The sequence below is a fragment of the Mesoplodon mirus genome (genome assembly GCF_964341445.2).
Source record: "Mesoplodon mirus genome assembly, chromosome: 5".
Taxonomy (NCBI): domain Eukaryota; kingdom Metazoa; phylum Chordata; class Mammalia; order Artiodactyla; family Ziphiidae; genus Mesoplodon; species Mesoplodon mirus.
The window spans coordinates 64129789-65283221 of record NC_138980.1 but is presented as its reverse complement, the minus strand read 5'-3'; the positions used below and the strand labels follow the sequence as shown (position 1 = coordinate 65283221).

Below are 1153433 nucleotides of genomic sequence, written 5' to 3'. Positions count from 1 at the left end.
TGGAAACAATAAATGCTGGAGAGGGTGTAGAGAAAAGGGAACCCTCTTGCACTGTTGGTGGGAATGTAAATTGATACAACCACTATGGAGAACAGTATGGAGGTTCCTTAAAACACTACAAATAGAACTACCATATGACCCAGCAATCCCACTACTGGGCATATACCCTGAGAAAACCATAATTCAAAAAGAGTCATGTAGCACAATGTTCATTGCAGCACTATTTACAATAACCAGGACATGGAAGCAACCTAAGTGTCCACTGGCATATGAATGGATAAAGAAGATGTGGCACATATATACAATGGAATATTACTCAGCCATAAAAGGAAATGAAATTGAGTTATTTGTAAGTGAGGTGGATGGACCTAAGGTCTGTCATATAGAGTGAAGTAAGTCAGAAAGAGCAAAACAAATACCCTAGGCTAACACATATATATGGATTCTAAAAAAAAAAAAAAAAAAAAGGTCATGAAGAACCTGGGGGCAGGACAGGAATAAAGACGCAGACGTAGAGAATGGACTTGACACGGGGAGGGGCAAGGGTAAGCTGGGACGAAGTGAGAGAGTGGCATGGACATATATACACTACCAAATGTAAAATAGATAGCTAGTGGGAAGCAGCCGCATAGCACAGGGAGATCAGCTCAGTGCTTTGTGTCCACCTAGAGGGGTGGGATAGGGAGGGTGGAGGGAGAGGCAAGAGGGAGAGGATATGGGGATATATGTATATGTATAGGTGATTCACTTTGTTATACAGCAGAAACTAACACAACAATGTAAAGCAATTATACTCCAATAAAGATGTGTAAAAAAATAGAAAAAAAAAGGGAAGGAAATTCTGACACATGCTACATCATGGATGATCCTTGAGGATATTATGCTAAGTGAAATAAGCCAGTCACAAAAGGATAAATATTGTATGATTCCATTTATATTAGGTGCTTAACAGTAGTTAAATTCATAGAAAGTAGTATGGTGGTTGCCAGGGACCAGAGGAAGGGAGAAATGGAGAGTTATTTTTAATGGGTATGGAATTTCAGTTTGGGAAGGTGGAAAAAATTCTGGATATGGATGGTGGTGATGGTTGCCCACCAACGTGAATGTACTTAATGCCATTGAACTATATACTCTAAAATGGTAAAAATGATAAATTTTATGTTATGTATATTTTACTACCACAGCAAAAAAAAAAAAAAAAAAAGAATGGGGACAATAAGGGTACCTACCTGAAGCATTACAAATAACGGCCAGTATTTATTGAGCCTTTACTGGGTCCTGTGCACTGCTCTAAGAACTTGACACGTTTTGTTTCATTTAATCCTCACACAAACCTTTAAGGTAAATTCTTTTTAAATTTCGTAGCTGGAGAAACTAAGGCCCACAGGGGCTACTGGTCGATCATCTAATGAAGGGTAGGTTTAAAACCTAAATCTGGTCCAAGTGAAGCCTCTGGCTTAGGTAACTTCTTAGAGTAGGGACTTGGACTTGGCACTGCTGTTTCTCCAATACCTAGAACAGCACGTGGCACGTAGTAGGCTCTTAATAAAATGTGCTGACTGAATAACTCCAGAGAATGTGTTCTCAGCCACTCTGCTAAGTGGGGTAACACATGGAGAGAGCTCAGCGCAGTCCTGGCACGTTGTCAGCTGTCCATAAATAGAAACAATTATTACCATCATGGGCCCATCCATATGGCTGGGAGCTCTGAGGAGGGTTATAATTCACACACCCCCGCCCCGTTCTGTGAGCCTGGCTTGTTTCTTCCTCAGTGCACTCCTAGGCATCCCTCCTTCTTGGCTTCCTTCTACCTTTTTAATGCTTTTGCTCCTCTCTACTCCCAGAGGGCCTGAGTACATTAAGAACAAGGTGGTGACATCTTTGTGTCTGCTCCACAGGTGCCACACACAAGGCTTTAGGCTCAAAGGACCCAAAAGAAATAGTGGGAAAACCACATGCTTGCTGAATGGCTGTGTGTGCAGCTTCTCTTCCGTGGGCCCTGTGGCCCCCAGGAACTCAAGGGCAGACAAAGCCCTTACTTCCTGCTCTGCTGGCAGGACCCTGACCCTTAGCTCTGGCGTCCAAAGGTAGTTCTACCCAAGTTGGGAAGCATTCTGGTCAGAAACAGGTAAAAAGAAAAGAAAGAAAGGACTTTGAGGATATTGATAGGAAAGACAAATTCCCAAAACAGATCTACTCATAGACCTAAGAAAGAGAGCGCCACCCAGAATTAGGGAACTGGTCCATTATCTTTTTTTGTTCAACAAATTCAATACTCACAGATGTGCACTTCCCCACGGCTTTCCTCTCTGTCAGTCCTTCATCCTGGCAGCTGTCCCGGCCCTTGGTCAGCCCTGCAGGCAGCCACTTGCCTGTGAACCCCACAGACAAGAAGTGCCCCCTTGGGAGATCTGCTGACCCAGGAGTGCATGGCTCTGGGATGCCACCTGGGTGAGGAGTGGGGGCCTTTCCCCTTTGCCCCAGGGGAACAAAGAAGAAGAATCTCTACTGTGACCACAATATAAGTCCCTTTGGAGAAAGCTGCACTGTGTTTCCTTCAAGGTCTTGCTTTTTCTAGCAAATGGTCTCTTGACTTCCAACCAACCAATTTCTGATGCCTCTTGAAGAGATTCTGAACTAACTGTTGCTCTTCTTTTCCTCCTGATTCACCTGCATGGACCAGTCCCTTAAGTACCTCCCCCTGCCCCACCCCAAAAAGCCTGGGTCTCCAGGATCATTTCATGGAGGGACAGTGGTTTATCAAAAATTCAAAGATTTGCCTACCACTTTATAATTTGTTGCTGTTGCTGCTATATCCATGTACCATCTGTGTTGTTACATACTTAATATTTTTATTTATAGTCACCTTTTATTTTATTCATTTATTTTATTTTATTTTATTTTATTTTTTTATTTCTTGGCTGCTCCATGCAGCTTGTGGGATCTCAGTTCCCTGACCAGGGATCGAACCCGGGCCCCGCTGCAGTGGAAGCGCAGAGTCCTAACCGCTGGACCACCAGGGGACTCCCTATGGTCATTTTTTAAACTTTAGCATTACCCTAACCAATTGTTATCTATGAAGTTATGGATTTTATGTTCCATTATACACGCATGTACTTACACACACACACAATTTTAAATAAATACATAACTATTAAAAAAATTTTCTGACGTACCACTAAAATTATCGGGTGCATGTACCCTACCTCAGGAACACTGGCCTAACCTGTGGTGCTCAGAGCAGAATGGAGGTAGATTCTCTCAGGCTTGCGTGGAGCACGGGTCAGCTGTGGCTGTGGGAGCCTTCCTGGCCAGTGGGTTGGGATCTCACCCGCCTCTTCTCTACATGAGTCCCAGAACATTCTCTTCATCTCTGGGGGCAAACACAGCTAGAAGGTACTGTGTGTAAACCTTTAGACTCACTCCACACTCCTACTAGCATTAGGGCCTTCTCCCCAAGTTTCTGTTCTTCCTTCTCTTAGTGGAGCTGATTCGCCCTGCTCTGCCTGGCCCTGGGCTGAGCCTCTGTTGTGTAGGCAAATCAGCTGACTTGAGGGGGTTGCCCCTGGAACTCTGAATGGTGTCCTCGGTCCCAGAGAGGGATGCTCAGCTTTGCTGAGTCTCCAGAGGATGCTTTTCTTTGCTTGATATGTCTCCTAACCCTCTTTTTTAAAGGTTCATTTAAACTTTTTAAAATTTATTTTATTGAAGTATTGATACAACGCTTATACCTTTATTTATTTATTTATTTATTTATTTTTGGCTGTGTTGGGTCTTCGTTTCTGTGCAAGGGCTTTCTCTAGTTGCGGCCAGCGGGGGCCACTCTTCATCGCGGTGCGCAGGCCTCTCACTGTCGCGGCCTCTCGTTCCAGAGCACAGGCTCCAGACGCGCAGGCACAGCAGTTGTGGCTCACGGGCCCAGCTGCTCCGCAGCATGTGGGATCTTCCCAGATCAGGGCTCGAACCCGTGTCCCCTGCATTGGCAGGCAGATTCTCAACCACTGCGCCACCAGGGAAGTCCTATACCTTTTTTTTTAAGATTTTTTTTAAAGGTCAAGTCTTTTATTTATTTTATTTATTTTTGGCTGTGTTGGGTCTTTGTTGCTGCACGCAGGCTTTCTCTAGTTGCCGAGGGGGGCTACTCTTCGTTGTGGTGTGCAGGCTTCTCATTGCGGTGGCTTCTCTTTTTTTTTTTTTTTTTTTTGCGGTATGCGGGCCTCTCACTGTTGTGGCCTCTCCCGTTGCGGAGCACAGGCTCCGGACGCGCAGGCCCAGCGGCCATGGCTCACGGGCCCAGCCGCTCCGCGGCATATGGGATCCTCCCAGACCGGGGCACGAACCCGCATCCCCTGCATCGGCAGGCGGACTCTCAACCACTGCGCCACCAGGGAGGCCCCAGCGGTGGCTTCTCTTGTTGCGGAGCACGGGCTCTAGGCGTGCGGGCTTCAGTAGTCGTGGTTCGTGGGCTCTAGAGCGCAGGCTCAGTAGTTGTGGCGCACGGGCTTAGTTGCTCCGCTGCATGTGGGATCTTCCCGGACCAGGGCTGGAATCCGGCTCCCCTGCATTGGCAGGCGGATTCTTAACCACTGCACCACCAGGGAAGTCTCCAATGCTTATATCTTAAATGTACAGCATGATGAATTTTTATATAAATATCCATGAAGCCACCACTCAAATCAAGATACAGTCTTGCACTATTCAATACAGTAACTACTAGCCACTCTGTCTACTAAGCAGTTCAAGTCTGGCTAGTTGGAATTGAGATGTGCTGTGAGTGTAAAATACACTTCCAACAACTTAGTACAATAAAAGGGAACATATGTCATTGGTAGTTTGTTTATAGTGATTAAATACCCAAATGACAACATTTTGGATATATTATAGTATATTAAATACAAATATATCCTTAAAATTAATTTCACCTGTAAATTTTAATTTACATATGCAGCTTACATTATATTTCTTTTGGACAGCACTGATTTAGAACATTCCCAGCACGCCAGAAATCTTCCTCATGTTCCTTTTTCTTCAATACCATCCCTAAAGGTAACCCCTAGAAGATATGTGGAACCTACACTTAGGCAAAATGAAGATAATAAACATACCCACCATTTCAAGTCAACTGCTGTTAACACCTGAAATACATATATCTATCTGTATATTTATCTGTATGTATACTGGCAAAAATGGCATCATACTACAATTATATTTTTTTCTAACAGTTTATTGTACTGTGCCCATCTGTCTATGTCTATGAGTATTCATCTACAGCATAGTTTTACAAGATAAATAATGTTCTATTTTATGGATGTGCCATAATTTAATAAATCCCCATATTCTTTTTTTTTAATTGAGGTATAGCTGATTTACAATGTTGTGTTCATTTCTGCTGTACAGCAAAGTGCTTCAGTTATACATATATATGTATTCTATTTCATATTCTTTTCCATTATGGTTTATCACAGGATATTGAATATAGTCCCCTGTGCTATACAGTAGGACTTTATCGTTTATCCATCCTATATATAATAGTTTGCATCTGCTAATCCCAAACTCCCAATCCTTCCCTTCCCCAGGCTCCCCCTCCACCACCACCTTGGCAACCACAAGTCTGTTCTCGATGTCTGTGAGTCTGTTTCTGTTTCATAGATATGTTCTTTTGTGTTGTATTTTAGATTCCACATATAAGTAATATCCTATGGATTTGTCTTTCTCTTTCTGACTTACTTCACTTAGTATGATAATCTCTAGTTTCATCTATGTTGCTGCAAATGGCATTACTTTGTTCTTTTTATGGCTGAGTAATATTCCATTGTATATATGTGCCACATCTTCTTTATCCATTCCTCTGGTGATGGACATTTAGGTTGTTTCCTTGTCTTGGCTATTGTAAATAGTGCTGCTATGAACACAGGGGTGCATGTATATTTTCTCTGGATGTATGTCCAGGAATGGGATTGCTGGATCATATGGCATCTCTGTTTTTAGTTTTTTGAGGAACCACCATACTGTTTTCCATAGTGACTGCACCAACTTACATTCCCACCAACAGGGTAGGAGGGTTCCCTTTTCTCCACACCCTCTCCAGCATTTGTTATTTGCAGACTTTCTAATGATGGCTGTTCTGACCAGTGTGAGGGTAACTCATTGTAGTTTTAATTTGCATTTCTCTAATAATTAGCAATGATGAGCATCTTTTCATATGTCTATTGGCCATCTGTATGTCTTCTTTGCAGAAATGTTTATTTAGGGCAGAAATGTCTTCTGCCCATTTTTTGATTGGGTTGTTTGTTTTTTTGTCATTGAGTGTGTGAGCTGTTTGTATATTTTGGAAATTAAACCCTTGTCGGTCGCATCATTTGCAAGTATATTCTCCCATTCTATGGGTTGTCTTTTCGCTTTATTTATGGTTTCCTTTGCTATGCAAAAGCTTATAAAGTTTTATTAGGTCCCATTTGTTTATTTTTGCTTTTATTTCTATTGCCTTGGGAGACTGACCTAAGAAAACATTGGTACGATTTATGTCAGAGAATGTTTTGCATATGTTCTCTTCTAGGAGTTTTATGTTGTTATGTCTTATAGTTAAGTCTTTAAGCCATTTTGAGTTTATTTTTGTGTACGGTGTGAGGGTTTGTTCTCACTTCATTGATTTGCACGCAGCTGTTCAGCTTTCCCAACACCACTTGCTGAGAAGACTGTATTTTCCCCATTGTATATTCTTGCCTCCTTTGTTGAAGATTAATTGACCATAGGTGTGTGAATCCCCTTACTCTTGAGCCTTTAGGCTCTTGCCAATTTTTCACTATTATAAACTATGTTATAACGGGCATCCTTGACCTAGAGAATACTATGCTTGGTGAAATAAGTCAGACAGAGAAAGACAAATACTATATAATATCACTTATATGTGGAACCTAAAAAATAGATCTATGTCCAAATGAATCTATATACAAAACAGAAACAGACTCACAGACATAGAAAGCAAACTTATAGTTACCGAAGGGAAGAGGGGGGTTGGGGTGGGACAAATTATTAGTATGGGATTAACAGATAAAAACTACTATACATAAAATAGATAAGCAGCAAGGATTTACTGTATAGCAGCAGTCCCCAACCTTTTTGGCACCAGGGATGGGTTTCGTGGAAGACAATTTTTCCATGGATGGGGTGGGGGGATGGTTCAGGTGGTAATGTGAGCGACGGGGAGCGGCAGATGAAGCTTCCCGCCACTCACCTCCTGTTGTGCAGCCCAGTTCCTAACAGACCACAAACTGCTACCGCTCGGTGGTCTAGGAGTTGGGGACCCCTGCTGTATAGCACAGGGAATTATACCCACTATCTTGTAATAACCTGTAATGCAATATAATCTGCAAAACAAATACAACAGCAAAAATGAATCACTATGCTGTAGACCTGAAACTAACACAATATTGTAAATCAACTGTATTTCAATTAAAGAAATATAATGCACACCCTTGCCATTAAATCTTTGCTATGTCCTTAAAATTTTTCTAACCATGGAGTTGCTTGTTAAAAGACTGAGATGCGTGATTTGAAGGCTGCCATATTGTCCCCCTCCCCACCCTTGACAACAAAAACCTCTTACTGGTGAATTCCAGTTTGAAGGTTAGAGGGAAAAGAATCCTCTCGAGAACACAGACTCACTCCTTCCTTGATCTAAAGTGCAGAAGGCACTGCTTCCCTAAGAATACTAGGTCATCTATAATGCAAAAGCATAGGCAGGTTGGGACTTCCCTGGTGGTGCAGTGGTTAGGACTCTGCGCTCCCAATGCAGGGGGCCCGGGTTCAATCCCTGGTCTGGGAACTAAATCCCACATGCGTGCTGCAACTATGAGTTTGCCTGCTGCAACTAAGGAGCCCACACACCGCAACTAAGAAGACAGTGAGCCGTAAATAAGGAGCCTGACTGCGGCAGCTAAGACCCGGCACGACCAAGTAAATAAATAAATAAATAAATAATTTTTAAAAAGCCCTGAGGGAAATATTTAAATCAGGAGACCTCACCCCTCAGAAAACATTCAATAGCCTCATTAAAAAAAAAAAAAAAAAAAAGGGCTTCCCTGGTGGCGCAGTGGTTGAGAGTCCGCTTGCCTATGTAGGGGACGCGAGTTCGTGCCCCGGTCCAGGAAGATCCCACATGCCGCGGAGCGGCTGGGCCCGTGAGCCATGGCCGCTGAGCCTGCGCACCCGGAGCCTGTGCTCCGCAACGGGAGAGGCCACAAGAGTGAGAGGCCCACGTACCGCAAAAAAAAAAAAAAAAAAAAAAGCACAGGCAGGTCTCGTTCCTCTGGGACAGAGGGAGAGCTGTTGGGTTCCCAAGGAGGAGATATTTGGAACAAGGATGGGAAAGCTATATCTGTGAGAAGGCAGGTGCTAACTAGGTGAATTAGAGAGACCAGACATGCTCTCAGGTTAGGTCTAGAAAAAGAGTTGGGGCTAGCAGAGCATTGTGCTTAGCTGCTGTTAATGGTGATAATCCACATCCCCAGTCACCCCGCATTCGTCTCCATCCATGTATGTGGGATGTTTGCTCTGTGAAGGGAGAAGAAGAGTAGCCCCCATTCGCCTCAACTAGAGGAAGCCTGTGTGCAGCCACGAAGACCCAACACAGCCAAAATTAAAAATAAATAAATAAATTTATAAAAAAATTAGAAGAAAACTGAAGTAGAGAAGGATACTGAGTTATGACACAAAAGCTTAGGCAACACAAAAGAAATGACTGATGGATATGATCATGTATGAAAATGAAATACTTCAGAAGAGAAAAGCAAGTTAAAAGACAAATGAAAGCAGAAGAGAAATATTTGCAGCTTCTGGGACAGACAGGAACTAAGAGCTCTTACAAATTCATGTGTGTGAGCATACACGCACACACACACACACTCCAAAACATGTCCCAGAAGCATGTCTTCTCTCCTGGGAGACTGGACTCTAAATGTGCAAGGAGAGAATTGTGTCTGAAATATCTTTGTTCTGCCCACAGGACATTATACAGGGTAAGTACCCAGCTGGAGTCTGTTGATTTCAGCTGTTTATTGCAGTTTCAAAAATGTCTGCACCTCTTTCCCTTCCTCACACTTAAAGACTCTCCTCTCTCACTCAGAAAAATCTCGTTAAAATGCTTTCTGTGCAGTTTGTGACTCACAGCTGGATTAGGGTGCCCGCAGTGCTGATTTCAGCAAGAAATCCTCCCCCAGGCATAGGTTGGGTTCCTGCAATGCCCAAAGAGTGAATTAAACTGGAAAGTCTTTGCAACCATTCAGCACCTCTTTCTTATGCCCTTACTATGTATCTGGAGCTGTATTTACTTTTTTTTTTTTAATTTAAGTTTGTGCTCATAGGGGAGAGTACAGACAAGAAGAGGCCTGGTCAAGAAGAACGGGCGTGCACTGGGAGATCTGGATTTAGTAGCTCTGCCACTTCTTATCTGCGTGACCAGATAGGCCTCTTCCATCCCTGGGGCTCAATTGCTCCCTGTGTAAAATGAGTGGGGGTACTAGGTGGTCCCCACAGGGTCTTCCAGTTCTAACATCTAAGGATTCAGCTCATTTTGTCTCTTGAATGTGTGGGTCCTAATAGCCATTTAACCTTATTTGAGAAGTTTTGGAAGTCCCTTGAGAGTCCTTTTCAGATTTTGGAACCCACCGAGAGTAAAATAGAAAATGCTTTCAATTACTGAAGTTGTTCCTCCATTTTCTAAAAAAGATTCCGTTCCACTCATTTGGAAAAATGCAACAGAATTAAATAACTAAGGAGGCAGTAATCAAGTTAGGTGGTGGGTCTGCTCCAGTCCCCACGTGTGCTGCGGTGATGTGTGTTACCCTATAATTTGAAAAGTGCCTGTTGGCTTTCCAGGGACTCGGTGTCCTCTGTTACCCCAGGAGACTGTCCAGACCAGGGCTGGCTCCAGACACAGACAGAATAAGCTCTGGGGTTGTTGTTCTGCCCCACAATGGCCTTCTATTTGCCTATGATTTTGGAATGTCCATGATGTCAGAAATTTCTAACACTAGCTCCTCCCCTTTGAATTAAGGTCTTTGGCAGTGATTATTTTTGGCTGCTCAGCATGTCCCTCTCACCACCTACCCTAGTCCGCTTATACCCCTTCTTCTGATCTGGCCACAGATGTAGGTGTGGTCGCTAGTGTAGACCAAACATTAACCTTCATTTTCCTACACACGTGATTGATCCAGATGGGCATGACACATGATGATGGGAGAGAGAGGGTCCCTGTCCCCAGATCTAAAACTATCCCTGGGGGCCACTAAGCTGGGAGGCTGTAAGTCTGAACTGCTGGCAGCCATCATTCTTGTACATGGAAAGAACCTGATGTGGAATGAGGCCAAGCTGAGGCTACAGAGATGAGATATGGAGAGAGTATCACGGAAGGAGGGAACCAAAGAAACAAAAGGGAGGCTCAGAAAGGTGGGGGTGATGAAACAGAGAGAGAGAGAGAGAGATTTACTGATTCACCATGAAGCTGAAGCTTTGGTTCCTGTAACTCCCCCTTAGAGTCTGAAAGCTGCTCTGCTATCTTCCCAGCTACATAAACAAATAAATCCTCTTTCTGCTTCAGATGTTTTGAATTTGGACGTGTCCTGAATAATGTATTATTGTATCTCCGGGAAGCTTTTCTTAAACTGTAAATGTGTTGTTCAGAGGGATGACACATGAAGCCAGTAATGTAGATTAGGTTTTCAGATAAGCTGTGACTGGTACATAGAATAGATAACATTTTGACCAGGAAGATAAAGTAAGGGTATTGCTAGAGAAAGAAAGGTAGTGCTAGAAAAGGGCAGAACCCTTGTACGCTGCTGGGGGGAATAACGTAAAATGGTGCAGCCACAGTGGAAAACAGTTTGACACTTCCTCAAAAAATTGAACATATGTTACCTTATGACCCAGCAATTCTACTCCTATGTATGTAATGAAGAGAATTGAAAACATACGTTTGCACAAAATCCTGTACGTGAATGTTCATAGTAGCATTATTCATAATAGCCAAAAAGGAGAAACAAACCAATTTCCATTAATTGATGAGTGGATAAGCAAAATATAGCATATCTGTACAATGGAATATTATTCAGCAATAAAAAGGAATGAAGTACTGATACATGCTACAACATGGATGAACTTTGAAAATATTATGCTAAGTTAAAGGAACTTGTCACTAAAGGCCACATGTCACGTGATTCCATCTATATGAAATGTCTGGAACAGGCAAATCTACAGAGATAGAAAGTAGGTTAATGGTTGCCAGAGGCTGGTGTACAGTGACTTGTGTACTTTAAAAGGATGAATTACATCTCAATTTTTAAAAAAAGATTACTCTTATTTTTCTGGTCATTCCCATCTTTGCATCATACCATCCAGAGTTCATTTTGTGGTTTGGCTCTGATTCTCCCCAGACCTAGAGCTCCCCATCCCACCCTGAATCCTCCACAATACTTAGAACCCTTGGGACACTGCCTGCCATGAATAGGAGCTGGGGCTGACTTCCCCTTCAAAGAAGCTAGACCCTTTCCTCCTTGCTCAGTTATTTTGCTGGGGTACAAGGCCAGTCTTATCAACTCAAAGGGGATAGGCAGCAGTGGACTGAAACTAATTCACAATTTTGTTTAAATTTATTTGTCAAAGGCAGAAATATTCAATTTCATGCATACTCCCAATTCCCTTCACTGGGAGCAGACTTCCAGAAGGCAATTATGTAGAACAAAATGTAATGGGTAACAGGGGGTACCTCGTGAATTATTCATAATCCGATAATGGTTTTAACCCATTTTTATCATGACCTGCTATTGGTGTTAGCTTCTGGAGAGTTCCCAAAGTAAGCAACAGAGAGGCTTCCTTTAGCAATGCTTATATAACCATAAACCTCCTGCCTTTCCCCAAACCACCTGAATAATTAAAATCAAAAGAGGCCTGGGATCCCTTTTCCTCCTCAAGTTCTTCAAAGCAAAGGGAAATGCTGCCTTACAGACTCCATGTCGCTCACCCATTACTCCTCCTTAGAGACTTCTCAGGGAGGTTGGTACAACATCATGCCCAGCAGATGGGCTGGCTCTGGGAAGGTACACAATACTTACTTGTTTTTGATTGTTTGAATGAATGAATGAATGGTGGGGAGAATGAGGTACCTGTAGTAAAGAAGACTTTGGGCTAAGTGGTTTTGCTACTTATCAGCTGTGTGATTTGAGCAAGTTTCTTGCTCTCAGTTGTTTTTAATCTGTAAAATGATACCTGCTTTGCTGGGTTATTGGAAGAATTTGAGAACATAATAAGTGCTCAGTAAGCAATATGCTATTATCATAGCTAGTCTTTCTTTCTAGTAACAGCCCTAGAACTTCCTCAGATCTGGTAAACAATGAGAGAGTCAGCCAAAGCTCCTAGAGCCGCAGGTTCCCAAATCTGGCTGTGTAGCAGAATCACCTGGGGAGTTTTTTAACATATAAATTTCCAGATTCTGCCTCTGGAGATTCTGATTCAGTAGGAATGGGATGGGATCAGAGGATATATTTTTTAGTTTTGTTTTGAAATTCAGGTAAAATTTATCTACAGCGAATTACACAGATTTTCAGAGTATAATTGGATGAGGGTTTTTTTGTTTTGTTTTGTTTTGTTTTGTTTTGTTTTGCTGTACGCGGGCCTCTCACTGTTGTGGCCTCTCCCGTTGCGGAGCACAGGCTCCGGACACGCAGGCTCAGCGGCCATGGCTCACAGGCCCAGCCGCTCCGCGGCATGGGGGATCTTCCCGGACTGGGGCACGAACCCGTGTCCCCTGCATCAGCAGGCGGACTCTCTACCACTGCGCCACCAGGGAAGCCCAATTGGATGAGTTTTGACAAATGTATATAGAACATTTCCATGGCCCCAGAAAGTTAAATCAATCCCCACCCTGCATAGACCACCAGTGTCCTGATTTCTGTCACCATAGGTGAGTTTTGCCCATTCTTGAATATCAGCAGAATCATACAGGATTCACTTTTTTGGATCTGGTTTCTTTTGCTTCTCATAGTGTTTTCCAGATCCATCCATGTTGTTGTATGGATCACATCAACAGTTCATTCCTTTTTATTGCTGAGTAGTATCCACCATATGTTCTCTCTTCACCTACTGAGAGGACTTTTAGGATTGTTTTTGGCTATTATGTATAAAGCTGCTATAAATATGTTTTCATTTATCATAGGTAAATACCTAGGAGGATAATTGCTGTGTAAGAGCGTTTAACTTTTATTTTTATTTTTTTGCGGTACGCAGGCCTCTCACTGCTGTGGCCTCTCCCGTTGCGGAGCACAGGCTCCGGACACGCAGGCTCAGCAGCCATGGCTCATGGGCCCAGCCACTCCCCGGCATGTGGGATCTTCCTGGACCGGGGCACGAACCCGCGTCCCCTGCATCGGCAGGCGGACTGTCAACCACTGCGCCACCAGGGAAGCCCTATTTTTACTTTATTTTTTAAAGCCCTTCAAATGATTCTGATGACCAGCCAGATTTGGGAACCCCTAAGGAAGAGAAAGATCAACCTTGATGATTCGGCTGATGATTTGTTCAGCTTTTGTCTCGCTGTGCATGTGTCAGGAACGACTTCTTTCGCCAGGGAAACATCTTGTGTTGCCCCTCTCTTGGCTACCCAGCTCTTCTTTCCCCCGCTTGCCAATTTCTTACCAGAGAAGAGAGTTCCAAGCCAAGGATCCCCGTGAATCTCTCGATGTGTCATCCAAAGAGTTCCAGGAAACACTGAGGGTGTGAAGGGCATCACATGAGGATGCCAACCCAACAAAGACTTGCTCTAACCTTGGGATTGCTTGCTTAGGATGAAAGGCCAACCCTGCAGTCACTTGAGGTGGGAAGGGAAGGCCATTTCCCCCTGGGCCACAGCAATCCCACCACCTGACACAGGGCCACGTCTGGGGCAGTTTGGGACTGAGGCCTTCAGTGACCACATGGAACTCCAAGAGAAGTGCAGCGGCTAGGGCCCAGTAGACTCCTCAAGCTCAGGAAATTGGAGTCAGTGTTGGGTGCTGTAAACTGTGATGGGAGAGGAAAAGCTGTCAAAACACAGCAATTTTGTTTCAAGGGTCATGCTGGCTGTTGGCTGGGGATTAATTTTTTTTTTCTGAAATTGCTTCTCCTTTTTGGGATTATTGGAATTTCACAGTAGGTGTGAAAACATTGGGAGCTGAAGTGATGCTCTAATCCAGTGTTTCCAAAGGGTGGTCCACATGTATGGTAGTCAGGATGGTTTCAGGGATTATACAGATGAGTGTGGTTAAAAATAAATATTTGTTTTAGCACATAGTCGAAAAAATAAAACTAGCACCGTAAATATGTGATTTCATGGATGTATTGCTTAGCATGGAGCCAAGTTATAAAGATTAATGAATTTTCAAAAAAAGATTAAGTATGTAATAAGACAGGTAATACACAGGAGTGACAAAAATATGAAAGTGGAGATGAGTGACTATGGTTCAGAAAACTATCAAGCCATGCATTTGACGTGAGCAAACCAAGGTGCCAAGATGCAAGTGTCCTGCTCACAGTCAGTCTTCCTCAGAGCCAAGACCAGATCACCCAAGTTACCTGGTTCCTGGCCATGTCACTAACGTGCTCTTCCCTCCTGTAAGGAGGGAAAGTGATCTCAAGGCCATGTAGCGTAGCCCCTAGATTCAAAGTCAAATGCATTTGCAAAAACCACCTGCAGTTTGCTCAGACCACGAAGTCAGGAGGAGTCCATAATAGGACCAGGCTTCAGGAAATCTGAGTTAATGAGAAGGAACCAGCCTTCTAAAGAAGGAGCACCAAGATCTTGGTAGCTCTCCTCATATGAACTCTCCGGGGGAGAAGAGGACAGAAGTAGAACGAGCAGCTGGTTTCCCCATCCCTGTCCCTCATCCTTCCAGAAGATTAAAAATAGCCTCTAAGTCAAGGCACTAGAAGGCATGAGTCCTCTTTGTGGGCAGTCTACCTCTGCACAGGTTTTTCTGAGGTCTCAGGGAGGGCTCTGATTGTTCACAGAGATAGCTTCAGGCAGCTGGAAACATGTCAGGGCACAGCTTCCCAGATGACTGTCATCTTTGAATCTTCACAAATCCAATAGGGAGCTGTGGAGGAGGCACCCCATTAGGAGTCTAGCATTTGCTGAGCCCCATGGCACTGAGTGAAAAGAGCAGGCACTGGAAATGCAGGCACGGACTTAAACTTTTTCAGCTGGAAAGTAATGTAACTGACCATGGGAGAGAGGATCTGTTACTGAATTGGTTGACTGCAGTCGTGCTGGGGTCCTAGCCCAGACCAAGACCCCTGTCTCTGCCAGGGAGGTTCTTTTTCCAATCAGATTTGCACAGCCAATACAAAACTGATGCTGAGACTGGAAAAGCACAAGCTTTATTCAACAGCCAAAGAATGGAGAAGCAGGAACCTAGTTCGCAAATCAACTTCTCAACCCAGTTCGGGTGGAGACATCAAATATATAGGAGGCTCGAGGTAAAAGGGAGGAAATTGGAAAGAATGGGGGGAATATTCGTGAGTTATCCAAGAACGGGGGTGTGGTTTGGACCCAGAAATCCAACTCTCCTTTTTGGTCCTTGTATGGGCTTTTCCAGTTGTTATCATGGCAATTGTCGACTGTCATGGCGCTGGTGGGTGTGTCATTTAGCATGCTAATGTATTACAATGAGACTATAATGAGGCTCAAGGTCTATTGGAAGTCAAATCTTCCACCATCTTGGGCCTAGTTGGTTCTAACCAGTTGTTTTTTTCTGTTTGTAGCTTCCTCCTGAAACTTAGATAAGAGTAATTGGTTTCTGTTCGAGGGAGGGACAGAAGTAAGATTCTGGGGCATTAGGCTCGGTAACAGAGCCATATTACTATTTCTCTTCCCTGAATGGGATCTTGTATCCCTTGCTGAAGCATCCCTGACCTCTGCAGTCTGGGAGCCACTTGTTCTTCCTCTGTGTCCCCTTCTGGGTGTTGGGTAGTGTGTGACATGCTAGCCCCTCCCTCGGAGGAAGTCTCAGGGATCCAAACACACAACCCCATCTAACCTCAAAGTAGGCGTGGTGGAATACACTGTGTGTAAGTTTTCCCGGTCAGCCTTACAAGAGTTCCGCATCGAGGAAGACTCCACTTTATCCTGGGCCCAAATCAGAGTCTGTGCATGAACCCCTCTGCCCCCACCTCCTGTCCTGGTTCTGGTCCTTGGGAATGGGAGCCCTAAGCATTTGCGAGTGGATAAGTTAAACCAGTGACTATAGTTCCAAAGTTTCTCCTGTCCTTTGTTGGCTCAGCATGAAGATTCTTTAGTTGAGCAAAGCACCTTAATGTGTTTTTAGGATATGCCAGTGTTGGCACGGGAACCTGATTTGAGTGGAGACAGACAGGTGAATACCTCTGCAGTAGAACGTAATAAGGAATTTCCTGGCGCCTGCTGTGAGTTGGGGGTGGGGTGTGAGGTCAGGATGGAGGGAAACCAGATAAGACCCTCGGGTCTCAGCTCTAAGGATAGAAGATGGTGAGAATTGGACCACAAGTTGGTCTTGTTCTGAGCTATGGGGTGTTTGCCCTCTGTCACCTCCAGACCTTCAGTAAAACCTGCTGTACCTGCCCAGTGTTGATGGTGACCTGGACTTATGCATGGAGTGGTTAGGATTCCACATGAGGGTGACACAGGTGAGGTGGGCAGAGAAGACCCCAGAGCATAGGGTGACCTTAAGAACTGGGACTGAACTGGGGCACAGGCCACAAAGCTGCCTCTCTGAAACAGAAGTTAGACCATTAAGGTATGAAAGCAGGAGTAGGGGTGGGGTGAGGTGAGGGTGGGGGTGTGGCAGGGGGCACACACCACGATGGGTCTCACTTTGTAGGGGTGGTCTAGACCCTGGGATGGTCTGCCTTCCCCCAGAGCACAGAGCACTAACTGGGAACTTGGGAGTCTCCTTATTAGTACCCTGATCCCATCCTTGGCCTTGACTGGTTAGCCCAGGCCTGGGATCCTCCAACCTGGGGTGATGAGTCTCTCCCCTTGGTGTTTTGGTCTGGGAATGGGAGACTGCTTGAGGTCAGGCTGTCTTCCATGACTGAGGCTGTGAAAAGTAAAACTCATAGGATCTGTCAGCAGCCACACTTCCCGTCTTGTGGGAAAAGCCACTGCAAGGGGAAGGAAGGTTGCTGATGTCCTGAGAGGGACAAGAGATGGGGATGGAGTCCTGATGGCTTTCAGACCTCAGATCCCCAGCTGCATCACTGCCTAAAGAACACTTCTCCCTAAGTTTGGTCTTTGCCACTTGCATCCAAAAGTGCCCACTGGACACCAAGCACCATCTACTCACCCCTCATCTGGTTTGCCCCTCCCTGTGCAAGTGGGGAACTTAGATGAGGACAGAGGAAAATGTCCAGCCTAGGATCGGAGCCCCTCAGCTCCTTTATCTGCACCATACTTACAGATAACGCAAATTATATTTATTTGTTTGTTTACCTGTTTACTTTATCACCCCTCTTCCCTGGGGAAATGTAACTTTCCATTCTGTCTTGTTTAACATGGTGTCCCTAGTGCTTGGAATGTAGTAGGTGCTCATGAGTCATTGAAAGAATAAATGAATGAATGAATGAAGAAATCAGGCTTGAAATCAGGCCACTGTAGACCGCATACAAAGTCACGGTTGCAGCGGAAAGATCTTGGTGCCAGACACTAAGTGCCAGATGTTTGAAATTTGTGTGTCCAAGCTCTCTGCAAGTCGGTTGAGTACATATGATGGGGGCAAGGCTGGATAACACAATCAGTGCTTCATAAACCCCAGATAAAGAGCCGGAGGCTGGGTATGATAAATGGGCTCTTGGGAAGAGAAGTTCAATGCAGATTACAAAGGTTTTCCAACAAGACTAGGGAACTGAAAGGCAGCTGTAATTAGAAAGCCTAGGCATTCAAAGCTGCCTGGAGGTCAGAGGGGCTGGGCTGGCAGGCTGGGAAGCTTGGGCAGGAAATGGACACGGAGGCACTGCAGTTCTGGGCTGACATATTTGGACAGAGATCAGCAGCCAGTTGCCATGGTAACAGCCAATCCGAGAAGCTGCTTCTGCGGCGTGGAGAGAAGGTTTCTAAAGAAGGGGCTGAAAAAGCTGCCTTTGTTCCCACTCTGAGCGAGTTGCTGTCAGATCCCTGTGGGGGTGATGCCGCTTGGGGCCTGAGCCAACAAGTGCTGGCCACTGTGGTCAGGATGGGGCCACGTGAGGACCCAAGAGGGCTGGCTGGGGCTGGGGAAGCTCACTGTAGTCATGTTTTGTAGCTGCTGGTACTTCCCAGTATAGAGCAGTGGCCAATGGCTTGGGTTTCAGCATCTGAAAGTGCAGTGTTTGGATCGCAGTTTGGCCCCTTAGCAGCTGTGTGACCCCAGGAACGAGGGAGCCTCAGTTTCCTTACATGTAAAGAGGGACTATAATACCTTTTCTCCAGGGCAGTTGTGAGGATTGAGAGAAGTGATGCATGTCACACACTCAGTGAGTGGTAGATACTATTGTCATTCTTCTGACAAATGACACAAACTGCTTCTCAGCAGCTTCCCCAAAGGGCATTTAGTTTCTGGGGAGTAAAAGCCAGGTTTTGCTTCTTTACGGATACCAAAAAGGCAGCCAACAGAGCCTCAAAAACTCCAGGACGTGACCAGTTAGACTAACAATGTGGTATTTAAAAAGAAAACATTCTTTTTTTATTAATTTAATTTTTTATTTATTTAATTTTTGTCTGCGTTGGGTCTTCGTTGCTGCGCACGGGCTTTCTCTAGTTGTGGCGAGTGGGGGTTACTCTTCGTTGCGGTGCCTTCTCATGTTGCAGAGCATGGGCTCTAGGCGTGTGGGCTTCAGTAGTTGTGGCTCGTGGGCTCAGTAGTTGTGGTGCACGGGCCTAGCCGCTCCGCGGCATGTGGAACCTTCCCGGACCAGGGCTCGAGCCCCTGTCCCCTGCACTGGCAGGTGGATTCTCAACCACTGTGCCACCAGGGAAGCCCTAAAAAGAAAACATTCTTAAGGCCGTCTTGAGAGCCGTGAGCCATCAGAGAGCCCTTGTCCTTTGTTCTTCTGGCCAATTTGCGGGCCTGAACAGGATACAAAGATGAGGCCATCCCTCCCCTTGCCTTCCACAGCAGGAGAGAGAACACAGAGGAGAAGGCTCTGAAGCGAGGTCTTCCTCCGATGTTCAAGGGATGTGGGGGTGAGGGGCAGAGGAGGTGCTTTGCTTAGACACCAGGACAGACCAGAGACAGACAGAGCCAGGGCACGACTGTGGACCGGCCCCCCTCCTTCTCGCCCTCCCCAGAAGATGTGCTGGGAGATGCAGTCATCCCTATTTGGACTCTGGCGCCGTCCTCTGTTGCTACGGCAACTCAGTGGGCTCCCTGGTGGATGGAGGAAGGCAGCCGCTGTGTGGAAATCAGCGTTGGAGGCAGCAGCTCTGCCCTTTCGCTGGCTGCGGCAGTCAAGGTGTTTCTGAGTGATGGAGAGCCGTTCCCTCTCCCATCTCAGGAAGGCTCAGGAGGCCCCTGAGACTTCAGGGCTGTCGCTCCTGGCTCCGATCTACACCTGTGTCCCAGTGAGGAAGCAGGCTCCCGTGTGGAGAGAGAGCTCCCTGGGAACCCCTCCCTTGGAGTGTCTCCTCACACTACACGTTCTCCTGGAGGTTTCCTCCTTCATTTTCCTGGTTGATGTATTCATTCATCTGTTTGCTCATTCATTCAATAAGTGCATACTGTGTGCCTGCTGTGCCAGGGGCTGGGGGCAAAACAGCGAACAAGACAGACAGAGCACCTGCCCTCAGGGAGCTTGCAGTTTTGTGGGGAGAAAACAGTAACAACTGAGTAGAGGGGGACTCGGAGGGCGGTACACAGGGCAGGATGATACAGAGAAATTGGAGTGGGTGGGCCGATCTAGAGTGGGTGGTCAGTATAGGTCTTCCTGTACCGAAATTGGCAAGCTGAGAAGGAGCCATGGAGTTGCCTGGGTGTGAGGAGTGTTCCAGGGATGTGGATGTAGAGGAAGAGGAAGGAAGCAAGTTGTGAGGGCAGCGGGGGGTGGAGCTGGAGAGGCAGCAGTAGGATCACGGCCTTGGGCCTCGCTGAGGAGCCTGGATTTTGCTCTGAAGGCAACAGGAAGCGCTGATGGGTTTTAAGCAAGAGAGGGAAGTGATCTGACTTATGTTATTATTTTTTACTTAAAAATTTTTATTTATTTATTTATTTATTTTTGGCCGTGTTGGGTCTTTGTTGCTGTGCGTGGGCTTTCTCTAGATGCGGCCAGCAGGGGCTACTCTTTGTTGTGGTGCACAGGCTTCATTGCGGTGGCTTCTCTTGTTGCAGAGCACGGGTTCTAGGGTGCACGAGCTTCAGTAGTCGTGGCACACAGGCTTCAGTAGCTGTGGTGCATGGGCTTAGTTACTCCGCGGCATGTGGGATCTTCCCAGACCAGGGATCGAACCCGTGTCCCCTGCATTGGCAAGTTCTTATCCACTGCACCACCAGGGAAGTCCCTGCCATGTTTTTAAATGGCTCTGCTCTCCTGCTGGATGATGGCCTGTAGGAAGGCAAGAGTGGAAGCAGGGGTTCCAGCAGGGAGATGGCTGCAGTGGCCCAGGTGCATGGGCCTGGCTTGGGGCAGGGGGCGGTGTATAGAGAATTTGTAGATAACCCCAACAAGGGCTTGCTGGGGGACTGACAGGCGGAGATAAGGGAAAGGCAGCTTCACGATGACTCCCAAGTATCTGCCTTGAGCCCCTGGGTGGGTGCAGGTGCCATCCGTAAAGGGAGGGGTAGCAGAGAGCCAAGGGGAGGGGTTGCACTGAACCTCTGCCTTGTGGCCTGGAGGAATGGAGTTTAAGTTGCCCAAGCACCTCTTTTCCCATATTCACCATGAAACCCCTGAGAACTAGTACATTTCACAAACATCTCTAAGGAGCTAAGCTGAAAGGAAGCTTTCCTACAACACACTAACAGGGAAGAAAGTCATATTTAAAAAGCCAACCGCCAAATGTCCTAGGGTGGTGGCAAAACTTAGGGCCATAACAGCCCTTTTGAGCGGTAAGGGACTTGATGGGTCATTTCCTGGCATGAGAGGTGGTATTGTCACGGATGCCTAGCACAAATGTACGAGGGACGGTGCTAACCCCTTTAAATACATTCTGGTGTTACCCCTGTCACATATTAAGACACTGGAGCTGAGAGAGGATGAGTACCATGCCGAAGGCCATGCAGGCAGCAGTAGCAGAGCCCCGATGTGGACAGATGGAGCCTATCAACCACTCCACAAGACCAAGAGAGGTCAACTGCTGGGCTGAATAAGAAGAAAGCAATGGGAATTGAGGAGCTGTTCCCTGCACAGTGAACTTGGAAGAAATCTGGGGAGATGGCAAAGGGCCCCTGGGAGAGAGGAGGTGACCTGGCAAGTTGCCATGAGTCCAGGGCCTGAGAAGTTCAGCCAGTGGCTCCTCCCAGGGTACTGTAGTCAAGGAGTTGTTCAGAAGAGTGATGCCTAGTATTCGTTGTAATGCTTCCTGATCAGCACTGTGTTGTGACCCCTCTCCTTTACCCACAAACCGCAGAAAAACATTGATGTTTGGGAGAACTAAAGAAGGACTAGCAGCGATGATGAGTGTGGAGAGAGGTGTGAGAACAGAGAGGCCAGTAGCAGATTCAAGAACAGGACAGGGACAGGAAGTGACCAGGGACACATAAGCAACCCTGGAATCCACAGTAATCCTGGGGAGGGAGATGGTCTTGCCATAGGTTGTGAAATAGGAAAAACAGCCATTTTATTTTGTTATTGAAGGGAAGGGTACTGTCTGAAGGCTGGAAGACTTGGGGAAAGAGGCTGCTCATGATTTCATTACATCACAAGCTGAGGAACAGAGCATATCCAGAGAGAAGCCCGGTGGAATGCAAACTTCCACTGGGGTCAGTACAATTAGCCATCGGCACTTTGTTCACGGGGTCTGGTGATGGCAGCCTCCTGAAGTCTGTGTTAGAGCACATACCAATTTTTCTTCTGCATTGCTCCATCTAAAGTCCTCTCTCTCTCCCTTCAGTGTTGCTTTATTCAACCAGAGGATGGGAAGGAAGAGGGGCGGGGCCTGGAGGAGGGAAGGGTGAGGAGGGGGCTGCTCTCCTGAGAAGTCCTCTATGCTCACCATTCTCTCTCTACCCCCAATCCCCGATGACAGTGCAAATGGTGCTTTATTTGTTTTTTAGAGTGTGTATTATCCTATGGATTTGCATGCCTCTTTTTGCTTGTGAACACTATATCAGTTTTAGGCCGCAATCTCTAAAGTTACATACATAGCAGTCCTGTACAACCATGTCACTGCTTAGTGGAGATCCCTGAACTTTCTTTATGGAGGGTAATTCGGGAGTATCTCTTAAAATTTTAAATGTGTATATGCTTTACCTCAAAAATTCCTCTTCTTTATTTTAGAGAAATTATTTTTTACCTGTGCATAGTTTTCACATATAGCATTGGGTGTAATAACAAAAAGTCAGAAACAACCTACATGTTCATTCAGAGGAAAATCCTTCCATAAACTATGATACGCCCATACAGTGGAATTAGAATGTGGTGGTTACAGAGAACAAAGTAGATCTGCATACTCGGAAAGGGAAATAAGGCCAAGACAAAATGTTAAAAGAGAAAAGCATGTTATAGAGTAATACATAGAATATGATCCTGTGTAGGAAAACAACAAAAACAACCTTCCCCACAAAACAAAAGGCTCAAAATACACAAAACACCAAGTTAGCTTCAGTGGATACTCCTGAGTAGAGAGTGGATATTGTTTGACATTTTTCCAGCAGAAATATATTCATGTTGTGGGGCCCAGAGTCGGCCACCCCTAAATGTGCCTCAATGGTATATTGATTCTTTTGAATTAAAGTGACTTCCCTGGGTGGGCTTCCCTGGTGGTGCAGTGGTTAAGAATCCGCCTGCCAGTGCAGGGGACATGGGTTTGAGCCCTGGTCCGGGAAGATCCCACATGCCATGGAGCAACTAAGCCCATGCGCCACAACTACTGAGCCTGCGCTCTAAAGCCTGTGAGCCACAACTACTGAGCCCACGAGCCACAACTACTGAGCCCATGAGCCACAACTACTGAAGCCTGCACACCTAGAGCCCGTGCTCTGCAACAAGAGAAGCCACCGCGGTGAGAAGCCCGCGCACCCCAACCAAGAGTAGCCCCCGTTCTCCGCAACTAGAGAAAGCTCGCACACAGCAATGAAGACCCGATGCAGCCAAAAATAAATAAATAAATAAATAAATAAAATCATTAAAAGAAGCAGCCAGAGCAAGAGGGACACCCTGACTCTCTGTCTCCCTGAAAGCAGGAAATCAGTCTCTCATGTGACAGATGCACTCCCTGCATCTGGAGGTAGAAAGATGCCCTTATCAACAAAGATAGGAAGTCAGGCCAAGAAGCCTATATAAACAAACCTTGTTCCTTCTTTAATGTACTGCCCCAAGCCCAAACTCTGTTTAGCGTCTTCACTAATCCATCACCCCAAACCTATGTTTCTTTATCCAGTCAATTCCTCACAAATTTATTGCTGCTTGTCTAAAAAGGTTAAAGGTGCCTGCTTTGGCCACTTCTTAGGTCCCATTTCTATGGGACCTCCATGCACATGAATTGAAATTTGTTTCTCATTCTCCTGTCTTGTGTCAATTTTATGATTAGTCCGGCCACAAGAACTCAAGGGCAGTAGAAGAGGAATTTCCCCCTCCCCAGCAGTGTAATTCCTGTGTAATTAAAAATGAGGAAAATCTCTAAAAATAAACAGGTGTCCCTGAGTGACATGCAGAGGAGGGCTGGCACCGACTGTCTTAGGTAATGACTCAGTTTCTCCTAGTGCACCTCGGAATGCCCTTTTGTTGATCCACAAATCACGTGGGGCTGTGATAGCACCTCCGCAGCTATGTTGTTTCTTAGTTTCCTATCAGAGTGTTTAGAATGATAAAACACTCATTTATTATTATTTTACATTGCAGTTGGTTTATACCACATGAATGAAGTTTCCAAAACATAGCTGGAAATGCATCCTGTTGTTGCCTGCCCAGGAAGCGTATTGTATACGCAGCCACTCCAATACCTCTGTGGACTGAGGCAGGACCTACATAAATGTACATGAATAAGTACACATACCCTGCTGTGTATCAAATGGAACCTATACTACTGTAATATCCCAGTATCATAAACCACCCTTCCTTGCAAGAGTGTACGTGCGTACACGCACACACACACACGTGCACACACACTCACAAGCAAGTGCTCTTCCCACAGGGTACCAAGGACAACGGGAAGCTGTTAAAGGGTTTTGAGCAAAGGAGTGACCCAATCAGATTTGCATTATTAAAAAATCTCTGCCTGCAGTGCAGAAAATGGAAGGGGTTGCGGTGAGACCCGAGTGGGTGAGGGGAGAAGAGGTGGGATGGGAGGATGCTGCTGTGGTCCAGGCTGGAAGGGATGGTGGTGATGATGAGCGGGGTGAGCATGGTGAGATAACAAACGTGCTTTGTCATTTGTAAACGCCTTACGTGGGGACTCACCGTGACCACCCTGTGCCGCCCTTTGCAGCTCCATCCCACGCTCCAGTCCAAGCAGAGATGACAGGCTCTCCTTAGGAACAACCGAGAAGAGAGGAGGAAGGGCATGCTCAGGTTGCCTCAGCTCATGAAATGAGGGGGAAACTTCAGTCCTGCTGGAGCCCTGAGTGGCTCAGGATTGCAGACCTCTAATGTGTCACTGACAGAGGGGCTTGTGGAAGTGCTATGCAGGCAAAGGCAGAGGGAGACAGAATTTCACACAGAGGGGCAGGAGCATCCCCCTTTTCCTTGCATTTATTTCTATTCAACTCAGCTCTCTTCTCTGGAAGACAAGCTCTGATGAAGCTGCAGAGCTAGAGACATGTGAGACCAGCCTGAGTAAGAGGGAGGAGCCTGCGGCTTAGCACTTAACCTCTTTGAACCTCAGTTTCTGCATCTGTAAAATGGTGATTATCATCCCTCTTGTGGAATTTAATATGAACAAATTACTAAATGCTGTTCTTGTGACACAGAAAGCCACAGTCTCATAAAGTGGTGATGGTTCAGGCTGTGCTCCAGGTGCCCCTCTGATGGGTGAGGAGGAGGGTGAGTGGGTGGGGCTCTAGACCTCTCCCTTCCCTGTTTCGAGGAGGGCAGCCCCACTCTTTAAAATATTGGAATGTTGAGTAAGATTTCATTTGCACAAAACGTTGTGCTGCTAAAACAGTTTCAAAACCTCTATTACAGAGCTTTCCTCACTGGGTAATTCAGGTATGTGACCTGAACCCAGGGATGGCAAATGAATCAACTACCATATCTGAATCCTGTGCCTGTGGCAGGCATCACTAATCAATCACAGGCCCTTTCCTGCAGAACCTTAATAAAGCCTCAGAATTATTTGTAACATAATACTTGTAGCAGCCAGTTCCACTGTGGGCATATGAGATGAAATCAATTTTCCATTCTTGTGACTTCATTGTAGGTAGACCTTGAGTGTTCAGTTGAACAGAGGACAACAGCTGCTCTAAAACTTCATTTGGATAAAGAAGTTTAAAACTTCTTTGAAATCTTTGCTTTTGTCTTAGGTACTTTGGGCTGCTATATAGCTGCTTAGTCAAACTGACCAAGAGACCATAGGCTGGGTGGCTTAAAACAACACAGATTTCTCACAGTACTGGAGGCTACAAGTCTGAGACCAGGGTGCCAGAATGGTTTGGTTCTGGTGAGGGCTCTCGTCTTGGTTTACAGATGATGCCTTCTTGCTATATTCTCATATGGCAGAGAATGATCTCTCTCTCATGATTCTTCTTCTAGGGGCACTAATCCCGTCATGAGGGCTCCACCCACATGACCTAATTACTTCCCAAAGTTCCCACCTCCAAATACTATCCCACTGGGGATTAGAGCTTCAACATGAATTTGGGGGGGACACGAACATTCAGTCTGTGGCAGCATTCAGACCTTGTTTTACCAACATGTATATTAGAAAACAAGATCAGTTATTTTTGGTCGGTTACAGACTGCCCTTCATCCTAGTATGTCCCACCCTCATCTCGTTTTACATATGCAAATCATACCCATCATTTTTTTTTTGTAATATTTATTTATTTATTTGGCTGCGCTGGGTCTCAGTTGTGGCACGTGGCAACTTCGTTGCGGCATGCAGAATTTTTAGCTGCGGCATGCGAAGTCTTAGTTGCAGCATGTGGGATCTAGTTCCCTGACCTGGGATTGAACCCGAGCCCACTGCATTGGGAGCAAGGAGTCTTAGCCACTGGACCACCAGGGAAGTCCCCATACTCGTCCTTTAAATCCTAATTCAAATGCCACCTAGTTACTCCTCCATGAAGCTGAATTTTCTTCTCTGACTATTCCACAGCATTCTGTCTGCTTGGTTCATGGCATTTAATTCCTTGTTGTATTGGTTTTTTCTGTAAATGCTTTATGTTTCCATCTAGACAGTGAGCTCCGTCTTCATGCACGTTTGTATTGCTCCAGAGTAGCCCAGTAGTTACTCAGTAAATATTTGCTGAAAGAACGAATCAACGTAAGAAAATCTGAATACTAGCCCAAAAGGCTATTTCGTTTTGTTAAACTACAAGCTGAAGGGTCCTTGGGCTCTGCTGGTGAATTGAACGTAGTCGCAAAAATGTAAATTCCAGGAAGACAGGTGATCTTTGTTTTGTTCATGCTTCACTGATGTCTAGAACAGCACCTGGCATATAGTAGGCCCTCAATTTATTTTAGTTGAATGAATAAAGGAATGAACGAGTGAATACATAAATAATGGTTCCAGAAAATACTGTAGCCTGGCAATGACATCTCTTGTGTTTATCTCACATTAGGTAGGGTGTTAAATGATTAACAGGATCTAGCCACTTTTGAGACCAGCTGGGCAATTGCCTGGTTATTTGTATGGAAACTTGCACATTTCACATTTTTTCAAACAGTTAAGAGTTGGGGGGCTGCTCCCATCTTCTGAGACAGACTGCATCTGCCTATGGAATGTGTCTCTCTCTAAATGAACTTGCTTTCACTTAAAAAAAAAGAGTTGTGGGCGGGAGAGGTGTTATGTGACTGACATGTGACTTCTACCTCTAACTGGGAATTTATTTACTCTTGCCATGTGGAAATGTGAGTAGATGTGGACCTTTAAAGGATGAAAATATTCTGTATATTTTTCAATTTATATTTGTTATCAAAATAGCTCCTAAAAATCCTGTTATTTACCCTGTGTTTGGCAAATGAAGATTTCCGTCTTCTAGGGTCATCCTTCCAAGAGAGCTACTGTTGGATTTTCGGTTTCTCTTTGCTCTGAGAAATCGTTCGATTGCTGTCAAGCAAGCTTGTTCAGTAGTTATAGCTGGTTTGCTTTACTGCTGGTTGTGCACGTACTGATGGAGAAATCCACATTCAGACCGATGTAGTAACATTCCCAATCGCCAGGCAAAATCTTGACGTCATAGGGGTGGCTTTTTAGAGCCTGATATTTGTAATCCACTGTCCGGCACATAGTAGGTGCCTGAGTAAGCATCAAATCTATGCATTCAGTCTTTTGACAAATGTTGCCCCAGTGCCTGCCCTCCACCTGAAGTTACCAACATTAAATTCAGGTTCTGAGAACATTACTGGTGCTGTCTCTTAGAGCCGAGTTAGCTAATTAACATCGGCATGCTGTTTTTGGCTTGTCTGGCCTAGTACTGCCAAATGGTTCAATTCAAGCCATAAAACTAAAGAGAGATTAATCTTCCTTTAATATTTGTCATCAACAGGGGCTCAGTACTGTGCTAAAAAGACCTGAGTAGAGATTTTATTGGGCCCTTCGCCTATTCAAACTAGTGTATAACCATTAACTAGTTAATCCAAATCGGCCCTCAGGGAGGCCTGGCAGAACCATCATCTTTACACCTCTGGGAGCCAGGTGGCTTTGCTCTAGGCCACACAGAGTAAGGTCAGAGCTGGTTTACAACAGTGGAGGACTGGAGTCCAGCCCTTCTTTGCCAGGATTGGTCAACTGACCTCTCCCCAGGCATTTGCACATCTGTCTTTATTTTTCCCACGGATGAGGAGCTTCATTTTGCTACCTTCCAGCCCTGCCAATTGGTAACCTCATTCCGAGTGTCCTCTCTTCTCAGACACCCTGCCTCAAAGATGCCTTTTGGTGAAAGCACTGGCCCTTGAAAGCGAGACTTGATGGCTTTCTGTTTCAAAAATCATGCCGAATTGCTGTGCAGACATCAACAGCTAAAGCTTTGGAGTCAGGCAACTGGGGTTCAAATCTTGGCTTTGTTGCTTTGTAGGCAGATGACTTCAGACAAGGTGCTTAACCTTTCGCAAACCTCACTTTCCTCCTCTGTAAAGTGGGGGTGTGTTAACAATAGTACGTACGTATGGTGACGTTGCAAAAATAAAATGACATCGTGTCTGTAAGCACTTAGCACATTGCCTGGTGTATAATAAGTGCTTGATGTATAGTAGCTATCAAATTATTAGGCCACTGATACAAATTGCTTCCAGACGGAGAAATAAGACTTCTAAATTAGTCGCATCTGGTCTTTTCAACAAAATGCACCTGAAAAATCTATAGACAGAAGAGAAGCCAACCTGCCAAAGTGACATGGAACAGGTCTGACCTATATACATATGTATTGGCTAAAACTTGGGGCAAATCTGTATGTAATGAAAAAGGAGTATATCTTATAGTACCTGGATGTTGCAAATTGAAGAGAAAGCAGACACACTTTGGAGAGATGCATTTATTACATTTGGGAGGCTGAGCTGAAGTACAGCTGAGCAATCAGTACTTTGAAATTTATCTGTTTTCCTGATGCTTTATGGGCTCTATCTAAAACCAGTCTAATGACCTTCCTACCAAGGCTGAACAATTTGCTGATGGAGCTGCAGGTTGCTGTGGGCCTTTTATGTGTGTGTGTTTGAGTGGCTTTAATTTCATTTCTGGAATAAAGGAAGTGCAAAGACATTAACTCTGAGTCCAGCAAAGAAAGAACTCTGTAATTGCAATTTGGCAGCAAATGTGCTTGTGCTGTGTGTACTCTGAAAGCCCGTGATGATTAATCCTGCACATTTATCTGAGCCCGAGAGCAGACATGCAATCATGACATCCGCAGAAGGCAAGAGTAGGTTGGCTTGATCACTACAGCCTTGGGCCTGCTGTGATGGACAGAAGTAGCAGCATCCACCAGATCTCAGCCAAGAAATCTAGACCTGTATGTCCACCTTGGTAGCCATCAGCCAGGTGTGGCTATTGAGCACTTGAAATGTGGCTGATCTGAATTGAGTTGTGCCAGAAGTGTAAAAAAGGCATTGGATTTCGAAGACTTAGTATGTAAAAAGGAATGTAAATATCTTTGTATTGTCTATGTTAAAGTAATCATATTTGGGTTATATCAAATTTATTATTAAAATTAATCTCATCTGCTTCTTTGTACTTCTTTAATGTGCCCGCTAGAAGTTTTTATTTTTATTTTTTAATTTTATTTTTTTTTTTAATTTTTTTTTTTTTTTTTTTTTTTTTTGCTGTACGCGGGCCTCTCACTGCTGCGGCCTCTCCCGCTGCGGAGCACAGGCTCCGGACACACAGGCTCCGCGGCCATGGCTCGCGGGCCCAGCCGCTCCGCGGCATGTGGGATCTTCCGGGATCGGGGCACGAACCCGTGTCCCCTGCATCGGCAGGCGGACTCCCAACCACTGCGCCACCAGGGAAGCCCTAATTTTATTTTTTAAAATTTATTTTTGGCTGCGTTGGGTGTTCGTTGCTGTGCATGGGCTTTCTCTAGTTGCGTCGAGCAAGGGCTACTCTTTGTTGCAGTGTGCAGGCTTCTCATTGCAGGGCATGGGCTCTAGGTGCCCGGGCTTCCATAGTTGTGGCACGCGGACTCAGCAGTTGTGGCTTGCGGGCTCTAGAGCACAGGCTCAGTAGTTGTGGCACACGGGCTTAGTTGCTCCACAGCATGTGGGATCTTACCAGACCAGGGCTCGAACCCATGTCCCCTGCATTGGCAGGCAGATTCTTAACCACTGCACCACCAGGGAAGTCCCTGCTAGAAAATTTTAAATAACATATGTGGTTTACATTTGTGTCTGGCATTATAATTCTCTTGGACAATGCTACTCTACAGATGAGGCAGACACCTCTTGGGTTTGTCCCCTGGCTCACAATCATCCCCCTTTTTCAGGTGACTACCTTTGTCTTGATCTCAGGGTTGAGTGGCCTCCAGGAGCCCTGGTGCCATTTTTTGACCAAGGATGGACACCTGACTCAAGTCTGTCAGAGAGCTTCCCTGGGAAGGTGGGCCAGGAGCTAGTGGTTGGAGCTGTACCATGTAACATGAGTGGTCGTGGTTTTCTGTCCCATGGGTCAGAAAAGCAGGTGGAGCTGATCTTGCAAGAGGAAGATATATACATGTATAGGTTAGGGAGGTGGATGAAGCACGAGGAGTCCTGCTGGTGTTTGAGTGTCTGGTTGCAGTACAAATTTGGCCCAGCTAGATGCTCATTCTTGGGTCCTGTCATCCTGGATCCTTATCATAAATGTCAACTTTTTTCACTCCATCAAACTCAGTGGGCTTCTGAGTACCAAAAGAGTCTGAATAAGTTGTACTTCAAATCTACTATTTCTTAAAATTTAATTTAATTTTATTATTTTTTATTGAAATATAGTTGATTTACCATGTTCTTGCTCTGCAGCAGAGTGATCCAGTTATACATACAGACACGTTCTTTTCTTTCAAATTCTTTTCCATTATGGTTTATTGCTGGATAGTGAATATAGTTGTGTGTGCTATACAGTAGGACCTTCTTGTCTCTCCATTCTATATATAATAGTTTGTATCTGCTAATACCAACCTCCAACTCCATCCCTCCCCGCCCCCTTACTTGGCAACCACAGGTCTGTTCTCTGTGTGCGTCCATCTCTGCTTCATAGATAAGTTCATTTGTGTCATATTTTAGATTCCATATATAAGTGATATATGGTATTTGTCTTTCTCTGTCTGACTTACTTCACTTAGTATGATAATCTCTAGTTCCATCCATGTTGCTGCAAATGGCATTATTTCATTCTTTTTTATGGCTGAGTAATATTCCATTGTATATATGTGCCACATCTTTATCTGTTCATCTGTTGATAGACATTTAGGTTGTTTCCATGTCTTGGCTATTGTGAATAGTGCTGCTATGAATATAGGGGTGCATGTATCTTTTCTAATTAGAGTTTTGTCTGGGTATTTGCCCAGGAGTGGGATTGCTGGATCATCTGGCAACTCTATTTTTAGTTTTCTGAGGAACCTCCATACTGCTTTCCATAGTGGCTGCACCAACTTACATTCACACCAACAGTGTAGGAGGGTTTCCTTTTCTCCACACCCTCTCCAGCATTTATTATTTGTAGGCTTTTTTTTTTTTTCTTTTTTTGGTTGCACTGTGCTGCTTACAGGATCTTAGTTCCCCAACTAGGGATCGAAACCTGGCCATGGCAGTGGAAGCGCCAAGTCCTAACCACTGGACTGCCAGGGAATTCTCTTTGTAGACTTTTTAATGATGACCATTCTGACTGGTGTGAGGTGGTGGTACCTCATTGTAGTTTTGATTTGCATTTCTCTAATAATTAGCAATCATGAGCATCTTCTCATGTGCCTGTTGGTCATCTGTATGTCTTCTTTGGAGAAATGTCTGTTTATTTAGATCTTCTGCCCATTTTTCAATTGGGTTGTTTGTTTTTTTGTTATTGAGTTGTCTGAGCTATTTATATATTTTGGAAATTAAGCCCTTGTCGGTCACATAATTTGCAAATATTTTCTCCCAGCCCAGTAGGTTGTCTTTTCATTTTGTTTATGGTTTCCTTTGCTGTGCAAAAGCTTGTAAGTTTGTTTAAGTCCCATTTGTTTATATTTGCTTTTATTTCTATTGCCTTAGGAAACTGACCTAAGAAAACAGTTGTACGAAAATCTACTTTTCTTTATCACCTCAGGTCTAAACAGAAATAGATTTTCCAGGAAGCTCATGAAAGCTTAAGCTTTAGAGCCACTCACTTGCAAAGGCCCCTTCCAAAGCCCTATTTTGTATCTGTACTTTTGCATTCTTTTTCTTTAAGAGGGGCCCCCCAAGTTGTAAGTTTCAGACTGCATAAAATGTGGATTTGCCCTGCATTTGCATTCCTCTTTGTGGTTGCAAATGCAAACTCTCCAGACTCATAGCTACATTAAGGCTTTTGACAAGCCTTTCTCTGCCTACAATGTTTTTACCCCAGGTCTTTACAGAGTTGGCTCCTTCTTACAGATCAGGTTTTACTTTCAAGGTCACCACCTGCAAGAGGCCTTCCCTGTGTACCCAACCCGACCGGAGGAGATCTCGTATCTCTATCACACCATCCTTTTATTTTCATGAAAGTTTCTTGTTTATTTGTTTATTTGCTTACTGTTCATCTCCTGCTGCTCCTTCTAAAATGATGGTACCATAAGAGCAGGAACACTGTCTGTCTTCTTCATTTCTGTATTTGCAAGCATCTAGAACAGTGCCTGGCACATTGTAGGCATTTAATAAGCATTTGTTAGGATTGTATTTATTTATCGAATATTTATAAAGTGCTTCTTGTGTGCCAGGCATCATTCTAAGAACTTTACAAATGAACAAATAAAGTTCCTAACTTTCTATTAGGAAATCATGTTCTGTAAAAGATTTCCAATTCCTAATTTCCTCTTACCAGGACAAAATTGGAACTCATCAACAAATATTTATTAAGTTATGCCCATGTTTCAGGCACTGGGCTAAGTACTTGACAAACACTATCTTATTTGACTCCTCATAGAAACCCTATAATGTAGTGTATTCGCTTGAAACTACATTTGGTTGCATGTAACTGAATCCTGACAGCAGCGGCTTAACCCACTAAATGTTTGTTTTTCTTATGCAACATGAAATCTAGAGTATGTCGTCCAGGATTTGGACAGCATTTTCATGAATTCATCAAGCACCTGGTTTTTTCTGCTTTCCTGCTCTGTCATTCTTAGTGTGTGGCTTCTATAGTTGCAAAGATGGCTACTGCTCCTCTAAATGTCATTTTCTTGCTTCAGGCAGGAACAGGGGGGAGACTTAAGGGCAGAGAATATATATCAGATGAGTATCTCCCTTTCGATCAGGTATACGCCAATTTTCTTGTAAGCTCCTTGTGATATATAAGAAACATATGAGTACTGCTTATATCTCATTGGTCAAACTGGGTCACATGGCTACCCCTAACTGCAAGGAAGTCTGGGAGGTAAGCATTTTTAATTGGGCACATTGCTGCCCTGCATAAAATCCAGGTTCTGTTGGTAGAGAGAAAAGGAAGTAGATATTGTGTAGGAAATTAATTGTGTTGGCATGACTAGGTTCTATTATTGTATCCAGGACCCACTACAAAGTCACAAGTATTCTAGGTATTTTGTGTGTTCAAGGTAACTGGAAACACCAAGTGGTCTGAAGGTTATGTAGGATTTTGGGTGATTGGATAAGGGGAAAAGCATTTTATTTTACAGATGGAGATATCAAGGCTATACGTGGTGAAGTATTTTGCTTAAGACGTAGCATCTAAAAAGATTGAGAGGGAAAAAAAGAGATATAGAACTGAGATTTAAACCCAGGACTGTCTGATTCCAAAGCCTAATTTCTTAAAAATTGGGCTTTCTGAGACTTAAATACAGTTAAATTGTGATTTTCTGGAATTGAACGAGCCATCTTTTCAAGATAGCTTTTCACAGTAATATCATCTACCATTGGGACTTCCCTGGTGGTCCAGTGGGTAAGACTCCACGCTCCCAATGCAGGGAGCCCAGGTTTGATCACTGGTTGGGGAACTAGATCCTGTATGCTGCAACTAAGAGTTCGCATGCCACAACTAAGACCCCGCTCAGCCTAAATAAAATGAATAAATAAACAAAACAAAACAAAATCTACCATTGATTAAGCACTTACTGTATGTGATCTTTTAAATGCATTATCTCATTTTGAAAATGGCTTTATGGTTTTTATAAATATCATTCCTAATCGTTGTAAAAAAAAAAACACACACACACAAAAAAAACCCCAAAACTTAAATCCCCAAAACAAAGAAGCCCAAGCAGTATGGGAAAAAATGAAGGAAAGATATCTTAAGAAATCCCACCCCCAGAGAAAACCAAGGTTAGCATTTTGGTAAACATCTTCCTAGACATCTCTCTTTGCAGATTCACATATTAGATATGTGTTTAAATACACGAGTGGGAGCATACCATGTGTTTTCCTATAGACATAAATTGTCCCAGCTGATCATCCCAACAACCCTATGGGGTAGGTATTATCATCTCCATTTTATAGGCTTAGGATAGTTAGGTGACGTGCCCCAGGGCACACAGTTAACAAGTGGTAAAGTGAGGCTAGTTTCAATTTTACCTGAACTGATCACCCCAAATCCTTGGCAGAATTAGAATTACAAAGGAAAGGTCTCTTCCCTGGAGAATTAAAAAAAATAAAGATAGGGCTTCCCTGGTGGCGCAGTGGTTGGGAGTCCGCCTGCCGATGCGGGGGATGCGGGTTCGTGCCCCGGTCCGGGAGGATCCCACATGCTGCGGAGCGGCTGGGCCCGTGAGCTGTGGCCGCTGAGCCTGCGCGTCCGTGGCCACTGAGCCTGCGCGTCCGGAGCCTGTGCTCCGCAACGGGAGGGGCCGCAGCAGTGAGGGGCCCGCATACCACAAAATAAAATAAAATAAAATAAAATAAAATAAAATAAAATAAAATAAAATAAAATAAAATAAAATAAAGAAATAAAGATAGATAGATAGATAAACAGATCGATCGATTGATCGATCGATCGATCTCAAGGCACCTTGGTGATAGGAAAGCACAGCTGGCTCAGTGGACTCAGCAGCTGTAGTAAATAACCCATTATGAATAAAATAAAGCATTTTCAGTGCCGGGAGGCTTCTGAGACATTGTTAATCCAAAGTCTGTGTGAAGCAACGCTGCATTGATGTCACCCAGAGCAATACCACCTGACCCCATCACGTGACTGAGTCTTCTAGGACTGTCAACGTTTACTGCTTATGATCTTTGCAAGTGATCTTCACTCTGGTGCATTACAAACAGCTTTTTTCATACAACACCCCCACCCCAGTTCTGCTGATGCTTTGCTTTGTAGTTGTATTTGCCAGATGTTCTGGACCAAGCTGAATAATCTTTGGAGCTATAGGAGTTTGAGTAAATGAATGAAATAGGGGTCCCTCCTCTCTCTCTCTTTTTTTTTTTTTTTTGCGGTACGCGGGCCTCTCACTGCTGCGGCCTCTCCCGCTGCGGAGCACAGGCTCCGGACGCGCAGGCCCAGCGGCCACGGCTCACGGGCCCAGCCGCTCGGCGGCACGTGGGATCCTCCCGGACCGGGGCACGAACCCGTGTCCCCTGCATCGGCAGGCGGACTCCCAACAACTGCGCCACCAGGGAAGCCCCCTCCTCTCTTTTTGATGAATAGTGTATCAACTGCCAAGGGGCCCAATGAAGTCTTTAAAAGATGTTTTGCCATTAATAGGGTACTGATTAAATTATGACACATCCATATGTTGGAAAACCATATGCTGATCAAATGAATGAGGTGAATCAGGAAAGAATGCCAAGATGTATTATTTAATAAGAAGGAAAAAAAGAACAAGGTGCAGAACATAATGTAGAGCATTATCTCTCTCCTGTTTTTGGTAATTTTTTTTTAAATGTGTATATATATACATATACTTTTTCTGGAAGGATTCATAAAAAATAATTAATAAATAATAGTTGTTACCATAAGAAGGACAGGAACAGAAGTTATCACTTGTTATTCTATACTTTATTTTATATTTTCATACTTTTATATTCTTTTATACTTTAATGCTTAAAATTTCAAAACTTATACATGCATTACTATTCTAACATTATAATAATTATCTAATATCAACAGGAGTGATCTGGGCAGTGAGAACAGGGGCCATTAAATGTTTTCTCCTCTGTACTTCTCCATGCTTAAAAAATATTCAAACTTATTTTTAAAAGAAGTTTTCAGAGAGATTTTCCTTCCTCCTTAAAAGAGCAAGGGGCCCTCTCACCTTACGGACTTTGGTGATGGGAAAATTCATGAAACAGTGCAAGAGAACACGATCTGAGCAACAGTGTAACTGAATCCAGTTTGGGGGACAGATTTATTTTTTCTTTTCCAATTATTGTAATAAATCAAGCCAAATACTGCCAGTTAAGTTCAGTGGTGATGGCTGCCTGGAGTGCTATGCGGAAGAACCAGAGGCTGTTTCCAGGCTTGGCTGTGATTGGTGAGCTGTGGCTGCCCTTGGGGGTTGAGGGTGAGAGTCAGAAGAACAAGTCTCCCATGGGTGGGTGTCGCCGAGGGACAAGTTCTCCTGAAGTTATTTCCAGCCTCTTCCCAACCCCCAGCAAGCCAGCCCATCACAATGTGCTCCCCACAATGTGCCAACATCCCAGGGTGGGGGAGTCTAGGTCTAATGGAAATGCGAGAGAACAGGAAACCTGATGGTGCAGGAAATTAGCAGTGAACACTGGGAAACAAGCATAAGTCACAGCTCTGTTTGTTCTGGGACAGGGGGGAAAATCACCATTATTTCATCTGAATAGAAGCTAAAGCCAGAGAAAAACTGAGTACCCACTAATCAAAAGGGCCGCCACCCCCCTTTCAGATGGTGGTCCTGCCACCCCTCACCGTTAGTGAGCTCCTGTGGCCAAGGAGACAGAACTAGGGCACTGTGCGGGCTGAGACAAGCGATTTCATCTCTACGGTCTCAAGGGCTGTGTGAGGCACCAGGGTAGCCCCCCCGAGGAGGTGGCATCTGAACTGATGGCCAAGTAATACAAAGGAGCCAGCCACTGGCACATGGAGACTGCTGCTTCAAGTCAAGGCACTGTGGGATTTTTCAGGCGCTTCCAGATAGACATGTCACCTCTGGCCTGGCATGTCTGCCAAGGTTTCACTAACAAAGGGCAAAGAGGTGTTTTCCTGAAAGGGACTTTTTGGGCTTCCCTGCAACTTGTCTTCAGTATGTATTGCAGAGTACATGGCCGTCCAGGCCATGAAGGTGCTTCTTGCACTGTCTGTTGCCAGCATTGACTAACTGGACTTGGTGCTGCTTAAAATAGCAGCATTGAACCATCTGTTTGTTCTGTTTCTCCCAGAGCTGCAATTAGCCAGCACTGAGGGGTCAGGGAGCCCTGGAAGGAGGATTGGGGGCTTACAATGCTAGGTCTGTTCACCTCCACAGGCACCCTTGGGGTTTGGTCAAGTCGCTTTGATTAAGTATTTAAAGACTTTTTCGTTTGCTTTTGTTTTCATTTTTGTTTCTCAGTACAAACTGCAAAGGCTAAAAAAAAAAATCACTCTCCTCTCAAAATTGGCAGATGAAGGATTATGACCGAACAGGTTTGTTTGGTTTTCTACTGTGGATGCCCCCTCCTTTCCGCAAAATGCTAAAGACAGTCTTCCAGCTCCCCTGCCTCAGATAGACCATGATTTGTCCCTTAGAATTGGGTGAAACCGGGGTCTCCAGGGGAGAATAAACAACAGGGTGGGAGTAGGTGGGTGGGGCAAAGGCTAGAAATCTGATTCTAGACACGCCTTCCCTCATTCTCTCATTTAACAAATAGAGTAGTTTTATGGTGCTCCCACCACAAAGATGCAGGCCTTGTTTTCAAGAGCTTAGAGTCTGGTGGAGGAGTTGGGTCTGTAAAAAAACTGAGTCTGACTTTGTTTTGCTTCTTCAGTTTATTTCACTGAACCTTTCTGCGGCAATCCTGTTCACGGCAGGATTAACGGGCAAAACCTATTAAATGTTTAAGCTAGTTTAAAATTTGAACCTCTGGTACATAAATAAATGAATGAAGTTACCTGGATCCTGTTCCTGCAAAGAAAAGGACTTAAAAGGGGTAGGGTTAGTGAGTCTGGACACTATACTTCAGTGTCACCCTCATCTTTATCACCAGATCTTTTTGTACACCCACCTAGCCGTGTCCTTCACCAGACTGCAGTTTTCTTAATTAATTTCTTAATTTACTTTACTTAGTGGTGGTTCAAATTAGCATAGAGTGACAGGATCAAGACCTCTGCAAATGAAATTACATTTGGCTTTAAAGAAATAAGACTAGGGAATTCCCTGGCGGTCTAGTGGTTAGGACTCTGCGCTACCACTGCGGGGGGGGGGGGGGGGGGGGGGGAGGGGGCCGCGTTCAGTCCCTGATCAGGGAACTAAGATCCTGTAAGCCACTCAGCCAAAAAAAAAAAGAGAAAGAAAGAAAAAGAAAAGAAAGCTAGGAGCAAATAAATTTTTTAAAATATCTATTTATTTATTTAGGTTGTGCCAGGTCTTAGTTGTGGCATGCGGGATCTTCGTTGCTTGCAGCACACGGACTCTTAGTTGTGGCATGCATGTGGGATCTAGTTCCCCGACCAGGGATCGAAGCTGGGCCCCCTGCAGTGGGAGCACGGAGTCTTACCCACTGGACCACCAGGGAAGTCCCGAAATAAACTTTTTGATATCCTGAAAAGATGACTCACAGGATTGGTATTACAAGGAATTACATGACTTTATGCAAAAGATAACGCCCCTTTTAAAGGAAGTGCAGAGTTCACCCAAAAACACGTACACAAATGTTCATAGCAAAATTAGGCATAATAGCCAAAAAGTGGAGATGACAAAAATGTCCATCAACTGATGAATAGATAAACCAAGTGTGGTATATTCAACAATAACAATAAAAGAAGTATGGATACACATGCTATAATATGGATGAACTTTAAAAACATTATGCTAAGTGAAAGAAGCCAGTCACAAAATGTCACATGTTGTATGATTCTATTTATATGAAATGTCCAGACTAGGCAAATCCATAGAGACAGAAAGTTGATCAGTGGTTGCCAGAGGCTGTCGGGGGAGGGGGACAAGTGAGGAATGACTGATTAATGAGTGCAGGATTTCCTTTTGGGGTCATGAAAATGTTTTGGAACTAGATAGAGGTGATGGTTGCACAACATAATGAGTGTACTAGATGTACATTTTAAAAGAGTTAATTTCATGTTATATAAATCATATCTCAATTAAAAAAAAGAAATTAAGTACAGATACATGCTAAAATATGGATGAACTTTGAAAACATCGTGCTAAGTGAACGATGCCAGACACAAAGGGCCACATATTATATGATTCCATTGGTAATGAAATATCCAGAATAGGCAAATCCATAGAGACAGAAAATATATAATGGCTGCACAGGACTGGGGATCTGGGGGGAATGGGAATGTTCTAAAATTGTTCCACACTGCAAATACCCTTAAAACCATTGAATTGTACATATTAAATGGAAGAAGTGTATGGTATGAGAGTTGTATGTCAATAAAGCTGTTACATAATAAAACAGATGTATACATTTAAGCTTTTGAAAAGTTGAATCATTTCAGGGGTGGTTAGCATAGCTTACTACCTGCAGCCTGAAGAATCCTATCTCCTTAGTTTATCTAATTTGTATGTTGAGTTTGTGAATTGAGTTTTCTAAAATTCAGAACTCACAATAAACTTATGAACAGATGACTGAAAAAAGAATCAGGGGTTCAGGGCTTCCCTGGTGGCGCAGTGGTTGAGAGTCCGCCTGCCAATGCAGGGGACACGGGTTCGTGCCCCGGTCCAGGAAGATCCCACATGCCGCGGAGCGGCTGGGCCTGTGAGCCATGGCCACTGAGCCTGCGCGTCTGGAGCCTGTGCTCTGCAACGGGAGAGGCCACAACAGTGAGAGGCCCACGTACCGCAAAAAAAAAAAAAAAAAAAAAAAGAATCGGGTTCAGAAATAAGCACATGTATGTAAGGATATTTTGTATATGATAAAGGAGACTTTTTAAATGATTGTTCAACAAATGGTATGAGATCTAGCTAGCCATTAAAAAAAAAAAGGATTCCTATCATATTCCTTGTCCCCAAATAAATTGAACTGGATCAAACATGTCCATGTGAAAAAGAAAACCGTAAAAGTATTGGAAGAAAATATAGGTGAATGTTTTCATGATCTTGGGGATGAGAAAGATCTTCCTAAATTAAAGCAAGAAGTTAAAAAAAAAAGGAGACATAGATTTGACTCCTTTTTTAAAAAATGCAAGAAACTTCAGTACCGCAAATAGCCTTCCTCTCTCCTCTTTTCTAGTTACTCACTCTACTCAAATTTGATCGGTCCTTCAGGGTAGAGCTAAAATTGCCCTCCCCTGTGGCATCTTTCCCAGCCACTGTAGCACATATGATCATTTCTTCCTTTCCTGAACTTCTGTTGACCTTGGTCAAAAATACAGGGATGGAAAGAGGAGGTGGATGGATTGTATTTTACCTGCCAACTCCAGACAACTGGCAGTGGTGATTCAGAGCACTGTGTTGAGAAGGATTCTGAGCTGCATTGACCTCGGTGGGAGTGTTGTGATCAATTATTGGTATCTATCTGGGGCCTGGGATAGGTGGCACGAGTCACATGCGTTTCCTCTGCCTTTGGGCATCGCATTCTAAGTACCTAAAGCCCAGGGACCACATCTTACACTTCTTGTTCTTAATGATATATCTTTGTGTCGCTACTGTTGTTATTGCTTTTTATATTCCCTCAGAATCTCTCATGGAGCTATGTACAAGAGTGCCCAATAAATACTGTAATAATGCTATAAAAAATACTCTGAAAAGAGTACCTGGCATTCTGAAACTAGTGCTTTCCAGGAGCCGAATGGTTCCCAAACCCAGAAAATATCCCCAAAGTGACCTCTAGTTTATGGTGTGGAGGCAAGAGGGTGGCAGGGACTGGGCGCACTAGAAGGAGGCACATCTTTACTTTTTTATTCAAACAAAACCTGTTTACCTTCAAAGTATACTCACTGCATGTGGGCTTTGTATGTGGGCAGAAAATGGAAGGGTTTGTTGAAACAGAGAAAGCTGCCCATGGAGTAAGAATTAACAATCTATTTACTGAATGAATGAATACATGAATAAAATAAAAGAACTGAAAACAGCTCTGACATGACAAGGTGTTCCACGGAGCTCAAGCATCGCATGCCCCTGGCAAGAAGCTAGCAAACTGGTCTCTGTATTAAGACCAACTCCAGGTTAACACAGCAGAAGAGACTCAATTGGAAGGTCTGCCCACGGCTGAACAATGCTCTCTCCCAGTCTCCTCAATTCTGCTGTCTGGTTGAATTCACTTCTGCTCATTCTAGCACCCTGCACCCCGTTTTAGCCGGCATCAGTCCAGCCTCAGGACTGCTTTTTGCAGTGGTCCTAATCTCATCTCAGCAAGTAAGGAGTTACCCACAGAAAGCCCAGGCCACAAAAACTCCCTGGGTCTCTGTGGCTGGAAAATCTGTGTCACCAGAGGTATCGCTAGAGAAGTCATCCCTTCCACTCACTGCAGTTTTGGAGATGCAGGGACCACAGGCAGAAACATGTGATAGTTCCTGGTATTTGCAGTTTACAAAGTACTTTTACATACATTATCCATTTTAGTTGCTCTTCAGGAGGTAAAAGACTAAGTCAGAGACCCTCATCTTTTTCCTTGAAATCTATCTGCTTTAGAAGAGCAATTTTTGCCAAAATTCATATGAAAGGTGTTTTTTTCCTGCTGGCAAGAGACACTTTTCTACCTTCCCCAATAAAAGAAGTCTAGACTCCAGGTGGGAGGAAGGCTTATCTTTAGGCACCTGCTGGGTTAGTAAGAAAGGGCTACGCCCTGGGCAGTGATGTCTGTGTTTTGGAAGGGAGAAGGGAGTGACATTTTTAGGCTGCAAGCCTCTTCTGACAGCGCTGAGGACAGATCTATTTTTGGAAGCATTCTCTGCCACCCACGAAGACCTCAAAAGGTAACCAAGCACCTGGCACAAGGTTTCCTGTGGGGAAAGTTGTTAAGGGCTGGAGAGCTTCTGCGTATTCTGAGTCATGAAGTTTGACTTCATCATCAATCTGATGCAGAGAGAGCACAAAACGCCCCCCACGCACCCCGCCCGGCCTTGTTTTGAATCACATTTGGTTGCATGATGACAGCACACTTGGGGATGGCACAAATTCTCAAATCATAAAAGATTGGGCCTCAGACTCACAGAGAGGAGGCCAGGGTGATGTGTGTTAACCTAAAATGGTAGATAGTATAGTTCCGAGGTGGAAGGAACCTTGTGTTGGGGATCAGCTCTGCCACTTCCTGGCTGTGTGATCATGGGCATGTGACTTAACCTCTCTGAGCTCACTTTCCTCATCTGTAAAGTGAAGGATCAAATCAAATGATTTCTAAGGTCCTTTTAGCCCCAGTCTTCGATGACACATACACACACACACACACACACACACACACACACACACACGCAAGATAATTAACTTTCATGCAACTTGTTCCCTCATCCATAGAACAGAGATAGAAACAGACTCTACCCCATGTATTTACTGTGAGTGGTAGAAAGATAATAAATGTAAACTGCTTGGCACAGTCCCCAGTGTAAAGTAAGTGCTCAATACATGTGAGTTATTAAAGCACTGTTCATGTGGCCAGTGACATCAGAGGAAGCTTTGTTAGGGCGGTGGACAATGAAAAGCGTGACAAACATCAGTGGGAATTAAGCTGGTATTCTGGATGACCTACAGATGAGTATACTGACCATGTTTGCCACTGGAATGACACTGGCTTAACAGGTAAAGGAAAGACAAGGCAAGAGGATGTTTGGTGTTTCAAGAGCTAACAGCTTCCATTCCCACCACCAAGAGGGTAGCCAATTATACCACTTATAATTGAAATGTGAGATTTTGTGACCTGTTTTGTCACAATCAACTCTGGAAAGGCTGCGTTCCCAGGGTGCCACCCCACCTTGTACCACCACCCTAGTAGAGCACTGCTGACTCAAGGAGAGGAATTTGGCATACAAGGGGGCTTCTCTTTGTTCCATCTACGGGCTTTAGTTACTGAAGATGTGGTGAGGATGGCGAGACCCACACAGGAATAATGTTATAGAGGAGTTCCTGAATAATTTGGCCGGGATGTCAACACTGCTTAAAAACTAAGGTGTAATTTCCAGGTCCGTATGTAATCTCATTTAGAACTCGAGATTCTCTCTTTTACTTTGCCTGAGGCCTGCTCTAAGTCACCTGGGAAGAGCTCCCTGAAGACCTGTAGGAACCAGCATGCATTCCCACAAGCTGCTGCTCAGTTTAAGCCAACCTCAGCTTCTTCCAGCGGGGGCCCCCTGCGGGTCGCTTCTCTTTTGGGTCATAATTAGTGCACATCGTTTCTCCCCTGACACACCACAGGCATAAATATGAGCTTTAGTATTTCCCTTGTGTAATTGTGTTACTTATTATACTCCCTAAACACAGTAAGAAAACTACTAGCCTGGGAAATGTGACAAACCCTTTTCTTACCCTTCCAGTCAGCCTGAGGGTTGGAGATTTAAGCATTTCCCTAATCACCTTGTTCTTTTTATTTTTTTGCGGTACGCGGGCCTCTCACTGTTGTGGCCTCTCCCGCTGCGGAGCACAGGCTCCGGACGCGCAGGCTCAGTGGCCATGGCTCACGGGCCCAGCCGCTCCGCGGTACGTGGGATCTTCCCAGACTGGGGCACGAACCGGTGTCCCCTGCATCGGCAGGCGGACTCTCAACGACTGCACCACCGGGGAAGCCCACCACCTTGTTCTTTTTTTCAAAGAACTATTTAATACAATTGGTCGGTATGTTTTGTCCAAAGATGAGGATCAGTCACTTGATTTCCTTGTGGACGCTTTGCTGTTCCTCATTCCTTTGCCACCCACAATGCCCCTAAATAAACTGGGAGCCATTTGTCAGGGGAGGGATCACTCAAAGATTTTGTGGGTTCACCTCCTATGGTTGCACAGATTGTATATTGCCCAAATTCAGGATGGTGGGTGTCATTTGCGTAGACTACAATGGGATGACCATTCCTGCAGTGGGGCAACGCACAACTTTCACAATCATATATGGCAGTAAATATGTGGACAAGCTGTAGCATCATTCCTGGCAGGGAGGATTCCCAAAACTTAAAGTATATGTTCTGTTCAGGACAGAGGGGTCAGTTTAGCATCTTTATAATTAAATGTTAGTGAAGACTCTTGGAAGAAATTTCTCCATTGTTTTCGGTATCTTCTAGTTTTATTTATTTATTTATTTATTTATTTATTTTTAGTAAATTTATTTATTTAATTATCTTTTTATTTTTGGCTGCGCTGGGTCTTTGTTGCTGCTCACAGGCTTTCTCTAGTCGTGGCGAGCAGGGCTACTCTTCGTTGCGGTGCACAGGCTTCTCATTGCAGTGGCTTCTCTTGTTTCGGAGCACGGGCTCTAGGCCTGTGGGCTTCAGTAGTTGTGGCACGCAGGCTCATTAGTTGTGGCTCCCGGGCTCTAGAGCACAGGCTCAGTAGTTGTGGCGCACAGGCTTAGTTGCTCCGTGGCATGTAGGATCTTTCCGGACCAGGGCTCGAACCCGTGTCCCCTGCATTAGCAGGCAGATTCTTTTTTTTTTTTTTTTTTTTTTTTGGTATGCGGGCCTCTCACTGCTGTAGCCTCTCCCGTTGCGGAGCACAGACTCCGGACGCGCAGGCTCAGCGGCCATGGCTCATGGGCCCAGCCGCTCCGCGGCATGTGGGATCTTCCCGGACCGGGTCACGAACCCGTGTCCCCTGCATCGGCAGGCGGACTCTCAACCACTGCGCCACCAGGGAAGTCCTTCTCGTTTTATTTAGCTCAGGTTCACTATCAATTGTATAACCTATGAAGTCTTCACTATGATTGGATGCCAAATTTATGGTGTGCCTGTAATATGTATTACTTCGTTTTTGTGTTAACCTCATTCCTGATGTTATTTCAATCCTACAGGGGCCTACTATGTGTCAGGCTCTGTTCACATAGAGACAACAGTGAACAAGAAGGCAAAGTCTATTTCATGTTGCTACTCTTGTTTTGCTTTTTCTTTCTCATCTACTCTAATCTATGATTTCTTGCTATACTGTAAGCACTTATATCCTTTTTGGATCAAGAAAGTGTAAAAAATAAGTAAATGCTGTAAATATATATGTACCTAACAATAAAGCACTAAAATATATGAAGCAAAACTGACACAACTGAAAAGAGAAATAGACAATTCAGCAATAATAGTTGGAGACTTCAACAATCCACTTTCAATAATAGCTAGAACAACTAGGCTGAAGATTAACAAGGAAATAGAGGATCTGAGTTAACTATAAGCCAGCTAGACCTAATAGACACCTGTAGAACACTCTACCCAACAGCAGCAGAATATACATTCTTTTCCAGTAAACATGTAACATTCTCCAGGATAGACCATATGCTATAGCAAAAGGCAAACCTCAATAAATTTAAAAGGATTGAAATAATGCAAAGTATGTTCTTCAACCACAATGGAATGAAATTAGCAGTCGATAATAGAAAGAAATTTGGGGAATGCACAAATATAAGGAAAGTAAACCACACACTGCTACATAATCAATGAATCCAAGAAATCACAAGGGAAATTAGAAAATCCTTAGAGATGAATGAAAATAAAGCCATAACATACCAAAACTTATTATCTGTTAACTAAAATAAGTAGATAACCACTCTTAGCACTACTTAATTTCATTTCAGAGAATAAATGAGAAACTATTCTTTTATAGTTTCAGGTTCTAGGCAGAAAGCCTCAGTACTTGCCCATATTGGTGCTAAATTAATATTTGTTGAATGAATGAATCAGTTGCGTTCCAGTGGCAAGAAGGTAAACTAAGGAATCAGGAGTCTCATGTTGAATTCCTACTTGACTAACCCTTTTCCTCTTACTTTTTTGCACAAGCCATTTATGTTTTAAGAGTTTTTATAAATTCCCATCCTCTTAACTCTTTCCCTTTCTTCTCCATTAGGCCTTCTGCATCAATCTGTGGTTTAAACTACGTACTCAAGCTCTTAGCACATAAACTTTTTTTGTTCTGCTGTGAAGCTAGGTATTGGCAAACTACTTACTGCCTGGGGGCCGAATCCAGCCCACCACCTGTTTTCGTATGACCTGCATTAAGAATAGTTTTTACATTTTTCAATAGTTAAAAAAAATCAAAAGAAGAATAATATTTCATGACATGAAAATGATAGGAAATTCAAATTTCAGTGTCCATAAATAAAGCTTTAGTGGAACACAGTCACACCAATCTGTCTCCTATTTTCTATGGCTGTGTTCATGATACAATGGCAAAGTGAAGTAGCTGTGACAGAAAGCTTGTCACAAAGCTTTTGTGGTCCACAAAGCCCAAAATATTTACTATCTATCCCTTTAAGTAAAAGTTTGTGGACTCCTGTTCTAAGCTTTTGTACAACCATATTCATGACTTGCTATGCCTTTCCCTCTTTCCATCATGACAAACCCTTACTCTCATTCAAAACCCTTTCTCCTCAGTCCTTACCTGATTATCACACCTGGTCACATAATTCTCTTCACCACCTCTTGGCATTACTTAATATAGGCCAACACAAATATAATTAATTTGCAATGTTTATATTTAAAAATACATCTTGAATATGTGTTTCCTATCTTCTCTACTTCATTGTGAAGACTCCAAGGTTCTTCTATGTCCTATATTTCCCTCCACACACAGGGCAGTGCCCAAATTTTGTTGTCAGTCAGGTTCACATTTTGGTTCCACCACTCACTAGCTGAGCAAGTGATGTACATTTCCTGAATCTCTTCATCTGCAGAAGGGTTTTGTTATGAAGAATAAGGAGATGATTATGAAAGGGTCCAAGACCCAGGAGGTGCTCCACAAACAGTAGGAATTATCAGCGGATAATTTCTTTATTTGCAATAGCAAGACATTACCTTTGCCTTTAATGAAACTCATAGTGATGGAGTGAGAATTCAAAGAAGTAGTAAGTCAGTAGAAATGGAGCTGCATGGTTCAGCTGGAGCCCTGTAAAGATTAGCTGGAGACATTCAAGGCCTGAAATGAGATATTAGACCAATGAGACTTTGTTTAAAATTTAACAAGCCTTTCTTGGTTACTTACTGAGCTCAGTACTGCCTTGGACTGGCCTCAGGTGATGTGAAAGAAGACCACATCCATCCTGGAGGAGATTTTTGTTTAAATTGGGGTAGGAGTGGGGAAACAGACATGAGCTATGTTCTTACTTGTCCGTAATTTTTCTCTTCTCTCTCAGGATGGATGATTCAGAGCCCGCAATTCACATAAAAAGAACTGCACATGGAAAGTATTACTGCTATTCTGTGGGGAAATAAGCTTCTAAGTACAGCAATCTGAAATTAATAACTTTCTCTGTGGAAACTCTCTTGACAACATCTCAAGATGAAGCCAAAGAGTGCAATTTTTCCAGCCTTGGATTATCTTCTCTGTCTGCTTGGCTTGCAGCAGGCACGGATCCGTGAGTCAGAAATTCAGAGTTTGCCCCTTCACTGTACAGTTTGCTCACCAACTGGAGACCTTATACAGCAGTGACTCAATTTCTCAATTCCCTAGTTCACACAGCCATTGAATCAACACACACATCACCTCAATTTACTTACAAAAGGCTTTTTTTGGGGGGGGCACTCCGCGCAGCTTATGGGATTTTAGTTCTCCAACCAGGGATCGAACCTGGGTCCTCGGCAGTGAGAACATGGAGTCCTAACCACTGGACCACCAGGGAACTCCCAATCTACTTACCAAAGGCTTTGGGGGAACCCAGAGGAAAAAAAAAGTCCTCACCGTTAACAGAAAACATACTGGTTCAGGACATCAGAAAAGGAGCAGGAAAGGGAGATTGGAAGCTGGAGATAAACTTTTTTTTTCTTTTGAGAGAAAATATTCCTGTGAGAAAGCCTATGATAAATATGTATGTATGATGTATGTATGTCCACATGCAGGGAGTGTATAGCTATTGAGGAAGAAAGTAATTTAGGAAAGAAGTAGATGAGAAGGACAGCAACTTCTTTTCCACAGAAGCCACAAAAGTGCTGCAGACACGCATGAAGCTGGCAGCAGTTGCTCCAATAGCCATGTGTTTCAGCACAGACATCTTTTTTTATTTCTTCTTACCCGTAAATTTAGAAAATCTGACCAAAGAAGTCTGGATTTCTACTTTCCAAGGATGAGATTTCTTCAAATTTCAAATTAGACTTTTTTTCCCTTATATAAAACCACAATGTAGGAGATGATGTTTGGAATGACTCACTGTACATCGTTACATTTGAAGGTTGTTTTTCCGGATTAAAAAGAACAATTGTGGGACAGACTAAGGAGCAGACCCCTTGGAAACTCTCGGATTGGCATGTTGCTGGATTTGTTCACTGTCCCACAGTGGACATATGTGAGGCCAGTGCCTGGAAACAGGGACAGACATGTTGGAGTTTGGATACTGGTAGAGAACTCAAAGTGAGGAAGAGAAATATATAGAATTTTTTTTTTTTTTTTTTTTTTTGCGGTACGGGCCTCTCACTGTTGTGGCCTCTCCCGTTGCGGAGCACAGGCTCCGGACGCACAGGCTCAGAGGCTATGGCTCACGGGCCCAGCCGCTCCGCGGCATGTGGGATCTTCCTGGACCAGGACACAAACCGGTGTCCCCTGCATCGGCAGGCAGACTCTCAACCACTGTGCCACCAGGGAAGCCCCTAGAATTTTTGTTGATTACAGTTGGCTCCTACGTACAGAGACCTCAGGGTTGGTTCAAAACGTACAGCTGAGGTTTAAAATATGTAGTTAAATAACTTGAAAATTAGAAGATAAAACAATAATGAGATTAGTGGCAATTCTGGACTACCAACTTGGAAAGGCAATCAAGAAGAAATGGGAATGGTGACAGGCTTCAGAGATCAAGTGTTTTTCTGTGTTGGTCATGTGAGTAGAAGCAATTCCAGATGTCTGGGTATGATAGCAACAGCAGACCTCAAATGCCTGCTCTAGTATAGATAGCTATACTGTGCTAGATGCTTTGGGAGATATAAAAATATTTAAAAGGCAAATAGTTTCATCTTCACAAAGTTCCTAATTTAGTTGCATGATAATGGTTTAGAAAGCCAATTTGATGGGTTTACAGTCCAGCTTTAACCCTTACCAGCACTGTGTTCTTGAGTAAAATACTTAATGTCTTCAGGCATTACTCCCTCATCTGTGGAACATCAATACTTGTATCTCCTATATGGCAGTTATACTGCCTCCTTTCCATTCTTCCACAAGGCAAGCTTTCACTTCCCTCACCCCCTTTGCATATATGTTCCTGTTACCTGGAAAGCTCTTAGCATGGCTACATCTTTGAAGTTTTGCCTTTCATGTCAGAGAGCTTTAGTTCAGAAAATATCGTGTCTATATCCACGGATGAGGCTGTTAAAACACTAAAAGGACTACATAAAAATACGGATGCTATTATTATCAGCCACCCGAAATAGGCTTTGAGATAGGAGTTCTCCGGGATTTAGGGTCAGCAAATTTTTTCTCTAAATGGCCAGATAGCAAGTCATTTAGGATTTGCAGGCCATACTAAACAAATGGGAGCGGTTGTGTTCCAAATAAAACAATTTATGGACACAGAAATTTGACTTTCACGTTGCTTTCCACAGTCACTGAACCGGATTTGGCCTCTGCCCTGTAGCGGACTGACCCCTAGTCTATATGAGGATGGCAGACAAGAAGGGAGTGGAGAAGAACCGAGATTCTGCAGCCAGATATTAGGGACCAAATGGCTGCTGCGTGAGGCTGTCTCAACCTCCCTGGGCGCCAACGACCTCTACAATGGGGCTGTGGCCCCCGTGTCTGGGGTTTGTGATGAGGGTTAGAAGTGACACGCAGGGGAAGCTCGGCGCTTGGAACGAGGGGCCCATTACCAGCGTCGCCCTCTCTGCGGTGACCTGGGAGCAACCGGGTTTCGGGAGGAACCGACTCCGAAGCCTCAGACTCGGGGTGTGGGAGGAGGGGCGGAGCCCAACCGGGGCGGCGGCACCGCGGGGCGAGGCCGGGCCGGGCGGGCCGGGCGGCGCGAGTCGGGGGCGGGGCGGCGGCGCAGCGTCGTCGTCGTCGTCCCCGCCTCCTCCCCAGGGGCCGCGTCGGAACCTCGGTAGCCGCGGCGCGTACAGCCCGAGGAGAGCGGCGGGCCTGGCAGCGGCGGTGGCCACCGAGACCCACCCGAGGCACCTCCCCGTCGGCCTCCCGGCGCCCCCAGGCCGCAGCGCCCGCGCACCTTCAGCTCGCTCGCTCGCCCTCCTTCCCTGCGGCCGGCTGCGCCATGGCGTTGGCGTTGGCGGCGCTGGCGGCGGTGGAGCCGGCCTGCGGCAGCCGGTACCAGCAGGTAAGCAGCGCCCAGTGTCTCCCCGGCCCTGCCCTACCCGCTGGCCGCTTCAGGCCTCCTCTCCGGCCCCGCCTGTGGCCAACTCGATGCCGCGGCTTGGCAGGCCGCGCCGGGCCTGGGCGGGCCGGGCGGGCCCCGGGCTCGAATTCGAGGCGGCCGCGAGCTGGGCCTGTCCCTCCGCCACCCGGGCCGGGACTTGGGCGGTGGAAAAACCTCCGCCCCGCAGTGTTTCTCGCATTGCCCACGGCGGGCGGGTCCCCGGGTCGGAACCCGCGACCCTCCGGAGGCGTCGACCAGGGGACATTCAGTTTTCCTTTTTCCACCTTGAATTTGATGTCACTGGAAAGAAAGAAAAAAAAAGCGTGAGATGGAAAAGGAAACTGGGTGGAGAGGAAAGATTAAAATCGCTGCTACTGCTGCCGACGGCTCTCCGCAGCGAGATGCGATTACTCAGGGTTTCAGAGCCTAGTCTGCTCGTCGAAACCCATCCCCCTCGCTTGCGTTTTAAGACAAAAGTCAAAATGAGACGAGGAACAAGTCCGCAGTTCGCAGTAGATTTGGGAAAGGCGATTAACTGGCGATGTCCCTAAAATGTCGAGCTACGTTGCAGGCTGCAGGGCGTGTGCCTGAGTGTATGTTTTCAGAGATTGGAAATGACGTTTAAGGAGATTGAATAGCATAGCTGGGGAGAAAATGTATAGGAGATGATTGGATTATTATCTCGGGTACGATTTCTAAATTGAGGCCCTAGGGAAAACAGCTGCTTGTTTTACTCGCCTGTCTGTAGCCGGGTTTCCCTCGGAAATTCGGGAAGACATTTTGCAGGGTTTTTAGAGGTATTCAATCTAAGACATCGTAATTGTGGGAACTGAGCCAGGTGGTAACTGATGTTGATTGGAACCGCAGGTAACTGCTTACATTTTGTTTCAGATGCTTTCACTATAATTTGCATACAAATGGCAATCGTGCTTTTATGAAATTAAATGTCCTGTCATAGATGATCTACAGTTTTATAATTTAGAAGTGAGGAAAACCAGTATGATTAAAACATGTAGATTAATCCTGGTGGGGCCAGTTACTGGGTTGTTCTGCTGTCGTCAGCCCTCTGTTGTAATTTCCTCCCTCCTACAGCCCAACTCCTGATATGACTGATTTTAAGAATTTAGCTTTTTGGTTTCATAAGCACGCCCAAATTGTGGCAGTGCAGTCTAGTTCTTAGATCTCTCACAGCCTGGGGTACATGCTTTTTTGTATGACCTTGGGCAAGGCCCTGGGTTCCTCCCTGCTTTAGTAAAATATGATTGACAGGTATCACTTAACTGTCACCAAGGTATTCACAAATCACATGTACCCCATCGTATGATTTAATTCATTCTTTTCATCCTGCCTTGGATAAGGCAAAGAAGCAAAAAGCTGTGGCTTTTCTTTGTACTGCCATCTTCTTGAGCTATTAGGTAATGCTGACATAACGCTAGAATACAAAAAATTTGATGGAGTAACAAAATTACGTATTTCTCAGCGTAGTGTTTAATAGCTTTTAATATGCAGAACAGAGGTATGTTAAGGACAGGCCATCTTTTTTATTTTTCAAAACTTATTATTTTGAAGAAATCTTCAAAAAAAAAAAGAATGAAAGACCTAATCTTCCTAGAAAAATTGCAAAATATGAAAGCCAAAAAAACCCAAAACCCCACACCAAAAACCTATCACATATAGATAACCAAAGTTAATATTTTGCGTATTCTTGTGGACTCATAGCTGTGTAAGTATACATGAGTGTATATAAGTGTACATGTACAGATAAGGAAAGTTAATATTGATTGAGCATTTATTATGTGCCAGTCATGGTACTAAGTGCTTTATATCTATTATTTCACTTAATCCTCACAAAACCCCTTCGAGGCAGCGTTTGGTATTGTATAGATGACAAGTCAAGACTCCCTAGAGGCTCAGTAACTTGCTCAAGGTCACAGCTTCTAAGTAGTGATTACAAGGATAAATACATGCTCATCTACTTAAAACACAGGCTTATGACCCAAATATAAGCATACGCATTAGCAGATATATACATGTGCATATGTATTCTCTTATGTACCCATACATACATATACAGGCACATCTTTGTACATACGTGCAGTTCCATGGGCCCCTGATTATACTTGCACACACTTTGTGCATATGTGCACATGTATGTTTACATACCCACATGTTCTCAAATACATGTGCATTCACAAATTTGCACGTGTGCACATATATGTACAAAGGCACACAATATAGCTATATAATAAAATGGGTTCATATTTTAATGTCTGCAGAGCATGCAGTTGTATAGTTAAACCATAATTTAATCAATTGGCTATTGTTGGTCTCTAAGGGTGTTTATAATTTTTTTCTGTCACTGAAGTTTCTTTTATATACATCTTCAACCATTTCCTTAGTATAAATTTCTCGGTGTGTAAATGCTTGGTCAGAGAATATACATATTTAAAAGGCTTTTGAATTATGGAATGTTGATGAATTGTCCAGGCAACTTGATAGGAGCATGATACTCTTTGGTTGTCACAAAGGGCCGTTCTGACTTCTGTTTGATCTGGTTAGTCAAATTGAGCTGGTCCTCTAGTGAAGTAAGTGTAATGGAAAACTGTATGATTCATTCATAAATGCAAACAGTGGTTTTGCCTTTATGGTCTTTTGATTGGTAGAGTAATATGTGCACAACTTAGCATTACCACAGACTATACAGATAGGCTGGGCTCATAGGTTTCCTGTCGCTTTATTTTTCCCTTTTTGCATTTTGAAACTGAGGTTGTGTGTCCAAACATTCTGAAGCACTGTTTCAGGAAGCTCTAGGTAGGCCCAGTGTTGAGAACCTGTTGTGTTTTCGTCTCTCTGAGGATGTTTACCCTGTTCATCCATTCCAAGCCTTCTTTGCCTCACTGTAATAGATCTTTGGCTATATCATGCATGTTGCCAAATACTTCCTGAAATGTTTTGAGATATTTGGATTTCAATCCATTGAAAGTAGGCAGTGATGACACTGCCATATAGGCTTAAAAATAGACTGCGGAGGGCTTCCCTGGTGGCACAATGGTTAAGAATCCGCCTGCCAGTGCAGGGGACACGGGTTCGAGCCCTGGTCTGGGAAGATCCCACATGCCGGGGAACAACTAAGCCCGTGCGCCACAACGACTGAGCCTGTGCTCTAGAGCCCATGAGCCACAACTACTGAGCCCGCGTGCCACAACTACTGAAGCCCGCACACCTAGAGCCCATGTTCCGCAAGAGAAGCCACCGCGATGAGAAGCCTGTGCACCGCAACAAAGAGTAGCCCCCACTTGCCACAACTAGAAGAAGCCCGTGCGCTGCAACGAAGACCCAGTGCAGCCAAAAAAAAAAAAAAGACTGCAGAATGTTTACTTTTAGATCTGACTCCCTGTCTGCTAAAGAAGTTGCTCGCTTGTGGGCATCACTAATAAGTTTGTATTGTAGTCTGGTGACATTGTAAAGCAGTTTTGGGTAAGTTCTTTCAGGATCGTGAAGGAAGGTTTTGATAGATGAAGGAAAGAATTTCATCTCCGGCAGGCCAAACTTTTTCATGTTCAAGTGTTACATGATGTTATGATCCTAGAGGAAGGAGTGAGTGGTGCCCATGTGGTTTTATTTTTTTATTTTTATTTTTTTTAGTTACAGAAATATCATGGAATGCCCCTTAGGATGTCATGTCAAGATTTTGAGGTTATTTGGTGTATTTGTGGCCTGTATTGCCAATGATCAAAGAAAACTTTTATAAAAATACTGAGAAGATGGGTAGAATTATTTCTTAGAAGAATTTTTTTAGTTGTGGTAAAATATATATTTTATATATAAAATATATATGAAGTTTTACCATTTTAACTGTACACTGTTTTTAAGTGTACAGTTAGTTCAGTAGTTTTTGTTTTTTGTTTTTTGGCTGCATTGGGTCTTCATTGCTGTGCTCGGGCTTTCTTTAGTTGCAGCGAGCGGGGACTACTGTTCGTGGCAGTGCGCGGGCTTCTAATTGCGGTGGCATCTCATTGCAGAGCACAGGCTCTAGGCGGCGGGCTGCAGTAGTTGTGGCTCGTGGGCTCTAGAGTGCAGGCTCAGTCGTTGTGGCTCACGGGCTTAGTTGCTCCGTGGCATGTGAGATCTTCCTGGACCAGGGATCGAACCCGTGTACCCTGTATTGGTAGGCGGATTCTTTTTTTTTTTTTTTTTTTGCGGTACGCGGGCCTCTCACTGTTGTGGCCTCTCCTGTTGGAGAGCACAGGCTCCGGACGTGCAGGCTCAGCGGCCATGGCTCACGGGCCCAGCCGCTCCATGGCACGTGGGATCTTCCCGGACCGGGGCACGAACCCGCGTCCCCTGCATCGGCAAGCGGACTGTCAACCACTGTGCCACCAGGGAAGCCCTGGCAGGCGGATTCTTAACCAACCACTGTCTACGAGGGAAGTCCCAGTTCAGTGTTATTAAGTACATTCATATTGTTGGGCAGTCTTCACCACCATCCATTTCCAGAAACTCCATACCCCTTAAACAATAACTCTGTTTCCCCCTCCCAAGCCTCTGACAGCCAACATTCTGCTTTTTGTCCATGAATTTGATTACTCTAAGTACCTCATATAAGTGGAATCATATAGTATTTGTTCCTTCTGACTGGCTTATTTCACTCAGTATAATGTCCTCCAGGTTCTTCCATGTTGTGGCATATGTCAGAATTTCCTTCCATTTTAAGGCTAAATAATATTCCATTGTATGTGTATACTATATTTTGTTTATCTACTTTTTGGCCATTGTGAATAATGCTGCTGTGAATATGGCTGAACAAGTATCAAAAGAGTCCCAGCTTTCAATTCTTTTGGATATATTGTTGAATTTGTACAATTTGTAGGTTTTACCATATGAACCAACAATTTGTAGAATTGTTCGTTCATATGGTATTGTTATTTTTAATTTTTTGAGGAACTGCCATACTGTTTTCCATAGCAGTGCACTGTTTTATATTCCAACCAGCAGTGCATAGGTATTCCAATTTTGTCACATCCTCATCAACACTTGTTATTTTCTGTTTTGTTTTTGACAAAGCCATCTTAATGGGTGTGAAGTGGCATCTCATAATGGTTTTGGTTTGCATTTCCCTAATGATTAGTGATATTGAGCATCTTTCTATGTGCTTGTTGGCCATTTGAATATCGTTGGAAAAATGTGTATTCAAGTCCTTTGCCAATTTTTGAATTGGGCAAATTCAAAAATTCAAATTTTTGAATTGTTTGCTTTTTGTTGTTGAGTTGTAGGCATAATTTCTTTTTTTTTAATTGAAGTATAGTTGATTTACAATATTGTGTTAGTTTCAGGTGTACAACATAGTGATTCAGTATTTTCGCAGATTATACTCCATTATAGGTTATTACAAGATACTGGGTATAATTCCCTTTATGTGTATATTCTTGTTGCTTATCTATTTTATATGTAGTAGCTTGTATCTATTAATCTCATACCCCTAGTTTGTCCTTCCCTCCTTCCCTCTCCCCTTTGGTAACCACAAATTTGTTTTCTATATCTGTGAGTCTGTTTGTTTTGCATATACATTCATTTGTATTATTTTTTAGATTCCACATATAAGTGATATCATACAGTATTTGTCTTTCTCTGACTTATTACACTAAGCATAATATTCTCTAGGTCCACCCACTTGCTGCAGATGGCAGTATTTCATTCTTTTTTGTGGCTGAGTAATATTCCATTGTATGTATATATTAAGAAGATAATGGTGTGTGTGTTTGTGTGTGTGTATCTCACATCTACTTTATGTACATTTTCAACTTTTTACTATGAAAATTTCAAGCATATACAAAAATTTAGTGTAATAAATCTTACATACCCATCACTCAGCTTCAACAATTATCAACAAATGGCTAATCTTGGGACTTCCCTGGTGGTCCAGTGGTTAAGAATCTGCCTTCCACATATACAATGGAGTATCACTCAGCCAAAAAAAGAAACGAAATTGAGTTATTTGCAGTGAGGTCGATGGACCTAGAGACTGTCATACAGAGTGAAGTAAGTCAGAAAGAGAAAAACAAATACTGCATGCTAACACATATATGGAATCTAAAAAAAAAAAGGGTTCTGAAGAACCTAGGGGCAGGACAGGAATAAAGATGCAGACGTAGAGAATGGACTTGAAGACACGGGGAGGGGGAAGGGTAAGCTGGGACTAAGTGAGAGAGTGGCATGGACATATATATACTACCAAATGTAAAATAGATAGCTAGTGGGAAGCAGCCGCATGGCATAGGGAGATCAGCTCAGTGCTTTGTGTCCACCTAGAGGGGTGGGATAGGGAGGGTGGGAGGGAGATGCAAGAGGAAGGGGATATAGGGATATATGTATGCATATAGCTGATTTACTTTGTTATACAGCAGAAACTAACACAACATTGTAAAGCAATTATACTGCAATAAAGACGTTAAAAAAAAAAAAAGAATCCACCTTCCAATGCAGGTGATGCAGGTTCGATCCCTGGTTGGGGAGCTAAGGTCCCACATGCCACGGGGCAACTAAGCCCACACACCACAACTAGAGAGAAGCCCACGCGTCTCAATGAAAGATCTCACATGCCACAACAAAGATCCCACGTGCCCCAAGTAAGAACCGACACAGCCAAATAAACAAACAAACAAACAAAACAAATGGCTAATCTTTTTCATTTATACTCTCTACCATTATTTTGGAGCAAATCCTAGAAATCATATCATTTCGTCCATAAATATTTCTGTGTGTAACTCTAATGGTGTGATATTTTAAGCAGATATTATCACATGAGGAAATATGTCATGAGAGCACTTTTGTAATTTGTTATGAATGTGGAACCAGGATTTGTGAGTGTCAGGAGCTGCAGATCTGCAGCTATCCATTGTATTTGACTCAGTCTCTATGAGGTGCTCTAGGAAATCCTGGCATCATCTAAACTGATGCCACCCACTGGTTTGCCTGCATATAACTTCAAATTACTTTATCCTGGACACCAATTACATTACATTACATTAAATTAGATTATAAAATAAATCCTACCATGAGAGTAATTTTGTATTTTGTTAATTAAAAAAAAAGGAAGACTTGAAGAAATTCAAGTGACATTCTTTGATTTACTTGTTCTTAGGGCTTTAAAATAATTACTTTGGTTTCTTAATCATTTATTCTTACATTATCTTTGAACAAGTACAACTGTTTAGTGGAATCATATTCTTGTAGTAGTGGATAATGCCCATTTAGTTAAAGCAGCTTTTAACATTTTAATTAGAGATTACTGCTGAGAATCAACTTGGTGATCTTATCTTTATTCTCAAGTCATTTTTGCCAGTATGCCAGGCAGTTGGTGAATATCATGTATTGAATCTGTTGAATTTTATACATTCCAGTTGTAATTGCTTCTCATGGCTGTCTAGAAAGAAGTACAGTGTATGTTGTTGCTTTCACCAAGTGTAGTAATAAAGCGAGTGTTATCAGACATCACCTTGCACATCCTTCTGTTACAGTTAGTCTCATTTTTTCTGAATACCACAATTTATATTAAAACTTCTAAATACCAGCTCTAATTATTGATCCAATTTAAGAACATTTCTAGTGAAATATTTTCTTACTGATTAAAGCAGTTTCTTTCACGTGTATTATATATTTATTCTCCCCTAGCAATTTAGTATAATCTTTGACAGTTTTTCTTTTAAATTTGTGTATTGCAATAATATCAGTTAGTAGTAAATCAGAGGCTTCAATGTGATTTGGAGGTCTTTCTGGAGATTGGATATTTATGAATAGACATACAAAGGTTTAGGGAGGGTTTCTGTTTAATAACAATTTCATTTTATTTGTCATTCAATGTTTAAATGTGGCATTAAATGTTAAACATTTCTTGTGATAAAATAGTACACAGATACATTCTTTATATACTGGAGTCAAACAGTAACTTGTAAAGGAAAACTTGACTTCCCTTCTAGTCTCTCCCCAGAGGTGTAACTGCTTCTTAAGTTTGGTGTGCGTTCTTCAGGCTTTCTTCCTTTCCTTTAAAAAAAAAAATGTTAAAAGTGTTAAATATTTAAAAGTAAACTTTACTTTTTGTAACATTTTTAGATTTTCAGAAACATTGAAGATAGTAGTTTCTGTATACCCCAGACCCAGTTTCCCCTTTAACATCTTATATTAGTGTGGTACATTTGTGACAATTAATGAACCAGTATTGATATGTTGTTATTAACTAAAGTCCATACTTTATTCAGATTTTCAGTTTTTATCTATGTGTTTTTTCTGTTCCACATTACATTTGGTCATCGTATCTCCATAGGCTCCTCTTGACTGTGACAGTTTCTCAAGTTTTCCATGTTTTTGATGACCTTTACAGTTTTGAGGAGTATTAGTTAGTTATTTGAAGGATGTCCCTGAATTGGGATTTGTTCGTTGCTTTTCTCATGATTAGACTGGAGTTGTGGGTTGGAGGGAGGAAGACCACAGAGGTAAAGTGCCATTTTACATCATGTCATATCAAGAATGTATACTGTCCCCATGACTTACCACTGTTGATGTTGACCTTGATCATCTGGCTGAAGTAGTGTTTGTCAGATCTCTCTACGTAAAATGACTCTTTCCCCCCTTTTGTACTGTGCTCTTTCGAAGGAAGTCACTGTGGTCACTATGCACAGCCTATACTTAAGGTTTGGGGAGTTAAGTTCCACCACCTCATTGGGGGCAGTGTATCTACGTAAATTATTTGGAATTTTTCTGCATGGGACATTTGTCTCTTCTCCATTAATTTATTTATTCAGTGATACTAGTATGAACTCATTAATTTTATTCTTTGGGTTATAAGCCAACACTATTTTATTTTGTTGCTCACATTGTTCCAGCTTAGGCCATTGGGATCTCTTTCAGTTGGCACTTGTATCCCTTTGACAGAGCTCCATCTTTGTGGTTTTTTAAAGCACTTCCTTACTTTTTGGCACCAGGCTCACAATGTATATTTTCTGTGCCATCCTGGAATCAGCCATTTCTCCAAGGAACCCTGGTTCCTTTTATTGGAGAATGATGTTAGAAACCAAGATCTGTGCTCATTGCTGCTGGTGTGTCATTGCTTCTAGGCCTTCTAAGCTGACAGAGTAAAGAAATATATGTGTGTGTGTACATCCATAAACATTTCATATGTAACCATCTATCTATAATAAACTGACTCTAATCCATTACTACATGGATCACTGTAGCCTCCTCCCCTCTCATCTTTCAACTTCTACTCCAGCAATGAGAGACCTGGCTCCTCCCACCTGCCATCCATTTACTTAAGTTAACTTCAGTTCTAATGTACATGTGTAGCAGTATCAGAATTGTTAACTTACACCCCTGTGGGAAACAGTTTTGTCAACTAGAGGACAGGGCATATGTACAGTTTCTTTTGCCTTTAGTCTTATAAAGACTACTCATTTCCAAAGTTACTTAGGTACTTATGTCACCACCTTTTCTTTAATGAGGTGGTTTCATAAATTTATAATACAGTTACATTGTTTTGTCACATTCTGCATACCATCCTGGGAACCACCAACCACCTAACATTTTTTTTTCACATACATTAAAGTTCATACATTATTTCACATACATTAAATTTTTTTATTGTATTTCACATACATTAAAGTTCACCCCTTGTGTTATAAAGTTCCGTAGGTTTAGACAAATATAAGTTTTGACAAATGTATAGCATCCTTTTTGGTTTTTGTTTTTCAAACAGTACTTTTAAAGAAAAATGATGAGTGATTTCTCATTCTTATTTTCCAAATTTTCCACTAATGATCATGTTTTGCTTCTTTTTAAAAAATTCCTTAAAAAATTTTTTTATTTGGAAGTAAATAAAAGCTGCAGGAATAGTGTAAAATAATACCCATATAGTATGTATTGCCCAGATTCATCATAAACATTAAGATTTGATTAGCAATGACTACAATCCTATAAAAATTGAAAGTACTACAGGTAAAACTCAAGTCCTTTTAGCCACCACCAATTCTTTCTCCATGGAACTCAGTGCTTATTTTGCTGTTTACTTTGTTATTAAATTTTAAAAATTTGTTTTGTCCTTGTTAAATTTAGGTGAAATTTTGTGGACTGTGTAGTCAGGAATATAGTGTTTTTAGTATTTTGAAGCTTTCATTTTAGGAGCTTTATGATATAACATCCAAACTTTAACACATATAACTTTGTGTTAAAAAGCAGTTTTAGAAGGGTATCTTCAGTATCTGGAAGGCTCAATTTGGACATTAAGTAGAGGCTGATTCAGGAGAACAAAAAAGGACTTTATCAAAACATTAATCAGTAATATATTGCCTGACTTCTGCAATGAAGTATGTAGTTGTCATATGACTGTGGGCTAGAACTTCAATCTCTTTCTAGCTTTATTTTTCCTTTCATAAAATGAAGTAGTAGTTAGATTAAATCATTTTGTCTCCTTCCAGCTTTATGATTGATTGTTTTTGTTTGTAGAAGTTGGTGGCTTTGATCCAAAGAGACAGCATTCTATTGATGATTTAGCAAATTTCTTTCATGATGAATAATTATTTTTGAAAATGATATCAGTAAATATATATGCCCAGTAGATTTTTTAAAAATTATGCATGGTTTAAAAAAATAGAAAAATCTCTTTAATATCATGTTTTAAAAGAGTAAGTCACTGGTGAGTACAGAGTACTGTTTTGTAATTTCCCACTAGTTAAAACATTCTGTTTGTAGGTCTTTCCCTTCTGGTTAGCTTCAAACAAACATGGTATATCATGACAAAAAGTTAATGATGCGGGACTTCCCTGGTGGCGCAGTGGTTAAGAATCTGCCTGCCAATTCAGGGGACACGGGTTCGAGCCCTGGTCCAGAAAGATCCCACATGTCACAGAGCAACTAAGCCCATGTGCCGCAACTACTGAGCCTGCACTCTAGAGCCCGTGAGCCACAACTACTGAGCCCGCGTGCCAGAACTACCAAAGACTGCGCACCTAGAGCCCGTGCTCCACAACAAAGAGAGGCCACCACAATGAGAAGCCCACACACCGAAACAAAGAGTAGCCCCGCTCGCTGCAACTAGAGAAAGCCCACGCGTAGCAACGAAGACCCAACACAGCCAAAAATAGGTAAATAAATAAATTTTTTTTAAAAGTTAATGATGCTTTTAGAAATCAGGAAAGTTAATCAGTAATTTAAAATTTTTTCAAATAAACTATTTTTAAGAGCAATTTTAGGTTCACAATAAAATCAAAAAAGGAAGAAAATACCAATTTAAAACTTTTTTAAGCTTTTTTAAAAGAAACTGGCTCTTGATTTCTAGTATTCTTATTCACTGCTTTTAGTAGTTGCATTTTCAGAAGTTTGGAAAATCTCATGTTATAGAAATAGTATAAGAAGTATGAATTGAGGGTTATCTGCAGCCTTGGGGATCTTACACATGATTGATTATTGATACGAGATTCTTTTCAACACTTGTCCTTGTGAAGCAGAATTGCATTTTCAGATGTAATAGTATTTTAGAGTGTACATACTTAAAATCGGTTCTACTCAGTCATGCATGTGAGGGTGGGTAGCATTAATGCTGTCAAACACATTGGTCCAATTTCATTTTAGGTGAGAGAGTTAATTGAGGTGATCACAGTTATGTGATGTTGTAAGCTTTACAGCCATCTTGTCACCATTCAGCTCTGGTTAAAATGACTAGCTGAGTCGAGGTGGAGAAAAGGCAAATTATGCTGGGCATGAAAGGTAATCATTGGCTTATTATATTAGCTTCACCATTATTTGGAAGGTTAAAATATATTATTTTTTATGTATCAGGTTTAAGGTAATCCAAATGCCATTTTATATTTAGGACTTCACATTTTAGTGAAGATATTTAAGTGAGAATCTGTAATTGTGTTTGAAAGGATCTCAACAATTTCCAGGGTATACCTTTTTAACACTGATTTTGTATTTCTCTTAGCAGGTTGCTCTAACTGTTATTTAGCTGTACCTAGTTAATGCTGTAGTTATTTCTAAGAAGTGAACTTTTTTTCCCATGAGAAAAATATAGACTGACTTTCAAATACTACAGTGGGGCCTCCCTGGTGGCGCAGTGGTTGAGAGTCCGCCTGCCGATGCAGGGGATACGGGTTCGTGCCCCAGTCTGGGAGGATCCCATATGCTGCGGAGCGGCTGGGCCCGTGAGCCATGGCCGCTGGGCCTGCGCATCCGGAGCCTGTGCTCCGCAACGGGAGAGGCCACAACAGTGAGAGGTCCACATACCGCAAAAAGAAAAAAAGAAAAACAAACAAAAAAAACAAATACTACAGTGATATTACAAAAGAATATTTAATGATGAAGGTAAATTCTACTATGTAGTGAGTGAAAAAGGTTATAAGATGATTTGTATTCCCCCAGAAGGCTGGAAGGATATCTGAAAGATGGGATTGTGGTGGTTTTTATTTTCTTCTCTGTATTTTTGTCAAGTTTTCTCCTTGTGAGCCTAGGAATCTTAGAAAAAAGAATTTTTAAAAATCGCTCTGTGCTGTTTATTCTTATGAAAATGTTACTTTTATGCTTGTCTTATGTATAGAGTATACTTTTCTCCCCCCAAATTTGTATCTTGGTTTTTAAAGTGTCAAGCTTCCATTCATCAAAGACTTTTCATCTTATGAGCCATTTGTAATCTACGTAATAAGGCATTTATGAAGTGCCAGCTTGCATGTTTAAATATTATGGAATGCAAAAGGATGTGCCACGGGCCTTCCTAATTAAAAGTTTACTAAGTGCCTGTAGACTGCTGCTTCGTTTGTCCTCGTTCCTTCGCATCTTCCCTTCCTTTTCTTCTTTCCCTTACTTTTATTTTTATTTATTTATTTTTAAATTATTATTATTATTTTTTGCGGTACGCGGGCCTCTCACTGTTGTGGCCTCTCCTGTTGCGGAGCACAGGCTCTGGATGTGCAGGCTCAGTGGCCAGGGCTCATGGGCCCAGCCGCTCCACGGCATGTGGGATCTTCCCGGACCGGGGCTCGAACCCGTGTCCCTTGCATCGGCAGGCGGACTTTCAACCACTGTGCCACCAGGGAAGCCCTCCCTTACTTTTAGTACCCAGCACAATTTGATGCATATAGTAAGTATTCACTAAATACCTGTTGAGTGACTTCAATCCATGAGAATGTATTATGGTATTGATACAATATTAATTATATTAATTCAGAAAATAAGATAGTAGATAAAAGGCATTATCTGGAGATGGAAGAGATCACCTACTTCCAGAGACTTCTTAGGAAGCCTTTGAGAAGATGTAACTTGAGCCTGGCCTTGAAGGATAGGTAAGAGGTAGATGGGGGAGACCAGGACTTGGGAGAAGGGGTGGAGATGGACTCTCATGATTTGTTGTTTCCCTGGGGAACTTGTTCCACTTCGTGGAATACATCACCTTCTCTGGCCAGGAGGTCTCCTGTTGCTCTGCTTCCTCTACCTGGAATGCTCCCTTCTTCCCAGCTCCCCTCTCAGTTTAGGTAGTCTGTCCTAAGGGGAGTTTGAGTACCTCCCCTCTCCCCCAGTAAGGTTAGTTTCCCATGAATACGAGATTACTCTTTCATGACATATTTTGTAATCACATTTTAATCTTTTTTTTATTTATTTTCATATCTTACATATAGTTATACTTACACATAGGTTAGAGTCAGATAGATCTTACAGGCTTATTACCCAAAACAGCAGTCTCCTGCTTACTTGCCTGCTTCTTAGCTCTTTCTTTTGCTGTTTCGCTGTTATCTGTGAAGGTAAAAAACATTTATAGGGTGTTACTTCTTGATTTAAGGATTTAGCTCTCTTTTACCACCCTCCCACAACTGCATGTACTCCCATTTCCTGTCTCTCCATTTTTCTAGTATAGTTATATCCACAGTGTAGTTAGATCAGTATTCAGTATTTACAGTAATACGTTGTATGCTGTGGTTACTTTTCCTTGCCTGACAGTACCTTATTTTCCCTAAAGTTAACAACAAATTTTTTTGTTTGCCTAATTTTCTAGGTATGTATCATAAATTGCTTATTAACATGAATTCATCCTCAGACTCTCACTTAATAATCTTAATGGTTTTTGGGTTTGGTTTTTTTTTTAGATTTATTTAATTAATTAATTTATTTATTGGCTGTGCTGGGTCTTCGTTGCTGTGCGCGGGCTTTCTCTAGTTGCGGTGAGCAGGGTCTACTCTTTGTTGTGGTGCGTGGGCTTCTCATTGCGGTGGCTTCTTGTTGCGAAGCACGGGCTCTAGGGGCGCGGGCTTCAGTAGTTGTGGCTCGTGGGCTCAGTAGTTGTGGCTCGCAGTCTGTAGAGCTCAGGCTCAGTAGTTGTGGTGCACGGGCTTAGTTGCACCGTGACATGTGGGATCTTCCCAGACCAGGGCTCGAACCCGTGTCCCCTGCATTGGCAGGCGGATTCTTAACCACTGCACCACCAGGGAATTCCCTCTTAATAGTTTTTTGATATGTTCAAACACATCAGATATTTTATTGATTTCATTGTTGGGGTGGTGTGTGTGGCTCTTTCCTGGTTTTTTGACTTGTTCTAGAAGGCTGTTCTCAAGGTCTGCTGTTTAGTTGTTATCCTAGGGATTTCCTTTTCCAACTTTTTAAATTGAAGCCCTTTCCCTTGATTCACATCTTTTTTTTTCTTGGTTTATTGTCTCATATCCATGGAACATACACTCCAGTATCTTTCTGAGGAAGAATGCATGGGGGTTAAACTTTTTTTTTTTTTTAATCTTCACCCTTACTTCGACTTCTGGGTTGGAAACATTTTCCTTTAGAAGTCTGAAAGCCATTTGTTGCATTGCCTTCTAGGTTCCACTATTAGGAAGACTGAAGCCAATTGTGATGTCTGATTCTTTAAATGTGGCCTACTTTCTCTGTTTCTCTGGAAACCTTTAGGAGCTTCTTTATGTCCCCAGTGTTGTTAAATTTCACTATGTTGTACCTTGGTGTAGATCTGTTTACATCTGTTGTGCTAGACACTCAGTGGGTCCTTTCGGTCTAGAAGCTCATGTCCATTAGTTCTGGGAAATTTTAAAAAGTGTTTGTTTGATTTTTTTTTCTCTGCTTTAATTTTTTTTTCCTTCTCTCCTTGGATCTTTTGTACTGATTCTTTAAAATTATTTATTATTTATTTAATTTTTAATTAATTAATTAATTAATTATTTGGCTGCGCTGTGTCTGAATTGCAGCACGTGGGATCTAGTTCCCCCACCAGGGATCGAACCCAGGCTCCATACATTGGGAGCACGGAGTCTTAACCATTGGACCACCAGGGAAGTCCCTTAAAATTTTTTTTAACCTCTTTTCAATTTTCACCTGTTTTTCTCTACTTTCTATGAGAGATTCTCAATTTTATATTCTAACTCTTTGATAAAATTTTAATAATCTGTTTTTTTTTTTTTTTTTTTTGCCGTACGCGGGCCTCTCACTGTTGTGGCCTCTCCCGTTGCGGAGCACAGACTCCGGACGCACAGGCTCAGCGGCCATGGCTCACGGGCCCAGCTGCTCCGCGGCACGTGGGATCCTCCCGAACCGGGGCACGAACCCGCGTCCCCTGCATTAGCAGGCGGACTCTCAACCACTGCGCCACCAGGGAAGCCCTAATCTGTTATTTTTAATTTTCAAAAACTCTTTAATTATCCCTACCCCCTATTTTAGTAGCACACTGTCCTCGTTTTATGGTTTTAATTTTTTTTCTCTTATTTCTCTGAGATTACAGAAAGTTTTTTTCTTTCCTTTTAAAGTTTACACCTTCCTGCATAGTTCTTTCCTCCGTGTTGCATTTATTCTCTTTGCTTTGGTCTTTTATGACCTTTTAGTTAGAAGTATGTGGTGATCTTTGCCTGCTTGGTTAAGAGTGCACAATGAGTAAAGCAGTTTGGAAGCTCAGTATGCTTGATGGAACTTCTTGCGGGGGGGCTTCTTGCTTTCTAATCTAACTAGGTTGTTTCTTTGAGTGACAGTGTTTTTAGATCTTTCTTCTTGGGCTGGTCAGTTTCCCCAGAGGATAGGCCTGGCTGTTACTGTTCTGGGAGCTGATTGGCGGAGGAAGACTGGGATATCTCAAGGTTTAGTACATAAACCTCTCACTTAATCACTCTTTTCTGATATGCTGTTCTTCCTCCTAAGATCTGGTGTCTCCAGTCCAGACCTCTCCACCTCAGTCTCTCCAGAGAGTCTTCTAATGGGGATTCCGGGAGCTATGTTTGTTTAACTGGGTCTCCAGGATTCCCTGGTGGCGCAGTGGTTAAGAATCCGCCTGCCAATGCAGGGGACACTGGTTCGAGCCCTGGTCCGGGAAGATCCCACATGCCGCAGAGCAACTAAGCCCGTGCGCCACAACGAGTGAGCCTGCGCTCTAGAGCCCGTGAGACACAACTACTGAGCCCACGTGCCACAGCTACTGAAGCCTACGCACCTAGAGCCCGTGCTCCGCAACAAGAGAAGCCACCGCAATGAGAAGCCCACACACTGCAACCAAGAGTAGCCCCCGCTCGCTGCAACTAGAGAAACCTCGCGCGTAGCAACAGAGACCCAACTCAGCCATAAATGAATGAATGAATGAATGAATAACTGGATCTCCAACTTCCCTTTCTGCTTTTAAATCTCATTTTCACTCTTATTTCTGCTGGTACCTGCTACCACTGATTCTTGAGCCTTTGGAGGGTATAGTGCAAGACAGGTTGATTTTCTGCTTTCTGGGTTAGGATTCAGGTTTCTTGGGTCTGCTGTGTACATTGTTTCCTGTCTTCCTGCTTCTAACTTGCAGGATTTATTGCTGCTTCGTCTCCTGTTAATCGATTTTGAATTTTTTTTTGCTTCAAATTTAATAAAACTTTAGTAACATTTACATTTGAGAGGATTTTGGAAGGTATAAGAGGCAAATGTGTGTGTTTAATCTTCAACTGGAAAATTATGATTGTAATTACTTCTTTTGATGGTCTTTTCTTTGGTAAGCTTTAGACTTAGTGAGGTAAAAAACATCAGTCATGGCCTGACATGTTCTTTGAGCGGTGTTAATTATAAAATGCAAGCAATTATACACTTGCATATTGGAGCATTCTCTGATGGGGTGAAGGGACGGATATAAAATACTTAATGCATCTCCCTCTTGGTTCTCGTTCTTGCAGGAGAAGGGGACCTCATGACCAGGCCCAAGTTAAGGCAGCCTCTTGAATAGAATACCTTTCCCCATCCGTAATCTCTGTCCCAGTATACTGTATTCCAGGCATCATCATCATCATCATCATCATATAATAATAATAATAATAAGCAAGCATAGCTGAGAGAGCTCTGGTAGCTCATGGGGCTAGCAGAGCCAAGCAGGCTGCAGTCAGAATGAGTCTCTGGATTCTAGGCATGTCTGTCACTTTCTGGGGCTGTACATTTGACTTTACTATCTTATTATTTTTGAAATTATGATCATGCTTATTTTTCAAAAATATTTATTTTTGTCTGCGTCGGGTCTTAGTTGTGGTGCACGGGCTTCTGTCTAGTTGTGGCACGTGAGCTCAATAGTTGTGGCGTGTGGCCTTAGTTGCCCTGTGGCATGTGAGATCTTAGTTCCCTGACCAGGGATTGAACCCATGTCTCCTGCATTGGAAGGCAGATTCTTAACCACTGGACCACCCGAGAAGTCCCTTTACTATCATTTTAATGTAGAATATTCCATTTTTTGGATATGCCAATTGGTAGTTTTTAGAAGGGAAAACTTTCTAGGAATTAGTGTGATCAATCAAAATACCAATTTTCCTTCGTATGTACCACAAACATTTACTGAATACCTATTTGTACCCAATACACTATGCTAAATGTTTTATTTCCTAAGAGCTGAAGGTTGGAGAGGTCTGTTTCTCTTTTGTGTTTCTTATACTCTTGTTACCATTTCGTTTTAAAATAGGTAACTCTGGAACCATAGTGTTTTTTGTTTTTTGTTCTTTGTTTTTCAGGTAGTCACTGTATTTTATTGGAAAACATTGATACATATTTTTCTTCACAGCTTGAACTGAACACAATATTTCCCAGTTTAAAAAAAAAAAAACCAAACACTCCGAAAACATCCACAGCCTCATGCTTACCTGCCCTTACCCTCAGCTCTCGGCTGGGTCTCCCACTATGCCCCATCCCTCCCCTTCCCTCCCCCGGCGGTTGGGTGCCCGAGGGTGGGGATGAGAAGAGATTCTCAAAGCTGGGCAGGTCCCAGGAAAAGCCATTTGATCAACCTGGGGCTGGGGAGGGGGAGCGGAGGGCAGATGAAATGAACAGGGAGAAAAAAAAAAAAATCCAGATGACCAAACTGCCCACTGTTGACTGAATTGTCCCAGAGGCGAAAATCAGAAGCAAGGTCACGGATCATGCTCTCGGCCGGGGAGTGTGAGGGCAGGCAGGTGGGCGAGGGGAGAGGCGGGCACAGAGACAGCACAAAGGTCGCGGAGCCAGCCAAGTCACCACAGGGGAGCAGGAGGGGCCGGCGGAGCAGGAAGCAGAGCTGCCCGTGGCCGCTGGCCCTCCAGGGCAGCTGGCCGATGGAACTGTTTTACTGCAGGCATGTTCTCTTCAGAGTGTGGTGGGGCACATCTTCCCTCTCTCCATCCCTTAGCTAGCCCAGCATGGTGTTGGACAAAATTAAAGCTTTAAGGGGCATGAAGAAAAAGAAAGGATAACCAGCATATTACAAAGCGGCCATCCCCACGTCCATTCCGACGAGGGGACCTTGATGCGGGTGGGCAGGGGCGTCACGAGGGAGCGGCACGGGATGTTAGCACCAGGTATTTACAGGACAGCTTGAGATCGCGTCAGGAGCACGGGCTGGACAATGTGCAGGGGGGTCCAGGGAGCAGCCCCACTCAGCCCCTCCTCAGGAAGCCAATCAGATGATTTCAGAAGAGCAGCCAATGGGATCTGAGCCTTGTCCACTCTCTCGGACCCCTTCTATGAGCCGGCCTCCTCAAGTGGTAAAAGAATGCCCGCTTCCAAGCCTCCCTTACCCCTTGACCCCCTCCTGGGCCACATCCAGTCAACACCACAACTCGAACCTCCCCCCCACCCTCAGTCCTTCTGGAATGCCTCTCTCAACACCCCTGCCCCAACAGGATGCTGGGATCAGCACAGGGCTGGTCGCATGCAACAGCGAAAGACGAAAGGCGTGCTCTCCTGCCCCGCCCTCCAGAGGGCCTCGGCCCCTCCCCAGCAGGTCCCGGGACAGGGCTGGCAGACACCCGGCACCCAAAATATAAGAGGACATATGAAAAGAAACAAACCGAGACAGACGAGAGCCACCTGGGCTGGAGAAGGAGGGCAGGATCCCCCCCTCAAGGGGACTGGGGGGGCTCATCTTATGAATGCATCAGGCCTTGGAAGATGTGAATGGAAGGGGGAAGGGCAAAAGGAAGAGATGGCAGGGGCATGGAAGGAGACTCGGGAGAAAGAGAAAGAGCAGTCATGCAGCTTGGGACAAATCTTTTGTTACTTTATCAGATTCTCAGTCAATCAATTGGTGTTTGCTAGAACCGGGGTACCCAGGGGAGTGTTGAAGAGAGTGCGCACTCCGGAAGAGAGAGATCAAGAGAACGGGCATCACCAGCTGCCCGGGGGCCTTCACTTTGTAGTCATCATCTGTACAAACTCTTCGTAATTGACCTGGCCGTCTCCATCGATGTCAGCCTCTCTGATCATCTCATCCACTTCCTCATCAGTCAGCTTCTCACCCAGGTTCGTCATGACGTGGCACAGCTCTGCGGCGCTGATGTAGCCATTGCCATCCTTGTCAAAGACACGGAAGGCCTCTCGGATCTCCTCCTCGCTGTCTGTATCCTTCATCTTTCTGGCCATCATGGTCAGGAACTCCGGGAAGTCAATGGTCCTGTTCCCATCCGCGTCCACCTCATTGATCATGTCCTGCAGCTCGGCTTCAGTGGGGTTCTGTCCCAGGGATCTCATCACTGTCCCCAACTCCTTGGTGGTGATGGTGCCATCTCCATCCTTGTCAAACAGGGAGAAGGCCTCCTTGAATTCTGCGATCTGCTCCTCAGTCAACTGGTCACCCATGGCGAGACCCGGGGTGTCCGGAGCGCAGGGATCAAGGTTCCTCCAGCGGTGGCAGCAGCTGCAGCAGCTTGAGCTCCGCCACGCGTCCGCGCCTCCACACTCACTGCCCGCAGCACGCACTGTCGCCGCCTGCCCCAATGGTCCCTGAACAGCCGCTGCGCGTGCCCTGCCCTGCCCCGTCTGCACGCCACCGCCTGGAACCATAGTGTTGATGAATGTAATGCATAGTACCTTATGAAGCATGAAGTAGTGATGGGGATGCCACCTGCTGTTGATCACTCATGGAATCATCATCACTGTCCCTTCCACAGATACAGCAGTCATCTACATGTGGCTCCATACCTAGCCTTATACTATTTGGTGATTTGTAAAGTAATATGAATACTTTAGATAAATGTGAACTAGTAAGTCAAGATGGCATTAAGATTAGCTGCCATTTCTTCAGGTAGGTTTCTGTTAAAGCTACACCTCCATGCTTGCTTTAGTCAACATGTGCTAATAAGGTATCCATGATATGCCACTCACTGTTAAGTGCTGGGGTGAATACAGCAGTGAACCATGTGAAGGTCCCAGTCTGCAGAGGGCTCACAGTCTACACTGTTAACCCAGCAAGGGCTCGTGTGCCTGTGGCACAGAAAGCCAAACTCTGCCAGCGGGTATTTGCAGCAAAATAAGGGTTTATTTGAAGGTGCCAAGCAAGGAGAACTGGGCAGCTTATGCTCAAAAGACCCAAACTGTCTGATGGCTTTCAGGCAAGGGTTTTTTTTTTTTTTGGCTGCGTTGGGTCTTTGTTGCTGCACGCGGGCTTTCTCCAGTTGTGGAGAGCAGGGGTTACTCTTCGTTGCCATGCGTGGGCTTCTCATTGTGGCGGCTTCTCTTGTTGTGAAGCACGGGCTCTATGTGCACAGGCTTCAGTAGTTGTAGCACATGGGCTCAGTAGTTGCGGCACGCGGGCGCTAGAGCATGCGGGCTTCAGTAGTTGCGGCACATGGGGTCAGTAGTTGCGGTGTGCAGGCTCCAGTAGTTGTGGCGTGCGGGCTCAGTGGTTGTGGCTTGTGGGCTCTAGAGCACAGGCTCAGTAGTAGTGGTGCACGGGCTTAGTTGCTCCGCAGCATGTGGGATCTTCCCAGACCAGGGATTGTGTCCCTTGCACTAGCAGGCAGATTCTCAACCACTGTGCCACCAGGGAAGTCCCAGGCAAGGGTTTTTAAAGACAGGTGTTAGGGAAGAGGGTTGTAGGATATGTGATCAGCTCCTGGACCTTCTTCTGACTGGTTGGTGGTGAGGTAACAGTGATACTTTGGGAATCTCAACCTTTTTGTTACAACCAATTTGGGCTCTACTGCCAAAAGCTCATAGTCACTGTGCTCCACAGGTGAGGGTCTTAGTTGCTGCTGAACAGCTCAAAAGATATGCATCAGATTGTTATCTATATCCCTTCAGGAGGAACTAGGAGTCCTGTGACTCTATTGTCCTAATCATTAACGGCTTGAGCCTGCTCTTTGAAACTTCCAAGATGGCCTTGGAGACTAAAGCCTTTCTTTCTGCAAACAAGAAACAAAGGACAGGCTTCCCTGGTGGAGCAGTGGTTAAGAATCCGCCTACCAATGCAGGGGACACCGGGTTTGAGCCCTGGTCCGGGAAGATCCCACATGCTGCAGAGCAGCTAATCCCATGTGCCACAGCTACTGATCCTGTGCTCAAGGGCCTGCGAGCCACAACTACTGAAGCCTGTGCGCCTAGGGCCTGTGCTCTGCAACAAGAGAAACCACCGCAGTGAGAAGCCCGCGCACCGCAACGAAGAGTAGCCCCCGCTCACCGCAACTAGAGAAAGCCTGCGCACAACAACGAAGACCCAACACAGCCAAAAATAAATAAATAAAATTAAAAAAAAAAGAAACAAAGGACAAGAAGGGGCTTTTGTACCTGGGAAGGCCCCACAGGGTCCTGTTTGGTTTCATTCCCCCCTTTTCTTTGATAGCCCTGAATCCTGAGACGAACAGGGGCAGAACCAGAAACGAAATAAAGTTTTGGAGAGATTAATCATAAACTGAGCAGGGGAGCTCAGTTTTAGGGGGACTCGGTTTCACAAATCCTCTGCCAGTCTCCTTTTCTCCCCTTCTGGAACTGTTAGTGAGTATGATTTACGTACAGAAACATGCACAAATCATAAATGTGTATTGTAGTTCAGTGAATTTTCACAAGCTGAACATGCACGTTAACTAGCACCCAGATCAAGCAACAGCATTACCAGCACCCCAAAAGCTCCCTTCATGTGCCTTTCCAACTGTGTCCCTTCCCTGGGTAACCACTCAGCTGGCAGACTGGGTTTGCCTGGTTTCGCTCTTTACATAAGTGTCATCGTACAGTAAATGCTATTGTGTCTGGTTTCTGTTGCTCGGCATTATGTTTATGAGGTTCACCCTTGCTGCTGTTACAGTTTATTCATTCACATGGCTGTATAATATTCCATTGTGTGAAGTTATAATTTAGTTACCCATTCTGCTGTTGATGGGCATTTGGGTAGTTTCCACTTTTATGAATACTGTTGCTTTGAACATCCTGGTATGTCTTTTGGTGAACATGTGTGTTTCTGTCAGGATATATAACTAGAGTAGAATTTCTGGGTCATACAGTATGTATGAATTCATCTTTAGTAGATGTTGCTAAACAGTTTTCTAAAGTGGTTCTGCAAATTTACATTCCCAGTTTGAGAGTTCTGGTTGTTATGTACCCTCAACAACATTTTGTATTTTCTGCTTTTTTATTTTAACTATTATCTGTGGTTTTAATTTGCATTTCTGTGATGATTATTGAAATGCAGCACTTTTTAAATATGTTTATCAGCCATTTGGCTATCTTCTTTTGTGAAGTGTCTATTCAAGACTTTTGCCCATTTTTCAGTTCGGTGTTTTCCTTTTTGTTATGGCTTTTTAGAAGTTTTTAAAAACCATATTCTGGATATGAGTCCTTTGTCCAGAAAATATGTCTTCTATTCTGGGTTGTCTTTTCATTCTCTCAGTAGGGTCTTTTGAATGAATAAAAGTTCTTAATTTGAGAAGCACATGTGGGTGAACATCTTCATGTCCTTGTGCACAAAAAAGCTAACAATAAATGAAGAAATTGATAGTTCACTTTTGAAGATCTGTAAGATGGATATGTACTACTTCTCCAGGAACTTGCTGATAAAAATACGCCATCCCTTGTGATGACCCAAACACTAAGCTGACCACAGAATAGAAAATACTGACATATGAAAAACAAGTAGAGCCCAGAAGAAACCAGTAACTGTACCTAAGACAGAATTTCCTTTGGCATTTTATTATAATGGTATATAGGAATAATGCTTCTGTCAATAGATTTAATGGAAAAGTTATTTTGTCCATGTTGACAAATGTTGATCTTAATAATTGTACAATAAAGCATCATTTAACAAATTTCATCAAGTTAACTTTTTAATATCCCAAATTATCAGCCTCAATAATACTATTATGGCTTAAAATAGCAACCAGTCTTTCTAGTAAATTAATGAAAAAATGGAAGTGTTCTTTCAGGAATATTAAGAGGAAATAGTCAAATTGGTGTGATTGTGGCATGTAATAGTGCCTGGTAAAATTTCATTGAATGAAATCATTCAAATTTCTGACTATCCATGAGGAAGGCTGTTGTGGGCTATTGCAGAAGAAAAGGCAATGGAGAGAATGGAAAGCATGAATCACAACATATTTACATCTAATTCTACTCCTGTAGGTTATGTATCTACATTAATATCATTTACTTTTTTTTTTTGGCTGCACCGGGTCTTAGTTGTGGCATGCGGGATCTAGTTCCCTGACCAGGGATTGAACCCAGGCCTCCTGCATTGGGAGCATGGAGTCTTAACCACTGGACCACCAGGGAAGTCCCTGCATTTACATTCTAAGTACTCTTTCTGCAGTACAGCTGTTTTTCAGAAAAGTTGTACAAATCAAACTAATTTAAATATATTGCTAGATAGGCATGTAGTTTGATGATAGCCTTGCATTGTACTGATATAAAAGGGTTGACTTCTTTTGTAATTTTAATATTGCATTATATAATTGTTTTACCAGTCAGGATTTTAGGAGAGACATATATATGTATGTATGGTATATATGTACCTTAAATATATGTATCTTTATATATATGTCTTTATATGTATACATTTACACATACATGTATATGTGTGTATTAGTGTGTATATGTGTGTATAAAATCTTAATGGAGACTAGAAATGTTCTGCATGCCAAATCCAAAATCCTTTCAGTTCTGTTGTGAGTTTATAAATAGGAACAGATAATTGTAAAAAATTGTTCTTGAAATTTAAAAGAACCATTGAATAGATGCCAGTTGTAGTCCATGTTCTCTTGGGACAATTTTTTTTTTCATAAAGTGTAGCTTAATATATCATTTTAAGTGGTGAATAATTAGGAGTTCATTTTTGCTTTCATGATGATATTTTAGAGCTTTAACGTATCTTAGAAGAAGACAACATATAGGGTTTTAAAAACACAAACAGTATTTACCATTCATGGACTAGATTTTATGTAAACTATTTTAAAATGAATCTGGTCTAGCTCCTATTTTCATATTGTTTATTCTGTAAACAAAAGATGAACTGTCCTGTCAGAGGCAAGGGGAACAAGCCAGGTGTTTAGTCTCCAGTTCAACTTGTCTTTGCTAGGACGTTTAATTCCTTCTCCAAGTAGGTTCTGGAGCACTGAACTAAGAACTGAGTTTTCTTATGGAACCAAGAAGTGGAGAAGAGCTAAGACTCAAGTCATGGATTGGTTAGTACATACATAGTTGGATGCTACTTGTTAAAAGATATTATGTTCAGGGGCAGAGAGACTTACCTATTTGAAAACCATGTGATTGTTCCTTATTTCCCCAATCTTTATAAAATCATGAAGCATGGCAAGGGGTCGGGGGGCACTTATCATTAACCTGGAAGGTTCTTGGCTGTAGATTTTGCTGAAGCTAGGTGACAGAAAACACTGGGCACCATTTACTTGACAGTGCCTTGGTGAAGCCATCAGTGGTGAAAATACTTGGATGTAAGATGTGGATCCCAGGGGTTGGCAGGTTGATGGCAGTTTTCTGGTGCCACCCCAAAATCTCACAATGCCACTATCATAGCCATAGTTGGCTAGTTTAGTGCCTTCATGGATGAGGAGTTATTTCTCCTAGTGCCTTGGCTTGTTAATAAAGTTGGAGTTGGTGATGAGTGGCTACTATCTTGCCTTCCTCTTTTCTCTCTGGATGGTACGCCTTCACTTGTTATTTGGACCTCAGGTGAAAAAAAGAAGAAAAGCCATCAAATTGATGATCATAGTTTGTAGCATTTGCTCTCATTTCTAAGGACTAACATAAATACTGAGTTAGAATATTTTCTCTCCTTCCAAACCAGATTATATTTATCAGTTGTATTTATGTATGTTAACGGTGATAACCACAAACATCTTTAAATAGAAAGCTTTACGAACTGCTGGCCTTTCTGAGGAAATTTACCGTAGTATACTTTTCATCTCTTATTGCCATTGTCTTTTTAAAGCATTATTCTAATTACTTTGCTTTGGTGAATTTTGATTTTTAATTGTGTTTTCATTTTGCTGTTAAGAGGATTTGCATTTATCTCTTCCCTCTGCCATGAGAGCTGCTGTTGGGGATAGTCTAAATCCGGTGGTTGTTTGTGTTTAAAGTTATCTTTAGGTAAACAAAGTAGAAAAAAATCATGATGTTTATTCTCAGTTCTTAAAACAGATTGTTAGTCAAACTATCTTTTAATTTCTTGATCCTAATTTTTCTTTTCAGGAAAGGAGAATATTAAGGAATTTTTTAAAAATCATGATGAGGTTACAATTCAGTGTGTTATTTTTCTTTTTTATTTTTATCCATTCATATATATGTGTTCTGTGTTAAGCTCTGGAGATATTGGTGGGATCAGGACCTATCCCCTCCCATTAAAGGACATAGACATTGAGTTAGCAAGGAAATACTGATTTGGAATAGTCAATTTTTAGCGTCATTTTAAATGAAATGTGCATTATATAGATTTGCAGTTTTAGAAAATACTCTTTTTTTGAGATGTAATCCACATACCATAAAATTCATCCTTTTAAAGTGTACAATTCAGTGATTTTTACTGTGTTCACATGGTTTTGCAACCATTGCCACTGTCTAATTCCAGAACATTTGAATCACTCCCAAAAGAAACATGACCCTATTAGCAGTCTGTCACTCCCCTTTCTTCCCTTCCCCAGCACCTGGCAACCACCAGTCTACTTTCTGTCTCTCTTGGATTTGCCTTTTCTGGAGACATTATATAAATGGAACCATACAATATGTGGCGTTTTGTGACTGGCTCCTTTGCTTAGCATAATAATGTTTTCAAGGTTGACCCAGGTTTTAGCATGTATCAGTACTTTACCACCTTTTTTTGGGGGGGGGGTTAGGTTGATTTATTCCTATCCATCCTTTTGTATGGATATATCATATTTTATCTATCCATTCATCATTTGATGAACCATTTGACTATTATAAATAATGCTGCTATGAACAGTCATATATAAATTTTTCTGTGAAAATTTGTTTTCATTTCTCTTGAGTATATGTCTAGGAGTGGAATTGCTGGATCCTTTTATAACTCTGTGTTTAACTTTTTTGGGGGGGGTTTTTTTGCAGTTCACGGGCCTCTCACTGTTGTGGCCTCTCCCGTTGTGGAGCACAGGCTCCTGACGCGCAGGCTCAGCGGCCATGGCTCACTGGCCCAGCCGCTCTGCGGCATGTCAGATCTTCCCGGACCGGGGCACGAACCCGCATCCCCTGCTTCGGCAGGCAGACTCTCAACCACTTTGCCACCAGGGAAGCCCTGTGTTTAACTTTTTTTTGAGAAACAGCCAAACTGTTTTCCGCAGTGGCTGTACTACTTGACATTCCTACCAGCAGTGTATGAGGGTTCTAATTGCTCCACATATTCAACATTTGATTTTTTACCTTTTTTCCTTTTTTAATGGCCATATTCATCCGTGTGACGAGGTAGCTTGTGGTTTTGATTTGCATTTCTTTTCTTTTCTTTATTTTTTAAATTTATTTATTTTTGGCTGTGTTGGGTCTTCATTGCTGCGCATGGGCTTTCTCTAGTTGCGGCGAGCGGGGGCTACTCTTCGTTGCGGTGCACGGGCTTCTCACTCTGGTGGTTTCTCTTGTTGCAGAGCACGGGCTCTAGGCACGCGGGCTTCAGTAGTTGTGGCGCATGGGCTCAGTAGTTGTGGCTCACGGGCTCTAGAGCATAGGCTCAGTAGTTGTGGTGCATGGGCTTAGCTGCTCTGGGGCATGTGGGATCTTCCCGGACCAGGGCTTGAACCTATGTCCCCTGCATTGGCAGGTGGATTCTTAACCACTACACCACCAGGGAAGCCCCTGATTTGCATTTCTTGATGACTAATGATGTTGAGCGTCTCATGTATACTGGCCATTTGTATATCTTCTTTGGAGAAATGTCTATTAAAATTAGATTGTCTTTTTATTGTTGAATTTCTCTTTGTCAAAATTACCTTATATAAATGTCATCCCCTAATTAATTGTAATTTAGCAGAGAACTATTCTTTTTTTTTTTAATTTATTTCTGGTTGTGCCGGGTCTTAGTTGAGATAGGCGGGTTTCTTAGTTGCAGCTTCACCAACTCCTTTAGTTGCGGCACACATGCTCGTTAGTTGTGACATGTGAACTCTTAGTTGTGGCATGCATGCGGGATCTAGTTCCCTGACCAGGGATCGAACCTGGGCCCCCTGCATTGGGAGGTGAATTCTTAACCACTGCACCACCAGGGAAGTCCCAGGAGAACTATTCTTGAATGTAAAGAATTTGGTGGTGGTAGAATATTTTATAGTCAGTATACTATATACAATTAAAAATCTACAACCAGGTGGCTGCCAGAGGGAAGGTGGGTTGGGGGGCAGGTGAAATAGGTGAAGGGGATTAAGGGGTACAGAGTTCCAGTTTTAAAATATAATAAGTAAGTCACGGGGTTGTAATGTACAGCATAGGGAAAACAGTAAGTAGTGCTGTAACAGCGTTGTATGGTGACAGATGGTAACTAGATATGGCGATGATCATTTTGAAGTGTATATGAATATCAAATTACTATAATGTATACCTGAAAGTAATATGATATGATATTGAATGTCAATTATACTTCAATTACAGAAAAAAAACTATAGTCTATATACAATAGAAAATTTATAGTCCTCACAAACTTCAGCTGTTTCTGAACAACACAGTAAAATAGCATACTCAGTTGTTTACCTAAAGAAATGTGCTTGTTTACTTTCTGGCAATTATACTGTCTCATTTGGTGGGATTTAAAGAGTTCACAGAAATAGTGGGTCGGTAGTGAGAGGTTTAAAAAATTGCATTTTAAGTAAAAGTTTTAGAAATTAACTCTAAAATTAGAAGTGGTAAATAGCATTTAAAGCTAAAGTTTAGGCTTTTCTGAGACTGTTACTAACTTAAAGAAGGGATTTAAAACTTACCAGAATTTTCTTGCCATTTAAATAGGACTCACCCAAGAAAAAAATGCGTGGTGAAAATACTTGTAACTTTATGGACTTACTGAATAAGTTCAGCATTATTTTCCACATATTTGTGTGAATTATGAGGCATATTTTGATACCTCTTCTTGTGGATTTATGCGTTTTTGGTTTTTCTCTTTGTTGTTTAGTAGGTTTTTTTGTTGTTCTCCCATTCTTAGTAGATAGAATCCAAGAATGACTTTTACGTAAGTGCCTTTAGGTACTGCCATCCTTTACAGTTGTAAATGTTGACCCTTACTTAGGCTTAATCCTAGCCCTTGCTTTTCTGTTGCTTAAAAACAGCTTATTTCTAAATTGAAGAACATCTTTAGAACTACTTATGGGAGGGCAGTGAGGAAGCCTTCTTACTGGGGTGGGAGCTCAAATAAGAATTTAAACCTGTAGGGTTTACATGTCTTTAAACTTGTTAATTCAAGTTTGCTTCTATTAGAACTGGAGCTATGTATGATTTCTATATGGGAGATTCTGTTGTCCAACTAAAACACCATATACTTATTTCTAATAGCAACAGTATGGATAGGATACAGAGGAAGGAAAAACATCCTTTATTTTAGATGTGCTGTATTTCACAGGCTAAATCTAGAGGACAAAGCATTTTAGCACCTATCTGTAGGTAATTTTTTTTTTCAACCTGAGGGCGATCAAGGCTAAGAAGTACCATAGGAGATTGTGACATATTTATAAAATGGGAATGTGGAAGCGTTTTAGGGTTCTTCTGGGGAGCCATAACAGAGTCTGCTCAGAGTATAAGGAGGAACGCAGGTAATCAGGAAAGTGGGAGTAAGGGCACTGTCCGGGGAGTGGCAAAGAGAAAGACCATCTGAATTTTCACATGATTGAATTATTCCTTTGTCAGCAATGGAGACATAGTTTTGTATTAAACTCAGTATTTTATATGGCATGTATAGGTAACTGTATAATTCTGTTTGGAAAAACCATAGTTTAAATCTTATTTGGAGATAAATAAAATTGATGAGAATTGTTTAAAAAAATTATGTGACCGAGAAGAATCCAGAGCCGCGAAGGTATGTATTATCTGTCACAATTACACAATCAAAGGACCACCTCCCCCACCCCCCGCAGTAGGGAGAGAGCAGAAAGTCCCACCACCACTTTTCAGACTTGTCTCTCAGTATCCCCTACAACCAGGAATCTGTAACAGGTAGATTGCACTCAGGCTTCCACTGACCCAGTTGCTAGAAGAGACTGGGCATCTTTCCAATGCCAGCCCCAAATTGACAGTGACACTTATTCTCGTAGCCTTGGGAGAGCCTGAGGATCCCTGAACCCCAGGGATATGGCAGGGAGGGCTGCACAGGAAAGGTTCCCAAGGACAGAAAAGGAGAACCTTAAAAATACATTTGGGGGGACTTCCCTGGTGGTCCATTGGGTAGGACTCCGTGGTCCCAATGCAGGGGGCCCAGGTTTGATCCCTGGTCAGGGAACTAGATCCCGCATGCACGCCGCAACTAAGAGTTCGCATGCTGCAACTAAAGAAGCCTGCATGCTACAACTAAAAGATCCTGCATGCCACAACTGAGACCTGGTGCAGCCTAAGTAAATTTAAAAAATAAAGAAATATTTTAAAAAATACATTTTGGAACCAAGTAACCAATTTCATAGCCTTATAGGTAAGGCCCACTCTAGTTCTAGTCCCCCCCACCTTTACCCTCCCCACCACCCCTGTTAGTGAGTGCCTGGCTTGTTTGACTGGCAGAGCCAAATTAATGGCAATAGATGCCCCCAAAGTGTAAAAAGATGTATAGTTAGGTCTTCTGTTGTATAACAAGTTATTATTCACACAGATGGTGGTCACTAAATACTTCTTGAAGGTGATTGCCTCTTTCCCTCCCACATCGTAGTGTTTCATATTAAACACCTTTCTTGGCGGAGCCTAAATTTATCACCAGCATTATAGAAAACGCCAGAGTTGGGAACCCTGTAGAGTGAGGTCCTGGGATCATCCCAGTATGTGGAGCCTCCATAATCATAGTGGGTGTTTTTTGTTGGTTATGTTTTTTCAGTTAGAAATAATATTAGTATGATTAATTACTAATTATTAATTAATAATATTCTGAAGTGGTGAATTTTAATGGAGTAAAAATTTTCATCTGGAAATGTTTCTTTTTTCCTCATCAAAGAGAAAATGGGGGTTTCTGAGCCAGTTGGAATTTCTTTGCTTTGTTATCTGTTACCCTGGTGTGGAATGATCAAATTTCACTTTCCAGGTTGCTAGGAGACAGGCAACCTATCTTGTAGATACAGGCATTAAAACTCCTTTATGCTTTATTTCTTAGAATTCTGTATTTCTTAGAATTCTCATGCTTTCTTTCTAAAACCTAAATTATGCAGAGGTAACATGATTATTTGACCAAGCTCAGGAAATAAAAGAATTATCAAATCAAAAATATCAAGGTGGAAAAAAATATCAAGCTGGGTTTAAATAAAGAACATGATTGGCTATAGTAAGTTAAGGCAACATTCTTGAAAGTGAGTCTGTATTTGCCTCTGCTTTTGCTGCTGACTCTTGCTGCTTTTTGCAACTTTTTTTTTGCTGCTTTTTTGTACTTTTTGCAGCATACAAGAGTGGTTAGGTAGGAGTAGGCTGAGAATACCCAGTCTAGAGAGCTACAGATGCTGTTAAAAGTATTCCAAGTGAACATGGCCCCAGGAACTCTGTTTAAATAATTTACTGATTTGGTCTCCCAGGAAGATTTGGATTTACTGTAGCTATCTTGTCGTTTCCTTTCTTTTGAAAGGAAAATTCATCTTTTGTTACAATGCAGTTATTTTGGGAATGCCTTAGGTTTAACATTAGATAACTAGGGTTCAAAAAAATGTGCCCAGATGGTAGATGTTGATGAAAATTTGGGAGAATTCATTTGAAGTTGAATGCTTTGCAGTATTAATCAGAAAGGTTTTGTTGGCTTCCGATTTTGAATAGCATAAAGATTGGAGGCTGAGATATTACTTTAATATCTACTTCATGTTAGGACAGGTCAGGCTTTTCTCTTTTTCTGTTTAAATTCAAGATAGAGTTCTTTGAAGCAGTTGGTTTAGAGGGGTTTGTATTTTACAACTGGCTCAGTTGGCTCTATATATCTTGATGGTACACAGCTGGGACCCAGACCCCCAAGTCAGTTACACTGATAAATACTCTGTTAGTACTTTACAGATTGAGTCCCATTCTCAGCCACTTCATCTTTTTTTTTAATGTTTTTAATTTTTTCTTTAAAATTCCTTTGTAAAATATAGACACAGAAAGCTACATAAGTCATATATATTTATATAACATTTACTAAACATTAATGGAGTTGACATTCACAAAACCAACACCCAGATCAGGTAACAATACTTCCATCACCTCTGAAGCATATTCCCATCTGCCCACCAATAGACTGACTCTTAGCTAGTTCATCTTTTTGTTTTGGTTTTTTTGTTTTGTTTTGTTTTTTTGTTTTGTTTTGTGGTACGCGGGCCTCTCACTGTTGTGGCCTCTCCCGTTGCGGAGCACAGGCTCTGGACGCGCAGGCTCAGCCTCTCCGCAGCATGTGGGATCTTCCCGGACCGGGGCACGAACCCGTGTCCCCTGCATCGGCAGGCGGACTCTCAACAACTGCACCACCAGGGAAGCCTTAGCCAGTTCATCTTTTAAATGAACTGTAGTCTGTCGTGACAGTGGAAAAATTAAATCACATATCTGTTTATGAAGATGAGTTGCATAGACTATCTAGCCTGGCAGTGGCAGAAAGACACTTTCAGTGTCAGTGATCTAAAGTAACTGGAGCTGTAGATTTGACTAGTGAGAAAGTTACTGAGATATGGAAGAGGAAGATGTATTGACAGAGGTTATATGTAGAATTAGGTGGAATTTTATGTTTTTGTAAATATCTCAATTATTTAAGATATAATTTCTATGCACAAACTGGATATAATGGTAAACTTTGGTTTTACTGTGATTTCTCTTTGCCTTAACAGACTGTTATTATTAGATTATTTTTCTAACGGAAAAAATTAAGTGATAAATGTTCATTACAAGAAATTAGAACGTACATATACACAAGGAAAAAATCCCCTCTAATTGCATCTCCTGAGATAACCAGTGTAAACTGTAGATGTTTATCTTTATAGACCTGCCTTCCATCACATACCTGTCTTTCAAAACCAAATTATATGATTCATACGGTTTGGTAAACTTAGCTTTTTTCATGTAACAGTACAGCACGAAATATCTGTTCAAGTCATCGAATTTTCTTCATTTTCATTTTTGTGGTTACTTAGTAATCCTTTGTGAGATGAACTGTAGTTTATTTAATAAGTCCCCAATGATTGGTATTTAGGTTGTTCCTAATTTTTGCTGCAATAGCATTTATGGCTACCTTTTTTGCCTCTGTCTGATTACTTCCTCAGGAGAAACTCCTGGGAGTAGAATACTTCGCAAAGGATTTGCTCATTTTAAGGCTTTTAAAACAAAATAGCTTTCCAGAAAGGCTATTCCAGTTTTCAGGTTTTTCTCTGTCTAATTGGCTTTATGATTGCATTAAAATATGAAATTTTTATTTAGTTGCAGAATGAAGAAGAGCCCGGAGAGCCGGAACAAGCTGCAGGAGACGCTCCTCCACCTTATAGCAGCATCTCTGCAGAGAGTGCAGGTAGGTAACAGAGTGAGGTGACTGCTGAGCTCTTGAAATGCATTAGCCAGAGGCTTTTGTCTGCTATGTATTTGTTGGTGTTTGTGTTTGCTTCAGCTTTCCTTAAGAAGTCTTTGACATTATTTTTAGTTTGTAGTCTGAGGTGAAAAAAAGTCACTGTTCTGAAAAACAGATAAAAGCCCATTCCAATGTGGCTTTTTTATGGAACTCAGTTTCATTCCAACAGACTCTTAATATAAAGGAGGTAGAATTCAGGAACCAGGTGATCACCTGTTTTTTCTGTTGCTGTTCTTTTCGTAGTTTCCTCATTAGTTGTTTTGCTCTTTGATTCTAGTACCTGTGACCTGGAATATAGTATGTTAGATTTCTTTTATGCTAATAAATTCTTTTTTGTTTTGTTTTGTTTTGTTTTGTTTTGTTTTGCGGTACGCGGGCCTCTCACTGTTGTGACCTCTCCCGTTGTGGAGCACAGGCTATGGACACGCAGGCTCAGCGGCCATGGCTCACAGGCTCAGTCGCTCCGCGGTATGTGGGATCTTCCCTGACCGGGGCACGAACCCGTGTCCCCTGCATCGGCAGGCGGACTCTCAACCACTGCGCCACCAGGGAAGCCCCTATGCTAATAAATTCTTAATAAAAAAACTAGAAGTCTCCCAACTCTTTCATTTTGTTTCTCATAGTTTAAACCATCCTTAATTAACCTTTCATCTTCCCATCTTATGCCAGATTATAATTTGCACACGCATGTTTAGAAGGGATGGGGGAGAAGAAACAGAACTGCGGTAGTTCAGGACTTTTGGTAATTAGATCTTTGTGATAACCAGTTCTGCTTTAATTACTGAAAATTGACCAGTTTTGATGGAACCTCTTCCATATTCTCTGAAACAGAACTGTGGCAGAGTGGCAAGTACATGGCCGATAGTTAGAAATAAGAGTGATGCACACATGTTGGTAGGGGGAAAAAAGGCACAAGTCACTATTTTGTATACTCACTTTACCTGTTTTAATTTGTGGTGTATAAATTTGGACAGTCTAACAAATATTGGATTTTTGTTTGTTTTGAATGTACTAAATAAAATGGAAAAGATTGTCGTTAAACTTTTCATGGAAACTTAAAATTATGTGAGGTGTCTATATTGATGGATCCCATTTTTTAAAAATCCGTTGAAATAGGGAAATAAAAATGTTCTTGATTTCCCTCAACTTAAGGTAGTAAGGGGAATTCCCTGGTGGCCTAGTAGTTAGGATTCCGGGCTTTCACTGTCGTGGCCTGGGCTCCTTCTCTGGTCGGGGAACTAAGATTATGGAAGCTGCATGGCACAGCCAAAAAAAAAGTTTCCCTTAAGGTAGTAGGTATCAGTTTTGTTCATGTATTCAGAATTACTGTGGCTATGGGCGAATTCAGATTGTACCCTTCAATTTGTAAATAACTTTTAAATTAAAAGTAAAAGAAATTTTTAAGGAAATTACATATACAATGTTTTATATACACATACATGCATGTATATATGTATGTGTGTGTGTAATGTATGTAAAATAGTCATTTTGACATAGAGAAAAACAAATTTCTTGAATTGGATTAGGTGGCAGCTTTAGTTTCAATAACATTTTCCTAATTTTCTTCTAAAACCTTTGATATTTTATTTTTCCCATTTACATAGATGGGCGTTCCATCTGGAATTGTTTTTTCTGTGTAGTGTGAGGTAGTGGTCAAGGTTGTTCTTCCATATGGATATCCATTTGGTCCCACACCATTTATTGAAAAGACCATTCATTCTTCTTCCACTGCTGTAATGTCACCTTTGTCGTAAATCAAGTGACTCTGTGTGTGTGTGTGTGTGTGTGTGTGTGTGTGTGTGTGTATCTGTTTTCTGGACTAAATATTCTGTTCTTAGGTCTATTTATTCATCTTTGTGCCTGTGCTTAACTTTCTTAATTCCAGAACTTTATAATCTTGATATCTGGTAATTAGGTCCTTTAGCCTTTGTGTTCTTCAAGATTTCCTTGAGACTTCTTGGCTTTTTGTATTTTCATTTACATTTTAGAATCAGTTTGCCAATTTCCATAAAATGGGATGAAACAAACAAAAATTCTGCTGGAAGTTTAGTTGGGATGGCATTGAATCTGTGTATCAATTTGAAGATAATTAACATCTTTATAATGTTGCATCTTCCAGTCTATGTTAAATCCCTCCCATTTATTAAGATCTTCTTTAGGGCTTCCCTGGTGGCGCAGTGGTTGAGAGTCCGCCTGCCGATGCAGGGGACGCGGGTTCGTGCCCCGGTCCAGGAAGATCCCACATGCCGCAGAGCAGCTGGGCCCGTGAGCCATGGCCGCTGAGCCTGCGCGTCCGGAGCTTGTGCTCCGCAACGGGAGAGGCCACAACAGTGAGAGGCCCGCGTACCGCAAAAAAAAAAAAAAAAAAAAAAGATCTTCTTTAATTTCTCTCAATAATATTTTGTGAGTTTCAATATAGAGATAATTAAATTTATTCCTAGGTATTTGGTGTATTTTGGTGCTGTTATAAAAGGTCCGTGTAAATTTTATTTTCTGTTTGTTGCTGGCATGTGAAAATACAGTTGATGGTTTATATTAACTATATGTTCAGAGACTTTCCTAAATTCATATATTAATTCTAATAGTTTATAGATACTCTTGGATTTTCTACATATGTAATTATGTCATCCATGATTAAGGATAGATTTATTCTTTTCCAATCCTTATGTCTTATATTTTCTTTTCTTTCCATATTGTATCAACTAGCAGTACCTCTAAGATAATGTCTGATTAGAAGTGGTAATGATGGGCCATTTTTGTCTGATTCTCTAATCTTAGGGGAGAATTAATAATTTACCATTAATTATATTTACTCTAGATTTTTCATAGAGATTTGTGAGAAGGTTAAGGAATCATAGTTTTCTTTTACAGTATTCCTAATTTGCTAAGTTTTTTTGTTATTAATAGGTATGTCATCAATGCTTTTCTGCCCATGTGAAGACAGTAGAATTTTTCTCCTTTTTTCTGTTAATGAGGTGAATTCTATTGATTGATAATTTCAGTAATATACTACAGTAAAATTGGAAGTTAGTTTTAATTAACCAAAGAGAAAAGAAAGAAAAATGTTAATCTTGAAGAAGTATAGGAATTTTTTTTCAAAATTCTTAAGTGTTTTCAAAAATTGCATAGAAATTTAATCCATTTGTAAATACATCTTTTCTAATAATACATATTGAATCTTTTATAATAGAAGTCAGTGAGAATGAAGATGCAGTATTAAAAAGAGGGAATGTTGGGCTTCCCTGGTGGCGCAGCAGTTGAGAGTCTGCCTGCCGATGCAGGGGACACGGGTTCGTGCCCCGGTCCGGGAAGATCCCACATGCCGCGGAGAGGCTGGGCCTGTGAGCCATGGCTGCTGAGCCTGCGCATCTGGAGCCTGTGCTCCGCAACGGGAGAGGCCACAACAGTGAGAGGCCCGCGTACCACAAAAAAAAAAAAAAAAGAGGGAATGCAAGATTTCACACAAATAAATAATGGTTCTGTAACTGAATCTGTAATTACCTTAGGCATGTCACAGAAAACAATACATGGCAAAAATAATGTGAAGGAATCAAAAGAGCCAAAATCTGTGAGAAATGACTTTTAACTTTTTTTCAAGTTTATTTTCATGTTTATAAATGGGAGGACACCATGGTACAGATTTTCAAACACACAGGTGAATTATTTTTAGCTTAAATTTTACCTTATGCCGTTATTAATATTACATGCCTTTTGTGAACACACCACATAAACAGCCAAAAAAAAAGTGTTCAAAAGCACTTGGGAGGGCAAAGTGAATGTGGAATTTAAATAATTGAAAAGTGGATACATTTAAAAATCATTCCCAGTCTTATGTTCATCTTTAAACATCTTTTGATTCAATTATTCTATATGTACTGTTAGAGGAATGGCTGGTTTTTGTTGCCAGAGTTAGCAGAAATCCTCTTTTTCCTCATTTCAACTAATCTTCAGATTATTGTGACTTCCTTTTCATTCTGCAGCATATTTTGACTACAAAGATGAGTCTGGGTTTCCAAAGCCCCCATCTTACAATGTGGCTACCACACTGCCCAGTTATGATGAAGCTGAGAGAACCAAAGCTGAAGCTACTATCCCTTTGGTTCCTGGAAGAGTAAGTCCAACTTACCATGTTACTTGGTGCTGGTTTATGGGAATTAAGTTCTTTGCATTATCCACTTTGTGATATTTCTTATGATTAAATTGATTAGTAAAAGTACAGCTGGTGTTTAAAAGCAGATACATTTTCTTTTGGGATAATAAACTCTTATCTTTTCCTGAAAACGATGAGGTAAAAGATACACATGAGCAGAAAAATCACTAGTCAAACCAGCTCATTTTCCCTATATCTCTCCTACTACTATCACTTTCTCAAGTCTCCTGACATGGCTGAAACATCTTGGAGCAGGAGCTGATTTAGGAAATACACCAACTTTGCCTTGATTCTGCACACTTAATATTTTGGTGTTAGGTAGATAGCTGCTAGGGAGTCTATGGAGAGAATAAATAAGTTGGACTTCATAGAATTAAACTCAGAAGGGCTCTAACAATCATCTAGATGAACCCCATGCCACCAGCGGTCCAGATCATACCATCTGTGGAGGCACAGTGAATTCAGATCCCATCTGGCCTGATGTTAATTCATGGGAGTGGGGGTGGGGTGTGATGAAAGCCAGTGGAGAATTTTGGACACTCTTGGTTCGTGATGTCAGACCTATAAGTGATACAGTTGTGTTTTCATAAATATTCATCCAGGTTGAAGCTGATGCAGGTGGGGCATTGGGTGAGATATTGAGAGAAAGGAGAGCAGGATCCAGTCTCCAGAAATGTGGGGCAATCAGGGCTCCAGACCCTAGGCCTGGCAGGAAACTAAAAGATAAGAACAGGAACAGAAGTTCGGTCTGGGCAGTGCAATGACACAAGCCCCAGAAATTCAGGCCTTAGGATAGTAGACTGTTTGCAGATCACATTTACTATGAGGGGTGAAACTCTTAAAACCACTGCTTGGCAGAAGTAATAGTTTATAAGCCTAGTCTAGGCTGATTCTACCTGGTGAAATGCATTCACTTCTTGTAGGTGCTAGGGAGAAACTAAGAACCCTCATGCAGCTCACTGTCTAAAGACAAAACAATCTTAATATAGTTACCATGTATTGGAAGCAAACAACATGGTTGGTACTGTGCTTGATGCTTACATAAATTTTGTATGTTGTTTCCAGTCTTCACAATAACTTTGCAAGGTAGAGATTATATTATCCCTATTTTACAAATGCAAAAATTGAGGCCCAGAGAGATTAAATAATTTGCCCAAAGTCATATAGCTAATAAATAGCATAGGTGAGTCAAACCCAGATATTCTAGACTCCAAAGTCCTTGTATGTACTCTCTAGACCTCTTGGATTATGGTAACTGTCCCATGAAATAGACCAGGAGATTAGCTCTGATTAATCACAGAGCTCTTTAGAATACTTTTACTTGACAAGTGTACACATTTAAGAACTTCTTAAGGGGTTCTTTTATTCAGCCAACATGTATAGAACACTTTTTTATATAATGTGGTATGTATTTTGCAGTGGATAGGTGGAAGGCTTTGTATAAAGCAGTGCTCCTGCCATACAAGAGCTTAAAATCCAGCTGGGGAAAAGGCCCACGAAGACCTATATCTAAGGAACAGCACAAGAGCAGTGAGCGTTAAGAACTGTGACTTTAACTTTGTGATCACAGGGTAGATGGGATTTGAAGTGGGCCCCGAGTTTTGATGGATAAGAACTCAGAAAGCAGATGTGAATCAGCCAGGTGCAGGGCAGGTTCTATGGTTGTAGTAATTGGTTTTGCTTGAGCAAAGAGTATGTGACCAGAACTGTAGGTTGTAGAATCATCTGAAGGCTAGGCTGAAGCATTTAGACTTATATGTAGGTCACACACAGTCTTTCAGAGTTTTTAAGCATGAGTGTGATAAGACAAGTATGGTGTTTTAGAAACATTAACCTGGCAACAGTTTGTAGGAGGAATCCTGGTAGTAGAGATACCAAGGACAGAAAGAACAGCTAGAAGACATTTGTAATATTATTAGGCATTACTTCCATGTATTTTTGTAGTACATCTTTGAGTAGTTATGCAAAAAACAGAATTACTTTCTAATTTGGTAAAGCCTATTTATCCTACTAGTATGAATTCATACTACTAGCTATTTTGTATTTTAAAAAATATAAAACAAACACATTCTTATATACATTTCAAACAATAGAGGAACGGTGTTAAATTAGATGGAAGCTGCCACTGCCACTTCTTCTTTAGTTCCCATTCCCCAGGGGAACCAGTTGGCAGCTTGTTATGAATTTCCCATTTCCTTTTCTGTGTAGGGCAAGTTTTGGTTCTCCCTAAAGTTTTGTTTATTTATTTATTTTTCATTTGAGGAACCCTCATTGTACTGTGTACAAGTCTACCACTTTTACTTTTAAGTGTATATTCATTTATTTTTCAACATCTCAACACATACCTACAATTAGTTGAAAAGGTAAGCTGCATATGTTGGTGTCATTGTTGGTCAAGATCGTCTTCCTTCTAGAGTTGCAACACTATGTTTTCAGGTTAGGATGGAAAGGATCCTATCTGCTGACAAGATTGGAAGTGAGGCTGTTTCAGACCTGTGTACCAATATAAACAAATGGTTATGGAGCAGTGGGCAGCGCTGTTAGACTCTTCACATATGATTACACTATCTTCTTCCACCCCTCCACCCCACCCCACCCCACCCCACCCCAAGCCAGTCTCATAAAGCACTTGAGCTAGTCAATGGTATCTTCTTAATAGGCTCAGGATTACTAATATTCTGGGCTAAACAGGCCCTGGCTTATTGATATTCTAGAATTTAAGCCAAATGTGTAAGAAAATTTTCTTTTTCTTTTCTTTATGTATATATTTCTTTTCTTTATATTTGTATATATATAAAAGGAAAAGTGAATAGTTCTTTGTGAACTTCATAATTTTTGAAGTGTATTGTTAAAGAACTTGTGGGTTATAAAGTGAAAAATTCCTTTCACTGAGAAAAAAATATATCTTATAAGACAAATGAAAATTTTAACATATAGTTAAAGCCTTAATGCTCCTAGTTTTGAATTGAGCCAAAGCAGTATATTTTCTCATTGGAACTCACTTTTGTCCCTTTCTCTGTTTTTCTTGATGTCTTTCCTTTGCCTTGAAATAATTTATTGTGAATTTACCTTTTCTTTTCATTTAGGATGAGGATTTTGTGGGTCGGGATGATTTTGATGATCCTGACCAGATGAGGATAGGAAACGATGGGATTTTCATGTTAACTTTTTTCAGTAAGTATATACACACAGCAGAGCCACTTCCCACAAACCAGAGTGCTTTGGATTATGAGTGAATATGACTGAATTAAAAGAACTAGTTGAGGGCTTTCCTGGTGGCGCAGTGGTTGAGAGTCCGTCTGCCGATGCAGGGGACACAAGTTCATGCCCCGGTCCGGGAGGATCCCACATGCCGTGGAGGGGCTAGGCCCGTGAGCCATGGCCGCTGAGCCTACGCGTCCGGAGCCTGTGCTCCGCAACGGGAGAGGCCACGACAGTGAGGGGCCCGCGTACAGCAAAAAAAAAAAAAAAAAAAGAACTAGTTGAGCTAATACATTATATTTATTACATATATTTAATACATTATATTTATTTTAATACATTTTATTTAATGCATTACATTATATTTTTTGATGCCTTTTACTGAGATGTTCAGAGCTTAGTACACTTTTATCTTAATATCCTTTCTCTTTGTCTTTTATTTCTGTGAATACCTATGCAAAATATAATTAAAGCAGTTTTGAGGGATGCTTCATTTTTACATGATCTAATAAGCTTCATTTTTGCAATCTTCAAGGCCCCTTAGCATTCCTCCTACTCATCCCTGACCGTGGAATAGGAATTAAATGCCTTTGATGAACTTTATTTTGCAAACTTCTATTTTCTAATACATCAAAGTCAGCCCGATTTTTCCCCCTTGATGTTATTCTGCATTTAGGTTTCCATATGCCTGACTTGGAAGTGAGCAACAATTTCTTTAATTTGCTGTTATTAAAAAGATATGAAGCAAATGCAGTGCTTTTGGAGGTGACGTGTTACATAAGCTGTCAAAATTCATAGAAGCAGGAGATGAATGACTTGAACCAGATTATTTGGGGACACTAATTTAATGTTCAAATAATGTTTATTTACTCAGGTGTAACACATACAGTAAAGGGCACAAGTCATAAGTATACAGTGTGGTGATATTAAGGCATTTTTGTAAGCGTATAGCAGTAGATGTAATAATATAACACCTGATATTCAGAGACTGTGTTTTCTTGTTTGCTTTTGGGAGGAAGACAGAGGATGGATGTTTTGGGGAAGTGGGATAAGGGTTTTGGAGGGTGGGCTAAGCCATTTAAGCAGAAGCAAGTACAGAGGGCACCCTTAGGGCACTCTTGCTCCTTGGGTAACAGGACATGTCTGACCTGGTTTTTTCTCTTGGCTTTTACAGTGGCATTCCTCTTTAACTGGATTGGGTTTTTCCTGTCTTTTTGCCTGACCACTTCAGCTGCAGGAAGGTATGGGGCCATTTCAGGATTTGGTCTCTCTCTCATTAAGTGGATCCTGATTGTCAGGGTAAGTTGTGCAACAGTAATGATAGTCTGTAGAGAAGCAATAAGTAGAATAATTTTGAATATTCTGTTTCTTTTTCATCTGCTTTTTGGAATCATTTAAAAATGATTTTTGGTTTGTCTTTGTTCTGGTTTCATGAAATTGAACCCAGATCAGTTGCAGTTGGTTCATGCACCCAAGTTTTGTAGTCAAATCTAGTGAATATTGGTGGTCCAAGGGCATCCATCTATCCTTGTTCACCGGCTGCTTTCTCTGTTTTTAATGTTTGTAATGTGATAGTACATGTATTTGTTCTGAAATTAGTTGTTTTTATAATAAAAGAAAGACTCTGTCACCTCTCTGGTATCTCATCAAAAGCAGACATTCCTCTCATTAATGCTACCGAAGTTTTAGTCTTTCTTCTCTCCTTCCCTCTCTTCTTTTCTCCCTCCTTCCTCCCTCCCATCATTCCTCCCTTCCAGGATTGGTTATCAGTAGCATCATTGGTTATGCCAAAATGTTTGGAGAGCCAAAACTGTTTAACTGTTTAACAAGCCCTACTCCATTAGGGGCCCTTATCTCTAAAGTAAATTAGAGAGAGATCTTCAGTGATGTAGGAGTTACCAGTTAGTTAGAATTGCATGAAGTAATTTAAAGTTGTAAAATATCTAGCCTCTTAAAGTGTCCTCTGATTTCAGATAGGTTTACTGCCATTGTTAACTTTATATATAAAACCAGTGTGTTTATCATAAATTGACATTAACTAATTAATGGGTGTTGACTGAGCATTGGAGTTTTTCAAAGTTATTTATTCTAAAGGAATTGTTAACATTTTTAGAATTCCAGGTTCCTTTGAGAATCTGATAAAAGTTACAGGCTTTTCTCGTAGATGGCTAATGTATACTCACCTAAAACATGGACTTTAAGTTAAGAACTCAAGCCCTTAAGAGGTTTTTCATTCCTTCTCTATAAACCTTGTTACTTTATTAAGAAATAAAATACTGTATTTAATGCTCAAACTGTGCTAAAGTCCAGACTGCGTTAAAGCCTCCAATAGAAAAAAGATCAAATTAGTTACCAATCTTTTTATTTTTACTAAATTTTTAACTGAATTGAATGAATCAGCTTGTATTAGTTAGGATGGCTTTTTGAGTAACAGAAAACCTAGCTCAAAATGGCTTAGAGGGCTTCCCTGGTGGCGCTGTGGTTGAGAGTCCGCCTGCCGATGCAGGGGACACAGGTTCGTGCCCCGGTCTGGGAAGATCCCACATGCCGCGGAGCGGCTGGGCCCGTGAGCCATGGCCGCTGAGCCTGCGCGTCCGGAGCCTGTGCTCCACTACGGGAGAGGCCACAACAGTGAGAGGCCCAAGTAACCGCAAAAAAAAAAAAAAAAAAAAAAAGGCTTAGAAAACAATGGGGAAACTTTATTTCCAGTGAAAATAAGTCCTGACATGGAGGTTAGTTAAATGTTTCACTGACATCATCGAGGACAGCTGATGGTCTGCTCAACATGTTGGTATAGCTGCTCCACCCTCAGGGTTAAGATGGCCAAGGCAGTTTCAGGCATCACATCAGAAATACAACAGTGTTCAACAGAAGAAAGGGGACTATTTCTTCTCCTCCTTTTCTTTTTAAGAGCTAGGAAACCTTCTCAGCAGCCCTCAGTTCCATTGGCCAGAATAACATTATGTGCTAGTCCCTGGCAAAGGAATGTGATTATCATGATATACGTGATAAAAGTTTCCAAGGTCAAGACATGGCTGGAGGCATAGGAACAAAATCAGGGATCATTAGAAAACAGGTCAGATAGTTGGGTTTGGCACTGGGTAAACAAAATGAAAGTTATCATCAAGACATATTTCTACAAGGGAAAATAACATATGGGCAAAAAAAAAATTTTTTTTTAAAAACAGGTTTGAGCACTTTCAAAACAAGGCGTATGTAAAGCCAAAAGCTATCATATTTCAAGATTGCTTTTCCGTGAAAGAAAATATATTTGCGTATATCGTAATCATTTCAAATCTGTACTATATAAGATACTGTCACTAACTTTTTAGAAATTTTTGTAAGAACTAAATGAATAGCATTAGTATACAAGATAAAATCTTGTGTTTTGTAAACTCTTAAGCTAAAATGTGAAATTATATCTGCTGAGGTGCTCTGAAGTATTTTGCTTTATTTTTCAGTTTTCCACTTACTTCCCTGGATATTTTGATGGTCAGTACTGGCTCTGGTGGGTGTTCCTGGTTTTAGGTAAGTGCTCTTAACAAAGATAAAGGAGAGGAAAGATTATGTTAAATTTTAGCAGTAAAATTACTTTTAGTAAACCCTCATCTCACTTACTATACAGTAGTATATTAGCAATAATAAGTATAATTTTTAAAATATTTCAAGGATTAGGCTCTTGTCACCATCAGAGTAACATACATGTTCATAGAACGTCTCTTAGTGGTGATAAATTTCTCCTAACCCGTCCATATACACTTCTCACATTTCCTGTGTGGCCAGAGGGGCACACTGATAAGATGACTTTATAGTCCATAGATCTTTTTTCCCCTTGTGAGTTATTGCCACAAAGCATTCACAAGCTCAACCCCAAATTGCTTATAGGTATATTGTAACCAGCTGAACTACTCATGAGTGTATGTGGCCTACATTCAGTTGGATCTGTCAGTAGAAAACAGAAATGTATAGCCTTACTAGATATAACTTCTGGAAGAACCGCCAGAAGTTATGTCTAGTAAGAATTGGGGTTCCAGAATTCTTTAGTTTGCCGTTGTTGAGAATAAGAATTATTTTGTGATGAGAGGGAGGAATTTAAAAATATATATATACCAGCCATTTCAGGTTGTTGGTCTTAAGATTATACTTATTACTCTAAATTTTTATTTTAAAATCTTTTCTTCCAAGACATCTTAAAGCAAAGAAATGAGCAGTGTGGTGAATACTGTTGGCTTCTTCATTGTAGAGAAAATACATATGATACAGTAACAGACCATCATCACTGCTGTCATTTCTGCAATAGTGGGGACATCCTGTAGCTGTTAAAGATGGTATAATTGCCTCACTCTGCTTCTGTGACATCATTTTCTCCTATCCTAACATTTCTCCTGTTTCAGGCTTTTTTGTTGTCTCCTTGATTAGGATCCTTGGTTCCAGGGCTGCTAATGGGTCTGGCTAGGACAGTGTAGAACCCATGCCCAACAGGTGCTTAATATATTCAGGACCTACCTGTTTTACCTAGGGTAATAGAGCCATGTATTGCTGACCCTAAATTTTACTTAGAAAATACAAGTCATCCATGATGCCATCTCCCACCTCCCCAGTAGCATCATCTGCTCTACTGGCATTCCAAGGAAAGAGAGAGAGTGATTTTTACCCCTTCCCTTGATTACTGAGAAACTTTTTTTTTTTTTTTTTTTGCGGTATGCGGGCCTCTCACTGCTGTGGCCTCTCCCGTTGCGGAGCACAGGCTCCGGACGCGCAGGCCCAGCGGCCATGGCTCACGGGCCCAGCCGCTCCGCGGCATATGGGATCCTCCCGGACCGGGGCACGAACCCGCATCCCCTGCATCGGCAGGTGGACTCCCAACCACTGCGCCACCAGGGAGGCCCCTGAGAAACTTTTTTTAAAAATGACCTACAGGAGAATTATTTTAGAGGAGTAGTTCCTTGACTTGCTTATTCTCTAAACTGTATCTTTAAGAGAAAGTCTGACTCCTCATCTTCCCCCAAGCCGCCTGAAGTCCAGGCAAATCCTGAATAGACCAAAGAAGAGTCATTAAGCATAATTTTAGGTTGATTGTTGACAGTGTTGATAATTTAAAGAAATTTAATGGGCTGATTTCCTTCATATATTAAAGTTTCATGGGAGATGAATTTATAATAGTTTGTAATTGATCATTCTTGCTATCTTACTGCTTACTGATAAGCAAAAAATAGTGAGACTTTGGATGTACTTAGTGTATTTGGATCCAGTGTTTGGGTCATTTTTGGAACCTCTTGCAGAGAGAACCTTTTTTTTTTTTTTTTTGAGTTTTTCCTTCAAAGAACAGGTCTGTACAAAGTTCTCAAGCTGGCAGCTCATAAGCTATAGCTAGCCTGCAGTTGTGGTTTGTATGTTCCACAGTTATTTTCAGAAGTTTGTTTTTGTTTTTGTTTTTGTGGTATGCGGGCCTCTCACTGCTGTGGCCTCTCCCGTTGCGGAGCACAGGCTCCGGATGCGCAGGCTCAGTGGCCATGGCTCACAGGCCCAGCCGCTCCGTGGCATGTGGGATCCTCCCGGACCGGGGCACGAACCCGTGTCCCCTGCATCGGCAGGCGGACTCTCAACCACTGCGCCACCAGGGAAGCCCCAGAAGTTTTTTTTTTTTTTTTTTTAGTTGTCTTTGTGTGAAAATCAAGAATTTTCATATAAAACACCTGAATTTTTTATATTTTAAAAATTGAAATGTCTAACAAAACTGACCTATATTCCCACATGGCACCCATCGTTTGACTGGAGCTGGCTTGTTGATTTTGGTGCCAAACAGGATGATGTTGTGCTCAGTGCTGATGACTCTGGTTACTGCCAAGAATCAGTTCTATTTGAGTACGAAGAGTCTTCTACTCCTTGAGTAGATTTTAAAATGTGTCCAAAAGAAAGTGATTGCCTAGAGCTGGGGAGATGGGAGGAGGGTAGGAAATGGGGAATGGCTGCTTAGTGGGTACAAGATATTTTTAGGGACGACAGAGTTCTAAAATTGGATTATAGTTTCAACTGACTAAAAGCCAGTGAATCGTACACATTAAATGGGTAAACTTTATGGTATGTAAATTATATCTCCATAAAGGTGTTTAAAAAAATGTGTCTAAGACTCAGGGACCATCTCTGGAGGAGGAGGGCCAGGAGTGTGTGAGCTACCATGGGAGGGGGCTCGTCACCTTCCCCGCTGACTCCTAAATTAAGAGTAGAGAAGTACAGTTGAGAATATGAGAATTGCTGTAAAGGTAAGGGGAGCCTGACATCTAGTGGACAACATTATGTACTGTCTACGGGAAAAAAAGAAGCCCAGGGCAAGAAAGGATGGAATTTTTTTTTTTTTTTTTGAGAAAAACAGTTTATAACCTCTCTAAAAAGAGTATATTATTTTGGAATACTTTTTTGGAACTCAGAAGGTAGCTTTTGGGAATTGCCTGGTGGTCCAGTGGTTAGGACTCCGCCCTTTCACTGCTGAGGTCGCAGGTTCCGTCCCTGGTTGGGGAACTAAGATCCCTGGAGACGTGGGGCGAGGCTGGAGTCGGGGCAGCGGGGGAGAAGGTAGGTTTTGATAATGCTTCTCAATGAGGCTTCCAAATGTAAATGTTTGGCCCCATATTATTTTTGTTTCCTTTCTAGACCAATTAGATTCTGAATGTGCAAAAGAGACTTTGTTTTGGCTCTTGAGATTACGTATTCTCATTGAGAAGTGGAAAATTTGGTGTGGAAATCCTTTGGAAATTTTAGAGGCAATTGTGTTTTGATAGCTTTTAGCAGAAAAATGATGAAGTATTGGTATCAGGAGGGATATTTCTGGGGAGTGGACTTAATATGGGAATTATAAACTCATTCTTGACTTTTCTTTTTTAAATTAGGCTTTCTCCTGTTTCTCAGAGGATTTATCAATTATGCAAAAGTCCGGAAGATGCCAGAAACTTTCTCAAATCTCCCCAGGACCAGAGTTCTCTTTATTTATTAAAGGTATTAAAGAAAAAAACTTTATTCTAGTCCCAGTGTAATCATGTGATGCATTGCAGATGACTATTCAGGTTTAGAGTAGAGTGTACACCCTGTGGTAGGGGATATGGAGAAGGTAGGGAAGCCTTGTCTTTTAGTTTCTAGTTTAGTAAACGGTGTTTCTATGAAAAAAACTATTTAAAAAGGCAAGTTAGAAAAACTGCCAAAGGAGAAAACATTATCTCATGTTCGGACAATGCAGAAGAGTCTCGACTGGGACTCAGGGTCCTAGATCTTTGAATCGTGAATCCTGAAGCCACTGCTGCAGTTTTACCTGTTCCAGAGGACTGTAGCAAGAAGGAGCCTTTCAGGCCTGATCACTCAGCTCAGTTATGTGGGGCCCTAAACCCCAGAGCCGGCAGGACCACGAGTACTTTAGGAACTCCTTTTGCCTGGCCACTGACAAACCCATCAAGGCTTCTGTCTTCTCAGATTAGTCAGAGAGGCTTTCCTGATCCCTTTTCTTCAGGTTCCCATCCTGATGTTACCATTCTGGTGGTAGGATCAAACCCCAGGAAAGGAAGGGGAGGAAAGGGCCTTTTCCCTTGCCTAGAACAGGAGGACTAAGCCTTGCCAAGGCTCTTTTGTTCATCCGTGGTTTTCCCCAGAGGCTGACTCCATCTTACATCACTAGCTACAAAAAGGAGGAGATAGGGAATCTTGGGAAAGAGTACACCAGAGAGAGGCCTCTGGTTACAAGATCTAACCTTCGTGGAATTGACTCTTTGTTCCTTAAGACTGTTGAGGACAGGTGGGACCAGACTGGTTGAAGCCCTCGAGCAAGGATTTGTGAAGGTTGTAGCAGTTGAGATAAACCTGAAATGATAGGTAGGAAGTGTAAATGATCATGGAAATTGTTGGGTGGGGAAGCATTTCAGAGTCACCTAAGGCCAAGTGTTGAATAGGAATAGAGGCAGAGAAGTTACGGAGCTGGCTTAAGGGACAGCAGTGTGACTGTAGCATAAAGGAGTGTTGAGGATTAAGGCTGGAAAGCCAGGCTGAGACAGTGTTCTCAAATGTCTTGAGCACTAAGCCCATTTGCAGTGGAAGTGTTGAACTCATAGAGCAGCCCTTTAAACCCAGTGACGTGTTGGCTCAACACAAGGCTGACTCCATGTCAGCATCAGTTCTGTATTTGCTGTTGGGTTATCATAGTTTCTGTAAGTAATCATATGCTAAGAGTGTAGTTCTCAATTTTGAAGATTGTGGTGATCTTAGCATGCAGAGTAGAGTTCTCAGTTTTGAAGATTCGTGGTGGTCTCAGAATATATGCTTCTAGAAAAGAAAGTACTGTATTTAATTTGCCAGGTGGTGAGATGGTATTGAAAGTTTTTAAGCAACAGAATAATATGATGAGAACTTTTTAAATGAAACAAAAATTTTTTCAATCATGGCGTAATAGTAATTACTAATGTTTGTCAACTTTTTGATATATCAGATACTGTACTAAGCACTTTACATGTATAATGTTCTTACATAAGTAACAAAGGCTACAGTGACAGATAAGCTCAGATACATGCATGGTAGAGTATATTCATAAGGCATTTCTTATAAAAGTTAAAGAAAGCATGGAAAGAACTTAGGTTCTGTTGGTTAAAGTCAGTTTCTTCAAAGGAGCCTGCACTTTTATTTGAGAGAGAATTTTAGCCATTAAGAATACCACTTGCGTTTATGACTTTTTTTTTTTTTTTTAAAGAAAGGGAATGTTTTGTTGCATGTTTAAAATGTGCTGAGTGGTGTGTCCTGAATTTGAATTCAGTTTCACAGTCTGGGCACAGATGGACACTGACACCACTGGCCTAGGCCCTAATGCCTGTGATGTGCCTGTGTTTGTGTCTGGGACATCCTAACTTTAAGAGGCTTGTCAGATATTTTGTGTGGTTTTATTGTAGTTAACCATTGTCATCTTTTTTCTTCCTCTACATATCTGATTATAATTTGTAGTTACTTCTAAGCCCTAGGTTTAACTCTTACCTACCATAGATTCAAAAGTTAATTCTTTGGGGTCGCCACAGTTCTTCTTAGGATGAACGCTTGAAATCACCTGCAGATTTCCCCTAATCCATTGGTGCCCAACATATCCTGAGGGGACAGATTCCTCCTGCCCTCCCTCCCTCCCTTTCTTCCTTCCTTCACAGATTCTATAGGTCTAGTCTAATGGTGGCTTTGAATTTCTAAATGGAATGAGGCCACACTTCTGTCTGTTCTCTTCATTCTTCAGTTAGAAGGCAATTTTAGGCTTTATTAGAGGATGCATGCACTCTTCATCTTGCTTCTAATACATGACAGGTTGACACGACAATACAGGTTGAGAGAAAGCCTGAACTTCTCAGTTTTCCTGTATTGTTAGGGACTTGGAGGGGTTTTTTTGTTTATAAAATTTGTTATTATTGTTTTGATTTTCTAAAACTTCTGAAATGCTTTATGGGTATATTCTAAATGTAAAACAAAGCATCTTTAGGGTTATGATTTGAAGTAGATAGCCCTTAGTTAAGTAATAATGCTGTTGGAGGGGTAAAGGGATATTAAAGACCTGGTATTCTCTGTATTTTGGAGTCAGAGGCCTTACAGTGCTTTAGGCATTGTCAGAAACTTAGAGGTATATGAATAAAGTTCCCCAGTGGAGGGCATAGTAGGGTTTCTTTGCTTTCTTGTCTGACTTTGATATCCTAGTTGATTTGAAATTGTCCCAGACATGCCCAGAGGATTCAGAGCTCCAAATTAGGGGTTTAGGGACTTACAGCAGCATTTAGAATTTTAATAACTTCCTTACTAATTTTCAGTATCCCCAGAGGGAACCCAAAAAGCTGTAATATCCCATGGGACTGAATTTCCTTTGTCCATTTGACAGGGGTAAGAACTGTCCATCCAGATCCAAAAGTAGAATGTTTTCTTTCTCTAGTTCAGAGGAAATTTAGTTTAATTTAGTTTGAAGATGTACTAGAAAACCATCATGTAAGGTGTGAAGATTTTCTTTTCTTTCACTGAGACCTCTTACTTTCTTTACTGGAGGTATCACTAGTTAAAAGGTAGCTGTGGGCTTACTTTTTGCCAGAAAGCCACAGGTAGAGAATTTGTAAGAATAGTGACTTTTCTATTTAGGCTGCCCAAAATATAGTGTGTGTGTACACACACACACACACACTGGCACTGTAGTAGAAAAAAGTATAAGAATAGTGACTTCTATTTAGGCTGCTCAAAATATAGTACACACACACACACACACACACACACACACACCTCTCTCTCTCTCTCTCTCTCTCTCTCTCTCTCTGAAATGACCTCAGAAGGCCTTCTTTCTAACCAGCCAAAGTAGATATTACAAGAGTTGAACACTAAAGCTCACATACTACTATCATAGGGCAACTCTCAGGTTCCCTTTCAGAGCTTATTTATAAGCTTATAAAGGAAATTTGGGTTCCTGCCTCACAGCAAGAAAAGCCAGAAGGAACTGCTAGAGCTGGGCTCAGTGGCAGCAAGAAGTGTGTGACTGTGAGGAAGCAGGAAAAACAAAATGTTCCTTCTATGTTGTTTAAAAAGAAACAGATACCTTTTAGAAACGTCTTTATCTTATTTAGCAATTAACTGGACAATAAATTTTTATGGAGTACCACTTCTTTTGATGCTGCCAGGTAACTGAGGAGCTAGTTATAGTAACTGCAAGGTGGTAACACAATTAACTGATATCTGACACTGCTGCAAAAGCACTTGTATATGCGAAGTATAATGGATCTTAAATTTGTTACTTTAACCACATCTGAAATAGGAGGGAAGAAAATTTGTAAGCCCTCGCGGCATTAATGAGATAGAGCCCTTCATAATTAAATAGGGATTGCTGTGACCTGGTGAGCTATACATATGAGGCATCAGATATCTTCTTAACTTTTTTCCATATAATGATAAATGTTTTCATTACCTTTTTTCTATAACCTTCCCCCTCCTTCTTAATACGTCTTTATTTTTAATTCACCTCAAGTTAGTTTGACTTATTTGGACTCTGTTGTAAAGTAACAAGACAGTAGAAAATGTTTCCAGAGGAATTTTTGCTTAAAAAAAAAAAAATTACACAGTGTCCTAGAAGAAATTGTTGTCTTCCTCTTGAAATTAAGTGATCTGTAGACTGTTGGATTCCTTTTGTTTCTGAAGTGATCTAATCTAAAGTTTAGTAATGATATCCACAGTCCCTAAAATGTGGCATTCCATCACTGTTTTTGTAACAGCTTGTGAGTCAAGTTGATCTGAACAGGGCTCTGGGTCTTAGAGAGCAGTGATTGCCTCTCTAGCAGTCTTTTTCATTTGGAATTTGTATGGTGATTGAGATCACTCATTAGTAACCTATCTAGGACCTCTTAATGGATTTTTTTTTAATATTATAGTTGATTTACAATGTTGTGTTAGTTTCAGGTATACAGCAAAGTGATTCAGTTATAAATATTCATATATCTATTCTTTTTCAGATTCTTTTCCCATATAGGTTATTACAGAATATTGAGTAGTGTTCCCTGTGCTATACAGTAGGTAGGACCTCTTAATGCATTTTTAATGTTTGTTGGGTGGCTCTGACTTTGAGGGATCTATTAAAACTCATTTGCCTCCGTGGAAGCAGCATGAACTAAAGAAAGTGGCCAGGTGAACTGTATCTGAACTGTATCTCATATTCTTGCAAAACTCTAGTGTTTTGACCTTATAGTAATCATTCTATCCGTTTTTATCTGTTAATGGAAAGTGATAAAACTGAATTTACTTAGGCTTGTAATGAGTCTAGCCAGCCTCATTGCAAAAATCTCTATTTGACATCTGTCTACCAATTTTCTTTTTGGTTCTACTTGGCCTTCAGGATTCCTTATATTCTTGTGTCTTTGTCCCTTCACATTCTGAAGTCTCCATAAAGAAAAGTTGCTCTTACGTCAATATCATTGGTTTATTTCAAATCAAAACACCAGTGTCAGTGAATTTGGGGTTTGGGAAATATTAAGTGTTCAAAAAGAACGTGTTGATTTCCTCCGGTGTTGTAGCTTCTCTGCATCTTGCCAGCCTTTTAAAGATGTATACAGTAGTCTAATCAGAAAAGATACAGAAGGGCTGCTTGGGGCTTTTACAGTAATTTGGAAAGATGGAAAAGTGAGCTAAGGGCCTGTGTATGAGCCCATCCAACTCTCATTCGGTGTAGGGTATCACAGCATAGTTTCTCAATAAATATTTGTTAAGTTGTTAATGTATCTCTTTAGAGTATTTTTTAAGCAGTAATATAGGGAGTTATTTGTATTTTTTCCATTATTTCCATGAGAACCAAACCAATTTATATGCCAAAACAAAAGTGCCTCAGAGTATTAGATGAAAACTGCATTTAACAAAATAGATGTACATCATTTTGAGAGTATTTGTTTTAGTCATGTATATTGCTTTTTTAAAATTGGGGCTATATACAGTCCCCCCACTCCGAGATACATGCCCCAAAATACAGTCACTTTTTTTTCTAATTGATTGGAAAAAGTACTTGTGGTACCTGTGAGTTTATAGTTGTTTCCTAACTTTGCCCTGCTTCAAGTATAGACTGATATCACTGGCATCCTTGTTGGAAATCTTCCTTGTGTGAGATTTGGCAGAATTGGCAGGGTAAACAGCTTCGAGTGTGTATGGAAAATTACCTATGCATTTGGATTCTACTGTCTCTTTGTCCCCAAGTTTCAGTCATTGTTGTTGAGGTTAAGTGTAGGATGAAGTGCTACTTGAATTCTGTTCTTTTGTTAGGAGGTTTAGAGAGAGAGAGACCCCTGACCTCATGGGTTTTAGAGAAAGCATTCAAGTTCTCTCTAGTTGTACAGTCCTTTATAACTTTAAGAACCAAAAATGTAACGTTTATTGAATACTATGATGTCAGTGTATAGTAATCTTAAAGCTATGTAAAAATGTACTTCTTGTGTCTCCAAACATCCTGCCTTCTTTTGTGACTACATCCTTCTTTTAGCCAAAATAACAACTTAACCAGAGTTTCAATATTCAATATCCTTCTCTGGCAGATGTTTTCTGGCAGAGGCCTTCCTGCATTTATGAATTCTCTCCCAAGAAGCAAGAGAACACCTGCAGGAAGTGAATCAAGAGGCGGAACACAGAGGAATAATCACCTGCTTTAAAAAAATAAAGTACTGTTGACAAAGATCATTTCTCTCTATTTGTTCCTAGATGTAAAATTTTAATAGTTAATGCGAATCATTGAATCATTAGTGGTTAATGTTTGAAAAAGCTCTCGCAATCAAGTCTGTGATGTACTAATAATGCCTTATCTATTTGTAGTCATTTTAAGTAGCATGAGCCTTGTCCCTGTAGTCAGTAGGGGGCAATCTTGCTTTATTCATCCTCCATCTCAAAATGAATTTGGAATTCAATATTTTAGTGTAAGATATGTACAATGCTGGCCATTTAAAAAAGGGGTTTTCTCAAAAGTATAACTTTTGTTATGACTGCATTTCTGCACATAATCCATTTTGCTGTTAAAATTAATCTAGAAATTTATTTAATTGTACTGTGAACACCTAGAAACAAAATCATAGTGCAAAATACATTTAAGGTGTGGTCAAGAATATGTTCTTAATTGGTAAATGATAAGCATTAATTTTTTATAGTCTATATTCTAATTTTGCTGTACCTTATTCTGTTGTGTACCTAAGGGATTGTCAAGGTGTTATCACTGTATAAAATAGAAAGGACAAGGACAAATGCAGCATAATTACTAATAAAATGCAATTCGTGATACTTTCTGTGATTAGAATCCCTACCCCTTTTTTTTCTTTTTCTTTTGTCTCCTGATGATTAGGCCAGGGGCTAGGAGTAGGGAGGGGATTAGGTAATAGGAGCAAAAAAGAATTAGCTTGGAACTTTTGAGATGATCCCTAACATACTGTACTACTTGCTTTTACAATGTGTTAGCAGAGACCAATGTGTTATAATGTAGAGTGATGTGCTTTCTGCCAAGTGGTATTCACCCTGGTTTGCTATGTTAAAGCTGTAAATACAACAGAACATTAATAAACGTCTCTTGTGTAGCAACTTTTGCTGTGGATTAGTGTTTAATATCTTGCTTTGCACTTGTTAATTGCTAAGGCAGTTTTTTCTAATCTTCATATAGACTCATACAGAGTCGTTCAGTAAACAAAAAAGAAATTGGTCTTGGGCCAATTTTTTCTTTTTCAGCAGGGGACGTTTCTTTCATATCATACTCAATATATTCCTTAAAATATATTAGTTCTTCAAAAGATAATGGGTTAAAATAGGGAGGAATTGTAGCGCTCTTAAATCATTCTGGAATTCCCAGTTATGCTTCATTTTTTAGACATAATCTCAGATGATTTATTTCCAATGTTTTCTGCATGTTCCCTGCATTTGCCCTTTTTCTCAGGTGAACACAGCCAACTGGCTTTAGTCCTATGAGCATCCAGTTGAAGCTAAAAATGTCTCATTCCTCCTGATTTCTATTTTTGTCTCAATTGTGTTAAATTGAGACCAGTGGTTCTTACAATATCAGTCATTTGATATTTTTCCCCTCTTCCACTTATTCAAAATATAAAGAAAAAAATGTAGCAAGATGGTCCAATAACTACACAAACCAGCACTAGCTTGGTATGATAGCTGCAGATATTCATTTATCTGCTGCACGTGAACATCCAGGATCAGCTTAGAAAGCCTGTTCAGGGGTGTCAGTATGTGTAATACACAGAAGTGTACGTTATTTGAAAACCAGGCAGGAAAACAGTGCCTCCTGGATCAACGTTTCAGTGATCATTCATTCTAACTCGTTTATTGATTAGAATAGTATGTTAATAGAATAGTATGTTTCTGTTTAAAAGTTATATTTTACGATAGATTAGTGGGGTGGGGTTTGAAAGTCTCTGAAGACTTTTTATATTTTGAATTAGATTATACCAACAATATAGTTTGGAGGAGTTTATAGCCTATCGTGTTCTATGTTTCAGAACGAATATATCTCTAAACAGTCTGAATAAATTTGGACATGTGCAACAGAGAGAACTATTTAAATTATCTTACAGGACCAAATAGAGGGGCCCTAAATCACATGAACTAAAACATTGTAGTCTCACTTTGTGTTTATTCTTTAGGTCCTGTGCCTTATTTGGCTTTGTATATTTGAGGACTGAAATATTTGGAATTCTTATTTCTGCATATTTGGTGGTCCTTAAGACTCTGTCATATGTGAACCTACAGTTTGCTTTGCTTTAAAATTAATTAGGAAGGTGATTTCTCTCATTTTAATGTTCTAAAGATTAAAGTCTTTGTAGATATATAAAGTTGGTACCATATGTTACTTAGAGTCCTTACTGTTAGGGTGGAAATGTTTATCCTGCACTGTTACTTTTTATTTTTGTCTTTCATTCTTTTCTGTCTCCCTTTGGTAGGTTCATTATTAAGAATAACCCTTTCAGATAAAGGAGGAGTGTTTAAATTATTTGAAAGGGGATACTGAGGAACCACTGTTATTTGCGTAAGGTTATGGAATAAACTGGCTTTGACCTTGGGCTAGGGGATAATTAGGGCTCATCCATGACTACAGAGGTCCCTCATGTCTCTTACTTGTTGCTGCCATTTGGAATGATACAAACTAAGTAATCTGACTTGCGCTGTGTCCCACTGTGAGTCATTTGTAACCCGGATGAAATTTCTTTTCGCCTTCATTATTCTTATACTATGTTTAAAGGAAGAAATAACTCCTGAAAGGAAGTTTCAGGGCCAAGTGATAGTTCAAGTTAAGTGGTTGCCTGAGGTGGCAGGGTTCTAGGTGAGAATCAGGAAAAATACACGCAGCAAATGGAGTGCTGGCCTCAGCTTTGAGTCCAACCCCACCACCTCTTCTGGATGTCTGATCTTCTTGAAGGGTTGGAATAGTAGATGTTGAAAAATCACTTGGTCCTGATGATGCTGGTAAACACCGATGATCAAATTTTAACTTAAAACATGCCAAGAACAGACATAGAACTGTACGTTATGTACAGTATGAGGGAATAATTTATGAAAAAGTAATGTGGCCCCTACTACTTACCTGAATCTGGTTCTTGGTGAAACCTCAGTGATGAATACAGGAAAACCATGTGCAAGATGTAGCTTAATAATTTTCAGGTTCTGCTGATGTTTTTTAGCTATTTAGATTTTCACCTTTTCAGGCTTTCTGAAGATGATTTGAAGGGTGATGAGAGGCGTAACAAAATGCAAATATGTTTCTGTAGATGGTTTGTGGGTTTAAAAAAATCTTGTTTTGCATATCTTTAAGCCTAAATAGCATTTATAGTCTGTAAGGCCGATAAGGTGGATGGAGTGGGAGCGTTTGCTAAACCACCAATACTAAAGGTAGGTACTTGAGGTTTAACTTTCCCTTTGCATATACTGTATGCTTTTGTACAGTGTATGGTTGTCTTCATTTAGAGCACCCACAGAAAGTGCTCTGTGACAGGGAACTTCTGTGTATTGGTTCTCTGTAGGCTCTGCTGCTAAAATGGAGGACATCTCAAAGAAAGACACCAGGAATTCTTGAAGGGGAGGATAAGTTCAGGTTGAGTGTGAAAGACTTTCAGGAGGAAAAGAGTTACAGAAACTAATTTTGTATCATTCTAAAAAGGGGCTCTTATTATTACCCAGTTTACTTCTTACAACTTTCTTACTTACAACTTTGTGGCCTACAGAAAGAACTGCTCTTTGGACAACCTAAATGGAGAGCTGTCCTCCTGAAGGACAGTGTCCCTGACTAGAAATTGGAAATAGTCCTATCTACTGCCTGGCATTTTGATCCCCTCAGCCCTCCAGTTATTCTCAGAATTTGTCACTTGTAGAATAGATACATCACTCAAGTTTTGGTTTGATGCCTGTTTTGCTGAAAAGTCTTGTTTTTTCTTTACCAAAAAGCATTGTGTTCTGATTTTGAGAGTTTTAAGTCAATTGGCAAATTAATAAGATGTAAACTGAAATGCAAATCCATTAAACCTGAGTATAGAATATATGAAATAAAGAGAATTCTCTTGCATTTATGCAGGATTTCATCCAGGTCAGAAACTGAGATGTAGTTGTATGAAACAGACATCTCCCAACCCTGCTTTGTATGTTGTTCATCCTGCTCTACAAGTGAATAGTTGTTATCATTTATGTGAGAAATGAAATGTTTCATAAGCTTTTCCCCATCCATATGTGATTGCAGGTTTGTAGACAGCAAAACAGAGAAAAATGGTTTCCTTAAATCTTACAAAGATTAGTGCTGGAGTGCTGAGAAGACCGTATTCATTGTTATTCATTAGTTGACTGGAAGGTTCACCATTGGGTCAAAAACCTAAAAAAAAAACCTCTCAAATAGAGAAGGTGATTTCTTGCCGCAAAGCATCATCAGCTAAACTATAGAATTAAGGAAGTGCTGCCTTCTGACTCTGAAACCCAGCCTGACTCTTTTCTGAAATTCATCCCAAGCTGCACTCATTTTTCACCATGCTAGTTAAGGTTTGCAGTCACATCCCCTACTGAGAGCTGCTTCCCCCATTTAAGCCCGTTACTTCCTGAGTCAAGGAGAGAGGATTGGAGCAACCTATCATCATAACTCGGCTAGAGTTACACTTGATGAAACATTCTTTTTTTCATTTGCACAACAGTCCAAAATGCCTAAAATGTTCCCTTAAAGTGAGGTTTTAGAAAGAATTTTGCCATCTGCTTCCTGATTCCACATCTTTATTTTGACAGAACATTTCTCAGGCCGTATTTGGCAGTCACTAGGTTTAGATGTCATTCTGGTCATTTTAGTATGTTGGTTTTTTCTCTGATTATTGACATTGAGGATTTTTATATTCATGATTTATTTCCAGTTAGTATTTTAACTAGGATTGCAGATAAATTACTAAGCGAGCCACTGGATGGATCAATATTTTCACCAACCCTTTTATCACTAGCATCACTTGGTACTATATAGTTCTTTTAAAAAGTGGGCACTGGTGGGCTAAAGAAGCAAAAGTAGCAGTCCATTTTTTCTAGGTTTGGCTCAATGACTCTCAAACCCTGGATCTCTATAATCATGGTCGTGTATGAGAAAAGCCCTTTTTGGGGTAGTTGTATATATTTTCCCTGTGGCTATATGTGTGAGATGCGTTTTAATCTGTATGTAGGTCTCCCAAGTAATTTTGACCTTAAGCCCTTCTGTGATACAGCAGTTTCCAAGATTTAGGTATTGAAACTAAACTTATGTTTTTCTAATCCCCATCCTGTAGAATTTATAAATGGTCAGACTTGGTTCCTGCTGCAGTTACACAGAGCTTCCAAATAAGGATAATGGGTAAGTACTCATCTCAAACGTTCACTTTTCATAGAAGAAACCTGCAGAGCATGTATACCTACACTTAAAATTATGAGTTAATTTTTCATTAGGGTATTTTCATGGCATCGATTTTTGGGTGAAATGAAGAGTTATTTTGTCTTCATGTAGATCTTCTCAAAGCTCGTGGCTACCATAGTTTCTTCTTTTTATGGCAAGACTATGGGAAGGAATGTGTCTGCAGAGCCATGGGGAAAGGCCATAGGGAAAATGATTTCTAAATATTTGGCTGGCTAAGAGTGATTGTGGACTCTTCCTTGGAGGTCTTTAAAAATAGGGTCGATCCTCCTCTGGAATGGTCTAAGGGTAAAGGAGAAGGAATGGATTAGCAGGCCCCTTAAAGTCCCTCAGAGCTCTAGAGGTTTGTATGTCGCCCATGTCAGTGACAGATGGAACAGTAAGTTCAACAGATGTCACGTCTGCCATTCCCAGGCTGTGCTCTCTTTAATGTGGTGACCTGTGAGCACTGTCCTAAATAGTCTGCAAGAGGGAAGGGAGTGTGTCTAAACTTCCGGGAAACCTAACTTGGGTGGCTTATTACCTACTGCTACCTTTTATATTAAGATCCAGTTATCTGAAAAGTTACACTTTGTCAGAATCCCAAAACAAGGACTCAAAAAAGCACCCTCTAGTTTCTGCAGTCATTTTCAACCTTTGTTATAATCTGAAGGAATGTGGTTTAGATGGCATTATTCCCTAATGTTACATTTAAGAATCTTTTTCCTAAGGGACCGTGGGAGGAAGAAAGAAAGAAGATTAGGTGGGTAAGGAGGGCCCTGGAGGAAATGAAGTCTGATTTGTTAAGAAGAGAGGGGACCTGTGGAAGAGTGTAGCAAATCGGTTCCTTTTGTTCTTTGCTTCTGCTTTAATCCTTTAGACTCACAGGATAAGATTGCCAGCTAATTGCTAGGAGCCCCCTATAAAAGAGGATTGGCCTAAATTGGAGAATAAGTTTAAAGAGTGACTAAAGGTTTTTTTTTAAATCCCTCCTTTATTCAGGTCACTTTTCTTTAGATGTGATTATGTCTCCCAAGAAGTGGTTGGATACCTTCTTGAGAGGTTTTCTTAAAAAAAAAGTCTGAAATTCCAAAGACTCCCCCCACCTCCACTGTAGGATTTATGTAAGCGTGTGATGAACTAAATTCACTAGACGGTAGTTTAAACTTAACAAATAAAAAGACTAATGTGCTTTATGGTGGCATTTTTACACAAGTGGCTCATTGGTAGAAGTACGTTGACCATTTTAAAGTGCAATTTGATCTTTTAGGGAAAGACATTTAAATTCTCTGAGTACAGACACTATACTTAGGACAAATTATTATGTTTGTAACTTGGTGCCCATCTCAATCGTGTCTTCATTGGGTGCTTATTTTCAAACAGTACCTGATCCATTCAAAAACAATATACTAAAAATTGTCATTAAAAACGTATCAAATTTTAATAGTAAGGCATGGATACTTTTACTGCCTTTTATTTATTGCTGGGTGTATTTTATTAGAAGGAGAGGTAAATAAATGTGTTTTTCAGAAAATATGTAGTGCAAGTCAGCTCCAGTAGCAGTTATTATTTTTTAACTAGATGGTGGAGCATTTACACACTTAGTTTATTAGTGACCTTCCTTCCCATAAAACTTTTAGGAACACAGGGCAAAACAGAGGTCATAAGTTTACCCAAGCTGGCCCTCTAGAGCACCGCTTTAGTGACATCAGGCACCGGAAGGGAAGCCAAGACACCTTCCTGCATCTTCACATCCCGAGTGGCCTTGGCTTCACCTCCATCTACGTATTTTATTCCCCTCAGAAAGAATTACAGGTGAAATTTAGACAATCACCTGTGTGTTAGAAGTGATAAAGTCCACCTTCTGAAAAATATAGTTTCTGTATATTATACATACTTTTGATCTGGACTTTTAATTTTTATTTGTTGTAAACCACTTTATTGAGATAATGATTGAACACAAAAAGCTGTACATATTTAATGTGTGCAACTTGATGAATTTGGAGATAAGTATACATCTGTGAAACCATTGCCACAGTCTGTGCCGTGAACATATCCATCACCTCCAGAAGTTTCTTCTTTTATTATTAGTATTATTTTTTTTTGATGATAACAACACTTAACATAAGATCTACCCTTTTAGCAGGTTTTTAAGTACACAGTAGTGTTGTTAAATTACGGGCACTATGCTGTGCAGTAGATTGCTGGGACTTACTCTTGATGGAAAGGCTCCGGCTTCTTGAATATGGATGTTTTAGGCCTTCATTTGATAAATATTAATTTCTATTAGTTGATTATGATGTGTATGACCTTGTGCTGGCTATTAGGGTATGCAAGATTTGTGCAAGGGAGCCCCTGAGCACAAGGAGGTTCTGGTGAGGGAGAGGGCGGGGCATAAGACAAAGTGCTTTCCTGTCCAAGAAATCATAATACACCATCATTTTCTCTGCCTTATTTGCATAGAGGTGTAAGAAGGTTTTTGCATTTTTCAAGTTGTGATGACCTGCCCCTAACTTAGTTTTCACCAGAAGAGCACTAAAGTCTTCCTAAAACCAGTACCCTCCAAGGAAAGAGAGATTCCTACCACCTGAAGAAGCCAACCCCCAAAAGCCTAGAAGGATGGTCGGGAAAGCATGTCAGGGTGCTTGTGAGGCCGGGACCTGGAAAACCACTGCGAGGGGAGATGCGCGCATGTGTCCATCCCACGGAGCCGGAACCCTTGCTCCCCACTTGCCAGCTTTGTTGTCTTAGGTCATTCACTTGGCCTATCCAAAGGTTGGTTTTCTAATCTGTGTTCTAGAATCTTTTCTCACGGGGCTGCTTTTAGTTCTAAATGGGATAATGTAGTTAAAGGGCAAGCCACTTAGGAGACAGCTCTTTACAGCTCTCCAGCCAGCTACAGCACTGGATCCAAGGGCGGGACGTTAAAAACCCAAACCTATCATTCAAACCCAGACATTCATTTCCTTCTGAGGACCACATAGCTTTCATAAATTCTGCCCTTCCTCATTCCTTCCTTCGTCAAGGCTGTTGTTAGACCATCCCTGACAAATCAGACCGCTCTTTTCTACCTAAATTCCTGCTGCCCAGATGAGAATATGACCTACTCTTGCTTTTCTGGTAATACCATCATGTGTTTCTGTAGGCCCTTATATTTATATCCATGTTCATTTGATCCTCACAGATTACTATAAAAGGGATCATTGCGCATTCTTTACCACCAAGCCACCCCGGCAAATAATTTTTCATCACTCAGTGACATCAAAACACTCTATAAATCCAATAAACTCTGATTCTCATTTCCTGAGTTCTGTAGGCTGAAATTCTGGCCTCCTTTTTTCTTGGGCCATTTGTATTATATGACAAGATTTGTCGTACACTATCTTTGTGTGGATTTACGTCTTCAAAGCGTCCTTTGAACTTCTTATCCTTCACCTTGTTTCTTTCTGCACTCGCCTTAAATTCTTTGCTACTTTCCCTGCTCTTCACCAGATCCTCTTTTTTTTTTTTTTTTTTTTTTTTTGCGGTACCCGGGCCTCTCACTGTTGTGGCCTCTCCCTCTACGGAGCACAGGCTCCAGTTGCGCAGACTCAGCAGCCATGGCTCACGGGCCCAGCCGCTCCGCTGCACATGGGATCCTCCTGGACCAGGGCACAAACCCGCGTCCCTTGCATCGGCAGGCGGACTCTCAACCACTGCGCCACCAGGGAAGCCCCCACCAGATCCTCTTTACCTGCCGCTCTGTACCTCCCCCTAACAAGGTTTCCAGTACTTTAGATCACTCTACTTGGCTTTGCCTTTTCCTGAACCAAGTCCCTACCAGTCTCTTCTCTCCCACCGTAGAGAGGGCCATCTCCTTGGCCGTCCCCTTACCCTTTCCTTTCTCTACATCTTGCCTGGGCCACGGCAACTCTAGTTACTCTCTGCCTTCTTTACCTTCCTGCTTAGCCCCACCCGACAAGATCACACGCTTTATTTTCCTTCCTGAGCCCCCCAGTTAGGATTCCTGAATGCCCCCAGGTAGATGTTCCCAGCAAATCCAAGCCCATCCGGTACGCCTGCCTGTTTTCTCCTTTCATTTGGGACCTGGGGAGCTTTGCACAGATGAGGCCTTTGTCACAGTGTCCCCAGACTCGCCTCTTCTCCATACCCCTCTGTGCTAGTTTGGTTTGGTCATTAAACAGAAGACATCGGGGTGTCTTCCGCTCACTGTTCCTCCTCTCCCTACATGTACACAGATGACTTCTGCATGCAGCTCTGGAAGCCGTGGTCCCTATGGAAAAGTGCCTGGCAGTCGGCTAGCCCTAATCTTCACAATCCTCTCTATGTTCCTGAACCATCTTCCAAGAAATACTAGGATTATGTGTTTTTATTTGGATTTTTATCTTCTAAAAATATCTTTAACCGTTAAAAAATCAAATAGAATGTCTTTATTGAAATGTGTATGCAACCAATACACATTTGTGCTCTCATTTAGAGACCTATGTGGAGCAAGGATTAAAACTGAACCTATAAATGAATTTATTCAATAAAAGCAATGTTTTATCTGCTTTATAGATGGGGGGTCTCAATAAGATTTTGTTTACAAAAAGTGTTCCACAGCCAAAAAAAGGTTTGAAAAGCACTGCCCCAAATCATCTCTCACTGTGCCTGAAACTATCAGACCGTCATACATTTTTCCCCCCTTGATCTTACAGGGGTTTCAAAAATACCCTGATTTTGAAAAAAAAAAAATCTAAAAATCAACTCTAATCCCACTACCCCCTAAAAGCAACTGTTTTGGGGTTTTTTTTTTCAGCCTTGCTTTTGTGGCTTTATCACTTTTACATAGTGTAGTACTAGCCACCAGTATAGTCTGGTGAGATGAGGTCTCTTATTAAGCCATTCTGGTTATGTTAGACATTAAAAAAAAACTTACAGTCTTCTTGCTACAGTGGAGATAATCTTGCTTTGTCCTGCTTTTCAACGAGTTCTGATGAATCCTAGATGGTTATGTTTTTATTTTTTTTTATTTTTTTATTTTTTTTTTTTTGCGGTACGTGGGCCTCGCGCTGTTGTGGCCTCTCCCGTTGCGGAGCACAGGCTCTGGACGCGCAGGCTCAACGGCCATGGCTCACGGGCCCAGCCGCTCCGCGGCATGTGGGATCTTCCTGGACCGGGGCACGAACCCGTGTCCCCTGCATCGGCAGGCAGGCTCTCAACCACTGCGCCACCAGGGAAGCCCTGGTTATGTTTTTAAAGCCAACTTTTCTTTAGTACTTTTTTTGTGTGTGTGTGTGTGTGGTACGTGGGCCTCTCACTGCTGTGGCCTCTCCTGTTGCGGAGCACAGTCTCCGGACACGCAAGCTCAGCAGCCATGGCTCACGGGCCCAGCCGCTCAGTGGCATGTGGGACCTTCCTGGACCGGGGCACGAACCCATGTCCCCTGCATCGGCAGGCGGACTCTCAACCACTGCGCCACCAGGGAAGCCCAGTACTTCTTTTTTTAATACGTATTTATTTATTTATTTATTGTCTGCACTGGGTCTTAGCTGCGGCATGTGGGATCTTCGTTGCTACGTGTGAGATCTTCATTGCAGCATGCGGGATCTTTAGTTGCGGCATGAGAACTCTTAGTTGAGGCATGTGGGATCTAGTTCCCTGACCAGGGTAGGAACCCAGGCCCCCTGCATCGGGAGTGCAGAGTCTTAACTGCTGGACCACCAGGGAAGTCCCTAAAGCCAACTTCTAATTCCTCTTCTTTCCGCTGTTTGATTCCTAAGGAGAATGACTAGGCTTTTGCAACAATTATAACAAAGGCTTCTTATAATCTTAGTCTTTCACTCATAGGATGACCAAAACATTTCCAGTTCTCTGTTCATCTGAAACTTACATCCAATTCCTTGGCCCCAGGAATTCAACCTACAGTAAAATTGCTGTGTTGCAGACGCCTATCATAAATACATAGTCATGGGTACTATTTATGGAGCATTTACCATGTGCTGAGTACCCTGCTTTATTCTTTATACACATTACCTCATTTAATCATCATCCCAAACCTTTGAAGTGGGTAGTACTATTATCCTCATTTTATACTTTAAAAAAGGGAGGCCCAGAGAGGTTAACTGACTTGCCCCTTAGAGCTCTTAAGTGGTGAGGCTGAGACTGATTTGGCTGGTGTTGTCAGAGCATGAACTCTTAGCAAAGATGCAGCACCTATCCTGGGAGTGCACCTGCCCCTTCTTGATCCACAAACACTATTTCCCTTCCCCCAGGCTTCCAGCCACCAACTCCCCTTCACTGGAGTGGCAGTGGGGGGATTCTGGCCTGGAGGCACAGAACATCTACCCTAACACAGCCGTTGACCTTGGCCTCAGGCTCCCCAGCTCGTACCCCAGGATTCTTTAATCCCCCCTCTAAGCCAGTGAGGCAGGCCTAGCTGCTGATGTGGATCTTTCTAGCTACTGCTCAAATGAAGTGATTCCTGCAGGCTCTCAGAGGCAGAACAAGACCCAGGTGTCCTTCACTCTCTCAGTCTCAAGTTACACAGAATGACATCTTGAAACAGTATTTCAACACTAATTTCTTATTAATGGCTTACATTTATTCAGCACTTAGTGAGTCCAAGTGCTTTTATAGTGCTTTTCATGCGTAATATCTTTTAATCCTACAATAAGTCAGTAGTAAAAGTTCTGTTATCCCCATTTTACACTGAGGGAGCTGGCTCAGAGGAGTCAAGTAACTTAGGTAAAGTCACACAGCACACAAAGCAAGGATCCAAATGCAGGCACTCTTTTTTTTCTTTTCTTTTTTAGCTTACGAGTTTTGTTTTTATTTTGAAGTATAGTTGGTTTACAGTGTTTACAATGTGTTAGTTTCATGTGTACAGCAAAGTGGTTCAGTTTTATATATATATTATATATAATATATATGTATAACAATATATATATATATATATTCTTTTTCAGATTCTTTTCCCTTATAGGTTATTACAAGATATTGAGTATAGTTCCATGTGCTATACAGTAGGTCCTTGTTGTTTATCTATTTTATATATAGTAGTATGTATCTGTTAATCCCAAACTCCTAATTTATTCCTCCCTCCCCCGCTTTCCCCTTTTGTAACCATAAATTTGTTTTCTATGTCTGTGAGTCTGTTTGTGTTTTGTAAATAAGTTCATTTGTATCATTTTTTTAGATTCCACATCAAACCTGGCCACTCTCTTTTTTTTAAATAAATTTATTTATTTATTTATTTATTTTTGTCTGCGCGGGGCCTTTGTTGCTGCTCACGGGCTTTCTCTAGTTGAGGTGAGCGGGGGCTACTCTTCGTGGCGGTACACGGGCTTCTCATTGCGCTGGCTTCTCTTGTTGCAGAGCACGAGCTCTAGGCACGCGGGCTTCAGTAGTTGTGGCTCGTGGTTCTAGAGCGCAGGCGCAGTAGTTGTGGCGCACGGGCTTAGTTGCTCCGTGGCATATGGAATCTTCCTGGCCCAGGGCTCAAACCTATGTCCCCTGCATTGGCAGGCGGGTTCTTAACCACTGCGCCACCAGGGAAACCCCAAACCCAGCCACTGTTGACCACTAATCGAAACATCTTCAACCTCCTCTGCTTTTTTTTCCCCAAAGGTAATCCATGTTGATTATAGAAACATTTACTCTCTGATTTTGTAAAATTCGCCTTCTGTCAATAATGCTAAATCTGAAGTACATTTTTAACTTCTCAAAGTGCCACTAATTCACATGTGTACAGCTGTGAACCTTCATGGGAAGAGCATGTATTGTAGTCTTTGGACTGCTAAGAATAGTCCTGTTTTCAAGTCAGAGAAGGGTGTTTGAAGCTGCCCAACTGATGTCATCTCTGTTGAGCTATTCATGAGAAATATGTCTTCATTTAGATTTGAGAACTGATTACTAAAAACAAAAGTTATAAGTCTACTGTTATTAGTCTCCTTCTTTTAAATTGAACTTTATTTTTTAATATTTGATATTTAGGTGAAGATCTGTTGCAAACCTGAAAGGAAATAATCCATAATAGTTTTATTAGCCTCTAATAGACCTTTCCAAGAGCTTTATAAATACTCTAACCAGTGCTTCTCAAACTGTAACATGCATATGCATTGCCCAGGGATCTTGTTAGAATGCAGTTTCTGGTTTAGAAGGTCTGGTCTGGGCCTCAAGATTCTGCATTTGTAACAAGCTCCCAGATGATGCCCAAACTACCCATCCAGAAGAACCATACTTTGAGGAGTGAGGCTCTTACCATCTTAATATTCAAGAAAGAAATTCAAATTCGGAACTTGAATTTACAAACATCGTTTACTAAATAAACCAAAACTCAAACAGTCGTGAGAAATAGCCTCTGCCCTCCAGCTCCATAGCAGTCTGACTTTCTTGGAGTTTCTTTGGGCTTGACCTTGACTCCTTTTTTGGTTGATGTTAGTGCATGCGGGGAAACTCACCAGCTTCCGCCTCCTTGCTTCTTTGTGAGCTGAGTCAGTCATCTCTTACTTACTGGTGTGATGTGGGTGGGTCATGGCTTGAACTAGCCCATGTGTCTTGCTTGAAGGATCTGCAGTCAGTTTTCTAGAAGACATTTTCTCAGTCTCAGTTGTTAAGAGAGCACTGTGAGGTGGGGCAGGGGGCAGAAAGATGTGGAGCCCTTAGGACTGAAGATCAGCTTGGCCCTCCCCGTGTGCATCTGTCTGATAAAATGCAGCCAAGGTTTGCCTCTCTCCCACCGCCACTCCGCCTACTCCAAGCCTTGGCCATGTCCAGAACGGACTCCGGATGGCAGTTGCGGATGCTCAGAGCACAAAGAGTTTCTTGTTTGTGCAGGGGTCTATCGGTGTTTAAATAGAACGGACGGAAGCACAGGCACACCATATCAGCAGCTTATCGGGGCCCCTGGTTTTCCATGTACATTTGCTGGTCTCTTGAGTTTACCCAGCTCCATTAGCACCGAGTTAAAAATTGCAAGGCCAGGCTGTACTGCACTGAGATAGGGCAGGGAGAACAAGCTGGTTACTGAGTGTGGTGGTGGTGCCGAGGGCGGTCCTTGAGACCTTATTTGCATTCTGCCCATGTAGAGAGTAAAGCTGTGGTAGCCTCTGTGTTTAGAGGCAGCCTGAGAGAACCAAAATCTAGTTTAGGAATGCATCCAGGAGATGGGATGATGCCTGGCCTCCCTGGGGCAGAAGTAGTAGAGATACCTCTTGTGACCCTGGCTCTCTATCTTAGCTTACCAGGTCTGCAGTCAGCTCAGGAAGTGGTTAAAGGAGGTGGCAACTGTGAACAACTTAAAGTTGTATGCAATTTTGGCAATTGCAAGCATGTCTGCATGCATATTTCTCTGGGAGCAGATCCATGACCCAAAGGCTAAATGTTCCTGTACTATTTGGGTTGCATCTTCCTGGAAGGAACTCTTTAGGACAGGTAGATGAGTAGCCTGCTTTAGAAATGAATCCTTTCCCTCTATGAGCCTCACTCCTACTTTCGAAGCACTTGCTATATGCCAGGTGCTGTGCTAAAGACTTTATAAATATTACCTCATTTAATGCTCAGAACAATCAAACAATTATGAGATAGGAATTTTCATTTGTTTCACAGATGAAGAAACTGAAGCTTAAAGAGTTGGAATTTGTCCAAGGTCACAGATCTAACTGAAGGATAGAGCTAGCATCTGAACCTGGGCTTTCTGATTCCGTAGTCCTGAGCACCGTGGAAGGCTGTCTCTAGTGTTTTAATATACTTGTCTAGCCTTTGCATATACATTGGTTAATTTGTCTAACTGGCACAGAGTTGTCCCAAACTTTGGTCATCTAAAAATTGGCTTCATGGATTTTGTCCTATTTCTATATCACCTATATTATTAAATTACTACTTAGTTTAAATTTTTTATTATTATTCAATTTGTTATTACTTAGCCTCATCCTAAACAACATCCGTGAAATAACCACTGATGTGCTAATTTCATTTTTCTCAAATTCACACTAAAATAAATACATATCCATTAAAATGAAAAATGTTATGCCCCACCTAACATCATTTAAGGTACCCTCAAGGTATGGGTACTGCACTTGGAACAATCCTGATGTAAGATGTAAAGGCTGTCTCTATGGCTTCAGAACTGTGGGTGAACTAACAGCCTTTACACGCCCACCGCAGGCAGCCTTTCCCACCCAGGCCCGCCTCACGGAGCATGGTGCTGGGAGCCTCAGAGAGCTGGCTGGGTTGACTCCAGGGAAGAAGCTCTGCTGTGTCTTTCAGGGCCTGTTTTCATTGCACTAATGAGGCAGCAGTGCCAAGACAAAGCGTGTTACTTGGCTTTGCCTTGAGGGGGTTTCAGGAGTCCGGAGACTGGGTCAAGAATCTGCACTCGGTGCTGTGTGCGCCTCCTGAAAGGGAACTGTTGGGATCCGGGGGATTATGGAAGAAGCAGTCTTGCCAGGGGCAGAATTTGGGTGGTTCAGGGGTCCCAGCCTCAGATGAAGGATGAAAGAGGCCTCTAACTAAACCCCATTTGTTCCCGTTTCCATTCTAACCAAATGTTCCTCCCCAAATTCCATCCCCTCTGGGCCGTAAATTAAAGGGAAATTTGGAGTCCTATTGTCTGAAGTTGTGTGTGCATTTGACCTACAATGCTGTGTCTTTAATATAAGCAGCTAAAGAACAATTCCTCATTTCCTGACTTCGCTGTTATGCCAAAGACCCTCAGTGGCCGAGCATCCTCATTTTTTCCCCCAGTGAAATCTCAATTTACGTGTTAAACTTCCCGGTCTTGGACCTTTAGCAACTTTGTCACTTGGCAGTCCCTTCAACGGGCAAGTAAGACACAGGAGGGCCTGGGGGGTGGATTCCAGGAATCTGTCTTCTTTCCCCGGCCTGGAGAAATCAGTGGGAAAGGTTCTTACTGAGGACCAGCTGGTTCTGATCTCTCTGACTAGACCCACCTGTAGCGGAAGTGACGTTGGTCTGCCCCACAGCTGATCTGGTACCTTGATCATTCCAGTCAAGGATTGCCTCACGGTGAGTCAGGCTGTTAATATTTCAGTACCAAGATGTGAAAACAAATCTGCAAAAAAAGGAAGAAAGAAAGAAAAGTCTGCGCTTGGATTGGGCCGGGCATTTCACATTCTGACTGTCCTCATCCTTGTAGTTCAGCAGTAGCTGAGTTGGGCTACTCCTCTGGAAGCTGCAGTAGTTCTGGTCCTGCCAACAAAATTCCAGCTCTCTGGGGGTGCAGTTCCTCTACTGTCTGTACCGCAAAGTGGCATGGCCTGACCAAGGATTCCCAGGTATGGGGCTGTTTAAAATGCCTCTCGCCGGCCTCCCTCTTCACGTCCCATCTTCCACCGCCGCCCTCCTCCCCCCAGGAGCCAGTGGCTGGAGTTGACACAACACCAGGCGCACATGGAGCACTGCCAGTCGCAGGAGATTCCGAGGGAGATAAAAAGCACATCTTTGACCACTTCTTTACCAAACAGACCCGAGATGTGTAATTAAAGGCCCCGGGACTCTGCTGGAAATAGGTTTAAACTTGAGGTAATCCCTTCTGGCACTTCCTCTTCCTAATAACCATCAACAAAAATCACACAAATCCACCTGGCTCCAGCCAGTAAGTCTGTAACCAACAAAGGTCACGGGAGGAGCGATAAGAGAAGAAAGCGGCCACAAACAGCGTTACTGGAAACACATGTCGGGACGTGTTAGAAAGTGACTCCTGCCAGCACCATCCTGCCCTGAGATGGGCCGGCTCTGCTGTCGAGAAACTCATTCTCTGCCACGGGGAAGGAATGTCAGTGACACGCACGGGAGGGGAAGGTGCGTTTGAGGAGCTCCGCCCAGCCTGTGACTCAGCCACAGAGACTAGAGGTGAGGCGATTCTTCATGGTCTTTTGAAGTTAATTTCCTCCTCTTTCCAGAGGTAATGCATGACCGTTATTGAAAATACTATTGATAAGCAAAAGGAGGAAGAAACTTATTTCCCCCAATTCCACCATGCGGTGACTGCAGTATGTTTTTGGTGCTTGTGTATGTATCTAGGTGTGAAATGTATAAACACATAGGCGTGGGAAAGGTTTCTGAAAAACTTTCAAACTGCATGACACTGTGAAAACTCTTTAGCCTGATTTTTGTTTCAGTCTGTCCCGAGCATCTCCTTTCATTGCCTGCATCTCATCATTTTAAGTGTGGGTCGTATTCCATCACCTGACTGTACCATAATTTACTTCAATAATCTCTTGTTATTGAATGTTTAGGTTGCGTCCCAATTGCCATCCCTCTTCTCCCCCCCTGCCCCCAAGCTATGTTGTGGAAACATCCTGAATACTGGGATTTGGGCTGAAAGGGTGAGCGTTGGCTGGTTTGAGTCCTCCCAGGTGAGCTCAGCGTCCTCTACCTCCGCTTTGGAGGTAAGGAGACTTTTGTTTCTCAGAGAGAGTTGGACCCTCACTGGGTGGACCATGTTCGAGGCACCTTGAGGACAACACAGAGCAACCTTGCAGGAGGGGGATGAGGGCCAACCAGGCCCTCCCGCGTGCAAGGAGACATTGGCTGCGGAGGCCCAGTGGGGGCGGAGTGGGGGGTTGCTGAGGGCAGTGAAATGGAGAGCTTTGAGAGCTTGAAGGAACAGGAAGAGTCTTCCTTCCCTTCCTAGGTGGCTGTGCTCCTCTGGGTCCATGCCAGACCAAGGGTCGTGATGCTAAAACATACTTGGGTCACCGGGGAACTTGGCCCCCAAGGTTATGCAGACTGCTTGCCTATTTGTTGCCCCCATGTGTTTTCTATCTGTGCGGTAGGCAGCAGGGGATTGCAATTAGGGAAAATTGCCAAGTCAGGACAAGCAGAACAAAGCGAGCGGTGAGCATGTACAGAGCATCTACTGTGTGTTGGACTGGGGCCTGTTAGCTTCTCCGTTTTCCAGGAGAGGAACTTGAGGTGGAGAAATGTTGAGTTGCTTGCCCAAAGCCATAGACCTGAAAAGGTGGAGCTGGGGTTCCAGTCCAGGTCAGACAGACTCCAGAACCTGCCCCAAACCATCCTGCCACGCTGCCTCATTAGGAAGCATTTACAAAAGCTTTCTAGCTGGGAAGGTTTAGAGATATAACTTAATTATAGTTAACAGGACAAAATAAAGTTGTAAAAAGTGCCACTGTTCGGTGGTTATTTAGGCAACTAGCTTTGCGCAAAAAGCTGGGGTTGGAGGCGGGGAGGGCGGGTCCTGGAAGTATCCTCGTCAGAATAGTTTTATATGAACTTGTCATATAAACAACAGGAAGTAGGACTAATAATGCGGCTTCACTGAGCGTTGGCATCTTGGGCTAGGATGCAACTTCAAGTGTTTACTATTTTGAACTGAATTTTTTAGTTCAAATATCTTTGAGTATAAAATATGTAACCTCAGAATTGTTCCATCTCAAATTTGAGTACACATTCCAAAAAAGTTGGAATATGGCTTTCAAAACAAACAAGGACAGAATTCCAGGTTTGTGCTTGTCCATGTTTTCTTCTGCCTTCAGATCTGGCCTGTGACACTAATAATTTTGACCTGTTTGACCAAAATGAAAAAAAGGCTTTGGAAGGCAAGAATGTGCTTGGCAGTACGTGTATGTTGCAGCATTTAAAAACTCTGTCAGTGAATAGCATACGGTGAGGAAAACTGGAGTCATTACAGCCACGTGGGAGCTTGGAGATCGTGCGTTTTCAGTGCCATCCCCGGGAAGGAGGGAGGAAAATGTGGCACTGAATGAAATGCCAGCCCACGGAGGCATGGACGTTGTGGGGAGGGAGATTTCCTTGGGAGAAGCTGCTGTTGCTAAGGTTTTTGTTTGCCCACCCACCCCCTCCGTCAGAAAGACAGTGACACCAGGTCTGGGAGGGGTTATTTGCCTACTTAGGGACTCTTGGGGGAACCCACGTCCTTGGGGCCTGGGCACCTGGAAGCTGTGGCCTGGCTGTGTGTCACGCGCTCGTCCCGCTGGAGCCCAGAGGACTTTCTGAGGGTGGGGGGCAGGCCTGACCCTGGAAATGGTCTTAGCAGCATCGCTCTGCACACAAACAAGCCTTTATCCTGATGGGGGTCGGGGTGGGGACTTCTACTGCTATCTCTGCCACCTTGCCCAGGTCTCGGGGCTGGATTGGAGGCAGCCGATCCCATCTGCCTCGTGAGTCCCTGTCACCCATGGAGAAAATTGGATGGCCTAGCAGCCAGGGGCTGGGGAAAATGGGGACCAGCACTGACGAGGTACCCATCAGCCTAAGGACAGAACAACCAGGCGGGGCTCAGGGCCTGGAGGTGGCCTTTGGTCGGAGCACATTCCCGAAGGGCCCTTAGCATCTGTGTGGGGCTCTGGCAGAAGTGACAGCACATCCTCCAGCAGCTGGGGAGGAAGTCAAGGGAACCCAGGCCCCTTGGAGGGATTCTGGAATGACTGGGGTGGGGGAAGGGCAGATAAGGAGGGCGAATTCGGGCCATCTCTGCGCACTTCGTCACACTTTTCCACCACATTCGGCATTGCCCACACCCTCCCTGTGCCGTGCAGCACTGCAGGTATTAAGTGCATAAAGATGAGACAAGATCCTGAGCTTAAGGGGTCCTTAGCCATAATCTGCAGAGACAGAGAACCCTCTCTTGCGTTTCTCAGTGTTGTCTCCACAAACGGCTCGGAAGTGCCTTTAGGCCAGAGGCCAGGTTTCTGCTGCGACTCCTGCGTGAGCCTCACCCAGTTTAGAGTTCCTGGTAAATGGGGGTCAGTGCTTCCAAACTGACCGACCAACCTTGAACCCTGTGGCAGGAGTGGGGGTGGGGCTGATGTATTGGGCCGGCCAAAGAGTTCATCCGGGTTTTTCCGCAAGATGGTATGGAAAAGGCCGAATCCAGTTTTTGGCCAGCGCTCTGTTTGGAGGTGACAGCCCCGCAGTCCCTCTAGCGGAGGAGACAGATTAGCTTCCACGGCTGGTTAACTCAGGCTCTGCTTTCTGAAAAATCCATCGCACATCAGCTGAGCTGCTTTGGTCAAGTTACTTAACCTCTCTGAGGCTGTTTCCCTCACTGTCAGTGGAGGATGGTGCTGACCTCACATGACCTGAAGGGCTGGCTGCCTTAGTTTTGCGCCCGGCTGTGTTGGGCACTCCAGGCCAGGCTCGGTTTCTCAGACCTCCAGCTCTGAGTCTCTTTCGTCAGGCGTTGTCTCTTTCTAGGATCTACCTCCTCCCTTCTGCTCTGAGCCAGATTCTCTGCAGGTCCAGAAAGGGATTCATCCTAGAGGTTTGCTTTTAACAAAAAAAGGAGAGTTAAAAAATTTGCTTCGACCTCCTATTGGCTTTTTGGAAGACATAGGATCTAACTAGGAGTAAAGACCGAGGGACAGTGTGTGACCAGAGGAGAGTTAGTCTTTATTATGAAAAGTAGAAAGTAGAAACTAACAGAAAAGTAGGAAGAATGACAGTGGTGTAATGAACACCCACCACCTAAATTTTTTTATTGTGATAAAGCATACGTAACATAAAATTTACCTTTTAACCATTTTTAAGTGTAAAGTTCGGCAGCATGAAGTACGCTCAGTGTTGTGTAACCATCGCCACCCTCCTATCTCCAGAACTTTTCCGTCATCCCGTACTGTAACCCTGTATCCATTAAACAACCACTCCCAACTCCCCCCTCACCACTATTCTCCTTTGTCTTTATGAAGTCAGCTCTACTAGGTACCTTATAAGTTCACCACCTAAATTTAACAACCCTTACTATTTGGTTCTATTTGTCATATCTTTTTTTCACTGATGTATTTTAATGTATATTACAAACATCGTGACATTTCCCTAAATATTTCCCTATACGTCTCTAGGAAGTAAGAATATATTCCTAAGTTACCTTAGGACCGTGTATCACAACTTATAAAATTTGCATCCATTCTTTAATATCATATAATACCAAATCAATGTTCAAATTTCCCGAGTTGTCCTAAGAATATCTCTTACAGCTGGTTTATTTAAATTAGGACCACAAATTGTATCTGGTTGTTACGGCTTCTAAGATGCTTTTCTTCTAGAACTTCACTCCCCACCTCTCCACACCCTTGTGAGATTGACTTGTTGAAGAAACCAGGCAGATTCCCTGTAGAGTCCCACCTTCTGGATTGGTCTGATGGTTGATGGTGGTGATGTTAATTCCTTTTCCATTGGCCTCTTTTCCCGTAACTGAAGGTAGACCCGGAACCTGATTAGGTTCAGGTGTGGCCACACTGCACACTTCTTATTGCCTAGAATCGGGAGGTGTATCTTGTCTGGTGGTCCTACTGTGGGTCCCTCTGTGCCTGGGGCAGAGATTGATTGGGGGGTAAGAGATTCTTGCCTGGTCCTGCCACTGTCATTTTCCACGCTGCTACCGGCAAACAATTTGTGAGGTGGACTTCGGTCCCACGTTGAATACTATCCAGTTCACTGCAAACCAGTGCATCCATTGATGATCCCTGACTGAATCACTTATGTCACTGGTGTTCCAAAAGGTGATTGTCTAATTTTTTGTTCCTTCTACGTTTATTACCTAGAATCTGTAAAGAAGAGCTCTCCCTCCTTGCGTGGCACTGATCACCCTGAAATACAGTGCCTTCTGAAAAGATGGGATAAGTGCTAGATTCTTTCCTCATCATGACCAATTTTCAGAGTGAGGAGTGGGGGAAGTGTTTAGCCTTTAAGGGGCTGAAGATTGAATATAATGAGGGGTTAAGGTTTTCTCTTCCTTTGTTTTCTCCACTGTGATCTCTCCAGTCTTCAGAAATGGGCTGGAACCACCACATGGGGCCGACTGCCCTTCCTCAGCAGTGGAGTCCTCCGCTCGGAATTTTCCCGTTCCAGGCTAGTTCCCTGGGTGGGATCGGGGAGGGGTGCTTCATTTCCAGGTCCTGTGTTTGCTCCATTTTTGGAAGGAGCTGGGAAGGCCTTTGGAGTTGGGGGGTGGGTAGTGTCATTATTTCTCGGGGGTTCCTCCTGGCTCTCTGCTTGTGGGAGACCATAGATTTCATCAGCCTCTTCCTGAATGGTCAAATGTTTCTAGCTTTTATTTTTGCCCCCTTCATATGATTAACAAGGGACTGAATTGTTATCTATCCATCATCATTCACCTAATATTTATGGAGTGTGGTCTGTGGGCTTCAGCCTCTGGCTAACTCTGGAGGAAGTGCCCCTTAAGGAATTCACTGTCTAGTTTGGGAGGAAAGAGGTACACATAGGAAGTGGAGTAGAAAACAGTGTCGGCCCAAATAGACTTGTAGAAATAAGCTCCAGTGGATTGGCCTGATAGCCATCATTTATTGAACACTTCTTCTATACTACGCACTTAGCTTTAAAATCCCTAGAAGGTAGGTAAACGTTATCATCGTATATTTCGGTGAGGAAACTGGAGCTCACAGAGGTTACATAACTTACCCAAGGCCTCACGGCTCTTAAATCCAGGAGCTCAGCTCTGTCTGAAAGCCCATGCTCCACTCACCACATCATGGTGTTCTGTTACCAGCAGTTAAAAGACCCAGGAATTTAGAGAAGGTAAGAGACTAACTACAGGTATTATCCACAAGATATTTGTTACTTTGGAAATTTAAATTTTTCCCTTCTACATGTGATTGTCAAAATAATATTGTGCTAGCAATGTATTAAATATATTATAGCCGTAAAGAAAATATTTGTAGGAAAAAATATGTCCATGATCTCACCACTTTAATAAGTGCTTCCAATCTTGCCCTTGGGTATGGGTATTTGTACATGGTGTTAATCATAGTGCATATATTATTTCATGGTTTTTTGTTTGGCTTTATATGCATTATAAACATTTCTATGAAGTCATTATATTTATGATTTTAAGACTGGGTAATAGTTCATGGAGGGGATGGAGCATAACTTACTTAACCAATCTACTCTTTTGGGTCTCATCTAGACACTTCTTAATTTTTTTTTATCTGAAAAAGCCCAAGGGAGGGTCTCTGTGCAGTTTTCTTTTTATCATTTTACGATGTATTTCCTCAGTAAATTCCCAGGAGTTGGTTACCTGGTTCACAGATGTAAACATTTTTGGTTTTTTTGGCACTTGATATATTTTGCTGAATTGCTCTTCAGCAGGACTATATACCATTCCTTGCTACCAGCAGAAGATGGGGTGCCGTTTCTTCCCCAGCCGGGACAGCACTGGGGAGGCTCTTGGCTTGTGTTTTACTTTCTGCTGACTTTAAAGGTATAACATAGTCCGTAGACTTCTTTTTTTTAATAAATTTATTTATTCATTTATTTTTGGCAGCGTTGGGTCTTCGTTGCTGCACGTGGGCTTTCTCTAGCTGTGACAAGCGGGGGCTACTCTTCATTGCAGTGCTGGGGTTTCTCATTGCGGTGGCTTGGCTTGTTGTGGAGCACAGGCTCTAGGCGCACAGGCTCAGTAGTTGTGGCACGCCGGCTGTAGAGTGCAGGCTCAGTAGTTGTGGCACATGGGCTTAGTTGCTCCGCGGCACATGGGATCTTCCCGGACCAGGGCTTGAACCCATGTCCCCTGCATTGGCAGGCAGATTCTTAACCACTGCGCCACCAGGGAAGCCTGGACTTTTTAATGTATGTAAATACATTAAATACATTGAATACTTGCCCACCATTTGTTCACTGTTTTTTATTTCTTCTATATGAATTGTCTATTCCTAAGCTTTGCTCATCATTTCTTGGGGCCTTTATCATAGTTTTATGTTTTATATGAGATGTTTACTTATATGAGTCAGGTCCAGACAGGAAATAGATGGCACATTCAGCTGGATAGTTTGCAAAGAGTGTAATAAAGGGACAGTTTCCAACGGTGTGAGCAGGGTTTGAGGAACCCAGGGTTTGAGAGAGCATCGGCCTGACCGACCACTCTGACACCTCAAGAAGCCAAGAGGGAGCAGGTACCACTCCCCGATAAGGATGATATGCAGAGGGGGTCCCTGCCAGGAGCTATGGCTTTGAGGGAGGGACCTGGCCAGCTCAAGATGACTGCAGGGGGGAAGCCAGGAGAATAAGGCCCCCACCTCCATTCCGCCCTCCTCCTCTCCTCTCCTGCTGGTGCCCTGAGCTTGGACCCCTGACCTCCTACACCTCCGTTTCCCAGATTGTGAGATGGCTTTAGGAGGTCCCTGGATAAAGATTTTTTAAAGTTTAATGGTCATGTTTTAAAATACACACACACATTAAATGCTTATATCTTATTGATGTAAAAACATTTATAAAATCTATTATTTCACAAATGTCTCTTTTTGGTGTAAGGCTAAACTGTATATTTAAGTTTAAAAATGGACTTGCTTTGGGGGACTACATAAAATAAAAGAGTATAGGTGCTACAGGGGCATGGCAAAACTGACTGAAGTTTGGGGAAATGGGCTTCCCTATAGGAACTCTCCCACAGCATCTGATTCTTTGATCTCCAATTTCACACACACACACACACACACACACACACACATCTGAGATAACTATCCTGGAAGGTCAAGGATTCTTGGTCACCAATGGTCACTTGTCCCTGATCCCCAGTGTTACAGAAGGGATGCAGGAATGCAAGGGAAGGTTGCTGAGGCCCCATCCCAGAGTTTCCCTTACCTAACTTGCAGGGGAGCCAGAAGGGGAGCCCTGCGTCTGCTTGAGTTCATCAGGGTGGGCTGCCCCTAAGTCCCCACAGTCCTGAAACTGAACCCTGGGCTGCATTGTGCCCTCACAGCAGAGCCAGAGGGACGGAGAAAAGGGGAGCCTGGGCCCACATTCTGCTCTCGGGGAGGGAAGACAAGTACCACCCCCTTATTCCGGCTCTCACTTCCCTGGAGCATGTAGGTGCACCCCAAAGGACGATACCCAAAGGGGCTCTACCTGGTCATCAGTGGCTGGTCTCCCTCCCCTTTGCCACCTGGGAAAGTTGGTTAAAGGCCCTGTCTCCCCGCACCCACCCCTCGGAAGAGGCAGTGCTGACAGAGTCGTTCAGTAGCACAGGCCACTTGGAATTATCTGTCTTCTCTTTTGGGGGTGTCGGCCCCACCCAGAGAAGGCCCCTGACATGCACCTCTGTTTAGAGCATCTACAGGAGAAACCAGAGGACTTCAGGCAAAGGACAGATTACATTATGATTTATTATGTATCTTACGATGTCACTCAGAGAAGTGGTTTGACAAAATCTTTTTGAGAAATGGAAAAGTTTGAACAGTGATTCCAGGGTTGGAGCCAGGCAAACTTGCACTCTGGGAAGGTGTTCCCTGCCCTCAACCACATAGGTAGAAGGACCAGATGTCCCAGTTTGCCACAGGGCAGGCCCAGTTTATGCCTATTTGACCCCTTTCATTTAAAAAGGTATCTTGGTTTGGACAATAAATTATAGCCACCTGAACTGTAGATACCTATGACTAGCCTCCAGAAAGAACACAAAATTTGGAGGTTGGAAGGGATTTCCCATGGTTCTTTTAGGTCGTTCTGTTGCTGGAAGACAACAAGCAAGCCCCCCAGCCCTTCCACGGAGGGGGACCCCCATGCCTCCCTCCCAGGTCCTGGATCCAGCCCTTTACAGGTGTCTCAACAGGAAGGTTCACCCCCACCACGTACAGCACCACCCACCAACCTTGTCCTCTCTGCCCAGAAGTCTCTGATAAGAGAGAGAAGAAAAGCTGGGACCTCTGGGGGAATGGCCTCTTGTTCTGACAGGGAGAAAGCCCTTGGCCTTGAAGACAAGCCCAGGAAGTAACTTGTTCTGCTGGCTTCCTTGGCATAAAAACATTGAGCTCGTGGAGATCCCCAGAGGGGAGGCCAGGGAGTGGCCTGCAGGAGACCTCAGGAGTGACAGGGCTTCAGCTGTGACCCTGTCTGCGGGGTCAGGGTCGCCACCACCAAGAGCCCAGCTGGCCTGGAACCATCTCAGCCCGACCGGGACCTGCCCCCCACAGCCCGGCACCTGCTCAGGGCAGGAGAGGAAGCCACCACTGGCTCTCCCGGGGCCTGGACCCCTGCCCGGAGCTGTCTGGGGCACCAGCCCAATTCTTATCGTCTTCTGACTGCACCCCAACCCCATTGGTCGGCCGCGTCCCGCGGAACAGACAGGACCAGAATGGACACGTCCCTGGGTTCGGGGGGTTATTTCTCCATTTTGCTATTTGGGGAAGGATGTGTTTGATTTTACTTAATTGTAGGACATGCGTTATGTTCGTGCTGTGGGGCAGACAGGTGACCGTGCTAGGTGCTGGAAGTACAGGTGACACTGGCTCCTGACCCTCGCTTGGACTGTCTTGGGTTTGTGGCACGATGCTCAAGGCACAGAGAAAGGAGCAGGTGCTCTGCCTGGGCTGGGGTGGGGGAGGTTCCAGAAAGGAGCAGCATTTGAGCACAGTCTTGCAAGTGGGGAAGGGCTTTCCAGGCCAAGGAAAGTGCTTGAACACAGGTCCGAGGTGTTCTGAGGAATGGACGCAGCTGGGCGGGCTTGGAAGCTGACACGGGTTGGAGAGATGTGCTGAGAGGTGGGGTAGGAAGACCCTCTGGGGTCTCACAGACTGGCTGTGTGGCGTTGGGCAAGTTATTTCACTTCTCTCAGCCATAGTTTATTTATCTATATAATGGGGATAATATAACCTGCATTTATTCTTGTAAGAATGAAACCTGCTTATATTGGATGTAAATCAACCAGCATGGTGCCTGGCATATAAATGCTCACAAAATGTAAATTATTGGCATTGTTTCTACTGCTAATAATTAAGGTGGACTGTTCTTTTCTAAAACGTATCTCTTGAGTCACTGGAGTGAGAAGCAGGTCTGGACTTGTGCTTTCATTTAGGCAAATACTACCTGGTAGGAGATGCTGATGGAAGAAAACTCACAGGGCTGGCTTGCTCCAGGCTCTGCTGCCATCTTTCTCTGACAATTGCATCAGGCCAGCAGTGTGGCTCTTGATGTCAGTAAATGCATTTCTTAATTACTTTTTATTCCACAAATATTTATTGCAGACCTACTATGTGTCAGGTCTTGGGTCTGATGTCTTAGTATGAATATGTGGGTAATAGGTGACAGGGAGGCAGAGAGAGAGAGAGAGAGAGAAGAAACCTCAGTTCTTCCCAAAACTGATTTTATAAAATGAGAAATGTGTTTGGAGGCTATAATTTAACTGCTTTTTGTGACCCTGTACCTGGAAACTTGGTGAGGGGGGGTAGTTTCTTTCTATGTGTCTCTTTCATTGGACTGTGGATGCCTCAAGAGTAGCCACTGTGGGGACAGATCACATTTGTCCATTTGGTTGCTCAGCAGATACTTACTGAGCACCTACTGTGTGCCTAGGACTGTTCTATGCACTAGCTCTTGAAATGGTCTTTGAGCTATGAAGAGTTGTTTCAAGACCATAATGATTACCTCTAAATGATCACTTTTGTTTTAGAAACAACCAAGCCTACTTTTCCCTGGCTGTTCTAGCTCACACAGTTTGGGAAGAGAAAGGAGGAAAACCCGTGGGCCTGTATTGTTGTCGGTGCTCAAATCAAATGCCTCTCAGGGGAGTGATGGGTGGGGAAGGGGCTGGAGGAGGAGGGGCCTCAGCTCCTGTTTTGCTCTCTCTGTAGAGATGGGGGGTTTCCCTAAAGGACAGCCTATGGACTCCCCCCTCCAGGCTGTCACGTTTCACTCTCAGTGGGGTGATGGTTTCCGTCTGTTAACGGAAGGAGCATCTACTCTCTCTCCCCTCGCCTCCCACACGTTTTGAACTCAGTCTCTACAGGAGGGAGTTTATCCCCTTGTGTTTCATTGGAGCAAATGGCTGCCTCAGACACGTGAAGGAGACTAAAGAGTGCTAACAAAACTAATTTAATGGTAGCAGTCGCCACCATGTTTGAGTCCTTATAATGTTCCAGGCATACATTCATATATAATGCTTTTCATACATTATCTCATTTAATCCTCACAACAACACTGTCCAATTCGTACTGTCATCCGCAGTTCACAGACAAGGAAAATTGAGACCAAAAGATGGAGTAAGTAAGCAGTCCACGGTCACACAGCTGTAAATAGAAGAGCTGGGAGTTGAGCCCATTTCTCTCAGGCTTCAGGTGACTTCACCCATACACCATCCTGGTAGAGGGGTTGACTCACTGCTCTCCCAACCCTTCACTTCTCTTGTCCCTCCCTCCCTCCTTCTCTGTCTTAAAGATACTTCAGTTGACGAGCCAGGCTTAGAAAACCCCGATGAGCTTTCTCTAGAGTGGGGTCATTGATAGCAAGGCACCCACACTGGGGCTACAAGGGTTAACTGTGGCCCAGTGCTTCAGTGATGAAGGCCTTGGCCTTGGGAGGCAGCTATTAGTCCTCCTTTCTAATTAAAAATCACCACCACTGGCTTTCCTCCCATGCTAACTAGAAGAGTGTGTGTATGTGTTTGTGTGCATAGCTCTTTATCTCCGTTTCCTGTTTCATATTTAATTCGACATTTTTTCCAGTTTGTGGATGTGGAACACGTGTAAGGTTGGGCCACGGTCTGTTAGTAATCATTCCCGCGTTTGGGGGCTGGCTTTTTCCCACTGAGCCTGACCAAAGGCTTGTGGATCCCAACCTTCCCGCCTCACATAAGTTCCTTTGTCCTGATCCCCCTGGTTTCTGAAGGGACTGCCTTTGGGGCAGTTTTGCCTTGCACATTGCTTTCTGGAGGATCTGGGATGGTTCTTGTGTATGCGGGGGCAGGCGTGGGGAGGTAGCACGGAACCCCAGTTCGGTAGATAAAGATGGAGGGCTCTGGGAAAGACAGCCCCCATCAGTGGTCGGTTGGGTGGGGTTGGGGGCTGAAACACATCCCCAGATCTTTGTACTTCGTCAAGGCTGGATACGAGTCGTGGTGAATTTTTTTAAAATATTTATTTGTTTATTTATTTGGCTGTGCCAGGTCTTAGTTGTGGCATGCGGGATCTTTAGTTGCGGCATGAGGGATCTAGTTCCTTGACCAGAGATTGAACCCAGGCCCCTGCATTGGGAGCACGGAGTCTTAACCACCAGTGAAGTCCCTGAGTCGTGGTGAATATTAAGTGTTCACCTCCTGACCTTTCTCTGAGGTTTGCGAGCCTCAGCCAGTCTGGTCTGGACTCTCAGGCAGGGCTGCCCCCGCTCAGCAGCATGGCCTTGTGGACCCCATCATGGAGTGTGGGGTGGAGGCCCCAGGAGGGGCGGGTGGCTCTGGGGACTGGGGACCCTCCGCTTTCTCATCAGTGCCTCCTCAGCCGAGCAGTGGGTCTGATGAGACAGATGGAAGTTCTGTTGGGCCTTAAGTGTCCTAGGGACCCTCCCCCCAACATGGATGAGAGTTGGGGTTCAGAGGCACTGCCCAGGGTCTTGCTCAAACGCCCTGGTCTCCCCAGTGGTAATAATTCTCCTCCTGCTAACTGGAGCTTCCCCACTTGCCTGGGTGTTTCTGAGCCCTGAATTTTTTTTTTTTTTTTTTTTTTTTGTAATTATCCCCTGATTGCTAAGGATTCTCTCATGTAGAGAATGGAATCAAAGCAATTGGAGAAGAGAGCTGGGAGGAAGCATACCAGTCGGTCTGATCTGGGAAGAACAGAACCTGGGGTCCTTGGAGCCTTAGAATGTGCTTGGGGGCAGAGGGGGAGTCTTGGGCCCCTGGTGCTGCACACTTCTGTGTGGTGGGCACACATGCCTTTTCTGGGGAGAGGGTCCCTGGCCTCCATGAACTTGCCGAGGTGTCTGGACTTCTCCAGAAAGGGAAGCATCACTGGTCTAATCACCACCACTTCACCAATCACCTCACCAAAGAGTGCTGTAGAAAAGTCCCAGAGGAATACAATGGGGGGTGGGGCACAGAGGGGTGCAGGGTCTAAATGCTTCTAGACCTCATACTTTCAGGTAACGTTTGCTAACAGGTGAGATACCTGTCCCCTCCCCTCAGAAGGGTGGATGAGGTAGAAATAAGTAGTTTGTATTTCTCTGCAGACGGGAGTAATACATTTTTATTATTCGCTCTTAGCTTTGAGGATATACAGTGAGGAGTCTCCATTATAAAGAATTATAACCAGGGCTTCCCTGGTGGCGCAGTGGTTGAGAGTCCACCTGCCGATGCAGGGGACACGGGTTCGTGCCCTGGTCCGGGAAGATCCCACATGCTGCGGAGCGGCTGGGCCCGTGAGCCATGGCCGCTGAGCCTGCGCGTCCAGAGCCTGTGCTCCGCAACGGGAGAAGCCACAACAGTGAGAGGCCCGCGTACCGCAAAAAAAAAAAAAAAGGATTATAACCAGCCCAGACTCCCTGGCTTTGAATACTCCATTATAAAATGCAGTTCCTTTTGTCACAATATCCTTATCTTCTGTTTGTTTCTGAGCTGAACAGAAATGCCCTAAGCTCCACCCCAGCTGTAGAGTTTCTAGACCAAAGGCTACTGTTTTCTTCCTGCAGGAACCCTGGGGTGTTTGGGGGTTAAAAGGCCTGGACCAGCCATGTGTGTTTAAAAAACAAGGCTGATTCCACAGCCGGCGGCTCCAGCCTGACTCCATCCTGCTGTTAGTGGGGGACAGAGGACCGCTTACAGCTTCCTCTTCACCCAGCGCTCCCCAGGCCTTCCCCCAGGCCTTCCTGCGCCCCCACCCACACTGCCCTCCTGGGGGTGGCAGCGGCAGGCGTGTTCCAGTCTGGTTTCTCAGCAGGCCCTGCTCCTCTCTGTGATAAGGCCGTGACTAACCACTTTAGCCCGGGGTGGCTAGGCTGCCTTGCGTCTGTCTGGTGTTTGGCTCCTCCAGAGCCTCCCGGGCAGGGTGGAGTCCTTTGTCCTGTAAACAAAGCTTGGTCCAGGTTTGAGCACAGGCTTGTGTGGTACCTCTTCTGGGCAGGCCTCCTTGCCTGCTCTAGCCCAGGTGGGTTACCTCTTTTTGTTGCATTCATTTCACACACGTTTGTTATGCATCCTTTAAAAAAATTCCTTATCACAGCCTATAGCTACACAGTTTAGCTAATCATCATCATCATCGTCATCATCGTTATCATAATTCCCGTTTACTGGAATTCAGTCTGTCCTCAACTTGGTAGTAAGCATCTTACATGAAATGTTTTATTGACTCAGCACAAGAATCCCATGAAGTTGGCACCCTTGGTATCCCATTTTATAGACATGGAAACTGAGGCATTTTTGTGTTCCCCTTTCTTAGCTTTTATCACCCTCTGTGGTCCATTATGTGTTTATTTGGTTACTTGTTTCATATCTGGCTCCCACGTTATATCATGAACTCCATGAGGGCAAGGATTTCCCTTCGGAGGTGCTGGGGGCCTGGCACGAGCAGTGTCCGGCACCTAGGAGGTACTCAGTAAAGGCTTGTTTGATGGTTGAATAAGATGCAGGAGGCTGTCACTTGTCCACAGCCTCCCAACTCATCAGCAGTGAAGCTGAGATTTGAACCTGTGAAGCAGTGCCTCTCAGCTGGATGAGTCCTTGTCCCCAAACAGACTTTCAGCTCCTTCAGGCAGGGCCAAGGTCTTCCCTGAAAGTGCACCCAGGCTTTGGAGTGGGACCCACCTGGGTTCAAATACTGGTTCTACCACTCAGTTGGTTGACACTTGGAAAGCTACCTGTCCATTCTGAACCCAAGGCTCCACATACCTGAAGTAGGAAAAATAAGGCCCACCTGCCTGGGTTGTTGTGAGAATTAGAAATAATACATGGGTTTCCTGTTTATCCTAAGCTTTTAACCAAAAGAAGTTTTTGATGCTTCTTTGACCTCAAACACATCTTTCTCTCCAGAAATAACTACTATTAATGGTTTGGTGTGTATGCATTTATGTAAATAATATACATTTTACATAAAATTATGCTAGACATGTTCTGAAATTTGCTTTTTTCATTAGCCTCTATCGGGGACCTTTCCCTGTAACTACATTCAGATTGACCTCAATCTTCTCAATGGCTGCACAGCATTCCTGGTGTAGGAATACTGGACCATTACTTATGTAACAATTCTCCTATTATGGCCTTTTAAGTTATTTCCAATTTTTCTTTATTTCATACAAGATGGCAGTGAATATTGTTTCTCTTATCTACTGCTGAGGAACAAAGCCCTTAAAACTTAGTGGCTTAAAATAACTTCTGATTTCCTCATGTTTCTATGAATTGAGTGGTTCTTCCACCTTATTTGGTGTTGGCAAAGGTGGAGTGTCTAAAACGTGGCTGGCCGTTGGTGCGGGCTGGTGGCTGGGAGCTGAGCTGGGCTGTCAACAGGAGCACCTTGACTGTCCCCTAAGTGGTCTCTACACATGGCTTGGGTTTCTCACAGCATAGGGCTGGGTTCCAGAATGTCACTTCTGCCATTTTCTGTTGATCAACTCCAGTCACGGGGCAAGCCCAGATTCAGGGGGACGGGAGACAAGCTCTACCTCTTGATGTGGAAGCAGCATCCATGCCTGTGCAGGAGGAGGAAAATTATTGGGGGCCATTTTTGGAGACTGGCTACACATTTATATATGAATGTAAGTGTATGTGTATCTTTGTTCTTCCTGTATCTTTGTAAATAGGTGGGAGTGTTTTATAGGTTAATTCCTAGAAGGGAATTGTTGGCTCAAGGGGTATGCACATTTCTGCTCTGGGTAGCTACTGCAAATTTGCCTTCAACAAAGCTGTACCCAAACATGCTCTCCTCAGCAAAGAACAAGAATGTCCTCCTCTCCAGCACTGGATATCAATTGTTTTCATCTTTGTCCATCTGATGGGTGAAAAATTGCATCTTGTTTTTACTATTAGTGGTATTCAGCATCTTTTTAGATTTTCATTCTCCTTTCTACTTGAGAGTTCAATTTGGGGATGTGCCAGTAAATATCCTATCCCTCTGGCACCATCAAGGAAACAGGGTGATGGTTTGGGGGGCTGAGGGGGGCAGACGCCGCATATGAGGACTCTGATTCGAGGCCTCGTCAAAGAGCTCTGTGCCTGTGACCTGCCTTTGAGAGAGAGGGTTTCATGGTGTCAGTGAGCAAATTATTAACCCAGGCTCATTACTTAGATGGGTCTTCAGAGGGCTCTGTAGTTCCTAGTAAGAGAATGTTCTGCACTTCACTGGAATTGTAAGGCCAGGTCTGAACTCTGAGCCCAGTGGCTGGGCTGCGAAAGCCCATTTAGTAATGAGGAGGGAGTGGGCTACAGGCAGCCAGATCGGGGGAGTAAATCCTCTATTTAATGCCCTCTTGTTAACATGCTTTTCAGGCTCTTTTCCTTCTAGTATTCCCACTTTCCCACAAAAAGAAGATAAGAAGATGTTGGCAATCATGGCTTTGATAGAATAGTCCAGGGTTTAATTCAAAAACACTCTCTGGTCAAGGTTGCTCCCACGGATTTTCTCGCTTTAGATCCAAGCCCCATCTCCTGGACTTTGCTCACTAGCATGCCATACAGGACCGTTTCTGTTATGAGACAGAAAAGCCAACACTCACTCTGGCTTAAGCAGGAGAATGAAAATGTATATTTATTGGATCACATACTAAGATGTCTAGGGGTGGAGATGGGAATGGATTGGAGTCAGGGCTCAAAGATGGCGATCATCAAGCTAGGACTCTGTCTCTCAGATCTCCTCTGCTCTCCTTAGACTCCTTGTGAGGCATGAGGGTGGTGGCCTGGACCTTCGTCCTCAGGGTTCTCAGTTCAGAGTGCCTGTCTCAAGCTCAGGGTCCCCAGCAAGGCCCCTGTGGCCCATTGGCTCTGGCTCCCCAGGGCCATTTTGCCATCCTGGATGCAAGCCCTGTGGCCCAGGGGACCTGGCACAGTGATTGGCTCAGGCTGGGAGGTGTGTTCCACCCCAAGGCCTGTGTTCTGGAACCTCACCTTGAGCCTGGAGAAGGAGTGGAGTCCAAACCAGCCCTGGAGGCTCTTTCCTGAAGGCAGAGGAAAGGGCATGGGGAATGTCAGGGACCCAAGTCATTGTCCCTGCTTCCTTCATGGTGTGTATCACACAGTCATTCATTTAGGATAGAAAATCCACCAGGGGAGGGATCTGGGGAGCCAACAGCTCAGGTAAAGCCAAGTCCTTTCATCCCAGGACCAACAGTGGCAAACAAAAAACTGCAGGTAGACTAAGAATAATTGCCAATGATCCCAAAGCCTGGGTTTCATCACTGGTTATCGTTGGTTTTTCTGCCTTCGCAGGGCGGGTGGGGACGAGGCTAGAAGTGACCCCTTCTCCAGCCCTCTTGCCCTAAAGGAGGGCGGCTGAGTGGACAAAAGGCCCAGAAGGGAGGAGGGCAGGAGCTGGTAGAGTCCAGTTACAGGATTAGAATTTGTAAAAATTGATTATCTTTATTGCAGACTGTCTATACGGGTTTAGGTCAAGGGTCTATATTTTCTCCAACTACAAACTTACACAGTTTGGAGAAGTGAAATGTCCTTCTTGGCCCGGCTGGGTGAACAACCCTGGGATGGATGTGTTAACAGTTCCCGATGGGGTTATTAGCCTCCTGTTAATCCCTTTATGGTTTACTTTTTTGGTTTTGTTTTGTAGAGAAAATTCAGGTTAAATATTTATTGTAGAGGAAAGGAATGCTGCTCCCTCCTGCCTCTCCTGCTTTGTTGCTGTTAGTTGTCTACTTGGCAATAGCATGCAAACAGGATAAGCTCTAAGCGGTACCAAATGCTCTATGGGCAAAGTCTATCGCCCGGACCCTCTGGCCCAGCAGCCCTGCTCACCGGCCCAGAGGCATCCTTTCTGAGAGAGTCCACACACTATTTCTTTTTCATAGAAAAATGTCCCACATATACATTACTGAATGATGACTTATGTTTGTTGTTCTTTAAAATAAAACAACTAGAATTGTCCACAGCAGCGACTTCAAACACCCCTCCCCACACCCCCGCCTCCCTGAGTTGAGGCCACAGAGTTAGAGAAAAAAATCCCGCCACACCTCCTGTCACACTGCCTCTGGCGGTGTACACACGTCTGAGTGTTCTCTTCCCAACGCTCTGCATTCACCAGGCCGCACACTGAACAGCTTCCTAGCTCGTTTGATCAAGAAATGGTTTCCGGGCTTCCCTGATGGCGCAATGGTTGAGACTCCGCCTGCCGATGCAGGGGACGCGGGTTCGTGCCCCGGTCCGGGAGGGTCCCGCATGCTGCGGAGCGGCTGGGCCCGTGAGCCATGGCCGCTGGGCCTGCGCGTCCGGAGCCTGTGCTCCGCAACGGGAGAGGCCACAACAGTGAGAAGCCCACATACCGCAAAAAAAAAAAGAAATGGTTTCCCTCAGCATTATTTGACAAGATCCGCCCCCCCTCCCCCCACCTTATTTGCTGTCTGGGCTCCGAACACCCCCAGTTTCCAAAAATAAAGCCCATCCTCAAAGCTGAAGACTCACCACCACCAAGGCTACACCAAAGTTGCTGGCTCAGAACCTGAAGGCCATTCTGAAAGAAGAGGCCAAGAAACATGGCAAACAGGGCAAGACTCCACTGGGGAAGCTTTCGTGTGTCACCCCTGCTGTGTCCCAGGCCTTGTGTGTGGCCCCGGGGATAAAGTGATGAATGATGCACAGCCCCGTTTCCCAGCAGCACTTGGTGCAGTCCCGGGAGGTGGGCATGGGCGTGGCTGTGACATAATCACTCATGTGGGTCTCAGTCCCATGGAGATGGCTGTGAATGATGTTCATTCTAGACATAAAAGTTCTGCTGTTTGTTGGAAAAAAAAAAAAATCACTCTGTAGTCCTGTGCCTTACAGTGCAGCAGCAGAGAGATGTGGAAATAGTAATAAATAACTGCTGAGCACAGGGGTCAGGCCCTGTCCCAAGTGCTTCTAAGCCTTATCTCACTGATGCTTCAGAAGAGCCCTGTGAGGTCGCACTCCTGTGAGTGTCACGCTCATTTTACCGGTGAGCACTTGACCGCAGAGAGAGATGGGAGCTCCAGGGCGTGAATTCGGGGCTCAGTGGAAGCAGCGTTTCACACCCAGTCCTTCTGCTTCCTGTGCCCATGCCTTAGGCCCTGTGCAGAAAGCACTGCCCACCTGGCACTGCGACACGTCTGACCCATCCTTTGGCAATTTGTTATGAAATAGAAGTATTTTTATTTTTTTTTATTTTTTTTTTTTTTTGCTGTACGCGGGCCTCTCACTGCTGTGGCCTCTCCCGTTGCGGAGCACAGGCTCCGGACGCACAGGCTCAGCGGCCATGGCTCACGGGCCCAGCCGCTCCGCGGTATATGGGATCCTCCCAGACCGGGGCACGAACCCGTATCCCCTGCATCGGCAGGCGGACTCTCAACCACTGCGCCACCAGGGAGGCCCAGAAGTATTTTTAAAAGTGAACAACTAACTGTTTCCAAAAGAACCTTGATTCCTGGTAGATAGATTCATACTAAGGAGCCCGATTTGTGTTCTATCAAGAAGAGGTAACATCGTTAGTTAATAAAAAGAAACATCTTCATTAGTTTGTAGTAGGGCCATAAATTTTGTTCACACCACTTTCAGATGTACAGGGAAAGTATACCTTTTTTTTAATAGTACAATGTATTTTATTAAAATTTTTATTGAAATATAGTTGATTGTCAGTGTTATATTAGTTTAAGCATACAACATGATTCAATATTTTTTATAGATTATGGTCCATTTAAAGTTACAAAATAATGGGAGAAAGTTATAGCTTCTTTTTTTTGTTTTGTTTTGTTTTTGCGGTACGCGGGCCTCCCACCGCCGTGGCCTCTCCCGTTGCGGAGCACAGGGTCCGGACGCGCAGGCTCAGCGGCCATGGCTCACGGGCCCAGCCGCTCTGCGGCATGTGGGATCTTCCCAGACCGGGGCACGAACCCGTGTGTCCCCTGCATTGGCAGGCGGACTCTTAACCACTGTGCCACCAGGGAAGCCCAAGCTTCTTTGTTTAAGGTTATAACTGGTAGAAGCCCCCACCCTACCCCTACCTGCTGGGTGGCAGAAAAAAAAAGCCAGTGCAGCCCAGTGTAGCTTATGATGGAGTCTGACTTTTTTTTTTTTTTTTAACTTTTGATTGGAGTATAGTTAATTTACAGAGTCTAATCTTTTTTTTTTTTTTGTGGTACGCGGGCCTCTCACTGTTGTGGCCTCTCCTGTTGCGGAGCACAGGCTCTGGACGCACAGGCTCAGCAGCCGTGGCTCATGGGCCCAGCCGCTCCGCGGCTTGTGGGATCTTCCCGGACCAGGGCTCGAACCCGTATCCCTTACATCGGCAGGCGGACTCTCAACCACTGCACCACCAAGGAAGCCCCAGAGTCTGATCTTTTAAATACTCTCTTGAGGGCTTCCCTGGTGGCGCAGTGGTTGAGAATCTGCCTGCCAATGCAGGGGATACGGGTTCGAGCCCTGGTCCGGGAAGATCCCACATGCCGCGGAGCAACTAAGCCAGTGAGCCACAACTACTGAGCCTGTGCGTCTGGAGCCCGTGCACCGCAACAAGAGAGGCCGGGATAGTGAGAGGCCCGCGCACCACGATGAAGAGTGGCCCCCGCTCGCCGCAACTGGAGAAAGCCCTCGCACAGAAACGAAGACCCAACACAGCCAAAAATAAATAAATTTTTTAAAAATGTACATACCTCATTGTAATATTTAAAAAAAAAATAATAGTCTCTTGAGGTTTCACTCAGTCTCTGCTCCCTGGTCTGAGAGACTGTGCAGGGGTGGCTTGGGGGAATTCACAGTCTGGGGTGAGGGTTTCCTCTGTCCTTGTGCTTGCCCTTGGGTGTGAGCTGGCTGGTGTCACAGAGGACTGTTTGGGGCCACTCCCGTCGCTGGGTCACCATGGTGTCTGCTGTACGTTTGAGTTCATTCCTACTCAGCTCAGATAGCGGCTGTTAGGACATCCTGCTGACCTGTGTTACCCTCAGTAGACCCTCCTGTGCTTCTGCGTGGTCCTCCCTCTCCTGGGCTGGAGTTCCACCCTTGGCCTCGGGTTCTTTACTTAGTGTGCCCGCCAAGCAGGAACCGAGAAAGCTCCACAGGCCCCCCGGACCCTCTCCTCTGGCCAGGCAGCTTGGCCCGCTGTTCTGTATTGGAAACCCTTCCAGAGGCCACATCAGAAGTGGGGCAAGAGCCTCCCCTGCTCACTGTGCGTTCCTCACCTGACCTAGCTCCCACCTCCTCTCTGAGAGAAAATTGAGACATACACGCCTACACGTCAACCTCTTGATGTTTCTGCTTGCCGTCCTCTCCCCACAGTCCTTTGGGTGAGAAGGGGTCGGCTTCTCCTTTTCTTCCTCTCCATTCTATTTGTTTTCCCAACTCCAACCTCATGGCTACGTCTTAATGGCCAACGACAGCGAGGGATGCCTATGCACAGCAGTCATTTTCTCCAGAGAAATGATCATTTCTAACTTCTTCAGTCTTTTCCTTTTATGTCCTTAAAGTGGGTGTTTGTCAAGAGTTGTGAAATCACTTTTGACAACCTCCTTTTCACTCCTACATTGGTGAGTTAGTGCCCTCCTTGACATCAGTGATTTTGTTCTCGGCCACAGAACCTCAGAAAAAACCAAGACATCAGAGTCATGTTTAACGCCTGGTGTCTGGAGCCTTGCAGCATACTGAGTGTGTATCCATACCACCCTTTCTGAGCCCTTGACCTCCCTGTAGGGTGGATGGGTAAACTGAGGCTTAAAGAGCTTAAGTGCTCGAATAGATCACAATGAGATGAGCTAATAAAAGAAGGTCATGGTAGATGTTGAATTTGAGATAACTTTTCCAATATTAGATTTTTTTGTTCTTCCGCAGACTTACCACGTTTGTTTGATGTTTGGCTTGTCAAGTTCGATTTTCACTTTAGATAGGTAGGCTTTTGTTGATTAAAAAAAGTTTTTAATCATTTAATTTGTCAAATGTTTCTGTATTCATCTGTTTTGAGATGCAGAGGCCTCTTTTATAGAAGAGGGCGTATTTTCAGAACCAAAATGTTCCTGGTTCATGGATGGATCTAAGTAGGTCAGTATTTTATGGTACCCCTTTGACTCCCAAATTCAACCTCACCTGGACAAGTCGGCCGGGAGCACCACTTCCTGAAATGTGTCCTTAAGCTCATTGTTAGTAAAGAAGGCACAATGGCAGAAGGTGTGTGTTTCAGGTCAAAGAGGCTGGGGAAACAGGTTAAACGGAGTTAACCAGGCTTCTTAACCCCTGGGCTTCTCACACCTTTCACCACACACACCATTGTATTAATCCCAGGAGGGACTATCATAGATATTAGTATGCCCAAACTGACTTTTTTTTTAATTTGAAGTATTGTTGCTGTATGGTATACCTGTTACACAAGTTACAGGTGTACAATACAGTGATTCACAATTTTTTAAAGTTATATACTCCATTTATAGTTATTATAAAATATTGGCCATATTCCCCATGTTGTACTATATATCGTTGTCGCTTATTTTATACCTAATAGTTTGTACCTCTTTTTCCCCTATCCCTACATTCCTCTCCCCAATCCCATCTCCCCACTGGTAACCACTAGTTTGTTCTCTGTATCTGTGAGTCTGCTTCTTTTTTGTTATATTCACTAGTTTGTTGTATTTTTTAGATTCCACATATTAGTGATATCATACAGTATTTGTCTTTCTCTTTCTGACTTATTTCTCTTAGCGTAAGGCCCTCCCAAGTCCATCCATGTTGCTGCAAATGGCAAATTTCATTCTTTTTTATGGCTGAGTAGTATTCTGTTGTATATATACACCACGTCTTCTTTATCCATTCATTTGTTGAGCTTAGGTTGCTTCCATATCTTGCCAGTTATAAGTAATCCTGCTATTAACATTGGGGTGCATGTATCTTTTTGAATTAGTGTTTTTGTTTTTTTGGGATACACACCCAGGAGTGGAATTCCTGGTAGTTCTTTTTTAAGTTTTTTGAGAAACCTCCATGCTGTTTTCCACAGTGGCTGCACCAGTTTATATTCCCACCAACAGTGCAGAAGGCCTCCCTTTTCTTCACATACTCGCCAACATTTGTTATTTGTGTTCTTTTCGATGATAGACATTCTGACAGGTGTGAGGTGATAGCTCATTGTGGTTTTGGGTTTTTTTTTAAATTAATTTATTTATTTTTGGCTGCATTGGGTCTTCGTTGCTGCACGTGGGCTTTCTCTAGTTGTGGTGAGTGGGGACTACTCTTTGTTGCAGTGCGCAGGCTTCTCATTGCGGAGGCTTCTCTTGTTGCGGAGCATGGGCTCTAGGCACACAGGCTTCATTAGTTGTGGCACGTGGGGTCAGTAGTCGTGGCTCGCGGGCTCTAGAACGCAGGCTCAGTAGTTGTGGCACGTGGGCCTGGCTGCTCCGTGGCATGTGGGATCTTCCCGGACCAGGGCTCAAACCCATGTCCCCTGCACTGGCAGGTGGACTCTTAACCACTGCGCCACCAGGGAAGCCCCGTCATTGTGGTTTTGATTTGCATTTCCCTGATGGTTAGTGGTGTTGAACATATTTTCATGTGCCTGTTGGCTATCTACATTTCCTCTTTGGAAAAATGTCTATTCATTTCTTCCACCCACTTTTTAATAGGGTTGTTTGTTTGTTTTCTTGATGTTGAGTTGTATGAGCTACTTATATATGTTGGATATTAATCTCTTATTGGTCATATCATTTGCAAATATTTTCTCCCATTCAGTAGGTTGTCTTTTCACCAACTTATTTTTTGATGAGCATTTCGTGGGATTAATGTTGCATGGAACCCTCTCTGGAAAGTGCTGACCTAGACTGAACCATGTAGAGGAAAACAAGGAACTCACATTATCTTCGTATTTCCTTCTGAACACAATCTGTGATCCCTGAGTCAAAGAGGGAGCCTGCAGGACCGAACAGTTTTCATGGTCAGTGCAGAGCCGAGGGTCACAGTGCTTTATTGTTTGGGCCCAGCAAGTTCTCTTCCACAAACAAACCAGCACCAGCTTCCTTCCACCTCTGACAGATGCAAGTCGCTCCTGAGGAAGGTGTTGGGGTTATGCTGCTTAGCTTGGAGGTGGGAGAGGGTCTCTTCAGTCACAAGAAGTAAATATTCTTCAACCTTCCCCTCACCCATCCCTACATCAAACACTATAGCTCTCCTCCAACCAAAACAACACTCCAAAAGGAACAGGTGAGGGGAAATGAACAGGAGTTGCAAGAATCTGCCTGACACTTCCTTCTTTGCCCTAGTACTGTATTGCTTTAGACCGCAAATACGATCCTAGCCGCGTTAGATTTGAATGACAACGGGAATTAGTTGGAACAAGATTCCACCTCTGTTTTGTTGTCATGTAGCCTCTTTAGCCAAGGTCTTAGAGATGGTAGAATTAACAAGAGCAGGCCGGTATTAGCAAAATGAGCAGTTTGGGTTGACTCTCCAAGGTGGTGGGCTAACAGCAGTTGAATGGCTCAGTTAACTTTTTTTTTTCTTTTTTTTTTTTTTTTTGCGGTCCGCGGGCCTCTCACTGTTGTGGCCTCTCCCGTTGCGGAGCACAGGCTCCAGATGCGCAGGCTCAGCGGCCATGGCTCACGGGCCCAGCCGCTCCGCGGTATGTGGGATCTTCCCGGACCGGAGCACGAACCCGCGTCCCCTGCATCGGCAGGCAGACTCTCAACCACTGCGCCACCAGGGAAGCCCTCAGTTAACTTTTTTAAGGGCTTCAGGAAGGAGCTAGGCCCCGTCTCCCAGCTATACTGGAACTGTAGATTGGGTTGGCTTTTCTGGTGCATAAAGACAGCCTGAATGCTTGGGATGGGGGGTGGAGGGGTCAGGCTGGAAGGGCTCTGAAAGACTCTATAGATGAGAACAAAATCTTGCCCACCTGGGAAAGACCTCTTGGGTAATATACCACCCCCTAACAGATTTATATGTCTGAGGTATGAAGCCAGCTCTTGGAGAAGCAATGCTATAAAAACAAAGCCACAGAGGGTATAAATTTGCTGACTGCACAAGCCATAAATCAGTGGTGAGGAGGTCCAGAGCCCTGAAGAGGCCCAGTGCCTGCAGAATCAGAGGACAGCCCAGCCCATGGGGCTTCTGCTGGGCCTGTCATGTCCACTGCAAAATAACCAAAGATTCCCCCCTGCTTCCCCCACCAGCCTCTGTTTTGGAAACTTAGATGCTGCTGACAGAGCCTGGTGGTGTGTGGGGTTTTTCCATTTCTGAAGGCCACCAGTGCTTCTCGGAGCTCCTGCCATATGACCCTGGCTGTCCTAAATCATTTTCTTACTGCTTCATATCTTAGTTCTCTTCAGAGATTGTTGGCTTAAAGATATGGGTTGTGTCTTGTATGTTTCTGTGTACTGCACAGCAGCTACTCAATCCTTTGCCTTTAATAGACGCATAGGTGACACTCTTGGGGGGGGGTCTGACTTGCCCATTGATCCCCTAGTTACTAAAAAGTGCCCCTCTCCCCCATCAAAAATGGGTGCAGGTGCCAAGTTTGTCCTATGTAATCCTACTCCCCTGGCTATAAGAGGTAGATTTCTGACTGATGCTTGACCACTCAGTTTCTCTCTCCTGGGAATTTGGGACTGGGAACCAGGCACTAGTTGGTTTCCTCTGGTCTTTTGAATGGGGCATGTAAAACAGGAGCTGGGGATCATCATTGCCATCTTCTGCCCTGTGAATGGAGAACAGAGGGGGGAGGTCTGCCAAGAGAGGAGAGTGGAGCAGGTGTGCAGAGAGCAGCACTGACAGGTGACTGTGTGGCCAGAGAATCAAAGAGAGGGGAAGGGTGCCTGCCCTGGCTCCCACTGGCTCTCCAGGTCCTGGTTCCTGCCCTTCACGAGACCTGGATGCTCCTCCTGCCTTTGGGTTCCGAGAGATATACTGAATCCTTATAAATTCATCTTCTGTGCTTAAACAAGTTTGAATGGGTTTCCACTTCTTGCAACCAGAGAACCTTAACTAAGCAATATGAAAAATAAGGGATCCTTGGTTGAATTCCCAAGTTATTTCATCAGCACATCTTTTTGGCTTCGCTTCTAGAATATATCTAGAATATGACCATTTCTCACCATCCCCAGGACAACCGAGTCTCCATTATCTCACTTGGATTGCTGCAGCAGCCTCTCCGCTGTCTCCTTCCTTTCACTCGTGCCTCCCCACAGTCTGTTCTTCACCCAGCAGCCAGGGGGCAGAGGGTCCTTCCCTTCCCTTCCCTCCCTTCCCCTTCCTTCCTGTGTTTTCCCATCCTTTTATGAATAGATTGGTCCTGAAGCCATTAGGTGGCACAAAGCATGATAGGTGCCTGGTGCACCTGGGGAGAGCTGCTGTGGTCCAGAATGAAGTCAGGGTCTGAACAGAGTAAGGAGGGGGTCTGTGTAGAAAGGCTGCCTGGCTTGAGGCATCAAAACCCAAAGGGACGATAAGGTATTCAAGGAGGAGGCATATCAGAGCCTTTGAAAGGTGAGAAAGGTGTCCAGGTGGTACAGGGAGCACCCTCATGTAGAAAGATGGGAAGACAGACCTGGGTGGGAGAGGAGGGTACCTACAGGGAGGTATATACCTACATAATAAGTATGTATGTTATGGGGTTTTAGAGTCCAAATAGAGTGAGGAAGATATCTGTGCAGAAGAGGGGCCTGGCACGAAGGTTCAGAGTCCAAGCAGAGTGAGGAACGTGCCCATGTGGGTGGAGGTTGTACCAGCATGGGATCAGAGGGTAAGAGGGGCATCGGGGGAAAGGATGGTGATGGCAGATTGGTGACATCAGGGAAAATGATCGAATGATCAATGATTAGGACTGATGAGAGCCAGGTTTCTCAGTGTCAGAGAAAAGAGTTACAGTTATGGAGAGGAATAAAACTTAAGTGAACCCTGTGGTATTAGACTGGAATTGGAGATGTCTATCAGAACTCATGGCTTTCAACACATAGATAGGTAGGTAGGTAGGTAGATAGATAGATAGATAGATAGATGTAAATATCCACTATCTCTGACCACTGAGGGCCTGGGAATAGTGACACCTCAATAGCAATGAACACACCTAGCACCCAGATCTTGGTTTCTAAATATCATTTTCCACTATTGGGAACTAGAGCTCCTCGGAGAAATGGTTGATACCTAGATTAGGGCATGGAAAGTACAAGAAGAGCCTGGAACACCTTCTTGTGCCAGAAAGCAAGGATGTGCTCAAAACTTGGTGGGGAAATGTCAAATGGACACAGAAGCCAGCTGAAGGGGCTTCTACTGGCCAAATCTGGGACAATTTGAACCGCAAAATAAATAATGATAGTGATGAATTATAACCCACTGACTGAGTTAGGAAACCCTGATTCCATACTAATATAAATTAGAAATGAATATTTACATAGTTTTAAATATTCTCTCCACAAGCTATTTTTAATTTCAAAAGGGAAAAAAGTAACTGTACAGTGAAGTCTGGCAGACATGACATTAATCAAATGATCAAAGTGAGAATCACTCACTGGCAAGGGGACAAATTGAAATCATGCACCACCGATAGGATATCAATCAGCCTTACTTCTCTGTATTCTTGCTAAAGACGCATAACCAGAATCTAATCATAAGGACCACACTGAAAGACATTATCCAAAATAACTGACCAGTAATCTTCAAAAGCGTCTAGGTCGTGAAGGCTGAGGACCTGTTCCAAATTGAAGGAGGCTAACCAGACGTGATGTCAATGTGTGATGCTGAACTCTCTCTGGGCCACCGGGGTTCAGCTGATCTAAGCCAGGCTCTCTCTGGTCTTGGCTCCAGGCTGTGGGTTGAGTCCAGGTCTGCACCATGTGTCCCTCATCCTCCTTGGATTGTCAGGTCCCTGAGACACATTCTTTTCATGTCCAAAAAGGAAGTCATGCACAACCATATTTCAGATTTCATCTCACTTCCTATCTGAAATGTCTAATCGGCTAATGCAAGTCACAAGGCCCAGAGTCAAGAGTGGAAAGGCACATTCTGCCCTCCATGAAACCACGGCGGAGGTCTGGGTGGGTGCTACTGCTGTTGTGGACCAGTAACCCCACCTCCCACACTTACTATGTGCCTTAACGCTTTTCCAGGCACACTAGATGGCCTGTGAATCCCCATGTTGGGGTGTGTTAGTGTCACCCACGCTGCTGAATCCCAGGAAGGTACTCCCCCTGACTGATCAATGGCTGCTGAATGTTTTTCTATCCTTGTTGAGGAGGAGACTAAAACTACCCTGTGAATGTTCCCTACCTATGTTGGTTCCAGGCAAGGGAGGCCTCCCTGCAGTTTGGATGTATCTGCTAAAATGTAAAATGTGCCAACTTTTGGAGTCATCAGTTTCATTTCTCTGTCCTAGAAAATAATCACAGATGTGATTTTTAAAAAAGGGGCATGAACAAGGGTGCTTCTTTAAATGAATCTTTTTTTTTTTTTTTTGCGGTACACGGGCCTCTCACTGTTGTGGCCTCTCCCGTTGTGGAGCACAGGCTTCGGACGCGCAGGCTCAGCGGCCATGGCTCACGGGCCCAGCCGCTCCGGGCATGTGGGATCTTCCCAGACCGGGGCACGAACCCGTGTCCCCTGCATCGGCAGGCAGACTCTCAACCACTGCGCCACCAGGGAAGCCCCAAGGGTGCTTCTTATAGCATGGTTTATAAGAGCAACGAAGAGGAACTTCCCAAAGGTCCTTCTGCAGGGAAAGAGTTGAATAACGCTGGCATTTCCATAATAGTTCAAAAGAATGAAGTATAGTCATGCATTCTTATCAGTTTAGTTAGAGAAGTGGAACCACCAGGGGGTACTGGGTGTGCATGTATGTGTGTGTGTGCACGCGTGTGTGTGTGTGTGATGGGGATTTGACTTTACACAGTTGGGAGAGCTGGTTGAACAGTCTTTGGGAGACTGTAGTCTCTCATCTGATGCAGGAGCTTGAAGTCCACCAGGCAGGCAGGTAGAGTCTTAAGAATTATATAAATAAAGTGGGGGGAGGGCTTCCCTGGTGGCACAGTGGTTAGGAATCCACCTGCCAATGCACAGGACATGGGTTTGAGCCCTGGTCTGGAAAGATCCCACATGCCGCGGAGCAACTAAGCCCGTGTGCCACAACTACTGAGCCTGTGTGCCACAACTACTGAAGCCCTCGCACCTAGAGCCCGTGCTCCACAACAAGAGAAGCCACCGCAATGAGAAGCCTGCGCACCGCAACAAAGAGTAGCCCCCGCTCGCCGCAACTAGAGAAAGCCCGTGCACAGCAAGGAAGACCCAACACAGCCAAAAATAAACAAATAAATAAATAATCTATTAAAAAAAAGTGGGGGGAGTGAGGACCAGTGGGAGTCCACTGAAATCCATGTCAGTCTCACCACCTCCAACTTCTTCAAGAGAAGCTGATGCCTTTCATCACAGAACCAGACATGGGAAGGGCAGAGCAGCCACAGCCCAGCAGATAAACGGCATTATGTGTCACCCGAAACCCTGCTCTCACCTTTCAAGAGTAAAAAGGAGCGTGGTCTGGGCTTCCCTGGTGGCTCAGTGGTTGAGAGTCCGCGTGCCGATGCAGGGAACACGGGTTTGTGCCTCGGTCTGGGAAGATCCCACATGCCGCGGAGCGGCTGGGCCCGTGAGCCATGGCCGCTGAGCCTGCGCGTCTGCTCCGCAATGGGAGAGACCACAACAGTGAGAGGCCCGCGTACCGCAAAAAAAAAAAAAAAAAAAAAAAGGAGCATGGTCACTGTGTGACATCTGCCCTCCAAATCTCAGCAAAACTCTCTCCTAGCCCAGCCTAACTGGAAACACACTGGGAAGGGAGATCCTGAGCTGGCCTTCAGCCTTGCCAAATCCCTGCATTACAAACCACCACCCTGCAGGTGGGGAAAGATTTCCAAGACAAGTTGATGTGTGAAAAATGCAAGTTGCAGGGCATTATGGACAAATGTTTTAAAAAATACTTCCACAAAAATTATTTCCATCTGTACACATATAGGTATGTACAGGCATAGAGGCAGATTTGGAAAGATAAACCCTGACTGTGGTCACCTCTGGAAGGGGATCATAACCGGGGAGGGGGGTGTCAAGGGGGTTTTGAGTTTATCTGGATTCAAGTGCAATGGAAAGCAAACATTAAAAAGAAAAAAATCCCTTTCTGTGTTAGTCACTTCTCAAATCAAGGGGGCTTTACTTCTCTACGAGGGCCCTGGTTTTTAGGCCTTTGAAAATAAACAATGAAGTAGATATTTCAGGACTCTATGAGGTATATAGAGAGGATGAAAGTGTTAATCCGGTGTCCTGCTATTCTCTATTTTCCATAATTAACAGAACAGTGAGGCTTTACTGGTTTGGCCCTTTGCTCCCGAGTGGTAGGGGAACCCCAGGGATTCTGCCTTCAGTCAGTCTAGGCTGGGGGATGGTGTGAAAACCCTGCTTATAACCTCTCCTGGGCAGAAGTCATCATCAGTGATCAGGTCGCATCCTAATGCCAGGACTTCCTTCAGGGAGTTGAGGGGGCCAGTCCCTCTCCATTTATTTTTTTCCTATAGTGATGTTGAATAGCCAGCTGGCACAAATTCTTTTTAAAAAAATTAAAGTATTTACACTGTTGTGTTAGTTTCAGGTGTGCAGCAAAGTGATTCAGACACACATATATAGATATAGATATAGACACTTTTTCAGATTCTTTTCCATTATAGTTGATTACAAGATATTGAATATAGTTCCCTGTGCTATACAATAAGAGCTTGTTGTTTATTTTACATATAGTAGTTTGTATCTGCTAATCCAAAACTCCTTATTTATCCCTCCCCCCCTTCCCCTTTGGTAACCACAAGTCTGTTCTCTATGTCTGTGAGTCTGTTTCTATTTCATAAATAAGTTCATTTGTGTCATATTTTAGATTCCACATATAAGTGATATCATATGGTATTTGTCTTTCCTTGTCTGACTTACTTCACTTAATATGATAATCTCTAGGTCCATTCATGTTGCTGCAAATGGCATTATTTTATTCTTTTTTATGGCTGAGTAATATTCCATTATAAATATGTACCACATCTTCTTTATCCATTCCTCTGTCAATGGACATTTAGGTTGTTTCCATGTCTTGGCTCTTGTAAATAGTGCTGCTATGAACATAGGGGTGCATGTCTCTTTTCTCCGGATATATGCCCAGGAGTAGGATTGCTAGATCATATGATAGCTCTATTTTTAGTTTTTTAAGGAACCTCCGTATTGTCCTCCATAGTGGCTGCACCAATTTACATTCCCACCAACAGTGTAGGAGGGTTTCCTTTTCTCCACACCCTCTCTAGCATTTATTATTTGTAGACTTTTTAATGATGGTCATTCTGACTGGTGTGAGGTGATACCTCATTGCAGTTTTGATTTGCATTTCTCTAATAATCAGTGATGTTGAGCATCTTTTCATGCAGCTGGCACAATTTTTGAGAAGGTACCTCTCCCAAGAACTTTGCTAGTGTTACAGGTTCCCCCCCCTGGAGAAATATTGGAAGCCCTCTCTCTGAAGATGGTGCCCACTGCTCTCTGAGGGGTTTTTTCATGACCAATAGTCTCAGCTACTTTTCCAAAACATGAAACTAATAGATAGCAAGTGTCAAGCATGTCTAGTTCACTAAAGGGGATCATGTCCCCAGGCCCAGGGGACAGCCTCCCCCATGGAGCTCCCCCATCCAAGCCCCTCACTCTCCTGTCTTCGGGGAAACCATCAGGTGTTTTCTCTCTTTGGGAAAGTCTTTCCCTTCTTTAATTTTCTGTTGAAATCCCGTGTTTCAAATTTTGGGGAAGAAGTTTCTCATCAACTAAAATGGGTTGGAGTTCTCCTTCATCTCCCAGATTTCCCTTCGAGGCAGGACTTGCTGTCCAGCTGCAGGGCTGTCAGCAGGCAGCTCCCAGCTTTCGCGTCCCTCAGAATCTGCCTCTGCTGCCAGAAGCTGTCCCACCCAAGGCCATGTCCTCCTCAGGGTGGCCCACGTCTAGCGGCCTGGGGAGGTAAGGGTATAAAGGCCTGACCACTTCAGCCTGACAGGGATAAATCTGGTGCACCATTGGCCCCAGGGCTTTCCGCCAGGTTGGGCCTGCATTGCAGCTGGACTTTCCCCTCTGCTGGTTCTGCTCCTGCCCCCTTCCTTTTGCAGGTGTTGATCGCTAATAAGCCTCTTGCACCCTAGACTCCACATCTGCGTCTGCTTCTGGAGAACCCAACCTGTGACAGTGGGTCCGGGGAATGGTTCAAGAAAGCAGGCGATAAGGTGGGGTTTGGAGTGGGATCACTTATCCCAGGGCTGACAGTGAGCGGAGGTGGAGCCCAGGGTGCCCCTGGGATGAGGTGGTGGCCCACTGTTAACTCACCTGGTGGTGAAGTGGAGGATGCATGAGCAGGCGTGGGGGGTGTTGCAAGGTATGGAGTTCACAGAGCTGTATGGATGAAGGGATTGGTTGGCTATTACTAAGCCCTATTGATGCTGTACAGAAAGGTATTAGACAGATGATTCCAGTGACAGGCAACTGAAAGGCATGTGTGAAAGCCTGAAGGCCTCTCTGTTACATACAAAGATGTTCCAATCTCCAGAAGAGGGCAAAGACCCAAGCCAGTTCAGTGGCTAAACTTCAAAGCAAGTGAAATGCCCAACCAGGCAGTTCTATTATGCCAAGGTCAAGAGCCTAGAACCCTGACAAATGAGATGGAGACATCTCAGGTGCGTGCCCCAGAAGATTGTGAGTTCCCAAATTCTGCTGGACATTTGGAGCCTGCAGAAGTGGCCCAGCCCTCCCTAGTAAGGGCTAGCACAGTGCTGGACAACAGTGCAACGGCCTCTCCCCTGAAGGCACAGGTACTTCTAGGATCTGTCCTCACCTTCCTTCCTGGCCACTAGGCCTGAACTTACGGTTAACTTGAGCATAACCCAGTGAGGGGTGTTATGGGAGGGAAGGGCCCATCCCACCGGGGCTGCAGGACCAAGCCAGGCAGCGCTTGAGGGGTTGGGGGAGTGTGCACGGGCCTGGATCTTAGGGTGTCTATCAAAGGACCAAAACGTAACATGGAACAGGAAAGGGTTTGACTTTGACCAAAACGTAACATCGAACAGGAAAGAGACTCCTGAGATGCAGGACCCTGGAGGTGATACTAAGTCACTCCTAGGATGTTCCCAGAGGCATGGAGAAAGTGACAACCCCCTGCTAAGCAAAGTTGAAATGCCAAGTTACCATGGCAGATGATGGAGGAGGGGGCGAAAAGGCTTGGAGGGTAGGTGTGCTGAAATAGAGCAACTAAGTACAGCCAGAACACCTGCCTCCTCATCTCCCACGGGAGGGCTCGGAGGACACACCAGTCGCCAAGAGGTAAAAAGGATATGCTGGTGAGAGGGGCCCCAGCATCACTCAAAGTTCAGTGATGGCTCTTCTCTGTAGGCTAGGGCTGAGGGTAGAGTGGCTCTTTGAGACTTTGTCTCCCCGATAGCTATGGTAATGATAGGACCCCCAAATAACAGAGGTCAGGGGGCAGTGCTTTAACCTCCAGAAGCCAGGAGACCATAATGATCATGATGGCTGGCAAAACTGAAGTGGTAGCAAGGGTGCCTGACAGAAAGTTATGGAGGTGGTTGGTATATCAGTGTCTCTGGGGCAAATAGCTAGATAGTTAGTAAGGGTACTATTCAGCTTGTACCAGCAGAAGAAATCAAGGAGAGACAAATTAGAGATTGGGGTCCAATAAAAAGATACCATCTTTTGCCAGTTTTCCAGACCTAAGCCAGTTTTTAGACCTGGAAGCCCCTGACTAAAGAGGTGGCTAGGTCTCCAGAAAGAAGAACCCTGTAATGCTGTGACATATAATATCCCTATCCTTCCTTCAGAGGGACCTTTGGCCATTTATTCAGGTCACTGCACTGGGGAACTGGGACTACCTAGGCATTTGAGGACTGTTGGAGACAAGGTCTGAGTTGACATCAATACCCCAAGACCTGAAGTGTCGCCATAGTTTCCCTTTGAGATGGGACTGTAGGGGTCCACATAATAAACGGAGTCCTGACCAAGATCCAGCTTACGATGTGTCTACTGGGTCCTGTCATTACCAATGGGCATTTCCCACCCTCCCCAACCCACCTCCCTACCCTCTTGATTCAAAGTTTCTTGAGAATAGGCCCAGGGGTTTTTTTGTTTTGCTTTTTGCTTTTAAATTAATTAATTTATTTATTTGGCTGCATTGGGTCTTTGTTGCTGTGCGTGGGCTTTCTCTAACTGCGGAGAGCGAGGGCTACTCTTCAACTAGCCCGTTGCGGTGCGCGGGCTTCTCATTGCGGTGGCTTCTCTTGTTGCGGAGCACGGGGTCTAAGCATGCAGGCTTCAGTAGTTGTGGCACGCGGGCTTAGTTGCTCCGCGGCATGTGGGATCTTCCCGGGCTAGGGCTCGAACCTGTGTCTCCTGCTTTGGCAGGTGGATTCTTAACCACTGTGCCACCAGGGAAGTCCCAGGCCCAGGGTTTTTAAATTCCCCCCGCTGTCTGGCACGATGCCTGGCATGAATCATGGGGTAGGGACCTACTAAATACCAGTTTACTTGAAGCTTTTCTTGACCACTGCCTACTCCATACCTCCCCTGGAGCTTAAAGCTTTTAACATTCATTCTTCACATTTGGAGCTTTAACCCATACTGACCTTCCTTATTATTTTTTTAAAGTTTTTATTTTGAAGTAATTACAGACTTGGAGAAGTTGCAAAAATAACCTCTCAGTGAGCTTCCCCAATGGTAGCATTTTACGTAGCTATAGTATTACATTAACAAACCAGGAAATTGATGTTGGTGCAATACCATTAACTAGACTACAGGTTTTGTTCAATTTTCACCAGTTTTTTTACCTGTACTTTACCTGCCCTGGTCCCCTGTGATTTTAATTTGCATTTCCCAGTTGAACACCTTTTCATGTGCTTGTTTCCATCTGCATAATCTCTTTGGTGAAGCATTTGTTGAAGACTTTGCCTGTTTTCTAACTGGATCCTTTATCTTCTTACAGTTGAGTTTATTTAACGAGTTCTTTTTATATTCTCGATACAATTCCTTTGTCAGAAATGTGATTTCCAAATATTTTCTCCCAATCTGTGGCTTGTCTTTTCATCTTCTTAATAGAGTCTTTCACATATCAAAAAGTTTGTTTTGAGGGCCTCCCTGGTGGCGCAGTGGTTGAGAGTCCGCCTGCCGATGCAGGGGATACGGGTTCGTGCCCCGGTCTGGGAGGATCCCATATGCCGCGGAGCGGCTGGGCCCGTGAGCCATGGCCGCTGGGCCTGCGCATCCGGAGCCTGTGCTCCGCAACGGGAGAGGCCACAACAGTGAGAGGCCCGCATACCGCAAAAAGAAAAAAAAAAAAAAAAAAAAAAAAAAAAAAAAAAAAGTTTGTTTTGGGACTTCTCTGGTGGCACAGTGGTTAAGAATCCGCCTGACAATGCAGGAGACATGGGTTCAATCCCTGGTCCGGGAAGTTCCCACATGCCACAGAGCAACTAAGCCCGTGCGTCACAACTACTGAGCCTGTGCTCTAGAGCCTGCGAGCCACAACTACTGAGCCCGCATGCCACACCTACTAAAGCCCGCACACCTAGAGCCTGTGCTCCACAAGAGAAGCCACTGCAATGAGAAGCCTGTGCACCGCAACAAAGAGTAACCCTCACTCGCTGCAACTAGAGAAAGCCCACGCGCAGCAACAAAGACACAATGCAGCCAAAAATTTAAAAATAAAAAATAAAAATAATCCACAAAAAGAAAAAGTTTGTTTTGATGAAGTCCAGTTTATCAATTGTTTGCTTTTATGGATTGTGATTTTAGTGTCAGGTCTAAGAACTCTTCACCTAACTCTAGTTCATGAAGATTTTCTCCCGTGTTTCCTTCTAAAAGTTTTATATTTTACATTTAGATTGATGATCCATTTTGAACTAATTATTGTATAAAGTGTGAGATTTAGCTGTTTCATTCTTTTTGCTTATGAATGCCTAAATTATTCCAAGACTGTTTATTGAATGCTGTCATTAATTGATTACTTTTTTCCACACAACCATCTTTTTCTTTTTTTTTAATAATTAATTTATTTATTTTTGGCTGCATTGGGTCTTCGTTGCTGCACGTGGGCTTTCTCTAGTTGCGGAGAGCAGGGGCTACTCTTCGTGCAGGCTTCTCATTGCGGTGGCTTCTCTTGTTGCAGAGCACGGGCTCTAGGGTGTGTGGGCTTCAGTAGTTATGGCACATGGGCTCAGTAGTTGTGGCACTCGGGCTTTGTTGCTCCGCAGCATGTGGGATCTTCCCGGACCAGGGATCGAACCTGTGTCCCCTTCATTGGCAGGTGGATTCTTAACCATTATGCCACCAGGGAAGGCTACAACCATCTTTTTCACTCCCTAAATAGGGAGACTAAAAGTAGGGACCACATCTTATGTCTCTTGCCATCTCCCTCTGAACTCAGTATTCATTCATTCATTTAACAAACATGAATTGAATACTCATTATGTGCTCATTATCAGGAAGTGCTCATTATTAGGAACTCACTAGAATTATGCTAGGTGCTTAAAATAAGCTCCTGTGCTCATGGGGCTTATAATCTAGTGGAGGACAAAGGCGATACACAATCAAAAAATATTTAGTTAACATTGTGATGAAGTGATCAGAAGGAAAAGAAAACCTTATAGAGGTAAAGACCACTGGGGAGAGAGGCCCACCAAAGTGGTTAGGGAGGACCACTCAGAAGAAGGTTGCCCTAAGCTAAGACCTTACAGTCTTAAGATCTGTGATACCGGGCTTCCCTGGTGGCGCAGTGGTTGAGAATCTGCCTGCTAATGCAGGGGACACGGGTTTGAGCCCTTATCTGGGAAGATCCCACATGCCGCGGAGCAATTAGGCCCGTGAGCCACAGCTACTGAGCCTGCGCGTCTGGAGCCTGTGCTCCGCAACAAGAGAGGCCGCGATAGTGAGAGGCCCGCGCACCGTGATGAAGAGTGGCCCCTGCTTGCCGCAACTAGAAAAAGCCCTCGCACAGAAACGAAGACCCAACACAGCAAAAATAAATAGATAAATTAATAAACTCCTACCCCAAACATCTTAAAAAAAAAAAAAAGATCTGTGATACCATTGTGACTGTGATCAAGAGGGGAGAGAAGCCCTAACATTTTTTTGATCCATCCATCTCTACGCCCTCCAAATCTCACAGCTGAAAAAGGCACCTGAAAGTAAGATATAAAATGAATACAGTACAACTATATCTCCTGACACAGAAAAGTATCCCCAGCATATTGTCTGGTGAAAAAAAGCAGTTTTAGAAAATTCTGTAACATTGCCCCCCTGCCTCTCCCGCATACCATCCTTTAGCCAGTGGAGTTCCCCAAACTCCTGATTTCTTCCCCTTTGTCAGAAGTTAGTCATGGGCAGTGAAAAAGCTCCATATATTTGAGAAGGTTCCAACTAGTCTCCTTTGGTTACTGACCCTCTGAGCTATGTCGTGGAATCACCCACCACTGCCGTCCTCCACTGTTTCCCATTCTCGAGTCTACCTGACAAGAAAGCAGGTGTCCCCAGCTCACAGGGCTGATGCTGAGACTCGGGAGGCTGTGGCGCCTGGTGGACAGGGAGTGGATTCCCACTGCTGCCCTGCACCAGGCAGAGCCCAGTGGGAGTCTAGCCCACGAGGATGCAGGGGCATCCCCAGCATCGGCCTCCTTCTCCATCGGTTGTCTGCAGCCCAGCGTGGTTTTGTGGTTCCCCTTGGATTTTGGATGCTCATAAAACTAGCTGCCAGCTGCCTGGCTGCCACGTGGGTGAGGCTCTGCGGGAAGAGTGCCTTGCTGGGAGCTGGGTAGGCTGAGAGGGCCCAACACAGCTGGCCCGTGAGCCTTTTGGTCGGCCACCTGGAGCCCTTCTGCAGGCTGGGGAGGGAGACCCAAACTACCAATTCGGGGCCTGCGAGCAAATGAGGAGGAGATGGGCAGGATTACATGGCAGTGTCTATTCGAGGTTCTCCAAGGGCCTCCAAGGCTTCCATTCCCCTATTGCCTCGTGGCTGTACCCCTCTCCCGGCCTGCCCTACGGCACCCAGATCTCCAGAAGCCTGGCAGCACTTAACACAGGCCTGGCACAGAGGGGCCACCACCTTTCCAGGGCATTCTCAGCCTATGAGTGTTTTGGGAGGCACAGAAGTCTGGGGAGTGAGGCTTGAACAGGTTCTTTTTCTCCTGTGGGTATAGTTGGCCAGTAAGAACTTTGGGGCAGGGATCAAAGTTGTTGCTTTTGGGGCTTCCCTGGTGGTGCAGTGGTTGAGAGTCCGCCTGCCGATGCAGGGGATGCGGGTTCGTGCCCCTGTCCGGGAGGATCCCACATGCCGCAGAGCAGCTGGGCCCGTGAGCCATGGCCGCTGGGCCTGCACGTCCAGAGCCTGTGCTCCGCAACGGAAGAGACCACAACAGTGAGAGGCCCGCGTAATGCAAAAAAAAAAAAAAAAAAAAAAAGTTGTTGCTTTTAATATGGGGGACAATCGGATCTTTGCTGGAGGACGTGGCAGGGCCTCCCTTGCTTTGGGGGGAGAGAGCAGTGGGGTCCAAGCACCTTGGTCCTGGCACTCGGGGAATGTGGCCTGCCAGCTCTGGGGCTCAGGGGGCCTGTTCCAGCGGTATGGTCTCTGGATGATTAAACCTCGTAGTTGCCCTGGATACACAGGCTGAACCTCACTGAGCCCAGTTACTTATTACCTCTCCCACAGGCTTTACCTGGCTGAGCCAGCAGCCTCAGCTCCTGGTATTTGGTCTGCCCACCCAGACTCACTGCTCTGGAGAGGTGTCCCCCAGCTTCTGTCCACAGACAGAGGAACAAAGGCCACTGAGGCTGGGATGGGACTCAGCCTCTTCTTGCATTTGACTTGTCCCTCAGATTTGACATTTGTTCCCCAAACCTTGCAGTCTTGTCTGGCCCTGAAGGGAGGCCCTTCCCCTCCTCCTTGGAAACCAGAGATGCCAGGATCCCTGAGAATGGCCTGGGACTGCGGTACAGCCTGCAGGCCACCCATTGTGTTCATGACACGTGATCTGCCTGTTTTCCTTTATTTATTTATTTATTTATTTATTTATTTATTTATTTTATTTGGTTGCATGGGGTCTTAGATGCGGCTCACGGGCTCCTTAATTGCGGCTCACAGGCTCCTTTGGTTGCGGCACACGTGTTCCTTAGTTGTGGTATGCGAACTCTTAGTTGCGGCATGCATGTGGGATCTAGTTCCCTGACCAGGGATCGGACCCAGGCCCCCTGCATTGGGAGCACAGCGTCTTAACCGCTTAGCCACCAGAGAAGTCCATGACTGTTTCCTTTAGCCCTTTACTACAGTGACTCTGATCCCAGAGGCCATGATAACACCCAAGCCTCAAATAAGCCTATGAGAATTGACCTCAGTACCAGACTGCCTGAGTTCAAGTCCTGACGCCATCACTTACCTGCTCTGTCATCTTGGACAAGTCACATGACCTTGCTGAGGCTTAGCCTCCTCTTCTGTGTAATGGGAACAATAATGCTACCACCTGTCATGAAGATTAGATAAGATAATGTATGTAAAATGCTTAGCACAGTGCCTGGTATATATTAATTGCTCACTAAATGGTAGTAGTTGTTCCTGTCACCCCTTTCCAAATTTACCCATCTGGTGTGTGGATTGTTCTTCCTGCTCAGTGACAGTGGCTAGTAGAAGTTAACTTACTTAGCTGGTTAAGATATTAATAACACTGGAGTACTTACACTGTTCTAAGCACTAGATATCTATTTTTGACTTAATTCTCCTAAGGCCTCTCTAGGATAGGTACTATTACTATACCCATTTAAAATGAGACGAGTGAGGCACAGAGAGCTCAAGTAAGTTGAGTTGGCTGAGGATACACAACTAGTGAGTGGCAGGTCCAGGATTCAGAACCAAGGAATCTGGCTCCAGAATCTACAGACACACTTCTTCCCCCAGAAGACACAAGGCAGTGGAAGAATGTGCCTTAGTGGAAGAATGTGATGGTCAGGCTGGGCTTTTAGTGCTTTTCCTATCACCCCAGGCAGGAAGCCACCATCTCTGCTTAATGCCTGGTGTGTCTGCAGCATCTAACTGTTTGCAAGGCATTTTTCACACACCTGCAATTTACCTGCCCCTTCCAGCAACCAGGCAGGGCAGGCAGAAGAGAGTAATTGTTATTTCTATTTTACTGAGGCTCAAAAAGGTGAAGCAACTTGCCCAAGGTCACCCAGCTAGTATAAAATTACAGGTCTTCAGTTTCTGAATGCAAATTCTTTCTCCCATATCATCTTGCTTTTTTGTTGATGCCAAGGGCAAGTTCTTATACCTAAAAAACATAATATAATAATAAAATCCTGGAACTGAATCCCTTAGAGCCAGGCAGTTTATATTTGAATATGCTTGAACATCTCCCGTGATGGAGAGCTCAGTACCTATGAAAGGCACCTGGAGAGTGGATTCTGGTGGTTTACAAGGAGCGGGTGGCCAGGGCCGCAGCTGGTCTTGGGGATGAATGCCCCATGAGTGAGGCTGCACGGGACCGAGCCTCTCTGAGGAATGGCCCTGCAGCCAGGTCCATGGGGGCTCCTCTAAGCCCTGCCCCAGAGCCCTCTCAATCCTTCCTCCTGAAAACCACAATCCCTCCCTCGGAAGGGAGCCCTCTCTGCACAGACTGGTTAAGGTTTATTAGCCCTTAAAATTCCTTCAAGATGAGTTGGTATTTATTTCCCTGCAAAGCTTATGTAACCGTAAGAGAATACTGGGGCTGCCAAAGCTGTCTGTGGTTTGGATAGAGCTTGCAGTGGTTTCTTCTGGGAGCTAAATATTATAATGAATGATCTCATACTATCATTTTCTTTGGACCCAAGTCGTGCTTGTCCCAGTGGTACCCGGAGCTACCTCCCAGGCCCCTGCTGTTTTCATTCAGGCCATTACCTGTAGGTAGGGTGAAGGGGACAGGGGGAGCAAAAATTAGTCCCTTGAGACGACTTGGCAACTTGGCTTCTTCAGGGAGGCTCAGATCTGGGTCTTCAGTCACAGCTGAGGCGCTGGGTGGCCCATGGTGATTGAGCTGCCAGGGAGATGACAGGGAAAGTCCAGCCACCGTCTGTTTCAATCTGAGCTTTTGTAAGGAGGCAGACTGGGGACTTGGAACAGGGACGGGTCAGGGAGAGTGTGACTGCTGGGAGATCACAGGCCAGTCCCAAAGAACTGCCAGCGCTGGGGCAGCCTTATATTGGGATCCTCCGGTTGCTTAATTAAGAGGTACCATTTATTGAGCACTTACTTCATGCCAGGCGCCAAGCCTGTACTTTGCCTTCATTCACACGGGGGAGGCCATATAAGGCAATGGGTTGTAGTGTAGACTGTAGTGACAATGGCTTGGTCTGCATCCCAGCTCTGCCACTTGCTGGCTAGGTGACACCGGGCAATGATGTAATTTGCCTGTCCTCATCTCTAAAAACAGGGGTGATAACAGCTCTCCTTGTGGGGTTGTTGGGAAGATTAAATGTGTTAGCAATTATCGTCATCATCACCCCACTTAATCCTCATAACCACCCTTTGGGGTTGGGACTCTTGATCTCATTTTGCAGGGGAAGAAATGAGGTTTACAGAGGTCACGTGCTCAAGGTCATGTAGTTAATGAGCCGCAGGGCTGGGATATGAAAGCTTGAAGTCTTCATTCCTAGTGTCCTCTTGGCCTGAAGTCAGTAGAGGTGGGGTTTGCTGCATTGATTCCTTCCTTGGGGAACTTGAAAGCTGCCCCATGCAGGGTGAAGGGAGAAGAGCTGGATTCCTTGGCCATGGACATCTGCCCTGGGGAACAAATGGCTTTGGAGAAGCCTGAGGAGCCCATGAGATCTTGAGCTCCAAGAGGGTCTGGGACCACGTTGCTCTTATCCACCATGTCCTAGCTCTGAGCACTGTGCCTGGCATATGGCCAGCACTCAGAGTCCTTGTTTGAAAAACTTACGTCTGCAATAATCCTTTGAGTACCATCATTTAACAAGTGAAGCCTGGCTTTTCTTTCTGTTATCAGTAACCTCTTTGACCTCCGTGACATGACGCACTCAGCAGCCACTAGAGTGATCAGTTCCCCTGGGGAACACAGCTCCTCGGGACAGAAGTTGGCAGTGGCAGTCAGAGCTCCGGGGCCTGAGAGAGACCACAAGAAGGAAGGCATGATGGGAGCTTTCAAAGCCCTGGTTGAGTGCCTTGAGTTTAACGGGTAAATGTAAACCACCTACCAGGTGACTGCAGTGTGCTTAGGGGCTGCAGATGCAAGCTGAAGAGACAGATATGTTCCCTGCCCGCAGGAGGGCACAGCCTGGTGGGGAAAGGATGGCAAAGAGTAATCAAATGAGTCACTGGTAATTATAAATTATGATAATCACTAAGAATTTTTTTTAAAGCCCCTATGTACAAACATAGAGAATAACAGGGAAGTGGAATTCGTTTTTCAGAGTCGTCAGGGCAGGCCTCATGGAGGAGGTGACATTTAAGCTCCTTAGAAAACATTTTATGACCTCAAGTGGGACTCAGTCTTCTTTCCCCATGGTTGCAAGGGAATTTGAGGCTCTGAGGCCCGAAGCTGGCGCCAAAGCCTAAGTAAAGCCACGCTAAGCCGTTTCTGAAGGCTGTGCTGGGCCACAGTCTCATGAGAAGAGGTCCTGTCCCACCCAGGAGCTGGGAATAATTAACAGTGAAGGGGCTCAGAGAGGAGCTTAATTAAAGAAAGGCGCAGATGGCTCTAGCCAGTGGGGTTAGAGGCGCCATCCCTGTTTCCTGAGGGCATACATGAGGCTGGTTTGCAAGAGTTTTTCCATGTTTATCCACTAGGTTTGGGATCTTCTGAAATGTTTTAAGTGTCCCCAACAAGAAGGCAGCTCTGGATTTTGTTGTTTTTTTTTTGTTGTTGTTTTGCGGCATTGGGTCTTCATTGCTGCGCCGGGCTTTCTCAAGTTGTGGCGAGCGGGGGCTACTCTTTGTTGCGGTGCACGGGCTTCTCATTGCAGTGGCTTCTCTTATTGCGGAGCATGGGCTCTAGGCGCGCGGGCTTCAGTAGTTGTGGCGTGTGGCCTCAGTAGTTGTGGCATGTGGGCTCAGTACTTGTGGCTTGCGGGCCCTAGAGTGCAGGCTTGGTAGTTGTGGCACACAGGCTTAGTTGCTCCGCGGCATGTGGGATCTTCCCGGACCAGGGCTTGAACCCGTGTCTCCTGCATTGGCAGGCAGATTCTTAACCACTGCTCTACCAGGGAAGTCCCCAGCTCTGGATTTTTGCTTTACTCCTTTGTAAACTATTTTCAACTTCTAGTGCTCTCTCTTGACCATCCCTACCCACATCCAACATGTCCTGTGGGTTCTACCTCCAAAGTATCTCTTAAATTCAAAGTATCTCTTAAATATCTCTTGTTTCGAGCTCCATCATTCCTCCCACCCCATCCTGGCCCCTATTGTCCACAGGGCCATCTCCATGTGCTGCCAGGGTTGCTTTTAAAGATGTTGATTTTGGTTTTTTTTAAATCTCTTTCTTAATGCAATTTGGAACCAAATAATGAAAACCCCTTTCCACGGCCTGGGAGGCCCCATGATCTGACCCTGCCCCCTCTCCATCTTCATCTTGTACCCTGTGCCCCCTCACCCTGCAATGCTCTTCACCTACATTCAGGGCCTGCACCTAGGCTGCTCCCCTCTCCCCAGGATTTTGTCTGATTAGATCAGGTCTGCGTGCCAGTGTCACATCCCAGCTGGATGGCAACAGAGACAGTGATGGACGCCTAGGCTTCAGTGCTCAGTAGTTGGAGGCAAGGTGCTCTGTGAGTCTCAGTTTCCTCTAAACACGGGGCATTAAAAAACTACCTTTGGCAGTAGATGTTTAGTAAATGGTAAAGTCTCTTTCCTACTTAGGCTGAAACAAGAGTGTTCTTGATGTTCTTTATACTTTACACTTTCGAGGGCATTTTCCCATTCATTACCTTATTTACAGTTGTTGAAACCCGGCCTTTAGGCTGGGTGAGTACTGTGATCTCCTTATCAACTGGGAAGTGGCCTCAGAGAGGTTAAAGCCCTGCTCAAGGTCACACAGGGAAAGGACCGTGAATCTGGGACAGTGATGACAGCCATACTTGACCTGAGGGTGACAGTGTGGAGGAGCCAGAGGAAGATGGTGAGGCCCAGCCAGCCAGCATCTAGCAGGCACAGGCAGGGAAGAGCTTTGCTTTCAGGTCAGCCGCAGCCCATCTTCCTGGCTGCAGGGAGAAGCTCAGAGTCCCACTCCCCTGCAACCCAAACCTCAGGTTCTTGCGTCCCATTTTCCACAACTTTCACCCTCTCTCTGATCTTCTCCCGGCCACCTGTCTTGCCACTGATCATGGCTTCCCCAGCCTTCTCTTTCCAGTTTAATCAGCCCAGGATAAGCCAGGCAGCCCCTACCCAACTGGCAGTATGGGGAGCTTGGGCCAACGGTGGGATTTGGCTGTGGGTGGTGTGCCAGTCACTGGGCAGCATAAGCTCCTTCAAACAGCTTTTCCACATCTTCCACATTCCCCGGGGCCAGGGGTGCTTTTCCTAAGCGGAGCCCAGTTTCTTCCAGGTGGAGAGCCAAAGGAAGAAGGTCTTCAGGTCTTTAAGTTCCGGAATTTGCATTCTTGGAATGAGGACCTTGCCCAGCTAAGGAGTAACAGTACCACCGATACCCGTGATGGAGGGGGGTTCAGTGGGAAGGAGAGATTTTGCTCTGGGGCTGACTTTTTTTTTTTTTTTTTCTTTTTTGCGGTACGCGGGCCTCTCACTGTTGTGGCCTCTCCCGTCGCGGAGCACAGGCTCCGGACGCACAGGCTCAGCGGCCATGGCTCACGGGCCCAGCTGCTCCGCGGCATGTGGGATCCTCCCGGACCGGGGCTCAAACCCGTGTCCCCTGCATCGGCAAGCGGACTCTCAACCACTGCGCCACCAGGGAAGCCCTGGGGCTGGCGTTTTAATGCTCTCCCAGCTGGTTGGATGGGTGCCTGCTTCTTAGGGCTCGGGTGGGTAGGGTGAGAAGGTGGCGGAGCAAAGTGGATGGGGGGAAGGGAAGCTTCTCAAAAAAAGTCCAAAGGGCTGTGTAGTGTAACTACATGGGAGGAAGGTGTCTGAACCCCAGCTCTGCCATTCACTGGCTGTTTGACAGCGTTATGAAGTGGCTTAACTTCGCCGGACCTCAATTTCTTCCTTTATATAAAAGCAGGGATAACACTTCCTTTATTAAGTAGGTAACTTCTGTGTGCCTCCTGTGTGCTTGACCCTGTGCGGTGAATAAGACAGACAGGAGACAGGATCTCTGCCCTCGTGGAGCTTGGGGCTGGGGGTCAGGGGGTAGGGAGGGAAGCAAACAAGGAATACATCCACAATAAACACACAAGATAATTTTGGGTAATTCTCAGTGTCAGGTCAAAAGCCAAAAAGGAGTGGGAACAGCGAGGCAGGCCTCTCTGAGGAGGTGATGTTTGACCTGAGATCTGGAAGAGAGAAGTCAGTTCTACCCAGAAATGGAGGAAGAACATTCCAGGCAGAGGGAACAGCAGGTGCAAAGGCCTTGAGGTGGGATCCATCTTGATATGTTTCAGGAACAGGCAGTGGCCACAAAATGTATGACGTAGTGAGCTAGTGGGAGAGTGTTTTGAGTAGGGGTGGGAGAATCAGGTAGGAGATCAATCTTGTGGGGTTTTCAGGCTACAATCAAGAGTTTACAGGCCATGGGATGATTTTAAGGTAAGCAGGGGAATGACATCATTGGATTTGTATTTGAAAAGCTCACCCCCTTGAACTTTCTGAGCTTCATTCTCCCCATCTGTTAAAATGGGCATAGTAATACATATCTCATAAGATTACTGAGGGGATTAAAAGACATGAAAGCAACAAGCAAATTGATTCACACATATTAAATGCACAAAAAATGTTAGGACCGGGCTTCCCTGGTGGCGCAGTGGTTGAGAGTCCGCCTGCCGATGCAGGGGACACGGGTTCGTGCCCCGATCCCGGAAGATCCCACATGCCGCGGAGCGGCTGGGCCCGCGAGCCATGGCCGCGGAGCCTGTGTGTCCGGAGCCTGTGCTCCGCAACGGGAGAGGCCACAGCAGTGAGAGGCCCGCGTACAGAAAAAAAAAAAAAAAAAAAAAAAAAAAAAAAAAAAATGTTAGGACCACCATGTAAAGACCTTGTGGAGGCATGCAGCTCTCCGCTTGGGAGTGGGGTGGCTCCTAAAGGGTTAATCCAACCTGTCTGGGGAAAAGCTATCCCACTCCACTAATGTAATGGTAAGGGATACAATTCAGGCTGTTTATTTTTTAGAGATTTGGCACTCCTATTAAGCAATCACCCTGTTTATGTCACTGCTAATTGAAGTAAATTGCTTTCTGCAATCAAATGGGGAAGTTCCCCCTTCCGATCATGAAGGGACTTGGACTCCAGTTCCTGATTTCCAGTATTTAGTCTGCCTTGAGTCCTACCCTTTAATTAATTGCATACATTCCACTGATTTCCTTAAACCTGCAGTTGGCTTGCTGTTGGGTCCGCAGTGCATTGATTTTGAAATTGCCCTCTGGGATGGGAAGTGTTCCCTCCCTTACACCCTTCCCCCAGCCTGAGCTGCCTGGGCCAGGTGGGACTCTGGGGAGGGGGCTTCTGGCAGATGTGAGAGGTGGAGGTGAGCAGCAGGTGTGACTGCTGCAGGTCCCGCAGTGGAGAACTTCTACAGTGCATTAGAGCCAAAGCCTCAGATAAATCAGGCTGGAGGCTGTCCGGGGCAGGGGTGGGGGCACAGATCTCTGCTCACCAATCTGCTGTACCTCCAGCTCTTGTGAGGGGCACGGGGGGAAAAGTGAGGGGGAGGCAGGCAGAGAGTAAGTGCCCTAATGAACCCTGATTCTCCTTGCTAACCCGCCACCACCATGCACACACTGTCATGCACACAGGCCTGGCTAGAATGGGGACCTGGGGAACAGAGTGGGTGTGTGGGGAGTTCACCATACAACAATGAGTGGGACAGAGGCTGGGACCTGGGGCTGTGGAGGATGGGTGGGAAGGAGCTGGAGGGGCATCCTAAGGAGGGGCGAGCAGCGAGTTCCAAAGCCCGTGGCCCAGCCTCCTGGAAGGGCACCCCAGAGCCTGCTCCTAGCCTCAGTAGTCGAGGGCGGAGGATGGGGAAAAGAATTTGATGCTGTCGAGAGCTGTCAGGTTGCATGCCTTTGGAAGTCCTTCTCCCAACTTTTGCTGGGCAACGGAGAAAGTAGGCAGAAAGTACCCCCCATTATTCTTCCTCTGTGCCAAAAGGAAAATAGAGGGCCCCAGGATTCAGTCTAAGGTGAGGTATTTTGGATGCTTTACCTGAGGTGTGAAGGGTATCTCTTTAGGGATCCATCCTGTGCCCCTGCAGAAGGCAGCCTTCCAGTTCAATGGCCGCTGCCTCCGGGAAGTCCTGCCACACGCGCTCCGCAGGACCCTCCCTCTCAATCCCTATGGCACTGCATGCCTCTGGGACAGCTCGACCCTCTTCTGCCTGTAACCGGCCCTGTATTCAAGTTTCTGAGACTCTGCTAGGTCTGGGGATAAAGACTCAAATCAGACACACTCCCTGAGTCAAGTAATCAGGAGCTAATTACACCAGCTATAATAAGTAGCATTTCCTGAGCACTTACTGCGAGCCAGGCCCTGAGGCATTGACTCATTTATGCATTGACTCACTATACCCAGACAAGGTAGGGACTCAGTATGCTGAGTCTGCAATAATAAAATCAAGGCTGAGCCACTCTGGAAAACTGTGTGGCAGTTTCTTAGAGAGTTAGACATCAGTTTACCATATAACCCAGCAATTCCACTCCTAGGTATATACCCAAGAGAATTGAGAACAGATATCTACACAAAAACTTAGACACTAATGTTTATAGCAGCACTATTTATAATAGCCCAAAGCTGGAAATAATTCAAGTATCTATCAGTTGATGAATGGATTTAAAAAAAAATCTATCTACTCCATACAGTGGAATATTATTTGGCAATAAAAAGGAATGAAGGGGGCTTCCCTAGTGGCGCAGTGGTTGAGAGTCTGCCTGCCGATGCAGGGGACACGGGTTCGTGCCCCGGTCTGGGAGGATCCCACATGCCGCGGAGCAGCTGGGCCCGTGAGCCATGGCCGCTGAGCCTGCGCGTCCGGAGCCTGTGCTCCGCAACGAGAGAGGCCACAACAGTGAGAGGCCCGCATACCACAAAAAAAAAAAAAAAAAAAAAAAGGAATGAAGTACTGATACATATTATAATGTAGATAAACCTCAAAAACATTATGCTCAGTGAAATAAACTAGACACAAAAGGCCACGTGTTGTATGATTTCATTTATAGGAAACATCCAGAAAAGGCAAATCTATGGAGACAGAAAGTAGATTAATGGTTGCCTGGGGCTGAGGGTTGAAATGAGGATTAACTGTAAAGGGGCACAAGGGATTTTATGGGGTCATAGAGATATCCTAAAACTCCTTTATGGTGATGGTTGCACAACTCAGTAAATTTACTAAAAATTATTAAATTGCACAGTCATCAAATTGTGAATTTTATGATATGTAAATTACACTTCACTAAACTTGTTTTTTAAAAATTGAGGCTCAGTAAGATCATGTAACCTGTCTAAAGTGACTGGCTGTGAAACGGTGAAGCCGGAATTCAAACCCAGGCAGCCGGGTTACAGAGACCACATTCTTAACCACTGGACAGTGTTGCTTCCCTGAGATAGCGTTTATCTCGGCCTTGCAGGGGGAAGCTCACACAGGCCTGGGAAGAGGCAGGCATTCTTGAAGTGTTTCTGGAGAAGGTAGTAACAGTTGGGTTGGGTCTTGAAGTCTTGTGTACAAGTTCATCTTCTCTACCAGGAAGCCTTCTGGGCTCCCATCTTTGACCCTCACTTCCTCTTAAAAGCTGGATCTCACTGAGTAAACAGAAGAGGGAATGTCACAGAAAGAGGAGAATGACACCCGCCATCCTCCTGGCATGAGGAAATCCATGTTGGGTACTAATACGGCCTCTGGGGCAGGGTGCTTAGCTGGAGCTGGCAACAGGCTGAAGACTCAGGTTCAGGCCCGCTGACATCCAGGGCTGAGTTTCCCACAGGCAGAACCTGTCCTCTGCCCCTGCACAGGCTGGCAAGAGGGAAAATTTCAGTCCCCTTGGGAATTCTTTCAGGGGGGCTCCTTGCAGAAGTGTATTTGAATTATGGCTGGGAAAGCAGAGGGAAACAAAGGCTTTAAGAAACCTTTCCAGGGCCTCCCTGGTGGCGCAGTGGTTGAGAGTCCGCCTGCCGATGCAGGGGATGCGGGTTCGTGCCCCGGTCTGGGAGGATCCCATATGCCGTGGAGCGGCTGGGCCCGTGAGCCATGGCTGCTGAGCCTGCGCGTCCGGAGCCTGTGCTCCGCAACGGGAGAGGCCACAACAGTGAGAGGCCCGCATACCACAAAAAAAAAAAAAAAAAAAAAAAGAAACCTTTCCAAACTCCTTCTGGTCTGGTCCTCACCGACTTAGTCTCTGTGGTGTTCAAAGAGCAGGGTGGTTGGGAGCGGCCGCCGGTGCAGGCACTAAGGGGCTGTGTTTTCTGCAGAGAATGAAAAGTCAAGAACGAAACTGAAGCAGTGGACTGCTCGCCATACACCAGCAATTCTAAACAATGTCCGTGATAAACTGTCCCTTCCCACGGGGCAACCTGCTCCTCTGCCCTGCCCTGGTATGCTACTGCCTGGTCACATTGATTCAGTGGCAGGTTACACAGACTCATTACAAACTGGCTTAAGCCAAAAGGGTCGTATGGTATAAGGAACTGGGCTCCCTCGTGGAGAAACCGGTGGGGATGCCTCTCTTTTTCCTCCGGGACCCTGAGACACACCTCCGGCCTCTCTGTGTTGGCCTCACTGTTCCCTCTCTACACGCTGGCTTTCTCAGCTTCACTAAAGTGACACGTCCTCAATTTCAGCAGCCAGCAGAGACTGACCTGCCTGTCTTAGTTCTAGTGCTGAATTCCTGGGAGGCAGAAATCCAATGGGACCAGGGTGGATCCTGATTAGATCACGGATCCTAATCTAATGACCAAAGGATGAGGTCCTGAAAACCAGGGCTTTTAGGACCCATGCGGGATTGTGTGCTGGCCAGACACCCCAAAACATGTCTAAGTATTCATCTGGATGTGGTTTGAGAGGAGTAGGACAGCTCTTGGTTTGAGACCCCTATGAGTCTGTCTGTTTTTAAATATATCCATTTCCTTATAATATATATACTTTTTCACTAAGTTACCTGAGGTGGATTTTTGTTTCTTGCAACAGGACAATCCTTAACCAAACCAAAACAAAACCCACATAAGTTGATGGGCAAAAGGGACCACATAAGAAAGACAAACATCCAGTCTACAAATAATAAATGCTGGAGAGGGTGTGGAAAAAAGGGAACCCTCCTACACTGTTGGTGGGAATGTAAATTGTTGCAGCCACTATGGAGGACAATATGGAGGTTCCCCAAAAAACTAAAAATAGAGTTAATGTATGATCCAGGAATCCCACTCCTGGGCATATATCCGGAAAAGATGAAAACTCTAATTCGAAAAGATACACGCACCCCAATATTCATACCAGCAGTATTTACAATAGACAAGATATGCAAGCGACATAAGTGTCCATCAACAGAGGAATGGATAAAGAAAATGTGGTACATATTTTCAATGGAATATTACTCAGCCATTAAAAAGAATGAAATAATGCCATTTGCAGCAGCATAGATGGACCTAGAGATGATCGTACTAAGTGAAGTAAATCAGACAAAGAAAGACACATATCATATATCACTTATATGTGGAATCTAAAAAAATGATACAAATGAACTTATTTATAAAACAGAAACAGACTCATAGACAAAAAAACTTACGGCTACCAAAGGGGAAAGGGGAGGGAAGGAGGGATAAATCAAGAGTTTGGGATTAACAGTTATACACCACTATATATAAAATAGATATTTTATAACATTGTAAATCAACTTCAATTAAAAAAAAAAAGAACAAGCAATTTAATACTTTTGAAAACAAATGAAGTGAGGATACTGTACAATTTTACCAAATCACTCTTTCTATAATTTTCTATCTATGGAGATAATATATTAACTTTACTGAATCCCTGGAGAGTTACCTCATATTTCAGGTTTGATTGTGGCTGTAAAAGAATAAAATGATACATAAATGTATGGAACAAAAAGAAAGGCAAACATCTTTGGTGGTAAATAGGGTCACGCTACAGATTGGGGCAGCTCAAATGTGAATGGGGCACAAGTCTCTCTGTGTGCTTCACGGTGGGGAGTTGTCCTTTTTCTCGGAGCTGTTGGCCTATTTCACAACTGCTTAGAGAAGACTGAAGGCTCTCTGAAGGCAGGGTCATCTGTCACTCCCCCATCTTACCCTATTCTTTCCCATGGATTTTCCATTCTCCCAACCAGACAGCTCTCAGTAAGGAATTCCTCAGTCGGATTTTTCTAATGGTCAGCGAGCTTGTCTCCAGCCCTCTGCCACCCCTCCTACCTGGCTGGGGAACTGGCCTCTGATTGGTAGGTCAGAGTGCAGGCTCTGAGAGTCACTTGGCACCACAGCCCTCCTGAGGAGATGCAGTAGGAGGGGCCAGCATCACCTGTAAAGGATTCTTACCGAAAATGTTTAACTTGAAGCTAATCCAGCCTCTACTTCCAGTGTACAGAAATAAAAGGAATACAGAGACAAGATAAATAACACCATGAGGAAACAATCAGACGAATCAAGAATACAGAGTATTCCATAAGACAGCAGGCCTGGACTCTTCAGCAAGCTGACATAATTTTTTTTAAAAGTTGAGAGGACAGTTCTAGATTAAAAGGGGCTAAGAGACATTAAACAAAAACATAAGAAAACAAATAAACAAAAATACATAACAACTGCATGCAGTGCATGACCTTTAACTGGCTCCTGGGTCAAATAAAGAAATAAGTTAAAAGATGTTTTAGGGAATGCGAGAGAAATGTGATTCGAAACTGGTTTGCTTGTTATTAGGAAATTGGTGTTAATGTTCTCTGGTGTAATAGTAGTAGAGTGATTAGGAGGAGAGTGTCAGTATTTTAGAAGGTGCATGAGGGAATATTTGAAAATTATCTTATATTTTTTCTGAATAAAAATCTACATATTTACATATACTTATAGACAAAATGAATATGATAAAGTACTTACAGTTATTGAATCTGGGTGGTTGATGTAAGAATGTTCACTGTTTTATTCTTTCCACTTTTCTCTATATTTAAAAATGTTCATAATGAAAAGTGGGGAAATAAAAATAAAGCAGTAAGATTAAACTTGAATCCATTTAATAAGTATGGGTCTCAAGTCAATTACATAACCCTTTTGAGACTCAGTTTTTTTACCTGTAAAATGGGGATCATAGCAGCACCCACCTCCTGGGGCCGTTGTGAAGATTGAGATCATTTATGTAATGCCCTTAATACCGTGTTTGGTGAGTAAGTGTTCAGTGCGTTGACTTTATCCCCACACAGCAATAACACAAAGGAGCACCAAGAGGCCTCTTTCCCTTCTAGCTTCATCCTGGGTCAGATGCTGGCTTCTCAGTCAACCAGCAAATCCTTACTGAGGGCTGGGCTGGATGTCTTTTTGCTTGCCCCTCCAGAACCAGTGTCTCCCTTCTCTACCTTGCCGTGTGACGTGGGGGATGGACTGGGACGATCTGCACCTTGGGCTCACTTCCCTCTGGTTTCTGGTTGGGTTAGGCCAATGGGAAGCACCAGCAGGAGGCTGGGGGGAGAAGGGAGAGTGAGCTGGGTTGCCTTGTTGGGCACTCTCCCCTCCCCCTGCCTCTTCAGGCTCCCCCACTATGACTCACCCTGGGACACTGCACTATCCCTTGTTTCTTTCCTTCAAGTTTGTAAATTGAACTTTTATGAAACTTCTCATTCCTCTGGTTGGAGTGGACCCCTATTTCCTACCAGAACTCTGACTGATGCAGGGTCTTCTACGTGCCATCCACTTTGTCAGGCAGACCCTGAGGGATGTCACAATTAGTAAACAGAGTCCCATCCCTTCTGCCACTTATAATGTCTTCATTTCAGGCCTGTCCCCTTGGGGTTTTCTGAGCTGACACCAGATTCCCTATCCCAATGGACTAGTGTACACAGAAGGACAAGCCAGCACCCCTAATTCACCTCCACCCCCTAACACACTCACAGAGAAATCCAGTGTGGATCCTGGGATTCCCTTGGCCAATCCCAGATCTTCAGGTCAACAGGGACATGATGGCTGTGCCCACTTCCTCTCAGCCCTGTGTGTCTAGAAGCCAAAGAGCTCAGTGGAAACTCCTTAGGTATCTGAGGCACACTGACAACAGGCAAGCAAATGTGGTAACACTTATGAGGAGGCTGTGTGCAGTGTGAGGCTCCAGTAAGTCAAGTTCATGGTGAGAAGAACTCGGAAAGCACGTTCGTCTAAGACAATAGGATTAGATCACGCTCTCCTCGGATGTTTCCTTGAGTCTTTCAATATCTGCATAAATGGCCCCCAAATGAGACTAGGATTTAACACCTTTGGGGAAGGTGGGTTTCGTGAGTTCAGGGCCTTGTTTTATATCTACTCTGAGAATGGTTTTCCACCCCCACTGCAAACATGAACAGGTAGATATCATTTGTGGGCAAGATTTATTTGCGACAATATGGTCACCAGTCCTCAACCTGGCCCTGCCCCTACTGTGTTCAGTGAATGATTTCAAACCTTCTTGTGTTCACCCTCTTGGGAAGGAAGGTCTTCAGGAGGATGGGACCTGCCTTTTTGTCCCAACACCAAAGGAGATAGCTGATGAGACTGAGTCATCTTGCAGTTTGGTAGCTCAGAAAGGGTCCTCTCAGAAGGTACTCTTTTCTCTCAAACAGCCCAATGACATAATTAAAAACCTTCCTGGGTTGTACTTCTCAAGGACCCCAGAAATCTGAACCATATGGAGAGTGTTTTCATTTGGATCCTGTCCCCTGGCTCCATGCATTGGCTGCAAGGTTGCGATTATAACTCCTCAGTGTAAGCCTCTCTGAGAAGCTCCTCTGTGTTTGTGGTGAGCATATGGACAAATGGAAAATAAACAACCCAGTGAATTTCTGGGGTGGGAGCTGGCTCACAATAAGATGTTGCAGAAAAGGGAGCAGTCAGAGCAAGTGGAACTTTAGCAAGTACACAGTAAACCAGAGCAAAGATTCCTTCCCTAAGACAGCTTCCCCATGGAGGAATGGTCCCATGAGATCACCCGATGTTAACTGAGCATTTATTTATTACATGCCGGACACTGAGCCAAGCCCTTGACATGCATCTTCTCACTGGATCCTCACAACAACCCCTGTGATAACTAAATTTTTTTTTTAACAATAATGCTTATTATCTCCATACTAAACCCCTACTTTACAAATGAGGAAATTGAGACGTAGAAGGCTAAGAAAAATCCTCCTAAGGTTATATAATTTGCACATGGGTAGAAACAGGCCTTGAACCCAGGTCTAGTTCGCGTCAAAAAAAACCCTACCCCTAACCACTGCACCACACTGCCACACCCCCGGCCAGGTTGCCGAGGAGACGCTTTCTTGCCACATAGACCTGGCACACAGGTGAGAACAGAAAACGAGGACATAAGCTTCATAAGGACGGGAATCTTTCTTTGGTTCGCTGCTGTATCCCCAGTACCTGGCACGTATTCATGAAAAACAGTGATGACTACAATGGAAGAAACTGATTTTGATTAGCAATCTCTACCCCACGTGGCTGTGGCCCTGGGACTGTGGTGTGGGATCTACAGACTGGGGAGATGTTTGGGTTTTAGCTCCGTGGGTCGAGGCTGCAGGTCTGCAAGAAGGAATGTTGCGGAGAGCTTAAAGGCAAGCAGGGGCTGGCAACAGGTGACAGGCACCAGGGCTGGGCCCCCTGCCCTGAGGTTCCTGCAGATTGAAGGTGAAGTGGAGGGTGGGGGCAGGGAGAGGAAGAAGAAAGGATGGTGTGGGAAACTCTAGGGGAGGGAGGGGGGAGAAAACACCAGTAGGGAGGTTGGAATGCCCTGGTTGTTGCTGCTCCAGCAGGTCAGACAGACTCCCAAGGCACCTCCTTCCTCCTGCGCCTTCTCCCATTGTTGGTTGGTCTGAGTGAGAACAATGGGAATGGAATCCCTCTTCCCCTCCCGCCTGGCAGGGCCTGGCCCGCTTCCTCCTCGCCCCACCGAAAGGAATGCTTTCTTGTCCTGGCTGTGTGGTACCCGCAGGCAGGAATGGCGCTGGGGGCTCCCCAGGGATGGAAGGCTTTGTGGCTTGAGCTGATGACAGTTGGGCTTGGAGCAGGGAGGGAGTGGGTGTGGAGGATCTTTTCAGAATTCCTCTTGGGTTTCTTGCGAGTATTTCTGCTCTTTTTCCTGACTCGTTATGGGGTCTCTGCTCTGGAGCAGACCAGTCAGGCAGATCTGTGAATGAGAGATGGAGCCAAAGAGTGCCAGCCCTTGGAGACAGGCCAGCTGTGCCTGAGAGCTTCCCATCCTGGGCAGGGCTGCGAATCATCTGAACTTTTGATCCCTGTCCTCCCGATAGTCTAGAACCTGCTGCCTTTTGTGTGGAAACGGCTTCATTGCCACCCTTCTCAGAAGGCTCTTACACAGTTGTGATTTACCCTTCATCTCTGCCAGTGCTGGCAGCAGTGGGGTGGCAGGAGCGGGGAGACTGGGGTTTTCATTGCAGGTCTGGAAGGCACAGAAGCTGCCGCTTCTCCTCTTTCCCTGCATGTGATGGTCTCGAAGCACTTGTTTAACCCCTCCCTCACTTGGGGAAGAGGGCACCCATTCACCCACTGGCTGTGAGTCTGACCAGGAAGCTCTCAAGCACGGCCCTCGAGGACCAGATTCTGCCCTCTGTTATCATCTCTCACTCCAGGGCCCAGGACCCTTGGGGACTCTTCAGATCTCCTCCGGATTTTCAGAAAACCTCCTGAAAATCCAGAGGAATCCACTGTGGACCAGGGTACCATGGGTATGGGAATGTGAAGGCTGAGCTTACCAAGGTCAGGGAAGGGTGGCCAGGCCCTCGACGTGTCTGACGGAATGCCAGCTAATTCTTTCTACAAGTATACTGGAGTTGGGGACAGTGGGCTGGGGGTGGAGGTCAGAGGGGAGTATCTGTCTGAGTTGGGGGAGCCAGCAGAAAAAGGTGAAAGTACATGGGCTTGGAAGGCTTGGTTGGGTGTCTGGGTTCTAGTCCCACCACTCTGCTGTGGAACCAGGGGAGAGAGACATACTGATGACACAGTGATGAGGGCTGGCAAGCCCTGAGCTCTTCAGGGTACCAGTCACCATCCTTAGCTCCCCTGGCTGCCAACCTCCTGGGGAACAGATGGAGGCAGAGGGCTGGGGTGTCTCTGCCACCGTAGGCAGACATTCACTTAATCCCACTGTTGTCTATTGAGCTGCTGCCCCCAGGAAAGAGACCCTCTGTGTATCCCTCTTCAGAGAATAAACCTCCCGGGGTCCACCAGCCTCAGGGAGAGGCAGACCCGGGACTGCACTGAGCGGGGACGGAAGGAGTCCGGCTTCCACTTAAACAGCCTTTGAGCGCGTTCTCCAGCTCATAGGCTCCACCTTCACCCCCACTTCTAGGGATATTTGGGGCTGTCAACCCTGAGTCCTCTGCAGGGATCTGCGTGCAAATTATATGGCAACTTGGCCTGCCTGGCTCTGGCTTAGGAGTCAGCTTTGCGGGGCCTGCTAAATTGGAAACCACTCATCCATCTGCTTTCCAGCTTTCTTTTTCTTGTTGTTGCTGGCTTTTTGTTTATTTTGGTTTGCTTTGTTTTCTTTCTTTCTTTTTTTTTTTTTTTTTTTTTGCCGTCTCTTCTTCTCCTATTCATGTTGTCCTTCTGGGTTTATGTCTTTCTTAAAAAAAAAAAAATCCCTTCATCTTATTTTAGTGAGCTTTGGGGTATTAAGTGCATGTGTTCTTTCTTCTGTTTTTAACTGGATGGAATTTATCCAGTCAGTAGATTTATCCCTTTATCAAACACTGAAAGCTTTCAGGCTTTGGGGTAACAGAAAACGTTGTAAGTCGTGACCCTTAAACACATTTCAATTTGCAAGAAACGAAATTGAGTTATTTGTAGTGAGGTGGATGGACCTAGAGGCCATCATACAGCGTGAAGTAAGTCAGAAAGAGAAAAACAAATACCGTATGCTAACACATATATATGGAATCTAAAAAAAAAAAAAAAGGTCATGAAGAACCTAGGGGCAAGACGGAAATAAAGACACAGACCTACTAGAGAATGGACTTGAGGACATGGGGAGGGGGAAGGGTAAGCTGGGACAAAGTGAGAGAGTGGCATGGACATATATACACTACCAAATGTAAAATAGATAGCTAGTGGGAAGCAGCCGCATAGCACAGGGAGATCAGCTCGGTGCTTTGTGACCACCTAGAGGGGTGGGATAGGGAGGGTGGGAGGGAGGAGATATGAGGATATATGTATATGTATAGCTGATTCACTTTGTTATAAAGCAGAAACTAACACACTATTGTAAAGCAATTATACTCCAATAAAGATGTTTAAAAAAAACACACGTTTCAATTTGCAAATTAATTTTGCAAATAAGTCAGTGTGTTTTCTCTCTCTTCTCCAAGCTCCCAAGACTTTTCCCTGCAAATCTGTGCCCTCATTTTGGAGGTCAGAGCCTAGCACCGTATCAGCCCTTCTCGGAGCTTTGTGCCTATGTGTCAGGTGATGGACTAAATGACTTATGATCTAACTAGCCCATGTCCTGTGGCATCTTTCGTCTGAGGAGAGACACTCAGCATACCGACAAGATTAATTTCCATAAGCCTATACTTTCTTTGTTAATTCATTTTTGTTATAAATAGTATCAAAGGTATCAAAAAGTCTATAAAAGGTACAAGTAGAGTGTAGAGAGAAATAAGAAATACTGTTGTACCCAGGCTCCAGCTTTTTTTTTTTTTGGCCACACTGCGTGGTATGCAGGGCCAGGGATCAAACCCACGCCCCCTGAAGTGGAAGTGTGGAGTCTTAACCACTGGACCGCCAGGGAAATCCCCCAGCATCCAGCTGAAATCCCATAACTTTGCAAGCTGTGAGTGCCTCTTCCCTCCCAGAAATAATCGTAGTCACTATTTTGTGTTAGTCAGTCACTTGCTATTTTCTATAGTTTTACTACCTGTGCATGAAAACCTAAACAATACATTGTTTCCTTTTGCCTATTTTTGAAATTTATATAAATGGAAGCATATATTTGTAGTTTTCCCTGACTTCTTTCACTCAACATTTTTTTTTGGAGGTCCTTTCAAATTGACCCATGTAGCTGCAGTTCATTCACTGGGCTGTAGTGTTCCCTTGTGAGATAACACCAGAATTTATTCCTGTATTCTACTATTGTTGGACAGTAGGATGGTTTCCTTTTTTTTACTCTTCTGAGCAACAGAGCTGGGGCTACAGTGAGGCGGAGAGACCCTATATTAGTTTCCTTGGCTGCCATAACAAATGACCACACATGGGGTGACTTGAAACAAACAAAATGTATTCTCTCACAGTTCTGGAGGCCAGGAATCTGTCATCGTGATGTCGGCAGGGCCACACTCCCTTTGAAGGAGAGAGCCTTTGCCTCTTCTAGCTTCTGGTGGCTCCAAGTGTTGCTTGGTTTATGGCTTGTGGCAGCGTCACTCCAATCTCTGCCACCTTCACTTGACTGTCCCTCTTCCCTCTGTGTCTCTCCTCTCTGTGTCTCTTATAAGGACACTTGTCATTAAGTTTAGGTTCCACCCAGATTATCCAGAATGATCTCATCTCTAGATCCTTATCTTCATTACATCTTCAAAGACCCTTTATCCAAATATGGTCACATTCATATATTTCAGGCCCCCTTTTGGGGAGCTACCATTCAACCCACTGTAGACACCAAGGGTGTGATATTAGAGTCAACGACCTACACAACCCTTGGGGTGAATGGCACCTTACCTTTTGTGCCCCAGGAGCCTCTCTTCCTCCCTCAGGTCCTGGCTCTACTAAAAAACCCTGCAATGAAGCTCTGTGCATGTCACCTGGAACCCTTGGGCAGGAGTCTGTCTAGGGTACATAGCACAGGAGTGGAATTGCTGGGTGGTAGAAAGTGTGCATGTTAATCTTTATTAGAAAAGGTCTAGCTTTTTTCAAAATGGCTGTACCAAGTTATGTTACCATCAGTGGTGAATGGCAGTTCCCATTGCTTCACATCGTCTCCAAGCCCTGGGCTGAGCGACTTTCTAATTATAGTCAGTCTGGTAGGTGTGAAGGAGTACGTGTGCTAAGATTAGGTGTGAAAGGGTATCTCATCAAGGTTTTCAGTGTGCATTTCTCTGATGACTAATGAGATTGAGCATCTTTTCACATGTCGGTGGGCCCTTTGTGTTTCCTCTTCTGTGAAATGCTTCCTTAAGTCTTTTGCTCATGTTTACAATTTATTTTTATTTTTTCTTTTTGATTTATGAAAGTACTTTATATATTCTCTATATTAATCCTCTGTTAGTGAAATATGTCCCAAATATCTTTCCCCAGCAAGTTGTCTTTTTGCACTCTTTTTAAAATGTAGTTGAATTTATCAGTTGTTTCCTTTATCATTTAGGCTTTTTCATCTTGATTACAAAATCCTCCCTATCCTTGAGCATGTAAAATATTTCACTAGTCACCTTATAAAGATTTTACACTTTTTTTTTTTTTTTTGGTTGCGCTGGGTCTTAGTTGCGGCAGGTGGGCTCCTTAGTTGTGGCATGTGAACTCTTAGTTGTGGCATGCATGTGGGCTCTAGTGCCCTGACCAGAGATCGAACCCAGGCCCCCTGCATTGGGAGCACAGAGTCCTATGCACTGCATCACCAAGGAAGTCCCAAAATTTTACACTTTTGTATTTCATATTTAAGTCCCAGAATGGATGGGCCTTTTTTTTTTTTTTTTTTTTTGATATATGGTGTGAGGCGGGGATGCAATTTCACCTATTTGTATTTAATTCGCCAATTGTCTCGACACCATTTCTCAAAGAGTTCAGGCTTTAATCACTATCTGAAATGTCCTCTTGGTCATAAATCAAACTTCTGCATATACATGAATATTGTCCAAGGTCCTCTATTGTGTTCCATTGGTCCATCTTCTGTCTTTGTTTCAATGAACAGTCTTTATTACTACAGCTTTAACAGTAAGTCATAGTATCTGGTTGGGTAGCTCCCCCCACCACTGCTGCACCCCATGCTCCTACTAACTCTTTTTCAGAAGTGTCTTAGCTGTCTTGGACAGTTGTTCTACCACATGCCTTTTTTTTTTTTTTTTTTTTTTGGCTGCATTGGGTCTTCATTGCTGCACGCAGGCTTTTCTCTAATTGTGGCGAGTGGGGGCTACTCTTCATTGCAGTGAGCAGGCTTCTTATTGCAGTGGCTTCTCTTGTTGCGGAGCATAGGCTCTAGGCACTCAGGCTTCAGTAGTTGTGGCTCGTGGGCTCTAGAGTGCAGGCTCAGTAGTTGTGGCGCACAGGCTTAGTTGCTCCGCGACATGTGGGATCTTCCTGGACCAGGGCTCGAACCCCTGTCACCTGCATTGGCAGGTGGATTCTTAACCGCTGCGCCACCAGGGAAGTCCGCTCATACTTTTTTTTTTTTTTTTTCTTGCTGAACGTGGGCCTCTCACTCTTGTGGCCTCTCCCATTGCGGAGCACAGGCTCTGGACACGCAGGCTCAGCGGCCATGGCTCACGGGCCCAGCCGCTCCAAGGCATGTGGGATCTTCCCGGACCGGGGCATGAACCTGTGTCCCCTGCATCGGCAGGCAGACTCTCAACCCCTGTGCCAGCAGGGAAGCCCCCCACATACATTTTTGAAACAGCTTTTCAAGTCCCTTGAAAATAACTGTTGAGAAATTTTTATAGACATTGCATTAAAGGATTAAAGGTATAGATGAGTTTGGCTAGAATTAACAGAATTATGATTTAAAATTTTCTTATCTAAGAACATTGTATTTCTTTCCATCTCTTTAGATATTTTTGAATGACATTTAAAGTTTGATCATTTTCCACAAAGGGTTTACATATCTTTTCTAGATTTATTCCTAGGTACTTTAATTTTTTTTGGTGGCCTTTAGAAATGGGTATCTTTTTAATAAAATTACATTTTCTAAGTGATTCTTGCTGGTATATAGTTAAATGCAAATGCTTTTTGTATCCAGCAATCTTGTACACCTCCTTTATGAGTTCAGACACTGTATTTGCATATCATTAGGGGGTTTCTATGTAGCCAATCATTTATCTGCAAATAATGACAGTTTTATTCTACTCATCCTTTCTTTTTTTTTGTATGTAAATATATGCACGTTTTCTATTGTATTATATGCTATTACATAAATATATACAAATATACACATAATTTGTCAGGGCAAAGTCAAATCAACAAATATAAAATATTCTTAAGTTTAAAAATGAATAAAAAAAGATGAATCAGGGGCTTCCCTGGTGGCGCAGTGGTTGAGAGTCCGCCTGCCGATGCAGGGGACACGGGTTCGTGCCCCGGTCTGGGAAGATCCCACATGCCGCAGAGCGTCTGGGCCCGTGAGCCATGGCCACTGAGCTTGCGCGTCCGGAGCCTGTGCTCCACAACGGGAGAGGCCACAACAGTGAGAGGCCCGCATACGACCAAAAAAAAAAAAAAAAAAAAAAAAGAATCAAATAATGGGCATAAAGATAATTAAAGAAGTTGTAAATAAAATTTTGAAGGCACGTATAAACAATAAAAATGACTGACATTTGCTGCATGATGGCCGTCTAAAGCTCTGAAAATAATTTTCAACTACTAAGGTTGATTTTCTCTTCCACATTCAATAATTTAAATATTATGGGGGGGGGCTTCCCTGGTGGCACAGTGGTTGAGAGTCCGCCTGCCGATGCAGGGGGCACGGGTTCGTGCCCTAGTCCAGGAAGATCCCACATGCTGCAGAGCGGCTAGGCCCGTGAGCCATGGCCGCTGAGCCTGCGCATCCAGAGCCTGTGCTCCACAACGGGAGAGGCCACAAAAGTGAGAGGCCCAATTAGCTAAAAAAAAAAAAAAAAAAATTATGGGGCTTTCCTGGTGGCGCAGTGGTTGAGAGTCCGCCTGACGATGCAGTGGACACAGGTTCATGCCCCGGTCCAGGAAGATCCCACATGCCGAGAAGCGGCTGGGCCCGTGAGCCATGGCCGCTGAGCCTGCGTGTCCGGAGACTGTGCTCCGCAACGGGAGAGGCCACAACAGTGAGAGGCCCGCGTACCGCAAAAAAAAAAAAAAAAAAAGGAAAGAAAAAATCATGGAATGCTTCACGAATTTGTGTGTCATCCTTGCGCAGGGGCTATGCTAATCTTCTCTGCATCGTTCCAATTTTAGTATATGTGCTGCCGAAGCGAGCACTACTCATCCTTTCTTGAATGTCTGGAATCTTTAATGAGACATTATTAGTTCTGCAGGTCCAGTAAGAAAACATTAAGTAACATTTACAAAATTCAAAATGATCATTTGCCCATTTTACATAAATTCACCTCAGTGTTTCAGAGGCCCAAATCCAAATATGTAGCAGCAAATGCAAAAATTAGTTGGAGCAGCATAGCTGAATGCTGGTTTGTGAGGTACATAGGATTCTGAGGAGAATTAGGAAACAGCCCATTGACTTAGGTCCTGAGATTTTAGGGGCAGATTCCTCACTCTGTATGGCAAGTCTCAGCTGCGGTGAGATTGGGGTGATACTTGCTGACCAAATGACTGCCCTGTGACTTCTTCTCCTTTCTTCTAAGATAGTGAGGGTAGTCATGGGCTTTGGAATCAAACAGATCACTCTGTGTGGCCCTGAGCAAGTGGCTTAACCTATCTGAACCATAGTTTTCTCATTTGTAAAATGGTGATGATAAGCATTCCTCATAGGGTGTTGGGGAGGATTGAATGGGTTAATAATTGTAAACCATGGAAGGCAGCTGGGATACATGGTAAAGGCACCATCAGTGTTGGCAACCAAAATGGCTCCCAAGCCACGGACTCTTCAAGCTGGTCAGGTCCTTGAGTCCTGAGACTTCATAATGCTTCAGTGCAGGTAATAGATACTATTAGGATAGCAAGCATGGGCTTTCAGAAATCCTTCCATCCTGAGGTTTCAAAAAACTGTTCATCAAGGAAACGTTCTTTTTTTTTTTTTTTTTTTTTTTTTTAAAGGCACTTAAACCTGAACTAAAAAAACAGCTAAAATAGGTGCTGGTTCCGATGGAGTGAGGTATGAAGGATCTGGAGCCCCATCTCCCCAGCCTCCCTCTGCCCTGCCTCCCATGACTCCCAGCCTCTGTGGCACCTCCAATGTACCCCTTAGTCTGCAGAGCACTGATTCTATTCACCACTTTTGTATCAGTCTGCTCAGGCTGCTGTAAACAAATACCACAGGCTGGGTGGCTTAAACAACAGAACTTTATTTTCTCCCAGTTCTGGAGGCTGGAAGTCCAAGATCAAGGTATCACCAGGGTTGTTTTCTGGTGAGACCTCTTTCTCTGGCTTGCAGACAGCTGCCTTCTTGCTATGTCCTCACATGGTCTCTTCTCTGTACACACAGAGAGAGAGCAAGCTCTGATGTGTCTTCTTCTTAGAAGGACACTAATGCTACTGGAGTAGGGCCCCACCCTACTCATTTAACCTTTATTACCTCCTTATAGGTCCTATCTCCAAATACCTTGGGGGTTTAGGACTTTGATATATGAATTTTGGGGGAACACAATTCAGTCCATATCTCCCTCCTATTTTCCAGATGAAGAAACTGAGGCTCCTCTAAAGTAGATGATTCCTCCCAGCATACTTTGGAAACTAGGAGCTGAGGTTAGACCAGAGACTCTGTGCAGTTCTGGACATGAGCACAGCTGCTCTGGTGACCTGGTGTTTGAGTGAGGTCCAGAGCTTGGCAGGGATCTCCTGGCCTCTGTGCAGAACCCAGCACTCCACGTGGGCCCTCAGACAGGTGGCAAGCTCCAGGAGCACCTGTGGGAAGCACTGTAGACACGGATATCCACATGGATTTGGGGCATTTTTCCCAAGGGTTGTTTTTTTTTTTTTAATTGGGGTATGGTTGCTTTACAATGTTGTGTTAGTTTCTGCTGTACAACGAAGTGAATCAGCTATATGTATACATATATCCCCTCCCTCTCGGATCTCCCTCCCACCCCACCTCCCCATCTCACCCATCTAGGTCACCACAGAGCACCGAACTGAGTCCCAACAGGTTTTGTAAGCTGGAGCAGGAGAGCTGAGTGGACCCCACGTGGTGACTGCAGTCTGTGCACATGGGATTAGGGGACAGTCACAGGGACTGGGGGCACAGGATTTCTGCCATTGTGAGGCAGGGGAATCTCAAGGTAGCAGACCTTTGGGTTGGCTGCTGCAGATCACATTTATCAAATTCCTGCCATGTGCCAGCTGTGCTGAATGCTTTATAAAGCTACATCATGGGGCACCCCCCATGACCACCTAGTGAGACAGGAGCTCGGGTAATCCCCCAGCGTGGCACAGCTAGGAAGTGGTGGAGCCCAGACAGACACAGGCTGGTTGACTCTACGGCCTGGGTCCTCCCAATCCCTCCCTTTAAACTCCCACTTTCTCCGAAGCCAGAGAACAGTCTCTTGGTGATGCCACTGGCCTGGTCAGGCCTCTTCCCACAACCTGGTCAGACTTGGATGTTTCTCGTCTCCAGGAGGGAAAATAGGGAAGGGGAATATATGTCGTTCTCCAAGCCCCGTCTAGGAGCCAAACAGATCAACCAGAGTAGGGGTGGGGGCTGGAATGTCCCAGGCTGTCTTTTCCCAAGTTGAGGAGCGGAAGTCATGACAGCTAAGGGGATTTGTGGAAATTCCTCCGTGCATTGTTACCAAGCAAAGGAAGTGTTTCAGAGTTGAGCTCTCAGTTTCTGCCCTAGGGAGCCAGGGCCAGTTTCCGCTTCTGAAGCTTGTTTGTGGGAAACTGAAGGGGCCGTTTGAGGTTCTCCGTATGGGGGGCTCCACATAGTCCCCCGTCCTTCCCTCCGAGAGGTGAAGGGGGCAGAGGGTCCAGCGAGCCAGACAAAACAGCCCCGAAATCTGTTCCTCTTCTTTTTCCTTCCACTTTAGGGCGGATGGCTCAGAGCCGAGCAAAAGAACAGAAACATTTTTTCCAGGCCTGCTGGTATTTGCTTCTGGCACACTCAGCACAAGCAGATTAGAGAAATAGTTGCATTTTTTAGTCTGTGTTCGCCCTCTGGACAGGACCTGATCACGCTCTGTGTGTGTGTGTGTGTGTGTGTGTGTGTCTGTCTGTCTGTCTGTCTGTCTGTGTCCCTCCACTGTCACCAGTCCACTCTTGGAGGGACAGTCAGGCCTGACATCCCTAGCATGGCTGTCCACACCCTGCCAGCTGGTGGGTCAACTCCCAGTCTCTTGGGAAGGTCATAACTGACTCACCAGGAAAGCTATACGTGCCATCTGTACGGTTGTCTACATATGGAGATGCCACTTATGGGCGTACACGTGTATATGCTTAAGTGTGTCCCATGGCTGCCTGCTTTCTCTCCATTGCCGTCCTGGGCTTTTTCTCTGGCTCCACTCCCTGATGGAGGAGCGCTCCGTGGGAGTTCTCCGCAGGCCCCGGAGGAAGGGGAGGCTTGCATGGGCCCCCCTGGAAAGTCTTGCTGGGAGCCAGATAAAGAGGGCTGTACCAGGCTGCTCCACCCAGGCCCTGCCAGGAAAACCCTTTCCCAGAAAATCACCTTTGCGATGTGACAGAAACCTGCTGGGGGAAGGAGGGGTATGTAGGCCCACAAGGTCATTCTCAACACCCGCACTCTCTCTGGTTGGAAAGTGAGGGTCTATCAGCTTGGCTGAACAAACCGAGAGGGAGTAACCAGCTCGTGAGAGAATCTTTACAAGACGAACTAGCTGAGCAGGAGATGCTCACTTGCCTGCCTTTCTTCTTTCCTCCCTGCCCCCTCCCCTCCCCCCACTTTCCTCCCCTGGCTCTCTCCCTCCTCCCTTTCCTCTTTCCTTCCTCTCTCCTTCTCCCACCTTCTTTCTTTCTTTTTATTTCACCCTGCAAACAGAGCACCAAACACCCCTGCTCTTTAATCTCTTAGTATATCCGGCTCACTGTAAGCACTGAGGTTGGAGGATGTGACAGGCCATAGCGTGGGCACCCAAGGATTACAAAGTATCTCTCCTGTTTAAAACTCCACGCTGGGTGAGCCTGCGGGATGCCCGGAGTTGAACCTGTCATATCTCCACCTCCAACTCCTTCCTTCTAGAGCACTGACGAAAAAGGTGTTTGTGGAGCTCCAGCTGCAGACTGAGGATGCGAAAGCCTAAGAGAAATGGAATTGGGGGTCATATTGTCCAGCAACATATTCTTTTTGGGAGAATTATGATCTCAGAGTTAACAGAGACCTTTTTTTTTTTTTAATGGTTTATATTCGTAAGCCTTCAGGGAAAGGGATGATTTCCCAATGTGTAAAAGATGAATTTTTCAGAGTCAACATTCCTAATGCCCAAATACGCTTTAGGACTATGAAAATTTCATGTACAATGATATGTTGTTAGGAACTAAATCGTACTGAGCAGTGGGTTGTAAGAGGGCATTTTATGTTTTATTTTTGTTTCCACGCGCGGTTTATTTTTGCTCTGACATTTTATTATAATTTCTTCCTACAGTAGGTGAAGTGCTTGGGAAGTTAATTTAAACCAGCCTGACTTTCTGTGTGTTTTTTAATATTTGTTTAAGCTTTTATTGAGCTTGTCAGGCAAGTCAGAGTACAAAAATGCAGCTGAAAACTCCGTTTTCCTTCTACGGTGCCTGCCCATTAATACTAGGTGGTGACAACAAGATTCGCGAACACTTCGAATGGGGGATTATTCTGGGTTTCCAAGGAAATTCGAGCCACCTGTTTCAGAAACCTCTTAGTGACTTAGTAGGATGAGGAAGGCTGTCTCCCCACTCAGCTGTCACTCAGAGTTCCAGCTCCTTGGGCCCCCTCTGACCTGGCCAGGCTCTACGGGGCCAATTTGCATCAGTGGTCAGAGGCCTGGGCTGGAGTTGTCCTCCCAGCTTGTGGCTTGGCCTCAGCCTGGGCCAGAGAAGCAGCTGCCATCTATCTGCCTCTCGGGAGCTTTCCAGATCCAGAGCAGGCTGGCTTCCCCTGGGTCTGGGCTGCCCAGTCTGGAGCTGTTTATCATGGACAGCAGAACGACATGGGATCACCTTGAGGAAGTGGGTTGTGAGAGCTGATTGTGTGGCCTACGTGTCGGGGAGCCACGCTACCCACAGAATTTGGCCAAGGGAGAAATAGAAAGTCAACATTTTCCAGCAGGCTGGGAAGCAGCTGGGTGTTTCTGGAGCCCAGGATTCTCTTGTAGAACAGTCTTGTGATGGTGGCCAGGGGCACAGCCTGATCTTGGCTAGGCTGGGGGCAGTTTGAGAACCACTGGTCTGATTCAGCCCCATCGTTTGATCAGTGGGAAACAGGCCTGGTCTGGAATCAGAAGGAAGTACCACATGCATCTGCACTCAGTTTGTTTGTGGCAAAACCAGGAGAAGGTCTGCCAGGCTAGATTTCTTTTTTTCTTTCTTTTTTTGTTTTTAATATTTATTTATTTAGCTGTGCTGGGTCTTAGTTGCAGCACGTGGGGTCTTAGTTGCAGCACGTGGGATCTTTAGTTGTGGCATGCAAACTCTTAGTTGTAGCATGTGGGATCTAGTTCCCTGACCAGGGATCAAACCTGGGCCCCCTGCACTGGGAGCGCAAAGTCTTAGCCACCAGACCACCAGCAGGGTCCAGACTAGATATCTATCTGCTTCTTCTCTGCTGGTCCAGTTAGGACAAGACAGTGATTTCTGAAATTCCACCAGTTGCCACACTTGATCTGCTCATCTCTCCTTCAGTTGGGCTTGGTCCTCTGCTCACAAAAGAGCCATCTGCAAACTCCAAGGGGGATCCATTCCCTTTCTCCGAGGGGGCATGTTGATCGTTCAGATGTTGGCTTTTCGGTCAATGTTGTGAATAAGAGAGCTCTTTGGCTTGAAGAAAAGGCCAGGTCCCTCACAAGTTGAGTTCGCTAAGTTTTGGCTTCTGCCCTGTGACATTCTCTTCTAAAGGAGGGCTCTGTGCCTACCGCCCCTGCTGAGGGGATAACACTTTCTGCTTCATGTGGCAAAGCCCCCTGGTCACTGATGTGGATCCAGGGTGGGCTCCTGACTGAGGGGAGAGGACAGTCACAGGCTGGTCAGGAATCTCCAAGAATCATAGACTTGAAAAGATGATCTGGGCCAATCACATTCCTCCCCTGGGAGTTCAGAATTGGGAACTCAGAGGCTGTGGCTATTCGCAACGGAGATCAAAGCTGAAAAGCTGTTAGGGTTTGCATGATATGGAAGGGGTGTCGGTAGCCCTGAGGAGCCATGTGCAAGCTGAGGGAAGGCAAGGGAAGATGGGGAAGGCAGCAGTGGAAGGAGACCAGGGAAGAAACAGAGAATCAGTAATTCCACGAGAAAGATCTGCAGTTACAATTTTAGTTCCCCTGAGGCCTGATTTCTCTGTGGCTTCTATCCCTGGCATCTAGCACATTCCCTGTTATGTCTTGACCACAAACATCCTTTGCTCGAGCTAACCTGAGTTGCTAGAACAGGGATTGGTAACTTCTTCTATAAAGGGCTGATAGCAAATATTTCAGGCTTGCCACCTGGTCTCTGTGGAAACCACTCAGTGCTGCCTTTGTAGGGTGAAAGCAGCCAAAGATAACCTGTAAATAAATGGGCATAGCTGGCTTCCAATAAAACTTTATTTTCAAACAGGTGACCAGCTTGCTGGCTGAAGTTTGTCTGCACCAGGTGAAAACTTTAGTATTGCACAGAGCTGGGGTGGAAGGATCAAATTCTTCCAGTCTTAGGAAGACTGAAGACTCCTATCCAACCCCCTCCCCATCCCCTTGAGGCCAGGTCTCATTTGACTGTAGATTAAGAGTGGGTGGAAGATGAGCCCCACATTTCCTCTGGACCCTCTTTTCTCACAGTGCCCTGCCACTTCCCCAGGCTGGTCAGCTACCCCCTGGGTCATGGTAGGGTCGCCAGACCCCAAAGTTTAAAGAAGTCAGGATTGCCCAGTTGGCAAACCAAGCATATACACAAGGTATCTGCAAAGCAAGGGCACTCCCTAAACTCAGCTTTTATGAACTATACCAAATTTTACGCAAAGGAAATTTGGCCATTCTAACCTATTATGAGGCTTGTAATTTACTAAAAAAGCAAATAAAATACTTAAATTACATTTTCAAAATGATTAACATGGAACAGGGTTAAACAATAGGGAGTGGTGGAGACTGGGGTAAACTGGTCGAAAGAGATACCACCTGGTCTGAAATCAGTGACAGCCAGTACTCAGCTCTGTTCCCTTTGGGAACGCAATCCATCTGATGTTGTTAGAGTTTCCAATTCCTGGATATCTGAATTTTTAAAAATATAAAACCTCCTTTTTTTTTCCTTTTTCTTTCTTTCTCTCTCTTTCTCTCTCTCTCTTTTTTTTAACCATTAGCAACTAATTTAAATTTAAGGAAACAATGATTCTTTTAAAAGAATATCTTTAGGGCTTCCCTGGTGGCATAGTGGTTGAGAGTCTGCCTGCCGATGCAGGGGACACGGGTTCGTTCCCTGGTCTGGGAGGATCCCACGTGCCGCAGGGCAGCTGTGTCCATGAGCCATGGCCGCTGAGCCTGCGCTCCGCAATGGGAGAGGCCACAACAGTGAGAGGCCCGCATACCACACACACAAAAAAGAATATCTTCAAATCATACTCAACCCATGGGATTCTCAGGGCCAGTTTGCCCTTTGACCTGAACCCACACTGGACTGAGATCCTTTTGGCATATTCACCCCACCCCTTGGAAAAGGAAAGCCCTGCATGTACCTCTGAGCTCTTGAGAAGGAAACTGAATCCAGAAAGAGGGGGTAGCTTGCTTATGGTTTACTGAGTCAGGACCAGAGCTGAGCTGAAACCATATAGGCTCCAGGTTTCCACATGAAACCTGCCCTCTGCCTCAAACTGAAGCTGGCCTTACAAGCATTTCTCTGTGCTTGCTCATGCTTCCACATGTGGGCTGTGTGCGCAGTGGTATCCGCCTGTGTTTGCTGTAGTTGGCAAGAGGGGCTCTGAGAAACTAGAAGAGTTGGATATAGTTAATAAGTCAGAATATGAACCAGGATCTCATCCTGCAACATGAACAGCTCTCAGCTTGCCCTTCAAGCCTGTGTTGGGAAATGGACCTTTCCCTGGTCCTTGTGCGGAGTTCCCCCAGGGTGCATCATAGGTGGCTTTTTCAAATTAAGGAACATGTTTTCATCCTAAGGGCACAACAGGGAGAAATATGCTGTTTGCAAAACAAGCATTATACATGAGACTTCAGGAAGAAGAGACTAAAAAATAGGGACATATCTTCCAGAGGTGTGGGTGGACACTGTTTTTCTAGAGAATCTTAGGGATGCCCTAGCTCAGGGCAGCTTGGAGGGCAAGAGCTGGATCCTTTGAGGATCCCTTCAAGAGAGTGTCAGCCCGGGATACAGATCAGGGCCAAGTCCATATGGTTTGAATGTAGCTGCTCCTCTGAGAGTATGTCTCTGGCTATATTCCTGAGCCAAATGAAAATGGTTTTTGGATTATTCAGTGTTTTGTTTTAATTCAGGCCTCATCTTCCTTCCATTAGTGTAAGCCAAGCCGTTGTTACCAGTACTGGTTCAGTAATTACAAGTTGTCATTCGATTTCTCTATGGACCATGGTGGTGGTGGTGGTGTTTGGTGTCAGATTGTCTGGGTTCTAATCCTAACTCTACCATTATTAGTCATGTCACTTTGACAAATTACTTAATTTCCCTATGCCTCTATTTTCCCATCTGTAGAATGGGAACAATAACATTGTCTACCTCATAAGGTTCTTCTGACATTAAAATGAGAAGTGCATTCATTCAATTCTGAATATTTATTGAGCACCTGGTTCTGGGAGCTGGAAATACAGTAGAGAACTAGACAGGCAATGCTGCTGCTCTTGAGATGCTATCATTCTCATGCGTACTCAGCAAATATTAGGTGCCATTATTATTGTTGATGTTTTATTGATGTTCTTGCCACCCAACTCACAGGGAAGGAGAGAGATATTATCCCAATCTGTGGCTCATTAGTTTTCCAGAGTAAGTGAGGAAAGATCTCTCCTTTATTGTACAATGACCATTTCTCAGAGACTGCTCGGTGTCAGAGACAAGATCCCAGAGTAACTGGACATTTAAAATATGCCCTCAAATTATTTGATGTTCTTCCCGTCAAGAAGTAGAGCTGAATTCCCCACCCTTTGAGTGGGGGTTGTACTTAGCTATTCACTTCTAACCAATAGAATGTGGCCGAAATAATGGGGTGTGTGACATCTAAGGGCAGGTCATAAAAGGCACTGCAGCTTCCTCCTTGCTCTCTCTGAAATTATTTGTTCTGGGGGAAGACAGCTGCCATGTTGTGAGGACACTCAAGCAGCCCTAGGGAGAGGCTCACATGGTGAGGAACTTAGGTCTCCTTCTAGCAGCAAGGAACTGGGGTCTCCTAAAAAGAGCCATGTGAGGGAGCAATCTTGGAAGAACAGCCTCCATCAAGGCTATTTTTCCAAGAAAGCCTCCATCCCCATCCCCATCAAGCTGTCAGATGACTGTCGTAGCCCTAGCCAGCATCTTGACTGCAAACTCATGAAAGACCCTGAGTCAGAGCCACACAGTTTCAGCTGCTTCTGGATTTTTTACCCACAGAAACTGCAAGCGAATCAATGTTTGTTGTTTAAACCACTATGTTTTGAGGTAATTTGTTATGCAGCAGGGGATAACTAATACAATGCCTTTACTTAGAACAGACCTTGTAGGAATATTCTTTCTTAATATCAAGGTGGAAGTCTGTAGGATTATTAATATCCTAAATATTTATTGAGCACCTGCTTCTAGTGGATTCTGTCTTTAAAAATCTCAAAATCTCAGTGGATTTCTATCTTAATAAATGGAGAAAACAATAAGGCAAGGGAAGCTGGAAGATCTTGAGTGTAGCCATAGGTCTTATTTCACTGGTGTGGAAATCACCCACTCAGACTGTAATCAGAACACTACAGAAGTGGTGCAGCACGATAGCTTGGTAGTAATTGTATAAACCTGAGCAGTCCTGCATGTGCTGGAGAGGCAGAGGGAAGGTTTTCAAAGATTCCGTTTCCATGTCTGAAGATGGTACCCAGTATAATTCAGCTTTTCACTGATCCATTTGCTTGGTGATGATGATGCCTTCACTGTCAAAGGACTACTTCATGATGGGAGCTGTTTGCCTCAGTAGCTGGCAGGGAAATGCTTTTCTAGAGATGGGAGAAGACAGAAGCTGTAAGAGAGTCTCAGTGCTGAGGCAGTGACTCAGCTTTCCTCTCCAATAGGGCAGCGTCCACCAGCCATTGGTTTCTCCATGGTCTCCCCTCTTCACCTCTGCCATTTGGTCCTGAGTTAGGCTACTCAGTGTATATCTCTTCCTGGAACATGAGACCCCCCCCCATTCCTTTCCTCCCTCCCTTACTCTCCATCTGTGCTGGTCAGTTTTATGTGTCCACTTGACTGGGCCACAGTATGCCCAGATACTGGCCAGTCATTATCCAGAGTGTCTGTGAGGGTGTTTCTGGATGAGATTAACATTTGAATCAACGGACTGAGTAAAGCAGATTGCCTTCCCTAATGTGGGTGAGCCTCACCCAATCAACTGAGGACGTGAATAGAACAGAAAAAGCTGGATAGGAAGGAACTCCCCCTACCAGTCTGCAGGATCTGGGACACCGCTCTTTTCCAGCCTTCAGACAAAACAGTGGCTCTTCTTGGGTCTCCAGCCTGCCAGCTTTGGAACTGGAACTTACGCCATCCGTTCTCCTGGTTCTCAGGCCTTCAGATTCAGACTTGAACTACACCTTGGCTCTCCTGGTTCTTCCATCATGGTGACAGCAGATCTGGGGACTTCCCAGTCTCCATAATCATGTGAGCTAATTCCTTATAATACATCTTTCTGTGTGTATGTATATATATATATATACATATATATGTATATGTATACATATATATATATATATACATATATATATATATATATATATATATATATCCTTTTGGTTCTGTTTCTCTGGAGAACCCTGACCTAATACACCCCCCATCAAACCCATGGCTGCAGTCACCTCCCTCCTTTAATCCGCCATCGTCTCTCCCCTGCATAACCACTGGATCTCCTCACGGATCTCCGTAGTGGGTTGAATGGTGGCCCCCCAAAATACGAACCAACCCCAAACCCTGGAACCTGTGATGGTCCACTGATTTGAAAAACAGGTCATTGTAGATGTAATGAAGTTAAGGATCTCAAGTTGAGATCATCCTGGATTAACAGGATGGGCCCTAAATCCAACAAGTGCCCTTATAAGAAAAGGAGAAATGAAGACACACTGGGCAGAAGACACAGAGAGGAGACCATGTGAAGCAGAAGCAGAGATTGGTGTTGTGCTTCACAGCCAAGGAGCACCTGGGGCCCCAGAAGCTGAAAGAGACAAGACCCTGTCCTGGAGCCTCAGAGGGAGTACAGCCCTGTTGATGCCTTAATTTTGGACTTCTGCCCCCCCGAAATGTGAGAATACATTTCTGATGTTTGAAGCCACCAGGTTTGGGGTGATTTGTTGTGGCCGCCTAAGGAAACAAATACAGTCCCCTCCTTCCAGTCTTGATCCACTGTGATCCTTCACCACCAGCAGCCAGAGTGATCTTTGAGAAATACAAATCCAATGATAATTTCTATTTAAAATACTACAAAAATAATAATAAAATAAAATACTACAATGTGTTTTTTTTTAAACTACATTTAGGATAAAATACACCTCACTTTCCTCCAAAGTCCAGCTAGACCCATCCCCCAGCATCTGTCATTTCTGAGGGGTCTCGCACCGCCCTCCCCCCCGCCCCAGCACACTCCTGTCACCAGACCATCAGTCACTGAGTCACTGTCTGAAGCACACCAAGCTCTCTCCTGCCTCAGGGTCTTTGCAACCGCCCTTCCCTCTGCCTATGGCGCTCTTCCCCCAGATCTTGTGGGGCTGGTCCTTTGCCATCCTTCAGGTCTCAGTTTAAATGTCACGATCACAGAGAGGACCTCCGTGTCCCATCTACAATGCTCTCCAGGGACTTCCCTGGTGGTGGAGTGGTTAAGAATCCGCCTGCCGATGCAGGGGACACGGGTTCGAGCCCTGGTCCAGGAAGATCCCACATGTCGCGGGGCAACTAAGCCCGTGCGCCACAACTACTGAGCCTGTGCTCTACAGCCGGTGCTCCACAACAATAGAAGCCACCACAAGGAGAAGCACGCTCACCACACGAAGAGTAGCCCCCACTTGCAACAACTAGAGAGGGCCTGCTCACAGCAACGAAGACCCAACGCAGCCAAAAATAAATAAATAAATAGATAGATAGATTTTAAATGCTCTCCATCCACACCCTTGCACTAACCATACTCTCGCCATGTTTTGTTGCCTTCATACCCTCTGTCACTGTCTGTAATTAACTCACTTGTCTGCTTGTTAAATCTGCTTCCTGCCTTCACCATGGAAGTAGGGACTGTGCTCATTTTGTTTCCCTCTGCCTGCTGGACCTCCAGGACAATTTACAGAGTAGCTTTTGACAAATGATTATAGACACACGCTAGCATGAATTGCTTTTTCCCGTTCACCCATTCACTCAATAAATGTGTATTAAGCACTTATTTTGTGCCAAGCATATATCACAGCCTCGCTCAGTGACAAATGTCAGGTTTTCTTTTAAATTTACATTTTGTGTATTTTTAAAATTAGGTAATACTTTCGATGGACTGAAATTCCAGAGGTCACCCAGCTATTCAGTTAAAGCCTCTGCACCAGTTGCTACGACATTGTCTCTCAGCTCCAAACCCATCCTTTTATACTCAGCTTTTGGATGCTGCAGCTGGGGCTCTGTACAGAGCGTTTCTGCTTTGTCAGCCGCCTCATGGGAGATTCCGCCAAGAACGGTGTCCGGGAAATTGTAAGGTCAGAGGAGGCAGAAGAAACTTGCTCCTTCTGTGGGCTTCCTGTCTGCTTCCTGCACTGTGAACAGCCCTCACTATTGCTTCTTCATCCTGCCTTCCTGACGCAGCTGAACCCAATTTTGTAGTTTTTCTAATACCAGCCTCCTTGTACCGCCCTCGCAGACACAGCACCAGCCATCGGTGCCCCCCTCCTCAGAGGTCTGTATCCTGGCACATGATGGGCGGTCCCCTCCCCAACTTCTAAGCTTGAATCATTCACTTAATTCCAACTCTTCCCTTGGTCCCCCCCATACCCACGCCAAGGGGTAGTGACGGCTTCCTGCAGTCGTTACTGCTATGAAACCTCGGAGTGTTTACATTGCAGTTACCTGGTTAACAATTTTACATCGTATTAACGATTCTTTATATTAAGTTTTCTCGGATCAAATAACTTGTGTGGTTTCTGTTGCCTGGGTAGATGTTGGCTGATTCAGCTTCCTTCCCACATCTGTCCCCACTTCTCCCTGGAGGCTACCAACAAACTAGATTCTTGTGTATCCTCCAGAGATCAAATGCATTTTTTGAGTCAAATAGTTTCATCAAATGTGGAATAAGATAGAAACCATCAAACTTTGTTAATAATTAAGGTAATAATAACTAACTTTGTTGTTAGTACCAGGTTCTGTGTGAAATGCTACTTTGTGTGGAAGATTTGATTGTTCACCCTATTTTACAGATGAAGAAACTAAGGCAAAGAGTGATTAAATATCCCACTCCAGCTCACACAGTTAGTAAGTGTCAGAAGCAGTGTTTGAATCCAGGCACCTTGGCTCCAGCATCCTCACACTTACCCACTTTGCAATATTCCTCCCCCACGGCGGTGCTGAGAGCGTGGGCTTTAAATCTAAGACGGGAGGCTTGATTCCTACTTACTGGCTTGTATCTTTGAGCAAAACTACCTAATCTCTTTGGACCTCAACCCCAATATGTGTAAAAATGGGTAAAAATATCTACGTCATGGGGTTTTTACAAGATTATATGAGACAATATATGAAAGCATCTAATACAGCGTAGGGCATATAGTACTTACTCTGTAAATGTTAGCTCTTGCAATTAACGTCATCACTATGGCTTCCCTGTTCACTCAGTGGGTGTCTAGTTTCTCCTCTTTTTTTTTTTTTTTGCGGTACGTGGGCATCTCACTGTTGTGGCCTCTCCCATTGCGGAGCACAGGCTATGGATGCACAGGCTCAGTGGCCATGGCTCACGGGCCCAGCCGCTCCACGGCACGTGGGATCTTCCCGGACCGGGGCATGAACCCGTGTCCCCTGCATCGGCAGGTGGACTCTCAACCACTGCGCCACCAGGGAAGCCCAGCCCTCTCCTCTTTTAACACATGTATGCAGTGGTGTGCTGGTAAATGCTCGACAACCAGCTTTCTGAAATTAAAACAAAGCCCTAAATCGTAGCTTGCACTGATTTCCAGGGTGTTAAGATTCCCACCGTGGCCAATTTCAAGCTACCAACACAATAACAATTGGCTGGGACTTCCCTGGCAGTCCAGTGGTTAGGACTCCATGCTTTCACTGCCAAGGGCAGGGGTTCAATCCCTGGTCGGGGAACTGGGATCCCACAGGCCGCATGGCGTGACCAATAAAAAATAATTAATTAATTAAATCCTATTTTTTAAAAAACAAAAAACAATTGGCTTACAGATTTCTTAAAAATATAACATTCTTGGGCTTCCCTGGTGGCGCAGTGGTTGAGAGTCCGCCTGCTCATGCAGGGGACACGGGTTCGTGCCCCGGTCCGGGAGGATCCCACATGCCACAGAGCGGCTGGGCCCGTGAGCCATGGCCGCTGAGCCTGCACGTCCGGAGCCTGTGCTCCACAACGGGAGAGGCCACAACAGTGAGAGGCCCGCGTACCGCAAAAAAAAAAAAAAAAAAAAAAAAAAAAAATATATATATATATATATATAACATTCTTCTCTTGAGACCTGGTCTTGAGGGGGTGCAGCACACCACCCCACCTAAGTCTTGGTGAGAAATCCGAGATTCAAGCATTCTTTGTCTAATGAGAGCTTCAAAGGCATACACTTTCCAACCGCTTAGGGTTCAGGAATGCAAATCTGAACGGCTGAAGAACCCCTGCCTTTTGCTCTTGCATTCATGTATTCCGCAGATATCCCTGGGCTCCTGCTGTTTGCTGTATCTGGAAAGAGTTTTTATTCAAGAATGTAAACCTGCAGCTGTCCTACTGAACAGGCTTCATCCTGGCCTGTGCTCCCGTTCCTGTCCAGGGAGCATCCTTTTCCCTCCTCAGCCTCCCTTCCTTCCTCTTCTCCCACCAGTATCTCCACCAGGAGCCTGAATTGCTGTCTCCCATGACTCCTCTTTGCCTGTGCTTCAAATCCTCTCATGCATTTGAGCTGTGCCTCCCAACTCCCCCAGTGTCCGGCTCTGTTCAGGGGACACCCTCACATTTTTCTGATTAACTATTTGTTTACCCAACCTCCTCTCCCTCTGTCTCCACCTCTCACTAACTGTGCCCTCAGCTCCTCTATCTCTGCCCAAGGTGCAGTGTCACCCACCAAACATTTGGGTCCACTCCAGACCAAATGAAGACCTTGAGGGGTTGATGTCTTTTTGTGTAGTGGTTTATAGAAAGTCGTGTGGAGTCAGATGAACCTGGGATCAAAACTCAGCTCTGTCGTTTACCAGTGCTGTGAACTTGGGCTAGGCGCGTTAACTATTTAAAGCTTCGTTTTCTTTCTCCCTTCCTTTCTTCCCGCACCCTACATCCTTCCCTTTCCCTCTTTCATTCCCTAAGAGTTGATGGCTATCTTTGTCTGTTCAGGTTGCTGTAACAAAATCCCACAGACTGGGTGGCTTATAAACAATAGAAATTTATTTCTCACAGTTCTGGAGGCTGGAACTCTGAGATCAGGGTGCCATCATGGTCGGGTTCTGGTGAAGACCCTCTTCAGGATTAAAGACCTCTCACTGTGTCCTCACACAGCAAAAGGGACTAGAGAACTCTCTGGGGTCTCTTATTAGGGCACTCATCCCATTCATAAGGGCTCCACCTTCATGACCCAATCACCTCCCAAAAGCCCCACCTCCTAATATCATCACATTGGGCATTAGGATTTCAGTGTATGAATTTAGGGGGACACAAACCTTCAGACCATAGCAGTAGCCACACTTCTATGTTTTAGTTAGTTTTTATTTTAATAGCCACACTTTTACGTTTTAGTTAGTTTTTTTTTAAGTCAAAGAACCACCTGTACATAGTTTATGTAGTACAAGTACAGAAGTACAGAAGTACAGAAGTACAGAAGTAGAAGTACAAGCACTTGGGCTTCCCTGGTGGCGCAGTGGTTGAGAGTCCGCCTGCTGATGCAGGGGACATGGGTTCGTGCCCCGGTCCGTGAGGATCCCACATGCCGCAGAGCGGCTGGGCCCGTGAGCCATGGCCGCTGAGCCTGCGCGTCTGGAGCCTGTGCTCCGCAACGGGAGAGGCCACAACAGTGAGAAGCCCGCATACCGCAAAAAAAAAAAGAAGTACAAGTACTTCTACAACGCTTATTTTATTTTATTTTTGGCCAGGCCATACAGCTTGTGGATCTCAGTTTCCCTACCAGGGATTGAACCCAGGCCCTTGGCAGTGAAAGCATGGAGTCCTAACCACTGGACTGCTGGGGAATTCCCTACAAAACTTATTTTAAAATGGCAGGTCTCCCCTAACCCCATTTTCTCCTCCCAAGTGGTGACTACTTTGAAGTCCTTTAGCTATTTCTTTTGGTAATTACCTCTGCATATCTAAATAATATACTTAGATTGATGCTTCTTGGTTTTTCAGTTTTAGGCATTATCTTTGACTTTACCACTGTGAAACAGGACCATATGTATCATAATATAAACTGATATTAATATAATATAATAAAAAATATAAATTTTTCTATTTGGCAATACTTTCACATGGAATAAAATCAGATCAAATAGTTATCTGAGAATTCTAGATTGGGACATGAGGATTGCTCCTTCATCCCATCTTCATCCCCTCCCACCATATACATACTCTCCGCCCCGCCCCCCATCTCCCAATATAGTTACATGTAATATTTATTAGATCAGTATTCAGCATTTATACTATTATGACTGTGGAATGCTATTCACAGCTGAGCCATGCAGTATTCTAGGAATATTTTTCCTTTCCTCTGTAACTGTTGTTGTTTCCCCTGGAGGTCATACTTACCCTAATTTTGTTTGTTTGTTTGCTAAGTATTTGATACGATTATCATAAATTCAACCCAAGGAATCCCTAATTGTGAGTCTCTTGTCAATACATTAAAATACATGAGACATTCTGTCGACTTCGCCTCAGTGAAATCCCACAGCTCCTCTGACCATTGGGCCTGGCCTGGTTTTCTCTGGGCCTCAGGTACAACAGTGGTCTTGAGGTCCCCCTACACTGTCATCCAGGGCTCCTGTCACTTTCCTCTGCTGCTGGATCCACTTTTGCCAGAATCTCCTGTCTCCTGGTAGATCACATCATTCAGCAGCTTCCTTAGACTGCGCATGTCTGAAAATGCCTTAGTCTACCCTTACCTTTAAGTGATAATTTGGCTGAAGAATTCTAACTTGGAAATCATTTCTCTGCAGAATTTTGAAGACATGGCTTTGTTTTTTCTAACTTTCTGAGTTGCTGTTGAGTGACCTGATGTCATTATGATTCTTTGTCTGAAACCTGTTTTTTCTCTCTGGAATCTTGCTTTCTCTTTGTCCCCAGTTTTTAGAAATTTCACAGTGATGTGACTTGATGTGAGTCTGTTTTCATATTCAGGGCACTCTGTGGACTCTTTTAATTAAAAAAGTACATTCTGATAAATGGTTGCTTTGTGCTGTGTCATCTTAGCTAAGCTGGAACCACGTCTCCCAGAACCCCATTGTCTGTCTGGTGTCAAGCTAGTGTTGGCCACAAAGGACATTTTGTACCAAATCTGGAAGGTGAAAATAAAGCAGCAGCCATATTTGTACGCTCTGAATGTTGGCGTTCGGTGTCAGGCACTGAGGCATCTCCTAGCTCACCTGGCTGGTTTGGGATAGCACCTGGACTCACAGCTTCATTAACCCCCACCATATCTGTTCCTTCAGCCTCTCCAACTTCTTTGGCTGGTGTGTGTGTAGCTCTGTGGTGGTGAAAGGGTGCCAGATTCTCCTGTAGATCACCCATTGCATTCAGGTTGGAGGGAGTGAGAGAAAGACATGGGTTCCAGTTTGCCCTCTTGGGTTCCACCTTGTCTTTGATCTTTTCCGCACCCAGTTTTCCTCCCCAACTGCCAGTCTGTAGAGACTTTAGGCTCAACACTAGTTTTCAAAGGCAGCAGTTTGCATAGACTGCTCCACCAACTCCATGACAGTGGAGGGCCTAACTCCTGTAACAAATCCCTTATCCTGTATCACTTGTGGTGGTTCTGTTTCTCTGTTCAAACCCAGACTGATTCATTTCCTTAATGATTGACTCTCCTTCAGTTTTTCTATTCTTTCATTCTAGAAACCCTGTTAACTGAAGAATGACCTCCTAGATAGGTCCTCTGCTTTTCTTTCCCTTTCTCTCTTACTTTTCACCTCTCTGGTTTTTATTCTTCATTCCAGGAGAGTTCTTCAGTTTTATCCTCCAACAATTCTACTGAGTTTTCAATTTATACTATCTATTTGTAATTTCCAGGAGTTCTTTTCTATTCTCTTGATATTTCTTTTTTTGTAGCATACTGTTCTTTTTTCATGAATGCAAAAAATCTCTTAACACCCTGGAAATTGTAATGATAGTTTTTAAAAGAGATTTCCTCTTCATGTACTTTTTCTGTTTCCTCCCAAATGCTTTTTTTATGTTTGCTTTGGTCTCTACCTTTCATTTGGCTTTCCTCAAATGTACAGTGACCCTTGTTTGTTTATATTTAAGAATGAGGTATTTTTTTGGAAGCTCCGCATGACTGTGATCTTTGCTGTATGCTGATCTGGCTGGCTCCCTCATTGGGAAACTCCTGGTTTTAGTATTTTGTATCTTTCCTCTTGGGCTAGTCAAATTCCCCAGAGAAGGGGTTTCTCTTCTTCTGTCAGGAGAATACAAGACTGACTGCCAGCTTTCTGGGAGCCAAGGTAGAAAGGAGGGCTGGGGGCTCAGCATTCAATATGTCAGTGTCACCAGATCCCTCTGTTTTCCCATGGTACGTTTACCCTCAGTTGTAGGGTTTTCTCTAATTCAGACCCCTCCCATTCTACCCTCTCCTGAGAAAAAATCTTAGCCTTTTGTCCAGGTGGGAAAGAGGGAGTCACATGGCTGACCAGAGTGGGTGATGGGATCTGGGATCTACCAGCTTCTTCTTCTTCTTTTTTTTTAAATTTATTTATTTTTAGCTGCATTGGGTCTGTTGCTGTGCATGGGCTTTCTCTAGTTGCAGCAAGCGGGTACTACTCTTCATTGTGGAGCAGTGGCTTCTCTTTGTTGTGAGCACGGGATCTAGGCGTATGGGCTTCAGTAGTTGTGGCATGTGGGCTCAGTAGTTGTGGCTCGCAGGCTCTAGAGCGCAGGCTCAGTAGTTGTGGTGCACGGGCTTAGTTGCTCTGCAGCATGTGGGATCTTCCCAGACTAGGGCTCAAACCCATGTCTCCTGCACTGGCAGGCAGATTCTTAACCACTGCACCACCAGGGAAGCCCCCACCATCTTCTTAAACTAACTTTTAAACCAACCAGTCCCCTGATTTTAGCTCCACCCCACCCCTACTTTAGGAGATAACTAGTGCTCCCTATTCTGACCCCTTGGGGAAAGTCTGAGCTGTAATCTGACTGTTCCTCCACAGCTGACTTAGGATTCATATTTCTCAAGTCTGCAAAGTCCATTCATATTCATTTCAGCTTCCAAAATTTTTTTGGTGTGAGCTCAGTGTCTGTTTTATCTACCTTGTAGGATTATTAATTTTTTTCATTTATTACTTTATTCATTTATTCAACAAATACTTATGAGGCTGTACTGTGTGCCAGACATTGCTTGACTTTAAAAAAAAATCAGGGCTTCTTTCCCTTTCTCTCTTACTTTTCACCTCTCTGGTTTTTATTCTTCATTCCAGGAGAGTTCTTCAGTTTTATCCTCCAATTGTGTGGTAAAGATACTTTAAGGATAATGATGTATTTGGGGTAATACTGCACCATCCTGAAATGAGGTACTGGTTTGAGTGACTTTGAGATTGTTTGGAGATCTCTATTTTTAATACATTTGAGCCAGAGGAGAGAAGAGAAGATACTGATGTTCATAACTTTTCTCTCCTATTCTCTCCCACCCGGCTCTGCTCTCTCTCTTTATTATTATTACCATATTTTCCTTCAAAACCTGTGCCATGAAACCCCAGAGACCCAAAGGAGATAGAAACCCTGTTCTAAAAAAACAGAGTGAGTCATACTCAGTGAATAAGGATTCTCACAGAGGGGCATTGTTCAAAGCCAGCACTGATACCCCCAGCCCCCATACCCACCTTCGTGACTCACACCATCACCTTTAGATTGGAAGTGCAGCTGAGGGCACCGAGCCCATAGAGATTCCTGGGAGGCAGACAACACTTCAAATAACCCAACTGGCCACTGACAGTTGGTACTGCTCCATGTACACCTCAGGGAGGACCTGTACCAGGCAGCGGCCATAGGACCAGTCCTTGGCTGGGGCAGATCTAAAGCCCCCTCCCTATACATGGTGTTCAGTGGTTTATGAATCTCATATAGAATGTTCCCACTTCAAAATTTTGTTCTTACTTGCTGAACACTTTGAGTTCCTTAGACAGACACACTCTGTGCCTATGTATCAGGTGTTTTGCTAGTCATTGGGATACAAAAATGAATAAGGAATAGTCAGTGTCACCAAGGGTTTACATCTTTCTGATGTGCTTACAGAGATAAATGGAGTCCCAGAGCTGGCATGGGAACCATGTAGAACTCATTGCCTGCATTTTCTGATTGTGTCTGTAGCATTGATTCCATTAACAGTCCTCTGATAGTCCTGTGGGCCAGTTGTGCCTGCCCATGCTCAGGTTTGGGTGGAATTGGCCAGCAAGCCTAACTCCAGGGGTAAACCCTGATTGGCCTGAATCAATCAGTGTATCCCATCCCATGACCATGGTCATTGTTTGGAGAGGGGCAAGTGTCCCCAGTTTAAGCCGAAAGCAGAGAAAGAATCTTAACCTGTGTAGGAGCCACTAGAAAAACCCTCTTCCTTCTCCTCAAATGGGAGGGGTAAAGGCATATGGTTTGAAACTGTGTTGACCATTTGGCTACTATGGGAGGGTGAAGCTGACACTGTGGAGGCAGAGCAAAGAGACAGAAAGATATGAAGTCTTTCATGACGTCATTTGAAATGCTGGATCAAACCTCACCTGAAGGCAAATACTCCATGACATTTTTAGCTACATTAGCCTATACATCCTCTTTATTGTCTGAGCTGAGTTTTCCCATCATTTGTAACTGAATGTGTCATAATTTATGGTGAAGAAAGAAACATACGGAACAGGATAAGAAAAGTGGTGGGTGATATTCCATATGTCTCCAAGGGGCACAAAGAATTTGTCTGTGCATAGGTAGTCAAGGAGTTAGGAAAAGTGATAGAGCTCCCTGAGGCTACCCAGCATGTGAACCCTCCTATGCTTGGGGATCCCCCACTTTAAAAATTCTGATGATAGGATCTACCTCCTACTCCAGAAGCCCACCCCACACCCTAGAGGTCAGGGTGTGGCCAAGTGAGTGACACTCAGCCAATCACATGCTCCCACTGGGGCTCAGGGTCCAGGATAGGCAAAGCAAAGAAGCAGGAAAAGAGAATTCATCCCAGGCAGTGGCAACTACATCCAGTTTGCAACAGCAGCAAAGTGTTCGATGGTGTGGGGACAGCATTGGTGTCATCTGGTGGGCGACTGGTCCACCTGGATTCCTGCTTGTTTTCCAAGCTTGATTCTTTACCTTTCTGGCAATTTTGTGAACTACCTTGTAACCTCTAAATAAATCCCTGTTCTGCCAAAACAATCAGAATTCTTTTCTGATGTTTGCAAGTGAGGAGTGACTCACCAAGGTAGAGGTCAGTACAGCTAGGAAAAGAGGGACTGGTCAGGACTGGTCGGGAGAGGAGGCTGTGAAAGTCTCCTAGAGAGAAGCAGCCTCCATGCGAAGTGCCAGGGATGTGGGGACAGACACACCTGGATTGAATCCCAGCTCTGTCATTTACCCCATGAGTAACTGTGGACAAGTGACTTGATCTGTCTGAGCCTTGGTGTCTCACCTGTGAGAGGGGTGTGGCAGTAGGACCTACCTAACAGCCCTGTTGGGATGATTAAATCAGATGATACAAGTAGCAGTCTCAGTCCGGATTCTGGCGCAGACCTGGTCTTTAGGGAATGGTAGCTATTGTAATTACCTGTAGCTCAAGAGGTGACCTTGTTCACGTGGGACTCCATTGCTCCCTTTTTTTGAGTCTACATGTTCTTCCTCTTTATTCTTCACTTACAGTGGGAAGGGAGAAAATATTCCTGATGTGCAGTTGAAGACATTTCAATTGAATCCAGGGACACGTTTGCTGTTAAGTGCTTAACAACTAGCTCCCCAGGGAAATAAAAGCACTGATTAGTAGCATTTGCCAATTTCCACAGTGTAAATACTCCCAAGCAGCCAACATGATGTTGCTAAACATGGAAGTGGGAAGAGATGTTCTCTAGCAGTTATTATGAGCCAGCACTGGTATACCGCTCAACCCAGGGAAAGGTATCTTAAAAATCATACATGGGGCTTCCCTGGTGGCGCAGTGGTTGGGAGTCTGCCTGCCGATGCAGAGGACGTGGGTTCATGCCCCGGTCCGGGAAGATCCCACATGCCGTGGAGCGGCTGGCCCTGTGAGCCATGGCCGCTGAGCCTGTGCGTCCGGAGCCTGGGCTCCGCAACGGGAGAGGCCACAACGGTGAGAGGCCCGCGTACTGCCCAAAAAAAAAAAAAAAGAAAAAAAAAAAAGAAAAAAAATCATACATGGGATACACTGATTGATACACTGGGGAAAGTAGGGGTTCCTAAGCTCTGACGCAGATTGTCAAAAGAAACTCCTTAAGTACTGTTGACAAGATGGGGGATGGGCCCATATTGTGCCTTGACTTAAAACTCGAGGGTTCTCTTTCAATCAGCGGTCCCCAGCCTTTTCGGCATGAGGGACGGGTTTCAGGGAAGACAATTTTTCCACGGATGGGATGGGGTCGGGGGAGGATGGCTCGGGCGGTAATGCGAGCGATGGGGAGCAATGGGGAGCGACAGATGAAGCTTCGCTCACTCATGTGCCACTCACCTCCAGTCTGCAACCCCGGGGTTGGGGACCCCGGCTTTAAATAATACCCTTTAACATCCAACACTTAGAGCCAGTCGGCTTCCAGGCCCTGACTATTCCTTCTTTAAAATCTCTCCTACATCCATCCACCCCTGCCTCTTTGTGTCCACAGTGGCCACCCCTGCCCATGGGCTCACCTTGTCAATTCTGAAACATTAGTCCATTCCTTCTATACTAGAATGGACCAAGTCTGCCATCCCCAAGCCAGCTTTCAGTATATCATCCCCACTCGAGGTTTACTGTCCCATCCACTGTGAATGCTGCTGCCAGGCTGTCGCGGCCTTCCTCTGGCCCCACTGGGTCTGGAAGTGGTCTGAGTGTGAGTCTCAGATCCTCTGCTTACTAGCTGTGAGCTCTTGGGCAGATTACAGAAGGGTCTCCTAGCCTTAACTTCCTTACCTCTAAAATGGTCAACATGGATGTGGGAAGACATGCTCTCTAAACTAGTGAGAATAAAAGAAATTTCTGAGGGTTGTTTTGAAGATGAAATAAAATAATTCTGTAAAAGGTTTGGTATAGTACCTGGTCCTTGGAAATGTGGCATTGAATATCAGCTCTACGGTGGTGATAATTGTTATTGCTGCTTTTGCTAATGGAAAATGGTAGCTAGTGGAAGGATGATTTTCCTCCCACCTGGAGTTCTACCCCACTCTCCTTTGCTATTCCAATACCACTTTCTCCTCAGCTTTGGTTCTTTTTTTTTTTTTTTTTTTCCAATATGCTTTTCCTCTGCCCTCATTAGCTCTTTTTCTCTGAGCTGCCAAGGCAGTTACACCCCACCATGGAACATTTAATTCAATACTGTCCCTTACTGTTCCCCCTTGATGCCAGTCATGTCTTCCTGTCTCCTCTGTAATCGTCTTGCAGGAGTGGCCTGTCTCCTGCATTTTCTTCTCTGAAGGGTCTTGAATCAGCCAGCACAGAGCAGCAGCCAAAGTGGCTGATGCTGTTAATGGCCCGGAACTGTGCCTGATATTTTACCTGCATCATCTCATTTTATTTTTTCCGTTCAACCAAGATTTATTTGAGCGCTAGCTATGTGCTAGGCACTGGCGCCACACAGTGAATGAGTCTCGGTCTTTGTGAGCCTGCAGCGTACTGAGCGGAGCTGGCCTTAAACACGAGATCATGCAAATCGGGGTCCAGTGATGGAGGGGGCCAAGTGCTGTGAAGGGAAAGAAGAGGGTGTTGCAGGGGGTTAAAACAGGGGCCTGATTTAGAGAGGGTTGGGGTCTAGTTAAAATTTAAAACTGGAAAGAGTTATCCAGAGAGAAGATTTTCCAGGAAGCTGGTACAATGGGTGCTGAGTGGAACGGCTCAGAGTGCTGATGACCTAGATAAGACCGGAGAGCCCGAGGTCCAAGCAGGAAGGACAGAGAGGCTGTCATGATGGGCAGGCACGTAGCCCAGGGCCTGCTGGGCTTCCTAGGCTGGGTTGGGTATTTTGGTCCCTCTAAGAGTGGGAAGCATTTTTGTCCTCTCAGAAATCTTATGAGGTAGCTGCTATGATCAGCCCCATTTTGCAACAGAGGAAACTGAGGCCCAGAGTGATTGAGTCACTTGCCTGGGGTCACACAGCTAGTTGGCAGCACAGCCAGAAATGTCATTTTTGCCCAACGTGGCCGGGACCCCTAACAGCTGAGTGACTGATAACAATGCTGACCACTGTGAGTCCCACCAGCCTCATCCTTCCCACAGGCTGTTTGGAAAGGGCCCTCTAGTTGCGGCTTTTCTCTGGGGAGAACCAGCCTGACACCAGTCGGGCACACAAAACCAGTCTGATGGGAGTAAACGTCAGCAGTTCTGATGTCCTAGCCGGGTGTGCACAGTGCCTGGTTTGGACGCACTGCATCCCATGGTCACATCCATTCCCGGGCTCTGCAGAGCTCAAGAGAAACTCTGCCTTTTTTTTGTTTTGTCTGTCAGAAGTCTTGAGCTGTGGAACCAAGACAAGGAGGTGGTGGTTTACGGCGAGCCGATTTTCAGAAGTTTCGCTGGGATGGTCTTGGCCGAGAAGCCGAGGCACAAAGGGGCCTGAGGAAGTCTCATGGAAACAGGATGTGCTCGGGAGTCTGAAATAGGCAGCGTTTGTCCTCACAACTCCTCTGAGTCCCCTTTGGTCTAAGACCTCCTTCCTTTCTCACCGCCCCCCAGGGAGATTTGGTCTGGAGCCCCTTCCTTGGGCCTCCCTTACAGCCTCGGCTCCCAGCCTGGCCTCCACGGCCCCTCCCAGAACATTAAAACTTACTTAAGATGCTAATAGGTGATAATGACACCTCCCAGGGCGTGGGACCCTGGCGGTAGTTAAGGGTGGGAATTTCAGGCACCAAATGGAGCCGGCCTTTTGGTCCCCCTCAAGTCACCCCGACACCCCTGGGAGATAACTCCTTTTATTTCCAGAGTCTTCCGTAGTTGGGATATTTCTCTTCATCTGTCAGGAGCCCCCCGACCCCCAGGCCTTGTTTTGTGGAGAGGAAGGGGCCTGCAGCTCAGTGAGCAGAGGGGCCATTGGACCAGTGAGAGGCGGGAAGAGAACAAGGCAATTGAGCCTCTCAGCGGCTTCCTGCCAAGGAAGGTCCCTTTGTTCCCTCTGAGCCTGGCCCTTCGGCCGCGACATGACCAGAGGCCCTTGGGTCAGGAGGCTCGCCCTCTTTATGGCCTTCTAATGGACCTTCCTTCCGGCCACTGGACCAAATGCCCCTGCCTGCCCGGGAGGGGGCGGCCCGTAGCTCTCCCTGGTTTCCCCAAGGACCCCTCCCCCCAGCCTCACCCTGTGAAGAAACTAGCACCTCGGGGGCTGGAAGAGGAGGATGCAGCCTGCTTTCCCACGGGCTCTTTTGTCAGAAGGAATTGGGAGATTCCCTGTCTTCCCAGCCCTAAGGAGATGGCCTCCGTGCCTTTCTCTTTCTTGTTTGGTTGTCTATCAGTTCACGGCTTCCCCATGCTGTATGTTTTAAACTCCACCATCATTTAGCCAGCACAGGTTGGCCTGCAGTTTACATAATGCAGAAATGGTGTCAGCAGGTCCCAGGAGCCACTGGTTACCCCCAAACATACATCCCCCAACAATACCTTCAGCTCACCCTAACCTATCCCCCTGCCTTCTTTGGGTCCGTTTACCCCCCAACATGCATCTTGTACCCTTCCCTCCTTTTTCCATTCTCATAGCCACACTCTAAATGAGCACCTACTTGGCTAATCTCCAAACTGTCTCCTGCATCTCTAAGCTATCCTGTAACTGGCTAGCACATCCGTTTACCTAATCACAACTGCTACCTCTATGGAGCCCTTACTAATTGCAGCTAACATCCTGTGACAATGTCCCGTGAGTCAAGAAGTGTACTAGAAACTCACATCAAGCTGCCCCATATTACCTCCACTTTGCACTTGAGGAAACAGACCAAGTCACACAGCTCGTAAGTGGCAGAGCCAGGATTCAAATGCACTGAGCCTGGATGCAGAGCCTGCACTCCTAACCGACATTAACACAGCATTTAAAATAGTTTTCCTAAGTGTTTATTATGAAGAAAGCCCTAGCAGAGGTCCTGAGGGCACTTAAACAGGAGTAGACAAAACACGCTTCCTCCTGCAGCTCCTACCTCGGGGAGATGATGATAACAGAGGTCATCTGGGAAGATGAGTAAGGCAAGTCCAGACATGACCTACAGCAGGAGAGGGAAGAGTACGTGCCACAGAGAAGATACACAGAGGGCCTTTAGTACAGAGGACGGAGAAACCACATCTGTTTGGGAGACTCAGGAAGTCAGCAAGAGTTCCAGGGAGGCCGCCGGGTGGGGGATGGTTTGGAAAGACAGATGGGGTTTGTGGCATGGTGCTGGGGGTGAGGAAGGGCCAGACTGGAGTGGAGGAGGGCGGTCTGATGCCTGAAAACTGCAGAATAAAGGGTGAGAGAATCAGAGCCGAGGTAAAAGCATCCTGATTACAAGACACAGATCCCTGAGAAGTGAGCGTGGTAGCTGAAGGCAGTGCACTCCCTGGATTCTAATTTCTGCTCTAGGACTTACTTCCTAGCTCTGTAATCAAGACAAATAACCCCTCCCCCATGTACCAGTTTCCTCATCTGGAAAGTGGGTATAATTCAGGGCCAGGACCAAGGTGAGGTGGGTGAGGCACTAGACCTGAGAACAGAATTTAAGAGGTACCCCACCTCCTCTACCCCATCCCTGCCAAAAGTTCAGAGATCAGAGCTTCCCTGGTGGTGCAGTGGTTGAGAGTCCGCCTGCCGATGCAGGGGACATGGGTTCGTGCCCCGGTCTGGGAAGATCCCACATGCCGCGGAGCGGCTGGGCCCGTGAGCCATGGCCGCTGTGCCTGCGCGTCCGGAGCCTGTGCTCCGCAACGGGAGAGGCCACAGCAGTGAGAGGCCTGTGTACTGCAAAAAAAAAAAAAAAAAAAGAAAAGACAAATAATAATTTCATGCAATATTTTTCAAGAGTCAAAATCAATGCTAAAAATCCATGAACACATTGTTAAAAATGTAAACAAAGAAGGACCACACAGAGCCATATTGGAGCCTAAGGCAAAAGAAAAAATCAGTAACACTGATCCTGGTTTTAGTTAAGATAAAGGCACTCAGCTTACCCTGGTTCTGGTCCTGATAACAGCACTAGGCACTGGATGGCTGCAAGGATTCAGTGAGCTAACACATGGTGAGTGGCACGGCATCTGGCCAGGGAGTGCCTTGTAGAGTCTAGGAGTCTGAGGCCAGTGGTTGGGGTGAGATGGAGCTGTTGGAACAGCGCTCTGCAACTTTGCACGTGTGGGACCCGGGTGACAGCCTGTTTCCTCATCTATAAATGGGGATAGCATCTGGCTCATCAGGCTGTTGGGCAGCCTGGGATGAAAGATGCTTGGTGCTTCATGCAGTACTCGCACGTGGAGACCAAGAATCCCCCGTGTTACTCAGCAAGCAGACCTGCACACCATACAGGCTTTCTGGATGTTCTTGGTGAATTACTGTTTGTTGGCTTTTTTGTAACTGGTTTTCATGTTATTAGATGCTGGGGTGAGGGATTTAGCTTTATTCCATGGTCCTAACCGCCAAGCCCATGCCTTGCTCGTATTCCTCTGGGGCGTTTTCCTCCACCACCCTCTGTGCTGCTGCTCCTGACCAGACTGTGAGGGGTTCCATGACCCTGACTCATGGAGTCCTGCTGCTCTGACTGTAGCCCTGTCCACTCCTGCCCCTTCTCTGACCAGGTCAGGATGGGTTCTGGATTATCTGGTGGTATTATCACTTGAATGCTAGGGGGCCTTGGCCTGGCCCTTCCTGGCTCTCCCGCTCCCCTTCCTCCCTGTCCCCCTCTCTGCTGCCCCTCCAGTGGGAACACTGCCGCTTGGGCACTGACAGCCCACCTTTGATGCCCTGTGGCACCCACCTGTGTGGTACAGTTGATGGTGCTCTTCTCTGGTGCTTAGACTGAACCACTGTCATTCAGTGACCATTGTCATTAAAATGACCCCTTTAAAATCCATCCCTTCCACCACCTACAGTCAGACTGTTGCCTGTGAGACTAGCAGAGCCATTTCCCACTGTGTGACCTCAAGGCCATCTCAGAAATGTGGTCTGACTCCCATACAGGAAGGTGACATGGTTCCTCCCTCCATTATACCGGTTCCCAAAGGTAAGCCAGTCTGGGCCTCCGCTTTCTACTGGTTGTGGAACCCTGAGCAAATCATTGCATGCCTCTAGCCTCAGTTTCCTCATTTGCAAAATGGTGCTGATTCTGATGGCTTGCTGTGAGGATTAAGTGAAAAATCAATGGCTGCTCCTATGTTGGTTATTTATATTAACTCACTTGGTTAGAACACGAATTGAGTGAATTCACTCACTGGGCATGTACTATGTGCACAGTAATGTTCTAGATTGTACAAGGAGATACAAAGATAGTATACAGTCCCTGCACATAGCGGTTACATGGAGAGGGAAAGAAACATGAGGGAAAGATTGTACTGCGAGAGTGAAGTGTCTGACAGGGTAGGCGCACAATAGGCATTTGCTGAATAAATCAAAGAAAGAAAACTAGGAAGACATGGAAATTTAGGAGAGATTTCCATGGTGCAGTCAGGCAAGCTTCATGGAAGAGGCTGAATTTAAGCTGTCAGTATGTCAACATAGTATTAAAAGATCTTTTTAGCGGGCACCAGAGATATAGCAATACATGTTACAGACAATACCCATGGCTCCAAGGAGTTGACACTTTAACAGGGAAGACAAATCATAGCAAATATTTAAGAATAACTCATCATCACAAGTGTAAAGAGTGTTAGGCAGAGATGCTGGGCAATCATCAACTCCTGGAAGATAGGAACTGTGCACAGGATTTTTCTTTTCCACTGTGCTTATATAAGCTAGACCTGAAGGAGAAAAGTTTTTAAGTTTACAGATAAATTTTAAAGTTTATGTCTTTTTCGGAAAGGTATTACTTGCACGTGGTCCAAAAATTTAAAAATGCCAAAGGGTGTATACTGAAAAGTCTCCATGCATCCCCTCCCAGAGGTGAGGTTGCCACAGTGCCTTGGGTATCATCCCAGACGTCCAGCCATAATCCAGCCCCAGGAGTCACAAAAGTGGGGTCATGCCATCCTCACTGGTTAGCACTTACCTTTCTGTTGGAGATTGTTCTAAACCAGTACAGAATTTTTGTGGCTGATTTGTTCTATCACAATTGGTGGACACTTTGTCTGTTGTTTTCTTTTTTACACTTAAAAGACTTTATTTTTTAAAGCAGTTTTAGGTATACAGAAAAATGAGCAGAAACTACAGAGTTCACACGTTACCCCTTCCTCCCTCAATTTTTCCTTTTATTAACACTTTATATTAATGTAGTACATTTGTTACAATTGATGAGCCAATATTCATACACGATTATTAACTAAAAAGTTCATAATTTATATTAGGGTTCACTCTGTGTTTGTTATACATCCTGTGGGTTTGGACAAATGTATAATGACATGTAGCCACTATTACAGTATCACACAGGACAGTTTCACTTCCCTAAAAGTCCCCTGTGTTCTAACTCTTCATCCCTCCCATCCTCCCTGAAAACACCTGGTGAAATGTAGTGTTTTCCAATCAAAGTTATTTGTAGTTCAGCTTCCAGAGCCTTTATAACCTACTTGCAACCCTCCTTTCCAGCCTCACCTCCTGCGTCCATACTCTGGCAGCCCAGCATTGCTCCTACTCGCTGAAACACACCAGGCACTGAAACATACTGAGTCCCCTGGCCCACACTCCTAGGGGCTGCTATTCCCGCAGGGTACACTTGCATGCCACCTTCTCTATGAAGCCTTTCAGGGCCCAGTCTTACCTCCCGGCTCCCACAGCAGAGTCAGGGTCCCCTCTTCTGTGTGATTCTTTTTTTTTTTTTTTTTTCTTTTTTGCGGTACGCGGGCCTCTCACTGCTGCGGCCTCTCCCGTTGCGGAGCACAGGCCCTGGATGTGCAGGCCCAGCGGCCATGGCTCACGGGCCCAGCCACTCCGCGGCATGTGGGCTCTTCCCAGACCGGGGCATGAACCCGTGTCCCCTGCATCAGCAGGCGGACTCTCAACCACTGCGCCACCAGGGAAGCCCCCTGTGTGATTCTTATGTTAATTTATTCATTCATGCAACAGATATTTAGGGAGTGCCTTCCATGTGCCAAGCAGGGCAGTGGTGCTAAGGATCTGGAAAGGGCTTGGGCATAAGGCCCAGCTCACAGATGGCTGAAAGTTCCTTGAAGAAAATAAAACCAACTAATGCGACGATAGATGCCAGCATGGTCAGGGAAGGACTCTCGGATGTAGTGACATTTAGGGACCAGAGGGGAGAATATTCAATGTCGAAGAAATAGCATTTGATGCAAACCTGGAGGAACACCTATGATAGCTCACAGATCGGCCTCCCATACTCTTCACAGGAAGCGAAGAGTCCCTAGTCGCGAGTTAACCTGTGTGTGCTCAGTGAGCAGCACGGGGTCAGGGACGCAAAGGAGAATAGGGGGCCAGGCGGGGCCTTCTCTTCCCAGCACCCACTCCCCACCTCACTCTCCCAGCTGGGCGCTGGCAGCTTTGTTTGCTGAAGCATCTGAGCCCTCGCTACCAAACCCCAATTACCTGAGAGAAGGTTATTGCCTCTTTAAAGAGTTCAAAAGCCCCAGACTTCTTTATAAATAGCTCATATCCTTTCACCAGCCCTTAAGACTTGGATTTACAGCCCACTTCCCCAGAGGCAGACAGACCAACAGACAGGTTACTTCCTTTGGAGTCCGGGTTCCTACAATTGTGGGATGCTCCCACTTCCTCTTTGCATTTTATGACCTCCTGGCTGGCTAATCCTGAAATGGGTTACACGGGAAGGAGGTGAATTGTGTAGGCCTGCAGCTGCCTCGGAAGCCAGAGGGCCAAGGCAGACTCAGGAAAGGACTGGCAGGGGTGGGGAGGCCCAGGCAGCTAGGCCCCTTGTCCACGCTGGCTCCTCTGGTTCCCAGGGTCTTTCCCTAGAAAGACACCCAGAGCAGAAGCCTCACTGTGACTAGTCCCGTGTGGAGTCTGCCCCAGCGGAACAGACAAGAGGCAAAAATAACCTCGGTTCAAATACCACAAGCTGGTGGGACAATGTGGCAAAATTAATGAGGAGTCTCTTATCACCAAGAAACATCACTCTTTCCCTTTTAGGGCACCGGCATATTCCTTGTTGCCTTTGATTTAGTTCTTACAGAGCTTGGGTGAAGTAGATATGTGACATCCTTATGACAGACAAGGAAACTGAGGCAGAGACTAGCCCTGGTTGCACAGCCAAGAGGTGACAGGTCCAGATTCTGATCTTGGCTTCCAGTGTAGGGTTGGGGGTCAGAGGCACCCAGAGCAGTGGGAGGTCAGGAGAGGGAGTGAACTTTGGGACAGATAGGTCAACTTGCAAGAGACCGTGAGAAGGGGCCGGGTGTTCTAGGAGGGGACGCAGCATAAGAAAAGGTGAAGCCTGTCATGGGACAGAGACACTGGGCTGGAGCAGGGCTTGGAGAGGCACAGAGCTCCAGAGATTTCTCTGCAAGTCTTCCATAGACCGCCGGCCTCTCCTCTCAGCTTTTTCTCTAGTTGCTGACCTCTCACCCAGAAGAGCGAGGCAGTGGTTAGGAGCGCGGGCTGTGGGTTCAAATCCTCCTCACCAGCCATGGGACTTTGGGCGGATGGCTGCACTTCTCTGATCTCTAGCACAGCTTGATAACGGTAGGGCTGGGGTGAGCCCAGGGCTCAGCAATGAGAGCTGACATTATATTCTTTCTGGGGTTGTTGTCCCCCAGTCAGAGCTTCTCTCTCTCAAATACAGCTCCTAACTTACCATTTGCTCTGCTCAAAAAACCAAGACTGGATGGGCTACTTCAGTACTCCAGGCCCCCTGAAGTCTGATCCTAAACTCCCCCCACAGCTGGACCATCTGCAGATGGTCTGAAATCCTCAGGGGATGGGGACATATTGTATTAATTCCCTGTGACACAGCGGAAGGAACGCTAGCTTGGGTGTCAAGGAAAGCCAGTGTTCAAATCCTGGCTCTTCCAGCGGTCCCCGTGTGAGGGGCACCTGGCCTCCCAGAGTCCAGCAGCCTTGCCTATACGGAGGGAGCCCTCGCTTCCACTGGCAGATCTGAGAGCCCAGGACCCATGAGGTGCTTCATCTCTGGAGTATTGTGGGTGCTCCTTCAGTGTGTTTCCTTTCCTTCTTTTCAACAAATAGCCTGTTCACGTCACACCATCTCTGCTTTTACCCATAATCAAGGGGCTCACCAGCAGAACCCACACCACGCCCCCGTGCCTGGTTTGTCTCCCCAGCCAGACGGCCCGGCTTCCCCAGGGTGGGCCCCAGGCCTGTCTTGCTCATCCCAGATCCTGGCCTGACAAGCAGTCAGCTCTCAGTAAATATTTATTGGATGAATTAATTTTTGAAGAGAAGCCCTGAGCGCTGTGCTCAGTGTACAGGAGGCATGTTTGAAACATGTGCTATGAATCTCAAAGGCCTCTGCAAGAAAACGCATGCTCCTAAGAGTATGCGAGTGAATTAGAATCAGCAGGTACCTTATGGCCACGGGCCCTGGATACTGTGTTTGCAATATGGAAGGGGATCCCCTTATGTGGGTGGCTATCCTCCACTTGGCCCTGGCCCTCCTGGCTCGGGGTCCCCCTCCCTCTGGGGAAATGAACTAACATGACAGTGTACCTACTATGTCCTCTGTCCTTGGCATTTTACAGCCCTCGTCCCTCTTAAGCCCAACAACAAGTGTGTAAGGTGAGAATTATGATCCCCATTTTTACAGATGAGAAAACCAAGGCAAAGAAAGGACAAACAACCCACCCAGAGTTCCCAATCAGTGGGTGGTAGAGTTGTGATCTGAACCCAAGGCCAGACCCCAAACCCATGTTCTCTGACTGACTACCCCATCCATCCTGCATCGGCCAGGTTAGACTGCTGTGGCTTTCAAACTGTACGTCTATCACTTGTTTTCTTGGCACGCATTTCCCAAGCTAGCAGGACCACTTTTGAAAGACAAGACCAACCCACCAGAGTTTGTTCCCAGCTTCGGACAAGCCCATACTACTCTGTGTGCTGGGTGCTGGCAGCGCTCAGCTGCGTGCTTCCGACAGTCCCCGAAGGGGGTTGAAACTCAGGGCAAGCGGAAACTTCCCCCAATGTGGTGTTCAGAGACGGAATTTTTTTTTTCTCTCTCTTTCCCAATTTTGAAACAGTCAGGGATCAGGGCTGCATTCTCGCCTGGGCTCCTCCGGGCTGGATGATTTATTCATCAGGTCGCTTTGGTACCTATATTCCCCCACAGGAATTTGCTGTAGAGGGAAGTGGAGATACAAGGAAACCCAGGGGACTTGTGACCCCCCGCCCCTCAACCCTCACCCAGAGGTGAACAATGACAATTCTCCGGCTCTGCATCTGAAGCCGGGTGCTTGATTGCTCAAGAGATAGCATCTGGGCAGCAGGAAACAGTTAGCTGCCATTGTATTATTTAGGCTGGAGCCAGAGCCAGGTTAGGGACTGGGTGGGAGATTTGCAAGTTTATTAGCTCTCTCCTTCCGTTTCACACACAAGTGTACACTAATTCCCTTGAGCTCTGAGTTGGCTAAGCCAATAGTAAGGTCAAGTTGATTTCCTTCCTTCCTTCCTTCCTTCCATCCTTCCTTCCTCTTTGAATAGAAGTAGCTGGTTTTACCACTTATTTGGGCAGCAATTTGCTTAAACATTGAAAGCCTCAGTTTCCTTATCTGTAAAATGGCAAGATTTATAGTACCTCGTGAGTTTGTTGTGAGGCTCAGATGAGTTAATCCATTTTAAGTGCTTGGCACCTGGCCTGGCACATAAAGAGGACGTACTGAATGTAAGTTTTCACTGTTACTGTTGCTGACTTAGCAGACAGTGATTATTAGCCTACCATGTGCCATGCATTGTGCTGGGGGTTAGATAGGGTCCGTGCCTTCCAGTAACACCCAACTAGCAGGAGGAGATGGCCCAGTAAACAGCCAATTACAACACAGAATTGTGAGTGAAATGACAGATGAAACATGATATTAGGACTTAAATGCCAGGCAATTTTTGGAGGTCATTACTTACTTCATTTAATCTTCACAACAGTCTCATGAGGCCGGTACTATTCTTTTCTGCACTTTTTGGATGTAGGAACTGAAGTGCAGAGGAATGAAGTCACCCACCCAAGGCCATCCAACTGTTGGAAGTGGAGTGGGAAGCCAGGCAGACTCTACTGGGTGCCAGAGGGGTGCCTGGCCTGCCTGGGCAGGAGAGGCTGCATTGAAGAAGAGATGTGTGAGTTGACCTGGAAGGTCCATTAGGCCAGGAAGGCCGAGCAGGAGTGAGCAGGGGCAAGGGGAACAGCATCTGGGGCCCCTTCTGCTTGGGGCTCACCCTGCTGTGGAAGGTTCAGGGCTTGGCCTGGTTTCCTTTGTCTTTAAAATGGGAGCCCCACTTAGTAGTATAATGATTTGAGGACTGAACAAAAGAGTGTGTAGTATGTAAAGTGCCTGCCAGGGTGTCAGGGTGTATGAGTGCTCAGTCAATTCATTCATTCATTTATCCAGTCAACATTTGTTTTTTTTTGATGTGGACCCTTTTTAAAGTCTTTATTGAATTTGTTACAATGTTGCTTCTGCTTTATGTTTTGGTTTTTTGGCCTCAAGGCATGTGGGATCTTAGCTCCCTGACCAGGGATTGAACCTGCATGCCCTGCATTGGAAGGTGAAGTCTTAACCACTTGACCACCAGGGAAGTCCCCATCCAACATATTTTTATTAAGTACCTGCCATGAGTCAGGCATTGTCCTGGGCATTGGGAATATCGTGGTGAAAAGAACAACCTTCTCATCCTCATAGAGCTTACAATCTAGTGGGCAAGACAGAAGATAAACAAGTAAACAAAAAATGCATATGTAATATAAAAGCAGGTAATGGAGAAATGTAAAACAGGCTAAGGGGAAGGCAGGAGGTTAAAGGGGGGACTATTTGGGACAGGAAGGTCTAATAAGGTCTTTCTAAGGAGGTGACAACTAGGGAAAGACCTTAATAATGTGAGGGAATGAGCCATGCAAATACCTGGGCAAAGGGTTTTCTGGACAAGGGACCAGCAAATGCAAAGGCCCTGAGGCAGAAGAGGCTTGGTGTGATGGCAGAACCTCTGGAAGGAAGGCTGTGTGGCAGGAAGGAAGTGAGTAAGAAGAAGGGGAGTTGGAGGAGATACAGGCAGGGACAGATCACATGAAGTCTTATGGGCCAGAGTGGGGCCTTTAGATACTGTTTTAAATGAATGAGAAGCCACTGGGGAGGGTTTGAGCAGAAGACTGACTTCTGGTGTTGTGCTGGGTGGTAGGTACGGTCCATGACTTCTGGTAACACCCAATCTAGTGGTTAGAGATGACTCTTAGAAAACTGGTTACCGTACAGCATGATGGGGGAAATGACAGACAGATCATACAACTAAGACTTATTATGTGCCAGACACTCTTATTTCATTTAGTCTTTACAACAATCTCACAAGGCAGGTACGATTATTTTCTCTCCTGTTTAGATGCAGAGACTGAAGTGCAGAACAGTGAAATCACCTGCCCGAGGCCACCTAGCTGGTAAATGTTCTCAGTAAATTCGCTCTGGCCAACTGCACGGAGAATCAGTTAACTGTTGGGGCTACAGGAGACAGCTGGGAGACCAGTTAGGAAGCCGGTGCAATAATTCAGAGGAGAGAGAGGGTGGGTGGCTTGGATGGTGGCCGCGGCAGTGGAGGTGGTGACAATAGATCAGATTCTGGATATATTTGAATGTAAACCTGTACGATTTGCTGCTGGATCAGATGTGAGGTGGGAAATCAAGAGAGAAGCCAAGAACGAGCCCAAGATTTTTGGCTGGAGCTATTGGGTAAATTAAATATTTACTGAGATGGGGAAAGCTGCAGGAAGAGCAGGTCGGGAGAGAAAGTCAAGACTTTGGCTTGCTTAAAATGTGTAAAAATGTTTACTGACTGGAGGAAACTGGCTGCCAAATGTCCCATATCCACCCTTCCCACACTCTTTCATTATAGTTGAGGGGCATCTGCCGTAGTTAAAATGGTTGAAAAGTGCTTTTCAGTCAAGTCCTTTTCAAACCCGCCACCACCCCAGGGTTCCAGAGAGAGGCCCATCCCTCTGTGACCTTCTCACTTTGTTTTTACACCTTTAACTTTGTTTTGGCAGCTTTGACCTGAAGAGAGCAGTTTCAACTCAACTTGTGCTCGGGGTCAAGGGGAGGCATCCTGCCTTGAACTCTTTCCCCGGCTCCCCCTGGGCTCCCCCCACCCCCAAGCATGTTTTTGTCTGTAGATTATAGTCCTGGTGGCCTTGAGGGAAGGTGGAGGCGGGTTGGGGCCTGCAGGGCAGGGAAGTGTGAAGTCCCCCCACCCCTGCAGCTGTCAGAAGAAGCCCTGGTGATTCCGAGAGCTGAGGCGTTAGCATTAGGAAGGAAAATAGCACACAGCGGGGAAATCTCTATCTGGGCCATTTGTTTGCTGCCCCCTTCCGCCCTGGAGGGCATCCCTAGGGGCTGTCAGCCTCCCGCTCATGCCCTGGGAGGGGCGGGCGACTGAGTTCTGAAGACCTGCCCATCCAGTTTGTCTCAGGCCTGTTTCATTTGGGCAGTTCCTGCAGATTTTTCTTTGACGTACGTGTGTGTGTGTGTGCGCGCGCGCGCGTGTGTGTGTGTGTGTGTGTGTGTCTGTCTGTCTGTCTGTCTGTCTCTCTCTCTCTCTAAGGACCCGGGTCCTGGGAAGGCCTGCGACGGAAAGACCATTTCTTTATCCTGAGGCTTAGACCTCAGTTTCTCACTGGGTTTCAGCTCAAAACATGCCTCCCTCAGAGAGGCCTTCCCTGACCACTCCCTGGGTCATTCTCCACTAGGTCCCCCGATTTCTTTTCCCTGAAGTACTTCCCACTCTCTGAAAGGACCTTGACCATCTCTCTCTGACGTGGTCCTTGTCTGTCCTTCACTGTGTACTGTGAGCACTGTGATGGTGTTGCGGGTGAATAACCCCGGAGCCCAGGCCTGTGTCTGCACGTGTGCAGCCCTCGGTCCCCGCCGGGGCCGGCAGAGTCCTGGAGCAGGGCCAGTCAGCAGGCACCACCCCCCACCCCCCTGTTGGAACTCCACTTGCTGTGAGAGTCCACATGAGATAGTCATTATTGTGCCCATTTTTTAGATGGGGGAACGTAGGCTCAGGGAGACTTGGTGACTTGTCTGTTGCCACAGCCAGTACGTGGTCCAGCCGGGATTGGAACCCAGGTCCTCTGAGGTTTATACTCTGTGCTGCGACATGGTGCTGCCAGATAACAAATGCTGCCCCGTGAGAACAGGGGGATCTCAGGTCCACCACTCCAACAGGCTTCTAAGCAGGGAAAGAGGAGGAGTGAGGAAGGTGAGGCGGGGCAGGCCGGGAGGGTGTCTGGATGCGTGGGCTGGGGGTCACACCCTGCGGTCACCCACCACGCACACTCTGCCTCTCTGAGTCCTGCCCGAGGAGAGAAGCGAGGAGCCCCTTGGGTCTCAGGCCAGGTGCTGCCTGAAGGCCTGTTTGGTTTTTATAACCCCAAGGCCAGAGCAACTGGGGGAAGTTAGAGCTGGAAGGGGAGAGGCAGCTACAAACTGCCTCTACCAGTTCATCTGTGACAGATGTAAGTGAAAGGCTAACTCCAGCAGATCCTTTTTTGGAAGGAAGTGGTGAGGACAGGAATAAAACTCTCTTCTTATTCAACCTAACAGAAATAGGAGCTCTTCAAACTTTCAGGAGGGTTGAAAGGCCAGGATAGGTCAACCTAAACCACCATCTCCCAGGCTGCATTTTCAAGAGGAGTTTGGGGCAGCCTTGGAAATAGCTACTCCCCAGCTTGCCTGGCAAGTAGAAATTATTGTTAGAGAGTTAAGGGGAAAAAATGCACCTAATGCATTATGCTCCCGGCCTCACCCACTGAGTGGGCTGGTGATGGTTATTTACAAGGCTGGCTTATTCATGGCCACTGAAGCTAGGAGAGGGAGGATGGAGACAGAATCGAACAAACGAGTTATTTATATCTACATCCCAGACCTCAGAAGGAAAATTCCCATACTTAGACGTTCCTAGATGGCCTGTGACACAGGATATTTAAAGTAACAATGGGCCAAATTCTTGCTCACATTTTTGGCAGTGCGCCAGTCTGAAAGTCCACAGGAGAAAGACTTGTCGGGCTGTGTAGCTTTAGCGGGGTGGAGGGAGAAAAGACTGTTTCTAATTCGGGACTTATTTAAGATCTGACTTCCCCCCTCCTTCCTGGAATTGCAAGGAAAACATGATTTTGATTATAGAGACAACAATCCATGTAATCGACTTTGGAAGATTTGGGGGATGTTAAAGAAACAAATAGGATACACTTTGAAAACCCCTTGAACTCCTCCTACATTTCTTCACCTGAGGGTGGAAATAGCCACTACCTGTGGGCAATCTAATAGCTAAACTCTGAATGCTGCAGACTACTGTACAGAGCTGGATGGACACGGCTCTACAAAACAGTCACTGGCCCACTTAAGACATGACTTTGTGGCATTTGTTCCAAGGCAAATCTCAGAAAGGATTGAAAATGGTGACTTCTTGTACTTACACAGTTGAGATTATAGTCAAGATGACGTCTTATGGCCCCTCCCAAGCCTATGATATTTCTAAACACCAGCCTTGTGAAGAAGTAGAAAATCTACCGGCTCTATCAGCGAGGATGCCTTTGACTGTAACCTCAAACTGGCTTAAATTATACAAAAGATTTATTCAGATCGATAAAGGAAGTCTCCAGGTAGAATGACTTCAGGATTGGCTAACTAGGCAGCTCAGTGATGTCAAAAAGGACCCAGGTTCTTTCCCTGTTTTCTCCCTGCTATCCAACTTCTAGCCTTTATCCTCAGACCACCACCATTTATGGTACTAAGAAGACTGCTGTTCCAGTGTCATAAGACACTACAATGTGCTCCTTTCTTCTTGGTTTGTCATTTTAAGAATGAAGAACATTTTCCCAGAAGCCTCCAGCAGATGTCCCCTCACATTCTATTGGCCATTGCTGTATCACATGTCCATACATGAACCAATCACTAGCAAAGAGACTGGTCAACATAATTTGATTCCACTCCTTAGGGCTTATCCCTGCAGCTGTGAATAGTTACTTTTGCCTGAACTCTATGGCAAACGGGTGAACCCTGGAAGAAATTTTGGGCCTCAAACAAAAACAGGGGATGGATATCAACCAAGGTGTCTGCCACATTAGCTATGAGAGCAAAAATTTGGAAGCAACTTAAATGTCCATCAATGGGGGATGAGTTTTTTTATAAAAAGGAAAAAATTATTGATAACCAGTATGCCAAGTACTGTCTAGACCTGCAGATATGGCAGTGAATAAAACTGCCCTTGATGGGGGGAGACAGATAGCAAATAAGTAAATGAACACGTAGATATATCATGGCAAATTAAAATAAGCGCAGTGAAGGGAAAGACCAGGAGGACAACAGACAGCCCAGGAAGTCCTCTCTGAGGAGGTGACATTTCAACTGAGAGATGAGAGAAGTGAGCCATGCATAAAGGAGTGGAAGAATATTTTAGCAGGAGCAAGAGGCAGTGCAAGGGCTCAGAAGCAGGAAGGGGCTTCTTGGGGTTGGGGGCAGAGGGTCAACAAGATGAGGGTGGGAAAGCCAGATTAGGCAGGGTCTTGTGGGCTTTAGTAAGGAGCTTGATTTTCATTCTAAATTCAGTGGCAAGAAACTGAAGATTTTAAAAAATATATTTATTTTAAAAACCTTTTGTAAACATTTAAAATTTTTATTTTATTGAAGTATAATTGATTTACAAGGTTGTGTTAATTTCTGCTGTACAGCAAAGTGATTCAGCTACACATATATATATTCTTTTTCATGTTCCTTGCCATTACAGTTTATCACAGAATATTGAATACAGTTCCCTGTGCTATACAATAGGACCTTGTTGTTTATCCATTCTAAATATAATAGTTTGCATCTGCTAATCCCAAACTCTCAATCCATCCCCCCGCTCCCCTCCTTCCCCCTTGGCAACCACAAGTCTGTTCTCTATGTCTGTGAGTCTGTTTCTGTTTTGTAGATAAGTTCGTTTGTGTCATATTTTAGATTCCACATATAAGTGATATCATATGGTATTTGTCTTTTTCTGGCTTACTTCACTTAGTATGATAATCTCTGGGTCCATCCGTGTTGCTTCAAATGGCATTATGTCATTCTCTTTTATGGCTGAGGAGTATTACATGGTATATACATACCACATTTTCTTTATCCATTCTTCTGCCAATGGACAGGTTGTTTCCATGTCTTGGCTATTGTGAATAATGCTGCTATGAACATAGGAGTGCATGTATCTTTTTGAATTATGTTTTTGTCGGGATATATGCCCAGGAGTGGGATTGCTGGATATACAGCAACTCTATTTTGAGAAAAAACTTTTTATTTTGAAATAATTTTAGATTTACAGAAGAGTTACAAAGATACTACAGAGAAATCCCTATATTCTTCACTCAGCTTCCCCTAATGTTAACATCTTATATAACCATAAAATTAAGAAATTAACATTGGTATAATACTATACACACTTTACTCAGATTTCACGAGTTTTTCCACCATGTTGCATGTCTTCTGTCTTTCTTAGTATGTGACAATTTCTCACTGTTTCCTTCTTTTTCATGGCCTTGACATTTTGAAGAGTACTGATCAGGTATTTTGTAGAATCTCCCTCAATTTGAGTTTGTCTGATGTTTTCTCATGCTTCAACAGAGGCTATGAATTTGGGGAAGAATAGGAGAGGTGACATGCCTCCTCATCACATGATTTCAGGGAGTATATGACATCAACGTGACTTTACTGGTGATTTTTAACCTGGATCACTTGGTCAAGATGGCATCTGCCAAATCTCTCCACTGCAGAGTTACTGATTTTCCCCTTCCATGCTCTATTCTTTGGAAGCAAATCGCTAAATCCAGCTTACACTCAAGAGGAGGGAGGAGCTGGAGCGTTTTAAGGGCAGTGACAAAAAAGGATTGGATAAATAAACAATGGTCACTGTGGAATACACACCTCTAAGTAGTGCAGACCTGGAGCTGCCAGCCCAGTGAAAGCTGTGTATCTTAAAGACAACTAACTGCCTTTCACTTTCCCTCCTGTTCCCTCCTGTTTATTTTCATGGTCATCCTTAAGGTGAATGCTGCACTACCTAGGATTTTGCCCTGTCGGAGATGTTCCACTTGGCAGTTCTGGGGAGAGAGGAATTTCCTGTGTCCCCCAGTGTTGGCCCCAATGGGCTGCCCTGTGTGCAGCCCTGCCACCCACCTTGCCCCATCACACACACAGTCACGGCCCAGCGAGGCTCCTGTTTCTGACCAGTGACCTCCTTGGGCAGGGTGAGCACAGGGTGTGTCTAGTGTGGTTTAGCTGAGGTTGGTGGCTCAGTGTGGAGAGCAGAGCATATCAAAGGGGAGGTGGGAAGAGGAGCCTATGAGGCATAAAACAAAATAACACGCAGCACCAGCTATTAAAAAGGAGAAAGTGGAGTGACGGAGGTATGGAAGAAAGTCCAGGTGTGTTGTTGAGTGAAAAAAGCATTTTGCAGGAACAGCTTTGTGCAGTGTGATCCCATGTATGGCTTTAAAGGTGGAAGGACAGTCCCTAGCACGTAGTAGACACTCACAATTTGTTAAATGAACGAATGGTATATAGCAAAATGTTAAACTGAGGCTGGGAATATGGTGGGGAGGTTTTTTTTTTTCCCCTGTTGTTTTCTTTTTTGCAACATTCCTGTTATAATTTGACTTTTTAAATTATTTTTAAAAATTAAATACCACCCTGATTTTTTTCCCTGAAGCTGATCGGTAATAGCTCTCATGCTGGCCTGGTCTGAGTGGTGAATATTCAGTACTGACCCTTAATTAATGCTTCTGGTAACCATACCTCTTCTAGGAGGGCCAGGAGAACCAAATAACATATGTTCCTAAACTGACTTCCTTTTTTCCTCCTTGGGGATGTTCTGTCACAGGCAAGTGGTGAAGGGAATAGAGGGCTGGGAATTGGCCAGATTCAGTTCTGCATATTCTACTGGCCCCCAAGATCTTTGCATTCTGCGAGTGCTTCTACAGCAATGCAGACAGCTCTTCCTCCTCTGTAGCCAGGGCTCAGGCCTCTTCCCACACATCAGCCATCCCCATAATTGGCTGGCCAGACACCTTGCTTTGCCTCTTCCCAGTGTCCAGGGGTGGGAGCACAGGTAGGAAAGCAGAGGCTCTGTAGTCAGGCTTGTGTGACCTTGGGCATATGACTTCACCTTCTAGAGCTTCGGTTTCTTCATCTGTAAAATGGGTACAGCCACCGAGTGAGGATGAAAGGAAATAATGGATCAAAAGCACTCGGTTGGCACCAGGCTTTAAATACTCAAGTGCCAGTCACACGAGGTAGAAGCTGGTCCTATTGTTTACATCATTCTGATCACGTGGTGGAAATGCAACATCCTCTCACATGGCTAGCTTTAGGACAGAAATAAAGTCTGAGGCCACTTGTCCCTTCCCCTTGGACTCTCCTCTCGGTATATCATTAATTAATGAACATGTTTAACAAATATTTATTGACTGCCACTCACATGCCAGATGCTGTGCTGGAAGCTTCCCAAGGGGCGTAGTGTATATGGAAATACTGATCCCCATGCTCAGGGCAGCGGGTGTGGCTGGGAGAGGACAGAGGCCCGGACCCTGGAGTGCTGCCCGTCGCTGGCAAGTGACCTGCGGGTTTACCGCAGTGGAAAGCTTCTGTGTGCGCCGTGACAAAGGCCAGGCAGCCCTGAAATCATGAACAAGAAGCCTCAGAACAAGGGCTCATCTCTAGCGGGGGAACAGACAGGCTGTGAACGGACAGGTGTGAACAGGTCATCACAACATGTTGCAGGAGGGCAGGAAGGAGCCCAGTAAAGATCAGAGAGAACTGGGTCGAGACTGAGGGGGGAGGGGGTTGCTGGTAGCATCATTACTGTTGATGTCACTTTTGGGGAATCTTTGGTAGGAGACACTAGATTGGCTCACAAGTGCTTGAAAACCACAGTTTCCTAGAGAGACAGAAAGCCTGGCTCCTCTTCTTGGCGTTGCAGCCAACCCATTGCGTGACTTGGACAAGCTGCTTTCAGGGCCTCACCTCCCCGTCCATATGATAGAGGTGAGTGGATTGGACCAGTGATTCTTCACATTTTGATGGGTCACATGCCCCTCTGAGAATCTGGAAAGTGTCTCTCAGACAAAAAGCACAAACACACAGAAATTTATCTACAGTGTCAAAGGGCTCCCTCTACCCCACGCCCCTACCCCCAAATCCTAGGCTAAGAACCACTGGCTTCCATGACCTCAGATGTCCTCTCTGGGATTATGACTCTGGCACCTGTGCCTGAGTGACATGCCTACAAGGTGGGCATCCTTAGGAAGCCCTCTAGATGGGGGTTGGGACACCCTGTTTTGGGTTTAACTGCCCAAGGAGACCAGTCAGACTTGACACCAGCTGGTGTCAGGAGCAGAGAGCAGGCAGATGATGTAAAAAAGAGAAGCAGACTGGGCTAAGGGACATCAAGGTACAAACACCATGATTAATGCCAGCCGGCGCTCAGCCCAGGGGACTCGGGCAGTGAACTGGGGTCGGAGGGATACTATGTGAGAGTGAGGGGACCCTGCCCTGTTAGCAAAACGCCGTTAGTTGCCTTTCAGCTCTGACCATTTGCTGCAATGGGGAGCCCAGAGCAGCCAGCGCTTTTTTTTTTAAATTAATTAATTTATTTATTACTTATTCATTTATTTACTTTTTTTTTTTGCTGTGTTGGGTCTTTGTTGCTGTGCGTGGGCTTTCTCTAGTTGCGGCGAGCGGGGGTTACTCTTCGTTGTGGTGCACGGGCTTCTCAGGCGGTGGCTTCTCTTGTTGTGTGCAGAGCACGGGCTCTAGGCGTGCGGGCTTCAATAGTTGTGGCACACAGCCTCAGTAGTTGTGGCTCCAGAGCTCTAGAGCGCAGGCTCACTAGTTGTGGCGCATGGGCTTAGTTGCTCCGTGGCATGTGGGATCTTCCCGTACCAAGGCTTGAACCTATGTCCCCTGCATTGGCAGGCAGATTCTTAACCAGCGCACCACCAGGGAAGTCCCCTGCCAGCGCTTTTTATTTTTCATGAGAAGTTTTAGATCTGGGCTTGGAAACCTCTTCATTTTCAAAGAACAACCAACAGTTTTTGAAAACACTGTGGGCTGTAGTCTGTGGTGTCTTGCCTACGTGGTCCACACTTCCAGGCTAAAGACGGAGAAACTGAGGCCAAGAGGAAAGGAGACTGAGTTCTTCTATTCTCTGCTGTTCTATGAGACATGTTTTCACCTCTAAGATATTGGTAACAACGTTTATCAGTGCTGCACACAGCCACTGTCGAATCCTCCAACTGCTGTTAGAAAGGCAGTGACCCTCCCGAGGTCACACTAGAGAAGGTGGCAGAGCAGGGCCCTGGGCATTGGGACCATAAGGCTCAGTTGCTCTTCCCAGCACATGGCCCTGAGAGGAGAGGCCTGCGGAAGTGGCGGTCACTTCTCAGTGAGGCCCAGGGCCCTGGCTGTGCCCACTCTCTGGGAAATGGCTCCGTCTGGATGGACACTAGTTCTTTAATCCGATTAGATCCGCCACCTCAGAGAGCCTTGGTAATGCAGGGCTGGCTGGAGCATTGCCTGGAAACTGGTCAAGCAGTAGCCTGGGGGGTTGGGAGGAACTCAGCTTATAAACATGGGGGTCCCCAGACCCTAGCCCTGCTGCCTTCCACTCCACCCGGGCTGCTGTGGCCCTGGTCTGTGCCCTCTTTGTACTTTGCCCCTGGAAGCCCAGAGGGGGACCTTCTCCCTTAAACCTTGTGTGTGCGTCTCTCCCGGAGCAGTTCTGCCGCCCCACACACCCACAAGCCACCAGACTACACTTCTGAATTAGCTGGGTTAAGCTCCCCCTCTCCCCTGTTAAGATTCTTGTCTCTGGCCACCACAGTCCAAATAATTCCACACGTCTGGGGAAGCAATTCCTCTTTCAATTGCAGAGGAAATGAGGAAGGCTGGCCAAGAGCAACGTAGGGAGGGTTGTTACAATGTCATGGGGTAATGCAGCATCCTTCCTGAGATCAGTTTGAGGATGGGGCCCCAATATTTCATATGGGGTGCTGTGAAGCGGTGCTTACACCCGGGTTCCAGTCCCATCCCAATCAGTCTATGTATTGTTTAAAGATCACCTACTCTACTGATTTCTACAGAAGCACTAGGGGGCATCCCAGGGGAGGTGATCTTTGGATCGGGTCTGAAAGTTAGAATAGGACTTTAGCATGCAGTACACAAGCTGTGGAGGAAGGTCCACCACTTATCAGCTGTGTGGCCTTGGGTGAGTGACTTACCCTCTCTGAGCCTGGAAGGGGGTTTCTCCTCTATAAAATGAGACTGATTATATCAACTTAATCTGATTGTTTTCAAGATTGTCAATGATAATGCAGTGTCTTTGCTCAGAAGCAGTAGCTTTCATAATGGTTTCCTAAGGCCACTTGACCTCTTACTCTGTGAAGGCTTTCTAGAGTACTGCAGGTATTCCAACTACTGACTCCAACAGAGAATCACCTGAAGCTCTTCCCTTGCTTTGTCATGGGTGGATTTTCTGTTCAGAGTCCGAAGCCACTCCCTCCCTCACCACGCCCAGTGGGAGTGGAGCCAGTCAGGAGACTGGTTACCATAGTCTCTTCAGGTACAGGAAAGAAAGAGGCCAGACCCAAGGGAGAAAGAAGGTGGGGGAGGAAGGAAGCAGGGAGGGTTCCAACCCTTGCAACAGTTAAATGTTAATATAGGTGTCGGCATAGGAAGTGTCTTCTAATGACAGAAGGAAACTAGGGAGTTTTTCAATCATCTCCTGCTTAAAAGATACAGATGTATTCATAATTATCCCTTGCCTCAGGCCTTGAGGCCCAGGTGGGCTCCAGAAGGCCTGTGTTCCTGCCAGACAACAGTCCTTAAGGAACATCATGTAGACAATTGGAATGCCATTTATCGTGCAAAACACAATAAAACCCTGAGCTCTCTTCCTGTCTCAGAGACCCATAAATTATGAAAATTATACCTGCCCCAGGCCATGGACATATTGTTTTATTAAAGTTCTGATGAATAAACTTAAGACTCTTAAAAATGTCCTCTCAGCTTTCATCTGGCACACACCTCCATCACGGAGCTGTCTGCCGGGGTGCATTCGATGAGCTCACAAACGAACTTTGGGAAGTTGAGCTCATTTCAAGGTGCAGATTCAGCAGGGTGCAGGGGCCAGCTGGGGAGCTGCAGAAGGGGCTGGGGGCCTCCTGGCCTGATGACAAAGTTGCCCAAGGGGTTCTGGTTGTCTGCCATCAGAGCTGGGACCTCCCCCCAGCTTGCCCCCACTCTTCTCTCTTTGTTGGATGAGCATCAGGCTTGTGGTGCCCTCATAGGAGGTGTGTGGTTATGGGTGTGGAGAGGGTTGAAATTCTTCTTCTTCCCTTTTTTAAAAAAAATTCTATCACTGGGTAGTCTTTTTATTCCATCCTGTGCTTCTTCCCCAAATTAAGTTGCTAAACCTTCAACTTTCCATTTTCCCGTCTACCCTTCAACCATGTAACTAGCAGGCATGTAACACCTCCTCTGACCCTCAATTTCTGCATCTCTAAGAGGTAACTAACAATGGTTTTCGGCCAAGTGTGTTCAGTGCCTGGCAAAAAGGAACCATTCACTACATGCTAAGCCACCTAAGTCATTTCTTAACTGGGAACAAAGAGGAACAGGGCCAGTCAAAGAAAGAAAGACAATGGAGGCACATGTGGAACTTTTGCTCTGGACACTGTATTTTAAAAAACAAGCTCACATTTGTTTAGCTCCCATCTCCTCAAGAGTATTTGGGTGAGTCTAAGCACTAGAAAAAAAGTAAAACCAGGGGCAGGCCTGACCCATGTCCCCACCTATCAGGACACCCAAGACTTAAAGCCTGGTACAGTATCTGGGACTGAGCCAAGGAAAAAAAATAACCACCTCCAAGTGTCAGTTACTTACCTTGTCAGCAAAGGGAGACGCCATCACGCAGAAGAGGGACAAGCCACAAGGTCAGGCCGAGAAGAAGCAGACAAGACCACAATGAGGAAGGACACCTTTTGTGCCTTCTTGGACAGTGACCAGGGAATCCTTGGAATGCAGTGGCTTTGGAGGTCTCGAAGAGGACCCCGAGGCTTTCACAACGACTTGGAAGACGCCATAACCGGTGACCCCAGAGAAAACCAGACCTGGACCCAGGGCTCCTGATCTCACCTCTCCCTCCAGCCCCTTCCCCCCACCATTGCTGGCTGTCGGACCCCACTTACTGGTAACAGAAAAATGTCTATTTCTCAATTCCTCTTTCAGCAAACAAGAGGTATGTGTTCACATAAAAGCCCAACGTTCCTTGTGATTGGCATATGAATCGAAAATAGATCATCTGAGAAGTGGCTGCATGGTGGGGAGATAGAGGGATTGATAGATGGAAGGTGCACTGGAAAGGCGGAGGCAAGTCATGTAATAGATGCAAGTCTTTAGAGGTCAGAGGGGACGGGTTTTGTGCAATATGCACCAATCTAGTGAAAATAAGTAAACTGCCAAGGGCTTTTGTATTTGCCTTCTGTAAGCCTATAGGTGTAGGTACATGAAAATCTGCTTGGGGGCACCAAGGCTAAAAGGAGAGTTGCAGAATTTTTGTCAAATGGGCAGGTCAGATGAACCTCTCCCACTTCCCAGTTTTGCTGTCCATCTGTTATCAATGCACCCTCGTGTAGGAGGAGGGCTTGCCAGAGGATTTAGCACCTGGCAGGATTCAGCTTCATAAGAAAGTGAAGCTTTCCTCCACCGACTCTCAGGTCATCCTAGAGGCAGGACAAGGGCCAGGAGCCCTCTCCCCCTGCCTCTTTGTCTGCCAGAGCTTGGCTACTCATTTCCATTTGTTCTTTGACAAACGAGGCACCTTGCTGGGTGAAGATGTTGGGAGTGTGAACACACAGACACACAGAGAAACGGCAGTCCTGTGTATATTTAACAATATATATTTATATATATTTTCTAGATCAGTACATTCAGTTTTTAACTTGCTTTTTCTTCACAAACAGAAGAACTCTTACAATAGTAGACTTTCTAAAATAAATACTATTAAAATAGAGCTTCAAAATAAATATTCTATACAAAGGAAACCTTCTGTGGTAACTTTTGATGTGGGGTGAGAAGGGGTTACAGTGAAGAGGGAAAATGTGCCAGGGTGGGACCCTTGAACAGCTTTTCTGTTTGTAACATGAAACCAAACCGTGGGGCAGTGAGAACAGAAAGCAAGATAAGACACCACAGTTACCCACAGCAAAAAATGGCAGCGTAAGATTTGTCATCACCTGTCACAGTAAGCAGAGGGCATGAAAATGCTTCCTGAAGGCATGAACCAGAAGGCCAGTGAAGTCTGCGGGATGCCCTAGTGACTTGCACGTGCCAAGTTGTGCTGCCTACACCCCACCGGACATCTCCTGGGGCAGCACAGAGACCATGAAGGTGACGGGATCTGGATGCTGGTCCCAGCCCACACTTTCCACACTTGGACTCATCATAATCTAACTGGGCCTCGCTCGATGCCCAACAGGGATGCACACAGACTCCAGAACGCGGAAAGAACCAGGTGCATCACGTGATGGTCTTCCATCTCGGTCAGCTGTGAAGGGCCCATATCAATAGCAGGGACTGGCCTTGACTCCTCCCAGCCAGGGACCTTCAGGAGCCTTGGTTGTACCCCATCATCTACCTGCGAGGGCTGGGCTCTCGTAGACCCAGTTCCCAGGGTGCCGGCTGGAGTGTTGGGCCTTCACAAACCCACCCTTGAGGGGAAGCAGCCTTGGCCCCTTAGGACAAGCATCCTGGACCCAGGTTTGTGGATCCCACCCCCAGTTCCAGGCAGAACCACCAGCCACCCCAGGTCGAACAGAAGTGGGAAGTAGCTGGCACTTTTCAAAAAAAGGTCAACACGAGACATAATCCAGCCAAGCAAGCCACTGGTGACAGGACACGCAACCAGCCAGAAGCAGCCACAGAAATGTGTCGTGTTTCCGAAAGCTTGGTCCCTCAGTGGCCCTTGACTGGCCCCCAGGGGCCATGGGCAAGCCAGTTTTATTTTTTCTTTTTGCCAAGAAAAACATGCTGAGGGACAGCTATGCAACAAAGTTGGGTGAACCGAAGCTGAGCACACAGGACACAGAGAGTTCTGCAGACATACATCTAGCAGGGTAGATGCAAACCAAAAAGAACAAGCCAAAACAGGGGGAAGGGAAAAAAGAAAGCCAAAACCCAGAAAAATTCATGTTTATAACTATATACACAAAAAGTCAGGGTTCAGGAGGCTGTTTGCCAGGTAACAGGGTCTATGTAGATAGAGACGGTGGAGTAGGGGTAAATGTATGTATGTATGTATGTATGTATGTATGTATGTATGTATGTATGTGTGTGTATATGCACAGCTTATGTAAATCAATTCTCCACAGAATGGGCGTGTAGAACTCCAAAGATCACCAAAGTGCAACTTGCCACTGGGTCAAGTTTCCCATGGAGACATTTGAGGGAGGGGCTTTGGGAAAAGTTCTGAGGTCTCACCAAGAGAGGACGTGTGCCCTCTTTTTAGGGGTAACCTCTGCACACCTGTTCTGAGGAAAACATCTCCAGTCCCTTCAGTACACATCTGATACATTCAATTAGGATAAGTGGTTGGCTGAATGTGTTTTTTCTACCATTCCCTCTGATTTGTGCAAGAACATCCATACATCCATCACGACTGTGGCAAAGGTAGCTACAGGAATCAGCCTTAGAAAACGCAGATGCAGTATTTCATATTTGCCTTTTACAAGCCAGCATATGTTATATAAATAAAGCCTAAAATAATAAGACCCTCCCCTCCTTTCCACCAGTCAATAAATACCTACGGTTACAATTAACTTATTCTAAAACATAAGATGTTACTACTAGTCTTCAAGAAGGAAAAAAAAAAAGTCCTTGAGAAGCACTGGGTGCATGACCATCACAGCTACCTGCCTCCTTGCCTCCTTCCTGGAGGCTGTTCTGTTCCTACAGAACAAACTGGAAATGCTACAAACGCTGTGCCTAGTGCACTTCCAATATCACCTGGGGTAGCTTTTCTGACCCAGACTACTTCCTCTCATGGGGGGAAAGAGAGGGAGGCACAAAATACCACACTAAGCAAAAACCCCGCACAATAGCTAGGGAGGAAGGACCGGACACACTACAGCTTTTGCATGCAACAAGTACCTACCCACCGGACGAGCTGCACTTTCTGAGTCCTTTAGCACCTTGAGAGAAAGAGTTGCTACGTCTTTGGGGGCTGTTGGGAGGGGCTCATGTAGCCACGCACAGAAGCAGGGCTCAATCCCAAAAGCCCCCGGAGAATCTTTCCCCCACCCGCATTCTTCTGACTCCCCCGCCAGGGCTTTCTAACACTAAAATAGACTCTTTTTTCATCATCTGTCTATTTACATTAAAGATACAGACACTGTACACAAAAGGCTATGACAGCAAGCAGCAGAATCAAGAGAAGAAACCCGCCCCCAGCTCGCCTCAACTCTCACTCTGCCAATGGGAGGTGCTGCCTCTCTTCTTTGCTGTTAAAATCCTCTTCTTGGTGGGGAGGGGGATTGTGTTCCTTGAGGTTGCTCGCCCCCCAGATTTTGAAATCAGCCCTTCCTGGGGGTGGCCCAAAAGGAAGCAAGTGTTTTACTATTATTTCTTAAAACACCGTTAGCATCTGGTTTAATGATTCTATAAAAACATAATGACTGGATCCAGAGACCACAGCCTCAGACTCATTGGCAAAATGCTATTTGGTCTCAAATTTGCCGCCCTGGCCTTCTCTACCCATAAAGTTTCTGGAAAAGATCTGAGTAGAGAGAACTTGGGACACGTAGCGGGCGGGTGAGTCTGTGACCCAGTAAGAGCCGAAGGACGGTGTTATGAGTGGAACACCCCCAAGAGTTAGTGAGGAAGCTGGAAGGGAGAAAAGGTACTGTGCAGTGGTTCCTAAATCCATCCGTGGCTCCGGCCAGAGCGAGAAACGGGTGGGGGGGGGGCTCCCACGTATATACAACAGGGATCGCCAGGGTCTACACCTTCCCCAAGATGTCGGGGCAAACCGGGGTAGAGGCTGGGAGAAGGTATAGACGGCAAAACTCCAAGGGTCTTCTTCCGAGGTCCCCTGGCCGCTCAGTTACCGATTCCTCCCAGGCAGCCAGAGAGAATGCAAAAGAGCGGGGAGAGAGGGAGGGAGGAGGAGGGCTGGGAAGGCATTCAAGCAGCTGCAACTTCCGGATATGTGTCCACATCTGTGTTCCATCTTCTGAAAAAGAAAAATCGCCCCCAAACCACACCACGCCCCTGCCACTATCTGTTTCACACAAAGTTCCAGGACCCTGAAAAAAAAAGGCAAAAAAAAAAAACCCCAAAGTGCTTCTTCATCCTTTTGGGGAAGAGAAGGATGGGTGATTGTGGTCTCTGTTTCCTCAGAAGCTGGGGGTAGTGAGTGTGGGCAGACTGGCAGGGTCAGCCTGAGGATGCTAAAACCTCTGGCCTCGCTGTGGTGGTCCCCTCTCAGGTGTGAGAAGGGAACCAAGTTTCCAGGGGGAAGCGCCGGGACTTGACCCGAGGTGTCAGAAAGGCTTGTCGGGTCTGCTGGCCTTGGCGTCCCCGGCGGCTGCCTTGCAGATGACGCTGTTCGTGTGCTTGCAGCGGCATCCGGGGCGGCGCAGGCGGTCATAGCCGCGCTGGGCCAGCTTCACGCAGCCGGTGGCGGGCAGGTAGCAGAGCAGGCAGGGCAGCACCAGGGAGAGGGCGCCCATGAAGGACCAGCGGGCGCAGCAGTTTGAGCGCGAGCAGGAGCAGGGGTGGTCGGCGCAGGAGCCCTCATCGTCCTCGTTGGTGCAGTGGTAGAAGACGCCCTGCACCAGGCACATGCAGGTGCCATAGTTGACCAGCGTCTGGGCGGAGCACAGGCACTCCTGGTTGCAGACCCAGCAGGAGGGCAACGTCCGGGGGGACGCGCACTCCTTGCACTTACACTTCCCGCAGGCCTCGCACAGCAAGAAGTGCTTGTCCAGCTCTGGGGGGACGGCCGGGCCCTTGAGGTCCAGTGGCTTGCAGTGGATGGCCTTGGGCTGGATGCGCACGGCCCTCGGGGAGGCCTGGTCAGCCACGGGCGGGGGTGCCATGTGGTCTAAGAGGCGCTGGTCAGAGGACGTACTGCTGCTGCTGCTCACAGAGCTGGGGCGCCCGCTGAAGGAGATCCAGTGGTGGGTGATGTCCTGGTCACAGCGGGCGGGTGTCAGGGCCAGCTCTGGGGCTCCACCCCGGGTCCGCTTGGGGCCGGTGGGGGGTGCCAGGCCAGGATTGTCGATGTAGTCGTTCTCCACGTGGCTGGTCTTCATCTGGTCGATGGGGAGAATGGTGAGGGGGTGCTGGAGCCGGCCGTGGGCCATACGGCTGTCCAGAAGGGGCTGGACCATGACTGAGCTGGGAGTCAAGGGGACACTCTGTGGGATCGGGGGCTCCATGGGGCCAGAGGTCCTGGGCTGTGCAGAGAAACAGGCTTCTAGGGGCCCTGGAGTCGGGGGCGGAAGAGAGAATGGATTCCAGGCATCAGTATGTGGCCTGTTAACACCCCCACCCCCACCCCCCCGTCAGGTCCTTGGGAGCCCAAATGAAATGGGAACTGGAATTCCTTTGGTGGCCTCTCCAGCATTATGGCTTAGATGATTAATAATGACAGCAACAACAATAGTAAGTGGTAGAAATAACTTATTTAGTACTTACTATGTGCCAGGGACTCTTCTAAGCACCATGTTTATTACGTCATTGACTCTTCACAATAAACCTAAAATGTGACTACTATTATTATCCCTTTTCTAGTTACAGGAAACTAATGTTCAAAGTAACTTGTCCACAGTCACACAAAACCATCAGTAGCAGAACTAGGGCTCAAACCTGTGCCGTCAGAGTTCATTCATATAACCCCCATGAAACATGCTCCTGATTTAAGACAGATACAGCTTAGCAGTTATAAACACAGGCTCCGGAATCAGATCCAAGTTCAAATTCTCACCTCTGCCTAGCAGTGTTACTGTGAATGAGGTTCTTTAACCTCTATGCCTTAGTATTTTCATTTGTAAAATGGGTTCTTGTGAGGACTAAATGAGAAAATGCGTATCTAGGACCTAGCATTTTGCCTGACACACAGCACATACTCTAATTTATCACCATCCCAGAGAGCAACAGTTTAGATTTCCTGAGCACTAATAAGTACGACTAATAAGTACCAAGCGTTGTGCTGAGTGCTGAGGATGTGGTGACCATGACAGACAGTCCCTGTATGCTCCCATGTAGTTTATCAGCTGGATAAACAAAAGCCTTTATTTCAGATAATCACAAGAGAAGGAAGAGCTGTATCTGATGCCTGCACATCCAGGACATTAACTTATTACCACTACTTCTAAGAGCAGCAACATCTAGTGGCTAATAACCCCTGGGAAGGTGCACCTCTGACAACTTGGATGGGAAATCCTCCCGAGGGGCACTCACATCACCCATTGCCAAGTGCTGAGCTGAACATTCAGCCTAAATGCTATTTACTAGAATAGCTAAGCCAACCCTGGATCAGTTTCTAATTTCACCGAGAGAGTGCAATTTTAAGTTGGAATCCGGCCAGAGATTCAACTGCAGTGCCTGACACGGAACCCCAGGAAGTCACTTAAATCAAAGAGCGGAAACGGCTTGGTTCAAATTTAGAAAGTGCACATTGTTTTCTATTAGAAGTGCCATTTCCTCGCCTGCTGACCTTTACATTCAGAATTCGGCTAGAGATCAATTTAAAGAAATAGCAACAGAGGCCAAGACCTCTGCCCAAGGGGCACGATTTGGAATCCCAGAGAAAGAGTAGACTCTGGGAAGATTCCACCGAGCTTGGGAGTGGGGGACAGAACAGATAGCCAGGGTTCGGATAAAAGGGGAAGATAACCACCTTTGGGGGAAAAAAAAAAAGAAAAAAAAAGACCATTGGATTAACGTGCTATGGGATGGGTTTTCGGTAAATGCTTTTTCAAGATGCTAATGATGTTCTAATTTGGAGAGCTGACCCTGTACCTCCGTTATTAGGTTTACCTTGCCTCAAAGGTGATGCCTAAGAAGGGGATGTGGATAGGTTTCCCTTCCAGTTCTAACCCTGTATCCCTCCAGACTTGGGACACAGCTGGTCATCCCAGTATTCCAATCACAGGAGAATGACACCTGCCCCAAGTGACACATCCATACTTATCAATGTCTATAGTAAAGAATGAAGAGAGGAAAAAAAGGCATTCAGGGCACCTCTGTATTATACTTCCCCTGCTTGGAGACAACAGTTTGATCAGAAATGGTTAAATTGGGGAAGGGCCTCCTTAGATGCTTTCCAGCCTGTCTGAAATATAGAGCTAGGTCTAGATGCGAAGTTCATGAAGTAGATGAATGGGAGCTTATCCACAAGGTTCTCATCTGTATACTGCAAAAAAAAAAAGCATTAAGTCTTTTCTGCAAGGTTCATTGCTCAGTCAACTGATATTTCCCCTTCGCAAAGGCATGAGCTATGGGCTCATGAACAAGGGCTTTGCTCCCACGGTCCTATCTACTTAAGAGGGATTTCTGTGCATAGTTTCTCCCATCTCAGAGGATGTCTGCCTAGAGGTAGCCTGCCTCCTGCCTCTGTGTTCCCTCAACATGTCAGAAGAGCATCGTCTTCAAAGAGGAGACTTCCCCATGGCAGAGTTAGACTTAAGTGTCTGGCAGGTGTGCCACCAAGAGATAGTATCTGCCAAGGCAGACTCCTTTGGGGATCCTGGGGTCAGGGCTGGATGGGGGGGATGTTAGTTAAAGCATTCAGAGAGAGAAGTTTTGCCAAGGATCAAGATGGCCATGGGGCAGAACTTCAGGGGACGCTACCTCAGCCCACTTTATTCTCTGCAGGCACTCCAAAGCCTTGCTTCTAGAATAAGTGGGTTTGGGGTCAAGAGAAGAAGGTTAGGAGCCCCGGGTCCCAGACCTTTGCCTGGAGGAAAAGGTGTGACTAGGCAGAAGAATGGAAAATGCTGACAGAGGCACAGGAGATGACTCTGGTGCCAGCCAAGAGGCGCCTCAGCCAGAACCCCCAACCAGGACAAAGACAACGTGATTCCCTTATTCCAGAAGCTCAGGTCACAAATACTCAGGGTCCTGCCAACAAAATGTCAGTGGTCGTTTGAAGGTTGTATTGTCCCATGTAGTTGGGCTTTTTGCCTCTTAGGACTAGGATTGGGACTGGCCATGCTGTGGGTACTCCCCCTCCCCTATACTGTTTATCCACTCTCCTTCCCCTGATTCTATTCCTGGGGTTCTATAAGAACGGGCACACTTTCTATGGAGGAAGCAAAAGGCATGGGCAATGCTTGGGGATTTTAATAGGCCCTGGAATCACAAGGCAGATTCATGGAAAAAGTCCCATGGAAAAGTCCCACCAGGAAGCCAGGGTGGGAGCAGCACCTGCAGGCGATGGAGATATTGGCATTAGCAGGCTCCCATCACCCTCCAGAGGCAGCTGTCAACATCTGGGCCTGCACTCAGGGCCAGACATGGCGGTGGGAGCTCAGTCCACGATGACTCAGCTCTCTTGGGACATGATGTATCCAAGATGGTTCCAGCAGGCATATTCTAAAATGCATCTTCCCTATCATAACCCTGATGGAAGATGCCTTCCGGCCACCAGGGGCTCAGTTGTACCACTCCAACCTTTTCAGGCTCCATGGCCTCACCTCCCAATTAGCCGGGACCCTCCGCAGGAGGGTGGAATTCATTTGGCTGACAAGAAAAACAACTTCCCGATAGCCTGTTTGATAACCCCTCAACACAGCTAAATGGTGTCTCAAAACCCCCCAAGTCCTCGGCTTAGAAGATTGATCTCTACTCACTGGGACACACCCACCCTCCAGTCTGAGCAACGCTGCCGAACTTAAGTGCAGTTTAATATGTACTCTGCTTCCCCTGCAAGGAAGGAAGAGATTTATAATACAAATAGGAGAGAGGAGGCTTTGCCTCATTTATGCTGTTTGGGAGACTCATGGCCAGTTTGGAAGACTGTGGACAGAGAAACAAAGCCAGCAGTCCACTCAGCCAGAGAAGCACCTCTATCAAATTTTAGGTGGCAGCCTTATGGATTAGCATGAGGAAGGGAAACTTTTACCTCCATTCCAACCTTCTAATAATAATTAATAATTAGGAAAGCAGCAAGCATTTATGAAACATTTCTTGGTGTCAAGCTCTGTGCTAAATACTCAATGATTTTCTCCTTCAATCCTCACCATCACCTTGGAGGATAACACCCATTTTGCAGAGGAAGAAGTGGAAGAACAAAGGGTCATAGAGCGGGCAAGTGGTCAGGGCAGGATTCGAACCCAGGTAGCAGAGGCTCCAGAGCCTGCAACTTCAGCCCTGCGACCCTGACTTGCAATAACTTCTGGGTTTTCATGGAAGGGCACGGAAGCACCCTTCTCTCTTATAGCCATGAACTCCGCCAGTCTCCCAGGTCTGCCACCAGCCCTCAGGGAACCTCATCCGGCCATCTTCGGGTTCTTACCCAACCAGCCTGGAAAGGAAGCCAGACAGGGCTGACATCAGACTGGCCCCCACTTAGGGGAATTTTCAGTGTGGAAAGCAGAGGCTGGGGGGTTGAAATCTGTCATTAAAGGAAGGGTCAGAGCGCAAGACATCTTCACTTCCATTTTCTTTGGCATCCCTTTTGTCACCTCACACACCCCCATTTTTCTAAGAGTTTTCATAAGCTCAAATGGGTCTCATTTGTAGGATCTCACCACAAAGTCCCTAAAAGGAAAGTCTAGAGTGGGCGGGAATCCCATCTCCTCCCACCTATAAAGCTGAACTTAAGGGTCCCTAGGGCACGTTCATGGATGCGGCTTCCTGGTCCAGGTCTGTGGGGAAGGGAAGGAGGAGCTAGGGTAAAAGGAAGGCAGAAGAAGAGAGTCCTAGAATACTGAATCAGCAGGATATCGAAAAGCCCAGAGCACATTGCCCTGTATTTGCGGCTTCGTCTGTGAGCCTGACACTGCGTGTGTACCTGTGGGGAGGGGCTGAGCATCAAGGCGGCAGACAGCTCAATGCAGGCTGGCTGCAAAGAATCAAGAGGCATGTTAAATGTTTGTTCCACCCATCCACCCGTTCCCCTGGACTTATCCCAGGGAGAGGAGTTGGGAAATATTAGGAAAACCTGACAGTTGTACTTTGAAAACTACAGGTCAGCTAATGCCAAACTGGCAAGGGGCTCTGAATGAAAGGGCAGTTTCTGCACTGCCCCATTCAGTCCCAGCAGGTGCCTTCAGGGAAGGCTGTTTAAGCCTTTAACAGCTCAGAGAAAAAGGTCTCTAGGCTTCATGAGAGCCCGCCCACCAGTATCTACCACTCTCTCTTGGGTTCTTTGGTACAACACTCCAGTTTAGTTCATTAAGCTCCAACTAAATAATGACTTATTGCTTCAAAAAGACTTTTTAAAGCGGGGGAAGGGGGATGAGGGAAGCCAGGGACTTGCCTTCCCTACACCCCACTGAGGGAGACAATCTCTGCTGCAAATAAAGCATTTAGGCAGCTGGATTTGCCTGAGAAACCTTGTTCCTCCCTGCCAACCACCACTAGCACTAAGGAGCTGACCTCTGGTCATAACCTGTCAGAGATCACAAAAGCAGCTGCTTTTCCTCACGTTGTCCCATCCCCAGTTATCAGTTCCCAACCCTTTTCTCTTCTTTTTCCACAGCCAGCTGAGCTCCAAAACCCCAGTGCTAGGGTGAGTGGGAGAGGTCTTGCTGTACTTTGGCTCTGGGCTATTCTAACCGGCTACAAATTTTGGAATTGTTGTCTGCTCAGATCCCCTTAAAGAGGGATTAGAAGTCAAGAGTGAGAAAAGAATGGGGCTAGAAGAAGTCTGTTAACTACTGGTACAGTTGGGGAACCACTGGCCCACATCAAAGTTTGGGGTGGGGGACCAGAAATCTAAACCCCAGGGGAGGACCCCCCTTCTCACTGACACCAAGATCATTTTATTTGTCTCACCACCCTCCACTAAGAATTGGACTTACAATAATAGACTTTAGCTTACTCCTGGGATGGGGCAGGAAGTGACTCCCCCTTCCCCCCAATCAGAAAGAGACAAGGGAAACCACTTTTCTGCAAATGGCCACCTGCCCCAGAAGGGCCCCTTCCCTCCTCCGTGAGATCCAGCACATCTGTGCTCCCTCCCCGGTGCCCTTGCTTCCTCCACCAACTGTCCTTGGAAAGAACAATCGTGATCACAGCTGAACGGTGGAGCCTCTTAAACCCAGCCACATGTCCCGGATACATCCCCAGCCTTGTCAGCTGTCCGGATCTGCAGGGTGGCCCCAGGCCCCCTCGAGAGCTAAGCATCCTCCGCCTCTTACATCACGCAGCACCCCACATCTCCTGTGGAGGAAGGGGCTCCCTTACAACCAAGCCGTCCTTACTAGGCACCCAGTAGTAACAAGGGGCACAGCCCCAGCCCTGCACACTTGCTAGCTGCTCAGCTGGCCCTGGCCCCTCGGGAGGAGTTTCTTCTCCCCACTCTGCAGATGGGGAGACTAAGGCCCAAGCTTAGCACATTTCCTAGCCCCTCATCTGCTTTGACCCAGCCCCTACCTTGGTCTGGAAGAGGTAATACAGTCTTCGGTTATGTTGCCCTTCATCACCTTCTTCCTTTGGCTCTTTTGAGAGAGTAAAAATATGTTCCAATGAGTCACTGCTTTCCCTTCTGTCAGGTAGATCCAAGTTGACCATGAGATGGAACCTTCTCCACTCTTGCCATGTCGACATCCTAAATCCAAAATTTTTCATTCTATCCCTAGATCCAGAGGTTTTCCTCACAAGGGAAATTCCACCTCAGTAGGGCCCAGATGACAGACAACTCTGGATGCAGAACCACACTGAATGCCGCAACTTTCTAAGAACACTGACCTTCTCTGAAGAGAAGGGGCTCCTTTCTAAGCCTCCTGGTACCATCAACCGGGCCCTACCCAAGAGGATGGCCCGGGGAAAGGAAAATGCTCGTGGGGGCCGGAAGATGTCACATGAAGGGACTAACAGCATCAGACACTGGAAGAGAATCCCACACAAAGTATTTATACTTTGGTGATACCAAAGTATTAAACCCCAGAGCAACACACCTCAAGGGCCATTTCAGGAGGTGTTAATGGGTGTTTTTTCCTCCCTTAGTTTTAAAATCACTGACTTTCAAATTCTGCGCTGAAAGGCTGCCTTCATTGGTTTTTCAAGTCAGCCAAACCTCTGGGCAGAGGCAATGTCAGGTTTAGCAGAGTGGTGGTGGGGGGGGAGTTCCAAAGAGCCCGTCTCTCCACCTATTCTGGAAGGATGAAAACAAAAATGACATCTGCGAGCTCCAAATGCCCTCACAGCCTCTGCCCTGTTTTAACCAGGAATCATACTATTCCATGTGATCAGTCTCTTCCCACCTCGCCCTACCAAAGCTTTAAGGAGGTGTTGCCATTTCAGAGGGTAATTTGGTAAAGGTCATGGGAATGAGCAGGAGACCACTTACTCTAGAGTTCAGAATCTAAAAAGGAAGATAACCAAGAGGCGTTTTTAAAGTCTTCCTCATCGTCTTCCTCATCAAGCTGACCAACATTTGTCCATCAAGGAGATTTCAGAAATCTGCCACCAAAATGCCCCCTTCCCAGTACTGGCCACGCAGCTCAGTTGGTCAGGATGTGCCCTGCTCATATTAGAATTCGTCTGGAACCTTCTGGCAAGTGAGGACCCTCCCAAGGGCTATAGGAAAGAGAGAAAATTTGATTTCACACTGGACACATCTATAACTTCTTTCCCACCCTTCTGCTGAAAGAGAGAGAAGGAGACAGAGAAAGAGAGAGGGAGAGAGAGAGAGGGCTGGGGTGGGGGTGGGGAGGGCATTGTCAATGGCTGCCCTCCCTTTCCTAGTCCTCCCCACACCCACACACTAAGGGAAAAACTGAAACTTTCAGATGTTTATGCTCCATTCCTATGAAGATCCGGGGGAACTCTAAACATTGTGAAATCACCAGTGCCATATTGGGTAGGGCCTCAGGCCAGACCGAGCTTATTAACAGATTGATAAACCCACATTTCCTAAATGCTCTGGGCCTTCACCTGCCAGCTTTGTATCCCCCAAGAGGCTCAGAGAGACTGGAGAGCCTTGGTCAGCTAACCAGACAGAGATGCACTTGCTCTCACCCCTCCCCAAAATGGAGAGAATCATGCCACTGGTTTGGAAGCAGGAAAGAGGGGGTTCACACTGGGTCTGGGCACCCCACCGAACCCACAACCTTCCTTTCATCGCGAGTCATGCTGGGGTTGCGGGGGGGAAAGTGGTCTCTGAGCCTTGATGGGCCAGAAGGCAGCCTTCTGCCCTCATCCAGGCCTGGCAATATGGATACCCATCCAGCAGCTGGTGCAAGAGGCAGCCAGCAGCTCTTCCCTCTGCCCACCATCCAGCCTCTCCAGCCCAGTTAGCTTCTCCCGTCCATCGCTCAGCCCATCAAGCCATGCAACCATTTTCCGCCTCTCCTGCCTCCTCTGCCCACAACCCCCAGCCCCCAATCAAAGAAAATTGAGAAACCGTCTTCTTGCACAAGAGCAGCTACTGTCTAAATGCTTTTTGATGGTCTGTATGGAGGGGAAACTGGGCAAAGCCCTGGTCCCAGTGATGGAGCCAAGCTCCAGCTGTCCTGGCTGGCCAAATTTGCCCTCCCCCCCTTCATTGCCCCCACAGGCTTGGCGATTCAGAATTTTCAGAACGTACCGTCTCTATCCTTCTCTCTTCTCGGTGATGTCAAGCCTGGTACCACCAAGAAGGAAGGAGAGAAAGCGGGAGCCTTATCTCTCCTACGCACGCAGCCTCTTCCTCCAGCTCCCACACGCCCGGCGTTATGGAAACGCACCTTCAGCCCCTACCACAGCCCCAGCGCGGCCCGGGGGCCCCGGGACCTGGCACAGCTCGGTGCCCGGAGATAGGGAGGCACGAGGAGGCCGAGGAGCCTCGGGCCCTGCAGAGGCCGGGGAAGGAAAAGGCAAACTGCAAGGCAGCTGCACAGCATAAAATGCGGCAGCAGAGCAAAGGTCAGACGGCGAGGAACCGCCTCGCCAAAGAGAGAGAGACAGCAGAAATGCCCAGTCCCGGCCAGCTCCGCGCTGACCATCGAGGGGGAGGCAGAAGGGAAGAAAACCCAGTCCCTCACGGCTCCGAAGGGGAAAGAAAAACCTACGTCGAGCATAGGCCGCTGCGGCGGGTTGGGGAGATCTACGGCAGAGCTGGCACCGTGGGCAGCGAGCCCGGGGTGGGCGAGCCGCCCAGGGCTAGGGCGCCCGCCGGACCCAAGAGGTGGCTCCTGACGGAGCCTAGAGCCGCCTGTTACAGCGCCCGAGGCCGGTGGTGGCAGGAGGGAAAAGGCCAGGCCAGAAGCAAACTCCCGGGACACGCACGGAGCTTCCGAGTCGTAGAGAGTGGGGAAGCCGTGCTTGGCAGTGCCCGGGGGTCGGGAACGCCGGTGCCAAGCTGTGAACACCCCCGGCGCCTTGCCGGCCCAGCCGAGGGCGTCAGGGAGCTGCGGCGCACCGCAGCGGCTCCAGGAGGCGCACGGAGAGGGAAGGAACGTTGAGGCGCGCCTAGAAATAGCGCACCATTTGCCCCAGCCCGAGGGGGAGTCGCGTCGCGACTCAAAGAGGGGCAGCTTCACATCCCGAAGCCGGTCGGGGACTTACTTTGAGAAGCCGCAGAGTCACAAGCATTGCTCCACGTCTGTGTGAATTCCCGAACCCGAGTGGGTCGGACGCCGCTGTCCTCGCAGACGCCGGCCGGAGGAACCGGCACTGCTCCCTGCGCTCCTCAGCGCCAGCACCGCGCTGTCAGTCCCTCTCGCTGCCTCCGCGGCGATGTTGCAACCACTGCCTGGGAAAATGGCTTTTTTATGAATGGGAGGGAAGGGAGCTCCAGTGCGCACGCGCGCAGTTCGCGATTCTATGAATGGGTGGGCACAAGAGACCCCGCGCGCGCATGCGCCGCGCTCCTTTTTTTATGAATGGGGGGCCGGAAAAGAACTTAACCCGTGATTGCTGGGGCTGGCTCTCGCTCCTCCAGGGGCTGTCGTTCTTTTACAAAGAGGGGTGGAGGTTGTTGTTGCCTTTTTTTTTTTTTTTTTTTTTTTCCTTTATGAATGGAGGGCGGCGGCGACTGCTGCAGCTGGCTCAGCTGCGCGGGCTGTACCCCCTCCCAGCCTGCGAGAGGAGGTAAAGGCCACCTTCACGCCACTGCGGGCCTGGGCTGGAACCGTCAGTGTTGCTGGGGGGCGGGGGGGAACTGCGGCCTCAGGACCCTGGGCTGAGAGCTGGGTGGGGGAGGACACACCTAGATCTAGGGATTTCTACCCGCCGCAGGCAGTCGGGAGGGCGGGGCAACGGGAAGACCCCTGCTGAGGGCCTTCTCTTTCTCTAGACTAGGGGCGTCGGGGGGCGAGGGGTCTTGAAGCTGTGTTTACCAAAAATTAAGAAAATGGCAAACGTCCATATCAAAGAAGGGCGGAGTGGGGATTGCTGAGTGAATCTGGTTCCTTTCCTGAGGCTGAGTCTCCCTTGAGTAAGCGCAGACCACCCCTCCCCCCATTTCTTGGGTGTGGACAGCGACTGGGCCGAGGCCTCTTCCGGCTCTAGTACCCCCCAGGGTGATACTGGCTACTCAGCTAGAGACCTGGCTCTTGCCTGGCAGCGCCCCTTCCCCCCCACTCCAGGGTAATGTCCGCAGTGCCCCGGCGTCCGCCCGCCCTCAGCTGCCCTGGCTAGTGCTCCCCTCTCCGTGCGTTTCCCAGCCCTCACGGGACGCGGGCCTGAGGACCCTGTGTCCTCCGAAGGCCACAGCCCTTTGCTGCTGTAGGCGCCTCTCCCCAGCCACCCCTACTTGCGCCCCTCCGGGGAAGAGGGAGCGGCCGAGAATTGGCCAGGTGGATGGGTGGAGCCGTCCGCGCCGAGGATGCTGCCGGGGTGGCCACGGGATTAAATAACAACAGAGCTCTTGAGCCGCAGAGGAAATGGAAATGGCCGGGATCTTTTCTTTGCAGTTAATGATGGGGCGGCGGGGGCGGGGGGAGCGCATCAACCCTGGGCGGTGAAAAGAAAAGCCCCCGCCATTAGGCCTGTCTCCGGGAAGGCGGGGAGCCCTCGCAGCAGGCCCAGCTCCGCCCAGGAACGGTGGAGGCTGTAGCCTCCGGGGAGTCCGGGTAGGGGGTGGCTTTGATGCGGGGATAAGAGCTGGGCCAGGGTCTGAATCCCCTGTAAGGTTTGTCTTGATGGTGTTTTCACTTCACGGGGAGGTTGTGAGGCAGGTTTTTTTCTTCCTACGCCACCATAGATCTGCGCTTGGCTGTTGTCAAGGGAGCCGATGAAAGGCTTCCAACCCAGGCCAGAGGTCTGGCCTTGGGCTGGATCTGGGGCTGGGGCTGGTGCTGGCGCTCTGGAGACAGGCAGAGGGAGAGACATTTTGCAAACCCAGACCAGAACCCAAGGTCACCGGGTCCAGGCTAAAATGGCTTCTCGCTACTCAAACGCACCTTTGCAGTGTGATTTCCTTACTCAGCTCCTGGGGGCAGAGCAGGCTCTCCCCCTATGAAAGCTCTGTCTTCCTTTCAGGGCCAAGACCTTACTTAATGCAAGAGAAAAACTCTTTACTAGGACAATAGAGTATTTTACAGTTGTTCAGGTCTTCCCTTTACAGGCATCCAAGCTCAATATCATTATTCCTATTTGTCAGATGTAGAAATTGAGGCCAAGGGTCCTGCACCTGATAAATGAAAGATCTAATAAATGGTGGTGCTGGTTTTCTAGATCTTTGCAACCCGGATCTTTCTACTTTGCTACCACCCCATCTTCATATCACAAGCCTAAAAACCTGTTTCTTGCAAGTCACTTAAGCATGTTAAACAAGGAAAGTTGGAGCAGTGATTTTCCAGCCAGTGGTTGCTCATGGGCCTTGCTGGAACAAGTAAAAGGATAGGAATAAGGAAATCCTTTCTAAACTATGGAAGAAAGTCAAGATGAGGTAGGGGGTGGCTGTCCTGTGTCCTTAATTAGAGGAATTAGCCAAGAGACAGTGTTCCTTCCATTCCTGGTCTGTTCTCAGCTTTCCTGAAGGAGAAGTGAGGAGACCCCAGCTCTGGTGGGATGGTGGGACCATGAAGGAGCCCCCAGTCCTGAGCTGGGAGGAGTCTCTGATGCCTGAGCAGACTGTGACTCGGTGTCTGGGAGGGCACTGGGGACCATATTCCACTCTTCCTTGGAACCTAAAGAGAGAAGAGGTTTGGGGGTAACTGTTATGAGAAATCCATCCATCCATCCAGTCACTCATTCATATATTCTGCCCTGGGGCCTGCCCTGACTCTGAGGCCTTGGTGGTGAGAGACAGACAGCCCTCCCTGCCCTAGTGAAGCTCACAATTTGGGGGGAAGACAGACTATGCAATTTGAGTCTATGATAAGTGCTAGGAGGGAGATGGAAGCAGGATCTGAGGGTATGGGGAGAGCTGCGAAGGACCTGATTTTAATTTGGGCATCAGGGGGTCTCTTTCTGACAGGGGGCTGTGGTTATGAGTTGAGACTTGGAGACTGGGAAGGCGTGACCTGAGGGAGGATGAGGGGACAGGTGGGGAGGCGTCTGCATGAGGAAAGGCTGACGTGAAGGTGCCTGTGGGGAGGCCTCTCTGTGGCCGACAGGCTCTCGTTGTTTGTGTTTTAACCCTGTCTGCAGCCCAGGAGCCAGAGGCTGGGGGAGAGGGGACAGAGTGAAAGATGGTGGGGAATGCAAAGCATTTGTGCCTTCGCAGTTTAACGGTACCACCTTCATTCTTTGGATTGAATGGCTGGTAGGCCTGTGCTGGATTTTTTTTTTTTCCTACTTCCTGTGACTTTGTTCATTCCAAAGCTGCCCTGTCTCTTCCCCAGGTATAACTCTTCTGCTGGAGGTGGACCCTAACGGCCCCGCATTCCTGCCCGTGCTAATTATAGTCGTTTCACCCTGTCCCCGTCTTCACCCCTACCAGATCGTGTACAGGGGAGTCCAGTGGCTTCAGTTCTGGGCTTTGCCCTCTTATCCAGCTGGGAGCTGAGTGCAGTGGGAGTGAGGAGAGGCAGGAATTCTAATTCAGTGGCAGACATTTATGGAGCATTTACTGTGTGCCATTCCTGTGCTCGGCCTGTTTTCATATGTCATGTAGCTTTAAAAAGCTGTGCTCTGGGTCTTATCTTCCCTCCTTTTCAGATAAGAAGTCACAGGCTCTGTTTTAATTATTTACTAATTCCACAAAACATTATTATACACCTCCTATGCATCAGGCACAGTGCCAGGTATTGGGTTTACAGTGATAGATGCTATTTTTGTCCATATAGAGCTTACAGTCAGTGGTGACACCATGGTGTCACGTATAATCTTCATCAGCAACCTCATTTATTTCTGTATTCAATTGACCTTTCTCACCCTTATATCAAATAGGAAGCACTGGAACCAAGCCCCCCAATACAAGTAAATGACCTGCCCCTACCTATATGGAAACTCTGGAACTGCTACTGTTTATATAGTCAGGAGGGGAGAGAGATGTTAAACAAGTAACGATTTATTTGTTTCAAAGAATGATTTAATTACAGTTAACATCAGTGGTGCATTAGAGAGTACAGGAGAGCAAAGGAGGGGCCACAGCCTGGGGGCCCTGGGGAAGTTTCCCTGCATTTCGCATCTGCAGAATGCAGACTCAGCCAGGCAAGGGGTGGCAGAAGGAACCTTGGGGAGTGCTAGTGCAAGCGAAGTTAGCCAGAGCGATGTGTCAGCCCCGAGGTTAGAACTCTGTTCTGGCAGTAGCCCCAAGGCTTTCTGGCTCATTGTGTTCAGGTGTTTCAGCTTTGGAGCCTAGAGAACTTGAAAGACAGATGTACAAACACTGACCACAGTCTGCTGGTGTTCAATCTCACCTTTACAAGCTCCACAGCCTTGGACAAGTTACCCAAACTTAATGTGCCTCAGTTTCCTCCTCTGGCATATGAAAACTAATAGTAGTACTTACCAAAAAGGGCTGAGTGGACCTTGAATGGAATAATGCACATAAAGCCCTTGGAACAGCGTCTAGGTGCTGAATACACGTTTCGATGATTATTCAACATACCCAGCCATTTTGATGAATGGGAATAAGTTAGAATTTTAAGAGAAGCCTATTTATCTGTGTGCGTCAAAACTTCAGAAAGTGAAAACCACTCTCAAATGCAAACAAAGTTTTCTTTATCGGGAAATATTTCGAACAGTCATACTGTGCTGTCATTGATGCTTTAACTAGTACAGTTTTTGCAGGACAAAAGTTATATTTTTAACGGTGTGGCTGGGTATCTTAAATAGTTCACCAAAGAGTTGATTTTAGATGCTTGGATTTCAGTGGTAGCAGATAGTGTGATATAAAGCTGGGAATGACGATTCTCTTGTATCAGTATTGGGAGGGGCAGTTGTTAAACACTTGGTGACATAATTCTTAATCTCTTCAGATCTCTATTGTAAAAAGGGAGATAGTCATAGTATCTGCTTCAGGGGATTATCATGAACCCTAAAGGGCAAGATATTTTTCAAGTAATCTAACTCAGAGCCAAGTGCACAGCTAGTTTTGAGGTCCCTCTAATTGCTCTGTGTAATAGGGAAATTTTGAAGATTTTAGTTTGGTTACAATAATACAGGTCACTAGCTTCCCCTTCCCCATTCTTTCTCCAAGACGCTTGGTTTTCGCTCTTTGCTGAACAGGGCCGTGGAAGGTTATGCAAAAGAAGCTTTCCTGGGCTTCCCTGGTGGCGCAGTGGTTGAGAGTCCGCCTGCCAATGCAGGGGACACGGGTTCGTGCCCCGGTCCAGGGAGATCCCACATGCCGCGGAGCAGCTGGGCCCGTGAGCCATGGCCGCTGAGCCTGCGCGTCCGGAGCCTGTGCTCCGCAACGGGAGAGGGCACAACAGTGAGAGGCCTGCGTACTGCAAAAAAAAAAAAAAAAAAAAAAAAGAAGCTTTCCTGAAGACCTCACATAGTCCAGAGTGGTTTCGTCATGCGTGTGACTATAAAGTCAGATTTGCATTGTTTCAGTTTTGGCTACTGAATCAAGATTTTTATGAATGTCTTTAAATGGCACAGTTCAAATTTGCACTAGTTCACATAAAATGAAGCACACTGCTCCTTTCAGATGTGGGAGCTAAATCCAGAGCAACCACTGAGAGCAGTAGGAAGAGAAGAAGGAGAAAAAAATAAAAGATCAAGAGGAGCTCTTTTGGTCCTTGCTTGCAAATCACAGAAATTCCCTGGTAATCTTGAAAACTCAGCTGATGCAGTGATTGGTGAGCTATGACTTTGGGAATGGACATATTTAGACTTTACCCAAAGACTGCCACTTAATTGTTGATGGATCTCAGGTGACTTACTGATCCTTTAGATTCTCGATTTTACATATTTAATGGGCATGATAATTCTACTCCATAGGGTGGTTCAGTAAATACCTCATAAGTGTCTGTGTCCTTCATACAATAGAATGGGGACCCTGAGAGAAGCACAGGGATAAGGAAGGGATATGTGGACTCTGGAGGGGTCAGCAATTTTCCGGAGGCTGAACTTGGCTTTCACGTTCCATGAGAGGGATGGGGGTTGCGTGCTTCTTTCTGACTTGACTTGTGATTTGGGCCACCCTTTCTCCCCTGGCCTCCATTCATGCCATTTCATTTGGTCAGTCAGTCATTGGCTGATCAGCCAATATTTAAGCAGCTTCTGGGTACTAGGCACCATCCCAGGCCCTGAGGGTACAACAGTGAACAAGTTATAGGAATCTCCTGCTCTCATATACCTTAGTCCAATGAGGGAAGCAAGTAATAAAAAGTAAACACCCAAATAATAACATAAACTCAGATGTTGGTCAAATCCATGAAGGGGATAATAAAGGGAGGTGACAGTGATTGGGGAATGATCTTTAGGGAGGTCAGGAAGAGCCTCTCTAGGAAGTCTGAAGGCTGAGGAACGGGAACCTTGCAAATGTCCATGAAGGAGGCCACAGTGAGTGCAAAGAGCAGGGCAGGTGTGACCTGGTGTGTTCCAGGACCACTGACACCTTGGGCCTGAGGCTGGAGAGGCTCATCTCTGCTCGAGGACATTCAGGCCTCCTCCAGCTGACTTGCACTACACCAGGGCTGGCTGGACTCCGGACTCCGGGGTACACGACCCACGTGCACCAACCTCAGGCCCTGGGGAAGAATTTACAACCATCCTGGGCCTGTTTACCACCTGCCAAAGAGCCCTTGGAAGGCACAGGCTCTTTCTCATAACTAGTTTTTTCAGAGCCACGTATAATACGAAGCAATTCAGCTGGGTAGGATTTATTTTTTCTTAAGTAATCCTTTCATTGAAGTATAACATTTTAGTTGGGCCATGTGAAGTTGCTAATATGCAGTGACTTTTCATGGACAAAGTGGCATTTCATATGATTCAACATAAATATATTGTTTTACAACATAAAAGTGTACAAATTAGAAGTGTATAACTGAATGAATTTTCATGAACTGAACACAACTGTAGAACTAGTGTCCAGGTCAAGAAACCAAACAGTACCCAATTCGGGAAGCCCCACTCATGCTCTTCCCATCCCAGACCACCACCATGCCCCACCTCCACCCACAAGGGTAGTCACTATTTTGACTTTTAGCAACATAGATTAACATAGTCTATTTTTAAAAATCTTTCTTTAAAGGGAATTATACAGTAGATACTTTTTCTTGGTGAGATTCAGCCATGTTGTTGCATGTAGTTGTACTTTCTTTTTTGTTGCTGTATAATATTCCATTTATGACTATACTACAATGTGTTTATTTTTTAATTTTTTAAAATGTTTTGGCCGTGCCATCCAGCATGTGGGAATCTTAGTTCCCCAACCAGGGATCAAACCCACGCCCCCTGCATTGGAAGTGTGGAGTCTTAACCACTGGACCACCAGGGAAGTCCCTACAATGTGTTTATTCATTCTGCTCGATGGACATTTAGATTGTTCCAAGCATTTGGTTTTAAGAATGCTGCTTCTGGGCTTCCCTGGTGGCACAGTGGTTGAGAGTCCGCCTGCCAATGCAGGGGACATGGGTTCGTGCCCCGGTCCAGGAGGATCCCACATGCCGCAGAGCGGCTGGGCCCGTGAGCCATGGCCGCTGAGCCTGCGCGTCCGGAGCCTGTGCTCCGCAATGAGAGAGGCCACAACAGTGAGAGGCCCGCGTACCGCCAAAAAAAAAAAAAGAATGCTGCTTCTGTGAACATTTTTGTACATGGCTTTTGGTTGAACACATATTAATATATCTGTGGATATAAACTGAGGACTGGGTCAGTGTTAGTATTTCCAAACAGTTATCCAAAGCAGTTGTACCAGTTCATACTCTCTGCACTGCTTTATTCAATGCCTCCCTGCTGCCTAGCTCTTGGGCCAGGTTCAATGTAAAGAATGAATATGGGGGGCTTCCCTGGTGGCACAGTGGTTAAGAGTCCACCTGCCAATGCAGAGGACACGGGTTCAAGCCCTGGTCCGGGAAGATCCCACACGCCGTGGAGCAACTAGGCCCGTGCGCCGCAACTACTGAGCCTGCACTCTAGAACCCGCAAACCACAACTGCTGAGGCCAGCGTGCCACAACTACTAAGCCCACGTGCCTAGAGCCCGTGTTCTGCAACAGGAGAGACCACTGCAATGAAAGGCCTGTGTACCGCAACGAAGAGTAGCCCCCGCTCGCTGCAACTAGAGAAAGCCTGCGCGCAGCATGGAAGGCCCAACACAGCCAAAAATAAATTAATTAAATAAAATTTCTTTTTAAAATTTAACATTTCTTTGAAAAAAAAAGAATGAATATGGGGGTAGTAGTGGGGAGGATACATGACAGAATTCATGGGATGAGTCTCAGTTTGTGTAGTGATTAAGAGCACAAGTCCTGGAGCAGCTAGGCCTGGTTACGATTGTTACTCTTCTCCTCTATTTACCCTCTGCCTCTGTGACCTTGGGCATGTCACCCAATGTCACTAGACCTCAGGTCCTTCATCTACAAAATGGCGTAAGTATAGTAGCTCTTATTGCACAGGGTCTGTCACCCATTTTTTTTACTTGAGAAATGTTTGTGGAAAGCCTGAAGTGTACTGGGCTCTGTTCTGGGCACTGAGAATTCAAGAGTGAACAAGATAGATGGGACTTTGCTCTCATGGAATGTATGTTCTAGTTAGGGGAGACGGATAATAGTGGAGCTAACAAAAAATTAAGATAATTTCAGATAGCGATACATGCTATGGCAGCAGTAAGACAGGGTGCGGTGATGGAGCAATAGGGTGAAGGGGGGTAGGGGAGTCAGGGAGGTAGTGACTGAGCGGAGACCCATGTGACCAGCAGGAGGCAGCCAGGCGTGGATCTGAGGGATGAGCACTTCGGGCAGAAGGGCTAGCTGGTACAAAGGCCGTGAGGTAGGAACAAGCTTGGTGTCTGTGAGTTGCAGAAAGAAGGTTGATGCTGCTGGAGCTGACTGAGGGGAGAGGCCATTTTAGATAAGACAGCAGAAATCATATTCCTGTAGGGCCTTGACTGCGGAGGTAAGGAGTTTACATTTCATTTAAATATCAAGGGGAGTTATTGGAGAGTTTTAAGCAGGGGACCAATGTGAGCTAATTGACGTGAAGATTGAGATACTATACATATGTATGTGTATATGTATACAGAACTTAGCACAGAGTCGGGCATAGAGTGATGTTCCGTAAATGTTAGTTGCTGCTACTGCTATTATTATTTATTGATGTTCTTAAACAACCTAAAAACTTTCATCCTTATTGAGGATGAGGAAGCCAAGGCATAGACCCATTACCATCCACGTGTAAAGTCAATCAAATCAGAGAACAGGATGTAGATTTTAATGATCAACGGAAATGCTTTTGGTCTCTTTCCCAAATGGGAATTTTGAGGCAGAGGATTTTTCGCTGTGGTTAGCAATTTTCTGGAGCCAACCAAATGCAGCTCCTTCAGTTCCACTTGGCCAAAATGGCCAGAGTTCCATCACTTGGGTGCCATTGACTGTGGCCCTGGCCACCATTTAGGGCCCTGGGAAAGGCTCACGGTTGCTTGTTCAATCCATCTGCCTTTGTTCTGGGTCTGATGGGCCAAGAATGGGGAGGCATTCCCTGTTCTCCACCTGGAGTGCCCACCAGGTTTACTGAGATGCCATCCACTGCCCTGGCTTGGAGGCTCTCCCACCACGTTCTTGCCATATGTTCATAAAAGGCTTTTGAAGGAAGCTGCCCTTTGTTATCTCTGACACAGAGAAATGGCAAGTAAATAATCTGTGAATGAATGAATGCAAATTGTGTAACGAAACTGGGCAAAGCTTCTTAGGGTATATAATACTCGTTTCTGGGCAAAGTGTCCTTCTCTTAGTAAGGATGTATTCATTCCTTCATTCATCAGTATGTATTGAGCTTTTGCTAGATGCCAGGTGCCAGGCAGTGTACAGTAGTGAGCAAAAAGGGTACCATTCTTGCCCTCATAGAGCTTCCAGTCTAGTGGGACACACCTTCATCAAATAATTGTACAAATATGAATAGAGAATGACAATAGTGATAAGCGCTCTGCAGGAGACGTATTAATGTCCTGAAGGTATATAATGAAGGGGGGGGCTTTGGGAAAGTTCCTCCAGTAAGTGACACTTGAGCTCAGCCCACAAAGATGAGTGGGGATAAGAGGGTTTAGAGGGTAGAGTGAGACGTATTCTAGCCAGAGAACAGCATATGCCAAGGTCCTGAGGTGGGAAGGAACATGCATGGTGAATCCAAGAATACAAGAGAAGGCCACAGTGACTAAAAGGCTGAAAATGAGGTGGACTCTGGTCCCAGTAAAAGCTGGTGATATGGCAGAGAAGACAGGTCACAAAAGTCTTTGGAGGCTATGTTAAGGCACTTTTAGCCATCTCAAGGACTATGGGATGCTCTTAAAAGACTTGAAGCTGTAGATGTGTATGAGTGAATGTGTGTGTTAGGGAGTGTGTCATTCTAGCCACAGTGTGGAAAATGGATTGGAAGGAGCCAGAATGGGTTCTCGTAACTGCCTGGCCCTCCTTGGCCTTTCAGTGCTAGAGGTGGTAACAGAGGCCTGTTTTTCCCAGTTCCAGGGTGTTGTGCTTTCCCTGTGGTTTCCTTACACTCTGCCCACATGTTTGCAAATAGTTCCTTTATCAAACTCTCGTCACATGACCAAATTTGTTCTGGTTGACTTTATGGAAGAGTCACATGGACAAAGCAGGAGAAAACTTTAGCAGCTCCCTAACCTAGCTCTTTTACTTTACTTGTAATAAGCCCTATTACTGGATTTTGTTTTCTAGCCATTCTGACAAGCTTTTTCTTTTCAATGCAGAGCAAAACATTTCAGTTAGAATGTATTTACATAAGAGCTAGAAATTACTGAATTAGTCAGATTTCTCTTTATCTAATTTGTGCTGTTTGTCCTGAGTGTGTTTTTTTGTTTGTTTTTAAAGACGTAATTTTTTTAGAGCAGTTTTAGATTTATAACAATGGAAAGGAAGGTACAGAGAGTTCCCATGTACCCCCTGCACCTACACATAACTTCCCCTATGTCCTGGTTTATTTTTATTTTTTCCTTCCACTTTATCTTCTTATGGATTGAATTTTTTAATCACCCCATTTTTTCCCCATTGATTGCCTTGGAAGTTACAGTCTCTCTGTCTATTTATTCTTTTAATGGGTCCTCTAGATATTAAAAATTTAATCACAGGGACTTCCCTGGTGGTCCAGTAGCTAAGACTCTGCATTCCCAATGCAGGGGGCCCGGGTTCGATCCCTGATCAGGGAACTAGATCCCACGTGTTGCAACTAAAAAAGATCCCGCATGCCACAAGGAAGATCCTGTGTGCTGCTACTAAGACCTGGCACAGCCAAATAAATAAATTAATATTTTTTAAAAAATAAGTAAAATTTAATCACAATTTTTACCCTCTTAAACAAAACAATAAGTGACCTTAAACTACTTTAACTTAAACTCCCCCCATCATTTATTTCCTGTTGTAGTCCAGTTTTTTCACTCTTTTTTTTTTTTCAGGACAGATGAGACATCATTGTTTCTTTACACAATCAAATGTTGTTCATTGGTGGCTTACAGAATTACCAATCTCTTTGTTCACGGTTCCTTTTTATAAGAATATCCATCTGAGATTGGCTTCCCTCTGCCTGAAATTCATCCTGTATTTCCTTCAGCGAGAGTCTGTTGGTAGTAAATTCTCTTGGTTTTTGTGAGTTTAAAAATGACTTTCTTTCACTATCATATTTAAATTCTTGGATGAAATTCTCGATTGCCAGTTATTTTATCTCAGGACATTGAAGATACTGTTCTGACTTCCACTGTGGCTGCTGAGAAGTCTGGTCTGTCTAATTGTAGTTTCTTTGTTATTGATTTGTATTTGTCCCAGGCCCCCTGCAGTTTCACTTTGATGTAAGTACACATGAATACATTTTTCTTTATTCTTCTTGGGATTTCTGAATCCAGAGTTTGGTGTCTTACAACAATTTGGAAAAATTCTCATCAGGGCCAGCACTAGTGTATAGCCAGTGAGGGCATCAGATTTAAAAAGATGCTCATTCTTGAGTTTGTGCAAATGCAGGATTGGCTCTGAGAGCGATTGTCTAAAATAAATTTTAGGCCCTAGGCCCCTCACTCACCTCACACTAGTCCTGGTGTTGACTCTACAAGTACCTCTTCTTCCTTATTCTTTCTTCTTCTTTTCTTCTGTAAAGACAATTAAATATATATTAGACCATCTTATTCTCTCCTCCAATGTCACATATGTAGTTCTTTTATTCTTTATCTTTTTGTATCCCTGGTCACTTTCTAGATTTCTTCAGGTCCATCTTCCAGTAAATGAATTCTGCTTTTAACAGTATCTAATCTGCTATGTAATCCATTCTAGTTCCTCCCTGCACACCCCCACACCCCCACCCAAATTGGCTTCATTACTTTTTATAGTCTTTTAGTCTTTTGTTCCTGGCTCATATATTTAAGGCTCACATTTATTGTACTCGATAATTTCTATATCTCAAATTTTAGTGAGTCTAATTAGTTGTTTTTTGTTTCTGCTGGTTTTCTTTATGGTACCTTGTTTCCTTGTATGTTTTGTGAGTTTTAACTTTTGGCACAATTTATTAGAACTTCGTGGGCATTCTTTGAGGCATGAGTTGAAATTGTAGTCCTTCAGAGAGGATTTGTATTTGCTCTTACCTGTTAATAGGATTCAGTTCCCACCTGAAAGCTCCTTAAATTAAATTTTATGCTTGACATTTTTCAGATTATATAGGGCAGCAGTCTTCAACCTTTTTGGCACCAGGGACCAGTTTCATGGAAGACAATTTTTCCACGGACCTGAAGGTGGGAATGGTTCAGGTGGTAATGCAAGCGATGGGGAGCGGCAGGCTGCATTCCAGGACCTTGGCCTTAAGCTCATTCTTTTTATTTGGCTGGGTCTTGTGGTCAAGGCAGGGAGAATAGGACATCTTTTCTCCTAGGAATAGAGGGAGAGAAAGAAGTGAGAATGGAGTGATGTGAGGTTGGAGAGACCTTGGGAGTCACTTGCAATTTTCTTATCTGCCCATCAGAAATGAAGAGGTTATTCATTCATTGATTGAAAAAAAAAAGTCTTAATTAATCACCTGCTCTGGACTGGGCACTGTGCTAGGCAAGGGGGACAAGTAGCAGTGAAGCAAGTATCAGAGATTGATTGACTGCTTATGGAATGCCAGGCCCTGTGTTAAGTGCTTGGTGCTCTCAAGGGCGGTATAAGACAGGGACTGTTGATGTTGCTTTGGCTTTTTTTTACAGGTAGGGGAATGTCCTAACTGAAGCTTAGGATGGTTTGGTAACCCACTGTGGGTCACAGACATATAAGTAAGCAACTTAGACCCAGCCCAGGGGCACTTTTTCCAGCCCTAACTTCTCCCAGGCCCCTGGGGCTTCTATCAGGGTACAGTAAGTGGCTGGCTTAGGGTCCTGCATGAATCAGGCCAAGCTGGGGATAAGCAGTTCCAGTTCCTGCCGTTCTATCCTGTCCTTGGCCTGAGAAAGGAGGTGGCGGAAAGGGACGGATGCGGGCTAGGATAATAATGCCGAGTCACTGATGATGAAAGCCCTGTGTATTCCCCTCCTCCCAGCCACCACCTAAAGCCCGGCTCAGCCACTGTCTTTGTTGTCACACTCTCATCCCTCCCGGCCCCACTGACAACAGCTGGGATTGTGTCTCACGAACCAAAAACGTGTTTCCTTCCTTCTCTGGAACTTCCTCAGAGCTACCAGAGGACACAGCCAGATTCTGAAATCCTATTCCCCATTGCCAGGGATTTCCCCTATGGTCCCAGAGAGAGGGAGAAACGGGTTCTGTGACTCGTATTGCGTGAGATCCTGAGGAAACAGTCCAATGACCTCTTTCTTCTATTCTGAGGTGAGGAAGAATGTGGTCCTGCTGCAGTGAGTCGGTGGGTCTCAGGATTGAATGCTAGGTGTGAGTGGAGAACTCAGGAGGTAGGACTAAAGGTGAAGAATCACCCCCAGTCTGCTCTAATCTGGCAATCAGAGGCCTTAAAGACTTAAGGAGTCCACAGATTTTATATATATATATATATATATATATATATATATATATATATATGTATGTATAAAATACATATACATATGTATGTGTATATATATAATTTATATACTTATGTATTTATATATACATAAACACACACACACACACATATATATATTCATCACAATGTTTTAGTAGTAGCAACCTACCGGCCCATCTGTAGAGGACTCATGAAATCAATGAAGGTTGCTCTCTACAAAATAAATCTAAGTTGCCATAAAATAGTGTGTGCTGTACCTATCAAGTGTGGCTATAGACTGTTAAGTGAGTAAAGCAAGCCACAGAATGGTGTATGTGTGTGTATATGTTTCAGTAGCCATGGATGATTTCTAGAAATACTCGTGAGAAACTGCCAATTGGTTAATTCCGAAGAGTAAGAATGGAGATTTGGATGGGAGGCAAGACATTTGCTCTTCACTTCACACTCGTATATACTTTAAAAAGATTTTTTTTATAATGAGCATGTATTGCTTTTATAATACAATGAAAATGAGAAAGAAAGAGTAGAATAAAGAAAGGCATAAGAAGGTTCACAAGCCAAAGACACCTAAAAAATTTCAGCGCTGAATCCAGGAGTGCTGAGGGCAGGAAGAAAAACAAAGTGGGGCCTGAGATGACCTTGCATGATGGAACTTGCCCCTAGCCACCGTTTGTAGAGATATGCTCTGACCAGCCAAGGGTGGATACAGAGGTAGGGACTGTCAGGAAATCCCTGTTTGCAAGGCTGACTCAGTGATAGAAAGTCTAAAATAAAATCAAGGCCAAAGTTCAACTTCAAGAACAGGGATTGGAGTCTCTTATAACCCTGGCTAACATATATTGAGTATTTACCATGTTTCAAAGCAATGTACAAATTGCTTTACTTAGTGTTATCTAATATATCTTCCTAACAACGCTATGAGTTAGCACTGTTATTATCCCAGTTTTACAGATGAGGATACTGAGGCTCAGAGGGTCCAAATTACTTGCCCAAATACACACGGTCAGTAATTGGTTAGGCTGGGATTAACCCAGGTCTGTCTGTTGCAGAGGGCACCTCTCTTATCACCTCCTGAATACTACTATGTGTTGAACTCTAAGGGGCCCTTGGGTACAAGAACAGGACATCCTTACATCTTTGCCATCAAGGAGCAGCTGGGCTAGGTGGAGAAGGCCGCACTAACCTATGTAGACTGTATAGTGGTTTATTTATTTATTTATATAAATTTATTTATTTATTAATTTTTATTTTTGGCTGCATTGGATCTTCGTTGCTGCCTGTGGGCTTCGTCTAGTTGCGGTGAGAGGGGGCTACTCTTCGTTGCGGTGCGGGGGCTTCTCATTGCAGTGGGTTCTCTTGTTGCGGAGCACGGGCTCTAGGTGTGCAGGCTTCAGTGGTTGTGGGACGCAGGCTCAGTAGTTGTGGCGCACGGGCTTAGTTGCTCTGCGGCATGTGGAATCTTCCCAGACCAGGGCTCGAACCCATGTCCCCTGCATTGGCAGGCGGATTCTTAACCACTGTTCCACCAGGGAAGCCCTGTGTAGTGATTTATATAAGGCATCCATCCGGATTTAATTGTGCTGCAAAGATAATAAGCACTATTTGGATTTTAAAGTTGGAGAGATTAGCGAGACCTGAAGTTGTCGATGAAGGCATCTTGGAGGAGGAAAGATGTACATCAGGTCTGGAAGGATGGATGGAATTAAGAGAGGGGCAAGGAGAACATTCCAGAGAAGAGAATGTGCAAATTGTGCAGAAGCCTGCTCTGTTGTTTCTGAGACAGTGAAGCACCTTGCCTAATCAGAGTGAAAGTTGTATACGTGTGATAAGCGAGCTGGTGTGTGTAGAGAGGGAAAACAGAGCATTAGAAGTCATTCTGAAGGTTGAAAACTGGGAGAGGAGTCATGACTTAATGTGGAAAGAAATTAAGAGCCTCCGAAGGCGTTTTAGACAGTGAAGAGACGCTATGAAAAGTGATGCTTCAGAGAGGTTAATCCCATAGAGATGTCAAAGTGACAGAGTGAAAGAGGGGACCATGTGAAAACCTAGCTGTGGGGTGATGGGGGCCTTGAGGGGGGTACCAGCAAGAGGAATGAAACAGGAGGGCTGGTGTGAAAGCTGCTTGTAAAGGGAGAGGAGGCAACAGGACTTGATGATTGAAAAGAAACAGACTATGAAGGAGCAAGTCTGAGCCTAAGAATTCCAGGGCTTCAAATACAGATGTCCAAGGAAGGGAACACATATATCTGGAAAAAGGAATTGGGAGAGGGTTTTGGTTTGCTATTGGAGGTGTGATGGGAGGAGATGATGAATTGTGTTTTCATTCCAAACCTCTTTTTTTTCCCCAAGACTGTAAGACAGTTTAGGGACTTTTTTTCGCTTCATTTTCTTGGTGGTATAATGCATAGGACTTCCTTTGTCTGGACTAGTTCATTCATTCAACAGCTGTTTATTAAGCTGTCTTATGATTTGGTTGTTGGGAACACAGCAGTGAGCAGGGCAGACCTGGTCCCTGTCCTCATGGAAGATAGATATTGAACAAGAAATTATAAGGGTTCTTTCTGTGCTCCTAATACCAAGGTGGCATTTCTTCCCCCAGACCAATTCTGTTCTATACCCACAAAATCTGGAGGATGCATCAACTGGTAAGGGCATTTGTTAAACACTTTATTATAGATTGTATCTCATAATAAAGAAAAAATATTGCAACCATTCATTTATTCCTTTGCTCTACAAATATTGAGTGGCACTGTGGCTCTGTATTTTTAGCCCTTATGCTCATAAACTAGTGGAGGACATAAACAAGTAAACAGGTAATGATAATATGGTGTAATAAGTGTAGTGAGGGGGTAAACACCAGGTGTTGTGGGAGCACCTAGGAGGGGGATTTTTCTGGCCTTGGCGGGGGAGCAGCTGGCTGGGCAGGGAATTTTCCCTGACAAGAATAATGAGATGTTAGCTACACAAGGGAATGGGGTGAGGTGAGGGTATGTGTTCCATGCAAAAGTAACGTCTAGTTCAAAGACCTGGACACTGGAGAGGCCTAGACTTGGTGGGGAATGATTTACAACCTAGAATTTTATACCTACCAAAACTACCAATCAAAATGTGAAGAAAAGATGAAAGGAAAGGCATGTTCGGATGTGTAAGGTGTCAAAAAATTTATCTCCCGTGTGTCTTTTCCCAGGAAGCTAGAGGAGGACCTGCACCAACAAAACCTAGGCGTAAATCAAGAGAGTAGACACCATGGAAATAACTGCATGGAGCTCAGGTAGGCAGAGACTGGATAAAAAGGGTTCTATAGGCATAGTGAGGAGTTTGGACTTCATTGTAATGACAAAATTACTGAAAGTAAGAATAGAATGAGGGACTTCCCTGGCAGTCCAGTGGTTAAGACTCTGCACTTGCACTGCAGGGGGCGTGGGTTCAATCCCTGGTCAGGGAACTAAGATCCTGTTTGCCACATGGTCTGGCCAAAAACTAAAAATTAAAAGAAAAAAAAAAAAAGAATGATATTCTAAAATAGTGCTTTTTTCCCCCCAAACTTTGAATTCTAGGGGCCATTTTAAGCAACATTGTGATTGACTTCAACCAGGAACCATAGTTTTAATCTGTTTTTCATACTTTGTGTTCCTTTGAAAAGAATGCTGCTGAGTTTTAAAGAATTTGGAAGTTATTGTACTAGGAAAACCTAAACATGTATGTAATTACTTCTTAAGCAGTCTTAGGCAATTTGGCGTGGCCCCCAGAAACTCCCAGGGTTAAGAGGCTGTAGAAATTTTATTTTATTTTATTTTTATTTATTTATTTTTTATAAATTTATTTATTTTTGGCTGTGTTGGGTCTTCATTGCTGCGCATGGGCTTTCTCTAGTTGCAGCAAGCAGGGGCTGCTCTTTGTTGTGGTGGCAGGCTTCTCATTGGGTGGCTTCCCTTGTTGCGGAGTGCGGGCTCATTAGTTGTGGCTTGCGGGCTCTAGAGGGCAGGCTCAGTAGTTGTGGTGCATGGGCTCAGTTGCTCTGTGGCATGTGGGATGTGGGATCTTCCCAGACCAGGGCTCGAACCCGTGTCCCCTGCATTGGCAGGTGGACTCTTAACTGCTGTGCCACCAGGGAAGCCCCAAGAGGTTGTAGAAATTTTAAGGCCTATGTAGGTGGCCATAGGGCTATGAAAGTTCCTGGAGCAGTGCATTGTGGGAGAGGGGAGAGTGGTATAGGGAGGTGATAAGGGCCAGCTTCCAAATTCCAACAGGACTCTTCACTGGTCAGCCTTCCGCAGCAGAGGAGATCCCTAGAAGAACATTTCTACTAGAAAAGATCTGCTTACAAATTCAGTGCTGAAACTGCCTTCCCTAGTGACTTTCAGACTGCCAAGAAATAAAATTAAAAAATGCAAACACGGGGTAGGGGAAACACTGTATGACCAAAGCTCCTTTCCTGCTGAACTTTGCCACAGCTGGACTAAGGCAGGGTATGGTTGAGAGACAGAGAGAGAGAGAGAATGCATGTGTGTCTGCAGGCTCAGAAGAAATTTATGGCTGTGTTATATTTTAGCAAATCATGGTCAAAGCCAGAGCAGGGATCCAGGTGTTCTCTAAATCTGAAGCCAAGGAGAACATTTTATTTATGGATTCAGCAGACAGACGTTTGTTTTCTTTCTCATATCTGCATTTCAAGTTTGGATGATAAAAGATTAGTGCAGAAACCAAGCAGCATGCTATGGTGTTTGCTGGTTTTACTGGCCATAACAAAGGGTGTTTCCCAGTTCCCCATCAGCTGGGAGAAATCCTTTCCCACCGTCTCCTGGTCAACCTCTCTCCCTCCCCCTAAGCAAGTGAATTTTAAACACCACTCTAAAGTTGTTGGCTGGTGACCAGGAAAATTCCTTTTGCTTTGTTCTGCTGTTAATGGCCCATCAGTTTAAACCTCCTACCCCCAGAAACTTCTTTCTCATAACTAGACTGAGGAAGGAGGAAGCAGAATTAAGAAGGATGGAAGGAATGAAAGGAGGAAAGGATGAAAGAAGGAAAAGAATCCCTACTTTTAAGGGCTTTGGGAGGATTCAGAGATGGCCTGGCCTGGATGAATGGAAGGAAGGAATTTCATTTGTCTTGACCTATCTGTACAGCAGCCAACACAAGGGCATACGTAAGTAGGGCCTTATTGAATGACTTTGGATGAAGGTGATAATTTTTAAATTCAGCAATAGCTCAATCATGTGGGATTTTAGTGGACACAGGTCTTCTGGAAGACTTCTAATTCTGGGGGCCAAGATTTGGACTTATATTTGAGCTGTGTAAGCTAGTAAATGTGTGAACATCATTGAGCCACTAAGGTCAGTCACCTTCCTTATTCTCATTGTATCATATTTAAAGATACAGTTAATAACTGCCTTGGATCTTGTTACTGTTAGTTATAAAACCAATAATTATCATTGACTGTGTGTGCCAGGTATAGGGCTCAGGACACTTCCTGTATTATCTAATTTAATTCTCACTGAATAACTCTATGAGGTAAGTACTATTATTATTTCCATTTTAAAGAAGAGGAAACTGAGGCTTAGTGAGGGTGGTAGAGCTGAGACTCCCACCTGGATTCTCTGTCTTTCTAGCTCATGCTCTTAACCTCGACATTTTTCTGTTTATAAAGTACAAAGGTCTAACAAAACATAAATAAGAAGAAGCATCGAGTGGCCATACAGTTCCTCCCTAGAGCATGACAGTTGGTCACCTAGGTCTTGAATTTGCTGAGTTATCACTGGAGGGGACAGTTCTGCATATAATGTTATAAGTGGATCCCTGTCCCTGGCCTTTCAGATTTCTGGAATAAGGTTCTGACCACAAATCTTTCTCAGGTCTTGGTCTGTCAGATTCCATTTCTCAGCTTCCAAAACAACACACAGACACACAGAGAAATCAGAGCCTTTGAACACCAGTGCCACTCCCTTCCCCTACCTCCACTGCCAAGTAGCACCTGTGGTAATTTTTCCCTCTCAAATGAGCTTTGTCATCTCTTATATCACTTGGAGCTGGCAGCTCTCAAATCCATCTTCTGTAACCCAGAAATGCTGTGGGACCCTCCCTGACTGGAGGGGAGGCAGCTGACCAGGTGAGAGACTGCTACTGACATGACACACTGAGGACAAAGCAACTGTGGAAGAGCAATGGGATCATTAACACCAGCTGGAAAGCTCTGCAAAGATGGCATTGCTGGGGGTGTACCCTGGATGGAATTCCCAAGGCCCAGGGTGGGCTTTTACGCTCCCCCTTTAATATTTGTCTTTATTATATGTAAACAGAAGTATCTTTATCTTTGAAAAATCAATACATGATTGTTGTCAACAATTTAAATAACGTGGAGATTAATACAGAGAAAGTACAAGTATACCATTAACAGGACACACTCCCCCACTGCCCTCCCCTGACCCCACCCCCTACTCCGCCATGCATCTGCCCTGGCATCACTAATGACAGTTTGATGTCTGTTCTTCCAGAAGGTTCTGCTGGTTTCCTGTGTGTGGTGTTTACATAATTATCAGTGAGAAGGTCCTATTCTGTACCTTGTACATCACAGGCGTATTTCTAGTCTATCCATACAGCTCTCTTCTCCTTTTTGACGGCAGCACAGTATTCCACTGTAAGAATGGATCAACTTCCTTTTTTTTCTCATCTCTGCTCTAACAGATCTTTGACTCTCCTGGGAACCTGTCTCAGCTCCCACCTACCATGCCCTCATCTGGCTTCTGCCTCAGGAAACTGCACCGATGGGAAGGTGGTCAAGAGGTGAAAGGGGCAGTGGTGGGCCCCATATGGGAGACTGTAGGATGAGTGTAGTCTATCCTCGCCTTGCTGGGGTACACAGGAAGTTCTTCTCTCTTCCTTGCCCTGCCAAATGGTTGTTCTGTGTGGCTAAGACAAAGCTGCACGTTTTATGGGAATCATCTTTGAAACGATCAAGAGGATCATTTCAGAGAAACATAAAAGACTGTCTTCTTAGACTGTCACACTCTATCATTTGGGACCCCCACTCTGGGCACGCACACCTTGGGGCTGTCAAGATGACCAGAGAGCATCCAGGCCAGTCTCCTGCCTCTGTCCAAGATGGATGAGCAGCCCCTTGATTAAAGCTTTCTCTTGGTAGCTACTTTGTGTGATTAACAACTCCATTAGTTAGAAATGCGCTGCTCCTTTTCCCTGTTAAGTCACTCTAGCTTAAACGATTCAGGTGAGACCACTTATTAGCTACGTGCTCTTGATCAAATTTCATATTTTCCTGTATCTCAGTTTCCTCACCTGTGGAATGGGGATATCTAATTTGGTACAGCTTTTTTTTTTTGGTAACTTAAATTAGATATTGATATATACATAGCATATTTGGTGTATTATATAATAGATGCTAAGCACTCAGTGATGGGAGTGATTATGCCCTGAGTCCGAATAGTTCTCACTGTGCTTTAAACCCAGACTTTAGAGATTATCTAGATCACTGGTTCCTAACCCTGGCTGCACACTAAATTTACCTGGGGAGCTTTAAAAAAAAAAAGCCAGTGCCCAGGCTGGTCTGAGGTGGGATCAGGGAGAAGGGTCAGTGTTTTTGAAAATCTCCCTGGGGAATTCTAATTTGTACCATGGTTGAGAACTACTGAGTCTAGTCCAGTGATCTCATTTTCCAGATGAGGAAACGGTGAGGCCTAGAGTGGGGAAGGACTTGCCCTGGTTATAGAGCCCCGACCAGAAGGACCCAGGTCTCTCTTATCCTGGATGCCAACCTCCAAGACTTGTCCTTATGCAGGAAACCTGTCCTCTGGGTGTCCTTCAGGTGCTGCGCCATCTTTCAGTCTCTTTCTTGAGAATACTGAATGGATCCCTCACCTAATTCTTCCCAGGAATGGTGCTTTTTCACCCTCTGGTCCCAGTCTGATGGTCACCTGTTCAAAGAGTTCTCTGGATTAAAAGCTGCTGTTCAAGAATATGACCCTTTAATCATAGCACTTAGAGTGTGTGAAATAATCCTGTTCAGTCGTTTGTTCGTTCGTTCGTTCATTCATTCATTCAAAAATCTAAGCCCCCTGGGGGCAGGGGCTGATTCTGCCTTGTTCCTGCTGAATAGAGCCTAGAAAGGTGACCAGCGCTTAGTGAAAAATAGTCATTAAATGACTGAACGAAAGAAATCCCAGGAGGGCAGTTGAGTATTTTATTTTTCTAGTCCTAGCCATCTGATTCTCATTACTCCTACAGCTTGGGAAGCCTCTCTGTGCTTTGGCGTTTTATAAACCTCGTGTGTGTACGTCGAAATTTTAACCATAAATCCAGAGTTTAGGGGTGGAAAAATTTGAGACCAGGGGATTGGAGGAGGTGGATAAAAACTACCCGGAGGTCTGAAGCAGGGGCGGCGCTGCCCCAGGGTTGGAGGGGAAGAGGGGAACCGTCGGGCGGGCGCCCCTCCGCCCCCTCTGTGTCGCCTCGGCGGGTGTCCCTGGGCTGCGACATCTTTCAGAGGGGTGCGCAGCTGCAAACTTCTCCTACAGTCCCGGGATGGCGTGGGAGGGGGGAGAACGCCGCCGCCGCGGGGGAGGGTATGTGGCCCGGGGGCTGCCCGGGCAACAGCCTCCGCATTCCGGCCGAGCGCGCGCCCCGGGAGGTGGCGCCTTGGGGAGGCTGTAATTTTTTTTTTTTTTCGGAGCCGCAGGGGAGCGGTGGGTGGGAGGGAGGGGGGGGCCAGTGTGTGTCCCTTTAAGAGCCCGAGCGCTGCCCCCGCCTCGCAGGCGCCCGGAGCCTCACAAAAGAACAGGATGTTGTTGATTTGTCACCAAACCACAGAGAGGAAATGATTGTAAATTTCCTTTAAACATCCCCACCGCGCTCCGGCCGCCCCCGCTTCCGCCTCCGCCGCCCCCGCCCGGCCGCGCGCAGCGGGGCCTCGGCGCTCCAGCGGGGCACCCGCGCCCCGGCCTCCCGGCCTCCCAGGCCAGGCCACAGGCCCGGGCCGGCTCCGGGGCGCCTGCGGGAGGAGCCCCCGCCCCCCCGCGCCCCCCGCTCGCGTTCCAGTTGCTTTCTTCTGATTATTTTTTCACCAGCTGCCGCAGAGAAAGGGCCTCAGCTCGTGTGCAGCCGCGCGCGCCGCCCTTCCCTCCTCCGCATTTTCCTTCTTGAACGGAGGAGACCCGCGCTGTCGCCCCGGGCCCTGCCCAGGAAGGGCCTGAGCGCTCCCCCGCCCCGTTGAGCCTCACGACTCCTTGCACAGGCAGTGGTCATTAGCTCCCCAGGATCGGGAGGCGGGGTGGAACTAAGGCCCGGGGAAGTTAAGTGATAGCTGAAAGTCACCAGCTCCTGGAACCCCCTGGGGACTCTTGGGACACCCTACCTAGGTTTGGGACACCCCAAGCTTCTGTTTGTAACCCCGCAGCCACACAGCCACCGGAACATCCCAGAAGTCCCAAGCCATCAAAGGTAGCAGTTTCCAGTGGGAAATCCAATGTAACAGTTACATCAGACCAGGTTATTTCATGAGGCGCATCCCATCATTTACAGCCGGACACCGGTTGCAGGAGCTGCTTGGGCCTCAGTTACACCCGTGACTTTCTGCACCCTTACCTGTCCCGCCCCCCTCATTGCTTGGTAAGATTTCTAGAAGCCTCTGGTGGAGTTCAAGTTTGCTCCCAACCTGCGGCCCATGGTGGAGTGGTGGCGTCTGGTCTGTGGTCTAGGGAAGGGCTGCCTTTGCTGTACAGGTGTTTTTCGGGAGCAATTAATGCTTGTGACTCCGGCACTGGCTGCACTGGGCTTCTTGGCTTGAATGTTCAAAGCACCAACTAATGTGTGGTGGTTAGTGCGTTCTCTCATTCCATCCTTATAATAGTCTTATGAGGTTGGTATTGCTATTCTGTTTATACAGATGAGGAAATTGAGATTCAGAGAGGTGAGGAACCTGACCAGCTCACACAGTAAGTTGCCAGCGATGGGACTCATTCAGTCACCACTCTCTGGTTACTGGTGGTGTCCCTCTTTGGTACTTTAAATCTGATTATTTGGTTAGGGGGACTGGTAGTAGACTACCAGGGAATTTTTGTTGGGTGTTTTGTCACCCCATCCTCCAGGGAGCTCTGGGCCAGATCCCACTTTCTGGGAAAAAAGAACCTGAGCGGCTGTTACCCTCAGGCTGGAATCTTCCCTTTTGGGGCTGTATGAGGTCCTGAGTGGCTTGGAGGAAGAGGGGCACCTGGTGCAGAGTCTAAGTTCTTTCCACTCTACTTGAACGGGAAAATAGGATCCTTGAGAAAGATTGACCTGGTGCTGTATTCCTAAGGCCAAATAGCCCCCTTCATTTCAAGACCCTGGATTCTAAGCTCAGAGCTGGTGAGGTGGATGGGGGTGGGGAGGGGTTGTGTTTGCCTCTGGCTAGCCTCAGCATCCTGTAGAACGGTCAGTGGCATCGCATGCCTGCTGTGTGCCCTGCACTGTGCCATGTGCTGTATCTGGGCTTTCTCATTTGATCCTAAGAAGGATCCTAAGAGATGAAAAGTTGGTTTCCAGGGAGGCTGTGCCCCTAGGAATGGTGGAGTGGGGGTTTCCATCCTTCCCCACAGGGTCCCCGTGTCTGTGTAAGAGGGAGCCATCCAGGCACCCCAGAAACAGCGCTGCAGTGCTTCCCTTCAGTCGGTGCGGAAAGCCAAGAGGGTCCTCGATGCTGGTGAATTTTGAGAGAGGAGTGCAGTGGCCTTTGGCTCCTTTGTGCTGCAGCTGTCTGCAGTTCCTCAGCACTGAGCACATTTGTTGATGGATTTCCAGAGCGGCTGCGGTATCTCCACCTGTCCTTTTTGCTTTTATAGATTGCCAGTCACTGAGGCATCCGGGTCCGGAGCACTTGGGAGGGAAAGCCATCTGCTTAATTGTTTCCAGTCCTCAGATGAGGAGCACTGGGTACCAATATGCTGAGTTGTTGGTCTGAGCTGGCTGCCTTGAGGCAGGGCAAGACACCAGGAGTCAGGGTCCCCAGCCTCCACGGCCATGCAGTTCTAGGCAAGCAGGAACCAGAGGCAGGTCATCTAATGTCTCTCTGCTTCAGTTTCCTAGCCTGTGAAGAACTCTGGCCTCTGTGGTCTCTGATGGCCCTTCTAGTCATCGTCATCAGAAAAATAGCTTCTGTTTATTCATTCAGCTAGTATTTATTAAATACCCACTCTATGCCAGGCGCCTCTGTTGTAGGTGCTGGAGATACAGCAGTCAACAAAACAAAAGCTCTGCCTTCTTGGAGTTTATCTTTTAGGTGAAGGAAATAAAAAATACATATGTATTTATTTATATATGTAAATTAAAAAAATATATACGTTTGACCCTTTACCCAGGGGTTAGGATCTCCGACTCCCGTTCAGTTGAAAATCCACGTACCACTATCTCTGCCTCAAAAACAAAGGATTCGATAAATGACTCATCCAAGGGCAGGAAGCTGAAAGAGTTTGGATAGAATCGAGACTCACACGCTCAACATGTTCTTTGAACTCCATATATTGTGACCTCTAATAGAACACAGACTTTTCCCAACAGTTAATTTAAAGATCTGTAAAACGAAAATACAGGTGCTATATTTACTGAAAATATTCGCATATAAATGGATCTGCATAGTTCAAACCCATGTTGTTCAAACTGTATGTGTGTGTGTGTGTTTGTGTAATATGTCAGGTAGTATTTTGTGCTATGGACTAAATTGAAGGGGGGATGCAGGGTGTGTGTATGAGAGACGGGAGTAGTTTTTTATTTTATTTAAGGTGGTAAGGGAAGGCTCCCTGATAAGGTGACATTTGAGGTTTGAGATGGAGGGGAAGGACTGAGCCATGCAGCTTTCTGGAAGTTTGCTTTAGCAGTTGGAATGGCAGCACTGAGGGCCATAGATGGGAGCAGTTTGCATAGCACTTAGAGTGTGTTAGGTACTGTGCTAAGTGCTTTATGTCATACATTTAATCCTGTTATCGATGTATTTTATTTGAAGAAGCCAGAGTTTCAGAGAGGTTGAGTGATTTGCCCAAGGCCACGCAGCTAGTAGGTAGTGGAGGTGAAATTCAAATGCTTATCTTAAACCATCATGTTGCTTCCCACTCAGGGACTCTCCTTATGGAGCTGGTGTTTAGTTCATGACGTGTTTTTTGTTTTGTTTTGTTTTTGCCATGCTGCTCGGTTTGTGGAATCTTAATTCCTGGACAAGGGACTGAACCCGGGCCATGGCAGTGAAAGCGCAGAGTCCTAACCACTGGACTGCCAGGGAACTCCCCATGACCTGGTTCTTATGATTTCTTGGGGAGTAAGTGTCAACAGTGGCCAAGGTGACTCCTGGCCCCTGAGTTGCATGGTTTTGCGGGGGAGAGCTCAGGGCCCGGAGTTCCTTTTTATGAGTGGAAGAAGGTAATCTGTTTGATGCTGGAAAACCCCGTATTGTGTTTATGGCCCAGAGAAAAACACCTTCAGATTAGTGTAAACAAGAGAAATGGGAGAACGGGGTAGCCTGAATCCCTCCGCCCTCCTCTTTGGTTTTAATTTCCCCATGATGGGCCCCACACAGCATGTTGTATGATACAGCGATAATGAAAACACTTGGATTAGTGAACTGAGATTTATAGGGCAAACAGGAGCCAGAGGAGAAGATGGCAGTCATCTCTCTTATTTGCAGGCAGATATCCAAATTGCCACTTGCTTGCTTTTTCTTCCTGACACTATCACCTACTCTGCTTAATTAGATCCTTCTTCCCCGTATCATTTCCAACGCCTGCTCAGCCGGCTGCTCGGCAGAGTTTGTGAAGCTGCACGCAGAACGCTTTCCCAGAGCCCAGGGAAGATGAGTCAGAAACACAGCACATGAAAGCCAGGGACGGGACCTGTGCATCACACTGTGAGCCCGCCTGTCCATTGGCCTCGTGGAGCAGGACGAGGAGGGCTGGACCCAGGGCCACAGAGAGGAAGCTCCACGCGTTTCCCAGCTCTCCTCAGTTTCCCCCTGAGCACCCTCTTTGTTGTGGGCAGCAGAGACAGTGAACTCCCCAGACAGCAGACCACCGCCAGCGCACGTTCCAAAACCACATCGAAAGAGTTCAGTCCTGCCCCAGAGTATTTATGGAATATTTTACTGTGTTCAAAATATCGTTCTAGGGCTTCCCTGGTGGCGCAGTGGTTGAGAGTCCGCCTGCCGATGCAGGGGACGCGGGTTCGTGCCCCGGTCCGGGAAGATCCCACATGCCGCGGAGCGGCTGGGCCCGTGAGCCATGGCCGCTGAGCCTGCGCGTCCGGAGCCTGTGCTCCACAGTGGGAGAGGCCACAACAGTGAGAGGCCCGCGTACCGCAAAAAAAATAAAAAATAAAAAATATCGTTCTAGACTCCGAGAGGGATGAGAGGTAGCCGGGGACTGAGATGAACAAAACATTGCCAAAACCTACAGTAGAGTAGAAAGGACAGTCAAAAATAGCTCATGAGGATTTTTGGCCAAATTCATTTCTTTAATAAATATTTATTGAGTACCTACTATGTATCAGGCATTGTTCCAGGCACTGAGGGGACCCAGCAGTGGCAAGACATGCAAAACAGTCCCTGCCCACATGGATTTACAGTCTACCCGAATGGGGGAGGGGCAGGGCAGTAAGTTTATTACTAAAGAGCCTAAGAACTATGGAGAAAAACCAAGTGGGGCGGGTGGTGAGAGAGCCCTCGGGCTTAGAATTTTAAAAGGAAGTAAGTGAAGGCAGGGTAGTGTGGTGGAGACTGACAGATCTGATCTGGGACCTGGGCTTTGACGTCTACTAGCTGTGTGATCAACTGGTCTGAACCTTATTTCTCATCTGTAAAGTGGGGCTAGTCATAGACACTCCTAAAGGGATTAAGTGAGGGAAAAAAATATATAAAATACATACTTAATTAGGGGTCTGTGACTGTTAGTTCTCAGTATTGTGTGTGCTTATAATAGGGTGATGGGGAACTGAAGTAGTGGCTAATTACGTTTGGAAATAAAGGGATTATTATCCGTGTCACCTTTCCTTTCTTCTAGGAATCAGTTTGAACTCTGGAAGCTAGAATTCAGATTGGAGGGGATTTAGATAAGGGTTTGGTATGTGGGATGTAGTTGGAAGTTGGACGATTGTCGGTATTTTGCATTCTCTTTTTAAATTGATTTTCCGCATGCTTTGTGTTCACCTCAATATTCCAATAACAAGCCTGGCAGGGAGGCCGGGGCTGCCCATTAGACAAATGGGAAAACAGGCACAGGATGTGAGTGCCCGGCCAAGGTCACCTCCAGTCTCCAGAGGAGATCTCCTGCCGGCCTGGAGATGAGTCATCCTGGAGTGTTGCTCCGGGGTGAAATCACAAAGGAAGGAAGGCTTGGATTTATTGCAGGCGGTCCAGGAAGTTTCCTGTTCTTGAGAAATCTCAGAAACAGTGACCCTCCGCCCGAGGGGCCTTATTCTTTGGAGGTCTGCCTCCTGCGTAGTCCCAAACCCCCAGAAGCTATGGGATCTGACTTGGGGTGAGGGAGATGGTCTTAGAAGCCTTTGGCATAAACAGAGGAGAAAGAAAGGAGGTGAAAAGAGGGAGAGGGTGCAGTGGTTGAGAGCTTGGGATCTGAGTTTGGTGGTTCTGCCACTTACCAGCTTGGACAAGTCCTAGAACCTTCTCCAAGTTTCATTTCCTCATTTGTAAGATGGGATAGTAACGGCCCCTAACTCCCAGGTTGTTGGTAAAGTGACATGCAATGGTGAGTGCCAAGGGTTTAGCACAGCGCCCGGCGGGAGGAGGCCCTTAGTAACGTGAGCTGTTATCACTGGAGAGGAAAATGGGGCTGCGCTGGGTAAAGGAGTGAGGGTGAGAGGGCCCCCAGGTTACTGCATCCCTCCTGATGCTGAGCCATTTAGATGAGGTCTTGATGAAGCTCTTTCCACCTGGGGCACTTAGAGTCAATCTCACAGTAGATGCGATCTTGGCCCTCAAGGACTTTCTGCTGGGACCAGCAGAGCAGGAACAGACAAGCATCCCATGTCCTCTGGTCCTTGCTCACCCTCACTGGCATCGTGATTCAGAGGGCACGGCGGGCCTGCCTGGGAGGGTTCCCCCTCAGTTACCTCTCTCCCCCTCACCTTAACCTTTGCTTCTCCGGCTCAGACCTATTATTCATCCTGTGTCTCTTGGCTCCATAGAATGAAAATAATGAGCCTGTCACTACTGATAACTGTCTACAAACAAATCACGTCCCACCCCAGTCATCTGCCTCTGGTTAAATACCCTCTGCCTGCTGCAAACCGTCCTGCTGGAGCCTGGTTCCCAAACCCAGGCAGTGGGAACCCACAGGCTAGATGCCCTTTCGAAGGTGGTGACACCCTACTGGGCAGCCTTGTGGTTTGCTGAGGGTGCCTAAGGGTTCTGCAACCAAAGTGGAAAGCTCGAAGAGTTTTTTTTTATGAATCTGCCTTTCATCCTCCAGCCTTACTTCCTCACCACTCCCTGTCCCCCTTGGATGTAGATTTCCTTAAGAAAGCTGATTCCAGCCCATTCCAGTTGAGCTGAAGTGTTGCATGGGCTTGGGGTGGGAAAGCTCCAGAGGCTCCAGGTTTTTCTGTCTTTCATAGAAATTGTCCCAAGAGCAGACCTCTTAGGAATAGTACCCCCTAGCGTGAGTGAGAAGGGCAGGGGTTTTGGTCAGAAGAATCTTATTTAATTGTATTATTCTAGTCCAAAAGAGTCTAGTCCTATTGATGTTTGTGTATTTTGTTAAGATATAGCAATCTTAAGTGGGAAAAAGAACCCCAAAGCACCATGTGTCTTCTGCTCTTTAATGGACCCTGCCCTTTTGCCTGGGATCCGTTCTCATCTTTATCCTCCCACATATGCACATAATGTGAAGTCTCTCACCAGGAGCCTGGATTGTGCTAAACCTTTTACATATATTCCACCAAATCTCGCAATAACTCTAGAAGGAAGGAATTATCATCCCTATTCCTTTGATGAAAGGACCGAGGCTCTGAGAGGTCATGTCGTTATGGTTGGCAAAACTGGGATTCAAACCCAGGTCTGATTCCATCCAAAGCCTGCAAACTTAGCAACAGGTATGATTTCTGTGACTGTGTTTTTCATTCAGCATTATGGTATAGACCTTTCCCCCGTGTGCCTCTATAGCCTTCCTAATTACTGTTTAAAATGGGAACGTAAGGTTCCCTGAACCATCATTGTGTAACCAGTTTATCCTTTTGGGCGTTTGTGGGCAAGGTCATTGGCTAAGGGCTGCTGAGCAGTGGTGGCAGAAAAGGGACACAGCATGGGAAGGGGGAAAGTTTGGGCTGTTGGAAGCAGGAGCACACTGCAGCTGAGAGGAACACACGGAAGGCACACCCCCTCACTCGTTTTTACATTAGGAACTTGAGTTGGCAACTGCACTACCTGGTCATTATTTCAGCCATGTGAGCTGGTGTGGGGCTGGGTCACGCTGGCAGCAGTCCTCAGCTCTAGTGAGGGAGGTAGGGAAGGACCCATCCTCTTGAGGTAGACAGGAGAGGAGTTTTTAAGCTCCATTTTACTGATAAGGAATCTGATCTCGGGGATGGCAGGCGACTTGCCAAAGCATAGGTCTGAAGTGGCGAGCTGAAGAATAGAGCATTGGCGTTCAGACTCCTGGTGCCCTTCTCCTCCGTTGACCTAGCGTTTGTTTCTCCTCCTCTGGTCATCTCACCCAGGCCTCTTTTCTTCCTGATACATGGGGATGCTTCCCAGGTAAACCTTAGATGTACAAATGCAAATTAGATACAGATGTTACATGGGAATTCCCTGGCGGTCTAGTGGTTAGGACTCCATGCTCTCACTGCCAAGGGCCGGGGTTCAATCCCTGGCTCGGGAACTAAGATCCCACAAGCCACATGGCGTGGCCAAAAAAAAAAAAAAAAAAAAGATACAGATGTTACAGAAGGGCTAGCCCCATGTGGATAAGCTGTTTCTAGAGAAGGGCCCAGTGGTTAGCAGAGAAAATCAGAACTTGTTTCCTATAAACTTCCAGGTAGAGGCGGGTTTTTGTCTTGTTGGCCCAGGGTGGAGATGGTAGCTCAGTTTCCTCCTTTAAATCTTTAAGATTTTAAAGAAGCCTCTCAGCCTCTGCCTGGAGCAGTACTATAAACATCTTTTTCGAGTCCAAGCAGTGGTCACTGAACATTTTTCTTTCACAGTAGAAAGACTGGAGTCCTTTATAGGGGCGTTTGCAAACAGCATCAAGTTTATAGAATGACAAGCCAGATTTAAATGAAAAAAAAATGTTGTTTATGTCAGCTCTTCAGCTTATCAATATAAAATGAAGATTAAGATTCATTTATATGGGGCTTCCCTGGTGGCGCAGTGGTTGAGAGTCCGCCTGCCGATGCAGGGGACACGGGTTCGTGCCCCGATCCCGGAAGATCCCACATGCCGCGGAGCGGCTGGGCCCGCGAGCCATGGCCGCGGAGCCTGTGTGTCCGGAGCCTGTGCTCCGCAACGGGAGAGGCCACAGCAGTGAGAGGCCCGCGTACAGCAAAAAAAAAAAGATTCATTTATATGAATAGACTATTTTGGGGAGGGGTGTTAAAAATTCATATGCCTTTGCTAATGGAACCATTTCCACATTTACAATGGGGAAAGAAAAAAAGCAAAACAAAAAAAAAACAAGGTTCATAAAAGCTTCCCTGGAACAACCAGAAAAAGGAGTGAGTTCCTGAAAATATAAATTGGTGGTATTATCTTTGCATATTAGCAAAATTCTTTAACCTTTCAAATAGTGTGTTGTGGACCTAGTCTGCTGTTCGTGAATTTAGCATCTTCTTTTAATTCAGACTTTCTCTAGACTGTGTTTCTCTGCGCTCACTCTGAGCCAGCCCGTGCTAGCCCATTTTGTACTCACCATGGCCTTGCATCCTTACAACTCACCTTTCAGACAGTCAGGAATCCTGTGTGCCTCGCTCCATGAACACAGTTTAAGAATAGCTCCCTCTAGAGTTTAACGACCTGGGACCCTGGAGGTGTAGTTATGAGTGATGATCAAATTCTGAAAGGTTTCTAATGGGAAGTGAGTGGCAGAGCGGAATTTGAATCCAGGTCTGAATAGCCCATAACACATACTGTTTGGCATTACCGAATTCTGCCTTGAAATGGGCAAGTCTGTGCTGAGCCTCTTCTTTGGAGTAAGACACCCTGTCAGGAAGGTACCTCAAAGGAAATGCCAAGGTGAGTTAGACTGTTCCCTCTCTTCAAGGTACCTTCAATCTAGCCTGTGTTGGAGGGTCATCCTTTATTGTAGAGAAACATTTATTACTTTGTAATCTTCCTTTTACGGATAAGGAAACAGTGAATCAAAGAGGGCAAGCGACTTGCTCAAGGTCACATAGCTACGATGAGAGAACCGAGACTTTTATTAGGTAGGTGCCTGTTGCTGTTAAGTGCTCAGCGGTCCGAGACACTTGGGTGGACCACCTCATTCCTAGGTGCAGGGCCCGTGAAGCCCTTACAGGTCACACAGAGGCCGAGGTGCCAAGTGCTTGAGGGGTCCGTGCTCAGCGCTCCTGAATTGAGTGGAGAGTCTAAGACAGATTTATCCCCAAGGACGCCTCTAGGCTCCTGGGTCCATGGCTGTACGTGCAACAGAACTCAGGGCTCACCCACCTCTCTCTCCCTGTGGGGAAGTGTCCCTGCTTTGGCAAGCCGACTCAGGAGACCTCCTGTCCCCAGAGCTTCCCTAGCAGGACAGAGGCCACTGAGGCCTGCTGAGCTGAGCTGTGCAGTGTAGAAATATTTGCTTTGGGTTGTACAGGCTGAGGAAAGCCTGGAGGGATGCCCTTTGCTGTCAGAGAGCTGCGAGCTCCGGGACCTAAGTTTTCCAGGCCCCACCACCTAGGAGCTTCGAGAACTCTCACAGCCCACCTGCTCCGCTCAGAAGTGGGCATCAGGATAACACGGACTCCCTTGCAGAGTTGGGTGGACAGGTGAGAAATGGCTGACTCTGTCGGACACAGGAGTTGATACTTCACTCATGTTTCTTTCCCTCCTCTTTCCTTCTTGCTTCCCTTCCCTCTTAATCTCTAGCTGGTTAATAAGCCCTGTAGGGCTTTCTTGCTGCCTTCACATCTGCAGTGACAGCACTTTCCTGTTCTTTACTCTAGGCCCCCCAGAAGCTGTCCTGCTGTATATGAAGCTTGTTGGAGCGGCACAGAAGAAGAATGAAAAAAATGCTGGGGTCCCCACGTAACATACCAGGAGGGGGTCCAGTGAGTACATATTTTAGAGGCACCCAGCCTGCGTGTTCATCCTAGCCTCTGCCACGTTGGCTGTGTGACCTGGGGTATGTTATTTAACCTCTCTGTGCCTCTGTTTCCAAATTTGCAAAATGGGAATGAGAACAGTACTTAGAGATGCAGGGAGTATTAAATGCAATAGTGCATTAGAGCCGCTGGCACAGGTGAGTGCTAGGAACTGTTATGTAAAACAGACACCAAATCCAGCTGGAAGGGACTTTAGACAGCAGGGCCTACCTCTCTATTTTAAAAAATTAGTTTATGTGTGTAATCAACAATAACAAGAACTAACAGCAAAAGCTAACGTTTACTGAGCACTTACCACGGGCCAGGCACTGTGCCAAGTACTTCTCATTAACTTGTTTAAAAATGTGAAGGTACGGGGCTTCCCTAGTGGCACGGTGGTTAAGAATCCACCTGCCAATGCAGGGGACACAGGTTCGATCCCTGGTCCGGGAAGATCCCATGTGCCGCGGAGCAACTAAGCCCATGCACCACAACTACTGAGCCTGCGCTCTAGAGCTCGCGAGCCACAACTACTGAGCCTCTGTGCTGCAATTACTGAAGCCCATGTGCCTAGAGCCTGTGCTCCGCCACAAGAGAAGCCACCGCAAAGAGAACCCGTGCACCGCAACGAAGAGTAGCCGCCCCCCACTCGCCACAAGTAGAGAAAGCCCGCATGCAGAAATGAAGACCCAGCGCGGCCAAAAAAAAAAAAAGTGAAGGTACAAGTGGGATGTGTCTCCTTCCCACCCCCAGTTGCCCTCCACAGAGGCAGTCACTGTTACCAATACTCTGTGTATCTTTACTGATGTCCTCTGTGGACGTACAAAGATTTAAATCTCTTTTTACCCCTTCAACTTTAAATAGAGGAAACTTGGGCTCAGGGAGGAAACACAGCAATTTGTTGTAATAGTTCCTATTCTGTGTAGGGCCGCTGCTCCCTGTGCTGTGTGATTTTGAATCCTTCCTGCAAACCTGCAGAAAAAGCTGTATTGTGTAGAATAAATGCTCCAAGCCTTAGTTTACCTCAGTGCATTGATCGAGGATTAAATTAGATAATCCGTGTAGAGGGATTTATCAGCGTTCCTGGCACATCAGAACTGCTCAGGAGATGGTGGCTGCAGGGGAGGATCAAGGTTTTATAGGGGCCGAAGCTTGTACAATTTGAGAGCTGTCTTTAAGAGAAATAATACAAAATTATGAATCCAATATTAAGAATATTTATTTAGAGTGAGAAAAGAGCTCCAACAGTTTACGTATTTTAAAAGCCATCAGATACCTCCAGCACTATAAAATCCATAAGAATAAATAACAGAACATTTTTGTTAATTAACTGCCTGACACGCCTCTATTACACTTTTCATTCCTACATTTTCTGGCTTCATAGTCATTGTGCTCACTTCTTCGTTTGATAACAATTTTCTAAAATAATTTTCTGAAGAGAGAATAAAAGATAATTCAGCCTTTCTCTGGCCTGGTTGATCAAACTTTGCTTTTTGTTATTGACAATTTATTTTATTTTTAAAATTTTTATGGAAGTATAGCTGACTTACAATGTTGTATTAGTTTCAGGTGAACAGCAAAGTGATTCAGTTATACATATATCTATATATATCTCTTCTTTTTTAGATTCTTTTCCATTATAAGATATTGAGTATAGTTCCCTGTGCTATACAGCAGGTCCTTGTTTATCTATTTTATATATAGTAGAGTGTATGTGTTAATTCCAAACTCCTAATTTATCCCTCCCTCCCCTGCCTTCCCACTTTGGTAACCATAAGTTTGTTTTCTATGTCTGTGAGCTTATTTGTTTTGTAAATAAGTTCATTTGTATAATTTTTTTTAGATTCCACATATGATTGATATCATATGATATTTGTCTTTCTCTGCCTGACTTACTTCACTTATTATAATCTCAAAGGTCCATCCCTGTTGCTGCGAATGGCAATATTTCATTCTTTCTTTGTGGCTGAGTAGTATTCCATTGTATATACGTATCACATCTTCTTTATCCGCTCATCTGTTGATGGACACTTAGGTTGCTTCCATGTCTTAGCTATTGTGAATAGTGCTGCTGTGAACATAGGTGGTGTTGTTGACAGTTTAGATGTGGAAAATGAGTAAATTCATACAGATACACTCACTGTTTGTAGTATTACTACCCGTTTGTGTCCCATAAACAGAGGAATTTTGGTGAATTCTGTTTTGTACAATTCTTATCAAAAATGAAAAAGAAGCTCTGGTATGTTATAATTGAACGCATGGAGGATGTTTCTGACAGAAGAGAACTTCCCTTAAATGGGGGAACCGAATCCTCTACTTAGGATTTTACAGGTCTAGGAATTGTTAGCATTTCTCATAGGTTGGCGTCTGATGCTATACACTTTATTTATTTATTTATTTATTTATTTTTATTTTTATTTTTTTTGCTGTACGCGGGCCTCTCACTGTTGTGGCCTCTCCCGTTGCGGAGCACAGGCTCCGGACACACAGGCTCCGCGGCCATGGCTCGCGCGCCCAGCTGCTCCGCGGCATGTGGGATCTTCCGGGATCGGGGCACGAACCCGTGTCCCCTGCATCGGCAGGCGGACTCTCAACCACTGCGCCACCAGGGAAGCCCGCTATACACTTTAAACCTTCTTCCTTCTTCCCTACCACACACGTCCATGTTGGGCTCTGTTGAACACATTCATGTGGCGATTCCACCACTGATGTGGCATCAGGAAGTGGCTGGTAGGCCCTGGGTGCAGAGGCAGACTCCTGGGAGCTGGGCCTCCACTGGACGGTAGCAGTAATTCAGCACATGTGGAGGTGATGGCGCACCACATAAACATAGCCCACTAAACTCAAACTCAGTGTCCGCCCCCCCGCCCCGACCCCCGGCTTTGACTCCTGCGTTGGGAGTCCCTGAACGCCCAAGGCCGCTGGAACATTACACAGCACGAGGGCAGGAGTGACAGAGGGAAACTGGAGTGAGGAGAGACTGCTCTTTCCCGTCATGGTTAAGACTTGACTTTGGCAAAGCTTAGAGAAACCCAATATCACGTGAACATGTTTCTTTCCAGGCCCCCTCCCAGGACCTTGGAAGGGGCTGTTACAAGCAAGGGCTCTGAAGCTTCAGGTCTTTGAGCTCCGCCAAGCACCTGGTTAGTTGTTATCGTGTTCTGGTTAAGAGCAGTGTCATCTGAGAGAGAGCGGTGCAGCCCGCTTGGGAGCTGTGTGATCTTGGCTTACTGATTCCCTCCATGAACCTGCTTCCTCAGGAGTAAGCCTGACACTCTTCCTAGTATTTACCTCTCTGGGAATGTGAACTCCATGAGGGCAGGCACTGGTCTGTTTGTTGCCGTGTCCACAGTGTCCAGGACACAGTCCACACCCAAACATCTGTTTTGTGGAGTTAATGAAGTGCAGGATGTTTGGGTGTTGAGCCCCAGGCTCTCAGAGAAAAGGAATCCAAGGCACAGTGAGCTTAATTCCCTTTCCTGTACTACACGCTGCCCTCTAGTCAGACCTAAGACAGACCCTGGGTCTCTGGGCCTCCTTTCCTTCCCGCTCACCCTCCCACATGAGCTGAATAGGAAGGGGAAGCTTAACTCACTTCCGAGAGCCCTGAGATAATCATCTGAGTTATTCCCTCTGTTATGGACATGAGCCAGGGTCCCTGGGTCACATCTCTGGAATTTGCTCTGATCCATGGAATCCGCTGTTCCAGAGACTTGCCTGCCTTCTCCCCTTCCCTGACCTGCCCTGCCCTGAGTCCTGGGGGATGGTGGGAAGCAAGGGAGAGTTGGGAGAACCAAGGTGAATGGTTTTGAGCCGTGAAATAGCCTGAAAATCAAGTCTGGAAGATGAATGGCTCTGGGACTTGCAGGGCTTAGCAGGGGCAACACTGGTAATTATTGACATTCCTGCCTGAGGACTCCGGGAGGCCCCTACTTCACAGCTCCCCTGGATTCTGAGAGGTCCTTGAGCACAGCTGGAAGTCACTCTGTGTGCCAGAACCTTGGAGATGAGGCCGGAAGGGCCACCTCAGTGAGTAGTCACCCTGTCACTGACAGGAGCTATGATCTAAAGAGCCAGGTGGCTGCAGGTGGGCACTCGGCCAGCCGTGCAGAGCAGGCAACAAAACTCCAGTCTGGGCCCTGCAGATGGAGCTCACCTGTTTGCCCTACTTCCCCTCTGCCTGGCAGAGATTTCCAGCCAAGCCCTGCACCAGCTTCCACCTCTGTTTTATGATAAGCTGTTCTGATGGGGAGGGCCTGTGCTAGGATGCTTCCCTTTTGACGTGGAGCTCAGGGAAAGGATGGGGGTACTCACCAAACCCTGCCCAAACCCTGCCCCATGAGTAAGACAACTGGGATGTTGCAGCCTCTGCTTCCAGCCTGATTTGATTCTCTCTCCAGCCCTTGGATAATATTTATATACAAATGCTGGCTCTGATCTCCACCCAGGAAAACACCAGCTGCTATGGAACTCTTATTACACGTTATAGAGAGCAGAGCCTCACGTGGGCCCCCGTGAGCTTCTCTGGAGAATGTTCTATTTGTGTTTTACAAACTTATCCCAGGGCTGTGTCCAGACAACTGAAGTTCTGTCAGAGCCGAGAAAACATCTGATTCCTTTTAGAAAAGACAAAGGGATTAGGTGTCCCTGGGACTTTGACAAATACATTGCTAGTGGTTTTGATTGAGCTTTCGTTTAGGGAAGATTGAGTGCAGAAGTGAGAACGCCAAAGACCCAGACTGTCATTGCTGAGAAGATGCCTGGAGATGGGCACAGATACACCATTCGTTGGTAGGGATGTAAAGTAAAGCAGCCTTTTGGAGGGATATTTGGCACCATCTTTCAAATAAAATGAGAATGACCTTTGATGCAGTCATTCCATGCCTTGGAACCTACCCTAGAGTGTGCTTGCCCATGTACACAAAGACCTATGTTCACAAATGCTCACTGCAGCAAAAGTAGGAAATCACCTGTGTTTCTCAGCGGGGAGCTGGCTCAATGAATTGCGGTTCATCCTAATAATGGAATACAGTTGTCCATTAAAGAAGAAGAACAGGGTAAATCACAACAATGGCCAACGCATAGAGGACTTACTCTATCCACTATTCTAAGTGCTTTATGTATTTTACAGTATTTACAATGTTAACTCATTTAATCTTCACAGCAATCCTTTGATTACTATTGTTAGAATATTTTTATAGATGAGAATAGAGGTGTTAATTAACTTGTCCAGGGTCACACAGCTAGTAAGTTGGGGAGCTGGGCTTCAAGCCTGCTGGCCCCAGGGTCTGTAACTACCTCACAAACCCCTGCATGTCCAAATATGGAAAGATGCCTCTGACTTACTAGTAAGTGAAAAATTCAAGTAGCAGAGATATAGAGTGTGATTTTATTTATGTAAAAAATGTGTGTGTGTGTGTATGTGCACATGTGAACACATCACATATATTTTTAAAGGTAAAGTAAAAGTAAAAGTTCTGGAAGAATACATATCCAATCATCGGTTCCCTTCAGGGAGGGATATAATAATTAAAAAGAATTTTTTTTTAAACTTTTAACTGAATATAGTTTAAAAAAGTTTTTTTAAATTGAGGTATAGTTGATGTACAATATTATATAAGTTTCAGGTGTACTGCATAGTGATTCACAATTTTCAAAGGTTATACTCCATTTATAGTTATTATAAAATATTGACTGTATTCCCTGTGCTGTACAATATGTCCTTGTAGCTTATTTATTTTATACATAGTTAACTAGATACAGTTTTATATTTTCTTGAACAAGTGCCTTTGGAATTTTAGAAAAAGTAAGCTTGAGCCCACCGTCAAGGTAATCATAATAAAATAATGATCATTTGGTTTCTACTTCTCAATAGCCCCTTAGAAAGGAGAGGCTTCCTATAAACATGGGCTCAGAGTAACCCTTAATGATTAACTCCAGAGTATAAGACGTAGAAGGAAGCCTAATAGACCTTGCCATAAATTAGATGAAGGTAGTCCAAGGAATTGTTCTTCTGATTGGCTGAAAGGCATTTGAGATAATTACCCTTTTTTTTATTACCCTCAGAAATCTCACCTCCTCCTGGAAGCCTTGGGCCAGACAGTGGAAGAATAATGGTGATTTTCTTGGCATACAACCCCTCCCCACTCCATCTTCACTCCCCCGCCCCCTGCATTTAATGAGTTCACTTAGTGCATTATTGCATCTCAGGTAAACACTCCAAGTACTTCGGCTTTGTTTAATCACTGTCCCTTCAGGGTCATCCTGTAAAAATGGACTCATGATGCATTACATTTTTAGGTGCTTTACAGTTTGTAAATCTTGTCTTCATTCATGATGTCAGTGAACTGGGGCTGGTGCCTTGTCACTGTAAAGCCCTATGTACAATATCTCTTTCAGAGTTAAACCAAGCAGGGGCCTAGGAGAGGGGCTGATGAGGAAAATGCGGGCTATCAAAAATTTAATCCCCATTTTACACCAAGGGGGAAAGGGGTGGGGTGGGAGGAATTGGGAGACTGGGGTTGACACATATACATTATTGATACTATGTATAAAATAGACAACTGATGGGAACATACTGTATAGCACAGGGAACTCTACCTAATTAATGCACTGTGGTGACCTAAATGGGAGGGAAGTCTAAAAGGGAGGGGATATCTGTATGTGTATGGCTGATTCATTTTGTCGTGCAGTGGAGGCTAACACAACATTGTAAAGCAACCATACTCCAATAAAAATTAATTAAAAAAACTTAATCCCCATTTTAAAGTCCCCAGTATTTAAATATTGATTTGTGAAATGTGACCTAACAGAAAGAATATAGAAAAATAACTCTACTTACTGTATCAGGGCATAAAGTACCCCATGTTTCCATGTGCTTTCTTATTTTAATTCTCAAAGCAAGTTTAAGGGATAATTATTTCCATAAGGAAGCTGAGGCCCAGGGAGTTTACATAAAGTCCTCAGAGTTATACATGTGGACAGTGAGAGATGGATTTCTCACCCAGGCCTGTCTGTCTGCAAAATCTGAGTTGCTGATCCTCTCAACAGAGGAAATAATAGAGAAAAAAGTATCACTCAAATACCACCTCCCTAAGATATAGTTAGCAATTTAGGTTTATTTCCTTTGTTTATCTATCTAAACAAAACTAAATTAAAAAAGCACCACCTTGGTAATCAGAAGTAGTCATATCAACTGTTTATATCCTGTTTTCTTTTTTTCACTATCTTTCTTATTGCTTCGTGACGTCATTTTAAAATGATTGCATACTTCTTCCAACTCAATAGTTAAAAAAAACTAATAACCTGGGACTTCCCTGGTGGTCCAGTGGTTAAGACTCTGTACTTCCACTGCAGGCGGCACAGGTTCCATCACTGGTCAGGGAACTAAGATCCCACATGCTGCAGGGAGCAGCCAAAAAAAACCCCAAAACCAAAAACTAATAACCTGATTAAGAGATGGTTTAAGAACTTGAACAGACATTTCTCCAAAGAGGGCATAGAAACGGCCAACTGGTATGTGAAAAAAAGGATCAACATTACCAATCATCAGGGAAATGCAAATCAAACCACAATGAGATATAACCTTACATCTGTCAGGATGTCTATTATCAAAAAACAAAACACCATTGAGCACCTCAAAAAGTTGAGTGAAAATTATATTGGAAAACATTAAAGCCCTGTTTTGTGAGTGCTGTGAGTCTAAGCTACTCCAGTCGTTGACACCTGAGTCCTAAGGACAGTTGAAGTGAATCTTCTTTCCTTGCAGCCAATTTCTTCTGTCAACTCTGGAGAATTTATTCTACTCGATAGAGGAAAGCCATGTACCAATTTGTGCTGTTTGTCAATCGCTTGCTTTTTCATAAATGTAATTGCTACTCTGATGAAATGTTCAGATTTCCTTGGAAAAGAATAAATAGCTGTAAACACTTTAAGACAAAACAAACAAAAGAAAAGCATTGGCAAGGATATGGAGAAATTGGAACCCTTGGACACTGTTGGTGGGAAAGCAAAATGGTGGAGCTGCTATGGAAAACAGTATGGCGGTTCCTTAAAAAATTCAAAATAGAATTACCATATGATCCAGCAATCTCACTTGTGGGAATTACCCAAAATAATTGAAATCAGAGTCTTGGAGCCATATTAGTACTCCTATGTTCATAGCAGCATTATTCACAATAGCCAAGATGTGGAACCAACCTAAATATACATTGACAGATGACTGGATAAAGAAACTGTGGTGTATGCACAAAATGGAATACTATTCACAAAATGAAATACTGTTTCAGTCCTTAAAAGGAATGAAATTCTGCAATATGTGAGAACATGGATGAACCTTGAGGAGATAATACTAAATGAAATAAGCCAACCACAGAAAGACAGATACTACATGATTCCACTTGACATGAGGTTTCTAAAGTCAAATTCATAGAATCAAAGAGTGGGACAGTGGTTGACAGGGGCTGGGGGGAGGAGGAAGAGGGGAGTTACTAATCAATGGGCATAAAATTTCAGTCAAACATGATGAACAAGCTCTAGAGACCTTCTGTACAACACTGTCTAGAGTCAGCTATGAAGTACTACTATATGTTTAAAAATTTGTTAACAGGGTAAATCTCATTTTGTGTTCTTACCACAATTTAAAAAAAAAAAAAAAAGATTACATACTATTCCAGAAGAGTGATGTTCTTTGGAGAGGTTCCTAGACATGGAATTGGCAGGTCCAAGAGTATGAATGTTTTTATGGGTTTTAAAAAAATTTTTTAATGAAAAAAAATTGAGATATAATTGACATATAACATTGTATAAGCTTAAGGTATACAAAATATTTTTATGGTTTTGGATACACGTTGCTAAATTGCTTTTCAAGAGGGCTGTATTAATTTGCACTTCAACTAACAACTTTGAGTGACATTTTCATCACATTCTTGTAGGCATTAGTTATTGTTAAAAAATGAAAACACACAAACAAAAGTCTGACGTGTTTGCTTAATATATACCAAACTGTTCGCAGTGGCTAGTTTGGAGAGTGGGTTGGGGCTGGTGGTGGTGGTGGGAGCGGTGAAGGGGGTGTCCCTTTTCCACTTTATGTCATGTGGTGCTATTACAGACATTTTACTATAGGCATATATTACTTGTGTAATAAATATATTTTAAACTTGAAATAATTTTTCTTACAGACAAGTTGCAAAAAGAATACAATGAATTCCCTGTATTCCCTTTGTAATATGTTTTTAAAAGATGAAATTATTAAGAAATGTGCCCTGAATATCAGATGTCAGACCTTCTACCACCAAGACTCTGTAAGTCAGTTTCTTTTATTTATTTATTTATTTATTTATTTATTTATTTATTTATGGTTGCGTTGGGTCTTGGTTGCTGCATGCAGGCTTTCTCTAGTTGTGGTGAGTGGGGCTACTCTTGGTTGCAGTGCGCGGGCTTCTCATTGCAGTGGCTTCTCTTGTTGCAGAGCATGGGTTCTAGGCATGAGGGCTTCAGTAGTTGTGGCTCGTGGGCTCAGTAGTTGTGGCTCGCAGGCTCTAGAGCACAGGCTCAGTAGTTGTGGCGCACGAGCTTAGTTGCTCTGAGGCATGTGGGATATTACCGGACCAGAGCTCGAACTCATGTCCCCTGCACTGGCAGGCGGATTCTCAACCACTATGCCATCAGGGAAGTCCCCGGAGTTTCTTATTAGGTAGAGTAGAGCCTAACAGCAACTTGGGGAAATGCTCATTAAAATGCAGACTCCTAGGCTTTAGCAGGATGTATGAAATCAGAATGTTTGGGGGCGAGCCTGAAAATCTGCATTTTAAACAGGCCCCCCTCATCCATACTCCTCTGTGCTTCTGAGGCCCCTCAAGGACTGAGAACTACTGTTAAAAAGGTTCCTCCTTTTGATTTTATTTCCTCTAGTAATATTGTGGCTTCCTTACTTGGAAAGCCCTCCAACGAGCAGGGCTGAAGAGAAAAGTGAGTGAAATCTGAGCATCTTTTTTGCAACTTTTCACACTTTGTGCTGCTACTGCTTAGCTGCAGCCAAGCTGTCTGTAATTTGTTTCCTCAAAAGCCTGCTATCTCCCTCAAACTAGAAAAGACCGTTCCAGGGGAGGCCCGGTCCAAAAAGCCACGTGTTGTGGATGGTGGTGATCCTTCTCCCCATCAGCCCTCTCATCCTGGATGTTCCAGGGAGTGGCAGCCGGAGGCTTCTGGTCTCCTGCCTTGCAAGTGCAGCCAGGAGGCCCTGAAATGGGGAGGGTGCCCAGATTACAGCCCCAGGTCATTCTGCTCTTTCGTTTGTCTGATGCTGATGCTTTTCCGTGCACAGTTTGTCTCCCTTGGCCACCCTGCACATGGCCTTTCCCCATGTGTGTTACCTGTATGTTACATGTGTGTTACATTGCCAGGTCAGCTTCACGGGGGGCCACCCTGCTCAGTTCCTCACCTGCCCCCACCTTCTGCACCCCCTGCCTCTACCATCCCACCTTCGTCTCCACCCCCAGAGCTGTTCTTTCCAGTTCATGGATCTGACCATGTCACCTAATAACTTATCTTGGGGACTGAACGACTAGTGACCAGAAGGATAGCAGAAAGCCAAACTGTGGAGAATTGAATTCAAGATGAAAGAGAATTGTTGTCGTTTTAAACGTTGTTTGGTCATAAGTTTATTGTTTTCTACATTAAAAAAGTAATACGACCCACCAGGTGTTACATGCCTGTATGACCTTCGAAGTGGAAGGAAAAAGTTAAGAAAAAAATGTACTAATGGTTAATATAGACAATTTTGAAAATAAAAAAGTAGAAAGTAGAGGGACAACAAGTTGCCAGCCGTTCCACTAGCCAAATCCACTAGCCAAATCAAGCTACTGTCTGCTTTTGGGTGTGGTATAGCTTGGAGGATAAGGGCACAGGCTCTGAATCGGGCAAATCTTGAGTTCAGATCCCTTCTCTCCCTCGTCAGCTGTGGGCAACCATTGCTTCATTATCCTCTTGTAGCTTCCGTTTTCTCCTTGGTTAAGTGAGGATAAAAATAGTTCCTATCTTGCCGTGAAGATTGAATGAGATAAGAAGGTAAAGCAGTTAGCAGGATGCTTGGTGTTAGTTCCTTTTCATCTTGTTCACTTCCTTTCAGTCCTTTCACTGTAAGTAGTGTTTTTGTTTTCACATAGTTGTGATCACACTGTCTATATAATTTTATTTCCTGCAGGTATTTCTTAACATGACAGCCCAAGCGTTTTCCATGCTGTTTTCAACTCCTCATAAACATACATTTTAGTGGTTGTGTAATATCCAATTGAATGGATATATCAGATACATCATAGTTTCATTAACCATTTCTTTATTGTTAGTCATGGGCATTATTCCAGGTTCGTTGTTCGACATAACCTTATGTATGAACACCTTTACGTGTAAAATATCACCCTCCTTCTTCCAATCACTACCAGTTACAACCATTTCCTTGAGGAAAATTCTTAAAAGGGAGATGATAAGGTCAAGCGGCATGAACACTTAAGTTTTTTGACCTATCCTGCCAAATTGGTTCCTGTAAAGTTGGCCTCCACTTATATTTTCAAGGCAATGGATGAGACTCAGGCTGAGGGTCCTAGATTTTGTTACGCAGGGAAGCTGTTGGGGGTGTCAGGGTTGGACACAATCAGTTGGAGTTTTAATGGATGCATCTAGCAGCCATTGGGAGGGTGGATGGCGGTAGGGCCAACATTAGGGGTTACCTGGTGAGACTCTGCACCAGGGCAGTGGTGCCATAACTGTCTGTGAACCTGGCCCTCTCCTCATGGCAACTATTGGTCCTATTTATATGAGAACCTGTGGTCACAGTCTCATAATCCTGCTTTCTTTTTTGTAGGTTCCATACAATTTGTTTATTTATTTTTTCCCTTTAAAAAAATTGAAGTATAGTTGATGTACAATATTATATGTTACAGGTGTATAATAAAGTGATTCACAATTTTTAAAGGTTGTAATCCATTTATAGTTATTATAAAATATTGGCTATATTTCCCATGTTGTACAATATATCCTTATAGCTTATTTTATACATAATAGTTTGTATCTCCTAGTCCCCTACCCCTATATTGGCCCTCCCCCTCCCCTCTCCCCACTGGCAACCACTAGTTTATTCTCTATACCTATGAGTCTGCTTCTTTTCTATTATATTCACTAGTTTGTTGTATATTTTAGATTCCACGTATAAGTGATAGCATATAATTTTTGTCCTTCTCTGTCTGACTTATTTTACTTAGGGTAATACCCTCCAAGTCCAACCATGTTGCCGCAAATGGCAAAATTTCATTCCTTTTTATGGCTGAGTAATATTCCACTGTGTGTAATATATATATGTGTGTGTGTATATATATATACACACATACACTATGTACATATAGTGTGTGATATATATATATCACATCTTTTTTATCCATTCATCTGTTGATGAACACAGGTTGTCTCCATATCTTGGCAATTGTAAATAATGCTGCTATGAACATTGGGGTGCATGTATCTTTTCTAATTTGTATTTTTGTTTTTTTCAGATACATATCCAGAATGGAATTGCTTGGTCATATGGTAGTTCTATTTTTAGTTTCTTGAGAAATCTCCATACTGTTTTCCATGGTGGCTGCACCAGTTTACATTCCCACCAACAGTGTATGAAGGTTCCCTTTTCTCTCACAATCCTGTTTTCTTCGTGTGTTGCTCCACATGTGAATTTATGCCCTTTCAGTCTCGCATAAGTAGCTTCACGTTGTTTTCATCCTCTGTGATCAAAATGACAAGGATTCTTCATCTTTAGGGATCACAGATTAATATAGTGAATTAGTCTGTGAGCCTTGGTGTCACTGCCTGCATTGGCATGTCAATCCTACCACTTATTATCTGTGATCCTGAGCCTCAGTTTCCCAGTCTGGGAAATGGTACCAACCTCATAGGATTAATTGAACAAGGTATTGTATGTTCAGCAAAGTGCTGTGTGTCTGGTATTATTCTTATCTATTTTCCTTTTTCTAAGTTAAAAGACTCTGGTAGAAGGAAACAAATTCAACCTCTAGATTTACCACTTTCCTTTCCTCTAAACCCAGCAAGGGCATCAGGATTAGGGAGCAATACCAGGAAGCCTACCTTGCCAAAATATGTGCCCTTGTGAAACTGTGGGGATGGGAGGGGAGAAGGTTGGGGAGGCCACGGTGATAGGTGACCAACCATCCTGGGATGCAGTACTTTCAGTGCTAAAACCCGGACAGTCCCTGGCAACCTGGGTTGTTGGTCACCCTAGCATGACGGTAGTAGGTGACGGCATCTGGTAAAGTTGTCCAAGGGAGAGAGAACCAGATCCTGGAGTATTTGAGAAGGGTTTGCCATTCCTTTAATTGCTGTTGGGCAAACCCATTTGGAAACTCATTTCACCTGGGAGTGAACTGGCTGCCAGAAATGAGGCCCACCTGTGGTATGGGGTGGGGGAGGGGAGATAATTGCCCTGCCCCCAGGAAGCCGGGCCAGGGCAATTTAATATCGTCTAGATTTGAAGGGTGTGCGTGGAGTGAGCGTGCCTTGGCGTGAAGGCTGCGTGCAGTCCTTGCTTTCCAATCCCGGCTGGTTTTCTGCTCTCATGAAGCCTTCTTTCTTGGCAGAAAGAGGGGTCAGTAGCCCTTAGTGGACGACTGAGTGGACGAGGGTTCGCTCCCGCTTCTGCCCAGGTACCTTCCGATTCTCTGGGTCTCTCTATGAACAGTACCCCCAAGACAGAGGCCGAGGGTGGGGAAAGTGGCCACGCTTAGGCTGCAGGCCAGTGCAGGGGGTGGTCAGTAGTTGGTATTTCCTCTTCCAGCCCTTTCAAAGCATTTTAAAATCGGATTAGCTTTTTGACAAACACTTGAAGGTTTGCTCTCCTCTGAGAGGCTCAAAGGCCTGAGGAAGAGCCTTCATCTGTTTACTTTTCCTTTATGTGGAAACTTACTTGGGCTGTTTCTATAACCAGCTTCCCCTCCCCCTAGACTCCCTCCCCGAAGCTTTGGAGCTGGTGGGAACTCACCAGCCACTAGGGCCCTGGCCCTCCCTCCGTGGTTTTCGGGCCTAATGAACTCTCATGCCTTCCAGGATTGCAGCTTTGAGCAGTAGGACTCGGGCGGCTCAGTCTGCCCGGCATTGGCCTTGTAAGTTTGTTGGGAGTGGAGAAGTGAGCTGAGAAGGGCTGGCCTGTGCACTCTATTGCCCTCCTGCAGGGCAGCCAACAGAAGTGGCATCTTTCCTCCTGGGGGTGGAGAAAGCCAGGAAGACGGGGGTGGGTAGCGGGGTGGGGGGGATGGCGGGAGCAAAGCTGGGCCTGGTTTTAGAGAGCAGAGAGCTGGCCGCATCAGGGCTCCTCTTCCTCTCCCTTTGTTTTTTGCGGTTCGCGGGCCTCTCACTGTTGTGGCCTCTCCCATTGCGGAGCACAGGCTCCGGACGCGCAGGCTCAGCGGCCATGGCTCACGGGCCCAGCCGCTCCGCGGCATGTGAGGTCTTCCTGGACTGGGGCACAAACCCGTGTCCCCTGCATCGGTAGGCGGACTCTCAACCACTGCGCCACCAGGGAAGCCCTCTCCCTTTTTAATTAGCCCCCTGCTGGGGGTCAGGCAATGTGTGTGTTGGGAAGAGCAGGGAGAGGAGGCAGGTGATCGGGTGTGTGCATGGATGTACATAACAGAGAATTCAGGCTGGAGGTGGGTGCTGGAGCTGTGGAAGGGAAGGAGGGCAGGTGGTCAAGATAGACTTCTGTGTTTCATTTTGTTAGTATGTTATATAACAAGTTAAAAGTGCATATTAAGCCAGAGAAGTATCCCCTGTGACCAGTCTGATCACGGCTAGACGAAATACAGGGTCAGGAAGATTCAGGAATGGTTTCCCAGAGGAGGTGGCAGGTAAACTGAGACCAAGAGACAAGTGGGGGTCGCTAGATTTGTACATTCAGTGAAGATTTGGGGAGTGCCTGCTGCATGTCACATATTGCTCTAGAAGCTAGAGAGCTGGAGGTGAGCAAAACACATAGAGACCCTGCCCTCATGGAACTTATAGTTTATAGCCCAGTGGAGGGAGACAGATGAACAGAAAGACCCTATGATGTTGAGTGGTGTTAAAGAAACAGTCCTCTGACACCTGTTGAAGTGGTAGGGAAGCCTTGATTGAAGGCGAGTGCAATAGGGAAAAGATTGAGTTCAACTCTGAGCATGGCAAAGACAGCTGGGGTTTAGAACCAATCAACAGACTGAGGGGGTCAGTGGCTGAGGTAGACATCAAGGGGAGGCGATTCTCGCTAAACCAACTTAACAGGATTGTTGCAGAAGGCAGGCCAAGGACTTAGACATCAAAGATGGGTGATGAGGAACTTGATCGGATCTCAAGGGTAGGGGAAGACTTAGCAGGATTCTTTGCTGAAGGCAGGCCAAGGGCAGGACCTCATTGAGAAGAGGGCTCAGAGGAGCCTGATAAAGTTTGGTCAAGGGGAGAGCCTTTGTGGGGAAATGTGCTGTGAATGAAAATAAAGCAGGTGTGGGGTACAGTGAGGAGAGAGTGATGGGGGTGCTTTTTAGGAGCAAGGCCCCTCTAGGGAGGTAATTTTCAGGCAGAAATTTGTATCTCTTGAGGGAGCCAGAATTTCAAACACCCCAGGAGAAGGTGCTCTGGGTAGAGGAAACAGCAAGTGCAAAGGCCTTGAGGTATGTCTGAGGAATAGCAAGGAGGAGGTAGTTTGTAAGGTCAGAAGAGGGGGTGGGTGAGAGTAGAGAACAAGGGCCTTGGAGGCTGTGATGAGAAGGGGTGAGAGGGCAGGAAGGAAGGAGAATTTGGAGCCAGAGTAAGAGGAAGCCTGCAAGGGGCTCTGGGTTGCACCAGCATAAAAGAGGAGTATGTGCCAAGGAGCACGCTTGGGGGTGGGGGAGGGAAGGCAGCGAGGAGCGTTTCTGAAATCCTAGGTGTACAATGTGGGAAAAACAAAGGAGGTGGCGGGGTGTGGGGTCGGGGCGGGCCTGGTGCAGAGGAGAGGAAGGTGAGGCGCCAAACGGGGAGGGGCAGATCAGGGGGGTCATTTGCCATCTTCTCAGTCAGGGTTTCTCAGTCATTTAAATGAGAGCCTCTGTCCTTGCGTAAAAATCGGGCAATTCAGGGAGGAAGGCCTCTTTAATTTCAAGGAGAACTATAGAAGCCGGAAAGAAGGGTCGGTTGAACTAAAGTTGGAACTCGTCTAGTCCCTCCGGCTGCGCTTCTTGTAAATAGCGCCCTCCCAGTGTTGGAAAGGCATCAGTAGGGACGTTGCAGCTGCTGGGTAACGTCCTTCCTGTTGAGATGCGCAGGACTTGGCTGCGCGTATGCATACGTGTGCCGTGCCTGGAAGCAGGGCGTGAGAGCGCAGGTCAAGGAGTTCAGGCCCCCGAGCCCACTCATTTTACCCTCGGGGGCGGCCCCACTTCCTCTGGGGGCCCTGGCTTCCCTCTGGCGGGTCTTCAGCTAAGAAGTCTGCAGAAGTCATTGGCCAGACTTAGAACAGATCCTTTGTGCCAAAGGGGTTGGTGGTGTGGTGTGGAGGGGTGGGAGCTCCTTGGCTGAACCAGGATGCCCTTCATGAGCCCTGCTGAGCACCGGGATTTTGGGGGGAGAGGGAGAAATGGGATTGGGCGGCCAGGGTAGTTTGGCCACATGTGAGTTAAAAAGCAGATGAAAACCCACAGAGTAACCAGACATTCTTCTCTTTGCATGCAAGATCCTGCCGAATGCTGGAAGAGGAAGGAGTATTTTCTTGCTTTTTAGACATTACATCCTGTGAGGGGAAGATTTGGAACAGATGGGGGCCAGGGGGCCCCATTGTATTTGCTTATTTCCCCCTCCCCTCCTCCCACAACCAGAACTGTGTGTGTGTGTGTGTGTTTTTAAACCTTGAGAAGTTAACTCGGAAAAAAAAAGTCCTGTAGAGTGGGAAAGTAAGATTATCAGGGGTCAGGGAGAAAAATTCACAAGGTTCCAGAAAGAATTTACTTTACCTTGCAAAGCCTTCTTCTAAGTCCAAAGACAGATACTTAACTCAAAATTTCCTTTTAGGTTTAATGGCTCTTCCAGCGACATCTGCATTTATGAGGGGGGAAAGAAAAAGGATCCCTAACAGATGGAGAAAGAGGCCCTCTGGGTAGAGAAAGGTAAGGAGTGTTTCTGAAATCTTAGGCGCACAATGTGGGAAAAACAAAGTGGGTAATGTCTTGTGAGAGCTGCTCAAGTGTTGGCGTGAGTTCCACCCCCACTTGTGTTCTGCTGGATGGGCTGCCTTAGAGAAGACCGTAGGAGAGGTGATGTAAAGTGGTCTGTGATGTATTTGATTGGCTGCGTGGGGTCCCTGGTAGAGTGATGTCCCTGGCATGGCTGTGGGCAGCTGGATGGCTGGTAGGATGTTTTTCCTCAAACCACAGGTGGTCCTTTATGCTGATGAATGTCCAGAGCAGGATTCTCCTTGGGAAGCCGGAAGGGGGCTCTGCCCGTGGGGTCAGATGGCAGTAACTAGTCCGGGTGGACCAGCTGAACTGCCCACTGCTGTTTTATCTGACCCCCCCCCCCCGCCCCGCTGCAGGGAATGTGGGCTGACTGCATGTGAAAAGGAGAGGGCAGGACCCAGAGAGCAGCCTTTGTGTTTTCCTTCTAACTGTCCTTCCTTTCTGGCTCATTGGAGCCTGTGTTGGGCTGGTTTCTTCCTTCTAGGGAGGGGATTGTGTGCTCCAGGGTCTGGTCGAAGAGACAGATTACCAGCTCAGGTTCCCAGTTGCTATGGAGAGCCATGTCTGGGGGTGGAAGGGGCTAGGAAGTTGGGTTCCTCCTCATCCGGTGAGATACATGCAAGTTTCTGCAAGAAAGACACAGCCTAAAAATCACGTGACGAGAGAAATAAGGCCTAGTGCCTAGGTAGGATGGGATCTCCTGTCTTGATTCTCAGTCTTAACTTCTAGCAGTAGACATTATAACTAGATACAGTGCAGCGGGAGCGCTAGGCTCTCCCTCTCTCTGTTGTTAAAATCCCCATAGGCGTTACCTGGTTCTTGGAAAAGATGCTAGAAGCACAGCAGACATTACTTGAGTACTGTTACCTACTGGGCACTGCATTTTGGACTTCAGGGGACATGTCAGTGAATGCAATAAAGGTCCCACTTCCACAGAGCCCAAATGCAAATGTAAGAGCATTTCACTCTGTAGTGACATCACCAGGGTCAGACAAGCATACACACGAGAGACCAAATGAGTTCATTTAGCTGCAGGAATTGAGCACCTGCTCTTTGGGAGACCCTGTGGATGCCCGCAGTGGAGGACAGGACACATCCAGACCCCACCTCCTTGGAGCTGCGGTCTGGTTGGGTATATGGACTTGTAAGAGGTTCTTGAGCTACAGGCTGTGAGCAGTGCTGCAGCAGAGAACCTAAAGGGTGCTGTGGGCCCTTCATGCAGATTTGGGGAATTGGGAACACCTTCCCGGAGAAGTGAATTTCAAGTTAATGCACGAGTAAGAAGGGGTAACTATAGTGTTGACTCTTAGTTGGCCCGGAAGGTCTTCTGGTTCTGACAGCATTTGGTTTTTTTAAAATATATATTTATTTTATTTTTATTTATTTTTGGCTGTGTTGGTTCTCTGTGGGCTGTGCGTGGGCTTTCTCTAGCTGCGGAGAGCGGGGGCTACTCTTGGTTGCGGTACGCAGGCTTCTCATTGCAGTGGCTTCTCTCACTGCGGAGCACCGGCTCTAGAGCGCAGGCCCAGTGGTTGTAGCCCATGGGCTTAGTTGCTCCGCGGCATGTGGGATCTTCCCAGACCTGGGCTCGCACCCATGTCCCCTGCATTGGCAGGTGGATTCTTAACCACTGCGCCACCAGGGAAGCCCCTGACATCATTTTTTATGTACGCTCTTTTTTTAAAAATTATTTTTATTTATTTATTTATTTATTTTAGCTGCGTTGGGTCTCCGTTGCTGCACGCAGGCTTTCTTTAGTTGTGGTGAGTGGGGGCTCCTCTTCATTGTGGTGTGCAGGCTTCTCATCACGGTCCCTTCTCTTGTTGTGAAGCATGGGCTCTAGGTGCACAGGCTTCAGTAGTTGTGGCACGTGGGCTCAGTAGTTCTGGCTCGCGGGCTCTAGAGCGCAGGCTCAGTAGTTGTGGCACATGGGCTTAGTTGCTCCGTAGCATGTGGGATCTTCCCGGACCAGGGATCGAACCTGTGTCCCCTGCATTGGCAGGCAGATTCTTAACCACTGCGCCATCAGGGAAGTCCTAATGTACCCTCTTTTACTCTGAAAAGTGCTTAATTAAGGTGGTGAATTGCATGGCACCCTACTGTGTGCCGAGCAGTGCTGCAAGAGCTCCATGATTAGAATCGTGCTGGCTCATAGTTAAGTACTCAAAACTGAGCTTTTTGCTGGTCACTTACCTCAAGTTAAAGACTAACAGTGGCGAGGTGGTGGGTGTGGAGACTGAGTTTGCCGTGGCTCTAACTTGGGAGATAGTCTCCAGCAGGACCCAGCCCCCTGAATGTCAGTGTGGAGAAGGCAGATAGTGTGGGAGGTCTGGATTAGACTGTTTGCCATCTCACTTGGGTGAAACCCAAAGGCATCATAACCTTGGTCTGTTTGAGGCCCTGCCCTTCTCCCACCTCATCCCCAGCCTCTCCCACCCTTGCTGTGCTCCCTGCATCCTTGGGGCAGCTTGCTGTTCCTCAGACACTCCAAGCTTATTTAGATTTCCGGCCTCTGCTCCGGTAGTTCCTTCTGCCCGGAATGCTCCTCCTCAAGGTAATTGCAAGGTGTATGGCCCTTGCTTGCGGTGAGTCCCTCAGAGGCTTGCCCGGATCCCTTTTTCACAACGGCACCACCCCCTCTGCCTGCCAGGCTGCTCTGTTTTGATTCACGTCATTTCTCACCACCTGATGTATTATGTATATTTACCCAATTTTTGTTTCTTCCCATTAAAATGAAAGCACCACCAGAATAAAGATATCTTGCTCTTGGACGTAACCCCTGTTCCTAGGTATGTAGAGGAAACTTAAGTATACGGTGAACTGTTAAATAAAATAATGAGAAATATAGGATACCTTATGAATATCTTAGATCTTACTTTTATAGGTGAATTTTAAAAATCCCTCTGTAAAAAAAAAATTCTGTGTGTGTGTGTGTGTGTATGTATCAATGATCAGCAATAAAATGAGTGAACTACTTGGTACATGCACCAACATAGATGAATCTCGAGTGCATTCTAAGTGAAAGAAGCCAGACTCAAAAGGCTACGCACTGAAGAACTTCATGATATTCTGGAAATATAACTTCATGATACTCAGTTATAAGGCCATAAAGCAAATCAGTGGTTGCCAGGGGCTGGGAATGGGGGGCGGGGTTGGTACAGAGGAATTTTGAGGGGTATGGAAATGTTCTGTATCTTGATTATGGTGGTGGTCGCACAGCTGCGTGCACTCACTAACATTGGTAGAACTCTACTAAAAAGGGTGAATCTTACTGTAGGTAAGTCATACCTCAGTAAATGTGAGTAAAAAAACCACTTTCTCACCTAGATTTTGATTGTAGTATTCGGGTATTTCTTGTGACTGTTGGCTAAAATTCATTTTGACTGGGTGGCAAAGTAACCCCAGCTCGATGGTGTCATCCATGCTTACCGCTGCCAGTGAATACCTGTGCCAAGAAACTAACTTGTTCTTAAAGTAGAAGAGATTTGTTAAGGTGGAACTCTGTTGGTTTCCTTTCCAGCATCTCCCACTTCCTTCTAGGAAGAGAACACCTTTTCCTGTGTGGCTAGAAGGGACTGACCTTTGCCCTGTGTCCCTAGGACTGGGCTATTGAATGTAGCCAGTTGAGTCCTTCCTGGCACTTCTCTGCCAGAGCTCTTGAGGAAGATGATGTACTTTTGCTGGAATTGGTAGGATGTAAATGTGAGCCTGTTGGTGAATCTTCTTTTTTTTTTAAAGATTTCTTCCACTGAAGGCAATTTATTGATTCTGTTGGTGAATATCTTGCTTGCTGAATGGAGAAAGAAAGACAAATAGAGCCCTGATGTTTGAGCACCTAGATCCGGCCGTGCCTGAAGCCGGATGTGCACTCCGGACAACCCAGTCACATGACTTAATGAATTCCACTCTTCTCCACTTAAGCCATGTCGACTTTGGTGGCTTCTATCAATCATAGCTGAGTTCTGACTCATACGTTGAAAATGAGAAGTTCTTGATCTATGAGGTGAGAGGATAGTAAAAGATTAGACAGTTAACTAAATTAATGAGTTGTGAGAGGAGGTTCTTCTAATTTCTCCGAGCCTTTTTGTTATGGAAGCAGGAGCAGGGACAGAGGCTTGAGATGGGGATGAATGAGGGAGATTGAAGGGTCAGCAGACAGGTATACCCCTGGCCAAATGGGGCTGGGGATGCCAGGGCCCCATGCCCTACCAGCTGGGGGTCCCTGGCTGGCTGAAGAGGGTCTGGAGTCAGTGGGATTGGAGAGAGCTGGACTTTAAGCCAGCTCTGGGCTCCTGCCCTCAATTCCTGAGCCTTGCTTTCCTTCTCATAAACCCGGAGTGCTGCCTGCCTGCCTGCCTGCCTGCTTGCCTTCCTCAGGGTTTGTGAGAGAGGCTCCAAGGAGTTGACAGTCTCTGAAACAATCATGAAAACCATTGACACTCTGTGGCTTCATTTGGTTAAAGGTAGGAGGCTGGACGAGACAAGGACTAGACAGACCCTTGGTGTCTGAGGGACTTGGGCTGTGATCTACCTTCTTTGCGTGAATTGTGGATGACAGATCTTTGGTGAAAGGAGGGCGAGAGGAAGCATGAAAGTAGGGCCCAGGGACTGAGAGTTCCTTAGGGGTCAGCGATGTGCTTGAGGAAGGAGTTTTCTGAAGGGTATGCTGGGCAAGGGGCCTGTGGCAGTTTTCTGGCTGGAGTTGTTTAATGCCTTTTACGTATTAGAAAGAAGGAAAGACGTCTTTTATCCTTTCTGTCTTTTAAAAAATGATGTAGAGTTTTTCCAAATACAAAAGAATCGCTTATTTGTTTAAGGATTTTGAAAATATAGAAAAGTAAACATGAGGAAATAATACCTCCTATGATCATGCTACTTCCAGAGATAACACTGGTAATACTTTCTAAAAAAAATAAATTTATTTATTTATTTTTGGCTGCATTGGGTCTTGCTGCCCACGGGCTTTTCTCTAGTTGCGGCAAGTGGGGGGCTACTCTTCATTGGGGAGCCGTGGCTTCTCTTTGTTGCGGAGCACGGGCTCTAGGTGTATGGGCTTCAGTAGTTGTGGCATGTGGGCTTAGTAGTTGTGGCTCGTGGGCTCTAGAGCGCAGGCTCAGTAGTTGTGGCGCATGGGCTTCAGTTGGTCTGTGGCTTGTGGGATCTTCCCGGACCAGGGCTTGAACCTGTATCCCCTGCATTAGCAGGTAGATTCTTATCCACTGCGCCACCAGGGAAGTCCCCAACCCTGGTAATACTTTTGTAGTTCCTTCCAGTATTTATTTGTGTGCCTACGTGTATTAGCGATGGCTTATATGTAAATTTTGATTCTCCTGTCTATATAGCTTTAGAATTTGTTTTTCACTTAATAGGTAACATAAACATTTTCCTACATCTTTGTGTTTTTGTAGCCTGATTTTTTAGTTTAGTTGTATTTCACCATATAGATGTATCTCTTTTATTGGACAGAAGGTCATTTCCCATTTTTTAGGATGATAAAATATTGTGGTTAAATCTTTAGATGTATTTTTTGGTACACATCCTTGAATAATTTTGTAAGACAGAGCTTTAGAAGTGGAATTATTAGGTCACATGGGCTGTCCACTTAAGAATTTTTGTCCCCGTCTGGCCAGGTTTCCCCTGGTTAAGTCAGGCCACCTTGCCGTCTACTGATGCACCAGGTTTCAGATTTCTCTGATCCCTGGCCCTTGCTGGGTATTGCTAGGTTTTTAGGAACTTGCTAATTGATATGTGGGAAAAGCTTTCTTGTTTTTATTTTAATTATGCCCTTTTCTGGTTACCAGTAAGGCTGCCCATTTTTTTTCCCCATAGAATTAAGTTATTTGTATGTTTTTGTGAATTGCTCTTCACGCCCTTCATTCATTTTCCAGTTGCGGTGCTTGTATTTTTCTTACTGATTTATAATGACTCTGCTTACAGTGAGAATGTTAGCCCTTTGTGGGGATTGATACATTTTTAAGAGTGCAACGAAGTATCTTAATAATGGATCTTTTATCAAGGTTAAGGCAGAAGTCTTGATTCTGGCGGTGGTGATGGTGGAATCTGATGATGTCCACCCGCTTCCCTGCACACAAATCCAGAAACAGAGTATCTTATAATGTCTTAGAGTGCAGCCGGGCTGTTACCTTTATTTCACAGACTGTTAACCTTAGCCTGGAAAGGGGTAACTGGCCCAACCCCACAGAGCCGGCTACAGGCAGAGCAGGGGCTCTGCCCTTGTGCTCAGATGACCGCTTTGCATCGCCTGGGAGGTCTCCATCTCTTCTCCCAGGCTTCCAGACCCTCCTCCTTGGAGGCTTTGGGGCCTAGATGATGCGTATTTTTATACTAGCCACTCTACTAGAAAACAAAATCTGTTCAAAGCCGTGTTACAGGTTTTTCCAGAACTTCCAGCTTTTCAGAATCCACCTGCTTCCCTTGCCCCCAGCACTTATCATTTGAATTTCCCAATCTGCAGCTTCCTTTGTAACCATACGTTCACTGGGTCCAAAGGGACCTTTCCCCCCAGGGATTTGGTTTTCTGGGTCGTGGCTGGGCAGGTGGAGCCCTTCTGCTGACTTGGGGCAGCCCCCCCAAGAGGGCTCCCCCTCCTCACGCATTTCTGCAGGTCTGAGATGGATGTGGACTCTCTTTCCTTCTCTCTCAAAGGTTCTTTCATTTAAATATGTGCATACATTTTTCTCCTGCCGCTCCCCCCCCAAAGAATGAAGTTAGAGGCTTCGTTTGCTAAATTTAGCTCCTGCTGACGCACCATCCCTCACGCTAGCAGTCTCCTCCTGTCTCAGTGTTTCTCTCAGCCTCGCTTGGGGTAGATGAACACCATCACATCCTACATAATGTTTAGCTCTGAGGCATTTCCAGATGGGAAAGAATGTTTCTGTATTTTCGTGTTCTCTGCGTGAATAGATGGTTGGGAAGTGGGGGGCTGGCAGCCAGCCTGTTAGAGGCAAAGATCCACAGGGCGGTGGCAGGAGAACCAGTGCAGTGGTTGTTAGAGGTTTGCTCATGCTGGGCAGGGGAGAGAGGTGGCTCTCAGGAGATCTGGGATGGGATTTGACTGGGACGTGACTGGAGAATTTTCAGGGAGGGGAGGCCCTCCTACTTGAAGCAAGCCTTAGGGCGGTTAAAGAAAAACTTATTCTGACACTCGTTAAAATGATAAAGAAGATTCTATTCAGGGCTATTGCAATAGGAGTACTGCAGTAGTGGGGAGAGATGGAGTCAACTCTGAATACAAAGACAGGTGGGGATTTACCCCCAAGGAACAGGGTGAGGGCCTCAGTGGATGGAAAATTACTAAGAGGTGACATCAAGGGTAGGGGATTCTTGCTAAACTGATCTAACAGGATTCTTGCTAAAGGCAGGCCAAGGACTTGAGACATCAAAGGTAGGGGATTCTCTCTAAACTGACTTAGCAGGATTCTTGCTAAGACTGGGCTATGCAGGCCTGGCAAGGAAGGCCAAGGTCAAGGCCTCATTGAGAAGAGGGCTTGGGGCTCAGAGAAGCCTAAGGACAGTTTGGTCAAGGAGAGAGTCTTTGTCAGTCTGTCCTCTTGTTCAAGGACAGAGGAGACATTCTCCTTTTGAACAATGTAAGTTCATTTCACATTCAGTCACCTTTTGTTCAATAAGGACCAGCTGAACCATCTGTTGGGCTTGGCAGTGGAGGATGTTTGCTAGATGGTGTGAACTATCAGGCATTTAAATGAGGGTGTTCATGATCTGTTGTGGTGATGAGTGTTGAAGTTTTTATCACATTGTAGTCTGGCGTCAGCTTGCAAGGCTTCTTTAGATCTTGGCCGGAAAGGTCAGTCACGACCAGCCTGTACTTCCAATAAGGAACTGGGCAGTCAGGTTGTAGTGCTCAGTGAATCCATGGCAGGAGGGTGGGAGAAAATGGGAAACTAGAAGAATGGAGAATTTGGTAAGGACAGAAAATGTGCAAGATGGCAGGATCCAATACAATTTACAGGGAGGTAACTAAGTAAAAGGTAAAATGTAATTTACCAAGAGGTGAAAAACAGCTCAAAGACAATGAACAGGTCCAGAATTGGATACCCATAAGGGCGTGCTCTAGTTTTTTACTGAAACATAACATTTCTCTCTCCAGTGTCCAATGTTGGTCACTGAGTGGGTGTGTTAATGTCCACATGGAAGTGGCCTGGGGTCAGGCAGGCTGGGGTCAAATCCCTGAACCAGCTGTGAGATGTCGAGCAAATTGGTTGCCTTCCTAGTGTCTGTTTCCTGGGTTAGGAAATAGGATGCAATCATGAGCTAACATTTATTGAGTGTTTCTCATGGGTCAGGTGCTGCTGTAAGCATTTGACATTCTTCACCTCTTTGAATAATTATTGGGTGCAGGTGAATGATCATCTCTTCTACAGAAAAGTAAACCAAGGCTTTAGTAAATCACGTTAACTTGTTCACAGATGATGCTGATGTGCAAGGAGAGATTGGTGCTCGTGTATGTAAAGTGAATTGGGGCACTTACTAGGTGCTGGCAGAGCCCCTGTCTTCTGCCTTCTGGGGGCGGCTCTCCTGTGAAGGACAGAGAGGCTCCGACCCAGCCCTTGGTGGCCACCGGGCAGGACCCAGCTGGGGGAAGTGGCAGGGCAGCTGCAGCCACTAGAGGCTTGCCCGGAGCCGCTTCTCGCCGGCTGTGCGGGCTTGGCTGTGTACCTGCGGGCCTGTATCTCCATTGCTCTTCGTACCTCTGAGGTGGGCGTCTCCCACCCTTCTGTGCAGATGAAATCAAGATTCTCAGAGGGTGACTACCTGCCCAAACACACAAGAAGTGGCAAGGCAGGGATTTGAGCCCAGGTCCGTCTGGCCCAGAGCCCTTGCTCTCTGCTCTGCTGTGCACCGTCAGTGACCAAGGAGGCTGACCCAGGCTAGGGGAGAACCCGTATGGGCAGTGTGGAGGCACTGGGGAAATAGTGGGTAATGGCATGGCCTTTGAAATCAGACAGACTGGGGTTCAGAGTCCTAGCTCTGCGACTTCTTAGCCGTGTGAGCATGAAAAGTGAGTTAAGCTCTCTGACACTTGGTTCCCCTTCTAAAATGAGGGGGTCATAACTACGCAGGAGAGTGTGGGGAGGACATGAGTGAAAGTCTGTACATAAGCATCCAATAAATGGTGGCTGCTGTGTTATGTGGGGCTTGCTGAGCCCTTTTTGATCCTTAGGGAGGGCAGACTCTGGAAGGCAAGCCTCTCAGATGTAGGAGAGGCCTTGGGCTTTACTTACTTGTCTTGGGATGTGTCCCTGGGAGCCATTTATCAGAAATATAGCCACTAAAGTTTGGAACGATAATGGGGGAGACTGGGCCTGGGTACGGTACCGCCAGATCTGTCCAACTCCACTCTTCCTGGCGATGGTCCAATAGGAGAGGCCTGTAGGATATGGTGAGGATTAAATGCTCACGTACATGACACTCTTAGCCTCGTGCTTCACATGTGGGGAGTCCCCCAACTTCTAAATGTGGCTCATTAATTTGTTGATTCCGCAGTGTTTTAGATTCAGAGGTCACAGTGATGAACAAAACAAAGTCCCCACCCTCACGGAGGTCACATTCTAGCGGAGAAGATGGATAATAAACACGTAGGCAAATAGATTTGAATGCAGTATTGGGGAGTGCAGAACAATACAGCAGTGTAAGGGGGACAGAAGTCTTTTGGGGTGACCAGGAAGGTGACATGTGAGCGGAGACCGTAATGAAGCGAGGGCACCAATCATGAGAACGCTGGGGGGCTCATCCCAGGCAGAGGCCCCGAGGTGAGGCTGAACCTGTTACAGAGCGAAGGCCCATAGGAGTGTGGGTGGGGGAGGGGTAGGTGGGAAATGAGGCCAGGGTGGAAGCTACCATATGTCATCAGGCCTTAAATGATTTTAATATGTTTTAAACAATCATTATTTCCAGATTTCCCCAGGCAGGTTTAGCTCTCCTTCCCCGTCTGCATTGTGTGTGTGCACAGCCATTGCAGCAGTGGTCACACGGGGTTGGCTGTTTGACCCCCACCCTATGAGCCCTTTAGACCAGGGACCATTGTCTGTTTTGCTTATACCTAGCACGAAGTACGTGCTTCACACATTTAAAAATGAATTTGAGTGATAATGGGTCCTGTCTTTCAGGGGGTTTCTGTGTGCCAGTCATGATGGTAAGAACTTACATATTTCATCATCCCATTAAGTCTTCCCAGTAGCCTCTCCCCAGGGTGTTGTCCCCATTTTATTTTATTTTTTTAAATTTATTTTTTTAAATTGCCTTCTTTTTAAAAATTAATTCGTTTATTTTTGGCTGCGCTGGGTCTTTGTTGCTGTGCGCCTGCTTTCTCTAGTTGCGGCGAGCAGGAGCCACTCTTCATTGCGGTGCGCGGGCTTCTTATTGCGGTGGCTTCTCTTATTGCAGAGCACGAGCTCTAGGTGCGTGGGCTCAGTAATTGTGGCCTGCAGGTCCTAGAGCACGCAGGCGTCAGTAGTTGTGGCTCACGGGCTCAGTAGTTGTGGTGAACGGGCTTAGTTGCTCTGTGGCATGTGGGATCATCCTGGACTGGGGATCGAACCTGTGTCCCCTGCATTGGCAGGCGGATTCTTAACCCCTGGACCACCAGGGAAGTCCCATGTCCCCATTTTATAGGTAAGGAAATAAGCTCCAAGGCTGGCCTGTGTCCCAAGGAAACACACCTAGTAATCTGCGGAGCTGGGATTTGAAGCCAGGACTGTGTTGAAGCAGCCATGCTTTCAGCTATGACAAAGCCAGGAGCAGTTGTGGTTTCTGCCCTTACCAGGGTTGTGGTGTGCACTGCCGTGGGTCCTGGCATCCCTCAGTGTTCTCGGTCCCTAAGGGGTGACTTTGCATCCCTGTGTGCCTGTGGCATCCTGTGGGGCCGTCCCTCAGCCCTTCTTGCTGCTTCATAATCCACAAATGGAAAAGTGGCACTTAGAGCAAATTTATTCAGGTGGGAGCTGTGTAAGACGTGAAAATAAGGCTTTTGAGCTGCTGCATGTAAACTGGAGTGTAAGTGAAAAGCTTTTTATTTGGTTTCGGAGCCAGACTTCGAGCAGCCAGTGGGGCCGTGTGGTCTGGAAGCGTGCATTACAGGCAGTGGGTCGGAACGAGGGCACTTTGATGGCGAGTAGGGCGAATGGCTCTGGTGCAGCTGGACCAGCCAAGAGGCCAGGATGTCAATAAACGGGACACAGAAAGTCTTTTCCGAAAAGATGGAAGGCGGGGAGGAGAGGAAAGACCGTGCCTCGCTCCTGGCCTATTTGAGAAGGAACATGCTTGAGGTAACACATGTTGGCAGCTTTTACAGCTTCCTCCCACTAATGTGCTGGGCAGGCCCAGAACAGGCCGGTGTTTTATTTTCATGTAACGAAACCCGGTGGATCAGAGGCAGCTCTCCAGCAGCGGCTCGCCTGGGGCCCTGCCCGTAGAGGGAGGCGGGGCGCCTGGGTCCAGGGCAGTGAGATGACCCCGCCCCCCCCCCACGCCCCACCACTGCCTGCTGCCCGTGCGGGCCTCAGGGAGGTGGGGGCGGGATGCGGGGTGGGATGCCCGGCCGCCTCTGGATGCTGGCTTGGCTTGTCGTGGTCCTTCAGTGTGGTCCCCTATGGCCAGTACTGGTGAGGGAGGTGGTGGCGTTGTGAGAAGGTAGCCGTTCTGGAAGGCAGGCAAGCGCTGGTCGACGCTGAGTGTTGAGGGTTAGGACCTGAGTAGGAACCAAAGTGCCGGGAACCTACAGAATGTTCTTTGTGCCTCTGGTTGCTGCTTGCCAAGGCGATTTCCATGACTAGATGTAACTTGCATTTATAATCTCCTCTCTTTGGTAATATGTACATATGTGTGTGAGGTATATTTGGACATGGGATAACATGTGTGGGTAAAAATACATCTCCATTATGTTTTTGATCCACATGGGTGTGTTCTGTAACATTTTTGAGAGCCATGGGCTCGGGGACACTCCCGACTAGCTACTTTGAGACATTAACAAAACAGACTTCCCTTGGATGAGGGTAGGATCTGCTGTTTTGTTTTTGTTACAGGCTCTTTCTCCCAGTTTTTTGTAAAGCATTTTTTAATCCTAAGAACTTTAGATTGATTGATTGATTGATTGATTTTTTTTGCTGTTCGCGGGCCTCTCACTGTTGTGGCCTCTCCCGTTGCGGAGCACAGGCTCCGGACGTGCAGGCTCAGCGGCCATGGCTCACGGGCCCAGCCGCTCCGTGGCATGTGGGATCTTCCCAGACCAGGGCACGAACCCGTGTCCCCTGCATCGGCAGGCGGACTCTCAACCACTGCACCACCAGGGAAGCCCTAGATTTATTTTTAACCTGTATTAATTGTGGGAAAATGAGAATATCAGCAAAAATAAGCTAAAAGTCTTATCATTCAGTGTTATATATAAAATAACTAAAGAACAAGGACCTACTGTATAGCACAGGGAAATATCAATATATTAAATATCTTGTAATAACCTATAATGGAAACGAATCTGAGAAAGAATAGATAGATATATGTGTAACTGAATCACTTGGCTGTGTACCTGAAACACTGTAAATCAACTATACTTCCATTTAAAAAAAAGTCCTATTATTCAGGATGATGGCTGCTGCCACGTTTGGTGTTTGTATGTGCTTCCAGATGCTTTCCTAATGACTACAAATTAATGTGAAATAAAATCTAATTGATGATGGTTCACACTTGAACGTTATTATTTGCCAGCACTTTACATGTGTGCACTGATTTAATCACTCAACTATCCAATGGTTGGTTTTATGATTAAACCTATTGTACAGATGAAGAAGCTGAGGCCCAGAATGGTTAAATACCTTGCTTAAGATACTAAGCTGAGATTTGAACCCAGGCAACCTGGTTCCACAGCCTATGCTTTTAGCTATTCACTACACTATCTTTAAAAAGAACAGGGTAAAACTATCCATACTGACCTGTAACCTGCTTTTTTTCACTTAACATATTATGAACCCATTTTTGTGTCAGTAGTCTTACATCTAGAGCATTATTCAAAATGGCTGTGGTGTGATCTATACATGCTGCAAATGAAATTCTGATTTCCTCTGTGGCCATCTTGGGTAATAATTATTACTGCATTAAAAAATAGCAAACATTGAGGCTCTGAGCCTGGCGCTATGCTAAGAGCTGTATACATATTATCTAATTTAATCTTCATAGTAACTAGGGCTTCTGGCAGAAGAACAAGTTAGGGAGGATCGGGGTAGACTTTCCAGGGTATCTTATTTACATAAAACCTCAAATTTAGATTTTTGACTTTATTTTCAAATAACATTATAGATGCAGTAATATTTTTGTGTTTTTTAATTTTTAAAACATTTGTTATTTTGAAATAGTTTGTTTATTATTTGTTATTTTGTTATTTTGTTTATTAATTTGTTATTTTGAAATAGTTTGACTCAGAGGAGGTTGCAGAATAGTACAGAGAATTGCTGTGTACCCTTCTCCTTGCTTCCCGCAATAATACCTTCTGTAACCATAGTAGACTGTCAAAACCAGAAAATTGACTTTCCTATTAGGTCAGTTTCTATATTTGTTACTAATGTTAAAATTTTTTTAAAAAAATAAATACTTAAAATGCATCATACCTGATAACCTAGTTCAGTACTTTTTGTTAAATATAGAATCTCCAAGTGGAGAGGCTTGAGCTTCTCTCCTGCCTCAGAAAGGTGAACACTGTTACTAGCTCGACTCAACAGGTAAGGGGTGGAAGTCGAGAGGTTCAGCCAACTTGCATGAGGTCACACAGCTATAGTGAGCTTCAGAGCTGGGACTTAAGCCCTCCGATTCTAAGATCTACACTGAGCCCCCATACTCCCCAGCATCTCTCCTGGTTTGTTGCTGTTGAGGGCGAGGCTCTGAGTGTAAGTAGGTGTGTGTTTATATGCATCCATGCGCCTGTGTGCACACACACGGGTACACACCACGGACGTTGCCCCACACTCCAGAGCTGGAGCTGGAGAGGACCTGGAGTGGGGCGTTTAGCCTCACTCCTCACTTAACAGAGCAGTAAGGCTGGCATAGGGGCGCATCTGCTGTGTCCTGTGTTGGCCCATCCCCTAGGGTTACAGGCCGAATTCTCCCATAAACCCTCTCATTTTCTAGGTTACCTTTTGCAGCTCTCCTCGGTTTGCTGGTTTCCGCGTTTGCTGGCTTCCAGCCACCTGGCTCTCCGTGGGCTCCACTCCCTTCTGGAGGTGCCAGGGGAGCCTGGGCGGTCAGGGGCTGAGCCTCCTGGGTTTCTCCACCCTGCCGTTGCTTCTCCCATCCTCCCACCCCATGCCTCTCAGCCAGCGGCTGGGACTGCAGTAAAGAGAAAAGGCCGTTTGTGTAGGGAAGATCTGGGAAATCACATTTTGCTAAAGTCCTGTCAGTAGGAAGAGATGGTCACCCACACCCCCGTCAGGCCCTCTCTTTTACTGCCTTGTCTTCCACCTGCATTCAGAGCTTTAGCTGCCTTTTAGGTGACTTTTGTCACACCCAGAACAGACAAAATCCACCCCCTTCCCCTGGCTTCCCAGCCACAGTCATGGCCTGTCAGCAAAAGCAAGGCTGACGTGTGGGATTGAACACCTGTGTTTCTTGGAGAAATCAGGGTGCCCTCTAGTTGACCTCTGAAACAGCTCTGCCCAGACTGTTAGTGGATTTTGCGCATGGAGCCGTGGGAGTGCAGAGCAGGGTTGTTCCAGACTCTCCCCCCGCAACTTCAGGAATCCCAGATGTGCCTGCCACTCTCAGTTGGCCTGTCCATTGTGTGTGCGTGTAGGTGTGGAAGAGCGTCTGGTGGCCTGCGTGGACCTCCTGAGCGGCTGGGACCAAACCCTTGCTTGCCGAAGCTTCTGGCCACTCTTGGTGGAAGAGGGATCCCAGTCCAGGGGCTGCATCTGGCAGGGCCAGGGCGGAGGGTGGTAACTTAGAGGAGCGCCGTCTGAGACAGCGGTGAGAGCTGGTCTGCCAGTTAAGCGAGGGTTGCTAAAAGGCATCGCCACCCTAACTGCATTCTGTGCTGAGTCCCGTCCCTTGCCATCCTCTGAGGCACGCAGAGAGGTGGGATTTCCTCACCTGAAGCCTCTCCAGGCTGAGAGGACGGAAGGGAGAGGGGATTAACTTGCTCTCCCCTTGGACCTGCATTTCCTTAGCTCCACAAAGCCCAGTCTGAGGTTGAGACCTCTGGTATGCAGGGGTGAACAGCTACCTTCCCTAAACCTAGGGGCGAGCTACCGGGAGAACATTCCAGGCCAACAGGTGACAGGTGCCTGCCAAAGAGGTTTCTTTCTGAAGAGCAGCTAAATGAGTTCAGCTGCCCTAGTTTTTAAAGTAGTTTGCAGCATTTTAGTATTCACTCATTCTTCCAACCTTGGACCATTGCAATATATAATACAAACATGAATAACGCTCGGTCTCTGCCCTCAGGGATGGTCCATGGTCCAGTAGCATCAGCAGCCCCAGGGAACCTGATAGAAACAGGTTCATCCCAAGTCTCATCCCGACTTGACTGTATTAGTTTGCTTTATCACAAGCTTATATTGTCCCAGGAGCCCCCTGTGTGTCACATGCCCATTCGAGCCCACATGTTCTGGTCCTGCCTTATTCCTTCACCTGTGACAGACAGCACTCGTCTGTCGAAGGATTTTTTCACTACTTACATATTTGAGTTGGCACAGGTGGTAAAGTCTCTTTGTCATCCCTGTTGAAAAAGGAGAGAATTCACTAAAAAATAATTAGAATGCAGTGTGATAATTGCACTAAGTGAGGTACAGGCTGTGGGCAGCTAGAGGAAGGTCCAGCCCTTTCTGTGGGGAGTTAGGTATTACATTATGCCCCCCAAAAGATCAGGGAGTCTTAACCCCCAGTACCTCAGAATGTGACCTCACTTGGAAGTAGAGTCATTGCAAATGTAACTGGTTAAGGTGGGGTCATTCTATCAAGTAAATAGCTAATAAGGACCTACTGTAGAGCACAGGGATCTCCACTCCATACTCTGTAGTGGCCTATATGGGAAAAGAGTCTAAAAAAGAGTGGATATATGTATATGTATAACTGATTCACCTTGCTGTACACCTGAAACTAACACAACATTGTAGATAACTATACCCCCCAAAAAAATTTAAAAAGAGAAAAAAAAGATGAGGTCATATTGGAGTAGGGTGGGCCCCTAATCCCATGTGACTAGTGTCCTTAGAAGAAGAGGAAATGGAGAGGCAGTAAGAAGGCCACGTGAAGATGGGGGCAGAGATAGCAGTTATCTAGCTGCAAGCTAAGACATGTCAAGGGTTGTTGGCAGACACCAGAAGCAGAGAGAAAGACATGGGACAGTTTCTTCCCTAGATCTTCAGGGAGCATATGGCTCTATTGACGCCTTGACTTGGACTTCTAGCCTCCAGAACTGTGGGAATATATTTGTTGTTTTAAGCCCCCCAGTTGGCAGTACTTGGTTATGGCAGCCCTAGGAGACTAACACAGGGGGCATGGAAGGCTCGACAAAGAAGGGCAGTTGAGTGGTTTAGCTGGGCACACCCAAGGGAAAGTCGTCTCTGTAGAAACAAGGGAGGCCGAGACAGGGAGGGGAGAGGGAGCAGGGGCTTGTACACATAGTCAGGGGGTGGGTGCTTGGATTTTAAATAGGGAAGGGACAGATTTTGCTGTTGGGAGAGAGGAGCTGGGGCTGAGACCAGCCTTGCTGCTAGTAGCAAAGCAGTGAGGTTGTGTAGAGCTGCTTCAGTATAAACATACAAATACCTTAAATCCTAAAGTCGAAAAAAAATTAAAGGGCAGGAATCCTCATCTGTAGGACAGATAGGTAGTAGCACTTCCACAAAGCTTTTTCATTCTCTGGATGAACATTGGTTGCGCATTGTGCCTGGTGTTGTGATAGCAGAGGGGTGTAGTCAGACAGGGTTCCTGCCTGGAGGAGCTTAAATTGCACGTGGAGGGCAGATGATAAGCAGGAAAGAAACATGCAAACAAGATAACTATGGATGGTGATAAAATTCTTTGAAGGGAATAACCAGGGTGATAGGAGAGAGTGATCTCACATAGGGCAGTCAGGGAGTTGAGGATTAAATGAGGTAACTCCCTACAGCACGTGATAGGCACTGGTTAAGGTTATTATCCTTGCTTCAAGGGTGAACATTTACTCTTTTCAGGTTTTTTTTTTTTTTTTTAAAGAAGGATATTAATTTATTTATTTTTGCCGTGTTGGGTCTTCGTTTCTGTGCAAGGGCTTTCTCTAGTTGTGGCAAGTGGGGGCCACTCTTCATCGCGGTGCGTGGGCCTCTCATTGCAGTGGCTTCTCTTGTTGCAGAGCACAGGCTCCAGACGCGCAGGCTCAGTAGTTGGGGCTCACGGGCCTAGTTGCTCCGCAGCATGTGGGATCCTCCCAGACCAGGGCTCGAACCTGTGTCCCCCGCATTAGTAGGCAGATTGTCAACCACTGCGCCACCAGGGAAGCCCCTTTTCAGGGGTTTTTAATTTGCAGCAGTAGATGATGAATTTCCACCCCCAAACAAAACCTCTCTTTCCTTGATATGTTTGGGACAGCCTAACATTTGTCTTACTGCCATGATGGCCAAATGGGCGTCCCAACCTCTGATCGCAGAATTCACCTATGCTGTCTTCTCTGTCAAAATCAAGAGTCTAAACTGTGTAGAGAGGATTTCAGAGCCTTCTGCTGTTTCCTCCAGTCATGGTAGTCAGCTCTCTTAGAGTGGTCTCTGATGCGTGACCCAGTCCAGCTCTGCATTTTGGAGGAAGGCTTTTTCTATCCTTACACTGCCTTCTCCTGTCTTCCCTTGGAAGCCAGATCCCATTCCCCCTCCTGAGTTGGATGCACGTCTCACCTCACCGCTTTTACGGCTCTGCCTGATCACACTAGTGCCTGTTAAGTCTCCCCTTCCCTGGTCTCCTACTTGTTTGTTGAGTGCTTGTTCTGTGCCAGGCCCTGCGTGAGGTGTAGTCTGTTGAGTGAAGGGGCACGGTCCCTATCCCTGGAGTGCAGGCGTGTAGACTAAGACACTTCTCACACTGTCAAACACACCAAAGGAAAATCCCCCGGGACCCATGCTGGCAATTAGATGGGTGCCTGCTACCATGAGAGTCTACAGTGGGGCATCTAGCCTGGTTGGGAGAGCTTCCCTGGGGAACTGAGATCAAGGGCACAGCATGTGCAGAGACGAGGTGGTGAGAGAGAAGCCAGGGAGGGAAGGGTGGAAGCTTCCTGGGGGCAGCGAGAGAGCTCTGCCTACCTTGTCTGTGCCATACAGCTCCCCACATAGCCTGGCTGCCCACCCTTCTAGCATCTGTTGTCCAATCCAACAGTCACTTCTCCAACATTGTCATTAGACCTGTGAGGACTTCCTTGGTGGCGCAGTGGTTAAGAATCCGCCTGCCAATGCGGGGGACACGGGTTCGAGCCCTGGTCTGGGAAGATCCCACATGCCGTGGAGCAACTAAGCCTGTACACCCCAACTCCTTAGCCTGAGCTCTAGAGCCTGTGAGCCACAACTACTGAGCCCGTGTGCCTAGAGCCTGTGCGCCTAGAGCCCGTGCTCTGCAACAAGAGAAGCCACTGCAATGAGAAGCCCGTGCACCGCAACGAAGAGTAGCCCCCACTCGCTGCAACTAGAGAAAGCCTGCGTGCAGCAACGAAGACCCAACACAGCCAAAAATAAATGAATTAATATTTGACCTGTGAGCAGTGTTGGGCATGATTGATCATTTCCTTCTCTTTGAAACAGTTTTTCCACGTGGCTCCCAGGACACCACACTCTGCCGGTGTTCTCTTGCCACCGAGCAACTCCTTCTCAGACTGCCTCCTTGATCCTCTTCTTCCTTCAGGCCTCACCTGTTGAGCTGTCCCAGGGTTTTGTCTTGGACCTCTTCTACCTACCCTCACTCTCTTGGTGACCTTCAACGCTGGCTTTAAATACCCTCTCTCAGTGGACCCTCTCCAGCTGTGACCTGACTCCTCAGTGTCAGACTCATATTATCCAACTACCCACTTAGCATCCTCACTCAGATACCAATAGGCATCTTAAAGTTAACAAGAAGCAGTTTTGTCTGCTCCTCCCTACAATTTTGTTCTTCCTACAGTCTTCCCCGGCCCTGGGAAGTAATTATTCCACAGTGTACTCAAGCCACAACCCTTAGAGTCAACCTTGACCCCTCTCCCCGCCTGCACTGACACTGAGTGCTTCAGCAGACCCTGTCCACTCTGCCTTCAGTTTATCTGGAGGCATTTCAGTGCTTTGCACCTCCATCCCCACGCTGGCTCTAAGCCACCGCTGCCTCTTGCCTAGAATACTGTGATCAGCTCTTAACTGTGCTTCTGTACCCGACCCTACCATTCTCAACATGCAGCCAGAAGGATCCTTCTGAAGTATAATCAGGTCATGGTCATGCCACTCTGCTCAAAATCCTTCAATGGCTGCACATGTCACCCGGAATAAAAGCCAAAGTCTGTTAAAATGACAGTGGCCTACAAAGCCCTACCGGAACTGGCCATCTGCTCTTTCTCTGATCTCATCTACTATTACCCTCCCCCTGCTCTCTCTGCCCTCCTTGTTGTTCTCAGAACATTCTAGGCTTGTCCCCATCTTAAAGAATTTTTGTTATTTCCTCTGCCTAGAGTACTTTTCCCGCTAGGCATTGATAAGCCTCCCTTCCACACTTTTATCAGGTCTTTAAGGTGGCTCCACCCCATCTGAGTTTTCAGTTCCTTTCTCCTGGGTTATTCCTTACCCCCTTCCCCTGCATTGTTTTCCTCCCTAGCACTTATCACCATATGAAGTACATATTTTGTTTATTTTGTCTTTCCTGATTAAGCCCTGTGGGGCAGGGATTTTTTTTATCTTCCTCACTGCTATGTCTTTGGCATTTAGAACAGTGTCTAGGACGTAGGCGATGTTAAAACATTCAAATGAATTAATAAATCCATACAGATGAATTATTTATAGATTCAGCTTAAAAATAGTGAGTCTTCAAATCTGTGAACATGATAGACCTCTCTGTTAAATTTGGTCTTTTTTTCTCCCGGCAGTGGTTTGTAGTTTTCAGTGTACAGGCCATGCCTGTCTTTTGTTACATTTATCTGTAAGCATTTTAAGTTTTTAAAATGCTGTTGTAAATGGCATTATTTTTCTGGCTTTATTGCCCTGGCTAGGATTCTAGGACAGTGTTGAATAGAAGTGCTGAGTGGACATTTTTGCCTTATTCCTGTATGTGGACAAGTTTCTTTCCTCTCTGCCTCTCTCCCTGCCCATATCTTTATCTCTTTAGCAGTTTACAGTCCCCTCTATACTGCCTCTGAGGACCCTCACACCAGAATCAGGTGTCATGTTAGTGGTTTGGGACCCTGCCCTTTGTGGTGACGCTGGAATGTTGCAGGAACAATGCTCGGCTCTCCTGCGCCGGGCATGAGGCCATCTGCATCTTTCATCTTCTTGGGTGTGTAACTATAAATCAGCCTTAGGGTAGGCAGGGGCCCTGGACAACTTAATATTTTAAAATGTTATTTTGTTTTTTGGCTGGTCCTCAGGGGCAGGACACTGAACGAAGTGTACCTCTCCGTGTATGGCACAGCCTTGTCATCGTCTGTGCAAGGCGCCTGCCTCTCCTGCGATGCTGTTGTTTCCCATTCCTCCTCCTGCCCTGCTTCCATTTCCTGCTTTCCTTAGGCCACTGTGTGTATAAGGTGTAGCCTTTTCTATGCATTTTTGGAAAATTTGTATAGTTAATTTATGGGCAAGTTTCTAAAACCTTTAATTATCTAATTGTGATATTTTAACATCTAAGTGGTATTGCTGCAGCTGTCATTCTGATTCTTCACTCAGTTCAGTGTCTTTAATCTCTTTATGTTGCTAATGTATGATAACATTACCAGCTACACACACAAGATAAAAGAGTAATGCCGGGCTTCCCTGGTGGCGCAGTGGTTGGGAGTCCGCCTGCCGATGCAGGGGACACGGGTTCGTGCCCCGGTCCGGGAGGATCCCACGTGCCGCGGAGCGGCTGGGCCCGTGAGCCATGGCCACTGAGCCTGCGCGTCCGGAGCCTGTGCTCCACAATGGGAGAGGCCACAACAGTGAGAGGCCCGCGTACTGAAAAAAAAAAAAAAAGAGTAATGCCATAATTGAATTAAAAAGGAGAAATGAAAGAAATTAGTTTATAATAAAATACATAATTTGATATATAAATGCACAGGCACAAATGTACTAGAAGACATGATGAAATGGCTGCTTTTAAGGAAAAACTTTAGATTTAAGAGAAGGAAAGATTTGACTATGATTTTTGAAACTTTCCTTAAAGTTTTTAGTACTTTGAAATAAGAGCTAAATAGATATCCATGTGACTATAAGCAGTTGGTCCACATGAATGTCTGGCAGGACATTTGAAAGTCCTGTGGGGCATGGTGTGTATGTTTCCTGTGCATTGTAAGACCTTGAGCATCCCTGCCCACCAATTGCTGGTTGAACCGCTCCCTCCAGTCACTCTGACAAATAACAATACCCCCACAGGTGTTCAGATTGCCCCCCTGGAGATGGACCGTAAGCCTAAATCTAAAACCTAAACTATAGTACTTCTAGAAGAAAAATCTTTGTGATCTTTGCTTAGGCAAAAATTTCTTAGCTGTGACACTAAAAGCATGACCCATCAAACAAAAAATGGATAAATTGGACTACGTCAAAACTGAAAACTTTTGTTCTTCAAAAGATGCTGTTAAGGGCTTCCCTGGTGGTGCAGTGGTTGAGAGTCCGCCTGCCGATGCAGGGGACGCGGGTTCGTGCCCTGGTCTGGGAAGATCCCACATGCCGCAGAGCGGCTGGACCCGTGAGCAATGGCTGCGTCAGGAGCCTGTGCTCCGCAACGGGAGAGGCCACAGCAGTGAGAGGCCCGTGTACCGGGGAAAAAAAAAAAAAAAGATACTGTTAAGAGAATGAAAAGATAAGCCACAGACTGGGAGAAAATATTTGCAAAGCATTTTTCTGATAAGGGGTTTATATCTAGGATTTATATAAAGAACTCTTAAAACTAAGTAATAAAACAACTCGATTAAAAAAAATGAGGAAACGATGTGAAAAGACACTTCATCAAAGAAGGTGTATGGATAACAAACAGATGAAAAGATGTTCAGCATCATTAGTTATTAGGGAAATGCAAGTTAAAACCACAAAGAGATAGCATTAGTACCTATTAAAATGGCTAAAATTGGGAAGACTGACCATACTAAGTGTTGGCAAGGATGTGAGTACTGGAACTCTGCTACACTGCTGGTGGGAATGTAAAATAGTATGGCCACTTTGGAAAACAGTTTGGCTATTTCTTAAAAAGTTAAGCACACACCTCCTTTGTGATCTAGCCATTCCACTCCTAGTTATTTACCCAAGAGAAAAGAAGCAAGATGACTGATGTGTGAATATTCATAGCACCTTTATTTGTAATAGTCAAAACCCACAAACAACACAAGTCCATTTACAGATGAATGCGTAAACAAATTGTGGTAGATCCAGAATGCTCCTGGAGTGGTATTTCCCCTCTGACAACCTCAAATCCAAATTTCTAAACTTCATAGGCAAGGCCCTTCAACCTCAATTTTCATTTCTCTTTCCATCCTTCTCTCCTGGCATTTCCCTTCTAGAAGCTCTCTATGTTGAATGCTCTGAGTTCTCTGAACACACTGAGTGCTTTTACAAGATCTTGTAAAATAAGGTTGCCCTGTCCTTTATTCTGGCTTTCTTTTCCCAGCAAACTCCTACTGAAGGCACTTCTTAGCTGTTTCTTCTCAGGCACCTCCATCTCCTCCAGAGTTAGATGCTCCTTTACTTTAACCTAGAAGAGCTCTTAAACTTGATGTAGAATGCACTGATGAGTATGTCTGCCCATTGAATTCTTAGTTCCTCAAGGGCAGGAAGTGAGGCTTGGTCTTTTGTTTAACCTTTTGGGCTTAACATAGAGCTTGGTAGACCACAAGTACTGAATGTATAATTGAATGAATGAATGATTTGGTGTTCAGTTATATGTTTTACTGTTGAAAAGCTAGTAATCTCAGCAGCTGGGATAGTTTTATTTATGAGTTGGATCTTTTATTCAACTGAAGGTATGCTCCATTTTAGGAACAATACCAAACATCGTAACCCTAATCAGCTGATGGGTCACTGGGACACATACTGTCAACTAAAGGTTCTTAAGATGTACATGACATTTTTTTTTTTTTTTTTTGCGGTACGTGGGCCCCTCACTGCTGTGGCCTCTCCCGCTGTGGAGTACAGGCTCTGGACGCGCAGGCCCAGCGGCCACGGCTCACGGGCCCAGCCGCTCCGCGGCATGTGGGACCTTCCCGGACCGGAGCACGAACCCGCGTCCCCCCAGTCGGCAGGCAGACTTTCAACCACTGCGCCACCAGGGAAGCCCCTACATGACTATTTTAACACCCAAAATAGTAATAACCCAAATGTTCTTCAAGTAACTGATTAAATTTCAGTTCTTGCACATAAGGCAGTTGTGTCGATTAAAAACACTGAGGTAAGGCGGCGAGCCGCACGTAGCAGCCTCTCACTCGTCTATGTCCTGCGCTGCCCATCATGTCCCTGAGGAGCAGCCTCTCGCTTCTTCTCTGTATGCAAGCGCGCTCAGTGCCGAAGAAGTCCGTCCACTCCGTGGCTGTCATTGGAGCCCCATTTTCACGGGGACAGAAAAGAAAAGGAGTGGAATATGGTCCCACTGCTGTAAGAGATGCTGGCTTGATGAAAAGGCTCTCCGATTTGGGCTGCCACCTTAAAGACTTTGGAGACTTGAGTTTTATCCCAGTTCCCAAAGATGATCTCTATAATAACTTGATAGTGAATCCTCGCTCAGTGGGCCTTGCCAACCAGGAACTAGCAGAGGTGGTTAGTAGAGCAGTGTCAGGTGGCTACAGCTGTGTCACCGTGGGAGGAGACCACAGCCTGGCAATTGGTACCATTAGTGGGCACGCCTGGCACTGCCCAGACCTTTGTGTGATCTGGGTTGATGCCCATGCTAACATCAATACACCCCTCACCACTTCATCTGGAATTCTCCACGGACAGCCAGTTTCATTTCTCCTCAGAGAACTATAGGACAAGGTCCCACAACTCCCAGGATTTTCCTGGATCAAACCTTGTATCTCTTCCCCAAGTATTGTATACATTGGACTAAGAGATGCGGACCCTCCTGAACGTTTTATTTTAAAGAATTATGATATCCAGTACTTTTCCATGGGAGACATAGATCCACTTGGTATCCAGAAGGTCATGGAACAGACATTCGGTCTGCTGATTGGCAAAAGACAAAGGCCAATCCATCTGAGTTTCGATATTGATTAATTTGACCCTACGCTGGCTCCAGCCACAGGAACCCCTGTTGTAGGGGGACTGACCTATCGAGAAGGCATGTATATTACTGAGGAAGTACACAATACAGGGTTGCTGTCAGCACTGGATCTTGTGGAAGTCAGTCCTCGGTTGGCTGCGTCAGAGGAAGAGGCCAAGGTTACAGCCAGCCTGGCAGTGGATGTGATTGCATCAAGTTTTGGGCAGACAAGGGAGGGAGGGCACATTGTCTATGACCAACTTCCTACTCCCAGTTCACCAGATGAATTGGAAAGTGAAGAACGTGTAAGAATTTAGGAAATACTGTGCACTGACACGTGTTTGTTGCAATGGGCATTCCAGAGTTGGGAGGCATTTGCGGTGACAGATACTAAATGATCGTCTGGGTCAATACTGCCTTAATGAGAACATTTGTGTATTCTCACAATTGTAAAGTTTCCTTCCCCTTCATTTTGGCGACCGATAATACTACTGTAAATGTATTTGGTTTTTTGAAGCTCACAGGGCATTAATATGTTAGAGCACTATGTAAATTTAAAGAAGTCATAAACAGCATTTACTACCTTGGTAAAAACAAACAAAACACAGGTAGTTTGGTACAAACTGATATGGAGATATGTAAATAAATACAGTATTGAATAAAAACTTCAGAACTATAGAATATGATCCTGAGTTTGAAAAAGAAAACTGTATATGCACATAGATCTGTATGTATACTATGTTAGTATGTTCTTGGAAAAATCTTGCAAGATACTCAAGAAGTTGGAACATGGTGGGGAAAAGTTCTTTTCTTTCTCACTTTGTCCCTTTATTAAAAAACTTTATGTGCTTCAGTATTATTTGAATTTGTTATGAGCATGTTTTTGCTTTAGTAATTAAAAAACCCAAACAGATTTAAAAACATATGCCTGACCAGTAAGACTTATTATTAAGAACTTATTTCAGGTACCTCCAAATAACATTAACATTTTAGGTTTATGTAGCATCTGCCTATGCAAGCCGCTTTTACCTTATGAACTGATTTTCTTTTTCTTTCTTCCTTCCTTCCTTCCTCCCTTCCTTTTTCCCTCCTTCCCTCCTTTCTTTCTTTCTTTTTGGCTGCATTGGGTCTTTGTTGCTGTGCATGGGCTTTCTTTAGCTGTGGTGAGCGACGTTACTCCAGTTGTGGTGCCCGGGCTTCTCATTGTGGTGGCTTCTCTTGTTGCGGAGCACGGGCTCTAGGCACACAGGCTTCAGTAGTTGTGGCTCACGGGCTCTAGAGCGCAGGCTCAGTAGTTGTGACGCATGGGGCTTATTTGCTCCGCGGCATGTGGGATCTTCCCCGACCAAGGCTTGAACCCGTGTCCCCTGCATTGGCAGGTAGATTCTTAACGACTGCGCCACCAGGGAAGCCCTGAACTGATTTTCATCTTCAGATATCTTTTGGGAGTGGGGAGGTGAAGGCCTGGAAGGGTGGCTGCTATATCCAAGTTAGTGTCTGAGTGTAGAGTGTGTCTTTGTTCTCCTACTCCTAGGAAAGCTCAATTACCACGTGACTGAAATAGGATGATCTTCTTTCTTCTGGTGGGTAAGCATATGGGCTTTGCAGTCGCAAACCTGTTTTTTGACCTCTTGCTTTACCACCTACTAGCTTCCTGACCTTGGCTAAGATTCTAATAGGCTGTGAGTTGGGTTTCCTCATCTGGAACATTAGGATCCTGGTGGTATCTGTGTCCTGGGGTTATTGTGATGCTTGGATGTGAGGGTCTGAAATGAGTGTGGTGCTTAGTAAATGTTAGCTTTTGTTGTTACTATTGTGAAGGAAAACCCAGCATGTGAAAGAGATGAGACTAGATTAAAGGAAATCAAAGGAAGAAAAGGACAATTTTTAATATGGGTTGAAGATACGATTTCAAATTACTATCTCCCCCCACTCCCCACCCCCCTCCTTTTTTTTTAAACTAAGCCTTCTGTTGTTAAGTGCTAGCAGATACATCACTGATAGCTCAGTAAGAATTGTAGGAAGGCCTGGAGAAAACACTTTTCAGTGTGAGGAGGAGTGAGAGAATTGCCTGGGCTGGTGAAAAACATTTATAGGCAAGGGGTTTGGAAAACCTCTTTGCAATACTGCAGTGATCCAGGAAGCCAGGACTGCTGATATGTGCCTGGTAGTCCCCAGGGTGATGATCTGTCATAAAAATATGGCGGAAGGACCAATGTACTAGCCTTGTGCTAAAAGCTCCATGAATTGCCAAGCAGGACCAAGCTTTCTAGTGGGCTTTGTGCCCAGAACATCTCTGTGACTGAAGGTGCTGTCTGAGGAGGCACCCTCAGCTGTTCTGTCTGCCTAGCAGAGTGATCACCAGCCCCCTCTCACCCCTGGGGAGCGAGGGGACCAATACAGAGAGGTAACTGATGTGCATTAACGTGCAACGCCTAGAATCCTCCATGGGTCTAGCTGCATGGTGTCCCTGAGTCTCTGGGGATGGCTGGCAGGTGGAAGCAGAGAGCACCTTCTTACCAAACCTTCACATCTGTAGGAGGCTGAGGTCTGTGGCCCCATGAATGCATTAGGGGCTAATGTATCACAACTAAGGTCTCAAAGTGTTGGCCTATACAGGAAATTTTATTATTTTTTTATTTATTTAGGCTGCGTTGGGTCTTCCTTGCTGCGCGTGGGCTTTCTCTAGTTGCGGCGAGTGGGGGCTACTCTTTGTTGCGGTGCGTGGGCTTCTCACTGCGGTGGCTTCTCTTGTTGCAGAGCATGGGCTCTAGGCACGCGGGCTTCAGTAGTTGTGGCGCGCAGGCTCAGTATTTGCAGCTTGCAGGCTCAGTAGTTGTGGCTCACGGGCTTAGTTGCTCCAGGGCATATGGGATCCTCCCGGATCAGGGCTCAAACCCGTGTTTCCTGCATTGGCAGGTGGACTGTCAACCACTGTGCCACCAGGGAAGTCCCTACAGGAACTTCTTGAGAGAAGTTTCTTGTTTGTTCTAGACGGTGTTTGCCAAAGTAATAGTGGTACTAGCTAAAACTTGTATGGTGTTTGCTATGGGCCAGGCTCTGTTCTAATCACATATATATTATATATTTATACATACATAAATTTATATATATAATCTACATATTTATATATCAAATTATGTATTAAAATTGATAGAGAGCCTTTATTCCTCTCACTAGCCTTATGAAATAAGCACTCATACCTGTTTTTCAGGTGAGGAAAATGAGACACGAAGAGGTTAAGTAAGTTGTCCAAGGTCACATGCAGGTAAATGGCAGGACTGGGATTCAAAAACCCAGCTGATCTGGTTCTAGAGCCCAGGCTCCTAACAGTTGTATTACATTGTTTGCAGATTTGTTGAAGTCCCGTTTTTTTTTTAAATTTAATTAATTAATTTTTTTATTGGAGTATAGTCGCTTTACACTGCTGTGTCAGTTTCTGCTGTACAGCAAAGTGAATCAGCCATATGTATACATATATCCCATTTTTTGGATTTCCTTCCCATTTAGGTCACCACATGGAGTCAGTACTTTTTAATTGGGAGATTCCATATAAAAATCTAGAGCTGGCTTCTCTTGACAGATCAGAAGAACTAGGGACTCTGGGCTGCACCCCTTTGTGGGAACAGTTGCCTGGTGCCCAGTCAGGCCAGGCCCCTCAGTGGTCTCAGCTTACCCCCCCGACCCCCACTCATTCCTGACTCTGAGTCTCTGCTCACTTGACCCAGTTCCCATACCTATTTGTACCTGCAGACATTTCCATTTTCAACTCCTGGGTTAAAGTTAAATAATATTTGTGGATGGGAGCATTTATAAAAACATCAGGCACTTTTCCTCCGGGTTGGGGAGTATCTTCAGCCCCATTTTCCCGTGAGGTTATCACGTAGAGTAACATAGACGTGAGCTTTGCCTTGGCTCTGTGCTTTGGTTACTGTATTATTCCTCCTCGTCTTGGGACCTGGGGGTTCTTCTGACCCTGTTAGAGATTCTATGGAAAGGCTGATATTAGAGCAGAAGAAATTGCAATATTGAAGGAACTGAGTGTGAAAAAGCCAACAGCCCATGTCTGTTTTTGTCTGTGCACAGAGTAGACAGCTACAGAGCATAGTCGGCTCTCTATATTGGTTGAGTGAAAAATAGACCAGAAAGAGTTATTCTTGAACAGAGGAGAGAAATCTGACAACATTTCAAAAAGTGAATCAGCACCTGGTATATAAGTTTTAAAATATTTTATTTACCGAACTTACCCCCCTTTATTACTAGATGAAACACCCTGCTTTTTCTAGCCAGTATCACCCAGGATCTTTGTTTCTTTGGAAGGAAAATACACTGTGGCCCATTTCTCAGGCAAGTTTATTTTAAAATCGCCAGAGTTCTCTTGAATCGGTTTGAGAGTTGGAGCACACGCTAACAAGAGCAGCTGAGAAAGGAGGTTTTGGCCTGGTTATTGTCTAACCAGGTGGGTTGGGGTCTTTGAACTTCAAGAAGCTTTTGTGTTTCCAGCTGTACCGGGGATTAGTGGCTTAGTCCTACCTCATGGGAGCAAGTTTTATTGTTACCTCTTTTAAAGCTGAAACCATAATGTTAGGGTTTTTTACACAACACCATGTGCTTCGGGAGCTCAATATGCTTAGTTAGTTTCTCCCCGCTGTGACCCCCCTTCCAACTGTATCTGGAAGAGTGAATTCACTTTGAACGTAGCAACAGATGTGCTTGGTAATATGTAAAATTCAATCGGTTAGTTTTCCATCAGTTCCATGGTCGTTGACCATCTAACACAGGCAAGGCCGTGTGCCAGACTGCTGTGAAACAAAGCGGTTACCTTTGGAAACAAGGGTAACTAAGAGGCAGTCCCTGCCTTAAGGGACCCAGTTGGGGCATATATGGCAAAAGCATACAAGAGTATAGTAGCTATAGGAAATTAAAAATGTAATAAGTCAAAGGGAGAATATGCAGCCCATGATGAATTTCCAAATGAAGGCTGCAGATGTTTAGTACTAGAGGAAGTCTGAGTTCTCTTTGATAAGGTTCCTCCTTGAGAAGCAGCAGAGTCCAAAGTGAATGTGCACAGCGCAATTAGAGGGACACTTTGAAGGGGAACAAAGCTGCTTGTGTGAGAGCGAGGGGGAATGCTAGTCTCTTCAGCATGGTCCGGAAATTCATTTTGTAACAAAGAACTGTAATTCCAAGTCAATGACACCTTCTAAATCCTCTCAGACTATGCCCAAAATTACAGAGAAGGAATGGCGAGTCAGTTCCTTTCAGCCAGAACTGGATAGTTGTGTACTTTGCTCAAATGCCTGGGATCTGATGGCGATGGGACAGCAGCCAGGAGATAAAGCAAGTCAATACAGGACTGGGAGGACTCTGATGCTGGAGCAGATAATGAGGAAGGGGCCAGGATTTGAAAGCGTGACCTCTAAGTCTTCCTGTGTAATGAACAGAATGTAATGGAGGGCTGAGATCTGAGACCTCGGTGCACCTGTGTCTGGAGCTGCCCAGCCAGCAGCCTGGCTACATCCCTGGATAACTTGCATGAGTTGTGTGGGAACTTGACAGCCTCTGGCTACCTTTACTGCTTATTGAAAAGAGCAGAAGATCAGGGATTTCCTCTAAAGGCAATAGGCATGTGGCTTCATGGTTCAGAACTCGAACTTAGGCATCAAGGCCTGGCTCTCCCGTTTACTGGCTGTGTGGCCTTGAGCAAGTCACTCACCCTTCCTGAGATTCAGATTCATTATCTGTAAAATGAAAGAAAAAAATGATAGTCACTACCTTACAGGGTTATTATGAAGACTAAGTAAGATAAGGGATTAAAAAACCAGGTAGCAGGGTTTATGGCCCATGTGAGTGCATGATAAATTTTATCTTTATTTTTAGTAAAGGAGATGATTATGGAGATAACTTTAAAATTGCTTTTTCATTCTTTAAGTTCTGGACCTGGATTAGAGACAAAGTGGGAATTATTCCATTCTTCCCCTTAGTTTTCCATCTGTAGCTTTTGAGATGATCAAGAAATAACTCAAGCAATGGGTTGAGGACGGGAAAAGGATTTAGGGAAGGGTCCCCACTTTATAGCCTCAAAACCCAAACTTACTTAAAATTAAAAGGGCGGATCTCTGGAGGCATAGGTGAATACTGATGCTGAGGGACCACAGTATTGTTATTTCTCTCTCCTTAGAGAATCTTAGATATCTTAGAGCAGTGCATCTTAAACACTGACGTGCATAGAAATCACCTGAGATTCTGCATTTCTAACAAGCTCCCAGGTGATGCTCCTGGTCCTCAGACCACGTTTTTCAGTAGCAAAGTCCTGAAAGGCCTTGGCTCACTGAGTCCAGTGGCATGGTTGAACCTCTTTACTACCTCCCTGAAAATGCTCTTCTGGTTTTTGTTTGAATACCTCCAATGAAGATAAGCTCTCTACTTGCCAGACAGCCCTTTCTGTTTCCAGATGGCAGGCATGGTAGAAACCTGTCTTATTTCTCTGAATAGTAATTCTCAACGTAGACTGTGTTTGTATTTGCATGCTTGTATGTTTTTGTTTTTTATTGAAATACAGTTGATTTACAATGTTGCGTTAGTTTCTGGTATATAGCAAAGTGATTCAGTTATACATATATACATATTCTTTTTCATATTCTTTTCCATTGTGGTTTAATACAGGATATTGAATATAGTTCCCTGTGCTATGTCGTAGGACCTTGTTGTTTTATCTGTTTCATATATAGTAGTGTGTATCTGCTAGTCCCAAACTTATTTGTCCCTCCTCCACCCCCTTTCCCCTTTGGTGAGCATAAGTTTGTTTTCTGTGTCTGTGAGTCTGTTTCTGTTTCGTAAATAAGTTCATTTGTGTCATATTTTAGATTCCACATATGTGATATCATATGGTATTTGTCTTTTTCTGACTAACTTCACTTAGTATGATAATCTCAATGCCATCCATAATGGCATGATTTCATTTTTTTATGGCTGAGTAATATTCCATTGTGTATATATAAACCACATCTTCTTTATCCATTCATCTGTTGATGGACACTTAGGTTGCTTCCACGTCTTGGCTATTGTAAATAGTGCTGCAGTGAACATTGGGGTGCATGTATCTTTTTGAATTATGGTTTTCTCTGGATATATGGAGTGGGGTTGCTGGATCACGTGGCAACACGATTTCTAGTTTTTTAAGGAACCTCCATACTGTTTTCCATAGCGGCTGCACCAGTTTACATTCCCACCAACAGTGTAGGAGGGGGAATGTGTGTCTTTTACTGAGCTGATGCTTGCCTCCTTATAATAGCATCCATTGCTTCTAGTTCATTACTGCGGCAGGGGTGGGTGTGGGGATATCACACAGGTATTGCCTAATCCTGATGAGGATTTAACCTGGTTTTGGTCTTCTATGGAGGAAGTCCATGGATGGGCTTCTATGCTAGTAATGGGGGTTGGGGGGGGAAGCAATCCCCTGAAAATATTTGCAGAATTTTGTAGCATGTACATTTTCCTGGGGAGAGTTTCTGTAGCTTTCAACAGTTTTTCAAGAGTGTCTGTTCCCTCTAGAAGATTAAGGAGCATTGATTTCCTTTTTCATGGAATGCTGTGTCCCTCACAAATCTTCTATTTGGAAGGCTAGACCCTCCCAAGTCTCTGTATCTCTTGTCTGTCTGTCTCTCTTTTTAAAATTTCTTTTACGTAGTTCTTTGTGTAACATGGTTTTGAGGCACCCTGTTCATCCTGCTAAATTTTCCCAGTTTGTCTGTGTCCCTCTAAGGTTGGCCCCCCAGAACCATGCACAAGCTAAACTCCAAGAGTCATCTGACCAGCCAGAAGGGTGAGACCTCTCTCCTTGATTTGAGACTTCTTTCATTTCTTCTTCTTCTTTCTTCTTTCTTCCCTCCTCCCTCTCTCCCTCCCTTCCTTCCTTCCTTCCATTTTTGGCTGTGTTGGGTCTTCGTTGCTGCGCGCGGGCTTTCTCTAGCTGCAGCGAGTGGGGGCTACTGTTCGTTGCAGTGCACAGGCTTCTCATTGCGGTGGGTTCTCGTTGCGGAGCATGGGCTCTAGGCATGCAGGCTTCAGTTGCTGTGGCACGCGGGCTCCGTAGTTGTGGCTCGCGGGCTCTAGAGCGCAGGCTCAGTAGTTGTGGTGCATGGGCTTAGTTGCTCTGCGGCATGTGGGATCTTACTGGACCAGGGCTTGAACCCATGTCTCCTGCATTGGCAGGCAGATTCTTAACCACTGCACCACCAGAGAAGCCCCCATTGCTTCTTTAAAGTGTATCGCCTTTGGAAACCTTAGTATACTTGACAGTATTATCCATTTGGAATGTTTATGTTGCAGATCAGAAAAAGAAAGAAAGAAAGAAAATTCAATATTTAAAGAGAATTTGTTGATAAATGTAACAGGGCCCTGGACTGGGGGTTGGCCCTGCTTTCAGGTGAAGCTTGATCAAAAGGCTCAGACGCTTTCACCAAGGACCCAGCTTCTTGTCTTCCCTCTTCATAGTCAACAGAGTTCCCAGTCATTTATGCATGTACTACAGTGAGCCCCATCTTCCACCATCCTGAATGCTTTGTGTTGTTATTGGACCACGTATGCAGGACCTGATATTTATCCCTTTTAAGTGTCTTGTTAGCCCATAGTCCTGGTTTTACCATCTCTCCTATCAGCTTCCCTGTCCAGCTTAGGATCATCTTCCAATCTGATTGGCATGCCAACAAATTAATGATGTTGAACCAGACAGGGTCAAGAACAGAGCCATAGCTTACCCCCCAGACACTCCTGCCAGGGTTGATGTCATGTACCCTTTGGACATGAATGAACATTTCTCAGAGTGTATTCTGAAGGACACTAGATGGCAAGGTGGTTCTCAGAAATGGAACCCTATAATCAAATACATGGGGATAGGGCTATAGAGCATAATCCTTTCTTGAAGAGTCACGATGCTTATGAGTTTATTAAAAAATCGAATAACGGAAATTGTTAAACATAGTTTTCTAAAAATACTTGACTATTAAATTCTCCTCCCTTGCCTGTGGATGTCTCCCTCCTGGTTTTCTGCTCTAGCTGTTCTCACAAATCCCCTCCTTAGTCTCCATCTCTTGCTCGTCCCCTTGGCCTCTGCATGTCCCCAGGGGAAACCACTAACCTCGTGGCTCCTCGGTTCTCGGTCAGTGGCAAACTCCCAGCTGACATCCACAGCACTTGGAGGTGACCTAGTTTGAGTGAAGTGCTGGCTTTTCAGTTACATCTTCAATAGGCTGAATTGGCAGCTTGTCAGCAGGCTTATGTCACCTAACGACTGTGTCAGTTCCCTCCTTGTCTGGCTTCCTGTTGGTAAGTATCCTCAGGATGCTCTTGGAACCCAGAAGGTGTGAGAGGCCTGGTAAGGGAGCCAAAAAGAAAGGGGGAGAAAAGCAGAGAAGGCCTGCCTTCCCTGCAAAAAAAAAAGAAAAGAAAAGAAAAGAAAATTGTATACTAGGAGAAAAAAAAAACCCTCAGAATGGAGGGAGGGAAGCTTGCTGAGAGCTGTCTCCCTGCAGAACAATTTTGCTCCCAGAAGGACATTTGGTTTTTTTTAATTTTTGTTTTTTAGACCCGCTCTGATCTCCTTTATCCCCCACCATGCCCTTCCTTCCTGTTTGGCACTTTTAAAAACGTATTACTTTTCTTCTACAATAGCGACCTGCTGGGAGTAATAGCAGAGACATTTCCTCTCCTGTGGCTCTCACTGTCTTTTTAATAACGATCCTCTCCCCACCCACTTCCCCTCTGCTGCCCTTCATAAGCATGTTCCCAAGGGTGTGGGTGGAGAAGCTTCAGGTGTGTGCGTAGTGTACCCCAAAGCTTAGCTGAGTTTGAGGCTTGTTTTCCACCCTCTCCGGGGCTGCAGCGCCCCAAGCTTTGCACCCTGACCTCCCCTCTGCACGGGGAACTGCAGCCTTGAGTTTAGGTGGTATCGACTCAGAGGTTTGGCTCTCACATTTGAGGGTACTAGTAATTGCGTGAGCGCATTCCCAGAGGAGTTCCTCTAGGGATTCTAGGCCCTTCCAGCCGGTGTTCTTGGGGTAAAAGCTTCAGGCAGTGTTGAGGGTGCTTGCCTGTTCAGCCTTGCCCGGAGCCACACAGGGTCATCCTGGGCAGTTTCATGGTCCTCTCCAAGGACTGCCCCTTTAGAGGGCAAAGTTCATGTTCGCACGAGTCAGAACAGATGAATGGGTTGGAGTTTTCTGTAGGTCACTTTCTCCGAAAGCATGTGTTCATAATCTTGAAGTCTAGTCTCAAATTTTTCACCGAAATACCATTACTCTTCGTGAAAGCGTATCTCCCAGAGTTGAAAGCCTAAGGTAACCGTTCCTCCTTTCCTGCAGCTCTTCCTTCCTTTGATTAATGAGTTCATTAATTCGTCCATCCGTTTGTTCGTTCATTTAGTAAACATTTGAGTGCTTCACTGCCTGGCGCCAGGTGAACAAAACAGAAAGGTTCCTGCCCTCGTGAGGTTTGCGGGGCAGTGGGGGAAACAGTGTCCAGATATAGAAGGTGACTGTGTGGCCACCTGCTGGGAACGATGCCATGCAGGGGATGGCAGGGGTGCTGGGCTGGAGAAGCAGGGGGAGACCTGGACAGGGTCATCAGGCAAGGCCTATCTGAGATGGTGACATCTGAGCCCAGACGTGAAGGACAAGGGGCCGGCTGGGTGGAGAACTGGCAGGGTCTGTGCAGCGTTCCCAGCAGAGGGTCACCACGTTTAAACATTCCTTGTCGGAAATGAACTTGGCACCTTCCAGAAACTGAGAAGAGGCCAGAGTGGAGAGAGGGAGGTGGGGAAAAGAGCTTGGAAGATTTAGCAAGGCCTGGGTGTCGAAGTCCTGTATTTTATCTTAAAAACAAAAAAACCCACAAAGACCATGAGATGTGCAGCTAACTCCATAACATCACTCTCATTTTCTGTAAAGTGGTTTGAAGAAAGGCAGTGTAGTGTAATGGTTAACAGTGGACTCGAGCTACACGCCTGAGTCTGAACTCCACTGCTGCTGCTTGCTGTCTGTATAACCTCAGACAGCTTATTTAACCTTCCTGGGCCTCGGTTTCTACATTGGAAAATGGGGGCAACTCATAGTACCCACCGTGTGGGACCATTTTGAAGATTAAATGAACTGACACACATGCCTGGGACATAGCAAGTACTCAATAAATGTTACCTGTTGAAAAAATGCTTTAAAGTATTAGACTGACTGTCCAGGAGGGTGTCCTTTCTTATCCTGTGGATTTGTGCATTCCTTAGCATAAGCACATGCACTCAGATGTGCAAATCACATTTTGAGATGGGCAGTCCCAAGACTGGCGTGATTGGGACGGCTGCCCAGGCCTGAGGCAGCTTCTGAGTAATGCCGGTTCTCTCCTTAGGCAATACTTGGATGTCCTCCTGTTGCTCTGAACATCCAGGTCCCGGGTCTCCCAGGGCCGAGTGTGGGCTCCATCATTCTGGAAGCCTTCTGTTTCTTCCCTTCCTCAGACCTAGAGAGCTCTCCGTTGAACTGCCCATTGTGATTCTGTTTGGGAGTTGGAGGTTCATTTCAACTCAGCAAAATTTGTTTTGGTCATTGGCAGTGTTCAGGCACGGTGCTAGGTGCTGGGGAATGTATGGGATCCAGCCCACTCATTACCTGGAAGGAGGTAATACCTAGTTGGGGAGTCAGGCTCGTGGACCGGTAATTCCAGTTTAAACTAGTTAAACTGGAGACCGTGGGACCAGAGGAAGGGTCTTTGGCCCCAACTTTGGCTTTAGAGAGCAATCACATCCTAGAGGAAGTGCCCCAGTGAGTCATGAAGAGTGATTAGAGGTAGCCAAAGATGGGAAGGGCTTTCCGGGAGGTAGGAAGAGATAGCAAAGGCCCGGGGGTGGGTGGGATGGGGGGACAGCGTGGAGGGTGAGGGGAAACTGAAAGCAGCTTGATAAGATGAAGGAGGAAAGGGCAGCGTGGAGGCTGAAGCTGCTGAATGAGGTGAGGCTTACATGCCTTCCCGGGGAATGTGGGCCCCTGGAGGATCCTAGGAAGGGGCTTCTGTGGTCTGAGCATTCTGATTGCAGAGTGGAGGGTGGATGGGGGCGGGCAGGGCGGGGCAGCAGCATGCCGCAGCCAGGAAGACTGCGGGGAGGCTGTGGCTCTAGTCCAGGTGAGAGGTAATGAGGACAGAGGTGGGGCTGTGGTGGTTGGTGTGTGCGGGGTGGGTTAGAGGGAAAGGAGGAGAGATGGGCAGGCTTTGGTGGAGACACAGGGGACGGATCCACGGAAGGGGGCTTTCAGGGATGTTGGGACACAGGACAGAGATACTGCTCAGGGACTGACCTGGGCACTGATTCTGCTTCCTGCTCCCCACCCGCACCCCCCAGGGTGATGATGTGTCCTGAATGCTGAGTTCCGTTCAAGGACCAGAAGATCCCCATGTGGGCGAACACTTCCCTAAACAGAAACACAATGAATTTTGGGCTAAACTCTCAGTTGGTGATGCAATGCTTGTGTGTGTGTATAAAATGTAAAAGACAGGGCTTCCCTGGTGGTGCAGTGGTTGAGCGTCCGCCTGCTGATGCAGGGGACGCGGGTTTGTGCCCCGGTCCGGTAAGATCCCACATGCCGCGGAGCGGCTGGGCCCGTGAGCCATGGCCGCTGAGCCTGCGCGTCTGGAGCCTGTGCTCCGCAACGGGAGAGGCCACAACAGTGAGAGGCCCGCGTACCGCAAAAAAAAAAAAAAAAAAAAAAAAGTAAATGACAGTGATGTATAAAAATTGTCTTCTCAACCCTCATGGGACCCTTGGGGGAAGAGTGCACCATGTCAAGTATTTGGCTTGTGAAAATCTGGGGCCCAGGAGTAGGGGGTGGGGTAAGGAATGAGAAAAAGATATGCAGCATCTGTGCCTACTATGTGTATGGCCCCAGCAAGTTTTATAACCTTGACTGAGTACGTGCTGTCTTTTCTAATTGAGTCTGTAACCCCCTGGCAAGCCTGCTCTTTCATACTCTCCCAATTCCTGCAGATCATCTGTTCACGGGAGCAGTTTTCCTGAATCCTGTCACAGTTTGAGAGTACTCTGTACAAGGTGTATCATTTACAACATGCTGGGCTATCTGATTATCTTCTTCATTTCTTCTCACAGTCCCACGAGGAAGGTGTCGACCACCATTCATGGCGATTGGAACTGTGTTTCCAAGAGGTTAAGTAACCCGCCCAGCTCACAGGCTATTGGAGGGAGGGAGCTGGGAATCAAATCTGCATTGTCGGACTGTTTTTCCACCACGTGGAGTTGCAGTTACCGTCATGGATACCAGGAGGGTAGAGTTTCTGTTTGGAGTCTTCCTTGGAAGGATTAGAACAAGTGAAAAACTGCCCCATAGTCAAATCCTCAGAACCCCCCAAATTTGCATCCTGCAAATCTGCCCCTCCTGCCACCCGTGAAGCCCATTCTGCTTGTCCCACCCTGGTGAGACTTTAAAGCTGATCCCTGAGCTGAAATGACCAGATGGAGTGAGCAGTATGTATTATTATTTAATAAAGCATGTGTTGTTCCCTACTTGGCAATGCGGCCAAGTCGCTGTTCTAGCAGGTGGTGGGTAACTGGACCCAAGCCCCCTGATCCTGGCTCAGGAACTCCCTGGTCCAGCCTTTGATAACAGAACAAGAGGAGAAAACAGTGACACAGGACACTTCCTGTCCCAAAGGGGATGTGATATAGGACACCTGAAACAACAGGCAGAAGAAAAGCTTCACTAGAGCTGCTTGGGGAGAGCTGGCCCCAGGCTGCCCTCCACGGGTCATCTAAGATCTCGTGAAGAGTGGGATTGGGCCAGCTCTTTCAGTGGAGTTCCGCTCAGTGGATTATCACTTGTGCTCTGTGGGCTAGGCACAGGCTCACCACTGACATCCCAGCTCCTGCCCTTGTGAAGGATGTGTTCCAGGGATGGGGACCAACAAGCAACCAGGCAATAAAAATTAGAATGATGAGGTTTAATTTTTTTATACAGAAAGCAGAGGGCTTATGGGAGCCCAGATGAAGGGTTCCTAAATTATCCTGGAGAAATCAGGGAAGTCTTCCTGGAGGAAGAGGAATCTAGGTTGGGAGCCGAAGGGCGAGCAGGAGTTTGACCATGCACAGTTGCACAGGCTCCAAATGTCATAGGTGGAAAAGAAACAGGAAAGATTAAGCTAATTTGAATAAAAATAGAAAATTAAAACTTCAGTGCTAGTCTTTCCCCCTCCACCAGTTCTGTAGCTCACTATTATTAGAGGTATAATCCACATACCATGTGGGGGCAGGCAGAACGGGCTTGGGCTTATGTTTGATTGATGGTCTCTGGGCTAGATGTATGCAAATGAGAAGGCTTTTATTTTGTAAGGTAAAATGTCTGGAAGCAAGAGTCCCAGATTAAGATCACCCGGCATCATTTTGATTTTTTTTAAGCTGGTGCATGTCCAACCAGTAATTCAATTCAGGGCCCTAAAGTTACCTGTTTGAGACTGTCACGAGTCCAAGTGGGTTGTTTGATTCAGTGGAAATGGAAAAAGTCAGGGAATTTGGGTATTTCAGTCATAATCTCGACCGTGCCACAGGCTATTCATATAATCTTGGATAAATCACATCACTTCAACCAAAAATGAGAAGTAAAACTCTTATTTGTTTATTTATATATCTATTAGTTTATTCCCTCCCACCCCCCACAACTTTTTACTTTGAAAAATCTAAAACCTACAGAAAAATTGCAAGGATAGAACAAATGCAGTATGTGAGTGTCTGTAGACATAAAAAAATATATTTATTTTTGCTGAACTTTCAAAAGTAAGTTGCAGACATCATGGCACTTCCCTCCTAAGGTATTTCAGCCTGCATCGTGTATTTTTCTAGCTTAGAATGGTGGAATTATCAAACTCAGGAAATTTAACATTGATACAATACTCTTCTCTGATGTACAGTCTGTGTCACAAGTTCCCTTATGGTCTCAATCTTGTCCTTTATTATTATAAATTTTATTTCTGATCCAGTCTGATCAAAGACAGATGGCATTCAGTTGTCATTCTCTGGTGCGCTCTGATCAAGAATGGTTCCCCAGCCTTGTTTCTTGGCTGAGTGGACATTTTGGAGGTGTCCGCAACAGTCGTTTTGCGGAGTCCACAGTGTATTCATTCGACAGTTGGCAGTGACTGGACAGCTCCTGTGCGCTGGGCACTGTGCTGGTGGTAGGAAAAGGTCGCCATCAGGGCCAGTGAGGTCTTTTTCCTTTCGGAGCTCACAGTCTAGTGGGAGAGCGTAATGAGAAATACGCAAATTGTAGAAAAGTGAAAAATGCCAGGAGGGACTGGAGAGAATTCCTGGTTGGGGCACGCATCTGAAAAAGAAAGAAAATAGGCCTAAGATGAGGCTGAGTGGGAAGAATATTACTTCTGATGATGGGACTAAGGACGGCCTCTGAGGCAGTGATATTTAAGTTGAGATCCAAGAGATGAGAAAGTGCCAGCAGGAGGCAAGTGGTGATTTCATTCCTGGCTAGGGAACAGCACGTACAAAGGCCTGGAGGCTCGGGCATGTTTGGCCTGGTGGAGGAACTGAGCAAAAGGGCATTTTGACTGCAGAATGGTGAGCAGGGGGCAGGGGGGATGAGGTGAGCTTGATGCCTTGGGTAAGGGCCAGATCATGGAGTGGCTTTTCGGCTTCATGTTAGATGCAGTGGGAGCATCAACTTGGAGAGTTGATAACTGGGGCACCTCGTGAGCTGAGGCATGCTTTTTTTTTTTGTTTGTTTGTTTTTTGTTTTTTTTTTGTTTTTTTTTCCGTACGCGGGCCTCTCACTGTTGTGGCCTCTCCCGTTGCGGAGCACAGGCTCCGGACGCGCAGGCTCAGCGGCCATGGCTCACGGGCCCAGCCGCTCCGCGGCATATGGGATCCTCCCAGACCGGGGCACGAACCCGTATCCCCTGCATCGGCAGGCGGACTCTCAACCACTGCGCCACCAGGGAGGCCCTGAGGCATGTTTTATAAAGATCACTGGCTGCTGTTTGAAGCATGTCTGAGGGTGGTCGCCAGGTTGGAATGAAGTCTCTTACACAAATTGAAAATAGTTATACATTGAAGGTGTTGTTTGCAAGAACTTAGAGGTACCACAAAAGATGATTTTAAAAATTGTCAGTTATTTTTGTATTTGAAATTAAGACCTGAGTAATATCTGACTTGGCCTTCCAGAGAGCTTAGTGGGGACATGTCTTATTTCCTCATCTTGTCTTTGCTTTGTCACTGATAGGAGCTGACATCCTCACAGCCTAGAAACAACCCAGTGGTCCTGTTGCCTCCCAGGCAGCTTTTAACTTGGTGGTGGGCTAGCGTCTCTGGGGAAACCTGCTTCCTCTGGCTGTGGGGCTCTTGCCTCCCACCTGCTCCTATGCCAACCCCTTCCCAGAGCCCACCCAGCTTGCTTCAGGTCCTTTAAGTGGACCACACGGGAATCAAACCAAAGCTTAAGAGGAAACAGGACAGCAGGCATGGTGAGGTACCAGCTTCCTTCTGGGCACTGGCTGTTCCCTCTGCTGGAATGCTTTTCCTGCCCCACTCTCTTGCTACCCTGGGAAGCCTTCCTTCCCTGACCATACTCCTATGCCTGATCACCTTATTACATGCATGCACAGGGCTATCTCTTTCCTTCAGAGTACATGATTCTGTTTTTTTAAAAATTATTTATTTGTTTATTTGGCTGTGCCGGGTCTTAGTTGTGGCACGCGGGATCTTTAGTTGCGGCCTGCGAACTCTTAGTTGCGGCATGTGGGATCCAGTTTCCTGACCAGGGATCGAACCCCAGGCCCCCTGCATTGCGAGCACAGAGTCTTAGCCACTGGACCACCAGGCAAGTCCCCATGGTTCTGTTTTGAATAATGCATGCATGAATGTATGTGATCATTTGATTACTGTTTCTCTCTCCTACTTGGCTATAAACTCTGTGAGGGGTGGGAACATGTCTGCGGTTGCTCTTCATATCACCCTAGCATACCCCGTGCTTAACACTTTGGCGGTCGGGTTCTGCAGAGAACTGCTAGGCACAGATCGAAGCGTGGGAAGCCTGTGCGTGTGGGCGGCTCCTTAAGGCTGGAAGGCAAGGCTCTTTCTCCTGAGGGCCTGAGCTAGTCTGTTGTTGACAAATCCTCTGCAGACTTCAGAGAATCCAGTAAGATGGAAGTGAGAGAGGGCTGGAATGCTGAACATTAGAGGGTGTTTGGAGATACTGGGCAGTTCCTGTCCTTCTAAACAGCAGGAACCCAGGATACCTGAAGTAATAGCCACCCTTTTACCTTCAGGGCAGGCCACAGGGCACCTCCCTCTTCATTTCACTGATCTCACTCCCACCTCTCACCTTTTACATCTTGGCTCCTATTCCCCCTGTTGGGATTTTCTAGAGAGGAGCCGGGGTGTGTTTCGTTTTTCTGTTCTATGCCAAGTCTTGGTGAGGGAGAGGAAGCTCTGCAATCAGGAGTGTTTTCCCTCCTCGGCTCCTTTGTGAGGACACTGCTCTGAAAGAATGTCCCGTTTTATTGAAGACCTGAGCCAGCCTCAGCATGAGCCCTTATTTCACTTGGATTGTATTTATTCCCAAACAGTGCCGGGCAAACGCTCCTGTGTCCCCACTTCCCTGGGATGTCCTGCTGGACAGCCTTTTGAATGAAAGCTTAGAATCCATGTGGCAGTGGGTGAATAGCTCAGGAGCTGTGTGGAGATGGGGTGGTGACAAGATGGAGGGAGGGTCTCTTCTTGGGTGGTCCCAGACTGGGATGTGAGCATGAGTACCCAAGTAGCCTCTCTCCTTGACCTCCCAATAAGAATAAAATAGCAACAGTCAGAGGTCAGAGTCTCAGATGTCTATGAAGACGAGGCAGGTGGAGCTCTCCTATAGTTGAAGGCTGTATTCTCTAGTTAGCCTCAGTCTCCACCACTCCCTTTTGCCCTGAAGATAAAAATGTTAGGTTTTTTTTTTTTTTTTTTTTTTTTTGCGGTACGCAGGCCTCTCACTGTTGTGGCCTCTCCCGTTGCGGAGCACAGGCTCCGGATGCTCAGGATCAGCGGCCATGGCTCACGGGCCCAGCCACTCCGCGGCATGTGGGATCTTCCCGGACCGGGGCACGAACCCGCGTCCCCTGCATCGGCAGGCGGACTCTCAACCACTGCGCCACCAGGGAAGCCCGCGTTTGTTTCTTAGAGCATTTCTGGGTGCTCTGTGCAGAGCTCAGTAGCTGTCACCCCAGCAGGCGTTCCTTCAATGTGCTCAAACCGCACTTGGCATGGCCCCTGGGTCTTCCTGCTGGGTTTTTATTTTTATTTTTTTTTGTGGTACGCGGGTCTCTCACTGCTGTGGCCTCTCCCGTTGCGGAGCACAGGCTCCGGACGCGCAGGCTCAGTGGCCATGGCTCACGGGCTCAGCCGCTCTGCGGCATGTGGGATCCTCCTGGACCGGGTCATGAACCTGTGTCCCCTGCATCGGCAGGCGGACTCTCAACCACTGCGCCACCAGGGAAGCCCGTTCCTGCTGGTTTTTAAACAGCCCCATGCTCCCAGTCCCCAGGTAGGGCTCGGCTTTCCCCCTTGATGCCTAGGCATCCTTACGGTCCTGTCCCTCCTCTCTCTGCTGACTCTTTGCATTCCTTCCCTCCTCTTTACTTCTCTTGCCTCCCTCTCCTCCAGGTACTTGCCACCTTTCCCCTGGTTTATGTTGTTTCTGTACCACCAGCCCTGCTTCCTCCCTCATCTCCTGACTCCTGTCTCCAGATGACTGGCCTTGGAAGTGTAGCTCTGCTTGTGGCAATGTCTGCTTCCCCCAGACCTACTGGTGGAGGGAGGTTCCTCAGCCTGGCCTGTGAGCTCCCTGCAACCTGGCCTCCCATCACTTTCTCCATCTTCTCTGCTGCCGAGCTCTCCAGACTCCTCTCCTGTTCCCTGCCTCCCTCACCTCACCCATGCACCCAAGTCTCTCCGCTCTACATCATTTCCTCAAATTTGCCATGTTCCTTCCAGGGTCCTGATACTTGGCACGTTCACTCTTCACTCAGCCAACCCTTACAAGGGCCTGCCTCAGATTTCTCTAGTTGCCTCTCTTTGTCTACACGCATCACACCCTAAACTCCTCATCTCGTGTCCCAGCAGTCATGAATATACACAGATGATGTGCATAAACTTGTCCATCTCTGGCTTTCTTACTAGACTGAAGCTCCGGAAAGGTGGTACCAGGCCGGGCTGTTCTGTACATCTTCCATGTTCATTGAATGAATGTCGACGCCCCCTGTGTCTCTTTGTACACCTGCCGCTGCAGAGAAACGGAAGGACTTGCTGTTCCCCGCACACACTTCAGGTTCTTCTGTGCCTGGGCGCTGGCATCGTCTGCCTAGCTTTAAGTCCTCCTTCTACCCGCTATGGACTCTACCACGTTGGACAGGTCACTTGACCTCTCCATGTCTTAATTTCTTCAACTGTGAAATGGAGCTGATGATAGTACCTACTTCGCAGCCTCCCTGCCCCACCTCCAGTTAGCTGTGTTCCCCTGGGCCGCTTTGCCTCCCTGAGCTTGGGTCTCCCCATGAGTGAGATGCAGATGGGGATGACAGTATCATCGTCCCCATGTTGGGAGGAGTAAACGAGGGAACACAAGGCAGTGCTGGCCTGCTGCCTGGCACGCACCCCGCGCAATAAGTCATTTTTGCTGTTCTGATAGTCATTAATCTAGCGGTGGTTCTGGCACAGGTTAGAGAGACCTGTGTTTCTGCTAATGATTCAGGGCCATCTGTGGGAGGTGAATTCGATTCTCCTGGGTCCATCCTGCACTAACCTTTTCATGGTTTGGTGGTGGGGGAGGAGAGGATTAGATGGGAAAGGCCCTCAGTCTAGTACTTCTCCTTTACCTTGTTCTCAAGCACTTATTCCTCGGACCTGTTCATTGCCTTGAAAATAAAGAATTAGCTAGATAGCCTTTATTTTGGTCACTTGGTGCAGTATTGGGCCCCATATCCCCTTCCTCGGGGTGGCCTTCCCGGGCCACCCCACCTGAGGTCCTGTCCCTGGTCACTCTCCACCTCCTACATGGAAGGAAGTTTATTTCCTTCAGAGGACTTTTCCTGATTGATGACGTTATGGTCTATCATCTTCCTTCCTAGACTATAAGTTCCATGAGGTCAGACTGTATGGTTCACTGCGGGAAGGGAATTGCAAGGGACGGAAGAAAAGAAAACCCTATAGAGGTTCTTTTTTTTTTTTTTTTTTTTGCGGTACGCGGGCCTCTCACTGTTGTGGCCTCTCCTGTTGCGGAGCACAGGCTCCAGACGCGCAGGCTCAGCGGCCATGGCTCACGGGCCCAGCCGCTCTGCGGCATGTGGGATCTTCCCGGACCGGGGCACGAACCTGTGTCCCCTGCATTGGCAGGCGGACTCTCAACCACTGCGCCACCAGGGAAGCCCCTTATAGAGGTTCTTAAATTTACTCTAAAGGTCTAGGATTTGGATCTGGTGTCAACTCTGGTCTGGGGGCTAGAAATGACAGGAAACAGGAAGGCAGCTCCCTCCGAGTCAGTGCACTGTGACCTGGCCACTGGTGAATTCTCTAAATTTCACACAGATCTTCCCTTCTGTGTAGCCTGTCAATTTCCAAGGAGGACGCAAAGCCTCCTCACCCCATTCCAGCCGAAGATGTTTTTCTCCTTTGTCAGTTCGTGCCTGTTTGGCGTCTGCTAGCCCAGCTGTCCCTGAGCCACCTCTGGATGACCTAGATCATGGTGCGAACAGAACAGGTAGTAGGAATAATAGCAACTAGCATTCACCTGTGGCACTTTTCCTTCATGCTCAGTAACTCAGTAAGGATTCTTACCGTCCCCATTTTATGGAGGAGGAAACTGAGGCTTAAAGAGCATAAGTTATTAGCCTAAAATCATAAAATTTATAAGTAACAGGACCAGCATTTAAACCATGTCATCTGTCTTAACAGCAACTGCTCAGCTGCTGTGCTGCCGAGCTGCGGCAGACTTCAAATCACTGAAGTTTGGCTGTGGGATATGTTGTGGGCAGGGAGAGGGGGAGAAGGGGAATTCAATGTTGCAGATTTATCTTGCTAATTTTCCTTGGCTTCGGCTAATATTAAAATTATTTTGAGCACTCCACTGACAAAGGCGGAAGAGAGAACCCAGTTCAATATTAAATATTTGCAATGGAAAACTCACAAAGTCCTTTTGCGTGGAAGATATTTCCGAGTAATTCCCATGGGACTAATTCGGCCAGTTGTTGCTTCTGCTGCATGCTTCCTGTGGTTGCTTCACTGTTCTCAGAAATGAACATTCCTGACTTTGAAGTCCTGGGGTTACGCCGGGCTAGATGCTGAACTCTGCCTTGGTTTCCCTGGGCAATGCGTGAATAAAGGGGAGAGGGCTGTGTGGTGCACTTAGTTGCTGACCTTGTAATTCGGGGCTTTACGAAAACTACATTAAGCTAGGCACCTCCAGGCAGGGAAGTGGGATCTGTCACAGTCTTCATAGCCCCAGTAGCTGATGCTGAGCCCTGTGAAGGGTGCTCAGTGCTTTACATGCCCTAACTCTCCTAATTCTCACAACTACCCTGTGGTCAAGGTCCTAGTAACCCTTAACCCTCTTTTATAGACTAAGAAAGAGAGGCTCAGAGAGGGTAAAGCTCTGGGTCCAGTTGGCATGTGGCAGAGCTGGGATAAGAAGCCAGTTCTGTTTGACTCAAAAATCCCATGCTGCACAAACCACTGTGCTCTGTGCCAGAACCGTCTTCAGGACTTAGAACTGATTGATGGCGGGCCTGGAGATCATTCCAGACCCCTGGCCACAGTGGGCCAGAATTGCCAGCACAGGGGAATGGGTGCTCTCCTTATCTGATTGGGTTGGCCTGTCCCCTGCTGCATTCCCACGGGTGATCTTGGTTTGGCGTCCATCCAAGCAGGGAAAAATGAGAGTAGCTGCTCACTTGAAGTTGGTGGCCCATGCTCTGAGCCCTTTGGATGAGATAACCCTTGAGTGTATGAAGTAGCCCTGTCCGTTGCTTCATCACGGGGAGCCTGAATTACTGGTCACTCTGCTGGAGTCTGGTTTCCGACGAGGTAACATCTGGGAAGCAAACTGCAGGATTTTGTGAATTATGTTCACTGCCGTGTTCCTGGTACTGGGTACAGCGTCTGGCATGTCGTGAGGCTTTGTACACATTGGTTGAATCTTTACTCCTCTCAGGTCTTTTGCTAACTGTGGACCCCTCCAGTCTGTCTCCCCTTCGGCCAGACTTTCTCATATGCTGCTCGCTTTGCATAAAATGCTGTTCCTTGTGCATAACGTACTGTTCCGTACTCTGTGCCTGCCTAACTCCCTTTCCCCTTCAGCTTCAATGACACCCCTTTAGATTGGGCCCTCCCAGATCTCCATGTAGCCTGGCCCCCGTGTCCAGATGGTGTCTCTCTGTTAAAATTCTCTCATAACACCCTATACTTTTTCTTCAAGGCACGTGTCCCAATTTATAATTATGCATATGTGAGTGAGTGGAAGTGTTGAACGTCTGGCCTCTCAGTAAATCATTCGCTCCACGAGGGCAGAGATCTGTCTGTTTGGCTCACTCCTGTCTTGCCAGGGTTTGGTAGGCACTCACTAAACCCTCGAGAATGAGTGGGGTCTTCACCCTCCCCTCTGACACCACATGCTTGCCTGCAGAGTGATGAGTTCTAATGTATTGAATGTTTACAGCTGGATGAAGGTTTTTACCCACTCCCACTCCGGCCACTTCATTAGCATGAATCAGACTCACTGCATCGTGGAAGGGAGTGGTTTCTTTTCCCTTTGGATCTGAGAACACTCAGGTTCGTGGAAGGCTCTCGTCATGACACCCTCATCATAGGTACCCATCCCTAGGCCAGGGGAGCCAGGGCTGCTGTTTTGAGGGCCACTGGCTATTTCCTGAGTATTTTAGCATTCTTAAGAGTCGTACATAAAGAGTCTTAGTTCTCAGCCATTGAGTCAGTCGGCAAGGTGAAAGAAGGTGTGTATCTGCAGACCTGGCTGGCTACCCCCCCCACCTCTCTCTCTCTCTCTCTCTCTCTCTCTCTCTCTCTCTCTCTCTCTCTCCTTTGCCCACCTCATGGTGTCTTCCTAGCTTTGACATGAATGAAACTTGCACTAGAAGGCAATGAAGAGGTTGGGAAAAGTCAAAGCCCATCATCCTTCTCATCAAGTGGGAGCTGGGTTAGTGCAGTGTGGGGTGAGCAGAGAGCTCTCCTGTGTGAGGCCAGAGCAGGAGGGAAGCATCGGAACAAAACCTTTAGCAGATGGGAGCTGTTGCTGGGCTCGGGTGTCCTTGACCTCTCTCACAAGTGACCACTCTGAAGGGTAGGACCTGCAGGAGAGACCAGAAATCCTGCTCAGGCCTCTCCGACCTGGCTCTCTCCTGCCTTCCCCTTTCTTCTTCTTGACGAGCGCCACTCAGGCTCATCCTCGCTTGGCCATTCCTCATCGGTATTGGCTTTCAGCCTGCCTGGCCGACATCCTGTGGACGCTGCAGTTCAGACAAACAGCAAGATCATCAAAGAGCGGAGCATGAATGAAAAACTGCTTTATGACATGCCTTCAAAGTGTCCTTTTAGGAGTTCAAAGGATGTGGAGAGGAGGCAGGGGAATCAAAGGAGACGGGAGAGCAATGAACTCTCCGAGGAATCATTGGGTTTTTCATTGTATATTTTCTATGACGCTTGTGATGTAAAAATCAAAAGTAATCCCAGCCCTCAAGGGTTCTCTGTGTGCAGATCTGACGCAAAGAAGGAAACGACTCACCTTGCTGGTCAGAGGGCTTTGACCCCTGCCTTCTAAGTCACCTGTTTGGCATCTGCGTTTCCTGTTTGGACCTCAGTTGAATATTTTGATCTGGGAAGACTGTGTCCACAGATGGAGATTGAATGCTGCTTATGTCGTTCGATGGAGGTGAATAATTTAGTCTGTGCAGAAATTCCCCATTACCTTTTGCATTTAAAGCCAGGCCAGAGTCCAGCTATAGCAATGGATATGCAGAGCTCAGAAAAGATCTGGCATAGATTGTAAGATTCCAGAGACTTCTGTTCTGACAGATAGAAGGAGAATTGAGACTACTTGAGGCCAGAGCTGGACCTAATTAATATACTTACGGGAACACCATTGATATTTTGAGGCTGAAATGCCTTATGCCCAGTCCACTTAGAATGTTTTGGCAACTAACATAGTGCCGTCCATGGAGGGTGCTTGAATGAAATGAATGAATGACCAAACAAATGGACAGCTCTGATTTGGTAACCCTAGAGTAAATTCTTTCATGGCAATGTTTTCTCTCCTTTTGGGGCCATTCAGGCTCAGAATACGAGGGTGCTCTTTCAATCAAGTTGCCAAGGGATTTCACCTGCAAGGGACAGATACCCCAGCTCAAACTGGATTGAGGTAGAGGAGTTTTGTTGGTTAACATTATTAAAAACTCCAAAGAGAGATTTGATTTCTGGCTTGTCTGGTGCAATAGACTGAATGTTCGTGTCCCCGCAAAATTCGTATGTTACAACACCTGTAACCCCTCAAGGTGATGGTATTAGGAGGTGAGGGCCTTTGGGAGATGATTAGGTCATGAGGGTGGGGCCATCAGCAATGGGATTAGTACCTTTATAGAGAAACTCTGGAAAGCTCTTTCACTCCTTTCACCATGTGAGGACACAGTGAGATGACAGTCACCAGATACTGAGTCTGCCAGCGCCTTGATCTTGGACTTGCCAGCCTCTAGAGCTGTGAGAAGTTTATTGTTTATATGCTACCTAGTCTATGGCAGTTTTGTTATAGCAGCTGTATAGAGTAAGACAACTGGTTCAAGCCTCCCTGAGAATGTCCTCAGGACTCTGTTTTACCCTCTCCACTGCTCAGCTCTGTTTTGTGTGTGTTATCTCTCTGTTTTCTGCAGACCAAGGTGATGCCCTAGGGCACAGGAAGTACTGTTTCATGGTTAAGAACCCAGTCTCGAGAATTCTGTGCTGGTCCAGTGGTAAGGACTCCAGGCTTCCATTGCATGGGGGCATGGGTTCGATCCCTGGTTGGGGAACTAAGATCCCACAAGCCATGCAGCGCGGCCAGAAGAACAAAACAAAACCAAAACCATGGTCTCTATAGCCAGAAGCCGTCTTGATTCAAATCCCCAGGCCATCACCTACTAGTTGCACAACCGTAGACATGCTTTTTAACATCTCTGTGCCTTAGTTTCCTTGTCTTTAAATGGGACATGATGATGATGGTGACAGTGATAGCTAAAATTTGTTGAGCACTTGCTGTTCTGCCTTGTGTTCTTCCAAGTACTCTATGTAAATATATTCACTAATCTTCACAACTTATGAGGTAGGTGCTCTTAGTAGCCCCATATTATAGATGAGGAAACTGAGGCACAGAAAGTTTAAATAACTTGCCCGTTACACGACTAGTAAATGATGGAGCCAGAAGTTAAATCCAGGTAGTCTGTTTCCAGAGTCAGTACTATTGATCTCCAAACTATGCTGCTTCATATAATAGAACTTATAACTCATGGGGTTGATGTGGGAATTAAATGAGACAGTATACATAAAGACACTTAAGGCAGTTCTTGGCACATAAGGGTCATCTTAAAAAAGAAAAAAAGCTGCCAGTAACTTTTGGCCCATATTCTGTGCTCTCAGTAACCACAGCAGGGAATGATTTTCTCTTCTAAGAGTTCCACAAAACTCTCAGAACTGAGTCCCGTGGGCTCTTTTTTGAGTCATGTGTCCATTGTTGAACCAGTCTCTGTGGCCAGGAGATTGCGGTGTTCTGATGAGCCAGGCTGGTGCTAGGGGTGGAACTGACACCAGCTGAACTACATCAACTGAAAAGTGAAGGAGGGTTGTTTCATCAGAGTGAAGAAGCAGAGTTACTAGAGGTAGATAGGGAAATGAGAGAAGCCCTCTTATATCAAGTGTTCACACTGGCAGTAGAGGCTGTCTGGATTTCTCTGGGAAATCAGTTTGCAGCTGATAAACAAAAAGAGAAGGTGGTCAGAGGCCCTACCTCTAAGTCTACTGAATCCTCCAGTGGGGGGTAGTGAGGGAAGAGGAATGAGTAGGTTTGAAAAGAAGTACCATCTCTAAGGCTCAACTCACTGTACCACTCAGGGCAGCATGCAGAAGTTATGTCAGGAGGTCAAGTGCTAGTTCATCTGGATCTGCAGGAAGGTAGGGAGGATGTAATTACTCAGATGGCGTGTGGGCAAGCCCCAAGGCCACCTTGTGAGAAGTGCTGGGCAAGCATTCGCAACCACTAATGATGCCCCTGACAGCCCTGGTGCTGCTCAGAGATGGCGCCACCGGCCCCAGAGTGCCCATTCCCATGGTCCGGGGTGAGTCAGGCCACGCTGAAGCAGGGCCCCTGCCTGATTCACCAGTCCCACTTCCTCTGCTTCCTGGTGGTCCCCACCTTCACAGCCACCGCGCCCAGCTTAGCATTGACCAGTGGGCCCAAAATTAGCATCTGAGGCCAAAGTGGGCATCGTGGCCCAAGGTCCTGTGGGTGGTGGATGAATTACAAAGGGGCCTAGAGGTACAGATATCAGTTTACCAGTTTCTACTTAAGTCCCTACCAACCTCCGCTTCCTGGGCGCTTCCCATTGCTGGAGGAGGCGTGGAGGGACATTGCCTTCAGTGGCCAAGTCTAATAAGCAGCTGACTCCTGTCAACCATCTCAGGGTTACATCAGGAATGTGAGCGTGTGGTGGGTACCACTGCCGTAAAAAGAGCTTGATGATAGATCCTCAGCTGCTTTCTCACAACTGCTTATTTATATGTGGGTCCACATCTAGTCAGTTCTGCACATTATTGCCCATGCTGCTTGTTCTAAAGACTCCTCTCCTACCTTCTCTTCCCCTTTGCACTGAAGACCTTGCTTAATAATTCATTAAAGACAGCTTTTTCTCTCACAACGCTTTACTGAGGCCCCAGAACCATCTCCTTCTGCAGACCAGGTATTTCATCTGCAGCGTTTCCTTCTCTTCCCCCCGCCCCCCGACTTTATTAATGATCTGTCTTTTCTGACTCCTTCCCTTAAACCTACGTTAAAATGAGCCATCCTACATGTAATCACCTTCCCTCAACTCTCCACTCTGCCTGTAGCTGTACCCTTTCTCTTCACCCAGTGTCTTGAAAGAGAAGTGTGCTTGTTGCCCTCACCTGTCAGTAGCTATAACAATCTGGTTTCCGCTTCTCTCACCCCAACCAATTTGGAGGTCTCCACGTGTTTTTTTTTAATATCAACTTATTTATTTATTTATTTATTTGTTGTTGCATTGGGTCTTCTTTGCTGCGCGCGGGCTTTCTCTAGTTGCGGCGAGCGGGGCTACTCTTCATTGCGGTGCGCGAGCTTCTCATTGCGGTGGCTTCTCTTGTTGTGGAGCACGGGCTCTAGGCACGCGGGCTTCAGTAGTTGTGGCTCGTGGGCTCTAGAGCGCAGGCTCAGTAGTTGTGGTGCATGGGCTTCGCTGCTCCGCGACGTGTGGGATCTTCCCGGACCAGGGCTCGAACCCGTGTCCCCTGTACTGGCAGGCAGATTCTTAGCCCTGTGCCACCAGGGAAACCCTCTCCACATGTTTTAAATGGTTCATCCCTATCAGTGAAAAAATATGGAGGATGTGCCTCAACGAATGAATATTCATTTGTAAATTACAGTTGACCCTTGAACAACATGGCTTTGAACTGTGCAGGTCTGCTTATACACAGATTTTTTTCAATAAGCATGAACCACAGTACTACACGATCTACAACTGGTTGAATATATGGATACAGAGGGCCGACTATAAAAGTATATGAGGATTATCTACTGCGTGGGAGTCAGCACCCCTAACCCCTGCCTTGTTCAAGGGTCAACTATGTATACATATGCTAATGTACACATATATTGTCTATACTATAAAATAGAAACCCAAATCAGTATTTTAAAGGATGGTTAATAGAAGTTCGAATATTTTCCCTAGTGGATAGTCTCCTCCATGCTTGGGTCTAAATACTGGGTTCAAAGGTTTTCTTTTTTTCAGCTTTGAGATATAATTGAATACAATAAAACCAATTTTAAGTGTACAAGTTAATGAGTTTAGATAAGTATATAAAGTCTTGTAACCACTACTCTAATCATGGTATAAAACATTTCTATCACCCCAGAAAGATCTCTCATTCCTCTCTGCAGTTAATCCCTGACCTCTACCCCAGCCCCTGGAAACTACTGACTTGCTTTTAATTACTGTAATTTTGCCTCTTCTAGAATTTTATGTAAATTAAATCATATAGTGTGTAGTTTTTGTGTGTCTGGCTTCTTTCACTTACCAGGATACTTTTCAGATTCATCCATGCTGCTGGTAGTTCATTCATTTTGATGAACTTGATACAGTCTTTTAAATTTTAGACATTCAAATGAGTGTGTAGTGGTAGCTATTGTGATTTGCCATCGATATCTGCTCTTTGAAATATCTCTTCTGCCCATTTTATTTTTATCAGGTTCTTTCTTCTTACTGTGTTGTAAGAGTTCTTCCTATATTCTGTATACATTTCTTTTATCAGATATATGTTTTGCAGATATTTTTTCCCAGTATGTAGCTTGCTTTTTTGTTTTCTTAAGTGTCCTTTGAAGAGCAAAAATGTTTAATTAAAAAAATTTTTTTTAAATTAATTAATTAATTAATTTTTGGCTGTGTTGGGTCTTCATTGCTGCGCGCGGGCTTTCTCTAGTTGCAGCGAGCGGGGGCTACTCTTTGTTGTGGTGCGTGGGCTTCATTGTGGTGGCTTCTCTTGTTGCGGAGCACGGGCTCTAGGCACGCAGGCTTCAGTAGTTGCAGCACTTGGGCTCAGTAGTTGTGGCTCACGGGCTCTAGAGCGCAGGCTCAGTAGTTGTGGCACACAGGCTTAGTTGCTCTGCGGCATGTGGGATCTTCCCAGACCAGGGCTCGAACCCATGTCCCCTGCATTGGCAGGCAGATTCTTAACCACTGCGCCACCAGGGAAGCCAAAAAATGTTTAATTTTGATGAAATACGATGTGTAAGTTTTTTTCTTTTATGGTTTATATCCTATTTTAAAAATCTTTGCCTAACCCAATTCACTTAGATTTTATCCTATGCTTTCCTCTAGAGGTTTAATAATTTTAGCTTTTACATTGAAGTCTTTGATTATTTTGAGTTAAACTTTTTGTGGTGTGAAGCAAGGTTTTTTATCTGTTTTTTGCTTGTTTATTTATTTATTATTTGCATAGGAGTATCCAGTGGCTTCAGTACCATTTGGTGAAGAGATGGTTTTTTTCCTCATTGAATTGCTTTGAGAAATTTAGTTGAAAATCAATTGACCATAAATACATGTATCTATGACTGGATTTTATTCTGTTTCATTTATTTGTATGGCTGCCTTTATGCCCATAACAGACTGTCATGATTTCTGTAGCTTTATAATAATTCTTGAAATCAGGTAGAGTAATCCTTCAACTTTTTGTCAAAATTGTTTAGACCTCTCTACTTTTTAACGTGTTTTAAAATCTGTCATATTGCTATTTTGTTTTTTATTGGTCCCATCTGATTTTTGTTTTGTTTTTTCTTTCTGTATTCTTTTGGATTAAGTGTTTTTAATTTTTTAGCAACTTTATTGAGGTATAATTTAAATACCATAAATTTACCCATTTTAGATATACAGCTCAGTGATTTTTAGTAAATTTACAGAGTTGTGCAACCATCACCACAGTCTAGTTTTAGAATATTTCTAACACCCTAAAAAGATACCCTGTGCCAATTTGCAGTTGATATGATTCCATTTTATCTCCTTTATTGGTTTAATAATTTTTTAAAAAAATTAATTTGTTTATTTTTGGCTGTGTTTGGTCTTTGTTGTGGTGTGCGGGCTTCTCATCGGGCTTCTGTTTGTTGTGGATCGTGGGCTCTAGAGCTCAGGCTCAGTAGCTGTGGTGCATGGGCTTAGTTGCTCTGCAGCATGTGGGATCTTCCCCGACCAGGGCTCAAACCTCTCTCCCCTACCTTGGCAGGTGGATTCTTAACTACTGTGCCACCAGGGAAGTTTTCCTTTATTGATTTAATTGACTGTACCTCTTTTTATTGTTTTTCAGAGGTTCCTATAGCTTTTACAGTGTACATCTTTAACTAACCACAGTCTTTTTTTTAACGTCTTTATTGGAGTATAATTGCTTTATAATGGTGTCTTAGTCTCTGCCTTTTAACAAAGTGAATCCACTATACATATACATCTATCCCCATATCTCCTCCCTCTTGCGTGTCCCTCCCACCCCTCTAGGTGGTCACAAAGCAATGAGCTGATCTCTCTGTGCTATGTGGCTGCTTCCCACTAGCTATCTATTTTACATTTGGTAGTGTATATAAGTCCATGCCACTCTCTCACTTCGTCCCAGCTTACCCTTCCCCATCACCGTGTCCTCAAGTCCATTCTCTACGTCTGAGTCTTTATTCCTGTCCTGCCCCTAGGTTCTTCAGAACTTTTTTTTTTTTTTTTTTAGATTCCATATATATGTGTTAATATACGGTATTTGTTTTCCTCTTTCTGACTTACTTCACTCTGTATGACAGACTCTAGGTCCATCCACCTCACTACAAATAACTCAATTTCGTTTCTCTTTATGGCTGAGTAATATTCCATTGTATATATGTGCCACATCTTCTTTATCCATTCATCTGTCAATGGACACTTAGGTTGATTCCATGTCCTGGCTATTGTAAATAATGCTGCAGTGAACATTGTGCTACATGACTCTTTTTGAATTATGGTTTTCTCAGGGTATATGCCCAGTAGTGGGATTGCTGGGTCATATGGTAGTTCTATTTTTAGTTTTTTAAGGAACCTCCATACTGTTCTCCATAGTGGTTGTATCAATTTACATTCCCACCAACAGTGCAAGAGGGTTCCCTTTTCTCCACACCCTCTCCAGCATTTACTGTTTTAGACTTTTTGATGATGGCCATTCTGACTGGTGTGAGGTGATACCTCATTGTAGTTTTGATTTGCATTTCTCTAATGACTAGTGATGTTGGGCATCCTTTCGTGTATTTGTTGGCAATCTGTATATCTTCTTTGGAGAAATGTCTATTTAGGTCTTCTGCCTATTTTTGGATTGGGTTGTTTGTTTTTTTTTGATATTGAGCTTGCATGAGCTGCTTGTAAATTGTGGAGATTAATCCTTTGTCAGTTGCTTCATTTGCAAATATTTTCTCCCATTCCGAGGGTTGTCTTTTCATCTTGTTTATGGTTTCCTTTGCTGTGCAAAAGGTTTTAAGTTTCATTAGGTCCCCTTTGTTTATTTTTGTTTTTATTTCCATTTCTCTAGGAGGTGGGTCAAAAAGGATCTTGCTGTGATTTATGTCATAGAGTGTTCTGCCTATGTTTTCCTCTAAGAGTTTGATAGTGTCTGGCCTTACATTTAGGTCTTTAATCCATTTTGGGTTTATTTTTGTGTATGGTGTTAGGGAGTGTTCTAATTTCATCCTTTTACATGTAGCTGTCCGGTTTTCCCAGCATCACTTATTGAAGAGGCTGTCTTTTCTCCATTGTATATTGTATATTCTTGCCCCCTTTATCAAAAATAAGGTGACCGTATGTGTGCTAACCACAGTCTTTAACGGAACATCATACCACTTCAGGTTTAGTATAAGAATCTTAGAACAGTTCATTTCCACCTCTTCCCCCTTCCTCCTTTTGTGCCATTGTTATCATTCATTTTGTTTCTGCATGTGCTATGAACCCCTCAAAGCATTGTTGTTGAATATATTTCCTTTAAACAGTTGCTTCTCTTGTAAGGAGATTTTTTAAAGTAAGAAAATAGTATTTTATATTTCCCTACATATTTTTCATTTCTGGTGCTTGCCATTCCTTTGTGTAGACCCAAATTTACATTCGCTGTCATTAACCCTCTGAAAGACTTTCTTTAACATTTCTTGTAGTGGTGGTCTGTTCATGATGAGTTCTTTCATTCTTTGTTCAAAAATGTCTTTATTTGACCTGTGTTTTTGAGAAGTAGTTTTGCTGGGTATAGAATTGTAGGTTAACCCTTGGTTTTCTTTCAGTACTTGAAAGATATTACTGTCTTCTGGACTGCATTGTTTCTGAAGTGTGCTTTCGATCTTTAGTCCTCTTTGTCTTTTCTTTTTTTCTTTTTTCCTTTTCTAGCCATTCAGAATTCTTTCTCGTTATCACTGGTTATAAACAATGTGATTATGATACTTCTTGGTGTGGTCATCTTTATGTTTCTTATGTTTGAGATTTGTTGAGCTTACTGCATTTTATAGGTTTCATTAAGTTTGGAAATTTTCAAGCCATTATTTTTTCAAATACATTTTTATTCCCACACTCATGTCCTCTTTTCTTGGATTCCACTTATAATAGCCTACTTTATGTGTTCAGTAGCTCACTGATGACTCTCTCTTTTTTTTTTCCTGTCATTGTTTCATTTTGGATGGTTTCTGTTGCTATGTCTTTAAATTCATTAATTTTGTGTTTTCCCCTGCAATATCTAATCTCCTGTTAACACCATCAAGTTTATCTTACCTCTTGCATTGTATTTTTCATATATAGAAATCTGACTTAAAACTTTTTTTCTGTCTTTCATGTCTCTCCTTAACATGCTCCTGCTTTCCTTTAACTTTTTTAAGCTTATACAGTATAGTTATAATACTGTCTTAATGTTTTTATGTACTATTTCTATCGTATGTGACATTTCTGGGTCTGTTTTTTTAAATGTGTTTATTTATTTATTTATGGCTGTGTTGGGTCTTCATCGCTGTGCGCGGGCTTTCTCTAGTTGTGGCAAGCGGGGGCCACTCTTCATCGCGGTGCGCGGGCCTCTCACTATCACGGCCTCTGTTGTTGCGGAGCACAGGCTGCAGACGCGCAGGCTCAGTAATTGTGGCTCACGGGCCTAGTCGCTCTGCGGCATGTGGGATCCTCCCAGACCAGGGCTCGAACCCGTGTCCCCTGCATTGGCAGGCAGACTCTCAACCACGGCGCCACCAGGGAAGCCCGGGTCTGTTGTTTTTCCTCCTTATTATGGGCTTTATTTTCGCTTCTTTGCATGAATTTTTGATTGGATTCCAGATATTGTAAATAATTTTGAGTGCTGGAATTTTTGGTGCTCCTGTAAATGTTGCTGGGCTTTGTTGTTCTGGGGTGCTATTAAGGTCTTTGGGGTTAGTGTGGTACTTTTGAGGCTTGCTTTTCAGCTTTGCTTGGGTGACTCCAGAACAAACTTTAGTGTAATCCAGAGGTTGGCAAACTGTGGCCCACAGGCCAGCTGCCTCTTTTGGGAAGTAAAATTGTTTTGGAACACAGCTACACCCATTTGATGACATATTATCTGTGGTATGTTTTATGTTGACATATTTTATGCTCCAACAGCAAAACTGGGTGATTGCAGCAGAGGCTGTATGGCCCACAGCCTAAAATACTTAGTATCTGATCCTTTAAGAAGTTTGCCAACATCTGGTTTAAGCTAATCGGGCCTCCGTATTGAAGCAACAACCTCCTGAGGACCTTCCTGATATTCCATGTATTAGGAATTCTTTCCATTCTTGTCAGTTGGAACGTGAACTACTCTTGGCCCCATATGAGCCTCTGGGGGTTGTTCTGTCTGCTTCATTAGCCCTTCCTGCACTGCAGCTTGGAAGTGCTCTTCAGGCAGTGAGCTGGGGCACCCTTAGGGTTTAATCTATTTGTTTCCCTTCTCTCAGGGGGTCATTATCTTGTGCTTTCTGTTGTCCAGTGTTTTAAAACTGTTGTCTCATAAATCTTGTGTGTTTTTCTATTTGTTGAAGGTAGAGTCAGTCTCTGTTGCTCCATCATTGCTGGAAGTCAACACCCCTCAACCTTCTCATTTTAACTTTTTCTTGCCTGATTGGAAGAGTAGTGTGTTTATAACCTACTGATTGCTCTGCAACATTGGATCTGATTTGCCACTCCTGACTTCTGTAATTTTTCTACTTTGACAAACGTATCTCCCCCATCCGTGACCTGTTTCTCCTCTTCTTTGCTGGCTCTGCCTCTTCTTTCTGCCTTAAATATCAGGACAGCTGATAGTGCTAACCCTGGCCCGTCCCCCTTCCTTTATCCTCCTGTAACGTCAACCACCATCCGGATAGGGATGCAATAAATGCTTAGGGATTTAAAGTACAGCTTGGAGTTGTTCAGTCCTGGATTGAAATCTTGGTTCTACCGTTTGTTGTAATGTGGACCAACTCAAGTTCTCTGGGAGTTAATAAGAATAATGTCTATTTTTTTGTTTTTGGTGCCCTTAATATATACCTGGTGATGTACTAAGAATTTTGTTCATGTCATCTCTAACCCTTCACAACAGTTCTATGAGGGAGATACTTTTGTTATACCCATTTATAAATGGGAAAGCCAAAGTTCCAAGAAGTTAAGTCACTCTTCCCAGGTGCACAAGCCAGAATTTAGACCCATATCTGTCTGACGAGACTAGGTTGACCAGCTGCCCTGGTTTTGCTGAGATTTCCCTGGTGTTATAACTGAAAGTTCTCACTAGGAAACCCCTCAGTCAAGTGTGTTTGGCCACCCTAGTAAATTGCTCCGCTCTCCCTGGATCTCCTCTCTTCTCTATACCCACTTAATACTTTTCGTGTAGTTTAAAGTCTGTCAATGCATGTGAACCACTTTATGTAGCGCCTGACATATAGTAAGGGCTTAAAAGTGGGAGCTGTTATTACTATTCACATTTCTAACCTTTCTGAATCTCCTGCAGCAGGCATTTGTTATTCTGATTGGGTGCCCACTAGCTGAGCATCATTCTTCTGTACAGGGAATCTCCCGCCTTATGAGGCAGGACCCATTTCCGACTGCAGAGACTAACCCCCACTCCCTGTCCCCAGCCTGGTAGCTAGAGCACAGGCAGGTGGCCCAGGCCGTACTTGCGAGATGCTTGTGACCCCAGTTCTGATCAGAAACAGGGCCCATGCAGAATCTGTCCTTTTGAGGACGGCAGTGGCGGCCACATTCAGAATTCAGCAGTGTCCTGGAAGCAGAGTCCTGAGTCAGAGCTGTGAGCTACAGTCTGTTTCCAGTGGTTTCAACAAGGGGTTCCTCACTGGACCAGATTAGGATGAATTTAATGCTTGCTCCTGGCTGCAGAGGTTCCAATCTCGGCTCCGTGGCCAGTCTGGAAATTCTGTAAATTGGCAGATCTCCTTTAGTAGTTTCCTTATCTACTTGAATGAGCCGCAGTTGCTTGCTTTTCTCTGCAGCTGAGAGCTCTGATTGATACCTGTACCGTCTGGATGTTGTGGGCGTTTCAAACTTAGTGGGTCCCAAACAGAACTCATTCCCTTCCCTCAGGGACCTACAGCATTTTACTCTGAATCTCGAGCACATTTCCTCAGTACATACTGGATTTATGGATTTAGAAACCATAGTCACCTTAAACGCCTCTTCCCTAACCCTAGCCCCCTCAGTGTTTACCAAGGGAGGGTCCACCTCCCCTGGCTTTTCCTCAGTCTTCGCTGCCGCTGTCTTCACCCAGGCCTTGTGGCCTCTTGCCTTGATCATGGCACAGCCTCGGATCTGGTCTTCTTTCTGCCATTCTCAGGAAGCAGAGAACATCCAGCATGGCTTGCGAGGGTAGCAGATGAGGACAGAACGCCAAGAGAGAGCAAGGGGGATGAGGGTAGATTCAAACCCGAGAAATTCATGCCTGGAGTGGAAGAAAAAAACCCCTTTCTTTAAGGGTTTGAAAGGAGAAGGAGTAAAACAGTTGTTTCTTAATTATTCACAGATTCTGTAGTTGGAGTTTCACCGACTCACTAAAATCTGTGACCCCCAATCAGTGCTGGCGATGCTTTTGTGGTCATTTGGGACGTGGTCAGTGTGGAGAAAAATTTGAGTCCCCTGACGTGCACGTTCCCAGCGGAGGTGGAACAAGGTGACGCTTTGCCTTCTTTTCAGCTCATGTACAGTAAATGTGTCCTTTTTACATTCTGTTCTGTGTCACATTTTTGGTGATTACACTGTGTAAAATAGACCCCCAGCAGAGAGTGGAAGTACCGGCTAGTGTTGCTAAACGCAAGAAGGCTGTGATGTGCCTTACGGAGAAGATAGGTGTGTCAGATAAGCTTCCCTCAGGCGTGCGTTACAGTGCTGCTGACGCTGAGTTTAATGTTAATCAATCATACATATTAAACAAGGTCTTAAATGGAAGCACACATAAAAACAAAGAACGTATTGATCAGTTGATGAAATGTGACGAGAGGCTCACAGGAACCTAACCATCTATTTCCCTTAGGAACCGTGGTTCACTTTCATTAATTCAGTGTTCACGGTGACTGTATGGCACAGAACTCCTGTGAATAAACAGAACCAACTGCATTCTGGTGCTCACATTCAGCCCCTTGATCCTCAACAGTGCTCGATATGGAAAATGGGAAGTGGCTCATTGCATCCCCAAGTTTACTCTCTGGGAAATGATGGTATCAGTCAGGATTCAACCAGAGAAGCATAAACCAGTAGGAGTTATTGATTCTAATAGATGTATTACAAGGCTTCTGTAATTGTGCAGGTTGGTTAAGTGAGCCCCAAATCCATAGGGCAAGCCATCAGGAAGGGAAGATGACAAGCCAACTAGAACCCCATGGGCATGGCAGAAGCTGTTGTCCATAGCAGTCAGAAAGGGAAAATTCAGCAAAGCAGTTGCAGATCCAGTTGCTGTTGAAGTCTCTTTCTCTACGAAAAGCTCAGTCTCTTTTAAAGGCTCACCTGGTTAGGTTGGACCCATTGAGGATAATCATCCCTCCTTGTTGTCAATGGAATAGAGCCTTTGATCACATCTGTAAAATCTCTTCACTGAAGTACCCACATCAGTGTCTCAATCACTGGGAGAAGGCGTGTGCACACCACAAGCTGGCCTCTGCCCTCTTCTGTCCGTGTCACTGAGTCTAGCCAAGTTAACACCTCTAAAGATCCTCACCGTGATGCATCAAATATACGTTCTGATGCAGCTTATTTCTCAGAGTTGGGATGATGGCTTCTGAGTGAGTGCAGTCACGTGACTTCACTTGGCTGTCTTCAAATCAGTCCGAGTTTTATTCAACCTCCACCTCTCTCCTAGGACCAGGCACCATTCTAAGTGTTTTCCATAGAGGAAGGTACTTGGACAACATCCTTGTTTTATGTGTGGGGACACTTAGGCACAGAAGTTAGCTGACTCCGTTAAGTGACGGAGCCGGGACTCGATCCCAGGCAGTCCAGAGCCAGCGCCTGTGCTCTGCCCTTTTATGCTGTGCTGGATCTCAACATGGCTTTGCGACAAGTCATTTCCATTCTGGGCTCCGACTTGTTTTGGGAGGGCAGGGTCTGTACAGGACCATAGGGGAACTTGTGGGCTTTGGTGGTCTGGTGGCAGAGGGGGAATGCTCTCTTGTTGGGACATTAGTGTCCCTTGTAAGGGTTGGGCTGTTAGACTCTACTTGCAGAACTCTGGTCACTCTGGCTTTTCTCCTGGGGCATGTGCCACCCAGAGTCCCTTGAATCATCTCAACCTCTGTTTTACAGATTCTCCATTTACCCCACACTCAGGCCTTATTCCACAGACACTGTCCCACATGTTTCCTGAAGCTTCAACTGAATCTCCCGGCCAGGGTTAGACCCTCCCCAGAACTTCCCTATAGGGCTCTGGCCATTCATGCACTCAAGCAACCAGTGTGGAGGCATTTACTGTGTGCCAGGCACCTTGCTAGGTTCTGGGGATACAGATGTTCATAGGACAGACAAGCCCTCGATGCCTTCAAAGCCATTACATCCCCAGGTCCCAGAGAAAAGGCCTGGGGAGTAGGAATGCCTGTCAAACAGCAAAGCTGGACCCACTAAGCCTTGCATACTGCCTTTCTTCCTCATTCAGCAGTTATTTGCAAGTTTGTGTGTTTCTCTTTTCATAGGTGAACACATTAAAGCAATTTTACATCGTTAAGAGTTCTTCTTCATCTTCCTTGCCCCTTTTCTCCCCTGCCACCCCAAAGGTGACCCTTATCCATTTAATGCCTATCTTTCCAGATCTTTCTTTCATGTGTTTATAAACAAATATGAATATATTGTATTTGAAAATGTTTATAATTGCACACAATAGTCATTCCATAAATGCTTACTGGTGAATGAATGGGTGAGTTTCCACATGTGTTTCTCCCAATTTCCTTGCTGCCCTCCCTGATTTCTGTACCCTCTCTGGGCACAGTGGCCATACAGATGAGGAGAGTAAGAGTTCTGGATTCCTGGTTTTCCTTGTGAACCATGTTGTCTGGATGTGGACAAAAGAGCTTGCTGTCAGTGTTAATTAGCTCAGGCTGCCATAACAAAATATCACAGACTGGGTGGCTTAAACAATAGAAGTTTATTTCTCACATCTCTGAGTGCTAAGAAGTCCAAGATCAAGGTGCCAGCGTGGTTGGTTTCCAGTGAGAACTCTTCTTGGCTTGTAGACGGCTGCCATCTGGTTGTGTCCTCACATTGTTGGGGGAGATAGAGAGATTGAGAGATCTCTCCCTCTTCTTAGAAGGCCACAGTCCTATTGGATTAGGGCCCTACGCTATGGTTTCATTTAACCTTCATTACCTCCTAAAGACCCTTTCTCCAGATACCGTCGCATTGGGGTTTAAGGTTTCAACATAAGGATTTTGGGGGGCCACAAGTCAGTCCATAGCACTGTCTATGATGTCTGCATATGCCTCAGGGCCAGCACATACAGAGCTGGGCTGTTCCAGTGCCCTGCTTCAGACTCTGCTACCAGCGGGCATGCTCTAGGATGTTTGTTGATGCATGCATTTCTTAGAGTAGAACTACTTGCCCTGGGACCTGGGGGAAGCTGAGGCCCTCCCAGTGGCCCCCATCCCTAGCATTCCTTGTGAATTAGTGGAAATTTCAGCCACCACTTTGTGAATGGTTCCAGATGGGCACGCCTGGGGAGAGTGAGATGGCTGGAAAGCCAAGGTTGAATTAAAAGTTCAATTAAGCTTAGGATGGTAGATAGCTACTATCTCCTAAGGATCCAAGAAGGGGGAACAGGATATCATGAGATACCTCAGGCCTTTTGAAAATGGGGGCTAGCTCTACGCCCTGATGAAACAAGTGGCCTGCGAAAAGCAGAATAATTAACTTTGTCCTTGGCTTAGATCTTGGTCGGTTTTAAAGGCTCAGAAGGACAGAGAGGCAAGAGAAGGAAATAGAGTCCACAGAGTTTCTGAGAAGGGAGAAGAGTTCACTGGGAGATTGAGGGCTAATTAGTTTTCGGAAGGCGGTTTCAAAGGAGAAACTGTTGGGTGTCCACGGAGATTCTGTCGTGGGGACTGTGAGTCACTGGGGGTGGCTCTGAGACACATTCATGTAGTGGTTTGTATGCTAGGGTGAAAGAGGGTGATGCAGGGTTTTAGGGGGATGGAGTGGATGACATTTGTGGAAGAATGTTGGGGGGAAAGGAGCTGCTGGCTCGATGTGGCAAGAATGCTTACAAGGCAAGCCAAACACGAAGACTGTGTTATCCAGAAATGAAATGTCTGCTTGATGTGGCCCAAACGTGTGGCAAATGGGACTGAAAGTTAGATCAGGAAAAACCAAAGGGTTGATGGAGTAACAGGAGGACTTTGAAGCTGGTAACCTGCTGTCTGGGTGGGTCGACTTACAGCAGCTGTGAACTTGGACTTGGGGACAGTTGTTCAGTGTGGGACATCCACTCCAGGTACCTGCAGTGGGTACAGTCACCGTGTATCATCAGGTAGTGTAGAAAGAAGGTACCGGGATGGTTAAGATCAGACAAACTCCAGCACTTTCTGTGGGCAAGTTATAATCTCTGCAAGCCTCGGTTTCCTCACTGGTAAAGGTGGATAAAAATAGTACCTACCTATTAGGGCTGTTGAGAGGACTAAACTAGGAAACGCCTGGTAAATGCATGGTAAATGCTTAACAAATGTTAGCTGTAATTTCACAGTTAAGCAATACATTTTGTGTCCTTGTGATAAGGAAGGACATTTTTACTTCACTTTCTTAACTCACAAAGAATAGGCACGTGGAGAAGGAAATAAACAGAACACAGGTGCAATCAAACGGATTTTAGCCAGAGTCGGGCCAAAGAGCAGAGGAAAGGGCTCAAGCTGTGGTAGAGTGTCAGTTAGAAGAGGGAATTGAGTAACACAGGAATGGGAGGATCGAAAGGAAGAGAAAGGAGAAAAAGGAGGGAATTTTATCATTCGGTTACTCTGGCTGTTAGCAGCTTGGGGAGAGCACCCACTCTGTACAGCGTGCCCCGTTAGATAGGGGGTTACATGGGGATAGATGGACCGGCCCTGTCACATGGTCCTCACGGCCCACCTTGTCATGATTGGCAGAGTGAGTGTAGCAATGACGGAAGAATTAAATCCTGAACACGGGCAGGAGCACTAGTCCAGCAGAGGCCTGACGCTGCCTGACTGAAGGCCCATGCCCTCAGGGACTCTCTGTGTATCCAGGACAGGATTGGAGTGCCCACTTCTGTACTGCAGTGTGCCAGGTGCTCTGTGAAGCATTCAGCCTGATCTCTGATTTTAGTCCAAGTTCAGAAGAAAGTACGTTCAGGAGGCTCTGATGAAATTCCAGGAGAAAGGAGATGAACCCCAAACAGGGGCCAGTGGGATTGAAAAAGAGAGGACAGATGCAGGAGCCAGGGACACAGTGTTGGCAGATATCAGCCGGACTCAGCGAGAATGTGGGAGAAAGGGCAAGAAGCCCAGTGGTCCTCATATTTTAGGGTGTTTGAGTCACCTGTAGGGCTTAATGCTACAGATTCCTAGCACCCCTCCAGACCTACTGAGTCTGAATTTCTGCACTGGGCCCAGAATCTGCCTTTTTTAGCGGGTACCCCAGAGGCTTCTGATATAGGTGGTCTGCAAGTCATGCCTTGAGAAATGCTGGATTAGAGAAGATCAACATCTCAGCCTGGCCCTGCTGAGAGCAGAGTCTGAGGCAAGGGCTAAGGCACTTAAGTTTTGTCAGGGAGGTGAAATCCCAGGAGTGGGAGGGGAAGCGGAGAAGATGCAGTAGGACACGTGGAATTTTTGTGCTGGCCACCATTTCAGGATAAGCCGTGAAGGATCAGGCGGCTGACTTGGCATGGGGGCTGCTGCAGGCAGTTTGCAGGAGGAATCGCACCTCAGCGTAGTTGCGGGGTGATGGATATAGGGGAGTCTGGTTCTCTCCCCGTCCCGCCTGACCCCTGTTTCCCATGGGTGAAAGTCACTGCACCGGAGCTCACTCCCCTGCCTTTCAGAATTGTGTCAACTGTCCCCTTGGTGACTTCTCAGGAAGCCAGGTCCCATACCCCTGGCAGTAGAGGGGCAACCAGGGTGGGCAGGGTGCTGGCCTAGAGAGAAAGGAAGAAGGAAGCAGTGAGAAGGGGCCCAGCTTTGTCTCCCAGTAGAGGAGGGAAGTCAGGCTGGGAAAGGTGGATGGCCAGTTCCCATAATGAATTAGAGTTTTGAAGCTGGAGAGTAAGAAGAAAGATTTCTAGGGAAATGATCTACATGGAATTACATTAACAATGGCAATGAGAAAGGAAGAATTTGTATCCATAGTAAATGTCTTTAAATTCTTCTTTGTTTGTATTTCTTGCCCCAGAAAAACTTCCATTAAAAGAGGACACCAGTGGTCAAATGACACGTGTGAGCGGTGGCGAGTTTTGGCAGAAGAGAGGCAGCAGAAATTCAAGGTATCACCTGTATGTTTTTTATCCTGAATTCAGTTTCTCCCTCCCTCCTCAGCCCAAAGTTCTAGTAAACGGTTCCACTTGGATTAAAGAGCAAATGAGTTTGTGAATCTCATTCAAAATCCCACATAGTTTTTCCTCTGAAGACCTATAAGTTCCTAAGATGCTCTGAAAGGAATTTAAAAGTAATAATTGTAATTCTCAAGGGCTGCCAGTGGCCTATGGGATTCCAGAGAGTAATAACCTCATTTAAAGCTTACGTGAAGCTTTCTGTCTGTGTGTTACCAGAACTTGGTTAACATTACACACTGGCAAATGCATTAATCTGTCATAGAAGTAGGGGGAGTTTAGTCACAGGAAGTTTAAATAACCGATCGTGTCGTGTAAGGAGCCAACAACGAATAGATGCTTAGATTTATTTTGTGCTGTCATCATGAACAGAAGTACTTTATCATCCTGAATAAAAGTATTTCAGATGGCTATGAGATCAGATCCTAGGAAGAAGATCAGATCTCTTGACAGTCATAAAGATGTTGATAACTCAGTGGTGACAAGTTGACTTTAGTTTGTATGTGTGTGATGTCTGGGGGCAGGGGGTAAAAAGTTACAGCTGTTGTTTATTTATCTATTCATTTATCTATCTAACTGAAGTATAGTTGATTTACAATGTTGGGTTAATTTCTGTGGTACAGCAAAGTGATTCCATGTATGTGTATATACTCTCTTTTTCATATTCTTTTCCATTACAGTCTGTTACAGGATATTGAATGTAATTCCCTGTGCTATACAGTAGGACCTTGTTGTTTATCTAGTCTCTATATAATAGTTTGCACCTGCTAATCCCAAACTCCCAATCCATCCCACCCCGCCGCCCCTCCTTCTTGACAACCACAAGTCTGTTCTCTGTCTGTAAGTCTTTTTTGTAGATAGGTTCGTTTGTGTCATATTTTAGATTCCACATATAAGTGATATCATATGGTATTTGTCTTTCTCTTTCTGACTTCACTTAGTATGATAATTCTAGGTCCATCCATGTTGCTGCAAATGGCATTATTTCATTCTTTTTTATGGCTGGGTAATATTCCATTGTATATATGAACCACATCTTTATTCATTCATCTGTGGATGGACATTTAGGTTGTTTCCATGTCTTGGCAATTGTGAGTAGTGCTTGCAGCTGTTTTTAATACAATCACGGTGCTTGTGAGTAGAGGTAAAGGATGGGTGAGGATGGGTAGAAAACTCAGGATTTGAGGTAGAAGTTAAAGGACAGACAAATGAATAAAGTGTGGATTATTAAGTGCCTGTAGTCAATGTCATTACTTTGAATTAAGAAGTAAAGAAAAGGTTTTGAGCAACTGAAAGGGCAAAATGGGGAATAAGAAGAAATGCCACGCTAGCGTCATGTAAAGAAAAGGGCGAAGAGAGAGAGAGAGATTATTGTAGGAAGTAAACGTAGTCCATTAAGGAATTTATTGCAAGAGATATTGGCCATACAGAAAGAAGACTCATGAGCTGCATGTTTTAGAGAGAGTGATTATTGGGGATTGGATCTATAATGCTCATGCAACAAAGTTTTACTGAGCAACAGATACATACACGGCACACAGCACTGAGACAGCAGTGAGAAGAGTTTGTGCCTTGCTTCCTTGGTCACGTCTTTCCTCTCTGGACCATCAGCTACTACATACCTGTTTAGAAAAAGAAAGACAGAAAATATCGTTAAAAAGGATGCTTTAGTCCACAAGGTCTCTTCTAGCTCTAGAATTCTTTGATTCTGGGCCAAGATCCCTAGAGCTCCACAGAGGCTGTAGCAAGTATATTCTTTTCACGCTGGATCCCTATAGGGTTGGATGGTGGTGGTTGTGATTGTTTTAACGTCCTGCCTCCCAATCTTATTTCCGCCAGATAGGTTCATGTATTTTTTTGCAAATTGATGGAAAGCCTAGCCGAAGCCAGCTTAAGCATGAAAGTAATTTACGGGCTCCCAGTACTGTAAAGTCATGAGTGGATTTATTCAGGAATGGCTGGATCCAGGACCTTAAGTGCTCTCACAGTATTCTGAGTTCCCTCGTTCTCTCTCTTGGTTCTGCTTCCCCTGGGTTGTTTCCATTTCCAGATCTGCTCTTCCTTGTGGCAGCAAGATGACTGCCACAGCTTCAGACTCATCACCTATACACCTCCAACTTGGATAGGGAACATATCTACCCAAGCAGGAGCTCCCACACACATCCTGTAAGTCATGCTGATTGTACTGGTTTGGGTCAGATGCCCGTCCTGGAATCAAGATGCTGTGGCCGGAGGGATGCAATTGTGCTGATTGGTCAGAACGGGGCCAGTGCTCCTCCCGGCCAGCGCCTTGTGGACTGGGAAGCTTGGGACAGCGTAACCAGGAGACGAGGAAATGGATTCTGGTGAGGCAAAAATTAATACTCTGCCACCCCCGCTCGGTGAAACCTAGGGAGAGACCTGAGGTTCTGATCCCCAAACCAAGAAGAGGTCAGAGGGGCAAGAAAGACTTCCAATCCAGAAATGGCTCCGGGATGGAATGATGTGTCCCGGGTGGCAGCCCACTGCCCATGCAGCATGCCATTTGTTCCACGGGCTGACCAGGGATTCTGTGTAACCCTGGTACATAGCTCCTTTCAGGAGATCACGGGGTGGTGTGTGTGGAGGGGGAATCCTCCACTTCCTGTTTAGGATTACACTCTTCACCCTCCCCTCCCACGCAAGGCCATATGTTCATTCTAAGCCTCAGCATCCAGCCAGAAAAACCCTTTGTGTTTTCTTGGCAAAACTAGGGCCCAGTAATTGAAGTCCATATGCAAAGCTGCTTCCCCCAGCCCACACCGAGGGATTTTAATTAGTATGTAATTGGTCAGAGAGGTACTATCAAATAGCTCCCAGTCTGGCCGGCTGGAAATGCGGTATTTGAAAAGGCCCAGACCAGAGAGGGATAATAAATGCTTTCAGTTCCATCTGTTGGAATGATTTGTTTAAGGTAGACATTTCTGTTCTGTTACTATTTTTAACGATTCTGCTCATAGTGTTTCTTCAAATCATGTAACAGCTACCAGAGTATTCACAGGAGGTGGGACTGTAAGTGAACTAGAAGAAGACTTAGCAAATCCATGTTTCTCCCTTCAAAGAAATTCATAAAATTCGGTGGGGATGGGGATGGAAGGAGGTGAGCTGGGCATTTGGTTTGAGTAGCTGGGCAGGAACTTCGGCTGATGTCCATTCATGACAACAACCATCAGGGAAATCAGCCCGTTGGCAATTTGTGATCTTTGAGATGAAGAGTGCCCGTGTCCTTTAGCGTTGCCTCCAGAGCACCATGTGAGTGCATCTGTCTCCATGGGAAGAAGGACTTGGAATTCACCTTGGTGGACAAGGGTCATCAACAGAGGAGAAGCAATGGGGGCAGGAAGCAGGGAGGCAGGGATCTCATTGCCCTGTGGAAGCGTGCAGGCTAGAGGGAAACTGCAGTGATGAGAATGATGATGATAAATATTATTGTCGTAGGAGTGATGCTCTCATCACCATCATCATCATCAGGGCAGCCAGCATGTTCTCTGTGTTCACTGCAGACCCGGCACCATGCTCAGCATCTTCTGTGAATCATGATGTTCACACTGTCTGTGACGTGGCTCCAATCGCTGCCCTGATGCATAGATGAGGAACTGAAGACTCCTGTGGCTTGGCTGGCTTGCTTGAGGTTACCAGCTAGTCAGTGGCCGAGCCGGGGTTTGAACCCCAGTGGTCTAACTCCAGAGTCTGAGCTCTCAACCACCAGGCTTGCTCCCTCCTCCCAAGCATCACCAAGGGCCTTGGTTTTGCTTGAAGAACATGTCCTGGAAAAAGGAAGGTAGAATGAGGTCTGTCTCAGCTCCTGTGCTTTCCTACCCAGCTCTCAAGTATGGAAGTGAGGTGTTGATACCTGCCAGGGCCACACCCAGAGGAGGGCTTGAGAACGTGTGTGGAAGGGATGGGGGCAGAGTATGGAGCGTCCAGGCCCCTAGAAGGCCCACCTAACCTTGGATGGGCCTGTCTGTCCCTTCATGTGGCCGGAACCCTGAGGGTCCAGGCAGTGCTCCCTGCAAGGGACTTTCTCTCCTGTCTTCTCTCTCTGCTCCTTAGGGGCTACAAGATGGGCCCTGCTCCTGCCCTGTTTGCCCTTCTAGGTGGAAGTGGTCTTTGAAGAGGTGCTTGTGCTCAGTCATGTGGCTTGAGGCTTGTGGCCACTGGGAGAAGGCCTGGCTTGTCTTCTTCCATCCTCTTCTTGTTCTCTTGTCTGTCTGTCTGTCCGTTCATCCAACCCTGGTCCTTCTCTCCAGTGCACTCATTTTCTCTCCCTTGGCTGGAGAAGGTCTGGGAAGGTGGCCTGGGTTTACTCCGCTCTGGGCATGGAGTCCATCAGCCCATTTCCCCTGCTTGCTGTTCGCCCTCGTGTGTCACAGTGGTGGCTGGCTCTTGTGGGAGGCTCAGAACTGGGCCTGGGAGTGAACGTTCTGGATCTTCCCTCTTGGTCAGCTCATTCTAGCAGGGAGTCCACAGCCCAGCCGGTCTCGCTGGAGTTTTGCTCAGAGCCCAAGGCCAACGCCCACCAATAATAAAGTGTCGTTTGGCCTTGCTTTGTTCTCTGTGTGCCCTTTTCCCCCAGGGGCCTTGTGGGGACAGGGGCTGGTTTGTGGCAGGACTTGGGGTTTTCTGTGTCCCGACCAATCCCATCATGATGCCGTGTTGCTCTCACTGTGCACATACCCTGTACTTGCCCGCGTGCGCTAGACAGACTGTTGCCAACCAAGATGGGTCCATCTGGGTGAATGGGGTATAGATTGAAGGAGAGGGGAAGAATTTGTGCTTGTGTCATGGTGCCCTGAACAGAATTCAGGAGATGAAAGCGTTTGTGGAAAGCAGCACAGAACCAGGAAATGGGGAAAAGGAAGGAAGGAAGGAAGGAAGGGGGGAAAGGGGGAAAGGGGGAGGGGCAGTTGTTGGAAATGACAAGAAAGGAAAGTCAGGAAGTCTGGCTTCTAGGTGGAAGTCCTTTTTGAAGAGAAAACTAGTGATTGTTTAAAATGCTGTATTTAACATAACTTAGAGGGGATTAAGGCTAGAATCTAGAGTAGAAGTTATTTGTCTCACACTTAAATCCTTGCTTCTAGAATGCTTTCTCTTTGCAAAATAACAGTATTCTGGGTTTGGGTCGTGATGCTGTATGAATAGATGTTGGTTTAGAAGAATAATTTTACTAGCTGCCCCATGAGAGCTAGTTATAGTATCTTTCCTTTCTGTAACATCTAAAACAAAGGTTGGTTTAAAAAAATCTTTGTAGCATTCCTGGTAAAACTAAAGGCCTTGCCTGACACTGCATATGGTTTGGTTTATAATCTAGGGATGGTTCCAGCATGCAGAGATTCAAAGTGGGTTTCTTTGTGGCTTGTCTGCACCTGCCGGAGATCTGGTGCACCGATTAAAGTTATAAGGCAGCTATTAGCCACCAACTGACATCAAGATTATAGGTTAAAGTCTGAATTGGTTTAAACGGTGCCATGTGTCCAGCAAGGCAGAGAGTGAGGTGGGGGACATGTGTTTGGCAAATGGTAAGAAGCCACTCCAGTCTGGGGAAGGAAGTCTTCTTATTAACAGTTACACACCAAGAAAAGTGGGGTCGGGGTAGGTTTGTTGGAAAAGCCTTGAATCTGGAGTCAGGCAGACCTAAGTTCTGAGTCCTGATGGTGTGACCCCGGTGAGCCTCAGTTTGTCATCTTAAAAATGGGAATGATAATCCCTGATTTATAAAAAGAATTCAGTGAATTGGAAATCCCATCATTCTTGCTGGCATTAATGCAACAAAGTTACATTGAGTTGCATTAATAGAAAATGAGCAGCGGGACTTCCCTGGTGGTCCAGTGGTTGAGACCCCACACTTCCAGCACTTCCACTGCAGGGGCGTGGGTTTGTTCCCTGGTCGGAGAACTAAGATCCTGCATGCCATGCGGCATGGCCAAAAAATTAATAAAAAAAGAAAAAGAAAATCAGCAGCAGCAGCATTGGAAGGAGGAGAATGTTGTAGAAGCATCGAGCCTGCTGGATTGGGGTTCAGTGTGATGGAGAGAAAGGAGTCCCCCAGCCCTGGATTCAAGTCCTGGCTCCAGAACTTACTAGCTACTTGACCTTGGGCAACCTCTCTGAGCCACGGTGTCCTCATCCGGACACTAGGGACAACACTGACAGCGACCTCACAGGGCTGTTGTGAGGAGTAGGTGATTCGCTCCAGGTCAGTGCTGGGCTCACGGGCTCCGGAAATGCTCGCAAATATTAGTCACTTTTGCTGTTAGTCACCTTGCTCTGTCAAGCAACACTTCTCCCTCCGGCATCACCACTATTTATTCTAAACTGGGATTTCTCTTTCTTCCTATAAGTATCCTCAGAGGCTTCCTACAAGCATTCCTCAGACTTCAGTAATTGGAGGCCCCCTGCCCACTTTTTGCCACCTATGCATGCCTCCTCTCTTGTTATTTATTATTGTTTTCTTCAAGTCAACTTTTTAATCCTTAAATGCATTTAAAGGAAACTTCACATCACAATGATAAGTGAAAATCTGTGTGGATCTTAAAATAGAATGTTTATGACTCACCTGAAATTTCTGTATGCACTGCCAGACACATACGTATTATACTTGGGGTAATATTGGTCTAATCCTTTGCTAGTCGAAGTGTGGTCCCTGGACCAGCAACATCAGTATCCCCTGAGAGCTTGTTAGAAATGCAGAATCTCAGGCCTCACCCCAGACCTGCTGACACAGAATCTGCAAGTTAAGAAGATCCTCAATGATTGGTATACTTTGGGAGTGGGGGGAACACTTATTCATTTTCTTATTGAGGTGAAATTCACATATATACTTTTAAGGTTTGAGAAGCAGTGGTCTAGGGGATCTTCAAAGTTCCTTCCAACTCTGAGAACTAATGCCCAATATTGGTATTTCTCCCTCTTTCTGAGATCCAACCTAGGTGTTCTACTCTCAGCCTAAACCCCACCTCTGGCCTCTCCTAAGAGCTCCTATTCCCCCAGATGCACCTTGAAGCCATCTTTAACTCCTTCCTCCCCCACCCGCACTTCATTTCCTGCCAAGCAGACCCAACTCGATCTCCATCAAGACGTTCTCCTTGGACTTGCCTGGCGGTCCGGTGGTTAAGACGCCGCACTTCCACTGTGGGGGGCACAGGTTCAGTCCCTGGTCAGGGAACTAGGATCCCGCGTGCCGTGCGGCATGGCCAAAAAAAAAAAAAAAAAAAAAAGGATCTCCTCGATTCCTGTAGCTCCCCCTGCACTGCAGGCCCCTCATCTGAGGGCTGGCTGTTGCCCTCTCCCTGTATTCTTTTTCCTCCAGGGGATCCTTGCTAGCTCCGTGTTCTCGAGGCACAAGTGTGGTCATATCATCCACTCTTCAGTTACCTTGTGTGATTCCCTATTACCTACCATGGAGCGACCAGACTCCTCAGTCTGTCCTTTAAGGCTCTCCATTATTTTACTGATATCAGGCTTCCACCTACATATACCCTGAGCTGTAGACAAGTCGTACAAGGCATTGTTTTATACAAAGCTTTCCCTGCCTCTGCGTCTTTGCTTATGCTTTCCCATTTCTGAAATGCGTTTCTCCCCAGCCTCATGATTTCACGTCTGCACCTCTCAAAACTCTTCCAGTCTAAGACCTCTGCTCACGTTTCACCTCCTTCCTGAAGCCTTCCAAGGCTCCCCAGCTCCATAGCTCTCCTTAATTTCCACCGCCCATGGTGACCTCTGCCTTTTAGCGTGGTTGTATTAGCGCTAATCTTAACTTTTTTTTTTTTTTTTTTTTTTGCGGTATGCGGGCCTCTCACTGTTGTGGCCTCTCCCATTGCGGAGCACAGGCTCCGGACGCGCAGGCTCAGCGGCCATGGCTCACGGGCCTAGTGGCTCCGCGGCATGTGGGATCTTCCCGGACCAGGGCGCGAACCCGTGTCCCCTGCATCGGCAGGCGGACTCTCAACCACTGGGCCACCAGGGAAGCCCTAATCTTTAACTCTTCAAGACTGTACAGCAAGTATGACTCTTAGTGCCACCATGTCAATTTAACTCCCTTTAACTCAGTTTCTATTCTGAGCTCCCCATCTGCTTGCAAATATACCATCCCATTCTCCATTACACTCTCTTTGGCCCCAGGCCGCATTCTCAGCGCTAGAGGATTGGGGCCAAGGCACCTGCGAGGTGGTATATCGCGTCCTCAGATGCCATCTGTCCAGCTGGCATCTACTGGAATGTACATCATTCTGTTAAGCCTTCAATCACTGGACGTGTAGGTCGCTGCTGCCTTATCTCATGCTTTTCTTTGCAAGGCCTCTTTAGGTCCTGCAGCTGTACTCCCTTTACTGCACTGGTGTCTCTCTTGGATGCACAGGGCCCTTTTCTGCCCTGTGCCATGCTGGAGCCATGCAAGTCTGCACAGCTGCCTGACATTTTAGTGTATCACGTAGCTCTCCCACCTCGCTAAGCTCTGGGTGCTTCCCCAGGCATGGGTCAGCTCTGTGCTCAGAGCTTCCAAACCTATCTGGAATTTTTGTTGTTTCCTTCTTCCTTAGAGGTCACCCAGTTGGAAAGGCTGGAGTCCGGAAGCCTTACATAATCATGTATTTTCCCTCAAAGTGTTAATTACCAGAATCTGCTCCATTCCCAACAGGGTGTAAACTTTGAAGCTCAAAAGGAATTTTTTCTCTCTGCTTTCTCATCCCCAGACTAGCCTGTCAGACTGATTAGGGCAAGGGCCATGGATACAAAGAAACCTGGGGAAAATCCACCATTAATATTATCAGCTATTATCCTGCTACATGATTTGTAAACTGCTTGGGGACAGGGAACTCTGTTTAATTCATCCTAATGTGTCCCTACAGTAACTGAAATAGTGCGTGCACAGAGAAGGCACTAAACACACGGTTATTAGGCAAGAATATAAATGATAGGTTACTTTTTAAAAAATATTATTTAATTTATTTATTTTTGGCTGTGTTGGGTCTTTGTTGCTGCGCGCGGGCCTTCTCTAGTTGTGGCGAGCGGGGGCTACTCTTCGCTGCGGTGCGCGGGTTTCTCATTGCAGTGACTTCTCTTGTTGTGGAACCCGGGCTCTAGGTGCACGGGCTTCAGTAGTTGTAGCACGCAGGCTCAGTAATTGTGGCTTGTGGGCTCTAGAGCGCAGGCTCAGTAGTTGTGGCGCACGGGCTTAGTTGCTCCGCAGCATGTGGGATCTTCCCGGACCAGGGCTCGAACCTGTGTCCCCTGCTTTGGCAAGCGGATTTTTAACCACTGTGCCACCAGGGAAGCCCTAGGTTACTTTTTTTGATTCTGTATTATTAGTGTCATATTCATGCTTTTTCATCTCACTGATGCTAACAGATATCCATCTCTCTATATATGATGATAAAATAGGAAAAGAGAAAAAAAAACCTGGTGATTGGGCTGACTGGATAAAATCTACTAAATAAATGCGAATAATGATATCTGACAGTCATTTATTCATTCAACCTATTGAATGAGGACTTTTTCTGGGCCGTACACTATTGTGGGGGGCATTGGGAGATATTTGTGGATGAGACATTGAAGGCCCCCGGTGTGTTTGTGAGGAAACAAATAATTATTTGACACATGCTTAAATAAACAGGGTGAGTTCAGAAATAGACAAGTGCTGTGGAGATGATCACACACGTAAATGTACAATTAAGCAGAAGGTAAAGTAAGGCACACAGAAAGACCTGGCAGGGATGCTTGTGCCAAGATCTGAAAAAGGGGTAGGAGTAACCAGCCAATGGAGACAGTGAAGGTGAGGGAGAGGAGGAGGGGCAGGGCATTTCAGGCAGAAGGAAGAGCACATGCAATGGCCCTGTGGCAGGGAGAAGCATCATATATACTTAGTATATAGAGAACGAGGGGTGTGTGAACATGAGGAAGGAGGTGAGCAGAGGCAAGTTCTTTCCTTTCATCTTCTCATCCAGTGGGCAGGTATTTGTTGAATGCCCGCTATGTGCCAGGCACAAACTGAGGCACAGTGGTGAACAAATGGACATGGTCCTTGCCCTCGTGGCACTCATGGCCCATCAGTAGAGAGAATGCTCTTTATGCTATTATGGCAAGCTAATGGCTTGTTTAATTGCTGCCTTTTATTTATTTAGGAACTCTTATCTTGCTAAATGTAATTTCTTCCTCTTAAAGGAAATGACAGCATGTTCTTAGTGCATGCTATTTTGGAATAGCATATTCCTGATGAGAACATCACTTTTCAGCTAGGTAAATCATGAGGTTGAGACCGAAAAGGCCAACATGGGTGTTGATTGTAGTTAGTCTGCTGATTGACTTTACTTACAACCTTTGATAAGGTCTTATGAAAACTCAGCATTTGCAGATGCCAAAGTGAGGCTGTCTGGAGGAGATGGGTAAGGTCTGAGCTGTGTATTAGTTCATGGAGCACCAGCTGCCGTGAACAGATACACACCAACATTTCAGTGGCTCATTATGTACAGGTTTATTTCTCACCAGATGCCTCTGGTCAGCAGATGGATCTCCTCTAGCGGTGCTTCAGGCTCCCAGGTTCCTTCCATCTCGTGGCTCCACCCTCTTCAACTTGTAGCTTCCAAGGTCACACAGAAGGGGAAAGAACATGGCAAATTACCCGTGGGAGGTTTTAATGGGCCAGGCCTGAAATGGCATCTGTCACTTCTGCCCGTGCCACTGGCCAGAACTCAGTCACATGGTCACGCTGACTGCAAGGGAGGTTGGGAAATGTAGTCTAGCTGCGGGCCCCAGAAGAAATGGAAACTGTTTTAATGAATAATGAACCGGTCTCTGTACCATCTGCAATTTAATTAATCCTGGTGCCTTTTGTACTTGGGTTCACATTATTATGTGGCCTTTGTCTATTCCTTTAAAAAAGAAAAGGCCCAAGTTGGAAATATTTGAATTTTTCTTTGTTGATATATGGTTTAAATAATGACACCCCTAAAAGAGTTTCATTACTTTCACTTCCTTTTTTCTTCTTGCCCCCCTTCCCTTCCTTCCTTCTTTTTCTCCCTCCCTTCCTCCCTGTGTTGAGAGTTAGGAATTTCCATTAATTCTGATTTAGAATTCACAGGTTTGAATATAGCCAGCTTGCCTTTCATATATTTGTCCGTCTAAAAAATGTCAATGGACAATTAGTAAAAATTTAGAAACCACTTATCTCCATTTGGAGGGGGAGTTAGAGGGGTATAGTTAGCTTTGAGAGCAGAAGATCATTTGGTTTTTGGGGGCCACCTTATCTGACCACAGGAAAGGAGGGGAAGGAATTCAGGCTCTTCATGACCTAAACCCTCAGTATCTGTTTCCATCCTTAATAACAAATGGGAAGGGGAGCAGTAACGGGGGCCTGTTTCTGAGAGCTGTTCGTTTTCTCCCTGATCATACAGGGCTATGAAATGTGAAAAGCATCAGGGACTCTGAGCACGGTTCCCCTAAATGCCCCGTTGCCCACAGGGAACCAGCCAAAGGCTGGGGTTGGCTTCAGATGGCTGGACAGGTGGCCTTGTAATTAAAACCTTTCCCTTCTAACTGCAGGCCTTGTTTTGCCAGGAATCTGAGGTGAAGAAAATGTTCTAGTTAGATTCCTATACCAGCTGCTTTGAAAGCTTCCTCACAGTTGTCCCCAGACCACAGCAGACAACCACATCTCTGCTTTCAGAATCTTGGGGACTTAGTGTTATTTGAGATGGGTCAAGCGGGCGTAGAGATGAGGGAAGATTTCTTCCTGATCTCAGAAGTTCGGAGCCTTTTGGAAGACTGGAACAGCACAAAAGAAAGTCTGGAATGTGTACGTTTCCTCTTTATATCGACTTTGTGAGATAGGGGCCATTATTAGTCCTTATGTTGTGGATGAGAACACTGAGGCACACAGGATTTAAGTAGCTTGATTGTGGTCAAGAGGTTATAAGCATCAGTCAGGATTCACATCCAAGTAGTGTTGACTCCAGGTTCAGGCATTGGTAACCTCTACTCTTAAGCAGGTCCAAAATTTAATTCCTGAGCATCCTCCCCATATAGTCTCCATCTTCACTCTTCCTCCATCCTAGTTCATGGGCCCTCCACCCTCCCAGTTCCTCAGGCCAAAAACCTGGGACTCATCCTTGACTTCTCCTAATCTCATCCCCCCAGTAGAATTTACCAGGAAATTCAGTTGCGTGTGTTTACAATCTACATCCAGAATCTGGGTACATCTCACCATTTCCAGTGCTGCCAATACCTTAGTCAAAGCTGTATCTATTCTGTCCTCTAGTCTACAATAGCCTTGACACTGATCTCTCTGTTTCTAGTCTTGCTGTCCTCTGGTCTCTTCCTGTGAAGAGCTCTCCACAAGATCGTCATGGACCTGAGCCTCCTTTTCTCTCATTTACCTTCCCTAGGTGGCTGTGTTCATCTTTGTGGTCAGAGCTGCCTCAGCTCCTTGTCTCCCAGAAAGGGAATTAGAGAGGAAATCCTGACAAACCAGTTTCCTTTTAAACAAATGATGCACAATTTGTACACATCATTTCCACTCACATTTCACTGGCGAGTAAAGAGTCACGCGGCCAACTTAGCTGCAGGGGCGTCTAGGAAATGTGATCTTGGAATGGATTGTCATATTCCCAACTCCTCAGGAAGAGGAGACTGGATTTGGACATAACTAGCTGTGTGCCAGAGTCCAAGAGGGGAAGCAGGTAGACCTGTCAGGAGGCTGTTCAGGACCCTTAGGTAAGTGTTGACCGTAGCTTGACCTAGAGAAGAGGCAGTGGGGATGGAGAGAGAGGGACAGATTTGCGATGTATTTTGGAGGTAGAATTGGGGGGTGGGGGGTGTAGGGTTGAGGAAAAAGTGGGGATCAAGGATGACTCCCAGATATTTCTGTCTTGAGAGACACAGTGAGGCCATTTTCTGGGCCGTGGAAGCAGTCTGGAGCGGCCACCTGGGGATAGTGTGTGAGGCCTGTCGCTTAGAGGGCCCATCTTACGTCATAGCCGAAGCAGCCATACCAGGTTGGAATGGCTTCGGGGGAGAGTCTGAGGGGTGGTCTGCCCTGTGGATCAAATGCGTTTTACCTTAAAATGCTTCAAAGGAAGGAGGAGGACAGCCTATTTTTGGTGCATTGGTAGGCCAAGTTGCTGGCAAGGTAGAGGTTGATTCAAGAAGCCGGGTGCCATGGAGCCCAAATGGCATGTAAGGTTGCAGCCCTGGGTTAGGCCAGCAGAACTGCTTTCAGTTTGGGGGAAGGGAGGAGCTCGGTAGCGGCACTTATTTTCCAGCACCTGGGCCAGAAAAGGTCATGCTCCCAGCACCTTGATGCCCCTTGACATTGAGGGCTCCTAAGTGTTTTTCTGTCTCCTGTTTGCCTGAGTTGGAGCGTGGTGTAAGGACATGTGTTTGCAATTAGAGTAGTTAAGAGACGAGGGTCTGGAAGGATGACTGACTCACCCAGCTGGGCGGTTACAGGGCCTGCTCTGGCCATTTTGAGAGGCAGTGTGGACGGGGGCGGGGGGTGGAAGGCTCAGGGGCCAGACCCAACTTGAGGCTGATCAATTCTGAAAGAACCTACTACTACAAAGCCAAGTTGCTCAGCCTGAGATGAGCCCAGCTGGTTCTGCCACCTCTGAGAGTGTGCCTGGGCCAGTGCTAGTTTTTATAAATGTTAGCTATTTAAAAACATTGTTTAGTATTAATTTCTAAATCACTCAGTATTGTGCCATGTGAGGTTCTTTTCACCTTTATTTTTGGCTGCGTTGGGTCTTCGTTGTTGCGCGCGGGCTTTCTCTAGTTGCAGCGAGCGGGGGCTACTCTTCGTTGCAGTGCGTGGGCTTCTTATTGCGGTGGCTTCTTTTGTTGGAGGGTACAGGCTCGTGGGAGGGTACAGGCTCTAGGCACACGAGCTTCAGTAGTTGTGAGTTCTGGGCTCTAGAGCGCAGGCTCAGTAGTTGTGGCTCACGGGCTTAGTTGCTCCGCGGCATGTGGGATCTTCCTGGACCAGGGATCGAACCTGTGTCCCCTGAATTAGCAGGTGGATTCTTAACCACTGTGCCACCAGGGAAGTCCCTTTTTCACCTTTCTCTTTCACCACTGTGAGAGTTGAAGTTCAGTCTCTAGTACAGAGTACCATGGTAAGGGTTTGAAACATTGCTTGTGAATACACTGGTGTTCAGCTCACAAACTGGCTCTTTCGGCATCCACAGGGTTAAGTGTCATCAGGGCCGGGGTAGGTCATGGCCCCCATGGTCCTGCAGTTCAGGAAAAGGGCATGAGGTCACAGGCCTGGGTTTGAGGCCAGCTCCCCCTTCTCTAGCTCTGGGACCCTGGGCCTTGAGTAACTTGTGTGGCCTCCTGGGGTCTGTTGCCTTTTCTTTAAAATGGGGAGTAACCATTTCCCTGCCTACCTTGAGGGCATTGTTGGGAGGATGCCACGAGATGGCCCATGAAGGCACTTGGAAGTCAGTAAACCGCAGCACAGCACAAGGTGTCTCTGTGATCTCAAGTGATCAGAATATGGACGTGAGGGCTACAGTGCTTTTAATTTCTGCCTGTAGTTACCATTGATGAGGAGGGAAAGGTGGTTTGATGTTGGGAAACCCAACTTGCGTTTATGGTAGAAGGAAAAAATACCTTTAGATCAATGTTAATAAGAGAAGTGGGGAAAAGCCTTCATTTCCCTGTGATGACTGATGTGTTATTTAGTGATAACTGAGATTCTTGGATCCGTGAATTTGTTGTTATAGCCACAACAAATACTCTCACCCAAGGGTCAGGACCTGTGGGACAGAGGCGTGGTCATGATCCCATCCAGTAGAGGTGGTGAAGGCAGACCTGGACCCACTGCTGCCCTGCAGCATCTGAGCCCAGGGCTCACTCTGACCTACCACCAGGGGAACCCGTGTTAAATTCACCCGGGACTGAGCAGGCTTGGAGCTCCCGTACCAGCAGCAGAGCCTGACTCGTAAGCCCGAGTGCTAACTTAGCACTGTAGCTGGGAGGAGAAAACCTGCGATATGCTTCTGGGAATTGCATTCTCAGTATCAAGGAACTGGATTGGTCTTAGTAAGCATGAAATCAAAGCAAAGGAGTTAGTGAGACTTGGTGGGCTCTTTTATCTAACCTCTTCTGGATGAAGACCTTTTGAGCTTTATATTTGTCACTGACCTTTCAGCCGAGCAAAATTCTCCAGCCCACCATAGGCAGGGCCTCCTGAGTAACCTCTGATCCTGCTCAGCCTTTCCTTGGAGTCACCAAACACTTCCGGCATCACGGCTCTGCCTCCCCTAACCATACGACCGTTCCTGAGGGCTGACCTTCTCTGCCGCTTGCTGCACTGAAATCAGTGTCTTCCTTTTGAGTGACGCAGCCTAGGAGCCTTTAGAAGTCAGACACTTAGACGTCTCATTTCTTAGGTAGGTAAATTTCTGGGGGAAAAAGCGCACATTCAGCTAACCTCCTATCTTTGATGTTGGGTCTTTTTAGCTTCCGTACAAGAATGAGGCATCTTTTAACCTGCTCTCCATATTCTAGGTTACACCGTCTTTGACCTTGCCCCCTCCTCTGCCCTGAATATATCTGACTCCATCCGGTGACTGTTTGTCAGGGGCCTCCCATGTACGAGAATAATGCTTTAGTTAAAAGGCACAGGCTTTTGGATCAGACCTGGGTTCATATCCCAGCTCCACTGCTGCTGGCTGAGTCACCGTGAGCAAGCTTTTCTAACTTCAGTTTCACCCCCTGTAAAATGCAGTGAAGAGTACCCACCTGAATAGGGTTTTCATGAGGATTAAATGCCATAGTGTGTATAAAGTGCTTAGTTCAGTGGTTGTACATAAGTGCATAATAAAAATAAACAAAACTTTGAAAATGTGTATAATGCTCTATGCATTTATTCATATGTTTTTTTTTTTTTTTCTTTTTGCGGTATGCGGGCCTCTCACTGTTGTGGCCTCTCCCGTTGCGGAGCACAGGCTCCGGATGCGCAGGCCCAGCGGCCATGGCTCACGGGCCCAGCCGCTCCGCGGCATATGGGATCCTCCCAGACCGGGGCACGAACCCGTATCCCCTGCATCGGCAGGCGGACTCTCAACCACTGCGCCACCAGGGAGGCCCTATTCATATGTTTTTAAACAAATTTGTATGGAGTGCCCTGCATATGGCAGACCGGCTCTAGGCTCTAAGGAGCAGCAGTGGTGAAAGCAAAGTCCACGTCCTCATAGAGCTCATTTCTATTTGAGGTGTAGGCAGTAAGCAGATAGACTCATAAATGTGATGACAAAGAGCAAAAAAATGTCTTGAAGAAAAATAAAACAGGGAAAGGGGACAGAATGACAAGCGTGGGGTAGAGGTTTCGTCCCTCAGACTTGCCCCTTGATGTAGGACCTTTGCATTGGCTGTGCCCTCTGCTGGGACGTCCCCCATGCCATCCCCCATCCTCCAGGATTGTTCTTATTTCTTTCAGGTGTCTGCCTAAGCATCACCTCTTATCTAAAGAACGAGAGTCACCTCTTATCTAAAAAATGATACACACACAAAAAATACGTAAAGAGATGTCATTCCTTGCTTTGAAGTTTATAGTCCTATAAAACTGACAAGTAGACAAATGACTGTCCTTCTAGATGAAGGTAGTGTCCTTAACAGAAGTACAAATAACATTCAGTTAAGGGAGTCAGGAAAGGCTATATTCAAGAATAGTACTTGAGATGTTGCTTGGCATAAAAAGAACAGGGACTTTGGAATTGGAGCAAGCTACCCTGGTGACCTGGGGCATCACTCAGAGCATGAAGATAAGGACACCTACCTCCGAGGGCTGTTGTATTCATTGAGAAACAAGTGAAATCCCAAGCGCCCACGGTAGTACGGGAGGTCGGCTCTCAATGGTGCCCTCTTCCCACGAATAGATAATTAACAGTGGTGTTTGGGGTATGTTCCGATCAGCATTCACCTCTCATAACGTGCTATTGTCTTGTGATTGCTTATCTGGGCACCCGGCTCTAACAGGAGAAGGCGAGCTTCTTACGGACCTGCACGGCTGTGTCCTTGGCTTGGGTGGTACCATGAGTGTCATGTGGGGGCAGTTGATCAAGGACAACGAGTACATCATCTTGCAGAGGCAGAAGTGTTCTGCCCAGGCAGGGACCTCAAGGGATGGTCTGTTCTCTTCTTCATCTCTGTACCTCAGTACCCCCAAATTGTTTCTGACAGATGGGCGTTTAGCGTGTTCTTGAAAGAAGACTCCACTTCCTCTCTAGGGAAATGCATGCTGGGTTTAACCACGTAATTCAAAGCAAGTGAAATGATGCCAGCATGCCTCCCTCTTAGAGCCTTGATTCTATTTTAATGCCCCTGGTTTTTAGAAGGAATTAAAGAATATTGATTTTTCCAGTGCAAGGGCTGTAAACAGATTATTGTTATTTTTAAGATCAGAGATAGTCTTTAAGACGTGGAGGTTTTCAATATCAGTGAAATCTTAGTTATCCTGGAGATACTGAATATCAAGATAGTGGCCTTTCCAGGCTTATTTCTCTTCCTGTATTGTTTTTTTTTTTTTTAAAAAGAGCTTTCTGTTTGTTTTTGTCTCATAGCAACTCCACCATAAAATAAACAAGACACAGAAGAGAAACAATCCGAATAATTATGCTTAGGCCATTTCATTAAAATGTGGGAAAAAGGAGAGTGGATGCTGTAGTCTGCTGGTGGGCTTGGGGGTTCCTCATTGATGGTACTTGGTCACCTTTCACCTCTGTCCTCAACCAACATAGTTTAAGGTGAAAGTCACTGAGAATTTGCAAGTCACATCTGGAGCTGGACGTCCAGGGGCTCGTGTGTGTTGTTGTGGGAAACTCTCCCTGCTGCTCAGAGCTTCCACCGTGATTGCGGAATGTGGACCACAGAGGCTGGTCTGGAGCTGAGGGCCTCGGGCAGCCCTGTAAGTGCTGCAGCCCCAAACCAGGAGGGGATTCGTTTGTCACAATGAAAGCCTTGACCCTAACCATGGGCTGCCAGGGGAACCATTGCCTTAGAATCTGCCTGATTCCCCAGGATAGAAAGTTGCCTCAGAAAAATGCCATGGGGTGCCTTCTTCCTTCCTGCCTGCCTCCCTCCCTCCCTTTCAAAAAATTTATTTATATTTGGTTGCACTGGCTCCTTAGTTGCGGCTTGCGGGCTCCTTAGCTGTGGCACGTGGGCTCGTTTTAGTTGCTGCAGGCGGGCTCCTTAGTTGTGGTGTGCATGTGGGATCTAGTTCCCTGGCCAGGAATCGAACTCAGGCTCCCTACGTTGGGAGCGTGGAGTTTTAACCACTGCGCCACCAGGGAAGTCCCATGAAGTGCTTTCTAATCATCAAAAATTGCTTTGGCCAACATCTCCTCTAAAGGAAGCCCAAAGGCCTTGGGTAAAAGTGGCACCAGCAAGTTACTGGGCTTCAGAGTTGAGTGCAACATCAGGCCAACACACATTCGCTTTCTTCAGATAGATTGATGTATTCATGGGGGAGGGGTGAGTAGAGTTAGGTTTACTGTTGCCTTGGTTATGGCAGTTGCTTTTGAGGAGAGTTCAGCATAGGGGAGGGAGCAAGACATTCATCCGAACCAGGGTGCGCACCAGAGAGGACCCAGCGACTGTGTTGTGGCCAGCTCTCAAGCGGTGCGTGGTGCTGTGAGCCTTCCCCTCCACCCGCAGAGCTGCTGCATCCCCCTCCCATGGAGACTCATCATCCAGGTCATCCAGTGTGCGCTTCCTTCCCTCTGCCCCAGGGCTTGAAAGCCAGCTCTGCCCTCCACCACTGCTGCCTGTAGTTCAGGGCATGTGGTGCTCCGCGTCCCCAGGCTCCCCACCCTGGCCTTCGTACCTAATGGGAAAGGATGGACACCTGGGAGCATCCCTTTGAAAGGTTACTAAGCCCCCACCTTGTGAAGGTCCGTTACTAGCTCTCCCATTTCTGAGCATCCTCGTCTGCTGACAGGTTTATCTTCACCTCCAATCCCCCAGCCTCAGAGTCATTCTTGTGGTGAATCCGGGCATCTGTGCCTGACCATGGCGTCTCCCTGCTCCCACCCACTCCCTCGTCTTGGACTCGGTTCTGTTGTTCATCCCTCTAGCTTAATTTCTGTAGCCTCCTCTCACCACTAGCTTCTTTCTTCCCTTTAGAATGTCCAAGTCTCTCTGATCCTACAAAGGGCCCATGTCTTGACCCCATAACCTCTCCAGCTTCTGTTCATCCTTTCTCCTCCCTTTCTCACCTGAGCCATCTATGTGCCCTGTGTCCACTTATCTCTCATCCTCCATCCAGCCCTTTGCCATCTGCCTTTTCCCTCGCCATGCCACCAAGGCGGCTCCCAGGGCACCCACGACTCATCTCCCCAGCGCCGTGTTTCCTTTGGACCCTCCTCTCCCTGGACCTCCTGTTGCATCTGGCACAGGTGAGCACTGCCTCCACCTCCAGACTCTTAGCTCCTGAGACTTCAGTCTCACTTGCTCCATTCCAGTTTCTCTCTCCTACATGAATTCCTCTTTCTCCATTTCTAAAAAAGTGATGGCTCCAGGGTGTCCTCCTTGACCCACTTCTCCTTCCACTTTGTCTTTGTGTGATGGCCTCCACAGCCAGGGCTTTGACCACCATCTAAATGCTAGTGACGACCAGATGTCTGTCTGCAGCTCTGACCTCTTCCCCCTCTCCTGCAGCCCGCCGTTCTGAGCAGGGCATCAGATGGAAATGCCTTCAGGGGCTGGGTGGAAAAAGTTAGTGAATGAAATGGATTGAGTGTGGCAGGCCAGAGAACCCCTTGTTCTAGCTGAAGGGAAAGGCTGCCCCTGATTTCCACCCAACTGTTGACATGTAGGAATTCAGGACCCGTGTTGCCAGATTTTCCAGTTTTCCCTGAGAAGCCAGAAATACATAATCCTGTTTGGACTCTCTCAGTGATTAAATGTTGGTTCAAAAATGTCTGTATGGACCAAAGCCCATCTGAGAACCATGTCTGAGTATGGACCACCTGTCTGGGATAATGGTTTGACTCATACTCCACTGACGGCCCAACACAATTATTTCAATGCCCACAGACCCTTCACATTGAACGTGCTCCAAACCAACTTTTCCCCAAACCCTCCCCTCCTTCTCTTGGATTCTTTTGCTCAGTTAGTGGCACTTGCTTCTGCCCACTCACCCAAGCTGGAAATATGGAGGGGAGGGTGTCCTTTCTTCCTTCGTTTCCCTCCTCTTCCGCATTCAATCCACCACCAAGTGCTACCAACATAACTTCCTAAAGAAATCTTGAATCCATTATCATCTCCCCATCTTTTTACCACCGTTACCATAGTTTAGGCTTCTAGCATCCTTTGCCTGGACCAGTAGCCTCCCAAGTGTTTCAGGTGATGATTCAGAGTAGTTGATTCCACCTGTGTATAAATTATTATTCTAAGCCAAATATGTCATCTTATTTCCTTGATAGTGGTTGGTTTTGAAATGGGTTTGTGACCCAATCTGGGACAGTGGGATGGGGAGGGAAGGTTTGCTGGGAAGCTTCTGGAAAAGTTTTCCTTGCTAAGGAGGAGACCAAAGAAGAGATGGCTGCCTTCTGTCTGTGGTCTTTGCTGTGTCCATACGTCACTCGAGGAGCTGCTGCTGCCTCGTCTTCTGAAGATGAGGAAAGGTAGTCCGCCCGCAGAGCCAACCACAGAAAATGCTGGAGTGGGGAGAGATGGCACCTGGGCCCATGGTGACGTTGCTGAGCCACTGAATCAACCACCTGTGCTGTCTGTCATCTCAAAGCTTGCAGCTGTGTTGGATAATGAGTCTCTTGATGAATTCAGCTGGTGAGAGCCAGGGCTTTGTGCAAAGGCAGCAAAGGCATCCTGACTGGTGCCCTTGTTTCCTGCCTCCAGGTCTGTGCTCCATCGCTCCACATGCTACCTGACTGCCAGGGTGGTCCCTCTGGATGCTCATCTGACACATCACCTCCTGCTGTGGCTCCCATTTGCCCACAAGATAAAGTCTCAGGACTTCAGCAGAATACACAAAGGCTTCTGCCACAGGCGCCCTGCCTCCACGGCCCAGTCAGCTGGCACTCCTTAACACAGACTCTGTGCGTCCTTTAGTCTGATCTGCTTGCAGTTCCCTGCATAGTGATGCTGTTTAACTCCTTCATTCATTTGACAGATTTATACAAGCGCCAATTCTGGGCCAGGAGCAGTTCGATACATACCAGCTACTACCCACAAATCCTCTGCGCCAGCCACCTCCTCTCCCTGGAGTGCCTCCCTTCTGTCTTTATCTGACTCCCACTTTCCTTTTCCCAGTCCAGTGTTCAGCCCTTGTAATATTTATTTACACACACACACACACACATCAATGTGTATATGTATATTTTAAGTTGTTGATCCAGTGGTTTTTGAAAATTTTTAAACATAGAGTAAATTAAAAGAATAGTACAATGAACGTTCGTATACCTAGATTCACCAACACTTTGCAGTATTTGTTCTCTCTTCTCCCACTCCCTGTATGTGCATATGTTATACATACACAGATAGGTCCTTCTCTGAACCATGTGAACGTAATTTATAGATCTCATGATTCCTCGCTCGTAAATAGTTCAGCTTGTATCTCCTAAGAACAAGGAGATTCTCTTATGTAACTGCAATGCTGTTAACACATCTAAGAAATTTAACATCAGTACAGTAACTTTATCTGATATGTAGTCCACATTCATATTTCCTCAATTGTCCCAAAAGTTTATGGCTTTTTTTTTTATCCAGAATCTTCTAGGCTAAATTCTCACCGTCTTCGGGAGCCTTCCTTGAACCCCTTCTGTTCCTCCACGCTCTCCAAAGCCTTGTGCAGATTGCCGTCAGGGGGTTGACCGCTCTGTTTCTCTGTGCTCCCTCCTCTTCACATGGCGTCCCATTTCATTCTCATCTTCATATTCTCCATGCCTAGTGCAGTGTGTGGCACATAGTAGGTGCTCGGCATTTGTTGGCTGAGTGGGTGATTAAGTGGCAGAATTGGAGATAAAGCTGTTTTTTTCTTCCTTCTGTATTTAACTGCTTTTTGCAGACAGTGGTGTTAATAACGTAAGAGCAGAAAGACCCACCTGCCAAACAGTGAGGAGAGAGTTAATCCAGATAGAAAATTGTGCACAATGGAAAGAGCCAGCAATTAATGATGGCCAAGGCCGCGCTTATATAGAAGCATGTCCCAGAGAACTGAGAGTATCAGTGGAGAAAAACACCAGCCTTCTAGCAGTTGTTGCAAAGCCCTCATTGTATTTGCAGGTCCATCTTATAAACAGAAACCAGGACCCCTTCCAAGTGAGATTACTGCAAAACCCCACATGTACCCAGAGCTGTCCTTTCTCCCAGAATGCATTTGTCAGCCATCAGGATGGGTCTGATCATACCAGGCAAGGGAAGTGTCTCTTAGCTCTGATGGCAGTGTTTCTTCCCTCTCAGTTTGACATTTAGTTTTGAAGTCAGGTCTGAAAAGTTATCTAAGTTTATAACAGCCGGTACCATAATGAATATTTGGATCCAGAGACTCTAAGGATGAACCCGAAGAACATTTCACTCTGCTGCTGCCACTTCTTCAGCCAAGAATGTGGAGTCAGGATCGGGACCGGTGAGGTCGCTGAGAAAGCTTCTGGCCGTTTGCAACGAAGTGACCACTTGCTGTCTTCCTTGGAAGGCTCATATTTCTTTCCTAACTGGCCACAGTGTTTTTTTGCTTGGCCTCTTAAGACCCCCCTGCATTCCCTGGGAGGGTTCACTGATGAATTAAAAAATAAATTCTTAATAAGCCACTCAAATACATAGGGAGATGGTCTTCCCGGCTACCATAGGGACTGATCCAAAAACAGGGCAATCCAACTGCCTTGCTCTCCTGCTGGACGACAGCTCTGGGCATCTACAAAGGGCCAGGCATTGTGGGTACAAAGGTAAATAAGCAGCTGCGTTCAGGAGCGCATCGTCTACTGGGATGAGGAGACACACAGAGTCCACACGTTTATGGGGAGCGTAATGGGGGGCTGTGTAGGCCAGCAACTCAGCTTGGGGATGGCGAGGCAAGAAAGGGCCGGTAGGTGGAGGCAGGTATAGGATAGGTAGGAATCAGGTAGGCAGGTTGGGGGCGTTCAAGGCCAAGGGCAGGGGGCAATTAGGAAGACTTTGATCACCATGGTGAACACAGGGACAAAGCAGGCATTGCCTCTGTGTGCAGGTGATGCCCAAAGTGTGCCATTTTTGATAATGTAAGTTGCCAACACCAAATCTAAAGGCTGCCTCTGAGCCGACTCGGGAAGACTTTGCCTCCTTGGCTCTGGGTGACCCTTTAATGTTACTCCCACTAAGGGTTAAAGGTAGGAGACCCACCCCCCCCCCAAAATAAAAAAAGTCAGTGAAGGTAATTACACCGCCATCTATTTAGCTGCTGAAGAATTTACCATTCAAGGAGATAGGACCCTGCCTCACCAGAGGCGTTTAACAGTCCAACACTATCACATTACCCAGATTGTATAAAGAGTATGAATGATTTCCGCTCACAGACCTCTAATGGAGGTATCTCTTTACAAAGCCCCTACTTCAGGCCAGCTGAATGCCTCAGCAGTGCCTCCGAAATCCCGCAGCCCTAATCCCTTTAGCAACAAAGATCTGTTTCTTTGCTTAGCATGAAGTAGGCCTCAGAGGTCTGTGTGTGTCTTCGCCTGTAGACCAGAAGCCTCCTGTTTACAATTTCCCTATTCCTGTTTTTAATGTTGTTCTGAGAGCAGCCACAAAGGGCTAGTTTTGTCCAACAGGAACAAGGGAGCTATTAGAGAGAGACGGAGGAAGGAAGGAAGGGCGATCGCAGGGAGGACTCCTCGAGGGATTAGCAGACACAGCTGTTCCCGAAGGGAGAGGACCTTTAGGCTGTTTATAATTTCCGTCACATTTACATTTTTAAATATTTTATTTCCTTAAAAAAATTTTTTTTTTCTGATCAGTTTCCCATCCACCATTTAAAGCAAGCATCTTGCTGCCATATTGATCGACTTAGGGAAGTGTTTTAATATATCTAGTTGAGATTTGGCTCTTTACTTCAGTGCTGTGCGGCTCTGGTGTGGTGGTCTCTGCTTCCTGTGAGGTCACAGACCCCAGACCACCAGGTGCCTGAGGAAATTGCTGGAGGGGACCGGTTTCACTTCTTGTCCCATTTGTGCAAACTGTTGGAATTCTTCAGGCTGTATCTGATTCATTTGGATCCCGTATACCACCCTGTCCTCACCCACTTTTCAAATGCACCTCATTTTTGTCCTAATGTTACATTTCTAGCTCGTGTGTTATAAAGCATGTTAAGTGCAGGTAGAGACTGTTTCATATTGCATATTGCTAAAACGCACTGACTTTAAGAAAAGTATTCATGGTTTCATCCCCAAAGCAAATAAGTTTCCGTTTTTTGTCACCTTCTAGTTCTAGTCCTTGTGCATATTCAATTTTTGCACACTTGTATTAAAACCATAGAATTTTAGTTTTAATTTTCCATACTATTAGACTGTGTATATTTTTTCTATCCAATGACAATCAGTCTGTCTTTCTCTTTTTTTTTTTTTTTTTTTTTTTTTTTCTTTTTGCGGTATGCGGGCCTCTCACTGTTGTGGACTCTCCCGTTGCGGAGCACAGGCTCCGGACGCGCAGGCCCAGCGGCCATGGCTCACGGGCCCAGCCGCTCCGCGGCATATGGGATCCTCCCGGACCGGGACACGAACCCATGTCCCCTGCATTGGCAGGCGGACTCTCAACCACTGCGCCACCAGGGAGGCCCCTGTCTTTCTCTTTTTTTAAAAACTCTTTTTCCCTCCTTTCTCTTACTCTCTTCTCTGTTACAAAGACTGGCATCTTGTATATCTTTTCACACCTAGTTCGGTGCTCAAACAATCATATGGAAAGAAACATTTTTATCCTGGATTGGGAGGATTACTGTTGATTTTATTAAAATGGGGTTATGTATTTCCCTACATCTTGCCTTCCTCTCTTAACAGCATACAGAGGAAATCGCATTTAATATATTTTTAACCTAGCATGGTCTGTGCAGGATCATTTTGCCTAAGACGACTCTGGCTCAAGTGGAGATTCCCATTTATGTGGCAATTTAATTTTCACTCTGTTTTTGTTAATTTTGACTTTTTCCTGGTGAGCTTTAGTCAAGAAGCGAGTGATTTTCTCAAATGTCCACTGCTGACCCTTTGGGCACTTGCTGCCTCAGGGTACGTTTCCAGACTTGAGTGTCTTTTAGATCCGGCTGACTTGCTACTACTGTTACAGAAGTATTCCTGACGATTGTCTCAAAAGTTAAGTGTATGCGGTTTCCTTTTGCAGAGGCCAGGGATGTGAGCTAATCTTTAAGTCCAGGAGAGAAGGGACAGTGATTAACATTCTCCCAACTCACTCAGGGACAGCTGTTCCAAACCCTTCCTTCCTGCTCAAAGTAGTAACTAGTTTTTAAGAGGAACTTAAATTTTTTTTTTCTTTAAAGAAGAATATGGAGTTCTTCCAGGATTGCTCCATTTTTTTTTTTCCTCTAAAGTAAAATAGTACAAACCATGTGCCAATCCACATGCGCTGTCTGAATTCGGCTTCACTGGAAATGTGGACCATTAGGTAAGATGCGTGGCCTCTGGGATATTGTTTTCCAGCACTGGCCAGGAAAAAGCCACAATTTCAGTTGCTTTGATTCCCCCCCCACGTCTTAGAGAGGAACGCTAAGGATATTTGAGGGAACACGAGCTTTCGCAGTCCCCTGTCATCTGCTGCTGCCCCTGTTGTACAGGCTCCTTTGGCAGGATTACAGATGTGAGATGGTGATTATTGTTTTGGTGATAATATGCATTTTGGGGGATCACGTTCTGATGAAAAAAGTTTTTAAGATGTCTTCCCATTCCGAGTATAAATGAAAGAGCCTGTGATTTTTAATAAATGCTTTTATAGAATTACCTAATATACATATCCTGTAGGTTATGAGTGTTTTGATTTTAGTAGCCTGTGCCAAAGACATGCCCTGGGAAGATGGACCTGCCTTGAAGGAGGATCTGTCTTTCTTCTTCTGGGAATGTGGTTTCTTTTTTCTCTTAATTAATTTTTTAAAATTGGAGTATAGTTGATTTACAATGTTGTGTTAGTTTCTTCTGTACAGCAAAGCGAGTCAGTTATACATACACAATGTATCCACTCTTTTTTAGATTCTGTTCCCATATAGGTCATTACAGAGTATTCAGAGAGTTCCCTGTGCTATTCAGTAGGTCCTTATTAGTTACCTATTCTATATATAGTAGTATGTATATGTCAATCTGAATCTCCCAATTTATCCCTCCCTCTGGGAGTGTGGTTTCTTTGATAAGAGGTAGTGGGAGATACATCCGTAGGACCATGATGGTGGGGGAGGATTTCTTTCTAGCCATCTAAAGAAACAGAATCAACCCTGACCATCAGTGGGTGACAGACATCACAGTGCAAGCATCTTACATTCATAAAGACTATGTAAATGAAAATGTATAGGAGATAATGCACAGGACCCTTTTATAACTATATAGTGTGCATCACCTTGAATAATTCTATAGACATGTGTAGTAGTTGGGTCACATTATAGGTGAAGGAAAAGGAAGAAGGACTTTATTGCTTTTATTTTTTTTTCATTTGCTGATAGGCAAACAATTGAAAAGAAGTATTAACCAAAAGACAAAAAGGAAACTTGGTAAGATATTACTTTTCTTCAAGAGATATTTTCTAAAAGGTAAAAACTGCTTTGGGGGAGGTAAATAATAAAAAAGCAAATGGCACAGAATCCAGCAAAGTAAAAACAAAAATCCACGTGCCCAAATTACACTCCCCAGTAATTTCTATTGATGTGAGCTGTTAAAATTCATTGAGGAGACATCAGTTCATGCTCCTGTGGCCAAAATAAGGACTAGCTCTAAATGGTGCCAACTCACTTCATTGAAAAATGAAAAAACTGGGACTTTCCTGGTGGCTCAGTGGTTAAGGATCCACCTGCCAATGCCGGGGACACGGGTTTGAGCCCTGGTCTGGGAAGATCCCACATGCTGCGGAGCAGCTAAGCCCGTGCACTACAACTACTGAGCCTGTGTTCTAGAGCCCACGAGCCACGACTGCTGAGCCTGCGCACCACAGCTACTGAAGCCCGCGTGCCTACAGCCCGTGCTCCGCAACAAGAGAAGCCACCTCAACGAGAAGCCCGCGCACCGCAACAAAGAGTAGCCCCTGCTCGCCGCAACTAGAGAGAGCCCACACGCAGCAACGAAGACCCAACGCAGCCAAAAATAAATAAATATATTTTTAAAAAATGAAAAAACTCATTCTGAAACTATTTTTTTCATGTATTTGTTTATCCAGACAGTCAGTAGCGGACAAAGAAGATTATTGGGTGGGGAGTAGGGGGAGAGGGCTGAGCTTCTAGAACCACTGCTTTACTAGAGCAATTTCTCTTTTATCCGTTTTATATATTCATCTTCTGCCCAAGACACTGTGTGTGTTTTTATGGCGGCGGGGGCGGGGGGCGGTGGCGGAAGGGGAGGTGGAAGGGGAAGCATTCTGTTGTTGTGAGAAATTACTTGAAAATGAGTTTTATCTAGAGGATAGCTCTTTTTTTTTTTCAGTTTTAAAAATTGTCGCACTGTTGCACTAGTTTTAATGCTGCATCGATTAATAGTATTTTATTTGGGTCTCATGGGGCAAAGTCACAGTTATGGCTACGAATGGAGTTTTGAAAAGGTGCATACTTTAGAATAGTTCAGATTTTGAATCTTTCAGGGGTTGGAGGTGATTGGGAAATATTTTTCCATGTTGAATATCAAGAGAAAAAACAAACTCCAAATGCCCTAACATCTGTCTATATTGCAAATCTCCCAGACCTATGAGAATATTTTTCTGTAGGAAAAAATTCATGGTGGCCATCCACATAAAATGTTAACTTTGAGTTGTTGACAAACGCTGCTAGACCACAGTCATGGTCCAACAAATTAAGTTTGTGGAGTGAAGGAATCAGAGGTCTTCCTTCCTATTTTTGATGGTTCGCCTTTTCTCATTCTGATAAAATATTCTTTCCTTGGGACTTAACCAGTGACAGCTTACAGAATTAGATCCATATGTGCCTGCTGATTTTTCCATTCTTTTTATTTCCAGTTATTTTTTCTTAAATAAGTCTGAAGGAAAGGGGACAGAACATCAACCCTGGATCGCATACATCAGCTCTGTTAGAGCGTCCTTTATGTAACAAATACTTTATTCTTCGGGAGTGCTGAAGTTATACTAAAATATCCATTATAATCCTCGTTTTCCTTTGCTTCTCACTTTCCAATAAGGTATCCTTTTGGGCTGAAACTTTCCATGCTTAGTTTCAGCTCAAAGGTGAATTTATTTTGGAAAGTTCACACTAATCTAATTCAGGGACTTGGAAGGGAATGTGAGAGTGAAAATATACCTTCTTCGATTCTACAAATAAATGTTAAGACTTCGGTCATAGATAACTCCAGAGCAGCCAAGTAGTGGAACAATAAACAGGTCTTGGAAAATCTCTGTTAAAGTAAAGCAGGTTGAAGTGATTAATCACAAATTTCCTGCATACACTGAACAGCCTGGGCTTCCTTGAGGCTCCATGGTCCCTTCTGAAGGATGATGGCCACAACGGGGAATTTGGGGGTCTATGTGGAAGAGATGAAAGATTTAGTTTGGATCAGAGCAAGCTATTTTATGGTCTATGAAGTTTTTTTTTTTTTTTTTTATGTTATTTATTTTTTGCTGCATTGGGTCTTTGTTACCATGTGCGGGCTTTCTCTAGTTGCAGTGAGCAGGGGCTACTCTTCGTTGCGGTGTGTGGGCTTCTCATTGTGGTGGCTTCTCTTGTTGCAGAGCACTGGCCCTAGAGCGTGCGGGCTTCAGTAGTTGCGGTGTGTGGGCTCAGCAGTTGCAGCACACGGGCTCAGTAGTTGTGGTGTGCAGGCTTAGTTGCTCTGCGGCATGTGGGATCTCCCCAGACCAGGGCTCGAACCCCTGTCCCCTGCATTGGCAGGTGGATTCTTAACCACTGCACCACCAGGGAACTCCCTACAAGTTTTAAAACACATTGATTATTGTGGAAGGCTCTTCTTTGGTCAAAGGGGCTAATTGAAATGCCACAGGAACTAAATTACCCAAGCCTGTGATGTGATGGCTGTGAGTATAGGTCCAGGACCCCTAGATGTTGAAATGTAATGGTCTAGAACAGGGTTTCTCAGCCTCGGCACTCTTGACACTTTGGGCCGGATGCTGCTTTGTTGGGGGAGGGGAGCTGTTCCGTGCATAAGATGTGTAGCTGTGTCCCTGGTCTCTACCTACTAAATGGCAGTGGTAACCTGTCCCCCACCCCCACTTCCCATCCCACTCCGCCTAAGATGTAACTATCAAAAATGGCTCCAGATGTTGTCAGATGTCTTTGGGGATGGGAAAATAGCCCCCAGATGAGAACAACTGGTAAAACTGAGTTTAGATCCATTTGAGCAAGGCATTTACAAGAGAGGAGAATCCATGCAGTGGGAAACCGGGCATTGCTAATGAAGGCTTCCTACAAAGTAGGGCTGGCGTTGCAAAGGAGTAGCCCTCCGGTCCAAAGCTCCCTTCCCTGACTTGTGCCTTTTATCCCCTCTCTTCTACTACTTTTGGGAAATAGGTCTGTTACAGGAAAGGGGACCCCTTCCAGGGACCAAGAGCGGGCTCTTGTCTAACACTCGGAAATGAATTGTCCGAGGAGACACATGTGCTGACAAAGCAAGAGACTTCATTGGGAAGGGGCACCCGGGCAGAGAGTAGCAGGGTCAGGGAACCCAGGAGAACTGCTCTGTCACGTGGCTCGCAGTCTCGCATTTTATGGTAATGAGGGTAGTTTCCGGGTTGTCTCTGGCCAATCATTTCTGACTCAGGATCCTTCCTGGCGGTTCGCGCATCGCTCGGCCAAGATGGATTCCAGCGAGAAGGATTCTGGGAGGTTGGTAGGACATATGGACTGGCGTCTCCTCTCTCCTTTTGACCTTTCCTAAATTCTTTCGGTGGGTGGTAGCTTGTAAGTTCCGCGTTCCTTACCAGGACCTCCTGTTGTAAGGTAACTCATGCAAGTGGTTACCCTCGGGCCTGGCCAGGGCGGGAGGATTCTGTCAGTGGTTCCCCTAACAGGTCCCTCAGTTGTGCTTAAGTTTTTTTGCATCTTGAATTCTTCCTTCTCCAGTGAAGCCTTTCCCTCAACCCTCAACCATATTTCAGAATCTCCATCTTAGAAAAAAATTAGCTGCTCTCATTATTAGAATTTTTAACGTAAAGAAGAGCATTGACTCACCCTATCAGCAAAAGGTAGCACTAACCACAGCTAGCATGTGTGCCTTTTCCACCTTGACAGTGTTACTCTGGTGGGTACTGTCCTATCCTCGTCTTCTAGGTAAGGAACTAAGGCACAAGGAAGTGAATTAAGGGGTTCAAAATCACACAGATCCCCACATCTCTACAAGGCCTCCTTACTGTCATTTCAAGGCAAAGTTTTAAATATGCCTTTAAGAATCCAACAAATATTAAATAAGACAAGGACTTCATCCTGTACATTGGGTAATGCAATGTTGAACATAGTGTCATCCCTGCTCACAGGATGGCCGGTAGTCAGAAGACTTAAACAGACGTGAACCTCAGAGAACATTGCAAAATGTGAACTGTTACTATAATAAAAGGACAGGCCAAGGGCTATTGGAGTAGAGGCTGTAGAGGCTGTTTAACCTGGAATGGAAGAAAAGCAAGCATGCAGATCCCCTTGGGGTACAACACTGTAGTGCCTCCTATGAGACCCACCGTATGGCAAAGACCGTACTAGGTGTGAGGGATGGTGCTTACAATACATTGGGGTCTAGCAGATGTGAATCAGATGATCACATGCATTTAGGTGAGAGATTCTAGATTTGAAAGAGACATGGTACCATGAGAGTATCTGAGAGATTGGACGAACTTTAGATGGGGCAGGGGTCAGGGAAAGTTTTCCTGAGGAAATGGTGACTAACATGAGAGCTGAAGGATGAGGAGGCATTGGCCAGCTGAGAGGAGTGTGTATATGCGTGTGTGTGTGTGTGTGTGTACAGATGTATGTATATATGCACGTTGTGGGGGTGGAGGATGAGCATTTTTTTAATTAGTTTCTGCTTTATAACAAAGTGAATCAGTTATACATATACATCTGTTCCCATATCCCTTCCCTCTTGCGTCTCCCTCCCTCCCACCCTCCCTATCCCTCCCCTCTGGGTGGTCACAAAGCACCGAGCTGATCTCCCTGTGCTATGTGGCTGCTTCCTACTAGCTATCTACCTTACCATGTTTGAGGCAAAGAACCAGCATGTGCAAAGGTCCTGGGGTTAAAGAGAACACAGGGAGCACAAGGCACTAGAGGAAGCCATTGAGACTGGAGGGCAGAGAGTGAGGGGGAGCAGGGGCCAGAGTCTGCAGAGGCTTGTGGGCCTTGATAAGGATTTTACTCTTTATTGGAAGAGCAGTGAACATCATTAAGGGATTTGAGGAAGATGGGTGACATTATCTGATGTGAGTTTTCGAAAGATCCCTTGGGCTGCAGTGTAGAGAATGGATTGAAAGGAGCCAGGATAGATTTGGAGTCATTGTGGTAGTTCAGGTGGAAGACCACCACGGAGCACAAAGGCCCGTAAGTATATTTGCTTTTGTTCTCTTTCGTTGAAAGATTTTGCTCATTTAAAAGACAAAAAAAAAAAAAAAAAAATCCAGTAGGGTTCCATTCCTAGTCAGCTGGTTCCATGCCTCTCTCCTAGATTTGGTGATTGCTGACAATTTTTGGCATTCCTTGACTTGTAGATACGTCACTCCATTCTCTGCTTCTGTCTTCCCATAGCATTCTTCTCTGTGTGTTTGTGTCTCTGTGTCTCTCCTCTGCAAGGAAACCGGGCGTTGGATTTAGGGTCCGCCCTAATCCAGTATGCCCTCATCTTTATTTAACTAATCACATCTGCAAAGACCCTATTTCTTAATGAAGTCACATTCTGAGGTTCCAGGTAGACATGAATTTAGGGGGACATGGTTCAGCCCGCGACACAGACTATCCTGACAGTGTGTCAGGATATTGTGTATGAACTTACTTTGAAACAGAAGAGATCTGCAAAAAACTCTTCCAGAAAAGCGTTCTGAAGTTACAGCTATTGAGGTGAGAGTAGCTTCTCTCTTTCTACAGGCAGGGTCCCTTCTGGTTGTCACTAGCCTGCTTTGGTCATTTATATTATCTGGCTGGCTCCCATAAATGTGTGAGTCTGCAATCCCTGATTTAGAGTAAAAAGTGAACAAAATCGTGATGCAGAGAGCAAGGGAGGCTTCTGGGTAGTGTGTAACAAGGGGACCCAATAACCATAAACATCGCTGAATAAATGAACGGCTCTGTTGGAAGAATGCAGCGGGGCTGTTCTGGCGACTTCGTCTCTGAAAGACCACAGATGATGTCTGTTATGTCCCCACGCGGCAGCCATTACCTTGGAAACAGGCCGTTCTGACAGCGTGTCAAGGAAGTTGTTACAGGGAATTTTTTCAGCCAGAAGAGATCTCTGCAAAGCAATCTGTTCCAGCCTACTGTGTCATGGAGTGGTCCCCATGTCCCCGACTTTTTGCTGGAATTGCAGCAGCAACCAGCATGAAGCCTACACCTGTCATGAGCTAATGTGCGATTCCTGCCAAGGTTTGCACTTGGGCTCCATTAACAGGGGAGAAGAGACCTTCCAGGGAAGTGTGCTAATGTTTAACCCTTTACCCACAAATTCTCTCTCCCTGAGAAGGCTGCCACTTGCCAAACCACCCCCAGGCCTTTTGGGAGTTTGCTTTAAACATTTTTTGGTTTGGGAGGTAGACTGGAGAAAGGCAAGTTAATAGAAACTGACCTTCAAGTGCAAGGTCCATAGGCCTTTTTAAAAAATCAAGGAAGGAAGAATGAAGCTGAGCCTTGGCCCGGAGAGTGTTCCTTGGCAGAAATGATTTAAAGCTGAGATGAGAACCAAATCTCATTAGTGTCGGATGTCTCCTTTCTCTCCAGCTGCAGCCAGAGCAGAACCTGGATGTCTGGGAAGGAGGTCAGCAGATCCCAAACTTCAAAATAACAATCTGCTATTTCTGTGTGTAGCAGCGGGTGGGGGCAGTTTTCAGATAGGATCTGTGTTTCCCTGTGGGTTTTTTTCTACCATGAGACTTGGGTGGGGAGAGATTGGTGGGGAATATCTCTCCCCATTCCTAACCTTTGTAGACTTGGGAATGCTCCCCATCAGGTCAAGGGTGGAGTAAATGTAGTTACGTGGTACAGAGGTTAATAATTACGTTAATATTTGTGGAGGAAGAGCTGAGTGCCTGGAAGTTCAGTTCCTGGGACGGCTGAGGCTCAGGGTCAGAGTTTGGAAACCAGAGCTCAGGAGTTTGGGGGCCCCCAGGGGAAAAGGGCTTGGCCTTAGGAGGTATGCTGTGGGGAGTATTAGGGAGTGAAGAAACTTGAGAGAGGGAGGCCTGTGCTGAAGGAAGAGACTAGTTTACAGAACACGGCTCTGCACATAGTAGGCCCTCAGGAAACATTTGTTAAGAGGGAGAAATCAAACGGGCAGTCTCCTAGGGTGGAGGAGAGGTACTTAATTTTGTTTCTTTTAGGTGTGTTTAGGGGGAGGGGCCCCATTGCTAGAAAAGACCTATCTGATTTATTAAAACATTTTAATATAATTTCTAATTATGTAAGTAATGCACAAATACATTGTTCTTATAAACAAAGTCAGAAAATTTCAGGGTAAGATTGAAGTCTCCTTTAACCACTAGTCCAAATCCCAGGGCCCTTTCCCTATATTCTTTTTTTTTTTTTTTTTTTTTTTTTAAGAGGGCGGGGTCTGACTCAGAGAAGAAAGAGGAGGTGGGGCTTGCCTCTGGAGAGAAGTGGCAGGGTCTGAGGGACAAGGGGACGGGCCTGACACTGGAAAAGTGAAGAGGTAGGGTCTGACCCTGAAATAAGGAAGAGGGTGGGGGCTTTCCTAACTGAGGCTGAGAAGAGCTCCTCCAGGCCCTTCTCAGCCTTCTTAAGGGAGAGAAGCAGCAGGGCCTGAGTGTGATGAAGGGTGGGGTGACTGACAGAAACTAGGGAACCTATCCATGAGTTAAGGAAGGAAGGCCGGACCATGCGGGCTATAAGGGTGAGGGGCATGCTCCAAAGGGCCCTTTCCCTATATTCTTTAGAGGACCTAAGGTTTTTCAAATTGGTCTGTAGCCTTGCAGATCTTGATATGCCTATACATGTGTGTGTGTGTGAGTGACTATATAAAACATGAATTTATGGTGACTAATGATGACATATAAATCATATGGTAGGTATTATTCTGCCAGTTGCTTTTGTCACTCAACGAAATACCCTAGAGCTTCTCCATGTTAGTCTATGTAGATCTACCTCGTTCTTTCTACCTGCAGCGCTGTGTTCCTTGGGTTGACTATATCATAGTTTATTGATGATCCACTCCCCCTAGGTAGTATCCAGCTTTATGCTGTGACCAACAGTGCTATGAATAAATATCCCCATACACGCCTCCTTGTCAAGTATGTGGATTTAACCTAATTAATTATCCATTTGGAGTATGGCTGGCATCCTGAGATGGTTGGCATCCCGTAGTAAAATAGTTTGTAAACTTTGACAATTGACTGTGTGCTCTACCATAAATGGATTTTATAGGGAAGGGACAAGACATGATAACTGATAAGAAAAAGATGGATACCCCTAAGCTAGAGCCTTTGGAGACAAATAATTTACCCCAGGCAGTGTCAGCAGAAAGTTCCTAGAGTCTGGGGGAACCATGTGTCATTGCAGGAACCCTTGAGGGGTCTGGAACATAGACTCACTGTGAACAAACCACAGAAGAAACTCTGTGGACTTGAGAGGCACAGTTCTCTATGCCTACTACTTTGGGGCAGGCTGCCTTCCAGCCCCAATCTGGCCCTTCATCCACCATGGAAAACCATTGTTCTCTGGATGACACATGCAATGTATGTTTGCTGGCATGTGCTTAAGGGTATCTATACTTGGTAGTGTGTATGTGTGAGTATGTATATGTCACCCTGCAAACCCAGATCTGCCTGTTTGTGGTCACTGCATACGTGTGGGGGTGTCCCGGCTGTAGGTGGGGAAAATCCCTGATGGCATTTGCGTCTGTCATGTGTTGTGGGGTTGGTTGTCCCTTCCATCTGAGCTGAGGCTGGAGCCTCCATCAATGAGATTTAACCCCCCTACTCTATTGAGCAACAAAGACTGTATATATTTTAGACACAGAAGGAGTCAGGTCTCTTTGGTGATCTCTTGTCAGACTGAAGCATTCTCTGTACTGTCCACCAGATTGCCTTAACCTCTTCGGTGCCTTATACTGCCCATTGTTCGGTCTGCAAATCATTTGTGGACCAAGTTAATAATCCCATCACTAACATCCTCATAATCTTCAGAGCAGTCTGAAACATATGTCATCTCTGTAGATAACAAATAGGGATATCATAATTTCTTACCATTTTTGTGTATGCCAGGCTGCATACTCCTGATCCAGGGGCTTGGTGCTAAAGAGACAGGGTAAAGAGGTTATTGGCAACGGGAATATTTTTCTTGCACTGGATCTTTCAAAAGACAAGGATAAATAAATGCAGGTTTGATTTTCTTTTCTTTCTTTTTTTTTTTTTGACTATTAATGAAAACTCTTCTCTGATCACTTCTAACAATACTACTTATAGATTCTTAAAAGTCCTCAAAGATGACACCAAAGGGCATGTTCTTATCAGTTTTCCTGTCGTCTTTAGTCACCTTTGACAGACTTCTCTTAGGCAACTCAGTTTACTGAAAGAGAACTTGGACTTCCAGGGAAATCCTTTAACATGCCTCTCATATTTTAATTTGCCTTTCATATTCCTGGCCAGACCCAGGAACCTTCAAAGGGAAAGCTTCCCAGAATTATGTCCCTAAAGGAATCAATGGTTTTCTACCCTTTTTTTTTGATTCAAGAAATCTATTTACTCATAAATTTCTCGCCTGGTATACTGAAATCCCCTCAAATTGTAATAATAATTTTTGTACCACTGCATCTGGTTTGGCTTAGCTATAAATGAAAGTCAAGTCTTCAAACTTTTCTCTATTTCTTTTTTTTTTCTGTCTTACTTCAGCCTGACCTTTACTGGGTGAATTGAGGTAACACCTGCTTTCTCTCTGTGCTGCTTCAGTGCACAGGTTTTGTAGTGACTTTGAATCCTGGCTCCATCATTTGCCAGCTGTGACCTAGGTTGTCATTTAAAAATTTTGTGCCGTGGATTTATCACCTGGAAATGCTGATAATGATGGTATACATTGCAAGTGCATTGTGAGAGTTAATGAGGCAATGTGTATAAAACATAATGCCAGGCACACAGTAAAGGCTCAAAAATGAGGATTGATGATGATGAAGGTGACATTATTGAGTATTTTGGAGAAATCACCAGTCCAGAAGCTGAAAGAGGAGATTGGGGGCTGGGGGCTGTGGGCAATATGGGTGGAAAACAATAGCTACTTTTCCCCTTCCCCAGTTTTGCATAACTGTGCTCTCTTTACATGTGGACAAGTGATGAGCCACACAATCTTGTCCTTCTGATGCTTTTAGGTGGTTTTCTAGAAAGTTTCAAGGCCAAGACCTATAATAAACAAGATTTTCTAAAAACTGAGAATTCCCTTTTTTTTTTTGCAGTACACGGGCCTCTCACTATTGTGGCCTCTCCCGTTGCAGAGCACAGGCTCCGGACGCACAGGTTCAGCGGCCATGGCTCACGGGCCCAGCCGCTCCGCGGCATGTGGGATCTTCCCGGACCAGGGCACGAACCTATGTCCCCTGCGTTGGCAGGCGGACTCTCAACCACTACGCCACCAGGGAAGCCCGAGAATTCCCATTATTAATTGGAGAGAATACACTTCAAACCCCTAGCCCTCCCCTTGTTCTTGCTGAGAAACTTCCTGTCCTGTTGTTGTTGTTTTTAAATTTATTTATTTTATTTTATTTACTTATTTATTATTTTTTGGCTGTGTTGGGTCTTCGTTGCTGCACGTGGGCTTTACTCTGGTTGTGGCAAGCAGAAGCCACTCTTCATTGCGGTGCTCGGGCTTCTCATTGCGGTGGCTTGTCTTGTTGTGGAGCATGGGCTCTAGGTGCGTGGGCTTCCGTAGTTGTGGCTTGCAGGCTCTAGAGTGCAGGCTCAGTAGTTGTGGTGCATGGGCTTAGTTGCGCCGCGGCATGTGGGATCTTCCCGGACCAGGGCTCGAACCCGTGTCTCTTGCATTGGCAGGCGGATTCTTAACCATTGCGCCACCGGGGAAGCCCTGCCTGTCCTGTTTTTAAGGGAGCTTCCTGGATCTGCTCCGATAAGACAGATTCAAGAGTCCACCCACTGGCTGTTCACTGAAGGTTGATGTTGACAACAGGTCACAGAGACAGCCAGCTAAGGCAGTGAAAAGTGATGATAGAACTCAAGACCTCCGAAGTCTCTAATTCAGCCTGAGATGCTAAAAATGCAGAGTCTCAGTCTTTGGAGGGTTTTCTTATTAGGTGTATCAGCTGCTGAGAGTTTTCTGAGAAATCGCTTATTATAAATCAAGAAAAGGGAAAGAGGGTGAAAAATGTCTCCCTGAAAAAGTCATTTCTCTAGCCCACCCCATGCTGGTCCAAATACCTGGCGACCGCCAGAGTCAACATAATCTCTTGCTAGATTTCAGGCCACATCTCCGATGTGGTCGATAGCGGTATTGAGGTTGAGTGATTTCCTCTTTTTTTCCATTTTTGTCTTGGCCCGAGCACCTGAAAACCCATGGAAACTATTGTGCTAGGCTAGTGGTTTTCAAGCTTTTTGAATTTTTTGTTTGTTTGTTATGTTTCTTGATCTGACACACTGATCTATACAGTCAGGCCCTGGAGGTGGTGGGACAGACACATGGGGAGCACAAGTGTAGAACAGAGTTTGAAAACCAGTGTGGTAGGTAGCCTTGTCCAAAATCCAAATGGGCAGAAATACAATAGCGTTTGACTGTATGACCAATGGATTCTTTCCCAAGGCAGATTTGCTCTACGCCTCAACTGATGGCATGCCCGGCATCCCACCTCACAGGAAATAAGTTGTTTCTTACCAAGCAATGGAATTTTTAATAGTTATCAGACAGGGTTTCCTTCTGGTCCATTTCTCTCTTGTTTAAGTTGGATCAGCAGAGCTGAAACCACATTGCTGCCATCTCCGGAACCTTCCATGGTATGCACTGTGTGCTGGTGTTTTCTTTGAGAGGAAACCAGTGTTCCTCACAAGCCTGTTTTATGGTTGACATGGAATTCTTGGAGAATTTTTCCCCTGTTTATTTGTAGAACTAAAATTCATGCAAAACTTGGGCAAGAAGTTTGTTCCATCCTCATTTGAATGCTTCTGGTGGTTGAAAAGATGCAGGGAAGGAGGGCGGTGAAGGGCACTGTTGTGGAAAAGAGAAATGGAGACCGTGAACCTGGAAAGGACAGTGACAGAATCTTGCGAACTCATGCAAAGTTAGAGGGAGACGGGGGAGGGCCACTGGAGGCCGATGGAGATGTCACAGAAAGATGGAAATCCACTGGGAATCTCAGGAATGAGTTCCTCTTCAGAGACGGAAATTGCTTCTCAGCTCGCCAGGGCACTGATAAAGCGTATCAGCATCTGTTCCCAAAACAGCAGAATATCTAGTCGGTGTTCCCTGAAGCAAGGTATTGGGATCTCACTTTGGGCTAGAATGTAATTCACAGCTACTGTGTTTCCTTTCTCATGGACCATGTTGATATAATGAGAAGAGAGGATGCACAGAACGGTCTCATGACCATCTGCAAAGTCCATTCCCTGCAGCTATCTCTGCCACTCTCTTCTTGTCACCTTGGAGTGAAGAATGCAGGCTCAGAAAAACTCCTGCCCGTGTGTGAGAAATCCCTGGTCTCTGCAAGGGTCTCTCCAACCAGCAGTGGACTTACGGCCTTGGCACAGAATAAGCGGATTGATTTCTTCCTCACATGGCGTGGAGGGGGCTATGCTCTGTGTGTCCCAATCAAAAAACTACGTAAGGGCAATGTAGGGAGCTAAGAATTATTGGCAAATTTGATAAACGTGTTTTTGTTTATACATTTTTTCCCACAGTAGATTGCCCAGAAAAGTGACAGGGTCTTGCTTGTGATTGTTACTGTTTTCGTTTTCTCAAATATATTAATATTTTAGAAGCCCTGTGTTTCACACAAGGGAGCCAAACTCATCTTCTTCTGGACCTGTAGGAGCTTTTAGAGTCGAGTTATAGGACCATGTGTACACTGGTGAGTGTTTCCTTGCTGCAGTTGTTTTCAGTGGGAGCTCCAGGTTTTAGATCCCTTTAGCATCAAATGCAGCACCTCATGGGAAGGCTGTTATGGATGGAGACAGGGAGGAAAGATGGAAGGGTGGATGAGACAGAGGCAGGGCAAGCAGGAAGGGTTCCATAGACAGCATGTGACAGAAGAGTGGTTCTTCAAACATGGGAGTGGGAAAGAATCCCCAGCAGAGCTATTTTGTCAGTGTAGATTCTGGAGCCCGGTTCCCAAGAACTTCCAGTTCAGCCATCTATGTTCTCGACAAGTCCCCCTGGTGATCTTGCTGCAGGTAGGCCACTGGCCTCACGCTGAGTAAGGTTGTTATAGAAACTGCGAATGTGACTAATCAGTTTTACCTTGTAGGAGCATGACAGTGGGTGGATCAGCCGCTAGAAATGTTTCCCAGAGCTGCAGTCCTGACAGTGGTTGGAGAAGGAGAGTCGTTTATAGAGTTTTGCAGCGTGCTGGTGAGGGGACAGGCTGATTTACCATTTCTACTTTCAGAGGGATGTAAGGATGTAGTAATCACTGAAAGGTCAGTGTCTTTTAATCCCACAGGTAAACTTACCACTGCACACCTAGCAATTCCCTTTTCCTGGGACTCTTTGCTTTCCTTGAGATTCAAGCCAGCTGTGTCACGTGACTTTTATTCAGGGAATGAGAATGTGTAGTGTACCGTAAGTTTAAACTTTGTGGAAGTCCCCACAGCTGGAGTTGGTGTGGCTGCTTCCTCGAGATGGAGATGTTATATAACCGAGCCTCTGCTGTTTGCCCTGTGCCCCAGCTCTTCTCTGGAACTCGTATTTCTTGCAAAGTGGAACCTGCCACTGACTAACAGGATTCTTTTCCAGACGTTTTGATCCCTTGTCTGACCTCTCTCTGCCCTCACCTCCCCATGTCAAATTGTACGGGGACCGCTATTGTGCACCGATATCCTGCCAGCCTGTGTGCTAGATGAGGTGGTATTTACTTGGTGCTGCATCAACCTTTGGAAGGGTTTTCTGTGAAAATAAAGAATTCTCCATCAGTTAAGTCACTTGTGTGCTGAACTGCCTTCCAGGGACTGGCCTTTGGCAGACACAAAAGATCTTTCACCCCGCGCCATCCTCGGCTTCTGGACTGAAGCAGACGTCTGTTGCTTTTGGCTTTTACGTTTGTTGCTGGTAGAGAAGGCAGCAGAAGGTTCCAAATAAGCCCTGTCATTGGTACAAATAGGAAACCAAAGCGACTCCTGGGCAGTTGCATTTGGAGGCCTCTTCTGCTTTTGTGACCCTGCGATCAGTGGCAGTGTCGTAGCGGTCTCTGATTTGGGAAGATTTCATTCAGGATGCCGGCTGTGGGATGTGGCCGGAGGAAGTCTGTGCTGCTTATCTTATTGGAAAGGCCAGATGGCAGCGAGCTCTAGAGTTCTCAGTCCCACTTTGCTCCAAGGTGCCTGAGGAATCGCAGCCCTCTGACAGCTTGAAGTATGGCGTGCTGGGTAATTGGCTTCCTCATTTAGTAATTTGTCTGCTTTCTTTCCTCTTCCTCTGCTTCCTCTCTTCTTGTAAACTGATAGCCTCCTGCCTCTTCAGTAGACTGAGAGAGAGTCCTCTGAGCAGCGGCGGAAGGGAGGGGGTGGCCAGAGCCCCAGGTGGAGGGTCATTTGGAAACTGACACTGAAAATCACCATCTTTCTTCCTTACCTTTCCTCTGGCTACCCATCTTGATTCTGTCTCTCTTTCGTTTTCTCCTTATCTTCCTCTGTCACTGTCCCCTCTTGCCACTTCACCCTCATATTTTTCTTTCCCTTTTATGGAAGGATTTCCTGTTTTGTCCCCCTCTTCTTACTTTTTCTGTCCTTCCCTTTTTCTTCCTTTCTTTGATTCCCCTCATTCTTTGCCTTCTCTGCTTTTGCAGTTGATCTAGTTAAAGTCAATTCAAAAAAGGAAATTGCACCACATTTATACAGGCTAACCTACCTTTTTCTTTCATTTTTTTTTTTTCCTCCATGGAAGAAAAAAAATTTGGAAACGTATTTCCGGCCCTTTCTGGCACCTTCATCCTCTCCAGTGTGTTTGTCTTTAGGTGTCAGAAGTCCCAGAGCACAACATCTCTGCTTCATTGAAAGTACGGATGCACTGCTTTGAGCTTTTACCCCTGGACCTGGGGAATGATATCTGGTTTCACTTAATAAGTTGTTTTGTTCTCCAGGTGGAATTCAGATTATTTCGTTGCAAACTTAGGAGCAGACCTGACCCTGGTGCTGGGAGACTTAAGTCAAATGTCTTTGCCCCTCTTGATTGCAAGCAGGCTATGTTGAGGTTAACCACCTCTTCAAGGTGTTTTCCCCAGAGGTTGGGCCATCCTGCTGGCAGAGATAGAAAAGGGTTACCATCTCTGCCTCATGGTAGACCAGTTGGCTCCACCATCACAAGGCAGCCTGAGTCAACCCTATGGACAGGGACTCTGCTCAGAGGTAAAGGGGACAGCTACCGCAGTTTGCCACACTTCCCCATTTTTTGTCTTTATTTATAGTTTACAGACGGCCTAGGTCAGTGGCTCCCATTCTGTTTTATTTATTTATTTTTTAAAAACTTATTTATTTTATTTATTTTATTTTTGGCTGTGTTGGGTCTTTGTTGTTGCGCGCGGGCTTTTTCTAGTTGCAGCAAGTGGGGACTACTCTTCGTTGCAGTGCGTGGGCTTCTCATTGCGGTGGCTTCTCTTGTTGTGGAGCACGGGCTCTAGGCATGCAGGCTTCAGTAGTTGTGGCTCGCGGGCTCTAGAGCTCAAGCTCAGTAGTTGTGGCGCTCGGGCTTAGTTGCTCCACGGCATGTGGGATTTTCCCGGACCAGGGCTCGAACCTGTGTCCCCTGCATTGGCAGGCGGATTCTTAAGCACTGTGCCACCAGGGAAGCCCCCCCCCTGGCCCCCTTTCTGTTTTAGAGAGTAGAGGGCAGGTTCTGGAGTCTGGATGCTTGAGTTCGCATTTCAATTCCACCAGCTGTGTGACCTTAGGCAAATAATTTGTCCTCTCAGAATCTCAGTTCCCACGTAAGCTTCATGGGGAACTTTGTCTCTCTCTTTTTTTAAGAGCTGTATCCCCAGCATCTAATACACACAACACATAGTAGATGTTCAGGAAATGAATTTCAGGCATGAATGTAATGCTTAAGAGCAAGGACTGCATGCCAGACTCTCTGGGTTCAAATTTCCAGTTCTGCCACTTACTGACTTTGTAAAGAATAGGATTTATGTTAGTTTCCTAGGACTGCCATAACAGTCCTAGTTTACCATAGACTTGGTGGCTTCAAACAACAGGAATTTATTCTTTCACAGTTCTGGAGGCCAGAAGTCCAAAATCAAGGTGTCTAAGGGCTGCACTTCCTCCAAAGGCTCTAGGGGAGAATCCTTCCTTGCCTCTTCCAGCTTCTGGTGGCTCCAGCTGTTCTTAGCTTGTGGCTGCATCTCTGCAGTCTCTGCCTCTGTCTTCACTTGTCTTCCGCTCTTCCCTGTGTCTTCTCTTCTGTCTTCTAAGGACACTTGGCATTGGATTTAGGACCTGCCTGGATAATCCAAGAGGATTTCATCTCGAGATTTTTAACTTAATCAAATCTGCAAAGACCCTTTTTCCAAAACGAGTTTACGTCCGTAGTTTCTGGGGGTTAGACCATCGACATACCTTTTTAGGGCCACTCTTCAACTCACTCCAGGGTGTCCTGAGGATCAGTTGAGTTACCACATGTAAAGTACTTAGGTTAGTGCCTTGCAGGTGGTGAGAGTGAAATAAGTGATTTTTTCGACTTCAGTCATCCTCCAGCAAAAGCTGAGACAAGTGTGTATAAAGTAGTACAGTGTGTGGCACACAGTAAGAGGCCAGTGAATGGTATTAATTTAGTAAGTTGGTATCAGAGGCCTACTGTGTGCCAGGTGCCCTAAGTATCAGGAATGCATTGATAATAAATCATATATAATAAGTAAATAATAATAAAGGGTAAAGAACACAGGAAAGGCTTTTCCCTTGACTGTGCTTATATTCCAGTAGTTTTCATCAGGACTGTCTCCATCACCACCACCATCATGGACGCAAGTCTTGTAATACCGAACCACACTAACGAGATGCTGAAGAATCAGTTTCCTAGGTGGGAAGAGGTCAAAGCCCACAGCAGGAACCAAATTTCAGCTTGTGATTCCAGAGGCATGAAAGATCAATTTTAGTTTTAGCAAAACTGAGTTCAAAGGTTTGGGGTTTGGTTTTCTAGGGAGGTTTTGTTTGTTTGTTTTTGCTTTTGTTTTAATTTGTTGGGATCTGGTAGATGAACAAAAGGCATCAATCTTGTCTGAAAACTACAGCCGGCTCTTGGTCTGGCAGTGGTGGCAGGCTGCTGGGGGGCAGGGCACTGCCGCATCCTGGCTCAGGGCAGGCAGGATTGTTGGAGAGGAGGCTGAGGTCTGCGGGCAGTGGGCCACAGGGTGCATTAACCTCAGAGAGCAGCCTTGCTGGTCCTCGTTGCCGTGACAACAGTGGGCTGTGCCAGCAGCCCCAAAGAATGAATTAAATGGAAGGAAATTGCTGGTGCCCTCAGAAGCAAAAAGAAATTAAAGCAGGCTTCTCAGGAATCCGTGGATGTCTCTTTGACCTCCATACTCATGTTAAACATGTCAGCAAGAGATGCTCTCGGGGGTGCGGGTTGGAGGGACCTGCCCTGCCCACAGGATGTCCTTCAGAGAAGAAAGGCAGATGGCACAGCTCACAGATGCTGGCCCCGGAACAAGAACCCCACTCAGCAGTGGCAGCCTGGGCTCAGCATTGGTGGTGATGGCCTGTTTTATCTCCCAGCTCATCCCACATCTGTTGAATTTGCCCTGATGGGATGCGGTGACCTGGAAACTCACACAGAGCTCTGTTTCGGAATAGACTATAGAAAATAAACATGTGGGATAAATAAAGCACAGGGCAGGAAGTAATGGTTTGAAAAAGTTACCAGGAAAACCACGGGTGAGGTCAGGTTCAGAAACCGAATGGCTTTCGGAGGCCCTTGGTCCTGACATCACTCGGATTGCTCAGTAGAGACCTCCAAGTGGAGCGGTTGCTTTTGGAGTTTGCCCAGCGCTCAGTGTGCTAGCAGGCAGAAGAGCCCTGACCTACTTTCTTTTCTTTCTTTCGTTCTTTATTTTTTTTTTTTTATTTTTATTTTTTTTTTTCTTTTTGCGGTATGCGGGCCTCTCACTGTTGTGGCCTCCCCCGTTGCGGAGCACAGGCTCCGGATGCGCAGGCCCAGCGGCCATGGCTCACGGGCCCAGCCGCTCCGCGGCATATGGGATCCTCCCAGACCGGGGCACGAACCCGTATCCCCTGCATCGGCAGGCGGACTCTCAACCACTTGCGCCACCAGGGAGGCCCTCGTTCTTTATTTTTAAAGAAAGTTTCACTGCTTGTTGTGAGATCTCCAACAGGGCAGTGAACTTGAAGAAGTGGGGTTTTTTTTTGGGGGGGGGACTATTTAATATGTCAGGTTCCACATCTCCTTCGTGAAGAGGAGCCAGCCTCTCAAGTGGGCTGTGTGGGGATCGGACCAAAATGAGAGCCTCGGCCTAGTGAAATCCCTCCCTCTGGCCGCCTCAGCTCAGGCTGCATCCCAGGGCACTGCGATCTGTGTTTAGGGCTCTGCCTCGCTGAGAAAGAGAGAAAATGGCCTTTTTGAGCAGTCAGACCAGAGGACAGGCTGCAGTGAAACCTAGTAATTGGATCACGGGTTGTCATGCCCTCCTGCACATGCACCAGTGGCTTCCCTCTGCACTTAGAATAACATCCAGGCTCCTTGCCGTGGTCTTCAAGGCCCTCCCTGACCTGGTTCCTGCAAACAGCTTCGACTTCAACCTCTGCCTCTCTCGCATGCCTCTCCAGCTACTCACGTGTTCTTTCTGCTCCCGATGCACCCCATGCTCATTTCCTCCCCAGGTCTTTGCACGTGGTCCTCACCTCTGCTTGAGAAGTTGTCCCCAGATCCCCATGTGCTGGCTCCTTCGCTGATTGGCATGCAGATGTCACTTCCTCAGCAAGACCTGTGCCAGCACCTTGTCCAGAATGGTCCTGCGCCTCACCAGTCACTCGCCATCCCAGCACTATGCTTGCTGCCTTTCCTGCATGGCCCTATTTCTCTCTGATGTCATCTGTTTACTTCTTTGTTGACTCATTTATCGTTGTTGCCCCTCACGCTCGAATGTCAGCTCCATGAAAACAGTGACTGCATCATTCTTGGTTGCCACTATAATTCCCCACTTCTAAAAGAGTACCTGGCTTACTGTTGGTACTCACACTTCTGTTGAGTGCCTGAAGGCTTTCCAAAATTGTGGGCTTTCTAAAATGCTACACAGGAGAAGAGAGATTGGAAATCCTCAAGTGGCAAATGTCTCGTGGCCCAACTGACCCCTATTTTAAAAGATGTGGACAGTCTTCACAGAGATGCTTTTGGCCAAGAGCTCACGTAAGGGAATCTGGAAATCACAGTTTGGGGTTGGAGGTAACTGTTGGGATAGTTGCTGCTACAAGAAACAGAAAACCCACTTAAAAGCAACTTAAATATTTAGGGCATTTTCTAGCTCATTTAGCAAGCAATCCTAAGGTAGGGTTGTTGCAGGGTTGGTTAGTGGTAGTGTCAGGTCCTTACCTTCCCTCTGTCTTCCATTCTGCCATTCTCCATGTATGGCTTTTCCGCTTAGATTTGTCCCCATGTCACAGGATGGCTGCAGTCACTAAGGGTATCATCTCATATAGTCAACTAGAAAAGTAGGAAAAGGGAATGGTCCTGTCTTGTGACCTTCTTAGGGGCAAAATGAGTAACTGAGCACACTTTCCTCCTATCTCTTGGCCAGAATGGCAATCATGCTCATTCCTAAAATAGTCACTGGCAAGAGGAATCCTACTATGTTTGGCTTTGACTAATAAAAATTCATCACCTGGTACAGGAGAGGGGCCCAGCATCCCCTGGTGCACTTGGCTTTTAGATCCCTCTGTCGGATAGGGGCTGCTGCTGGGTTGACATCAACAAGTTCCTTTACCAAGTGAAAGGCCTTTTTAAAGCATACATCGCTCCATCAGCAAGTGACAGTCCTGGAGACATCCTTAAAAACCGGAGTAAATAACTCTTGGGGCCAAGCTGACAAAAGTATAAGTAGAGGGAAACAGGAAAGTGGAGCAAAAGGAGGTAAAAGCAGAAGTAAAAGGGGAAAGAGAAAAGTAGAAAGTTTACATGGTCCATGAGGATGGAATTTTACCGAGAGACGTATCCCTTACCTTTGTCTAGTTGCCTCCATTGTCCTCTATTTATGGAGGCAGTTCTACAAGTTGATCAAGTGCTCACCAGGCATCTGTGAAACACTAGATTCTGATCTGGAATTCCTTTTTTCCCCAAGCAGTATGTCACTCAACCATGACCCTTGTGTCTTCTCAAAGATTTCCAGAAAAGGAGATGCTTACACTAACCTACTAGCCCTTTGGCTGTGACTTCAAGGGAAACTTTTTGCCTAGGGTGCACCTAGGAGAAGAGCAAGCCCTCTGGGTCTTGGAATATGGTTTGTTTGGAGACCAACCTCTTCCAGTCTATGAACAAATGTATTTTTTCAGGATATCACAAAGGATACCTTCATTTTCCGGATTTCACACTAACTAGGCCTCCTCATTTCTTTGGGTTCTTTGGTGCTATTTTTATGACAGATTTATTTAGTAAGAAAAAGTGTAACCACATTATCTCCTGTCTGCTAAAAACACTTGGTTTCAAGGCAGCATTTCACATGTGCAGTTATCAGCATCTCCTTTGCTCTGTCCATGAGTAAATACTACTTCTCCAATTTTGCTTTAACCAAATCCTGTAGGAGTTAGCCCTTGCAAAAATCTTTTCGTTTCTGCTTCCCACCAGGCTTCTTTGAAAAAACTGGTGACCTAGACTCCCACCCACCTGGCTCCTTCCATGTATTATGGGACTATAACGGACTGTATCAGTCTTACACAACCTGCTAACATCTTTGTGGTTGATTTTTGTTTTTATATTTAAATTTTTTTCTTGTCATTATGAAACGTTTCAGCCTACACAAATAATACAACAGGCATCCATTTACTCACCACTCAGATTAACATGTTAACATTTTGTCATATTTGCTTCAGATCAGTTTTTTAATACGTGAAACGTGATAGCTAGTCCTTCCCCAGAAGAAACCATTAACTGAACATTGATGTGCATCATTTGCATGCATGCTTCATACTGTTCATTATATCTAATGGTTCACCTAACAGTATATCCTATTTGTATGTTAAGGATTTATTTAAATGGTATTCTGTGCACAGCCTTTTGGAATATGCTTTTCTTTTGCCATTGTGTTCTGCAGATTTATCCCTGTTACTTCAGTAGACTTACTTCATCTTAATTGCTGGTGATCCACTATATGGATATAGCACAGTTTGTTTATTCACTGCCCTGTTGATGGATATTTTGGCTTTTAAGGAAAACATTCCCCTTATTTTCCTTTTTTCTTAATGTATAATCGTAAACAGTGCCAAAATGAACATTCTTATACACATTTCCTTGTGCACATATAGGAAATTTTCTTCACTGTTTATAAGTAGAATTGATGGGTCATAAAGTAATGTACATTTTACAATTAAGTAGAGATTAAGAAATTGCTCTCCAGACTGATTCAATGAATTTGTAATAATACCGTTAGCAATGTACAAGAGCTGTCATTTCTTAAGATTCTTGCAAACACTTAATATCTTCAGATTTAAAATATTTTTTCCAGTCTGATGGGTATGAAAATAGTATATAATTTTTTAAATGTTTGCATTTTCTGGAGTGTCAGTGAGATTAAGCATTGTTTTTCATTTGCTTGTTGGGCATTTCATTTGTTTATTTGTATATTGTGAATTGTCTGTATCCTTTGTCCATTTCTATATTGGGTTTTCTATTTCCCACTGATTTGTAGAAATTCTTTATTAAGTATGACTAGTAGCCTTCTGTCAGCTCTGAGTGTTCCAAATATCTTCTCCTGGTTGGTTGCTTATCTTTTATATTTCAAATCTTATATATAAAGAATTGTTAAAATTTCATGTAGCCAAATTGATAAATCATTCCTTTATAATTTGTTCTTTTTACAACTTGTTCAAAAAAATCTTTTCCTATCACAAAATGAAAAAAACAAATTCTCCTTTTGTTCCTTGTAAAGGGAAAGAATTGCTGATTTTTATTTTTGTAAGTTTACCTAGAATTAATTTTGTGTATGGTGTGAGGCAGGAGTCACTTTTACTTTTTCACATGGGTGGCCAGTTGTCCTGACTCCGTATTTTGAACAGTCTGACCTTTATTATGTATGCAGTAACCTTGGCCTGTTTGAAAGTAGGGATGCAGGAAGTCTGTCTGTTTTCTTCCACGAGGCTCAGCCCTCTGATAGTTCTTCCCATACCCTGTGCTAGTGATTCTCAAACTCTAGGGCACCTGAGAATCACTAGGGGTGTGTGTCGGGAATGCAGAGTCCTAGGACCCACCTCTGATCACTAAATGAGAATCTGTGAGGGCGGGAGCCCAGGAATCTGTATTTTAAACAGATGCCACAGGTGGGTTTGATGCGGGTGGCCTGTAGAGCACAGTGAAAAATCCTGCCCTTAATTTAATACCAGGAAGTACAGTTTTCCCTCTCCAAACTGTACATCTTCCAGGGGACACAGCTGAAAATATTATGCTTTCTCTTTTATGCACACATACTCTTAACACTCATCAATTAAAGGGCCCCAACCAACCCCTTTGATGAAAATGGAAAGGATTCCTATCTTCAATCTTCTGTGATTGCTGTAGTCATGTTAATTCTCCTAAGGAAGCCAGGTAATATTTGTTAGGCTGGTAAAAATGAAATGCTAGGAGTCCAGAGAGACTAGAGAGCCACAGCACAGGCCGATTTCCTGTTCAGTTTGACCACCATGCATATTCTATACTATTAATTCCTCTCTCCATAATTTTGCTGTTTCCTGCGGAATCTGTGCTGTTCACTATGGTTGGACCTGGAAGGAGTTTTACAATTTAAAGTCATAATAATTCGCCCACAAGCCTCCACCTTTGGTGGTGGTTTCCACTGCTGCTGTCATCAGGGCTTTCCCAGGGGAGGGACTGTGTAGCCTACGATCTAAGCCCTTTCTTGGGATACCTAGACTCCTCGGCACCATGGGGCTGAGGCAGCCTTTCATGCTTTAGAAGCAAGAAGATTGAGTTTCTCAGACTGGTGTGTATGTGTGTGGAAGGGGCAATGTGGATGAGTTGCTGGTGGTAACAGAGGCTTGTCTGCTCATTTCAAATGTTAAAGAGGCCAGGGAAGGAACATTTCTTAATGCAAGAGTACAGGAGCTCCATTTGCTGGGACAGTATGTAAAACTAGATGAATGCTCAAAAGCCTTCCCCAAAATATTTTTTTTTTTTTACTTGTAAACGAGTTGCTATTTTCTCTCTTTCATTCTTAAGTGTACTATTAGTTTGATACTATAATGGTTTTGGCCGTCAGGGTAGCATAGCAAGTATATGCAAATCATTAGGAAACATCTATTCTTCCTGTCGCTTCATTTTCAGGAAAATTCCAGACCCTAAAATGAGAACAATGGGAAATCTAATCTTTGAATAAATGACTCTCAATATACTTTCTAGTGGTAACCACACATTACCACTCTCAGATCTTTTCCTTTGACTTTAGATGGGAAATCTGATCCTTTCCATTGATGTGGAGAGTGCCCTGTCTTTTAATAGGTTTCATGGGGAAGTATTACTTTTGTCTTTGTTCTGAGTATTACTAATTCAGACAGAGGGGAAAAGAGTGACTTATGTGGACAAATATGACCAGTTGTTGGAAAACCAGTAGGAAATCCCAGGAAAAGCATAATCTTTGTAACAGGTGCAGTTCTCTCTGACTTATCTCTCTGGATCTCTCTTGGGAAATGCTTTGTTGTGTGTTCGCCTGGTGTTGACAACACTGAGTCCACCTCCCTAGCCACAGATAAAATAAGTTGTTCATGATTAACCTCTTGGACTTTGCACGGACACCTGCTTATGTAATTTAGTGATCCCTGGTGGCCGGAAGCTCTTGGGGGTGTGGACTATCTCACATCCGCAGTGCAAATACTGAGTGCAGGGATCAGGTCACCTACACTCACAGGTTCCCAGTGCTGAGGTAGATTTTAAAGTGGTTGCAGGACATATCAACTACAGTTATATGTACAGGGCGATCATTGAGTACAAGAATGGAAAGTCAGATATAGAAGTGAAGTCTAGTTGGCTAGTGATCTGTGTTTATTGTTTTAAAAATAGCGCATTAGGAAGAGGCAGAACCAGAACTTGAACTTAAATCTGAGTGATACCAAAGTCTGTATTCTCATCACTAACCTGTATTGCTCCTCTAGGGATTGTAGGAAAGGCCCATGTAACTCATCATTAAGAGGATTGACTGACCACATCACCCAGAGAAAAATTCTCTTATTATACAAAGATTTTCATATATATGTAGTCAACATTTTACAAAGGGTGTTAAATGTAGAGCTGTTAGAATCATTGACCACAAGGTCCCTGTTGATAATTAGATGGCAGTGGGATTCTGTATCCATTGATACTGCATAGTGAAATGTACACTTTTCCCCCTCTTTGGGGACATGTGGAGTAGGAAAAGGGAAGCCAAGAACATACAGGCTGCATCTGAATCCAGCTATGGCACACAGTAAAGGCAAGTGGATTTTCCCTATCAGTATACAGACATGTTCTCGTAACTCCAGAATTAAACTGAAAAAAGCTTTCTTTGACCCACATCCCCATTCAGCCACTGGCCAATTTCTTTCCCATTCACAGTGTAACTTCTACAAATATTCTCCATAATCACTGATATGACGTGCCCCTTCCTTCCAGTTTTCTCCTCAAGGATGACCCACATGGGCTTCAGACCCTCACTCACGGATGCCTTCCCACACAAAATCTAAATGTTGTTCCCTGTCTTCATTTTCCTCAAATTCAGAGCAGCGTTCAATTCATGATTCCTTCTTTTTTTAAAATAAAGTCCTAATTGACATAGCATTACACATTAGTTTCAAGTGTACAACATAATGATTTGATGTTTGTATATATTGTGAAATGATCACACAAGTCTAGTTGACATCCGTTACCTTACATAGTTACACAATTTTTTTTTCTTGTGATGAGGACTTCGAAGATCTACTCTCTTGGCAACTTTCAGATATGCAATACCTTACTGTTAGCTATAGTCACAATGCTGTACATTACATCCCTGTGATGGACTTATTTTATAACTGGAAGTTTATACCTTTTGACCCTCTTCACCCATTTTGCCCACCCCCACCCCCTGCTCTGGAAACCACTCATCTGTTCTCTGTGTCTGTGAGCTTGGCATGTAGGGTTTTTGTTCGTTTGTTTAGATTCCACATACAAGTGAGATCATACTGTATTTGTTTTTCTTGGTCTGACGGACTTTATTTAGCATAATGCCTTTAAGGTCCATCTATGTTGTCACAATAGGCAGGATTTCATTCTTTTTTATGCCTGAATAATATTACCTTATAAATATATACACCATATCTTCTCTATTCATTCATCCATTGATGGAGACTTAGGTTATTTCCATATCTTGGCTATTGTGAATAAAGCTGCAGTAAACATGGGGGTGTATATATATATTTTGAGTTAGTGTTTTCATTTTCTTTGGATAAATACCCAGAAGTGGAATTACTGGATCATGAAGTAGGTCTATTTAACAATTTTTGAGGAACCTCCATACTGTTTTACATAGTGGCTGCACTAGTTTACGTTCCCATCAGCAGTGCACAAGGGATCCCTTTTTTCCACATCCTCACCAATACTTGGTATTTCTTTTTGATAATAGTCATTATGTCTTTTTGATAATAGTCATTCTAACAGGTGTGTCAGCATCTCTTCTTAAAGCTTTTTTTTTTTCTCTCTAGGATTTTTCTCCTAGCTTACTAGATACCTCTTTGATTTCTCTTCTGCTGGCCTCCTCTCCTCTGCTGAACCTCTAAATTTCGATGAGTCTGAGGGCTTGTTTCTGCAACCACCTCTCTTCACCTCCTCTTTCCTCAATCCCATTGTGTTACATACCTTACATAAACTGAAGACGTCAAATCTATACCTTCAGCTCTCACCTCTGCTTTGAACTCCAGTGTCATATATCCAGCCACCTACCTGACACTTCTTCTTACATATCTTGTAAGCACCTCAGACTTGATATGTCTTAATATGCCCCACCCCACCTACTTCTTCCTGAGTCTTCTCTATTTCATGAAAAGACACCATTATCTACCCAAGAGCTCAGGCTGTAAACCCACCAATTATCCAAGTGTTTTCTCTGTCTCACCCACCACATCTAATCCTTTAGCAAATCCTGTTGACTTTACATTTGCACATAAATCTGTCTGCTTGTCTCCATTTCTTCTGTTCCCACCGTGGTGTAAGCCACCCCAACTCTTTCCTGGACCATTAAAGTGGCCTCATAACAGGTTTCCTTGCTTCCACTATTGATTCCTGCTACAATTCATCCCCCCATGTAGCAGCCAAAATTATTTCTTTAAGAAGTAAATAAAAGCAGAAACTAGCACACCATTGTGAAGCAATTATACTCCAATAAAGATGTTAAAAAAAAGTAAATAAGTTCTTGTCACTGTCTCATTTAAAAATTTACAATGGACTACTGCCAGTAATACCTAACTAACTCCTATCAGACCAGCTCTCACACAGATAACAACTATAAACTCAGGAAAGAATAGACAAACAACTACGTGGAGGGACTGATGAGCCATCAAAAGCAGATACAATTGGGAAAGAGTCTGTGCTTGAAAAGTGGGATAGAGCAAAGAAGAGTTGCCCAGAGGCCTGGCTGATCTTTGAATTATGCTTGCGTGGGGTAGACTCCCAACAGCCCAGAATAAGGCTTATAGAACTCAGCAGAGATATCAGCTGTCACCCATGGCAGGGGAAGCAGAACTTAGAGTTTCAAGTTAGTCAAGTCAATTGGCCTGCTAAAAGTGAACAAGATAATAATAATAACACTACTTGGAGAAATATAACAGATTCCAGAGGTTCTATAGCATTTCATTCTCTCTGGTCAGGAAATAATACAAAATTACTAGACATGGAGAAACAGAATAACATGACTTACACTCAAGCAAAGACAATCTTTGGATACCCACCACTAGATGACCTATTTGTTGTATTTAGCAGACAAAGATTTTACAGCAGCTATTATAACTGTATTCACGTACCTATAGGAAAATATTCTCACAGTGAATGAACAAACAGAAATCTCAGCAGAAAAAGAAACTACAAAAAGAACCAAATCAACATTCTGGAACTGAAAAATACAGTGTCTGGAAAAATTCACTGGATGAGATTAATGGAAGATTGGAGATAACAAAAAAGAGAGTTCATAAGCTTGGAAGTAGATCAGTAGAAATCGTCCAAGCTGAGGAATAGACAGGAAAAAGATTTTAGAACCTCATGACCTGTGAACAATATAAAAAGGTCTAACGTGCATTTGATTGGAGTCCCAGAAGTAGAGGAAAGAGAATGGAACAGAAAAATATTTGAAGACATAATGGCTGAAAATGTCCTATATTTAAAGTCATACATTTTAATAGTTTATGAAACCAAATAAGCCCCAAGTGGAATAAGTAAAAAGAAAACTATACCTAAGACAAAAACATCATACATCTGAAGAAAACTAAAGATGAAGAGTAAATCTTGAAAGCAACCAGAGAGATGGAATATGAATGACTGGGGGCTTTGTTCCACTGTTTTCAGGCTTCTAGAGGTTACAATAATTTTAAAATGCTGAAAGAAACAAAAACCAACCTAGAATTCTATATGCAGCAAAAATACCCTGTAAGAAGGAAGGGGGCACAGAGGGGACATTTTCAGATAAATAAAGAGAATTAATTGCCAGTTGACTGCACCACAAGACATGCTACAGGGAGTTCTCCAGGTTGAAGGGAAATGATACCAGCGGGAAATCTATAATATCAGGAAGGGATGAAGAGCACTGGATATGGTAAATATGGAGATAAATAGGAAAGGCCATTTTTTCTTCTAATTCCTTTAAAGTACATATGACTGTTTAAAAGAAAAATTATAACGTGTTTTGGGATTTATTAATGGCTCACATCTATAAAAACTACAGTATAAAGAATGGGAATGGAGAAAATGGGTATATACTGTTGTAAGGTCCTTAAACTCATGTGAAATGGTATCATATTAACTCTAAGTAGACTGTGAAATGTTAAGGATATATACTGTAACCTCTGGAGCAACTGCTGAGTTAAAATAAAACAAAAAGGCAAAGAAGGTACCTAAAACGCTAATAGATAAAGTGGAATTCTAAAAAAAAATGTTTGATTAACTCAAAAGAAGGTAGACAAAGAAGAACAAAAACAGAGAGGACGGGCAGAAAACAAAATAGTAAAATGTTAGACCTAAATCCAACCATATAAATAATCATTAAATGTAAATAGAATAAGCACTCCATTTAAAAGCAGAGATTGACAAACTGCACGAAAATACAAGAACCAACTAATATATGCTGTCTCTAGCCATTTTAAGTATCAAGACACAAACAGATTGAAAGTAAATGGATAGATTAAGTTATAACATGCAAATAGCATAAAATGGCTGGATTGGCTGTATTAGTATCAGGTAAAGTAGACTTTAAGATAACGAGTTCAAGAGAGACATATCATAATGACAAAATGGTCAGTTCATAACTGATCAATCATAGGTATGCATGCTCCTAGTAACAGAGCTCCAAGATACATGAACAAAAGTTGACAGCATTAAAGGGAGAAATAGACATATCCACAGTCATTATTAGAAAATTAACACTACTCTCTCAGAATTAATAGAACTACTAGACAAAAAGATAAGTAAAATCATAGAAGATATGAGTAGGTCTATCAGCTGTTTTGATCTAATGGATATGTATGCAACAGTGTGTAACAACTGCAGAGTACACATTTTTTTCAAGTGCACATGGTACATTCATCAAGATAGAACACATCCTGGGCCATAAAACATGTCTCAATAAATTTACAAGGATTAAAGTTATATGGACAATATTTTCTGACTACAGTAGAATTGCATTAGAAGTTTAAAACAGTGAACAGTCTAGGAAAACTCCCAATATTTGAAAGACAACACACTTCTGATCGGCTCCTTTTTCTCACTTGAGCCTCACCTTAAAATTTATCTCCTTTATGAGGCCTTCCCTGACTGCCAATTTAGGGTAAGCTCCCCAGTGAAGTTTTACTGTATGGCTCTGCTTTCCTTTCACCATAGCACTATTCGCGTTCCCAGATATTTTCTTCTTTGGCCGTTGGTTTAACTGTTTCCCCCCACTGGTATGTAAGTTCTAAGGAGGTAGGGATCTTTCTTTATTGCTCACTGCTAGAATGGTGATGAAACACAGTAAATGCTCAATAGGAATTGCTGAATGTATGAACAGTAAATATGGGTCCTCCACAATCCATCATAAGCCCATCTAGATGCTGATAGTGAGAATCATGATAACATCACCACTGATAATAATAAGTAGCATTCTACTGGTATTAGTATTGCTCAGGCACTTTAACTGCTGTAATCCTCACAGCTGCCTGTGCAGTAGTACTTCTGTTATCCCCATTTTACAGAGGGAGGGACTGAGCTACAAAGTATTGTAATCAGTGTCACTTGGATAGTGAAGAGGGAGCTAGAAAGTGTGGGTTTTCTGATTCCATAGTGCTTGTTCTGAGCCATCAGTAGTTTGTGATGGGAGAGAGGAAGGCCGGTGGTTGTGCATGCACCTTGGTAAAGGAGGCAGCACAAGCTCTGTCAAGTCTTAGAAACAAGGCCTTGGTCCTCTGCCTCAAAGCCACAGTCTACTTTCAACTAAAGATGTAGAAGAGTCTTTTTAATATTAACGTCAGTTTCATGTTTCTGTGGACCAGTCCTGATAATGACAGTATTTTAAACCAGTGGAGAAAGGATAGGTTAGTCAGTAAATGGTGTTGAAACAACTGACTAATATTTGGAAACAAAATTAGATTACTGCTTTATGGAATAAATCTAAACAATTCTAAAAGAATTAAAAATTTAAAATTAAAATATGAAATCATACTCAAGGATGTTAGGGACAAAATGTAGGTGAATATTTAAGCTTGGATGAAGTGGCCTTTCTAAATGTGGTAGTATGCCCTAGTTGAGCCTGAACTGGGATTCAGATTTAGTGACTTTTAGTGATCCAGTGGGCCAGCACAGAAGGTGCAGCATATATCTGAGGACTGGGAAGTAATCCCTTCACCTGTCTTTTAACAGCTTTTAACAGCTGTTCCAGCCTTCCTCTGCCTCAGGAGATGACTCATCTCCCACTATCCAGAGGAAAAAGAGACTTAGGGGTTTTAAAGTATAAAGTGATAAACTCATTCATCCTTACCTTCTTGTCATGGGTTTCAGAGGAAGTGGTGTCCATCTTCTTGACCTAAGCCACTCCTTCTACAAATACTTTAAAATTTGTTACTTTACAACAAGAAATTGTCAAGCACATAGGTGCCATCCTAAAATGTGTGAGATGATATCTCATTGTGGTTTTGATTTGTGTTTCCCTAATGATTAGTGATGTTGAGTACCTTTCCATGTACCTGTTGGCTATCTGTATGTCTTCTTTGGAAAAATGTCTCTTTAGATCCTCTGCCCTTTTAAAAATTGGATTGTTTGGGTTTTTGCTATTGAGTTGTATGAGTTCTTTATATATTTTGGATATTAATCCCTTATCAGATATATGATTTGTAAATATTTTCTCCTGTTCAATAGGTTGCCTTTTAATTTTGTTGATGATTTCGTTTCTTGTGCGGAGGCTTTTTAGTTTGGTGTAAACTAGTTTATTTTTGCTTTTGTTGCCTTTGCTTTTGGTGACAAATCCAAAAAAAAAAAAAATCATGAAGAGTGTTGTCAGGGAGCTTACCACCTGTGTTTTCCTCTAGGAGTTGTATGATTTCAGGTCTTCCATTTTGAGTCAATTTTTGTGTCTAGTGTAAGATAGTGATCCAGCTTCATTCTTTTGCATGTAGCTGCACCATTTGTTGGAGAGATGTCCTTTCCCCATTGTATACTCTTGACTCCTTTGTCATAAATTAATTGACTATATATGCGTGTGTTTGTTTTGGGGTTGTCTCTTCTGTTCCGTTGATCTATGTGATTTTATGCCAGTACCATACTTTTTTGATTACTGTAGCTTTGTGATATAGTTTGAAGTCAGGGAGCATGATGCCTCCAGCTTTGTTCTGCTTTCTTAAGAATGCTTTAGCTATTTGGGGTCTTTCATGGTTTCATACAAATTTTAAGATTGTTTTTTCTGTTTCTGTGAAAAATACTGTTGGAATTTTGATAGGGATTGTATTGAATCTGTAGATTGCATTGGCAGTATGGTCATTTTAATAATATTAATTCTTTCAATCTATGAGCACAGCGTATTTTTCCATTTATTTATGTCTTCTTCAATTTCTTTCATCAGTGCCTGAAAACTTTCAGTTTTTGGTACAAATCTTTCCCCTCCTTGATAAAATTTATTCCTAGGTATTTATTATTATTATTTTTCCTAGGTATTTATTATTTTTGATGCAAATGTAAATGGGGTTTTCTTAATTTCTTTCCTGGTAGTTTGTTATTAGTATATAGGAATGGGCAGATTTTTGTATATTGATTTTGTATCCTGCAACTTTACTGAATTTGCTTATTACTTATAACAGTTCTTTGGTGGAGTCTTTAGGCTTTAAAGTATATATAGTTATCATGTTATCTGCAAGTAGTGACATTTATATTTACTCCATTCCGATTTGGATGCCTTTTATTTCATTTTCCTGAATAATTGCTCTGGCTAGGACTTCCAATACTATGTTGAATAAAAATGGTGAGAGTGAGTATCCTTGTCTTGTTCCTGATCTTAGAGGAAATGCTTTTAGCTTTTCGCCATTGAGTATGAGGCTAGCTGTGGGCTTGCCAGATATGGCCTTTATTATGTTGAGGTATGTTCCCTCTATACCCCATTTTTTGAGAGTTTTTATCATCAGTGGATATTGAATTTTGTCAAATGCTCTTTCTGCATCTATTGAGATGATCTTATGATTTTTATCCTTCATTTTGTTAATATGGTGTATCATATTGATTGATCTGCAAATGCTGAAACATCCTTGCATCCCTGGGAGAAATCCCACTTGATCATGGTGTGTGATCCATTTAATATAGTGTTGAATTTACTTTGCTAATATTTTGTTGAGGATTTTTACATCTATATTAGTCAGGAAATGTAAATGTAAATTTTAAATTTAAATGTAAATTTTCTTGTGGTATCCTTATTTTGTTTTGATATCAGGGTAATGCTAGCCTCATAAAATAAGTCTGGATGTATTCCTTTCTTTTCTGTTTTTTTTGGAAGAGTTTGACAGGATTGGTATTAATTCTTCTTTAAATATTTGGTAGAATCACCAGTGAATCTGTCTGGTCCTGGACTTTTGTTTGTTGGGGGGTGAGAATGTCTTATTCATCTTTATATTCCCAACTTCTAGGACAGTGCCTGGCTCATAGTGGATTGTGGTAAATATTTAAAGGTAAGTTAATAATATCAGCTAACATTTATTTAATATTTACTATTTTTTGAGCACAAGCGAAACACTATAGATGCACTATCTCATTTATTCTTCACAAGAACCCTGTAAGATGTGGTCTGTTATTTTCTTCATTTAGCAAATGAGGAGACCAAGAAAACTGGCTCAGAGACTACAAGGCTAGATTGAGATCACACAGTTAGGAAGTAGCAGAGTCAGGATCTGACTTCTGAGCTGGTGATCTTTACACTAGGCGGCAGTTACTGTGTGACCTTGGGCAAGTCACTTTCCTTCTCTAGTACTCCACTTCCTCATTGAAACTGATGGGGCAATCTAGACTGTCTCTAAAGCCCCTTCCAGTTTTGCTACTCTATTACTCCACTAGAAGTAGAAGACAAATTTATAACAAATTCCACGAAAATGAAAATCTCCTTAATAGAAAGACTTCCAAGTCCCAGTTAGTGCTCCATCTCTCTACAAACAGTAATCATTACATTGACCTTTCCATTGAATCAAAGAGCTTCGATGGTTTCTCGGAATTCATTGCCTTCATATTTGGCCAACCCAGTGGGCAGGGACCTTGAGCAGGTTCTTTGTCACCAGCCCCAGAACCCATTCCAGCTAGTTGAAGCAGAAATGGAAATTTATTGAAGGATATTACGTGGTTCACAGGTTCTTCAGAGGGCTAAGCAGTATCAGACTGTGGCCAGGGATGAGGGCCAAGCCACACGGACACACTGCCCTGGAAAAGCTCCGGGTTTGCCATAGCGAGGTGCAGAGTGCAGTGCACACCATGATACTGGACCCTGGGTGCCTAAGATTCCCCAGGGCTGCCCCCCAAGCACCAGATGCTTGGACCCCTGGCCTCCCTACAAAATGGATTCTGCATGTTACTCTTGAGAAGAGAAGGCTCTCTGGCTCTGATTAGAGAACACCAGTCCCACACCTGCACTCCATCTTTAAGGGAAGCCAGGAATGTGGGTAGGCACCTTCTACCTTCAGGAAGCAGGACTTAGGATGTGGGCCACTCCCTAAACTGGAAAACACCCAGGGGGTGCTGGATGATCACACACACTGGCACAGTTGACCACTCTATAGATTTATTACACTGCTCTAGGAAGGCAGCTGGCCTCATCATATAAGTATGTGTCTTAAAACTGAGAACCTCTTTGAATTCGGACATTGAAATGATAGCGGCTAATATGCACTCTTGGTCAGGCCTTGTGTTAAGCTATGTACACACATTTTCCACTTAGGCCTCGCAACGCTCCTGTGAGGAATACACTATTGTCCTCAGTATGGATTACCTTCCTCATCTGACAGTTGAGGATACTGAGGCCCAGAGAGGAAGTACCGCGTCCTCTATCACTCAGCTAGTAAGTGGTGGAGCGTGGACTTGAACTGGGTGAGCCCCTGCATCGTTTTGCCTCAGGCAAAGAGATTTGTTGGGTTGACGAACAAACCCTGGTGCTGGGTCACATCTAGCTCTGGCCATCCTCAGGTCTGAATCTGGGGCGTGCCCAAACCAAAGAGAATTTCCCGAGAAAATTAGGTTGACCAGATTTGTAAGAATCGTTATGCATCTTCCTCTTAATGTTTTCTTCATGTCAGTGAGTTTCAGACGGTAAGATGCTCTTACTTCTAGTTAAAATGGAAGCTTTGAACCTGCTTGGGGTCTCTGTCTTTCACCCCAATGTTCTGGGAACTGGGTCCTGATGGAAAACTACCGCATAAGCTCAGTTTCCTGGGGCCCCACTTAGTCCTGTGCTGCTGCCTCAAGTTCACAGTTGCTGTAAAGTCCTGGAAACCTGGTCTAGGGGAGGAAAAGTAGTTTTCTTGACCCTCTTAGTGTCCCTGGCTGGGTCCGAAAATTAACCTGACGAAGACAACTTAACGGGAGAAAAGAATACAAATTTAATGTAAGTTTTACATGACACAGGAGCCTTCAAAAGGAAGTGAAGACCTGAAGAAACAGTTAAACCTGAGTGTTTTTATGCTGGGTTTGATGGAGAGCAGGCAGCCATGTAGAAATACGGTAGAACAAAGAGTATGAGGAAGTAAGTATAGTACACTGGGGGAAACTTAGTCCTGTTTGTTTGGTTTCTTTTCCATGTTTCTCTGACTTGAAGATAAAGATGCTTCTTTCCTCCAGATATCGAGAAAGTATCTCTTACAAGAGGGTCTAGACCTGCTTCAGGGAAGAAGGGGAAGAGGAAGGTCAGAGAGACCTTCCTGCTTCTGCCATTTTTTCAAACTCCTTCAGCTTAAAATAGTCAGTATGCCAAGGTGCTGTGCGCTGCGGTAGTATGTCCTGAACGCCATCACTTGATAGGAGTGGTTCCTGTTCTTACCCCTTCACATGTATTCTTGCAGCTTTTCCAGACAGAGTCAGCAGCCACTCTGGAGAAACAAATATTTAAAACAAAATAACCCTGCCTTCCACCTTGCCATAAATATACGAGCATAAACTCTGGTTGTGAAATTCAATGCTTATTTGGCCTGAGGCAAAACCGTAAAGGAGTTTTACGGGCCCCATTCAGGATAGAGATAAATGCACCAGTGAAAATACACATAACTTGGGGAACACATGCCATTAATGATGACCCGAGGGAAGCACCCTCCCTCCCCAGGCAGACAGCTCTCCTGCATGGTACTGGTTAGAGAGACTTGGCAGGAGGCAGGAAGAGAGGATGCTGCTGCTTCAGCTCGAGATGACAAGTGAAGCCAGAAGGGGAAGGAAGTGGGAGGAGAGGCCAGAGCAGAGGGCCATAATTTCATTATGAATTCCTGCCTATTCAGAGCAGATTGTCGCCAAATTTGTCATTAAAAGTGCAATTTCCTCTATGAAAACTTTCCAAGGACCCCAGGAAAGATTCTGAGAACAGGAAGTGGGGCATCCAGTTATTCATGTGGGTAATGAACTTTATTCTGTATTAATTATTTATGAATTCTGCGTTCTATCCAACCTTTGTTTAGTAATAAAGTTAGTATTACTTTTTGTTCCGTCATTTGTGCGTTTGTCCAACAGACATTTATTGACTTTCCACTATGTTGGGACACTGGGCAATACTGAAGAGGTCCTGGTTACTTACTGTCCTCTGATGCTTACTCTCTATCAGGAGAGGCAGACATTAAGCATCTAATTACACACCGAAGTTAAATAGTTATCAGGTTGTTATGTGCTATGGCGAATCAAAGGATGTGATGAGAGCAGGTAACTGGAGAGGCTGACTGTGTCAAAGGGTCAGGAAAAGTGACATTTGAGCCTGAGGAAGAAAAAGCAGTCAGATGCAAGAAATGGGTGTGAAAAGATGTAAAAGTGGGTTTCTAAGCATGGGTTTATCATCTCTTTTTCTTATCGTCTTTAATTACATGAGAGTTTTTCTAAGTGTGATCTTTGAGCTACCTGCATCAGAATCACTTGGAAGCGTGTTAAAAATTCAGATTCCCGGGCCCCACATGAGGCCACTAAATCAGTATCTCTGGGAGCAGGGCCTGGCAAGCTGCACTTTAAATATAGCACACTCCCCACCCCGCCAACCTCCCTGAGATGATTCTTACCCTCACTGTTTGATTTGAAAGCCTCTTCCTTATAGTAGAGGAAGCTTTATAATTCTTGCAAAGGTTTCTGCTTATGGCACTCTCTGATCCCCACTGCAACCTTATGTAGTACACAAGCTAAGTATCATTATTCCACGTTTACAGGTGATGTATATGAGACCTGGAAAAGAGAAGGGTTTACCCCCTCATCAATGAGCCTTGTGCCCTTCTCCTTATACCACAGTGGATTACAGTGGCCATACCTGCTTTACAAATGTGATGTAATACACCCAGGAGTAGATTGCAAGCTTGAAGACATACTTATATTTCCTTCACAGTGATTGTTATTGGCATAGTATCACCTAGTAGTTCAGCAGGTCTAAAGTCAGACAGACCTGGAGTCTCGTCCCAGCTCTGCCACTTAATAGCTGTGTGACCTTCACTCTCTACTTCATTTATCTCATTTGTTAAATAAGGATAAATAATAACACCTACACCATCGAGTTGTTTCAAAGATTAAGTGAAGTACTGTGTGTGAAACACCAAGTGTAGAGCTTTTGAGTACTTAGTAAGTACTACAAAGATGACAGCTGTTGTACCTATTTAGGATCCACTGAATGTGCAGTAGTGTTACCTACTAACTGAAACCCAGATAAAAATCACAAGAGATGTTACACATGGAAGGTTTAAGTAACTGTTATGAGTCATTCAGGCAAAAACATCTGAGACAACTCAGTAACAATGAGCACATCCAGCACCCAAATCTTGGTTTCTAAATACCATTATTCACTAAAGAAACCAGGTCTTCTTGAAGAAATGCTGCCTTAAGTTCTGGAGAAGGGAAAATATGAGGTGATCTGGAACATTTTATTGTGTCACAAAGTACTGAAGTGCTTAAAGACTGATGGGGACATGTCAAAAAGGGATGAGCTAGCCCAAATTGGCTCCCTCTTCTCAAATTTGGAACAGTTTGAACATCAGGAAAAAAATGACAGTGTTGTTGACTATAACACATTGAGAAAAAAAATTTGTGAGTTGACAGTGGTGGTTAAAAAGGCGGAATAGAGCCAGGAAAGCTTTTTTTTTTTTTTTTTTTTTTAAACAAAATTCCAGCAACTGTATGTGGAAGGAATGAACAGAGTTAGAAAAGTCACAAAATTTCTGTTTTGTAACATGTATAATAATCGGATTCAGGCAAGGATCATCATTGGAGGCTAAAATCTTTTGTTAAAGGTTGTTGGGAAAACATATGCACAGTCTTAAAGATTACTTACAACAATATTATTTATTTTACTATTATACAAAGAGAAAAGTATATCTTTCCTATGGGGAGATCTGGTAAATACCAAATAATCAAATGATCAAATTTAGCATCACAAATTATGAGACAAACTGACATTATATTCCTTCTGATGTGATGCAACAGGAAATATACAACCTCACCTATGTGGCATTATTGCCAAAATTGTCTAACCCGAATCAAATTGTAGGAAACAATCAGACAAATCCACGAGGATATTCTACAAGACAACCAATCTCTACTCTTCAAAAAATATACTGTTGTAAAAGATAAAAAGAAAAAAAAAGGGAAGAATCCAGACTCATGTTCTAGAATTAATGACGTAGAATGATAAGTGATTTAGATTAAAGGAAACTAAAGACCTGGCAATTAAATGCAGTGTGTAGTCCTTGATTGGATCCTGGCTTTTAAAAAGCTATAAAACAACCCAAATGTTCATCACCTAACAAAGGGATAAACAAAATTTGGTATTTCTGTACAATGTGATATTTTTCAACCAGGAAAGGAATGAAATAATACATGCTACAACATGAATGAACTTCAAAGACATCATGCTAAGGGAACGAAGCCAGATATAAAAGGCCACATATTTTATGATTTTATTTCCTTGAAATTTCCAGAATAGGCAAATCCATAGAGACAGAAAGTAGATTAGTGGTTGGCAAGGGCTGCGGGGGAGGGGAGAATGGGAAGTGACTGATAATTAGTTACTGGATTTCTGTCTGGGATGATGAAGATGTTCTGGAATTAGATACGGATGATGGTTACACAACCTTGTGAATATATTAAAACTCTGAATTGAATGCTTGGAAAGAGTGAATTTTGTGATATGTGGATTATATCTCGGTTAAAGTTATAAGGACATTGATTGGGACAGTTGGGGAGATTTGAATACAAGTTGTCAGATGATATTTTTTCAATTTTAAATTTCCGGGATATGATAATGGTATTGTGGCTGTATAAGAGTATGTCCTACCTCATAGGAAATATTTAGGGATGTATTTAAATATGAAGTACTGAGGGATAAAATTGTCATGATATTTTTCTTTCTTTTTTTTTTTTTTTTAAATGCTTTCAGGCACCTGCTGGCGTTTTTTTTTTGTTTTTTTTTTTTTAAAGCATGGATCATTCTATTTTTTCTTAATCTTATTTATTTATTTATTTATGGCTGTGTTGGGTCTTCGTTTCTGTGAGAGGGCTTTCTCTAGCTGCGGCAAGTGGGGGCCACTCTTCATCGCGGTGCGCGGTCTTTTTTTTTTTTTTTTTTTTTTGCGGTACGCGGGCCCCTCACCGCTGCGGCCTCTCCCATTGCGGAGCACAGGCTCCAGACGCGCAGGCCCAGCGGCCATGGCTCACGGGCCCAGCCACTCCGCGGCACGTGGGATCCTCCCGGACCGGGGCACGAACCCATGCCCCCCGCATCAGCAGGCGGACTCCCCACCACTGCGCCACCAGGGAAGCCTGTCATGATATTTTTACTTTACTTTGAAAGGAATCAGAAAAAAAAAGTATTGGGAGAAAGCAAATCTGGTAATATTTGAACAATTGGTGATCTAGGTAAAAGATATACAGGAGTTCATTGAAGTATTCCTTTAACTTTTTTGTAGCTTGACGTTTTTCAAAATAAAACGATTTCAAGGGGGGGGCCCACTTTTGGGTGTATATTACACCCCAGACAGGCGATGAAGACCCCTGCGGATTGTGACAAGGAAATTAGGAATGTGAAGGCACAGCCCTCCCTCCTTAGCGAATCCTCGAAGGAGAGTGAACTGTATGCCTCCCTTCAAAGCTTCTCTTGGTCCCACTGGCATCAGAGACAGATGGTCAGGCTGTGTTCCAGAAAGTCACTCTGTGCTTTGGGCTTCTTAGGTAGAATGGGCTCCCTGACCATGTTGTCTGACTCGATAGCACGGTCTAGGGGTGTTGAGATCTTCCAGAGGTAAAGCGTTAACTGTATCAGTGAAATCGAAAGGGCGGTGAGATGCAAGTAGGTTGGGGGTGAAGGCCTAAGGACAGGACGGAAGAAGGAGGCGGCATGAGCGCCTGTTTAGAGGGAAGGCAAATGGTCCCGGCCAGCAACCAAGGTTTGGCCATTGTTTGAGTAACAAGCAGGAAGGGAGGTGAGCCAATGCCCCAGCCCCATTTGCAGACTCTGAGTAATAAAACTGATCCTCGGGTGCTTCTCTGTCCGGGTCCCAGCTGCTCCTGGCTGGTGGTTAGAAAAGTCCCTCATTGTCCCACCTACTCACGTTACCCCTTTTAACCAAGGAATCATTGTCATCTAGGGCCTCTTTTTTAAGCCTTTGTTCTATTATTTTTCCCTCAAGGATGCTAGGAGAGAGTCTGCTAGAGTTGAACTAACTGGTGTTTACTCTTGGACCAAGATGGTCTGGGAAGGGTCTCAACTTGGAAGAGGGGTCGGAGATGTGGAAATGGCTGGTCACCAGCAATGTAAGGAAAGTTTTGTGGGGCCTACCGGGGAGGGTAGGGAGGACTGGATTTCTGGTCCATCCCGGGCACTCAGGCCTTCTGTTTTTAAAACAGACGTGCTTCATCCTTCCCAAAGCTGGGGCCAACGATGGGAACTCAAAATGCAAAGTCGCAGCCAGGGAAAGATATTGACTGTTTCTTTTTTTAAGCTAATATTCCAAATTTCTTATGAAAGTCAACTTAGACATCCAGGACACAGGAAACAAGGCAAGAGGCCGCAGCCAGCTGCCTCAGAGGACCCGGGACACTTTCTTAATAACATCCAGATGGTTCCACAGAAATTGTTAACATCTTGAAAAAAGAAAAAAACTCAACTGCAAGAGAAATGAGATTCAAGTGGTTTAGGAAGGACAGCCTGGAGGAGAGTCCCAAGGGATGAGAGTGGGTCTGAAACAGAAACCTCTGTGGTGGGATTACTGCTTCCTATGGCGAGGCTAGAGGGGAGTGGGTGTAAAAGTCCAGGGTTTTAGTAGAGCCTTTGGGTTGGAAGGGAGCCCCAGCAGAACTGAACTGAACTTCTGGTCATGTTTATCCATTTGCTACCCTGGGTTTGCAATAACTTTTCACATTAATATTTTTTTGTTTGTTTTTGAGAGGATTATTTAACTCCAGAATATATCTGTTACGCTCGATAGGCCCAGGACTTAGAGCCCATGAGATTTTAAGGGCCTCAGGCAATATTTAACCCTGAAAAAATGCTATATAGAGAGAGTATTTTTGTAATATATATATGTATATATATATATGTATATATATATACATATATATACATATATATATATATATGAGATAGCATAATATAAATGTATTTTTCAACATATGAAAAGAAACCCAGGGACTTCCCTGGTGGTCCAGTGGGTAAGATTCCGTGCTCCCAATGCAGGGGGCCCAGGTTTGATCCCTGGTCGGGGAACTAGATCACGTATGAGGCAACTAAGAAGGCTGCGTGCCACAACAAAGATCCCGTGTGCCACAACTAAGACCCAGAGCAGCCTAAATAAATAAATATTGAAAAGAAAAGAAACCCTCATAATTTAGATCAGTAAATGTGTAATTTTAATGCCTGCAATAGCTAGCATCATGGCAACTGAATCAGCTTAAATTGTGTCCATTAGATACTTTCATTGGAAAATAATTTGTATGTTACATTTTTGCATTTCCCACGCATTGTTCAGACATTAGTTCCCTAGACCCAAATAATTTTTTTTTAATTTATTTATTTTTGCTGTGTTGGGTCTTCGTTTCTGTGTGAGGGCCTTCTCCAGCTGTGGCAAGCGGGGGCTACTCCTCCTCGCGGTGCGCGGGCCTCTCACTGTTGTGGCCTCTCCTGTTGCGGAGCACAGGCTCCAGATGCGCAGGCTCAGCAGTTGTGGCTCACGGGCCCAGTCGCTCCGCAGCATGTGGGATCCTCCCAGACCAGGGCTCGAACCCGTGTCCCCTGCATTAGCAGGCAGACTCCCAACCACTGCGCCACCAGGGAAGCCCCCTCAAATAATTTTTAAAGTGAAATTTTAAAGTCCTTCCATAATTTTACCAGGGAAGAAACACACGTCTTTAAGAGGGGATATAAGTGTTGTGTAATGTGTTTATTACATCAAGTGGGGAGGAGAGTGGAGCGCTCAAATGAGGAGCCCAAGGGCGTAGGAAGGCCTTAACACGATCCCCCTTTTTCTAAAGAGGTGTGTTTCTTCTGCCCTCTCCTCTCAGTTGCCTTCACCCAAGGAAGAGGAAATGGCTTGTTCGTGGAGTGTAACCGTTTGCACGCAAATCACTTACTTACTTGGAATCAGAAGTCTGGGAGAAGGAAGTGGGGACCACAGATTCAGTGCTCAGTCGGCATTCAGCAAGCTGCCCCACGTCACACCTCTCACCCGAGCCACTCAAAGCCCATTAGAGGCATCTCCTGCCTCCCACCCTGTTTGAGTGTCCCCCGCTCCGTAATAGGATTGGCTTCTCTGTCTGACTGAGATAATAGGAGATAGAGCTGGAGCGACTGGTGAGGGCAGGTTGACTGGCCTTCCTTGCAATTCCCATATCCTAAATAGCATGTAGGAGTGGGGAATGAACAGTAAGAATATACACATCTTGGTACTGTTGGTCTGAAATGCCTAGGGTACTTAGTATGAAAAATCTGTGTATAATTGCAAAAACAACAAAACCAAACCAAACCCCAGAACACCTAGTACAGGAATCGGAATTTTCTACACCAAGCAACATTACCAAAGAAAGACCAGCAAAGAGAGCCCAGAACTGGGTTATGGAGCGCTAACCAGGTAAACTCATTAGATGGAGGCATCTCTTTCCTTTGGGAGAACATTGACATTGAAACTTTGGCTTCTTGGGATTCGGCTGGAGGACTCTTTGGTGGAATGCAGTGACTCCTTCCTTCCTCCCCAAACTGAAATCCGGGCTATTACAATTCCAAATGGACACAGAGTCCTGCCAAGTTTATAGGAAATTGGAATGACAGTGTAGGTTCCCACCGCTGGGGATACCAGAAGCTGAAGGCTCTGAGAATAAGTAACATTTCCCTTGTGATTCCCAAATGAGTCTATTTTTATTTTAAGGGGCTCTGTGTTTTCATTCAGTTTTGTGAACTGAGGAATCCATATGGAATTTTCACCAGCTCTACTAAAATAAAAGCATGCAGCTTCTCAGCAGTGTACTGAAATAGCTGCTATGATAGGTCAGAGAGAATTGCAGAATTCACTTCTCAAGATCTGTGAGAAATCATCAACTGATTTTCAATGGGTGCCTTCTAAGCACATGGCAGAGTACGTACAGTATCAACTGCTAAATTCATACACAAGAAATATTGTCTTTGACATGGTATAGTTCATCATTTAAAAGAAGTCATAAAGTAGCTGCTCTGAGATGGACAGCTTGTATTAATTTAATATGTATGAAATACAAGTATATATATACTTTCATTTTAAGTGCGGGATTTTTTGTGGGGCGAGGGGGTCGAAAGAGACTCATAAGTAAGTCCCCATGTATAAAACAGATATATTTTTATTGGTAATTTTTAGAAAGATTTCTTAAAAATATGCATTATTAATAATTATTTAACAATCTTGTTTGCTTCTTGATGGTATTCTTTCCAGCTTCTTCAACTTGAACCTCTGCCTCCCTGTTCCCTCTGTAGCATAAACTCCACAAAACAAGGAGGTTTCCTATCTTGACTCTATACTCTAGAACCAGAATAGTGCCTGAGACATAATAGGTGCTCAGTAAATGGTTTTCCCCCTCATTCAGTCAACAAATAGAAACTTTCCTTCGCTTTTTAATGGGTTTGTTATGGAAGAAATGAAAAGGTTGGTGGTGAAAAAAGGCATTATGCATTTTCATATAGATGACTGGGTTTTCTGTTGTCCTTGGGGCTGTTTGTTTGGTCTTATGCTGCCTGTGAGCTGAGCAGTGTGCGACATTGTTTGTTTTTCAAGTATTCGCTCTGTACCAAGCACTGTTCTAGGGAGAAAATATCCTGTATCCGTGGAACTTGTTTCAGTGGGGAGAGATGGACAGTAACCAATAAATACATATTCTGTCAAGTGGGGATAAATACTACGAAGAAAAGTAAAGTAGGGTAAAGGGGTAGTTGGGGAAGGTTTCTGATCAGGGGGGCATGCGAGAGCACCTTGCTGGGAGTGTAGGAGCAGACTTGGCTGACGGCTGGAGGGGGAGCAATGTGGGCAGTAGTGGGTGCTTGCCTGGCTTGTGGCGGGGGGAGGGGGCTGGAGCACAGCCAGGGAAAGGTGCGGCGGTGAGGTGGGAGAGGAAGGCTTGGAGGCTGGTATGGATGTGGACTTTTACTCCTCATGAAATGGGGAGGCCCCCAGAGGGTCTAGAACCAAGGGGTGCCCTGACTCGGCTTAGGATTTCCAAGGTGAAGAGAATGGGTGAAGGGGGTTGGTGAGAGGAGAGCGGCGAGTTAGGAGGCTTTATAGTAACTCAGGTGAGAGGGAGAGTCTCCTAGACTAGTGGGAGTGGTGAGAAGTGGTCAGGTTCCAGATAGGCTTTGAAGGCAGGGCCAGCTGGATTGGCTGATGGTTTGGAGATGGGGTGTGAGAGAGGGAGCATTCAGACTGAGCACTTGGCAGAAAACCCTGGTCGTTTGGTGAGATGGAGAAGACTGGGAGATGCAGGTTTGGGAAGAACTCAGGAGTCGATTTGGGGTCATGTCTTAGGTTTCAGCACCTAAATAGAACCTGTAGGGCCCAGACCCAGTAGGCAGTGGGTGGAGTCCTAGCTCGACACATTTGCTGGCATGATGACCACTGAGTCCCAACTAGCCAAGGGCCTATAAGAACATGGGCCAAACGTGGGGCCAGTGTCCAGCTACACAGATGCTGAAACGGAGTGGTCTCAAATCTGCAAGTCTGGAGCAATGCTCCTCCATTGTTACCAGAAAAAGGAATCTCTGATTCCCACCTCTCTGAGTGATCCTCAGGGGGCTGGTTTAGTCTGTTGCCTTCATGTCACTGTTCTCTTCCTTTGTCTCTATACTCTTATGCCATTTCTTATTTATTTATTTATTTATTTATTTTTTGCGGTACGTGAGCCTTTCACTGTTGTGGCCTCTCCCGTTGCGGAGCACAGGCTCCAGACGCGCAGGCTCAGCGGCCATGGCTCACGGGCCCAGCCGCTCCGCGGCATGTGGGATCTTCCCGGACCGGGGCACGAACCCGCGTCCCCTGCATCGGCAGGCGGACTCTCAACCACTGCACCATCAGGGAAGCCCCTCTTATGCTATTTCTTGATCAAGGAACCATAAAGTGACTTGTTTTTAACAAGACAGAAGGCCACAACATGGAGGTTCACTTTTGGGTCTAAACATTTGGCTTTTTACTGCTAACTGGTGGCCCGTAGGCTGGGACACACAAAAGCACCCTCATTGTAATTCCTAGTGAAGAGCTGTCCCTTGCGTGTCTGGGAACCTGCTGTGACAGGTACAACAGGGGCAGGGACGCTTCAGGTCCCTCATGGCAGAGACTCCCTGAACCACCTCTTTGGTGGCTCTGAAGATGGGTGTCCAATAGGAATGCCTGGAGAGCTGCCACTATCTTCTCTGCAAGAGGAATTAGTCCTTCTTAACCTTGGGCATCTCTGAAGTCCCAAGTCCTTTATGACTGTTAACACTACTATCTGTGGTCCCCAGGATCCTGTTGAATCAGCTGATGAATTCCTCTTTCCTTGATTCTAAATCTGATGCCCCACGGGCTTTTCCCATAGTATAAATAGTATTCTATTCCAGTGCGTATCATCTTATTCACAGGAAATAGTCTCTGAATTACATCACCAACCAGTTCTCCTATATTCTGTGGACGTTTATTGTGGAAGTTTTGTGGGAGTGACATCGTTTCTGTCCCCAAGAGTTAGTATATCCCATTCATGTTCAAGATTATAGAGCTGGGTTCAGAGATGGGAGAAACAGGTGAGTGAAACTCCAGCACATTTTGCTGTCCTTTCATTCTTAAAATATTAGCAAAACATTTTTTCTAAGCTTATAAAGGTAGGTATATGGCAAAGCACGGTACTTTTCCTTACCTATGCCATTTGGTGAGATGATATTTATCTTTGAAAAGTAGGTTAGGGGGCAAGGGAAAGTAGGTTAGATCGGTGTTGGAGAAACCACTAACCATCTCCCAGGATCTACTCTTCCCTTCTTCTGTGGTAATAACATAGACACCCCAGTTTTAAGATGTGTGTATAGCTACTTGGCATTAAGATGACATTTCCCAGCTTCCCTTGCAGCTAGGTAGGCCATAGGATTGAGTTCTGGCCAATGTGAGTAGGTAAAAGTGCCTGGTGGCAGCTTCCAGAAATCCCACTTAGGAGGCATTATGTGTACATACTTTGCCCCTTCTTGTTCACGTCTTCCTCCATCCTGCTCCCTGAAATGTAGAAGCTGCCATCTTACCCCATGAGGTTGAAGCCATGCACGATAAAGCAGCAAGAGAAAAGGCGTAGCCCACTCTGCCCTGTCTTTGAGGCCTTTGTTTCCATTTTAAAATTTTAATTAATTAATTAAGCAAGCAAGCCCCTGCGTGGCTTGTGGGATCTCAGTTTCCCGACCAGGGATTGAACCTGGGCCACAGCAGTGAAAGCTCTGCAGTGAAAGCCCAGAATCCTAACCACTAGGCTGCCAGGAAACTCCCCTGAGGCCTTTTATATGAGGGAAAAGAAGGACTTTTGTCATATTTAAGGTGCTGTTACTTGAGATTTTCTGGTCCTCACAGCTGAGCCTAATCCCAACTCATACAACCATATCTCATCTTTCCTTGAACTAGAGAGCTCAGGGCACAATGTCATTCTCAGCTGAGGAGAACAATGTACCCGTTCCTGCCAAGTCACCAATCTTCAGTCTCCCCAAGATACTGCATTATATCATTAAGATCATTCTTCATAAGAACCTCATGTAGTGTGCATCACTTACTACCCGAGAACCAAAAAGTGAAAATAATGGTGTCATACCTAATGCAATTTGAACTCATGTCCCATCAGCCACAGGAACTTGTCCATCCCACACCATTGTCCTCCACTTTTGTGTTTCTGTCACTTGGACTCTAGATATAGATGAATAAAGCCAACAGAGTTTTCTAAAGGCAGGTGAGAGGGGTGCCCACCACTCCTGGAGACTTTTTTATGATCACAGAAGTAACACACTAAAAAAGTCAAGGGCTTCCCTGGTGGCGCAGTGGTTGAGAGTCCGCCTGCCGATGCAGGGGACACGGGTTCGTGCCCTGGTCCGGGAAGATCCCACATGCCGCGGAGCGACTGGGCCCGTGAGCCATGGCCGCTGAGCCTGCACGTCTGGAGCCTGTGCTCCGCAACGGGAGAGGCCACAACAGTGAGAGGCCCGTGTACCGCAAAAAAAAGCAAACAAACAAACAAACAAAAAAAGTCAAAACCATCTATGAGAAAATGTGCCCCACACCCCCAGCCCCACTACCTCAAAGTCACAAAAGCTTTGGGGACACCCTTATAGAACTTTTCCATATGTGTAGAGCCCTTCTTTTTAAAAAAAAAAAAAAGTGAATATATACATAAATGTATATATGTATAACATAAGTGGGAACATATTACATACACCATAGTATACTTTGTTTTTTAAATTAAATAATAATTATAAACATCCTTCCAAATCAGCATATACACATTGACTTCTGTCTGATGCATAGTATCCCATTGTACAGTAGGTGTCCCACAATTAATTTAAGCAGTCTCCTGTTAATGGCCATTTCTTCCAGAGTTTTGTCATGATAAACATTGGTGAACAGTTTCACTTGTATGTATATCTTTGTGAATATGGACCAATATATCTGTAGGAGTAAATCATAGACTTGGAGTTGCTAGGTGAATTGGTATGTTAAATATGTAAGCAGTACCCTCTGCATTTATACTCCCACCAACAGGATCAAGCTTTTTAAACTCAGGTTCCCCACAGGAGCCACAACTTAACATTCAGTTTATTTCCTGTTCACTCACTACTTTTTTAATTGGGGTTTCTGTTCAAGGCAGACACCTGCCTTGTCAAAAGACAGATGAGAAGCAGGTGAGTGGTCTGCTTCAGTTTAATACTATCGTTTAAAGGGGATTATGAGCAAAAATCCCACCTTATTGCTGAGAATATGCTAGCAGTGTTTCCTTTTTAAGGTTTGGGCCTAGTGAGCTGAAGGGCTTTGGGGAGAAAGGATCAGGGGTGCAACTAGGAATATAGAGGCCAGCCTTCTGGATCCCAGACTCCAGAGAAGTTATTCCACCACAAAGACAAAAGGGACTTTGAATATCGTTGGAAATAGAAAGATACCTTATATAAGGGCTGGGAGAAGGTCCAAATTTAGGGTTTATTCAATATCCCATGATCTCTAACCACCTACCCCTACATTTAACACTTCCCTTCTTTTCTCAGGACCTTTTATTTATTTTATTAAAAAAATTTTTTTAAATTAAATTTAATTAAAAAAATTTTTTGGCTGCGTTGGGTCTTCGTTGCTGTGTGCGGGCTTTCTCTAGTTGCGGCGAGCGGGGGCTACTCTTCGTTGCGGTGTGTGGGCTTCTCATTGCGGTGGCTTCTCTCATTGCTGAGCACAGGCTCTAGGCATGCGGGCTTCAGTAGTTGCAGCATGCAGGCCCTAGAGCACACGGGTTTCAGTACTTGTGGCACACAGGCTCAGTAGTTATGATGCATGGGCTTAGTTGCTCCACGGCATGTGGGATCTTCCCAGACCAGGGCTTGAACCCGTGTCCCTTGCATTGGCAGGAGGATTCTTAACCACTGCGCCACCAGGAAAGTCCCTCTCAGGGCCTTTTAAAAAAACCCCTTAGAGTATGTATTGTATTGGTGGTAGAGTGGTGATGGGTTTTTTAAAAATGTTATCCAGAGCCCAGTAAGCTGCTTGGATAAATGCTTGGAACAAAAGGAGAAGCTTTGCGACTGTTTTGCTGATATGTTCATGCTCCCTAGACTCTTAGCTGTCGTCCAATTTAGAAGAAGAGGTCCTTGTATCAGAGGAGGACACAGGGAGTCAGAGCATTTTCCCCCCCACCGCCGCCCTGGTAAAAGGGCTGCTCAGAAGCCCAAACCCCAGCCTCACTTCAGGGGACAGGCCCTGCCCAGCATTCTTGGCGAGATTGTCTTAGAAGTAGGTAGCACCCTCTCCTGGGCTAAATCCAAATGTTTTCCGTTTGTCCTGAAGTCATCTAGGATAATAACCGGCATCTCCCTTTCTCTGGTAAGCTCTGCCCCATCACTGCCCCCTCCTGGCCCCTTCTGGTTTTTATTTGAGTGGTGCTCTGGACTGTTTGCAAACCAGTCAACACTGGACATTAGAGATTCCAGGTAAGATTTGTCAGGGAGTAAGAACTTATTTGCATACTTATTATGGGCAGGACACCAGGGCAGGGGTGCGAATGAAAATAAATAAAAGCTTATAGTTACTATAGATAAGGAATATGAAGAATGAATAATTAAATGCACACAAAATACTATTTTAAACAATTATAAGACAACAAAAGCACTGAAAGGACTCTACTTATGGCAGAAATTTTGGAGTGGTGAGGGAATATTTGTTACCTAGCAGTCTCTTTATGAAATGGCAGATGCTAGGGAAGGAGCTGCCCAGAGAAAGGGGATAAATCCTCACCCCTAAGAAGTAGTCTCTGGAAATAGTTGCATTGGAAGTTCCTTTCACTGAACCAGTTAACATACAACTGCAAATTTTAAGCCTCTGGGAGCCCTTTACCGCCTACCACCATTTTCTACCTTCTTTTTTCTTCACTAGACATTGGTATCTCAATGAAATTTACAGAAAACGAAGAGATTTTCATGGTACCTTCTCAGTTCTGTGTTCTAGTTGCTACTTCATCCAGACATTTATTGTAACTGGCATGTAGGTTCTGCTTTCTCTAACTACGTCTATGTGCTAAAGACCATGAGCACTGTTCATTTTATCTCATAAGTCACGACTGTTTTGCATGTTCAGTTTTCAGTGTGGCAACACCAACAAACACGGCTGTCACTTAGTGGGTCCTTACCTGAAGCCAGGCACGAATGACGCTACATTCTTTCATTTGATGCTCACAGTTACCCGATGGGATAAGAATGATCTCTATTATCCCTGTTTTTACAGATGAGGAGTTTAAGGTTCAAAGACGTTCAGTAACTTGCCCAAGTGGCAGGGATGGGATCTGACCCTGGAAGTCTAGCTCTCGAGGCCTTGTTTATTTCCCTACGGTGCATATTGTCCGCCTTAGCGTTTGCAAGTAATGAATGAGTGTGCGACTGAGGAAATAATCACGTGACCAGGTATAGTTCATTTCATAAAGATGCGATTTGGGCATGGTGCAGTTGAGCTAGGGAGGCAGTAAAGCATTTCTGTTGGCCTTTTTGACTGTTTTATAGTAGAGGAGGCTGTGGGAGCAGGACTAGCTGATTCCAGCACACCCAGCACACACCCTCAGGGTCATGGCCAAGACTCAGTGAACGCACGTCCTGGGAAGCACTCCCGCTCAAACCCAGCATGTTGTTTCATTTGATCCTCATGACAGTCTCACTTTACAAGACAGGCTCAGAAAGGTGAAGCACCTTGCCCAGGGTCACACAGCTAGTGATTGGTGGAGTCAGGACACTTGAGTGCTGCTCCGCTGAACTCCTCTTAGGTGCCGTGAAGGAGCTTCTAAGAGCCGCACTTTCTCAGCCCATGAGGGAAAGGTCAGATTGTCCACCCCGCGCCCCTGGCCCCTGAACAAATGTCCTGCCACCTCCCAGAGCATCCCCTCTGAAATGGGGGCGGTGGGCAAGAGGCCGGAATCTGCCAGGACTCTGTCAAATGTGTGCGCTGGGAAAAGTTCCTGGTCCTGAGCCTTTGAAGGAATGTGTCTGCTCCAGGCAAACCCAGGATGGACCTAGAAGTATCGTATTGAGGCCCAGGAGGAGACTGCAAATATATTTGGACTCTTAAGTCTGTAAAATGTGTCTTCTCATTGTCTTCAGAAGCAGGAGTGCGTCTTGTACCTAACTCTGCTGGTCGGTCATACCATTGGTACTTAAAAGATATAAGGAAGGAAGAAAGAAAGGAATGAATAGATGGATGGATGGATGGATGAATGAATGATGGATAAGGAGAAGGCAGCACCTGTGGTTTTTTTTTTTTTTTGGCGGTACGCGGGCCTTTCACTGTTGTGGCCTCTCCCGTTGCGGAGCACAGGCTCCAGACGCGCAGGCTCAGCGGCCATGGCTCACGGGCCCAGCCGCTCCGCGGCATGTGGGATCCTCCCGGACCGGGGCACGAACCTGTGTCCCCGGCATTGCCAGGCGGACCCCCAACCACTGCGCCACCAGGGAAGCCCAGCACCTGTGTTTGGGTAGATGTCTGCTTAGGAATCTCTTTCTACCAGTGGTTCCGGATGCTCTTATGAAAAATACCTGTAACATATGTTTTCAACTGGATTTTGAGTGTGAGTCTCTGGAGACAGAATACTGGGGTTCAGATCCTTGCTCTGCCACCCCTAGCTAGTTATCTGTGGCAGGTCACGGAACCTCTCTGGGTCTCAGTATCCCCTGGAGGGTTGTCATGTGAGTTAATATAGGTGATGCGCCTGGCTCCAGTGAGCATTTGGTAAGTGCCAGGAATGGTCATCGCAGTCCCAGCATGCCAGGCCAGCTGGAGTCAGTGTGGCCACCGTGCTTGACAAGGGCATCAGAGACTTGCGTCCCTCAGCATGTGAGTGTAACTGCTCAGTCCCAGGTTGAACCTGAACGTAGAGCAACAAACACCTGGCCCCAAGTATAATTTCCTCTTGCAGCTCACTGCAGCCGTGAGGGAATCGCAGGGGGAGGGCCGGGGAGTGTGGCGCGGTAACCCCATAATTTTCAGAGCCCTTCTCCTAGACTGACACATAATTGTCAGATTGTTTTATGAGAGCAGCTTCCTGCCCCCTTCCTGCCTCGCTTCCAAATGCGCTCATTCCCGAGGAAGCCTCACTTCTCCCTCTCGCCCTTAATCGCTCCTTTCCTGCCCGCCCCGGGGGCTGGGCCGATTTCCTAAATCACTCAGAATTGGCTTCCAGTGCTGGCGCTCAGGGTGGGCTGCAGGAGAGGGTGCGTTTGTTCTAAGTGGCTTGTGACCCAGAGGTCAGAGATGCTTCCATTCTGTTTGATGTCTTTCCCAGGGGGCCTTCCTTCACCCACCCCTTCTCCTTCCCTCCGGAGCTGACTTTAATTCTAAGGTCAGGACGAGATTAAGGAACCAAGTCCTGCTGCTTTTCCTAACCAGTGTGGCACTGGAGACCCAAGTGGGTGAGGGGCCGGTGGGTTGGGGGGTAATAGGTGCTGGAGGGCAGGATCTCTGCCTCAGTTCCTCAGCCCTTTTGCCCCTTCCTCACCCACACTCAGGGGGTTTCATAATATTCCATTTCAAATTGAGCTCTGAAAGATTCATCCAAGAGATTCCTCTCCTTCTGGGCATTTCCCTCTCTCTCCAAAAGCCCACACTTAGGAGGAAGTGAGAAGTCCTAACATTTTTAGCTTATATTTTCCCATTTGAGGAATTTCAGAGGAAGCAACATGGGGCGTTTTGTATTTTCACTGTATTTTTTTTTATTGCTAAAGCAATACACAATCACGGTAGTAATTTCAAAAGAATCATTTCCAGACGTAACCACAGTTCACAGCATTTTGTATATCCTTCCAGAAACGTTCTCGGCACATACGAGCATACAAATTTATATGTATTTTTAACACAAATGAGAGCAAATTGGACATCTTGTTCTACAACTTGCTATTTTTCACTTAGCATGTTTTGGCTGTTTTTCATTTCAATAAATTCAGATTTACTCATTAAAAAAATGCTATAGAGCGTTCCATTGAGTGAATGTACTAACATATTTAACAGCTTCCTGTTAATGAATATTTAGGTTGTTTTGCTTTATTACAAACAATGCTACCTATATCCATATTCAAGTTAGAGTAACTTCCACTTAGAGGTGTATTTTTTGGATTAAAGGGTCTGGGAAGTTAACATTTTGACAGATGTCAAATTGTCCTTCAGAAAGGTCATACCAGTTTAAAGTCCAGAATTAATGATTGAGAATGCCTGATTACCTACACCGTCACAAATACCTGTAAAATCAAACTTTTTAACGCTGTCAACCTTAAAATAAGTGTATTTTATTATTACTTAAATTAATATTTCCTTCAGAGTAGGCATCCAGCCTTACTCCCAGATAAATGACCATTGTTTGGTGAACTTCCTGCTCATGTAAATTTGACCATTTTCCTATTATATTACTTATCTGCGTCTTAATGAGTTGAGAATCTCATTATATATAAAGGAAAATAAACCTTTTCTGTCCCAAGTATTTATCAGTAGTTCCCCTTTGTATCAATTGCCATTTGGTTTTGTTTGTTATTTTTTTCCAGCTAATATGTGAAAAATTATTTTAATGGCAAACTTGTCAATTCTCTCTCTCTCTCTCTTTTTTTTTCTTCTGGACATGCTCAGAAACTCTAACATAAACTATGATTTTTTTAAAAATCACTCATGTTTTCTATTTGTTACATTTAAATCTTTAATCCTGCTAAAATTTGGGGGGGGAGAATAAATGATACAATAGAGGGCAAATTTATTTCTCACTCACATAACCAGTTGTTTTATACTATTCATTAACTAAATGCATCTTTTCTTAGCACTTTAAAAAATGAAACTTCTTAACATAAGAACACTTACCATTCCGTAATGATGGCTTTCCCAATATGTGAAGCTCTTTCGAGAAGAAAATAATTTGATCCTTGACTAACTTTAAGGACACTGAGACCCATCTTCACAAAAGAAGCACAAATTAATTGCTAGTATTGGCTAGGTCTTTGTGAAACAAATGAATCCTAAGATGGATTTCCAGAGGCTGTGTTTTCCATTCATTGAGTCCAGGAGCCCTCTGTTGCCACTTTGTGTAGTGGCCTATGGGATCAGTATTTGCCCTCAGGAAGTTTATAATCTAATAGGGAAGTAGTGGGTCTTTCATTTTGTGGAGTGTGCCTGCATTCATATGTTTACAACTCATTGAGGGGCCTTCAGTTCCTGGGGCCTTGAAAATGTAAGAAAAGGAGATTTACATTTGTTGAATCCATTCTTCCAGGAAATGAGCTATTGAGTAAGTGAAAGTTGGAACAGAACAGAAAATATTGTAAGTTAGCTGCATTTTAGGAATAGGTACTCTGTGTGTTTTCATTTGCTGTAGAAACAAAGTCCTTTCTGAGGAGAGCCCCCTCAGATTTAGAATTTCAGAGTTGAGAGGTCAAAAGGAGAATAACTATAAATTATTATATCCATTTTACTGAACTGAAGCTCTGTTTCTTACTCCTGGTCATTGCTCAGTAGCACAGGTTGTAATCCAGCTCTTTCTACTCGAGTTGTGATAAATAATATTGTTAGTTGCCTACCCAGTAGCTACCACCACAACCCTTTATGCCTTCATGTGCTGGGAACACTGGTTTTGTATGGGGTGAGAGTGCCAGCCTAAGACAGTCATGCTGTCCCATTTCCTTTCCTAAGTCTCCGTTTTAGAGACCTTTTGCAGCTAGGGGACTGTGTTAGTTCATTCGGGCTGCCATAAAAAACACCACAGACCGGGTGGCTTAAACAACAGAAATTTATTTCTTCCAGCCTGGAGACTAGAAGGCCATGCTCAAGGTGCTGGCAGGATCACTTCCTCCTGAGGCCTCTCCCTGGGCTTGCAGATGGCTCCCTTCTTGCTATGTCCTTCCTTGTCTTTCCTCTGCGTGCAGCATCCTTGATACACCTCAGTGTACCAATTCCCCTTGTCTTATAAGAGCACCAGTCAGACTGGATCGGGGCCTACCCTAATGGCCTTATTTTAACTTAATCCCCTCTTTAAAGGCCATGTCTGGAGTACAGCCCCATTCTGAGATACTGGGGTTAGGGCTTCAACATATGAATTGGGGGCGGGGGCTGGGGGGTGCTGTCTTCAGCCCATAAAAGGGACCAAACCTAGTTGGGCCATTGAGACCTAAAGAGAAATCTACTGGGTGCTACTAGGTTGGATTTTCTTCCCAGATCAGTGGACCCTTGTGAAGAGAAAGCATGGGATGGTGATGCCTGGAGCAGTGGCAGCTATCTTGACATCATGAATTGAAAGATGTAAACACAAAAAGCCTCTCTCCACGCTGGGTATGATTAAGCAGAAGGCTGGAAAGACCTGCAACCTTCCCAAAATTGTTGAGTTGCTGAATGAACCCTGAGATCATCAATTTCCAGACTTCTTGTAAGTGAAGAATAAATGTCCCAACAGGGGTAATGCCATTATTAGGTTTTCTGTTATTTGCAGCTGAAAAGATTCCTAACTAATACATAACTTCATTATTTCTTCAGTGAACTTTACTGACTCCCAGGGGGAGCATGGCTCAGCTCTCTTGATAATTTTGAAACATGGGGATGCTGCTTCTCTCAACAGCCTGCAAGGGCTCATCAGCCAAGAATTCATCTTAAACCCTCCGGAGAGCTTTTACCTTTTCTGTTCATGCCAACTCCCCAGAGGGAGAGTTTTAGGAGTTCACTTTATGCTAAATCTGGCTTTTGTTTATTTATAAAATTACTCCTATAAAGTTCTCAGGGCTACCAGGGTTCTCATATTCAAGGATTTGGTGAACAAATCTGTATTCTCTCTGTGCATGAACTCTTGTTTTTTTTTTTTTTTTGCCGTACGCGGGCCTCTCACTGTTGTGGCCTCTCCGTTGCGGAGCACAGGCTCCAGACGCGCAGGCTCAGCGGCCATGGCTCATGGGCCCAGCCGCTCTGTGGCATGTGGGATCTTTCCAGACCGGGGCACGAACCCGTGTCCCCTGCCTCGGCAAGCGGACTCTCAACCACTGCGCCACCAGGGAAGCCCTGAACTCTTGTTTTGATGGACCTTAAACATACCCCTTCTTATGCTGATGATTAGAACTAGAGGTTGGGTGTTCAGGGAGGGTTTTGATTTCTATTTTAGATCCTTCTTTATAGCTTTACCGTGTTTAAATAATAACGTGTTCACCATGTTATTATTTAACGCATGAATACAAATTGTGGTAACTTGGAAGGGGGCAGGAAGGAAACAGAGCCCATCTCTTAATCTTCCTCTTTGTAATGAGAGCCCTAATATTTTTGTGCCTTTATTATATACTATTTTATCTCCTTGAGTTACCATTCAAGTGTTTCCCCATCTTGTGAAGGAAAGAGATGAAATGGGAGGTGCTGTGGCAATGGCAAGTAAGAAACAGTCTTTGGAGTTATCCTGTCTAGGTCTGAATTGTGCCTCTGCCCCCTACCAGTTTTGTGACCTTGGCTTCGTTACCTGACCTCTCTAAGCTTCAGTTCCCTCATTTAGGAACAGGGGAGGAAGTTAGGGTTCATGTCATAGAGTTGTGGAGAGGGTTCAGTATGAACTCTCAGTCAAGGGCATGGCTCAGTGCCCAGCATATCATAAACACTTGTGAGGCGTCTGCTATTGCTCTTGCTACAAGGTTTCTATGCTGTGCCATCATCATGGATTTTACTTTCTCAGAATTTCATTTTTAAAACTTTTTATATTTTGCTATAATTTTAGGTTTAAAGAAAAGTTGTGAAGAGGTACAGAAGGTTTTCATATACCCCTCACCCAGTTTCCCCCATGTTTAACATCTTATATCGCCATGGTGCATTTGTCAAAACTGAGAAACTAGGAGACATGGGTACATTACTATCAACTCAACTCCAGAATCCAATCCACATTGCATTCAGTTGTCCTGTCTCCCTAGGCTCCTCTGGTCTTCCAGTTGCTCAGTCTTTCCTTGCTTTTCATGACCTTAACAGTCTCGAGGAGTGAGTCCTGGACATTTGAGCAAAAGTAGGAAAACCCATGCTACTTCCCCCAGCCTGTACCTTTTCTGTTCCAGAGTCTTCTGAGCCCACAGACAAGAGTAGAGGGCACTGATCAAAGGAGGTGAACTGGGGCTTCCCTGGTGGCGCAGTGGTTGAGAGTCCGCCTGCCGATGCAGGGGACGTGGGTTCGTGCCCTGGTCCGGGAAGATCCCACATGCCGCGGAGCGGCTGGGCCCGTGAGCCGTGGCCGCTGAGCCTGCGAGTCCGGAGCCTGTGCTCCGCGGCGGGAGAGGCCACAGCAGTGAGAGGCCCGTGTACTGCAAAAAAAAAAAAAAAAAAAAAGGAGGTGAACTGCATCCTTCTGTTCTGAGGGTGTATGTACATATGCTTTTGGAGGAGACCCTTTTGGAAGACTCCACTTGCAACAGGGTTCTGTATATTGATGGATGGCAGAGTAGAGTGTCCCAGGGGAAAGATTTGATATATTTGTGGTCAGCTTGGTAACTGGTAAGTCTTGCTTCTCATTTCTTTTTTTTTTTTGGCTATGCCACACAGTCTGTGGGATCTTAGTTCCCTGACCAGGGATTGAACCTGGGCCCTCAGCAGTGAGAGTGCAGAGTCCTAACCACTGGACCACCAGGGAACTCCCATGTGTTGCTTCCCATTTCTTTTGAGAACTGAGTGATACCAGAAGCTCTCTCTCTCTCCCCTCATCCTCATCCCTCTCCCTTGGCCCCATTGGATAGCCCTACAGCTACCCCTTCAAGCTTTAGGTGTCCAAGGGACAAAATTCATCTGTAAAGGAAAGAGAAAGTCTCCAGTTGAGCAGATCCACAGCGGTGCACACTAATACCTTCTGGGGCTTAGTAATTTTCCATTCATGGTCATGTCAGACAATCCCGAGGGTCATCTGAGGCTGATTAAGTCCAGATTTACGTTCTTCTCCAGCAAATGGTGTGCTTCAGAAAGTTTGTTTGTTTAACATAAAATGCAATTGAAAAAAAGTTTTAGGCCCTAGAGTACAGGAGTTCATGTGACTTCATGCCCCTTTTTCTCGGCTAGAATAAACAAAACAGGAGAATGGCAAAGTTTATAGGGTTTTTCCTCCGTCCTCATGGATGGCTAGTTTTTTGTTTATAATACTGTGGGGCAAAACTCCTATTTTGGAAGAAAAAAGAAAGGTTGTTTTCTCTTGAATGGAGTTGTTTGTATTCATATTCCTGGAAGCTGATTACTTTTGGAAAACCTAACTGCTTATCATTTTTTAGTTAACTTTATTCTTTCTACTTCAACTTGGGAAATTAATCTCATTGCCCCTGTGTGTTCGATATCTTGGGAGGGAGGTTGGACTTGGTGGAATTGAATTATTTAAAACTGTTCCTTATGCAGATGTGTGTGTCTGTGTGCTTGTGTGTGGCTCAGCGGTCCTCCATAGGGGTGTGCCATAGCCTGTGGGCTTGATAGGTCCCAGCAAAGCTTTTCAGCTAACCAGACCCAGAACCCAGAGTGAGGGGATATCCCTGGGGTCAGGCAGTCCTTCCCAAAGTGAATTTCAGAGATCCTAAAATTAAAAAAAAATTTTTAACAGCTTTATTGAGGTATAATTTACATACTGTAAATTCACTTTTTAAAATATTGAGGTTTAATTGACATAGTAGTTTCAGGTATATGACATAAATACTCGATATTTGTATACATCGAGTAATGGTCACCACAAGATGTCTAGTGAACATCCGCTACCCAGAGATCTTTTAAAGAGTCTTTGAGCCAAGAGATGCCACTTCGAGATGGAGCAGGTATCAAGATAGAGGGCACAGGGAAGGCAGGCTTGGGGAGATCAGAGTCAGAGGAACAGAGAGATAACATGTAAATGACAAATGGTCATAATGGTATTTGAGAGAGATGTAGGTCTTGATATGAAACATCTCAAAGCTCTATACAATTGTCAGTCATTGGGAATAATTTGTAGAAAAAGTTAATATTTGCCTAAAGAGTTTTTCTCTTCAGCGTATTAATACATTCAACCTGAAAAAACTCCAAGGGATTATCAGACTCTTGGGTTGTCTTGGAGTTACATGGTATTAAATATTGCTAGAAATAAATGGGTCTTAGGGGGAGTTTGGAATTATTTTTTGTTGTAGTTATATTCACTGTAATGAGATTTGGTCTACCTGGAACCAAAAGTTCCTGCTAATACAACTTTGTTAAAACTCCCACATCTATCACAGGTTTTAAGTGGCACTTAGAGTTGTTTTTTGGAATGCTATGAAAAATTGTCAGGTTCTCATTTCAGAGGTGAGGGACACAGATTGAGAGGCTGGGCATGAAGTCATACAGCACATGGTTAATAGGCACGACTCCTGGCCGCAGGCCTTTTCATGGGCTCTGGGAATCTGTGTGCTGAGCTGCTTTCCTGTCCTGCAAGCTGCTGCCCTTCACAAATAGCACTAGGAGTGGGACTGAGGACTCCGGGGTCCTGGAGGATGAGCCAGTTTGCTCTTGGGATAAATAGTCCCTGGGGCAGGCGAGGTACGCAGAGGTGAGGCCAGGTCCTTGTGGAAAAGTGGTCATCCTGGAGGTGAGCCTGATGCTGACCATTGTTACCCCTCCCTGCACACGTGCTCCACCCCAAGGTGCCAGGCAAGCATGTACAAGAGGCCCCACCCTTTAACTTCCTTCCCTTTGAGACTGTGTCTTATTTTCATGCTGTTTTCTCCAGTTTTTCATCATGATCCTAACGCCCATCCTGTCAACATGCTATCTTTGGGAGTCGCCAAAAAGGCTCCACTTTTGGGGAACGTGCCAAAGGAAAGTGAGGGTAGCTCTCCATCCTGCCCCTGTCCCTGTGGCTCCTTTCCCTCAATGAGCCTGCTTAATGAGTCAAGGATATTCCATTAACCAAATGGGTGCAGCTGCCAACAGGAGTGCTCCAAAGAAAATAAATGAAAACTTGTCTGCTTTGCACTGTTTTGATGGGCAGTCTCTTTTTTCAGTCATGGTGCCTGGGCTGTTTCTTCTCAGGTTGTAGCAGAGTAGAACAAACTCACACTGAAAGGCCTGGCAGTGTTTTCATGCGGTGCTAATTCACAGCTCCAAATTTACAGGACTCTGCACTGCTCTCTCCTCACTACCTAAGGCACTGCCTGGTAAGAAACTAAACATTGAAGGAGGCACATTAAGTCTTTGGAGCCATTGGCTTGCTGATCCAAACTCTGAATGCAGTTACAACAACAACAAAGCAATAACAACAGTTACTGTTATTTTAAAACGTAATCTATGAGCAAACCTAATTACGAATGCCCTTATATCTCTTCAAATGATAAGTCATTGTCAGCTGAGTTTGAAGGAGTGAAGAGAACTCCCATCAAATGACCAATGCCATCTTTCTCCACTTTGGAAAATATGGAGTTCTCTTGGTAGATACTGAAGACTCCAAAGCTGGATTTTTTTTTTTTTTTTTTTTTTTTTGTGGTACGCGGGCCTCTCACTGTTGTGGCTTCTCCCATTGCGGAGCACAGGCTCCGGACGCGCAGGCTCAGCAGCCATGGCTCACGGGCCCAGCCGCTCCGCGGCATGTGGGACCCTCCCGGACTGGGGCATGAACCCGTGTCCCCTGCATCGGCAGGCGGACTCTCAACCCCTGCGCCACCAGGGAAGCCCCAAAGCTGGAATTTTGAAAGAGCTAATAATGCACATCCTCAAGCTCCAAATTCTCCTGCTTGTTATTATGCCCACTTTTCAGATGAACCTGCTTGTCTTTAGTTAACTACTCAAGAGAAGCTACGTAGTAAAGTGGGTAAGAGTCTGACTTTGTCTCAGACAGGTTTGAGTTCAAGCCCCAGCTCTACCACTCGTAGCCTGAGTGATTTTGGGTATGTCCCCTAAGCTCTCTCAGCCTGTACTTCACCTACTCCAAGTCCATCTGTGTTATTGCAAATGGCAAAATTTCATTCTCTTTTATGGCTGAGTAGTATTCCATTGTATGTATACTCCACATCTCCTTTTATCTGTCACCTGTTGATGGACACTTAGGTTGCTTCCATGGCTTGGCAATTGTAAATAATGCCGCTATGAACATTGGGATGCATGTATCTTTTCAAATTAGTGTTTTGTTTTTTTTTTGGATATATATCCAGGAGTGGAATTGCTGGGTCATATGGTAGTTCTATTTTTAGTTTTTGAGAATCCTCCATACTGTTTTCCACAGTGGCTGCACCAATTTACATTCCCACCAACAGGATACAAGGGTTCCCTTTTCCCCACATCCTTGCCAGTATTTGTTATGTGTGTTCTCTTTGTTGATAGCCATTCTGACCAGTGCAAGGTGATATTTCATTGTGGTTTTAATTTGCATTTTAAGCATAGTTATTTATTTATTTATTGGCCACGTGGTGTGGCATGTGGAATCTTAGTTCCCTGACCAGGGATCAAACCCATGCCCCCTACAGTGGTTACAGAGTCTTAACCTCAAGGGAAGTCCCCAAGCACAGTTATTTTAAAGTACTTATCAGCTAGCTCTGAAATTGGAATCATCTGTGAATCTGATTCTCTTGTCTGCCTATGATTTTTATCCTTCATTTTATTATTGTGGTGTATCACATTTATTGATTTGCATATGTTGAACCATACTTGCGTCCTGGGAATAAATCCCACTCTATCTTGGTGTATGATCATTTTAAGGTACTGTTGAATTCAGTTTGCTAATATTTTGTTGAGAATTTTTGCATTAATGTCCATCAGGGTTGTTGGCCTGTAATTTTCTTTTCTAGTCATGTCCTGATATGGCTTTGGTATTTAGATAATACTGGCCTTGTAAAATGAACTTGAAAGTATTCCCTCCACTTCATTTTTTGGCAAGAGTTTGAGAAAGATTGGTATTAATTAATCTTTAAATGTTTTGTAGAATTCACCAGTGAAAGCCATCTGGTCCTGGACTTTTCTTTGTTGGGAGTTTTTTTTTTTTAAATTACTGATTCAGTCTCCTTACTGATCATTGTTCTGTTCATATTTTCTGTTTCTTCTTGATTCAGTCTTGGTAGGTTGTATATTTCTAGGAACTTACCCATTTCTTCTAGGTTATCTAATTTGTTGGTATATAATTGTTCATAGTAGTTTTTTATGATCATTAGTATTTCTGTGTTATCAGTTATGATGTCTCCTTTTATTTCTGATTTTATTTATTTGAATCTTTTCTCTTTTTTTCTTCTTAGTCTAGGTAAAGTTTTTTCAATTTTGTTTATCTTTTCAAAAAAACAGCTCTTAGTTTCATTGATCTTTTCTTTGTCTTTCTAGTCTCTATTTCATTTATTTCTGTTATGATCTTTGTTATTTCCTTCCTTTACTAACTTTGGGCTTCATTCATTCTTTTTCTACTGCCATGAGGGGTAAAGTTAGATTGTTAATTTGGGATCTTTTTGGTTTCTTAGTGTAGGTGTTTTTGCTGTAAACTTCCCTCTTAGAACTGCTTTTGCTGCAGCTCTTAAGTTTTGGTATGTCATGTTACCACTTTCATTTGTCTCAAGTTGTTTTTTAATTTCACTTTTCATTTCTTCTTTGACCCATTGGTTGTTCAGAAACATGTTGTTTAGTCATGTTTCTGTGAATTTTCCAGTTTTCCTCTTGTAATTGATTTGTAGTTATATAATATTGTGGTCAGAAAATATGCTTGATATGATTTCAGTCTTCTTAAATTTGTCCAGACTTGTGGCCTAACAAATGATCTGTCCTGGAGAATGTTCCGTGCATACTTGAGAAGGATGTGTATTCTGCTGCTTTTGGATGGAATGTTCTATATATGACTTGAGAAGGATGTGTATTCTGCTGCTGTTGGATGGAATGTTCTATATATGTCTCTACTAGGTCCCTCTGGTCTAACATGTAAGTTCCCTCTGGTCTAACATGTAAGTTAAGTCCAATATTTCCTTATTGATACTCTGTCGTGATTTATTCATTGTTGAAAGTGGGGTATTGAAGTCCCCTGTTATTATTGTATGGCTGTCTATTTTTCCCTTCAGATATGTTGATATTTGCTTAATATATTTAGGTGCTCTGGTATTGGATACATAAATATTCACAATTATTATATCCCCTTGATGAATTGACCCCTTTATCAATATAATGACCTTCTGTTACGTTTTTTTGGCTTAAAGTCTATTTTCCCCAGTGTAGGTATGGTTACCCCTACATTCTTTTGGTTTCCATTTGCATTAAATATCTCTTTCCATCCCTTCACTTTCAGTCTATGTGTGTCCTTAAAGATAAAGTGAGTCTCTCATAGGTAGCATATAGTTGGGGTTGTTGTTTTATCCAGTCAGGTGCTCTATGTCTTTTTATTGGAGAATTTAATCAATTTACATTTAAAGTAATTATTGGTAGGCGTGGATTTACTATTACCATTTTGTTCATTATTTTCTGGCTGTTTTGTATTTCCTTTGTTTCTTTCCTCCTCTTTGGCTTTTTTCCTTTGTGATCTCATAATATTCTATGTTAGTATGCTCTTATTCCTTTCTTTTTATCTTCTGTGTATTTACTATAGTTTTTAAAATTTTGTAGTCACCATGAGGCTTACATTAAAACATCCTGTAACAGTCTATTTTAAGCTGATAACAGCTTAACTTCCATCACATACAAAAGCTCTACATTTTTACACTCCCTACCACAGTTTATGTTTCTGATGTCACAATTTATATCTTTTTATATTGTGCATCCATTAAAAAATTAACTTAGTTACAGTTATTTTACGTACTTTAGTCTTTTAACCTTTATACTAGAGTTATAAGTTATTTATCTAGCACCATTACAATTTAGAGTATTCTGAATTTATATATTTACCTTTACCAGTTTGTTTTATACTTTCATATGTTTTCATGTTACTAATTACTGTCCTTTTCTTTCAGCTTGAAGACCTCTCTGTAACATTTCTTGTCCAGCCAGTCTAGTGGTGATGAACTCCTTCAGTTTTTGTTTGTCCAGGGAACTCTCTCTCCTTCAATTCTGAAGGACAGCTTTGCTGGTAGAGTGTTCTTTTTTTTTTTTTCCTGGCTGTGCTGGGTCTTCGTTGCTCTGCGCAGGCTTTCTTTAGTTGCAGTGAGCGGGGTCTACTCTTTGTTGTGGTGCATGGGCTTCTCATTGCAGTGGCTTCTCTTGTTGTGGAGCATGGGCTCTAGGTGTGCGGGCTTCAGTAGTTGTGGCACACGGGCTCAGTAGTTGTGGCGTGCAGGCTCAGTAGTTGTGGTGCATGGGTTTAGTTGCTCTGCAGCATGTGGGATCTTCCCAGGCCAGGGATCGATCCCATGTCCCCTGCATTGGCAGGTGGATTCTTAACCACTGTGCCACCAGGGAAGTCCCGGGTAGAGTATTCTTGATTGGCAGGTTTTTTTCTTTCATCAGTTTGAATACATCGTCCACTCCCTTCTGGCCTGAGATGTTTCTCTGCAAAATATGCTGAACAAGGGTTCCCTTGTACATAACAAGTAGCCTTTTTCAAGCTGCTTTTAAGATTCTCTGTCTTTAACATTTGACAATTTGATTATAACATGTCCTATTGTGAATCTCTTTGGATTCTTTTTAAGTATGTTTTGGGCTGCCTGAATCTGGATGTCTGTTTCTTTCTCCAGGTTAAGGAAGTTTTCAGTCGTTATTTCTTTGGATAATCTTTCTGCTGCTCTCTCTCTCTTCTGTTTCTCAGACATCTGTATTATTTATATGCATTCACTTAATAGTACGTCAGAAGTCTTTTGAGCTACCTTCACTCTTCTTATTCTTTTTTCTTTTTGTTCTTTTGATAGGGTAGTAGAAATCACCAAATCTTCAAGTTTACTAATCTTTTCTTTTGCTTTAGCTAGTCAGTTGTTGAACCCCTCTATTGAATTTTTCAGTTTAGATATTGTATTCTTTATCTCTGATTTCTCTTTGGTACTTTTTTATATTTTTAATTTTTTTTGTTGAAATTCTCACTTTATGCATTGCTCTCCTGACCTTAGTGACCATTTTATGATGAGTAGGTGGAACTATCAGATAAATCACTTATCTCCATTTCATTAAGATTGTTTCTAGAGATTTATCTTATTCTTTTGTTTGGAACATATTCCCTTATTTCTTTATTTTCCTTGACTCTCTGTGTTGGTTTCTACACATTAGATAAAACAACCATCTCTCTCAGCCTTGACAGAGTGGACTTGTGTAGGAGATGAGCCTAGTCAAGTAGCCCACCTTGAGCTCCTAGTTGCCTCTCAGACCTTTGTGATTGTCCAAGCCATACGACTACATATATATATTTTTTTCAGATTCTTTTCAATCATAGGTTATTACAAGATACAAATGCTATGCTGTATAGTAGGTCTCGTTGTTTATCTATTTTATATATAATAATGTGTATTTGTTAATCCCAGATTCCTAATTTATCCCTTACTCCTCCTTTCCCCTTTGGTAACCATAAGTTTGTTTTCTATGTGAGTCTGTTTCTGTTTTATAAACAAGTTCATTTGTATCTTTTTTTTAGATTCCACGTATAAGTAATCTTTCTCTGTCTGACTGACTTCACTTAGGATGATAGTCTCTGGGTCCATCCATGTTGCTGCAAATGGCATTATTTCATTCTTTTTATAGCTGAGTAATATTCCATTTTATATATATATATATATATATATATATATATATATATATATATATATATACACACCACATCTTCTATATCCGTTCCTCTGTTGATGGAGACTTAGGTTGCTTCCGTGTCTTGGCTATTGTAAATAGTGCCTCTATGAGCATGGGGATGCATGTATCTTTTTGAATTAGAGTTTTCATCTTTTTTGGAGGTATGCCCAGGAGTGGGATTGCTGGATCATATGGTAGCTCTGTTTTTAGTTTTTTTTAAGGAACCTGCAAACTGTTCTCCATAGTCAAGCCACCATCTTTGTTCTTAGTGGTTCCCAGTAGATGAGGATGTGCTGAGATCTGTCAGTGTATGAAAGACATGGGAAATGCCACGTGCCTGTTCAGGTTCCCAGAGGACTACTCATTGCTTCCCCTTTCAGCCCCCTATGCAGGCTAATTGGAAGCCTGACATTCAGGCAGCAGCTGGGAAAATCAGGACATTATATGTATAGTCTAGCACCTACCAGGAAGAAACTGAGATCTGAGTATTTTTGTTTACTCCCTCTGTGCTGAGCCAGAGAGAATATTTGGGCACACAAGCACTCCCACAGGCCAGAACCACCTCTTTGTTTCATGTGGTCCTGGGGGGCTCATGAATGCTGAGCCCCATCAGTTCCCAGAGCTAGGTAATTTGGGAGCCTGTCCCTTGGGTAGTAGCCATAATAGTTGGGGTGCTAGAAGTATGGACAAGTTCCTTCCAGGGAAAAGCTGGTGACTTGGTTTTAGTATTGGAGTGAGCCGTGGGGAGACAGTAGAGGATGTGCCCACCAGCTCTTTTGGGCTTCCAAGAGGATCCCTGTCAGCTCCCACATGCAGGCTGGTTAGAAGCCAGAACCTCAGAAAGCAGCTGGAGAAGTTTGCAGTCAGATCACTTCCAGGGAGAAACTGAGGGATGGACATTTTTGTCTGATCTCTCTGAGCAGAGTTGGGAGTTGGGGGACTGGTAATAGCCATGGAGAGTCCTCATGTACCCGTTTAACAACTGCTTATTTATTTGCTATAGTTTTGTGGGATTTATGAATGCAAGCCCCATTGGCTCTCAGAGCTAGGTGATTTGGGGACCTGTACCTCAGGTGGCAGCCTTAAGAGTTGAGGCACTAGATTTGTGATCCAGATTCTTTGTTCCCCTGGGCAAAGCTTGGAGTTAAGGGTTCCCTCCGAATTGTAAAGTGCTATGCCAGGGGCTGAGTTTATGGGGAGAGTTTCTCAGCCTTTCCTTCCCATCTTGATGTGGTTTTTTTCTCAGTCACCAGTGTGTAGGAGTTACTCAACTAGTTTTTGGATTTCTCTGAGAGAAAATTGATTCACCTGTTCCTGTATACTCAGTGCATCCATGGGAGGGGGAGTCAGGAGCCTCTTATGTCACCGTTGTTTAATGGGTACAGAGTTTTAGTTTGTGCCCAACAATGTGAATGTACTTAATGCCCCTTCAAAAAATGGTTAAAAAGACAAATTTCATGTATATTTTACCATGACAAAATTTTTAAAAAACCACAATGAACAAAATTGCCCTTTCACATTACTAATAGTGTGTTTGGATGAACAAAGCAATTAATTTTGTATTAATAACAGAAGTGTTAATTTGCAGATCAATATAATCCAGTTGCTCAGTTTTTCCTCTCTGTGGTAGAATGCTTGTGTCCTATATAAGAAATCATGGCCTTTCCCCAAATCATGAAGATTTTCCACTTAGTTTTCTACTAAAAGCTATATTGTCTTGTTTTTCACATTTAGATCTTCAGTCTGTCTAAAATTTACTGATGTGTGGTTTGAAGTAGGGGGTCAAGGTTCTTTTTTTCTATATGAATATCCAATCAACTCAGACCATTTTATTGAAAAGACTATCTTTTCTCATACTAGTACACACTCAGGTGTGGGTCTGTTTCATTAGTCAGTTTGTCCATTTTTGCATGAATTAGTATAGCCAATGAATGCCTTAATGAATGTAGCTTGATATTTGGTAGTTTTAAGTCCCTCAATTTTGTTCTCAATTCAAGATTGTCTATTTTATTCTAGCTCTTTGTTTTTCCATATGAACTTTAGAATCAGCTGGTCAATTTCCAGGAAAAAGAAGAAACAACTATGCTGAGATTTTGTTTGTACTTGCATAGCATCCGTAGTTAAGTGTGGGGAAACTTGAAATAATTGAATATTGAACTTTCCTGTCTATGAACATATTGTATCTCTTCCTTTTTTAGGTGTTATTTTTCTCAGTAGTGCTTTGTAGTTTTCAGTGCAGAGGTCTTACAAATCTTTAATTTATTTCCAGGTGTTTCATGCTTTTTGATCCTATTGTAAATGGCATCATTTTAATTTTCCTATTTGTTTGTTGCTTGCATATAGAAAAAAAGTTTTTAATATCAACCTTAAACCAGTGACCTTGTTAAATTTGCTTATTTAAACCTAGTAGATTCTTCTATATTATTCACATATATATAATCATGTCATCTCCAAATAGTGACATTTTTATTTTTTCCTTTCCAATCCTAAGCCTTTTTATTTATGGCTGTTACCTCTACTTCTTCTTCTTCTTTTATTATTATTATTATTATTATTATTATTATTATTATTCTGAGAAGGGCCTCTGATAAAATGTCAAAAGTCAGGTGTTTTGGTCTTACTCTGTCTCTCAAGCAGAAAGCTTTCAATATTTTACTAATATTTCAGTTAGCCTTTGCTGGGACAAGCCACTCCAAAACACAGTGGCTTAATATAATAATGATTTATTCTTTCTCACCATTCTGTGAACTGGTTGGGTAGTTCTTCTGCTGGTTTCAGGCAGGTTCACTCATGTGGCTGCGTGGCTGTTTGCATCTAGGCTGCAAGATCCAAGATGGCCTCACTCACATGTCTTGCAGTTGATGAGGGCTGCTGGCTTGGGCATCTCCTTTGTCCTCCAGGAGGCTTTTCATCCTCCAGTAGCTAAGACTGGCTTCCTTAAAGGTGTGCTAACGGCAGTGTTGTCTTTTTTTTTTTTTTTTTTTGCGGTATGCGGGCCTCTCACTGTTGTGGCCTCTCCCGTTGCGGAGCACAGGCTCCGGATGCGCAGGCCCAGCGGCCATGGCTCACGGGCCCAGCCGCTCCGCGGCATATGGGATCCTCCCAGACCGGGGCACGAACCCGTATCCCCTGCATCGGCAGGCGGACTCTCAACCACTGCGCCACCAGGGAGGCCCGGCAGTGTTGTCTTTTTAACAAACCATGGTTGACAATTGCAATTAGACATGGCAGCTAGAAAGAGAGAGAAAGCAAAACTAAAGACCTGGAACTTCTATAGATAATTAGCTTATAAATAATCTAGTGTAAGAATCCTTAAAAAAATTAAATGTCTTGGTGCTTTGGAAATAATCCTAGGTGTGATGAAGTGGATGGAAATGTAGGGAATACGAAAAGGCACTTAACTTTTGTACAGTGGTATTATCATCTGGAATTAGGGAAGAATAGGAACTTCCCAGCCGCTAACCTTTTGAAAATATTTCTCCTAGAGAAGACTAAAAATACATCCCTGCCCCAGGCAAGCCCCTGACACAGTGATCAGTGGGCCATCCTGGCACCATTTCCATTATTTCAGAAAGTTGGATATAAAATTAAAAAAATTTTTAAAGACCCTTTTAACTAATGCATTATAAAATCAAATAGTTTTAAAGGTAGCTTTTGGATTGGTATAAACTCCAGTGATTTCCAAGGAGCCACGTGTCAGTCTCACCTCTGCCTGGGTGTTACGCTACTCTAACGTCAGGTTTCTAAGCAAAATATTTTATTCAAAACTTTTTAAGGGGAAAAAAAGCGTATTTAGTAAGTTGCCACTGCTTAGTGAAGAATCAAGGGAGAGTATCTTACAGATTTCTAATAAACCATTTTGATTATACCTGGAAACTCCCATCTTTAAAAATGAAAGTCTTGCTTAACCTTGAGACTTTCTTGTGTACTTATAAGGTTGATGTACTGAAAGTTGTGTGTCTGGGTTTTAAGAATAGTTTTGAAATCACAGCTAAGTCTGTATGTAGAGTAAAATGTTAGTATGTAGAGTAAAATGTTAAATATCCTTTTCTTCAGAAATCAAAGAAAGTCTCTTAGCAAAGTTCACCTCTGTACTGTAATGAAAACCTCAAGTCTTTTGATACAAACAGAAGGTCTACTGTAAAGATGTCATCTCTTTTATATGAAATTTCACTTCTTGGAATTATTCAGGTAAACCAAAGGGGAAATTGAAAGTTTAATGTTAGGGATATAGACCAGTAGATAGACATATTTTAAGTTACTTTTATCATGAAATGTGAACAAAAAGAAAGACATTAGAATTGTGAGATGGATTCTCTCTTCTCTTTGGTTTTTTAGTATAATAAAATCTATAGTGGGACTTTCGTGGCGGTCCACTGGTTAAGACTTCGCCTTCCAATGCCGGGGGTGTGAATTGGATCCCTGGCTGGGGAGCTAAGATCCCATGTGCCTCTCAGCCAAAAACCAAAAGATAAAACAGAAGCAGTATTGTAACAAATTCAATAAAGACTTAAAAATAAAATCTATAGAATTCCTATATATGGTTATTATTGTTCTAACATGTGTTAAGTTTTCAATTGGTGCCATAACAAATTACCACAAACTTAGAGGTTTCAAATAGTACAAATTTATTATCTCACAGTTTTGTAGGTCAGAAATCTGAATGAGCTTGGTCCTTTGTTCTTGGCCTCACAGACCGAAATCAAGGTGTGGACAGGGCTGAGTTCCTCTTAGGAGGTTTGGGGGGAAGAATCCACTTCCAAGCTCATACAGGTTGTTGGCAGAATTCGGTTGCTTGTGGTTTCAGGACTGAGGTTCCCATTTCTTGATGGCTGTCATCTGGCGCTGCCCTTAGCTCCTAAACACCTCTCATGAGAAAGCCTTGCCAAAATAACAACAACAAAAGGCTTTTAGGACTTGAAGGAAGGGTCTTAACCCCTTGCGAGCCTTGCAGCCTGAGCTCTCAGGGACTGTCAAGGGACATCAAGCCCATGGCTTTTTAGATGCAATGTCTCTTCTAGTTAGTTATTGAGTATTCAAGGGTTTTTAGGGTTGGGGTTGCCTATTTTATGTTGTTTCCATGGTCACCACCTTTCCCGAGACTACCGTGGTATCACTTCTAGGGAATCCTTGGTGCTGAAAGTCAGCGGTCCCCAACCTTTTTGGCACCAGGGGCTGATTTCGTGGAAGACAATTTTTCCACGGACAAGGGGTGGGAGATGGTTCAGGTGGTAACGCGAGCGATGGGGAGTGATAGGGAGCGATGGGGAGCGGTAGATGAAGCTTTGCTTTCTTGCCTGCTGCTCACCTCCTGCTGTGCGGCCTGGTTCCTAACAGGCAGCGGACTGATACCGGTCTGCAGCCCGGGGGTTGGGGACCCCTGCTGTAAGTGATTATAGTTCTTTTGGCCAACCCTTACCAAATGTTGTGGTCTTTCAAAAATTAGACCCTCTATTAGACAAGCTTGCTTTCTCAAATTTTTTTTTTTTTGTGGTATGCGGGCCTCTCACTGTTGTGGCCTCTCCCATTGCAGAGTACAGGCTCCGGATGCCCAGGCTCAGCGGCCATGGCTCACGGGCTCAGCCGCTCCGCGGCATGTGGGATCTTCCCGGACCGGGGCATGAACCTGTGTCCCCTGCATTGGCAGGCAGACTCTCAACCACTGCGCCACCAGGGAAGCCCTCAAATTTTTTAAAAGTGAAATTTATTGAACTGTATTTTACATAAAATAAAAAGCACCCATCTTAAGCATACATCTTTGTTTTGTTTTGTTTTTGGCGGTACGCGGGCCTCTCCCGTTGCGGAGCACAGGCTCCAGACGTGCAGGCTCAGTGGCCATGGCTCACGGGCCTAGCCGCTCCGCGGCATGTGGGATCTTCCCGGACTGGGGCACGAACCCGTGTCCCCTGTATCGGCAGGCGGACTCTCAACCACTGCGCCACCAGGGAAGCCCTTAAGCGTACATCTTGATAAAGGTTTGAGAGAGAGTTATACATCCATAACAGTTACCAGAGTCATGATATACAGCATTTCCTTCAACCCAAAAGATTTCCTTGTGCCCATTCCAGTAAATCCTCACCCCTCACCCCTCATCCTCCCTACCCTACCACACCCGAGGCAGCCACTGATCTGTTTTTTGTCACCATACAATTGATTCATCTTCTCTAGAGTTTTATACACACACACACACACACACACACACACACACGATATATACATACACACTTTGGCTTCTTTTGCTTTGTGTAGTATTTTTGAGATTCATCCATGTTGTTGTGCATATCAGTAGTTTCTTCCTCTTTATTGTTGAGTAGTTTTCTGTTGTATAGATACACCCCAATTATCCTTTTCTGTATCACTAGATTAAATCTAATATTTTGTTAAGCATTTTTGTATTTATATTCATGAGGGATATTGGTCTGTCGTTCTCTCTTCTTATAATCTCTTTGCCTGGTTTTGGTATCAGAGTAATGCTGGCCTCATAAATTGATTTGGGAAGTATTGGAGACATCTACTGCTATTTCCAGGTGGCTTTTCCTGGCCGTCTGTTGGGCATTACTTCTCCAAGAGGCCCAGAGATATCCTTCAAAAGAGCTCCTTTTACAGGCCCAGGGAAGATACAGAAGCCCCCGGCACTGCCCTCAGATTTTGTTGCTTAGCAGCAATCCCCATTCCTGTTCAGGGTGTGGTACCTCAGCAGAGTACAGATGTTCAAGTACTATATACAGCAGCTCCCAAACCCTGAACTTCCAAAGAATTTCAGCCACCCTCTTGAGTACGGCTGCTTCTGTTGCTTTGGTGCGAAGCAGAGGCCACACTCCTTCCCTCTGGGATGATCTAGTGTAATCCCCTACATCAAAAATGCAGTTTTCGGGCTTCCCTGGTGGTGCAGTGGATGAGAGTCCGCCTGCCGATGCAGGGGACACGGGTTCGTGCCCCGGTCCGGGAGGATCCCGCATGCCGCGGAGTGGCTGGGCCCGTGAGCCATGGCCGCTGAGCCTGCGCATCTGGAGCCTGTGCTCTGCAATGGGAGAGGCCACAACAGTGAGAGGCCCGTGTACTGCAAAAAAAAAAAAAAAAAAAAAAATGCAGTTTTCTTCTAAGAGTAGAAGTGAGGGAGAGGGAAGAGGGGAAGAAGGGATGGTGAGACGGGTAGGGTGCTCAGGCCTTGCTTGAGCATGGAATGGGAAAAGGAGGCACTTTATTGTTCCCTTGTAAGTACCCAGAAACAAAAGTTCAAGAAGTTAGCGTTCCCCCAAAACACTCTCTAAAAGGCAAACCAAGGAATCTAACACATCATATAATGTCCATCCTCAACCATTTATCTTTTACAAATGTGGAGACTGTCTCTCATCTCTATCTGTCAGAGATAGCCAAATGTTTGAAAACTATTATCTTATATAAGGTTTTGGGGACCTGAAGCAAATATGATTGCTGCTGACCTAGGCTGATTCCTCAGATATCCTGAGTTGGCATGCAGATCAGGCTCTTAGAGTTATGGCTAGCAAAATCAGGATACGGAACACATTATGATGACTCCCAGCTCAGGACTGAGTTTACTGCATCATGCTATATAAAATCTCATGTTCTTCAAGTGCCTTTTTGTTGATATTTTGGGCTAAATGTCACAGCAAGAATAATCGTCCTCGGGCTTCCCTGGTGGCGCAGTGGTTGAGAGTCCGCCTGCCGATGCAGGGGACACAGGTTCGTGCCTCGGTTCAGGAAGATCCCACATGCTGTGGAGCAGCTGGGCCCGTGAGCCATGGCCGCTGAGCCTGTGTGTCCGGAGCCTGTGCTCCGCAGTGGGAGAGGCCACAACAGTGAGAGGCCCGTGTACCGCAAAAAAAAAAAATAATAATCATCCTCAATACATTTGTTATAATTCTTATTGTGTGAGTGTGTGTGTGTGTATACACATATATATACAAGTGCAGTTATTATAGTTATGATTAAGGCATTAATATATTGAAGATGTAATACATAACATTTGAGAGTCTGTTTTCCTGTGCTGTTTGGGAGACTCACTGTAGACTCCTAAATGGGCTGGAACAAGTTACCTGAACCACGGCCACTCACAGAGACTCAAGGATGTCAATCCCCATTCCCAGGTAACTATATTGTAAACCAGACTTGTTGCTTGGATGGGGAACCAGGACTGAGTGGAAGGTTTATAAGAAAAAAGGGTTGTTTTGTTGGAGTGGTTGGAGTTTGACCTTGACTATAGAAAGATACTTGGGTGAACCAGTTGTCATGAGTCAAGGAACCAAGATGGTTTGGGGAAGCCACGTAGTAGAGGCAAGGAGGAGCGAACCTCAAGGGGGAGGAGGGAATCAAGACCTGTATTAAAGAGTAGTATCGTAAGAGAATGAAAAGGACATAAGATGGAGAGGCAAGTCCCCAAATGCAGGTTCTGCCTCTACCACACTGTAGTTTTGTGGCCTTGGGCCCTTCACTTACTCTCTTTGGGCCTTAGTTTCTGCATTTATAAAAAGAAAGTTAAAGAGTTTGGTGATTAAATATGTCTAGATTTCAAATTCTAAAACTGTCTGTGAGGACATAAGGGTTCCTTATTTATGTTTTCTTGTTTGTTTTATAATACTGTTGGTAAAGTCATCAGCTGATCTGAGACATTATAAATGGAAACAAAGAAAGTTTATTTTGTCTCTGCTTCAACTAGAGGCAGTGGTCAGGCACAGTAGAAGAACCTCAAGGAGGGGGCAGGAATCAGAGACTGCTCAACATTCATTCCTTCTAGAAGATTTTTCTCTCATTCTTTCAACGATTTTATGTTACTTAAGCACATGGTGACTTTGCTAAAGGAAGCTATAAAAGTCCTGATATCCCAAGATGTAAGCAAACCCCACAGAAATCTTGTAATTTTCCTTACTCATGAACAACAAGGTAGGTCCTCTAAATGATTATACTGAGCCTAAATATGGAAAGCTCTTGGAGTTGGCAGTGGATTGTTTGACCAGCCTCTCCAACTTTCAAGGAACCACTTCTGTCTCCTGGGAACTGCTCCCCATGCATCCCCCCCATACCTCCCCACACCCATCCACCCATCCACCTAGCCTGCCCAGGGTGGACAGGTGTGTCTCTGTAACTTGGTCACCTCCTGGCTGCCTTCTCTTTGCTGGAACTCTGTTGATTTTGAGACTAAAAAAGCATCATGGGAATCACTTTGGAGTAATTTTTGCTTTGGAACTCTGAATTGTCGTGGGTTAATGAGGAGGAATAGATTCGGGACTGAGCAGGGCAGAGCTAAAGACTTTCAAGGATTTTGCTGATCACCCAGCTGGCCATGTCCGGTGGGTCGTTGAACATACAGACCCACAGCTCCCCAAAGAAGGGCAGACACAGGATGGGGGGTGTCGGGGAAGAGGCTCTCTTTGAAGATGTAGGAACAGCTGTAGTCACCCAAGGAGAGTGGAAGAGGCCAAGAACAGACCCTTATGCAAAAAAAAAGAGGAAAAAAAGGCAACCAAAAGAGATGGTGAAAGATGGTTAGGGCTGTGGGCCAGGCATGTGTCACTGTCCTTTGCTCTCAGAGCTCCGAGAGAGCCAGTGGCTCATTCATGTGTCCTCTGTTCTACAAATCACCAGTTTTCGATACTTTGTGCCTAGGATGTCAACATTTCCAGAATATATTAGTGTTCCAGCTTGTCTAGCAATCTGTCCACATGCACCATTAATTCCTAAGTAGGAGAGATAAAATATCTGGCCTTGCTGTGTCTGCCACATTTCCCATCCCTTCCATTCGGTTCAAATTGATGAAGGTACCCATTAGACCTTTTGGAGGGGATCCAAGAGGCTGGACAGCAGTGTCACAGCCCTGGTGACTTGCTCTAGGCTAAAGAAGATAGGTAAGTGTTAGAATTCATCTTCTGGCCTCTTGATTTCTTCTTCTTCTTTTTTTTTTCTGGTGGTGGTGGGGGGAATGGGCTCTGTAACTTTCCTCTTATAGGGGACCAAGAAAGGAAGGGCTTCTGGATCTTGTGGGCAAGCGAGAATTCCCAAGATTCAGATAAGACTTAGAGTTTTAGATTCTTCCCTTGGGTTTCTCCCTAAGTCTCACCAAATTCTCTCCAGTAATGAGATGGAGTTGGATGCTTTTGCTCCAGTAGAGCCTAGTAGCTTCCTCCCGTGTCCATGATACCGGACAGAGAAATATTTGTTTGGTTGAGTGATTTTATCTGTTTCAGAAAATAAATGGACATAGTTTCAGTTTGAACTACATTCCTAGGCTTTATTTATGTATTTAAAACCTAAGTTTAGGGCTTCCCTGGTGGCGCAGTGGTTAAGAATCTGCCTGCCAACGTAGGGGATACGGGTTCGAGCCCTGGTCCGGGAAGATCCCACATGCCACGGAGCAACTAAGCCCGTGTGCCACAACTACTGAGCCTGTGTGCCACAGCTGCTGAGCCCACGTGCCACAGCTACTGAAGCCTGTGTGCCTACAGCCCGTGCTCTGCAACAAGAGAAGCCACCGCAGTGAGAAGCACACACACCACAACAAAGAGTAGCTCCTGATCGCCACAACTAGAGAAAGCCTGTGCGTAGACAAAATAAATAAATTAAACAGACAAACAAACAAACAAACAAAAACCCTAAGTTTAGTTTTGCCATTGAGAGGAAAAAAAAAAAAAAGAAATACTTGGGCTCAGTTCAAAATTCACAAAACGTGCAGCTTTTTGGCACACAGTATGGTTCAAATCCCTGGCTATTTCTTCTCAGCTGTCTCCTTCAGAGAGAAGTGGGGTAACATCTTCCCCTTTACTAGGAAGGCCTATGAAAAATTGGTTATTATTTATTATTCCTCCTCTATTTCTCTCTGGATAAAGATGAATATTCCTAAATTTAGTGAAGTCTGGGTAGATCTTCTTCTCCTTGTCACGTTCTTCCTGTTTTATTTGTGATCTGGCACAACTCTTGTGGTCATATGGGGGGGTTCTTTTTCAGGCAAAGTGTTGCTGTTTCTTTTTCTGCTTGAGTGCTCAGGACGGAACCTCTGTAGTAATTCCCGAGGTTCTTGCCCTCGACAGAAGAACAGTGACGAGGTTAATGAGGTGTCGGAAGATGGCAAAACCAGCTCCAGAGTTACGCTTTCCAACTTTTAAATTAGGAACCTGATGAATGGCTTGCTTGTAAAGTATTCTTTCACTGGGTGACACCCCCGCCCAGCGGGGAGAGGTGAGGGAGAACATGATGAGATCAAGCAGGCCAGGCCCTCTCTGTCTGCTTTCTCCCATCTGCCCAGCTCCCACCCAGAGCCTGTAGCTGTCTGTAGCCTCCATAAATAATGCCCCAGGGGCTTCCAGAGGCTTCTGAAGACCAGGGCTTCCAGTGTAGCATGAATTGCCACAGAAACATGAGCTAGCTGGGAGCTTTCTCTTCCCGTTTTTCTCCTGCAGACCATTGGTTTGGATCCAGAGTTTCCCACAGCTTTTTGGTGTGTTTGTTAGATGGAGCATTAGATGTGGGTTCTTGTGGGACTGGATCCTTACAGGCACTCACAGTCCTGAAACCAGAAGGTTTGGGATGGGGGGACTGTCCTTGTTAAACAATCCAGGAAGCTCCACTGCGAGAACACAAATTTGCCAAGTTTGGACCTCAGAGGAAGCACTCTGAGCGTTCCCCTCATTGTGTCGTGGTAGATGTGTGCTCTGATACTCTGCAGGACTCTGTGGACGGTAGCACTTGGACACAGCAACACTTCTTTTACCAAGTGAATCAGGTTTTGTCCAGGAAAGGTATCAAGGCTAGGAAGACAAACAGTGTGATTATATGTGGATGCATGAGGTGCAGGGAAAATAACTCCTTCTAGGAATAGCAATGTGGACCCTTCATTATAATTTTACAAAGCATGTTTTCCAGACTGTGATCTTTGGGTATTTTAAGAGGTAGAGAAATCCATGGGAAATACAGGGAGGTGCAAGAGAGGAGGCGGTGGTCAGAGGTTACAAAGAGCAGTGATAGCAATGAGTGGCTATTTCTCCTTTTACCCCACTGTTTTTTTAAACTTCACTTTAAAAAACTTTTGATGAGTAGTTCTGAATTTTAGCATATGCTTAGATTCATGTGACTACCACCACAATCAGGTACAGAACTGCTCCATCACCCCCCAAAAAACCCACTGTGCTCTCTCTTTTTTTTTCTTTTTGCGGTACGCGGGCCTTCACCGCTGTGGCCTCTCCCGTTGCAGAGCACAGGCTCCAGACGCGCAGGCTCAGTGGCCATGGCCCACGGGCCCAGCCGCTCTGCGGCACATGGGATCCTCCCGGACCGGGGCATGAACCCGTGTCCCCTGCATCGGCAGGTGGACTCTCAACCACTGCGCCACCAGGGAAGCGCCTGTGCTATCTCTTTATGAGCACACACTTCGCTTCATCCCCAACCCTTGGCAGCCACTGGTCTGTCCTCCATCGCGCGAATTTTTCTTTTTGAGAATGTAATTAAATGGAATCTTATAGTGTGTCACCTTTGGAAACTGGCTACTTTCACTCAGCATAATGCCCTTGGGATTAATCCCAGTTGTTGTGTGTATCGATAGTTTGTTCAATTTTATTACAATTTATGCATGTACCACAGTTTGTTGATCCAGGCACCTGCTGGAGGACATTTGGGTTGTTTGCAGTGACTTGATTCTCTCATTTTTAAAAATCGTGGTAAAAAAATATACATATAACACAAAACTAGCCATTTTAAATAACCAGTTTTAAGTGCATAGTTTTATGGTATTAATTACATTCACAGTGTCGTGCAACCATCACTACTATTCGTTTCCAAAACGTTTTCATCACTCCACACAGAAACTCTGTAACCATTAAGCAGTAACTCTCCATTCCCTCCAGCCCGTACTAACCTCTTGCCTACTTTCTGTCTCTGTAAATTTGCCTATTCTAGATAACACAAATAAGTAGAATCATACAATATTTTTCCTTTTGTGTCGGGCTTATTTCATTTAGTACAATGTTTTCAAGATTCATCTCTGTTGTGGCATGTATCAGCACTTCGTGCCTTTTTATGGCTGAATAGTATTTCCTTGTATGTACCACATTTTGTTTATCCATTCATCTGTTGATGGACACTTGGGTGGCTTCCACCTTTTGGCAATTGTGAATAGTGCAGTTGTGAACATGGGTGTACAAGTATCTGTTTGAGTCCTTGCTTTTAACTCTTTGGCCACTCCCATATTTTAGTTTAAATTGGCAACTGGTGCCATGGGGGGTATATGTGAGAATTCTGTTTTCTAAGAATCTGGTGTTTGATCTAAGTCTAGTCACTGTTCTTTGTACTTAGTGTTCTTAAAGGATTTGAGGAATTCCACCAATTTTTTGTTCATTAGCTGCCTCAGGATTCTCGGAGGAGGAGGAAGGCAGTCACAGTTTGGATACAGGGAAAGTGGAATCCAGGTGATGGGCTGGAGCCCACCAGTGGAGCCAGCCTCTGTGTGCAACGTTCTCAGGCCATGGTATAATGGCTTGTTTGGGTCAAAGTGGTCTTTGTTAAGTATTTCATGTGATCTACTTTATGTGGTCTTTGCTACATTTCACCAGCATTTGCCATACCAGTAGGAGAGCACTTAAAGATAGAGGCAGAAAATGCCAAGTGAGAAATAAGTTTCTCAGAAGAATCTGCTTTTATTTGTAAGATATGTCTGGATCTACCTAGACTCAGGTAACTCAGCTAATTCCTTATCCGTTTAGAATAATTGGCAGTAGGGCCAACCTAAACTAAAAGTATGGGGAATAGATTTTGATTACCTTCAAGGATGTACCTTTGGGACCAAGAGCTTGGTAGACTTTCCTTAATTAAGAGATAGCTATAATTTAAGTCACTGCATTTGTATACGATAGGAGCTAAAGTCATTTTAAAAAAATGGTTGTATTTTTAAGTAGTGAAAAGTTTCTTCTCCAATGTTGCTAGTTTGCTTATTAAATTTCCCTTGACAAACATTGTAGAGATGGTTCAGCCCAGCCTTTCTTCTCATAAATTGCCATCCCATAAAGACTAAAATGATAAGATTTTGTTCTGTACGGTTGGGCTTGCCCTCTTGGTAGACTGAGTTGGTTGTTGTTTGTATGTTTTTTGTTTGTTTTTTGTTTTTAACGTGTAAGCATTCTTTGCCCCTAAAGGATGACAAACCCTCCCTTTTCCGGCCTCCTGCTACAGCCTGTCACCGGGTCTAGGATTCTCACCCCTGGAGGGACTCCCTTGGCTTAAATCTCTTCATTTCCAGGAAGCTGTTAAATCTGAGAGTGGTGATGGTGGTAGTGTGTGTGTGTCTTTCTGTTTCTGGGAAGATATTTAAAAAGGACTGTAAACCTATTTTGGGTCACCTGGATGATTACCCTGTGACTCAGTCTGGCCATATTCTTTCAGTTCCCAGGTTTGCATGGGAGTTTAAGCTCACAGTGAGACCAAAGGAAGGCCATTGACATCCTGTCACAGGGTAGACTGAGGAGAAAACAGGGTGTGTGAACTGAGTACTCAGGTGGCTCCTACTAACAGAGGATTTTCAATCTCAAAAGCCTGGTATAGTTGGTACCTTTTTCATTACAGGCAAAGATGCAGCAAAGAGCCAACTTTGTAAGTCCTACGTTCATTAGGATTTTTGTCCTTGTTTTTTTTTTTTTTTTTTTTTGTGGTACGCGGGCCTCTCACTGCTGTGGCCTCTCCCATTGCGGAGCACAGGCTCCGGACGTGCAAGCTCAGCAGCCATGGCTCACGGGCCCAGCCGCTCCGCAGCATGTGGGACCCTCCCGGACTGGGGCACGAACCCGCGTCCCCTGCATCAGCAGACGGACTCTCAACCACTGCGCCACCAGGGAAGCCCCAGGATTTTTGTCCTTGAATGGAATTCTTTTGGTTTTGTATTTTAGGGTACCACATTAAATTGATTACCCTTTCAAAATAATGGAATAGAAGATATAATGGGTTTATTATCAAAATGGAACAAATTACAGCAACGACAATAATACTTTATAAGCCCCTTTCTGTGGGCTGAGTACTTAGCTTGTGTTGTTGCATTGAATCCTCACAGCATCCCTCTGAGTAGGTACTCATCATCTTCATTTTACAGGGGAGGGGGTGGGGCTTAAAGAGATTAAGTCACTTGCCCCGTATCACACGGTGGGAGTTCAGCCCAGGCAGCCTGACTCCAGACCCATCACACTGAACCTCCTCTGGTAAAAGAGAAGACACACAACTATATCTTTCTACCATTAAACACAATTTCAGTTCTTTAATCTCAGCAAAATCGTATCTATCACATTTATGTCTGTATTTTGGATTTTATTGGCATTGCAATTTAAAAAAATTTCTTTTAAAATAAGTCACATATGCTTATTTATAATTTTGATTTAATAGTCGTGGAAGAACTATAAGCATAAGAGTTTATACCCAGTTTTATATATTTGTGTGTATTTAAGTAATTTTATAATAAAAATGGCTTAAGTCAACACAGGCAGGCCACAGTATTAAATCATTAACACCCTCAGTGCATTAACACTGTTTACTTTAAATAAAATCCCTTAATAGCCTAAGAGACTGGACATATTTTGATGGACTGGGAGTGAAGAGGTAACAAGAAAGCTCACAGCAGAAGGTGCTGTTCAGAAATGACTCTAGCTGGTTACGAGGTATCAGCAGGGAGTGGGTTATTTATTTTTTCACAGCATTTTGAAGACCAGATTCTACTCTTTCTTGGCCACTATAGCGCTGAAGAGTCTGCTGCCAGTATAAATGCCATTTTATAGGTAATCACTCTTTCCTCTAGCTGTTTTTGAGGTATTCTCTATGGCATTCTCCATAATCACAACTGTGGTTCTAGATGTGGATATAGTTTTATTTATACTGCATAGGACTTCTTAGGTGTCCTAAACCTTAGGATTCATGTCTTTCATCAAAACTGGAAAATTCTCAGTGAAAATCGCTCCAAATACCATCAGTCCACATTTCCACTCATCTCTCATACCACAGCTCTTCCTTTCATTCTATTTTCCTTGTCTCTTGACCTCTCATTGATCTCATGGTGTTCTGGTTAATTTCCTCAGATTTATTTTTCTGTTTACCCATATTCTCTCTTTAGATGTGTCCATAATATTTAACCCATCTGTAAGGATTTTTTTAGTGGATAGGAGAGGTATATTTCATCATTTACATTTTTGAACTTTATTGAGATACAGTGTATGTACAGTAAAGCACATCTGTTTAAATTGTACAATTAGATGAGTGCTGGTAAAGGTATGCACACATGGAACTACCACCACAGTTAAAACACAGAACATTTCCATCACCCCTAAGAGTTTCCTTGTGCCCATTTGGGAAGTTTTCAACAATTATTTCTTGATATATTTTTCTCTGGCTCTTTGTCTTTCTCCTCATCCTTTGGAATTCCAATTTCATATGTATTGAATGAACATTTGGACATTGTACCCTCAGATCTCTGGCATTCTCCTTAATTTTCCCCAGTCTTTATTCTTTCTGTTGTTTGGGCACTTCTATTTTTCTGTCTTCAAGTTCTCTGATTCTTTGTTCTGCCACCCCCAAATGTGGTTGAGCTCATCTAGTAAACTTTTAAAATTTCAGTTTTTTACTTTTCACCTCTAGAATTTCCATTTGTTTTGTTTTGCTTTAGTTTCCATTTCTCTATTGAGAATTCCTAGCTGTTCATTTGATATTATACCCCAATTTCCTTGAATTCTTCGAACATATTTGTAGTAACTGCTTGTCTGTGTTTACTAAACCCAACATCTGGAACCTTTCAGAGTCAGTTTCTATTGGCTGCCCTTTCCCCTGAGTATAGAGCACACTTTTTTTTTTTTTTTTTTTTTTTTGCGGTATGCAGGCCTCTCACTGTTGTGGCCTCTTCCGTTGTGGAGCACAGGCTCCAGATGCGCGGGCTCAGCGGCCATGGCTCATGGGCCTAGCCGCTCCGCAGCATGTGGGATCTTCCCGGACCGGGGCACGAACCCGTGTCCCCTGCATCAGCAGGCGGACTCTCAGCCACTGCGCCACCAGGGAAGCCCTAGAGCACACTTTAATATTTCTTTGTATGTGTAGTAACTTCTGGTTGAAAATTGGGCCTTGTAGATAGTACATTATGGCAACTGTAGATTCTGTTGTATTCATCTTATATATATATCAGATATCTATATATCTATATCTATATATATAGATAGATAGATAGATAGATACAGATATATAATTGGTTCTAGTAGGCAATTAACTTGTCTGGACTCCAACTGCAAACTTTGTCACCCTTCTGATATGCAGCAGCTAATATCTGTATTCTTATGGCTTTCCATTGCTACTTTTTTTCCTGGTCCTTTGTGATTTTTCTTGTTTCTCTATGATTTGCTGGTTAGTCAAAGATTTCAACAGAGATGGAGGTCATTCTTTTTTTATTTTCTTCTAGTGGTTTGCTTCTGCCTAATTTCTAGCTATTTGGATGGTTTGGGGCTCTGTCCCTTATATTTCAAGACTTATAAGATCCAACTTTCTGGCACCTGACTTGTGCATGGTTGGAAAGTTTATACTCAGTTAAAAAAAAAAAAAAAAGGCAGCAGACTCACAGATAGGGCTGCACATAGCTCTGTTATTCAGGAGCAGATTTGTCTCTGGCTCCTGCCCACTTTTTCACCAGGCCGCTTAGGGCCTCCTCCTACACATGCATAGTTTAGCTCTTGGCCAGGGATTTGGGCAGAGTTTATACTCAGAGTTGTATACTCCTTCTGTGGGTTTTTTTTGCTGCCAGTATTTTTCCTGTAGACTTCTAGCTACATTTTCAGCCTTGGACTCTGATCTCTGGCACCTTAGCTGGTAAGGCTGTGGTTTTCCACTGCTATTTTTCTTTTTACAGCTATAGCTGTAAGAGTTGGGCACTACCTCAGGCCAGGAAGACATAAACTCTCAATTCTTACCCTTTACTGTGACAATTTTTTGAGAGTAAACTCTCATTCTTCTTCCTCTTTCAGACTCTCTCCAGGGTTGCTCTTTAAAAAAAACTTCTTTAAAATCATGTTTTTATCATTATTATCTGTGTGAGCGTTTCACGATCAGTCGCCTGGAAGTAGTCCACCCATTTGGTTGTTAATATCAATATCTCTATTTTTCATTTGAACTTCTATTTTACTCCTTTCTGAATTAAATCTGCCTAGGGCCCATGATAGTCTTCTCTTTTTTTAAATTAATTAATTAATTAATATTTTTGGGGGGCTGTGTTGGGTCTTCTTTGTTGCTCATGGGCTTTCTCTAGTTGTGGTGAGCAGGGGCTACTCTTTGTTGCGGTGCACGGACTTCTCATTGCAGTGCCGTCTCTTGTTGTGGAGCATGGGCTCTAGGTGCATGGGCTCAGTAGTTGTGGCATGCGGGCTTCAGTAGTTGCGGCATGTGGACTCAGTAGTTGTGGCTCGCAGGCTCTAGAGCACAGGCTCAGTAGTTGTGGCACACGGGCTTAGTTGCTCCACAGCATGTGGGATCTTCCCAGACCAGGGCTTGAACCCATGTCCCCTGCATTGGCAGGCAGATTCCTAACTACTGCGCTACCAGGGAAGTCCGATAGTCTTTTTGTTTCTCTCATTATAAGTCCCTTTTGAAAAATGTTTTTAACTATGCTTATTTTATGGTCTATATCCAATTAATATCTAGTATTTCCAGCACCTGAAGTTCTTGGGTGTTCAGCAGTGCTGCTGAACAAGTTATTGTGTCTGCTGTCTCTGTCTCATTCAGCTTTTTTTTAAATTAATTTTTATTGGAGTATAGTTACTTTACAATGTTGTGTTAGTTTCTGCTGTATAGCAAAGTGAATCAGTTACACGTATACCTATATTCTCTCTTTTTTAGATTTCCTTCCCATTTAGGTCACCATAGAGCATTGAGTAGAGTTCGCTGTGCTACAGTACACAGTAGGTTCTCATTAGTTATCTATTTTATACATAGTAGCATATATATGTCAATCCCAAATCTCCCAATTCAAAAAGTGTGGAACACTTCACGAATTTGTATATCATCCTTGCGCAGGGGCCATGCTAATCTTCTCTGTATCATTCCACTTTTAGTATATGTACTGCTGAAGTGAGCACTCTCTCATTCAGCTTTTTATAAGTAGTTTTTGGATTATGAACCAGTGATTGGGAGTGCATTAAACATGGAAAAATAGTACATCCTGATTTGGGGGTTTGAATCTGCAGAGAGGTTTTTGTTTGCTTTTCCTGGCATCCAGGGAATATCATGGACCATCGTCTTATTTTAATTTCTAAGGCCAGGGGCTCTTAGGCCAGGCATGTAGTATAAATTTGTAGCCCAAATCTACTTGAGCACAGGCTCATGATTATAAATTCTTAGAGGGAAACTCTTCTTTCTTATAGTACAGAGCTGAGGACACCCATATCTGTAGGCCAATGGATAGACTTGTTTTTCTTGGTCTATCCCTTCACTGACAGCATAGCTCTCGAAACTCCTGGTGAGCAGTAGTCCTTTTTTTTTTTTTTTTTTTAATACATTTATTTATTTATTCATTTATTTAATTTTTGGCTGCATTGGGTCTTCGCTGCTGCACGCGGGCTCTCCCCAGTTGCAGTGAGCGGGGGATACTCTCTGCCGCGGGGCGCAGGCCTCTCATTGCGGTGGCCCCTCTCCCTGCAGAGCACAGGCTCTAGGCGTGCGGGCCCCAGCAGTTGTGGCACACGGGCTTCAGCAGCTATGGCTCGCGGGCTCTAGAGCGCAGGCTCAGCAGTTGTGGCACACGGGCTCAGCTGTTCCGCGGCACGTGGGATCCTCCAGGACCAGGGCCCGAACCCGTGACCTCCGCATTGGCAGGCGGATTCTCAACCACTGCGCCACCAGGGAAGCCCAGCAGTAGTCTTGATAGTAGTTCTTGCCTACCTCCTGCTCAAGAGTCTCCTGTGTACCCCACTTCTCTACAGAAGCTTTTAAAACTTCATCTACTTGATTACCAGAGGCATCAGATGAATCCCCAACAGTGCCAATTCCTACTTACTGCTCTGATTTTTCATTTTCTTATTTGATTTGACTTTCTATCCTGGGAAGTTTTGAACAGAAAAGTAAAAAGAATATAATAAAGACCCATACACTCATCACATGTATTTAGTAGTTAACATTTTGCCGTATTTGCTTTATCTGTGTGCATGTGTTTGCTGAACCATTGTAAAGTAAATTATACACATCATGACATTTTACCCCTAGATACTTCAGCATGCATCTCCAAAAATTAGGCTTTTCTTTACAAAATCGTATTACTATTTTCATGCTTAACAAATTGTATTAATTAGGGGTCTCCAGAGAGACAGAACTGCGAGAGGTGGGGGCGGGGTGCGGGGGGAGTGTGTGTGTGTGTGTGTGTGTGTGTGTGTGTGTGTGTGTGAGAGAGAGAGAGAGAGAGAGAGAGAGAAAGAACTGAGTAAATGGGAAGAAGAAAATTAAGAAGTTTTACCAGAAAATTCCTTAGCTCAAAAGGTCATGCATTTCTAGATTAAAAGGGTCCAGTGCACACCCAACACAATGAATAAAAAGATCCGCACCAAGGTACATTATTATAACCTTTCAAACACTGGAGGTGTTTGAAAGAGGATATTGAAAACTTCCAGAGAGGAAAAGAGGTGATATTCAATTGATCAGGAATCAGAACGGCATCACACTTCTTCACATCAGCACTGTACGCTTGGGGGACAGAAGAGCAAAGCCTTCATGTTTCTGAGTGAGAATAATTTCCAGTTAAGACTTTCATACTCAGCTAGACTGTCAACCAAGTGTAAGGTTAGCATGAAGATATTTTCCGGCACAAAGTTCTTTTAACATAACTTTTCACGTGACCAGTTGTAAAAAAGCTTCTGGAGGCAATATTTGAAACTGGGGGACTAAATAAAAAAGAAGACTGTGTGAGATCCTGGAGCAGCAGAGCTAAAACAGGAGAGAGGCACAAGAAATCCCAGGAAAATAGTGGAGGAAATCACAGAGAGATTGTCCCACAGGAGGCCCTGAGGGCAGCCTCACAGATTGGAGGGCTCCAGAAGGGACATCTCAGTGGAAACTGAACTGATAAATAATGTGGTTGATTGTATTGAGAGGCTTATTAGAGCTTTTGTCAGAAATTTTGGGGCTGAATTAATGATGAGAAAGTTGAAAATGAAGGAAATGAAAAACTTACTTGTATAAGAAAAGACATGCAATCATCCGTGTGGCTTATCTGTAACTAATGGTTACATAGTTTTAGTAATGTAAACATTGAATCTTGTACTGACCAGTAATGTCATGTGAATATATAGGGAGGATGGGAAGGTCACTGGGATGGGATGGAGGCTATAATATAGCTGGCTGGGGGCTAGGGTAAAAAGCTAAATCCTTATCTTCCATAGAATGAAACCAATAGATACTATTTAATATTGAAGAAAAATCAAGAAATGAAATACCAACCTGTTGTTTAGAAAAACAAAGGTAAGTATCAGGAGAAATGTTTAGAAGGAATGAAAGTGGTTGCCTCTGGGGAGCAAGAACCAGGAGTACGATAGGAAGGGGGACAACTGTTTTTTGTTAAAAACCTGTAGTACCATATGACTTTTAAAACAATATACCTACGTTGGTTTGATTTTTTAAAATATTGTTTAAATACAAAAATAAAAAATTTATTCATTTCAGAATTTTAAATACTCTTTGTAACTAATTAACTGTGACACATTTCATGATGCATTGTAACATTGCCATGTTGGTAAAGGTCTAGGTTATCCTTACTTTCTTCAAGGGCAGGGTGTTCCAAATCTTTACTTCGCATTGTCCAATGGAGTGGCCAGTAGCCATGCATGGCTATTTAAATTAAAATGAGTTAAATAAAATTCAAGCTTCAATTCTTCAGTTGCACTGATCACATTTCCAAGTGCCCAGTAGCCACATATGGCTAGTGGCTACCGTATTGGACAGCACTGTCCTAAACCACTCTCAGATTCATCCCTTCGTCCAAGCTCATTGCCATTTCTCTCTGAGGCAGTATACAATGGTGATTGAAGGTGTGGGCTTTGGAGTCAGACTACATCAGCTCAAGCATGGGCCTCATCACTTACTAGCTGTGTGACTTTGAACATATCACATAACCTCTTGGTGCTTCAGTTTCCGCATCTATAAGATGGGGATACTAATAGCATCATCATGTTCTAGGGATTGTAAGAAAGACTGTGATATAATGCCTTTAACTGAAGAGCTTAGCACCATGCCCAGCCCACAGTAAGCACTCACAAGGTTACCTGCTGTAGCTAGTACCATCATCATCATCATCATCATTATCACGCCCTGCTGCATATCTCTTCAGCCACTTCTGAGCTCGCATGCAGTCCTGGTGGACAGTCCCCATACAGACTGACAGCTTCTTATTTCAAGGGCCTGCCTCCCTCTTCTTCTCTGCCCGAGGACTTCCTTGCGTGTTACATGATTTTGCTCAGTTGGGAGGCAGAGAAGCCCAGAAATGCCGGGACTGCGCATCCAGTGGAAGCTCACAACCAGAGAAGGATGGCATCAATGGTTAAGTACCCACTTTCCTTGTTGGGGCAATTCTGAGGTGTCTTCTCCACTATCTCTAAGAGGCTCCCAGGGGAACTGAGCCGGCCCCCCCCCCCCGCCAGTCCACAGCAGTGACCTGATCGGCGATGCACCTTCGTTGGTCCTTCTGCCATCCCTGTCTTACTTTCCCTGCCTCACTTGTGCTTCTTGGGGTCTGCTCCCAACCTGTACCCATGTCATGGTCTCAGGCTCTGTTTTGGTGGAACCCGCACTAAGACAATCATCACCACCACCGTCATCATCATCATCAGTTCAGGTTCTCATTATCTTAAGGCCGTACTCCTACAGTAGCTTCCTGGCTTGTTTTCCCATCTTCTCTTCCATACTACAACCAGACCTATCTCAGTTTAATATATAAATGTGGAGTTATGACTTACCTGCTTGAAGTCTCCATTGCTTCCTTCTTGCCCAAAGGCAGAGACTGAACTTAGTCCTGCAATAAAGAACTTTTACAAGTTCCCCAGAGCCTACCTTACTAGCCTCACCTCTTGCTATTTATGCTGCATACCATCCTTTAAACACACCATCCTCCTTTGCACTTCTAGGTCCTAACACACGCTGTCTCCTCTGATTGGAGTAATAATAATTGCAGTGAATGGTTATTGACTACCTACCCTGTACCAAGCAGAGTTCTATGCAGTCTGCACGGATTAGTTCATGTAATCATTAACTTTATGAAGAAGGTTTTAATATTCTCCCTGTATTAGAGATGGAGAAACCCAGGCTTAGGGAAGTCATATACTTAATAGCAGAGTTGGATAATTCCAAGCCAATGCCCTATATTTGGCAGGAAAGTGACATCACACACACGTAGGTAACTTAGAAGAAACCAACTTTACTCACCCAGGAGGGAGAGACGGGGGAATAAAGAGAGAAAGAGAGAGAGAAAAAAGGAGAAAGATAAATAGCGTGGATGATCTGCCTGCCAGTCTACTCCATGCATATGTGCTTGCAGGGGAGAGAGGGCAAGGCAGGACTCTGCTGTTACCCACATTTTCTGGGCCCCTTGTACTGGGAGCGCTTTGCTGGCTCAGTGTGATTACAGTGCTTACTTACGTACAACGTTCATATGACATAGCTGCCCAAACACATGCCAGAGACTTCCTGGGAGATGGTGCATCCATCTCCCTGCAGGTTTTCAGGGGTGCCTTTGACTGTGTATAACTCACCTGTTACAATCTAACTCTCCAGTGCCTGATCCATGAACGAGGTGAGACTCCGTGGTCCTGCTTCCTTTTCCCACTTTCCCACCTGGCAGACACCTGCTCATCTTTTCCAACACAGGTCACACACCACCTCTGGGAAGCTTTCCCCACCTCCCTTGGAAAGAGCCTTTCCTCCCACCTGGGCTCCTGCTGCCCCCTGTACACCTTTGTTTCAGCGCTCTCCCCTGTTGCCTTCTAATGATCTGTTCATATATCGTGTTCTCCAGCTGGGGAGCGGATTCCTCATTAGAGCCCTTTTCTCCCTTCTTTCTCCAGTATCTGCTACAATCCCTTCTCTGTAGCAGCAGGAACTTTCTTCTTTGTTTGGTTGTCAGGAAGGCAGGTCTCTGTGCCTTCTAGAAAAAGGAGTGAGATAAATTCTGAATGGCTATTTTAATCAGTCATGTTCTTACAGAATCTGGAGACAGAAATAATCTATTATGTCTATATTCTCTTTCTATCTCTTTCGTTTCTTTGTTCTTTTCTATGGGGTTGCTATTTGATCATAGGTCTTTTAGAAGCCAGTTACTGCAAGGGTAATGTGGTCCGTCGAGTTTTCCTCATTAGATCTGTGTAAACATTTTTAAAAAATCTATTTTCATATCCAGATTAAGACGTCTCCATAAGGCAGCCAAATCCCCCCCCCACCCAAACCCTGAAACTGGCACCATGCCTGAAGAGTTTCCAAGTTATCCTTCTGTTTTTCTATCTTGTGAAGGATGTGGTTTTTGGTTGTGTGATTCTTTTTAAGCTGCTTCATTTGTTTTTGGACTGATTAATAGCATAGCTACCCAAACTTGGACATAAACGTTAAATTCAGAATCTCTGGAAGCAACAGCACGAAGACACTAATTAGTTCATGTTTTCCATATGAATGAAACTCAGACACACAATCACTGCTTTCTTGTTTTCTCTCTCACCCTTGACTATGCTGGCAAACCTTGCTTTCCTTTTGGATGTAAGGGGATTTGTTGGGAACAAAAAACCTTTTCCTGTACTTCACCTGCTGGATGGAATGAATAAAAGCCTCAGGGGAAGATCTAAATATTTAACAAATATAACCTCAACCCCCAAAGTTAAGTCTGGAATACATTTTACAGTCCACATTTGAACCCAGGCCAGAAACATGCATGCTGATACTGATTATTTGTGTTCTTTGGCAGAGTGTATAGAGAAGTGATATAAATTCAGTTGTGTGGGGAAGGAAAGGGGGAGAGAGAATGATCGTGTGGATATATTTAGCTTCCACTTGGTTATCTACACGTGCTGGCGAGTGGAGTCCACCTATCTTCCCTCTTCCATCGCTGGCCTCTACCTTGCTGGCTGGCTCAGTTCACCCCATGCTTTCCACTCTTGAGCCTCACTGGCATTGTGCTCCCTCCTGCCACAGGGCCTTAGCACATGCTGGTGCCTCTATCTGGAATGTTCTTCACAGCACACACTCCACCTCTTTACCTAGTCAACTCTTACTCTTCTTGCAGATATCAGCTCACTTCCTCAGGGAAGCCCGCGAAGTTAAATTCCCCCATTATATATTCTGAGGGCACTGAATACTTCTCTTTTGTAAACACCTGTCACACTTGCAAGTTTACATTCCCCTGTATGATCCTTTGTGTGAATAGTTTCCTAGGGTGTGGCATATGTATATGGGAAAGATGATATGCAGGTGTTCATTTTTTTTCTTTTAAAGTTCTATGTTTAATAAATACTAAAAAAAAAATCTTTGTAGTAGTAGCTTATCCCTTTGTGAATATTTCTGCTTACAGTAGGCCTAAAGTAGATAAAACTGTGAATCCACCTTTCATAAGCCATATGAATAAGAAGTACCATGATCAGGCAATGGGCATATAGGCAAAAATTTTGGAAGCAGTATGCAAATGACTGAAATTTGGGAAATAGTATGTTCACATGTTTCCCGTCACTAGAACATAAGCTCCAAAAGAGAGCCTCTTGGTGCACTGTTGTACCCACCAGGCCTGGTGCATATTTGGGCCGTCATAAATATTTGTTGAAAGGCTGGACAAGTGATTGAATGAACAATTTAATGACTCAACAGGTGCCCCTCCCAGTGACATCAGGCCAGCCACAGGTCAGATAATTAGAAAGAAGGCCGAGATTTCTCTTGAGGATCATCCATATGGATGCACACAATAGAGACAGGTTGGAACTTTGTAGACTTAGAACATTCAGCTTTGGATACCCAAAGACTGTGTAGGGTCACGGGGCTGTGGGGGACCTTTGCAGTTACCCTGCTCAGAGCAGTGCCTCTAGCATCCTGGATAAGTGTTGTCACAGGCAAGCTTCTCTGATAGCAGACTCTGTGATGAAGATTAGCATGCCAGAAGTTTATTAGGGATCTTAGGATCAACACCTGTAGGAAGGGGGGAAGCAGGACAGGGCAGAAGGAGAAGTTGAGGCAGTCTCAATGTAGAGGCCTCAGCTGACTTGACGAGAAGGTCTGAAGCTGGAATGATCCTTCAGGGCTGCCCGAAGTTGGCCAGGCAGTTATGTACATATGCAGGCCACCTCAGAGGGGCGTGCTCTTGGGCAAGACAGCTCTCCTCACCAAGGCCATCCATTTGCAGGTAATACTGTCAGCAGCTGGGAGGGTCATTTCTGAAGGGAGACCTGGATGATGCCTCACAGAGTCAACCATAGCTGCCCATCAGGCTTCGAGGCAGGAGTGTCAAATGTCAATCACTGTCTGTGGATGTGCTTCAACCATGGTTGGAATGGCTGCAGTTGTTAGAAATGTTTTTTGCTTTATACTGAACCAAAAATCACTTCCTCGTCAAGTTCCAAATACCTGTATTCATTTTGGCTATGAGCAAGGAAAACAAAATGACCCTTGAATGATCTGAAGAGAGCCATAATATCTCATTTTAAATCTTCCCTTGACTGAACTCACTTCCACTGTTTTTTTGGCATATGCTTTTCTGGCCCCTTAACTCTTCGTCTTTTAGCCTCCACATAACATTTTTTTAAATTTGCGAAACTTAATATGCAGCATCTAAAATGAGATGCAGTAGCCCAGATGTGGCCTAACCAGCTCAAACTACAGTAGGACAATTACATAACATAATCTGCGCCTTACAGAAGTAAGCTTGGAGGCAATTAAGATTCTTGTGTCTTTTTCAAATGAATTGCTGTGAAGCAACCTCTCTCCAAATGTAAGTTCATGAAAACAATCACTGGGAACCTAAATGGAGACTCTAAAAGATCATTTTAAGCCCTATCATATTACATAGTGTGTATAATCATATTTTAGTAAAAATAATAGCAAATGGTTACTCAGTCCTTACCATATGCCAGATATCGTGTTAAAAATTCTTGCATGCCTCCATCTCATTGGAACCTCCCAACAAGCCTGTGAGGTTGGTGCTATGTGTATCCTCATTTTACAGAGGACAGGGGATTAAGTAACCTGCCCCAGGTTACCAAGTCAGTAGATGGAAGAGCCAGGACTCCAACTCAGCCAGTCTGACCCCAGAGTTACCTTCTTCTGTATGTGGATAGTACATTGGTTTGGGTGATTTAAATTAGTGACTGACTTAGCAATAGCTAAAGGAAGTACCTTGAACATACAGAGAAGCTTCGAGGGCTTTAGAAAGATGGCATTTTTTAAAGGGGACAAAGCTGAAAAAACTTGATGCTTTCATGTAGGGACTTTCTTCACTGCTGTCACAAGGTTTTTAAGGCTGAGGGCCGCATTTGTTCATCTTCTCATTGTGTCCAGCACGGTATTTAAATCATGTTTTGATACTGGAGCTCTGGATCCTGTAATCATTTCTCCTTTGCCAGCAACCAACTTAAGGTTTGTCAGTAGAGGGCGCTGGAGGGCCACTGCGAGAGGAAGGGGCTTTTCCCTGCGGTTCTTGTGCTTTTCTTCTTGCTCCTCTGGCCCAGTGGCCACTGTGCAGCTTCCTGCTGGAGACCTAGGGTACACGACCTCCAGTGAGTGTCACTGGCACCCCAGCAAGTTGCTTCCGGAGTTTCACCAGTGTTCCAGCGGGAAGCTCCCTGAAGCACCGTAGTGAAATACTCCATCCCCTGGGGGCCATAGCCCATGAAGTCTGAATCTCATTCTCCAGAGAAGGGCCCCTCGCAAATTTGTTCCTTCCTTGAATACTTTCCTCAGCCTTGGGGATAGTAATGGCTCCTTACATCTGCTCTTCCACTTATCTTCAGAGATCGCTTTACCCCTTTGTAGTCAATCCCTTTTTACTAGTTAAAAATTCTTTCCATTAACATTTTCCTGTTTAAATTATTGCCATGGTTTCTGTCTCCTGATCAGACCCCGACTAACCCAGTGCTAGACGCTCAATAAGCGGTGGGTGAATTAGTGAGGAACTGAGGAAAGATGCTTCCTTTTTAATTTATTGCTTCTGTTTATCTTGCGGACTGGACTGGATGGACTAGGCTTCTGCCGTATCGAACTCTCCCCAGATGTTTAAGCTGCTTGGGAGTTACATATTTTCAAGCAATCTGTAAAACCATCTCTCTTCTTCACTCCAATTAAATATTATGTGACATGTTCCAGTAACACCAGGGATAAAGAAACCAGTTTCTCTCTCATTTGTCCCCTCTGCACAACCACCCTGGATTGGGTTTTTATCCTGTATTTAATCAGAAATAATCTGGCCAGTTCTAAAACAAACACCATTTCCCAGGTCAGATTCAGGGATCCTAATGCAGGTGTTCATATTTTGAGAATGCCACAGATTTTACCGTTCATTTCTATAGGAATTGACTGAACTCTGAATGCAGTTGACATTCCCAGGCTATGAGCAGTCCTGCTTCTACAATTTACACAAAACATGTTAATACAGAATAACATTCCTATAACTTATTGTGGAGAAAATGTTTGGGGCTAAGGCAAATCAGTAAAATAATCTGACATCTTGCTCTTATGTATCTCTAGGTCAGACAAAAAGATTTTCTTCTAAGGCAGGAAAACATGAAATATGAAAATCACAATGACATGTGTTTTTGTGAGGATTTGCACAAATTGCCTGCCTACAGCTACATCCCAAAAGCTGCAGCCAAGTGCACCAAATCCTGAAACTGAACACAGTTCCAAAGAGGGAATGCCCAACCCTTCATTAAGGCTGATAGAAAAGCACATCAAGGACATGGTGAGGTTTTGCTTGTTTATATAATAAAATAGACACCAGTGTTTAGCTGCTGAAGTGTATAAATTTAGCCTGTGTGACAGTGGGAAGCCAAGAAGGAAGGAAGCAGTTTGGGAAGTACGCCCTCCCCACATCACAGACATTCTCAGACCCCTCAGAAGACCCCAAAACACCAAAACAAGGTCCTACAATATATGCGTTTTTTAAAGCAAATCCACTCTCTAGCTTCAGGCTGTGTGTGACCTGGTTTCTCTCTTTAATTTTATAGCTATTGGTGGAAAGCTAACAGTGTAGTATGTCATGGTCAATATGTCAGCCGCAAAGTGGGTGCCATGTTACAGAAAGATCCCAAGAGTCGCTTAGTATATTTCCCTTGTAACCTGAGAGGATATTAGATGAATCCTTGGGATCTGGAGCATCCGATATCAGATCCCCGCGTCTCAGGTGCTAAGTTGTCTGCCTAGATTTTAGAGTAAATTTTATGTATGGTGGCAAAGAGAGTCTTTCTGGGGGAGAAGAGCAGGTTTAGGGAGCCAAGTAGGAAGGAGGGGCGGTGTGCCACTTTTTATGAGCTATCATTTCAACTTTTAACGCTTGTCAAACAAATCCTTAGTAATTTTGAAATGGAAAGCATACACGTCCCACTGCCTACCTGGGCTTCTTAACTTTGCACTACTGCTCCTGAAAGGCATTTTTTTAATTTGTGAAAGTCGAGTTAAGGGCGCATCTTTGTTTAGTGTGTCACTTTTACCATGCTTATTAATATGCTAACAACCCAAAAGCGATTAAGGGTTTGGGATTCCCCTCCCCCCTCTGCCACAGGGCAGACAGGACATCACTCAGAGAATATGAAAGGTGACTTCATTTATATTTTTCTCTTTGCAGTCCAGTTCACCCATAAGAAGCCAATTCTCAGCCACCCTAACCCCCTCAAACATTTAGGGCATAGGGTTACACTTTTTGGTTGGTTCAGCAAAGATGGGAATTTTTGAATCTCTGAATAAGATATAGTCTGGTAGCAATGATGTTTATCTTGTGACTGAGTCATGAATGGTATACTCTTTTTTTTTTTTAGGTAGATAAGAGCGTCATTTCCAAAAAGTGATGGGGGCTGGGGAGGATGCTCAGAGGCCCTGGGTTTCTAGCCTTTTCCTGGCTCAGTCCACTTTTCATGTATTGTTTAGAAATGGTTATGAAATAGGAATTGTCGGGGCTAGAGAGAGGAATGAAGTGAAGACTGTGGGAGTTAAGGAGGGAATGACCTCAAGCCCCAAAGTGATGAGAATTCCGTAGCAGGGGAGAGGGTCAAAGTCTCCGGGGCTCTGAGAGCAGAAATCTGCTAAGACCAGCATTGGAGGCAGCAGTGGCTGCCCGTGGGGTCTGCATCATTGCATTCATATTGCATTAGTAGCAAACCAGCTAAAAGAATTCACGATGCCCTCAAAACAGATGGTTCGTGGGTAACAGGATGTCCCCTTGTATTGTTTATTCAAGAACAAACCGTGCCTTTGAAAACACTAAAGTCATAATACAGGATCCTGGTAGGGTCTGGTCATCTTTGGGAAGAAGAATGGTTGCATTAAGCCAGTGTTTCTCAAACTGTGGTTGTGACCCTGAATGTCATGACCCCATTTAATTGATCTTTGACCAGCCTCTTTTAGGGGAGTGTAATAGAAAAATCTCAGAGCATTTCATGTATACAATTTTGTGACATTTTTTGGTTTCAGTTGTGTGTATGTTAAAGGTAATATATGTGCTGGGTTAGAAAATGGGATAGAAAAAATGCAGTTCTTACAGTTGCTCAAGCTCCAAAAAGTAGAAAAATACTGCCTTAGGCAACTTTAAAAAGAAAAGGAGGGATTGATGGTGATATGTAATTTGTTGAGTGAGCAAGCACTGCCCAACTGTTTTTTATAGATGCATGTGCATATGTGAGCATGCATGCATATGTAAGTGTGTGCATATGTCTGCACGTGTGCGAGTGTGCATGTGTGTGATGTGATTTTGCCACAATGTCTAGGCAACAGTGTACTTCCTCCTAAGAATAAGAAGTCATAAGATTCAGGAGTTTATTTGAGGAGGTGTTTTTTAATGTGATAATAATTTCAGAAAATCTGATGGGCAAACCTCTAGCCCCACATCAAGGTTCTGGAGATGCAAGAGATGCACCTCTTGCCATTGACTTAAAATTGTAAATAAGTCCTTAAAATTTTTTTCAGGTTACTGTGTTTTTGCTGAGGCGCAAGCTGGTCTGCTTTACAATAGTAACATAATTTCATATGCTATGGATGAAGAAATAGTGTCAGCTGAGTTAGTTATGGTCCTTGGCTCTTCAGGGGGCAAACTTCCTGAATATATTTCCCTAGTGGATCCCTAGAAAAGCACCATGATTGCCTTTAGGTTTCTAACCAAATGAAAAATATTCTCCCTATCAGCCTTCAAAGTTTCATATCTGGTAACAAGCTAAGTGTAGAGAACCAAGCAGCCACACCTCAGGGATGCTGGCTGAGTCCTTCAATAGGAAGATGAGACATGATGATGCTCAAAAAGTCAGAGAGACATTATCCCCTATAAGTGGAACATTTATTAATATTTTTAAGGTGCAAAAAAAAAAGAGAGAGTGATGTAAAATGACAGGCATCTTCTTCTTCAGAGGTCTGCTTTGTAGCCCAGGAACTTGGTTGATTTGAACAGCATGTTCTACAAGGCTGAGGGCCTGGGCTCTGTCTCTAACACAAAGCAAGGACCCTGATCTTCAGTAACATGTGATGCTCCAGTCAGTTTTTTGTAAGTCCACACTGTTGGCCATAGGAGGCTTTAATTATCACCCCTTCCAGGGAAACGGATCTCCACCACCTCCACCACCACATTGAAAACAATCCAAAAGCATATACATTCCTGATGCTTTGTACAGAATGTCAGGCAATTCATAACAGTTGGCCTGAAAATGAATCCACACGAGAGGCGTCTGATGGGCAGATGGCTCCAGGACTTTCTCAAGGGAGAGAGAGAGCAACAGGAATGCTCCATGTTTGAGGAACGAGAACATGTTCAAAATGGAGCAGGCAACTAACACTGACTCCCTTCTTACACGATCGGGCAGCCTTTTTTTCCTGATTTGAAAGTGGTCCCCCTGAACTGAAACAGTTCTGCAGTTGAAGTGTTAGGTTTACCTTGCCATGTCCTCTGACACTTCCATAGAGGTTTATCTTACACTGGGGGTTGCTAATTCTTCCAAAACCTTGGTTTCTGGGACTTGTTGTTTAATTCAGCAGGAACCTACAAAGTCTCTGTTTTTACTTGACTGAAAGAAATGAATCCTCAGCATCTTGCATCATAAATATAATGCCCTGGGAGAGAATACAGCAGCAAACCAGACAGACAAGGTTCCCAGGAGCCCCAGGACCCAGTAAAACGCCTGGCACACCGTTGGCACTTACATATTCATTGAACAAATACACGAATAGCAACTGGGCTGAGGTTGTCAAGGTCACAGTAGTATTTCCTCTCAATGCCTTGGGTCTCTGCAACCACAGACTTCCATCTCATCTGTTAGCCACAGCTTTCATTTTTTTTGGCCAATGTTATACTTGAATTTGATTCATACACTAAAAATTATGGACCATTATAAACATCTTGGATTTCCTCTGTGGGTACCTTTTTCTGGCCAAATCTTCGTAGTCAAGAGATGTCAAGCCACACTGCACTATTCCCAACTTGCCTGCAAAGATTTACTAAAATAAAATCAAATTGTCTTATCCAAGTTACAAAAACAAAAAAAGTTATGAAACGTTTTGCTGTACAAATGCGGAATGATATAACTGTAGCGTTAACTTGTTTCAGTTCCTCAATTGTAGTATCACACTGAACTTTCACAAATTGTCATTTTTCTTCCATTCAAAATAGTTCAGTTACTAAGGAATTACCTTTCAATTAATAATTACTGCAATTCATTATAAAACATGAGCTAGCGTTCTCATCAGTTTTTATGCAAAATTATATCATTGCTTAAGAATCCCCATTTGCAAAGGAAAATTTATAACAGCACAGTGGAAAACAAAGAAAAATCTCATTTTCTAAGGTAAATGTAGTCTAAGTAGTAGATAATTGAGGAGCTTATATATCATATCCTATTATTATCATTCTCAGTGGCTGAGTGCTAATCAGTTGAACTGCCTTTGAGCTATATATTTTTAAATGTGACTAAAAGGTATAGTCTCACAGTAAATTTAAATGGCTTATTAAAGGCCTTTACATGGCAACAATATCATGTCAGAGATGAATGGTGTTTCTAATTTGCTAGCCACTTGGGTCAAGTTTACTTTAAGCAGGAAGCGTATTTATATAAGTAACCATCACACAAATGGCGTCTTGGGAAAAGCTGTTTGTGAGGGTTTAACATTTTTGAAGTATGCTTTTGTATATCTTCTAAACGGGCATTTTACAGGCATTGGGCCAAAGTGCCTTAAACCCCGACTCCTTCACTCAGGCATAACTGCTGATGCTGCCTGATTGCGGGAAGATCCATGGGACATGCGTCTTTAAGGGTGTGGCCGGGGAGGGTCGGGGTTTGAGCCCCCTTCATTTGAATAACGCTTTTAGGGACTTTGCTACTTAAAGTACGGGGTGTGGGGAGAGGCGCAGCATCTACAGCACCTGGGAGCTTGTAAGAAATGGGAGAACTCTACCGCAGACCTACCGAACCAGAACCTGCAGTCCAACAAGATGCCCGTATGATTTGTAAGCACTGCCCCAGGACCCCAAAGCCTCCGCTTTCTGGTGGCCGAGCACAGGTCATGGCATCCCTTTCTCTTTCCTTCTCACTTCTAGAATCATCCTCTTTGGAGGATAATGTCCCCTCGGCCCATGTTTCCCTTTCTCATCACTCCCACACCCACTCCCCAGACCCAAATGAATTTCCCAATACCCAGAGTCCTGGCTTTTATCAAGAACCTAGTTCTCTTCTCCACCTGACATCATCCAGGGGCTTCCTGCTGCGGAATAACCTTGGGGAAGTCAAGGCGTTGTAACAACTGCCAAGGCTGTGCCTTCATTCTGCTCTCCTGTGCCTGAGCCTCTCAGTCTTCATTCATTGCGCATTGAGATCCCATCCTTGTGAGCTGTCCACTAGAATCCAGTCAGTCTCCCCTTGCCATTTGAATCCCTTCTGAGAGGGGATTTATTCATCCCTGTTTCCACTCATGGAAAGCTGCCTTCCTCTAACGTAGCCATAGCTTCTCTACTAATAATCGTGGGGGATTGAAAGGATGAAAGGGAGTCATGCCAGATATTCAGGGGACTTGCGGGCAGGGTTTACTCTGTAGAGGGAATTGCATGCAGTTACAACCCACTTGGCAGCCCTCTGCTCACACTTCATTTGGCTCTACCCGTGCATTAAGAGGCTCAGCCTGCAGCAGATGCCCAGAGGCAACTGGACTTCTAAACCAGACCCAGACTGGCCAGCCAGTTGGCCCCTAAAAGCCATTTGGTCCCTCGGTTCCAAACTGTGCCAGGGTGAAGGGCTTTACAAAAAAAGTGAACTGGGCATTTAGAAGCACGTTACAAGTTTAGGCTCTGTGGGCCAGGGGTTAGCGCGGCCAATGGTCAAGGGTACAATTTGGGGTCAACCGGGTGAGGACCCCTTCGGGCTCCTCTGGAGTGATCAGTACCCAGAACAGATTTCTTTAATCAGAGGAGACTGGCAGGGGAAGAAACAAGATTGCTTTCTGGCCGTAGTGAGTCCGAGGACCGCGTTTGCAGCTTCCGTTCTTCTTGAGACCAACGAACCAATTCTTTTCTGCATGCTTCTTGGATGCGTAGGTGTTGTAATGGTTTTCCTCCAGCCTTTCCAGGAACAAACATTCCTCATTGGGTGTCTGCTAAAAAAATAAAACCAGGAAAGAGCAGAATAATTAGTGAGTGGTTTTAGATCGGGTTCCTCTGTTTACTGGCTGTGTGACCTTGGGCAAATTAGTGAGGCTCTCTGTGCTTCGGTTTCTTATTCAGTGACATTGGGAAAATAATGGAACCTATCTCTGAGGATAGAAATGACGACTTGGAACAGGACCCAGTACATAATGAGCCTTCAATGTACATCTGCTGTTATGTAAGCTCCCCTCACATCTGTTCTGCTCAGGACCCTAGAGTCTCCCACTTGGGAAATCCTGAATGACTTTAAGTACCTTAAGGGCAGAGCTGGGTCTTTTGTCTCTGCGGAGGCCTGGCACCTAGGTTTGACCATGAAAAGCATCCAAAATGGGTAAAACCAGACTGTGAAGCAGTGAGGCATTCTTAAGTTTGGTCTTGAAGAATATATGAAAACCTACCAATTATACTTTACAACCTGGTGATTTTCACCAACAGTATCAGGGTTTTACTTTAGTGTTGTTATGAACATAAATGCTTGCATAAAACATGTCCTGGAACTTAAAGGATTTTTTTTCCAGTGAGAATAGCTTTTTTTTTTTTTTTTGCTACTTATCAAAAGAATGGTACTTATAAAAAAAAAATCACAACTTTACTTTAAAAAAAGAAAGAAAAAAGAAAAAATCACCCCAAAGTGCACCCACCCAGATATAGGCACCTGTTAACAGTTGATGAACATCCTTCTGTACCTCTTTATGTATGAGCACACAGAGAGACATAGATAGGGCCATATCGATAGAAACTTAGGGTATTATCAAAATGGCATACTATGTCTGCTGTTTTAAAAATGGGTGATAAACCTATGAAAACATATTTAATCTCACTAGCAAGAAGATGCAAATTCAAAAATGATTTAACATGTTGGCTATAATATCTGCAAAGAGCAAAAAGATTTACAAGTCTTAGTATGGGAGAGTGTGGGAAATAGTCACTGTCAGACACTGTTGGTGAGATAAGTTGGTGGAAACTTTGTGAGGGGACTTTGGCAATATATATCAAAATTTAAAATATGCATTATCCTTGACTCAGGGATTTCACTCCTAGGAACTGACGCTTATGAGATAGTGGTATTTTCAAGGTTGTTCTTTGAAGTATTGGCTATAATGGTGACATATTGGAAACAACATAAATACCCATGGAAAGGTGATTGGTTAAGTGGATAGCGGTACATCCATACAGTGGGATCCAATGCAACTGTAAATTTATTAAGTTGGATAGATAGTTAAAACATATTAAATAGTTCAATTACATTGAAAATATCTACCAACAGTTACTTTTTTACTAAAATTCATCTGTTAGAGTGGGAGGAATCCCAGTTCTTTGCCCTTTCTGTTTGTCAAGATTTTAGAATACATTTATTATATTTGGATATAAACAGGAGTATTAAAATACATATGCTGTGTATGGACTTTGCTCCAATTCCAAGTCATGTGATCTCTGTATTACCTCTTCACCCACAGTGGTTGGTGAGTCCCTTTCTGGTGGTTTCCAGTCCTATTGTTTATTCGCTATTTGTGGCATGTTTGTCTATTAGACTGTCAGTCCTACTGAGGGAAGAGATGGAATCTTGTCAGCCTTGTGTCTCCCCCCAAGACAAAGAATTTTGCAAATAATAGGTACACACCAGCTAGGTGATGAATGTATCTGATTCTTGAGTTCCTGTAAAGTATTCAAAATTACCTTTGTTTAGTAAGGAACTACGTAACAGGAAGTATTCTGCCCCTTTTTCATCTGTAGTCTAGTGCGGTGACAACTGGGTGAGACACTTCAGATCATTTTGGAACAAGATGGGACATAGATGTAATATTTAATTAGGTGACTCTGTTGCCTCTAGAGGAACTCATCCAGACATTATTGTTTGATGCACGTTGTCAAGGGTGGGAAGAGGTAGGCAGTTTTGGACCTGGGTGGGTTTCCCACTCTCCTGCAGGGAGGACTCACCCCATGACACCACTCAGTGGGCGTCAGGGCTGTGTTCTGTGACGAAGCTCGGGGCGGCCACGTCCCCCACCTGATGTGTCTGTTACACTAGAGCAGTTGACACACAGAATGGCTGAGTCACAGGCTGAGTCAGCAGGCCAAATTGGAGATGCTCTATCTGTGCCTCAACCAGGATTTGTCAGCGCTTACTGTGCACTTCGTGCAATGCCACGGGCCTGGGGATTAACCGTTGATTCATGCCTATTGTTTTAATTAATTTCTTTTTTATAGTTAGCATGCTTTTTCCCAATTACATAGGTGACAGATACCAACTGTAAAAAATTTGGAAAATACAGAAAGGCATTCATGTATTATAAAGTCAGCCATTTACCACTCCCAAAGATAAATATATTAATGTTTTAGAGCCTTTAAAACTTATTTTTTTAAATAAATCTGTCCTTTCCACACACACGAATTTGTATCAGGATGGATGAATACCTACAATCGGTTGAGAGCATGAGGCAGAGCCCTGAGATGTTTTTGAACTTACCTTTATCAGTGGGGGAATAGAAAAATCCTTGGGCATAATATATTAATACCACCCTGTGAATATTTCAGGTGAATCAGTGATGTCCAGGATTATGGTGGGAGAAGGGGGTGTCTGGAGCCTAGACGTGTCTGGATTTAGGGGAGTCAATTTTTATACAAATTTTTATACAAGTAAGAGAAGGTTATAATAAACATCGGAATTGATTTAAAGGAGGAAAAGCCATAAAATTGTAACACATAATGCAAGAAATAACGAGGGTAAGGGATTTGTAAACCAGCTGCCTCATAGCTGCCATTGCTACACCAGTGGGTGGGTTCTGTGCGTTGTCTCTCTGACTCTTCTTAAGTATGTAAGTATGCGGTAATTATCCATTACTGTCCTCGTTTCACATAAGGTTCAGCGTAGGTGAGTAACTTGCCAAAGTGGCAGAGGCATGAGATTCATTTATGAGTCTGAGATTGAATGATTGATGGGCCTGTTGATTTTATTGCTGATTGGAAGGCCCGCCTGAAAAAAACAAGTCTACTCCCTACGTACCAGTCACTGCCTAGCTCCAAGCCCTTTCAAGTTGTCCAAATCAATCCATATTTCAGCAAACAGCCTACAGGAACTACCTGTTCCTCTGATGGTCTCATTTCCTGAGCCCTAGTGGGCAGCATGAAAAAAAATGAACTTGTGTTCACATCCCAAACCCTGGCTGAGATTACAGCTTCAAGAGAGGGTTTCCTGTGCCCATTGCCACTTGGCAATTTGATATAAGTTAAAGGGAGCCCCAAACAAAAATCCCACCTACTGGCTGCCTTTTGGTAGACATCTTCATAAAAGGGAAGAAGGGGGTTTGGTGAAGCCTTAATGTTCAGTTATTAGGCTACAGAGAAAGGATCATTGAAATCCAGAAATAGTTTCAAAACCTGCAGCCATTGGCTTCAGCTCTCTTTCCATTCAAATCGTTTACCAGAGATACCAATAGGGACAAAATCAGATTGCCCCTATTCTCTTCTTTTCTCACAAAGATCAATAGGTACCGAGTCAAACATATATAAAGCATTAACTAGGAGAGAGATGGAGCAGGAGATGCAGCATGATTTTAGCTACTGGATAAACTCTTGGACTTTGCTTCTCCAGGGCAAGGATGTGGCTTATTCATCTTTGCACCCACTCAGTACCCAACTGTACTTGGACAACAGGAGGCGTTTGCTCAGTGTTTGTTGAATTAAGTTATTACACTTTTTTTTGTGTGTGGTACGCGGGCCTCTCACTGCTGTGGCCTCTCCCGTTGTGGAGCACAGGCCCCAGCCGCACAGGCTCAGCGGCCATAGCTCACGGGCCCAGCCGCTCTGCGGCATGTGGGATCCACCCGGACCGGGGCACGAACCCGTGTCCCCTGCATCGGCAGGCATACTCCCAACCACTGCGCCACCAGGGAAGCCCATGTTATTAAACTTTTTATCCTTTTAAGTGACCCTTCCAGAATAAAAGGGCTATTTTCAAAGTTTTATGCATGAAATATCAACTGCTAGAGTCTGGGCTCTGCAATTTTTGTAAAAAGCCTTAAGAGACACACCTATATAGCCCATGGTAGATGCTCAAGAAACATTTTTGGAATGAAATAATGAAGTGGGATTGAGTATTCTGGAGTGAGTGATTGGATGAGTTACTAAAATTTCAATCAATGTTTTTTCTCTTTGTCTATGTGATAATACGTTGGAGTATTTTGAGAGAATCCCACAAGAAACCCTTTTATGTTTGTGCCTAAAATAAGGCAGGGTGGAGGGTGGGAATCCTGCTGGAAAAAATAACAAACAGAGACTAATTGACGCTTTATAGTTTGCATCACTCCATGTAACAAGATTTCTGGAAACCTCAAACCTTGGCCGAGTCTGGAAGCATGTCAGCCTCATACTTACTGAGCCGTACAAAAGCCCGTCGGTGTCCATGGCCAAGTACTGGCCAGTCTCCGTACTCTTTATATACACCTCCCCCACGCTTTCCGCACTGAGCTGCAGCTGAACTGAAATAAAAATAACACGAGCAAAAGTAAATAAACACTAAGCTTTTGCCGATAGGGCCTGGTGGCCAAGACAGTTAGCCATGGAAAATTCTGCTCATTCATCTCAAAGAGCCCTCAAGGATGAGCCTCAAATTAATCAAAACATAGAAATACAGTTCCTTTTTCTTTGCCCTCCAAAGAAAGCTGTCCATTGCGAATCATGTTCTCAAGGGAAGGAGAGATGATGGCGGGCTCGCCCACCCATCTGCCTTGTTCGTTACATCATGACCCTGTGTGCACTTTACAGGGCATGGTCACAGGAGGAAACAGCATTCACTTCCCTGGTTCCATCATCCCAGTGATCTTGGGGGTATCATAGAGTCAGCAACCGGCCAGCCTGAGGGTGTTCAGCTTCAGTTATCTACCTGCTTTGGCAGTGGTACCTTTTTATGGCCCGGGCCTTCCTGGTGTGGGAGCTTCTCGTGGACAGATTGTTATCTTTCAAAATCTGATAGTGTTATTTTCCCAGATAGAAGAGGTTCCCAGGAAGTTAGATTGCTTGGCACATAAGAAACTCAGGGAGCTCACCCACAATGAAGTTCAGTCAACCCCCAACCTCTGTGGCAACCCCGCTGGGATATAGGCAGAGGGGAAACCCTGGCGTTTGAAAGGGAGAATGAAGCAGCCGCCTGGGATGGGAATGGTGCTTCTTACCTGGGGGTGATTTTGTTCTAGAGGGGACAGTTAGCCATGTCTGGAGATATTTTTGGTTTTCCCAGCTGGAGTGGGATGGTGCTACTGGCATCTAGTGAGTAGAAGCGAGGGATGGTGCTAAATAAACATCCTACAGCGCCCGGGCAAGCCCTTCACGTCAAGGAATTATTCAGCTCAAAAAGTCAATAATACCGAGGTTGAGAAACATTGAAGTTGAGGGCGAGGACTGAGATACCCTGAGTTGCCCTCTTTCCATTTATACTGACTGATACTCCCATGGTGCCTTGCTCACTGCTGGATACCTCACTGGAGTCCCACTTGATATTATTCATTTGTTAATCCTCTCCGGAGTGACTCTGGAGAGAGGTGCTTTGATGGTTCCCATTTGGGAATTGAAATTAATTCTGGATTCTTCTGGAAAATTTCTTTGGTCATAGCCATTGTTATGATAAGGAGTGAAATCTAGACTGGGGACCAGTGAGCACCCAGTAGTTCTCTTGGAGTCAGACCCCTCTAAGGGTTGACTTTGTCAAAGTTTGAGGCACAAGGGGTGCTAGAAGGAATACAGGGCTTCGGTTGGCACCTCTAGACCCCTTATTGCTTTTCCTTGTTTTCATTTAATTTCTTAGAATCAGAAATATATTCCCATGTTTCAGACTTGGAAACATAGAAGAGGAGATGGTGAATGTCTTCTCCCAGTCCTTCCAGCCTCCCGCTCCCAACTGATGGGGATACAAGACAGACAGGATCCTTGCCCTTCCTCTGGGGCACGTTCTCCTGGGGAGACAGAGACAAACAAGTAAACTCCTCTGAGACATTTTTTTTTTTTTTTTGCGGTACGCGGGCCTCTCACTGCTTTGGCCTCTCCCTCAGTGGAGCACAGGCTCCGGACGCGCAGGCTCAGCGGCCATGGCTCACGGGCCCAGCCGCTCCACGGCATGTGGGATCTTCCCGGACCGGGGCACGAACCTGTGTCCCCTGCATTGGCAGGCGGACTCTCAACCACTGTGCCACCAGGGAAGCCCCCTGAGACATATTTTGAGTATATCCTTCTAGAGAGTTGTTATCCCTCCTGCCTTTTTTTTTTTTTTTTCTACGCAAATAGTGAGATACCATACAGTTCTACACCTTGTGTTTTTCACTTAACAACTGACTGGAAATCTTTCCACTTCAGTAGTGAAGGAGTTACCTTCTTTTTGCCAGTTGAATTGTGTTCTATTATGTGGCTGTACCATAATCATTTCACCACTTCCTTATTAATATGTCTGTATTTTCTCACTTCCCTCTGTTTTCCTTATCTTCTGATTCATCCTAAGGGTGACACATAGTTACATCACCCTTATTGAAGATGCAGTTCTCTTGTCCTTGGAAGTCTTAGCCACAGAAACTCAGGGCCTCCTCTGGCAAGTGGCGTTTATTTAATTCACGGGAAGGAAAGCGGAAGCCACAGTCTCCTTTCCCACCGGTCTTCCTAACTCCACTTAGCTCTGAGAGGTAGTCATGAGAGCGCAGACAGAGGCCTCCCCTCTCCAGCCTCGCGTCACACCACTTGCTCCCTGAGTCATTGTCCCACCCTGAGCTCCCTCCTGCCTAAGGCTCTTGGCGCACGCTCTGCCCTTTGTCTGGTACCTCCTCTCCCCTAATATTCACAAAGATGGTCCTTTTCCTTCTGGCCTCAGCCTAAAACTCCCTCCTCAGAGAGGCCTTCCCCACCCAAGTGCCCCTCCACACTCTGCACAACAAGTCCTTTCAGCCAGGACCCATGCCACCCTAGTGCCTGCATCATTGTCTTTCTCGGTCCCTGTTTGTTTCCTTCATGGCATTTTGTACAGTGTGCACTTATTTTTATAGTTTAGGGCTTTACTCATTAATTTCTACCTCCCCAGGGGACTGCACACTTGGGAGAAAGGGCAGGAATCTTATCTATTCTGTTCCTCCTTCAGTCTCCAGTGCCTCCCATAGCGCCCTGTGCTCTGGCTACAGACATTATGCATTTGCTGAATGAATGATGTTAGGCTAATTGTTGCAGAGATGATTCTGTTGGCCCATCATCAGTAAGCTGTGCATTTTGAATTGTGTTTCCAATAATGCTTTGTGGAGTGAAGTAAGATGGGGCCAAATTGAGAGTTGTAAGGGTCAAGGCTGGACTGTACCACTGACCAGCAGGGTGACCTTGGCTAGGCTGTTTAACCTTCAGGCTACAGTCTCCTTGTTAGTAAAATGGGGGTGGTTTGGATTCAGTCTCTAGAGTTTTTTCAGCTCTAACAGTCTAGGAATCATGTAAATACATTTAATAACAATGCTGTATACAATAGAGTATTATTTGGCCATAAAAAGCAACAAAGTACTGATGCATGCTGCAACATGTCTGAAACTTGAAAACATGCTAAGTGAAGAAGCCACTCACAAAAACATGGCTGACCCTTGAAAACATGCTAAGTGAAGAAGCCACTCACAAAAACATGGCTGACCCTTGAAAACATGCTAAGTGAAGAAGCCACTCACAAAGGACCACATATTGTATGATTCCATTTAAAAGAAATGTCCAGAATAGGCAAACCCATAGAGACAGGAAGCAGGTTAGTGGTAGCCAGGGGCTGAGGAGGGGCTTGGAGAGAGAAGGGGAAACTGTGGTTAAGAGGTATAGGGTTTCTTTTTGGGATGATGAAAGTTGATTATAGAGATGGTTGCACAAATCTCTGAATGTAAAAAAAAACACTGAATTGCATACTTTAAATGGGTGAATTGTAAGGTATGTGAATTTATCTCAATAAATTGTTTTTTTAATGCTCTGTATTTTCATTGGACTTCATGGTTTTCAGAGAACTTTCAAATGTATTTTGTATCAGTTTCCCATCATAATCATGTATATTTAAGAGACACCAAAGGAAGGGAATAATCGTTTACTGATTACTTACAATGCGCCAGGCATCATGCTAGTTTCTATCTTGGTATAAAAAGTAAACAAAAGAGTTTGGACTCCAGAAGCAAACTGCATGAATTCAGATTTTGGCTTGGCTATGTATTAGCTGTGTGATGATTGGGCATGGTATTTACCTCTATTTCCTTATCTATAATGATAGTATCTGCTTCATGGAATTGTGGGGTTGAATGATCTGATGCCTGGAAGTGTCCAGTACAATTATTGCCATTTTTACTGTGTTTAGGTGACCTCATCACTCTTCACAGCATCCCTGGAGGAAGGTGGCACTGGCTCTGTCCTACAGGTAAGGAAACTGAAGTTTGGTAAGAGCATGTTTTACCAAACATTATACTTATAATCAGGGGCAAAACCAGGACCAGAACCCAGGCTCACCTATTTCAGGTATCCTACTTTTTCCTCTCTTTCGTACAGTATACCTTGAGCTCCAGTTATCCGGGAGATTGGTCCAAATCAAGCCATATTCACTTCCCTCCTTGGTCCCCCTTGTGTTCAAGGTCAGACATGTACCAGATGGCAGATGACCATCCAGGATCCCATTTCATAGCCGTAGAATTGAGTGATGTTAGTTGCCTGGGACTTTTTTTCCACCTACCATCCATATAAGTAGGTATTTAGTCAGACGCATTATAGGTGCAACAGCAGTCCCAGAGGGCAAGTCCTTTTGGGTAATCCAGGAAAATCTTCTTCTTCTTTTTTTTTTTTTTTTTTTTGCTGTACGCGGGCCTCTCACCGTTGTGGCCTCTCCCGTTGCGGAGCACAGGCTCCGGACGTGCAGGCTCAGCGGCCATGGCTCACGGGCCCAGCCACTCTGCGCCATGTGGGATCTTCCCGGTCCGGGGCACAAACCCGTGTCCCCTGCATTGGCAGGCGGACTCTCAACCACTGCACCACCAGGGAAGCCCCAGGAAAATCTTCTTAAACGGACGTTATTTTGTAGAGCAGTTTTGGGTTCACAGCAAAAATAAGGGGCAGGTGTAGAAATGTACCATATGCCCTCTCCCCTGCATGGGCATAGCCTCCCCATTACCATCATCCCCCACCAGAGTGATACAGTTGTTATAACTGATGAACCTACACTGACACATCACTATCACCAAGGAAGAGTTTTTTTTTAAAGCTTTTCATTCTCTAGTCCATTTCTGCCCTATGCCTTAAATAGTGCCCGTTTGTCTCTCTGTGGGGCTAAGTAGAGTTGACTTTGCTGTCTGAGGAGTCCCGTCTTGGCTGTGTAAACGCCCCACGGAGGTAAACATGAAGCAGAGCTGCCTGGCACACGACTCAGTCCTCGGCCCTGAGCCCCAACACCAGGGCTGTGGCACTGGTGAGAGTTCGTCTCAAGAGTTTCCTCTGTAATTATTATTTCTCCAGGATGTCCAAGTTTCATAGCTCATTTTCACTGGATTTCTTTCTGGCTGAGTTTCTTAAGCATATATCCTTCTGCAAGCAGAGCTGGCAGGAAGGAGTAACACCCAGCGTGTTGCTCGTGTAACTGACTAGGTGTCCAACTCCCTAGTGTGACTTCATTCCAGTTTTCCAAACCTACATCCTCCCGCGGCTGCTGCTGGGGGGTGGGAAGGAGAGCGAGTGAGAGGGGGGGCTAGAAAGAGAGGGAGGGCCTGGCCAACAGCCTGGGTGGAAGCAGCAGCTCCTCTCTCCTGGAGCAAGCAGGGGGCTCAGGGAAAGCCACCCAGTCACCACGTTTTCATGCACTGGCCATTGTGTGCTGGGCGTTTGCTCAGTGCCGGCAAGGTCCCTGCCTTCAGGGGCTGACACCCAATTAGGGGTACAGACGACCCAGAGTGATCAAGCAGCACAGTAGCAAAAACCCCACTTGTTTTTTAGCTAAAAGCAAACAAAAGTGCAACTACAACAAAAACTCTCTTTTCTCTCTCTCTCTATAATTGTTTTCCCTTTCAAAGAAAAGCAGAAAATAATGTGCAGTGAAAGAAAGCAAATTGCAAAAGAATGTTAATGGTAAATCCTTGATGAAATTTTTGTAAAAAACATAAAACAATGCGCATAGCTCATGAATAGATAGGGAGTAAAAGATAAAAATGTGCACTCGATTCAGACCAAATGCATAGCAGTGGCTACTCTGGGGAGGATGAGAAGGATTGAGGTTGGGGAGGGGAGTGGAAGGAACTTTCCCTTCATCCCAGCTCTTCATTTCTTTAAAAACACAGTTCTGAGGTAAGAACAGCCAGGTGATAACAGTGGTTAACTTTGGATGATGGGGCTGCTGATGTTTTCGTACTTTAGGGGGGTGGGGGGTGAGTAGTTGATGTGTAAAGCCTGGTTCTTGGTTGGTGGGCAGACACTCAGCTTCTTGCTGCCTCTGCCCCTGTGGTGCTCTATGACCCAGTGCAGGCTTGACCTCAGGTACCATCTAGACCTGAGCATAGTTATCTGCAAAAGGTGCGTCTTCTTAAGGGCAGACAGGGAACCAGGAAAGCTGGTGAAGGGCCACTAAAGCCACACCTGCTCTGTTCATTTTCTTCTTCCAGCACCTTCCACCAGGTTAGCACCCAGTGCACAGAGGGGGAGCACCTCTTCCCTCCCATACGGGGAATTTAGGACTTGCTGTCTATGAGCGGGAAGGCCAGTGGCTCTGTAGCATCCCAAGGATGAAGGAGCGAGTACTTTTTGAAAAACGAGACAGATCATTTAGCTCTATGGGAACTCAGTGTTCCCTAGTTCTGAAATGCGGACAGTGACTTTTGACTTAGCAGAAGAAATGGAAAGCAATTTTTAAAAAGGTACTCTAGTGATAGATACAAGTTTCTTAGAGAAATTCATATTTATAAAGCATTGCAGGAAGGCGGGAGGCGTTTGCCTGGTGGATTTGTAACCATAGTGTCCCCAGTGGAATCCAGTCCTGCTCCGTTTCTAGGAATGCATTAGGGTGTGCTGGTTTGGAAGTAGCTGATTTAGCAAAAGTGAATGTCAAATAACTGAAATGTACCAAATCGCCTTTGCAGACCCTGCTCCGGCTTCATCCTTTGGACCCTCATCCTTTGGATGCCTCCATGCGTCTTTACTTAGGGGAACCTATGTAAGGAGGAATCCAGGGCTTTGAGTGGATATGCTGGTCCCCGACTAGATGTTCTTCCTTTTTTTCCTGAGGAACTATAAGCCGGTATCCCTGGCTTTCTCTTCTGCTCCTCAGACCCTTCCATTAGCTATTAATAGTAGTTTATTCACAGTAAGACACATGATCGCTTACTTTCCAAGGATAGAAAGAAGGAACAGGAGTTAGGAGCCTGCCAGAGGCAAGAGACATGAGCCTTGGGCACCATCCTAGTATCTTCCTGTCCTGCCATAGGAATTTTTAAAGATAAGATTACAGCTGGTGCATTCAGCAGGATGAACGCCTGCAGGCGGGGGTTCTGCTTCTGCAGCACGTTCCTCCGTGGCCTTTAAAAGAGGCCTGCTTTCCACCTCTGCTCTCCAAAGAGAGGCCAAGAGAGATTACGTGCCTGGTTTATTCTGGGTTGGAGACTTCCCGTCCTTTGCCGTGTTTACCCAAAATGAGGTCAGCTTCATTCAGAACTCTGTGAGGTTGTTTTATGTCAGTGGCATTTATAATTAAAATGTAGCCACAAGCCGGGCGCCGTAAAACATTAGAGAAAGACAGAGAAGAAATAAAATGGAGTTTGTGGAAAAAAAAAATTCCAGTGGTTTGGAATAGGCACGCACGCACGCACGCACACACACACACACACACACACACACACACAAGACTTTTCTTAGAATGTGTGAAGGTGTCTGCTTCCCCTTTAGGGTCTGAAAAAGGTGCCTGGGAAATTTTGATATAGTCCATGGACTGTGTGATAGTTTAAAAAGTGTTTATCTGGAAAAACCCCTTCTGTATAAGCAGATAAGGGAGCAGTGGGGAGGAGAGGGAGGGAGGCCTTCGGCGTGGCATCCCGCTGGGGACAGTGTTCCTGCCTGAAGACCAGCCCCTCTTTCTGATGCCTGGCAGCCTGGCCCAGCTCTGCTCACCATGGTCCTCTGAAAAGCTAGTTTCAACTTTTGCTCTAAGCTGATGGGGAGCACAGTGCCTTCACCATGAGGTGCCGAGTGGTAGCAGAACGTGGGTCCAGACTGCCCCCAGAACTAGGGGCAGGAGGGATTCACTGAAGGGAAGGAGCCTGCCCTTTCTAAAGGGCCGCAGAGCAGGGTTCTTGGGGCCAGTGAACTCCTCTACTGCCTTTAGGATGTGGTTTGATTTATAAATATTTGATTGGCACACACTTTGCTCAGGAACATTTCCATTTGTGTGGTGAGCGGTGCCGGTAATCCCGCTCTCCGTGCAACCTCCTACGTGCCTGGCGAGGCGAGGGGGTGCACGCCGCAGGAGGGGCTGCAGGTTTGGGATGCTCGTGAGCATTTTCCTATCCTTCAGTTACTGTTCCAGTTATGAATCCCGTCCAGGAATAAGTCACAGCCCTCTTAGGCAGAGAGGGAACTCCAGCAGGAGGAGCAGAATCAGGCATGGAGCTCCTCCTTGCTTTGCCCAAGACAGCTTGCCGTGCGGAGAGGTCAGACAGGGCAGGGCTTGTGGGGCTGGCGCCTGGGCACGAGGTACCTACATGCCAGGCCTTCAGAGCTCCACGCCTGGACAGTCTCGGAGACGCTGAGATGGAGGGAGCTAGTGTAGCGTTTGCTTAACTCAGCAGACTCCCAAGAGCATATGGTTAGATAAGGAAGGCCGAGCAAGCCTCAGGATGATGATGAGAAGGAGGATGATAAATACCATGTTCCAAGCACTCATCATGTGCCTGGCAGGGTGTTGCACACTTTCACAAACTACCACAGTTAGAATTGCTACTTTTCTATGAGGGTGGGTACTGTGGCCATCCTTGTTTTTAGAATGAGGAAGCTGAGGCACGTGGAGGAAAAGTAACTTCCCCGAGGTGACAGGAAACCAGTAAACAGCAGTGATGGGCCCTGCACCTACACCCATCTGACCCACACAGTGGACTGTGTGAATTCAGCAGGTTTATTTGATCAGTGTGTGGGGTGCACGGCTTGCTGCTGGTGTCGGGGATGGTAGTGGGCTATGGAGAGAGTCCTGGAAGATGCAGCTGTGGGTCAGTGCCAGGTTTCCCAGTTGCTGGCTGGTGCCAGGCCCTGTGTTCACAGGGTTAGTTCACAGGGCAGTTAGTTTTGAATGATAATTAATAACCTCACAGGATCGTGGCTAAGAGGAAATGAAAGAGTCTAGTGCAGTGCTTGGCATATATCAGGTGCTCGATAGATATTTATGGAATATATGGTTGAATTTGAATTTACCTGCCACTAACACAGTTCATTAACTCATCAAATTAATATTTCTTGAGCATGATCCCAGCTGCCAGGCAATGTGCTAGACACACAAATTGCAGTGTTGAGCTGTAAGAGACAAAAAGTCCCCATTCTCAGGGAGCCCACTGAGGGAGAGAACCATTAAATAATTGCACAAGTAAATGTGAAGTGATAACCCCAAGGAGGGCTGCCTGGTCCACGAGGCGCTCCTCAAACGCCCTGTGTCTGAGATGGAACACGTCCTCTTTCCCTGGCCCTGTTCCTCCTCCAGGAGCCTCCCTCTCCTGGTGACACGACCATTTACTAACCTCCCCAAGTCAAGCCCTAGGAGTCAGCATGAAGCTTCTCACACCCTGCCCCCGATGCCCCTTCTCGCAGTCTGCAGCTCTCCTCTGTCATCCTGCCTGGCCTTCCTGGTATGGCGAAGTGACAAACGTCCACAGTCTGCATTGCTAATTTCCTACAGCAGTGATTTGAGCCATCGTAAAGGGATGAACCAAAAACATCTTCTCTGCAGGCCAGAAATTCCCACCAGTGGAGACCTTTGACTCAGGTCTACATTACAGCAGCCCATACACAGTCATCCAGCGTAGTTTATACCACTCCAAGCAAGGCCTTGTGTTAGGTTCTAGGAAACTGATTCTCTTGGAGGTAGGAAGAGGACACATTTTTGAAAACTTCCTTATCTTGCCCAGGGCAGATCAACTGGCTGGGGACAAAGAAAAGCTGTGGGTAGGACCTTCAAGATGGTGGAGGAGTAAGATGTGGGAGATCACCTTCCTCCCCACAAATACATCAAAAATACATCTACATGTGGAACAACTCCTACAGAACACCTACTAAACGCTGGCAGAAGAACACAGACTCGTAAAAGAAGAAGTAAAACTGGGACTTCCCCTGGTGGTGCAGTGGTTAAGAATCTGCCTGTCAATGCGGGGGACACGGGTTCAATCCCTGGTCTGGGAAGATCCCACATGCCATGGAGCAACTAAGCCCGTGTGCCACAGCTACTGAGCCTGCGCTCTAGATCCCGTGTGCCACACTACACGCCTAGAGCCCATGCTTCACAACAACAGAAGCCACCACACTGAGAAGCCCATGCACCACAATGAAGAGTAGCCCCTGCTTGCTGCAACTAGAGAAAGCCCACAGGCAGCAATGAAGACCCAACGTAGCCAAAAAAAAAAAAAAAAAAGTAAAACTGTCACTGTTTGCAGGTGACATGATACTATACATAGAGAATCCTAAACATGCTACCAGAAAACTACTAGAGCTAATCAATGAATTTGGTAGAGTAGCAGGATACAAAATTAATGCACAGCAATCTGTTGCATTCCTATACACTAACAATGAAAAATCTGAAAGAGAAATTAAGGAAACACTCCCATTTACCATTGCAACAAAAAAGAGTAAAATACCTAGGAATAAACCTACATAAGGAGACCAAAGACCTGTATGCAGAAAATTATAAGACACTGATGAAAGAAATTAAAGGTGATACAGACAGGTGTAGAGATATGCCATGTTCTTGAATTGGAAGAATCAACATTGTGAAAATGACTGTACTACCCAAAGCAATCCACAGATTCACTGCATTCCCTATCAAACTACCAGTGGCATTTTTCACAGAAGTAAAACAAAAAATTGCACAATTTGTATGGAAACACAAAAGATCCCGAATAGCCAAAGCAATCTTGGGAAAGAAAAACGGAGCTGAAGGAGTCAGGCTCCCGGACTTCAGACTATATTACAAAGCTACAGTAATCAAGACAGTATGGTACTGGCACAAAAACAGAAATATAGATCAATGGAACGAGATAGAAAGCCCAGAGATAAACCCATGCACATATGGTCACCTTATCTTTGACAAAGAAGGCAAAAGTATACAGTGGAGAAAAGACAGCCTCTTCAGTAAGTGGTACTGGGAAAACTGGACAGCTACATCTAAAAGAAGGAAATTAGAGTACTCCCTAACACCATACACAAAAATAAACTCAAAATGGATTAAAGACCTAAATGTAAGGCCAGACACTATAAAACTCTTAGAGGAAAACATAGGCAGAACACTCTATGACATAAATCACAGCAAGATCCTTTTTGACCCACCTCCTAGGGAAATGGAAATAACAAAAATAAATAAATGGGACATAATGAAACTTCAAAGCTTTTGCACAGCAAAGGAAACCATAAGCAAGATGAAAAGACAACCCTCAGAATGGGAGAAAATATTTGCAAATGAAGCAACTGACAAAGGATTAATCTCCAAAATATACAAGCAGCTCATGCAGCTCAATATCAAAAGAACAACCCAATCCAAAAATGGGCAGAAGACCTAAATAGACATTTCTCCAAAGAAGATATACAGATTGCCAACAAACACATGAAAGGACGCTCAACATCACTAATCATTAGAGAAATGCAAATCAAAACTACAATGAGGTATCACCTCAAACCAGTCAGAATGGCCATCATCAAAAAATCTACAAACAATAAATGCTGGAGAGGGTGCGGAGAAAAGGGAAACCTCTTGCACTGTTGGTGGGAATGTAAATTGATACAGCTACTATGGAGAACAGTATGGAGGTTCCTTAAAAAACTAGAAATAGAACTACCATATGACCCAGCAATCCCACTACTGGGCATATACCCTGAGAAAACCATAATTCAAAAAGAGTCATGTACCACAATGTTCATTGCAGCTCTATTTACAATAGCCAGGACATGGAAGCAACCTAAGTGTCCATCAACAGATGAATGGATAAAGAAGATGTGGCACATATATACAATGGAATATTACTCAGCCCTTAAAAGAAATGAAACTGAGTTATTTGTAGTGAGGTGGATGGACCTAGAGTCTGTCATACAGAGTGAAGTAAGTAAGAGAAAAACAAATACTGTATGCTAACACATATATATGGAATCTAAAAAAAAAAAAGGTTCTGAAGAACCTAGGGGCAGGACAGGAATAAAGATGCAGACATAGAGAATGGACTTGAGGACACAGTGAGGGGGAAGGGTAAGCTGGGACTAATTGAGAGAGTGGCATGGACATATATACACTACCAAATGTAAACCTGATAGCTAGTGGGAAGCAGCCGCATAGCACAGGGAGATCAGCTCGGTGCTTTGTGACCACCTAGAGGGGTGGGATAGGGAGGGTGGGAGGGAGATACAAGAGGGAGGAGATATGGGGATGTGTGTATACGTATAGCTGATTCACTTTGTTATAAAGCAGAAACTAATACACCATTGTAAAGCAGTTATACACCAGTAAAGATGTTAAAAAAATAAAATTTAAAAAAAGGGGGCTTCCCTGGTGGCGCAGTGGTTGAGAGTCCGCCTGCCGATGCAGGGGACACGGGTTTGTGCCCCGGTCCAGGAAGATCCCACATGCCGCGGAGCAGCTGGGCCCGTGAGCCATGGCCACTGAGCCTGCGCGTCCGGAGCCTGTGCTCCGCAGTGGGAGAGGCCACAACAGTGAGAGGCCCGCGTACCACACACACACAAAAAAAAAGAAAACAAAGGAATACCTGTGAAAGTAGGTTTTTTGTTTTTTTGTGTTTTTGCCTTGTAGAGCTGGAAGGTGTACAGTTCTACCTTGCATAATTATGTAGATTTACCTAAATATTTGATTGGCTTTTAGAAATATTCTTCCTGAAGGAAGTCTTAGAGTGTGGCTCTCTACTTGTCACCATGGCCTCCAGTCATGCTCAAACTAATGATCAAAGAATAGAAACCATTCCCTCGCCAGGCTGTGCCAACCACTCAGGGATCATCCACTCCATGCCTGCCTGGGTTGATTCTGTTTCTGAAGAAACTTGAAATTCAGAAGGATTGTGGCAGTACCATCACTGGGCAGAAGAGGGCAACAGAACCACATTTATAGGGCACATCCATGGTAGGAAGGGAGTCCTCTCGGCTGTAGGATCTCATAAGAGTTTTCAGCTTTGTCAGGCACACAAGGCAGTGCTGCTCTTCCCGTTGCACAGGTGAGGTAACTGAGCCTCAGTATTTTCCCCCAAGATGAGATAGCTGGGAACACTGGAGACTTTTACATTGCTAGACAAGAGAGAATGGTCGGAAGGGTCTTGGGGATGGGGGATGGGAAGCTGCTTTGGCAGAGCACTTTATGCAAAATGGAGAGAACGGGAATTGTCTGGTGCTGCTCCAGTTAGAAAGTGGAAGCATAGGAATATGAACTCAGGGTTTCTGTCTCTAAGTCTAGGGCCCCTGACTCTGCAGGGTCTATGTGGCTTATCCAGTTCTCCTGGCATTGACTGGTACGGGGGTGTATTTCTGCTCACTCACCCGACTTTGATTTCTGACCTCCTTGGCCCTTGTTCTTAGTTCTAGACTAAGTAAGTAGGCCAGTGCAACGACTCTGAATGTTGCCAGAGAGGCCTTGAATCAAAACCTGAATCTAGACCCTTGGCCTTCACGGAGGGCTGTGTTATTGAAGAGAAGAGACTAGGCAAGGCCCTTAAGTGTTGTGCTGTATCTCCATGTGCCGCGTTAACTACCTGGAAGTCGTGGTGGTGGTGGTGGTGGTGGTGACAGTGGTGCCAAGAATAACCACACGTGCTGAGTTGTTGCTCTGGGTCAGGGGACTGTGTCAAGAACTTTCACTGCGTTATCTCATGGAACCCTCCCAAGGAGCCTGTGAGGCAAGTAATATCATTCTTATTTTACACGTGAGAAAAGTGAGGCCAAAACAGTTAAGTAACTAGCCCAAGTGCACTTGGAAAGTAATTAATCCAGCATCACTTGTGTGCAGACCTCCTCACACACACTCCTACGCTACCGTATGCTGCCCTCCAGGGCTCCTGACATCTGAGGTTGGGCAGCTGAATTCGCAGCGCTATGCAGAAGTTGTCCCAAAGTTCCATACCCAGAGTGCAGTCTATAATGTTAACAGTGAAGTCATCTACCATTTGTACAGAAATTCCAGTACTTGGAATTGTAATTGTAGCTTCTTGTTACCCCAGAATTTAAGGTTTCCCAGAAGAGCCAGCTTAACGCCATGGAACATATCACCAAGGTTGTTTTTTCTCCTGGGACTCTAAGGACCAGAGAGCATTCCCATTGGTTCAGAAAGCTAAGACTTATTAGAAATGTTTAAAACCTTTGAGAAATTACAGCTTGTTCCCTTTGTGTTGTACGAGGCAGATCACATGAATTGTGTAGCTTGTCTGACACAACACAACAGACTGCAGTCTGAGTCCATTTATTTGCAGTAAACATTGCTTCTGTATGTGTTTGACCTACTCAGCAGTCTTTTTTTTTTTTTTTTGCTTCACTCTGGTACCTGTTTTGCATCAGGTATAAGGCATTCAACAGGCCCATCTGAAGACAAGCCATCAAAACCAAGCTGAAAAAACCTAACCCTGCAGCGTCCAGCCCCAACCTCAGTCTTCCTGCTTCTCATCTCAAGGGTCTGCTTGGTGGGTGGGAAGGACAGGACAGTGCCGCCTGGTTTGGTAAGCGCTGGCTTCCGTCCCCACCACCTGTGCATCTGAGGATGGAGAGTGAGCGCCACTGGGGTGGCCGTTTGTGCTTAGTGCCTGCAACCTTTGGTGCACATCTGTGAATAAGAAAGACTACCTGATATATAAACGATCACATCAAAGCCAGTGTTCTGCATTTCATTTTAAAGCCATCCTGCAGCAACCTTAATGTCCACCCGTGCTATTCTGTGTCTCCTGATTTCATCCATACGTTCCTTCTCTTGGTGCGTGACATGTCTGACCCTTCAGACCCTCTTATCAGGGACCAGATCTGACTTCTGGCTCCTCTCCAGCATCTAATGCCTTGGTGGTGCTCAGGGAATCCCTGAGCACATCACGGTAGGACCCAGACACCTAACATCAAACATAACACACCACCGCCAGAAGTACTAAAGCAGAACGAAGAAATTTTTTTTCTTAGATAGTCGAGGAGATTCTTTTCTCCAAGGTCATACCTCCATTTATCAACACCATCTGGGAGCTGGGCTGGCAGGAAAGCCCGGAAGAGATAGTAGGCCTTTGGCTGGAATCGCTCTTGCCCTTTGGTTTCTATAAGGTCTGGAGAATGACTTCACTCCTCCCGGTTACCCCCAAACACATCTGCACGATATGCAGAGTGAGAGCGGCACAATTTATGATGTGTGAGACTACGATTATGAACTAGGATTTCACAAATCAAGCCCAGTAGGAAGATAACCTGGAGAGTCAGTTAACTTGAAATTGAGCCCATGTCTTTGTGGGGGGTTTACCGGCCCTGCCCCATGTGGCCCTTCCTGTCATGGAGCGAGCAGGGCCCTGGGGACCAGACCTCTCGCTAGTTACAGAAATCTGGAACAACTGAACATTGGTAGCCAGTCTGATCTCACAGCAGTTGTGTTAGGTCAACAGAGAGTCCTCTTCAACTCTTGAAATAGGACCTCTTTAGGCAGGCTGTAGCCTTCACAACTCCCCCTTTTCCACACCTAGACCCTTTACACCTTGTTCCCCCTGCCTCTGAGTGTGTCATGCTTGCATAGAGCCTTGGGGAAGCGGGTACAGCCCTTCTTTAGCTATCCTCCCTTCTTCCGTCCTTGACTAAGGGAAGGCACCAGAAAGGTGAGGTGGGTGCTTACTGTGCTGGTCACTCCTGTCCCTTGTCCCATCCACTGTGCCATCTGGAAGGATCCTCAGGAAGTGGCCCCCGTTGCTACAGTAGAGGAGTTTGGGCTGCTTGTAATTCCCTGGAGGCAGGTTAAACTTCTCGGTCAGGGCTGTGAAGGTTGTGATTTCCCCTTCAGCCATGGCTGAGCAGCTCCTGGTTATGGCGCTTTCAAGGCTGTAAGAAATTAAACAACCTTGTAGAATGTTCTTCCAGCGAAGGTGCAGCATGCACTTTCAAGAAGGGAAGGAGAGCCTCAGGGCACAGGCTCCTGGGCGGGTGGTAACCACAGACTGCCCAGGTGCTGTCCACAGTAAACAGGCCTGTGCCGTGGCCAGTGGTTAAGGAAGGATGGTCCCTGGTAGGGGAGGGATTTTCAGGCATGTCTCACTTCCCAATTGGACACAGCTCTGGACCAGGCTGTGTGTTTTTTAGAACATCAAATTTGATCATTTGGCGGAGAGGAAAAAAAATAATGTTTTGGTCCCTCCTTCTGATCCACACACATCCTCAAATTAAATGCCGAAGTTGCACTAAAATAACACTCGGGGTCTGGCTGAAACCCACAAATGCCGAGAGGCCAGCACTGAGGTTGTGCCCTCCACCCTCCCACTGTTTTGGCCAGGTGCTGAGGCCCTTGTATGGAGATAGCCCCGGGAGCTTGGGCATGGGAGACCCATGGGGAAGGCGGGGGCGGGGTAGGTGGCGGTGAGGGGCATTTCCGAGACAGCCAACAGTTAATTTGTAAAGGGCAGTTCTGGGTTTACTGGTGGGAACAGAACCAGAGCTGGAGAAGAAGGCATGTGGAGGTGTTCAGTGGGGTTATTAAAGGGCAGTCACTGCCAAAGGACATTTTATGGGGCGGAGCATTTTGAAGGTTCTGCTAGCAGCTGCCTGAGTCCACAGCTGCCTGTATATCATCAGATCACACAGGGAAGACGGTAGTCTGTTCCTAGGACCAAGGCCATCTTCCTCCTAATTATTTTCTAATGAGACATACTTACTGTTGACACAGAAACCACTGTACTGCCTATTATAATCCTCTAATGTTGTAGATACCCTCTATATACAAATTTATATTTTTAGTGTAAAAATGCATCAGTGACACCGCTGAGGACTAAAAAGCAAAGCCAATAAACTTTAGTATTTTAAAATATCTACTTACCCCACCATTTAGGAGAATGAATTGGTGCTGACTACAAGGACTGTACAAGAAAGAGGTGAAGAAGAGACTGGAAAACCAACATGAGAACTTCATCTTACAAGAGTGAGTAGGTGCTAATTGTACACGTTGATTATCGAGTGGCCTTACCATAATAATGATCATCATCATCATGAACATATGGTGGGCTGCAAGTTAACTCATGTCCTCCTCACCATAATTCTTTGAGGCAGATGCTAATGTTACCCTCATTTTTTTTTTTTTTTTTTTTTTTTTTTTTTTTGCGGTACGCGGGCCTCTCACTGTTGTGGCCTCTCCCGTTGCGGAGCACAGGCTCCAGACACGCAGGCCCAGCGGCCATGGCTCACAGGCCCAGCCGCTCGGCGGCATGTGGGATCTTCCCGGACCAGGGCACGAACCCGTGTCCCCTGCATCGGCAGGTGGACTCTCAACCACTGTGCCACCAGGGAAGCCCCTGTCCTCGTTTTTTTATAAAGTGAAACCAAAGCTTACAGCTGCTCAGTGGCCTGTCCAAGGTCCACAGCTAGTAAGTGAGCCTCAAAAGGGGTCTGTTGAAAGAAAGCCCTAACTTGCCTTTAATCGCCATGACAAGGTTACGTGACTTCACTGGTACCGCAGTAGTATTTTTAGAAGTGGGGATTTTACCCATTGCCTGGCACGTACATCTGCCCCCATGACCTGACCATTCATTAAGTTACTCATTTGTGACCCAGGTATTGGCTGTCACCACCAACAGCCTCTCCTTTTGCCCCCATGCATCTCTTCATTTCCCAGAGAACCCAAGTCACCAGGTGTTAGGAGCCCTGTGAACTTGACGGAAGGCCAGCCAGCCTCCTGCATTTCTCACACTCCCCATCCACGCATCCTTGGAGCGGCCTCATGGAGCTGCTTGCATAGAAGGTAATTCCATCAGAAACCAAGGGAGCAATTTGGGTGATTTGTCCTGGTGACTTTGGAATTAGGGTTCATGTTGGAAGCCTCCATGTGTTTCCTCTGCTCTAGGCATTTTAATGTGTCTAGTACATCTCTCCCAGTCTACAGCCACAAGGGCTGTGGTTTGAAGTCCCTCCAAGGCCCCCCAAAGAGAGTTTTGCATACACCATATAAACTATCTTTAAAGTCAGACCACTCCAAATATCCCCTTCACATATGGTGAAACTCTGTCCGGCCCTTTTCACATAGTCCAATAACAGATGGAAAATTAATTTCATATACATCAGTTTCATAGGGCAGACTGCAGAGTTCACCTTGCACAGCGCTTTGCATTTCTTTCCCACACCCTCACTCTCTCTTCCAAAGCCCTCTCTTTATCCACAAGCCTCTGAGTCTCTGTGCCCACCTCTGTCTCTCTCACTCTCTCTCATTGTCTCTGTACTCAGTCCTTTTCCGTCCCAGCCTTTCAGTCTTCCTCTCCCTCCACTTCCTCCTCCGCTCCATTCTGGATCCCCTCACTGTAAAGCAATTTAGTGCTTCCAAACATGGGCATCTTCACCCATCACCTCTCATTAGCATACAACAATGATCCTTCTTCCTTAAATTACAGCTAAGAGATAATCCATATTTTTTGTTCCATCAGTTTTTTGTTTTTTCAAGCACTTATTGAGTACTTAATTTGGTATAGGAGAAAATAATCGTATACTGGTGGTGACCATTTCACTGTACAAAGAGCCATTTGTGTTGTCCATCTTAGATGGGCAGAATTTTGTTTCTTGCTGTCCCTGGATTTTCTCAAATGGAGGTCCCCATTAGCCCTGGTTGTGCAGCAATTGCGTGGTGAGGACAGCCTCCCTTCTAGATCCAGCACCCGTGGGGAGTCTCCATTAAGTTGGTTTCTACGTGTTGTACATGGATTTGGCTCTGCCCATTTACATTCTTTCTTCCATCCCACTGGGATGAAGGGAACAGATGCACCAAAAGACTGGCCAAAGTTGGAGGCATGAGTTCTGGCCAAGAATTATACTGATGCTCACATTCATATGTGTGTAAACCATGAAGCTAAAGGCCTTCTGTCAGAGGCCGGCGGGCATCCCCTCCCCCTTGATTGCATTGCAACCTGGGGTTATACAAGCCCATGCCTCTGTTCTCTGCCTGCTCCCCCCAGTAAGAGGGACAGTGATGGTGTGGCTGCACTGACTTCAGATTTCTTCCGTCGCCCTTAAGTTCAGATCCATACCTGAAACCTGAAAGTGACTTGCTGATGCCTGAAAATAAGCCTTGTGTCAATGTGAATTCGATAGACTGTATCAGTGGGATTATGAATCAGCCAAAACATACAAAAAAAATGAAATCTCTTTTTGTTGGTGAAGGGAACTGCAGAGGCACAAAATTTCCCTCCCCCCGTTTAGCTTTATTTACAATTTACCTATATTTTTAGCAGTGGTTGGTCCAGAGTTCCTTGCCAATCTAGTATTGTTAAAGGATACGAATGAAGGAAGTATATGACATGATAACGTGATAAAACCATTAGGCAGCAGCCTTACCGGACCCTTGGGGATTTTCACAAATTGCTCTAACAAATGAATCCATTAACTATGTGAAATCAGGCATTGAGCATAATTTATAAGCCCTGCTTGTGGTTATTAGTATTATCTTTTTGTTGGCTGTCAGGGGAAGGGGTTATCTGTGTGTGTGTTGGGAGATGGAAAAGACCAAGCCCAATGGACTCCATGTCATCCTCGTGTGCTAAGCCCAGCCCTCTGAGATTTGGGGCCCTGGGGAGATTTTTCTGGACTTACCAGTGACACTAAAGTGAGGGGAACACCAAGCCTATTGGAACGTCCATGTTAAGCCTGATATTTTGTTAGCTGTAGCCTCTGGAAGAGATCCTGAACTCTGACACATGGACAGGATGTTAAGTATACGCTCTCATGCAGGAATACAAGAGTCACTTTTCAGTGTGGGAGAGTGAGCAACACTATACAGCCCCAGCTGTACACAAATTGGCTCTGGGAGCCTGGGCAAGTCATTTGTTCCTTCCGAGATGTTTCCTCTAATAATCCCCACCCTGCCTACCTCAGAATTGTCTGAAGGATTAACTGGGCACAGTATTCATAACACTACTTGGAAAGTTTACAACTGTGACCTGACCTCTAGGAGATACGAGTAAGTGGTTTTGTTGAACTAGTTGAATCCTGATGTGGTCTAGGTCAGCTGCGATTGAATGCTTAATTTAAAATAATTTTTTCAGTTGGTATGGAAATAGAGTTTTTCCTTCCCTCTCATATTTGGCAGAAATTAGCTAAGCCCCTCCTCCCTCGTCATTTAAGCCACAAACATAGTAGAGAAGATGGAGGAGGCAAAGGTAAGCCATCATTATGTAAGAGAGAATCCAGGTCACTGTTTCAGACTCAGTTCTCAGCTTATCGACAGTTATCGAAGGAATGTTTGTGAAGCTTGCTGTTTCTAGGACACGTTAGTGTTCAATTTGGCCCTGGTGGCTAGGTCAGAAGGGAAGACGTGGTTCTAAGAATCAAAGGAAGGCAAACAGTGATGTTTATTTTTTTAATTTTGTTTTTAACTCCTGTCACTGCTTAAGCAATGCAGAATACCCATGAAGGAGGATATTTTGCAAAGTATATTAAGCCACTGAAGGTAGATGTGTAGGCATCCGTTAAGGTGATAATTGGGTATGTGTCCTCAAACCCAGCATATGTAAAACAGATCTCACCTTTGGTCTCAAATATGCCCTAAGTCCTTGATCCTGTATCTTTGAATGGAATCACCCAAAAGCCTTAACTCTGCCTTAGAGATATTAATTAAACTTAGAATTTGATAAGTCAAATATGCATGTTTAAACGTTAAGGGTAACTACTAAAAGAAAAGAAATAAAATGTATTAATTCCAGTTAGCAACTGGTAGGGATAAGGGAAAAGAGGTGAAATAAATAAAATTGTACTTATCCAAAGGAATCTAGAAAAAAGAGAAGAATAATAGAAATGTTTTTAAAAATTGCTCATAATTACGTGGCAGAAATAAATTCAAATACATTTATAATCACAATAAATGTAAATGGGCTAAATTTACTAGCTACTGGATTTTTTAAAAATCCATCTACACTCTGATTATAAGAGACACATTTAAAACATGAGGACACAGAAAGGTTAAAAGCAAAAGAATGAAAAACAGACACACACACACAAAAATAGACACCAGATGTTAACAAAAAACTAAAAGTTGGTATGGCAATATTAATATATAAAGTAGGTCTAAGACAAAAAGAATGATCAGGAATAAAAGGGATCACTGCATAATGGTAAGTGGATCAGTTCAACAGAAAGATATAAAAATTCTAAACGTGTATACTTAATGACATAGCCTCAAAATATATAAAGTGAAAATTGACAAATACATAAAGAGAAGTTGTTGACCAATTCACAATGACGGTGGGGGGTTTTAACACATTTCTGTCATAAATGATAGAGCAAACAGACAAGAAAATATTAAGGATGTGGAAGATCGAAATACGCAATTAACATGTTTAATGGAATGAACCATGTAAGAGAACCCTGCACCCCACAATTAGTCAACACCGTTCTTCCCAAGGACACATGGAGCATTTACAAAAATTGACCATGTACAAGGTCATAAGGCAAGACTCAGCACAAATAGAATTCATTTTGTTGAGACTATGCTTTGATTAGAGTAGAAATCACTCCCACCCATCTCACTGGTGACAAAGCCCTTTCATCTGTCCCTCTTTAATGTCTCCTAGCATCACCCTCCCTACTCCATTCTCACTGTGCTGCCTGAGTGCAGGTGCTACACCTTCTCTCACCTGGGCTGCTGAGGCAGGCAGCAGTGGCCTCTCTTCTCCAGCACTGCTCTCTTCCAGTCCACTTTCCACCCTGCTGCCAGGGACCCTTCTAACATGTGAAAATGAGTATCCCTCTCCTGCTGAAGATCTTTGACTGTGTCAGTGGGTTCCCTGCTGCCGTCAAGATAAAACCCAGACCCCACGATGACCTGTAAGGCTTTCCTCATCTGGTCTCCACCTAATCTTGTTGCCTTTTCTCTTATTGGCCTGCTCTTCTTGGAGTCCCCCCATACCCTCACACTCACCCAGCCACGTTCTCTCTCTCCCCCTTCCTCCACCCTTCCACCATTGCCTTTCTAAGTCATACTCATCCTTCAGAAATTCGTCTCAGATATTTCCTCCTCCAGAAAGCCTGCTTGGACACATCCCCAGCCCTGACATCCCTACTCTTCCTCCATTCCACACACACCAGTTCAGATTAGTTGATTCCCTAATGCTCCCATAGCAGCATTCCATTTACTCTGTCACAGCACTGGGTGTAATGGCTGTGCATATTCCCTACTTAAAGCCTTCATTGTTTTCCTGTTGCTCTGGGATAAAGACTAAGGCCAGAACAAGGCCTGCGGGGCTCTGGGAGGACCAGCCCTGGCCTCTTCTCTGCCTCATTACTCATCTCCAAACTAGCCTTCCACTTCCTTGAAACCATGCATTCCCGCCTACCTGCGGACCTTTACCTACACTGTTCCCTCTCTCTGGAGCGCTGTTCCTCTCCTCCTCCTCTTTACCCCACTCACCTGGTTAACTCCTACTTTTTCTTCAAGTCTTAGTTCAGTTGTCAGTTCCTCAAGGAAGCCTTGCCTGACTTCCCTTAATTGGATCAGGTTCCTCTAGTTCTCACCGGGCCATTTACCATTTCCTCAGAGCTCTTATTTCAGTTTCTAATTACACCTTCGTTCTCGTGATTATTTAATTCATGTCTCTCTTCATGACTGAGCTGTCAGCTCCATGACAGTACAGGCCAATCTGCCTTACTCACCATGGTCTCCTAGTATCTGGTAAAATGCCTGGCACTGAATGGGCATTTGATAGATATTTGTTGGAAGCATGAATAAATATAGTTTAACTATATTTGCTTGACTGTCTCCTTCATTAGTCTCTGAGGCCCTGAACAGACACTGTGCCTTTTCTTTCTAGACCCAGCCCTTAGCAGGTGGCTGCACGTCATCAGTGTCTTGTGTACATTTGTTGATCGAATACCAGGCCAATCCCTTCTCGGGAGACTCTCATGGAAACATATTATCAGGACACCTAATTAGAAGATGATGTCCTACAGGTATTAACAGAGTAGCTAAGCCAAGAGCACACATGTATTTTAATTGGGTTCAAATTAGGGCTGCAATATCCTACCCTGCTGGGTTAAAAGCAGGGCCAAACCTAGTTCCCATCTTGTAGAAGATACTTCCTTACTTCTTCAAAGGAAATATTAAGGAAATAAAGAATCTAAAGGAAGGGGTCAGACCCTTTGGTCTCAAGTCTGACCTCCTTATCTGACCAAGAGAAAGTTGGTAGGGTCTGGAAAAAAGTTCCAGGTGTTGTTATTTCTGCCAGGGAGTATCAGGTTGGCAGGGACCCACTTCATTCCTCTGGTGAGGAAAGGGAGTGTGTTCTTCTTTCTTTTCTTCCTGCTCCACCCTTGGTGATCTGCACCTGGTCTGAGGAAGGAATGGAGTCATGGCTGACTGGCTTGGGCTATCACTTCCGCATGCTCCTCCTAAGGCAGTTCTGTTCCATGAGCTGAAATCTCATCTTCCAAAGTTAGCAGTAAACTATGGACATGGCTGTGGGATGGACTTGACAGTGGTGTGTAGGAGGTGGCTCCTACAAGTTTGTGAAAGCCAATTATTAAATATTCATGAATTTTGCGAGCCAGTTGTTGAACCATTAGTAGCTTGAAATTGGCCCCAGTGGGAGTATTTATACCACAGAGAGTGGCAAATGCTTTAAGTCAAGGCTTTTTGTTTTCTTTCTCTCTCTATTCTTCCTTTTCTCTGCCTCCCTCCTTCCCTCCCTCCCTTCCTTCCTTCTTTTTTTCCTCTGACTGCTAAACTCAGGTTGGAGTCCTGGCTGGACACTCACTAGCAAATTACTCAGAGCCTCAGTTTCCTCATCTCCAGAATGGGGCCCCATAACTGTAGCTATTGCACAGAGTTCTATAAGTCTTAAAAGATAATGCATGCAAAGTGCTGAGCCCAGCACTTGAAAACTTGTAAGCATTCAATAGACGTTAGCTTGATTATCAGCCTCTGTATATCTTATTGTTTAGTTTTGCCAGTCATCCGTGCTATTGACTTAGGACTGAACAAACTTGATTTTTAACATTTAGTGATATTTTAGCAATATTTGAAAATATCATTTTCTAAGTGATAGGGTAGAATTTTTCCTTATCACTGATGTACAGTGAAGCTCTCTTCTCATTTGCTTAGGTGCTATGATATACTAGTAACCAATTCTCAGTATATTTCTTGGGTTTGTGTGTGTTACTGTCCAGGATGACAGAGAACCTATGGGGTCAGTAGTCTTCGTTTCCTGTTCTTTAATTTAGGATCCTTCTAATCCTTAAGAATCCCAAAGTCACTGAGAATAAACTGTCCCCTGGCTTCCAGAATCAGGTATTATATCAGGGAGATCAAGATGTCATACTCGGGCTTCCCTGATGGCACAGTGGTTAAGAATCCGCCTGCCAATGCAGGGGACACGGGTTTGAGCCCTGGTCTGGGAAGATCCCACATGCTGAGGAGCAACTAAGCCTGTGCGCCACAACTACTGAGCCTGTGCTCTAGAGCCTATGAGCCACAACTGCTGAGCGTGTGTGCCACAGCTACTGAAACATGTGCGCCTAGAGCCCGTGCTCTGCAACAAGAGAAGCCACCGCAGTGAGAATCCTGTGCACTGCAATGAAGAGTAACCCCTGCTTGCCGCAACTAGAGAAAGCCCGTGCGCAGCAACGAAGACCCAAGGCAGCCAATAAATAAATAAATAAATTTATTTTTTTAAAAAAAAGATGTTATACTCTGGTTGACAACTTCTACTTAGGGCCTGCCAGATGTCCTGGAAATTTACAAAAGAAAAGAAGGGGGAGAAAAGGAAAAGAAAAAGAAAGGCCTGAAATCCCTAATCTGTAATTCTGAAATGCAAAAGGCTCTGAATACCAGAAGTCCTTTCATAACTCAAATGTGGCAAAACCTGACCCAGACTGTCCTGAGACTATTTAAAGTCTTTATTTATTCTACTTCGTGTTAGTATTTATATAATCTGGTGCAGAGGTACTGACATGCTTGATTATAGGCTACTAGATCAGCGTCTACTGGAGTTGTTCTATAATATACAGTATACATACCATACTACCTTTCTAAAATCCCCCAAATTCTGGATTCTGAAACATAGCTAGCCCCAAGTCTTTTCAAATAAGGAATTCTGGACTTGTAATAGAAATCACAGTGTCTGCCTTTAAGGAGTTTATAGTTTGGCCCATACCAGACTCATCAAGCTGTGCTTCGGATAAGAGGGGCATAGATGCTTAGACAGAGTGTAGCTGACAGGAAGTAGGGGATGTTCATCTAATTGGGCTGTGTCACCCAACTGCTCAATCCCAGCCTTAGTTCTCATACTCCTCAATGAAGAGTAGAAAATATGAGCAGACATACACATTCTGAAGACTCTCCTCCAATATCCTTCATTCCTTCCCTTGATTATGGGTCTTTAATTCTCTGCAGTCTGGCTTATCCACCCCTAGAACACTTCCCCCGTAGAGCCTCATTTAGTTGGAGGTCAGGAATTCTTTTAAGTGCTTAGAGAAAACAGCCTCCATTCCAGAGGAAAAACAGAGCGCTCCCTGGTGCAGCGGTGTGCTCTGCGGGCCCCAGTTCTGTTTGAACTTTAATGGTACACCCCGGGCCAGAGCATCCTGCAGGCACTTAGTCATCCTGAAGACCTGCACACATCTTCAACGGAAATACCCTTCCTGCAGACTGACGCTTTAAAGCCCTGGGGCTTCGAGCCAAATGCAAAGTGATTCTGCAGGGGCTCTGGCAGGCCTCGCCCCCTTAGTCTAGCCTTCTCTTACTGGTGTGTCTCCAAAAATCTTTTGAATCTGTTGTGCAAGTTACAGTCTCCAGAACCAGCCCAGCAAGGACATTCCTTTCTTGAAATCAGCAGACCTTCCAACTCATAGAAAGAGTCTGTTTGCTGAGTCTTTTTTTTCCTTCTCTCCTGACCTAGAAAATTTGACGTCTCCAAACTCAGTCTTTTGAAGCATGTGTTTGTTATCTCTTTGGAAATACTGAGGGCTTGCCCTACCATATGTTTCCCAATAGCCTCCTATGGACGTACCCATAAATAATAAAATGTGTCCATAAATAATAAAATAGTGACCTTTTCTCGAGCATTTACTGTGTACCAGGTACTGTCTTAAGTGCTTTACATACATTATTTTTCTTTTTTTAATTTAATAACTTTACTGGAGTATAATTGCTTTACAATGTTGTGTTAGTTTCTGCTGTATGACGAAGTGAATCAGCTATATGTATACATATATCCCCATATCCCCTCCCTCTTGCGCCTCCCTCCCTCCCACCCTCCCTATCCCACTCCTCTAGGTGGTCACAAAGCATTGAGCTGATCTCTCTGTGTTACATACATTATTTTAATTAATCTCAAAGAAATTCTGTTAGGCAGGCACTGCTATTTTTCCTTCTTTGTTTTTATAGGCTGGGAGGTAAATGAATAGAGTAATATTTTCTTTTTTTTTTTTTAGAGTAATATTTTCTATGCAGTGATCTACCCTAGCCAGTTTGATGTCCCAGAGTTTAATTAACAGAACAGGGGAGCTGCCCTGACCTGAACTCAAGGTATTGCTTTTTTATTCCGCATTTTGCAGTTGAGGACACCAAGGCTCAGAGAGCTGCAGATAATTTGTCTAAGGTCACACAGCTACATAAATGTGAAAGCTGAGAGCTGAAGGGAGGCTTTTCTGACTCCAGAGTCTGTGATTTGAATTGCCAAAGAAATGTGGGAAAGAGAATAAAATGCCCCTTGGACTGAGTGTTCCTTAGCTTTTGTACTCGTTTTACTCCACCAGCCTCCATAGGTCACAAAGCCTCATGGCCTGGGTTCTGCAGGAGGTACTTCTTTTCCTCGAATGAAGTCTTTGCAAGTTTCTGCCTTGACACATGACTGTCGTCTTCCACAGCGGTACAGTGGCCCCCATCAGCACTTTCCTGATTGTCACTGTGATGTTTCCCCAAAATGACCCAGTGTTGGCCAAGACTGTCTTGGCTTTTGTCATGGCAGGGTCATTTGCCTTTGCTTTTAAAGGGGCTGGGGTGAGGCCAGAGGCCACTGGGTAAACTGAGTGAAAGATCTTCCTTCTTGACTGGGTTGGAAAGGCCATGAAAAAGGGAAGTTCTCATAGACACGGCTTTTGGTTTCTCCTGTGTCTTTAACTACTTGCATGACCAGGCAAGTCATTTAATCTCTGTGATCCTCATCTGTAAAAGGAAGCCGTTACGAGGACCGATCCATCATGGGGCCATGAGGAAGGAATAGAGTGAGGCCTGGGAGGGGCCTTGCAATGTAGTGAGTGCTTTGGAAATAGAAGGTATCATGAATGTTATTAATAAGAGCCTATGTTTTAGCATGTTGATTATTTACATTTTTATAACACTTGGGGTTTCACAAAGCATTTTATATGAGTAAACAAGCATCTTGGAGTGTCTGTTGTATAGACTCTACGTTAGGTACTTGATAATCATTTCGTATTTGCTCTTCCTGCTGTTATACCGGATGGATGAATGGCTCTCCTTTTTCTTTAGCCAAGAGAACCGGGGCGCCCAGAGGCTGACGGCTTATCAAAGCAAATCTGTGGCTTAGCCAAGAATAAAACCCTCCGTCCCAAGACATCCGTTTATCCTGCTGCCTCTCCATGGGGCAGCCTCGTTTCCAAGGGCCCCATGCTCACTCAAAACTTCCAAAAATAAAAAAGACAAAACTCCCATTTCTGCCAGAGAGAGATATCCAAGCATCTCTGGAAAAAGAGTTAGCAGTCCTGGCGTGCGGTTTTGTGTTGTAAGGTGCTTGGATACGAAAGAGGAACTGTAAACCCCATGGAACTCATTTCACATGTCAGAGTCTATTCTGGATCTTGAAAGCGGGCCACGGAGGCCCCAGCTGTGCCTCAAGAGCTACATTCCTGCAGAGGCGTCCAGCACCATGCAGGAAGTGGGCGGGGGAGGGGGGCCCAGGATTCGCATAGGGACCCAGTGGGTGTCACAGCCGAAGGGCAGGAAGAAAAGAATCCCCCACCCCAGCTTTCCAGGGCCTAGTTTTTGCAGAGCCTGCATCAGGACATATAAAACTTGTTTCCTTCTGCATTATTTCTTTTTAAGGACTTTGGCTATTTTTAGAGGTTCCTTTCACTTGCCAATTCTCTTTGATCCCACATGAAAAGTCCAAAAGGGACCAGTCTTCAGTTTGCACTGTTTGCCCTGTTTCAGCACATCTGATAGCTCTCGGGTCCTGTGACCAGGTCACTGTCACTGGTATTCCACACACAGGTCCACACGCAGCTCGGCTATTGGCAGGAACCAGGTGGGCTTTATGGGAAGGAGATGGAGCAAGAGAGCATCACCACTGAAGGCCCCGGGAAATGACTGGTGTTTGATAAGGGGTGAAAGAGCTTGGAAGTGAGTTGAAATCTTCTATCCAAGAAGCTCAGCTAAGAGATCAATCTGCCCCTGGTTTCTAGCATCTCCAGGGATGTGCACATTGCAGTCGAGATGCCATTTATCAGAAAAATCACAATGATAGCCCGGGACCAATAATGAGGACGGTACACTCATATGTCAAACATGGCCTCACGGGAGTTGTCTTTAATTTTGGCACGTAACTGGAAGCATGGTTTGCCCTCATCCCTTCTGCTCTTCATGGTTTCTCTCCTTGTTTATTTCTTTTCTTCTAACTGACCTTTCAGAGCCATTAATATCCTCCACCACCCACTGCTCCTCTCTCATGTTTTAGAGATCAAAGCACCATTAGGTTGGGTGGAGTGGTTTGAGAAATGGAGCACTTCTACGTTATTGGCCTTTGAAAGCAGATTAGGCAACAAGGAGTAAGGAGAAATGTCAGAGAGACTTCTTACTTCCCTGGCCTGCCATCTTCTTGCACATAATTCCTCTTGGCTTTCAAGGAGCCTACCTTCCTTGGCTCCCTGACACTGTCATGTTCAAGGGGCTCCTCTGGAATTCCATAAATCTAGACATTGAGGTGGGCCCATGGGGTGGGGCGGTCAGAAGGCAGAACACTTCCTAATGTTTTCATGATACTGTATTCCTAAACCCATGATGGTGTGAATAACTTTTCTATGGATTTGTTTGTACAGAAAATAGATAAATAAACGGGCGTTGCTTTTCAAAACTGTTCTGCATAGGAGCAGGTCATTAGGTTGTCAAGTCTCACATTCTGTAGGGAGCTTGGTTGATCTGATTTGCAAAAATTCTTAACAGCATATCTGGCAGCGTGACTGTTGGGAGCCTCCCTGAGTCTACTTATGTTGAGCCCACCCTGTCTAGGGGAGATCCCATCCCTTCCCTATGTGTTTGACCCAAATGTGTTTATTGTGTAACATTTATGATAATTTATGATTTTATTTATGTGTTTGCTTACTTGTTACTGTCTGTCTCACACACATTCTCTCTCTGTCTCTCTCTCTCTCTCTCTCTCTGTCTCTCTCTCTCTAATGGAAGCCTCAGGAGGGCCCAGATCAGGTTCCTTTGGCTCACTTGGTATTGTCAGCACCTAGATCTGTGCCTGATGCATAGTAATTGCTCAATAAATATATGGGAATGAATGAATTCAAGAAATATGTTCTGAGAAAAGCTGTTGGGAAAAGGTGTAAAAAAACCCCAACTTATCAAAAATATTCCCTGTGGAAGAAGGTGATATTTAAGGTTAGCTTCTTGCTCTACCAATCCTTTTAAGCAAGATGAATAGCACTTTTTAGAGAATAGTGTTTGCCAGACTTGGAGTCACTAGTTATTCCTATAGGACTTGGAAGAAATAGTGGAAGGCCCATCACTTTTTCTTTCTCTTATTTTCCTTTCTATCTATTCATCCTTCCTTTCTTCCTGTATTTATTAAATGCCTATCAGGTGTATGCCAGGCATGGTAAAACAGGGGTAATAATATACTTACCTCAGAATTGTTGTGAGAATTAAATGAGATAATTGTACTTAACAGTTTTTGGCAAAGTATCTAACATGTTAAGAGCCTGATAAATTTTAGCCATTAACACTATCATCAGAAATATTTATGAAGCAACTATTTTGCACCTTCTGTCTGAATCTCCAGAGTAAGGAGAAAAGGGATACTGTCTAAACCATCGGGGAGCTTGTGATGATTTATGTCATTAGTTTTCTTTCCATAGTATCTACTTCAGAGCAGAGGGTTACATGGTGGCTTCTTGTGTTACAGGTGGGGACGGTCAGCTAGACAGGACAAGAATGAGGAAATGAACAAAATGTCAAACTTTTACGTAAAGATGGGATCAGTTACTGATATTTCCCTTTTGCCTCAGCTTCCTTATAAGGCTTAGCACAGCACTGTTACTGATCCTTTTTTTTTTTTTTAAGAAATTTGATATTTTGTTCATCATGCACTTTTCTGCATTAAATTTGATTTTTTAAAACCTTGCATTAAAATAGTATTTCTCTTGATTTCTGAGTAAATTTTGCACCTGAAGCAAGTGCCTCCCTCTTCCCACCCTGGTCCCAGCCCTGTTAGCTAGTCAACCTCTCTAAGCTCTCATGATCAAGCCCTTTGACTCTAGTTAAGGGCTATTGCATTTATGTTCTTACCATCCACTGTCAATACCCAGTCCAGTGCACCACCAGCTCCTGTCTTAACTTCTAAAGCAGTCCCCTCTTTTGTTCTTGGCCCCCTCCAGTCACTTCTATACACAGAATCAGATCTTTTAAAACGTATATCAGATGATCACTCCCTGGCTTAAAACCTTCTGTGGCTTTCTATTTCCATGAAGTAAAACCCAAACTCTTACCATGGCCTGAGACCCTATGACCTGGCCTCACCTCCCACTCCTCCCTCCCTTTGCCCGTTATGTTCCATCCACTCCTGTCTTCTCTTAGATCCTTGAGTCCATGGTGGTCTTCTCCACATGGCTGCCTTCGTACACATGGTTCTCTCTCCAGCAATGCCCTTCCCGACCTCTTTCCACCTTGCAGATGGCGGCTGAAGTGCCACCTCTTCAGAGGTCTTCCCTGACCTCCTGGTCTAAGTTCTGTCCCCCTCTGCCTCTCTTATTCTCTTCTGTTGCCTCTTGTTCTTTCCCTTTTCAACACTTCCCATCATTTGTAACTTCATTGTATGTCCATCCATGTGTTTACTTGCTGGATGTCTTTCTCCCCCACTCACCTGTAAGCTTCTGGAGGACAGAGTCATGCTTTTTCACCACCTTCTCCCCAGCCTCTAAACCATGCCTGGCACAGAGGAGTCGCTCAACCCTTTCTTGAGCAAATGAGGGAGGGAAGGGAATGAGTGAGTATATCAGTCTTCAGCTTGCAAAATCTTAACCTAAAGACTCTGCTACACACTAAGGAACAATGGAATACTTTTATGTCGCATTCTCTCAGTTGTCATGAACTTTGCTCTTCTAAAGCAAGTGTTTTTCCTCTGGATTATTTTTATAGAAAAAGAGAAGCAAATATAGAGATAATTATTGATTCTCACTCATCAAGTCCCTGTTCCCTATCACCAGCATCCTCCTGAGAGCCTGCTGCAGAATTCCTGGGAACCACAGGAAATAAGTCCACTAACCACTTGAAACGCTCTTATAAAAATAGACCGGACTTGACCTTCTTCCTGTGGAAGGGCCTCTTTCCTCAGGGCAAACATTACAGAGAAATTCTATCTGCTCTTAGGAGCCTCCTTCTTCCATCAGTCTTACAGCAGGACTTATCTGGACAAGCTTGGAATCCTGTTCTGAAGTTGTCCCCCATCTGCCTGGGTCACCATCTGAGCAAATTCCTCATTTATTATTTCCATGCTATTGTTTTTATATTGAAATGATAAGATAAACAGACAAAAATCAAAACCTGGGGGAGCTATTGGGATATTCTGCTGTGCACTGATATTCCATTGGGGTGGTTTTACCCTCACCAGAGATTACCACCACTGTCCTTGGGCTTCCATACAGGGGTGCACCTACATCACTCTGATCATTATCCCCTTACCAAATTCCTTACTTTTAAATTTTATTACTGAAGTGCATTTTACTTAAATTCAGTTTCCTTATTTAAAGGAAGCTTTATCTCTCTAGTATAATTGCAAAAACATCCCATAAATAGAAGGCAGTCATAAAGACAAATACAGTCGAAGGACAGCAGTCACTGGCTTCTGCTTAGGTGCTGTTTCCTGCCTGCTCAGCTCTTTTGGTTACACAGAGAGAACAACAGTTCTTCTAGGGGGGTTGAAAGCAAAACTGTACCAAGCTAAAGCCTCCTCCTTGAATAGTGAGAATGATTGAAGGAGGCTTCAAAGGGGGCACCCTTTCTCTCAGCAGTGGTCCTGAAAGGTGTCTTAGTACCACTCAGAATTTCTGCTGTATCAATAGGGGCACATGCCTCATACTTTGGGAAATGAAGGGTTAATATTTGGGCTTTACTGTTATATCAGTTCAACAAATAAGCAGAGGATGCCAGTCAGTCCCCTTAGAAATCCTGAAATAGGAGGGAGTGATAGAAAAATTAGAAAATACAGATAAACAGCAAGAAAAAGTTTTAAAAGATTGTCCTTGATCCTATCAGCCAGAGATCATTTCTGTTAACATTTCCATTCATGGAGATGTAAGCATTTTACAAAGTGGAATTATATATGTGGTTAGATGTGGGTTTAGGCCAGATGTGGTGTCCGTTCTTCACAGCTGCCCGGCCAGTAGCCTTGGTTACACAGGCCCATTAGCCTTCTCTGAGAAGGCCAGCAGCATCCAGCCAGCGCATGGTACCAGGAGATGAGCTAAAGTCATATTGAAAAATCTGACGAGATATACCCAGAAATATAATTTCCACAGGAGAAGGTGCTGCTGGGGGAATGTGGGCTCATTGATCTTCAGGACCAGATTGGGAAGCGAGGCACCTTGGTGTCTCAGTAGGTGACACAGAATGCAGGGGAGCCAGAGGGACCTTGCTACCTGACCTGCCGGCTGGGCATTGAGGACTCTTGTTCTTGCTCTCTTCCATCCTGCCCTGACTCACCAGATGACTGGACAGATCGTCTGTCCCTCGGCTGTATGTGTATGACTTCAAGCAATGAATTTCCGAGTCATGCTGCTACTAACTTTATAAAATCTACAAGATGGTGTCATCTCTGGCAGGTCTGAGGGCAGGTCAGACAGCCTGGAGGGGACAAAGTGGACCAGCTGGCTCTCTGGATGCCTCTTGGTCTTATGATTCTGTGGGGCTTGGTGACACCAGAGGAGATGGCTGAGGTCACCTTCAGGGCACTTCACTTGTTCACTCAGGAAATGGTTGTTAAGAGTCTACTATGTTGCTGGGCCCACCCTCAGACGGTGAATGAAGCGGCAGTCCTGCGCCTGTGGAGCTTACATTGCAGTCGTTTCCTGAGGTGTAACTGGTGACCCACACTGCCTCCAAGCTTTCCTGGTCTTGGTATTGAGTAAGAAAGCCCAAAAGTTCCTGGCCTCGAGTCCCTCAGTGGCCTCTAACAAGGGTAAATGTCTTTAGTTCCAAGCTTGCTGTCACCTCTGGGCCTTTGAACTTGCTTCGCCTTGGCCTGCACCTCTCTTTGCCAGCATTCCCCACTGCCCACTCTCACCCAGGGTGTTCCTACTTCTCCCTTAGAATTCTGCACAGGTGTTCCTCAGACAAGCCACCCCTGACCACTGGCCGCAGGTCCAGGCCCAGCCCCCCAGCGGGTGCCCTTGTCCCTCTGTATTTCACTGCAGCTGCTTACTGACAGTTCCTCCCCCTCGACTTTGCTCCATCTGGGCAGAGCCCTCGATTTTGTTGCTCAGCTTTTTATCTCTAGTATCTTGCACCGAGTGGCACATAATACATGCATAGTAGTGTTTGTTGAAAGAAAGGAGGGTGGAGGGCGGGGATGATGGTCCCGGTGTGCTATGTATTGTATCAGTTTTCCTGAAAAGTCACGTGCTACGCTTAGAAGTCCCCTCGTCAACCAAAGCCTGAGAAACTATACTGATTTCCAGTTGCCGTGCTGAACCCAAATATGAGTACTTTCAATAGATGAAATCAATGTGAAATTCATCCTATATGTTTTCTAAAACCATTGATCCCACACCACAAAGACTAACAAACTAACCAGGGAGATGAAGAGACTGCAGGAGGAGATGAGGTTGAATCAGTCTATTATTATTCATTAATTCATTCAACTAAATGCTGTGATTTATCGGGCACTGAGGACACATAGGCAAACAAAACAAGCGAAGTCCCTGCATTCATTGTCTGTTTTTATTCCTATGGGGGAGATATTAAGTTTTTATCCATTGCACCACTGACCTCCCTGCAATATTAAGTTTTAAAAAAGTGAACAGGGACTTCCCTGGTAGTGCAATGGTTAATAAGAATCTGCCTGCCAATGCAGGGGACAAGGGTTCGAGCCCTGGTCTGGGAAGATCCCACATGCTGCGGAACAAATAAGCCCGTGTGCCACAACTACTGAGCCTGCACTCTAGAGCCCACGAGCCACAACTACTGAGCCCACGTGCTGCAACGACTGAAGCCCGCACGCCTAGAGCCCGTGCTCTGCAACAAGAGAAGACACTGCAGTGAGAATCCCTCGCACTGCAATGAAGAGTAGCCCCTGCTCGCCACAACTAGAGAAAGCCCGCGTGCAGCAACGAACACCTAACGCAGCCAAAAATAAATAGAAAAAAAAATGAAAAAAAAAGAAGTGAACATCTGAATGAGAACATCTTATTACAGTGCCAGTGCGTGTATCTCCCTGTTGAAATGAGATAGCCGTGACTGGAGGCGGAGAGGGTACCAGTAGATAAAGAGTGGTCGGGATGTCTCCGAGGAAGTGACATTGAGCTGAGACCTTGGAGGGTGGGCAGGAGTTCAGTGAGTGGGCCCAGGGATGTATGCATGGCTGCATGTGTCCTAATCTGTTTCACCAACTGGAGGGGACTGCATAATCCTCCTGGGTAAGGAGCTGACACGTTTCAGGAAAGAAACATTAGGATGCTAAACCTTCTTGCGGTAGTTAGCCCAGCATAGGCAAGGGACTCAAGATAACCCACCAATTGGGGGGCCACAGGAGTTCATATAATCTTTCAAAGGACAGATGCGTCTCCGGGGGGCCAGTGCTGCCTTGTGGCTGAACCTGTCCTGAGCCTCGCTAAGCCGAAATTCATTGTTTCCTCCTGCGGCATCCTGCAGCTTGTTGGCTGGAGCTGTTTGTGGCAGTTACTACATTCTACCCTGCAATTATAGTTATTTGCATCCTCCAGTTGGCCTCCCTAGTGAATTTTCACCTCCTCGAGGGCGGGGACTGGATCTTATGCACTCCATTCCCCCATAGGCACGCACTCTTGGCTTGTACCTAATAGATGCTCGGTGCATATTTGTTGGCATTTATTAAACGGAATAACTAAAATTTGTGGCTAATGCTTTGGAAACATACCTATTTTAAAGAGAGTTTGATTTGGGAGATGGGGATGATCATTTTGGAGCATGGAACTCTTGCGGGAGACACACCTGGATGGTTCTAGTGGAGACCATTGAATGCCTCAAGGCTTTGCGGGGGGAGGGGGGGTGCCAGGATAAGAAAAGAAAGCTGTGGGGAGCACAAAAAAGGGCTGGGGGCCAATGAGGACTAACTGGCTGTTTTGGTCTTGATGGTGGTAAAAAGCCATTGAAAATCATCTTGCATTGCTTCGTCCAACACTATGCCACGCTTGTCTGTGTTTGCTGTGAGATTGTGCCGCCTGATTGGCTAGCTGGTTGATTTGGGGTTTGATTGGGGTTTCATGTCTTCTTGTGTTCTCTTTGTCATTTCTTTTTTTGAGGGGGTTTATTTTCTATATATACAGAATGTATGGTCCAGAGTAATCTAGATATATGCAGCTACCATTTTGTTTTTTGTATTTTTGTTATAATTAGTATTTTTGAAGTTGAATCAGTGTTCAATCCAGAATTCATGTCAAATGGAAACTTAGTATCACTACTGAAAATGTAAAACCAGTATCACTTGCCACAGGAGGTAATTATAAGAGTAAATATGATCAAAATAATCCCCGTTAAGAAATTTTAAATATCAAAAGTATGTAACTAAATCTAAGGTATTTGTACTGTCTTATTAAGTATTTCATAGATATCATCTCATGATTTCGTATAGGAGCTGAAGTAGCATAAACATTGTTGTTCTTGTTTTCACAGAGGAAAAATATGAGATTTTGAGAAATTAAGTGGCTCCCAGAGTTAGGAGGTGTTTTAATCTGAATTAGTGTTTAGTTTTTTGTTTTGTTTGCAAATGAGATATTGCAGCTGAAAGGTAGAATACAGGTGGGCCTGGAGGTGATTAACTTTTAAAATGGATACTAAAGTGTTGTTTAACTGTTTACTTTTGTAACTAAAAATAAAATCTAATGAAGCATGGGAAAACAAAGCAAAAAGCAAGAGTAGAAAAGAGCTCTGTACTAGGATGGGTGAGGTCGAGCATCTCATCCACTGTTGTCAGGGGAGCCAGCTGACCCTTGGCCTGCTGGGCCACCACGTGGATGTCCTTGGCAGTGACATTGCCTCAGTTCAGGATGAGGAATGGTGGTCCAGGAAGAAAAGGGAAGGAACCAGGTGCTTTGCTTCCCTCTTGGCTGTTATTTATTAACTAAAACTCCAGTCCATTTTCTTTGTCCTCTTGGACTGGTGGCAAAGTCTGATGGAGGCCTGAGGGGATAGTTCTGTGGGGCCTTTTCAGGGTCAGAAAACTCACATGCAGGCAGCTTTGTTTACATCAGCAAATCCAGCTGCATCGTGCAAGCACTTGACCGGCCAATGACTCCCAACACAAAACAGATGCCTGGGCTGCGCAGAGGGAGCATGCAGGGCTCCTCAGCTGGTAGGACTTTGTCTTGATGAATTGGGAAAAGGACAGGAGACGGCTGGCACTGGGTGTGCCAGGAGTTGACAATAGCAGTGACCGAATAGACCTGGCTTTGTGCTGGCTTGAGCCACGTGGGCTCCGGAAGGAGATGCTCAGCAGGGGCTGTGAAGGCCAAACCGCATTCTTGCCTGAGAAGGCCACATCGCTGTGTGTGCTGGACTGTGGAGGTTTGAACTGCCTGTGACCGGGATGTGGGAAGGGAATGGGGTCCCCTAGGCCAGAGGAGGGGAAGTGGGCTCAGAACCAAGATTCCATTTGGTGCTTAGTTCTTCAGTTCTAAAAGCTACTCTTCTGCTTTTTTATCCACATGGCATTGTTCAGTGTCATCCGCATGGTAGATTGTGCAATAAATCTCTCCTAATGAATAAGTGATTACCTGATTAGGTTAATCATTACGTTAAATGTTTTTCAGGTAATGCTTACCAACTAGAAATATTAATAAATAATGAAAAAGCAAATCCTCCTGAAAGAACCAGGCACACACTCTAGATCCGGCGTACCCCAGGAGGCCCCCATGTCTTCTGCCCACTCATTTGAACAAAGGACCTTGCATTCCATATCATGCTCCACTCTGTCTACTGATACTCGTTTAGTAGGTTTGCCAGTTTGAATACTCCAATACAATTCTCCCTTGAGGAAAAAGGTGAAATTGAGGCAATAGCAATTATTTAAGATATTAAGAACTATGATTTTAAAACACAATACCTGTATATATGCATTGGAGAGAGAGGCTACAGATTACACACACACACATACATACATACATACACAGAGACCCCAAAGTGTGACCATAGCCATTATTAGGTAGCAAGGTTACAGGTGATTTTTGTTTTCTTTTCCATAGTTCCCCAATTTTTTTTTACAAGTAGCATGTATTGTTTGTATAGAGACATTTTTATTTTAAAAATTCATTAAAAATACTGTGTATACCTCTTGCTGCAATCTAGAGGTTAACACCCTGAGTTACTGCTAAAAGTACCTCACTAAAGTATAAAATTTGAAAATTTCTCAATAGGGAGCAATAACTGACCTTAAGATTCAAAATGGTACCCATGAGAGAGGTAATAGCTAAGGAATGAGGCTTCCAATCTCTTAGCATAGAAACAAAAAATGTTTTCTTCTATGACCAGTTTTCTTCATCTGATGCTCACTTCTTTGTATCTTCTGTCAACAGACTATCAGTTTAGTAAAGTAAATCTACATTTGCATCCCAGCTCCACAATTTGCTAACAGTGGGACCTCGGCCAAGCCATTTATAATCTTTGTGCCTCCGTCTGTTGGTCTGCAAACTAATAGGCTTATAATGAGGATTAGATGAAATAATGCACGTAAGCGCATGATAGCACAAGCAATAAAGGCCAGTTATTATCATTATCCCATTGGCTGGTCCAAACCATCTTTTCTAACTGTTTTGCAGAGAATATTTTTCAGATTTAGCTGGGCTCTGTAATCTCAAGCATGTACTCAGAACTGTGACCTTCCAGAATGGCCCCAGGAACACCAAAAAAGAAAAAAAAAAAAAAAAGGGAAAGCTCAAAACATAGTTCCTACTTACCTGCTGGCAATAGGCTTTTTTCCCCACAGAGCCTAGAAGTCTTTGGTTGAGCAGCAAACTTCACTCATTAAGGAAGTGCCTGAGAGCCTGGCTGTGGCCTCAGTGCCTGCTCACCTCAGTTAAGTCAGTGCTTCTTTAAGCTGTTCCTTTTGGCTTTTCTGACTCAGTATCTTAGGTCATTCTGAGACAGCCTTCTGCTCCCCATCTTCCCCACTTCTACCTGTTGTCCTGGACATTTGTCATCCTTTTTGACTGCCCAGCATCTAAAGCCCCATCCTGTATTTGAGGGATACCCCCTCAGACACACACACAGGTCTTGGTCTGGCTGGACCCTTCTTGCAGTGTGATTCAGGCCTACCACAACTTCCCAGTAATTCTGTGGGCAACCCCAGCTTCTCCAAATTCTCTTTCTGTTTATTATCAGTCAAAGTCATGTTTGGTTGCTTACAATTAAGGAACTTAGCCAGCTCCTGCTTCTCCTACGTTGACATAAATTCTTCAGCTGTTAGTTCCCCAAACTCTCTGAGCTTCCCATGTCATATTATTTTTTACATTCTCCTGGTTATGACATTTTATTGGAATCACCTGCTTATTCTCCCCTAGACTTAGCTCTCTGAAGACAAGAACTAAAGCCATGTAGATGACTGCAGTAGCTCTATCGTGGAACAGAGTGCCTGGCACATAGTAGGCCTTCCACAAATGCCAAATGCATAAACAAGCAGCCACCCAGGAGGGGACCAGAACCACCACAGTAGTTCCACTTGGAGAACCAGTTCACTTGCCAACTTTCTGATAACCTGGCACCATTCCTAGCCTGATTCCAGGAGAAACCAGATTTCCTTTAGGCTTTGGCAAGGAAGAGGATATTCCAGCAGCATCCTGAGTGGGAGGGTGAGATGTTGGCTGCATCCTACAGTGGGTGAGTAATCCCCCAGGCAGCGCTTAGCTTTCAACCCTGGCTTATAATACGGTCACCTCCTGAAGCTCCCAGCTTAAAGTGGAAAGTGGCGTTACTCATGGTGTAGAGCAGACAATAAAAAAACATTGAGGTGGGGCCTGACACAATGCAGTGAGTATTCCCTGATGACGATGAGAGCATCTCTGCTCCGACGGCTCACGCACCCGACAGACAGCTCAGTCATGGCAGGGCTTTTGAAGTATACCTCCAAATTAGCTCACCACCCAGCACCTCATTCTCTGGGATGTTGGAAGACATTGCGTTTCTTAGCCTACATACACTAAGCATGGTTAGAGGAAATGCCCCTGAATCAATATCAGAAGGTGATAGAGAGCAGCAGTTATGAATTGAGGCTTTGACGTCCAACAGAGCTGGGCCTGAGTCCTAGCTCTTCTAGTTGCTAGCTCTGTGACCCCAAGTGAATTTCTTAACCTCTCTGATTTTTACGTTCCTCATCTGTAAAATGGGTTAAATGATAGTACCTACTACAAGGTCATGAGAAAAGTAAGTCAGACAATCTGTATATAACCCTTATCACAGTGCCTGGCTTGTAACCAACACTCAGTAGGTGATGGCTGCTGGCGTTGAGAATGTTGTTCTTTTACCACCTTCCTCCAGCAGTTCCGTTACTTCCCCATCCTTTATGTTCTGTTTTTTTTTTGCGGTACGTGGGCCTCTCGCTGTCGCGGCCCCTCCCGTTGCGGAGCACAGGCTCCGGACGCGCAGGCTCAGCGGCCATGGCTCACGGGCCTAGCCGCTCTGCGGCATGTGGAATCTTCCCGGACTGGGGCACGAACCCGTGTCCCCTGCATCGGCAGGTGGACTCTCAACCACTGCGCCACCAGGGAAGCCCCCCATCCTTTATGTTTTTATTCTCTTTTCATCTCACTCGACCTCCATACCCTTGCTCCTTCAGGAGTCCTCCTTTACCTCTCACACCCTTCTGAGCTGAGGCCACTGCCCAGCCTCCCTCCGTGGTCACTCCTCTCCATTTCTAGCTTGTCTTTCTCACTTTCTCAGTGTCTGTCAGCTTGTGTGCCAAGATCCAATGCCTGACCTGTTATGGTCTCTTCCCTACTTCAGAATCCATGACCTGGCACACGGTGAAGCAAAAGGCACTGGAATAAATCAATCTGATTTTAGTGACACCTCATGGACAGATTGGGCCTAAGGTCATAAAATGGTCAGGGCTCAACACCCGTTTCCAGTGCCCAAGCATGATGAACATGGATCCACAGAAAGCAGAGTGGACCAAAGTCCAGTCTTATCACAGCTGGACATGGAGCAGCAGTGGTGATGATTACAAATGCAGTATTTTTCTTAGGAAAGACCGTACCACCAGCTTTTCTAATAATAGGCTTCTTTAGTGAGTTCATAAATTAGATTCAGATTTTTTTAAGGCGTACACTCTTGGCCTAAGCAGGTTACATGCATTACTGTTGAGAGATAAACAATGATGTACATGTGCCAAGACTCTTAGCATTGTACTAGGTAGTTCTATACCAATAATCTGGGGAGTCGGCAAACATCAATTCCTTCAGGGTTAAGAAAACCTCCCACCTTTGATCTCCAGTGACTAGATTAACCACAGGCTATCATCTCAGGGCGTGTCCTAATCATTTATTTATCCAGCACATTTAATGAACAGCCTTTTATGTGCTGGGCACATTTCTGGATGTCACGGCAGATAGGGTAAAAGAGTAGGATGCAAGCCCCGCCCTCCAGGAACTTACGCCCAGCGTGGGAGGTAAATATACACAAATGGGGGAGAAAGTGACGAATGCTACAAACGAGGTATCACGTTTTAATGAGAGTTCCGGGGAGACACAAATCACACGAATGACAGAGATATTAGGAAGGAGATATATATATATTCTTTTTCAGATTCTTTTCCATTACAGGTTATTACAGGATATTGTATATAGTTCCCTGTGCTATACAGCAGGACCTTGCTGTTTGTCTGTTTTCTGTATAGTAGTGTGTATCTGTTAATCCCGAACTCCTGATTTATCCTCCCCCCACCCTCACCTTTCCCCCTTTGATAACCACAGGTTTGTTTTCTATGTCTGTGTCTGGGAAACAGTACACTTTGAATTAAGGATGGCTCATATATAATGAGTTCATGGGGAAGGGGTAAGGCTGGAAAGGTAATTTATAGCCAGATCTTATAATCCACTTCCTGCTCAACATCTCTACTTGGATGTCCAATAATTATCTTAAACTTAAGATGGTCTAGACAGAACTGTTGGTTCTCCCCACCCAGTTCCCCAGCTTTTTTCCCTCAGGTATTTAAAAGTCTTCCTAAGTGTCCCTAAAAAGGAGCAGTCATTGTTTCTCTGTCCTTCATCTAGCCCCATTCAGTTCATCAGCAAGCTCTATCTCCAAAATATATCCTCAGTCCAGCCTCTTCTGTCGTCTCCACTATGTTCCAATCCACCATCATTTCTTACCTGCTTCCTTGTTTCATTTCTTGCCCTCATATAGCAACTTGCTTAAGTCAGATCATATCCCCTTGCTTGCTGAAAACCTCCTAGCATCGGCTTCCCATTGCTTTATCCATGGGAAGACTGTGTCCTCCAGGCTCATGATGAGGCTCCAGCCTCTTCCCAGCCTCACCCTCTCCTCTCCTCCCTTGCTTGTCCTGCTCCATTCACACGACTGGCTTTTGTTGTCTTCCTTGAGCTCACCAAGCATGGACCTGCCATAGCATCTTTGCATTTACTGATCCCTCTGTCTGAAACACTGTTCCCTCAGCCTGAAGTGCTCCTCTTTTCTTAGACCTTTGCTTGTCCACCTTCTCATGGCTCATATCTCAGCTCAGATGTCACCTCTGCAGGTCACCCCTGACCATCCTAACTAAAGTAGCTCCTTCTCAGTTTTCCTCTACCTCAGAACTCCATTTTTTCCTTTATGGCACTTACCCGAAATGCTCTCCAGTATTTGTTTTTCTCTTTTATCACCATCACTTCTACTAACTTGTACGCTCCATAGGACTTTGTCTTATTTACCACTGTCTCTTCAGTCCTTAGCACAGTCCCAAGCACGTGCTCAGTAGTCATTTACAAATGCAGGTGCCTACGCCAGACACCCAGAACTTCTGATTCATTTGTCTGGGTTGGGGCCAGGCAAAAGAGGAGTTAAGTTGCTTGAGTTTTTTTTATCATATGCATAATTTTAACTGTGTTATACCTAGTACAATTCCCAGGTGGTTCTGATTTTTAGACAGAGTTAAGAACCCCTGACCTAGAGAACGGAAATCTCTGTAGCATCTTGCTACTCAAAATGGGGTCCTTGGATCAGTATCACCCAGGTACTTGTTAGAAATGCAGATTGTCAGGCTTTACCCCAGCCTTAGAGAATCAGAATCTGCAGTTTAACAAGATGCCCCGGCTGACTTGTATGCCTATTAAATTTGAGAAGCACCCACCTAGCAGAAATACAGAATCTCTGAGGAGTAAGTGCTTTGAATTTGGCAGGTCGAATTTGCTCTATCTGCAGGACAGTGAGATGGGTGTATCCCTCAGACAGTTGGAAATGTGGTTCTGAGGTCACGGAAAGCAAACCCAAAAGGAAGTAAGCATCCTCACTAAAATGCTTTTTGAGGGTCAGAGTGTGGGGTGTGGTGAGGTCATGAGTGGAAAGAAGAGAAGACGGAAGCATTGGTGGACCGTGGGGACAGCCCTGGTATGGGTGTGAGAGAAGGGGAGCCGAGATGAGGAAGTGGGGAAAGAAAGAGACGGATGGAGAATGATGGCACAAGTCAGGGCAGGAGGCGAGGTCAGGAGTGGGGTGACCCAAAGCATCAGATTCTGCAGAAAAGTCAAGAGACATAGAGACCAAGAAGTGGCCATGGAGTTCTCTTCCCACAGATGGATGGATGGAGGAACCAAGTGAGGGGAGGAGAGGCTTGAGTCAATGGTGAGTGGTTGGAAGCAGTGAGTTCACACCACCCGCCCAGGAAGGACTGTGGTCACACCAAGAGGAGAATTGTGCCTTGAAGGAGTAGGAATGGAGAGAAGCTTTCCTCAAATGAGAGACCTGGGAATGTTTGTCAAGAAGAAATGTTCAGGGAAAGGGATTGAATAGATTGGAGATTAAAAGAGAATTTAATTGATGAGACTGGGTCCTGGAGGGGGTAGGAGAGAATCACATTAGACTGGTATGCTTGTTAACACATAGACTGACCTAGAAGGGTACAAAATAAACATGCGGCTGCCTTCAGGGAAGGACACTGGGTGACTAGGGAGGCAGGGTAGCTTTCTTTTTTATTTAAGAAAAACAAACAAACAAAAATAATTTAAAAAACACCTGTGTGTGCTCTACCCAGATTTAACAAGTGTTAACATTTTCTCAAATTTACTTTAGATTTTTTTTTTTGTATATGAAGGAAATAATTGCAGGAGAATGTAGTTACTAGTTCAAAAATAAAAGATAATTTTTGATACCCACTGGGAAAAAAAAGAAACCATTAGAGAGAAAGTTGAAGTTCCTCGTTTCCCTTTTTCTAAACATTTTTGTCCTCCCTCCTCTGAGGCAGCCACTATTATGAATTGTGTGCGTGTGTGTGCGTGCGTGTGTGTGTGTGTGAGAGACAGAGAGAGAGTCTAATGCCCGTAAATGGTGCACTTCGTATAGTTCTACGATTTGCATTTGCATTTATTCACGCAACATTATATCTGAGATCTGCCTTGCACATGGAGAGATGTACTTATAACCAGCTACTCTTTTAAGCTTTCTAAATTTTTTTAACCACATGCATTTTTAAGTAGTGTTGCAAATAAGAAAAATTGATTTTCTTAAAAAATTTCTCAGTATGATCCAGAGAGCACCCAAATCAGAATTACATGGCCCTTTTGTTATAAAATGAAAATTCCTGGGTCCCACATCAGACCTACTGGATCCACATTATAATGAAGAAATGTTCAAGTGATTCTTAGGCATCCTCTAGTTTGGGAAGCACCCAGTAGACAGCTGTTCCTCTGAGAGGAGATGGGGGTGGGGGAGGGCAGGGGCAGATAGATGGTGGAGGGGAGGGATGGAGAGTAACATTGATCCACAGCTCCCCTGTGCCAGGCTATGTGCTAGGGCTTGACATTTAAAATAGGAGGGAGATAAATCCATGGGGATTTATCAAGATGAAATGTCCAAAAGGTTCAAGAGGCCAGGAAATGTGAGTATTGCAGTTAAATAAATACAGTCTGTGGAGTCCACTACTTACTTAGTGGCTGTGTGCCCTTGGGAAGTCACTTGACCTCTCTGAGCTTCAGTTGCTCCATCTGCAAAATGACAGTGGTAGTACTACATGCCTAAAAGGAGAAGGTCAAATGACGTAAGGCACATAACCTGCTTAGAACTTGACACTTCTTACACGGCTGATAAATGATGGCAGTGGTGGCAAGAAGTATGCTTATGACTGTGCTTGTTCAATCCCCTTTATAGTCAATACGTATATTTTATAGTTTGGCTCGTAACCTCATTATTTGAAACTCTAACGGTGGTTGATAGTAGCTGGGTATTGCTTTAATATCTCATTATGGACAGAGATCTTAAATATATAGCCCTCTGCCATTCTGTTATTCTCATGGAAGAATATGATCAACACCTATAATCGGCTACAAGGTGCAGGTTCTAGAAATGTATTACCGTGGAGAATGGGGAGTTCTTGTGTTGTTGGAGGTGAGGGCCTGAGTCGGAGGGGAAACATCTCAAACTGTAAGTATAGATACGTCGCTCACACACACGCTCATTCCAGCATGCAGACACCCAAATATATCCCCCCAGGAGCTGAGTGTGTGTTAACAAGGGGAGGTGGTAACGCAGCCGCGTCCATGCCTCCATCCCGTGAACCTTTCGGGCAGGGCCACTGGCTCAGAGAGGCAAGCGTTGGGGATCCCCCCTGTAGACCAAGGAACACATAGAGATAACCCAGAGGTGCCTGCTGTCCTTCCTCCTGAGCCTCAGCCCGCTTCTTCCCTGTGCCCTGCTTCAGCCCAGCAGAGCTCGAATCTACCACCACAGCCGAGAAAAGCGGGCGAGACCCCTGTTTCTGAGTCTCAGCGCTGCCTCCCGAGAGCTCTGTCACTTAACCTTTTTTTTCTTTTAATGAATAGACTTTTTTTTTTTTAGAGCAGTTTTAGGTTTACAGCAAAATTAAGAGGAAGGCGCAGAGATGTCCCATGTGTCCCCTCTAGCACACAAGCAAGCCTCCTCCACCGTCAGCATCCCCACCAGACAGGTACATCTGTTACAATTGATTGACGTACCCTGACATATTAGAGTCACCCCAAACCCACAGTCTACATTAGAAGTCACTCTCAGGAGTGTACATTCTGTGAGTTGGGACAAATGTATAATGACACGCATCCACCATCGTAGTATCAGAATAATTCCACGCTCCTAAAAATTCTCTGTGTTCCACCTGTTCATCCCTACCTTCCTCCCCCTGAAACCTTGGCAGCCACTGATCTTTTTACTGCCTCCGTAGTTTTGGCCTTTCCAGAATGTCGTGTAGTTGGGATCATACAGGATGTAGCCTTTTTTCACATTGGCTTCTTTCTCAGTAATATACATTAAGGTTCCTCCATGTCTTCTCCTGGCTTGATGGCTTGTTTCTTTTTAGCTCTGATTGATACTTCATCGTGTGGACACACAACCCTTTTTCAGCCTCAGTTTCCTGGGCTGTCATAAGGGGTCATGGGTAGCATAGACCAAGGGCATTCATAATGATGATAAGCATGAAGGTTTAAGTGCTCCGTTCCAGGCTCTCTGCGCTACCTCATCAACTCCTTCCTGAACCCTATGACGTAGGTATTATGAACACTCCTGTTTTACAGATGAAGAAACTGAAGCCCAGGGAGGTTAAGTCACTGCTCAAGGCCACAGACCCCGGAAAGCATTGGTCTGTTATTCGAACCCAGACATTCTGGCTTCAGGTGTTAGTACTGGTGCTGCGACCTCCTGGAAAGCTCTTAACCGTGTTTGACATGTAGTGAAAACATGCTAATGTTACCTCTTATTATTGTAAATATTTCTGAAGCAGAGCCACTTAAATGGTCAGGTTGCAATTCTTTTTTTTTTTTTTTTTAATATATTTATTTATTTATTTATTTTTGGCTGTGTTGGGTCTTCGTTGCTGCGCAGGGGCTTTCTCTAGTTGTGGTGAGCGGGGGCTACTCTTCGTTGCGGTGCGCGGGCTTCTCATTGCGGTGGCTTCTCTTGTTGCGGAGCACGGGCTCTAGGCATGTGGGCTTCAGTAGTTGCAGCACATGGGCTCAGTAGTTGTGGCTCGCGGGCTCCAGAGCACAGGCTCATTAGTTGTGGTGCGTGGGTTTAGTTGCTCTGCGGCATGTGGGATCTTCCCGGACCAGGGCTCAAACCCTTGTCCCCTGCATCGGGAGGCGGATTCTTAACGACTGCGCCACCAGAGAAGTACCTGCAGTTCTTCTCTAATGAGACATACAAAGCACTGAGATGTTCGGAAATTCCCTAGTGCCGTGCTGCCAAGGGGTTACAGAACTGGGATGAAAAGCCATGGGTACTGGAGGCTCCAGGTTGCTCTGAAGAGAGTGCTAATTGGTTTGTTAGCGGATGTTTACTGAGAGCACTTACCGGATAGGTTATCCCATTCCACGCTACAACAGCCCATTTTAGGAAACAGAGGTGCCCAGGAGCCCAGCCCTGCTCTCCCTACGCCTCTGAAGCTCCTTCCATGTTTCCCATCGCGCCCTACATCGCTTCTCCCCATCTCAGCCCGGGGGCCAACATCTGCAGCCCGGGCACGTGTCAGAGCGCAGAAGCAGCCTGGGAGCGCTGGGGTCTGTCCCTAGGTGTGGGCGCCTTGGCAGCCAGCACAGCCCCTCGTCATCACTCTGGTCACAGTACATGCCGGTCCGCAGGCAGGCAGCCTCGGCCTGGGCACACCTGCTCACTCCCTGTCCCCTCCACTTCCTTCTGCCCTGCATTTCCAGACAGAGTCAAAAATGGGTTCACATCAAGTGCGATTTGTCTTCTTTCAGTGTAATTTTCTATTTATAGACAGCCTTCTTTCGGGAGGCACTGTCCTCCTTCCTCTGTCTCGGTTTTTTTCTGGGTAGTTGGGGATAAACTCTTGGTGGTTGTTTTTGAGCCCTGTGGTCAGCAGTCCAGCTGGCCATTCATTCAGAATGTTTCCAGAAAGCCAGCGGTTACCCTTATAGGAGTCTTTGCTGATTTCTGTGGCCTCTGAGACCTCTATGGAACTGTGCCCATGTAGCTAGTGTGAAGTGTTAAAAAGAAATATCTGACCTGGGCCAGCAGGGTCCTCATCCACAGGCTCATCCTGGTGAGATGATGAGGATGATAATTACAACATTATAACAGCAGCTGATACTCACAGGCATTCCTTGAAGTGCTAAAAGGGATTCCCTCATTCCTTCGAGGTATATGCTGCTCTGATCCCCTTTACACAGACGAGGAGATAAGCACACAGAAGTGAAGGCCATGGCTGACCAGGGGATGCTTGGGATCCAGCCCTGGCCCAGCCACCCTACCATCCCCCTCCAGCCCTGTGTTCTAGCCACACCAGCTTTGGTTTGGTCCCTTGGATACATTATGTGATCTCCTGCCACGGGTCCTTTGCGCATGCTTTCCCACACAGGACCACCGTTCCCTCCACTCTACAGCTAATTTACCCTGAACCATCTTTCACATCTCAATTGCGACTTCTTCAAGGATGTCCGACTCAACCTTCCCTGACCACATGTCCCATTAAAGCTCCGATGGTGCCGCCTGCCTCTCCCCGATGGCTCTGGTCAAAGTTTAAACTCTACTTTTTTTTTTTTTTTTAAACTCTACTTTTAATTGTGCAATTTTCCAATTAATGTCTGGCTCTCCCCCCAGACCATAACTCCATGAGAGGCTTAAAAGTGCCGCCTTGTACTTAATTCTATCATTGCACCTACCATGCTGGACTGAAATGATTTGTTTATTCATCTGTCTCATCCCTTGGTCTGTGACTTTCCTGAGGGCAGCGTTCAGGTCTTTTTCTAACACACTGCTCGGCTCAATAAATATTTGGTGAGTTGAATTGAATGGACTGGGTTTAATTAAACAGTGTAACTTGGGAAAGGGCACCTGGAAGTTCAGAACTTTGGATGGAGCGAGCCCACAAAATACAGTCGTTCAGAATCACCCCTTGGAAATCTGGAGCGATTTTAGAGAGAAGGTTAGCTTTTTTAAAAAGCCAAGTTCACTTATCTTTTGGATAGCAGACTAGGAGGATCCATGACTTTCCTAAAGAAGCATCGTATTGCGGTTACAAATCTAAGAGAAGTGAGGACAAAAGGATGTCTCCCTCTCCGAGGTTCATCTGAAGTTTGGTAAAAGTCAGAGCATAAATAACTAGTGGAATCTCATTGGAAGTTGTTGTGGGATTTGGTGCCTTAAGCCCTCGGCCTTGCGTCATTGCCTTATCTCTCCTGGCTGACCTTGCTGGCTCACTCCCCTGTACTGTTACTGCTGTCTTTAACTCTGTAAACGTTGTGGTCTGGTGGCAAGGGAGCATTCCCCTCTTTGGGGCTGGTCCTTTCCAGGACCTGATGCCGCTCAGTCTGGCAAATGGGCCCCAGGTCTTCCTTGAAGGAGAAAGAGAAAGGGGGCTTCTCTTCTGCCCAGAGGATGAGCGGGGCAGGGGGCAAGTCGCTGGTTAGAGGCTGGTGCTGACCCAGCAGGGTTCATGAAGAAAGTGCCAGGTAACTGTGGGCTCCCACATCCAAACGGGGGCTGGCCTCAGCTCTGGCCACCCTGGCTCCAAGGAAAACAGGCAGTTAGTTTTTCAGAAGAGCTGTTTCCTTTCATCCTAGCCCCTCCTTCCTGTCATAACAGATTATGAGTGTGTTCTTTGGTGGATTGAATAGCCCCTTTAAAGAAGCTAGAAGCCATTTCTGAGTTGAGAGGATTAACCTAGTTAAATTTAATAGCTGCAGCACATGACAGATTAAAAGGTAATTTGAAAGAACTTTATTGAGGCTCCAGTAACCCATTATGATGCTCATAGATTTTCAACTGTTTTGCAGTAAAAACACGTGAGGGATTAAAGTGACACTGTCCTCCTCTTGTCCCCCATTGTGAACACCCCTGGCACATAGTAGGTGCTTGGCAATATTTGTTAAAGGAATAGAGGAAATATGAGGCTGACCTAAGGTTCTGACCACTTTCTGGAATGAGACAAAAACCCACAGTCTTAAACAGACTTTGCTCAAATGCATTGGGTAATGACACATACAACTGTTTGACGTTCTCCGGGGGTTTCTAGACCTAGTTCCCACTTATCCAAAATTACGAATTTATTCCCGACAGTTAACAAACGTACGAGGAATCCCAGTGGCTTAACTCAGATCTAAGGAGGGTATTTTTTTAAAAAAAAAAGAGTCACCAAGGAATCATTCTTAAGAGGAGGCAGAGTCCTGTGTAACCTGAAAATGTAGCACAAATATTGAAAAAGAACATCTTGGGGTTTCAGTGGCCAAGGCAGAAGAAACTCAAAGATGTGTTGAAGCTAGAATTGGAGCCGCTTTCCAAACTGAAAATCAGACTTGTCCTGCCTTTGGTGGGCTGGGCCCAGGCTGGTGCAGTGGAGCCCAGGTCCACAAGAGGGCGCTCTGAGCTAAGTGTGCCGACCGCAGCCGGGAAATCAGGGTCCCTGAAAGAGGCTGTTTATGCTTCACCTTGTTTGTCCTGCCTGTTTTTGTGTTCTCTGTAGGAATGAGAGAGGTTTTTCCCTCCTGTGTGCCAAAGAATGATCTTCTGCAAATATAATTAAACTGATGATTTCACAGATGAAATACCAAATCCTAGGCGTTTAATTTTGTTAAAAAATTTTTTTAATAGCCTTCAACCTTTGGTCTCCCTGAAATAAGTGATCAAATTTCCCACATTGTGGCTCTTTTAACGTATTTCAGTGGGCCCTCGGAAATCAGTATCTTCTTCAAATATTGACTCTAGTCCTAGAAGATGGATGTTCAAACCAAGAAGAGTAGAGTGTTATTTTCTCTGAAAGTTATTTGTATTTGTCCCATCTTTATCAGGTTAATGAAGGCATTACCTGTGAATAAGTACCACCCTACTCACAGCATCCTGATTAAAAAGAAAGCTGTATAGTCATCAGATTGGGATACATTAAAGCCTTGTTTTCAATTGTATAAGCTTCCTTGGAAACAAACCTTCTTCCCTGCATTTTGTTATACCCAGGCCCTGAGGAAGAAGCAGACAAATTGAACAAGTCCTTTGAGAAAGCCGCACACTTTGTGCGGACTCTGTGACCAGTGAGTCCAATATTAAGAGTTTGTCGTATGGAGGGACTCACTCCAGGGCCCAGAGATCAATGTATGAGGTTCACAGCCGCACTGTTTGCCACAGAAAGAGCTTGGAAACCATGTTGCATGAGTAGTGAAATGATAAATTATACAGCCAAGCAAATCCCAGGCAGGTGGGAAAAAAAAAAGAGAGAGCTGGACATACAATATATGAACCTAGACAAGTGGGGAAGAGAAAGCTCTAGAACAATATGTGTGGAATTATCCCATAACTGATTTTTAAAATTATATGTGTCTGTGTAGATACATAGATAGAAACCTGAAAAAATGATTACCTCTGGGGAGTGGGATGGAGTCGGTGAAAATACATCACAAGTATTTTTCTAATATAAAGAGAAAACAATAACACTTGTAAAGCCCTCTGAAAAGAGGGCAAGAATGCTGTGCTCTCAGCCTCTCCTTTCAGCCCCAAACTTGCTAAATGTCTTCCACCTAAAGGCTCCTTCCCACCGTCCCTGGGGCCTTTCTGCTCCCTCCTCACTATCAGCTTTCCCCACGGCCGAGCTTCCCCCCCAAATGTCACTGCCTCCACCCCTTCTCAGTCATCCCCAGCCCTCTGGAGTCCTCCTTCCACCAAAACTGCCCTTGGAAAAGCTTGCCCATGAGGTTCTCCAAAACTGGGGTTGCAAACTGGTGACACATGAGCCAGAGGTGGCCTGAGGCTGTGTGGTTTGCTGGAGCTGCACTTTGGTTGTAGTTGCTCTTAATCGATTCAACATGTACCAGTTGGGAGATTTCACTTGGACCCAGTGCTGTCTGCCCTTGCTTTAACCATCAGGAGATCTGACCCATTGCACCCACCTTCAGGCTAAGGGGCAGCCTGACCCAGGGTCTCCACTGTTTCCTCTTATGGACACTCCTACCCCCATGGGCAGTAGAGCTTTCAGTCCTGTTCCAGACCATTCTCCTCTGTCTGGTTTTGACAGTTGCGCTGGCTTCCAGGTCCTCCTCTTTAACTGCACTTGCTCAGCGTCTTGTCCTGGCTTCTTGTCCGTTAGCCCCCCTTTGACGTCCAGCATCCCTCAGGGGTCTGTCCCAGATGTCCTCTCTCAGCCATGTGCGTGCTGTCCTCCTCTCCCTGCGTGTCCTTGTCTGCCTCAGCTTCCACCTGTGTCTCCAAAATCCCACACCGCCTCTGCCTTAATGAATGACAGTACAGTGGTTACAGAGTAACCCAAACTCTACAGACCTTGGTCATATCCCCTTTCCCTCGCTACCCACAGGCATCTCCTAATGATTTGACCTAAATATTCCTTACATGTTCGTTCCTTTCCTTCACTACCATCAGTGTCTTGGGTCGGGCCAGCAAAATCTTAACTCCTATCCAAGGCAATTGCTTCTAATTTTTCTCTCCATAGCTTATTCCTCTTACCTCACCCAAAACACCTCCAGCCTTGTCCTCCCAAACCACAGATCTGATCATGCTTCATCCTCACTCAAATACCCTCTGCTCATTCTTCACTGCCTGCAGGCCAAAGCCCAAACTTCTTAGCTTGGCATTCAAGGCCTTTTATGATCTGGTTCCAATCTTTATTCATTCAGGCAACAAACCAAGCACCAAGCAACAAACCAAGTATGTCAGGCCTTGGAGATACTTGTGTGAAAAAGGGAAATCATTGTCCCTGTCCTTATGGGACCACATTGTACTGGGGACTTCACAGATAATACACATACCCACACATATGAATTAAAGGACAAAGAAAGAAAAATTCAGTCTCAAGGAACCAAGACAGAGAGTAAAGGGTAAATCCAACTCTAGAATCGTCAGGCAAGACTCCTTGAGGAGGTAACATTTAAGCTGAGACCTGAAGGAGGAGAAGGTGCAGAGATCTGGGGGTAGCTCACCAGGCAAAGCCCCTCCTTCTCATGCCTGCCTCTCTTCACTCCCTTTTTTTTTTTTTTTAATCTGTTCTGTACTCCATGCCTGCTGAACCACCATCTGCACCTGTATACACTGTACTCTGGGGGTGCTTCTGCCCCAACTGTGAACTTCTCAAAGGAAGGAACTTCCTTGTTCATTCAGGTCCCTGGTGCTTTGTACATACTAGGCTCAATAATTGTGAGATGAAAAAGTGGATGGATCAGTGAATGGGTGGGTGGGTGGGTGGATGGATGGGTGGATGGACAGATGGGTGGAAGCACACATGCTTTGAGATGATCTGGGTGTAGTGTCTTTTGGGTATAGTTACATAACCAACAAAGCTGAGGCCTTGAGTTTGCTGGAGTTGCCTTGTGCTGGGGGAAGAGTCGCTGAAAAGAATTCTCACTCAGTTTGGCTACTTGTCATTTTTCTATTTAACCGTCCTTATTGTTGTGAAATGGGCAAGTATTTTTTTTTTTTACAAATATGGAACAATAACATTAAAATTTTTTTCTTTAATAAACAGCTCTTGCTTCAATTCTAAGGGGAATTTTTAGATAGAAAAATAAGAGGCCGTATACCTGGTGCCCCAGTCCCTGGCCTCTGCAGCCAGATCACTGTGTTCAAATACTGATCCAAACACTTACCCACAGAAGATCCTGGGAAACCTCACCAAGCCCCCAGTTTCTTTACCTATAAAGCATAACTAATAATAGTCCCTACTTTGACAGTGTTGCTGGGAGGATTCAGTGACATGTGTAAGTGTTAGCACGGCACCTGAAACAAAGGAAGGGCTCAAAAAATGGGAGGAACCACAGTTAGAGGAGTGATGTTTTCTCAGCCTGGCCCATCCACATGCCTCCAAAAGCTTCTCAAAGAATCCTAGGTAAACATGTGAAAGGACATGCACTTGGAGCTGTTTTTCTGGTTCTGGTGGAGAGTTGCCCAGACGGTCCTTGACTCCAGAAGGGACCACTGGAAGTGGCCACAGACACAGCCACAAGCAGACTTAGGTTGGATTCCAACCACGTCCTGTGCCCACTGCCCATGTGGGCCTGGCTCACTGCTGAGCGAATCAACTCACCAGTTTTGTCACCAGTTTTGTCACACAACGTGACTAGAGCTGCTCTTCATTTGTCTGTACCCTGGGCTTCCTCCCAAGACCTCACCTGTTAGGTAGCTGAAGAGCGGCATCAGTCTCATCCAGTACAAGAATCTAAAAGGTCCTGTGGGTGATGCTCCACCCCTAGAGTGTCCCCCATCTTTGGCCACCCTCCCTGCTCTTCTCGGAAACATCGTCTAGCTGTAAGGGGAGCAGAGGTCACTCAGCCTCTCACTGGAAGAGTTGAGACCCTCACTCAGGGGCCTCTGGGGCCCAAGGTCTAGGTGTGGAGCCCTCTTCCTGCTCTATTACTGCCCACCTGCGGCCTTCACGGCTCAAGTTGAGGCCCTGGTCTCTCTTGGCTTGGTCAGGGCCCAGGGCGGCTCCCTGGCTGACTAGCTCTTACCAGCCAATGGGCCCCTCTGGGTCTCTGCCTCCCAGCCCAGGAGGTCTGTCCCTAGCCCTGCTACAGGTCACCACACAATGGCCTCTGGCCCTCATCTGAGTATCTGTATCACACAGGAACAGCAGGACATCTGGAGTACAGACTACGCCCACTTGCCATGGGCCCAGGCCTGTCCACTCTCTCAGTTCTCCAGGCCTCCCCATGTTGCAGGGCCAGGGTTACCCCAAGCTCACTGCGATGTTGCCAAAGACACAGCCACCTCCACCCCCTACACACACACAGTCATATCATCTTCAAGGCTGACCCCCTGTGGCAGATGGGCATCCCCTTACACGGTGGTAGAAGCTCCACAGTCTGTCTGCCAGGCCCAGCCCTTGCTATGTTAAAAGGGAGCTCAAGCAATTTCTCAGATCTTCTCTCTACAAATCTTGGCAGTTGAGCCGACTGCCCTGTTTATTTGGCGTTCCCATTTCCTTCCCTGGCTCCAGGTGACAGGGCTCCTGACCTAGCCTCCGGGAAGGGAGGCTCCAAATGGAACATGATTTAAAGGCAGCGGGATGGGGTGAGGGGGATCAAAATACATTGCTTCACTTTTGCAAAATATTCTCCCTCATCCAAGGCTTCTTCCAGGCCTGCTGTAGCTCATGGAGCCGGTGTCCTTCAAGGCACTTTTCTTTGCTCCATTCTTAGTTATGTTCATTCAGCAACGTTACTGAGCACCTGTGACATGCACTGTGCTGGGAATCAAATCAGTGGCTGCCTCGCAGACATAATGCAGATATTCTCATCTCCATGTGAAAAGACGCGGATCAAAACCACAATGAGATACCATTCACGTCTACTAGGGTGGCTATAATCAAAAGATGGAGTGTTGACAAGGATGTGGGGAAATTGGAGCCCCTGTACGTTGCTGGTGGGAATGTAAAATTGGTGAGCCACTTTGGAAAACAGTTCGACAGTTCCTCAAATGATTATCCATAGGGTTACCATATGACCCAACAATCCCACTCCCAAGGATATACCCAAGATAAATAAAAACATATGTATTAATGTTCAGAGTAGCATTGTTTATAATAGCCAAAAAGTGGAAATAACCCAGATGTCCATCAAATCGTGAATGAATGGATAAGCAAAATGGGGTATATCCGTACAGTGGAGTGTATTATTTGGCTATAAAAAGGAGTGAAGTACTGATAAAATGCTATAACATAGATGAACCTTGAAAACAATATGCTAGTGAAAGAAGCTGGTCACAAACACTGTATATTATACAATTCATTTATGTGAAATGTCCAGAATCGGCAAATCTATAGAAACAGGAAGTGGATTTGTGGTTGCCAGGGGCTGGGAGAGGAGGGACTGGGGAGTGATGGCTTAATGGGTGTGTGGGTTTTAGTCAATGAAAATGCCCTGAAATTAGATAGTGGCAGTATTTACACAACTCTGTCAGTATAGTAAAATGCATTGAATTGTACACTTTAAATGGGTGAATTGTATGGTATGTAAAGCTGTTAAAAAATGTCCTCATCTCTTTCTCTAACTGACTCTCCCTTTCCCAGTTTCTTAGCTCTCCCAGGGCGAGCATGAAGTCAACTTGCGGTTGTTTCAAGACTTTCTCCAGCACACTTATTAGAGTCCAGTATTTGGTGGCTTGGCTCCAATTGAATGATTTTTAAACCATCCTTTTCCATTAGAAGTGAAGCTTTAAGAGAGCGGGGACTCTTGTTCATGCTTAATACTGGGCCTGGCACATGGTAGGGTACCACAGAGATGTGTCAAATGAACAGATGCTTCGTGGCGCTCACATCCTAAATGGATGTAGAAGCCCAGCAGTGGCTGTGAGTCATTCATTCCCTCAGCACATATTTACTGTGTCCTCCTGATGCATGGATGGAGTGAATGTATGAAGCAGACAGGTCTCTGCCCTGGGGGAACTCAGAGCAAAGGAAACCTGTACTGAGCAGGGTTAGCACTTTAATCAAACATGAAAACAAATAATATTGAACCTTCAGTAAAAGTTTACATAGATGGAAAGTGGAAATTTTGTTGAACTGGGGCTTTGTGGGACGTTAGGCTGAGTTGAGACAGTCCTGCAGAAAAGAAGAGAGATTCTGAAGGACAGAGGCTGAGTGAGAAGAAGCTTAATCAGGAAAAAAAAGAACATGGGCATTTCCCAATAGAATGATTTTGCCATTAGGCGACGTGTCCAAGTTGTGATTTTAATTTCTCATTGGAGTGGGGAGCAATATTGAGAAAGGGGAAAGTGCCAAGTACCCTCCTTCATTTCCATTGTCGGGAAAGCTCTGAGAAGAGATGTGCAGGGAAAGAGTGACTCATTGGCCCGGAGGGGAGGGAACAAGGGTGTTTCAAAGAGATGGAGAAGATTTCTTGAAAGCACAATTGCCTCCTTCACTATGGAAAATCATGGGAAGGACAGCCAAGAGGTCACGACAGTGGGCAAGCAGATATATGATGATACACAGCTGGGAAGAGGCCTGATGAAGAAGATGGCTACAAGAGGCCATCTTGTAGCTACACAGCCCACGGTGGGTGATGGAGGTCTTGGCATCAAAAATTAAAACAAGGACTACCTCCTCATTCCACATCTCTTTTCCCCATGTGTTCATTTTGACACGCAGGGATTCCAGAAAGCCTTAAATGAGAAGGAGGTATGAAACAGGCCTAGGAAGTGATTAAGATGTGAATAAGGCTCTTGAACAAGGCAGGGTCAGGCCAAAGAGTTAGGACACTTGGAGAGATGGGAGGAGGCAAGGAAGATGTGGGAAGAATAAAGTTCAGGGTCAAGGATGATGTTGCAAAATCTGGCACAAATCACCAACTGGAGTTTGGGAAAAAGGAGAGATGGGTCAGAGAAAGACCCGGGACTGAAGAGGCTTATGAACTAGGCAAAGTAAGGGCTAGAGCTGCAAGATCTTCTTAAATGGGTCACCTGACCTGGCAACCAGAGGATGGCACATCCCCAGAGTTCAGGGGGAGCTTGAGACTTGAAGTAAATCCAGGCATAGATGAGCCTGTGAAGATGAACGAGACGTTTTCTTTTCTCTAGAAGTCAGTACCTCTGTTGTGTTTTTGGTTTGCTTAGCTGGCTGCCCACCAGAAGGAACAAATGACAAAGATGGCCCATCTCCTTCAGAGGCAGTGTTGCCTGATGGTTAGGGACAGGGATTGGGGGCACAGGAGGTTGCCAAGGACACATCCAGGCTCTCCAGCTCCATAGTGCCGTGTCACTGACTATGACACAGCCTCTGCTGTGTTCTCCTCTCTAGCATCAGGGGTGAGAAGAAAGGGCTATTTGTTGGCTTGAAGTAAGATAGCAGAGGCAAGGCTTTTAGCACATCATGGCGCTTAGAACATTTTCCCAAGCCTCAGATGCAGTTTTCTTTTGGTATTTTAACATCTCTAATATTAGGATATGCATTGATTTCTTAGTGGTACCTAAAATGATGGCGTATCTTACAATTTACGGTGCCTTAGGTTTGATACAGAAGGAGCCATCCAGTAAGTGACAGTGGAGGTGTTTTGTGGCTGTTCTACCCGGGCTAGATTTGTGGCTGTGTCCACATCCTGGGTTTCCTTCTCTCTGGGCTGATTGAGCCTTTTCCCTGGGGGACAGGAACCTGGGCCCTGGAGTTAGCCCTGCAGAAGGCAAGCCTTGTCTTTTTTTTTTTTTTTTTTTTTTTTTTCTTTTTGCGGTACGCGGGCCTCTCACTGTTGTGGCCTCTCCCGTTGCGGAGCACAGGCTCCGGACGCGCAGGCCCAGCGGCCATGGCTCACGGGCCCAGCCGCTCCGCGGCATATGGGATCCTCCCAGACCGGGGCACGAACCCGTATCCCCTGCATCGGCAGGCGGACTCTCAACCACTGCGCCACCAGGGAGGCCCAAGCCTTGTCTTGGCTACTGCTGGACGTGAGACTGAAGCTCAACAGTGTCACCTCTCTGAACCTGTTTCCTCTGCTCTACAAGGGGGATAACAATATCACCTACACTCAAAGGGATATTGTGAGGATAAGATGAGATAAGGGTATGTAAAGTGCTTTCTTAGCACAGTGCTGCACTGTATCAATGTTAGAGGATGATACAAATAAATAATGTTACCTTATATAACAAGATTACATCTTGTTAGAAGCATCGATATTGTTGTTATTTTTCCTGAGTTACCCCAGGAGCCCCACCACAAGCATCCATCTCAGACTCTCAGTGGGAGAGATCTCAGAACCCAAGTCAGGCCTCATGCTCTGTCACTGTGGCTGGGACTGTAGCCTCCCACCGTCTCACCTTGAACCCCTCCCCCTGCCCTGTTCTCCCCCTTCCCTCTGCCTCCCTCAGGACTCTGGACACATGACTTCAGGAACTGTTTCTCTTGGGAAGAGGGCTGGCTCACTCCCCCTTGGAAGAGGCCACCCCAAACCCTGGCTGGGGTTTTCTCAAACAATTCATGACCCAGTACCTCCCCCAACAAGGCTCTTCTCTGTCGCTTCATCTTCCCGTCTCCTCTTGTGCCCCTGCTCGCTTCACCGAGCTACCTGCCTCTGTCCTTGCTGGCATCCTGTGCCCGAAATGTAAATGGCATGTTTTTCTCCAAGCTTCTTATCTCTACCTAATGAGTCTTATGTATCAGAATCAATCAGGCTTTACATTTTTAACATTAGTAACTCACACACCCAGAGCCTCCCCATGTCTTCAGATCCCCCCTTGGTCTCTCCCATCCAGAGCTCTCCGTGGTCCTGAGAGCATCACACAGCCTTCCTCTTCAGGTGCCACAAATGAGCGTTTCCTCAGGGGACGCTGCAGAGCCTCACGGGTAGACAGACTTGGCTAATCCCTTTCTTTAAAAAAAAAAAAAAATTAACTAATTAGTTAATATTTGGCTGCCTTGGGTCTTTGTTGCTGCGCGCGGGCTTTCTCTAGTTGCGGCAAGCAGGGGCTACTCTTCAATGCAGTGTGCAGGTTTCTCATTGTGGTGGCTTCTCTTGTTGCGGAGCACAGGCTCTAGGCGCATGGGCTCAGTAGTTGTGGCTCGCGGGCTCTAGAGCGCAGGCTCAGTAGTTGTGGCGCACAGGCTTAGTTGCTCCGCGGCATGTGGGATCTTCCCGGACCAGGGCTTGAACCCGTGTCTCCTGCATTGGCAGGTGAATTCTTAACCACTGCACCACCAGGGAAGCCTGACTAATCCCTTTCTTGAGCCCTAATCTTTCTCATCATTTCGTGAGCACAGAAGATGGAGCTAACGCCTTTTCCCCAGGTTGGCTCTCTGGCAAGCCTTTCTCTTTTGAGATGAGACACACTCCCCACCCCCCCACCACCCCACCCCGCCAACCCCTGCCCTGCAATCTGCCTTGTTCTGCCTTTTATAATTGGCCTGCCTTGCTGCACCTTGGCTGGGGGGATTCCGTGTAACACAAGCCGCTCTAGTGCGGCATGGCATCTGATAAAAGTCTCAGGCTTTGTCGCTGAAACAGCCACTGCCTCCCAGTCAAGGTCATTTTCAGGGGGCTGAATCTGGAGCAGCATCGTGGGCCTGCCCCTCAGGGGAGCTTGGTATTAGGAGTCTTCACTGCATTTGTAACAGAATGACTCTCGTGGTCTAAGGAGTGTGTTCAAAAGGTCCCAGCTCCTCAAAGCTTGTTTCTGCTCACTTAAAAATCTTCAGGATGGGGGGGTAATGTGCTGGAGGGTGTGGGATGGAAGATTTCACAAAATGCAGCAGCAGCAACATGACATGGTTGAGTCAGAAAGTAGAAAGAACGGCATGTTAGACAAGATTCCCCACATTTACTTATTTACTAGTCTGTCTGCCTGTCTGTACATGCTCTGACACATTCAGAGAAGGACATGTGGCATTTAAGCCAAGATACGGAGCCCAAAGTGGTGTATTAAGATGTCTACAGGTTAGCAAGACGAGCAGACTCAAGGCTAGTGAAGATGTAAAGTGAGAGAAGGCTCCCTGGAGCCCCTCCCAGGCCTTTGCGGGGAGAGGTCGTAGGAAGGCAGGAGTGATGCTCTCCCACTACTGAGTGTCCCATGCTGCAAATGTTTTCTTCTGGGGGTGGCTCTGAAAGGTCAAAGTGCCTGATGCTCTCAGGCTTTGGAGCCTGGGGCTCCATTCCTGCAGGCTCTCGGGGGCGAGCTCCTGCCTCATTTATCACAGAAACGAATGGAGGGGGCACCCGGACAGCCTGGTGGTGGCTGTGTGTTCAGCCCTCTGGGAAAGCAGCACTATTCCTTTCCCAGCCTTCCTGTCCCAGCTCTCCCCTCTGGCCCCGCTCCCAGGACATGGGATGCCAAGCAGTGCCTGCCTGCCTGCCTGCCTGCCCGCCTGCCCGCCTGCCCGCCTGCCCGCCCTGCTCACAAAGGCAGGTCTGTCTGGAGCTGAGCAGGGCAGGCCCACGGGGAGGACTGGCGCTCCACACCATGCCCCGTCCTTAAGGAAATGGACAGATCTAGTCCAGTGTTGGGGAGAGGGTATTCCCCTCAGGAAATACCTCCTCTCAGACTCAGTAGAGAGGCCGCGGATATGTGAAAGGAAAGGGCTTTGGATGCCTGGTCCAACAAGGGCTGTGAAAGCAGCCTGTGGCCACCCTAATCCAACCAGATTAAATCCTCCTGGATTCAGTAAGCCTCCTTCTAATCCTTTGCCCCTGAATCAGTCAAAAATGTTTAGCTTTGCTTTGAAAACTGGCTCCATTTCCTAGTTAACACATGTAAGAGGAGACACGGCCACTAAACATCCTGCATTTCCCCAGAGATTGTGATTTGCCATATGACCTTGCGGAGACTGCTCTTGGCTTCAATGTCCCCATTCACTTAATTGAGCCATACCTACTAAGGGCCTATTAAGCACAGGGACCTGACAAGACACACAAGGGAATAAAGGTGGAGTTGAGGTCAAAGGCATGAGCTCTGAAGTCTGGCTTCCTGGGTTTAAATCCAGAGAGTCAGCTCACCTCTCTGAGCATCAGTTACTTGACCTGTAAAGTGAGGCCAGTGATAGCACCCACCCCACATGTTCATCATGAGGGTGCAAGGAGGTAATGCAGGTAAAAGCACTTAGCACAGCGCCTGGCACATCTAAAGCATCTCATAGTTTTTAGCTATTATTTTGTTGTTCGATTGTTCAAGATGAATAAGACAAGTTCCCTGTCCTTGATGGAGGATGAGAAGCTGAATCGTAAGCAAGACAGACTGTGATAAATGCTGTGATGAAGGTGCCAAAGGCTGGAGGGAGAAGCGGTCCAGGAGGATTTAGTGGAACCTGTGGCAGAGGAACGGGATAGCTTGAACAAAGGCCTGGGCATGGGCAGGTAGAGGTGGTCTGGTCTCAGCCTGAGTGACTGGTGCTGAGTGGGGGCAGGCGGGTGCATGCAGGATGCGCAGGACCGTGCACCTAGTTTGGAGTCACACCACCGAGGACCCCCTAATGATGCCGTCCCAAAGAGTATAGACTTTTATCTGCAAGCAGTGGGGAACCAGTGGAGATTTTTGAGAAGGGAATTGGGAAGATGCTTCTGGTAACATTTTATAGGAAAATCTTGGTGGGGGTGGGGGAGGGCTGGGCAGAGGCAGAGCAGAGGCTGAGGGGCACTTGCTGTGTGTTTCCATCTCGAAAAATTCATCAGTCTTCAAGTCCTTGCTTAATCTTCATCTTCTTTACTTGACTGCAAGCTTGCGTAGGACAGGGGCCTTGTGCTTCCTTCACACAGCTGTACCCCTAGCACAATCCCCAGTGCTTCATAAATAGTTGTTGAATTGAAATAGACAGAAGATGTGAAACTAGAGCTGTGAGAGTAGAAGGGAGGGAATGGGTCTAATGTCACATGGGGAGATTGGTTCAAGATGGAGGAGTAGAAGGACGTGCGCTCACTCCCTCTTGCGAGAGCACTGGAATCACAACTAACTGCTGAACAGTCATCGACGGGAAGACACTGGAACTCACCAAAAAAGATACCCCACATCCAAAGACAAAGGAGAAGCCGCTATGAGACCGTAGGAGGAGCGCAATCACAATAAAATTAAATCCCATAACTGCTGGGTGGGTGACTCACAAACTGGAGAACACTTAAACCACAGAAGTCCACCCACGGGAGTGAAGGTTCTGAGCCCCACGTCAGGCTTCCCAACCTGGGGGTCCGGCAGCGGGAGGAGGAATTCCTAGAGAATCAGACTTTGAAGGCTAGCGGTATTTGATTGCAGGACTTCAACAGGACTGAGGGAAACAGAGACTCCACTCATGGAGGGGACAGACAAGGTAGTGTGTACATCAGGACCCAGGGGAAGGAGCAGTGACCACATAGGAGACTGAACCAGACCTACCTGCTAGTGTTGGAGGGTCTCCTGCAGAGGTGGGGGGTGGCTGTGTCTCACTCTGAGGACAAGGATACTGGCAACAGAAGTTCTGGGAAGTACTCCTTGGCGTGAGCCCTCACAGAGTCTGCCATCAGCCCCACCAAAGAGCTGGGTAGGCTCCAGTGTTGTGTCGCCTCAGGCCAAACAACCAACAGGGAGAGAACCCCACCCCACCCGTCAGCAGACAATCGGATTAAAGTTTCACTGAGCTCTGCCCACCAGAGCAACACCCAGCTCTACCCACCACCAGTCCCTCCCATGAGGAAATGTGCACAAGCCTCTTAGATAGCCTCATCCACCAGAGGGCAGACAGCAGAAGCAAGAAGAACTACAGTCCTGCAGCATGTGGAACAAAAACCACATTCACAGAAAGATAGACAAGATGAAAAGGCAGAGGGCTATATACCAGATGAAGGAACAAGATAAAACCCCAGAAAAACAACTAAATGAAGTGGAGATAGGCAACTTTCCAGAAAAAGAATTTAGAATAATGCTAGTGAAGATGATCCAGGACCACGGAAAAAGAATGGAGGCAAAGATCGAGAAGATGCAAGAAATGTTTAAGAAAGACCTAGAAGAATTAAAGGACAAACAGCGAGATGAACTATACAATTACTGAAATGAAAAATACACTGGAAGGAATCAATAGCAGAATAACTGAGGCAGAAGAATGGATAAGTGACCTGGAAGACAGAATGGTGGAATTCACTGCTGTGGAACAGAATAAAGAAAAAAGAATGAAAAGAAATGAAGACAGCCTAAGAGACCTCTGGGACAACATTAAATGCAACAACATTCACATTATAGGGGTCCCAGAAGGAGAAGAGAGAGGGAAAGGACCCGAGAAAATATTTGAAGAGATTATAGTTGAAAACTTCCCTAACATGTGAAAGGAAACAGCCACCCAAGTCCAGGAAGCGCAGAGAGTCCCAGGCAGGATAAACCCAAGGAGAAACATGCCAAGACTCATAGTAATCAAATTGATAAAAATTAAAGACAAAGAAAAATTATTGAAAGCAACAAGGGAAAAATGACAAATAACATACAAGGGAACGCCCATAAGGTTAACAGCTGATTTCTTAGCATAAACTCTACAAGCCAGAAGGGAGTGGTATGATATATTTAAAGTGATGAAAGGGAAGAACCTACAACCAAGATTACTCTACCCAGCAAGGATCTCATTCAGATTCAATGGAGAAATCAAAAGCTTTACAGACAAGCAAAAGATAAAAAAATTCAGCACCATCAAACCAGCTCCACAACAAATGCTAAAGGAACTTCTCTAAGTGGGAAACACAGGACAAAAAAAGGACCTACAAAAACAAACCCATAACAATTAAGAAAATGGTCACAGGAACATACATATCGATAATTACCTTAAACGTGAATGGATAAATGCTCCAACCAAAAAACACAGGCTCGCTGAATAGAGACAAAAACAAGACCCATATATATGCTGTCTACAAGAGACCCACTTCAGACCTAGGGACACATAGAGACTGAAAGCGAGGGGATGGAAAAAGATATTCCATGCAAATGGAAATCAAAAGAAAGCTGGAGTAGCAATACTCATATCAGATAAAGTAGACTTTAAATTAAGCATGTTATAAGAGGCAAGGAAGGACACTACGTAGTGATGAAGGGATCAATCCAAGAAGAAGATATAACAATTATAAATATATATGCGCCCAACATAGGAGCACCTCAAAACATAAGGCAACTGCTAACAGCTGTAAAAGAGGAAATCGACAGAAACATAATAATAGCGGGGGACTTTAACACCTCACATACACCAATGGACAGATGATCCAAACAGAAAATTAATAAGGAAACACAAGCTTTAAATGACATAATAGATCAGATAGATTTAATTGATATTTATAGGGCATTCCATCCAAAAACAGCAGAATACATTTTCTTCTCAAGTGCACATAGAACATTCTACAGGTTAGATAACATCTTGGGTCACAAATCAAGCCTTGGTAAATTTAAGAAAATTGAAATCATATCAAGCATCTTTTCTGACCACAACACTATGAGATTAGAAATCAATTACAGGGAAAAAAATGTAAAAAACACAAACACGTGGAGGCTAAACAATACGTTATTAAATAACCAAGAGATCACTGAAGAAATCAAAGAAGAAATCAAAAAATACCTAGAGACAAATTACAATGAAAACACGACGATCCAAAACGTATGGGATGCAGCAAAAGCAGTTCTAAGAGAGAAGTTCATAGCAATACTAGCCTACCTCAAGAAACAAGAAACATCTCAAATAAAGAGTCTAACCTTACACCTGAAGGATCTAGAGAAAGAAGAACAAACAAAACCGAAAGTTAGTGGAAGGAAAGAAATCATAAAGATCAGAGCAGAAATAAATGAAATAGAAACAAAACAATAGCAAAGATCAATAAAACTAAAAGCTGGTTCTTTGAGAAGATAAACAGAATAGATAAACCACTTGCCAGACTCATCAAGAAAAAGAGAGAGAGGACTCAAATCAATAAAATTAGAAATGAAAAAGGAGAAGTTACAACAGACACCACAGATAAACAGAGCATCCTAAGAGACTACTACAGGCAGCTCTATGCCAATAAAATGGACAACCTGGAAGAAATGGACAAATTCTTAGAAGGTATCACCTTCCAAGACTGAACCAGGAAGAAATAGAAAATATGAACAGACCAATCACAAGCACTGAAATTGAAACTGTGATTTAAAATCTTCCAACAAACAAAAGTCCAGGACCAGATGGCTTCACAGGTGAATTCTATCAAACATTTAGCGAAGAGCTAACACCCATCCTTCTCAAACTCTTCCAAAAAATTGCAGAGGAAGGAACACTCCCAAACTCATTCTGTGAGGCCACCATCACCCTGATACCAAAACCAGACAAAGATACTACAAAAAAAGAAAATTATAGACCAATATTACTGATGAATATAGATGCAAAAATCCTCAGCAAAATACTAGCAGACAGAATCCAACAACATATTAAAAGGATCATGCACCATGATCAAGTGGGATTTATCCCAGAGATTCAAGGATTCTTCAATATACGCAAATCAATCAATGTGATACACCATATTAACAAATTGAAGAATAAAAACCATATGATCATCTCAGTAGATGCAGAAAAAGCTTTTGATAAAATTCAACACCCATTTATGATAAAAACTCTCCAGAAAGTGGGCATAGGAGGGAACCTACCTCAACATAATAAAGGCCGTATACGACAGACCCACAGCAAACATCATTCTCAATGGTGAAAAACTGAAAGTATTTTCTCTAAGATCAGGAACAAGACAAGGATGTCCACTCTTGCCATTATTATTCAACATAGTTTTGGAAGTCCTAGCCACGGCAATCAGAGGAGAAAAAGAAATAAAAGGAATACAAATTGGAAAAGAAGAAGTAAGTAAAACTGTCAGTGTTTGCAGATGACATGACACTATACATGGAGAATCCTAAAGATGCCACCAGAAAACTACTAGAGCTAATCAATGAATTTGGTAAAGTAGCAGGATATAAAATTAATGCACAGAAATCTCTTGCATTCCTATACACTAATGATGAAAAATCTGAAAGAGGAATAAAGGAAACCCTTCCATTTACCATTGCAACAGAAAGAATAAAATACCTAGGAATAAACCTGCCTAAGGAGACAAAAGACCTGTATGCAGAAAACTATAAGACACTGATGAAAGAAATTAAAAACGATACTAACAGATGGAGAGATATACCATGTTTTTGGATTGGAATAATCAATATTGTGAAAATGACTATACTACCCAAAGCAATTTACAGATTCAGTGCAATCCCTATCAAATTACCAATGGCATTTTTTACAGAACTAGAACAAAAAGTCTTAAAATTTGTATGGAGACACAAAAGACCCCGAATAGCCAAAGCAATCTTGAGAAAGAAAAACGGAGCTGGAGGAATCAGGCTCCTGGACTTCAGACTATACTACAAAGCTACAGTAATCAAGACAGTATGGTACTGGCACAAAAACAGAAATATAGATCAATGGAATAGGATAGAAAGCCCAGAGATAAACCCACACACATATGGTCAGCTTATCTTTGTTAAAGGAGGCAAGGATATGCAATGGAGAAAAGACAGCCTCTTCAATAAGTGGTGCTGGGAAAACTGGACAGCTACATGTAAAAGAATGAAATTAGAACACTCCCTAACACCATACACAAAAATAAACTCAATGGATTAAAGACCTAAATGTCAGGCCAGAAACTATAAAACTCTTAGAGGAAAACATAAGAAGAACACTCCATGTCATAAATCACAGCAAGATCTTTTTTGACCCACCTCCTAGAGAAATGGAAATACAAACAAAAATAAACAAATGGGACCTAATGAAACTTAAAAGCTTTTGCACAGCAAAGGAAACCATAAACAAGATGAAAAGACAACCTTAAGAATGGGAGAAAATATTTGCAAATGAAGCAACTGACAAAGGGTTAATCTCCAAAATTTACAAACAGCGCATGCAGCTCAATATCAAAAAAAGAAACAACCCATTCAAAAAATGGGCAGAAGACCTAAATAGACATTTCTCCAAAGAAGACATACAGATGGCCAAGAAGCACATGAAAAGCTGCTCAGCATCACTAATTATTAGAGAAATGCAAATCAAAACTACAGTGAGGTATTGTATTCACACCAGTTAGAATGGGCATCATCAGAGAATCTACAAACAACAAATGCTGGAGAGGGTATGGAGAAAAGGGAACCCTCTTGCACTGTTGGTGGGAATGTAAATTGATGTAGCCACTATGGAGAACAGGATGGTGGTTCCTTAAAAAACTAAAAATAGAATTACCATATGACCCAGCAATCCCACTACTGGGCATATACCCAGAGAAAACCATAATTCAAAAAGACACATGCACCCCAATATTCATTGCAGCACTGTTTACAATAGCCAGGTCATGGAAGCAACCTAAATGCCCATTGACAGATGAATGGATAAAGAAGATGTGGTACATATGTACAATGGAATGTTACTCAGCCGTAAAAAGGAACGAACTTGGGTCATTTGTAGAGACATGGATGGATCTAGAGACTGTCATACAGAGTGAAGTAAGTCAGAAAGAGAAAAATATCATATATTAATGCATATGTGTGGAACCTAGAAAAATGGTACAGATGAACCGGTTTGCCTGGCAGAAATAAAGACACAGATGTGGACACCAAGGGGGGAAAGTGGCAGGGGTGGTGGCGGTGTGATGAATTGGGAGATTGGGATTGACATGTATACACTGATGTGTATAAAATGGATAACTAATAAGAACCGGCTGTATAAAAAACTAAATAAAATAAAAAATTTTTAAAAACCATACAAAATAACTTCAGCTATTTAAAAATGCATAGGAGAGATTATATTAAGAAAATATACAGGGCTTCCCTGGTGGCCCAGTGGTTAAGAATCTGCCTGCCAACGCAGGGGACACGGGTTCGAGCCCTGGTTTGGGAAGATTCCACATGCTGCCGAGCAGCTAAGCTTGTGTGCCACAACTACTGAGCCTGTGCTCTAGAACCCACGAGCCACAACTACTGAAGCCTGTGCACCTAGAGCCTGTGCTCTGCAACAAGAGAAGCCACTGCAATGAGAAGCCCGCGCACTGCAGCAAAGAGTAGCCCCCACTCACCACAGCTAGAGAAAGCCTGCGCGCAACAACAAAGACCCAACACAGCTAAAAATTAAAAAAAATAAAATAAATTAATTTAAAAAATATATAGGGACACGGGTTCGTGCCCCAGTCCGGGAAGATCCCACATGCCGTGGAGCGGCTAGACCCGTTAGCCATGGCCCCTGAGCCTGCGCATCCAGAGCCTGTGCTCTGCAATGGGAGAGGGCACAACAGTGAGAGGCTCGCGTACCGCAAAAAAAAAAAAAAAAAAAAAAAAAAAAATATATATATATATATATATATATATACATATATACACACACACCAATTGCTAATGATGATCTTCATTAGGATTCTGGATGAGTTCTTTTTCTTCATTTAAATTTTCTTTATATCACAATATTGCGATAATAAGTATGCATTACCCTATAGTCAAATTATATTACTTAAAACTTAATTCATGCAGTTTTGTTCATGCAAGAAGTTGAAACTATATAAAGCCAGCAGAAAGTCTGGAAGTACGCTAAAATATTATCTATACTTTTTTGTATTTTTAGTTTTCTAGCAATACATGGAACATGTATTTCTTCTATAGTAGCTGCCACAGCAGTTTCAATAAATGTCTATGAATGACTAAATAAATAAATAAATAAATAAAGTCACTTGGGGAGGAGCATGAAGAGGATTTGGCAAATGCTAGGAACTCAACAAAGGAATAGTCAGAGATAGCTCAGGGCATGGGTGGGGAGGATGGAGGAATGGATGGGAGAATGGACAGAACCAGAAGCCTGATCAGCAGGGCAGGTGCCGAGCGCACTGTGGAGTGGGCTGCATCCCAGGTGAGAGGCACCATCCGTACAGAGCAGAGTGTGAAGCGGGACCTGAAAATGGGACTCTGGAGAGAAGCCAGAGTTGGAAGCAGATGCAGGAGGGTCGGGGCCAAGGGGAGAGAGGGGATATTCAAGGGAGAACGACCTGAAAAGAGAGGCGGACAGAGGCAGCCGCCCTGGGGGACACCCCACATTCTTAGAGACCCCCATGCAGCCAGTGATCTCAAAGGAGAAGTCACAGGAGACTAGAGGCCCCAAGGTATAGGATCACAGAATTCAGAGGGGACGCTGGCTCTGGGCCATGCTGCCCAAAGCTGCTAAGAGGCTAACCAGAAAAGGAAAACGGAAGCCATAGCCTTGAGATTGGTCTCGCAGCGTTGCTGTTCTAATCACTTCTCCACACAGCCACCCAGTCCCTCTTCTAAAGGAAGACGTGCGCTCTTCCATTATCAGAAACCTTCCATTGCTTTCCACTTCCCAGACATTAAGGCCCTAAGTCCTTGGCAGAGGATGTCCATGACCCCATATCTTGTCTGAAAACCTTACCTTCCACCCCGTCCTTCCCCATCTCAGCCACGTGGGACCCTCCCCTCCTTGTTGCTTGTCCAGGGCTTCATGAGTTGGTTCATGCTGTTCCCTCAGCCTGGAAGGCCCTTCCCTTCCAATCTCTTATCAGCTAAAATTCTTCTTATCCTTCAAGGCCTACATCACATTTTACATCCACTGCAAAGCCTTCCCTCATCGCTCCAGTAAGAAAGGTCCTTCCTTCCTTCCTTCGAGGACCCACGGTGCGGTGCTTTGCCTAGCAATACTTTGATTCCTTCTAAGATTCCATCCAGTTGTTGGTTTGTCTCTCCCCTCCACTGGCTTATGACATCATGAGAGCAGAAGACATATCTTGTCTTTGAATCTCCCCTAGCGTGATCTCCACCGACACCCTCAAAGCATAGGAAGAAACGAATACCTAAGGGCAGTAGATGCTGGTAGTTCTACCACTTCCAGTGATTTACTTGGAAATTACAGGGTCTCAGAGTTATTTGACTTTAGGGCTTTGACTGCAATTAAAATCTTGGCCCAACATTGGGTTACCTTACAATCAGACGTGTTATCTGTGACCTCCAGAGCCATTTCGATATTGAGGATACACTATTACACATACACTAAGATTTTTCTGAACATTTCCCATATTTAGACAAAAATGGAAAAACTTGGCCTGGTCATCAGAAGTGCTTTATCACATGTGCTCCCCTGATGGAGGTGTAGGAAATCCCTACACAATTCCACCAGGATCATAAACATATTTCAAGAGCCATGAATTAGGAGGAGAAAGTTTCCCAACACTCAATTTACAAACTCAGAAAGCATCTGTTCGTTCAATCATCTATCATCTTCTTCAGCCCCTCCGAATAGGCTCTGACAGTATTTAGATGAAATGAATATACTGATTTATTTTGCGACAGCTTGCTGTTTGTAAGGAAAACATATATTCAATAAATATATTCAACAGGGTTCAGTGAGCACCTACTATGTGCCAGTAATGTGTCTTTGTTAAACTGTACGATAGATGAGTCAGGTTAATTCCTTCTGTGGTCTGTGTTTTAGGGGTTAGATATTCTCTGTTTTGTTATATAAAACTGAGAGCAATTTAGAACTGTTGTAGATAGTCTTGCTTTTTTTTTGGTTTGCTTTGTTTTTATTTTAGGATAGACGGTTATAAAACACAGCTGGCAAAATGGAAAGAAAAGGTACATTCCTTAGGCAGCTGTGAACAACAGAATTTAAATATATCCCTAATCTAACAGACCTGGTTCTTGGCAAGGAAGGGAAAATGAGTTCATTGTTTTTTTTTTAACACTTTAGACTTCACACTCACACACATGTGTGCACGTGCATACACAAAGGGTAAAAGGGCAATATAGCCAGAGGGTATGTTGAGTGATTTTTAAATTCATTTTCCTCAGATCCTGCAGTGTAGGTTGGGAGGGAGTTTCCCAAAGCACTGAACTTGTGAGGAAAGTCTTCCTCTGCCTTCATAATAATAGAAATCACCATCTCCTGAGCATTTGTTCCATGCTGGACAGATGCTAGAAGAGCTTTACCTGTTTTACCTCATTACATCCTCTGAGGTATGTGCCATTTACACACAGAAACTGAGGCTCAGAACAGTGAACCAGCTGAAGGTCACATAGCTGGTTAGGGATAGGACTGGAATTTAAATCTAGTTGTCTAACTTCAGGGCCCACATTTTAGCCACAACTGGGATTTTCCTTAACCCACCTCCATTGTGGCAGAATTGCAACAAAAACATACTTGAGAGGTGACAAGTGACCAGGCCTGGGAAAATGTGGAACATTCCAGATGACATCTCCACATCTTTAAGTGACTCTGAAGGACAGATGCGAGAAATGTGGTTGGCCTACCCAAATGGGCCCTAAAAATAGATGTCTTTCTCTCTTTTCTATTTCAGTATATAATGTTCTTTCCTCCTTAATAGTAATAGAGCTATGTTTAAATGTTTTTTATGGCATTATTAATAATGGTGACAATGAACTGAATATCCAGTAATAGAGGACTCATTAGATTATAGAGGAATACACTGCCACCATTAAAAATTCTGTTTTAGAAGAATATTAATTGGAATGGAGAATGCCCATGATATGTTGCTAAATGAAAAAGTAAAAGTCTGTAAAGACAGTATGATCCCATTTTTGTTTCTTACGCACACAGGCAGGTAAGGAGACAGACACACAAATACAGATATACATAAACACAGGAAAAGAACTGGAGGGTACCAATATTATCAATATTTTAACTGTGATTATCTCTGGATGATGGGTAAATTTTAATTTTCTTAAATTGTATTTTCTAGTATGACTTAAATTTCCTATAATGAAATAAATTACTTATCTAAAAATAAATTTTTAAGTAATGCATACTCATTAACTCAACAACTTCATGATACAAAGTTTTTGAGAATCCACTATGTACCAGGCTCTGTGAATTCAAAACATTAAAAGAAAAACCAAAAAACAGAAAAAGAAAACAAAATTACTCATATCCCTGTTCTACTGGCATTTTGGATGATATCCTTGAGGTTGTTTTCTGTGCTGCTTTTAAACACAGAGGTGACCAAAGCAGACAGCCACCAAGCCCAGGGACGAAGTCAGGAGTCCTGCCAATGGAGGCTGACCAGCCTCTGGGCCGTGACTCGGCTGCTTCTACCACCAAACATAATTTCCCTTCCCTCTAAGCCTCAGCTCCATCATCAGTAAAAAGGATTAAGAGTGTTACCTACCTCAACAGCCTTTTGGAGGATTAAATGAGTTACAAGTAAAGTGCCTTGAAGTACACAACAGATAGTAACTATTATTACTCTTATTCTATGTAGAATGGCTACATTGCTGTTCTGTTTTGTTTTCCATCTCCTTTCTTCCAAAGAGTATAACATAGCTGTATTTCTCTTGGAGAGCAGGGACCACTGTTTAGGTCATTCAGGCATATAAAGTCGCCTTTGAGTTTTGCATGTAGATCAGATCACTCAGTCAAAGCTATTCGACCTCATATCCCAGGCAGAGTTGTAATGGATAGAGAGAGCTGACGTGGTTTAAAGAGAAACCAGAATATTTCTATACCTTTCAGAAACTCTCGGGAGCCAACGTTGGACAAAGATCTTAATTCTGTTTGGAAACCTAACAAACGTGATTAAGTATAGGCATTAGGATAGGTAAACTCTGTTGCTCGTTCTGACAAAGTCCATGACTTTGGGGCTTGGTGTTCTGTTTTGTCTTATTAGCTCTGTTCTTTGATCTCTTTGGAAGGAAGATGCTTAGCAGCCAGCTAATTCCTGGAAGAGACAGCCTGTTTCTAGTTGTGGCCCTGCCTCACTCTAGCCTCTGCCCCCGTCATCTCCTTTCTGCATGACTCCCAGGCCTCCTAACTCAGACCCTTGCCTTCCCTCCACCCCTCTTAGAGTTAAATCTCCACTCAGGATCAAATGAGGGTCTTAAAATGTCCACTGCTGCATGCCGCCTCTAATTCTAATCCCCCAGTGGCTTTTAGTGCGTTCACAATAAAGCCCCAACTCTCTGCATGACTCCAGGCTGTGCATGATCTTGTCCTTGCATGCCTCTCCAGCCTCATCTTTTTTTTTTTCCCAGCCTCATCTTTCCTCCACTGTCTACTCTACTTGACGTACCCTGGCCTCTGCTGGAGTCTAGAACACACAAGCTCTTGCCCACCTCGGGGCCTTATCGCATGCTCTTCCTTCCACAAAGGATAGTCTTCACCCCTTCTCTTTGCATACCTGGAGCCCCTTAATACTTCTGGCCTTTGCTTCTATGTCACCTTCAAGAGGCTCTTCCTTTCTACCCAATTTGTAACAGCTTCTCTTGTTCCAGGACCTTGTTTGTTTCCTTTGTAGATCTTATCACAGTTTCTACTTATTTCATTTCTTTATTTGTTGGCTTACTTGGGGTGTGTGTGTGTGTGTGTGTGTGTGTGTGTGTGTGCGTGCGTGTGTGTGTGCATGTTTGTATATACTCTGTCCCCCATTCCCCTGCCTCATTAGAACGTAAGCTCCTCAAGGGTGGAGACCATGTCTCTCTCTTCATTGTTGTATCCTTGGGGCAGGACCCCTCATGGAGAAGGTATCCAATACATAGGGAAGGGAGGGAGGGAGGGAGTCTCCGAAAAGGGGGATGCTTTTCCAGGCAGCCCAGTTTCCCGTGAATGTGGGCAGTGTGTCCTGCTCAGCCCTAACATTAACCGTTCAAGTTTAAAAATAAAACCCCTGGGTGGAGTGAGAAGCCTTTAAAGAGGATGGGGGAGAGATAATGAGAAACAGGAGCTGGCCAGCACAGGCCCAGCAGGATGTGGGACTGGCCAGGAAGAAAAAGGGACCTTGACTTCAAGAAAATAACTGCAAGAGTCTGATGAAGGCAGGACTCCTCATTAGTCACCAGAGGTCTTCCTCTTGGTCTGCAGCAGATGAAAAGACTTTAAAGTCACCAATTCAGGATATGCTTCCATTCTAGAGCAAGACATGTTTAGAGTTTTTTTTTTTTTTTTAAGAGCTATTCTTTATAGTTCCTAAAACAGAGGCCTCCACACCCCACATCTGACTGCCATGCTGTCAGCAGAAGAGGGAAAGGCAGGAGGTTACAGGGAGGCGATGAAGCCTGCTTTGGCTCACCCTCCCCCTGACCTTCCCCAGGGCCCATTCCAGCGTGGGATCCGAACCTCCCACCACAGTAGGGTCCCAGCCAGACATCCCAAGGTGTAGCCGCCCTCCACAATCTTGGCTCAGTTCTGGGGCAGCGCAGGCGGGGAGGGTCAGGTCAGTGGGTTGCTAGAAACAACTTGGACATCGCCTTGGAAACGCTCTCCCCCAACTTGCGCTGTGTGCATTTGGACCCATCCTGAACCAGCTGTGTGTTAAATCCTCCGGCCGCAGTGGGAGGTAGGGAGGCATCTGCGGAAGGTCAGAGTGTGTCAGGAAGGGGTCCACCTCCATGATGGGAGACCATCGATCTTCAGGCCTTAGTGAAAGGTCTGATGACCCAGGAGAGCCACGGGCTGAAAATCCATACTCTGGGCCTGGTCTCCGTGGTGCAAGAATGGGCTGGACTGAGGGTTAGGGCTGCCAGCATCCCCTCCTCCAGGCTATGACCTGGACCCCTTCCCGTAATCCATCTCTCTGTGCTGCTCCAAAAGCCAAGTGATGTGCTCATGGTCACCTAGTGCAGGGGAATATTTGCAAACCTCTACAACATTGATCACCACTGGGTTTTTCCATATTCCCCACTATGTGATGGTCAGGAGAGCCACAAAGGAATGGGAAGGAAATTAGCAAGTATGGAGAGAGACAGCTGGAGCTGTCCACGTCCCCTTAATAACCTCCACAACCCCCTCTCAAGAGGAACTCTTGCAGAGAAGGAAAACAAAGCACAGAGAGGACAAATTCCTTACCCACAGTCACTCAGGAGGGCGGGGCAGGGCATCTGGCAGCCTGAATGTAGAATAACTGTGCAGTTCACAGCCTACAGCAGGCCATCAAGTTCACCCTGCAGTCAGGCTTCAAATAATTTAAACTCAAAGCCCAGGGTCAGGGGACAGGGAGCAAAAGTTTGAAGGAACCCATGCCCTGAGGAATCGTATGCCCCCTGGAGGGGTGGGAATCCCAAAGCCTTTTAAGGAATTGTGCTAAAGGAGCCTTGCTGAAGTCAAGGCTTCTTTGTTTGTTGCAAACGCCTGCAGCTTAAAACTGCTGAACAGGGAGGCTTGTCTGCTCTATGCTTGAACTCTTTAAGGGGGCTGCTGCTTTCTTGGCTAGTTCTAGGTTCCTGACATGTGGATTTTAAGCGCTGAAAGAGCATAGGGTGATAATTGTCCCTTGGAACAAAAAAGACTGACGGGAACAGCAGGGCAGCAGGTGACCTTCATGTTCCAAGATCATTTTTAAAAAAATTTTTCTAATAGGAATTTTAATAATAATGATTTTTGTAAAAAACAAAGAACAAAGTGATAACACAGAGTGCACACATGAGCACCACAAAAGCCTAACACAAGATCATTTTTTCAGTTCAAATACATTCTTAGGAAAGCTTCCAAAAAACCTTAGCCAGACTGCGAAGATTGTCAGTAGCAATAATAATTATTTATTTATTTATTTATTTAGGCTGTGTTGGGTCTTCATAGCTGTGTGCAGGCTTTCTCTGGTTGCGCCGAGCGGGGCAGGGTGGGGGGGTCTACTCTTTGTTGCGGAGCACGGGCTCTAGCCGCACGGGCTTCAGTAGTTGTGGCACGAGGGCTCAGTAGTTGTGGCTTGAGGGCTCTAGAGCGCAGGCTCAGTAGTGAGCGCAGGCTCACTGGCTTAGTTGCTCCACTGCACGTGGGATCTTCCCAGACTAGGGCTTGAACCCATGTCACCTGCATTGGCAGGCGGATTCTTAACCACTGTGCCACCAGGGAAGCCCAATAATTAATATTTTATTGAGCAAATACTGTGTGCTATGCATTATGTAGTAAAACATTTCTGTCTCACTGAAGTCTTAAGTCAGCCCTATGAGGGAGTAACGGCTAATGCTGATAATATAACACTTACACTTTCTCAGGCTTCACCTGTATGAATTCACATAGTACCGTCAACAACCTTAGGGTATGGGCGCCGTTATTATGTCTCTTTTACAGAAGTGGAGAGGTTACGGAACTTGGCCAGGGCTGTTCAGCTGTTGTGTGTCAGAGCCAGAATTCAAACCCAAGCCATCCTGCCTCAACCATTATACTCCCTAGCATCACGCCCCGCAGACTGTCACTCTGAAGTAAGAAAAGGATGCTGAGAGAGACAGGGCAGAAGTGGAGCCATCAGGAGAATTCTTGGTCTCCCGTGTCAGCTGTCTTTCCAAGGAACTTAGAACACTGCCTCCTGAGCCCTCAGCAGAGATCCCAGGACTGACCTGGGAGAAAGGCAGCAAGTTCTGTGAGGCCAAGGGAACGGGGATTTTATCCTTGTGAAGAAACCATCCTGAAGCCGACCTGAATCTCTTGCCCCTAGAAACATCCCCATTAGCATTTCAAACACGAAAAACCAGTGGAGGCTTAAGGAGGAACATTTTGCTCCTTTAACGTAAACACCACCCTAGCACTAAAGGCCATGAAGCCGGGGGGGGGGGGGGGGGGGGGGGGGGGCGAGCCAGCCTGAGACCCTGAACCAGGGACGCGCTCTCCCAGGGCTGCAGCTTGCCGTGTAGACTCCAAGGAGGGACGCCAAAGCGTTCATTCTCCGCTGTCCTCCAGGTGCCATTTCTAAATTCTGACGAAGATTCTGAGGAAGGACAAGCACAGCCTGGTTTTGTAGCAGCTCTTTGTGTCCCGGAGGTACTGGGGCAGCACTGCGCATGCACTGATTTATCAGTGCAGATGCCGCTTCCGCTCCCATGGGACCTGGTGGCAAAGGCGAGGTTGAGCGGCTCCACCCACCTCCCTGGGTGTGAGGTTTGGAACGCGCTGGATCCATGTCTCCTTTCTGGGTGCCTGACGTCCCTTATTTGCCTTTGATGCCCATCAGCCAAAAGAAGGCATTCATCTTTGAGCATGAATAATACAACTAGGCTGGATCTTTCCAGGCTCCCAAAGCGAGTTCTCTGAAGAGCTGAGATTGAGCACACTAAGCCAGAGCAGCCGACGCAAAGTATGGGGTCCTGGGCACTGTCAGGGGCCTGCCCACTCGAGTCGGGGTCAGGGACCCCGGTGCGCACTTGTCGGTGCTGCTTTCAGATGTAATGTGCCCCTTTCTAGAGCTGTGAGGAGCGACAGAGGCTGGGGGGTCCCACTGCTGTCCTTGGTCTTGGCTTTCCCACTCCCAAGATTGAACCGGTCACTCATGCACTCATTCATTGGACCAACATTTACTGAGCACCTACTATGTGCCTAGGCTCTGTCCTAGGCCCTGGGGATAGAGCAGGGAACCAGACAGATGAGGTCCTGCCCTCCTGAGGCTTACGTTCTAGGGGGGAGAATGAATCATAGCAAACTTAAAAAATTGACAAGATGACTACAGACTGGCGTAAGTGCCATGAAGGAAACAGAGGTAGGATAGGGAATAACAGGAGAGAAAGCCTCTTCAGGGAGCTGACGAGAGGTCTGCTATGTGAAGAACTGTGGGGAAAGCACTCCAGGCAGATGGAACAGCAATTGCAAAGTCCCAGAGGCAGGAAAGGGCGTGGAACAGCAGAGGAACGGAAGAGAGGCTGGTGGGGCTAGAGCCAGTGGGGGATGTGAGAGAAGTGGGAGGATCTTGCTCCCCACGAGGCCCCCTGGCTGCTCTCACCTTCCTGAAAGTCCCTTCTCTTCTCCAAAGTGTGTTCCACTTGCCCCAAGGACTCATCCTTGCCAAGCCAAGTCCAGTCCCTCTGCTGGAAGGAAAAGGAAGGGAATTCTTTTTGTGGCCGGCAGGGCATATGGCAAAGACGTGGCGTTCAGTTTGACGTCAGGACTCACTCGTGGATTATGCCAACAGCCGCTGGCGTCGATGAGGAGTTTCCCAGTGATGGGAATGGGGTGTGCATCTCTGGTGGCCGGGGCACAGGAGAGGGCTGCAAACCCCAAGCTGGAATTCCCACAGCTGCGGGCCCACCTTGCCGCTGCTTGTGTGAAATCATGAATAAGGCAAATTTTGGCGTCAAGTTCTTTGCCCTCCGCCTTTATACTCTCTGCCTCTTTTCAGACCTGTCTCTGCCCACGTTCACCCCTGGTGCCTCAGGGAGTCTGCCTGGGCTTCTTGCCCCTGCCTCTTTCCCCTTCACAACTTGAATCTCGACCTTTGTCCACGGGCATGCTGAATAATTGGCCTGCTGACTGCTGGCCCTCTCCCATAGCTTCAGGCAAAGTTCAGCAGGCAAAGGAGAGTTTATATTCACAAGGCCTCTCTGTGTCCTTCAAATGATACCAAAGAAGGGGCCACCTGGTCGACCCCAGTCTGAGCCTGGCCTGGCTGCCAAGCTCACAAATTAACCTCATCAGCAGGAGACAGCTGTCCCTCTTTAAACCCTTTCCAGTGGGGCCATGACCAACACCTAGAACATGCTCAGCTGAGGGGGACTGCGCTAGAACACTATTTGGGAAGTGGCCTGGAACTTTATTCCCAAATCATGATGCAGCCAACCCTAGATTTTTTTTTTTTTTTTTTTTTTTTTTTTTTGCGGTACGCGGGCCTCTCACTGTTGTGGCCTCTCCCGTTGTGGAGCACAGGCTCCAGACGCGCAGGCTCAGCGGCCATGGCTCACGGGCCCAGCCGCTCTGCGGCATGTGGGATCTTCCCGGACCGGGGCACGAACCCATGTCCCCTGCATCGGCAGGCGGACTCTCAACCACTGCGCCACCAGGGAAGCCCGCCAACCCTAGATTTGTGAGCTCAGGGAGCCTGCTGTCTTGCTTCAGGGCTGGCCCGCTGCTGAACCACACCAGCAACTTCTTTGTCCTTTGTTGAAATCAGAGTTTACCCTACAGAGGTTCTCCTCCTTCTCTGGCTTTCTGTGGCTCTCAGCAAAGGACCGAAATGCTCAGTGTGGCCACTGTGGTCCAGCCCACATCTGCCTCTTTGACGCCAACTTGCCCCCCTGCTTCCCTGCTTTCCAGCTGCACTGGCCTCCCCTCCGCTCCTTGGTGAAGCCACACTTTTCACACCATGTGACCTTCGCTCATGCTCTCCCTCCACCTGAAACATTCAGCCCTCGCCCATCTGACCCCTGCTCATCCTCCAGATTGCAGCCCAAGCATGACCTCCCCGCTGAAGCTTTTCCCGAGCCCCTGACTGGGTCCAGCACTCTGCCCTGTGCCTGCAGGGGGAGTTCCTGCACGATGGATGTCGGTGGACCCACCTAGCCTCTAACTCTCATGCAAGTAGGGACTGGTGGTCCCAGGCCCGGTGGCCTGCTCCTGGCACGCAGGAGGGGCCCCATGAATGAGCTGCATGACCCGAACTGGTCAGGGATGGCCTCCAGTGTGCCCATCCTGGTCTCCACTGTCTCTTTCTCTTTCTGCTCCTGCCTCCTTTTTTCTTTGCTTTCCCTTCCCTCCTTCCTCTTCATCCTTTCTATTCATTCCTTCTTCCTTCCTGGGCCTTGGGCCTACCTTTGGCTCCCAAGAACACTATTTAAGCCAACAGAAAAGCACTCAGAATTAAAGAAACAGTTGCCACAGCTTGGCAGAGTGTGTTGGCCTTCACCTAGATCAGCCCAGACCCAGGCCTAGAGGGGAAATCTGATTCCTACTGTAGCTGTTTCCTAAGGCTGCTGTAACAAGTGCCACAGACTGGGTGGCTTACACGACAGAAATTTCTCGTCTCACAGTTCTGGAGGCCAGAAGTTCAAAATCACGGCATCTGCAGGGTTGGTTTCTCCTGAGGGCTTTGAGGGAAGGATCTGGCCCAGGTCTTTCTCCTTGACTTGTAGATGGCCGTCTTCTCCCTGTCTTTTGTCACATCATCTTCCCTCTGTATATGTCACTGTGTCTCAATTTCCCCTTTTTAAAAGGTCACCAGTCATACTGGATTAGGACCCACCCTAATGATCTCATTCAAACTTGATAACCAGGCGTCCCTGATGGCACAGTGGTTAAGAATTGGCCTGCCCCATCATCAAAAAATCTAGAAACAATTAATGCTGGAGAGGGTGTGGAGGAAAGGGAACACTCTTGCACTGCTGGTGGGAATGTGAATTGATACAGCCGCTATGGAGAACAGTATGGAGGTTCCTTAAAAAGCCACAAATAGAACTACCATATGACCCAGCAATCCCACCACTGGGCATATACCCTGAGAAAACCATAATTCAAAAAGAGTCATGTACCAAAATGTTCATAGCAGCCCTATTTACAATAGCCCTAAGTGAGATGGAAACAACCTAAGTGTCCATCATCGGATGAATGGATAAAGAAGATGTGGCACATATATACAATGGAATATTACTCAGCCATAAAAAGAGATGAAATTGAGCTATTTGTAATGAGGTGGATGGACCTAGAGTCTGTCATACAGAGTGAAGTAAGTCAGAAAGAGAAAGACAAATAACCGTATGCTAACACATATATATGGAATTTAAGGAAAAAAATGTCATGAAGAACCTAGGGGTAAGACAGGAATAAAGACACAGACCTACTAGAGAATGGACTTGAGGATATAGGAAGGGGGAAGGGTAAGCTGTGACAAAGGGAGAGAGTGGCATGGACATATATACACTACCAAATGTAAAATAGATAGCTAGTGGGAAGCAACCACATAGCACAGGGAGATCAGCTTGATGCTTTGTGACCACCTAGAGGGGTGGGATAGGGAGGGTGGGAGGGAGGGAGATGCAAGAAGAAAGAGATATGGGAACATATGTATATGTATAACTGATTCACTTTGTTATAAAGCAGAAACTAACACACCATTGTAAAGCAATTATACACCAATAAAGAAGTTTAAAAAAAAAAAAGAATCGGCCTGCCAATGCAGGGGACACGGGTTCGATCCCTGGTCCAGGAAGATCCCACATGCTGTGGAGCAACTAAGCCCGTGCACCACAACTACTGAAGCCCGCGTGCCTAGAGCCTGTGCTCCGCAGCAAGAGAAGCCACTGCAATGAGAAGCCCGCGCATCGCAACGAAGAGTAACCCCTACTCGCTGCAACTAGAGAAAGCCCGCAGGCAGCGACGAAGACCCAACGCAGCCAAAAATAAATAAATAAATAGATTTATAAACAAAGCTTGATGACCTCTGTTAGGACACTATCTCCAAATAAGGTCACATTCTGAAATACTGGAGGTTAAGAGTTCCACATATGAATTTGAGGGGGGAACACAATTTAACCCATAACAACTACCTTCTACCCACTCTTGGACCACACCCTTTTTGACTTATTGAATGAGATAAAAATAGGGAACGACAGGGACACATCATCTTCTGAAGAAATTATATGGGAGTCTCGGGATGGGGGAGGACAAGATAGGACTGTGAAGGGGAGAAAGACACCCAAGAGTGAGAAAGGAGGGTTGAACTGACAGCGAAAACTATGTTTATAGCCTCGCCCGGGGGTTCCGTGGCTGTGCTCTGTGGACCTGCGGGGCCTGGGTTCATAGCTCAGACCTGCCACATACTGGCAATGGGGCCTTTCCCCTCACTTGTCAAATGTGATAATAATGGCACCTAACTTACGGGATGGTTGTGAAGGGCTTAGTACTGTGCCCGGCATATGCAGTAGGCGGGCTGTCGCTGTTATTACCAGCAGCGGAGGTCTAGCCTAAGTAAAATGGTGGTCCAGGAAGAAGCTGTGACAGAGAAGAGGCTAATTGCCATTGATTCAGGCCCCATGACTGTGTTCTCATGAACAGCAATGAAGACAAGGGAACGAGAGCAAGGGTCAGCCCGAGGCTTCTTCAGCTGTAGCCTGTGGACCAAAGGCATCAGATCCAGCTGAGCCCCAGCCAGGAAATGCAGAATCCTGGGCTCCTCATGAACCCAGCTGCGTCAGGACTTGTGTGGGTAGGTCCCAGGAAACTGAAGTTTAAAAAATCTTTTTAATTAACTTATTTTTTGAAGTATAGTTGATTTATAATGTGTTAATTTCTGCTGTACAGCAAAGTGATTCAGTCATACATATACATACATTTTTAAAATATTCTTTTCCGTTATAGTTTATCACAGGGTATTGAATATAGTTTCCTGTGCTATATAGTAGGACCTTGTTGTTTATCCATTTTATATGTAATAGTTTGCATCTGCTAATGCCAAACTCCCACTCTGTCCCTCCCCTCCTCTTCCCCTTGGCAACCACAAATCTGTTGTCTATGAACCTGATGTTTTAAATAAGCTCCCATGTGATTCACATGCACATTAAAGTTTGAAAACACCTGGGCCAGACCACAGGTTCTGGAGTGGCAAAGATGAGTCTTGTTCATCAGTAACCCCCAGATCTACACAGCCCTGGTGTGAGGTAGGCACACTCTCACACCTGTTCCTATTGCCAGCATTTCCTTCCTTGGGTGAAGTCAGAGAGGTGGGCTTGAACAATTATGCATAAAACAAATCTCTGTGTGTCATGTTTTAAGCATTCAATTTAGAGAAATTGCATTGGCAAATCAAGCCTTTTACATCACTATAAACTTCACTGAGCCCAGATACTACGTTCTGGATTGCCCATTCCTCCTCTCTCCACGGCTGGAGTCACCTAGTCTTGACCTCGGGCTTAGCTCAAGATGACCTCTGACCTTAGGCTAGAGGGCTGTCAGGTTATCTGGCCCAGCACCCTTGCTGTGTCCGTCTCTGTACCATTTCCTCTCTTCTTGGGCACCATCCACTGCCTGCTGCAGGAAACCCTGAGGCCCACCTTGTCCCCCAGTGCCTGCGTTCATGTCTTGTTCCCAAACACCGAACCCCAAAGGTCATGGGTCCTCAAGGCTGAGATTCTGTCCCCAGGCCAACTTAGGGTTCTGCCGTCTCTTGGCAAAGCTTCCGAATTCTGGTCTACTTTCTAGGGCCTTCAGATCTCATCTGTTGCTGAAGTCCATCTGTCACCAAACTCCGCCTGCCTCTCAGAACACCTCCAGTGATCCCCCAAATCATAGACGGCATACTGGTTAGCAGCACAGCCTGGGTGTAAGCTTGGCTCTGCCACTTGGTAACTGTGTGACTGTAGGCAAATGGCCCAGCCCACCGAGCTCAATTCCTGCAGCCATGACAGCCCTACTTCACAGGGTTGTTACGAGAATCCGGCGAGGTCACACACGTAGAGTTAGGCACGGTGCCTGGCTCATATAAGGGCTCAAGAAACGCTGGCCACCAGCACAGAAGCTCCTTTATTCTGAAAGCTTGGAAATGCAAGCAAAACTGCACACCAAGCAAAAGCACTTCCAGCTGCCCAGAAGGTGGCACTGATGGTCACTCAGAGAGTCACTTGGGACCTTGGGACAAATGGACTTGTGAGCAGCCTTTTCAGAAGTCACCTTTCAATGATAATAATAATAGTAATAACAATAACAACAAGAAATACTTAGATTTTACTCATTATAAACCAGGCACTGAGCTAAGACTATTACTCATTTGATCCTTTCAGTAATAAGGCTGGTACTTTATTACCCCATTTTACAGATTAGGAGACTGAGGCACAAGGTCACAGGACTAATAAGTGTCAGAGTCTGAACTGAACCCCAGCTTCTTCCTGGCTGCAGAATCTATGTACTTAACCACTGTTCTGCTGCCTCTCTCTCGTTTTTATTTTTATTTTTATTTTTTTGCCGTATGCGGGCCTCTCACTGTTGTGGCCTCTCCCGTTGCGGAGCACAGGCTCCAGACGCGCAGGCTCAGCGGCCATGGCTCACGGGCCCAGCCGCTCCGTGGCATGTGGGATCTTCCCGGACCGGGGCACGAACCTGTGTCCCCTGCATCAGCAGGCGGACTCTCAACCACTGCACCACCAGGGAATCCCTCTGCTGCTTCTCTTAAGTAGTAACATTTAGGAATCAAAATAATTACTATTGGGCTTCCCTGGTGGCGCAGTGGTTAATCCACCTGCCAACGCAGGGGACCCAGTTTGAGCCCTGGTCCGGGAAGATCCCACATGCTGCGGAGCAGCTAAGCCCGTGTGCCACAACTACTGAGCCTGTACTCTAGAGCCCACGAGCCACAACTACTGAAGCCAGTGCGCCTAGAGCCCGTGCTCCATAACAAGAGAAGCCATACCAACAATGAGAAGCCCGCACACCGCAACGAAGAGTAGCCTCCACTCACCGCAACTAGAGGAAGCCCGTGCGCAGCAACAAAGACCCAACGCAGCCAAAAAAAAAAAAAAGACTGCGCTCCCAATGCAGGGGGCCTGGGTTCGATCCCTGGTCAGGGAACTAGATCCCACATGCATGCCACAGCTAAGAGTTTGCATGCCACAACTAAAGAGCCCGGGAGCCACAACTAAGACCCCGGGCAACCAAAAAATATATATATATATAATAATAATAATAATTACTATTCCCTCCCTCCCTCTCTCTTGCTATAGGCCACTGGCCTAGATGCTTGTCCTTGTTCCTCTACCTTGGACTCCTTTACCTCCCAGCTGAGTTGGACATCCTGTCAGCCCAGGTTCATTCTGTTACCTGCCCCCTCAGGTAAGTCCCCACCTTCCTCTATGGCTGAATGGGCTGGATCCAGTCCCATCTTTAGGTGGGACACCTTGACAGTATTTGATGAACTTGACGAGTGAATCCTTTCTTAAGGAAAAACAGTCATTCACTTACAATTTATGTGTCCTGGATAGTTGTTAGATTGACCTAAAACAGGGTATGTCTGTAGCACGACTGATTGCAGATTATTTTTTCAGTAGCTTAAATCAAGGAGTATTGCATTAGCCAAGTAATGCCTAACTGATGAGGTGGAAGGGATGTGTCTTCCCCTCTGTATGGTCTCTGACTGCTGGAAGCTGGCACAGGGGGGCCAGCGGCTCAGTGACCTGTAATAGTTTATTCAGGGTCCACATAATGCACGTCAGCAGAGTGAGCGAGCACATCTCTGTCCTGGCATCAGACATCCCTTTGCTAGGTGTAGATAGACCGCATGGATGTCTGTCCACCGTCACCATGGAAATATCATCATCAGAGTTGGTGCTACCTACCTGTGTAATCAAACCATTTAATGAACTGGATACTGCTTCCTTAAATCCTTTTTGGAACCTGGTAAGCCATATATGTGTATGTGCACACCAGATTTGGGAGGAAGTTTACAAGTAACTCAATGTCTCGTCCCTTAATTTTTCGTGTATTAACTTTGCTTTTGATGAAGTACTGCATTTACAAATCCATTTCCTCATGCTAAAAAGGTAGAATCAACAGAAGACAGTCAGGTACATGATCTCAAAAGGGGAATTTCCTCGGAAGCCCTCAATGACCAACACAAAGAAAACAAAGGGAGTTTGCGACTGTGAATCACAGTCTCCACCAAAATCCACATTCATTCACCCAGACAGCCCCGGGAGGCAGCTGGCCAGCCCTTTGCTAGACACCACTTGGCAAAGCTGATTTCTCTCCAACCCTTTGCCACCATTGGGCTGGCTCGCCCTCACCTAGAGCCCAGTTCACCTTCTGCCTGGATGCTTGCATCCGCCCACTGGTGTCCACAGAGCTAAATCATAAACAATTGCATCCCTATAGCGAATGAAAGGGAAAGTGCCAGTCACCAAAGCAGGAAAGTGGAGGTGGATTTAAACAGGGGGAGAGAGCGCAGAGCATTTGTGTCTGCTGAGGCGCAGAGCGAGCTCTTGCACCTGAGAGGCGAGATAAGTGGGTACCCTCTTGGGTCTCTGAAAAATGGGTCCGTGATTAAACGCCTGAAATTCCCACCCCAGCACCTGGAGGTCTGAAGTTTTCGAGCGCTCCGTCTAGAAGCCTTGCATACTTTGGGCATATAATAGTGACGTAGGTGTGGATAGCGTCAGTGCCAGAGAATGTGCCCAGTAGCTAGCCATTCCAATTCCCTCTCTGCCGGTGCCTATCTGGAGGGGCACTGAAATGAGGATGTGATTTTCAAAGAAGATCAGAAGGACAGTAAGAAGTAATCCAGGTGACCAGCAGGGCCATCAGAATCCCACCCTCTCAAACACACTCAGATAATCCTATGTTTCAGCCCAACTTTTATATCAAAAGGTTGACCAAATCTAAGGTGCCTACCCAGTGGACAGGATTTCTAGGTGCCTGAATTTCCAGGCTACCTAAGAGGGTAAGTGTGGCAAGCAGGATGATGCCAGGCAGGCTCACGAAGGCCACAGTGTCCTGCTGAACCACAAAGGCTTTAATGAATGAGAACCTTCCGCCCCCTCCAGTCCTCATGGCCCGGCAGTGCGGGGATGAAGATCAGGGGGGCAGCGGGTGCATGATTATTCTCACAGTCTCTGCACTCCAGGTGCTATTTTTACATGTCTGTGCGATTAGCCAGCCCTTCTTTTTTTTCCAAGCAGCCTTATTTGCACTCGGACACACACGCACACGCGCGCGCGCACACACACACACACACATTCTCTCTCTCTCTCTCTCTCTCTCCACCTCAGCTCTGGATATACTATAACCTGCTCAGAACAGAAACCCTGATTCTTACCTGAACAGCTTGCAGGCTGAGGGCTGCTCCTCTCTCCGGTCGAAGGGAAAGGGGATCCACTTGGTCTGTCTGCTCTGTGGTGTCACTGTCACCGCGCTGCAGCTGCTTCTCCAGCAGCCCCAAGCCGACTCTCTGAACCTCCCGGTGGCTGCGGCTCTATGTGGGGAGAGGAGACGGGCCGTGGCATGTACATCAGGTTGCTGGTCCGCCTGCAGACACCGTGCCACGGAGCTGGCTCCCAGTCCCGCAGGGCTGTGTGGGAAGCAGGGAGGCAGGCGGGGGGCTGATAATGCAGCCTCTAGGTCTCTCTCTGGCCTCGTTGATCCGCAGAGGGGACCTGCCTTAGCGACCCCGCCCACAGGGATGCACACAGAGCTCTAAGGGCCCCCAACCCTGGGCAGCCAGCGGCAGGCCCAGGGGCACAGAGCTGGTGGCCAGCAGGGAAGGGAGGCAGAGACAGCAGACGGCAGTGGCAGCTCTCCTGGGTGTTATTTTAGCGTGGTTTGTCTCGGGGCAAATGGCTGAGCCGAATGGACTAGTAGCCTGTCTGAATCTGTCTGAGCAGATTCCTGTTTATTTTGAGGCCTCAGTTGGCAGGGGAACAGCGGGTCACGGCTCAGAGACACTCCTCTGCAATCAGAAGGCTGCTGGATGAAAGGGAATCCTTTTCAGTTCTGGCATCTGGCATCCCTGCACAGGGTGTAGATGTCTGTGTGTGGCAGTGTGTGTGTGTCTGTCTGTGCTGTTCCCATTTTGCAAAGCTGCTCGAGGCAGTGGCCATGCAGTTTAGGGCTGGGGAGGGGCTGCAGAGAGAATATTTCTGCCCTTCCTCACCAGTGGTCAAGCCTGTCCATGCTGAACTAGGCGAATCATCAGGTGGGGATTTCTTCAATGGACCATGGGCGGCATCTTTGTGCCCCTGGCCAGGATGGGGTAACGAAGAGAGGAAGCTGCCTGTACAAATAACTCTTTGGCCACAAGGTGAGGAATGAAACTGGACTGAAAGGATACAGTTCAGGAGGTGTCTTTGAAGAGACCAAATGGAAACATGATTAATAGTTTCTTGTAATGGATGAAGAGTCCTACCTGCTTATGCAGGCATCTGAGCCTGGGAGGTGTCACAGAGTGTGTGTGCAAGCCTGCCCACCTGGTGATTCAGATACGAGGTGCAGATTGACCTGTTGGAATTAGAAATATGCTCACTGGTCTCTCCCTCCTCTGGGAAGGTGGGGGTGGAAAACTGTTCTCCAAACTCATCAGGGAGCAGCCAGGGAGGCTTCATGTGCCTCTGAAGGGACAGGCTCAGAGAAGCTCACCTCCTGTGGCAGAACTAGAGGCACAGACATCACACAGCTCCGAAAATGGATGAGCCACAGCTCTCCTAAAAGGGACTTGAGAGGTACAGAAAGAGTTGATTTCTCCAAACTTTATTAACAGGAACCTCCATGAATTGCCACCTCCACATATTCAAAGGTCCTAATAATTTGCTTTTTAAAAAATAGTAGTTTTCTCGAGCATCTGCACGATTCCAAAGGACCTCTGGATCATAGATGAAAATATTTCGGACAGTCATCTTCTCCATATTGGAGAATTGCTTTGCTGCACGCAGGGGGCAGGTGAACTGTTTTTAACCACATGGAATGATAGATTGTAAAGTTAGGAAACACCCTAAAAACACCGAGGACAGAGATACAGCTCAGCGTCTCACCCAGGTTGCCCCTGTGGTTACTAAGTCCTCACCGGGTCTGAAAGCCGGTCTCTCACCTCAGGCTAGCACCCTTGAACCTGCCCACACAGGGCTGTTGACCATTTCTGGGCTGCTCAGCATCCCAGGGCTCTGACTTCCTCCTTCCTGAAGGGGAGTCATGAGGCTTTCCGAGCCACGTCTTTCCCGCAAGCCAACATGATTATGGTGACAATCAAATGTGCCCAAGCATGTGACAGCACCTTGAACACCGGTAATGCAAATGTAAGTCATTATTTTAGTGTTACTTCTCCATTACATCTAGTTGTGAAATGCTGTTAAAAAAAAAAAAAAAGCCAAAAAACCACACAGCTCTCAGGCAAATACAACCCCTAGCTACTGATATAAACCAATTTCTTTATTACATATCAGGTGTTGTTTGGCAATGTTCCTGTCCAAATACTGGGAACTGAATCCTCAGTTCCTTAAAGTACTTACTGTAATATAATTCTCCTCAATATTGAATTTTTTAATGTTTTGGTTTAACTTCCCTCAAGTTCCATATTTATTTCAAGTTCCATGTTGAAATGGAAGTGTCTAGATTTATCTTTTTTAAAAAATTTATTTTATTGAAATATAGGTGATTTACAATGTTGTGTTAATTTCTGCTGTACAGCAAGGTGATTCAGTTATACGTATATATATTCTTTTTCATATTCCTTTCCATTGTGGTTTATTACAGGATATTGAATATAGTTCCCTGTGCTGTACAGTGGGACCTTGTTGTTTACCCATTCTCTATATAATAGTTTGCATCTGCTAATCCCAAACTCCCAGTCCATCCCTCTTCCACCTCCCCTCCCCCATAGCAACCACAAGTCCATTCTCTATGTCTGTGAGTTTGTTTCTGTTTCATAGATAGGTTCATTTGTGTCATATTTTAGATTCCACATATAAGTGATATCATGTAGTATTTGTCTTTCTCTTTCTGACTTATTTCACTTAGTATGATAATCTCTAGGTCCATCCATGTTGCTGCAAATGGCATTATTTCATTCTTTTTTATGGCTGAGTAGTACTCCAGTGTGTGTGTGTGTGTGTGTGTGTGTGTGTGTGTGTGTGTGTGTGTACCACATCTAGATTTATCATTTAAATAATATATGTTCAGATGCTTGGAGTCATGAGACATGATACTGTTAATACTTCCTGACCCCTCTGTTATTTAGCATGGGAAGGGACAGGACGTTTCCTAGTTTAAAAGTCTGGCCTCAGAATAGCCTTCCAGCTCTGGGCTAGGAAATAGTCCACGGAAATAATAGCTGTCGAAGCCACTTATTAAGCATTCACAAGATGCTAGGTCCTATAGAGAGTGTGTAACAGAAACCATATCTTCCCTCAAAACGTTTAGACCACTTTTAAAGCCATTAAAACTATTTGAGGTGTTTAAGTGATTAAAACTTTATATGCGTGCTTACTAGCACTGCAGAGGGTGGATCTGAGAAAGGAAGAGAATGACAGATTTGGAGGACCAACAAAAATCCTAGTAGAAGCCGGATAGGTTTATCCACAGAGTTGTAGCCTTGGCCGGAGTCAGCCACGTCTAGAATGTTCTGGCCGGTGCTGGAGGTGAGATTTTCCCTTCCATGTCCTAAGAGATTGACTCACTACCAAGCACTTCAGTGGCAGCTATTACAGAAAGTGGTTCTAAACCTCTTATAAGAACTTTAGAAGGACGAGAAAGGTAGAATGGGGCGTTTCTTTGGTTTTTTCTTATTCTGTGCTCAGTGCCACTGAAAATCAGACGTAAAACTGTCACTTTTTAACTGCACCAACATGAAAAAGGAATCAGAGCGTGATAGATTCAGCAGGATTCCAAATGTCCCAGAAAATAAATTTTCTTTCTCTCCCGGCATAACACATAAGCCCTGGCTTCTTGTTCTTGAACCTTGAGGCTGACATTCAGTATTTGCTTTAAAATTTCCCCTTCGTACATCCTGTTTACATAAACGGTACAGTTATGTGAAATGCATACCAGACACACTGCATTTTCTTTCTAATCTCATTTGACCTTGTTCGGACTCAACAAATCCTAATCAGCTGACAAGAGAAATCAGATACTGCCTGCCGCTTTCTCCCCGCAGTAAAGTATTTCCTTCTGTTTATGCCCAATCATGCAATTAAATGAAGGGCATGCTGGCCTCCTGGCGAACCAGCTGCCAAGATGACGGAGGGGAGCAATTTGACAAATAGGGCACAGGGAAATACAGCAGACATTCACAGGAAATTGTATTCGTTGCCCAAGGAGACCCAACAGACACAAACATCACCAGAGCTACAGGACAGAAATAGGGTCCAGAGGTCCTCAAGTGAGAAGGTGCCTCACTCTGCTCCCACTGTAACCCAAGAACAGGAACTTGTCCCAGTTTGTCAGCCTGGCTCTCAGTGGCTTCAGGGGAGGATGCCTAATTAGAGAGGGTCACACCCATGAGAAGTAGGCTTCCTCTTTCTGATATTGGTCACCCATTGCCTATTGTATGTTTTCCTCAATCCCAGCTTTTCAATTTTTATTTTAAAATATTTTATCTTTAAATAAAAGTAATGCCTTGTGCACATGTTAAAAATGCACAATGGGGCTTCCCTGGTGGCTCAGTGGTTGAGAGTCCGCCTGCTGATGCAGGGGACGTGGGTTCGTGCCCCGGTCTGGGAAGATCCCACATGCCGCAGAGAGGCTGAGCCATGGCCGCTGAGCCTGTGCGTCCGGAGCCTGTGCTCTGCAGCAGGAGAGGCCACAGCAGTGAGAGGCCCGCGTACCGCAAAAAAAAAAAAAAACAACAATGTACAGAGAGGTATAAAATGACCCTCACTAACCCCCTTCTTCCCAAGATAACCACTATTCACTTTTTTTTCTGGATCCTTTGAGGGGCAGAAATATCTTTATGCACCTGAATGTGTGTATGCTTAAAAGCGATTTACTAGGCACAGTCCTGTATTGTTTGTTTTTCACTTAATAATAGATCTTTGCGCATTGGTCTGGCACATCCAAGTGCCAATCTTCCTTGCCTGCATTATTGCAAAACCTCCTCGCCGACTTGCCTGCTTCTACCCTTACCCCCTACAGTTCATTCCAGAGGGATCCTGCTAAAAGGTAAATCAGATCATGTTTCTATCTGGTCAAAACTGCCCAGTGCCTTTCTCTGGCACTAAGAGCAAAAGCTAAGCTTGCTGTCACCACCTGCCTCTCCACATCCATCCCTGAGGCATTCCTCCTTCTCACTGCGCTCCGGCCTCACTGTTCCTCGTACGGGCCAAGTGTGGTCCTGCCTCAGGACCTTTGTACTTACTGTTCTCCTTGCCTGAAGTGCATGCATTTCTTTTCTGCCCCTTGATTCTTTACATGGCTGGCCCTTCCTTACCATTCTGGTCTCATTTCTGGTCTCTCAAGACGCTCCTCCCTGACCACCTGTTCTAAATCAGCCCCTCATAGATCTTGCTTTTTCTTCATAGATCTTTTTACTAGCTGAGAATTATCATGTTCAGTTATTTGTTTACTTGTATGTTGTCTGTCTTCTCCTACCACACACACTGGAATGTAAAGTCCATGAGGAGAGCAGGGATTTTATCTGTCTTTTCACCCTTATATTCCCAGCACTTGGACCAATGGTTCTCAAACTTGAATATGCATCAGAATCGCAGATGACTGTAACCCAACTCCAGAGTTTCTCATTCAGTAGGTCTGGAGCGGGCCTGGGAATTTGCATGTCTAACAAGTTCCCAGGTGATACTGATGCTGCTGGTCCACGGACCAGACTTTGAGAACCACCAGTCTAGACAGTGCCTGGCACACAGTGGGTGTTGCTTATATGTTTATTACGTGAACGCACGAGTCTGCACGGAAAGATCTGCTATTTTCTTTGGAATGGCAGTTTTATTTTCATTATATCATTTATTTATATTTATTGGACAGGAAACCTCCTCCAATTCTTTGTGACAGGAGGGCCCCAAGTTCTGTCAGCTAAAATGATGTATCAGCTCCATTGGTTTGTCAGCAAATGATCAAAAACCTAAAGTGTTATAGGCCCAGGGGAGCCAGTGAGAGGCACCCCTCGTTCTCTGCCTCAGTAACACGTCAAAGCCAAAGGGGGTGGGATTCTCCCTTCATATGTGACAGAGAACTTTCCCTATGGGTAATCACTCAGGCCTCCCCTGTAATTGTTTAACAGCTGTCCTGTTGACGGATTGGGCCTTGGTGCATTGGAACGTATACAACACACACACACACACACACTTTTTCATACTGAGTTTCAGGAAGTTACAAGATGCCCCAAGTCCATTTTAATCTCACATTTTAAAACTCCTGATCTAATCACTGGCTATCTATTTGGTAAAACAAACAAAAACAACCTGGATCCCCAGTTTATTATTTAAGTTCCCAATTAAATAAGAGGTTTAAATGTAATAAGACAAACCTTAGAGGACAACATTAGAGAAGAGCATTAGAGGAAAGCATTAGGTAGTGAGATTTACCATCTTAGGATGGGGAGTGCTTTTTTGAAGCATGATTTGAAACCCAGAAACAAAAATAGAATAGTGAGATTGATATCATAAAATTTGAAATGATCTGTACAAGAAAGAAGAAGAAAGATCCTCCAGTTTAGACTCTGGGGAGAAATCTATGGAGCCTATCTTTTCCGTCTATATTCTTTCCACTTGAATTGTCTGGGTGGCCTGTGGCCAAGCGTGGTGGGATGAGACATAAGCTTATCAGAGCAGACGGGCTAAGACCACATCCTTCAGCAAGGCCCTGTCACTGGGTTCATTATTTCATTAGCCATGGTTTGGGGGTTTTCTGAGCAATTTTATTGAGATGTAATTCACATACCATTGGAGTTCACCCATTTCAGGTATACAATTAAGTGGTTTTAGTATGTTCACAAAGTTGTGCAACCATCACCACTGTCTAATTTAGAACTTTTTTTGTCATCCCCAGAAGAAACCCCATACCCATTAGCAATCATTCCTCATCCCTGCCCTCCCCCCAGGCCTACACAACCACCAGTCTACTTTCTGTCTCTGTAGATTCGCCTGTTCTGGCCATTTCATATAAGTGGGATCATACAGTGTGGGTTTCTTTTCCTTATAAAGCATAATGTCATTAAGGTTCATCCACATTGTAGGGTTTTTTTTTGTTTTTTGGTTTTTTTTCCCGGTACGCGGGCCTCTCACCGCTGTGGCCTCTCCCACTGTGGAGCACAGGCTCCGGACGCGCAGGCTCAGCGGCCATGGCTCACGGGCCCAGCCACTCCACGGCATGTGGGATACTCCCGGACCGGGGCACGAACCCATGTCCCCTGCGTCGGCAGGCAGACTCTGAACCACTGTGGCACCAGGGAAGCCCCCACATTGTAGTTTGATCCATATTTATCAGAACGTCATTCCTTTTAATTGCTGAATAATATTTCACTGTATGGATACGCCATATTTTATTTGTTCATCAATTAATGGACATTTGGCTTATTTCCTCTGTTTAGATATCATGAGTAATGGTGCTGGAACATTTGTGTTGTATACAAGTTTTGTGTGAATATTTGATTTTATTTCTCTTGGATCTAGCGGTGGTTTTTCTCTTAAGTATTTACCCAAAGCATATTACTTAGCCAATTTAATTCTTTTGGTTTTAGTTTTGTTCTATCATGACTGCCTGGGGAAGCAAGCAGGCTTGGATCCTAAAGACCTCAGAGGCCCGCTTCCCAGAGTCCGGGCCCCTCCCTGCTTCTGTGTAATTGGGGATGTGCTTTCATCTCACTGTGCCTCACTGGTGGGGATGCCAGCTCTCTGAGCCTCTCAGGGAAACTGCGGATTAATGGCATAAACCCAATAGGATCTGCTCTTGAGAAGGTGCTAACCCACAAGAGCAGGTTCCTGTGCATCAGAGAAACAAGATACCCTCAGACCAAAGGCTCCCAGCACCACAGGTGACGGCATCAACCAAGAGGCCAGTGCCTGGATGCAGAGGCACAGACGTTATAAAAAAAAATACCGTTTACTTAAGATTTGGGTTTCCTTTGAGATCTGAATTTGCTGAATTTGGTTGCTTTCCAAATCCTACAAGCTGCCCTCTGAGGGAGGCCTCTGGCCTGGTCACCCTGTTCAGGGGGCAGGAGAAAGGACAAGGCCATGCCTAGTGATGGGCAGCCAGACGGGCAGACAAATTCTAAAGCCCACCCTCCAGCTAACGTTTCCCCAAAGACCATTCTAATCTAAGAACTCATTTAATCAAAAAGCACCTCGCTCTCTGCAGAGCCCCAGAGGTACCTCCTTTTGTGAAATTCCCCTGCCCCTGACCTTCTTGTTGGCTCTGAGGTAGGGATGTGACCCCTTATCCCTGGGCGAACCCCCTGTAGAGGCACTGGGAGCCCCAGAGGCAGAAGAGGGGCCTAAAATATCTGAACTTCCTCCTGCTCTCTGACCAATCACCTGTGCCCCTCGCTCTTTCAAATCAGGCAGCAGAAAGTACCACTGATAAACATGTAACTGAGGAATCTAATAGGAAAGGAGATGGTAGGCTTGCCTGGGTTCTAACTCCCAGGCTGCCACTTACTAGCTCTCTGATCTAGGATAAGTGACTCAGTTCTCTGAGACTCAGTTTCCCCATCTGTTAAATGGGGATAATAGTGGTATTTACCTCATAGGGTGACTGTGAGGATTACCTGAGATGATGCCTGTCAGGGGCTCCAGTATACATTCAGAGCTCCATCGGTGTTTGTCATAGTTATTATATTACTTATACAATCAGAATTAAGGATCTCAAGTAATCTAGCCATCCTCTCTAAGCTATTTAGGGAGGCTGTTTTTATTTATTTTTATTGGTTGGAAGCACCTAATGTGTGTTAGACACCACAGGGAGGGCTGGGGATGAAACTTAATTTTCCCCAGGAATCTAAAATTCAAGCGGGGAGAGAAACTAAGATACATGCAGTTCTTAAAGAACAGGTAAACAGTGGACTGCAATGCCGAGGGGCAACGCTGTCCCAGTTTGGAGAGGGAGAGAACAGAAAAGGCTGGGTGGGCCAGATGCGGCCTCGGAGGGGAGGCCGCACGGAGTCTGGCCCTTGAAAGGCAAGATGGGTTCACGTCAGCAGAGCAGAGGGAGGAAGAAGCGGGCAAGGGTGGGTGAAGGGAAGGGGAGACCCATGGGAGCACAGCAGGTTGGGGGCCCAGTGGGTCTGGGTCTTCTGGTGTCTTTCCCACTCTCGGGTCTCTAGGGATGACATACCATGGGGTCTTTTAGTCACCTGTTCTACTAATAATTATCCTTTCTATGAGACTTTCTGTCACGCATACATTTTTGTGGACTATAAGAGGGAGGAAGGAGGAGGGGTTATGTTGGAGGAGCTTTGGCTCTTAATCTAGACGATCACAAAAAAAGCAGTACAAAGTGACAACCAATGACCTTGGCCATCCTGCATGCAGCCCCCCTTGATGGTCTTTGGGGACCCAGCCTTTCATTGCTTTCAGGCCATGTGGTTTTGGGTGGGGATGACTACACCCCCATGGCAGGGATGGCACAATATCCACATTGGTTCAGTGAAATGTGACCCTGAGACTCTAGCTAGAACTGTTGGGACAGGGAAACACCTATTCTTGTAGGATGGCTGGGCCAGTAGGACGTCAGCCCCCAGCTGCTGGCAGCCATCTTATCGCCAGGGTGAGTGAGTCTTCCTGGGAGTAGAATGACACAGGGATGCAAAGCAAGAAATGGAGAGAGACAGATTCACGATAACATCATCTGGGCACCTGGATCCCACCATATCAAAACCCTGGCTGTTTCAGTTACATGAGGAAAACATTTTTCCCTTTTTTTGTTTTTTTTTTGTCTAAGTCTCTTCAAACTGGATTTCAGTCCATTATCACTAGAAGAATCTTGACTTATTCAAGGAGTTATCTTGTCCCCAGCAGTGTTCTGTTGGCTTACTCTTAGCATAGATATTTGTGGTCCTGAGCTGAGGGGTGTTGTATGTCAAGGAATAATGGTATGCGTGTGCAAGCGATGGAGACACCTGTCCATACCCTCAGTAGGCAACAGGTACATGTCACGTGCTCAGGTGGCGGAGATGTTAGAAGGAGAACCCAAAACTCTGCAAAATGTCGCTCTTCTTTGCCCCTTGACTCTGCTTACAGAGCAGTTCTCCCCAGACCCTTGATCTTATTCCTCTTGTTCTCAACCAAAGAAGAGAGTTCTTGGATCTGTTAAGTATATTTTGCAGGGTTCTAAAGTCGTCAGGAAGAGATGGGGAAGGGGGGTGAGGGGAAAGGAAGCTCTGCAGATGCCATTTGTGTTTTCTCCCTTTTGCCCAATTATAGGGAATCAGCTGGCATCCTTTTATTTATTTCCTATTCGATGCAGAGCTTTTAAAAAACTAAGCATTAGCATTACTGCAATGGGATTTGTCTAATGATTTTCTGGGAAATGTCTTCTTGGATCTCAGCAAAGATAATTCACTTTGTAGAAACCCTTTCCTGCTTCCCTGCTAAGAATTTGACTCAGCCAGTTCTTTCTGGAAGCAAGCTGCCCTCCGAATGAGAGAAGAGAGTACAGGAATGCTTTAGTCTAGCATCCATCTCACAGCCTCAAGCCTGCCACCAACTCAGATCAGGGAGAAGGGGTGGGGGGGGGGAGAGCATTCATGCAGAGCACAAGCCTGAAGCCAAGCGGAAAGTCCACAGCAATCGGAGCCCCTTGGAGAAGCAGATGCACTCACCTCTGTACTTTGGTTCTGGGGCACTTTCTTTCTGGGGTGATGGCAGCTGCGCAGCCTGCGGCATCCACACTGTCCTACCGGGACCGCTGCAGGCAGGCCACCGCGGGGAGGAAGGGCGTGGCCTTCACCAAAGGAGACAATGCCCTTATTCCCCTGGAGTCCAGGCTGTTGGAGCTGCTTGTTCTCTCTCTCCTGCTCCCTCTCTGATGTGTATGGAGCTCAGGGAGCCCCCAGAGAAGGGCTGTATGCACACCACACACCACACCCGCCCTGATCCAGATGGTTTCCCCAGCCTTGGGGAGCCTGGGGAGTGCGTTGTCAGGCCACCCTCATGGGTCCCTACCAGTGCGGCTGGTGTACCCACAGAAAGCCCAAGGACAAGCACTTGTGTATTTATTTCTCCCCCTCTCATGTGATCTTATTTTTGGACCAAACACAAAAGCTATTTGGGGGCTGGACAGCTGCCAGGTGAAAGGGCAGTTATCTCATCCAAGTTGCCTCTCTCTGAACTAGTCCGTGTTACCTTTCTGCGTGTAAGGCAGAAGGGGAGAGGGAGGCTTGCTCTGAACCTTACTTTTAATATATCTGAGCTATTAGTCCAAATTACTAACTTTATTTTAACCAGTTCATCCCGACCCTTTGAGGTTTCACAGAAGATCAATCTAATGAACAAAGTCACTGCTTTTATATCTGAGGCTGGTGGGCATGTCCTACAGTCAGCACGCATCTGGCCATCATCTACACACTGCTGTAGACACAGAGACCCTCTTACCAGAGCTGGGTGGGACCCCACCCCTGGGAGGCACTTGTAAGCAATGTGGAGGAGTGAGGCTCTTACACTGAATCACACTGATTCTGGCTGTTTCCCCTGGCTGTTTCTGCTTCTAATTCCTAGGCTTGTAAAACTTAAAATATTTAAAAAGCTTGGATTTTCGCCTCTGGTTCTTCCTCTTCAGACCTGAATGGGAAGCTTTGAAACCCTCATGCCTGACAAAATGCCAATTCCATATCATCATCTTCGCCATCACCACTGTTATTTCTTGAGCCCTTGCTAAATGCCGTTTTCAGGCTGAGCTCTTTTCTCGCGTTTGTCTCATTTATCCTCGCAACAGCTCTGTGGGGAAGGTAATCCTGTTCCAGTCTGACAGCCAGAGAGGCAGAAGCTGGGGAAGGTGAGCTTGCCAAGGAGAGAGATCCCAGCCCCCATCATCTGACTGAAGAGCAGGAACTTTCGGTCACTTTGCTCCCTGTCTCCTGAAGCTATAAATTATTGAGATTTCACTGTTGTTTTCATTTTATAAGAAGAATAACAAAAACCTCACATTTGATTCAGATCCATGACTTCAATCCTCAGTTTCTTTCCCCAACCTCAGTTCTTGAATGGGAAAAAGAATAAGGTTTTCATCTGTTTACAGTCCCAGGCCCTGATTCTAGGTACAGAATGGAGAGTCTCAGGCCTCCATTCTCCGTGGAGCCAGTTTCCTATGAATAATTCACTGTGCAAACACACACACACCAGAAAGGACTGGGTGGGGCCACCCAGGCTGTGGTCCCCACTGCATCGTGAATTGCCCTTTCTGTCGGCTACCTTGAGGGAGAGCCAGGGAGATGGAGCCCAATAGCTTGTCCAACACTGCCCTCTGCTGGCCACTAGCATGCATTACCCCTAGGATGGTGGTCTTCAAGACTTTCCAATGGGCACACCAGGGATTATTTTTAGAGAACCAATTTCCAGGTTCCCAGTTTCTTTAGGTACCTTTTCCTAAAACTGATTTGCCTGAGAACATGTCTGTGTTCATAATAATCCTACCTTTACTGGAAAGCATACCCCTCACTCTTCAAAAATCTTACTAAGGAGCCATATCCCAAAATGTAAAAATTTCCAGATCCAGGTTCTCAAACTGGAAGCTTCCTTTAAAAATTTAATTCAACTTCCCTTAATAACTAATTAAGGCAGTTTTTAATTTAACAACTTTGTCTCTTCCATCCCTTGAATCTGAGGGAGAGTACCGTGAAAGTTGTAGAGAATATTAGAAATAAAAACAGATTAAGAGGTACATTTAAAGAACGTTGTCACAGCTTAATTTTTTAATTCCAATATTTACAATATGCTGGAAGTTATTATCTTGAATCCATATGAACTTAGTGGTGAACCTTTAACGTCAATTTTTAAATGTGAGTATAAGTAACATTATTTTTCAAAATTGTTTTAGAAGGCATAAGGGCAAAAATGGGTGGATCAGTCAGCCCTTGTTGACTGATAATAGGCTCTTATCCATCCATCCATCCATCCATCCATCTTCCCACCCATCCAGCCAACACCCATTGAGCATCTACTATCTGTCAGGCATTGTTTTGGGCACTAGATATAAAAATGGTGAGCAAAAACTGACCTGTGGCATGCCAAATTCTTACTTATGAGTCCCTCTAGGGAATTGAGTGAGGGGAAACATTAATTTAGTACTTTCTCAAATAAATGTAAGAATTCACATTTGATAAGTACTTCCAAAGAGGGGTATTCAGTGATGAGAGAATGTATAAAGAGGATTGTATGTTACAAAGATTGACCTAACTCATGGTGAAGATGTTAGGAATAAGGTCTGAAGCCAGGAAAAGGTATTCAGCAATCTCTATGAAAGGACTGTGAAAACCCAGGAAGAAAGGCCATTTTAATGTGGGAGGATTGGTGAATAAGATCAACCTTTGCAGAGTCAGTTGTTTTTAGAAAGGGCCTTTGCCCTTACACAAATACAGTCCATATTTAAAAATCACTGGGACCAAATTTTCCCCAGGGAACATTTGGCAATTTCTGGAGACATTTTTGGTTGCTGCAACTGGGGTTGTGCTCACGGCATCTAGTGGGGTAGAGGCAAGGGATGCTGCTAAGCATGCTGCAGTGTTCAGGATAGTGCCCTCCACAACAAAGTATCCAGGCTAGCCCTAAAGTCAATAGTGTTGGAGTTGAAAAAGCCTGTTATAGATGGGGGCAGGGCAGGCCTCGTCCAAGTGTCTACAGTGGATGTGGACCTATTCATCCATTCATTCATTGAACAGGTGCTTATTGAGTACCCACTATGTTCAAGACACCATTCTGGGCATAATGGAGGCATACCAGGCACCCCCTAACCAAAACTGTCATCTCAAATGGCCTACCTGGGTGTGTTCCTGTTACCCAGCCTAAACTTTTCACCATTAAAATGGTGGCAAAACTGGTCTTGCTGTCTGTAGAAAAAGAGACAAAAATCTATGGATATGATTCACAATATGGTTGCTGCAACATTGCAAGAGTGAAAACAGCCTAAATGTCTGTCAACAGGGGAATAGCTACATCATTTGGTACATCCATACAATGGTATACTGAGCAGCCAATAAAAAAAGAAAGAGGCAAATTTCTTTGAGATGACACAGAAAATAACCGTGAAGATATTAACTGGAAAAAATTTTCAGAACAGCAGGTTAAATGAGATTGATCTGAGTTGTGTGTTGTTTTTTTTTTTTTTTCCTGCGGTACACAGGCTTCTCACTGTTGTGGCCTCTCTTGTTGCGGAGCACAGGCTCCGGACACGCAAGCTCAGCGGCCATGGCTCACGGGCCCAGCGGCTCCGCGGCATGTGGGATCTTCCCGAACCGGGGCACGAACCCATGTTCCCTGCATCGGCAGGCGGACTCTCAACCACTGCGCCACCAGGGAAGCCCTGAGTTGTGTTTTAAAAATTGTTTTTTTGTGTGTGTTTGCTTGTGCATGCAATTGCTGGGGAAAGTCTCACCAAATTCTTTAAAATGGCTACCTCTAGGAAGTGGGGAAAAATGTGTAACATGTTCATTGGGAAAAGTTCCCCACCTAATTCCCTCCTTTCACACCAGTTAGATTCTCCCCAGTTCATCCTCTCAGTTACTACCAATATTCAGCCAGTCACCAACTTCTGGAGAACATTCAGAAAACTTCCAGGATAGTATCCATTCCTTATTATTAACCCAGGGTCCTTCAAAACTTGCCTCCAGCCAGTCTTTATGGGCTCTTCTTGGGAGCCGCTCTTCCTGCAACAGCCCTGTTCCCACCCCACCTCCCCAGAGCTTAAGTCATAGTGAACTCACCAGGACTTGTCACACCATACTCTTTCAAGACAGGCTCACCTCTGTGCCTGAAAAGTAGTCCTTTTCTTTTTCTGCTTGTATTATTCAGGATAGACCAGGTTATACTACGTTTATAAATAATCTCCAAATTTTAGTGACTTAAAGTCACAAAGGTCTGTTTCTCATACATCAACATTGACATGTCCATGTGTAGGTTGGATGGGCAGGTCTGCTCCATGTCATCCTCAGTTGAGGGCCCAGACTGAGGGAGGTCCAGCCCTCTGCTTACAGGAAGGAAAGGGGAGAGATGTTTACTGTTACACTAGCACCTGGCAGTTACTCCTACTCACATTTCATTGGTCAAAATGAGTCTTATGGCCACACCTAACATAAAATGAGGTAGAGAATTTTAGTCCTATTATTTGCTTGGAAGGTGAGGAGGTGAGAGTCATAAATATTTGGGGAACCTGACTTCTATAATTGCTGGGGGGGCTTCCCTGGTGGCGCAGTGGTTGAGAGTCCGCCTGCCGATGCAGGGGACACGGGTTCGTGCCCCGGTCCGGGAAGATCCCACATGCTGCGGAGCGGCTGGGCCCGTGAGCCATGGCCGCTGAGCCTGCGCGTCCGGAGCCTATGCTCCGCAATGGGAGAGGCCACAGCAGCGAGAGGCCCGTGTACCACACACACACACACACACACACACACACACACAAAATATATATATATATATAAAATATATATGTATATATCTCCATGAAGTCAAGTTTACTGATCATGTTCAATCAATCTATATCCTTACTTATTTATCTGGTCATTTCTTGTGATTTTTGTCCATCTTAGCTTCATATGTTTTGAAGCCACATCATAAAATGTATACAAATTTTATAATCACTCTATTTTCCTTGTGAATTGAAATTTTTATCATTATGATACATCCTTGTTTAGCTGTAGTAATGCTTTTGGCCTGAAAATATGTTTTGTCTGATATTAATATATACTATAAATATTAATATGATTTTGCTTAATATTTATGTTTTGTCTACCCTTAACTTTCAACATTTTAAAACTAATATTTTAAATGTGTTTCTTTTTTTTTTTTTTTTTTTTTTTTTTTTTGCGGTACGCGGGCCTCTCACTGTTGTGGCATCTCCCGTTGCAGAGCACAGGCTCCGGACGCGCAGGCTCAGCGGCCACGGCTCACTGGCCCAGCCGCTCCGCGGCATGTGGGATCTTCCCGGACCAGGGCACGAACTCGTGTCCCCTGCATCGGCAGGCGGACTCTCAACCACTGCGCCACCAGGGAAGCCCTTAAATGTGTTTCTTATAAACAGTATATAGATTTTTAAAATCCAGCTCAATACTCTGACTTCTAATTGACGTAGTTTGTTCATTTACATTTAATGAAATTACTGATATATCTGGATTCAAATCTACCATCTTATTAAATGTTTCCATTTGTCACATGCTCTATGTTCTTTTTATCCTCCTTTCTGTTTTTGCTTTTGGAGTGGCTAAATATTCTGTTTTACCCTCTCTTACGTTGCAAGTTATATACTTTTTTTACTATTCTTTTAGAAGTTACCCTAGAGATCACAATATGTATCTTTGATTTATCAAAGTCTAATGTTAACTAACATTTTTATCTTCTTCCATAGTAATACAAGGACCTTAGAACATCTTAGTTCCATTTACCCTTCCCTCCTTACTTATGTGTACTTGTTATATATTTTAACTTTTTAAATCCCCAGTGGACATTGCCATGTTGTTTTGTACAGTCTACTTCATTTGGATTTCCACAAATTAATCTCTGCATTGTTCTTCATTTTTTCCTGCACCTGTAATCTATCATATTAAATCATTTTCTTTTCCCTTAAAGAACATGTTTTAGTATCTGCTGCTCGTAAAGAATCGTGAAAATGTCTTAAGTTAACCTTTGTTATTAGGGGCTCTTTTCACTGGGCATGGAATTCTAGGTTGGCACTTCTTTTCTTTCAGCATTTGAAAGATATTTAAATTCTACTAATTTCTAGCTTCCATTGTTTCTGTCAAGAAGTAAGCTAACAGTCTATTCCTTTTTTCAAGTAATGATAGCTGCTTTTAAGATTTTTTTCTTCTCTTTGTCTTTGGTTTTCATATATTTTACTATGACGTACCTAGGTGTAGTTTTTATTTATCCTGCTTGGGGTTCTGGAATCTGTGGCTTGTTTTTAGTCAATTTTGGCAATTTCTCAAATATTTTCTCTTCAAATTATTGCTACTGCCCTATTCTCTCTCTTGTCTCCTTCTAGAACTTCAATTTTCACTTTATTTTCCATATCTCTTATTCCCTCCACTGTATTTTCCATCCTTGTGTCTCTCCATGTTTCATCCTGATGTTTTCTTCTAACCAACTTCCCAGTTCATCACTTCTCCCTTTGACTGTGTCTAATCCGCTTTAAACCCATCCACTCAGCTCTTTACTTTTGTTATTATATTTTCAACTCTAAATTACTATTTGGTTATTTTTCAAATCATTATTGTCCCTTTTTTTTAAATTTCCAGTTGTCTGCCATATTTTTAAATCTCATCTTTTATCTCCTTTGCACAAAGTCTGTGTCCAGTAACTCCAAAAGTGGAATTCTCTGGAATTGTTTCTATTGTAGTTGTTTCTGTTGGATCTCATTCACGTTGTCTTGTTTCCTCATGTGTCTGGGTACCTTCAGACCGAATTGTACGTGAAAAATTGTTAGTAGAAGTAAAGTGAGACGTTATGGTGTTATCTTCCTCCAGAGAGTACGCTAAGTCCCCTACATACGAACAAGTTCCGTTCTGAGAGTGCGTTCATAAGTCCAGTTTGTTAGTGCAAAAAAGTTAGCCTAGGTACCCAACTAACACAATCGGCTATATAGTACTGTATTGTAATAGGTTTATAATACTTTTCACACAAATAATACATAACAAACAAACAAAAAATAAACATTTTTAATCTTACCGTACAGTACCTTGAAAAGTACAGTAGTACAGTACAACAGCTGGCATACAGGGGCTGGCATCAACCGAATAGGCAAGAAGAGTTACTGACTGGAGGAGGGAGAGCAGGTGGGAGATGGCAGAGCTGAAGGATCGTCAGCGATAGGAGATGGAGGGCAGCTGCAATTTCACTCACACCTGATGTTGATGGCACAGGTTCTGGTTCCTTGCTGGATTCAATTCTATCTACCCTCTTGAAAAAATCAATCCAGTGGTGTCGGGGTTGTAGCTCTTTTTTTTTTTGTCACTGTAGATGACACAGTAACACTGGATTGCATTCTGAACGACTGCTGCAACCTTGTGTACCGTTCTATGTTCAGGTGTGCCTCCTCAAACAGAACTAAGTTAGGTGATTGGACACTCAAACGCACGTTCGCATCTTTGAAAATTTGCAACTTGAAGGTTTGTGTGTAGAGGACTTACTGTACTTAACGTTTGCTTCTGCTAGGCACCTGGGGATACTAGCAATCTGGTCTGGCCAATCTGGCCTTAATCCAGTTTGAAGAATTAAGCTCATTGGAAGCTGGGTTGGGACTCTGCAAAATCTGGTTATTTTCAGTTCACTTAGTCTTAAGGAGCAATTTCAGGGTCTTTGTCTAAAATGGGGAGTTACAGTACCCCGGCTCCTTTGGTGGGCACTGGATCCCACCTTGTGTCCCCTTAGACATGCAGAGCTGCCTAGGTGCTGCTTAACTTCTCAGCTTCTTAGTTGTCTCTTCCTGAGGCAGCAAATATCCCAAGGGGGAAAGAGCCCCCAGTTGTTGGGCTTGTCTCCCTGAATGGCCATCTTTTCCCAGAACTTGGTTTGACAATTCTTCATGATCTTATTAAGCTTTTGGTGCCTTCAGGCTGATTTTATTCTTATTTTGTCCAGCCTTTCTAATGGTCCCCAGCAGGAAAGCAGACCCCAATGATCTAGTCTGCCGTTACCAGATGGTGAGAAATATAAATGTAGGAAGTTGTCCAGGTGTTTGTGCACGTGCACACCTTATGTGAGTGGTGGGCACTGGGGTCAACCAGAGAGCATGTGCTTATTTTTGCCTTGGGGGATGAAAATCTCAAGTTGCCAGATTTTCCAATTTTTTCAAGAGGAGTAGGAAATGTGGGCTTTTTAAATGTGAAATCCCAATTTTCAGTGGTGGTTAAAAAAAATTAACTCTCAGTGAGCCACACAAGATCCATCTGGGGTCCAAACCGAGCCCACTGGAGACCAGTTTGAAATAGCTGGACTACAGTCTGTGTTGATGGGAGAAGTGGGGTGAAGGGTGGCTCTCCTTTACCAGTAAACGCTAGCCTCCAGCGGTCCAGGCTGCCTTGAATAAACACCAGGCCCTCATACAAAAAAATAACTTTAAAACCACTTTATGTCTCTACGGAAATCTCTTAAAAATGCCAAGGGGGAGGATGGATTCCAATCATAACACCAAGAACATTTCTGAAAGCCTTCTCCCATCTCTCTCCCATATCCTCCTCATAGCAGCTCAGCAGCTACTCCAGTCCCCCAGAATTCATCTCTTTAATTCCCCCCAGTTCAGCCCATCCCTGGCTCTTATCTCTCTTGTCCCCCTTCTCACCTTCTGATCTGTTCTGCTTTTTCCATTAGGTGATTCTCCACCTTTGCTTCGGTGAACCCATCAACGCATCTGAGTTACAGCACCACACAGATCAGAATCCCTTCCCATAGTTTCCTACCTTCTGCACAAGAAAGGCTCCAAAACTTAGTGGGCCAAAGCTAAATCCTCCTTCACAGGAAGTGGGGGCAGGGAGAAACGATGCTGTAAATACTCTAAAATATGTGTGTTTTCCTGCCCCATCAGCTATGCCATCTGGGATGGGGTGAAGCCAGGACAAGACATCATTCTGCAAAGGAGGCAGAGCCCATATCAGGATGCTTTGGCACTAGGGTGAGTTTTCAGATGGCTGCCATCTCCTTGGCACTTACCTTCTATTGAAAGGACAGGGTCCCACCCAAACCACCACCCCTCCCACAAATGGGGAGGGAGAAGCCAGAAGGAAGAGAAATCAAACGTGGACTTTTTCTGATGTGTCTAAAAACAGAAAGTTGGCAAAGCCTGTCACAGAATACAAAGTATTTGATAAATATAGCATCTGTTGAGCTTGGAACTCAAGCTAGAGATGCATGGAAATGAAATTTATTCCTTCCTTTAGTGTTTCCATATTAGTGTAACAATTCTGTCTCTCTCATTGATGAGGGTTCAGATGCTGCTTTCTGTGGCCAGGTGGCTTCCTTTCCCAGGGTCTGATGGTGGAGGAGGTGCTGGCCAAATTAAAGAAAGCACTAGACTGAGAGGGTCATGGGTCATGGGTGTGGGTCCACCACTCTCACACCCACCCTTGACTTTGACTCGCAGTGTCAGGGCTCACTTACGCCAGCTGTGAGTTTTCTAAATAAGCCAGTGGTGCTGACTCACAGAAGCCTGGATAGTCATAATAACTGTGTAGTAGTATTACTCCCCCAGAGGGAGGCCACTTGCCATTTGGCAAGTGCACAGAGGCTGCTGTCTCCCTTCCCTGCCCCCCAAGCAGCTCCCCAAGGTGTGTGGGGCTCACATTCTCCTCCTGCTACTGAGGACCCCACAGGGCTGTCCCTCTCAGGTCAGGATGGGACTCAAGACCTGCCCTTTCTCAAAGCACATCCCATAGCCCAGGGAATTACTAGCCACAGGGACTGTTGCCTCTCATCAGCTCTCCCAGATCCCAGCTCCTCAGATGTCCTGCTCTCTGCTGAGTTTCCTTTACTGAGAAGCAAAGCTGAGCCAGTCTAATAATAAATGAGAACAAGGGATCAAGTGGCCCCTTTTGAATGAACTAGGTTTTTAAATTAGTTTTTTGGTTTTTGTTTTTTTTGCGGTACGCGGGCCTCTCACTGTTGTGGTCTCTCCCGTTGCGGAGCACAGGCTCCGGACGCACAGGCTCAGCGGCCATGGCTCACGGGCCCAGCCGCTCCGCGGCATGTGGGATCTTCATGGACCGGGGCGCGAACCCGTGTGCCCTGCATCGGCAGGCGGACTCTCAACCACTGCGCCACCAGGGAAGCCCCTAAATTAGTTCTTTTAATTGTGGTAAGATACACATGACATAAAGCTACCATCTTAACAATTTTTAAGTATACAGTTCAGTGGCTTTAAGTACATTCACATTGTTGTGCAGCCATCACTGCCATCCATCTCCAGAACTCTTTTCATCTTCCCCAAATAAACTCCTTACCCAGCAGACAGCAACTCCACATTCCCCCCTCCCCCCAGCGCCTGGCAACCACCATTCTACTTTGTCTCTATGGATTTGACTACTCTAGATAGCGCATGTGGATGGAATCATACTGTATTTATTGTTTTGTGACTGGCTTATTTCACAGAGTATAATGTCCTCAAGGTGCTTCCCTGGTGGCGCAGTGGTTGAGAGTCCGCCTGCCGATGCAGGGCACACGGGTTCGTGCCCCAGTCCGGGAGGATCCCACATGCCGTGGAGCGGCTGGGCCCGTGAGCCATGGCTGCTGAGCCTGCGCGTCCGGAGCCTGTGCTCCGCAACGGGAGAGGCCACAGCAGTGAGAGGCCCGCGTACTGCAAAAAGAAAATAAAAATAATTTAATGTCCTCAAGGCTCATCCATTTTGTAGCATGTATCAGAATGTCCTTCCTTTTTAAAAAGGGCTGAATACTATTCCATTGTATGAACATACATACCACCTTTTGTTTATCCATTCATCCATTGATGGACACTTGGGTTGCTTCTACCTTTCGGCCATTGTGAATTATGCTGCAGTGAATGTGGGTGCTCTTTTCCTGCTTGTTTTGACCCATTTGTATTTTTTTTTTTTTTTTTTCTTTTTGCGGTATGCGGGCCTCTCACTGTTGTGGCCTCTCCCGTTGCGGAGCACAGGCTCCGGACGCGCAGGCCCAGCAGCCATGGCTCACGGGCCCAGCCGCTCCACGGCATATGGGATCCTCCCAGACCGGGGCACGAACCCGTATCCCCTGCATCGGCAGGCGGACTCTCAACCACTGCGCCACCAGGGAGGCCCGCCATTTGTATTTTAACAGGATTTTTAAGGAAGGTAATCCAAATGGTGCAATATCTCAGGGATCTGAGGCTGACCCCTTGTGAGCCGTTTTAGGTGGAGACAGATTTGGTGCTCTTGTATCAAACTATGTCACGTGCACATGGGGCTGCCTGGGGATATGTGTTCTGGTATCGTGTGTTGTGTGCTTTCCTCACTGACAGAGATAGGAACTTATGTCCAGTGGAAGGAAAATGTTTCTGACTATAAACACTTCTTAAGCTACTCGGCCATGGGAATCTTGACAGTGGTTGATTGGCAGACGGTGGTGGGAAGTGATGGGGTGATGCAGATGCAAGAAGGCTTTGATATCAAACCAGCAAACATGTGTCCCCCACATGGGCTTCAAACACCTGCCTTGTCCTGATTCTTTAGGGTCCTTGCTGATTCACATCCACCCCCTCCCCAAGATCTCCTGTATCTTTAACTCTTAATTTTCTCCCCATCAGCATTGCAACATGCTCAAGTGTAATGAAACAAAACTGCAAAGCAAATCATAACCTCCCTCCACCCCCCCACCCTGAGCCCTATCACACTTCTTCTCCCACCCTCTCTCCCTCTCTTCCTCCTGGAGACCTGTCTTCCCTCCTCACTTCCACATCCCCACCCCCACTCACTCCTAAACCCATCACACTCTGGCACCCATGCTCTCCTGGCTCTGGTTCCGATATGACCTTGCTGAGCCTCCTGATTTGACCTCCTGACGGACCCGAGTCTCAGCCCCCTGTTCAAGGCAAGAGCCCTGCATCCTGGGTGGTCCTGGCATCTGGCTTCAGAGGCAGTCTCTAGAACACCAAGAATTTTATATTTTATTAGTTTTTTAATTTTACACAGTTTTTAAAGGTTACACTTCATTTACAGTTATTACAAAATATTGGTTGTATTCCCTGTGTTGTACAATACATCCTTGAGCCTGTCTTACTTCTCCACCCCTGCAGTGCCCCTCCCCACCCTTTCCACTGGTAGCCAGTAGTTCTCTGTATCTGTGAGTCTGCTTCTTTCTTGTTATACTCACTAATTTGTTGTATTTTTTAGATTCCACATATAAGTGGTATCATACAGTATTTGTCTTTTTCTGTCTGACTTATTTCACTTAGCATAATGCCCTCCAATTTTTTGTAGCTTAGTAATATTAACTTGTATATATAAACCACATCTTCTTTATCTGTCCATCTGTTGATGGACACTTAGGTTGTTGCTTCCATATCTTGGCCATTGTCAATATTGCTGATATTATTTATTTATTTATTTATTTATTTATCTTCCCTATCAAGAGAAGGAGATGTAATCTAGACCCACACCCTTACAAACTCAGGAATAAAAGCAATATTTGCAAATCACTTTTCAGACAGTGGAGTGTAGAGATGAGGCAATCACCTCTATCATTAAACAGATTTTGATACAACTCCCTGTTCTGCTAGTTGCTAGCTGGGAGACCTTGGGCAAGTTTCTTAAATGCTGTGCCTCCTCTCCTCACCTCGAGATGCAATTTCAGTTGCACCTACCTGGTAGGACTACTAGGAAAAATAAATAAGAAAATGTGTGTCGATGGAGCAAGTAAGCCTGTGAGCCACAGCTATTGAGCCCGCGTGCCACAACTACTGAAGCCTGCGTGCCTAGAGCCCATGCTCTGCAACAAGTGAAGCCACCACAATGAGAAGCCCGCGCACTGCAACGAAGAGTAGCCCCCGCTCACCGCAACTAGAGAAAGCCGGCGTGCAACAACAAAGACCCAATGCAGCCAAAAATAAATAAATTAATTAATTTAAAAAAAGAAAATGTGCTGAGTGCTGAGCACAGCACATGGCTTATAGAAAGCATTTCATAAGGATGAGCTCTTCTTATTACTCCTTTTTAATTGGTGTAAGTTGACCTTCGTACTTAAGTCTGTCTTGCTTTTCATACATGTAAAATTTGAACGAACAAATGTGCTAAGACTAAGGGGTTTAATTGCAAAATTCTCTAGAGAATAAATGGTTTCCTAAGAGATGAGAAACGTTTACTAAAGACTGCATGAGAACTGCAGGGAGAAACATCGTCTAGAGGCTGCTGAAAGGCAGAGTCCCTGAATGAGGGTGAACATTCCTAGATGTTGGGAGATAAACCAAAAAACTCGGGAGTTAGATTAAACGTGTGCCTCGGTGATTAGCGTCAGATAAGATGAATGATCTCTATGATGCAAGTACAAACACAGACTGTGGGAAAACAGCCACTGGAAAAGCTATTGGAACTAAAATTAGATGATAGTCAACAGTCTGGCCACCAGATGAGGAATCTACTGTTTGATAAATTTCACAAACTGTAGCCCTCATTTTAAAATAAGTAGAGATATTCCAAGAACAGATTGCAGGGTCCATGAATAGGTATAGGGATCTGATAAAATAGCTGAATTGTAGGCAGAAATTGAAGGACATTGAGGTGACATTGACACATGCTGCTCCACACGTGGAAGCTGGAGGGTGGCTAGACTGAGGCGGAGAGTCTAGTCCTGGGTGATGCTGTGTGGCAGCTGGGAGCATGTGTGGCTCTCCAGTACCTGACCTGTGGCTGGTGGACACTGAGAGGTGCTGCGAGTGTAAAAGACACACAGCTTTCAAAGGCTGAGTAAAAAAAAAAAAAAAGTGAAATATATCAACAATGTAAAAAATATTAGTTGCATGTTAAAATAACAGTTTAGATGTAAATGTTGGGTGAAATAGAAGATATGAAAATCAATTTGACTGTTTATACTATTTTAATGTGGCTTCTAGAAAATGTAAAATTACACACGTGGCTTGTATTTGTGACTTGCTTTATATTTTTACTGGACTCTGCTGGTTGGTTCAGCTCCACACTCCCCTTGTACCACCCAGATCCAGCTGGTATTAACCATGACCTTGGACAAGTTATTTAACCCTTGGAAGCTTCAGTTTCCTCATCAGTAAAAGAGTGGTTGTAGGAATTACAGGGGGTAATTAAAAAGCATTAACAGTGTGCCTTGCCCAGAGTAGGTAGTCAACAAATGTAAGCTATTTTTTTTCTGTTAGTTAAACTCATAGAGCTGGAAGTTTCCTATAGGTCAGTAGCATTACGTATTTAAGGCAATACTAGAGGACGCCATCACAGTCTACCAAATGAGAGAGGAAAATCTGCCCACCTTTTAGAGCAGCGGTTCTCAACTGGGGATGTCACGTCTGGTGATGCCTGAGAGGGCTGCTACTGGCCGTCTAGTGGGTAGAGGCCGCAGCATCCTACAATGTACAGAATAACCCCCACCCCAAAAAAACGCACACACACCAAATTATCACGTCAAAATATCAATAGTGCCCAAGGTGAGAAACCCTGAATTAGAGGCTCTTGGTTATTTGCAACTAACACTGATTAATGGTCAAGGTCTAGAACATGTGTGACATAAAGAGAAACTACAAATGCCATCCAGGTGCATGCCCCCCAACCAGCAGCATCAGTATTGCCCAGGGAGTTATTAGAAGTGCAAATTCTCAGGCTCCATCCCAGTCCCACTGAATCAGAATCTCTGGAGGTGGAGCCCAAAAATCTATGGTTTAACAAGCCCTCCAGCTGATTCTAATGTACTGTGAAGTCTGAGAAGCCTGATCAGCTGACAGTTTCCTGGTTACATCCCAGTTTCCTGCACATCCAGGCCCGAGCAGCAGGTGGCAGCAAAGCCCATAAGGATGTTGTAACGCCTGCGAGAAGCTGCGTGCTTGCGATGAATCAGTTGGTAACCGAGCTGGGTGCCAGTGTTTTTACACTAGATCACAGTTAATAATGCCAGCTTTCTAATTTCAGGAAAGTCAGAGGGGAAATTGTTCATAATCATCCTAAGGTTCCTTCTTAGTCATATAATGTTCCCAGGGCTTTGAAATTGTTCAGTTCTAATGTCTGTTACAAAGGCGTCTTCTCCAACAGAGAATTTAGTGAGTAATCCGGTTTGGACTATTCTCCTAAAATACTTCTCACCCTATAAAATCCCAAAGCCATGAGAATAAATCATTTCTTCTGTCCCCAGGCAACTTTGGGCCAAGTATTCGACCCATCACCCGCCTTAATGGACCCTTGGCCCCTCCTCTACACGTGGACCAGATCTAGTGAATGATGAACATCTCACGTTTCCCAGGATCTTTTGTCCAGCAGGTAAAACTAAATTTGTTCAGTAATCTTTATTAAGGGTAAGAGTGAGCAGGTTACAGTTCAGGTAATTTTCCATTTGTGCCACATGGGGGCGCCCTCCACACTGCCATGGGCATCCATGGTCCAGGTGAAGGCATTGAAGCAGAAGGTTGAGTGACCTTTTAGGCAGTGAAGGGCGGGGGAGGGAACGGTTACTTTTCTTCTATAAAGTAGCTGAGTGATGTGGCTTCACTTAGACCTCAGCCCTGCACTCTAGAGCTGGGTTTCTCAGAGGGTGATCGCCGGTCCAGCAGCATCAGCATCACCTGGGAAGTAGTTAGAAAAGCAAATTCTTGGCCCCATCCCAGACCAGCTGCATCAGACGCTCAGGAGGCGGGGCAGTGATCTCTTCTGATAAGTGGCTCCACCCCCTCCCTCCAGGTGATTGCGCTGCAGGCTCTAGCTTGAGCACCACTGTTCTCTAGTCTGGAACATCTCCCTAGTTCTGGGGCACAAAACCACGTTGCTATCTGATCTCATCAGACTTCTGCCAGGAGCTGAAATCTAGGAGCCCACCTTCTTGATGTCCAACGTCTTCTTCAGGTCACTTACCTGAGAACACCTGAGGATACTGAGGTCAGTCACTCTGCATGAACCTGTGGAATCCCTGGGCTCTGAGGGATATAAAAGAGCGTTCAGTAGGGTTTCCGCCCTCACGGGAGCTTCCACTCTCCTGTAGGAGATGGGATTGCCACTGGGAACCAAAGACCGAGAGGGGCCCGAAGGCTGTATTTCTGGCTACAGGGGGAGGCAGCGTGGAAGCACACACCTGCCAAGTTCCCTTCTCCGTCCTTGGCCTTCCATTCTCTCCCGCTGCTGCTGCAGCCCGTCCTCTCCTTCCTGCTCAACCGCCTGCCCTAGGGTTGCCCTGTTTTTCTCTTCCTTTTCCCCCAACCTCACACATCTCTTGTCCTATTTCTCCCACTCCATTCTGGTTTTGTTTTAAATCACAAAAGTCCAGGGATAGGTCCATCACGGACGGGGACCCCAAGGGGCAGGGGGAAAGGAGAGAACCGAGTGGACAAGGGCAGATTTCCATGTGGGGTAAATCCCGAGAACCCCTGACTGCACTGGGATCGTGGTTGCTCTTGCCCCAAGCGCTGTGCAAGCCTGGGGGAGGGAGAGCACTCCAGGATGCAGGGTATGGGAGAAGCTTGGGGCGGGGTGTGGCTGGACCTGAGCTTAGCTTTGGCAGGGGCTTCGGGTGAGCAGAAGGGAGGGAGGGCCCGTGCCAGCCCAGTACCAGGAGGATCTGGGGTGTGATGGGGAGTCCTGGGAAGTGAGGCTGGATGAGTCCCCAGATTGAGGAGGTGACTGTTAAAGTTTGAGTTTGATGATGGAAGTACTAGGGAGATATACTAGATTCCTGAGCAAAGGAGAACCGTGCATAAGAATAAATTGTTATTGAGAAGGCATCAGCTGTGACAGGGGTCACAAACTCAAATGCCTATTTTGTGAAGCGGGCCAGGTAAGAAGCAGTAGGGCGTGGGCAGGGGGGGTGCTGGGGGAGCTAGAGAGCTGGTGTTTGCTCTTAATAAATGAGCAGTTATTACACACATCCAGACAGTTATCACCATGGGGAAGTAGAAGCCCAGAGCTGCCAACTCTTCCTGCTTCTCAAGAGAAGTCAGAACTCTGGATTTTTTGCTTAACATGAAGTTTCTTAATTTTTAGATATGGCAGCTAATTACAAACTTGAAAGTCTGGGCCTCTGGTTGGCCAATTCTCACCTGTATTTTTTTTCTAACTTGGGGGTTTGTACCATAGTCTCAAAATACTATCTCATTTCTTCCTAGTTTCCTCCCTCACTCTTACTATCAAATCCATATATTATGAACAAAAAACAAATATAACATTCACCAAACATTAATAATGTGCTCCTTTAAATGCTTCACATGGATTATCTCATTTAATCCTCCCACAACCCTGTAAGATGTTAGTTCCATGTACAGATGGAACACAGTGTCAGAGAGGTGAAATCAGTGGTTCCAGGTCACATAGTTACCAAGTGGAGGAGCTGGGACTCAAACCCAGGTGCTCAGATTCCTGAGTCATGTATTTAACCTGTGTGCCTTTCCTGTGTAGTTCTGTTACCATATTTCTGTCCTGTTTTTCTCTCTTCTGAGCATGAGTGATATTCGTGAGGTTACGCCTACCTTCTTGTGTTAAAATATCAGGCCTGCTTTTTTTTATTGCCTATACCCTGATGCATAAGGCACGCGAGTCAGTTCTGGTCAGTTTGACAGACATTTATTGGGAACTCATCATGTGCTGTGTACGGGGATGGGCACCAGTACAACGTCACGAAGCCATTTTATTTTATTTATTTATTTATTTATTTTTATTAGTTTCTGCTTTATAACAAAGTGAATCAGTTATACATATACATCTGTTCCCATATCCCTTCCCTCTTGCGTCTCCCTCCCTCCCACCCTCCCTATCCCACCCCTCCAGGCAGTCACAAAGCACTGAGCTGATCATGAAGCCATTTTAATAGGGGATTCTGACAAATAGAAATGCCACCTGTCATAATATGGGATATCACATTGGAATAAAGGCATCCTCAGGATGCAATGAGGTCACACTGTGGAGTCGTGAATGTGGGGAGGGCGTGGGTCAGGGGTGTCTTCCTGGGAGAAAGGTTGTGGAGCTGAGTGTCAGAGAACTCTGAGCGGCACCAGGGCTCGAGAGGCCAACCAGTGGGCGAGCCACAGGGTGGAGGGAAGATGAGGAGAGTGGTGACAAGGCGTCAGGAGGAGCCAGGAGAATCTACCTAGGAGGGCTGATAGATAGGAAGAAGGGCCAGTGCCAGAGGGGGCAGGGTGGATAGGCTGAGGGGCAGAATGCATAGCAAGAATAAAGGTTTGATTGTAGAGTGAAGAGATCAGTGAATCCACCGAAAGGCAGGAAGAGGACATTGCCTAAGCTCAGCCTGGCACACAGGAAGGGCTGACCGGCCGGCCGCCTGCTGTATCTCTTATTGGTTGTGGCACCTTAGGCAACCTGCTTTGCCTCTTTGATTCCCAGTGTCCTCATCTGTAAAGTGGAGTCCCTCGCTCATATAGTTTGGTGAGAATTGCATAAGACGCCCATGCCAGCTCTAGCCCAGTGCCTAGCCCAGGGCGATCACTTAGACAGTGTGAGTTAGATGATCATTGTAGGCACTTGGTAAATGTTTGTTGAATGAATGAGAGAGAGCAGTGGCTTAAGCATCCCCAGTGATACCCGCTGGAGGTGGGAGATCAGGACAGGAGCTTAAGCTTAAGAAGGACCCGTGATTCCACTTGTCTTTGACTGGGAAATGAGGGTTGCATTCATTTGAATGAAACTTCAGCTTTTATCATAAACTCCAAATGAAGCCGTCTGGTCCCCTTGAGAAGCATCCCACCTAACAGGCAAGTCTGACCACAGATTCTGCAGTTGAATCAGCCATAATTCAGTGCTGAGGCTGCCGACTTTCCGCAGTGGACTCCTCTGCATGCAGGCGAATCTGGCATTCCTGCAGGTTACATCGTTCCCACCAGCTGCAGTTAGCCCCTCCGACAGAGCGCGCTCTCCAGGGCAGTTGCAGCAACCTGGCACCTGACGCCACAGAGCCAGACCATCAGGTGCTGCTGTGCAGCTGTTCAGGACGAGCGCCAGCCTCGCTGACTCTGTGTGATGGGCAGATACAGCTACCGCCACTGCCTCCCTTGCTCCTGAATCATGGAGTGGCCAGTCTCCCAGCCAGGTGGGTGGCTCCAGGTGGCCACTTTCACCGTGGGAATTCCCACGAGAACCAGGAAAAAAGAGAAAAGCTCTGTAAAATGATCACAATCATACTATCCATTTCTGTAGTCATTTTTGTTAAGGATCTCGACTGCTGGGGCACATGGGACTTCTTCTCCAGGGCTTCTGTGCCGACAGCTGTCGTACCTTGATTTTCAGTGGGTGATGGGTGCCCCTGGATGAAGAGACCTCAAAAATGAAAGTCTGGCTGCTTTTTTTCTGAATGAAATGCTTTCTGTGGCAGCGGAGCCCCAGCTGTGTGCTGGGTTCCTCTGTGGAGAAGGACACACATAGAGCTGCAAGTTCTGAATCAGTAGGTGGGTGGCCACACCCGGACACCAGGGATCTTAAGGAGCTCCTTAGGAGGTATTTCTCACAGTGTGGTCCGCAGGCTGCCTGCATCCAGTTTCCTGGGCACTTGTTCAAAAATGCAGGGTCCTTGGTCCCACCCCAGACTCACTTAAATAGACAGGGTGCGGATGGCTTCATGTTTAACAGGTGACTTTAACCACAGGTCCCTCAGCAATTTGAACACATTTACGTTTGAGGACTGCTGCATAAGTGATGCTGATGTACCAGGACACTTGGAAAGCCACTGCTCTACATCAATGAAGCTTGAATTTCTGTCCCACAAACCCTAGATTTTTTTTTCCTTATTCAACTAGACTTCCCTCAGCAACTTAGGCAAGTGTTGGCCAATAGAACACAAAGAAGCAAAGAAAGTAGAAAAGTGATGTAATCTGAGGCCATGTTGAGTCTGAGGCCAAGAAATTGTGATGGAAAAACACCAGGGCTCCTCACCTGACCTGTGACAGCCTTGGTGGGCGAAGGGGAATGTGTGAGAACTTTCAGAATATGGTCCACACCACCCTGTTCTTTTTTTTTTTCTGGAAGGAAGGAGTCTTGTATTTTATTTATTTATTTAAAAAAATTTTAATTTTATTGAAGTATAGTTGACCTACAGTGTTGTGTTAGTTTCAGGTGTACAGCAAAGTGATTCAGTTATACATATACATATATTCATTCTTTTTTAGATTCTTTTCTCATATAGGTTATCACAGAATATTGAGTAGAGTTCCCTGTGCTATACAGTAGGTCCTTGTTGGTTATGTATCCTATATATAGTAGTGTGTATATGTTCATTCCAAGCTCCTGATTTATCCCTCCCCCACCCCCTGTTTCCCCTTTGGTAACCATAAGTTTGTTTTCGATATCTGTAAGTCTGTTTCTGTTTTATAAATAAGTTCATTTGTATCACTTTTTAAAATCAGATGCCACATGAGTGATGTCATATATTTGTCTTTGTCTGACTTACTTCACTTAGTATGATAATCTCTAAGTCCATCCATGTTGCTGCAAATGGCATTATTTCATTCTTTTTTATGGCTAAGTAATATTCCATTGTATATATGTACCACATCTTTGTTTTTAATTATCTTTATTATTTTTTACATCTTTATTGGATTATAACTGCTTTCCAACGTTATGTTAGTTTCTGCTGTACAACAAAGTGAATCAGGTATATGTATACATATATCCCCTCCCTCTTGAGCCTCCCTCCCACCCTCCCCATCCCACCCCTCTAGGTGGTCACAAAGCCCCGAGCTGATCTCCCTGTGCTATGCAGCAGCTTCCCACTAGCTGTCTGTTTTATACATGGTAGAGTGTATATGTCCATGCCACTGTCTCACTTCTTCCCAGCCTCCCCTTCCCCACCATGTCCTCAAGTCCATTTTCTACATCTGCATCTCTATTCCTGCCCTGCCACTAGGTTTATCAGTACCATTTTTCTAGATTCCATATATATGTGTTAACATATGGTATTTGTTTTTCTCTTTCTGACTTACTTCACTCTGTATGACAGACTCTGGGTCCAGCCACCTCACTACAAATGATTCAATTTCATTCCTTTTTATGGGTGAATAATATTCCATTGTATATATGTACCACATCTTCTTTATCCATTCAACTGTCGGTGGACATTTAGGTTGCTTCCATGTCTTGGCTCTCGTAAATAGTGCAGCTGTGAACACTGGGGTGCATGTATCTTTTCAGATTATGGTTTTTTCCAGATATATGCCCAGGAGTGGGTTTGCTGGATCATATGGTAGCTCTATTTTTAGTTTTTTAAGGACCCTCCATACTGTTCTCCATAGTGGTTGTACCAATTTACATTCCCACCAGCAGTGTAGGAGGGCTCCCTTTTCTTCACACCCTCTCCAGCATTTATCATTTTTGGCTTACTGACATATCATTATTCTTTCTCAGTTGTATGTTTTTTTTCTTTTTTATAACAGCTTTATTGAGAGCTAATTCATATACCATAAAATTCACCCTTCTAAAGTCAACAGTTTGGTAGATTTTAGTATATTCACATGATTGTGCAAACATCACCACTATCTAATTTCAGAACATTTTCATCATCCCAAAAGAAACCCCATACCCATTAGCAGTCACTGCCCAGTACTGTGTCCCCTCAAGCCCTTGGCAATCAGTAATCTACTTCCTCTCTATATAGATTTGCCTATTCTGGACATTTCATAAAAATGAAATCATCTAACTTATGGCCTTTTGTGTCTGGCTTCTTTCACTGAGCATGATGTTTTCAAGGTCCATCCATCAGTATCAGGATTTCATTATTATGACTGAATAACATTCCATTGTATGGATATGCCGTAATTTGTTTATCCCTTTATCAGTTGATGGATAATTGGGTTGTTTCCGCTTTTTAGCTATTATGAATAATGCTGCTGTGAACATTCATGTACATGTTTTTGTGTGAACATATGTTTTAGTTCTCTTGAGTATATACTTTGGAGTAGAATCCTAGGTCATAGGGTAACTCTATGTTTAATTTTTTGAGGAACTTTAAAGCTGTTTTCTAAAGCAGCTGTACCAATTTAAATTCTCACCAGCAATGTATGAGGATTCCAATTTCTCCAGATACTCAATAACACTTGTTGTTGTCTGTCTTCTTGATTATAGCCATCCTAGTGGGCATGAAGTGGTACCTCATTGAGTTTTGATTTGCAGTTCCCAGAAGACTAATGATGTTGAGCATATTTTCATGTGCTTATCGGTCACTTGTGTATCATTTTTAGAAAAATACCTATTCAAATTCTTTGCCCATTTTTAAAAGCTTTTTATCTTATATTGGAGTATAACTGATTAACAATGTTGTGATGGTTGCAGGTGCACAGCAAAGCACCTCGGCCACACATGTACATGTATCCATTCTCCCCGAGACTCCCCTCCCATCCAGGCTGCCACGTAACATTGAGCAGAGTTCCCTGTGCTATACAGTAGGCCCTTGTTCGTTATCCTTTTTAAAAATAGCAGTGTGTACATGTCAATCCCAGACTCCCTAACTATCCTTTCCCTCCACCCTTCCCCCCACCCCCCGCCCAGCCCCGGTAACTGTAAGTTCATTCTCTAAGTCTGTGAGTCTGTTTCTGTTTTGTAAATACGTTCATTTGTATCATTTCTTTTTAGATTCTGCATATAAGCGATACCGTACAATATTTCTCTTTCTCTGTTTGACTTACTTCACTCAGTATGACAATCTCTAGGTCCATCCATGTTGCTGCAAGTGGCATTATTTCATTTTTTTTTATTCTTTGCCCATTTTTAATTGGATTATTTGTCCTTTTATTTTTGGGTTCTAAGAGTTCCTTGTGTATTCTGGATACAAGTCTCTCTCTGAAATATGATTTACAAATTTTATTCTCTATTCTGTGGGTAGTCTTTTCCTTTCTTGATTATGATCTTTGAAGGACAAAGTTTTTAATTTTGATGAACTGACATATAAATTTGGGAGCCATCGGCATACAGGTGTACTTTAAGTCACAAGACTCCATGACATCCTCTAAGACGTTAGTTTAATAAGGAATTAAAGGAATGGAAGAATCCAAGCACTTGCCCATCATTCACAGGTCCAAGATGTGAGAAGACACCAGCAAGGGAGAGTAAGAAGGACCCCACTCCCACTTACCGTCTTCTGTCAGTTTTGGAGTGTTCATCTCTTTCCAAGGTGGCAACAGAAGATTCAGATTTCTTGTTCATTTGTTAGGCAGTGTCTCAATTCTCTCCTTTCAGGCCAGGTGCACTCCAGGAGCCCCTCCCATTCCAATAAGGAGCCCTTTTTCTTCCATGATGCTGATCAGATGACCTGATGGTTTCAGCCCATAAATCTCTATATTCTCCCCTCAGATTACTTTTGCTTTCCCACAAAATGGGTGAGCACATGCACCACTTGCAGCTGTACCTACTGAGAAGATTTTCTCTCTTCTTCTCATCCATTCAAGACCACCCTTGAATATGGCTATATTGCAGCCGCCATCCTTTTTTTTTTTTTTTTTTTTTGCAGTATGCGGGCCTCTCACTGTTGTGGCCTCTCCCGTTACGGAGCACAGGCTCCGGATGCGCAGGCTCAACGGCCATGGCTCACGGGCCCAGCCGCTCCGCGGCATGTGGGATCTTCCCGGACCGGGACACGAACCTGTGTCCCCTGCATCGGCAGGCGGACTCTCAACCACTGCGCCACCAGGGAAGCCCCCGCCATCCTTTTTTGCCTTGTAGCTGGCAACCAGGCCAATTCATCTATAAAGCCAGCTAGGCCTTCTTCCTCTGCCTGCAGCTGATCTTAAGGACACCCAATATGGCATAGGTGTAAGCTGGAGAAGGGATGCTTGTGCAGCTGTGATAGGTGACCTGGGAGTCTGGTTCCATGCAACTTGGTCCCAAATACACTATTTCCAACTTACATTGTACTGCTGCTGGGCCCACCCAACTCTGTGACTTGGTGGATCTGACAGACCCCAGCTCATAATAGGCAGTTGTAGACTGTCCCTACTGGGACCCAGCAACACAGCACGAGTTGTTTCTCCAAAGGTGTATGCTTGTCTGCTGTGGATTGCTTGGCCCTGCCTTAGAATCCTGGAACAGCATCGTGATTCTCCCACTGGGTCTGTCAGCAATTTGTCTTTTACTTTAGAGGGGATGTTCTGATACATCTCTGACCATTGGACCCCTAAAAACTTCACAGTGGCTGTGGCTGTGGCTGGTCCCTGGATCTTCACAGCGTTCATATCCTGCTCTGTGTGACGCACTTGTCTTCCTAAGTCTTCCAGTGTCTTGCTCATCCTGTTCTTGCTCTTCCTGTCCTATCAGTCTGATGCCATCAATGTAATGAATCAGTGTAATATTAGTTGCATGGGATGTCCAGGTGGTCCAGATCTCTTTGGACTGTATTATTACAGAAGGTGAGAGAGTTAAAAGAGCATGGAAGCAAAACTAAATAAGTGTCAGTTTTATGATAATGTGAACTGTTTCTGATCTTCTTTTCTAACAAAAATAGAAAATGCATTTACCAAATCAAGAGCTGCCTACCATGTACTTTAGGCCTTATTAATCTTCTAGAATAAAAATACCACTTCCAGCAGAGTAGCTGCAATCAGGGCTACTAATTGGTTGAGTTGCAATAATCTACAGTCATTTTCCAGATCCATCTCGTCTCTGCAGGGCTCTAACTGGCAAATTAAGTGAAGATACAAGAGGGACCACCATCCCTGTATCCTTTAAGTTTTTAATGGTGATATTAATCTTTTCCATCCATCCAGGATGTATTGATAGTATTTTTTATTTACATTCTTGGCCAGGAAGGAGGGGGCACCTTCAGAGGTTTCCAATTGACCTTCTTCACTATGATAGCTCCTATGCCAAAGGCCAAGGACCCAATACAGGTATCATACCAACTGCTGAACTTATCAATCCCAATTTTACACTCGGGGATGTGGGAAATAATCACTGGGTGGTTTCACAGAACCAGTGGACCTACTATGAGCCAGACGTTATACCATGATTCCATTTATAACCTGATCCCTACAAGCCACTACTCTATAGGGGGACCATGATAATGCTTTGTGTCTCTGGCTATCATTGTCACTTCAGATCTGCCCAAGGGTCTCTTAAATATCTGGATATTCCCATTTTCTTAGTGTATAATAACCTGAGTAAATGTTCTAGTGTATACTTGCCATGGTGTTGCTGGGTCCTTTCTGTTAAGGACCCATCTACCTCTTCAATCAGCAGGTTCTGGATCTGAAAATTGACTTGATCCGGAAACTGAGTGAGGGACCAAGACTCTTTATTGGGCCAGTTGCCCCCCATCTCCTGCTCCTCCACTCTTGCTTTGTTGTTGTTTTTATAAATGGTGTCACTCTGAGATGCCCACCTATTCTGCATCTAGGAATGCCTTGCTCTGTCAGCAATCTCCACAACCCCCTGTAGGTCCATCTCCCTTGGCTGCCCCTCCAAACTTGCCAGTGGTTACGATGAAAGCCAGCAGAGCTAGCTTCTGATGATTGATATCTGGCTTCTGTCACTTGAGAATGAGGGGTCATCCCCATGGATATTAACAAGCCCAGCTCTGTGACTGCCCCTCTGGCCTGCAGAGGAAAACCACCACTAAACTTCATAGTAACACTGAGTTAATAAGGTCCTGATGGTCTTAGTTAATGGTGTGTCATCTGGACCTTCCCATGGAACAGTATCCTGTGATCCGCTGGCCTCACATAATGGATCCACTCCAGCATTCAGCTTCTTTATTCCTCCCTCTCCTATCTTTTAGAGCAAATCAGGCATTTCCACTTTGTTCAGCGTGGCTCCCTTACTCTCTCCAGCCTCCTAAGAGCTGTTGGATTTGTTGTCTCTTGCTATGTAACAAATCCCCTGAAACTTGGTGGCTTCAAACGACAAATACACATTATTTCACAGTTGTTATGGGTCACGTCGGACGTGGCTTAGCTTAATGGTTCTGGCTCAGGGACACTCATGAGGTTTCAGTCAAGGTGTCAGCCGGGGCTGCATCATCTGAAGCCTTGGTTGGCGGTGGAGGGGCTGCTCCCAAGAAGGCTCACTCCCGTGGCTGGCAGTTGGTGCTGGCTGGGATGTCATGGTTCTCTTCCACATGACCTCTCATCCTCCAGGACCTCCCTTCTCCATGTGGCTTCTCCTGCAAGACAGTCTGGACGTCTTTACATGGTGGCTGGACTCTGTGAGAGAAAGAAAAAGTGTGTGTTCAGGAAGAAAGAAAGAGCACCAAAAGGAGAAAGAGAACCGGAAGGAGAGAGAGAGAAAGGCTAAGACTTAAGTCAACCTAATCATGGAAGTGCCATCCCATCACTTCTGCCATAGTCTACTTGGTAGAATGAGTCATAAGTCCAGCCTATAGTCCAGCCTCTAGGGAAGGGATTACACAGGGGCATGAGTACCAGGAGGCAGGGGGCACGGGGGCCCTTTTGGAGGCTGCCTACTATAGCTACCCTAGCAGTAAGTTTGCCTTGACCCCTGGGGTACTGGACAGGAAGTATTAGCTCCCATGTACCAAGAAAGTACCTCCAAGTCAAAGTATTTAGAGTCCCATGTTCTCACCCTTTGGTCAGGAACCCTCCAATCGAATCCCTGAGGTCTCCAGCTCCTGCTGGCACATGCTAGCTAAGTCTTACAGCTCTCATTGTACAGCCTCTTTCCTCCCTTATCAGGCCCAGCACATCCTGGAATTTAATCCTTATTAGCAAAAGGTGAGTGCAGCTCCCGAGAGGCTTTGTGAGGAGAAGCCTCTGCAAGACCATCCAGCACAGGGAAGTGCAAACTCTTACTAGAAAGAGGTGAGCTACCTCTGCAGAGGCACCTCCTGGAGCATCTGTCCAGATGTCCCCATCGCACCATTTCAGGGGCCAGATTTTCCAGCCAGGGTTGAACCTTAGCACAACGGCTAGTCTAAGGCTGAGCTTTTGAATGCCTCTGGAACTCTGAAACTCAGACAATCACGTCCTGCTTCAGTTCCTCGGCTCTGTTAGATTTTCCACTGCAGGAAATAAGGGCCTCTTTGTAAACTACCAAATAAACCCTCTGGCTCTCACACTTAGCCTTTAACTGTTTGTTTAACTGTTTGTTAAGGACCCTGGGTTTCTCTTCGGTGGCTGCACTTCAAGACAACTTAGCAATAACCATCTAACTCTGCCCTTCTTGTAGATACTCACCCTCCCCCCAGTATCATTCAGGTTCCTCGACCTGTCAGGCTGTTCCCTTCCACCAGGACACCTCCCCAGGCCACCACCAGTGAAACTCAGCCACTAGGCTGCCACCTTGTGCCAGTGATTCTGTGCCCCCTATTCTACTCGGGATGATGTCCTCAGCCTTCCTGGTGGTGAGTGAGGTAGGCCCCAAGCCCCATCTTTCTGCCTGCCTTCTCAACCTTTCCTGTGCTACTTTGGGTTCTCTGAGAAGCAGATGGCCAAGATGTGATGAAGTGCAAGAGATTATTTGTGGAAAAGGGAGGGGAGCAGGATTGGGCAGCGAGTGTCTTCAGCCTGTTCTGCAGATCTGATAGCTGTTTAAGGAGACCTGGGGAAGGATGATTGTTAGGAATGAGACTCAGACCACAGTGTGGTTCTAAGAGCTTCAGCCAGGCCAGTGGAGGGTCCTTCAGCCAGAGTTAGAGTCGTGGGCTAGGACCCCACCATGCTCAGTCATTGCTGGGAGTGGCTCTGGAAAGTTCCTGGTCACCACCCCTGGGGAGGATTCAGAGGGACTGTCAGTCAACTCCACACCCGACCCCTCCCCAGCTTCTGGAAGCAGCAACAGGACTGAGCAGCCTTTTTTTTTTTTTTTTGCGGTACGCGGGCCTCTCACTGCTGTGGCCTCTCCCGTTGCAGAGCACAGGCTCCGGACGCGCAGGCTTAGCGGCCATGGCTCACAGGCCCAGCCGCTCCGCGGCATGTGGGATCTTCCCGGACCGGGGCACGAACCCATGCCCCCTCCATTGGCAGGCAGACTCTCAACCACTGTGCCACCAGGGAAGCCCCTGAGCAGCCTTTTTAAAAAAAAATTTTACTGGGGTATAGTTGATTTATAATGTGTTAATTTCAGGTGTACAGCAGGGAATCAGTTATACATATACATATATCCACTTTTTTTTTGATTCGTTTCCCATATAGGCCATTACAGGGTATTGAGTAGAGCTCCCTGTGCTATACAGTAGGATACTGAGCAGCCTTTTGATGGCCCCCAGTCCACAAGTGCCCTGACTATCAAGAACTCCATTGACTAAGCCTGTTAACTGAGCCTGGTGAGAATATGTAATTACCCTGAACCGCCAAGTATCTGACATTGAGGCCACTTCTGCCCTAGAAGCTCAGCCTGTCCTGGGCTGCCTCCACCCCTCCTCACTGGCCCTGGACGCAGGCCTAGTTTCACGAATAAAAACTGGTAGCACGTGGGATTGTGGAGAGGCGGCCAGAGACAGAGTCGGGGCACATATGGCATCCCTGGAGAGTCTTCTCTAGGATTTACTGGTCAGGCCCAAAAAAAGCTGGGATGGGGAAGCTCCCTCAACAGCCAAGCAGATTCCTCAGGCCCCAGCCAGAGACTTGCGTTGTGATGGGGTCCCAGCTATTTCCTGCCCTGCCTTTGTGTCTGAACTTCCATTACTGGAGTCATTCCTTTGTCCAAAACATAATCTTCTCTAGGCTCCTCTTTTTAAATGCTATTCCTCACCCTCATCCCCAACCTGCCCTCACTTCCCAAGAAGGAAGTGATTAAATCTCAATTGCTCCCTTATGAGCTCATTTTCCTGGATCTTCCCTCCATCCAGGAAAAACCCTGGGCAGTAGGGCTGCACTGGAGGTGCAGTGAGGAGTGTGGTTAGGGCAGCAGATGGGAAGCCCCAATGATTTAAAAAAAAAAAAAGATACACTGCATAATAGACTACTATTCCTTGCTAGAAAGGTGCAAGTGATCATATTTTTTTCTTTGTGGTATTTGCCCACTTCACCTGCCTCCAGGTATTCTAGGAAGAGATCTTTGTGTCTTTGAGGCAAGAAAACAACCTTTAATATCATGCAGTGGGTAGGGAGGAACTGCTAAGATCAGGCAGTGTTTCTGTCTCCTTTGGTGCCTCCAGCAGGTGCTGGGGGAGGGGAGGACTCGGGCCAGCTCACTCCACCTCAGTGCTTTCGTGTTGTAACCTCTTCAGGGTGAAAATTATCCTAGCCCAAACCTCTAGAAGAAAGCAATCCCCCACCCCCTTCCCTTGCCCTGCAGCCGTGCAGGACTGAATACCTTGTTCCACTGGGAGAGCAGACTCGGGGATTGTTCTCATCCACAGACAGGCAGGCAGCCCGCTCTTGCTTGTGTCCAGAAGCAAGACAAAGAACTGATGCAGAAAGCCCTAGCCAGGGGATTGGCTTTTGGTCAGGAGTTCACAAATCTCGCAGGCGGAGGGGGTAAGGGCAGGGGTGCAGGTCTCAAGGGGACTGACCTCAAAGTGGAGCCGCCTCTGGGTAGTGAGGGGCAGGGAGCCCCATACTCTGCCACGTACCCCAGAGGGACCTGGAGCTGGCTGCCAAGCATCTCTGGACCTCGGCTTCTAAATCTGTTAGTAGATGGATAGATAGATAGATAGATAGATAGACAGATGACAGATTAAATAGATAATAGAAAATGATAGGTAGTAATGATAAATAATAATGATAGCTATTAATAGATAGTGACAACTAGATAATGATGGTAGATAGATAGATAATAGATAATAATAGCACCTCCCTCATAGCCTTGTTTTGTGGTTTAAGGGGAGTAAGGGGCAAAAAGTGCCCAGGCCAGGCCTGGCATTCTAAAGTCTTAGTAAATGAAGGTTGCTGTAAGTGTGGGTATTTCTTTAGTAGGTATTGGAGCAGCAAGTGGAGTGTTTCCAGAAATCACATGCATCTGAAATGTCCCATCGCTTCCTAATTTTTAAAAAATCAAATGAAATCCAACTCTAAGCCCCCATTCTGTCAGACTTTCAGGAGACTCAGTGTCAGTTATTATTCCGGGTTTCACAGGGTGCCCGGATGTGAGGGAGATGCCGATAGGGGACACAAGGACTGACGCGTGCGTCTTGTCCAGGTTCAGGTGAGCATTTGACGTCTGCGGACCCTGCACTTCCATGCCTCTAGGGCACAGGGCCAGCCTTCACACCTGTCTCCGTGAGCCTACCACGAAGCTCTCCCCCCACCCCATCCTGCAACTCCCAGGTCTCCAGGTGACCCCAGGGAATGTCTCCAGGGCCTCATCACTCACCAGCCTGCGGTCCTGCTCCTCCTCTCCCTATCAAAGCCAGGCCCCTCACCCTTCCAGCTCCCTGAGTCCCCTACCATTTGCTCTTCAACGTGGTAAGATCTTCATAAAAGAGAAGGACAGCCTGGCTTCAGGCAGCTTCTGCTTATAGCTCCACATCACAGATTCCCCCATGGTGGGCAGGTGGGGAGAGCGGAGGGTTTAAGAGACTAAAATGCACATTTATTTACTTATTTATTCAAGAAATCTTGTCTGTGTGCCAGGTGCCACTGTAGTCCCTGAGATTCATTCGGGAACAAGTTTCCTCTCTCCAGAAGCTCAATCCTGGTGCAGGGAGGATGAGTCAGATGGTAAGTGTATAAACACACATAGATGGTGATTTTGCCCAGCGGTACCGTGCTAGAAAGTGATAGAATAGAGAATGGGGCGGGAGGATGAACAGTTGGTTGGGTGGTTGAGGAAGGCCTCTCCAGGAAGGTGAGGTCTGAGTAGAGCCTCACATGCTAGGAAGCCAGCCAGGCACAGACGCGGGCAGGGGCAGTCCAGGTGGACGGAACAGCCCTGCAGCAGGATGATGGTGCAAAAGGGGGCCGGAGAAGCAACGGGAGGCCAGATCGTGACCTTTCAGGCCATGGCTGGGAGAGTGGATTTGACTTGAATTCCAGCGGGAAGTGCTAAGAGCAGATTTGAAGCAGAGCAGTAACATAACCTGATTTATAGTTTTAAAAGATAACTTTGGCTGCTGGGTGGAGGACAGTTTGTATGGGGGCCTAAGTGGGAGCAGAAAATCATGAAGAAGCTGTCTCCGTGGTACCGGGGAGACCAGGGCTCCTGCAATAAAGCAGTGTTCTCTGGCCACGTGGCTGCCTCAGTGCTTTGATACTACAGCAGCATGGCTTTCTGTCCCCCTTCCAGTAGACATTTTATTTTATTTTATTTTTTTATTTTTATTTTTTTTGGTACGCGGGCCTCTCACTGTTGTGGCCTCTCCCGTTGCGGAGCACAGGCTCCGGGTGCGCAGGCTCAGCGGCCATGGCTCACGGGCCCAGCTGCTCCGCAGCATGTGGGATCCTCCCGGACCTGGGCACGAACCCGTATCCCCCTGCATCGGCAGGCGGACTCTCAACCACTGCGCCACCAGGGAAGCCCTCCAGTAGACATTTTAATTCTCCTCTTTTTATTTAGGAATAAACACATGAAGTTTCCTGCCAAGTTATTTTAAATGTTATCCTCTGTCACAGTCAAATGAATTTGTGCTTATGGGTAGACGTGTATTCTTACGCTGGGCTGTCTCTCTCCTCCATCTTCCATTCCTGTTTGGTATTTCAGAGCCTTACTCATTCATCCTCCTCTTCTCTCTTCCTTTATCTCCTTATAAGGTATGGATTTGGTCAACTCTTGCCCCATTTCTGTGTCAGTTCCTCTTTGTACTGTTAAAATATAAATGGAGCCATATTAAAATTTTTGAGAGTTTATTTGAGCAAAAATCATTTCATATCAGGCAGGGCCCATCCAGAAGTGGTTAGGAGCGCTCCTCCGACAGGGGCTGGGGAGAGACTTACGGAGAGAAAATGTGGAAGCAAAGAAAAGAAGTTCTTTGATTGGCTGTAGTTTAAAGCCTAGTTGGCTGTTTGTGATTGGTTGTCCTTAGGTGTTGATTTCGTAAGCTTGAGGTACTTCCAGGCTTAGATTTTGGTTTGCTTACATAGGCAGTCACATCATGGCATTAGAACCATCTCAGTCTAATGGCCTCCTTGTTTAATTTAATAGTATCCTTTGATGTTCTGCAGTGGGGAAGGACATCAAAGGTAGAATGAAGATTGCTACAATAAAAATCAGTCATACTTAGTTGTGATCATGCATTTCTTAAGCACTTACTGTGAGTCAGGCACCGAGCTAAAAATTTGCTTCATTTAATTTCTCATGGCAACCTATGAAGTAGGTATTAGTTTTGTCCCCGTTTTACAGAAGAAGAAAAGCTCTGGAAAAGTAAGCACATTTCCCCCAGGGCTCATACTAGAGTGAGTGACGGGGCCGGCATTCAGAGCCAGGCTATCTGATTCCAATGTGCCCTCTTGATTAAACTTCTCACTCCTTCCTGCCCAGTCGTGGGTTGTTTTAGCCTTGGCTAATGAACCCAGTTTGAAATTAGAAGGATGTGGGGCTATGTGAGCATAGACTGCAGTTCCCTTCTCTGCACCTAAGTAAAATAAACAACATGCAAATTCAAGTTTGAATGCAAATAAGCACCTATTTGTTTTCCGAGTCAACCATTCAAGCATTTTCTGTAGCAAGTCTGTGGCTTTCTGGGTCAGACTAGGACTTGATTGAATGTGATGTTGCTGTCAGTCCAGATTTGTGCCTACACATGTGTGATGGTCCCCGGAGGCTACACAACACTTAGATGTAGCCCAGCAAAGGCTCTTGCCCACTATACCTTCCCCCCAAGAGCACAGAGCTGGTGCAGCTGCCTAGCCCGTCCTAGCCTAATGACTTTTTTCATTTTCCCACCTTTTGTTAATGATATTTGGCCATCACACACACAAATACACACACTAAATAGAATTAGGATGTACTGGAAAATGTGACTTCTGTATAGGAAGTTAAAAATCCAAAAATTACCATCTGGATTTTATGTCTTCTTACACAGTAAGGCTGCCTCTCAAGGCGGCACATTTTGGGGGCTGCTTGGCAGCGTCCTTGCAGCTAGCTTCCTTTCCATCCTTCCAGCTCCCAGCTGCTGAGTCCAGCTCTGTAGCTTGTGGGGTAGGAAATAGGTCAGTGGATACAGAATCCAAGGCTGTGCCTTCTTGTTCTCTGACTGCAACCGCTGATGGGCTAGGATGCTTCTTTCTGTCTTTGCTCAGGCTACCATGAAGCCTTCTTTTCTCTTCTTTGAAATCTTAATGAGGGACTTCCCTGGTGGGGACTTCCCTGGTGGTACAGTGGTTAAGGATCTGCCTGCCAATGCAGGGGCCATGGGTTCGAGCCCTGGTCCAGGAAGATCCCACATGGTGCGGAGCAACTAAGCCCGTGTGCCACAACTACTGAGCCTGCGTGCTGCAGCTACTGAAGCCTGCTTGCCTAGAGCCCATGCTGTGCAACAAGAGAAGCCACTGTAATGAGAAGCCTGCATACCGCAACTAAGAGTAGCCCCCGCTCGCCACAACTAGAGAAAGCCCGGGCGCAGCAGCAAAGACCCAGTGCAGCCAAAAAAAAAAAACTTAATGAAACCATCCTCTAGCAAAGCCTGGCCCTCATTCTCTGCATAGACAGCCCTTAATTGTTTCACGTATTTTATGAAAGCTGATACAGCTTCCCAGAGGAAGGCAAGCAAGGAGAGGGTAAGCATAAGCTCTCACAAAATGCTAATCACTACTACTACCCCCGCTACCACTGGTAAACTCCTTGATGCAAGGTCCATGCCTTGTAAGTCTCTTATATTCTAGAAGAGTGCTGGGTACACAATAGACATTTATTAAACACTTAGTGGCCTAGCTGTATGCTTCTGTGTCACTACCTGTAAAATACTCATCGGTGTTTCCCAAACTTCAGTCATTTCCTCATTACCTTTGCGTATTGGTATACCATCTGTATAATTGTTTTTTTTCACTATTCTTCTTTAAATCCATGGATCACTTTGGTTTTCCTTGATTTCTTTTACAATTTATTTATTACATCACTTTCACAAATGGAAAAGCAACATCTTAAGCATTAAGTAAAAGGAAAGTTTAAACCTAATTTATAACTATTAAAAAAATGTTTGTCCATGTGCCATCCAAAGACTTCTCCTATCTCACCTACGAAATAGGATATTGATGTCTGAGCTTTACTTGAAGGACGCTGTAGCAGAGGTTCATTGCCCTTTAGACCTTACTTCTTCCTTGTGCTCTAGACCTTTCTAACTGCCAGGATCTGCACCTGTGTGCTTGAGGGCTTTGTCCAGGACCATAGAAGGCCACCCATGCCTCTGCCCTGCTCTGTGGGCTGTCAGGGAATTCACATCCCTGAGAGTAGCCTCAACCAATGATGATGGAAATTGGTATAAAAGTACCGTAGCTCCCTCACCCCTCTGGTGGGCTACTTCTGAGGTATGGCTTTTATACTGTTTCTCAGAGCTTCTCTGTAGGGTTAAGTTGCAGTCACTTGCTGTAGTTGCTGACTGACCAGCACACCCCTTGTTGGCTGCTTTCCTTCCCTCTATCACCTTTACCTCCCACATCAACTAGTTGCCCTCAAATCCAGGTCTGCTTCTGGGGGAACCCAAACTCAGTCAGGGGTTGCTTGCAAACCAGGAGTCGATGGTCAAGTTTACACTCCCCAGCTGAGGTTTGCATGTGTGCTCTGCATGACTGTGCACTGTCTATGCAAATTTATTAAATCCTGAGTGGGAAGAAGTGCAACCACACTTTGACAAGTATTTATCCAGGTAACATGCTTCTACCAAAGCAACACTTTGACAAATATTTATCCAGGTAACATGTTTCTACCAAAGCAACAATTTGAAAATATTTTCCAGGAAAAATGAAATTGAACGCAGTCTAAACAGTTTCTAGTGGTAATGGCTCTTTCCAACACACACAAGTAAGCATGAGACGACAGTTTTATTTGGATAATGTCCTCCCATAGAGGAAAGTCAATATGCTAAAAGCCTGGGCATTATTAAGCAGAGAAATTGGTTATAAATGCAAATAATTGCTTTGAGAGAATAGTTGAAGGAGATGTTCACCAAATAGTAGTATCATCACAATAGTGACCATTGTTAATAATTCCAAAATTCTCACAGCTTTATCGTTTGTGCTGTCATTTAACTGAACCCTCTGTATAAAAGCTGTGCCATTGTCTCCTGCAAAAACTTAGTCCAGGCGATGAAATAACAAGACAGCTTGGGTTAAAAGGGCAAGTTTATTCTGCTTTGTTGTTGATCTAGATGCTCGGCTTATTTTCTACTTTGTCTCTTCAGAGATTCCAACATTAGTGCAGTTCCTTTGAAGGACTTCTGTGTGCTTTCTTGACATTCAGACTGTTTTTTTAGTCATTGGTGGGGCCGATTAGCAATGGAATTCAGTGGTCACCCCCAAAATCTAGTCCAGATTTCTAGGTGCTGGGAATATAACAGCGAGCAAAGGAGAATGAGTCCCAGACTTCCTGGAGCTTACAGACTATTAATCAAACAAATAATTATAAAGCTGAAGTTCTGTGAAGGAAAAGGACAGTATGTTTGAGAGAGAAATCAAGAAAGTACTTATCTACCCGTGTGAGGATTATCAGTGGAGGTTTTATTCAGCTAGGAGTAACAGAAATCCAATGAACAGTAGCTTAAACAATTTAGGGGCCGCAGAGCAGCTGGGCCCGTGAGCCACAGCCGCTGAGCCTGCGCGTCCGGAGCCTGTGCTCCGCAACGGGCGAGGCCACAACAGTGAGAGGCCCGCGTACCACAAAAAAAAAAAAAAAAAAAAAAAAATTTAGGGTTTGTTTCTTCCCATGGGGGGGATGAGAAGTCTGAAAGTAAATAGACCAGGGTTGGTATGGCAGCTCTTCGGTGTCATCAGAGTGTTAGGTTCTTTCTAACTTTCTGCCATCATCAGAGTATTGTCCTTGACCTCATGCTGAGTAGAAGGCTGCTGGAGTGCTGTTCATCATGACAGAGGTCCAGGAGCAGCAAGGGTCAAATGCAAACAGGGCTAGCTTGCTTGCTGGTTGAATTGACCTCCCTTTTAGGGAAATTTTCCAGAGGTACAATCTTAACAGCTTCTCTTCACACCTCATTGGCTTAAAATGTGTCACGTGGCTACCCCCAGTTGCAAGGGAGGCTGGGAAACATACTGTTTTACTGGGAACTTCACCACCAACAAAATCAGAAGGATGCACCTAACAAGGAAGAAGGGAGAATGAATCCTGGAAAGGCAACTAGCAATCTCTGCTACAGAATAAAGGTTGGAGAAAGCTCCTTTGAGGAAGTAACATCTAAGCTAATATTTAAAAATGAAGAAGGGCTTCCCTGGTGGCGCAGTGGTTGAGAGTCCGTCTGCCGATGCAGGGGACATGGGTTCGTGCCCCGGTCCGGGAAGATCCCACATGCCGTGGAGCGGCTGGGCCCGTGAGCCATGGCCGCTGAGCCTGCGTGTCTGGAGCCTGTGCTCTGCAACGGGAGAGGCCACAACAGTGAGAGGCCCGCGTACCGCAAAAAAAAAAAAAATAATAATAATAGAAATGAAGAAGAGTATCCTGTAGTAACAGCAGTGGGAGAGGCATTGCAGGAAGAGAGACCAGCAATATAGGAGACAGAGAAAGAAGGGGAGTAGGAAAGAGCCTAGCTTTCCAGGTTGAGCATCCCCTCATGAGCAAGGTGAGAGGATTCTAGCCCTTATCTGGCTTCCAATGAAAGGCACGGGGACTGTAGTCAAACAATAAAAGTATGCTGAGTAGGAATATTAAATGACTGTTCTCAGAAAGAGAATATTATGTATCATCACTCCTCCATGACTCATGCCTTCCCAAATATCTTCAATTTTGAGCACTGAGTACTTTTTCCACCAGAAGTATGAAATGGTGGTCCTGTTCCTGCCAAACTTCACGTCAGCTTTGTTCTGGGCGTAGGAAAAAAAGAAATCCTGTTTCCTGTCCTTTGTTTCCTGGCTGCAGCCTCTGGTTCCGCCCCCCTTCTTGGTCCCACAGTGTCTGTTTCCGCCTGAGGCTCTCAAACAAGCCCACAGATCCTTTTTCTCTTCCACAGTTACTAGTTAGTCACACAGAATTATCAAAGTGGAAAATAACTTCTCTCCCTTTGTGAGGTTTTTTTTTTCCCCTTGGATCTTTTTGTTCTGCTTTATTCTTAGGTTAGTTTCCCAGACTCTTCTTTGCAAAGCCAGGAAGAAACTAAGCAGGTGTGGAGAGCCTGCTTCTCCTAGGGAATATACTGGAGCAACGTTGGTTCAAGACCAGAAATGATATAATCAGGTCACTGGCAACAAAACGAAGACAAGGAAAAACTCCAGGGTTTTCTCTCTTGGGTGTGGGAATTGAGATCTAATGCTATGGCCAGGACCGGGAGTAAAGGGTACCTTGTCTAAGAGAACAGCTTCTGGGTTTGTATAAGTTCTCCCACTTCTAGGCTGGCTGACTTTCGACAAGTTATTTGACTGTTCTAAAGTTTGTTGTTTGCATTTGTAGACGAGGAGATAATAGTTCTTACCTAATCGTGAGATTTAGATCAGGTGCATTTTTTTTTTTTTTTTTTTTTTTTTTTTTGCAGTACGCGGGCCTCTCACTGTTGTGGCCTCTCCCGTTGCGGAGCACAGGCTCCGGATGCGCAGGCCCAGCGGCCATGGCTCACGGGCCCAGCCGCTCCGTGGCATGTGGGATCTTCCCGGACCGGGCACGAACCCGCGTCTCCTGCATTGGCAGGCGGACTCTCAACCACTGCGCCACCAGGGAAGCCCTCGGGTGCATTTTTAATTAAAATAATAAATAATGTTATTGATTACAGCAATAAGAAGAAAATATATGGAAGATTACTGATTGCTTCATGGAGAGGCTGGCTTGGGAATCGAGGACATGTACGAGATTGGTATCACCCTGAGCCCTTTCTCTATTATAAACTCCTTAGAGTGAGGGTTACTTAGCCTGGATGATATTATCCAAATGTGTTCTCAGTTTGAGGTCAGTCCCAGCTATCCAACTCCCCTGGGCAGTGCCAGAGGATGAGGGAGAGACAGCCTGCTCTGGGTTCTCTCTAGGATGTCAGTGGACTAGTCTATAGATAAATGAGAATTCCAGATTTAGGAATTGTGTTTCTCACTCTCACGATGGCAGAGAAATCTCTTTGATCTCTTTTGGAAAGGTCTCTTTGAATCTTTCCGCTGGTGTGTTAAAACTATTCTGACATTGACTGTGATTCAGAGCTTCATTTCTCCATCCCACCAAACCACTAGCTTCTGGAAATTAATTGTTGACCAAGATGAGAGGATTTAAGCATGGCACCATGAGTATGCCTGTTTTCCATGTCACATGCATTTAGATCTTTGCTGTGTCAGTTGGGATAAGCTAGGTTATGCTGTAGAATCCAGTGGTCGTAAAAGTTCTGTGGCTTCAAACAACAAAAGGTTATTTTGCTCACACTACACATCCAGATCAATCTCAACTGACCCTGGCAGGGAGAAGGGGGCCATATAAAATCATGTTCTGATGCTTAAAGAATACTGCCCACATTTCAGCAGCTCAAGTAGGTCCTGGTAGCCACACCTAACTTTAGAAAAGAGTTCTCTCGTCCCTGTGTTAGGATTTTTCTCATTCAAATGGGCCTACCTGTAGCCAGTGTGATCTAGTGGGTTTTTTGAACCTTTGAAATCATCTGGCTTGAAATTGTCAAGGTCTGACCAGTGATCTAATGAAAATGAGGGAGGATAGGGGTTTTTTTTTTTTTTTTTTTCTTTTTGCGGTATGCGGGCCTCTCACTGTTGTGGCCTCTCCCGTTGCGGAGCACAGGCTCCGGACGCGCAGGCCCAGCGGCCATGGCTCACGGGCCCAGCCGCTCCGCGGCATATGGGATCCTCCCAGACCGGGGCACGAACCCGTATCCCCTGCATCGGCAGGCGGACTCTCAACCACTGCGCCACCAGGGAGGCCCGAGGATAGGGGTTTTGAAATGCCCGTTAAGAGTCCCTTTTGAGAAAGCAGTAATGTGTCGTCTTTGCACTATGTTCAAAATCAAACCTGTTCCATGCCTCACATTTGAGCCTTGAAATAGAAATAGAAAGTTTGGGCCATAAAACAGTCAAGGTTTGTGCAATACCAATGGTTATTTTCCTTGAGAAATGATCAAAGCAATCTTTGTAAGGGTAATAGATTTAGTTTATTGAAACTTTTCCAAGGGAGAGTTCAGGACAGAAGTGTTAGGATAAATATGTCCATGTAGCTTCATTGCCTTATTCCCAATTAATTCTGCTCATAATTTAGAAGTTGAGAAAATAATCTACATGGTTGAAGGATGACTTCAGATCACACCTGCCACTTAAAACACCAAGAACACACTGGAGTTTTGGACTGTTTTGAATGAAATGTGTAAGTGGAGCCAGCAGAGATATCACTACTTCCTAAGTCACAGTTTATTGCCTACCTATCACGTGCCTTGCACTGGGCAAATCGTTCTGTACACATTATCACATTATCATTCTCCCAACAACAGGCAAGACTGCTGAAGCTTTGGGAGCTTACAGTGTTCTGCCCAAGGTCACTCGGCTGGTACAGGGCCCAGCCAAAGGCCTGAATCCAAAGGCCAAACTCTGAATTAATAGCAGGGAATGAACAAGACTGTACTGAGGGAACCATATAGACTTGGTGGGAAATTTTGGTTGGTTGTTTATGTCCTTATTTGGCTGTTTTCCACATTTGAGGAACTGAGGCACAAAAGGATATAAATGGGTCTTGTATCTACCAAAGATTAGCTCTAGTTCTGAAAGTAATAAAATAACATTATGCTCCCAGTCCTCAACGGAGAGCATGATAGCTGGATTTGAGCATTTTGTGAGCTAACCAGCCCTGGAAAAAGTATGACTGATACTTCAGCCTTTAGCTTATGCTTCCCCTTTCAGATTTTTAGAAACTTCCACTCCTCATAAACTCAAGCCAAAGCATGACTGTGCCTAAAAGATGGAAGAGAAAGAGCTTCCAAGGGTCCCAAGTTCAGAATCATCTGATGCTGTTTAAAGGCTTAACCAAACTTTTACATTGGCTGAATTTTCTAGGGGTACCTGAATTTTCTAATTCCTGGGAAGGGGCTTCTTGACACTAACCCTTCTTTCTCCAACCCTGTGCTGGTCCCTAGGTCTAAAGACCCTACAAAATAGTTGTTGGTTCCACAATAATTTGTTGAGCACTTCCTCCATGTTAGACATGTGTGGTGAAACCATGATGGACAAAACATAGTTCCTATCTTCCAGTACTTTATAGTCAGGAAACAGAACATGACACGAACAGTGAGTTCAATTGCCATTGTATTTGAGATGCAGTGCCTCATTTAATACTCTTTCCAATGATACTTTGGACTAAGCAGGCACCTTCCATTTAAGGCAATAGGGCACAGTGGAAGGAAGGCTTGGGGACAGATAGGGACACACAGATAATAAATGATTAAGTGATTCTACTGCCCACTACCCCTATTGTTTAACCTTACTGAATTCAGTTTTCCCCTCTGTAAAATGGGAATAATAATATGACTGTGAAGGGCCGTTACAAGGATTAAATGAGGTAATGCATGTAAGACATCCAGCATCATGCCTGGTTCACAGGAAGTGCTCAATAACTGTTAGCTAGAATCGTAATAATGAAGACATCAACAAAGGCAAGAGATAGTAATAACTGTAACAATGAGATGGGGTAGAAATAAAATAGAGGCTGCTGAGAGGAAAGGGTTCAACCACTAAACCACTGAAGCTGTTTCCTCTGTGGTAGTTATGCCTTAAAATGCATATTTGGATGCAATTTCCAACCTTCTTTTAAGTACTTAAAGTGTAGGCCTTTTCTTAAATTTGTGTGTAAAGGTTGAGATGCAGCTGAAGGAGAGATGGTTTAAATGGAAACCAAACTCTTTTCCTTTTTCTCTTTTCTTTTCTTTCCCTGAGGTCCAGAACAATGAACCTCGTTTAGATAAAGAGTATTTACCCAAAGCCTGTTTCCATTTAAGATATTTCAGCAGGACAGTGAATAATCTCTTACCTATTGAGGAGGTTTCACTGTCATTACTGGAACAAAGACATCATTATTAAAATAAACTCGACTTCCCATAGAATGGTCACTTTAGTTAAAAGAGCATTATTCATAATGGCTTTATAAGAATGGAAGCTATGATATCATTATCATATAGAGCACTATCAAAGAACTCGATGCTAAGAAACAGGATTCCTTGGTGGCAAGCAACAGACCCAACTGTGGCTCATTTAACCAAAAAAAAAAAGAATTTATTAGAAGGGTATGAGGTTGCTCATAGATGCCAAGGAAAAGCTGGCGAACTAGATTTCTGAAAGCACAGGAACCAGAATAGCTCAGGGAGCAGGGTCCCTGGTCACCCCTACCAGATGAATCAACTCCATTTATTTTCAGTCTCTGCTTCATTTGTCCCAAGATTTATTTTCCTGGGAGAGAAAGTCTGGTTGGCCAAACTTAGGTCTTGGGCCTACAGGTCAGCCAGGGGGCATAGGAGCACCTTGATTGATATTCCTGCCAAGCCTACCTGCAGTGGGAGAGGGGTTGTTAGTCCCAGGAGAAACAGGTGCTGCCACCACAAGGGGGACTAGATTTTGGGAAGGCAACAAGAGTTTTACGACACAGAGAGCCTCTGGGGAAGAGGTGTTATGGAGGGATCATCACCACATGACTTAATGGGGAAACTGAGGCCCTGAATGAAAGTAGTTTGCCTGAGGGGTCACAGGTAACAACAGAAATGAAACGTTCTGACCCCTGCCAGCCATATGGGAATTGCTTCCTTATTCTGTCCAGCTTGCTAAAGCAGTGGTTCAGAGACCTGGCAGTGTCTCAGGGTTACCTGTGGAACTTGTTAAAAATAGAGGAGCTGGGTTTGGCATGGGGCTGGTGCCTCTGTATTTTTAATAAGCTTCTCATCTGATTCTGTTTACAACCAACTTGGAGGCCCACTATGCCAAGTCCCCACAGGCTCCAATATAGAAGAGGAACATTGTAGAACTAAAAATGGAAGAAAGTGATTTTAGGGAAAAGATTCAGGTTTGTTGATAAAAATGTTTGAGGTCCAATTAGTGTTAGCTATCTTCATGGTTTGTGGTTTGGGGAATGTGAGGACAGGGAGGATTCTTCCTTGTTTATGATGAGCCTAGGCCAACTGGATCAGGAAGTTAGGCTGTTGTCCCAGGAAGCACTTGCAATCGAGCACCAGAGAGAAAGGGCTGGGGCCCCTCTGGGGCTGTCCTGACCATCTGTGGTGCTGCAGGAGAAGGGTCAGATTATGTGGGTAGATTACCCAAGTGCTAAGATCTGGAGCACAGAAAAGGGTTGGGAAAAAGGCCTGAGCTGGCACAGACAGGAAAGGGATCTGTTACCTTTATCTTTTTGTCTCATCACAGCTGATGACAGGCCAGCCTAAGTCTCTTAACCAACTTGGAACATGGAGGAGAAGGAGGAACGCTAGTCTTCTGCTGGGAATCTGCATTCCTCCACTTCTCACCTGGCTACTCATATCCATCCTCCAGATCCTTGCTTAAAGATCGTCCTCCTTCCTGGTCCCCCTAATCTAACTAGGCCCCCCGCTGTTCTCTCTTGTGGACACCTGTTCTTTTTCGGGGCCAGTTTCTTGGCCATGCAACCTGGGCAATCATACAGGGCCCTGTACTTAGAAGTACTCCGTGCTTAGTTTAATGCTCTGCTGTTGCCATCTTGAAATTCTTAATAATTTTTCAACAAGGGGCTCTCCATTTTCATTTTGACTGAGTTTTGCTGATTATATAGCTGGCCCTGTTCTTTCCTTTCCTTAAACTTAGCACCATTTAATTGCAGTAGCTCTAACATCTAGCTCTATGCCTACCACTATAGTGTAGGTTTGCTAAATATAAACTTTAACCATTTGAAATTATTGTTATTTATGTTTGACTTATTAAAAAAACATTCATATGGTTCAACCTAAAATACTCTGGACGGATGAATAAATGAATGATAGGAAGAAGAAAGATACCTTGAACACAGTGGGTTGCTGACCCACTATCCACTTCCTTTCTTCCTACCTTTCTTCCACCAGTTTTGATCAAGTGTCCATCCTTTCCCTCGTGACTCAGAGGAGGAGACTCCTTCCCTAATTCCAGGGTAGATCCTGATCAGTCTGCATATTCTTTCTCCTAAGAACAATCTTTCTTCTTCCTCTAGACATTGTCAGGTTTGAAGGAGACTCCAGGAACTGCTGCAGCCATCTGCCAGTCTAACAAGGAGACCAACTCAAAGCAGAGAGCAGAGGCCAAGGAATTTCAGAAAAGCAGAACCAGGATATGTTGTGGATGGACCCTAATCTACCCTTGAACTTCTTATTACGTGAGGTAAAATTTCTGTATTGTTTGTTTTGGTCATCTATTGCTGTGAAACAATTATCCCAAAATGGAGTGGCTTACAACAGCATCCATTTTATTACAGTTCACAATTTTGTGGGCCAGGAAGCCAAGCAGGTGATTCTTCTGTTCCATGTAGCATCAACTGAGGTCACTCAGTGGTATTCAGCTGGCCGATGGCCTATCTGAAGAGTCTAGGATGGCTTCCCTCATATTTGGCATCTTGGTGGTGATGGCTCGAAGTTTGGGTTCAACTGGAACCTTCAACCAGAGCACGTCCACGTGGACTTTCCTGTGTGGCCATCCAAGGTGGTCAGACTTCTTGCACGAGATGCAGGGCTCCAAAAGTGTTGTAAGAGGCAGAAAGTGGAAGATGCCAGGCTCTTCAGGCCCAAGCCTGGACTGGCACAGGATCATTTCTATCATGTACTGTGGGTCAGAGCAGGCACAAAGCCCACCCAGCTTCAAAAAGAGATGACATAGCTTCTACCTCTTGATGGGAAAAGTACCAAAGAGTTTATGGCTATCGCTAATCCTCCATGTTACATAAGTCAACTGGAAACAGGTTTTCTGTTATTTACAGTCAAAAGGATCAGAAATCATTAAAGAAATTCAAGGTTCTCTCAAGCCTGGGAAGGTATTTCTTCCTGTTCCTCTAATATAACGGTCTGTAAACTTTTTCGCAAAGAGCCAGATAGTAAACGTTTTAAGTTTTACAGGGCATACAACCTCTGTTGCAACTACTTGGCTTTGCCAATGACGTATGAAACCAGCCATGGAAAATATATAAATGAATGAGATGTGTTCCAAAAAATTTTTAATTTTGATCACTGAAATTCGAATTTTGTATAATTTTCATGCATCATGAAATATTTTTTTCCCAACCATTTAAAAATGTAAAAGCCATTCTTAGCTTTTGAGCTATACAAATAAAGAAGGCAGGCCGAATTTGGTCCCTGGACCATATTTTACCTCCCCCTACCGTAATGCAGCAAGCTTGCTGCAAGCTCAGGGCCTTCACATGTGCTGACCTTCTGTCTGGAGTACTCCTCTCCGGGGTCTTCACGTGGCTTGTACCTTCTCTTCAGTTGGGTTTTAACTCAGATATTACCTCCTCAGAACAGCCTTCTCTGATCACTCTATCTAAAATAGTTCCCTAACTCTGAAACGTATTATCCCCTTATATTTTCTTTTATTTTTAATGTCTTTTTATTGTGGTAAAAGTCACATAATATAAAACATACTATTTTAACCATATTTAACTGTACAGTTCAGCGGCTCGAAGTACATTCACATTGTTGTGCAACTCTCATCATCATCCATCTCCCGAATTTTTCACCTTCCTAAACTGAAACTCTGTCCCCTTCAAACACTAACTCCCCATTCCCCTCCTCCACACACCCCTTCACCCCCAGGCCCCTAGCATCTACCAGTGTACTTTCTGACTCTATGAATTTGACTATTCTAGGTACCTCGTATAAGTGGAATCAAACAGTATTTGTCTGTACTTAACGTATATTGGAATGCATTTTTAAAATTAATATATATCCTGCAAACAGATTGTACCTGTTTTTTTTCCCTCTGTGCAATACAGTAGGTACTCACCAGCCAACTACTTCATACATAGTAGCGTACATACATCAATCCCAATCTCCCAATCCATCCCACCCCTCCTCTCCCCTTGGTGTCCATACCCCTTGTATTTTCTTGATAGCACGTCTCACTGTCTGACGTTTTGTTCATTTATTTGTTACATTTATGTGCTATCTCTCTTTAACCTTCACTGGAGTAGGACCTAGAAGCGGGCCTCTTGCCTGTCCTATTCTCTTCTGTACACCCCTTACCTAGCACAGTGCCTGGCATGTAATAGATGCTCAATTAAATATTTGTTGAATTTGAGTTGAATGGTTACAACGCAGTGCTTGGGCTTGACAAGAACATGGAAGGCTACTGAATTTATACTTACTGAATGAGAGAAAGATAATTAAAGCAGAAGAAGGAGATCACCTTGTCATCTGCACTCAGAGAAGCATTGGTCCCTTTGTTATTTCCCTGTTATTTCAGGAAAAAGCCAAAGGAATAATTCTTATCCTCTTATATAATTCTGAAGAAAGTTATTTTCCATTCTTGGCAGATGTCTCCAAACAGGTACCTTGCCTGTTTGGAGGCAGGAAAAGGGGATACAACCTTATCTGAGGAGAGAGAGTGTCATCTTGGTAGTTGTGAAATAGTGTTTGGAAGCTAGATTCTTCTAGACCACTAAGGTATGATTTCCCAGAAATTCCCAAGATTCCTGAGGGAAAATGTCAAAGGTCCTGGGTGTCATGGCAACAGTAGAGATGACAGAGTTGGGAATCACATCAGGCTAAACTTGTCATCAGGAGAGAGGGAAAAAAAGCAGCAGGTATGACATTTGGGACAAGAAGACTTGAGCTCAAACAGAGTGTACCGAGTGGTGTTGGGTGGTGGCCAGAACCCAACCATTTGGCAGTGGGCTTTCCAAGCCTGGGCACAGAAGTGGCTTCCATCCAATCCTGCCTCTACTTATTAAAACAAACAATTGGCAGGGTAGAAAGAGCCTGCTGTAGGTGAATACAATAAACAGGAAGAGTCCGTGGGAAGCAGTGAGGGCCACAGCAGTGGATCTTAGAACTTAGGGCTTTGTAAGTTCAGTGAGTTCAGGTGATGAATAGAGCTCCGGGACACAAAGTAGAAATGGAGAGGGAGGCTGTTGCAGGAGGTGACGAGAGGCTGACCTGAAAATGCCAAGTGTAGTGTGGATTGCATTCATAGGATGGCTGGCCGAAGGAAGTGACTTTGACTTGAGACAGCTGATTCCCAGTTGGTGGCTGAAGCAGAAAGAAGAGAGGTGGTATTGTGTCTCTCATGTGGACATTTTGGTTGCAAGTGGTAGAAAAGCTAACAAAATGTTGCCAAAGTTTAAAAAGGGAATTTTTTAGTTCATGTAATTGAGAAGTGTAGCTTCAGGTGTGGCCAGATCTGGGCTTTCCAAGAATGCCTGTAGTACTTAGTCTCTCTCTCTTTCTTCATCTCTCAGCAGTTCTCTCCTCTGTATTAGCTTCATTCTCAGACAGGCTCTCCCCGTGGTGAAGTGGTTCCCATTAGCTCCTGGTGTATACCCATCCAGCTTTAAGTTCAGTAAAGAATATCTTTGGCCTGGTTTCTCTAGCAAGTCCAAGAATACTATCTCATTGCCTGATTGGTCATGTGCCCATTCTTTAGCCAGTCACTGAACCCAGGGGGTTGCAGTGTTTTATTGACCAACTCTGGGTCACATGCCCTCTCCTTGAAGCCCAGTGCAGTCAGCTCCACCCAAATGACCTGGACTAGAAATGGGGAAGAAAGTGGTTCCCCAAGAAAAACTCAGGTGCTGTTACCATAAAAGTGGGTATGGATGCTGGGTAGGCAAAAAACAAAACAAAATAAAAAACCAGATGATCAGATGTCTACAACCAGTAATCACCACACTCACACAGAATTGACCAGAAGCCACCATCTCTATCACCAGCACATGAAAATAATACTAACTGAATGCTATCGTCAGGTCTTAGACATTCAGCTGTTCTCATACTGACAAAGTTATATCCTCTGGTTTAAATCAGCATTAGGGAGTTAACGCCAGGAACAGAAACTAATCATCATAAATGGAAAAAAACCAGTTATCCAAAGTGATTTAAAGCAAAAGCACAGAATAGCACAAACTTGGTAATGAAATTTGGTAACTAGAAATTCAACTATTGCCCAGTAGCCCTTGGATTTCAAGGTTCCAAAACTCTCATTTTTATCTAGATTTTTCTAGAGACCTATTTCACCTTCAACTTAGAAATAATTCATGAAGCATTCCTAATACCTGATAATGAGTGTGTACTTGGGTCCTATGTGTACCTCACTTTATTTCCATGACACCACACCCTTCCAGTCCTCCACATTTCGGACTACTCCATTTCTGTGTTCTTTACCCAACCCTGAACCACTGATGTTTTCTAGAGCTTCATCATTGATTCCCAGCTCTTCTCTTCCTACAAACTCTCACAGGGTAGCTCTTCATTCATTCTTTTCAACAGGTACCCAAGGGGAGCGTCCTTTGTGCCAGGTACTGTGCCCACCATCCTTGAAGGTTAACTCCTGATCATCCCATGTGCTAATGACACCCAACTCTCTGAAGTCCAGACCCCTCTCCCTTCAGATTCACACTTGGACATTCACAAGGTAGGTACTTTATAAATAGTTCTTGAATGAATGGATAAATGAATGAATGCTTTTCCCTTAATGTTTCAAGTTCAACATACCTAACAATGAAATCATCTTCCTGCCTGATCCTATTACTACTTGTACTTGGTAATACCCTCAAGGATAGAAACTTTGGTATTATCCTTAACCTCCTCCTTCTTGTCTGCTTCACATCAAGTTCCACTAATTTTAACTCAATATTTCTTAAGTCTGTCTCCTGCTCCCCCATCTCCCCAGCTCCTGCCCTAATTCAGACCTGCAGCACCTTCTATCTGGACGCTGCCATAGCCTCCCTGCTGGTCTGCCTGCCTCTAAGCGTGTTTGTGTAGCAGTCACACTCTCCTGCTTCAGTGGCTCTCTGTTGCCTATGAACAAAGGTCATACTTCTTATTTATTTATTTATGTTTGTATGTATGTATGTATGTCTGTGTTGGGTCTTCGTTTCTGTGCGAGGGCTTTCTCTAGTTGCGGCAAGTGGGGTCCACTCCTCATCGTGGTGCGCGGGCCTCTCACTATCGCGGCCTCTCTTGTTGCAGAGCACAAGCTCCAGACGCGCAGGCTCAGTAATTGTGGCTCATGGGGCTAGTTGCTCCGCAGCATGTGGGATCTTCCCAGACCAGGGCTCGAACCCGTGTCCCCTGCATTGTCAGGCAGATTCTCAACCACTGCGCCACCAGGGAAGCCCCAGATCATACTTCTTAAAATGCTAAATAAAGTTCCCTGTGTCCTGCTCTCTGTCTTCCTTTCCAGTCTCACCTTAAGAGTAGTTTGCCTCGAATGTTTGTGGTTTCCTACACACAGCACACAGATTCATGGCTTTGCTCATGCTGTACCTCCTGTTTGGAATATGACCTACCCTATACCCCCATTTCTGCACATAATTTAAGCTTCAGCTGAGGTGCCATATCCTCTAGGAGGCCTTGTCAGTCCTCTTCAGGCTGAGCTGGGTGTCCTCTGGTCGGCTTTCATAGCACACTGGGCATCCCTCTGTCATTGCACTATTTATTAAGATCAGGTCCTCTTGCTGCCACCTGGATTCTCTTGTGGGTTCCTTGAAGACATGGGCATGTCTCATTCATCCTTGATTCCCCAGTGCCTAGCCAGTACCTGAAACACAGTAGGATTTCAATAAATGTCTGTTGAAAGTCTATGTTTCCTCTTAAGTAGAGCAGGTGTTTTAGCCTTGGTACTTTTATAGTATGAAAAAGGCACCCCCTAAAATACTGAAAGCTAAAGGGTATGTTATTCAAGACCAAGATCAAGATCATCAAGGGTTATCAGTAGAAACTTGGAGGTAATCTAATTTGCATTTTCTGGCCCAAAAGATTAACTCCAGGCAAATGTTAAAGACCCTAAAATATTTATGCTGATCTGATACCATGGGATCAGAGAATGACTAATTAAAAAAATCAGGCATTTCTCCAGCGTAAACAGTTTATTTACTTATAGTCAGATCTTTTAAGCCTTTTCCCAAGTTTTCAGACTAATATTTTCTAAATTAATTTGAAATCATATGGATTGTCAACCAGTTGGAGCAGAGTGAATTGGGGGTAAAGATGGAAATGAGATGAGAAGAGGTATCCTGGGTCAGATCATGCTTTTCCTTTACTTTGGAAAGATGGAAAACCATTGGAGGGTTTTGCTCAGAGGAGATTATTGATGCAATTTAATGTTCTGAAAGGATCACTCTGGCTGCTTGGAGGAGACTTAACTACAGGCAGCACGGGCAGAAGTAGAGAGACTAGTTTGGAGGCTGCCGTAATAATCTAGGCAAAGAGGATGGTGGCTTGGACCAGCATGGTAGCCAGGACGTAGAAAAGTAGTCAGATTATAGGTGTATATTGAAGACTCAGTCAAGAGAATTTGCCAGTGATTAGATGTGGATTGTAGAGAGGGAAGAAGAGGACAGCTCTAAGGGTTTTGGCTTGAACAACTGCAAGGATGGATTTGCCATTGGGAAGAGCAGGTTTGGGGAGAAAATCAAGAGTTCAGTTCTGGTCTCTTTTTAAGTTTGAGATGTCTATTTAGATATATAATACAAGGAGAGTATTGAGCATTCAAGTTGTGTGTACCTGTCTGGAGTTCAGAGGAGAGGTCAAAGTGAGGATAGATATTTGGAGGTTGTTAGTGTGCAGATGGTATTTGCAGCCATGAGGCAGGTTGGGGTCATCTAGGGGGTGTGTATGGAGTGGAGGTTTGAGGAACAACCTGGAATGATCCAGTGTTCAGAAGTTGGGAAAATGAGGAGGAATCAGCAAAGGAAACCAAGGAGGAGGGACCAGTGAGAAAGGAGACCCAAGAGGCAGTGAGTGGGTGGTGAGCCAGAGGCCAAGTAAAGAAAGATTATTGTGCCTGAAATAAGAAACAACCTACCGAGTTCTAATTTACCCCAAGTCTCACTGGATAATGTATTTCTGTATGCATGCACACATGCGTGTGTGTGTGTATAATTTTTTGGGCCTGGGGTCGCCCAGCTACCATATATTTCCTTTGTTCCCTCCCCCTAGAAATTGTGAGTCCTTGTGGTCCCAGACTTCATTACTGGGTCTGGGTGGTCGTGAATTTTACTAGTTCTGTTTTCCTCTTGTGGCCACTACAAGATCAGTTCACCTTCGTTTCTATACTTCTAAGGAAAGCCTGAAGCAGTGAGCACCTGCCAGGGCTGCCCATTCATAAAATCATTTATTTATTCATTCGTTCATTCATTCACTAGATAGTTACTGGGAATTTACAATACACAGACACTGTCCTAGGCCCTGAGGTTACAGCTATGAACCACATTGTCCCAGCACCATCTTTGCCAACAGGGAGCTTACATTCTAGCAGAGTGGGGAGGAGTGGGAGAGAGGGAGACAATGTGTGTAGGGGGTCAACAAATAAAATAACTTCAAATTGTTATGTCTACACTGAAGAAAACAATCAGGGGTCTAAGATTTAGAATAACAATGACGACTAAGACGAGGGACTAGTTTCCAGTAGGAGGGCAGGGAAGCTTCTCTGAAGACTAAGATCCTGATGTCTCCAAAGTAGCCAGCAAATCTTTTTCTTTTAGGTCCTGAAATGAACCTGGGGCTCTTATAGAACAAGGGTGGAAACCTACCTCCGGTTCCACCTTTACGTGAGCACCCGCCCTCGACAATTTATGGGATTATGCTGAAAAATCAATCTTTTACAATTTCACCTAACATCTGCCAGAGGAAACAAAAGATTATTAAAAGGGGACTTATCAAAGTTCATCTTCCAACAAAGTGGTTAGTTACCATTTAATTTAGCTAACATTTTTGGGGGAACACTTACTGCAGTACAGACACTGGTCTGAGTAAGCTTTTTATATGCATCCTATCATTCAATCTTCACAAAATTCCTGTGAGGTAGGTACTGTTATTATCCCCATCTTACAGTTAAAAATCTTGAGGCTTAGATGGATTAACTCCAAGGTCACACGGCTAGCAAATGGCAGGGCTCTGGTTAAAACCCATGTCTGTCTAACGTTCAAGATTTTGCTTTCGGCATTCCTTAGAAAAAGATGATTTGAGGACATTCTTAACTAGGTTTTAAGTACTACATTCCTTATCTTCACAAAATTTTGTCAGCTAAGAAACAAAAATACAAATTTAGAGGTGCTAGGATTTCTCTGTAGTTGAATAATCTTTGGGGTATTTCAGTGACAAATTTGTTTTAAGTGGTGTCAAGCAAATCCCTTCCTAAAGTGAAAGTATGTTGGTGATTTCAAGTTTGAAAACAGCCTTACGCTGTCTTCCAGGAATGCTATAAACAGAAATTCAAGGAAGTATTTCAACTAATAAAGATAAAAATATTTTTGGTAGAGCATCAAATATTTAGGTCTTATTTCTTAGCTCAGTTTAAAAACCACAAATTTAATATTTTTTTAGCAGATATGGTAAATTGTGAGATTTTAAAAGTTCATATAATAGAAATTCAAGTTATAATTTATTGAGCATTTATTGTGTGCCTGACAATGTACTGTGTATATTATTTTACTTGTTCTTAACTATAATTCTGTGAGATATTAATTATCATTCCTGTTTTGAAGATGAAGACACTGAGACTCAGTTAAGTAAACTGAGATTCAAAACCATGTGTCAAATCCAGTGTTTAAATCTAGGAATGGAAACCCTATGTTCCTTTCATCATAAGAATGAAATTTCTGATTATTTATTTCTAATTCAGGCTTCAGAAGGTATCTTTTTTTATTAGACTATTTTCATTCTCTAAATAAGTGACCTTGGGGAAGTATCTTCCCTAGTATTCAGTTTCCTTGCCTTTAAAACAATGTGATTGCACTGGATGTTTCCCATAATCTCTTTTTGTTCTTCTTTTTATTATTATTATTTATTTATTTATTTTTGGCTGTGCCAGGTCTTAGCTGCAGCATGCAGGATCTTTTTTTTTTTTTAATTGTGACATGTGGACTTCATGTGGACTCTTAGTTGCGGCATGCGGACTTCTTAGTTGTGGCATGCAGACTCGTAGTTGCAGCATGCGTGTGGGGTCTAGTTCCTGAAACAGGTATCGAACCCAGGCCCCCTGTAGTGAAAGCACGAAGTCTTACCCACTCTACCACAAGGGAAGTCCCTCTTTTTATTCTGAAGCTCCACAGTTCTGTGATTCCATAAATAGTTCAGTTCAAAGATAATTCATAGGTGTTCAGTGGGACTCCTGCTTTTATCATTTTTTAAAATTGAAAACAGTAGGAAATTAAATCTTTTAAATCAATTTAGTAGATCTATCTACTGTCAATATTTTCTCTTTTATATTCACGGATATATTATTTGATCCTTCTTAGTTGCAAAATGTTTCCCCACTGTCATTTATAATACTTATCAGTAACAATAGCTCTAAGAAATAGATTTGAATTGCTTTTGCTAACTTAGAGCTGGGAAAACAGGTTATTCCAGTGCTTTAATTTGGTCATGGTTACTCAGTGCCAAGGAAGGATTGGGACCTACATCTCTGGAATTTCTAGCCTTACTCTGTGTTTGGTCACTCATTCTTTCATTTGGTTAGCCCAGGGGTCAGTATCCTATGGTCTGTGGGCCAAATCTAGCCCACTGCTTGTTTCTATATGGTCTACAAACTAAGAATAGGTATTACATCTTTAAATGGGAAAAATAATAAAAAGAAGAATATTTTGTGACACATGGAAATCATGTGAAATTCAAATTTCACTGTCCATAAGTAAAGCTCTTTGGGACACCACCACCGGACTCCTTCATTGGTGTAGTCTATGGCTGGTTTCCTGTCACAACGGCAGAGTCAGGTAGGTGCAACAGACCCTGTGGGTCCCTTTATCGAAAAGTCTGCCAACCTGGTTAGTCTGTGTTAAAGAAGTTAAACAAGGAGGCCATCAAACTGAGGTGGCTCTAATGCCTTGGTGGCCTATGTAACCAAAACCTAAACCAAGCCAGTCAGTGCACTGGAATCTGAGAAAATGAAACTTAAGAACAACCAATCACAAACAGCCAACGAGGCTTTCCCAAATAAGGCAACCACTTAAGCTATAGCCAATCAAATAGTTTCTTTGCTTTGCTTCCGAGTCATCGCTCCTACCTCCTGTGGGTGGAGTGCTCTTAACCACTCCCAGTTTCATGCTGCCCAATTCTAATTGATGTTTGCTCAAATAAACTCTTGAAGATTTTAATGTGCCTCAAACTTTTAACATCTGTCAAACTGTGTTGATAGTCTACTATTGCTTGGCTCTCTGCAGGTCACAGGGAACACAGCAGCCAACAAGACACACAGGTTCCCTTGGCCCAAGGCACTTTTTCTTAACCATCAAATAAAAGATAAAACAAACAATAAACAAAGTTGGAGGGACAGAGGACTTCCAAGTTTTATTTGCTGAAAGATATTTAAAAAGACTGCAGCGACTATCTTCACTCATCATCTTAAAAAAAAAAAAGGAGTATGTTAATGCCAAAAAATGAGTACACCAGTACCAAATATGTAGGAAGGACATATCTCAAAAAGCACTCATTTAAGTGGAATACATGTAGCATCATAAAAAACTCATTATACAGTCACTGGTTGTTTTTGTTTGTTTGTTTGTTTGTTTGTTTTCATTTCATGACAGATCAGAGAAAACTTCTTTCTGGGCAGGCCCAGGTCATCAGACCAGCTTTGGGAAGCATAGGGGTAGTTCACACTGTTACTTTTTAGACAATGCAACCTTTAAAATATGTCTAGTTTTTAAATTGGAAAATTTTAGTATTTTAGTTTGAAAGTATTACAGCCATGAGTTTTGTAATAAAATTTTTTTATAGATGAGTTTTGGGTAATAAAAATATAATGATGGGGAATTCTGGAAAAGAAATACAAAGGGAAGTAGGGAAGAAAATAAAAGAAATCTGGGACTTCCCTGGTGGTCCAGTGGTTAAGAATCCGCCTTCCAATGCAAGGGATGCGGGTTCAATCCCTGGTTGGGGAACTAAGATCCCACATGCTGCAGGGCAACTAAGCCCACAGATTGCAACTACTGAGCCCACGCTCTCTGGAACCTGTGCAACACAACTAGAGAGCCTGTGCAACGCAACTAGAGAAGCCTGTGCGCTGCAATGAAGAGCCCGTGCAATGCAACAAAAGATCCCACGTGCCGCAATGAAGATCCAGTGTGCTGCAACTAAGACCCAACACAGCCAAATAAATAAATAATAAAATAAATTAAAAAAAAAAAAAGAAATCTGCCATCACCCACTGTTGTAGATACAGCAGATATTACATCCTCTTTGCCCAGTGTTTAGATGAAGGTAACCCATTTTAGTATTGATTTTTCATACTGGCTTCTCCCTAGAAGAAAGTGATGGAATAATTTCTCTTTTGAAATATTGCCCTCCTCTGCCCCCAACAGTGCCACCTTCAATAGACCCAGGCACCCACTAAAAACCACAGCATCACCTCAAAACCAGAGCCATCTAACAGAATATGAATTCCCATGGAAGAAAAGTTCATCCATTAATAAGTATTTGAAGTTGGATATGATAGTTTTCTAGTTGCTTTAGAAAGTTTATTAATTCCCCATGACAAAATTTCTATTTTGCAACCACTGAAATGGCAACCAAAAGATTAACAATTAACCCTTTCTCCTTATGTCCCTATTCCTGTTGTCTGTGATATTGTTCATTTCCTGAATGTGTTTCCTAGAGCACTATGTGGAATGTAACACTGGAGGAAAAACAGGATTCTGTGTTCCAAGAAATATGAGAAATACTGGGTTAAGCAAAATCTCACAGGATTATTTACTGCAGGACTTCTCAGGACCTCTTATATGCTAATGTGCATTTAAAGTATGCACATGTATGAGAAGATCCAGAGGCAAGAAAGAGAGCAAGGTGTACGGGCCTACTTTAGTTTAGGTTTTTTTGCATAAGTAAGCTGATTCATTTGGTCATTTCAGCAGCAACAATGGTAAGAAATAGGCCAGTTACTTTCATTGATCCAAGTGACCCTGAGGCTGTATTGAAATTGTCTTTTGACAATTTTCTGGTTTCATCTCAGCTTTTGAATAAGTTTATGTTTATTAATGGTTTATTGTTTTTCTTAAATATCTTTCCTCATTTAATACACATTCCTGCCCTGTAATTCAGATATTGTCTTTACTTTAAATGTTTAAGAAAACTTTCTTATAAACTTGACCAAGGAGGTGAAAGACTTATATTCTGAGAACTATAAAGCACTGATAAAGGATACTGAAGATGATTCAAAGAAATGGAAAGATATCCCATGCTCTTGGATTAGAAGAACTAACATTGTTAAAATGGTCATGGTCATATTACCCAAAGCAATCTACAGATTTAATGTGATCCCTATCAAATTACCCATGACATTTTTTCACAGAACTAGAACAAAGAATCTTAAAATTTATATGGAACCATAAAAGACCCAGAATGGCCAAAGCAATCCTGAGGAAAAAGAACAAAGCTGGAGCATCACGCTCCCAGACTTCAGACAATACTACAAAGCTACAGTAATCAAAACAGTTTGGTATTGGCACAAAAACAGACATATGGATCAATGGAACAGAATAGAGAGCACAGAAATAAACCCACACACCTACGGTCAATTAACCTTCACCAAAGGAGGCAAGGATGTACAACGGGAAAAGCACAGTCTCTTCAGCAAGTGGTGTTGGGAAAGCTGGACAGCTGCATGTAAATCAGTGAAGTTAGAACATATCCTCATACCATACACAAAAATAAACTCAAAATGGCTTAAAGACTTAAATATGTGACACCATAAAACTCCTAGAAGAGAACATAGGCAAAACATTCCCTCACATAAATTGTACCAGTGTTTTCTTGGTCTCTCAAGGCAGTAGAAATAAAAGCAAAAATAAACAAGTGAAATCTAATCAAACTTATAAGCTTTTGCACAGCAAAGGAAACCATAAACAAAATGAAAAGACAACCTATGGACTGGGAGAAAATATTTGCAAACTGTGCAACCGACAAGGGCTTAATCCCCCAAATATACAAACAGCTCACACAACTCAATAACCACCACCACCACAACAACAACAACTCAATCAAAAAATGGGCAGGAGACCTAAATAGGCATTTCTCCAAAGAAGACATACAGATGGCCAACAGGAACATGAAAAGATGCTCAACATTGCTAATTATTAGAGAAATGCAAACAAAACTACAATGAGGTACCACTTCACAGTGGTCAGAATGGCCATCATTAAAAAGTCTACAAATAAAAAATGCTGGAGAGGGTATGGAGAAAAGGGAACCCTCCTACACTGTTGGTGGAAATATTTATAAATTGGTGCAGCCACTATGAAAAACAGTATGGAGGTTCCTTAAAAAACTAAAAATAGAGTTGCCAGATGATCCAGCAATCCCACTCCAGGGCATATATCCAGGGAAAACTCCAATTCGAAAAGATACATGGACCCCAGTGTTCATAGCAGCACTATTAACAATAGCCAAGACATGGAAGCAACCTAAATGTCTATTGACAGGTGAATGGATAAAGAAGATATTGCATATATACATAATGAAATACTACTCAGCCATAAAAAAGAATGAAATAATGCCATTTGCAGCAACATGGAGGGACCTAGAGTTTATCATACTAAGTGAAGTAAGTCAGAAAGAGAAAAACAAATACCATATGATATCACTTATATGTGGAATCATTTGTATGACACAAATGAACTTATTTACGAAACAGAAACAGACTCACAGACATAGAAAACAGAAACAGACTCACAGACATAGAAAACAAACTTACAGTTACCAAAGGGGAAAGGGGGTGGGGGGGCAATAAATGGGGAGTTTGGGATTAGCAGATACAAACTACTTATATAAAATAGATAAACGATAAGGTCCTAATGTATAACAAAGGGAACTGTATTCAATATTCTGTAATAAAGCATAATGGAAAAGAAAAAAAACATCCTTAAAACTAATAATTTTCCATTTTGGAAGCTACCTAAGAACCACGTATTAATGCAGATGACCAAATTTCAGGAGGAGGTAAAACAGTAGGTTTTGTGATTAGTGCATTTTATCAGTCAAGGTTTGTTTGGCTTTGAGTAGCAGCAGACCCCATTAATGGAGCTTAAAGAGGTTATGTTTTTTCCCCTTCATGTGATGAGTAGTTGAGAGGTAGGCACTTTGGGGATAAGCTTTGTGGCTCACGGATGTCACTAAGGCATCTGGCTCCCACTGTCTTCCTCCATCAGTCCTTAGCATGTGGCATTCCTTCTCATGATTGCCAGATAGCTGCTGTTCCTCCATGCCTTGTACCCACATTCTAGGCAAAAAGAAGAGGGAAGGAAGGTGGGCAAAAGGCGTGTGTTAGTTGTCTCCTTATGAAAAAAAAAACCCTACCCAGTAGATTTCCAATCATATCTCAATGGCCAGTAAAGTGGCCCATGGCCACGAGCAGCTGTGTGAAATCCGGAGGAATTGAAATCTTTAACTGGGTACTTGAGGTTCTGCTAGTAACATAGCCTAAGTCTGGAGCTACACTACCAGTTAGAATCTCAGCTCTGTTGCTCAGTGGTTATGTGACTATAGGTGATTCATTTTCATTTTCCTCCCCTATAAAATGGAGATAAGATAAGAAGAGTGTTGTTATGAGATTAAGTTTTATAAAGTGTTTAGAAGAGTATCTGGAACATAGTAAATGTTATATAAGTACTTCCTCAGTAAATGAGTAAAGAAGATGGGAGAATGGACATTGGGTAGAAAAGCAGCAGGCATAGAATAAATAAATTATTAAAAAATGGAGGGCTTCCCTGGTGGCGCAGTGGTTGAGAGTCCGCCTGCCGATGCAGGGGACACGGGTTCGTGCCCCGGTCCGGGAAGATCCCACATGCTGTGGAGCGGCTGGGCCCGTGAGCCATGGCCACTGAGCCTGCGCCTCTAGAGCCTGTGCTCCACAACGGGAGAGGCCACAACAGTGAGAGGCCCACATACCGCAAAAAAAAAAAAAAAAAAAAAAAAAATTGCTAACATATAAAACAGATTTGTGTAGTAGAAGTAATATGTTTCATTGATATCTTGAGCCAAAGAATGTTAATTAACTGCTGTTACCTCCCTTGAAGAACTGCAAGCCAGTGGTTTTATAAGGATAGATTACTCTTTTTTCTTTGGAGGAAAATGAGAATATCATGTCTGCTTCAGTCAGTTGCTACTACACGAATTGTAGGGCCTGGGATTTAAAGCCAAAACAAATTAGAGGCTAGTATAATGATTGATGTACTGGGGACATACTAGCAAAAGGTCCTGGAAAAACACATACAATTCTCCTCCTCTCTCATTCATGTGTGATTTTGTTCCATTTTTAGGTATTTGGCTATTATTAATTAATTTATTATTTTTTTTGGCGGTACGCGGGCCTCTCACTGTTGTGGCCTCTCCCGTTGCGGAGCACAGGCTCCGGACGCGCAGGCTCAGCGGCCATGGCTCACGGGCCCAGCCTCTCCGTGGCATGTGGGATCTTCCCAGACCGGGGCACGAACCCGTGTCCCCTGCATCGGCAGGCGGACTCTCAACCACTGCGCCACCAGGGAAGCCCTATTATTAATTTTTTAACGTGTAAAATGTCTTTCTGATAGACACCTTGTATGGAGATAGTTACTGAAGGCAGATAGATTTGAGTAATAAGCCTAGTTCCACCACTAACTATGTGACCTTAGGCATCTTACATCTCGAAGCCTTAGCTGCCTTATCTATTGGGTGGGCCAAAAATTTCTTTCGTTTTTTTCCGTAAGATGGCTCTGGTAGCACTTAGTTGTCTTTAACTTCATTTGAAACAATTTTGTTAGATTGTATGTGACAGCTGTCATACCAGCGTGCATTTAAAAATAGACTTAACAAAATTGGTGAATTTTTGTCTAGCCATTTTAATATTGAAGATGGAAGAAAAAACCCAGCATTTCGGCATATTATGCTTTATTATTTCAAGAAAGGTAAAAATGCAAATGAAACGCACAAAAAGATTTGTGCAGTGTATGGAGAAGGTGCTGTGACTGATCGAACGTGTCAAAAGTGGTTTGCAAAGTCTCGTGCTGGAGATTTCTTGCTGGATGATGCTCCATGGTTGGGTTGACCAGTTGAAGTTGATAGTGATCAAATCGAAACAATAATTGAGAACAATCAACGTTGTACCGTACAAGAGATAGCCAACATACTCAAAATATCCAAATCAAGCTTTGAAAATCATCTGCACCAGCTTGGTTATGTGAATCGCTTTGATGTTTGGGTTCCACATAAGTTAAGTGGAAAAAACCTTCTTGACCATACTTCCACATGCGATTCTCTACTGAAACATAATGAAAACATTCCGTATTTAAAATAAATTGTGATGGGCGATGAAAACTGGATACTGTACAACAGTGTGGAATGGAAGAGATCGTGGGGCAAGCGAAATGAACCACCACCAACCACACCAAAGGCCGGTCTTCATCCAGAGAAGGTGATGTTGTGTATATGGTGGGATTAGAAGGGAGTCCTCTATTATGAGCTCTTTCTGGAAAACCAAATGTTAGTTCCAACAAGTACTGCTCCCAATTAGACCAACTGAAAGCAGCACTCAATGAAAAGCGTCCAGAATTAGTCAACAGAAAAACGCATAATCTTCCATCAGGATAATGCAAGACTGCATGTTTCTTTGATGACCAGGCAAAAACTGTTACAGCTTGGCTGGGAAGTTCTGATTCATCCATCATATTCACTGGACATGCCACCTTCGGATTTCCAGTTATTTCGATCTTTACAAAATTCTCTTAATGTAAAAAATTTCAGTTCCCTGGAAGACTGTAAAAGGTACCTGGAACAGTTCTTTGCTCAAAACGATAAAAAATTTTGGGAAGATGGAATTATGAAGTTGCCTGAAAAATGGCAGAAGGTAGTAGAACAAAACAGTGAATATGTTGTTCAATAAAGTTATTGGTGAAAATGAAAAATGTGTCTTTTATTTTTACTTAAAAAACCAAAGGCACTTTATGGCCCACCCAATATGAAGGGTATCAGTACCTACTTCCCAGGGTTCTACTCAAGGTTAAGTGAGGAAATACAATAAAGTGCTCAGCATGAATCCTACTACCCAGCAAAAGCTTAATAAATATCGTTAACATCACCACCATCATCATTTTTTAAAACCAACTTTATTGAGGTGCAGTTTATATACAATAAAATGCAGCCATGAATTTTGACAAATGTTGATGCCTATGTACCACAATCGAGATATAGATTTTCCATTACCCCCAAATCAGTATTTTAAAATAGGAAAATTGATGTCTTATCCAGTAAAAACACAAAGGTGAAGTCATGTGTAGAGAGACATGGTATCAACTATACAAAAGAATGAATAAATGCTAACTAGAACTACAAAACCAGGAGAATGTAGCAGAAGGAACACTCATTTTGAGGGGGGTTGGGGGACCGGTCAGGTGTACTGCATATTATTGCTTCTGCCTGTTCAGCAGCAATTAATTCTCTCTTCTCCTGTTAACAGCACTTTGCTTGTCCTTTGCGGGAAAAACTCCTCCCAACGCTTTGTGTGTTAGGAGTGGGGCTGTTTCACCTCTGGTTTCAGTCTTGTAATTTCTGCTAGACTTCTTGGAAAGAAAACTCTCTTACTGCAAATAGTGCTTGATGTAAGTTTGGAGAAGCAGAAAGAGCCACTGAAAATGAAGGCATCACAGAGGACGGTCAACTGGAGTGATGGAGAGAGAGACCTTATACTGATGTCATCATCTAAACTGCCAGAAGCTGCCCTGAAGCTACACTATCCCTGGTCCTCAGTTACGTGAGGACTGATGAACTTTCATCATAGACCAGCTCCATTCTCTAGCTTGTGTTCAGGAATCATGAGCCAGTGACCCTTGCCCACCTCTGATTGTGTGGGCTTGGAGATAACATATGTGAGAGTGCTTTCCTGTTTTCTACAAATGGGAGGTAAATTGTATGGTAGATATAAAGTTAATTGGAGGGACTTCCCTGGTGGCGCAGTGGTTAAGAATCCACCTGCCAATGCAGGGGACACGGGTTCGAGCCCTGGTCTGGGAAGATCCCACATGCCGTGGAGCAACTAAGCCTATGCGCCACAACTACTGAGCCTGTGCTCTAGAGCCTGTGAGCCACAACTACTGAAGCCTGCGCACCTAGAGCCCATGCTCCGCAACAAGAGAAGCGACCGCAATGAGAAGCCCGTGCATCACAACGAAGAGTAGCCCCTGCTCACCACAACTAGAGAAAACCCGTGCACGGCAACGAAGACCCAATGCAGACAAAAAAAAAAAAAAAAGTTAATTGGACAATTGAAGGCAGAAATAATATGGATTTAAAATACATGGATATCAAAACTAGAAGTATTTGAACTAACTGGTTAATTTGAAGGAATTCAGATATTCATCCAAAGAAATTCGGCCAAATCATTTTGCCTAAATAATTTCTATATTTCATATGACAGTGATTTCTGGGCCTTAACTGTTCTGTTTGCATTCATGGCCACAACCTATGTTGTTACATAAGTCATTGTTTCTTCCTTATTAAACAGGTGCCCCTCCTGTTGGCATTGTGCATTTTTGAAGTGCCCTTTGCTGTCCTAGGTGCTGGGGCTGTATAGTGAACACAGAATCTCTATCTCATGGAGCTTATTTTCAAGGGAGAGAGAGACAGCTGCACCTTCCAGGGGCCAGTTTCTGTACTCAGTACTACTACATTCTGATTCTCTTCTGATAATATTGCAGAAAGTGTGGGAGGTCTTTGTGGAAATTCTGGATTAAATTCAGAAGAAGTTACACACTTGTAAACAGGCATATTAAGGTATATGTTTGTGTATGTGTATGTGCCACACACTCTTCTTAGCTAGGTAACCTGGTTCAAGTTACAACTCTGGGCCTCAATTTCTCATCTGAAAAATGGGAATTATCCTAGTACCAGTCTTCCCTTGTAGGGACTAAATGCATGTACATAATTTAGCATAGTGTCTGGCACAAACTAAGAGCTTAACAAATGATGGGTAATATTTATCATTATTATTCTTACTAGTACGTATATGTTTATGCACATTTGCTCAATATTCCTCAGTAGAATAAAAATAAATAATTGTGGACCTCATTTTTTTACATTCATTTAACATTTATTGAATACTTTGCCTTGTGCTAGGCCCGCAGTGGCAGATTGGTTTTTTTCAGAGATGGCTGCATTAATATCTCCCTTTCTTGTTACTTCCCCATCTGGAGGTACAGTCTAATTACTCTCTCCTTAAATCTGGGCTTGTGACTTGCTTGTACCCAATGAAGGTGGAAGAAGTGTTTGTCTTCCAAGGCTAGGTCATAAAAGGTGATTCAGCTTTCCTCTTGTGAGCTGGAAAGTTCACACTGGGGCGCTGAGGCTGCCATGCAGTGAGGAAACTCAACTAGACCACATTGAGAGACCACACAGTGAAGTCCTGAGCCCACCGAAGAGAGGGAGATGCTCCTGTTACCATATGACTGTAAACATATGTGAGACCCCAAGCCAGAATCACCCAGCCAAGCTCTCTCCCAAATTCCTGACCCACAGAGATAATGAGAGAAAATAAAGAGATCATAGTTGTTTTAATCCATTAAGTTTTGGTGTGATTTGTTATGTATCACTTAAGAGCCAGAACACCTACTTTTAAGTGCTCAAGATATTGCATTAAACAGATTTAGTTTCATGGGATTTCCATTCCACATCTTTCTCATTCTTGGCAGGTGAGGAACAACTATTTTCAGTGTTTTAATTATCCATCTGATAGCTGTTTGGGCCTGCTATCAAGTCTGAATCTGTAGCTGCAACTGGCAAATAGATCACATTTCATTCATTTATGCATTTAATAAATCAGTACCTCGACATCGATGCCTTCTCTGGCTCCCTGAGTTAGCAATCCCTTCTCCATGTTCCCGAGCACCCAGGCCTTCTATCCTAACTTACCATGCAGCATTGCTATTGCTTGTCGCTTGTCTCTCCCACTAACCAGTAGCAGTCAGGTTCATTCTGTGTTATTCATCTTTGCATCTCTAGCATCTAGCCTAGTGCCTGAACATAGCAGACCTATGTGAAAAACAACAGCAACACCCCCCCCCCCACCAACACACAAAACCACCTAACTGGAGGGCTGCTAGTTCCTAGACATACAAATGATTTATTCCAAGACAGTCCCTATCTTCTAGGAGTTCACAGTTCAGCACTAGACACTGTGGGGTCCAGCCTGGCAAGTGCAGTGCGTGAGCTGCCTGGATTGATTCTTGTGGTGGAACCAAAGGGCTACAGGGCAACGCATTGGGGGTGGGGTGGGGTAGGAGGTGGAGAGGGACACGGGAAAGGATCCATTCATTTATTCCACAAATATTTATCAATCGCCATAGCACACGTAGCACACGGTAAGCGCTCAATATCTGTTAGTAGATGCCGGCCACTGTTCTAGGTGTTAGGGATGCCACAGCGCACAAGAAAACTGCGGTGGCTCGTGTTCTTGAAGCTCACGGTGCAGCAAAGGACGACAGGCAGTGGACGTAATTATGTAAAATTGTGTTAGGTGCCCGGCAGTGAAACAACAGGCGGCTGAAATTTTCGTAAGGATGTTAGATCCTTCGGCTGAGAGCAGCCGTGGGCGGATTTTGAGTAGGAGTGACCGTGAGGGGGCCGGACTGTAGGGGGCGGGAAGACTGCAGGCAAGAAGGGCTGGTAATTTTAAGATGAAAATATTTTCTCCTCGACTGGAAGAAGGAGCTTGTTCCTAGGAGCGATGTGGTCGCTTGGTGCGCTCGGGGTTCGTCTGGGGCAGGGGGCTGCATTTTGAGTGCAAGCTCGATTGCCTGAAGTGTGAGGGGGACTGCAGCCCTAAATTCCCAGATTTTTCATGTTCGGCACATCTAGGCTCTTCCGCTCCCCAAACCTTCAGACGCACCATCTCGGATGCGGGCCGGCAAGGTACGGGGCATGCCGCAGCGCTCACCTTCGGGGCTCCGGATCTGCAACACCGCGCGGGCGGGTGCGGGCGGAGCTTGTGCTGCGGACCTAGGCAGTGGCGTGGGCCCCGCCCCCTGGCCCAGACCCCGCCTCCGGGCCCCGCTGATTGGGTCATGGCCGCGGAAGGGCCGGGCGTACCCGGGAGGCCCGGGGGTCTGATTGGTTCGGCTGAGATTAGGTCATTGCTAGCAGGTTAGTGCGGCCCGAACGCCGGCGGAGCGGCCCAGGCTGCTGTGAGAGGGCGCTCGAGGCTGCTGGAGAGCGAACTGGTGAAGGAGGCGGGGAGGAGGCGGCTGCACTCGCTCGACTTCTCGTTCCCTTCCCGGCGCCGCTGTGGGTCCGCCGCTGCGCTTCCTGCTCCCCGGCCGCTCGGTTGCACGCCGCCGGAGCAGCCGCCCTTCGTTCGGGTCCCGGCTTGGTTTGGAAGTCGTGCGCGCCCGCGGACACCGCGCTCAGGGCTAACCGGCGCCACACCTGTGGAGCCGGCGGCCGTCGCGGGTGCCGGCCGTGGTCCCGCCGCGTGCGTGCTCGGGGCTGCGGGCCGCCGGGGCCCCGGGGGAGGCGTGCCCCCCGGCTGGGCGCCGCAGACACCATGGGGCTGCCCGCGCTCGAATTCAGCGACTGCTGCCTCGACAGCCCGCACTTCCGAGAGACGCTCAAGTCACACGAAGCGGAGCTGGACAAGACCAACAAATTCATCAAGGAGCTCATCAAGGACGGGAAGTCACTCGTCAGCGCGCTCAAGAGTGAGTGCCCCTGAGCCTGGCGGGGACGGAGTTCCGGGGCGGGAGGGGCCGTCGGGAGGCGCTCAGCCCTGGGGGTCGCGTGTCCGTCTGGTTTTCTGCCCCCGGGCACTGAGGGACGGATGTAGATGCTTGTAGTGGGGCGGGAAGGATACGTAAAATGGGCGAACTAGCAACAAGACGGTGAGGGAAAAGATCCGTCGCCCGGCAGTTTGCGTTCCGGGGTGGCTGGGAGGAGACCGAGCGCGAGTGGCGCTCTGGGGCGCCGCGGCGGGTGTGCGCGGCACACAGGTGTCCTGGGAGTGGGACTGGAGTGCCTGGTGCGCCGCAGCCTGCTGGGAAACCCCTTCGCGTCCACGACTCCCGCTCCCTTGGGGAAGAGTTGCTCACCCCTGGGTGCCCAGCCTTGGGAATGGAGTGGGCCCCGCCAAGGGGGCGCTGCCTCCCCTCGGAAAAAGGCGGGTTGTGCCTGCTTCGCTCCCTGGGCGCAGCGCCAGCCTGCTCAGGGCCGCCGGGTTCTCCGAAAGGCACAGCTGCTGCCCAGAGAAGGGCTGGGTGGGATGGTCGGTCAGCTCGCGATTCTCTGGATTACTGGCAGCCTGTACCCCCCAGATCTAGAATCAGGGTCACGTACGTGTGCAGGTTCTGATTCTTGTGTTTAGCAGAAGGTGATAGGGGTGGGAGTACAGAATCAGAGTGTTCCTTTACTCTAAACTGTGGGCGAGGGTTTAAAAATAGAATGAACATATTCTCTCCCTCTCCTGCTCCCTCGCTCCCCTTTTACCTCTCCCAATATCCTTGAAAACTCAAAAGTCTGAGAAGGAATGTCCTCGGTCCTCACTCAGAAAGGAGAAGTTTAAACTCATCTTTATAGAATCTCAAACCTTTTGTAAAACAATTTTTGCAAATTTCCCTTTGGCAGGGGAGAAATGAGTTTTGCATTCTGTGTATGATTTGCCTTGTCTTCTGCAGAGCCAGGGAATGTCTCCTTCTGGCCAAACAGGAGTGCTCTAGGGAAGAGCGCCTTGGATTGTTGAGATCTTTTTTTGGGTGCCTTTTCAGTCTACCCGTTTAAAAATAGTTTGGTCCATCTTTTAGTTTTGAGAATCAGGAAAAAAGGCAGACAGTGGAATTGTCTTTGACTTTTCCTTTCTCTGTGATGGATTTCTTAATAGGTGGTATTTTTCAGCTAAGAAAGCTTGCATTGGCAGAGTGGGGCCCTAGCTGTGAGAATTGTCCCCAAGCCTCTATAAAGGAGACGTGAAGTCAAGTGCCTGAGGTGTCATTTTGTGAGCCTGTTGCTTCTAAAAATGAAGAGGGAGACAGTGGAGCCCCAGGGCAGCAAGTGCCAGTGTTTTGGGGTGAAATAAACATGGAACTTTGATGTGATAAGGCTCCTCAGAGGCAGGGTCTCTGCTGGAGGCTGTGACCTGAAGCATATGAACAGACTCTTCTTTTGTGAATAACCAGGACCATCGTTGGTTCAGGGAATATGTGACCCTGGTTTGGAGTAAGTTAGGGGCCCACTTATAGGTTGGGCCCATGAATTTTTTTTTTTTTTTTTTTTTTTTTTTTACGGTACGCGGGCCTCTCACTGTTGTGGCCTCTCCCGTTGTGGAGCACAGGCTCCGGACGCGCAGGCTCAGCGGCCATGGCTCACGGGCCCAGCCTCTCCGCGGCATGTGGCATCTTCCCGGACCAGGGCACGAACCCGTGTGCCCTGCATCGGCAGGCGGACTCTCAACCACTGCGCCACCAGGGAAGCCCTGGGCCCATGAATTTTGAGTGACTCTCAGACTGGCTTTAATTGGACCTCTTCTTTATTCAGCAAACATTTAGAGTGCTTGCTGTGTGTTAGATATTGCCCCAGGCACTGAAGTAGTAGTGACAGTTCTGCCCCTGAGGTTGTAAAGACTTACTCCATGCCAGGCACTGCTTCACCCACAAATTATCTCATGTACTGTTACTGCTTTTACAAATGAGAAAACAGACTTGCAGAAATCACTAGCCCAGAGCCACACTGCTCTAACGGCAGGGTGGTTTTTGAGCCTCCACATGGTCTGAACCAGAGCTGGAGTTCCTGCTGATGCTGAGCTCTTAATTCCGCCCCATCCCTCTTGCCCAGAATGGACCCCCTGGACCAAACCTTTTGGAATTTGGACTTGCATTTTGTATCTCAGCCATGAGTCTGAGGAGGATGCATTTGTGTGACTGGCAGTTTATTTGCCTGCTACGATTTTTTGGGGGGGTGGGGAGGGCATGTAAGAATTCTTTGGGTAGGAGGAAACAGTGCAGTGATAAAATTAAAGAGTTATTCAAATTGTCTAGTGGAATGGACCAGCTCTGTAACTTGGGGGAGAACTAGGTGTTCTAATCTCTTAATATCCAGCTCTATTTCTAACTATACTCTTCTATTCTTACTACTGCTTGAACAGGTCTTAAAAAGGGTAGAAGTGATTACTATTTACCAGACTTCGGGCATTGTGTTGTCATTAGGTGCTTCTTGCATTGTATACTACTATATTAGTATTTGTGTATTCATTTTCTTTGGATCATCTTTATCACTACTGTAAATGTAAAGCCAGTGTTTTAAACAATACATACGTAAAAATAAATACATAGGGCTTCCCTGGTGGCGCAGTGGTTGAGAGTCTGCCTGCCGATGCAGGGGACACGGGTTCGTGCCCCGGCCCGGGAAGATGCCACATGCCGCGGAGCGGCTGGGCCCGTGAGCCATGGCCTCTGAGCCTGCACGTCCGGAGCCTGTGCTCCGCAACGGGAGAGGCCACAACAGTGAGAGGCCCGCGTACCGCAAAACAAACAAACAAACAAACAAAGCCCGGTCTGTTGTCTCTTGATTCCCCTTGATAACCTGATAAACAAAGGAACTCCTTGAAGTCTTTCCCTGGAGTTCAAACCTCTGGGCTGGACACATGGAAGATAAGCAATAAAATAATTTGGGACCTACATTTCAAAAAATCTTGCTTTTGGAGAAAGTTCTTGTTTGATGTGATGACTCCGAGTCACTTTTTTCTGTGCTGATTTGTCCAGGCCTTTTCTGTGGGCACTCTTTCCTTGACCTGATTAATCTGTGTCTCAGTCAAGAAGATTCTGTGTGTTTTAGTCCTTTTTTCTTTCTGTAAAGATGATAGAGGCGGGCGATGAAGTTCAGACTTGTAGAATTCAGAGTTTTAGGATGTTCTGTGTTCCATTCTTGACACCATCACCTACTGATTGACTCTGGGTGAGTCACTAAGCCTGAGCTCCTCCTGTGTAAAATGGGAGTAGCCACTCTGACCTCCTAGGGTTGCTGTGAGTGCAAAATGAAACAGTGCATGTAAAGAAAGCACTTAGCTTGAAGCCTGGTGCATAGCATTGCTCAATTAATGGTAGCTGTTATTATCTTCCAGCATTCAGGGTTGTCAAGACTCGGAGCAAGAGTCACTAAGAGCAGAATTGTCCATCCAAATGAACAGTTTTTTGATTTGGGTGCAAGGAGTTAGGCCCATGCCTTCTTCATGCCAGTTGTTGGTAACTTACACAGTTGTGTATGTATTAACTACTGGTGGGAAGAAGCCTGGTAATCCTATTTGTATAAAGTCATGGTTATGACAAAAAAGCCCCACAAGTTAAAGAGAAAAAAAAAAAAGTCTCTCAACATCTCTGTTGTTCCTAATAACATTCTGGTAGCTTAAATTTTCCATCTTCTTGCTAGATTAACCCCTCTACCCCCCCCCCCATCCCCCATCCAGTGGCTGAGCTGGCTGCCTCTCTTTGCCTTGCAGGAAAAGCTTGCAGAATGCACTGGACTTCATGTCTGGCTGTCTCATGGACTCGATGGCAAACCAAATGTGGTTTCACAGAACTGAAAGTGAATTAGGCTGTTGGTTTTGAGAGGTGATGTGGGTTTTCGGGAACTGTGTTTCTTTCCACCTTCAGAGTTGGTTTATGGACTTGCTGCTGGGGATATACCCCTTTAAGTTAGACTTCTTTCTGAGATAGAGTGAGTTCTCTTATTTTGATAGTCTTAGGTGGGAGGAGTGGGGCAGAATATCTTTATTGAGATATAATTTGCCTTAGTATACTGTTCACTCACTTAAAGCATCCAGTTCAATGGTTTTTAGTACATTCGCAGAGCCGTACAGCTATCACCACAATCAGTCTTAGAACATTTTCATTGCCCCCAAAAGAAATCCTGTTCCCATAAGCAGTCATTCCCCACCATTTGCTCCCAACTCCTCCCTCCCCATCCTCCCGCCCTCCAGCCCTAGTCGACCACTAATGTATTTTCTGTCTCTATGGATTTGCCTCTTCTGGATATCAGAAGTGTAATTTTAATAGTTTTCTCTTAGGGCTTCCCTGGTGGCGCAGTGGTTGAGAGTCCGCCTGCCGATGCAGGGTACACGGGTTCGTGCCCCGGTCCGGCAAGATCCCACGTGCCGCGGAGCGGCTGGGCCCGTGAGCCATGGCCGCTGAGCCTGCGCGTCCAGAGCCTGTGCTCCGCAACGGGAGGGACCACAACAGTGAGAGGCCTGCGTAACGCAAAAAAAAAAAAAAAAAAAAAGTTTTCTCTTAGATGGTGGTGGGCATCTTGAGGCACAGTTTTCTTGATTGGAATTTCAGGTGGGAAACTTTGAACCCATAAGCTGCTCTCCTTCAGTGGGGTTTAAGTAGAGGTGGAGTCGCAAAGACTGAACCATGTCCTAGGGAAAACCCAGGTGTCTCATGATGGGGAACTGATGGATTCATTCTAGTTCATGGTACTTTGAAAGACGCAGGGGAGCCTACCAAAACAAGACCAAGGATCCAACCCCTTCTGTCAGTGAGCTTTTCAGTCAAGTTGGGGCGGGGTGTGTGATACTGAAAAAAGCCTTACTCTGCGGTTGGTAGCCTGCCAGGAGACACTGTTTTTTTTTTGTTTTTGTTTTTTTTTTTAATAAAAAGACTATGAGACCATAGTTTTCATGAGACTTTTTGGGGATGACATGCCTTTTGCATTGTATTCACAGAGGTTAGTAATTCTGACCTGCATCACATCTCCAAGGCAACCACAGAGAATTTTAACAGAAATAAGTAGTTTTATAAGAATGCCAGCAAAAACCACAACAATAAATTTTAGCTGCTATTTGTCTGTCAATAATCAAATCTTAAATTCAACGGACATTTATCTTTTAACAGAAATAGGGTTGTATAAATCTGTAGTCATAACTATATATACAAAGCAAAATTCTGTATTTTGGAACTTGAACCCTAGGCGTAGAGACAGATAAAAAGTCTGATGTACTTAAGTGAGATCACACTTACAAGATTTTTTGCTAAGGCATGAAGAAAGAACATTTAGGTAGTATATTACTTAAGGGGAAAAAAAGAATGAGATCTAAATAGTTTTAATAATATCTGCTAGAGGGCATTCATGAGGCTCAATAGGGACCCTAAACTCACATTACAGGAAAAAAAAAAGTAAAAATTATATCTACATTCTTCTATAGTACAAGCTGTCATTAATTGCCATAATCTAAATGCCCAGTCTGACAGATGTGTTCCAGAAAAAGCATGTCTGTCTTAAATGTTTCAGAAATCTCTGGTCCTGGGTTGATAACCACTCATCTCCATGGATAATGCCACATTTCAGAGTGGTCTGGATTCTGGACATTAGTAATCCTAGTGGGCATTGATATAACATTCTCTTTATAGCAGTCCTTCCACAAGATGCCTTCCAGGAATGCATTTATATATGGCTCCAGCCCTTTTATGTAGATAGGGAACACATCAGTATTGAGTTCATTTAAGAAGTGGACTTGGAGGAGTTAACTTGGAGCCCGTAATATGCAGCCTGAGGAGACCCAGGTCTGGGGAGCAGAGTGCAATGCAAGGAGCCAGGCCTCTGTTATCAGGCAGACCTGATGTCTAGTCCAAGCTCTACCACATATATGCTGTAAGACCTTGGGGGCACTGTCAGTTTCCTCAGCAAACAAACAAGCAAACAGAAAACCTGAAACCTTGCCAGCAGCTCTTGTTTATTGAACACTCACCAAGGGCCCGGCCCTATGCTAAGTGCACACATTGTCTCGTGAGTGTTTATACCACTGTCCGGTGGGATGAATACTCTTATTTGTGTGCATGTTACAGTTTGGGTAACTTGTCTAAGGTCACACAGCAGGAAGTTGTGCAACCAAGTTTTGAAGCTGACCACAGACTGCAGGGCTTTCTCTTGAACATGACCCTTCAGTGCTTCAGTAGACACGCTGGCAGTGAAGATGCAAATTGTTCAGAGATCTAGACACTAGAAAGAAGAAACATGCAGCAGGTGCTAGATTAAGTGAGAATATTGTCCCCGTTGTTTTTCAGGCTCTGAGTCCTGAGTAGCAAAGAATAGTTAAGATTCTGTATTGTGCTCTGAAGTTTTGTGTTTCTCTCTTCATCATATGATTAAAGAGCCATTGTAAGCTAGTGAGACAAATGAGGGCGTCTGATTATCTGTTGGCTTTTTGAAGCAGTAGAGTTGCTCTTTGCGGGTAGCACTGATTACCAATGAGTTTCTCTCTTTTTAAATATATTTTAGAAAATGCATACTTTCCTAGCATTCATTTATTTTTTTAATTAAAAAAATTTTAAATTGAGATATAATTGACAGAACATTTTTTAGTGTTAGGTGTACAACATAATGATTCGCTATTTGTATATAGTATGAAATGATTGCTGCAGTATGTCTAGTTAACATCTGTCACCATACATAATTACGAATTCTTTTTCTTGTGATGAGAACTTTTAAGATCTACTCTCTTAGCAGCTTTCAAATATACAATTATAGTACTATTAACTATCGTCACCATGCTGTACATCACATCCCATGACTTATTTATTTTATAACTGAAAGTTATTCTCATTTTTTTTTTTTTTTTTTTGCTGTACGCGGGCCTCTCACTGTTGTGGCCTCTCCCGCTGCGGAGCACAGGCTCCGGACGCGCAGGCTCAGCGGCCATGGCTCACGGGCGCAGCCGCTCCGCGGCATGTGGGGTCTTCCCGGACTGGGGCACAAACCCGTGTCCCTTGCATCGGCAGGTGAACTCTCAACCACTGCGCCACCAGGGAAGCCCGTTATTCTCTTTTAACTGGGTAATAAAGCATTTAACATGGAGGCCAAAAACTTGTTCTTGAGTCTCATTTGTTAAGATAAATAGAGGGAAGCCCATTATGTTTCATTTTTTAAAAAACCTGCCGAAAGGTTTTCTGCAGCAGAGGCATCTTTTTAAATTCTCACCAGGATCGTCTGAGGGTTTCAATTTTTCTACATCATCACCAGTACTTGTTACTGTCTGTCTTTTTGATTGTAGCCATCCTAGTGAGTGTGAAGTGATATCTCTTGGTTTTAATTTGCATTTCCACGATGACTAACGATGATGAGCATCTTTTCATATGATTAAGGGCCATTGGTGCATTTTCTTTGCTGACATACCTATTCAGATCTTTTTGTTGGGCACTATTTTATACCTTGGATTTTTTTTTTTTATCCTTTTACTTTGTCCCATACAACTTTTTTTTTTTTTGTCCCATAAAACTTTTGATGATTAAGTGAACACCACTCCCCTAGGTAGATTTTCTCTATTTGCCCTCATTTGAGGACTTTCTGCTTCCATTTGCTTCAACCTCAGATGCACTTGACTGATCAGTTTCACATTCCAGGGCTTGGAAGGTGATTCTGACACGGCTGTGGTTCAGATCTCTGCTCCAGCTAGGCCAGCCAGCATCCTTCTGGGCAGAGGCCTCAGGCTGAACTTCCTAGTGCTGGCCAGTGTAAGCTAATGATCACAAACCCCAGGAATTGACAACATGAGAATGGGTCAGGGAGGAACCATTATCACCACCAAGCTATTGGGGAAAGCAATTCATGAAGGTGATTTTGCTACCCTGTTTAGGCCATTGCCTTTTTAAAAGGTAGCCAAAGGAGGGATGCCAGTATGAAGCTAACAAAGTGGATTTTCTAGATTAAATTTCTGACTGACCCTAGTTTCAATGTTTAAAATTATAACCTATTATGTTCCAAATTATATATCTTAGGCCACCAGAGGAAGGCTTTCATTTCAGATATGGAGCTTTGCTCCACTCTTACTGTGTCCTCCAAGCCCTAGCCTAGAGTAAGGGCTTTTAAGGTGGTGGTAACAGGTGCAGAATTCGTGAGGCCGGAGAGATCATGGGGTGTCTGAGGAGTAGCAGGGAGGCCAGCGTAGCTGGAGCAGAGTGATGGCAAATGAACAGGGAGAGAGGTCGGGAGCCAGGTCCTAGAGGTCTTGAGTCCCAGAAAGGACTTTGGGTTTCATTCTAAGTGTAAGGAGGAGGTTGTGACATCATCCTGCTTGTGTTTTTAAGAGATTATGGGGGCCACGTGTGGAGGATAATTTAGTGGGGCAAGAATGGAGGCAAGGAGAGCAGTTAGAAGGCTGTTATAATAGGTGAAGTAAGAGGCAATGGCACCTTGGGCTAGGGTGGCAGCACTGGAGATGGTGGTCAGATTCTGGGTGTTTTTGGAAGTAGATCCCACAGATTTGCTATTTGATTGGATTTGGGCTTTGAGAATAAAAGTCAAGAATGATTAGGGACTTCCCTGGCAGTCTAGTGGTTAATACTTCGCCTTCCAATGCAGGGGGTGTGGGTTCGATCCTTGGTTGGGGAGCTAAGATCTCACATGCCTCAAGGCCAAAACACCAAAACAAAACAGCAGCAATATTGTAACAAATTCAATAAAGACTTTAAAAATGGTCCACATCAAAAAATCTTAAAAAAAAAAAGAATGATTCAAATGTTTTTAGCTGGAGCAATTATGTGAATGATGACACTATTTTCTGAAATAAAGATGACTTGGGAAGGATTAGTTTTGGGGGTAAAATTAACAGTATGAATGGATGACCTAATCTTACAGTGCAAAGACAAAAAAATTCATGTACGCAGTTCACGAATACGTTCTCATAAAAGAATCACAGAGTGTGGAACTATACAGAGTAAAGCACCCATTTGCCTGAGTTAACCACTGGTGTGCTTTTTTTCTTGTCCTTTTTCTGTGCATATTTTTTTTCCTTAGGTGGGGTTATAGAATATGAATTATTCTGTGTTTTGCTTTTCTGGTTGAGACTCTCTTTTAGAGATCTTCCATGTCAGTACACATACACAGTGTATTCTTTTTAATGCCTGCAGAGAGCTCTGCTATGTGGAGATACCATGGCTTATTTACCCCGTCTCCTGTTGAGGAATATTTGGATTGCCTCAGCATAGAAGGTGCTGCAGTGATTATTTGCACACCCACCTTTGTGTGTGGGTCCCAGGAGTTCCATGGGATAGATTCCTCAAGGTGGAGTTGTTGCCAGCCCTTGCATCCCTGAACAAGCCCTTCTGTGAGGCACTGACACGGATTCTAAAGGAACGAGGGCAGGGTGGGGGGGGAGAGAGAGAGAGAGAGGGAGGGAGGGAGGGAGGGAGGGAGGGAGAGAGAGAGAGAGAGAGAGAGAGAGAGAGAGAGAGAGATTACAATTAATTGGCTGTGTCCTAATTAGCATCGGACCTGTCCGAAATCCTTTCTGAGCTGCAAGTTCTTACAGATAAAATGGGAGATGGGATGTGGCTTTGCCCATATATAATAGGCTATTCTGACCTCAAATTTCAGGGAAATTACATTTGGTAGGGTGAGGAAAACAGCCTTAGTGGCCAGAGGAATATTTACAAATTATAGTCACTGAGGTTTACACATTTTTGTAGAAACCTAGAGTGGAGAAAGAGAGGAAATAGTAAGGAAAACAGCTTGGCAGTGTGGGCCAGAAGCTGTCACGGTGTGTTTATATCTGGCTCATTTCACCTCGGTTGGAAGGCACAGAATGCTACAGAGGGTGAGCTTGGAGACTGGGCAGTGCTTACTATATTTAGAAAGAGGAGATTCCTGGGGCTGGGGGGTGTCTGTGTGTGTGTGTGTGTTTTCTTTGCCAGATGGACAAAGGGTTGAGGGGCTTGGGAATTCTGGATCAAACCTTGTTAACTGGCTGGCTTCTCTGGGCCAAGCCAGTAGCTAAGGTTTGACTCCTGTTGCTGCCACACAGGAAAAGCCAAAATAAACCCCATTTTACATGGTTTGTAAAAACACCACAGGTAGGTTTCAAAGCTCATCTGATCTTGCTATCAAATGTGCTTTTAAGTTTATTCCAGGCTGATTTGAACACTTTGAAAATATGAACTGGCTTCTCCCGTGAGACTTTAGATAGATTTCCAGGCAGATTGAGTTGAACTTGAGGCTGTTTCTGTGCCACAGAGACTGTCAAGCAGATAGGACCCAAACTGTAACAGATTCCTGACTGCCTATCTCACTATTACACTTGTGGGTCAGGTGTAGAAGATGATTATCAGTTGAGCAAATGAAATAAAATTAAAAAGCATTTTTATTTTAATTCATACCTATGTTTCTTTTTCGAAAGTTTATGTCAGTAAGTAATACCTGTAAATAGTACACAATTTAGAGGGGGCAAGAAGGAATGTGAGCATCCTCAAATTTCTCCTGTCTCCAAATCCTTGGTTGTTCTACTTCAGGCAACATTTTACCCATTCTTGAATATTTTTCAGATATAATTTATGCATGTGCCGGCAAATACAGATTTATATATTTCTCCAGTAGCATACCATATGCACTGTTTTGCATATTTTTGCATTTTGCATGATTTTAATGTATTTTGAATATTATTCAATATTGGTACATATAGAGCAAATTCATTTTTAGCATCACATTGTATTGCACTGTATGGACATAACATAGTTTATTTAATCAGTCCCCAAATAATAGACATTTAGATGATTTCCACCCTTTTACCATTATAAGCAATGCCGCTGTGAACCTCCTGGTACCTGTCATGGGCGTATGAGTGAGTAGATCTGTAGGATGCATTCTAGAAATGGAACTGCTGGGCCAGAGGGTATGTACATTTTTCATTTCAATGAATATCTCATAGGAGTGTTTCTGAAAAGCTCTGAGTGAGCTGAATTTTATAAATCACATTTTAGAGTAGAAAGGGAACTCACTATTTGGTTTATTATAGGGTGGTGTCTGTAATGAAACAACACTTAGAATTTTCTCCATTTCCTACTCCCCGGTTTGTGTGTACTGTTCATTCTGGGATCAGAAGTCACAACAAAGTCATTCCCTAAAATGAGACAGAGCTGGACTGGGGATCACTTGCACGCGGGGCGCCAGAGAGCTTGTTTGTGGTTCTAGTGAGGGTGCTGTTGAGTTTTTATCTTTGTGCAGTGTGCGCATTATTTCGGAAGTTTGGCAGGTGTAAAGGAGGGCAGTCTCCCACCTTTGGTGACTGGAGACCGTGACTTTGGGCCAGTAGGCACACCTTGTCTGTCTGCGAAGCTTCTCTGGGGAGTGGTGAGGGAGCTGGGCACTTTTGTCCTTCTCTCTTCTGGCTGCCTCTTCGGCAGAGCTTAGCACTTCCCCTGGTGGAAGGCACGTGTTGGCTGTGGTCTCTCTTCCAGTGCCTGGGACTGCTCATGTTGGGGTGGAAGGCTCCTGGTAGTGGAGTTCTGGGACAGGGCGGGCATAGGCCCTGCTCTTCAGGAGGCCAGGGAAGAACAGACAGTCCACAGTGCAATGATTCCTATCGGTTTAAAAGGGTTTCTTGGGGAGGGAGCAGAGAACTTGGGGAGAGGCAAGTGAAGACATCAAGTCCAAGGAAACAGTGTTCCTAACCATGTCTATTTTTTTTTTTTTTTTTTGTGGTACACAGGCCTCTCACTGTTGTGGCCTCGCCTGTTGCGGAGCACAGGCTCCGGACGCGCAGGCTCAGCGGCCATGGCTCATGGGCCCAGCCGCTCCGCAGCATGTGGGATCTTCCCGGACCAGGGCACGAACCTGTGTCCCCTGCATCGGCAGGCGGACTCTCAATCACTGCGCCACCAGGGAAGCCCCCATCAGTCTTTTAAAACCCCCTAGGTTATTTCTGCCCCACCTTTACCACATGTATTTATTTTGAAAAAGTCTACTCATTAAAAATTATGTTTATTACAAAAGGGAACTTTATAGCATTCTGAAATCATAGGTTTGATGTGGTTAGCAGTATATTTTTTTTCTAGAATATCTTTAAATAGTCATTGAATCATAATAATTAAATTGAACAATATTTGTCATTGTATCATCTAAAGTAGTCCTATATTTCACCAGTGATTTGAGCTCCACTCTGCTTTGCACTGTCCTGAAGCAGAAGTGTGTGAGAGAATGGACATCATGTGGCCATCATGCCGGGAGGGGAGAGGAGGGAAGGGCAAAGATGTGCTTCTCAGACTAAGGTACAGGTGTCAGGGTAGGTGGCACTGTGCCAGGGAGTATGCAGAGCAAGTGGCAGGGACTACATTTACTGAAAATCTGTTTTACTCAATGGAATCGTTATTTGAATATTCAAACAAACGCCCATAAATTATAGAGGAGAAATCAAGATTCCATGGCACTTTTCATGGGAGACCTGCTGGTGTGGCTGAAGAGGAGAATGTAGTCAACAGTGGACAGAGGAGGGAGGAGCAGGGGTGTCCCCAGGGTTTCTGTCTTAGGGCTTGGGGCACTGGCTGAACTGTGCACCCCAGGAGAAGAACCTGGGGTGATGGGGGATACAGGGTTAAGTGTCCTTGCTGAGTTGTTTCCATGGGACCTACAGGTGGAGATACCTACCAGGTGGTGGGGAGCACAGGTCAGGTGCTCTAGAGAGAGATGGGGGTACTGCTGTAGGTTTGCGTTTCACCAGATGCTATTAGAGGTCCAGGCAGTGGTTCTCCACCTTAGCTGTCCATTGAATTCCCCTCCAGGTAGATGAGTCTGGGACTCATCCCCGGAGATTCTGATGTAATTTTGTCTGGGCTGCAGCCTGGGCCTGGGGAATTTTAAAGGTTCTCCAGGTACTGCTAATGTGCAGCATAGGTAGAGAACCACTGGCACGGAGTGAGAGGAGAGAGTGGGGGCTGAAATTGTGGGGAATATCCACATTCCGCAGAATAGGTGGGTAGAATAGGGATGGAGAGATTTGTTCTGATTTAGTACGAGGTGTGTCCTGGCAGTTTGGGTGAGGGCTTGCTCAAAGGTCTTTGGATTTGCCCTTTGGAGGTGAAACTAGAGAAAGCAGTTTAAGTGCGAGGGTGATAAATATTCACCTTCCAATATTATTCTGAGGAATAAATGAGATTCTTGTAGGTATTGTGAGTAGCAGGGTAAGCAGGCCCATGGTAAGTGCCCTGTAATCGAATGTCATTACTGTCATTTCTAGATTGTCCTTGTTATAAGGTAGTGGTTCTTAAATGTGAATGTGTGTAAGAATTTCCTTAATTGCAGATTCCTGGATTCCCCCCAAGGAGATTACGGTGCACAGGCTCTGGGGTGAGGTCCGGAAATCTGCATTCCTTGCAGGGACCTCTGCAGGTGGTTTGCATGGAGGGGTCCTCGGACCACACATTAAGTCGAATAGGCCTGAGGAGATTCTACGTAAGCCTGTCTCAGATCCTTTGTCCCCTCCTTGCAGTGCGCAGCTGTGCCAGCCAGCCTCAGGTATCTGGAAGGGGATGTCACGGCAGGTCAAGGAATGATGGGGAATTGGCTCCAAAGGGTGCGAGTTCTCCCGACTTCAGAATATCTCAGCATGTGGCTCCATGCCTGGGATGCAGTTGTCCCATGAGCTTGGCCTGTGAGCCAGGACCCTTCTGTGGCATTGGGGGTCGGAGAAGCTCCTGAAGGGAAACTTCATGCTCACGGGCAGTCACAGGGCACACATTTCCCCACAGTGAGTCCTGTCAGGGTTAAAGTCATTTGGGGTCAGAGCTTGTAATTACGTTGCACATTTTTTTCCTCTAAAAACCTTGAGGAAGCATAATGAGCTGTCTGAGCTGTTGCACAGCTAGGGGGGACTCTTGTCTTGGGGAGAGCAGTAGAGGGACTGGCGGATGGTCCTGGAGGGTGAGGTGCCCCAAACCCAGAGAAGGCTTACCTTTACCGGCTGCCTCAGAGCTGCCCTTGGGCAACTCATTTCTGGCAACAGCTCCTCCTTATCTCTGTTCTGATCTCAGCTGGTTTTCAGCCTCTGTGGGAGGGCTGGGTGACAAAGCTGACCACAGCCACTGCTGGTGGGACCCCAGGGTGTTGGGCCCTGCAGCTTTCCTGCCGCCTGTTGTATCTGACTAGTGCCTTGAGATGTTTGACACAAATCCTGCCCTGGGTCGGTACCCAGCAGAGCATCAGTCTCACAACTCTGGCTGTGGGAGGTATGGAGGCCAGGCAAGCCCTGGGGATGGATGCCTCACCCAGTCCCGGCTGCGCCCCAGGCATCTGGTCCTCTGGTCAGGCCTTGGAGACTACAGATGGCTTTGCTTGCTGCCGTCTCCTGGCCCTCTGATCGAAGCCGCCCTGAGCTCAGTGTGCAAGGTCAGCAAGCTACCACTGTTGCCAGCTCTGTGTAGAGCTACAAGATGGTTCTGTCTCCGGAAAGAAATCCCGTTTCCTCTTTACAGAGCCAGCGTGCTTGGAATCAGTTTCCCAGCAGGGAAGCTCTGCTCCATTGCATAGAAGATTGGAGTGGAACTGAGAGCTTTTGGCCCCCGTGTCTTTTGGGATCTGTCTTTGGCTTGCTTCCTTCTCCCCCACCTCTTCCGGCTGGCATGAGTTCACACCATACTGCAATGAAAAGACAACCCAACAGGGCTTGGGTTTTTTTTTTTTGAGGCACAGAGTTCAAGCGTAAAGATGGTCATCAACTGACGAGAACCCAAAATTGGCTTGTTTTCACAAGTTTCAGTTCTGAATGTTGGGGTCTCATCTTCCCCCTCCCCTCAAATCTGGAGAACTGAGTCTCTTTAAGAAAGAAGATTGAAATGCTTTTGGTGGTTATCTTAAATGAAAGACTTGTGAAATGTTACAGAGAAGAAAGATGATGACTCATGTCTCTTACTGTGACACCTCAAGCAGCCAGATACTGAGCTCCTCAAATGTGCCAGCATGGGGTTAGGCAGTGGTGGGCAGAGACCTTGGAGGGCCTGCCTCAGGATTTTTCAAAGCAGCTTAATGAGATATATAATTCACATACCACACAGTTCACTCATTTACAGTGTACAGTTCATGGCTCTTAGTATGTTCACAGAATTTTTATTCCATCTCCACAAGTAGTTATAGAATATGTTTGGTCATCATCCCTAAAAGAAACCCTGCACTCCTTAGCCATCATCCCCATCCTTCCCATTCCCCCCAGCCCTAGGCAACCACTTCCTCAGGATTTTAACCCATGGTCCAAAGTGTGGTGCTCTCCTGTCTGCTTTGTCCTTAGATCGTGTTAAGCTACATATCCTTTTCCTTCAGTGCATTCAAACAATTTGCGCTTCTCCAGAATGCTGCAGTTTCAGTGCCAGGGTGTTTGGATCTGGAACTCACTTCTTCTCTATTCTGTTCACCCCCCTGACAAATGTGCTAGTGTGGCAGGACTAATTCACACTCATTCCTGAGTGCACGTAGGTCTCTGGTTAGGACTTCTTTTATCCTGTCTTTCTCTGGGTTTTGATCTTACTTTGGAGAGAGTAATCTCCTGGTGTTAAGTGGGAAGGAACACCCAATATCCAGTAGGTAGATGCCTTTGTTTTGAGCGGAAGAGAGTAACATCATTTATTTCTACAGAGGAAAAAATTTCAGTGATACACTGATTTGGATAGTCATATTTGGAGGGTTTTAGCTTTATTTTAGGAACTGTCGGTAAAGAAGTAAGTTTCATATGTGCTGAAATGGCAGTGGTTTGGGGCTGTCTAAGGTCTTAGCATGAAAGTCCTTCTTCCCTACAAAAGACCTTGTATTGTTCTAGGAGATGCCAGCCCAGATGTAGCTAACACATTCTCTGCCATCTGTTTATTTTCTCTTTCTCTCAGTTGCTGCTGTCCCTTCTTTTTCTTTCCCTTCTTTTTTCCTCTCATTCTTTCACCGTGCCCTCCCCCCACTCCATTTTGCCTTGCTAAAGGGCCAAAAAAGTGACTGATCTCTAACCTCTTGATTTTGGGAAAAACAAAGACTTTTGTGAAGGGAATGACCTGAAACCAATTTCCAGAGTTTTAGGGCTGTAGTTAAAAAGACTTCTAGATTTGAGGTAACTGTGAATCTGTAGAACCAGGAAGAAATGTGGGCTGTCAGTGGTCCCATCTTGTAGAAAACACTGTGTGGGGTCCCCTTTCCTGTTACACTTCCTGTGTTAGGTTCCAGAGGTGAAAGGATGCTCAGAACCAGAGAGGGTATAGAACGGCTGCCCAGCTGGTTAGCTGCTCTGATGGGGACCTTATTTTTTTCTTCTCTAATGGGACCTGGTGGCAAGCCTCATTTTTTATCATTGGGATGGGGGTGCTGTTAAGATTGTCTTCAACAAAAGTGGGTCAGTGATTTATATTTCACGAAGATAAATTTGGGGACACTGAATGAGAGCATGGTATTTGGGTTAGTTGAATAGGTTCAGATATAATTATGTATATTTATAATGCCAATTAGGGACCTAGAAACCTATTTAGGATAGGTCAGGAAAGTGAGTATGAAATCTGAGTCTTTACCAGTAGAATCTCTGGAAATAATTTATTTTGGACATATGTAAATGAGACCTGGATCAGATAGCTTACATCTCTCTCCCTCCAGCTGACAACCCCGTGGTTCACAAAGTCATTAACATGAAAATAGCAGGATGCACCTTCTACCTTCTTCTGAGGTGTATATCCCTGGCCTTTTTCATCATGTAGGCTAATCATTAAAAAAAACAAAACAAAACAAGCATTCCAAAAACAAACTTGTAATTTTTTTTTCTGATTATACCAGTAATGAATGTTGTTTAGAGATAACTTAGAAATTACAGATGAATAAAAGAAGAAAATGCAAATCATACCAATAGTACTGATTAGAGATACTCATTTTGGTTTTATCATCTTTTCTACTCAGGTTGTGATCATCTTTCCATATCATTACCCACTCTCTGAGATGGTTTTTAGTGGCTGTGTAATATTCCATGCGTGCTGTTTCAAGACTTACTAATGACCTACTTTTGGACAGTTAGGTTGTTTCTCTCTTTTTTCCATGATCATTAACCAATCTATAATGAACTTCCTTTTAGCTATGCCATCATTAGCTCCTTAAGCAAATTTATATAGGCTGTCCCATTTCTTTCCTTATCTTTAAGATTCAGCTCCCATCTCTCTACTTGTTCCCTTTTTTTCCTGCCAGTTGAGCAGAACCTTGGAGACAAAGAGAAGATGTCTTTTTAGAGTTCCACAGAATGAAGAGTCCCATATAGTGAATGCATGTGGTTACATTCATTTGAACAATAATAATAGTAGTAGCATGTTTATCACCATGTAACTGTTTATTATATGTCATATAATATAATATATTATATTTTGTTACATGTTTTACAAACTTTATTTCATTGCACCTTCACAACAGTATTATATGGTATGTACTAATACCCCAATTTATAGACTGGAAAACTTGAGACACAGAAAGCAAAAGGAACTCATCCAAGTAAAAAGTATTGAACTCAGGATTGGAACCTCTATCCACTGTGAACTCTTGTGCTCTCAACCAGTGCTATGCTTCTGACTATAATCTTAGCCCATTCCCTTAAATCTTCTGTTTCTTCATTTATAAAGTGGGAATAATAGTGCTTGCTTGAGAACATTGTAAGGGTTAAATGAGCTAGCTGTGAACAGCATCTGGGCCCAAGTCACTGCAGCTATTGCTACTCTAATGACTGATTATTTCACCTTTTGTAAGGTAGGAATAATATAGATATTTAAAAAATTGTCTTTGTGCAGTGTCTACATCTGAGTCTCTGGCTTTCTCACTGGAGATAAACCCATGTATTAGGGATTATCTCTAGAAATTAGACCGGGCTTCATACTCTGGCCATTATTATATTGATATCTTAGTTTTACACACATCCACTCACAAGATTCTGCAGCTTCTTCAGGACTGTTTGGGATGCTGACTTGTCAGAAGCCATTCTAAAAGTAACACATCCCATGGGTGCCTGTCCCACCCCACCCCTAACCTCACTACCCAGAGGTGAACACCTTCACTTTCTTGAGCAGGCAGCTGACTTCTAACAGGGAGTTCTATCCTTAAGTCTAACCTAAGTATCTGTGGCAGGAATGGACAAAAAGTTGCCTTTTAGATAAGTGTTGGTGTTAAGTGGATGTTGGTGATCTCCATCCTCTGGTCATGAGTTATTCCCGTTTCGAACTCCAGTCCTTTTATTCCCCCCCCCCCCCGCCCGCCACCTCCCCATCACTCTTGTCTCTCAGCAGACTTGAACACTCAGGTGGTTCTGAGGAAAACAACAGCACACGACATTCTGAGAACATATCTAGGCTGGCTTCTCCGGGGATTCAGGCCAAGGCACTTTCTAGCCATAGGACCTTTCCATTGCTTGGAACACCTTTGCTACAGCTCTTCATGGGGTCGGCTTCTTCTCCTCCTTCAGGTTTCAGCCAAAGTTCCCCTTAAAGAGTCCTCCCCTGACCACGTGACGCCCTCCTCTATGCTGTTACCCCATTTTATAGGTAATGTACCTGTCCCACCCTTTAAACTCCCCAGTGCGTGTTGAATGAATGATATCAAGTGTCCCTTGAAAGAGCCCGACCACTTGACTGTGTGTTTTGAAAGCAACTCTGAGTGTTCATGGCCTCAAGCATCTCTTGGTTCGCTTTAGATTTTATTTTGTTTAAAGAGTCCTTCTTGGACAGATCAGGTGTGACTGCTCTGATTGGATGACAATCCAGTCTACCTTTGGGGTAGCACAGGAAATGATGATGAGTTAGAAAAAGCAAGAATCAGAACAAAGAGTTGATTGATGCTTCACCCGCCGCCTCCTTGCTGCCCATCCCTCTGTCTGTGCTGGCTCTTTTTCTCTCTTAGATCTTTCTTTACCTCTTTATCTTTATGTTTATGAGGCAGAAGAAAGGAAAGAGAAATCTAACGTTTTAAAATCTGTGTCATAAGTAGCACCAAGCAAGAGGCCTAGGTCCCCTTGGCTGGGCCAGTTAACCTTCTGTGAGGTGATTCTTTTCATAATCTTCACACCTAGAAGAAAGGGACTTACAGCTGATCCTTAAATCAACAAGGCTGTTTGTTCATGTCTTTTTCTTTAAAAAGAGAGATTTTGAAAATTAGGGTAGTCTCTGTACCCTCTCATTTAAAGGTGTTAAGTTTTAATAATCGTTTTAGTTAAAGTAGCACAAATGGGAAGGCATCCTTTATAAGCCTGATAATCAATTTTAAAAGACTTGTTTTTCATTTTCCTCTAAAAAGATTAAAAAAATATTTCTTTTGTTCATGTTGCAGGCTGTATGTTGTTTGCTGACAGCGTTTCCAGCTGGAACCACATTGTTCTCCCAGGGTATTACTCCCACCCAGGCATACTGTCTGTAGAAAATTTTTCTGAAACCTTGCAGTGACTTTTTTACAAGATTTAATATCACTTCATTTGGATAGTTTTATGTGGACAAATGGGTCTTAACAGGCATCAGCCAACAAAAGACAGTGCTTCCCGTACAGTCCTTTACTTTCTAGGACTGCTGTCTTGCTAAATAGAATTTAAGCACAAGCATCAGTTTCTTGTCCCTGTCTTTCTTGGGCTCTGTCTCTGTTTTGTGTGGAAAGCCACCGTTCTTAGATATTTAATTTAGGAGTGGGCAGGGAGAGAGAAGAAACAGCATCACGTCTCTCTGTGTGCACACATATGCCCTGCTTGGCGACATCTGAGCACTAGAGACTCACTGACCCACATTTTTTCCCTCCCTCCCTTGCAGTGTGTACTGACTGTGCAGGGCTCTGGTGCCACAGTTACTTCTAAAATGTGTTGCCAAATGCAGAAATCTCTTCATGCAGAAGTCAGTCCCCACTGACTTCTCAGTTGTTGGAAATGAGCTCATGACCTAGAGTCACAGAGCATTGTGGCAGTGCTTTCAGCATCCAAATCCTTGGAGGTGGCCAGGAAATGCACAGGGTCATGGAGGATTCCAGAAAGTCCTGAACCTGAAACACCAGCTGGCCCGTGTTTTCCTGACTGTGCACCATGCCCTCCGCTCCCTGTTGATTTCTACTATCTTCATAAATAATAACAGTTTTTTCCGTGTCAGAACCTTTTCTCTGTTTTGCTAACAAGCTGTTTTTGAAAGTATTTTTAATCTGTTTTGGGGGCACATCCACATCCACAGCTTACGTTCATTGAAGGGGAAAGTTCGAGGCCGGTGTGAGAGAGCCCCTGAAGACAGCAGGTGCTCTGTGGGCTGGATTTGGCCAGTTTTGTAGAACAGCACGAACCCACCCCTGCCCTGGAGTCTCGGGGCATAAACAGGACATGCTGCGTGACCTGGAGGTCTGACATTCGTTCCTTTGCTCTTCCACAGGAATGACAAGGCTGAGGCCGGTTGCCGAGCAACCTTGGACATAATAGAAGCAAGAGAACTCACCCACTGACTGTTAAATTCCCTTTGCCTTTTTTCTCTGTCTTCCCTTGGAGGCTTGAGGGATACTAGTTTTCGGTGGGAGGAGATCAAGTGTACTAATTTGAAAGACTGACTGTGAGAGTCTTACTGTTTTAGCCTCACTGGTCTCAGCTCTCATCAGATAACTCAGCCTTAAATGAGAAGGACAGCTCTCAGGGAGCCCCACATTCCAGGAGCAGTTGGGAGAAGAGAGGCGAGCTTCCCCTGCTGTCAGCATGAACGTGGAGTGTTGGTGACTGTGAAGGCAGCTTTTGTTATCACCATCCTTGCAGTCGGTTTTCATAAAGCACATTGTAGACATGACGATTCCATTGCACTCTGACCGTGCCAGACAGGCCACTTTCTATCTAGAGGGAGGGAGGACCCAGTCCAGGCTGCTTACGCAGGAAGAGAATTGATTGTAGTCTGGAGCTGGAAAGCCCAGGGATGTTCTGACTTCCGACCAGCCCAGGTCCCGTGGCTCACACGGTGTCTGCAGGCCCCAGTCTCTCTGCATCTCTCCATGCTGTTTTCCTGTAGGTTGATGCCATTCTCAGCCTCTTCCCTCATGTTGGCAAGAGGACCTGTGGCCAAGAGTTCGAACCGAAGCCCTGAGTGTGGTTCTCATTGGCTTTTTGTTGAATCACGTGCACATCCTTGAGATAATCCTCGAAGCTCCCCTGGCCTGAGCCAGAGTGGAGTCAACAGCGTATGAGATACATGTTCCAAGTGTCAGGAATGGATGGTTTCCCAGAGGAATATTAGGGTGCTGTAAATACAGAAGAAGAGAGGATAGCTGCTGGGCTGCCAGGGCAACAAAATTCCTCCACCCTGGCCTGCATAGATTGAACAGGGTCTTCCAGGGAAGAGAAAGGGCTCTGCTTCCCAAATATCTCATGGTTCTTGGCCATGTTTGGATAAGTTAATTTGGGCTATCAGGCTATTTTTAAGTAAAGTAACCCTGGAAATTCAGATTTGGAGGGCAAGAAATGAGACAGTTAGGAAGCCCTGGGGACCACCAGGATTGGGCAGACCATGGGCAGCCTGAGAATAGTGTTTGGGAGCCACGTGCCTAAGGAGCAGGGGATGGGGTGTCCGGTGGATAGGAGGGTGAGAGGGGACTGCCCCTGCTGGGACAAACTGTAAAAAACACAAAACTCTGTATGAGAACTATTCAGTAATGTAGCAGATCCATAACGTCCCAGGCAACAATTGATTATCTTACAGCCCAGCCAGTATGCGAAAATAGTTCTCCATTTTCCAGAGCCTGTTTCCCCTTGTGATACTTATGATTTGGGAAGCAGAATATATCCTGTAGCGCTTGTTTTGAATCTGCTGATGGCTAGTTTAGTGGATTAGACGACAAGGATCAGCGAACTTTAAAGAGCCAGATAGTAAACGTTTTAGGCTTTGTGGGCAACATACAGTCTCTGTCGCATAGTCTTCTTTTATGCCTTTTTTTTTTTTTTCTTTTACAACCATTTAATAAGGTAAAAACCATCGTGGCTTAAGGGCCACAGTTTGCTGAGCCCCAGTATGGATTGTGGAGTCAGACCTGGGTTCTATTCCTATCCATGTTGCTTGTGAACCGTGTGGGCATTTTAACCTCTCAGAGACTCAGTTGTCTGAGTTTTCTCATCTGTAGAGTAAGTCTGATAGAAGTGCCCACCTCATTGGGTTATTGTGAGGATGGCTCAGAAAGTACTGGCTCCTTGGAATCATGATGGTGACCCTTTGCCACTACACAGCATACTCGGGGGGGAAGATGGGGCTGAGCTCTAAGAGTTTTTGTAATTTCCATTGTTCTTCCTCTTTTGATGCCTGCTTTTTCTCTGTTCTGGACAACTCATCATCAGGTTTTGAGAACTTGGTGCCAATCTCAGTTTCATTTCTGGTCTGTTCAGGAAGCGACCCACATTTTAATCCATATTTGGCAGTAACCGAAATAAATTGTCTTGGTTCATTATCAAAATGCAGAATATGTACTTGTTTTGCTTCCAGCCTGAAATTCCCTCCTTATCCACTTTTTCACTACATTCCAGTTCATCAGCCTGTCAAGGCCTCTTATTAAAGCTGGAAGGAGAATTCTTTTTTTTCTGTATATCAGAGAGAATGTTAGTATTGTGGATTTTTGTTTGTTGAACTTGGTGGTTGGATGTCAACCTATTACCTGCACTTCGTACAGGCAAATTATGATGGAATGGATAGAAATCACATGATCTTTCAAATCCTCAGTATCCTGCAAGCTCCCACCTTCTTTAAGTCTTTTCTCAATTGATACTTTTTCGGTGAGGTCTAACCTGGCAGCCTCTCCCATCCTACTTCTCCATTCTACTTTTTCCTGTAGTATGTTTCTCATTCTAACATACTATATAATTTATTTATTATGGTTTCTTTTTTGTCTGTCTCTCCCTACTAGAATGAAAACTGTATAAGGTCAAGGATATTTATCTTTGTTCACTTCTGTATTCCCCGTGCTTTGAATAGCATCTGGTACATAAATAAATATTTGTTGAATGAATGAATGAATTCTTTGATTCCTATATCAGAATATTTACTGCATCCTGTTCTCCCTTGCCTAGAAATCCATGAGACTTGGGTTTGAATATTGACTCTGCCACAAATTGCCTCTGTCTTTGAGCAAATCATTTAATCTCTGGGGACTGTAGTTTTCTTATCTTTAAAATAAGGATTTAGAGTAAATGATTGCTAAATTTCCTATTTGGTCTGTAGTTCTGTGATTATAACCTCTGGTTAAAAGAGACGATGTACTACTATTAAAATTGCCACAGATATTTCCTAAAAACAGTTTGAATTTCATTGGTGGGCACAGTGGGTTGAAAGAGATTCATAAGATGTTTTTAGAGGTAACTTCTGCCTTCCCTAAAACAGTTCTCAAGTATTATAGTCTGTTTGCTTTCAAGAACCTTTTCACTAGCCCTTTCAGGATAAGGTGCAGATGTCTTGATAGTACTTTCTGAGCCCTGTGTCCTCTGGCCCCTGCCTGCTCCTCCAGCTTTACACTGTCTTCATGTCTGTGCTCTGTGTTCCAGTCCTCCTAAATTTATTTTGGTTTCTCCAATGGATGATGGGTTCAGCCCATTGAATATTTCTGTTCTTTCTGCCTGGTATCCCTGGTGCCTTCCCCATCCCCTTTGGCCAACACCTACACATACCTTGGATCTCATTACACAGTGGGTATGGACTTAGGAGGGATTGGCAATAGGGTTCCTAGTAGTAGTGAGATTCTACTAGGGATCTCACTAGCTAAAGCAGAGACTGAAAAGGCCTGAGTTTGCTCAGGAACCATAACCAGTCTGGGTTGGCTGGAGCATCTATGTAATAAGCATGCCAGGGTTTTGGGGATTAGACTATAGAAGACTTGGGTGCCACAGTGAAGAGACTGTCTTCATTTAGTGGATACTGGGAAGCCAGTGTAAGTGTTTTGAGTAGCACAGTGACATAATCAAAGTTATATGAACTAAATAGCACAGATGTACATCTAAGAGCATTGAAAACATCATTTCCCTAATCCCTAAAGCATACTTGGGGGCATAAATGCTAGGGTTCCTGTTCTGCAGTTGGGGAAAAGCTGGGACACATAATGATTAAGGGACTTATTTTAGACGTCACAGAAAAGCAGTGATTGAGCCAACAAGTATCTTTATAATTAGATAGCATTGTAATCTGCAAGATTGATGAATGTTGCAAGTGGCTTCGTTCATTTTTCAAGTGGGTAGCAAGGTGAATAGTTGTGTGAGTGTCTCTCAAAGGTGACTGACTCATAGGTGTTTCTGGAAGCTTTGGCAGAGGCTTGGATTCTGTTCAGGAGACAACGGATCCTCTGAGGGTGGATAAAGGATGCTTCATTGTGTCATAGCTGTTGTCGCCCTACGTGGTTGCTATATGTGTAGATTTAGCAAAGTCAAGGAGCAGATAGATGCCAATTTCCTCTCCTGGCTAGTTTAGGAAGAGTTCTTTCACAGCAAGCCTCGTCTGTGATTCCAGTTTACTTAAGCTTTAAGGGAGGTATTGGGTTTTGCAGCTTCGTTACAGACTGTGTTTAAAGCTGGGTTTAAAAATACAAGACATCCGTGGTATAATTGATGATCTCCAAAGACTAATTCCCAGCCTGTGTTGGAACAGTGCTTCTCAACCTTCAATGCTCATCTAAGTCGCCTGGGGACCTTGTTAAAATCAGGTTCTGATATAGGGCTTGGAACTCTATTTCTCACAAGCCCCCAGTTGATGCTGATGCTGTCAAGTTGCAAGGGAAAGACCTGGATCTCCCTTCACCTGAACTTTCTTCCTTTCCTCTCTTCCCCAGCCTTCCTCCTTCTTGGTGTCTCAGACACTTGTCTCCATTTTGTGGCTCCTAGTATTTGCCACCAAGACTCACTGTTTAGTTTGTGACTACCTCGGTAGCCAGAACGGTCTTTGCAAAGTAAAAATCTGATCATGTCACCTTACTGTTTAAATCCCTTTAGCGGCCCCCAGTGCACCCCCGTATCCTGGTCTGGCCCATTTGCCTTTCCAGTTTCATCTCGTACCATCTTTGCATTTTCCAGCTGCGAGGCGCCTTTTCTGACCCCTTTGATGCTCACGTGCCTCCCATCACAGGCCTTGGCACACACAGTTCCCTCTGATGCTGCCCTCCTCTGCCTCCTTTCCCCTAACTACTACTCCTTCAAATCTCAGCTCAAGTGCTACTTCCTCTGGAAGCTGCCCCAGGCTTCCCTGTTCAGTGACCTTCTGCCTTGGCCTCTTAGGCCATTGCCAGGCCCGTTTGGTCTCTACCTGGGGTCAGCAGCAAGGAAGCTGGGGGTTTGGCTGGGGCCTAGCTGGATATTATGTTCCAATAGTCCACTCAGTTCAAGCATCGTGCATCATTTGAGGAAGTTGTAGATTGCCCAAGAGCTGCCTTTCAAAAACACTCTGCCTGGAAGGATGGTGATGGCGAAAGTGTTCTTCGTAGTGTGAAGGAGGAAGAGGAAGAGCACAGAGTTTCCACTAGAAACCAAATCATGTCATCTTAAGCTGGCTTTCAGGGCTGTTGTTTGTGTGCATGCACTCGGTGAAATGGTCCTGTGTCCCCCTCTCTGCTCCCATGCTTCTCCTTTTCCTGTTGTTCTTGCAGTTTTATAATTGCAGAAACTATATCCCAAAGAAAGCAATTGCCTAGCTCAGGGCTGTAGGACATAAGGCTGAGCTGAGAGAAGAATCCAGATGGGATTGCTCCTGGGCCTCTTCACCTGCTGGGCTGTGCTGCTCTGCATGGTGGGGGGAGGGTCTCCTTAAAGCCCAGCAGCCCTTCGGCAGCTTCCTGGGCATGCACACAGCCCTGCTGAGGTGAGGCTCTTCCTTCCCAGCTGGAATGCCTTGAAGGGGTACCCGGAATGTGTTCTGCAGCAAACCTTCCAAACCTCAGGTAATGTCACCTTTCCTGCTGTGTCACAATTCTAACAAAAGTGAATACTATCATGAGTAACAACTGTGGGGGTTTTTTTTTGAGGTAAGATCTATCATTTATTATCCTATTAAATTTTTTTTTATTTGTGTACAATTTTTAAAGGTTACTTTCCATTTACAGTTATGGTAAAAGTTTGGCTATATTCCCTGTGTTGTATGATACATCCTTGAGCCTATCTTACATCCAATAGTTTGTAACTCCTACTCCCCCGCCCCCCCCATATTGCCACCCCCCCACTGGTAGCCACTGGTTTGTTCTCTATATCTGTGAATCTGCTTCTTTTTTGTTATATGCACTAGTTGTATTTTTTAGATTCCACATGTAAGTGATATCATTCAGTATTTACCTTTCTCTGTCTGACTTATTTCACTTAGGCTAACGCCCTCCAACTTCTTCCATGTTGCTGCAAATGGCAAAATTTCGTTCTTTTTTATGGCTGAGTAGTATTTCATTGTATGTGTGTACCACATCTTCTTTATCCATTCATCTGTTGATGGACAGCAACTATGGGTTTTTTTTTTTGAAATTTTATTTATTTATTTATTTATTTATTTATTTATTTATTTATTTATTTATGGCTGCGTTGGGTCTTCATTGCTGTGTACAGGCTTTCTCTAGTTGCGGCGAGTGGGGGCTGCTCTTCTTTGCAGTGCGCGGGCTTCATTGTGGTGGCTACTCTTGTTGGGGAGCACGGGCTCTAGGCGTGCAGGCTTCAGTAGTTGTGACACGCAGGCTTCAGTAGTTGTGGCACACAGGCTCCGTAGTTGTGGCACATGGAGTTGTTGCTCCTCAGCATGTGGGATCTTCCCAGACCAGGGCTTGAACCTGTGTCCCCTGCATTGGCAGGCAGATTCTTAACCACTGTGCCACCAGGGAAGCCCACTATGCGTTTTTTTAGAGGCATATTTTAATGTGTTCCCCCATCCCCTTTGGAGATTTGTCCTCTGTATTTTGGATCCTTCTCGTAACTTTTTATGACTTAGACTGAAGGGTGCACTTAGATTCTAAGCCCCATGAGGACAGGGTCTGGGGCTGTATCCTCAGTTGTCTGCACAGTGACTGGCACATAATAGCTGCTCCACAAAGGGTCATAAGGAGAAACTTATGGTGAGACTCCCAACCTCATCCGTCCCCCACTGACCTGATCTTTCAGCAGCCCTACCAGTGATGCTTTGAGGCTGAGAGTATTCGTACCTGTGAATTCCTGCACAGGCTTTGTTCTGCCAGCTGTAGGGAATGATATGAGCCACAGGAGCATCGTTGTAATTGGCTTCACGGCTGCTTATTGTCCTGCTTGACTCGCTGGCCTGGGACACACAGTATTAAATGAAATGGCTGATCCATTGGGGCAAATCTACAGGTGGTACCTTGTTATCTTCCTCCTATCCTTGCATGTGAGCTCTGAGAGGAGCCGTGCTTATCTTGCCTTTGTCTGGCATGGTGAACCAGAGAGCACTGGCTGCAGAATAAATAACTATAAAAAACCCAGGCTAAGTGGATGAATGATGAATGCATTTTTCCTAACTTAAATGTTGGGGTGCAGAGCTGGGGAGGACCATAGAGACACACAGCTTACTCATGTCTGTTCTTTATGACTCATCGGACTACCCCCGCTCCCCGGCCCTTTATTTTGGGCTTCTCTTCCATTGAACTACCTTCAGAAGGCCAAGCTCTTTTTCTCTTTTCTTGTCTAATCCCATTATTTGTGCTTCATTAATAGACCTGCTTGTGGTGGTAGTGCAGTGATTTCCTGACTTTCTGCAGTTCTTCTTGGGAACCCAGCAGCGTGTTTCCAGTGCTCAGGTGTGCTTGGAACCTCCTAGTCGTGTGGTGTCTGTCTGCTGGCAGGTCTTGGCATCAGGGTGAGAGGAAAGCAAGGGGTCGAGATGATGAGCCAGGCTTATTTCTTGTTCCAGTCTAAGCAAGTGTCTAGGGAGTTCCCTGGCGGTCCAGTGGTTAGGATTTGGCACTTTCACTGTGGGGGCCTGGGTTCAATCCATGGTTGGGAAACTGAGATCCCACAAGCCGTGTGGCGTGGCCAAAATGAAATTTAAAAAAATAAAATAAAAAAAAAGCAAGTGTCCAGACCTCCCCATCCTATGAGGAACATCAGGGCACAGACAGGCTCTGGGTGGAATGTGTGTGTTTGTATGTATGATTCAGTCATCAGCTCACTGTAGGTGCTGTTTCCTGTGCTTGAGGCACCTTTAATTGTGTGGTTGTTGGTTGGGGCCCAGGGCTGATTGCTCTTTCTTTGTTTTTAAAATTGTTTTGACATGGCTTTAATTCACTTCTTTGGTCTTGAGCTGGGGAATTTCCGCAGGAACCTTTGAATCGTGTCTTACACACCATACAGTTCTACCTCCTGTCATCTCTTAAGTTAACATCCATGCTCCTAGTGCCGTGCTGCGGAATAGTGACAGTCCTAACTAATATGTATCTGTGACAGCCTGCGTGGCAGACTTCTGTAAATCCTGTACACGCTCTCAGTGAATCCTCAAAACGACCCTAGAAGGTAGTGATGCTATCACCCTTGCCACCGTCTCCATTTCATAGGTGAGGAAAGCCATGAGATCCACATGGAAAGATATTAGATGCCCTTTTTTGATAAAAACAAACAAAACGAAACAAACTAAGCATCCCTTTGAGAAAAAGGAATGGGTATCTTGCCTGAATCACAGGCATATTTTCTAGGCTGCCTGCTAAGGTGTAAGATTTAGTAGAGGCCTTTTTTTTCCCCCTTTTTCTTTTTTAGAATAGTTACCAAGGAGATATATTGCCTCCGAAAGGCAAATATGATGAAGAAATCCCCCCCGCTTTTGTCTACTCCCGTGTTTGAAGAATGTCACCATACCCAACTGTTTTCCTTATAGGGAATAAGGATGAAAAGGCCTTGTCCTGAACTCTGGTGGTTAGAGTATAGCCCACACGTCTCAGGGAAACACTGCATTCTTTAAAAATGATTTAAATCCATGCCATTCATGCTCATCTGTAATGCCAGCCATTGGTTAGAGTATCCATATAAGCAGTAGCCTTCAGTCTGGTGAGATTAGAGTGGGCGTGGGTCAGATTCAGTAACCTTGGAGAAAGTGGATAAAAACTGGACTGAAAAGAAGAACGTCAAAGAGGATCTGTTCCCTCTTAAACCCCTGGCAGCTCTAGAGACTGTGAGCCTTGGGATGAGAAAAACTGTTCTGTGGTACCTTCTGTAAGAATGAGGCATTTGTTTACAATGAATGTCCAGGGAATTTTCTTTTTCTTTTTTAAAAAATGTTATTTATTTATTTATTTATGGCTACTACTCTTCGTTGCGGTGCGTGGGCTTCTCATTGAGGTGGCTTCTGTTGTTGCGGAGCATGAGCTCTAGGCACGTGGGCTCAGTAGTTGTGGTACATGGGCTCAGTAGTTGTGGCTCACGGGCTTAGTTGCTCTGTGGCATGTGGGATCTTCCCGGACCAGGGCTCGAACCCGTGTCCCCTGCATCGGCAGGCAGATTCTTAACTGCTGTGCCACCAGGGAAGTCCCCAGGGAATTTTCTTTTTTACAGTAATGGCTACAATTTTCTCAATTGTAGCCCAGCCCCATGATCACTGGTGATGATGGAGATAAATGGATGTGTTGAGTTGACATTTTTCAAATTTTATTTTGATTCTAGTCTTATTTTCAGAGCATCCTTTAACAGAGCTGTATCCAGTCAGAAGGATTTAACTCATTTAAGGTTTGGTCACCTTTTTGTTTTTTCTGTCCTTAATTTTAGCGGAAAGGCTCATTAGAAGTGAAATTGCTGAGATCTGGCGGTAGAATGGCAGAGAGGAAAAGCAATTATAATCATCAGCCGAAGTGGCTCTAGAGTGTTTTGTGGATTGAAGTTTCTCAGTTTTATTGATAGAGAAGTAGGTATTGGATAAACATTTTTTAACAGCTTTTATTGAGATATAATTCACTTACCAGAGCATTGGAAATGTGGAATTAGCTCAGGGACACCTGATAGATTGTAGGCCGAATCTGGGACTCTGGTGAGAGGCCTTGAGACTTAATAATTTTTAGGTTCAAATTGAGAGGCCCAAACTGGTTTTCTTTTTTTAAAAATCTTTATTGGAGTATAATTGCTTTACAGTGGTATGTTAGTTTCTGCTTTATAACAAAGTGAATCCGTTATACATATACACATGTTCCCATATCTCTTCCCTTTTGCGTCTCCCTCCGTCCCACCCTCCCTATCCCACCCCTCTAGGTGGTCACAAAGCACCGAGCTGATCTCCCTGTGCTCTGCGGCTGCTTCCCACTATCTATCTACCTTACGTTTGGTAGTGTATATATGTCCATGCCTCTCTCTTGCTTTGTCACAGCTTACCCTTCCCCCTCCCCATATCCTCAAGTCCATTCTCTAGTAGGTCTGTGTCTTTATTCCTGTCTTACCCCTAGGTTCTTCCTGACATTTTTTTTTCTTAAATTCCATACATGTGTGTTAGCATACGGCCAAACTGGGGTTTGATTCTATCTCCCCTAAGCCTCAGTTTCCTCACCTGTAAGATACAGATAATAGTACATGCTCCTCCCTCATAGGGCTAACTTGAGGATTCAGTGAGCTAACAGTGCACATAAAGTGCTTAGCAAAGTGCTGGTTACAACCTCAGTAAATGGTGGCTTGTATAGACCCCTGAATCGAGCTTCGTACAGACTCTCACTAAATTTGGGAACCTTATCTTTCTGGCCTGCATAGTTTTTCTGTGGTTAAAGAACAATTAATTGAATTGAAGATGCGTTCTCCTGTGTCAGAGAAATAAAGTAGTTCTATGGTACCAATTTAATCTAGAGTTACCAGATGAAATACAGGATACCCAGTTAAACTGGAATTTCAGATAAACAATGAAAATTTTGTAATGTCGGGTCAATCCCTAATATTTGCTGTTTACCTTAAATTTAACTGGTTGGGGCTTCCCTGGTGGCGCAGTGGTTGAGAGTCCGCCTGCCGGTGCAGGGGGACACGGGTTCGTGCCCCGGTCCGGGAGGATCCCACATGCCGCGGAGTGGCTGGGCCCGTGGGCCATGGCCGCTGAGCCTGCGCGTCCGGAGCCTGTGCTCCGCAGCGGGAGAGGCCACAACAGTGAGAGGCCCGCGTACTGCAAAAAAAAAAAAAAATTTAACTGGTTGTCTTGTATTTTTATTTGCGAAATCTGGCAACCCTAATTTAATCCCACTGTTTCCCCTGTTTGGAATCATTGTCTAACTTTATGACTACTACAAATGAGTTGAGGAATTTTGAATAGGATGTAGGGATAGAATTTTATTTGCTTCTCCCCTGCAGCCACCATCCTTTGTTGTTGCCAGTAGAAACCCATCCTTTTCCGAATAGCCCCATCATCCACTAAAACGCTCGTTGCATAGCAGCCGGACGTCTTTATGGAGAAATAAGCCAGAAGGAAATCTCTCTGATGGCATTTCCTCTACTGCATGGTATTGCTGAGCTTGTGGTGAGGAGGATGTTGGGAATGGAATCGCAAGAGTCCTGCAGCAATGTTTGCGGTTCACCTTGGAGGAGTTGGGGGTCCCCAGGCAGGGACTCTAGTGGCATCCAGGGAGCTGTGTTCTCAGGCTTCAGGAACCATTTGGAAGCTTTCCCTGGGCAGGATCCAGCAATGAGCATCCTTTGTCTGCAGGTTTAGGGAACACACGAATACAAAAAAATCCCAGACCTTGATAACTGAGGGATATATAGTTTCATAGAGAGATAGGATCAGCACATACCAATAATTGCTGTAATTTACTGAGCACTTCCTTGGTGACTTTGCCTCCACACTGGTAGGTACTTTCCATGCATTGACCCAGTAATCCTCACAGCATCCCTAGGAGCAAGGTCCTATGATTATTATCCCCATTTCTCTGCCAGAGGAAATTGAAGCTTCGAAAATGGGATGGAGCCTGGAGCCACACAGAGGTTGGTCTGACTTAAATGCCTCTGTTCTCTCTTGTCTCCTACATCAAAAATTGCATGTATAGGTTGAATCACATGAAATTACCAATATTCTACCAACCATTTTTGACCTACAAAAAATGACAATTTCATATAGTTCAACCTAATCCAAAGATTTAGATGGTATAGGTACACACATATACATACACACATACGCACACATATATGTAACACAATTCATTGTTATATAACTATTACACATAACTTGCTGAGGCTGACAGGAGTGAATGAAGTATGTGGACCTGGTTCAGGTTACTAGAGAGGGCTTCTGGGAAATTAGTTTTCATTTGTTCACTCATTCACTCACCCACTCACTCAGTGGCTCCTTCAGCAAATAGAAACTTACTGAATTCTGCCAAACATCATATTAAGCATAGAATTGAGCAGGGACTTTTTTTTTTATTATTATGAAAAATGTCACTCTTGCCCATTTGTAGTCAATCCCGCTGTCATTTGTAGGCAACCACTGATCTGTTTTCTGTATGCTGGTCTTTTCTGGACATTTCATAGAAATGGAGTCATATATATACAATATGCGGTCTTTGTGTCTGGTTTCTTTCACCTACCACACAGTTTTTAGGTTCATCCGTGTTATAGCATGTATCACTAGTTCATTCCATTGTACAGATGGACACAGTTTGTTTTTCCATTCACCAGTTCATAGATATTTGGATCATTTCTGTTGTTTGGCTATTATGTATATTGGTACTATGAACAGTCTCTACTTTGTGTGGCTTTGTTTTCATTTCTCTTAGGTAACTAGGAATGGAATTGCTGGGTCATATAGTACGTTTCTCCTTGAGCAGATTTTTGAGGAAAGAGAGTAAAAAATGGGTTTACACGAAGGCTCAAAAGTGGAAATGAGGTTTGGATTAGCCAGCAAGGCAATGATGACTTGGAGTAAAATGCCAGAACCCAGAAAGGTGAGCTGGACAGATTTTAAATTAGGACAGTTAGGAAGGACAGCTGGAGTTAGCCAGAAAGATCCTGATGTCCACGGAGGCTAATGCTGCTTCTCTTTTCATATTTGGCGGAGTGGGCAAAAGGCTTCTCTTTCCATTGCTGTTTTTGGACACAGGTATTGGAATACATTTTATAGTCTTCCCACAGTGATAGTCCTTTACAGGAAAGTAGCAATGTCTCTTTCTGGACCGTCAGTTCTCAAATGCCGAGTCCCACAGTTTTTGCTGAGAAAAATGCAGACAATATAACGGGTTTTTCACAAAGCTAAATTTATATAATGTGTCTTATTCTGAGAATGCATCTCTCCTATTATTTTGGAATAGTTAAGACTGTTCTTTTTATATTCAGTGATAGTGATAAAAATTTTTTTTAATGGTTGTGCTTGGAATAGTAAAACTGGCACCCAAATGCACACGTGTGTGTGCGTGCACGTGCACGTGCGCTTCGGTATTTAGTTTAAGTTGGTTGTTGAATCTGGGAACAACTTTTCCAAAGAAGGTTTTGGCAAAGAGGTTGTTGGCATCCATGGTGGCCCTTGTGTTTTGCCTCCTTCCTGATTTTCTTATATAATTGTGGATTGTGGGCATCTGGAGTGATGCCTGGGTGAGACCAAAATAGAAGATTAGTGAAACCAAGAAAGGACTCTCCCAAGCACGTCACCCCCTTCCTTCCTTAGCCGTCTGACTCTGTAAATATATGCAGTGGATGGGCTCATGCCGTCTTCAGTCTCTTTGGTAGTGTGAGGAAGCCAGGCTAAGCTCAGGATGGATTTCTCAGGCATGTTTGGGGCTACCCGACAGTTGATTCTCTTCAGGGTAGGCAGTTGTTTTCTTTGCATCTTCTGCTGAGGCTGGAGGCTCTGTAGAAGCAGAACTGTGGTGAGAGCTGTGGGACAGAATAGCAGCCCTGGGTCCCGAGGGGGAGGGGCACCCCCAGTCTTGCTCTCCAGTACCTACACTCTAGCCTGGGGTCAGGGAGTAGGATTTTTCTGTAACATGATCCTTAAGTACACATAGCCATTTTTTCCAATTAATCACAAAAGTGCCCGTTCAACACATGAAATTAACAAGAATGCAATGCACGGAGCCCAGCACAGTGCTAATAAGTGCGCTCAGGCATGGTGTAATTTGACCCTAGCAACAATTGTGTTAGAGAGGTTTTTTGTGTTATTCCTTTTTTGTGTGAAGCAACTTCCGGTCAGGAATGCTTAGTAACTTGTTCATTTAACTTGCCACCACATGAGAGGTGAAGAGCCAGGATTCAAACCCAGCCTGTTCTCTTAAAAACCCAGGCCCCTCAGTTCAGCCATTTCTACCTCAAATCTCATTTCCAGAGGCCCAGCACTTTGGTCTCCCTTCACTGCGGAGGTCTCGTGTGTGAAAAGTTTGCTGAGGTTGGCTGCCGTGGGCCGTGCTTAGCAAGTTCTCCCTGCGGCAGCCCACACAGCTCCGGTGTGCCTGACATACTCTGTTTGCTGCCCCTCTGTCTACAGATGGCTCTATTGATTCAGTCTTGGGAAGTCTTTGCCCTGGCTGCCCTCCTCACCCCTTTTGTTGATACATCCCCAGAACGTTCAAGTTCACACCCGAGGTGCAACCCTGGCTCCTGGGGCTGAGGATAGGATGTGAGCGCCTGCCCTGGTGCTCATGGGTGTCTGCGGGACAGAGGGTTCTGCTGGGCCATGTGCACGTGGCTCCCCCCTTGCCTGCCTTTGGGAAACGGGGGCTTCTGATCCGCTGTCTTCATGCAGTTCTTAGAGGCCACAGTTTAAATGCTTTGCCATTTCCTGTGGCTAGAAAATGAGAAATTGCAAAGTTCTATCCATTTCTCTTCTGGCTTTAAGTTTAAGAATTCTGTATTTTAGGTAAACACTGGACTGAACAACAGTGTTGAATCTCTTTTCTGCTTGCTACACTTCAGCCATAGTGAGGTGGTGGAATCCCATCCATCTAACTGGTATCAAATTTTGCTTAGTGGTTCTTAAATAATTTCTCCCTTCCCTTCCCTTTCTTCCCCCTCCCAATTTAACATTTGCCTTGTTGGTTTTTATGCTCAACAGCCTGTGAGATATGGCTGATGTTACTAACTTTTGGTAAAACGGAGTGACCAAGGCATGCAGTCGTTGAGTTGTGCAGGGTCTGGCTAGAACTGGACCTCGAAATTAGGTCTTTTGATGGCTAGACCAGCTGCTTTCCTTGTCACCACTTTGTGGAACAGACTGGCCATTGACAATGAGGTCCGAGGACGGCAGAAATGGAGGCCCTTCTTAGCCGGTGGTTACGAGCTGCTTAGAGCATGGTCCATTGGTTTGGGGCCAGGGTTGGGCCCCAAAATGGACCAACCAGCCCCACGAAGAAAGGAAAGCTCTTCTATCACTGCAGAGGGTACCCTGGCCCCTATTGGCTTCTGGAGGTTTCTGCCCCAGGAAAGGGTTGCTGCACAGCTTTTCTTACCATGGATGAATTAGAACATATGTTTTAACCATATATGGCACATTACTTATTAAGCTTCTGTCCTTGTACTTCTCTAATTCTATGGCACTTTGCCCAGCAGTTAGTTGCCCCTTCTATAAGATAAGTGCCTGTATGACCGGGTGTTCTGATTTTAAGTCATGAGCTTTGACTTTTATCAGAAATTTACAATTTGCTTTTCAAGGGACTTAGTTGAGTGCAATTGCATGACATGGCAGTGTTAAATTTTGTAATGTAGAAACGTTCCAGTGAAACTCTATAAAATATGCACTTTCAGTGTCCTTTTTGAATGGTCTTATTTGTGTGTTTCATCAGTCTGTGTTAGACATTTTTATAACTCAAGTAATCTATGTTCATTGTAAAATGATTAGAAAATGCAGATAAGCAAAGAGAGGAAGAGGAAAAGGAAAGGAAAAAAATTATATTCTCTAAATAAAAGTCCCTTGAGAGAAGCCAGGATGTGAAGGACTTTGAACTTTTCAGAAGGAAGAGTCAAGTGTGTTGGTGCAAATCATTATCATTCGCAGAATTGCTCTTCTCTTCCTTGGTCCAGAGATCAAGATGCAAGTTGGGAGTGTCTGAGCATGTCCTGGAGAAAGTCAAAGTTGCATTCGGTTTGCTGCGTTCTGCTATAAGCCCAGTTGGTTCAGGGGTCAAAGGTCCTGCTGTTAATCCACCACCTGCTGGGGGTGGCTGTGAAAAGGGAAAAGTAGCCCTTTGGGGTCTCCTGTTTATACAGTTGCTAGTTCTCAAGCAGAAAGGGAGAAAATAATCTTACAGTCATACTTCTTCACTTACTCCTTCCAGCACTGCTGGGGCCATCCATCCATCCATCTGTTCACTCACTCATTCACTCCTTGACTGATTGATTCATAATACGTGTTTACCGTGCACCTCCTGAGCACCAGTCACTGATTACGTTTGACTTTGGAGTCAGACAAGCCCCTGCTCTTGTGGAGCTCATGTTGGATTAGAGCAGGTGGTGGTACCATTGCTTCCCTTTCAGCTTTTCCTTACATGGCCTTGAAGGCATTCTTCTCTCCCAGGAACTGGCCCGACTCCCAGGTTCCGTCCTGGAGCTCAGCTTGTCCTCCCACCCACAGCCGACCTGAAACTTGATTATCCCCAACAGGGAAGGTGAGGAGGAGAAGGCCGCATGTGGCTGGCAGAATTCTTCTCAAAATGGGACTTTACTTTTGTCTGGGAGGAGCAGGGGGGCAGATCACAGAGGGAGGGGCTCCTGGCTTTATCAGAGAGAGAAGGCCTCATTGTGTGTTGTTGTTGGAACAGGTCCCAGAGACCTCAGTACGAGTCTTTGGACAGGGCTGAGCTCAGCTACCATGCAATAAAATAATAGCCGAAAGAATCGGTGTGGAATTCAGGATAGTATCAAAAGGAGCTCTGTGTTACAGCTCTCCCCAAGCAGAGGGCAGGGCTTTAGCCCCGGGTCAAGCCCTGTTGTTAACTTCATAATATCTTAATGAACATGCCTTTTGTGTTTGTGTCTGTGCTCTCTCTCTCTCTTTTTCTGTCTTTGTCTCTCTCAATCTCTCTGTCGCTGTCTGTGTCTCTCATGTGTAGTCATTTATTAAGAAATTTTGAAGGAAATTCAAAAATTTAGTCTCTGGAAATTCTCTCCCTTTTGAGCTGTGGCATGTCTGGGTGGATGCGTGAGGTGCAGGGATGGGAACATTTGACACAGAGAACTTAGAAAGTTCCAGGAAACCGCAGTTCCCAAACTTCAGTCACTCACGTACTTCCATGATAATTTTCTGTCACATAACGCAACACCTATTGTTTACCTCATGTGTTTACATAAATGGGAGTACTGTTCTTTTTGAAAGGCCTCTCTTTGTTTGAAAAGGGTATTTTATAGTTTGGCCATAAATAAAGTACCAGTATACTTTGGTCAATATAGAAAGTAACCTCAGAGATCAATATATCAGCTCTAATGTGTATTTATGTGCCATGTAAGGTGATTTTTTTTTTTTTTTTTTTTTTGCGGTACGCGGGCCTCTCACTGTTGTGGCCTCTCCCGTTGCGGAGCACGGGCTCCAGACGCGCAGGCTCAGCGGCCATGGCTCACGGGCCCAGCCGCTCTGCGGCACGTGGGATCTTTCCGGACCGGGGCACGAACCCGTGTCCCCTGCATCGGCAGGCGGACTCTCAACCATTGCGACACCAGGGAAGCCCCATGTAAGATGATTTTGTACACCACGAAGTTGGATGCTCACTGTACTTTAGGAAGTTCTGTCGTAGATTGTACCCGCTCTGTTGAACATATTCCTGGTGAGTCAGATGAATCAATCTCTCTCCTTCCAGTCACTTTCCCTCCAGCTCCCCGTTCCACACTCAGGTGAGTTACTGGATATGACGCAAATTGGTATGTGAGGCCTCAGGGAGTGTCACAGGTTTGAGGGAAGGGCACGTTCTTGGCTGCCCCTTTTTCTGATCATCTATGGGCCCTGGCCCCTTGGTTGACTTTGCTGTGTACTCTGGGTGCAGAGTGCCATTGCCTGTGCTAAGGAGCAGAAGGTGTAGACGCTGAAAAGTGCAGTGGACCAAGCTGTCTTCACACCAGGTGATTTCCCCAGCTCTTTAGCGAGCTTTCTCCGTCCTCTGTGGCAGAGCAGAAGCTGAGAGCGTGGGATCTGGCACCGACAGCATGGGTTCAAATCCCGGGCCTGCTCCTTCTGTGACATTGACCTGTAACCTCTGTTTTCATTGATTCACCTAATAAATACTGTGTGCCTGCTATGCCCCAGCCACTGTTCTAGGCGCTAGGAATATACTAGTGAACAAAATAGAGAAAAAACTCAGGCTTTCGCAGAGGTTATATTCTGGTCTTATTTTCATGGGTTGAATGGGGGGTAATGATAGTTCTCCCTCCTATGGTTGTTGTGAGGTTTCAGTGAGCCAGTGTGGGAAGTGTGCTTACACAGTGCCTGGCTCAGCGGTTGCCTTGTAAATGCCAGCTGTTTTGTTATGATACTTAAGTGCCCAGCATCGTACCAGGCTTTGAGCCCATTGAGCCCACTCCTGCCTGCCTTTGCTTCCGCAGCGCCCAACGGAAATACTCTCTCCTTATTTCTTGGCCTTTAAGTAATTCTCGAAGCCCCAGAGCCTCTGGGAAACTTGCATGGCTTGGAGCCTCCTAACCTAATCATAGGACTCTGAGAACTCCTGGCACCCCCTGAAATAAGCTTACTCATCACCTCACTGCCGTGAAGAGTTGACGTTCTCGTTCCCTGGATGACGTCTTTTGCCCTTTTGTTAAGGTTCCCTCTCTCCTGCTTTTCCCCCAGAGCCGCCTCCTCTCTTCCTGTAGTAGGAGGGTTGTTTGGGCAGAAATCCTCCCCCTGCAATGTGCTGTAAGGAACTGTTTCACACAATTCTTTATTACTGCATATGGGAAATACTCACCATAGCATGGTTGGGCTAAAACCGAGGTATTGGAGCTGGGCCTTGGCACCTGTCCGTGGAGGGGTGTGACTGCATTTGAATTCCATTCATTTCCAGAAGGAAAAATTCTACTTATCACCTTTGTAATTAACTATGCAAACATAAATAGTTTTGTCCTGGGCTCCCAGTCCCAATGACAAAAGTCTCCATGGACTCAAGCACTCAGTCAGTACCTGTCTGATCATGACTTTTGTGCCCAGATGCCCTGCTGTATGTGCCCAGTGTCTGACTACTTCAGAGGGGAAACCAGTCTGCCTGTGCCCTGCCAAGAGTGGGTGACGGGGAGTGACTTGGAGTTTGGAGCGACTCGAAGAGTGTACATATATAGTTTGCTGGGGCTGCCATAACCCAGTACCACAGACTGGGTGGTTTAAACCACAGAAATTAATTTTCTCACAGTTCCAGAGGTTCAGTGCCTGAGATCAAGGTCGGCAGGGTTGGTTTCTTCTGAGGCCTCTTTCCTTGGCTTGTAGATGGCCGTCTTTTCTCTGTGTCTTCACATGGTCTGCCCTCTGTCATTGTCTAAATCCTAGTATCTTCTTATAAGGAAACAGTCGGATTAGGGCCACCCATATGACCTCATTTTACCTGTATCACCTCTTTAAAGGCCCTCTCTCCAAATATAGTCACACTTTGAGATCCTCGGGGTTAGGACTTCAACATATGGATTTTGAGGGGGGTGGGGGACACACTTCAGCCCATAACAGTGTGGTTCAGGAATGCAGGTCTAAAATACACTCCTATCACCTAGGCCTTGACGTGCTCAGATGGGTCTTTGAGGGTGTTAGGGAGGATTGTAAAGCCAGCCAGCTTCAGGCTTGGACGTTAGCTCTTTGGGGGCCACCATTACTGATTTAATGAGATCTTGCTGGTGTCTTACTTAGGCCACCACCACCCTCCTCAGGAGGGTCAGCCAGGCCTCAAGTAGGTGGACAGTTTTACCCACAACAGGTAGGTAAACTTTGATCATTTACCCTGTGTCCTGGCTACTTCAGACAGGATTTGAGAGAGAGGAGTAGAAATAGATTGGGGAAGGATTTGTTGACAGGGAAAGCATGATATTGTCCTTCATAGACAAGACTCAGAACTTGTCAAGAGTTGGGAAAACCATGGCAAGAGCTTTCCAGTAATCTGAAACCCCGTCTCCTTCCGGTTAGATGTACTGTAAACAGCGACTGCCTACGAGAGGGGTTTGGAGTCTGTTGTCTTTGGCTGAGATGTGGCCTGAGAAGATTCATCGGTTTCCAATTCCTGTTCTCTCAGGATATTAAGTATTGCAATGAACTGGAAAACTTTTCCTTATTAAAATTGGAGGAAGAGTTGGGGTGTTTTGAGGGAGACCTAGAACAGGAAGGGAGCTGACACTAGAAGTTTCATTGCATTCCTTCAGAAATTATTTCATCTTGTTTGCAATGTCCGTGTTTAGTAGCTTAAATATGGGGGGAGGTAAAAAAATAAATACAATTCCAGGGCTTCCCTGGTGGTGCAGTGGTTGAGAGTCCGCCTGCCGATGCAGCGGACATGGGTTCGTGCCCCAGTCTGGGAAGATCACACGTGCAGCAGAGCGGCCTGTAAGCCATGGCCGCTGAGCCTGTGCGTCCGGAGCCTGTGCTCCGCAACGGGAGAGGCCACAACAGTGAGAGGCCCGCGTACCGCAAAAAAAAAAAATAAATAAAATAAATACAATTCCAGAAGTGCTGACATTATAGCTGGCTTGTGAGGCAGTGTAGTATGATGGTTAAGGGTAAAGCCCTGGCATCCCACTGATCCTGGCTCTACCGTTCATCGCCTTTGTGACCTTGGACCAGTTATAAATCTCTCTGAACTTCAGTTTCCTTCTCTGTAAAATGGAAGTGACATTAGTACCTGCTTCATGGGATGTTGTGAAGTCAAATGAGAGAATGCAGGTAACACTCTTAGTTAATGCTCAACAGTTGTTAGCCAGTGGTTAGCCTCTGTTCTTATTATTGATGCAGGATGACTCACAGGCCGTTTATTTTCCCAGTCCGGTGGCCAGCTTCATTCTATTACTTACGGAGTTATATGATTTTTATCAGGTTTCAGTCTTGCTTGCTTTTCCATTCCTAGCTAGGAGAACTTTCTTTAATCTTTTTCTGGGAACAGCGCTCACGCTTAAGGAGGAAATTTTTTTCAAATGGGAAAGAAGCATATATATATATTTCTTTAGTGTTCTGCTGTAGAGCTAAGGTTGGTTGGTTTTACTGACAAAAAAGGTATGCTGTGGTGTGAGTGTGCTTCGTGTTTGGTAATTGCAGTCATTGTTGCTTTTGTTGTGGTCTTCCATTTACAATGCTTGGTGTCAGTTTATTTATCTCTTGTAAAAATAAAATACACTGTGTGTGTGGAAAAAAAGTATGCTAATTAGGTGTAGGTCATGTATTCATATTCACTCCACGCATTTACTGAGATGCCCCAGTCACAGTGCATCCTTCTCCTGTTGCCTTCACATTGTCCAATTGCAGTGGCCTGCCATTCTTACCCACCACAGGACCTTTGCATACGCCACCACCGAAACCTGGAGCACTTTTGCCACTTCCCCTTCTCACCACTTCCTTCAGACTCATCCCAGCCTCACTCCCCTGGCTGGCCTTCCTGGCTCCCTGTGCTTCTGTAGGACCCTGGTTCTTGCCTACTGCAGCACAGAGCCATGCTGACTGCACACTCATCTGGGTAAGCACTGGTTAAAGTTTGTCTCTTCACTAATTGGGAAGCCTGTGAGGGTGGGAACCATGTCTTTTTTGGTTCACCATCATATACCGAGCAACCTGTAACAACTTGGGACATAGTAGATACTGGGTAGATACGTGTTGAATGAATGAATGGATATTGTTTTGGTGAAAAGAGCTGTGTTAGGTATGGTGGGGACTGCAGAGATAATCCTGTTCAGTCCCTGCTCCTAAGGCACGTCCAGTCTCATAGAGGAGAAGGCAATTCAGTAGTGCCATCGGAGGAGTACACGAGGGACTCCCAAGTTCACAGGAGGACACGGTCATTCTCCACAGGGGAATAAGCAAATGCATCTTCCAGGAGGTGCCATGCCTGCATCAGGCCGAGGAGAAAGAGGAGGTGAGTCTGAAGAAGTGGGAGAAAAAGGCACACTGGATGGAGGGAACTGTGTGCCCAGGCTTGGAAAGCACAGCCTGGCTTCAGGGACAGTAGTCACATGGTTTGGCTGGAGCCCAGCAGGCTGGCGGGGAAGCAGTGAGCAGCAGTATGTTAGAAGGTATGTGAGAGCCAGTTTGTGGCAGGCCTCCAGGGCCAGGCAAGGCACTTGGGGTTGGCATGGAGGCAAAGGGGAGGTGCCGTAGAAGGTCCTGGTGACATGGGTGCTGTGCTTTAAGAAGATGGTGTCTAGTACGGTGTGCCTGCAGGCAAGACTGTGGTGGGGAGGCCGAGTGGGAGACACTCAGAGTGTCCTTTTTTTTTTTTTTCCCCATGGGGACATGAAAGTGTTTTACTGTACCAGGATTTCCCAAATCTGTGGGCAGCACACACCAGTGAGGATTGCATGTCATTGGGGAGGGCAGGTGGGGTGGTGCTCAGGACCTGGACAGAGACAGGGACAGAGCCCTTGGACTCACTGTTCACACAGCTTCACATTGGGAAGGGTCAGGGGAGAAGGAACAGGCGGGGTCGGGTGTAGCCCAGCTGTGGGTTTTGGAGAAAGATTGCATAAACTGTGTCCTTTTTTTTTTTCACTTTGCCTGGGGCAACCAGGGTGCCTGCCCAGCACTTGGACAGTGAGATGAGAGAGAATGCTGACGGCGCAGATCACTGATTAGCCACAGAGACAGAGGCCATGGTGGGAGGCTGTAATGATTCTTTTAGCTGTAGGAGCGCGGAGAACACCCAGCACGGTGCCTGGCAAGTGCTGGAAGTTCAGTAAATGCTAGTTCTCTTCCCTGTGCCAGAAATAAGGAACTCAGGCAGAGAAACAGGTATGAGGGGAGGGAGCAAGATGGAGGTGCCAGCACAGCGCTCAGGTGACGACGCTCAGCAGGTGGCTGGAAAAGCAGGAGTGGAGTTGGCCAGGGAGAGAGGTGCGTGCCACCTTCGCAGAGTTATTGCTGCAGCCAAGGGAGGGAGAAGGGGTGTCTTAGTGCGTCTGGGCTTCTATGACAAAGCATCACAGACTGGGTGGCTCATAAACAACAGAGGTTGATCTCTCATAGTTTTGGAGGCTGGAAGTCCAAGATGAGAGTGCCGGCATGGTCTGGTTCTCTGGAGGGCCCTCTTCTGGGCTGCAGACTGTTGACTTCCCATTGTATCCTTACCTGGCAGAGAGCAGAGGGAGGGAGCAAGTGCTCTTGTGACTCTTTAGGGCACTAATCCCATCATGGGGCTCCACCCTCATGACCTCATCTAATCCTAATTACCTCCTGAAGGCCCCACCTCCTAAAACCATCACGTTGGGGAATAGGGTTTCAATGTGTAAATTTTGGCAAGGACGCAAACATTCAGTCTATAGTAAGGGGTTTGGGCAGCACTTGGGGGACCATCTCCCTCTGAGGGTAAGAGAAGGAAGCAGGGAGCCGAGTGAGGAAGACCCAGAGATACAACAGGTGGGACCCTGAGGGGATGGTGCCTTGGAAGCCTTGGTTTATAAGATGGGTTTTCCTGTTGTCTACATGATGAAGACTAAGAGAACCTTAGGCGGTCTATGGGTGGCATTGGATCTTGGGTCGGCCGCCATTTCAGCCAGCATCTTTGTTACTCAGGTTCCCTGACCATAGACTGCAACCCCAAATCCCTGCAGCCATCCAGTAAGTGCCCAGCTCTTGTAAGCTGGTGAGGACAGCTTGGTGGGACTTTAGTCCTTGGCTCAGTGCCTTGCCCAGAACAGTCATATCATCCAGCCTTGTCAAATTGCACTCTTCATTCCTCCCGCAAAGATGGTGAGAAGTGGATGTGTCAGCACTGTTTTCATAGGAAAACTTGCTGCACAAACATTGAAAAGTTCAGGTGCCTTATTTAAAATTCCTGACCACACTTGAGATCTACTTGGAGTTTGGGGAACCTGTCACCTGAACTGTGACAGGTTAGCTGTCCGCTCTGGGTTTCAGGTTTTAGGAATGAGATATGAATAACAGGGGTATCAGAGCAGGCTCTGGGGTCATGATTGAGGTTCTGCTTTCCCTCCCTTAGCATGTCATCCAGTCCCAAGCCCGGGAATATGATTTCTGTCCCAGTATTTGTTAGGAGCTCTGATAGCATGGCTCTTGGACAGGTTTGCTTAGATCTGCCTGACCTGGGAGTGTATCTTCCCTTCCACCCCATGTGGGACCACAGAGGAGATGCCAGGTACCAGTTACTGTTTTTTAAAAAAAAAATCACTCTACTTTAACCCTGTGTCTGTGATCTGGACCCAAGCCAGGCTCCACTGGGCCTTGTTTGGGCCAGCCAAACCACACCCCAGCCAGGTGGCACCCCTCTCCCGGCTTCTTACCTTTGCACACCCTTATGTTCTTGGTGCTGTGCCCACAGGTGTGGTACTGCTGGCTGGGGTCGGGGACTGGCACAGCCGGCAGGGCTGCTGGAGGAAAGACCCTTTGGTGGCTGCACCTTCTGCTGTCACTCAGACACTCTGCATGGGGTCTCTGTGCTGTCCTTTAATATTGTTTCATAAAGCAACGTAGCGTGATGGGTAAGAGCTCAAGACTCTGGAGCTTTATCACCTTGGCAAGCACTCAACTTTTCTGAGTCTGTTTCCTCATGTATGAAGTTGGGAACATAACATTACCACCTTCCTTGGGCTCTCGGGAAGAATAAATGAGATCATAATTGTAAAGAGCCCAGCTCATATGCTAACACTCAGTAAATGTCAGCTGTGTTTGTCATCTTTCTTATGCTTTGCCCACCTTCAGCTTGTGAACCTCTCACCTGGAATGATGTGGAGGGGCCCCCCACAAGAATCCCCCTTCCGTGTCCCTATGATAGGGTTCCAGCCTCACCCTTTCTCTGGGTGTGTCTGGAAGGGTGCCCGCCCTGGCTCCAGCTCCTGGCTGTTGGCCCCTGGCCTTTCTTCCCCTCCACCTGGTCATCTGAGCCAGGGCTGTGCAGCACAAGCAGTCTTAGTGTAGTGGTAATTGGGTTGCAAGGAGCAGCTGCCTGCTCAAACCAACTGAAGCCAAGAGGAGAAATTTATTGCTGGCATGCCGGCATGTCCCATGGACCCTGAGGGCAGGAAGTGCAGCTGGCCGGGAACCAGGAATTGGGAAGTCTGGAGCCGGGTTGCGTGTACTTTCTCTCCGGGGCTGCTGCCGTCTCTTCTCACTTGCCTCCACAGACCAGCTTTCTCCTCTCAGTGTGTGCACGAGGGAGAAAGAGGCCGCCCCAGCCCAGTTCTGAAACACTCCCCAGTTTGAATGCTCAGCATCAATGAACAGGCTCCTCTGTGCCCTAATTACAGATTCCCCAAACAGAAGCAGGTTGGCCCTGCTGGCTCAGATGCCCACCTCTGTCCCTGCAGTGAGGAGGCAGGGCTGGGGATGGTATGGGCGTGTCTCACCTCATTGATGGGGGCAGGCCGGTCACAGAAAGGGCATGTGGACAGGTCAGTGTGTCCTAGCTCCTGGCCTTCTGGCAGGAAGGAAAGCCCTCTCTCCCAGAGCCGGCTGTGCCGGGCATACGCAGACTGAGGCTGTGAGGTCGTCTGGGATTTGCCAGGATAGACAGCCCTTCACACCACAAGCCACGAGTGCCTCATAAAATCCCTCAGTGGGTCCGTATCTCTGGATGACACTAAAGTGTTTCCCAAAGAGGGGTCGAACTTATGTCACTTAGGTAACGTGGGAGATGGTTTTAGGATATGCAGTGACAATTTTTTTGGTATTGATAACTATATATTTTACTTGGAAAACTTACAGCTAAGGATCAAACCCACAATTTCACAGCTATTACACATAAAATTTCCTTTCAGAATACATGTAAGTAAAAATGAGTTTATTTAAAAATTTTAAACAGTATGGATTTGGAAAAAGAAAGTGAAGGTAGTATGTGAATGACTATTGTTGGGAAACAGTGATTGGTGATGTACAGACAAGGAGTTTTTACCTGTGAGGCCAAGGGAAGACTTCAGAAGGTCTGTGAATCCCTTGAAGTTGTAGGCAAAATTTTGGGTGTATTTATTTGTCTGCCTTTTTTCCTGGGGGGTAGGTCTTAGCTTGGTTTAAAATTTTAGTGTGAGTTGGAACTTTCTGGGGGTGATTTATTAAAAACTGGAGTTTCCTTCCCCAGAAATTTTGATGTTGCAGTTGTAGTGGAACCCAGGAATGTGTATTTTCATAACCATTTAGGTGACTAAAGCTGGTGATTCTTGGACCTTGCACTGAGGAACACTGGAGCTTAAAGAGCTCCAGGAGACCCCAAAGTTGAGTACCCAATTCTTACCCACCCCAGTGTCCTTAGGATTGTTGTGCAAACTAGTAAAACTTTCTTGTTAAGAGTTTCTGAGGTCTGTGGACAAAAGGTTGCTGGATAAATTAACATCACAAATTATTAAGGGTTTCTTACCATTGTGGCTCTTTTTTTTTTTTTTTTTTTTCTGAACAGCCATTTCGTGTTTGGGTTTGGCCTGGTTAGTTCAAGATGCTAATAAAAACTAAGGCTCATATTGAACGATGCCAGCCTGGAGCTGGAGGCTTTGGATATGATCTTGATTCCGGTGGTAGAGAGACACAATGCCTGGCCACAGTGGTTGTTAAAAGACAATCACAGTGTATTTACCACAATAAAAAAAAGAAGCAGAAAAGACAGCCACAGGGTTTGTGAGTGGCAGCAGCCGCCACCAGCATGGTTCTCTGATGGCTGTGTGCATCTGTGCAGTGGCAGGACAGTGGGAGCTGGCCTTTGCCCCCCAAGGTGCAGCATAGCATTTAAGTTCTTCCATTTAGAAAAGAAAGAACTCTTTTCTTGGGAATGGGTCTTGATCTCTGCAAGTTCATAAAGGGCGTAATAATCACAACATAATAATAAGGAAACATTTTTAAAGCACTTGCAGTGTGCCAGGCATATCCTGTATGCACTTTCTTATTTTTCCCCAGAATGCTATGAAATGGCATCTGTTCTTAACTGCATTTTACAGGTGAGGAAACTGAGACTTCAAGAGTAAGTAGGCTTTGTTATAAAGCAGAAACTAACACACCATTGTAGAGCAATTATACTCCAATAAAGACGTTAAAAAAAAAAAAAAAAAGGGGGCTTCCCTGGTGGCGCAGTGGTTGAGAGTCCGCCTGCCGATGCAGGGGACACGGGTTCGTGCCCCGGTCCGGGAAGATCCCACATGCCGCGGAGCGGCTGGGCCCGTGAGCCATGGCCGCTGAGCCTGCGCTTTCGGAGCCTGTGCTCCGCAATGGGAGAGGCCACAGCAGTGAGAGGCCCGCGTACCACACACACAAAAAAAAAAAAAGAGTAAGTAGGAGGAGAGTCTTCTACTCCTAGGTCTAGACTAGAAACCTAATCATCTGGGAAGGCAGTGCCACATAATGATGGGATTCAGACAGCCTCTGCTCTGCTTAGGACAGACAGAATGCCAGAAGGGAAGGCTCCTTGAGGTGGAACTCAGGCTCAAGGTGAGTCAGCCATATCTTGGAGACAGATTATGGAGCTTCCTGATATTCTTTCTTTATTTCTCATTTATTATGCATCATCTTTATGGCGTCTTAACTGTGTTACCTTCGACCAAGGGAAGAGCGCGTGAATTGCTCACACATGGGCCAAAGTGGTCAAGGGGATGCATCCCTCTACCCCACACCCAGCTTATCTGGTGTTGGCAACAGTAACCGGCAGGTTCCGAAGGCAGAGGTTCTTATCTTGGGTTCCATGGACCACCTCACAGAGGTGGGGAGGCTCCTTCAGTTTTGCGTGTATGTGCCCATGGCTGCAAGTGCACACGTGCATTCTTCTAGGTAGTGGAGTCCTTGGCTTCCACTATACTCTCTGAGCCATCTATAACCCTGAACAGATGCCTCACTGCAAGGGGGATGTTCATTGCTGGATCATGGCTGGCTGGTCTGGGTCCTTGCCTCTCCAGGTATGGCTTGTGGGCCAGTAGCTTCTGTATCATCTGGGAATTTGTTTACAAATGCAGAATCTTGAGCCCCACCTGGTACCTACAGAATTGGAATTGACAGTTTAACAAGATACCCAGGTGATTTATATGAACATTAAAATTTGAGAAGCACTAGTCTGGGTAACTCTCTCCATATGGTGAGTGAATCAGTTTCCAATGTCAACTCTGTGCTAGGAGGAATGTTTGTTAAAAAGCCATATTTGCTTAAAATCTTTTTTTAGGAAATAGGGTTCCTTGATGTGTAATATTTCTCATCTTTGTCTTTTGCTCATTGGTGCTCAGCTGATTATAAATTGAGTTAGATCTAGATAAAGGGATTTTTGACCTGCTTTGGTTAATTCATGTGAACTTTTATGTTGGCCATAAAGTGGCATCTGACCCAACCCTTTGAGGCAAATAAATTGGAGGTGATGAACTATTGATCTGCTGAACAAACTCCGTTCCCCATAAGGAATTTCTTCAAAGAGTTATCACCTTGGGCTTTGAAGAAATAATTGAATTGACTTCTCAGCTGGTCATCATTAGCTTGAGGTGGTCTTTGCTCGTTCATTTTCTTCTAGAGTTGGCTCACTCTTCACCTTTCTGTTGCACTAACTTTTGGATGAATTGTCCGTTTAGTCTTACATTTGCCTAGAGAGTTGCCTGATGACTCATACTCACACTTAATAAATGCAGCCAGCTGGATGTCTATGAGTCTTTAGTCTCGTGATTGTGCATTGTCTGGTGACATACACCCTGGACTCTGTTCATCTCTGAAGGGGGAGGCTATCTTCATTTTGGTGTATATTGATCTGGCAGCTCGTCCAGTTCGGGCTGAACTTTAGCCCACTGTTGAACATTAACTCTCTGTGGGTATGTTGGCAAAAGCAGTGCACGGTTGAATCTTAGTATAATTCCTGTGTAAGGAACAAATATCATATGGTACCTGATATGTATATTTTTGACCCATGACACAAATAAAATTCATTCTAAATTATGAAAAGGCATTTGTACTGTTTTATTGTGTGGGTGTGTTTTGTTTTAATCTGGAACCTTGGCCACCATATTGGTTATGTGCATGTCTCCCCAGCAGACTGGAGTTGCTGAAGTTTGAGCCGCACGCTACTCACTGTTGTATCTCTGACCTCTAGTATGGTGCCTGGCACTTGCTGGAGCAGTCAGTAAATACTTGCTAAATGACTGAGTGGATTAACGACCTTTGCCCCTCTGATTCACAGGTGAGCCTCCGTTTATGGAAATACTGATGAAGTTGCCAAAAGCAGCTGTCATTTATGGAGTGTTCTTGCTGAGACAGGCCCTGTGCTAAGCACTTCCAGTACATTCTGTCATGTAATTCTCTCAACAATCTTACAAGGCAGGTGGTATCACTATGCCCCTTTTACAGCTGTGGAAACTTATAAAGTAACTTGGCCAGCATCACGTGGCTGGTAAAGATAGAGTGGGGATGGGACCCCGAGCCATCTGACTTTGAAACTCGTGCTGAGTACACGAGCATTTAACTCTGTTCAGGTAAGGACACTGACCTGCAGAGAACGATGGGGTACGTGGGGCTGTGGCTTCTGCTGGGCTCCTTTGAAATGTAAACAGATACAGATAGAAAGTGTTGGCTGCCTAGGTGCTTGGTGGAAGTCCCCACTCGGCACGCTACTCCCCTTCCTCTCTGCAGAAGTAAAGCCACAGACTGGTAAGTGCGGCCCCAGTTCCCCCAGTGTCCACCCCGAAGCCTGGTTGGAGGGCCTCTGTGACCTTAGACACTGCTGTCTTTGTTTTTGGAATACATCGTGTCACCCTGCCGTTATCTAGTGTTAGTGGCAAACGAATCTCAAAGCACTGGTCAGAAGCAAGTATCGTGATTTTAAAAAAAAAGAAGCCCGTTTTCTTTCTCAAGACATAGGATTAAGAGTCTGGTTTGGAACATTTTTTTAGATTAACCTAAAAATCTGTGCTCTGCTGTCTTTAATGTGAATGTCATAATGTGTGTGTTGGCAAGTATTTGACAGCTGTAATTGCTTGTGACAGCTTGCTGATGGTTATTTAAAGGCAGTCTCTCCTTAGGTTAACTTCCCCCTACCACTGCAGTGAGCAAAACAATTTGTCCTTTTGTAAGATCTGTCATGGCAGAATTGTCACTTTTTAAAAGTGGGCATCTTATTTGTCATCCTGAAAAGATCTTTTCTTTCAGTGGTTTATAGGTAAATGGCAAACACAATAAGTAGGTATTGTAAATAGTTTGAGAACCATTTCACTTATTTTCCTGTGGTCCTGGGCTGGGTGTGACTCATACATTTTGGAACAAGCTCCGCAATTAGTTTCACATCACACATTTTGGTTGTTTGGTTGTGGAACTCTATTTAGGTTTCAAAATGTTTGTGGTGGATGTCGCTGCAGTTTGCTTTCCTCTCACTGTGTCTTACAGGTGTGTGCTGGGATGTTCCTGCCATCCAGGTTTCTGGGAGTATGTGTTGTTACTTCTTGAGGAGAGCTCTGTCTGTTAGTCGTGCGTTTGGCTAAATAGGAGTATTTAAAAATCCCCAAGGAGCTAGGTATGGAGTAGGAGGTATAGACTCTGAGGGTCACCTCTTATCAAACACCTCACCTGGATGTTCTTTGGCAGGACAGAGCTGGAAAGTGTGTGGGCCCCGAGACCCTGGTACCTGCCATCCCGCAGGACTGCAGCCCTAGCATCAGCAGCTGTATAAGCTCCAGGGTGGGTGTCCTGGCAGGAGAGCCAGACAGGTGATTTGTTAAATTATTACCCACGTGCAGCTTCTGGCCTCTGGTGCCAGGCAGCACGGAGCTTGGCAGGATTAAAAGCAGGCTGATGATGCATCCAGCAAAGGTGGGAGGTGAGACTGCCGGCTGCCACCATGCTTAACTGTCAAGACGCCCACAGAAAGTGGTCCCAGCAGCTCTGTCTCTGTGGGACTTCAGAGCATGTAAGAAATGAGGGATCCAAGCGCAAAGCATTGACTAGAAAAGGATTTCCCAGGAGGCCTTACTAATGGAACACAGCATCAAGAGTACCACCGTAAGGTCTAGGCTTTCAGCAAAATGTCCAGCAACTGTTTTTTAGGAGTTAGGGGAGAATCTGGCTTATGTTAAACAAATACTTATTGAGGGTCTTCTGCCCTCTGCTACTCCAGGCAAAGAAGGGAAGAAGTGGGTTGATACCTTTTCCTGGGATAACTAGTATGAACACAGGCTAAGTACTCTTTTTATTCATTTATATTTATTCATTGCCTCCTGTATGTGAGATCTGTGTTCTGCCTTCCTTCCAACAAGAAAAAGAGGCTTCTTCCTGTCTCCTTCAAGCTTGGGAAGTGGGCTTGAGTGAAGAGTATGGTTCCCTAGTTGTGTGATCTTAGGTATAATAACATGGCCTCCTTCATAGGCTAGTTGTGAGAATTTAAATCAGCTAATGTATTTAAAGTGCTTGCAACAATGTATTACACACAATGCTAACACACAGTGAATACTCTGTATTAGTAATAATAATTCTGTTATCAGAATTATTAATATTATAATATCTTCAGCATTTTTTTTTTGCAGTACGCGGGCCTCTCACTGTTGCGGCCTCTCCCGCTGCGGAGCACAGGCTCCGGACACGCAGGCTCAGCGGCCATGGCTCACGGGCCCAGCCGCTCTGCGGCATGTGGGATCCTCCCGGACCGGGGCACGAACCCGTGTCCCCTGCATTGGCAGGCGGACTCTCAACCACTGCGCCACCAGGGAAGCCCCATCAGCATTATTGAGCGAGGAGGAGTAATTTGGGAGGAAGAGGGTGGTTAGATGCTTCCACCCACTGCCAAACGGTCTGGGGTGGGGGTGGGGTGTCTCACTTCTTGTCCCGCCTGCTGGAAGTGGACATGCGGATGGGGATATGGAGTCTGAGAGGGAGGACCCCGAAGCCTGGTCCCTCCCCATCGCCCAGCCCAGGAGGGGGCCCAGGTCAGCAGCCTCTTCCTGGAGACACCCCTGCCCCCACACACACCACAACCTGCAGCAGTGTCTTTGGCTCCTTTGATTTAATCTCTTCCCTGCCCCCAGGCCACGAAAAGTTCAAAGGGTTTTTATTTTTCTATTGTAATTCTTTAGAGGGATGATAAATTCCTCCTGGGACATTCAGGACATTTTTTTCTTTTTTTGAAAAGCAAAATTGGCAACACTGACTGAAGGATAAAGCAAGAAGCACTTAGGAGCCAATATTCTAAGAAGGCCTTTCTGTCTAGCAGAGATTCTAGATCAGAGAGGAGGAAACTTTTCTTGAGCCAGAAAGTATCATTTGTAGGTGTCCTTGATGGAATCAGTGCTCAGAACACGTTTTAAAATCTGCTTGTGACTTTAAGTGTTGCTTTTCCTCCTGTAGTTGGTCAGTCCGGCCTGGGATTTGTAGAATTCTGCACAGGATGCCTGTGGGTATTCAGTTTCCAGTGGCTGAGCAGAGATGATGAGGAGGAAGCAGAGTCAGAAGGTCTAGATTTTGTTACCGACTTGCTAGTTAGCCCAGGGAAACTTACAGCTGTGCCCCGTGTCTTCATTTGTAAATTTTAGAACATCTTTCTAGCTCACAAGGGTATTAATGACCAGTGAGACAGTATTGAATTTGGGGATTATTTTTCGAGGAAGGGTGTAGATATTTACTCAAACTGCACTTCATATGTTTGACAGGCTGGGGCACTTGTGCTTCCTCTGTCCATTATCATAGGGGAATGGGGGCTGCTTCATAGTTCAGATTTCCAGGTAGCTGAAGATGAGCTGTACAGTACAGTAAGGCTCCTATGCAAGCTTTTACAGAATTAACTCGTTTAATCCTTACAATTCCATAATGTAGGAATTGTCATATCTACTTTGCAGTGCAGGAAAATGAAGTTCAGAAACAGTGAAGGAATTTATTCAAGGTTGCATGGTTTCATTCAGTCATTGAATAATCATTTACTGGATTTCCTCTGTGTGCCAGGCGCCAGGATCATCGTGAGCAAACCAGACACGAGTGGCCGGTGGGGTAGTTTAGGACTCATCCTAAGATTGCCTGGCTCCAAAGCACATGACTTGTCACTGTACCGTGTTCTTTCTCACAGAGTTCTAGTGGTGGAAGGGAGAGGGAGGCCCACCCCCTTGCTGAGGCCCCTGAGGTGCAGTGATTTCCCTGGGTCCCTGGCCACAGAGCTGGGCATGCTGCAGCTCTCAGCACTGCAGCCCAGGGCAGTCCACTGTCCTCTATGCCTGTTTCCACCAAACCCCTCTGCCTCTTACTATTTCAAATGTCAAGACTTGAAAAATTTGAAATACTTGATCAAAACCTGGTTTAAATGTTAGGCATTTGCCTGCTTTTGAAAACAGAGGATGCATAAGCAGAGGCCAATTTTTTCTTGGTGACTCAGGCCTGTTATTATGTGTTTCATTCATGTACCATGTAATTTTGTGTTTTCATTTTCAGTTTTTCATTTTCTTCCCCTTTCTCTGTCATTTGTCACCTCACCTGCAGTCACTGAGGTTGTCACTAACTGCCTCTCACTCCCTTTGGGTTGATTGTTTCTAACCTGCTGTGAATGAGGACACTGAGCTTCTGGACTTTTTATTCTATTTTGTGTGTGTGTGTGTGTGTGTGTGTGTGTGTGTGTGTAATAAAAAGCAGGAAGCTGCTGGGTGAGACTTGAAGAATACGAGCCAGTGACTGTGACAGCCAACTCTGGAGTTGGCCTCCTGGCCTCTGTGGTTGTTTGTATTCAGGTCCCCTGGCCTGTGGTCATGGTCTTGCTACAGCCCTGGTGTCTGCTGCAGGGATTGAGAGCTCAGCCTTTGGAGTCCAAGGGACCCAGCTCAAATCCGGGCTCCCGTACATATTTGCTGAGTCACCTTAACGTCTCTAAGCCAAAGTTTTCTTATCCTGGCACGGCAAGCCTTCCATAAATGATGGCCTCTGTTATTATTGGTGATAGTAGAATTTGTCCTATTGGTGGAGAATGGGGCAGCATGACCAGTGATAGCATTCAGGTAACTGTGTAGAGTGTGGGTTAAGAGCATGGCCTTTAGGGCCAGGAAGACCTGGGGTCCAGTCCTTGCCTCCCCTTCTGCCAGCTGGGTGACCAACAGTAGGAGGGTATATATAATGTAGAGGTCAACAGTGTGGGTACTTGAGTTAACGTGGGGGCCCATTTCTAGCTCTGCTGACCAAAATCTAGAGGTTGCTTCTGGTTTTTCACCTCCAAAATGAGGATGGTAGAAGAACCTGCCTCTCAGGATTGTTGGGGGATGAGCTTAGTGCATATAAGTGCTTCACTTAGTGCCTGGCACATGTCAGAGCTCAATAAATGTCAGTTATTACCAGCTATGACTCCCCCTGGCATCCAGGAAGTGTTGATATGCTTTTTATTGCTTAAATGTTGTGGTTTATGTCCTCTTTCCAGCGCTGTAATCAATTTCAAGATCACTCTTCCTGGTCTTTGTTCCCTTGACTTTGTTCGGTCTAGCAAGGATTGAAGTAGGACTAGTAGATGGTTTGTTCTGGGAACAGTTGCACACCCTCTTCTGCGGTAATAGACGTTTTGCTTTGGGAAGTTCCTTCACGGGTAGGAATTATCTCCGTATTGGGGTCCTCAGCCTGGAACTGCCTGGAAAGCTCTGGCAGGTTGTATGAAATGCTGGAGATACTCAGGAGATAAGTATCTGTTAAAAATGGAAAGTGTTGTCCTCTTTGACATCTCTGCTTGTTCTTACGGAAAAAAATTGGAGTGCATTTTAATGGAAGAATTATTCCTGCACCTTGTGCTATTCCACTTGTACCGATTTAATTTTTCTTGTCACAGACTTTTCTTGGGCTTACAGAGTATGCATCATAAAACAAGTCATTATGAATTAAGATTATTTTATTCCCTTTTTGTTTCTTTTAATTCCAACACATAAACCAAGGTCCTTCCTGGACAATTCTAAAATGGTTGTGAAATTGAAAATTAAAAAAATATATTATTCTTTTACCCAAAGGCTTTTGTTTTGACACAAATTTGCTTTCCTTTTCCTGATAATTAGTAACTAAAATACTATGTCTTTGGGTTAGTTTAAGAAGAAAGGCTTTCCTCTCCTGTGCAGGGGACTGGTGATTGACAGCTGCTGTGAGGCTGGGGATGGTCTGATTTTAGAAGGGTTTGTCGTGTGGGTGATTCTCTGTATTTCAGGGGATTGGCAGCACCCCAGCACTCTCAGGGAGAGCTGCCACATGGCTCTTATGTGGTGTTGCCCAAATCTGGTTTTTGCCTCCCCTACCAAGACTCGGACTGTTGTGCTAGTGATTGTGACAAACAAAAGGTGCTTCTCGTTCCTCCGTCAGCCTGACCTTGTCCTCAGCCCAAACCAGCTAGTCTGACTGCATTTCTGCTTGACCTGCCTAGGTGCTTCTGTGCTCAGGGTCCTCACTATTGCTGTTATTGGAAATTGGCCACTGTGTTCAAGGGAAAGGCACGGTTTGATGATGTAGGTTAGTAAGTGCTGGTTAGGCGTGTGCTTTTGTGGAGTCAGGGAAAGGCTGGTCCTGAAAGGGAGGGGAGGAGGCTTTGAGATTACTGTAACTTTGTGACCTCTAGATTTCCTTGATTGAAACCTGGTAGAAGGGAGAGAGAAGGCTGTATACCCACTTCCTCCCTGCCGAGGACCCAGCCAGGATGGACTGTATGTCCTGGGTCACAGCTGCTATCTCAGAATGATTATTAATAGTGCCCCTTTTCTCAAAATTGCCCTGGTTTGGATATGGTCACCCAATGTATGGATCACATCAGGTTCCTTTGAAACCTTGGTCAGTAGGAATGAGCATCAGCTTCCAGTGGGGTTTTTCCCCAGTAGATGATGATAAGAGTGAGGCTGCCTCCTTGGCCTCCAACCAAGTCAGCAAGAAAGAATGGTTCTGGGAATGGTTGTTACAAGTTCCACCCTTATTAACTTGAAAAAGCTACAGATCTGCAGAGCAGTGAGCACTTTAGATCCTCATTCTGGGAGAGAGGAAGGGACGACGTGATGGGATTGGGGTCTCTGGATTGAAAAAGCAAAACTTCAAGGCTAATTGGCTAAAATCAGATATGATAATTGGGAAGAGTATGAAACCTAAAGGAAATGAATGATGAGCTCTTACTCAGTATCACCCAGCCTAGTAGGTAGGTAAGGGTGAACCCAGAGTGGGTGCCCAGAGTGTCTGGCTTTCTCTGCTGCTCCTTTATGTCTGCCATATTGGCCTAGCGTCTTCAGTTCATGGCTCTGATATTCCCATCATGCAGGGGATGAAACTGATTCAGACCCTGAGCCACTGTTCCAGCTGGGAAGTGGCAGAGGCAACATTCAAACTCAGAGCTTTATACTGTTGTTGCCTTGGAGAGGTACAAATGATGGATGTTTTTGGCCTGATGAGAACAGTAGGAAGGGGTGATTAGTGTTAGGATATATTGGTCCATGGTACACCTTTTTTGAGCCTATCTGTGTGCGTTAAGTCTTTCCCTAGAATGCTGGGCAAGCCTCAGGAGCACAGCATGTGGGGATGTTATTCATGTTCAATAAATGTCAAACAGCATCCACAGATTTTTGGGTTTCTAAATCCAAAGAAGCTGCTATTACTCGGGCTTCTTGCAAGCCCTGAATTGCTAGCATTTTTAAAAAAACAATTCTAACAGAACAGCTCATTACTTTCAAGTACAGTTTAAGTATCTGGCTGAGAAAAGCAAGGTGATTTTTGTATCTTTTAATTAGCGCAATTGAGGACAACTATGGTGATAATAAAAAATTACTTTCTGGTGATAATGAGTTATGGTAGAGGGTAGGAAGAAGAAGTGAAGGATTTCCAAAACCCCCAATTTTCCCATTTGTGTAAAATTTCCACAGGTTGGAAATATTTCTGAGAGTGTGTTATACTCTGTTTTTCTATAATTTTCTACTATATTTTTTTGTAGTTGTGATGACCTATGAGTCATCACATTGATTTTTTTCAATGAATGGTCTGCTGAACTCAGACTTTTTAATTAGTATAGCTGTGAAGGTGGATAAGAAAAATCAGCCTTCAAAAATTGTTACTAATAGTACAAGTTTGCACTGGGGCTAACTGACCACATCAGCATGGTTCTGTACGTTTTTCTCCCAAGCAGTTCCTGTGGGAGACAGAGAGACAGACAGACACACACACATGCACACACACACGGAAGCCACTGGGAGTTAAATCCATTTGCCATACAAACATTTTGACGGTTGTGCTTAGTCCAGCCAGACCACTCCGTACTCCGCCCCCTCTCAGTTTGTATCATTTTCTTTGATAATCTGTTTCCACCTACATGCCTGCTCTCAAATCTCCATAGCTACATCAAAATATGTATGAGGTTTTTTTTTTTCGGACAGGCAAATGTGACGTTGTAGATATGCTCCTTTTATTAAGTTTTACACAAAATGCTCTGAATCCAAATTATAATAGTGCCTACTTTTGAGGGATGTTTGTGAGGATTAAAGATGATAATCCATACACAATTCCTGTCGCGATGCCTGGCACACCCATAGGTACTCAGCCTGTTAGCAGCTGCCTCTTTCTCGCTTTCTGGGGCTCCCTGCTCTGCTCTCCCCACCGTTTTTTGTTTTTTTTTTTTTTGCGGTACGCGGGCCTCTCACTATTGTGGCCTCTCCCGTTGCAGAGCACAGGCTCCGGATGCGCAGGCTCAGTGGCCATGGCTCACGGGCCCAGCCGCTGCGCGGCATGTGGGATCCTCCCAGACTGGGGCACGAACCCGTGTCCTCCGCATCGGCAGGCGGACTCTCAACCACTGCGCCACCAGGGAAGCCCACTCTCCCCACCGTTTTTTTTTTTTTTTTTTTGCTGTACACGGGCCTCTCACTGCTGTGGCCTCTCCCGCTGCGGAGCACAGGCTCCAGACACACAGGCTCAGCGGCCATGGCTCACGGGCCCAGCCGCTCCGCGGCACGTGGGATCCTCCCGGACTGGGGCACGAACCCGTGTCTCCTGCATCGGCAGGCGGACTCTCAACCACTGCGCCACCAGGGAAGCCCCCCACCGTTTTGAAACAACTTGTCCAAGGGTCCCATTGATCATGTGGAAGCCAGATCCAAATGCTCCATCTCAGCCATTCGATGTCTCTGTGGTCCGGCTGGTTCTGAGCACTCCATCCAGCCTGGAGACATTGCTTTTCTGGTTCGTGGCACTGTGTCACACTGATTCTCCTGCCTCTCTGACTTTTCCTTGTTTCCTTTCCGTGGTTCTTTGGCCTCTTTTTCTGTTGTTTGAAGATGATGGTCTCTGAGTTTCTGTGCTCAGTTCACTTAAGTTTCCTTAGCTATCTTACTCACTTCTGTGGATGATGTTCAGGTATCCACCTCTGGCCTGACGTCTCGGGTTCATTGCATCCATTTCCAGCTCACTGACTAGCATCTCTACCTGGATTTCGCCTGGCAGCTCAGGTTCAGCATGCCTCACATGCAAACCACCCTTCCATTCCTTCTGCAAAGCATATCCTCCTCCTCCCATCCCTTGATGTTTGGATGGTCAGCTCTCCCCCCACCAGCCCTGACATCCTCCCTTCCCCTTATAACTATCGTTGCCGCTTTTCCTTCTCTGTGTCTCTCATCCAGTTGGTAACAATTTCCTGTGGATCTGACCTGGGTGATACCCCTTGCATCTACTCTTTCCCCTCTCTACCTGCTACTAGCACCATAGATATTCCTACTGTCAGCACCACAGCACTCAGTTGACTCCTGAAATGGCTTCTAACGGTAGTTCTCACCTCCTGTGTTTCACATCTGGATCCAGACTTGCTGCTCCCTCATTAATTGTTCTAAAGCACAGGCTTGGCTATATCACATACAGGTTCAAATTCGTCCTTTCTTTAAAAATTAAAAAAAAATTTTATACAATTTTTAAATTAATTAATTAATTTATTTATTTAGGTTGTGCCAGGTCTTAGTTGCGGCACACAGGATCTTTAGTTGTGGCATGAGGACTTCTTAGTTGTGGCATGCGAACTCATAGTTGCAGCATGCAGGTGGGATCTATTTCCTTGACCAGGGAACAACCCGGGCCCCCTGCATTGGGAGCGTGGAGTCTTGCCCACTGGACCACCAGGGAAGTCCCTTTCTTATATACTTTTTAAAGGTTACTTTACATTTACAGTTATTGCAAAATACTGGCTATATTCCCTGTGTTGTAAATACATCCTTGAGCCTATCTTACAACCAGTAGTTTGTATCTCCCACTCCTCCACCCCTATACTGCCCCTCCCCCCAGCTCACTGGTAACCACTAGTTTGTTCTCTATATGTGTGTCTGCTTCTTTTTTCTTATGTTCACTAGTTTGTTGTATTTTTTAGATTCCACATACAAGTGGTATCATACAGTATTTGTCTTTCTATGTCTGACTTATTTCATTTAGCATAGTGCCCTCCAAGTCCATCCACATTGCTGCAAATGGCAAAATTTTGTTCTTTTTTATGGCTGAGTAGTATTCCACTGTATATATAAACCACATCTTCTATATCCATTCATCTGTTGATGGACACTTAGGCTGCTTTCATATATTGGCAATTGTAAATATTGCGGCTGTGAACACTGGAGTGCGTTTGTCTTTTTGAATTAGTGTTTTTGTTTTCTTTTGGATATATACCCAGGAGTGGGATTGCTGGGTCATATGGTAGTTCTATTTTTAGTTTTTGAGAAACCTCCATACTGTTTTCCACAGTGTCTGCACCAATTTACATTCCCAGCAACAGTGTACGAGGGTTCCCTTTTCTTTACATCCTCGCCAACATTTGTTATTTGTGTTCTTTTTGATGACAGCCATTCTGACTGGTGTGAGATGATACCTCATTATGATCTTGATTTGCATTTCCCTGATGATTAGTGATGTCGAGCATCTTTTCATGTGCCTGTTGGCCATCTACATTTCCTCTTTGGAAAAATATCTATTTGGTGGTTCTTCCCATTTTTTAATCAGGTTGTTTGTTTTTCTGATGTTGAGTAGTATGAGCTGTTTACATATGTTGGATATTAATCCTTTATTGGTAATATCATTTGCAGATATTTTCTCCCATTTGATAGGTTGTGTTTATACTTTGTTGATGGTTTCCTTTGCTGTGCAAAAGCTTTTAAGTTTAATTCGGTCCCATTTGTGTGTTTTTTTTTAACATCTTTATTGGAGTATAATTACTTTACAGTGGTGTGTTAGTTGCTTTATAACAAAGTGAATCAGCTATACATATACATATATCTCCATATCTCTTCCCTCTTGTGTCTCCCTCCCTCCCACCCTCCCTATTCCACCCCTCTATGTGGTCACAAAGCACTGAGCTGATCTCCCTGTGCTATGCGGCTGCTTCCCACTAGCTATCAGTTTTACATTTGGTAGTATATATAAGTCCATGCCACTCTCTCATTTTGTCCCAGCTTACCCTTCCCCCTCCCCGTGTCCTCAAGTCCATTCTCTAGTAGGTCTGCGTCTTTATTCCTGTTCTGCCTCTAGGTTCTTCATGACCTGTTTTTTCTTTTGTTTTTTTTTGTTTTTTTTAGATTCCATATATATGTGTTAGCATAAGGTATTTGTATTTCTCTTTCTGACTTACTTCACTCTGTATGACAGACTCTAGGTCCATCCACCTCACTACAAATAACTCAATTTCGTTTCTTTTTATGGCTGAGCAATATTCCATTGTATATATGTGCCACATCTTCTTTATCCATTCATCTGTCAGTGGACACATAGGTTGCTTCCATGTCCTGGCTATTGTAAATAGAGCTGTTATGAACACTGTGGTACATGACTCTTTGAATTACGGTTTTCTCAGGATATATGCCCAGTAGTGGGATTGCTGAGTCGTATGGTAGTTCTGTTTTTAGTTTTTTAAGGAACCTCCATATTGTTCTCCATAGTGGCTGTATCAATTTACATTCCCACCAACAGTGCAAGAGGGTTCCCTTTTCTCCACACCCTCTCCAGCATTTATTGTTTGTAGATCTTTTGATGATGGCCATTCTGACCAGTGTGAGGTGATACCTCATTGTAGTTTTGATTTGCATTTCTCTAATGATTAGTGATGTTGGGCATTCTTTCATGTGTTTGTTGTCAATCTTTGTATCTTCTTTGGAGAAATGTCTATTTAGGTCTTCTGCCCATTTTTGGATTGGGTTGTTTGATTTTTTGATATTAAGCTGCATGAGCTGCTTGTAAATTTTGGAGATCAGTTCTTTGTCAGTTGCTTCATGTGCAAATATTTCTGCCATTCTGAGGGTTGTCTTTTTGTCTTGTTTATGATTTCCTTTGCTGTGCAAAAGCTTTTAAGTTTCATTAGGTCCCATTTGTTTATTTTGTTTTTATTTCCATTTCTCTAGGAGGCGGGTCAAAAAGGATCTTGTGATTTATGTCATAGAGTGTTCCACCTATGTTTTCCTCTAGGAGTTTTATAGTATCCAGTCTTACATTTAGGTCTTTGATCCATTTTGAGTTTATTTTTGTATAGGGAGTGTTCTAATTTCTTTCTTTGACACGTTAGCTGTCCAGTTTCCCCAGCATCACTTGTTGAAGAATCTGTCTTTTCTCCATTGTATATTCTTGCCTCCTTTGTTGTAGATTAATTGACCATAAGTGCGTGGGTATATTCCTTCACTCTCTATCCTGTTCCATTGATATATATTTCTGTTTTTGTGCCAGTACCATACCTTTTTTTTTTGGCTGCGTCAGGTGGAATGTGGGATCTTAGTTTCCCAACCAGGGATTGAACCTGTGCCCCCTGCATTGGAAGTGTGGAGTCTTAACCACTGGATTGCCAGGGAAATCCAGTACCTACTCTTTGATCACTGTAGCTTTGTAGTATAATCTGAAGTCAGGGAGCATGATTCCTCCAGCGCTGTTCTTCTTTCTCAAGATTGTTTTGGCTATTTGGGGTCTTTTGTGTTTCCCCATATTCTTTCTTGACTTGCTGTTGTGCATGAAATTATGAAGACATACCAAATCTTATACCTGTCTTTGGTACACCTTATCAGAAGACACATAGGATGAAGTTTTTCAGTCCTTGTTCTGGTCACAGGTAATAGTCTATTTTTGGTGTCACCTTAATGGTCCACCAGTGAGTTGATATGTCAGTTTTCATTTAATAATGATATAGACTGAATTGTGCCCCCCCTCACTTATATATTGAAGCTTTTATACCCAATGTGACTGTATTTGATAGGGGCTATAAGGAGGTAATTAAGTTAAATGAGATCATAAAGGTGGGATTGGATAGGATTAGTGTCCTTATAAGAAGAGACATGCGTGTGCACGTGTGCTCGCTTCTCTCCTCTCTCTCTCTTCCTCCCTCTCTCCCCTTCCCTCCCTCCTTCCTTCCCTCCCTCCCTCTCTCTCTCTCTCTGCCTCCTCCTTCCCCTCGCCCCCTCCATGCATATGCATGAAGAAGAAGTCATGTGAGCCCACAGCAAGGAGGTGACTCCCTGCAAGGCAGGAAGAGAGTCCTCCCCAGAACCCAACCATGCTGGCAGCCTGATCTCAGACTTCCAGTCTTCAGAACTGTGAGAAATAAATATCCGTTGTTTAAGCCACCCAGTCTGTGGTATTTTGTTAAGGCAGCTTAAGCTAAGACGAATAACAAATACTAATTTTGGATCTTTTGTGCGCCCAGCATGGGACATATAGGAAAACATGGCCACTGCTGCCATGAAGTTTAGGTAAATCTTCTTGTTGTTACCCTGACATCCAGCAACTTTCAGTCAAAATATATTGAGTGCCGATTAAGAGCAAAACACTATGTTGAGCATTGGGTTTACAAAGAAAATGAAGAGCTCAGAGCCTAGAGGGAAAGAAAGATAGATAAATATATTATTGTGATTCAGTGGGAGTTGATTCTGGTAAAATGTTCAAGATATGTAAACAGCTGAAGTGATGATTCCAGGCAAGGAATGTAAGTAATGGATGAATCATAAAGAGGTACTAAAATCATAAAGAGATACTAAAAGAGAAATAGATTATAATGTTAATCACCTTTATTTCAACACATTTTTCTACATTTTTACTTTCTTTTCTCTTTTAAGTAAAAAGTGAAGAATACTTGTATTTTGTAGAAAATTTGAGAATTACAGAAAGTTTTAAAGAAGTAGGAAGAAAGACACTCATAATCCTACCACAAAGAGAGAACCTGTTTTCTCTCTCTCTCTTTTTTCTTTTTTTGGGCCATGCCTTGTGGCTTGCGGGATCTTAGTTCTTAGATCTTAGAACAGGGATTTAACTGGGGCCATGGCAGTGAAAGCACCAAGTCCTAACTAGTGGACCACCAGGGAATTCCCTCTTTTCTCTTTTTAAATGTCATTTTTAAATGTCATTTTTAATGTCTGTGCATTTCTACTATATGGATATAATATAATTTCCTTATCTAATCTCCTAACTTTAAACATTTAGAGTATTTCCATTCTTATTTTTTCGCTGTATTAAAGAACTTGATAGTTTCATACATAAATCTTTGTCCCCATTTAATAAAATCATTTCCTTTGAATAGAGTCCTTGAAGAGGAATTATACTTAGTCAAGGGATATAAACATTGTTAAGGGCTTTGGGGATGTCCTACCAACCACAGACGTTTGTTGAGTTCTTTCTGTGTGAACAAGTGACTCTGCTTGGCTCTGGCATGAGAGTGCTGGGACTGGGGGACAGAGAGATGAGAAAGAGATGTGGCCTTATGGAGTTTGTGTGATCTCTTGCAGAATGTTTGGTCCATGCCAAAAAGTCCTTGAAATTTGGTCCTGTCCAAAACTTTCATTGAGATATTTGGTCCATGATTCGTTAAATGATACAAACATTTACTTAGTTAAAATTTTATTTACATTATTTTTATTGTAATTCATGATGAATTTTGGGTTTCACACTTATTCTTTTTTTTTTTTTAAAGAATTAGGCTTCCTTTTTTTTTTTTTTTAAATTTATTTATTTATTTATTTATTTATGGCTGTGCTGACTCTTCGTTTCTGCGCGAGGGCCCTCCCCAGTTGCGGCAAGCGGGGGCCACTCCTCATCGCGGTGCGCAGGCCTCTGACTATCGCGGCCTTTCTTGTTGCGGAGCACAGGCTCCAGACGCGCAGGCTCAGTAATTGCGGCTCACGGGGCTAGTTGCTCCGCGGCATGTGGGATCCCCCCAGAGCAGGGCTCGAACCCATGTCCCCTGCACCAGCAGGCAGACTCTCAACCACTGCGCCACCAGGGAAGCCCCACACTTATTCTTATTCATCCTCATCATGCAGTTTGTGAGGGTTACTCTTAAGTCATTGAGCAATCTTTCAGGTAGATATTGACCTGATTACTGGTTATTATATGTGTAAACAATTTCAGTAATACGAATTTGACTTTGTTGGTATTGTGTAGTTGGTGGCTGTATTTGAGTGTGACTACCAAGAGCCTGGGTGCTAACTTGTTGATTGCTTTGCTGTTCACCTTTTAGTATGTCAGTAAATCTCCAGATTGAGGTATGGTGCACTACCATCAGCTCTTGAAATTTGCTCTGTCAGCACAGCGTTGTTCGTCCTGTGATCGCCGTTCAGTACTGACATATATATATTCCGAGATTCTGGTGGAAATCTTGGAGCTTCTGGTCATCTTCTGCCATGCCTTCCATGGGCGTACACTTTCTCAACATAAACCATTAGGTCACCTAACTTTTCTTTTGCATCCCTCACAGTGCTTAAAAGTTTCATTTACATTTTCCAAAGGCACAAATGGAAGTCCAAACAACATGGATGACACTTATGGGTGTTACTTTCCATTGTTGTATGCTCACGTGTTAGACCCAAAGAAGATATTTTTGTCACAGTGATTGTGAAAAGTGAAACAAGCATCCTCTCACTTGTGCATTGGTTAGGAGTAGTCTAACCCCATTTATATTTGCATATCTGAAATCCATCATGCGCAGTGAAGGGTTAATGTTGAGATTTCTTTCCCTTGCAAATTCAAGTACCTTCTCATATGTAAATCTGTGTCTTCTCACCTTTTCATTGTTACTGCATGAATCAATGGCATAGTCTAACCCAGTGCTACACTGTGCACAGTAAATAACTGAGTGAACTGTGTTGGTGCCCCCTTGAAGGTGCCATTATGGATAATGTGGGACTGGCACTTAAATATTGAATATTGTCATAAGTTATGTAAATAGAAATTCTGTCGTCATCTTGAGCCCAGGGATCATGCATAAGAAATGGTTTTCTGCGTCTGGTCACTTTATTATATTCCTCTGGAGTTTGAATTCCATGCATTGGGTTTGGGTTTAAAGTTGGGTTTAAAGGTTAAAGTCTGCTTTCAACTCTATTTACTTGCCTCTTTAATGAGTTTCTTTCTCATAACATTAATAGGACCTCATCAACATGAATATCATGAAGAGTTCTTAGAAGTACCTGTGATAGTGTTGCATTTGGTTCCTCTTCTGTGTGTTCTTTTAACCTATTCAGGGTTTTCCTTCCTTCCCTTTAGCACCAATGTTGTGCTGCTGTTTTCCTGTCCCATCTTGACTGATTGTAATGTTATCCGAATCCTGACTAGTTGTACATCAAGCATTGCAGGTTCTCCTCTCCAAAGTGCCAGTGCCTTTTAGTCTTATCTCTTTTAAGGAAATGGAAATGGTAACAAAAACCATTATAATGCAGCATTGGCTTTTCTATTGTGAGTATACTATTTCTGCCATATTCTGGTGGAATTTTCAAATAAAGATGTTGCATTGCCAAGCAGCAGAAGAAGGGTTATTATTATTATTTTTTCTTTTGCAGCTGTTTGACCAATGGTTAGTGGTTTACTGGTAGGGGAAACCTTACTAATGTCTTATGGATTCGACACCTGATTTGGTCAGGCTGAGTCAGCCAGTAGGTAGGCACTAGCTGAGAGTGTGGTGGTCCCCACCAATTGACTGATAAGTGTGGGAGTCACACCCACTAAAACCTCTCTAAATGGTGTCAGACATTTTTGTGGGTACTGTGATCGTACCTCCATAGGACACTGATTCAAGGGAAGTATTGCCTCTTAACCCTGGGTGATGGGGTAGTTGTATGGAAGTTAATGAAATGCCTGGTATCCCCCTCATGGTGACTCTCACACCCAGACCTCTGTGTGGTAGGAGACAAGCAAGGTACTTTGTAAAGTGTTTACATTACACTTGCCTCCCATTTTACATAGCAGCTTGACTAAGCTCCTCTTTTCAAGCTCAGCTCTTATTGAATGACCCAGCCATATCCAGCCAAATGCCCAGTAACAACATATTAATGCACCATACATCACGAGATTCCATCCTCAACTTGTCAGTCATCCTCTGTTCATTTCTCTAACTGTAGGACTCTTCCTGGCTATGCATAGTTAATATAAATCCTGCTCTTTTGCAGGATTTGAACCCTGACCCATCTACCTAACCCCACGTGGCATTGCCAGCTAAACTACTGAGGCAAGAAGGGTTATCATTGGCAATACAGCCTCAATACAATTATTGGACCAATAAGACATGGTACTATTTTTTTATGTATTAATCCTGTAAACCAAAAGTGTAAGTAAATGGTATGGGCTGTTTGAACCCAGGGACATTTTCCAAGCATGGGTGTTTTTGGCCAGGCTAAACATCAAGGACCATGTAGCATAGACCAAATATACTCATGGATTCTGTTTTTTTAAAAATAAGATTTATTTATTTATTTATTTTTGGCTGTGTTGGGTCTTCGTTGCTGCATGTGGGCTTTCTCTACTTGTGGTGAGCGGGGGCTACTCTCATTGTGGTGGCTTCTCGTTGAGGAGCACAGGCTGTAGGCGCAAGGGCTTCAGTAATTGTGGCACACGGGCTCAGTAGTTGTGGCTCGCGGGCTCTAGAGCGCAGGCTCAGTAGTTGTGGCTCACGGGCTTAGTTGCTCCGCAGCACGTGGAATCTTTCTGGACCAGGGCTTGAATGTCCCCTGCATTGGCAGGCGGATTCTTAACCACTGTGCCACCAGGGAAGCCCGACTCATGGATTTTTTTTTTTTTTTTTTTTTGCGGTATGCGGGCCTCTCACTGTTGTGGCCTCTCCTGTTGTGGAGCACAGGCTCTGGACGCACAGGCTCAGTGGCCATGGCTCACGGGCCTAGCCGCTCCGTGGCATGTGGGATCTTCCCGGACCGGGGCACGAACCCGTGTCCCCTGCATCGGCAGGTGGACTCTTAACCACTGCGCCACCAGGGAAGCCCCTCATGGATATTTTTGATAGGACCAAATTTCAAGGAACTTTTGGTGTGGACCAAATGTCTTAGTGGATGTTTTGGACAGGAGCAAATGTCCACTAATCATGTGACCTACCAAGGGAGACATACATGTGAGTGCAGAAGCTCTGAGGACCTTTTACTTTGGAAATGATTTATACAATCTTTCTGAAATGACATGAAAATTTCAGCACTTGAATATCTTGACCTAGGCATTACAAAGTTTCCTGGGGTTTCAGGGATGTCTTTAGGTTCATAAATGGATCATGTTTTTGGCAAGGAAGAAACATGCTCATATTTAACAAGTGAGGTTCAGTTTTTAAAACTGGACTTGTGTGTGTTATATGCTTCTCTGAGGAAATTTTGATCAACAGATAAGAAATTGTGAGCATGATCATTTATTTCCTTTAGCTACATACCTTTGCTTCTCAAAGGGACTTTGCCAAGAGAGGCTTATTTTAAACTTAAAAAATGGAAGTTTAGTACATATCCAAAAAAGTCCACAGCTTCAGGATTGCACATTTTGATGATCATAAAGTGAATGTGCCCATGTAATCACTGCTCAGGCCAAGAAATAAAATTATCAGCATCCCATAAAGCTCCCATCCCATCCCTCTGTTAAGGTAACCACTATTGCTAAGTTCCAGCAACCTAGCTTTTGCCTGTTCTTGCGTTTGAGAAGTTTGAGATAAATTTTTGAAATGAGTTTCCAAAACAAAGTAAACTCCAGTTAGTGTACCTGTATCCCTTTATCTCTTGCTGTACGACCAATCATCCCAAACCTTTGAGACTGAAGGTGACAATGGTGTCTATTCCGGCAACTCAGTAGATTGGCTGGGTGCTTCTCTTAGCCTCTCCTGGGCTCACTCATGCAAGTGTGTTTGGCTGGGACACAAGGCCTTTCCCATGTGGTCTTTCTTCCTGGGCTTCTCCATGGAATGGCAGTCTCAGGACAGTGTTCCAAGAGGGCAAAGGTGGAAGCTTCAGGTCCTCTTGAGGCCTAGGCTCTGGGATTCACGCAGCATCAGTTCCGCCACGTTCTGCTGGCTAAAAGCAAGTCACAGGGCCAGCCCAGATTCAAGGGAGTGGAGAAATGGACTCCACTTCTTCTTCTTTTTTTTTTTTGCGGTACGCGGGCCTCTCACTGTTGTGGCCTCTCCCGTTGTGGAGCACAGGCTCCGGACACGCAGGCTCAGCGGCCATGGCTCACGGGCCCAGCCGCTCCGTGGCATGTGGGATCTTCCCGGACCGGGGCACGAACCTGTGTCCCCTGCATCGGCAGGCGGACTCTCAACCACTGCGCCACCAGGGAAGCCCTGGACTCCACTTCTGTATAAGAGGAATGGCAAATTCACATTGCAGAGAAGCTTGCATTAAAGATCTGTGGCCATTTAACAATGTGCCATACTCCTGAAGAGTGCTATTCCTACTGTGTAGACCAAGATTATTGTTAGTAACAGAACTTTACTTACAGCATTGAGGCTCTGGTCCACCTAGTCCACAGGTGAAGACTGTCACTTGTTAGAGCAAAGTAGCCTGGGGCAGGTGGGGCGTCAATTTTATCTTCCTCTGATAGAAAAGGATTGGATCAGAAATAGAAAGAAGTGCTTTTAGGGATTGACTTTTTTTTTTTTTTTTTTTTTGAACCAAGTTTGAGCTTTATTGCATCTTTTCTTTATCTTTTCTTTTCTTGGTAATTCTTTCATGGTTGAGGTGGTCTCTGCCTAGCTCATGAAGTGATATAAAGCTAATGCTTTACCAGCACACAAGCTTTTCTGGAGTTTAAATAGGTGTTCTCAAAGCGCATGGCATTTTGAACCATCAGAGGTAAGATTTGTGGTATAGAGACCCCTTCTCTTCTCTTCTGGCCATAGACTCCCAGTGTAAGAGAGTATCAAGGAGGCCTTATTCATTTAACTCCTGGGTCTTGGAATCTGAATAAAAATGAAATATTCAAGGTAATATCAAGGCTTGATACAATGAGAGGCTCTGACTCATAAAAATACCCAATTTATATGTTACCCAATAGATGCTAATGGGTGATTTTCTTTGAATTGTTTTTACCCAGGTGTCTTTTTAGAACTGAGTGAAGGGGTGTTTTGGGCTTGATTGGGTGATGACAGTAGCAAGAGTGAGCTCCCTTTGTTGAGCCTTTTCTATGTTCAGGCAGAGCATTGAGCTCAGTGCTTTACTTTCATTGACTCATGGAGCTTTGGGGGACTAAAGGAAGCAACCTATGGTTAGCACATGGTACAGAAGAAAAACCCAATAAGGGCTGGCTAATAACACAGTGAGGTAGGCAGTAATAGCTTTCATTTAATTGAGCACTTGCTGTGATCAAGGCTCTTTATTTGTATTCACTCATACAGTCCTCACAAAACTCTTTAAGGTTGATTCTCTTATTATACCCATTTTGCAGTTGAGGAAATCCAGGCACAGAGAGTTGAATCACAGAGCTAGTTAATGGCAGAGCCAGGATTTAAGCCCATGCTGAGTCCAGAGCCTTGGTAGCCATTCATGCTTCTCTCAGGAATGGAACCCTTGCATACCTTGACATGATGTCTGGATTGTTAGAGAGCAAAGGCAGGATAGCTGACCCTGTTGCCAGACCCCAGCCTCCTCTGTTGTTGAATTCCAGGGCCAGGTACCCTAGGCAGTGGTTAAGTCACAAGGCCCTGAACTGACATGCCAAGTCACTGCCTGACTCGGTTAATGATCTCTCTGGGGTTTGGCTTCTCCCTGAATCTAGGGTTCATTCTTAGCCCCTGGAGAGAGGTACTGGCTTCCTGAAAGCCCGACAGCCTTTTCCTCTGTGATGAATGAGTCCTATAGGTCATTTACAACGTTAAAGAAGTTTTCCTTCCTCCCAGTACTGGAATTCAATATAACACCTGTAAAGCAAGAGCTAAATGCCCTTATCTGGGTGTGTTTATTAGGCCACCTTTTCTCTTTGCTCTGTTTTGGGCTTCAGATGATACTGAATCTCTTATGCACCCAGTCTGAAGTAATCACCATGGTTTTCATTGGCATCAGTGGGTGTTTTGACACATCTCAAGGGCATTTGTTTTCACAGGAGTTGTCCCTGGGTTACTTTAGAAGAGTGAAGATGGGAAGAGAATTGCAGGGTGCCCCCATCTTTAGTCTCCCTGCAGAGTAGTTTGAAGATGTCTGAAACTGAACAAATATAAAGAAGCTTTATGGCTCATTTTTTGCTTACCTCTTTCCCAATTTAGAAAAACTTTGGGTCAGATACCATGTTAGGCATCTCACATACCTTAGTCCATCTGTTCTTTAAGACAGGTCTATGATGTCAGTGTTATTGTGCCCATTTTACAGATGTGGAATCTGAAGGAAGATGATGTAACTTGACCCAGGTCAGATAGGATGTATCCCATGTAGTGCTGGGATCCGAACTTGGGGTTTTCTGATTTCAAGTCCTGTGCTTTTTCCTTGCGACTTACCCCAGGCTGCCTGTCCTTCAGACACCCCTTTAAATCTCTCACAGAACAAATTTGGAAACCCAGTGTTTGTATAAACCCATTCTCTGGAACTTGCCATAGTGAATACTCTTTATCCTCCTCTGTACCAGTTTTCCATTTTCCTTCTGAGTCCCCAGGATGAAGTAATGAGGTTTGGAGGCGAGAGGCCTGGGATTAGGTTCCCTTTAAGTTACTTGGCAAGAGAAAACAAAAGAGTGGACATAATGAGAAACTTTCCCATTGTATCTCTAAGCACGGTAGAGGATACTGTGTTGGAAAGTCCTGTTCTTCCCGTAAGAGGAATTAAGAAAGGGAGGGAAGATCTTGGTGAAATACTATTTGTTCACCCTCTCCCACCGACCAACCTCAGTGCTTGTGTTCACTTCTTTGCTCTCCTCTTTTCCCACCTCCCTTGCAGTTCCTCCTACTAAAGACATCATTCTGACGTGGTAGCTTGTTTTTTGAGCTTCATTTGAGCTCTTTTGGGATGATAAGAAGACCCACTTTTTCTGCTGTGGTTCCCTGCTGGCCCACTTTCTCTCCTCCTCTGTCCTGTTTTTGTCCTTTGGTTCTTTGCAGAGCTGAGGAGTATAGGCATTTACCTTTAATTCTCAATGGAACGAAACAAAACAAAAAGAAATGCAAAGAAATGAATTTTGCAGTGAGACGGCCAAAGGCATAATGGTGTAAGAACACAGGTGTTGGGTCAGGTAAACCTGGGATAGAATCAAGGCCCTGCCACTTACTGGCTGTGTCACCTCAGTCAGTTATTGAACCTTTGACGGTTGTGAACATTAAAAATAATTAAATGAATGAAGCATCCCAGGCAGTGGTCTTGCACACAGTGGGGCTTAATAAATTAGAGCTCTTAGTTCATTTGCTACAAATGCACAAAACAAGGGGGTATCTGAGGGACTTGGTTCTAGTGGTCGGCTTGTGGGATCAATTTTGAGAAGGAGGCACCTTTGGGATTACCTAGTCTGAAGCCTGCATTTTGTTGAGACCCGGAGAAGTTAAGGGACTGTGTCCCAGCTGTAGAACTAGTTAGAGGCAAAGCTGAGACTAGAAGCCAGAACTTCTGACTCTGAGCTTATGCTCTTTCTGTGGCATCATGACTGATTTACTCCAGAATTTACACCAGCATCTCTAGGGTAGGGTTTGTTGGAATCACCTGTGGGGGTGTTAAGAAAGCAACTTCCAGGGGCTTCCCGGGTGGCCCAGTGGTAAAGAATCCGCCTTACAATGCAGGGGACTCGGGTTCGAGCCCTGGTCAGGGAACTAAGATCCCACATGCCACGGGGCAACTAATCCTGTGTGCCATAACTGCTGAGCTCGTGTGCCTCAACTAGAGCCCACGTGCCACAAACTACAGAGCCCATGCCCTCTGGAACACTCATGCCACAACTACGGAGCCCGCACGCCCTGGAGCCTGCACGCCAGAGCTAGAGAAGAGGAAGCTCACACGCCACAACTCGAGAGCCACAACTCGAGAGAAGCCTGAACACCACAACGAAGAGCCTGCACACCGCAATGAAAGATCCCACATGCCTCAACGAAGATCCTGCGTGCCGCAACTAAGACCCAATGCAGACAAAAATAAATTAAAAAGAAGAAATAATAATAATAATAAAAAAGCAACTTCCTGGACTCCATCCCAGACTATTAAATCAAAATCTCAGGAGGTGTAGCCAGGGATCTTCGTTTTAACAGACACCTCTGATGATCCTTATACATCTTATGAGTTTACAGTTTTATGAGTTGACTATAAATTTGAGCCTCATGGTTCTTGTGCTGTAATAAGAGTTGACACTTACAGAGTTTTCCCAAAGCATTATGGCTTCAGTCATAGGAAAAAATCGTCATCTACTGATGTTAACGTTGGTAATAATGATGCTCATGGCAGCCGCTGCTTATGGAGTACCCACCTGGGCCAGGTATGGTCTGAGTGCCTTTGGGCACTTAGAACAGTGTCTGGCATACGGTAAGCACTTTATAAGTGTTAGCTATACTAACTCACCCCTTTGAGGGTTATTATTATCTCCATCACAGGTACAATAAACTGATGTACAGAGAAGTTAAATAACTTGCCCGAGGTCACACAGCTGCTAATTGGTCGAGCTGGTATTTGAACTCATGTATGTCTGATGCTGACACCCATGTGGGATCATAGACAGATGCATGTGAAATGTTCTTTCAATAAATAGTGAAATTTAAAGGATTTTCCTCATTAGAAGAATATCCTTCCAAGTTTGGTTGATTAAAGTCTGCCAAAACAGGTCTAAGAGAGCTCTCACACAGGTAAATAATCCCTATTCTGGCTTATTCAAAACAAAAATGTTCTGGAGTAAGGCTTTTCTGAGAGTGAACAAGCTGGTAAAAAGAGCTTGTTCAAAAGGAAAATGTTTTCACTTTCCATTCTGTTCGTGCGAATGAAAATGGACAGTGAAGGGGGAAAATGGCAGCTGGCCGAAGAGCCAGACTCAGCTTCTTTGAGTCCAAAGAGCTCAGAGACCGGAGAACTTGGAAAAGCTTTGTGTGCTGTGCAGTTCTGTATTTTTTCTGCTTCTTGTTTTATGACTTTCCTTGACCCAGAGATTTGGGGATTGTATATTTGTATGTAAATATACACTGCATGTGGACTGAAGTGTTGGCGGTGAGAACTACAGATGAGGGACTGTTATTACTGATTTGGTATGTTGTTCCAGCTATGGTGGCTGAAAAACAAACTACCTCAAAACTCGATGGTTTTAAAAAAAAAGTTTATTTTACTCATGGATCTGCAGTGTGGGTAGGGCTCATTAGGGACACCTTGTTTCAGCTCTCCCCAGCGTCAGCCAGGGTGACCTGAGGGCTGGGGCTGGAATCACCTGACTCATTGGCCCACTCACGTGTCTGGCACCTGGGCTGGGAGGGCCAGAACAGCTGGGGGTGGGAGCAACTGGTCATCCCTTTATGTGGTCTCTCTGTATGGTCTCTCCAGCTCCACAAGGTGGCTGCGGGCTCCCAAGTCATGTGTCAAGGCCAGGAGGGAGTGCACACCGGGCAGATGCCATCTTGGCTCTTGATCTCGCCTCTGAAGTTGTGCAGTATCGCTTCCGCCATGTTCTTTTGGTTGAGGCTGTTGCAGTGGCCCATTTGGTTCAAGGGGAGGGGAATGTAGTCCCACTGCTTGATGGATGAGTGTTGTGTCTCACTCATCGTAAGAATAACATGTGGGTTGGGCTGTGTTGGCGTGGCCATCTTTGGAGAATATAATCTGCCACGTATATGTTGACTCTACTCTTGCTAAATAGGCTCATTCAGGGCCTGGGTAGTTTATTGAGTCCCTGTATCATGATGGTTCGTGTGATTTATGAATTTGCAGTTGTTACAAAGGCTAAGCTTACACAGTTTTTGGGTGGAACCTGAACTGAGTTTACCCACAGCCATGTGAATATATGATGGGGAGGGGCTGGCAGAGCTTTACCTCATCATGGAGGAATAATCCATAGATTACTTTTTTCTTTCAGGAAGGAACAAGCCCATCATCTTTGTTCAGAAGCCTAGGCAACCTCAAAGCATGTAGTTACTGTTAAGTTCCTTTGACAATTGTTTAATGGGGCCAAAAATGTTCTACATGCTTGTGAACAAGGCAGACAAAGCTCTACTCTTATGAAACTCAGATTCACATGGAAAAGACAGACGGTAAACAAGTAAATGGATAGAAATTTCAGATAGTTACAAGGTTCCTAGGTAAACAGTTGGGAGAGCCTGGGGTAAGTGGTAGTTGCCATGATGTTATTTCAGCCTCGTTAGTTGGCCAACAGAGTCAGCAGAAAAGATATCTGTGGAGTTTCACATAGCCTTCTTCTTGGGCTCCCCATATACATACTCCATTCATAAGCTGGGAGAAAATTTTCAAGGAATGGCTAGGGTAAGCGTGGGCTTGTTCACAAAATCCTGGAATAATAGTTGGATTAGCCACCCCTTTAACATCTATCCTGCAAGTTTTTTCCCTTCTGTTCCCCCTCTAAGAAAAGGTTCAACAGAGGTAATTTAGGAACATAAAAAGAAATGTTCCTTTCACACGGTAGATAGCAAACACATGTAATTCATTTATTTTCCCTGAGACTGAAAGTGTGAAAAGTCGTAAGAACAGAGTTTGTAAACGTATGAAAACTGGATCCGTAACAGGTTATTTCGGGAGGTTAGTAACATTAGGATGTATCTTTTACCGCGTGAGGATCTACAAGGGCTTCTGTGTGGTTTTCCTCTCACCATCTTATCCCACCCATACAGTAAATATTAGTTACGTGCCTTCTTTGTGCCAGTCTCTGGGGGCTGAGGGTAAAACAGTAAGCAGGGGCCTTGTGTTCGTGGAGCCAAACAAAAAGGAGAGCAACCAGGCAAAATAACCGTAAGTCACACCAATTTCCAGGAAAGAAACAAATCGTGGTTGATAGAGAGGGACCGACTTTAGGTGAGGCGTCAAGGCAGGGCTCTAAGGAGGTGGTGAGTGGTGTCAGTTGTGGTGCTAAGCCAGCTGCCTAGGCTGGAAGATGTATTGGGCCAAACCCGAGACCTCACTGGTGCTGTGCTTACACTGCACCTGAGGACGGATTGGATGAGCACTGTGGGTGCTGTGGTTCCTGCAGTGTATTGAGTCCTTGAAGTTTAGTAAGAACCCTTTGCCCTGACCTGGGAGGTCCAGGGTGACTCTTCAGTGACACCGAGTGAGGCCACCTCTGCAGAGCTACTCTCACTCTGAGCCCAGGTCTGATGGAAACTATGGATTTCTTGGCTCTGCTTGAAGCTTGTCCCATGAGGGCACGGGAGCAAGAGTTGTCAAAAGTCTGACCTCATCTTGGCTTCCTAGTTTTGGTTTCCCAGTTTTCCTTAGTATTTTGTTGGAGAGTGGTTGCTAAGTGGCAGATCCCTCTGGCTGGAGCAAAGGAGATGGCCAATTGAAGAGGGTGTGAGCCCTGTTGAAGGATGACCTAGGAACGGAAATCCAGAGAGAGAGGGAGAATTTCATTTCCAGAGGGCGGTACTGTTGCAGAGTTTCCCACGTTCATTGTGTCTACCTCTCCCCACTGCCCTTGTGATCTCTGCTCTTGGTTTTGGGGTTCATAGACTTTTGCTGGCTTGGTCAGAGCCAAGCAAACCTCAAGTCTGGTGGTAATTACTGGAGTGAGGTGGCCTGGTGTACGAGAGTGCATTTACCCTGGTAGAACATTGTAGAACTCTTCAAGGGGGAAAGGGCCTTTAAATGGAAACATTTGGTTCAGATTATTTTGATTTGTGTTAATGGGTGGGTTCCAAAGTCATGACTTGCTTTGGGAAATCTAATGGAGAACACTTGCGTGGTATTATGTGTGCGCTTTTTTTTCCAAGTGATATTTCCTCTCCATTCTTCTTTGGTCACCTTTCCTTATTCTAGAGACACTCTACTAACATTTTGGAGTTTTGTTCTCTTGGGAGAAGGCATCTTTTCTTGAAATTGTTCTTGAGAAGAGAGGAGTGTGGAATGTTCTGGGTATGTCGGTCTGTGCGACAGAAGGTTCATGGTCACATCCTTCTTTCTCTCATCTGTTAATATCCTCACCTCACATATACTGGGTATGTCGTTCTGTGCGACAGAAGGTTCATGGTCACATCCTTCTTTCTCTCATCTGTTAATATCCTCACCTCACATATACTGTGTATTATTTAAGCCCCTGTCTTGTGTGCTTCTGAGTATAACTAATGCTTGGCTTAGTGGAGTTTATCTTGGGTTCAGTACCTAGCATAAAAAGTATTTTGGATTAGGTTAGAGTGGAATAAGTAAGTTTCTCACTTTCTGGAAGGACTAGGAGAAGTAGATGTCTAGAGGCGCCATGGGTAGAACCCAATATTTTATCTGAAAACACATAGTAGTAAGAGCAATCTCTTTTGTCACCTACTAGCCCTATGACTTTGGACAGGCTACTTCAACTTTCCAAAGCTAATTTCCCATCTGTAAAACAGGGATGGGAATTCTCTCAAAATTCCATGCATTTTGAGGCTTAGATGAGATAATATATGTAAAGGACAGTGCAGAGTATAATTATTTAATAAATGCAGCTGTTATTGTTAATAGTTGTTTTATGTGTGGAGACGTCATCGATGGTGCTAGAGTTGGTATATTCTGGCTGTGAAGAGTGGGTCCAACTCATGAAAATTATCTTCCTTGAAGAATCACATCAGTTAGATGTGTTTCTTGTAGGGATGAAGGGGCTGTGAGTCAGAGGTCTCCCAAACCTTTGTTCTCCCAAGCCCTTGTCCACCAAAATCCTGGCTTTTTCACCTGTTGGCATATCTGGCTCAGAGGTGGACCTGCCCCACCTTGGAGAACTTCTTATACTGATTTTCTGTTTTTCTTTTCAGTATCTGGAGAAGCCTGCCATGAATATTCCCTACCTCCTGTAATCACCCTGGAGGTTTCCAAGACCTCTCTGCACCTCAGATGATGTCGGAGAGTTGGCTCTGGGACCCAGGCTTGCTCCCAAGTCTTGCTGGCTGCCGCAGCTGGCTTCCCTAGCAGGCAGCTGGAGGGGAGAGTGTGATCAGTGCTGGGAGCCAAAGTGAGGACTCTCTTTCAGCAGCATTTGAGCAGAGTTCAGGGATACAGGGAGGTGGGCTCATTGAAGCAAACAGTGTGGGTGGGGTTCATTGACATAAAGATGGCACCTTCGATCACTAGGACATGCGATTTCAAAACCAGATTTTAATAATTGCAATGATGCCCTACCATTCATGAATGCTTACTGCATCCCAGATGTGCATGGAGTAGTCATTTATAATCCCCATTTTTCCAGCAAGGAAATTGAGGCTTTTGGTACTGATGTAACACACCCAGCTTTCTGTATACTTCCTTACGACTTCTTGTTTCTTTCCTGACATCTAGAAAATTTCTCAGTGTCAGTGTGTGAAGACAGGAAGGATGGGTGTAGTGGAAAGACTGTTGAACTGTAAGTCAGGTTCTAACCCCCACCCACCCCTCCCTTCCCTTCTGCGCTTCCTTCCACCCTTCCTTCTAGTTTGTAAGATCTGGGGCTTGGCCTGGAGAAGGTGACACTATGATGTGGTGACGAGGATCCTGAGCCCTGGCCTCAGACACTCTCGGGGTTGCATCCTGGTTCTGCCATTTGCTCATCCAGGGGCCTTGGGAAGTGGTATCCTCTTCTAAGCCTCAGTTTCCTCATCTGGGGATGGTGACTGTCATCTTCCCCTGTCGTGGGGACTGAGTGACATGACACATGGTAAAGCACCTGGTAAGTATCATTACACGTGAACTAAAAATTAGAGATCATTGTATGTTGTTCTCTTTTTCTCAGACATTCTTGTTTTCCCTTAATGAGTTGGTGGTTTTAAAGCCTTTTTTTGAGGGGAGTATCACAGACTTTGTTGAGAGTCTGATGGATGTTCTGGACTGTCTCCCAGGAAAGTACATGTTCACCCCAAATCTTATTCAATTTCAGAGGATTCAGGCAGGACCTTCTAAAGCTCCTTGTCTGTGAGCTCCAGAAGGAAACTCTCTCAGACGATTGTGGCCTCCTTTCCGGAGGGACCCTGCCTTATCTTCCCTCTGCCCCCTGGCCCTTAGCTGAGGCCGGGGTGCATGGAGCAGCCCTCCCTGAGGACTGGGGGATGGGCTTTCTTTTTCTCCTCCACTCCATCTGCTAACAAGCAGCCTCCTGCTTGCTTGGCCCTGGAGTTGCTGCCCCAGAACACACACCAGCAATGGCCTTCAGGAGTGAGCTGCCCAGGGAGCAGGGAAAATCAGTCTTTGTCTTCCTGGCTGGCTTATTTCAGGGATAAGAGAGGGATGAAGGGAGAGGCAGACCCTGGGATTCCAGGAATGACCAAGCTCCTGTGTATTGATGGCCTGCTGTATGCCAGGAACTGTCCTAGGTGCTTTGCAGTCTTTTTTTAAATAAATTTATTTATTTTATTTATTTTTGGCTGTGTTGGGTCTTCGTTGCTGCCTGCGGGCTTTCTCTAGTTGCGGCGAGTGGGGGCTACTCTTCATTGCAGTGCGTGGCCTTCTCATTGCGGTGGCATCTCTTGTTGCGGAGCATGGGCTCTAGGCGCGCGGGCTTCAGTAGTTGTGGCACGCGGGCTCAGTAGTTGTGGCTCGCGGGCTCTAGAGCGCAGGCTCAGTAGTTGTGGCGCATGGGCTTAGTTGCTCCGTGGCATGTGGGATCTTCCCGGACCAGGGCTCGAACCCATGCCCCCTGTGTTGGCAGGCAGATTCTTATCCACTGCGCCACCAGGGAAGTCCCTTTGCAGTCATTTATGATCCTCACAAGAACCCTACCAGGTGTATGCGGCTCTCACTCTCACTTTACAGATGAGGAAACTGAGGCTGAGAGAAGTTAACTGAGCAGGACAGGTGGCAGAGGTGGGAGTTAGGTCCAGTCTGTCGCAGTCGCGGAGTACCTCTGGGCCATGCTGTTCCCCGAGACAGAGTCATCCTCCGGGGTGAAGGGTAACTTCACACCCTTTGCTGTCGATAAAGGAAATGCTTTTCCTCCTGGGGCCCAGACATCTGCAGATGCCGGCTTTGTTATGGGCTCTAGATGGCCTTCTCAGTGCTGAACTGCAGATGTGTATTTTTAGAAAAGGAAGAGACTTCTGTGTCTGCTGTTTATGTACAGAGGCATATCAGTTTCTGAAGACTAAAACCAGCTAAAGCAGCCAAGTTGTCTGCCCTGGTTGATGTCCAAATGCTGGTGGCCGATCTCCCAGTTGGCTGATATTGCTGTGATGGCTTGAGGGGCAGGACTGACACTCGGGTCTCTTTTCTTGATAGACTGAGTGCTGAGTCCCCGAAGGGATCTGTGTCTGCTTTCTCCTGAGTCTGGGCTTGCCACCAGCACAGCTCTTGGCATATGGGCAGCTGGTTAGGCGACATCCTTCTCTTCCCTTTCCCTGTTTGCATTTTCCCCTTTCTATCCCCACCCACTGGTCTTTACCCCTCTGTAAGACCAGCTGCATTTTAAGCTCTTGTTATTGTCAAAGAGGTATAGTTCATGTGCCACACTGAGATTGGCCACATAATTCCTGTAAAGAACCATGCACTGGTTGCTTGGAGTGCAGGGGGCCAAGCTGCCATTCCTGGAAGCAAGGGCAGTGCAGGGCGATGTTGGGGTCCCTCTGTGTCCCCATTGTCTGCCTACGTTTATAGCTGACAGACACCAAGTGCTCCTTGTGTGCCAGGCAATGGCTCCATGGATTATCTGTTCACTCCTCCCATCAGCACTCTGAGGGTAGTTCTGGGATTATCTGGATTTTCCAGATGAGAAGAATGAAGCTTGCATAGGCCCATGACCTACCCAAGGTCACATGCTGGGATAGTGCCTGCACTCAGGTGGGAGCTGAGGTGCATGCATGTGTGAGGCCAGGATGAGTCAGCTCAGAGCAGGAGGAGGGTGGGGTGTACCACCCTGAGGCACGTTGTCTTGCTCCCGGGAGGCTGCCCTTTGGTGTGGCACAGGTGAACCAGAATTCCAGGTCCTCTGGAGGATTAGTCTTGTTGACCTTCTCTGCCCTGACAAAGAGGATTTGGATGGGATTTCCCTCCAGTGGGGGTTTTGTCTTAGGGAGGGCTGCAGAGCTGGGCCTGCTGCTCCTGGGAGGTGCTGTGTCATTCCTGCTCGCCCCGCTGCTGTCACCTCTCACACCGGTCCCCCTTGTAACAATGCATCGGAAAGACATTGTGAAGAAAGAGGCTACATTTTGTGCTGCCCTGTGAGCGTCTATATAGAGAATGTTAAGTAACCACTTGTAAGACGCTTCCTTCTCTTAGTTTGCTAGTTCAGCTGATGCCCTTCATTCTTTTCATTTCATGCATTCAGTTATTCATTAAAGCACACACATATGCCAATAGCTCTCCCTTAAACGATGCTACCTTTCTGGGGACAGAAAGACCAGGAACCAGTCAGTGTCAAAAGGCCTTTTCCTGTATTATCTCAGAACAGCCCTGTGAGGTAGGTAGGAAACTGAAGAAAAGAAGGGCAGTAGAGCCTAGTGATTAAGAGAGGGCCCGGGTGGAGGGCTGCCAGAGTGGGAACCTCTGCTCTGCTGCTTGCTGTCTGTGGACTGGGGCAAATCACTCAGCGTTTCTGATCTTCTGTTTTCTCATCTGTGAAAGGAGGATGACAGTGCCTGCCTCATAGGATTTTGAGGATCAAATGAGACAATGTTTGTAAATTTCACAACATTTCTCTGGTACATGGTAAGAACTCCCTAAAAGGTGGCTATTTTTCCTTTTATTATTTTTAGGTATTCTTAGCTCCTTGTTTTAAAGATACAGAAACTGAGCCTTGGGGAGTCTGTCCCAGCCCAGCCCAAGCCCAGGTCACAGTGAATACTGCAATGGACAGTAACATATTAATTGCCATTACATGCACAAGTAGAGTGCCGTGAAGAAGTTCAAGGGAGGGGAGTGACACCTGCTTTGTGTGGGTGGAGGGAGAAGCTACAGTTGGGCTGGTGTGGCATTGGGGTGGACTTCATGGAGGAGATGGTATTGGATGGATTGGTCCATCTGGACGAGAGGAAACGGGGAAGTTAAACATTGTTGGTGGATGGAACAGCAAGGGCAAATGCTCAGCCAGGAGGGTTGGGTGGTGTGTGTGTTTGGGGACCCTAGGATCCCTCTGATTCAGAAGAGAGCAGGGCTATGTAAGCCCCAGGAGGATGGGGCCTGGGCTGGGTTTGTTCTGACCTAAAATAGTGCCTGCACCTGGGAGGGGCTCCATATAGAGTTGTTCAGCCCAGCTGAATGGCTGTGTCTGGAGGGGGTGGAGTTTTAGTTGGTGAAAGGGAGTGACTTGGGAGAAAGGAATTTTGAACTTCAGTTGGAGAAGTTGATTTCTGCCCACAGTGTGACCTGGGACTGTTTATTTCTGCTGTAGAATGCCACCCCTCTCAGCCGCCTTACTTAAACTGTAAGTCACTCTAGACACTAGTTTTGATTTTGCCTGGACTGTGAACAGGTACTCCCTGAGCTTCTGGTCAGCATTGTGATGGTGACAGAACATTACAGGACTGGGTGGCCACCTCTCTTCCTGGGGTCATTTAAACTTGAGACCATAAGACCTTGACCCAAGTAAAAACTTGTTTGAAGTAAATGTCGTGGGTGGCCCTGTGGATTTCCCAATCATGTTTCCCTCCTTTACTCTCTTCCAGTTTTTCCTTATTTTTTATGGTCAAGTTCTCACCATAGGTAGTTCTCAAGCCTTAGCTCATCAGCCAAGGTGAATGCTCCTCGCTTCATGTAGCATGGGGTTAGAGAAAGGTCTGTTGTGTATGTGGTGTGGTTGCTGTCTAGGTGAGCACTTCGTGAAAGAATCTTGCCTACAGTGATTTCTTTGCGAGGCAAAGAATTACTTTAGGTTTTTTTTGTTTATTTGTTTTTTTAACATCTTCATTGGTGTATAACTGCTTTACAATGGTGTGTTAGTTTCTGCTGTAAACAAAGTGAATCAGCTATACATAGGCATATATCCCCATATCTCCTCCCTCTTTCATCTCCCTCCCTCCCACCCTCCCTATCCCACCGCTCTAGGTGGTCACAAAGCACCGAGCTGATCTCCCTGTGCTATGCGGCTGCTTCCCACTAGCTATCTGTTTTACATTTGGTAGTGTATATAAGTCCATGCCACCCTCTCACTTCATCCCAGCTTACCCTTCCCCCTCCCCGTGTCCTCAAGTCCATTCTCTACATCTGTGTCTTTACTCCTGTCCTGCCCCTAGGTTCTTCATAACCATTTTTTTTTTAGATTCCATATATATGTGTTAGCATACGGTATTTGTTTTTCTCTTTCTGACTTTCTTCACTCTGTGTGACAGACTAGGTCCATCCACCTCACTACAAAAAACTCAATTTTGTTTCTTTTTTATGGCTGAGTAATATTCCATTGTATATATGTGCCACATCTTCTTTATCCATTCATCTGTCGATGGACACTTAGGTTGCTTCCATGTCCTGGCTATTGTAACTAGAGCTGCAAAGAACATTGTGGTACATGACTCTTTTTGAATTATGGTTTTTTCAGGGTATATGCCCAGTAATGGGATTGCTGGGTCGTATGGTAGTTCTATTTTTAGTTTTTTAAGGAACCTCCATACTGTTCTCCATAGTGACTGTATCAATTTACATTCCCACCAACGGTGCAAGAGGGTTCCCTCTTCTCCACATCCTCTCCAGCATTTATTGTTTGTAGATTTTTTGATGATGGCCATTCTGACCAGTGTGAGGTGATACCTCATTGTAGTTTTGATTTGCATTTCTCTAATGATTAGTGATGTTGAGCATTCATTCATGTGTTTGCTGGCAATCTGTATATCTTCTTTGGAGAAATGTCTATTTAGGTCTTCTGCCCATTTTTGGATTGGGTTGTTTGTTTTTTTGATATTGAGCTTGCATGAGCTGCTTGTAAATTTTGGAGATTAATCCTTTGTCAGTTGCTTTGTTTTGCAAATACTTTCTCCCATTCGGATGGTTGTCTTTTCGTCTTGTTTATAGTTTCCTTTGCTGTGCAAAAGCTTTTAAGTTTCATTAGGTCCCATTTGTTTATTTTTGTTTTTATTTCCCTTTCTCTAGGAGGTGGGTCAAAAAGGATCTTGTTGTGATTTATGTCATAGAGTGTTCTGCCTTTGTTTTCCTCTAAGAGTTTTATGGTGTCTGACCTTACATTTAGATCTTTAATCCATTTTGAGCTTATTTTTGTGTATGGTGTTAGGGAGTGTTCTAATTTCATTCTTTTACATGTAGCTGTCCAGTTTCCCAGCACCACTTGTTGAAGAGGCTGTCTTTTCTCCATTGTATATTCTCGCCTCCTTTATCAAAAATAAGGTGACCATATGTGCGTGGGTTTATCTCTGGGCTTTCTGTCCTGTCCCATTGATCTATATTTCTGTTTTTGTGCCAGTACCATACTGTCTTGATTACTGTAGCTTTGTAGTATAGTCTGAAGTCCGGGAGCCTGATTCCTCCAGCTCCGTTTTTCTTTCTCAAGATTGCTTTGGCTATTCGGGGTCTTTTGTGTTTCCATACAAATTGTGAAATATTTTGTTCTGGTTCTGTGAAAAATGCCATTGGTAGTTTGGTAGGGCTTGCACTGAATCTGTAGATTGCTTTGGATAGTATACATTTTCACAATGTTGATTCTTCCAATCCAAGAACATGGTATATCTCTCCATCTGTTTGTATCATCTTTAATTTCTTCCATCAGTGTCTTGTAGTTTTCTGCATACAGGTCTTTTGTGTCCTTAGGCAGGTTTATTCCTAGGTATTTTATTCTTTTTGTTGCAGTGGTAAATGGGAGTGTTTCCTTAATTTCTCTTTCAGATTTTTCATCATTAGTGTATAGGGATGCTAGAGATTTCTGTGCATTAATTTTGTATCCTGCTACTTTACCAAATTCATTGATTAGCTCTAGTAGTTTTCTGGTAGCATCTTTAGGATTCTCTATGTATAGTATCATGTCATCTGCAAACGGTGACAGCTTTACTTCTTCTTTTCCGATTTCGATTCCTTTTATTTCTTTTTCTTCTCTGATTGCTGTGGCTAAAACTTCCAAAACTATGTTGAATAGTAGTGGTGAGAGTGGGCAACCTTGTCTTGTTCCTGATCTTAGTGGAAATGGTTTCAGTTTTTCACCATTGAGAATGATGTTGGCTCTGGGTTTGTCATATGTGGCCTTTATTATGTTGAGATAAGTTCCCTCTATGCCTACTTTCTGGAGGGTTATTACTTTAGTTTTGAACATCTGTGCCCTAACATATGATTCTTTGGGAAATTTTCATCATTGGGTTTTCCAAGAGCAAGATTGGAAGCTCTTTAAAACAGGGATCTGCTCCCTCACTGTATGTGGTCCAGCCATGGCTTGTGGGAATTAACCAGTGGATTTTTCATCTCTGGGCCAAGCAGTCCTTTCTTCCCTCCTGTTTGGTTTCTTGACCTTATTAAGAAGTGACTGTCAGAGGATAAATATTGGTGTGTTATAGATCCCAGGAGCAATTAGTTATCTTTGCACTAAATTGATTTTAAACTGGAGGTAATGCTCCAGATCATCTTTTACTGACTGTCTCTGCTGTGATATTTATCCCTTCCATACTGATTCCATTCCCAGCTCCAACTTGATTTAAAAAGAATGGTTTTATGGGGACTTCCCTGGTGGCGCAGTGGTTAGGACTCTGTGCTCCCAATGCAGGGGGCCTGGGTTCCATCCCTGGTCAAGGAGCTATATCCCACACACATGCCACAACTAAGGACCCCTGGAGCCGCAAACTAAGGAGCCCGCCTTCTGCAACTAAGACCCCACGCAACCAAAGAAAGAAATAAATATTTTTTTAAAAAAGGTTCTATCACCATCTTCTCTGAACCACAAACAGCACTTTAAAGGGAGGCAAAGGATGGGAATGAAGATCTGCAGTTTTAAATAATGTTATGAAAGATTGAAACCATTAAGAAGACAGGATAACTTTCATCTTAGTGGAAGCAATTCAAGTAGGTTTTCATGGTGAGTAGGAGTGGACTCTCTCCACTCTGTAGTTTCCTCATCCTTGAGTGAGACAGGTTCTCATACAAAACAAGAACAAAACCAACAACAAACACAATAACCAGAAATCACAAGACTTCAGAGCAGGTGAAGCAACTGCAGCCACATCTTTTCTCTTCCGTCCCAAAGCACTCATGTTTGTGTTGGCTTGTCTTCCAGAAAGATGAATGGTGCTCAGGAAGGAACATGTGTTCATTTTCAAATATTACTGCCATGTGGTTTCTGAATAGCATATGCTCTATGGTTGGAGACACAGTTAATCAATAGAGAAGATGGTCACCCTCCTCTCCAGGGAAAACCTACTGGTGCTCTTAAAGCTCTCCCTCTTTCTTGCAGTCCTCCTCCCTCTCTGGACACTTGCTCTGTTCCTGTAGCACTCAGTGCATCCTCCTTCCCCCCACAGTGCATCATTAGACCCTCCTCCTTTTCCAGTGGCATATTTTCCTAAAGTTATGATAAGCACTTGTTCTAGAGGGTTCTGCAGGTTTTCTGTGCAGAGGCAGGTAATGCTGGGTTGAGAAATATTAATGAGGAACAAAGGGGTCTTGTGAGTGAGGTAAGCAGTAGGGCTAAGTTTTAGAGGACACTTTACCAGGTAGGGGCTCTGAGCAGCAGGAGGTAGTTTGGAAGGGGCACATCTCAGATGGGAGGCACTTAGCCTTTGAGGCATTGTGGGATGTTCACAGGTGTTAGTGGGTATTGTCGAGGGGACCCCATTGTCCTTTGGAGACATGGGACCAGCCCTTTGCACACTCATTGCCGGACTCCTCTTGATCAATGTGTCTGCTGGCCAAGGTAAAAGGCCTTCTTAGAAAAGAAAGTGTGGCAGGATCTAGATTCTTAAACCCATCCTTGTATCTCTCATGACATTCAGAGAGTTTGGTTTCTTCATGGAGGCTGTCTTAGAGCAGATTTATTTTATTTTTCCTTGAATGACTCTAATGATAGGAGTTGTGCTATTAATACAGATGCCTATGACTTGTCGTCACAGGGGTTTTTATCGTTTCACACATGCATTCTCACACGTTGATGCATTTTTGGCTCCCTGCTGCATGTGTACTGCCAGCAGTGGATTGATTTTACATGATCTGGTTGAGCCCCTGGGTGAGGGCTGATGGAAAGTTTCTTTGATCCAGAGGAGGTCTGTGTTCTGTGTTCCTCTGGACTCTCTGTCATCGTTATAACTATGATCTCTCCCAGTAAGTTTGTGTCTTGCCTGTGCCTTTTTTTTTTTTTTTTTTTTGATACTTAACTTATTTATTTGGTTGCACCGGGTCTTAGTTGTGGCATGCATGTGGGATCTAGTTCCCTGACTAGGGATCGAACCCGGGCCCCCCTGCCTTGGGAGTGCGGAGTCTTATCCACTGTGCCACCAGGAAAGTCCCTTACTTCTGTCTTAAAAGACCAACAACAGAAAAGTTTACCAGCCAGAAGCCTTGGGTATCACTCTGCCTGTAGCCAGGGAATTGAACTGTTGTCTTTCCATGCAACATTGAGCCCTTCTTTTGGCACAGAGAGATGTGAGAGTCAATCTCTCTCTTGAAGAGTCTTGCTGCTCTGAAACCTGTGACCTCCCTCACTTCTCAAAATTGCCTTCAAGCTCCAGAGGTGGTGGAAGTACTAATGGGGGAGTGTCAGAGAATCTGCTCAGCAGAATTTGGACTGGAAGAATCGCTTAGACTATAAAGTGGCTTTCTGGGGCAGTTGATGGGCAACTTATCCTTTTGCTGCTATAGCATAGATTTTAAAATTGTGGGATCTAGAGCCTGACTCTGGGTTTATATCTTGGTTCTGCCAATTAACTGGCAATTTTCCCATTTGTAAAATGGATTTAAACAATAATACTTATTTTAAAGGGATTGGGGGAGAACTAAATGACATAATACCTTTAAAGCACTTAGGGGCTGGGCACATAGTAAGCTTACAATAAGTTGTTGTCTTTCATGATGTTGAAAATTCTTCAGAGTAGCCTTAACTCCGTGTTCTGAGAATCTTGCAAGTCCTTCTCAGTATGTAGACAGCATTCTGCTTGGGTGTACATTTGTAGGAAGCTACGAGCTCCAGGAGAGCTGGGTTGTATATGCTTTTGTCGTCATATAATGGAGAACACAGGGGACAGTATCTGACCTGTAGTAGGTGTTTAATAAATCCTTGTGGAATGAATGAATGAAGCTGTGAGCAGATCAAGAACAGGAATATGGCTGGGTGGGATGTTTGGGGTAGCTAAGTCATTTTTATTAGTTTGTAGCTACAGGAACCTTCATCATCCTGGAGATCATGAGAGGTAGGTAGCAAATTTGGGAGGAGGGGCGGAAATTCTTTTTTTTTTTTTTCTTTTAAACAACTTAATTGGCATACAGAAAACTGCACGTTAAGTTGTACAATTTGATAAATTCTGACATCTGTATACACCTGTGAAGCCATCACCACATGTTAGGGGAATTCTTAATGCCTGCCTCAAAAGTCTTTTGTTTCTGGGTAGCTGATCAGCCACTTCCCCCTCTGCCTTGCATGTGGCTCTCTGCCTCATGGGGAGGGAGGGTGAGTCTCCTTTTCTCCTCTTTACGTCATTCCTTCCCAGCTGCCATCTGCATTTTTACATTCTTGCCAGTGAACTTTTAGATGATTATAGTGTGTGTGTGTGTGTGTGTGTGTTTGTGTGTGTCTGTTGAGTGTCTATCCCCACCGGGTTGCAGCTTGGGGAGCACAAGGACTATTATCAGTTTTGTTCAGTGTTTTATTCTCATTGCCTCCCACGGTCCCTGGCACATGGGAGGCACTCAGTGGAGAGGTAAAGCATGAGTGAATGAACTGTTGCTCTGGAAGATACATGTTGCTGTTGGGCCTGAATTGGGAGCAAAGGAAACAGTTGTTCTGAGACTCAAAAGTTATTCTTACCTTCAGCAGAGGGAAATCAAAGGGAAGAAAGGCCTCCTTGGGTCTGAATGACTTTAACTTCATTACTGACGGGAGACCAAGGAGAGCCTGGAAATGCAGGGAATCTAACCTGATACAAGCCAGACCCAAAGATGAGGTGCGTGGGGATCTCCTCTGTTGTTCTGGGGCTCAGCTGTTCTGTGCAAGGGTAAACATTTATGTTGGGGCTCTGTTAGTTGTGTTTTGTTTGTTTGTTTGTCTTACTGCAAACAGTTTCTCTACTACAGGCTGCCATAGAAGGGGGCTTTAACCTGACATGCTGTCAGAGGGACACCCCCCACCCTATCCTTTTTCTCTCCAGCTTGTGGTATTTCTACCTGCGTCCCACAGCCCCCCTCACCCAGGTGTAAATGGTAGTAAATTTTCAGAGCCAGCTCTGATTCCCTCAGAGAAAAGTCTCTCTTAGGTACTTAAAGGAAGAATCACAAAAATAATAATTAAGAATGACACAACCAGGTAAGTGGTCTGTGGTGTGCATTTTGGCAAGAATCAACACTTTAGAGCAGTAAATACTCACCGTGGTGGAGAATAATGAACAAAACAGGCTTTTAAAACCCCCATTACAGAAAGAAAGGGGAGGGGTGGGCAGCAAGAGAGAACATATTTGTGCTGGTGAAGCTGATTTTCTACTAAATATTTACAGAAGAGGTGGATACCAGATTCATTTAGAATTATTATTTCTTTCAGATGCTTGGAGGCAGCTGGTTGGTTTGGGATGAAATGAAGTGGTTCCAGAGGTACCACTTAAGAAGGTTCTGGAACTTTTTTGCACGATGAGGTTGTATTTTTTTTTTTTTTCTTTTTGCGGTATGCGGTATGCGGGCCTCTCACTGCTGTGGCCTCTCCCGCTGCGGAGCACAGGCTCCGGACGCGCAGGCCCAGCGGCCATGGCTCACGGGCCCAGCCGCTCCGCGGTATATGGGATCCTCCCAGACCGGGGCACGAACCCGTATCCCCTGCATCGGCAGGCGGACTCTCAACCACTGCGCCACCAGGGAGGCCCTAGGTTGTATTTTGTACAGGTTTCATCCCAGGTGCTTTGTTCCCTAGATATCCATCCATCCATCCTTCCATCTGTCCATCATTATTGACTGCCTGTTATGTATGAGGCTTATCCATACACTAATCTGTCCATCCATCCATCTGTGTATCCATCTATCCTATTATTGACTGCCTGTTACATACCAGGCACCGTCCCCACCTGTCCTTCCATCCATCTATCCATTCTCAACCTATTCGTCCTCCAGCCATTCAGAATTATTGATTGCCTGTTATGTGCCAGGTACTGTTCTAGGCCTTAGGAACCCAGAGCATGAAATAATTTAGCAGAGGAAACAGGCTCATGAACAAGATTGGTTTATTGTTTTTCAGCTTTGATGTGAGGTTATTAATGACTGCCTGACACCTCATCATCACCATTTGTAATGCTGTAAAGTCACAGGCTGTGTCTGCTTTTTGCTTACATTTGTCTCTCCAGACTAGTGTATCAGGCATAGATGCTCACAACATAGTTTTTTGAATGAATAACAGGATAAATGAATGATGTATATAGTGTGGGACACGCTGTAGCAGGAGTGTAATCACAGCTGTGAGAAGTCACACAGAAGGCAGAGTTACTGACACCCATCCCATTTCTGGGCCGAGTAATGAAGAACGAAGGCTGGACCTGCATGCCATTGAGTTTGCTGTTTGTGCATTGGCTCATGCACTTGCTGACATTTTTGAGCCGCTCCTCTGTAGTGACCTGTGGTGGGCAGCGGGCTGTGATTGAGTACAGGACTAGCAAGGTCTCTGACTTCTTGGAGCTGCCACACTGAGCAAGTGTGAAAGGTGCTCAGAGGGAGAAATCTGGGTGCCCTGGGCACACACGGGGGCCAGCCTGGGCCGGTGCAGGATGGCGGGGCAAAGTGTGTGCAGCTGGCAGGGATGGCAGGTGCCGGTAGTGTCGGGCGGGGTGGAAGAGGGCCTGGGAGTGCGCTGATCTGGGAGGGAAGCCGGGACTACCTGAGTGTGGAGAGCTGCTCTCAGTGAGGCCAGGGCCAGGCCGGCTAGGGTATCTGAAGAGCAAGCATTCATTTTTGTGTTGTTGCAGAAGCCCTAGATTTTGGCCACAATGTGACTTGAAGGCTTAGGCTTCCTAAGAAAGGAGGTGTATTAGCGTCCTGGGGCTGCCATAACAAATTACCACAAACTGGGTGGCCCAGAACAACAGAATTTATTCTCTCATGGTTCTGGAGGCTAGAAGTCTGAAATCAGGGTGTTGACAGGACTGTGCTCCCTCTGAAGGCTCTGTGGAAGGATCTTTTCTTGTTTCTTCCTAGCTTCAGTGGCTCCTGGCAATCCTTGGTGCTGCTTGGCTTGTAACTGCATCCAGTCTCGGACCCCTCCTTCCCCGTGTGTCTGTGTCCTCTGCTCTGTTTATGAGGACTCCGGTCCTTGGATTTAGGTCCCATTCTAGTCCAGTATGACCTTCTCTTAGCTAATTACATCTGCAAAGACGCTGTTTCCAGATAAAGTCACGTTCTGAGGTTCCAGGTGAACATGAACTTGGGGGACATTATTCAGCCCACTGCAGGAGGGGATTTTGAAGTTGGTGGAGGCGTGCTGAGAGGCTTCCTGTCTACCTTCTCATTCCTCAGGGCTTCTGGGTTGACAAGAGGCAGGAGACAGGTGGTGGGGAGGGTGGACCAGCAGTGGCTGGAATTCCAGTCTCTGGGGAGGGTTCCTGGCTATAGGACCCTCCTCAGCCTAAAGGAAGCTGTGAGACCGCAAGAGGTGGCCCTGCTGGTGCATTCCCTGGCTCATGTTCACCCCGTCCTTCCTGAAGCGAGGGAGACAGATGTCAGGGTTCCTTACTGGCTGTCCCCGGAGCACCTTGAAAGAGGAGGAAGTGTCCACAAGAATAAAGTGGCCAGAATAATTAACAACCCTAGCCGACAATGACCTAGGGTTTTTCCAGGCTCCTTTTCTTCTCTGGGAACAGTTTCCTGCTTCTTTCTTGGAGGCTTGTTGCCAGGGACTTTCTGGGTCCAGGACGGGACATCGCTTTCCTTTTCTTTCTTGTGTCCCTGCTTTCTCAGGTTCAGTGTCAGTAGTTTCCTCCAGTCCCCTTGCATTTAAACAAATGACTCAACAATGTCTTCCTATAACAGCGGTTCTTAAAGTTACTATGATTTCCAAATTTGATTGCCAATCTGGAAATTTGATTTTCAGATCTGATTTCCAGATTTGATTCCCAGAATTTCTGATTCATAAAGCCTGGGGTGATCTGTTTCAGGTGACCTTCCAAAGCCAAATCAAGAAACATTGCCCCCAAAGGTATGTTTCTGTGTGTGTGTGTTTTCCCTCAAGTGGTACCTGGTGTATTAGAAAGGATGGCTTCTGCATTTGCAAGATGTAATTTGTCACCAGATTATGTATTTAAAGTTCTGATATACCTAGATATGCTGTCTAGGTATACAAATGCAAATTCTTTGCCTATCATTTGCCTATAGGCAAAGTGATTTTAAGATAGAAATAGTGGTACCTTGAAAACATTGTAGGCATTCTGTTGGATGAGGAAGAAAGTGAGTGGGGAAAGTGTGTCTTGTGGCTTCAAGGCTAAACCTAGGAAATGGGGTTCCCATTGTTTGATTTCGTGAGTGTAATGGAGTGAATAAAGGGATGGCTGGTCTTCATTTCAGTGATCCAGCTTTCCCTTTATGTAAAAAGAGGGTTGCAGGGTTTGTCACTCTCCTGACTCAACTCTTAAAAAGAGTCACTTGAATTAAGTTATTTATTTTAAAAAGTTATTGGGGGCTTACTTACTACATACTAGGATTGTGATAACTGTGCATTTATGAACAAAACACATTGGCTACTGCCTGCTTGGTGTTTCTTATGTCATTGGTGGTACACATTAAACAGCCACGAAAATCAAAGGAAATCACCTATCGTGTAAAGGGGTGGGAAGGGGAGTTCTAGGAGGCGGGAGAGCTTACCATTGAGAGTGGGTGGGGGATGAGAGGAGGCCACTTCCCCGAGGAAGTGACCCTCTGAGCGGAATCTGAAGGGTGACAGCAACAAGGTGGAGAAGGTTGGGGGAGTGCTGTGGGCAGAGGGAACGTGCTGGGCTTTGTGGCTGGAGGGGTCCTGGCACATTAGAGGATCTGAGCTGGCCAGAGGGCCGAGGGAGGGCGAGGCCAGTGGCATGTGCCCTTGAGGCGAGTTTCCCCCACCCACAAACTCTACTCAGATTTGTAGTTATTTTGAGCTGAAAGGGAAGAGTTATAGTTGGGAAGCGTTTGGAAGGGGCCATGACAAGATCAGATCTGCTTTTTGAAAAGGTCATCCTGGGCAGCTGAGTGACACATGGTCTGGAGGGGAGCGGGAGGGGGTGGGCAGACCAGTGAGGAGTGCAGGCCAGAGATGGTGCCGGCCTGGGCCCCGTGATGCAGCAGCAGTGGAGCTCTTCCTCAGGGTGCCAGCTGGAGGAAAGGAGAAAGTTACTGCAGGTGGGAAAGCAGTCTCGGGCATGCCTGTGCCCAGGGCTGGCTACCTCATCTGTGGGGCCCCTTGTTCGTAAAGCCCAAATGAGTGCTGGTAAAGGTATTAAAATGTAAGGCCTTTTCTTTTATGGTCTCTCTCATAGTGTGTGTTTGTTTGTTTTCTAATTTGTTATTTAATGATATTTTAAAGAAAGAACAATCGAAAATTTAAACTATTAGTATGAATTTTACTGTTCATCTTGATATTGTGCAATGCCAGTTTTAAATGTAAATGTGAGATCAGCTGACTTGTATGTAGAATCACTGAAATTATACGATTCGTATTGCGTAGCTCATATGCATATTAATATTGCTCTGATCAGAACACTGCACAAAATGACTCAACTGGTTTTTTTTTGTAAATAGTTTTTCTATTGAGATATAATTGACATATGACATATTAGTTTCAAGTGTACATTGTAATGATTCAATAGTTGTATATATTGCAAAATGATCATCACAATAAATCTAGTTAAAATCTGTCACCATACGTAGTTACAAATTTTCTTTTCCCTTGTGTTGAGAACTTTTAAGATGTACTCTCTTAAAAACGAAATTCAAGTATGCAATGCAGTATTTTTAAGTATAGTAACCATGCTGTACGTTACATCCCCATGACTTTATTTTATAATGGGAAGTTTGTGCCTTTTGACCACCTTCACCCATTTTGCCTGTCTGCCACCCCCTGCCTCTGGTAACCACCAGTCTGTTCTCTGTATCTATGAGGTAGTGTTTTTTTTTTTTTTTTCCCCTAAGATTCCACATACAAGTGAAATCCCACATCATTTGTCTTTCTGTGACTTATTTCACTTAGTATAATGTTCTCAGGGTCCATCCAGGTTGCCACAAATAGCAAGATTCCATTCTTTTTTATGGATGAATAATATTCTAGCACACGCGCGTGTGCGCACACACGCCCACACACACCCACACACCCACATTACATTTTCTTTATTTATCCATTAATGGACACGTAGGTTGTTTCCATGTCTAGGGTATTGTTAATAATGCTGCACAGAACATGGGGTTCATATATCTTTTTGCATTGCAGATCTTCCTTGACTTATGATGGGGTTATGTCCTGATAAACCCATTGTAAGTTGAAAATGTAAGTAAAAAATGCATTTAATACATCTTACCTACTGAATATCATAGCTTAGCCTAGCCTACCTTAAGTATGCTCAGAACACTTACATTAGCCTACAGTTGGGCAAAATTATCTAATGCAAAGCCTATTTTGTAAGTGTTGAATATCTCATGTAATTTATTGAATATTGTACTGAAAGTGAAAAACAGAATTGTTGTCAGTGTATCAGTTGTTTACTCTTGTGATTGTGTGGCTGACTGGGAGCTGTGGCTTCCTGCCACTTCCCAGCATCATGAGAGAGGCTCATATTGCATACTGCTAGCCTGAAAAAAAATCAGAATTCAAAATTTGAAGTACGGTTCCCACTGAGAGTGTTTTGCTTTTGCACCATTGTAAGTTGAACCATTGTAAGTCAGAGATTATCTGTAGTGTTTTTGTTTTCTTAAGATACATATCCAGAAGGGGAATTGCTAGATCATTTGGTAGTTCTGTTTTTAATTTTTTGAGGACCCTTCATACTGTTTGCATAGCGGCTACGCCAGTTTACATTCCCACCAATAATGCACAAGTGCTCCTTTTTTCCCATATCCTTGCCAAAACTTGTTTCTTGTTGTTTTGATAAACAGCTGTTTTAACAGATGTGAGATAACATCGTATTGTGGTTTTGATTTGCATTTCCCTGATGGTCAGTGATGTTGAGCTTCTTTTTATGTACCTGTTGGCTATCTGTTTGTCTTCTTTGGAAAATTGTCTATTCAGATCCTCTGCCCATTTTTAAATTCGATTGTTTGGATTTTTGCTGTTGAGTTGTATGCATTCTTTATATATTTTGGATATTAGCCCCTCATCGGATATATGATTTGCAGATATTTTCTCCCATTCAGTAGGTTGCCATTTCATTTTGTTGATGGTTTCCTTTGCTGTGCAGAAGCTTTTTAGTTTGATGTGGTCCCACTTGTTTATTTTTACTTTTATTGCCTTTACTTTTGGTGTCAAATTCAAAAAATCACCTCCAAGACTGATGTCATGGGATTTACCATGTATGATTTGTTCTAGGAGTTTTATGGTGTGGGGTCTTATAGTCAAGTCTTCAATCCATTTTGAGTTAATTTTTGTGTATGGTGTAAGACAGTGGTCCAGTTTCATTCTTTTGCATGTGGCTGTCCAGTTTTCCCAACACCATTTACTGAAGAAGCTGTCCTTTCCCCATTGTATATTCTTAGCTCATTTCTAGTAGATTTATTGACCATATATTGTCGGTTTATTTCTAGGCTCTCTATTCTGTTTCAGTGATCTGAGTGTCTTTTTAAATTTCAATACCACATTGTTTTGATTACTATAGCTTTGTAATATAGTTTGAAACCAGGGCGCATGATACCTCCATCTTTGTTCTTTCTAAAGATTGCTTTGGCTATTTGGGGTCTTCTGTGTTCCATACAAATTTTAGGATTGTTCTATTTCTGTGAAAAGTGCCCTAACGGAACTGTTTTTATTTCACTTCCTGATACTTGCACATTCTACCAACACTTTCTCCCTTTGGCTTACTGATGAATAAACAAGGACTGAAAGGAAATGGGACTGTGTTGCTACATCCTTCTCTGCCCTATTATACTGACCATGACTGCCCTGTCATGGACAGTATAATAGTTCACTTATCCAGGGAAATACTGTGAGTAAGGAAGGCCATGGCAGGGTTCCTCAGTCATTCATGTTTCTTAGGATGCTCTTGCCACCTTTTTGCATTTCGCGAGTTCTGGTTTGAAAGGAAAGCGTGGCTTCTCAGGGCTGTCAGTGTTCCCGCTTATTCAGTTGTAGACATCACACACTTACCTTGTGCTCGCTCTTAGTCTGGCTCAACTCCCACACATTGTGGGTCCACCAAAGTCCTTTATTCAAGGGGCATCACACCCTATGCACATGGGGCCAAAAGGAACCCTGGCAGACATGCATGACACTCATGTTGTAGCTCTTGCCTCAGCTCGTATACATGCTCTACCATCACACCAGACTCCACTTAAAAAACTCAAGTTCAAAGATAAAAATTAAAGAATCTCAAGATGATGACAGGATAGCATTAAACCAAGCAGGCCCTTCCAAGTGTGGGTCCCTGAACGAGGCTGCACACCCCGGAAGCGACTCAGGTACTCCTATCTCTCAGGCCCTGTGGACCTGTATCCTGGATTCAGTGCAGTCTGTGTCAGGTTTAACATTAGCAGGCTCAGAGAAGATTAAACGGGCAGAGCCTGTATTGGCAGCCCCAGCCCAGGCCTGGTCCAGGAGCACTTGGCTCCCCAGGCGCTGAAGGTAGCTGCCACTTCTTTGGGAAGCCTGATTTCTGGATCGGTTTCTAGCCAGTCAGGGCCATTCTTCAGCTCCAAGTGCCGTGAGCCTGGTCTGTACAAATCAAGTCCTAAATAGAGTGGCTTTCCTAGTTAGTTGTTTGGGCTTCACAGTAGGAGATGTGATTGAGAACATTCTTGGGAAAAGGCTCAGGGTTCGGAATTTGTGATTTTTAAATTGAAGTATGGTTTTCCCTCCTCCCACCTCTACTGTCAGTTTGGGAACATTTGTAAGCCTTCTGCCAGGAGTCAGAAGTTCCGGCTTGCTCTTTGCAGAGGAGCTCCTTCATGATCTGGCGAGGTTCCATTATTGGTACGAGTACGAAATATTCTGAGGGTTCAGGTGGTAGCAGTTTTCAAACCTCAGCGTGTATGAAAACTTCTGGGGAGTCCAGATTCCTGGGCCCTAGCCCCAGAAGTTGAATCCAGGTAGCTGGCCTGGGCTCCCTAGGAGAGTCTGTCACAAGTGATGCTTCACTATATTTTGAGAAACACTACTCTTTGGTCCCTCAAATTCTGTGATGGTGTGGGGTGAGGGGGTACTCTGAGAACTAGATGAAGCCTGATTTCTTATGTGGACTGGGGGACAGCGCTGGAGAGGGGACAGTTGGGGAAGGAGGCAGTACAGCGGGGAAATAGGGTTTCCTGTGGAACCTGCGAGGAGGGTGGAATGGTGCCCACCTGGACTTCCCTGCTTGGTCCGGGGGCACAGCCTCCCCTAAGGGGGCAAGCAGGGAAGTGGCTCATTAAACAGGGGATAAAAGAAAGTGAAACTAACTTTCCAGAACGTTATCAGGTGTGATTGTGTTCAGAATTGCTAGGTACTTTCTTTTTTCCCCTCAGGAAACATGAATTTAATCCAGGGGCAAAAGGCAGATTTTCCTTTTTTAATTGAACTTTTCTGGTGCTGAGGCGTGGTATTAGTGAGGAGGAGAGTCTGAGCTGTGCCCAGGGATTAGGTGGATTCTTTTTAGATCATAGGAATGGTGTGAGGTCAGCCGGGTGGTGGACGTAAAGGTGGGTGGAAGGAGGCCGAGTGGCTTGGCGGTCCTCTCATCTTTACCCAGAAATAAGTCAGCCTGACATTTGATTACGTTATTGCGTAAAACTCTATACTACAAATACCTATCATTTATTGCCTGCTGGCTTAGCCAGGCCTGGTGCTAAGCACTTCTGAGCATCATTTCTTTCTTCACAGAAATCCTCAGAGGCAGCTTTCCTTTCTTCTCCATTTCATACAGGTGTACAGAGACCATGTAGGGGGCTGAGGTGCGCTTTTGAACCTTGCGAGTTTGTTCCCAAAGCCACAGCCCATACCCACTATTCTAGGCTTATGCGGCTGGTGGAAAGCCTCGCTTTACTCACCGCGCCTTGTCTTGCCTTGACTACCCTTAAATTATCATAGCTGTTGATGAGAAACACCAGTGATATAGCTGATTTTGTGTTTCAGCTCCAGGTTTTGCTGCCCTGGACTTTCTGAGTTAATAACAGTTGAATGGAAGTTGAGCCCTGATTCTTTTGGTTTGTCTGTTGTTTTCTTTTTGTCCTTTGCTGGAAAGGGTTTGGGGGTTACAGGGAGGTGATGGACCTTGGCTTCCCTTTTCCTGCTTTTCAAGTGAGGTTCTTGCTTGCCTGAATTTGTTCAGAGTGAACGTGATTTCACAGACCCAGGAAGAGGCAGGCCTGAGGGTGTGTAAAGACGGTAAATTATGGAACTTATAGATGCTGCATTTTCTTTTCCCAATTCCAACTCCCATCTAAAGACCTTGGAGCAGGAAGATCTGCATCCCAGGATGAGCTGTACCATCCCTAATTTACTATTTTGCAATCGTCCTCTTTTTTATTTAAAAGCTTTACAGTTCTTTTGCTAAATCTCTTTGAAGCCTTTTCTGAGGGAGCAGTATTGGTGTCCTTTCATTATATGCATGAAGGAGGCATGGAGAGAGGACAGTTCCTTGCTAACTCCCTGGTACAAGTGATGGCACTCAGATCTGCAGCTGTTTAACCAAGTTCTGGATACACATCTGGGTGATGGGCTGTGTCTGTGTGAATCTAGGATAGGCAGGGCGGCCCTGCTCCAGTTCCTCATCAACTCAGGTTTTCTGGCTCCCCGTCCCATCTTTGTTTTATTGGCAAGGCCTCTTTTTTACTTATAAACCTCTTCCAAGAAGGTCTGGCTTTCACTGTAAATTTACGACGATAAATTTTGAGATGGTACACGTCACCCTGTTAATCTAATTGAGCCAGCACATCATTGTGAAGACATCTTTTTATTTGGGGGGTATTAGTTGCTATGGTTATTTGCCGAGACCAACAGAATCTGTGTTCTCTCAATTGGATTTTTGGAAACTGCTGTCTGAGAATGACAGAGGTGTGCCTCGCTGGAGGAATATCTAGTATATATCCTCACCATTAAAATGGTTTTTAAAAAAAGACACAGAAAAAAATATTTTGGGTGGAGTTTTAGAGCTAGAAGGCCTTAAAGATCAAGTGGTTCATCCTTCTGGTTTTCAAATGACTTTCCTAAGGCCGAGCACGTTAAGTAACTCTCCCTAGGTTCACACGCATGGTTGGTGGATAAGCAAGGATGCAGCCCATTTCTGGTTCTTGTTTTAGATTCTATTCTGTCCTTTCTGCTACAGTTTAACTCCTCTCAAGGAATCCATTCTTCCCATATATATATTGAAATCCTGTATGCCCTAAGCACTGGCCTGGAAGGATAAAGACACTGTGATCTTTGCTCTCAGGGTCTTGGGTGGGAATCCCAACCCTTGGAGAGTGTGGTGCTTGGACCAGCAGCACTGGCATCACCTGGAAACTTGTTAGAAATGCAGTCTCAGATTCCAGGCATACTGAATCAGAATCAACATTTTGACAAGATCCCCGGGTGACTGGGTGCATCTTAAAGTTTGAGAAGCTCTGCTCTAAGAAGGGAGGACATTCTAGAAGCAAAAGCTGAGTCTTGAGGCCCAAGCTGGGCTTAGTTGTCCCTCCCCCAATCTGTTCCTCTGCTCAGTCTTGAGCATAATGCAGTGATGTTGACCTAGAGGACACTCACCCTTCTCAGCCTGCACTCTAGCTCCGCCCCCCTGGCCCCTCCTGGTCTTCCCGGTACTCGTCTGACTCACTCTCCCTGCCGGTTCCTTTGGTCTGACTTATGTGGTCTCTTCTTCATGTCCCCCTCCCACCGTTTTCTAAAACATGCCTGTTTTAGGGGCAAAGCACAAATTCCAGCTTCTCAGGAAGCTAGGCACTTCAGGCCTGTGAACCCTGAAAATCCCGTTTAGCTTGATGTCATGTGAGCGCGCTCACTCTTTTATCTGTTTCATCTGGGTCTGGCCTCCTTCCCCAGGCAATTGACAGAAAGGGTTTGATGATACCACTCTTTCCCCAGTACATTTAAAAGGTACCACTTGAGTTTAATAAACTTCTCAAGAAGAAACACATACTGCTTTGAATTATAGGTCAGTTAAAAAACAGTGTTATTTAGTCCAGGATTTTTGCCTTTGCTTTCATCTGCAATGTGTGAAAGGAAAATTTTAATTTTTAGATGCATTAGGGTTTTCTAAGCATGTGAGGAAAACCCTTAAGGACTCAAATGTGTTTTTCATAGTTCACTAGAATGGGGTTCTTTGATTAGTTTGGTGAATCAGTGAGGCAAAAATTTCTTAACTCTTACTCTTAATTAAGATTCTCCTTTTGTCGATTCTGTTATCTCTGACCTGCAAGTAAACTTGAACTCAGCCTGTGCTGTGAGCATCTAAGCTACCAGCATCTAAGGGCTTCCCTGTGCTTTGCTCTTTCATAATATATTTTCTCTTTCTTTCTTCCTTTCTTCTTTCTCTCTCTCTCCCCTCTGTCTGTCTCTCCTTCCTCCCTTCCTCCCTCCCTTGCTTCCTTCCCACGACAACCCTGTGAGGTACATATTATCCTCATAGTTATCTGAACGTTTGGGAAGGTTGAGTAATTTGCCCAAAGTCAGACATCTAGTAATTGGCAGATCCAAGGTTTGAACCCCTGTTCATGGCGTCCATGCACTTCACACTCTTCTGAATTGCCCTTGACTTTGCTCTGTGTGTGTGTGTGCACGCGCACATGTGTACTTGAATGTCCTGGAAATACCCTTTTTTATTCCTTTCACTTGATTAGTCCCTCACAAAATGGATTTCTTTGTTTTAACTAAGCAAACCATCACTCTCTTCCTTCAGGGAGTTTTTCCTGTGCTGACCTGCTGTCTTATAAGGTCTCGGGGCATTATGTAAATGTAATTGTTCTGAATCCTGTACCTCAGTGTTCTGTGTTCTTGTTCTGCTTTGTGTCAGGGCTGAGCAATTCACATTTAAGGCTGGAGTCTTTAGAGGTTGAGTTTTCATCTGTTGACTTAAAACAAATAGACTGCCAGTTATTTTTCCAGCAAAAATGGGTTTATTCAGGATCAACAAAGAATTGCAATTTGGGTTCTGCAACCATGGTGAGCCACATGTGAGTCCCTGCCCAGCAAGGAGAGGTGAACTCTTTTAAAGAGGGGAAAAGGAATTTGGAAGGGCTATAGTAAACAAAGAGTCCATTGGAGGAATTGAGTGTTTAAAATATAGTGCCTTTTCATCGGCTGAGTTTTGACAGTGTCTCATAGGATGAGCTCTCGCCAACAAGAAGAGGAAGTCTTTCTACTTCCTTTTGGGCTCTGCTATCACTGTTGGGTGTGAGAGCTCCCCTTTCTGGCCTCCCAACTCTATTTTAATTGAGGTTTTTGTTTATCAATTTTTTCATTTCCCCCTTTTGATCAAGATCCTTCTCTGAAAGCATCACTGGTCAAGAGTTTGATTTTCTGGTTTTAGCAGCTTTTTGTCCCTCAGTGTAAGGAAGGACCTTTTCTGAGTGTAGTGTTCCACAGCAGAGGGAAAGTGCACAGAAACCTACTGAGGTCACATCCAAGTAATAAGGAGGGGTAGGAGAGGGACCTCTCAGGCACTTTTATCTAAAGTCCATATGTTATCAAGATCATAGTCATTGGAGACCATCTGAAATATTGTGTCATCATCAAAGGTTTGGCAGACAAACTTTCTGCAGGCCTGGTCCAGATATCTTGGAAAAGCTGTCTCATCAGATATTGTCTGCTTCAATTCTGGGGAATCTTTACATTCAGGTCACCAGATGATGTGCAGATCCAGTTTGGTTTGCTGCTTTCTTTAGGTGTGTTATGTAAATACAAGAGTCTGTTCCCTGGATTTCGGCTGCACAAAGGTTGGTTAGTAGTACCTGATAGGGTCCTTTCCAGTGAAATTGAAGAGAGTCTTTCTGGAGGTGTCTTTTCCAGTAAATGAAACATCCAGGTTGCAAGGTGATACTTAAGGTATTCACCTCCCGAGAGTGTACTGTGAAAAGATTGCTCTACCATAATTTTTTTTTAATTTTATTTATTTTTTTATACAGCAGGTTCTTATTAGTTATCCAAAAATGGTTTTTTTTTTTTTTTTTTTTTTCAGTACACGGGCCTCTCACTGTTGTGGCCTTTCCTGTTGTGGAGCACAGGCTCCGGACGCGCAGGCTCAGCGGCCATGGCTCACGGGCCCAGCCGCTCCGCGGCATGTGGGATCTTCCCGGACCGGGGCACGAACCCGCGTCCCCTGCATCTGCAGGCGGACTCTCAACCACTGCGCCACCAGGGAAGCCCAAAAATGGTTATTTTTAATAGAAGCAATTAGGCCTTTGCAGTATTGGAGTAGCTCTCCTTTTACCATTTGTGAGTTAAAAGAAGCATGAGCCAAGTGCATTGGGCATCTTGCGACTGTCTCAAAGGGTGAAAGTTTGAGTTTCAGAAGGGGTGGATCCCAGATTTAGAAATGTCAACAGCAATGCTTTTTGCAAAGGTATTTGGAGGGCCGCTTCAAATTTTTCCAGTTGAGTCTTAATAACGCCATTAGTGCATTCGACTAAAACAGAGAATTGAGGGTGATAAGCTCAGTGAAAGTGTTATAACACCAGTCAAACAGTGCAGACTTGTTGAAGTACTTGATCAGTAAAGTGGGTTCCATGATCATTATGAAGGTTGAGAGGAGTTCCCCAGGTAGGGACAATCTTTTCCAAAAGAACTTTAGCTGCAGAAGAGGCAGTAAACTGTCTGCAGGGGGAGGCTTCATTCAGTCCAGTATGAAAACATACAATGACTAAAATATATTTATATCAACAGGAGGGAGGAAGCTGTATGAAATCTATTTGCCAGACTTGAATGATCTGCAGGTCATCACAAAGAGCCAGGGGGTGATCTATCAGCATTGAACAGTTGTGAGGGACTTTTTCGGTGACATAGGGGAGAAGAGTAGCTAGGTGAAGTGTATTATAATGTAATAAGTGAGGAGCAGTTAACACAAGGACTTCATAGGAGGTGAGGTGGCTGACAGAAATGTTGAGTGTGATGAAAATTCAGGAGGGCTTCTACTGCATGAGGTACAAAAATGGTTAAAGGGGATCCCACAATGATTTTCTTGTTGGCCTTAACCAAAAGGGCAATGACAGTAATGGGTCCAAGACAAAAGAGTTTTCCCTGTGCCGTAGCGCCCAGTTGCTGGCTGTAGTGCTATCTGGTCAATGGTGGTCCCCATGTTTTTGGGTGAGTACCCCAAGGATGTTCCCTTCCGTTCATTTCCCTATACAAAAAGGAAAAAGGGAATCTGATAACTGGGATGCCCAAGGGCAAGTGGGTTCACTGAATTCTCCTTTAAGCCTTTAAAAGGCTGTGTTGTCTGGTTCTTCCCATAAAATTAGGTCAGGGTGGTGGTTCTTCAGTAAAACACACAGAAGTTTGGCCATAAGAGAGAAATTTGGAATCCAGTTTCAGTAATAACCAACTAGCCTGAGAAAACCTCACAGTTGGTTGCTTAGTTTTGGGTTTTGGGAAACTTAAGACACCATGAAGGCTATCTGGATCTAGGTATAGCCTTTGTTCTGATATCAGATACCTTAAATATTGAACCTGGGTTTTGGCAAACTGCAGTTTTTTCTTGATGACCTTATGTCCCTTTAAGGCTAAAAGCTTTGGCAAGTGTATGTTATCTGCCAGTGAGGAGGCTTGAGAAGAAGAACAAAGAAGTAAATCATCAACATATAGCAACAAAGTAGAACTTCCAGAGAACTTTTTATCATCCAAATCAGCCTTCAGGATTTGTGAGAAATAAACTTCTGAGGCATTACTGTTCAGGTGAATTGTTTTTTCTTCCCAAGTGAAGGCAAAGAGGTGCTGGTTAACTTCAACTGGAATACTAAAGAATGCCCTGCATTCATCAATTACAGTAAAGAATTTGCTTTCGTGGGAATGGCTGTTAGTAATGTATGAGGGTTAAGAACAGCAGCGTGTCGAGGGATCATGTTGTTTCTTGCTCAGGGGTCCTGGACAAACCTCTACCCTCGGCCCTTAGATCTTCTTACCATAAAAATAAGAGTATTACAGGAAATAGTGCCTGGTGCAAGGGATAATGAGGCCTTGAGACTTGTAGTCTTCTATTATGGGCTTTGTACCTTGAAGGGCTTCTTATAGGGTATTGATTAATTCTGAGGAGAGGTTTTGAGGGATCTATTTGAATCTTGATGCAAGGTGTGCTGTGAATTTTGCCAATATCAGTTGGAGATTTTGCCCCTAAGAAGGTTGGTAGCTGATTCAATAGGGACAAATGATCAGTGTTTCCAGAATCAGCTCTAGTATCATCAGAAATGGACCAAATATAAGATGTCAAAGGGTCATTTAATTCACTTGGTTGGCTGCTTTGATAACTACTGTCAACTTCTAGAGTTATTTTCCCCTTTTAGGAGAAAGACCTTTCAGCGTGATACTTTTCTAAGAAGTCTAAGCCTAATAAATGGATGGGGCAGAGGAACTACAGAGGAAAGGGGGTTATCTCTCCAAGAGCCTACACAAAAGGGAGTAGGTTCAGAGCAGGAACCTTTTGAGGTTCATTAGAGATCCTCACTATTTGAACTCATTTAGTATCCTGAGGCTGGGGCTGTTTTGTCATAGTGGGGTTGAGCACGGAGAGTGTAGCTCCAATGTCAGGACTGGAAGAGATTCATCCATAATCTGGAGAAATATTTCTCCTAGCCGATTAAGAAGGAGGCTTGGGAAGAGCCTTTATAGTTCGTTGCAGCCCCACCATTGAGAATTGGGAGGACGTTGGAAAGGTTGGTTAGAGAGCAGAAGGTACCTGAAGCGCTTAAATTTGTAGTCATCTCTTTTCCAATGTCCTGGCTCTTTACAGTAATAGCAGAAACTAGGGGGGTTTTGGTTTCATTTGGGGGCCTTCATTTGCTGTAGTTGAAGATTAAGAATTATAGCAGTTTTCCTTTTAGGTGACTCGTCCACAGTGTGAGAGAGCTGGTTTGCCAGATTAACTAAATCTGGAGTGGACATAGTTTCCCATTCCATCCTGGTCCTTTTTACTAGAAGGGAAAGGTCCCAGTTTAGCCCATTAATAAACATAGAGTTAAGAGCGTGTGAATGGAATCAATATCTGAAGAAAGACCAGAATTTCTTTTAAAAATAATCTGAAGTCAGTTGTAATACTTATGAACAGGTTCATCAGATTTTTGTTTGAATGCCTGAATTTTGTTTTGATCAATAGACTTTGGAAAAGCCCTAGGAATTGCCTGATGAAGTTGCCTAGTGATTGCCTGAGCCTGTTAGTACAGTAAGTCAGTGAGTGGGCTGGTTTCCAGTTGTAATTCTAGGGACCTTCAGGAGTTTCCCTATTAGCAGTTTTCATCCAATGCTGGGCCTGGCCTTCACCTACAAGCATATGACTAGCAGATATAAGTCAGAGCAATAAGGTTGATAAATTTGAATGGCTATATTAAATTCCCCAGCAAATCTGTGAGGATTTGTGGTTACTTTGGGAAAATCTTTGACTGTGGTTTGCAGTTCAACTTTGGGAATATAAGAAATTAAGTGTTTGGCCTCTGGATCCTCAGAAAACTTAATTAGAGGAACAGGTTCTGATAGGTTTAGAGGAAAAGGGGGTGGGAAGAGTTTCAGGAGTAAAGGGAAGTTCGACCAGAGACTTATTAATATGGGGGAATTGAGGGTATAGACGTGTAGGTGGCAGAGAAGGAAAGGAAGAAGATGGCACCAGAGGCAGAGCCTGGGACAAAGGAACCCGGGAAGAGGAGCTGGAGGCTTCAGAAGCCACTTTATCTTTCTTTAATCATTTGTTTGTCTCAGTTAATCTTAAGATCTTATTTTGCAGAAAGACAATTTTAGGCTTCTGATAATGTTTAGAAGCCTCAAAATACCAATCAAAATAGGCATTTCATTCAGTTTTGGAAATTTTTGAGCTGTGGTTGTCCAATTCGGTTTTAAGAAAAGTTTGGGGATTTCAAAAGTTCCCCATAATGGCTTTGATATTCTAAATTGCCTTTGGTTAGGTAGGTCCATTTAGTTAGGAATGCACCTGAGGAAGGATTGTGGTATTTAAACAAAATTGGCTGGAATCCCGATGTGGGGAGTGCCCTCAAAATAGTCACATAACTGGGCTCCCATCTCTCAGAGGTTTTTCTCTTAAGCAGAGAGTAATTTTCAAACAGCCTAAACAGCTCAAATAGACTGCAGGCTGATTGATTACCAGCCAGTGCTAAGGGAACAATCTGGTCATGAAAGAGTTGGGCTGAAGGCTGCTCAGCACAGCTCTAATGACACAGCCTAATTCTGAAGGAGTCAGGCCAAAGGCTTAACAGCACAGTTCCAGTAGAACAGCCCCAGCCCCTACTTCAAAAGGAATCAGGCCCAAGGCTGAAGTGGCACAGTTCCAATGAAACAGCCCCTATTCCAAAAGGAATGGACTGAAGGCTAGCACAGTTTGAATTGGAACAGCCTGACTTCAAAAATCAGGCTGAAGTGCCAGGTGAGTGCTTGAATATAGAACAAGGCCTTAACCAGAAAGGACAAAGTCTTAAAAATATATACCAAATAAGATCTGCAGAGGTTCAAAACGCAGAGAGGGAAGAAGCTTGGATTTGGAGAGAGGGAGAATAACTTACCCTCAAACCCCAGGGTTGGTGAGAAAAGCAGTGAGCAATAATGGGCTTGAAGTGGGTGTCACACCTGTTTGCTCACCAGCCTTGGAGTCATTGGGGGTCTTCTCTGGATCCCCATTTGGGCCACCAAAATCTTGACCTCAAACAAATAGACTGCCAGTTATTTCTCTAGTACAAAGTGGGTTTATTTGGAATCAACAAAGATTTTCCCTTTGGGGTCTACAATCATGGTGAGCCACATGCAAGTCCCTGCCCAGCAGGGAGAGGAGAACTGTTTCAAAGAGGGGAGAAGGAAGCTGGGAGAGCTATAGTAAATCCATTGGAAGAATTGAGAGTTCAAAGTATAGTGGCTTTTCATTGGCTGACTTGTGACAGTCTCTCATTGGCTAAGTTCTTGCCAGGCAAGAAGAGGAAGTCTTTCTTTTTCCTCCTGAGCACTAACTTTGTAGGACATGAGAGCTTGCCCTTCTGGCCCCCTGACACTATTTTAATTAGAGTTTATTAATTTTTATTAATTTTTATACATTGTAGGTCTGATGCTGACTCACTTAACATAATGATCATTGATTAGCAAATGTTCATTAAGCACTTACTATGTGACATGCAGTGTCATTCAGCTAGTCCTTGATTTCCTTATCTATAGAAGATCAAATGTAATCACTTAAACTCTCAATATTCTTATGAGGAAAAGCTAATATAGCACTTGGGAAATACAAATGTCTTTGTATACATTATTTGTATATACAGTTGACCCTTAAACAACGTGGGTTTGAGCTGGGTGGGTCCACTTATATGTGGATATTTTTCCATTGTAAATACTACAGTACTATGTGGTCTGTGGTTGGTTGAATCTGCAGATGTGGAAGAACTGTGAATATGGATGGCCAACTATAAGTTATATGATTGACCCCCGTGTTGTTCAAGGGTCAGCTGTGATTATGTATATACAGTGATGATGCTAATGATCACTCGTAACTGGACCTGAACTTGGAGTTTTTAGTAGGGAGCAGAGTTTCTTTGAATCCCTCATGCTCTGCTTATCTCCAGGCTGAGTGGTGGGCACCATTGTCCAGGTTGAGAGGTGTCATCCCACAAGGAGAAAGCCCCTTGACTGTGGTTGTGTGTTCTTGGTTGAAGTGGGATGGAAAGTCAGAGTAGAAGTTCCCAAACTAAGTTCTGGGCTAGCTCCTTAGTGAAAGCCTTAATCAGTGTTTAAGTTGATCTAGTCTCTCTTCTGTGTAAAAATCTGGTTTCCATTTCCTTGGGGATGAAGTTCAAATTTGTTAGCTTGGTATTCAATTCCTTTTAACTTCTCTTCCCAGTCTTATCTGCTATCCATCAAGCTGGGCTTCCTGCTATTTCTGGGTAGGTCCTCTCCTTTTGCATTTCTTTGCTTCCCATTCCTGCTTCTAGAATACCTTCCCATCCCTGCCTCCCTGCCCTGCACCTCCTCCCATTTCTAGATATCCAAATACTACTGAACTTTTAAGGTGCACTTCAAATACCACTTTCTATTCTTTTTTTTTTTTTTTTTCTTTTTCTGGGAAGCCTCCTTCAATGGCCCCAGCTGAAATAGTATCCCTCTTACACTTCTGTGGCTACTTTTTTTTCTTTTAACTCTCAGATTGCCTTAGCATGCATTGCTTTAATTTATGTTTGTATACACAGATTGACCCTTCTAAATTGCATTCTCCTCCAGGATATGGAATGTGTACATGTCATCTTTTTATTCCTTTGAGCACACTGATACTAGATTCTCAAATATTTGAGTAAATTAGACAATATGGTATAATAGTTAAGAGTTTGGGGATCGGTGAGACCAGGTTTCTTAAACTGCCGGTTATTAACTGTGTGGCTGTGACAGGTTATTTAACCTCTCTGAGTCTGTTTACTGGTCTGCAAAATGGGAGTAATAATACGTGCTCAGTACAATGGTTGTAGGGACAAAATGATTTAAATTGCTTAGTAGGTACATATTACACAGTAAGTATCCAATAAACTAATGCATAATATATTTAAAGTTATTTTGATATAGATTAAGGTGGGTTTGGTCTCCATATTCTTGAAGGATGTTTTCATGCAAATAGAATCAGAAACCTCATCTGGAAAAGGATGACACACCTTTCTTTGTTCTCTATTTGATTTCATTTTAAAAATCAACTCTGAAAATTTAATTACCCTTAGTGCTCTGGTTGAAAAAACAGATTCTCTGGAGTCAGTGCTGGCTATGGCCTCATTTAGGAAATGAAGTTCTAGGGGAAATGGCCTTAGGGAAAGCATGCAGATGTGTAATCAGAATGCACATTATGTGACATGCCGTGGCTGTTGTGGTTGGTGGGTATATCACCCTTTGGAGAGATGAGAGGTTTTCCGAGTCTTCTCCAGCCAGATTTGAAAGAATGCGAGAGACATCTCGGTGGTGACTTCATCCCTCCATGTCTCAGGCTTGAATGGATAAGATCAACACAGCTTCTTGGAATGTATTAGGACACTTCTCCCCACCATGGAGGCCAGGGCCCCTCTCTCCATTGCTGATTGACAAATGTCCCCTGGACATTTGCTTCTCCGGTGGGTGTCTTCATCAGTGGGACAGGTTGAAGGTTGGCCCTGTTGTTTCTCCTTGAGTCTTGGCACACCTTCTCTGATACAGCTGCTCGCCATCTAGAGGCCACAGGCAAGGCTGCACATCACAGAAACTAGACAAATGTTAGTATTGTAACATTTGAACATGGTCTGTTTCTTTTTGCTTATATAATGTAGCGTTCAGGCGTTTAACAAGGGGACGTCGCTTGCTTTTCTTACAGTTACTCAGTTTAAAATGCCACATGCAGACCTGGGGAAATGCCTCTGTCCAAGCACAGGTTTTGGTAGGATGTGTTCTCAGCTTGCCCAGATATGGGGAAAGAGAGAAGAGTCAACTGGGAATGCTTCTTTCATCTGTTTTAGCTCCAGGCTTGGGGACGTGCTGGGGCTGAAAGGGGACACCTGGCTGTGACCAACAGTTGGCGTGTTTGTAGCTCATTTTCCCTGGTCACTTGGTGTAGAGAAGGTTTTACTTTACGTGCATGCTGCCAGCTCTTTCTTCAGCTCCGTGGGAATCTTCCTCAATGGACAGCATCAGGGCAGGTGGTTGTATGTTAACAGTAAGCACATTCTTGCATATGTAAGCTCCAACCAGACTTACATAAGTTGGAAAGTTTCACCTAATGTACCTAATCTGCTTTTTTTTCACTCATCAAGCATAAAATCGGGAATTTCACCTTTGAGTGTGATGAACTAGTGGAGTGCCTGACTTCCTTTCTCCCTTTGTTCTTTCTGTGACACCCGCTCTCAGTCAGGCACTGTGCTAGGTTCTGAGGATACATGATCTGAGGATAGTGGTGAGCATGAAGGGACACAGTCCTCACCATTATGGAACTTACAAGTCAGGGAGATACTAATCAAATAATTACCTGAGAGATATAAAATTGCTGTGAAGAAGAGGTACATAGGATTCTGGGAGGGAAATTGGGGCAGGGTTTGGTCTGATTAGATGAGTCAGGGAAGGCTTCCTGGAGGAAGGAATTGTTGAGCTGAGGGCTGCAGGCAGGAGTTGGGCCCGTTCCAGGAACTGGCAGAGGCCAGGGTTTCTAGAGCCCACTGGGAGGTGGTGGCCCAGACCCTGCAGGACCTCTCAGGCCTTGGAAGGGACTTTGGTCTTTGTTCTTAGAGCTCTGGGAAACCGTCGCAGGGTTCACTGCTGGAGCCGACACGATTGGGTGGAGAACTGCCGGAGGGACAATAGTGGATGTGGGGAGACCAGGGAGGGGCAGCTTCAGTTATCCAGGCAATGGGGGTATTTGGTTTAGGGGTTGCTGGTAGTAATGGAGAGTGCAGAACCGAGATACTTAGGAGGCAAAATGGCCAGACTTGGGAAGGACACCGTTGCCGTCAAGGACGACGCATGGGTGTCTGACTCTGACTTGTGTGGCAGGATGAATGATGGTGCCCTTTGCCCAATGAGGGACATAGGAAGGGGCCCTTGGTTGGCTCTCTGGGGAGCCGGTAGGAGGGGAGAGAGAATTTCATTTTGAGTGTGTTAAGTTTTACCTGGGAATGGGGCTTGTGGGGAAAAGCTGTAACCTCTCGGGCTCACGTCCACCTCTCAGCTCTCATGGTGGGTCCTCTCATCTGGGGAATCTCAGACACTCCAGACAAGCCAAGTTGTGTTGCTGTGGCCAATCAGATGGATGCAACAGGCTTTGAGGGCTACCTTGTTCAGCCCTGTCCTAGGCACTCACTGTGCATTGTGATACAAAACCACTCATGAATAGTTCCGGAGTCATTCTAGATGCAGGATGATGGGGCACAGAGTGTAAGTGTAATTGGCTTTCAGAGAAGGGAGAGATTAACAAGGCCTGGGGACTTTGGCGTTCTTGTGTTTTAAGCAGCCAGGAGGCCAATCCTGTTGCAAGTGCTTCTTTCGGCAGTTGGTCTTTATTAACTGTAATCAGTTTCTAAGTCCAGGAACATGTGACAGAGTAGCAAAACGTTTTAAGGGTAGTTATATCCAATCTTGGTAACTTTGGAGGTCAGATGCACTGAAAATAAATATAATTGTAAGGTTACCTTGAGTCCTTCATTATGTGTGTGTTCACGAGCCTATGTGTTTGTGCACATGTGTGTTAAGTTTTACAAAGGAAAAAAAAGGAAGTGGCTTGACTTGTGCTATTACTGGTAAAGCTTGTGTAAATCAAGGTATATTCTAACTTAAAAAATTAGGATAAACCAGCTGTTTTGGTGAAAGAAAGGTTTATGCTTAGCTTACTCTCTTAAACTCTGCAGAATTAGTGTCTGCTGTGGCAGAGCATGGCATCTCCAGGAAGAGAAGGGCAATTTTCTCTGGTCCCTGAGTGAGCAGGCAGCTTTAGGAGCAGCCCGTCAGGGCCCAGACTTCCAGCTGCTTCCATATCCCTACCCGCCTGGTCTCCTCACTCAGCGGCAGAGCCTACTTACTCTGTAAAGCAGATCCTTGTCCTCCCCAGAGGCTGCCAGTCACGCCTTCTCTCCACTCTGGCCAGCATTCTGCCTTTCTAGCAACAGATGTTTCTGCAAAGTAAATATTATTGCCTCTGCTTGGCTGCTCGCTGTGTCTTGCACTGCCTGAACATGAAACAGTGGGGTTATATGAGCAGGGGGCCGTGGAGCTTGGCATGCACCCAGCGCCAGCCTCCCTGCCTTCTCTTCTCCTCTTACTGGAATGTGCATGTGAGATTCCTGTGAGCATCAGAGTGAAAGTCTCCAGAAAGAAGTCTCTGTGCAGCTGCATATCCCACATGATCACCTACATAAGATGCCAGCACTCTTACTGGGTGGCAGTAGCCAAGAGGCAGTGGCTTTTGGGTGTTCTCTTTTTTTTTTTTTGCGGTACGCGGGCCTCTCACTATTGTGGCCTCTCCCGTTGCAGAGCACAGGCTCCGGATGCGCAGGCTCAGTGGCCATGGCTCACGGGCCCAGCCGCTCCGCGGCATGTGGGATCCTCCCAGACCGGGGCACGAACCCGTGTTCCCTGCATCGGCAGGCGGACTCTCCACCACTGCGCCTCCAGGGAAGCCCGGGTGTTCTCTTTTTGATGTCCTCTCTGTTGTCCCAAATAATGGAGAGGAGTTGATCTGAACGGGGTGAGGCAGCATGGTGTGCCCACACGGACCTCAGTTCAGAGGACTCGCTCGAGTTGCAGATCCACTTCTTAGAGGCTGTGTGCTCTTATGTCAGTCCCTTAAGTTCTCCGAGCTCTCAGTACGGGTAATCATGCTTCCCTTCCCTGGGTCCTGTTACTGCAGGACTAATGTATTAAGGCAGAGTAGCCCAGCCTTGCCTAGAGCGGAAGCTGACAGCGTACAGTGCTTCCCCCGTGTGTCTCGCTGGCTCTCCCGACAGCCCCGCAGCTTCGGTAGGTCTCCTCACTCAGAGGATGACAACTTCTGTGAGGTGAGTTGACAGAGACTTTATGACTAACCCAGGATTAGCTACATAGCTGGTAAATGGTGGAGCTGCAACTCGAACCCAGGGGCCAGTGGAGGTTGGGATGAGGGCAGGGGGCTGGGGAAGGGGTTGACCAGTGTAGAAGCAGGACCCCATGTAACGCAGGTGGAGAAGGGAGGTTCTCCAAAGCAAGCTGGAGATGATATTCCTAAAGTTGGGGAGTAGATGCTGAACAAGGAAACAGCAGGCGTCCACTGTACCTTTACCCAGAGAGTGCTGTGTCTGGCATGCGTCGTTCAAGCCCATGGTGAGTTCCTTTTCAGATTCCAGTAACTGGGCTTCTCACTCTACCCAGCTGTCCTCCTGGGCCCACAGCCCAGTACTGACTCCATACCAGGACTCGTTACCTAATCTCCCATCCAGGGCACCGGCCTCTTTATCGGCTTTGTGGGGCCCACAGCGCTTCTCGGGTGTGCTGTGTGCCACTGCACAGGGAAATCAGGTTACCTCCTGGTTGTAAGCTAACAGGCCTGCTCCTGGTTCAGTGGGTCTCCTGTGGAAGGCCCCACAGAGGCCCCGTCGTGCATTATTAGCCACTCCTTGATCCTTCCTGGCAGCTGCCCCTGGCAGCATGGCCTTTCAGGTGTGTGCTGGGAGCTTTCCCAAGCCTGGCTGACTTTTCTCTCTTTTTCCACTTTGTTGAGAAGATGGTCCAGCTTGAGTCCTGCTTGCCCTATTGGGGAGGCACAGGGGGGTTGCTGAATGGATAGAGAAACAGTTCTGTTCTTACTCTTTGCTCAGGTCTTTCTCTGTGAGTTCTGATTAGGGAAACATTCCGGCAAAGCCAAGACTGAGGACCACCTGCCCACATTCCATGCACCCCACACGTGGGGCCTCTCGGAGGGCTTTGTCTTTGTCTGGGAAAGATTATTCTCCCTCCTTTTCTCCCTGCCTGCCTGTGGCCGCCCCTGTCCTTCCTCCCCACAATGTTCTGACTTTCAGATGCATCTGTTTCTTTCTTGACTTGCCAGGGACTGATGTGTGTTCTCAGGGATCTCCTCAGCCTGGGTTGGCAAGTCTTAAGAGATGCCTGATTACCCTGTTGGCATCTTTGGACTTCTGGCCAAGAACCATTCCATTAAATTGACCGAACCAGGGAGAGACCAGGGACTGCTGGCCGTTGGCTCCTGTGTTCTCCTCCACTCCAAGTGCCTTCTCCTTCTGGTGTCAAGCGAGCGGAGGGCCTTGCACAAGCCACGGCTAGCTCGGGACCCACGTCATCCGAGCTCAGGATGGGAGGGTGGTCCCGGAGCAGGAGCCCCTGGTATCCATACGGTGGTTGGAGCCTCAGACCTGAGTACAGCAGGACGGCCCTGCTTGGCTCTTCCACTGGCACCGTTGCTTGGGATGAACACTGGGATCGGTGAACTCAACACTGGCAGCTGGATTTGTGTACAGTCCCCCAGCCCCCTCCTCCATACACGCGCGTTGTTCATCATGTACTGAGCCAGGGTGCAGTGCCAGGTACCTGGAGAGGAAACAAACAAACGAGCAGATGGAAAAAACGTGACCCCTAACCTCGAGGGACAAATCTAAGAGCTAAAGAGAAGGGCTGAGGCTCATGGATGCTTATATTCCAAGAGGCTCTGTTGATCTGTGAAGCCAGAATCCCCGCCCTCCACTCCCCCCAGTACCTTATTAAAGCCAGACCTCGTTGCCAGTTATGCCTCATATTTCCCTCCTCTGGGAATTTGAACATAATGCCATTTCCCCTTCAATGAGGGAAACATGTCCGAGGGTAATTTGAATGATTAGCCTAATCTGCAGGAAGGCTGCACGTGGAATTAAGTTAAGCATGTTTGTGCCAAGCAGCCTTGTCTGTCAGGCCACTTAAAGGTGCCTCGGTGGTTTATACCCTTAACAGAAGCTGAGGGTTCAGGAAGGATCATTGGCTTTTATTACTGTCTTAAATGAAAGCTTATTTTTTAAATTTGACAAGGGCCTCCAAGAGGTTTCTTTATAGATACCATGTGTGGGGTGTGTTTTTACCCCAACTCAGAACATTGCCAGGGCTTTGTTCTCGGGGCAGCGGTGGAACGAGGTGACCCAGGTGACCCAGGAAACTGGTTCAGGTGGAGATTCATCAGGTTGGCGGCTGCTCTGCTTTGAGTGGAGCCCAGAGGGTTCTGAGAACTCGGGCCTCCCGCGTCCTTGAGTCGGAAGGGGAGGTCCGGGTGCGCCTGTGAAGTTCCAAGCCCTTTGTGCCAGCTCCCTTGTGCGTTGCACTGGGGTGGGGGGTATTGTTGAGTCTCATGTGAGGACAGCTTCAGTGACCCCCACTGTTGTCAGGTGGAGGTGGCAGGACTTGATGCGTAGCCTGAGGAATTAGAGAGTGAGGACCAGACTTGTGAAAGCAAATGTAGCAAAAATATTAACTTCTGAATTATTTCATGTTATAAACAAGTATTCACTCTTTTGAATTTACATTCTTTTGTGCTCTGAGATGGACTCAGGAACAGATCTGCTAGCTGCTGTATTAGTAAAAGGACTAAAAGGTGCAGGAAACATGAAAACAGGTTTATTTCAGTAATTCATATTTTTTACTCTCTCTCTCTTTTTTTTTTTTTTGCTAGATTTGTCTTCAGCGAAGAGGAAATTTGCAGATTCCTTAAATGAATTTAAGTTTCAGTGCATAGGAGATGCAGAAACAGATGATGAAATGTGCATAGGTAAGTCATAACCACATGCAAGAGTTTAAAAAGTTCACTGTGTGCCACAGCTTTCAATGTCCTCCCTGAGTCTTTCCCCTGGAATAGGGAGTATGTAAGTGTTGTAAATTAAGAAGTCAGTATTAAGAGTGGAGCGGGCAGGGTTGAGTGAAGGTCAGGGCCCGGGGCTCTCCAGGGCTTCTCCTCAGAGCCCTGGGATTGCAGTGGCTCTCACCCTGCAGCCTGCAGGAGAAAGCAGGAAGGTTCGCTGTGGGGCTCCTATCTCCACCCTCTGTTAGCGTTCTGCTTCTGGCTGGCTCTGCAACGTTCTTCCCCCAACCACAGTACTTTAGAATTAGAGCAAAAGCAGAACATGGGTAGATGGGAGAAGAGTTAGATCAGAGGTTGCAGGTGATGGCTCATGGGCTGAGGTCCTAATGCAGCCATGTTTTCTTGGGCACTCATTTTTTAAAATTGAATTACCATGTAAGTTGAATTTATGTAAAGTTCCAGTTTTCTAGCTTCTTTGAAAATTGGGGAGCCTGAGCAGACAGCCCCTCATTCTGTCCTGGCAACAGGTGGCTAGAGCTATGTAGCTGTCGCTGCCTTCGGATGGGGAGAGGAGCTCCGTATCTGGGTCACGGCCCCACCTCTCCCATGCAATTTTCCTTAACAAGAGGCTGAGAGCGGAGGTTACCATTTGTTAGCTTGCTGCGCCGTGTCGCTCTTCACCATCCCCTGTCCATCTTCTGAGGACAACACTGAGCACAGAGGATTTGCAATGTCAAGACACCTGTCTTTGTCAGGGCCTAGTCATTGCACCTTATTCTTCCATTGGGCATCTTGGTGGACTCCATTAAGTGAGCAAGAGTTGAGCAAGTTACATTGAATTAAGTCACCAAATGCTTATGGATTCCCTGTTAGCATGCAGAAAATCAGGATCTGGGGATGAGCAGAGGGAATTGGGAGACAGCTGAGAGCAGTGAAAACGTATCTTTGTTGTAACTCCTGAATATACAGATGTTTTTCCCAGCATTACATGAATGTCTGGAATATCCTTAGGGCTATTGTATGCAGGGATTATTGGAATAATCCCTGCGAAAGAGACTGTCCACATCTGACTGCTGTGCTGCAGCTGTGTTGCAATAATAAGGGGCTTGAGGACTCAGAGAGGAGGAACCCAAGGAGAAGCCAGAGATGTGGCTTCCAATGCCATCAGTGTTGTTTGTTTAGCTCTGGTGCAAAGAAAAGGTTGGGTTCTGACGCAACCCCACAACAAAGGTTGAGGAGGTCAAATCCTGGGCAGGAAATCCTTGAACTCCAAAGAGGAACTCTGCCCGGTCCAGCCTGGAGCCTGGGAGCTGGCCAGCATCCCATCAGTCCTGGGTTCTCTCAGGAACAGGCAGGTCTTTTCCTTGAAGGAAACCCTTCCCTAGCTAGAGTGCCCGGTGGATTATCCTGCATTTCTGGGTCATCCTTAATGGTTAATGATGAAAAGATAAGGGGAGCCTTGGGAAGAGTTGTCTTTAGGTCTCTGCATATGCCAAGGGATTTCAGTCCATAACACAATAGCTGTATCTGGAAGGGTTCCCAAAGGCCTGTCACTCTACTTCCACCTCATGGCCCCTTTCTCTTTTTCAGCAAGGTCTTTGCAGGAGTTTGCCACTGTCCTCAGGAATCTTGAAGATGAACGGATACGGATGGTGAGTATGGCTGGGCTGCCCTTGGTCCTGGACAGTGCGGTCACATCGAGGGAACACAGGATTTGTTGTCAGAAGAACAGGGTTTGAGTCCAGGCTCTGCCACTTGAGTGCTCTGGGCTCATGAGCAAGCCTCATCTTCTCATCCTTGCTGGGTTTGAAACCTTTTGTAAATATTTAAAGGATTACCCTGGATAACTTAGAACCACATTGTTGTCCTACTAAAGATTCACTATAAGGTGTATATATAAAGTATATGACTTAAGGTGGATCTTTTGAATTATTTAACTTTTGGGAGCTTGAGATTCCTTACTGGCAGAATGGGAATGAAGGTGCCCTACCCTGCTCCCCTCCTTCTCACCTTATTAAACCCATCCAAGAGCTCTCCTTCACTTTCAGTTCCAGGGTACCTAACACAGTGCCTGCCATGTTGGTAGGCATCCAATCAAGGGGTACTTAGTAAATGATGGGAACCATAAGAAGTTCTTCAAAGAGAGGCAGTGTGCAAATTCAAGAATCAAACACTGATCTCCAGGTTCTTAAGAAAGGTCTTCTGTACAAGGCTTTATTCTGATGTGGTCCAGCATTCACAGATGAGGGATTTTGGCTCCACAGGAAGCTCTTTTCGGCCTCCCTCTTATTCCTAAGACATCAGGAATGAAGCTGCATGCTGATTTGTCGCCAGGTGGGCTTGTCTCTAGGCAGCAGTGCTCCAGAGGCCCAGGGAAGAGTCATCAATGAGGATTTTTCTTCTCTTCCCATACTAACAGCCAGTGGTTTCAGGACTAAGTCTACTGTGTTAGTCTGCTCGGGTTGCCATAACAAAATTCCATAGACTGGGTGGCTTAAACAACAAACATTTATTTTTCACAGTTGTGGAGACTGAGTAGTCCAAAATCAAGTTGCTGGCTGATTTGGTTCCTGGTGAGGGCCCTCTTCCTGGCTTGCAGACAGCCACCTCTTTGCTGTTTTCTCCCAGGGCAGAGAAAGTGTTGAGGAAACTGTCCTGTCTCTTACAAGGTCACTAATCCCATCATGAGGATTCTCTCCTCATGACCTATAATTATCTCCAAAGGCTCCATCTCCAAATATCAATACTATCACATTGAGGGTGTTAAAAGATAAACTGAGGCATGTTTAATTTTTAAGTGTATTTAAACAAAAATTGATTCAACTTGGGCAGAACCAACCCGGAAGTGGTTAGGAGCACTCCATCAACAGGAGGTAGGGCAAAGACTTTTATATAGCAGATGTGGAAACAAAGCAAGGAAATTATTTGATTGGCTCTAGCTTAAGCGGTTGCCTTATTTGGGAAAGTCTAGTTGTTTGTGATTGGTTTCAGTTTCTTAGATTTCAGTTTCTTAACCTTGAGGTTTTGGTTTGCTTATGTAGGCTGCTAAGCCATTAGAGTCACCTTAATCTAATGGCCTTCTTGTTTAATTGAACAGGGGTTAGGGCTTCAATATTTGAATTTTGGAGGGGATGCAGTTCAGTTCACAGCCTCTACCAAGACATGTAGCCATGCATTTTCTACTTTAACCCTCATGATGACTCTGTGAAGTGGGACCTTTATCATCACTGTTGTCCAGATGAAGATACCAAGGTTTACAGCTGTTAAGTAACATGCCCAAGATCACACAGTTTAATAAGTAGCACAACCTGGATTCAAACCCAAGTGCGTGTGATACCAAAGAAGCTGGCATTTCTTTAAAACTCTAACGAGAGCAGAAGCCTCTCACTTTATGCTCTGCAGAGAGAGACACTATTTGCCTTGATTGCTCACTGCTGAGTGCTTGAACCAGAATTAGGAGGGCGGTGGCGGCGGCGGCAGCAGCAGGGATGGTAGTGGGTGGAGGCAGAGGAAGGCTTGTGTGTTTGTGCACGTGCTAGTGCCTTAGAAAGGGAAGTGATTCTTTTGAGTCTGATTCTTGGCAGAGTTATTATTTGGGGGTGGAGGGTATGGTGAGCAAATCACGATGAATACCCTGCACATTGCTAAGGTCTGGGGTAAGGGAACAATGACTGGATTATACTTTCCAGCTTGCCTCTGCAATTTTATTATTAATGTCAGTGAATCTAGTTTCTGCTGTCTGCGTCTGAGTATCTGGCCATCGCAAGCCCCTTCCTTACCTCCTCACCCTGTGACAGCTTCATCATCAATTCAGCTTAGCCTAGCAAAACTGTACCTTCTTTGGGAAGCCTTCCCTGACTCCCCAAATGGAATATTTGGCCATCCTTTGTGTTTTCTGGATGTCTAGTTCGTGCCTCTGATTCTGCATGTACCACACTGTGTCCTGATAGTCACTGCACGTGTTTGTGTCCCATAGGAAATATGAGTTCGTGAAGGGCAGAGAATGGATTGCTGTGCCTTGAATATCAGCACAGTGCTTGGAACTGAGTGGAAATTACATAGTCATAGAATCTTAGACCCAGACAGACCTTATTCCTCACCGTGTGCAGTCCCTCATTTGACAGCTAAGAAAAGTGAGGTCTTCTGAAGGCTGATAGCGTGCTGTAGCAGGACTGGGACAAGGACTTGGGTGTCCTGATTCCCAGGTGGGAAGTTAGGGCTTTTGTATATTTAGCATCTAGTTAGGGCTGGATTCTCGCCCATGGGTGTCCACTGGAACAACCTGGGGAGTTTAAAAAACACTGATGCCTGGATCGAAGTACAGAGATTCTGATTTATTGGTCTGGAGTGTGGCCTGGACATCGGGAATTTTAAAAGCTCCCCAGGTGAGCCTAACCTTCGGCTAATGTTGAGAACCAATGGGCCTCAACCTCAAAGTGGCCTCAAAGTGGCTCAGAGCTCCATTGTGAGTTTCAGAGACTTACACTTGATTTGTGGGAAAGACTGAAATAAGTGAGCCAATAAAGCAACATCAAATGACAATAAAAATCAAACAAGTTAAATAACATTGCAACACTCTAGAGTTAAAATGCTCTCTTTTAAAATAAGTGCTCTCAAAATTGAAGAAAAGGCAAGTGGCAATAAATTTGGAGACCTGCCACCTTCTACCCCTCACATTGTCTAGTTAGTTCTTTGCTGTTTCCATCTATGGCTTCTGGCATTTACTCTGTTGGTTTCATTGCAATGGATAGGCATGTGATTTAGAAAAATAATGCTTTGTTGCGATGAGATTCCTGAAATAATTAGTTGAGTGACGAGTGAGCAATGAATGACTTAAAAGGAAAGATTGTAAAATATTGTGCTGTCTTAGAAAAGACCATAGAATCTTAGAGCTGGAACAATCCACCCCACTCATTTTGCAGATGAGGAAATTAGAGCCCAGAGAGGTTAAATGTTGCCTGTGGTCACACAGTTGGCAGCCAATCAAGAAATCATTCTTTCATTTAGTCATTGAAAAATGTTTGAGTGCTCCTTTGTTTCAGCACTCTTCTGTGTTTTGGGGATGGTGGCGGACAAGTGAACATTTACAAGAGAGTGGCGTGTGTGTGTGTGCCTGTGTGTGCATGCATGTGCATGCATGTGCACGTCTTGTAATGCTGAACCAGAAAACTTCAGCTGGCTTACATCTTCTGAAGAAAACACTTGGTGGGGTAGTGGGAAGTTTCTCTGGATTGCATTGGTGGTCAGAGAAGGCCTCTCTAAAGAGGTGACCTTTAAGCTGAAACCTGAATTACAATAAGTAATGAGTTGTGCACACAACTATTTGGGGACAAAGCATCTGAGGGAACAGCCAAATGCAAAGGCTCAGAAGTGGGGCAGGTTTGGCCCATTTGAGGTGCGTTCGGGTGACCGTTTAGTTGAGGGCAGGACCTGAGGGGGCGAGCGGAGTGAGATGAAGTTGAAAAGCAGCCAGTGGCCAGGAGGCACAAGCGTCCTGATCCCCCTCCAGAACTGGTAGGGCTACACAGAATCAGGCTTGGGTGGTTTTCATGCCACCAAAAGTGGAGGTTTTTTTGGGGGGAGGGTTAACCTAGACTCAGTGTTGACCTACTTTAAATATATCTACTTAAATATAACTTGGCTGAATGAGCATTTACAAGAAGATGTCACCTGAAGCTTGAAATTTAGACCCTACTCTGCCACCAGTTCCACTCTGCCGTCAGTGTGGTTGCTTACGTTTTTAGAGGTCCTCATTTTTAGTTTTAAATAATCTATCTTACTCATGCACAGGAAGAATGTGTTTTGAACCGATGACTAGATTTTGATTTGGCACGCTGTTGGGTCAGGTGTAAGGAAGAGGTGACACGTGCACCATTGTGCTTACTGAGATCTTATACTGAAGCATGGGGAGGCCTTTTGTGCCAGGACTGCTGTGGTTCTTTACTGACCCTGCTTCTCTGTCCCCCTCCCCGACCCCTCTGCTTTTCCTCTCCAGATTGAGAATGCCAGTGAAGTGCTCATCACTCCCTTGGAGAAATTTCGAAAGGAGCAGATTGGGGCTGCCAAGGTGAGAATTTCGCAAGCCTTGTTCTTGGATTTTAGGGCAGGAGGTCTGGAAAACACACCACCTTCTTCAGAAGGTCTAAGCCCACCATTTTCAGGGAATCCTGGGCGAATAAGCTTAAAGCCCAGCTCATCTGTTCTTCACAAGTGTCTGAAGTAAGACTGAGAGGTCAACCCCAGAGCTGTCATTCTAGTGTTTTGACATCTAATCGTGTTGTGCTAGTTCATAAATCATCCAAAGGAAGAAACCACACCTCCTTTGTGTGAGTAGATACCTGTGTGTTTGGACACCATGGAATTGTATTGTTTGTGGAGGTCCAGGACTGGAACCTAGGACAGGGGTTGCAGATAGGCCCCTGTGGGCATGGGGACCCTCTTCTTAGCCCACTTTAGCTGTGTATGAAAAGGAGCCCTCTGTCATTAGACCTTTACATTTTTTTCAAGAGAAACTGAAAAGTTAAAGGGTTTTATATGAAATTTCCTGGCTTTCAAAAAATGTTGGCAAATAATTTAAAAATATATATTACACATTGTGCAAATCAAAAAGCGGGACTGCTTCAACCCAGAGGTCACCATTTGTTATAGCTGACCTGGAGGGACTATAGCTGAAAGTTGGCTGACTCTAACCTGTTACTGAAAGATTGAGAAGGGAATTTTATTCATTTTTTAAAGGTGGATTCTCTGGGGTCCCCTGCCCTGTGATAAATGACTAGACAACCCTAGCGAGATTGACCTTCAGTAGAGTGTTAGAGACCACCTGCAGGCAAGATGTTTTCATTGGAATCAATGAAAGCAAAAAGATTTTCAAGATTTTCTTCCAGTTTTTTTTTTGTTTTTTTTTTTCTGGAGCTGTGAGTCATTTGGCCGCAGTCCCTTGTGCCACCTGCAGGGGGTTTTGGGCAACATCACCCTCTTACTTGTGGAGAAGGTGTGGATTTTACTCAGTTGTGAAATGGCCTTGAGAGATGCCTGCCTGTAGGTGGGAAAAACATAGCTGAAGTGTAACAAAGTGGGCTCTCCCCTCAGCCCCCAACTAAGTGCATGTGCTTTCTAAAAATGACTATGATTAGGATGTGACAGAGATGTTCGGTTCACTCAGGGTTATTCAGAGGGAGGAATGGCCCTAGTTTGAAGGAGGGACCATGGCCAAGATTCTTCTTCCACTGTTACAGCACTTCCCTACCAATTTTACAGTTTTCACTTATGAAGATATTGGAGCTCATTGGTCTTCTATCAGAGGTTAAGGGATGTATAATTTAAAGGAAGTCTTATTCCACTAAGATTTTGTCCGAGACTTGGAAACAAGCCCAGGGATGGATGGGAAAATGCCGAGTGCCCCTCCCTGAGTTCTCAGACCCAAGGAGCACCGTCTCTTTCGTGGCCTTGGGGCCTGTGCTTTCCCCTCCCGCAAACACACAGTGGCTCTGGAGGTTCCGAAGAGCTTGGAGGCAGAGGCGGAGCAGACCCATTCACTGAGTTATCTTTCCAGAAGTCACTTCTCCAGTAGGCGTCTCCTGACACCTCTCACTCCAGCCTCTTCCTTGGGCGGCGTGGGGGTTACCATAGTTACCACGGAGGAAGAGCAGAAGGCTCAGTGGGTTCCTTTGGGGTTAGTATCAGTGATCCGAGTGACAGGAGCAGGTACTTTGCTGGGGGCTGTAGATGGTTTGAAACACGAGAATTAAAAAATTTATATGAAACAGTCACTCACCAAAACATGTTTCCCCTCACACACATTGTCTTCTCTCATTCCTGTTGAAGAATGAGGTGATGACGTTGGGGATGATTTCTCATCCCTCCCCCTTCGTTATTTTTTTTTTTTCAGTCTACCTGTTCCTCTTCCCCACCCCCCATCCGCGTACATGTATATCACAGTATTACGTGTGCTTAAGAGAACACAGAGAAACAACCCCTCTACTAGGCCATCTAGGGAGCAGACTCAGGAATACCTCAAAGACCTTACTTCTGAAGTCTGCCCGTGTGATGCTAAAATTACCCTTCCTCCTCCTCCCAGGTCTGGTGTGCTTCGGTTGCTATAACAACCTGTTGCTACTTGCAGGAAGCAGAAGTTAGAGTTCTGGGGGTGAAGGCTGCATGTGAGGAGCATTCTTGTGCTAACGTGGCTGCTCTGGGGTAGGGCGGACCCTGGGGCTTGGCTTAGCTGTGGCCCTGCTTTTCTTTTTTTTTCTTTTTTTTTTTTTTTTTTTTGTGGTACGCAGGCCTCTCACTGTTGTGGCCTCTCCCGTTGCGGAGCACAGGCTCCGGACGCGCAGGCTCAGCGGCCACGGCTCACGGGCCCAGCCGCTCCGCGGCATGTGGGATCCTCCCAGACCGGGGCACGAACCCGCGTCCCCTGCATCGGCAGGCGGACTCTCAACCACTGCGCCACCAGGGAAGCCCTGGCCCTGCTTTTAGATTTCTGAGTTTGGAGGAGTTTATTTTTCCTGCAGCTGAAGCTGGGCTCTCCAGTGAAAGTAGAATAGACATCAGAGAGAGTGGCTAAAAGTGGGACTGCTTGAGTCCAAATCCCACTTGTGCCACTTGCATGTAAACGTGGAGAGGTTACTGACCTTCTCCACACGTTTCCTGAGCTGAGAAATGGGGATACTGAGAGTGCTTACCTTACAGAGTTATTATGAGGAAGAAATGAGTGAACTCCAATAAAGTGCCGCTCAGAACACTGTCATAAAATCTATTAACTATTCTATTCGATACACACAGTTCATTCACAAAAAACAGGGGAGAGCCTGCTGTGTGCCCGGCACCATGCGCCACACTGCTGTTCGATGCAGGTAAATGCAGATGTGGTCACCATGCTCATGGTGTGCAGGGAGAAAGGCACTGGACAGAATGATATGAATAAGCGTGTGACTGCAAGTTGTGGTGGGTGCTGTGATGGGTTGCCTTCATGGACGTGGAACTTGGAAAGCAAGTGGTGTCCTAATGAGGAGGTGGGGTTAGATGATGGACTACATCGTTGCCGCCACCAGCATGACTGCCACCAGCATCATCAGCACTGAATTCTATCGAGCACTTTCCATGTGCCAGGCACTCTACCAAGCACTGGATATGGTTTATCTCATTTAGTCCTGACAGTCCTGCGATGGGATGAGTGTTCCTATGCTTTTTTTTTTTTTTTTTTTTTTTTTTGCGGTACGCGGGCCTCTCACTGCTGTGGCCTCTCCCGTTGCGGAGCACAGGCTCCAGACGCGCAGGCTCAGTGGCCGTGGCTCACGGGCCTAGCCGCTCCATGTCCCCTGCATTGGCAGGCAGACTCTCAACCACTGCGCCACCCCAGGGAAGCCCCTTATGCTTTTTTTGTTAGACAGTCTCTGAGCTGAAAGGGGAGACTTGGACCATTATTTCGTCTAGTCATCCTCAGTTTATAGATGAGGGAACTGAGTCCCAGAGGGGCAGTGGTTTGTATGGAGTTGGGAATAATTTCCAGGATCCTAACTCTGTGCTGGATCCATTTCACCACCCACCGTGGACTCCCTGGAAGGGGAACACCATCTCCGTACCTGAGTGACTGAGTCTTACCACCCTCCTGTCTTAAGAACATGATCTCAATCCTAGAGGAGTTATTCCCCCAAAGGTCGAGTTGCCAGAAAGTCACAGAATGCCAGTGACTCATGTTGCTGAGCCCTTTCTCACCTCTGGCCCTCTGGACTGTGCTGGCGCAGGGTTCTCTTTTGGGGGTTGTCGACGAGGCTGGTGGAGTGCCTGTGCGAGCATCAGTCAGAGTTGGAACCCCAGCTCAAAGTCGCTGACTTCCATGAAGGAAAAGCGTTGCTTGAGTCAAGTGTCTTGCCTGTACCTCTCCTTGTTTGTAGGAGTAATATCTCCTCCAGCTTTGTCTTCACATGCTTCTGCATGTTGGTTTGTGCATGTAAAACTTTCAAGCAAAATTCAGATTTGTAGAAATGGATACATACCAGCTCAAATGGGTATATGATGATTCTGCCCACTCTGTGAGGCTTAGAGTCTTGCCGTTGACCAGATAAATGGTGCTGTTCAGAGCTTCTGGTGACGGCTTCTTGGTAATGCCTCCATGCTTAGGCCCAGTGTGTTCTTCCCAGAGCATCTGCACTTACCAGTCTGGAAGGCTCCACTCTGCCCCTCACGAGGTGAGCAGGTCTTGGATCATACCTCCCCTCTGCAGTGAGGCCTCTCTGGAGCACTTCTCTGCAAGAATCTCTGCGACTGAACCCTGTTTGTTTCCTTTGTGGCACCTGCAGCGGTCTGGAATCAGGCTGTTTGTTTACTGGTTAATTGTGTTTCTCCTTCTGCTGGAACAGTCCCACCACGAGGGTGGAGCCGTTTCTGCCTTGTCTTGTATTATATTTCCAGTGCCTGAAGGATCCTAACACAGAGTGCTTGCTTGTTATTATCGTCATTAAATGAAGAGGTGTATCTGAGCTTCCTTATCTGGCCGCAAATTTTTTTCTCCTCTTGTAAGCCTTGGAGTTGCAGAAAAATATCTGCTGTGGGCTCCACGTGAGTCAAAAGCCGGAATGATGCACCCAGTTAGTACATTTGATCCTGTTTACCAGGCCATGGTAGACCTTCTTTCAGGCCCCTTGCCCGCCATCCCCACTGAAATGTGGAGGGAAGAGAGACCGCCTATGACAGTGTTTCCAGGTGTGGCTGAGAATGTGGACTTGGAGGCAGCTTGTCCTGGGCTCTGACTCCAGCTCTGTCACTCTCTGTGACTTTTTACAGAAGTTAACATCCCGCATCTAAGTTTTCTTATCTGTAAATTAGGGAATAGAAATAGAACTTCAGTGACTTTGGGGGAGCAGGGATTATTCTGTGTAACACGATATATATATTACTTTGAAAGCAGTAATATAGGATAATAAACATTTCCCAAATGGAGGGAAAAAAAATCACCCATTATCCCATTTTCTTAACTCAAGTATTTTCACTGAAGTATCTTCCCATCTAATGTTTGTCTGCAGGTAGACACATTCTCTGTAGGATGCACCGAGTTTGTATCACGCTAGCCTTCCTAGTTATGTTTATTGGATGCCCCATACTTTAATTATCTCAAATTCTATTCTTGGGCAGCAGTGTTGCTGTTGCTTTTTTTTTTCTTTTTGCTATTATAAATGGTGCCACAGTGAACATATTTGGGAAGATAATGTCCTCTTTGTTTTGAATTATTCCTCAGCTTAAAGACCCATATGTGATATTATTGCATCAAGGAATATTTAGGTCTACAAATTAAGACATACTTCGTGAACACAGTTAAAGCTGGATCTACTCTTAGTCTAGACTTGTCCCAGTTAAGGTGTAAGTAGATCTTCCTGTTTGGGGATTAGCTTCACAGGTAACTTCCCTTCTTCCTTTGGCTTTGAACATCCTTGTGAGTTAGAAACTAGAGATTTCTGTTTTACAACTGAAATTTCTAGAAGGTGGAATCCTGGCTCTGCCACTCTGAAATACTGGTATTTACCTCATTTCTGGCATAGTAGTGGCGCCTCTGTGATAGACCCTGAAAACGGTTGGGCTGTTTGTTGATGGGTGGTTGCTTGCTTTCATGGCATTATTAGAAGAGTAGGAGCTGGGTGGTCTGCCACTGTTCTGGGTCTGAGGGAATGATGAAGCCATGAAGATGAGCAAGGAAGAGTTTGACCCAGGTTGCTTTCCTTCCTGCAGCATTTTACTCTTTTTCTCCTTTCCTATTTTTTTTTTTTTGCCAGGAAGCCAAAAAGAAGTATGACAAGGAGACAGAGAAGTATTGTGGCATCTTAGAAAAACACTTGAATTTGTCTTCCAAAAAGAAAGAATCTCAGCTTCAGGAGGTAAGAAACTTTACTAGTGTCTGAATAAAGTGTTAAAATCTTTCCATGGTGCTGTGGATATGTTCTGGTTACTCTCTACTGGAGCTTCATTCTGATCCCGCATTCCACGCTTGCTGCCCACATTGCCTTTGTCCCTTCCCGATGCAGCCACGCTGTACGGCTGTCCCGCCTGTCCACAGCAAGAAACATGCAGCTGGTCAAGATCACCCTAATCACTAGACTGTGCTTCTTCCTTTCAAACTGAGATCTGTTTTCCTGTTTCTCTCACCCTTGACCTTGATTCTGTACTCTCTTACCCTGCCTTTTGACCTCCTCCTTACATCACTGATTTGAAATGTTACCATCTGAAACACTTTGGTCATCCTTCCTTAATGTGAAATGAAAAAAAAATTATTCCAACCAGTACTTGACATTAGTCTTTTTTTTTTTTTTTAAGCAGTATTTTATTGTCTCATGTATTTTGTGCTTAGGTAACTTTGTTTCAAAAAAGTAAATTCTCTGGTCTGCCCCTGTTTTTTTTGGATTTGCATGGGGTCTTTTTTAAGAGTAGTTCTCTTGGAAAGAAAAGTCAGATTTGTGGTCTTGGAGCTGTGACCATTTTTATTTAGTTCATGGAGATTTGCATGGCGAGGGGGTTTATGTTTTGGGGAGACAGGACAGTTTGCTAGTGGAACTCCAAACTTGGCTACATGAATATCATCTTATTTAGCTCTTAACAATTTGCTTGAACTGTCTCAGGTGTGTGCTAAAGCGAGGCTATGGCTTCCAAGCTAGCACTCATTCTTCAGTTTCCTTTCTTTTTGAGCAAATTCCTTGCCAGTACTTCTGTTCATATGAAGATGGTAGGGTCAAAGGTTGAAAGATGAGGATTACTCAGGAGATGGTGGAGTCTAGGATTTGTTACACACCCTCAGTTAGGAAGTGTTGTGCTCAGAACTCTTTCTTTGAAATGAGTGTTTGAATCAGTTGTTTGAGTGATGGATACAGACTTAGCAACAGGAAGTGTTTATAGTGGGCTTTGCAGATCAGTTCTTGGCCAACCAACCAGCAGCAATTGTATTTGGGGTGAGCTGTAGGAAGTAAGAAACTGCTGACCTTTCCTTGAAGATCTTTTGCTTGAGTTAGGGAGAAAGAAGCCAACGCGGAGGAAGAGATTCTTGAAGTAGCAAAGCTGCTCGGGTAAATCTTGTCAAATGTGATTGAGAAGGTTAAGGAAATGCTGATTTTCATTGGATGATACATAAAAGGCTATTCCCAACTGTATATGGGTCTACGGGCACTACGAGATACCCAAGGATATGTGAATTGTCCGTGATAAATACGTAATTCTATTTAGGATCTGTCCTGATCGGTTATCATTCTTCTAACATCATTTGGCGTTTAGGGTTTGGAAACGATAGGGAAAGGCATTTTGGCTGGAGCTCACAATCACCAGATCTGGCTAACTCTGTAGTTCCTAAGCAGTTAGGTGACCATGCGCCATGAGTGCAAGTATTCACAGCTGAGAGAATATGTGATTGTTCTAGCACCTACTGGTACTGGGAGGCCCGCAGTAGTTATCCTACCTGCATGGCTTCCCCAGAGTGAGGCTGCTTCTCCTCCCGGTCTGCTTTCTCCACGCCTGGCTCCTGGTGAGTTGATCTGGAATGAGTCCCACATTTTCTTTTAGGGTTGTGCCAATAGCATCTCCCCCTGAGATAGCAATATGGGGACCAGAACACTAGACTGGCAGAGATACCTTCTTTTCAAGGCTTGCTCTGCTATGTAGTTGACTGTGTGACCTGGGACAAGTACTTGGTCTCTCTGAGCTCTAGTTCCTTTGTAAAATACTCATAAAATACCTGTCCTGCCTACTTCATGTATGAGAAGGTAAATCACAGCTGCTACACAAATATAAAGTATTATCCCCATAACTGGCTTGTTCCTCACCCTCCCCTGCTCCCAAATTGGATGGCATTCTTACTGGCTGCCTTAGTCTGTTCAGGCTGCTATAAGAGAATACCCTAGACTGGGTGGCTTATAAACAACAGAAATTTGTTTCTGACAGTTCTGGATATTGGGAAGTCCAGGATCAAGGCACTGGCATATTTGGTATCTGGTGAGGCCTGCTTCCCAGTTCGTAGATGGCTGTCTTCTAGCTGTCTCCTCACATGGCAGAAAGGGTGAGGGAGCCCCCTTGGCCTCTTTTTTAAGGACTCTATCCTCATGACCTAATCACCTCCCAAGGGCTCCACCCAAATGCTGCTATCACACTGGGGATTAGGTTTCATCATGTGAACGTAAGGGTGAGGTGGGCAAACATTCTGTCTGCAGCACTGTCAGTATTTATCTTAGTGGAAACTTTTTCATTATGCTTTTTTGTTACAATCCTTGTCTTTTACCCATTCACACTTCCTAAATACTTTGAAGGCAAGGAGTGGGCTGCAGGTCTTTCTTGCAAGTCCTGGTCTGTTCTTAAGCATTGCTTTTTATACCTAAGCTGAATTAAATTGAATAAAAAATCTCATAATAATAACAATAATAATGATAATATTTTTACTAACAACAACAACGATAGCTGCCAGTGTTTATTGAATGTATATTTATGTACCAGGCACCATGTTAAGCACTTCATGTGGAATCTGCTCAAATCCTCCTAACCACCCTATGAAGTACAGATGGATTCCCTCTCTTTTACATAGGAGGAGACGGAGGCTCAAAGATGTTTAAATAGCCTGCCTATAGCTAGTCAGCAAGGATTTGAACCTTGGCTCCTGACTCTGGAGCCGTTTCCCTTAACCCAGTAAGCTCTTCTCTGGCCATCTCGTGGGGAAGGATGTTGCTGGGCTGCCTGCCAGCCATTGTTATTCAATGCGAGTGTCAAGCTAAGGGAATTGGAGAGAGGGAGGGACCTTGGTGTTTCTCTGGTTAAACCTCTTAGAATTTCGTATGCAGGACCTGAGTTCCTTGCAGAGGTCACGTGATTTACTCAAGGTCTTCCAGCTATTTAGTGATGATTTTCCTTACATTTATTAAAAGATCAACTTTTAACAATATTATGAATCACCTACTACACATTTAACGAAAGCTACTTCCTTTGATGGTCCAGAATTATTCCCTGATTGCAGGCCTGAATGAATACTTGTAAATTCTAGCCCATCCTGGACCTCTGGCGGCTGAAATGACTGGGCAGCGATGTGGAGTGGCACTGCCATCTAGTGGATGACTTTTGAAAAGTCAGTGTTTTCTTCAGTGGCTCAGAAGCTGGCTTCAAACATAATAAGTCATTCCTTGGACAAATTATTTCTTGGCACTTCTGTGAAAGTCCGTTCAGGAGCTGGGTGTGTTGTGGGGAGTGAAATGAATGATCGGAACCTACAGTCTAGGAGAATTTTTCTTTTCCAAGAAGCACGGAATGGTTGGTGTGTCTTGGACAAGCTGGTAGATTGACAGCTTCTTAAGTAACAGGGCAGGGGAACTGCCTGCCCTGGGGTTGGAATCCGGCTTCTGATTCCATCACAAGAGGAGCTAGGATGTGGTGAATTCTATGGCCCAGATGAGAGGGGCATTGGCAGGAGCAACCTACCATTCCACTTGGGATTTCATCTTCCTTTTCCTTTGGAAATGCATTCTGTTATGCTTTTCTTCTCAGTGCTGGGCCACATAGAGATCAATTCATTTATTCCTCAAGCATCAGTTGCATGTTTGCTGTGGGCCAGGCCCTGTTCCGGGATCTGGAATGGAAAAGTGAGGCAAGGCCTTTACTGTTATCGACTTTATATTCTAATAGGCAATACATGAAAAGAGAGAGAAATAAGTAAGAATTTCATGTAGTGATAAGGAAATAAATTGGGAGATGGGATAGAGACTCCCCGGGGTAACATACCTAAAATAATGTCATTGCAGGCTTCTCTAAAGAGGTGACATTTGAATTGAGACCAGAAGGAAGAGAAAGAGCAAGCTGGGTGAAAAGCTAGGACAATGTTCTTTAAATTGTGAGTGTGTCATAAGATCTGAGTTACTGGGTCATGACATAGAGTAGGCTAGAATAGAGTGAAAAATATGAAAGTGTGTTGCACCTAATTATAAATGTTTGTTCATTGGGTCATAATGTAAAAGGTATTTCTTACTGTGCATTAAAGTTTAAAAAATTGAATATTTATCTAGGGAAAGAGGTTTTCAGGCAGAAGGAACAGCAAGTGCAAAGATTGCATGGCAAGAAAGAGTTTGGAGTGTCGGAGGATAGCTAGGAGCCCCAGCTGGAGCTCAGTGGGAGAGGGGGAGGGAAGGAGGGCTGGGCCGGTTCCTCAGGGTCTTCAGACCATGGGAGAGGCCAGGGGGAGGTGTTGAAGGAGTTGTGAGAACAGCTGATGGAGATTTTAGGAAAGGTATTCTGGCTGTTGGGTGGAGGCTGGATTGTGGGAGCAGAGAAAGAAAGCAGGGAGGCCAGTGAGGAGAGGGTTGGAACCGCCCAGAGAAGATGTGGCTGGCTTAGGGTAGGAGCAGGGATTACAGCCCATCTGCTCAGATGTCCCTGGTGATAACCCCCAGTGTGCACAGAACACTTCCTGGTTTTCAAATGTCCACATCTTTTAGCTCATTTTGTCTTTGAAACAGCTCTACTCAGAGCAAGGGCAGATCATAGCATCTCCAGCCTTCAGGTGTGGGGAAGAGACCCGGAGAGGATAAGTGACTGGAGCGGGTCCCACCGGCTAGAAAATGATAGAACTGCAACTCCCACCCAGGTTGTTGCTCTCCTGGCTCTCTCACTGATGCTGGGCTCTGCTCTTCTTCTCAGAGGACTTTGCTCCTGGCTCCTCCAGCCCTGCCTAACTTGCAGCTTTTCCGAATGACTTTTATTTCTGTTGTGTCTCACTTGGCAAGCCCAAGCAGGGAGGATGTATCAGGGGTGTGGGGGAGGTCTGGGAAATAGATGCGTCCCTAGGTGTAAGTGTGTTGGATTTGCACTATGAGAAACGAAGGACTACAGGGACTTACGGGCCTTAGCCGGCAGGAGCCCAGGTGGAAGGTGTGTCAGGCACTGGTCCACTGGCTACACCTGGCAGGGGGCGTGGTGCAAGCACTTTCTGAAACCCGGTCTCCAAATAAAGCTGTGTCAGTGCTCAGACATCAGCTCTCCTGCTTGGAGGCTTAGGTGATGCCCCCAGGCGTAGCCCTTCATTTTGGTTTTGTGCAGCTGTTACTTAGGGGACTGCCTTCTGCATAGTAGTATGGAAGTTGCCCCGCGAGGAAGTTGCTTGCAGGAGATTTGAATGGAGTCTTTTGGATTGTTTCATGGCACCTCGTGCTTTTCCAGAGTTTGTTATTTTCTTTTTATTTACATGATTATTTAATTATCTCTTTTCCTCATTATGCTGTAAACTCCATGAATGAATGAATGATTTGCCAACTCCTTAATATGTCAGGTTAGCAATACCATATTTGGTATAATGAAGTAAAAGGTCTGTCCCAGGGCTTCCCTGGTGGCGCAGTGGTTGGGAGTCCGCCTGCCGATGCGGGGGGTGCGGGTTCGTGCCCCGGTCCGGGAGGATCCTGCGTGCCGTGGAGCCGCTGGGCCCGTGGGCCGTGGCTGCTGGGCCTGCGCATCCGGAGCCTGTGCTCCGCAACGGGAGAGGCCACAGCGGTGAGAGGCCCGCGTACCACAAAAAAAAAAAAAAAAAAAAAAAAAGGTCTGTCCCAGTTTTGTTCTGCAGTAATCTTGACAAAGGAACACCGAAAGAAATACTCCTTTGGGGGCTTTGTCTTTGTAAAGTATGTTATCGAATGACATACTTCATTTCTAAAGAAAATAGTGGAAAGGGTAAGAGCTTTATAGTGATAGTTGAGGTACTTCCTAGCACAGCATCTTGCTACTCCACACATGCTCATTTTTTCCCCTGGGTTCTGGATCCTAGATCAGCGGCTTAATTGTAGCCAGGTGTGGGCCTTTACAGCCCACACACCTGCACAGAGAGGGAGGTGAGGTTCCGAGGCAGCAATGTAATTACTCTTCTAGGGGTAAGCTAATAGTTCATCCTTGTCCAAAGAAGGTATGTACGATGTGTGAAAATGTTCTTTTCTGAGGTCCCCTGCCCCCGTCGGCTTGTTTTTTCATTTAGAAGGATGGGAGGAGGATGGCCCTGCATGTTTTCTTTTTCTCTTTAAAAATCTGTCTTCCACGGAACCTCGGTCGGCCCTAGGGTGTGGAGAGGTGGTAGAGTCTAATGGTGTAGGAATGTGCAGGGGTGTTGGAGGCAGATCAGCCAGGACAGAAATCCCAGCTCTGCCTTGTACCAACTATGTCAGGTTCCTTAATGTTAGCAGATTTCATTTACTTCCTGTAAATTAGGGGTAAGGATATCTTTTTTTTTTTTTTGCGGTATGCGGGCCTCTCACTGTTGTGGCCTCTCCCATTGCGGAGCACAGGCTCCAGACGCGCAGGCTCAGCGGCCATGGCTCACGGACCCAGCTGCTCTGTGGCATGTGGGATCCTCCTGGGGCACGAATCCGTGTCCCCTGCATCGTCAGGCGGACTCTCAACCACTGCGCCACCAGGGAAGCCCCAGTTAAGGTTTTTTTTTGTTTTGTTTTGTTTTGTTTTTTGCGGTACGCGGCCCTCTCACTGCCGTGACCTCTCCCATTGCGGAGCACAGACTCCGGAAGCGCAGGCTCAGTGGCCGTGGCTCACGGGCCCAGCCGCTCCGCGGCATGTGGAATCTTCCCGGACCGGGGCACGAACCTGCGTCTCCTGCAGGAGGACTCTCAACCACTGTGCCACCAGGGAAGCCCCTAAAGATATTTTCTTTTTAGGAACTTAATGAGGGTTAAATAACTGAAAGTATAATGAGGATTGAATAAAATAATGATGTACAGCTTTATGGGTATGGTTCCTGGCACAAAATTAGCGCTAGGGTAACCATGATCATTGTTCTTAGTTCTGCTTCATGCTACTGGATTTGTTTTTAAAAACCATCTCCAGAGATTTTTTTGCCTGCTTGCTGAATCCTCTCCTCAGATACTGACCTGATTTTTCTCTGAAATTCCATCTTGTTTGTAGGCAGACAGCCAAGTGGACCTGGTCCGGCAGCATTTCTATGAAGTATCCCTGGAGTATGTCTTCAAGGTGCAAGAAGTCCAAGAGAGAAAGATGTTTGAGTTCGTGGAGCCTGTAAGTAGATGCTCAAGGTTTCATTGTGTACCCAGACTTTCACCCCCCCGCCCTCATTCCAACTACCTAGATGATGAAATGCTCTAAGTTGTTAATGAAGAGATGGACCAGCCCTGATGCTGTGCCTTCTGCTAGTAACAGTGCTTGGTCAACTGGCTACCCTGGGTTCTTCCCAGTACAACCACAGACATGGGTGTAGAGCATTCAGCAATGGTTCCGTCCTCTAGCTACCTTGCGTTGTGCTGGTTGGTTTCCAAGTCAAAGTAGGGGAGGGGAGGAGTTTCCATCTTGCCAAACAATAGTGATGACATCTTAACTTTCCTCCTTCCTCCCCCGCTTCTCTCCCTCAAATAACGCAAATGTAGCAGTAACCCAAGGAAACCATTCTCTTTTTGCCTCCTAAGTTCAAAGCCCCTCCTTATCCCAGTCAGGTATTAAAAGATGCGATATAAAGCAATTTCTCACTCTAAGTTTGTTATAACCAAGCAGCGCAGAGATTGTTCTGAGTGAATCGTGATGGGATTTGGACTTGGACAGAATGTTCCAGTGGGCAAGAAGGGTTGCAATGTGGGGACACGTCTGGCTGTAGCTTAGGCCACCCCAGTGTGGTTGTGGTTTTGTGCAGATGTGGTATTGCTCTACCCCTCTGTGGCACTAGTGTTCAGAATCCATGGAAACACCAAATGAGCATGTGGGCCTCAATTGAAAACTCTTGCAGATCTTGAATTTTTCACCTGAATGCAACCTCTGATCTAGACCCAAGCCTGAGGTCTCTATACAAATGAGATTACCTACCTAGATTTACGAAAGTGATTTTCTTAAGCAAATAACAAAACTATAAGAAACTGAAAGAAAATGACCACTCTTTTTGGTCGAGAATGTCTGTGCTCTGTTTCTAATTTATAAACTTTGGGGATGCTTTTTAGGCACGTAGACTTGCTGGTAGTTTCAAGACTCCATTTGGCCTTGGAATTTGTTGCGTCCATCTTTTACTTTGCTGGAGCTATTTTGATCTTGGGAGTCTACTTCCAGCCATGTCATCTGGCAGATTCTTCCAAGCTATTAATTACCTCAGTCTTATCTGAATAATGGAAACTTTAGAGCCAGCTTCCTTTCTAGCAGTGATCTCTGCCAAGATCTCAGGTCAAAATCCACATCTTTCTGCAGGGTCTGTGAGATGGGGAAAGCCATCTGTCAGAGAAAGCAAGCTTGTTGATTTCCCTGCTTGGGGCCGAGAGGTGTTAAAACCAGCCATTCAATCACAGGTTGACTGAAAAAAAGTCTCATCTCTCTCGTGGCTGGAGCAGGAATTCAAACACTGTCATGAAGAATTAGCCTTTGGCCTTTTTACTTTTACTAGAATTTCTAGAGGAAAAAAAAACAGTGTGCTTCTCATAATCTTTACGTATACTTTGGTCGGTATTATTCTATAAATACCTGATTTTGATGAGTTGCATTTTAATTGACCCATCCTATTTTTGAGTTGTTTTTTTGTGTGTCCATTTTGATGTCTCCATATAGTGAATCAGATATTGTATCTGTTAGCTTTTGCTGGCTAACAAATAACCATAAAACCTTATACAACAATAGACGTTTATTTCTTATGCATCTGTGGGGTTCATCCAGCCTAGGCTGGGCTCAGCTGTTTGACTCTGCTCATCTAGGTGGGCTTTCCTCTCCTCCTCCCCCACCGTCTCCTCCTCCTCCCTTTCTTCCTCCTCTTTTTTTTTTTTTTTAAAGAAATCTATAAGGATTTATCGTACTGTTTCCTGGCATGCTATTGTAGTATATCAGTGTCTTAGGTTTTTTGAGAGGCAGTGTAGCATCATCGTCAAGGGCTCTAGAACCAGACTGCCTGCATTTAAATCCCAGCTCAGCCATTTTCCAGCTACGCATTCTGGAGGAAGTTATTTTTTGAGCCTTAGTTTTCTCCTCTGTGAAATAGGTATAATAATACCACTTATCTTATAAAGATGTTAGGAGGATTACCTGAGTTTATCCAGGTAAGATGCTTAGAATAGAGCTAACCTAAGTAACACCCAGTTATTATATAATTGCTTATTAGGACCCAGTTAGCAATTATTTTTTATTCTGAAGTAGAGGAATATATCAATTTTGGCCACCCAGGGTCTCCTCAAGTGAGCAAATGAGTCAAGTGCCAGTATTAACAGGGCCTACTTGGTTTAATATAGTCTTGGTAAATCTAAAAACATTTATTTTCTGAATAACATAGAAAATGCTGATGACCCAGCTGCTCTGTCTGAGGAGCTCACAGTCTCCCTGGGGAAGCAGTGTCTATGGTAAAGAGCTAGCCAAGGTAGCAAGCAGTTCAGTGCCAGCATGCATAGGATGGATGTACCAGAGGGATTTAAAAAGTAGAGAACCATTGTGGTTTGCAGATGTTTTTGAAGTCATAAAGTGAGGCACCTAAAGAGCTAATGAAAAAAAAGGTCTGGTCTCATGTTAGAGTGAAGAGAAAGTGGTAGGGGCTTGTCCTGAGTTAAGTTAAATGAGTTGGCGGAGAGGTTGGATGTAGATATGTGACCTTCACTTTTCTATAGAAGTTCTTGTTTCTGAGCAAACCTGTCGATAGGCAGGTGAGTGGCTGGAGCTGTGGGTAGGGAGAAGAGAGTCACACAATGAAAAAGCTACTGACCAGATCACTGGTTCTCAAAGTCATAGAAATACAAATTCTCAGGCTCTACCCCACACCTGAAATTTGCAGGTAGGGCCCAGTCATCTATTTTTTTGTAAGCCTTCCAGGCGATTCTGCTGCACATTAAAGTTTAAGCCACTGGCCTAGACTGTACAAAAGAAGAACGTGAAATAACAGTCGATGATATCAGCTGAAACTGTCATGTTCTGTGTGAGTAATAAGTGCTTTACCACATTATGTCATTCAATCCTTATATCATCTCTGAGGGTAGGTACTGTTTTTGTTTTCAGATAAAGAAATGGAAGCACATTTATTTACTTCTGCAAGGTCACACCTAGTAAATAGCAGAGCTGTAGTGGTCTGACTCTTAAACTCTATGAAACAGCATTTGACTACTTAAGGGCGGAAAGGAAACAAGCAAAAAAATCAATTGAACTAAATTGTTGGGGTGCCTGGTGTGGATATTCATGTGTTGAGTTGGTTGCAGTCAAGGGAGTCTTCCAGCCATTCAGGGAACCTCCATGTACATCGACTATGTTCATCTGTTTCTTAGAAAGTAACTTCAAGTGCCAGAAGTTATTGACCTTCAGAAAAAGAAACAAAATTTTAGTATGCTAAGGAAGAAAAATCAGATTTCTTGGATCTAAACCGTATATTTTTGTGTGCCCTGGAAACCTTAATTTTCTTGTTGAGGTACTAAATGTTCTGGAGGTGGGGATCGCAGATAATGACATAACTGACTTCTTGAAGGTGAAGCCATATTCCGTCTGTTCCCTGAGTTTTCATTATTGAAGGTTACCTACTGCCGCAGAGAGCTCACTCTCTACATTCGTCACGCTCCACAGCCTCTGAATTTCGCCTCCAGAGTATTTCTTGGTGCTGTGCCTTCCTGTCCTTTCTCACGACTTCCGCCCCATTGCAGGTTGTCATTCTTTCGCTTTGGTCAGTGGCATCGCCTGTCCTGACCCTGTCAGCACAGTGCCTCTTCTGACACATCGGTCTGATTCTGTCCTTCTTGCTGAGCAGCCCCTGCCAGCACGCCTGTGCTAATTAAGCCCATCACATAGATGATCTCAATCTCTGCCATAATCCACTGCAGTAATAGGTTAAAGACAAGTTAAAGGGAGCTACCTGGCTTACCCAGCCCAGCTTTTCATCCCTTTACTGGCTGACCTTCTCTTCATCAGTGTGAATGAATGGTTCTTGGTAGCTGTATTCTTCTGCTAGGGATGCTGTAACAAAGTACCACAAACTGGGTGCCTCAGAACAACAGAAATGTATTGTCTCATAGTTCTAGAGGCTAAAGGTCTGAGATCAAGGTCAGCATGGCCCTGCTGCCCCTGAAACCTGTCAGGAAAAATCCTTCCTTTCCTCTTCCTAGCTTCTGGTGGTTTCCTGGCAGTATCTGGCATTCCTTGTTTTATTAGATGCATCACTTCAGTTCCTCATCTTCACAGGACTATCTTCTCTCTGTGTTTGTTACTGTGTCCAAATTTTCCCCCTTTCTAAGGACACCAGTCATTTTTGATTAGGGCCTAATGGATTCATTTTAACTTGATTATCTCTGTAGAGACCCTATTTCCACATAAAATCACATTCTGAAATACCAGGGTTTAGGACTTCATATCTTTTGGGTTTGGGGGAAAAAATTCAACCCAAAACAGTAGCTCTATTCTATAAATGGAAAAAACTTAAATTTAGCATGTAGTCCAGAATAATGTAACTATCACTAATAACGCAGTTACATTTTTATTATTTTTTTAAAAATCTGTTATCAGCTAGGAAATAGGAATAAATTTTTCTTACAGTTATTCTCAGAGAAAAACAAGGAAGGGGAAGAAGGCAAAGGAGGCTTGGGAAGGTCTTCCTCTGGCACGTCCTTTGTCATGCTGTGATTGCGTGTCTGGCTGTCCAGGGAGGGGCCTGGGTGGACGTGCTGGCTTCTCTTACCTGATAACCAGGTGAGGCTACAGCAGGAGCTTCCTCTGTGTGTGTGAGTAGAACCATTTCTTTGAGGCAGACATATCCTTCCATCTCGGGGGTCCTTCTGTGGGCCTTGCCCAGCTCCCCGAGCAGTGGACTTTCATTTCCCTTGGGGTCATAGGTTCAAAGATTCATACAGTGTGTGGGAGGTAGGGGAGGGGACGAAAGATGCTGTGAGGGGAGAAGGAAGGAAGTGGCCCAAAGATAACAATACCTAAGGCATCATTTCCTTTAGAAAAAATGGACAATCAGCCATGATACCAGAGGAAGTGAAAACCAAAATAAACATTGGCAGCTCTCTGCCTTTGGAGTGTTTGTGTGTATACCCAGGTGGCATCTTAGCAAGCTGTTTGAGATAGTTAATTACCCTGAATAAGAGAGGCCCTGTTGACTTTAAGTGAAGCATAAATCAGCGTTAATAGAAGGAATGACTCGAGAATCAGCTGCTTATCTTCTGCATTATTCTCCAATAGAGGGTGACTTAGTGGTCTGGAAAAGTGATGGGGCACAGCCTTCAAGGACAACAGGGAGGGAAGAGATGAGAAAGGACTGTTGTCCTTGTGAATACTGGCACTAGGTTTGGCATAAGAGCTCCTTCTTCTCCATTACTGGAGCCATTTAGAAGGAAAAGTGTGGGCCACGTTCTCAAAAATGTATTTTACATAGAGGACTTTGCAAAGACTTTGGTCATCTTTGAAGAAAAGAGTTCATTGTTAGTCTTTGGTGATTCTCTGTGGCTTACCACCGATTCCTTAATTTAGGTGAAGGATGTATATATGGTGCCTCTAGATGTTTTTATAGCCAGAGGACCCAGCAGTGCCTGTTCCCTCTCCTCCTGTAAGGATCTAAGGGAACAGATGCTCCAGGGACAAAGGCAGCAGGAAGTCAAGGGATCATATTGTTATAAGCTGGGGTTTTGCCTGACTTTCCAGTGCAGAGCTCTTTGATAAAGTGGGCTGGGCATGTGGCTTTGTCTGAAGACAGGTCAGTATCTACCTTGGTGCTTATCGTTCCTGCCACAAGCAAAGTGTGAGAGTTTCCTTTACTCTCATTATTAGGGCTGCTTCTCAAAAAAGGAGAATAGGTGAAACAAAGTGAGATTGTGTCTAATAAGTAAAGGTATGTTCATTTAAGGACTAGAAGATTAAACACAACAATATAAAGTGAAGCAGCTGTGTCTTGGTGTAACACGTATTTGAGGCAGGTCAGAGGGGACAACTCAGACGGTGTGAGTTGGCATTGAGAAGTTCAAGTTAGAATGGGGCTGGTCTCCAAATGTAGTCGAACTGAGCTTGTGATGGAGGTGAGGTTCTGGTTCTTCTGAACCTTGTTCAGGCTTTAACTATAATCCTGTCTTCAGGTTGAGATTTGGGACTGAGGCAGGATATGTAGAGCTTGGGAAGGGGCCAGGGAAGCATAACAGCAGTGAAGTTTACATATGGGCAGTGAGAGGAGAGAGGGCAGGAACGTTTATTTACCTTGGAGAAGTGGAGGCTGGCAGGGGCTAGGGTAGGGACATGAATGGTTTTTAAGTATACGAAGGCATGTTGTGAGAATTGTCTTGAACAGATGTTTTCACTCTTCACTAAAGACAAGACTAAACAAGGAATGGGCTTACCTTTTAGGCTGTGACACTTTTTTTTGTTGTTGTTACGCGGGCCTCTCACTGTTGTGGCCTCTCCCCTTGCGGAGCACAGGCTCAGCGGCCATGGCTCACGGGCCCAGCCGCTCCGCAGCATGTGGGGTCTTCCCGGACCGGGGCACGAACTCGTGTCCCCTGCATCAGCAGGCGGACTCTCAACCACTGCGCCACCAGGGAAGCCCTGTGACACTTTTAAGTGAGAATTTAGGGAAACCACCTAAATGAAAATGTGGGAACATGAGATTATTTTAATAAAGGAATCCAGAGCATTTACTTCTGGAGAGCCTCTGGAAAGTACAGAAACACACTTGAGCTGAAATCTGATCTGGATGATTTTCTTTGATTTGACTTTGCCTTTTAGACTGCAGACTCAGGACACACCGGCTTCCTTTTCTCCCTTCCTTGTTGGTTATCAATATAACCACACCCTTCTGCATGATAACCTGATATTATGAATATACTAGAAGGAGACTGAGTGGGAGCCCTGGTCTTCAGCTTCTGAAGAAGCGATTTTCTTAGGAGGTGATGAGGCTCCGAGGGGAAGAGCTTGGCTGTTGGTGCCAGGAGACCTGGTTTCAAATCCTGGCTGCCACTTACTGTGTGTTTTGGGGCAAGTTAGTTAACCTCTTTGAATCTGCTTCCTTACTAATAAGTTGGAGATGATAGCAGTATTCATTTCATAGGTTGTTATGAATATTTAGTGAGACAGGGCATATGAAGTTACAGTGCCTGGCATATAAGAAGTGCGCAGTAAACGATAGCCATTATTATTACCTTATTCTAGACTTTCAAACCGGGGCTGGGAACTCAGATACAGCTCCATAATACCTTTTGAACCTGCTTATGTGAAGTTTGCCCTTCTGCCTTCATTACAGCTACTGGCATTCCTACAAGGACTCTTCACTTTCTATCACCATGGTTATGAACTGGCCAAGGACTTCAACGACTTCAAGACGCAGTTGACTATCAGCATACAGAACGTGAGTAGGCGCGGGGACAGGCTTCCTTTCCCTTACTAAGGGAAGGAAAAACAAAATATGGGTCTGGTTGCATACAGATCACTTAAATGGACTGAGATGCAGGTGGGGAGGATGGGTCTTGCTTGGGTTCAAAGGGCAGTGGGGGTCAGGCATTTCTAGGGTGCTTGATGGTCCCAGGTTAGAGCATCATCCTCTCCCGCATTATTTCAAAGCACTATTTATGTTCTCGGAAGTGCTGCTGCCAATTATGTTTTAAATCTGTAACGCCAGATTCAGGATTTCCTTTGGCAGTGGAAGTCCCAGCCCCACCCAGCCCAGCCTCCCTCTGTGCATCTAGCTGCCTGGTCCCATAAAACCACAGAGTGTGTGTGTTCAGGGGATGGGGATGGGGTACACATGCTGGCCTTGGGCTCAAAGGATGTGCTGTTGTTCAACTCTCAGTGAGGCTGCCAGGAAATCCAAGTAGGTGCGCCCTACTCCCAATCTCCTTTCCCACATTGTAAGCAGCAGGACCTTTGGGTGCACAGAATCCTGCTTAGGACTCTGGTTAGCGGTCACTGGGGCTCAAACCCCCTTCTTCCCTGTGTGATGGGGCCACTTTAATCTGCATGTTGTCTTTGTCTCTGGATGATCCTGTGTCCAAATAAACCCAAGTATGTCCGTGCGGGTTGGACTGCACGCTTTCAGAAGCCTGAGCTTGCCCCCTCATGGTTCTCTGCAGTGCCTCAGAGAACAGGAATTTGCAGGGTCTTGGATGAGCTGTCACAAAGCATGGCTTCCCTTGGGCCGGGTCCCTCAGAAGGCAGACTCTGAAGTGGAGATTTATACAGAGCAGGTCCCCGGGAGGCAGTGTTGGCAGAAGCACCTGTGACAGAGTGAGGGCAGCAGGCCCTGCCGGAGGAGAAGCTGAGTGGTGAGGACTCAGCCGATGCCCTGGGCCCCCTGGAGCTGGGATGGTCCCTTGACCCTGCCCCTGTGGCCCCTGGCTTCGCCTAGTTGCTGGGTGCAGGGTGCCCTGGGGGAGGGGTAACCTTAAGTGAAGCAGCTCCATTTGAGGAGGGAGCCATCAGCCAACAGCTGGAGAAAGAGCATCTCTGTCCTGGAGGGAGGTGGAGGGCGTACCCTGCTGTGGACCATCTGAGTCAGAGTGGCCTGGGATGCTTGTTAAAAATGCGCATGTCTGGGTTGAGAGGCGCTAAACTTATCTTTCGGGGTGAGAACTGGTCATTTGCATTTCCTGCTGGTTCCCCAGGTGATTTTGATGGTCCCTAGAGTTTGAGAGTCATTCTGACATAGGGCTTTAAGGCCAAAGTATATTTCTTAAAAGGCAACTTTTTTGCCTGATTCCTAGATTGCTGAATGTTCCTTACCTGGTTTTAGATCTAAGAATTCTGTAGGTTGATGTTCTGAAGTGCTAGAGATGGGAACAGGGTTTCATTTCTTTGATTTGAATAAAATTCCTTTCACCCTAGACAAGAAATCGCTTTGAAGGCACCAGGTCAGAAGTGGAATCCCTGATGAAGAAGATGAAAGAGAATCCCCTCGACCACAAGACCATCAGTCCCTACACCATGGAAGGGTACCTCTACGTCCAGGAGAAACGTGAGTGCTGGGTTGGCCAGCAGTGTGGGTGTACTCATGCCTTTTTCCCAGGAGCTGGGGGGTGTATCCAGTAGTGCCTGGCCTGGAGTACGTATTTTGATGAAGGAGAGTGATTTTATAGTTAGGTTTCCTAGGGGAGAGATGCTGTCCACAAGGTCTTGTCTACCTCCCAGTGATGTGTTATGTTTCCTTTGTAACTGGGAATTTCCTTGCAACATGGAATTCATTGAGGCTCTGCGGTGCCACTTCTCTCCCTGGTGTCACTCTACTCTTGAGGTCCCTGTACCTTCAGTATAGCTTTATATACCATACCCTTGGTGTAGAGGCCTTGGAAAGGTCTGGCTGGCTGGGCCTTATTGTCATATCCTTCGGTAGACTTAATAGTTGGTGATGTTGTTTTCATTTGAGACTTGTTTCAGCAAGGCCCAAACAATCATGACTTAGGCCCTTTCTCTCTTCTCCTCAACCCCTGTCGTTCCAACACTTAAATTTTAGGAAAAGTAGAAACAAAAGCTCACTTCAGGAGCCAGGAAGAAGAGCCATTGACTTGCCCATATGATGTCAAGAAAAGAAATGCCAGGTGCTGCTAACCCAGTGTTTTCAACGATGACTCAGATTCGTGCACTGGGCTATTGCACTCCCAGACTTAATTCACGCGTGCGGTGCTAGAGATTAAAGAAAGTGCATTGTTTTTCTTTAATGGGTAGCTCTTCTTGTAGTCTCCCACCTGTGCTTTCTGGCTGGGCACTGTTGATTTAGGATTAGTTAAATATCTTCACTCCTATCTGCTTCCTAATGGAACAAAACACTCAGTTTCAGTGATTATTCTATTTAGTGATTACTCAAAAATTTCCTTGGACTTAAAATTGTTCCCTGGTGACAAAGGTGTAGTAATGGGGTTGGAGGTTGGAGCATCGGTTGTGATGAGAGTTTTGTGTCCCTTATTCTTGCAGGTATGAGCTTGCTAAGGCTTGTAAAAAACAGAAGCTACTTTAGTTGTGTGTTATACCTGAATATATGGTCTTATCTTCTTTGGCCAATGAGAAGACCACCCCCAAAAGTTTTAAGTCAACTTGAAAATAAAAATTTTTAGGACTATAAAAATACAGTTCAGTGTCCACTTATAACACGTAATTTATTAATATTGGTCACTTACGTGTAAAGTCAGTATAAGCACTCACATGACATTGTACAATTTTATTCAAACACTTCATGTGTTTTTTCAACATTAATGTCTTGATTATCATTAGAACCATATTTTGATTCTCCAACACAGTGGTCCAGAGCATATCATTAGAATACAGCTTTTTTTTTTTAATTTGGAAGTTTTTGTAACTTATTATTTTGAAGTAGTTTCAAACTTACAGAAAGTTGCAAGAATAGTATAAAGAACGACCATATGACCTTTACCCAGATTCACGAATTTTTACCATTTTTCCAGTTAGATCATTCTTTCTCTCTCTGTATGGGTGTGTGTGCATATCACAGTCACACACACACACACATTATAATTTTTTCTGAACCGTTTGAGAACAGGTTGCATATACCATGCTTCTTGACTTCAGTGTGTATTTTCTCAAAACGTTCATTTATGTAACCACAGTTACATATCCAGGAAATTTAACATTGATAAGATATTTCATCTAAACAATATTTCATATTCCCATTTTGTCTTGTCCCAGTGATGCCCTTATAGAGCATTTTGTTTTCCTCCAGTACAGGAGCTTGTACAGCATTTAGTTGTCGTATGACGACTTTAGTCTCCTTTACCCTAGAACAGTTCCTCTGATGACATAGACGTTTTTGAAGAATATCAGCCAGTTCTTGTATAGAATTTTGTTCATTGAGGGTGTGTCTGATGTTTCCTCATGATGAGATTCAGGTCATGCATCCCTGGTCAAATCCTACATAAGTAATGCTGTGTTTTTCCTGGGTACCACGTCCGGAGCAAAGGATGTTCCTCTGCCCTCCGTGGTCTTGTTGATTTTGATCACCCAGTCAAGGTACTTTCTGCTTTCCCCACTGTGCCGTCACTGTTTCCCTTGTAACTGATAAGCGGTCTGTGGGGCGGACACCTTAAGACCGTGCCCTTCCCTCATCAGACTTCGCCTCCCATAGAGTTAGCATCCATTGACAATCCTGGCCTGGACTGACCTTTACTGTGATGGTTGCAAAATGGTGATTTTGCAGCTCTGCCACTCCCTCCACATTTATTAGTTGCCTTTCGGTGTGCTATAAGGAAGCGTCCTCCCCCTTTCTACCTCCCTCCTTCTCTCCTTTCCTTCCTTCCTTCCTTCCTTACTCCCTCCCTCCCTCCCTCCCTCCCTTTCTTTCTTTCTCTAACTTTCTCTCTCTCTCTCTTTCTTTCTTTCATCTGTCTATCCATCCATCTTTCTACTGTCAGTATGGACTTCAGAGTTCCCATTTTGTTCATTAGGCTAAATCCATTACTGTCCTTGTTTATTATGATGCTCAAAGTGTCCAAGATACAGCACTTTTGAAATCTTTGTGTTGTGCGGTCACTGGAATTTATTGTCTAAGCCACAGAACCACAGTTGAATGGTTGGTGTTTTCATTTGTCCTTGATGCTCCAATGTAGACACTCTGTTGCTTTTTAAGTATACTAAGTGACATCCAACACTTGCAATGGGCATTCATACCCTGAAAAATAATTATTAAATGTCTGCTAAATCTGTTTTCATGTTGTCATTATTGTTTTTTAATCATATCTGCTATGTGATCTCTATAAGCATCCTGAACTCATATTGATTGAGGTCCTTGCAGGCTAATAATGCCAATCATGCCTTCTTTCTCTAACAGTACTTTGTTGTTTGAAATAAAGTAATTGGCCAGGCACCTGATAAAATCAGATACTGTCAGGATTTGTCTGTAGGGCATCTACCTCTTTCCTGAGGCATAATTTTGAGGGACAAACTCCTTAGATTACATTTGAGCATTTACAGTTACTTCTGTTCCACATGTCTGGTGTCTCTGGGTTTTCCTTGTCTGCTTTTCAGATCTTCTTGAGTTCTGCTAAAGTAAAAATTAGGGGTTTGGAAGTAGGTCAGAACCCCTGTACGTGGGTGCACATGGTCGCAGAACAGCTGTGTGGGAAGCATGAAGCCATCACACCAGATGGGAACGGTGACAAGCACTTTGAGGGGCTTTTCTGTGTTCCTTCTCAGTCATCTTACTCCTGTCAGGGGAGAGAAAGGAAACTTCAGTTGGAGATTGATAATATGGGAAAGTGAATTAATTTCCCCAGGGAACCTCTACTTCCCTTATATTTTAAGACCCATCGGATGCAGCATTTAGTGGCAAACAGTCTTCCTTGGTCCTTGGGGAAAGCCCTGGGTCGGTTCCATTTCCACCTTGTGGAATCAGATTTCTGCCTGTTCACGTCTAGCTGGTGTGGAGAGTATATCGCTCCTAGAAACAGTTTAAGGATAGGTGAGCATTGTGAGTTACTGGTTGTGTGTTTTTCCAGCATGCAGTGGACGTGTAGAGATGTTTTATGGGGAATATTACCTTGCAGGTCATTTTGGAACTTCCTGGGTGAAGCACTACTGTACATATCAACGGGATTCCAAACAAATCACCATGGTACCATTTGACCAAAAGTCAGGAGGAAAGGGGGTGAGTTCACTTTTAAATTTCATGCTTGATGTGCTTGGTTAACATATGATGAGTATAATGCATGTTTGAAGTAACACCTCCAATTTTCACTGTAATTTTCTTAATTTTTATACAGTAGTTCCAGGAGGCATGGCACCTGAAAAAGTAAATAAAACAAGATGATTATTTTGAGCACTAAGTTACATTGGCAGCTGCAATTAAGAAAGCTTTTTGTATTTCACATATATACAGTGTTAAGTGTGTATAATGTGTTTAGATGCTAGAAATTCTTGGATGACCTCATCCTGTGAAACTGATTCTTGTCACTCTCAGCCAACACCCAGAGGGCTGCCAGTTGGCAGCTTAGATGTCCCAATTATCTGTTGCTGTGTAACAGGTCACCCAAAAACTTTGAAACTTTGAAAACAAAAAAAACTTAGCAACTTTGAAAACAACACCAGTCATTTTAGTATTTCCTACAGTTTCTGTGGGTAAGGTCTTTGCGGAGCATTTGGATAGATGGTTTGGGCTAAGGGTTTCTTATGCTGTTTCAATCAGATAATGACTGGAGCTGGATCATAAGGGTCTGAAGCAGCTCTGGGCTGGTCAGATATAGCTCTCTTCCTTTCTCCTGACCTCCTCTCCCATTCTCTTCCTTCTTTCCCTCTTGCTCTGTATAGTCTCAGGGCCTGTCCTCTGGCCTCTCTACGTGGGCTATTCTGGGTTTCCTCACAGCATGGCAGCCTCAGGGCAGCTAAAGGATTCAAGAGTGAATATTCCAGCAACAAAAGCAGACCCTGCAAAACCTTTTAATGACCGAGGCTTAGAAGTCATATTGCCTTAGGTTGGCCCCATGTGTTGGTTGAAACAGTCATAAAAAAGCCCACCCAGTTTCAGCGTGAGAGGACATAGGCCCTGCCTCTTGATGAAGGGAGTATCAAAGTCACATTGCATTGAAGAGCATGTGGGATGGAAGATATTCTCGTGGGCCGTCCTTGGAGGAGATAGTCAGGCTGCATCTGCGGGGTCCCCACTGCTGGGAGCTCCTTGCTGTGCCCCAGTGGTTCTCCTTTCCTCTGGGAGCACTCTGTCTGTCTGCGTTTTCTTTTTAGGTGATCTGTCTTTTCTCTCTGGCTCCTCATAATATCTTCTTTTTTTTTTCTTTTGGTATTCTACATTTCATTATGATAATCCTTTCTGTGAATTTTTTTCTTTTTTCCCCCAATCTGTTGTGCTTAGGCATTTTGGCCTTTCTGGATTTGAGGATTGGTGTCTGATCAGTAACTTTGGAAAATTCTCACCAATTATCATTTTGAATTTTGCCCCCCTCCCCATTCTTTCTGTTATTTAGTATCTCCTTCTGGAGATATTTAAATATTTTTTAACAAAAGTATTTATATGTTGCATTTCTTTGAATCTCTGGACTCCGTTCTGGATAATTTCTTTTGTTCTATCTTTAGTTTAAATAATTTTTCGGCTGTGTCTAATCTGTTGATAAAGTAGTCCTCTGTAAGTATTCCAACCCTGGCCCTCTTCTCTGTGGCAAATTTTTGTGCATCCTGTTGGGTTTGCATATGTGCGGGCATTACAGTGTAGAGGCTAAGAGCACTGGCCCTGAGGTTGGACTGCCCAGGTCAGTGATGTGACGCTGTTGTCATTACTGTTAGCTACTCCCCCATGCTGTCCCCTTGCTCTCTGCCACTTCCAGTTTTTCTTCCTGGCTTTCTTTCTCTTAGACCACAACGCAGGAGTTGATCAGGATCTCTGTCCTTCCCTGTATCAAGGCAAAAAAAGCCAAGGCTCTTTTTTTTTTTTTTTTTTTTGCGGTACGCGGGCCTCTCACTGTTGTGGCCTCTCCCGTTGCGGAGCACAGGCTCAGCGGCCATGGCTCATGGGCCCAGCCGCTCCGCGGCATGTGGGATCTTCCCAGACCGGGGCACGAACCCGCATCTCCTGCATCGGCAGGCAGACTCTCAACCACTGCGCCACCAGGGAAGCCCTAGCCAAGGCTCTTTTTATGTGTCTTGTTAGTGGTAGAGTTGACTTATAAATAATCTCAGGGAAGCAGATATGTGAAAATATCAAAACATAGAGAAATTACAGAGTTAGAAGGAGTATTAAAAATCTCCGTTAATAGGAGTTCCTTATTATTCATGAAATGGAAATAGAGTTAGGTCTGCCTTTCTTGGGCCAAGTCATAGTCCTTTTCTAACTCCTAGTCCTTCTGGAAATCAGATTCACTGAGTTATTCTCTCACACAGTCTTTATTTTGGGACCATTTATCTTGTGCTTTCCTAAACCTGGAGTGAAGAACTCTGTTGTATTTTCTCTACTCCTTTCTTACCACGCTGAAAGTGAAGGGCAGACGAATTATGGTGTGTGTTTGGGACTCCTTAGACTTTAGTGGGATAATAGGAAATGCCTCACTGAGTTGTTAAGAGGCTTATATGCATTAGTGTATGTAAACTTCTTGGGACTGAGCCTGACACATAATAGAGGCTGCCATATTAGGAGCTTGATATTATATGAAATAATTTTTCTAGTAATAATTACTTATATTTAGATTTTGTTTTATATTTTTCTAAAATATTGTCCTTTATCATCCTGTTTTATCCATTTTTCTTACTTTACAAAAGAGGAGATTGTGGGTCGGAGAGAGAGAATGATTTCTAAGGATGTATGTTGAAAGAGTTACTTTGAACCAGTGCTCAAACCCTGATTCTGGAGCCTACATCTCCTGATTCTGAGGTTCATCATCATAATAAAAGAATAATACTGTATATGTGTAAGATAATAGTTTTCCATGACGCCATTCTGTTTCCTCATCCTCAGGGTGAGGAAATGTGAAGACTGGCTGTCCAGAGGTGATGTCTTCTCTATTTATACAGGAGAGTCATGTGATGTCATTGTATGTGTGCTTGTACAAAGCTCTCCTAGGAGCTGGCGGCAGATTTAATGTAGAATATAGGGTGTTTTCTTTTCCTAACACGCTCTTTGTCCACCCTGTCTCTCCTTCCCTGTCCCTTTCATTTGGATTATTTTCCTTTGAAAGTACCTGCTTTTCTCTTAGCTTCAGTCCAGGAGATGTGAGCGGATTTTCTGCATCCTCTTGGAGACAAGGCCTGTGTGTGGTGAAAGACAGTTCCCCGCGTTCTATCCTGTGAGATGAGGGTGCTCTCTGTGGGAGCCCTGGAGCAGCCCAGAGCTGACCCCGTCCCTTTCCTGGCTTGAAACCCTTCATATGTTCCCACTGCTCACAGTATACAGACCACAGTCTGCATGATCTGGTCCCTGCTTCCCTCAAGCCCTCTCTCAGCCCAGTTTCCCTCTTGCACAGGGATTCCAGGCACACTGGCTTCCCTTCAGTTCCTCCAGGGCTCCATGGACCCCCACTACAGGGCCTTTCCACCTGCTGTTCTCCACCCCTGATCTGTGCTCCTGGTTTTATCTCCTGTGGATCTTCGGGTCTCAGCCCAAGAAAGCCTTTGCCGACCTTCCTGCCGAGGTCACATCCCCTTAATGTAGGCGTTTGTAGCGCAGCTTGCCTCTTTTATTGTAGTGTTTGTTATGGTTGTAACTCTTCATTTATTTGTTTAAGTGATTGTTATCTCCATCCCCTGTTTTTTTAACCGCGAGTACTTGAACAGATCTTTATAGATTTTTTTCTTGATATGGAACGGTCTTCTTGGGAACAGCGTCTTATCTTCTTCTTATTTCTGCTTATATTTGACAATCTTTTATAGTTCCCCTGTTTTCTCCTATTTCTCAGGGATACCTCCCCCTAAGCTTTCAGAGTGAGAGGTAGTCCAATGCCATTAAATCAGAAATAGAGTTAGACATTAACATGGTCAGAAGTCCATATGTTTGGGCATTTCCAGTCATACATTTATGTGTTGCAGAAGGAGCAATTCTCAATCTGAGAAATTAATCTTAGCCATTCAGTAAAAGACAATAGATGTAAGACTTGTGAATATAAACTGTCTCTTCCTAGGTCTGCTGTGTTTTGTGCGCTATTCTGATATTAGTGGGTGGTTAAGTTTTACCATACGTAGTCACATTTCCTATTATTCAACAAACTAGGCAAGTTTGCTAATTTCCCCCCTAGTTTAGGAAGAAAGATTGGCAGATATAGGAGAAAAAGGAACCCTAAAAAATTCCTACGTGACAGGAAGAGAAGAAATCAGGGGCAGAAACCTCTGTGTTTTTAGACAATAAATTAGTGTTGCGTGATAAAACTGTTGCATTCCATTTGTACAATGGAATACTACCCAGCAATAAAAAGAAATAAGCTCTTTTTTTTTGTACCATGGATTTTAAAAATTGCCTTTTTTGTTTTAATGTTTAATTTTTATTTTTTTTATTGACGTATAGTTGATTTACAATATTACCTAAGTTTCAGGTGTAAAACATAGTGATTCACAATTTTAAAAAATTATACTCCATTTATAGTTATTATAAAATATTGGCTATGTTCCCTGTGCTGTACAATATATCCTTGTAGTTTATTTTATACATAGTAGTTTGTACCTCTTAATCCCTATCCCTATCTTGCCCCTCCCTCCTTCTCTATCCCCACTGATAACCACTAGTTTGTTTTCTGTGTCCATGAGTCTATTTCTTTTTTGTTCTATTCACATTTGTTTTATATTTTAGATTCTACAGATAAGTGATATTATACAGTATTTGTTTTTCTCTTTCTCACTTATTTCACTGAGCACAATACCCTCCAAGTCCATCCATGTTGTTGCAAATGGCAAAGTTTCTTTTTTAATGGCTGGGTAGCATTCCAGTGTGTGTGTGTGTGTGTGTGTGTGTGTGTGTGTGTGTGTGTGTGTGTGTGTGTGTGTGTGTGTGTGTGTGTGTGTGTGTGTGTGTGTGTGTGTGTGTGTGTGTGTGTGTGTGTGTGTGTGTGTGTGTACCACTACTTTTTTTTTTAACATCTTTATTGGAGTATAATTGCTTTACAATGGTGTGTTAGTTTCTGCTGTATAACAAAGTGAATCAGCTATACATATACATATATCCCCATATCCCCTCCCTCTTGTGTCTTCCTCCCACCCTCCCTATCCCACCCCTCTAGGTGGTCACAAAGCACTGAGCTGATCTCCCTGTGCTATGCGGCTGCTTCCCTCTAGCTATCTGTTTTACATTTGGTAGTGTATACATGTCCATGCCCCTCTCTCACTTTGTCCCAGCTTACCCTTCCCCCTCCCCGTGTCCTCAAGTCCATTCTCTACGTGTCTTTATTCCTATCCTGCTCCTAGGTTCTTCAGAACCTTTTTTTTTTTAGATTCCATATATATGTGTTAGCATACAGTATTTGTTTTTCTCTTTCTGACTTACTTCACTCTGTATGACAGACTCTAGGTCCATCCACCTCACTACAAATAACTCAATTTCGTTTCTTTTTATGGCTGAGTAATATTCCATTGTATATATGTGCCAAATCTTCTTTATCCATTCATCTGTCAATGGACACTTAGGTTGCTTCCATGTCCTGGCTCTTGTAAACAGAGCTGCAGTGAACATTGTACACCACTATTTCTTTATCCATTCATCTGTTGATGGACACTTAGCTTGCTTTCATATCTTGGCAATTGTAAATAATGCTATGAACATTGGGGTTCATATATCTTTTTGAATTAATGTTTCATTTTCTTTGGATATATACTTAGGGGTGTAATTGCTGGATCATATGATAGTTCTATTTTTAGTTTTTTGAGGAACCTCCTTACAGTTTTATGCAGTGGCTGCACCAATTTACATTCCCACCAACAGTGTACAAGCGTTCCCTTTTCTCTACATCCTCACTAACATTTGTTATTTGTGGTCTTTTTGATCATAGCCTTTCTGACAGGAGTGGGGTGATATCTCACTGTGGTTTTGATTTGTGTTTCTCTGATGTTGAGTGATGTTGAGCGTCTTTTCATGTGCCTGTTGGCCATCTGCGTTTCCTCTTTGGAAAGATGTCTATTCAGGTCATCTGTCCATTTTTTAATTGGGATGTTTGCTTTTTTGTTGTTGAGTTGCATGAGCTGTTTTTATATTTTGAATATTAACCCCTTATTGGTCATATCATTTGCAAAAAGAAATAAACTTGATTTGTACAACATGAGTGAATTGCAAATGAATTATGCTGAGTGAAAAAAGTCAGACGTAAAAGAGCATTCCATTTGTATAAAGTTACAGAATATGCAAACTAATTTGTGATGACAGAGAACAGATTCAGTGTTTGCCTGGGAATGGACTGGGTGGAGGGATGATGGATTACAAAGGGACTTACCAGGAAACTTTCGGGCTGATGGAAATGTTCACTACCTTGATAGTGATGATGATTTCACAGATGTATACAGATGTCAAGACTCATAAGTTGTATGCTTGAATATGTGCAGTATATTATACATTTAAAAATTATACTTCAATAAAGCTGTTAAAACATATTTATTGCACACCTACTCTGTTCCAGGGCCTGTTTGGTCTCTGGGGACACAAGGGTAAGCAAAAACAGACACAGTACAGTATGCCCTCAAGGAGCTTAGAGCCTAATGAGGAGAGAGACATTATTTGAATCATCACTTACAGCAACAGCAAATCTTACCTGTGATCAGTGCTGTGAGGGAAGGAGGGGTACATGGTGCTATGTGAACATGTCTGGGGGTGTTTGACCCAGTCCAGAAATGTTTCCCTGAGAAGTGACCATTGAACCAAGGTCATAGAAGTCCAGAGTTGGAAGGAGACCTCAAGGTAATCTTGTTTCAACTCTTATCAAATCTATAAATTCAACCTATTTAAGCCAATATCAACAAGAATTTAACCTAGCATGGGTTGATGCTGTACCATCATGATCTATTAATACTCAAGACATTGGGCTCTAAGTATTAAACATGGCTTACAGATTTTATTTGCATGAGGCTGTGGTCTGAGAAGGTTTATGACCAACCTTCCACCTCCTGTGGTCTTGAACACTCAGGTTTGAGAAGATGAAATGTTCGCTTCTGTTTATGTGGCACGTTTGTCCTGGAGAGGAGCATGGCCCGAGTTCTGGCCTCATCTTGATAGTCTGTGTGTTCCCAACAGGGAGAAGATGAATCAGTCACCCTCAAATCCTGCACACGGCGGAAAACAGACTCTATTGAGAAGCGGTTTTGCTTTGACGTGGAAGCAGTAGACAGGTGAGTAGTTGTCACACTTTTTCTCAGGAACAAACATTGCCGAATTTGGATTTCTTTTCCATTCATTCAAAACTTTCTGTTTTTTCCCCCCTCTTTCCCTTCTCCATATAGACCTCAGGCCAGTTACTGATTTGCAAGAATCAGTATAGCCTCCCCATCCTATAGATTCAGCCCTGAGCCCCTGATTGGTTGGTTTAATTTTAATGTCAGGGCTTCCCTTCTTGAGAATGTGTGTTATGTCTCAGGAGGATGAATATATGTTTAAAGAAAACTGTTTAGCATGATTGTTTCAGCTCTTTAAGATTTTTTTTTTTTTTTTTTTGCGGTACGCGGGCCTCTCACTGTTGTGGCCTCTCCCGTTGCGGAGCACAGGCTCCGGACGCGCAGGCTTAGCGGCCATGGCTCACAGGCCCAGCCGCTCCGCGGCATGTGGGATCTTCCTGGACCAGGGCACGAACCTGTGTCCCCTGCATTGGCAGGCGGACTCCCAACCACTGCGCCACCAGGGAAGCCCTCTTTAAGATTTTTTACTTAAAAATTTTTATGTAACGATTCAAAAGGAGTTAGATAAAGGGAAAAGTGGAAGAAGTTCTATCAATTAAAAAAAAGCTTTTATGAGAGAGTAGCACTGACATGTATACACTACCAAATGTAAAATACATAGCTAGTGGGAAGCAGCCGCAAAGCACAGGGAGATCAGCTCGGTGCTTTGTGACCACCTAGAGGGGTGGGATGGGGAGGGTGGGAGGGAGGGAGGGAGGGAGATGCAAGAGGGAGGGGATATGGGGATATATGTATACATATAGCTGATTCACTTTGTTATACAGCAAAAACTAACACAGCGTTGTAAAGCAATTATACTCCAATAAAGATGTTCAAAAACAAAATTTTTTTTTAGTTACAGTATTTCGCCTACCACTGTGTGTGTGCATCCAGGAAAGAAAGCAAACCGCTTTCGACATCAGTTTTAGGAGAGGGAGCTCTGTGTTGTGTTCCTCAAGATTTACAGTCTCATTAAGTTGTACCATTTCATGGTGTTAAGCTAGTTTGACAGCATTCCAGTTCTTTGAGACACTTTACTTGGCAACAGGTTAATTCTTTGAATGAAAGCCATGAGTTAAGCTTATTTGAGCTGTCTCTTCAGGATCAGCAATGCTAGCACAAAGATCCTTAAATCTCAGCATGATTGTCCTATAATGCTGTTAATTTATCCCCTTTATTTTATTTTATTTATTTTTTAAAAAGCTACACCACTTTGTCAAGCCAGTATCTACCCTCTCTGGGATGTTTACCTGTGGCCACTTTACAGCAGCTCTAGAGGATCTGGAGCGCGAGTACCACCTGGCCTGTGCTGCTCCATGTGCTGCCAGTTTGAAATGCCTTCTTGTGGCATGGTGTGTCCCTATGTTGTGGCCCCTGAGGCTGCTAGAGCACCCGTGGAGAGAGCATGCCTGTTTAGCCTAAATCAGACGTTTATGGAAGCTAACCGTGTCTCATTAGTAGTCTAGTTATTACAGCTTTGGCTCTCAAGTCAGGCAACCCAGATCTAAATTTTGGCTTTGGTGCTTAGTGGCCGTGTGACTTTGGGCAAGTCACTTAATCTTGCAGGGCCTTGATTTCATTCTCTGGAAAATGAAGATGGTTATAGTACCTGGCTCCTAGCATTGTCAGGATTCAAGAAGAGAAGGCATATAAAACACTTGGCAGACTGGCAAATAATAAAAGCTCAACAGTTAGCCTTTATTATTTGTTAATTAACATGTCCTGCATGTTTACCTGACTTGATATTTCAAAAGCTAGACTCTAAATGCAGAATTTAGTCAATATCATTTGTAAAGAAAAGAGAGTACCCCAATCGTTCACCATGTGTGGGTTGTGAGAGGGGAAGGGAGTGGAGAAGGGCTGTATGGTGGGGTAGGTTGAATTGGGGTAGCAAAGGGGGATTGCAAAAAGTGTGCCTCAAACTAAGATGATGCTTGACTTTAAACCAATCCTGAGTCAGGATGCTTTAAGCCCTTGTAGGCATCTCTTCTATTCTAAGCATGGAATTTACTGGAGTTCATATTGTTGGAATCCATGAAAGATGGATTAGCAGATGTGCTTGTGTGGAAATGGAGCCAGTTGTTTGATGCTGGTCAGCTGAATAGTTCCCAGAGATGATCGTCTGTTTGCAGGACTGCCTGGGTGAGGGCAGTGCCCTGCATTGCAGCTCTTGTTAGATTTGGAAATGAGGTCAATGATTCTTTCTGAAGCTGAATTGTTTTCTTCTTCAGAAGTTTCCCAGAAGTTGCCGAGAGTTGCTTTTTAGGCAATTAAAACTCACCATGGTTCCTCCATCTCATTTCCACCCTTACCAACACTTCCTACCACCTTCCCCCTGTATTATGCCCAGAAAAGCTTTGCACATCCCAATTATAAGCTGAGAGCAAATGTGTCACATTCAGCATACTGAGTGGGTTTGGGAAGTCGATTGCTTCTAGGTCATCATCTCTGGTTCCCTTGGCCTGACGTGGAGGGGCTGCAGTTGTGGTGCAGAATGAGGCTGCTAAATCTCCTCTTAATAAGCAGGAGGGGAGTAGATAGTACTGTTGTATTATTTGTAGTTTTTTGTTTGTTTGTTTGTTTGTTTTTTGCCGTACGCGGGCCTCTCACTGTTGTGGCCTCTCCCATTGCGGAGCACAGGCTCCGGATGCACAGGCTCAGCGACCATGGCTCATGGGCCCAGCCGCTCCGCAGCACGTGGGATCCTCCTGGACCGGGGCACGAACCTGTGTCCCCTGCATCGGCAGGCGGACTCTCAACCACTGCGCCACCAGGGAAGCCCTTATTTGTAGTTTTGATGTTCTGCGTATTGTGATGCTTTCTGCCTGGGGAGAGCCTGCCCCTTTCGGGGCCGACCAGTTCTTAGAGTCAGCCAAGGGCTCAGTGTGGTGAGCGCCATTGATGTGTGGACTTCCGGTCCAGAGCCACAGCACCTCTACTGGCTCCAACAGCCCAGGAGGCAATATTCCTCTACCAGACACATAGGGGCCACTCCCACAGCCTATTAGCACCTGTGAAATTATTCAAACCAACCACTCCTAAACGATTTACCTATCCCTGCCTTGCCTTTGCTGCAGAAACTCTTAACAAAGGTCGTGGTCTAGGCTCTCCCCTCCGACCACTTCTGCCTCCTGGATGATGCTGGTGCTTTCCCATGTGGCCCTGTGTGGTGTGCCAAGTGTCCTGTTTCTAACACCTGTGAATATAAGAAACTTGGTTTGCCTGAGCCCCTTGTGTGTCTCCTTTTGTGGTCACACCTGACTGGCCATCACCCGAAATAACACAGAACATCAATGAAACCCCTTCTCTCCATTTTCTGTATAGGTTGTCGTCTTTGGTCTCAAAGATTAGGTTACTGTTGGCAGTATTTTCTTTAGTGTCTTTCTGCATTTTCCCCCCACATCCAGGAAGGGACTGAGGTGAGAGGGAAAAGGCATTTCTACACACTCAGGGGAGGCATTCCTGGGAACTCTGCCCGGAGTCCCGTTCTCTGGAAGACTCCTACACCTTGCTTTTTCACTAGCGTACTTTAGCAAGGAGGGGATGTGCTGTTAGCTGTTCTGCTGTCTTTTCAACCTTCCACAGACTTCTCAGCTTCTACCTGCTGAGCTGGATAGGCAGAGGGGCAAAATGCAAAGTTTAGCACCTAGGGTATGTGAAAGTAAAAGAGGGAATGGTTATATTTAACAGCATGAGGTTTTAGAATGTTCCCAGATTATGTTAACTGTAGCATGGATAAGCATTATGTAGTATCTGTTAATGTTTTGTTCTATCAAAATATTAATACATGCTAAAGCGTGGATTATTTGACTTACAATATGTGATGATGTGTGGTTTTAAGGTTGAATACTTTTATCCTTCAGGCTCAGTGATGATGTTTCACGTTGCTCTGTAGCAGAAGCTGTAGCCTTTAGGAAGTGATGTTCTAGGGGGTCAGTGTTGCAAGCTGATGACATCAGTGTCTCTTACTGTGTGGTGAGAACCACTCACTCTCAGCATCCACAGCGGTGCTTGTTAGAACTACAGCTATAGGCCCCAGACCTATATAATCTGACTTTCTGCAAGAGAGACCTTGAAATCCACTTTTTGAATAAGCTCTTCTGTTATCCTCTATTCTTAGTCAGAATTGGTACATTAAACAGCAGGCATATTGCAGTACAGTTTTCTCAGAGCACATGAAAGCATTTTCCTTATTAGAAACATAACAAGCAACAGTAAAACAAAACAAAAATAAAAAACCCTCAGGCTTCTTTACTAAGGAGCTTAATTCTTAGCCTTGTGGAGGAGAATATAGCTAGTAGTAAAGGTGATCACCAGCCTCTGTTACAGGTTACCAGGAAAAAAAGCAACAACGATAACCACAATAAAACCCACTTTTTTAGTTAACTATGGAGGTGGGGTGAGGGGACCAGCAGTAAGGGAGCACTTTCTGGAAGCTGAACACTGTTCATGTATTTCATATAATTCACATGTAATCCTCACTACAGCCCAGGGTAGCTTGTGCTCCAAGTATCTCATGGTACTGAGGAGGAATCTACAGTTTAGAGGGTGAGTCTTAACCAAGTTTCAGGTGGGATTTGAACTGAGGGTTGTAGGACCTCATTGTAGGGCACTTTGCTGCCTCAAAACTCAGGGTTTTTAGAAACATTTCGAGTGATAAGCCCAGTGCTATCTGTACTTGGATTTCAGGGCCACCACTGACAGTCACCTTGCTGACTGTGAAATCTGAGGAGGGCTTTCTCACTCTAATCATTGGCATTTGGTACGTAAACTAATGGTGGGTGAACTAAAGCAGCACACTTGCTTCTGTTCCCATATTTCCTGCCCTGTACCCTTCAGAGAGCCCTTGCGTGACTAACAGTTTCAAGAGGCACTGCAGAGAGAGCACAGGCCAAGCACAGGGCACATAGTTTCATAAATGCTATGTATTTTTTTTTTTTTTTGCGGGCCTCTCACTGTTGTGGCCTCTCCCGTTGCGGAGTACAGGCTCCGGACATGCAGGCTCAGCGGCCATGGCTCACGGGCCCAGCCGCTCCGCGGCATGTGGGATCTTCCCGGACCAGGGCACGAACCTGTGTCCCCTGCATCGGCAGGCGGACTCTGAACCACTGCGCCACCAGGGAAGCCCAAATGCTATGTATTTTTTGTACACCTCTTCTTTTACCTTTTACCTTTTATTCTTAAGATGACACTCATTTCTGCTTATCTCAGGAGACTAGCATAAGTAAGAAATCAAAGCAATAGTGCCATTTATCAGGTGATTGTTTTCATTGTATCCCAACGCATTGCCGTCAATTTGTTAATCCTCAAATCCTGCTGGAAAGTGGTTAATCCCTGACATTTCCATCCTCTGGGAAGAACTGATGTGACTCTGACCCATGAGTGAGCTAGAAATCAAATTAAGGGTTAATCCAGAGCTTAGGGATTTAGATTTATAGTTCTTGAACTTCTTGTGTCAAAGATCCTCTTTAATACCGTGAATACATTTCAGAACGTTACTTTTAATTCTTACATCTAAGTTCTCTTACAACTTTGACATCACAAAACTAGACCTGTACTCCCTTCTCTGTATCCTCCATCCTTCCATATTGACTTCCATAATTGTATAACTCTACATAATTACATCTCATCTATCCCTTTTCTCTAGTGTCTGCCTTTTTTTTTTGCCTTTTTCACAGTACTAGTTTTGGGGGGAGGTTCAGACCTAAGAAGATGCTGAAGACCCCTGGACTTTTCTGAGCAAATGTTGCACAAGCTCATTTTAGCTCTTCATGCCTTTGGCTTTCTTTGAAGAGAATTTTATTGTTTGCAACATTGAAAAATGAAACTTAGTAGAAATTCTTGTGACTTCAGTTCCAAACTGAAAAATTGCTTAGACCGAGGTGTCATGTCCATCAAATCAATGTGATGCTTCTTTGAATTTCCCCTCTGGTTTTGTTTTTCAATTCATTTTCAGGACTCTAGCATTTAGAATATTACATAGCTTTAAATGAACATGTGTGGGTTGTAGTAGTTGTGGGTGTTGCTACAGCATTCTCCAAAGAAGAATATTTTCTTATTTTCCTAGAAGATACTTGTTATGGGTTGAGTCGTGTACCTCCCAAATTCGTATGTGGAAATTCTAATCTTCACTATCTGACAATGAAAATTATTTGGAGATAGGGTCTTTGCAGAGGTAGTTAAGTTAGAATGAGGTGATTAGGGTGGGCCCTAATCTGGTATGACTAGTGTCCTTATAAAATGGGGTAATTCAGAGCCAGTGCCAGTCAGGTACACAGGGAGAATGCCATGTGACCATGAAGGCAGAGATCAGGGTGATGTGTCTTCAAGCCAAAGAATGCCAGAGATTGCTGGCTGACCACCAGAAGCTAGGAGAAAGGGATGGAAAAGATTCTCCTTTCCATACTTCAAAAGGAACCCATCTGCTGACACCTTGAGCAGGAACTTCTAGCCTCTAGACCTGTGAGATAATACACTTCTGTTGTTTATGCCGCTCAGTTTGTGGGTCTTTTTACAGCAGCCCTAGCAAACCAATACAGTATTGAATAAGAGGGCCTTTCTCACTGAAACAGCCATAAAAGGGGCCCCCGACAGCCTTTTAGATGGATGGCCCAACACACACTCCTTAAACAATCCAATTGACAAGGAGCCCCACTTCACAAAGCAACCCTCTCAGGTAAATTATCTTCCGTATTCTGGATACTCTTTACGGCAGCCTAAGCTTTCATTAGCTTTTTAAAAAGTCATCCTTTCTTATCCCTTAATAAAGAAGCATTCTTTGGTGCCTTTGTATTACCTTACCATAGAACCAAACATTTGAAAGTTTATATGTTATATTGGTTAAGGGACTAAAGAATAGATTTATCATTTTTTCTTTAAAGTGTGTTAACTCTTTTTGAGGGAGCTTAGTGTAAAATTCCTGGGTAAAAATGGGACTTCATCTAAAAGCAGCCGTTAGGGGTAGTGGCGTGTGATGCTTGCCAATGTCTGTCTTCAGTCACTTTGAACAATTAACTCCACCGTGCAGTAACTTATGGAAATGAATGAGCAAATGTAGGGGAAATATTTGTTTAAGCTAAAGAATCATGGTGGTAGTCATCTCCCAGCATCTCTGCATTTGTTTATCTTTAAGAGATGTCTCACAGATGTATGTGCACATGTGTATTTTCTCCCAAATGTCTTCCAGGAGGGACCACTAAACCATATGGAAAATAATAGAAACAAAAGGCTTCTTTTTGATGCACTGAATCAATGTAGTCTCTTGAGGGGTGGTGTTTGTACTTGGGGAAAGGAAATAATTAGAATGCTTTATGTTTTCCAGGACTAGCTGACCCCAACAGAAGTCCATACACTTGAAGACGTTATGTAGAGTGTTGAGTGCCCCATTCCCACCCTTGGTACTCTCCAGAGGTGGGCAGCAAAGGACAACTTATTAGGGTGACAGGGGTACTGGGTGCTAGTGGTGTCACGGGGACCAAGACAAGCATAGTCCTTGCCTTCATGGATCTTACCCTTGACTGTAGAATGGGCAGACACATACACATACATTCCTGCAACTGAAGGTATAAATACTAGTATGTTGAGTGTTCCAGCAAACTTGGAGGACCAGAATGCTGTAGGGAGGATGTAACACACAGAAGGACTTCACCCTTCTACTCTTACAGAGAATGACGGCATGACTAGAATGCCCTGAATTTTCATTCCCTCTCCCCTCCCCTCCCTTCCTCATTTATTAACCATAACTACATACTGGAGACTCTGCTGACCGTGGAGATATAAAGTTTAATGAAGCATTATGAATCTAATGGACTTTCCTTCTTAAAAGTGATCTGATTTTTCTTGCAAACCAAATCCAAAGTCCTCCTTCTGTGAGCTTTCCACGAATAGGTAAAGAGAGACAGCTTTCTTCTGAACCAGTCCCAGCCCGGCATGTCATACCCACTGTCAACTCTATCCTCGCGTCCCACCGTGTACTGTGTATTTGCACAGTGTACGAGCTTTTCTTTGTATTGGTTGGCTGGTTGTTTAATTAGGTATGTTTTATATAACTGTTCCATTCTAAATATCTGTCTCAGGTAATTGGCTCCCAGAGGCAGAATAACGTCATTTTATCCAGCTTTTAATCCAGTACTGTGTGCATGTGGTTGTTCAATTTTGTTTTTTATGGTAATGCAATTTTTGAGTTAGATTATTTTGTTCTTTCCTTCGGGACTTTGGTGAAGTACTGTGTAAGAGACTACAGGAGCTGAATCATGTTAGTTGATATTTAAACTAAAATTTGAGCAAGTACACACACAATCTGCATTTCTGTATAGGTAGACAAAAAAACAAACAAACAGGAAAATGGGAGATTGGTAAGAATAGTGGCGGCTAGAAAGATTAATGGAAAATCTGAATAATCTACCACAACCCTCCAATGAGTCACCACTCTTATTTCAAGTCCATTTTTATAGAAGGCTGCATGATGCTGGTAAAAGATCGAGGCAGCCCTAAGTTTGAATTTGAGATCTGCTTCTTTACTAGCTGTGTGAGTCTGGGCTGGTGGTTTAACCACATCTGTAAGGTGGGGCTAATCATACCTAACCTTGCAGGATTATTTTGAAGGTGGAATGCTGTAATATTCTTCCCTGATGGTAGTTCTCTGTCGGAAGAGGTTGTTCCTTTGAAGTTTTTCGCTCTACCCTAAAACCCGGGACTTCCTTGTTCTTAATGGTGAACCATAGCTTTGGAGGGTATTTCTTTGAGCCCGTTTGTTTCATTTTGATGGCATGCCTTTTTCCTATAGTGCCATGACTCTTCAAGTCATCTATAAGCTGAGGGTGAATACAGGTGCTTTAAGTGTATATCTGCAAAGGGGCTGCCAGGGGAAGAATCTGTTTTCAAACTATATATGCGATAACCCATTATTTATCTACATTTCCTATACAAGATAAAAGGTTTAAGCCCCTCCTTCCAATTTATGGTCTCAAAAGGAAACCGTACTAATTTTAAGTTAAAATAATACTCTTAGTTTGGTATGTGGTGTGTGTGCATGTACTTGTTTGTGTCTTCGTGAGATTGTGTGAGTGTTAAGACTGTGTGTTTTCCAAAAAGAATCATCTTATGTAACAGACTTTGTTTCAGTGCTCAGCCTCTAGATGGCAGTTTTGTATATGGATTAGTAACTATTAGCTGGTCCCGTTGAAAATTAGCTGTCCTTTATACATTGACATTTAGTAGTCAGTGGTGCGTGTGTGTGTGTGTGTGTGTGTGTGTGTTTCTGTGGAAGAAATCATCATGTGAATATTACCTCTTAAAGGAAGGGTATTCTAAGTGACTCATTCTTTCTCTAGAAATTCCTTCCTCCCACCCTTTTGTGATAGATCATTTCATACCCAGTTTCCTGCGGAAGCAAGCATGGTCAGTTAATGTAACTTCTGTTTAAACATTACATATAACCTTGCTTTCCGAACTCAAGTGTCGGGCTCTTTGCTTCAGGGACAGCTTATTTGAGGATGATGAAAACAGATGAGTGATTGGGACGTTCCAGTGTGTGTGCTGAGAACCAGCCAGTCCTGCTTTTCCCTCTTGGTGTGGCCTGTCTTTATCTTTTGCAACAGATGAATCCATTTTTCCTGGTTTCAAACTTCCCCTCCCCTCCCCTTCTCACCCCTTGTTTGAAATAATATTTGATTTTGCCTTCCTGCTGGTTGGTTAGAGTGCTGGTCTCAGTGCCATTGACATTTTGGAGAGGAAATGGCTTTTTCCTTCCTCAGAGGGTGTTCTCCTGCTCTGACTTCCATGATTTGGGTGGGGGTGTGGGGGGAATATTGTACTTTCTGAATTGCTCCTTGGCTGTTCTGTAAAATGAGCTAGCTAAGAAGTTCTTAGAATCTTTAGAATTCATGTATTTTTTTAATTACTGGGTTTTTTCCCTTTTAAAAAATGAAATGAGAAAGTATTCGCTGTTTGATTCTGGTTTAAGTAAGAGCGGGATGTGTTCATTAATGGACTGTGGTGTGAAGTAAGGCAACCTTATTTATATTACTTCTGTTACTTATTTCTATTCTTATTACTGTTTCTATTCTTTAGCCTGCATAGTGAAATTTGGAGTTTTATTGATTGAGTATACCAGTTTGTTTGCCAATTTCTAAATATAAAATGAGTTTATTTTTAAAAAATCGAAACCAAAATTGTGCTGTTACGTAAGTCCAAAGAAAAGAGATGGTTCAACCAGCAAACTCCACTTACCTGCATGTCTGATCATCATGAGATAGAATACTAACAAAGAAAAATTGATAAATGACCTAGAAGATTTCTTGAATTAGAGTATTTTTCATAGTTTGTTATCAAAATAGCAAGTGTTTGCATTCCCCCTGAGTGTTACCCATCTGGCAATTAATAATCTTTCTCCTGGTGCTGGGCGTTGAAATCTGCTTACTCCTGTGTCCTCGGTGCCCATGGCATGCGCATCACTGGCACTGAATATGTTTCATTTAAGACCGTGTAACTTACTTAATGTGCCAAAGATGTTTCTGTCTGGGCTTCCTGATGTTTCATGACTTCAGTCTCCTTTAAAATAAAAGTATAGGAAATTATCTGATGTGATTGGCCATATTACTCTTCAGACTATTATCATTGCTATGGTCCTAATTATTTTAGGACCTTTCCTCCCAGGACGTCGCTGCTTTAGGTTATAATAGGTTATGGTTCATTCATTCATTAGGATCAGATCCTTTCTAAATAATTGATTAGAAGCCTGCTTCTGAAAACTTCTTAAGGGGTATGTGTGTGTGTGAGCGTGTGTGTGTGTATGTATGTGTGTTTGGGGTGGGGGGCGGGGGAGAGGAAGTCCCTTCCTCCCTCTCCCCTTTCCTTCCTCCAGAGAGAGAGAGAGAATGAAAGAGAGAAGTGCCTTCTTTCCCCTCCCTCCCTCCCTCCCTCCTTCCTCCTAAGGAACTGGTCACCCTGGATCCCCAGGGCACAGACTCTGCCTGCACAAGGGGGCAGTACAGTGTTGTGCTTAAAGTTGGGCCTTGCTTTAGAGTCAGGCAGACTGGGTTCAAGTTGAGGCTTTCCTGCTACCTAGCAGTGCAAGATTGTTCAAGTCATTTCTGAGTCTCAATTTTTAAAAGAAGTATAATGATAGTACTACTTCATTGCAAGGAACAAATGATAATGCAAGCAAAGTCCTTAACCCGGTGCTTGGCCCATAATAAACACTCAGTAAACCTTAGTTGCAGTTGGTGGGCCACTGGTTTGCAATGTCTGGTTTCCCTCTCACGTTCTTTTTCTCTCACCTGTACCCCACCCAGGTTACCATGCCATATGTATTATTCTCATGTGCAAGGATATGTAATGCACAAGGATCATCAATGGTTGATTATCTCAGAGCATGCAGAGTTCTGCAGGTTCATAAGTTTTTGTCTCCAGATAGTAGATGAATATTGCCCTCCTGTGATGACACTGGGTCCGCAGTATTGGAAAAAATGGGAAAGTATCCCAGGTTCCCCCTTCATTGATGAACTGGAAAGGCTTCTGCTGAGTTGGACTGTGAGGTGCATCAAGAATACAGACATGCGGGCCTCCCTGGTGGCGCAGTGGTTGAGAGTCCGCCTGCCGATGCAGGGGATGCGGGTTCGTGCCCCGGTCTGGGAGGATCCCATATGCCGCGGAGCGGCTGGGCCCGTGAGCCGTGGCCGCTGGGCCTGCGCATCCGGAGCCTGTGCTCCGCAACGGGAGAGGCCACAACAGTGAGAGGCCCGCATACAGCAAAAAGAAAAAAAAAAAAAAAAAAAAAAAAAAAGAATACAGACATGCATCATTGTCGGTCCCGGTGCATGAGATGACATTATAACATGTGGTGTTGGCCTGGGGTGGAGCTCAGGTGGGAGGGGCAGAGAAGGATGAACACAGACCCCAGAAATCGCAGGCTGATGGTCCACAGACATGTTTGGTCTGGCTTGAGTTGTTTAAGGCAACATTTTAAAATGGGAAAAATCTGTAAATGTTGATCGTGACTTCCCATGTGCCAGCTATTTTATACGGCTGAATGGCGGATGCCTCCTTTGGGTGGGGTGTGTGCTCTTCACTTGGCTGCAGTCTCCACCATGCCCTGTGGTCCCCCATCATGATGACAGGGGACAGCTGCCACTTTGCCTTGCATTTGCACTGTTGTTTTTCTCATAGAGGGGGAACCCCTTTGTTCCTATGACTCTATCAGAAAGCAAAAGTGTAGAAGAATAACAGGCTGCATGTTTTAAGGAAAATGAGACCAAGCCTATTTTCCTTGGGGCAGGGAAGAATCTTATCCAGTTTCACTCATTTTGCTTACTTGCCTGGTCACTATAGATGTTTGACTCTGTAATTTCATACACACACGGAAGAGATGTCATTCTCCAGGATTATTCTGCATTGGCCATATCTTTGTGTAAATGAAGATCTACTGAAACCTTGAACACTTAAAATTGCCAAGGAACGGCTAGGGACCCGTTTTCCAAGTAGCACTTTAAAAGCAAAGGACCACTTCCTTTGGCGCTTGCGTATCTCTTTTCACCTGTGGATGGCAGTCCATTCTCCAGACCTTCATTGTTTCCCTCTGACTTCCTATCTAAACGTAGTGAGGTAGGTTTCATGTACAGGCTGTTAGTATATGTGTTTCTATGGATGCCACAGTCCTTCTTTTACTCTGAACTTGACCCTTAAATGTGCCATAGTGTGGATAGAAGCTGGGGAATGAACTCTTGCCAGCAGAAGATTTATGGTCTTATGAATGAGTAAACGCAAGATCTTTGGAGGTCGATTTAGAAAGAATGGTACTGTTAGATTCTGAGTGTGTTTGTTTCAGTGGGGTGGAGTGAGTTAGTAATAGCATTTCCTGGTCCAATAGGAAGTGGGTGAATTGTGAAGCCACTGAGATCACCACTGTTGACTCAGATTCAGGAATAAGATTAGAGTAGGGAGGTTGTCGAGTAAGCCTGGAATCAGGGCTGGTTGTGATTCTGCTTGCTCCTGGCTGATGAGAAGGCTGTGAGCTGACATCAGTAGTCCCAGGTTCCTGGATGTGCGGATAAACTATGTACTGCTTTATGAGGGCCCTTTGTGGAGGCCAGAGTTGGAAGGAGATAGGGCGGTGGGTAGCAGTTTGCCCTGTGATAGGTGAATAACTGTTTTCTGCATTGCCTATGTAGTGTGAGAGGTGAGGTACTTAGAGAAAGTTGCAGATCCTTGTTCATGCTTCTCAAGCTGATTCGGATATAGCACTAACCAAGGACATATTCAGAGTGAACTGGAGGTACTGTATTTGATGTAGAATTTTAGGACTGAGCCACAGAAAGGATTGTAAGTCATTTGTTCCTTCTATCATCTGGTGGGTAGTGGGAACACCCTGCCAGATTTTCTAGAATTTGCTGAAGGCCCCTTCTTTGTCCTTATCAATTATTGGACATTAATTCCAAAAGGGGAAAGTAAGCCACTGTGATGCTTTATTCAGGAGGAAAAAGGAAATGGCTGTGATGTCAGAACCTGTATGTCAGTCTTTGGCCTGGCTTGCTTTCTGGTAGAGGTGTGATTTTTCAGTGCTGTGTGACAGTGTTCTGGAGGTGGGGTCATGTGTATCAGAAGCATCGTGGCTCATTTCTTTTCCTTTTTAACCTGCTCTTCTCCCTCCATAATTTTTTTTTTTTTTTTTTTTTTTTCTGTACGTGGGCCTCTCACTGCTGTGGCCTCTCCCGTTGCGGAGCACAGGCTCCGGACGCGCAGGCTCAACGGCCATGGCTCACGGGCCCAGCTGCTCCGCGGCATGTGGGATCTTCCCGGACCGGGGCACGAACCCGTGTCCCCTGCATCAGCAGGCGGACTCTCAACCACTGCGCCACCAGGGAGGCCCGTCCATCCATAATTTTGACTTTAGTGACGTTTGCCGTCCATTCCTTCCACTGACCTGCCGCTCATTTGCCCCTGTGATAACAACTAATTTTTGGAGCATTTACTGTGTGTCTGACACTTTGAAATGCCTTATACATATTTCACTTAACCTTCACAACAACCCCATGAGGTAGGCACTCATTATCTGCCTTTTAAAGAATAGCATAGAGTAGTTCAATTACTTGTCTGCTAGGAGGCACTGGAGTCAGGATAACTACTGAGCTTAGATGAGAAGTAGTACATCTTAGGTTTTTTAAAACTTTTATTTTTCAATTGAGGTGTAATCAGAGTGAAATGCATAAATCTTAAGTCTATGGCTTAATGACATTACACACACAGACACACACACAGACACACACACACCTGTGTGACCACCCAGGTCAAGTTATAGAACATTTCTGTTATCCTAGAAGGTCTCCTTGGGCTGCTTCCCACTCACTGCCCCTACTCCTTCCCCAAGACAAAATCACTGTTCTGACTTCAGTCACCACAGATGACTTTTGTGAGTATTTGAACATCATATAAATGGAATCACATCGTTGGTAGTCTTCTGTGTCTGGCTTCTTTCCCTCATTATTAAGTCTATGAGATTCATTCATGATGTTGCAGTAGTTGGTTCTTTTTGTTGTTGTCTGTTGTTCCATTGTTTAAATATACAACAGTTTATTCTCTTATGAATGGGTATTTGGCTTTTTGTTGTTGCAAAATTTGGCCATTATGAATAAAACTGAGTATTCTCGAATGTGTCTTTTGGTGGACGTATGTGCTCATTTCTCTAGGGGATACATCTAGAGGTAGAGTTGCTAGATCAGAAGGCAGGTGTCCACTTAGTTTTAGTAGATATTTCCAACGTGGTTTTATCACTGTATTCTCTCACTAGCAATGTATGAGAGTTCCAACAACTTTGTATTCTTGCCAGTACTTGTTATTGGTGGTCTTTTGAATGCTCTCCATTCAGAAGGGTGTTGGTTTTATTTCATCGTGGGTTTTTTTTTTTTTTTTTTTTTTTTTTTTGCGGTATGCGGGCCTCTCACTGTTGTGGCCTCCCCCGTTGCGGAGCACAGGCTCCGGATGCGCAGGCCCAGCGGCCATGGCTCACGGGCCCAGCCGCTCCGCGGCATATGGGATCCTCCCAGACCGGGGCACGAACCCGTATCCCCTGCATCGGCAGGCGGACTCTCAACCACTGCGCCACCAGGGAGGCCCTCATCGTGGTTTTAATTGCATTTTCCTGATGAGTCATCATCTTCACCCTGTTTCTTATGCTTGTGACCACTGGTGTGTCCTCTTTTATGAAATGCCTATTCAAGTCTTTTATCCATTTTATTAATTGGGTTGTTCATTTTTTTTCCTATTTATTTGTTGGCATTCTTTGCATATTCTGGATATTCATCTCATTGGAGATAAAAATCACAAACATCTTCTCTTACTCTCTTAATAGTACCTTTTTTTTTTTTTTTGTGGTACGTGGGCCTCTCACTGTTGTGGCCTCTCCCGTTGTGGAGCACAGGCTCTGGATGCGCAGGCTCAGCAGCCATGGCTCACGGGCCCAGCCGCTCTGCGACATGTGGGATCTTCCTGGACCGGGGCACGAACCCATGTCCCCTGCATCGGCAGGCGGACTCTCAACCACTGCACTACCAGGGAAGCCCAATAGTACCTTTTGATGACTGGAAGTTCTTTATTTTGGTGAAGTCCAATTTATCCTTATTTTTTGTGATTAGAGCTTTTTGTGTTCTTTTACAAAACTCATTGCCTTTCCATCTCTTGGGTATTTAGAGGCAGAAAAAAATGTGGAGAACCACTGCTATAGAAAGTAAGCCACAGTCACACTGGCCATTATTGGATTCCTGTTTTTGGATTGGCTGTTTGCCTACAGTGGTGTTCTGAGCCCTCATATTTATGAAGCACTTTAGGTTTCACAGAGCTCTTTATCATTCACCCTCATTTGATCCCAGGCAGGAGCTCACTAAAGGCCTTGCAGGAGCGTCTAGTCCCTTTTGATGGCAAGGGACGTGGGTGGTCAACACGAGCTCTCTGGGGGCCGCAGTATCTCCACGTTTCCCGTGGCTTTGTGCTTGAGGGCAAAGCATTAGACTGCTTGGTTCAGATCCTGGCTCTGTAACTGTGGACAAGGTACTTAACCTGTTTGAGCCTTGATCTTCTCATCTGCTAAATGGTATAATGAGAGTATACCTCCCTCATGATGTAGTTGTGAAGATGAAATGAATTAATTAATAGATAATGCTTAGCATACTATCTGGCACACAGTGCTGGGTTATTATTATTGTAGTTGTTCTTTTATTATATTTGATAGGGTCACAATTGTTTTTTTTAAATTGAAGTATAGTTGACTTAAAATATTAGTTTCAGGTGTACAACATAGTGATTTGATGTTTTTATAGACTACACACCATACAAAGTTATTATAAAATATTGACTGTATTCCCTGTGCTGTACGTTACATCCCTATGACTTATTTCGTGGTTTGTACCTCTTAATCCCCTTCACCTATTTTGTCCCCCCTCTCACTCTTCTCGCCTCTGGTACCCACTAGTTTGTTCTCTGTATCTGAGGGTCACAATTCTTTGCAGAGCTGGAAAGAGCTCTGATCATTTACTCCATTTCTCTTTTATTGTGTCATGTTTTCCTTTTCTCATTCCACACTCCCACCTCGTGAGTTCTGTCTCTTTCCCTCTCTTTTTCTTTCCACTTTCGTTATGAAAAGCCAAGTGCATTTCAGAAATGAACTAAATTGATACCTGAATGAAAGCATACTGTCTTACAGGGACTGACATGGAACGTGTAGGGCCATTGAGAGTTTTGCTTGTCTTCTTTTGTTTTGAGGGATGGTGGTTAGTAGGGGCATAGGGATGGTTAATATGGAAAGGAAGTTAACTGCTTGATTCCAAAATAAAGTTGACCCATTTACCTTGGTTCTAGGAATTACACACATAAGAGATTTATGTAATAGTGTTTTAAGTTGTAACAAAGGAAAAGAAATTTGAAGCTGAGTAAGTGTTTTCTAGATGCCTAGAAAGGATAGTACATACAGATCCAGATGTACATACACCTGGCTAAGAGAAAGTTTTCTGAACCTGGGGTGATAGGATTAGAATCAAGTGTGTTAAATCTACTTTATTCAGCTCTCTACCACCCCCTCACACAATAAAAAAGGAGAACAAAACCACATGTGGAAAAGAATGTATATTTTGATATTTCTTCTCGAAATGAAAACAAATCCTGTTGACTTTCCTGGTTACTAAGGCCAAGTGGCCCACCCTTCACAGCCTCTGAGTTTGTCTGAACTTCCTCTTTGTGGCTCTGGGTAGAAATTTCACACCGTGTGCCATGAAATTGATGTGACATCTGCGAGGTCCCTGAGACCTTGGTCTGCTAGGCGGCTATTGTGGTCTCACTGTTTGCTGGTGAACACCTAGCAGGAAATGAACTGGAGACACGTTGGCATGTAGAGAGTAGTTCTACCCCAGCGGGGAGAGGAAGGTGTCTTTGCTCTCCAGTGTGAGGGAAACAGGAAGGAAAAAGGGGGGCGTCTGGGTGGGCAGAGGGGCCTCAGACCTAACTGTGCCTCAGGATCACCTGGGGAGATGGTTAAAATCCAAGTTCGCAGGCCCAGCCCCAAAGTTCAGGTTCAGTGAGGCGAGGCTGGGCTGGGCACCTCTATGCTAAGGGCATGCATGATTCTGAAGCCAGGGGTCCAGGCACAGCAACGTTTAGAGCAACACACAGAGGTCCAGGCCCAGGGACTAGAGAGTTCCACAGTGGACTGCAGCTTTGTAGACTTTTAATCTCAAAGCCGTTAAAGCTTTGTGTGTGGCTTTAAAGTGGAAAAGTAGAATCAGTCCACCCAGCCCCCGGCCATAGGTCTGTGGCTGCAAGCAGTCTGCATATACCCAGCGGGTCAGGCACACTGGATGTGCTGATAGTGGTGGGAAATGGGCACTTGGGTCTGAGAATGAGAATTTCTGAGAAGAAGAGGGAGTGTCCTGGCCGGTGCAGGGAGTCACTGTGTCTTCTGAGTCACTCTGTCTGGGTGCCAGCACCCAGTGTGGCCTTTACGGGAGTGAATGCCCTCTCGGGAGTCAGCGTCCATCCCATCACCTGCCTCTCATCCACCCTCTTACCCACCCTCCCACCCCCCACTGCTCCTCCCTCTCTGTCTCTCTGTCCCCCCACCCCCACCCCCCGCCTTGTTCACCACCTCACGCACTCACACCCGCACCCCAGTGCCCCTCATCCCCGGCCTGTCTCTACTTACATGTTCACATCTTTGAAAACTTTTTCTTCAGGGATGTTGAGGGATGATGACTGAAAAGAAACAAATGTGATATTTAAAATACATTCAACGTAAGTATTAATAGATCTATAGCCTATTCATTGGAACTATGGAAATAAGCCAGGAACAGTGACTGTAGGTGGGTTGAATGAACAGGCTTTGGTGCTTGTGGGCCCAGGCTTGTGCTGCGCAGGGCATCGCGGAGCTCGTTTCTGTGTGTGTGTGTGTGTGTGTGCGTGCGTGTGCGTATGTGTGTGTGTGCACACTCTTCTGTGATCCTGAGCAGTGCTGCAGTCTTAATTCTTGCTCAGTGGAGTTCGGCCTTCCTTTTAGGCTTTCTCAAACTTTAAAGATGAGGATTTGAGTCACTAATTCTTAACTATTTGTGGGTTGCAGTTTGAATTGTTTGTCCAGAAAAATACATATACATTTGGTGGGGGAGGGTGGCTTATAGACTCTCTGGGACCCATCTGTGGACCCTAAGTCAAGAACTCCTGCATTAATGAGCATAGAGGGCTTGTAGCCCCTTCTCCCAAGTTCATGTTTGTGGCACATACCTCTTCTTGTGTGACATCTGTAAGGGGTACGCAACAAACACCATTTGATATGGTGTGCATGCTTTCTGAAGGGTTTGTGCTCAGTTTGAAAGAACAAGCAGATTTCAAGGAGAGAGTGAAAAGTGCTAATGCATGTAAAGACCTTAGCATCTGCCATGGTAAAGATTCACTTAAAAATGCTGTATAGGGCTTCCCTGGTGGCACAGTGGTTGAGAGTCCGCCTGCCGATGCAGGGGACACGGGTTCGTGCCCCGGTCCAGGAAGATCCCACATGCCGTGGAGCGGCTGGGCCCGTGAGCCACGTCTGCTGAGCCTGCACGTCCGCAGCCTGTGCTCCGCAACGGGAGAGGCCACAGCAATGAGAGGCCCGCATACCGCAAAAAAAAAAAAAAAAAAAAAATGCTGTATACATTTAGTATAATCATATTTATAACACCCATTACCCCCATAAGACTTTTTCATGTCAAAAGCAGTTTAGAATCATTGGACTAGATATTAGACCAGGATCCCTCCAGCGTGGATGTTCCCCCCTCTTTTTATTGAGTCCAGTAATTCTCTTCACTTAAGAACGTGTTTATTGTACTCCTACTGGGAGTAAAGTACCCTAGTAAGCATTTTGGAGAAGAGGAATGAATATGATCTCAAACGCCGAAGGGAATCACTTGACTCCTCTGTGTCCCTTACCTGTATGTAAAGTCCTGTCTTCTGTGTTTCCTCCCACCTCCCTGAGGGAGGTGGGCTTATTGAGAGGGATTTGGGGGTGATAGCTTTGCTTTCTGAGGCTGGAAGATGGCTCTGAAGAGCTGAGGGGTGCTCTCTCTCTCTGTGCCGTCAACCCCAGCAGGCTCTCACTCGGTCGCTTAGATGTTTCTTTAAGGCTCACCTTCATCAGGATCTCTCTACCTGTGGCGCTGGGTTCACATCTGTGTCCTCATTTCTCCGCAGGCCCGGAGTTATCACCATGCAGGCATTGTCTGAAGAGGACCGGAGGCTCTGGATGGAAGCCATGGATGGAAGGGAACCTGTAAGTAACAATTCAGGGAAGTAGAGCAAGAATAAAGGTCCCGAGTTGTTTGTTGTTTCCTTAGTGCAGTGATTTTTGCCGTTGCTCTAAATAAAGCCTTGGGCTCTTGAGACCAATGTACCAGCAGGACTTTTTTTTATTCCTGGACTGATGTTTGTGGATATTGACACTGCTTCTGTGTAGATGCAACTCCTGAGCTTTGACCTCTCAGTCTAAGGCATGGGTCCTGCACGATGCCACACCAGAGACCCCTCCTTCACTGAGGCAATTATAGTGCTCTGAGGACTCTTAGAGGAAGCACAGTCCAGTCTGGCTTACTGAATACCTATCGATGCCTCCACAAAGTGCAGCGCGAAGCGTTACCTCAGATCCATTTTAACAGGTTAGATGATGGTAAAAGTGTATACAGATGGTGTAGAACCTTTACTCATTGCCCTCTGGTTCAGCCTCCCATTGCCATAGTTGGCTCACATCCCATTATAAGCAGTGGGATTACCCGGGCCCACGAAAGGAGTTAAGTCTAGTAATGTGATCCATGCTCCCATTTCAGAGATGCTGGTCTTTGCTGGGTGATGTAATCTTGTGGTTTTTCTGCATCTTGTGACATGAGAAACCCATGGAGAAACCTTGGGGGAAGTCCCTAGAGTCACAGTAGTCATCTTACTTTGCGGCCAAGGCTCTCAACCCCAGTATTCAGCAAATCTCAAGGTTACAGAAGTCGTAAGAGTACGGTCTAACCATGTCCTACCAGTAAAAGATAAAAAGAATCCACATTGTCAGAGGGCCAATAATTGGACCAATAATGATCACTTATGAAGGCACTGTCAAAAGGGGGAAATATGTGCAAGGGACATGAGGCATGCATAGCCTCTGTTGACTGTAGAACTCTGTGCATCAAGTGGGGTGTCCAGTATAGATGATTCCAGTTCATTTGTGTGTCTCTTTCTTAGCCTACACTGGTTAGGTGGTCTGTATCGATTCATGTCATTTTCTACTCAGGTATTTTGTATCCAAACATGGAACTCAATACAGGCAACTAAGCATAAGCAAATAACTAGTGTTTGTATAACATTTAATAATACAGAGCAAGATTTAAAGAACTATTTAAAGATTTAGGTGCAGTTTGCTAAACTGTAGTTAATTAAACATTATTTAATCTTCTTCTGCTGGGCTATAATACAGGATACCCCTGATTTTCCCTGAATACTTTGTTACTGATAACTTTTTTTTTTTTTGCGGTACACGGGCCTCTCACTGTTGTGGCCTCTCCCGTTGCGGAGCACAGGCTCTGGACATGCAGGCTCAGAGGCCATGGCTCACGGGCCCAGCCGCTCCGCGGCATGTGGGATCTTCCCGGACCGGGGCACGAACCCATGTCCCCTGCGTTGGCAGGCGGACTCTCAATCACTGCGCCACCAGGGAAGCCCCTGATAACTTTTGATAGCTCTCTCAAAAGCAGATATACATTTCTACCTTCGGGGCTTTGTGGGCACAATAGCTGCTTGATGTCATAGGCCTTTGGAAGCAGTTTCCTAAGTAGTCCTTCATATCTTTGCTGTTGTCACCTACCGTTAGTTGTGTGTAAGGCACAGATTTGGCACATGATGTCTCTTAACCCATTTATTCCTCTTAGTGCCTTACAAAGTAAATGTTATGATTCCATTTCACGGATGAGGAAACCGAAACTTAGAAGAGGTTAAATAACTTGCCCCAAGTTACACAGATTGTAAGTGGCTATATTACTAGGGTACAGGCTAGGTCGCTGTAACAGAGAGACTTCAAAGTGCAGTGACTTAAATAAGATAGAAGTTTATTTCTGTCTCAGAGTTCAGAAGTGAGCAGTCTGTGCCTAACAGGGTCATTGTTCTGAGACAGGCTGGGACCTGGGGCCCTTTGCTTCAGTGCTTGCACCTGGACACACCTCTTCTCGAGCAACAAAATACAAAGAAACTATAAGGGACTGAAAATAACTGGGTGCGTGTGCAGTTGGGGCAAATTCTGGACAAAAGATAAAAAGAGGCCAGAAACCTCACAGCCACTTTTGAAGAACCCAGAGCAAAAGCAGGGAGTCGGGAGCAAAAACCCGGTACTGTGCGTACCCCCTGCACACAACACCACCTAAGGGGTGGGCAAACCACCTAAGCTACCCCTCCAGCCTGACCCCTGGACACACCCCTACCCTCACCCCATATAAGGAGCAATCTTGACCCCCCTCAGGGACCTGTTACTTGTTCTCGCTCCCTCTCACCTGCTGCAGCAGTGGACCCAATAAAGCCTTGCCTGAATTTCTTGTCTGGCCTCTAGTCAATTTCTGTTCACTGGGGAAGGCCAAGAACCCTGGTTGGTATCAGTGCCATCCTCAACCCATGGCTTTCCATGTTCCATTCATTTCCATTTTCCAGGCAGATAATGGAGATGAGAGCATCTGGGAGCCAGAAGATGCACATCTCACTTCTGTTGGCCCCCAAATAATTACGTGGCCACATATATCTACCAAGGAGGATGAGAAAAGTAGGCTGAACATAGGCAGCCATGGGCCCAGCCGGTGCCCAGGGGATCTTATCACTTCAAGGAGGAAGAACAGAAACTGTGGGGTGGCTCACAGTTTCCACCACAGTGGCAAAGCTAGAATTAGAACCCATATCTAGCCCTAAATGTCTTTGGTTTTCATCTTTAATAGAGGTAAAATGTCAAATTGCCTTCCAAGAGTCCTCACTCAGTACATTTTTACAGTACTTTCTCTGACTCTCTTGAATGTTTCTTCAACCTATAGGGGAGGAAATACCCAGGAAGAAAAATCCTGTCAGGGCATACTATTCTTCGTATGAGTGAAAAACCCACTTTTGTGTGTGTGTGTGTGTGTGTGTGTTCCCTCCGATAAGCTGGAGTTCTAAAATTGCTCCACTCACTGCATTTTAAGCCTCCCCACCTCCCTCTCCCACTGCTTGATATTTGCTCTCTGTCTGCATATGCTTGGTTTTCTTACTAACCACCTTAGTTTTCCCGTAGATTAACATCTGGCCTCTGCAGATGGAAAGTGTGCTGTTGAGAGAGACATCTCCTTGCTCCAGGATGTGCACATTAAAACAAGTTTAAGCACAAATAATTGTTTTCTAAACATAATATAAATTTACTTCCTCTCAGCAACATAGAGTTTGCATTGAAAACCACACCTCCGAGTGCTTTTAAGTTTCCTAAAGAGAGAGAGAAATACAGAGATGTGATGACAGTATAATTGGCAGGAATATTAGGCCTAATTTTGTCTCCCATTGCTGAGAGCCTCTAGGGAGCATTACCGGAGATATATACCCAGTAGACAATTAGCAGCTCCGGCTTTAATCACCATCTCCCTAATTAGTTAAAGCTGTCCCCTTGGGAGTTTTGGCTTTGGTAAGGGGGCAGAAACCTCTTTCTCTAGCTGATCTTAGAGTATTTCCCTTACTTCAGGGAGATGTTAATGGAAGCACCTATCTTTTGTTTTTATACTTACAGCTCGGTTGTTCTGTGATTGATTATTCAGTGTTGGATATTTTATTTTATTTTTTTTTTTTGGAGCCGTTGGTAATCGTGGTTTCCACCCTTTCTGTTCTTGCATTGTTCAATAACACCTCAGGATGGTTGGTTGGAAAAAAAACCGTAAATGAACCCCAAATCAGTTGATTTTACAATGTTTTAGTTAATTGTTAAATAAATTACAGTTTTTAGCACCCAGTGACATTCTAGTCTAAAGAAAAGTCAAATGTCTTTATGTTATTGATGGATATATAATGGAGGAAGAAATTAGAGTTGTGTTTCTATAATGAGCATTATGGTTTTGATCCATGTGATGAATTCGAATTCAAGTGAAGGAAACCCAATTCAAATTTGTCTGAGAAAAAGCTGGAATTATTGGCTTACATAACTGAAAAATATTGGGGTATAGTAGTTCTGGCCCATCTGAATCCAGGGGCTTCCATAATATTTGGAGTTGGTTTCTTCTTTTGTATTCATTTCCAAGAGGTTCTTTCTGTGTAGTGGTGATACGCTTCCTAACTGTTCCAGGCTTACATCTTATTATCAAGAACAGGAGCCAGGAAACTTTTTCTGTAGTGGGCCAGAGAGTAAGTAGTTTAAGATTTGGGGGCTGCATAGTCACTATGGCAGCTATTCAGCTTTGCTCTTGTAGCTTAAAAGCAACCATAGGGCTTCCCTGGTGGCACAGTGGTTGAGAGTCCGCTTGCCGATGCAGGGGACACGGGTTTGTGCCCCGGTCCGGGAAGATCCCACATGCCGCGGAGCGGCTGGGCCCGTGAGCCATGGCCGCTGAGCCTGCGTGTCCGGAGCCTGTGCTCCGCAACGGGAGAGGCCACAACAGTGAGAGGCCTGTGTACCGCAAAAAAAAAAAAAAAAAAAGCAACCATAGACAATATGTAAATGAATGAGTGTGGCTGCATTTCAATAAAACTTTATTTATAAAAACCTGTAGAAGGCCAAATTTCAGTCATGGCCTGATATCCCTGGTCTCTAAGTATAGTAGAAAGAGAGCTTTGCCTAATAATTCCAAAGAAGTCCCATATTTGAATTTATTTAGTGGACTAAATACTTGGACTAGAGGCTGGGATAGGTGAATTGACCAGATGTGACTCACCTGCTCACTGCACTAGAACTGTATAAACCGTGGAGGAAGGTTGGCTTCCCCTGAGGAGAAATCAAAGCATTGTTATTATGTGAGGAAGGGCAGTAGACATGAGGTAGACAAAAATGACACAGTTTCTCCCAACTCTGATATCTGTACTCCATTAAATTTTCAGTTCAGAGAGCTTGTTCTTTGATACTTGTCCAGGAGTGAAAACCTCAAGTTTACCCTGAACATCATACTTCATGGTGAAAGACTAGATGCTTTCTCCCTAAGAATGGGAACCAGGCAAAGATGTCCACTCTTACCACTCTTATTCAGCCTGGTACTTGAAGTCCTAGCTAGTGCAGTAGGGTAAGAAAAGAAAAAAGGCCTACAGATATTGAAATGATTCTGCTTGATTTTCTTCACTTTCTACTAAATCTGGGTTGACAAGCTATAGAGTCACCATTCCAGCCACATAAGCTTTCATTTTAATATTCTGTGGCCACTGTCTCAGGCTTGAGAATAGACTTTCCATATTAAATGGGACACAGAACCTTAGTTCAAGCTGCATAAATACTGCAACCAGGAGAAATTTTAGAGACAGCAAATTTCCTTTCTCTTGGCTCCTTATAACTGAAGTTCTCTCCTTTTCTCTTTGTATATTGCTCATAAGCATGTTCACTAAATTAAACAAGCAGATTAGAATCAGTACCAGTCTACCATCATTACCAACACATATATACACCCAACCTGATGTATTTATTATTCTCTCTCCCCTATATGGAAAAATGACTCAGCATGTCAGTTGGACTAATAGGGTAACCTGGAGTCTCAGAACCTGGACCACTCTAATCTTTGAACTGTGTTCCCATATATTCCCGCAGCTGTGATTAGTGTTGTGTGTCTGGAACTGCTTCTCTTACCTCCTTATTTTAGAGGTATTAGTCTTCCTTCATACCCAAAGATTCTTTAGTAAAATTAAATATTTCTCCACTTTGAGCCAGTTCTTGAATCTCTCTTTTTTTTTTTTTTTGCGGTACGCGGGCCTCTCACTGTTGTGGCCTCTCCCGCTGCGGAGCACAGGCTCCGGACGCGCAGGTTCAGCGGCCATGGCTCACGGGCCCAGCCGCTCCGCGGCATGTGGGATCTTCCCGGACCGGGGCACGAATCCATGTCCCCTGCATCGGCAGGCGGACTCTCTACCACTGTGCCACCAGGGAAGCCCCTTGAATCCCTTTTGACATCCAGAAAGTTAGAAAGTTGGCAGATGCCAGAATTACGTGGAATTAAATTAAGAGGGAAGAAACAGGTGGTGTAGCATCACATATATTCGTTTGAAGCTATGAAGTTGCCACTTTTGTAAGTCAAAAATGGCCAGATATTTGCGAATTCATATGGCTCAACCTCCTAACTGTGCAGCAGAATGAAGCCCACAGCCAGGCCAGTATCACACCCTTATTTATATAAGCGGGAACACTACCTAAAAAGGCCAGTCAGTGGTTGATCTTGGGTCAGTTATCCAGGTCTCCTAGCTTCCAGCTCTGTGCTCTTTTTACTACAACCTATGCACTGCTGAATTATTAGGAAGTCATAGTTGAATGGCATCTACCCATCCTTTTTAAGTGGAGCTCCTCTGTTGTGGCTGATGCTATGGAAGAAGGGAAAAACGGGGAGACTAAGGAAAAACCACTCCTCTAGCAAGTGGATAAGACAGCATGGCTTCCTTCTGCTCACCTCCATTTTAAGGAAATCTTCCATTTTAGTCCTTGTGGACTTTGAGACTGAACAAAGTGTGCCCTTCTCTCAACCTTTCTCTGCTAAGCCCAAGTTCCAGTCCGTCAGTTCTTAAAGAACTCATAGGATAAATGGTCAGTTGCATTGCATCTTACAGTCTGCACCTGATATCCAAAAGAGTGAGCTGTTTTTTAAAGGAAGAAATAAAATTGATGACTGTTCAGGTGAGATCCCATGGTCAGAGGCAGAATGTCATGGTGGTTAAGAATGTGGGCTCAGAGGCAGCCTGGCTTTAAATCCCTATTCACCACTCATAGCTCTCTAACACTGGAAAATGACCTAGTCCCTCTGAGCATGTTTCTTTGCCTACAAAATGGTGATAATAATAGTATCTTTCTATAAGATTGTTTTGTAAGGGCCAACATATAGGTAAAGTGCTTAGCACAAGGCCTCTACATGGTGAAGTGCTCTTTAAAAGTTAGTTCTTACTATTATCTTTTTGGAGAACAGGGGCAGGGATACCTGGATTCTCTTTCTAGCTTCGTTTCTAAATTACTTGGCTCATTTAAGCACAGAGTTTACTTACTCACCTTGCCCGGGCTCGCCAAAGTGCAGGGCAGGAACTGCTTTCACTAGTATGGAAAATGTGATTTCATTTAGCAGTCAGTCTGAACTTTCAGGCTATGAGTTGGACAAGCATGAAATAATCTTTAGCCTCATTTGCTACGATGCAGCCCAGGCCTGGTAATTTGTAATCCCAGTTGTATGCCAGGCTCAGCTCATCTCTCTACCGCTGATGCTTACATTTTCCTTTCTTAGTAAAATAAGCAATCAAAGGAGTATGGATGGTTAGGAAGGTGTGGGTGGAATTGCTAAGCTCCTGTGTGATGATGCAGGTCTCACTTCTTTCTGAGTAGAAGGGTGGTTTGGAAGGATACTTCCGCCCATTTTGTGAAAGCTTTCTTTGTAATGTCACATAGAGTGAACTGATGAAGCGTGTGAAAGCAAGGTTCCTAATTTACTTTCCATTTTCCCACCTCCCACCCCCACTCAGCCCCAGGCTGCTGGGAAATTGGATTATACCTCCATGTTACTTGTTTGTGTTTCTTTTTCTCTTACTGAGTTAAGAAGCTGGTCACAAGCTTCATCTTTGAATCATGTGAGTGTTTTTATATAGGTAGAATTCATAACAGTACATATACTATCACACCAGTGTGCTCAAGTCTTAAAAGAAATTTAGTAATATTCACATCTTTCCTTGTTCCCTTTGGTTAGATGTCCTTTAGAAGAACAGTTTCTCATGAAAATCATAGAATAGTTAATTGAGGAGCCTGAGCTACAAGTTGGGAGAAAAGAGGAGGAGGTTAGGTGAAATTGTTTTGTGATGGAGAGTTGATGAAACTCTTCTAAGAAATGGAAATGTTGATGGCCAGAAGATTTTGGCTTGAACCTTACAGTTTAATAACACACTGGTGGTGCTTACTCAGGTCCTAAGCATTCTTCGTTTAGCATTTAGCAAACATTTATAGATTGTCCACCAATTACCTTGGTGAACAATGAGGATACCAAGATGAGGAAGGGCCACATTAATAGAAATTTCATTTGTTTGCTGCAGTTTCCCCATTGCCGAGCACAGCGGCTGGCCCAGCGTAAGCACTCAGCAAATACTTGTTGAAAAACTAGAGTCAAAACTAAGGGGAGGGGTTGAGGATGACTGAGGTTATTTTTCTTCGTGAACCATGTTGCTTCCATTACTTGAGACTGTTTGGGTAGATTTGAAGTTATTTGAATTCCTTGATTGTATAGTTCATTTAGATACATATCTACTTACTTGTACCAGAATTTAGCTGAGTGACCATTAATCTTTTTTTTGTGCCATGGATGCATATGGAAATTAGGTAAAGCCTCTAGATCCTTTCTCAGAGTAATTTTTTAAATGTATAAAATATATGGCTTACAAAGGAAAAAATATAGAAATATAGTTATCAAAATATTAAAACCATTTGTGATAAAATAAATATATACCTCTTTATTACCACAGTAAATAATAAGATATGAGGGCAGTCTGACAACTTCTATAGATGATATTTCAAGTTACCTGCAGCAACAGTAACAGTATGAGATATCTGTGATTTCTACTGGTGACAAAGTTGCAGATACTGCTGACACTAATGTGGTTGTTGCCCACGTTCATATTTGAAGGAAATGCTAAATTTCAGTTAGAGGCTAATGTAAATAAAGGTTTATTTTCTTCCCCCTGCCATTGAAGTTCATGGACCCTTGTATGCTGTCTATGGACCCCATTTCTCCATTTCTTTGCAAAGATGTTTTGAGAGACTTTCTTCCTGACTTCCAAGCCCTTGTCCCAGCTTATAATTGTACATCGATTAGTGTGATTATTTGATTAATATCGGTCCTCTTGCTTGGATAGCCATCTTCCAGAGGACAAGACCATTGTCACTTTTTTTTAAAGGTTTTTGTATCTTTTATACATAGTGTCTGTCACAGAGTAAGAGTTTAGTATCCACTTGTCAGATAATCAGATGAATGAACCTAAGGAAAATGAAAGTATTGGTTTGGTGTGATGTGTTCTAAACTGAAGCTGTTTCTTGGTGATTCCCCACCTACCTTTATAGACCTGCACAGATCCACTGTTTAATATTCTCACTTCTTTGCTCATTTTTTGGGTCTACATAGAACATAAAGGCCCTTTTGCTTGTCTTCAGCATTTTCTGCAAGCCTCAGATCACTGTCGGCTTCATCTCCACACTGCTGCCTTTCTAGGCTTGAGCCCCTGTTATAACGTGTCCTCCTTTACTCTCCTGTCATTATTTTTGTCTTTGTTATTTTAGTTTAACCTTAGAGGGTGTAGGATTCATTGTGAGAAGGACTTCTGAATTGTTTGAATTTTTCACAGTCAGCATGTGCTAATTTTGTTATTAAACAAAAGTAATAATGGAGAAGGTCCCTGTGAGTCACGTTTATTCTTTTAGTCATCTCTCATTCTTCCTTTGTCACTGGCATTAGTTACTTGGGTTGTGGAACCTTTCATTCCTAGCCACATTTAACTCTAGAAAAGTCCCTCTCTAGAGTTAAACGTGTAGTGTGTGTCCCTCTAGAATTTTCTCTGAGTATTTATTCCTGTACTTGTACATCTAGAAATAAATTCTTCTATTTTGTAGAATTTTTGGGTTAGTATAGATTTAATATGGATTAGTAGACAGTCTTTGACATTTAGGTTGTTTTCAGCTTTTCATTACAAACAATGGTGTAATGAAATCCTCGTTATGAACTTTACTGTCTACCTATTGGAGCATTTTTCTAGGATACTTACCAAATGGAATTGCTGGTTGAATGGTATATGCACATTTAATGTTTTAATAGTTATTGACAAATTACTCTCTCCACAGAAAAGTCCTAAATTATGCTCCATCTTATGAGGGTACCCATTTTTTCCACACCTTTGCCAGTACTGTATTATTGTGGGTCTCGGTGTGTATGTACATGTATGTCAATCTGATGGTGGAGAATTGTCTCATTTGCATTTCTCAAAATTACTAATGGGATTGAAAATCTTTTCTCATGTTTCCCAGCCGTACATATTTCTCCTTTCTTATACAGTAATGTATGTAAAGTACATAGAACAGTGGCACATGATTCATGCTATATATAGTAGTAGTAGTATTTCTTTTTCAAATTTCTGGCCTTGGGATCACACCCATCATTTCTCTTAGTTCTGTTTTCTAAAGCCCATGGTAGAAACCTAACTTTTTCAGGTGTCCCTTCCTTGGTTGATAGGACTTTTTCACTTCATTCTTGTTGGCAACCAACCCCTGCTGCTCAGGTTCAGAGTGGTGAATATAAAGGGTCCTTCTTAGGCCCACCTGAGCTGCTGCTCTCCAGGTCCACGAGGCTGCATGATCTGAATGGGGACCTCAGGATGCCTGCACCTCTGTACTCCAGCAGCGGTCAGCAACCTGTCAGACGCCCCCAGGTGCTAACAAGGCCCGTCTAACTCCCAGGTTGAAAATCTTTCTTGCCTTCTCAAGGAGCCATGGGAGATGCAGTCTCTAACAGCTACAAGGGCTCTTAGCCAAGGGCCTGGAGATAGTGTGCCCCTCCACCTGGCTAGTGTGTGAGTCCCTTTCAGCCCTTTTGCCTGTGGGTCCATCTCTGAGAAGAGATAGAAGATGCGTGCCACTCTGTATTCTAGAGGGCAGTCACTATTCTGCCTTCTCCCTATTTTGTTAATGCTACACATAATTTCATATTTTCTGGAAGTTCTTTCCTCCATTTTTTTTTTTTTTTTGCGGTACGCAGGCCTCTCACTGTTGTGACCTCTCCAGTTGCGGAGCACAGGCTCCGGACACGCAGGCTCAGCGGCCATGGCTCACGGGCCTAGCTGCTCCATGGCATGTGGGATCTTCCCGGACCCGGGCACGAACGCGTGTCCCCTGCATCGGCAGGCGGACTCTCAACCACTGCACCACCAGGGAAGCCCCTTTCCTCCATTTTTGTGGCCTAGGTTAACTACTGCTTGACCTTCTCTGAAGAGGTTGGCATAGGCGAGGCTGTAACTCTGAAGGTTTCTGTCACCAGTTAGATTTTCATTTGTGTCAGAATTAAGGCCAAATTAAAAGTTCCCTATTTTGTTTCCTCCATCTGCAAGGTGATGTTTTTGCAAGTCAGGAATTTATCAGAGGCTGTACGTGTGTGTGTGTGTGTGTATTAGCTTGTTTTTTTTTAACTTTTCATTTTAACATTGTTTCAGACTTATAAAAATGTCACAGAAATAGTACAAAGAATTCCAGAGTACCCTTTACACAGGTATCCCAAATGTTACATCTTTCATAACCACAGAATCAAACCAGGAAATTAACATTGATGCAATATTATTATCTGTTTTACAGATCTCAAATTTTGCCAGTTGTCCCACTAAAATATTTTTTTCTAATCCAGGTTTCCACCATGTCACATCTCCTTAGTTTCGTTTAAACTGGAACAGTTTAGAGGTTTGGCTTTTTAAAGGAACATTACCATCAGCAGACGTCCAGAGGTATGGTCTTAATAGACATTCTGTAGCGGGACCCCCTGCATCTCACAGCAGCACCAATTACTGTTGGCCTTCTTTCAGATATCATGGCAGGGATTCATGGGAGTGGACATTATGGCTGGAGTAGTTTCAGTTTCTTTTTCTTCTGCAGGAAAGGCAGTCGATAAAAGAGAGGTCTTTTCTGAATGACTTTGTTCATTTGAAGAATGATTGAACTGTTCTTAGGTCTATTTCTGCAGCCTTCTCTTATACCCTAAAAGCCAGAAAGTGGTCATATTTCCTAGTGATTTAAGTCAAGGGTGGTATTTTTTAGAAATGTATGGACAGAAGAAGGATTTGGAGGCATTTTGAATATTAGGAGGTCTGTGAGTTAGGTTGTGGTGAGGTGTGGAACAAGATAAGCATTTTTTGTGAGATTATCTTTGGGTTTGCTGAATCGGGCTCCAGTATGGTCAAGTTAGGAAGGCTCATGATACCATTGTGACTGCATTCTTTTTAGGTGTGTTCCCCAAAATCCTGGCCCACCATCCTGGAAGAAAACACCAGAACAAGTAAACAAATCCAAAAAGCAAAGCCATTTTTCTAATATGCTTTTAAAAATCTTTCCTTTTGGTCATTGGGAAAATAGCACAGACATGTGGTCTAGTGGTTACAGCCAAAGGCCGAGCAGAAGGAGAGTGGCCCCGGCCAGGCCCCAGCCAGCTGCCATGGCTCCCGCGTGCTGTGTGGTCTTGACCCAAAGCCCAGAAAAGCAAGCTTCCCCCCATCTTTACCTCTGTTTTTAAAGGCAAGAAGAGAAGGGGGTGAGGGGAACCAGAAGCTGAGCTAAGATTTCTCAGATTAGAAACATGCTCTCTTATAATTAATCATTGCTAATTAGTTTTGCTTTTACCATAAATCTTAAGGGAGCTTTACTTCCGCCAGACTAAGGAAATCATCAACATTCTTGGGGTAAACGGACGTGGATTTTTTGGTTTTGTCTTTTTATTTGTGGGGAGGGGATGCATAGTGTTGAAATATGTTGGAGTACTTTTTAACTTTCCCTCTTGGAACTACTTTGCAGAAATGAATGCCATATTTCTCCTAGTGGTTGTTGGCTCTGCCAGACATCTGGATGGATTATGATACCTGGCTTTGGCAGTTTCTCCACCTAGTTCACACCTCTGTGTGTTGTCATCTCAGGAGGATGTTGACTTACTTATGGCAGAGAGCGATTATATTCTGTCTTTAATATTATTTACCTATAGTGCTTAGTGGTTGGAGTGCATCATAAGCACTCATGACTCATTGAATTAACTCGGGGGCAGTGAGTTGAGTTGGGTTCTGTTATGTACTCTACAGTTGAATTCATTTGTTGAATGTCTTGGGTTCTGGTCACTATTGGGCCACTCTAAATAGAAATCCATGAAGGCAAGGATCTTGGTGTTCTTGTTTTTCCCTATATCTCTAGTACTAGAATAGCCCCAGGCCAAATATCACTGAGCATATTGATTGAGAACCATGTTAAGTAAATACTTTTTGAATGAATGAATGAATGAAGAAAAGAATACCCAGGAGTGTGTTCCTCTTTTTAGCCACAGGCTTTGAATTTAACTACATTTACTTCCATGCTGCTCAGGAGTTCTTCTCCATTTCTTAGTGATTTTTGGTATGTGGCAGAAGTCAGTGTCCTGAATCAGAGAAAGTCTCAGGTTAGAAGGCTTATTAGAGACCAAAGATCTGGAATTGGTTGAGAAGTTTGTAATATTCTAACTGTTGTATACTGTCTGTAGCACTAACAATAAAGTTAGGATTCATATGTGTATCTATCTATCTATCTATAGATAGATAGATACACACACATATGTATATATAATATTAGTATATCCATGTACTTGTGTATGTATTTGTGTGTGTGTGTGTGTGTATCTTCTTGCTGCTGGCTTTCCTTTAATTTATGCAAAATGCATAATTATGCTCAGAGCTATGTTTTTTAGTGGTCAGGTTGCCATGCTGTAGGAGAACCTGTGACCACTAGCATCCTTGTGGCCATGCTGAAGAAGCTAAGAGTGATAGGTTAGGGCTGACCTTAGCCTTCCATTTCCTGAGATGATTTCTTTACTTTGGCCCTTTATTTATAATGTAAAAAATATATACCCTAGGGCTTCCCTGGTGGCGCAGTGGTTGAGAGTCCGCCTGCCGATGCAAGGGACACGGGTTTGTGCCCCGGTCCGGGAAGATCCCACATGCTGTGGAACGGCTGGGCCCATGAGCCATGGCCATTGACCCTGCATGTCTGAAGCCGGTGCTCTGCAATGGGAGAGGCCACAACAGTGAGAGGCCCGAGTACAGGGGGGGAAAAAAAAAAAAAAAAAAAATATATATATATATATATATATACACCCTAAGAAAAAGTGTGTGCGTGTGTGTGTATATACACATGCACATGCGTGCATGCACACACATACCTGCAATGATAAGGTACAATAGAGAAGTTGACAATAGTCATTTATTGTAATTCCACAAATGGGTTTCACTATGTATGCAAGTGGATTCCTATTGTCCTTGTTCACTTTACTGGTAGGAGGAAAAGTGTTAAATGCATGGGTTTTGGAGTCAGCCAATCTGAATTTGAATCCTGAGTCTACCATGGACCCTTGAACAACTTACCTAACATCTCTGAACCTTAGTTTACCCAGCTGTAAACTGGGGAGAGTAATAGTACTTATGAGACTTGAGGAGATGACACACTGTTTCACATCAATTCTATAAAAATTAGCTGTCCACTTAAAAGTGAATTCTAGAGACTTTTAGATTTTATATATGCCTGCACATAGATTACGTCATTGTCTAGAGACTTGCAAGGTCTATCCCGACTCTAGACTGACTGCCTTTTGGGTTAGTTATAGTCAGTGGAACTATAATGATTTATAAAATCCTAAGTATGATGTGCTTATTTTTATTTATTTTTTGGAGCAGAGTTTGGAATAGGATAGAAAGCAAGAAAGCAAAAATAGTAATACTAAAAAGCAAACAAACAAACAAAAAACCTTGGGGCTAAAAATTGGAGGAAAATGTGATTCTCAAATTGTCAGGCCAGTTTTGTTCATTTATGTCAACATGGCAACAGTACATTAAGCAAGCACGGAAATGTCCTGAGGTTTAATTTCCAGATACCATTAAAGTATCTTGGCAGACAGAATGATGGGGCTACTTAGAGTGTACTACTGTCCAGTCTTTTTTGCAAAGGGCTCAGAGGCCTAGTGATTAATACTTTCCTCCATGTGAGCAGGCTCAGGACCAGAGCCGTTATCACTCTCACCATAAACGGAATGTGTGCTATTTCTTTGGGTAGGTGTATTAGTCAGTATTCTTACTGGGTTGAAGACTGTTCAGTAGATTGTTCTAAACTCCATCCACCATGTAGTTGACTTGGTCTGTGTACTCATCACAATCCACAGAGGATTGGTACAAGCAGAGGAATTAGACACAGAAGGCAAGTTTGAAGTGTGAGGAGGTAGCTAGAACTTGAGTCACTTCCACTGATGCGGTGAACAGTGATGCTAACTCTGGGATCTGAGGATGGACTAGAGGAGGGGTGTAACAGTAATGTCTGTGAATCCTTTGAAGTGGCATGCAAGATGTCTGTATGTGGGGTGCTGAGGAAAAACGCTCATAGCGTTTCTTAGTTTGTCAGGGGGCACTGTGGTCCACTGCCACCTGGTCATTTCATGTGGACCTCGTTGTTTCATGAGGATAAATATTTGGGGGAGGGCTCTCTCTCTCTCTTTCTAATTTTTTTCTTTTTGTTGCTGTTTTTTGGGCTGCACCACACGGCTTGTGGGATCTTAGTTCCTTGACCAGGGATTGAACCTGGGCCCATGGCAGTGGAAGTGCTGAGTGTTAACCACTGGACTGCCAGGGAAGTCCCAGCTCTCTCTTCTTAATACCCAGTGAAGGAATGGCATATTGTTTGGTCTGGGTCCATGAAGGAGACTTTGGAAGGCTACTGCTAAGTGCATTTGTCTACTGTCTGCTTGCATTTTGAGCTTGCCCAGAGATAAAATATAACGACATTTCTATTATAGATGAGTTATACAAAGGGCAAACTTTGAAGAGTGAGTGAGTGTGTGTTTGTGTGCGAGAGAAGCAAAGGGGGAGAGAGGGTGACAGGCAGAGAACCGGAGGCAGAGGGAGAGAGGGTACGCACATGCATTGGGGGGTGGTTTTCAGTCACACCATTGGGCTTCTGTGTTAGGTTGATACCGATATTTACCTCATTTTGGTTAGTGCTTGTATTTTCCTTTTTGTGGCTGCCACAATTAACAATTATACTCAGGCTAGTGGTGTGGTTTTTTTTTTTTTTTTAAATTTTTGAATAGCTTTAAAAAGCTTTGCTTGCAAGAAAAGTAGAATCACCATTGCATTTTCTTTTTCCTGAACAACTCTATTCCTTTCAGTTTCTATTCCCAGTTCAAACAAGAAATGCTTAAGGTGATTCTTTCTTTTCTCCATGTTATTTCTTGTTTGGTTGCATTGTTCTTATCAAAGTGTTGTGTTTCTGGCATTGACAGCCAGTCTGAGTTATTGACCAAGGAAGTCAACTTCATGATTGTAAGGTCTGCGAATCTGCCCTTGTTTTAGTTCAACTTATCCTAGGCCTAGTTATGATAGAGATCCCATTCATTGGCACTTGGCAGTTACTGTATTTGCTTGTGTGTTTTTATTAAGATGGTAGCAGCCAGATGGCACAGAGAGGAGGATGTAGCTTTTAACACCTTGCCCCAGCCAGTGCACTGAAGTTGTGCTGTGGTGTAACTTGATAAACTGAGCACCCCGTACCACCCAGGATGTCCCTTCCCACTGTCACTCTCCTTCATTGACACATGAGAGGATATAAACTGCTCTTCAACATTTTGAGCTTCTGGAGTTCACGTCAGTGAACATGTATTGGGTATAAAGTATGTACAGCCACTATGTAGGCATTGAGAGAATTAATTAACAAGCCAACAGATTAGACACCTGCCCTCATAGACACCTGCCATAAATAGTTCCCTTTTCCCATCTCTTGTCATACCTTTTTCCAGTCCTGTGCATTACAGTGGCTAGTTGTTTTCAACTTAACAACTTTTTTTGTTTTTAGAACCTCCACGCAGGAGAGTCTCTGTGCACCAAATGTTTATGGATGTGGTGTTTCATAGCTTCAGAGCCTCATTTCCCATAAGTTGGGAGCTTTTGCCAGCCTATTTCAAGCACCTGCTGGTTTCACCACCTCCATCCTCTCTAACTGGCTGGCCCTTCAAGTCCTGACCCTGGGGGACACTGTCTGTGTCCTGCTAGTTCAGTATTTCAGGACTTGCCAAAACTGAGGCAGCCTGTCGTATATGGACAAGACTGTCCTTTAATTCTTTTTATTTTTTGTGAGGTAGGACTTACGATGGAGTACCAGTTGACAAGAGACCAGCCAAAAGAGTTTTGCTGTAAGATGCTGTGACTAGGTATTCCCTCTGCCTGAAGGTGAGCTTCAACTGTCCACCTGGGATGGGGCTGCAGAGCTGTCTCAGTTTGGTACAAGAGATTCCTGCGAACCTTCGGACCACTGAGGGGCATGTTTCCACCTATCCTTTTACAGATGGTACAAGGCCAGCAAGTGTCCAAACAAAGGGGCTTTTACAAGGGATTTGCGAACACTACATGTTCTAGTTCTGCAGCCCATCTCTGGGAAAGGCTATCTAGGCTTTGGGGTGGTTATTACAGACTACCAGACAGTAGTCAAGATCTGTTAATTGCACTCTTCCTAAGAAGTAGAAGAATGTTACGCCCCATAAATGGGATTTTTTTCTGAGGACTTATTATAATGTTCACCAATTTAGAGCTCAGATCAGGCTATGCTTTTTTTCCTCTGCTCCTGATGTCAGAGTCCCTACATCCACCTTCTTGGCTTCTGGTAGAGTCTCTTTGTTCTTATAATTGAAAATTCACAAGGATACCTCTCCTCTGTGTTATAATATGGTTTCTAACAAGTTGATGAATTACCCTCTATGCAACCTCAGCCCTTCTGGAGTCATTCATTTGGGCCTGTTTTCTCTCCAGGTCTCTTTTCTTTCTGTCCCCAAAACACTCAGCTTCCTTGTTAGTTCCGCCTACCAGCTTCCCTTTGGGATCTCTGTATCCTCCCTCTTAGGAACTTGTCAGGTCTTCCTGCCTAGATCAGTAACTTTTTCCAGTAGTACAGTATCTGGGACGTAGTCCACTCAGGATACATTGAGAAAGTGCTTGAAACTTGACTAGTATCCAGTGGTGATAGGACATCAGCTCAGTTGTGTTTCAGGTGTTTTGATGCCCACCCTGTGTCCTCATGGGGACACTGAAGTATCCGTCTTAGGCTTTTTGGTTTTTTATTGTTTGTTTAGGAACATGCAATTTGTTTATTTACTGATCTATTTGATACAGGGCTAATTCCTATATAGCTTAAATGACATCAATTCAGAGGCACACTATCAGTTTAATAATCACTTTCGGCGAGCAAGAAGGAAGCATTTTATTAAATATAAACAAGGATTATGAGATGCATTCCAATTTCAGGAAAAAAGTGTCTAGAATTGAGGAAATATGGTCTATATATAAACTCCTAGTGATGTACTGGGATTGGCCTGGAGGAAAATTATGTAGACAGGAGGTATTGGAACAGGGGAGGGAGATGAGAGACTGTTTTTTTTTTGTTTTGTTTTGTTTTGTTTTTTTGCGGTACGCGGGCCTCTCACTGTTGTGGCCTCTCCCGTTGCGGAGCACAGGCTCCGGACGCGCAGGCTCAGCGGCCATGGCTCACGGGCCCAGCCGCTCCGCGGCATGTGGGATCTTCCCGGACCGGGGCACGAACCCGTGTCCCCTGCATCGGCAGGCGGACTCTCAACCACTGCGCCACCAGGGAAGCCCGAGAGACTGTTTTAAAAATCCAATGGATACTGTGGACTATGTGAAAAACGAAAATATCCAAATAAGAAGTTTTGGCATAATATTAACGGGCGTTTATGGGTCCTCTGCAAACGCCCAGGTTCAAATCTCCAGCATCACACACTGTAGAGTAGCATGTCCTCGTTTGACCCCGTTGGGGAAGCTGTCCAAGGAATGACTGAAGAAGACATCTTGCAATGTTTTGTGTCAGGAACCTTGTTTAGGTTAGTAACGCTAAACACTCTGTAGGCCTCTAAAAGGGAGAGTGGAAGTAGACGATGACCGGTTCCAGATGTTAGTGTCCTCGAAGCCTGTCTCTCCGGCCAGGACATGGCTCAGGCTGTCCCCGTGCACCACGTAGCATACTCAGAGTGAATCCTTGTAAAGCTTGCTGCGTCCTTGGCTTGGCTCACTCGGAATGCCCGAATCCTGGCTTTGGCAAGGAGTGGAATCCAGCCAGCCCAGTTATTTCTTTAGAACAGTCTCTGGAGGGCTTCTTGTACTTATTACTTTAGAAGACAACTGAGGATTAGTTGGGAATGCTTAAATCCACACTACGTAATGAAGCTAGTCATGGCTTTAGGCATAATTATGCGGGTAGGAGTATTTGTCTATGTTTTCATTATGTGAGTCCCTGAAGTTAGGAGCTCACCTATGGAAGCAGAGGTTACGATTCATTGAAAACATTAACTGATGACAGACCAGTAATAAAATTAGTCACAGCTTAACCCATTGTCCTCCTCCCTTCATACTTTTGTTTGTTGTGAGACATCTTGTCTGTGTCCTGGTCTCACTCTGAATGGCAGATAGATATTCAAAAGCAGGGCACAGGGAAATTGTAAATCTCACAAAAGCTGCAGGATTTTATGAAGTCCACGGAAGTGGTATTGAGTCACACTGAGTGGTATTGAGACCTTTTTGAGTCTTGTGCCTGGTCATAGACAAAGGAGGACCTGGGGATGTTAGGCCAGTTAGCAGCTGATGAGGAGAAAACACCTGAGGATGGCAACTTGACAGACACTTGAAATGAGAATGATTTGAATCAAAGGATTAAGAATGGAACTTGGGAAAATTGATGAGGCTCTTAAATGCAATGATGACCATCTTTTTGATTGTGCAGTTAAAGTTGAACTTAAAGACTATCTTACGGCATTATCATAGCATCTTGTCCGAAAAATTTTACTTCTCATCAAGTTACTTAAGATTTCGTGCACAGGTGAAATAAGTTAAATCTTGGCGCTTCCCTGGTGGTGCAGTGATTAAGAATCCGCCTGCTAATGCAGGGGACATGGGTTCAAACCCTGGTCTGGGAAGATCCCGCATGCCGCGGAGCAACTAAGCCCGTGAGCCACAACTACTGAGCCTGTGTGCCACAACTACTGAGGCCCATGTGTCTAGAGCCTGTGCTCCGCGACTAGAGAAGCCACTGCAATGAGAGGCCCACGCACCATAGCGAAGAGTAGCCCCCGCTTGTCGCAACTAGAGAAAGCCCACGCACAGCAACGAAGACCCAATGTAGCCAAAAATAAAATAAATAAAAAGTAAAAAAATAAAATACAACTTTGTCATGAATGTAAAAGCTAATAAATCTGGGATTTTCTAAAAACTTCTTTTAAAAAAAGTTAAATCTTATACAAAGGAAGCTTTTTTTTTTTTTTTTTTTGGCGGTATGCGGGCCTCTCACTGTTGTGGCCTCTCCCGTTGCGGAGCACGGGTTCCGGATGCGCAGGCCCAGTGGCCATGGCTCACGGGCCCAGCCGCTCCGCGGCATGTGGGATCCTCCCAGAACGGGGCACGAACCCGTGTACCCTGCATCGGCAGGCGGACTCTCAACCACTGCGCCACCAGGGAAGCCGTAAAGGAAGCTTAGTTTGATTATTTGTTATTTCATTTTTCTAGATAAAGTCCTGATCAACCCCCTCACCCCCACCTAAGACCCCCATTTGATCATAAAATGTTGGTCCCCATGTTAGAGATATTCACCTTGTGGCTTTGATTTTGTACCAATTATCCTGTGAAAACGAGGCCCTCCTTCTGATACATGCACACAATGCATGCAGACAGGCAGGTCCTCCTCACTAAGAAGGGTCTCTTTTCTGGTTTGATCTAGATTTCTGTGCTGCCCTGTTCTTATACCCTGATGCCCTGTATTGGGAAGTATCTTCTTTTATTGCAGCGCACCCTGCTTTTTATAGGAAGTCCTCCAGCACTCTTACGTGACAACTCAGAGTTCAGCTTGAAGTGCAGAGAATTTAGCAATTGAACTGCTTAGGAGACTTGTGCTTATCTAAACACAGCAAAACCCTCTCTCTCTCTCTCTCTCTCTCTCTTCTCCCCACAATAATTCCTCCCACTTTCACACACTATCTTTTCATTCGCACATGCTCAGGTTTCCAATGTGGAAAAGTACTTGAACTGCGACATAAGCTCCACACAGCTTTTCTAGAGAGATTTTTATTTCATAGTGTTTCAGTTCAGAATGACTTGCAACTTTAACATGGCATGAGCACATTTGAAATAAGAGGGGAATATATGTAAGGGCCCTTCTCTCTCTGTTTGTTTTAAAATATGAATCAGTAGTGATAAATTCAAAGGATAGATACGAGAATTTGAACAGAGGCCCCCAAACATGTACGGTCATTTTTCATTCAGGGAACATTTTTTAGGCTTTAAGTTGTGTATTTAGATATCTATCTTCCCTCCCCCCAACCCCTAATCTGGCATCCAGATTGTGTTTTAAATAAGTTTTAGGATTGTGTTGACTCAGCTTTTACACAAAGATGAGCTGCGTAGACTGCCTAAATATATAGTTAACTATGAGATTGAAAAGCCTCTGAGGTGCTCTTACAACCAGTGCTAAAAATAAATGCAGCAATCATATGTTGAATATATTTACAATAAGAAGTATTGAAGATTTTTGTTCTGCAACCGTCTTTAAATATTGTGACCCGAAACACAGGTACACTAGTACGCAGGAAAAGATGAGTATCATTTGAAAGTAAAATATATAGAGAAAAATGTGCACGTTTATTTTTAGTTCACTTTTCACTTTTCTCGTGTAATAAGGAATGATTCATCTCATAGAATGTCAGAGCTGGAGGAGACCCTAACAGTCAGCATGAACATTTCCCTTGTTTGTAGAAGAAAGGCCAAGAAGGAGAATGAATTCCATGCTGAATCCTGCAAGTACTTAGTGGCAGAGCCAGGACTAGACCCCAGGGCTGCTGGCTCCTAATTTTATGTGCTTTTCATTATGCTGTGCTCTTACATGGACATTTGTAGGAAAGGTATAGTGAGAGCTCATCTATTTATTCATTTTATCATTATTTGGCAGACTGGATACCTGCTTCACCCAGTATATTAATTTTCTGTCGCTTTGTAACAAATCACCACAAACTGGGCTTAAAACAACTCCCATTTATCAGCTCATAGTTCTGAAGCCCAGAAATCCAGCATGGTGTGTCTGGGTTCTCTGCTCCAGCTGAAATCAAAGTGACAGCTGGCTGTGTTCTCTGGATTCAGGGTCCTCTTCCAAACTCAACCCTGGGATGGGCGGAATTCAGTTTCTTGTGTTTGTAGGACTTGAGTCCATAATCGCCACATTGCCATCAGCCGGGGCCCACTCTAGCATCCAGAGGCAGCCCCCCACTCCTCATCACGTGGCCTCTTCCATTTTAAAGACATCAGCAGCATGTGGAATCCTTCCTATACTTTGACTCTCTCTTTTTCTTTTGCTACCAGCCTGAGAATACTCTCTGGTTTTAAGGGACTTGTGATTAGATTAAGCCCATCCAGATCATCTCTGTGTCTTAAGTTCAGCTGACTTGGGACTTTAATTGAGAAAACTCTGTCACAGTTGTACCTAGGCTAGTGTTTGAAGAACCACAGGACCAGTCTTGGGGGAGCCGTCTTTAGAATTCTGCCTACCATATCCGCTTGATCTGGTGGCCCCACTTTGGACAAACCCTGGCATCTGTGACACTTTTATGAACCTTGAAATAGAGGCAACTATATGGGGTTGATCTATCCTTGTATTCCAAGGGCCTAGTGATGGAAATAGCCTTTAGGCAGCAATAACTGTCACAAAATCTGTGCATTTGATTGCATAGAAGAGGCAGTGTAATGCATGGCCCAATGGTCATAGCTGAAGTTGTTTCCAGTAAGGCAGCTGGGACAACCTGATGGAGTGAGAGTGACTTTTAGTAGCAGAGGAAGAAGAAAGAAGTTGGATTATAAAAGCCCAGTGATCTTGGGTCAAACGCCTCTGTTCTCCCTGTGGATGACAGCACTGAAGAGTAATGGATACTGAGCCCAAGTCAACAAGAAAAAGTTAAGCTCCGAATCCTCAGTTTCAGAAAAGAAAATCTGTGATCTAATGTGAAAGAAATTCCTGTCAAAAAATGGTTTAACATTTTGGTACCTAAAAAGGCTAAGCTTAATGAGAAAAGTAGTCCACTTTTCGTGGCACCCCGGTAGCTTCCTGCTCACTTAAAATAAAACCCAAACTCCTGGTATGGCCAGAAAGGCCAGCTTCATTGGTCATCTTTCTGTTCCCAAGCACACCAATCTCTTTCCCTCCTCAGGACCTTTACGCAAACCATTCTGCCAATCAGCTTTCAGTTTTTTTTTTTTTTTTTTTTTTTTACATAGCTCACTCTTTCATCATATCAGCCTAAATTGCACGTTTGTAGTTTCCTAATTGCCCTATTTGTAGCATTACCATCTTGCCTCTTCCTAACCTCTGGTACCTTCTGTCCCATCACCCTGTGTATCTTTGGTACACTCTACTCCATTTGCTTGTTTATGATTTGTTTCCCACCTTTAAGATGACACTCCTTGAATTAGACCTTCGCTCACTCACCTTTGTCTCCCCAGTGTCTAGATCACAGCCCAGCACATGGTTGACACTCAGTCACTATTTGTTGAATGTTAAAGACGTCCGGAGACATTAAATGTTCCTTTGTCATAAAGGGAAATCATGGTGTAACAGGAGTAGCACTGTTAATTTTAGGCAGTTTCAGCCTGTCACTGGACCTATTGGTATTCCTGATGACCAGATTGGCAATAGGGGTAAGAATGGCTTGATGACTAGCCTGAGGTCATACAGTTAATCAGAGGAGGCGCTAAGATTAACCTCCCCAACACTTGATATTTTCCATCCTCCCACAAGGAACTGGTCTGTGTTGAAAATATTCAACTTTTAGAGGTCTTGCCTTTCTTGAAATTCCATTACTGATAGTCTTCTAATGTCCGGTTTGAACTGTTTCAGTTCACCCTCCTTACTCTGTTAATAGTTTTTCTGCTTGTAGATTCTCTTCCAGATTTGTTGTTTTCATTTTCAATGTCTATTAAACAAAAATGATGACAGATTCACCTCCCAGTGGAAATTACACATCTTTTGAGCTCTGGCCAATGTTCCTAACCCTCAGCACTCCTGATTTTGTTAAAAAAATCATTTACCCTTTAAGATACCTTTGTGGCTGGTATCGAGACTGACTTAATGAGTAACTTCAAATGTTCAAGCAAAGCAGGAGAGATGCGGGTGGTGGAAAAGTACATGGAAATTATTTCCCAAATAAAACTTTCCTGTGCTTATCTTCTACAGATGATGCCAGATATTTCTTTCTCTACTGAGGCTTCTTTCATTTAGGCACCTCCACATGAATTTTACCCTGACAAACTTGAAACTGCTTTCAGTTTTTTGTTTGTTTTGCTTTTTTGCATTCTTTAACCCCCCCTCACCTCTCCCCTCCGGAGTTTTCTTGAGTAAACAGGAATGTACTGTTTGGGTGGGGTTGCTTTTGGCTCTTGCCTATGTAGAAGAATGGGGGGGTGGAAAGAATAGGAAAAGCCAAGACCCTTTTTGCCAAGTTTCCAGATCATCTGCATTGTTGGGCAGTGATATGATGACTTATATTTGGTATCTTTATAGTCTTAATATATTCCCAGTTTAGGGGCTGCCAGCCAGAAGATCTGCAAGAATTTTCCTTTTTTGACTAACAAGACTGAATGGTGACAGTCTTGCTTCCTCTTTCTTTTCTTTTTTTTAAATCTCCGGTTGATAAATATCGCTATTTATGTGTGAAGCATTGCTTCTACTTGAGTGGTAAGAGAAGCTGCATGAACCCCAAAACAAGCAAGCCAGATGACCTGAGGGTAGAATAGAGTGGGCACAACCTTTTACATAACTACAGAGAATGCTTAATTAACCTTTAATGTCTGAATATCTTGGAAATATAAATTAGGGGCAAAATAACTTAAATGTCAAAAGGATTCCACATAGTCATACATTATAAAGGGATCACCTGTCTATTTTACTAGAATGTCTACAATATCCATTACAGATGATCAAATAATTAACAAGGGGGAAACCTGAAAGCTGAAGGGTTCCAAGCCCTTAATGAGCAAAAAGCAATCAGAAGTCAAGATAAACAAAGTTAAATTATAATGATTTTTTTTTTTTTTTTTTTTGCAATCTAGATTTTTTATTTTTGGGTTTTTTTTTTAATTTTTTGCCTTATAACAAATTTAATCAGTTATACATATACATATGTTTCCATATCCCCTCCCTTTTGCGTCTCCCTCCCACCCTCCCTATCCCACCCCTCCAGGCGGTCACAAGGCACCAAACTGATCTCCCTGTGCTATGCGGCTGCTTCCCACTAGCTATCTACCTTACGTTTGGTAGTGTATATATGTCCATGCCGCTCTTTCACTTTGTCACAGCTTACCCTTCCCCCTCCCCATATCCTCAAGTCCATTCTCTAGTAGGTCTGTGTCTTTATTCCTGTCTTACCCCTATGTTCTTCATGACATTTTTTTTTCTTAAATTCCATAGATATGTGTTAGCATACAGTATTTGTCTTTCTCTTTCTGACTTACTTCACTCTGTATGACAGACTCTAGGTCTATCCACCTCATTACAAATAGCTCAATTTCATTTCTTTTTATGGCTGAGTAATATTCCATTGTATATATGTGCCACATCTTCTTTATCCATTCATCCGATGATGGATACTTAGGTTGTTTCCATCTCCGGGCTATTGTAAATAGGGCTGCTATGAACATTTTGGTACATGTCTCTTTTTGAATTATGGTTTTCTCAGGGTATATGCCCAGTAGTGGGATTGCTGGGTCATATGGTAGTTCTATTTGTAGTTTTTTAAGGAACCTCCATACCGTTCTCCATAGCGGCTGTACCAATTCACATTCCCACCAGCAGTGCAAGAGCGTTCCCTTTTTTCCACACCCTCTCCAGCATTTATTGTTTCTAGATTTTTTGATGATGGCCATTCTGACTGGTGTGAGATGATATCTCATTGTAGTTTTGAATTGCATTTCTCTAATGAGTAAAGATGTTGAGCATCCTTTCATGTGTTTGTTGGCAGTCTGTATATCTTCTGTGGAGAAATGTCTATTTAGGTCTTCTGCCCATTTTTGGATTGGGTTGTTTGTTTTTTTGTTATTGAGCTGCATGAGCTGCTTATAAATTTTGGAGATTAATCCTTTGTCAGTTGCTTCATTTGCAAATATTTTCTCCCATTCTGAGGGTTCTCTTTTGGTCTTCTTATAATGATTTTTTAAATGGACAAAAAGAACAATGAGAAATCAAGATAAAACAAATCTGAAGTTACAGTGTTTTCATTGGACTCACTATGTCTAGTTTTAATTTTTTGTTTTAACTGACGGAAATTAGAAATGCTAGATGATTTGCTTCTATATAGGTTTCCTAGCAGTTGAAGTAAGACATGATATTAAAATATAACCCTTTCCACTTAAGGATATAACAGTTATGCTGAAGAGATGAAGACATACAAAAGGTGACAAGTATAAAATGTAAATAGGCCTAATGAAGTTTTCCAAACTTCAGTTTTTCTCTACATCCTTCTTCATTTTTGTCACATTCCCATAACCCTTGTCCTATTGTCTTTGATTCGTTTCACCTTCTTTACATAACAAAACTTCCTTTTAAAAAAGAAACAGGACTTCCTTGGTGGTGCAGTGGTTAAGAATCCGCCTGCCAATGCAGGAGACACGGGTTCGAGCCCTGGTCCGGGAAGATCCCACATGCCGCGGAGCAACTAAGCCCGTGTGCCACAACTACTGAGCCTGTGCTCTAGAGCCCGAGAGCCACAACTACTGAGCCTGCATGCCACAACTACTGAAGCCCGCGTGCCTAGAGCCTGGGCTCCACAACAAGAGAAGCTACCACAAGGAGAAGCCTGTGCACCGCAATAAAGTGTAGCCCCAGCTCGCCACAACTAGAGAAAGCACAGCAACGAAGACCCAACACAGCCAAAAATAAATAAATTTATTTAAAAAAATATATATATATATTTCTCACTAGGTGAACTAGTATCACTTCCTATATAAGGGAACCCTAAAAATAAATAAAATGGAGACAAACCTATATTGTTAAATTTTAACTAGATACATTTACTTGCTAAAACCTCTTAGTTTATGCCCAGCTTTTCTCTCTGTTTAAAAAAAAAAAAAAGAGTGTTAGCAACTGTTAAATGTTAAAGACATGCCAGTACCAGGTGGAGACTTCTTTTAGATGTACACAAAGCTTAAGAAAGAATAGCAAGGGAATATCTTTCTTACGTTGTAACACAAGTGTTTTTCAAGGATGCACCCTGGGCCAAATGAAATCATGTCTTGCACAGGAGCATAGGTGCCACATGTGGGGATGCAGGCTGAGTGTAGGGTACTGCTGAGATCCAGCCATGGTGATTTCGTCAGTTTTATGTGCACTTGGGAGTAGAGGCGAGCTTTTGAAAAGCATGCAATGTAAATAGGAGGAGCATGGTGATTTAAAGGGCTTGTAAAAATTTGTAGTTTAGTTTAATCTTTAGTAGACAGTTTTAATATAAGACTTTTATTTTATTTTATTTTATTTTCTCTCCCAGTCCTTTTCCCCTTACATTTTAGACAGTTTGGTTTCTGTTTTTAGTGATTTGCTTTGCAGCATACAGAATGGCAATGATTCTGTATGGCTGGGCTGGTGTAGAAAAAAATCCAGAAGGGAGTCAAATATTGACACACACTTGCCTTTTACTCTTGGAGGACTCAGAACCAAGTGGAGTCACAAACAGGAAAGCTATTCCAATGGCATTCACAGCATACCATAGCAGAGGGCGTGCGTACATACGTACAGAGGCAGCTCTCAGGTATCTGTGTGTAGATGACTTCTGGCCTTCTTAGAATTCCGGGACTGATGTCCTCTTGCTCCCCAGCAGCATTCAAATTTGTATTGGTCTTTTAATATTTCAGAGTACTTTTGACATACCTGATCTCTTTTTATCTGCATGCCTTCTGTTGGCATGTGAAGTGTAATTAAGAAGATAAATAATCTGTAAAAGTATGGGTAAATATTTGACCTCCCAATTGTAAATAGAAATAACTTGGATTATCTTCAACTCTGCTTCCTTCTATTAGTGTAGATAATAGTGTTGATTGTAGGCACGTTTACTTGTTAAAACTCTTTAGTTTAATAGCCATATGGCTATTAAAAGCCTTAATTTTATTTTTTTTTCATAGCCTCGATCTGATAATCCCAGGGCTGGAAATATTTATTCCAAGTCCATAATTGAAAAGAACAAAAAGCATATACACAGGAAGATAACCCGTCAATGAGTTGTCTTTTTTTTTTTTTTTTTTTTTTACGGTACACTACCTTTTATGTAATAAAGGGGAAAATGAAAAATAAGTATTTCCATAAAGAAACTCTGAAAAGATACGAAAGCAACTAATGTCCCTGGTTACATGAGGGTAGAATGGAGAAGCTGGGCACAGGGCAGGTGGGGGGATACTTCTTGACATTTTTCTTCTTACGTTGTTTCATTTTTGAACCACATGTTACCTTGGATTTGAGCAGCAAGTCCTCTTTGGTCACCTCCCCTATAGAGTCAAGATGAGGGCAAAGGTCCCTGGAGTCCCCCATGCTGGCCTGGGCTTACCTTTGTGCAAAGCGACAGTCCCAGGAAGCGGCCAGCATCCGCATTCTCCGGTGACGGCCGACAGTGCTGGGCTGCAGTGGGCCGGGGTGAGTGCAGGCTTCTGGCAGGGAACCTGCCGTAGCAACCGCGCCACCTCCGCCTGTCAGTCAAGCGTGCCTAATGAGTTGTCTTTTAAAATGGAAGTCATCTATGCTTTCATCAGTAGGGCAATAAATACATAAATTGTGGTATGACAACTCTTTGAATGTTTATACTGCTCTTAAAACCATAAATAATGAATGCAGAAAAGTGCTTACTCAATAAGTAGAAAAGTAATATGAGAGTTTGTGTGTTATGATTACAACTGTGTAAATTGACACACACACACACACACACGTACAAAAACACAGAGAAGATATGAGAAAATAAAACAGCTGCTGTCAGGGTGGTGGCTTTTCCAAAAAATTATTCTTCTTGGGACTTCCCTGGTGGCACAGTGGTTAAGAATCCACTTGCCAATGAAGGGAACACGGTTCGAGCCCTGGTCCGGGAAGATCCCACGTGCCGTGGAGCAACTAAGCCCGTGCACCACAGCTACTGAGCCTGTGCTCTAAAGCCCGCGAGCCACAACTACGGAGCCCGTGTGTCACAACTACTGAAGTCCGCACACCTACAGCCCATGCTCCGCAACAAGAGAAGCCACCGCAATGAGAAGCCCGCGCACCACAACAAAGAGTAGCCCCCGCTCGCTGCAACTAGAGAAGGCCTACACACAGCAACGAAGACCCAACGCAGCCAAAAATAAATTAAAAAAATTGGGCCTCCCTGGTGGCGCAGTGGTTGAGAGTCCACCTGCCGATGCAGGGGATACGGGTTCGTGCCCCGGTCTGGGAGGATCCCATATGCCGCGGAGCGGCTGGGCCCGTGAGCCATGGCCGCTGGGCCTGCGCGTCCGGAGCCTGTGCTCCACAACGGGAGAGGCCACAACAGTGAGAGGCCCGCATACTGCCAAAAAATAAAAAAATAAAAAAAAATAAAAAAATAAAAAAATTAAAACAAAAACAAAAAAACAAACAAAAATTCTTCTTCTTCTTCTTCTTTTTTTTGTTAAGATGTTGGGGGTAGGAGTTTATTAATTAATTAATTTATTTTTGCTGTGTTGGGTCTTCGTTTCTGTGCGAGGGCTTTCTCTAGTTGTGGTAAGCGGGGGCCACTCTTCATCACGGTGCGCGGGCCTCTCACTATCGTGGCCTCTCTTGTTGTGGAGCGCAGGCTCAGTAGTTGTGGCTCATGGGTCTAGTTGCTCCGTGGCATGTGGGGTCCTCCCAGACCAGGGCTCAAACCCGTGTCCCCTGCATTAGCAGGCAGATTCTCAACCACTGTACCACCAGGGAAGCTCCAAAATTTATTCTTCTTAATGTTCTTTTAGTGCTATAATATTTTGTCTGGAATAAAATTCAGGAGAAGAAAAAAAGATACAACTTGACCACATATGTATTAAAACAAGTGACACTAAGACAAAGTCTAAGACAAAGTCAACTCCAGTTGTATAGGGTAGTCAAGTAATTGGACTCTTAATAGAGCCATTAAACTACACGGTTGTGAGAAGTTGTGTGCAGTATCAATTTAACTTTTGATTGTGTGGTGGTACTTCCCAGTCTCAGTTGCCCACCCTGGCTTAGCACCCAGCACAATGCTTGTCTTACTATTGTTAATCACTAAAGGGTGGGTAGGTGAATGGCTGGATGGCTGGATGGATGGGAAGATTGGAGTTTAAGGTTGAAGTGGTAGTGAAGAAGAATAATATGCCTCAAACATCAATATATTTAAAGACCCATCTAGGCACTAAAATATGAAGAGTGGGAAGGGATGGAAAGGAAAGGAAAGGGAAGGAAAATAAAACAGTAATTAGAACTAAGAGGACCTACTTGGGTAAGGCATAATGCACACCACAAAGACAAGGGAAGAGCCCAGTTTGTTGGAGAACAGAGGAATTTCAAGGCTGGAGAAGTAACATACTTGTAGCTATGGAGGTAGGAGAAGGTAGTGCATGGATGTGGATTATACTGGCTGGGAGGGAGGTAAACTGATGGGGCTAATGATGAGCAGGAGTTTTCTAGAAGCTCCTGATACCCTTGAAGATGTGGACCTTGCTGCTACGAGAGGAATGAATCAAAGAAAGGCTGGAAGGGCTTGAGTCAGGCTTGTACTTAGAAATGTTTCAAAGAGGGCTCCTTGTTCATGTCTGAGGCAGCTTGACCTCCTTCTTCTCCAACAGCATCATCATCACCTCTTCCCCCTTTGTTATTAATTCATCTAATCCTCATAGCAACTCTATGAGGTAGGTCTTCTTACTAGCCTCAGTTTACAGTTTGGGGATCTGAGGCACAGCGAGACTAATTTACCTAAAATCACATAGCTCATAAGTGACAAAGGTAAAATTTGAGCCCAGATCATCTGGTATGACAGCCCGTTCTCTTATATATTGTTATATGGGACCATAGCCCCTGGGGTGAGCAATTATTATTCAGTTATTAAAAATAAAGACCTACAACTTCTCCTCGGCTTCTCTTTTCTCAAAAAAAAAATCACATTAGATCTCCAGCTTGGGTTTTTTGTGATACGTTTCAAAAAAATTTTTAACATGCAAATTATACGCTCACTCTTAAAAATCCCGATAATATGGTGGAAGTAATATGAAGAAGATAATAGTTACCGAAATTTCCACCTTCTAGAGATGACCGCAAGTAACATTTTAGTGACTATCATTTCAGTCCTCTCTAAATACAGTTATACTTACTAATGGAATTGCACTTATCCACTGTTCTGTACATGTATCTTTACATGCATGTGTTTGTGTGTGTGTTTGTGTGTATTAATTAATGGGATTGTGTTTTGTGTGCTCTTTTGGTTTGTGTGCTCTTTAAATGGCTGTCACAGAGATTTTACCATGTTAATGAATTTAGATGTAGAGCTTTTAGATTGCAGTTGTGTCTCTACTTCCCAGCAGAGCGCTGGCACATAATAGATGTTCAGTAAATCTTTGTTTAATGAATCATGTTGATTGCACTGTCTTATGCTATAATGTTTAAATGACCTTCTTTCTTATGAACATTTAGTTTGTTTCCTATTTTCCACTATAATAAATGACACCATTCCCTCATTTCAGGTAGGCTGGCCATTTTGTGAAGAAACCTTTATAGGTTAGCAGGCTGGGCAGGGTGAGGATGAAGCTTTTTTCCAATTCCATCCAGCTGGACATTTGCAGGCTGCCACTGATCATTCCATTAGAGACAATTACTCTTGAGAAATTATTCCCTCTTCCACCAGAGGCCAGATTTAAACAAACACATAAATAAAGCTTGATTTTATGTTGGCCTCTTCTGTGGAGACTCTTTATCTTTTGTGGGTAAAAGAGCTCCAGTTGAATTATTTCTTGTCTTTATTTCCTGTCTTTTTCCCTGAGTTACGGTCATTTTCACCTAACTGAATTAGCAAGGGAAGATAAACAAAATGCCATAAATGCCGTTTGTATCCTTTAGGGAGTGGTTCTCCACCTTTGTGGCATCTCAGACCCCAGTAAAAATGTAACCCAGTTGTGGATCATCTCCACAGAAGATCGCAGACATGTTCAGAGCGGCGCTCCCCTGAGGGTGAGGCTTACAGGTTGAGAAGTGGGGCACCCAACCAAGGTGTTCCCTCTGCTTTCGTTGCCTTCCTGCTGTGGTCGCTCTGCTCTTCTCAAGTGATGGTGTTTCAGTGACACTGCTTTGGAAACTTTGTGGCTTTTGTTGTTGTTGTTGATAGTTTGAGGTTGGGATGTATATAGAGAGTTAATAAATGATGGCTCTTTTGTAGCAAAAGGGAAGAATGCAGCATTTTGTTTTCCATCAGTGTGTATAAACAGCCCCTAATCAGATCCCTTTTGTGCATTCTGTTAGTCACATTAAGCTAATGAACCCGGTGCATATGAAGCTTTTCTTGAATAGGATAGTTGGTTGTTGGAAAATCCCCTCTGAGCACAGTGCTGCCACACATATTGAGCCAGGCCTTCTGCTAATTATGGGCAGAGAAAGGCAGTAAAACATAGTTTCTGCCCTTCATGGGCTCGCGATCTTGTGGAGGGAGATGGGCATGTGAAGAAATCAATGGAGCCAAGCTGTATTTGTGAGCATGTTTGCTTCCAAATACCAGCAACTGGCCCAAGGCAGAAAAGAGAAGTTTTGGGCATATGTACTGAAAATTCCAGGGGTAGACTTTGTCTATTTCCGTTTTCCTCTCTATTGGTTTCATCTGTAGGTTGCACCTCTGCATGTGTGAACTAACAGCCATCCACTCCTGGTGGCTCCAGTCTTGCCTCATCATCATCACCAGCAACCCTAGTGAGAAGACCTTATTTCCCCCATCTCCCCTGGAGTTCCAACAGAAGTCTTGAATTTGCATTCCATGCTCAGCCCTGTCTGTGTCCACAGACAGGAAGGACAGAATATGTTGATTGGCCAGATCTGGGTCATGTGGGTAGGAAGGTCGGGAACCATCTACATGACAGTTGAGGACATTGAGGTGCCATTACGAGAAGGGGGAGTGATGTGGGGCAAATCAGAACAAGGACCACAACAGTAATCTACTGTGAATGTTACTGTAAGTTATGGGTGGGCAAGGGAGGAAAGGCTTTCTGGGGAAGGTGGTGCCTAACTAAGTCTGGAATGAATGAATGAGTCAAAGACTAAATTAGCCAATTTTCAGGATAAGAATACTCTTATCTGAAACTTTGTGTGATTCTCTTTGTTTAAATTCAGATTTCAGTCCCACGTTGGTGAAATCCAAGATTCTATAAGTTCTTTAGGTGACATTGGAGATTTGAGTTTGAATGAATTTGAGGACTGAAGTATAGACTTAAAAGTCATTTTTGTCAGAGATGTGCATTATAATGACACTTGGTATGGTGTTATGTGTGTTTGATACATATTCTAGGTAGAAGAAAGAAAGTTATAGGTGTTTCTCTTTAGCACCTCACATTTGCAAGGGACTGTGTTAGAAACTTTACTGTAAACTCTTGATTACTTAGCAGGGCAGATTTACCAGGGTTAAATAAAATAAAATAAAAATAACATTTTTGTGAAGAAACCGAAATGGCAGAGGAAGGAAAGCATCTAAAAGGTTCCAATTGCCTGGAACTTGGCCATAGTCAGTAAGTGTCACCCACTATCTTTTGCACCATGGAGACACCCCGCCACACACCCCTTTTCTAGTCAGCTGTGTCCTTGCCTCATTGCAGCCCTGGATTAGCTGCTATCTCCTGGGCTGAGGAGGCCCCAGCGTATAACTAATTAGCCATACTGCAGGAAGCTTGAGCAGGTTTAATCATATCTCTAAGCAAAAATCTATTTCTTCTGGTAGTCAGAGCCAGCGCACTCTTTTCTGTGCCTGCTCGTTTTTCAAAACTGAGACTGATGATGTCAAAAGTTGCCGACACCTTTTGAGCCCTTATTGTGTACCATTCTTTCCACCCAGAGTGTCACATGTGTTATCTCATGGTCCTGTGAGGTCAGTACGGTTATTGTCCCCGTGTCGCATTTGAGGAAATTGAAGCCTAGAGAAGCCATATCCTGAAATGTTTCAGTTCAGCACCAGGCTGATCTGGGGGAAGTTGGTGGGGGGGGCTCTCTGATGAGTGACATCTGAGACAAACAGATGTCTGTGTCATGTCTGGGAGAAAGACATTTGAGGGAACTGGCATTAAGCAGGTTAACTTAATTTCCTATAACTATGTGATACCTGAGGTTTAGGATACTAAGCAGCGATACATGGTGCTGAGGTCACTTGATGGAGAAGAAGAGTAAGTGAGAAGCAGTGAGGGGCACTGGCTGGCTCACCTTCAGTCACTGGAAGGCCTGCTCCCTCTCAGCCTCTGATGCCAGATTGTTTCAAGAGAGTGGTTTGCTCAGAGACAAGCTGCAGCCCCTAGACTCCCTTCTAACACTGGAGGAAAAGAAAACTCATCTGAATAGGGGACTTAGAGACAACAGGGACTGCCTTAAAAGATTGTTACCGCCTTGGATCTTTTTTTAAAAAGACAAAAGCTTGTTCGCAAATCTTTATATTGTATTTTTTTTTCTATGATGTTTTAAAAGTGGTAAATATTTCTATATATTGGATATCAGATTATCCAAGTAAGTTTTCATTTATTCCATTTTACACCATAGTTCAGTAAGTTTTCACTGGTGTTAAGGATTGATTTTTGGGTTGTTTTAGAGAAGTATTTCCCGACCTTTTTAGTGCAGTTAGTTAACTGAGAGTTAGCTGCAGGATGAAAACAGAACCTTACAGCTCAGAGTGGCTTAGAGTGAATGCTAGGGATGCAGATAAGGATGTTCATTGCAGCTTGTTTGAAAAAGCTAATAAATATAGTAGGTGGATGGATGGATGGATGGATAGATACATAGATAGGCAGACAGATACATAGACAGATAGACAGACAGACAAAAAAGGAATTGCTCACATGCCTTATTAGCATGGGACTGGTTTATTCCGTTACAGTGCGTCGATACAGCGGATTACTGTGCAGTGCTTTTGACCTGATGCTGGCCTGCCTGTACTGATGGGAAAAGCAATGTGACAATGGTGACATCCAAAACTTTTTGAGTAATATGATCTCCTTTGAGTAAATAAAACGATGTTTATGAGTAGGCGCACGTGCCCTTCCTAGTATATAAATAATTCCTTTTCCAGGGATGATACTAAAAAATTTAAAGGTTACATCTTTTGTGAGAGAGTCTAGAGGACTTTAACTTTTCATTTTTTATTGTATAAAAATGTATAGTTTATATAGTTTGATTTTAACCCATGTATCAGTATTACTTTTATGTAAAAAATAACAGTATTGAAAATAATACCCGTTGGTTATGGCTGAGTAAAAGGGAGGTTTAAATAATAAAATAAGCCCCTTTGAACTCCTTAATGAAAACCATGAGTGTGTTTTGAAGGAGTGAGTTCTGTCACTTACCCTAAGACAGAGGACATTTCTCTTCTTTTCTCTCCCTCCTCCCAGGCTTTATGAAACTATGCTTATTTATACCATGGATATTCAAAAGTAGGTCAGCAACAAAACCAAAAAAGACTCTCCTTTGGCTTTTGGGTGGTGGTGGGGAGAGTGCTGGCAGAGGATGTGAAATTTGCTTCCTTGACCTTCCTTGGCTTTTTGTGTTTATTGTTGGCTTCTAATCCCTTCCCTCTCCTTTTCCACCTACATTTTGAAGAGATTATTGTAGAGAAGGCAATTCCCTAACACTTTTAACTTTTCCCTTCTGTATCCTTATGGCATGTTTAGAGTCCATTTGTTGTCTTATTTCCTATTTGATTAATTACATTATTTTATATATAGTGTTTTATTCTTACCCTGATTGCTTCTGGTATATTTAGGGGGCGGGTCTGATTTTGGTACTCCCCTGGCTATCTTCTTTGTCTGTACTTCAGTGGTTGCTTTTTGAATATCTGGGTAGTTCAGTGTCTCTGACCCAAATAACCAGTGGAGCTTTTCTTGGCTTGCCTCATTGCAATATCTGAAACGGTGTAACCAAGAACCCTCGGGCGGGCGGCCGGGCGGGCCTCTGGTTCTCTGTGTCTCGTTCTCCTGACTTCGGAATCTTGGCAGGCTGATGCCTACAAACGCCTTGTTAATGTTGGAGAATTGGAGGCAAGAGCCCTTTTGACATTGGCTTTTCATGGGAATGGATTAATTCACATGCAATGATTGTTTACTGTTCTGTTCTTAAATGCAGTAACTTTGTATACTGGTTTAACATTTGCAAAGTATTTTTCTAAACATTAGCTCATTTAATTTGTTGGTAGTTATAATCACACTCATCCTCTGTGGATGAGTTAGCAGAGCCTCCTCCTGCATCCAGGCCTTGTGATGCAGGCCCCAGGCCTGTGCTTTTCCCTCCAGACACACACTGTCTCCTCGTGAGGACTATTGAATGTGTTCGGCAGGCGTGTCTTCAGGGAAGCTGGTCTTTTTGGAGATAGGTTTTCCTGAGCTATTTAGCATCCCTAACGTGTTCTCCTTCCGCTCCTTTCTCCTTCTCTCCCCTCCTGCTTTAGGTTCTGTCCCTTTCCAAGACCTTCCATTCAGTTCACTTGCCACCCTTCTCCCAGACACGCATCTCCACTCTCACACTCTGCGTTTCACCTGAATGGCTTTTTCCATTAGTTCAGTTCTAACTTACTTTATAAGATCTAGCACCAAACAAAGTCTTGCCTCACCTGGTACAGCTGACCTTAGTCTTTCCAAATCTCCATTAGCCTTTTGCACACAGTTTTGAAATATCACATCTTATGGATGGGGTGGGGGGTAGTGGAGGGGGCCGATTTGTCATGGATATGGTGGCACACTGAGTCAGGAAAGTCAGTGTCTTGCCCAGTGATGCATTAACTGCATGGCCTTGGAAAAGTTGCTTACCCTCCCTAGGCCTGCAATAATGAAAGGTGGGGAGAATAATCTCTAGATCGGTAGTTTTTTTTTTTTTTTTTTTTTTTTTTGCGGTATGCGGGTCTCTCACTGTTGTGGCCTCTCCTGTTGCGGAGCACAGGCTCCAGACGTGCAGGCTCAGCGGCCATGGCTCATGGGCCCAGCGGCTCCGCAGCATGTGGGATCTTCCTGGACCGGGGCATGAACCCGTGTCCCCTGCATTGGCAGGCAGACTCTCAACCACTGCGCCACCAGGGAAGCCCTAGATCGGTAGTTTTTCAAAGTATGTTTCAGGAATCTCTGGGATTCTATGGTTGTTGAGGTGAAAAGAAGGTTTTCTCCCAGCTTCTGCCAGAGCTGCCTCGCTTTCATCTTTTTAGTGTATGGAAGTTTCACATTCGATTGAGCCAATGTATTGGTAGATTTTTGATAAAAAGAATTCTGTACTAATAGGTTGAAAACCACCAGATTAGATGGTCCTGATATGACCCCTGTCTCTTACACACAATTAATTACTAGTCACAAAGTATTTTTAATTTGCCTTGGCTTTGTTCCTTAGTTGTTTCCCATGTACACAGCCCCCCGCCCCTCTACAGTGTATAACTTCATTATCCCAGGTACCTAAGATTGCTTAATAAAGGACTATATAGGGTGAAGGCAACTCCAGTCTTTGTGTTGTGGGTGACATGGATAGTGTTAAGTGAAAGCATAATGAAATTAGTTGAGGTACGTGCATTTATCTTAAGTGAATTCAACTGTAAGCATCCTGCAAGCAACACCACTTCATTGTGGCCTCTGAACACAAGCAACTGCTTTGACAGGTGCTCAGCGGAGGGAGCCACCAAGTGGGGGAAAGCCTCTGTGGGACTGACTGATGGGCAGTACAGTACAGTTTAAACAAAGCAGAGTGCATCACGCTATGTGCACAGCTTAAGGGCTTTGCAAGAGAAATTCTCACTCTATCTGGGTTTTGCCTTAAACGTTAGCTTTTGAACCTTATACCCAAGTTAAGATTTGATATCACCATATTCTATTTCACTTCACTGACAGTCCTTTCCCATGAAGGATTCTGCAGATTTTTATTGCATGGTGATAATTCCATAATACTGCTTTACTCCTTATAAGCATTTTTGAAAATCTGCCTGAAATAGGAATGTGAAACATTTAAAAAGCACCTCCTTTAAGGAAATCATAAGTTTATGAAGGAAATAAGTGAACTGATGTCATACTAGCAGTCTGTGCAGAGCAGCTCCTGTTTCTTAGGGGCAGGGGCTTTTGACTGAGGAAAGGACAGATCCTCTTGGTTTGTGCTTTTGCTGACCCTGAAAGTAACCCAGGGATATGGTGTCTGTCACGCCAGGACGTTTGACCCAGTCATCATTACTGTATTTTTGTATTGTCTCCATGAAGTCTTTAACATCCATATGTAATAAATATATCCATTCAACATAAATTCAGCCAAGGAATAAAAAGCACACCCAATAAGACTGTGTATTGAAAGATGCAGGGTTCATAAGATATCCTGACAGGGAAAGATATTTTTGACATGCCAAAAATATAAATTGAGAACTTACTCAACTAGATTGGAAAGACAGTTCTGTACAGACATCTGGTTCCCTGTAGGTGGAATTTCAGCTCTTAAAAACAAGCTTATCAACTTAAGTAGTGTGTGAACTACAGAGGATTTAGAGTCTGAACCTGTCAGCTCCTGCTTTTCTTGGCTTGGCGTTGTGCTCAGGTAGGTGCTTCTCACTGTGTCACACACACAGAGGCCCCTGTACAGCAGCAGCTCCTGGTTTACACTCTACTCACGTAGCATGCTCAGCACAGAAGAGATGGAGTTCCAGCAGAAGTCCCGGGGCTGACCATTTCATTGGCTTGGACCAGGTCTGTTCCCTGAAGTGGTCACTGTGACTGTTGGGCCAGACCTGAGTCCTGTGCCAGCCCAAGGGTTGGCTCCACCCGACCACATAGAGATGAGGGAAGGGATGGTTCCCCAAAGGGAAATTGAGGAGTGTTAACAGTAGAAAGGGGACTAGATCCTGGGCAGGCTGAGGGACAGATAGATGGGGCCTTCAATGAGCAACTGAAAAGGGTCATATAGATGTGCTTCATAGGGGGCTATGGGTGGTGATGGGTAAAGAAAGCTGTATAAAAGTTACACATAAGCCCTGGGTTCGTCCTTGAGACTCTGGCTTTGCTTGGTTCGTGATCTGTGCCATTTGTTTTGTGGCATCGCTCAGCCAATAAAGGGAACTTAAAACAGATGCACAACACTTCGTTACTGGTGCACAGTCATCAATTAACCTGATGCTGCAAAGATAGGAGGCAAAGGAAGAATCCTCTTTACATTTCTTGGTTTGTTTCAAAGGCACATAGAAGGTTGGCAAATTGTTTGTTGAATTGACTGTACTGGAGGTCACAGGGCTGCCACAGGTCAGCCCAGGTGCGTTTTTTTCCCCCTGTATGATGCTGATCTTTGGATATTAGCCTCAGGTCTTTGTGCTGAATTCTGCAGTTTCCTGGGTTAGGAACTGACATTTGTGAGCTTGACTTTCTCCACTTGGCAGGGTCCATTGCAGCTGCCTCCAGAGGCCCTAGCCATCTCTGGCTGGGGAAGAAGATGGAAGGTGGTAGGGAAAAGAAGCAGAAACAGTTCACACTTGGTCCCCTCAGAGACAGATCTGCTCTCCTCCCCTGACCACAGAAATTCACTGAGGAAGTCAGTGAGTCAGAGATGCCCCAGGCTGGACATCGTTAGCACAGTTCAGTGAGCCTCTGGTATCTTGTGTTTTTCTGTTTTTACCATTACTGCTTTCCTTCCAGGGTAAATTCACCAGCATGAAAAACATGAGTGTTACCTTGAAAGGTTTCCTCAGGCGCTTGGCCAGGTGGTTGATGGATCACCTGCAGAGGCATGGGAAGGTGATCCGGTTCCTCTTGACCACTCTGACTTTATTTTCAATGACTCTGACATCTTGACAACATTTTCCATTTCATCCCTAGGCTCTTGCAGACCTTCCCATGAATGAGCACATTTGAGTCTTAAAATTTTCCTTTCTGCGTTAATTGCAGTGGGGTCAGGTTTTTGTCTCATTAGGTCTTAGCTGTATTCAGAGGGGCTATATGGCATGCCTGAGGTTCAAGGTCATCAGTGGGTGTACCTCAGTGGATGCAGTTTCCCTCAATAGCAGTACTACCCCAAATGTGTTTTCCCATTTCTTTGCCTCTCTTTCTCTCCAGTGATGAGGAGGTATGAGATAATGTCTGAGAAATCCTTGGTTCCCTTTGGAGAAAGGCATGCTCTCCATTTACTTGTATCCCTGTCTACTGGCCAGGGTTAGCCAGTAGCCCCTGCCAACCTTGATCTAGGCTATTCAAACTCAAAATTGAAACACCAGTAGAGAATGATGATGAAGTGTGTGGTCTGGTTTTAGACAACCTGAAGTTGAATTCGGGCCTCATCACGTATTATTTGAATTATCTTGTGTCCCAGACTCTTAACCTGTTAAGTGGGGATAATTATAACACTAACCTCATAGAGTTCTTTGTACAGTTAGATGAGATAATCCATCAAAATTCCCTGGCACAGTACTTGCCACTAGTGCACACCCTATAAACGTTATGATCTTATTGTTGGAGCTTTATGTCAAGAAGAGAGTATTGCCCTTCTTGTAAGGGTTGAAATTGGGAAGAAAATACAAAGAGGCATAATGGGTGGTATGATAGCTAACCTGTCTGACCAGTCGGCTTTCTCAAATCAAAACCTTTACCAATGGAGTTCCCTGGTGGCCTACTGGTTACGATTCCGGGCTTTCACTACTGTGGCCAGGATTCAGTCCCTGGTTGGGGAAATGAGTTTCGGCAAGCCACGTGGTATAGCAAAAACAAACAAACAAAAAACACTGAAAAAACAAAAGTTTACCAAATTTCTTTTGGATTTTTTTTTAAAGAATTAAAACATTTTAGATTAAAGTCCTCCAGTGCAGCAACACTATAGTAAAGGAAAAGGGAGGGGAGACTGTTGAAAACAAAAATGACTTTTGTCACCTAACCAAATGCAGTGTGTGGACCGGGGTTGGACCCTGGTTTGAACAAAACAGTTACAAAAAGAGTTTTTGGAGGCAGTTGTGGGAACTTCAGTGTGGACTATCAGATGATATTAAGGAATTATCATTAATCTTGTTAAGTATCATAATAGATGGTTGTTATTTGTCAAAAAATAAAATTATTGTAAGTTGGGGGGCATTTATAAGAAGTTTTTCTTAATATTTCCTCTATTTTTCTCTCCTTAATAACATGTCACCTTGGCAGTTTCCACTAGAAACTCTTTATCTCTCTCCCTCTCCTCTCTTTTTTTAAAAAACATATTTATTGGAGAATTATTGCTTTACAATGGTGTGTTAGTTTCTGCCGTATAACTAAGTGAATCAGCTATATGTATACATATATCCCCATATCCCCTCCCTCTTGCATCTCCCTCCCACCCTTCCTATCCCACCCCTCGAGGTCGTCACAAAGCACGGAGCTAATCTCCCTGTGCAATGCATCCCACTAGCTATCTATTTTATTTTATTTATTATTTTTTTTGAAATCATGGTAATCTCTTTATTTGAAACTTAAGACTCACAAAGAAATTGAATATTAACTGACAAAAAAATTTTTTTAAAGGAATATAGGCCTATGTGAAGAGAGATACTTTTTTTTTAAATTTCTTTTTTCTTTTTTTAACATCTTTATTGTAGTATAATTGCTTTACAATGGTGTGTTAGTTTCTGCTTCATAACAAAGTTAATCAGCTATACATATACATATATCCCCATATCTCCTCCCTCTTGTGTCTCCCTCCCACGCTCCCTGTCCCACCCCTCTAGGTGGTCACAGAGCACCGAGCTGATCTCCCTGTGCTATGCAGCTGCTTCCCACTAGCTATCTATTTTACATTTGGTACTGTATATATGTCCATGCCACTCTCTCTCTTCGTCCCAGCTTACCCCTCCCCCTCCCCATGTCCTCAGGTCCATTCTCTACGTCAGCGTCTTTATTCCTATCCTGCCCCTAGGTTCCTCAGAACCTTTTTTTTTTTTAGATTCCCTACATATGTGTTAGAATATGGTATTTGTTTTTCTCTTTCTGACTTACTTCACTCTGTATGACAGACTCTAGGTCCATCCACCTCACTACACATAACTCAATTTTGTTTCTTTTTATGGCTGAGTAATATTCCCTTGTATATATGTGCCACATCTTCTTTATCCATTCATCTGTTGATGGGCATTTAGGGGGCTTCCATGTCCTGGCTATTGTAAAGAGTGCTGCAATGAACATTGTGGTACATGACTCTTTTTGAGTTATGATTTTCACAGGGTATATGCCCAGTAGTGGGATTGCTGGGTCATATGGTAATTCTATTTTTAGTTTTTTAAAGAACCACCATACCATTCTCCATAGTGGCTGTATCAATTTACATTCCCACCAACAGTGCAAGAGGGTTCCCTCTTCTTCACACCCTCTCCAGCATTTATTGTTTGTAGATTTTTTGATGATGGCCATTCTGACCGGTGTGAGGTGATACCTCATTGTAGTTTTGATTTGCATTTCTCTAGTGATTAGTGATGTTGAGCATCCTTTCATATGTTTGTTGGCAATCTGTATATCTTCTTTGGAGAAATGTCTATTTAGGTCTTCTGTCCATTTTTGGATTGGGTTGCTTGTTTTTTTGATATTGAGCTGCATGAGCTTTTTCTATATTTTGGAGATTAATCCTTTGTCAGTTGCTTCGTTTGCAAATATTTTCTCCCATTCGGAGGGTTGTCTTTTCGTCTTGTTTATAGTTTCCTTTACTGTGCAAAAACTTTGAAGTTTCATTAGGTCCCATTTGTTTATTTTGTTTTTATTTCCATTTCTCTAGGAGGTGGGTCAAAAAGGATCTTGCTGTGATTTGTCATAGAGTGTTCTGCCTATGTTTTCCTCTAAGAGTTTTATAGTGTCTGACCTTACATTTAGGTCTTTAATCCATTTTGAGTTTATTTTTGTGTATGGTGTTAGGGAGTGTTCTAATCTTATTCTTTTATATGTAGCTGTCCAGTTTTCCCAGCACCACTTATTGAAGAGGCTGTCTTTTCTCCATTGTATATTCTTGCCTCCTTTATCAAAAATAAGGTGACCAGGGGCTTCCCTGGTGGCGCAGTGGTTGAGAGTCCGCCTGTCGATGCAGGGGACACAGGTTCGTGCCCCGGTCCGGGAGGATCCCGCATGCCACGGAGCGGCTGGGCCTGTGAGCCATGGCCGCTGGGCCTGCATGTCCGGAGCCTGTGCTCCCCAACGGGAGAGGCCACAGCAGTGAGAGGCCCATGTACCGCAAAAAGAAAAAAAAAAAAAGGTGACCATATATGTGTGGGTTTATCTCTGGGCTTTCTATCCTGTTTCATTGATCTATATTTCTGGTTTTGTGCCAGTACCACACTGTGTTGATTACTGTACCTTTTTAGTATACACAGAAGTCAGGGAGCCTGATTCCTCCAGCTCTGTTTTTCTTTCTCAAGATTGCTTTGACTGTTCGGCGTCTTTTGTGTTCCCATACAAATTGTGAAATTTTTGTTCTCGTTCTGTGAAAAGTGCCATTGGTAGTTGTATAGGGATTGCAATGAATCTGTAGTTTGCTTTGGGTAGTATAGTCATTTTCACAATGTTGATTCTTCCGATCCAAGAACATGGTATATCCCTCCATCTGTTGGTATCATCTTTAATTTCTTTCATCAGTATCTTATAGTTTTCTGCATACAGGTCTTTTGTCTGCTTAGGTAGGTTTATTCCTAGGTATTTTATTCATTTTGTTGCAATGGTAGATGGGAGTGTTTCCTTAATTTCTCTTTCAGATTTTTCATCATTAGTGTATAGGAATGCAAGAGATTTCTGTGCTAATTTTGTATCCTGCTACTTTACCAAATTCATTGATTAGCTCTAGTAGGTTTCTGGTAGCATCTTTAGGATTCTCTATGTATAGTATCATGTCATCTGTGAACAGTGACAGCATTACTTCTTCTTTTCTGATTTCGATTCCTTTTATTTCTTTTTCTTCTCTGATTGCTGTGGCTAAAACTTCCAAAACTATGTTGAGTAATAGTGGTGAGAGTGGGCATCCTTTTCTTGTTCCTGATCTTAGAGGAAATGGTTTCAGTTTTTCACCATTGAGAACGATGTTGGCTGTGAGTTTGTCGTATATGGCCTTTATTATGTTGAGGTAGGTTCCCTCTGTGCCTACTTTCTGGAGAGTTTTTATCATAAATGGGTGTTGCATTTTGTTGAAAGCTTTTTCTGCATCTGTTGCATTTATCATATGGTTTTTATCCTTCAATTTGTTAATATGGTGTATCACATTGATTGATTTGCATATATTGAAGAATCCTTGCATTCCTGGGATAAACCCCACTTGATCATGGTGTATGATCCTTTTAATGTGCTGTTGGATTCTGTTTGCTAGTATTTTGCTGAGGATTTTTGCATCCATGTTCATCAGTGATACTGGCCTGTAGTTTTCTTTTTTTGTGACATCTTTGTCTGGTTTTGGTATCAGGGTGGTGGTGGCCTCGTAGAATGACTTTGGGAGTGTTCCTCCCTCTGCTATATTTTGGAAGAGTTTGAGAAGGATAGGTGTTATCTGTTCTGTAAATGTTTGATAGAATTCGCCTGTGAAGCCATCTGGTCCTGGGCTTTTGTTTGTTGGAGGATTTTTGATCACAGTTTCAATTTCAGTGCTTGTGATTGGTCTGTTTATATTTTCTATTTCTTCCTGGTTCAGTCTTGGATGGTTTTGCTTTTCTAAGAATTTGTCCATTTCTTCCAGGTTGTCCACTTTACTGGCATATAGTTGCTTGTAGTAATCCCTCATGATTCTTTGTATTTCTGCAGGGTCAGTTGTTACTTCTCCTTTTTCAGTTCTAATTCTGTTGATTTGAGTCTTCTCCCTTTTTTTCTTGATGAGTCTGGCTAGTGGTTTATCAATTTTGTTTATCTTCTCCAAGAACCAGCTTTTAGTTTATTGATCTTTGCTATTATTTCCTTCATTTCTTTTTCATTTATTTCTGATCTGATGTTTATGATTTCTTTCCTTCTGCTAACTTTGGGGTTTTTTTTCTTCTTCTATCTCTAATTGCTTTAGATGTAAGGTTAGGTTGTTTATTTGAGATTTTTCTTGTTTCTTGAGGTAGGATTGTATTGCTATAAACTTCCCTCTTAGAACTCCTTTTGCTGCATCCTTGCATCATAGTGTTTTCCTTGGCATTTGTTTCTAGGTATTTTTTGATTTCCTCTTTGATTTCTTCAGTGATCTCTTGGTTATTTAGTAGAATATTGTTTAGCCTCCGTGTGTTTGTATCTTTTATAGGTTTTTTCCCATAATTGATATCTAGTCTCATAGTGTTGTGGTCAGAAAAGATACTTGATACAATTTCAATTTTCTTAAATTTACCAAGGCTTGATTTGTGGCCCACGATATGATCTATCCTGGAGAACGTTCCATGAGCACTTGAGAAGAAAGTGTATTCTGTTGTTTTTGGATGAAATGTCCTATAAATATCAATTAAGTCCATCATGTTTAATGTGTCATTTAAAGCTGTGTTTCCTTATTTATTTTCATTTTGGATGATCTGTCCATTGGTGAAAGTGGGTTTTAAAGTCCCCTACTATTATTGTGTTACTATCAATTTCCCCTTTTACAGCTGTTAGCATTTGCCTTATGTATTGTGGTGCTCCTAGGTTGGGTGCATAAATATTTGCAATTGTTATAAGTTCTTCTTGGACTGATCCCTTGATCATTATGTAGTGTCCTTCTTTGTCTCTTGTAATAGTCTTTATTTTAAAGTCTATTTTATCTGATCTGAGTATCACTACTCCAGCTTTCTTTTGATTTCCATTTGCATGGAATATCTTTTTCCATCCCCTCACTTTCAGTCTGTATGTGTCCCTAGGTCTGAAGTTGGTCTCTCATAGACAGTATATATATGGGTCTTGTTTTTGTATCCATTCAGCCAGTCTGTGTCTTTTGGTGGGAGCATTTAATCCATTTACATTTAAGGTAATATTGATATGTATGTTCCTATTACCATTTTCCTAATTGTTTTGTGCCTGTTTTTGTAGGTCTTTTCCTTCTCATGTGTTTCCTGCTTAGAGAAGTTCCTTTAGCATTTGTTGTAAAGCTGGTTTGATGGTGCTGAATTCTCTTAACTTTTGCTTGTCTGTAAAGGTTTTCGTTTCTCCACTGAATCTGAATGAGATCCTTGCTTGGTAGAGTAATCTTGGTTGTAGGTTTTTCCCTTTCATTACTTTAAATACGTCCTGCCACTCCCTTCTGGCTTGCAGAGTTCTTGCTGAAAGATCAGCTGTTAACCTTATGGGAATTCCCTTGTATGTTATTTGTTGCTTTTCCCTGCTGCTTTTAATATTTTTCTTTGTATTTAATTTTTGATAGTTTGATTAATATGTGTCTTGGCGTGTTTCTCCTTGGATTTATCCTGTATGGGACTCTCTGCGCTTCCTGGACTTGATTGACTATTTCCTTTCCCATGTTAGGGAAGTTTTCAACTATAATCTCTTCAAATATTTTCTCAGACCACTTTCTTTTTCCCTTCTTCTTCTGGGAACCCTATAATTTGAATGTTGGTGCGTTTAATGTTGTCCCAGAGGTCTCTGAGACTCCTCAATTCTTTCATCCTTTTTTCTTTATTCTGCCCTGTGGTAGTTATTTCCACTGTTTTATCTTCCAGGTATTTATCTGTTGTTCTACCTCAGTTATTCTGCTATTGATTCCTTCTAGAGAATTTTTAATTTCATTTATTGTGTTGTTCATCATTGTTACTTTGCTCTTTAGCTCTTCTAGGTCCTTGTTAAACGCTTCTTGTACTTTCTCCATTCTATTTCCAAGATTTTGGACCATCTTTACTATCATTATTCTGAATTCTTTTTCACGTAGACTGCCTATTTCCTCTTCATTTGTTTGGTGTGGTGGGTTTTCACCTTGCTCCTTCATCTGCTGCGTATTTCTCTGTCTTCCCATTTTGTTTAACTTACTGTGTTTGGGGTTTCCTTTTCACAGGCTGCAGGTTCGTAGTTCCCATTGTTACTGGTGTCTGCCCCCAGTGAGGGTGAGGTTGGTTCAGTGGCTTGTGTAGGCTTCCTGGTGGAGGTGACTGGTGCCTGTGTTCTGGTGGGTGGGCCTGGACCTTGTCTTTCTGGTGGGCAGGGCCGTGTCCAGTGATGTGTTTTGGGGTGTCTGCGAACTTAATATGATTTTAGGCAGCCTCTCTGCTAATGGGTGGGGTTGTGTTCCTGTCTTGCTAGTTGTTTGGCATGGGGTGTCCAGCACTGGAGCTTGCTGGCTGTTGGTTGGAGCTGGGTCTTAGTGTTGAGATGGAGATCTCTGGGAGAGCTCTCACCGATTGATATTACATGGGGCCGGGAGGTCTCTGGTGGTCCAGTGTCCTGGACTCAGCCCTCCCACCTTGGAGGCTCAGGCCTGATACCAGGCCAGAGCACCAAGACCCTGTCAGCCATATGGCTCAGAAGAATAGGGAGAAAAAAAGAAAGAAAAAATAAATTTAAAAAAATTATTAAAATAAAAAATTTTTTAAATAATAATAGTAAAAAAAAAAGAGAGAGAGAGAGAGAGAGAGAGAGCAAGCAAACCAGTAAACTCCCCCTCCTCTCTTAAGTCTAGTAAATCCTGAGGTCCCAGCTGGTGTCTGGGTTTTGCTCCACTCCAGTTTTATCTGTGTCTCCAGCTGGAGTGAGTCTGCCCAGAAAGCAGATTCTTTCCTGCAGGGAACTGAGGTGCATCCAGCAGGTACTGCAGTCTTCCTTTTGACTCAGTGTTTTCACTTAGGATTTAACCCACACAGATGTGCCTCTTGAGGACTAAGAATGCCACTGATGGACTGCCCTGTCAAGCCCCGGAGAAGAAAATGGCAGGAGCAGACTTACAGCTTTTCAAAGATATAAACATTTCTTCCATACACCATCAAAAGGAAAAGAAAAATTCAGGGACAAAGTACCCAGATTTGATTCTGGCTACATTATTTATATGGGGGGCAAAGAGGGTATTTGTGTAAGAATTAAGGGAAACTGCCCCACTGTGAGCCCACTCCCAGGTGCTAATCCTGCAGTCCCTGTGTTAGACATGTAGGAGGGGAGGGAAGAGAAGGGAGTGGGAGGTTGGCAGAGTCCTGTTTGCCTGACCAGTATCTAGAAACTCCAGAATAAGGTCTTCTGGAGAGAAATATCAACTCAAGGGGTCATGCTTTACTGTCACTTTCAAGCCAAATTTATAAATATATATTCACCACCCAGATCAAGATATGAAATATGTCCACCAGCCCAGAAGGCTCCCTAGTGCACCCAGTCAGTACCTCCCTTCATCCCCCGCCCTCTAGGGAACCACTGTTTTTATTCCATAAACATTGATTAGTTTCCCTATTGAGCCTCCTGTAAGCAGAATCATGTGGCATATACTCTCTTTTGTGGCCTCTTTCCCTCAGTGTATGTCTGTGAAGTTCACCCATGCTTGCATGTAGTACTAGTTTGTTCTTTTTGTTGATATAAAGCATTTCACCATGGGCAATATATCACAAGTTTTTAATTCTTTTGTTGATGACCATTGGGTTGTTTCTAAATTTGAGCTTTTATGAGTAAAGCTTCTAGGAGTATTCTTGTACATGTCTTTTGTTGGCCATCAGCACTCATTTTTCTTAAGTATATCCCTAGGAATGGGATTGCTGGATCACAGGATAGACCTATGTTTACCTTGGTAGATATTGCCAAATAGTCTTGCAAAGGATTGAACCCATTTCCCTGTCCACCATCAGTGCATGAAGGTTCTAATGGTTCCACATCCTCACCTACACTTGGAACTGACCATCTTTCTAATTGTAGCCAATCTGGTGTGTATATAGTAGTATCTCATTAGCTGTGTACTTGCATTTCCTTGATGAGTAATGATGTAGAGACCATTTGGATATCTTCTTTTGTGAAATGCCCATACAGTCTTTTGGCCATTTTTTTCCCAGTGCAAACTTGTCTTTTCTGTAAAGGCAAGTAGTCACCAGGAGGAGAAAAATGCAGATAGAGAGGCTGCATGTGGAGGCAGTGTCACCTGGTTAGTTATAAAAGGCGTGGATGTTGGTGTTTGACACCACCAATTCCAGTCCCAGCCTCACTGACCTGCGAGTTGGGTGGTTAAGTAACTTTCTAAGCCTATTTCCTCACTTTAGAATGCGGATAATAACAGTACCTGTCTCAGCAGTGTGTTGGGGGGATTAAATGAGATATGTGTCACTTAAGGTGCGATGCCTGGCACACAGTAAGTGATCAGTAAATATTATACGTGAGTAGCCATGCCAGTGGTGATGAGGGGGAGGCAGGGGAGGCTCCTTTGGGAGCTCAGGGTATTATAAGTGTGTGAGCATTCAATCATTTTTAGCCCCAGTGGTCAAGCAACTCCTTTCTCCCACTCTATCTGTCTGGTCGAATTGTCCTGCTGTCCATTCTTACCCTGGCCTGTCCTAGCCATTTATCGGCAGGGCTTTGGGCCATCACCCTGATTCTATGGACAGTTCAGCTCCTGAACTTCTCATTCTAGCTCTGGCCCAACCATTTTATTTTTCTTCCACTTTGAGTAAGGTGGATAATGCATTTATTAAGTACCTACTTCTTAGACATTGTGCTAGAGTATTTCTAGGGAATCATAACCATAAAGTCCTGATTCCAGCTCTTAGGAAACTTACCCTCCAGTGAAGTAGTAATAATAAGTAGTTACTCCATCGTTTCAGCATTTATCATATGCCAGACACATCTAGATGTGTTCATGTATTACCACATTTAATTGTAACAGTATTCTGCAGAGGTATGTACTATAACTATCTCTGTTTTCAATATTGGGGAATATTACCCAAGGTCACATAGATAGTAAGTGTCAGAACTAACAGCTGAACTTAGATGCAAACCCATTCCCTTATTGCTATACTGACTCTCTTAAAACATCTCTTCCTGGGGCTTCCCTGGTGGCGCAGTGGTTGAGAGTCCGCCTGCCGATGCAGGGGATACGGGTTCGTGCCCCGGTCTGGGAAGATCCCACATGCCGTGGAGCAGCTGGGCCCGTGAGCCATGGCCGCTGAGCCTGCGCGTCCGGAGCCTGTGCTCCGCAACGGGAGAGGCCACAACAGTGAGAGGCCCGCGTACCGCAAAAAACAACAACAACAACAAAAAATATCTCTCCCTGTAGCAGCAACTTGGGCCAAATTGACAAAGCATTAACAACCCCAAACCACAAATACAGTCTAAATGTTCTACTGGTCTTTCTCTACTGGTGCATGCATATCGCAGAAGTGGAGAAGCCACGGGCTCCCCTCAGGATGAGATTTCCTAAAGTCTGTTTTATTAGGTAGGGTACACGTTAATGTTTGGCAAGTTCTTTGAAGGGCTGAGTGTGCTCCTGGTAATCATTATAAGCAGCGGGTTGGCTACTCTTCTCCAGGGCAGAATTATCTTCAATCACGTGATCTTTCTGTATACTTTCTATTTAAAAGGACTAATTGCTTCTTCCTCCTCCAGAGCTGCGGGCCAGAATCAAACTGGAGTTGCCTTTGTCCCTGGTTGGGGAGAAGGTACTTGAGTCACATATGGTGTCAGCACACCCCAACCTGGCTTAGAGCTAATTCAGCACTTCCCCCTCCTTTTTTTTTTTTTGCAGTACGCGGGCCTCTCACTGTTGTGGCCTCTCCCGTTGCAGAGCACAGGCTCTGGACGCGCAGGCTCAGCGGCCATGGCTCACGGGCCCAGCAGCTCTGCGGCATGTGGGATCTTCCCAGACCAGGGCACGAACCCGTGTCCCCTGCATCGGCAGGCGGACTCCCAACCACTGCGCCACCAGGGAAGCCCACTTCCCCCTCCTTTTTAAACTTCACAAGTTATTGACTAAGGGAAAGATTCCCATTTTCCTATCGTCTGTTACAGTTATGCACCTGCCTGTATTTTACTCTGTAGCCTGTTGACATAGAAAAGGGACTCTTGGAGGCTCTCATTGTATTAGCCCACTCAGAAGCCTTTTCTCCAATCCATTTGACCTGAGACTCCTTTTTTTTGCTGTTGCTGCATGTAAGCTAGTTCGATCCAGTTCACTTTATGTTGATTTCAAAGGCTAAAAATGCCCTGTGACCAAATGTTTAGCAGGCTGTTCAGACATGATGGACTGACAGCTCCATCTAAGTCCGTTTCCTGCCTTTCACACTCCTCCTCATCCCCCAAGCCAAAGGTGGAAACCCAGCAAGTTACATAAGCTGTTGGAGCAGTGCAGATGGCTGGCTGCTGGCCCAGGCAAACTCAGCTTTGGAGCACTTGGGAATGCTTGCACTGGCAATAAGACATGGGCTCGTTTTTAATGAGAACAGTCATTTCATTTAGCTGTGTAAATTAGAGTAGTAGAGCAGAATCAGGGCAGTGATCCCCTAAACATGGCTGCCGGCTACCCTCTGGGGCAGGAGAGGGGATGTCTCTTGGTGGGATGGGTTTGTCACTACTTTTCAGACTTTACAGGGAAACTCTGCTGTTTAAACAGGGAAGAGTGGGAAGGACAGCAGGACAGGAGTAATGAGGTTATACAGCCTGGCAGACCCGTGGAGTCTCTTGGGGAATAGAAGGAAGGAATCTGAATTCATCTGAAAGGGAGATAATTGTGTTTGTCCTTGATTTCTGAGGCTGATCCTCCATGCTACTCCATGGTGAATCAGGCTCAAAGATGCTAATCCTTTGTTTCTGTTGTTTTAAAAATGGTCAAATGTGTAAAATGACCAAAAGCATAAGGAGGAAAATGAGTATCACTCATCTCACTCACAGGGAATAGGGGCTACTTTTTGACGTTTGTGTTTTCAACGTTATTTTCTATCGGAAACAAAATGGATCACTTTACACATATTGTACTGTAAGTAGGATTTTCATTTAATTTACTATATTTTTCTCATATGTACTAGTTTAGCCATGAGTTTTGCTGTCAACAACTGAAAATCCACCAATGAAATGGGGGATATTTAGGCTTTAAGACATAAGATAGGCAGTCTGGGACAGATGGGTGGCTCTGTGAAGCCTTCAGGGACCCAGATTCTTTCCATCTTTCTGCTTCTCCATCCTTAGGCTGTAAGCTTTTGTCTTCCTTGTCACCTCATGATTGCAAGATGGTTGCTGCACCTCCTTGCCTTGTGTCTGGGGTTCAAGCAGGGAGAAGGATGGAAGAAAGAAGAGTTGATGTGTGTGTCAGAGGAACAGAAGTTTTCCAGAAATCCGTAGCTTGCATCTGCTTGTGTCTCATTGGCCGGACCTGACTCACATTCTTACCTAAGAGAATTGTAGTGTTTTCAGCTGAGTGACGTTTTGCGTCTACATAATCAGGGGTCCATTCTTAAGGAAGAAGGGAAGAATGGACATTTTATAGACAGCTAGCAGTGTCCATCACACCTTGTTTCTAAAGATTATTCCACAACCAGAAGTTCTCGGGTGACTTACAAACTCCTTTGATGATATTAAGAAAATTGTGTGCACTCTCCTCAGAAAAATGTATAAACACATAACACTTTACATATAATATCAGGGAGGTTTCTGTACTCACTAAAATTCCTTTGTGGGCTTCTGTCTATGATTCTCTCCTTAGCATAAATTCATAGAGGTGTCGTACTTGGTGAACACATGGATCCATTTTTGAAGCTTGTTCTTCAGTGAAGACTGTCAATTTATACTTCTGTAAGTCACACACGGGAATGTCTGTTTCCCTGAGCCCACATCTATACTGTTACCATTTTTTAAAAATCTTTTAATTTTTTCAAAAACTAAAAAATAATATCATTGTTATAATTTCAGTTTGTTTTCTGTCTAATTTGAATATTCTCCATGTTTATTGAATACTTGTCCCCCTTTTGCAAATAGTTTATCCTTTGTTCCATTTGTTTTTCTATTTACCTTTCTCTTACTGATTATAAGAGCTCTTTATATATTAAGGCTACGAGCCACCTTAAGTATTTTATCTTTGCTTGAATGCATCTCCATTCTAAGGTAAATATTCACCTGAGATTTGTTTTGGCATCAAAACAGTGTAAGGTGGAGACCTACCTTGATTTTTTTCTCTCCAGATGATTATTATTATCACAAAGCCTTTATTTCTGAACTGATTTGAAGTGCTCCAAGATGGTTTAAGAAGGGTAGCAGTGATTTAAAAAAAATATTTATTTATTTGGCTGTGCCAGGTCTTAGTTGCGGCACAGGATCTTCGTTGCTGCATGCAGAATCTTTCAGTTGCAGCATGTGGGATCTTTAGTTGCCGCATGCAGACTCTTAGTTGTGGCATGTGGGATCTAGTTCCCCGATCAGGGATCAAACCCAGGCCCCCTGCATTGGGAGTGTGGAGTCTTAGCCACTGAACCACCAGGGAAATCCCGGTAGCAGTGATTTTTAAGCACATGGAGTATGTAAAGTTTAGCTGCCATAGAAGAAACCGCGTGAGCTGCCACACGACTTTAAGCGACCCTGTTTTTTTTCATGGCTGACACACTTCTGGGTGTGAGGAAATTAGGTTCTGTGCCTTGTCCTGATGCTGACTGCTTAACTTTCTTGGTGTGAGCAAAACTATAAGTGAGCAATTTGATACTTAAAATGCTGATACAGACGCAATTTGCTCTTCCCAGATTTGAAGGGTTCTCTAAGTCCTAGATTCATTTTTAATATCGTAACTTGTTTGGGTGATTGGATTGGCACTTTTTAACTTAATGTAAACTGAGTCTAGGATGTGCATTGACAGAACTTTAAATGACTTTGGTTCATCATGTCATTCATCAGATGTTTATTGAATGCCAGCTGTGCACAAGGGCCTCTGGGATCTACAGGGATAAATCTGTCGCCTTGCCTTTATTTCAGAGTGGAAGTGATGCATGTGAGGTGTGAACACAGTGTTTTGAAAAAGAAGAGATGATTTTAGACAAGGGAGTTGAGTTGAGGACAGCTTAGGAGAAGAGGTACATATAAGTAGGGCTTTGAAGGCCCTGCATAGGCAGGGATGAATAGAAGGGCTTTCTTGGCCAGAAATACAGGAACAAGGATTCTTAGACAGAGCAGCCTGGGGCAGATGTAGGAAATAGCCAGTTGTTGTGTGTAGCTGGGGCATGAGGTTGGGGAAGAGAAAGTAGGAAGTAAGATAGAAATGTTGGGGCCAGCCTGCCAGAGGCCTCACATAGAAATTTGGACATTATACTGTCAGGGGTGATCTGACCATAAAGGTTTTGGAGCAGAAGTGATTTCAGAGCTTTGGCTACATGAAGGACGTGTTGGCAGGGGGAGGGCAAAAGTCAAACCAGTTTGAAGACATTCCAAGGGGTACTAACTCCCCAAAAGTAGTCTTGGGACTAAAAAGGAAGGAATGGATATGGTCATCACTTTGAAAACAAAATATAATTGTCACTTGATTAGATGTGGGACTAAAAAGACAGAATTTTCAGCTTTTAGGTCCAAGTTACTGAGATTAAAGTGATGCCATTAACCAAGACAATGATTATTAACTACTGAGCATTTTACTAAACATGTACTCTGTGCTGGGCACTATGCCAGCAGCTTTTCTGCTGATGTCTCATCCTTCGGTTTGAGTGGAATAATCCCTATTTAATAGGTGGGGCAGTGAGGCACGGAGAGGTGTCACAACTAGAAAGGAGCAGAGTTGCTGTGTGAGAATAGGTTTGTGTATTCGTCTTCCTGTTAAATGGCCTTGTATCAGCCAACTGAAAACGAGTTCTAATTTAGCTGCTTGTTCACAAGTTTTAAGGTGTACTCCTCCCATTGTCTCAAGAAACCCTTCTTGGCGGTGAGAGGAGGAACAGATGCTGGGTTTGAGGTTCAGGGAAATTCCGAGATGGAGATGACCAGCAAGTAGTGAGAAATGGAGGTGTGCTCCTCAGAAAGCCAGGGCGAGGTTGGGGTTACATGTTTAGAGATGGGGAGCCATCTGCATAGAGGCATTTGTTAAAGCTGTGGAAATGGATGAAATTTCCAGGTGTTGTGTATGGAAAGAGATTGGAATAAGTAAAGAGAGCCAAGGAAGGAGCTTTGGGAATTTTTAGAGTGAGCCAAGGAACTCTCAAAGTATGCTGCTGGTGGAGTATAAATTGGAAAATCCATCCAAAACTTAGTAAGGTTGAACATGCACATACCCTACGATGATCTGTGTTGGAACGACTCGGCCCTGCTGTCGTAGCACAAAAGCAGCCACAGACAATCTGTGATTGAGCGTAGCTGTTTTCAAAAAATCTTTACTTACAAAACACAGGGCTGACTGGATGTGACCCTCGGGCTGTAGTTTGCTGACTCTTGCCAAGAAACTCACACATGAGTACAAAAGGAGACATGGAAAAAGGTTGTTTACTGCAGCATGGTTTGTAATAGTGAAAAACTGAGAATAACCTATATTGTTATGGATAAATATACGATGCCTTATTAATGGCACACTTTACAGTGGATAAAATGAACAAACTTGATCTGCATGTATCAATGTGGATAAATCTTAAGAACATAATAGTAAGTGAAAAAGCAAGTTGCAAGATCAGATACATGTATGGTATAAGCTATTTATGTACATTTTAAAACCATAAAAATAATGTCTGTGGACATGTGCACATGTAGTAGAAGTATTGAAACACTTGTAGGAATGGAACATACCATCTTTGGGGTAGGGGAAGAAAGGGACAGAGACAGGTTAAAGGGGTATGATACTCAGTTTCTTTAAGGTCTCAATTAGAAACAAATTTAGAAAACTGCTAATATCTGTTAAATCTGTATCATGAGTCCCTGGGTGACTTTAGTCATTTTGTAGTTTCATCATGTATGCTCAAGATATTTCATGTATATGTGTGTGTATGTACATAACAGTTAATCCCTGTTATTCACAGATTCCGTATTTGTGAATTCACCTACTTTCTAAAACTTCCTTGTACCCCAAAGTCAACGCTTGTGGTGCTTTCACAGTCATTTGCAGATATGTGCAGAGCAAAGAAAAACTTCAGTTGCTTAACCCACATGTTCCCAGCTGAGGGTGGACAAGGTAACCCTCTGGCTTCTTGTTTTGGCCCTCATACTGTAAATACGTGTTCTTTTCGCTATTTAGTACAACATATTTTGTGTTTTTGTGCTTTTTTGCTGGTGATTTCACTGTTTAAAATGGCCCCCTGCACAGTGCGAAAGGTGCCAACTACTGTTCCTAAGCGGAAGAAGACAGTGATATGCCTTACGGAGCAAACACGTGTTAGATGAGCTTCGTTCAGGCCTCAGTTACAGCGCTGTAGCCATGAGTGCAATGGTGATGAATCAATGGTATATATTAGATAAGGTGTCTTGAAACAGAAACACACATAAAACAGGGTTCTGTATTGATCAGTTGATGAAAATATTGTGACCAGAGGCTCATAGGAACCTAACTCATGTCCCCTAGGAGCAGTGGTTCAGGTTTGCTAATTGTAGTGACTTTAAAGAACATAATTACTGTGAATAATGAGAATGAACTGTGTGTGTAAATATATATGTATAGTTTATATTTATAATTATTTTATGTTTATGATGACTGCATTTGTGATGATTTTATATTCATATATAATATTTGTGTACAAATCCCTTTTTATCCAAGTTAAGAAAGATTAGCTCAGAACAGAGGAACCCACAGAGTTGCCTGGGGAGCTGGGCCGGAAAGGTTCAGGCGAAGTGAACATTTAAAGGACACAGGCTATCAAGTGTATATCAACCATATCAAGAGCTGCAGGAAAGGGCCCAGAAGCGGCTTTTGATTTGCGTGTTCACCTGCCATGCTCTCAAATTCAGGTCAGAAGTAAGGCATGTCCTAATCTCTTACGTCCGCCACCCTAGGGAGGGGATCCCAGCGGGCTTACCCTCCCAGTTGACTTTGGTGGCTGGCTGAGCTCGTAACTGAGCTTGGTGGCCCTGTGTATGGCATGCTTTGGCTCTCTCTGCAGAAGAAGCAAGAGAGGCTTGGGTTGGGCACTTTGTGCTTTTGATGTGAACACTGATAACAACCCCTTTCTTCCTGGTCAGCTTTAAACCATATTGTTCAGTAAGCTGAGCTGGCCTTTGATCAGCAGCCTTCCAACCCTGCCTCCTTTTCCTTTTCAGTCCTTACTCTCTGTTCCTCTAAACTTACAGGACCTCATTCTTAATTGTCAGCAAATTCCAATTTAACAGGTTGCTGATAAGATATAAGGTGCTACACTTCCATTGTAATGGGAAACCCTTAAAGTGAATGGTGTCTTGACATGAGCCCTTCAGGCCCAGAGAAGTTTATTTTTGATGGTGGGATAGTAAAAAGGTTAGGAAGTAAGGGAGTCTGGAATTTTTAAGCAGATCTACTTCCAGCCTCTCTTTTGGTGGATTAGGAAAATAAGATTCAGGAAGAGGGAGAGGCTTGATCAGGGTCACACAAGAAGTCAGTGGCTGGTCAAGACCACTCTACTTGTTGGCTCCCAGGTTCCCTGCCTATTCAGATCATAGTTTACAGGTAGCCATGTAGTTAGCCGTGTTCCTGAATATTAGCCTTGAGCTTATATATAGGTCTTTACAAAGTTCAGCATATACTTGTCCTGAGCTGAGTGGGTAGGGAGCACATATCAGTTAATAGTGTGCAGACCCCCAGAGGTGATATGGATCAATTCCATGTGACAACTTTCCAGGGGGTGGGGAGAAGGGGAGCAAGGCTGGTTAGGGCTACTTGGTCCTAAATTTGTATTTTAAGCCAGTGAGTTCTAAATCCGGGCTGTGACTCAGAAGCAGCTGTAAATTATGTTTACAAACTAGGGGAACTAGGGAAATTAATTCAAGATGAATCATAAACTTAAACATAAAAGCTAAAACTATAAAGCTTCCAGGAGAAAACACAGGACAAAATCTTTGCAATCTGGGGTTAGCATTGGTTTCTTAATAGGGATACAGAAAGGAATAGGCCTACCAAAAAATGAAAATTTTGACTTTATTAAAATTACAAACGTGCTTATCAAAAGGCACCATTGAGAATGTCAATTGGCAAGACACAGAAGGGGAGAAAATATTGCAAAACATACATCTGACAAAGGACTTATGTCCAGAATGTAGAGAGAGCTCATAGAACTCAGTAATAAAAGGAACAACTCAATTAAAAGATGGGCAAAAGGCTTAAGGAGACACCTCATGAAAGAAGATTAAGAATGTCCAGTAAGCACAAGAAAAAGTACTCAACACCACTGGTCATCAGGAAAATGCATCTTAAAACCATAATGAGATACTACTACACACCCACCAGAATGGCTAAAATTAAAACACTGACAATACCACGTGTTGGTGAGTATGTGGAGTGCTCAGAACTCTCATACATTATTGGTGATGGTGTAAAACGAGCATTTGGGAAGAGCTTGGCAGCTTTTTATTTAATAAGAAATTTTAAAAGCCTGCCCCATAATACAGCAATTCCAGTCCTAGATATTTACATGAGAGAAAATAAAAACATAGGGGTCCTCAAAAAGATTTACACAAAGACATTCAGAGCAGCTTTATTTATGATAGCCAAAGAGGGGGAACAACCTAGGTGTCCATGAACAGGAGAATCAATAAACAGTGATATATTCAAATAATAAAATATTACTCAGCAATTAAAAAGCCCAAAAGTATTAATTTAGGGCACAACATGGATGAATCTCAAAAATTTTATGTTGAGTGAAATAAAGCAGCCATAGAGAGTACATTCAGTATTATGCCATTTGTACAATGTTCTAGAACAGGCAAAACTAATGGTGGGAGCAAATGAAAATGCAACAGAACAATGGTTGTGCATGCATGTGTGTGTTTGTGTGTGTGTATGGGGGTAAGATGAAAAGAGGCCTGAGAGAACTGACTGAAGTGATGGAAGAGTCTCTACTTTTATAGGGGTTCAGGGCACGTGCACATATGGCTTTGTCACCACTCCCTTAAGAATTGTGCATTTCGTTGTAGGTAACTTTTGCCTTACAAAGACTGATAAATGTTGAACCTTAGTAAATGATAAGCTTACTGAAGTGTTTAGATGAGAAGTCCTGATGTCTGCAACTTACTTTAAAATTTGTCGAAAAATAAGATGGATCGGTGGATGGGAGAGAGATGGCCAGATATGTGATAAGGCAAATCTAACAGTATGTTAACACCTGTAGAATGGAGGTCATTTTCCAAGGTCCCAACATGACCGTTTACCCCCATCACTGTGTGGGAAGCCCTGTGGAATCTTGATAAACCTCCTCCCTTTCACACTGTGTGGAGATGAGGAAGGGCTCAGCCTAGTAACTTCTAACCTAGTAACTTCCTCCCTTTCACACTGTGTGGAGATGAGGAAGGGCTCAGCCTAGTAACTTCTAACCTCTGTAAAACCAGAAAGAATTCTAGAATCTGCTCTTCTACTTTGCAAACCCCACTCTGTTCCTTGGAGATTGTAGGAAAATACAGAGATTCCTCATGTCATAGAGGATCCCCTTTCTACGAGCTTCAGAGCAAGGAAATCAGAGTGACTATTCCCAGAAACCTTGCTGCGTATGCATGGGTTGGCATCAGGATTATTCCTAGATTTAGGATAGGACCTGCATCTGAGGGAGCTCAGCTTTGAGTCATCTATCTAGAAATGCAGTACTCTGACCTTGCAGTCGTCTGAGGCAAGGAAACTAGTCACCTGTGTCTGTGTCGAATAAATTCACCACCTGCTTCACAAAGGGACATTGTGAGGATTAATGAGATCAGTGTAAAAGACACTTGCCTTAAGTCCTCTGGAGGACAGAGGGACTGGAAGTCGAAAGGAGTGGATTTTGTGCAGTGACTCACCCTCTGGCTGTCCTTCCTCCTGGGCAGGTCCCTGGTCCGGCAGCAGGACCTCACATGCTCCTACTTTGGGATCATGTATACTGGACCAAGGAGTTTCTCATTTGCAGTTTTCCAAAGCACAAAAGAACAAGGTTCCTTCTTCTGTTGATGGCGCTGTGTCACTATTTCCACAGACACACAGAGAGAGACAGAGAGAGAGGGAGGAGCTGGGGGAGAGAGGAACACAGAAAGACATCCTCTGTTTAAGATTTCAGTCTTTGTCTGGGGGATGGGGAGGTGATCCCTCCTCTCCACATGGAAACACCATGCTGATGGGCTAGTGGGTTCACACCCTTTTTAATGTTACATGAGCATGAAGCCAGGAAATGTTAAAGCCAGAAGACGCCCCCCATTATGAGCCAGCTACATTCCACATACATGTCAGCTCACACGCTGTCTATTTAACTGTCATGCATTTGATATCGAGTGAGCTTGTGTCCTTTCTGTTGCCTTTAAAATTTGCCTGCAATATTTTTCTGTACATTACTTTTTTCCTCTTGTGTGTCCAGTTTTTGTTTACACTGGCTGTGACTCCGATTTGGGGTTGAAAGTTAGGCAAGTTGCTTATAGGGGTTTTCAGGATTTCTGAATATGAAATGCAAGGAAATTGCATAATGTTGCAGAGTTTCCTCTTCTTGTTGCTTGCTTGTTACCCAAAATACAGTAGTTCCTTCTAGAATCTTGAAGGAATTTGGCAGGTCTCACCCGCTGATGATCTATTGTGGTCTCGAGAGTCAGTGTTATCCTGATTTGAGGTTGATTTTTTTCTTGAGGTCAAACAGTAAAGCTTCCTGAATTATAACTATGGCAACAGTGTTTGTATAGCATACAAATCGAAGTCCTGTGGGGGAGGAGGAGCACTCACCCACAACATTCGGTGTTAGTAACCCCAGAAACGTTTTGCTCGTGCTTAATTTACCAGGCCTGGAAATAGGTTAAAATAATTAGCCTACCCCTTCACTGGATATCTGGGTGGACCGTACCACCTGCATGCTCCAGGAGGAGCTGTTTCACCTTTTCCCTTGGAATTCTATCAGCTTCATTTGAGATTTCTCGTAGTAAGTGCCAGCAACACTCAAAGTAGAAAGCTATAAGGATAATTTGCTTATCAAGGTCATTATGACTGGCTTCTGACCCGCTGAGGAAGACTCAGACAAAAGAACATGCATCCTGGGTCTTAAGCTCCTGTCCCTCAGTCAGGAGCGATTTCTTGGACTGAATATATGCCCAGCCCTGTCTGTGTTAGATGCTGGGTGGACCCCCATAGAAGTGTAAGACAGAATTGGCCACTGGGGATTTATTTGGAGATGAAAAATAATGGGAAATGAAAAGCTGTGTTCTGAAGCATTAAATTCTATAGAATTTAATGGCCTGTTAGAGCAGTGAGAGGTCAGAGAGAGGAGATGGCAGGGAGGTCTGCAGCCAGTAGGAACCCTTTGTGGAGGCAGAGGAAAGGGAGATGCCATTTTTTAGCACTTTCAGGCACTGTGAAACTATTTTTAATTCTCCCAATACTCCCACAAAGTATTATTACTTAGCTCTCCTTCACCATAAGAAAACAGACTCAGAAATGTTAAATAACCATCCAAAGGCACACAGCTAAAAAGGCCCATGGAACCAGGCCTGCATGCCAAGTCTCCAGGGCCCTCAGCACACTCTGTCTACCTACTTTGCCTCAACCAACTCCATTTCCCCTTGTTCTGGAATCCATCCAAGTCTTGTACAGGTGAAAGGACAGGCTAACAATAATGAAACCTCAAATGAAGCTGAATGTGTCAGCCCAGGAATGCCTAGGTCCGCCTTCTGGAGGAAATGGGGCCTAGCCCTTTGTGTGGGAATGACATTCAGTCAGTCTGCTTGCTTTAGTAGACCAGGAAGAGCTCTTAACTGTCGGTTATTTTCATCCAGCTGAAATCTGCCTTCCTGGGACTCCACCCTGACTTTAATCTCCATTCAGAGCAGTAAGTCTTCCCCTTCTTGGACATGACAGCCCTTCAAGTATTTGAAGACCAGTATTGTGATGTCTTGAAGGCTTCTCTTCTCCAGCCGGAGCTGTAGTTTAGGGCAGCACATCTCATGGGAGCTATGTGTCTGATAGATTAGAGCAGAGACAAGAGAGAGGGACCAGCGAGAACCGGGAGAAGGCCAATGTCGAGATCCAGATGAGAAGACAAAACCTGACCTCAGGCAGTAGGAAAAGAAATGGGGATGAGGGATAGGTTCAGGATACATGACAGTGAGAAATCTTGTTACTGGACAGATATGTGAGGTAGGAGGAAGGGGGGAACTCAACGATGAATGAATTTACTTTCTTTCCTCCTCTACGTTGTTGCTTATTTTTCTTTGTTCTTCATTCTAGAGTTCCCTATGAAGCTTAACTAGGCTTTTCTCTCATGAACTTTTTTGGTATTTGCCACGGCTCTTGGCTGCAAGCAGTAGAAACACAACTTAAAGAAAAAAAAGATGTTTTGGTTCACTCATGGAAAGAGCAGGGATGACACTGAGCTGCATTCTGAGGCTCAGACAATGCCGTCAGAATCTGGTCTCCCTTCCTATCACAGCTCCACTTTCCTTTGGCCTGTTTTACTCAGGCTTTGCCTCTGGTGGCAAGGGTTGGCCACAAAAGCTCCAGGCATGTATCCTGTTCTCCTAGCAACATGACAAGACCTCGTTCCCTACAGTTGTGATAAAAAGCATTAAAAACAAGTCCTGTTCACTGCATTTGGCCTGGGGCGAATCACATGCACACTAGGATGCCAGGTCTGGATCCCCTGGCCAAACCTGAAGATGAAGTTGGACTCGGCCCCAGCCCCCGCCAATAGTGTGGTGGGGTGGCTCCCAAGGAAAATGAGGGTGGAATCCCTGGAAATAGAGGAACATGGTTGCTGAGCAGAGGGAGCTGGGAGCACGTATTCTGAGCACTTTGCTTCCCCGCACTGTTACTGAGGAATTGTACAGGAGGTAAGCCCTTGGTAGTCCTAGGTGCAAAGCAGCAGGCAATGCTTGAACTAATAGAATGCATCGTCATTGTCATAATCGTGAACAGCAAGTGGTCATTTTTACTCACTGGCTTGCTGGTGTGTTGGTGAGCAAGTCTTCAGGGGCCATCAAGAGACTATCCAGCTGGCTTTGGGGGCACAGCCACTTGTGCTGGGCCATTTTCCGAGACTGCCTTTGTCCTAAGGCGCCTCTGTTGCATGGGGGAGGGATCCTCGGTACCTTGAGCTACAGTGACCCCTTCCTGGTGACCCCATGGACTATTAGTAGCATTTGCTGTCAGTTGTTGGGTGTAGAGCTAGCATTCAACGGTGTCCCATAGAAAATAAATGGCTGTATGAGGGATTCTGACAGCCTTGAGTCGAGCCAAATAAGATAAATGTACTGTATCTTGTCTCGTAATAAGACCTGAATTGTGTATTTCCCTTTCTCTCTAAGGTAGAGATTCCTAGAGAATTTGCAAGGTGTTTAGAAGAATGAGATATACCCACCTGGAAATGATAGATCTGGCTTACTTTTTATTTATTTATTTTAATTTATTTATTTATTTATTTATTTATTTATTTATTTAATTTTTGCGGTATGCGGGCCTCTCACTGTTGTGGCCTCTCCCGTTGTGGAGCACAGGCTCCAGACGCGCAGGCCCCAGACACGCAGGCCCAGCGGCCATGGCTCATGGGCCCAGCCGCTCCGTGGCATATGGGATCCTCCCAGACCGGGGCACGAACCCGTGTCCCCTGCATCGGCAGGCGGACTCTCAACCACTGCGCCACCAGGGAGGCCTGGCTTACTTTTTCTGTCTGGTTGATGCATCAATACATTGTCCTCCTTGCTTCAACATGAGGATTTTTTTTTTAAATTTCCATCTCTCTTTCATTCCTCTGCCGACAAACTGTTCATCCAATCAGTACTTACTGAGTGGTCTGCTATATTCCAGTTACTAAACCTCTTTGCATGTAATTCTGCAGGGCAAGAGCAAGGTCTTCAGGTTTGTTCAGGAACAGGTCATTGGGAAGAGCCATCAGATATATTTTTATTGGTTTCTCTTTCAAAAGAGCCTCCCTAAGACAGCAAATGCAATACCGGTAGCCGTGGAAAAGGCAAGCCAGAGGAAGCGTTGCCAGGTGAGAATTACAAAAGCAGCAGCAGCCATTTTACTTCCTTCTCTGGAGCACTTTCTGTCACTCGGGCTGTGGTGACAAGAGTCCTCTTTCTAATGGGAGAAGGAGAAACCAATACCCAGCTCCCCAGCTCTGGACCTTCGAGTTGAGACATATCCTCATTTACTCTGAGCTCTTCAAACTGGTTTTATCCCCACAGGCTGAAGATTCAAACAATTAAATTTTTTTCCATTATGGTTTATTACAGGATATTGAATATAGTTCCCTGTGCTATACAGTAGGACCTTGTTGTTTATCTGTTTTATATATAGTAGTTTGTATCTGCTCATCACAAACTCCCAACTTATCCCCCTCACCCCCTTTCCCCTTTGGTAACTATAACTTTGTTCTCTATGTCTGTGAGTCTATTTCTGTTTCATCAGTAACTTCATTTGTTTCATATTTTAGGCTCCACATGTATGTGATAGCACATGGTATTTGTTTCTGACTTACTTAACTTAGAATGATAGCCTCTAGGTCCATCCGTGTTGCTACAAATGGCATTATTTCATACTTTTTTTATGACTGAGTAATATACCATTGTATATATGTACCACATCTTCTTATCCATTCATCTGTCGATGGACATTAGGTTGCTTCCATGTCTTGGCTATTGTAAATAATGCTGCTATGAACCTTGGGGTGCAAGTATCTTTTCAAATTATAGTTTTGTCTGGATATATGCCCAGGAGTGGGAATGCTGTATCATATGACAATTCTATTCTTAGTTTTTGAAGGAACTTGCATACTGTTTTCCATAGTGGCTACACCAATTTACATTCCCACCAACATGTCAGGAGGATTCCCCTTTCTCCACACCTTCCCCAGCATTTGTTATTTGTGGGTTTTTTAATGATGGCCATTCTGATTGGTGTGAGTTGGTACCTCATTGTAGTTTTGATTTTCATTTCTCTAATAATTAGTTATGTTAAGCACCTTTTCATGTGCCTATTGGCCATCTGTATGTCTTCTTTGGAGAAATGTCTATTTAGGTCTTTTGCCCATTTTTTGATTGGGTTGTTTGTTTTTTGTTATTGAGTTTGTATGAGCTGTTTGTATATTTTGGAAATTAAGCCCTTGTTGGTCACAAATATTTTCTTTCAGTCCGTAGGTTGTCTTTTTGTTTTGTTGATGGTTTCCTTTGCTGTGCAAAAGCTTATAAGTTTGAGTAGGTCCCATTTGTTTATTTTTGCTTTTATTTCTATTGCCTTGGGAGACGACCTAAGAAAACATTGGTACAATTTATGTCGGAGAATGTTTTCCCTATGTTCTCTTCTAGTAGTTTTATGGTGTCATGTCTTGTATTTGAAACAGTTCATTCTTGAAAGCTTTTCTAACTGTGGCCTGTGGACCACCATGAGAAGAGAGGGCCTCCTTGATCCAAAAATTCATGTCCGTTATTGGTTGGTGTTACACAGGCCAAGGGTGTCTTACTGGTAACTTCTGGTGGGTGTTACTAAAAGTTCCTACATTAATCCTGTTTAATAGAGTTTGCTTAGTATTCGAATGTGGTGCTCTGCTCAAAACCTTTGCCTACCACACAGTCCTGAGCAAAGCTGTCAGTTCTCTCTGTCTGTGCTCTTAGCTTTTTTTTTTTTTTAATTTTATTTATTTTTTTATACAGCAGGTTCTTATTAGCTATCCACTCTCTACGTATTAGTATATATATGTCAATCCCAATCTCCCAGTTCATCACACCACCAACACCCCTGCCACTTTCCCACCTTGGTGTCCATATGTTTGTTCTCTACATCTGTGTCTCAATTTCTGCCCTGCAAACTGGTTCATCTGTACCATTTTTCTAGGTTCCACATATATGTGTTACTATACGATATCTGTTTTTCTCTTTCTGATTTACTTCACTCTGTATGACAATCTCTAGATCCATCCATGTCTCTACAAATGACCCAATTTCGTTACTCTTTATGGCTGAGTAATATTCCATTGTACATATGTACCACATCTTCTTTATCCATTCATCTGTCAGTGGGCATTTAGGTGGCTTCCATGACCTGGCTTTGTAAATAGTGCTGCGATGAACATTGGGGTACATGTGTCTTTTTGAATTACGGTTTTCTCTGGGTATATGCCCAGCAGTGGGATTGCTGGGTCACATGGTAATCCTATTTTTAGGTTTTTTTTGTTTTATTTTTTTCTTTTTCTTTTTTTTTTTTTTTTTTTTTTACTGAGTCATTTTTTTTATTAGTTTCTGCTTTGTAACAAAGTGAATCAGTCATACATATACATCTGTTCCCATATCCCTTCCCTCTTGCATCTCCCTCCCTCCCACCCTCCCTATCCCACCCCTCCAGGCGGTCACAAAGCACCGAGCTGATCTCCCTGTGCTATGCAGTTGCTTCCCACTATCTATCTACCTTACGTTTGGTAGTGTATATGTGTCCATGCCTCTCTCTCGCTTTGTCACAGCTTACCCTTCCCCCTCCCCATATCCTCAAGTCCATTCTCAGTAGGTCTGTGTCTTTATTCCTGTTTTACCCCCAGGTTCCTCATGACATTTTTTTCCCCTAAATTCCATATATATGTGTTAGCATACGGTATTTGTCTTTCTCTTTCTGACTTACTTCACTCTGTATGACAGACTCTAGGTCCATCCACCTCATTACAAATAGCTCAATTTCGTTTCTTTTTATGGCTGAGTAATATTCCATTGTATATATGTGCCACATCTTCTTTATCCATTCATCCAATGATGGACACTTAGGTTGTTTCCATCTCTGGACTATTGTGAATAGAGCTTCAATGAACGTTTTGGTACATGTCTCTTTTTGAATTATGGTTTTCTCAGGGTATATGCCTAGTAGTGGGATTGCTGGGTCATATGGTAGTTATATTTGTAGTTTTTTAAGGAACCTCCATACTGTTCTCCATAGTGGCTGTACCAATTCACATTCCCACCAGCAGTGCAAGAGTGTTCCCTTTTCTGCACACCCTCTCCAGCATTTATTGTTTCTAGATTTTTTGATGATGGCCATTCTGACTGGTGTGAGATGATATCTCGTAGTTTTGATTTGCATTTCTCTAATGATTAATGATGTTGAGCATTCTTTCATGTGTTTGTTGGCAGTCTGTATATCTTCTGTGGAGAAACGTCTATTTAGGTCTTCTGCCCATTTTTGGATTGGGTTGTTTATTTTTTTGCTATTGAGCTGCATGAGCTGCTTATAAATTTTGGAGATTAATCCTTTGTCAGTTGTTTCATTTGCAAATATTTTCTCCCATCTGAGGGTTGTCTTTTGGTCTTGTTTATGGTTTCCTTTGCTGTGCAAAAGCTTTGAAGTTTCATTAGGTCCCATTTGTTTATTTTTGTTTTTATTTCCATTTCTCTGGGATCCAAAAGGATCTTGCTGTGATTTATGTCATAGAGTGTTCTGCCTATGTTTTCCTCTAAGAGTTTGATAGTGTCTGGCCTTACATTTACGTCTTTAATCCATTTTGAGCTTATTTTTGTGTATGGTGTTAGGGAGTGATCTAATCTCATACTTTTACATGTCTATTTTTAGTTTTTTAAGTAACCTCCATACTGTTCTCCATAGTGGCTGTATCAATTTACATTCCCACCAACCATGCAAGAGGGTTTCCTTTCATCCACACCATCTCCAGCATTTGTTGTTTGTAGATCTTCTGATGATGCCCATTCTAACTGGTGGGAGGTGATACCTCATTGTAGTTTTGATTTGCATTTCTCTAATGATTAGTGATGTTGAGCAGCTTTTCATGTGCTTCTTGACCATCTGTATGTCTTCTTTGGAGAAAAGTCTATTTAGGTCTTCTGGCCATTTTTGGATTGCGTTATTTGTTTTTTAAATATTGAGCCGCATGAGCTGTGTATATATTTTGGAGATTAATCCTTTGTCCATTGATTCATTTGCAAATATTTTCTCCCATTCGAGGGTTGTCTTTTCATCTTGTTTATGGTTTCCTTTGCTGTGCAAAAGCTTTTAAGTATTATTAGGTCCCATTTGCTTGTTTTTGTTTCCATTACTATAGGAGGTGGATCAAAAAAGATCTTGCTGTGATTTATGTCAAAGATTGTTCTTCCTATGTTTTCCTCTAAGAGTTTTATAGTGTCCAGTCTTACATTTAGGTCTAATCTATTATGAGTTTATTTTTGTGTATGGTGTTAGGGAGTGTTCTAATTTCATTCTTTTACATGTAGCTGTCCAGTTTTCCCAGCACCACTTATTAAAGAGACTGTCTTTTCTCCATTGTATATTCTTGCCTCCTTTGGCATAGATTAGTTGACCGTAGGTGTGTGGGTTTATCTCTGGGCTTTCAATCCTGTTTCATTGATCTGTATTTCTGTTTTTGTGCCAGTACCATATTGTCTTGATTACTGTAGCTTTGTAGTATAGTCTGAAGTCAGGGAGTCTGATTCCTCCAGCTCTGTTTTTTTCCCTCAAGATTGCTTTGGCTATTCAGGGTCTTTTGTGTCCCCATTCACATTTTAAGATTTTTTCTTCTAGTTCTGTAAAAAATGCCACTGGTAATTTGATAGGGATTGCATTGAATCTGTAGATTGCTTTGGGTAGTAGAGTCATTTTCACAGTATTGATTGTTCCAATCAATTGTTCCAGTTCTTCTTGGATTGATCCCTTGATCATTATGTAGTGTCCTTCCTTGTCTCTTGTAACATTCTTTATTTTAAAGTCTATTTTATCTGGTATGAGTATTGCTACCCCAGCTTTCTTTTGATTTCCATTTGCATGGAATATCTTTTTCCATCCCCTCACTTTCAGTCTCTGTGTGTCCCTAGGTCTGAAGTGGTTCTGTTGTAGACAGCATATATATGGGTCTTATTTTTGTCTCCATTCAGTGAGCCTGTGTCTTTTGGTTGGAGCATTTAATCCATTCACGTTTAAGGTAATTATCAATATGTCTGTTCCTATTACCATTTTCTTAATTGTTATGGGTTTGTTTTTGTAGGTTCTTTTCTTCTCTTGTGTTTCCCACTTAGAGAAGTTCCTTTAGCATTTGTTGTAGAGCTGGTTTGGTGGTGCTGAATTCTCTTAGCTTTTGCTTGTCTGTAAAGCTTTTGATTTCTCCATCATATTTGAATGAGATCCTTGCTGGGTAGAGTAATTATGGTTGTAGGTTCTTCCCCTTCATCACGTTAAATATGTCTTGCCACTCCCTTCTGGCTTGTAGAGTTTCTGTTGAGAAATCAGCTGTTAACCTTATGGGCGTTCCCTTGTATGTTATTTGTCGTTTTTCACTTGTTGCTTTCAGTAATTTTTCTTTGTCTTTATTTTTTGTCAATTTGATTACTGTGTGTCTCAGCGTGTTTCTCCTTAGGTTTATCCTCTTGGGACTCTCTGCACTTCCTGGACTTGGGTAGCTCTTTCCTTTCCCATGTTAGGGAAGTTTTCGACTATAATCTCTTCACATATTTTCTCGGGTCCTTTCTCTCTCTCTTCTCCTTCTGGGACCCCTATAATGCAAATGTTGTTGCATTTAATGTTGTCCCAGAGGTCTCTTAGGCTGTCTTCATTTCTTTTCATTCTGTTTTCTTTATTCTGTTCTGCGTCAGTGGATTCCACCATTCTGTCTTCCAGGTCACTTATCCATTTTTCTGCCTCAGTTATTCTATTGATCTGTTCTAGTTTATTTTTCATTTCAGTTATTGTATAGTTCACTCTGTTTGTTCTTTAATTCTTCTAGGTGTTTGTTCTTTAATTTTTCTAGGTCTTTGTTAAGCATTTCTTGCCTCTTCTCAATCTTTGCCTCCATTCTTTTTCCGAGGTCCTGGATCATCTTTACTACCATTATTCTGAAGTCTTTTTCTGGAAGGTTGCCTGTCTCCACTTCATTTAGTTGTTTTTCCTGGGTTTTATCTTGTTCCTTCATCTGGTAGATAGTCCTCTGCCTTTTCATTTTATCTGTTTTTCTGTGAATGTGGTTTCTGTTCCACAGGCTGCAGGATTGTAGTTCTTGCTTCTGCTGTCTGCCCTCTGTGTGCTCTTAGCTTTTTGAGAGATGTTTTTTGGGTATCCCAAAGTGTCTCAAGCTGGTTGTGGTTTTCAGTTACTGCTATACTTGTATTAATGGAAGTTTGTAGAATTACTGTTAAGTTTAAATTGGGTGGAAATTCTGTTCTTACATAATGGTTGTGTTGTTGCAATTTTAATTACTGCTTAGCTGCTTTTTTTTTTTTTTTTTGTGGTACGCGGGCCTCTCACTGTTGTGGCCTCTCCCATTGCGGAGCACAGGCTCCGGACGCGCAGGCTCAGCGGCCATGGCTCATGGGCCCAGCCGCTCCATGGCATGTGGGATCTTCCCAGACCGGGGCACGAACCTGTGTCCCCTGCATCGGCAGGCGGACTGTCAACCTCTGCACCACCAGGGAAGCCCTGCTTAGCTTCTTTTGAGTTCTTTGTTGGTCACCAAGCTTTTTTTTCCTTTGGAAAGTGGGACTGGGTGGGGAAGTCGTATGAAGTTGTGGTTGAATACAGATCTAGTCTAGAAGACTCCGCCACTTGTTGCCTTTGTAACCTTTGGAAAGTTATTTAGCCTACAAGATTGTGTGAAGTGGAGGCAGTGGTAGTACCCCATCAGCTCGAGTATGATATAAAATAATTCATGTAAATGCTGAGTATGATGCCTGGCACATAATCGGTGGTGGAAAAGTGATTGTGGTGAGTAGTTACTTTTATATTTATCTGCCATTTAAGAAAACATTGACAACTCTTGCTAAAGTTGACTTTAGATTTTATGCTTTCTGTTAATCCTTTAATTATTTTTATTTGGTTAAATTTCAATGCTAATGAGGCCAATGTCACTGTATCCCTCAAACCACATACCCATCCTTAGCCATTTGTCCCGTAGGGGATAAGTATTGATATGAAGAGAAGGAAAGAGGAGGATTTAGTGATGTCACGTATGGCACTCGGTAAGTGCTGGGTAAACAAAGCCATTCCCACTTAGTGCTATTCCTATGCCAACATCTGGCCTGGTGATGGTGATGAAGGGTCATCTTTACAGAATGCTCTGTGGGCCACAGAATTTGTATTCTACTCTCTGTGTTAAATGTTTTCTATTTATTGTCTTATTTAATTTTCACAGTGACCCTAAGAGATAGGGAACATTAATGTCCCTATTTTACACTAGCAAAGACTGAGGTTTAGAATTATGAAATGATTGGACTGTGTAGCCAGTAACTGGTAGATCTGGACTTTGAACCTAAGCAGCAGATAAGCACAAACCTGTTACCCCTGACAAACAGTTTAAAAGAGCAAGTCCTAGTGATGGCGGATCCATTGTGTCACACAGAGAGGAGGGACAGAAATTATATCTGATGGTGTAGAACCAGCTTGAGCAGTGTTTTGGGGTGTGGGCACGTAGCTCTGTTTTGTGTGTCCCCACACGTGCGCATCCAAGGAACAAGCCGGTGGGAGGGGTTTAGATGTTCCAGGCTACTTGGAAGAGACCTCTGGGAATGACAAAGCTTAGGTGTGAATTCAAGTGCAGTTGAAAAATGAGCAACAGATTTTAGTGAATTTGCCCATGAATCTATTTCTCCAACACTTTCATTTTGTGCTGATTTTGATCCAAAGTGTGATGTAGCCAAGTGCTAATGCAGCTGTGTGTCAGAGGGAAAAGTGAGATTGCTTTGTCTAATTATTGCTCTATTTATGCCTTTAATTTATAAGTTAAAAAAAATTTCCTTTCTGTGCTTTCTTGGTAAGGCCTGGATAATGGTAATAAAGGACACCCGTGGAAAAATTCTGGGAACCCAAATGACTCTGTATTCTCTCTTAATTCTCTAGGGACACGTAAATTGAATTGGCTCAGCAGTGAACACAATTGATTGCAAAATCACGTCTTAGTGCAGAGGGAGCATATGAAAGCTTTCTTCACCCTCCTTTGATTTAATTAAATTGTACTCCCATCATAGCTTCTGGGTGAGGACTCATAGAATTGCAGTGCCCTGTGATTTGTATCAAAGACCTACTTTCCTGCCCTGGTGTTTATCTTCAGAATCGAGCCCTGTGGTTCAAAGAATATGAAGTGTTACTTCTGTGTTAGGTGCCAGCTGGTCACGTGGATTAATGGTGAATGCTTCAGGCTGGAATCAAAGGCCATCCCCAGTTTCATTTTCTCTCCGACTCGTGGCAAATTCTTTCTTCCAGTGACTCACCTTCCCTAGCTGTGCATGACATCTCATCACCTTTAGCGTCATCATCATCATCATCATCATCATCATCATCGTCCTGTCTTATGTATCACGTGGTTAGTGGTTAAGAGCTTGGGCTTTGGAGACAGACTCTAGGAGTTTCTGTCTGGATTCTGCCCAATTCCAGCTGCCTGACCTTGGGCAAGTGACCTAACCTCTCTAATGCCTCAGTTTTCTCATCTATATGTCAGGAATAATTAGGTTGGTGTGAGGACTAAACAAGATAAATGCATATAGAGTGCTCAGAGTGGTGTCTGACACATAATAAGGCTTTTGTCACCATCGTTTGTATTAATCTGTTATTGCTGTTGTAATTATTTTGTAATGAATCTCAGACGGACCCTGATAACATAAAGTAAACATATGTAATTTGTATTCTCTGGAAACATGCACTTGAAAACAAGTGTTCATTGGTGTGGATATTTAAATTCTCATGCACAGTGTTCAGCAGAAACGAGTGCATCCCTGAATGAAAGTACTACAGAAAGCCAGAGGGCTCAGAGACTTGCATGTGGCCAGGTCTTAGAGTACTCTGGCTAAGCAGAATGGTTAGACTTTAGCTTAAGTTGGGTTGTTGAAACTGTGTATTAACTGATTGAGTCTTCCTAGGAGCCATAATTGAGGAATTGTTGAGTGACTCATGTCCCCTTGAATTGATCCTGGAGATTTGAGTTCTATCCTTTTTAGACAAAGGCTCTTGAGAGGCTTACTTGAAGGCATACAAACCTAAGATAACTCTACTAATCAATCCTAAGACAGAAGCCACTGCCAAAGAGACCTTTTATTTTAGGAAATTGCCCTTGTCTCTGAACCTCAGTCTGACATTAGTGGGCAACTATGAGATCTAAAGAAGGTTTCCCCAGAACAGACTGAGCATTTCTAAAGGGCGCATCGCATGCCCTCTGCTTCTGCCAGAATGGAAGGTATTTACAAACTATAAACTACTGGTATGGCTTGGTAGTTGTGTGCATTTGCCACTGCCTGGAAAAGTAAATGACAGTTGGAACATCCGTACAACGGCAAGATAGACTAGTACACCACCTTCCAGCTTTGTGTCCTTGGACAAATTATGTAACCTCTCTGGGCCTCAGGTTCCACACCTGTAAAATGGGAATAACACTAGTACCTAACCCAGGTTGTTAAAAAGATTTGATGATGTCACGTATGGCACTTGGTAAGTGCTGGGTAAACAAAGCCATTGCCCCTTAGTGCTGTTTCCATGCCAGCATCTGGCCCGTGTGATGGTGAGGCTGCTCCCCCACGCCGGGCCTTCCTTGTTGGGCCATGTAGTCACGCAGTCCTGGCGGGCGTGGTTTGTTAGCTTCATTTCAAACTCATTCTCCTTGGCTCATTTACCCAAACCAGAGAGAGATGAATGGCCTGGCCTCGGAGGATCGGGCGGCACATGTTCCTGGTGCCTTTGGCTCATTGATATCGCCTCTCTGATTTGGGGAATGCCTGGGTGTTCTGGGACTGGGCCTCCTGAGCCCCAGGAAACATTAAAAGAAAGTAATTTGCTGCAAATTCACCTCCTAGTTAAGGAGGGCTGAAAGCCCTGTATTTTGTTGTTCCTTCTGGATTTTGCCATTTAGAAACAGGAGCAGGTTTCTCTGGGACAGGATGTTTGAACTTAATGGGAGACATGAAGTGAGCAGGGATGGCTGGAAAAAATACTTGCCCAGATATTGTCTCTTCCCCTGTGTTTCCCTCACCTACCTGTCCAATTTTAGTGCATGCCATTGACCGTGAATGGCTGGTCCTCGCTATTATGAGGTTACTCACTTTGCTCTGCAGGATTGTGCCACATCCTCATCTCCTGCCCTTCTCTGTTGTGCACTAGTTGCCAAGCGCACTGGCCTTCCTCCCTCCAAAAGGCCATACCAGGGCTTCCCTGGTGGTGCAGTGGTTGAGAGTCCGCCTGCCAATGCAGGGGACACGGGTTCGTGCCCCGGTCCGGGAAGATCCCACATGCCGCGGAGCGGCTGGGCCCGTGAGCCATGGCCACTGAGCCTGCGCGTCCGGAGCCTGTGCTCCGCAATGGGAGAGGCCACAACAGTGACAGGCCCGCGTACCGAAAAAAAAATTAAAAAAGGCCATACCAGGCTCACAGTCTTTTGACTCCTTTTATGCATATAAACTGATGCCTTTTCATTCATCAGACAATAATGCTTGAAGTACAGAAACCCCTTTATTCTCATCTTTCTGACCTTCAGTAAGTGCCTGTGTGTCTTTGTAGTCTTCTTCAGGAAATGAATAATGATCATAAAATGGAGTGGTTTGTTAAATTATCTGTTTGATAATTCAAAGACCTTCTTGGCTGACTCCTTCAGTTTATAGACGGGGCAGTAGAGACCCACAGAGGGTGAGAGACTTACCCAGTGACACAAGGCAATCGGGGGGCCGTGTTGGAACTATTGCCCAGCTCTTGACCAGCATCTCACCCATATTTCCTAGCAGGTAAAAAGTCCCCTTAGGGTGTCATGGCTCTTTTTTCAGAGATGCTTGGCTCTGTTCCTCAAAGGGTTAAATAAGTGGCTCTCAACCAACAGTGGCCATCACAATCATTTGGAATATCCTTTTTTTTTTTTTAAAGTTATGACCAGTTTCATACTATGCCTTTTCATACCTATAGAATCATAAGCACCAAAGAAAGATTTGGGCACTATGATTTTTTTTTCTAAAGCAGAGGCTTTATTATCTTATTTAATAATGTCAGCATATCAGGGATTCGCAAACTATGGCCCACAGGCCAAATCCAGCTCACCACCTATTTTTGTGTGGCCCATGAGCTCAACATGGTATTTACAGATGAACATTTGCAATTGACTTGATGATGAGAAACATTTTGAACTCTATTTAAGCTAAATGTTATCCTTCCTTTATAAAAAATTCTGTTCTTCTGATTAGTCAATCTGTATTTCAAAAAATTGTACTCCTTGGAAAAGATACTCCAAGTGGTTGTACTGACCACTCTCGCCTCAGAACCAGTTCTTTAACCCCTGGATGAACCAAGCCAAGCATCTCTGAAAAGAGCCATGAAACCCTAAGATTGATTTTCACCTGCTAGGAATATTATACCTGTATCTCGAAAACTCACTATATTTTGAATTTTCTCAAGAAAAAATTGTGGAAATTTGTCTTCTCTCTTGGTTTACAAGTACCTGTATAATATCATTGATTTGACTTTTGCCTCCTGGCCTGCAAAACCTAAAATATTTACCAACCTGTCCTTTAGAAGAAAAAGCTTGCTGACTCTTTCAGTGTGTCATTGTTTTTTATTGGGGTACATTCCCTTTTATGAATTCTATAAATCATTAAAGGGTTTTCTATTGTAAAAGTAATATATTCTCCTTATAACATTCAAATTCATGGAAGTATATGAAGTAAAAAATGATTGGTCTCATTCCCCAGTGTTAGGTGTTAGCACTTAAGAGTTTGTAATGTATCTCTGTCCAGACTTTGCCACGTACTAGCCGTGAGACCTTAGTTAACCTCTCTAAGCCTCTCACATTCTCCATCTGTAAAACAGTGATAATAACCGTTCCTACCCAACAGAATTGTTGCATAGATAATTTGAGATAATTCATGTGAATTGCTTAGCACATTGCCTGGTGTGCAGTTAATGCTTAATGATTTGTAACTAATTACATTTTTTTCTTCCTTTTTAGTTTATATACAAACATAAGTTTGGGTTTTTTTTAAAGAAGAAATATGATTTTTTTTTTTTTTACAATAAAGTTCCAGAGGTGATTCTGATGTGTACACACTTAAGAGCTGAAGTAAATACTGGGAAGTAGGTAATTATAGAAGGGATTTCTATTTGGGGGCCAGAATTGCCTTCCATTGTCTAGCACAAACCAGGGAAAAGGAGAAGGTAATGGTTTTCTTCAGCAAACCTGTAGGGTAGTATAAAATTCACACAGGTAAATGTTATTTCTGTTTTCCAGGTCTACAACTCGAACAAAGACAGCCAGAGCGAAGGGAGTAAGTATGTTGCTTGGATACTTTTCTACAGGTAGGGGTGGGCCTGGGCCTGGAGCAGTTGCTCTTCTGGGGAAGAACCACCAGGAGGTGCTGTGGGCATGTTGGGTCGCCCCATTCCCCCAGTGCAGTCGAGCTACTTCTGCTCCAGCTTACAGCGGCGTCAGTGACTCCAGGACAGTCAAGTGAGCCTGACTGGCAAGGCCGTGATGACATCTTGCACTGTATAGTCCTTCACACTGTACAAAGAATTTTTATGTACATTATCTCAGTTAATCCTTTGTTGTCTTAAGAATGTAGCTCCAGTCACCACTTAAAAGTCACTTAATCCAATAACACCCAGCTCCCCCAGCGCCCTGTCCTGTGGGAAGCCAGAATTGACTTTGCCTCCCTCACAGTCTCGCTCCAAGGACTGGAGAGCCAGAACCATCTTAGTGATCGCTTAGTAGCTAACTCTGTGTTCCTTGTTGCCACTTTAAGGAGTTAAGAGTGGAGACGAAGAACCCTGTAATAATATTCCTCTTTCCTGGGAGTGACCCTGGGCGGCCTCTGTAGAATATACAGCACATTTCCCCTGCTACTGGCTCTGAGCACTCTGGTTAATCATGATTTCCAAGGGCACCTGTAACCTTGTCAAGATGATGGGATTAAAATGAAACCGCTATTGCTAGAGTGTTTGGGCTGATTATCTCCTTGGTGCACAGGGGAAAAAACAAATTCCTGCCACGTTGCTACCAGAGTACAAAGGAAATTCTGTCCCCTTGCCTCAGATTTGCTTTGTAAACTGCACTTGGAAAAAAAATTCCAATATAGCCCTACCGTGAATTCCAGTAGTGTCAGTAAAACAGTACCTCTTCGTGTGGACAAAAAGATGAGCTGTTTTTAGTGTGTGTGAAATCCATTATAGGACAGAGATTGTCTTTCTTTCATTCCTTCCAAAATACAGATTCTACCAGAAGTTTTAAATAAAATATTAAGTAATTTGGAATGGATGCTATTGGTAGGTTAAAAGGCCTTTAGGAGAGGAAAAAAATGTTTCTTTTTTTTCCTTCAGGAATTGAACAAGGGGAAATTTTTTTCAAGTAAATATTCAAGGAAACAAGTCATCCCCCCCTACCCCCACCCCGTGTCAGGTGGGATTGTTTTAGAGTATCTGAAATCAACTCTGGTTAACTTGGCCTAAAGTAACAGTACAAAATAATAATAATAATAATAAAGGAATACAGAAGGCTTCAGTGTAACTCACAGTAAGGTAGGAAGACCTGAAGAACCAAGGCTTGAAAACAGACCAGTTCTGGAGACCCAGGGACCAATGAGAAAGGGTCTTCTGGATAATATTTGCAGGATGATAAAGCCCATAAACTGTTTTTTAGTCCTTGCCTCACTCTTCTGAAGGTCCAGATTCCCAGGAAAGATAGCATCAAGGTGGTCTAGCTGTGGCCTACCCAGGGGAAGACAACACACCTTGATTGATGGTTTCAACAGTATTCATAAAATGGGAGCAGGGTAGTTTACCAAAGGGAGATAGGGGAAGCCACCGGGACAAGAGAGGATAGACGCCAAGCAGGCTGAAATAACAGATGCCCACACCATGCCCTAACCTGGGAGACACTTCTATCATGAAGGACCCAGGAACTGTGGGGGACTAGATGCATATGAATGGAGAACCAGCGCCCCCCCGTCACCCCACACCAGAAGTTTGCCTGTAACTTTTGACCTTACCAACCTACTTCTCTCTCTTTGAGCTAAGTGCCACTAGGTTTGAAAGACGACCATGACTCTGCTGGTGGGCGTGGCAGCTGGTTGTACTGTTTTGTAAGGCCTTTGGGGCATATGTATCGGAAGCCTTTAAAATGCAAATATCCTTTGTCCTAAAGAATAGGCTGGAGTGCAAAGATGTTTCTGTAAAAAAAGTTCACTGGAGCATCGGTAATAATAGTGAAGAATTGGAGACCATCTAAATGTTCAATAGGAAGTCCATTAAAAATATCATAAAGTACTATGTAGCCTTCAGAACAAGAGAGATCTTGGTATATTTGCAGAAATGGTATCCACAGTATACTCACTGAGTTTTTTAAAATTCAGGTTGTAGAACCATGCATTTATTAAAATAAATTAGTTGACTCATCTAGATACATTGATAGAAAAAATGTCTGGAAATACATTTATCATTAAACTCTTACTCAGGATAGAGGGCAGATTATTACGAGACACTGACCTGGGCAGATTATTACGAGACACTGACCTTCTACTTTAAATATTCTGTGTACTTTGCATTGTCGACAAAGAGTATGTATTTTACAATAATGGCGATTAATAGGTAGCATTTATCGACTGCTTACTGTGTTTCAGTGTGTTTTATCCACATTAGCTCATTTAAAGCTCACAGCACTGACTGAGGTAGGTGCTTTTGACCTACTTTGTATATTAGGAAATTGAGGTCGGTGAACTCAGGAGATACGATTTAATCTGAGTTCTGTCTGATTGTAACGTCTTTGCTGTTAACCATGAGAATATTCTGCCTCCCTAGGAAAAGAACAATACAGAAAGTTCTATCTTGGGAAACACAGACACTTGCAACATTTTGCTTTTGGCATCCCGTTATCCACAGGGTGCCGAGAGTTGGCTGCCTTGAGTCTCTGATGATTCTTCAATGGCTTATTACCCTTTCATTTAGGAAGTGGGAAAGAAAAATATGTGTTAAACATATTGCCCACTTTTCCAGGAGTACTTTTGATAGAAACAGTTTTTCTAGGGTATTGCTATTCTTTTTTTTTTTTTAATTTATTTACCTTTGGCTGTGTTGGGTCTTTGTTGCTGCGTGTGGGCTTTCTTTAGTTTCGGCAAGCTGGGGCTACTCTTCATTGCAGTGCATGGGCTTCTCATTGCGGTGGCTTCTCTGTTGCAGAGCATGGGCTCTAGGCGCATGAGCTTCAGTAGTTGTGGCACACGGGCTTAGTTGCTCTGCGGCATGTGGGATCTTCCCAGACCAGGGCTCGAACCCGTGTCCCCTGCATTGGCAGGTGGATTCTTAACCACTGTGCCACCAGGGAAGTCCCGGGTATTGCAATTCTAAAAGATGTTCTTTTAACTGATTTCCAAGCTCGCAAAACCAGAGGACTGTTCTGGGTTGGTGCTTCCTCCCGTCCTTTGGCAGTAGGAACCCCTCTTCACATCACACAAGCCTTAGCTTTGCTTCCCCTCCCCTCCAGAGCGCTTGTGCCTTTCATATTCCTCATGGCAGTGATTTGCAGTTTCACTGTGCTCATCGCCACAGGTGGCGCTATTGCCCAGGGTCTGATTGTTCTGCAACTCTGTTTATATGATAGTCAAAACTTTTTTAAAAGTAAGAAGTCAATCTGATAGGAATTTAAGAGCGAGACATTGCACTTTTCACCTTTAATAGCCATTTCCAAATGTCTAGCATTTTCCTTTCTAGAAAATATTTTGGTGGGAATTTGAATGCCAACATTTTATCACAGAACCAGAACGTTTTCAAGAGACAGGTAGCAAAAGGGAATTCCTTTGGGGACACTTCTGAATTTGTTGCTTTTCTCTTGAAGTTTCTCTCAGGCCGTACAGTGCCTGTGGGGTATAAGACAGGGCTGTAAATAATGTCTGGCACCTGTTGGTATTTTCCAAATGGCCCCGTTGCCAGGAGAGGATGGCAGCAGATAAATACATGCACATTTCTTTGCAGAGACTTTTTCCCCTCCTTTTTCTTCTCTGTTTGGATCTCAGGTACAGTGAGTGAATTAATCATAATCCCCGGTTTGTGGCACATGATCATCACAGGCCCCTCCCTTTCGCCCTTCATTCATTCATTTATTCATTCACTCACTCACTCCCTTTTAGTTCTTTTCCCACCTCCTATTCCTGTCTTCCCTTTCACCGTTCTAATGTGTACCTTTAAAGTGTATTCTTGGACAATGAGTATCTTTTATCTCCCCGTGTTTTTTTTTTTTTTTTTTTTTTTTTTGCGGTACGCGGGCCTCTCACTGCTGTGGCCTCTCCCGCTGCGGAGCACAGGCACCGGATGCGCAGGCTCAGCGGCCATGGCTCACAGGCCCAGCCGCTCCGCGGCATGTGGGATCTTCCTGGACCGGGGCGCAAACCCGCGTCCCCTGCATCGGCAGGCGGACTCTCAACCACTGCGCCACCAGGGAAGCCCTCCCTGTGTTTTTAAGTTACATAAATGTTTGTCTTGTTCTGTTTCCTACTGTGCCCCCTCAGCATTGTGTTAGGAACCGTCCATATTCCCCTGTCTACCTCCAGACTGTGGCTTCCATCTGCTGCACACTCCATGGTGTGTAACACTGTGCAGAGATGCACTCCACTCTGCGTGCCTCCCAGTCCTCATCACCACTAACAATACCACGAGGAACGTCTTTGTACATGTCCACCTGTGTGAGAATCTCTTTGGGGTTTACCCTCAAGGAGAGTTGCTGGTTAGCCAGAGGGTGTGTGTGTACTTTGTTTGAGGGAAGGCTGTCACCTTGTGATCTAGACTGGCCTTTCCCCAGTCCTCCCAGCCCGACAAGAGTATTTCCCCATTCCTGCCAACTCTTCTCATTATATTCAGCTTTCTAATTTTTTGCCAGTCTAATAGATATAAAATGGTAGCTCATTGTTGTCTTAATTTGTATTTCTCTAATAATTAGTGTGTTTGAGTATCTCTCATATGCCTGCTTACTGGGTGTCCTCTTCTGCTTTTTGCCTATTTGTGTCCTTTGCCCATTTTTCTATTGCAGTTACCATTTTTTTTTTACTGCTGATTTGTAAAGTTCCTTCTGTATTCTACATATTAGTTCCTTGTTAATTGTAGATTTTATTTATTTATTTATTTATTTATGGCTGTGTTGGGTCTTTGTTGCTGCGCGCGGGCTTTCTCTAGTTGCGGCAAGCAAGGGCTACTCTTCCTTGTGGTGTGCGGGCTTCTCACTGCAGTGGCTTCTCTTGTTGTAGAGCACAGGCTCTAGATGCACAGGCTTCAGTAGTTGTGGCACTTGGGCTCAGTAGTTGTGGCTCACGAGCTCTAGAGCGCAGGCTCAGTAGTTGTGGTGCATGGGCTTAGTTGCTCTGCAGCATGTGGGATCTTCCCGGACCAGGGCTCGAACCCATGTTCCCTGCATTGGCAGGCAGACTCTCAACCACTGCGCCACCAGGGAAGCCCAATTGTAGGTATTTTAAATATATCTTCCCATTTTGCTATCTGACAATTAATATTATGTGTGATATCCTTCCTTGAGTATAAAGTCTTTTTATATATTCAAAAAATTTTTTGCCTTCTGGTTTACGATTTTCAAGTTGTGTTTTGAAAAAGGCCTTTCTGACCCATGTCACTAAGATATGCACCTACATTTTCTTTTATTGGCTTCATGATTTTGTCTTTCACACTTTGGTTTCTAATCCAACTGATATCTACCATTGTATATGGTGTTTCATGAAGATTCAGTTTTGTTTTTATCCACATGAAAAGCCAGTTTTCCCAACAACATCTACCAAGCTATCCATTCTCACCCTCTTTGACTTGTGATACCAGCTTTATTGTGTATTAAGTTTGCACATCTGAGCTCTGTCTCTGAGCTCTTTATTTCCTTGGTCTGTCTGTTCTTGTGCTCATACCTCTCCAGTTTTAATATGATGACTTTGAGGCAGGTCTTAATATCTAGTAGTTTAAGTCTCCTCTCTTTACTCTCCTTTTTAAGGGTTGACATAGCTGACTGTGGACCTTTATCCTTCTATATAAATTCTAGCTTAAGTTTGATAAGTTCCTCAAAAATTTAAAATTTTCATTTTGGATTGCATTGAAATGTACAGGTTAATTTGTGGAAAAATGACACTTTAAAAAATATTAGTAATGGTTTAATCATTGAATGTTGTTTCTCACAGTATGCTTTACAAGTAACATATTTTTTAAAATGAAAAAAAATTTTATTGAAGTATAGTTGATTTACAGTATTGTGTTAGTTTCAGGTGTACAGCAAATTGATTCAGTTATATATATATATTCTTTTTCAGATTCTTTTCCATTATAGGTTATTACTACGTACTGGATATAGTTCCCTGTGCTATATAGTAAATCCTTGTTGCTTATCTATTTTATATATAGAAGTATCTGTTAATCACATACTCCTAATTTATCCCTCCCCCACCTTTGCCCTTTGGTGACCATAATTTTGTTTTCTGTGTCGTGAGTCTGTTTCTGTTTTGTAAATAAGTTCATTTGTATTACTTTTTATTTTATTTTATTTTATTTTATTTTATTTTTTTTTTTTTGCGGTATGCGGGCCTCTCACTGTTGTGGCCTCCCCCGTTGCGGAGCACAGGCTCCGGACGCGCAGGCCCAGCGGCCATGGCTCACGGGCCCAGCCGCTCCGCGGCATATGGGATCCTCCCAGACCGGGGCACGAACCCGTATCCCCTGCATCGGCAGGCGGACTCTCAACCACTGCGCCACCAGGGAGGCCCAGTATTACTTTTTAGATTCCACATATAAGTGATATAATATTTGTCTTTCTCTGTCTGATTTACTTCACTTAGTATGAGTCTGATAGTCTCTAGGTCCTTTCATGTTGCTGCAAATGGCAATATTTTTTATGGCTGAGTAATATTCTATAGTGTATATATACTTCTTCTTTATCCATTCATCTGTCTGTTGACATTCAGGTTGCTTCCATGTCTTGGCTATTGTAAATAGTGCTGCTGTGAACATTGGGGTGCATGTATCTTTTCAAATTAGAGTTTTTGTCTTTTCCAGATATATGCCCAGGAGTGAGATTCCTGGATCATACGATAACTCTATTTTTAGTTTTTTAAGGAGGCTCCATATTGTTCTCCATAGTGGCTACACCGATTTAAATTCCCACCAGTAGTGTAGGAGGGTTCCCTTTTCTCCACACTCTCTCCAGCATTTATTTTTTGTAGACTTTTCGATGATGGTCATTCTGACTGGTGTGAGGTGATGCATCATTGTAGTTTTGATTTGTATTTTCTCTATTAGTTAATGATGTGGAGCATCTTTTCATATGCCTGTTGGCTGTCTGTATGTCTTTTTAAATTTTTTTATTATTTATTTATTTTTATTTTTGGTTGCGTTGGGCCTTCGTTGTTGCACTCTTTGTTGCGGTGTGCAGGCTTCTCATTGCGGTGGCTTCTCTTGTTGCGGAGCACGGGCTCTAGGCGCACAGGCTTCAGTAGTTGCGGCTTGCGGGCTCTAGAGTACAGGCTCAGTAGTTGTGGCGCACGGGCTTAGTTGCTCCGTGGCATGTGGGATCTTCCCGGACCAGGGATCAAACCTGTGTCCCCTGCATTGGCAGGCAGATTCTTAACCGCTGCGCCACCAGAGAAGTCCCTATCTGTATGTCTTGTCTGGAGAAATGTCTATTTAGAAATGTTCTAACTTCATTGGTTTACATACAGCTGGGAAAATTGACACTTTTATAATACTAAGTCACCTCCTCCAAGAGCTTTGAATGTCTTTCCATTTATTCAGACCTTTACTTTTCTGCCTAGAAGTCTTCTGTTTTCTTGGTAGGTTAATGGTTACATACTAAATTCAAAAACCAATCTGCTAATTTTGGCAGTCGTATGAGACACTCAACCGTGGATCCGGCTGCCATCAGGAACCTTCCCTGGGTTTGTTCCTGGAATGTCAGGAATATACATCAGTGACACTGAGTTTTCTCTAGTTGGTCAAATTCTTACCCAGTAGTGGAGGGAAGGGAAAAGGTGGGAGTAAGAATAGATAGAGAAGAAGGAAGTCTGGTTTGTTGCTTCCTAAGCTTCTTTACTGAGAAGGTGATCACACCAGTGTCGATCATTCTAAATGGCAAATGACTGTCATTGATTTTCCCCTTTATTATTACAAAGAACAGGACTCTGCCCTGGGTAGGGACCCCTCCTCTTCCCATCTTACCCTTTGCCACCTTAATGTGTATCTCCTGAGTCTACATGTCCTGTTTCTTGCTTTACGTTGGCTGCAGTTGTGAGATTTACTCCCCAAAGGCTTTATGAGAATTGGTTCATTCTCCTTTGAAATGAGCCCAGGTCAGAGGCAGAAGGGGGACCTAGGAAGGGACCTATTCTCAGCCCCGCTGCTGTTGTCCTGTAGTCCCACCTGAGAGACAGCTGGGAAGCCGAGAACTTGTCAGAGAGGGTAGACAGTCTGGTGCATGAGAGCAAGGGAAAGGCAGGCTTTTCTAGTGTGAGTTCGTCTTTACCAAGTTTGAAGTTTTAAATAATAAGTGTCACCGCCAACTTAGCTCTGAAAATATTAGCTTGTTTACAGAAACGCTGCTCTTCTGCTGCTTTGCCAGCTGTTTGGAGACTGACAGACTGAGACAGAGAGGGATGTCTCCTAATCTTGACTTCTAGTGCCACTTCCCTTACTGTGAGTATGAACTCGAATTCCATGGGTCAGTTGGGTCATTTAAAAGGAATATGCCCGAGTTGCCCTAGGTGTGCCTTGTCACACACTGTTGGCCCCAGCGGGCTTTTCAGAAGAATATTGCAGCCATTTTCTCTGCTTCCCACTCTTGTCGAACATGTTCTTTGCATCGACCTGAACCTCTCACTAGACTTAACTGTAGGGGTCCAGGCTTCATTCAACTAATACCTCTTGGAATTCTTAAGGGCCGTGGCCCTGGGTGACATGAGTACTGAGGGGTGAGGACACCAACCAGCAGTACAGTTGCCTCTACCTTTAAGGAGTATATGGTCTGCTGATGAAGTTAAGACCCCTGGGAGATGATAGACCGATGGCCCATCACACATTTATGGGTGTGTAGTACCCGTGCTCTCTGCAGATGCACTCATGTGCAGTCAGGTGCGCACAGCCAATTGGAATGGGCTTCCATCTAGGCTAGAGAGGCTTAAAAAGTGCCCTCCCTTCTCTCCAGAAGAAGGAAATATAATTCTTCCTCTTTGCTTCCCGGTCTTAATTCCTTCATTCCTTCCAGTTTGTTTTTTATTTATTTTTTTATACAGCAGGTTCTTATTAGTTACCTATTTTGTACATATTTATTTTATTTTTAGCTGTGTTGGGTCTTCGTTGCTGTGCTTGGGCTTTCTCTAGCTGCGGTGAGCGGGGGCCACTCTTCGTTGGGGTGCATGGGCTTCTCATTGCGGTGGCTTCTCTTGTTGCGAAGCACAGGCTCTAGGTGCACAGGCTTCAGTAGTTGTGGCTCGCAGGCTCTAGAGCACAGGCTCAGTAGTTGTGGCACACGAGCTTAGTTGCTCCGCGGAATGTGGGATATTCCCGAACCAGGGCTCGAACCCATGTCCCCTGCATTGGCAGGCGGATTCTTAACCACTGGGCCACCAGGGAAGCCCAGTATATTTTCTTAATATAATCTCCCCTATGGATTTTAAAATAGCTGAGATTATTTTGTATGGTTTTCTTTTTAATTTAATTTAATTTATCTTTTATGCAGCATGTTCTCATTAGTCATCCATTTTGTACACATCAGTGTACACCTGTCAATCCCAATCTCCCAATTCATCACACCACCACCACCACCCACCACTTTCTTCCTGTGGTGTCGGTACATCTGTTCTCTACATCTGTGTCTCAATTTCTGCCCTGCAAACCGGTTCATCTGTACCATTTTTCTAGGTTCCACATATATGTGTTAATATACGATATTTGTTTTTCTCTTTCTGACTTACTTCACACTGTATGATAGTCTCTAGATCCATCCACGTCTCTACAAATGACCCAATTTTGTTACTCTTTATGGCTGAGTAATATTCCATTGTATATATGTACCACATCTTCTTTATCCATTCATCTGTCAGTGGGCATTTAGGTGGCTTCCATGACCTGGCTTTGTAAATAGTGCTGCGATGAACATTGGGGTACATGTGTCTTTTTGAATTACAGTTTTCTCTGGGTATATGCCCAGTAGTGGAATTGCTGGGTCATATGGTAACTCTATTTTTAGTTTTTTAAGGAACCTCCATACTGTTCTCCATAGTGGCTGTATCAATTTACATTCGCACCAACAGTGTAAGAGGGTTCCCTTTTCTCCACACCCTTTCCAGTATTTGTTGTTTGTAGATTTTCTGATGATGCCCATGCTAACTGGTGTGAGGTGGTACCTCATTGTAGTTTTGATTTGCATTTCTCTAATAATTAATGATGTTGACCAGCTTTTCATGTGCTTCTTGGCCATCTGTTTGTCTTCTTTGGAGAAATGTCTATTTAAGTCTTCTGGCCATTTTTTGATTGGGTTGTTTGCTTTTTTAATATTGAGCTGCATGAGCTGTGTATATATTTTGGAGATTAATCCTTTGTCCGTTGATTCGTCTGCAGATATTTTCTGCCATTCTGAGGGTTGTCTTTTCATCTTGTTTGTAGTTTCCTTTGCTTTGGAAAAGGTTTTAAGATTCACTAGGTCCCCTTTGTTTATTTTTGTTTTTATTTCCATTTCTCTAGGAAGTGGATCAAAAAAGATCTTGCTGTGATTTATGTCAAAGATTCTTCTTCCTATGTTTTCCTCTAAGAGTTTTATAGTGTCCAGTCTTACATTTAGATCTCTAATCCATTTTGAGTTTATTTTTGTGTATGGTGTTAGGGAGTGTTCTAATTTCATTCTTTTACATGTAGCTGTCCAGTTTTCCCAGCACCACTTATTGAAGAGACCGTCTTTTCTCCACTGTATATCCTTGCCTCCTTTGTCATAGATTAGTTGACCATAGGTGCGTGGGTTTATCTCTGGGCTTTCTATCCTGTTCCATTGATCTATATTTCTGTTTTTGTGCCAGTACCATATTGTCTTGATTACTGTAGCTTTGTAGTATAGTCTGAAGTGAGGGAGTCTGATTCCTCCAGCTCTGTTTCTTTCCCTCAAGACTGTTTTGGATATTCAGGGTCTTTTGTGTCTCCATACACATTTTAAGATTTTTTATTCTAGTTCTGTAAAAAATGCCATTAGTATTTGATAGGGATTGCATTGAATCTGTAGATTGCTTTGGGTAGTAGAGTCATTTTCACAATATTGATTCTTCCAATCCAAGAACATGGTATATCTCTCCATCTGTTGGTTACATCTTTAATTTCTTTCAGCAGTGCCTTATAGTTTTCTGCATACAGGTCTTTTGTCTCCCTAGGTAGCTTTATTCCTAGGTATTTTATTCTTTTTGTTGCAATGGTAAATGGGAGTGTTTCCTTAATTTCTCTTTCAGATTTTTCATCATTAGTGTATAGGAATGCAAGAGATTTCTGTGCATTAATTTTGTATCCTGCAACTTTACCAAATTCATTGATTAGCTCTACTAGTTTTCTGGTGGCATATTTAGGATTCTCTATGTATAGTATCATGTCATCTGCAAACAGTGACAGTTTTACTTCTTCTTTTCTGATTTGTATTCCTTTTATTTCTCTTTCTTCTCTGATTGCTGTGGCTAAGACTTCCAAAACTATGTTGAATAATAGTGGCAAGAGTGGACGTCCTTGTCTTCTTCCTGATCTTAGAGGAAATGCCTTCAGTTTTCACCATTGAGAATGATATTTGCTGTGGGTTTCTCGTATATGGCCTTTATTATTATATTGAGGTAGGTTCCCTCTATGCCCAGTGTCTGGAGGGTTTTTATCATAAATGGGTGTTGAATCTTGTCAAAAGCTTTTTCTGCATCTATTGAGATGATCATATGGTTTTTATTCTTCAATTTGTTAATATGGTGTATCACGTTGATTGATTTGCATATATTGAAGAATTCTTGTATCTCTGGAATAAATCCCACTTGATCATGGTGTATGATCCTTTTAATGTGTTGTTGGATTCTGTTTGCTAGTATTTTGTTGAGGATTTTTGCATCTATATTCATCAGTGATATTGGCCTATAATTTTCTTTTTTTGTGATATCTTTGTCTGGTTTTGGTATCAGGGTCATGGTGGCCTCGTAGAATGAGTTTGAGAGTGTTCCTTCCTCCATAATTTTTTGGAAGAGTTTGAGAGGGATGGGTGTTAGCTCTTCTCTAAATGTTTGATAGAATTCACCTGTGAAGCCATCTGATCCTGGACTTTTGTTTGTTGTAAGATTTTTAATCACAGTTTCAATTTCATTACTTGTGATTGGTCTGTTCATATTTTGTATTTCTTCCTGGTTCAGTCTTGGAAGCTTATACCTTTCTAAGAATTTGTCCATTTCTTCCAGGTTGTCCATTTTATTGGCATAGAGTTGCTTGTAGTCGTTTCTTAGGATGCTTTGTATTTCTGCTGTGTCTGTTGTAACTTCTTTTTCATTTCTAATTTTATTGATTTGAGTCCTCTCCCTCTTTTTCTTGATGAGTCTGGCTAATGGTTTATCAATTTTGTTTATCTTCTCAAAGAATGAGCTTTTAGTTTTATTGATCCTTGCTATTGTTTTCTTTGTTTCTATTTCATTTATTTCTGCTCTGATCTTTATGATTTCTTTCCTTCTGCTAACTTTGGATTTTGTTCATTCTTCTTCCTCTAGTTCCTTTAGGTGTAAGTTTAGATTGTTTGAGATTTTTCTTGTTTCTTGAGATAGGCTTGTATTGCTACAAACTTCTCTCTTGGAACTGCTTTTCCTGCATCCCACAGGTTTTGGATCATCGTGTTTTCATTGTCATTTGTCTCTAGGTAATTTTTGATTTCTTCTTTGATTTCTTCAGTGATCTCTTGGTTATTTAGTAACATATTGTTTAGCCTCCATGTGTTTCTATTTTTTACAGGTTTTTTCCTGTAATTGATACCTGCGCTTACAATGTGGTCTGAAAAGATACTTGATATGATTTGAATTTTCTTATATTTACCAAGGCTTGATTTGTGACCCAAGCTATGATCTCTCCTGGAGAATGTTCCATGAGCACTTGAGAAGAAGGTGTATTCTGTTGTTTTGGGATGGAATGTCCTATAAATATCAATTAAGTCCGTCTTTTTCAATGTATCAGTTAAACCTTGTGTTTCCTTATTTATTTTCATTTTGGCTGATCTGTCTACTGGTGTAAGTGAGATGTTAAAGTCCCCCACTATTATTGTGTTACTGTCGAATTCCTTTTTTATAGCTGTTAGCAGTTGCCTTATATATTGAGGTGCTCTTATGTTGGGTGCATATATGTTTATAATTGTTATATCTTCCTCTTGGATTGATCCCTTGATCATTATGTAGTGTCCTTCCTTGTCTCTTGTAACTCTTTATTTTAAAGTCTATTTTATCTGATATGAGTATTGCTACTCCAGCTTTCTTGTTGATTTCTATTTGCATGGAATGTCTTTTTCCATCCCCTCACTTTCAGTCTGTATGTGTCTCTAGGTCTGAAGTGCTTCTGTTGTAGACAGCGTATATATGGGTCTTGATTTTGTCTCCATTCAGTGAGCCTGTGTCTTTTGGTTGGAGCACTTAATCCATTCACGTTTAAGGTAATTATCAATATGTCTTTTCCTAGTACCATTTTCTTAATTGTTATGTTTGTTTTTGTAGGTTCTTCTCTTCTCTTGTGTTTACCACTTAAAGAAGTTCCTTTAGCATTTGTTGTAGAGCTGGTTTGGTGGTGCTGAATTTTCTTAGCTTTTGCTTGTCTGTAAAGCTTTTGATTTCTCCATCAAGTTTGAATGAGATCCTTGCTGGGTAGAGTAATCATGGTTGTAGGTTCTTCCCTTTCATTACTTTAAGTATATCATGCCACTCCCTTCTGGCTTGTAGAGTTTCTGCTGAGAAATCAGCTGTTAACCTTATGGGAGTTCCCCTGTATTTTATTTGTCATTTTTCCCTTGTTGCTTTCAATAATTTTTCTTTGTCTTTAATTTTTGTCAGTTTGATTACAGTGTGTCTCGGTATGTTTCTCCTTAGGTTTATCCTCCTGGGACTCTCTGCACTTCCTGGACTTGGGTGGCTCTTTCCTTTCCCATGTTAGGGAAGTTTTCGACTATAATCTCTTCAAATATTTTCTTGGGTCCTTTCTCTCTCTCTTCTCTTTCTGGGACCCCTATAATGCCAATGTTGTTGTGTTTAATGTTATCCCAGAGGTCTCTTAGGCTGTCTTCATTTCTCTTCAGTCTTTATTCTTTATTCTGTTCTGTGGCAGTGACTTCCACCATTCTGTCTTCCAGGTCACTTATCCATTCTTCTGCCTCAGTTATTCTGCTGTTGATTTCTTCTAGTATATTTTTCATTTCAGTTATTGTATTGTTCATGTCTGTTTGTTTGTTCTTTAATTCTTCTAGGTCTTTCTTAAACATTTCTTGCACCTTCTCCATCTTTGCCTCCATTCTTTTTCTGAGGTCCTGGATCATCTTCACTATCATTCTGAATTCTTTTTGTGGAAAGTTGCCTATCTCCACTTCATTTAGTTGTTTTTCCTGGGTTTTATCTTGTTCCTTCACCTGGTAGATAGCCCTCTGCCTTTTCATCTTGTCTATCTTTCTGTGAATGTGGTTTTTGTTCCACAGGCTGCAGGATTGTAGTTTTTCTTGCTTCTGCTGTCTGCCCTCTGGTGGATGAGGCTATCTAAGAGTCTTGTCCCTTCCAGTTTGTTTTTAACCTAGTACTTTGGCAGAAATCCTTTGTATTTGCATAATGCTCAAGAACCCACTGCAATTTGCCAACTTGTCATTCACAGTGGCAGTGAGGGGAAGAGCAGTGATAGGTGAAAGTTTGCAAAGTTGGAAGAAGGATCTAGTTATCTGTAGGGTGCAGACATTGAATCTCTGAACCTCATTCCTAAGGGGGTTGACAATGTTGTATTTTTGCTTCTTATAAAAATATTATGAACTCAATGTGGAATATTAAGGAAATTGTAAGGATTTTCAAAAATTCAATAAAACTCATCTATAATATCATCCCCAGAGATACTTCTTTTCTTCCTTGCCTTTTTTTTCATGATGTCTTATATTTATTTTGCAAATGTCAATATGTATTTTGACTTAATTGGCATTATACTGAATATGCTGTTGTGATTCTGCTTTTAAAAATTCTCAAGCATTTTCCCAGTTGATGAAAGCTGTTTATAAGTATTATTTATAATGGTTGTTGAATGCTCTGTCATAATTTTACATCCTAATTTTTTGAACCATTTCCTGTCAGTGGTCTTGAATGTCCTTTGCAGAGTTTTCCTTTTACAAATGACATCAGGCTGAGCATCCTTGTGCATCAGGCTTTGTACATATTTCAGGTTATTTCCTGTGGGAAGGTCCTGCTGGGTGGACTGGGAAAGCTTTTGTTTCCGTGAAGGCTACCGTTTGAATGGTGCAGATTATCGTGCGGGCCCACTGGCCATGGAACTGCAGGTCAGGGCTGGGCCTCTCTAAGCTTCTGTTTCATTGTCTGTGAATGGGGATAAATCACAACCCCTACCTCATAGCCTTGCTGTGAGGATAACAGCTCAGCACATTATCTGGCATATTAGTGAATAAGTGCCTAATTACCGTTGTTGTTATCCTTATTGTTATCTGGTCATGCCTCTCCCATAAGAGGAGGAAAGAGCACAATGGATTGGCTGAACTGCTTCTGAGGGGAGCAGGGGAGGAGAACAAAGGGCAGCAGCCAACACCCGTGCTGATTCGGGCTCGATGCCTTATGTTAATTCACTGAATCCTCACGACTGCATTTTTCAAAGTGGGGTATGTGCACTGCTGGTGATACCCAAGATCATTTTGGACAGGACAGGACAAACATTTTCAGTTGCCATTTAAATTTATATATTTATTTAATGTGTATTGGTGGCGAGGGACACAAGTAAACATACCCCCGCCCTCCGCCCCAGTTTTCTAAATGTTACTGCTTAGCACAGGGGTCGGCTTTTTCAGGAAAGGGCCAGATTTTCAGATTTGCGGTACTGTTTAACTCTGCTATGGTGGTGTGAATGCAGTCGTAGACAATACGGAAATGAAGGGGGTGGCTCTATTTACAAAACAGTCGGTGGTGAAGTTGGCCCATGGGCTATAAGTCTGTTAACCCTTAGCGTAATACAAAAATAGGTTTTTAAATATTAGTCTATTCAAGACAGCATGAGGTTATGGCAGGGAGCGTGAGTGTGGTACATGGATGGGTACCATTTGCAGAAATACTTTTCACAAGTGAGTTGCAAGTGAGCAAACAAGCTTAAAGAAGTCAAGGTACCAGAGGTGAGAAGTAGTGGAGCTGGTGTTCAAACCAGAGTCTGCCTGATTGCCAACATCATTTTCCCCCACTATTCTTGATGTGCATGAGATCTTTGTTCTGCCATGCCATCTGTCATTGTGTGGCCAACCCCTTGGGGCTGGAAGGAGTTTCATCATCAGCCTCCAATGCCTAACCCACCTGGCTCTTTGCCACTGAGGGGCCATCCCATGTTCCTTCTTAGTGAGCCTCCTCTTGAGAGCCATCTGTTGCTCCTCACATGTCATGCATGATGCTGGGAGAGCCAGAGTCACATGTTTCAGTGACTCGAGCTTCCCAGGTACAGAACTGTAACATGACCCACTACTCTCCCATGGGCCTTTGGCAGCACAACCAAAGCTGCTTTATATGTTGTTTCCGTTACACATGCTCGTTCTTTCGGCCGTTATTCAGGTCAGACTCTCTGATGGTGCTGGGTCAAGGCTTTTCTTGTTTCGTGAGGACAAGATTGAGCCCTGGGGGAGGAGATGGGAAGGGCCTCATTACCTTTGCTCTGCTTGCCCATTGCCCTGCCTGTGGTCTCTGCATTCCCTTCATCTCTCTGTCTCAGCTTCCCTTGATCTGTAAAACAGAAAAAGAGATTGAGTCTTGAAGCTCACATGGGAAGGCTTGACGGGATCACATGGGTCACTCTTTTTAAAATGTTCTAAAGCCTTCAGCCATCACTAAAAGTCCAGCAGTCTCATGAAAGCAACGAAGGGCAGGAAAGAGGCTTTTCTTTTGCCTTTTGCTTCCAGTTGCCTTCAGCCTTTTGCTGTAAGAATACCCACAGTTGAGAGGCCGGGGAAGGCAGCCTCCGGTAACCAGGATCCCTATGGGATCAGAGCCATCCAGCGGCTGCCAGGTCTCCACTGGTCGGTGCCTTATAAATAGAACATTTCCCCTCTTAAACCTGGGAAGGATAGACGGCATTAGTGGGCATGGCAGCCTGACCTCCTGTGCACTGGCCCACGGGGCAGTCAGCTGAGGGCACCTTCCCCTCCAGGTTTTTTTCCGCGCCTGCCAGGCCAGGCCGATAGAAGACAGGTGCTCACTCCTTCCCTGGCCTGTGTTCCCTTCCCACTGCCCCCAGCCCCTCTCGGTCCTTCTTTCTCCTTTCCCCTCCATGGCAGGTTTCCGTCACTACCACTTTCGTCTCCTGAGCCACAGTCAGGGGAGATGGCTTCATTCTATCTCCCCAAGTGCTGACCCCCTGCACCCTGCTTTCCTTATGAGTTGTGTGCACGGCACAGCTGGTTGCTGTGGCTCTTGTGGCGTGGCAACACCCCAGCTTGAGTGTGCTGGGGTCTAGCAAGAGAGGAAGGAGAAGGAATGGGTTGTTGTCTCAGAGATACTATTCTTTGGGTTCCCGGCCCTTTTGTTGGGTGACACCCCATCCCCCAAGGACATGGCTGGCTGTGGTGCTCCTCAGACTTACCTGGACAGTCAGGAGCCTTTTTGCTTGTCCTAGAGGACACCTCACAAATCCATCCTCTCCTCAGCCAACTTTAGACTGACAGATGCAGCCAGTATGTGACTTTGCTGTGGCCTAACATCCCCTTCCGCTCAGTGGTGTGGGTTCTGGACAGATAGCAGGCTGCCGCCTGGCAGGTGCCAGCTGCCCCTTGGCATCCCAGTTTGGGCTTCAGCCAAGCAACAGTGAGCAGGTCCCTGGTGGCATCTTTAACTCTTAAAGCCCAGTGTAAGGGCTGTTGAGACAGAGACTGAAAGATTTTCCCCACTGCCACCAAGTGCAGGCTCTTGATTAATGATATAATTAATGGTAAACATTATCATTAGCACATACTATGTAGGGGGCAGTGTGCTCAGTGTCTGACCTACATTATATTATTTGATCTTTGTAAGAACCCTATGAGACAGATGGTAGTATTGACCCCATTTTCAGATGAGAAAACTGAGGCTTCATCCTAAGTGCAAACTTATGGTTACTCAAGATCATTCCTTCCGACCCTAATCAGTGTTCAGAGTGTGAAACTCCCATTCAACATGTAAGATTTAGCGGAGGCTATCATGTACTGTTGCCCACAGCAGAGGGGTGGGGGGCAACAGTGAGTAATGGTTGGGAACCTTGGCTCTAGAATATTATTACACGCATAGGTTGGAATTCCAGCCTCGTGGCCTGTTGAGCGTGTGGCCTTGGGAAATTAATTTCTCCAGGCCTCGGTTTCTTTATCTGTAAAATGAGGATCGTTTTACCGCCTACATCATTGGTTTGTTGAGAGGATCAAATGGGATTAGAATGGAAATTCTTAAATCAGTGGTGACTGGTATTCTAAGCAGTCATTAAATGTTGCCCTCTGCTGTTATTATCAATAACATCATCATTATCCAAAACCAGAGGCTATTTTTACAAAAGCCTGACACTGGACAGTTTCTTTTAGAGTTCCTCAGAGTGCCTTCACAGACATCGCTTTATTTGATTTCTACCACGCCTGATCTTCGAGATGAGGAAAAGGGTCAGAGAGGTGATGTATGCCCACGTCATACAACTTCATGGTGACTCCAGGTGCAATTCTTAGGCCTCAGATTCTGAATGGTATCTCTTTCCCTGCCTTTTATTGCCTCAGAGTTTTTTGTGATCAAAAAAATAGCTAGACTGTTCCTAGGGCAGATAAGATGGGAGGACGGTTAGGTAGAGGCCGGAAAGGGGTCTAGCTGGACAGAGGCAATTGGTTTTCCACTTGAAACACTTCCACCTTCGGAAAGCTGGCGGTGATCTCTATTGGTTGAGAAATCAGTGCACAGCCACCCAGGCCTCAAGGCAGAAAGGAATTGAGGCCACTGAACTGTAATTCATTCTCAGGATGTCCAGAGTCCCAGGTAGGCGACAAATGGTCCTGATTAAGATGGTTCTCATTACCCAGGCTTGTGTGAAGCTGTGCTCCTTCGCTGCTACCCTGATTAGGAATTTTAAGGGGGACTAGGAGATTGCAGATGTAAAAGCCCACAAGGAAACAGTCTTCCCTACCCTACCCCTCCAAGCTGATCTGCAGGCCTCAGCCTGTACTGTGCAAGAGCCCAGACGCAGCCACTCTGGCTGCCTGTGTCTGGCTGAGAACTGGAACAATTTGCAGCTGTCTTCGAGCCTCCGTTGACTCAGGCTGAGAGCTGGCAGGTTTATTCCAGGCCAGGCAGGGATTTCATCTCGTCTCCTGCTACCTATTTTACTTGCTTTACTCTCAGTCCCTCTCAGCTTATTTTTTCTTTATGTGTGTCCCCAGAAACCATGAAAAAGAAGATAGGTTCCTGTGTATGTGGTTAGCTAGGGAAGAAAATTCTGATTGGTGGCATTCATGCATAGAGGCCGGGGGATGAATGAGATCCCTGTCAGTCCTGTTGGTCTTGTGCTTCCCCCTGCAGAGCCCCTGAACTGTAGAAGGTACCAGTGTTCAGCCAGCGGCTCCCCATTGATGTTCCTAGAGTGCGAGGACTTCTCTACCTATTGATTTCTGGTGTCTCTGCTGGTGAAAATGTGGGTTGTATTTGTTGCTTCATTCAGGAAATGTGTACTGAAGCTACAGTAAAGCTGTCAGGCAGGGACTTTATCTGCCTTGTTGAGAGAAGCAGACAGCAAACAGTAAGCAAGCAAACAAAGGGAGGCTTCCTGGTGGAGAGAAGGGCCATGAAGAAGTAAGAGCAAAGGGATAGAGAATAACAAGGGAAGGGTGGCTATTTTATTTTATTTTTAATTTATTTTTAATTGAAGTATACTTGATTTACAGTGTTGTGTTAATTTCTGCTGTACAGCAAAGTGGCTCAGTTATACATATATATATACATTATTTTTTAAATCTTTTCCATTATGGTTTATCCCAGGATATTGAGCATTGTTCCCTGTGCTATACAGTAGGACCTTGTTGTTTATCCATTCCATATGTAATAGTTTGTATCTACTCATCCCAAACTCCCAGTCCATCCCTCCCCTGAAGGGTGGCTATTTTAGATACCAGGAGCAGAGGAGGCCTCCCCTAAGAGGTGACATTTGAGGAGAAGCCTGAACAAACAGAGGGAGGGTGGCCTGTCAGGAGCTGGCAGAGGAACCAGCACGTACAAAGGCCCCCGTGGCAGAGGGGATGAACTAGCGGTGTTCAAGGAGTATCAGGAAGGACCCTTGTGACGGGATTGACAAAGGCCAGAGGGAGAGTGGTCAGGTAGGCTGGACCATGTGAGGCTGTGGTCAGGAGATGGGATTGTGTTGTAAGTGTCATGAGAAGTCCCTGGAGAGTTTTGATCAGGCGAGTGACATGAGCCAATGTATATTTTTAAAAGATGATTCTGGCTGCCAGCAGAGAATCAACTGTAGGGGGCAAAAGGAGAAACAGTTGAGAGGCCATTGGAGCAGTCCAGGCAAAAGATGATGTGGCTTGGACCAAGGTATTAGCAATGGAGATGGTGAGAAGTAGTTGGATGCTAGGTGTAAGTTATTACTGATGGGACTGGCTAACAGATTGGATATGGGGTGTGAAAGACAGCAAGGAATCAAGGATGACTATTGAAATAGGACAGCTTGCTGGTAGAATGTGGTACCCTCCCGTCTTGTCCTTTCAGCTAAGTTGAAGGTGGTGTGTGGTACAAGTTAGGACAGTAGTTCCCAAATGTGTTTGTCACCTTCATTATTTTTTTTAACATATACATATGCCACCTGTAATATTATTTACTTAACTGTTTTTTAAAATCAATTCACTCTTTTTAGACATTTATTTATTTATTTATTTATTTATTTTTAGACTACATTTATTTAAAAAACATCGTGCTTTGTGTGATAAACCAATACATTTATAATGCTTATTAAAATAAGTGTATAACTATCGCAAATATTTATTTGTGAACTACTTAGAATCATTTCATATACCCCAATGGCACAAGCCAACATTACATTTTGAGGTACATAGCACTGGTGAATCATTATTATCAGATGGGGACTGTGGAATAGATATTACCCATTAATTAATAGTCAGTAATCATTTGTATCTGTCTTTAGTGATAATAGTTTTAATTGCTTGGTGTACAGTACAGTGTTATCCCGTGTGATTCTCACACCTACTGAAGCATAGCCTCTGGGGGGGCACCCAGAATCTGCATTGCAACAAGCATGCCCCTGGGTCTGTGGTCCACCAGATTTGGGAACTGCTACTGGAGTAGAAAGGGCAGAATCCAGAAAATGTGACCCCAGCCTCAGTCCTTTTCTGACTAATTATGTGAACTTCAGCAGAAGAGCAGGGAATAGAAGAGAATGAGCCCTGGAGTCAGCCCGAGTTAGAATCCTGGTTCCACCACTCACTAACGCCATAATCACATAGAAGCTCCTTAGCCTTGTTTGAACCAAGGTTTCCTGCCTACAAAATAGGGATGGTGATGATGATGATATGATGCAATTAAGTGCTCAGTCCAGAGCAACGCTGTGTGCTCAGTAAGCGTTACTACTGCCGTCACCATTGTTGGTACCACTTAACATCGTGAGCCTGGCTTTTCTCATCATAAAAACTTAACAGATATACTGGAAAAATCAAGTAAGCTATAATTTATTAACTTATTCCATAAATGGTAATGTATTGTCCTTCATCATACTTACTTGTGTGGAAACACAGCAAGAAGTTATTAGTAAGAATAGTAATAATAGGTACCCCATGGGATTATTGTAAGGTTAACATGAACTTGGGTATGAAGAGTTTTTCATCAACTGGAAAGTTTGATTCAAATATTATGATGTACTGTAGTTACTACATCCTAATATTGTAGTACTGGTAATGACCATTTTTGAATATCAAGTAAGTCTCAGTTGCTGTGCATTTCATTTGACCTTTGCAACACCTAGGTGAGTTATCCCGACCACACAGGTGAGGAAGGTGAAGCTTCTCACCTAAGGTGGCAGAGACCGGATTCTAAGCCAGGTCTGTCTGGCTTTAAAGCTCATTGTTCTTTTTCCAGTACATACCACTTCTGTCTGTGTGACTTCAATCAATATTAAAGTTCATTCGTATTCCCTGAGTACCTAGCTGGGGAACAGAGTATAGGGCAGTTGGCAGTGGAGTGGGATGGCACACAGGATTGGGGAGCTGATCTGGGATTAAAAACTGGCTCTGGCACAGTGTTTGAGAGTCCGCCTGCCGATGCTGGGGACGCGGGTTCGTGCCCCGGTCCGGGAAGATCCCACATGCCGCGGAGAGGCTGGGCCCGTGAGCCATGGCCGCTGAGCCTGCGCGTCCGGAGCCTGTGCTCCGCAACGGGAGAGGCCACAACAGTGAGAGGCCTGCGTACCGCAAAAAAAAAAAAAAAAAAGAACTGGCTCTGGGTAATTGCCAAAGTAAAGAACTCACACCTTTTTTGGGCCCACTGGAAGCTTCATGAGGATGGTTTTCCAAGGGCCACAGCCAGGGAGCCCTGGCAACTATGGGGCTTCACATGCTGAGGAGAAAGGGTGTGAGCTCCTCTGAGTGTGTGAGCCAATTGGAAATCTCTTTTGCAGATGGGATTTTGTATTCAATTCAATGTGGGTGTTTTTCTTCATGGCTTTTAATGATGCTGAAATGGATTAAATTCAGAATGAGCCAGGCAGGCCGAGCTTTAAAGAGCAAATCACAGAGCAAATTACATAGGGAAATTGAGTAAATTTCTGTGGTGAGAACATGCCCTGGGAACTGTCCATAAAATGGTGGGCCGCTCTCAGAAACTCCAGACAACCTCCTGTATCCATCCACATTAAAAGCGCAGCAGTGACTTCCTTTACGTCTCAGTTCTCTTGTTTTTATTTCTAGCAAATTCCATTTCTCCCATAAAAAAACACTTGAAAGGTGGTTTTTTGATCAAAGGAAAGTTGAATAAATTTCCTAGGGAAGTTTTTCAGACTAGGAAAAACTTGTCGAATACCAGCTTTAGCAAAGTGGTAATTCCATCTAATTCATGCTGAGCCTAATTCAGGTAGGTCAGCTCCTCTCCTTTTGAGAAGGAGAGGTTTGAGGTCTGTTAGAATTCCTGGGATGCACATATGGGGTAACTTTGGGCATATCCCAAAGCATCGTTTTTTTCAGACTATATGTCCATCAGTCAACCTATGATATGGAAAGGTCCCTTCTATTCAGAATTGGTGATTTGGCCACTTGTTGCCTAGTTTCTGGGTGTTGTGAATACTGATGATTTGGAGATAGGCAACAGCAGGTCAGTAATTTTTAGCAGAGGGGCTCCTGGACCTGAAGAGTGGGTAGCACAAAATTCTAGGGGGGAATGCTCTTGTCTTCTAGAGCTTTCTCAATGCTCAGGCCTGTCTGACTGTTTAGATGGCTCAGTTAGTATGACGTGAAAAGAAGTAGGCAGCCTAGTTTCATACCACATGCAGCACAGTGATAGTGATGCCTCAGGGGGCAAGCAAAAGATTTCTAAAAGTGTCCAGGAAACCTAAACTTGGTTTTATCTCTTCTATTCCATGTCTTGGCTTGCACAGGTTTCATTTTTCCCTTTTCTAGGACTGATTCTTGCGGCTGTACTGTTTGGTGGTAATACCTCTTTGTACTGATACAGGAAGGAAGGAAGTGGTTAGATTAAGCCATTCATTTCTTTATTTAACCTCTATATCCTCTCAAAAGATGAAATAGCTGAGGACCAGAAGCTTACTTAACTCATCTACTTTCATAGGGTTTACATCAGTTGAAGTTTGAAAGGTAATTTTGACTCTAAGACACTGTCCCTCAGCAACTCTTCCTGCCATTCAGTCACCAATTTACCTATCCTTGCATCCAAAGTGAAAAATTACACCAATGAAAAGTTACAGGCTTCCACTTCATTTCTAGCACTATAGGGGACAGTGAAAGACAGAGATATAATAGTGAATAAAATAAATAAGTAAAGTTATACATGGACCATTGCCTTTATGAACGCGCATATCTAGTTTGATAGACATTTTTTGCAGGATCATACCATTTATTCATTCATTCGTTCGTTCATTCATGCCATACCATGCAGCTTGTGGGATCTTAGTTCCCCAACCAGGGATTGAACCTGGGCCCTTGGCAGTGAAAACGCGGAGTTCTAACCACTGGACTGCCAGGGAATTCCCTGCATTATACTAATAAAGGTAAACCTGTAATTGTGTTGCATACTCTGAAGGAGAGGTTGATGGCATTATATCCAAGTGCATGATGGAGGCATTAATCTAGGTGGAGGGGTCAGAGAGGCTTTTTTGAGGAGATGATACTTGATGGGGGAGACCTGAGAATTCTGAGTTATTTGGGCCAAGGGGCTCCCAGGTGAAATCCACAGCTTGTGCAAAGGCTGAGGAGAAAGCGTGGTCAGTTGGATACTCGGAGAGGAAGCCAGTGTGGTTGGGATGCTGAGACATAGGGGAAGGACTGAGATGAGGCTGGGGCCAGACCATGCAGGGCTGTGTGGGCCATGTTAAGGGCTGGGGTTATCGTCCCAAGAGCAGTGGGGTGTCACTGAGTGTTTAAGCAGAGGGGTAATGTGGTCTGGTTTTGTCAAGGTCATGGGTGCTGCAGGGTGGAGGGCAGCTTGGAGGGAGCCAGAGGAGGTGTGAAGAGACCAGTTAGGAGGGGCTTGGAACCATCCTGGTAGCAGATGACCAGGACCTGGTCCAGGACCAGGGTGGGTGTGGTGAAGGCAGAGAGAACTAGATAAAATTGAGACTCAATAGGAGGTAAAATTGAGGTGATAATTTGGATATGGGGGGTAAGAAAGAAGGGGAGTGCTGAGGGTTAGGCTCATGATTTTTTTTTGTTTTTTTTTTGTTTGTTTTTTGCGATATGCGGGCCTCTCACTGCCGTGGTCTCTCCCGTTGTGGAGCACAGGCTCCGGACGCACAGGCCCAGCGGCCACGGCCCACGGTCCCAGCCGCTCCGCGGCACGTGGGATCCTCCCAGACCGGGGCACGAACCCGCGTCCCCTGCATCGGCAGGTGGACTCCCAACCACTGCGCCACCAGGGAAGACCCCTAGGCTCATGATTTTATTGGAGTTCTCACCCTCTACCATCACCTACATGCCTCTTTTGGGGTTTTTTGCTTGTTTTGTTTTGTTTTTAAAGGCCAGGCAGTGTCAGATGAGGTAGTGTGAGGTACTAGAAGCTACAGAACAGGGCATTGAAGGTTATGCTAAAATCCTGTCTGTACCTGGCCCACCAGCCTCCTTCTTTTAAACAATTTGACTGAACCTTACAGTATGTTGTTGTTTTAAGCCCTTTGCAGTAAAACAGTCAGTTCCTGAATTTAACCTGCCTCCTTACTCTCAGAGTTCGTACCCTGTGCATGATAAGCATAAGCCCCAAAGGTCTGCCAGGCATCCTCCTCCCGCTTCAGCCCTAATATTCTCCAGGTTGGCTGAGAGTCAAACCACCTGTCTCATGTCCTCCTGTTCTCCAGAGAGCTTTGAGAAAATAGGTTTGTGTGACCCTGGCCCTTTCCTTTCTCTAAAAGCAGACAAATAATGCTTCAAAAGTTGACATGACAGTTAAGGGGATGACCCTTTTCTAACTTGGTGCGTCAACCTGGGTGTTCGATGCGAGCTCTGTGAACATTCATTATACGACAACTGTTTGGCCTGCCCTGTGCGTAAACCTGGGCAGAGGTGAACTCGAGGGTGAGTCAGGAAGGTAAGCTGGTCCAAGCCTTAACTGCCAGACGGTGGGTGTCAGGCCTGGAAGCCACCGGCCCTGCAGCAATTCATCACCAGTCAAATTAAGGGAATAATGCAAGTAGATATTTAATGAGAGATTATTTCTGGAGATTATAAGGATACAGCAATTGCAAACAAATCCCTGACCTTTTCTGAGCCTGGGCTCAGTAAAAGAGCTGAATCACCTGCTTGAAGGGATTAAGGACAGCCGCTTCCATCTGGCGGGCTGCTCAGACTTTTTCTGTCATTAGCAAACTCTGCTCGGTGGTGATGGTGTTCTAAACCTTTTAGTGGAAACTGGATTTTTCAAGTAGGAGATCTCAATTAACTTAGATTATGTACCTGCTGGGCAGAGATCAGGACTAATGATCTGGTTATGGATGCACCATGGTCCGTATCACATCGGTGGTACTCGGTACATGTTAAATAAGAAAGCAGTTGTTTATCATTAGTAACCTAATCATAACATCAGCAGGAAGCTCAGGTTGATGAGAGTAGCAGTCAAACCTGTGTTTGTGCGTGTGCGTGCGTGTGTATGTGTGTGTGTGTGGTGGGGGTGGTACCAGAGACAGAGAGATACAGGGAAGTGCCAGTGCAGGGAGCAGTGTAATAATTTATACCAGTTCTAGTTCAGAGATTTGGAGTAACAATAGGTAAACTATATTTCATGAGTTCCTTATTGGGAACTGTTGTTTGCTATGAATTCTATTTCTGAACCCAGTTTTGTTTATAAAACTGCAATAATTATCAGTACACGACTTGAACACATTAGAGGCTAATAGAGAGTTACCTTGCGCTCTTAGCATTTGACTTTGCAGTATGTGAATTTGTTATATGTATTTGGACTTAGACAACTAATATATACTAATAAATACTGTTACACATGTAATGTGGAAGGCCTTTATGTGTAGCATCTGTGTAAGATTTATTTAAAGAAAAGGGGTTTGCTGGTATAAAACAAAATGGAGAACTTCTAGTGTTGGGAAAACCAAAGAAGGAACATTTATTCAGAGATTTGTGGGGGGTGGCGCAGGGGGTTGCTTTGCCATTTTCCAAAATAAATAATTGTAGTTAATGTAGGTTAGTGGAATTTAGTTTTTTTCTGGATATACTTGGGAGGTTCCATTGTGTTCTCTTCCATTAGCCATTACTTACCTAGAAAAGAATCCAGCTTCCCACAGTTCCATGAGAAAAGGTCAAGGACTGATTTGTCTCTACAGGGTTATATCTAGCTTTGTCCGTATTTCTTCTGCTAGTTGGGCTGGTGGCTTTATGAGCACATATCTTCTGGCCACTGGGGTCATCACTGTCAGCTGCCAGGTTATTTCCAGTTTTTCAAAACTTTTATCCATGTTCACAGGTTAAGGAAGCAAAATACTCTTTGTCCAGAACAGAACTTCATCAATGCCTAGAACAAGACCATGTTCACAAACCTACTCTTAAAATTTCCAAATTTGCAATCTGTCTCAAGTGCTCCCCAGAGCACTGTCCACAACTGCAGTTCTTAATCTCCCAAACTTCTTTGACTATCATTCGTATGCAAGGATCCTCTTAAGCACATCTCAAAAGAAGAACCAAAAGGCTTCAACTGACTATTGAATCACATTATGGACATTTGGGAAACCTCCTTAAGTATAGAAAGTAATTTCCCCTCTAACAAATACTTGCCAGTAGGCTCTGTTCTGACTATTGTATAAAGGAATGAAAATTCTCCCCTACACATGAAAAGGTGCCCAACATCATTAGTCATTAGGGAAATGCAAGTCAGAACCACAATGAGCTACCATTTCACATGCACCAGAACGGCAGTAATAAAAAAGACAATAACAGACGTTGGCAGGGATGTGGAGAAATTGGAACCTTCATATGTTGCTGGTGGGAATGTAAAATGGTCCAGTGCTTTAGAAAGTGGTTTGGCATTTCCTCAAAAAGTTAAGCATAGAGTTACCATATAACCTAGCACTTCCACTCCTGGGTACATACTGAAGAGGAATGAAAATATACGTCCACACAAAGATTTGTACGCGGGTGTTCCTAGTAGCATTATTCATAATAGGCAAAAAGTAGAAACCAACAGCTGATGAATGGGTAAATGGAATGGGGTATATCCAGACAATGGAATATTATTTAGTCATAAAAAGGAATGAAGTGTATTAATGCTACAGCATAGAGGAATCTGGAAAACATTATACTAAGTGAAAGAAACTAGATACAAAAGACAGTGTATCATATGGTTGCAGTTATATGAAATGTCCAGAATAGGCGAGTCTATAGAGACAGAAGGTAGATTTGTGGTTTCTAGGAGCTGAGGGAGTGGGGGAAATAGGGAGTTACTGCTAATATGTATGAGGTTTTTCATGGGGGATGATGAAAATGTTATGTAGAGGGTGATGATTTATATATTTGTAAATATACTAGAAATTAATGAACTGTAAGCTTTAAATATGTGAATTATATCTCAGTAAGGTCGTTATTTTAAAAAAATCTTGCCTAGATTCCAACAGATATTTAGGCTGTGTATTACAGTTTGTTATAAAATTTGGGAAAAGTCTGTGGTATGAGTTGAGTTTCGTTTGGAAGAGTGATCTCGATCTGAATCAGAAAGCTTGATACAACACAATTTGCAGAGTAAACACTTGGTTCATACTAGAAGAAGCAAGGGATTGAGTTAGTAGGCTCCTTATAGTTCTAAGGGTATAAGAACAATGATTTGTATAGCAGGTGGTCTCCAGGAAGAAGAACATTGTTTTCCTCCTTTTCTGGTACTTTACTTACTATCCTAGAGGCCAAGTATATTTATTAATAAGTACCACCAAGTGATAAGTACACATGTAAGAGCAAGAGCTGATTCTTTTTGGGGAGAGAAGTTTGGGGAAATTAGAATTCCTTTTTAATTTGATTTGGGGAATTTTCAGTTATTTTTTTAAAGGATTTTTTTCTTCATTGGACCTACATTCACCCATATATATTAAGAATTGGAGAGATTCCATTTGGGTTAGATCCAAGCTGAGTTCAAGTTCAGCTCAGTTCTCATATTTTACAAGTTTATTTCTTGCCCTGGGATGATGACAAGTGTTTATAAATACGCACCTTCCTCCTTTCTGCCATTCCCTTTTCCACTCGGAACACTGGTTTGTAGAATGTCTTGTCCTGATGTCCTAAGGAGGTCAAAGATGAACCCATTCTTATAGATTACCACCCACGTCTAATCATTGGGTAACCAAAGCATGGGGATGAATTTTGGTGGTTTTCCAGCCCTGTTGCCAGGTTGGCAGTTGGTTCTATGCTGTGGAAGAAGTTGCTGCTATTTGCCGTTTATTTTCTGAGTGACATTAGGGGGTTTTGGAGCAGATGGAGAACCTGTCACCACCTGCTGATTTACCACACAGAGGAGGGCTCTTCTGCCTTATTGCTTTTTCCTTAGATAGCTTCTTTGTCCTTGGCTATTTTAATTGTCCTCCTGGTCACTTTTCCTTTTTTCTAGTCATCTGAGCAGAATTTTATTCCCCTCTTTAACTCAGAGTCACTTTTTTTTTTTAATGTTTACTTTTATTTTATTTTTCAGTCACTTTTAAGGCATTTAAAGTTGTACAGGCTCTGGAGCGAGTCTCCCACATATTAACTCTGCAACTTTGGTCAAGATATTTAGCTTTGCCAAATCTCAGTTTCTTCATGTGTAATTTGGGACTCACGATAGTACCAACCTAGAGGACTTGCTAGGATTAAACAAGGTGAGCTCTGTGGAGCACTTACCTGACATTTATTGAGCATTTACTTTATGCTTTTTGAAGGAGACCAACAAGCAGTTAGTCCTACAGCTCCTGATACTAACAAAACAATTTAAAGTTTGCTTAGTTACTCCTTCAGTAAAGTGCTCATCACTCTGTGCTGCAGTTTCATCAGCTGTAAATAGAGGATAACCTTGCAGAGAGTTACCATGAAAATTAAATGAGATAGTATGTGCAAAATGGTACTTAGCACTGTACCTGGCATATGGTAAGCTCCTCATGAATGCCAGCAATTTTACATTTTGAATCATTCCTGTACTTTCAGTGGAAAAAATAAAAAGGCTACATGGCCGCACCATGGGACTGAGTCATTCTGGGTTGGTCAAGCACTGTTCCGGGGTTGGTGTGCACGGCTAGCAACTTGACTGCCCCTTTCTTCCTCTTTCAGCTGCACAGTTGGACAGCATTGGCTTCAGCATAATCAGGAAATGCATCCACGCTGTGGAAACCAGAGGTAAAGTAGTTCAACAGATGGCATTGTTCTCAGTGAAGGTTACGCATCTGGTGAGGTGGCAGACCTGCTACCTGCTGATTCCCAATTTCAAGTGACTCTTTAACTCTCCAAATGCCATTGGCGGTGTGTTTCCACAAGGCCTGTTGCTCTGAAGTGGAGGGGCTCTCAACTGATTTAGTCGTCAACCTCTTTGGCTGATCAGAAGATTGTTTTAAATGCATGCATATCAAATACATGGGATTATAAGGAATCCAGTTACTGAAATTCAGTTAAAATACTAAAACTATGGTTGTGGTATAATAATATATATGTATCTTTGTTAACACTTTCAGTTACAGTGGTGGGTCTGATAACTAGCATAATGCAGAAATAGTGATAGTTCAGGGTGTCTGTAACAGCTGTAATGTGTTCGGAAAATATCTGTGGTTTCTGACCAAGTTGCAGGTACTGCTAATGCTGTGATTTGTTGCTTATATTGCAGTGGAAGGAAATGTTTAATTTCACTTATAGGTTAGTGGAAATAAAGGTGTGGTTGTTTTCCTATGGAAGTTGATAGACACTCTGAATTCTGTAGTGGGCCTCTTGGGCTCTGTAGACCCCAGGTTAGGAACCCTGCCCTGGGCACTATCTGGGTAGGGAGAAGAGGTCAGGCCCCTGTTTTCCTGCCGTGGTGCTGCGGTCAGGCCCTGCCTGTCAAACACTGACCTTTCCTGGGTCCGTAGGAACAGCGCTTTGAGGTCAGGGAAGCTGGTTCGTCCCCGTGATCTCCGTCCCCTCTGCAAAGATCGCCGCAGAGGGGATTCCTCAGTTCCGGCAGTTTCGAGCTTTGAATGCACTGTCTGTTGTACGCAGAGAAAAGCTGATCACTGTCTTTCCACTGGATTTGATTTGAACCATTGTCAAAGATGGGAATCTTATTTATTCTACAGCCTCTCAACCCTCCAGCCCTTTTTATTTGTTTGAGGAAGTTCTGTCTTTTAAAACAGAAATATGCCAGTTCAGAAATATAAGCATGTTTATAAAGGCTATGAAGCACTGAGTAGAGGGGAAGAAAAAAAAATACCCTTATAAGTTCTATTCCTAGGTGCCTAGTCAAAAAGTATTCTTTCCAAGGTAATTATTTTAATGTGTGCTAACATTCTTATAGCTGTTTCCTTATTTCTGCTGTACCTTCCTTCAATGAAGAGTTAAGGTAGCTTGCAAAGATACGTAAAATATAGGCAGAGAATGTAAAGTAGTAGACGAGATTTCTGGGGACTGATCTTGAGGAAATAAGGTCATGGGCCAACTTGAGCCACAGAGATGTTTATACTATGGTGTTAAGGCAAAAAAATCAGAAACTGGCCAAATGTCTCAAAAATTGGTTAAATCAGCAGTGTGCTACATGCATGCAGTGAAACAGTGAATCACTAAAAATGCAGTGGAAATATATATATTGAAATCCAAGATTTTCATTATTATATATTAAGTGAAAAATGCAAGTTACGAACCAGCCTGCCCACTCTGAACTGGTTCTGGGGATAGTGGGGAGGGGAGAGATCATACCTGCACAGGTTGTCAGTGGGTGTCTCTGCTGTTTTTCACTATCTTCCATGGATTTGCCTAGTTTCCATAACTGCAGTTTCTACTTTTTTTTAAAGTGTGTATTACTAAGGTAATTTTTCACCAGCCATTTGATTTTTGCTCATCATTTTAAAAGGAAAGAATGAGAAATCAGAGGTACAGGGTTAACAATGGTAAAGGTGTAAAAATGGAGCCCCAAATGAGTTCAAAACAGAAGTCCCCTCCCCTCTACGATGAAGTTCATGTACATGCCGGAGGTGGGCCGACCACTTTGTCTCTCAGTTTTCAGCCGCCAAAACCAAGAGGGCCACCTAATCATTTAAAATCCTTCACAGAATCTGTGTGATAAATGCAAACCCATAGCTCAGGAGGATGACTTTTTCTGATATAAAACCAGAAAATATGTGCAATAAGCAGTAGAGGAAGAAGAGGGTCACCAGTTGGTCTGGTCTCTTAGCCTCTGCCTCCTCGTCCCCTCCCCCTCTAAACTGAGGATGAACATGATGTATTTTAACAGCTAGAGAAGTTTTCATTTAGCACAAAGAGGAGTCAAGGACGGTGTGTGTTAAATGCCATTTTTGCATAAATGCTTGGAAGGGAGTGGGTTGTCTCCCTACTGCAGTACGTGTATGTACACACATATTGGTGGTGACCAGAGGTGAACAGACTTCCCGTACTCTCTGAGGTCCATTAATCATCCAGCAGGAGCTGGGAGTGTGTCAAGCTCCAGGAAAGCACAAGGACAAAAGAAGTAGAGATGTTTCAGAAAGGATAAGCCCTTCAAGCCACCACATGACTGAATAATGGTTCTGCTACTCAGTAACTTGGGGCCCGTCCCTTAGGAGACCCGGGGTCTCCTAGCCGGTGAAGCAGGCAGGATGATGTACATGCTTTTTTTTAGCTGCATCGGGTCTTGGTTGCAGCACGCAGGCTTCTCTCTAGTTGCAGCGCATGGGCTTCTCTCTAGTTGTGCCGCGTGGGCTTCTCTCTAGTTGTGGCATGTGGGTTCTCTCTCTAGTTGTGGTGCCCAGTCTCCAGGGTGCATGGGCTCTGTGGTTTGTGGCACGTGGACTCTCTTGTTGAGGTGCACGAGCTCAGTAGTTGTGGCGCGAGGGCTTAGTTGCCCCGCCACATGTGGGATCTTAGTTCCCCTACGAGGGATCGAACCCACGTCCCCTGCATTGGAAGGCAGATTCTTTACCACTGGACCACCAGGGAAGTCCTGATGTACATGCTTTTACAATCCATTTGAGCTGTAAAATCCTCTCATTTCAGACCACTTCCTTTTGTTTATCAGTTCCACTTTTGTAGAAGTCTTGTTGAAGACACTGCAGAGTCAGCCTTTTCCCAAGTTTATTCCAGAAAATTTTGTTTTGGGCCCAAACTGATGAATGTTTTATTCATTCTGTCCTATATTGTAGACTGATCTAGGTGCTGGGGATATAATGGTAAAGAAGACAGAATCACTGTACTTAAAGTTTACTTGGTAGTTGTGGTGGAAGACAAACAAGAAACCAAATAGGAAAGATGATTTCAGATACTGTTAACTACTATAAAGAAAAGAAAACTGGGTAAGGCAGTGGCCAATAGTGTTGGTCATTGGGATGCTTTCTACTGAAGAGGTTGCATGTAAGCTGAGACCTGAATGATGAAAAGATCTGGGAGAAGAGTGTTACAGGTAGAGGGAATCTTGTTCAGAGGCTGAGGTTTGGAGGCATGAGCTTTGTATATTGGAGTAACAGGAAGGCCATTGGTGCTGGAGCAGCATGAAGGTGGTTGATACAGCAATCAGAGGTGGGCCTGTGCTCAACCATGTAGGGCCTTACAGTTTTAATTGTGATCCAGATGCAATGGGAAGCCATTGGAAGGTTTTTAAGAAAAGAGATGGTTTGAACTGATTGACACTTTGAGCAGCTCATTTTGGGTACTGGGTGGAGAATGGACATCAGGGGAATAAGAGGCAGCAAGAGACCAGTTAGTTGAGAGGTGTCAGATATGATGGGCTTAGGACCAGCAGGAGAAAAGTCATTTCATATCACTTGGTCTGAATGTAAATGATATAGTGATGATCTAATCCTTGCAGTTAAATGAACAAAGTACTGAGGCGGGTTAGTTTTGGTTCTTTGTTTGGGTGTTTGAAGGTAAACCCCTTTTAGTCTATTTGAATGTTTTCTTGGGTTCAAGAAAGGTGACCCTCTTTTTTCTTTTTTTTCTTTCTTTTGGCGGTACGCGGGCCTCTCACTGTTGTGGCCTCTCCCGTTGCGGAGCACAGGCTCTGGATGCACAGGCTCAGCAGCCATGGCTCACGGGCCCAGCCGCTCCGCGGCATGTGGGATCTTCCCGGACCGGGGCACGAACCCGCGTCCCCTGCATTGGCAGGCTGGCTCTCAACCACTGCGCCACCAGGGAAGCCCCTCTTTTTTCTTTATGAAGAATATTTGTACCACAAATAAATGGATTTTCTAATTTCTCAGTTTGGGCTAATAATATTGTCAAAAATTAAAAATGCCCCAACACCTCAATATTCGCCTTCTCTATGTGAAAGTAATTTGTAAAGTGTTCATCCTTTTCTGTAGTATGAAATTTTTTTTATCATTTCATTTTTGTCTTTTTAAATTAAAAAACTGATTAAATATGACATGTTTAAAATTATATATTTCACATCTTTCAAAACTCTTCAGATGCTGCCTTGGCAAGAGAAGAGGAGGTTTCCTGCCCCTCTGATGACTGAACTAATACGAGGGCTGAAGTGTGCAGCACATCCATGAAATCCTAGACAGTTGTACCAAATCCCACTCCTTTGCTAAGAGCAGAGCTGAGTGACAGGGGACTTTAATTAGAGCAGCTTTTAGAAGGCCCGAGAAAATAAAAAAAAAGTGCATTTGGCTGGGTTGGCCTGACTTGTGTTCTGATGTGCCTCTAATTAAATTATCACTGTTTCTCTTCTCAGGGATCAATGAGCAAGGGCTCTACCGAATCGTGGGGGTCAATTCCAGAGTGCAGAAGCTGCTGAGTATCCTGATGGGTGAGTGCAGTGGCTCTGCCAGGCAGTTCCCAATGGTTGAAGGGGGAGCCTCTTGAGAAGGAATCTGGGTGTCCAAGAGGTAAATCCCAGAAATCAACTGACCCACACACCAGTGGTCATGGCCACAGGCATTACTGGAAGAGACATTAAATGGAATTGGACAAAACAAAAAATGGCCGGTCCAAGGCTCCACACCCTCTCTGTGGACTTGGTTACCACCAGTCCAAGTAGCGCTCCACCACTCATGTGACCGCCACACCCTACTCTGTCTTTAATAGCTCATGACTCCCTCTGTCCTCTTTGGAGACCGGCATTTCATGGGGCACACCCATTGCCCAAGGAAGCTCAATCCTCGTAGCCTGCAGAAGACCTCAGATCTCATGTTCCGCGTGACTGAGGAGGTGTCATCCCATGACTCCCAGATAAAATGTGTAGAAGCAGTTAAGTCTTCTGATCCTCTTTGCTTCTAGACTTCCACCTAGTCTCTGTCATTTGAGCAGCAGAAGCTCCTTTGCAGCTGGCTGGTATAAATATAAAACCACTATCTCTAAATGTGCAGCATTTGAATCAAAAACCCATGAGCCAGTGAGCCAAATTTGCCTTGGCTGCAGATTTCCTGTATTTTTAGATATGAATGCAGGCAGCCTCGGTGAGTCACGTGGATCTAAATGGCAAACAGATCAGATTTCACAGATCCGTGGCTGTTACTCATCCCCATGGAAGCCTAGCCATGCACTGTTAGAGATAGACTGTCGCTCAGGGTCCCCGCTCAGTGTTTTGGGCAGGGACACTTCTCTTTGTTAGTATTTGTCATTTTTTTTTTTTTGCCATCCCAGTTTCTGAAAATAATTTTCATATGTATAGAAATCTCGTCTCATGTTGATCAGAAAAACTCTCTTTTCGAGAGAGCTACTCGCCTCTTGTAAGCAAAGTCTCATGTATGGTAGTTGCAGTGAGATCAGTTTGTTTAGCCATTCACCCTATGAAGGACAGCTGGGCTATTTCTAGTCTGGGGGTGAATAATGCTGCTGTAAACACTGTGTACAGCTCTTTGTATGAAGATTAATTTGTTTCTGTGGGATAAATGCCCAAGAGTGCAGTTGCTGCGTTGTACGGTGATATGGTTAATTTTTGAAAAGTTCTAATGTAAGAAAGAATGAAGAGTCTAACAGGTATCAATCCTCAGTCTTTCATTTCCAATCAGAGCTGCAAACATTTGTGGAGTGTCTGCTCTCAGAAGCAGATTGTCAGGTGCTAGAGATGAAACTTTAGAAAGAGTCATTCTTTGTCTGCAGAGTATCCAGGTAGGGGGAGTTATGCATGTATGTGAAAACTGTAATGTAAAATATGATGCTGGCACCCAGTGGGAGCTGGATCTAGAAGATGGAGTAGTGAAGGAGAGAACAGAAGACTAATTCAGATTCAGGACATGTTATAAACCAAGAGTATTGATTTCACTGGTAGTAGTAGTAGTATTATTTTAATATTTGAAAGTACTTGAGGCTGGAACAGGAGAGTGAAAGCTGAAAAGCTGAAATGGCCCCTTTGGTTGAGGAACTTGAATATTGTGCTAAGGAGTTTGGGGTTTTTTTTTCTCTGTAGGAAGTAAGATGCTATTAAAATTTCAGAGTAGTGGAGTTATATGTGTTAGTACTCTTTTTATACAAAAGTGTCAAGAAGACAATTCAGAATAGCCATTTATTTGTTCACATTACCGGTGAGTCCAAGATGGCAGAAGCATGGCAGGGTCTGGTGACTCCACATTTGTTGGAGGCTTTCCCACTCCTTTCTTCTGGCTTCTCATTATTTGTAAGCTCTACTTGTCTTTGTATTGACTATATTCTCTGTGGGAAGGTCCCAGATAATCCAGCCTCAGTGGTCCTTGAAGCTTGTATCACTCAAAGGAGAGTGTCTTTCTTGACGGTTTTGACAGAAGGTCCCAGGGTGGACTTTGATTGGTCCATATGGGGGCCATTCACATGATTCATTTCACAGTCTCAGGCCAGTCACATGACATACAGAAGATTGATCCCCATGGCCTGGATCCTGTGCCTGTCTCTGGTGATCCCATGCCACCTCTAGGAGGTTGGTGGTGGTGGGGCAAGTAGGGTGTGTGAGGGGTTAGTCCATAGAACCCTGGGGACTGAGCAGGATTATTAATAGAATGATGGAGGAGTGCTTTTCTGAAATAATGCTACTGGGTGATTTTTTAAAAAAAAGTATGTCCAACATAGGTGTAACTCTATCAGATGCCAGTTTTAGGAGGATAATGCTAGCAGCAATGTGGAGCACACATCTGATCACGGAATCACACGGAGGAAGAAGACAGTTGGGGTAGATTAGGCAGAGGATACCTGATCAATGGCTGAACGAGATAGCTGCTCTGAGGTCAGGAAAAAAGGACAGGCTCAAAATGACTGGAGAAAGAGAATCAGCGGGACTTTGTAACCAACTAGATACAGGGGAGTCGAAGGGGCAGAGAGATTTCAGAGGCAGCAGATGATTATGTAAGGTGACACTAATGAAAAGAAATACGACATTTTAGATGGGTTTGCTAATTTAAAAAAGGACCATCTTAGCTCATTTGTGCTAAGCAAAGAGTGGTATGAAAAGATCTTGTTTTTATCACTTCCCTTAGTGACCTTTGAACAAGATATTTGTCCTGTTCTCTTCCTCAGTTTTCCTAGGGACAGACAAAATAATCATGAACATCTCAGAAATGTCATGAGAAATAAAAACCAGCAGCTGAAAAGTCACAAGGCCAGCTGTCTCTGCCAGGAGGCATTACAGATAAACTGGATCCCAAACTCAGGTTCAGCCAGAGTTGAGAGATGGCCACAGTGCAAGATCTAATCAAAAGTGTTGAAAATGGTATCTGGGATTCTTACTATCAATTAAGTTAAACACGAGATAGTTAAACATGAGATCTTGGAATTGAGGGATCAATTAAGTTAAACATGAGATCTTGGAATTGAGGGATCACCCATTAGGCCAGAGAAACTCCAGACCTGAAGGCAGAGCCCTGTCTCCCTTCCCCTTTGTGAACATGCTCTCATCTTCATCAGTTCTTGGTACTTGTACTATACTGGGTTAGCCAAGAGTGTAAAAAAATATGGCTCCTATACTCCAAAGCCTCTCCCTGACATGGCTGGGTTGAGTGTGAACCATTCATTCCCTATTCTGGGATCTGTATTCACTGGATGCCCTATTATGTACCAGGTACTAAGATTTGGCTTATTGGTCAGTCTCTCAGAAATGGAATAGTGCATTTTTATTACTGAAAATATGAGTTAGAATTAAGTAAAACCAGAGGCTTCCTTTGATCACTTGGAGTTGGCTTTGTGTACTCTTGATACATTGGGGGACTTTAGGTAGGAGGAAGAATAGAAGAACCAGACTATGAGAACATCGTATTTTGCTGATTAGGATTCCTTAAGAAAGCTTGCCAGAATTTCTCATAGCATATGCGGTGTGGCCTCCTGCTAGTGTCATACCAAGTGCTGCCCCTCATCCCTTCCTCCTGGCAACAGAGGTCATTAGTCTTTGAAGAGTGAAGAGGAGGAAGACTTGTAGATTCCTAGAAATAGAGTGGCTTCCATGTGTGTACTGTTTGTTTGTTTACTTTTTCTCCCCCCTTATGTTAAGTAAAGATAAATCTTTCTAAAGTTTAGCTCAACATTTAAAAAATATAGACAGCTCTGTCTATGCATGTTCAGTACATGTCTGTCTCTCCCTGTATAGTTTTTTATGAGATTTTTTTAAAAATCAATTTATTTATTTTTGGCTACATTGTTTCTTCGTTGCTGTGCGGGCTTTCTCTAGTTACGGCAAGTGGGAGCCTCTCTTCTTTGCGGTGGCTTTTCTTGTTGGGGAGCACAGGCTCTAGGCACGCGGACTTCAGTAGTTGTGGCACATGGGCTCAGTAGTTGTGGCTCGTGGGCTCTAGAGCGCAGGCTCAGTAGTTGTGGTGCATGGGTTTAGTTGCTCTGCGGCATGTGGGATCTTCCTGGACCAGGGCTCGAATCCATGTCCCCTGCATTGGCAGGCAGATTCTTAACCACTGTGCCACCAGGGAAGTCCCCTGTATAGATTTTAAATACCTTTTTCTGATTAAAAGTTATTAGTGGTCATAGTAGCAAATTTGGAGAAATAGAAAAAGTAGAAAGAAGAAAAATAAAAGTCGGGCAGACCAGAGACAATCTTTACTGACCATTTCATCATATGACTGTCACCTTTTAAATATAATATTCTATCATATAACATAAAAAATACAAATTGGAATCACACTGTGCATATATAATGCTTTTAGCAGTCTTCTTTCACATAACAATACAGTGTCTATTTTATGTTACTCAAGTTCCTCTAAAGTGCGACTTTTTTGGGTCATGTATTGTGTAGGTCAGCCCCCTATTCCCAGATCCATAGACTGATTTCAGTTCTTCATCATTCTAGAAAGCACTCAGGTGAACATCCCTATGGGACAGGATAGCAGAGGTTTAGAGTGTACATTTTGGAGTTAAGCAAGTTATAATTAAACTGCTTGTCCATTTGACTTTACACAAATTATTTAAGCCCATCTAGTCTTCTATCTCATTATCTGTAATAGTAGCCTCTGCCTCTGTAATAATGGGAGGATTAAATGAAAAGATGCATGTGGGTTGCTGAGTCCAGAGCCTCCACGTTAGTCACTAAATATTAGCTGTTGTTATTTTTAATTTTTTAAATTTATTTATTTATTTATTTGGCTGCATTGTGTCTTCGTTGCCGTGCAGGGGCTACTCTTTGTTGCAGTGCACGGGCTTCTCTTTGAGGTGGCTTCTCTTGTTGCGGAGCACAGGCTGTAGGCACATGGGCTTCAGCAGTTGTGGCGTGCGGGCTCAGTAGTTGTGGCGCATGGCTTAGTTGCTCCGCGGCATGTGGGATCTTCCCAGACCAGGGCTTGAACCCATGTCCCCTGCATTGGCAGGTGGATTCTTAACCACTGTGCCACTAGGGAAGTCCCTATTTTTAATTTTTATATGCATATTTAATTATTTCCTTAGGGTTTATTTATTTATTTATTTTTGCGGTACGCGGGCCTCTCACTGTTGTGGCCTCTCCCGTTGCGGAGCACAGGCTCCGGACGTGCAGGCCCAGCAGCCATGGCTCACGAGCCCAGCCACTCCGCGGCATGTGGGATCTTCCCGGACCAGGGAACGAACCTGTGTCCCCTGCATCGGCAGGCGGACTCTCAACCACTGTGCCACCAGGAAAGCCCTAGGGTTTATTTTAAGATGTTGAATTGCTGGGTCAAGGAATGTACATGTTTTCAAGGCCTTTAATTGATATTCCCAAATTTGCTGTCAGCAAAGTCTGCGGTGAGTGTCCTTTACCACACACATCCTTGCCATACTCTATTACTTTTTTGCATTTAAATTATAAGTATTTTTTAAAAATAATTCTGGTGGAAGCTGGCCATTTTTCCTATGTTTCTTGCCTATTTTTATTCTTTCATGAATTGCCTGTTTGTGTTCTTTCCCTATTTTTCTATTGATGTATTCATCTTTTGAATTTAAGACCTTTTTAGGTATGGAGGCTATGTTACCAATATTTTTTTTCAGATTATTATCTTGAACTTTATTTATGGTACTTTTGTTTTTGTTTTGTCTTATGAATATTTAAAATTTTCATGAAGTCAAATCTTTTATGAAGTCAGTCTTTTTCGTATATGGATTATGCCCTAAAAGACCTTACCCGTTTCAGGACTACAAAAACTTTTTATTTTCCTTAAAATCCATCTGGAATATATTCATGCAAAAAGGAAACTAACTCTCCTTTTCCTCAAATACTTATCTGATTGACAAATAACCATGTAAGGAGAAAATTTCTCCCTTTCCACTACTTTAAATATCACCATATAGTCATTCTTTTATACATGTTGGGGTCCAGTGAAGGAGTTTTCACACGTATTTTTCTAAAGGAAAACAAATTCTTTTTCTGTTTGTTATCTGTAATTCTCAGTCTTTAAAAAAATAAATCGTCTCCTTTTTTCATCTTTTAATGTTTGTTTTTCTCTTGATTCTTTTCATTATAGCAAAATTCTAAAACTTGCACCCTATATCCATGCCATTTATTTAAATTTCTTTTGGGCTGATTTTTTTTTGCTGCTTATAATGCAAATTTTAATTTCGTAATGGAATTTTCAGTGTTTTTACTAACTTATTTAGCTCTTTTCATTTCTGCCTTTCAGCTATCACCTTTATTATTTCAGTCTGTTTCTTTTTTTGCTTTGATTTCTTATTTCACAACATCCATATTTTTCTGAATTTATTTATAATACAGAACAGATGCTTTCTGAAGTGTTTTTAGAGTGCTTTGGTTTCTGTGTTTCATGAAAGCAAGTATTTTATCAGCTTTTTAATCTTCTTTTTCATTAAACCTAAACACAGAGATGTTTATAAATCTTTGCAGTTAACTTCACTGTGGGTAGATTCTCCTTGCTCTGCTGCAGTTTTCCCGAGTCCTGTTAGAATCATCCTCTCACATGATATTAGAGCACTGTTGTGCATGGTTCCATCCAACTTTCTGGTGCTCTTAAATCTTTCATTTAGTGTGGACCTACCTGTACTCATGAAAAGATTTCTTCTGGTTCTGCTACTTGGTCATGGTTCTGGGAGAAGTGGAGTTACTTCCTGGTTAATCTGAAGTGTGCTGTGGTTCTTCACTTGTCACTCTCATATTTCTTCTAGGACTTTCCCCGTCTGAATTCACTTCCCTTTATATAAGCAGACACCCCTCCACTTCTGTCCCAGTTTCATTTCACTGTCCAGATTGTAATCTCAGGATACTGAGCTGTGCTCTGGTTGGGTAGGAGCAGTGCAGCATGGCACCCCTCCCTTGGGGCGGCTTCGGCTATACTTTAGGGTGGGCGGAAGGCCGTCGTCTATCACATTGTTCCCCCAGGTGGGTCTTCCTCCGGGCTTCACCTGAGCTTTGCCTGGTGGATATTCCTCTGGGGACAGGCAGAACGTTCACTGTGAGCCTCATTTTCTGTGCTGTTGAAACGTTCTGTCCCTTTGTGTGTGTGTGTGTGTGTGTGTCTTTATTAGTTTCTCACAGTGGTGGTGAAGGAATGCAAGTTTAGTGTTGCTATTTTTTCTCTTCTTATCCTGTAACGTTTTCCGGTTTTGTTTTGATTTTGTTTTTTGTTTGTTTGTTTTACTGATGTTTAAAGTAAGGTTGGTGCTATAGAGAACACATGGAAGGTATTAAATTGTGATGCTTTAAAGCACCAAGTTACAGTAGCATGCCTCACCCACTGATATCTGATCCAGCCATGAACCATCCTTCTGACTCCTCTGGGACCTTCATTTCTCACACCCTTTCACAGCGCAGCATAAATAAAAGCAAGCAAGAGCTTCTTCCCTAAGAAACCCTAAAGTAATAGATATTTTTCATGACAACTTCTAAGACCTAAAGGCTTGCAGAAACAGCCCCAAGGTTTGAAGACTAGCCTCATGGAAGCAGCAGAGTCATGCACGTTGTATACTTCCAATTTTAGCCACCAGTAAAGGGGAGCAGACAAATGATGACCAGGACTGGGAGAGAGTAGACTGCTTGGATGAAGGATTGATCCTTCTGGGAACTAGTAAGGTCACTATTAACCACAATCTGGACTTGCCAGAGAATGGAGACCACAGATGGATGCTCATCTTCCTGTCTGCTCTTCCCACTGTCATCTTTGCTTATAGGGATGCTTCAGGCAGGTTCTCCTAAGACAGGGACTTGAGACAGCAGTAGCTTTTGGATCTCAGAACAGAAGTGGCTGTAAGTACTCTGGATTCTTAGGCACGAGATATGGAAGGTGTTTAAAGTTTTTAAGAGGTACAACTTTTGTAATCAGAAAAAATTTGATAAGCAGATTGGCTTATCAAATTGCCAAGTATTAAATCTAGCCTTGCAAGAATTGCCTGTAGGATAAATAAAAAGAAGTCTTAATTTACACAGAGGATAGTATACTTACATGAACAACTTCCTCAAAGATGTAATGGAGATGGAGGATGTGAAAGGCTCAAGAAGATTTTAGAAAAAGACAAACAAAATACAACTAATGTTTAAATGCAGGAAAGCAAGACGATATTTTCTTTGGAATGACATATAGATCAGTGGAACAGACAGGAGAATCTAGAAATAGGACCCGCTCAAATATGGTCAATTGATCTGTGATAAAGGTGTCAGAGTAATTCAATAGGGAAAGGACATTTGTTTCAACAAATGGTACTAGTACAACTGGACATCCATATGAGAAAAAAATAAATTCAACCCTTGTCTTAAACTATATACAAAAACTAACTCAAAATAGATTATAGGGCTTCCCTGGTGGCTCAGTGGTTGCGAGTCCGCCTGCCGATGCAGGGGACACGGGTTCGTGCCCCGGTCTGGGAAGATCCCACATGCCGCAGAGCGGCTGGGCCCGTGAGCCATGGCCACTGAGCCTGCACATCCGGAGCCTGTGCTCCGCAACGGGAGAGGCCACAACAGTGAAAGGCCCGCGTACCGCAAAAAAAAAAAAAAAAAAAAAAGTAAATAAAATAGATTATAGTCGTAAACCTAAGAGATAAAACTATTAAACTTCAAGAAGAAAACACACAAAGCAGGAACCATAAAAGAAAAATCTGATAAACTGAACTGTACCCAAATAAAAAAAAGCTTCTGCTCCTAAAAATATATTAAGAAAGAGAAAAGACAAGCTACAAGAGAAAATATTTGCAAAATATGTATCTGATAAATGATTTGTATCCAGAATGTATTAAAAATAACTCTTGCAATTCAGTAGTCAGAATGTAACCACCCCAGTTTTCAAAATGGACACAAAATTTGAACAACAAACAGTTCACCAGAGAAAATACACAGATGGCCAAAAAGTGCATGAAAAGATGACCAACATCAGTAGTCATTAAGGAAAAGCAAATTTTAACAATGAGTTATTTCTACACACCTACTAGAATAGCTAAAATTTCAAAATTAAACACATGACCATATCATGTGTTGATGAAGATGTGAAGCAACTAGAGTTCTCCTGTTGGCTGGTGGGAATGCAAAATGGCCCAACTGTTTTGGAAAACCATTTGGAAGTTTTGATAAAGTTAAACATGTTTATCATATGACCCACTTCTACATATTTATACCCAGTTCCACTCCTAGGTATTTACCCAAGAGATGAAAATGTAGTCCATAAGACCTGAATGCAAATATTTACAGCTGCTTTATTTGTAACAGCCAGAAACTGGAAACAACCCAAAGTCTACCAAGTAGCCAATGGATATGTCCATAAAATTGAATAGTACTCAGTAATAAAAGTATCAAACTACTGGCCTATGCAACAACAGGGATGGATTTCGCAAGTATTATGCTATGGAAAGTGGTTGCCAGGGGCTAGAGATGGAGGGAGAGGGGATTGGCTATGGAGAAAGAAGCACAGGAGAATTTTTGCTGGGGGGTGTTGACAATGACCTACATCTTGATTCTGGTGGTGGTTACCCTATGACTATATATATATTTGTCAAAAATCATGGAAGTGTATACTTTAAAAGGTTGAGTCTATCTCAGTAAGCTTGACTTTAAAACACACACATAGGACAGGATTCTAAATTTTCCTCCTCAGTAAAAAATGCAAATTAAAGCAGAAGACTTTTTTTTTTTTAACCTATCAGATTGAATAAGATCAAAGTGTTTGATTACACATTGTTGTCAAGGATTTGAGGAAGGAGTCACACTCATGCTTAAATGTAATGGTACAACCTTTGAGAGGTTAGTTGAGCAGTATCTTTCCAAATTAAAAATGCACATACTTTTTGACTCAGAAATTCCACTTATAGGAATTTTTTCTCTAGGTAAGACATATACAAGGGAACAGTGGTTTATATCATTGTTTACCATAGCAACAACCAGTGAACAACCTTCATCTCCATGAATGGGGGCATTAACCATGGTACAGTGAAGTACTGTAAGGTGGTGTACTTATATGGAACAGTTTTTTAAGATACTGTTAAATGGGGCTTCCCTGGTGGCGCAGTGGTTGAGAGTCCGCCTGCCGATGCAGGGGACACGGGTTCGTGCCCCGGTCCGGGAGGATCCCATATGCCGCGGAGCGGCTTGGCCCGTGAGCCATGGCCGCTGAGCCTGCGCGTCCGGAGCCTGTGCTCCGCAACGGGAGAGGCCACAACAGTGAGAGGCCCGCGTACCGCAAAAAAAAAAAAAAAAAGATACTGTTAAGTGAAAATAGCAGTTCACAGAACGACATCTATAATGTGCTTCCATTTGTGTTTTTAGAAAGCTGTACATATTCATAAAACTGCTTGTATATGTACATACTGTTAGAGATTGCATACATGCACAAAACCAGTATTGAGTCATCTCTAGCACAGGAAAGCGTTACCTTTTGATGTTTATCTATTTGTTTTGCTTGAATTTTTTTTGTTTTGGCCCGGTTCATATATTACCTTCTCAGTTGAAGAGAAAAAAATCTTTTTTTAATTTTTGAATTATATTTTATTTTATTATACAGCACATTCTTACTAGTCATCAGTTTTATACACATCAGTGTATACATGTCTATCCCAATCACCCAATTCAGCACACCACCACCACCACCACCCCACCACCCCGCCGCTTTCCACCCTTGGTGTCCATACCTTTGTTCTCTATATCTGTGTCTCAATTTCTGCCCTGCAAACCAGTTCATCTGTACCATTTCTCTAGGTTCCACATATATGTGTTAATATACGATATTTGTTTTTCTCTTTCTTAGTTCACTCTGTAGGACAGTCTACAGATCCATCTGCATCTCAACACGTGACCCAATTTCGTTCCTTTTTATCACTGAGTAATATTCCATTGTATATATGTACCACATCTTCTTTATCCATTCATCTGTCGATGGGCATTAAGGTGGCTTCCATGACCTGGCTGTTGTAAATAGTGCTGCAATGAATATTGGGGTGCATGTGTCATTTTGAATTATGGTTTTCTCTGGGTATATGCCCAGTAGTGGGATTGCTGGATCATATGGTAATTTTATTTTTAGCTTTTTAAGGAACCTCCATACTGTTCTCTATAGTGGCTGTATTAATTTACATTTCCACAACAGTGCAAGAGGGTTCCCTTTTCTCCACAACCTCTCCAGCATTTGTTGTTTGTAGATTTTCTGATGATGCCCATTCTAACTGGTGTGAGGTGATACCTCATTGTAGTTTTGATTTGCATTTCTCTAATAATTAGTGATGTTGAGCATCTTTTCATGTGCTTCTTGGCCATCTGTTTGTCTTCTTTGGAGAAATGTCTATTTAGGTCTTCTGCCATTTTTGGATTCGGTTGTTTGTCTTTTTAATATTGAGCTGCATGAGCTGTGTATATATTTTGGAGATTAATCCTTTGTCTGTTGATTCGTTTGCAAATATTTTCTCCCATTCTCAGGGTTGTCTTTTTGTCTTGTTTATGGTTTCCTTTGCTGTGCAAAAGCTTTGAAGTTTCATTACATCCCATTTGTTTATTTTTGTTTTTATTTCCATTACTATAGGAGGTGGATCAAAAAAGATCTTGCTGTAATTTATGTCAAAGATTGTTCTTCCTGTGTTTTCCTCTAAAAGTTTTATACTGTCCAGTCTTACATTTAGGTCTCTAATCTATTTTGAGTGTATTTTTGTGTATGGTGTTAGGGAGTGTTCTAATTTCATTCTTCTACATGTAGCAGTCCAGTTTTCCCAGCACCACTTATTAAAGAGACTGTCTTTTCTCAATTGCATATTGTTGCCTCCTTTGTCATAGATTAGTTGACCATATGTGCGTGGGTTTATCTCTGTGCTTTCTATCTTGTTCCATTGATCTATGTTTCTGTTTTTGTACCAGTACCATATTGTCTTGATTACTGTAGCTTTGTAGTATAGTCTGAAGTCAGGGAGTCTGATTCCTCCAGCTCTGTTTCTTTCCCTCAAGACTGCTTTGGTTATTCGGGGTCTTTTGTGTCTCCATACACATTTTAAGATATTTTATTCTAGTTCTGTAAAAAATGCCATTGGTAGTTTGATAGCGATTGCATTGAATCTGTAGATTGCTTTGGGTAGTATAGTCATTTACACATTATTGATTGTTCCAATCTGAGAACATGGTATATCTCTCCATCTGTTGGTGTCATCTTTAATTTCTTTCATCAGTATCTTATAGTTTTCTGCATACAGGTCTTTTGTCTCCCTAGGTAGCTTTATTCCTAGGTATTTTATTCTTTTTGTTGCAATGGTAAATGGGAGTGTTTCCTTAATTTCTCTTTCAGGTTTTTGATCATTAGAGTATAAAATGCAAGAGATTTCTGTGCATTAATTTTGCATCCTGCAACTTTACCAAATTCATTGATTAGCTCTAGTAGTTTTCTGGTGGCATCTTTAGGATTCTCTATGTATAGTACCATGTCATCTGCAAACAGTGACAGTTTTACTTCTTTTCCAGTTTGTATTCCTTTTATTTCTTTTTCTTCTCTGATTGCCGTGGCTAGGGCTTCCAAAACTATGTTGAATAATAGTGGTGAGAGTGGACATCCTTGTGTTGTTCCTGATCTTAGAGGAAATGCTTTCAGTTTTTCACCATTGAGAATGATGTTTCCTGTGGGTTTGTCATATGTGGCCTTCATTATGTTGAGGTAGGTTCCCTCTATACCCACCCACTTTCTGGAGAGTTTTTATCATAAATCAGTGTTGAATTTTGTCGAAAGCTTTTTCTGCATCTATTGAGATGATTATATGGTTTTTATTCTTCAATTTGTTAATATGCTGTATCACACTGACTGATTTGCATATATTGAAGAATCCTTGCATCCCCGGGATAAATCCCACTTGATCATGGTGTATGATCCTTTTAATGTGCTGTTAGATTCTGTTTGCTAGTATTTTGTTGAGGATTTTTGCACCTATATTCATCAGTGATATTGGTCTATAATTTTCTTTTTTTGTAGTATCTTTGTCTGGTTTTGGTATCAGGGTGATGGTGGCCTCATAGAATGAGTTTGGGAGTTTTCCTTCCTCTGCAATTTTTTGGAAGAGTTTGAGAAGGATGGGTGTTAGCTCTTCTCTAAATGTTTGATAGAATTCACCTGTGAAGCCATCTGCTCCTAGAGTTTTGTTTGTTGGAAGAATTTTAATCACAGTTTCAATTTCATTACTTGTGATTGGTCTGTTCATATTTTCTATTTCTTCCTGGTTCAGTCTTGGAAGGTTATACCTTTCCAAGAATTTGTCCATTTCTTCCAGGTTGTCCATTTTATTGGCATAGAGTTGCTTGTAGTAGTCTCTTAGGATGCTTTGTATTTCTGTGGTGTCTGTTGTAACTTCTCCTTTTTCATTTCTAATTTTATTGATTTGAGTCCTCTCCCTCTTTTTCTTGATGAGTCTGGCTAGTGGTTTATCAATTCTGTTTGTCTTCTCCAAGAACCAGCTTTTAGTTTTATTGATCTTTGCTATTGTTTTCTTTGTTTCTATTTCATTTATTTCTGCTCTGATCTTTATGATTTCTTTCCTTCTGCTAACTTTGGATTTTGTTCATTCTTCTTCCTCTAGTTACTTTAGGTGTAAGGTTAGATTGTTTATTTGAGATGTTTCTTGTTTCTTGAGGTAGGCTTGTATTGCTATAAACTTCCCTCTTAGAACTGCTTTTGTTGCATCCCATAGGTTTTGGATCGTTGTGTTTTCACTGTAATTTGTCTCTAGGTATTTTTTGATTTCCTCTTTGATTTCTTCAGTGATCTCTTGGTTATTTAGTAACATATTGTTTAGCCTGTATGTGTTTCTGTGTTTTACAGGTTTTTTCCTGTAATTGATATCTACTGTTATAGTGTTGTGGTCAGAAAAGATGCTTGATATGATTTCAATTTTCTTAAATTTACTGGGGCTTGATTTGTGACCCAAGATGTCATCTATCCTGGATAATGTTCCATGCACACTTGAGAAGAAAGTGTAATCTGCTGTTTTTGGATGGATTGTCCTATAAATATCATTTAAATCTATCTCGTCTATTGTGTCATTTAAAGCAGCTGTTTCCTTATTTATTTTCATTTTGGATGATCTGTCCATTGGTGTAAGTGAGGTGTTAAAGTCTCCCACTATTATTGTGTTACTGTCGGTTTCCTCTTTTATAGCTGTTAGCAGTTGCCTTATGTATTGAGGTGCTCCTATTTTGCGTGCATATATATTTATAATTGTTATATCTTCTTCTTGCATTGATCCCTTGATCATTATGTAGTGTCCTTCCTTGTCTCTTGTAACATTCTTTGTTTTAAAGTCTATTTTATCTGATATGAGTATTGCTACTCCAGCTTTCTTTTGATTTTCATTTGCATGGAATATCTTTTTCCATCCCCTCACTTTCAGTCTCTATGTGTTCCTAGGTCTGAAGTCGTTCTGTTGTAGATAGCATATATGTGGGTCTTGTTTTTGTCTCCATTCAGCAAGCCTGTGTCTTTTGGTTGGAGCATTTAATCCATTCACGTTTAAGGTAATTATCGATATGTATGTTCCTATGACCGTTTTCTTAATTGTCTTGGGTTTGTTTTTGTAGGTCCTTTTCTTCTCTTGTGTTTCTCACTTAGAGAAGTTCCTTTAGCATTTGTTGTAGAGCTGGTTTGGTGGTGCTGAATTCTCTTAGCTTTTGCTTTTCTGTAAAGCTTTTGATTTCTCCATCGAGTCTGAATGAGATCCTTGCTGGGTAGAGTAATCTTGGTTTTAGTTTCTTCCCTTTCATCACTTTAAGTATATCATGCCACTCCCTTCTGGCTTGTAGAGTTTCTGCTGAGAAATCAGCTGTTAACTATATGGGAGTTCCCTTGTGTGTTATTTGTTGTTTTTCCCTGGCTGCTTTCAATAACTTTTCTTTGTGTTTAATTTTTCCAGTTTCGTTACTATGTGTCTCGGTGTGTTTCTCCTTGGGGTTATCCTGTATGGGACTCTCTGCACTTCCTGGACTAGGGTGGCTATTTCCTTCCCCATGTTAGGGGAGTTTTCGACTATCATCTCTTCAAATATTTTCTCGGGTCCTTTCTCTCTCTCTTCTCCTTCTGGGTCCCCTATAATGCGAATGTTGTTGTGTTTAATGTTGTCCCAGAGGTCTCTTAAGCTGTCTTCATTTCTTTTCATTCTTTTTTCTTTATTCTGTTCTGAGGCAGTGAATTCCACCATTCTGTCTTCCAGGTCACTTCTCCGTTTTTCTGCCTCAGTTATTCTGCTATTGATTCCTTCTAGTGTAGTTTTCATTTCAGTTATTGTATTCTTCATCTCTGTTTGTTTCTTCTTTAATTCTTCTAGGTCTTTCTTAAACATTTGCATCTTCTCGATCTTTGCCTCCATTTTTTTTCCGAGGTCCTGGATCATTTTCACTATCATTATTCTGAATTCTTTTTCTGGAAAGTTGCCTATCTCCACTTCATTTAGTTGTTTTTCCTGGGTTTTGTTTTTTGTTTTGGGGTTTTTTTTTGCAGTACACGGGCTTCTCACTGTTTTGGCCTCTCCCGTTGCGGAGCACAGGCTCTGGACGCGCAGGCTCAGTGGCCATGGCTCACGGGCCTAGCCACTCCGCAGCATGTGGGATCTTCCTGGACCCGGGCGCGAACCCGTGTCCCCTGCATCGGCAGGTGGACTCTCAACCACTGCACCACGAGGGAAGACCTTTCCTGGGTTTTATCTTGTTCCTTCATCTGGTAGATAGCCCTGTGCCTTTTCATCTTGTCTGTCTTTCTTTGACTGTGGTTTTCGTTCCACAGGGCGCAGGATTGTAGTTCTTCTTGCTTCTGCTGTCTGCCTTCTGGTGGATACGGCTACCTAAGAGGCTTGTGCAAGTTTCCTGATGGTAGCAATTGGTAGTGGGTAGAGCTGGGTGTTGCTCTGGTGGGCAGAGCTCAGTTAAACTTCAATCCGCTTGACTTCTGATGGGTGGGGCTGGGTTCCCTCCCTGTTGGTTGTTGGCGCAAGGCAACCCAACACTGGAGCCTACCTGGGCTCTTCGGTGGGGCTAATGGACTCTGGGAGGGCTCACACCAAGGAGTACTTCCCAGAAATTCTGCTGCCAGTGTCCTAGTCCCTATGGTGAGCTGCAGCCACCCACTGCCTCTGCCGGAGACCCTCCAGCACTAGCAGGTAGGTCTGGTTCAGTCTCCCTTGGGGTCACTGCTTCTTCCCCTGGGTCCTGATGCACACACTACTTTGTGTGTGCCCTCCAAGAGTTGAGTCTCTGTTTCCCCCAGTCCTGTCAAAGTCCTGCAATCAAATCCCACTAGCCTTCAAAGTCTGATTCTCTTAGGAATTCCTCCTCCCATTGCCAGACCCCCAGGTTGGGAATCCTGACGTGGGGCTCAGAACCTTCACTCCAGTGGGTGGCCTTTTGTGGCATAAGTGTTCTCCAGTCTGTTGGTCACCCACCCAACAGTTATGGGATTTGATTTTACTGTGATTGCGCCCCTCCTACCATCCTTTGTCTTTGGATGTGGGGTTTCTTTTTTGGTGGGTTCCAGTGTCCTCCTGTCAGTGATTGTCCAGCAGCTAGTTGTGATTCTGGTGTTCTCACAAGAGGGAGTGAGAGCACGTCCTTCTACTCTGCCATCTTGGTTCAGGGCACATCAACTTTAATTTTGATACATTATAGTGTGTCATTAGGAGAGTAGGAGTACACAGGCAACTTCCCTAATCCCTTCCTCCAGAAGGTCCTTAGTGTCTCTGTCAGGAGTACAACAGTGGACCTGGGTCTTGTCTGATCCAGGGTGACATTTCTAAGACTACTTTCCCTTGTAACCACCACTTCCAGTCCACATCTCCTGTTTTTCTGAATTCACGTGGAATAGCTCACAGAGGAAATGCACTCATTTCACTGTATCCACGTGATACCTTTGTGTACATTGGACTGCTCCTCTAGCTCTGGTCAGTGTTACTAAGTCCACAATGGTCAAGTGACCTGGTTAGGAGATATGTACTGAGTTCTGAAGAAAATTGTCAAATACGTCTCTGCATCATATGCCAGGAAGCTTCTGTAAGTGAAGGGAGCATCGATAGGGAGGGATGGCAATTGGCAACAGTTTCTGAAAAAGGGGTAGCTTGGGAGGCTGTATTCAATTTAGTTTGGACATTAAATTAATTAAAATGGACATGTTTAAGTTATGAACCTTGCCTCATCAGTGCTATAAAAACCCCTTTAGCTGGGCTGTAATTTGACTCTCCTCTCTGTAATGTTGTACAGTATTTCTATGGTTACAGAGCCTGAATAAGTGGAAGCTAAGCATTAGTTTGCTAAATGTGGTTCATGGAACAGTTCACAACTCCCAGACCTGCCAACTCCTGCTTGTTTAGTGTCCTGTTCACTCTTCTTGGGTAGCAGTTGGTTTGTTCCACAGAAAAATGTACAGTAACATTTGTCTCATGTCCAGGAACCACAAACTATGGCAGCTCTCCATGCTTCTTGGAGATGCAGAGGGGAAAAGGTCACACTAAGCAAAGTTTTTTGGTACATACACTTCCACAGGAAGAAACCATTAAAGGAGTGGGAGATGGCAAAGCAAGAAAAGAATTAAAGCTGGAGAGGTTTTGGATATTTGGAAAACCATACTTTGTTACTTTTCAGAAATTTGCTGTGATTGAACTCTGGAGTTTACAATTCTATGGCCCTAGAAATAAAATCATGCTCTTTAGGTTCTTTCTTGTTTGTTTCATATGACAAGACAGGCTTCATTATTGCCCAGGATCACCTGCAAACAAACAGCCATGCTGCCATTAGGAGCCAAACACTTATTGAACCAGGGCCCTATCCTCTCATCTTGCATTGTGTGTTAGGGGAACACACTGAGAGCAGTAGGTACCAGCTGGATTTGTGTCCTTACTTGGGGATTAGGGCCTAAATCCTGAAGCCACTCATGATTATTTGGCCTCTTCCTACTAGGATGAAAGTGGGTTCTTTCCCAGTTAATAGAAAATGTATTGTGCCCACCTGTGACTCACTCCCCTTCCCAGCTGAAAGGCTGTGGGCCCTGCAAAAGGAACCTCTTTCTTCTCAGAGACTCTCCAGAAAGAGACAGTCTGGTGGCTGTCTCTACTATATCATTTAGACCTCTGAATTATAAAAAACAGAAAACCTGACCTCAACTAGCTTAAGGAAAAAGGGAATTTATTGACTTACGTGACTAAAAAGGCATGGCAAGACGCAAGGGCTCAAACCATGTCACCCAGACCTGCTCTCTCTGCCTCTCTCACCTTGGCTGTGTCTGTCAGGCTCTCGTCTCACGCTTCACGCTGTGGCACCTAGAGCAGCAGTATAACCTCCCAGTGTAAGCACAGCAGGAGACAGTAGGTGTCTTTTCCCCTGTCCTGGAAAAGTCCTGGATTTAATGCTGCCCAGTCTTGGACCACCCTGAACCAGTCCTGGGGTCCAGAGACATCTCATTCCCCACCCCTGGAAGGGTGGGGCCTCCTCTGAGTAGGTGTGAGAAAAGGGTAGCAGCCCAGCTGAAAAGAGGAACGGGAGCTGGGAGGCACATCGCCAGAAGCTGGATTCCCCCTTCAATGCCCTGGGAGACTCTACTTCCAACCACCTGGCCAGCCAGAAGACGGAGGTCTTCTGGTTTGTGAAACAGTTTCAGCCTCTGCCTCGTACTCTTGCCTGCCTGTGTGCCACTCAGAAAGACTGCAAGGATTATTTCTTCCTTTACATTACACATTTATCTGAAATACACACAGTTGTTTGGAAGTCCACACAAGAGGAAACAAAGGAAGAAATAAATGATCAGGAGTTGATATCATTATGGTGGTTTTGTTGCACGTCTTGGTTTAGGGAAATTTAAAATAGTAAGTAATGGAATCAAGTCATAGTTTAGAAAATATAAAAACCACAATTCTACCACTCTAACCTCACCACTCTTTTCATTGTAGAGTATTTCCTTTCAGCCTTTGTTCAATTGAGTTTCTCACAAACTTTTAAATCTTTTTTTAATTTTTTTTGCTTGACATTACATGATAATTCAGGCATTTTCCATTTTGCTATATAGTTATCATTATCATGTAAATGCAACATGATATTCCATCAGGAATATACCATGATGAACTTAATCATTCTATTATGGGCTGTTTAGGTTGTTCTTTTAAAATTTGTTCTGCTCAAAAAAAAACACAAAAAATTGTTCTGCTGTTATCAAGAGTAGTGTATGTTGAACATTTGGGATGTGTGTAACTTTCTCATGCCTTATCTTATTTCCTGAGGATGGGTTGTGAGAAGTGGGATTACTGCTTCAAAGTGTATAAACCTTTTTAGGACTTGATACATATTGCCAAATTGCTTTTCAGATCTGTTGCATTTATCTCATCTGCCTCCAGCAGTTTCTTAGAGGATCAGTTTCATTGCATTTTTGCCAGCAGTAGATATTTGGATTTTTAAACATTTTTCTAATTTAATGAGGAAAAAATAGGTGTCCTTTTTTACTTTGGATTTCTTTGTTTAGTAGGGAGGTTGAATGGTTTTATGTATGCTTGTTTTTTAGCTGTATTTTCTGCTCTGTTTTACCCATTGTCTTTTCTTCATTTTAGACCCCAAAACAGCTTCTGAAACAGAAACGGATATCTGTGCCGAGTGGGAGATAAAGACCATCACTAGTGCTTTGAAAACCTACCTAAGGTAGGGACTTTGCATTTGTGGGGCATGGTGCCAGCTTGTTATCATGCAATCAGGAAGAAAGTTTTATTTTCAGCCTCCAGAGAGCTGTTGGGTGGGTGTTTGAGATGTGGAAACAGCTTATGTGTGGCTGCAATTAGCTCAGCTGGTCAAACCGATTATAAATCATCCCTAGTTGATGGGTTGCCATTGTGCAGTGGTGCCATGAGTGATTTAGGAAGCTTTGCTCTTTCTGAGAAGCCACTATGACGATTAGCCTTTAACAGAACCTCAAATGTGGAATTCCTTGCAATCCCCGAATAATCTGCTAAAAAAACAAGGAATTGCATATCCTATTCTGTTGAGAATGCGTGATTACATACCCTACGTATTTGGGGAGCTCTGCGCCTTGCACAGATAGAGTATACTGCTGACATTCCTCCTCAAAAATGAGAACTTAATGGTGCTCCATTTTGACTCCTTCTGCTTAGATTGGAGAATATGACTTCATTGGAGAGGAGACTGCTTTCCTTGTAATAATACGTGTAATATTCCTGCTACCTCCCACCCCTCCCTTGGTTATTAAGGGAGTGGGTGATTGACCAGCTGCTCACATCTCAGTTTCCCGAGTAGACTGAAAGCCATGCTGGACGTGAAGTATAGGAGTATGATAGTTCTCCACTGTAGTTCTTCTCACGCAGGAGAGTGGGGGTCTAGTCTTAAACAAAGAGGAGAACTATAATCACGAATTGCATAAGCATTTGTACAGGTCTGTCAAGATTTAGTTGGCTTGAAAGCCACAGAAAAGGAATTGGTGATGCAGGTTTTATTGGCTGTTGGGGAATTGCTGGAAGGCTCTTGGAGTCAAGAGTGAGATGTCATGCAAGTGATGACTAAGAGTCGAATCAGGGGATCCGATGAGAATAAAATAAAATCTGAACCAAGAATCATGGATCATCTGTTGAGAAGCTTATCATTTAGACTATAAGTAAAAAAACCTCAAGTTTACAGTTAAACATATTCATAAAACATATTCATATCCCAAATACTACCATTGTAGTTTACACAAAACCAAATGGTAGAGGTTTGTATTTGGTACTTATTTGTGCATGTTGATATTGATTAGCTAATGGACAATAAGTATAAAATATAAATATATTTTAAATAGCAAATAAAATTTGATGGTATCATGCCTAATATTAAGGGTTCTAGCCCTTTGGCATTCTGGAGCAACACTCCATAGTGAATTTGCCACAAAAACACCTACAAAAGTCTTGCATAGTATATCCAGATGAAGTGACTAAGATGCCAGGAAGAGAAGAGTATAAGAGCAGGTGATCGCAAATGTTGGGTTAGTTGCCTGTTTCTCAGACACATCTTAAAATGCTCTTGTGGAGGGCGAGTCACTGACTGAAAAGGAAATCTCTCAGTTTATGCTAGACTTTTGCATTAGCACTTTTCTGGTTGTGACTCTATGAGACATAAGTTGTATCCATTCCCTTAAAAAGTAGAAAGAATGAACATTTCAGGTGAAATCTCAGGACCCTTTCAGAAGGGAAACTAAGTTGGCTAAACTGAGTTGCTGTTGTTTGCCTGTGATCTTTGTCTTTGAGAAATGTAATACAGTCTGGCCGCCTCTAGGCTGCTAGGTAGCGAGAATAGGATTGTTTTCATTAAGCTGACTAGTGTGTATCCTTTTATTTCAGAATGCTTCCAGGACCACTCATGATGTACCAGTTTCAAAGAAGTTTCATCAAAGCAGCAAGTAAGTTTTCTTTTCACCACAGTTTTAAGGGGAAAGGAATAGATTTTTCTATTTCAGAGAACAGTCAGTGTCCCAAAATAAGTATTACCTAATCCCTTGTATTCTGCGTGTAAACTACCCACATAAACACTCATGAGCCTGTCACAGAATAAAAGCGAAACCAAGTCAGATTGCTGAGGGCCTTGCTAGCACGTTGAATTTACAGTTGAGGGGAGAAACTTCAGAAGTGAGTTTGGGGGTGACAGAGAGGTGAGAAAAGCAAGTTTGCCTTTCTAATTTTGATTATTGGAGTTCTAACTCCTTGGATTTTTTCCAGCCCTGGAGTAGCATTTTTCGGAATGAATCAGACTCTGCCCATTACCTAAATTGAGCATTGGACGTATTTCCCTGAATCTGGCACCATTTATATAATTTCCCAGTCCTCTTTCCATCATGGCTTGCATTTATAGCTTCTGATCATTCTTCAGCTATATCATCTAAGCCCTGAGCATCATATTACTGGTATTAAAATACATAGGGTTTAGGTGCAAGCCACCCTAAGTATACTGGACTCTGTCTATGTGGGGCAGGCCACCTGTAAGGGGCAGTAAGATTCTCTATCAGATTTAAGTCTGGCATGAATCCCCACCCTGCTATTATGTGCATAGCCCGTGCCTCTCCCTGTTTCCTTTAAGCCGTCAGAGTTTGTTTACCCTGGTAGCTACTACTGGCCTAATTTAGGAGTACCTCTGTTCTGGTGGCCTTATCCACACATAGCTGTCCCCGTAAAGCAGGAGAAAGACCTGGGAGAAAGCTGGAAGTGAAGATGCTGTTTATGTGATTTCTTCCTCTGAGAAATTCCAAACCCATAGCAACCATTCTCTAATTAAATCTCACCTCAGTCCTATAAATAGGTGTGATGAGTGCCGTCAATGTATTTCCCAGAGAAACGGAGCCACGTACCCAGGTTCAACCAAGAGAACGTGACAGTCCATGACTTAGGGTATAGGTTGGCAGAAACATTTCCTCACTTTATCTGCCATTCCTTTCTTCTCCCGGGCTGGTTGTCACACATGACTTGAGAATGACTGGATATTTCCCTTGAAGTCTTTGATGCTGTCTCGAGGTGTTATTTTGATATTTGAGACCCTTGCAAGGCTGTTCATGTACAATTTGCTTATCCCTTGACGAGTGCATAAAGTTCCTTCCTTCCTTGAAACGAAGCTGCCACTCAGTATAGCCAGCTGCTCCCGAGTTTGTTCCTGCTCCAAGTATGCAGTTGACTGGCTCCATTTCATCACATTATCATTTTGGCATGAACTTTTTGACGGTCATTTTTTTTTCATAGTTGCTCCTTCACATGTTTATTTAACAAACATTTATTGGGCACCAGCCACATACCTATCATCGTGTTAAGCACTGGCTAGAAGGGAAAATGGAGGCCCAGAAGTGTTAACTGACTTGCTAGAAGTCCCTTGCTGAGAACCTCAACTTTTTGATGCCTGTTGGTCTCAGAAGGTAATTTCTGATTTTTTTAAGTGAGATCAGTCATGTTTCTTAATGAACTCTGTTACGGAAAGCAGCATTAAAAGCACTTTTAGATCTAGTCAGTCTAGTCACAAGTACACAGAACAGGATCTTATACCTCTGAGAAATCCTCAGTCTCTTGTTCCCAATATTTGGTTTCCTCTTATTTTTGTCTTATAAACTAAGTTAACTGTGGCCCTGATCCAGTATCGCCTCCCTCCTTCCTTCACAGAGCTGGAGAACCAGGAGTCACGGGTCTCTGAAATCCACAGCCTTGTTCATCGGCTCCCAGAGAAAAACAGGCAGATGTTACAGCTGCTCATGAACCACTTGGCAAAGTAGGTTTAAGACTGATTGCTGGCCTTTCTCTCAGCCCTAGAAAGTTCTTATCTTAGCACTAAAGCTGGTCTCAGTTCTGCTTATGTTTCCTTCTCCCACTGTTGCAATAGGTATGCTGGAGGCTCAGGAAAGAAATGTGGGAAATATTAACTGCAGTGGGTAACAGCAGCACATGGCAGATGGGCTTTGCAGCGGAGGCTGGGGAGGTGTCCATGCCACCAGGCCACCAGGCAGAGTTTGCAGGGGGGTTTGTGTTCTTGTGATGATCAAGGCCAGTAGGAGTGTGTCCTCCATGATACCAGATCACCAAACAGATTTTTCAGGAGTTACATGTTCTTGTGATGATTAAGAGCAAACAGGAATGTGTTACAAGTTTACAGACCTTGGATTTGGAATAAAGAGGCCTGGCTTCTGGAGTTGATTCTGTTCTTAACAAGCCACTTAACTAGCCCTGGACAAGCCACTGACCCCTCGATTCCTTAGTTTCTTCATCTGTCAGATATGGGTAGTAGGCTCCCCCTTCTCTATAATGTCATTGATTTTAAATGTTACGTGTATTAAAGCCTTTGAAGAAGTATAAAGAATAGAGGAGAATCAAAGAAAGTCAGTGGGGGCCTGATTTTCCTGCTAGGGATATTTATACTCTTGGAATGGTTTGGATTTTTTGTGTATTTACTGTTGCCTGAGCTGCTTTGGATTGGCCTTGCTGATACCCCTTGCTGTATCAGGCACTACATGTGTGTATGTTCTAACCTTCTCTTAACTTTGATGGATGTTCTTTATTGGAGACTAGCGCATAAGAAAAGACAGACTATAACAGTTAACCTAGATTGTTAAACTCTACATGCTGTGGAACTGGCGTGTTATAATTTCAGCTCTTACCCACACTTTGTTCTGGCATTAAGTCATGTCTTTGGGATTATTTGATACTCTGCCGAGGGAGATTATGATTTGTTTTCATGTTTCTGCCAATCACTTGATATTTTGGAGAGAGAGTATAGATGTTACCATAAAGATTTCCATAGGTCTTAATGATGAAGGAGCAAGAGTTTTGCATGCTGGTGAGAAGCAGTTAGGCTGAGTAAAGGGTTACTCCATTCCAGGTCACATATTTTTTCTTGCCATGCCATCTCTGAACTGCATGTTTAGAAACAATTAAGTGTAGCTGAGAACATGCAAATTTTCAAGGAGTATATGCACCTCCCCCCCAAATGTCAAAGAATCCTGATGAGTGTGTTTAAAATAATGGGAACTGGGCTTTAAAAAGTAACTCCAGATGCTCTGAAATGACGGTGTGGTGCCTATTCCACACAAACCCAGTCAGGCATTTGTGAAACAGGAAAGCTGGCTTAGATCTTAGTTGCACTCTTGAAGGGCCTGCACCAAAACAGAGGAAGTTCCAGGTACATCTTCCAGCCAAGCATGTGTGGCGATGCTCCTGACTGTTTAATGGCCACTGGGTCTTAGTGAGGCCTCCATGGCTTCTGGGAGCAGCTAGAGAAGGAATAGGAAGCAGCTGAGGGCAGTCGGGCTGTTCAGGCTGTGCAGTGTGATGAGAGCTTAATTGGACTGAGAGAGAACAAGAGTCATTGGTGATCCAGTAAAGCCAGAACTGAATCTTCCCATTTTAAAAATGCCCTGAGGATTGTTAGGAATCCTAAAGAAAAAGAAATAGAAATAAAAAATCCAAAACCCTTAAGGTGGGTATTGGACCAATGAACCTGTTCATCTCCTGGTGGATGCTTCACTTTCTCCCTCTGGTTCCACCCTCTTCTCTCCCAACCCCATGAAGTTCAGTCTTTGTCCCTAAGCCAAGGAGAAGTACAGCTGGAATGTGCATGTTAAAGCTGTGGCCTTGACTTTTTGCCTTCTAAAGAATTTAAACCAATTTTGTTGCTGGAGTATTTATTTTATAGCATTTCTGGAGCATTGTGTGTTATCTTTGATACTTACCAGTGATTTTCTTTGGTTCTGTGAGGTTAAGTGACATTTCTTTGTTCATGTGATCATTAAGAAGTCTACATATAGACAAGCTCTCATGGCTGTAATGTGAGTTGGTTGTGATGGTAGAACACACAGACTCCTGTTATCAGCGTGCTGTGTTCTTGGTCTCTGGAGCCTCTAGATTTAAAATGTCCTGGAGGAGATGAGTATAAATGAGCACTGCTGAATCCAGTAAGGAGTATTTACTTCAGTTTGAAAAAATGTTTTGGCACCCAGAGGAGTTCTGAGATTCTACGTAAACTCTCTATTCTCATTTACAGCACTGTCCTATTTTAAAATCGAACAGGAAGGGAAAGTTAACTTGGGACAAGGGGTTTGTCTGTTTCATTCCTGTTTTCTCAGGTTCAGACTTACCCAAGGATATGCCTGAGCTATTGTTCCTCTGGTCTACTTACTTAATGGTCAGCTTCCTTCCTAAGTTTTGGTTTCAGGGTTGGTTCTGCTGGAAAACCTGGTGTTTACTTCTCTCATTACTTACTGTGTTTGCCCTGTACATCCCAGGCATCTGGTTCAAAGGGAAGATCTTTTGTGTATTTTTTAAAGTACTCTTTTAAAACACTTTACAAAATTGATTTCCTTTAGCTGTGGAGGAAGAGTTAAGACATTTTATATCTAATCCCAAGTAGAAATGCATTCAGAGGGGAAAGAATAAAAACTCCAGACCTCCACGCAAATGATTACCAGGGTACATCCAAATCACAGAGCTCTTGGATTTGTTTCAGACCTCAGAGGGAACATAAAAATTATAGGCAACTCTGCACATATTTTTGTTGTCCCAGCTTAAATCTACTATGAAAATTAGATGCTTTCTATTTGGAACCTGGAATCTAGTATACTGTCTGGAGTCATGTGCCTCAAAGGATGGTTACACTCACCTGGGGTGCTTGTTTGCATTGACATTTACATTGCTGGGCCCCCGCCTTGATCTGCTGAATTGGACTCTGCCTGGGACTCTGCATTTTTAATTTACTTCCCAGGCAAACAGTCTTTTGAGAACCACTGGCCTAGAGAATGGGCCATCTGCAGGGATTCTCTAGGAGGGAGAAATGGTATTGAGAGGAATGGATTGGAATTTAGGAGGTTATTAGAAATAGGGAAGAAGAAACTCAAAGCAGTGAGTTCAAAAAAGGAGATTTTATTTGCAAAATTAAATTACTTTAAAAAATCTCTTGTGATTTCCCATGTCTCTACAATTATTCACCTTTCATTAAATTGAGTGTTCAGCAAATGACTTTGTTTTAAAGTCACACACAAAGCATTTTTAATAATAAAGAAAATTGCCCCCAGCTGGCTTTGGGACCTTGTGGAAATCATTCAACATCTCTGAACCTGGTTTTGTGGCTTCCCTTCCAATCACGTGAGCCTGTGTTATCATCAGATAGAAAGGGGGCAAAAAAAGAAAAAAATTCCCAATCTTATAATTGTAGAAGGAAATAAGAGTAGATGAGTAATAAAGACTAATTTCGTGGTAGCTCCCCAATGTTTGCATACTATTATGACTCCAAGTACGTTGTATATCCCCACACATACCATTCACAGTGGCTCATTGGAACTTTATTACAGTGTTTATGCTGCATGGGAGGATTTCAAAGAGCTCTTCACACATCCGGAATGGCTATTAACAATACCTTTTCACAGCTGGTTTTCCCGAAACACTTACTGAGAAATAAATCTTAGTCTCTTTTCTTTTTTGAAGCAACTACTCCTTTGTTGCCTGGTGTTGTCAGGAAGCCAGAGCCCTTTTCTTGCTTCTCCAAAGAAGAATTGTATCATTTTAGAAGCTTTGGGCTGCAAGAAACAGAAAATCCAATTCATAGTGGCTTAAACAATAAGGGAATCTGTTGTGTCATTACACAAAATCAGTCCTGAGGGTTGGTTAATTTCTTGGCTCATGAAGTACTTGTGTTATTTCCACGGTCCTGCTCACAGCCAGCTTCACTGTGTTGGCTAACTCCTTTCAGGATCATAAGATGTTGTGTTGCATATCTGCACATGAGCGGTTGTCCAGGGCAGAAAGGTATTACAGTTGATCCCTAAGCAGCATGGGTTTGCACTGTGGGTGTCCACTTATACATGGTGGGTTTTTTTTCACTAAATATGCACTGTTTATATGCATAATGCAATATGGTTGAATCCATGGATGCAGAACCACGGATATGAAGGGCCAACTGTAAAGTTATATTAGGATTTGCAACTGTGTAGAAGTATGGTTCAGGGGTAACTGTATTTCTTCTCTGAGTCTCTTTTTAAGAGATGTGATGATACTTTTCCCAGAAGTTCTCCAATAGACTTTCCTATCACATCTCATTGGTTTGAAGCATTCACTAGCAAAGGGAATGGGACCACTGTGATTTTTTACCCCAAACAGGATTTACCTGGGTCATTTGTGGGAGGCATGGATACCCATATAAAGCAGGGCTCTGAGTAGGCAACCCATAGTGCCTACTGCAAGTAATCCAGGTAAAATAACATTTAACAAAGAGTATTAAGTCTCTTGAATGATCTTTGCATGGTGTGCTAACTGGATCAGGACATGTGGGACAAGAAGGCCAATTTGGGAGGGGAGATGAATACACCTGCCATGTGGGCACATATACCCTGAAATACCAAGACTTGTGGGGATGGAGGGTGAGAGAGAGAAATGAAGAGGGCAAAATCAACTTTAGTCCCATTGCCACTTGCTGATTCTCTATTGTTCTTTTCATTACCCAATTGCTTAATGTTTATTTGGATAATCTGTTTCGTGTGACTTTCCCAAAAGGACAAAATTCTATAGATTGCAAGGGTCAGGAAGAGATATTGTGGGGCAAATGCTTGGCATACAAGTGAGACCTTATCAAAATAATATGTAGACTCCATTGCTGTAAGTTATCCATGGTTGAACATCCAGTGGCTTGGCTGTTTTCTCCTTCCTGTGACTGGAGTTTGAGTACTTCCAGGCATCCCTGCAAGTCAGGAAGGACGTATTCACATTTCCTTAATGATCTAGATGCAGAGTGAATTGGGTTCATGTAAAGATGCCTGTGGTTATTAAAAAAAAAAAAAATCATTGCTAGGCTTTGGCACCAAGGGGGATGGGCCCTGGTAGTTAACCAGCATCCCTTAAAGTTCTCAAGAAAGGGTCAAAATAAAAGGAAGTGACTACTTGGCATTAGCATATATCTTATAGATACTCTACTATTCCTTCTTCCTCCATCCCAAGTCTAGACGATAAGATTTAGCTTACTGGAGAGCTGTTGAACATACGAGAAGCGCTCCTTATTTCCTTGCCATCAAGAGTAGTCCAAACAAAATAGCCATGGAATTTTACAAAGCACATTTAAAAGAAAACAGTACTTTTGAGATGATGTCTTTCTAAGATGGAAAGCTCTGGTGAACTTCTCTGGCAGCTTTCCCTCGGCCATACACCCTGGCTTTGGAACCTTTCTTTTCTCTAGTAACCACTAGACACCCACGGCTGCCGGCACAGAATTGCTTGGCTGCCAGGCCATGGGTGTTGTGGCCTGATAGCCCCCCAGAGACACGTTGACCACATTCTCCAGGTCCATTTGGCTTCTACCTCACTGACTCCTACCCTGGACCAATAGTTCTGGTGATTTTAACCCCTCACTATCTTTTGAATCTGTCCACTTTCCTCCGTGTCCATCACTATGTCCCTAGTCTGAGCTGTCATCATCTCTTCCCCAGACTGTTTGCAAAGGCCTCTTGCTGGCTTGCTCTAGCTGGTGGAGCTCTGGCTCCCTGCCAGGCCGCAGAATGCATGCTCTGTAGTTGGGGAACTTGGAACACTGCGGATCCCAACTTGTGATTCCCCTGCTTAAAAAAACGTCGAAGGCAGCTTTCCCCTTGCTCTTAAGACAGAACTCTGGATATGGCCTCCAGGACCTTCTCCGGACTGGGCCCTTTCAGACTTTGCAGCCTTGTCTGTGTCCCTCAAGATCACACTGCATCCCTACTGCATGGTGCACAGTGGACGCGCATGAGTATTTGTTGGGTAGAAGCATGAAGCATCTCTTAACCATCTCTCAACTATCCTCTTCCCCGCTCCCTCTCTTTTTTTTTTCCCCTCTGTTTGGAATGGCCCCTCCCCACCTTCTGCCTGCCAAAGTCTACTTCATTCTTCAGCCTCAGCTCCAATGCCACTGCCTACAAGAATCCTTTCTGCCTCAGGTGCCCTCTTGCTTTCCTCAACTCCCATAGCCTTTGCCTATTCCTGTCTTTCAACGTGTGTCATATTCCACCTGTGGGACAGTTTACAAGGTATGTATCTTCTCACTCCTACTAGATCATAAGCTCCCGGGGGACAGGCAGTCTGTCTTCCTTTATCTTTGTGTCTTACCTAAAGGTTGCAAACAAGGGCCTCTAGCCAGAGCAGCCCACACACGTACTCGATTTGGTATTGTTGTCCCCCACATTGCTGTTTTAAAAATTTGGACAGGTTTCCAACATTTTTAACAGGGGTCATTTTACTTGGAAAAATTCAGATCTCCTTGCTAGCAATTGGCTGGAAGTAAGTGAGGGCTACACCGTATCCCCCTGGGCATGCCTTCTTCAGTTTGCCTAGTTCCTAGTAGTCCCTGTTGTGCCTGGCCATGGGGTAGACATTAGGGTGTTCAGCCCTTGACCTATCTGTCTGCTGATCCCAAAAAAGGGACTTGATATTTGGTGATCACATAATGAACAAACAGAAATGGGCTGGGAGAATTATTTCCCTGACCAGCTCTGTTTTCTTCCTGAAAGATTTATTATTTTTGATAGATTGGAGATCCCTGGAAGAAGTGAGAGGTACTGCTTCCAGGCCTGTTTATGTGTATGGGGCAGGGAGAAGAGTGTATTTTTTTAAGACTAAGAATGGGATTCTCAAAGGACCTTCTCTAGCTATTGTTGGCAGAGTCAAAGGAAAATCTATCTAAAGGGACACTGCAAAGAGGACAAGCACATATTTTAAAGCAAACAGGCAACTTAGCACTTTAAATTAATGGAAATGCAGAAGAAATCAGAGCTCAACCCTTATTCAGCCTACTTGCCAGACTTTCACTTACTTCAACCCAGGAATTTCTCTCTTTTGTGGCCTTCAGGGTTAGGAGAAGGAAAGACACAAGTTCAGTTTAAATTTTTGCTTTAAAAAAAATCAACAAAATTCCTGAATTCAAGGAACTAAATCTTTCACATCATAAGAAATGCCCATCGTGAAAGGGGAAATGCTCGGCTTCAAGCTGTGAACACTCAGCAGTCTTAGAGCCCCTTTGATTTGGGTCTCTTGTTTGTTTTCATTTGTTCTGCTTCTGTTTGGGTGAATTTTTTCAGTGACTTTCCTGGTTTTTGATACACCTTTGATACTTCCTTTTCTGAACCCATGGAGTCACCTATAGAGTTCCCTTTCAAATTCAGGGAGGAGCAAAGGAGAGGATGCTATGTTTTCCTCTCTTAGTGGCTGCCCCCTTTTACTGCAGGGTCTTATATACGTGAGAGTACTAACAAGCATGGACACAACTTTGTTTCTTCTTTGCCAACCCTTATCAGAGCCAGATTTCTTTCCGTCCCTCCTTCCCTCCCCTGCTCCTTCCCTCCCCCCTTCCCTCCCTCCTTCCCTCCCTCTCTTCCTTTTCTGATTTTGAGTCCTCTCTCTTTTTTTCTTGGTGAGTCTAGCTAAAGGTTTGTCTGTTCTGTTTATCTTTTTAAAAACCAGTTCTTAGTTTCATTGATCTTTTCTCTGTCTTTTTTAGTCTCTCTTTCATTTATTTCCACTCTTATGAGCCAGATTTCTTATGTGTTGGCCATGGGGGTGGTTTCATTAAATGTCTCTCTTTGGTGGAGCGTCAGTGACTAACTGATTCACTTGCACTGTTTTGAGCCCTGAAGCCCTCTCTTGCCGTATCCTCTTTGCATTTTCATGGTGAGCATTACTTATGATATTTATTTCCTTACACTGACTGGTTTTCCAACCAACTCACAACTATTGTAGCTCAAGTGTGGCAGCTGCAGCGAGGCAGCTGGCAGACTTCAGGGTAATTGCAGTTCATCTGTAGGTGCTTGAGAGCTCAGTGATAGAACTTTCTGGAGCCAGACTGCCTAGTTTTGCTCGTCTCTTCTGAAACCTGTGTGAAGTACTTCAGTTCTTCATGCCTGAGTTTCCTCATCTGAATAAGGAGATATAATAATTGTATTAGAAACATTTAAATTAGCACGTCAGATTCTCTTGGCTTCTCCTGTGCGTATTTCAGCCACCACTGTGGTGACCAGTTGTGTAGCCTCCAATTCGTTTCACGTAGGTGCAGCCTGATAGCTGGTTGCCTCATGCCCTTACCATGTGCCTCCTGCCTCTTACCTCCCACCCAAGGGAGACATGACACAAAGTGCCATCCACACGTGTACAGCCTGGAAGCAAAGGAGTATTAAAAAAAGCAAAGGAGTATTAAAAAAATAAAACTTTGACTAATGGGAGGTGAGAGCTGGGCCTTCTGAATAGCAGTCATTAGGTAGCCTCTCGGAAGATGGTCCCAAGAGATGGAGCAGGTATTGGTGCTTGAAGCAGGTAGGGGTTAGCTTCTCTGCCTCACTCCTCCTGAGAACCCCCTAGTAGAATAGAATAGTGTCATATAAGCCTCCACCTCAGACTCTTCTTTCTGGGAAACCTAAAGACAACAATAGCACCTACCCTCTTAGAGTCACTGTGAGGATGAAGTTAATTCATCCACGTAAATCTCTTAGGAGAGCATCTGGCAAGTAGTATAATGTAGGCTGTCAGAGAAATCAGGGGATGGAGGAAGGAGGGTCATGGAGCTGTACCTGAAGGTGAGGGAAGATGGAGAAATTGTTCCAATGATTAAACCAAAACAAGTCATTCTTATTCAAGGGACGGGCTTTCTTCACAGTTCTGTTCTTGGCAAGCAAAACCCTTAGGGCTGAATGCCAAAAACAGCACACATGGCTCTTACCCACTTGGGAGATTTGCATGTGTGCATGTGTTTACTTTTGCTTTGCTTTTGTTTTCTTGGCAGTTTGTGTGTGTTTGGGCCAAAGGGCTGAGCATCTATCTCAGTCTTTGTAGCAAAGGGTGAGCCAGCATTGGGTCAGCTGGGAGAAAGCCATTGATATCTGCTTTCAGGTCACACCTTACACCAAGCCTTACAGTTCCCTGTGAGTATTCGGAGCTTTTCCTGAGTCACATGCCCTGTGGAGTGGTGCACCTGTTGGAAACAAGCTGTGTGGCGCTGATTTCCACGGGAGGTCAGCAGCTTCTCACTCTCACCCTCCTGCTTCTTGGTGTCACAAGGCTGATTTCATCTCAAAAGCAGCTGTCTTTGCTGCAACTTAATAACTCTTAATTTCCTGGAGAGGGACTGACACGTTTTTATCATGAAGAGTCATCTTAGTTTGCACGGTCTGGAAATTTCCACTCATCTTTGTGATCTTTGAAATGTTTCTCTTTGTGGAAGAGTCTGACTTATCTTCTTTCTTACTCAGTGTGACTGCCTTTCAGATGCCATTCCCAGATTAAAGAGTCTCACCCAGTGTGAGAACGGTTCTCTTTGCCTCCGGTTTACCCCTTAGTGTAGTCTTCACATGGGTCTCCGTCCCTGAGTCACTGAAATCTGTAATGAAGGATTAATCTACGCTCTAAGAACAGTTGTACATGTATTTGTCTTCATTCTGTCTTGGTGGACACTTCGGCAGGAGGTTTGAAGAAATGTTAAGGCGATTTGAATTTTGGTGTCTATCTTTTCTGCTTTCTCACATGTATTGAAATGCTTTTCTTTAAGCAGATTAGCATGCTGATTTAGTGTTTCCACTTTGGTATTGTAAGTATAAATCATTATTTCTTGGTTCTGTGCAAGGTGGTAGAGGAACCCAACACGTCTGGCTTGTTGGTCTACTGCAAGACTCTTCCTGTTCACTTGGAGGTGCATAGGATTTGATAGAACAGAATCACTGTTTCATTAAAGTCAGGATTTCAGTGAGAAAATGGAGTAATCCTAAGGCCCCAAGGAAGAATTGGTGTATTAGGTTTTTGGTTGTAAGAAACAGACGTCAACTGTGGCTAATTTTCAAAAAAAAAGGGAATTTACTGACAGTCTTCTTGGAGTAATTGAAAGCAGAGTTGAACCATCAGACATTAGAACACAACCTCAAGGGCCCTTACGTGCCTCACATCCTACTCCATGTCCCTACACCATTCACTCTTCTCTTCTAGATGATTGTCTCAGATCTTGCTTCCTGTTTCACTGAGAAAATAGATGCGACAGGAGAACGTCCACAAGCCACCACCCCTGCGCCCATGTTCCTGTCTTCTCTCCATGGGTGACAGGAGAACACTCAGTGCTTCTACCTAAAGGCAGTCCCGTCACTGGGGCACTAGAGCTGATCCCCGATTGCATCCGGAAGGATTTGGCTCCAGTAGTTTCCCCCTCTATCTCCTTACATCATTGACTTTGTAGTTTCTGCTGAATCTTTCTCATCAGCACTTATAATTTCTGTGATCCTTTACAAATGGAGAACAAAAAAAAACAAAACAAAAAACCTTTCTAGATCTTGCATCCCTTTCTAGATACCATTCCTTTCCTCTGTGCTCTCCTCAGCAGAATGTCTTAAATAGTTGTCTGTGTCACCATGTCCAAATCCTCTCTTGAACCTACACCATTTGGGCTATTTATTTTTTTATTTTTTATTTTTGGCTGCGCTGGGTCTTTGTTGCTGCGCGTGGGCTTTCTCTAGTTGCGGCAAGCGGGGGCCGCTCTTTGCTGCGGTACATGAGCCTCTCATTGTGGTGGATTCTCTTGTTACGAAGCACAGGCTCCAGGCACGCGGGCTTAGTAGTTGTGGCTCATGGGGTCTAGAGCGCAGGCTCAGCAGTTGTGGCGCATGGGCCCAGTTGCTTCGCGGCATGTGGGATCTTCCCAGACCAGGGATCGAACCCATGTCCCCTGCATTGGCAGGTAGATCCTTAACCACTGCGCCACCAGGGAAGTCCCACCACTCGGGCTTTTACACCTACTGCTCCACTGAAATGCCTCCTATTGGTGTTGCTAAGTCAGTTTCAACTTACCTTCCCTGATGGTTCTGAAGGATTTAACACAGTTTCTCACTCTGTCCTCCTTGAAATGCGTTCTTCACTTGGTTTCCAGGTCATCATACTCTCCTGTTTTTTTCCCCTACCTCTTTGGCTGCTCCTTTTCAGTCTCATTTTCTGTGCCCCAGGATTTATTCAGTCCTTTGATCCTTAGACCTGCTCTGCCCACTTTCCCTCCTCTCTCTCCCCAGTGAGGTCTTTTTCTAGGATTACAACCTCCAGCCCCAGTGCTCCCTACCCACAAGCACTGTTTAATTTTTTTCCATAACATGTGTCACTATCTAATATACTGTATATTTGACTTACGTATTTATTGTTTTCTTCTCACTGAAATGCAAGCTCTGTGAGGATGAAAATTTGTCTGTACACTGCCTGCAACAAAGCTTTGCACGTAGCAGGAGGTGCTCTCCATAAATATTTGTTGAATAATGAATGAAATAAAGGGTGGAAAATATCCAGGGAACTAATCGGTGGCCCTGGAGCACTATTTTTTTTTTTTTTGCGGTACACGGGCCTCTCACTGCCGTGGCCTCTCCCGCTGCGGAGCACAGGCTCTGGACGCACAGGCTCAACGGCTATGGCTCACGGGCCCAGCCGCTTCGTGGCATGTGGGATCTTCCTGGACCAGGGCACGTACCCATGTCCCCTGCATCGGCAGGCGGACTCTCAACCACTGCGCCACCAGGGAAGCCCAGAAGTGTAATAGAAAGTCTTTTTTTTTTTTTTTTTTTTTGCGGTACGCGGGCCTCTCACTGCCGTGGCCTCTCCCGCCGCGGAGCACAGGCTCTGGACGCACAGGCTCAGCGGCCATGGCTCATGGGCCCAACAGCTCCATGGCATGTGGGATCTTCCCGGACCGGGGCACGTACCCGTGTCCCCTGCATCAGCAGACGGACTCTCAACAACTGTGCCACTGGGGAAGCCCTAGCACTACCTTTTGAATGTCTCAACTCTGAACACCTCTGTCTTCTTATGATTCCACTACAGGTTAATGTTACTAATGAAGAGAGCATAACGGCCTCCCTTGGGTAATGCACTCACTTCTGTGGCGAGGCGGTAGTGGGGTACTCAGCTGACATTCTTGGTAGGAACACGTCTAATGGGAGAGGGGCAATCCAAGGAAAAATTGGAGTATTTGTCTTTCTCTGTCTGACTTATTTCACTTAGCGTAATGCCCTCTAGGTCCATCCATATTGTCACAAATGGGAAAGATTTCATTATTTTGTATGGTTGAGTAAAAATTCCAGTGTGTGTGTATGTATCATATCTTCTTTATCCATTCATCCATCACTGAGCACTTAGTTTACTTCCGTATCTTGCCTATTGTAAATAACACTGCAATGAACATTGAGATGCATGTATCTTTTCAAATTAGTGTTTTTGTTGTCTTTGGCTAAATACCCAGAAGTAGAATTGCTGGATCATATGGTAGTTCTGTTATTTGAGGAACGTTCATACTATTTTCTGTAGCGGTTGTACCAATTTACATTCCCTACAACAGTTCACAAGGATTCCCTTTTCACTCCATCATCACCAACACTTGTTTCTTATCTTTTTTTCTTTTTGTCTGTGCTGGGTCTTCGTTTCTCTGTGAGGGCTTTCTCTAGTTGTGGCAAGCGGGGGCCACTCTTCATCGCAGTGCGCGGGCCTCTCACTATCGTGGCCTCTCCTGTTGCGGAGCACAGGCTCCAGACACGTAGGCTCAGTAGTTGTGGCTCATGGGCCTAGTTGCTCTGCGGCATGTGGAATCCTCCCAGACCAGGGCACGAACCCGTGTCCCCTGCATTGGCAGGCAGATTCTCAACCACTGCACCACCAGGTAAGCCCCCTGGCAGGAGTTCTTTAGACCCAACCAAGTTGTCAATTACTTGCCATGCAGTCTTAATTTGGATGTTTGGTGGTCGTCTGGGTGGATCTTTTCAAGTCCAAAGAGATATAGCAATAGGAGAATGAGAACGACTGAGGGGGAAAAGCCTTGGCCTCAGTGCGCTTCTTCACGGCCAGAGAACTGGTCTCTGTCAGATCCTGCAGGCGACGTCAGCTGCCACTTAACGGGCTACTTGAATCCACATGGCTCAGGATAAGTCCCAGCTACCCTTCAGAGGGGAGCCATAGCCCAATAGGCGGATCGAGATTATGGCCTTTGAGGCCCCGCATTGGGTGCCAGAAAAGATGTTGCAGGAAAGAGAGTGGGGTGCGAGAGGATGGTCACATCCCAAGTCATGTCTGAGTCCCTGGAATGGCCGCCAAGTGTGGGTTCTTGGCTTTGTGCAGGAAAGGATTCAAGAGCAAGACATAGTAAAGTGAAAGAAGGTTTATTCAAGGAGATACACACTCCATAGACAGAGTGTGGGCCATCTTGGAAGGCCTTGTTTCTTATCTTTTTGATAATAGCCATTCTCATAGGTGTGAGGTGATATATCATTGTGGTTTTGATTTGCATTTCCCTGGTGATTAGTGATGTTGAGCATCTTTTCATGTGCCTGTTGGCTATCTGTATGTCTTCTTTGGAAATGTCTGTTCAGGTCCTCTGCCCATATTTTAATCAGATTTTTTGGTTTTTGATATTGAGTTGTATGAATTCTTTATATATTTTAGATATTAATCCCTTATCAGACATATCGTTTGCAAATATCTTCTGCTGTTTAGTAGGTTGCCTTTTCATTTTGTTGAAGGTTTTCTTTGCTGTGCAAAAGCTTTTTAGTTTTTCTTTGCTGTGCAAAAGCATTTGTTTAGTTTTGTTTTTGTTACCCTTACCCGAAGATACATACCTGAAAAAGTATTGCTAAGACCAATGTCAAAGAGCTTACTGCCTATGTTTTCTTCTAGGAGTTTTATGGTTTCAGGTCTTGCATTTAAGTCTTTAATCCATTTTGAGGTTTTTTTGTTTTTGTTTTTTGTTTTGTTTTTGTATATGGTCTAAGAAAGTGGACTAGTTTTATTCTTTTGCATGTAGCTGTCCAGTTTTCCTAGCAACATTCAATGAAGAGACTGTCTTTCCCCCATTGTGTATTCTTGCCTCTTCTGTTGTAAATTAATTGACCATGTAAGCATGGGTTTATTTCTGGGCTTTCTATTCTGTTCCATTGAGCTATGTGTCTGCTTTTGTTCCAGTACCATACTGTTTTGATTACTATAGCTTTGTAGTATGGTTTGGAATCAGGGAGTGTAATACCTCCAGCTTTCTTCTTTCTCAAGATTGCTTTGGCTATTTGGGGTCTTTTGTGGTTCCATACAAATTTTAGGATTATATGTTCTAGTTCTGTGAAAAATGCCATGAGTATTTTGATAGGGATTGAATAGGTAAGTTTTTTGGGTATGGACACTTTAACAGTTTTAATTCTTCCAATCCATGAGCGTGGAATATCTTTCCATTTATTTGCATCATCTTCAATTTCTTTCATCAGTGTCTTACACTTTACAGAGTACAGGTCTTTCACCTCCTTGGTTAAATTTCTTCCTCAGTATTTTATTCTTTTCGATGCAGTTGTAAATGGAATTTTTTTCTTAATTTCTCTTTCTGATAGATCATTATTAGTATATAGCAACACTGTAGATTTCTGTAATATTGTATCCTGCAACTTTACTAAATTCATTTACTAATTCTAAAAGTTTTTTGGTGGAGTCTAGGGTTTTCTATATATAGTATCTTGTCATCTGCAAACAGTGACTATTTTACTTCTTCCTTTCTAATTTGGGTGTCTTCTTTTTTTTTTTTTTTTCTCGTCTGATTGCTGTGGCTAGGACTTCCAATACTACATTGACTAAAAGTGAGAAGAGTGGGCATCCTTGTCTTATTCCTGATCTTAGAGGAAAAGCTTTCAGCTTTTCACTGTTGAGTATGATGTTAGCTGTGGGTTTGTCATATATGACCTTTATTATGTTGAGGTACATTCCGTCTATACCCACTTTGTTGAGAGTTTTTATCATAAATGCATGTTGGATTTTGTCAAATACCTTTTCTGAATCTACTGAGATGATCATATGATTTTTGTCCTTCATCTTGTTAATGTCATGTATCACGTTGATTGATTTGTGGTTGTTAAATCATCCTTGCGTGCTTGGGTTAAATCCAACTTGGTCATGATGTATGATGTTTTTAATGTATTGTTGAATTCAGTTTGCTAGTATTTTGTTGAGGATTTTTGCATCTATGTGCATCAGGGATATTGGCTTGTAATTCTTCGTTTCTGTAGTGTCTTTGTCTGGTTTTAGTATCATGGTAATGCTGACCTTGTAGAATGTGTTCAGAAGCATTCCTTTCTCATCAATTGTTTGGAATAGTTTGAGAAGAATAGATATTAACTCTTCTAAATGTCTGGTAGAGTTTACCTGTGAAGCTGTCTGGTCCTGGACTTTTGTTTCGTGAGTGTTTTTTTTTTTCTTTTTTTTTTTTTTGGCGGTACGCAGGCCTCTCACTGTTGTGGCCTCTCCCATTGCGGAGCACAGGCTCCGGATGCGCAGGCTCAGCAGCCATGGCTCACGGGCCCAGCCGCTCCGCGGCATGTGGGATCTTCCCGGACCAGGGCACGAACCCGTGTCCCCTGCACCCCTGCATCGGCAGGCGGACTCTCAACCACTGCGCCACCAGGGAAGCCCTCGTGAGTGTTTTTTGATGACTGATTGCTAGTGATTGGTCTGTTCAGATTTTCTGTTTCTTCCTGATTCAATCTTGGGAGATAGAATGTTTCTAGGAATTTATCCATTTCTTCTAGTTGTCTGATTTGTTGGCATATAGTTGTTTTAGTAAGGTTATTATTCTTTGGTATCAGTTTTAAGTTCTCTTTGATTTCTGATTTTATTTATTTGGTTCTCCCCCTTACCCCCCCACCCCACCCCATGAGTCTGGCTAACAGTTTGTCATTTAAAAAAAATCTATTAAAAAAACAGCTCTTACTTTTATTAACCTTTTCTATTGGTTTCTTAGTTTTTATTTCATTTATTTCTGCTTTCATCTTTATTATTTCCTTCCTTCTGATAACTTTGGGTTTTGTTTGTTCTTTTATAGTTCTTTTAGGTGTAAAGTTAGGTTATTTGAGATTTTTCTTGTTTCTTGAGGTAGGCCTGGATCACTATGAACTTCTCTCTTAGAACTGCTTTTGTTGTCCCATAGATTTTGAAAGTTGTTTCCATTTTCATTTGTCTCCAGGGATTTTTAAATTTTCTCTTTGATTTCTTTGTTGACCTATTGGTTGTCTAGCACCATGTTGTTTAGTCTCCATGTGTTAGTTTTCTTCTTGTAATGGATTTCTTGTTTCATACCACTGTGGTTGAAAAGATGCTTGATATGATTTCAGTTTTCTTAAATTTACTGAGATTTGTTCTGTGGCCTAACATGTGATCTATCCTGGAGAATGTTCCACGTGCACTTGAAAAAAATGTGTATTCTGCTCTTTTGGAGTGGAATATTCTGTATATATCTGTGAAGTCAATTTGGATTAATGTGTCATTCAAAGCCAATGTTTCCTTATCAATTTTCTGTCTAAATGATCTATCCACTGATGTAAATGGAGTATTAAAGCCTCCTACTATTATTGTGTTACTGTCAGTTTCTTCCTCTGTTTCTGTTAATATTTGCTTTATGTATTTAGGTGCTCTTATGTTGAGTGCATAAATATTTATGAATGTTATATCATCTTCTTGGGTTGACCCCTTTATCATTATGTAATGCCCTTATCTTTTGTTGTATACTGTCTTTTAAAGTCTGTTTTGTCTGATATGAGTGTTGCTACCCTAGCCTTTTCTGTTTGTTTCCATTTGCATGGAATATGTTTTTCCATCCCTTAACTTTCAGTCTGTCTTTAGATCTGAAGTGAGTCTCTTGTAGGCAGCATATAGATGGGTCTTCATTCAACCACCCTATGTCTTTTGATTGGAGCATTTAGTTCTTTGATTTTTAAAGTGATTATTGATAAGTATATACTTATTGCCAGTTTGTTAATTGTTTTCTGGTTGTTTTTGTAGTTCTTCTGTGTTCATTTCTTTTCTTAGTCTCTTCCCTTGTGGTTTGATCATTTTCTTTTGCATTATATTTAGGATCTGTTCTCTTTATTTTTTGTGTAGCTCTTGTAGGTTTTTGGTCTGTAGTCACAATGAAGTTCATATATATCGACCTATATAGATGTAACAGTTTATTTGAAGCTAAGAGTTGCTTAAGTTTGAACACATTCTAAAAGCAGTAAATATTTCCTCCCCTCTCCATGTTTTGTTTTTTATGTCATATTTTAATTTTGTGTATTCCTCAACTACTTATCGTATTTACAGTTGACTTTACTGCTTTTGTCTTTTAACATTCATACTTGCTTTTTAAGTGCCTGATCCACTGCATTTACTATATATTTGCCTTTACCAGTGAGATTCTTTTTCTTTCATTTTTTAAAAATTTCTAGTTATGACCTTTTCTTTGCCACTTAGAGAAGACCCTTCAACATTTCTTGTGAAACCAGTTTAGTAGTGGTAAACTCCTTTAGTTTTTGCTTGTCTAGGAAACTCTTTATCTCCCCTCAATTCTGAATGATATCCTTGCTGTGTAGAGTATTCTTGGTTGTAAATTTTCTCCTTTTAGCACTCCCTTCTGGCTTGTAAATTTTCTGCTGAGAAATCAGCTGATAGCCTTATTGGGGGGGGGGTTCCCTTGTATGTGACTAATTGTTTTTCTTTTGCTGCTTTTAAAAATTCAGTTTTTAACTTTTACCATTTAAATTATGATATGTCTTGGTGTGGATCTTTTTTGGTTTATCTTGTTTGGGACTCTCTGGACCTGGACCTGGATACCTATTTCTTTCCCCCAGGTTAAGGAAGTTTTTAGCCATTATTTCTTGAAATACGTTTTCTGATTCTTTCTCTCTCTTTTCTCTTTCTGGGACCCCTATAACGTAAATGTTAATACACTTGATGTTCTCACTGATGTCCCTTAAACAATCCTCATTTTTCAAAATTCTTTTTTCTTTTTGTCATTCTGATTGGGTGATTTCCACTATTCTGTCTTCCAGATTGCTGATCTGTTCTTCTGTATCATCTAATCTGCTGATTCATTTCAGTTATTGTATTCTTCAGCTGTGATTTGTTCTATCTTACATTTTCTAATTCTTTCTTGAAGTTCTGTCTTCTTCCATTCTTCTCCTGCATTCAGTGAGCATTTTAATAACCATTACTTTGAACTCTTTATCTGGTAAATTACTTATCTCCATTTAATTAAGTTTTTTTTTTTCCTCCTGGGGTTTTATCTTGTTCTTTCATTTGGAACATATCCTTCTGCTTCTAGTTTCTTTTTTTTTTCTTTCTTTCTGTGTTTGTTTCTAAGAGTTAGGCAAAACAGCTACCTCTCCCAGTCTTAAAGGCATGGCCTTGTGTAGGAGTGTTTCCTTTGCAGACTGCATGTGCTGGGTGGGTTTGGCAGGCTGGTTGACACTGGAGTGGGCATGGACTGGGGTGGGATCCCAGGGCACATGGGCCACCCTGGCAGAACAGCTAGACCTGGAGTATGTAAGGTGTTATGATTCTTGACATGAATAGACCTATCAGAAATTGTTTTATTCATGGTTAAGTCTGATCTTACTCAGTTGAAATGTAAGGCAAACCTAATGCAAATGTCATGAGGCTTTCTGTTCTTTGTAATGTCCCCCTTATGACATGTGGAGAATCCAGAAATGAATGCTGGATAAACTAACCTACAAAAGACCCAGAATTGTGCCTCATTTTACAGTAAAACCAAAAGAATATTCCAAAGTGAAGCACTTTCAGTAGCAAAGATTCTAAGCTCTATGTCAGTTCCTATTAAAGGAGGCTGTCCTTGTATCCCTGTGCGCTTTGGGATTTGGCAGCATGTTAAAAACTGTGTTCTCTGGTGTTACTGATCATTAGCAGCTTCTTTGATGAAGCCGGCTTGGACAGAGCTTAGCCGAGATAAACAGGACAGCCCAGTTGGCATCATTCATGCCACCATGTATTAATTTATTGAGCACCTGTGCTAACAAGGCACTAACTTATCCAAGATGCTGATGATTTATTTCTATTAGGAGGTGGTATGAGAAAGCATTGGCCCAACAGGTAAAAGGTACAGATCTTGAGTTTTTACAAACTCATTTTATTCATGATCTTCAGCAAGTATACCAGGGCTCAGGTTTCTCCATCTACAAAATAAAGAGGATTATTTTTGCATTAAAAAAAAAAGCACGCACACACACACAGACATACATACACACAGTGCAGTTAAGGAAAACAGAGTCTAGAAGGATAGCCAGCAATATCTTAACTGTTGTTATCTGTAGGTGCTTATGTTTTCTTCTCTTGCCTTCTTTATTTTTGAATTTTTATAAAATGACTGTGTGCTGGGCCTCCCTGGTGGCGCAGTGGTTGAGAGTCCGCCTGCCGATGCAGGGGATGCGGGTTCGTGCCCCGGTCTGGGAGGATCCCATATGCCGCGGAGCGGCTGGGCCCGTGAGCCATGGCCGCTGGGCCTGCGCGTCCGGAGCCTGTGCTCCGCAACGGGAGAGGCCACAACAGTGAGAGGCCCGCATACCGCAAAAAGAAAAAAAAAAAAAAAAAATGACTGTGTGCTATTTACAAAGTTATAATTATTTTATTTTATTTTTTTTGATAAACGATTTTTTTGTGTGTGTGTGTGGTATGTGGGCCTCTCACTGTTGTGGCCTCTCCGGCTGTGGAGCACAGGCTTCGGACGTGCAGGTTCAGCAGCCAAGGCTTACGGGCCCAGCCGCTCTGCGGCATGTGGGATCTTCCCGGACTGGGGCACGAACCCATGTCCCCTGCATCGGCAGGCGGACTCTCAACCACTGCGCCACCAGGGAAGCCAAAGTTATAATTATTTTTAATGAATGGAACAGATTCTTTGATTCTGAGCCTCTTTTAACTTTGAAGACATCTATGATTTTATGCACAAGACTTGGTAAAACAGGACAGGACAGTCAATGCTTGGGCGTTCTGAGACAGAATCCCTTTTGTCTGCTTTTGCTCCCCATCTTTTGTCCACTTCCCTGCTCATTTGCATTTCTACCTGAAAGTGGGCATCAGAGAGAAAGGAGAATATATCTTAGTAATGCTTGAGATAGGGGTAAAAAGCTTTTGTTTTTTTCCCAACTAGTCTTACTAGTGACTTTTAACTATACCAATTTTTTTTCTGACTTTCTTAGCCATTAGTTCATTGAATGTGAGCTTTACCGTTATGGTAGAACTGGTTTAAAATAAAAGAACAGCAGCAAAAAACTGCATTTTTTTTGTTTCTGTATTGTATCTTTTTGTCCCATTTTTAGGTACTGTGAGGGTCCACTGGCTTTTCATTCAACATAGACCCCTTTCTTCTCTTCTTAGGCTCAGTCTATTCCAGCCTATCTGGTATCTTGAGCTTCTTCCTCCTACCTATATGCCCCGATCTGCGAGACCTGGGGTTGGAAAACCCTGCTGCTGGTTTTTGTACGTCCCACAAGCTCAGAATGGTTGTGTACAGTTTTCAGTAGTTGTAAATAATCAAAAAAAGAAAAACAGTTCAGGACACATGAAAATTATATGAGATTCAAATTTCAGTGTTCACAAAGTTGTATTGGAACAGGGGCACATTTCTTTATTTATGTATTATCTCTGGCATCCTCCGAGTTACACTGGCTGGTTGAGAAGTTGCAAGAGAAACCATATGGCCCTCAAAGCCCGGAATATTTACTGTCTGTCTGGTTCTTTAGAGAACAGGTCTTCCAACTCTGTCCTGGAGCCTCCTTTTTCATTGGATGTCTTCAAGTCTAAGACCTGTTCAGACGTGCTAACTCATTCAAGAGCTATTTGTTGAGTGCCTACAGCTTGCCAGGCACTATGCTAGACACTGTAGCAAAGAGAGCATGATGCCTTCCCTGTTAGGAGGAACTTACAACCTAGAGAGGAGCATGGATATGACCACAGGTAAACTACAGCATAGTTCTGTGTGGTAGTGCTAGGTGCGAGATAAGGGCTATGGGAACCCTGAGGGAGTGCCCTAACTCTGCTTGGGAAAGCAGGAAGAGAGGAAATAATGGATAACAGAGTCTTGATAGCTTAAAGCTGTGTTGTTCTACATTGGTGACTTTTATTTAGTTTTTTTTTTTAATTTTTATTTTATATTGGAGGATATTGATTAACAATGTTATGTTAGTTTCAGGTGTACACAGTGATTCAGTTATACACATACATGTATCTTACTGGGGGGCGCTGCTCCAGGTCTTAGTTGCAGCACGTGGGATTTTTTTTTTTTTTTTTTAGTTGTGGCATGCGGGATCTTTAGTTTCAGCATGTGGGATCTTTTAGTTTTGGCATGTAGGATCTAGTTCCCTGATCAGGGATCAAACCTGGGCCCCCTGCATTGGGAGTGAGGAGTCTTAGCCACTGGACCACCAGGGAAGGCCCACATGTATGTATTCTTTTTCAAATTCTTTAATGAAAACACTGGAATTGTTCCACTAAAGTTAATTGTTACCTAGAACAAGAGTTTTCATAATTTTAATGAGTGTGCCTTTAACATTTCAATTGTACATTGTACAATGTAATTATTTTCCTGTTACAGGATCAACATTTTATAGAGCTATGTAAATAAACATTGTATAGAATGACTTTAGGTTATCATCATCAAAATATAAAATTTTCTTTTAAGAGCCCCTATTAGCTCTCTACTTATGGGCAAAGGGGAATAGGCTTTTACATTAAAATTGCAGTTTTCATTTACTTTAAGCTTATTTTTAAATGTTTCTCAGTACTAAAAGGCTTTACGGTACTAAGGATATATATATTTTTCTTAATGAAAAGGAGATTACTGGGCTCCATTCATGATTTCCTGATTCATAATGTTGGGGGCTGGGGTAGGGAGGTTATGGACTTCTATTTTTAATAATCTCCCAAGTGATTTCCATCTACACTAAAGTCTGGGAACTACTACTAAGGATAGTATTGATTAAAGATGCATTTATAAAAGTTATTTTTAACTTCATTTTTTAAAACTCTTTTCTCTTTCCGATCACCTTCTATCAGCCTTTGACGTACACAGAGCTTTTTCAAGTTCCCTAAGACAAGTGAAGGAATCCTTCTGATTTCCTAAAGCATGCCCTGTGTCCCTCTTCTCTTCCTTTTTTTTTTTTTTTTTTGAAAAAAAACAGAGCAAAATGTATATATTTGGAATATATATTTGGTATGTTTTGCTGTAATTTTTCATGTGTATATTTAGACATGTATATGTATTGATGTGACAGTTAACATTTTTCTTATTTGTTCTCTCTCATGTTAACACTGAAATCCTCTTTAGGGTCCTCCCCAGTTTCATTCCCTTTGCCCTCCAGTGGAAAGTTAACATGAATTTTAATGTGTATCCTTTTGAACTCTGTTTTCATACTTAAAATTGATTTTTTATGTCCACCTATAACCATCTGGTATGTGTGTGTGTGTGTGTGTATGTATCATACTGTCTGTAAATGGTATCAGAGTGTACTCTAATTTTTCATGTGTTTTTCACTCAGTTTTATCTTTTTGAGATAAATGCTAGTTCAGTCCTGTAAATGCTGTGTAAAAATGACACATTTATTTATCCCTTTCCCCTATTGATAGACACTTAGAATTGTTTCTCATTTTTTACCATTGTAAGCAGTGCTGCAGTGAACATCTTTGCAGAAATCCTTTTGCACGTGTGATATATACCTAGCACTGGAAGTGAAGGCATATATGCAGCTTTGCTTTTTTTAGATATTGCCAAATCATTCTCCACAGTGACTGAATCGGTTTATCTGCCTGACATAGTTTTCATTTGGAGCAGTAGGTTCGTATAGATACAGAATACTGCACGTGGCATGTCTTGTGTCCCAGGCAGCGCTCTCAGTTCTTTGAATGCATTCAGTGTGTGGGAGCCAGTATGTTACCATCTAACCTGAACTGTTAAAGATTTAAGCAGAAGTTAGTAGGCTATGGAGGTTGGAGTGGAGGTGGTGAAATGGAGGCCTAGAGTATCAGGGAAGAGAAAAGAACCAAAGGAGTGAATCTCTTCACGGGCTTATGGACCAGCTGATGTTGAACCACCCAGAGACTCCAGCACCTGCCCTTCTCATTGTCCTCACTGCAGCCTTGGCAGGTCCTGTTTATTCTACAATAACGAACTATAGAAATGATCCCTGGAAGTATAGTCTTAGGTCCTGTTTATTCTAAAATGTGAAGGCTTTTCTTTTTTTTTTTTTTTTTTTTTTTTTTTTCTTTTTGCGGTATGCGGGCCTCTCACTGTTGTGGCCTCTCCCGTTGCGGAGCACAGGCTCCGGACGCGCAGGCCCAGCGGCCATGGCTCACGGGCCCAGCCGCTCCGCGGCATATGGGATCCTCCCAGACCGGGGCACAAACCCGTATCCCCTGCATCGGCAGGCGGACTCTCAACCACTGCGCCACCAGGGAGGCCCCTAAAATGTGAAGGCTTTTAACCTGTGCCACAGCCTCCATAAAATAGCCCTAGCACCCCTGAGACCAAGAAGCTACAAGTCATAAAGGCCTCACTGCAGGTGAGTGGGCTCCAGGGGTTCCTGGCTTAAACTGGTCTCCATGGCTGTGGGGAGCCATCTTTTCTGCTTGCAAAGATGATAAGGCCCTGCCAACTTCTTTGTGGAAGTCGCTTTTGAGGATGAGTCCAAAATTTCTAACTGGTATGAGGAATTTGTAATAGCAAACTGTGTAGATTTTGGGTCTGCTTAGCCATCTGGACCGCCCAGAGGGGTCTAAGGCCAGGCCCACCCTGCATACCTGTAAGCACCTCCACTTGCCGCCCTTCACTTTAGCCTTTGTTTTTCGGCCTTTGCACTTAGCCTGAGAGTAAGGCATATGGGGAGATCACCCAGGAAGCTCTGTTTGCCATTTCAGAGTTAACTGTGCTGTGCAGCTAATTTGATTATCACATTTAACTGAAAACACCTGCAGGGGCTGTCAGAGTACAGCCAGCCTGGTAGTGTGGGCCCCATACAAACCCTTCTCACTGTCAGACTGAATTAAATGAACGTGTTTTTAAGCGTATGTGCCTTGGTTGGGCCTTGGAGCAAGTCCTTGCATCGTTTTGGTGGCTCCTTGGGGTAGAGCTAGGATGCCCAGAGAGCCTGTCTTACTTTTGGACTCATGTCCTTATAGCCTTATCAAGGTAGTGTTTGTGGGAACTGATCCAATGGTGCAACCTGCCTGGGGAAAATAAGCTTGTTCAATGCAGGCTTTGCAGGGCCTGGGCAGGATCTAGAGATACGGGGTAAGATGCAGAATTCTCTTGATGCCCAAAACCTGGGCTCTTATTGCTGTCTTCTCCCCTTTTGAATAACCAAGCCAGCTGTCACTCAGCTTCAGGACATCTGGATGGGGAAGTTCTAATGTGAAGCCCCAGGATTGGGACCTAGCTGTAGGGAACAGGGCATTTTGAACTACAACATCATGAGTTCAGATGGCCATTCCAGTAAGGGAGTGCCTGTTAGGTGCACCTACTCACTATTATGTCCTGTGAACACAGCAGTGAGGTTTTTTTAAAAATATGGTATAAAAATACAGACTAAATCTATTATAAAGATAATTTTAGAAAGTGTTAAGTGCTCTCAGGGAAGGGAATGCAGTTAGAATGATGGGAGTGGGCAAGGAACTGTTAGATCAGATGGTCAGAGTGTGACATTTAAGTCACTACCTGAATGAAGTGGGAGAGCAAAGTCATGTGAAGAATTAGAGGGAGATTCTTCAAGGCAGAGGGAACGGTAAGTGCAAATTCCCTGAGAAAGGAACCTGCTTGACCTGGAAACATATGTGGCTTGTTCAAGGAATAATGTCAGTGTGTCACAAGCTGAATTTGGACAGCTAAGCAGGGGCCAGACCAGGTAGGGTTTGGGGAGCCATGGGAAGAAGTTTGAATTCCATTCCATTAGGAAGCCACTGGACGGTTCTCAGGAGTGAGTGACGTGATCTGTTTTTGTTGTTGTTCTTTTCTCCAGTGTTGGTCTGTTGATCTCTAGAGAATGAGCTGAATTGGGGCAAGAGCGGAGTCAGGGAGACCAATTGGGAGGCTGTTGCAGTAGTCCAGGCAGAAGATGCTGGAGGCCTGAACTGCGACGTTGGTGGTGGAAGTGGTGAGAAGTAGTCAAATTGGGATCTACTTGGAAGATAGAGCCAATAGGATTGACTTAAGGGCTGGATGTGACATGTGAGAGGAATCAGGGATGACTCCTGGAGTTTTGGCCTTCTACAGGGAGGAAAGGGGGGTCTAGTTTTGCTGTATGGGTGTGGTGGGGCAGGCAGAGATCAGGGATGAACATAGCCAAGGTTCTGTTGAGAGCTGTCAGCATTCAGATGCTTTTTCGTACATATATATCAACGTGGAACTGATGACATCACTGAGGACATCTGTAGAGGTAGAGGACAGGTCCCAGGACAGAGTCCCAGGCACTGTAGCATTTAGAAGTGGGGAGAGAGAGATCTAGCAACAAAAACTGGAAGGAGCAGCCTACGATCAGAACAGAAGCTCCTGGATGTGTCCTAGTTAGGACTCACACCTTATAGAATGAACCAAAATCGAACTCACAAAGACTAAGCCTGTCTTTTGGGGAGTCGATTACTTGGTTTATTTAAGGTAATGACCGTGTAATTGGTTTACCACTGATGTATTTGGAAATGGCGTGTCGTTTAAGAGTGAAGCCCTGGAGTCAGACAGACCTGAGTTCAAATTCCACTTACATCACTTACAGCTGGGGGCCTCCTAAAATTATCTGACATCTGGGCCTCTGTGTCCTCATTTATAAAATGGGGGGAACAATGGGACCTACCTCAGAGTCATGCTGTGAAGATTGAGTTGATGCATGGAAAGTGCATCATGAAAGTTGATGCTTGCAAAGTGCCTGTCTGGCATGGAGTCAGCGCTCAAAAATGGCAACTTTTACCTCATTAACTGTTGTCAGGGTCTTTTGCTGGGAATGTTTTAATACTTTATGGAATACTGTATTTTCTACTTTGCATTTTTGGGTCTTCATGTGCTATTTATAATGGCTGTTTGGTATCTGTTGCTGGTTCTCAGCTTGTGTTAATGCCCCAGTTGCTTCAGCCTTGACACTTGCCCTGACCCCCGAGAGACAATAATGACATCACCCTGGAAGGGTTTGGAGAAATTCCTTCAGGGTGACTGAGCTGAGTGTTCTCTCTGGGCTGTCATAGGAATATGGAGCTGTGTTTGTTGACTCTTCCCATCTAGGGAGAAAAACTCCTATCACTATTTGTTCCCACTTAAAAGTCAAGAGGGATCAGAATTCATGCTTAAGAATTTATGAACGTAAAGAGTTGAATAGTAGCATTGCTTTGCATTTGTTGAAGATCTGCCATGTGTCAGGTGCTTTTACTATTCAGTATCTGCTATCATTGCAAAAATCCCAAAAAGCAGATACTGGGATTTTTAGTTTACAGAAGAGAACATTGAAATTCAAAGAGTCACACATCTTGCCCGAAGCTACACTGCTACCAAGTTTCAAAGTCAGGATTTGTATCCATGATCCTATCAGAGTTCCTCACTACGTTCCACCTCCACATAATGTTAATTACAGATCTGAAACCAAGATGATGGGAATTGATATATAGCTCACTTTAAGCAGACCTTTCCTTCTAATGTATTTTATTTCCTTTTGAATTTCACAAAACAAGATTATTCCTTTTCAAACCAAAGAAGTCTTAGGTGATTTAGTTTTTCCGGTGGCTATTTAAATGATCTTTTCCTACAGAACTTCACGAGTTTTGATGAGTGTGAGAAATGGAGGGAAAAGGTTGATGTTGCTTATCTTTATTTGGGTATTCGTAGCTAAATATTTTATTGCATTCCTTAAGATAAAAGGTCATCACTGTTGAGCATATGTTTTTCTGGACCACACCAATAGGTTATAGTCATGAAGAATCTCAGCAGAGTATGTTTACCAGTTGAGGGCAATCCTTAATGCACCTTGAGTTTTTTTCTTTTTCCCCTAGTTCCAGGCTGCGTTGTTTCCTAGATGTGGTCTAGTTTACATTATTAATGATCTAAGCCATGGGCAGTACTCACCTTCCTGAGGAAGCTGGTCTACCATTTAGAAATACATCTAAAATTCTGGCTTCGTTTTCACCCCAAGTGTACACTGTAATAGCTGGTCCAATGGTCAGTTTTACTGTAGCCATATTTACCTTTGTCTCCCTTTCTCCCCTTCGTTCCACTTGGATGTTTCTTCTGGGTTGGGAGATCAAGTCTTATTTGCCTGACTATCCCCAGCATCTAGTCTGTTGGCCACATTGTAGGTGCTCAATAAAAATTTTTTGAATTGAGAAGAATCTCACCTTATGTCCTCTTCTTAACTTCTTACTTCGTTACTTCTTAACTCAGATTCAGTATGTCTTTATCCCATCTTGTATCTTGGGGCTTATCTCTCTCATAAGAAGTCCTTGAGATACTTCATTTGCAGAGGACCAATTTTAAGTCATTACACATGATAAAAATTATAGCATGATTTTAGAGCAAATAAAGTTCTCCAAGATAAGACACTGTAGCTCTGTCCACGTTCAATTTATTGAAGGTATCTCGGCAGGATCCATCCACCCATGTTGTTGACATTTGTATCATGCCACCAGCCCAGTCCATCCAGATGCATTCAAAGTATCGTGAAAACTATAATTCAGAGGGAATTTATCAGTCTGAAAAAGATTTTACTTTTAATGATATGAGTGTAGGGGATTGATTAATTTCCAAGGAGATTTGGGATTACAACCATGGTCACAGTATTCCTGTTGCTTAATCCCATGTTAAAAAATTTAAAAAAGTTTCTTTATCGTAAGTTTAAAATAGAAAAAGAAAAGAAAATGAAATTGAAGCAGATTGGGCTGTCTGTGCCCCGCCGTGGGCTCTGGATTCTCAGCTCCCTGCGCTGATTGATTTGTGATGGCTCACACAAGTGAATTTGGATTGCAGGGAAAGGCTGCTCACTCCTTTTTGCTCCCTTGAGCGAAGTGCATGGAGTGCTGCTGGGAAATCTGGCAGGAGAGCAGGGGAAGGAATATGGCCTGAGTTTCCACAGATTTGGAGGGAGCCATGTCTGTAAGCAAAAGGGAACCCTGCCCTTTTCACTGCCCTACTTAAAGCCACAGTCTGCACTCTCCAGCGTGGCATATGAAGGCAGGCTTCATCTGGAAACCGTTTCCCCTTTAGCTTCACTCCTGTCCGCTCCATGCCAAAGGCCTGACGCTCTGGGAACCATCAGCCGCTTGCAGTGCCTGCAGACTTGTGCACCTCTCTACCTTTGCTTATGCCTTTATCTCCATCAAACCCTTTCTGCGCAGGTAAAATTTGCTGTCCCCCACCTCGACCCTGTGCATTGTGCACGCTGTGGTCACAGCCTCTGAAACACTTAATTCACCAGTTTTTCTTCCTGTCTGTTATAGGACAAGCTCCTTGATGACAGACCCAGTGTCTACCTCATCATTGGTCCCACTCTGCCTGGCCTGCTCTAGATGCTTCACAGAGCATCCTCTGGTGGGAGGGAGTGGGGGAGGCCTTCACCAGCTAGTCCCATATACACACGTAATGACAAACTGTGGCATAGTTCACTCCCTTAGTGATAGGGAGTTGGGTGGCTTTGGGGTTGAGCTAAGAGCCAAAGGAGTAGTAGAAGTTAGTTGGGTAAAGAAAAAGGACATGAGGGAAGAGGCTCCCAGATAATGGCATGTGAGCTGTGTAGTTGGAGCACAGAAGGGAAGAGCCAAGGTGGAGATTAGCTTAGGAGAAGTAGGCAGGGGCAATAAGTGTGTATAACGAATAATTTCTAAATGAAGTCATTAGTTTTGAGCTTTATAACTAGACAGGCAGCACTGAAAGCCAGATCCTGTTCAGGCAGTCCTAGACTTTGAGGTAGGTGATGGCATATGCAGAGTGCTCCAAAGCATTTGTTCAGCTAAACCAAGTGTTGATCCCTTCCAGCTGGATTTGAGTGAGCACCAAAAGTTAGCTGAGGAGCCCCAGCCCTGAGTCGCTGGTGAGGACAAGGAAGGAAGCAGACCTTTTAACCAAAAGAACGCCCTGAAATTCAAGTCCGGTGGAAATTGTCTTGGTTGTTGAGACTGTCTCTTAACTTTTTTTTATTATAATGTTTGTAATATTTAAATAATTTTGGCTGCATTGATCCCTTTTATGCAAGGGAACTTTCAGCCTCTTAGGGCTGATAGATTGTTCATCAGTGATTTTCACAAAGAAGCAAGAGAAAACTCTTGTTTTCATCCCAGTCTTTGATTGTCAGAGCTGGCTATTTGAGGTTCCAGACAGTGGCTGCTAATGCAGCTTCCACTGACTGTACGTCAGGAAGTTGATCTTTGTTGGAAGAATCCTTTTCTCTCCAGAGTATCTGGAAAAAGAATTGTAAAGCTGGAGATAGCCATTCAATGAACTAGAAAACCTGCAGCCCCCTCTGGCATTGCTAAAGTGACACAGACCCGTTGTCTGTCATTTATTTAGAATTTCAACTATGGAGGAAATGAACCTGGGCCTCCATCTTTCTTTTTTATCATACAGGCAACTTTTGCCAATACACCTAAATCCCCAACGTGATGAGAAAGTAAGAAGTTACCTCAAAGAGCTGTAAATTCTAACCTTGGGTTCTTTTCACCTTGGACTTTGCTTTAGGGTTTATTAGCTGGAGATTGAGCCAATCTTCCTTGTTTAAATCAAGATATTTCCTGCCCTTCCTAGCTCTTCAGGGTGCTGCTGAGATGCTTCCAGTGTAAATTCTCTCCTGCAGCCTAACTCCACATCGTGATTCTTCCCTCTCCCAGGGGTATCTTTATGCCCAGGGATTGACTTTGTTTTAGTCAATACAGAGGGTACTGCTGGGCATAATTGGTTTCTTCCATGCTCAGACATCCATGAACACCTGGAGCTACAAAGCTGTGGATCCCGTTCTCTCTCTCTTTCTCTGTCTGTCTCTCTCTGTCTCTGTCTCTCTCTCTCTCAAATATTTATTGATGTCATCTCTTTGGTGCAGCTCCTGCAGAGCAGTCTCTGGAGTTTGGCAGGCTTGCTGGGTCGTGTTCCGTTCAGTTTCCCAAGCACTAGATACAGTGTTCACCACGGTCAGTGGCATTGTGACCCACATTTATTATCAGGGGGCTCAAATACACCGAGCCTAAAGATGTATGCAGAATCCAGAGTACAGTCACTCCCTCTTGAGAGTTCAGACCTTTCTGGTAATGAGGGCCCTCCAGGGCATCAAGAAGTTAATAAGATCTCTTACACACATTCAAATTAAGGCTTTGTAAAGCTGCCCTGTTGTTTCACTGTGGGGAACCAGAGCTGTTGCCACTTGTGCTATAGGAACTTGGTTCTTTCATTGGAATTAAAGGAATTTGCCCTTCAGCAACTATAAAAGGATGAGTATCTAACTGTTGGGTTTGTTGTTTTGAAAGCAGTTTAGTGCCAGGAAGGCCTGCCTGATACAGTTCAGGAGACTACAGTCCCTTCTAACCCCTCTGTTTACTCATGCCCAGATTTAGTGTCTGTCAGCCCCCGAGAGCCCCTGTACCGTCCCCCCAGGCTCTTGCTGTTCTGGCTACTATAGCTTTCTTCAGACATGCCCTCCTCTCTCTCTCTGACCATAGGGCCTGGGTCTGTTACCTCTGCCAGAATACTCCTTCATTGAATGAACCCCTATCCATTCTTTAGAACAGTGAGTGCTTCTTAAAGGGGAATCACCTGGGAAGCTTGTTAAAATGCAGATTCTCCTTCAGTAGCTCTTGGAAGGGTCTGGGATCTGGCTTTTCTGACAAGCTCCTGGGTGAAGCTGGTGCAACTGGTCCTCTGGGACTCCTCCTTCCTTCTGCAGTTTAGTCAAGTCTTCTATTTTACATGCTTCTGACGTTGTATGCCTTTCCTTCATAGAGGACTCTTGACTACTGTATCGTTTCTCTAATGTGGGCCGTTGTCTGATGAATGTTTTTCATCTACTAAAGTATGAGCCCTACAAGAGTGCAGAGTGCAGGGACCACCTGTGGTTTTTGCTCACCCCTTTGTTCCCAGCATCTATCACAATATGGCGTACAGGGTGCATTGTGTCCTTAGGATGGGCAGATAAATAGTTGACTATCTTACTGGCTTTTGACAGAATGGTTAAATTTATTGGTCTGAGATGCATGGGATTATAAAACCCAGGAGTTTGGGCCAAGTTGTAAAAACTCAGTCATGGTCTTCATTATTTTCAAGGAAAAGACCCCCTGGAATATTTAAATTTCATGTCAAGCAGAAAGAGCCTAAGGTGATTTCAGACTGAGGTAATCTCATGGTGGATAGTAAATGGCCCTTAGTATTCATTCTGTGAAAGGGGTTGTGCCAGACCAGCTGGACTCTTGTGGTTCCAAAGTACTATATTCTTTATTTTTTAACATTCTTTTTTATTGAGGTAAAATTCATATAATATAAATATAACCATTTTAAAACATAGAATTCAGTGGCATTTAGTACATTGACCGTGTTATATAACCATCAACTTTATTTCCAAAGCATTTTCATCACCCCAAAGGAATACCCGACCCAAGGTATTATCTTCTTAGCTCAACATTTCTAAAATTTTGTGGTCTCAGCACCCCTTTACACTCGTAAAAATTACTAAGGGCTCCAGCAGCCTTAGTTTTATATGGATTATATCTATCTGTATTTACAGTATTTGAAGTTAAAACTGAAAAAAAATTAAAGATTTATTTATAAATTCATTAAATGACATCTTACATTTTTGTAAATCTCGTTAATGTCGTAGAAGTTAACTAGCTGATAACATCTTCTTTATCCAACCTATTGCTGTACATTTTGTCGTTAAAGGATTTGGGGGAAAAATCACACCACACACATATACATAGTTTGAAAAGGAAGAAATATTTTTAAAAACCTTTTCGGGTGATACTGGATATTGTTTTTTGTTACTACACCAAAACTCAGCAAGTGGTAATTAAAGGTTTGTTGAAGTGTGGAAAATGAAATCACATCAGTGAGCTTTTTACTCACAATTGCACTAAAACCTAGTGGCCTGCCTTGCACTTTGAATAGATCTTTTACGCATGCATGATTTTTTTTTTAACATCTTTATTGGAGTACAATTACCCCACAATGGTGTGCCAGCATCCGCCCCACAACAAAGTGAATCAGCCACACATACACATACGTTCCCATATCTCCTCCCCCGCCCAGCGTCTCCCTCCCTCCCACCCTCCCCGTCCCACCCGCCTAGGCTGTCACAAAGCACCGAGCTGATCTCCCTGTGCTATGCTGCTGTTCCCACTAGCTATCTTTTTTACATTTGGTAGTGTATATATGTCCATGCCACTCTCTCACTTTGTCACAGCTTACACTTCCCCCTCCCCATATCCTCAAGTCCATTCTGTAGTAGGTCTGTGTCTTTATTCCCGTCTTACCCCTAGGTTCTTCATGATATTTTTTTTTCTTAGATTCCATATATACATGTTAGCATATGGTATTTGTCTTTCTCTTTCTGACTTACTTCACTCTGTATGACAGACTCTAAGTCCATCCACCTCACCACAAATAACTCAATTTCGTTTCCTTTTATGGCTGAGTAATATTCCATTGTATATATGTGCCACATCTTCTTTATCCAGTCATCCGATGATGGACACTTAGGTTGCTTCCATCTCCTGGCTATTGTAAATAGAGCTTCAATGAACATTTTGATACATGACTCTTTTTGAATTATGGTTTTCTCAGGGTATATGCCCAGTAGTGGGATTGCTGGGTCATATGGTAGTTCTATTTGTAGTTTTTTAAGGAACCTCCATCGTGTTCTCCATAGTGGCTGTACCGATTCACATTCCCACCAGCAGTGCAAGAGGGTTCCCTTTTCTCCACACCCTCTCCAGCATTTATTGTTTGTAGATTTTTTGATGATGGCCATTCTGACTGGTGTGAGATGATATCTCATTGTAGTTTTGATTTGCATTTCTCTAATGATTAATGATGTTGAGCATTCTTTCATGTGTTTGTTGGCAATCTGTATATCTTTGGCGAAATGTCTCTTAAGGTCTTCTGCCCATTTTTGGATTGGGGTGTTTGTTTTCTTGTTATTTAGCTGTATGAGGTGCTTGTAAATCTTGGAGATTAATCCTTTCTCAGTTGCTTCATTTCCAAATATTTTCTCCCGTTCTGAGGGTTGTCTTTTGGTCCTGTTTATGGTTTCCTTTGCTGTGCAAAAGCTTTTAAGTTTCATTAGGTCCCATTTGTTTATTTTTATTTCCATTTCTCTAGGAGGTGGGTCAAAAAGGATCTTGCTGTGATTTATGTCATAGAGTGTTCTGCCTATGTTTTCCTCTAAGAGTTTGATAGTTTCTGGCCTTACATTTAGGTCTTTAATCTATTTTGAGCTTATTTTTGTGTATGGTGTTAGGGAGTGTTCTAATCTCATACTTTTACATGTACCTGTCCAGTTTTCCCAGCCCCACTTATTGAAGAGGCTGTCCTTTCTCCACTATACATTCCTGCCTCCTTTATCAAAGATAAGGTGACCATATGTGCGTGGGTTTATCTCTGGGCTTTCTATACTGTTCATTGATCTATCTTTCTGTTTTTGTGCCAGTACCGTACTGTCTTGATTACTGTAGCTTTGTAGTATAGTTGAAGCCACGGAGCCTGATTCCTCCAGCTCCATTTTTCATTCTCAAGATTGCTTTGGCTATTAGGGTCTTTTGTGTTTCCATACAAATTGTGAAATTTTTTGTTCTAGTTCTGTGAAAAATGCCAGTGGTAGTTTGGTAGAGATTGCATTGAATCTGTAGATTGCTTTGGGTAGTATAGTCATTTTCACAATACTGATTCTTCCAATCCAAGAGCATGGTATATCTCTCCATCTATTTGTATCATCCTTAATTTCTTTCATTAGTGTCTTATAATTTTCTGCATACAGATCTTTTGTCTCCTTAGGTAGGTTTATTCCTAGATATTTTATTCTTTTTGTTGCAATGGTAAATGGGAGTGTTTTCTTAATTTCACTTTCAGATTTTTCATCATTAGTGTATAGGAATGCAAGAGATTTCTGTGCATTAATTTTGTGTCCTGCTACTTTACCAAATTCATTGATTAGCTCTAGTATTTTTCTGGTAGCATCTTTAGGATTCTCTATGTATAGTATCATGTCATCTGCAGACAGTGACAGCTTTACTTCTTCTTTTCCGATTTGAATTCCTTTTATTTCCTTTTCTTCTCTGATTGCTGTGGCTAAAACTTCCAAAACTATGTTGAATAAGAGTGGTGAGAGTGGGCAACCTTGTCTTGTTCCTGATCTTAGTGGAAATTGTTTCAGTTTTTTACCATTGAGGACTATGTTGGTTGTGGTTTTGTCATATATGGCCTTCATTATGTTGAGGAAAGTTCCCTCTATGCCTACTTTCTGCAGGGTTTTTATCATAAATGGGTGTTGAATTTTGTCAAAAGCTTTCTCTGCATCTATTGAGATGATCATATGGTTTTCTCCTTCAGTTTGTTGATATGGTGTATCACGTTGATATATTTGCATATATTGAAGAATTCTTGCATGCTTGGGATAAACCCCACTTGATCATGGTGTATGATCCTTTTAATGTGCTGTTGGATTCTGTTTGCTAGTATTTTGTTGAGGATTTTTGCATCTATGTTCATCAGTGATATTGGCCTGTAGTTTTCTTTCTTTGTGGCATCTTTGTCTGGTTTTGGTATCAGGGTGATGGTGGCCTCGTAGAATGAGTTTGGGAGTGTTCCTCCCTCTGCTCTATTTTGGAAGAGTTTGAGAAGGATAGGTGTTGGCTCTTCTCTAAATGTTTGACAGAATTCGCCTGTGAAGCCATCTGGTCCTGGGCTTTTGTTTGTTGGAAGATTTTTAATCACAGTTTCAATATCAGTGCTTGTGATTGGTCTGTTCGTATTTTCTATTTCTTCCTGATTCAGTCTTGACAGGTTGTGCATTTCTAAGAATTTGTTCATTTCTTCCTGGTTGTCCATTTTATTGGCATAGAGTTGCTTATAGTAATCTCTCATGATCTTTTGTATTTCTGCAGTGTCAATTGTTACTTCTTTTTCATTTCTAATTCTATTGATTTGAGTCTTCTCCCTTTTTTTCTTGATGAGTCTGGCTAATGGTTTATCAATTTTGTTTATCTTCTCAAAGAACCAGGTTTTCGTTTTATTGATCTTTGCTATCGTTTCCTTCATTTCTTTTTCATTTATTTCTGATCTGATCTTTATGATGTGTTTCCTTCTACTAACTTTGGTTTTTTTTTTTCTTCTTATTGCTTTATGTGCAAGGTTAGGTTGTTTATTCAAGATGTTTCCTGTTTCTTAAGGTAGGATTGTATTGCTATAAACTTCCCTCTTAGAACTACTTTTGCTGCAACCCATATGTTTTGGGTTGTTGTGTCTCCATTGTCATTTGTTTCTAGGTATTTTTTGATTTCCTCTTTGTTTTCTTCAGTGATCACTTCGTTTTAAGTAGTGTACTGTTTAACCTCTGTGTGTTTGTATTTTTTACAGATCTTTTCCTGTAATTGATATCTAGTCTCATAGCGTTGTGGTCGGAAAAGATACTTGACACAATTTCAATTTTCTTAAATTTACCAAGGCTTGATTTGTGACCCAAGATAAGATCTATCCTGGAGAACGTTCCATGAGCACTTGAGAAGAAAGTGTATTCTGTTGTTTTTGGATGGAATGTCTTATAAATATCAATTAATTCCATCTTGTTTAATGTATCATTTAAAGCTTGTGTTTCCTTATTTATTTTCATTTTGGATGATCTGTCCATTGGTGAAAGTGGGGTGTTAAAGTCCCCTACTATGAATGTGTTACTGTCGATTTCCCCTTTTATGGCTGTTAGTACTTGCCTTATGTATTGAGGTGCTCCTATGTTGGGTGCATAAATATTTACAATTGTTGTATCTTCTTCTTGGATTGATCCCTTGATCATTATGTAGTGTCCTTCTTTGTCTCTTGTAATAGTCTTTATTTTAAAGTCTGTGTTGTCTGATATGAGAATTGCTACTCCAGATTTCTTTTGATTTCCATTTGCATGGAATATCTTTTTCCATCCCCTCACTTTCAGTCTGTATGTGTCCCTAGGTCTGAAGTGGCTCTCCTGTAGACAGCATATATATGGGTCTTGTTTTTGTATCCATTCAGCCAGTCTGTGTCTTTTGGTGGGAGCATTTAATCCATGTACATTTAAGGTAATTATCGATATGTATGTTCCTATTCCCATTTTCTTAATTGTTTTGGGTTTGTTATTGTAGGTCTTTTCCTTCTCTTGTGTTTCTTGCCTAGAGAAGTTCCTTTAGCATTTGTTGTAAAGCTGGTTTGGTGGTGCTGAACTCTCTCAGCTTTTCCTTGTCTGTAAAGGTTTTAATTTCTCCAAATCTGAATGAGATCCTTGCTGGGTAGAGTATTCTTGGTTGTAGGTTTTTCTCCTTCATCAGTTTAAATATGTCCTGCCACTCCCTTCTGGTTTGCAGAGTTTCTGCTGAAAGATCAGCTGTAAACCTTACGGGGATTCCCTTGTGTGTTTTTTGTTGTTTTTCCCTTGCTGCTTTTAATATGTTTTCTTTGTATTTAATTTTTTTTTTTTTTTTTTTTTTTTTTTTTGCGGTATGTGGGCCTCTCACTGTTGTGGCCTCTCCCATTGCGGAGCACAGGTTCTGGACGGGCAGGCCCAGCGGCCATGGCTCATGGGCCCAGCGGCTCCGTGGCATGTCGGATCCTCCCGGACCGGGGCGCGAACCCGTGTCCCCGCATCGGCAGGCGGACTCTCAACCACTGCGCCACCAGGGAAGCCCCTGTGGCTTTAATTCTTGATAGTTTGATTAATATGTGTCTTGGTGTGTTTCTCCTTGGATTTATCCTGTATGGAACTCTCTGTGCTTCCTGGACTTGATTAACTATTTCCTTTCCCATATTAGGCAAGTTTTCAACTAGAATCTCTTCAAATATTTTCTCAGTCCCTTTCTTTTTCTCTTCTTCTTCTGGGATCCCTATAATTCAAATGTTGGTGCATTTAATGTTGTCCCAGAGGTCTTTGAGAATGTCCTCAGTTCTTTTCATTCTTTTTTCTTTATTCTGCTCTGCAGTAGTTATTTCCACTATTTTATCTTCCAGGTCACTTATCCGTTTTTCTGCCTCAGTTATTCTGCTATTGATCCCATCCAGAGTACTTTTAATTTCATTTATTGTGTTGTTCATCATTGTTTGTTTCCTCTTTAGTTCTTCTAGGTCCTTGTTAAATGTTTCTTGCATTTTCTCTATTCTATTTCCAAGATTTTGGATCATCTTTACTATCATTATTCTGAATTCTTTTTCAGGTAGACTGCCTACTTCCTCTTCATTTGTTAGGTCTGGTGGGTTTTTATCTTGCTTCTTCATCCCCTGTGTGTTTTTCTGTCTTCTCATTTTGCTTATCTTACTGTGTTTGGGGTCTCCTTTTTGCAGGCTGCAGGTTCATAGTTCCCGTTGATTTTGGTGTCTGCCCCCAGTGGCTAAGGTTGGTTCAGTGGGTTGTGTAGGCTTCCTGGTGGAGGGGACTAGTGCCTGTGTTCTGGTGGATGAGGCTGGATCTTGTCTTTCTGGTGGGCAGGTCCACGTCTGGTGGTGTGATTTGGGGTGTCTGTGGCCTTATTATGATTTTAGGCAGCCTCTCTGCTAATGGGTGGGGTTGTGTTCCTGTCTTGCTAGTTGTTTGGCATAGGGTGTCCAGCACTGTAGGTTGCTGGTCGATGAGTGAAGCTGGGTGTTGGTGTTGAGATGGAGATCTCTGGGAGATTTTCGCCGTTTGATATTACGTGGAGCTGGGAGGTCTCTTGTGGACCAGTGTCCTGAAGTTGGCTCTCCCACCTCAGAGGCACAGCACTGACTCCTGGCTTCAGCACCAAGAGCCTTTCATCCACACGGCTCAGAATAAAAGGGAGAAAAAGTAGAAGGAAAGAAAGAGGATAAAATAAAGTAAAGTTATTAAAATAAAAAATAAAAAATAATTATTAAGAAAAAAATTTTTAAGTAAAAAAAGAAACAAAAAAAGGACGGGCAGAACCCTAGGACAAATTGTGAACGCAAATTCATACAGACAAAATCTCACACAGGAGCATATACATATACACTCACAAAAAGTGGAAAAGGGGAAAAAATAATATATCTTTCTCCCAAAGTCCGCCTCCTCAATTTGGGATGATTCGTTGTCTATTCAGGTATTCCATAGATGCAGGGTACATCAAGTTGATTGTGGAGATTTAATCCGCTGCTCCTGAGGCTGCTGGGAGAGATTTCCCTTTCTCTTCTTTATTCTCACAGCTCCCGGGTCTCAGCTTTGGATTTGGCCCCGCCTCTGCGTGTAGGTCACCGGAGGGTGTCTGTTCTTCGCTCAGACAGGACGGGGTTAAAGGAGCCGCTGATTCAGGGTCTCTGGCTCACTCAGGCCAGGGGGAGGGAGGCGCACGGAGTGCGGGGTGATCCTGCGGCTGCAGAGGCCAGCATGACGTTGCACCAGCCTGAGGCGCGCAGTTCGTGCGTTCTCCCAGGGAAGTTGTCCCTGGATGACGGGACCCTGGCAGTGGCGGGCTGCACAGGCTCCCGGGTGGGGAGGTGTGGATGGTGAGCTGTGGTCGCACACAGGCTTCTTGGTGGCGGCAGCAGCGGCCTTAGCGTCTCATGCCCGTCTCTGGGGTCCGTGCTGATAACCGCTGCTTGCGCCCGTCTCTGGAGCTCCTTTAAGCAGCGCTCTTAATCCCCTCTCCTCGTGCACCAGGAAACAAAGAGGGAAGAAAAAGTCTCTTGCCTCTTTGGCAGGTCCAGACTTTTTCCTGGACTCCCTCCCGGCTAGCCGTGGTGCACTAACCCCTTCAGGCTGTGTTCACGCTGCCGGTCCTCTCCCTGCGCTCCAACGGAAGCTGGAGCCTCAGCTCCCAGCCCCGCCCACCCCAGCGGGTGAGCACAGAAGCCTCTCAGGCTGGTGAGTGCTGGTGGGCACTGATCCACTGTGCAGGAATCTCTCCGCTTTGCCCTCCGCACGTAGTTGCTGCGCTCTCCTCCGCGGCTCCGAAGCTTCCCCCCTCCGCCACCCGGAGTCTCCGCCCTCGAAGGGGCTTCCTAGTGTATGGAAACCTTTCCTCCTTCACCCATGCATGATTTTTTAAATGCACATTGGTCGTTTGGAAAATATTGATTCACATCTTCCAATGTGGACATATTTCATCATATAATATTTTTTTTAAATCATATTATTAGTATCACCACTAATCTCATTTTTTAAAGGTCATTAAGTATTGGGAAGCCGTCAAGCTCATGGTGGCAAATCCAAGTTTTCTAAAATTATACTTACTGCTTGAAAGAATGAATTTTATCATTACACCAAATACTATTAGTTGTTTTCCTTGAAGTAACAAGACTCACTTGGTTCGTTTTTGAGAAAATGTCTGTCAGATACCAAAGTCTGAATAACCACAGTTTCTCAGTTGTTGTTTGAAGCTAAAATGGTGTTTTATTTAAAAAAAGAGGTTTGGTTGCAGCTCAAATAATTGCACAACTGCTTTTCCTCAAGTCAGTTTTGGTATGCAGCAGAAGTGCTTTGTGCCGATTTCCTATTTCATTACAATATAAAAAAAGATGTGTGCTAAAAGGTCAAGATTTAATCAGATTAGTAATTTTTACTACTTTAGGGTATTTTAAAGTAAAATTGTGTTTTTGTTTTTGTTTTTTTTTTAACATGTGGGTTTGTGAAGAATACAGTGACTGTTGGTGCAGCTTGGTGCCGCTGCTAGATTAGTGCTGAGGCATCAGCAGTTTTACCTGTACTGTTTTTGCATCTCATAGAACCCTTGAAGAGGTCTTGGAGATCTCTCAGGAGTCCATGGACCACACTTTGAGAACCACTGTCCTAGCTAAAATAAAAATCACAAAATAGCCTTCCATTAAATCTGATTATTTCAGCCACTTCTTTACAGGAGTACAAGGTAAGAATTAGAAGAAATTTCCCTGTATGTTAAAGCAAATTTACTTAATTCTATAAAAAGTAGTACCCTGAGAATTTGACAAATTCTATCATTGCAGAACTAACCTGAAAATTCCCCTATGTTGCCTATTAATATCTAATATTTTTTGATTCAGATATATTCAGTATATTTTGTTTGATGACAGTTTCAGTGGGACATATTTTTTATAGAGTACAGAAATCTGGAGATTCTCGAAAATTGATTTTTGTAGAATTTCAATTTTTAAAAAGTAGCTCAAACTTGGATTCCTAACTTCTCAGAATTCTATACATTTTTTTTACTGTTGAGAAGAGCTAGTCCTTTACAGCTCTTTCTTGTTTTTTTGTTTTTTGTTTTTTTAATGTAAGAACCTGTCTAATTAAATAACTTAGACTTCAAAGTTTAGAATTCTCATTTTAAGTTTCCTTTAAACTCTTCTTGTTATAGAAATGTGCTTGGTATATTTGACCGTGAGGTATAATGTTAGAGTACCAACCATGTAGTCTTCCTTCATCTTTGCGTTAGATAGCATACCTGTTGTGACTTTTTTAAACTGTCAGTTTCTTCCAAGCATAAAATTTCCAGTCTGATTTTAACAATATCGTAAGATATGCTTTTATATTTTAATTTTGTTACTGTTTTAATAATTATGTTACTTTTAGTGTGAGTTCAAGTTTAACAAAATCAGTTCATGGGAATAATCAATAGGAGGTTTAGTTGAGTATAAGGTAAATGTGAAACAAGAGATTGAATTATCTACCTTCAAAGGCTAGTGTGGGGCTTCCCCGGTCGTGCAGCGGTTGAGAGTCCGCCTGCCGATGCAGGGGACGCGGGTTCGTGCCGCAGTCCGGGAGGATCCCACATGCCGCAGAGCGGCTGGGCCCATGGGCCGTGGCCGCTGGGCCTGCGCGTCGGAGCCTGTGCTCCGCAACGGGAGAGGCCACAGCGCTGAGAGGCCTGCGTACCGCAAAAAAAAAAAACAAACAAACAAAAAAAAGGCTAGTGTGATTTTACCACTGTAAGCAATTATACTCCAATAAAGATGTTAAAAAAAAAAAAAGGTACAAGGCTAAAGGCCATAAGGAAAGCAATTTGGCAAAATTTAGTAAGAAAGTAGAAAAAAGAGGCTTAAGTATATGGTAATCATTGTAAATAACCAAATATTTAATATCAAAAGAAATAAATGTATGTAAGTTGTGGGCTTTTGTAGACACACATGTCAAGAGCTGATATGTTAGACAGTCTTATTACCTTAGTGACTTGATAAATGTCCTCTATTTAAAATTTGAATAAACTTGTAATTGCTTAATTAATAAATAAATAAATAAATAAAAGGCTAGCGTGATTTTAATCTACATTAGCTGGAACATTTTGTCTTTAAAAGGGAAGGAACAACTCGCAGTATTAACAACAATGGGTAGGAAAATAATATTCAGTTCATTATATTATGAAGAGAAAAGAACATGAGCACTGGATTTGAATGTTCCTTCTTGGCTCAGTTCCTTCTTGGCTAGGTGACCTTGAACAGGTTACTCAGTTTCTCTGGGCCTCAGTTTCCTCATCTGTCAAAGTGGAATAATCACCCCTCCCTCTTGGGAATTGAATTTAATAATATAGCATATATAACAAAGTTAACACATTGCCTTATACTTGATAGATTTTCAATAGAATTAATGTATAGCTTTCAAAAAATTTTTAAATATGACTTTTTAAAAAGTATAGAATGAACACATACCAAAGATCTATGAGGCTACCAGTAGAAATATAAAGCTGACTCAAAAGAGGATAGGAGAAACTTATTTACATAGTTGATGAAAGAAAGAACACTGAAAATAAAATGTAAGTTAGATTCAAAACTGGTAACTGGTTAATGTTCAGTAGGGCAATAAAACCTTAACTTTTGAGATTATCCTGTCTCCTGGACAGAAATTATTTACATCTCTATCAGACAAAAATATTTACAAACGTCAATTTTAACTCACGTTGAAATCTATCTTTCCAGAGACTGAGTCTTCATCAGTAGTAAACAGTAAGTCAAGCAAAAGTTATATTTCCCTAGAAAATTAATTAGTAAGGGCCTGCTGACATTGCAGCTGTCCTAGGAAGGTAGAGATAGGGGTTGGGAGGTAGAGAAATGTCAGGTAATCAGTGTCAGTTACCTTGGGTTTTAAATCATCTGGGGATGGAGGTGAGGCCTGGGGGCCACTTGAGGGTGGAAGGAGTTAGAAATGAGACCCCAGCATTAATCAGGGATTCTGGACAGGCTTCACCCTCTTTGAAAATGTGGACTTTACTTTTCTGTCTCAACCCTGGGATCTGTAAGGAAACTTGTGACCACATTCAAATTTATTCTACTAATAGCACTCAGTGATACTCCTTGAGTACTGGCTAAAGAGTGCCTGCTCGACCTGAAGTACCTAGGATTTCCATAACTAAAACTCCTCTGCAGATAAGTTCAGAATCATAAAGACACAAGGAAATAATCCGTTATCAACTAGAGTCAGTGGGAGTAATGTATGGAAGCGAGTATCAAAATTCACAAACTTCAAATAATGAAACAATAATAGAAAAATCCCACAGAGACCATAAAATAAATGTGTTTAATTAAAAACAAAGAAGGGATTAAACCCAATAGAACAGGCAGCATTGGAAGAACCAAAAAGAACTTATAGAAATAAATTTTAAAAATCATTAAAATTAAAACCTCCAAATAAATACCAGATTAAACAAAGCTCATGAGAGACTTAATGGACAGGAATATAGACCTTAGAAGATTGCCAGAATGCAATCCAGAGAGAGAATGAAATAGAAAATATTTGAAGAGCCCTGGAAGATAGAATGAGAATGTCTATAGGATGTGCTAGAAGGTGGGATATTTGAAGAGATTACAGCTGAGAATTTTCTTAACTTGCGAGACCTGAAACATCAGATTCAGTAATCACACCAACTTCCAAAAGGAGGAATACAACTTAAGTCTACACAAATATGCATCCCAGTGAAGCTGCAGAACACTCTAGACAAAGAGAAAATCTGTAAAGAATTCTTGAACAATAAAGAAGGGCCAAACAGCCATGGCACACATGGCATTAGGAAGTAGTGAATGAACTTCCTGTCACTAACCTTGCCTTTGGCACCTTAAGTCCTGGTACAACTAAGTTCAATGATGCTGGCTTTCTTCTCTTTGAACTTTCTGTTGTGAAAATGGTTTTTGACTGCTATCCATTAGGCATGCCATTTTATAGCTGAACATTGTTTATTCTGTACTTACTGTCACCTCTAATTTTAGGCTTAATCACCTCCAGTGGTCTTAGTTTGGGGGGTTAACCTTCTTTCTTTCAGCTTTAGGTATTCTGGGCATCAAACCAGAATAGTTGCTGCTTGTCAGTTGCCTTGGGGACTCCCCTGGCTTTGTGAAGAGGAAAGGAAATCTCTGTGTCTTTGGTGTGGGCTTGACTTCCCTAAGCTTCTCCTTTGCTTCTTATTTCTGCATGTGAATCAATATACCTATCTCCATTTTCTGGACTTAATAGAGGTCTGAAGCTTTCCCTCACTTGGGAAGCATCCTCGGGAGGGAGTCACATGCCAGGACGGTTCACTCATGGACAATAACAACAGAGTTAGGAGAGAATGAGAATGAATGCTAGCCGGAGGGATGCCTTTTTAGAGATAAGGACAATATAGCAAGTTGCTTCAATCATGGTATAACAGTCCTTATTTCTTTCTCATTATTTTTCATTTTGCATTCCATGCTGGGTACCAACAAGTCCCATAATATAGGGTTGTGACTGCTACATCACCCTTGATTTCTCTCCAGGGGATTAGTCCTTAAATGTGTCTTTGGCTGGGCTTCCAGACAGCTCTTACTCTTTCCTTTGGCTTCTGTTAACAAAAGGAGATTGTTTTCTCAGCCCTCTGGGGGACTCTTTCTCATCAGCCATTACCATTACTGGCTTTTCTCCCTCTCTTTTCCTCAACATCCGACCAGACAGTGCTTTGGTGTCTCTCAGGTCTAATATTCTTCAGAGAATGTCTTTCTTTAATTACTTTTCATTCTGTTTCTTTTTTTTTTTTGCTCTTCCTAACCCAAACACACACACACACACTGTTGCTTTGAACAGTTATTTCGTACAGTCCCTCTTTGTGGAGATGGGATTATTAATTTTTCTGTCACTGCTGTAATTGAAATGCCCACATTTCAATTTCTGTTACGAGCGCTACTCAGAATTTAACTGGACAAGACAGAGAGAGAAGCTGGAGGGGAGGTGAAGCATAAAAGCTTTTTATTTTCATAATGGCTTGGAGTGTGTCCTTCCTGAGAGTGGGGAAAGCAGCTACCATAGCAACAGGTTCTAGTTTCCAGGAGGGCTCTAGTGGCTTTGGTAGTACAGGAGTCTGGAGGGTGTGGAACAGAAATCAGTAGCAGCAGTAGCCTTTCTAACAGGAGCTTGAAGTAGCAGGCTTCCTTCTAGTGATTACTGCCACGTTTCATAATTGAGTCTGTATGTTATATATACATGGCCAGGTTGTTAGTGGTTCTGCTTCTGAGCTGCATAGGGAGCTGGGAACAGCAGAACCAGGAATCAAGGGCACGGGCCTTTAAGCCCCTCTCTGTCCCCATCTTGTAGGTGCCTGGGTGGAGAGACTGCTGTGCTCTTGGAGCAGGCCTGATCCCTTCCAGCCCATGCAAACCACCACCACCTCTTCCTGCATCTCAGGCGTGGGGCTCCTGCCTGGTAAACTCCAATCTGCTTGATCAGGAATTACCAGAGTGTGGATCTTTCCTGTCAGCTCTTCCTAGAAATGCCACCTCAGTTGTTTTCAGAGGTTCACCTTCACCAAAGCCTGCTATGCTGGCCCCCGAACATGTAGAAACTGTGTGCTTTTTTTTCCTTTCTTCCTTTTTTTTCTTTTTTTCTGACTCTTTCCTAGAGTAGGTTCTTATCATAGGGAATTTTTTTCTCTCCCAAGTCAGAATGCTGATCCTCATAAAACTTGCAGGACAGTGCTTAGTTCTGCTAATTGCTAACTTCCTGCTGGACCTTAAATTGAAAGATCTGAAACATCAGATTCACTCGTCACAGCAAATTCCAAAAGGAGAAACAAAACTAAATCCACACACATACACATCCTAGAGAAGCTGCAGAGCATTCTAGACGGAAAGAAAACTCTATAAAGAAGAACCCTTGAATAATCAGTAAGAGCCCACCAGCCATGGCCCACAATTAAAAGTTGGTTTTCAGGACTTGGTGGCCTGGTTACCCTCCCTGCCTCTTGTATCAATCACCCTCCCAGGCTTCAGGGAGACAGGCTATGTCCGTGCACAGCTTACAGAATACCAGAGAAGAAAGCCTCGTTTCGTACCAAGGCCTGCTTCACTATAACCGTGTCTGCGTGTGCTCATCAGTCCTGTCTTTGAGTCTTCTGTTTAAACTTGTTCTCTGCCTTCTCCCCGCCCCTCCTCCTCATCCCACTTTGCACAGCACCAAATAGTTTTCAGAACCCTTTTCACCTCTCTTGCTTTGTCCTTACAACCTCACTGTGAAGTAGATCAGAGAGGTATGATGATCCTTTTTTGACCTCTTTGGCATCCACAAACGTTTATATGCTGCCTTCCAAGTGCCTTGGTACACATTGGCATGGGTGGGATATGTTGAAATCAGCGGGGCTGATATTCTGAACCTAGGCCATCAGCCTGCAGGTAGCCCACAAATATCTGTTAAGCACATGTCCTGCCAGGTACTGGGCATACATTGATGAGCAAGGCAGATCACTACCCTCCTGTAGATACAGTTGTTCTCCTGCGCCAAATGCTGAGGCAGGGAAATTCACTCTTGCCTGGCTTCACAGAGAAGAATTTGATATCAGGTTTTTTTTTTTTCGTTTTTTCTTGCCCATTAAATTTCATGAAAAATAGATGAATTATAATTACAAGAATACTTTAATAGATGTAGAACTGTGTTTAGTTTTAAAAACAGAGAAATAAGGTTCCATCCTTGCCAGATACTTTTGGTCTTCTTTGTAGGAGACTAGTTGTTATGTCTGGACCCTCAATAAAGTCACTGGGTCTATAAACATTTGGAAAAAATTTCATATCCTAATTGATCAAAGAAATGCAACTTAATGAGGTGGGTGGACCTAGAGACTGTCATACAGAGTGACGTAAGTCAGAAAGAGAAAAACAAATACCGTATGCTAACACATATATATGGAATCTAAAAAAAAAAAGGTTCTGAAGAAACTAGGGGTAGGACAGGAATAAAGACGCAGATGTAGAGAATGGACTTGAGGACACGGGGAGGGGGAAGGGTAAGCTGGGACGAAGTGAGAGAGTGCCATGGACATATATACACTACCAAATGTAAAACAGATAGCTAGTAGGACGCCGCCGCATCGCACAGGGAGATCAGCTCAGTGCTTTGTGACCACCTGGAGGAATGGGATATGGAGGATGGCGGGGAGACGCAAGAGGGAGAAGATATGGGGATATATGTATACATGTAGGTGATTCACTTTGTTATACAGCAGAAACTAACACACCATTGTAAAGCAATTATACTCCAATAAAGATGTTAAAATATATATATATAAAGTAAAATTCATAGAAAAAAATGGGATAGGTACAATATTGTTTACTACTTATTAAAAATTTCAAAATGGTATTGCCTTAGGGCTCAGAGAAATAGGCATGCTAAAGCTTTCTAGGTGAGAGTGTAAATTGATAGAAGTCTCCTAGGTGACAGTTTGGTAATGTGTATTAAAAGTGTTTATGCCCTTTCATCCAGAAATTCCGTATCTGTGAATTTACTCTAGAGAAAGAAAGATGTGCCAGTACTGAAAACAATTGGATTGTCCAATAAAAGGGGATTTCTTAAATAAATTATGGAATATCCATACAGTAGAATACTGTAAACCTTAAGTATGTAGAACAGCAGAATGAATGATACGTTAAAAATTAATAGTAGAGCAGTAAAAACAGGTTATAAAACTGTGTACATACAGTATGATTCCAGGTTGTTTTAAGATATGTGTGTCCATGTATGTGTGTGTGCCTAGGAAAAGCATAGGACATAACATGTAAACCTTAAAAACTAGCTGGATAACATTTAGTTATTTCTGATTGGTAGAATTATGAGTGAGTTTTATTTTCTTTGTGTTTTTCTGTCTTTTTCAATTGTACCACAATGGATGCTTTTCACTTACAATACAAAAAAGCAGGGGGCGGGGCATAAGTCTTAGTTTTTTTTCCCTGATGATAACACCAAGAGAAAGAATAAAGGATAGCTATTTTTAAATGGCTACTACACCTTAAAGACCAAACTGACATCTAATGACATTTACTGATTCTGTCTTAAGGGAGATAGAAGCATTTTATTTCATAAATAACACACTCTGTGTCTGTACTGAGAGTGGGGGAGTCATACATGGGGGTGTATATGTTTAAGGGAGTGTGCATCCAAGTAGGGGTGTGTACGTGTGTGTGTGTAGCCAGGTGTCAGACCCTCACAAGGCCGTGGTCCTTATGGGAGTCGCAGAGATCTGCATATCCAAAGATACTGCCTGTGCTGAGCTGATATTGTGGTTCACACCCCTGACTCATGGCCATGTGCTCTCTCGTTTGATGCCCAAGGTGCACCTGAAGGCATCCTGACTTCAGTGGGTCAGGAGTCTAAAAAACTGTCAGCTGCACTGAGGCTTCGTGAGACAGTCAAGTCTAGAACTGATGCACTCATTTCTTGAAGCCATTTGCTGTTTGTTTTTTTAAGCACCAATACCAATGCCAATTCATAGAGAAGACTTGTTTTTGTAAGTTCAAGTGAGTTTTTTGACATTTATATAGTGAACTCTCTGAATCCTACCTTCCATAGAGTACCAGGGCTTCCTGAACCCTGCTACTTTCTCCCCTCAAATTTTCCAGACACACTTCATCTTTCTAAAGGGTTCCTCTTTTGTTTGTTTCCCACTCTTGTTTAATGATTATTTAGCTTTTCACATAGCCCAACCACATGCTGGCATCTATCACCAAGATTGCACTGTGGTTCTCTCCTTCATGTAAATTCCTGGAAGGTGGCCTTCTGTTTGCAAGACTGAGCAGTAGGTCTACTAGTGACACGTTTTCAGGAAGAGCCGCTTCCGAACTGGGTTGGGGCCGCAGAGGTGGATGGGGTGGGGTGAGCTACTGAAAGCCGCGGGACGTTCTCATCATTGTGTGGGAAACCATAGGGGTGGCAAGGATCCCAGGGCTTCAACTTGTGCTAAAGAGCTGTTGACACAGACTTTGGAATTCCTGTGGAAAAGGAAGCGAACTCCTCTAGCATATAACTTTTAAAGAGGTTTCAGGCAGGCTCTGGTGTTTGTGGTTGAAGATAGGACTTCTTACTTGACTGTGTGTTTGCATGTGCACTTTGTATTCTCCTCATCTGTAGACTTCCAGACTGCACTCTGATGAATGGGCTCAGCTCACACATCTCCCCCTTAGAGGCCTTCCCCAGCCTGCCTAAGTTGGTTCTCCTCACTGCTTTTTTTTTTTTTTTTTAACTTTTATTTTATTTATTTATTTTTTAAACATCTTTATTGGGGTATAATTGCTTTACAATGGTGTGTTAGTTTCTGTTTTATAACAAAGTGAATCAACTATACATATACATATATCCCCATATCTCTTCCCTCTTGCATCTCCCTCCCTCCCACCCTGCCTATCCCACCACTCTAAGGTGGTCACAAAGCACCAAGCTAATCTCCCTGTGCTATGCGACTGCTTCCCACTAGCTATCTATTTTACATTTGGTAGTGTATATATACACTATACACAGAGTCCATGCCACTCTCTCACTTTGTCCTAGCTTACCCTTCCCCCTCCCTGTGTCCTCAAGTCCATTCTCTAGTAGGTCTGTGATTTATTTCTGTCCTGGCCCTAGGTTCTTCATGACCATTTTTTTTTAGATTCCATATATATGTGTTAGCATACGGTATTTGCTTTTCTCTTTCTGACTTACTTTGCTCTGTATGACAGACTCTAGGTCCATCCACCTCTCTACAAATAACTCAGTTTCATTTCTTTTTATGGCTGAGTAATATTCCATTGTATATATGTGCCACATCTTCTTTATCCATTCATCTGTCGATGGACACTTACATTGCTTCCATGTCCTGGCTATTGTAAATAGAGCTTCAATGAACATTGTGGTACATGACTCTTTTTGAATTATGGTTTTCTCAGGGTATATGCCCAGTAGTGGGATTGCTGGGTCATATGGTAGTTCTATTTGTAGTTTTTTAAGGAACCTCCATACTGTTCTCCATAGTGGCTCTATCAATTTACATTCCCACCAAGAGTGCAAGAGGGTTCCCTCTTCTCCACACCCTCTCTAGCATTTATTGTTTGTAGATTTTTTGATGATGGCCATTCTGACCGGTTTGAGATGATATCTCATTGTAGGTTTTTTATTTATTTATTTATTTTTATTATTTTTTTATTAGTTTCTGCTTTATAACAAAGTGAATCAGTCATACATATACATCTGTTCCCACATCCCTTCCCTCATGCATCTCCCTCCCTCCCACCCTCCCCATCCCACCCCTCCAGGCGGTCACAAAGCACCGAGTTGATCTCCCTGTGCTCTGCGGCTGCTTCCCTCTATCTATCTACCTTACGTTTGGTAGTGTATATATGTCCATGCCTCTCTTTCGCTTTGTCACAGCTTAGCCTTCCCCCTCCCCATATCCTCAAGTCCATTCTCAAGTAGGTCTGTGTCTTTATTCCCGTTTTACCCCTAGGTTCTTCATTACATTTTTTTTTTTAAATTCCGTATATATGTGTTAGCATACGGTATTTGTCTTTCTCTTTCTGACTTACTTCACTCTGTATGACAGACTCTAGGTCTATCCACCTCATTACAAATAGCTCAGTTTCGTTTCTTTTTATGGCTGAGTAATATTCCATTGTATATATGTGCCACATCTTCTTTATCCATTCATCCGATGATGGACACTTAGGTTGTTTCCAGCCCCGGGCTATTGTGAATAGAGCTGCAATGAACATTTTGGTACATGTCTCTTTTTGAATTATGGTTTTCTCAGGGTATATGCCTAGTAGTGGGATTGCTGGGTCATATGGTAGTTCTATTTGTAGTTTTTTAAGGAACCTCCATACTGTTCTCCATAGTGGCTGTATCAATTTACATTCCCACCAAGAGTGAAAGAGGGTTCCCTTTTCTCCACACCCTCTCTAGCATTTATTGTTTGTAGATTTTTTGATGATGGCCATTCTGACCGGTTTGAGATGATATCTCATTGTAGTTTTGATTTGCATTTCTCTAATGATGAATGATGTTGAGCATTCTTGCATGTGTTTGTTGGCAATCTGTATATCTTCCTTGGAGAAATGTCTATTAAGGTCTTCTGCCCATTTTTGGATTGGGTTGTTTGTTTTTTGTTGTTGTTGTTGGTTTTTTTTTTTTTTTTTTTTTTGCGGTACGCGAGCCTCTCACTGCTGTGGCCTCTCCCGTTGCGGAGCACAGGCTCCGGACATGCAGGCTCAGCGGCCATGGCTCACGGGCCCAGCCGCTCCACGGCACGTGGGATCTTCCCGGCCCGGGGCACGAACCCGTGTCCCCTGCATCGGCAGGCAGACTCTCAACCACTGCGCCACCAGGGAAGCCCTGTTTGTTTTTTTGATATTGAGCTTGCATGAGCTGCTTGTAAATTTTGGAGATTGATCCTTTTTCATTTGAAAATATTTTCTCCCATTCTGAGGGTTGTCTTTTGGTCTTGTTTATGGTTTCTTTTGCTGTGCAAAAGCTTTTAAGTTCATTAGGTCCCATTTGTTTATTTTTGTTTTTATTTCCATTTCTCTAGGAAGTGGGTCAAAAAGGATCTTGCTGTGATTTATGTCATAGAGTGTTCTGCCTATGTTTTCCTCTAAGAGTTTGATAGTTTCTGGCCTTACATTTAGGTCTTTGTAATCCATTTTGAGTTTATTTTTGTGTATGGTGTTAGGGAGTGCTCTAATTTCATTCTTTTACATGTAGTTGTCCAGTTTTCCCAGCACCACTTATTGAAGAGGCTGTCTTTTCTCCATTGTATATTCTTGCCTCCTTTATCAAAAATACGGTGACCATATGTGCGTGGGTTTATCTCTGGGCTTTCTATCTTGTTCCATTGATCTATATTTCTGTTTTTGTGCCAGTACCATACTGTCTTGATTACTGTAGCATTGTAGTATAGTCTGAAGTCTGGGAGCCTGATTCCTCCAGCTCCGTTTGTCTTTCTCAAGAATGCTTTGGCTATTTGGGGTCTTTTGTGTTTCCATACAAATTGTGAAATTTTTTGTTCCAGTTCTGTGGAAAATGCCATTGGTAGATTGATAGGGATTGCACTGAATCTGTAGATTGCTTTGGGTAGTATAGTCATTTTCACAATGTTGATTCTTCGAATCCAAGATCATGGTATATCTCTCCATCTATTTGTATCATCTTTAATTTCTTTCATCAGTGTCTTATAATTCTCTGCATACAGGTCTTTTGTCTCCTTAGGTAGGTTTATTCCTAGGTATTTTATTCTTTTTGTTGCAATGGTAAATGGGAGTGTTTTCTTAATTTCACTTTCAGATTTTTCATCATTAGTGTATAGGAATGCCAGAGATTTCTGTGCATTAATTTTGTATCCTGCAACTTTACCAAATTCATTGATTAGCTCTAGTATTTTTCTGGTAGCATCTTTAGGATTCTCTATGTATAGTATCATGTCATCTGCAAACAGTGACAACTTTACTTCTTCTTTTCCGATTTGGATTCCTTTTATTTCTTCTTCTTCTCTGATTTCTGTGGCTAAAACTTCCAAAGCTATGTTGAATAATAGCGCTCCTCACTGCTTTTTATCACATGCTCCTGTTCATTTCTTCCGGCCACTTTCACAGTCAGATATTCTTACTGATGTATTTGTGTACTGTCTTCCCAATTGGAGTATAATGCAAACATATTGAAAGCAGGGATCTTGCCTTTCTGTTTCCCTGCTGCAATGCCTAGAAGGGGGTGTGGGATCTCATGGGTGTTCTGTCATAGTTGGATATGAGTGGACGTGGTATGTGTAGGGGCCTGCAGAAGGCCAGGGAAGTTGGACCTTGAGAGTGAGGGCAGAACAGCATGACAAGAGATTGGAGAGATAGGCAGGGTCTAATCACATGGGCCACAGTGAGGGGTTTGGAGTTACCTGAGAACCTGATGTTCATTAAGTTATTTCCTCTCTGTGGGTTGACACATACCCAGATTGGTCTGCTAAAGTCACTCCTTGATGGCATTTCTCCTGGGCTTTGTGCACCACTGGGTCCTCAAAGTGTTTCTTCAGCCCGTGCTGCATTCTCTCCCCCGTCTCCACTGCCAGCAGCTTAGTATTCTTCACCCACCTTTCTGAAGAGCCCAGCAGAGCAAGATGACAAGAGCTAAGGTGTCGGGGTTTGATCTCTGCACAATTGGAAGCATTCCGGAAGCTGGTCATTAAAAACCTTGACTCCCCCATTGAAAAGTATTGGGTTTGAGCTTTGCAGATGATACTCACCAAGAGCCTGAATGACGGAAGATCGGGGCCCAGATCTCAACTGCACTGTTTGAATCATTTGTGTCTCTGTTTCTAGACATTATATGCTGTTTTCTGCCTAATGATATGTTGGTTTTCACACATTGGATCTGTAATTCCTATTTGTCGACACTGTACTTTGTTTTATAATTTGCTCCCAAAGTAGCAGAATTCAGTGAGTTTCCAGTTTTGTGCGCCTATGAGGAGGATAAATCAGGTTTTGCCTGGCACGCATTGAAAAAAGAACTCTCTTGGCATAATTCCCTGATGAATCTATTTTTGTGATTAAGGCAATAAATGTAACAGAAGGGTTTGTTTCTTCACTCTTATTCTAACATGTACCACTATATATAAACACAATTATTTTATATGTATAGATAAATAAGATGAGCTGCTGTTTCACTTAGGCTTGGACTACATTAAAATTTTGGGAGATAACAATTTAGGTGCAGCAAGGAGCTAGGAGATGTTGTATAGAACTTCAGGAATGGGGAGACGTAGTAAGATGTCATTCACTCAGATTTTTATTGTAATTTTTATGGGTTGTGAAATATATGTTGTTGGGTTTTTTTTTTTTTAAGAATTCTATTCTTTAGCATCAGACATGTAAACCTATATAAAAATGTTGATGTTCTACCCACATAATTCTTCATGGATGTTAGAGATCTGGGGTGTCGTCTTTCACGGTTAGTACTAATTGATCTCCGGAACTTTTCGAAGGAGTATCAGCTCTTGTACATGAACAGCCATGAACTTTTCAGGACACCTTGAAATAATTGTTTTCTCTATTAATTGCCTATCCACATGTAATTCAGAAGTTCGTTGATAGTACATATAGATTTATAAATTAGAGTCATTTTGGTACATTGGCCCTTGATATAAAGCCAGCTTTTTCAACCTAAGCCTCTTGATTTGTTTCAGACTCATGGCAAGGAATGTAATTTTCTGTCTCTGTTTCCTTTTTGAGGTGAAGGTACACTCCTTTTCAAAACTATGCCAGTCAGATGGGTTATTTCCCTTATTTGAGATCTTCATGAAAGGGAATAGATTACCCAGGGCATATGTGTGTGTCCGTGCTTGCATGTATGGATGCGTGTTTTTCTCTCTCTCTCTCTCTCAAACTGTCAATTTCTCCCTCAGTAACATTTCCCATAATCCCATCAGTGGATTTGGAATCTTGATTCTACCTCCTGAAAGGATTATCGTCATTTCATAGAAGCAGCAAGGAGGTTAGCATTTCATGGAAAGTGAGAACCCCTGACTGCTCAGTCTGAGAGCCATTATTCTTACTGGAGCTAAGTCACATGATAAGGGGCCAATCCCTTAACCTTTGATGTAGCTCCTTTTGTCCCTGACCTTTCATCTGTAAAATGGGTCTAGTAATATGGATCTGTTCTTGTAATTAATTAAACGTTGTTAAGATGGTTCAGTTCGATGGGCTTTATAAATGTTTACATAACACGTTTAATATTGGTGTTCTTTGTGGGTGACTATTAGCTAGGTAGCAGGTAACTAGCACCTAGAGGCTGTTACTTAGACTCTAGGCCTCCAGTTCATTGGCTAAACATTCTGTTCTTTTACAACCTGCCGGTGGGGAAGTCAGGGGAAGACTTAGCACAGTGACAAGGGGAAAAATGTGGAACAACTTCAGAGACCTACCACGTTAACGCAGACATAGATGCAAAGGCACGGTGCCTTACACATTTCAGTTACTCAAATAAATATGAAAAGTAGCATATTCTGGGTTTCGAGTGTCTTGAATTCTCTCACGGGGCCTTATGCTAGTTTGTGAAGTTCTTATATCTCTTGTGCCCGTGGAATTGGGGCATTTAAGTCTTAGTAGGTGAGACCTTTCTGAGTCTGCAGAGAGGCATAGCTAATTATGTTATCCCTCTGATCAGAATTTTCTCATGGCTTTTCATCTCGTTGAGTGGAGAGGGAAGCTCCTACAGTGACCTTCAAGGATTTCCCGCCTCTGAGTCTGTGACCTGACTGCTCCTGATACCTTCCCCTTTGATGGCTCTGCCGCAGGTACGCTGGCTTTCACTGGTGCTGCCAGCGTGCCCCACAGGTTGCTCCCTGAGGCATCTGCATCTGCTCTTTGCTCCCCTGGAGCTCTCTTCACAGAGATCCACGTGGCTTGCTTCCTTCCTTCCTTCAGGTTGCTAGTACATACCTCCCTCTCAGTGACCCCTTCCCTCACCACTGTGCCTAGAACTGCAGACAGTCCCCCAGTGCTTCCTTTCCACCCTAGATTTTATTTGTTTATTGTCTGTCCAAACCCAAAAGAACGTAAGCTTTTAAAGCAGGGAATTTGGGGGTGGGGGGTGACTGTTTTGCTCATGGCTGTATCCTCAGCACTTAAAGAAGTCCCTGGCACATAATAGGCAGTAGAAAGTCCTAAGGCAATTTCTCCATGGCCTGCCTTTTTGGACAGTGCTCGCCTAAAGGTGAGAGGCTGAGCCATTGAAGGAAGTGTCACCACCATCAGGAACTGATATATTTGCAGTGCTCCGTGACATCAGGTTGGCATGCACCGGTGCAACTACTATGCCTCCTCTGTGCTCCAGCATCTCTCTATAGACTGGAGAACATAAGTCTCAGAATCAATCAGTCAATGATCATGTGAAAGGACTTTAAGAACTGTAAAATGCTTTGGAAATGACATTTACACTGGACTTTATAATGGGTTGTTATGTAATTTGAAATAGTTAAGTAATTTTCCAGGAAGCAGGGTTCCCTGGACCAGTGCTATGCTTCCCCATCTGGGCCTGTGGACTGGGTCCAAGAATACAGCTACAGGCCAGAGCCTGAACCAGCCAGGACCAGAGCGGGGAAGTCCATCCAGAAACCCCTAGACTGAAGGGATGTGTCTTCCATGTGCACAAAACTATTCAAATACCGAGTAGCTGAGACCATATAGGGCAAATAGAATTCAGGTTGGCCTGTTGTTAGTCTCTAAACAACTGTGACTAATTTAGAAAAGTTAGGCAGCTTAGCAGCAAAAGTATAATTCTTATTATTAATGAAACCTGGCCTATTCCGGAGGAGGTCAGTGATTCCCATGACCCAGATTAGTTTTCTCCCAGTAGAAAAGCTTAGGGGTTTTATACTGTTGATGGGCAGAGATGAACCTAATATCCTTGTTTGCTTTCAAATCATCCTTTTAAAAAATAATCTGGTTCTCCTTTTATCCATGTTCTCTTTAAGGCTAGGCTATGTAGAAAAGAAGAGAGGCAAGTGAGATAAAAATGGCAGATTATATACTGTATATATTATATCTCACACATGTTTACACACACACACACACACACACATACGCACTGCATTGTACCAGAGAGCATCTAGGAGCAGTAAGTAGCTCTGGACTGCAGACTGCCTGGCATCAAATTCCAGCCCTATCACTTGTTCAGTATGTGACCTGGGACAAATTTCTGGGTTTTCTGAGCCTTAGCTTCTTCATGTGGGATAGTATTGGAACTTAACCTCATAGGGTTATTGTAAAGATCAAATGGGGTAATCACTGCAGTGCTTAATGCTTGTCTCACGGGAAGTGCTCGCTCGGTCAGTATCAGTTGCTGTTATTGTTGGTGACGATGTTAATAATCTAAGGCAGGCAGAAAATAAAGGGATTTCAGAAAGGGATAAGAAAAGGAAAAGTGAGATGCAGGAGACACTATCCTAGAAGGTTTAAGTATATTGGAAAGAGACTGGTATAATATGGTAAGCTTATGCTGTATTTTATAATGCTTATGAGATCACTCATGTGATCATGATAATTATACCCTATGAGTATTTCATGGCCTTCGTACCTTCCAGATTAGCACTGTGGCCAGTGAGAGCTGCCTGGTTTATTCCACGCTGTCGGTGTCAGGGTGAACTGCTCTGGCCACTCCCCTGACCACTGTCCCACTTAGCAAAGGTGCTGAGACACCAGTAGGTTACGTGGACGTTTAAACCAGGCATTCAGTGCAGCTGAGCCTTGGGAACCTCAGAGGAAGGGGGCCTCCCAAAGCGTGCACGTGTTCTTTTTTTTCCCCAACACCTGATAAGGGCAAACTCTGTGCTAGGCCCTGGCGATGGGACAGTAAGGGAGGATAATGTTATCCCAGTTTTCTTGGAACTTCTAGTAAGTGGAGGAGACAGACAATGACAATTCCGTGAATAATGACATAATTACCAAGTGCTAGGAAGGAGAATTGAGGAATTAGTTTTGTAATGAGGTATCTGACCTGGTATGGGGCATCCAGAAAGACCTCTTTGGGAAGTGAGAGTGATAAGTTAGGAGAGAGCCAGATCAAGAGGGACTGCAGGGCTTCCCCGTCAGGGAGCATCAGCATTAGGAAGGAAGGCACCGAGGCCTAACGAGAGTTTTAGCCCAGTTTTAGCCAAGGGGGGCATGGTGGAGAAGGGTCTAGATCATGTGGGATCTTGCAGGCCAAGGGTTTTTAACCTGTGATTAAAAACAATCAGAAGCCTCTGGTGGGTTTTAAACAGGTAGTGGTATTGGATTGGAGGAGACCAGAGGGGAAATAGAGCTGGCTGCACGCTCAGATTTTAGAACAATCTCCACTTTAGACTGCAAGCTATATGCCAAGAGGTACCTTGACGTTGCTGCATTTACCCAAATCCTTTTTCCTTTTCTCTGAAGAATTTTCAGTACCAAGTGGGCTTCTGTAAGCGGGCGTGAAAGTCGATGTATATGATACTTGTCAGTACTTAACATCTTAGCGGTGATGTTTATCTGTCTGAAATATAGTTTACACATTTCACCAGAAACAGAGAAGACATTGGTAGTTGCTCACAGAGCTTTGAGACCCTTGGATGAAAGCAGAGCGGCCTGCAGGGATGCACATATGGCCATAAGTGTCCTTTTGAGGGGGCCTCTCGAAGTCATCCATTTGGCCCGTCCTCCTTTCTTCCTTTTAATCCATTCTTCTCTCTCAGTCTTAAAGTGTTCACTCTTTCATTATTGCAGCTCTCTGACTCTGCCAGCCAACTACAAATGGAATGCTGTCATATTTGAGGGATATTTCGTCATTTTCATGATTTTGTCAAGCATGAAGCCACTTCAGGAAGGGAGTAGAAATGATATTTAGTCCCATATCACTCTCATAGGCATACATGCTTTTTCTTCCTCTCTCTTGCTTTTTCTTTCCTTCTTCCAGTTTAGTAATTTGGGTGGTGAATGAGGGAGCAGCTTTTTTTTTTCTCTGTTATAACCACTACTTGTTCTCCCACGTGCCCAAGCGTATAACTACTCCATATATTCATTTGTGGTTAGATTTTCTGAGGAAACAAAATGCCTCTTTTAGCCTAGCTGAACTGACCCTTAGTTGTGTGGGAGCGGCAGAGCGCTAAGGTGAAGATTATGGGCTCTGCAGCCACCCTGAGTCCCTTTCCTGGCTCTGCCCTTCATTAGCTGTGTGACCTCAGGCAAATTACTTAACTTCTCAGTGCTTCAGTTTTCTCATCTGTAAAATGGTAGTGATAGTCTTACCTACTTGTCTCAAGGAGCTCTCTTGAAGATTATACTGGGTAAAAGTATCCATCATAAGCAGCACTCAGTTATTCAAAGCTTCAAATCTGGCTGCTCACTGGATAACCATTCCCAGAAAGATGTTAAATATGGTTGGTGAGCATGACCCCAGTAAGTACACGGAAAAGTTTATTTTAAACTCTCATTCTGGTGCCAGCCATCAGGACAGCCCAGCAAAGCTGTATTTATGGCTCTGATGGATTTCCTTGGCAGAAGCCTCCTCAGCACCATCCAGGCTGGTCCCGTCTCACCAAGTTCAGGTGGTATCCAGGCAACACACACACACAGTCTGACTCAGTAGATAACTCGTAGCCAGTGGTGGTGAGGATTCCCGCCACCATTTCCCCACTCTACACTAAGGATGAAGTTGAAGTTGGTGGAAGGAGCCACACTAACAACGCTTGAAACTAAACTTGCCTTGGGTAGCCACAAAAAAAAAGTATAGTTCCAGCAGCTTCATTTCCAGCTAATCCTTCTTGGCCCCGGAGCTCGGAGCTTCTCTATCCCTGAGAGGGTAGTAGAGAGATAAGTGATATTTACTGCAGCTTAGGTGCCCACCCACTCAACTACTTTCCAAATTGGTAACCTGGGGCCTACCCAGTGCCTGCCTGTGTGCTGCAGGGGATGCACTCCAAGATCTGGATCCAGCCCCCAGTCCTGAGACACTCATGAGAAGGGAAGCAGTCAGGGTAGAAATGCCCCACGGGATTGATGTGAAAATAATCACTTAGAGCTCTGTGTGGCCTCCCGTCAGGGAGGTGTCTAGAACTGGGCTTTGCAGGCAGGTGGGCGGTTAGGGGAGGACTTGCCAGGCAGGCCAGGGGCAAGTTGGTGCCCTTGAAGGCAAAGTGAGTGTGGTGGGTTTGCTGTAGCTTCCTATGAGGCTCTCAGCCTGTCATGTGAGGTGCTTATAGGGTAATGATAGAAAATAAGTAATAATATATTTTGAATTTTTCTATGGATTTGAAGTATTTCATAATTTTTAAAAAAGAAGAAATGAAAAAAGAGGATAACCAGAAGAGAAAGACAGCCCTTGAAATACAGGTGGAAGAGACAGGGTTCCTTGCGCCAGGCAGAAGCAAGACACCAGGTGACACCACCAATTTAGAGTGTGACTTAAATTGGCACTTGCTTCTACTTTCACCACTGTCATCACCACTACCTTGACCACCACCATGAACAATACTAGCTGTCATTTAGTGAGCCATTATTTCAGGCCAAGAGATTGACTCACCTAGTCTTATTAGTCATCCTTAAATTTGGGGCCTGTAATGCAGAGATGCCCATGCTGTTCTGGGGATCACATCTTGTGATGCTTGTGTTTTATAGGTGAAGAAAGGGGTTTAGAGAAGCCAAGTGACCTGCCTCCTGTCATCCAGCTGGGAATCTCTGTATGACTCCACTCCCTATGCTATCCTGTCTCCCTTAGCCTTTTTTTCCCCATATTTATAAATTGGAAATAATATTTGTACTCCATACCTATAGAATGGCGTTTTTCAAATTTTAAGTCATGACGCATTCGTGGATTGTAAAATTGATTTAGTAGCAGAAAAATGACCAGAATAGAATAAAAAATAACAGAATTTATCACACTTACTGTTTCTGAAACTTGTGCTTCTAGTAACTCATGTTTCTGATATGCAAGGATGTATGTGTGTGTACCTCTCTCTAGGTGTGTATATATGTATGCATGTACTAGTGAAGTGTTATATGGGAAAATATGTTTCCTACCATGGGTTATTGTCAGAAAGTTAGAGAGCTACCATTCTAGACTTATATGAAGTTCAAACAAACATTAAAAAGTGTTGCGGAGCTCCTGTAAACTCTAAAACACCTTACAAGTCTAAGTTATCATTACTTAACACTGGAAGCTGAAACAAACAAATAAAGGATGGCAGATAAAAGTGTTGCTGTGCTGTCACCTCCACCCGTCTGGTTCATCGCAGATAGTGCTAATTTGTCACCACATTGTGTCCAGTGGAGCCAGAATGCAACTTTGACACTCCTCGACATAGCACTGCAGGCCTCAAGATGAAACCTATTTGCAGACCTAGCAACAGGCTTAGGTACTGTTGTTACATCAGGACCAGTCTGTGGTTATAAAGTACTGCTCAGCCCTTCCAGAGCTCTGACTCTCATTTAAATGCTAGGAAGACAGATGTGATCCCCAGAACAGCATGGGCATCTCTGCATTACAGGCCCCAAAAGAGTTGCCTCCACTCTCCTCCCCTCATAGTACTCCCCCACCACCATCTTCATCTGGAAGTAATTTACCTCCTTCTGCTTCTCAAAGGGTATCAGGCCAATCCAGAGTCCCCATCCATTTTCCCTTGAAGCAAAGGTGGCAAGAGGCCCTTCTGCCATGGCCATTTTCCATGGAACATGCTCTTTCCTCATTAACCATAATTCATGAGGAAACCACAGGGAACATGGGGTGCCGATTCCCCACCAACTCTCCTGAAGGCATGCCCCTCAGGAGATGCCCTGCTTCTCAGCTGATGTGGCAAGCTCTTAACGGTCACAAAAGGAACCGGGCTTTCCCTTAAAATCGCATGTGGAGTTCTCTGCCGCCTGCAAAGGAAGCCTGTAGAATTGGCAGTTGTCTTAGAATTCTCCACAGAAGAGTCCACGTGGACCTAGGGAAGGCCTGTCAAAGACTCCCTCAGTGGAATATGCAATAATGCATAAGAGACTCTTGTGTGTGGATTTTAAGTCAAGACTCAACATGACATTCTGGGCTGTGTGGGGAAGAGCTCAAGCAGCTCAGTTACCAACCCGGAAAGCAAGTTCTCTGTGTTTTATAGACCTCACTAATGAATGAGCCCCGTGGCCTTGGCTAGACCAGGCTTCCCAGTGCTCTGCCAGCCCTCCTCCCACACATGGGTAAATGCATCAAGTTATAATGGATGGCTGGTGCCAGCAGAGACTGAGGTCTGTGCCTTTCTCTCTGGGATACATAGCAATCTCCAGCCATTAATAATTCATTCTGGAGTAATGAACATAGCTGTACCAAGTTATGAGCAGTAATAATCAAGTGACAGATCAATTTGTTACCTCAGTGTGCCAAAAGGTAATGGTAGCTAGTCATGAAAAGTATAGCCTTTTTCCCCAAAAGTTTCATAAGACTTAGATCAATGTGTTTTTTTAAGTTCTAAAATAAAATGGATCATTAAAAAGGAAATGAGTTATGTTGGGTAGCCTCAAGCGTATTTATATTCAGAGATGCTTATCCACAATTACCATAGTTTTTTCCCAAATGCCTTTGGTCATTTGGGCCAGTAAATCGGAGTAATTATTACTCATTAATTAAATCGAAGTAATGGAACACAGTTCCAGACTTTGAAAAGAGAGGTTGGGAGAGTTGAGATACATTCCCAAAAAATCATCAATAATAATTTGAGGTTTTCTGAGTAAGTAGCTGGGTTGAGAATTATTGTTTAATGTCTACTCAGAAACCCCCGTCGTCTTTTAACACCTCATTGAACATTTGTTGTGTTTCTCCTGGGCCGGGCACTGCTCTCAGCGCTGGTGCTACCAACTAAAATAAGCACGGTCTCTATCCTAAGGCAGTAGTCGAGACCTTAATAACATGTAATAAATCCAGGGGGCCAACACTCCTGCCTTCATTGAGGGGTGGAGGGCTGGGGAGAGACTAGACAGAGACTTCAGAAGGGAAGGGAGCCATTGGCACTGTGCCTTGAAGACCAACAGTTTGCCAAGCAAAGAAAGAAGGGTAAGAGGACGTTCTAGGGAGAGGATTGACAAAGGCAGATAGATGTGAAAGTGGAAAGAGGATGGGTCATGAATGATTATAATAATCACTGCATTTCCCACACGGTAACACATTTAACTGATACAACAACCTCATGAAGTAGATGTATTATTCACCTCACCCCCTTTTTTAAAAGATGAGGAACCCAAAGCTTAAACGTTGAGTCCCTTACTCAGGGACCCAGAGCTGGGAGGTTACAGAGGGCTTAGAGGTGAGTTGGAAAAGCTGTGCTAGGTCATAGGAGTTTGACATTAAAAACAATGGAGCCCACCAATGGTTTATGGTCACCATTATCAGAACATTCCAGCTGTGCAAGCGTTGCTGAACACTGCACATACACTGTGTCACTGTGTTCTCTCTTAGTGACCCAGTGAGGTGTGAGGCCATTGTAGTTTTCAACAGAGGACTGCCTTGCGTGGAGCTAAGTTGTAGACAGGAGCTGGTGGTGGCAGGCAGGGTGCAGCCAAACCCAGAGAGTCTAGTCAGAGAGCCTCATTAAGAGGCTGTTGCTTTAGTCAGATTGTGTTGAGAAGCGTGATGGTGAAATTGATCATCATCCAAACCCTATATTTTTATATTGGTCTACAATTTAAAAGTGCTTTCTTACATAAACAGCTCGTTGATTCATTTACACAGGGACTTTTGTGACGAGAGGGTAAGTCTACTGACTTGGCTCATTAGGGAGGGGAAGTATAAAGCCATGGAATTCACTTCCTGCACAAAGGAACTGATGTTGAAAGTAGTGGTGTTACAAGCAGCTTGTAAATATGCAGACTTGCTGATTGACTGAGGCCCAGAACCAAAGCCTTTCCCCTTCGCCAGCCTTTCCCCTTGCTTTAACGCTTTCAGGCTAGAAACCTGATACAGTTTTGGGTAGAATGGAAAACTATAAGTAACATCAGGAGATTCAGCTAGAACTCAGAAAATGTTTGTAAAATATTATTACGTGGACCAGAAACAGGCCAAGGAATCAGTGGCAACATCTCCTTGCTGCAGGTATTGTTTAGCAGTCAGAAAGCAAGTTCCCTTCCTGACTGGGCTATTCCACAGTTCACGTTTCATAGACTTAACCATCCCTTTCAGAGGAGGAGCTTTTTATGAAATTAGACTTTTAGCCCTAGAAAATGAAAGAAAAATACACATCTGCTGATAAAATTGGTTAATGTAGTGTTCAGTAAAGGCTCAGTTTCAAAACCAGCACTTAAAGCAGTAGAACCTCTTTTTCCTCCTACAAAATAGAAGTATCTAAGAGAAACAGTGCGAACGTTTATAGAATTGTGTGAAAAACAAATACTCAGGATAAATAGCACTAAATGCTAGGGAGGTACGTCTGTGAAAACTGCCATCTCTGCCCAATTTCCCTCTAGTTTCTAGTAATGAATAGTTTCCTTCTTCTAACAGGTGGAAATATTAGGTGGAAGCCCCTAATATATATATGTTTTAATTTATTTATTTATTTATGGCTGTGTTGAGTCTTTGTTTCTGTGCGAGGGCTCTCTCCAGTTGTGGCAAGCGGGGGCCACTCCCCATCGAGGCCTCTCCTGTTGCGGAACACAGGCTCCAGACGCGCAGGCTCGGTAACTGTGGCTCACGGTCCCAGCCACTCCGCGGCATGTGCGATCCTCCCAGACCAGGGCCCAAACCCGTGTCCCCTGCATTGGCAGGCAGAGTCTCAACCACTGTGCCACCAGGGAAGCCCGCCCCTAATATTTTCTTAACAATACTAAATGGCCTTAACTTTTAACTTATTTGTTGTCAATAGATAATTTGTATATTTTTGTACATGGGACCAGCGAATGAGCAATGAAATTTTATGGCTAGGTCATGGTGCCCTGGGTGTGGAGTTCAGATATGTGTTTTGAGTATTTGTTTATCCAGAAATTTGCATATGTGTTTAGCAGTTTACTCAGCCCCAATACTCCTGACCCTGTGTGTTCCTTGGACTTTGAGAGTAAGTGACAATATAAACACAGCCATATACATGGATGTACAGTAGTGCATTTTTATTTCTGTTTATGCAGAAATGTTTGGCTTAATGTAAGCCACGTGTCTAATATGATGGGGCTTTAATACTTTGAGCCTAAAGTGCTGTCCTGACTGAGATCTACCCATTTAAAAAAATTAGGTCTCTTTTGGGCCTATATTTGCAAATGTATTAAAGCCCTCAGGAGTTTTTAATATTTGCGCTAGAGAAAATGCTAATGATCACAGTGGTTTAAGCAGCAGCCAAGTATAAAAGTTGTAACTAAGAGGGATTAGCAGTTACCTGGATTTGCAGAATAGGGATTCAAATGTGCAAAGGTTCACATTTTGGAAGGCAAGCTGCTTTGGTTGGTTGGTTGGTTGGTTGGTTGTTTTAGGCAAAATGGAAATTGTGAGGAGTGTCGTATCCTGAAATAGCAAAACAGCCCAAACACTGGAGATTTCTGAACCTTTGGTAGACGAAAATAGGAGTAGAAAAGTCTCTCTTTGGACTCCAGAGGCATCCAAACATGTCCCCAGATCTGGCTCCTACCAGATGAGGCGTCTGAAGATGAGAAGGGTACAGGAGGTCAGCTATCCATTCATACACTATTTCTCTCATTTGTGCCATTTCTTTTCCTTCCTACCAGCGTTGCTAACAACCACAAGCAGAATTTGATGACGGTGGCAAACCTTGGCGTGGTGTTCGGACCCACCCTGCTGCGTCCTCAGGAAGAAACGGTAGCAGCCATCATGGATATCAAGTTTCAGAACATTGTCATTGAGATCCTAATAGAAAATCATGAAAAGGTAATATATCATTGGTCACCACAAGTGGAGAATTTACTTGGGGGGGGGAGCTGAGTTGAAACTGGCCTACAGGGTTGACTCAGGTTCACATCGGTGGTGGCTTTTACACTGTGGTGATGATGACTGAGTTGCTGGTGGTGATGGTGGCGGTGATGGTCATCTTGGGATTGCAGCAGCGGCAACAGTGGCGGTTGTGGTGACGGTAGTGGTGGACAACATATTAGGCACTTCTTTTGTAACAGGAACTGTGTGCTAAGCACTTTATATATGCTGTCCTTTTAACCTCATAACAATGCAGTGAAGGAGGTGCTACTAGGAGGCTCATTTTGAAAATGCCCTTTACCCATTTTTTTTTTTACTTGGTTGTCTTCTGATGAATTTTTGAGTTTTTTTAAAACATTAGAATAGTAAACTATTTTCATGTGTGTTTCAAATATTTTTCCTAACCTATTGTTTCCTTATAGTTTTATAAATGGTGTATTGTTTCATACCGTGCGTGTATGGGGGGCGTTTGTCTTTTCTTTTAGGGCATTGGAGTTTCTGGTCTGTCTTAAGAAGGTTGCCCTCACCCCACATAATGAAGTATGTCAACACAGCTGCCCTTAAAAACTGGGGTAGGGGGACATGAAACTCCACCCATCTGTCCCACCTCAGTTCCTGGTAGCACATCCCTCTGAAGCTTCTCAGAACCTGCAGGGCACCATTTGACAGCCCAAGGTGCTGGGATATAATAAAAATGCTGTTCCTCCTAAATAAAACGTTTACCTAGAAAGGCGAATGAATTGCACTAGGTCACCTGCCAAATAAATCTAGCATCTGACCACTAACCACCTGCACTGATGACACACCAAAATAAGCCATCATCAGCTCTTGTCTGGATTTTTACAGGAGCCTCCTGATTTGTTTCCCTGTTCCCACCCTTGGCCTGTCTATTCCGCTGTCAGCCACCAGAATGAGATTTTTTTTAGTGTTAGATCGAAGAGTATCAGTTGTCTGCTAAGAACCGTCCAGTGGCTTCGCATTTCACAGAGTGAAAGTCAGAGCTCTCCCAGGAGCCTGAAATGCCCTACAGGGTCTCTGCTTTCCCCTCTGTTACTTGCCTCGTCTCACCTCCTACAGCCCTCTCCTTGAATTCCCTCCTACGGCCACCTCGACTGCCTTGCTGGTCCTTGCACACGGCACACACTCCCACCTCAAGGGCTTTGCAGTTGCCGTTTGCAGTGCCTGGAACACTCTTCCTCCTGGCATACTTCTTCACCTCCTTCAAGCCTAAGTGAGGCCCACCGACATCTCTCTATTTTAAATTGCGAACAGTCTCAACCCCAGCATTCCCCCTCCCCTTGATCATGCTGTCTCTCTCCGTAGCACTTACCACTTTCTGGCATACTATATAATTTACTTATTGAAGGACTTCCGGGTAAGATGGCGGAAGAGTAAGACGCGGAGATCACCTTCCTCCCCACGGATACACCAGAAATACAGCTACACGTGGAACAACTCCTACAGAACACCTACTGAACGCTGGCAGAAGACCCCAGACCTCCCAAAAGGCAAGAAACTCCCCACATACCTGGGTAGGGCAAAGCGGAGAGATCCGCACACAGAGGATCGGTGCCGAGCGGCACTCACCAGCCCGAGAGGCTTGTCTGCTCGCCCGCCGGGGCGCGCAGCGCTGGAAGCTGAGGCTCGGGCTTCGGTCAGAGCGCAGGGAGAGGACTGGGGCTGGCGGCGAGAACTCAGCCTGAAGGGGGCTAATGTGCCACAGCTAGCCGGGAGGGAGTCCGGGAAAACTCTGGAGCTGCCGAAGAGGCAAGAGACTTTTTCTTCCCTCTTGGTTTCCTGGTGCGCGAGGAGAGGGGATTAAGAGCGCTGCTTAAAGGGGCTCCACGGACGGGCGCGAGTCGCGACTGAAGGCGCGGAGCCCAGTGGCAGGCGTGGGACGCTGGGGCTGCTGCTGCCGCCGCCAGGAAGCCTGTGTGCGAGCGCAGGTCACTGCCCACGCCGCCCTTCCGGGAGCCTGTGCGGCCCGCCACTGCCGGGGTCCCGGGATCCAGGGGCGGCTTCCCTGGGAGAGCGCGCGGCGGCCTCGGGCTGGTGCAACGTCGCGCCGACCTCTGCCGCTGCGGGCTCGCCCCGCACTCCGTGCCTCTCCCTCCCTCCCGGCCTGAGTGAGCCAGAGTCCCCGAAGAGGCTGCTCCTTTAACCCTGTCCTATCTGAGCGAAGAACAGACGCCCTCCGGCGACCTACACACAGAGGCGGGGCCAAATCCAAAGCTGAGACCCAGGAGCTGTGAGAACAAAGAAGAGAAAGGGAAACCTCTCCCAGCAGCCTCAGAAGCAGCGGATTAAAGCTCCACAATCAACTTGATGTACCCTGCATCTGTGGAATACATGAATAGACAACACATCATCCCAAACTGAGGAGCCTGGAGTCAGTGCTGTGCCTCTGAGGTGGGAGAGCCAACTTCAGGACACTGGTCCACAAGAGACCTCCCAGCTCCACGTAATATCAAACGGCGAAAATCTTCCAGAGATCTCCATCTCAACACCAGCACCCAGCTTCACTCAACGACCAGCAGGCTACAGTGCTGGACACCCTAAGCCAAACAACTAGCAAGACAGGAACACAACGCCACCCATTAGCAGAGAGGTGGCCTAAAATCATAAAAAGTCCACAGACACCCCAAAACACACCACCAGACGTGGACCTGCCCACCAGAAAGACAAGATCCAGCCTCATCCACCAGAACACAGGCACTAGTCCCCTCCACCAGGAAGCCTACACAACCCACTAAACCAACCTTAGCCACTGGGGACAGACACCAAAAACAACAGGAACTACGAACCTGCAGCCTGCAAAAAGGAGACCCCAAACACAGTAACATAAACAAAATGAGAAGACAGAAAAACACACAGCAGGAGAAGGAGCAAGATAAAAACCCACCAGACCTAACAAATGAAGAGGTAATAGGCAGTCTACCTGAAAAAGAATTCAGAATAATGATGGTAAAGATGATCCAAGATTCTATTTCCCAGATCCAAAATCTTGGAAATAGAATAGACAAAATGCAAGAAACAGTTAACAAGGACCTAGAAGAACTAAAGATGAATCAAGCATCGATTAAAAACACAATACATGAAATAAAAAATACTCTAGATGCGATCAATAGCAGAATAACTGAGGCAGAAGAACGGATAAGTGAGGTGGAAGATAAAATAGTGGAAATAACTGCTGCAGAGCAAAATAAAGAAAAAAGAATGAAAAGAACAGAGGACAGTCTCAGAGACCTCTGGGACAACATTAAACGCACCAACATTCGAATTATAGGGGTTCCAGAAGAAGAAGAGAAAAAGAAAGGGACTGAGAAAATATTTGAAGAGATTATAGTTGAAAACTTCCCTAATATGGGAAAGGAACTAGTTAATCAAGTCCAGGAGGCACAGAGAGTCCCATACAGAATAAATCCAAGGAGAAATACGCCAAGACACATATTAATCAAACTGTCAAAAATTAAACACAAAGAAATCATATTAAAAGCAGCAAGGCAAAAACAACAAATAACACACAAGGGAATCCCCATCAGGATAACAGCTGATCTCTCAGCAGAAACTCTACAAGCCAGAAGGGAGTGGCAGGACATACTTAAAGTGATGAAGGAGAAAAACCTGCAACCAAGATTACTCTACCCAGCAAAGATCTCATTCAGATTTGATGGAGAAATTAAAACGTTTACAGACAAGCAAAAGCTGAGAGAGTTCAGCACCACCAAACCAGCTTTACAACAAATGCTAAAGGAACTTCTCTAGGCAAGAAACACAACAGAAGTAAAAGACCTACAATAATGAACCCAAAACAATTAAGAAAATGGGAATAGGAACATACATATCGATAATTACCTTAAATGTAAATGGACTAAATGCTCCCACCAAAAGACACAGAGTGGCTGAATGGATACAAAAACAAAACCCAGATATATGCTGTCTACAAGAGACCCACTTTAGACCTAGAGACACATACAGACTGAAAGTAAGGGGATGGAAAAAGATATTCCATGCAAATGGAAACCAAAAGAAAGCTGGAGTAGCAATTCTCATATCAGACAAAATAGACTTTAAAATAAGGACTACTAGAAGAGACAAAGAAGGACACTACATAATGATCAAGGGATCGATCCAAGAAGAAGATATAACAATTGTAAATATTTATGCACCAAACATAGGAGCACCTCAATACATAAGGCAAATACTAACATCCATAAAAGGAGAAATCGACAGTAACACACTCATAGTAGGGGACTTTAACACCCCACTTTCACCAATGGACAGATCATCCAAAATGAAAATAAATAAGGAAACACAAGCTTTAAATGATACATTAAACAAGATGGACTTAATTGATATTTATAGGACATTCCATCCAAAAACAACAGAATACACATTTTTCTCAAGTGCTCATGGAACATTCTCCAGGATAGATCATATCTTGGGTCACAAATCAAGCCTTGGTAAATTTAAGAAAATTGAAATTGTATCAAGTATCTTTTCTGACCACAATGCTATGAGACTAGATATCAATTACAGGAAAAGAGCTGTAAAAAATACAAACACATGGAGGCTAAACAATACACTACTTAATAACGAAGTGATGACTGAAGAAATCAAAGAGGAAATTAAAAAATACCTAGAAACAAATGACAATGGAGACACGACGACCCAAAACCTATGGGATGCAGCAAAAGCAGTTCTAAGAGGGAAGTTTATAGCAATACAATCCCACCTTAAGAAACAGGAAACATCTCGAATAAACAACCTAACCTTGCACCTAAAGCAATTAGAGAAAGAAGAACAAAAACATCCCAAAGTTAGCAGAAGGAAAGAAATCATAAAAATCAGATCAGAAATAAATGAAAAAGAAATGAAGGAAACGATAGGAAAGATCAATAAAACTAAAAGCTGGTTCTTTGAGAAGATAAACAAAATTGATAAACCATTAACCAGACTCATCAAGAAAAAAAGGGAGAAGACTCAAATCAATAGAATTAGAAATGAAAAAGGAGAAGTAACAACTGACACTACAGAAATACAAAAGATCATGAGAGATTACTATAAGCAACTCTATGCCAATAAAATGGACAACCTGGAAGAAATGGACAAATTCTTAGAAATGCACAACCTGCCAAGACTGAATCAGGAAGAAATAGAAAATATGAACAGACCAATCACAAGCACTGAAATTGAAACTGTGATAAAAAATCTTCCAACAAACAAAAGCCCAGGACCAGATGGCTTCACAGGCGAATTCTATCAAGCATTTAGAGAAGAGCTAACACCTATCCTTCTGAAACTCTTCCAAAATATAGCAGAGGGAGGAACACTCCCAAACTCATTCTACGAGGCCACCATCACCTTGATACCAAAACCAGGCAAGGATGTCACAAAGAAAGAAAACTACAGGCCAATATCACTGATGAACATAGATGCAAAAATCCTCAACAAAATACTAGCAAACAGAATCCAACAGCACATTAAAAGGATCATACACCATGATCAAGTGGGGTTTATTCCAGGAATGCAAGGATTCTTCAATATACGCAAATCAATCAACGTGATACACCATATTAACAAATTGAAGGAGAAAAACCATATGATCATCTCAATAGATGCAGAGAAAGCTTTCGACAAAATTCAACACCCATTTATGATAAAAACCCTGCAGAAAGTAGGCATAGAGGGAACTTTCCTGAACATAATAAAGGCCATATATGACAAACCCACAGCCAGCATCGTCCTCAATGGTGAAAAACTGAAACCATTTCCACTAAGATCAGGAACTAGACAAGGTTGCCCACTTTCACCACTCTTATTCAACCTAGTTTTGGAAGTTTTAGCCACAGCAATCAGAGAAGAAAAGGAAATAAAAGGAATCCAAATTGGAAAAGAAGAAGTAAAGCTGTCACTGTTTGCAGATGACATGATACTATACATAGAGAATCCTAAAGATGCTACCAGAAAACTACTAGAGTTAATCAATGAATTTGGTAAAGTTGCAGGATACAAAATTAATGCACAGAAATCTCTGGCATTCCTATATACTGATGATGAAAAATCTGAAAGTGAAATCAAGGAAACACTCCCATTTACCACTGCAACAAAAAGAATAAAATATCTAGGAATAAACCTACCTAAGGAGACAAAAGACCTGTATGCAGAAAATTATAAGACACTGATGAAAGAAATTAAAGATGATACAAATAGATGGAGAGATGTACCATGTTCTTGGATTGGAAGAATCAACATTGTGAAAATGACTCTACTACCCAAAGCAATCTACAGATTCAATGCAATCCCTATCAAACTACCACTGGCATTTTTCACAGAACTAGAACAAAAAATTTCACAATTTGTATGGAAACACAAAAGACCCCGAATAGCCAAAGCAATCTTGAGAACGAAAAATGGAGCTGGAGGAATCAGGCTCCCTGACTTCAGACTATACTACAAAGCTACAGTAATCAAGACAGTATGGTACTGGCACAAAAACAGAAAGATAGATCAATGGAACAGGATAGAAAGCCCAGAGTTAAACCCACGGACATATGGTCACCTTATCTTTGATAAAGGAGGCAGGAATGTACAGTGGAGAAAGGACAGTCTCTTCAATAAGTGGTGCTGGGAAAACTGGATAGGGACATGTAAAAGTATGAGATTAGATCACTCCCTCACACCATACACAAAAATAAGCTCAAAATGGATTAAAGACCTAAATGTAAGGCCAGACACTATCAAACTCTTAGAGGAAAACATAGGCAGAACACTCTATGACATAAATCACAGCAAGATCCTTTTGGACCCACCTCCTAGAGAAATGGAAATAAAGACAAAAATAAACACATGGGACCTAATGAAACTTCAAAGCTTTTGCACAGCAAAGGAAACCATAAACAAGACCAAAAGACAACCCTCAGAATGGGAGAAAATATTTGCAAATGAAGCAACTGACAAAGGATTAATCTCCAAAATTTATAAGCAGCTCATGCAGCTCAATAACAAAAAAACAAACAACCCAATCCAAAAATGGGCAGAAGACCTAAATAGACATTTCTCCACAGAAGATATACAGACTGCCAACAAACACATGAAAGGATGCTCAACATCTTTACTCATTAGAGAAATGCAAATCAAAACTACAATGAGATATCATCTCACACCAGTCAGAATGGCCATCATCAAAAAATCTGGAAACAATAAATGCTGGAGAGGGTGTGGAAAAAAGGGAACACTCTTGCACTGCTGGTGGGAATGTGAATTGGTACAGCCGCTATGGAGAATGGTATGGAGGTTCCTTAAAAAACTACAAATAGAACTACCATATGACCCAGCAATCCCACTACTGGGCATATACCCTGAGAAAACCATAATTCAAAAAGAGACATGTACCAAAATGTTCATAGCAGCCCCATTTACAATAGCCCGGAGATGGAAACAACCTAAGTGTCCATCATCGGATGAATGGATAAAGAAGATGTGGCACATATATACAATGGAATATTACTCAGCCATAAAAAAAAATGAAATTGAGCTATTTGTAATGAGGTGGATAGACCTAGAGTCTGTCATACAGAGTGAAGTAAGTCAGAAAGAGAAAGACAAATACTGTATGCTAACACATATATATGGAATTTAAGAAAAAAAAATGTCATGAAGAACATAGGGGTGAGACAGGAATAAAGACACAGACCTACTAGAGAATGGACTTGAGGATATGGGGAGGGGGAAGGGTAAGCTGTGACAAAGTGAAAGAGCGGCATGGACATATATACACTACCAAACGTGAGGTAGATAGCTAGTGGGAAGCAGCCGCATAGCCCAGGGAGATCAGCTCGGTACTTTGTGACCGCCTGGAGGGGTGGGATAGGGAGGGTGGGAGGGAGACGCAAAAGGGAGGGGATATGGAAACATATGTATATGTATAACTGATTAAATTTGTTATAAAGCAAAAAAATAAAATTAAATTTAAAAAAATTACTTATTGATTATACCTGTTGCCTTTCTGGCCTCTTGTAGAATGTGTGCATCATGAAAGCAGGGACTTTAGTCTGTTTTTTTCTGTTCTTTGTCCCCAGTTCCTCAGTATGCGCTCAGTGCATATGTGTTGGATGAATGGGTGGGTTCCTGTGGTAGCTAACCTCCAAAGTGGCTCCCGGTAACCCCTGTCTCCTGGTAGTCGCACCGTTGTGTATCCTTTTCCAACTGTGAATAAGCAACCGGCACTGATCCCAATGTGATCAATAGGAATTGATCAATAGGAAATTGCAAAAATAATGGTCTGTGAGCAGTCCTAAGACCTCGTCGCATTTGCCTTGGTTTCTGGACTTGCTCACTCTGGGGCAAGCAAGCCACCATGTTGTGATGGTGGTCAAACAGCCCAGTGGAGAGAAAGTGAGGCTGCCTACCAACAACCAGACCAAGTTGCCAGCCATGTGTGAGTCATCCACTTTGGAAGTGAATGGTCATGCCTTCAGATGATATAGCCCCAACCGACACCTTGAGTGCAACCACATAAGAGACCACTGAGCTAAGCTTCTCCTGAATACCTTACTCACAGAAAGTGGGAGAGATATTAAATGTTTTAAACCACTAAGTTTGAGGGATAAGTTGTTATAGAGCATTAGTAATTACTAAAGAATCTCTGAATATAAACTTTCACAGAGTAACAGAGGTCTCCTGCAAAATTGTGTAAACAACATAGCCTTTTTCTTACATGGTTAATAAAGAGATATGAAATCAGATAATTTATTTGAAGAAATTATCTTCTCTTTCTCTCAAACTTTGGACTCTGTCCAGCCACTTCCCACAAATATAGTAAATCAGGTATAAAAGAAGATTATGTTATGTATGATGAAAATTAACTTGGAAAAAAGAAATATAATCAAATAGCAGTTAATAACATTTTTTGTACAAACAAACCACTCGGATTTAAATCTGTTACCTCTTAATAGCTGTGTGACCATGAGCCGATTACTCAGCCTCTCTATGCTCATAAAAGTACTTTCAGTACAGTGTAACTGCTGTGACAAATAACCCCAAAATATCAGTGTCTCAGGACAATAGAAGTTTATCTCTTGCTCACATACCAGTTTACTGTGGGTATTCTGGGAGTGGGATACTGCACCGTGATTCAGCAACCCAGGTTCCTTCCATCTTGTAGCTCTGCCTTCTGCTCTACAGAGCTCTACAATCGACTAGTTGGTGGGGGAAATGAGAGAGCAAGGAGGATTGAGTAAGATTATATGGGCCAAGCCTAGAAGATGCTTTCCTTATTTTCTCTGCCGTTCCATTGGCAGAACTCAGTCATGTGACCCCATCCAACTGCAAGGGAGGCTGGGAAAGCACCCAACTGTGCAGAGCAAAGGGAAGCAAGTTTGATGACCAGCTAGCCAGTGAGCCACCTCCCTTAGTCTGCTTTGTTGTGAGGATTAGATAAGGTGATTTACGTAAAAGACTTAGCCAAGAATCCAGCAAGGAGTAAGTGTCAATAACTGTAAACCATTGTTTTTAGCAATCTCAACAGAATTCTCTGAAAATAGAACATAATTCCATCTCTGAGTGTCACATATGCCCCTTTCTCAAAATGATAATTTTTAAACTTAATCTTTTGTTAAATAAAATAATCTTAAATGTTGAGACAGATTTCTAAGGAGTTTGATTATGTTTCATGTCCCTAAGGGGCATGTACGAGCTTATAGCAGGCAACATCTAATGCTTTTTGAACCTTAACTGTTTTTTGGTGTCCTTGGGCCTTTAAAGCCAGAAAACATTCAAAAGTAGTGTGATAGAAAAAAGACCGGATACTGCTAATAACAATATTGAAACTTGTGTAAACAAGCAGCCATCCCGCCTTGAGCACAAAATATAGAAATAGAAATGAAATATGAAATGCATGGCCAGGCCTGCAAGTATATGGGCAGGAACTGGTGAAAATACTCATCTGATTTGGTGGATTATAAATTATGTTCCTCTATGCTGTGTATCTGGTGAGGTACATATTAAAAGAGTACTACAGTGCTTCATTATATGTTCTTCTTCATTAGTCTCTGTGAGAGAGTGGGATGATTCACAGCGAGATTTATGTTCCTGTGGAAGCCAGTGCAGGAGTGTCAGTGGAAACATTCCTAGGATGAAGGCTGCAGCAGAGTGTATGTCTCCAGTCCTGAGGGAGCTAGTGTACTAGCATGATAGAGGTTTTTAACCTGGGATCCATGATGGGCCAAAGTTATATGCAAGACCTGCGTATGTACATGATTCTGGGAAGAAAGTCATTAATATTCATCAGGTTTGCCTTTCTGGTAAAAACAACTTAGAATAAGGCAGTTTGACTCCTTTTCAAATGTCGTTTCAGGCCTGATCTGGTATAAAGTCAGCAGATGCTGCCTTAGCCTCCTTTGGAAACCTGTGATGTTCACCTCACAGGAACCCAAAGCATACATGGCCACGCCCTGAGAGCCCCTGGCTTTCTGGAGATAGTGCTTTGGAGGAATTTCCTGCCAAGGGAATTTAACATTATCCATCAACAGAGCATGTTTTTGTCCTCAGGTGAATATTGTCATCTTCCTTTAAAATCCACAGTATGAAGATCTTAGTTAACAGTATTTAATGAGCATTCCCTTAGGCTTGGCTGTAATTTTCTAGAGACATAATGTACACACAAATGTCATAAGTGACTACTTCTCTAACTTTACTGTCGGAAGTTGGACAAAATCCTGAAACCTCACTTGAAGAAATGCTTTCCAACAGCAGCATTTCATCCCGGCCCCCAACAAGCATTTGATAGCAAATGCCCGCCCCTTGCTTGAACAAGCCCTAATACAGGTCTTAACTGTATGTCTCCCACAGTTAGTGGTATAATACTCTCTCTCGTGTTGTTAAGAATATTTTACATAAGATGTGTACTTTGTGCTTTGGAATAAAATTAGGAGGGACCCAGGAATAAGTAGAAGACAGCACAGAAGGAGGGTATAGAAACCCAGGCATGTAGCCTTTGGAGCCACTCAGAGAGAGAGAGAGAGAGAGAGAGAGAGAGAGAGAGAACCATAAGGTGTCTGTTCCAGTTGTCTGTTTCAGTTATCTGTTGCTTTATAACAGATCATCTACAAACCTAGTGACGTAAAACAGCAATGACTTTTTTTGCTCACAAATCTGTGGACCAGAAATCTGGGGAGGGCTCATGTGTGTTCCAAGCTGCAGTGGTTTTACTGCAACTGGTGGATCCAAGATGACCTTACTCCACATGTCTGGGACCTTGGTACTAGCTGTTGGCTGGGTCACCTTGGTCCTCCTCCACATGCCTTATCTCTCCATGGGATCTCTCATCATTTAGTAGTCTAGGCCAAACTCATGAGGGCAAACACAGAAGCTGCAAGACCTCTGAAATCCTAGGCCTAGAATAGACAAAGTGTCACTTCAGCTACATTCTGTTGGTCAAAGCAAGTCACAAGTCCAGCCAGTTTGAAGGGGCAGGAAATAGACCCCACCTCTGAATGGGAGGAGCAGTGTGCATGCACAGGCGTGGGAGGAATTGTGGGCTGCCGGTTTTGCAGATGATCGCCAAGAATGCCTCACTCCCCATCACTGGCAGGTTTGCATGTAGTTCCCATTGGAGAGGCTCCCCTTTCTTATTAGTGGCTGCAACTGCTCAGCGTTTCTTTTTTTTTTTTTTTTTAACATGTGAACATACTCCCTCCCCCCCTTTTCTTATTGGAGTATAATTGCTTTACAATGTTGTGTTAGTTTCTGCTGTACAAGCGAAGTGAATCAGCTATATGTATACATATATCCCCTCCCTCTTGGACCTCCCTCCCAGCCCCCCCCATCCCACCCATCTAGGTCATCACAGAGCATCGAGCTGAGCTCCCTGCGCTATACAGCAGGTTCCCACTACCTATCTATTTTACACATGGTAGTATATTTATGTCAAACCTAATCTCCCAATTCATCCCACCCTCCCCTTCCCCGCTGTGTCCACACGTCCATTCTCTACGTCTGTGTTTCTGTTCCTGCCCTGCAAATAGGTTCATCTGTACCATTGTTCTAGATTCCACATATATGCGTTAATATATGATATTTGCTTTTCTCTTTCTGACTTACTTCACTTTGTATGACAGACTCTAGGTCCATCCACATCTCCACAAATGATCCAATTTCATTGCTTTTGATGGCTGAATAATATTACATTGTATGTATGTACCACATCTTCTTTATCCATTCATCTGTTGATAGACATTTAGGTTGCTTCCATGCCCTGGCTATTGTAAATAGTGCTACAGTGAATATTGGAGTGCATGTGTCTTTTTGAATTACGGTTTTCTCAGGGTAAAGGCCCAGTAGTAGGATTGCTGAGTCATATGGTAGTTCTGTGGTTAGTTTTTTAAGGAACCTCCATACTGTTCTCCATATTGTCTGTATCAATTTACATTCCCAACAACAGTGCAAGAGGGTTCCCTTTTATCCACACCCTCTCCAGCATTTATTGTTTGTAGATTTTTTGATGATGACCATTCTGACCAGTGTGAGATGATATGTCATTGTAGTTTTGATTTGCATTTCTCTAGTAGTGATGTTGAGCATCTTTTCATGTGCCTCTTGGCCATCTGTGTGTCTTCTTTGGAGAAATGTCTATTTAGGTCTTCTGCCCACTTTTTGATTGGGGTGTTTGACTTTTTTGATATTGAGCTTGCATGAGCTGCTTGTAAATTTTGGAGATTAATCCTTTGTCAGTTGCTTTGTTTGCAAATATTTTCTCCCATTCTGAGGGTTGTCTTTTTGCCTTGTTTATGGTTTCCTTTGCTGTGCAAAAGCTTTTAAGTTTAATTAGGTCCCATTTGTTTATTTTTATTTCTATTTCTTTAGGAGGTGGATCCAAAAAGATATTGCTGTGATTTACGTCAAAGAATGTTTTTCCTATGTTTTCCTCTAAGAGTTTTATAGTGTCTGGTCTTACATTTAGGTCTTTAATCCATTTTGAGTTGATTTTCGTATATGGTGTTAGGTAATGTTCTAATTTCATTCTTTTACATGTAGCTGTCCAGTTTTTCCAGCACCACTTATTGAAGAGATTGTCTTTTCTCCATTATATATTCTTGCCTGCTTCATCATAGATTACTTGACCATAGGTGATTGGGTTTATCCCTGGGCTTTCTATCCTGTTCCATTGATCTATTTTTCTGTTTTTGTGCCAGTACCATATTGTCTTGATTACTGTAGCATTGTAGTATAGTCTGAAGTCAGGGAGTCTGATTCCTCCAGCTCCATTTTTTTTTTCTCAAGATAACTTTCGCTATTCGGGGTCTCTTGTGTCTCCATACACATTTTAAGATTTTTTTGTTCTAGTTCTGTGAAAAATGCCACTGGTAATTTGATAGGGATTGCATTGAATCTGTAGATTGCTTTGGGTAATATAGTCATTTTCACAATATTGATTCTTCCAATCCATGAACATGGTATATCTCTCCATCTGTTTGTGTCTTCTTCGACACAGACAGGTCTTTTACCTCCTTAGGTAGGTTTATTCCTAGGTATTTTATTCTTTTTGTTGCAGTCGTAAATGGGATTGTTTCCTTAATTTTCTCTTTCTGATCTTTCGTTTTCACTGTATCGGAATGCAAGAGATATCTGTGCATTAATTTTGTATCCTGCAACTTTACCAAATTCATTGATTAGCTCTAGTAGTTTTCTGGTGGCATCTTTAGGATTTTCTATGTATAGCATCATGTCATCTGCAAACAGTGACCGTTTTACTTCTTCTTTTCCAATTTGTATTTCTTTTATTTCTTTTTCTTCTCTGACTGCCGTTGCTAGGACTTCCAAAACTATGTTGAATAATAGTGGTGAGAGTGGATATCCTTGTCTTGTTCCTCATCTTAGAGGAAATGCTTCCAGTTTTTCACCATTGAGAATGATGTTTGCTGTGGATTTGTCGTATATGGCCTTTATGATGTTGAGGTAGGTTCCCTCTTTGCCCACTTTCTGGAGAGTTTTTATCATAAATTGGTATTGACTTTTGTCAGAAGCTTTTTCTGCATCTATTGAGATGATCATATGGTTTTTCTCCTTCAACTTCTTAATATGGTGTATCACATTGATTGATTTGCATATATTGAAGAATCCTTGCATCCCTGGGAGAAATCCCACTTGATCATGGTGTATGATCCTTTTAATGTGTTGTTGGATTCTGTTTGCTAGTATTTTGTTGAGGATTTTTGCATCTAGGTTCATCAGTGATATTGGTCTATAATTTTCTTTTTTTGTGATATCTTTATCTGGTTTTGGTATCAGGGTGATGGTGGCCTTATAGAACGAGTTTGGGAGTGTTCCTCCCTCTGCAATTTTTTGGAAGAGTTTGAGAAGGATGGGTGTTAGCTCTTCTCTAAATGTTTGATAGAATTCGCCTATGAAGCCATTTGGTCCTGGACTTCTGTTTGTTGGAAGATTTTTAATTACAGTTTCAATTTCATTACTTGTGATTGGTCTGTTTATGTTTTCTAAATCTTCTTGGTTCTGTCAGTGGTCTTCTGTTTCTCCTCAGAACTGCCATTTTTTACATAACCAGGGGGCATGCAACATTTGGTGGTAGTGACAGGTTCAGTCCTCACATACCCTTTGTAAGCCTCAGTATGGAGAGCTAACTCATCAGTGTCTAAAACAGGGAAAACATCTTTGTTTTTAAAATTGACATTTAGAAGAGAGTGAGTTTCTTCCTGGTGAGAAAATTCAGTTTCTCTTTCCTCATAAAACATCTTTTTTGAAGAGAAGGAAAAAGGTTTCTGTGTTTTAACTGACTAAAACATATGGCCTTTCCTCTCCACCCCTCCCCTTTCTCCTCCTCCCCCTCCTCCCTCTCCCTCATTGTTTACTGAGGATTAACACTAGACATTCAGACAAAAGGTTAAAAATGAAGATAACTCCTGAACTGCTTTATGTTGTCCCTGGCACATCCACACACCCTCAAGACAGCACCTGTTTAGAAGCAAGAAGAGCCTGAACCAAGATGGCAGAGTAGAAGAACATGCTCTCACTCCCTCTTGTGAGAACACCAGAGTCACAACTAACTGCTGAACAATCATCGACAGGAAGACACTAGAACTCACCAAAAAAGAAATCCCACATCCAAAGACAAAGGAGACGCAACAAAGAGATGGTAGGAGGGGCGCAATCACAATAAAATCAAATCCCATAACTGTTGGGTGGGTGACTCTCAAACTGGAGAACACTTATACCACAGAAGGCCATCCACTGGAGTGAAGGTTCTGAGCCCCACGTCAGGATTCCCAACCTAGGGGTCTGGCAACGGGAAGAGGAATTCCTAGAGAATTAGACTTTGAAGGCTAGCGGGATTTGATTACAGGACTCTGACAGGACTGAGGGAAACAGTGACTGTACTCTTGGAGGGCACACACAGAGTAGTGTGTGCATTGGGACCCAGGGGAAGGAGCAGTGACCCCAGGGGAGACTGAACCAGACCTACATGCTAGTGTTGGAGGGTCTCCTGCAGAGGCAGTGGGTGGCTGTGGCTCACTCTGAGGACAAGGATACTGGCAACAGAAGTTCTGGGAAGGACTCCTTGGCATGGCATTAGCCCCACCAAAGAGCCTGCACGCTCCAGTGTTGGGTCGCCTCAGGCCAAACAACCAACAGGGAGGGAACCCAGCCCCACCCATCAGCAGTCAAGTGGATTAAAGTTTTACTGAGCTCTGCCTACCAGAGCAACAGCCAGCTCTACCCACCACCAGTCCCTTCCATCAGGAAACTTGCACAAGCCTCTTAGAAAGCCTCATCCACCAGAGGGCAGACAGCAGAAGTAAAAAGAACTACAGTGCTGCAGCCTGTGGAACAAAAACCACATTCACAAAAAGACAGACAAGATGAAAAGGAAGAGGGCTATGTACCAGATGAAGGAACAAGATAAAACCCCAGAAAAACAACTAGATGAAGTGGAGATAGGCAAACTTCCAGAAAAAGAATTCAGAATAATGATAGTGAAAATGATCCAGGACCTCGGAAAAAGAATGGAGGCAAAGATCGAGAAGATGCAAATGTTTAGGAAAGACCTAGAAGAATTAAAGAACAAACAAACAGAGATGAAGAATACAATAATTGAAATGAAAACTACACTCGAAGGAATCAATAGCAGAATAACTGAGGCAGAAGAACGGATAAGTGACCTGGAAGACAGAATGGTGGAATTTACTGCTGCAGAACAGAATAAAGAAAAAAGAATGAAAAGGAATGAAGACAGCCGAAGAGACCTCTGGGACAACATTAAACACAGCCACATTCGCATTACAGGGGTCTCAGAAGGAGAAGAGAGAGAGAAATGATCCGAGAAAATATTTGAAGAGATTATAGTCAAAAACTTCCCTAACATGGGAAAGGAAATAGCCACCCTAGTCCAGGAAGCGCAGAGAAGAAGATATAACAATTATAAATATATATGCACCCAACATAGGAGTACCTCAATACATAAGGCAACTCCTAACAGCTATAGAAGAGGAAACCAACAGTAACACAATAATAGTGGGGGACTTTAACACCTCACTTACACCAATGGACAGATCATCCAAAATGAAAATAAATAAGGAAACACAAGCTCTAAATGACACAACAGACCAGATAGATTTAATTGATATTTATAGGACATTCCATCCAAAAACAGCAGATTACACTTTCTTCTCAAGTGCGCACGGAACATTATCCAGGATAGATGACATCTTGGGTCACAAATCAAGCCCCAGTAAATTTAAGAAAATTGAAATCATATCAAGCATCTTTTCTGACCACATGCTATAAGAGTAGATATCAATTACAGGAAAAAAAACCTGTAAAAAATAGAAACACATAGAGGCTAAACAATACATTACTAAATAACCAAGAGATCACTGAAGAAATCAAAGAGGAAATAAAAAAATACCTAGAGACAAATGACAATGGAAACACGACGATCCAAAACCTATGGGATGCAGCAAAAGCAGTTCTAAGAGGGAAGTTTATAGCTATACAAGCCTACCTCAAGAAACAAGAAAAATCTCAAATAAACAATCTAACCTTACACCTAAAGGAACTAGAGGAAGAAGAATGAACAAAACCCAAAGTTAGCAGAAGGAAAGAAATCATAAAGATCAGAGCAGAAATAAATGAAATAAAAACAAAGAAAACAATAGCAAGGATCAGTAAAACTAAAAGGTCGTACTTTGAGAAAATAAACAAAATTGATAAACCATTAGCCAGACTCATCAAGAAAAAGAGGGAGAGGACTCAAATCAATAAAATTAGAAATGAAAAAGGAGAAGTTACAGCAGACACCACAGAAATACAAAGCATCGTAAGAGACTACTACAAGCAACTCTATGCCAATAAAATGGACAACTTGGAAGAAATGGACAAATTCTTAGAAAGGTATAACCTTCCAAGACGGAACCAGGAAGAAATAGAACATATGAACAGCCCAATCACAAGTAATGAAATTGAAACTGTGGTTAAAAATTTCCAACAAACAAAAGTCCAGGAGCAGATGGCTTCACAGGTGAATTCTATCAAACATTTAGAGAAGAGCTAACACCCGTCCTTCTCAAACTCTTCTGAAAAGTTGCAGAGGAAGGAACACTCCCAAGCTCATTCTGTGAGGCCACCATCACCCTGATACCAAAACCAGACAAAGCTACTACAAACAAAAAAATTACAGACCAATATCACTGATGAATATAGGTGCAAAAATCCTCAACAAAATACTAGCAAACAGAATCCAACAGCACATTAAAAGGATCATACACCATGATCAAGTGGGATTTCTCCCAGGGATTCAAGGATTCTTCAATATACGCAAATTAATCAATGTGATACACCATATTAACAAATTGAAGAATAAAAACCATATGATCATCTGAATAAATGCAGAAAATGCTTTTGACAAAATTCAACACCCATTTATGTTAAAAACTCTCCAGAAAGTGGGCATAGAGGACACCTACTTCAACACAATAAAGGCCATATATGACAACCCCACAGCAAACATCATTCACAATGGTGAAAAACTGAAACCATTTCCTCTGAGATTAGGAACAAGACAAGGATGTCCACTCTCACCACTATTATTCAACATAGTCTTGGAAGTCCTAGCCATGGCAATCAGAGAAGAAAAAGAAATAAAAGGAATACAAATTAGAAAAGAAGAAGTAAAACTGTCACTGTTTGCAGATGACATGGTACTATGCATAGAGAATCGTAAAGATGCCACCAGAAAACTACTAGAGCTAATCAATGAATTTGGTTAAGTTGCAGGATACAAAGTTAATGCACAGAAATCTCTTGCATTCCTATATACTAATGATGAAAAATCTGAAAGAGAAATTAAGGAAACGCTCCCATTTACCATTGCAACAAAAAGAATAAAATACCTAGGAATAAACCTACCTAGGGAGATAAAAGACCTGTATGCAAAAAACTACAAGACACTGATGAAAGAAATTAAAGATGATACCAGCAGATGGAGAGACATACCATGTTCTTGGATTGGAAGAATCAGTAATGTGAAAATGACTATACTGCCCATAGCAATCTACAGATTCAATGCAATCCCTTTCAAATTACCAATGACATTTTTTACAGAGCTAGAACAAAAAATCTTAAAATGTGTATGGAGACACAAAAGACCCTGAATAGCCAAAGCAATCTTGAGGGAAAAAAGCAGAGCTGGAGGAATCAGACTCCCTGACTTCACACTATACTACAAAGCTACAGTAATCAAGACAATACGGTACTGGCACAAAAACAGAAATATAGATCAATGGAACAAGATTGAAAGCCCAGAGATAAACCCACGTACCTATGGTCAGCTAATCTATGACCAAGGAGGCAAGGATATACAATGGAGAAAAGACAGTTTCTTCAATAAGTGGTGCTGGGAAAACTGGACAGCTACATGTAAAAGAATGAAAGTAGAACACTCCCTAACACCATACACAAAAAATTAACTCAAAATGGATTAGACCTAAATGTAAGACTGGACACTATAAAACTCTTAGTGGAAAACATAGGAAGAACACTCTTTGATATAAATCACAGAAAGATATTTTTTGATTCACCTCCTAGAGTAATGGAAATAAAAGCAAAAATAAAAGAATGGGACCTAATGAAACTTCAAAGCTTTTGCACAGCAAAGGAAACCATAAACAAGACAAAAAGACAACCTTCAGAATGGGAGAAAATATTTGCAAACGAATCAATGGACAAAGGATTAATCTCCACAATATATAAACAGCTCATGCAGCTCACTATTAAAAAAACAAACAACCCAATCCAAAAATGGGCAGAAGACCTAAATAGACATTTCTCCACAGAAGACATAAAGATGGCCAAGAAGCACATGAAAAGCTGCTCAACATCACTCATTATTAGAGAAATGCAAATCAAAACTACAATGAGGTATCACCTCACACCAGTTAGAATGGGCATCATCAGAAAATCTACAAACAACAAATGCTGGAGAGGGTGTGGAGAAAAGGGAACCCTCTTGCACTGTTGGTGGGAATGTAAATTGATGTAGCCGCTATGGAGAACAGTATGGAGGATCCTTAAAGAACTAAAAATAGAATTACCATATGACCCAGCAATCCCACTACTGGGCATATACCCAGAGAAAACCATAATTCAAAAAGACACATGCACCCCAGTGTTCATTGAAGCACTATTTACAATAGCCAGGTCATGGAAGCAACCTAAATGCCCATCGACAGATGAATGGATAAAGAAGATGTGGTACATATATACTATGGAATATTACTCAGCCATAAAAATGAACGAACTTGGGTCATTTGTAGAGACGTGGATGCATCTAGAGACTGTTATACAGAGTGAAGTAATTCAGAAAGAGAAAAACAAATATCGTATATTAATGCATATATGTGGAACCTAGAAAAATGGTACAGCTGCAGCGGTTTGCGGGGCAGAAATTGAGACAGATGTAGAGAACAAACGTATGGACACCAAGGGGAGGAAAGCGGCCGGGGGGTGGTGGTGGTGGTGTGATGAATTGGGTGATTGGGATTGACATGTATACACTGATGTGTATAAAATTGATGACTAATGAGAACCTGCTGTATAAGAAAATAAATAAAAGAAAATTCAAAAAAAGGAGACAGAAGCTTTGTTTAGAAAAAGAAGAAAAAAGACAGCACCTGTTTGTGTAGAAACATCCCCTGCTGATCTTCTCTTGTCACAGAGAACCCACCTGTTTCTTGTTCGTGGGAGCCTTAGTGATGTGTTTCTCAAAGACATTCAGTTTGGTCAAATTAAGTACGCTAACCACATACTTAACCTGTTGTGATGCTTCAGAAACTTGGTCCTTCACCTCCTGCACAACCCTGCGGAGGGGAGCAATGTTTGGACCAATTTGTACAAAATATATATCCCAAAGTAAGTGAAGGCAGAGAGGAAAAAGCCAGAAGATATGGATTATTCATGTTTTATAATTTTTTATAAATTGTTCGTTTTCCATGTTGGTAATACATACTGATTTATTTACTCAGTTGAAGGTAATGTGTCTTTTTAATGTACATAGTCTAGCAGTAATAATAATAATGATAGTAATAGTTAACTTTTACTTACAGCTTATTGTCCGCAAGGCATTGTGCTAAGCAGCCTTATATTCATCATATCATTTATTTTTCACAGCAACACTATAAGGTCAGTATTTTTAGCTCTATTTTACAAATTTTGAACCTAGAGTCCAGAGAGTTGAAAAAACAGCTTGTTAGGAGAGGAACAAGGGTTGAACTTAGGACTCCTTTCATAACCCAAGCTATTAAATCTATTCTTGTTAATCTCTAGTGACTGCATTTATTGAGCACCTACTCTTGACCTAAGATAAATGAGGCAGGACCTTTTTTTCCAAGGCCCTCCTGTTTTCTCAGGATATAACTAACCATAATATAGTATGCTAAGTGACATCCAGTAAGATGAATAAAGTGTGTGGTACCACTGAGGAGAAATAATTTAATTCTGCTTGTGCCTGGCTCTGACAGATAAATAGACAATTTCTAGGCAGAGCAAGAGTAGAGATGGGGGGACAGCCTTCCAGAGGAACATTAATCAGTTAATCAACATGAATCAACTCGTGTGTATTAAAACGAAATGGTTGTGAAAGAACTTTGGGTTATGTTAGCAAGTGGTCAGAGATGATGCCAGAGGTTGGATTGAGCCTATCTGTCAAGGGTCTTGAAAGCTATGGGAAAAGGTTGGCACTTATTTCTGAAAAATGGGAGCTCTCGGGGGATTCCAAGTAGAGAGGTAAAATGATTGTATCAGCACTTGAGAAGGACATCCCTGGAAGGTGAACCAGATTGTACTCTGGTTGCTGATATCAGAATCACTCATTAAATAAAAACAAAACCATAGAGTTTACCACACTGTAGTAAACTTGTGGCTATATATTTTAAAAGTCTTGCTCAGAGACTGTAACCTTTGACATACAGCCTTTACTTATTATAGGGTAGAGTAGGATCCTAATGGCTTTTATCTGGGTCTTTTTGCCAGACTTCCTAAAGGGAAATAGTAGCTCATGGCATCATTTCCCATCAACAGCTCCATACCCTGGACTCGACTTGGATTATCTGAAAGCTAAAGAACAGATTTGAGAGTCTGGCTCTTTTTATCTGTAGTCAAATTTCAGAGTTAAAAGTTCAGAGGGCAAAGACTTTGGCTCTTTCTCTGTTTGTTTTAAGGTAATAATTATTTTAAGTTACCATTTCTATATGCACAGAATCTTTACCCAGCTCACACCTTGTCACCCTGAGCCTTAAAACATCAATTAGCCCAATACCTGGGGTTATAGTGGAAGTTATCAATATTTATATGCATCTAGTTAAGATTTCAAGATACTGAACGCTTTCATTGTTCAAGATACCAAAAAGCCCAGAAATTCTGCAATTTCTTACAAGGTTTTCCTTTTATTTCTCTTTTTAAAGGTTAGCTTGCCAATGACTTTGAAAAATTTAAATGTGTAGGAAAAACAATCCTGTCAAGAATCAAACTGCCACCTTTTCATAGATTTGGTTAAACATGAAATCTCAGATTATGTGTATGTCTTAACATCTTCCTGTTAAGTTCCAACATGTAATAGTAGGATTGTTTTGAACAGTCCATGATGTTTCTTTTGGCTGTGGCATTCAAAAGGGTTTCTGCACATGAAGCAGGACATGGGTGTGCACATGTGCCCATGCACCATGTGCTTTTATCAGTATTGTTCCTTTTAATGGCTGTTGATGTTTTACAAAATAAGTTATGATTCTTTTTCCAGTCCATCAGTAGGCTTTGGAAGAGGTAGGAGTGGTGATCTTTGAGTTGTTAATTCTTAGAAATGCCCAAAGATCAGTGCCCCCCCTTTTTTTTTGCCCCTTTTTAATACATGTTAACTTTTAATCTTATATGTCAAGGAGAAGAGCGAGCAACCATGGATGTCCTTGCTTAACAGCTAGTGTAAGCAGCAAGTCCTAAGCAAACTTGCGTTCCTGTTAAAATGGTAGTGTCTTTCAAGGTTGTCTTGATTTGAGTTGATTTGGGCCCACCAAAGTGCCTTGATCTGCTTTTACCAAGATGTTGGTGGCTTTGGAATCCATTGTATCAGTGTTGGGGTTTGTACACAAAATGTGCATCAATTAATAGAATGCAATTGATTTGAACAGTTTCTGGCAACTGACAAAGTGTTGGGCAGTTGTATTTCATTTCCTTGTTATTTCAAGCGGCTGTTGATATGCAAAATTGATGATGATGCTGATGGTGATGATAATGATGATGATGACGAAGAAGAAGAATGCCTGCACACTTTTTACTCCTGTTACTGTGGCCTGCTTGGGAAGCTAATCTTGTGCCTCATGACCATGGCTTTTTTCATCTGTTCATTGATTTATTGTTGTTGTTGTTACCTTTCCTTACATTGGTTTCTGAGTATATTCTGTCTGGTCCTGTCCATGTTAGGTTTAGAAATAAGCTAGATTTACTTATATGCTCAGCTGGAATGCTTCTGTCACAGGCTTTTCTTCTATTTGCTGTGTCAAGTGCCGTGCAAACAGTTCTTTGTTAGTGTCATAAGGTTGTGGATCTGAACATCTATATTCTGCAGCCCCCCCACCCCCAGCCAATAAAGCCCCAGATAAACTAATCATTGTTTGAGCTCCTTTAATGGTTCTCAAATAAGGGTGGAGTTTTGTTATGTTTTAATCCATTCCTCTCAGCAAAGATAACAGGAAATAGAATCTTTCTGGAGATAAGGAAAATCACAGCATCCCATGGATTACCCAGGTTGACTATATATACTGCCAGTTACTAAATGGAATTGTTTCCTTTTGAGGGACTTTTAATAAAACTACTCAAACTACTTTCCAAATTGTTGTTCCCTGGGCCAAAATCTGATACCAACAGGACATCGGACTTCCAACTCTCCTTAAAAAAAACCTCTCTGTGGCTGTAGCCTCTGAATTTGGCTTCTTAACTGGTATATTAAATGAGCCCTGCTAAGACTTGCCAGGCTTTCCAGCAGAAAGGTGCTGGGTTTATGGCTTCTCGTGCCCTGAGCAGTTCTATTCTACAGCCTGTGGATAGAAAGAGTGGGCAGTGTGTGAGCCATGCTCCATAGGCCTAGTCCTCCACCTCCAAAGCAGATACTCCTCAGATTAACCAAGCCCATAACTTATTATTTTTTGTTACTTGAAACCCTGATACATTTATGTTTTAGGAAAATGCTTAGTCCCTTCTCTTATAGAAGCCTTTCTCTTTTGCCTTGTAATCCTAGGCCTCTGTCATTGATTTATTGTCTCAGAGCTACTTGGCAGTTACAGACCAGGAACTCTTCATCATGACCTAATTTTCCTCCCATAAAAATCACAGCACGTAATAAAGAGTACACCACACACGTTACTAGAAGGCTTCTAATCCTTGTAAATTGCAGGAGCATGTTACAGATGGGATTGGAAAAGGTATAAAAATGTGTATGTGACATGGCTAAGAATAAATTCCACAAGTGTCAATGGTCTCCAATGTCAAGATGGGCCCGAGGGGGGCCAGTGAAATTTGAATTTTGTAGACAATGCAAGGGGAAAAGAACAGCAAATTCTAATGTTGTAAAGCAGTTGAGATCGATGTTATACAAAGAGCAGTAATTAAATTTGCACTTATAAATTAAATCTTCATGTCCTGACTGCAGATAATTCATTGTTGAGTCTCCAATTATTTCCCTTCTTATACTTTTTTATTGAATGCAATCATGTCTTTTGAACACTGAGTGTCAAACAGTGTTAGGTGCTTCAGTCCTCGCCTCAGTCCCGGGAGTTTTTACAGATGTGGCAGCTAAAGGTCAGAGTTATATAACTTGCTCAAAGTCACAGAAGCTAGTGAGTGACTAAAATCAGATCCATCAGACTCCAGAACTTATGATCTTTGCATTTTGTCCTCTGTCTCTCAAATTACTGACACGTATAAAGGCCACAGGTGGTTAAGACCCAGACAGTCCAGCTAAGCTGTCTTAAGTCCCAGTCCAGCTGTACTCATTTATGTGACCTTGAACAAATCAGTTAGTCTCAATGAGTCTCAGTTTCCTCACCTACAAGATGACAAGAATAATAGTAGAGTAAAATCCTGAGATAATCCATGTAAATAACAGCATGATAAATACTCAATAAACTTTGGATATTTTTACTGTCACTTATACCACTACTACCTCCTGCCCACTCTGTCAAATTCTGTGCTCAGCATTTAATATGCATTAGCTTTTCAGTATCCCTGCAAGACAGGTGTTAGATCCCCATTTACACAAGGGAAACAGTCTCAGAGGGGTTAAGGCTCTTGCCCCAGTTGAACCCAAGTCTGTATAGCTCCAACACCTATTTGCTTTCTACCCATATAATGACTGTAAATTCCTTTCCTATATATATATATATTTTTTTTTTTTTTGGATGGTGTTTAGGTTTATTTTTTAATTAATTTTTATTGGAGTATAGTTGATTTACAATGTTGTGTTAGTTTCTGCTGTACAGCAAATTGAATCAGTTATACATATATTAGATTCTTTTCCCATATAGGTCCTTACAGAGTACTGAGCAGAGTTCCCTGTGCTATAAGGTAGGTTCTTATTAGTTATCTGTTTTATATATAGTAGTGCGTCTATGTCAATCCCAATCTCCCAATTTATCCCTCCTCCCTTTCCCCCTTGGTAACCATAGGTTTGTTTTCTACATCTGTGACTCTATTTCTGTTTTATAAATAAGTTCATTTGTACCTTTTTTTTAGATTCCACATATAGGTGACATCCGTGACATGGCAATGATGCCAATGTCTCTGACGGTGAAGTCAGTGTAGCTGTAGGTCCTGCCCACTGAGCAGCTGGATCAGGACTCAGCCCAGTTCTATGTGACGGTAGAGGCCAAGCCACCCCTGACCACTCTGCCACACAGCTTAAGGAGAAACAGCAGCTTGGTATTTGCAGGTCTACTAATTCCACTTATAGGAAGATTGAAATTGGGATACTTGGGAGCGTTATCCAGAATCTTTTTTTTTTTTTTTTTTGCGGTACGCGGGCCTCTCACTGCTGTGGCCTCTCCCGTTGCGTAGCACAGGCTCCAGACGCGCAGGCTCAGCGGCCATGGCTCACGGGCCCAGCCGCTCCGCGGCATGTGGGATCTTCCTGGACCGGGGCACGAACCCGTGTCCCCTGCATCGGCAGGCGGACTCTCAACCACTGTGCCACCAGGGAAGCCCCAGAATCATATTTTTATTTTACAGTCTTACTCCCCAGTAGCTTCCAGAAGGCTTACAGCCTCCCTTGTAACTTTTATTTCTAAGGCATTCCTGACTAAGTCAGAATTCGTTTGTAAGTTTGAACAGAATTAATGGGGCACTTGGGGCACAGAATAAATCCCCCCCTTTTGTGTTAAGTTGGAAAGTGTCTGTGAAATGAGATTATTCCAGCCACATGGTAGAGCTCCATAAATCCATTGCTCAGAGATTACATGAGCTCATGCTTCCATCGTTCAGCAGAGGCATTTGTACAGTGATTCTTCTTAACAGAATGAAGGAAACTTCATGAGATTCTCTTGAAGTCATCCCTTCCAAACAAAATAGGATTGGAACAACCAGCAAAACTGTGAATCATTCGGATTCTCATCAGAATTCAACTCAAGCTTTTTTCACAGACACATCTTTTGGCCTGGCTGAGAAGGTGGCCAGGCAGTGAGCAGCCTTTTAACAACTTGCATGTATTCAAGTTTCAGAGTTAAAGGAACAAAAGTAATTTGGGGAATGACTGCTCAGACTCCTTAGTGAAAGTCTGTGTCTTCTGTTCTGACTTGGTCTGATTTGTAGAGGTGCCCTTGTGCCTGGGAAAACCATGTATAATAATAGTGGTGATAGTCCCTTGTCTGGCACTCCACATTTCACAGCAGGCCCCACTTGCACATTAGTGCATTTGATCTCAAGAATAGCCCTTCGGAGTTCTTCAAAAGCCTGGGCCTGGCTCACACTGAGTCCCAGAGAGCTGGCCTTCAGGACTATAGCTCTGGCCCATGGTGAAAATCTCCATCTCCTAGAACTGATTCTAGTATGCTCCAGTAGCTTTCCTTTTAGAGAAAACAGCCAATGAGCAGAATGTAATTCTCATGTGTTCCCGTGTCTCCTCCCGTTTTGCCTGTGTATAAACACTGTTTTGGAAGCAGTTTTCCACGCATCTGTCTAAATCCATGGTCCTTCCTCACGACTCACTCTTCTTTGTTTCTCCAGCATCTACTACAGTTTTTAGGAAAGAAGAAATGCTCACATTTCTGGTGACAGTTGAAATGAAAATGCATATGCATTATCTTTCTTCACATTGTGGTTGAGTGAGGTTCTCATTCTCAGTAGCTCTTTAGGAAAGGAGACAAACTAACACAACATTGTAAAGAAACTATATTCCAATAAAAAGTATTAAAAAATAAGAGAAAAGAAATGAAAAAGAAAAAAAACGGAAAAGAGAGACAAAATTTGGAGGCCAGACATAAGGAGGTGGGGACCTATGTGTGTCTGAATTCATTTTTAGATGTTTTTTAGCTCGGATTGCCGAACATGCTGTACTTAAGGCCAGAGGCAGAAGGGTGCTAAGGGATATCATTATTTGTTGAAATCTGTACTTGTGGGTTTGGGCACCAGCTTCTGTAGTGTAGATTAGCCAGAGAAGATGAGCTGAATGCTGAGGACTGCTGCAGAGGTGGGGAGTGGAGATGTTAGAAACTGCAGCCCTAGGGTCCCATCCCAGCCCCTCTCTTGTTAAGCCGTGTGGCATTAGGAAATCTCTTCCTGTGGAATGGTCATCCTGCTTAGTACCTTTGACTTAGAGGTAAGTCATGTAAAGTACCTTGCACAGTGGCTGGCAGGGGCAAACACTCCTATATAAGAGCAAGTGCCAGTGGTAATGGTGCATGGGGTGTCACTTAGGAGCAGCCCTGGCTCAGCATTGCTGGAGGACAGAACAAAGGGGGAGAGAGCTTCTGAGAAGCTTAGTGGTCCTTGAGCTCAACAACAACCATAATTTCTCTTTTCTTCCCTTGAAGATGCTCAGAAGGAGCCTGGCGACATGTGTAACACTGGTACTGATTTTTAGGGGTTCCAACTCCTCTGGAAGCCAGAAGGATTTTTTTTTTTTTTTTTTTTTTGCGGTACGCGGGCCTCTCACTGTTGTGGCCTCTCCCATTGCAGAGCACAGGCTCCGGACGTGCAGGCTCAACGGCCATGGCTCATGGGCCCAGCCGCTCCGCGGCATGTGGGATCTTCCCGGACTGGGGCACGAACCCGTATCCCCTGCATCGGCAGGCGGACTCTCAACCACTACGCCATCTGGGAAGCCCAGCCAGAAGGTTTTTGTTGTTTTTGTTTTAGGTCCCCTTCTCTCCTTACCTCCTCTCCCCAGTTGAACTCAGCTATGTAGTGATTCAATTTATTTTGTTGAAAGTTCAGTCCCCTAGGGAAAGTATGATAATGCTGTTTTCAGACAGCTGTGTTTGGGAGCAAGACTGACTGAACCAGCTGGCTGGCATCATTGGAGCCCAAGGACCTGCCAACTCATGGAGAGCAGCTGTTTTGGCTGAAATTCTTATCATTCTTATGACTTTGCTTCCTATATCTCAGTTTCTGATTTCTGCTTTTAAATGCGTGCACAAAGGAGGGAAAGCTATGAGAAAGACTCTGATGTGTCTAGGGCCACCCATAGGTGAGGGGAGTGGAGGTGCCACCACTGTGCTCTCATTACTCGTGATTGTTGGGAAAGAGAAAATCCAGAAGGAGGCCAGCTCCAGAGAGTAAGAGATGATAATGAGTGGATCAATAAATATTGATATCTTAATACAGTGGGTGTGTTATGCAACTAGGAAGAATCAGGTGTGAAGATTTTCTTCATGAAGGGAGAAATGTTACAATATAATGTTAGAGAAAACGTATAGGATACAAAACTGTATAAAGAATAGAATTCCAATTATGGAGAAGTGTGTTTTAACATTAAATGAGATAACTCATACAAAGCACTTGACGTGGTAGATACTCAGTAAATCACAGCTACTAGATGCAAATTCTCTAACCACAGGAGACGTGTTGGCCTCAAGCACTGTTGTACCCAGTGTGCCTGGTATAAAGGAGATGCTGAAAAGATCTTTCTAGATTGAATGAATTAGTGTTGTTGTTATTATATGCATTTTAAAAGGAATTGAGAAAATCTAGGGACATAGGTTTCTATGTTACCATCTGTAAGTGTATCTATAATTGTGGCAGCTTAACCTCTCTGCCTCAGTCCTTCATTATAAATGGTGAGGACAGTACTTGAAGTTCAAGGTCACTCAGAACTGAGTGAGCTACATGAAAATACATGCAGCGACTGGTCCCTAGGGAGCCGACCTTGCATGGCAGTGACTGTAATCATGGTAAGCGCCATGTAAGTGGTAGCTATTATAATAATTCTGTTGTACTTGGATCTGTAGGAAAAAAAAGATGAGCATTGTCATGATTTTTATCTGTCATTTGCTTCTCAGTTTTTACCATGGACTTTTTTTTTTTTTTTTTGCAATGAAAGCTTAAAAGAAAAAACCTCATATGGAAATAAAACTCAAATGCTAACAGTGGTTACCTCTAAATAGTGGAATTGGGATAATTTTTCTATTTCCTTCTTGATGCTTTTCTACATTTTCCAAACTGTTTGTAGTATGTATGTTACATACTGTATGTTACATACTGTATGTTACTTCTATCATCAAGATTTGGGGGAAACAACCTTCTTTCCCTTTTTTAAATAAGAAAAAGAACGCTCAGCATCAAAGATAACACAAAGCTGCTGAACTAGGTGCTCCATCTGGGGATGATTGAGGACTAGAAGATGCTGCCCTGTTCTGGGCTTCTTTTGGGGGATGTTATTTAAATGCATGTTTCACAGCCTCAGAAAGTTGTGAAGCAGTTGTTAAGAACTGGGAAACAGAACCAATGAGGAAAAGTAAAGTAGTTTTAGTTCATCCGTTCTGGACAAAGGTGGTCAAAAAACTTTAAGCCCTCTTCACAGACAATGGCTTATATTTAGCACAGCAGCTTTCCATTGGCTTCGGAGAGAGAACAAGCAAAAAGCAGATCTGTGGAAATGATAGCAGAAGGGGTGAGAAGTGGAAGTGAATGGTTCCCAAACCTTGGGATGCACTTCCAAAGGAGGACGTTTCGTGCCAATTCCTAGAGATGTTTAAAATAGAGTCCTGAGCAAATCTTGGTTGTCTTTTTCAGTCTTTTTCTTGCTGATTCTTAGACTCCATCAAGCTTTTCCGTCATACTTGTCTGGACCTGAGCTATCTCCCCAGTTCACAGTAGCGTGTAACCTTTTTATGAAACTATTTTGCAGATATTTAACACGGTGCCTGACGCACCCCTCACCAATGCCCAGCTGCACCTGTCTCGGAAGAAGAGCAGTGACTCCAAGCCCCCATCCTGCAGCGAGAGGCCCCTGACGCTCTTCCACACCATGCAGTCAACAGAGAAACGTGAGTGCCACTACTCAGGGCCAACATGGTCCCCAGGGGACATCCAGGCCTCCTCCCAGCTGCCCGGGGTGCTCACCTCCAGCCTCTGTGTGCGTTGCTGCCTTTTGTGTCCTTGAGGACACTGTATCGGCCATTGTACCCTGCCGGGTTCCGTGGCTGAGTAACCTCAACAGGACAGGAAGCAGGGGTGCTGAGGATGAAAGGGAGGGCCACGCTGCCCAGGATCCTCTTTCTGTCCCCTGTGGGCAGACAGCTGAGCCCCTTTTCCTCCAGCTGCACGATCAGATCTAAGCTCAGGCGTCACTTCTTCGGCCTGTCTTTTGTTAGCGACTCCCCTAGAACCAGTTTCCCTTCCTTTTCTCGGGTTGTAACTCAGTGCTTATTCGTGCGAGTCACACGCCCCACTGGAATGGGGCTCTCTCTGCACAGGGACCTTGTTTGGCTTGCTTGTCCTTCCCCTCCACCTCTCCTGGGCTTGACACACAGTGGATGCTTAGTAAATGTGTGGAATTAATTCACGGATTAATAGGAGAGCATTGCCCTCTTTGTTCCAGGTAGCAGAGTGTTCTCACCACAACTGTATCGAATCTTGTTTTCACCTCTGGATTTCTGAGTTCTTTGCAGCAATTGGGTTACTGGGCCCTCAAATCTCCAGTCTGGTTTCAGCCTTTGTAATGAGGGAGTCCAGTGGTGGAGGGTGGGAGTCGAGGGTCCCAGCTGTGCCCGAAGGCAGGCAGCCCTGGGTCCCTGTGCCGGCGACAGCATTCAGGCAAGTCTCCTGCCTTCTCTCAGCCTCAGTTTACTTGTCTGTAAAATAGGGATAATAGGGCCTACCTCATAGGGAAGTGGTGTGGATTCAATGAACTTATGCAGCTAGGCAGCTGGCACAGGCCTAGACATGGCAAGGCCATCGACTGAGAGCTGCTGCTACTATTATTAGTTCCTGTTTAATCACACGCAGACACCAAGGAGTATAAAAACGTGACCTCGTCTGTAAGGAGCTCACATTTGAATAAAGGAAGTAGACAAGTGAATAGGTAATGGTAAGTCGGCAGGATAACTGCTCTCAGATGTGTGCATTCAGGGAGCCAGGAGAACACGGTGGTTGAAAGCACTCATGGGCACCAGGCACCTGAGTGAGAGTCCTCCTCGGCTGCTCTCTGGCTGTGTGACGTGGGCCAGTTATCTGCCATTGCATGGCCTCAGTCTCCTCTTCTGGAAAACAGGGATAACAGTTTCCTTATAGGCTTGTTGTGAGGAATAAAGCACTTCAAATGGTTCTCAGTAAATGCTGGGAGGTGTGGCGGTGGTATTATTATTATATACTTATTATATTTTTTATGTATTTATATGTTTATTTTTATATGTTTATATAAATATGATATTTATTGTATATATTATATATATATATAATATTCTCTATGAGTTACAGTAAAGGTGCAATTCAGAAAAATGACCCACATTGCTTTGAAGAGGAAAGAGACCCCATATCTGGATTGGCATCTCTCTCTTTGTTACAGAAAATGTTTTTTATCCCTTTGTCATTCAGAAGTAATGGCCTTCCCTATCATTACTCATGAACACAAATCTTCCCCACCCCTGGAGGATCACTGTTTTTAAAGAGGTCGTCATATCCCATAATATGGCTGCACATTGGTGCAACCACTGAGGTTGTTTCAGATATGTTGCTTTTATGAGTAAAGCCACTATAATCATCCTCATAGCTAAATCTGTTCATATTCATGATTATTTCCTTATGATCAATTCCTGGAAGAATTTCTGGGACAGCAGGTATGCACAGTTTTAGAGCTTTGGCCCGTACTGGGATTGGCTTCCCATCGAACAATAGCCTGTGTTCCCCTTAAGTATCTGGCTGGGGTCGTTCTTGCTGTGGTCTGTAACAGAAAACACTTGGAACAGGCCTGGCCTCACCCACATCTGCCACAAACACAGCATCGAGCTGTGGGGTGAGATGCTTCTCATGTTTCCACGACAGCCATGGTCACCTAAGGTTTTGTACTAAGCAATGTACAGTGCAGATCAGGACAGATCAGACGATATTGGTAAATTCCTCTAAGCTTGAAATAGTGCCGAGTTTATGGTTAGATGGAAACAGAGGCAGCTCTGGATCAGGTCTTAAAGCATATTCTGGGAGCACGTAAGAAAGAAGATGGTGATTAGGAGAAAATCAATTAGATCCTTGCCCAAGATTAATTTTATCACACGAGGCAGCAGGTGAAAGTTAAGGATGTGTGAAAGCAGACGTGCCTAAGCTGCAGATCAAGCCGTCCCTGTCTGCACACAGGGGACAGGAGGATGGGAGATGGGAAGACAGTGAAGCACTACATCTTCTCTCTGAACACGAGGAGACGCTCCCTGGAAACGGGGCTGGAATCTCCATATGCGCAGATATTTGTGGGGTGCTCAACTTTCCTCCCTTTCTCTGGAGAAACATTTTCACTGAAAAGCACATAGGGGTGCGTGTATACATATACTTTTTAGAGTTGATTTTAGAAACCCTTATTTTCCTGGGAAATTAGAGTAATGTCCAGGCTGGCCTGGAAAGGCACCATAGGAGCAGGAGCTGGAAGGTTCTGCCAGCTCTCGCCCCTCCTAGGTTGCAGTGCAGCCACTCACCACTGTTAGATGAGCAGGTCACAGTGTACTGTTTTCACACACGAACCCTCCCCTTTGTCTGGTCTATGGACAAAAATAGATGACTATCAAAGCACTTCACTGAGTTTACTCTTTGGAGTTAAAATGCTGGGGAAGACTCTGCAGGTAATTTGTGGGGGAAAAAAAATGCTGTATTTCCATACAGTGATGTTTTTCAGATTAAGGCCTCTTTCCATACCTAGCTCTGTACTTCCCAAACTTGAATCATTTACATAGGCCTTCATTCACTCTTTGGGCTACAACCACATAACTTTTGCACTGTTGTTTGTTTAATATATTTATATAAATCAATTTGAAAGCAGCTCACTTCTTTACACGGCCTCGTCCTACTCAGTAAAATTTCTACAACGTGAATTTTATTATCTTACTGTATTACTCTCTAATATACATGAAAATAAATATGAAACTGTTCAACTAAAAAATGTTCATCCACATTTGACCTTAGAATTGTTGTGTGTCCACCTGTGGAATACGTACTACAGTTTGGAGTCCACAGAGCTTGCTCTAAATTTCTGACGGGCTCAGATCCTCCTTCTTAACCTAAACACACAAACTCAAGATTCCTTTGTCTGCTCAACTGGAACTGGGTTCAGATGTTGTCCGTTAGCTGTTTATATCACTGTGAACACTCGCCATTCATCTGTCGATTTCACGTTGTGCACTCTGAGTTCGTTGTGACCCCTCTCCAGGTTTCACATGACCTTACCTTTCTTCAGATTTTTGCCACAGAGTAGATACATTGTTACAGGGATCGCACCTATGAGAACACACACACACACACACAAACACGTACACCTACACAATATCTCCATGTACCTCTCTTCTACCTTCAGACTTCATATGATACTGTCAGAACCTCATTTCCTATTATGTCTCTGTACCTACTCTCTTTTGAGTTCACTTATGTTTTTCCTCATTGGCATACTTGCAGTTTAATATTTGTTCTGTGATCCATGGGTCAGCCCTCTCTTCAGCCCCTAGTTGACATGCTTGATGAGCCCAGAACTCCCAGAGTAGTTCTCTTGGGTGCTTCCCACCAGCACACGTTTGCCCTTCACCTCGCTGCAGTGCCCCTGCCCTGTGCAGAAGTTGGAGCCCATTCTTATCTCTTAGAAGTGAATCTGTGCCAACACTCTGGCCTCAGATTGTCATGGAAGTATCTGGCATGTTAGTTGATGCTCACTGATATGTGTTTTATTTTCCAGAAGGAGTTTTTCATTCTGTGTGGGTGGACCAGTTGTGTGCCCAGGCACCTCTGTACGACTCGTCCACTTTAATCTGAGAGTGGTAGTGGAGTCGTCTCCAGGTGGCTTTTTCCTTTTCCCAGTGTTATCTCATCTCATCCTTATAATTGGTAATCACCCCATGAGGTAGGTTCTCATCATCCACATTTTACAAACAAGTAAACCAGGGCTCGAAGGGTTAAGCAGTCACACAGCTAGCGAACGGCAGAGAAGGGATTTGTACCCAAGTCATGCCCCTTCCCCATGCCATGTTGTCAGTTCTTGAGCTGCTGAAGTGAAAACCTTGCTAGACTGAGTTAAGGAAGCAATAAAAACCATCTGTCCCAGAGTCCAGCGTTGCCACAGAGGCAGCTAAACCATATTGAATGGGTTCCTCAATACGTGTGGTGGCAAGCAGCAGCCACACGACGACCCCCACCACCACGTCACCCCAGCTCTGCGGCGAGCAGTGTGCATTCAACAGTCACTTAATATGCTGGGCCAAGGCAGTCATCTCGTTTGTGATCACTTTAGAACAGATGGAAGGAGGTTTTTCAACTGTGCTGCCAGATGAATGGTAGCAAAGGAGATTATTGTTTAATCTCCAAGTTAACACGCAAATACATCATGCAGCAGAGATTGGACTGGTATGTCTAGGTGAAAGCTATACTTCTTCCAGGCAACTGCAGAAGGTAGAGCCAGAGGATTAGAGGGAACCAAGCACCCAGGTCTTGTACTTCTTAAGATTTCTTCCAAAAGGTTGCAAGGTGACACTTATCACTTATTTTGTCCTGAATTTTTAATACTTAACACAGGCATACCTCTTTTTATTGCACTTTGCTTTATTGCACTTCGCAGATACTGCGCTTTCCTCAAATTGAAGGTTTGTGGCAACACTGCGATGTCAGGTGATGGTTAGCTTTTTTTGTCAATAAAGTTTTTTGTAATTAAAGTGTGTATATTGTTGTTTTAGACATAGTGCTATCACATACTTTAAATAGACAACAGTGTAGGGTGAACTTTTATACGCACTGGGAAACCCAAAAATTCATGTGACTTGCCTTGTTGCAATATTTGCTTTATTGCAGTGGTCTGGAACCAAACCCAAAATATCTCCAAAGTATACCTGTCCCAAGGTGTTAAACTATGTTTCTGGGAAGTGTGGTTCTTAGACTTGGGTGTGCATTAGAATCATGTAAGGAGCTTGTTGAAAGATACAGATGCCTGGTCTCCTCCCCAGTACATTCTGAATCAGGTCATGCCTGGAGCTCAGGCCTCTGTAATTTTTTTTTTTTTTGCGGTACACGAGCCTCTCACTGTTGTGGCCTCTCCCATTGCGGAGCACAGGCTCCGGACGCGCAGGCTCAGCGGCCATGGCTCACGGGCCTAGCCGCTCCGTGGCATGTGGGATCTTCCCGGACCGGGCACGAACCCGCGTCTCCTGCATTGGCAGGCGGACTCTCAACCACTGCGCCACCAGGGAAGCCCCAGGCCTCTGTAATTTTAAAAGCAGCCTGGTGATGCTGATGCCAGCTAAAGTTAGAGAAACACTGGCTTGGGGGAGGGAGGGATGGTCAAGGTTGCTTGTCTTCTGTCATTAGCGGAGTGTCTCTTAGACTCTCTGTTGGGGTTTGGGGCAGCCTGATGGTGGTTGGAAGCAGAGGCTCTGTAGTTCCAATGCTTTTTTTCAATGCCATCTCTATCACCTACCAGCTCTGAGACCTAGAGTCCATTACTTTTCATTTCTGAACCTCCATTTGTTCATCTGTAAAATCAATCACTAATACTAGCTTCCTTGGAGGGAAATTACCGTGATTAAGTGAGCCAGTGCATGTAAAGTACTTGACAGTGGGCCTAGAACATACTCAGCACCTAATAAATGTTAGCTCAGATTACGATGATTATCATCAGGCTATAGTCTTACTTTATGTTTGACTAAGAAAATATTCCCCCTCTGGAGCCTGCAGAGTCCAAAGGAGAGGCCCATATGTGAGGGTAATGCAAAGTCTCCCTGGCCCCAGAGGGAGTCCATTTGATGCTGGAGTGCCAGTACTTCAGCAGCCTGGGATGAGTTGTACAGCCTTGGTGGGGTGGGAATGGATTCTTGGGCTTTATTTTACATGGATCTTGTTAACTGGCAGCTGGGATTATCGCTCTGATTAATTCTTTTAGTTCAGTTAATTCATCCTGGACCCTCTCCCAGACAGGCCCAGGGAGAGGTTGAGAATTCAGCTCATGTACTTAACATGTGTGTCTTCCTTGCTGAAAAATAACTGGGAATCCATCAGAGCTTTATATAATACCTCTCTCGGAGCCATCAAAGCTGCAGCATGTGTCTTTTCTCAGGTTGCCTCTGCAGATCCTGGGCGCTCTGGACACACCTGTTTGTTTTGGCAGATGACATGTTTATCCACAGGGATTCCTGTTGTCACACAGACTGTAAGGTGTAATGTGGTTCTTATCTTAATTATGTATGGTTGCCATGTGTGAGTGAGAACCGCATAGTTGATGTGGCCCTTAAAAAATGATGCCGTGGAAAGCTCATGGCAGGAAAAAAGTTCAAGGTAGATCATTAAATAAAAAAGAGCATATTCCAGCCTCTCATCTCTGGCATTATCACTATGTGAAACACGTATTGTAGCATTAGGCATTATGTAATCCCACCTCGTTAAAAGAAAAAATATGTGTCTGTTTCTACATATAGAAAAACAACTGGTCTTCTACACACCAGAATATATCTAGGATATTTGTATGCTATTCTGTACTTTTCAGTTGGAGAGGAATGCATAGTTATTATGTATTGCCTAATTTTTACATGATAAAAACAAAACTCTCCAACCATACACTTCATTTACTATCTCAAACCCATTTTGCAATGAGTCATGGCATAAAAATAAGTAAATATATCATTTTCTTCTTTCTCATGAGCAGTGGTGTAAGCAGTCTGTATGTGGGCTTCCTCAGATACCGGGGAACCATAGACTAAAGGGAGAGTGTCCCTCCTGAAAAGTAAGTTCTCAGGGAAGAAACAGGGCCATGTTGTGAGTAGCAGAGTGTCTGCTTAACTGTGACCATTCAGTTCCCTGTCCAGCCGTTAATTAGAGGTGCGTTCCTACGCCGTGGTTTTTGAAATGCTGTTTCAGGAGAGGCTCCCCACTGTACCTCCATGTCTCATCCCTGTGAATCCCTTCCGTCCTGGGCCAGCCACAATGACTTCCCCATTCTCTCGTGCACTCCATTTTCATTGACATTCTTTCCCTTTGCAAAGCAGAGGGTTATTATGGGCACCATGGGGAGAGAATGTCAGTCAGTCCACAGGGGACCAAAATCAGTGGTGGTTTTGCTGAAGACAACCTGCCAGAAGTTGTGATATCATGTCCTGCATCTAGGGTCCAAACAACATTGACCACATTTTTCACTTATCACCTCCCTGTTTAGTCCATCATTGCCCCGACTACATTTTAAGATTATTTTTTAAAACATTGCCCAACCTATTTTCAAATATGCTGCCCAAACTACTTCTTAAGATTATTTTTATCGTAGGGACTGAGGCTGGGTCAGCATGAAATCAGACCAGCTCAGATTTTAGTGGGGCTTGGCACGCCACTCTTATCAGGAGCAAAAGCTACAGAGGAGAAAAATTGCTTTAGAAAGTCTGATTCCAAGCTTCCTGTGTACTTGGGTGTTTCCCAGAGATGATAAACTCAGAAATTGCTGTGCACTCATTTTTTATTGCAAAATTCATTAAGCTGCTATGCTATTATCATTGTCTTGTCAAGATGATACATTACAGGCTTCACTGCAAAACTTTAACAAGCAGGAGAAAGTACACCTCTCGCTCCACCATAGCCCGGGAAAGCCTCTGGGCGTTTTGCTTTTGCAAAACGTTTTGCTTTTAATATTTTTGGTGTAACGCCCTGGGTCTCTGCAGAATCTCCATCTGTCTTGCGATTCCCTTTTCTTCCTGTTTGATCATGTGGAGAGTGAGTTCCCTCCTTTGGGCTCTGTGAGGCGTCAGGAGCTGCTGTTAAAGATCAGTCGCCTTCCCTCTTTCTGACAGCTAGTCTGAGACCTCATGGAAAGCTGAGATATCAGCCTCTATGATGACAGACTTCTGTGCGTGGTGAGAAACCTCCCTCAAAGTGGCGACGAAGGTCTGTGTTTCCTATTTACCCTCCAGCTCTGAGTATTCAGTGGGCCAGACGTGTTCAGGCCTGCTGAGCCAGGCGGATTTGGCTGGGCTCTGCATGTGCATTCCTGGCCTCGCCTCTGAGTTCTGTGATCAAGAGACCCTGCGTCTTGTATGTGGCACGCTTGTCATCAGAGCGAGCGGGAATCACTTGGTAAATATGGAAAGTGAAGGAGCTTAGCTCCCAGATTTCCATGGCAACCCTCAGAACAAGTACAATATCACCAAAATTATTCTGTGGTTGCTTTTTTTAGTTGCAGTGATTTGGTTGCATACTCATGTTTTTCCGCTCCTGATTTGTACAAAAAACACAGACTCTGCCCACTGTAACTAGTACTTTGGTTTCAAGGACATTAGTGGTCCCTGCCCGAAGCACCTGAAAAATTCAATCACACAAAACTGCCTCCTGTGTGCTAACAGAATACATTCTGATGGTTTGTGTTGCCTTATTTATGCTTATTATGTATGCCATGACTGTTGTGGACCTTTAATCTCTACTGTGCATGGCCTGGGCACCAGGAATGTATGAGCTGACACTAACTCACCAGTCATCGTCATGGATGCTTGATGTAGTCTGTGAGGGCACACGTGGCCCTGCCCTTCAGTAGTGTGCGTTTTTAAGGACCAAGTCCACATCCAGTTTGTCACTCCTTGGAGAGCACATGTTCATGAAAACATCCAACATGTTACCCATGCATGTTTACAATTGTTTGGGCTTTTATTTTATCATTTCTTTGTTTCTGGGCTCTTGTTTTCTGTGACTAATATGAAGAGAGATTCTTGTGGACAAACATGCCTGAGGAAAGCAAGCATTCTCACTGCCTTCAACTGGTTCCAGAAGACTCTTGCATTGGGGGCATTCTTTCTGTTTTGGCCATTTGATCTTGTCGATTTGACTCATAGCTGGTTGTTGTTTTCCTTTTTCAGCCCACTAGCTCGTAATTTTTTTTTCCTCAGCAATGTAATTGCCATCGGTCCTTCTTATACCTTCTGATGCAGATGCCAGAGCTGGTTTGAATCATCAGTGACTCAAAGAAGTCCAGCTCTGTATTTGAATGATTTGGTTCATTAAAAAAAAAAAAAAAAATCTTTTAGGCTGCCTGTTCTCATTCTATTTTTCTGTCAGGAGCAAGTATTCATTTGCCCACCTGACAAAAGTCCTCCTGTTTTGAGTGACATTACTGAATCATTTTCTCTTTATTTCTTAATTGATTGCAGATGCTTTAGAATTTGTTGTAGTATAGTTTGCCTTAACCACTAAACATTTGATTTGCTATTGATTTTACTCCCCACTCCTTCTCTGGAATAATCACCTTCCTGCTCACCATCAGGAAGGATCGTCAGCATTTCAGCTTAGACATCTGTCTGCTTAGAAGCTCTCAGTCTCATTATGTGAGGTCTCCTGTCAAAGAAAACTGTAGTGATCTTGTAGTCAGAGAGTGCCAGGTTTCCAGATTTCCTTATCATATGGCCCATTGAGGGAGATCAGTAAAGAGTGTGCATCTTAGGATGCATATTTGGCTATCTTGTCTGCAAAACTATGAAATATTATGATTAATTTTTTGGCATTTTCTCTTTGGACAAAAAACTCCTTTCCCTGATATTTTGTTTTTGTTGTTGTTTTGTTGTAGGTTACACCATATGTGACAGGTCCTAGATATCTAAATATAAGTCAAAATATAATCTCAAAAAGAATTTATTTTTTTAAAAAAGAATTCTGTGTCCTCCAGTAAATGAATACCAGAAATCCTCAGGCTCAGTTTGGGTGTAGCCATCTGTTTTATTCTATTGACTTTGCCAGTCCAGGGAGAGTCGAGTCCTCATTATCCACCCATATCCTCGTTCTGTTGTGGGTTTACTATACACTACTATACTATATACTATATATACTATATATATACTATACTATATATATACTATATATACTATATATATACTATATATATACTATACTATATATATACTATATATACTATATACTATACTATATACACTACTATACATAAAATAGATAATTGACAGGGGCCCACTGTATAGCACAGGGAACTCTACTTAATATTCTGTAATAACCTACATGGGAAAAGAATCTGAAAAAGAATAGATATAGGTATATGTATAACTGACTCACTTTGCTGTGCACCCGAAACTAACACAACATTGTAAATCAACTATACCCCAATATAAAATTTTTAAAAAGTAAACAAGAAAAGAAAAGAAACAAACAAATATCATGTTCCACATGCTACAGCCTTCCTCATTAGCTCATGGAGAGACCCAGTCTATAATACTGTAACGGGAGATATGTTCTTAAAACTTTTACCTAAGTCCATTTTTTAGAATCAGATCTTTTTATGAGCATTAGGATTCTGATAAAATATTTTATAAAGCAAAGCATCTTTATATAACGTTTTTTTAAATTGTGATTTCAAAGTGTTGTCTGTCACATGCCCAATCTTAGGTTGCTTATAGTCTACTGAGAAAGGTAGACATATGAACAAGTGAATATGTGCAAGTTAATCAATACTCTAGTATACATCTGATTAAAATACCAACGAATTAGTGTCAGAGTCTGCTGTCTGGGGGCAGGGTTTGGTACCCAGGAGGAGCTCAATAAATATTTATTGAAAAAATGAAAATCGAAGAAGGTTTCATTTCAGATACTCTGTTTTTCTAATGCATAGTAAGGCAGGAAAAAAAAAGTCCTGATAATATTTTAGAAAAGCTAATATTCTTTTAGTATGACATTATTTTTAATTCATAGAATTATAACCCTCTCATGGACAAGTAAGTGTAATCACAGAGAAATATGAGCTTTAGTTATACTCTCCTATTTCCTATGAATTCAGATTATTATGTCCTGCAAACTTGGCCTCAAACCAGAGTTAATAAAACTCTTCTTCATCTCTCCTCCCATATGAAGCAGAATACGTCTCCACTGAGCCCCAAAGAAGTGTCATCTTTACTCCCCTTGGAATGAAGGTAGTGTTGGGCTCCTCACGCTTTTTCAGGAGTCTTGATAATGAGTATTTTGTGCAAAGGAAAATTTTACTTATACTGATTCATACTGATAAATGGCATGTCCATTCCCTCAGTGATCCTCTAATTATGTAATTTAGAGTTGTTTTTTTTCCTGGTAGCAAGTACCCATTTGCAGGCCCTGTTAGTCCTCCTACATCTTGGCTCAATGTAACTCTTTTGATTTCTCTTTCTTTGTTGTTTCTCTTTGGAACTCAAGCTTTTGAAATATGAATAGTTCTAAACCTCAGGAATCAATAATCTACTTTTTTCAAAATCTAATTAGAGTTCAGGAATCTCCCATAAGCCTCATGGGGTTTTTAAGTGTTCTGTAGGACTTCAAACATGGCATTGAGAATTTGCCAAGATACTAGGTGGTATTGGTGTATACATGTGTGTTTGTGTGTTTCTGTATGTGTGTACCTAATGTGAAGATTACTCTAACATCATTTCATAAGCATATTTTTACATACATGAGTAATGCAAGGGAAGAGTATTTTTTATCATGACCTCACCCCTTTTATTGCCTTAAGAGAGCTGAGTTCACTTGTTGACCTCTAAACTACCATATCAGCGAGCCTAGTCTTCTTCTTAGAGATATGGTATACCTCTGGCTCATTTCAGAAAGGTCCAGTGAGGATTAACCCAGACATGACATTTCTTGATACAGAAACTTATTGCCCAAAACATCAGTTGATTCCAACATGGTGTATCTGTAAGGAATGTGGAACAAGAATGACATTGTATGTCTCATGTTTAGCTGCAGCAGCGGTGCCCATACCATTTGGCTAAATCATCCCCAAAGTGTTTTCTTCAGTGCATGGTTCCAAGTTTTTAAAGATGTGAAGAAACAGAAAGTTCTTTTCTTTGAGCAAGGTTCTGAAGTTTACAAAACGCATTCTTGCATGTGATCCCACTTGATCCTCATGACAGCTCCCCGAGCTGTGTAAGGCCTTTCTCATGCTCCCCATTTTATAGCTGCATTAACCAAGAGACAGAGAGTCAAGGAATATTCCCTGACTCCATACAGCCAGTCAGGGGTAGGAACTCAGGTTTTCTCCCTTCTGACTTGGTAATATTCTCCAAGCACTAATGTGACGGCTTGGAACATGGACTCAGTTTTGTATATGCAGACTACTCTGTAGTCCTTACAGATCTATTGATCAAAGAACTAACTGGAAGCTCCACATCAAATACTTGGAGCTAGAAGCAACCCAGAAGAGTCTATCTGGGGAGTGGTCAGGGGTTTAGACTGCAGAGCCATAAGGAAGTGGATGTCCAAATAGTAGATATTTTATGGCATGGTACTATAGGGTCAAAGGTAGGACATGGCTTAGGCAAGTGAGACCATGCTGGGGGCAGGAGTTTTAGAATAAAGGGTGAATGTAACCAAACCAAGAGGATATGATTGATTTCAAGGGGGCTTTGAAGGCTCTCTCTGTTCTGACCATCTGCCAGTCCAAAGAAGACACAATTCATGGTGCAGTGGTGGGGCCACTCTTAGGAAAAGACTGGTCATATGAAAGGGGAGATGTTTCCTGTCTGTCAAGGGAGATGTGTCCTGTCAAGCGGAGGACGGAGTTTTGCTCTAAAGTTTCAAGTCACCTGTTACTCTTGGGCTCTTCCTTTCCCACTTGTAATTCTTATCCTTTCCTATGTCCTTTTCGTAGCTTCATTGGCACCAGAGAGCTCCATCTAATCTCTTTATTTGTAAACTTTTGTATAGGTAGGAGCAGACTCTCCCTATGGAATAATATTAATATGGAGTTTGTGGCTTTTCCTTCCCCCAGAGGAACAGAGAAACAGCCTCATCGACTCCAGTTTGGAATCTGTCGTCTCATCAAACGCAAACAGCATCCTTAATTCTAGCAGCAGCTTACAGCCCAACATGAACTCCAGTGACCCAGACCTGGATGTGCTCAAACCCACCCGGCCCAACTCACTGTAAGTATGACGTCTGGCTGCTGGCCACAGGGCGCCCTTGGTCAGCCATTCTGCCCAGAATGTGCTGTCTGGCCCCATCTGACTTTGAGTATTGTCCCATGAACCTGATTTAAACCTTCTCCCTCGACTTGGAAGCTTGGCTAAGTTTGTTTTGGATTTTTTAAGCATCATCATCTCAAAGGGGAATCATTATTCTTAACATACTGCTTCTTGGCCTTGGTGATGTTTGATTTACCATCCTGCTGAGATGGCTTTGGTGATGACTCATTGCCTGTGCTGGCTGCTGGGCATGAAAAGCAATTTCTTTTAGTTTTACAAACATCCGGGCACTGTAGTAGCTCAGTAGATTTGTAGCTAAGTCTGCTTCACTCATTTGTGTTGTCACAGTTTCCCTTCTCCCTGACTGTGTTGAGTATGTTCCGTGCTATCTCTGTGTCCACTTCCAGAGAAAATAGCTCCCAGGTGCTCTTTGAGTCTTCAACTCCTCAAACCTTAGCATGACCGTGATCACAGAGCAAATTCTCTAAAGGAGAAGAACCTCTGTTGCTTCATTCTTGGGTGTTGAGCACCCTACAGCTGAGACAGGCAGTTTTGAGGCTGGTTGTCCAACCCTCCGTGGAAACTAGATCTACTCTGCTTGGGCCAGAAAGTTCTCTTTTGTGGTTACATCCCACATTACTTAGCCTGCTTCTTTAGACCACCCCATAAATCTTCTCCACTAGAGCCTTTGCATAAAGAATATGAGGGCATGACAAAACAGCTGGACTCTCCAGCCACAGTTGTATAAGACTCAGGAAGAACAGAGTTGACTTTGCTTTTCTCTGGTGAAAATAGTTTGAGGTTCAGCCACAAATTGCCTTCAGGACAGTTGTTTCTCTTGGTGAGGCCCCAGGATGTCAGAACCTTTTCCTGCCCCTCTCCTTGCTGTGGTTGCATGATCACGCTCCGCCATTCTATCTTGCTAACATGGTTACAGATCTGCAAAATGGGTCTAACAATTTTTGCCTTAGAAGGGACTAAGGGATATTAAGGTTTGGAAGGAAAAATGACTCTAAAATGGATATGAGGCACTTAGAAAATGCAGCAACAGTGTAAGATGGAATTGTACATTGAGAAAATCAGGTCTCTTTTTAATTGTTGGCAGCTTTAAGTCCTACCTTGATATTCAAAAAATGTAATTACCTGTTATCAGGTAGATGATGTGTTGGTTTTTTTTACCAAGAACTAGCCTCAAATGCTCAAAATAATTTAACTTGTTCAGCTTGTGGGCAGTGAGTCCTTTCTGGTTCTCCACGGCCAGACTTGCCTGTGGAGCCTCCCTTCCTTGATGGATGGCTCTCTCGGGTACTCCTAGAGCCGTTTTCCTGGCAGTTGCTGAAGTTATTTGTTGCTCAGAATGAGCAAGGTTGAATTTCTAGCCCAGGTTGCTTAACACTCCCTGATTTTAGCCGGCGGCATGAACTAGTGGTCTTTAATCTTTGTTTTCAGCTGCTGGGGGCTGGGAGCCCCCCAAGTCACCACTGAGTACGGTGTGTCCAAAGAGGCTGCTTTGGCAGCTATGTGGAAATGGGGGGTTAGGTCTTTTAAACAGGTCATGGAGGAGGGGGCTTGGGATTTTTTTTTTTTTTCAGTTATCTAGATGTGATTTGTTTTACATGAAACACTGGGGGCCACTTTGCCTGCTTCACGCCATCCACCAGACACATCCCTACCTGGTGTATGTTTGGGGGGGCTTTCCCAAGGAAGGGAGGATGAGGCCAGGAACAGTCCACTTGTTTGCCTCTGGTGGAGGATGGGAGGTAGGAATGTGGGTGTGTTTCTCGCAAGACTATTGTCTTCCAAGCCGAGTGAATAGCTAACTGATACCTAGAAGTCTTGAGCTCCAGGAGGGCTGCTCTTGAGGTGGAAGCAGTGCTGACACCAGCGTTTGCCACGGACCTGATGAGGGCCGTGCCAGCAGCCCTACACACTCTGCAGCTGGTTCTCCACCCATTTCTGAAACCCAGGGCCAGGAGATGTTGTTGCCCAGTTTGTGCCTGCCAGATTTTTTCTGCCTGGGATTGGCCTGGCCTGGGATTGGACCACCGACAGATGGATGAGAGGTCATCCCAGCAAATGGAAGCCACAATACTTCCCTGAGTCAGTGAATTCTGAGGCACCCTCTGCCATGGTGCTTGGACTCAGTTGCAACCAGCCGAGACCAGTTGGGTCTCAGCCTCAGTCCTGGACCCTTTCATTCCTTCCATCATTGTTCACTTGGAGGTGCACAGAGCTCCTTGAATGGGGACACTTAATGACGCAGATGAAAACACAAGACCGAGTCGAGGGGTGGGGGATTACCGTTACCTTGACTGTAAATTAGGCACAACGTGGGGAAACCAGTCACCAGAAAACTGTCCGTTCTTTTTATTTCATTCATTTGTTTTTCATTGTTTTCATAATGACTGGAATGATCCTTCTGACCACATAACAATCATAATGAAAGAAACTTGTTTGTGACTCAGCATCCCTTGGTACTTTGGAGGCCACATTTTGCTGTCTCCTTTGTAAATCATTTCTAATTCTCCAAGGAGATGAGGATCCTCTTGTTTATGTGGACATAATGCTAAATCAGGCATCAGAATCAGAGATGCCACCATTTCAGGCTTGCCAGGGCAAGGCTGCAGGGATCCTATCTTTGGCAGGTCCTCAGCTGGACCTCTTGAGGTAGCTGTCTCTCCTAAAGATCAAAGGACACTTGGTGAGCCGAGACCAAAGTTTAGCTCATCTAAAATGATCAGCAAATATTGCTGACCTGGTTTATGCTCAGACCTCTGCTGAGCTACCTGGGGTAAAGGAGAAAAAGAGGACTCCTGGCCTCCCCGGGAGTTTACACTCTGGCTGAGGAGGAAAGATGGTGGTAAATGGCAGTGCTAAATGGGGCTTAGAGCTCATAAGTGCATTTAGAGTTCAACAACTCTTAACTGGGTACACAAACCAGTCAGTGTTGGGAAAAGTGGTGTAGATGAAATGTGAGGTGGGCACCAGGTAAGATGATATGGGTGGATGAAGAGCATTTCAGGTAAGGGGATGAGAGAGGCAGAGATAATCCAGGATGGAGAAAAACAGTCTACAGACGTGTATGTTGGGGGAGGGGGAACTTAATTCTTCCCCCACCACAACCACCAAACAAACAAACAAAAAAAGATTGAACCAACCATTAAGATCAGGTCACTTCACACAAAAGTCCAGATTTCATGCTGGAAGCACTAGACATACACACACACACACACACACACACACACACACACACACACACACACACACACAATAATGAATTTAGACACGACCTTACAGCATTCACAAAAATTAACTCAAGATGGACCCTAGACCTAAATGTAAAATGCAAAACTATAAAATTTCTAGAAGACAACATAGGAGAAAATCTAGGTGTCTTTGGGTTTGGCAATGACTGTTTAAGGACAACACCAAAAGCATAATCCATGAAATAAAAAATTGGTAAGTTGGACTTCATTTAGGCTAAAGGCTTCTGCTCTGGGAACGACATTATTAAGAGAATGAAAAGCCAAGCCACAGACTAGGAGAAAGTATTTGCAAAACACGTTATCTGACAAAGGACCAGTATACTAAATATATAAAGAACTCTTAAAATTCAACAGTAAGTAAACAACCACCCGGTTAAAAGCTGAGCAGCTGAGCTGGTGGCGCAGTGGTTGGGAGTCCGCCTGCCAATGCAGGGGACACGGGTTCGTGCCCCGGTCTGGGTGGATCCCACATGCCGCGGAGCGGCTGGGCCCGTGAGCCATGGCTGCTGAGCCTGCGCGTCCGGAGCCTGTGCTCCGCAACGGGAGAGGCCACAATAGTGAGAGGCCTGCGTACCGCAAAAACAAACAAACAAACAAAAAAACGATCAAGTGATCACACTCTTAGGTGTTTATACAAATGAGTTGAAAGCTTAGGCCCACGAAATCCTGCCCACAAATGTACATAGCAGCTTTATTCATAATTGCCAAAAGTTGGAAGCAACCAAGTTGTTCTTCAGCAAGTGAATGGATAATCAAACTGTGGCACGTCCAGACAATGGAATATTATTTGGTGATATAAAGAAATGAGCTATCAAGTCATGAAAAGACATGGATGAACAATAAATGCATACTGCTAAGAGAAAAAAGCCACTCTGAAAAGACTACAGTATGGTATGATACCAACTATATGACATTCTGGAAAAGGCAAAACTATAGAATCAGTAGAAAGATTACTGGGCAGGAAGGACACAGAGCATTTTTAGGACAGTGATACTCTTCTGTATGATATCCTAATAGTAGATATTACTAAATGCATAATACAAGACATTATGAATTTGTCAAAACCCATAAAACTCATAGAAAAGAAAGAGTGAATCCTAATGTAAACTGTGGACTTTAGTTAATAGTTAATAATAATAGCAATAATAATAATGTATCAGTATTGGTTCATCAGTGGCAATAAACGTACCACACTAATGAAAGGTGTTAATAATAGGGGAAACTTAGGGAAAGGGGAGAGTTATATGAAAACTCTAAGTTATTTTGAGCAATTTTTCTGTAAACCTAAAACTGCTCTAAAAAGTAGTCTATTAGTAATTTTTTTTAAATCTAGATTTCCAGCTTTTTCTGAAAAGTTAAAAGATTTGGCCACACTAAATTCATATGTTGCTTGGTAACAGATGATACTCTTTAGTCACTCTCTTCTTACGAGCCCACTTCACTCTTTTCTGTCTCCAAGGCCTGTGATAAATTAAATACGGCCAAAGAATCTTTGCAGCCCCTCCCATTAAGAGGTGGAGTCCTTGAATCTAGGCCGGCCTTTACCCTCTGACTTGATTTGATCATTATATGACTTCCAAGCCCAGGCCGCAAGGCCTTGCAGCCTCCCATCTCCTCTTGGAACCCAGCCACCACGTAAAAAGTACAGCCTAGCCTCCTTGAGGATGAAGCACTGTTAGAGAGAGGAAGCCCGCTGTCCCAGCCAAGCCCAGTGCCCAGGCCACCAGTCAGCTAATGCAGCCACATGAGTGAGTCCAGGAAAGACCAACAGAAAAGCTGCCCAATTACCCCCACAGATTCATGAAAAATAATACATTGTGGTTGTTTTAAGCCACTGAATTTAGGCCAGTTTTTTCAGCAATAGTTAACACAAGTCAGAGTCATGGGCAACTTCCTTGGGATGGCACTGGGCTGCCTGGGTCAGGTATGGAAGACTCTCACTGTAGCATAGTGGCATGTGGAGATTAGCCTTTCCATTTTCAGAATCTTCTTTGAAAGAAAATGACTCATAAATGAGATTCTCAGAAGTTCAGAAACAAAACAAAACCCATAGCTGATGGCTGAGGCATGGAAAGCAGGAAGCCCTAGGTTTTAATCCTGGCACCAACATCGACTGGCTGGTGCTCTTCCTTGGCCCTGAACATGCCCCTGAACGTGCCCAGTGCCCGCTCCCGGTGGTGGAAGGAGTGGGGCTGACCTGTCTCTAAGAACAGAGGTCATTCACTGGGTGCTTACAAAGGACTGCAGAAATAAGTCACTCTCTCCTCTCCCAGTGACCAACAGAGATGGCCTCTTGCCACCGCTTTTCTGGGAGATAGTGATTTTTAAGGAGGAAGTAAACAAATGCTGAGAACGAAGTCAGGGAACATCCCACTAGGGACTTAAGATACTGCAGTAATTCCCCCAAATTAAAACCGACTAGGGGAATGCTTTTTTCAAACCGCTGGGGTAGGGATGGAGGGGCTTGTTAGGATTGAAAGAAGGCCAGGAGAGCAGGGGATGATTCCAGCAATGGAGGAACCCAGCCTTGGAGTTCTCTCTGCCTAAGTGGTCCCCACCCCTAAAAAATAACTCACTGCCCAGTAGCCCCATCAATAAAGCTAATTTTCCTCATCCTTTCCACTTAACACACACACACATGCATTTCCAAGTTATTTCTGGTTACCTAAAAGATGTGTGCATGCCAGACGCCTTCAAATTCTGCCAGAGTCAACCATCCTCCCTGGTTTTAGTGGCCAGTGAGAGGCGGCAAGAGAACAGTGCCTGGAATTCAGAGGATAAACAAGGCCTGCTTCCAGGCAGAGTTGTTTCTCTGAAGCCCTGTTGGCTCCTGCTGCATTTGATTCAGCGGCTCTCATCTGAAACCTGGGGAAAGCTTGCCTGGAGAGAGATCTCTAAAATTTTACTTCTGTTTTGCTTATTCAGTCAAAATTCACTCAACAAATATTGTTGAACACTGACTGTGGGCCAGGTGTTATTCTGAGTGCTGAAGATAGAGTGATAGAAAGATTAGAGTTTCTGTTCTCATTGATTTTATATTCTAGGAAGGTAACATCAGTATCAAATATCAAATGTTGAGAAGTTCTGTGGAGAAAACCAACATAGAATGAAGGAGGTACAGATTTGGAGGGGAAGGAGGCAAGTTACTTTAGGACTTTGTGCCTCCGTTTCTTCATCTGTAAAATGGGTCATCATACCCTCCACAAAAATGTGTTGTGACAGTTAAATGAGATCACCTTTTGTCATATCATTTACATGTACGGCACTGTGAATGGCAGTTACCGGTAATGACTCAGAGGCCCTGTTCCACACCATCTTTTCTCTCCCTCTATTCCGTCAACCCTGGTGTGTATTTTTTGGGTGCAGAGAGATGTCCCAGGCTGTTCTGCTCATCTCTCCGCACAGGCTTCCTATCTTGGTAGCCTGGAGCTCTCTGTCAGGTCAGTCTTTGAGTATCAGTGAAAAGGAGGGGACTTCTACTGTAGAGTCAGGTGCTGCCCCACCTTAGACCTAGACTAGCTGGGGTAGGCAAGCCTGTTCCTGAGACATGTGAGAACCTCCACATCCCATGGGGTACCTGATAAGCTGCATGCCTAGCTGTTATTTATTGGGACCAAATGAATCACTAAAGGAGTAAGAGGCATTAGCTTATAACTAATGGCATATTTTTTAAAGTAATTTTACCATCTAAGTGCTATTTTATGCCAAAAGAGTTACACCCAAACAGGCAGCTATGATTTTGCTCCAGTGATCTTTATTTTGTCATTCTTTGGGATGCAGGGATTTGAAAGAGGACATTTTCCTCTGTGGTTGAGTCAGTTTGCTGTGGGAAGAGGATCCTTCCTGTTAGATTGAGGATACTGTTTCTCACCTACCTCCAAGCAGAAAAGGTCTCTTCAGACAGTTTTGCCTGAAAATTCGGTGGCATTCCCCACCTTGAAAAATAGCTCAAAAGCATAGTGATTTTCACAAGGAGTCATTTGCCTTTTCTTATTACTCCTCACCACCCCCACGGTGGCTCCAGCCTGCTTGGTCGTGGTTGTCTCTTGGACAAGCCCAGAACCTTCCCTCTTACGTCTCAGGCTCCTGGGGCCACCATGGCCACAGCTCTTCCAAGTACCAGGCCAGCTTCCCTTGACATTTTCAGAGATTCGTCACTGACATGACCCACATTCTTGTTTCCTGAGAGGCCTCCTGTCAGCTTTTCCCATTCCCCAGCCAAGATATTCTGGGCCAGTCAGGAGCCCAGCTGGCTTCCCTCGGTTGAGGGTGGAGATTCCTGCCTGGTGACCCATCCGATTTTTATTGGATAAATGTGTTTGGTTATTAGCGGTTCTTCTTTTTTCCACAGAAAATCGATCGAGGCAGGCCTCACACTTCATGACCCAGCAGGATTTCTTTCCCAAGCACCAGGGCTGTCCGTGGGCTTGGATCTCTCCAGCCTGTCAGCAGAGGGGGTATGGGAGGAGGCGGGGACTGGACATCATTCCAGTGCTCAGCCAGCATCCCCGTTTTCCAGCAGAGTGGAAGTCACAAATGGAACAGTGTTTTCCTTCACACAGATTATTTTCTTCTCTCCTTTATGAGCTAAAATCATATAAAGGGTCTGCATTTTCTTCTGTAAACTAATTAATCTTACCAAATAATCTTAAACAGTTCCCCCCCATTTGCCATGACATGAAATAGATGCTGAAGCCTTGGGGTTTAATTAAACATATGAACGAACGAATTTCATTCTGGATTTAGCTGCATTTTATATGTGTAAGTAGGTGTTAGGCATTTTAAATCTCCAGTTTTTGGTAGTGTCTTTAGGGAAGGAAATAGGCTTAAGATTTTGCATGGTTTTCAGCACTATTATGCCTGTAAGTGGACTTGGAAGGAACTCTGAAAGGCCGTTTTTCTCCCTTTGGGTTAGATCTGGGATTGTTTGTCTCCCTCCCTGTGTATATAATTTGGAGGAATCTTATTGGTTGATCCAGATCCTAAATTGGGTAAATTAAAATCATATTAGAGTTCAAGTACTGCTTTTTAAAACTTTTTAGTCAGTCTGGAAAGCAGATGCTTCCTTAGCTAGGAACACATTTCTAGTTGGAAACAGCCTTGGGGTCTTATTTTTAATGCCTTCTCTGCATTAAGAATATAGAAAACCATGTACTGTAGTCTGCTTTGGTCTCTGCATGCTGCTCTTTCAGGGCAGAGTGTTAGCTCAGCACAGTGTTTGCCAGAGTGTGGCCCTGTGACCAACATCATTGGTGTCACCTGGGAGCTTGTTAGAAATGCATGTTCTCAGGCCCCACCCAGACTTATTGGGTCAACAACTCTGGAGGAGGAGCCCAGCAATCTGTGTTTTAACAAGCCCTGCAGGTCATTCTGACACATGATCAAGTCTGAGAACCATGGTGTGTCATCGCTGGCACTTTGATTGTCCCTGCAGTGATAACAGTACTGGAGCTTAAGAGCACCCTGCCCTTGGCCCTCAGGGGAACCCAATTAGCTCACCAGTGCTATACTTGTACAGCTCACCAAGGAAGCCAGCCAGCTGCTTTGCAAATGCTTGCCTTTTGGTCATAAATCAAGAGAGGGTGAGTACATCAATTAATCAAGCCAATAGATATTTTTATTGAGCACGTACTATGTGTGTAACATGAGAAAGTCAAGACCCTTGCATTGACAGAAGAAGAGATCTCAGGGTATGTGATACTGAAAGTGGTGGGTCAGCATCAGCATGTACAAAAGACGTGAGACTTCTGGGTCAGCATTCCCCAAACTGAGGCAGGAATGGGAGACAGGTGGAAAGAATGGAGTTGGACAAAGTTCAACCGATTCTTGACAAGAGGACTTCTGTGCCTTTAATATGTCCGTTGTGAATCTCCCAAGGGGCATGTCTTATGCTGCATTTCCTAAATGTATTTGACCACAGAAGATGGTTTTACAGTGCTTCTCTTCAGCCTCTTAACACAGGATCCCACAGTTTAGGAACTGCTATTCTAAAATACTCTATTTTTGAGGGGGAAAATGCATTTCTTATAATGGATGGTATTATTATGGCAGAGATCCTTCAAAAGAATAGTGATTTCATTCATAATAGATATATGGCCACAAATAGCTATCTGAAGACTGGAATGGGCTATGTCATAACATAATGGGTTATATCACGTACAAAGCATCAGTGAGCCTTGGGGTCCGGTGTAGGGAAAAACCCATGTGGCCTGGGCAGTGAAACCTTAGCTCTGCTATATCCTGTGTAAACTTGGGCAAGTTATTTGCCCTCTCTGAGTTAAACCTCTTCTTTGAAATGGTAATAATAATAATACCTACCTTCAAGGTTTTTGTGAGGATCAGGTGAACTATCCCTGCATAACACTTAGTAAATGGCTTAGTACATAGTAAGTGGTCAATAAAAATTGGTTGCTACTATAATTCTTTTTATTACCTTATCATCATTGGCTCTTAGACTGCCCCCACCATGACCAGTGAACAAGCCCCTAGTGTTGATTCCTTTCAGTTGTAGCAGTAGATAGACAGTCAGTGTTTATTTTTGTTTATTTATTTGGTCCTGGTGTGACACAAAGCAACCAGATTAAAAACATTGAGATAATAATTTTAAAATAAAAGAACTAATACTAAATCAATGACAAATAATCAAATACACGGAAATCAGTAGAAGCACTCCTTTTACAAGTCAGGCTTCAAGCTCTTTGCTCAGAGTCATCAGGTTTAGGTGTTTACTCTCGAGAGTCTTGTCAAGCATCTACCCTATTGTTTCTCCATTGGGTGGAGCCAGTTGGAACTATACTAATTAGACTGTAACGTAATTACAATCCTGAGTTCTCACTGAGGGATAATTTAGCCTCAGGAATTGCTTTCCAGCCTGCAACTCTATATAAATGTGACTGGCATTATGGCAAAAAGTCATTTCTGGAAAAAAAATCATCCTGAAATGCTGCATCTTAGTCATCCACTGCCTTTGTTCTAGCTGGTTCTCTTCCAGTGCCTATCAGCTTCCTTCTGAAGGAAGCGGTGAGGTTCTCCCTAAGCCATTGCTTCAGTATTTCTTCCAGTACTCCTAACACACTGAAGAGGTGATGGGGCTGTTCCTTGGCTGTTGTCAAAAATGCTCAGAAAAAGGGATAAAATAGCTGCTTTAAGGTAACCTTATTACCGCTTGTTGCCCTTTTTGAAGAAGCCATGTTCTCAGAGGGAACCAAGACAGTATTGTCCACAAAGAAATAAAGGCAAAATACCCATCCAGGGTTGACATATTAGACTCCTAAGAGGAAACATCAGTACAATGAAAATAGCATAACTCAAGGAGAATTTATTTACAAAGAGGTGGGAGCAAGAGAATCACAAGACTTAGAACACTACCAGGGCTAGTAGCTGCCAACTAATTACGATCCTTAGGCCAAAGGGACATGAGTAGAAAGTGGTTACCAGAACCCAGAAGGGGAGAGAGTTCTATCAAGTGGGCACCTGGAAAGGACCTTTGGTCAAGCCAAGGGTCAAGCCAAGTGGAGGTGACCTCTCAGAAAGGGAGACAAGGGAATAAATACCTTGGCTCTCTCCTTCCTCCTGCTCATCTCCTGCCAGAGCTCCCCATTGGTGAACCCAACAGGAAACCCTGTTGATGAAATCCATGCTGGTTAGCTCCCAGAGAGGAGGGTGGATGGAGAGTGGATGCTGTCCAGCACAGAGGTATAGTGTGGCGCCATGTATAAAAGCCAAAGAGTGGGGCCAGAATGGATAACCATCAGTAAAGGGCTGCCTAAATAGATCGTAATGTAGACTGCTACCCAGTACAGCAGAGGAATTCTGTATGTGCAGGTATGGAGCGTGAAGGGAAAGAGCATGGTTGTAGGGTAGTGTGCAGCTGTGGTTCTCAGCCCAAGCTGCACATTAGCAGCACCCAGGGAGCCTAAAATGAGAAATTCCAATGTGCAGGCCCCTTCCCTGGAGCCTCAGAGTTCATTGATCTGGGGTGGGATCTGAGGTTTGGTATGTTTCTTAAACTTCCTAGGTAATTTGATATGCAGCTACTTTTCAAAACCGTTAGTGTGCATTGTGTGATCCTACTTACATATAAGAATCCAGGAGTATATACACAGACAGATGTGTGTACCTGTTTGTAATATTTCTGGAAAGATACAGGAGAATGAATCAGTGTGGCTTTCTCTAATGAAGGCAGATCAGACAGTGGCTTGTGCTGGAAGGGATACTGATTTTTCAATACTACCCTTTTATTGTTTTGCAATTTTTTTTACAAGCACATGCATGGATTTTTCCGTTTTGAAAACTCAGTTAAAATAGATTTACTCATTTTTGAAATTGCCGTTCTTTTATTTATTCTCTTAAATTTGTGGAGTACATCTTTGTGAGAAACAATTCTCTTTTTTAACCTTTAACATTTGTTGTATCCTCAGTAACTAATGATCTGAGTGAGATGCCTGCTATTTGATTGAAGAATAAGGGTCCTACAGAAAGGTGATGCTTTTGGTATGTTTTAAATGAAATTAATGCTATTCGAATCATCCATTCAGTGGCCAGGTGACTCCTCCACTCCAAGCTGGTCTGTCCAGGACTCCAGGTCAGTTTAGCAAATGGTAACTCTTGTAGGACAGCAGAGGAAATTTGTCTCAGGGAGCTAAGTAGAGTGGATCCAGTTAGACCTCTACGTCTGGACTGATTTCAGATTTCTTATTAAATTAGGAAGCCCTAACTTAGGAAACAAGAAAGTCAGCTAGCTACTCATGAACTCCTCTCCCATCCTCTCAGCCAACATTGTGAAATTTAAGTAGTTCAATTTTCTTGAGCTATATATAGTTCTTTTCACCTGATCTTCATCTGTCATTCTCCATCTGCCATCTACCCAATTTCCTTTAAAAGCCCCATTTTAAAGCAGAAAATATAATGGAAAAACCTTAACTCCTGACCTTTATGGAGGTATGCTAGAGTTACTCCATAATAATTAGCAGTTGCTCTGGTAACCTCAGACACATGGCCTAAATCACCTGTGTTTGTCACTGTCCATTCCCCACTTTCTGGATAGTAGGATCACATGCTTCCTGCTAATGAAAAAGGAACAATGTAGTAATTTTATCATTCTTTTAAGCTTCTATTATAAGAGTAGAGGAAGCGATAACTGTTTGTGATTAGACACACTAAAAATAGGTGTTTTGTTTGGTTTTTTGGTGACTAAAGCAGTGACATAGGAGAGAAATCATCTTGGGTTTTGACCAAGTTGGAAAGCCCTGTTCAGTCTATTTTGTTCACCACTGTACTCAAAGCCTTAGACGATTTAAACAGGTAAAATAGGCAGATTAGAATTTAAGGATAGCGGCACCCAGGAAGGAATGGGAGAAGGAAATTGCCAAGGCTGTCATCGTATCAAGTCAGACAGCACTGAGAGGGATGATTAAAGCCCACTAACTTCAGCATTTAGACTTGAAGAATACTGCTTGCAAGTTGGGAAATCCGAAGCTGAAGCACAGGAGAGATTTCTGATCTTCCAATAAGTGTGTTGGCTTCAACTCTGTCTTGGAAGAAGCCTACACCCTCACCTCCCCTAGTTTCCATACACCGTACCTTACAGCACAGACATGGTAGTAGGAGCGCCATGTAGCTCCCTGCTTCCTCTGGGGGAGAAACAGCCCCCCACCCCCTCACACACACACATCCTCTTTCCCATTCTTCTCTTGACCCTTTGTGTGAAAGTGGAATTAGAGGAAATATGCCCTGAGTCATCCTGTGGGGGTACTTATGATGTGCAATTGTCACAGTGAAAATAAACTGGCAGAAGATCAAGAATTAAGAAGTGGAGTCATGGGACTCCCGGACACACTAATCCAGTAGAGACAAGGTCCACGTGTTAGTGACCGACAGAGCCAAGGTGATCATCACAGACAGCAGTTAGACCCAGCACTGTCCCAAGTGAAGGCTGCAATTTAAATAATTATTAGCAGAGGAACACCACTGACTGCTTTTGCTCGAGCTTCTACCCTTTCTTAAATCTCAGGGACAGAGACTTCACTCTGCTTTATGTGTCCTCTTGGAGTATGGCACCACCAGTTGAATATTTGCCAGTGTAGCCTACCTGCGCCTGGAGACCCCACCAACATCAGCCTCCAGAATCAGCCAGATCTGATGGACAGTCCCTTCCTAGGCAGCCAGCAAACACATAATAAATACCTTCTGTTTAAGGCACCGTTCCAGGCACTAGGAAAGAGACTGAACAATACTTTCCCCTCAAATCTCTGATAGTCCACATGGGGGAAATCAGATCTATGGACATGAGGGGAACATTGCTGCCAATGAGAGACAGATTTTAAGTTGTGAGTGGTCTGGTCATTCATTCAAAAATATTTGTGGTTGAATGAAGTGCCTTTGCAATTTACGTTGTATAGGCAGGGTTTCCAATAATCTCTTCTAGATCTGCTTTAAGTTTGTAACTTCCTTGTCTGCCTTGGTCCAGTTTACTGAGAGCTGGGGAGGAGGAGTTCTGGTTTTGTGACCCAACCTTTTTATTCTGTTACCTGGGAGACTTTCTACCTCTCAGACTCTGCCTATTTTCAAGCATTGGGCTTATGAAAGAAAATGGTATCCTTCCCAATTGTTTTGTTTTGTTTTTTTCCACTATGGATCTAACATTTTAGATGCCTCAGAATTTAAAATTTGGAGCATAAGAATGATGTAGAGAGAAAAAAAATATTGAAAGAAATGAAAAGTCAGAATTTGATCATTTGAATCTGTTAACACTTTAAAATTTTTTTCCACACCTAACAAGAGGATTTCTCATTAGGACAATTGTACTTTTCTTCTTCCCCCAAAACTAACAGTTTACTAATACTTGTTCAAAAACCTGTAACAATTTCTTGTGTAAAGCCCTACACCAAATATACTGTTAAATTGAAATTTAATTCATACTTTGAAGGATTGTTTTCTGATCTTATGTGGAAAAGGAAAGTTCTTGAGAATTAGTAGTTCTTTAAACTCTGAATCAGAGTAACCAGGAAAAATAAGTAAAAAGAGACTATGCCTTGCTGTGGGTCAAGAGAAGTTTTGCTAGTAAAGTTTCATGCAACACCTAAATCTCTGTAGAGGGGTGAGGGCTCTTTTTTCTGGTTCTTTGTCTAAAAGGAAATTCTACGTTAAAATTCCCTCCGCCTCACAAGCCAGTTATTAATTCTGCCTTTAATTTCAGCGTGAGTCAATTAGGTGATATGTCCACAAGCAAGCACCCTGGTTCATCATTGCAAAGAAAGAAACTCTTCTTGCAGTATTTTCCTTTGCAAAGTCAGCTGATTTTTCCAGGCTTTTCTTCCACTTCCACAAATGTCAACTCCTGGAGTTTATCCTTTTCAAGGTGTGGTTCAGTAACCAATTCCAGTGGTGATACAAAGGGAGGCTTAATAGAACCTGAGCTGAGTTGATACTTTGAATACAGCTTGCTCTGAATCAGGCCATCGAGAGCTCTGTCAGCAGTGACCTGAATGCTCCTGGCAAAACACAGTCCGAGCCGGCTTCCCTCCTTATTCCTCACTTTTGGTGCACCTAGTACAAGCAAGTTCACCGTGTAACCCACTGAACTTGGCACTGCTTGGGAAGAATTGGGTCTCTGTGTTCAAAATGTTCAGCAGAAACCCAAGACCCTCCTCTAGAATATGAATATGTAATCAGTATGCAGGGCCCCCAAAAGAGCAGAGCATTGCGATTTCCAGCAGAACCCTGGATGTGTCCTGCTGCAGCCTCAGGCTTAGCTTTACTCCAGGTTCATCGAGAAATACAAGAATTTGTAGTAAAGGGGACTTCCCTGGTGGTCCAGTGGTAAAGAATCCGCCATGCAATACAGGGGACGCTAGTTCGATCCCCGGTCGGGGAACTAAGATCCCACATGCCACAGGGCAACTAAACCCGCACTCCACAACTACTGAGCTCGTGCGCCTCCACTAGAGAGCCCACATGCCCTGGAGCCTGTGTGCCACAACTAGAGAAGAGAAAAACCGCACGCCACAACTAAAGAGAAGTCCATGTGCCGCAACAAAGAGCCCACATGCCTCAACGAAGATCCCGCGTGCTGCAGCTAAGACCCGACGCAGCCTAATAAAGAAATAATAAATAAATCTTAAAAAAAAAGGATTTGTAGTAAAGAAGAGAAAGAAGATGTTGTCTCTGCTCAGATGAGTTGCCCTGTGTTTCACCACCTCTAAAGACATTCCCTTTTCTATGGAGAGAATGTGATCCTTTCCGGACTGCATTCCCGTGCTTCACCTCGGGGCTCCCTTTGCTCCATGTGGTAGCTGAGAGACTGGAGTGTGCGTCTTTGCAAATCTGGAAGTGGGGTCAGGACTCCTCAGGGCAGGCTTTGGCTTTGTTGAGCAGGGCGTCCAGGTTGAGAGTTTTGGAGGCTGGGGAGAGACGAGAGAAGAGAGATGAGGGCATTGTCAGTTGGGTGGGGAGCTTTGGAGGAACAGAACTATCTCAAAGGAAATGTTAGGAGTTTCTCGTAAGTGGTGTGTGATGTGACCCCTCTTCCATGTCATCTCACTAAGTCCTCGGTACAAGTCAGGTTTTCATTATTCAGGCTGTCACAGTGTTAAGAGCATAGGCTCTGGGACGGGCTTGAGTTCATGTCCTGACTTTACTGCCTATGAGCTGTGTTGCCATGAAGAAGTTACTTGACGTCTGTAAGCCTCGTCTGTTTGATAGGAATAATAATAGTGTCTACCTCATACGGTTGTTCTGAGAATTAAATGAAATATTTCACATAAAGCACTAAGTGTGGCTTTTAGCACGTAATAAGTGCTCAGTAAAAGTTACCTGCCCTAATGAATGTCATAGTTGTCATTTTAACAATAGTTAAGGACATGAAGTGTCTTTGGGTGGTTGTACTGAGGTGCTGCGTCTTGCTTCCTGGTGGGCACGGGGTGAGAAGGGATCCAGCGTATCTGAGTTACAGAGTATCACAACCCCTCCCCCTCTAGACCAGTCCCAGTGCACACCTGGCAGCAAGCACCAGAGCACTCTGAATAGCTGGAAGAGCCCACACCTTCACCTGGTTTCTAGCCTGATTGGATACCCTCGGGTCACTTGAGGGGACTAAGGGAGTATGATGGGCAGAAACACAGGTCAGGAACCCAGGCAAAGCTGGAAAGAGCTGGGGCTACAGGGAGGTAGCGCCACTTGGAGGAAGGCCGGGACCAAAACGAAGCTGGGTGGCTGTTTTTGCTCCACATCACCACCCTTCAGCTACCAGGTGTGTTGGCTCTTGTGGCGTCCAACTGCTTCTGCTTGATGCTCACACCTGATTTATTCTGTGTGTGCATCTTTTTCCCCCTCATGGCTTCTGCATCCATAGCTTTGGATTTCTGTGGCTCCGGTGGTACCCCATAGCTTCACTCTTCACAGAATTTCATCTTCTGCTTCTACCTAATGCTCTGATTCCCAGCCCGATTTCCTGAGAGTGAGACGGGCTGACTGAGTCCAGCTTTCTGCCGGTCCCTGTCCTTGGCTGGTGACCAGCCTCTGGAGCGGAGACCCTGAGGCAGCTAGCTGCTTCTACAGTTTAGTCATCTGTGGCCACAGGGGCTGGGTTACAGAACTTTTCAGCAGGAACAGAGGGGAGAGCAGGGTCTAAGGTTGCCCTGTCCAACATATATACCTTATTTTGCACACAGTTGTAACAAACTTGGCTCCAAGATTTCCCATTCTCCAGTATTTTGGAATATAACACTTCACTCTCTTCATTCACAGAACAAAAATTAATAATTACTGATGAGGCAAGGTACAGAGAACTTAGGAGAAAAAAGATACGTAAAGATGGTAATAATACAGAGGTCTGGATAAAGAGCAGGTCACCCTTCATACCCAACAGTCCCTTGGGTCACAGCTATATGACAGCACAAGACAGTAGTTGACATTTATAATCCTGATTCCTCAGTAAAGTAAACTCCACTTGATATATTCTGGTTTTGAAAGAAGAAAATATGTGTGCTATATCTTAGAAAGATGTCCACTGGTTATAATAAAAACATGGGTGCTTAAATAATTAAATTTGATCTCTTGGTAGTTACTTGGTGGGAAATCTCGTTCCTCACTGATAGAGATTTTGCACCACAATTCTGGTAATAGTGTGGGGAAATGGGGGGTAAGGGTACATGACCAAGCCAGGCTAACCCTAATATTTTCATGGGGATTATTTTAACTGGAACTGGGTTAAAAATCTATTTTACCCCCTAGAATGGTGAGCAGCCGTGTTCCCCCACAAGGAGAAAGTCCAGTTGCTGTCATTCCAATGTGCATAGAGAAACAAAAGATAGAGAGGTGGCTTCCTGTGCCCCTTTTTCCTTCCTCTAGTTCACGGTGTTTCAGTCTTCTGCAACCAGAGTATTCCTCAGTCATTCAGTGGTATTTACTGAATGTCCTCAATATGTAAGCACATTATGTTAAAGATGAGCTAGATGGGGATAGTGCCCTTAAAATGAGAGATCCCAGAAATATATAACATATATAAATATATATTAATTTATTTCATATATATATATAAAATGGGTGAATGGGGTCAAAAGGTACAAACTTCCACTTATAAATTAAATCCTAGGGATATAAAGGACAGCTTGGTGACTTCAAAGATGTTAAAAGAAAAAAAAGAATATATAGTCATTCTATATAATCATATATATTATTGATATATAAAATATACAATTACGTAAAACAAGACTCAAATGGTCTAGATGCTACAGGATGAAGTGCCGCTGGAATTCCCCAACAGGAGAGCTGACTTTGAGCTAGGACGATCAAGGAAGCATTTGTGATCAGATTGGCACTTGAACCTGGGTCTTGAAAGATGGGTTGGATTTAGACAGAAGGGACCAGGGTTGTTCTGGGCAAGGGGAACAGTAGGGAAAGGCTCAGAGGCAGGAACATACCAGGCATATGTGGGGAGCTGCTTGTAATTGACTCTGTCTGAACATACGCTTTTCACCTATAATATTACAGTTGTTTTGTTTCTTAATATCAATATGGTTCTTTACTTCTTTAGGTGCTACAGCTGGGAAAGCCTAGTAGTGTTGTCTTCCCATTCTAGAACTCTATGCTAGCTGGATCCCAGTGGAACATCTTCTATCGATTTATCTTGTGTAATTGACTTGCCTGAGATGTTCCCTGCTTTCATCCCACTTTTGCTTCACAGTCAAACAGACCTCACCATCTGGAACTCTTCTTTATTTTTTTTAGGCCAAATTTTTTTCCACAAAAGGCTTGTTTTCATTTCTAAATGTCACACAAGACCCTACAGCATTCTGCTGCTGCTTTTTTGCTTTGAGTTTTCTGTTGTAAAAAGTGAACAAAACACGTCTGAAAATAAGCTGTATTTTTCTTGTCTGTGTTATAGTCCAGCACCAAACACATCAGACAAATTCTGACACCTTTAGCTTTCAGCAAGGGCTGCTTACCTTGGAGTTAGGCGACAGCTCAAAGAGAGTAGCTCTGAGCTCAGAATGGGGAAGGCAGCTCGGAGAGAATTGGGGCAGGCCAGAGTCTTAGTGGGCTTAATAAGGAGAGAATATAAATAGGGATCACATAGCCTTACAGAAAATTCCTGCTTATTTTTACTCCTTAGACAGAGTTGCTATGTTTAGCCTTCAGTTACTGTGCTAAACCTACTAAAGTGAGCCTGGTATTTATTTTCATTCGGATCAGTAACATCCATTCTCTTTCTCAAATTATAAGTGAATGATGGAAACTGCATCCCCGCTGTTCAACTCTAGCTGACACACTGTCACAAAGCACCATGCACTGTAGAAGTTACTGTCTGGCCTTTGCTTTTGGAGTGTTTGCATTTCTCGCAATCCAGTGCCTTTCTGAGCTCTCCTAAGAGCTGACTATTCCTCCTCACATGTTTCTGGAAATTGAGCACTAGTATAAACTTCCCTAGTAGGACATCTTTTCAGTGAATAGGCAGTCATTATATTCAAGACCGTATGTATGTGTCAGCTTGAGCAAATTTACCAATCAGGATTCTTGATACAAGTAACAGAAAACTCAGCCCAGCTACCTTAGGCTGAAATGCAACTTATTGGTTCACCTACATAATTGATAAGCACAGGAAAATCTGCTTCAGGAATGCATGGATCCAGGCACTCAGGTCTTGCCATCTCTCAGCTCAGTTTTTCTCTATGTTGACTCTTCTCTTAGGTAAGCACTTTCCTTTTGATTGTAAGATGATTGCCACCAGCTGGACTGACTTCCTTAAAACTCCAGCTCCAGGAGAAAAGAACAGTTTGAACAGTCTTCCCTAAAAGTTTGAACAGTCCTTTGGGCCTGATTCTTCCCTAAAAGTTTGAACAGTCCTTTGCACCTGATTCTTCCCTAAAAGTTTGAGCAGTCCTTTGGGCCTGATTCTTCTCGGTCCAAACTGAATCACCTCTCTAATCCCTTACCCAGTGTCTGTGGCCAGAGGGTGTGATGCTCTGCTGGGCTGGGCCTGCGTTGCCTGTTCCTCCTTGTCTGGGTGGGAGGAGGTGGATGGACCCTCAGAGCACATGGACTGTGAGAATGGAGGAGGGGTGGTGCCCAGAGGAGAGGCAGCCCAGACCACAAATGTCTACTCTGCAGGTCTTTCTGACATGGATTTAGTGAAGGATCTGGTGCCTTTACATGCCAGGAGGCAAATCTGTACTGCTTTTTATTGTTCCCAATAGCTCCTCATATGTTCTCTGAAAATGTCCCTTTTTTGAGTCCAAATGGTTGTTGCAGAATTTCTTATTTTAGTCCTAGTTAACTGGCTCCTTCCAGAATAGCATAGTTTATGGTTTGAAAAAATGAAGAAAATGTCATCTTTATTACTTAGCTCTGGACAAAGTTGATTCACTTAAAAAACAAATTTCTGGGAAAAGGTTTCATTATCAGTGCCCATTACAGATCATTAGAGGACGCGTGGCAGACACTGGTGTGCCAGGGCCCGGCCTCCATTAGTGTTAATGACAGTGTGCGGAGGAGTGCATCTAGCATGTGATTAACCGGAGGAAAGGGAACCTCAAAGCACTGGCCCCTGCTCTTCTGTGAGAGCCGTGAACACACGGGGACAGTGTATCCCCGGGCTCAGCGGCTCTGGGAGCTCCTCAGGCCACTGGGTGGTGGCATCTTCTGGTGGCCTGCCAGAAACGGCAGGGCAGCCAACAGCCGACTCACTGAGCTATGCGCCAGTCTCCAACTTGTGGTGATGTTGTCCAAAGCCTACGAGAGTGGATAAGAGCCGACTCTTCTGCCAGGATCACATAGAGCTGCTGGAAAATTCCACCTTAGTTTGATCCTCCAGGGCCTGATTCGTATTCCTGAGCACAAATTTTGCTCTCAAGGGTTGAAAATGTTATGAGGGGAGGTGAAGTCTCCATAAAATATAGGATGATGGTGGTGACAATGATGGTAGCTAACATTCAGTAAGCACGGGTGTACCAGGTACTTGACATGTGTTTATTTATAGCATCATCATAATGCATGAGGGATTATCACCCCAATTTTACATGTGAGGAAAGAGGACAGAAAGGTTACCTAACTTACCTGAGGGTATAAGTGGGATTTGAACCCGGGTAGTCGGATTCCGGTGTTCCCCACCCCCAACTAACCTCTATGCTTGATTGCTGTATTAGAGGTGATTGGATGAAGACAGACTTCCAAGGCTGGGCTAGAAAAGAGATAGACTGCAGCAGCCCCATCACTGGTTCTCCCTTTCTCACCCTCCATTCCCTATATCACTGAAGTTCAGGTGCTGGGCAAGTTAGGGGAGCTAAGAAGTATGTAGGAGAATAAGTAGCAGTGGATGAGTGCCTGAAAAAAGAGGTCAGGCCAAAGTTTAAGAGAAGGAGGGAGGGAGAGGAGAACGGGAAGGAGGTGGGATAAGCTATAACAAAGGACAGAGAATATAAAGGATGAAAATGGGGGATTCCAGGGAGGAAAAAGGGTGAATGTTTAATGGCGGTCTACTGTTGCCAGACACTAGTCTCAGGATTTTACATGCATTATCTAATCTTCCTTACAACCCAGCGAGGTAAACAAACAGCACCAACATCCCTGTTTTACAGATGGGGAAACTGGGTTTCAGGTAGATGAAGTGACTTCCCGAAGATCACAGAGCTGGGAGGAGGCAGAACCAGAATGTGAACAGAGGCCTGTATAAGCCCCCAGGCCAACAAGTCTTCCATCGTCTTGAGGACCAGTCCTTCATTCCTGCCCCTGGTTTGTAGCCTGGACATGAGCCACACTTGAGATCTGGAGCTTTGACAGATACTCAGAGATAAGACTGATACAGCCCATCCTTAGCTGGAAGGCAGTGGCCGTTTTCTCCCATCACAAGGAAAGAAGGGGAAGGGAATGCAGTTTTAGAGCACGCATCCTTCTAAAGTTTCCAACTTTCTACAGCCAACTCTTTAGACTGCAAGTATGTTGGCAGAGGTGCTAATCTCTCCTTAAGCATTCCATAACCCTCTAATGTCAGGTAAGCAGTGTTTTTTCATACTCACGAGATTTCCTTTCATTTGTTCGTTTTCTGCCATTAAAAACAAAACTAAAAACTTTCCCTCAAAAGCTGACCATCTGTTTGTCACCTACACTGCCCTCCAAAATGAAGAAGGGGCAGCAGGATGTTTGCAAGCCCAGCCTTCATCTCTGGTGTCGGCACAATCCCGGAACATACTGCCTGCAGTTCCAGTTTGCTCTTAGGTTTGCGATTTGGGGATTGAACTTCCTCTTCGTTTTTTCCCTTTCCTTCCTTTTATTGCTTGGAAGGTACAACTGTGCCCCTAAGGGCTGGAGTGATTTCAGTACACTTATCAAAGGAGGGCTTTACAGCTTGGGCATCGTATCCATTTCAAAAATCTGTGCAGCAACCGTTACATACACAGTTGGTTCCTGTTGCCAGCTAAAACTAGGACAGCTTTTCACGACTCGTAAGCCTTTACCAAGTGCAGGCATTTGTTTTTTACTTCAAGTCTTTGTGTGCCAACAAGTTCTGTATGGTGTTTGTGCGTTTAGAGCACAGTTGGGTGACAGTGCAGGCAAATGTGTTCCATGTGCCAGGTATCTGGTGACACCTGCCCTCCAAGCATTGTTGATAACCAAACAAAAACATAAGGCTCATTACTCTTTCTCAAAATACAGACGCAGTAGAGTAAACTGAGAATAAAGAATAGCAGCTTAACAAAGGCTCAGAGAAGAAGAGGGTTATTCACCATCAAAGGTCCCTGAGCTACCTAGCAGCTATGAGGAAGAAGGGAAAAATATGACGGAATGTGTAATTCAGTTTTCTCTTCAAGCAGAGCATGACCGTTCAGCAAGAGTTGCAAGTTCTGATATTAATTTGTCGTATGAGTCTCTGCATTAATGACTTTGAATAGGGCAATAGATCACATCTTTCCTAGCAGTTTTATGCAAAAAATAACTCAGGCTCTCTAGATACAGCTGTTTCGCCTATTGGTTCTGACTAGTTGTAGAGTAAAATGCTAAACTGAAGTATTGAAAGGTCATTTTTACCATGCTGCAGGGAGGAGAACAATCTCAACAAAATGTGTGGTTTTCTGGTCACTTGCCTGGTTACGGGGATGGCAGGTAGAAGGCAGGAGCTCTCTTAGAGGAAGGCTGTCCTCTGTCACCTCAGCCCTGCTTTTGACAGGTGACTCTAAATTGAGGTTTTTAAGAGTATAGACACCTGAAGTGCAGATACCTGTGTTGTTGATTGAAAGAATATACCGAAAGCATAGATTATGTTTTATTGAGGAAATGAAGCAGGCTGACGGGAATCCTTGTCACCATGGGGTTCGTTTGAATTCAGCAAGCAGTTACCAGGTAGCTATGGCGTGCTAACATTGAGCTGGGTGCCGGGAATTTAGGGTTCAGTTCCTACAAAGACCTGCTCCCAGGTCCCTTCTAGACGGCTTGACAGTGCTGTGAGGGAGGTGGGCTCAGGACGCAGTGGGATCCAGAGGAGGGACACTTAGCCTCACGCTGTGGGCTGTGTCTTGGGAAGTGAGTAAAAGCTACCCGTGTGAAGATGGGAGACTTTGTAGGCAATTGGAAATGCTTGAACACAGACAAGGAGGCAAAGATACTGTGTGCTCAAGGAATGGCAAGCCATTCTGCAGGGTGTGTAAGAAACATGGGGCCTGGAGAGAGAGGAGTCAGGAGACCAGAGCATCACCCCAAGGCCAAAATTCACCACAGATCTATTTTTAAGGCGGGGTCAAAATGTTTCTCAGAAAAAAAAGAAGTGGCTTTGGATTGTTTTATTAATAGTAGTTAACATTTTCTTGAGCCCTTATGAAGTTCAGGCACTTTGCTTAGCAATTTACCTATGCATTATTTTATTTAATCCTCGCAATTACCCTCTGAGGTAGGTATTACTTTCCCATTTTACAGAGAGTAAACTGAGCCTTGGAAAAGTTAAGTAACTTGCCCAAAGTCCAGGCAGTCCAGCTCCAGAGACTTTTTCACCACCTTGCTGTTTAGGGATTTTTTTTGTCCAAGGCCTGTGTAAGTACTAAATTAGAGCCCCACCAGGATGAGAGTCCTGCATGATGCTATGTGGAAAGGAGGGGCGACTGTGACCTAGATTCCACACTAGGCTCCCTAACCTAAGAGGTTTACCTTACAGAGAATTTTTGTTTGATGGAGGCTGCCTGGGTGCCCAGGCTGGTCTGCCCAACAGGATGAACTGGGTTCTGGCAAAGCCAGTAGCTCCTCTTACCAGGATTCAGCTGCTGCTCAAGGGCAACACCAAAACTTCCTCAGCTTTGGAAACCAGTCGTTAGCTCTAGAAGAGAGGAGAGGGTTTATATTTCTGTGTGTAGCAGCAGGAAGGCTGACATCCATTTCTTCCAAATAGTCTCTCCATGTTGTTTAGATATCAGTGTGTTTTAAAAGAAGGAGGGTAGTAAGTAGGGCAAAACGTCAGTATTTATACAGTGCCCCTTCTGTCCCATTCCAGCTCAGAGATTCTGTCTGATTAGAAGGCAAAAGATAGGAAACAACCTGCGTGTTCATTGGTAAAGATCTAGTTGAATAAGATCCACCTCTGCAATGGTATATGATGTAGCCATTAAAAAGAACAAGGGGGCAACTCGTCATGGGCTGATGGAGCGAGTAGTCTGCAGGATATATTGTTAAGGAAAACAAGCAGTGTTCAGAACAATGTAAAAACTTGCTACTATTTGTTCTTAAAAAGAAGGGGGACTGGGAATTCATCACCTTTCCCAGGTGGTGCATCCTTTTGTAGCTGGATGAGAATTATGGGGTCCTGATTCCTCTATACATATTCCCTGGGAAATTTCCCATCCCTGGGAAATGTTCCCTGAAAACCTTCAAGTCCCCTAAGGAGACCACTGACATTGCCAAGTTGAAAAATCCCATAGGCTGTTATTCTGCAACCTTGCTGGACTCTCAGTCTCTGAGCAGTGATGGGTTCAGTGTTAAATGTGATAAATACTGTATCTTGTATCATTTAACTTGCATCTCCCTCACACATAATGTGAAAATGGTCCAGAAGGAGGCAGCTTTCTATATGCAGTGTGCTTTTTTTTTTTTAACAAGTAACAACTCCTTTTGAGAAACAACAATTTCTACTTTGAAGTCATATCAATGAAAAGATGTATATGCACTTATAATTTTCCTAATAAAGACAGGTACTCAAATATATAAAAAAAAAAAAAAGAAGGGGGAATCGCACACAGGTGCCCATACAGGCACATCCACACACATACATACACACATAAGCTTGTATGTTCATGTAATATCTCCAGAAGGAAGTACAAGAAACTCATAATGATGGTTACTTCTGAAGGGGGGTTAGTGGGAAGGGACACTTATTTTTCCCTGTCTACCTTTGATACTGATACCCTTTTATAATGTTTGGAAATGTTATCAACTGAGGTAATATCCATTCAAAGCCATCGATTAATGTAAAAATTAAAGAGAGAAACCTCCCCATTCTCCAAACCAGTTGAAGGGTATTCATATATTTTATTTATAGATATAGAGATAGACCTCTAGCCCATGGCTGTGAATTATCCATCATAAGAGTATTTTAAAGCTGTAGTTTATAACCAGGCAACCCTGGAGCAATATAGGATTACCTAGGATCATAGGTAATTGGAGCCCTTATCCAAATACTGGCTGATACACTACATCTGAGTTTCTAAACAAGTGAGCAATGAAGTACTATGTTGAACTCCTAAGCCTCATGCCTGTCAGGAACTGATAAGTGCCCATGGGCAAGTTCTTTGATATGTGTCCAAGTCCATTACCAGAGATAAGCAAGCTTAAGTGTAAACCTGTGATTTAACGACATTTCAAATTTGATATGGAGCTACAGGAAGAATGCCAGAGAACCCACGTGCTCAGAATACATCTGCTACTCCAGCTCTTTAAAAAGATTTTCCTTTCCTATGTAAAAGGAGCCCCAAAGTCTCTCTCCTGTTTATGGCTGTTTAGGTAACATAAGGGCTACCTCTTACTAGTGCTTCACAAGTGACCTCAGTGGTTGTATTATTTTAACCAGGAAAAGTTCAGGCATCTAGGGTTGTGCTTGCAGCTGGCAGAATTTATAAACAACGGGATTGATAAACATCATGAAAGGCAACTCATGGGGCACATTAAGCAAAATGCCTAGGGACTGTGGTACTCTGGTGACACTAACGGAAAATCTGTTTGATATCATCTTGTCATGAAGAAAGGAAGTCTTCCATTCCGCAGCTTGGCATGATGTTTTTCTTTTGCAAGTATGTGGTTTCAGAAACGTTTTAGAATAGCTTTTGTTTTTTTAACCAAATTTTTAGTGTTTATTAGAAAAGGCTGAAAAAAATTATACACTTCCTGTTATGAAGGATTATGGATACCAAAATGTAGAAGATTCCTAATATATACCTGGTCCAGAAATTTTATACTGTCTAGTATACTTGATGGGGGGAAGGAGTGAGGGTTTTTTTTTTTTTTTTTTTTTTTTTTTGCGGTACGCGGGCCTCTCACTGTTGTGGCCTCTCCCGTTGCGGAGCACAGGCTCCGGATGCGCAGGCTCAGCGGCCATGGCTCACGGGCCCAGCCGCTCCGCGGCATATGGGATCCTCCCAGACCGGGGCACGAACCCGTATCCCCTGCATCGGCAGGCGGACTCTCAACCACTGCGCCACCAGGGAGGCCCAAAGAGTGAGGGTTTTTTTGTAAAAACAGGCTTGTGTTTCTTTCTGATTCTTTTTTTAGGTTTGGGAGAGAACTGACATAAGGAATTTTTAACCAACTTTGACTTTTTTTCCTCTTCACTTTTTGAGTTTCTCATCTGAAATATGACATGTGAAATGAGATAGAATCATCTTTATGAGATATATGTCTTCTCTGAGCCAAAGATTGGCCAAGCATTTGTCCCTTAAGAAAGATGGAAAGTCATGTCACCTGTGTAGTGAGACGTCTGCTGCTTTGTAGACTGCAGATAATCTGATATCAGCATATCAGGCCACCAAGTCTAGTTGCATGTTTATGAACAGAAGCTCACTTCTTAGATAGTGGGCTTTAATCCAAAGGGACTTTTCTTTGAAAGTGAATTTCACGTGGGAAATTACCTGCAGGCCTGGCAGGGGAGCCCTTTAGGCAGGAGAGTGACTTCTAAACCCCATAACATATGGATGTCTCCAGCATATGTTTAGTCCTTCCTCTAGTTCATCTTTCTGGGAGTATCACCTCCATGCTCACACGCATTAAAGTAGAAGCCCTTTTACCACTGGATATAGAAAGCGAGTCTAAAATGAGAAATTAACTTGGCTTAGCCCTAGGGTAGCTTGGAGAACGCTTTTACATGTTAATATTAAAAAGCACTTAGAAAGTTCATTTTGGAGCCTGAGGAGGAAATACCTTGAGATGGGGGTTTAACATAAACGTAAGTGGCAAGTCATCAGGCAAAAGGATAGAAATGGCATGGAAACTTAAATTTCAATACTATAATGTAAATTTCTGCCATTAAAAAAAAAGGCTCAAGTATCTGATTATCATCCTTATGCAATTTTCAGCTCATAATCTTGAAATCCAAATGCCTTTAGGGTCCAATATGAAAAATATATATATAGATATATATTGCAAGGAAGCATGAAAAGAGGTAACTAGTTTCCTGGAAAGCAAAAACGTGAGTTACATCGAATCAGGCTACAGTATTAATATACTTTGGTTCTGGGACTTCCCTGGTGGTCCAGTGGTTAAGACTCCATGCTTCCACTGCAGGGGGCACAGGTTCGATACCTGGTTGGGGAACTAGGACCCCGCATGCCAGGTGGTGTGGCCAAAAAATATATATATATTGATTCTGACATTTATCTGCCATTACTTTGAGTGAAAAATTGGACCCTTATATTCTATCTAGGGACCATATAGCTCAATTTATGGTTACAGCCCGGGTATAAATTTAGCAGTGTCCCCCCTCTTTCACGGTCCTGGTTTGAGTGATAGATGATATCCCTCCAGTTGGATACAGCATAGCATTAATTATAACACCTCTTCACCTTAGTGTCCAGTGTCTTTTTAACTAAACTGATCCTCTTTGAACCAGGAGCCATCTTGTTTGTCTTTGTACCCTCCGCCTCTCAGGACCTCTCTTAGCTGATGTACCACAAAGTGCATGTTGAATAAAGGGATCGGCATATCAGACTGCATCACAAGCCTTTAGGGTTTGGATCCATGAAATGTATGTGATATCACCAACCATAATGCTACCCAGGGTGGGCAGGCCTTATCGAATGCCAAGATGCTCTGTCACAGTTGATTACCAGACCACAGAGAACCTGGCAGCATATATAGAGCGGACATATACACATATTTGATGTACACATTGACCCGTAGCTGCCTTGGAAACAAGATGCCATCAGCAGACTGCAAGTTTGGAAAACTTCCTGGGAGATTTAGAATCTGGCTAGCAGTATTAGAATAATACTACAGAATATACTGATAAGGCTCCCTGCTTTTCAGAGCCACTTCATATAGAGTATTTCATTTGATGTTTGCACTTAACGCCAATCACAGCACTTTGCACACTGTATTCTAGTTGCCCGTTTACTCCTCTGGCTCGTGCACTAAGCTGTACCATACCTCATAGGCATGCCTGTCCCTGGTGCATGATTGTGTCCCCTGCACTCGACAGTGTTGTTTGTAGGTGTTCGATAAATAGGGACTGGCTGACGGAGGAGTGAGGGCAGCTAGCGCCTACCTTTTGTGAATGAGAGGAACTGAGGCTGAGAGGGCTTGGGTGGTGTGTTCTCGTGGGTGTGGCAATCTTAAGCTGGGAGGCTGCCCTCCAAACCTGGACCTTCTGATGCCAAGTCCTGTGCTCTTGCTGTGGAATCAGCACCAGAAAAAAACAGCATCGTATTCCTTGTGTGGGGTTAACAACTTTGCAAGAGACGTAGAAAGACAGGAGATTGCACTTCCCCATGCCTGGTGTCCCCCACCCCACCCGCACTTGCTGACGTCTGCTAGCCCTCCCAAGACCCACTGTGAGCACCGCTGGGGAACCTTCCCTGACCCCCTTGTCCTTGACTGCACGGGGTACTGCTTTTCCAAGTTGTCACAATAGCCAGGGCTGATTTTTGTCATTAGTACAACAGCTGCCGCCATCTGTCCAGGGCTCCCGTGGTGCCAGACAGTGTGAGCTGAGATCTTCACGTTTACTCACCATCACCCAGGAGGCAGCCTGCTATGACCTCATTTTTCGGATGGGAAACCGACACTCAGAAAGATCATTTCCCTTGCATAAGGTCACACAGCTTGCACAGGGCAGACAGAGAAATCCATCCTATGACTCCAGGCCACTGAGCCCACCACGCTCCCCTTAACTAACTGCAGAACATTCTTCTGTGTAGATACCGGGTTCCCCCACTGGACTGGATCTCACTGCTCTTCGGTGTCCAGTACTTCTCCCGGCATCAAGGTGGTGTTTAGAAAATAGTTGTTGGATAGACAAGCAGGAGAGGCAGCGAGGAGAGAGCTTTGGGACCCCAAGTATAATCAGTAACCGTGTCAGCTTTTTGGACCAGCCCATGACCACCTGTGGTGCCTTTCATGACCATGACTTTCTCTTCTGCTGGCGATGCTCTCCTCCCCTGCATGCTGCCCTTGCTGCTCAGAACAGACAGTAAGCTGCAGTTGAAGTCTGGTTCCCTGGCATCACCTCCCCTATACCTGGGGCAAAGCTCATCGGGAGGGATGCAGCGTCCTTAGCTCCAGGCTGTTGGGTGGCCACCCCACAAGGCATTTGAAGGGAGACATCTTGAGAGGGTTTCTTCAGCTTTTCTTGCCTCAGGAAGTTTCCTCTGAAATGACCCTTTTATTTCCCTTTTTTTATATCTGGAGTTATTTCCAATGTTTGGAAAATCCACATTTGATTTGTTAATGTGGGGAAAGTTCTGTGCTGAATTTGTTTCATCCCTATTTTTGAGACTAAATATAGGCATCCCGGGGCCTCCCTGGTGGCGCAGTGGTTGAGAGTCCGCCTGCCGATGCAGGGGATACGGGTTCGTGCCCCGGTCTGGGAGGATCCCATATGCCGCGGAGCGGCTGGGCCCGTGAGCCATGGCCGCTGGGCCTGCGCGTCCGGAGCCTGTGCTCCGCAACGGGAGAGGCCACAACAGTGAGAGGCCCGCATACCGCAAAAAGAAAAAAAAAAATAAAATAAAAAAAAAATAAATAAATATAGGCATCCCCCCTGTCTCCACTTCCTCCCCCCACTCCACCCTCCCCGCTCAGCCTGGGCTTTGTCCCTAGCTACCCTGCTGACTCAGCTCAAGTCACCAGTGTCTTTCCTGTCACACCTCACGGACCCTTCTCAGCCCCCATCTTGCTGCTTTTCTCGCAGTATTGGACATGGTCAACGGCCCCCTCTGTTTAAAGCCCTCTCTTGGCTTGTCTTGGGTGGCACCACACACTCTGGTTTTCTTGTTCTCTCTCTGCTTGTCTCCTCTGAAGGCTCTTAAAAGTTGTTATTTCTTCTTCTTAACTCCTCAACGGATCGCACCACTTTCTGTGGTTCTGGTTGCCAGCAACATGCCAAAGACTGTCCGTATCCCGGATCTTCTGCCTGTTCTTTAGACCCGTGTGTCCAACTGTCTGCCGAGCCCCCATGCCAGCTGACTTCATGCACGAAGGCTTTCTCTCACAACCCTGCGCCCATCCCTCTTCTTCACCCTGTGCTTCCTGTTTCCATGCATTTTACCACTCTCCATCTGGTGCCTGGAAACCTGGCCAGCTTTCTTTACGGTCCTTTTGATTGATCACTGACTTCTCATCAGTTATCTGGACATGTCAATTCGACCCCTCTCACACCAGCCCACTTGTCTCCATCCCTGCTGCCTCCACCCCTGCCCAAGCCTTGCCCTTCTGGTCTTCTTGACCCTTGACTGGTCTCTCCAGCTCATTCTCTATACTGTAACCCTTGGGATGTGCAAACCTGAACTCCCCTGCTTTAAAGTCTTGATGCTCCTCCCCCACCATTGATACCATAAGCTCCAGAATCCTTATTAACTGAGAGGCCTTGGGTGATACACCCTTGCTTGACTCTGTTTAAACCCTCCGCTTGGACCCTACCGAACTTGTTTCACTTCCTCAACCTTGCCCTGTGTTTTCTTACCTCCAGGGAAGCTGTGTTATTCAACATCACTTCTTTCAGAAAGCCTTTCCTAATTCTCACCACTCACCCCTACCCTCCCTTCTAGACTGGGTAGGGGAACCCCTGCATATTAGGGAAGCACGTATCCCCTGATAGTGTGTTATCACAGCAAGTTGTCATCGCCTGGTTATTTATCTCACAGTCTCCGTGGGCCAATGATGTCTTCTCCATTGTATCTCCTTAGCAACCCAGCACAGTGCCTGGAACTTAGTAATACAAATTTGTTTTTTACAGGAATAAGTGGACAGATAAAATACATTGGAAAAGATTTCTGGGCAATCAGTTTTGCAAAAAGTAGAATTTGGGCTCCCCACTTAGGAAATGGTACTCACCTTTGAGATTTTCGGGGGCGGGTGGTTTTGTTTTGTTTTTTAATTCTATAAATACATCACATGTTTATTAACGCTTCAGATTCAGGAAATTGTTTAGAACTCTCCAGTGTCTTCTAGTTGCACACAGAATAAAATCTCAACTCTGTATCCTGGCCTACGTGACCTGGCCCTTGCTGATTACCTTACCTGACCTCTCCGGTCTCACTTCACATGGCTGTCTCCTTGCTTGCCATGCTCCTGTGCTTACTCCGTTCCTTGTACAAGTCCAGTTCATTTGTGCCACATGACCTTAGCAACAGCTGTTCCTGCTGCCTTAGAACGTTCTTCCATGATCCTCATATGCCCCGGCCTGCCCTGACCCTTCTGACCCCCACCCATCACTGTCTACCCCATCTCCCTGTTTTATTTTCTTTATAGCGCTTTCCCTCTGAAATCTTATCTTGCCTCATAACTCACTCACTTACTTGTCCATCTCTCCTCAAGATGCTCTAAACCCCATGAGAGTAGGGAGGCATCGTACTGTCTTGTATATCATAGGATCACCAGCACCCAGGATAAGGCCTGGCTCAGAGTAGATGCTTCATAACTGTTTGTTAAATAAATCCATTTTCGTTTTGAAAAAAATAAAACTTGTTTGTTCATGAGCTAAGAATTCCTTTATCCAGAGCTTGTCGTTAACACAGAAGATGTACAAGATACTTTCTCACCTGCCTGAAGTACTTGGCCTAGAAATTAGCCACATAGCAACTGAGTTTTATATACTCGTCACCTGATGTGTCAGGCCAGAATGTCCTGAAGTTTCCTAGAAATAGAGACAAATCTTTTGCTCTCACTGGATGGTGGCCTGGCCATGCCAGTTCTTAAGTAAATAGTCTCTCTATCTTTAGCCACTCCATTCTCAAATTCAAATCCTTTGTAAGTAGTTGTTTCCATAAATCATGTCAAGGAAACTATTTTTGCATGGTATGGCCCTCGGTTAATCACAGTGCACCTGATCCTTTAGAACACAGGTCCTTTGGAAAGCTCATGCTGCCACATGCTGAGAGCCCAGACGGGCATGCTCATCTAGTTGTGTTGACTCCATCTGAACCCAACACATCGGCATCAGGATGACTAGTTTGGTTTTAGAGTTATTCTCCTATACCCCGTGCAATTTAAAAGTGGCACATGAGCCTGTTTCTTTTCCTGGATAGGGCCTATAGGGGAATTTGGGCTGTTTCTTGTGGCAATGTAACCTCTCAAAATATGTAAACACAACACTTGGCCGAGTACTTCCGGAGATGAGGGCAGGAGGTGGGTTGGGGTAGACCCAGAGCAAAAAAAAACGTCCTGGAAGATTTTCTGTGATTTTCCAGAACACCAAATTCATATATCCAGGCTCCTCATCTGCTGGGTTTGTGGCAGGGAATTGAGGAGATAATGAGAACAGAGCCCTCTGTGATCTACCTTGAAATGAGCCCTGTGTAAATATTAACTATTACTACTCTTCACTCATCTCAGCTAGTATTCTGGAAGGACACAAGGCCCTGGGCTTTGGCACTAACCCACTGGGAGTTTACCCCCCACCCTGAGCAGTTGCAAAACACACCAACAGTCCGTCATCTGTTGGGGAGCAGCTTACAGAATGAGTTGGCTCCAGGCAACTCATTTCTTTTTTGCGGTACGCAGGCCTCTCACCGTTGTGGCCTCTCCCGTTGCGGAGCACGGGCTCCAGATGCGCAGGCTCAGCGGCCATGGCTCACGGGCCCAGCCGCTCCGCAGCATGTGGTATCTTCCCGGACCGGGGCGCGAACCCATGTCCCGTGCATCGGCAGGTGGACTCTCAACCACTGTGCCACCAGGGAAGCCCAGGCAACTCATTTCTTGAGCTCTTCCCTGCCTACACATACCGTGCTTTACCCAGAAAGCAGCAGCCACCCCCCCAGTGAAAATTCCCCCGGACCACTCACTGCCTCTGGTTATGGGCAAAGGCGCACCAGGGGAATGGCTTCCCTCACCCGAGCCTAGGTGTCCAGCATGGGCCCCCAGATACCAGTGCAAGCCCTGAGGCTCCACGGCAGTGACCCGGCTCCTCGCAGACATCAAAACAAGCCTCGCTCTGTGGTCCTTGTAAGCAGGCAGAGATTCTGATGGGGGAGATGGTAGAAGGCACTTGCGGAAGGACTCCGTTTTCTTAGTTTCAGTAGAATTTTGGATAACCTGTAGTTCTTGAACACTGTTTGTTCTGTCTCTTCCTCTTCCCTGGTAGCCACATCATTTGAAGTTCCCTTTGCCCCTGGTCAGAAACTCTGACTGTCCACTAAGTGGGTAAAGCATTCAGACTCTGAAAGTTTCACGGAGGCAAAGGGGTTAAGGTAAAACAGCATATGTGTGCACACGCTGATGGTCTGAATATTACATTATCTATGTCAACAAATAAACCTTAGACCAGATCAGTCTATCAAATACAGAGACAACATTGATCTTTCAGGAGGAATTTGCCAACTCCAAAATGCCAGCTGTCCCTTCTTGACCATCGGGAGTTGGAGAAATGCCTCTTTTTAACTAGCTGAAATACTCATTATGAATATTTGAGTCTTCAGCCCAGATTAATTTTTTATCACATAACCTTTTGTCTCCCCTTTAAAAAAAAATGCATGAGGAACATTCCCCCTGGAGTCCATGAGGGTTATGAAAGGACATTTTACCTGCCGGAGTGTCTCCAGGGTCACGTGTTTGTGCTCAGCATGTGTGTACTTACTATATATAAGCTCATTCATTCCCTTGCTGTAGTTCAGTGTTCAGACACGGCTTGCTGATTGATGGACTGGAGGAAGCCAGTAATTCTCAATTCAGGAGAAGAGGCTGAGGCAGAACAAACCTCCCCTCCCTTCTCTCACCACCCCCTTGTTCTGAAACACTGCAGTGGTTCAGAGCAGTCTCCTCTTAGAGCTCACATTTATTTTGGAGGAATGATTTGAACCTAGATTAGATCAGCCCCATTTTTGTCTCAGTGGTTTGTTGGGCTCGTTTGACAGAAGCAACAAAATCCATATACCCAAGAGACCGAAGAAGGGGAGGTCCATTTGTGAGACCAAATTGACCCGCTGTGGGTGGGATTCTGAAACAGCATGACCTTTCTTGGAAATAGTATGGAAACGGGTCAGATGGCTTCAGATGGGCTAACCCGTTGACTCAGTAAGTATTTATCGTAAGGAAATAATCACATGTATTTGCAAAGGTGGATGGACTTTCATCGCAGTATTATTTATAATAACAACAAAAAAAAGAATTTCAGTGTCCAACAATGGCGATGATTTGGTAATTATCACACAGCCATGGACTACAGTGCAACCATTAAAAATTATGTTGCTGATCAGTTTTATTGGCATGGAAATACTTTTATAATAAACGACTTCGTTGAAAAAAGCAGAATAAAAGAGTATGTAAGCTATGGTGCCATTTTAACAGGCAAAACAAATACGCATGAATGCATATGTATACATGTAAAGGTTCTAAAACAGTCAGCATGCGGTACATGTGGGCGGAAATGTTGATAGTTGGTTTTGTTTAGTTTTTTGTTTTATTGCGGTCTAATTGATCTGTAACATTATTTTAATTTCAAGTGTACAACATAATGATTTGATATTTGTATATATTACAAAATGATCACCACAGTAAATCTAGTTAACATCCATCACCATACATAGTTACAAAATTTTTTTTCTTGTGTTGAGAACTTTGAAGATCTACTCTCTTAGTAATTTTCAAATATGCAAAAAGTATTATTAACTGTAGTTACCATGCTGTATATTACATCCCATGACTTATTTATTGTATAGCTGGAAATTTGTACCTTTTAACCCCCTTCCTCCATTTCCCTCACCCCTCACCTCTTTGCCTCTGGTAACCACCAATCTGTTCTCTTTATCTATGAGCTCACTCGATTTTTTTGGTTTTGGTTTTGGTTTTAGATTTTGTATATAAATGAGATTATATGGTATTTGTCTTTCTCTGTCTGACTTATTTCACTTAACATAATGCCCTCAGCTTCCATCCACGTTGTCACAAATGGCACCATTTCTTTCTCTTTTATGGCCAAATAATATTCTATTGTATATATGTACCACAACTTCTTTACCCATTCATTCATTGACGGACACTTAACGTTGTTGCCATATCTTGGCTATTATAAATAATGGTGCAATAAACATGGGGGTACAGATATCTTTTCAAGTTAGTGTTTTCGTTTTCTTCAAAGTGGAATTGCTGGATCATTTGGTAGTTTTATTTTTAATGTTGGGGGTTTTATTTAGTTTTATTTTGCCTTTCATTGTTTCTTTGATTTCTACATTGAGCACAAATTGCTTTTATAGCTAGAAACAGGAACAATAGGTTTTCTTTCTGTATTTAAAAAAAATAAATATTTATATATTAAAAAATATATATATTGGGACTTGCCCCCTTTTTGTTTTTGTTTTTGTTTTTTACCAAAAACTATGGGGTGAGAAGGAGGAGAGAAAGTAAGCTGGCCTTGGATATGTGAATTAAGCAAAGCCCTGGCATCCTTCTTCCTGGTTAGTTTTACTTTGGAAAGGCAGATATAACTGCTCAGAACCTAAGGTTATTTATCCCTTTCCTTAATTCTGCTAGTCTGTAAGCTCAGGAAGTTATCAATGCTTGCTATTATGTTGGGGGCACTTTCTAGTGCCGGATGTGGCACCCGGCCCTTTATGGATATAGATTCATGCAGTCTTCACTGAGGCCCTTTGGGGTAACATTTTCTCTGGTTTTCAAAGGAGAGCGAGATGAAGTCGGAAGAATTCCCGCCCTCGCTCCACCTGCTCCTAGAGCCCTTAACTCTTCCCACTCAACCTTGCATTCCCTGTGGGAAGTTTCTCAGTGAGTCTTCCCTACGCCTTTCTTCCTATTTAAAGAACCAGTATTTAGCCTGTTGGCAGAGGGATGAGGACAGGGATGGGGAAGTTAGATGTTGAGAAACCTGTGGCTTAGAAGGCAAAGAAGGAAGGGAAGCTGCTGCAGTGGCCTGCCCACCACCCCAAGAAACTAAGCCATTCATTGAGCCCTAATGTGTGAGGGTCTGGCTCAGCCTACTTTGTCCACTTAATGATGGCGACCCTGGCTGCTCACCTTGCAGAATATTATAAGAATGAGCAGCACCATCTCCAGCAGCTTTTGTGTGAAACCTGTGCAGTGCTGCTTTTAAGAGTGTGTAATCATCCTTGGGGGAAGGCCCACGCCAAGAAGGAAGTGTTACCCTATTACTCTATCTCTTCACCCACCCTCTCCACGAGGGCTTCTCAGGCGGCTGTCACAAGTGCACCCGGGAATTCAGATCCTCTCCCTAGACACGCCCAGAATGAGAGTAGGCCGGTGGGCAATGCCTGTCCGCCCACCTTCCCAGGCCACTTTCTGTAACACCACCAGCTTTTCTGTGAGAGCTGATGGAAAAACAGACACCTCCTGTCGGCCTGCCCTGAAAAAGAGGCTGGGGCTTAATTAAGGTCCCTAGATGAGCCACAGCTCAGTATTGACACCTCCAATTGAACATGAACTTCTGGGCTTTGGGCGTAGGTTATTTGATCCTGGTGGACTGATCTGCCCTGGTAACACAACCCGAGCGCCTCTGAACTTGCCTCTGTGTGTTTTCCACTGGGGGCTTTGCTGTGCAGACACAAGTGACAGGGCTATGCTAAGAGGGGAAATGATCCTGGGATGAAAGCCCTAGAACGGGAGGCAGATTACTTTTTCTCTCCTTTTGGTGCAGGTACTGGTGCAGTTTCATCTTCATTTTCACTTCTGTTTGAATCAGTGCCTTCGGATTTATAGATGGTACAAGTACTGCGTCCTTAAGTCCACGTTTCATTTTAAAATAAAAGAATCACTTTTTCAGGACAAGTCAAGCATATCCTAATCATCATAGCTACCATTTAGTGAATGCTTACGGCGCACCAAGCTTCAGTATGCTAAGTGTATTATGTGTATGATCCCCTTTAATTCTCACCAATCCTCTGAGGTAGAGTTATTATTGATTATCCCCATTTTAAGCAGGGGAGGAAAATGAGGGGCACAGTTGCCCATGGTCACACTGCTAATAAGTGGCAGAACCAGGATTCAAAGCAGTATTGGAGCTCTGTCTGACCCCAGACTCTTGCACTTAACTGTTAATTCACTATTGTGAAGAATAGTGTTTTCATCTAGAAGTCTGTTTATCAAATACGGCAGGTATTCTCTGAAGACAGACAACCAGTGAAAGTGTTCAGAGGCCCCCAAACCGTTTTTCTTTTATTTTCTATGTAATGTTATTTGTAACATTTGATCTTGGAACTGGGATTTACCTGCTTTAACAGATTCTAGGGCGCTTCAAGCAAATTCCCTTTAAGTGGGCTCACTGTGTTTGCATCAGCCATCTCCAGGTACTTCTGTGTGCCCAGCCTGTGGAGTATGCATGCCCAGGACTCTGTGAGGGGCCAGGGGGAGGCTGGAGGGGCGCGGCAGGCACAGGCGTCCAGAAGAGGCTGTACTGGAGTCAGGCTGCCTCACTTCAGTCTCAGCACCACCGCTTTCTGGCTCTTAGAAAACGACTCAACCTCTCCAAACTTCCTCTTACCCCTCTGCAAAGTCAGGGCAGCCCTCTTGGGTTATTGGGACGAGGCAGAGACCAAAAGTGCTCGGCCCAGAGCCTGGAGGGTTGTAAGCAGTCTACACCAGTGGGAGTTGTTATTTTCAAAGCAAGCCTGTGTATATGCTGTTGCCACGTCTTGTTTCAGCAGAGAGCGGGGGGCTCATTTTGCCCTTGACACTGACTCTCCTTTCCCAGCTGTAAGGCTGACCACAGCCCCCTTAATCTGAAACCCCAAAATGGAAAATGGGAACATTCCAACTCAAGGGAAACTTTCCCAAACTCCTCCAGCTTAAACTGATCCGTCTCCTCAGAACTCCTTCAGTTCTTTTGACCAAATCACAGATAAACACTGACACTTTATTAATACACTGGCGAAGAAGTTTACACATACTTGCTGTGTCAAAAATAATAACAAGATCCATGTGAATAAGAAATTTTATAGGAAGAAAATAATCACCAAGGTGCATGCTACTAAGTCCCTGGTGTGTTCCCATTTCCCAGTAATCTCCAAAGCTGACTTGGAACTCTGTAGAAGCCAAGCATCAGTGGTTCCCATCTCTGCTTGCATATCAGAACCACAGGGCTGGGGTTGGAGTTGTGGGCAGTGAGGAGAACATTTTTTAAATACAGATTTTTAGGCTCCAACCCAGCTGGACTCATTCAACTACTCGATGGTGCAAGAACTTCTTATTTTGGAAAATACATTTTATTTGCTTTCATTTTTATATTTTCCTAAATTGTATGATTTGCAATATTCTTCCCTCGGGGAGATTCTCCTTTCCTTTCCATAGTTTCCTGGGAGGATGAGAGAAAGGTTAAGTATATGCAGGGTACCATTTTGTCCCTATAAGCCTGGGTGATGATGAGGAGAGGAGCTGGCAGAGACATGGTGTGGGCCTTGGAGGATGACATTGTAGAAGGCTTACCACAAATACCCTTCTAGGCGAATTAACATGCATATAGTGACAAAAAGTGAGTAGAACTTCAGAAATGTTACATACCTCAGGTAGTGAAAGAGTGATCCAGAAAACCGAGGTGTAATATCTAGGGTGTCTAACCTCATGCTTGGTTCTGTAGGGACCTGGAGATGTGGCAGTTCACACAAGGGAAGAGGCATCTGCAGGCTGTTTATCGGTTGGTTTGGGATTTATGTAATTCCTTTCTTCCGAAAAGAAGCAAGCAACATACTTATTTTAGGGCACATAGAGACTTCATTTAAAAGGCACACACTTATTTCCCCCAAAGGAATGACTTTTTAGCTTTACCAGGAAACAGTTTCTTGCAGAAAAACTATGTTTGGCTGTTACCAGCCACTACTGGGAATTCTGCTACAGCCAGGCCAGCCTTTACTACTGATCTTCTTTCAATAGTTCTTCCCTTCAAAATGGGACCCTTTCCATTAAGTTCGCACAGTGTTCCGGGAAAAGGCTCTATGATTAAGCAAAGAGACTGTGAGGGTGCTTAGAAGGAAATGGGGCTTGGTTTTTGTTTTATCCGAAGTGGTTAAAGTTAAAAGATGCCCTGGTGTTTAAGAGAAGGAGGCTTGAGCACTCTCCTGCGTGGACCTCTCAGCTGAGATGTTACTCCTGAAAGAAGCAGCCCCATCCGTGGAATCCAAATCACCCCACCCACCCTTTCCCACTTGGCAGTCTCTTCACACTGCTTTTTAAATTTTCTTCGTAGCTCTTAGTAGCATCTAAAGTGATGTCCTGTTTACTTGTTTGTCTGTTAACACACACACACACAAGAATAGTGTTTCCTAAACAATTTTAATCACTAAAATGATCAAAATACTATCAGAAAAAAATATTTGGGGCAGGTACCTCTAATACATGTCTGTTGTTTTTATATACCTATTTATAAAGTATTTACCTATCCTACTCATCGTTTTTTACACATCAGAAAGCATCTATAAAATACAGATCTTGTAAGGATCAGATGAGGAATGCAAATAGACGTTTTGATATTTTTCCTCCACCCAGCCTGTGCTCATACCCTGCCTTGAAGTTCACTGTAAGTGAACATAAGCTGCTTGAGAGCAGAAGCCTCTCTCCACCTGTTTTCTGCTGTGTTCCCAGTGCCTGCAAAGCACCTGCCATGTAGTTAAGTGTGCAGGAAATATTTGTTTAGTAAATATTTATCATTGAGTAACAAACAAGATTAAGGCACAATTTACTCTGCCAGGCTTTGAAGAGCTGAGGTTTTATTGCATCTGTGCAGGGCAAGAGGATAAAAACCCTGGGTTTTAGGGTCAGAATGCCTTCCTAATACAATATGTGCTGAATAAGGGATTTACTGTAATGATTCAAATCCTTCACCAAAGAGGTAATTACAACTTCCTTGATAAGAGCAGAGCTCAGGCAGACAGGTGGTTTCTAGTTTCCCTTGTAACAGATGGCACAAATGGACCAGCTTGAGGCTTTTGGAGGAAATTTGCTCATAAACAGCCTTAAATATATTACTTTTTATGTCTTCCAATGCATGCTTTCTAAATAAAGTGAAAAGGCTGCAGTAGACGGAGGGCAAGAGCATATACAATGAAGGGTACTGCGAGGAACAGGCCGCTTCCGGTTCGCCTGAGCGGCTGGAGCAGCGAGCCTGGAAGGTGGGGGGGAGGGGTGGGGGGTGTGGGAGGGGGGTGGCGGTCTGTGCCCCGTGGAGGCTCGCTGTGCTGAGCAGGTGCTGGAGTGCCCGCTGTGGTGAACCTTCCCTTCCAGGCACCCTTAAAGGCTTTTTCCCTAGCACCGTGAACTGTATATTGCTTTCTCCTGTGAGTTGAAAAGTTTTTGTTAGTTTGGGGTTTTTTTGTTGTTTTTTTTTTTTAAAGGAAAATCTCAGTTGGTTTCATCTTGAGACTTTTTTTTTTAAACACCAGGCAGATAGCATAGTGGCTAAGAGTTAGGGCTAGTTTCAAATCCCAGCTCATCCACTAATTAGACAATTGACTTTAAGCAAAGATCCTTAAACTTTATGAGCTTCTGTTTTGTCATCTGAAAAATGAGAATAATAGTACCTATTCCTGAGGTTGTTTGGAAAAATTAAATAAGGTAATGCCTCCCAAAGCTTTCCTGCCTTTTGAAAGCTGTTGGCCCACTATAAACATCTGCAGGTGAAATAAGCCAGACAAAAAAGATCACACATACATTGTATGACTCCATTATGGTGAAATGTTGGAAAAGGCAAATCTCTAGAGATAGAAAGTAGATCAGTTGTTGCCTATGGCTGGTTACAGGAGCAGGGCTTGGCTGCAAATGGCAGGAGGGACCTTTTGGGGCTGATAGAAGCATTATAAAACTGGATTATGGGTGATGATTACACAACTCTCTCAATGTTGTACACTTAAAATAGGGAGTCAACTTCATAGTATTATCCCTCAATAAAACTACCTTTAAAAATTCTGCTCTCCCAGGAATGCAAAACACAGTAAATAAATGTTGACATGATGATGATGATAGTATAGACAAATGATATCAAAGTTAAGAGGGGAAAAATATTAAATGACTCTCAGCACCTTGCCTGAAATGGACATACACATTTTTTATTAACTAATTTCACTCTTTGGGGTAACTAAATAGATCTTGGGAAAATAGATGCTATGTTTCTGCAAGAGGAAATAAAAAGATTGGTAACTGAGAACAGAAATGTCCACAGTGTGAGCCTTGTGGCACTGAGGTACTTGAAAGTTGTTTTTTTTGTTCTTCTTGTTGTTGTTTTTTTACGGTACGCGGGCCTCTCACTGTTGTGGCCTCTTCCGTTGCGGAGCACAGGCTCCGGACGCACAGGCTCAGCAGCCATGGCTCACGGGCCCAGCTGCTCCGTGGCATGTGGGATCTTCCCGGACCGGGGCACGAACCCGTGTCCCCTGCATCGGCAGGCGGACTCTCAACCACTGCGCCACCAGGGAGGCCCCTCTTCTTCATTTTAATAATAATGAGGTTTTATTGTTTAGAATGGACTAACGTAGATGCTTCTGTTTTATTAAGATCAATTTAGAGAAAAATATTAAAATGTTATATATTAATATTATATACTGTATGTTACAGTATCTGTTGTTATATTAAAACACATACAATGGTTAGAAGATTGGAGGCTGAGGCCCAGATGACTGAGTTTGAGCAACACTATGCAATAGTCAGAAGGGACTGCTGACTGCTCACACGAGTGAGCAGACTGAGTCACAGGAGTCCATCAGAGCCTAGACCAACGTGCCTGTCTGCCGCCCCACCAGGAACAAAATGTCCGAAATGCCCCTTCTGTCGTACTTGTTGGGCATAACCACCCTAGACAAGCAAACAAGTGGCTGTACTACAGCTGTCATGGCAACGCCGGAGTGAGAGCTGTTCTGTTTTATGATGTCAGATAATTCTGATTCAGAAGTGTCTGGCTTCCGTGGCTTACCCTGTGCTTCTGGTGGATCCATAAACCTTTACTAATTACTTCAATCCTTTGGAGTTCTTTTGTTTCTTGGGGGTTTTTTTTGTTTTTGTTTTTTCAGTGTAGCCTTTAGATATTGTCAATTCCGGAGAAACTGACTAAGCATTCACAGTGTGCAAGAGCTGCAATAGGATTAGGATAATTACAATGCATGGTAGGGTCAAGACCAGAATTCAGGAGGATTCAGGGCAGAAAGACCTCACTTTGTTGTGGTATCAGAGAAGCCTCAGGTGGGAGTTAACATTTAGATGGGCTTTGAGTGGTGGATGGGTAGTAGTTAGTGGCAAGGGAAGAGACATTCCAGGGGAGAAAAACATCACCAGCAAGAACATTGCAGTGAAAGGCTTACAGCATGCTCATGGCTCGTGTAAACCAGTTTGACTACAAGAGGGGTTGGAAAACGATGGTCCATGGTCCAAATCCAGCCTGTCATCTTGGTTTTGTTTGTTTGTTTGTTTTTATTTTTACTTTACAGCTCATAAAATAAGAATGGCTTTTACATTGTCAAACTGTTACATTTTAAATGTTTATGTAAGTAGCTATGTAATACCCTTAATTTTTGCCTCTTGTTCCACAGTCTAAAATATTTACTAAATGGCCCTTAAGAAAGTTTGCTGACTTGGAGGCAAGTAATGACTGCAAAGAAGAACATTGAGGACGTCTTGTGAAAGACTTTCAAATGACAGAAACCCAAGTAGCTTAGGGAAAAAGTGGAAGTTATAAGCTTACAATTTTGGGAAATCTCAGGGTGAATCTAACCTCGAGCACAATTGAATCCAGGAGCCCAAATTATTATTTTGCTTGGCTCTTCTTCCCTCTTTTAAAAAACAAAACAAAACAAAACTTCATTTGCAGACAGATGTTTGCCATGTTATAGGAAAAAAGGATCTCTGGTTACCCTCAGCCAATACATTTAGATTTTGCATCCATGAAGAAGAGCATTCATATATTAGACCCCATGGATGAACTGTGATGAGTTACCTGTCCATCACTGACCCACTGTGGCCAGGAGGAAGGGGGTCCTCTCACTGGCCAGCCTGGATCACATGCCTGCCAATGCGGTGACATCGGTGGGGCACTGGACCCCCCTGTATTGCTTGGGGTCTAGAAGAACTTCTCCAAATGAACCAGAAGAACGGGAGGTGGAAAACTGGTGGGCACGAGTAAATTGTAACTACATATCCCACTCTACTAGGGCAAGCAATTTATTCTACATGCAGTAGGTATTGGTGACCTTATGAGTGGGAAAATGCTGTTTGTTGAACAACATTCAACAAGTAGTTATTAAGCTATATGCTTAGGAGGTTCATGTAGTGATGATGTGCAGTAGGATGGATTCAAGTGGTAAAAGGTAAAGAAACCAGGCTAGCGATTCTTAGAGTAGTCAAGATAGGAAGGCCTTGGTCTTCACCCTAGAGACAATGGGGAATCATTGAATGAGTATTTTATGCAAAGACATGACATGATCAGATTTGCATTTTGAAATCATCACCACGAATGGTTCTTTTAGGTTAAGCAATCTGTATTGAAAAATCTTGTTGACATTGTAAATTGGCTTAGTCACTCATAGATTGTTCATAGTAAATTTGGATCTACCTCAGATCTGAAAAAAATAGAAAATTTAATTTTATGAGATTAGAATTAATGGTACTTTGCTGTGTCTGTTTTCATTGAATTCTTAGTGGGTGTTTGGCTTTGGAGTACAAGAACTAGAGAATATATAAATCATTTTCCTTCAGTTTGTTTTTGTTCACAGATGTTAAAACTCTTTTTTTCCACTGGAAAGGGTGACTTTGCTGGAAAATCATTTAAAGTTTTTTCCAGTCCAGTCAATAAAGCTCCCCAGAACCAAATGAACAAGGGGTGAAAATCACTGTGAAGCCCAGTGAGATTGCATTTCTTCGCTGCAGCCTGAGCCAGCCATTGTGGAGGGCATGCATGGTAGTAGGGAGAAAGTGGGGTTTGGGTATGGTCACACCAAAGGAGCAAGGCCAGGGATAGATGATACAAATGGAGTGGGGAAGAAATTTGAGGAGGTTAAAATCGAATCAGAAACAATTTTCCACATGTTTAGACTAAAGAATAAACAGTAGAATTTGAGAGAAGCCAGCTATTTGCTTGCAGGGAGAAAAGTCCAATGGCCTTAGCATCAAAGTTCATGTCTCCTTATCTCTTTGCCTCATACGCCTTTCATGGTATCCGGACCAAGCTTTGTGTGTTGTAGGAGTTTAATTTAATTGTCCTGGATATTACCTTTAGCAGAAGTGCTTTTTCTATTGCTGAGAGTAGTGAACATAGTGAAATATTTTAGGTTCCTTTTTCAAGGAATCCTCTTTGCCTAGGGTTACTGTTAGGCCACCCAAGTATCTTGGGCCACCACTTCTAATTTTAGATACTCCTTTGTTTTCATCAGTGGACATTTAGATTCTTATTAAATCCTTTTCCCTCCTTTTCCTCTCCCTAGTCCAAACAGGAAATACTCCCTGAAAGCAGACCGTATAGAAAGGGATGCCAGATGGCCAAGGACTTTCAGCCAGTGTTGTTAACTTGTCAGCAGACTCAGAATGTGACATCAGAGATGTCCTCCTCGACTTCCCCATGTGCGGGGGAAAGGAAAACACCATTGATTTACTATAATAACTTTACCAATAAAAAAGGCTCTAGAGGAGTCAACATAATTCCTCAGTGAGGACAGAAGGATGGGAAATTTAGTTCTTGCATATGAAAGGCACTCAGTAAATATTTGTTGATTGTATTTGACTAAAAAAGAAGAAAAACAGTAAAAACAGTTGGGAACTGCCAACTGTGTCGTGCAACCTAAACCACAGATTGGTGCAACAAAGACGGAATTGTCATTTTGCCCCTATTAAAACATCCTTCCTTTAGAGAATAAAAGTAGCCATTTGTATGATTAGGGAGAGTATTTCTTCTATTAACATGTATTAATTTTTTTGGTTTTAAATGTAACATATTAATTGTAGAAAATATGGAAAATATTTTAAAAGCACAAAGAATAAAGATTACATTTACTCTCATCACCCAGAGAATGCTGTTAATACACTGATATACTTACTGTCCCTAAGTGTTTTAAGGTAGGTTTGCACGTATTTTTTATTATATAGAAAACTACGTGAGATGTATTATACAACTTCACAAATTACTGTTTAGCAACTGCCCCCCAGGTCAAAAATACAACCTTGCCAGGACCCCAGAAGCACCCACATCTGTCACTTTCTCTTCCCCTATCACAGTCCTCTCCTTCCCCACAGGGGTAACCACTAATCTGATGTTTACAGTAATCAATTCCTTGTTTTTATTTATCTTTTTAGCTCTTCGATACAGGTTCTTGTTATTTGCAATAGTAACAGTCCATGAAGTAACCACAGACACTGAATTAGTGAATATCATACCATTGCTCCTATAGGAAATACAGGGTTAGGTTCCTACAAGTCTCTGGTTACAACTTTTTTGTCAACCCATCAGTACATAACCTTGTTTTACATGGGTTTCTATTTAAAGACACCTTACTTAATATTACTATTGATTCATTAACATTAAACTCAGGACAAACAGGGCTATAAGTCATGCCTGAATAAAACTTACTAAGCACATGTTTTCTTTGTAAGGCATGTCACAGCCTTCTTGCACATAGGGACACTACAGAGCTGGAACAGAAGGCAGAGCATCCCTTTGCTTGACCTCAGCTGGGAATGTGCATGTTGGGTGACTCAGGGTGACTTAAGTTTTTCATCACTCTGTGTGTGTCCGCAAATGACTATGAAAGCACCTTGAGTATTGATTCTGGACTTACAAATAAATTTAACAAATAGGTGAATTCATGACTGCAGAATCTGCAAATAATGATTGACTTGGTGTACCCCTAAAATGTAATATTTTGCTTTATTATTTTGAGTCTGGCTTCTTTTGCTCAACAGTTTTAAAAGTCATTCGTGTAGCTGTAGTTCATTTATTTATTTTCATTGCAGCAGAATGCATAATTGCATTAATATACTAAAATTATTTCTCCATTCTACTTTTGCTCAACTTCTAGCTTGTTTCCAGTTTTTGTTTTTACAGATAAATTGCTCTACACATTCTCATATATACACACTGTGCTCTAGGACAGTGGTCCCCAACCTTTTTGGCAGCAGAGACCAGTTTTATGGAAGACAGTTTTTCCATGGACTGGGGGGTGGGGGCAGGGGGACGGTTCAGGTGGTAATGTGAGCAATGGGGAGCGGCAGATGAAGCTTCACTCTCACTTGTCCGCCACTCACCCCCTGCTGTGCGGCCCGGTTCCTAACAGGCAGCATGCAGTCCCAGGTTGGGCACCCCTGCTTTAGGGTATACATCTGGGAATGAACTGCGGGGTCATGGAGAATGATAACTTCATTTTCGCTAGATAATGCCGAAGTGTTTTCCAGAGTGGGTGGAGGAGTTTACACTCCTCCTCCAGCAAAGTATAAGAATTCCAGTTCCATGTTTTGTAAACACTTGGTATTTTCAGCATTTTGATATTAGCTATTTTAGTCGTTCTGGTAGGTGAGCAGGATCATCTCACTGTGGTTTTAATCTACGCTTTCTGCAGTACAGAAAGGGTGAGCCCCCTTCTTCTGCATTTTCTCTTCTAAGTCCCTGCTCAAATTTCTTGCCCATTTCCCACTTGGTTGTCTACCTTTTTCTTACTGATCTGTAGGAGTTCTGTGTATATTCTTGTATGTGCCCTTATGTATTTATATGTTGTAGGCTGTCTTTTTACTCTCTTTTAAGGTTGTCTTTTGGTACATAAAATTTCTTATTTTATTTTATTTTTTTTTTTTTTTTGCGGTACGCAGGCCTCTCACTGTTGTGGCCTCTCCCGTTGCGGAGCACAGGCTCCGGACGCGCAGGCTCAGCGGCCATGGCTCACGGGCCCAGCCGCTCCACGGCATGTGGGATCCTCCCGGACCGGGGCACGAACCCGTGTCCCCTGCATCGGCAGGCGGACTCTCAACCACTGCGCCACCAGGGAAGCCCAAAATTTCTTATTTTAATGTAGTTGCGTATATCAGTATTTTCCTTTATGCTTAGTGCTTTTTATGCCCTGTTGGATAAATCCCAACCCCAAGTTCTCAGAGGCATTCCCTCATTTATTGTTTGCCTTTGGCAATTAGATCTGTAATCCACCAGGAAATCATTTGTTAGGTATATGAGGTAGAGGTTGTGTCACTTTTTCCATATAGATATCCAGTTATCCTAGCGCCATTTATAGAAGAGTGCTTTCCACTATTATTATAAAATAATATAGGCTTATGATTTAAAAACTCAAACAGTATAAACAAATGTAAAATATAAAGTGAATGTCCAGTCTGTGCCTGTGTACCCAGTCCCCATTCTCAATCCCCTGAGGCAGTTACAGTTTCTTGCTTGTAGATTTTAAGAATAGTTTAAACACACCCAGCATTAGAATGGTGGCTTTAGAGCAAACCTAAGTTTAGCCTCAGGATAGGAGAGGATGGAATCTAGTGCCACTATTGCTTTTCTGTTTCTGTTACAGTGAATACATTTGTTTTTGCAATATCTTCATTATATAGAGAATGACAGTTGTACTGCACTCAGTATAGTAAGGAGATGCTGGGATTTCTCGGCAACCATTCCAATCTTTTGAAATAGCAAACGTCACCTTATAGACCCTTCGAAGTGCTCCCAAAACGCTTCCGCGTTTCCTTAAAAATAACTCCATAAATTGTGAGGTTATTTAGTTGAAAGAAAGTAAATACATTTTATTTTAAGAGCCAGTTCTGATGTAGCTGAAATGTGATTTTGAAAAAGATTGAGGGGCTATCCTTAGGTTTAATTAAGAGGAAAGAATACTCCCCTCCATTAGTATTGTGCAGCGCAGAGCACAATAGAGGCATCTGTTCCATTTACCCTGCTGGTCCTTTCTTTCCCTTGAGGGTTTTTCCCCTGCAGTGAGCAGTTGAACTGAGACCACTGTCCAGGCATCTCTACTTCCAATCCAGAGTTGTTCCCTCTACTTTGTATTTCTTTGTTATTCTGCATGAGAGGGTTCCATTTATTGACTTGGAGGAACCTTAAGGATAACAGATTCTCTATTCTAAGATTTTGGATTTTATTTAATCGCAGAATTATATGCCTTTTCCAACATACTCCATCTGAGTTTGAAACTTATTTGGAACTTAAACTTCAGAAAATTTTTTAAAAGCTGGAAAAACAGAACCACTGCCCTGTAGACTTGTCAAGCTATTTTAAAAGCAAATTATTTAAAAACTATTTTAAAAGCAATTGCACATAATTGCTAAGGCCTTAAGGGGATTTCACCAGCTAGTCTCATTAAAATAAGAATCAGGACTCTGTTATTATCTGAACAAAAATGTGTATTAAATTATATTAGATGTAGGGAAAGAATCTGTAAATACTGTGCATACTTGTAAGAGTCAGAAAAGAACACAGAGCAGTGCAACTTGGGGGCATGTGGACTTTTCCTCTTGTGAAGTCGTGAAGCACATACTGAAAATTCAGGACATAGATAGGATTTCTGTGTTGTAAAAGCTTCAGCAGACACGTAAAGAATATGTTCAAATTTTCAACAAGTAGAAATTGGTTTTTGTATCATTTACTCTGATTCACCACTATCCAGCTTACTAGTACTCCTTTTGACCCTGTTTTCCCAACTGGAGTTTGATTTTTCCCTCTCTTTTTATGGCACTTTAACGCAAGACATAAAGGGATATTTTCCAAGGAAGAAGAAGTCACTAATTCAGGACTAGATAAGATGGGACTTTACAGGTTTTCATGGAATTTTCTATCCTCTCTCATTATAGGGAGAAAGAAAAAAATACAGGCAGTCCCCCTTGAACTTAATAGCACCATCCCCGTTCTAGGCCTGATGGGGAAAGGGGACTGAGGGAGTGAGCATTCAGGTCAAGCCTGAGATCCATGACCGGGAACCCAGCCTGTAGGTCTCAGACCACTGCCTGGCAGAGAGATGTCAATGCCAGTTTTGTGACCTCTCCACAGTACGCAGCTGGCGAGACACTCTTTGGCTCCCCATGTGTACCTCATCCCCCCTACCTAGCCCTGTCTTTGAGAGTCCTAGACTAAGCCAACCACCCACCAGTCCCCGTTTCTGTTGGGTCAGCCACGCCACATGGCCAGGGGTTCAGCACCCCACAGGCTGCGGTTGTCTGTCTCTCTATCCATCTGCCTGTCTCCTTCCCCACACTACCTTCTTGGCAGAATGCCCTTTAGAAAATTAAACATTGCTTGCAGATGGAAACAACACGGGAGAAAAGTTGTATTTGTTTTTACCATGGAAATGCTAGGAAAGAGAAGAGTCCAAGGTAACCTTTGTGGACTGGGGGAAAAAAAGTCCATCTGATTTTTTAAATTGCCCATTCTCTGTGCTGGTGGGGCCGTGGTGAGCGGGAAGGGGCAGCCCCCATATGCTGTTGGTGGGAATACAATTCCGTCAAACCTTTCTGCAAGGCTATTTGCTAGGATGTATCAGGACCCTTAAAAAAGGCTCCCAGCCTTTGACCCACTAATTTGACTTCCAGGAATTTATGCTAAGGAAACAATTGGAGACACAGGCAGTGATCCTCTACAAGAATGTGAGTTGCAGTACTATGGCCGAAGAGGGATAATCTGAATGTACACAATAAGAGAAGGGGTACATAAATCAGGGTTTACCATACAGTAGAATATCCTGTAGGTCTGAGAATACTCTGGGGTTTGTAGAGAGGTCTTCAGGGGGTCATCTGCCAAGATTGTACTTTAAAAATTATTTTCTCTGAACTAATGTCAGTTGTTTGTTATTTTTAGCCTCATTAGTGGGAAAAGAGTTTTATGATTTTTAAAATATATCAAAGGCTACTTAATGACATCAGAAAATACTTAAGTGAAAAAAATACGCTACTATGTATGTAGTATTATCTGCAACACCACCCCACCCAAGACAAGTGAAGAAATTTGGCAAGCTGTTAACAGTGATTATCAGCAGTATAAATTATGTGTGATTTTACTGCTTTTCTTGTGATATTTTCCAGTTTCCTACATAGCCATCTGTAATTTTGCATATCAGAATTAAAGAAGATCAGCTTTCTGATTAATGGTCTGCCGACTGCTTATCTTATACCAGCTCAGGTTTTTCACTCCCATGGTGTGGAGCCATGAGAGGGTCTCCCACATCCATGGTCAGATTGGGAGCCTGCTGGGACAGCCCTGTCCACGGCCTGGTAGTCATGCCCTGGCTGGTACTCCAGATGCCCCATCAGTCAAGTGAGTCACCACAGAAGGGTGTCAAGCTGACGATATTGCCACACACTGTACTTGCACGCTCAGCCACATCCCAGCATGCTGCCAGGCCTTTGAACCTTATCTTCCCAAACCATTATTTCTTCCCTGTCCAGTGAATGTCAAAGGGACTGACTGGGGCTGTGTGACTCCTTTTGAGGACACCGTGGACTAGCAAACTAAACCCGATGCAAGCCTTCCACCTGAACCCAAACCAGACCAGCAAATGTTCCTTAAAGTTTAAGCTGCTGTTGCTATAGTTGGGCCCTGATGTGGGGGGCCTGGCGGGACCCCAAGAATATTTAGGGTGAAAAATGTGCTAGGGCATTCAGCTGGACTCTGAGGTTGTAGAGAAGCCTTCGGGGACCATCTGCTAAGATTGTAGTTATAAAATTATTTTCTCCTATCCTAACACCAATCATTTGTTATCCTTCTCCTCATTAATGGGAAGAGAGTTTGAGAATTCGATATGGGAGGTTTCAGAGTCAATACCAAAGCTGGCCATTTTTAGTTTGTTTTGTCTTGGATTTTTTTAGGAGTGCTGTTGTCATTTTAAGTAACCTATAGCCAGACACTTCTGTGGTCAGAGTATAAGATTCTACAAATAGTCTTGGGCCATTATCATCACCCCTGTGCATCTTATTTTCCACCTGTGTGTTCTCTAAGTTGCATCAAAACTGATACCTAATGTGCTCTCTGTTTCTTTGAGGAACATTTATATGTTTACAGTCATTCTGTTGCTACAGGCATCAGTCATTGTGGTGTATAACAGTGTTCGGTAGTATTGTTGACGTTGAGTTTTGTTGATGTGCCTCTGGAGTACAAATTAACAAAGAGTATAATTCCAATCAGTAGTTTAAAAAATCATAGAAGTACTGTGGAGTATGCATTTTACTGTTACACTGAAACATAGTGGCAATAAGTTTTAGATTATGGTTATTTTATAGCAAATAAATGTTATTGCTATGACCAAGACACAAGCAAACAAATGAAATTGTATTAGTTCTTGAAAATCACAGTTAATACTATGGCAATGGACATGGAGATTGAAGAGTAACTTCTTATAATCGTTATGAATGTCCTGCATTCCAACCGTACCCCCAGATAATTTCAGCCATGTACTAAGTGGCCAAGAACCACTTAGATATCCAGGGATGTGAAAAAACATTCAGAACCCACATTGTGTTCATAGAATATGTTTCCAACCATGCCTTTAGCCAAAGGCATGATTCTTGGTACACTTGAGGTAGGAAGCTGGAGGTGTTTCCTACTTATAAAAGCCACTAAAAAGAAAACTCAAAAAAAAAAAAATAAAGGTCTTAAGGACTTTTTAATTGTCCTGTGTTGGCCACTGACCAAAGGAACAGATTAGTTCAGGCCTCTGGGCCTGGGCTGCTCTCATAAACCTCCAGATTGTCCCTGGTCAGAATTTGGGTTCCCAGGCTGGGCTTCAGTTGGAATAGCCAGGCCTTGCCCACTGGGTCACTATCTAGGGGGGCAGTTGTGGGGAGGGGACTGAGAAAGCGAGGCCCTTCTCACCAGCTGCAGTTACGGATTAACCGAGGACTGACTGCCCAGTAGAAATAAGGCAGCACTTCCTTCTGGGACCCAAGACAGAATCAAGTGTGGGAGCAGGTATTAAGCTAATCATAGGGTAACTGATCCCTTAGCTGATGAAGCTTACTTACTGTCTTATATTACAGTTGTTTTTTAATCTGTCCCATCTTGTCAAATACACTGTAAGCTCATCAAGTCAGGGACCTTGGTAAATGCTAAGTTGTATTGCACTTACTGTCTTGATCGCACAATGTGTTCAATAAGGAGTTATTGCTGGAATAATTGAGAAGAAGAGAAAAAAGCCATACTCTTTGAATTCTGTCTCTTCTGTTATATGAATTCCATCTGCTATATGAATCTACCACACACAAGACTGGAGGCAGAATTGGGGATTTTGTTGGAATTTACAATGTGTTGAGTCTTGCTGGGACTGTCTGTTGCTGCATTCCCGTTTTCCCTTGCAAATGTGGTAGGCATCTAAAGGAAACTCATAAATCAGTGGTTAAGGTTTCTAGTGCTCTGGCTGGGTCTGTAAAGAAGCTTGGTACGGCCTAGAGGATCAGAGCAAGTCCTGCTACCCCAGAGGTGGTACACTGTGGCGGCAACAGCCCTGGGCTTGGAGCCAGGGGATTGGGCTCTGAACCTCGGCCCTGACAATTACAGCCTGGATATCTTCAAGCGAGCCTCAAATTGGCCCAGTTCCCATATCTATGAAATGGGAATTATAATAGTGCCTCTTGGCTAGATGGCTGGGTTAAATGAGATTCATTAATTTATTCAATATTTATTGAAATCCTACTGGGCACTATTTTAGGCATTGGAGATACAGCAGTAAACAAAAAAACAAAAATCCCTGCTTATGAAATTTATATTCTAGAAATATAATGCATATAGTGACATTTAATAAATGTTTCTTTCAATTAGTCCAAGGTTATCTGACGAACTCACACAATGGGTTTTTACTGTATATTTCCGTAGGAATTTATGTTATAGCTGTAGGTAATTAAGGCCATTATTGATTGAGTCTCTCATCTGAATTGAAGATGTCTCATTCAGTAGGACATTTATGTGTTCTTGCTAAATCCCAGTATGTTTAGAAAGTCTGTTCCCCTGGAATTGGGTTGCTGTCATTTTCACCTCTGTACAGTGCTTGGGCCACATAATCCAGCCACCGGCTGGGGCTCAGGGCTGCAGGTGGTGTGGTGGCTGGGTGGTTTCCGGGTTGTTTTCTCAGTCATTGGTGTTTGTTTGCACTATCTGGAACTTAGTGCAATTTTACAGAGTTACTAAGATGTTTATTTGTGTAATTTGTGGAAATAAGTCAAAGGGCTAGCGTGACTAGTTAAGATCCACAAACCATATTTTAGTGAGTAGTTTCAACCTGTCCTCTCCAAACTTTTGATCAGCCACCCATCAGAGAACAAAACGACAAATTTAAGCTTTCAGTTCCTCATTTTTTCATTGCCTTCCATCTGAGACTTTTTCTTTGAGCGTCAAAATGCCCAAAATCCATGAAAAAAGAAAGAATAAGCCTAGAAAGCAAACCTCAGAGGGACAACTATGCCCTGCCCATAGCTGTATGCCCTCTCCTGAGAGGTGCATGTCCAGCCCTGTCCTCCATCCGTTATCACTTTTCTAATGCAGTCCTTCTCGGGGTCTCCAATGGCACACGGCCCATTTCGTTAAAAAAAGTAAACAGGAAGTTGTTTTCTGGCGGAATGGCCTGTGTGGCCCAGAAGAATGGTCATTTTTGCTGAGACACGACTTTAAAAACACTCACACGGTGGAAGCTGAAGGCTGCTTGTGAGCTAGCCCTGCCCCAGATGGAGGTCGGTGATAGGATGTGGGTGTGGGAACCCATGGACATGGGTTCAGGGCCTTTTTCACCCATGGCCAAAGGCACAATGGACACAATTGAGGAAGCTCCTACCACCTAGAAAGCAGTTGTTCTTTAGGGCAAAGAGACATGTTAACACTCCGAGGAGTTCCAGAGCAGGCATTACTTGGAAGACACGGAGTTTGGCCTGGAGAGATGTGACTTGGCACTGAGAACAGTTTCAGTGCTCCTCCAGTCTCCAGCTCCCTGTCATTTGGCCTCCCCTGAACCTCCTGTGCTCCCGTTGTGGTTTCCCTATGTGCTGACGAGTTTTCTGGTGGTTATGTCTTGCAGCCCCCCGAATCCAAGCCCAACTTCACCCCTCTCGCCATCTTGGCCCATGTTTTCGGCGCCATCCAGCCCTATGCCCACCTCATCCACGTCCAGCGACTCATCCCCCATCAGGTCTGTTGCAGGGTTTGTTTGCTTTTCTGTTGCTGCTGTTGTTCTCTCATTGGCTTGGTCCTCTCTTCATGCAGTGTTCAGCCTCCTCGTCAACTTTGTTCCCTGCCATCCAAACCTGCACTTGCTTTTTGACAGGCCAGAAGAAGCAGTTCATGAAGACTCCAGGTAAAATCACGGATGATGACCAATCCGTTCCTGCTTATCCAAAGCTGATCAGGGATTCCAGCCTCAGAGACCAAAGCTGGGAGGGACTATTTGCATGAACCAGCATGGCATTTTCCACACCCTTCTGAGCCCTTCCTCTGGTTACTGAATTTATCCGTGATGCCTAGAGTTTGGGGAGAGAGTGCCTCTTGAATGGGCTCCTGTTTGGATCACTCTCTGGATCGTGGGGCTCTCTGTGCTTTAGCATAAGATAATATCAAAGGGAGCAGTGCTGAGACACGTACCGGCCTTTTCTTCCCTCATTTTTATCAGATAGTATCAGGCAACATTTATTTGTGGGGTTGGGCTTTCAGCCTTGTGTACTGACACCTATTTGATGAGACCCAGACCAGTTGGGAGGGAGATGAATATAACACAGAATAAAGGCTTGGGATATGAAGCAGTTTCTCTTTAAATTGTTCGTGGCTGCCTCCTCACCTCCCATGTAGTCCCAGGAATGCTCGGTGCTCCCAGCCTGCATCTGTCTCCACGTGTCGTGAACCCTTAGCTCTCACGGGAACAGGCAACACCTCATTCTGAGGGTTGACCTAGTTTCTCCCCCCAGGGGCCAAGCTATAGTTTTTCCCTGCTTTAATGACACTTAATTCTTCACATTTGAGTTTTTTGGAGAAAAGAAGCTGTTTAAATCCAGGAAAAAGAATCCCTCTGCTATGTAGGTCCTGAGCATGTGTGTCTCTCGAATTTAATCTCTGCTTTCAGACAACCAAAACGCAGAGCCCAGTTGAAGCATCATAAGTATTTTGGGCCTTGGCAGTACTTTTTCATCCATCTTTTCTCATAGCTGGTTTTTTCCTAAGGGGTGGGCCCAGCATAGGGGCTTAAATAATTTATAAAGCTGAGTCTCACTTTTAAAAAAAGAAACCCCATGCTATTTATACATACATATATATATATATATATATATATACACACACACACACATATGTAGCTATGTGTGTGTACATATGTGTGTGTGTGTGTGTGTATATAAACTTAATTCTCCTCCAGGCACTTCCATATCTATCATTTCATTCTATCTTCATGTGAGAATGAGAAGAAATGGCCTGAACCCTATTACAGAGAAGGAAAACTAAGGCACAGAGAAGTGACTTGTGCATGGTCACATGACTCATGAGATCCAATCCAGAATTCAGGACTTCTTGCCCTCAACCAGCATTCTTTCCTCCAAACACATGGGTGGCCCCAAATTTAAGTTTCCATGTTTCCCGGCCCCAGAGCCTGGCCTGCTCCTCTAGGTTTTCTGTTTAGCTTTTCCCTTGAAGATGGAAAACATAGCTTTTCACTATGTTCTTTTATCCTCGCCCTGGGAATAAGGTAAAAGTTCAGATTATACTTTTTCTGACACTCAAGTTATTTCCTAATTATTTCTTAGGTATATTCTGGGCACTTTGGGAGATGTTAACTTTCTAGGACACCAGATATGGTTTGGGTTGTTCTGGTTAGATCATTGATTGCCCCATGAGACCTGAACCAGAGCCAAAATGTGGCCCCTTCAATTTGTTCAAAAGGAAATAAAATCTTCAGAATATTGGCCCTTGGACAGAATGGGTTGGGGGACTCAGGACAGTAGAATCATTCAGCTAAAAAAGTGAAGTGTACTCTGCTTGGACGGTATTCACGTTTTTTATATCTCTAAGCTTTGGGGCCCTATTGCCTCTCCAGTATCTCCACCTCCCCACTCCCATCTTCCAGGATATTTCCAGGTTTTACTTCTTTAGCTACACCTTTCCCAGAGTATTGATATTTCCAGATTGGCAGTGGACAGTGGCAGTAGAATCTGCTCACCCCATGTGTTTGGGTTCATGGTTACACAGTACTGTTCACTCTGGCCATCATCATAATGGCACCATTTGGATAATGCTGTTCCACAACCCTGTAGGAAGCTGCCTTTTTGAAATAGGCAAGGCAGAGTAGGGCTTGCAGTTGGCTATCACTGAGCTGACCATGTGTGCCAAGCTGAGCACGGATGGGGACACAGCTGGGGAGCTAGCCAACAGAGAGGGCAAAAGTCCCCTGATTGCTGTTGCAGTATGCAGCCAAGAGGTGGGGGCATACACCCATTATTCAGGTCCAACAAAACATTCCCCCAAATCCACTTCCAGAACATGAAGCTTCAGATTTCCTTCCCTGGGCAGAGCTTTTAAAAATAAAAACTTAATTAGACCTAATTAATGGGCCCATGAACTTCTATATAACATCTCCTCTGGAAGTGGCTTGGTCTCCCCTCCCCAAAGCATTGTTAGTGCTTGTTAGTTCCAGCTCAGGAATGGAGATGCCTTTCACAGCACAGCAGAGAAAGGGGACTCTGGAGGAGCAGTTCCCTTTCCTTTCACTTGTACCCCCAGAAAAGCTCCCAGCCCCGAACTCATAACTGGGATTCACACAGGGGCTCCTGGAAATTATGCCTAAATGATCAAGCTGTTGCATCCTGCCAGTCTAGCTGAGCCCAACTCCCTGTACAGTGCAGAGTGGGTTGTCATTTTGCAGGGTTTGCAAGGGCAATTGAGGGAAACTCCTCTGAGTGCTTTTCCTGGCCCTGTGCCATGCTCAGAGGCGAAAATTAACAATGAACAAGCAGAAGGTTCCAAGCTTGTTCATGCCCTTGAAGGCCCTGCTGAGGTCTGAAGGGCGCTGTCACAGAAGAGTCACAGGCACCTCAGGCTCTCTGTGTGCAATGTGGAGATGCTTTGCAGAGAACAGGGAGCTAGGGAGCCCAAGAACCAAAGATGCTTAGGGGGGGAATTTTTTTTTTTCTTTAATCAGAGCCAAAGCCTACAAACGAAACCTCTGTGCCAGCAGGATCTGTTTTGGTAGAAACCCTACCTAACACAAACCACTCAGGGCTTTTGACAGGGAAAGAGTATGGCATGGGACACAGGACTCGGGCTGACAAACTTTTACAAAGAGAAGACTTTCCCCTGAGTAGGGCTTCCAGATTTAGCAAATAAAATGAAAATACAGAATACCCAGTTACATTTGAATTGTAAACAACAAATGATTTTTTTAAGTATAAGTATATCCCATGCAATATTTGGGACATACTCATACTAAAATAGTATTCCTCATGGATCTGAAGTTCAAATTTAACTAGATGCCTTGTATCTTATTTGGCAACCCTAGTCCTGGGGAACAGGAATAGCTCCTTTTAAAAGCACCCCTCTATCATCCCTCCCATTCCTGTGCACATCCCAAGGGGGCAGGAGGACGTCTCGGAGGAAAAGACCTCCTTGTAGACTGTCTGTCACCTCTCAATTTGAGAGAAAAGCAAGAAAAAAGAAAAAAAAGAAAAGCTCTTTCCTGACCTTTGTTTTCATTTTTAATGTACTGTTTTATTGAATGTTATCATTATTAAATTCCTAAAACCGGATATTAGTGGAAAATTACTTCTCTTGAATGATAATCTTGGGCACTTGAGCCATTCCATCTGCTTACTTCCTGCCAGATACCCCAGTTGATTTCCCTGGCTTGTCCCTGTTTTGTCCCATTCCCTTTATTTGAGGAGGTTAATAAGTAACCTCTGTGAAAATCCAGCCAGAGGAGCCTTGCCTCAGATGATTTTCACCTCACCTTTTATCTCCCTGTCCCTGGTCCCTGTGCTCTCTCCCCATCCTCAAGGGACAATGACCCTGGCTCGTGGCTACTGGATTCTCCTTCCACCTTCCATGTCATCACAGGCTCCACTTGCCTGTCCATATGGAGTTCTGGCTGTTTTAACACGTTTCACAGCCAGATGACTCCTCCTCTCTGTTCCCTACTCTCTCCAAAAACAAAAACAAAATTTTAGCAGCGCATTGGCTGTTTGGCCCTTGCTGGCCAACACACAGACTTGGTTTAGTTAGATCACAGAATGTGCCCCTTGTCCTGAACTTGATTGTGACATTAATGATAATTACACAGGAGGAGCTGATTTCTAGTTGGAGCTGTTACATCCTAAAGGCTCTTTTTCCCTTCACTACCAGCGAACCCACTTCGTGTTCTCCCACTTTCCCAGTTTTCTCCCACCCAGTTATCATTTCCTGGCTACTAGAAGACCAGAGAGAACAGCAGTAAACTGTACCCTGGCAACAAATTCTGGATAACCATTTATCTGTACAACAGACCCTTTAAGTCATCTTTCCTTCAATTTTCATGGAACCAAGACTAAAAGTTTTAGATTTCTGGCCCTGGTATAGGTTTCCAAACATCCATGGCTCCTCTTTCCCAGAGGGAAGCTGGACTTGGTGACTCCAAGAGCAACAGTTCCATAAGGATCCAAAGTGCCCTGCCTCTTCTGATCCTCTCTGGATTTACCTGAGACCAACCATGCCTCAGCTAAAACTCATTCAGCCACTAGAAATAAATGCGCCATGAAGGTTTAGCGTCCCTGAGTCGTTGAGGCTCTCCATTAGCCAAATAAAGAGAAAGCAAATAATATATATCCCTTGAATAATTGTCTAACCCAGAGGACCTCCTTGCTCTTTTGTTACTCTGCCCTAGAGCCCCTAAATATGCTGGCTTTGAGGGAGAGAGAGATTGCTTTCAGCAAATAAAGAGCCAACTTTTGACTGCTAAATGTCATTTTTCTTGTGACCCTTGAGAAGTCCATAGCTCATTTGGGACTGGTTGGATATCAAAGCAAAAGTTGATTTACCAGTACTTGCGACTTGCACTCTAGAATGTGGGTTAGCAATCTGCAGCCATTAGGTCAAATCCAGCCTGCCCCCTGTGTTTTGTAAGTAAAGTTTTGGTGGAACGCAGCCACACTCCTTCATTTACATGTTGCCTGTGGCTGCTTTCGTGCTACAATGCAGAGTTGAGTAAATGCAACAGAGACCATACGGCCCATGAAGCCTAAAATATTTACTGTCTGGCCCTTTACAGAAGGAGTTTGCCAACCCCTGCTCTGGAAGGATGGTTCTCAGCCCTGGTTGCTCATGAGAGTCACTTGGAGAGCTTTATAAAAATACTGATATCTGCAAGTCAGGGTAGAACCCAGACATCTGCGTTTTTTAAAGTGATTCTGATTCGCAGTGAGCGTGGCTCTCAGCACTCCTGGGATGAGAAAGACACAAAAAAATTGCATCATGCCCCCTCTCCCTTCTTCCTCCCCACACGAGTGCACACGTATGCTCATACGCACACGTGTGTAACTGCTCACACCCACACCTTGTCTTCTCCCTGCCCTACCCTGGGGTTCCAGGAGTTGCAGCTCTGGAATCCTGCCCCACCAGCCCAATGAGAAATAAGGAACATGTGGGAGAGCCAACGTCAGCCCGGGGCCTGGAGCTGAAACCTGGCTTTGCTAGAATTTCTCCTTTTGACTCACTGAGCATTGGCCACTTTCAGCAGCGTCTGCTGTGAGTGTTCTCCAGAGCAAGTTAGGGTTTCTTTCCTGCCTCCACTGTGCCCCCCCCAGCTAGTCCTGCTCCAGAAATGGGGTCCAGCCTGCCCTCCCACTGTTCAGCTCTTAAAAGTCAGGTTTAAACTTGGCACAAGGTGAGCCCACGAGAAGTGTGGTTTTTCCAGGCTTATGGCTGTTCTCTGCATATTTCTCGTTTCTGCTCTGGTGACCTTTGCAACTTTTCCACCTCGTGTTTTGCCATCTGACTGCCTTGTCAGGCTCTTCCCGTGAGAGAAGGCTCGGTGGCTTGCAGGGAAGGGGGAGGAAGAGAGATTAAATATCTTTCAGAGGGTTTTTTAAAAATACTAAATAAACTGCTTTCCCCCAGCACACCGTTCCGGAAGGCAAAAGCCTTATATGCCTGCAAAGCAGAACACGACTCAGAGCTCTCGTTCACAGCAGGGACGGTCTTCGATAACGGTGAGTTTTTCAAATAAATCACTGGAGTTGTCAAAGTTCCTTTCTACCTAAGGAAAATCTCAACAGAACAGGTAAGACTAAAAAAGAGCATGGGGTGGAATGGGGTGTCTTTTCCCAAAATAACAGAGCAGCGGCAGAGTTTAGGAACCACTATCAAAAGAGGATGGGTGGAATCACCTCCTCACTGTGACAGAGCCAGTGTCATCGAGGTGTCGTGGGCATTAAATGGGATGGTACCTGCACAGGCTTTGAGCGTCTGGGGCTGGACGGACGGAGGAGACGAAGGAGTGGAGAACGGGGATCCTGCAAGTGGTCAGAAGCTCAGGGAGGGGGCTAAAGCCGCAGGGTCTATGCCCATCCTTGGGTTCAGTGGGATTCACTGTCCATGGCAGGAGAGGCCTGTTTCTGAGATGGTGGGGCATTGGGTGAGCTCCGGGCAGATAAGCTGCGCTGCATTCCTGCTCGTCCTCCCCCAGCTGCCAGGAGCGGGTAGATGATCCCACAGTGAAACCAGCCCTGCCAAGCACCAGCTGGCCTGCACAGGCATCCTGGTGGGAAAATGGATTCGGAGCACTTGCCCCATGGGCCTGGGACTTGCTTGATGCACCATTTCCTTGTTTCATTTGTTTGTTTTCCTTCCTTAAAAAAAAAAAAAGAATATTTTTCAAAATGCAAATTGATGGAATTGTTGTTATAATTTGTCATAACTTATTATCTGCCTACAAGAAAAATCAGGATTCTGGGGAAAGGCCCAAGTTTCTGTTACAGTTGAGATTTCCTCCAGATGTAGTTCTCCTTTGGGGTTAATCCTTCTGGATCCCTGGGCGAAAGGGTCTGTTTGTTTTGCTCAAAGGAGGAAGCAAAAACCAGCTGTCTGGTTTCAGGAACTGGACATTTTCTGGGCCTCCCTTCTTGACCTCAGGTGGGGTGGGGCAGGGTTCCCTGGCAGGGGTGAGTGCTCACTACCCAGTGTTCCTTTCCCATCATGGCTGCGTGGTCCCACCCAGGTTGGGACCATGGCCTCCTACCACCCTCCTGAGACCCAGAAATGCAGGGCAGCCAAGGCTACCACGTAGCACTGGAGAGCCTGAACCCTAGATTCAGGCCACTGTAGCGCAGGCCCTGGCTTGACCACTTGATTCTGTGTGACCTCAAGCAGTGACTTAACCTCTCTGTGCCTCAGTCCTCTCCTCTGTCATAGAAAGATACCAGATAGTTTTGAGAGAAAATTGAGATAGTGTGCATCACACGTTTAAAATAGTACTCAACACATATTAAGCTTTCAGTATGTTGTTATTGTTACGACGATGATCATCATTTCGTTATGTCCATCTCAGAAAAAGACCCTGATGCTCTGATCGTTCACAATGACAGTTTTTCCTTTTTAGCTGCTACAGCCCAGCTGGGCAGTAGGTACTGCACCTAGACACCCTGGGTCCTGATTATTTGTAAGGGCCCTGAGGTCCCAGCCGGAGCAGAGGTGGGCTCCTGGGGGACAGCCTTGACTGCATCCATATGCAAAAGGACTGCCCCGCTGTGTGGCCAGCCCCTGCATCAGCATGGCAGAGACAGTAATCAGGTATGGGTAGACAGAATGGGAAAGAGGTCACAGAGCACCTGGGGGATTCCTAGGTCACACTCGGCAGACCTCGATCTTCTGAGCCAGCAGGGCTGGGGATGAGCCTACAACTGCACGTGGCCTTCTGGGACTGCATCCTCACTTAGGGTTCTCAAAGCCTCTAAAGCACTGTCCTTAAACCTTTGTTCCACTAACTTTCATCTGGGTCCTTTCAAAATCAAAGCATACAAACAGCCAGCTCTACTGCTTCTCCTTTCAGCAGCTAGAGCTTTTAGGTCCTGGCACACCTGTAGGAGTGGGTCCCCTGAAGGCTGTCCAGGGCCATGTCCTTGGAGAGTGTCCCCTGAACAGGCCCATGTGGGGGAGTCACAGCCCAGCCATAACATGACACAGTTTGCACGGCAGACGAATCAGAGTGGGTGCATGCACAGGCTCTGTGTCCTATGCTGTCGACAGGGGAGGGCCTTCTGCCTACCAGTGAGCAAGATTTGAGAGATGCCTACATCTACAGGTGAGTCCAGAGCTTAAAGGTCTGTCCTCTAAACCACAGTCCACTACTCCCATGGGCAAGGGACTGCCTTGTTCCTATCAGCTCTTCACTCTGACAACATAAAGGACCCCTGATCCCGGGGGAAGAGTTGGTTTAAGCTCTCAAAAGGTCTGTATGTGTGTGTGTGTGTGTCTTGTTTGGGACTCCTCTTCCTGAGCGCAGCCTTCTTCCATTTTTTAAAGAGCTTTATTGAGGTAGCCACATACCATACAAGTTACCCATTTAAAATGTACAGTTCAGTGGGTTTTAGTATATTTAAAGTTGTGCAACCATCATCACTATCTAATTCCACAATATCTTCATCACCCCCAAAGAAACCCTATTCCCTTTAGCAGTCATGCCCCATTTACCCCAACCCTACTCCATGTGCCACCTAGGCAACCACTAGTCTACTTTCTGTCACTGTAAATTTGCCCGCTCTGGGTGTTTCATGTGAGTGGAATTATACAGTACATGGTCTTTGTAACGGACTTATTTTGCTTTGCACTATATTCAGTGTCATCCATGCTGTCGTAGGCCTCAGAACCTCATTCCTTTTTATTGATGAGTAATATTCCATTGTATGGATATACCACGTTTTGTCTCTCCATTCACCGATTGATGGACATATTGATTGTTTCCACTTTTTGGCTGTTATAAGTAATGCTGCTATAGACACATGCATACAAGTTTTTGTGGGGACATAGGTTTTCCGTTCTCTTCGTGATACACGAAGGCATGGGCTTGCTGGGTCATATGGTAACTCTAGGTTTAACTGTTGGAGGAACTGCCCAACTGATTTCTAGAGGGGGTTGCACCATTTGGCATTCCCACCTTCTTCAGTTTTTAAGTCTCCTTTTTGAAGTAGTTTAACTAGCTAACCAAAAAAAGAAATTAAAAGACACTTGATTTTTAACTGCCAAGTCCTTTCCTTCCCAGCAGGTTCTGTTACTACTCCCGCCCCTCCGCTCAGTAATTGTCATAAATCCTACAAGGACAGATGAGAGCAGGAGAGAGTCAGAGGCCTTGCCCCGCCTTCCTGTGGTCTCCAGGGGCAGCGTTCATTGACACTAGTTTCTTTTTAACTAGGAATGCCAGTGACCTTTCCAATTCCCTGAAGAGCAAAAGGCCAAATTAAGCCCCAAAGACAACACCTCACAGTGTTGACTGAGCTGCAGTCGAAGAAGGATCTGACAAAATGTCGATCCAGATTTTAGACTGGTTGGATGGTAATATTTTATGACGTCCAATTTTTAGAAAATGCTACCTCGACCCTACTTTCCCCATCCCTTCGCCTCTTTAGGAGTAATCGGGCATTAAAGGGGGAAAGCACTATTCACGTGTTAGATCTTTTTCCTTGTTCTCTGTCTTGGTAATTTGTTGCTGAAGATCCCAGGTAAGGACAATGTAAGTTGGATGCTCTGTAGCTGTCAGATTAAATCATCAGACCAATCAGAAGAAAGTTTCCTAATGACAGAGTTAGAGTGAGTGAGTGTGTGTGTGTGTATGTCTGTGTCTGTGTCTGTGTCTGTCTGTCTGTCTGTCTTTTTTCAGGATCAAGAAGAAGAAAGGAGGAGGAGGAAGAGGGAGGGGCACCTTGAGGGGAAAGTCTGTTGTTTGTAATGATTAATCTCCAAGCCTCTGGATTCCAGGGGCCCACTGTGAATCTGGAGAGGCTGCTCAGTCAGCTCTTGGACTTTGTGCAGTGGGCAGTGGCTGTGCAATACTCAGAAATAACTCCAGTGTCAGCCCTTGCCAATATACTAGGAAACTGGCCATTTCACCAAGAGCACCTCATACAGTAACTGGAAAGAAAAATAACTCACGTTCTCAGGAACATTAGTCATCTAGAAGCAACATGATTAGTGATACCTGGAATATTCACATGGCGTTCACTAAAATTGGGTTCTTGGGATACTTTTATCAAGGTCTGGCATGGGCTGGATCCTTCATTGCTGGGGTACCGGGTGCAGTGTGAGTGCACAGCAGGGCTGCCCTGGGTTTCCTTTGCTGATAAAGGATATCTCAGGCAGTGGGGTTCCCAGAGAGTTCCTCGGTGGAATCTTTCAGCCTCCCCAGCCTCTCCATGTCTCCCCCAGGCGTTTCCACCAGCTGCTTCACTGGTCTTGCTGCGTCCACTCTTACCCCATTATCCAGGCTCTACACAGCAGCCAGATTGATCTTTGAAAAATGGAAGTCACATCATGTTATTTTGCCTCCTGTTGTTCTTAGAATTATTGACAAGGACCTGCAGGTCCCGCCCCTGCTGTCTGGCCCCCTCTCACCCTCCCTTGATACAAAGCAGCCTCCCAGGCCTTCTTTATGTTCTCGAATAAGGCTGGCAAACTATGACCAGCCAGTGAAATCCAGCCCGCTGCCTGCTTTTGTAGATAGAGCTTCATTGGACCACAGCCACTCACGCCTTTGTGTTTACATATTATCTATAGCAAGACAGTGGCAGAGTTGAGCAGTTACACATTGACGAGCTGGCTTTTTAAGAAAAACTTACACACCAGTGTTCTGAAATCACAACAAGCTTCTCCCCATCTTGGGGCCTTTACACTTGCATTACCCACTGCCTGGCTGGCTCCTGTGGATGATTTGGGTTTTAGCTTTTCGAACTCTTGGCCACCCACCCATTTCCCTATCGCAGTCTCTTTCCCTCCCCTCATCACTACCTACAATTACGTGCTTACTTACTATATAGATGGTCCCTCCCCAAGAGCAGAATCTCATCTGCTTGTTCTATCCTACGTGCAGGGACCTAGCACAGTGTGTGGCTTGTGGTAGGTGCCGAATGAACGTTTGTTAAATGAGTCCATGCATTCAACTACACAGGGGTCTGCACCTGTTCCAGCCAGTGCTGCTTCCCTGTGGGGCAGCCAGCCGTTAGAGATCTTAGTCACACACTTGCTCCTTGTCCACCATGAGCGAAGGAGCGGGGAGAGCATGAGTTGCCTGTGCAGGGGTGTATGGAGTGTATATGGATTGAGCTGAGAGAGAGTAGTTGGCAGGAAGCACGCCCATGTCAGCAGCAGCTTATATTTATTATATGCCTGCTGGGCTGGAGAGCTGCCCAGGCAGCTCACTGCAACACCTTGTGTGTTTATATAGCACATGGGACACTGGTGCAATTCAGAAGGTTGGCCATTGGTGCAATTCAACCCAACCAGTACTTATGATGAGCATCCTCGATGTCCAGAGCATTAGGCTAGGCCAAAGTGGTAGTGCTTAAGACCACAGACCCTAGGGTCTGATGTCCTGAGTTCAGATCCACCTCCATCATCTACCAGCTGTGTAATTTGGGGCAAGATGCTTAACTTCTCTGAGCCTCAGTTTCTCATCAGTAAGATGAGGATAATAGAACCAACTCCATAGTCCTTCTGAAGATGGAAAGAGGTGATGCAGAGGAAGCACTTAGCCAAGGGCCCACTGCTTGGTGTGTGCTCACCATGAGCATCACCTTTCTTATCCTCAAGGATCACATTCTCTGGCTGGATAGAGGCATAAAGTAGTGGAAAAGGGCTCAGTCTCTGGTATCAAACAAGCTGGATTCAAATTCTGGGTCTACCGTTGGGAGCCTGAATAAATTAATTTACCTCTCTGAGCCTTAATTTTCTCATCTGTAAAATAGGGATAATAATAATACAAGCTAGGATCCTTAGGTCCAAATGAGTCAATAAATATTTAACTCTCTGAGTCCACGGCTGTTTCCCAGTCATCATTTGTAGCGTGTTCGCTTCTATTGTTATAATTCACCAGAGGGGAGTCAGTGAAGAATGTTGAGTGATAGAATACAAAATTAAATGCACTAAAAAACTCGTTAGGTGGCGCAGTGGTTGAGAGTCCGCCTGCCGATGCAGGGGACACGGGTTCGTGCCCCGGTCCGGGAAGATCCCACATGCCGCGGAGCAGCTAGGCCCATGAGCCACAACTACTGAGCCTGCACGTCTGGAGCCTGTGCTCCAAGAGCCTGTGCGACAAGAGAGGCCGCCATAGTGAGAGGCCCATGCACCGCCATGAAGAGTGGCCCCCGCTTGCCACAACTAGAGAAAGCCCTTGCACAGAAACGAAGACGCAACACAGCAAAAATAAATTAATTAATTAATAAACTCCAACCCCCAACATCTTCTTTAAAAAAAAAAAAAAGGACCTATGAATAATATGTGGAATGTACTATGAGCATTCCAGGAGCCAGGGGAAGGGAGGGAGCAGGTAGATGGCGTTCCATGATGATATTTATGGAGGAGGTAGGGCTTCAGCTAAGCCTTCAAGTGTGAGGAAGGGAAACAAAAGAAAACAGAAAGCCAGAGGCATCTGGGGCTGCCTCTGTCCTCCATCAGTTAATTCTTATTATCACCCTCATTACAGAGGCATTTTGGCACAGAAGAGTTATAACTTAACTTTCTGTGAATTAGTTAAAATGCAGATCCCTGAGCCCCACTCCTAGAGATTCTACTGTAACTGATGTGTGCTGGGGCCTAGGGATCTGCAGTTTTAATAAGCATTCAGGTGGTTCTGTTGCGCCTGGTCTGGTACCATCCCTTACTAAAGCCTGACTTGCTGACTCCTCTGAGTCAGCAATCTGACCCAAAGGCTGCACTGTCCTCTGCCGTCTCCCATGACATATCTCTTGTTCTCTAGTTTGGAGGGCCTCCTTTGTCCCCTCTGATTCTCCCCTTATTCTGCAAATTCCATTTCTAATGTTTGCAGAGATTACCACCTCTGCACCTGAGCTGTGTTTGAACAGCTGGCCAGGAAGAGAGAAAGTCTGAAAGAGATGGACTCGGTGCATCCAGTAGAACAACTCAACTAGGAGCTTTGCTGTCAAATGGGGAAGGAGGGTTTGTCTTTTTTTGTTGTTTTTCATTTTGTGTGTTTGGTTGGTTTCTTCTTTCTATGTCTTTTGTTTTGGGGAGTGAGTTTGATTTGTTTGGTTTTGGTTCTGAACATCTGAGATTTCCCCAAGTTTAGGTGGTTGTTGAGACCAGGTCCTTACTTGGTTTTTACCAGGAGGGTCCTGCTGACCATTCTGAATGACTGATCAAATGACACAGGGTCTCCTACTGACTCATCTGTACTGAGCATTTACTGTGCTTTCTCCATATTGGTTCCTGAACTCTCACAAGAACCCACTGAGGGGGAGAGAGTTTTATTATCACTTGATAGGTTGAAGAAACTGAAGTGATCTTGGCAGTATCAGCTGGATGGATGGGCAGAAGGCAGGGGTGTTTGGGTGCTAGCATTTTAACAGTAGGCTGGGAGATCTTGGTCACTGGAGAGACCAGGTTGCTTTTAAGTTGTGTTGTGTTCTTTCTTCCATGGCACTTCTCCCCCAGACTCCTCCTTGTGTGGTGTCATGAATCCAAAGTACCCTTGCTACTTGGGTTTATTCCTGAGGCCTAGAGATATGAAATCAGGCAAACATGTTGGGGGCCACCTCATAGATGTTTGACCTTGTCTTTTCCTGAAGAAGCCTTCAAGATCTAGCCAAGGTTGACATTGCTCTTCTATGAGCCTCAGTGTGTGTCCTTCTGTTGCTTCTCCATTTACTTTCTTTGGTTTCTGTTCTTTCTTATTTCCCTACAAACTGAAACTAGAGTTTTATAGTAGTGTTGGGGGCGGAAATGCTTTTCTAAAACAAGCTCAGGAAGTCATTTAATTGGCCTAGGAAGGGAATAGAGGAAAATTCATTCTCTCCAAACAATCTCGGAGAATTGGAGTTTTCCTAAAACAGTAAGAACAAATGTCCTGCCTCGCCCAAGAGTGATTTGTATATTCCCAGTTCAAAAAACATGAACACGCCTCCTCTCCAAGTCCAGGATTCCTTCTCTCTTCCTTCCTGCTGTTGGCTGCTTTGCAGACTAAGCTGGATGGTATATAATTTTTACAGTATCACAGTAGTTTCCATGGAGATGGCTTGTGACATCACAGAACATTGGGTATATATTCTTTAGATATGGAAAAATCAAAAGGGTAGAAATTTTTAAAATTGCAATAGAGAGAGGGGGAAGACAGCTTTCAGACTTGTGTATAGGAAGGAGGAAAACTCCAGAGAACAGGAAAGAAAACTAAAGAAGGGTATGGTTGGAACCACGAGAGGGCTGTTTGAAGACTATAAAATACAAAAAAAAAAAAAAAAATGCAGAGGGAATTTGCAAGGAAATTAGAAGCAGAGGGTATGGATTCGGAGGGAAGTAAAATGCATGATTAGGAGCTACATATCTTTAGGGACTAGTTCTTAACAGTCCTCCATAGGTACTTTATCTGGTACATAGTCAACACTGGGTAGGTAAATGAGTGCAGGGATGGATGGATGGATACCTACGTAAATATATAGGTGGAATATCATAACTGTGACCTCTCACCTAAAATGCAGAAATCTGTTACTTCTTTATAGTTTAAACCAGGAACTTCAGAAAGTCCATGAAACTCCTAAAACTGTATGCAGAATTTTGAATGCCTGTGTCTCTTCCCCTTTTAATTATGGAGAAAGTTCAGAATGACCTTTACCAGGTCCCCCAGTGGGTTGAGAAACTCTGGTTTAAACAAATTTGAGAATTACGTAACTTAACGAGCGACTGCACCCAATCTCTAAACTTCCTTCACACATGCACAGTACGCATCCACCTCCTACCCTATCTGTAACGTCATTTCTTGTCGCTCTCTCCCCGCTTCCTATACAGTGCATCCATCTCAGGAGCCTGGCTGGTTGGAGGGGACTCTGAATGGAAAGACGGGCCTCATCCCCGAGAACTACGTGGAGTTCCTCTAACCATGGGCCCTGGCAGAACTGCTGAGCTTTTCACGGTGTCCATGACAACTGCTGATTCCATTGTTGTGGGCCATTGCTCTTCACCGCTGAGAAGTGCAGGGTGACTGACTCTGCTGCTACCTGTCAACACGAATGTTTCTGTGAACTCTGGTGTCACCCATCCCCATGGTCATCTCAGCTGACGTGCGGTGATACTGCAAGAAACAGAAGTAAATCAGCGGAGGAGGCCGTTTGATTTTGATAACAAGAAAGGCTTACAAAGCCATTTCTCTCATTTAGCACCCTACGTGGGGTGCTCATTTTGTTTCAGTAGTCATCCAAACCCCAACCTTGTGAAAAAGGAAGTAAGTGAGATATAAGCAGTCCCCAGGAGCTTGTAGTATAGCTGGCTCTGACAGGGCTGGGCAGTGGCCTGAGATCCAGTCTGGATCCACAGCTGTTGTTTACAGTAGACACTCTCTCTACCCCACCTCTAAATACTTGAGACCTGCCGTGCTATAGGCGGCTGGGTCTGTTTGTTTGCATGCAGGATGGAGAAGGGTTATGGCGCTGTTTACATAAGATCCAGTCTCTCACCATCTCTCAAGCAGCCACTGGCCCAGCACCAGCAGAATTCTGTCCAGTCCTCTCACGCAGGGGAGTACACACCCCCCAAGGCCCCCCTCCCAAGCTAGGAACATAATATCCCAAGCTAGGAACTTCTCTGCCACCGAGGGCTGCCATTGCCTCGTAACCACGGCAACCCAACCTACTCTAAAACCAAACCAAAAAATAACACACTCTTTGCATGACGTATTTTTTTCTCCCTGCTTTTTGGCCGTTTTTTGAATGGTTTCCCAACAACCTGAGCCGAAGATCAAGGTCTACTTGGGGGCAGATAGAATAGCAGCTGGGAACTGCTCCCTTTCTGATGAATTTCAGCAGCACCAGGATATATTTGGAACAAACTCTAGTAACCTCTTGAGATTAAATTACATCCAGGCTTAATATTTCTGTTCTTCCATGCAACTAGTGTCTGCTTTCTAGAGGGCAACATGCTGCCTCCCAAAGGGGAATACCCTCCCTCTGACTCATTCCCTCCCGTTCACCTGTCCCTTCCCCTGTCCTTGCCTGCCTGTAGCCCTTCACTGACTAGCCCCCTGGCAGTGCCCTGGGCTGCTAAGCACTGGTGCCCTGGCAGTTTTCAGGCATGATTCCTGGACTAACCCCATGGCTTCTAGTTTAAAAGGACATACATGTTCACTGCCACTCAGAAAAAGGGAATTGTTTCTCAGGCTTTTGAGGCATGAGACTAATATAATAAGCCATTGTGATTTAGGAGGATGCCAGAAGGTTGGGGCGTGGAAGGTGGGATGGGTACCTTCTGAGAAAGAGAATTTCCTGGTCCAGAAGGGGCTGGGTCATGTGGAAGACCGCCTTGGGTGGGGAAGTTTGGCCTGGACATTTCAAATTCAGTTGGCTTTCCAAAGAAGAGAGTCCCAGTATTTCCACACTTGAATGTCCTTGCAAGAGTGATTCTGGGCAGACAAACTCCGAAGTGAGGGACTGTCAAGCTCTCCAGGACAGGAGCCCCTCGGGATGGTGGCGTTGTTCCAGAGTGTGTCCTGCTTCTGGAATTCCTCTTGAGGGAACTTTAAAGAGGAAAAGAAAAACTTGAATTGTGTTGAATTACTGTATCTTTTACATTTTTTTTGAAAAGATAAACATGTAAATAGAGTGATTTGAAATACTATATGGCAAAGTTTTATATTTGATATTCTATAAGCTAGTTGCTTCACACATTTAAGCTTTGATTGCTGAACAGGTGTGTATACGAGGGGGAGAGGGGATACAAGGTTGAAGAGAGTGAAGGTCATCCCTTCTCTGGCCTTGAGGAAGGAGGAGATATTTCCACACACTCTGCTGGCTCTTGTTGGTGGGCATGACACGTTAATGGTGTTCAGTCTTCTTTATCCAGATGTGGTTTTTTGAGCATTTCTTGGGCTTTGGATTTGGAGATGGAAGGAGCATCTTCAGGCAATGAACTTTTCCGAGAACTCCTACCCTGTAGTAAGATGAAGCTCAGGATTTAAACAGGTGAGGCCAGGGGTTAGATTTTTTTTTTTTTCATTTTTCTTCTCAGGTGTATTTCTTGGTACGCCAAGGTACCAGGACAGAAGATGGGATAATTGCATGCTCCTTGTATCTTACTCTTCTGCGCATCTTCTAAGGCTTTATAAACGAGTCCAAGCTAGTTTGCAAATGTGTGTGTCTAAGTTCCAAGAAAAACTGGCTTCTTAGGATCTTTAATTCCTGACATGCTGCTTCTTCCCCTTTCCCTATACATGTTTATTCATCTCAGATTCCCTATAGCTCCAAAATAAGACAAAGAAAAACCTCCAAAGAGGGGTGGAGATTGTGCTGTTATAGCTTTCTAGATGACTTTAAAGTTAATAGGAGTTTGTCATTGTGATTCATTCCATCAGCTCAAGGATGACACAGCTATTACCCAGGAGCTCACCCGGCAGTGAGCCAGACACCACCACTGAATCAGGGAACAAGAATTAAGATGGAGAAGACCGAGATAGGACTCAGGAAAGCTATCATTGAAAACCCAAGAAGAAAGGGCACATATGAGCAGGCTATATGAGCAGGCTTTACCTACTCCCTGCGGACTTTGAACAGCTTGGGGACCTGTTCAGAGGGGCTAGAGGGACAAGCACACTCTATACCACTGTGCTTTCCAAATAGAAAGAGAGCAACATAATGCTTTTAACACATTGGATGTTTGAAATCACCACCTGCCCCATTGGAACCTTAACTAGAGCTAATGTGGGGACGGCCAGAAGTCCCAGGCCCCGGCTTTGGGAGTTTCTCTGAAGCTTACCTGCCAACACTTGGCCCCAGCTTGACCACTTGGAAGCATGTGCCTCCCTCCTCATTTGGCTCTGATCCAAAGCCGAGGGAAATGGAGCTACTGCCAAGGGGAATTTCAGGTAGACCCCTTCCCAGCTTCTCTGGCCGTGCTGGGCCCTGACAGATGGCTGCTCTGCTTCCTTTCCCTGGCCAGGCTCCCCTCCTCCCCATCATCTACAGAACTGGAGACACTGTTCAGAATATGAGCCGACAAATAAGAAGGAACTTGAAGGCTGAAAATGGGTTTTACCCTCCACTATCTTTGCTCCCCACCTCTAACTCTGTCTTCTGGAATAGGGAACCTTAGGGCACATTAGGAGAGTGAACTGGGTATCAGAGTGGAATACTATGGAACAAAATCCCTGAGCTTTCCCAGGAGCCTCGTGTTGCTTTTGGAAGGCCCTGGGATCAGGTAGGCAGACATAGCCTGAGTCTTTTGGGGGCATCAAGATCAGTCTCTCACGCCTCCTCCAGGTACTCAGCAGAGTTCTGTAGTTACAGAATGCCATGCCTTGAGAAGACAACTCGTTTCACATTCTTCCCCCGCCCCCCAGGCAAGTAAAGTCCTGACTTGCTCAAGACTGATGATATTCTCTTCTGTTTTCAAATCTGAACATAGAGGGATGGACCCTGTATAGCACTGCTGGCCTTTGTATCCTAGGATTGGAGCCAGTTTTTAGCTTAGTGTTTTAGTATTTCTACAGCCAATGTGTGTTTTCTTCTGTCACACCAAACTGGGGTTTGTTTGTTTTTTCAACGTAATTCCAGTTCATGTCCTCTTGCTGAGTGCTCTTTGGATAGAAAGGCAAAGAGAAAGAGAATAAATGAACAATCAGGTTTTGGCCAACCGGCATTAGCAGCACAGAGTCATGCTAGTGACAAGGTGATTTCACTGTTTGCCAGGACTCTGCAGTTATGTGTGCCATACCTGTAGCTCAAAGGAAAGTCCTTCTACCATCAGAGTTTGTCTCTCTTGAAAACAGCAACCCCTGTCACACCAAAAGCTCTGTCTTGACTGTGTAGACTCTAAAAACATCCATGATTCTGGAGTAGGGAGACAGAAATAATCGACTGAACATAACATGATCAACCACTCATGACTGTCTATTGGCACCTTTCATCCTCTGGCTTCTGTTTTCAAAAGAAGCAAGTCTGGACCACCCAGTTTTATAGACCCAGGACTCCCATACAACAGTGGCCATCATGGCACCCACAGTTCGCCCTAGCAGCGAATGTTTTATGAGCAACCGTGTTACCCAAGTAGGTAGCCAGCCCTGAAGAAACTAAACAGCCACTTAGCTACCTGACTTTAAAAGGAATGTCCTGGGTATACTGTCTAGGGAGTTAATCTGTCATAACTGGTAAACTTGACAGTAATCATTTACCTAGACAGCCCTGCCCCACATCTCTTTTAAGTCAACTGGGTGTCCTCTCACACACCCTGTGCCGGCGTTTAAAAAATGTATCTTATCATGCTCAAATGTGTTTGGCAGCCAGGCTGGTGTGCTGGGTGCTGAACCACTTTTCTTTAAATGTAGCCTCCAAATGACAACAGCCATAGCATAATGGACCTTGCACAAACCTACAGCATGCCTGAGACCAGACTCCACCAGGTCATAATTAGCTTGTTTCCTTTCACTGTCTACAGTACTCGTCTAACTAAAGAGCTTCCCAAAGCACAGGGAGAGGCCATATAGAGAATTCAGACGTCATTCAGAGCCAGCCCTGGCTAAAATGTGACCTCCTAATGGAAGCACTTGTATTCTTAGGAGAAAAAGGATTGGGTATAAAGTAATGCTAAGAGCAGAAAGAGAAAGGCAAACCATACTGAAGAACTTTGGATTTTTTTAAAGAGGGATAAATATAGTTCTTAATAGGGGGGAAAATCTATCACATAAAAAGTTCACAGCTAATTTTTTTTACAGAAGTTTTACAGGACACTACAAGATGAAAACATGTTTCAAGGCAGAATGCCTCAGAGGGCAAAGGCTTAGCACAGTCCTGGACCCATGTAAGTATAGGAATTACTATTACGTCAAAATTCTATTTAGTGTAGTCAGTGAGAACCAAGAGTAGTGATAAAGTGTCAGAATTACCTGGAGAGGCCAAGACATTTGACATCAATCATTTCTACATCAACCATTTCTACAGAATTGTCCAAACAGACCCTACACGCAGCTTCCTTGGGTATCCAGATGCCAGGGTCAACCTTGAACCTGTGAAAAGAGGTTCATCTGATGATTCTTAAGTGTATACGTATTAGTATGTGTTTGTGTATGTATGTGTACAGCTCACATTTACATATGTAAAGATACAGACTGTCTTCTAGAAACCCACATAAGCTGGCAGTTGCTGAGCCTTGACAGCCTTTAAGATTTGAGGTTTGAGAATCAGAGAAACAAGAGAGGCTATTGATTGACTATCAGAATGATCAAAGATGTAACTTAAGTGCCATTTGAAAACTTTGTTCATATTTATCAGATGATTACTATCTATAGCTATATTCCTTATTAACTTATTAAGAGTCATGTTGAAAAGATCAAACTCATAAACAATTAGTGGTTCATAGTAGGCTAATGTGCACAAGCACTCTAAAAGACATTTTGTCCATATTTTGGAGAAGAAAATATTTGCATGTTTAATTCACAACTTAGGCTACCTTTGAGTATATTATAAAGTGCTGTGTGATATAATATCAATAAACTACTTAAAAATGGCACTTTAATGTTTTTTTTGAAAAACATAAATGCACTGTTTTAAACTTCGATTCAGTATTGAATATCGACTGGTGTTTAGAATCCTATTTCGTAATTAAAAAGTAACTTGTGACTAGAATAGAACTTTTTCCCTGTTATTCATAAAACAGTGTTGCCATGTTCAGGCTTGAAAAGAAAAATAATGTGCTTTTGTGTCACTAAGCATATCTGTAAAGAAAATACAGTTTCTGTTGGGTGGCCTCTGAAACTTGGCTTTCTTACTTTTGGTTGGTTTATGTGACAATCCCTGTGAAACTAGTGGAAGTATGATTTTTGAATTAAATGACTTTTCCATTTGGTGGTATGTTTGTTTCTTGAGTTTCTGATAAAGTTTTGACATGATGCATATTTTAATATTTTTTTCAAATAAGCAAAGACCATGATCAAAGATCACTAGTCTGGGCTCCTGAGGTCACTGGTGACAACCACAGTGCTGATTTCTGATGTGCTCTGGGGAGCTCTGGTTTCCTTTAGGGAGAGGTCAACTGCTCGTGAACTTGAGGAGAAGCTGTCATACATGTTAGACAGTTAAGCCCCAAAGAGTCACATTCCAATGAATGTTTCTGACTTTATCTCCTACAATACACATTTTATTCTCCCTAAATTTGATTGTCAAATCAACCATTTTATGGAACTTCATTAACACAGGATGGAATAATCAAAGAGCCAAAATACAGACAGTCCTACCACACAGCTGGGCGTGTCCCCCAGGGTTGTAAATCAGTCACTTGTAACATGCTGTCCCAGGCCAGCTCATGTTATTGAGTTGTCTCATTCATCATATCCCCTCCAGGTACATCCTGAGTTGCAGCCTGGGACCCAGGTTTACAATTCACTCCCAGCTTCTGCTGTGAGAACAGAGGAGCCAGAAGGAGAGGGCAGGGGAGCCTGGACTCTGGGGATGGAGGGCAAGGCTTCTGGCTCCAGAAGCTTGCCCTGGGCAAGCAGAAGGCGAGTGAGTATCCCCTGGTGCCTCGTTCTGAGGGATGACTATTTGAATATGTGGGTCACATGTGAACTGTTTATACTGTCCTCGTTTGCCACTTAATAAGGGCTGTTTACCCCTATGAACAGCACGGATTCACAGCACCTCTGCCTTCACCGAGCTTACACCCTGTGCTGGAAGATTGTCCCAGCATCTGAAGCATTATAGATGTGTGGGGTCATACGGTACCTAGGTGAGACCTCCTGAGTGGCACACGTGTATAACTGGTGCCCATCGTGTGGAGAATGAAATATATGTACGGATTTGTATCTTATCTATGTCCTTGCCCTTTCCACCAGACTCCCCATCACTCCCCCATCACTTCTACTCTTATGGTTTTTCTAATGGGAAAGGTTTTCATTTTCTTGTTGCTTTTAGCAGCCAGAGCAGAGCTCAAATTGTGTCACATCATGTGGTTGGTTTGGTGTTTTTCGCTTATTAGCTCCGGCCGCATGATTGGTCCTAAGAGCACCTTGGTTAGACATGGACTTGATTCACACTTGAAACCACGTAAATGAAAGATTTTCTCAGACCTCAAACACATTTGCTCTTTTGGGAATTAAATCAGGGTCTTCATTCTTTTCTTAATTCTTTCTCAACCTCTGCTCGGATACCACATGTCTCTCTTACCCAGATGTGACAGTGTCTTTGGCTCGCCCTGCTTTTAATAGCACTGTGCTAAGCTGCAGCTAATTAACTGTGCTGGGCTAGTCAGGATTGCCTGAGTTCAGCCTGCACAGCAGCCAAGGGAGCCTCTAACCAACGTGGTTCCTGCTCGGGGTGGGTGAGGCTCAGCGCATGGGAGAGTCTGCAGCGGTACCCAGCCAGGCTGCATCCTTCACAACCACCACCCTGCGTTACCTAGCCGGTGTCAGCCAGTGGGGACCAAAGCAGGATGGTTTTCGTCTGAAATGATTAAAGCCTTGACTCATGTATCCCACAGCACTTGGCAACTCCTGTCACACTGTGTATTGTGACATTGACCCCAGGAGGCCTGCCCCAGGCTCTGTTTGCTAAAACCCAGGTAGCCGATATGCCTTCCCAAGACCAACCAGCAAATTTAGTCAAGACTTGAATTCATAGGTCCTTTCTCTAGGCACCAAATCACATTTGGCGACCTCTTGGTCTTGTGTGTAACCTAAAACTAAAAGGTTCCTCTTGACACAGTGGCTGTATGTCCTTTTTGCATTTGGGGGTGTGGATTATTGGAAAGACTTTTTTTTTAATTATTAAATGATTTTCTGCCTTTTCTGAACCTTTATCTGTGAAAGAGATGTGGGAGAGTAATGCTTGCCTTGCCTATGTTAGATGGAGGAATGACAGTGAAGGGGAACCATCTTTCTTTTTCCACCTTTTCTCCTGATCACGCCACTCTGCCCTTTCATAGTGCTTTCTACCTATAATTAACTCATTATTTGTCATCAGATGTTTGACATTTTATGTCGCCCTCTTAATACCTCCATCAGGACAGGGCCTGGCATGTGGCAGGGGCCACATGGCCCCTGGGGGGCTGACCATGTGACAGGAGGCGGGAGAGCACTGCTCTGGACTCCAGTTCTTCCTTCCTGTCTTCCTCTACACTTCTGGTTGAAAGAAAGAAATGGGATCATCAGACGTGGGTGCTTGAACACACAGTGACGACGTTGTGGTCCTTGGCAAGCTACTCTATTCACTCGCGTCCCGGGATTCAGGCTTGTGGGAGAGACTTCCCAGCCTCTGTTCAGGCACACACAGCCACGTTCTTGCCCAGCCTCCTTGCTAGCACTTGGTGCAAGAAACCATCTGGATGGCCAGCTGACCAAGAGCCCAGACCCTTCTCTGTCATCTAAATTACTTACGGGTGGTTTTATGAACTTCAAACCAGGCTGGAGACCTGCCTTCAAGCAAACCCACATCAGAATCACCCACAAAATAAGAAGTATTCCTTTTTCAAGACCCTTAAAGGAAATTCCACACTGTCCCATGGGAACTTGGTCTGGTATCTAACACTCTCACCAAGGGAATTCTTTGTGTCTAACTGAAGTTTCCCAGGATGCAGCTTCTGTGCATTTCCTTTCTGTTTTTCCTTAGAGTGGAGCCATCATCTTTTTAGAGCAGTCACCCTCTATTTTCATGCTTCCATTCAGCAAACACTTCGTGATGACCTCTTGTGTGCCAGGAGCTGTTTAAACCAGGAAGTATAAGACATGATCTCCGTCCCCACGGAACTCACAGTTGGCCTCAGTGATGGCAGGTCTACAAGAACCAGAGTTTACTATGTGCGATTTGCTACACTTACTGTGTGTGGTGGGTAGTCCCGGGCTCCAGGGAAGAATGATCCTTTCTCTTTGGGAGGCAGGTACCAGAGAAAGCTTCACAAAGAAGTGACATTGGAGGTCTTGAAAGATGGAGAGAAAGCACCAGGACAGCAAGGACTGAGGCATGAAGGGGAAAGAGAGAAAAAGAAAGAAAGAGAGGTGAGTTCACTATGATTGGAACATGAAGAGATAAGGTCTTTCTGAGAATTGTACCCCTACTCCCTTAGCCTTTAGCCTTCTGTCTTCTCTCAATAAATGACAATATCAGCTAACATTTATCACTATCTTACTAGGTACCAGACACTACTATACATGCCTTAACTCACTGAATCCTCAAAACATGTGAAGGAAATACTATAATTTCATAGATGAGGAAACTGAGGATCAGGGAGGTCACACAAGCTAAGAAGTGGTGAAACTGAAATTCCAACATAGGTCTGTCTGATTCTAGAGCCCATATGCTCTTACGTTTTTTAAAAAAATTTTTCTTTATAGATATACACACGTGATTTTACGTAAATGGGTAAACTTTTTTAATTGGGTGGAAGTTTTTCCTTCCATTTTTGACTTGGTTCTTCAGTCCCCCACATCAGCCTCCTCCCTCCTTGGAACTATATCAACCACCTCCTTACAGCCTTTGCAGTAGTGAGCCCTTCAGAAACTACAATTTCTGACAAACAGCTTGGTTTTACAGTGGCTGGAGTAAGAACAGGCAGTTTTTGATTAAAAACTTTCTTTTCTCCAAGGAGCCCTTTGCTCCCTCATCTTGGGAGGAAAGCTCCCCGCTTCTGGAGCTCTGTGCAGACACTGCTGGTTCTCTGGGTAGCCCCAGGGACTCCAGCTGCAATCTTTGGCCAGTCCCAGCATCCTTGAGGACACAGCAAGGAGGCAGTCCCTGCAGAGGGCTCAGCCATGTTTTTCTGGCTGGCAATATATAATGTGCAAATTTTTAAAAATTTAACAATTTGAAAATGGTCCCTTTCCCCACCCCAATCCAGCTGCCGACGACAGACCTTCAGGCTGTTATGAGACTGCCAGAGAAGTCCCACAAGCATGTGTCTTCTTGTGGGAGAGCCAGGGTTTCTAGCGTGATCTATTGATGCTCCAAAATAGAGAATTTTGGCATTTTAACACACCTCTTGAGCTTCATGAGATCTTAAAAATTCAGAGCTTGAGGAAAGAGCATGAGAACTCAAAGCAGACGGTGGGTGGGTGCTTTTAGGACACAGAAAACAACTGACTTCCACTAGGGTCTGCTTATAGAGTGAGGTTCTCACCCAGGTCTCCCCCAGGGAGTGGGGTTGAACTGTTGCATGTCGATGACAGTGACCTAGTCAGTTTCATTTATGGAGCACTTCCATTATACTAATTGCCTTACGTGCATCATCTCATTTAATCCTCAGATCAATCCTATGAAATAGGTACTGTTGGTATCCTATCCTGCAGAGGAGGAAGCCAAATATTAGGTTGGGTAACCTGTTCAAAGTCCCTGAGCTAATGAGTAACAGAGCAGAAATTCAACCCCAGTGGGCAGATGCTCTTAACTCCTACACTGTCCCAACTCTGGGTAAGATTTCAGGAGCTCCAGCCCTCAAATGTCCTTCACTTCCCTCACCCTTTGGTGGGAGGAGGGAATCCTTGTTGTTTTTACCTGTTTGGCAGCCAGTACCCCTTCTTCTGCTAACAGCACCTCATTTTTTCTTTGGGGAGCCCCACCCTCAGGTTCCATGGGGTTGGGTGGGGTGGCATCCATCCTTGATTCAGTGGTGAACCTGTGACCCTGGTTGGGGCTATGAGATCATCACATCCACCCAACAAAAGTGATTGGTTGGTTCATGAACAGGCCCGGGACCTAGTGAAATCCACAGTGCCAGGGCTTCATCCTGGGACAAGGTATCCAGGTCACAGCAGGTGAATTTGTCATATCAGGGAAGCATGGTAAGTGCCGTCCCCTCCCCCCATCCTCAAATGACTTCTTAGCATGAACTCTGTCTGCTCCTTCTCTTTATTTGAGAGACCTCGTACTTTATGTTGAGTATTTATTTGTTGAGATTTTAGTAGTGCACCTCTTAGAAAAGTTGCTTCAGAAAACAAGCAGAAGATCTGAAATATTCATTGCAATATAAAATGGGCAAGCACTGCTCTAGTGTGATCACTCCTGGAATGAGTTCAGCAAAAGAGGAGCCTTGATGCCTGAACTCAGCAAGCACAACTTTTTTTTTTTTTTTTTTTTAATAATTCTGACATTTGTTCTCCATTCTGGACCAGAAGAAGCCATGACTGCTCATAAGAATAGGGAGGAATCGTGTCGTTCAGAGCCCTCTACCCATACGCTTCCAACCCCAGTTGATACAAGTCGTCTCTTGACGACTTAGCTCATCCCGGGGATACATTAGTGTTGAGACATTTCATCCTGGAATTCTCGTCAAGGACCCCCAGTCAGTTGTGATAGAGAATGCCCATAAATCACGCCTAATCATGACATGGAATTGCATGGCATCAAGTGCTCCTTGGTTAAGAAAGATGTTCACACACCCTGAGGGCCACACCCAGACCTGTTCAACCATCCCACGAATGTGAGTCTGAGAAACTCCGGTGTCTTGGAGTTCAGACCTTCACCTTCATCTGGGTGGGACTACATACTTGGAGGCCCTGAAAGGGTGCGGGTGTATCTAATCAGACTCGGATAGCCTGCTGATACTCTTCCCCATGACGTGCTCACAGTTTTCTTGTATCAAGGACTTTCAGATAAAGGGATTCCAGATCTTACAGGAAAACCTTCACAGGCAAGCAGGGCACTCCTGGCCCACAGAAGATAATGCTCTCGCTTAGTATAGCACTTCAAAATTTTCAAGGTTTTTTTCCTCCTCCAAATTTTGACCATGGCACACCCCTGATCAAAAAACCTTCAGAAGCTCTCATGGCCTGAAAAAAAGCATGGCACACAGGGTGCTTCTCAGTATGGCTCCAGCATCTTTTCTCCAATGTTCCTTTATGTGTCCTATGCCCCAGAGGCCCCCACTCTTCATTATTCTACAACAGTCTGAACCAACATTCATTCATTCATTTATCAATATTTATGGGGCACCTACTCTGTCCACACCCAAGTGCAAGGTGCTGTCTCCCACTTGTGCCCCCCAGGGTTCTCTCAGGCTCAAATGCTCTTCACCTTTTCCACCCCAAGGGGAATAGCTGTTGTTTTTTGCCTGTTTGGCAGCCATTACCCCTTCTTCTGCTAACAGCACCTCAGTTTTCCTCTGGGGAGGCACCCCTCCCTTACTCTCAGGTCCCAGGATTTTGGGTAGACTGACACCAACCTACCCTGGATCCAGTGGTGAACCTGTGACCCTAGCCAGGCCTATGAGATCATCAAATCCACCCAGCCAAAGTAATGAGTTGATCCAGGAATGGGCCCAGGACCTAATGAAGTCTGAGAACCAACTTCTGAATTTCTTAGACTGTCGTGATGAGAGACTTTCTCTTTCTGGATTTGAAGCTGTGAGGACTGCTGGCGACCCTCTTGTCTCCTTGTTGGGGAAGTCTGCCTACAAATTGGAAAGCCTCGAAGTGGTGCCAAGAGAGATGATACCAGCACTCCCTGTTCACAGTAGCCAAGGCATGGAAACAACCTAAAGGTCCATGACAGATGAATGGATAAAGATGTGGTACATGTATACAGTGGAATACTACTCAGCCATAAAAAAGAATGAAATAATGCCATTTGCAGCAACATGGACGCAACTAGAGATTATCATACTAAGTGGAGTCAGAAAGAGAAAGACAAATACCATATGATATCACTTACATGTGAGATCTGAAATATGACACAAATGAACCTATCTATGAAACAGAAACAGACTCACGGGCATAGGGAACAGACTTGTGGTTGCCAAAGGGGAGGGGGGTTGGGAGAGGGATGGAGTGGGAGTTTGGGGTTAGCAGATGTAAGCTATTATATATAGAATGGGTAAACAACAAGGTCCTACTGTATAGCACAGGGAACTATATTCAATAGCCTATGATTAACCATGATGGAAAAGAATATTAAAAACAGAAAGAATGTGTATATATATATGTATAACAATCACTTTGCTGTACAGCAGAAATTAGCACAACACTGTAAATCAACTATACTTCAATCAAAAAATAAAAATAAAATAAAATAAAAAAGAATACCAGCACTCCGTGTCGAGTCCAGACGTACCTGAGCTCTTCTGTTACATAAGCCAATAAACTCTCATTTTGCTCCAAAGTTGGAATTGAATTCTTTCACTTACAGCTGAAGTCCTGAGCTCTAGACAAAGCTTCAGAGTGGTTTCTGTGCAGTCTTCTCCCCTTTGATTGTCTGATCCTTTCCCAGGAGGAAAGAGCACTGGATTTGGAGTCAGAAAACCTGACATGAAGTCTGGTACTGCCATTTCCAAACAGCTGGACCTTGAGGTAATCACTTATGTTCTCTGAGTATCAGTGTCCTCATCTGTAAAATGGACCTAAGAATACTTCTAAGGTTGTTTCCATTAAATGAAATGACACTTACTAATGTACTTTATAAA

The 1153433-nt window shown here is 44.2% G+C and overlaps 5 protein-coding genes, 3 long non-coding RNA genes and 1 pseudogene across 23 annotated transcripts; 6 read left to right on the top strand and 3 right to left on the bottom strand.

The window, feature by feature from the left end:
• The first annotated feature begins 50141 nt into the window (after positions 1-50141).
• NDFIP1 (Nedd4 family interacting protein 1) lies at positions 50142-105278 on the top strand. Its single transcript, XM_082623991.1, has 8 exons — positions 50142-50409; positions 83707-83794; positions 87832-87962; positions 91088-91175; positions 92377-92501; positions 94664-94730; positions 98090-98195; positions 104252-105278. The coding sequence occupies exons 1-7, from the start codon at positions 50347-50349 to the stop codon at positions 98191-98193; spliced, it is 666 nt and encodes a 221-aa protein (XP_082480117.1). The 5' UTR covers positions 50142-50346; the 3' UTR covers positions 98194-98195; positions 104252-105278.
• On the bottom strand, positions 69640-70691 carry LOC309803874 (calmodulin-alpha-like). The gene has a single exon (XM_082620715.1). The coding sequence runs from the start codon at positions 70528-70530 to the stop codon at positions 70081-70083; it is 450 nt and encodes a 149-aa protein (XP_082476841.1). The 5' UTR covers positions 70531-70691; the 3' UTR covers positions 69640-70080.
• A 127422-nt stretch (positions 105279-232700) lies between the features above and the next one.
• Positions 232701-246714, bottom strand: SPRY4 (sprouty RTK signaling antagonist 4). 11 transcript variants are annotated; one of them, XM_082620931.1, is made up of 4 exons: positions 246536-246714; positions 244338-244567; positions 243422-243486; positions 232701-237302 (listed from the first exon to the last, which is right to left on the bottom strand). In XM_082620931.1, exon 4 carries the CDS (start codon positions 237253-237255, stop codon positions 236356-236358), a length of 900 nt encoding a protein of 299 aa, XP_082477057.1. In that variant the 5' UTR covers positions 237256-237302; positions 243422-243486; positions 244338-244567; positions 246536-246714; the 3' UTR covers positions 232701-236355. The 11 variants fall into 11 exon arrangements, with proteins under 11 accessions (XP_082477057.1, XP_082477052.1, XP_082477054.1 ...); XM_082620926.1 differs by lacking the exons at positions 243422-243486; positions 244338-244567 and adding exons at positions 237515-239234; positions 240673-241346; XM_082620928.1 differs by lacking the exons at positions 243422-243486; positions 244338-244567 and adding exons at positions 237515-239234; positions 241063-241346.
• Positions 246715-246717: 3 nt separating this feature from the next.
• LOC309803983 lies at positions 246718-293070 on the top strand. 2 transcript variants are annotated; one of them, XR_014294032.1, is made up of 5 exons: positions 246718-247060; positions 263678-263761; positions 279631-279809; positions 288948-289070; positions 292314-293070. It is a non-coding gene; the product is annotated as an uncharacterized lncRNA (long non-coding RNA). The 2 variants fall into 2 exon arrangements; XR_014294033.1 differs by lacking the exon at positions 292314-293070 and adding an exon at positions 289681-289732.
• Positions 293071-293075: 5 nt separating this feature from the next.
• On the top strand, positions 293076-511737 carry LOC309803982. Its single transcript, XR_014294031.1, has 6 exons — positions 293076-293930; positions 296845-296939; positions 363072-363162; positions 497799-497858; positions 510702-510791; positions 511482-511737. It is a non-coding gene; the product is annotated as an uncharacterized lncRNA (long non-coding RNA).
• Positions 320058-321979, top strand: LOC309804373 (arginase-2, mitochondrial-like; annotated as a pseudogene). The gene has a single exon. The product of its transcript is annotated as an arginase-2, mitochondrial-like (transcript).
• On the bottom strand, positions 488637-590868 carry FGF1 (fibroblast growth factor 1). Its single transcript, XM_082620934.1, has 5 exons — positions 590807-590868; positions 580364-580519; positions 509499-509701; positions 493835-493938; positions 488637-489411 (listed from the first exon to the last, which is right to left on the bottom strand). The coding sequence occupies exons 3-5, from the start codon at positions 509665-509667 to the stop codon at positions 489217-489219; spliced, it is 468 nt and encodes a 155-aa protein (XP_082477060.1). The 5' UTR covers positions 509668-509701; positions 580364-580519; positions 590807-590868; the 3' UTR covers positions 488637-489216.
• An 8740-nt stretch (positions 590869-599608) lies between these two features.
• LOC309805116 lies at positions 599609-650769 on the top strand. Of its 2 annotated transcripts, XR_014294225.1 has the most exons (8): positions 599609-599793; positions 605976-606100; positions 606518-606712; positions 620788-620857; positions 621286-621372; positions 633911-634077; positions 638172-638316; positions 649710-650769. It is a non-coding gene; the product is annotated as an uncharacterized lncRNA (long non-coding RNA). The 2 variants fall into 2 exon arrangements; XR_014294224.1 differs by lacking the exons at positions 620788-620857; positions 621286-621372.
• A 4195-nt stretch (positions 650770-654964) lies between these two features.
• ARHGAP26 (Rho GTPase activating protein 26) lies at positions 654965-1145897 on the top strand. 3 transcript variants are annotated; one of them, XR_014294215.1, is made up of 24 exons: positions 654965-655558; positions 770256-770351; positions 771972-772033; positions 776377-776448; positions 782150-782251; positions 789288-789398; positions 796555-796659; positions 798132-798261; positions 801797-801897; positions 808954-809048; positions 828795-828873; positions 904829-904865; positions 934784-934849; positions 939363-939437; positions 959015-959102; positions 960785-960843; positions 962582-962687; positions 1027251-1027410; positions 1057346-1057484; positions 1070378-1070531; positions 1124929-1125204; positions 1130973-1131064; positions 1139859-1142023; positions 1142413-1145897. XR_014294215.1 is itself a non-coding variant. In XM_082622793.1 (23 exons), exons 1-23 carry the CDS (start codon positions 655405-655407, stop codon positions 1139945-1139947), a joined length of 2283 nt encoding a protein of 760 aa, XP_082478919.1. In that variant the 5' UTR covers positions 654965-655404; the 3' UTR covers positions 1139948-1145897. The 3 variants fall into 3 exon arrangements, 2 of the variants coding, with proteins under 2 accessions (XP_082478919.1, XP_082478918.1); XM_082622793.1 differs by having other exon boundaries at positions 1124929-1125039; positions 1139859-1145897; XM_082622792.1 differs by having other exon boundaries at positions 1139859-1145897.
• Positions 1145898-1153433: the final 7536 nt, after the last annotated feature.

What these genes read in the sequence shown, in the direction of transcription:
- NDFIP1 (XM_082623991.1), top strand. Translation starts at nt 50,347, where the DNA reads ATGGCGTTGGCGTTGGCGGCGCTGGCGGCGGTGGAGCCGGCCTGCGGC. An exon ending in GCGGCAGCCGGTACCAGCAG is followed by an intron (nt 50,410 to 83,706) that starts GTAAGCAGCGCC and finishes ATTTTTATTTAG; the next exon opens with TTGCAGAATGAAGAAGAGCC. An exon ending in AGTGGATCCTGATTGTCAGG is followed by an intron (nt 92,502 to 94,663) that starts GTAAGTTGTGCA and finishes TTTATTTTTCAG; the next exon opens with TTTTCCACTTACTTCCCTGG.
- LOC309803874 (XM_082620715.1), bottom strand. Translation starts at nt 70,530, where the DNA reads ATGGGTGACCAGTTGACTGAGGAGCAGATCGCAGAATTCAAGGAGGCC.
- SPRY4 (XM_082620922.1), bottom strand. Translation starts at nt 241,087, where the DNA reads ATGGGTGTTATCCTCCAAGGTGATG. An exon ending in TGTTATCCTCCAAGGTGATG is followed by an intron (nt 237,303 to 241,062) that starts GTGAGGATTGAA and finishes CCCCGACTCCAG; the next exon opens with GGCCCCTAGAAGCCTGTTTC.
- FGF1 (XM_082620934.1), bottom strand. Translation starts at nt 509,667, where the DNA reads ATGGCTGAAGGGGAAATCACAACCTTCACAGCCCTGACCGAGAAGTTT. An exon ending in GGACAGGAGTGACCAGCACA is followed by an intron (nt 493,939 to 509,498) that starts GTAAGCACCCAC and finishes TTTTTATTTCAG; the next exon opens with TTCAGCTGCAGCTCAGTGCG. An exon ending in ACGGGCTTTTGTACGGCTCA is followed by an intron (nt 489,412 to 493,834) that starts GTAAGTATGAGG and finishes TTATTTTTTTAG; the next exon opens with CAGACACCCAATGAGGAATG.
- ARHGAP26 (XM_082622792.1), top strand. Translation starts at nt 655,405, where the DNA reads ATGGGGCTGCCCGCGCTCGAATTCAGCGACTGCTGCCTCGACAGCCCG. An exon ending in TGTTTGAGTTCGTGGAGCCT is followed by an intron (nt 789,399 to 796,554) that starts GTAAGTAGATGC and finishes CCTTCATTACAG; the next exon opens with CTACTGGCATTCCTACAAGG. An exon ending in TGACTATCAGCATACAGAAC is followed by an intron (nt 796,660 to 798,131) that starts GTGAGTAGGCGC and finishes CTTTCACCCTAG; the next exon opens with ACAAGAAATCGCTTTGAAGG.